This window comes from Lepidochelys kempii, chromosome 6, assembly GCF_965140285.1.
Source record: "Lepidochelys kempii isolate rLepKem1 chromosome 6, rLepKem1.hap1, whole genome shotgun sequence".
Classification (NCBI taxonomy): Eukaryota; Metazoa; Chordata; order Testudines; family Cheloniidae; genus Lepidochelys; species Lepidochelys kempii.
This window is the reverse complement of record NC_136385.1, coordinates 88,512,726-89,666,158: the sequence shown is the minus strand read 5'-3', so window position 1 is coordinate 89,666,158 and position 1,153,433 is coordinate 88,512,726. Positions and strand designations below refer to the sequence as shown.

Below are 1,153,433 nucleotides of genomic sequence, written 5' to 3'. Positions count from 1 at the left end.
TGCAAAGGAGTGGTGTAGGCTATTATACTGGCCCTGCACCACCAGGAGAACACTTTTATGCCAGGAGTATTCCCTGTGGAAATGGTTAAGACAACTTTGTCTCACATTTATGGAGGCTGAGTTCCAGTGGAGGTCAGAATTAGGGCACAAGAGTATATTTTTGTTAATGGAAAAATACGGGTTGACACAGACGCCTTCTAGTTTAATTTATTTATAGTACTTTAGGTATATTTTTAAAAGACATATTAGATGACAGAAATCAAGTGCAATTTATAAATTACAGCTGCATCAACTCATGTGTTGAACTCTAGCCAATTATGTTTAAAACCTCCGCCAGACAGTTTCACTCTAACAACCAAAAGACTCCACAATTCAAAAGTAAGGTACCTGTATGCAAAAAAGGCCTCATTTAGGGCTCTAATTTTGTGCGCACAATTAATAGCATTTAGATGTCTAGTGGCCTAATTTGAGCTGAAAAAATTCTATAGATCTGTTTCACCTTTTTCTTTGTAGTGGCTGGGATTATATATGAATAGTAGTTGTCAGTAATATCCTGCCATTATTTGCAGCTCCGTACTGCTGTAACAGGCCTTGAAACTGCTCTAATTTGTATAATCCCAGTCACACCATGCTGCTCTGCAAACCCTGGAAAGATGTTGATGGGCTGAATACTTTTGGTGGGTTCCCACTAAATAATTTTACAAAACTTTCCATCCTCAAACTGTAGATGCCTGATACAATATTCAAAGACAATGAAGCATAGATCTTCTTAATTTATGGGTGATTGCTCCTTTGCAACCATTATTACAGGATTTTCTTAGGAATTATTTGAATTAGAAGGTGTTTGGGCTAAGTTATGTAGTTGTATTTTTTTTTTAAAAAAAACTATGCATTTTCCATAATGTTATGATACAAAAGAAAATTTCTAATCACTTAAATCTCATAGGTGCAAATTTTGAGCTGATTTATACCCCGTGAAACCCATTGCATGGATTGTGAGCCAGACGAGATTTTGGCTTTTGAGTAATGACAACATTTTTTTTTAAGTCTGTCATTTGATAAAATGAGTGTATTTTAGTTGTCCTGGATCTCAGATTATCATTTTACTTTTAGCACAGTGACTGAACTTTACATCACTTCTACTGGTAGTTGACAACAAAACGAAAATATACAGATGGAAGTGATTCATTTTGATAATGGTATGTTTGAAAGCTTTGGTTCCCAAAAAGAAAAGTCTGTCTTTTTACACTTGATTGAGAAATTAGCATCTATTCTGTAAAAAAAAAAAAAAAAGGATGATATAAACCAAATTAATGAGAGACAGGATCAAGCTGGGGTTCAGTGGTCAATAAGTGGCTTTTTACTCTCTCCATCCAGATGTGTTTATTTCAGCTTTAGGAAGTGAAAAACATTCAGATCAGATCACTGAAAAAAGCTGTGCTATATTATGATACTTGCCATTTCATTTCTTTTGCTCGCTCTTGCAGGTGTGGAGCTGCGGCTGCCGGGCCCAGGGCTCTTGCTGCTTCAGCTTCTCATCTGGGCCAGACCCCTCCCCCCACACACTCATTCCCTTGCTGGCCAGTGGACTCCCTGGTTGCTGCTGCTTGAGGGGGCTGCTGGCCTGCTCCCCAGAGGGGGAGTGAGGGACCCCATCCCTGCTTCTGCTGCCACCACCTGAGGGGTCCCTCTTGCCTGGCTGCTGGACTGCCTGCTGGTGCTGCTGCCTGGGAGCCTTGAGGAGGAGGAAGGAGACCTTTGTTGCTGGAGGATCACACAGGAACCCTGCAGGACACTGTGGAGGGGGCCTCCTGAAAAACTGAGTAACTTTTCAACTTTGCTCTTGTGGTGGGGGTATTGACTGTTACTGTGGGGAGACAGGGGGTGTGGCGGGAAGCCTACCCCTGGTCCATCTGTCCCCCCTAACCTCCCCACCACTGCTGCCTCTTCCACCACCCCAACTTACCATCTGCCTCTGCTCCTTACTCCGAGACTCAGTTGCCTGCCTTGCCTGTTTTCCACTGCTTGGGCCTGTGAAAGCAGCCAGCAGAGAACTGCGTTTGCCAGCACATGTGTCTCCTCCCTCCCCTTGGGCTTGCCCTTGCCTCTCCTGCTACTTTCAGCTGGTGGACTTTCCCATCCTTTGCCTTGCCCACCAGTCTCCCTGCAGCAGTTCCCCCCCTTTCCCCTTACTACCTGCCCCTTTTTTTGTCCTAGCCCCTCAGTAGCTTTAGTTTGTTTGCCCACCCTGCCCTTTTCCCTTGGGAGTTTTGCTTGTTTGCCTGCCCTACCCTAGTCCCCAGACCTAGTCCTTTTCGTTTGCTTGCCCTGTCCCCAGCATGTTTGCTTCTCACCTCTCCCTCCGTGGTAACCCTGCCCCAGCTAGCCTCCCTGCTCCATGCACCCATGTCCCCCACCTACCCGCTTGTGCCCCTCCCCCTTTTCCATTGAACCCCAGTATTCATTGTACTCCCCAATGACATTATAGTCTGTCCGTCATCTCCCACCCACCCCCTAGTGCAGCCGGAGGAGCCGGTAATCCCATCTCATGTCAGTCACTGCAACCCTCCTTCCCTGCCTTGGTAGGTGCCCCGCCTCCTCTTCTGGCACTCTCTTCTTCTACCTGCAGCCTAGCGGGGAAGAGCAGTCGACCCTTCCCTTTCCCCCTCTAGTGTTTGTTCTCATCCCCATTGACCGTGATGGAGAATAAGGTGGGTGGGTCCCTTGGGTTGACCCTGCCACCCCTCCTTTGCCTATCTCCTTCATCCCCCCATCCTGTGGTCCCCATCTCAACCGCTGCTACCGGACCGCTTGTCATTGCCCGTCATCGCCCTGTCAACTTACACATTCAGATTGGTTGCTACAAACTGAATGAAACAAGTAATAAAACTTCATTGTGCATCATACAGCATAGCTAGTCTATAAAATCATGATGTTCCCTGATTCCAGAACAATATTTTCTACTTCATTTAAAGCTATTTGTATGCAAACATGAATTCCCCCTGATCCCATTCCATTCCCTCCATAACTGATAATCCTCTCCTACTGCTTGTATATTTAGTGACGTGGTTATTCTCTGATTGTGATCAGGGCTGCTAAAAAAAGTAGCAGTGAGCAGTGTTGGTATAGCCATGTCAGTCCCAGGATATTAGAGAGACAATTTGTTGTGAGGCAATATCTTTTACTGGACCAATTTCTGTTGGTGAGAGACAAGCTCTTGAGCTTCCACAGCTCACACTGGCAAATGGCATCCAGTCAGCATACGTTTAAAAAGAACTGATTACCATCAAGAAAGGGAGAGAAGCACATTGAATGAATTATTTAAAACTAGATGGGACCAAGTCCAGGAGACTATACTGTAGGGAAATGCTTTGGCAGAGGGCATGGAGTAGAGGACATAAAAGTCTTTTCTGAATCTCTATTTTTGTAATAATTACATTGGAAGGTACTTTCTAGTATATTCAGTGTTTTAAAATGACAACTTTAAGCAGTACAGGCAGTGCTTAAATTTACAATTGTACTGCATCTGTCAAACATTTAAAGGAGCTTGTCACTGGGTTTAGTCCACTCACCTCCTTGGGGTTCATCTAGGGATTAGCTTACCAGTTTCTCCAAACCCTGTTCCAATCTCTCATGCCACACGAGCTGCAGTGTTTCCTCTTTGTGGCTTGGCTCTCCTCTTTCTGCTCTTCTCTCCCCGGCTTTGTAGAAACACAGCCTCTTTCTTCCCAGCTGGGCTTCAGGTTCAGTTAGGGCTGTGTAGCCAATCCTGTTGAGTAGCCCCTTCTGAGGAATTTAACAGAGCTATATTCACAGAACCTTTGAGAATGCTTATTTCGATAAGCATATGTTTCAGTGGTATCAATTTAAATGTTTTCATCCCTACTCAAATGATTGAAAAATTGCCACTTTTTTGTGAGGCACTTGAACACAGTTATTTTAAGTTTACATGGTTCTTCAAAATGAAGACATTCAGGAGTTTATCATGGAACCTTTGTAGCACAGTAAGCAACTTCCTGATCCAAAGGTTACACATCCGGAAGACAGTAAAATCATAAGAACACTCAGAAGGGAGCAAAAGAAAAAAAATTAAAAATTGCATAATATTTTAAACCATAACTAAAATGGCCATTATGCAGCACAATTAGCACCTGGATTATAATGTGCTGCTCTTGTGGATAAAGTTAAAGTCTGCAGATTTATAATCTCAAAGGAGGTTATGACACTTCCATTTTAAACTGATTGTTCTATGATCACACCTCACAAATACAATGTATTAAAAGTAAATTACACACACCTCTCTGGCTATTTTCAGCCTTCAACTATGTTAAATGATCAGTGAAAAGATTTTCTGTCTGACTGTCTGCTTTTCTCCAAACAGATTTTAACCTGGCTTTCTGAATATATGCTAGACATGGTTAGTCCTTGGCTATATTTGTAGCTAAACCATATTCAGCTACACCAATTGCTAACCCAAAATGCCAGCAACAAGTAATTTTTGTAGTGTAGGCAGTGCCTACAGATCAAGGTTCCAAACTCTGGTAGCCCAATGTCAATCCAAGTAACTCCAATGCAGTCAATAGTTACTCAAATTTAAACACGCATAACTGAGATCTGAATGGTCCTGTCCCTTTTATTGTCACTACTTTTGGGGGGGAACTTCCTCTGGATGGTTTAGAAAGCATGCTGTCAGCATATATAATCAGTCCTCAGTTTTCTTAAACAATTAATGGCATAGAACAGTTTGTTGTATCATTCTGGCAGATAGTTATTTTAATGGTGGGCTATGCAGGTTATTAACTACTAAAAGCCCCTCCCCCAGCCTAGGGAGGAGCTACTGAGCCCAGAGAACTCAACTAAATTCAGGGATCAACAAAGGAAAAAAACAGGAACAGGCGTGAGGGTCAAAGGGCCAAAACTAGGGAAACTGAAGGGGACGCCGAGCAGTGAACCCCGGACAATGCCCACTGCTCCTCAAAGGCATCCAAGGAGCCAGCGGACATGGCTCAGAGGAACTCCACCCAGATGCGTGAATGGATAAAGGAACAAAAACAGGCCCCACAGTCGCAGAGCCAGAAGAGGGGCTGCAACCTGGCACACTGCAGATAGACATGCGCCAGGATCTCCCTCACACCACAAGAAGGCTGAGTTCTCAGAAGCACCCTGTCCCATGCCCACTAATAAATCTCTGGGCATGGACAGGCTGACCGTGGAGTTCTGGGACGTCCTCAGCCCGGACCATGTCACTGTCTGGGCTGAGTCCCTGGGGAGTACAGTCCTCCGCCGTCATGAAGGCGAGCCATACTCATCTTGCTTCCGAAGAAGGGGGACCTCCACGACCTTCGGAATTCGTGTCCTGTCTTGCTCCTCAGCATGGATTACAAGGTCACAGTGAAGGCTATCTTGCTGTAGCTGGGTCTGTGGTGGTGGAAGTGGTCCACCCTGACCAGACCTACACTGTCCCGGGCTGACAGAATTGGTGCTCTGCGATCCAGAGTTGCGGCTGGTTCTGTTGGCATATGCCGACAGCGTGCTCCTCGTGGTCCAGGACCCAGGTGACCCATTGCAGGTGGAGGCCTGCCAGGCCATCTGCTTGGCAGCCTCCTCCGCCCAGGTCAACTGGGTCAAGAGCTCTGGCCTGGTGTTCGGGGACAGGTGGCAGGTGAGCCATTTGGTGGAATGTGGGTCTCCTGCTCTGTCATAAATATAAAGGGAAGGGTAACCACCTTTCTGTATACAGTGCTATAAAATCCCTCCTGGCCAGAGGCAAAACCCTTTCACCTGTAAAGGGTTAAGAAGCTAAGGTAACCTTGCTTGCACCTGACCCAAAATAACCAATGAGGGGACAAGATACTTTCAGATCTGGAGGGGGGAGGAACAAAGGGGTCGGTCGGTCTGTCTGTCTTTTTCTGGGAACAGATCAGGAATGCAGCCTTACAACTCCTGGTAAATTAGTAAGTAATCTAGCTAGAAAATGCGTTAGATTTTCTTTTGTTTAATGGCTGGTAAAATAAGCTGTGCTGGAGGGAATGTATATTCCTGTTTTTGTGTCTTTTTGTAACTTAAGGTTTTGCCTAGAGGGATTCTCTATGTTTTAAATCTGATTACCCTGTAAGGTAGTTACCATCCTGATTTTACAGAGGTAATTCTTTTACCTTTTCTTTAATTAATATTCTTCTTTTAAGAACCTGATTGCTTTTTCATTGTTCTTAAGATCCAAGGGTTTGGGTCTGTGTTCACGTGTACCAAATGGTGAGGATTATTATCAAGCCTTCCCCAGGAAAGGGGGTGTAGGGTTTGGGGGGATATTTTGGGGGAAGACATCTCCAAGTGGTCTCTTTCCCTGTTCTTTGTTTAAAATGCTTGGTGGTGGCAGCATACTGTTCAAGGACAAGGCAAAGTTTGTACCTTGGGGAAGTTTTTAACCCAAGCTGGTAAAAATAAGCTTAGGGGGTCTTTCATTCAGGTCCCCACATCTGTTCCCTAGAGTTCAGAGTGGGGAAGAACCTTGACAGCTCTATCTCAACATAGACCTCTCTACCACACATCCATCTCCACCAGAGAACTGGCAAGGTTCAGAGTACAGGGTGTTGGAGCAGTTGTGGAGGTGGACGGGACTACTCTGGTGCCTCTCTGCATGGGGGAAGGTACTGGTGCTCAATCAGTTAGTCCTGCCCATGCTCCAGCACCGGCTCAACATCCTGGACCCGGCCCCGGGTTTCCTAGCCAACCTCCAGAAGTTGGTTCTGGAGCTCTTTTGGCCAGGACTGCACTAGGTCTCTGAAGGGGTTCTTCATCTTCCCCCCGCCCCTCCAGAGGAGGGAGGACAGGCCCTCACCCTAGGCCCTCCGGACCTCTCCATTGGGCCCCTGCCTCCTCCTCCTCATACCCCGAGCTGGCTGCATGCTCCGCAGCTGATTAGTTTCCGAACCCCACCAAGAGTACAACTGTACACGCTCATGCTCCACGCGCTTCATTTCCCCACCCTTGTGTCCCACCCAGATACCAAGTGGTGGGACCTGTTACCAGCTGTGAATGGTGGGGAACCCTACTGGGCCAGCTTGTATTCTACACTTGTTCAGCAGCCTGCTGAGGCTGTTAGCTGGCGGCTCCTCCATGGAGCCGTGAGCACAGGTGTGTACCTGCCGTGGTTCACCCCCATTCCCGATGCCTGTCCTTTCTGTGGCATGAGGGAGACCCTGGCGCATGTGTATCTTCAGTGCGTCAGGTTGCAGCCCCTTTTCTGGCTCTTCCAGAACCTCGATAAGAGGTTCTGGCTACACTTTTCCCTGCACCTGTTTATTTATGCACACCCCGTACATGGCTCCACGAAGTCGAGGGACCTCCTCATCAACCTCCTCCTAGTTATGGCCAAGGTGGCCATTTATAACACCAGGGAGAGGAGGTTGGCTGAGGGAGGGCTCAGGGACTGTGGGGCCTGTTTTTGTTCTTTTATCCACTCAAGCATCTGGGTGGAGTTCCTCTGGGCCGCGTCTGCTGGCTCCTTGGATGCCTTTGAGGAGCAGTGGGCGTTGTTCGGGATTCTCTACTTGGTGTCTCCTTCAGGTTCCCTGGTTTTGACTCTTTAACCCCCCATGCCTGTTCCTGTTATTTTCTTTGTTGTCCCCCGAACTTAGTTGAGTTCTGGGCTCAGTAGCTCCTCCCCAGGCTGGGGTGGAGGTGGGGGGTTAGCTTCCCAGCACCAATAGGATCATGCTCCTATACCCGTCTGGCCTGGCCTTGTCACAATATGTAAAGGCTATAGCAATACAGACACAGATCATCCCAATGAGTAACTCCATTTGGGTTTTCTTGGAGCATGTTCCCACTGCAAACCTCACTTAGCTCATGATGAATATTGTTAAAATTTAAGGCTGTGTCATAATCTGATACGTAACTCTTTCTTGAACAGAAAGAGTGGAAAGGGGAACATGATTAGGAAGAAGCATGGATGTTAATGAGCCAGCAGGTATTGATTTGTGTACAAATAAGAGTACAAAACTAGTCTGAGTTGTTTGAAAATTTGAGGTTATGTGCATAATTAGGAGGCAAGTGATTAATTTAGGAATGCAAAATCTCAGGATTCTATTTAGCTGCTCTAGGCTCATAAATTATCTGTACACTTCTGAAGATCGTTCTACATTTTGAGTGCTGTGTTCATAACCTAAACATTCTTTGAAAATATAGTTAGATCATTTTTTTCCATCTCTGTGCCTGATTCTTCATTTGATCTGCACTTTGAATAGTTAATTATGCCAGTGCAAAGTGGGTGTAAAAAACAATGATTCTGATCTTTAAGAATTTTTACCCACTTTGCACTGGTGTAAATTATCACCCAAAGTGCAGTGTAATGGAGAATCAGTCCCTATCAGTACATAACTGTCAATGTATATTTTAAAAATCTTTATATGCTGTAATGTTCTTATGTCCGAACCTTTAAAGAAAAATTCATGCCCAAAAACTGACACCACATTCAGAAATATACAGATATTTCAACTGGATCCTTAGGCACCCAAAGCTCCCACTGACTTAAAATCTAAGGTTAAATCCTGAAGTCCTCAATCAAGCAAAATTCACATTGTAACATACTTATTTATTCAGACAATCTGTAGTTCATGTGTCCTAACAATTTCTAGTTTCTTAAGAAGCCTGAAGATACATTTTACACTGAGAATTCCTCACTGAGGAATTTTAGCTTCTATTTCTTTATGATGTTAAAGATGCAGATGTGGAAAATGCTTACTGGACGTTTCAAGATGTTTTTAAGACTGGATAATAGTGACTAACTAATTTGGTGGAAGTAGATCCATGTTCTGTAGTAGAATAAAATGCAAAAGGACAACTGCCTCTGAATATGGTTGTCAAAGGATTTTTAAGTGGAAAAAAATCTCATTTTTGACTATGGAGACAGACCTCATTTATGGGATCTTTCACTAGAAAACTTCTTAATGAGAGTGCTGTGCTGAATTCAGTGTTTAAAAATTTAACTATGTTCTGGTAGTTGCCTGCATTTATTCAATCTCATTTGAACACAATATCCAGACATGCCAAACCCACAAAAAAAATGCAGAAATTGGGCTTGTTTTTGGCTTAATTGGCTAGTGAGTTGCTTGTTAGCTAGTTTTTGGCTTGTAGCTTGTTGCTTCAGGAGATGAGGGCAGCCTTACTGCCCACTGCTCAGGTTTGCCTCGAACAGGTCCTGCAGGAGTGTGCTCCCTGCCCACCCTACATCCCAGCCCTCCGGACTGAGAACCACACCCTTCATTTCCTCACCCTCGTGTCCCGCCCTGATATTAAGTGGTGGGACCTCTTGTCACCTATTGAGGGTGAGGAACCCCAGTGGACCAGTCTATACTACACCTTAGGCCATGTCTACACTACGAAAGTACTCCAATTTTACAGAAGTCAATTTCTGGGAACAGATTGTATAAAGTCGAGTGCATGCGTCCATGGTGGACTAAGCACATCCCCCTACCATGGAGGACAGAATAAGGCTGCTCTCCCCAGAAACCTTCTGCAAAGGCTTTTAGCGTACCTCCAGGAGAGCTTCATGGAGATGTCCCTGGAGGATTTCTGCTCCATCCCCAGACACGTTAACAGACTTTTCCAGTAGCTGTACTGGCCACGAATGCATCCCAAGTCCTCAGGGCTACTTAATCGTTAAAAAACGCTTGCTTTTATAACATGTATTATATTTAAAAAGGTACACTCACCAGAGGTCCCTTCTCTGGCTTGGTTGGATTGGGAGGGTATTTCAGTCAGGGTGATAAAAAGATCCTGGCTGTAGGGGAGAACGGTGTGCTGTGTGCTCTCCTCAAGCTTGTCGTCGTCCTCCTCCTCATCATCATCTTCCCTATCCGCAAAATCCTCAGGCATGGCGGAGAGTACCCCATCATCGGAGTCCACGGACAGGAGTGGGGTAGTGGTGGCGGCCCCCCCCTAGAATTGCATGCAGCTCAGCGTAGAAGCAGCATGTCTGGGGCTCTGTTCCGGAGTGTCCGTTTGATTCTTTGGTTTTCTGGTACTCTTGTCTGAGCTCCTTAAGTTTCACATGCTACTGTGTTCCGTCCCTGCTGTAGCCTCTGTCCCTCATGGCTGGGAGATTTTTTGAAATGTTTTGGCATTTCGTATTTTGGAACGTAGTTCTGGTAGCACCGATTCCTCTCTCCATACAGCGATCAGATCCAGTACCTCCCGTTCGGTCCATGCTGGAGCTCTTTTTCGATTCTGGGACTGCATGGTCACCTGTGCTGATGAGCTCTCCTGGCCAAACAGGAAATGAGATTCAAAAGTTCCCGGGGCTTTTCCTGTACACCTGGCCAGTGTGCCTGAGTTCAGAGTGCTGTCCAGAGCGGACACAATGGTGCATTGTGGGATAGCTCCTGGAGGCCAATACCTTCGAATTGCGTCCACACTAACCCCAATTCAAAACGGCAATGTCGATTTCAGCGCTAATCCCGTCGTTGGGGAGGAGTACAGAAATCAGTTTTAATAGCCCTTTATGTCGAAAAAATGGCTTCGTTGTGTGGACAGGTGCAGGGTTAATCTGATTTAATGCTGCTAAATCTGACAAACTCGTAATGTAGACCAGGCCTGAGTTTCACGTCCTGCTGGGGATATCAACTGGTGGCTCCTCCATGGAGCCGTGAGCACGAGCGTGTACTTGGCATGGTTCACCCCTGTCCCCGATGCCTGTCCCTTTTGTGGCATGAGGGAGACCCTGGTGCACGTTTACCTTGAGTACGCCAGGTTTTCCAGCTCCTCCTGAACCTCCTTTTACATTTTTGGCTGCACTTCTCCCCCCACCTCCTTATATATGCACACGCTATCCATGGCCCCACAAAGTCGTGGGACCTCTTCGTCAACTTCCTCCTATCTATGGCCAAGGTGGCCATTTAGAACACCAGGGAGAGGATGTTGTCAGAGGGGGTTCTCTGAGACTGTGGGGCCTATTTCCAATCCTCCCTCCATTCATGCATCCAGGCAGAGTTCCTCTGGGCGGTGTCTGCTGGCTCCTTTGACACCTTTGAAGAGCAGTGGTGCAGTCCGGGTTTCTCTGCGTGGTGTCCCTATTTTTGACCCTTTAACCTTCAGACCCATCATTTTATTTTTTCCATTGTGCCCTGTAATTACTTGAGTTTCCGGGCTCTGTGGATCCTCCTCATAGGCTGGGGGAGGGTCCTTTAGCCATGGGCAGGCTTGTGCCCACTCACCTTCCTGAAACCCAACAGAAGTCTGACTTGGATTGGGTTGATCAGCGGGTTTCCTGCCAGGTCTTTGATTATCAGATGTATCGTATTTCCAGAGATATTTTTAACATTCTATAAATGAATAATAGAAACCTATTTTCTGTTTAGCACTATAAATATAGCATATTTTCTACTTTCTCTTTTTATCTTCCATCTGTATTTGTCCAGTTACTTTAATTCCTAAATAGGAAAGTCATTTTGTGGAATCCAAACATACTTTAAGAGAATAACTATTATGCGAAGGTGAAGGGCATGAAATGGAAAAGGATGATAAACTGTGATTTCAACTTACTGTCATAGTCACTAATGAGTGCTTGATGGATGCTGTACCAACCATTCAGCTCAAAATGCAAACAATATGAAATAATCTAATTAAGAGCTATATAAAGGAAGAAAGAATTTTTAAGCATAAACCTGATGGTTGGGAGGAGCTCGACATTGTGATCTTGGCTTAAGAACAGTGCCTGGGAACTAATTAAATGCTGATACAGAAGGCAGCAACTTTTACTTTCCTAAATTAGTAAGGGGGACTCATTCATCTGGTGTTCTCAGACATTATCTATGAAGAATGAAGGAGAGCAGGCATTTTTCCAACTTTTTCCCAGCTGTCCTGAAAATTTCAAACCCTCATTCTGATGATTTCACAGCTGGTAACGCTTTCCTTTACTGCCAGAGCTGCCACTGGTACAATAGCCTCCTTCAGAAAGTCAGTATTTGCCAACAATTATCACACGGTGGTATCAGTGAGATACCGTCTTTCCTCCCGGTGTTTAGAACAGGAGTTAACTGTGGTGGTTCATGTTGGTAACCATTGTTAAAAGTCAACATATCAGCGCCTCTGTACTTCTATGTTTGGAAACCTTGTTCCAGGAGAAATTCTGCAACCATACAGGCAAGGGATGAGAGATCCACTGTAGATCGCTCAACCTTTCAGAATGGTTGTGCTTACAAACAGAACGTTCACAACATTATTCAGCTTTATCTTCCTTTCATCTGCTTTACATTTTACAATTGACCTATACATTTCCTGTCTTTATATTTTCTTCCCCAGTACCTTGCCCCCTTGTTTATTGCATCCTTACTAAGTCTAATGGTTTCGTTTTGTGGCACATGGAGTTATGTGATAAGACATTTGACATTTTTCATAATGTAAAACTGCTTGCCCAAGGGCCACCACAGGGCTCTGCTGCTTGGTCTCACTCCAAGTAGCTTTGTTGCAGCTGTGTTTGAGATCGGACAGATGAATGTCAGAGAAAATTAAGAGTTGCACAGTATGTCAGCAGCCTCTGGAACAGTCTTTTATTCTATCTAATCTCATCTTTCTATCTAGGCTCTTGCAATGGCAACTATCACCACAGTATCTTAGTGCCTATGTTCTGGACATGGCTGATATGTCTGTTTGCATTTTAATAGCTTGAGTGCTCTTCCAACTCATAGCTACCAGATAGCTCTGCTGGTTTGTGAGCTCTGGGGGAAAAGTGAAAGTCTTGGAAATGCTCCTGAGTGAACTGAGGCCTTTTTCTGTATACTTTGCTAGCATGGCCAAGCCTCTCATGGTTTTCCCTAGAGCTCAAACACCAGCAGAGCCATCTAATAGTTGAGAGTTGGAAGACATCACTAGCTATAAAAATGGAAACAAACATATCAGTCACACCCAGCTCCAGATATGATAGCACAACGTCAACTTTTTCTCCTCTGATACTTTTGAACTTCTGTCAAGTAGCACAAACCCAACATTTTGATTACTTTCCCCCCCTCATAAAATCTACTGTGATTAGAAAACTGTTAATGATTTTAAACTAGTCAGGAAAAACAGGATGTGAAATCCCATCCCTATTAAACCAATGGCAAAACTCCCATTGATTTCAGTGGAGCCAGGATGTCACTTGAGGGAAGGGGATGAAGGTTAAGGAGTAAGGAGGGAGGAGTCAAGGTTTTCTGTAATGCTGGAAATCCAGAAACAACATAATTGTGCAAATGCATGAGCATCAGATAATGAAATTGTGACTATAAAAAGAAAATGAACTGCCCTAAACAAAGCATCTTAGTCTCATTGTCCAAAATTAATTAAATCTATATAGTGAAGAAATGTTGTAGATGCTGAAGAGCTGTCAGTAAATATACGTAAGAAACATACATAAATTGATGGTTTTTTGTCTAGATAGAATCACTTACATTAGTGATAAAAGCCTTGACTGCAGCTTGTCTTTTTCTTTTTTTGTCTGTACTTTCCAGAGCAGTTTTTAGGGGACACTGGGAATGATCCTGGTGATCTGATGCAGGGAAAATATTCTCATTGACGGGTTTTTTCTCATGAAGAGGCTTGGTACATTAAAACTGCAGACGTGCACCAATTATTTTTTTCATGTTATATGATCTGTAGAAATGATTTTGATTTACCAGTCTGGACTGACCAGCTTTTCCTGACGAGGGTTTCATATGGTGCAACCTACAAGATAGCCAAGATTTTTCTGGAGACCATTTTTTGCACCAAAGTGGTATTTAATATTTTGCCTTTTGTAACCGCTTTCCCAGTTGTATTTTGTTACTCATGCCCTATCACCAATATTGGTTCAGAGGCTGCCCTTATTTACCTTGAGTAGCAACCAATTCCACAAGAAGTCCCTTTGTTTCTCTACGCACAGAAGAAGGCAATGATTTAGGAAATGCTACCTTGCCCATCCCTATTCTAGACGGCTTGTAAGCACATGCTTAAAATTAAGTGTGTGCTTAAGTGCCATTGACTTTAAAGTTAAGCATGTGCTTGCATGTTGCTCTTAATAGGGATGCTTTTCTGAATGAAAGCCTCTGGAAGTACTCTGCATGAGTACAGGTCTCAAAATTAGGCCCTTTTATATTTCATATATTTGGTACTTTTACATGAACTTGATTCCAAATTGAGGACTTCCCAGGAAAAGTAAAGGAAATTTCTCATTATTGATTTGTGCTTCATAAAAATCTAATCTTTCTTTTCCGACTGGATTTGATGTTTTCTACACAGGCAAATCCCACTGCCTGATTAAGGCCTAATTTAATGGCAAAAATTCTATTGACGTCAATGGGAGCACGATCAGATTCAGTATCTGATTCAATCTAATGAATAAATGCAGTTTTAAACTCTGCTGACACATTTATGTGTGGTAACCGTTTCAACTTCCTTCTTCTGTCACCCCACAATTAAAAGATACACAAAGTCTAAATATACAATAGATGCATAAGTGCAGTGCACGTGCTATAAACATGGCTTTTCATCTCATTTCTCACAACCCATTTATATTTGTTTTGCAACACATATTTACTGTACCATTTGGACAGTGTTTTTAACTATTTCAGATTAGTAAATTGGGGATCAGTTCTAAAGATGCAGCATAGTTTTGGTTTTTTTTTTTTTTTTAAAGGTGAGGGAGATGCAGAAAATGTAGGGATAGTTGAAACTGTAGCAAGAAATTGGAAATACAGATCTGTTGAATAAAATAACTGTGTTCAGTGTCATCCAAATATGCTGGATGTCTTACTGACTGATGAGTCAGATTCCTGATGGACTAGTGATTGATACCAGATGCTAGTCAATACTTGGTCTCTTAATGGATAAAGCTCTCACCTTTCATCTGTAAAACCAACAGGTCTGAACCTGCACTTTTCCCATATGCTGAGCAGCCTTAATTTACACGAGGCTGTCAGAGTGAATTGAGGGCACTGTACACCTTGCAGGAAATGCTCAGCTTCTTGCAGGATCCAAACCTAAGAAGGAAATGTGGGGGTAGTTGTGTTACTATTATCAGAGATCTGTGCTGGATGATACAAGCAGGATTTCATCTGCAGGTTCTGTCAATCTCTTAAGCCTCTTAAAAAATACAGCCCACTCTTCTTACATGTGAATAGTTAGTCATAAATTCCTACCAAGATAAGGTGGGTGAGATAATAGTTTTTATTGGACCAACTTCTGTTGGTGAGAGAGACAAGCTTTTGAGCTTACACAGAGCTGGTCTTCAGGTCTGGGAAACGTACTCAGACTGTCATAGCTAAATATAAGGTGCTTAAGTAGCTAACACATTTCAGGGGACCATTCAAGGTGAAGTGACCCATTAACACCCCTCCAGTCAAGGGGATGTGGGGAGTGGGGAAGGCAACTGGTGGGAAGTTGTTGTAGTAAGTCATAAATCCAGTGTCTCTATTCAGTCGATGATTTTTAGTGTCTAGCAAAGTTATTAATTTAAGCTCCCAGCCTCGTCTTTTGAAATTATTGTGTATGTTTCCTTTGAGGATGAGGACTGAAGGTCAGATATAAAGTGATTGCTTTGTGAAAAGTGTTCACCCACAGATGACAGGGTGTTTTTTGTCTTTTATCATTTTCCTGTGTGAGTTCATTCAAGCATGAAGTGATTATTTCACCCACATAGTTGTTACTGGGGCATCTAGTGCACAGGATTTTGTGATTGGCATGTGTAGGATCTATGGATCTTGAAAGGTGTGTTGTGGAGGGGGTGTTGATCATTGTATAAGTGAAGATATGTCTGCAGGTTTTGCAACTGTTGTTCTGGCAGGGTCTGATGACACTTTGAGTTGGTTTGTCTTGGTCTATGGGGAGTTTGGTTCTGGTGATGAGCGTAGAGAGGTTCGGAGGTTGTTTGAAGGCCAGAAGACGGGGTTCAGGAAAGATTTCTTTCAGGCCGGGGTCCCCATTGAGTATGGGTTGTAACTGTCTGGTGATACCCAATATGGGTTCCGGTGTGGGGTGGTAGGTGACAACAAGTAGTGTGCAGTCTGAGGGAGTTTTATTTCTGAATTGAAGCAGGATCTGTATTGAAGCTGGGTATCTGGGTGGTCCGTTCCATTATGCAATCTACTTCTCTGGTGGAGTGTCCTCATTTGGTGAAGGTGGTTTTGAGTGTATATCCCAGACTTTCTCCTTGGAGTATATTCTGTGGTATCTGAGTGCCTGGCTACAGATAACAGCTTTCTTGGTGCACCCCAAAGCTATAATATCCTGGGAGTGACATGGCTACAACAAAACTGCATTTATAAATTCTTTTAAGTTATAGGCTCTATTTTGATCATTATCATGGAAGCCATTGGCCAGGACTGCAAGATGGATGAGATAGCAGCTTAAAATGCACAGAAGCAGTGTTTGGCTGGGCCAAAGGGTAAGAAGCTGTGTAACAGCAGCTAAGGAAAAGCAGTCTCGCTCAGAAAAGCTATCAATGAAGTGAAGAGAAAATGAATTTCATAACAGCAATAGTTGATCTTCTGCCTCTTTTTCACTGCCTAATTTAATTAGGATGTTTCTGAGAAAGCTGTGCACTTGAGTAAAGTTTATTTTCTACCAAAGTGTGTCCTGCAGCTGTTTGTAGTATATTTGGTTCCCAATTCTCTTTGTGTTGCATTGATTTTTTTTTAACTGCATACCCTTATGATTAGTAGTCTGCATTTATTTATTTTCTTTATCATAAGAAGAGCAATGAATAATCCTGAAATGTGTGCTCTGCCTTTGTACATTGGTATGAATCCATCATAATATATCCTTGTTGTGCTTATCTGGGGAGACTTACTCATCAGTATTTCATCTCTCAGATAAGCTTTTTCATCTGTCCACTTATATGTCTGAATCCCCATTGCCTTAGCATCTGAGCAGCTATTTCTATTTAAAAATGGAAATAAATTCCCTCCCTCTGTCTTCCTTCTCAGCTTGTAGGAAAAATAGCTTGATGATTATAGGGGGGTTTCTGTTAGTGCTTGTGAATGAATGGAGATTATTTATCCCAGGGTCCCTAGCATATAAATAGTGCCCCCCGGAGACAGAGAAAATGCCTGCAAGGTAGAAGAGGCTGTTTTCTTATCTAAGAACAGGCAGTCAGTGAAGAGTACTCGGCATTCTATAGGATAACTGGACTATATCTAGCAGAAACTGAAGCTATTATTGTCTCAAAATTCCCTTCCAGAGTCCTTATCCCCATATCCATTCAGAAATCACTCTGCCATTATGGCCCTTGATGTGCATAGAAGGTTACACTGAAGCAGTGTTGAGGATTTTGTTGGTAGTATGTCTTCCAGAGGAGCAGCAAGGGCCCACAAATGACATGATTTTGGTGGGTCTAGTCTCAAGATGATGTGAGAAGCTCAAACCTGTCTGCATTTGAGTCCTCTGATTGGCTGCCCACTCCACTTGCCTGCCTGCAGACAACCAATCGGAGCTGCTGCAGGCAGAACTCTCCCCCCTCCCTTTCTCCAGTGCAACTCAGTCATTCTCACAGTACTCCTGGGGAATTCTGCGCCATTGCACATGCACAGAATTAATGTTCCCCACAGAATTTTTCTCTCTCTCCAGAAAATATATTCTGCCAGAGAGGTGCTGCAATTATGCCTTTCACTCACCAGAGGCTGCTGTGGCACCAGAACAGAGGGCAGATGCTCCCAAATGGGAGCAGCCCTATGTGGATAGGGAGGAGAAGAGGCTGCATTCCTCACAGAACCCTGCCCATGGGGCCAGGTAAGGAGGCACAGGATATGAGGGGAATGGACAGATCAGGGCACATGGGGCCGGTGGGGGTGTGTCACAGATTGGGATTCAGAAGGGTTGGTGGGGAGACAGACTGGGGTGGGGATCAATGAGGGGGTGCAGGGACATATGGGGGAGAGGGGCTGAGTGCAGGGACATATAGGGATAGGGGATGGGGGTGACTGAGTGGGGATGCAGGGACACATGGGACTGGGAGAGGAGGAGGGGTGCAGGGACATATGGGAACAGGGAGGAGGAGGGAGAGTTTCCCAAGCCTTTGCACTGCTTCTGAGGGGTGTGGGAAATACATTTCTGTATTGTAGTTTAAATGAATTATTACTCAAAGTTCTGTATTAATATGCCTAGAAAGAAATCTATTTGTCAAAAAACATTTCTTGAATCTTTTTCTATTGTCTGTATTGTTACAGACATACTTGGTGACAGGTATTTTGAAATAAATTACCAAAATAGTTGAAACTAGCATGATTATATTGTGTTATTTAGACAAATAAAATATGCAGAATTTTAAAATATTGTGCACAGAATTTTTAATTTTGTGGTGCAGAATTCCCCCAGGAGTATCACAGGAGGGAGCTAAATTGCCCAGCATCTCAGGATGGCTCCTCTACTCCTCCCCACTGCCCTCCTGTGAGCAACAGGACAAGATGGTTGCAATACTTTCCCCTCTCTCTCCCTGAAGCCCAGCCTGAGAAGGGGCAGAGGGGGTTGAAGAGTCCCTGGAGTTGCCTCACTCCAACCTGGAAGGGGGAGCAGCAGAGTGTTCTCCCTCTTCCCCCCCACCCAAGGTCTGGGAGGGTTGTGGGGTGAAAAACCCTGGAGGACCAGAGGGAGGGCTGAACTGGGGTGGGGGATTGAAGAGGAGTGGAACTAATCAGGGTGCTGAACTGATAGGGTGGGAGTTGAACAGTTGGGATGGCTGAACTGGGCAGGGGTGGAGGCTGGGTAGGGACTGAACTCATGAAGGGGCTGGGAGACCGGATTAATGTCAGAGACAGGCAGATGTAGGGGTGAGCTTCTGCAGCAGAGGATAAAATCCATTTTACCCAATATATTTGGGAGAATGGACAATGCTAATTGTCACAAGCACACTCTGGGGATGGGCAGGGGGAATTCAAAAAAATCAAAAGACGAAGAAAATACAATATAGCCTTTTGGAAAAAAAATCTCATGATTGTTTGGGCTGCTCATAATTTTTTGGGGGGATCTGACCAATTATTTTTGATCCCTTGAGAAGCTCCAAATCATGATTTATGATTTCTTGGGGATGGCAATATTGCAAGGATGAAGTCCCTTGGAAGAGAGAGCAGTCTGAAAGGAATTAATTTGTCCCTGTTTACAAAACTACAGTGCAACAAAGGAGACGTGAAAAATAAAATGGATTGTCCAAAAAATATATTATTGAAGACTACTTAAGTTTTTTTGGTAAGGCAACAAAAAGTTAGTTCCAAAAGGAAGAGAGAAAGATATACTTGTTAAAATACATACCCCACTGTTAATTGGGATGTTCTCTGTATCTCAGGCAGTCATGGTATCCAAAGCAGGATGGCCTGGCCTAGATATATTGTCTGGCTTTTAGTATCTTTGAATTCCCACTACTTCTTAGGGGAAACTCTACCAGGTCAGCTGACCCAGGTCCAGCTTCCCCCACAGACTTAGTTTAAAGTTGCCTCACATTGGGATCCACCCCTTTTATGCCAGGTACATCTAAAACAGAACTACCTAATCATTAAAATAAACTTTTTTTCTAATTGTTACTGCTGAGCCAGTAACGTCAGTGTCCTTGCACATCAGCCCAGGAAGTAGTTAGGGTCACTGAGCCAATGCACAAAGTGGTCGAACAGCTCCAAAAACCTGCCCCCACATTCCCAAATCGTACCCTGTCAAAATGATTTAGTAGGTTGAATACCCTATTCTACTGGCACAGCAGGCATAGCACTGAAAAGTCACTTGTGAGCTGAGAAGGTTTGAAGCTATAAGTTATAGCTGGTGCAGAGACTGCTGAAGAAAGAAGTGGTTATAGTAAATATAAGCGTTGAAGCCAAACAATTCAGAGGAAAAAACTATTCTACAAAAAATCTGATAGAAGCTGAAGAGTTTGAAGGAAGGATAAGTACTTACACAGGTCATCTCTCTGAACTAGATTGAACTTGATCAGTATCACATTGTTATTTTTACTCATCTCTAAAAGTACCACGAAAAAAGGCCATTCATTAATAGTAGGACTGGTCAGGAATTGTCCATCAATATGATTTTTTGATAGAAAATGCAGTTTTACTAGAATATTTCAATGTTTCTGAAGTTTCTAAAATTTCTGTTGGGAATTCCAAAATGAAACCTTTCATTCTGGGTAGATTTGAGCAAAAAATCAAAGTATTTTGGTTTGTTGAATGGAAATGTTTTGTTTTGAGTCAGTTTCTGCATTAAACTGCATCTCTCTGTGGTGCTGCATTTTCCCATAGGAGTCTGGTCAAGGAGCCCAGTTCTTATAGGCAAATGGGGACACAAGGCACCCAAACAATAACTCCCATGAGACAAAGCAACACCACAGGGAGATGCCATTTAATATTGAGCTGACTCGTTTCTATTCAATTCAACAAACCAAAATGAAATGTTTTGACTTGGGCGTAAGGAAACTTGTCATTTCAATCAAAAGTGTAAAAATGAAAGTTCACCATTTCCAAATAAATTTTATTTTAGTACTTTTGTCCCATTAAATAATTTCAATATTTCAACTTTTTGCCCAGATTTGGGATGAAAAAAACCCCAGGTGTAATTATTAGAAATTCCCATGAGACAGAAATTCTGATTTTCACTTAGCTCTAATTAATAATGTTTCAGTCAGAAGAATCACATTGACGTCTTGTGATTTGAATCCCAATCTTACCCCTTGGGCTTCCGGTAGCAGTGTCAAAAATGTCGATGCTCCCATAGTCTTGGAAAAAACTGAGAGTTTAATGGAGCAGAGTGGTGTTATGGGCACTCTGATTGAGGGCAGACTAGATGATCACAATGGTCCCTTCCTGCCCTAGAATCTATGAATCTCTTCTTTAGGATAGTAGTGTGAAGAGCTAGTTCTATCCCCCACCCCCGCTTTTTTTATTTTAAACCTCAAACGCCCATCAGGCTTTCTTCCTTGATTTCTTTGTCTTTCTGTTCTTTCAAGTTAATAATATGGGAGATTTTTGAGATAATTTTGACAGCAATCCTTTTTCCTGTTGAATGCTGTGAATTCTTACACGGTTACTAAGCACTGATGCAGATCTTTATTTAATGACATATTACTCTTAAGGGCTATCAGTTTTACAATGCCAATAATCCAGGTGAAATTGATTTGTTACTGTAATTATGACCAATTTCAGGTTTGTTACTGTGTCAACTCCTCTCAGCTTCACCTTTAGATTGTTCCATTAAATCCTTAATTTCACACAATAATTATAACGGGGACCTTGCTTCAATCTTAATAAAGAGCATCTTTATTACAATCTCATGTTAACTATGTGAGGGCAACTAGGTTGGTTAGGTACTGCATGATCATTCATATGACCATTGTGAGGATCAGATGGAATAAGAAATTAAATAGACTTCTCAAAAATATCATAAGGCCTTAAAAAATTTTACTGTCACAATCTGGTTTGGTGTTGAAGAGGACTTTGCTGTGTAGAACTGCTCGTCTTGTGACTTCTCTCACCAACTCCAACCTCCCCCACCCAAGCGGAGCAAAGCCGACATCACAGCTAGGCAGTGAGTGTGAGAAAACATATGATGTGTAACCACTTTTTCCCTCCCCACATTTCTCAATGGGATGTGGCCCTTTCAACATCCACTGCATCACTTACTTTTGGTGGAGGAAAGCACATGATCCTTTGTCACTACCTGAACAAATACTCTGTTCTCCCCTATGTTACTATATTATTTATATTACAGTAGCACCCAGCGGCAATAACCAAGACTGGGCTCCCATTATTCTGGGCACTGTGCAGACACATAGTAAAACCTAATCTTTGCCACAGGGAGTTTATAATTTAAGTAGATGGAGGGGTGGGGAAAAGGAATCATTATTATCCCCATTTTCAGATGGGAAACTGAGTAAGGCACAGAGGGATTGGGGGTCAGATTTGTAAAGCTATTTCCTGAGGTGCTAGGACTATGGATGCTGGGGGTGCTGCTGCATCCCCTGGCTTGAAGTGGTTTCCATTCTATACAGGGTTCAGTTTGGTTCAATGGCTTTCAGCACCCTCACTATACAAACTGTTCCAGTCCCCCTGGCTATTTCTGCATCTACAGCTGCAGAGAGGTATCTACTGAGATTTTCAAAAACACCTAGGTGCCAAACTCCCATTAATTTCAGTGGGAATTAGGTACCTAAGGGCTTGTCTACGCTTACTGGGGGATCGATGAGCGGCGATCGATGCACTGGCAGTTGATTTACCGGGTCTAGTGAAGACCCGCTAAATCGACTGCAGATCATTCTTCTATTGACTCCTATATTCCTCTGAATCGAGAAGAGTAGGGGGAGTTGACAGAAGACCGTCTCCCATCGACATCACATAGTGTGGACCCTGCGGTAAGTAGGTCTAAGCTACGTCGATTTGAGTTACGCTATTCACGTAACTCAAATTGCGTAGCTTAGATCGAATTTCCCCTGTAGTGTAGACAAGGCCTGAGTGTTTTGAAAATCCCAGTACATGGCTCTCTGCATCTTCAGGTGCCTAAAACTTTTAAAAATCTTGTCTTAAATGACTTGCTCAGGTTCCCTCCAGAAATCTATGGTAGAGCTGGGAATAAACCCCTGTCTCCTAAATTCTAGTTCAATGCCTTAACCACAAGACTATCTTTCTTATTTATCAGACTACATGCAGGGTGACATCTCTGAAGTCATGAGGGTGACTCCGGATTTACACTTGTATAACACAGAAGAGAATTTGGCTCCAGGTTTTTTAGTTGCTGCTTTGTTTAAAAAGCTTTTGGTAAACTCTTCACTCTGAGTTGAAGGGATGGAGGAAAAATAAACAGCTACATTCCTCCAATAAGTGAAAATAAATTGCAATTATAGCAAAAATATTGCTAGTAATGTACAACTATTTTAGATTAAACCATTTAAAGGAAAAAAAGGCATTAATCCCACTAATGGGGTCTGCACACTAGCTATTAATTTGGTGACTTTCTACATGAAGGACTTTGCTTAAAATCCCTCCTTTTGGGTTTTTTAAATGCGAGTGGACAAAATGGTTGGATCAAGATGTTGCACTCTCTCATCTCAATTTTGCTAAGCAGAGAACCCTCAGTAATGAGGCACAACAGTAGCTCTCTGGCTAACATATTGAAAGTGAAACAGGCTTTCAGTGCTTGCTAGGAGAGATTAATTCAAGATAAATACAATTAAAAAGGGAAGAATCTTCGAGGAAAGTTCCAATTAAATCTAAGTTGCAGCAGATGCCATCATTTGTGGGGAACACAAGTTGAGTGTGTTCTGCAGTTGAAGACTTGGTCTTTAAGCCCAAAGTAATGCTGTTCGTTTAATTTAGTTTTAGTGATGTAAAGAAGGAAATGGTTAATCTTATCCTAACACAATTGCCATTTGAGAATGCAAATAGCTGCTAGATTGCTAACTAAATGATTTGCTGGTTCAAAATGGGAGCCTAGATTGAGGCCTCTCTGAAAATGTGGCATAAATTTGCTACTTACATGATGGTTTAGTGATTGCACATTGTATTGCAATGTGTAATGACACTTGCTTTTTTTATACTCTATGGAGGTACAGACTAGCTGTGATCCTGTATGGATCTGCATTTCCTTAGGCTGTGTTTTTAGCATATGAAAATTTCATACTCAGACAATAAACATGCTAAGTAAATGGGTATGCCTGTGAAGAGTAACTGCAAAAGCTCATGAAGAAATAAATGTAACACGGGGCTATCTGCTGTATAAGGCTTCAACTCTGCAAATGTTTCAGCACAAGTGTAATTTACTTCTATGAGTAGTCCCAATGATTTCAGTGCAAGTAAAGTTAACCGTATGCTTAAATGTTTGCAGGATTAGGCCCTACATCCAGAGACTCACACAAATCGCAGCAGAGTGTATTTCATTCACAGAACAAAGATGTGTCTGTGAAAAGCATGAGTATTCAGAATCTAGGACACATATACCCTGAGGTACATTTATCCCTGGAGTGTGTCTAAGTATAGCATGTTTTTTTACCAGTAGCTTTCATGAGATAAAGAGCTGGTAGTTGGCATGAAAAATGCATACATACAAAAACTATGTAACTGTTAATCTTTTTTGGCGCTATAGCTATAAAGTGGAATTAGAGCAGACAAAAATGTCTGGTTTTCTTCCTTTTGTGAATTTTGCCTGCTGCATCTTGCAGAGGTGAAAGCCTGAACAAGTTTTGTGTTGCACTCTGCAAGTGGAAAGACTTAGGTTCAAACATCTTTCATGCAAACTTAAAAAGTGGGGCCCTCCAGTGAGAGCATTCTACACCTGGAACACCAAGTTTTGCCCTGGAGACCAACTGCCAGAAAATGCTATCATCTGCAGTTGCGATGCAGAGAAAGATGGTATCAAAGTTAGCCAAATTCTTGGCTTTGTCAATAGGGACCAACATTTTGAATGGACTCCGGACCTGAATTAGCAGCCAATATAGAGTTTAGAGCATGAACGTGATGTGTTTTAATCTATCTACTCTGACTAGAGGGCAAACCACTGAATTTTGAAGTTACAGCTTCCAGGTAGCCTTCAAGTTAACCCCAGGTGGCATGCACAGCACCTTGACTGTATTTGAGAAAGCGATCACCATGTCTAATGCTGCATCTGAGAAGAAATGGTGCAGTCTTTTAGCCAGCCAGCGGTGGGGGGAAAAAAACACATTTCTGGTCACTGTTGCTATGGGAATCTGGGAGCAGAGATGAGTCAAATAGGACTCTGAGATTACAAGTCGCCTTGACAATCAGAATAGTACAAATTGAAGAAAGGTCTGAAGCTCAAAATATTCCACTGTTGTCAAATCTCTGAAATGTGCCATTATTTTACTACTAAGCTGTCATTAGAACGTGGCTGTATGGACTATAGGACAGCAGCAACACTTAGGTATAAGCAAAACCTTTTGTCCCTCTTTTTTTGAGAGGGCATTAATTTCATTGGTGTTGTATCAGATTAAAGGAGACCTCAAATAATAGCAGGAGTAACAATTTATACTATAAAAGAACAACCACATTTAGTGTGGAAAAGGTTTGTCAAGGGAAGAGAGTATTGCAGAAGTGCCATAATTTACTACTTCTGGCTGTACTATGCCTTGATAGTTAGGTAAAGGCAAATCTTAGACTCTGTGGCTGCTAGACCAGAAAAAAGCCCTGGTTCTTCTGTACTGCACAAATAGAAAGGCTAATCGTAGTTCTTAAGGGAAAATCCTCTCTTCAACACTTCAGAGGTGCTTGATTAAGCTGTTGCTAGATAGTGTATACCATCACTTTATGCGGCATAACTAATAGGAAAGGATCATTTCTATGTTTGGAAACTAGCATAACGCTTGAAAGACCTGGGTTCAAGTCCTTGCTCTGCCATAGGTCCTGCATAAACTTGGGCAAGTCATTAAGGCCTTGTCTGCTTATTGCTTTAGTCTGCACCATAAGCATATACATTTTAGTGTGCACTAACTAGCCTGTGGGGTCCCTGCTGGCCAGTTCCCAAGTGGGCATTAATGTAGTTCCATTTGAAACACTGCTACATAAACATGCACTAGAAAACATTTAGTGCACCACAGCAGGGTCCAAATGGGCTAGTTAGCGTGTGCACACTTCTATGGACTGAAATGCACCTCCCTCTGGAATGGACTAACTCTGTAGACAAGCCCTTAGGTTCTAAGGGCCAGACCCACAAAGGGACTTAGGTGTCTGAGTCCCAGTTTTAGGTGCCATTGCAATCCACAAAACCCCTGGTTGGCTGCCACCTAAGCCTGTAGGTGCCTAAACTCATTCTGACTAAATTTTTGCTATGAAAGTTCCCTGGCCACCTCCATTTTTGCCTCTGAGCCTGCTCACTGCTGCCGCACTCTAGGCACCCAGATGCCTGTCTCCAACCGAGGCACCAGCATGATCCACAACCCAGGGAAAGATACGCAGAGGAATGCCTATCTTTGTCATGAGCCCAATCCAGTTGGTGTGCTCTGAGCATGCCTAGCTCTATATAAAATGACCAGGAGGAGGCCTTTCTTCTAACCTTTGGCACAGTGGTTAGGGTACTCAGGATGTGGAAGACCCTGGGTCAATTCCCCCCTCTGCCTAATGAGGAATCAGATTTGAACAGGGCTTCCCCACCTCTCAGAGGAGTGCATGAACCACTGGACTAGGGGTAAACAATCAATTTATGAGCACCTGAGGACACTAGGGTGAATAATAATAGCCAACATGGATTTATCAAGAACAAATCATGTCAAAGCAACCTAATTCCTTTCCCTGACTGGCATAGTGGGAAGGGGAAACAGTAGACATAGTTTATCTTGAATTTAGTAAGACTTCTTGACATAGTTCCACATACATTCTCATAAACAAACTAAGGAAATGTGGTTTAGATGAAACAACTATGAAGTGGGCACATAAATTGTTGCAAAACAGTATTCAAAGTGTGGTTATCAGTGGTCCACTGTCAAACTGGGATAGCATATCTAGTGGGGTCCCATAGGGGTCTGTCCTAGGTCTGGTGCCATTCAAAATTTTTTAATTAATTACTTGGCTACCAGCATATACTTATAAAATTTGCAGAGGAAACCAAGCTGGGATGGGGATGTAAGCATATTGGAGGACAGGATTAGACTTCAAAATGACCTTGATGAATGGAGAACTGGCCTGAAATCAACAAGATGAAATGCAATTAAGACAAGTGCAAAGTACTATACTTAGGAAGCCGGGGAGGAGGGGGTGTGTGACGGGGGGACAGGGGGATGGGGGAGAATAAAAAACTACAAAATGGGGAATAACTGGATAGGCGATAATGCTATAGAATAAGATCTAGGGGTTATAGTGGATCACAAATTGACTATGACCAACAATGTGATGCAGTTACAAAAAAGGCTATTATTATTCTGGGTGTATTAACAAAAGTGGTATATAGAAGACAAGGGAGGTAATTATCCCGCTCTGCTCAATGCTGGTGAGGCCTCAGCTTGAGTATTCTGTCCAGTTCTGGCTGCTACACTTTAAGAAATATGTGGACAAATTGGAAAGAGTCCAGAGGAGAGCATCACAAATGATAAAAAGATATAGAAAAACCTGACTTATGAGGAATGATTAAAAAAAACTGGGCCTGTTTAGTCTTGAGAAAAGATGGGGACCTGATAAGTCTTCAACTATGGTAAGGGCTGTTTGTTATAAAGAATTATCCATTGTTAGCCATGTCCACTGAAGGTATGACAAGAAATAGTCAGCTTTGGGGAGATTTAGGTTAGTATCAGGAAAATCTTTCTAACAATAAAGGTAGTTAAGCTCTGGAATTGGCTTCCAAGGGTGGTTGCAGAATCCCTGTTACTGGAGGTTTGTAAGAACAGATTAGACAAATTCCTGTCAGGGATGGTCTAAGTCAGGGGTGGGCAAACCTTTTGGCCTGAGGGCCACATTGGGGTATAGAAGTTGCATGGTGGGCCATGAATGATCACGAAATTGGGGTAGGGTGCAGGAGGGGGGGTGAGGGCTTCAGCTGGGGGGTGTGGGCTCTGGGATGAGGCCAGACATGAGGAGTTGAGGGTGCAGGAGGGGGCTCTGGGTTGGGGTTGGGTGTGTGTGAGGGCTCTGGGGTAGGGCTGCGGATGAGGGTGCTCTGGGCTGGGACCAATGGGTTCAGAGGGCGGGAGGGGGATCGGGGATGGAGCAGGCTGTTGGGGCACGGGGGGGGGGTGGTGAGGGCTCTGGCTGGGGATGCGGGCTCTGGGGTGGGGCTGGGGATGAGGGACTTGGGGTACAAGAGGGGGCTCTGGCCTGGGATCAAGGGGTTTGGAGGGTGGGAGGGGGATCAGGGCTGTGGCAGGGGATTGGAGTGCAGTGGGGGGAGGGCTCCAAGGTGTGGCCAGGCGGCTCTGCGTGCTGTCCCATCCGCAGGCACCACCCCTGCGACTCCCACTGGCCAGGAACCATGGCCAATGGGAGCTGTGGGGGCGGTGCCTGCAGATGGGGCAGTGTGCAGAGCTGCCTGGCCATGCCTCCATGTACTACGTAGGTGCCGGAGGGAGGTCATGCCAGCTGCTTCCTGGGAGCCATGTGGAGTGGGGCAAGCCTCCGACCCTGCTCCCTGGCTGGAGTGCCAGAGCGGGGCAAACCTCCAGCCCCGCTCCTTCGCAGGAGCTGAGGGCCAGATTAAATGGTTTGATGGTGTGGCCCACGGGCTGTAGTTTGCCCACCACTGATCTAGGTATACTTGGTCCTGCAGCAGCATAAGAGGCTGGACTAAATGACCTTCTGACGTTCCCTCTAGCTCTACATTTCTATGATTCTGTAGTGTGATGTGTCTCTCTCTCTCTCAATCTCTTTTGTTGAAGCCATTCCACTTTTAGTTTAATATTTAATTATTAATTAGGCAAAAGATAGAGTGAGAATCACTCTATAGTTCAGGGGCTAGGACTATCTGAGAGATGGGTGATCCTAGGTCAGATCCAGTTGACGAGAGGTGGGAATTGAACCACAATCTCTCATGTCCTGGATGAGTGCCCTAACCACTGAGCAAAAGATAAGGCAAGCTGACCCCTCCTCCTGGTCATCCTCAGAGGATGTCTGCCAGATCAGGCCTCTTCTGCCTGTTTTACCTGGGGTTCAGCATTGCACTGGGGCTCAGGCAGGACACAGACACCCAGATGCCTGCCTGAGGCAGCAGCCTGCATGCTTGGTGGTGGAAATTTAGGTGCCTAGGGAACTTTTACAGCAAAAAATTAGGTGCTGAGTGAATTTAGGAGTTAGGTGGCAGTCAGTGGAACTTAGGTGCCGAAGTCCTCTTGTGGATCTGGCCTTCACATAGCACAGTAATGGGGGCCATATTAGTACTTAAGATAAATAAACACTCATCTGACTGGACACCTATCTCAAGTTTAGAAACACTGGCTGTGGCAGTGAGCAGCAATCCCCCGGGGGAGCTTTAGCTTGCCTAAGTATAACAAACTATTACAGAGGTATGCAGTGGTGTTGTAGCTGTGTTGGTCCCAGGATATTACAGAGACAAGGTGGATGAGGTAATAGCTTTTATTGAACCATCTTCTGTTGGTGAGAGAGACAAGCTTTCCAACTACACAGAGCTTGAAAGCTTGTCTCTCTCACCCACAGAAATTGATCCAGTAAAAGCTATTACCCCACCCACCCTATCTCTATTACAGAGGTTACATTTTAATTCATATTAACTGTTCTTGGAAAATCCTCCCTATGTGTGAGAGGCACAGTTTCATCTGTTTCAGGATCAGATACCGTATTATATGCCTTTTACTTTTTTTTTTTAATATAAAATTATCGTAGGAAATGAAAAGGAAATCTTCATGCATTCATGTTCTGAGTTCATCTCTACCCACCTTAAGGGACCAGTAATGCAACACATCATTTTGTTCTGTTTTCTTCTGTTTTGTCCCTTTTAAAACTGATGTACTGTGGAGCACTGGTAGATTTGCCTGATCTTTCCCAACGGTAGTTCTAGTTCTATGCATGGGGAGAAAGTGAATTGGGGAGAGGCCCTGCGTCATCACCCCCTCTAACCCTATGGAGAATCTACAAGAGAGTTAATATCAATTCAGGCCTATAGAATACTTCTATAGAACTTCTGCAGAGCACTTTCAGGCTGGAGAACACCCCTTCCCTTCCATGGCCATGGGCAGAGCAATCCCTGGTAGCACAGTGCCAGACAGCTGCGAGTGCCAGGGAACTGGAGAGGGGACAGGGACCTCTCAAACTGATGAGGAGGCCCAGTGGGTTCCCCAAGAGCCATGCATTTTGGGGTCCACATCCTGGATTCTTCCTAGCACCCTGCAACCCCCTCTCCTGGACAGAAGACTTAAGAAACAAACCCGAATAGGATATTTTATGGAGTTTTCGTTTACCTGATTCCCCAAAGTGAGTTTTCCCATGGGAGGGACATTCTAATCCAGAATTACCACCTTCCTGTTTAAGAACCCTCGTTTTTCCCACTCCCAAGAGGTGCTTAGCGCCCTCCCTCAGGGTCCTCAAGGCATTATTGTTGCAAATATTGTATGACTTTAACATACACCTGATAAACATGAATGTGATGGGCTATATCTAAGGAGCATTTGGCACAAGTCAGGTAGGTGGCCTAAAGTTCATCTTTGCACCATCTCTCCTAGGGCTGCTGTGCGCAGGGCCAGATCCCTGTGGTGATTTAGAGCAGCCTACAGGCTACTCTTACAGCCCCAAGGGCCTGAAAGTGTAGCCAGGAATTGATTCAGGATAGGGGTGTTTCTGACATAACTCATTTTCTCTGAACAGACCCCATATCTCTACATTACAGAAGGGTCTCTTTTTCCACACTGTAATCCTCCTAGGGCCAGTATACTCTGTAAGCCAGTATTCACAAGTGGTATGAAGCGAAGTGAATACCCTATAACAGAGGCTCTGGCCCCATATATTTTCATTAATTAACTTTCATCTTATTCTAGCTACAGTAGTCAGCTTTGCCAATGGTTACCACAGGATATGCTTAGAATAGGAAATAAGTAGGGTAATTTTGCATGTCTGGGGGCAAATGCTGCCTTTTTAAATCATAACCACGGTAGTGCAGTATGAATCCTTTAAACTTTAACCAAGAGCAAATCAACATTTTTTCCCCTCTTTGATGTTTTGTGTTAGGCTGTCAAGGTCTCTTAGTAGTTGAGAGGATTATTCTGAGTCTGTCTTTCATCTGTCTCTAGTCTAGGAGACCGTATTATTATCATATATGGGCACCAAATCTCACTTGCTTGTGGATTTCTTTCCCCCTGAGTATTCTGCACTCTTGATTTACTTACATTTGATTCTGTCTTTTTCTGCTCCTTATGTTTAGATCACATAGTAATTAGAGGAAGCTATAATTTGTTCTTCATGCTGTCCTGGATAGTCTTAACTATACTCACCAAAGATCTGGGTCTGGTAATTTACTTCTGCTCCTATTTTTGATTAAATGATTATTGAAAGTGCCATATCCTATTCCAAATGAAAACAGAATTTTTGCTCTGATTTATTTGGACCAGGAGTTAGCATTTAAAAGTTTCCATAAAACTTGTTTCTTGGAAGGAGGGAATTCAAGATATTGGTCGCATCATGAAGGCCACCGTTTCACTCTCTCATGATTCATGATACTCCTGAGAGATGAGGGACCACCATTTGGCAACATAGGCTTTCAGGATGGCAGGTATTGGGTAATGGTGACAGGGAAATAGACCCTAAAATTTCAGACATCTTTTTATCTTTGGTTCAGGATCAGACCTTAAACTGTTTTTATTCATAGGAAAAGATCTAAGTGAAAAGGCCACTTTCTTGTGGTTTCATTTAAACCTTAACTTTTCTCCTGTTCTATGAAATTAAGGACACAGCACTACTTAGGACATGGTACCCATGGAGAGTAAGTAAGATTAACTCACTAAAGGAGTGTTTGGTTAGTGAAGTAATTCAGTTTCTCAGCTTGAAACTCCAAAGGTGACACACTACTGTACTAATCTAGTCTGTCCCCTAGACTTAGTCTTGCTACCAGGATAAAGTTTTCAAGGCAACTTCCAGAAAGGTCATGGTCTGTGAAGGGCCTGCTCCTTCTATTCAGTATGCAAAATTAAAAAAAGAAAAAGACAATGTGCATCTTCTAAATATGACACCAATATTCCTTTCTATGGTATTTATTAATGCAAAGTCATCCATCTATGATAGGCTAAACCAACCTTGTAAACCTAATTTAACAAATCCAGCTTACTTTAAATTTAACTTAACCCTTTGAGTTTTACACTCCGCTGTACAGTAATCATTGTGAAACTGAGCAATAAGAAATGGCAGAGTATGAATTCTAGCTTCATATGTCAAATTCACTGTTAGAAATTAGGCTGAAGGGCAAATGCCATCCATCCACATGCTAGAAGGTATGAATTACTGGCTGCACAAATAAGTCAAGAGCTGGAGTGTTAGGATATAGATATTCAGGCCTGTCTGTAAAGGCCTATACTCTAAGAATTTAAGTGTATTCTTATCACTTTGCTAGTTATAGAGGTACAAAAGAAAGAATCAAAATCACTGTCTGCTGGTGTAAGGGCCTTCTCTTACTGTGACAGTTTGTGGCCCTGTGCTTAGGCTAAGGCCTTGGCTAAGCAGCAGAGGCAGCCATAAGCTGGGAAACAAACGGTCACATCCTCACATTCCAAACTAGTCACACTGAAATAAGGTACTCTTCCGCTGTTAGGAATACAATCCTGTCCTGATAGTGCCTATCACCTCCAGAGAAAGGGAAGTGCCTAGAAAATGTAAAAGGAAACTTAGTTTGATAGCATCCTGTCTGGCAAGAACTCACTTATCAATACTGGGATGTGAAATCCTCACTTCTGTATTGTTTTGTCATTATAGTTCCCACTTTGCTATTGTTTGTCTGTATAATCTCTGTCTGGTTCTGTGATTGTTCCTGTCTGCTGTATAATTAATTTTGCTGGGTGTAAACTAATTAAGGTGGTGGGATATAATTGGTTACATAATCATGTTATAATATGTTAGGATTGGTTAGTTAAATTTCAGGAAAATGATTGGTTAAGGTATAGCTAAGCCGAACTCAAGTTTTACTATATAGTCTGCAGTCAATTAGGAAGTGAGGGGATGGGTACGTGGGTGGGAGAGATGGGAACAGGGAATGGGGGTGGAGAAATTGGAATCATGTTTTGCTAAAGAGGGGAAATGGGAATCATGTTTTGCTAAAGAGGGGAAATGGGAACAGGGAATGGGGGTGGGGAAATTGGAATAATGTTTTGCTAAGGGCAGGAATGGGAACAGGGACACAGATGTAAGGCTCTGTGGTGTCAGAGCTGGGAAGGAGGAAATTAAGGAAGGAAACTGGAATCATGCTTGCTGGAAGTTCACCCCAATAAACATTGAATTGTTTGCACCTTTGGACTTCGGGTATTGTTGCTCTCTGTTCATGCGAGAGGGACCAGGGAAGTAAGTGGGTGAAGTAATAAGCCCCCTAACATGGAGTATCATTCATTTTATTGTGCATTTTTAGAAAAAAACAAAATGAGAGAAAAACCAATAAATATTCAATGAAAAATCTTACCCTATCTAATTCCAGGGTCCAAATTTCAGATCTACAAAAGTAAGAGAACTCAAAGTCATGGTTTACAAAGCAACTGTAGTTCAGACTCCTTTGAAGACATGTAGCATTTTGTATAGCAATATGTATAGTTAATTGTGTTGCCTTTTCAGCATGCGCCCCCATTCCTTGGCCTCACCTCATTCCTGCTCCGTTTGGAGGCCTTAGCACTGCCCAGAGTGCTATCCCAAATAAGTCCTTGTGCTATCTGGGCATAAGGACTACAACTGTAGCTAGCCCTTTATAGGGAACAGAAGTCAGCACACTCCCTCACCCTTCTGTACCCACACAGGGCTGACCATAATTTGCCTTACCTCCAATCTAATAAAGCTCTTGAGCAAGTGTGGAACTTTAAGCAAATGAGCTGACCTACTGAAGTGAATGAAACCCCTCATGCTTAAATGCTTTGCTGCTCTGGGGACTAACTAAGCAGAAGATTCCAATCTTTACCCTTTTTTTAAACCAATTATTTATTTTCAAACCATTTTAGTGCATTCCTTGTTAGAGTCTAAGAATAGTGTGACTATAGAACTTTTAAATCCAAACAACCCTTCTGTTTTCTGTGTGCAAATCAGGATCTAGGCAATTTTTATCAAGAGAAAACCACTACTTATTTCCCACCTGAGTTACTATACAACAGCTGAATTAACTTTCTTGAAGACTTTGGAAGATATCACAGTGCCTTAAGCCAATTAGATTTTCACTGTATTTTTGGTTTGAGTTGGGGTGGCTGTCACTTTCTCTGCAGCCTCTTTGAAGCTGTGCATCTCAGAAGGGAGCCACTCCATTTAAGACATGCATATTTTCAAACAGCCTTTTTCTCCCCCTCTGAGTGACAGCTATGGCATTTTAGACACAGAAAATAAAATGCAAGCTCCTCTGGCTGTTGGATGCTTCAGGGTCCAAGATTCCATGTGGTTCCAGAAAAGTGGATTAACACTGAAAAATAATAGGAGAAACAGTCAGGTCTTTTCCCTCCATTTTCTGTGCTGCTTCATTAGCAAATTGAGTTGAAGGGAGCTGGTTTTACCACCTTTTGGCCAGTTAAAGGCTGCTCTTAACTAGTGCCACATTTAGTTTGTGCTCCATTAGCCTCAGTTTTGTAATGTTGCTACGATACCTTGTGTCTACCTATGCATTTCCAAAGGGCCACTCATATGGGGTGGAATTTTCAAAGGCACTCAGCATTGTCCAGTGATAAAATTTCCATTGACTTCTTTGGGAACTGAGTTAGGCCAACACTGAGCGCTTTTGAAAATCTGGCCTGCATTTTCTAGAAGCATGCAAATGAAAGCAAAGCAATTTGGCTGAAGTAACCATACTGTCCCACTCCTCACTAACATGCTGTTTCCTTGAATGGGAGCATTTTTGATTAGAAATATTACTGAATCCTTTTGCAATAGCTGTTGAAGATGGGCTTGTACACACAGAATCAGGTCTTCAGTGAGAAGACCTGAGCTCATTCTGATTTCTGTTTCTACAACTACAGTTCTGATAGAGCCCAACACACAAGTTTTTCATCACGAGTGACTGTCCGGTGGCATATCTTTGCAGAACCATGTGGCCTTCACAGTCAATCCCAGGAAAATGCATTGCAGAAGTCCAGCCTGAAGGCAAGACATAGGTCACTGTAGTTACCTCTGCATCCATAAGGAAGGGATCCAGTCTCCTGGTAACAGATAGAAAGAGGCATTTCTGGCTACTGCTGCTATTTGGGTATCTCAGAGTATCTAGACATCTGGTCCAAATTTTTAGTCAAAAAAAGTTATTTTTGGTGAAAAAAATACCAAAACAGACATTTTGAAAGATATCAATTTCTATGAAAATTCCCCTGGAAAAAAAAACTATTTCAAAATGACAAAAATTTTGTAAAATTGTTTTTTATTTTTACATATCTCCTGACCTCTCAGAAGTAGTGGTGCATAATATGACAATGTAATAGCTGGAATATTCTATTATTTTATTTAAAAAATTCTTATTGGCAGCTGCTACTTAGTACTGATGGGAAAAATATTTTGTGTTCTTCATTCAAGTGCCCATTTGTATTGTAATGAACCTGTTTGATACTCTTGGGAGAATTTAATTCAGCATTTTTTTTTCTTTTCTTCTTTCTTATTTCAGTGTGGAAGATCATCCTGGTTTTCAGTGAAGAGAGAGACTGTGGCTAGTGATTTTTCCAGACTGATTTGTCTCGGTCTTTTTGATGTCCACAGTTTTTAAAAGCTACATTATGACATGATGTGATGTGGGAAAAACAGAAAGAAGCCAGTTATGTAAGGCCGTCTGTTTGCAAAGTAATGAAAGGGAAAGTGGAAGAGTGCCACTCAACTAGAGAATAGCCTTAAAAATTGGAGCAACATGTTTTTATAAAATCTATAACAAATTAGATTAGATAAAAAAGAGAATCTCTGTGTGTTTTGCTTTTTATCGAATGTCTTACTCACATGAGAAACCATTATTACTGAAGTAAAAAAAACATATAATGTATCGTAACCAAGATTGCTACAAACTATATGTTGGGTTTTTTCAGACTGTTACATCATACATCAGTTATTTCCTTTCCCTCTCCCGGTGATGATTTTAAAAGAGGATATAAAGTTTATCAGTGAACCTGTCAAGGTTCCTTCCCCACTCTGAACTCTAGGGTACAGATGTGGAGACCTGCATGAAAACCTCCTAAGCTTACTTTTACCAGCTTAGGTTAAAACTTCCCCAAGGTACAAACTATTTTACCTTTTGTCCTTGGACTTTTGCTGCCACCACCAAATGTCTAACACCGGTTACTGGGAATGAGTCCATTTGGAAACGTCTTCCCCCCCAAAATCCTCCCAAACATTACACCCCCTTTCCTGGGGAAGGTTTGATAAAAATCCTCACCAATTTGCATAGGTGACCACAGACCCAAACCCTTGGATCTTAAGAACAATGAAAAAGCATTCAGTTTCTTAAAAGAAGAATTTTAATAGAAGAAAAAGTAAAAAGAATCACCTCTGTAAAATCAGGATGGTAAATACCATACAGGGTAATTAGATTAAAAACATAGAGAATCCCTCTAGGCAAAACCTTAAGTTACAAAAAGACACAAAAACAGTAATATCCATTCCATTCAGCACAGCTTATTTTCTCAGCCATTTAAAGAAATCAGACTAACGCATATCTAGCTAGATTACTTACTAAGTTCTAAGACTCCATTCCTGTTCTGTCCCCGGCAAAGGCATCACACAGACAGAGAGAGAGGCTTTGTTTCTCCCTCCCCCCAGTTTTTGAAAGTATCTTATCTCCTCATTGGTCATTTTGGTCAGGTGCCAGCGAGGTTATCCTAGCTTCTTAACCCTTTACAGGTGAAAGGGTTTTTCCTCTGGCCAGGAGGGATTTTAAAGGTGTTTACCCTTCCCTTTATATTTATGACAGAACCAGAGAGAATTCAATTCTCTGCTACAGTGGAGGGGATGGAACATTATAGATAAATTAATCTAGATGCATTTGAAATGAATCCCATTTTCCAGTCTGTATTACATACTGTGCATTACTAACAAATACCAGGAATGATAAACAAAAGCCTTTCAACCCTTAAACATACACAAAGCCAAATAAGAGTTTAACCAACCCCCTAAAATGAAAGTATACAACATAAAACAAGAAACTCTGGCTGACTTCAGGACAGTTTGAGGGATAGCATCCTTTTTGGAAGTGTGACACTAATAATTTTGAGAGAATGCTGGACATTAAAAAACAGGGACCAGCCATATTCTTCGTTTGTCCTTTCGCCCTTAAACTAAACTGATTCTCAAATGTTATAGAGACACAGGTAAAAATGCTCAGGCCCAAATTGGCCCCTCATGATCTGGGCATTGACAGACATCTGTCCAGGGATCTCTCTTTCATAGTGAGACACAGGGATGTGCTGCCTCCATGGCATCATTCAGTTGCACTAACGGAGTGCCCCTTCACCATGGCTCAGCGGAGATGAACTTAGTGGCAAGAAGCAGAACAAGGATGAAGCTGGGTCGGAAAATGGGGAGGTGCATTGCAGGTGGTCACCTCACAGATTCCCATGTGGAAATTTGAGCAGGAGGTAGTTTAGCTGGGAGTTGTATTACCTGCCGCTGGGTCCCCTCTGAAGAGAAAGCTGCAGGGTGGTCTCAGGCAACACTATTTGATTTGTTATGATTAGGGCCCCAGCAGAAGCTCTGTTGCCAGAGAGGAGATGACCATTGTGGAGCACAAGCCATCCCTCCATGATAACACTGCATGGAAAGGGGCCTGGCCTGTGGAGCCATGAGAGCTACAGGATCCAAGGCACCCCCAACCTCTCCTTCCAGAGACAGTAGCTGAAGTTTTGCTACAGGAGGAGGCAATCTAGGGAGCTAAGTATTGATAGGGTTGCCTGTCACCATGGTATCAGAGCACAATATTCTTGACCCCAATCCTATTGTGAAAGTTTATTTGTGCATATTCCTTGGTGTGTTTGTCTCTTTTAAAGCCTGACCTTCATTGCATGAAAAAGCAATTTCAAGCTTAAAAATCATTATGTGTGTGTGTGTGGTGGTGGTGGTGGGGGGAATGCTCCTTGCCATCTTTTCTTAATTTCCTTTTAAATGAATGTATTAATATTAATTTTTGCCATCCTCAGTTCTTATTGATTTATGAACCAATTTGCCTTGCAGGGACTGCTGCTTTTAAGATGTGCAGATTGGCTACCTTTGATAAATCTAGCACACTGTCTCAGGGATAATAATTTTTCATTCTAAATGGTCACGTATTGCTTGCTTGCTTTATTTCTTCTGGTTAAAACTAAATCATTCTGAACCAAATATTAAACAATGATGGTCCCCTAGTCCCTTACTTGACACATACTACAGATGGCAATCTTTTGTATTTAGGTAGTTATACCACAATAAATAGGACAATAAATATCCTAAGATAATCATTGGGATCTGCTTGTCATTTATGTACTTGCCACAGTGGGTTAATCTCTTTCATGTTATTATTAGAAGTGAGAGACACATGTGTCTTTGTTATCTGAATTTGCTTAGGTACTATGGCCATACCAGTTCTGATAAGTGTCAGAGACTGGGACATGAACAGTCATGCCTACTGATTAAAGCAGGAGTCAGTAGTCAGCCAAGAATCAGAACCTGAGTCAGAGTCCAGATGCCAAAGGCAAGGATCAGAGCCAAAGTCAGGAATCAGAGCTGTGGGTCAAAGCCAGGTTACCTGGAGTGAGACGAGGCAGGGATAAGGTTGGGTCCATGGCAGGAGACAGGCTGGAACAAGCAGACAAAGGTGCTAACACAGCTTGGATAAATGCTTTGAGCAGCCACCAAACTGCTGTTACAGCTGGGCTTAAGAGCTGATCTCCTGACTCTTGCCCCAATCAGGCGGTGTAGCCAAACAAACAGCCTATTAAAGGCCAGCTGCATGCTTTAGGTTGCCTGAAGACTTGCTCTGCTGCAGGCCCTGATTCCTGACAATAAGTGAAAAAATTAAGAAAACAATTTTGCGGTAATTTTTAGAGTGCATTTGATCTTAGAATCTAGAAGCTGTTCCATGTTCCCCTTAAGTGCAATGTATCTTATATGAGGGGAAATGATATCTTAAAATGATGCAATGCCACATTAATCCATTCTTGCATGCCCATTTGCCCATGGGCTATTAATAAAAGTGCCTTGTTTCATGTCTCTTTTTAAAGAGAGAAATGATTTAATCAAGATACTAAGAACTGTTTGAAGGGGATCTTCACCTTTGCTGGGTTTTCTTGTTGGGCAGTGAATTCTAAAAGTCCTTTTACTCTTTACCCACATAATGTAGCAGAAATAGAACTTTGAACTTTCAATTTAAATGCATGTAAAAGACTAATCGGAATCTGTCCATTTTTCTGTGACTGAAGAACTGCTCCATATTAATGGCTATTAAATGCTGGGTATGTGGACAATGCAAATACCATACAGTTGTGGTTTGGTTGGATTTTGGTGGGGTAGGGAGTATGGCATAGGTTGAGGGGGGTGTCACTATTTTTTCTTGTGTCTTTATACTTAAAGAAAAATATGTAAACTTGGGAGCTATGTTGAGTTCTAATTTTCTTGGCTCTGATGAGTCCTTTATCATGTCTTTTCTGTGGGACACATCACTTTCATTTCTCTCCTTAAAAGTAGTAGCTTCGAAAGACTGAAACATCCCTTTCCAGTAACCATCAAGATAAAAATCCTCTTGGTTCATTTCATTCACTATTGACTCATAGATGTTAAAGCCATATACTAATAAAGACATTAGAAACATATTTGTGAAAGCACAACGTGTTGCTTAAAATATATTTTCAAATCTTGTTTTGCTGTTTCCAGAGAATGTGAATTCCTTTGTGGCATTATATTTAAATGCACAATAGGCTTCTTATGAGATCATATTTTATTATTTTAGCCCTTCTGGCTTCTAATCATCAGCTCAAAGATTCTTTCAGAATGACCTTTTCAAATGTCAATGTCCAAAGCAAAATATAGAAGGTGTTTCAATGTGCCATTGGACTGAATATTCACATAGCACATCCGTCAAAGTCCATTGAAACCAATGTAAAGACAACCATTGACTTTAATGAGCTTTATATCAGGCTACAGATGGGTTTGAATAAAACCCCCTGGTCTGAACATACCCAAATTTTTAGGATTTCATAACCAGATGTGGATCTGACCTTTGCAATTCAGGCCCATCTTGAATAGTTGCATTTTAAAATATAATAATTATTATATATTATTTGAATTTTGGTAGTGCCTACTAGTCTCTATCATGGACTATTGTGCACTGTACAAATTCATAACAAAAAGACTGTCCCTTCCTCAAACAGGCGATAATCCAAGTATAAGACAAGAGGTGATTACAGCAGATGGATACAATGAACATATGGTGGGGGGGTGGGGGGTGGGGTGGGTACAAGGAAACAATGTGACAGTGTTGGTCAGCATGCTGGGAATAGTTTCAGAAAACTGTCTTCATATCCATTTTCAAGTGTTTTGTGAGCATCATAGCCAAGGAGAGTTTTAAAGACGGAATTGACTGAGGACAAGGAGGTAGATTTGTGGATGTTTATGGAGAGCTCCTCCCATGCATGAGGAGCAGCATGGGAGAAAGCACAGAGATGACTGTTTGAAAATTCAAGAAGTAGGTGAGGATGACTGACATAGTTGGCCTAGTGGAAGCAGCTGATATCGCAATAGCATATGAAAGATGATAGAGAGCAAAGGGCTGCAAAGGGCCTTTAAAAGTGAAGGCAAATAGTTTCTGTTTTATGTGATGGGGGGGCTATGGAGGGCTGCAAAAAGAGGGGGGATGAGGTTAAGCAATGAGCAAGGAAAATGACCTTTTCAGTGGCATTTTGAGTGGACATAAGTGGGGGAAGATTACATTGTTAAGGCTGGAAAGGAAAAGGTTACAGTAGTTAAGATACAAGATGATGAGGGGATGGTCAAAAGTTTTAGCTTTGTGGTTAGAGAGGAAAGGTCAGATCTTAGAGAAGTTGAGCAGGAAAAGTCAGCCAGATTTAGATACAGGCTGCATGTGACGATCTAGAGAGAAAGCTGAGTTGGAGATATTGCCCAGGTTGGACCTGATTGGCAGGGAGAATAGTGGTGTTGTCCACTGTAACAGAGAAAGGCAGCAGGGCTTGGGGAAAAATATAAATTCACACTTACAAGTGTTCTTTGCTTTTTGTTAAAGCCTGATGGATTTATGGTTTTCTGGCTCCAGTTAGTCGAGTATAAATTCGATAACACAAAGACTTTAACACACCACATTTTTAGCTGTTTATAAATGATCCTGTTTCGAATAATGCCTGGGAAGAAAAATTACCTGGATAGGGTAATTAAACTCTAAATGCCTTAGTCACAGAAAGGGCTAGTGAGTAGCACCATCTATTATTGTTTGCCTGATTCTTCCCATTTTCAGTTGCTTATACCTGCCAATATTTAACTGTTTGTGGTGACATTTTCTATGCTAAGTGTCTGCCTTAGACTGATTTATTTTGTTTGTTTTGGGAAAATTTCAGTCAAAACAATTCAGCAGTTATTGAGAACGGGGCTAGGGAAAAATACATTATTTTGCCCATACTAAAGCATTCTGATGACCTTTTATCTGAAAAGTACTAGAATCCCCATGCTTTGGAGCAGGAACTTGAAATTTGGTCGGGGGGGGGGTGACTTTTTGTCAGGAGTATGCTGTTGCTGTAAAAATCTGTGCAAATATGGCTGAATTATAAACCTTTGAAAAATTGCATCTCAGGCTCAGTAGATACTTCTTCAATTTTAATGGCAAAAAATCTCTGAAGATTCCATCTTCAACCTTTCATGGGGCCTACTGCTGACCACACTGCACATGTGCCATCTCCACAGAGCAGCTAAGTATGCTCCCTCCATCCCAGTCCTACAGGGGCACAGTCAGACCTTCCCTGTAATGGCTACTCTAGGCCAGGGTAGGGCCAGGCACTCACAGAGTTAATCATGGAATTTCTCAATCACAGCCCACTTTAATGCTAAGAATTCTAGTTTGTGAACTGGATAGTTCTTCTCTGATGATACTAGATACCTGCTAGCATGGGCAACGGGTCTCCATTCATCTGGATATTCTTGGTAGAGGGCGCCACCAAATTCTTAGCATCAATGTGTAGTAGATACATTTTTTTAGTATCAGCATAAGCTAACACCGGAGCTTGTGTCAGTGCATTTATTGACATTTGACAAGCATTCTCAAAATCCAGCACCCACCAATCTCCAAAGGCTTCTTTGACTCTGTAGTAGTTGCCATCTGGATGCAGATCATGACCTTTTTTAATGGGGAGATGTCAAGGAATTCTCTGTTGTTGATGAGTTCATTTACGAGTTGCCAAAGAACAGAAAATTTGTCTATACCTCATCTATAATAATTGCAGAACCCCAAGAAACTCTGGAATACTTTCAAAGTTCTGGGTCTTGGCCATGTCCTCAAGACTTCCTGCTTGTACAAATCTGTAGTAACTCCAGCTTGAGAGATGATATGCCAAATATACTTCATTTTTTCCTGACAGAACTGGCAGTGGTCTAGAGATTGTTTCAACCCTTGTTTCAGCAGCAGTCCAACACTTTCAACAAGCATTCTTTATGCTTTTCCAAAGTGTGACTGAACACTATCAAGTCATCCAGATGCACCAGGACTGCCAGAAGGTTCATGTAGCCAACCATCCACTCCATTAATCTATGGAATGTGGCTGGGACCCCAAATATTCCCTGGTGCATTCTTAGAAATTCAGAGAATCCAAATGGACGGATGACAGCTGTCTTTTCCATATCAACTGGTCCCATGGATATCTGATAGTATCTGCATCTCAGATCCAAAACAGAAAACCAACAGCTTCCTATTAGGTAATCTAAGGCATCATCCCCCCTTGGGGTGGTATATCGGTCAGGGATTGTACATTTATTCAAAGAACAATAATCTATGTACATGCGTACATCCACATTGTTTTCCCTGGTCACAGCAATTGGGCAGGCATAAGGACTTCTAGAATTCCCGATGATTCCTGTGGACTTCAACTCCTGGATAAGTTTCTGCTAGCATCCTTGATCTTTCAGGGAAAGCCCTATCATCATTCAGCCAAATGTGATGTTCAACTCCCTTGGCACAACACATATCCCACTCACAAGTAGAGAACACTTGGGTTATTTGTGCTAGTTTCTGTTTCAGTCTCTCCTCTCACACCAGAGAAACCGTGGAATTCCCAAATTCAACTTCTATGGGTCAAATAGGGGTATGGTCTTCCTGCTGGGGGCTGTATGGGCCACTGTTTCAGATGAGTATACCTGTGCTAAAACAATCTCCCAAGGGATACTGATTGGATGCTCAGTTTCATTAGCCATGGTTAGTTTTACTGAGACTTTTGTACGAGATGAGATTTTGGCTACACTACTCTTAACCATAAAAAGAAAAGGAGTACTTGTGGCACCTTAGAGACTAACCAATTTATTTGAGCATGAGCTTTCGTGAGCTACAGCTCACTTCATCAGATGTTTACCGTGGAAACTGCAGCAGACTTTATATACACACAGAAATCATGATTTCTGTGTGTATATAAAGTCTGCTGCAGTTTCCACGGTAAACATCTGATGAAGTGAGCTGTAGCTCACGAAAGCTCATGCTCAAATAAATTGGTTAGTCTCTAAGGTGCCACAAGTACTCCTTTTCTTTTTGCGAATACAGACTAACACGGCTGTTCCTCTGAAACCTACTCTTAACCATCAATCTGCCCAGCAGTGCACCTGTAACTTGGGCTTCAACCAGGATTAACTGATTAGTGTCCTTCAGATCCACTTGAGCAATTCCATCCACTAAATGAGTTGACATAGCAGGAATAGTAACTGGAGGTCCCTATCTTAGTTTGAATATTCCCACTAAGTGCACACTGGTCTCACTCTCCTTCTTTAGCTTGATATGCTTCCAAACACAATGTATGGATCTTAGGCTTTGTATGTACTTAGATCTGGCAAACTCTTTGCATAGCTGAGCAAAGGCTCAGACATGGCTGCATTTGATCTGACAATACAAGGCACCTGGTTTGGATTTCCAGTGGATGGACAGATCAAAGCAAGAGTGTCTACCTCTTTCTCAATTCCAACTACATCCTTTGGGAATTTTAATTTCACTAGCATATACTCCAGGTATGGATACTGGTAATTTCTAACTCCCATATGGCCAACCCTATTAGGGGTTCCAGGGGCAGATAGGGCAGATGTTGCTGGTAAAATGGTAGATGATAGTGACCTGAGAGCCACTGTCTAGGACAGCTGTATGCTCTATTCCCTCAGTGGTCACTCCAACCTCAGGCTTCAGTTCACACAGTTCTACATGCAAACCTGGTGTCACTGGGGGTAATGATCAGTCTTCATATCTTCAAGCTAGTGGGAATGAAGGTGGTTACAGGACCCAGCGTGCTCCCTTACCTGACCCTGTGAAGTTCCCACTGTCTTACTGATGTCCTTAAATCATTCCTTAGCTCTTCTGGCATTAACAGGATTCAGAAATCCTTGTAGGTACTGCCAATCTTCCCTACACCAATAACACAAACAACTGGGGTCAAAGAGGCAGGGGTTCCACCAGACCCTATCATTTTCTTGACCTCCTACCTCTTTGGTTGTCCTTACATTTGCTCTGAGGGTTGAGATCCTTAACCTCTTGTCATTTGTTGGAGGGATAATAGAGAGTGCTTTTTCACTTCCAGGACAGCTACTTTCTCTTGCAAATCAGCTATCTGTTTCATCATATGGTCACTTTCAGGGGTGTGTTATGTTGAGTGAAGTCTAAAGTACACACTCTCATTTTAGTCCCTCAGAAAGGGTTATCTTCAGAGTCCTGAGTTTCCCACTCTCTAATTTCTCTCATCAGTGTAGTAAAAGATAGAGGATTCTCCTTTCTGTCCTCTAATCACAGCTGGAGCAGTATCAGTCCAGCATCCTTTAATACTTGCTCTAGTCTAAAGTGATCCAAATTGCTCCCTGCAACTCCCATTTTATAGTGTACCCTCTGCAGGAGTCATTCCAGCTGAGCCAGATATTGAGACAGCTTTTCTCCGGGTCCCTTAGAGGTGGTCTGGAATTTTAATATAACACCCTCTCCACTCCCAGTGCTTCCAAACACACCCTCCAAAGCTGAGAGGTATTCAACCACAGTTACCACCAAGTTACTGGCCTTGAGTGACCTGATATATTCAGCAACACGTCCTTGCAGATTTTCCACTAGTCTCATTCTTTTTCCCTTTCAGAGCATACCCCTTCCTGATTCATCTGAACAGCATTATCCAGCTAGGCATCAAATTCTCCCTTATGTACAGAGGTCAGTTTTAGCCCTGAAAAGTTTTAGTCTCTTTTAACTGCCAGTTCCAGCTTCCAGGCCTACCACTTGTTCCATGCCCTGGGTAATGGCCTTCAGGAATTAATCTTCTGTCAGAGGGTAAGAAGATGGGGGCAGGACTATACAATGCCTTCAGATCTTCTTCCTTCTTTCCCATTCTCTGGAGCAAATGTTGAATTTTTCCTTGAAAATCTTATCTCATGAAATAGGCAGAATAATTGGCAGAGGGCATTTGGCTTGTAAAGTCCACTACATCCCCTCTTCATCCAAAATTATTTCACTGGGTATCATCTTCAAATAAGATCTCTTAGACCCAGAACATAAGGTGTATTATTTCCATTCTTTGTCCCAGTAGGTGACATTTCCTGTGGTCTTTATTGTACTCACAGCCTGTACAATCTGTGCTTTGGAGGTACTCTTGCCAAAGCCTCCAATGACTACAGCCTGTTGTGAGTCTAATTCATCCCCTTCACATCAATCTAGGACCTGTCCTCTATCTATGCTGATGAACAGAGGGGCTAATAGGGAGTTTTTTTCCTCCTCTTCATAATCTCAGCATTGCCTCCAAGAAAGTAAGGGGATTTTTATGGGTTGCTTAACCCTTGAGGAGAGTGGCGCTCTTACCTGGTATCCATCTGCTTTGCCTCAAGTGGGTTTCATTGGCCTGGGTTCTTAGCTGCTAACTGGTGGTGCCTCCATCTGACTGATTACAGTAATCAGGAACCCTATCTTACATCCCTATATGGTTTTGACTATCCCCGACTCGGTACTTATCTCTATGACTAGCCTGATACCTCTTACATATATTCTTCTGATACCTCTGTAATGGATGAACCAACAATCAATGTACACTCTATTTACAAGGGGAAATATAGAGGAAGCATATAAAGGGAAGGAGAAAATTGCTTTGGAGTAGGTATATCAGTAACACCACACAATCCACAAGTAAACCACCCCTGGGTAGATTTCCCTGGATTCATGGCTCCAGTTTATTCTGCTCTAGTGGGCTCTGTAATGTGGAAGAACCCACCTACCTTGGTGAGTCTTTGCAGGCCTGAAGGTTCTTGAGTATGGCAAGCTGATGAGGATGCTGATTCCCCCAGGGGGCAAACCACTCTGCAGCAACAATAGGCATTACTCACAGTGGAGAAAGCCCCCACGCCATAGCTACCTCCTCACTATTTCAAAGCCAGTTGCTCTCTTCCAGAGTAGTTCTGCAGGCCCCTTTCAGGGCAAAACAGACAACCCCTCAGACAGGGAGAGACAGTTAGGAGATCACTCCCACTCCCACAGGTGGGGAGAGACAGTCAGGGGATTGTGTGCACTCCTTCAGGCAAAGCTGCCCTCCTCTCATTCCCACTCCAGTTGGCTTAGCCTTCTATCGCCAAGGGTTTGTACAATCAGAAGGCTCAACAGCCTTGGTGAGGTGAACACACTGCTGTCTTACCCATCTCTCATCTACCCACAACAAGCTTGGCTCCCTTTTTCATCAGCCCCATTAACCTGAGTTACAATAGTTTTTTTGTGTATGCCAGAATTTACATATCTTGTAAATCAAGTAATTCAACACTCTGTGTGAAATGGGTATAGCACCTATACTCTGTAAAATATATTTATTAAACAGCTCAAGCATAGGTCAAAATCATTATTCTCACCCAGGGAATGTCTGGAATCTGTATCCTAAATTCCCTTGGTAACAGCATTCAATCAGTATAACACTCTGCAGCACCTGTGCATTCAGCTTCACAAATAGATAAAATGTTGTGACTGATAATGCCCTTCTCTTTTTAAAATAACTATTGAGACTTTTCTTTGCCTCATATACAATGTTTTGCAGCTTTCCACCTCTTTATCATCCACTAACACTTACTTCTAATCAAAATACAACTCTGGTTCATTGTCTTGTGTAGGGTGTACTATCTTAACAGATTTCAGAGTAGCAGCCGTGTTAGTCTGTATTTGCAAAAAGAAAAGGAGTACTTGTGGCACCTTAGAGACTAACCAATTTATTTGAGCATAAGCTTTCGTGAGCTACAGCTCACTTCATCGGATGCATTCAGTGGCAAATACTTACCAGCAACCACACACCACACCACAGAACCACTAACCCAGGAACCTATCTTTGCACAAAGCCCGTTGCCAGCTGTGTCCACATATCTATTCAGGAGACACCATCATAGGGCCTAATCACATCAGCCACACTATCAGAGGCTCGTTCACCTGCACATCTACCAATGTGATATATGCCATCATGTGCCAGCAATGCCCCTCTGCCATGTACATTGGTCAAACTGGACAGTCTCTACGTAAAAGAATAAATGGACACAAATCAGATGTCAAGAATTATAACATTCATAAACCAGTCGGAGAACGCTTCAATCTCTCTGGTCACTCGATCTCTGACCTAAAAGTCGCAGTATTACAACAAAAAGACTTCAAAAACAGACTCCAAGGAGAGACCGCTGAATTGGAATTAATTTGCACACTGGATACAATTAACTCAGGCTTGAATAGAGACTGGGAGTGGATGAGTCATTACACAAAGTAAAACTATTTCCCCATGTTTATCCCCTCCCCGCCCCACTGTTCCTCAGACGTTCTTGTTAATTGCTGGAAATGGCCCACCTTGATTAGCACTACAAAAGGTTTTCTTCCCCCCCACCCCACTCTCCTGCTGGTAATAGCTCATCTTAAGTGATCACTCTCCTTACAGTGTGTATGATAATACCCATTTTTTCATGTTCTGTGTGTATATAAATCTCCTCACTGTATTTTCCACCGAATGCATCCGATGAAGTGAGCTGTAGCTCACAAAAGCTTATGCTCAAATAAATTGGTTAGTCTCCAAGGTGCCACAAGTGCTCCTTTTCTTTTTATCTTAACAGATGCAGGGTAAATCAGTTCAAATAGTTCTTTCAGCTGATTTGCTCTTAGTGTTACAAATGTAGTACACTCAGCAGAAGAAATATATACAAATTTAAACAAAGTACAAAGTAAGTACAATCAGATTATGGAACTGACCCTGGTAACACTGTGCAGTCGTGACAGGGGCTTTGCAGAACTTCAAGGCTCTGCTTGGGTAAATCTGATTGCAAGATTGGGGAAACAGTGCTACCTTTGTGCAGTCCCACTGAATTATGGGAAACATGCATAGTGCCTGGTAAAAAGTGTCTGCAACATTAGGAATAGCGTTCTAATGTTCACATTGTCAAAAAATGTAAAATCATTGTAAAATGCAGTCTAGTTCAAAATGTTAAGATGGCAGTGAAATGTTGAAATGCTTTTTAGCGTCATGAAATATGTGTCATTTTCTTGCCTGTTGTATTCTGTATTTTGTTTCAGGAGAAAAAATACTCTTGAGAGACTGTCATATAACTGACATTCAGCTCTGGGTAAATGTAAAGTACAACATACAACTTGCTTGAGTCTGATCACACATCGGTATAAAAGGCCTGATCCAAAGTTCACTGACATCAACATGAGTCTTTCCTTTGATCAGGCCCTAAATCAGAAGTAATTTAGCTCCATTGACATCAATGAAGTTACGCTGCTGCAAAACCAGTATGAGTGAAATGAGAATCTGACCGGGCCACTGATACATAAGCATCAAAATCTTTGTTATAAGGGGTAACCATGGTAAGCATTATTTCATTTTACAGGGATTTTCATAAAATACTGGGCTTGATTCAGAAATTACCAGCTAAAATTTTATAGCTTGTGTTATGCAGGAGGTCAAATTAGATGATCATAATGGTCCTTAAAATCTACAAACCCCTTGTGACCCTAAGACCTCCTCAATGCCCACTGGCAGCCTGCCCACCATGCTGTAACTCATATCTGGCCTGACACACTCACTACCTGCAACACTGTTGTCATAATATGTATCTAAAAGGTGTCTTATAAGGTATCATATGTAAATTGGTGAGATGCTTTCCTGAAAATCATTGCATGATGCACATACAGTTTGTGTACAAAGAGTTGTGTGTGTGCTGGAATATATTCTTAAAATGTGTTTGGGAGGCAGTGCATACATCTAGCCTGCCCTAGACAAAGGAATGTGTATTTACCCATATGACTTGCTTTCTTACAGGCAGAGAACAATGAAAGTACATTTACAAATAAGGTAAATAAAGCCATCAAGCTACAAGCGGTAGAGGGGAGAGTTTAGTGAGCATGCTGGGGGACAGAGTCTGCACCACAGGAAGTCTTCCTGGTTTCCTGGTCACTGCCGGTGTTGAAAGTCTGCACCATAGAGACGTCTTGAATGATGCGCCTTTTATTGACTAAAATATAGTCGATTTCATTCTTGCTCTTCGCGTTTGACGCAATTCACGTCCACCTTCTTGCAGTCTTCTTTTTGTACCAGGTGTTTTCACCAGCTTTCCCTCTCCCAACCTTGGCACTGAAATCTCCCATCGTGGCAGTGTAAGTGGACTTTTGCTCGAGGGCTCTTTCGAGCTCTTGTTAGAATTCTTCCACTTCTTCGTCCTCACTTGCACTTGTGGGAGCGTAGGCCTGGATGACCTTGAGAGTAGCTTTTGACTCCATCTGAAGATGCAGCACACCAATACGTGATGATATTATCTGGCATGATATGACTTTCGAAGACCAATCCTTATTGACAATAAATCCAACTCCTCCAACATTTCTAGCACCATCTCCCTTTCCGAGCCTCACAGCACTTCCATCCTTCCAGTTGACTTCCAACTCCTTCTTTTGTCGGGTTTCGCAGACACCGAGGATATCGCTTCTTATCCTTTTCTTCTCCTCCATCAGATGGTTTAACATTTCCTCCCTCACCAGCAACCTACAATTGTAAATACACACAGTGGGGGTTGTTCTTTTCCATGTTGGCCTAGCACCTAACATTTTTACCAACCTCTCGTTGCTCAATTTCCGCTCCGCCACTGAAGAACGATTCAATGACGCGCAGGGAACTAAGACCCATTTACTCGTGTTGTTTTAGCCGTTAACTTCAAGCCATCCCACTGGCTAGGCAGGCAGGCATTTTTAAATATCAGAAGCACATATTCTTTTACAACTCTAAAATGACTGAAGTTATTGCTAACTCATAGTCCGCTATTTAGAAGCTATGTTCTAACTGCCCTCTTGTATAAATGTTCAGTAGTTCTGTGGTCTTTCGAAGCCTGGATGAGGCATTGCTAATAATAATATTAAGCATCATAGACAAACATAATTTGTGGTAATTAATTATTTTGTAATTTATAGTACTTTATTGTAGTCACAGATTTTAGCAGTCTCTTAACAGTGCATATTATAGCAGATTACACATTCTAATTAAAAGAACAAGATGCCTTTTCAACTGTAGTGGGTAATTTTAATGTTATGCTGAATGTTTTCTTTTATGTTATGTGTTAGTAGCCATATTACCCTCTCCATCAGTTCTTGATGGAAACCGGAGCCGTATGTGGATTTAGGAGTATAAGGAAATGAAAATTAAGGACAGGTCAGAATCAAAATCTCTGGCACCCACACTCACCTACTTATGTGAATACTGTTAGGCCTGGTCTCTGCTAAAAAGTTACATCGGCATTACTACATCTCTCAGGGATGTGAAAAATCCACACCCCTGAGAAACGTTGCTATACTGACCTAATCCCTGGGGTAGGCAGTGCTAGGTTGACAGAAGAATTCTTCCATTGACCTAGCCAACGCCTCTCAGGGAGGTGGATTAACTACAGCAGCGGGAGAAGGGAGAACCTTTCCCTTCCCTGTAGTGAGCACTGCAGCTGTGCCACTGTAGCAATTTAAGTATAGACCCAGCCTTAGCTACGCTGAATATCTGTGCTTTGAAGTCTTTCCTACATGTGGGTATCAGAGGCAAATGCTGTTCTGACAGATTTTTGATCAAAGTAGCTCAGAAGCAGCTTTTAGTGATGTGAAATCATTTTAGAGTATTACTTAGAGGCTAAGGACTTGGGGTAGTGTATAAAATAACACCAATTGTCAGTGGTAGGAAGTGCTTGAGGTAGTCAAATTTTCACCATTTTTGTGAGTCTTCAAAATACCTCTGTGTTTGGAAGTATAGACAGTGTTAAGTGACAGAGGTGTGATAAGAATTATGTCTTTTTAAATCAAGAAGTCACACCAGGAACCAATTTCATACATGTATTTTGTAGGTTTTACATTCTGCTTTATTGGGATACCTCTAAGACTCCTTGCTGGATAGTTGGGGCAGCTGGAGTCTGATCTGGTAGCTGGCTAACTCTCAGTCAGTGATAATTATAAGAGAAAAGCTCAAGTGCTGAAATCAATGTTGCATCATATTGTGTTATGCAGTTGCCAAGATTTTTGACGTCTATAAACATTTCAGGTACCATTAGCCTTATGGGGCTTGGAGCACCATATGTTGGTACGTTACTTCTGCAGCTCTGGGATAGTTCAGCACATATCTCCACAAAGGTTGCCTTTCCCATCCTGAAATTTGCCACTGCTGGTCATCCCAGGTCTGCAGTCCACTAATCCATGCTAGTTTCCTGAGCCCAGAAATGGTGCTGTGTGATATGAATCTGCTCCAGGAGCCAGTCCTGTACTATCAGCTTCCCAGGGTCCTCCTCTTCTTCCTGATCCCTGTCCTGCTTCCTCCAAGACTGAAGTTCCTGCTGCTGGAGGAGGCGTTGCTGCTACATCATCCACTTGGCAGTGCAGCAGGTGAAGCCCAGAGCCAAATTCATCTGGCTTTTTTCATTTTTTGTTGCTCTCCTCTGGACTCTCCGGTTTGTCCACATCTTTCCTAATGTGTGGTACCCAGAATGGGGCACAGGACTCCAGCTGAGGCCTCACCAGTGCTGAGTACAGCAGGACATTTATCTCCCATGTCTTACATACAACAGACACCAGGTGCTTAATAGGGTAGTGTCCATGCAGCAGGAGCCAATCCTGATTGATCTGGATAGGAAATGGTTAACTAAGCAACATCTGTGCAGTGGAAGCCAGATGTGCTTGGGATAATAGATCACTAGTGCAGCTGTGCTGGCCAAGCCAGGATTAATATTAATGCATCCATACTGCAGAATCATCGAGTTTAACTGGCCAGTAGAGGAGCCCAGAAGTATATTTTCCTAGGGCCCAGGGATGAGTTAAATGGCCCTAACTGCTCTAATTAGTCTACAACCAAAAAGATTAACCCTGCTCCCCACCCCCACCTCCACCACCACCACCTGCAGCATCACATTGGGATGAATGAGAGGAGTGAATTATGTGCTGTGCCCACAGGAACCAGTTGTGAGAGCTTAAAGAAAAGGAGTACTTGTGGCACCTTAGAGACTAACCAATTTATTTGAGCATGAGCTTTCGTGAGCTACAACATCCGATGAAGTGAGCTGTAGCTCACGAAAGCTTATGCTCAAATAAATTGGTTAGTCTCTAAGGTGCCACAAGTACTCCTTTTCTTTTTGCAAATACAGACTAACACGGCTGCTACTCTGAAACTTGTGAGAGCTTGGAACTTTGATCCATCTATTATATTTGTTAGGTCAGATTTTATATCAATCTCACTTGCACCCATCGTCCACCAGGAACATAAGTGTAAGCTGTGAGATCAGGGACCCTATTCTTTCACTCATGCTGTTTCATGCAAGGTCATTGGCCAATAAAGCTAACACTAACCATATTTTTCTCATGGAAGAGATTCCAGGTTTTGCAAATGAGGTTCAGCAGTTCAGTGTAAAAAGATCTCTCAAACACTCAACCTACACCCAATAATGTGTCCAGTCAGTGTGTTGGACCCAGGAAGAAGTTAATGTGGGACTGGTGATTGCTGTCCAGATCATCACATAACACTTCAGAATTTCTAAATAAGTAAACTAGGTCCCTCTAATTCCAGAAAATAGAGGAAGTAACCAGGGGGACGGCCATTTTAGACTTGAGTCTGGGCCACAGGAAGGAGCTGGTTGTGAATCTAAAGATGGAAGGCAATATGGGTGAAAGTGATCAGAAAATTATAGATGTTATGATACCAAGGAAAGGAAGGAGTGAAAGCAGCAGCAAAGTGACAATGGACTTCAAAAAAGTGGACTTCAACAAACTCAGAGAACTAGTAGGTAAAGACCCAAGGGGAAGAAAATCTGAGGGGAAAAAGAGTTCAGGAGAGCTGGCAGTTTCTCAAAAAGTCAGTATTAAAGGCACAACTGCAAATTATCCTGATGTGCAGTAAAGATAGAAAAGACAATAAGAGGCCAATATGGCTCCATCGGGAGTTCTTCAATGACCTGAAAAATCAAAAATCAATCCTACAAAAAGTGGAAATATGAACATATTGCTAAGAGGAGTATAAAAGAATAGCACAAGCATACAGGGACAAAATCAGAAAGGCTAAGGCACAAAATGAGTTACACCTAGCAACGTACATAAAAAGCATTAAGGGGTTAATTAAATACAATAGGAGCAAGAGAAAGAGAAAGGAAAGTGTAGGTCCTCCACTTAGGGGGGAAGGAGATAATAACTTATGACATCAAGAAGGCTGAGGTCTTTTTTGCTTCAATCTTCACTAAAAAGGTAATGGTGACCGGATATTCAAGATAATTAATGTTAACATTAAGGGGAAAGAAATACATGCCAAAATAGGGAAAGAACAAGTTAAAGAATATTTAGATATGTTAGATGTATTCAAGTTGGCAGGGCCTGATTAAATTCATCCTAGTTCATTTAAAGAATTAGCTGATGCAATTTAACAACAAGGAGTCTGGTGGCACCACCAGACTCCTTGTTGTTTTTGTGGATACAGACTAACACGGCTATCCCCTGATACCTGATGCAATTATGAAACTGTTAGCAATTATCATCAAGCACTCATGGAGGACAGTTGACGTCCCTACCTTGAAGAAGGGGAACAAAAAGGACCCAGATAATTGCAGACCAGTTCACCTAACTTTGATACATGGAAAGATACAGGAATAAATTACAATCCATTTGTAAATATCTAGAGAATAATAGTATTACAAGGAATAGCCAGCGTGGATTTGTCAAGAAAATCATGCCAAACTAAGCAAATATCCTTTTTGACAGGGTTACTGGCCTAGTGGATGGGGAGGGGAGTAATAGACATGATTTATCTTGATTTTAGTAAGGTTTCTGATGCAGTCCCACATGACATTCTCATAAGCAAACTAGGGAAATGTGGTCTAGATGAAATTAATGTGAAGTGGGTGCACAACTGGTTGAAAGACCGTACTCAGAATAGTAATTAATGGTTTATTGTCAAACAGGGAGGATGATTCTAGAGGGGCTCCTGTGGGGTCAGTTGTGGGACTTGTACTATTCAGTATATTCATTAATTACTTGGATAATGGAATGGAAAGGGCAGATGACAACAAGTTGCGTGGGGTTGCAAGCTCTCTGGAAGACAAGATTAGAATGCAAAACAACCTTGACAAATTGAAGAACTGATTGAATCCAACAAGATGAACTTCAGCAAAGACAAGTGCAAAGTACTACATTTAGAAAGGAACAATCAAATGCATAGTTACAAAATGGGGAATAACTGGCTAGGTGGTAGTACTGCTAAAGAGAATCTGGGAGTTACAGTGGATCACAAATTGAATATGAGTCAACAGTGTGTTTAAGTTCCAAAAACAGCTAATGTCATTCAACGGAGTATTAACACTAGAACCTAAGGGCTTCCTCCTACTCTCTCCCAGACAGCTCCATTGTGCAGCACTCTCCCCAGCTCCCTGTACTTGTAGAAGGTCTTGAGGCTGTTGCTGAGCAAGTCCTGTGGGCATAGCAGAAGGAACATGGGCTGCTGCAAGTGGGGCAGGCTGGGGACCCCTCACCCCAGAGTTGATGAGAATCTCTGGTGGAGGTACTGGTCCCCCAGCAATGGCAAGGAGGAGCAGTGCTGGCCATCTCAATGCTCACTCAGGTTTGGCCCAGCCTTCCCTCCATCATGAGTGAGTGGTGTTGCAACCTGGCACCCCCCTCTCCCCTCAATGTATTTAGGCCTTGGACATATGCTTAGTTTGCCTGTGCATTAATCCATCCCTGGGAGTAGCCAGGAAGGAATGCAATGGCTGGGTGCAAAGGAGGCAAATGTAGTACAAACTCAAATACTCAGTGTATTGTGAACAAATTGAACTGAGGTAGGAAAGAAGGTAAAAACAAGATTTTTTTTCAGTTGCTTAGAGCTAGATATTATTATATTCTAATGTTAGATAATAAGGAAGAGAAACTGAAAATTCTTGTTAAGAAGAACTTTTATATAAATAGCATTATTAAACCCTGTGGGACTATTAACAAGTTGGAAGTTAATATAGCTGACTACAGCCTGTTTAAGAAGGATACAGTATGTGAAAGAGATATGGGGGTGGGGAGTAGCACTTGACAGTAAAAATGTTCATCACCTGGTTCAGAGTTATTGATAACTCAGAACCACTGAATCTTGAGTGCATGTGGATGAATGTGCTAACTAACAAAGACCGGAGTGTGTGCGTCCGTAATGATCTACTCTCAAATATGAGGTATGGGCAAACTCAGTAATACATTTTATGAATAGCAAGAATATCAGTGATATTCAGCAGACAAATATTGCCCAAATATCACTGTGATTCATCACCCTAGAAGAGAACTGCAGGCAAAGAGATGACCAGCATCTGTTTGGGGGAAAGGGTGCTATATGGAATGAAGTGACAGTCAGAAGATGTTTTAGGATCTGCACATTAGGCTCCTCAGATCCAATCACCACCCATATATATGCCTATTGCAGTCTAGAAATGAAAATGTATCATTTTAATTTGCACCGTATTTCACAGAACAACAAAGAGCTTATTTGGAGTAGAAATATTCTTTGTTAATAGAACAAGGGAGCCACAGTGAATCAAAACACGGAAAGAAGATTTTTAAAAGACAGGTTTAAATCCACTGTTCAAAATACACAGAGACAGGCAAATAAAAGCTCCCTGCCAGAGTATCTGTATACAAGTCACTAGGGTCAAGGTTAGTTATGCAACATATTTGGCAGCTGTCAGAATGTTTCAGAATGTTTGAGAACTGTATTAATCTTGATCTCTCTTTTATTTTATTTATTTTCTACCACTTCACTGCATATAACTATTGCTGGGAACTCATATTTACAATAAACTGCTGTAGAAATTCTCAACAGCAAATTATAGGTCTATTGTCCCAGTTACAACAGCAAACTCGAGTTTCAAATTGACTTCTGCATAGAGCGTTTCTTAGTTTGAAACACTTCAAATTCTAGAGAGCTTCAAGGTCTAAAAAACACGACCTATGAAGAAAGATTGAAAAAATTAGGTTTGCTTAATCTGGAGAAGAGAAGACTTGGGGTGGCGGGGCATGACATGAGAACAGTTTTCAAGTACATAATAGTTGTTAGAAGGAGGAGGGTGAAAAACTGCTCTTCTTAAGCTCTGAGGATATGACAAGAAGTAATGGGCTTGAATTGCAGCAAGGGAGGTTTAAATAGGACATTAGGAAAAACCTCCTAACTGTCAGGGTGGTTAAGCACTGGAACAAGTTGCCTAGGAAGGTTGTGTAATCTCCATCTCTGGAGGTTTTTAAGAACAAATTAGACAAACACCTGTCAGAATGGTCTAGTTATTACACAGTCCTGAATTATTGAGGTCCCTTCGAGTCCTACACGTCTATGATTCTATTTTCAGAATAGGAGGTCCCCAAGTTACAGATGCATAGACATACTGTGCCATTCATTTTTGAAATCTTTGAAAACAATGGAGGGGGAGTTCTACTTAAAAAGCATTTGCATAAGAATACCAAGGGTTATTTTTTCAAAGTGTTTTGTTGAAATGTATGAAATTAAAGGTGGGGGTTATCCAAAAGCGGAGATCTAGAAAAGCTAATGCTAGAGAACATAGAATATAGAACATATTATGCACATATATACATCCATTTAAATTTATCCTGCAAGGACTAATAAGGAATGTTAGAGATATAATGGATTGTAATTTAAAGAAATGAAAGCATTAATTTGCATAGACTGCAATCCCAACATTGTGCAGCAGCGTCCAAATTTAGCAAATGATTTCAAAGGCTTTGGTGTTTATGATGGAAATGTATTGCATGTAGCTGTTACAAAAGTCTGATGCTTTAGGATTTAAAATTCCTGATGTTTCAAAACTATCACGCTGTGTATTCTACTCTCCAACCTATCTATACCCATGGCTAGAACATCTTAGTCTTCAGTTGAGCTTTGTGCAGTGAAACATAGTGAAAGAGAAACCTTTCCTGTTTAATTCAGAAAGAATAAATAAATAAAACTACGATATTGACATTTCCCCTTGTCATCAAGAACCCTGAAATAATCAGTGCGATCACTCTTTCAGCCTTAGAACTGTCTCCATTTTATGTCACCTATCACTCAGCTATTGAAATGGGAAGCGGAAAAGGAGGAGTGGGGAGGGGGAAGTTCAGTTAATTAAGGATTAGCTTTCAGTGACCTTGATCAATCTCATGAGGATTATAGCCTTAGGCTGTAACTCCAGCCACAGTAAGGGAGAGCAGGGGCTGCTTGTCCAGTATACCTGATGAGAAACTGGGCCTGGAGAGGGTGGGAATAGGGTGGAGCTTTATTTCTGAACTGGCCATCTTAGCTGGCTGGGTGCACAGGAAGCCACACCCCAAAAAAGATGGAAGAAAGTTTATCCTTTACCACAGACCATAGGAGGAGTAGGGGAAGAACTGTGACTTTGAGTCAGAATATGTTCTCAGGTCTGCACCTGGAAAGGTGTATTTACACACTGCCCCTTTGATCAGGGCAGATTATGAAATTAATCTATCTCCGGGAAGCTGGTTATATATAAAGAATTACAAATATACTGTTATCTATTATAAAATTATAGATGCAATAGTATTTTTTAATAAAAGTCTGATATTGAAATGATTATTTCCAAATACTTATTTTGAAGGTGAAAGGACATGACTTCTTAACAAATGCAAAGGTCTTTTTTTAATTGATTACACACACCCTTACCAATTATCTATTAGGGTGCATGAGTCTGAGGCATAAACTGCAGAATAGTCAAACTGTTTACAAACAGAGAATATTAGTCTTAAGAAACACATGTAAACTCAGGGGTAACCAGTAAAAGGCTTATTACATGCCATTTATTTTCCTGTTCACAGAACTCTCACAAAACAACCTGTAATGAAACAGACCACTAACAACTTATTTACACCCATATTCTGCCACCTTTACTCATGCTGAGTAGTGCCTTATTCCACGGAAATTATGGACAATTTAATGAATTTTCCTGATTGTTTTTTTTTAAAAAACAGTTTTATTGTGTAGTACCTGACTTTTTAAAATGGTAGCTATTGCATCTCAAACGCTACCTCTCTTTCCATGACAGATGCTTTCCACAGAAAAATTATAGCTGATAGGGTCAAGGTTGGAACTCACATACACCTGTGAAAAAAATGGAGAGTTCTGTCCTTGGCTAAATAAATTCAAAGTCTAGGATGTTGCAAAAATAGTCATTTATTGACAGAAAACAAACAAAAATATTTTAACAAGCCAGTATTAGTCCACAGATGAATTTCAAGGACCAGAGGAGAGACACAACCATACCATGCCACCAAGAGTAACCTTGCTTGTCCCGAAGCTACTCCTTTGCTGGGCAGTCCAGATAGTATGTGCAGCTGTGGATTCTCTGGCTCTGCTACTCACCCAGCCTGCCCATGGTCAACCTGTCCTCTGCACATTGCCAGGCAGGGACTCCCTGCAGAACTGGGCTCTGTTGTGCTCACTCTCTGTATAGCTTCCTCGAATCCACAGACCCTGAGGTTGGGCTTGCATTTGTTCCTCACTGACTCGCATGCAGGCATTCTGTGTCTTCACCCCACACTGGTATTTAGATCAGGAACATGAATTATGCTCTGAGTGGAAGAATGTATCTAACCCTTACAGGGTATAGAACGTGTTCCACCAGTTTCATGTCAAACAGCTCGCGTGTCAACACCAGTGAAAAACCCCACTGTAATAATGATATAAGTGCATATGGACTAGAACTATCTGGAAAATAACTTGTAAGCAGCAGCAAATAACTTACCCAGCTGGAAAGGTCTTGGTTTTATTAACCACTATGGCTGAGATTACTTTGGGAGCCTGTCTTCTTTTATAAATATGTTTAACTATTTTAATGAGACTATCTAATGCAATATGTCAAATTTAGCAATGATAATTTGAAAGTATGGCAGCTATTAAGGCACATAACAGACAGATTCTGAAGGATTTCGAACTCCTGGATTAGTTGGTGTGGAAATGGAAAAAGCAGTGTAATGAAGACAAATATAAAATATTAAGTCTGAGGTCAATAAAGCTAATAGACAGTATGTATTTAATGGAACCATTATGCAGTGCATTGGCCAGGGGTGGGATTCAGAGGTTATGGTAGAAATATCTTTAATGCCGTCAGTTCAATGTATGTATATAATTAAAAAGGCACACAGTATACTGGGATAGTGGACTGTTACTGGCTTCCTTCAGGACTTTTATTTAATTTGATTCTTGGTGAGTCTTTTCGCCATGTAATGTTTTGCCTGTTTTTGAATGTTTAGAATAACTTATGAATAAATGTATGCTTTCTTTGAAGAAACTTTTCATTTGTATTTATTCTTGATATAGCATTCAAATATAAATATATAGATTCTTAAGTCCCAATCTTCAGGTGGTGTAAAGATGGGGTAGCTCCCTTGAAGTCAATGATGCTATGCCAGTTTATACCATCTGAAGATCTGAGCAATAAATTCCATTGGCTAGCTCCTTCTTTAAATTTTACCACTGTGATTCACCACGACCTGTAGTCCTTTGAAAATATAAAATGTGGTGTCATTTAGGCCATGACGACAGTTTGAATGATACTTATGTAACTGGTGCGCTACCCTTCTTCCCCCTTGCTCCATCCATCACAGGCTTAGTGTATAACATGATGATATGTGTGGATAAAGCTGAGGAAAATCACATTTCAGAAATACTGGATCAATAGTTGAGGTCCAGAGTTAAATCCTAACAGATCACTGATACAGTAAATTATCAGGATAGTGTTCTCCTTCAGAATCACCTAGAAACTTATCTGTCCCATGAGCCTCTGGGGGCTTTCCATTAAAAAAGTTCCATCCAACCAATCAGAAAAGTGCATCTGGACCCCAAAGCAGAGGTGGTAATTGCTGCTCCATAATTAGGCTGTAATTTCCACTGTCCTCACTTCTAATTTCACCTCAAATAGCAGTGCTAGAGTGTGGCTGACTATGTGTGCTAAAACAGAAACTACCCCTGGTAGTTCATGATTGGTTATCGTGGTGGGCAAGATCCTGAGCTAATCCAAAGGAGTGACCTTCCCACTGAAGAATGAAGACACCAAGAACAATCAGTCTCAGGGACTCCAGTCTCATCAAAAGCAAGAATTTAGTCAGCTCGAGCAGGGAATTCTTGGTGCAATGTATACTATCAATACTCCAGACTGAATCCAATCTTGAGACTCGCACAGCAGGTGGATACAGTCTATTCATTCCAGATTTTGAATGGGACACTCCTGTGTGGGACATGATCACACAATCTCTCCACCTCCAGATTCTCACTTGCTTCATACAGAATGGAGTGAAATATTTTATTTGGCCCAAAATATCTGTGAAAATATTGAAAATATTGGCCTTGCAATATTACCCCAGCCAAGACTCTACTACAGTAGTATTCTGATCTCAGTGGTTCAGGAGCCAAATTAGCGATCAACACTACCCAAAAGAGCCACAGTAGTGTGAATTCATATTTACACAGTATGACAGGGAAATACTTACTGTATATGTGTGTGTGTGTGTGTGTAAGTATTATTATATCAACTACAATTGGTTAATAACACAGTAAAAACATCCTAATTGGTTAATAACTTAGATTGGTTAATTAAATCAGAGTGTTTTAATATCGTGTGCTGCAAAGAGCCGCAGGAGACACATTAAAGAGCCACTTCTGATTCACAAGCCACAATCTGAGTATCATTGCTCTACTATATGTGCAAAGTTAGGGGCCTCACCCTTCAACATATAGATTGCATTAATTTTATTCACCATTGACCTTGCATTTAAACAGCAGAAATTGGAGTCCAGAAACCATCTGTGTTCTTAAGGAAAATATTACAAGACAAAGCCAACAGACCCGAGATGAAATATCTCAATTGACACCTACTCCTAAAGACAGGCAGGGGAAGACATGGAAAAGGACAGTCTATCTTGGTAAAGATCTCAAGTAGTTGTTCTTCTTGAACCTCTAGAGCCCCAGCACATGGAAATACGGTATAGCCTTATTAACTAATCCACAATAGTAAAAGGGCCACAGCTACTTTAATAATTACATTCTGGGCAAGCTCCTACATCCATCTTAAACAACATATCCACCTCTAAACAAATCAACAAACTGTCCTGTAAGAAATTGTGAGTAATTACACCTGCAAAATAATCTGAAGTGCAGCTGCCTATATTACACACTTCCAGATCCACTATACAGAGACCAGGTATCTGAATGTATTGTCATTTGCTTCAGTCATTGATTTCTGTATTATAAAAAACTATGCCCACTATCTTACAAACTATTTGCAGACTCTTTAATGTACAGATAAAGCAAAAAACAAATGGCTGAAAGAAACAACTGGAGTTGCCCCTCCAGTTTCCTGATGAGAACTTTGGAATGGATAAAGAAGAGACAGCCCCTCAGATAATCCATTCCTGGTTTTACTCAGTGCTTGCTGGGATAGCTCCGAGGGTGTTTAAGTGAGTGCTGTGTGATGCAGACATAATCCATGAAACTCATGTACAACACTATTAAAGCTCAGTGTTTAAGTAACCTAGGTAACAGGAGGTCCAAATCAGTAATCTTGAGTTAAATAATAAACATAGTAACTTCCCTTAAACATATACAATAGGGCAGGCAATGAGACTGCTTTATTCTTCTATATATCAATCCAATTCCATCTCAGAGAGCAGAATGTTCTGCTAGAGGCCATTTCAAATACTCTTACGACACACTTGACCTGCTTCAGTAGAGAGAGAAACTCTACAGCAGTCTAAGCCCTTTCTTCTTGGTACCTGTCTAGATTTTTTTACTAATGGATGGGGGCCTGCTCCATACTACACTGCAACAGTTGTGCTCTCACTTACGGGGGGGAGGGATAGCTCAGTGGTTTGAGCATTGGCCTGCTAAACCCAGGGTTGTGAGCTCAATCCTTGAGGGGACCATTTGGGATCTGAGGCAAAAATTGGGAATTGGTCCTGCTTTCAGCAGGGGGTTGGACTAGATGAACTCCTGAGGTTCCTTCCAACCCTGATATTCTATTATTCTATGGTCCATAGGCATATAAAAAACATGGTCCATATGGTCTCTCAAGACATACAACACCACTGGCAGAGATGAGAGTACAGAGCCTGTCAGTCCCTGCTCCTCCCTTGCCTCCACTGGACCAGTAGAAACCATGCCAGGGCATGAGACCACAGCAGCTCACACCACCCTCAGGCTACATGGAGAAGCAGCACGGGGGCTTCAAGGATGGCAGCCTCCTGGTTCTCCCCACTCTGACATCAGCAGCTCTTCTCTCATCCGTAACAATTTCAAACTCTTTTGCTTGCGCATTGCCACTAACCCTCTGTATTCCAGCTTTATTCAGTTTATTGTTTTCCACTGCCAAATCTATCCAACAATGGCATCTGCAACTATCCTCTTTTCCTCCCATCCTCCATCTCCTCTCCCCCCTCACCTCAGTTCTACACCAATACATAAAAATAACCCACAACTTTTATTGAAATGTGTCATTAAAAATAAAAATCACATCTAAAGCCTTTATCCAAACAAAAAAGCCAAGACACCTACACAACAAAGATAAGCAACCACATCATCTTTCCACGCTACCCCTTGTCTTCCTTTCCCTTAACCTTCTGTTGTCCATTATCATTCATCATGTTATATGTCTAAACATGGGCCCTGATTAGCCAAGAGAACCACATGGGCAGATGCCTGCATCTGCATGGAGACAATGACTACAGTGAGGCTCCACCTAGACCCAGGGGGATGGCCACACCGTTCTCTTTGCAGGATCAGGCCCCTAGACTGGAAGGCCTTTGAGGCAGGGTCTGCATTTGTTTTTGTCCTGAAAACAATTTAATTACTGTACAAATAATACATTAAATAATCATTATTGATACTCATCTGCTGCATGTCAGCAATTTTGATATATGCTTCTGTGGGAATCTACAACCCTTGCTCGGGGGATTTGAGACTATTTCTGTTTTTAAGGGAGCTTTAAATTGCCAGTTAGTTTTGAACCAAGAAAAATTAATGGTTGCTTTTATCAGGTGTGATGGCTGATCTTACTGTTGTTTTGCACCTCAAATTCCTATTGCAGCCAATGGGAGTTTTAAACTTGACTCGATTACAGGATTACATTCTAAGACATTCTTTTTGGAGCATAAACAGAAGGCAAGGCAGTCAGCCATTCTATGCAAGTGCATCTATTTCCTTAGACGTACCAGTAGTATCTGATTTAGGGCTCCACTTTAGCCTCCCTGTTCTGGCAAAATTCCATTTGATTTCAATAGACATTTTATCTGACGGAGAAAGTCCTCCTATCTGCATAGTGCTTGGGTAGCTGGGGTTGGTTCTGGGGGTTCTGGAGAAAGAGGACTCCTCTCCCTCAGCTCAATTTTGCTCTCATAAGATGTCCTGTCAAATTGTGTGGACCAGAAAAGCTCAGACATGCCAAACTTCTGAATGCTGTCCCCACTGAGCTTCTAGAGTTAGCCTAAGCAATCACAAGAGCTAACCTCCTGCGTTTTTCTGTGCAGTGAACCAAGCGCAGATGGGGAATGAAGGGAGAGTGAATATCCTTTGCACATCATGCTTGCTCTCTATTTTACTGTAAAGAACAGCACATACCCTTTTATTAGTAGGACATTAAGATCCTGAGAGCAGGCAAAACACCTGCTTGTGTAGATGTCCCCCCAAAATCCGACATGGTCACCAACACATACTTATGGTACAATGATTGTTGGGCAGCATTTTGTGCCTTCTGTACACCTCTCAATCCATACAGATATTTCACAAGAGAAATGATTACATACACAAGAAAGTCCAAAAATTAAATCAGGTGGACATCACCAAAAATTACCAGCACCTTCTTAATTATAGTAATAATTATGCATTTTCATAAACACCAGATTTATGCTGTTAGTTTTTATACTGTTCTTGTAAATCATTTTCTTCTAGTCCACTTTCTTCAATGAAGAAAAAATTGGTTCTGTTAGACACCGTGTTGTCTGCAATGTCTTAGAATCATAGACTATCGGGGTTGGAAGGGACCTCAGGAGGTTATCTAGTCCAACCCCCTGCTCAAAGCAGGACCAATCCCCAATTTTTGCCCCAGATCCCTAAATGGCCCCCTCAAGGATTGAACTCACAACCCTGGGTTTAGCAGGCCAATGCTCAAACCACTGAGCTATCCCTCCCCCCATTTTCTTCATGAAAATGAAATGACAGCACACAAATGAAGTCTCACCGTCTCACACCCTCAACAGCAATTAAACGTAAGCAGTGTCTTGAAGATTCTATTTCTGTAATATCTTTTTTTACGCAGTGAGTTGAGACAGATTATTGATGGAGGCTGTGCTACTGACTTCCCTGTTTCTTTATTCACTAAATCAGCAGTATTTGCCTGAATGTGATAGGTACAAGGTTGAGCTTTCGAGACAGAGCTGTTCACATTTGCATTTGGCCGTACCACATCCAGGGACAGAGGATGTTACATGAAAGCTGTATCTTCTGATAACCAGCCAGGACAAATAACCGTTCCTATGTGATAGTCCATATTAACAGTGATAAAATCATAATGTACAATATGTTTGCATGAAGTGTACTGTATAGGAAGAAATATTGGTCTTGTGGTTGAGGCAATAAATTAGTACTCAGGAAGTCTGAGTTAAATTCCTGGCTTTGACATAGACTTCATGTGTGATGTTGGGCAAGTGGATTAATCTCTGTGTGTCTCATTATCCCATCAATAAAATGGGAATAGTAATACTTCCTTCTCCCATCATTTGCCCATAATGTCTACCTACCCTATCAACACTTTGGTTCAGGGACCATCTCTTCCTATGCATACATACAATACGCCCCTGATTTTGTTTGAAACCTCTAATAATTCTGTAAATGATAATAAATAAATATAATAATATAAGCTGAGGACATATGTGCTGACTACAGTATCTCTTTTAAAAATATTATCTAGTTAAAGTACTTTGACATATGTTGCTATTCCAACTGGATGAATGAAACCTCAAAATAGAAAAAAGAAACCAGCAGGAAATATTTCCATCATTTTTAATAGAAATAATTTTGGGAGAAGCTAGGATCTAATATTGTGATTTTATGCTAGATAACTACTCAGAAGCAAATGAGGTTTTCAATAAGGCTGAGAGGTATCGAAGTATATGATACGATTAGGTACCTCTTAAACATATTCCAATATTCTGAGAGAGGCTGAGCACCTACTGAGCAATGAAATGTTCAGCATCTCTCAGGATTTAGTGCAACTTAGTCATATTCAGAAAATGTCTATGTAAAAATGGCACCTTCTTGCTTCAGGATTTATTCTCTGTGGGCCAGATTCTGCCACCCTTACTCATACTGAATGGCCCCTTGCTGTGGGAACAAAGCACCCTGTAAGAAGAAAAGAACCAGATGGAGCAGTTACTATTGTCAGTATTCTCAGATGTATCTTTCTTGACTTTCCACCCATCCATTTTCATTCCTCTTTTCCTATTCCTTTAAGCCCCCTTCTTTTTCTCCCAATTTCCTCTATCCCCACCCACTCACACTGCTCTCTCCTTCTCCAACCCTCTCCCACCTTCAGACCTTTTTCTGTTCATCGACAGGACAGTCATCTTCTTTTAAAAAAATGAACCTCCCACAAACTCAAAATGGAGACTGAAATGGTACTGAAGTTCCATAAGTAAGAGAATGGAGGGAGATCCATTCACATAAACAGTTAATAGTCTTCATTAGCTTTGAAGTGTCCCATGTTCAGGAAGGAACAGAGGTGAAGACAATATAGACATTTTAAGACTGTTCAAAATGTTCTTAAAAGCATATAGTGGAATACGATAGTGCATCAAATCCTTGAAGCCAAGCTGAACCCAGTGTCAAACACAGGAGTTCCTCAAGTAGTTACTCACCAGACCACACACAGTAATCTTTTTATCTTTACCTCTGCCTTAAAGAAATGGCGAAATATTGAAACGTCATCTTTCCAATACCCCATAATGGAGTTCGGGGAGATACAAAGAAAGAGGCACTTTCTGTCCTTTACTGCAGCTGTGGGGAGTGCTCAGCACACGACATGTTAAATGACATTATAAATTAAATGAAACAAGGGTCAAATTCATCCTTGGTGTAACTTCATTAATGTCAATTAATTTATACCAAGGATTAATTAGGTCCATAGATAAGGGATATATACCAGCCTCAATCCACACCCTGCAGATCCCATTCATGCCAGGGGGAGATTTCTGAGCAGATGGAGACATACTAGATCCCTTATGTTTTCATTTGTATTCATTTATCTCCCTCTAGAGTCCTATTATGGTTGATGAATAAAAATTACTCTGTGGGATAGATGTTGAAATGCTGAATGGAAAGATCCTGAGGGCACTTTTGCCTGAGCAGTTAGCTTGGTGAACGAAGCATCACATTGAGAAAACCTCCTTGCTTCCCTGGATTCATAGGTTGAAATCCCAGCAGTGTTCTGTCTCTCTGCATTTTCAATCAGAGTGAGCTTTATTTGCAATTAGGAGAAGAGCAAAACCAAGAAAGAACAAAAATAAAGTTTCCGAGAAAGAGAGTAAGGTTTTTGCACCTCCTCTGTAAAGGTCTACTCTGAACACAAAATGGCTGCCTGTCTCTGCAGACAGCATAGTCTTAGATATTGTCTGCAGACAATGCAGAGACTTAAGAGTTACATAACTACATACTAGAGCTGTGCAGGAACTGGAGTTCCCATCCCATGGAATACTTTGCTTTATTAAAAAAAATAATTTCTGATGCAGAACAAAAAGTCAGCTATGTGAAAATTTCTGCAGGATGGACATTTTGGGAAAAAAGGTCCTGTTTTGGAAGATTTTCAGTCTGACTTCTGTAGAGTCAGGAGCCTGGAAAGGCATCTGTCTGGGGAGGCAGGTTTGGTAGGAATCCAGGGAGCCTACCTGGTTTCTGTGAAAAATATTGATGGAATTGACAGTTCTCCACCAAACATTTTAATTCTGTCCAATATACCTTTTACAACAGAAAACTGTTCCATTGGAAATGTTCAGCCATTTTCACTAGATACATCATGGATTTGGTGCAGCTTCCCTTGAACTTCCCATTTCCCCCCTGCCCTCCCATGGTCTTAGGACCAAACTCTGCCAACAGTTAAAACTGTGCAGCCCGCGCAAAACCCATGGAAGTCAATGCGGTGGCTCGGGGGTATATGAGGGCAGAATTATTCCTTATCTGGCCTGGGACAAATACACTGGATGATCGTATGAAAAATACAACCATCATTACAGCTGACACTAAATCTGCCTCTGCTGATATGATCATCTTGTAACTGAAAAGCAGCATGTCCTTTGGTTAATCTCTAAGAGAGAACATTCACATTTGTATTGAAAACAGAAGCAATTCATTTAGGGCCTGACCCTGCATGGTGCTGAGCACCCTCAAGTCCCATTGATTTCAAAGGGAATTGAAGGTACTTAGTAACTTCCATGGGGCACTCAGCACCTTACAGGATTGGGCCCCTTACCTCACAAGTTCTCCTCTGCCTTAAGCGATAAATATTGTTTTTTAAAAATTTGGTCATTCTATTGTGTTAAGAAAGAAAGAAAGAAAGAAAGAAAGAAAGAAAGAAAGAAAGAAAGAAAGAAAGAAAGAAAGAAAGAAAGAAAGAGGACTAAGTTAAATGGAAGTGTGGGGAACTGCTGAGGATTTTCTTGCATCAAACTAGCTACCCAAATAGATGAGTCCTTTCCCGCAGTTGCCATATAATTGTGTAATCGTTTTGCCAAAGTGTTATAGCAAGAAAAAAAAACCTTTAAAGTTGTCTTGTTGAACAAGGGAACAAACATGATGAATCCACCCAACAAAAAGTCAGTAGCTTCTTATTTGTTTTATTGTTTACATCTTAACTGACAGAACGTTGGACCGAATTCTGCTCTCAGCTACTCTGGCGTTTCCAAGGTAAGTATGTTGAAAGCAGTGGAGTTCATCTGCACTTACATCTATGTAATTGAGAGGAGAGTCTGACACACTGGGGTTTGGTTTGGGTTTTTTTGGATATTTAGTGATCAGTATCTTGAAGGAAGAATTACCTTGTTTGGTTTACTTGAAATCCAGTGCGGCTTTATTCTCAATGGGGAAAGTTTGGTCATTTCTTGTGCCTTAGGGAACATTTGTTTAAATCAGCGAAGAAGGCTAATATCGTTTATCAGAATAAATGCTGAAGTCCATGCACAGGGAAAGCTAACAGGAACGGTGTTCAGTTAGGCTTAGTGTCTGAAGCCTTGGCTTCTCTTATGGTGTGCTGCTGAGGGGAATAAAATCAAGGGAAAACAAGTTCACTGACCTCTGGAAAAAATATCTACATTGCTGATGGGCCATGTGGGAAACCTGGGCATGGTCAGGGGGAAGCCTTCCAAAAACCAGCACTTGAAGTGGTCTGGATCCATGACAAAGACTTACTGAGAGAATATTGCTGAAGAAAGCATTACATCCCCTGCACATCCAGTGCCTCCCTCAGAAGGGTTGCAGAGTCTACGCTGGGTAGGCCAGCCAGTGGTACGGATATAAAGCTCCCTTGTAACAGTGGTATGGTTGCCAGCTTAGTCATATTACATTGGCTGGTGGGGAATCAGAGGGCAGTGTCCCTCTGCATTGCTGGCTGAGATCTATGTAGTAGAAGGCTCCATTTATCTACCCATCTGATGCACAGTTTGGACCCATCCTAGGATTGCCACCTGTCCAGTTTTCACCTGGATAGTCCAGATTTCAGCTTGTTTGTCCGTATCCCATTTGACACACCCTGATGTCCAGTATTTTTATGGAGGGGGAAGAGGTGGAGCAGAGGCAGGGCCTTGTGGAGAAGAGGCAGAGAAGGTGGCAGGGCCTTGAGAAAAGAAGTGAAGCAGGGCTGGAGCTCAGGGATCGTTACCAGCCATTAGAAAGGTGGCAACCTGAATCCACCCCCTGCAAACCTACAGAGTTACAGACCTCTGGCTGAGTATTTTTGTATTGCTCCCCTTTACATTGTTTTTTATAGGACAAGAAAAATAAGGGTCAAAATCTTTGGCAGACAAGCATGGCCTGCAACATGTGTCTGCTTAAACCATAATCTGAGTGACCTCTGTTGCAAAGAGTTTATGCCACAGTATGGCATGCGGGAAAAATATTTAAAATGTATTACATACAGCCTGCCAAAAGTTTGACTTAGAAACAACTCATGAGTTTAATACAAGTTGTCACTGTCCTTAAAAGCTGTTATTGTCTTATTTGTTTGCCAGATCATTTACAAAAGTCTTTCTGGTCATTTTAATAATCTAAGAGTTTGACTCTACTTTACTTACAAAGCAAAATTGGCCAGAACAGATCATACAAGCTAAGATTATGTTAGTCAGTCATCAACAACAAACAGAAAATTCCTTCGGAATACTTAAATTCTTACTAAGAACTCATCTCTTCCATTGATAATCCATGAAATAGAGAAATGTTAGTACTATATTTTTCAATGGACCACTAGCATACTTAACATTTATGCTACGTAGCGTTGTGTCCGAAACGTATTATCATTTTCTGACTAGAATGTAAATGCTTTGGGAAAGGACTAGAGCTAAGCTATTTAGTGCATGTACCATCTTTTTGTGACAGGTTTCAGAGTAACAGCCGTGTTAGTCTGTATTCGCAAAAAGAAAAGGAGTACTTGTGGCACCTTAGAGACTAACCAATTTATTTGAGCATAAGCTTTCGTGAGCTACAGCTCACTTCATCGGATTCCACAGTATGCATCTGATGAAGTGAGCTGTAGCTCACGAAAGCTTATGCTCAAATAAATTGGTTAGTCTCTAAGGTGGCACAAGTCCTCCTTTTCTTTTTGCATCTTTTTGTGAGGTGTTTGTATAGTGCCTAGCATAATAGGGACCCACTCCATCACTGAGGGTCCTAAGCACTACCACAATACAAATAAAAAATAAAATACATGATAATAGGGAAATAATTTGTGAATAATTATTTGACCATCTACAGAGGTGGTTGGATAGTAAAATATATATTCAGAAATTGACCATTTAGAAAATGCAATATTTGAAACAAGTATTATTTACAACTTCTTATCCAAGCAGCTGCAGTAAGAGGTGTCTGATTTTTGTACAGTGCCATGCACAGTTATGGCATTTTATAATAACAAACAAAAATAAACTTAGGGGAGCACTAGTATTGGTAAAACTTTAGTTGAGAAACACTGCCATCTGCTGGATTTATAAGTTAACAGCATGGAATTCCTCGAACCTACCACCCATATCTTTCAAACTTGATACCATGTGCTGTATTAATTTTCTACACCTCTTCTAGAAAGTTCAATAAGCAATGTTCTACTCTGACTCTTAATCCTTATTTTTACTCAAGATACAAGAACCAAGATAATTTTGTTTTTGTCCTTTTTTCAACTCAAACCAAACTCTGAGATTGCTAAAGTTGTCTGAGACCCAATGTTGACCAAAAATGGATGATTTGAATTGAACAAATTAATGACAATAATCTGTGAGCAGCCTCATAAGGATGTGTAAGGGTAAGGAGCTAGTCCCTAGTAGTAGCAGAGAGAGAGACCCAGACTCAAAGCAAAGCAAGCTAAACTCACAAGGGTGCTTTAAAGTAAAGGATGATTGTCTTTTACAGTATCATTAGAAAGCCATTTGGAGTGGTCTCACATCTGATAGCAAGAACTTTTCACATAACAGTATTTTACTATAAAGCTACTAGTGTAAAATTAGACTATACAGAGGGTCTACATGAACTAATAGGGTGCTACATTTAACTTACAATCTCTGACCATTTCAGCTTTGAAGCCATATTAATGCAAACTATTATTTATATGAGGAAAAGTGACCAAAATAATTAGTGTTAACAAATGTCATTGGGACAGGGCGCAGAGAGTGCCTGAAGTTGTTATGGGGGCCATGTTTACATTCAAAGTTGTACCAACTTAAGTGATTTAAACAAGTGCAAAACCACAATGGGTATTGCAGTGGTTTAACTAAACAGATTTAAAAGCCACACCTTCAATTAAACTATTGCAGTTCTGTATATAGATGTAAGCAGTGTCAGGATGAGCTCCACCCTGACATCTGGTGGTAAGGTGTGGCAAGTTGTGGAAAAGAACTTCAGGGGCCGATCTCATTTGCATAGGCACAACCACCCCACCTAGAATGAGGCCATAGCTGCCCAAATAGTCACTTTGGCTGCTGTGGGATCCCCAGTGTCTCTGTTATTGGGGCAGGAAGAATAAATTGTTATTATCCTGATTATGGGAACTGTGCTTGGAACTGTACTTGGCCTTTTGTTATGATGGAGGAACTCACCATCAACTAAGTGGCACTTGCTAGGCAAGGGTCATGGGTTCCAAAACTCTGTGAATTGAGAGAGGCTGGGGACAAGTATTAATACTTGGTGGCATGGGCCCCCTTGGTGAGGGCCTTACATGCTAATTGCACTTCCTCCTCTCTCCACTGTGGAATATCAGAGCTAATTTTGATTTCATTAGACGTTTAGTTACAGGCTGCTGAGCTCACTTTAGGCTAATAGTGTACCAGCACTGAGGCTCCCCTACTACAAGCTGACTTCACCAAAGAGCTGAACTGACTAAGAGCTGAAATCACTGAGTGTTGTGTTAAGTAGTGGGGGAGCCTGAAGATATATTGTGGAGCAGTTTGCGGGAGGGCTGGAGTGCCTTGTGGACAGGCTGGTGAAGCAGTTCGTAGGACGGCGAGAGCTGCTGGTGGGATGTGGAGCAGTTCGTGGGACGGCGGGAGCTGCTTGTGGGCCGCGAAGCTGAGCGAAGGAGTTCATGGGGCGGCTGGCGGAGCGGAGCGATAGCCTATGGAGCTGTGGGGCAGTCAGCTTCAGATCATGTAAGGTGCCTCTTACCCCCGTCCCATCTCCACCCAGGTTGGGAGGTAAAGCTCCGCAGATAAACTTTCGAACTCTGGGGCTGCCCTGACCCAGGACAGAGACTTTTGGGTCATTGGACTTTTGGGACTTTGGGTGATTTGGGGTTGCTGGACTCAAGAACCAAAGGGAAAGGGGCATGCCCCAATTTGCTTGGGGTGGGTTTTTTTGCTCATGGGTTGTGTTATGAATCCTGTTGGTGGTGTTTCCCCAAAATAATGCCACATTGTTTCTCTCTGTTATTAAAAGGCTTTCTGCTACACTCAGACTATGTGCTTGCAAGAGGGGAAGTATTGTCTCTTGGAGGCACCCAGCAGGGGTGGTATATATTTGTCCCAGGTCACTGGGTGGGGGCTCCAGCCGGTTTGCATTGTGTTATTGGAATGGATCCCCTAGATATTGAACCCGGCCCTTGTTGCTGCCAACTCTGACGGGCAGAAGGGTTACATAGATAAGGCCAAAGAGAAGTGCTTTATTAGTAATAGCCCAGTAGAGACAGAGATGATGCTACTTCTGGACATAACAAGACCTGCATCATGAACTCTTTAAGAGCCTACTTCAGCTCTCATTGAAGTCAGAGGCAGAACTTGCTGATATTTATATTTAAGAGGCGACAATATATTCTGCCATCACCTCCTGAGGAAAAGCCAGAACAACAAGAGCAGAGCTGTGCTGAGAACACCAATTCTATTTTGAGTCAACTTGTGAGCTTTCAAAATCTATTTTTGTTCTACATTGAACAAACACACTTGTTCACAAAAGCAGAGTTGTGTCAAGGTGTCCAGTTTTGGATCAAAACCTGAGGTTTTCAGTTCAGGGAGTTTTTTGAGTCTAGGGCTTTTTGGTCTCATCTCAAAAGAAAGACACATGCTCTGTAGTCTGGTGATTAGGACACTCATCTGGGATGTGGGAAATGCCAGTTCAAGGCTTTGCTCTGCCAAATTCAGAGAAGAGTTCTTCCTCCCAAATCACACAGAGCAGAGACTCCAACCTGGGTTTCCCAGATCACAGGCCTGTGCAACAAAAATGTTCCAGCCAGTTCTACATTCAGGGTCCAATACTCCACTGTCTTCCGTCTTGTATAGTCATGCAAATTGCATGCCAAGTCGCAGTGCTTTGCAGCCCCTTCGCACAAGTGTAAATGACTACCCAATGCAGCTTGAAACCTAATGCTAGAGCAAAGGTCTCAACTATAAATGCTTTTTCTCCAGCAACCAGGCATTTAAATTTAGGGACTTTGAGGGAGAGCCCATCAGCTTCTCTCTACTATTACATAAGGATAGAAACAGTATCTCAGGTAGCTAGAGTGAAGACCATGCAGATCTTTAAAGATCAAGATCAACACCTTGAGTTGCACCTGGAAGTGAACTGGAAGCCAGTGCTGTCTTTGAATCATTGGTGTAATATATGCCCCAAGGCTTACGCTACTAAATCAATGGGCTGGTGTATTCTGCTGTAGGCTCGGAATGGTCTTCAAGAGACTTTGAAAGACGATGAAGCTCCAGGATGATGAGTACAGTATAAAAATAGATGGATGTATAGCCTAAGGTAGAGGATGTAGGAGTAATTTAATCTGGCACTGACAAATAGATGGATGACAGCGGCAGGTTCTGTATCATATGGAAAAGTACATACAGCATATTCAATTATCTCTCTCAGGAGCTCACACACCAGTGTTAAAGGCTAGGTTTCAGATATTTGCATCTTAACATGTATATGTTTAACTATTTGTATAGGAGGTGACATATTAACCTTGAAGCATACACAGAGGCCTGAACGGTCTACCCAATGAATTTCAACAAGCAAAAATGTTTTTAATTTGACCAATTGTGTTTACCTGTGGTGATGGTCAGCTGATATGTACTTGTTGTTAAAGGGTTGTTTGTTATCTAGCATGTCTGATGAATGTACAGCATGAAGTAAGCTCAAATTCAGTTGTTAAGTACTTCCACACAGATAAGCCTACTTAGATAAATGTATTGAATATATTTGGGTGCTGCTTACAGCTTAATGGTGAACAGAAAGGAAAATGACAGAGAAAAAGCTTTAGGTTAATCCATGTTTCATGTTCTTTCCCTTCTATGATGAAATATAGCCTCCTTCTATCACCCAATTAGGAGTGGGAGGCAAGACTAAAACAAGGAAGAGAAAAGGTCAAGAGGTTCATTGCTGTAGTGTGTAGAGTAATTGAGCTATGTTATCAGGGCCGGCTCGACATTTTTTGTAGCCCCAAGCAGCCAAAAAACAAAAAAAAACAAAAAACCACCTGCCGAATATGCCGCCGCCGGAGAGAACAGGAACATCGGAGGGAGTCGCTGCTGAATTGCCGCCGTGGGAAACAGCAGAGAGGGGCTGCTGCCGAATTGCTGCTGGGGCTGCTGCCGGAGTGCCTCCCCAGGAACAGCCAGAGTGCTGCCCCAGGCACCAGCTTGCTTAGTTGGAGCCTAGAGCCGGCCCTGTATGTTATTAACAAACTCATCCTTTTCCCCAGAAGGAAAGAGCTACCACTACTTGTGAGCATTCCCTCTCTTTTATGACAACTCTCTAGACATGTCTCTTGTTCAAAAGGATCTAGAAAGTCAATATCTATGGATTAGATCCATGTTGTTCATTAGAACAAGGTGCTTTCTTCCTGTACAGTTTGTGACCCTTTTTATATCTAGTAATCTACAATGTGTGTAGTTAATGGTGAAGGTGGTTGAAGCACAAATGAAATTTAGGGACATAGGAAGCCATCAGTTTATAAGCAGAACTACACATTTGAGGTAAACAGGAGTTCTTAAAAATAATGGCTTGATATGGTCTTCAGAATGAAATACAGAGAAAGAAATTTAGTATTTTGTGACTTTTCTTCCTTAATGATTTTGATATTTAGATTTATAAACTAAATTGCTATTTTTCTATAATATAAATAGAGATTAGGAGTTTCTCTGCAACATACGTTTGGAATGAAATCTTGGTCCTGTTGAAGTCAGTGTCAGAATTTCCATGGTCTTTAATGGGGCCATGATTTCACCCTTGACGTTTAAGACAAAAATTGCAGAAAGTGAAATATCTGATATTTAAACAGAAAACTTTGGAAATCTATTTGAAAAGACTTTTAAAGCAATTAATCTGAAAAAAAAGAAAGTACAATATTTATCTGTTTTCAAGTGCTACTATTTTATTAAAATGTCTTCTTTAATTATCTTGCTATTTCATTATGCAAATCATGATCTAGAGAACAGTGCTAATTTCACATTTAGCAGACATTAACAGAATTGTGACTGCATAAGTGGAGTTAGTTTGTCACACAAAAGACTATACCTCTGCTTCCAACAGCCTTATTATTTCTTGTAAAAAATTACTAGAATAATTATCTGCACATCACCTGACTTCCAGTCATATCATAACTGCATAAAGGGCCCAAAGAGTTCAATATTCTAAAAATATGCAACACTGTATTTTTGGTTGTTATTTTAGCTTTAAAAGAGTGTAAAACCTAACAAATTACAGTTATGGGTGATCTTAAAGTTCACCCACAAGTATGAAGATTTAAAATCTGTTTGTTAATAAAAAGACTGTATATAAATTGGCAGTTTATAGGCCTGATTTGCATTTCAGTGGGTGAATTCATTTTTGTGAAGACAGTGTACGCATGGCCCTGAACAACACCTCCGCACTATTTAAGGTCCCAATCCTACAGACATTTTTTCAGGTGCTTAACTTCACTCACATGAGTAAGGTTAACCACGTATGCACGTGAAGAATCAGGGCTTAAACTCTTAGGCTCGAACACTGGGCAGTGGTACAGTCTGAGCACATTTCTGCTCCATCCAGGCATAGGAATAGTAGAGCTCTGAGGTGGCAGTGGTCTCCACCTCTCCCATGTATTCCATCGGAGGGGAAGTGGGAGGGCCATGAGGAAGAATAAAATTATACATTTTGGGTAATGATATAGCCAATGTTAAAAGGAATCCTTTTTTGATCATGGGACGATGGCGGAGGGATTTTATTTCTTGTGTACCTGATCAAAAGCCCACTGAAGTCAAAGGAAAGATTCCCAGCCCCTAGTATTGTTACGCATAAATCAGTATCCTCAGTTTTAGTGTGTGTGATGTTCCTGTAACTTCCAATACACTTTGCTTAAAAACCAAAGTTTTCCTTTCATGTGAGCATAGATTTGTAAAAGGAACAGTGAAAGATTACAGACGTGACTTCCTTATTGCCCTTTTCTCCGGGCTGATCAAGCCGTTATTGGAAAAAAAAATCTCCTGACCTTTTTTACTCCCACATGATTTCTAATAAAGATCCTGTCACATGGTTGTATCCTAGTAACTAGATGTTACAGTGGCAAAGTCTCTTAAGAAAGAGTCTAAGAATAGCATTCTGATGGTTCAAGGCAAGAATAGTTTGATTTTTTTATGCCTCTAGCTCAATATTTTTATTTACAACATAATAATAAATTGCAATCTTGCACCTTAGAGGTACTTAAATAGAATATCAGCATTCTGTCAGATAGGAAATGTTATTGCATCCTGTGAGAGTTTGAGATTTCAAATTTTCCCATCCCAAATCAGAATGCGAACTCAAAATTTGAACATAATTAATTTAAAAAATTGGATTGAGCAAATTTAAACGTTTCCATTTCAATCTTTCAATAAATTAACCTTATTTTGAGTATAAACTAACATTTCATAAGAAGAAGAAAAACAAAACCAGAAATGAAACTTAGTTTCAGAAATGTCTAAACAGCATCTTTTGACAAAATTTAAAACTTTTTTCCCCCCCACCCAAATCGGAGACACCTTGAAATTGACCCTTTTCCACAAAGAGTTTCAGTTTGGACAAAATCAATATTTTCTTCACAAAATAAATGTTTAGCTGGAAAATTTCCAACCACTTCTAATAGCATATTAGCTACCATATTTGTTTCTGCTAATAAAGGCAAATATTGGGCGACATATAAAATTTCCAAGAAGCAAATCACAGCAGCCTATAATCATTCCAGCAGCTCGAAGCAGAAGCCCCCTGATGAGGGACTACTGTGTAAAGATCATGAATACTAGGTTTTAAAAGTTACTGGAAAATTCAAGTGTGTAGGGACTAGGGTGTCCAAACAGCAAGGGTGAAAAATCAGGACAGGGGGTGGGGGGTAATAGGGGCCTATATAAGAAAAATACCCAAAAATCAGGACTGTCCCAGTAAAATCGGGACATCTGGTCACCCTAGTAGGGACTGATAATCCACTAAGACCTTTAAATAGTTACTGCACATCTAGGACTCAGTCCTGCAAGTTCTACTGAGGGTGTGTCTACACTATGAAATTAGGTCGATTTTATAGAAGTTGATTTTTAGAAATTAATTTTATACAGTTGATTGCGTATGTCCACACTAAGCGCATTAAGTCGGTGGAGTGCATCCTCACTTCCGTGGCTAGCATCGACTTACGGAGCAGTGCACTGTGGGTAGCTATCCCACAGTTCCTGCAGTCTCTGCCGCCCATTGGAATTCTGGGTTAAGCTCCCAATGCCTGATGGAGCAAAAACATTGTCGTGGGTGGTTTTGGGTACATGTCACCAGTCGCCCCTCCCGCCGTGAAAGCAATGTCAGACAATCATTTTGCGCCTTTTTTCCATGCAGACGCCATACCATGGCAAGCATGGAGCTCGCTCAGCTCAGCGTCACCGCTGCTGTTGTGTCCTGGGTGTTGCTGTCAGCAGACGGTGCAGTACAACTGCTAACCGTCATCATCCACTGCTTCAACTCTGCTCTCCTGGTGCCATGAATCCACCTCGCAGATCCTCTCATCATTCTGTATAAATATCTATTCTCGAGGCATCCGTTGTCATCAACCGCTTCCGCTGCAATTCTGCTCTCCTGCAGACGCCATACCACAGCAAGCATGGAGCCCACTCAGCTCACCACTGCTGTTGTGAGCATTGTAAACACCTCGTGCATTATTCTGGGCTAAAAGATGCCAGCAAGAGGACAATTTTGATGAGGACATGAACACAGACGTTCCTGAAAGCACGGGCTGTGGCAATTGTGACATCACGGTGGCGGTAGGGCTGGTTGATACAGTGGAACGCCGATTCTGGGCCTGGCAAACAAGCACAGACTGGTGGGACTGCATAATGTTGCAGGTCTGGAATGATTCACAGTGGCAGTGAAACTTTCCCATGCATAAGGCCACTTTCCTGGAACTGGTTTCAGAGTAACAGCCGTGTTAGTCTGTATTCGCAAAAAGAAAAGGAGTACTTGTGGCACCTTAGAGACTAACCAATTTATTTCAGCATAAGCTTTCGTGAGCTACAGCTCACTTCATCGGATGCATATGCTTTCCCCTGCCCTGAAGCACAGGAATACCAAGATGAGACCTGCCCTGACAGTTGAGAAGTGAGTGGCGATAGCCCTGTGGAAGCTTGCTACACCTGACTGCTACCGGTCAGTTGGGAATCAATTTGGAGTGGGCAAATCTACTGTGGAGGCTGCTGTGCTGGCCGCGAATGCATCCCAATTCTTCAGGGCAAGTCAAACATTAAACACTATTGCTTTTAAACCCTGTACTGTAGTTACAAATGTGCACTCACCAGAGGTGCCTTCTCCAGCTTCAGGGTTGGGGATCCTGCCTTCGGAGGGTACTGGCTCCAGGGTGATGAAAAGGTCCTGGCTGCCAGGGAGAACAGATTCACCACTTGCCTGCTGCGCATTCTCCTCCTCTTCCTCATCCACAAAATCCTCCTCCCTGTTGCGTGAGACTTCCCCCTTGCAGGTGTCCATGGACAGTGATATGGTAGTGGTAGAGTCCCCTTCTAGAATGGCATGCAGCTGATCATAGAAGCAGCATGTATGGGGCTCTGACCTGGAGCGACCGTTTGCCTCCTTAGTCTTTTGGTAGGCTTGCCTCAGCTCCTTAACTTTCATGAGGCACTGCTGTGTGTCCCTGTTTTAGCATTACTCCCCTCACCGAGGAGGAGTACAGAAGTCAATTTTAAGAGCCCTTTAAGTCGATGAAACGGGGTTGGTTGTGTGGACGCATTCATTTTAAAATCAACCTAATGTGGTTAAATTCGACCTAACCCCATAGTGTAGACCAGGCCTCAGATGGGCAGATTCTGACACCCTTTCATAGAGTAGTACCTCCATAGAGTAGTTCCACTGAACTATTATTGTTTGTAGTTGTTGGACTGTGCACCCATTGTGGTTTCAGAGAAAGAAACAGTCCCGCTCTTGAAAAGTTGTACCAATAGTTTTGGTTTTAATGAATTAGCATTTTCTGACAAAAAAAAAGTTGGAAATTTCATGACTAGCTCTAGACAGAAGACTATATTTTACAAATGGTCTCTGGACATACTTTTCAGTTTTCTGGTTCTGCTTCTCCAGATTCCCCTTTTCCTCAATTCCTCTACTGCCAATCTCACTCTCTCTGATCTATTCTAGTCTCCCCTCCTTCCCTTTCCTTCCTTTTTCCTACTCTGATGATCATATTACATTTCACATCTTACCATTCCCCCCTCACCTTAGCCCTGCTGTATAATAAAAATACAAAACTAGACAATGAACTAAAAAGGTATGCAATCATCTTGATCATTTATAGTAAGTTGTAGCACTTCCCTCAGCCTTCTGTTTTTAACTCTCTTATATGAGAAAAGGTTGATATGGACAAATCCCCCAGTTAGAAACATTTTTGAAAAAAATAAGTTTTGAAATGGCAAGAGATCCTATTTTGACATTTTCTAATCAACATTTTCCAGTTCAAATGACTTTGTTTCAGAATTTTAATTAATTTACACTAAAAAAGGTTAAAATAATTTAAGAGGTCAAAATGTTTCACTTAACCCAATTTTAATTCCCCCCCAAATCATTGGTTCATCAGAATTTTGTCCTATTCAGGACAGGAAATTTTTTGAAATCTTGAAAATTCTCACAGAAAAGGTAAAGTGTTTCTGCCCAGATCTACATCTCATATCCCTCAGCTCTAGGGGCTGCAAGGGTATGGACAGGTCAAGTGATGAGCTGGCTAGGCCTCATCTCAACGCTGGCATAGCCCCTGCTAAAGGGAAGCTTCACGCTGAGGGGAAAACACTGCATTCAGGTATAGAGCTGGGTGATTTTTTTCCAGCAAATAGTAAATTTACTGAAAAGTGTATTTTCAGTGAATCCACGAATAGTTTCGATGCAAGTCAAATTTGGGACAAAGTTCCAACCCAAAACAATCAAAAACTTTGAAAAATGTCAAAACAATTTCAAAATGAAAGGTCATCTCAAAAATGAAATCCCCCCCCCTCCCCAATTCTTTGGTTGGGCCACTGAACTGAAAGAAACCAATTATTCACTCTGGAGCTCCTGCTCTTCCTTCCTTCTCCCATGTAATTAAGAGGTTGGGAAGCATGGTACTTCTGGTGCCCAGTCCCGATCTGCCTGGCTGCAGTAGCTTGCATGTGAGCAAGCCTTGCAGGATCAGACCTTGCCTTTCCTCCAAACAGTTACACATGCAATTCATTCTTAGCTGTCATTCATATGGCATGATGTGCTTACCTGAGCTAGATGAAGCTGGAGTAGTTCAGGCTTGAATCTGAGTCTAGTCCAGGGGGTCTCAAACTGGGGGTCAGGACCCCTTGGGGGTTGCAAGGTTATTACATGGGGGGGGGGGTCGCGAGCTGTCAGCCTCCAACCCAAACGCCACTTTGCATCCAGCATTTATCATGGTGTTAAATATGTATTAAAAAAATGTTTATATGTATTAGTGCGGTTCGCACTCAGAGGCTTGCTATGTGAAAGGGGTCACCAGTACAAAATTTTGAGAACTACTGGTCAAGTCAAAGAGTTTGAGGAATCTCAAATTTCAGTGCAAAGTCTAACTGGAAAAAAAAAAAGGGGGTGGGGGGTGTTCCTGTAACCTTGTGTTCCTGGGACATTCAGGGTTTAATACAGCATAATAAGACAGATCATAAAACAATTAAAAATCACTGTCTTAAAATTCAAATATATAAATTCAATATACATTTAATATCCAGCCATGAGAATGCTGTACAATACTGGAGAGAGACCAAGCTTTGAAACACAGCCACTCATGAGGAAGAAGGGGTGAGAGACAGAGATGATTAATTTCAGCAACTCATTGCAGCCACTCAGCGTAAGTGCCAACTCCATGGGTATTCTGTGTCTGAAGCATGCATGGGAAAAAATTAGTGGGTGCTCTGCACCCACTGGTAGCCAAGCTCCCCTCCCACCCGCTCCACCTCCTCTGCCTCCTCCCCTGAGGGCGCTGCGTCCCCACTCCTCTGCCTACTTCCCAGCGCTTCCCACCCAGTTGCCGCCAAACAGCTGTTTGGCTGCTCCGAGAGGGTGGGGAAGGAGTGGGAACTTGGTGCGCTCAGGGGAGGAGGCGGGGCTGGGGCGGGGATTTGGGGAAGGAGTTGGAATAGGGGCAGGGAGGGGGCGGAGACTTTGGGGAAGGGCTACAGGCTGAGCGGGGGTTGAGCACCCACCGGGAGCAGAAGTCGGCGCCTATGCCACTCAGAAGAAATAAACTAGAAATGTAAATATCTGCACTAGAACATTGCATGTAAGAAATTTCATGCATGTGTGAGTAGTTAAAAAGGGAATAGACAGATCAGTTTTAGATGGAAAAAACTTTTTTAAAACCACAAGTCTTTGTCACGGCCAGACTGGGTTTTATCAGGCCAAAAAGTCAGAGTTTGAATTTAAAAAAGAATAAGTAATGGCACATTACATTTCAATCACAGTTGTCTGGTATAGGAAATTGAGAAAAGTCAGAAAATGCCCTTCATTTTACAATAAAAATTGTTTAAATTTAATATTTAACTAACAGTTTAAACCCATTTAAAAATCCATGTTCCAAACAGCCATGCTGTGGTGACAAAGATCATGACTTGTTTAAAAAGTGTCCCACCTTCCACTGCCAGCTTCACAGTGGATTTAGTGGAACAGAAAATCCCGCCTACATATACTGATATTTTTGTTAGAAATTTTTTTTAAAAGGAAGGTTGTGTACACATTAGCCTTTTGATTCATTAAGGTCAGAGTCATACCTTTAAATGCAAAACATGGGAAATGCTGAATCCTAAGTTATGCATATGTTGCATACCCAGCCACAGAATTGAAAATGAAATTTGTAATAAGAGCTGGTTGAAGACTGCAAAAAAAGTATTCACTGATATTTGTTCTAATAAAAAAAAGGGGAATTTGCTTCAGTTTTATATTTGGCCCCTTTTATTCATTTTTCACAGACCTTTGTGCAAACAAACTGTTATTCTCAAGAATGTCTGGAAAAGGAAAGGTTTCAGAGTAACAGCCGTGTTAGTCTGTATTCGCAAAAAGAAAAGGAGGACTTGTGGCACCTTAGAGACTAACCAATTTATTAGAGCATAAGCTTTCGTGAGCTACAGCATCGAAGCTTATGCTCTAATAAATTGGTTAGTCTCTAAGGTGCCACAAGTCCTCCTTTTCTTTTTGGAAAAGGAAAGTGCCATGAATACATGTAAAAATGCATTGCCTATCTTGAAAGCTCTTTGTTTGAGAGTCATCCAGTCACGAAGCAGAAAAAATTCCATATGCTGAAGAGTCCCTTCCTACAACATAATAGCAAATGATAAATAGGGAATAGGAGACCCAATTATAGTTCAGTTCTGAACTGGGAATACTTCAGAAGATGATGGCCATGAATCAAGATGTTGCTAGCTGAAAGATTGCAACAATATATTTGCAACTATATTTTTGTAGTATGGTTTTGTACACATTTTTTGGAATGACCTGGTAGAGCAAATTAAAATGTTTGCCTAAAAAACACAGATAGCTACTAGTGTTATATCATTTACTATAAAATAATGGCTTCCTGCAACATAATTCAAAGCTGCAGTATTCACACCAGAATAGTACTAAGTAGAGCAACATGAGTCATGCCAGGCTGAATTAAATGCAATTGCAATCTTTAAAAATCTCCAAACAGCTACTCATCAACAAGGGGAAAAGAAGAGATGAGTAGGCATGAAGCCACAGAGTGGTGCAGATTAAGGCTCAGACCGTCATATCTTTCGTGATGTTGAATAGTCCTTTACACCAGTGCTTCTCAAGCTATCTGATGTGGGGGACTGGCAATTTTTTTTTCCAATGTGCGCGCAGACTGGCAGCCGATGGATCGCGGACTGGCACCGGTCAGCGGACCACCACTTTGAGTAGCAGTGCCTTACACCATAAGCAGCTGCACTGATGTCAGCAGAGCAACTTGTGAAGTAAGCACATCACACATGTGTGTTTAAGTGTGACCTTCACTGCATGTTAAGAATATTTCATTCTAGCCCTAAATAATCACTAGGATAATCAAATTTAGCATAATGCCAACAGCACATACAAAAACCACTTTTGATTAATATATAAAAATCACATTAATACTTTTGTGCAGTGCTGGTTGGATTTAGTGTAATTTAGGGTTGTGTTTAGTGATTTTTATCCACTATTTTTTAATAAGAATCCTTGTTTTGAGACTTGAAACTGAAGTTTGGTTCCTTAACAAAATTTTGTTAAGTCCAAATTGGTTTGTTTTTGTAAGGTTGAACAAAAATCATCAAGTCATATAACTTAGAGATGGAAAAAATTGGTTAAAAGTGCTGTATTTGTATTAAAGTTTAGAAAGAAAAATATTATTAATCCTATTCTTAGGTATTTTAAATGTAAGTCTTAAAATACACTTTTACATTTGTTTCTCCTCAGCTGAATTCCAGATAATACATCAGGTTGTTTTCTGATGTATTATTCTAAATCCAATACAGTGGCTAATGTAATTTACAAGTGGAGACTGTCTCCTCTGTTGAGTTGTTTTTAATCACATGGTTTTTCCAATTACTTAATGAGACGTCAATTACTTATGCAAATTAAAACAGAACACTGGAGAACTTGAAGATCTTCTGTGGGAGGAAAAAAGAATCATTCAGCAGCCCCCAGCTTGTATTTTGTGGAGTCCGAGGCGTCTACAACTTAACAAAAACAGAGGAATCAGGAGACAACTTGACAGCTGGCAGAATATGAGAACCAACCATTTGTAAGCACAGAGCAGCAGATAGTGTCTCCAGGCAAGATATATCTGTAATTTTCCCCCTCACAATGAGTATGGGTGACTTGCAAGGTCATTTGAGACATCATATCAGAGGGATGCCAAAGTATGCTTGTAACATATGAAAATGAAATATCTCCAAATATTTTCTTGATGGAGTTGATTGCTTTATGCCTCCAAGTCTGTATGCTGGGTCACTCTGTCCTTAGATTTCTTGAGGTAGCCGGTCAAGAGAAACACTAAAAGCTAATGCAATTTCAGTTTGCAATTTTCATTTTAAAAAGCTTCACTTTCTAGTGATTCCAATGACACACACATTTTGGAAGAAATAAATACTTGGAGAGTCCCCCAGTTTTGTGGAGGGAATTAGTATTTGTAAAGAGCCAGATCCTCAGCTAGTGTAAGACAGCATATTCCACTGAAGCCAACAAAGCCATGCTGATGTACCGGTGGGGATCCAGCCCCCAGGCATTTCAACACTAACACTACAACAGCTGATTTAGTTCATCATCATTGCTTGCCCTTCCAGTTTAAATACTTCATTCTGTGCCAGAGCCTTTCGTGCTGCATCATAATCAGAACAAGCTGCTAAAACTAAATTTGCTGCTGTTGTATTTTGTCACTGCTAGAGACTTTCTGATCGGTCTTTCAAAAGGGAATGAGACCGGCACGTGTGCAAACAGGCACCCTGATATTTGAACAAGTAATGGGAGAAAAATATTGCGTACCACAGGCTTCTGTCTTAGAACATGTGGATTTACACTATTTCATTATGTCAATGGGAACTCCTACTTCTCAGAATGTCAACACCGCTCATGCAGAAAGGGGGCTTCAGCTAGAGCTGCTGACATTCGTTCAAAAGTTCTTATTTTGTCAGCATTAAAGATTCAGTGCAGAGAAATTAAAGTAGATTTAGGCTATGTAATGTTTTTTGACTAACTGCAAACAAAGAAGCCATCATTAGTTTTCTGATACCCACATTTATACACCATTAGAAACAGATCTCATGGCCTTTGGATCCAAAACCTCACGCTTTAACCAGTTGAGCTAATGGAGAAGCTCTTTTAGCTCACTTGAAAGGAAGTGATTCACAACAAGTGCAAATATTTGTTGGAGACAACATACTTCATTCCATCACAGTGGGTTTGCTATCCGCTGTGCAGCCAAGATCTAAGCGCTCTGAAGAGCAGCACTTCCTTAAACTCCTTCTGTGGCCTTGTCTACACCTAAAACTTAGGTTGACCTATCTATGTCGCTCAGAGGTGTGAAAAATTCAGACTCCAAAAGACACAGTTAGGCCGACCTAAGCCCCAGTGTAGACACTGGTAGGTTGACGGAAAAATTCTTCCGTTGACCTAACTACCACCTCCTGAGGGTGTGGATTTACTATGGTGACGGAAAAACCTCTTCCATTGCTGTAGTGTCTACACTACAGTGGCATAATTTCAGTGCTTCAGCTGCAGTGCTTGTCGTATAGACATTCCCTGAATCAACATACTTGCAGGAGGCCAGAAAGCTTGCCACAGTTCTTACCACAAAAAATGCAGAGGAAGGGGAGGACTCACCTCACAAAAAGATTTGAGCACCATGGTGAATTATCAGCTCAACATAAGCTCCCAGTGTGATGCTGTGGCCAGAAGAGATAACGTGATCCTGGGATGCATAAATAGCAGAAAAGTAGGAATAGAGAGGTTACTTTACCGATATATCTGGCACTGGTGTGACTACTGCTGGAGTACTGTCTCTAGCTGTGGTGCCCACAATTCAAGAAGGGGGTTGATAAATTGGAGAGGGTTCAGAGAAGAGTCACATGAAAGATTAAAGAATTAGAAAAACTGCCTGATAAAGACAGACTCAAAGAGCTCCATATATTTAGCTTAACAAAGAGAAGGTTAAGGGGTGACTTGATTGCAATCTATAAGTATCTACACGGGGAACAAATATTTAATAATGGGCTCTTCAAACTAGCAAAGGAAGGTATAACATGGTCTGGAGGCTGGAAATTGAAGCTAGACAAATTCTGACTAGAAATCAGGTGTAATTTTTTTTTAAAACAGTGAGAGGGTAATCAACCATTGCAACAATTTACCAAAGGTTGTGGTGGATTCTCCATCACTGATGATTTTTAAATCAAGACTGGATTTTTTTTCTAAAAGATATTCTCTAGGAATTACTTTGGGGAAGTCCTATGGCCTGTGTTATACAGGAGGTCAGATGACCACAGTAATCCCTTCTGGCCTTGGAATCTATGGGACACACCTTCGGTCTCATAATGGTGCTGATCTTCTGGACATGTGGGGGTAATTCCATAGTGATCATGTGTTATGACCCTGGTGGTGGAAGTAGGGAGGTGAAGCAGCCAGTGATTTGTTTGGTGCTGTCAGCTATTATAACAGCAGGAGTCGTTCTATTACCTCTTTGCCCCAATGTGTCCTCTCCTTCCTCAGATCCTACTCAGACCTCCCTTTCTCAGATCTCACCAAGCCACCTTCTCATTTTCCACTCAGTCTTATCCTTTTCCCCGCTACTTACCCCACCATCCAATGGAGGAGCCAGATCCAACCAGCCACATGTCCAGAAAAATGTAAACTTCTTAATGTATGTGTGATGAAGGGAGAATAAAGGAGCTCAGCACAGAGGAGGCTTCTGGAGGAAGATGAAGAGGTGTTAAACTGAGGCGGAAGATATAGCTGCTGCATTGAGGGTCAGAAGACACATCTATTATGGACAGTTCGTTTGAAGAGCCTGGTGGCAAGGCTGAAACTTGGGAAGGTCTCCAAAATTGCATTAGCTCAACTCAGCATTAATCTACTCCTAATTGTCAAAGCAGTTGACAGTCTCCCTTGTGTGTCTTCAATTTCTGTTCCTTGCTGCTCTCTGTACAGCATTAACATTCATACCCTGCATGGCTTAATTCATTAAAAATAAAGCTATGCAGCCATAAAATGACTTTCCTGCTGACCTATTATGCACAAATCATGTATTATTTAAAAATGTTCTGGTTTCAACATAGATTTCTCACTTACTATACATTTGACTCTTTAGTAGTAATTATTGAATTACTAAATGAATATGCCTATATTCTGGGTGAGGGGTTACTGTAGGTTTAAAATTAACCGACAGTGAGTTGAAAGAGAAACAAGGTAGCAGGTGGTGCTTTGGACAGACCTCAAAATATTTTAAAGGTATGTTAAGTCTGGATTCATAGAATCATAGAATATCAGGGTTGGAAGGGACCCCAGAAGGTCATCTAGTCCAACCCCCTGCTCAAAGCAGGACCAATTCCCAGTTAAATCATCCCAGCCAGGGCTTTGTCAAGCCTGACCTTAAAAACCTCTAAGGAAGGAGATTCTACCACCTCCCTAGGTAACGCATTCCAGTGTTTCACCACCCTCTTAGTGAAAAAGTTTTTCCTAATATCCAATCTAAACCTCCCCCACTGCAACTTGAGACCATTACTCCTCATTCTGTCATCTGCTACCATTGAGAACAGTCTAGAGCCATCCTCTTTGGAACCCCCTTTCAGGTAGTTGAAAGCAGCTATCAAATCCCCCCTCATTCTTCTCTTCTGCAGGCTAAACAATCCCAGCTCCCTCAGCCTCTCCTCATAACTCATGTGTTCCAGTCCCCTAATCATTTTTGTTGCCCTTCGCTGGACTCTCTCCAATTTATCCACATCCTTCTTGAAGTGTGGGGCCCAAAACTGGACACAGTACTCCAGATGAGGCCTCACCAATGTCGAATAGAGGGGAATGATCACGTCCCTCGATCTGCTCGCTATGCCCCTACTTATACCCTCCCAAAATGCCATTGGCCTTCTTGGCAACAAGGGCACACTGCTGACTCATATCCAGCTTCTCGTCCACTGTCACCCCTAGGTCCTTTTCCGCAGAACTGCTGCCTAGCCATTCGGTCCCTAGTCTGTAGCTGTGCATTGGGTTCTTCCGTCCTAAGTGCAGGACCCTGCACTTATCCTTATTGAACCTCATCAGATTCCTTTTGGCCCAATCTTCCAATTGGTCTAGGTCCTTCTGTATCCTATCCCTCCCCTCCAGCGTATCTACCACTCCTCCCAGTTTAGTATCATCCGCAAATTTGCTGAGAGTGCAATCCACACCATCCTCCAGATCATTTATGAAGATATTGAATAAAACTGGCCCCAGGACCGACCCTTGGGGCACTCCACTTGATACCGGCTGCCAACTAGACATGGAGCCATTGATCACTACCCGTTGAGCCCGACAATCTAGCCAGCTTTCTACCCACCTTATAGTGCATTCATCCAGCCCATACTTCCTTAACTTGCTGACAAGAATACTATGGGAGACCGTGTCAAAAGCTTTGCTAAAGTCAAGAAACAATACATCCACTGCTTTCCCTTCATCCACAGAACCAGTAATCTCATCATAAAAGGCGATTCAGCTTTTCAATAAAACCTAACTGAGCCTCTCTTTGGCATGAAGAATACAAAGTAATGACCCCAAACTGGCAATGCTAAGGCTGTGATCCTGCAGATTTACACTTTTGCTTAACTTCACACACTGCAAGAAGTACCATTAACTTCAAATGCTGAGCACCCAAAAATTCTGTTCTAGTCATTGTGAGTTGTAGATGCTTAATACATCTGAAAATCAGGCCAATTCAAAAAATCAGATTCGCCACATGGACTTAGAAACTTAACTTCAGGTACACACTTGTCATAAACTTGTATGTTATGTGGGCCTTGTACTTGTACGTATGCCTGGATTTACCTTCCACTAAACATTAGTGTCTACCTGGTCCCATACAAACCAGCATTCACAACTATGATTCCCAGGCAGTCCACTGTGAGGTCTTTAAACACTACCTAATCCATTTAGCACACTAAATTGGTTGCTTTTGACATGTGTCAGACGCTTTTATCTAAATGCCTTACTCAATTCCCAAATGCATTACAACAACACATTCAGGTAATCACTGAGTTTCTCTCTGCTCAACAGAAACGGAAAGTCAATGGAGACCTGTCTATCACTGGCAGTTTTACACTCATTGTCAGGGTTACTAACAGCACTCATCATCTTTTTAATGTGACCCAAAGGAGATAATAGTCGATATAGATAGGAAGAAGAAACGTTTTCATAAAAATGTACATAAAGGCAAAGTGCAATTTCAGATACATAATTATTAATGTTAAAATAAAATATCCTGTATCCATGCAGAATGTCTACCTATCTGAATAAGTCAACATTTATCCAGATGTTAAAATCATGCTATTCATATCTGGTTGACTTCAGTAGCTACACTCTATTTTAGACAGAGTTACTTGCTTTTATGAATTATGGCTCTATTCCAAGTTTGGAGAATAGTTGATGTGGCTGTGTCATTTTATTGTTTTAGAAGAAGTGTTAACCAAAAAAAAAAACACTATAGAAAACTTTTCTACCCAGCTACATAGAGAACATTACATAGATATAGCAATGCTAATATGAGCATTGCTATAAGACCTGGAGATTGTTTTTGTTTTTTTTAATTGACCAACTGAAGGTTTACAATCATTTTTATTTTAAGTTAGAGAGGTTTATAAGTAAATTCTTTAAATGTTTCAACTATTAATAAGTTGCCTATAAATCTTAATGAATATCTATAAACAAAATTGTGCTAAATTATATTTCATATCTAAAAAAGTAAGCATAAAACTCTCCATAGGTGCTCAGATCTACTTTGATGACTGACAAGAGGACACGCAGGGTGAAAAGAATCAATTCATATAACAGAAGGAGTGAAATTAAAAAGGAAATGAAGAATAAGCAGGAGGTAATTATTCTATAATTTCCCTCATATAGCTATTAATTTAAACCTCTCAAACAGCATATGCCTCATAATGAAATAAGTAAGATTTTGAAAGCATATATTATGTACCATTCCATAACTCAATTTAATGGTGTTCAGAAATTTATCTGTGTTAAAGATTCAGAAATATTAGATAAAAGCTCCTATTTTTCCTCCAGATTATCATTTTAACAAGGCTCTGGAATATTAATTTCAGTTTTGGTAAAGACAGATGGAGAATCTATTCACAATATTGTAACCCTTCCCTTTTTTAAATGCAACTAATTGGTCATGTAGACATTTCATTCAATTCTTTTAAAATAGAAGACTAGTTTTGGTTTTAAATCCAGACCCACCTGTTTTTAAAAGGTGGAATCCACAATAGCTAGCTGAGTAAGCCTAGAAAAATATGACAAAAACTATTGTTTACATTGTTAATTCTTCTCTATGATGTGATAACTCCACTGTAAATTCTGGGCATTTTCCTACTCAGTTCCAGTCAGTCTTTGACAAACAGGGGTGGAGCTAGAATTTTGGTGGTAGCTTCTCCTTCACTGTCTGTCTACTGCAAACTCTCCAGTCAATGACTGCCAAAGCTGTCACACTAAAGAGGTTACTCCTCAGTTTTTAGAGCTAATAGGTTAGCTTATTGCTTAGAGCTAGTTATTTTTCTTATATCCTTATTCAAGTGGATTGCCTAAGCGGGTGTCCATACCACATGGGGGAAAAAATAACAAAGTAAATGTTTGATTTGTAATGGCTTGGTTCCCACTAGCATGAAGTGTCAGGGTTTGGGAAAGGAAGGGGTGCTATTCACCCAATATATTGAGAACTCCTAAGCATTTCAAGAATGGCCCCTATTAATGTCACTCTGAGGGATTAGGGTGATGGTCCATATCTGACTCAGGGGCTGAAAGTTCTCCAAAGCAAAAACAACGAAGAGTCCAGTGGCACCTTAAAGATTAACAGATTTATTTGGACATAAGCTTTCGTGGGTAAAAAACTCACTTCTTCAGATGCATGGAGTGAAAATTATAGATACAGGCATAAATATATATCAGCACATGAAGAGAAGGGAGTTAACTTACAAGTGGAGAACCAATGTTGAAGGCCAATTTAGTCAGGGAGGATGTAGTCCACTCCCAATAATTGAGGAGGAGATGTCAATACCAAGAGGGAAAATTGCTTTTGTAGTGAGCCAGCCACTCCCAGTCCCTATTCAAGCCCAAAGCAAAGAGACAAAGATGCTAGCTAAAAAGCAGCGAAAGGGAAACAGCCAATTTGCAGAAGATCGAGAGGGCGTGGTCACAAGCAAAGAATTCAGACAATTTGCTTCAGTCTGTCACCTTCCCTCTCTAATTCATCAGGAAATTGTATATTAGATAGATAGACAGACACACACAAGGTAGTAGCAATATTCCCTCATACATTGTTTGCATAGTTCTTTTGTATAGTGTGAGCCATACCATTCACTAATGCTTCCCTAATTCATGGGGATTGCTGTCTAGTGTTTACCATGATTCACAAGAGTGATGTTCCTTGCACTGTATAAGAACATAAGAATGGCCATACTGGTTAGAACAAAGGTCCATCTAGTCCAGTATCCTGTCTTCTGACAGTGACCAATGCCAGGTGCCCCAGAGGGAATGAACAGAACAGGTAATCATCAAGTGATCCATGCCCTGTGACCCATTCCCAGATCTCCTGTAGACAGCCACTGAAAGGTTATGTCATAGGATAGCAATCTTGGAGTGCCCCCTCATGGCATTGGGTGACCCTGCAGGCCCCCCCAACTCCTTCTCATGGCTCCTCAAGAATGCTTCTCCAAGACTTTAAGCAAATAGCACCCATATGCCGTGGTAATTTGTTAATATGGGGAATCTCAAATCACAAAATAAAGTTCAATATCACAACTCAAAAGATTTGGGCTCCACCACTTCCGGTGACTCCAGATTCTGCATCAGTCTCAATCATCCTTCAGACTAAAGGGCTCTCAGGTGCCCTGACTCCCACCCGCCTGGGTTCTTTCCCAACTCCCTACCCCTTGTACAGGACTGTGGTCACAGGGCCTTCCTCTTGCTCCAGAGTCTTCTACCCTCTGCCCAGGCCTCCTGGCTAATGGCCTGTCTCTCTGTTCCCAGGAAACACCTACAGAGCTTTCTGCCCTCTGAAAACTCTCTCAGACAATGAGAGCCTCCTGTCTGCTCTCTCTGCCCCTTCCTAACTGACTCTAATGCCTGAGAGACAAGGTGGGTGAGGTAATATCTTGAATTGGACCAATTTCTGTTGGTGAGAAAGACAAGCTTGCAAGTTTACACAAAGCTCTTCTTCCTGTCTGGGAAACTTAATCAGTGTCTCAACAAAATACAACATAGGACAGATTGTTTAGCATAAGTAAAAAGAAAAGGAGTACTTGTGGCACCTTAGAGATTAACCAATTTATTTGAGCATAAACTTTCGTGAGCTACAGCTCACTTCATCGGATGCATAAGTAGTTCACCATGAATGGTCCCTTGAAATGTGTTAAGTAGCCTGTTAACACCCATTCAGCCATAGGCTACAACACCACATGTCAAGCCTGACTCACCCAGTCAGTCCCTTCTCCTCCCCCAACTATGACTTCTCTAAGGGCATAGCTACACTTGCAGATGTAGAGTGCTTTGAGTTAAACCAGCCTTTGTAGAGTGCAATAGGGAAAGCGCTGCAATCTGTCCACACTGACAGCTACAAGCACGCTGGCGTGGCCACATTAGTGTAGCTCTTGCAATGGCCACAGAGAGCAGTGCATTGGGGTAGCTATCTGTAGCCAGACAGCCAGCCCCCCCCCCCTCCCTCAGACCAGCATTGCTGGAAACACAGGAGGAAGCAGGAACAGGGCACTTAACATATATTCCAGCACAGCCTTTGAAGCTGTGAAAGCACAGGTGTGCTGCTACAATGTGCCTCTGGGAACAGATACAACGATTAAGCTCACAGCAGGCAGAGGCCCTGTGACAGACATGGCTCTTAGCCCCTACTAAATAGCGTGATGCACACACACCAACATCCTAGGTGGGAAAATATTTACCCTGATAAAAGAAATGTCCAGTAGTCGAAACTTATTGTTTCTCTCCCTTGCAAGTGTAAACTACTCTTGCAAAAGCTGGCGTCACCCCGACAGACCAGCCTCAATTTGGCATAAGAAAGGAGAAAGAGAATAAAGGAGTACAGAGGTATAAGTAGGGGACCTACAGCACCATGATTTTTGAGTGCTTTTCACTATCTATCTGCTGGTCAGATAAGTGACAGCCTCCCAAGGCTTCTGCAGCTAAGAGGGTCCCTACGCCTTGTCCCTTATTCGTCTTTCCGCGGAATTGAGTGACCAATCCTGGCTTGGCACCGCTGGAATCGAGAGATGCAAGGAGGGTAAGAAGCACCCACACCTGATCTTCTATCTTTAGTGTACACATATTTTGAAATAGAGCTCTATACTTTGTTTTCTTTCTTTGGGATTGTGGCTTCAGTTTTGTAACTTGTTTGTGTGTGTAACATCTCTACATTTAAATAAGTAGGCACTAGCAATTTTGTAACCACATGATTAGAATCTAGCTTAATAAATTTTGGTAACCATTTATGCATAAGCCTGACTTGTTTTCTCTGGTTTACTGTAAAGCAGCCAACACAATTAAAGAACCTCAGCCGTTTTGGCTCTAAAGCCTGGCCATTAGGTGAGAGTACTAAGAGCCTAGCGTTGAGTTGTGCCGCCTCCACGGGGCAAACTCTTGGGGCACCTGTCAGTCAATCCTGGCTGCCTGCTGCGAAGGAGCTCTGAGCTCTAGCAGTTAAAGTCACGGGTGTGGAGAGGCTCTTAGTGCTGCCATTGGGGCACCTGTCAGTCAGTATTGACTGCCCGCTGCGAAGGAGCTCTGAGCTCTAGCAGTTAAAGTCACGGGTGGTTAGGACCTTGGGGCATCCGTCAGCCTAGCCCGGGCTGCCCGCCGCGAAGGGACAGTGTGTCCTAGCGGTTAAAGTCACGGATGGTATAAACGGGCATAGCTGGCACCTCACCAAACATCCTTGGCCGTCGGCTAACACTATCCCAGCATGCAAGTAGCTGCAACATGCTTTTCAAATGGAGGGTGGAGTGTGAATCTGTGTGGGGGGAGAGGGTTTTTTGTGGGAGGGGCTGAGAGCATTTCAGCATGCTGTCTTGTAAATTCAGACATCAGCAGAGCCCCTCTCCCCCCGCCTCTCTCTCACACACACAGCATTCCACAGTAATGGGTGCTTTGTCTCGGAGCAGATAAGCAGCCGGCTGTCAGAAACGGAGCTTTCAAAGGGCATATCCACATTCCTACAGTGAGTTCAAAACAATGAGTGGCCACTTGACTTAAGGAGATTAGGGGACGTTTCTGGAGGCTGATCAGAGCGCAGTAATGCAACACCTAGTTCACACTGACCCCCAAGGCGCAGCAAGCGTTAATCTGCTCGCCGAGGTGGAGGACCAGGAGCACTCTAGCTGTGGAATCAGAGCGCTCTACGTGCCTTGCCAGTGTGGATGGGTAGTGAGCTAGAGTGCCCAGGGCTGCTTTAATGTGCTCTAACTCACAAATTTAGCCAAGCCCTTAAACACAGCTGACTGGTCACAGGTGCACTTGCCTTTCCCCTCTTAAAAGTGTTTCCCTGTGTCAATTTAATTTAATCCTAACATTACAGTACATAACACGACTCTTCAGATACTAAAGCCAAAAGATAGATACTTGAAAGAACTCCAGAATGCCTTCAGTGGGAGTTGCATGGATGCATGCAAGAGTAAAATTGTGTCCTACATGTGCAATGTGAACAAGCTGAGATTAAGAGATCTTTAATTTGCACTAAAACTGTGGAACATGACACTGAAAGAGGCAGTGTGCTGTAACCCAAACACCTTCAAAGTGCAAGGCAAAATTCAGTTTTTCAGAAGTTTATCCAAAACAGGAATAGAATGATAGGAGGAAGGAGAAAAAGGGACAGGAGTAAGCAAGGACGAGGGAGAGATGGAGAAGAGAGAGAAGGAAGAAAAATATTCAAACATAAGTGATCAAATCCCAAAGGAAAGTGACACTAGATTTTCTTTGCTGTTCTTCATTTATTGCGTTTTGGTGCTTAGAAACTATGGTGATTATCATGCTATACATTTAAGAGAGATTTTTGATCTTGTTAGTGGTTATAATTGTGAGCCTAATGTTACATGAATATCAAGTTATGAACTGCAAAGGGGTATAACAATCATTTACAAAATCATTTCAGTGTGTGACATATTTTCAGTTTCAGTGAAGAGAGTTCTGTTAATAAAAAGAATTTCAGTTTTATATAAATACCTCATTTAAAGCCTGTTTTAAACAAGATCATTGCGGATTATTGTAAATCTGCCTACTAACATATGCTGCATGTTCAATTTGGAACAGCGCTTATGGCTTAATATGAAGATTACTTTCGCAGCTGTTGTCATGACACTTCCCTCTGGAAGATTAAGAAGTGTTGCCATTTGAGCACCCACCACAATTAGGGAGATAATGTAATCTGGGAGTTATGAACTTGTCCCTTGCACAAGAAAATGAGCTGATGAAACATATGTATGAAAGAACAACATTATTAGTAATAAAATAAATGATAGTTTTCACAATGGTCTTTGATGCAATTTTCCTAGGATGCTTTGCTTTATTTTCATGTTCAGACTTCAGTGAAGAGAGCCAATACCATTAGTAGTGCCAGGCAGATTTCAGTCCCAATAACAAATACAGCATTGCTTGTTCCTTGGAGAGTAATGACAAGCCGTGGCAGTACAATCTGGAAAACACAGTATCGAACTAGTCTCTTCTCCTCTTTGTGCTCTCAGATAGCCATTTATAGCAATAAGAGTTGTGATTTGCACACATCAAGATACAGAACAGGATTACTAACATTGACTGGTACGGGGCTGATTTACTGTTGTTAAACAAGAAAGGACCTTACCTTGCACAGTAACTGGAATTCTTCAAGATGTGGGGTCCCTATCTGTCTTCCTCCGTGGGAGCACACGCACGCCACGTGCCCGGGACTGGAAGATTTTTGCTGGCAGTGTCCATCTGTGCCTGCACCCTTCGCCTCATGTTCTAAACCTGGGGAAGTGGTTTCAGCCTGTGGCCCACAGACCCCTAGGGGTCCACAGACTATGCCTAAGATTTCCAAAGGGGTCCACAAATGAAAAAAGGTTGAAAAACACTGACCTTGGGCAATAGTGGCAGTGCAGACCAACTGCCTTTCCAGTCCCTTTTCTATTATAAATAGCCCTAGCATAAGGCTCTGCAGCAGAGGGGAAGGAAGGCAGATAGCAGAATCCAGATAGGGACCACACATCTCAAAGTAACTCCAGTTGCTATACAATGTAAGTAACCTCTTTCTTCTTTGAGTGATGGTCCTTTGGTGTATTCCACTGTGGGGGACTAACAAACAGTATTCTTTGGAGAAGAGGGCATAAGGACCCTGGCTGTACCACTGATTGGAAAATTGCTTTGCCAAAGGATGCATCAGTTGTAGAAGCTTGCACCAAGGCATAATGTCTTGTAAAAGTGTGACCCAAGCCCCACATTGCTTCTTTACATATTTCCAGGAGAGGGATCTCTCAAAATGAGGCTACCAAGGCAGACTGGGTTTTAGTAGAATGAGTCCTCAGACCTTGTGGAGGAGGGGTAGCCATTAACAGAGCAGGATGCAGCTCAAAGTGCCTTTGGACAGTCTCTTGAGAGGAGATTGCTTCCCCTCTCATACCTAGACTATTTATATCCTTTGTAGAACATGATTTCCAAAAGGACTTTGGACATCTGTCCAGCCCTGGCTCTCCTACCTACAAAGCACGAACAGCGATGTCTTCTATTATTGGTGGCAGGTGGCTTTGGGAGAAAGACGGTTAAATGAACAGTCTGATTTAGTTGGAACTCAGATTACCTCAGGGGTGAATTTCAGATGTAACCTCATGGAAACTGTATCTATGGAAGATAGTGTAAGGCAGATCAGCCATGAGGGCTCTCAGTTCACCTACTCTTCCGGCTAAGGTGGTGGCAACCAGAAAGGTAACCCTGGGCTGAGGAACATGAGGCTAAGAGTCTTCATTAATGCAGATAGGATTAGATTGAGATTTTATAATTGGAGTAGATTACTTTACTGGAGGAGAGGTTCTGACAATATCTTTTAGTCAACGTACTGTAACAGGATGGGTGAAGATAAGTGGTTGTCCACCAGAGGATGACAAGCACTAATAGCTGCTAAGTGCACCTGCAGGGAATTAAGGGATAGTCCTGAAGTCTAAGGAAATAAGGTAGTCCAAAATGGCAGGGATGTTATCATCCTCTGGGGTTATCTAATGATGTTGGCACCAGATAGAAAACCTTTTCCATTTTGCTGTGCAGGACTTCCTTGTCCTTCCTACTATTGTTATGGATGGATTCCACCACTTCTGAGCATGCCTTTTCTAGGTTCATTCTCCAGAAGAGCTCCCCACCTTACTAAGGATGTGTCTTTGGTTTGTCTTTTTGTGGGTATGTGGAGGGACAAAAGGGACCCACCCACACTGTCTCCCTGTTCTCCCATCTGGAGAAAGAAGCCAGAGCTATGTGGGGGAGAGAGACTAGTTTGTCCAGACTGTGCTTTCTTGGCATGGAGAGTGTAGCAGTCCATAGCCAACCCTGCAAATGTGGAAGGCAAAGTCTTGTGACGGGTATCACATAAGTGCATGAAGCCATATCACCTAACTGAATGAGACAGAGGTGAACTGTAGTCTGGGGCCTCAGCTGAAGCTGAGTGATGAGATCCTTTATGCATTGGACTCTGTCCTGAGGTAGGTAAGCTTTGGCCCTGATAGAGTCCAAGGTCACCTGGGATCTAAGGCCATGTCTACACAATCAAATATTTCTGACACTGGGGAACACCAGGGCTGTTAATGGTCAGTTATCTATAGTTCACAGTCAAACACCACATTTGGAGCCCCCCAGAATGCTGTACGCTGCCTGTGCAAACGGTATCTTGTACTAAGTACTCCTGTTTTAAGGGGAATACTTAGCACAATCTCACATCAGCAGCATACATATGAATAAATTCTTCAGACTCCAGTGGGATTCCAGTTAATTGGCTGTGAACTATAGCTAATTGGCCAACTAATACCCCTGACCTCTGGATTCCAAAATATTTGATTGTGTAGACATGCCCTAAAATGGACTTCTCAAAGTCTCAATGAGCAGAGGAGATTGAACAGGGACAACGTAGCCACCTATGCCTCCCGATGAGATCTCCTCATCAGTAACCAGTGAAAACGGGGAAAACTGATGAAGCCTGGTGGTGGAGGTGGGCTTCCACTACTAGTAGCACCTTTGTGAATATCCTTAGTGCTGTCATGAGGCCAAAGAGGAGCACTCTGTACTGGTGAATCTCAGGAATCTCACGTGTGCAGGATGGAGGTCTACCTGGAAATAAGTATCCTTCAAATCAAGAGCTGTGAACCAATCACCTTTGTTCAATGAGAGAATTATGGAGGCCAGGGTGATCATCCTGAACTTTTAAGCACTGGCTGAAGATGTTCAACTGCCTGAGAGCTAGAATGGGTCTCCATCCTTCAGATGAAGCAGGGAATCTACATTTTGTCAGTGAATGCTCTTGTAAGATGGGTCCCTGAAGAGGGATTGTGGGGGAACTGTATGGTGTAACTATAGTGATAATTTCCAGAACCCACTTTTCTAAGACGCCAGGCTTCGGAAACGTGAGCTATGCTGCCATCACATTGTGTACAGGACTCCTGAACAGAGATGTGGTAAAGGGATTAATCTGCAGCTCTCAAAGGTCCCATCAAAAGTATTTTCTGGTGGGAGGCTGGGGTTGGAATGAGGATGGGGAGGGACACATTGTTCATATAACAAGCACAATCTGCCACTTCCTGGTTGGCTGTCTGTAGGGCTGAGATCTGTGGTATTTCTTGTGTGGCACTGGAGTGTAGATGCCAAGTGCACAGAGGCTTGCCCTTGAGTCACCGGAGGAATGTAACAATTCATCTGTCTTTTCACTAAACAAATTGTTTCCCTCTAAGGCCAGATCCTCCATTATGCACTGTACTTCTTCGGGAAGTGCAGAGGATTGGAGCCACAATGCCCTATGCATGACCATAGAAGTTGCCATTGAGCAGGAAGCTGTATCCATTGCATCAACTGAGACCTGGAGGCATGATCTGGCTAGCAATTTACCATCCTCAATAAATGCTTTGAACTGCAGCCTATCCTGCTGTGGAAGTTTGTCAGTCAATTCCACAAGCTTAGTATAATTAATAAAATCACATTTTGACATTCAAGCTTGATCGTTTGCTATGCAGAACTGTAAGCTGGTCGAAGTAAAATATTTTCTCCAGAAGAGGTCTAGGCATTTAGCATCCTTATTGGAAGGGGTGGATCTAGGTTGATGTTTTCTGCCTCTTTCAGAGACAACTTGAACTACTAACAAATTTAAAGCAAGTTATGATTAAAAAAATCTGCTCTTTTAGCTATTTAGCTAGCATGAAGCATTCCTTCTCCATTTTTCTTGTGTGGGGGGAGGGAGGGTGTTCACAAGTGACTGGAGTTTGCCAAACTGTCTTGGTCAGTTCTAAGATGGCTTTGTTACTGGGAAGGGCAACTTTGCCAGGACCAACGCACTGGAGAATGTCCAGCAGTTCGAGGGGTGTCCTGCATTTCCTCCAGAGGGATCTGGAGCATGTCTGTGATCCTCCTCAGTAGGTCTTGACATTGCCTAGAGTCATCAGGTGGTAAAGGTGTGGCTGGTGATACTGCCTCATCCGGGGATGAAGAGGACAACCCTGTCGGAGTTGGTGGTTCCATTGGATTCGGTTCCTCCTCCTCCCTCAGCTCTAGAGGAGGTTCAGGATCATCTCTGCGAGGGGAGGGTTGTCAAGATTCCCAGTGGGAATGTATAGATTTGGGATGGTGCATGTATGGAGTCCATGGGCCCCAGTAAGGCCAGTGTGAGGAGTCCAAAGGAAACTGGGACAGTCCACACAGAGTAGGATACCATTGGTTCCAAAATGCATAATTTCTTATGACAGGGGGACAGTGCCCAAGAGACTCAGGATCCTCCATCTGGACTGTCGTTGTCTCAGTGGGAGTGGTAATGCTCTCTTACCAACAACTGACTTGTCAGAGGAGGAGGCTTCAAATGCCGGGGTGCTGTCATATTATGCCCTTGCTGGTCGATGGTACTGGTGAGTGACTTTACCGTTCCTGCATACCTGGACTGATGATGCGGGAATCTCCCCAGTCAGGATCAGTTCTGACAGGATTGGGGATTCCAGGTCCAAGAGGATGTCAACATCTATCGCCAGATGCAAGGGAATGGAATGGGCTCCTTTCTTTTTGCAGCACCAGCAGAATTAATCTCATTGCAATTTTTGGTGCTGGTAACAACTCTTTTCATAGTGCATTGGTACCATCTGTTTAGGAAATGTCCACTTTTACTTTTCTCTTGCCAGTATTGGAGATGGGCCTGTTCTGGTGGATAGCACCAGTTTCAGGGTTCTTCTGCCTTTCAGAGGCAGGCAAACAGTACCATGCTCCTTGTGAGCTCCTGGCAGTTTATCACCTGACTCAGAGGGTGTAAGAGAAGAGGTCTTCTTGAATGAGGAATTGGAGGGGGATTTCTCTGGTTTCTTTTGAGACTGTTTCTTACCTTCCTCCTGTCCCTGATTGGAGAAGTCCTTAGCTCTAGTCCTATAAGCCCTGGAGCCAGAGATCACTGTGCTCAGACAGGCACTCCTCAATGCCTCTGCCCAATGCCCTGACCCGCAATGGGCCAGGGTCAGACTAGGGCCATTGGGCGGCGAGTTATACAGGGCTGTGGTGCCTGGCCACCAGGAACATTCTTGCCCTGGGGCCTGGCTCCAGCAATGTCTCTCCCTTGGCCCCGCCTTCTGCCCCTGGGCACTCCCTCCCATGCATCCCCTGGGAGATTTAAAACAGCCAGGGGCTCCCACCCACCACCGGCAGGGCAGTGCAGTGGAGCTGAGCAGCTTCCTGCCTGCTCGCTTGCACTAAGCACCCCTGTGGCCAATAGGAAATGCAGGGGTAGTGCCTGGGGGTATCAGCACACAGAGGTCCCCCAGCCCATCCTGCCTAGGAGCCCCAGGTAAGCGCCGCATCCCCCACCCCCTCCCAGAGCCTGCACCCCCACCCCTTTCCCACACCCCCTCCTGTTCCCAAACTCCCTCCCAGAGCCTGCACCCCCACCCCAGCCCAGAGCCCGTACCCAAACTCCATCCCAGAGCCTACACCCCTCAAACCCTCCTCCTGCACCCCCCACCTCCTGCCCCAGCCTGGAGCCTGCACGCCTCACCCCCTCCTGCACCCTGCCCCAGCCCAGAGCCTGCACCTAAACTCTGTCCCAGAGCCTGCACCCAACCCCCTTCCCACACTCCCTCTTGCCTCCAAACTCCATCCCAGAGCCTGCATCATGCACCCCTATCCCCTGCCCCAGCCCAGGGCCTGCACCCCAGACCTCCTCCCCCTACCCAAACTCCCTCCCAGAGCCTTAGGCAGGTGGGGGGTGGAGTTTGGGGGGGGGAGTGGTCAGGCTCTGCGTGTTCGGGGCACCACCAAAATGTCTACAAACCTGCTGCCCCTGACTTGGGCCTCAGAGCATGATTAGTTAGGAATCTCTGACACCTATACTCATGGGCCGGATGGGTTTGGCTTGGTAAATGCTGTACTTTGAGGTGATTCGAACTTCTCTAAGGCAGTAGAGGCACTTGAGGTGGTCATCACTGACCAGGAAGGCCTGAAGGCAGGATACACAGTTCTTGATTCCAAGGATCTTAAGCATAGTAGTCACCGCATATGAGGCGGGAGAAGATTCAGGTTGGGGAAGACCCCCCCCTGCCCCTGGACATAAACTACTAAAAACTACCTTTAACTGGGGGGAAACTAACTAGCTAAAACTCTGATTTAAAAAACAGATAATTGCAGTTAGATGCAGAAGAAGCTAGCTAACAATATGGTCACTGAGGAGGTTCCATCTCAGCCAATGGGCAATAGAAAGGAACTGGGAAGAAGTCAGTCTGCACCACCCCTTATGCCCTCAGTTCATAGCCCGAGGAAGAGAAGGGCACAGGTACAGAACAATGGACACTGCTAGCAACAATCTTCTGATCTTAGGTGCATGCACACCCACTGTGGAATACACATAGGGCCTATCACTTGAAGAATGCTGAAGATCACAACCAGAATAATAGGGAGAGCTATTCAGGAATTTGTCACTTGGGTCTAGGGAGAGTAGGCTTGCTGGTCTGATAACTGAGGGGGCTGGAACGCCTAGTGCTGGAGGGTGTTATGTCAACACAATATTTCTTCTCCGCACCTGAACAACCATTGCCCACCCAGAAGCCTTTGTCTGCTTCAGAATTCCTCCAAGTCTCTTGCGACTTACCTAGTAGATCTTGGGGGCCTATTTTGTTTTCAGTTCCTGTGGTTTGCCTCTTTGTTTAACTATTGAACTGTCCAGTTAGCAGTGGGGTCTATGACATTCCTAACCTCAGATCATGAGACCAATAGTTTAGAAAGGGAAGCTCTGCACCATGTCCCAGTAAAGATGCTTCTGATATGTACTTCAGTTTTTAAAGTTGGGACAATAACTACTAGGACTCATTCCTGAGCCACTCAAAAGTCCTTGCCACTTTGCCCTCTCTGATATAGACTAAGGAACTGTCCCATAATCTAAGAACCTGAGGCTACAGCAGATGCAAAAGAACATGCTACAGAAGGCAAAAAGAGCTTCCAAATGATTTCTCAAAGAGGAAAGGGGGATGTCAGGGCACAGCCAGATAAATGGAATGCTGCCATTAGCAAACCCACTGACAAGGAAGTAGCATGCCTTACAGATCTGGTGAGAAGATCATATTTTTTGTTCCTGCTTGTAAGGAGCCAAGATGTGTCACATTGTCTGTGTTTACATTATGTTAATACTGGTTATGCTCTGCCAGATAGTTCTGTTCTCCACATTAAAGATCTAATTAAAAATATAAAAGGGTTCCCAATCCAAAAAATACTGGTAGAAAAATCTAAATTCAGCCTGAAAGGAATTAAATCCAATGCACTGTACCATGTTGCTCTAATAATCCTGAAACTTACTTTCCCATATATCTGGGGAAATATTGCTGAAATTGTCATGAGCATTGCTTTAGATACAAAGCATAAGTGTTCTTTGATGGCACTCGTGACTGTTTTTATTCACTTCAAGGACATTTGTATGGCTGAAGTTTTGTTCACAAAAGTGTTTTCAGGAGGAAAAATACTGTGAAGACACATGCAAATATATGTTTGCATGAATATTCACTTGTAAGTGTTCAGCAGCTAACTTGACAGCTTTGTTTTTAGGAGTCATCCACGCAAGGATGAAAACCAATACCGATACCATTTGCCTTGGCTGACCAGTCACACAGTGTAGACAATGAATTATAAATAGTGAATACTTGAAGCAATAGTGACTATTTTGTGAAAAGATTATCCCCTGAAATATATCTACCTAAGCCATTCAAATGATTTTCAATATTTAAAAAATTCCTAAAAATCTAAGTCCATTTATGGGTTCGTTTCAAACAGTAAAATGAGTTCAATTCTTCAGAAAAATTCTTCACTGCAAATAGTTCATGTAGTTTTACTTTCAGCCTTTGAACAGTTTACCTTTGATTTTAAGGATAGGTAATTCTGCTCTTTTAAGGGGACTAAAAACATGCTATTTTAATTTTACTCAGGGGTGATCACCACAGGTAGGTAGAGCTAATTTTTCACATTCAAATGTACAATAGCCTGAAACAGGGCATGCACTCACCACCGCGGTGCCTCCTGCTGGTTACCTCAGGAATTAGCTCATCCCAGCCTTGGAGCACCTCCTGCTGGCTAGTGTCTCTCCTGCTGTCACTACTTATCTTATCTCTGGCATCCTAATCAATCTCCACCACTGTACTTCAGCCCCATGTCCCTCACCAGCCTGCATTGCCCCTTCTCTTGGGTACTGCCCCCCAGCAGTGCCTCCACACTCAGGGTCCTCCCCAGGGAACCCCAATTCCCTAAGCCCACCTCACCCCAGTGATCCACTGCCAGTCTTTTTCTAGCCCTTTCCCTCAGAGGCAAACTGCAGTCTGAAGTGGCCACTCATCATCAGCCAGGGCGTTGGAGCTGCTGCCTCTTCCTTCCCTGGCTTCCTCCCCACAGCCCTACTACCTCTTCCAACCCTGACAGCAAGGCTTCTGCCTGGGGGATTGCCAGGCTGGAGCTCCCCCAGCCTTTCCCCTGGACTGGACGCTCTTTCAGGCAGCCAGGTCCATCTCTCTCCAAACCTGGAGCAAGGCTGATTACCCCATCTGGTCTGTCCTCTTTTATACAGGCTTGGCCAGCTCTGATTGACTGCCTCCCACTTCTTCCTGATTGGATCTCAGCCCCAGCCCTCTCTAAGGGCTGGCTTTTAACCCTTTCAGAGCCAGAGCAGTCCTCGCCCCACTGCACAGTCCTATAAAGAGGAATTTTGTTCTTTGATAAGTGGTTCCAGAGTCAAAGCTATTGTTTTTACCTCAGGCTGAGTGCTCATGGGCTCCAAGGATAAGATGACATGGGATGGGCTGTTGGAAAGCTCAGGTGGGAGAAAGATGTTCCACAGGAGTGGCGCCCTTATGAGACAGACAATACCCTTTTGCAACACTAGGTAATCTTCCTTAGGGCTTGGCTACACTAGAAAGTTTTGCCACTTTAACAATAGCTGATATGGCTGAAGCAGAAGAGAGTACTTAGACCAGTATAGCTTATTACTGTTTGGGGAATGAAATAAGTTGTACTGGTATAAAGCATATTTTGTTTCCTACTCTATTGATTATATCACTGATTTAATTTCCCCAATTAGCACTCTGAAATTTTGTAGGTTCTTCTCCCAAGATCAGGCCCAGTATTATCAGAATTACTGCTCAGGTGGGAGACCCTATATGCATAGAAATGACAACACTCACACTTCGGAAAAACCTTCTGTAAACGTAATAGTTGTATTTTCACAGTTAGCAAAGATACAAACACTCCAACCCAGCAAGGTAGGTTGAGATAGAATAGAATGAGCTGATCATCTATATACTTAGACCATCCCTTGCAAAACAATCTTTCCCCTCACCCATCATCAGTGGTCATCATCCTGGCATCTCCCCAGGCACACAGGCCAGGATACAGCTTTGATAATGTCTTATACTGATGCTACCATGCCTAATGCATACTCAGTAGAAGTTTCAGCTTCTTTTCTGTATTTGCAGTTTCTCACCCTACTGATGTTTGGGTGCCCTTCTCCCATAGATTATTAGTCCCTTTACCTCAAGTTCATTAAAATATATGTCTATTAGTTACCATGGCATTCTTATGGTTAGACATCTGCTGATGTCCCTAGCATAAAATATCCCAAGCTGGTATAAACTAGCCTCTTGTTGTTTACCTGTCAGCAGTTGAGTCATTACAGCATTTATCTTGTGATATCTTATGATCTAGGGTTACTCGCGGTTAGCCACTTATACTTAAGGCTTTTGGGGCCTTATGCCTTAATTAGTTTAGCTAAGCGATTGTTTTATAGGCCTTGAGGCTTGTAGACTCGTTGCATTATTGTCTTAATTTATACCTGTGCCTCACCTAGCAAATACCTATAACAGCGGTTCTCAAACTGTGGGTCGGGACTCCAAAGTGGGTCACAATCCCATTTTAATGGGGTTGCCAAGGGCTGGCATTAGCCTTGATAGGGCCCAGGGCTGAAGCCCGAGCCCCACTGCCCAGGGCCGAAACCCAAAGGCTTCAGTCCTGGGGGTGTGGGGCTCAGATTACAGGCCCTCCCACCTGTGGCTGAAGCCTTTGGGATTTAGCTTTGGCCCCTACCACCAAGAGCGATGGGGCTCTGGCTTTGTCCCTGGCCCCCTGCCCAGGGCTGCAGAGCTCAGGCTGCGGTCCCCGCTCCTGGGGTTGTGTAGCAATTTTTGTTATCAGAAGGGGGTCGTGGTGCAATGAAGTTTGAGAACCCCTGACCTATAGGCTATACTTTATACCAGTATTACTGCATCCACATTGGAGCCCTCTAGTGGTAGAACTATAATCAGTAAAATAAAGTCACCCCCCCCACTCCCAATCGACATGGTTATACTGGTGTAGCTTTTCTAATGTGGACCAGCCCTTAGAAGATGGAGGCAGTACATGAGCTTTTGGGCTTCTGTGAGGTTCCTCATTACAGACCTTTCATTAGGGAAGTGGACAGATGCAGTGTCTGGGTCAAACACAAAGCAATTGGTAGTAGTCGGCACATGTTCTGTTGCAGAGAGGAAGTCTGGGAGGCACATGGAACTCTCAGGTGAGGCATGGCACAGTTTGCAATGGAGAGATGGAACTCTTCCATGCTGTCAGTCTAGGTGAGCATCAGGTAATTAATATATCCTTGAAGGGAAGATACAGGCCACATTCTGCTCTCATTTATACCATGGTTACTTATCATAACGCTGTTGACTTCAGTGGAGTTACTCCTGATTTACATTGGTGGGAGCCCAGATTCATATTCATTGTCCTTGTACCATATAGAGCACTCTGAAAACTTTAGCTTGCATGTGAAAAATTAGCTCTGTCCAACTGGTGTTGATTTAAAGGGTTAGGTGATCACCCAAAGTGAAAGATAATGAGGCTTTATTTCCCAATATTGCGTAACTGAGCCAAAGGCATTTTAGTTCTCAATTTCATGTCTTGCATTTTTCAAGGGCAGCAAATTACTAACGACACTGTTCTATTTTGTCAAGGACCACAGAAAACTGAAATACCCACCTAATAAAATATACATCTTGACTCACTGAACATGTAATTCTATTTCTATCTCCTAGCACATAACAAATGAACAAACGGTGTTGGGCAGGGACACCTGGTAAGAAATTCCAGGAGCACAATTGAAAAACTGTCATAATTATTAATAGGTGATACTATAGCTCTTAAGGCTAAAAAGAAATGCTAATAAATATAGAAAGAAGCATCTGCATGCTCAATAACTCTTATACTATCTGAAATGGCTCAGATTTCTGAAAAGTCTATTTTATATTATTAAGTGCCACTTAGAAAGCGTTTCAATTCAACTGCAGTGGAAGATAAAGTTTGTAGAAATTCAGTGAAGTTAATTTTATGCTCATAATTAGCATGTTTACCAAATAAACTATTCATTTTAGAAAGTGTTTAAACAAGACTGTCAGCATATGCCCCAAAACAACAATAACTCAGCTACCTGTAAAATGGGGAGCAACTGCTAAGAAACTTCCAGATTCAGTCACAGGAGAGTCACATAGACTTATTTTTTCTGAGCTGCAATAGCCATCTACTCGATCTCAGTACTTCTGATTACTTGACCTACGAAAACATGCCAGAGCCCAGATCGTTTAGTAATATTTACCAGTTTCAGGCATGCAGCTCAAGGCTCTGCTGCTCCTCAAAATTTTTACTCTTTTTTGGTCCACGGACATATACTAAATAGGGAAAAAACATCCACATTTTATTTGGGGAAGCCACATATGGAGAACTGCATTACATGACCAGCTAGTACAATGCTGCCCAGAATTTCAGTAGGGTGCATGCCAAAGTTTGCATGACGTGATTGGCAATAAGCACAATGACCCCACTTGGGTGGAGAGCTGGGTTTGAATCCAGGATCTTCATTGCTAAATGTAGAACCTCTAACAGGTGTTGCAGAAGACGTACAACTCCAGGGAGAAGGAATGGTTCTGTGGTTAAGTCACTAGCCTGGGGCTTATGTGATCTGAGATCAATTTCTGGCTCAACTACAGGCTTCCTCTGTGGCCTTAGAAGAGACATTCAGGGTGGGATTTTTTAGAAGCAAGCAAAATTTAGCATTTCCACAGCAAATTTCACCATTTGTTTTCATCCAAAATTAAGACAAAAAAGTTGAAATTTCAAAAATGTGGTGGGACAGAAACTCTGAATAAATTTGATTCAGAGATGTCAAAATGTTTCATTTCAACATTTTGGACCTAAATGAAAAATTTCAGCATTTCTGAAATCAAGAAGTTTTATTTCAGTTTATTGAAGTGACTGGAAGTGCTTTGTTTTGAGTCAGTTAAATGTTAAATTGCGTTTTTCCCCATAATGGCACATTGCCTCATGGGAGTTGTGGTTGATGGCCCTGTTATCCCCTGTTTGGTCAGGCTCCCTGGCCAGACTACATCTAGCCTATAATATGAGCAGAGTTATGTGACTCCCGTGGTGCACCATGGAACTCAATCAGAGGACAATTTACATTGCAGTTTGGGAAGATATAGTCCTCCAAAGAAGCCAAGCCTGTCGGAGAGAATGAGGGCCCAAAAAACCAACTCCATAAGGCAATGCATGGATCGGGGACATTTTTTATTTATTTATTTTCAGTCGGGAAATTGAAATTGGATATTTAATTTCAGGTTGGTTTGACCCAGTTAGGAATATTTCTTTAAAAAAAAACAACTGACCTAAAATGTTTAGTTTCAAATCAGTTCAATAAACCATTAAACTGTATTTCCTTCTACATGCAGTGCCTTATGGGAATTGTTTTGGGGCCTCCATTTTTTCCTATAGGCTGAGCAGGAACTGTCTCTTTATATGTATTCATACATCAGCTAGTACAACAAGTCTGATTTTGCTTGAGGCTTCTAGACAGTACTAGAATATCAATAAGAAATTATCTGGGGTTTTGTTTAAGGTTATTATTTCACCTTCTCTATCATTAGCTTAAAATGGGAGTGTGTGTGTTATTAGAACAAGATTCCAACTTGTGGGGAAGTAGCTACGGTCAGGCATATGGTCAGGTGGGTGGGCATTCAGAGTGATCCCTCCTAATGTCTGCATTTACCAACAGATACTACAGAACGGGAAGTTTATAGATATAGGGGGAAAACTGTGGCAATACCAGATACCTCCTGTGTAGTTGTTGCCCTGGAATCTGACATTCCTCCATGTATTCCAGAACTTGACAGTACTGCAGTCAGCTATTTTGTATATTCAGCCATTGCTAGCTGAAAACCAAACATCACATAGCGAGAAATAATCTTAGGCCTTTGTGAGACAAGGCCAGCCAGCTGCATATTTGTAGTTTGTTAATCAGAATGGGAGGATGGGACAGAAAGTTATAGAAGAGAGTGAGTGAATAGCAACCTTGGTTTTAGGTACCCCGGATATATTGTTGTTATGGCTAGAAATATTAGAAATGCTTTGAGAAAATGAGTAGTTTGTTGAAATTAGGAGAATTGGTGATCCAGTAGAATTTATTATGCTGACCCATTAGGAGTCACTATAGGTTATATATTTTGTTAGAGTTAGCTATAAAAGGTTAGGTAAAAGTAAATACCTCAGAGCAATCCGAGGGAGCTTTCTCCAGGAAAGGAGCTGACATCTAAACTCCCCATCAGCTGGATGGAAAGAGGGCCCCTTGAAGTCTTGCTAGTGATTACTCAAAACCATCTCAGACTTGTGGGTACCTATTGATTATGTCTGTGTCTGCTTAAATCTAATAAATTGTAGTTTTAGATAAAAGCACGCTTACTTGTATTAATCATTTATCAGATGGAAATTGTATTTCCATTGATTTATGCCTGACACCACTTGGAATGAAACAGTTAAGTTACCACTGGTTTGGGTTCTGAAAACCCTGGAAACTGCAGGGCAAGTAGAGTGGTTGCTATTAAAAGGTTAGTACTAACACATAGCTTGTTGAATATGCATTCTGGCAATTGTTTTCTGACTCTCGTAGCTCAGCTTTGGTCTGTTGCAGCTTCTTTGTCACAGATATCCTGAATAACGCCTCAGCTAGGAGAAAGATTGAATTCTGGCAACTGAAAACATGTAACAGTTTATCACTGGCTTTGTTAAGCAAACCAGCCTGCTTGATATTATTTTCCTCCTACACTGGTGAGTATACTTGTGGGTGCATGATGTCTTTTTCTAAGAAAAAGCTGTTAGGTTAATGGCATTATTACCGAAAAACATCAAGGGCATACTTATTTAGCTAGTTGAAAAATTGTTAATTAAAAGGCAGTATCATATGCTCACCTCTTAGAGCCAATTGTATGATTTGCTACCAATATAGAGCCCAGTCTACCTCTTCTAAGAAGGAAACATGATCCTGTTTAGTGCCCAAAGCATAGATCCTAACCACTGTGAAGGTGACTCCAATAATTCAAACAAACTAATATAAGCAAGTACAATGTGCCTGGGTGCTGGCAGGTTTCCATCTCCATAATGAAGTTCACTATTCAAGGACTTGTGAGCATCTCATTTTGATCTATAAATATGGGTTGGCTTCGTTCCGCCTTTCAGAAACAAAGAAAGAAGGAAAGAACTCCACAATGAAGGACAATTCAAAAATAGTTTTCACTGCCGGTGGATGCAGCTTCTAGGTTTTTCCTCTTCAACACACGAGATAAAAGTGCAGATTGAATTTTAAAAAATCTTTTACATTAGAAGAAGCCAAAGTACTTTTGTCAGGCTTATGAGGACAGGGCAGAAATGTGCTGTGACAAACTATGGGAAATCTTGTCTTAGGTTGTGTCTTATAGACCTATACATAATACATTACTAAATGAAGAAACTCTGAGAACACAGACCAATATATCGCTGGGAAAGTTTGGGTCTGAACTTTATTATTTGTACTTCAGTAGTGTCTAAAGGGCCCAGTTATAGGCAGGGCCACTTTCTTCTAGGCAGAACACACACACACATGTAAAATCACTATCCACCCTAAAGAACTTTTCAGCTTGCCCTAAATTCCATAACAGCCTGAACCAAACCATAGGACTAAACCACCACTCTCAGCTGAGAGGAGTTTTTACTGAACTTCACAGTTCATTGATTTCCAAAATCAATAGCTGTTAAGTGCACAGGTTGCCATTAGAAGTTGTTATTACTGTTTGCCTACATTGTTATCTGGGATACTAGAGTTTTCCCTCATACACAAAGCAGGAAATAACTGCAAAATTTAAAATACCAAAGTGTCATAATTGTTGGTAAATGCTGACTCTTTTATATAAAACATTGTAGCTGACATCTAAGATTTGAATCCCGCCCTTACTATGAAGCAGATATTACTATAGCCCATAGGATAAGATGTCAGTTTATGAGAATTAAGTGGCCAACCATCTTCTCCCAAAAGATAAAAAACAAAAAACAAAAGCCATGGCCAACTGCTTCCAAGCTTCTAAAATAATTATACTATTGACTAACTAATTAGCTGTGGAGGATTTAAAAACTGTTACAGGTAAAACAGAGTAAGTATGAAGCTCAGCAAAGTATATAACATATGATTCGAAATGTACATAACAATTTGAAAGGGGCAGAAATGTTTCTTAATAAAAACTGAGCTCTCTCTTTTGACTTATAAAAATACACACTGAGTAGGACTACATGTCAGTGAATTAAAGTATTTTACTCTCGAACAGTTCTCCTAACTCCAGTCACATCAACCTCCTTTCCCCTCCCGGGCAAGCCACGGGCATCTCCTGAAGCATTTTAGCAGATAGGCGTTCTCCCTAGCCCTCTAGAAATGGCAATGAGTATCATCCAGCTCCTGTACCAGACCATGCATATTCAATTGTGGCCACCAGAAGCTAGTTCTGTGAGCCAGGGACGTGGACAGCCCTGCCACTGCCCCGCTCAGCAATTCTCAACTGGTGAGAGATGACCCAAGAGTGTGGGTTGCAGGTATGTGTTCAAAGCTGCAAAATTCTTAGGTCTAAGACCTAATGGGAACCAAGGTGGGGAGGTGGGTGGGAGGAAGAACTTCTTCTCTTCCCCTTCCTCTGGCTGACACCACCCTAATCTGAACACTCCTCACTTCCCCTCCCCACCAAGCACACAACGCTCAGGTGAGAGGCAAGAGAAGCTGCATATCAAGGGGCTGTGCAGTCTGCTTGTGGGATAGGCCATCTAGTGAGTCATCGACTAAATAAAGTTGAGTACCACTGGTTAGTGACTACTAACTTACTAACATAGGTGTCCCTGCTGTTGCCTTTCCTCCCCTTATTTCTCTGTTTATTCATCTAGTGTGCATGGTATAAATCCTAAACTATGAGCCCTCTGGAGCAGGGAATATGTGTGGTTTATTTGTACAGTGCCTAGTATAATGAACTCTAGTCTTTGTTTGGAATCATTAGCCGCTAATGCAATAAAAATAGTAAGTCTAGCAGATACGCTTCAGTGAGCACTATACACTATCTGTGGCCTCCCCACATTGCTTCCTACTGCACATCCTTTCCATTTATCCTATTGCCCTATGATAAGTAGAGAGACAGAGCTGAGGATATATAGTGCTTCAGTGGTGAATGTCCTGACCTGTGCGACTGAAACCTGGCCCTTTACTGTCAGAATTGAAAAGAAGTTGGTCACCATCTACCCAAAGCATCTTCAAGTGATTGAAACATCAAATGGTAGAAATTCAAGTTGAATTAGAGATCTATTTTGTAACTAAACATGTCCTGATGTCTCAAACCATCACTCAATTTTATCTAAGGTGGTATGTTCATTTGCTCGAATGCTTACCCACTTCCCTGTGAGAATCATCCGCACTTTTTCCATCCTGCTTTCGCTGGAGCAAAAACCATCTCCCGGAAGACTGAAAACATGATGGCTGGTTGGCATCAGACACTTGTCCCTCACAGGCAACCTATTCTGTAACGTGACAGACTTGGCTCAGGACAGAACATGAAGGAGGTGCATAATGCATTCGGTGGCTTCTCTGCTGCCCAGACAGCATGAGACCTACCATAACCTCTTGCCCCATGGGATCCCACCCTCACTGGCAGGATTTGAGGGGCAGATGAAGCACCTACTATTATCCCGGCCTCTTCCAGGTAATCTTTGGCCATGGAGCATAGCATTTCAAAGGGCACAAAAATGCAGACAGCATACTGTAGGAACAGACGCTATGGGTCTCCACATAACTTCTTCAAACCTGAGTAGTAACTTAGCTTGCACAGAGCAAAGGAAAAAGCAAGAGAATATTTCAATCAAGAAGTGCCCACTGAGGCATGTAATTAAGAGGAAAGGGTTGATGAGTGCTCATTGTATCAGAGGCAGGAAAGGGCATTGTTTTAATGGTTCACATAAATGAGTAAAGACAACTTGATAATAACCTTAACACAACCATGGACCCAGGCTAAAAATGGTACCACTAAGAAAACATAGGAGCTAACTCCGAGATTTAAAATGCATTTGAAGTTTGAGGAAAACTCTCTTTCAACCAGACTGCACTCGGTATTTTGGGGAGAGGTGGAAGTGGGGGGAGGGGGAAATAAGCTGTTCTCAAAACTAGCTAAATAATAATAAAATAATTATAAATAATAATAATGCTTTGTACTTTTGTATTACCTTTTATTAAAGAGTCTAAGTCTGTAGACTGCTCTAATTCATGCCAGCTGGCAAAAGCCCCTAAAAGACAGTCCATCAACTGGGGATAGGCAAAGTGCCAAGAATTTCAGCTAGTTCCCCCACCTCACTACTTCATCCATGTCCTCACATCTCTCTCCAACCATTTGTGCAATAGGTATGTAGGAGTGAGCTACACCAGCTCTACCCCTGCTGGAAAGTCCTCCCCTCCTCTCCCAAAAGTTAACTCATATGCAAAGGATACAGCGGATCAGAGAATCTAGCCCAGAGCTATGCTCTGTTTCAGATAAGCATCCTGCTGCTTTGCCAAATATATTGAGTCTTTAAACTGAGTTGCAAATCTCATATAAACAGGCACTTCTTAAATTTCCAGTGCTTCCCGATTCTGGTCCATTTGGAATTTCTGCAGGAACAACATCCTTTGTGGTATTTGGAGACTTCTGCCATTTCCTTAAAACATCCTGATATTTTTAGGGACACAGAAGTAAGCCAGTTTTGAAAAATTGGCACATTTACAACTCATTTCTGCCACCCTTATCACATGGAATAGTATCTTGTTCTTCAGTGGGAGCAGAGGCTGCTTGGTACTTCTGTTACCCTCCCCGCCCACCCCAAGAGGTTTTCAGCACCTCATCGTATTGAGTCTTGTCTCAGGCAATTGGCAAGATTTTAGGCAAGGCCATCATGTTTACCAGAGAGTATCTACATAAACACACGTTTTCAAATGTAATATCATCTAAAGTGAATTTATAGGATTTCTCCAGTGTGGAAGTAGTTGGGAGAGAAAAAAACTTCAATGTAGATATATTTTAAATACTTTATTTTATCAAAATAATAAAGAACTAATCAGAACTGAGTACACTGAAAACAAATGTTTTGTTTATAAATACCTTACATTTTAAATGTATGAAATTTAAGAAAACAGTTATTAAATAATGTTCTATCTGGGTTTCTGATTTCTCTCCTGTTTTTAACAAACTAAAATTAGAAAGTGGCATGATTTATCTATGATGGGATCTCAGACCAAGGGTGGCCCTAGGTCATATGGGACCCTCAGAATAGCAAAATGAAGGCCAGCACATCCTCCAGAAGACTGTAAACACTCCAGTTATTTATAGCCAAAATCTGATGCTCCAGAGAATTTTGGTTGCCCTGGGTCCTATCACCAGTCCAAGGTCTTCTCTTGCCTGCATGGTCCCAGAATTTTTTAAAAAATATTTAGGAACTTGTAAGCTTTTAATTTTAAGACTCTATACTCCTGCAGAGCAAGTGAATCCACGTCAGAATGAGATTAGGTAGGATACAATAATCTTATTCTGAGTTCTCTTCTGTCGCCTTGCGTCAGCAGACTGGGAATTGCTCTATTCATTCCCAGACTTAGAGCAGTTGGAATTGTCAGCAAAGGCTTAGCACAGTTTGCTATTCATCCCCAGCCTCACAGGCAAAGGGAAGTCATTTTGTGAGAATTTCTAAATACGCCTGGAGGGGGATTAGTCACAAAAATTCAAATCTTTGGGGAAAAGATTCCTGCAGTTGCACTACCTTAATGTTAGAACCACGTGGAAATGTTCTAGTGCTTTTCAGACTACCACAGAGGCAGAGGCTGCTTTCAAAGCATGACAGGTAATATTTCCATCATGACTATGGCAAATCCATTAAGATGCCACTTTCAAGTTTGATCAGCCATCATACACGTTGTTACTTGTGGGCCCAATACTGCAATTCTTACTCACAGTGAATAGCAAGTAAATGCTAATCATGAGTGGGGTTTCAGAATCAGGACCCTCTATTAGATGTTTGCAGTACTCAATGCAGCAGCTATACAGATAATCCTCAAGGGTATATTAGTATTTGTCCTGTATTTCTAATTAGGTGGACCCTTTTCCTTTCATTAATGGAATTCTTTAGTAGAAGTTGTTGCTGGCTCCTGCAAAGGGTAACACTCAAAGGACCTTCTCCCACCCCTTGCACAAGCAGCAGCCAATTACAGTCCATGTGCTGTCCTGAGCATTAGACACTCAGGTGAAAAAGAGGCAGGGCCATGGTTTGCACATTCCCTCTCTGATTGGTCTCGGGGGGAATGCATGCCGCACCTTCTCACTGCATACCAGGGAGGTCCTGAAAGTGTCATGTCCATCTTGGGCCCAGAACGTATCCCCAGTAGCCACATGCAGAAGGGGCTGTTTGCAGATTTCCCAAGGCTCTGAGGGGATATGCTACTTCCCTGGCACTACTGCCCTTTCCTCTGTAAGGAGAGGGCCTGAAGCGGGACCACAGCTGGGGAAAGCATCTCCGTGCTCATCTGTAAATCCACTCCACAAGACACAGAGTCCCAAGCTGTGCTACTTTTTGCAGAGAGCAACCTTGATGATGGGGGTCTCTCCCTAATAGGGGAATTCTGGAAGCACAGCTTCAAATGTGTTTCATTGTCAGGAAGCTGAAGAGTGGACAGGTGCTCCCACACCAGGTGTGGATGACCTTTATCTTGTGCTATCTCATAAGATGCATGCAGATTTCAGAAGCTTCCTTCCTCCCCAACGCCTCCTGGTGGTCTGTATATATGATAGTGGGGGATCCAGACTGCAGCCATCTGTTCTGCAACTTCCCTTCAAGACACCAAATGCATGGTACAAAATTATATGTAAGACTGTCACATTCTGGAGTGTCATCCAGACTTGTGAGAGGTTCTATCACCACCTGCCCTACAACCTTAGGTGCCTCACAGTGTTTTGCCGTTGTAGCTTGCAACCTGGGCCATTCACAAAACAGCCAAACAGCATATAAGTCACACCATTAGTGTCTGTATACAGCTGTAGCCCTGGTTCAGCAGCTTTGACCCCAGCATCTTGTCAGCAACATGCCAGTCAGACTCCGGTTTCCATCAGCCTTAGTTACTACTTGCATGGTGACCTCATCATACTTCCAGTCCCAAATTTTCCCAGGCGTCTCCTGGACAGTTCAGATATTAAAATCTGTTGCTCCTGTAAAGAGTCAATATTCAACAGTTTGCCACTTTCACTGGAGTTACCGAACAGTTCAGTTTAAACACAGCACAGGGTTGGTTTAAGTTAAAAAAAAATGAAAACAAAACAAAACAAAAGAAGATAGGATTTGAAGTGTAACCTTTCAAGGAAGTGTAACCTTTCTTCTAGGTGAAGCTGGCAGCAACCATGGCTGGGTTCAATATGTAGGGGTTCCTTTTCAACAATAGAACCAGTCTGAGCCCTCACCCAGTAACCTGGAAAAATTACACACTGATGGTGAAGGAAGCTCCATGCTCCTTCTTCTCACCTATGCTTACTAAAATGAAAATTTGCTTTGTCTCCTTCTGTCTTCAGGACCCTGTTTACTACTTAAATGTAAATTGAAGTAAACACACATTCCTTTAATTAGGTTAGATCTGTTTAACAACTTTTGCATGGCTGCGTGGTTTTGAACATGTGCTAATATCATCACACAGAGGGATTTCATAACTTTACATATAACATTGCTACATACAGTCTGTCATTTCAACATAATATTGCCCAGCGAGTTAATAGTTTTCAAACGATATATTACAAGGCATATTACAATAATATGTAGGCTGTGAATACACGGGTGCTTTCGATCACAGACTCCCTATGTTCTCACACATTCACATGATTAGAATTGCAAAGGTACAACTCAGCTTCAAACTCACAGTTATGGCACAGATATAGCATTGGCTGTTTCATAGCCTAAGCTGGATGATCCCCCAACATCAATTATAGTCTTCAATACCATGACATTTTACTAATCCTAGGAAAATATGAGTTTGAGATGCACAAAAGTGACATGAAGCCAAATTATAATAGAGAATGAACACTATCATTACTATTCATATTAACTGAGATTTAACAGTCTTTGGAAGCTGTGTGATGGTGTGATGGGGCAAGGCCAGATGGCTATAGAAAAGTAGTGGGAGATAGATATATTAGCTCCAGGCTAAACAAATCCATGGTACCAGGTTAAGTGAAATGGAAGCAGCTCCAGGTCAGTTAAGACATCTGGGGCCAATTAAGAACTTTCCAGAAGGTAGGGAGAACGCTAGGTTGATTGGGACACCTGAAGCCAATCAGGGGCTGGCTGAAACTAGTTAAAAGCCTCCCAGTTAGTCAGGTGGGTGTGCATGTCAGGAGCTGTGGGAGGAAGTTGTGCTGTTGGAGAGGCTGAGTAGTACACACCATATCAGGCACAAGGAAGGAGGCCCTGAGGTAAGGGTGAAGTGGACCTTGAGGAGTGAGGGCTGCTGTGGGGAGGAATTAGCCCAGGGAATTGTACATGTCATGTTTCTAAAAGGTCAGCTACCATAGCTGATACTATTAGGGTCCCTGGGCTGGAGGCCGGAGTAGAGAGTGGGCCTGGGCTCCTCACCCCCTTTGTGCCCTGATTAATCACTGAGACTGGGAGACAACAGAGACTGTGCAAGGAAGGATAGCTTCTCCTCACCTCCCTCGCTGGCTTATGATGAAAATGGCTCAGTAGAATGTGACCCTTGTCTCTAGAGAGAGAAGAGTTATGTGGAGGGTCACAGTGAGCCTCTGAGGCTAGCGAAATCTGCTGGGAAATGTGGGACCCATGGAGGCAAGGACAGAGCTTTGTCACACTGGATATAATATCCATCTGTAGATCCTCTTCCTAATACCTGATAGCATACCTAGTCATAAATAACCCATTGACATACATATAGAATAAATAGTTTAGTATGTTTTTTTCATCTGAGTATAGGAAGTAGTGTAAGGATTGTTTAGTATATTTTGAAACCTGTTAACAAGTTGTCTCCTGTGTTTTGGCTGTTCCTGAAAGAGATAAATCTGTTTTATTTAATATGGTGTTTTGTGTGTGTGCCCTTTGTAACAGTTTTGCTCAAGATAAAGCTACTATCCCAGTTACGGGTATGTTAATTATTGAGAATCTATTGAGTAGCCCAGGAGAGCACTCACACTTGGAAACTTTTTATTCAGCAGACAACACTGGGCTAGATATCCCCCTTCCTAATTCTATTCTGTGTGCTCCATGACTGCACCACATGCTGTTTTCAACAGGGAGATCCCTGTGCAATGCACCTAGTACCAGACTGTCATCTGTATCAGAGACACTTGGCTTTTCAATATGATAAAATTCACTTTGAGGAAAACTAAAGAGCAGGAAGGAAGGTTTCTCTCATGCTTCCCTTTCCACCTGTTTAGAATTTATATTCACAGTAAACAGACAAGGCAAAAAGAAGAATTTCCATTATGTGAGAATTTAAGTTTTAGAGACACCAGATGGATGAGGTAATATCTTTTACTGGTCCAACTTCTGTTGGTGAGAGACAAGCTACTGAGCTTACACAAAGATCTTCTTAATTTTTGTTAGTTTGAGACATCCTATTTTCAGATGCCCTTAAGATGGTTTGTCAGCATATTAGTGAAAGAATATAAACCCTGAACAGCACTGAAGCCAACACTGAGCCTTGCGTGGGCATTGGATCACTGCCAGATATCCTAAGAGGCCACGAAGAGGTTGTTCTCCTTGCCCTGCGTTGGAAGTAGCTTGAGAGCAGAGAGATAAAAGCTACTCAGTTCAAGAAATAGAAGTAAAGGAAGCTACCCTGGCAATCTTTGTTGATAAGTTGTTGTAAAAAAAATAATCACAGTACTGTAAAGAATTCTTTGCGCTGTGGTCAGAAGGATTAAGCAGTTAAATTAGAAGAACAAAAGATTGATTTGAGTTCTTCACTACATTCCACTTCTGATGTCTCCTCTGAGATTATATTCTGTGCAATGATAGCTGTGAAAAAATGAAGTCAGAATGGCATGCATTAAAAAACCAGAGCTGGCTTTTTTGACATATCTACAGAGATATGCACTTTATACAGGAAACAAGTACTTGTTGTGAATCTTGTGACAAATTGGGGGCTCTGTCTGGTCTCTTCTGACTTGTGGATGATTTAATGAAATTGTATTATGAAATTATTGTCATGGAAAGTCTACATGAATTTGGATCCCCCATGAGTAAGCAGGGCTGTGGCATGTCTCTGCAAGGCCAGAGACAACGGTGAGTGATCAGCATTCTCTATTCAAAGTAAAGCACCCTGGGACAATGGGTTTGCTCTATCTGGGAGAAGACACTTGCTCCTCTTGTCTGAAGGGTGGGGTTGGGCTGGAAGTAATGGAAAGTTAGCAGGAGAACAAAACAAGCAGGTGACCCCAGGAGGAGTCTATAAAGGGACTCATAAGGGGGAACTGGGAACAAGTACCATCTTGCACCAGAGTAAGGTGACAGAGGCTGCAATAGAGGCAGGGTAGGCAATGAGGTGAAAGACCCTGCCTACTGGAACATAGATGATCACCCAAGGGAACGGTGAGCTAGTGAGGGACCCTGTGTTTAGGATGTTTCCTTGTTTTGTGTGATCTGTACTTTATATTATTAAATATAAAAAGCACAAAGTGGATACACTGAAGTGTGTGTGTATTGACTGCTTCACAACTAATGTGCCCCTGGGGGAATTAAACTGTAAACCAGAATCTTCAAACCTGTTGGGCAGTTCTGGGACAGGGATGCGTTTAAGTACTGGAGAGTCAGAGGGGTCAGTGCTCTGCCCAGAGGGAGTAGGCAGTTGGACAGTGGGTTCCAACACTCAGAAGGTGGGTGCCAAATAGGCCTGCACCCTGAGAGTGTGCTTAGGGACCCCAAGATTGGGGGAGTGCCTAGACTCTGCTCAGGCTCTATAAGTTTAATATACTCCAGATGATCGAGAGCACCCAGGGCTTGGATTCTCCATACAGCAGTCCTAGTGGGTGGCCAGGAAGGGGCGCTCCCTAGGATCTGTGACAAACCTTACCAGCCACTGTAAGTCACAAATACTCTGCTAATATTTCTGGACAGTTAATCAACTGTCAGTTAAATCTGCCTTTTAAAGAAAGCTATTGAAGTATGAAAATGTGGAGCAGTTCTATACTTTATCCACGTTTTACAAGTGTAAGCCACCATACATACACACACATATATATATACACACACACACACATTTTTGTCAAGCCATTTTCATTTTTACATTTGTTTGATGTAAACATATAAAATTTCCTTTGGTATTTTACAGCTGTATTGTACCTAACTAAGCTTTAGATGAAGTTTAGAAAGAAAAAAAGCAAATATGTTGTGCTGTTAGCAAAATGTCACAGTCTTCCCCTTTTCCCTTAGCTGTAGAGCAATTTGTACTGCATTTAATTGTTCATTTTCTCTGGCCTTTAATAAACTTTTGCTTTACTGTGTGCCAGGTGGACTGTCTGCAATAATAATTTCCAGCTACACTTCAATCTGAAACATCATATGAATGATTTACCAGTTGCTTTACTTACAGCTAATTTGCTGGACTGTAATTTTTGTTCGACAGTAATTAACTTTTCTTTAAACAGATGGCTGATAATATATCATGACACCTTGAAGCTTTCTATTATGACTGTTCTGCCTAAATGAAAGTGAGCTTCATCTCAGTAATATCTGCCAGGTGGTGGATTGCTTCAGTTGTATTTTCCCAGGTATTATAAACTTCTCTTCTTTGCATACTTTGACTTTTTCAGCAGAATTAATATATAATAGTGGTTTATGAGTGGGGAGATTGAGCTTGTGAAATGAGACTCTTCTGCATTAACATAATGAATGATACATTAAAGCCCTTAACATATTAATTGCTGTTTATGTGGGGAAAAAAGGTGATTATTTAATTTTTGTTCTCATGCTTGTAAATATGCTGTGCCAAATTAAATACTTCATTCACTGTGCGTTTCTAAAGCACCCTTGATGGAGTGCCCCCAGGGATTTGAATAAAGTTTATATTAAAATACAAATAATTAAATAGTTAAATCAGACCAATGGGTTTTAAGTCTATTTCTAAAATCTGGACAGCTGTTCTAAAGTTCTTATACATTCATATTCAAAAGAGCCTATAAAGTTACAGATAAGCTAACACTAGTAAGTTATATCTACAGTTCCTGAAAGTGCATTATACATTTTACTGTATAGGTACACATAACATAATCCTTATATAAAATATGACAAGTTCATTGTTACAATACCTAGGAGCCTTCATCATGGACAAGGACTCCATTGTGGTAGGTACTGTGTAAACACAGAACAAAAGACAGTCCCTATCCCAAAGAGCTTATAATCTAACTAGTTAGAGTAAGAGCACTGTATGAAAAATAAACCCAAAGCATTAAAAGGGATGGAAGAGACCAGTTAAGGTCATTTATGCAAGTGCTCTATTCTTCTCTGCAGGCTTCATAAAATCAGCAGGAGACAACCTCTAGTGTCCCTAACCTTAGTAGGTGTTCAGCAGGGAAGCCCCATTGCCATGGACCTATGTTCTGTAAAATTAGAACTCCCCACCTGTGTGCTTCTTGAAGTGAGCAAGAGGAGCAAGGCAGTTGCTCTGCAATGGTGCACCCTGAACAAGGTGATTTTCTCTTCATCCACAGAGTATTAGGACTCCAAGCAGGTGCAGCACCCCTCTCAACCCAGGACCAGGTTGTGAGGCTGCTGTACAGCTCCTTCATAGCTGCAATTTCACGTTAGGGGATGGAATAGCATCAACTGCTCCTACTCACTGATCATTCAGAGTACCGGGGCCACTGGTCAATGGCCCACCCCCTCGGAACATCCCAGCTCATCTACAGGTGGGCAGGTTACTTCCTTGTCATCAAGTACAGCCACTACCCTCAGTTTATCCTTCTTGCTTTAAGTTCATTTTCCTCTTAGGTGCTAGGGTACAACCTCTCCCCCCATCCAATGTAAACAAGAACAAACAAAACAAAAGGCTTCAAATAATACTGAACTTCACCCTTTCTGAGCTTCAGACTGTCTCTAGGGCCTGTGTGACATCCAACTGCTGGTTACAAGGGTAAACCCCTCTTTAAGTCTGGGGTATTCCCCACCACATCCCAGTGCCACAGTAGCAGAGACCATACCCTCCATAGTCCTTCCACACGCCCTCTGCTGCTCAGTCCTTGGTCCCCTGCTCACCAGAACACCACTCTTGCTCCATGTCTCTGCTTTCTCAAACAGATAGCATATTTATATAACGCTTAGCCTTCCCATCAGGCATTACAGCTCCCATCAGCCATTCTGGGAACTAAAACCCTCCCAGAATGCTTAATCCTGGGCCAGCAGACTAGAAAGAGTGCTGGGTCTGAGGCCTATCTTCAAAGGGATAGCCTACCCTTTCAATAATCACTAAACTAAGGATACCATGCATAGGCCAGAGCAGAAACTATCCTCTATGTGAATGTTAACTGACTGATGCCCCTGCAGTCACCAGCCTTATGGTGGCAGGGCATAATCGTGTGGAGGACTTGCACTGGCTCTGAGCACCAGGAATGAATTTCACCCAAGCTGCTCAGGTGCTGAGACCTTCTCCTGAAGAGCTTACAAAGTCTGCAACACCAAGGCTCCCCTACTTTGGATATATGCAACGGGCACTATTTTCTGCTGTCAACCTCATAAGTGTGAGCAGGACATACACTTCTCCTAAAGTGTGGAAAGAGAACTGCCTCTGAAACTGCCAAGCTGTGCAAGAGAGAAGGCCCCTTCCTGGACATCTTAGGTGGTTTGTGGCTGAAAAGATGTCTGCCCTGCCAGACTCCTTAGTTACTTTTCCTCGTCAAATCAGCTAATGTTTTTATGTCCTGATCCTGCAAACACTTACACATGTCCTTAACATTAATCACACCAGTCGTACCATTGACAGAGTTTTGACATGAAATTGTAGACACTGGCAGCAGATGAAAATATTTTGGAGAAATTTGAGGTTGTTGTTAAGGAGTCATGTATATAATTTGTATCCTTTTGTCTAGTTACCCTGCATGCAAAGCTGATCTTTTTTCATTGTGAATGGCCTAAAGGTCATACAACTTGACTCATAAAAGATTCAAATGTTTTTAAAATGACATGAATGGGCTTTTTCCCTCCCCGTCTTCTTACTATAGTGCTAAAAGGTCCAAAATATCTCTTTAAAAGATTCACAGTATCAGAATAGTTTACAAAGATTCACACCTTATATTTAGCTAGAAGTATTGCATTGAAGTTTTCTTTAAAGCTCTGACAAGTTATAGGGCACTGATCTAAAATATGCCTTAAGCTCCTGACAGGAAAAGGCAGAGCAGGAACAGGGAGATTGTTATTAGGTGTGCATAACTGGCATGGGAAATATTCATAACAAACAATAAAATAACATTTTTCTTTTGATGTCACAACATTGATTCAGTATTGGTGAAGATCAATGAAAGTGTGGGCGGGGGTACTTTTTGCTCAAAAATAAAAAATTTTAAGTGAATATCAAAAACATCACATCTGCTTATGAAAAATTCTGGGGCTGCAAAATTGGCTGTGAAAAATTTTCAGTATTTTCTCCTGAAATTTCACAAAAAGACATTGACTGCTTTCATCTTGCTCAGCACGTCATCTGTGTAAGAGGAGCTCAAAGCAAAGTGATGTCTGTAAGTCTGAAAATGATTCAGTGGGAGCACCATAGTCCTTTTTGTAGCAAATCATGCATGCAGTCTTTCTACTCAATAGTTTGCTGTGTCAGGCCCATTTATTCTAAAACTGGAAATGTCAGTGGGCTGTACACTAAGAAGAAAATCTAACTCCAGCTGTTGTTCATGTGTAGCATTGTTATGATAGTTTAATTCTATTCTGTTACCACACAAATAAGTAGTTAAGTTGACATTTAAGGTCACAGGCAGTTCTTAGTTATCTGGGTGACTACTACCTTTCAAAAACTTTTGCATTAAAAAGAAAAAATTAGATCTCCCGGAAATGGAGAGCTGATGTCCTCACCCTGCTGCTCAGATCATATTGTTCTTCTGGGTCTCCAGTCCAAGAATACCCCTGGAGTCTCAAAAAAGCAGGTGAGAGGTCAGATCCTCAACAAAGTCAATGCAATGGCGGCGGTGGTAGACAGGTAGAGGACAAAAAAATGAAGGGACCTGAAGCTCAGAGCTAAGCCAAAGAGGGCACCATGTTGGCATTTGTGCAGGGAGCAGTAAGCCAAATGAAAGGCGTTCCAGTACTCCCTACCTTGAATAAAGAATGGGAATTGCAGACCAAGACATCCTGGCAATGGCCAGAGAGCAAGTGAGGATCCTCCCCACCCTTCAGTCATTTCCAGCACATTGCATGACAGGGCCACACTTCAGAAATCTCACCTTAGAAGCCTGCTTGCCCAGGCTTCACACCTCCAGTGTGCACAATGCTCTTTGTGAAAGGCTGCACCACTCCTCACAAAGCAACCTGACCACCACACATTGCCTACTTCTACAACCCTTCTCCTGTAGGTTGTTGTAGCACTAATACCCAAGTTATGTCATGATCACTGCTTACGGCTGAATTGCTTGGGAGGAGGATGAAAGTCCATCTTCTCAGACTTGCTTGTGTGGAGAGGCACCTACTCAAGGCTCCTTTTCTGCTCCTAGAACTCAGGTGTCTAAGGCGAGAAGAATACTGAGTCCTGTTGGTACTGGAACCTGTAAGTGCCCTCAGCTATCACTAGAGCTGTGTGAATAATGGATTTTTTGGTTCACTGGCAATCCCCCCACCCCGCCCCCCACACATTCAGAAAAAAACTTTCATTTGGGTTAAACCAAAAATTAATTTTTGCAAAAGTTTTCCATGAATTGAAAAGTAAAACAAATGAATAGATTTGGGCCAAACACAACGTTTTGTTTCAATGTTTAGTGTTTTTGAATGTTAAAATAATAAAATTGAAGGACATTTTGAAATGAAAAGTAATTTGGAACTGAAACAATTGAAAGCGTTCATTTCAAAAACGACCAAACAAAATGGTTCCACTTTTTCAGATTATTTTTTCCTCCAATACAAACACTTTGATGAAACAGACACAAATTTGCAAAATGTTTTGGTGTTGCTGAATCTGCTTTTTTTTCTACCAAAAATAGTTTTGTGTGAAATATTTCATCCAGCTCTAGCTATTATCAACAACCCATCATCCCAAACAGCATCCTCAACAAACCACTGAATAAAGGGGTTCCCAGTTCAGCAAAGCATTTAAGCATATGCTTAAGTCCCATTGAAGTTTCAAAGTTAAGCATATGCTTAAGTGCTTTGCTGAATCAAGGCCTGGATAAATGCCCCCAGATTCACCCTACCTGGTTCCCAAGTAGGATATCCAACGGTTCCCTAATGGGGATGAGGATGTAGCGAAAGCCAAATCTCCTCTTCGGGCTCTCTCGAGACCCAGTGCTGCTGCACATGCTGCAACTGGCATCAAATGAAAAAGCATAAAAATAGGTTTGGGGTAGGGAAGTCCAATAAACTAAGCTTTATTTGTCTCCTGCAGTACTATGTGTTTGTGCAAGCATGCATGCGCTGCAAAGTGGCAAAAGAAAATCAGAGTATTTTTTGAATCTGATGAACATGTAATCTTTAGTGAGTCCTAATTTAGGAACCCCTTGTCAAATTCAACTTTTGTAGAAAATATTTCCTGTGCCTTTTCTATCTCCTTCTTTTTTATGACGCAACTACCCCTAGTCCATCATAAACTCTTTTTATATGGGTAGAATGATATTTGTGACTGCAGGTACAATGTGTCTTGATAGTGCTCCCAAAAATGTTTTATATTTTTGTCTTAATTATGTTATTTATAAACTGGTCTCAGGTAGACAGTGAGACTCTATAGAACTATTTGAAAATAAGTTAGCTCCTGCTGCTCAAAGATGACTTAAATGTTGATGCTAAACCAGAAGCCCAAGAACTGCCAAACACAGTTTATATATAGCACATATGTTGCAGAATGTGTGATAACCAGCTTACTACTAAATGTAGAACTGTCAAAAGATGATAACTTCATTCTATTCATTCATCTTTTCTCTAAAGTGATCATATTACTAATTATTGATCTAAATTAAGGGTACACTGTCAACTTGAATCTACTAATCCCCTGCCAATTTTACACTTACATTGTCCTACTAAAAAAAATCCTTCCTTGTTGCTGAAGGAAAGACCCACAAAACCTCACAGGAAACTAACCATCTGATTATATAGCTACAGAGAAATTGACTGTATATAGGGTGTTGTCAAAGTAAACAATCTGGAAAAAAACAAACCAGGGTATATAGTTTTTCCTTGAAGATCTCCAGTTAAAGTAATGATTAGGCTAAGCTCTGCTTAGCCTATGAGACCACAAGCCAGAGTGGTATGGCTACATATATCGAACATATAGGAAACGTGCTACTCCTTTTCTTTCTTCTGGGTTTTCCATGTGATCCCCACAGGATGAAGACAAGAGTCCTGATACTTGCTACAGGCAAAAGATGTGTACTTTATTTTAGATGTTGCTAGTCTCTTAGAGTGACTTTACAATTTTATGTTAGATTTTTGTAATATCCCTCTCTGTGGGAAACACTACATTGTAATGCAGACTTTCCTGACCCCCTGTAGAATTTCATAAACCCTTCGCTGCAGGGAATGACACATTTCAGCTGTCACCTTCATAAATATTTCACTGCCTTACATTTTAAGACAGCGATGTTATATCAAAAGGAGTACTTGTGGCACCTTAGAGACTAACCAATTTATTTGAGCATAAGCTTTCGTGAGCTACAGCTCATTCCATTGGATGCATACTGTGGAAAGCGTAGAAGATCTTTTTATATACACACAAAGTATGAAAAAATACCTCCTCCCACCCCACTCTCCTGCTGGTAATAGCTTATCTAAAGTGATCACTCTCCTTACAATGTGTATGATAATCAAGGTGGGCCATTTCCAGCACAAATCCAGGGTTTAACAAGAACGTCTGAGGAGGGGAGGTGGTAGGAAAAAACAAGGGGAAATAGGTTACCTTGCATAATGACTTAGCCACTCCCAGTCTCTATTCAAGCCTAAGTTAATTGTATCAAATTTGCAAATGAATTCCAATTCAACAGTTTCTCGCTGGAGTCTGGATTTGAAGTTTTTTTGTTGTAATATCACAACTTCCATGTCTGTAATCGCGTGACCAGAGAGATTGAAGTGTTCTCCGACTGGTTTATGAATGTTATAATTCATGACATCTGATTTGTGTCCATTTATTCTTTTACGTAGAGGCTGTCCAGTTTGACCAATGTACATGGCAGAGGGGCATTGCTGGCACATGATGGCATATATCACATTGATGGATGTGCAGGTGAACGAGCCTCTGATAGTGTGGCTGATGTTATTAGGCCCTGTGATGGTGTCCCCTGAATAGATATGTGGGCACAGTTGGCAACGGGCTTTGTTGCAAGGATAGGTTCCTGGGTTAGTGGTTCTGTTGTGTGGTATGTGGTTGCTGGTGAGTATTTGCTTCAGGTTGGGGGGGCTGTCTGTAGGCAAGGACTGGCCTGTCTCCCAAGATTTGTGAGAGTGTTGGGTCATCCTTCAGGATAGGTTGTAGATCCTTAATAATGCGTTGGAGGGGTTTTAGTTGGGGGCTGAAGGTGACGGCTAGTGGCGTTCTGTTATTTTCTTTGTTAGGCCTGTCCTGTAGTAGGAGACTTCTGGGAACTCTTCTGGCTCTATCAATCTGTTTCTTCACGTCCGCAGGTGGGTATTGTAGTTGTAAGAATGCTTGAAGATCACCGATGGATGCAATTGTACAATCCATCAGTGATCTTCCTGATAACACCATCCTGGCCACTATGGATGTAGAAGCCCTCTACACCAACATTCCACACAAAGATGGACTACAAGCCGTCAGGAACAGTATCCCCGATAATGTCACGGCTAACCTGGTGGCTGAACTTTGTGACTTTGTTCTTACCCATAACTATTTTACATTTGGGGACAATGTATACCTTCAGATCAGCGGCACTGCTATGGATACCCGCATGGCCCCACAGTATGCCAACATTTTTATGGCTGACTTAGAACAACGCTTCCTCAGCTCTCATCCCCTAACGCCCCTACTCTACTTGCACTATATTGATGACATCTTCATCATCTGGACCCACGGAAAAGAAACCCTTGAGGAATTCCACCATGATTTCAACAATTTCCATCCCACCATCAACCTCAGCCTGGTCCAGTCCACACAAGAGATCCACTTCCTGGACACTACAGTGCTAATAAACGATGGTCACATAAACACCACCCTATACCGGAAACCTACTGACCGCTATTCCTACCTACATGCCTCCAGCTTTCACCCTGACCACACCACACGATCCATCGTTTACAGCCAACCTCTGCGATACAACCGCATTTGCTCCAAACTCTCAGACAGAGACAAACACCTACAAGAGCTCTATCAAGCGTTCTTACAACTACAATATCCACCTGCGGAAGTGAAGAAACAGATTGATAGAGCCAGAAGAGTTCCCAGAAGTCTCCTACTACAGGACAGGCCTAACAAAGAAAATAACAGAATATTCTGTAAATACAATGACATTTATGGGGGTAGATTATATCCCAGGCCAAGATGGGGAGAAAATAAAAATTGAATAATGTACAGGAAGGTTGCAGTTTGGATTGTCTCTTTGGTACCTTCAACGTCTTCAGGACTGAATGAGAGTTCAGATGCAAATGCCTATTTAGGCAGTGGGTAAAAAGAAAGATTGGACTTATTGTTTTTTGTGTTTATCCTATGAAAGAAACAAATGTTTTCATGGTTTAAACATAGTTGCTAGAAATGGGCCAGTGCAAAGGCGGAGGTCTGAGGACATGTACCCCTGCATTTGTGCATTCAAATCCATTAACTGCATCACAGTTAATAACGCATGAAAATAGCCATTTGCATCTGTAACAAATCATTTGCACTCACAGCTGATGGACTTATTATGTGCATTTTTGTTCATGAATCTCACCCTTCGCTCTTTAAAAATGTGTCCCTTTGTGTGTAAGGACCGACCCCTGTTGATAATACTTCACATTCATATACTAGTTTAACTTCTGTAGATCTCAAATTGCTTTACAACACTGAGCATACATTCTTATCCCGATTATAGAAATGGGTTAACTGACACACACAGGGGCTAAGGCCTACATTTTCAAAAAAGTCTATTGATATTTGTTATCTCTGTTTTTGGATGGCCTATTTATGATGGCTAGAGCCTGGTTTTCAGGGGTGCTGAGCATCTGCAGCTCCAGCCAAAATCAATTTGAGTTCCAGTGGGGTTACTCACATACTTAAAATGAAGCATACACTTACCTGCTGTGCTGGGTTGGGGACAGAGTGCTCAGCACCTTGCAAAATTGAATCCTTTATGTAGCAAATTTTCAATAATAGGCATCTGAATTTTACCTCCAAATGTATTTGCTTGGGCACAGCCTATGGGTGTGCCCAAAACATATTTTCTCTTTTGCACAAGCAATTACTTGTTTGCAAGGCCACCCGGAAGTTTTTTGGAGACCGGGGCAAAATCAGAAACTGAGGCCACCCACCATTCCAAAAGATTACCACTGAGGAGAGGCTAGAGGGTGAGGTGGGCTGGAGAGCATTCACCCCACAGCTGCAGGTTGGCTCCTGTCATGTGGGGCTGGACCCATCCCCCCGCCCATTTGGGAGTCCCTCAAATTGGGTCCAGGGCAAACTGCCTCCACTCCCGCCTGTGGGCCCCTGTCTGTTTGAATCCATGTATGCACATTTTATGGATGCAATTTGCAATAGATGTATATACCTGAAAACTTGTCCCTGTAAATCAATGTATTCAAATTCACAGATCTTTATATGGTGTAAGTGCTGCCACTTACAAGAATGCTTCCTGTTTCATGTAATCAAGCTGGGATTGTCTCTCTTCAGGGGAGTAAGAGAACACGGTGAGTCTCATAACCCTTCTATAAGTCTAATGTTATTTCTGTTATTGGCTTTTCATGAAATGTGACAATTTTGAAAAGAAGATTTTCAACGGCAAGAATGAGAAAACATGGCTCATTGAAAGAAATACTTTAGGATGTCTTGATACAACATGTTTCAGAGTAACAGCCATGTTAGTCTGTATTCGCAAAAAGAAAAGGAGTACTTGTGGCACCTTAGAGACTAACCTATTTATTTGAACATAAGCTTTCGTGAGCTACAGCTCACTTCATCGGATGCATACTATGGAAAGTGTAGAAGATCTTTTTATATACACACAAAGCATGAAAAAACACCAGGATAGTGTGAAAAGGCAGCACTGTGTTCTTTCAGAGGGATGGCAAACTGGTCCAGAGAGGTCCTGATCACTTGTGGTCAAAAAGAGATTCCATTGCACTGTTGGCAAGAACAGTGTTGTTTTACCACCGGTTTTTTTGGCCAAGCAGTGGCGGATTAGCCACTGGGCCAACAGGCCCGTGCCAAGGGGCTCTGGCCAATTGGGGGCCCCAGAAAAATGGGCGCCCTGACCCTCTCTGCCTGCCCAGTGTTCCTGCCAGGAAGCAAGGTTGGGGTGTGAGGGCTTGCCCGACTCTGCCTGCCCAGCACTCCTGCTGGGGAGCAGGGTTGGGGTACAGGGGCTTCCCTCACCCTCCTGGCATTCCTGATTTAACTGGGAATTGGTCCTGCTTCGAGCAGGGGGTTGGACTAGATGACCTTCAGGGGTCCCTTCCAACCCTGATATTCTATGATTCTATGAATTGGGGCATGGGGGCTTGCCCTGCTCTGCCTGCCTGACACTCCTGCTGGGGAGCAGGGGAAGCCCCTGCACCCTAACCACGCTCCCCAGGAGCACCAGGGGCATGGGGGGGACTGCAGGTAGAAGAGGTTGGAAGGGGCCCCCATTTGCTCTGGCCCAGGGCCCCACAAAAGAGTAATTCGCCTCAGTGGCCAAGTTTCAATTCTGCATTCCACCTGGCTAAATGCTCTCAATATATCCAATTGGACAGGGTACTCTTGTTCACTCCTTGACCTACGCTGTTAATAGTTTTATTGTGTGCTGTTACACAGCTGCCAAGTTCCTTATCAGAGGTAGCTGCATTTCAATGGTGGATAAAAAATGACTCCTTTGTGTGTTTTGTACAGTGTTTTGGTTTCCTTCCAGATGAAAGGTGCTATATAAATGGAAGGTGTTATTGTAATTAAGATGCTCCTGTTGGAGATCTATCAGCAAAGGCTTTGGCTACAGATTGAACCCTGTAGCTGGTAAGTAGCACAATTCTTTTTGCCCAACTCAGGGAGATGAAGACTAATTATTTCTGAGAGGAAAGAAGTTATCTAAAAAGGGTGATGACTAGAAGGCATTTTGTGCCACTTTACACTTTGGGGTGAGCACTCCTGAAGCCTATTTTTAAAGTGATTGGTTCACAAAGCGTGCCCTGTTCTTTTAGCAGGTTACATGTTAATTGGCATAGACATGCTAGTTCCACAGCTCTCTATTATTAATATTGCCCCTCATTTCCACTTCGTAGTCTGTGTCACAATAATCTAACAAAAAGCTGAAGCAGAGTGGAGCAGTCATTTAGGGCCTAATTTTCAGGTGTGCTGACATACAAAAGGAAGGAGTTGGTGTGCTCAGGACCTCTGAAAATCAGACCCTTAATATTTTTCTTTTCTTTTTCTTTTAGTTTAAGGAGCTAAAATATATAAAGAGAGAAAACACTGTAAAACCATTGTCCTTGGTTGAAGGAAATGTATGATACCCTATAGAAAAAAGCCTCCTAAAGGAGAAGTGGATATTTGAAGCAAAAAAGTTAAGGGAATGTCAGTGGGAGATACTACTTTTAATTTGTGTCTTTGAAAATCTCCCCCAAATGAGGTCCCATATTTTTTAGAGACCAATAAACCAAACAACTAAAATTGTTAATAAGTTTGGAATAGCTCTCTCCCAACTTTAAAATAGATGTTAAAAATCCATATTTCTAAGGGCTGTTCTAAACCTGTTGAAATCAATGGGAGTCTTTTTCCAGGAAGGATGCCCCAAACATGCAATCCTACCAAGAACTTTGAGTTATCTATTTAGTCATTCCAGAGATGTTTCCATCTGAAGCATTGGTCTGATGCACCTACTTGGACAGAGCAGTGGGCTGACCTGAACTTAGCAAATGAATTTATTAATAATGTGGAAAATGTGATAAACAACACATTAACTTAATCCACAGATGAAACTAAATTGGAATGGATTACAAATTCTAATGAAGATAAAGAAATAACACAAGGGGACTGAGAAAGATTAGAAGAAATACTAAAGTAACAATGAAAATCCACCTATGAAAAAGTAAATTGATAAATGTTTTGAAAGGAATCTAATATTCAGTGGACGCAGATACTTAGATAGCAATAATGTGGGAAAAGAGGAAGCACTGTCTTGTAGTTAAGGCACAAGACTCGGAATTAGGAGACCTAGGTTCTCTTCTCAGTTCAGCCATAGACTTCCTGGACAAATCACTTGGACAAATCACTTAGGCCACTATTTTTGAATTTGGCTTAGCATTTAGTTTGATGGGTAGCCTGATTTTCAGAGGTACTGAGCATCCACAGCTATTGAAGTCTATATCTCAACATCTCTGAAAATCAAGCCCTGTATTTAGGTGCCTAACATTAAACATGCAAATTTGAAATGAACCCTTAATATGTTAGCATCTCAGTTTTCTCAATACAGAAGTGGGAGACTGAAACTTAGATATTTTACAGGTGTGTTATGAAACTAATTTCATTACTGTGTATAAATGCAAAGTAGAGTCCCCATATACTACAGTGTTTGCCAATGGAAATACTATATCATAGCAATAATATTATAATAATAATAACGTTGAAAAGATCTAGGGGTGATAATGAACACATTAGAATATGAGCTTGCAATGAGGTAGTGAAACAAAGAAAGTTGATGCCATATTGGGCATCATGTCACAAACCAGACAGAAGATAGTTACTTTCAAAACAGCACTAATAAGGGCACACCTGGAATGGGACTCTAAACTGCACATACATAATATATAGTATTGAAGAATAAATTAATTAGCAGGATATACTTTGGAGGAAGAAACAAAGATAGATTAAATTTGCTGAAATGAACAAGTTACTGTTCCGATGTTCTAGTTACTAGTTCCAAGTTACTCATCTGATTTAGAAAAAAAATGAGAGGAAGAGACCCACAAACCCTGAGATGGACACCCACACATCTCAGTTTGCCTAGATGTAATTTATTAGCGCACCTTGCAAATTACCATCACGGTAGTCAATCATGTTGATATTTACAAAATTATGCATGTCTGGGACTTCACAAAATGTGCAGAATTAACATATACCTATTCTCTGGCCAGTAAGGGCCCCATTCACAGCCACTGATGCCACTACTCCCCCTTCCTGGGCAGAGTATTCCTGATATGATTATTCCTGTGGGGAGCAGAAATAATCTGCCCCAGAGACCCTGCATAAGGGTCGTTGTCAGGTATGGTGATATACCCGGGCACACATAAAACAGAACTTTGTTATAATGACTATTATTCTCCTCACAAACTGTGACATGCCCCAGGGTACAATCGGGATTGTTGAACAGGTGTGTCCCCTCAGTTCTCCAATCTGGGTGCCTTTTACACTGCTTTGCTGTGAGAGTAGCCACTCCTGGCCTGCTCACACACAGCCTCCAGCATGTAAATTACTCCAAACTGAGTATATGAGTGCTTCTAGCCAGCCACTTCTGAATTATATTTCAGAGAGACACCAGCAAATTCCCAGTCCTAGACTTGTCCCCAGAAGTGTGTGTCTTGTACCACCCAGCTCTCTCCTTCTGGACAATACAAGCTCATAGAAAGTCTGTCATTTCATTAATAGAAAATGATATGCACAAACCCTGTTATCTCAATTGGAGGTTCCCAAACACTTCAATCCAAACAAATTGGTATAGATAAAACAATAAAACATGCATTTTAACTACAGAAAGATTGGTTTTAAATATTTACAAGTAATGAGGCATAAAAGTCAGAATTGATTATTAAGAAATAAAAGATATAACGCAAACTAATACCTAACTTAACAAGCTAAGTGAACCATATGTGCCCAGTAGTCTGGCTGGATTCCTTGAGTCAGGACCACCCTCCCAGTTCACTGATGCTTCCTTTATCTTTCAAAAGTTGTTGATGCTGTGAGTAAAGATGAGGGAAGAGAGGTGACTTGGGGCCTCTGTTCCTCATTTTTATATCTTTTCCTCCTCTTTGAGAATCATCTCCAGTTGCGATTCAGGCAACAACCAGTCTGTTTACATGGGAACCCCAACTGTTCTGTTGCCAAAACATAGATTTCTCGCTCACACCTTCTTCTTGCCAAAGAATGGCCACTTACCTAGTTGATAGTTCATTTGATTTTATTGACACCTAGCTGAGGCATCAGTTTGTTTTTGTCTCTGAGGAACTGGTTTGGGATGCTTCCCCAAATTTGGAATATGTCTTAGTAATATCATACAGTAGAATCTTATAACTTTACATACAATATTGCCACACATATTTTACCAGGACAATAATAATCAGAGAATTATGAATTTTCAGATGATGCCTTACAAGGCATACTTTGTACAAAAATGATCATAGACTTGAAAAAATGGTGAACATAGGGGTACAGGCTGTCACACAAAGACATACATACAGTGAGAAAATTTCAGTCTAAATAGTAGAAGTCCTGCCAGGAAAAAAATTCCCTCCAGCAGTGGTGACAGACTGTCTCTTCACCTATGCAGCTGCAAGGACATTGGAAGCTGTGTGTGCTGGGAGAGAGGAGATCATGCTGTGGGAAGGTTTAGACACACTCCCGGGGAGCTATTTTTGCCCAGTTTATGGCTCCTTTATGCTGCTGGAGCAGCACAAAGAATCCGGTCCACAGTGTTCCAGATTCACTCCAGACTCTCCCACTGGTGTTTATCTGAAAAAAACCCCAAAACTATTTCATACTACTGGCATTGTTCTCTTGCTACGTTACCTTGTTGCAGATATAACTGAAGTCTAGTTAATCAGTCTTCTTCATATGACTGCACCCTAAAGTAGGCCAGAGACAGAAATGTTAGCACCAATGCTCAAAAAAAGTAATAGGAGAGAAGAAACAAATTAATGTACTGATACAGTTGAATATTATTTTGTTGTGTAAAAAGTGACTTGGAGAAATACTAGTTATCAAATGGAATGAATTTATAACTGAGGAGATTCATCTGAGAACTCAACAACCCCTTATCTCTAACAGTATCCAGAACAGAAAAAGGAAATATCTGGAACATGTGTTAAGAATGAAGCCAGAGTACCTCCCATGGCAGGCATGTCATTTGGCAGCTGGAGGAACATGCAAAAGGGGCTGACCGAAGGAATTCCTCCATAGAATAGGACTTAGTGTGGGAAAACTTATGGGATTTAACAATATAGAGGACTTGCAGAGAAGGGCCAAGGGTAGACAAGGATGGCAGAGCCCCATTCGTGACATAAGCAACGTCTGACAATGCAGTAAAGATTCAGATTTAGTTTAGTGTCAGGAGGTAGTTTTCAAAAGATGAAACATACAACAAAAGTTTTGGCCTTTGGCTTATTGACAGGTTTGCAAGCTTCAATATTTCTGATTTTGGTATAAGTGAAGTGCCATTTTTTCCAGCAAAATTATCTTTTCAAAGACCTTCCAGTGAGGGCAAGTGCAAGTTGTACATCACAGAGGATATGTATAAAAGGAATTTTGCCAACTGGTGTAATAACAGTGTTTCATAAATGCCTCACACGTGTTCAGTTCTGCTGCAAAATTTCAGAGAAGCAAACATCTGCCCTTTTCATTCCTAATATATTAGTAATGAGGGCACATGTTCGGTGTTAGCAACATGAATCCAATTAGATCAAAGGCAGTGTCAGAATGCTGACTAGACAGTGAAGGAAGAATCTGCAACACAGGTATAAAAATTGTTGTTTCTACCATGCACTTTATATTCATAGGGACTCAGATTCTTGACTCCTGACTCTTTGTAATGGAAATCCTGACAGCTGGATATAGGAAGCACAACACACACACTATACTCTGAGTACTCATAGCTGTGAAATGACCCATTGGTGGGTATGCTGTGAACTGTAATTTAGGCTACTACACTGCACACCAGTGCCAGCAGCATATAGGATTTGTGTAGCACCACACCGCAGTGAAAAGCAAGCTGTGTCCACACTGGAGTGTAGCTACATATCAGTGAAAGGCTCTGGCAGTGGGGAAAAACTGCTGCTGGAGGGGAACCATTGGACCCTTTCTGTATTGTCTCCTGCCTGCCAAAGCCTGTCCCTGCTGCTGGAGTCTTTCCCTCCATCAGGGAGACTCCAGCAATGGGAGGTAGTGGGATACTACACTGCTGGGATGCTTAGGCGAGTAGAGAGCTATGTAGGGTATGTACTTGCGTACATATCAACAGGCTTAAGAGGTGTCTTTACTCTCCGAAACAGTGCCTCACCATCTACACTGCTATTTATACCTGTGTATGTGCACTACACGCTGCCAAAAAGAAGAGTGCAGTATTGATGTATCTGAAGAGCAGATCTGAGGCAGCTCCAAATTATGGCAAAGGTCAACCTAGCCCCTAGCAGCACCATGGCTCCCCCATCTTCACTTCCTCAGCTGTGCTGAGCAGAACTCTGACACAGCTGAGGATTGACAGAGCTCCTGACACAGCTCCTCTGACACAGCTGAGGATCTAGGCCCGAATCTTCAGAGAGCATCTGACTGAACCCACATATCAGAAATCAAAGTGATATTTTTTCTTTTCCATCATCCTCAAGGAATTACACACAAATAATCGGCAGGAAACCAGTCACTTGATTCCATTCCGATTTGAAAAGTCTGTTTTGGGAGCATATCACCAACGCAGAAGAAACCAGTGCTGCTGTGTGGGCAATCTACGTGAATATGTGCATGCCATATGGGATGCAAAATATCCACCAAAATTACCTCCTCCAAATATTGTGCTTTTGTATGGGAGCCTATACTTGCGGGCATGATTTCTATTTCCACAGCAAATAAGGTGGTAATTGGTTAAAAAAGTAATGGTGTTGAAGTGTGTAGAGCAACACTGATGTACACTAGCTGAGGCTCTGACCCCCTTTTTCCCTGTTTTCCCTTAATGACGTGGAATGGAAGGCTGGCTATATTTGTCTTCCTGGTTCTGCCTTTTCTTTGTTTTACTGTTAATGGACATCTAGAGTTGCTCCAACAATCGTGTTATTTGTTTTCTGTCTGTGTTTACCCAGCTGCACTGGCAATCTGAGATGCTGCGTGTTTTAACATCTTTTTATTATTCTGTTTGATAAATTTGTCAATTTGTTCTTATACCTTCTTGACTCCTTTTTCAAACACTTCCCGTTCAGCCTGTAACTGCTTGAAATCTCTATTCTGCTTTGTGGCAACATCTTTCAGTTTCTTCAAATTCTTCTTCATAGCATAACTGTCCTTGTGTTTCTCTCTCACATGAGCATCGTCCAGATAATGCTGCTGTCATACCGAAAGCTCCCTTATTCTTACAGTTCTGCTTTCAGAGCGCTGCGGTTCTGGCAGGCCACAAGCTCTCCTTTAGTCGTAAGATATTGTGTTTGGTTTCCTCTGAGTCAGTATCATGACCTTCTGTCACCATTTCCAGACCAGCCTGGAGTTCCTGTACCTTTATATTTGGCTTGGCTTTATATTTGTCTCATCCATAGCAGATGGCTTCCCTTTTCCTGACTTGGGTTCGGATTCTGTCATTGGGATAAACATTATGTCATGCAGCAATTTTACTTATCAAATTTGACATTCCTTTCCAAATACCAGGGAACTTCAGTGTGGATACAACTCCCCTCACCGTCTCCAAGAGTCTTGAGACCTATAGACTCTCATACAAAGTAGTTGGTCTTGCCGTGGGATATGCAGATTATTCCTCTGCTAGAGAGGATGAACGTCCTCCTAGATGAGGAGAGGAACCACAACATTACAGCACATACTTACTGCCCAGCCTTGTACAGCCTGTAATAGTGAGCCATTTTGTTGTCTCTCAGATTTGCTGCTTATGTCGTATTGATTAAGGATTGTGGTTTATTCTTGATACCAGATGCTTACAGTGTTTTGACATTTGTGACGGGGTGTGCATACCCCGCACTGGGCCGGAAGGGGTTAACACCACACTGTGGGTGGAGGAAGTCTGGTCCCTCAGACTCCAAGTGCTATGCCGGTATAAAAGGGAGCAGCCCAGTTCAGCCTGGACTGACTGCTAGAGAGGGAGGACTGTTGGTGGAGTCTCCAGCTGAGAAGCCATCATAGCTCTTGCCTGCAGGAGCTGGAAATCCTGAGAACCAGATTGGATATTTCTGGCCAACAGAGCCTCAGGGAATTACCCATGCTGAGGAACCCAGAGACCCCGATACCCCATGGACTACAGCTTCAGGGAGCACAGTAGGAAGTGACCCATGGAGGGTGAGCAAGTAGTATCTCCCACCCGTGTGAGGTCAGCGTGTTTTGGTGAGATTCCCCGCTGACCCAGTGGCAGACCACTCCACCACTGATAGGGCTCTGAGTCAGGACCTGGTGGAGTTGGGTGGGCCCAGGTCCCCCTACCCAAGCCACCACTCCTTGGTGGTGGCCCCTCAGTTATTGGCCACTAGGCCATATTGCCCTGTATCTGAGGGCTGCTTTATTGACTCTGGCCACTAGGTTGGGCTGCCCTGAACACAAGGGCCACTGTTTACACTCTGACCCTTGGACCTCAGTGTGATGAGGTTTGAGACAGTCGGGTAGACAATAATTGAGGTGTCCACACACCCATAATCCATTCTGGCAGGGGACGGGGTGTGCATACAGCACCACAACATTTCAGAAGCACAGAATGTTGAGGAGGTCATTGAGCATCATTGCTTCTTCTCTTAAAGCCCATATTTGTAGCCTTGAAGAGGCACAATTTAGGACTCTCTGAGATTTCCTCTCTATGTCCTCATCAGCAAAGATGCACATAGTAGCTAGCTGGGGTAGCCAGATGTGAAAGGTGTTTAATAGCTTGTGTGGTGGTGGTGTTGTTGTCTTGCTTGTAAGAATATATACAAGTGATAATAAGTGTTTAGTTTTGGGGTCTGTGAAGGGGCACACCCTCACTCTAGCAGAGAGGAGACTAACAAACTATTCTGGGCTCATTCAGAATTAGCCAGATGTACCTGGAGCTTAAAAGAGAAAAACCTGCCATGGGAAGGGCTAGTGAACAGGAAGAAGACTGCTGTACCTCAGAGACTGCTGACCACAGATACAGATCAGCCAAGGGGGAGAGAGTCCCAGCCCTCACTGCCCCTGGAACTGCAGGGACCAGCTATAAAGCAGGGTGCCCCAAGAGGCAGGGCTGGAGGTAGACCCTAATTAAAGCCACTGTGTCAGCTGATAAGCCAACCCCCAAAGGGACAACCCCAAAAGACTACCTAAGAAGCACACCACCTTTGCCTCTCTTTTCTTTTACACTGATTCCCCCCTCTCTCAAGGGAAAGAAAGAGAAAGGGACATTTCTTTTGTTTGGAGACCCCTCATGTGCCATGAACAAGGGAGGAATATTATAAACAACTTGAATTGGGGTCTGGTGGGGACTCAGGGGACCACAACCTCCCCACAGGGTCAAAGTATTCACTGAATTCCTTAATGGGCATTGCATAGTCCACTCAAGTTCAGGCAGCCAGGGCACAGGGAAACTCTATCCAGACCCATTTTCCCCAGCCATGACCCATGGTTGGCCACAAGGAGGTGGAGTGATATATGAATCACAAGGCTGGCTCTGTAACAGTGGAGTATTCCTTAGCCTAAGGTGGTTTTCCTATGTCTTAGTAGGACAGCTTAAGGGTCACCTCGTGCCAACAGGGTGGCTCAAAAATATTCCAGCACAGCTGAGGGGGGTATTTATGCACCTAAATATGCAGACAGGTGCTTAGGGGGATTTGTCCTTCTGATTCACATTTTCCAGATAGTCTCCTAGGACACAGTGATGGATTTTTATGCTCCCAAAACTCAGAACACGCACCATTTGGGTACTGAGCATTTGGTGACCTACAAGGTCATAAATTCTGCTAGAAATAGCTCTGCTGTTGTAATGCAGTATTTTATGCTTGTTTCCCATATTACTTTATGGGAAGTAAATAACTGCTAATATTGTAAACCAACGGAAAACAATGATCTCTAGAAGGAAAGGAGAAGGGGCCAGAGTATGTACTATTAGGGAATTTGCTTGTGGAATATCTGGCAGTTTACTAGAATGTTTATAAAATACTACAAATGGAATAAGTAAACATTAGCCTTATTATGTTTGTCTAATTCCATCTGGTAAGCCTTGTTAGGCACACCAGTGATCTCAAACAAACTCATCACATAAAACTTGTGAACATCTGCTTAGCAAATGTCACTGGGTGGGCACTGTTCATTTCAAACCAGAATCCATCCCCAAGGATCCTAATCAAGAGCATAAAGAAAACCTTAAACATCATGATTCTGAGTTGGTGAAAACAAACTTTTAACATTTCAGCCTTATAAGCCGTTGGAATGAAAACTCAGGTTCATCATTAGGTTGAGACATTGTGATCTTGGTTTAAAATAAGACTTTTCCTGAGGCCAAATTGATGACGGCACCAGAGATAAAAAGATAAGAAAAGCAATGAAGGCGAGTGGGTTGAACACACACGGCTTGAACTCCAATGCAGCACTTAGCATGAGTGTTTACTTTTGTGAAAAATGTTTATAGTTGATAAAAATCGATGTAGACAGTTGAAAAGAACAAAAGTTTTATTTTCAAGTCCAGAACAAAGCTCAGGGGATAGAAAGAGACACGTGAATTGCCATCAGCCTTGGGCTTTTAAAGTACAACTTTTCCATCCTTTGAAAACTATAACAATTACAAGTCCTCTCTCACCAACATCCAAGAAAGAACAAGCTGCAGATGAAGCAGTATGTGCTACCAGACTGTTCTGCAGTAGGACCATCCACCCATCTACCTATATGTCCCCTATCACTACCATAATACCTGTTTCAGACTCACTAATGAATTTTATCCTCACCACACTCCTGTGAGATAGGGAAGTACTATCCCCATTTTACACACGGGGAACTGAGGTACAGCATAGATTAAGTGATTCGCTAAAGAAGTCTTGCACAGAGAATCTTTGCCTGTGCCAGGAACTAAACCCACATCTTCGGAGTTCTAGCCAAATGCCATATCTATTAAACCATTCTTTCCACCCCAGGGAAGGCTGATATTCACTAATGACGACATCTCCCCTCTGATGACTATAATCCTTAAGGCGGCTACAATTCCTACTCTCCAATACTCTAAGAGTTCTTGACCAGTCCCCTCCTTCCTTCTTGACTTTGGATTTTTTTTAACGAGGCAATTGTTTCATTTTCTGAGTTAAATTGAAAATAATCATTGACATTTAACATGAAGACCTTTGTTACATTATTTGTGTCCTGAATAATGTTACTAGCCATTTGACTAAGCAAGGATTTAGCCCATGAAAATTACAGCATAATTAATAGCAAGCCAGCTAAAGACTTTCCCACTCCTAATAATAAGCCCCACTATTTGGGGATATACAACCAAGTTAAAAATTGCAAAAAAAACCCCTGACTCTTGTATTACTAATCATTTTAAATAACAAAAATTAGAAATAGTAAAGATCTAGATGTATTAGGTTATGTAAGTCATACCCCACTAGTGCACAATTGTTTCTTACAGCGTGGTCTCAAAGGACTTTGCACAGTTTACTTTTAAATGACTCAAGTGATGCAACTTCAACCCATGACTTCCATAGGGAGATGGTTTCGTAATCTGAAAGCCCCTACAGTTAGAAGTTTTTTTCTGATACCCTGGCTACATTTTCTTCTGCTCATTTTCAATGATTATATGCACCTGCACTATTTGAAACAATTTATTTCCCTTCTTGTGTTTACCTGCTTCAAACCCTAGTATGCAGTATAGTTGTAGCCGACTCACCCACCTTGTCTCTCAAATCCTAGTAGATGGTTATCACATCTTCCTTAGTGATCTCATAGCCAAGGAAAAAGAAAAGGAGGACTTGTGGCACCTTAGAGACTAACCAATTTATTTGAGCATAAGCTTTCGTGAGCTACAGCTCACTGCATCTGATGAAGTGAGCTGTAGCTCACGAAAGCTTATGCTCAAATAAATTGGTTAGTCTCTAAGGTGCCACAAGTCCTCCTTTTCTTTTTACGGATACAGACTAACACAGCTGCTCCTCTGAAACCTGTCATAGCCAAGAGTCATTCAGACTACATTTTTTCTCATAAATCAATCCCTGCAGACCTTTCGTCATTTTATATAGTGCTGTTCTCTGGATTCTCTCTACTTTGTCCATGTAGCGCTTATAAGGGAATGTCAGGGTTAGATGTATCTGTGCCCTGTCTCTTTAAGGATTCAGGTCTTCTGATCAGGTTAAAGAGGGAAGCTCTGGTTGCAGCAGCAGAGTTGTGTGGTTCCTGAAAGGACTGAGTGGCAGTGGGGCATGTGCAAGTTGTTTGTTTTTAATTCTTAGTTTAATAAAACTCCATTTTTAAAACTATCCCTTGCCTGGCAGTGTAATATTTGGCAAGCACAAGAATCTATATGGCAATAATCCACCCTCTCAGAGAGACAAAACTACATGGAATCTGCTGTAAGCTGTTCCAGGAAAAGCTGCCAGGGAAGATTTAGTTATTTGAAGCACTATGGCAGGGAGAACATTAGAGAATCTGCACATGGAAGTAGTAGGACTTTTATACCAGCTAATGGACGAGAATTTTTGAGAAGTCTGACTCTGTGGGCATTTCTGGGACAAGTCACAGTGAAACTGCAGCAAAAAGCCATTTTGCTTCAATCAGATATATAAGAAGCCACTTATATTAGCAGGAAGAGTTGAAGGATCAGAGACTGTCTAAATTGCTGGCAGTGTTGGTGCTAGCCCACTGGGGGCCATAAGCAGGAATATTTTGCACCGCCACACACACACACACAAATAATTAATAGGGGGCCGCTTGACCTGCTCAGGGCCATAAGCAATTCTGCTTATGTCATGTGCCGGTTCTGATTGCTGGCATTAAAAGATAAGATTTTTACACTTCATTACTACAGCAAAAGAGGCACAAACCAAAACAACTGAAGTAGAGAAAATTCAAAGACAGTATGCCGAAAAATTCAAATTGCTTGAAATACAGTTTCAGGAAAGCAAGGACGAAATTAAAAGCAAAACCACTGAGGAAAATCTATCCCTATCACCCTGCCCCAAAAACAGAACCAATTTTAAAGAAAAGCTTTAAAGTAACCTGACAGATTGGGAACTCCCACCAAAAGGAGAGGTTAAACCTAATGTGAAAGGGGGTACACCAAGGCAGAGATAAAGGAAACTGTAATCAGGGCAGTTTGCTCAGGGCTGAGCTCAGGAGCTACTTGGAAGGAAAAACTAATCTGAGTCTGCCAAAATGGAGGTGCATCTTAGGTCCTATTATCAGGAAAAAGGTACAAGTGAACTTTTACCTGCAGCTCTCAAGAGAGGCACAAGAGTCAGAAGACACACCTCAGGATTTCCCACTTGGAGCACTTGATTTGAGACAGTAAGTTTGCCCCACACAACACTGACTCTGACCTAAGATATGACCCTAGCCTTGTACAAAATGTTTTTCTTCATTAAGTCCTGCCAGCACTGCAGAATGACAATATTCAGAATGTGATGCAACCTTATTTAAAAGCTAATCAGGTTGCAGATGAAACCTGGTTTGAGAACCTGCACACTTCTGTAAGTGATGAGGTAGAGCAGTAGCAGAAGCTTAGGAATGGAGCACTGATGCTAAGGCAGTAGTTTGTAATGCTGTGCAATTGCCCTACACACAGCACAGGTCAGAGAGGAAAGCAGCACCTTCTCCCAAGGGAAAAGAAGTCTCAAAATGATGTATCTTCCATGTTGTATGCAGTGTTGTAGCCATATCAGTCCTAGGATATTAGAGAGACAAGGTGAGGGAGGTAATATTTGTTATTGGACCAACTTCTGTGGGTGAGAGAAACACGCTTTTGAGCACCACAGAGCTCTTCTTCTGGTATGGGAAACTTACTAGCTGTGACATGCTGAGTAAGTTTCCCAGACCTGAATAAGAACTCTGTGTAAACTGGAAACCTTGTCTCTATCACCAATAGAAGCTGGTCCAATAAGAAATATTACCACACCCACCTTGTGTATCAAAAGTGACTCATTGATGAATGAGATAAGGGAACTAAAGGCCAGTGCTGATGAACTCAAAAGTATGAGAACTAAAATTAACATATTAAAGCAAATTGGCTAGGTGCATAACAAAAGCACTGGTAATGAATTACCAGACATGCAAGCAAGCAACCCCAGAGAGAAGATGTTTTAGCTGCAGGCAACTGGCACAGGAGGTACTTGTGACTCCTGTTTCATATGTGGCAGTAAAGAACTCTATCAGTCAGGATGTCATGCAGGAATATCACAAGAGAGTAAAGACTAAAGACACTGTCTCTGATTTACCAGGAGTGGTTTACATTTGCCATCTAACACTGAAGCAGCAATCTACAGTAGCTAATTTGGTTGAAAAGAGATGGATGACATGGCATTTCCTCAACAAAATAAAAATTCATGCCCTATAGGACACTGGCATACATAGGCTGGAGTCAGTGAACGGAAGATAATCTCCCAAGGACACACCTTAGAAAGCTCAAATTACTTTGTTTTAAAATGTGGTTTCCCTAAAACAATTAATCATGACAAAGGGGCAGAGTTTGAAAATTTATTTAGAAGGGTATAGCACCACTATAAAACTGAAACATCTTGCATAACCCCATATCTCCCACAGGGCAATGGGCAAGTAGAAAGCCTGAACTGAACTCTGCTGGCTATCTTGAGAACCTTCCTAGAAGAACAAAAGTCAAAATAGAAGAACTCTCCTAATAAGGTAATCTGTGCCTATAACTGTACATGAAAGGAAACTGTAGGGTTCACAGACTTCTATTTATCATATGGAAGATCATCACATTTGCTCATTAACATAGCATTTGGTCTACCTATAAATAGGGCCCTACCAAATTCTCGGCCATGAAAAATGCATCATGAACCATGAAATCTGGTCTCCCGCTGTGAAATCGGGTCTTTTGTGCGCTTTTACCCTATACTATGCAGATTTCACAGGGGAGACCAGCGTTTCTCAAATTGGAGATCCTGACCCCATAGGGAGTTGCAGGAGGTTACAAGGTTATTTTAGGAGGATTGCAGTATTGCCACCCTTACTTCTGCACTGCCTTCAGAGCTGGCGGGCTGGAGAGCGGCGGCTGTTGGCCGGGCACCCAGCTCTGAAGGCAGCACCCTGCCAGCAGCAGCACAGAAGTAAGGGTGACTATACCATACCATGCCATTTTTACTGCAGTGCTGCTGCTGACGGTGGCTCTGCCTTCAGAGTTGGGCTCCCCGCCAGCAGTCGCCGCTCTCCAGCTGCCCTGCTCTGAAGGCAGCGCCGCCAGCAGCAGCGTAGAAGTAAGGGTAGCAGTACTGCAACTCCCCTACAATAACCTTGCAAACCCCCCCCCACTCCTTTTTGGGTCAGGACCCCCGTTCCCTCTAAGCCGGGTGCGTGTGCATGTGCACACAGATCCGAAACACCGCATGCACAAAAACTTGCACAGAAGCATAACAGTTTGCACAGAAGAAATTTTTTGTGCACACGGCCTGTCAAAAATTAGAGGGAACATTGGTCAGGACCCCTGCAATTACAACACTGCGACATTTCAGATTTAAATAGCTGAAATCATGAAATTTATTATTTTTAAAATCCTCTGACCGTGAAATTGACCACAATGGACCGTGAATTTGGTAGGGCCCTACCTATTAACTTTGAATCTGCATCTGGGGACCATAATGATTACGCTGAGAAATGGGAACATCAATTGAAAGAATATATGAGCTGGCATCAAAATATTCTCAAAAATCTGCTGCTTGTGGAAAGAATCACTATGCCAGAAAGTGCATGGTGCTGTACTCTTAATGGGTGACAGAGTACTTGGCAGGAATCTTTCGGAAAGATGAGGACCACAGATACTAAGATACTATTGGGAAGATAAAACTCATGCAATATTTGAAAGGAAAGGGATAATCCGGTCTATAAAGTAAAAGCAGAAGATGAAAAAGGATGTGTTAGTGTTCTTTGCCACAACCTTTTACTTCCCAGTGGCTTCTTACACTTGGAGATAACACTACCCTGTAAACCACCACAGCAGAAGATCCAGAGAACAAGACTAACTAGCTCAATAAGAGACCAAAATGAGGACAGGAATTCAGACTCCAGTGATTCTGACAGTGAGAGTGAAGATGACCTTCATTACGTAATGGCACCAGATACTGTCCATGTCACAGAGACTTGGAATCGAGAGGCAGAAACATTTTATCCACATCTGGGAAATGAGGATGTCGTTGATCTTTTAAACTTGGACACTGCTGATCAGACTGATGTGACGTTCACACCATCCACTGAAAGACATGAATGCCAAAATGAGACCATGGAACCTGAAATCAGTAGTGCACCAAAGGACAGATCACCAGGACAATCCACTGACATGCGAGATCATCCAACTACAGAGAGAATAGCCCCACAGACATTGATATAAGAACAATTAGAAACGTCTGCTTATCAGTGTCTAAATCCAACAGTTGAAATACACCATGGGGTTGTCCTTATGTCTGTCACATGGCTAATACCTACTCTTGTACCTTATCCTGATCTCTGTCCAAGACTGATGTAATATTTGTAAATGATGTGATATTGATTTATGGATATTGTTCTAAATAAAGTATCTTATAGGTCTGGATAGTTTGCTATTACGTTAAATTAGTAGATTCTTTTCTTAATAGCTTGCCATATGCCCATTGACTTTGAATGATGTAGTTATATCATTGATCATATCCGAACTGTTATTTCATAAGATAGAAATATATTTTGGAATTTAAGCTACTCAGAACTGGCTTAACTTTCTGGGGGTAGCAGAACTATGATTGCCGCAGAAACGTTCTGCTTAATGTGAAATAAACTGGGGAGAGATGCAGATGTTTTCACCATCAATACCAGAACTTGTGGAAGAGGAGAAACCTAAAGACTCAGTTGAAAATGAGTTATCAGCTTGTGAAACTCATGGACTACTGCTAATAAGTCAAATGAATACACTAAGTTATGTTTTGTTAATAGAAATGTCAGGCTGACATTACATTTACAAAGGGGGAGTGTAGCGTGCATAAGGGAATATCAGGGTTAGATTTACTTGTGCCCTGTCCCTTTAAGGAATGAAGGTCTGCTGAGGGGGTCAAAAGGCTTACTTTTGGACTGGTTGCAACAGCAGAGTTCTGTGTGCCCTGAAAGGACTGAGCAGCAATGGTGCTTGTGAAAGCTGTACTTTTTTAATCTACTAAATGTAATAAATCTCCAGTTTCAAAACTGTCCCTGGTCTGGGAATGTAACAGCTACATCTTTCTGGAATCAATGTGCCCAGCTCTACAGATGGCATTTCCCCTCTTAGTCCATGATGGGATATTTTGGTATCTGCAACTCAAACTTTCCATCCGGTTTTCTTCTTATATTTGGTACTTTACTGCATTCCAAGCTCATCATTAATTTGTCAATCATTATCAGCTCTGGTTTGTTTGGTTTTTTGTGTGTGTGTGTTTTTTTGTTTTAGCGGGGAGGAGGAAGTCATCCAGCATGACTGCCTAGGTATTGCTGTCCCATTGTGATTCATGCAGTTTTTCTCTAATTGCATTTTCCAGGAAGTACCTCAATTTATTTTTTCTATTTTTGTAGAATTGCTCGCTTTCCTGATGTTTTCAACACCTCCAAGTTTAGCATTATCTGTCAACATAATTAACCCTTAAAGGAAATGCTCTGAATGCATCCGATGAAGTGAGCTGTAGCTCACGAAAGCTTATGCTCAAATAAATTTGTTAGTCTCTAAGGTGCCACAAGTCCTCCTTTTCTTTTTGCAAATACAGACTAACATGGCTACCACTCTGAAACCTATTTTATTCTTGTATTTCTAGCCAAATTTATTAACCCCTTTGGAGATGGTGCTCTTGAAATACCACACTGAGCCTCTAGGGGACTCACCCTTGGACTACAGCAGCAATAGCTACAGAGGCTTAGGATGCCGTTTCCCAGATTGGTTCTGGTAGTACAGTCCCTGGATCCTAGGCAATCATAAGCAGAACTCAGAAACAAATGGTTTGGTTTCATTTTCAGTTTTGGCTGTGTTTGGAGTGTAGCAGGGAGAGAAGCGTCACACCCAGGAAGGACCTTATACTTGCCACATTCCTTCTAAAGGGAAGACTTTGAGTCCCTTTGGGATTTCTGGGCCATTGAAAAGTGTCATCACAGCAGAGACCAGAAACTCGGGAGGCTAAAGAGTCATGGTTAGGCTATGAAGAGCCAGCTTAACTGCACACTGGAATCCAGACAAGAGAGCCACAAGGACAATCTTACCATCCTTGGCGTGGATACTTTATAAGAACACTGCATTTTAGTTATTTTGTTGTTTTGTTTTAATCCAGCCTTGGACTTCAGCCCTGCACCACCTGTCAAAGACTTGGCCTAAACTCACTGTTTACCTAGGCTGGTACTGGGAGGGAGAACAGGGTGGTTTGTACTGGCTGTACATTTGGGAAGGGTCGAGTTTAGTATTGCCATTTTTGTCTTTTATTATCCTGATCCCTTCTTCCATTGTCCCCTATCCTGAGTTCCCCATACCTAATAAAGCCCTGGTTACAGTTGTCTTACTCTGGGAATTGTGATAGCTATTTTATTTTTGTGCTCACTTACACTCCTCTGTAATAAACTGTGTGTTAAATATTTTCCCAAGGAACAAGCCCTCTGTGTTCTCCGCACTAGGAGCGGTCTGATTGCTTGGAGGCACAAGGCACCCTTATAAGTGAACCTAGGATCCATAACCCTGAGGAGAAACAGAAGGCTGCAGCCACATCTCAGGGCTCTAGTAGGCCATCCTATACATATATTTACATTAGTGGCCCTGTACAACTACACAAAGCCCAGATATAGTAGAAATACCTCATTCCTGCTACACTAGGGTCCAGGTAACAAAGAGTACATAGGCCTACACCATTTCCTGTGCACTGCAGTATTCTTTCTATACTCCAAGGGAAAGGGTGTGTATGTTGGGAGAATGGCAGCAGTGTGATAAGTGACTCCATGCACAATTTGAATTGCCAAACCCCATGAAAGTGAGAAGCAATGGGATGGATCCACTACTCCCTTCTCTGTGTCCTGTAACAGCAGCTGTAAACCAGATGAGCACTGGCTATTGCATGTTGGAACCAAGGATTTTGTCCCTTTTGCTACAATGGCTTCCCCATAAGAGACATGATAGTTTCCTTAGGTATAGGATAATGTTTAAGAGCTTAGAGATCTGTACTTTCAGGAAGGGCTTGATGAGAGAGGACAGTACATGTGGAGAAGGGAATAAAACCTGAATGTGCACTGCCTTGGCTCTCTCTCTTTTTATGCTTGACCATGGAACACCTCTGCTCTGTACCTTTTTGTTTTTAATTTCCTGAATGCATTTCCTGTTTACTCAGCCTGTGCACTGATTTCCAGGCCCTAGCCACATCTGACATCTTCAGAGGATTGATGAGCTATTTCCTACTTCCAGATCATTTACAAATTTGTTCCATTAAACTGGACCCAATAGTGTTCCCTATGGCATCCTCTGTACACATCGCCCCAGTTAAATGTATTGCCATTGATCATTACTCTTTATTTCCTTTTCTCAGCTATGGTGCAATACAATTGACCAGGCTTCTATCCAAGCCAATTTGAATTAAATTGTCTAGTAAGATTTTGAGAAGATCAGTATAAATCACTGCCAATACATAGCCTATGGTTTGTTTTTAAGAAGTTACCAGTCAATTTAATAGTCCATTCTCACTATTACTAGTTCTGGTTACATACTGGAAATGAAATAGTTATTTACCTCTCAGACTTGGTTTGTAGCTGGATTCGTTAATGTTCATAAAATGTTTTGAGATCCTGCTAGACAAGAACAAAGTATAATTATTATTGGTTAACCTGTGATTTTAAAATCTTTTACTAACACCTGTATTTAAAAATATTACATACTGCCTTTGTAATCTAAAATATTGTACTGATAATCTATAAAGAAGCCCCTCAGAAGCTATCACTGTTGTGCCCAATATATCCAGTTGACTTTTTAGACAGATCTATTGCATTAGATTTAAAAGTGCACAGTGACTCAAGTGCTTTACCGGTTTTTTCAATTTCAGCAAACTCTCACCATGGCTCAGCTCCCACTGGAGATTTATATCTCAAGTCAAGAGTTTCATTCCAAATGATCTAATACAACTTTGTCTCTTGCCTTTTCAAATTAAAGTACACAGTACATGGGGTAAAAAGCCAAATGCAATTTTCCCCCTGGAGAGGATGGAGAAGGAACCACGTGACAGATGCTAGTCATATTGTTTAACTAATCATTGGAAGGTGATCAGATACTTTAGTATCAGCCACAGTAAAAAACCTCAATAGAAAAGAACAGGATATCCCTGTATTTTATAAGAACTGAGATGTCTCTATTTACTGCATTTTAAAAATAGCTACTTATTTTGACTTCTCCAACAAATTGTGTTTTTACATTTATCCAACAAAATCAACTTTGATAGAATTACATTTATTGAAGGCCAGTTGTTTTGCTTCCCTACTATGTAAAACATCTCTTTTATTAAAAAAAATGTGTATGTTATACTAGTGATATTTCCTGGAAACAATTTTCAAGGCAACCCAGGGACTTTGTCAGACAGTGTAAATAATTAAGAACTTTATTGAGGGCAATTCTATTGCACTACTCCTAGTTCTGTTATGGCTGATACTGTGGTGACAGCCACCAATGGGAAGTAATTGAGTGTCCCAAGAAGGCAAATTCTGGTCTCTATTCTGGGGGTATAAAGCAAATGCAAAGCTGTCTTGACTCCAGGCAGCAAGAGCCAGTCTAGCAGCTCTGCACCAACTCTATTCCTAGCCTCTGCACAGAGAGCATGACTGGTATATGTTATGTTCATGGCATGTAAACGGAGAAGCTGGATAAAAACATAAAATATTCTTTGTGGATATTGCAACTGAACAGTACCTTATTTCTTAAAATCCAGAACCTTAACATACAAGAACCAAAAACTGAGAAAGAAAAAGTAGGCAGCTTCTTAATACAGAGATACACAACTCACCCTAACTTGCTCTAGGCTGGTTCTTTGTAGACGGACAGTACAAAGACCCAGATCTCAGGCTTTCTTACAGAATCCCCGAGTCTGGAAGCAGGAGCAGGAAAGTCCCTGAGAATTTAAAGTGATAGCTTGTAATTTTAATACAATTTTCAATATACCACAGTTTGGACTGTCTTTAGGCTGTTTGAATTTGTACCAGAGACCAGATTGGTCTTTAGCTGGACTCAGGTACAAGAGTTGCAAATGTGGCACAGAGACACCCTTTTATCAGTCACCTAACACCAGTCCTGCACCAAAAACATCTTGGCCATACCAAAGAATGTGGACTCCTGTGCTCTTTCCTGATATAAGTTTCCAGATGTCCATTTAGAGTTATCTACAAAAGGCACAAATGATTGCTTCCATTTATTGACTGTTTACAACGTTGTAACCATTGCAACAAACTACAAGAGACGTGGTGAATTCTCCATTTTTTGATGTCTTCAAATCAAGAACAGATACCTTTCTGGAAGATGTACTTTAGTGGAACCCTGTCAGTGAGCAAGTTATGGGCTGTCTTGTCTAATGGTTACAGCAAGAGTCTGGCCAGCCAGTTAGAGCTGAACTCAGAAAGGGCAGGTCCTGAAGTGGAGCCAAGAGTCAGGGCAGGAGTCAAAGCCAAAGCCTAAGGTGAAGGGTAAGCCAGAGTAGTGGTCAGGAGGTATAACCAAGAATCAGACTGGGAGTCAGAAGCCAGAGTCAGAAGCCAGGGTCAGAAGCCGAAGGGTGAACTGGCTTCACAGTCATAGGTGTAGCTGAGGATCAGGGCTAGGAGTCTGAAGCCAGCACGGAGCTGGAGACTGGGGCAGGTAACAGGCTAGAGCCGGAGCAGGGCTAGACAGGACAGGACCAAGCACAGCTGCAGGCAAGAAGTGCATTGAGCAGCCAGAGCTCTGCTGTTGCTGCTGGGCTTATAAATCAGGCACTGTGATTAATCAGGCAGTTCCAGGGCTGTGCAGTTGGGCCTATTAATTGCCTAGCAGGGAAGTTAGCAGGGAAGCAGGCCAGTAGCTGGTCCTAGCTCAGTGGTCCCCAAACTGTGGGGTAGGCATGGAGGAACGTTGGGGGGTGGGGAGGGAGCAGGCAGGCCGAGGCCAGCCCCCATGGGGGATGAGGAGGCAGTGCCACCCAGCTCCACTCTGCCCCCAGCTCTGCTCCAGCCCCATCCTCAGCTCCGCATCTGGCCGTGGCCCCGGCTACCGTCCCCGGTGGTGGCTCCACTTCCGGTCCTAGCCCTGCCCTCCCAACCCCTGTCTGCACCTCCCACCCCGCCTCCCAAGAGCCAGAGTCCCGCTCCCGGCCGCAGCTGGGGGGGCGTACGCATACTGGAGTAAGGGGGGGGTGCAACATGAAAAGCTTGGGGATCACTGTCCTAGCTGGTCTGACCCCTGACAGACACAAGGGGTAACAGGGAAATTCTATGGCCCATGTGATACAGGAGGTCAGACGAGATGATCCCTTCTGGCCTTGAAATCTGTGGATCTATATTATATAGCAGATTAGCTCAAAGATATTGTCTCCTGAGAAGGGGAAGAAGAAGCAGCATAAATTGAAGAAGTCAGAGATAGGCTGGCAATTTTGGCAATCATTTTCAGTTAACTGATGGCCACCAAAGTTAAACAGTTGTGTAATCAAGAAAGCCATAAAATGAACACGTATTAATTTACCATATAAGCAAAATAGTAATACTATTATTGTATAATGTAAAACATTTTCCTGAAGAACTAATATGTTTAATTTGAGACTAATATCATTCAGCTTTTCTACATGTCATCTAAAGTATATTCCCCTACTTCTCAACCATTTATTTTGTGCTGTTAGTGACTGAATGCGTTTTTAGCTTCTGTCAAGTGATAATTATATATCTGAGTTCAGTATCTTACATGGTAGCAGAGTCTGTGCAAAGCCAGAGAAAGCCAGAAAGGATTTAAACCTGAAGTGTAATAAATGTTAATGTAAAGCTGGGCCCTTCTATCTTTCTTTCAAAATCTTCCAACTCGATTGCTGACAAATATACATCCCTAGTGTCAGTTTATAGCTCATAACCATCCAGCGTAGGGCAAATATAACAGCCCCCAATACATGATCATGAAAATATCCAACAACCGTGATCCTGTGAGGACACCTAGTGAGCAATTACATATAGAAACCAAATAGTAATAGTTGGATTGTCCTACTTCTAATATACACGTTCAGAATATAAACATTTTAACCTTAAATCTTGTATTGAAGCCAGTGGTGATTATTATTAATTGTATTATAGTTGTCCCTAGCGGCCTGGGCCCCATTGTATTAAGCACTGTACAAACATATAACAAAAAGATGATCCGTGTCCTGAGAGTTTACAATTTAGGTAAAATTTTAGCTCTCGCTTTGGTACTTACGTGACCCGCAAAAGTACAGTATCTGAGCACCTCAAAATCTGTAATGGGTTTACACTGACAACTTGCTGGAAGTGCTTTATCTCCACTTTATAGAGAGGATAATAAGATACAATAAGGCCCAGAGTTTTAAAGGTATTTAGGCATTGCTATGCTCAGCATTGCAACACCTACCAGTAATTTATTTAGAAGCCTAAGTCTCATTTTCAAATGAGAGTTAGGCACTTAGGTGCCAAAATCCCATTAACTGTCAGTGGGATTCAGATTCCTAAGTGCCTTATTGCCTTTTGAAAATCTGTACCCAACTGACTTGCCCACAGTCACACAGGCAGCCTGTGGCAAAACAGGGCATTAAATCTGGGTTTCATAATGCAGAGCTGTAAAAGGAGATGGCCAGAACTGGAGACAACTGGCTCTCAGTTTGGGGTTTCAGTGTACAAAACCCAAACCAGAGTCCCATTTATGCCAGACCCCAAATTTTGGGACAAAGGAGATGTCTGGATAACTTTGGTTCTGATTTGGGCCATTCTGTTTCAAATAGAGCTCATAGAATCATAGAATATCAGAGTTGGAAGGGACCTCAGGAGGTCATCTAGTCCAACCCCCTGCTCAAAGCAGGACCAATCCCCAATTAAATCATCCCAGCCAGGGCTTTGTCAAGCCTGACCTTAAAAACTTCTAAGGAAGGAGATTCTACCACCTCCCTAGGTAATGCATTCCAGTGTTTCACCATCCTCCTAGTGAAAAAGTTTTTCCTAATATCCAACCTAAACCTCCCCCACTGCAACTTGAGACCATTACTCCTTGTCCTGTCATCTTCTACCACTGAGAATAGTCTAGAACCATCCTCTTTGGAACCACCTCTCAGGTAGTTGAAAGCAGCTATCAAATCCCCCCCTCATTCTTCTCTTCTGCAGACTAAACAATCCCAGTTCCCTCAGCCTCTCCTCATAAGTCATGTGTTCCAGACCCCTAATCATTTTTGTTGCCCTTCACTGGACTCTCTTCAATTTATCCACATCCTTCTTGTAGTGTGGGGCCCAAAACTGGACACAGTACTCCAGATGAGGTCTCACCAATGTTGAATAGAGGGGAATGATCATGTCCCTCGATCTGCTGGCAATGCCCCTACTTATACATCCCAAAATGCCATTGGCCTTCTTGGCAACAAGGGCACACTGCTGACTCATATCCAGCTTCTCGTCCACTGTCACCCCTAGGTCCTTTTCTGCAGAACTGCTGCCTAGCCATTTGGTCCCTGTCCAAAAGCAGGGGTGGTTTTGATTGGGATTGCGTGAACTTGTTTGGCCTAGTTTTGTCCCCACCCAAGAATAGCTGCTCTTAGTTAAGATTTTGGGTTGAGCTCTGTAACTTCCTACATGTTCTTACTAAGGGTACTTTTGAAAGTGCCCCTCAGTGCTTCTGCTGTGCCCGACAGGCAGTGCAGTGATGTCATTGTGCTGCTGCTTTGGAACCCCGCAGAGGAATGTGTTTATGTGTAGTACATACAGGCACTTTTGAGAATGTTTCTTCTTGTGGCCGCTCGCTGTTCTGCTGTAGCTTCCAGGCTGTTCAACAAAGTTCTGATGCTTCTGATGGTTTAGAGCCTCAGGGTAACATCCAAAAAAGGTGACTTAGATTCAGGGTTGCAACATTTAACTTTAGGCACCCTGGTTAGGCCCCCAGGCTCCCAATCAATGTATTAGGCTCGAAGGAATAGGTGTCACAGAAGCCAGCACACAGAACAGGAAGATGCCTAATTTGGCCAGCTGGAAATACTGAAGAGAGGCATGTGGCCTAATCCCTGAAAAGAGATGGGATTTAGGCCCCTAACTCCAGACTGGAGGAAGGTGCCTATCTCTGCTTGACATTTACAGCTATGAACCTGCTCCTGGAGTTAAGCACCTAAACCAGGTGAGCCCTTTCTCACAAAAAACAGTGGTGATGGTATTATACCCAATATCCCAGTGGTTAGTGTACTCACGCAGAATGTGGGACACCCAGTTTCAAATCTCACTCTGTCTGATTCAGAGTAGGGACTCAAACTCAGGTCTCCCACCTGAGTACCCTAACCACTGCATTATTGGGCATTCTGGGATAGTTTTCTTTTCATTGGAGCAAGGTCTCATCTGCCAGATGAGTGCCCTAACCTCAGGCTTTACTCATTTTCACACTCTCTGGGCCATCATGGATTCTACATCTAGAAGCCCATTCTGTTAAATTAACAGCTGTGAATGGTTTAAAAGATACATTTGTTCATCTTTATTTTTTCATTTTTCTGGGCAGGGTAGTTCTCCAGGTTTGTCCTACAGTACAGTGCTCACTGCTACTCAGAAATTGCAAGTTTGAAAGTTTTATTTGAATGCAGTTGGGTTCCTTGCTCTATATATGAGAGGCTGTGAAAGAGGCAGAGATAAATTCCTCTTAAATTTATGGGGGCTTGAAAAATAGTTCTAGGTTTGGCCCCTCTCTACCTGTAATATGTGAAAGCCCTGTACAAGAACAACAGCTGTGATCAATTTTGATACATTTAATAGTCCCCTAATGAATGATCAAGTACATGGATGTGTCCCAGCAGCAAAACATGCCAGAACAACACTGTCAATGTGGTGAAAATTCAAGGAAGATGAAGGAAAAGTAGATTTCAAAGAATATTTATTGCACTTGATTTAGTTGCAGCATCTGAGATATTGGACAATTTAAGAATATATTGCACTAAGCTTTGAAAATTATAATTTTATATCATACAGTACATAAATAACGTTTTCATTTAATTGTGTCTATGGTTGTACTTTCCTAATGCTCTTTTTGTTCTCTACCCAGATAGTAACTATATCAATGACATGTTCATATGAGAGGCCATTTGAGACTCCTTTGAATTAGTAATGCCCCAAAGACTGTTTATGGCAGCACTAATTAAGTGACAGGGCCTCCAATTTCCATCTAATTAGAGTGCTAGTTAATTTCCCCAAATCCTCACTAATATTTAGAAAGTTGCCAGATAATGCAACAAGCATAATGAAAAGAGATTAGCTTCAGAAAGACTTGGGGGGGGGGGGGGCTGTGTCTGATAACATAAGCACCATAATGGTGAAATACCTGGAAATACTGTGAAAGGAAGAGCACACACAGATTACATGTAATTATGCTTCAGCCAATTCTTTAGCCTTGCCATGTATAAAGTACCAAAGTACATTTCTGCCCTTTTTCCTGAGTCTTCTTGTACCTTAGGGTAACTATACAGCAGTTCTATTAAGTGGTACATCTGTCATTGCACTGAAATCACCCCCCTAAGACAGTGAAACCTTCGGAGATCAGAAGCTGAGTTAATTTTCGTGTGTTGTCAAAAGATAATGTAAGTTTTTATTGGGGAAATATCTTTTCCAAAATATCTATTCCCAAAAGCCATTCACAGAAGAAACAGTGACATAACTATGTGAATCATAAAAGGAAAACAAACATGTGGGCTGCAATTCTGAAAAAACTCTGATTTTTTTTACAACAGACAAATTGAATGTTAAATAGTCCTATACATGCCTTTACTGAAATGATTTTTCTTAGAATGTACATTATGCCATTTTAGAGAACGAGACAGAAACACAGGCACTTGGTTTAGGTAATTGTCAGAAAATACGTGAGTGACCATCACTATGATATTTGTTATTTTGCAATTGGGTCACTTAAGTTACATGGTGCTGTTTCTGTTCCAGGCCTGGATAAAATAAGCTTCAAAAGGTTGCGGAGGGGGGTATTTGTTTTTTGATTATCTGCAAATATTCACAATTGCTTGAGGAATCTATTGGGCAAAAAATAAAAAAACCCTAAACATCTATAGAAGCACTTTTGGCAGGAATTCTCTGCTTCTAGAATTTGTAAAGCATTTGCTATTGAAGAACATTTTTATGAATGAACTAGTAAAAAGCAGGATGGACAAATAGCCACAGAACTAACATGACAGTTCTATTTGTAAGACATTTTCAAATAGGTGTCAATGATATTAACTCAAAAATTAACAGCAAAATATTTTTTAAGTACATCAGAATCAGGCAGCCTGCTAAACAACCAGTGGGGCCACTGGATTATTGAGATGATAAAGGAGCACTCAAAGAAGATAAGGTCATTGCAGAGAAACTAAATGAATTCTTTGCATTGGTCTTCATGGCTGAGGATGTGAGGGAGATTCCCAAACCTGAGCCATTCTTTTTAGGTGACAAATCTGAGGAACTGTCCCAGATTAGAGGAGATTTTGGAACAAATTGATCAATTAAACAGTAATAAGTCACCAGAACCAGATGGTATTCACCCAAGAGTTCTGAAGGAGGTATGGGGGGTAAGGATACCTCCGGCCAGTGATGAGCTGCCAAAATCTTAACAACCGGTTCCCTCCTCACTCCACGAGGGGGTCGTGGCCCACCCCTCCCTGGGACCCCTGCCCCATTCACCCCCCTCCCCGTCCCCTGACTGCCCCCAGAACCAGGCAGGAGGGTCTCGTGGGCCACCGTAGTGGGTGCCCACCACACGCCGCCCCTAAGAGCCAGAAGGACCTGCTGAGGGGATGAAGTGGGGAGTCCCAGTGGTGCTTACCTGGGGCGGCTCCCAGGAAGCATCCGGCAGGTCCCTCTGGCTCCTAGGGGCGGGGAAGCATAGCTGGGGGGGAGTAGGGGGAGCAGCCGCTCCCCCCACTGATCACATCAAAAGTGGCGCCTTAGGCGCTGACTCTGTGGGTGCTCCAGGGCTGGAGCACACACAGGGAAAATTTGGTGGGTGCAGAGCACCCACCGGCAGCTCCCTGCCCTGCCCCGCACCCGGCCTCAGCTTACCTCACCTCCAGTCCGCCTCTGCCCCTGAACACACCGCCCTGCTCTGCTTGTCCACACACACTCCCCCCACCCACCCACCCCGGTTTCCTGCGAATCAGCTGTTTGCGCGGGAAGCCAGGTAGGGCTGAGAAGCAGGCGGCAGCTTTACGCTCAGGCCCAGGGAGGCAGAGGTGAGCTGGGGCGCGGAGCGGTTCCTCTGGGCACTCCCTGCCCCCGGGTTACCTGCTGCGGCGCAGGCAGCCCTCCTCGCGCCCCCCCCACCCCAGCTCACCTCCGCTTGGCTTCCGCCTCCCTGGGCCTGAGCACGAAGCCGCTGCCTGCTTCTCAGCCCTCCCAGGCTTCCCATGCAAACAGCTGATTCGCGGGAAGCCGGGGGGGGGGAGGCAGAGAAGCAGAGCGGGGCGCATTCAGGGGAGGAGGTGGAGGTGGAGTGGAGGTGAACTGGGGCCGGGCGCGGGGTGGGGAGCTGACGGTGGGGGCTCTGCACCCACCATATTTTCCCCATGGGTGCTCCAGCCCCAGAGCACCCATGGAGGTGGCGCCTAAGGCACCACTTTTGGCCGGTTGTTAAATTTAGAAGCCCTTTTAGAACCATGAGGGACAACCGGTTCTAAAAGGGCTTCTAAATTTAACAACTCATTCCAGCTCACGCCTGCCTCCGGCCCTGTATCTGCCACAGCTGGGCTCGTAGGTCATCCCTCTCCTGCTCTACGCCTTTCAGCAGGAAACATACATTTTCTTTCTCCTCTTTGGCACGTCAAACCTGGTTTCTCTGGAACTCTAAGTTCCCCTCCACTATTTGCAGGGCCTCCTCAACAGCTGCCAGTTTGTCCCACAGCTCCTTCACCTGCCCCTCTGGGTCCCCCAGTCCCTTTTCCCCCAGGGTCTGGGTCCCCACCATAGCCTGCTGTGCCACTGGGTTCACCCCTACATCTTTCTGGGCCCATTCTGTTTCAATCTTTTTGTCTATCCTTTCTTTCTTACTCCCAGACAAGTGCGTGGGTGGAGCCTCTGTCCTTTCTGTGGTTATACCCACTTTCTCTGCACTCCCAGTATGTGCTTCCTGTTCCCCCTTCCTAGGAACTTTACCCTTCTCTGAGCCATTCCTCTTCTTCCTATGCAGGGACTTCCTTTCTCTGTGCCCCAACTCCCCACATAAAAAACAGAACCTGCCCCCCAGTCTCTTAGCAGGAGGGCCTCTTTTGGGCACTCTTGCTTTTTCCCTTTCTGGGGAGTTTCTTCGTTACAACTCACATAGGGGCATTGCCTTTGTAGGCGTCCCCTCTGGCCACAGACATAACATAATTTTGACTGGGATCCAGGCCTTAGGCTTTCCTCCCCGTTCCCAGCCCTTATGGCCTTTCCTATTTTTCTTCTTCCAACACCTCAATAAATGCCACTGCTGTGCCATAATCTCCAGTAAGTACTCCTACAGGTACTGTTTTGCCTCCCACAGTCTTTGCTCATTTTCCAGCAGCTGCATTAGCAGGGCCTAGATCTGCCCTTACTACTTGTCTATCCTCTTTGTTGGGGGTAGCAAATGCAGAGCCGAGCCTGGGAGGGTTTTGCTGCCCTCTGCAAAGAGTGCCTCTGCCCAAAGTGACTCTATAAGTCTTTTCTCTTCCCCCCTCACCTTAAGGGTGTCTCTCCTGCACTGCACCACGCTCCTCCCTTGTGTCAGCGGTGACCATGCAATACTGTCTTTCTCAGTTCCCTTTCCTCAGGGTCAATTGTCCTATACAATTCTTTATCCAGGGCTCAGTCCTTCGCACCGTTCCCTTACCTCAGAGGCAACTGAATGCCTGCATTCTCCACCATGTTGTCATGGGGTGCAGCCCTCACTGCCAGACTGGTGCCTCCTCCTAGTCATGCTGGGGATTAGCTTAAGGCTGATGCCCACATCCGTGGTCTGCACACCGGCACTCTGTATCTACTCCCACCTCTGGCTCCTCTCTCTGCTTCAAGAACTGCAGCATCCTCTTTGAAACACAGCCCTCCTGCCATGTCGTCATCTGTGTTTCCTCCTTCTGTGTGTGGGGGGTATCTCTGTCCAACAATCCAGCCACTTCCGCAGTGGTAAGTTGTGGGGACCTGGGCCCACCCTCTACTCTGGGCCCCAGCCCAGGGACCCTGTAATAGCTCCTCTGTAACCCCCATCAATGCTGCTATATTTCCGTGGGCCACTTCCCCATGGCCCCAGCACCTTCTTCGCCCTCATCTCAGGGCACTCAGCTGCTCAGTCCCAGAAGCCAGTCAGGAATTCCCTCTCACTCCCCTGGTCCCTTCTAACAGCTGCTCCGTCCAACGTGTTTAGTTCTTTCAGTCCTCTGGGGATGCAGTCCTTACTCCCTGGGCTCTCAGCAGCAATTGACCCTACTCTTCCCCACAGCTCCCTTTTATCTGAGCTTGCAGGGCATGATTAACCTTTTTCTCTTCCTGTGCGTATCCTCAGGAGGGGCCCACTGGAAGAGTTGATTCTCCTTAATGGCCCATCAACCATGGCTGGCTGGCCTTATTGTAAATCTGTCTTGTGGGTGTAACCCAGGAACACAACACATTTGAAATACAAACATATAGCAAATATTCATTACTTCAGATACAATGATGACACATGGATTTAAACAGTATAATAATACTTAGCAGCTCATAACATTTTCATTGACACGTTACAAGTAATACTTTGTATAAAATTTATCAGAATTGTGCAACAGATGTGGTACATCACTGGTTGCACCTTAGTGTACACATGGCCATCTTTCTTTCTATACAGCATCACAATAGCATTTAAATACTAATATATTTTTTAAATGTTTTGAAAAATAGGAAACTGAGCCAATGCCTCACACCAACAACCCTTTAAAATTATAGTTCAGTTTGCTATATGCTATTCAAGAAAGATTTCCCATTAAACATATTATTTTAAACATGCAAACATTAAAACGTATGGAGATCACAAGCTAAGTTACAGAAACAATTCTGACACAAACCTTAATATTCAGTTCCTAGACACAGATGGTTAAAGAGGAAATAATTCTCATTAAGCAGCACCCAAACATCCTTAACTCTGACCCTGGAACAAGACATTCAGACTACCTACAGAGTCTGAAGCAAACTTGATGGAGATTTTCATAGCCATCCAGGGGATAGAGCCACATATTTTTCATTCAAATTCATGTCTCTATCACCATAATAAAAATGAAGGTTAGTCTGAATAGACACACTATTACTCAGATGTTTCTTAGCATAAGAGACGAATAAAATCCCTTTAAAAATCTTAATTCTTTTTAAATAATGTGCCAGAATCCTTCTAGTATCCAAAGTATGTAACACCAATAATTCCCCTTTATTAGGATGTGACTTAGTAAAAATGGTAAATTAATAGATTTAAATAAATTCAAATACATTAAACGTTCCGAAATAGAGGAAACCGAAAGTGAAACTGGGGAATCAGATTTTCTTGGCATCCAAGAGACCTGGAGAGTATTAGATCAGGCAAAATACTCAGTACTTCACCTCTGATCTTCAAAGTTAAAACCAGAACTGACCTGGGCTTCAGAGATGGAACCGCAGAGGTCATGTCAGAATCAGACAGCTTTAGTAAATCTGATGCACATGATCCGTTACTGCTAACAGTCGCTCTCTTTTCCCTGGCCTTCTTGGAAAATGATATACTTGGAGCTGATGATGTGGCAGTCATCCTTTTTCCACCATTGGGACCTTCAGAGACTTGACAGCTTGGAAAGAACGATCCAGAGCCAGAATACATAATGGTCCCAATGACTGGGAATCTTTACACAGCTTAACTTTGCTGAAAGAAGCTACTAGAGCTGAAACAGGCCTATTGGACTTCAGATCCAATGACCTTCTGGAACCAGTTGAGCAGCAAGGGTTTCCTTAAGTAGATCACCTGCAGTCTGTTCTGCCTCTCCTTGCGAGTGCTGGGCATGGAAGTCTGGCAAATAGAACACCCACACGGAGAAGGGCCTTCACCCAGGCATTTAAGGTACCTCAATAGTCATCTAATACCAGGAAGACATCTGGGCATGAAAAGGATCTCTTAAAACATGACTCATTTTTCCGTAGTTCCACTATCACACGGAACCAACTCCACAAGCTACACAAAACTATCTATACTTAACACTACCTTATATTGAACAGTAAACTAAATTAACAGCTATAAACTACAGACTATTGAGACAAGCTCAGTGGAGAAAAATCTGAGATCCAAATGCACCAGACCAATTCACTTCCAACTGCTGCAGAAGCTGGAAGGAACTGAAGCAGTATGAGGTGCACTACCCCCTTAAATAGCCTTGGACTGAGAACATTTGAAGACACTGAGAAGAGGGGTACAACATGTGTATTCTAACAGACATTGCTTGGAGAAGGTTCTATCGTTGGGCACCACCAGGTGGCTCAAAACCAATAAGTGGGACTATGCAGAGCCACTTGAAGAACTATAAGCATCACCACAAACGTGATGCATGTGAATCTTCATGATCAATCTTATTCCCAAAAATGCCAAACACATTTTAAACTGATGTGGCAAATCCTTCTTATGGTAGCACTCTGGATCTCTGCAAACAAGGCACTGTCATAACCTTCTCTTTGAAACTGCCCAGTGAACCACCTTCTTACTGAAAGTGGGGAATAACATATTTTATATTGTGCACACTACTTACTATAGCTAAGCAAGGGACGGTGGATGTCTATTAAGGAAGATAGATTTAAGAACTCTGTAAATTGTCAAACAAAGGGAATGGCCTTCAAATAAATAATTAAAGAATTAACTGCATTGCCACAAAGAAATCAGGCTAAAATGCAAAACTGTTTCCTGTTTTACCTGGCAATGACATTCAATATTTCTGTTTTCTTACATGTTTGTAATCAGAATCTTTGAATCAGTTAACATTTATGTGTTCTGCAGTTACCTAAAGGCATCTGGTAATCTGATCCTTTATTTAAGATACTTCCTATAATGAAAATCAAAAAAGGGATGTAACAAAACACAAGGGAAATTATCATTAGTATAAAGAAAAGGAGTACTTGTGGCACCTTAGAGACTAACCAATTTATTAGAGCATAAGCTTTCGTGAGCTACAGCTCACTTCATCAGATGCATATCGTGGAAACTGCAGCAGACTTTATATATACACAGAGAATATGAACCAATACCTCCTCCCACCCCACTGTCCTGCTGGTAATAGCTTATCTAAAGTGATCATCAGGTGGGCCATTTCCAGCACAAATCCAGGTTTTCTCACCCTCCACCCCCCCACACAAATTCACTCTCCTGCTGGTGATAGCCCATCCAAAGTGACAACTCTTTACACAATGTGCATGACAATCAAGTTGGGCTATTTCCTGCACAAATCCAGGTTTTCTCACATCCCCCCCACCCCCATACACACACAAACTCACTCTCCTGCTGGTAATAGCTCATCCAAACTGACCACTCTTCAAGTTTAAATCCAAGTTAAACCAGAACATCTGGGGGGGGGGTAGGAAAAAACAAGAGGAAACAGGCTACCTTGCATAATGACTTAGCCACTCCAAGTCTCTATTTAAGCCTAAATTAATAGTATCCAATTTGCAAATGAATTCCAATTCAGCAGTTTCTCGCTGGAGTCTGGATTTGAAGTTTTTTTGTTTTAAGATAGCGACCTTCATGTCTGTGATTGCGTGACCAGAGAGATTGAAGTGTTCTCCGACTGGTTTATGAATGTTATAATTCTTGACATCTGATTTGTGTCCATTTATTCTTTTACGTAGAGACTGTCCAGTTTGACCAATGTACATGGCACCACATACCACACAACAGAACCACTAACCCAGGAACCTATCCTTGCAACAAAGCCTGTTGCCAATTGTGCCCACATATCTATTCAGGGGACACCATCACAGGGCCGAATAACATCAGCTACACTATCAGAGGCTCGTTCACCTGCACATCCACCAATGTGATATATGCCATCATGTGCCAGCAATGCCCCTCTGCCATGTACATTGGTCAAACTGGACAGCCTCTACGTAAAAGAATAAATGGACACAAATCAGATGTCAAGAATTATAACATTCATAAACCAGTCGGAGAACACTTCAATCTCTCTGGTCACGCAATCACAGACATGAAGGTCGCTATCTTAAAACAAAAAAACTTCAAATCCAGACTCCAGCGAGAAACTGCTGAATTGGAATTCATTTGCAAATTGGATACTATTAATTTAGGCTTAAATAGAGACTGGGAGTGGCTAAGTCATTATGCAAGGTAGCCTGTTTCCTCTTGTTTTTTCCTACCCCCCCCCCCAGATGTTCTGGTTTAACTTGGATTTAAACTTGAAGAGTGGTCAGTTTGGATGAGCTATTACCAGCAGGAGAGTGAGTTTGTGTGTGTATGGGGGTGGGGGGGATGTGAGAAAACCTGGATTTGTGCAGGAAATAGCCCAACTTGATTGTCATGCACATTGTGTAAAGAGTTGTCACTTTGGATGGGCTATCACCAGCAGGAGAGTGAATTTGTGTGGGGGGGTGGAGGGTGAGAAAACCTGGATTTGTGCTGGAAATGGCCCACCTGATGATCACTTTAGATAAGCTATTACCAGCAGGACAGTGGGGTGGGAGGAGGTATTGGTTCATATTCTCTGTGTATATATAAAGTCTGCTGCAGTTTCCACGATATGCATCTGATGAAGTGAGCTGTAGCTCACGAAAGCTTATGCTCTAATAAATTGGTTAGTCTCTAAGGTGCCACAAGTACTCCTTTTCTTTTTGCGAATACAGACTAACACGGCTGTTACTCTGAAACCTATCATTAGTATGTTTGATATCCAGTTTCTCAATATTTTTTCTATAAAAAATAGGTTAGAGACTAAATTTAGAGTTTATCTCCCCAATTTAGCTGCCAGTTGAAAACACCTTTCGTATCTACCATTAAGTTAGTCTAGATAAGTGACTCCTTTTTTCAGGTTTCACTTACATCTAATAATCCTTAATACCAATCATAGATGGTTCATGTATAAATCAGCAGTTCTTACCTTCTTTACTGCCAGAAGCCGAATGCATTATCTCTACAATAAACATTGTGCTAGCTTCTGGCGCAAGAAATACAGGATGCAAACACTGACCTCAGCCTGACATAAATATGTACAGCATGCAACACCATTAAGCTACTTTGCAATCTGCATTTATGGGCACAATGCCCTTCGACTTTCATTAATTCTAATAATATATTCATTAGCAGATTAAATAAACTTGTATTCAAGAAACAACAGAATTACAAATAGCTAAAAATATGTTGTTATGTGGATGGCCAGTGAACTTCATCAAATTTGGTTTCTATCTGTGATTGAAATAATGGAAGTAAAACTCAATTAGCACCAAAAATAAATGTGCTAGATCCTAAGCCTTCTTTATTCATAGCGTTTAACTAATTAAAATAAATATTTTCATCATAGTGAAACGTCAGATATGCTTATCACAACTATGGTAGTTTATTTTGATCTCCCCGTAGATATTACTTCCTGTGAGGCATGATTCTTCATTGTTTTGTTTATTCTAGGCCGTATGTCTGTTTCTCCTGGATAATATAACAAAAATATCAGGACACTTTGCTGTCTGGTACTATTATGCAAATAAGATTTTTGTGTAGCATATTCTTTACCTTTTTTCCCTAAGCCTAATCATAGACAAATTAATTTAATCTTTCTGTATTTTTATCACCCTGTGTCCCCCTATAACTATCACTGGAGGCAATCTATAAATAATAATGCTACCACTTTGCCAGGATGAAAGACATCCGTCCATACAGATGCAAAGTGCTTTCAATGGAAACTATTATTCCGTTTTATGGATTGGGGAACTGAGGTACAGGGGGGAATAGTGTGTTGCCCAAGGTCACATAGTAACCTTGATTTCTTCCTGATGCAGACTCCTGTGTTCTAATGGCTCTTCTATATACTACCATGTGTCCCAATTCACAAAAAGAAACTATATTGGGAATGGAAATAATAGAATCAATAATAATTTTATGCACATAAGTATAGTTTGTAGCACACTATAAATACGTCATTAACTTTTAAAAAGAAAAGGACCACACAGTATTCAGAATATGTAGTAGAGGGGGACATAGCACTGGCCAAGACACCAACAATACTAGTGACTTGTCAATAATACAGCCAAAGAATTAAAAGTTTAAAAGGTAAAAATTTTAAAAATGCCTAAGTCTGGACAGGAAACAAATTTTCTGTTACATGGGCAATTCCATGGGCTTGAAAAATATTTTCCCTTACAGAAAAATGAAAACAAAATGAAAAGAGAATGAAAACAAAAAATTCCTGTGAAGCAAAAACCTAATAAAAAAAAAAAGCAAGTCAGTTGAAATATTTCTTTTTGATCAAATTAAAATATGTCATTCTAATTTGTAATGTTTAATTTTTTGTAATAATATTAAAAGATTTCTAAACAGAAAAATTCAAAATGAAAAACCAAAATGTTCTGTTCTGAAATGTCAAGATTGAAAAACATTTCAGGTCATTCTCTTTCACCATGAAAGTTTCTCCAAATGGACACTTCCACAAAATGTTTCACATCTGATAAATTGGCATTTTACAGTAGAAAAACATTCTGTCAGAAAATTCCCAACCAGGTCTAGTCTCATTGACTTTCAGTGAAACAGGATCTTAGGAGCCAAAGGGCCTGATTTTCAAAGATATTTAAGTGTCTAAAGCTGCAGATAGGCCCTTGTGGGATTTTCAAACACACCTACATTCCTAAGGACCTTTGAAAATCTGGCCCTGAGTCACTTTTGAAAATGGGACATGGGCTTCTAAGTCATGTCGGTGCTTTTGAAAATTTTACCTTAAAACTAAATTTGTCACCACATCTTGAACTTTCCTTTCTCTTCCCTTCCAGAGAGGGCCTGAAAAATGTTCTCATCTTCAGCTCAGTGGTTTATTTTTTTGCCTCTACATTTTGTTTGACGAAATAAACTATTTGGGGGGGAATGCTGGCAATTTAGTCTGCAGAACAGAAGCTGGTAAAGCTGCAACACCCACATGTGACTGCATGGCCCATTCCCAGTTGGCAAAGCAGTCATGTCAATAACTGACCTAATGGACTGCCAGGGAGTGATTAGGATATCAACACTATTGGTGGTGAAGTGTTATTGGCCTCTCTGTTTATTCTAACCCAGTAATCCACCTGTTATCATTTTCCAGAAAGCAGAGGAAGAATTAGCAGCAAGAACCAGTGAACTGTGAAGCCTCATGCAAGGTTGAGTGGGCTCGTCTACAAGTGAGCCTTGTTCTCAGTGACTGACAGAAAGTACTGCAGATGTACCTGGGAGAGCCACTTTTGTCCATCTCTTTAGGCACTTATATGGCCTCCATCTTCATAATAATCCAGCACCTCCCAATCATTTCAAAATAGAAATATCAACAACAATATATTGTTCTAGAAAAAGCCACTACTATGGCAAATCAGATACCATGGTGATGGGCATGGTGTAAAAAACAAATAGAAAGAGGGGGAAATTCCATGTTGTGCCTCTAAGTGTATGTCTTCGCTGCAGAGTTAGCATGGGCTCTTACTCGAATGTTAGCTCTAACAGCCTGTGATTGGGTATGCATCCCACACCAGCCCTGATAGGGTAAACCAGGGCCTCAGAGGCCAATTAGGTTACCTGGCATCACCTCAGAGAAGGAGGTCCAGGGTTAATTGAGAGTGAAGCCCAGCACTGTAAAGCCCAGAGTCTGAAAGTAGATGGGGGCTGAAGGGGAAGGAATCTGCAGTTGCTTCCTGGGAGGAAGGAGGCCTCCAGGAACAAGAAAAAAGTCTAGGGGGAGAGTAAGTCCTGGGAACCTGCCCTGACTCTAATAAGGGGTGGGGAGCGAAGCAGCCACAGGGTGTAGAGCCTGAGTATACCCAGAAGCAGGCAAGAAAAGATAGAGAAGCCGGGCAGGTAGGAGCCCAAGGAAACCGGGACTGGGAATGAGCAAACCTGGATTACTGGTTGTAGGATACCTGGGCTGGAACTCATGTAGTGGGCAGGCTTGCGTTCTCCTGCCAGCCATTGGTATAGTGTCACAGAGCCTGAAAAGAAGCTGAACACGATCTTCCATTTGCACAGTTGTCCTGTTGGACTTCATAACCCCAGAAGGGATGGACTAAATGGTGACCTGGCCAGAGGGCCAAATTAGTTGAGGATGAAAGAAATGCCATATCTCTGCTCCCCGTTTCTTCCTATACCCTTTCCCCAGACACATCTGAACCACGATAGATTCCAACCAGGAGAAAACATGCAACTACTGATTTATTCTGCCACGCACTTCTGCATGCATTCAAAGCAGAGAACACTAGTACAAGCCAAGCAACGCTTGCAGACACCAGGATGCATGATGCACACACATATGTGCATCTCTCTCTATATGCTGAAATGTGCTTTTCCTCACACTGACAGGCATTAAAGCATTATCTGAGGAAGCTTAGATTTTAAGTCCCATTGCATGACCTGTGGCTGTATTAAGTCCAGAGGACTTTCAAAGTCTCTTAGTACTACTAGGCCATTTTCCATTTATCACAGGTGGAATTGTAAAGAGCAGAAAAGAGGTTGCAAAGGTATATCTCATGTAAGCAAGATTCTGCATCCGAGTTCAGCAACATGTTTATGTTCCCTGAACTTTACTCCACTGCTGTGTGATGATACAGAAGAACTTTTCATAGAGGAGGAACTCCAGATGATCCATGAGGTTCCTGAGCAGGACAAATTTTCTACAACTCTCCTTGTAGCTCACTACACAGTTCCAGTCATTAAATTTGTTCCTCTGATCCTTCCATATGTTGTGCAGTGCACAGCATGCCCCAATAATATGAACAGTACAGTACTGGGCACACTGGGATCCAAATGGGTTTGTAGGAAGTGCCATCTTTCCTTCAGTCCACCTAATGCACATTCTATAATGATCCTGCAACTGCTCAGTGGTTAATTACAGCTTCATCTGCCAGGTGTCCTCACATCAAGGTAGGGCTTCATAAGTTAAGGCATTAGAGGATAGGCTGGGTTCCCTAAAACAGTAGGGAATAGGCTGGGTTCCCTAAAAGTTTGCTGCCTCCAAAGAGACAGAGAACACATCAGCCTGAGAGGTTAGCTGAAGACTCACACTTCACTTTAATACACAGCATTGAGACGGTTTTGTCATAAATAAGAATAAGTTTATTAACAAAGAACAGAGATTTAACTGATATTAAGCAAGAGAAAAAGAGACAGGTTTTGTTACAAACAAAAACAAAACACACTTTCCGGTGACTACAAAGTAATCTTAGCAAGTTACAATCTTTGCATAAGCAGTTTTCTAACTTACATCAAGTTATCAGCATCTCTAGCCATCCAGACGAGGGGATCTAACTTTGTCAGACTCGGAGGGTGCTGTACCCTATGTCCCATCAGTGATGGATAACTAAAAGGTCTTTTTGCTCACCTTATATTAGTCAAAGTCCATTGTCTCTGTTTAAGAACCAGGAAGGCTTCTGGGGGGGTGGGGTGCAGATTCTGTCCCCTCTCATGATTGTTAAACTGCCTTCTCCCCAGCTCATTTAGCTTGATGGCTTTATTTACCTTATACATCAATGTATTTTCATTGTCCTCTGTCAGTAATCAAGCCAATCAGACAGGTAAAGACACATTCCTTCGTCTTGGGCAGCCTGGATTCAAGCTCTGTCTCCCAAGCACATTTGAAGAATATATTTCCAGCACATATTTATAACTCTTTGCATACAACCCATACATACATCACACTGATTTTTTGAGACCACCATGTTACCAGTTTACATATGATCCTTTACATGACACCTTTGAGCTACATATTATGGCAATTATATGTTTGGGGCAATGAATTTGTCAGGTAGAGTGACCAGATAGCAAGTATGGAAAATCAGGACACTTCTTTTTTGGGGGGAGGGCAAAAGTTGCCTATATAAGATAAAGCCCCTAATAGCTGGATGGTCTCAATAATATCAGGATGTCTGGTCACTCTAATGTCAGGCCTGATTTGAGTTACAATGTGATGGATCCTCTCCCAGTTGGCCTAGAGGGGCTCCCAGGGTCATTTCCCTCTGCCCCCCAACTAAAACTCAGAAAACTTCAGCCAGAAGCTCTGCACTTAACCTAAACATCTACTTTTCAACATCTGTGATTTTTTTTTTTTAAAAAGGCACACCATCAACTTGAAATCTAAGCAGTTCAAAAATATACTGGATCATCTATTATGTATCAATACTTTATCAGGGATATGAAGGGTTCCTGATGGAGGACCAGTGAATGGAGATGGGGAACTGCATGGAGTGGCTCTCTCTTCTGTAGTCATCGGCTCTGGTGAAAGTTAGGGGAGGACTGGGCATAGCAGAGTCATGTCCTCAACACCACCTTTTCTTTCCCTTATGCCAGCATTAGTGGTGTGAGGGCATCTAGCAGGAGGCAGCATACCCATGTCCTGCACAACCAGTTTTCTGCAGGTGGAGAGGTCACCTACACAAGGTGTTATGTTCGTGATGTACACATAGGAAAGTTAGATAAAAACATATACTACTCTTGCTGAAAGGTTACAACAAAACATTATTTTATTTCTTAGAATTCAGAAGGATTACACACAAGAACCAAAAGCAGAGAGAGAGAAAACAAGCTGCTCCCGAGGGCAGTAAGGCACCACTGACCCCACCATGCTTTAAGTCAGTTCTTTCCAAGAGTCAGAATGACTCTTATCATATGCTTTCCGACACAGACCCTTAGCCCTCAAGCATGGCCAGAAACTGCTCCCCCGCCCTTAAAGTGATATCTTGCAGTTCCAGCACAGTTATCAATGTACCGCACAGGGAAAATACTCCACTAGCCATATCCAGCCATTTTAAAGCCACTTTGTATCACATAGAGAACTGAAGATTTTCAGGTGTTAGCTCTAATCTCTTTCACTTGTCATCTGAGCTGTTATTTGTTAATACAGTTTGGTATTGAATTTTCAGGTAGAAGTGTGATTTTTTTTCAATTGACCATGTCCTTTAAGCCACAGCCCATAGTGAGGCTGGGAGTGGAGGAGGGGCTCCATACCAGAAACAGCTCCTGGAGGCATTGGGCCTGAAGCTTGGGAGCTGCTGGAGGAGTGCAGTGCACACAGCTGCTGCCAGAACAAAACCCTTTGAACAGAGCACAGCCTGTACACTTTCTCCTAAACCCACCTTGGCTCTGCTTGACTGGGTGGTGCAAAATGAAATGGGATCATGGTACCATCTACCATGTTTGGGGATTAATTAGGAGTTAGAGGCCTTGACTCTCCACTGTGTTACCACATCAGTATAACTCTGTTGAAATCAATGGCATTACACTGGGATAAAATTGGTGTAACATTATGAAGAATCACGCTTTTAACATTCACTTGCATTCAACTGTGACCTTAGTGATCCTTCCAGAGTTCCTGAGCTGATGACTGAAACACATGCACACCCAGCATTCATGAATACTGTGTCAGAGATTAAAACACTCAGCAAACACAGGGCCACAATCAATCATGTCAGCATGGGCAGAGGATAGATAACATTCTCATTTCAACTGACAGTTCAATCTGTCCATTTCACTTTCAAAAATGTGGGTGGGTATTTGTTGTTAATCTGCAGTTTGTGGATCTGATCCAAAGATCACTGAAGTCATTAAGGGTCTTCCCATTGATTTTAATAGCTTTTGGATCAGAATCCTAATGGGTGGTTTGTGTGTGCGCCTGTTTACAAAAAAATGAGACTGCAGCACAGCTAAAAGTGCTGTTCAGCAGGGACACTAGGTCCCTGAACTTCTATTGCTGCCTCTAGTAGGTATAATACCTGTTTTCCCTTTGTTTTTAAGGACTGACAGCAAGTCTCAGGGAGGGTATCAAACTCTGCTTCCGTTCTAGGATATTTATTTTTACTTAAAAGAGAAACCACTAAGCCAGATTTGTTTCTGTAAAGTAAAATAAAGGAGAACCAGCTGCAGCTGGCATAGCATTACTATCAATCAGTAATAGTCATCCCCTTTTAATTATCTCTTTTGGGGACGGGGGTGGCAAGAAAGGGAGGATGGACAATTCAGACAGGGAGACTGGCTGCCTCACAGACAAGGAGCTCTCTTTCTCTTCTTTTTACTTGCTTTTTGGTTTTTTTTTTTCTGTTTATGTTTCCTTCGGGTGCAGTATGTGATTTCTTTTTCTGCGAAAATAAAACAGCCACTGGGGCAATGAATCAAAAAGAACAGCCTGGAAAATATAACTGCTGGAGATGGTTAGAAGATTCTGTACTGTTTTCCTTCTCTTTCTGAATCCCTCTCTTCGGAAAGATCAATAAATCTGAGCTAGGCAGAGGAAATCATAGCAAGAAATGAGTAGTTATGTCAGACCTACAGTGCCTTCATTTCTGTTTTTGGTTTCGTTTTTAAATATCAAATAACGTTATACTGTATATCAGACACAGAGAGAGAACCATATATTCAATGGACTTGGAGACATTATACTGTAACATTCTACTAAGAATAGCTCCAGTACCAACAACTGATATTTATGACTCCAGCATCTCTTATTATACAGCTCATCAGGTTGTCCTAGTAGAGCTTCCACATTGCCACTACAGGTGGTTATGCTGTAATTCACTCTTTCTGTGGATGTCACAGTATGTAACTTTCACAAAGTTTAATATTCTGTCCTTTACTCACAGTGTATTCTTCAATGCACATTTTCAAAGCTTACTTATTTTCTTGATACTCCATGGAGAGACTTTCCATAGACTGAAACGCAAGCATGAAGACAGTAAAAAGACAGAACATACTGTATAAGAGTGGATTAATCATTATCTTTTGGAACTTTATTGATTTGGAATAAGCAAAATGAATAAAGTTTCCTTTTTACTGTTTTAGAACACCATCCTGGAGCAAACAAACACACCACAGTGGAAACTGCTTACGGAAAAAGGTCCATGATGTTGTATACTAGTATGTGGCATGCATGGCAGTGGATCTATAGCAGTGTCAAATAACGTTTTCTGACTGGGCAAGACACCTAGAATGTGTCATGTTCCAAGTCAGCAGTTGCATGATACAGGCATAGGTGATTTACCACGGTCTTCAAGCATGTGTGTGAAATATCTCTAGCTCTTCTGATGCGCTTGACACATGAAACAAAATGTTGCAAGCACTCCCAAGGGAATAATGCACAAGAACTGGGTATTCTGAATTACCAAGTATATAACTAGTGTTTGGAAGCATCCACAGAATATTTAGTAGAAAACATGCAAGTCCCAATCCTGCACACCATATACACCCAAATTTCTCATTAAAATTAAGTGCATTTCAATTAAAGAAATGTGGGATCAGCCCAGTAAAGGGCACTAGACACTGACAACCTTCCTATTAAATACTGCTGGGCCTTATTTGTGATATTTCATTTGGCTAAATACTGTCATCCTGCAATCTTTTGACAAGTATGAGCTTTCATGCCAAGGAAATGTTCTTGAGATAATATTTCCTGTTATACTTTCAGGTAGATTTACCAGGGAGCCTCACAAATAAAGTGGATGCATCATTACACAAACTAAAAACTATTTCCCTATGCTAATTTCCCCCCCTACTGTTACTCACACCTTCTTGTCAACTGTTTGAAATAGGCCACCCTGATTATGACTACAAAAGTGATTTTTCCTCCTGCTGATAATAGCCCACTTTAATTGAATTGTCTTGTTAGAATTGGTAAGGCAACCCACATCTTTTCATGTACTCTGCATATATATCTTCCTACTGTATTTTCCACTCCATGCATCTGATGAAGCGGGTTTTAGCCCACGAAAGCTTATGCCCAAATAAATTTGTTAGTCTCTAAGGTGTCACAAGTACCCTCCGTTGTTTTTTCTGATACAGACTAACACGGCTACCACTCTGAAACAAAAAAGTCTCTGTGCAGCAGACAGAGGCAGACAAATCACATGCACACACCTGAAAAGCACGGATTATGACATTCTGAGGCCCTAAACTATGCCAAGTGTAAGAGTCCCCGTACTAGAAAAAAAAAGAATTTATTATTTTCTCAAAAAGGACATTGAATATATAAACATGAAAGCTTTATATTTGCATATATACAAAGGTGAAGTTGTAAAAATAGAATAATAATCTAACTAAAATACATGTCTTGCAAAATGCCTGTTTTCATTATAAAATAGTTTCAAATTAACATATTTTCATCTATGATTTCTTAATCATAGATATGAAAACTTTATATCTACAGAAACATAAAAGCAATTACAGTTACACAGACCAGCTTACTTAATGGAAGCAGTACAACCTGAGTATGTCTGTTTGCACATCACGTTAATTTTAACACTGACATTTAAAACATTTTCTTTCATGATTTTTGGAGAGCAAAGTCATTGATGATGTCCTCAAACGATAAGCTATGGAGTTTGTCACTTTCGATTCACAGAATGCTTAGGGCAGATAGCTCATTTTTGCAACTGAACTATAGCAAGAATGAACTGCAGACAACAATGCTGCAAGAAAAGCTTTCTCCTGAGCAGTTTGTTACAATTAGACTAAAAATAAGCCACAAAATCACTTTCAAAAACCAGTAAAAAAAAATTTATATTATAAATATTGAGATTTATATATCGATACAACAAATAATATATATATATATATATATATATATATATATATGCATGCTGAAAACCTGTGTTATTTTACCAGGATATTTCTGTGAAAGTTAGTGCTATTTTGTCTATGTTCTCACAGGAAAACAAGAGAGGATATATCTTTTTTTTTACACCATGAATAAGGAAAATTATCCTACTTTTCATATGAATAAATGAAAAAAACGCTTGATTAATTTGTTAGGGAAATACAAAGTTTATCCACACTATATACAAAATATATTTACAAATGTTTATTCCGATTTAATTTTTGCTATGAAACAGTGAATTGTTGGGGTTTTTCTTTTGCCATACTATAAAAATACAATGTATGATGCATATGATATGTGATTTATAACTCTGTACAATAATTTTTACATAGCATACTACCTATAATAAAATATTATCTTGAGCGCTCCAAACCTGCCAAGCAAAAAATCCCAGTCTTTTTTCTAGGCACACATCTCTCTTCGTGTTCACTTCTCTATACTCTGTCTCCCCCATGACCACTAATTAATCTCGAGTGAACACCTCGGATACACAGAGTGACAACAAGCTATATGCATGAAAGAGAAAGAATTTACCAGAAAAAAGACGGGTAATCTCTAGACAGGCACTGAGAAAGTGAGAAAAACTAGCCTATATTCAAGACATTAGAATGAATATTTAATAGCCTATAAATCATAGTTTGAAATAATTGCTCACCAAGTACTCAGATTATAATATATATGTATATCTTCCTTCACTTTTCTCAAAACCCTCTATTTATCCTTTTGTCAGCACTCTCTGATATTTACTATCAAAGTTCCCAAAACTGACAGAGAGAAGCCAACACAAATTTATCCTCCTCAAGATCCACTCGATCCAAGGCCATAAGACGATCACCTGCAAACTCCATCATGTGAAGCATGGGTAGTGCATGAAGCAGAAAGCAGCGTGCACACTAAAATACACAACAGCACAGCTGTATGCACAGCTCAAAAGAAGAAACTAACACTAAGACTTTAAGAAAACGAATTCAAACAGGAGCAAAGGCACTGTACGCCTGAGCGTGCTGGACCGTAAACAAAAGATGGCATTCTTTCGGCTATTCCCCGTCAAGGGGGATGCTATACATGATGGCACTCCTAGGACACGTCCCATGTGAGTATGAGCTTAGCACGATGGCTTCACGACACTGCAGTCTCCAACCTCACATTTTGTTCGATTTTATCAGCAGTTGGATTATTCATTTATTTAAATAAGTTATGAAGGCATGGGGTCAGAATTTTACCAGTAGCAGCTGGCCAACAAAACGCTGCTTTAGGAGACTGATAGCAGATTTACTCGTAGAAATACTAATTTTACAAGTACAATTATGGTTTTTTTCTCAGCCTTGGCCTCCTGCCTGTCAATAATTAACAATTAGTGAAGGGTAAGGGTAGGTTAAGGGTATTTGTGTTGCCAGATGTGTGTATTTTTGTCATATTTGAATGAAATGTCTGTATTTAGAGAGAATCTTCTTTTCCCCATATCTCCTTTATTTATCAACTGATTTTGAAAACATTTGAAATGGGATCGTTTTTTTCTTTTTTAGAGGCCCCTGATATTGTGAGGCCCTAAGCTGTAGCTTAGTTATTTTATGCATTAATTCGCCACTGTTGAAGAGCAGGGACTAGAATGCTGACCTGACCACTTTGAAAACACAAACCTTTACCACTTGACCTATAGAGGAAGACTGTAGCTGTAGCTTCTTGTGAGACAGCCACTAGAGGGCAACATCCTTCCTTCACTCATACACACAAAGCCAGTAGTACATTACAGCCTTTTGTATATTTTTAGGCCCAAACAAGGTAGGCTGTGTGATGCTGTATGATTAAAGATGAACATTTTGATATTACCACTGTTATATAATTGCAACAAATCTTGTACAAAGTATGTGTCATGTAAGATAACAATGGAAAAGTTATGATTTGCTAAGTATGATTATCTTGCTAATATGCAGGTATCATCTTTGTATCTGAAGTTATGAATATTGGATATGTACTTGTATCTTAAACATGTTTGTTCTTGGGTGACAGCCCCAGATAGAATTTACATTAGGGCTAGACATCTATGTGTGGACGGCCCATCAAGGATACTCCACTCTCACAATGGTCCATTGAAGAAACTCATCCCATCCAGATAGCTCTTCCTAAGGATGCCTCAAACAGCAAGAAGCCAGTGTCCACCCCCTGTGATTCAAAAAACCATGTAAGGACATGTGATAAGGACATGTGACTCTGGACTCCATCTTGGGCCAATAATTTTCCATGCACCTGAGGTGTGGGCTTCGTTTGGGATAGTACATTTCCAGCCACATGGCAGAGGATACAAAAGACATCTGAGACACCTCCATTTTGCCTCTTTCCTGCTCTAATTCTCTGGACTGTGGATTTACAACTAAAAGTAGCCTCTTGAACTATGGACTGAGGACCTTCCAATCTTCTGGACGTTACCAGAGAAACTTTACAAGCCAGCAGTCTGTTCAGTCACTGCTACAAACCCTGATATAAGGACTTTGCAATCATTTGTATGTATATGATCTATTAACCATTTATAACTCTTCTTTTGTTTTATTAATAAATCTTTAGGTAGTTTACTAAGGATTGGTTGACAGCATGATATTTGGATAAGATCTGAGATTCATATTAACCTGGGCGTAAGTGTCTGATTCTTTGGGATTAGAAAGAACCTCACATATGGGGAACTGAGTTTTCAGTAACCTCTCACTATATTAGATTGGGTTGTCTGGATGGAGGCCAAGGACTGGAATGCCTAAAGGGGACTGTGTTTGGCTTCTGGTTAACCAGTGTGGTATTGCAAAAGCTCTTTTGTTACTGCATTGGTGTCAAATTATAAAATAAACCACCAGTTTGGGGGGGATTGTCTGTCCTATTTCTTGCAATCTGCTCTGAGTGTGGCATTCTCAGTGTGGTCTGTCCCAGGCACCTGGTCACAGGCTGAAATAAACAAAAAGTTCAAATCTAGCACTAGATTAGCTGTAGCTCTAGCTATTGATTATAAACACTGACTGTGTTGCTCAGGTGATCTTATAAAACTCTTCCACTGCCAGGTACACTTTTTTTTTTTTTTAATAAGGGTGTTTTCCCCAGGGCAGCTTTACCCTACATGAGTTTTTTTCATGCCAAGTCAGTGTGTTTTTAGTTCACTTTCATGTGTTTTTCATTTTTAAAGGTTTGGCAATCTTGCAGAGCTGACACCTCTATGTGCCAGCTACCAATTTACGTTGTTATTTTTCTTAGTTGTTAGGTTTCCTGTTCCAGATGCGTGGGTGGGACGGCACCTGTTTTTTATTCCTCATGTCTCCTCTCTTCTAGCTATGCTTTTCATTAGAAAAAAATCCAAATCACAAGCGAGCAAGAAATGGCCCCATAGAGAAAGCGGTGACATTTTATTTTGCTTTTGTTCTGTTTTGTTTGTTGACATTGGCAGTTTTTGGCTTGTTTCTTTAACTTCCGTTTCCCTTTGACAGCTATATTTCTGTCACCTATGGACTAACTTATCACTCTGTTCAAGCTAAACTGCCATGAACCTGAACAATTTTCACCAAGAGGGATATTTTAAAGGATTTCTGAATGAAATGTTATCCACTTTATTTCACAAAGAAAGGGATAGCATTAGCAATTGTCACTGGGTGAGAAAATAGCCAATGTTTGCCATTGTGTACTGTGAAGAAAGAAAAAGCAGAACTTGCAAGTCCTGTTTGTTTTACTCAGACAGAGTCTGGCTGCTATTTGTCATTGAATATAAGTGGTATTCCCTCTGAAACTGGATTTTTTTCCTCAATGAAGACAAAGTTATTTTTGCTGTTTGTTTGTTTAAATAGAACTACAGAATAAATTAGATGTTGGAGTTGGGAAAATCAGTTTATGGAGTTATTAAAATTATGTTCACAAAATGTGACTCTAGCCTAACTGATAATGTTAAAAGTAGGGCTTGTTGGAAAAATTTCAAATGAAATATTTTCCCATCACAAAATGGGATTTTGTTGAAGCTGAAATTTTCTGTGGGAAAAGATCAGATTTGGTGACTTTTTCCATCAGGAAAATCTAAATAATTAAGGAATGTCAAAATGTTTCACTTTGATCAAAAATGTTGAAACAAAGTGCCTTGACATTTCAGAATAAAATTTGTTTCAACTTTTTTTATTCTGCAAGAAGTTTAGCTATTTCACCATCTTATTCTAATTTGAGATGAAAACAATTTTCAAAATTCTGAAATTTCTCAGTCAATGGAAATTCCATTTTTTATCAACTCTAATTAAAAGCACTTCTGTGGCACTTTCCAGCCAAAGTTCTTAAAATGCTTTAAAAATATTAAGACTTACAATGCCCCTGGAGAGTTGGTGAAGTATTATTATCCCTATATTACAGGCAATAAAACTGAGTCAGAAAGAGATTAAGTGACTGGACCAAGGTCACACAGTAAATCTTGGACAGCGAACCCATATCTATCTCCAAATTCTACCCTTTAACCATAAGCTCATCCCGATCTGTTAGCTGATGTCAACTAACAGATGTCTGGGTATTCTACTTAACTACAATTAAGGTGTGACTCATACTACAACCATTACAGTTAATGCATCCTTGGCAATTTATCTCAGTCAATATTCTTTCTTTGGTTTACAGTGTTGAACGAAATAATAACTACTGCGCCTTAACCATTAGGTTGTCATGAAATGCTTTCAAACATCCTAGTACACTTGTTCACAGACAAAATGTCAGGCACTCACAAGCTGAACCAAAGGATTCAATTATTTTTAAAATAGTCTAGGAGATACAGATATCCAAATATGTTCATGGGGATTTCCCATGTGCCCAGATAGCCACTAATGATATTTCTCTTATTATGTTGTTTATGTAGCTATAAAATATGAGTGCACAAATCCAGATGACAAAGGTGTGTCCAACATCCATGCAGACTAAGGCACTGCCCATTAGTTACGGAAAACATTAATATCCAGAATGATCATGGAGTTTGCTTACACTTCTGTACAATGCAGCAGTAGTTCCTTAATGCTACCGATTGTCATTATGTTTATAATTTTGTAAATAAGCACCCAGGGCCCAGATCTTCAAAGATATTTAGGCTCCTAACTTCCATTGCTTTCAAAACCATGGAGGATTTAGGTCTAGTTGCTTCAGCAATAGGCACTTTATAAATCAATACAATAAATTAATCCTGCACCCCTGGTACCCTTTAGCCTCACCCCAAAGCCTTAATTGTATTTTAATCTCCTAGATTACTATGATCTATTGTAGAGCTGAAGACTGATATTTCTATCAACTTAGAGTAGCTTCTCATAAAACATTCTAGTCTTCTTCCTGAATCATATCAATGAGATCCTTATATCACCTAAATTCAGAGGCAGGTATTGATCCAGGATTGTAATGACATTCTGTATTGTCTGGCCAGCATTTAAGAAACAAGTGCAAGTTTATTTGCCTCTTCTCTACCCTGCTGGTGTCATTGCTTCTTCCCAATACCTCCTAACTTAATTTTCAATCACTCATTAATTCAGAGCAACTGGCTTTCTGCTGATATATATATATCAGTGTTTTAAAGCAAAGAGTGTGTGTGTGGTGGTGGTGATGAAGAGATGCTTCAGTCCTTTACATACATAGACCTATATTTAGGTGACAAAGATCCTTTTCAGTGATGCCTCCAATCTCCTCTATCCAATTTGATATAACTTCTTGAATACTTATGCATAAGTAAGCAGGGAATTATTCTACTTGAAACTGTGGTTTTTATAAGGCCTATACATCACGATGACTATGGCATGCATGTAAAACCGAAAAATGCTGACATTTCTGTCTTTCTTTGTCAATATGAAGCTGAAAACTCTTATTTTTTCCCCTGGTCTTACTTACAATCACAGGGATCATTTTTCTGAAGCAATAACATGCAATACCTCTCTCATATCATTTCCTTGATAAAGCATATTACATAGGAAAATTGTTTTTGAGATATTTCTACTGAATGATCAAATACAAAATGAAGTAAAATGACAGCATTATAACCACAAAATGACTAGTAAAATATCTTGGAAAAAAGGTAAGGGCAATCCTCAATGAATTAAGTGCACCAGACAAAACTGAATATGCTACTGAATGGGAAGGATTTGCCACTACTTATATATCTTCACTTTTCTTAAGTTAAATGAGGCAGAATGTTTACAGTGGCAGTTTCCCTATCTATCTGAGCAAAGGCAAAGCTTCTTAGTAAATCTGGCTTTCTATCTACTTGGAGAAAATAAGAATGAAGAAGCTGGAAAATAAAATCACAATGAGACTCATATATTTTAAAGTCAGAAGGGACCATTATGATCATTTGGTGATGATCACCATCTTCTCTTATACTAAGTAAATCTGAAAAGCAAAATCACTTTGATACTTCCAATAAGCAAATCTCTGGATCTATAATTTATTAACGGAGATAGAAAATACCCCCACATCTTTACCTCAGATATAAGTTTTGCATCTAAGTGTTGGGATAACAGAAAATGAATGATTCATTTACAGAAGAAGTCAAGAAGGTTCCAATTTTTTCTAATTCAGTAAACATCCTGAAGTTGCAGAGACACTCCTGCAGTTGATTTTGAATGGTTTAGTCTAGTCTGCGGAAATCCTTTCATGCAATTGCAATGGACTAAATCGTGAAGTCCTAACTCATTCAAATCAAAACTCTCAGTGAACTCATGAATGAGAAATTACTTATCTGATAATTTTCTGTTAGCAGCTACTCTCCAAATTCAGTATGCATGGGCTAATGCCCACCCCCCTATGGAATTCAGAGGCAGTCCAACATTGTTGCTGGAGGCTCCAGGACTAGGCTCTGCCCTTCAGCTCAGGCCAGCAGAAGAGTACTTCCACAGCTGTAGAAACACTTCAGCCACCAATTATTAGCATTGATATAATGTATTAAACTTGATATAATGTATTAAATTAACCTTGAAACAATATATGTCTGTTTTTCTTTTTCTTTTTCTTTCATTTATAGTCTGTCCATTTACCAGACTACTGGGGGGTTGAATTTAGAGAGAAGCTGCTAGCAGAACAAAAATTATCAGGTGAGAAATTTCTCATTCTGTTGCACAGCTTCTCTTCTCATTCATTACTCATGGGTAAGGCTGTGATTTTGTCATGGAAGTCACGGAATCTGTGACTTCCAAAGATCTTTGTGACATTTTTGCTTCAGACCCAGGGCGGTGGGGCTGAAACTGTCAACCGGTGGAGTCCCCCTGAAGCTCCCAGCCACGGCAGGCAGCAGGGGCCCCTGGCAGCTCTAAGTGACTGCCACGGGAAGACCCCATAGCCCAAGCCGCTGCTGCGGGCATCATGGGGACCCCCACAGCTCCAAGCTGCTGCTGCGGTTGGCAGGGATCTCTGCAGCTCCAAGCCATTGGGCAGCGGGGGGACCCTGAAGCTCCCAGCTAGTGTGGGCATCAGGGGGACCTCCATAGCCTCCTGCATGGGTGTTGGGGGGATGCCGCAGCCCCAAGCTGCCGCAGTGGGCATCAGGGGGGGATCCCTCAGCTCCCAGTCCCATGGGGCAAGGGAGGGACCCTGTAGCTCCAAGATGCCAAGGTCAGAACCCATGGCTCGAAGCTGCTGCCACAGAAAAGGGGGACCCCGTGCTCTCAGCCACCATTGGTGGGGAGAACCCTGCAGCCCCAGAAATGGTGGGTGCTGGACCCTCCTCCTTCCCCATTTTGTCATAGTTATTTTTAATAAAAGTCAGGGACAGATAACGGGCTTTCATGAATTTTTGGTTATTGCCCAGGACCTGTCCATGACTTTTGCTAAAAATAACCATGACAAAATCTTAGTCTTACTCAAGGGAAGTAGCGAGCGGTGAATCCAAGAAGTAGGGAGGGAAAGGACAAGCAGAATTTAATTATTATAGTAGGGTAATAGGCAGGAACTGAAGTTCCCCCCGATAAAGCAAGAGCTTTATAAACTAAGGGGTTATGTGGGAACCAGCGCAGTAGCACGTTCCTACCAAAGGATGTCTTTGCAGAGGAATGGAAGCTTGGTTGCAGATTTTCCTCAGATGATCCTCATACACTTCTCCCCCTGTGTTTCTAGAGACTTCTGTGAATAGTTTCCCAGATGCCTACCATGTCAACTGGCACAGGATTTATACATCTTGCCTACAGCAACCTTTAGACCCAAAGGACTTGGCATCATGGAGAGAATGAGATGGTACAGGGTACAATTGGCATATGTACTCCATATGCTTGAGATACATCTGTAGAGTTCTAGGAATGCCCATTTATGCCACAACCTTCCAAAGGTTAGAACAAAACGATGGGAGAACTGTTTCCCAGGAATTGTGAAAAGAGGAACTTACCTTGAACAGAAAGGTCTCTGAAGCTATAAGAATAATCTTTTCCTCATGACAAAGGCAGTGTGGTTTTTGTAAGGTTATGGGAACTCATTCCAAAACTTGCCTTACAGAGGTAACAGCGACTAGAAAGGTCAGTCACAGGCGTGTCTGATTTGTCATTGTGATAGAACTTAGCACCTGCTACTCAAATGAAGAATCCAATGTGTCCATCTACAAAATGCTCTCCCTCCCCCACACCTGAAATGGAAATTTGACCAGATCTGTTAGAACTCAACAAGCATAATTATTTATCTGGATACCAAACTGTATGATAGGTTAATGGAGAATCCATGTGCTGAAATACACTTCTCTTCCGATGCCAAGGCTGTTAACTGTAGGTGTTCCCAGTCTGACTGAAAGAGTCCCTGTGTCAGGAGCTCTAGTGTCTTCTGGTGTGGGGTCCTTGGCTGTTTAGCAAGTCCAAAGTGCTTTCTGGGCCAGTGGAGGATGAGGAGGAGAACCACAACTCTTCTTTTTCCTCTTTTCTGTATCCTTTATGGAACGGTCTTGAAAGGGAGCAGATTCTTCTCTAACCAGAACATGATTTATATTGCCACAGAGAAGCTTTGATCTCTGGTTACTTCCTAGCTATGGAAGTGATTAAACACTCATGCATCAATCATCAGCCAATCCCTAACAGGAAGTAGGAGGATACTTCCTCTGTGAGTACCATTATTGCCTACTATGTGGTTTCTTGCACCTTCTACTGAGGCAGCTGGTAGCGGTCATGGTCACAGAGTAGATACCGGACTAGATGGAATCACTGTCCTGGAAAAGTCCTGGCAAACGGTTGTGGTTTGGGTTTTAGTTGTTGGTTGTGGTGGTTATGTGTGATACATGTGTGGTACTTCTTCCCCTGGTTGTTTACAGAGGGGAGGTAGTACACTATTCATCCTGGCATGAAGCCCACACAACAGAGGAAGGGCATTGATACCCATACCTCAGTAGTGGAAGTAGCTTGCTAGATGTCCCCGGGGGGCTGAAAGGCTGCCTGCCTGCCCCACCAAGCTGGCTAGCATCCAAGTTAGGGTTGGATGGATAGGATGGAGGATGTCCCACCTCCTGGTTTGGCTGGGAGTCTCCCGGTATTGGGCTTGATCTCCCAGAAGCTACTGAAGCCAAATCGGGAGATTTCAGGCCACTAAAAGTCCAGTGGTGCAGCTCCCTACCTGCCCAGGCTCCGTGCTGCTCCTGGAAGCAGCCCACAGGTCCCTGTGGCCCTTAGGTGCACGGTGGGCCAGCGGGTCTCTGTGTACTGCCCCCACCCTGAGCGCCGACTCCACAGCTCCCATTGGCCAGGAACGGGAAACCGCGGTCAATGGGAGCTGCGGGGGCGGGGGCTGGGGCAGCACGCAGAGCTGACTGGCTGCCCCTGAGCCTAGGAGCCGCTGCTGGACATGCCACCCCTTCTGGGAGCCACCCAAGGTAAGCACCACCCGGCCGGACCCTGCACCCCCTCCCACACCCAACCACCTGCCCCAGTCACCTCCTGCACCCAAACTCCCTCCCAGATTCCGCACCACAAACCCCTCCTTCACACCAACTACCTGCTCCAGACTCCCACACCCAAACTCCCTCCCAGAGCCTGCACCCCCCTCCTCCATCCCTACCTGCACCCCAACTCCCTGCTCCAGAATCAGCCCGAAGCCCCCTGCCACACTCCGAACCCTTGGGCCCCAACCTTCAGCCCAGAGCCCACACCCCAACCACCTGCCCCAGCCCAGTGAAAGTGAATAAGGGTGGGGGAGAGTGAGCGGGGGATGGGGTCTCAGAGAAGGGGCAGGGCAGAGGGCGGGACAAAGGAGTTTGGGTTTGTGCAGTTAGACAGTTGGCTACCCTAATCAGACTGCCTATACATGCTCAGGTCAGGATAGCAAAGGGGCAGTGTGCATGTGTAGCGGGACCCACCCGCTCAAGTCCACAAACAGCTCAGAGACCTTTTTGCTGGTAAAACACCCAGTCCAGTTTATTTACAATATTAATTTCCACCACCCTTGTACTCTATATAGCTTCAATCCTACAGTTCGGGAGCCCTCAGCTCCTGAGGCAAACAGGGAAGAGTGAGCAAGCGACTGGTAAGTGATCTCGCTCTCTCTCTCTAGCTATCTGCTTCCCACATTCTTCCTGTGTCTTTTGTACCATCTGCCTAATGGCTTAATTAGCTTCTTATTTCTCCTCAGCTCAGTCAGGCGCACCTCTTTTCAATGAGATCTGCTCAGCCTCTGCTGTAACTAGAACTGCAATGACCAGAGTGCTGGCTCAGCTGCTGTTGCCCAATGCTCTGACACAGAGCACTGTGAAAGGGGCTGTGTGTAGGAGAAAAGCCCCAGATGCACCCCTTAGGGAGAGAGAGAGAGGAGAAGGGGTTTAACCCCTCATTTTCACCCCGACTTGTTCAGTAACAATACTAATCATTGCTGGGTGAAGGACACACTTGCTTTTGCCTTTTGTGGAGTCTGTGGGATTTGTAGGCCTTACCTCTGAGTATCATGAGACTCCCCTGGTTCACAGTGGACAGAAGGGGAGCTGTGTAGGAGCCTTGCTTCTTTCCCCAGGGAGCTAGGACACACTTCAGTATCAGAGAGGAGATTCTGGATCCTTTCAGGGTTTTCCCCCTCCAGCCCAGATCTGATGTGGGACTTGCCTCCCGAACTAGACAGAGCTTCCTCTTCATCCTTGGGCCTTGTCTACACTACAAAATTACTCCGATTTTACAGAAGTCAATTTTTGGGAACAGATTGTATAAAGTAGAGTGCATGCGTCCACACTAAGCACATTAATTCGGCGATGTGTGTACACAGTACTGTGGCAAGCATTGACGTTCTGAGCGGTGCACTGTGGGTAGCTATCCCACAGTTCCCACAGTCCCCGCTGCCCATTGGAATTCTGGGTTGAACTCCCAATGCCTTATGGAGTCAAAAATTTGTCACGGGTGGTTATGGGTAAATGTCATCAGTCAACCCTCCCTCCGTGAAAGCAACGACAGACAATCATTTTGCGCCCTTTTCCCTGGATTGCCCGAGCAGATGCCATAGCACAGCAAGCATGGAGCCCATTCAGCTCACCGCAGCAGTTATGACCATTGTAAACACCTCGTACATTATTGTGCAGTTTATGCAGAACCAGAACCTGAAAAACCAGGCGAGGAGGCAACGGCAGCGTGGTGAAGAGAGTGATGAGGACATGGACACAGATTTCTCTAAAACCGCGGTCCCTGGCAATTTGGAGATCATGGTGTTAAAGGGGCAGGCTCATGCCGTGGAACACCAATTCTGGGCCCGGGAAACAAACACAGACTGGTGGGATTGCATAGTGTTGCAGGTTTGGGATGATTCCCAGTGGCTCCGAAACTTTTGCATGTGTAAGGGCACTTTCATGGAACTTTGTGGCTTGCTTTCCCCTGCCCTGAAGCGCAAGAATACCAAGATGAGAGCAGCCCTCACAGTTCACAAGTGAGTGGCAATAGCCCTGTGGAAGCTTGCAACACCAGACAGCTACCAGTCAGTCGGTAATCAATTTGGAGTGGGCAAATCGACTGTGGGGGTTGCTGTGATGCAAGTAGCCAACGCAATCATTGAGCTGCTGCTATCAAAGGTAGTGACTCTGGGAAATGTGCAGGTCATACTAGATGGCTTTGCTGCAATGGGATTCCCTAAGTGTGATGGGGCCATAGACAGAACCCATATCCTTAACTTGGCACGGGAGCACCAAGGCAGTGAGTACATAAACCAAAAGGGGTACTTTTCAATGGTGCTGCAAGCACTGGTAGATCACAAGGGACATTTCACCAACGTCAACATGGGGTAGCTGGGAAAGGTTCATGACGCTCGTGTCTTCAGGAACTCTGGTCTGTTTAAATGGCTGCAGGAAGGGATTTACTTCCCAGTCCAGAAAATAATTGTTGGGGATGTTGAAATGCCTTTAGTTATCCTTGGGTTCATGAAGCCGTGTACAGGCACCCCAGACAGTAGTAAGGAGCTGTTCAACTATAGGCTGAGCAAGTGCAGAATGGTGGTAGAGTGTGCATTTGGACATTTAAAAGGTTGCTGGCACAGTTTACTGACTTACTCAGACCTCAGCGAAACCAATATTCCCATTGTTATTGCTGCTTGCTGTGTGCTCCACAATCTCTGAGAGAGTAAGGGGGAGACATTTATGGTGGAGTGGGAGGTTGAAGCAAATCACCTGGCCACTGAAAACGTGCAGCCAGACACTAGGGAGGTTAGAAGAGCACAGCAGAAAGCACTGCGCGTCAGAGAAGCTTTGAAAACCAGTTTCATGACTGGCCAGGGTACCGTGCGACACTTCTGTTTGTTTCTCCTTGATGAAAACCCACCCCCTTGGTTGACTCTAATTCCCTGTAAGCCACCCACCCTCCCCCCTTCGATCACAGCTTGCTTGCAAAGGAAATAAAGTCACTATCGTTTAAAAACCATGTGTTTTTTATTAATTGATTATAAAAATAGGGAGAACTCACAAGGTAGCCCGGGTGGGGTGTGGGAGGAGGGTAGGAGGGAAGGAAAAGGCCACTTCAAAACTTGTTGAATGACAGCCTTCTGTTGCTTGGGCTGTCCACTGGGGTGGAGTGCTTGGGTGCCCGGAGCCTCCCCCCCACCCCCTGTTCTTGGGCGTCTGGGTGAGGAGGCTATGGAACTTGGGGAGGAGGGAGGGCGGTTAAACAGGAGCTGCAGCAGCAGTCTGTGATCCTGCTGCCATTCCTGAACCTCCACCAGATGATGGAGCATGTCCATTTGATCCCACAGTAGCCCCAGCGTTGCATCCTGCCTCCTCTGATCTTCCCGCCGCCACCTCTCATCTCGATTGTCCCTCCTGTCCTCACGTTCATTGGCCACTTTCCTGTACTGTGCTACTGTGTCCCTCCACACATTCTGCCGAGCTCTGTCAGTGCCAGACAACTGCATGAGCTCAGAGAACATTTCATCGCGCGTGCGTTTTTTTTGCCGCCTTATCTGAGATAGCCTTCGAGACGGAGGAGGGAGGCTTGAAACATTTGCAGCTGCGGGAGGAAAAAAAGGGAGTGAAGTATTTAAAAAGATACATTTTACAGAACTATGGCTATACTCTTTCACGGTGAACAACACTATTCACATTACATAGCACATGTGATTTCGGTACAAGGTCGCATTTTGCATCTTATATTGAGTGCCTGCGGCTTTGGTGTTAGAGATCACACACGCAGCCCGGGGCAACAGAATTCGGCTTGCAGACAGCCATGGTAAGCCATAGTCTTTTGGCTTCTGCAACCTTCATAACAGCAGCGCCCTCCTTTCCCATACCAAGCAAAGCCCATTGAGTTGGCCATTTAGTGCTGCGGTTTTCCTGTTAACGTGCAGCAGCAGAAACCAAACTAACACCTCCCCCACCTCAATCCAATTCTCTGGGATGATCGCTTTACCCCTCCTCCCACCACGTGGCTGGTTTCAGGGAAGATCCCTGGCTAGCCAAATGCAAACAGCTCAGCACCAATGCCCACCCCCCCAATCACTTGGCTAACTGCGGGGAGGATTTCTTTTCAGCCACAGGCAAACAGCTCAGTAGGAGCGGCCACCTCTGAATGCCCCCTTAATTAAATTCCCCTATTTCAACCAGGTCAACCATATCACTCTCCTGAGGATAACACAGAGAGATAAAGAACGGAAGTTGCTTGAATGCCAGCAAACACCAGGACCATAAGCTGCCAGGCTTTGTCATGCAATGATAACAGATTACTTGCTACTAGCATGGCATGGTAAAGTGTCCTACCATGGAGGACGGAATAAGGCTGCTCTCCCCAGAAACCTTCTGCAAAGGCTTTTACTGTACCTCCAGGACAGCTTCATGGAGATGTCCCTGGAGGATTTCCGCTCCATCCCCAGACACGTTAACAGACTTTTCCAGTAGCTGTACTGGCCACGAACGCATCCCAAGCCTTCAGGGCTACTTAATCATTAAAAAATGCTTGATTTTATAACATTTATTATATTTTAAAAAGGTACACTCACCAGAGGTCCCTTCTCCAGCTTGTTTGGGTTGGGAGGGTATTTCAGTCAGGGTGATAAAAAGATCCTGGCTGTTGGGGAGAACGGTGTGCTGTGTGCTCTCCTCAAGCTCGTCTTTCTCCTCCTCATCTTCCCCGTCCGCAAAATCCTCAGGCATGGCAGAGAGTACCCCATCATCGGAGTCCACGGACAGGGGTGGGGTCCTGGTGGCCCCCCTAGAATTGCATGCAGCTCAGCGTAGAAGTGGCATGTCTGGGGCTCTGTCCCGGAGCGTCCGTTTGATTCTTTGGTTTTCTAGTACGCTTGTCTGAGCTCCTTAAGTTTCACGTGGCACTGTGTTGCGTCCCTGCTGTAGCCTCTGTCCATCATAGCCTTGGAGATTTTTTGAAATGTTTTGGCATGTCGTCTTTTGGAACGTAGTTCTGATAGCATGGATTCCTCTCCCCATACAATGATCAGATCCAGTACCTCCTGTTCGGTCCATGCTGGAGCTCTTTTTCAATTCTGGGACTGCATGGTTACCTGTGCTGATGAGCTCGCCTGACCAAACAGGAAATGAGATTCAAAAGTTCCCAGGGCTTTTCCTGTCTACTTGGCCAGTGCATCCGAGTTCCGAGTGCTGTCCAGAGCGGTCACAATGGTGCACTGCCGGATACCTCCCGGAGACCAATACCGTCGAATTGCATCCACACTAACCCTAATTCGAAACGGCGATGTATATTTCAGTGCTAATCCCCTCATTGAGGAGGAGCACAGAAATTGATTTTAAGACCCTTTTATGTCGGAAAAAATGGCTTCATTGTGTGGATGGGTGCAGGGTTAATTCGATTTAACGCTGCTAAATTTGACATAAACTCGTAGTGTAGACCAGGCCTGTCCTCAGAAGCTACTGACTGGGCTTTTCTCTGCTGGAGCCATGATTCCTTGGTAGGGTGGGGACCCAACAAACCAGTTGGACTTTGAGTCCCCTACCCTGGCAGTGCAAGGGTCAGGTGGCTGGCCACAGGCAGGACATAATTCAACCTCTGTAGAGCCTGTAAAGGGAACAGTGCTTAGATTTACATCAGGTGTTTGCAGAACAGCTCTGCTGTGCTTGAGTGGGGACAGAGGAGGCCAGCACAGAGGTGCTACAGCAGCAGATCCAAGTGTCTGAAACCACAATGCTGCTAGTTACTCGATCCAGGGGTGGAAGATTATAAGTCGTAACTACATGAAAACAAATACAAATACAGGTTTTAAAACTAAATGGTAGGGAGAAACTGAACCACCAACTTGTTCCAATGTTGGTGGCAGAAAATCTGGTGGTGTGAGCTGAAGAACAGAATTCTAGTCCTGGAGTCTCCAGTAACAACACTGAACCACCTCCAAGTTCTATGGGTGAGGGGCATTAGGTCTTGAATAATGAATGAGGAGAGAAGTTGTGCAACAGAAATCCTTACTCAGCTGTTACCCAGGCAACATGCACATTGACTCAGACTCAGACTTTAAGGTCAGAAGAGACCATTATGATCATCTAGTTTGACCTCCTGCATAATGCAGGCCACAGAATCTCACCCACCCATTCCTGCAATAAACCTCTCACCTATGTCTGAGCTATTGAAGTCTTCAAATCATGGTTTAAAGACTTCAAGGTGCAGAGAATCCTCCAGCAAGTGACCCATGCCCCATGCTGCAGAGGAAAGCAAAAAACCCCGAGGGCCTCTTCCAATCTGCCCTGGAGGAAAATTCCTTCCCGACCCCATATATGGCGATCAGCTGAACCCTGAGCACGTGGGCAAGATTCACCAGCCAGATATCCAGGAAAGAATTCTGTGTAGTAACTCAGATCCCACCCCATCTAAGATCCCATCACAGGCCGTTGGGCCTAATTACCAGGAATAGTCAATATGCCAAAATCATGTTATGCCATCATACCATCTCCTCCATAAACTTATCGAGCTTAATCTTGAAGCCAGATAGGTCTTTTGCCCCCACTGCTTCCCTTGGAAGGCTGTTCCAGAACTTCACTCCTCTGATGGTTAGAAACCTTCATCTAATTTCAAGTCTAAACTTCCTGATGGCCAGTTTATATCCATTTGTTCTGTGTCCACATTGGTACTGAGCTTAAATAATTCCTCTCCCTCCCTGGTATTTATCCCTCTGATATATTTATAGGTAGCAATCATATCTCCCCTCAGCCTTCTTTTGGTTACACTAAACAAGCCAAGCTCCTTGAGTCTCCTTTCATAAGACAGGTTTTCCATTCCTCGGCTCATCCTAGTAGCCCTTCCCTGTACCTGTTCCAGTTTGAATTCATCCTTCTTAAACATGGGAGACCAGAACTGCACACAATATTCCAGATGAGGTCTCACCAATGCCTTGTATAATGGCACTAACATCTCCTTATCTCTACTGGAAATACCTCGCCTGATGCACCCCAAGACTGCATTAGCTTTTTTCACGGCCATATCACATTGGCGGCTCATAGTCATCCTGTGGTTAACCAACACTCCAAGGTCCTTCTCCTCCTTCGTTACTTCCAATTGATGTGTCCCCAGCTTATAACTAAAATTCTTGTTATTAATCCCTAAATGCATGATCTTACACTTCTCACTATTAAATTTCATCCTATTACTATTACTCCAGTTTACAAGGTCATCCAGATCTTCCTGTATGATATTCCGGTCCTTCTCTGAATTGGCAATACCTCCCAGCTTCATGTCATCCGCAAACTTTATTTGCACACTCCCACTTTTTGAGCCGAGGTCAATAATAAAAAGATTAAATAAGATTGGTCCCAAAACCGATCTCTGAGGAACTCCACTGGTAACCTCCCTCCAGCCTGACAGTTCACCTTTCAGTATGTCCCACTGTAGTCTCCCCTTTAACCAATTCCTTATCCACCTTTCAATTTTCATATTGATCCCCATCTTTTCCAATTTAACTAATAATTCCCCATGTGGCACCGTATCAAACGCCTTACTGAAATCTAGGGAAATTAGATCCACTGCATTTCCTTTGTCCAAAAAATCTATTACTTTCTCAAAGAAGATCAGGTTGGTTTGGCATGATCTATCTTTTGTAAAACCATGTTGTATTTTGTCCCATTTACCATTGACCTCAGTGTCCTTAACTACTTTCTTCTTCAAAATTTTTTTCCAAGACCTTGCATACTACAGATGTCAAACTAACAGGCCTGTAGTTACCCGGATCACTTTTTTTCCCTTTCTTAAAAATGGGAACTATGTTAGCAATTCTCCAGTCATACGGTACAACCCCGGAATTTACAGATTCATTAAAAATTCTTGCTAATGGGCTTGCAATTTCATGTGCCAGTTCATTTAATATTCTCGGATGAAGAGTATCTGGTCCCCTGTCAAGGTTCTCCCCCCACTCTGAACTCTAGGGTACAGATGTGGGGACCTGCATGAAAAACCTCCTAAGCTTATCTTTACCAGCTTAGGTCAAAACTTCCCCAAGGTACAAAATATTCCACCCTTTGTCCTTGGATTGGCCGCTACCACCACCAAACTAATACTGGTTACTGGGGAAGAGCTGTTTGGACGCATCTTTCCCCCCAAAATACTTCCCAAAACCTTGCACCCCACTTCCTGGACAAGGTTTGGTAAAAAGCCTCACCAATTTGCCTAGGTGACTACAGACCCAGACCCTTGGATCTTAAGAACAATGAACAATCTTCCCAACACTTGCACCCCCCCTTTCCTGGGAAATGTTGGATAAAAAGCCTCACCAATTTGCATAGGTGACCACAGACCCAAACCCTTGGATCTGAAAACAATGAGAAAGCATTCAGTTTTCTTACAAGAAGACTTTTAATAAAAATAGAAGTAAATAGAAACAAAGAAATCCCCCTGTAAAGTCAGGATGGTAGATACCTTACAGGGTAATTAGATTCAAAAACATAAAGAACCCCTCTAGGCAAAACCTTAAGTTACAAAAAAGATACACAGACAGAAATAGTTATTCTATTCAGCACAGTTCTTTTCTCAGCCATTTAAAGAAATCATAATCTAACACGTACCTAGCTAGATTACTTACTAAAAGTTCTAAGACTCCATTCCTGGTCTATCCCCGACAAAGACAGAATATAGACAGACACACAGACCCTTTGTTTCTCTCCCTCCTCCCAGCTTTTGAAAGTATCTTGTCTCCTCATTGGTCATTTTGGTCAGGTGCCAGCGAGGTTACCTTTAGCTTCTTAACCCTTTACAGGTGAGAGGAGCTTTCCCCTGGCTAGGAGGGATTTCAAAGGAGTTTACCCTTCCCTTTATATTTATGACAGCCCCTTACTTCGTCCCATTAAGCTGTTCGAGTTTCGCTTCTACCTCGGATATGGTAATATCTATCTTCATATCCTCATTCCCATTTGTCATACTACCATTATCCCTAAGATCCTCATTAGCGTCATTAAAGACTGAGGCAAAGTATTTGTTTAGATATTGGGCCATGCCTAGATTATCCTTCACCTCCACTCCATCCTCAGTGTTTAGAGGTCCACTTCTTTCTTTGTTTTCTTCTTATTTATATGGCTACAGAACCTTTTACTATTCGTTTTAATTCCCTTTGCAAGGTCCAACTCTACTTGACTTTTAGCCTCTCTCACTTTATCCCTACATGTTCGGACCTCAATAAAGGTAGCTTTCCTTGCTAATCCCTCCCATCTTCCACTCCCTGTATGCTTTCTGCTTTTTCTTAATCACCTCTCTGAGATGCTTGCTCATCCAGCTTGGTCTACAACTCCTGCCTTTGAATTTTTTCCACTTTCTTGGGATGCAGGGTTCCGATAGCTTCTGCAGCTTTGACTTGAAGTAATCCCAGGCCTCCTCTGCCTTTAGATTAATAAAATCTTCAGTCCAATCCACTTCCCTACCTAATTTCCTTAATTTTTGAAAGTCAGCCCTTTTGAAATAAAAAACCCTAGTCGCAGATTTGTTTTTGTTTATCCTTCCGTTCAGTTTGAACTGAATTAGCTCATGATCACTCAAACCAAGGTTGTCCCCTACAACCATTTCTTCTATGAGGTCCTCACTACTCACCAAAACCAAATCTAAAATGGCATCCCCTCTTGTTGGTTCAGCAACTACTTGATGAAGGAATCCATCAGCTATTGCATCTAGGAAAATCTGAGCCCTATTATTATTACTAGCATTTGTCCTCCAGTCTATATCTGGGAAGTTAAAGTCTCCCATGATCATGCAGTTCCTATTAGTATTTACTTCATTAAAAGCATTAAAAAGAGGACTCTATCCACATCCAAATTAGATCCCGGTGGTCTATAGCACACCCCAAGCACTATCCCAGGGGAGGCTCTAGTAGTTTTCTTCCCCAATGTGATTTTTGCCCAGACGGACTCGGTCTTATCCATTCCAGTGCATTCTACCTCATCATTGATATACAGTGCTACTCCACCACCTTTACCTTTATTTCTGTCTTTCCTAAACAGCACATACCCTTCAATACCCGTAGTCCAGTCATGACGACTATTCCACCATGTTTCTGTTATCCCTATATCATCTGGTTTCACTTCCTGCACCAGTAGCTCTAGTTCCTCCATTTTGTTACCTAGGCACTTCACATTGGTGTATAAACATCTTAATTTTTGCTGTTTGGACTTGCTCACATTCTCTACCCAATTAGGCATGGACATTCTACCACAAGTATGACCTATTAGACTGGTATCCACACTGCCCTTTCTCCTTATGTCCATTCTCCTACCCACGGCTGTATCCTTTATTACTTTGTTTTCTTCCCTCTCAAAGACAATGGCGTGGAGATTACCTGGACATCTCCTAACCATCTCCCCCAAATTCCTAGTTTAAAGCTCTCTTAATCAGTTGTGCCAGCCTCCATCCTAGAAGTCTATTTCCTTCCCTACTCCGATGAAGTCCATCCCAAGAGAACAGTCCTCTGTCCATGAATGCCTCCCAGTGGCCATACATCCCAAAGCCCTCCTTATAGCACCAGTGCCTGAGCCATCTGTTGATAGTCATAATCTTGTCACACTTTGGTGCCCTTCTCTTGGAACAGGCAGAATCCCACTGAAGATCACCTGAGCCTCGATTTCCTTAAGTGTCTTCCCCAGCCTGGCATAGTCTCCCTTGATACGTTCCAGTGAGGATCTATTGGTATCATTCGTTCCCACATGAAGGACGAGCAGTGGATTCTTTCCTGCTCCCTTTAGGATCCTCTTCAACCTCAGGTCCACGTCCCATATCTTAGCACCGGTAGACAGCACACCCTTCTATTCTCTGGATCAGCTCTGGTTACAGGACTGTCTATTCTCCTCAGTAGGGAGTCCCCGATCACATAGACCTGCCTTTTCCTGGTGATGGTGCGATTCTCTGGTCTATTCCCTGTTCCCTCTGGCTGCAAGTTCTTTCCATTCTTATTCTCCCTTGTAATCCTCTCCAACCCATCCTGTATCCTCTTGGGGCTCATATTTGGTGTTGTCTCCATTGACTCTTCCCCTTTTCCTGTAGGACTAGCTGCTCTTCTTTTCTTCCTTGCCCTTTCACCTTCAGAGATCACCTGTTGTGCCCCTTCTTCATTTTTTAACTTTGCATACCTGTTCTTGAGCTCTATTTCTCCTTCACTAGCCTGTCTTTTCCTCTGCCTGGTTTTTTTACTCACATGCTTCCACTGTCCATTTTCTTCACCCAGCAGTCTCCCCTCAGAGTTCTTCAGTCCTGCTTCCATCTGCAAGTCTGAGCTCTTCCCTTCAGCCGCCTTGTGTCTTTGCTCCATAATCTGCTCCAACCCCCTTCTTAACTCAACCAGACTTTCCACCTGCATCTCCAATCCTCGGATCTTTTCTTCCATCAGCTCTATCAGGTGTCACTTCATGCAGACAAAACTCTTTACAAGTACCCCCTCCAGGATCATGTACATACCGCAGCTTCCACATCCAGTCATCTTCATTGTGTCTTCCACTACTTGGGTCACTACCACTGCTGCCTCTGTATCTGTCATAGCCTTCCCACCTAAATCCGGTTAGTCTGGGAAACAAACCACACCAAAACCCACCCCAAATGAGCACCGCAATACAAACTCCCACTCACAATCCCCTGTTTACAGCTCTGTTTGCTGGCTCCTGTGCCGCTGCAGCTGTCTGTGCCGCTGCCTGATTGAGTAGGGGTCCTATAAAGGTAGCCAGAGAAGCCCCACCCCCTAATCAGGGCTCAGCTTCTCTCCCAGCACAAAGCCCTTACAAGCCTCTACACATACAAATAATAAAAATACAAAACCAAACACAAATAACTTCTCCTCCAACAGAACTCCCACTGAAACTCCCCTGTTTACAGCTCTGTTTGCTGGCTCTTGTGCCGCTGCAGCCCAAGTAAGATCTGAGTGAGATCCGAGTGAGAATTACAGGATTTGTCTCCAATTATTCAACCTCCCACACATCTCTACCAGATCTTCCTGTATGTAGAAAATGTATTTTTCCCCATTTCAAACTACATATAAGGCTAGACTGTGGTGTTTAGCCACAGCCCAGAGTAGAGGGCAGTGCAGAGCTGCACTGTCCCGGAGAGATCTCTGTGATGGATTGTATTTCAGAAGCTGCAGTATGTCCTGTGGGCTGGAGAGATTCAGGGGCAGCACCCTCACTGAACCTTTTCTTTGAATGCAAAAGCTGGGATTTTTCCTGGTCCTTGCATGAGGAAGCAATCACAATGAGTCAGAAGGTGCCTTGCATCTATCCACCCCCACCATACAGCTATACAGGGGTCAGGTACAATCTGATCACATCATTATGGGATTCTATATGATCCACACAGGGCCAAGTGCTTGAACAACAAGGAAAGGTCAGACCTGCAGAATTCCATAGAGTCAATGCAATGTTTTTGCTTCTGAACACCATTAAGGGAGGACTGAACAGTCTGTAAGACCTGTCTAGACTAGGAAAATAGGTCATTTTAAAAAATGTTACCTAATATAGTTTAACTACTATGTTTTTAAATACTGTGGACAACTCTATCTACACTAGTGTTTAAAAACATGGTAGTTAAAATGTGTTTGCTCAGATATTTTTAAATACAATCTATTTTCTTGTCAAAACATACCCAGTGTGTGCTGTTGGCCCAACGAGGAAAAAAAATGTAAAATATCCAACGGAAAAAAAACAGCTGTGAAAAAAAGTTAGCTATAAATACTGATTAAAAATGATACTTTTAATAATCACAGTGGTGCTGCGTGGAATCCAAATCATACCAGGTTAGGCAAAATTCAGAATGGTATGCATCATTCATAGTCCCTTCCACCAAGAGGTCACAAATGCTACTGCATAGCCATAGCCTACCAAAAATAACCTTAATTTGTAAGTGGCAGCAATGGCTATTAGAAGTATCACAGACTTGGTCTCTTTTAATTTGTTCAAAAGATTTGAAATTAGTTTCGTCATATAAACCTTTCCACTATTTTTTAAAATTTTCTAAAAAAAATTATTTGGATCATAATCAAAATAAGAGCTGAAGAAAAAGAACCTGAGAGCTACCAGAAACTTGCCACTTGGCTTCAAATGAGTCCGTGAGCTTTGATTTATGTAGCTCAAGGTTTTACTGCTCTATACAGAGGTTCTCAAATGTCATTGCACTATGACCCCCTCCTGACAACAAAAATTACTACATGACCCCAGAATAGTTAATACTTTAAATAAAAAATGCTTAGAAACAGGACCGGCATTGGGGGTGGCAAGAAGGCAATTGCCCAGAGCCCCATGCCACAGGAGCCCTGTGAAGCTAAGTTACTCAGGCTTCGGCTTTGGTCCCGCACAGCAAGGCTTGGGCTTCAGCTTTCTGCTCTGGGCCCCAGCAAGTCTAATGTTGGCCCTGCCCAGGCAACCCTATTAAAACGAATTCATGACCCACTTTGGGATCGCAAACCACAATTTAACACTCGCTGCTCTATTATGAAAAATAAGATCATCAACTATTTCCTGTTTAATTTTAAAGGCAGTCGATATACTTCCTTAATTGTCAGTGATATGGCAGCGATGCATACAGAAAATAGAAATAGGAAGGCTAGCCCATACCCCTAGTACTGTGTGATAGATTAAATGTATTGAAATGAATCATTACTTAGCCAATTATAGAAGTGAAAATATTTCAGTATTCCGGTTTTGTAAAATTTACAGTATCTACCATAAAGGATAAAACAAACTGAAAAACAGGACACTCAGCCAGCATTATTCAAAATAGCTGGAACCTGCCAATATTAAGCAAAGGGAAATTTGTCCAGTTAATCATAACTGACAGAGTTTGATTGAAGTGTTTTTAAATGTAAATCAAAGAGCTTATAAAATGTCCATGGCTAAATTCATCCCATGGTGATGGCAAGACTAAATTAAAAAAAATCTACTGTAGATAGTGCAAAGAAAGCATCCAGGGAAAGGTTTGATTTCTGTTCATTTTGATTTAACTCTGATGTTGCAGTTTCCACAAGGAGACTGTCACAATCTCATGACCCATAACTGAGCCTTTCTTAGGGGTGTGGAAGGAGGAAAAGAGTAAGAAAGGACAAGGCCTTGATACCACATGATTTAACAACCCACCAGCCAAAAAACTGCTGTTACAGTAACATGAAACATGCAAAAATACCTTTGAATGCTTATTTGTACACCCCATTACCACTGTTAAATTGAGAATGTGTGTATATATGGTTAATTAGGTGCATAACCTTATTTGCATATGCAATCATTATAATTGTACACACCAATAGGGGCACAAGTATACTCACTTTTTGTAAACTCAGGCGGCGGGGGGCGGGAAAGAGGACATTACCCTTCACAAATTTGGTCTCTATTATCACAAACCCATCACTCAATATTCATCTTTTCATAGGAAAGCAAAGCAGGAGTGGGGAGACTGTAGAGGAGGAAAAACAAACAAGAAAATGGGGCAACCCCCCCCCCAAAGTGATCAGAACTGAGTATGCCCATCCTGGGCTGAGCAAACAACCAGTAATAAAAGAGCCATTGTCACTGAGTCAAACTGAAACTTCTGAAGAGTAGAACTGGCCACAGAAAGCTATGCTACTATGATACTGGGAAGTTAATTTATTTCCTAATAGCCACAAAAATTTGTTGTTTGTAATGTCAGTCTCAGGAGTTCTCTTTATTGAAGTTACAAACTCTAGAGAAACTGTTTGACTTTGTCATCTGTCAGAAACCTAAGAATTCTACAGGCTATTGCAGAAATACTATAAATCTCTTATTTATTACTGCAGAGCTGGAGGCATGAATTGCTATTTGACCTTCCCCTTTTCTAATAAACTAGGCTGACAGCCACTTTTACCTCTCTGGCATATATTCTCTCTTAGATTTAACAAAAAGCTTCTCCACCAAATAAATGTCCACTAATTAAAGCTCTAATGTAGTGGAAACCAATTTAAACTATCTATACAGGGTGATGTGCTGCTGACATCAAGTATTATGCTTCTAATATTCTAGTGCCTCTGTATTGTGAAGTTCCACAGTACAAAACAAAAGGCACCATATTGGTACAGCTGAAACATAGTGGGAGAAATCTTCGCCCCACTGAAGTCCATGGGAGTTTTACCATTTACTTAAATGGAGCCTGGATTTCACCCATTAAAAACAAACAGTTGTCCTTCATGTGAACTGTATCTGCTGAAGATTACTGGAACAAAAGTCTAGCTAATATTTTATAGGTTCTACATTTAATTTCTAAATTTAACTCGTACATAAAAATCCTTTTTTCCTTGCATTGGAATAAGCAACAGTTTCACCATTTGCTTTGTCACTGTCATAAAGCTTAAGGCCAGAAGGGACCACCAGATCATCAAGTCTGACGTCCTGTATATCACAGGCCACCAGCACCACTCAGCACCCACACACTAAACCTAGCAACCCAAAATTAGACCAAAATATTACAGCCCACAGAAGACTAAACTATTATGTGCCACAAGCAGAGAATGGGACAGACGGAGGTGCTCCAATGCCTGAGGCCTTTGCAAGGCAGTGAATTGATTAAGTGAGATATACCCCAATAATACCAGCAAGTGACCTGCACCCACATGCTGCAGAGGAAGGCAACAAACACCCAAACTCACTGCAACCTGATCCAAGGGGAAATTCCTTCTTGACCTCACATATGGTGATTTGTTAGACCCTAAGCATGTGATCAAGAACCAACCAGCCAGCCAAGCACATAAGAGAGTGAATGCTCAGTGCCATCTCAGAGCACTGGCCCACCCAGTCTGGTATCCCATTCCAGTCATGGCTATCTCTGATACTTCAGAAGCAGCAGACCAAAAAAACCCAACAACCCAGAATACACTGGGGAAAGTGGTGGAATCCCTTCCTGACCCCTATAGGGGAATATCTGAAGTCCCAAAGCATGAACATTTAGGAACATAAGACATAAGGTGGAAGGGACCGTACGGCTGCCAAACCCTGCCCTCCACCATCAGGAGCAGATCAGCACAGCATGCAACAGCTGTCAGAAACGGAGCTTTGAAAGGGGAGAAGCGCATGCCTTCAGGGCAGCCAGCCAGCCAAGTTCAAAACAATGAGCAGAGTGGCCACTTGAGGGATTATGGGACACTTCCGGAGGCCAATTACAGCGCTGAAAGTAATTGATGAGTTTACACTGGCAATGTAGCACAAAAGCATCTGCGCTGTAAGCCTTACGACTCTCGTTGAGGTGGTTTTTTTGCAATGCTGCAACTGAGGAGTTTCTGTGCACTAAGTGGCTTGGCAGTGTGTACACTTCAGGAGTTACACCGCAGAAAGCTGCTTTACTGCAAAGAAACTTGCCAGCGTAGACAATGCCTACTTTGCTGAATAGAGATGGACTTAAGCATATGCTTAAGTACTTTTGTGGACTGTGGCCTTAGCTATGATCTTTTCCACTTCTCCACCCCAATGAAAGTTTATTTTACAAAAACATTTTTCAAAAGCAGAATATCATGAAGTGAGAATTTTAGCAGTGGAACCTATTGTCACAACTGCAGAAAGTTAGAGAAGACAGCTATAAAACCAGTTTGCATCATTGTGCCATATTAGCTAAACACTGATTGCTTGGGCAAGGGAAAAAACAAATAAAAAATTTTTATGCAGAAATAAAGGGGTGAATAGCATTGTATGAAATATTCGAAAAAGGGAATGCTTTAGGCAAAGTAATTTTGACGTTTTTACTCCGGTCTCAGCAATGAAAAATCTATTGGGAGTTGTCAGGAAGTGAAAATAGAACTGTGAGACCCATTAAATAATCAATTCACATTATGTCAAATTATATTTTTTCTTATTATGAATGTGAATGTAAATTATTTCCTTGCCATTGAGTGATTTATTTTACATAGAGAAGACAATGTAATGATAATCATGAACTAGCATTTTATTATCAGCTTCACAGTGAAGACTCCTTTCTGAATTCATATTTCAGGAGGAAAATGGATATTATTTTAAGGCGAAGGGGGACTTTTTAAAGACACAAATGGCAGGTAGGTGTCTAACTCTCATAAACGTTCAATGAGAGTCAGGTGCCTAACTGCGATTTGTGTCATTGAAAATTTCCCCCTATCTTGAGAAATTGTAGCAAGTTTTCTGTTCTCAGCGAAAGCTAAGTTCTTTTCCCACCCACCTCAAAGTAATATCCGAGCACATAGCTGTATAGAACTCAGCGGTACGTTACAACTAGATATGGACTAAACTTGTTAACTTCAATGTATGAGGTTGGGGGTTGACATATTTTTATTTCTGTTCATGTGGAGTTATACCCTAAGTTTCAAATCTGAATGAACATGATCAAAGCAACATTCTAAATCTCATTCTTAAGGCTCATACCCCAAGACTGTGATCTATTATTTAATTCACTTTGAAGAAAAGTACAAAATACATGCTGAGTGTTCATGTCAATTTTTTATTTTATGTTCTTAAATCCTTTTTCTTAATCTGCTTTTCAATGACATCAACCTTTTCCAACATGGGATGTGGGTAAGTGGACAAATTATCTGTGTTTCAGATTTCAATTTGGAATAATTAGGACACATTTATACCTTAGCCAATGATCCCCATCCTCCATTCAGATGGGGGGGATGTTTGAGCCAATTGGCAGGGGACAGACAAACTCCAGGTCCTAGGAAGAGGAGGAAGGGAGGGGCTGGCTTGGCTGCTCTGGAACTTTTCCCCACACCCTCCCTGCCCATAATACACATGGACGCTACTTGTGTAGAGATTGGGGAGGGCAGGGAAGGACAGATTTCTCTGCTTCCTCCTGCTGCCCATTTGCTGGACTGTAGGAGGAAGGGATAGCTGACTAGCACTCATACAGCACCATCCTCACTGGCATGCAGCAGCCATCCTATTGCTGTTACTGCTTTGCTCCCCCACCCTTTAACTGAGGGAAATACAATTTAAACTATATACAAAACTGCAATGAGTCTGACTAGGTCACCAGCAGCATCCTGGAGGCCTGATTTAGGTTAGTTTAGAGAAAGAACAGTAATTTACACATTGTAAATTTAACAAGTGGAGTTTGTAAATTTTGTTGCAATTTATAGCTGGTGTCCAGTGTAGGTAAGAAGCTCAAAGGGGCCAGCTCTCAGGGGCAAATGTGTAAGAGGCCCAAGAGGTGGCAGGTGGACCATGTTAACCTAAGGTAGAAGGAAGACCTGAAGTCAAAGACTCAGGTACACCTTGTGTGTACGCTCATTCCCTCTCACTGGGAGAGGGAGAGAGGAATCAGAGGTAGGCTGAATCCTAAGGGTTGGATGAAAGGGGGCTAAACCTAAATATTGGTTATTTTGCCATTTAACGTCACATTGGACCCAAGTAAATAAAGATGAGGCCTTCCCCAATGATATTTATTCCTTTGTCTGTGTTTTGTTCTCCAACAGCCATTTGGTGCCAATCAATAAAGAAAATCTAACATTCGCTTTGTGAAATTACTTCTTTAATGTTAGCATTCTGTTCTTAAATAGCTCTGGGTTTTTTGCACAATTTTTGCACTGAATCAAGCAATTAAATTATTCAGGAAGATAACATATGTGCAGAAGAAAATGAAGATGGATTATTACAGTATTAACAATTTTTTCCTTGTATATAAAACTAACCTTTTGTGCCAAGTCTAGTGCTAACATAATACATTCTTCTAAATAGTATTTGAGATATAATTAAACAAATATCTCTTAATTAAATAAGGCAAATCTCTGTAAATAGACCCAACTTGTTACCATGTTTTGCAGGAACTGGAATCTTTTCACATTGCATCGATCATTTCTTGAATGCTGATTGCTTGCTTGTAATCAGCAATGGCTTCTTCACTGAATCCCATTTTACCACGAACATCAGCTCTAACTTTATACATCAAAGCATCATTAGGTTGAATTGACAATGCTGTAAAAATGAAAAATAAATGTTAAGGCATTTTTAAATTTCAAAAGATTGTTACGATTGTTATAAAAAACAGCACATGCTAAAGCCCATCTGAAAGTTGAGACAAAGTAGAGAGCATGTGGGTTTTGATCTAAATAGGAAATACATATGTCCAATTCATATTTTTATAGCAGGAGCTAAGTAATTTTGTTAAGATATTTACAATCTTACTGTCTCCCTTTGACTCTCCTTTTTCTCCTCTTGATGTTAGATATCATCATGGCATGTTTATAAATCTGACTCTAGCAACTGCTGAAGCATCAGAAGCCACATTCTCCCTCCCAAATCAGGTTCAACACCAAAACAAATATCAAGCAATAGGAAACCATTATCAATCTATTCCTTGGTGTCAGCAATGCACATTGTCTCAGAGTCAGATTTCCTATTGTTCAAAGGTATTTAAATAACTTACTATTGGCAAGTGTTTAATCTGTTGTTTAAAGAGTCTAGGTCCCAGCAAACTCCCTGTTTTATAGTCATCAATTCCCTAGACAAGATTTCATAATTATTCTGTTCTGACATCATGAAAATCTACTTTTAATGGAAAAAATTCATAGTGAAAATAAGGAATTCTATACATCTTTACCCAAATCATGTTTTCATATAATTTAGACAAACTTATATTGTAAGCGTATACCGGTTAACTTCTCAGTAAGACTTGATCATATTTATTGTTGGTGGAAAAATTATTCACTTGCAATCAACTATTAATTGGTTCAAAGTACAGACAGTAGTATAACAGTGGTACTCTAGTTTGTATAGGGCTTTGACTCAAGGACTTTGCTATCAAAATCCAATGAAGTAACTTCATCTTAGGAACATTCAGACAGCCTGACCATGGATTTGGTAGCTGAGATGGAAAGACAGGAATTGAATCTGGGGTGGTTGAAGATGGGTAGCAAATAGGGATGCACTTGGCTGGTTTGCACACACAAATGTGGTATTTGTGAAACTTAGCTCTATGTATACATTATAAAATTAATTTAAAAAAAATCTTTATCTGTAATTGGCTAAAGCAGTAGTGACTGAGTAGGTAATGAACTCAGATGCCCTCAGGGTTTGTGAGGGTAGCATGAATGCACATCTTTCTGCTACAACTTTCTTTGAAAATCTGGCTCAGAGTTCAGCTGCTACGGTACATATTACATATGACACATTTACTTCTAATCAGTAATTGGAAATAAACAGATAATTGAATTTTTTGGTTTTCATGGCTGAACTGAACCCTTCTCCCCCTCTCAAAAAAAATCATTGTGGGTGAATCCATAATAGATGTTTTTTTAAACCAAAACCACCATCTCCCCCATCCAAAAAAAAGTAAAAAATAAAAAAAAAATTACTAACTCCTCCCCCCCGCTACACACACAGTCAAATTCGACTCAAATTCACAAATAGTTTCTGTTGACCCAAAACTGCATTTTTTGGCAAATAAAATTATTTGTCCAGAAAAAAAAAATTTGCCCAGCTCTCTAGTTAATTTTCATTAGAAAAACAATAATATTTTTTAGCTGGCATTTTCATTACAACTCCCTTTTCAATCTCATAGCCTCTCCTATATAAGTTAAGAACTTAAATAAATATATTAAATACATAAATGGAAATAGTTGCTAATACTTTCCGAACTATGAAATAGAGCCAAAATAATTTGTTGTTCTTATTATAACTGAAACTAAGTACCTGTTGAAATATCCTTCTCAGCTAGCTCATATTGCTTTAATGTTCTATAGAGGTTTGCCCTGTTAAAGTACACTGCTGCAGAGAAAGGGCAGAGACAAACTGCCTTCTCAAAATCTTCTTCTGCTTCTTCGATATTTTGTAATAATGTATTTGTAATAGCTCGATTCAGGACTGCAGATTCATTCCGTGGGTCAAGCTGTAATGCCTTGGAATAGTATGAATTGGCCTGTGAAATATATAAAATGAAGATATTATGCACCATGTAAACTTCTGAAATGCTGTATATATTTTTATATTGCATTAATAATCAAGGTAGCAGAAATCCACAGGATTTATGCAAGAATGACAAGATTTTTGCAAGGATCTTTGAGAAGAAGAATTCAGCCACTCTTTTGCAACAGAATGATTTATTATTATTTATTAGTAGTACTATGGTAACACCCAGAGGCTTCAATCAGGATTGGGTTCCCACTTAGGGTTGCTACCTTTCTAATGGCTGGTAACTGGACTCCCCAAATCCCCACCCCGCCTCTTCCCCCAAGGCCCTGGCTCTGCTCCATCTCTCCCCCCAAGTACCCACTCCTGCTCCGCCTTTTTCACCCCAGATTTTTAAAAAATGGACATTGGGGTTTGTTAAATGGCATCTAGGACACACAAGCCAAAACCCAAACTGTCCAGGTGAAAACCAGACAGGTGGCAACCCTATTTCCACTATGTTAGAGGCTGTACAGAGAGTATGAAATGGTCCTTGCCTCCAAAGAGCTTACTAGGAAAATGCAAGGGGAACTTTGGTGTTTGATTACCTCAGGCCCTCCCCAGGGCATTTCTGCAGAAGGGACTGGGGATTCAGGACTCTGAGGGTATTACAACAGAGAGAAAACCTGGCTTAGTAGTTAAAGAATAGGCCTGTGAGACAGGAGATTTGGGTTTTACTTCTCACTCTGTCACTGAATTACTGTGTAAACTAGGACAATTACTTGACTTCTCTTTGCCTTAGTCTCCAGGGCAAAAATTTCAGAAGCACCTGGCTGATTCAGTAGCCTAAGTCTCATTGAAAGTGAGGGAGATTTAGATTTCTAAATTACTTAGGAATTTTTGAAGGTTTTGGCCCCCATCTGTAAAATCACCTGTTATGAGTCTTTATTCATAAATATTTGTAAAGCATTTTGAGATCGTCAGATAAAATGGACAGTAGTAGAACATAGTAGTATTATGTATTACTCATTTCTATATATTAATTCATACCCTATCAGAGTACAGCTAAATGATTAATTGTAAGAAGATTCAAGTAAAAGCTTACATTTATACACTAATTTGTATCAATAGCATTATTCCTTAGTCAAGGAAAAGTGTTCTAAGAATGGTATGAAAATAGAACATAAGACCTACCTGTGAAAATTGCCTGTGATGAAAGTAGATATTTGCTGCATTGAAATAGGCTAAAGCATAGCCAGGGTTGATGGAAATTGCTTGCTGATAATCTTTCATAGCACAGTTTAAGTGACCCATAAACTGGTTAATGACACCCCGGTTTGTAAGCAGCTGAGCATTGGTAGTGAGCTGAAATGTAACAATATATGCACTCTTATTTGAATAAACTCCACATTTCTACATTAATAACAAGACTCTTTCTTTAAAGGAAATGTATAAAAATAGAAAGTACCTCCTAATCTAAACCTACAATTATTCATACACAGTTCTTCAAATTTATGTGCATTATTCAGTGGCCTAATAGCAGGTTCATATTTATAAATCAACTGAAAACCAAACATTTACCTTTAGTGCTGCGTTTGTATCTTGAAATGCAGCAAAAGTATCACCCATCTGAAGACAGACCACAGCTCGTCCGTCATAGGCAATATGGCATTTTGGATCAATGTCAATGGCAACTGTAAATTGATTCCAAGCTTTCTGAAACTTTCCAAAGGCCTATAATGAGTTTTAACATATGAATATTATTAAATGTACCACATACCAATGGACATATTTTCAAAAATTATATACATGTGGGAAAATTGCACATGCCCCCATGTTGCCACATTCAGTTATTTAATTTTGTGCACAAATTGGGAAAAGATGCATGCAAATAACTAGTTAGATATCCACACATCCACTGCATGGGCAGTTACTTGATTTATATGCTACCTTTGCAGGAACTGCACACGTAATTGCTCTTGTACCTCGGCTTCTGGCCTCAAGTTTTAAATGTCTGGCCCTGTATGATAATGTAATGAAGTGAAGACTCATCTCTATGCACCTGCCTTCCCACAATAACATCAAACTGTCTTGGTGTGACCCTCTCTCCCTGGAGATATTAAAACAACAACAACAATCATCCTTGGGTTACACACTATCCAAAACTAAATAAGTAAGACCTAGTGAGAGCCACTCACTAAATACGACAGAATAAAAATGAGAAACACCAGCATAATTGTTCAAAACAGTATATGAAGAAAGCACAGAAATTCTGTTAGACAGCAACAATATCTCATTTTCATTTACTTGTGAATATGAGCCTATAACCTTAAAATTGGGACAGCTATGTTTTATTGTCATGTAGCCAAATTTGAGGTCTTAGCTGCCCATGGACGAGTGATCTGATATTTTATCCCCAGACTGGAAGTAGGCCCAGCCCCACTGGTTGTGGAGTAGTAAGAGTTGCTAGACAAAAAGGGGATGGAAATATGCATGGGGCAGGATAAGCTGTTGAGTGAGGGAGAATAGAAAGATGTGAGGGAAATAAATGGCTAGACCCTACTTCTTCAAGTTCTGATGACTGATTCACGGATTCACTAATATTCTACCTTGGAAGACCTGGATTTGAATTTTGACCAAGTACAAATAAGTTTGGTAATCTTTGGTTCTCCAAGAAACAGTCACACAATTTGGATTCATTCAGCAGAACCAGCACTTTGTTGTTGAAAGAGACTTCCTTATATGACTGAAAACAATGGCAGGAAGGCTCCTTGTTAAGACTGATGATAACACTCAGCACTTAGTACTTTATAAAGGTCAGTGAAAACATTAATTAGAATTAAAACATATTGGCAGAGCTGTGTGAGGAAATTTGCACAAGGCCTATCCAAGTAAGCCTGATGCAGGCTGATAAAATTAGTCCCTCATTTACACAGGCACAAAATTAACTCACAACTTTGTTGGAAAGTTTTGTCAGACAAATGGGTATAACAACAAAGCACAATAACAGTGTTGTAAAATCATGGGAATTAGAGAGGAGGAAAACACATGATATGTCATTTCATACATGACTTTGCTAATGCAGGATTGTTCTTTTTGGGGTATAGCTAAGTGGTTTTCAGATTTCATTATATATAAGCTCTTTTTGAAGGGGCTTAATACAAATGTTAACATTTTGTTTTGGATTGACTTAATCCTTTTACATAAGATTCACCAAAAATATCTAAGTCACTTTTTATGTAGCGGCCTAGTCTCTAGTGTTATTGATTACAATACCATACAAGGTATCTAGGCATGATTACCAATAACGCTCTATTTCTCTCTGCGCTGACTAAGGAGATCAAGTCTATTGGTACTCAAGAGTAAATCCAATAATCAAGTAAGATGCAGCACAGACAAATGTCAAAGGGAATTGCAGCCTATCCCTTTAGTTGAAAAGAAAAAAAGTGAGTAGGGGGAAAACAGAGAATAACAAAGGATACATTAAAGATACAGTTATTTTATCTGGCTGAACAGTGTTTAACTAGTTTGCAGTATTACTATGTATGGAGCATGGACTAAATTTTATATATGAAAAATAATGCTCCTCTCTTTGTCACACAATATTACAGACTATGATCTTTGGTGTATTACCTGCAAATTGTATCCTAAGCAAATTCTGGCTTTCACATACTTTGGGTTAAGATGCAGTGCTTTCAGGAAGTCTTTCTGTGCTAGGGTATTGCCAGCTTCATTACCATATTCCATGTATGAATTTCCTCTTGCAACATAGGCATCCAGAGAAAAGGGATCTAGTTTAAGCACTTGAGTAAATGAATTGACAGCTTCTTCCAACTGCTCAAGTCTAAAAATAAATATGCACTTGATGGTCAGTGTTTTGTTTTTTTATTTTTTTTTAAATCAGTCATTTTAATGAAAGGTGCCAGACTTACAACTCTAGAGACTTAGGTTCTCATTTCATCCACTAAACAGATAGCACTGGCAGTGCACACTTCCCCAACCAGGGACAATGGTTAAAGAAATATGACTGTGATTAATTCTCCATGCACAGTCCTTTTCTTGATCATTACAGAGGCCAATGCTGTTAGTCTGAACTTTTAAACACTTAGGGTGAAATCCTGTCCCCAATAAAGTCAATGTCAAAACTCCTGTTGACTTCAGTGGAGCCAGGATTACACTCAGCAGATTCCAACTTGGCTTGGTTTGTTCAGGTTCAGATTTCCAGCTCAACCATTCACACTGCCCAGTTTCAAGACCGAACACACTTTGTGCCAGTCTGTTCAGACTCAGCCGTTTCAACCAAGCATAGTTTACTTCTACCATAAACCTTCTTCTTCCTGTTTCATCTTACTCTCTTCACTCCTCCAAGACTCACTCTCACCAATTCCTTTCTTCATCTTTCTCCCAGTCTCAACTCTGCCCCTTCTTTTTCATGACAGCCTGTAAAATTTGGAACTGACTCCCTCTTTTTAGTCCTGATCCAATGCCCATTAAGACTCCCACTTATTTTGTTCCTCAGACTACCTTTTCTCCTTCAAATACACTTTATGCAAAGACTTTCAGCTATAACGTCTGCCCCACCTCAACAAATACAATTTCCCAGTGCATTAAAAATATCTGAACTATTTGATCTATTTCTAAACTATACTGTAAACTCTTTGGGGTAAGGGCTGTGTCTTGTTATATGACTGCACAGCTCTGGGTGTGCACAAAGCTCTCAAATAATAAAAAGAGAGGAAGGATAGTATTGCATTTAAGGCACTGGGACTTGAGAACTGGGTTCAGTTCCTGGCTGTGACACACATTTTTGTGCAATTGTCCTGGGCTGAGATCCACCAAAATGCTTGTTATGAACATATACATCCAAAAGTACAGAATTTGATCTTCAGCATTCAATAATAAAATCTTCAAGCATGCTTTCCTATTTAGTTAAGAACAGTAACGTTTATGATTGAAACATCTGATTTATTGTGCCTAGACGAGGACCTTTACTCAGTGCACAGAGCCACATGTATAGACCCTTAGAGATTTTTCCTTTTCTATGATTTGTCGAAGTCACTTTATAATCATGTGTATAACAAGCCTATTGCTTTGCCAAATCTGGCACCAGTCATACTATAGGCAACATGTGGGGGGGGGGACATGTGGGATCAAGTGGCCCCCCCAGATTTCTGCTTGGCCTGCCAAGGGGGAGGAAGAGGGGCTCCGTTCTCCTGCTGCACCTACCCCCAGTACACTCAGCCTCTGACCCTGGCAACCGGGCCTGGGCGGAGAGTGGAAGGGGTGGGACCAGCCACTTTTCATGCCGGCAACTCCAGATCACTGCTCTGTGCAGTATGGCGGCTGCCTGAGAAAGAGCCTGGCTGGGGAAGTGTCCCCACCCCCTCTGCTCCCCACCTGGGCCCAGCTGCCAGGGACAGGGGACAAGCGAGTCAGAAACATGCTGGGGGGTGGGGAGGCACCAGCTTGCTCAGCCACTGTCCCCGGCAGCTGGGCCTTGGTGGGGCGGGCTGCCATCCCAGCCAGGCTCTTGCTCAGGAAGCCGCCGCGCTGCACAGAGTCAGCGACTCAGAGTAGCCAGCTTCAGCTGCGTGAGAAGTGGCTCCATCCTGCTCTCCAGGGCCGGCTGCCAGAGAGAGAGGCTGAATGTGCCGGGGGAAGATGGAAGGGGAGGGAGGCGCAGTGGGAGAAGGACAGAGCTCTTCCCTTCCCTGCCCCCTGCAGGAAACTCTGGTGGGGCAGGTAAAGCACGGCAGCCCCAGGCTGCGCACAGGACGGGGGGTCACCAGGCAGAAGAGAGACACGTGGGGCAGTCACGTGTCCTCCCCTTTCGATTGTGTCCCCCCAGTATTATCTAGAGGCACGAGTTGTCTATGAGTCACATATGCTGCCTAAGGGATGTTGTCTCCTAGCAACCACAAGAAAATGACCAGAAACCACTACCGCCTACTTCAAAGTCATGATTCCCAAAGTTCCAAGAACAAAAAAAGTAAAGGGGAAATAAATACAAACCAAACAGGAAAACTTTCCATGGTATGATTACAAAAGATGTTTCAATGATTATACTGTCCTCACCCTTAACTCTTGTCCACTCTATGGAATATTTCCTTAAAATTCATTCTGCAGCGTTGCCACTAGAGTTTCAGCTCCACTGGTGCCATCAATAGTGGGAGCATTGGGATAGACAAAGCTCTGGTGTCAGCTAACGTTTCAAAGCCCCATGTCACACAGACCTGCGCTGGGCAGGATTAGACAACACAACACTTAAGACACTGGTAGCCACCTGGAGCTCTGGCTCCATTAGGCCTCCCCTTGTTACTAATCCAGAGGTGAAACAGTGTAAGCAACCAGGGAAAATTTGAGGCCAAAAAAGCAAAGTGCAGACACCCCTTGAGGCAATTCAAATTTATTAATATTAGTAACTTTAAAGCAAGCTTTTGGAGCTGTTGCTCAAAACCAGCATTTGATGTCTTGTGTGTTTCTTATTAGTATGGATGATGTGATGGGTTTGGAGCTGCCCTGTGATAATTTATAAATACTGTATGTTGGCCTGGTTATTGGGTGTTTTGTAGTCATAGAGTTTAAGGCCAGAAGGGACCATCATATCATCTAGTCTGACCTCCTGTATAACACAGGCCACCGACACCACCTGCACACTAAATCCAGCAACCAAAATTAGACTAAAGTATTATAGTATACAGGAGACTAGACCAGTGGTTTTCAAACTTTTTTGCTGGCAACCCAGCCTGAATTTGTTCATGGCCAATTTACACCCATTTTCTTGTGGCAACATTGACTTTTGTCTTAAATAGCTCTTCTCCCACCCTGGTATTCTGCCACCCTGGTATTCCTTCCTCCGCTCGCCCCACTACCGTCGTATTTATAGAGATAAATCATATCCCATCTCAGACTTTTTTGCTAGACTAAACAAGAAATCTCTTCCAGTCTCCACTCGTAAGATAGGTCCTCCATTCCCCTGATCATTCCAGTAGCTCTTCTCTGCACCTGTTCCATTTTGAATTCATCTTTTTTGAACATGGGTTTTCTGTATGACTATATTGTTTTAACACAATGGGAGTCTGTCTGGAAAAACATGCAGGAAAGAAAAGAATGGCTCAAGATGCCACCTCTTGGCAAACATACATGAGTTGTTAAGGGGCAATGACAAAACTATTAGTGCTTCGATGATTCTGCCTCTGTCTCCAGCAAACCTACAAAGCTGGTTTTGATCACGACAGGAAAAGGCCTGCAATCAAAGAAGAACAAAAGAACAAGAGCAGGGATAAAAAGAGTCACTCTCTCAAGAAAAAGGCACTAGTTATTCAGGGAAGAAGAAGGAGGGGAACCAAACCTATTCAAAAGATCCCACTGAAAAAGATAGGCCTGCCTAGGTTACCAATAGGGATGATAAGTCTTTAGATAAGACAGACATGTGTGTAGAGTGTTTGTTATTTTAAAAAAATTCTTTAAAAGCTTTGTTGCCACTGCACAAAAAAAAATAAGTTTGTTTGGTCACAGATTCCAGAAGGGAAGAATTGCATAAGCCTGAAATGTGTAGGACCGGCTGGGTAAGCACTGTAAACAAACAGGATACTGTAGCCCAGGGTCTGGACTAAGAGTGGAAGAACTGCTGAATTCCACCCCAAGACAGGTAAAGGCAGGAGGCCTGATATCTGAGGAGGTGCACTGATAGAGACCAGAAAAGAGACAGAGGTGCAGCTAGCCCTTTAACAATGACAGATGAAAACAAAACATTTACCCTATCTGCAAATGACAAAAATGTGTACTCATATGGTGACATAAATTAATGTATTTTAAAGGGATCAAATCTGCAAACAATCTGTGCATGGAACTCTAATTTATGTCAAAAGCTCTTTTATGTATGGAGGTCAAAATTGTGCCAAAGTGTGTAGTCATTTTACCAGGGAGACACTGAAAGATATACTAGATGTCCATGTTCTACCTGAAGCATAGACGGAATTCTTTACTACACAGAAACAGCTCTAACAGATATGGCTAAAATGCAACTACAAGGATTCAGGACAAGGATTTTGTTATAAATCTAAATAATTTTTTTAAAGTAAAAAACTGTATTAAAACCATAGTGCCAATCTCTCAGTTGGCCCTTTTAGCACTCACGTAAGCTCAAGGGACGGGGACTCCCTGATTCTGGAGTTATAGGACCAGCACCAAGATGCAATTTAGAACAGCTTCTAATTTGCGTTAGCTGATAATGGGCCCTGAGAAGCTCTTTTAGAAGCTGAGGATCTCTTAGTCATAGGAACATCCCAGTCACACCCACTGCACCTGGGTACACCAGAAAACACAGTGCCACTGTTTCAGCTCTATGCCCTCCCAGAACTCCCGATACAAGGAGAATCAAGGAGCCAGTTATATCACCAGAGCAACACAAATCAGCCATAGCCAGGCAAGACTCATGATGATAGATCTTAAATATGCCCACCAAAAGAGGGCCTAAGCAGCACTTATATAATACAAAAAGAAAAGGAGTACTTGTGGCACCTTAGAGACTAACCAATTTATTTGAGCATGAGCTTTCGTGAGCTACAGCTCACTTCATCAGATGTTTACCGTGGAAACTGCAGCAGACTTTATATACACACAGAAATCATGAAACAATACCTCCTCCCACCCCACTGTCCTGCTGGTAATAGCTTATCTAAAGTGATCAACAGGTGGGCCATTTCCAGCACAAATCCAGGTTTTCTCACCCTCCACCCCCCCACACAAATTCACTCTCCTGCAGCAGGAGAGTGAATTTGTGTGGGGGGGTGGAGGGTGAGAAAACCTGGATTTGTGCTGGAAATGGCCCACCTGTTGATCACTTTAGATAAGCTATTACCAGCAGGACAGTGGGGTGGGAGGAGGTATTGTTTCATGATTTCTGTGTGTATATAAAGTCTGCTGCAGTTTCCACGGTAAACATCTGATGAAGTGAGCTGTAGCTCACGAAAGCTCATGCTCAAATAAATTGGTTAGTCTCTAAGGTGCCACAAGTACTCCTTTTCTTTTTGCGAATACAGACTAACACGGCTGTTCCTCTGAAACCTTATATAATACAGTGATGCGTGCTAGAGAAAACCCTAGAATAGATAAGAGTAAATTAATAGATAGTTCAACCAACATCATACTATAACCTACCCTTTCCACATTAAAAAGTAGAGACTTCCCATTCTTACTGATTATCACTATGATAAAATAGAATAACTTAAGTGTATACTCTAATGCCTCTAAATTATATACTTTTAAAATGATTAATAGGTTTACTTGAACTTTTCAGAATATATCTCTGCTAGCTGAGACTAAACATGAAAAATTTCAAGTTAAAAAGTCAGAGGTGATTTTGTAAAAAGGAAGGCGCATAGACTTAAAATGGAAATTGTGTCACTACTAAAATTATGGAGACACTAACACGGTGCCATAATTACAGGCATTACTGGGTCTGTTCTACCTCCTCACCACCTTTCATTCTATTTCATCCCTCTTGGTTCTCTTAGCTTTACTTTTTCTCTTGTACCTTTTCCCCCCGCTCTGCTGCTATAAACGTCTTATTGCTAGGTAATGAATGATCCCATGTGAGACTGGGACATCAATGGCAAATCTGACAAATACCTACTCATCTCTCTTTTTTCTTTCCCTTCTTCCTCTTCTCTTATCCAGTCCTCACTCGGACAGTTATTAAAAGATACATTGGAACATCATCCAGCTCCCCCTCTATTTCTCTTCTCCTACCCTATGCCATACCGAACCACATATCATACCTGTGGTAGCAGATTCCAATAGCTTGATAGATCTCACTATTACTTGGATTACACAATGAAGCCTCTTTAAAGTCCTGAAAAAAAAGATACTCAATTATATATGTTTGTATTGTTTTGCTTCAATAACATGGCCTTAGCAAATCAAATTTATATCAACAAGGGGATGAAACCTAAACAAGAACACAGTATGTTTTCAGTAGAATTGGAGAGTTAATGCACTGTTTTCCATTCCATAATTAATGCTCAGGTTCTTGGGGGAACATAGTTTTTCTAGTCAGACAATATATTTGACATCCAGGTATTTCCTACAGAGCTGGATGCAATATTACTTCCAGTATTTTTTATAGAAACACCTATATAATTGCAATTAAACATACATATTAAGGGTATATTATTTTCTGATACACAATCTCGTTATAAAATTCAGTAATAAAAACATTTTAATAATAAAAACATTTTTTCATTTGCTTCTGCTACAGTATTTATAAACAAGTAAACTCAAGTAGTTTAAAAATAAATGATAGGATTGAACTGAGTGATTCTTTGGTTAGAGAGTTTCCTGTTCATAATATTCCAATTAAAGATGTGTCAATATTTCCATTATAAGTCACTAGTTTAGGGATTTCTAACTCTTCTTTTAACTAAAATTTGGAATACTTTCTCTGTGTGCTTTTGATATATAAGATTTAAAAGGAAAACACTGTTTGGATGTTTCTGATATGGAGAAAACACCTTTTAACGTTATAATAAGGAAGTAGATTAAGTCCTTGCAAGGGAAAGTAGCCTTTATACAGTCTACAGCACCTCCCATCAACATATAATTACAGGAACAGTTTGGCTTTGAAACAGCACTTGTACTGATGCACTCAATGGAAAAATAGTTTAGACTGGGGTGGCCAGCCTGAGCCTGAGAAGGATTCATAGATTCATAGATATTTAGGTCAGAAGGGACCATTATGATCATCTAGTCTGACCTCCTGCACAATGCAGGCCACAGAATTTCACCCACCACTCCTAAAAAAGACCTCACACCTATATCTGTGCTATTGAAGTCCTCAAATTGTAGTTTGAAGACCTCAAGGAGCAGAGAATCCTCCAGCAAGTGACCCGTGCCCCATGCTACAGAGGAAGGCGAAAAACCTCCAGGGCCTTCCAATCTGCCCTGGAGGAAAATTCCTTCCCGACCCCAAATATGGCGATCAGCTAAACCCTGAGCATATGGGCAAGATTCATCAGCCAGAATTTACCAATGTACGTTGCCAAAGAGCCACAGTAATATGTCAGCATCCCCCCCACCCCATCAGTTCCTCCCCGCCCTGCTCCCAGCGCTTCCTTGCCACTGGCAGCCCCGCCGATCAGCTGCTCCCCCTCCCTCCCCACACCTCCTGATCAGCTGTTTCGTGGCATGCAGGGGCCTCTGGGTTGAGGGGGAGGAGCGAGGGCACTACAGGCTCAGGGGAGGGGGCAGGAAGGGGTGGAGTGGGGGCAGGGCCTGTGGCAGAGCCAGAGGTTGAGCAGGGAGCACCTCCTGGGCCATTGGAAAGTTGGCACCTGTAGGTCCAGCCCCAGAGTCAGTGCCGATACAAGAAGCCGCGTATTAACTTCTGAAGAGCCACATGTGGCTCCGGAGCCACAGGTTGGCCACCCCTGGTTTAGAGGGTATTTTCTAGCTCTTCAAATGGAAAAAAATAAATATCTCACTATCTATAGAGATTTCGTATTCAAGAGACTATCATCACATTGTTCTGACATTGTAATGAGATATACACATATGTACAGAAATGTGCTACTACGTTAGTAAAACCTCTCTTTTGTAGTGACAATTTTATTTTACTTGTGTAACTAAAATATTGTAAAATAAAGGCCCACTCTAAACAGGGCTGGACGTTCTGGCCCAAACTACCCAAGCACTTAAACGTGTTTAGCTGTAAGCACACAAATAGTTCTAATGAAGTCAATGGCACTGCTCACATTGCTAATTTTGCGCAAGTGCTTAACTGCATTGCTGGATCACCACACTCACCTTCACAGATCCAGTAACCACTCCAAACACACTGAAAGACCTGTTGTTATTTACAGCCAGGCACTGACATACCACAGATTGTGCTCCAAGAAAAGAGTCTGGGATACACACCTTAATACATTTAAAATATCCTTCACCGAACAAGGACACTCCACCAGAGAAGTAGATTGCATCATGGAACAGGCCACTCAAATACCCCAAGAGAACCTGCCTCAATACAGGGGAAAAAAACAAAACAAAAAAACCAAAAACCTCCAACCACACACCCCTAGCTGTCACGTACAAGCCCACACCGGAACCCATGTAGGGTATCATTAAGCAATTACAACCCATACTCTATGGAGACCACATCCTAAAATAAATCTTTCCTGAACCCCCTCTTCTGGCCTTCAAACCACTCCCCTACCTTGCCTACACATCACTCCATATCTGATCTAGAAGTCCTCATCCTCAAAGGAAACCTGCACAATACCTTCAAAAGATAGGCCTGTGAGCTTAAATTCATAACTTTGCTAAACACTAAAAATCATGGTCTTAATACAAAAAGAAAAAGGAGCACTTGTGGCACCTTAGAGACTAACCAATTTATTTGAGCATAAGTTTTCGTGAGCTACAGCTCACTTCATCAGATGCATACTGTGGAAACTGCAGAAGACATTATATACACAGAGAGGTATTGTTTCATGGTCTCTGTGTATATAATGTCTTCTGCAGTTTCCACAGTATGCATCTGATGAAGTGAGCTGTAGCTCACGAAAGCTTATGCTCAAATAAATTGGTTAGTCTCTAAGGTGCCACAAGTACTCCTTTTCTTTTTGCGAATACAGACTAACACGGCTGTTACTCTGAAACCGGTCTTAATACAGACACTGGATTTATAGCTTATTACAATAATCTGTAACCTACTAACTTCCCCTCCCCCCTTTTTGTCCTATAACTGCAGAGGTTTTAATGGGCCACTTCACCTTGATTGGTCTCTTATAAGTTTTAACTACTTATGATAAACAATCTGTTCACAATGTGTGTAGTTATGACATTCTGAGTACCTTTCCCAGACCTGAAGAAAAGATTTGTGTAGCTCGAAAGCTTCTCTTTCACTTTCACCAACAGAAGTTGCTCCAACAAAAGATATTACCTCTTCCACCTCGGCTCTCTTGCTAGATCATGGCAGAAAACATCTTCCAGGATTGAGCCCTAAAAGACTACCTCCTGACACAACAGGCATAGTACATGTGGGTTCTCTGAAAGCTCCCCCCAGCAGCACACTAACAAAACTGATTTGTACACCAGATTCTCTAAATTACATGTAGGAAAAACATAATCTTGTGAAAATATTTAGCTACACGGGATGCATTAGGATTTTGAGTCTCTAATGTTCAACTCTCATTTTGTAAATCACTCTTCTCTAAAATTCATTCAGGAATTAACACTTTTTCCTGATCATGTTGCTTCTACCGCATTACTATGAGTCCCTATTCTCCTTTTAGGAGCCCCTACACATCAAAATATATACCATCTGAGTCTCTCCGTTGAGCCTCTTTGATGAATTACATTTAGTAGCATAAGACAGAGACCTATACAGTAATTGTTCTATTTCAGCTATTTCTATCCAAGGTCTACAAAGTGTGAAGGACTTTTTCCTGTGCATTTCTAGTGGGACATTTCTGGGTCATCACAAAGGTATCCATCTTCATAGAATCATAGAATATCAGGGTTGGAAGGGACCCCAGAAGGTCATCTAGTCCAACCCCCTGCTCGAAGCAGGACTAATTCCCAGTTAAATCATTCTTGCATCTACATAGAATATCTATCTTTGAAACAAATATACTACCCAATTTTGTAGCGTGCCCATGCTGAAATCATTCCTGTCACATGAACAAAAAATTCAAAGCCTAAAGTTACCCATCCAAAATAAAAACACAAATAATACTGAGAAAAGTATTCCTTTAAGTCATAACAATTGAAGGTTTTTGAGAAATTATACTTTAAGAATGAAAAACGGTATCTATGAGACTATTTAATATGTTTAAACCTCAGTTCGGCTATTGTTTTGCAGGCAGAACGCCCAATGAATAAGAGGGGAGTCTGGATTATGGATCAATGACAAGACTGCAATCCTTTTTCTGAAAACCTGAAGAAAAAAAAACTCAAGGCCTGAGTCTCCTGTAACTTTAACCTTGAGTGATCATTTCACCTTCTGCAAAGAGAATGTAAAACAAAACCAAATCAGAATCCTCCATTCACTTACACCTGTGGCATTGGCTTACACTCACCTTGCAAAAACAGAAAATGACTATTCACGGTGCAAGGCAGTGGAGGCAGGCCTTCACTTTTTAACTTAATATACAACTTGCATATTTTGGTTCTGTTTGTTGTTTACACTGTGGCCATTTTACACCACTCTGGCAGTGTAAAGGTGCAGCAAAAAGAGTGTAACTGTCATTTATGCCCATGCTAATGTAACACTGAACTACAGTGACAGAAAGGGTTCTTCCATCACTGCAGTAAATCCACCTCTTCAAGAGATGGCAGCTAGATTGATGAAGGAATTCTTCTGTCAACCTAGAAGTGTCTACACCAGGATTTAGGCTGGCTTAATTACATTGCACAGGGCGTGAAATTTTTCACAGCCCTGAGCAATGTAGTTAAGCCGACCTAACTTTGTAGTGTAGACCTGCTCTAAATTTGCACATTATTCTTCAAGTCAGCGATATGTGTCATAAAATAAACATGAAATGTGAAATTTTGTATATAAAGAGAATCTTATACCTCTAATGCATTAGAGTAGTCTTCCAGTTCCACATAGAGTAGTGCACGGTTAATTAACACTGTCAAGACAATTTCCTTAGTCAATTCAAGAAGAAGAAGAATTCCATAGTCTTTCAAAGCCTAAAAAAAAAAAAATTAAAAATATTTAATTTTACTGAGAAGCATACAATGATACTTAAGTTTACAATCTAAAGCTCCAATCCTGCAAACACTTATGTCTTATTTTAAGTACCTGAGTAGTCCTACTGATTTCAGTGTGACTACTAAGATGCTAAAAGTTAAGCACATGCTTAAATGTTTGCAGGACTAGGGCCTAAATGATAAAGAGGAACACAATACAGCAGTTATTTTCTTCTCACAGTGTTGCCTATTCCTTTCTGTACTTATATATACACCCCTGTCTGCAGAACACAATAGCAAAGAGACTAAGTCTGCACTGAGGCTACAAACGATTTATGTTTAGAGATAAAACTGCTATTCTTTCTGTATCTAATTTGCTGTTTCCCATATTTGTGTTTAAACTTTATTTTAATTTTTTTAACTTCACTTTAGATGCATCAAGCATTTTTAATATAAAGTTAAGAAACTTCTGAAAATTAAATGTCTCAAAACCTAATTTAAGACTATACTGGAAAGTCTTATTAGTTTAGTTTTATTAACTAAATCTCAGTAGAGAGCCCAATGGCATGAATAAGTGGAATGGAAATGCAGGTATCAATTCACAAACTTATCAAAGTTGGACAGTATCTCACCAATCCTAAAATGGAAAATAAAGTATATGCCTTAAGTCAAGTGATAACTAATGTGGGATAATTAGAACAGTTTAGGCCTTCATATCATGAAAGGCTTCCTGATAGTATTAGGCAGACCCCGCTTGTTGAAGGGCAGGAATGAACCTGGGAAGCTAAATGCATGAGCCTCTACTACATGAGCTGAAAGCCACATGGCTCTTAGCTAAGGCTGTAGCAGACTCATTAATCTCTAAGTGGTCTGGGTGCCACAAGATGGGACAGAACACCACACCCAGAAGGTGTGTGGGTTGCACTAAGACCTCTCTACACTGCCATATTGGTGTAAAGAGGCCATAGTGTAAATGAGAAGTAGGCCTTTAGTACTTTAGGATTTATCTACACTAGAAATGCTACAGTGGCACAGACACAATAGTCTCCCAGGAGAAGTCCTACTGCTAGCGATATTTAAAACTAGACTAAGCAAACATTGGATTAATCTAAAAGGTCTTTTCCATCCCTAACTCCTGAGAGTCTACATGAGTTGATGGGTCAGCTCCACTCTCACCACTATTCCTGCCACTTCCTGACGCCTATTGGGATGGGCTTCAAGGACTGGAATGGTGATTCAACAAGAAAAATTCTGTAGTCCCTTGGAGGTGAGGGATGGGAACTGAAGTGTCGCTGGGTAGCAAAAAGAATTGGGAGGAGAAGGCTAGAATGAAGACCTGTAGGCTGGAACAGGTGTTGGGGAAGCCTTAAGAGGCAAAATAAGTATTGCAGGGAGCTCAGGGTACTAAGGATTTTTGCACCTTTAGAAGCTATATGGGGTAACAGTTCCCTCTGGAGCAAAAAGATCTGCAGGGAGGAAGTAATCAAGCAAAAGGCTCTGTGGGGCTGTTGACACCCAAGTCCCACCTCTATGGTGATGAAGTCCCAACCCCACCTCTGTGGCGATCCCATGTGTCTTTTTCCCAAATGAAGTGGGCTTTGTGGAGCTTCTGTCCCAATCCTGCTCCTTTGAGCAGTGGGTATGGACAAGGCCACAGGGGACCAGATCAACCCCACAAGATAGAGATGGGCTCAAATTTTTACAATACCCATTACTGCCTTAATCTTGCCCTGTTCTGCTTCTATGCTCCCCTTCTTTCCTTCCCCTTTCTGAACTCCCCTGCAAGATTTTGGTGGGTGGGTGGGCGTGCATGTGTGTGAGATACACATATCGCAGCAGAAATGCATATGTCTGAACAACACTACATCCTGAAATAATCACTGCAAATGTTAGTGATATAAAGGCCAGATTTTCAACCTGGCCTTCACTGTATAAATGTATTGTCATGTATACATCCAAGTACCTGATTATACCCACAAAACAGGTACTTAGATCTTCAACTGACAGCAATGCAGTTGTAAAGGATTGTTGATGCAAAAAGGAAAGCTTGCTACTAATGTTCAGAAACAGTTTATTAGCATTTCTGAATAATTGCATAATCAAGTGCTCTTGAATAAAAGGATATAATACCTTTCTAAAGTCCTTTATTTGGTGATAACAGATTGCTCTGTTGCAATATGCCAAAATGCAGATTTTGTCCAAGTCAATAGTTTTGGTTAGGTCTTCAATGGCATTTTTGTATGTCTGCACATAAAAAACATTGCGTATAAAACCACTGTATAATTCACAGCATCATATGTTCTGTCCTAAAGAACACAACAGTGTAAAATTTGACCATACAGTTTTACATTTCTTGTCTCTTCATCAGTACTGGAAGGCATTCTCTCATATCAGTTTGACAATATGGGCCAGTTATTGTAGTCTTCCCTTAGGTAGGATTTCTACAGGATTTTGACTGGACCAGGACTGCATAATTGAGGCTTATTATTTTATATTTTTGTCATTGTCATGGTTTTATTACTTAGTCAATCATTAATGTTATCTAGCTATATTATTCTTTACCCTCTCTTTGACCCTTTCATGATCACTTTGTATCATCTCCTAACATGGATGGTAGTTTATTACGGAGCTGCAGTTGCTCCTGTGGCCAAATTCACTTATGGGAGCTTCCTCCATGGGTCCTGGAGAGGTAAAATAGAGATAAATCTAGCTAGCTTAGCCAACCCACCCCACTGCACCCTCTCCAGAACCACAGAGCCCCCCACAAAGTGGCTTCCAAGGCACTGGGGAAACTAGAAGTATGCTATATCGGTGGAATTCCCCACAAGCCTGGGTAGCATTGGTCCCCCGCTTTTATCTCTTTCTACAGGTGACTAACAAAAATATTTCATGTACTTCATCCAAAAGATAAAATACATCTCTACCTTATTGTGATATTTCAAAGTTCCTCTGTAGAGATAGGCTCTCACACTGTCAGGATGAATTTTGATAGCCTCGTTACAATTCATAATTGCCTTGGAGTATCTTCCCTTGCTACCATAGTAAGCAGCACGACTTAAATATGCCTTTATAGATGAAGACAGAAACATGCTGCAGTACAAGTACTAAAAAAACTTTGATAATACTTTGGACAACCACTGAGTAAAGGTAATAAATTACTTTTTTCATAAAGAACTTAAAACTTCTAAGTCTCGCGGTCATAAAACCAAGCAAATTAAATGAACACTGGGTACCTTGGTTATAATAATGGAAAACAACATGAATATTGAAACAAGAAATAACTTATATTCCATTAGATATAACAAAAATCAAATGCAGGAAAATGATCTTTGGAAAGCAAAAAGAAAAAACAAAAACAAAAACACAGATAAAACAGACTTTAACAAAACAATACTCATGATATCCAAGTCATCCCTTAAAGGGAAACTACTAAGCTGTTTAATAACAAAAATTACCATTTAGAAATTGCTATTGTGACTCTGGCAGATCAGACACCAGCTCATGCCAAGGTCCCCATGTCTCAAATGAACACTGACAGATAAATAGCTGGAACCTCTCTGGCTCACTTGTGCGTTAATATTAATATGATAAATATAAGAAAGTGCTTAGTGTTTGGACTCTGTTGAATGCTTATGAATTGCTGCATGCATTGATCTTCCTTGTAATATCTGTATTCCATATTGTAATGTACTATTTGAGTGAGTGTAGTGGGAGCCTCTGTGACTGTATGAATCACCATACAGTTGATGGGTCAGCTCCACTTTCACCGCTATTCCTGCCACTTCCTGATGCCTATTGAGATGGGCTTCAAGGACTGGAATGGTGATTCAACAAGAAAAATTCTGTAGTCCCTTGGAGGTGAGGTATGGGAACTGGGGTGTCTCTGGGTAGCAAAAAGAATTGGGAGGAGAAAGCTAAAATGAAGACCTGTAGGCTGGAACAGGTATTGGGGAATAGGGAATTAATTACATACAGGGACATACAGGAGAGGGACATTAATTAGTGTGAAGAGCTGCTCTTCTACAGAAATCATTATGCCCCTCCCAAAAGAGGAGTCCGATCGACACCAGACAGGCTATGGTTGGCTCTTACAACTGGACACTCCCTATATCTGGATTGAGGAACCGTCAACAAAAGTACTAAAGACTTATTGTTGTTCTGTTCTCCTCCCCGTGAAGATGAGTCATGCAAGTGAACTCCTCCCATCAGCTGAGTTTTGCAGCTGAGAGCATATGGCAGGACAGTGATCAAAACCACAAGCAAAAGGAACTAAGGATCTCTATGTTGCTGGGACTCTGAGAGACAATGAGTTTTCTAGGTATAAGCAAGAGATCATCAGTTGCTTAGCATGAATTAACCCTAAATGACAAAAAGAGCTTGCTGATTAGAAGAGCCTCTATTACCTTACCAAGACTGTAATTCATTTGTGTGTCTATATTCGCTTGCTTTAATCTTGTAAACAACACTCTAGTTACCTTTTCCTATTTAATAACTCTACATATAATTTATTAAAGGATTGGCTACAAGCTTTGTCCTTTGTGCGAGATCTAAGGCACAAATGATCTGGGGTAAGTGACTGGTTCTTTGGCACTAGGAGTTACCTCAACATTGCTGTGATTCTTGGTTTTAAGAGCCATGTATGACAGAGATATGCTCAGCTGAGTGACAGGAGAGACCAGAGGACCCAAGGAGACTGTCTGTGACTTCGTTTAAGGCTATTAATATGCCTGAGGAGTTTGCACTTGGTTGGTGAAATCTAAGTTTAGAATTACAATTTGCGGTTTGTGTCCTGGTTTTTTAACAGTTTGCCCTGAGTTTGTTACTCATGTTCTTGCACCTCCATTGGGAACATCAGTTATAACCTGATGGAAAATGTGCTCCAGATTTTTTAATATCCATCACCCTATTGCAACAAAACAATAACTGTTTTGTGCAACACAACAAAACATAATGTGTGAACTCCCTCTGCTACTTTGCTTCAAATAGTTAACTAAAACATACTGAGAGCACTACATATTCTTATGGAAATTATGCTGCTGGTGTATAGACAGAAAAGTAAACATAATCCTCAAATCTTAATTATTTCTCCATTAGAAGCACAGCAGAAAAATAAGTAAGAGTGATTAACACATGGAGGACATAACTGTCAGGAAAATACATAAAAGAGATCGATACCGTGTCTTTCACATATACCAGTATATGAAGAACTTCATAAGAATAGAAGAATGGCCATACTGTCTGAGATCAATGGTCCACCTAGCCCAGTAGCCTGTCTTCCGACAGTGGCCAATGCCAGGTACTTCAGAGGGAATGAACAGACAGTAATCCTCAAGTGATCCATTCCCTGTCACCCATTCCCAGCTTCTGGCAAACAGAGGCTAGGGACACTTCAGAACATGGTTTTGTATCCCTTCCCATCTTGGCTAATAGCCATTGATGGATGTATCCTCCATGAATTTATCTAGTTCTTTTTTGAACCCTGTTATAGTGTTGGTCTTCACAACATCCTCTGGCAAAGAGTTCCACAAGATGACTGTGTGTTGTGAGAAGAAATACTTCATTTTGTTTGTTTTAAACCTGCTGCCTATGAATTTCATCTGGTGACCCCTAGTTCTTGCGTTATAAGAAGGAGTAAATAACACTTCTCTCCTTACTTTCTCCACACCAGTCACGATTTAATAGACCTCTATCATATCCCCCCTTAGTCATCTCTTTTCCAAGCTGAAAAGAGCCAGTCTTCAAATTCTTTTTTGGCCTTCCTAATTATATTTTTACACTTCACTTACCAGAGTTTATGCTTCTTTCTATTTTGCTCAATAGGATTTAACTTCCACTTTTTAAAGGATGCCCGTTTGCCTCTGCTTCTTTTACTTTGGTGTTTATCCATGGTGACACTTTTTTGGTCCTCTTACTATGTTTTTTAATTTGGGGTATAGATTTAAATTGAATCTTTATTATGGTGTCTTAAAAACATTTCCATGCAGCTTGTATGGATGTCACTTTTGGCACTGTACCTTTTAATTTCTGTTTAACTAACTTCCTCATTTTTGTGTAGTTCCCCTTTCTGAAATTAAATGCTACCGTGGTGGACTGCTTTGATGATCCCCCTGGGATGTTAAATTTTATTATGTTATGGTCACTATTACCAAGCAGTTCAGCTATATTCACTTCTTGGACCAGATCCTGTGCTCCACTGAGGACTAAATCAAGAATTAGGGGGTAGCCGTGTTAGTCTGTATCCACAAAAACAACAAAGAGTCTGGTGGCACCTTAAAGACTAACAGATTTATTTGGGCATAAGCTTTCGTGGGTAAAAAACCCACTTTCCTCAGATGCATGGAGTGAAAATTACAGATGCCAGCATTATTATACATGAAGAGAAGGGAGTTACCTTACAAGTGGAGAACCAGTGTTGACAGGGCAATTCAATCAGGGTGGATGTAGTCCACTCCCAATAATTGATGAGGAGGTGTCAATACCAAGAGAGGGAAAGTTGCTTTTGTAGTGTGCCAGCCACTCCCAGTCCCTATTCAAGCCCAAATTAATGGTGTTAAATTTGCAGAGGACCCAACCACATAAGCCACAACATCAGGGACTCAATCACCTGCACATCTACAAATGTGATATATGCCATCATGTGCCAGCAATGCCCCTCTGTACATTGGCCAAACTGGACAGTTTCTACATAAAAGAATAAATGGACACAAATCAGACATCAGGAATGGTAACATACAAAAGCCAGTAGGAGATCACTTCAATTTCCCTGGACATTCTATAACAGATTTAAAAGTAGCCATACTTCAACAAAAAAAAACTTGAAAAACAGACTTCAAAGAGAAACTGCAGAGCTAAAATTTATTTGCAAATTTAACACCATTAATCTGAGCTTGAATAGAGACTGAGAGTGGCTGGCTCACTACAAAAGCAACTTTCTCTCTCTTGGTATTGATACCTCCTCATCAATTATTGAGAGTGGACTACATCCACCCTGATTGAATTGGCCGTGTCAACACTGGTTCTCCACTTGTAAGGTAACTCACTTCTCTTCATGTATAATAATGCCGGCATCTGTAATTTTCACTCCATGCATCTGAAGAAGTGGGTTTTTTACCCATGAAAGCTTATGCCCAAATAAATCTGTTAGTCTTAAAGGTGCCACCGAAATCAAGAATTGCCTCTCCTCTTGTGGGTTCCAGGACTAGCTGCTCCAAGAAGCAGTCATTTAAGGTGTCAAGAAAGTTTATCTCTGCATCCCGTCCTGAGATGACATATACCCAGTCAATATGAGGATAGCTGAATCACCCATTATTATTGAGTTAATTTTTTATAGCTTCTCTAAGCTTCCTGAGCATTTCACAATCACTGTCACCATCCTGGTCAGGTGGTCGGTAGTATATTCCTACTGCTATATTCTTATTATTCAAACATGGAATTACTATCCATAGAGATACTATGGTACAGTTTGGTTCATTTAAGATTTTTACTTAGTTTTACTCTACACTTTCTTTCACATATAGTGCCATTCCCTCAGCCATACAACCTATTCTGTCCTTCCAATATATTTTGTACCCTCGTATTACTGTGTCCCCTTGATTATCCTCATTCCACCAAGTTTTTGTGATGCCTATTATATCAATATCCTCATTTAATATGAGGCACTCAAGTTCACCTATCTTAGTATTTAGATTCTAGTATTTGTATATAAGCACTTTAAAAAATTGTGACTTTTTAGCTGTCTGCCATTATGTGATGTAATTGAATTGGACTCTTTCATTTTATTATTTTTCATCAGATCCTACTGTGACAAAGCTCTGTCCTTGCCTCCGTGGGTACCGTGTTTCCTGGCGGATTTCGCTAGCCTCAGAGGCTCACTGTGACCCTCCACGTAACCCTTCTTTCTCTAGAGACAAGGGTCACAGTCTACTGAACCATTTTCATCATAAGCCAGTGAGGGAGGTGAGGAGAAGTTATCCTTCCTTGCACAGTCTCTGTTGTCTCCCAGTCTCAGTGATTAATCAGGGGACAAGGGGAGGGGGAGCCCAGGCCCACCCTCTACTCCAGGCTCCAGCCCAGGGACCCTAATAGTATCAGCTATGGTAGCTGACCTTTTAGAAACATGACATGTACAATTCCCTGGGCTACTTCCCCCACAGCAGCCCTCACTTCCTCAAGCTCCACTTCACCCTTACCTCAGGGCCTCCTTCCTTGTGCCTGATATGGTGTGTACTACTCAGCCTCTCCATCCAATAGCACAACTTCCTTCCACAGCTCCTGACATGCACACCCACCTGACTGACTGTGAAGCTTTTAACTAGTTTCAGCCAGCCCCTGATTGGCTTCAGGTGTCCCAATCAACCTAGCCTTCTCCCTGCCTTCTGGAAAGTTCTTAATTGGCCCCAGGTGTCTTAATTGACCTGGAGCAGCTTCCATTTCACTTAACCTGGTACCAGGGATTTGTTTAGCCTGGAGCTAATATATCTCTCTCCCACTACTTTTCTATAGCCATCTGGCCTTGCCCCATCACACTACCCATATTTTATCCTCTCCTCCTTACTAGGATAAAGAGAATCGCCATAAATAGATCCTCCCCAAAGGCGGTGGTCTTCAAGGCCGGTCCGCCACTTGTTCAGGGAAAGCCTCTGGCAGGCCAGGCCGGTTTGTTTACCTGCCTCGTCCGCAGGTTCGGCCGATTGCAGCTCCCACTGGCCGCAGTTCGCTGCTCCAGGCCAGTGGGGGCTGCAGGAAGGGCGGCCTGCACATCCCTCGGCCCACACCACTTCCCGCAGCCCCCATTGGCCTGGAGCAGCGAACCATGGCCAGTGGGAGCTGCAATTGTCCAAACCTGCGGACGTGGCAGGTAAACAAACTGGCCCGGCCTGCCAGGGGCTTTCCCTGAACAAGCAGCAGACTGGCTTTGAGAACCACTGCCCTAAGGAATGTCTCTGTTGGAACCACGTGCTCCTCCAGACCTGTTGACTTTCCCCCAGTTCTTAGTATAAAAACCACTCTAAGACCTTTTTAATTTTATGTGCCAGCAATCTGGTTCCATTTTGGTTTAAGTGGAGCCCAGTCTTCCTGCATAGGCTCCCCTTTCCCAAAGGGTACCCCAGTTTCTAATAATCTAAACCCCTCCTTCCTACACCACCATCTCATTCATGCATTGAGACCCTGCAGTTCTGCCTGCCTAACTGGCCCTGACTTCAGAATTCTTTAAAACTGCTCTCAAAATCTACCCAAAAGAAAACCATCAGAATTATAAATTCAGTATTACCTGAAAATGTTTTGGATTAATGGCAAGTGCTCGATTGAAATCTTGGATGCAGTTAGCTTGTTTGAGTTGCATTCTGCACAGCCCTCTCTGATAAAAAGCATCAGAATAATTTGTGTATATCTTGACAGCAAGGCTAAAAGCTTCAAGGGCCTAAAAGATGACATAATGGTTTGAGTTAATGTAATCTACTTGCACAATTGCAACCATAGGCAGAATATCAACTTTTAAAACCAAGTAGTATTTTTTCTTGTGTTTTCACTATTTTACTCCTACTTTTTTAAAATTTTAATACAACATATGAGACAAACACAATAAGTGAAATTCTGCCCTCATTTAATACTTATCTTAGTCCATTTTTTTCAGTGGGACTACATTAGTATAACCAAGGGCAGAATTTGGTCCTGTGACCATCAATGATTAACATACTAAAATTATTTGCTACATTAGAGAACACCTAAAATGTGATTTCTTTAAGGTCCTTCTGCAGATTTTTTTTATTCATACAAAAACACAGATTTTTCGGGGATCTGCTAATGTGGTGGCAGCCACATATTCTAAAGGGAAAGTAACCCATTCCTAGTGGTCAGGGTATGCCACATCAGGTATTTCAGCCACTCTTGACTATCATTTATAACTGTCTTGGAAAAGGAGGCTAACAGGGTTATAAAAATAATGTTGTGATACTACTATGTTTGGTGAGTCTCCCAACACTGTAATACAGAGACAAGCTCTTGTCCTCACAACTAAACATCAAGTCAGCCAGGGAATTTAAAGTTGCTATGATCTGAAGATTTAGAGATAACCTGGGCTAACAGATCCATTTTGGAGGTAAACCACAAAACAGAAGACAAGGACCATTCAGCTCAAATATTACACGCTTCTCTATTCAAAATAGAACAGTTACTATGAGAGAAGTTCCTATTCCAGGTGACATTTCAAATTTTAGTCATATAAAATTACTTTGAATATACTGTAGATATTATTCACTGGTCTTCTGTGACTAAAGAAATTATTAATGTTTATATTGTTATTGTTGAAATAATGCTTGAAGCATGCAAGGCTCTATTCAAAAATAGGGTTCCTACCTAAGGATATACCACTCTAATATCCAGTCCTGTAAACACTTATGCATTTGTTTAACTTTACTCATTTGAAAGGAAGGTTGGCTTAGTGGATTGGGCACCAAACTGGGACTCAGGAGCTCTGCATACATTCCTGGCTCTTCCAAAGTCTTTCTAAGTGACCTTGGCAAGTAAATTTAGGCCCGGATACAACAAAGCAGGTAGGCATGAACTTTACTGTAAACACATGCATAGGCCCATCTCTACTCAGCAAAACATTTAAGCACTTGCTTAGGTCCCACTGATGTCAATGGGACTTATGCATATGCTGAAGTGTTTTGCTGAATAGGAATGAACTTAACAAGTGCTTTCCTGAATCAAGGCTTTAATTTTTCAGTTCTTTAGTTCCCCATATGTAAAATGAGCATGATAATAATATTCCCTTTCACCCATGCTTGTCTCTCATGTTTACATAAGACTGTAAGCTTTTCAGAGTAGTGACAATCTCTTATTGTGTTTTGGAACAGTGCCTAACAATGTACTCCGATCACGCTTAGGACCGCTAGGTGCTACTGAAATACAAATATATGATGATAACTAATCCTACTGAGGTCAAAGACATTATACATGTGCATAAATGTTTGCAGGACTAGGCTCTACAAATAGAATATAGGAAAGAATGGAGAAAAGGGATGCAACGATAAGCGAAAAGGCACTCTTAAAAAAGATTTTCTAATGTCAATTTTGTAACACTTCAAAATGAGGGGAAGGCTCGGGTTTATAAGCTTTTTAAAGTTGGCATTATTCATATACAAAATGGATCCTACTCATATAAGGCCTGATTCAAAGCCCACTAAAGGAGTCCCATTGATTGCAATAGACTTTGGATCAGACTGTTAATGAACAAGCCTGTAACTGTAGTTAAAAACATAGAAAGAACAAAAAAGTCCTTTAATATTAAAATGCACCTAGAAAAATGTATTAAATTACCTAACAAAAAATACCTAGTTAAAAAAAAATTTATATCATGTGTAAAATAAATGCCAAAAACTGAACTAGTATAGGATTGGTTGGCTGAGGGATTTTTTTTAACTTCTGTAAAAGTACAACAATCCGTTAACTAAAATGCTATCCCTAGCGTGGCATACATTGCTTAAAACAACAGTGAAGACATTAATGTACAAATAAGATATTCATGTTGATTTCACCTCCATTAGAAACACAGCAAAAAGTATGTATAACTAATTAAATATGGTAATACTGGCATGGAAAAAATTGTTTACACATTTGCAAGATGGTCTGATAAAAACTAAAGAGTAAAAATATGTAAAAAGAAGTGGAAAGTAACCCTTAAAATATTTAATTTTTTTAGTCAATCTTGTTTCCAGCTCTTAAAGCCACAAGGCTAATATGTTCTAATTAATAAATACATACCGGTAATAAACTGACTTGCTCCATATAGCACAGGCCCATGAAATAATAAATTTCTGCAGCCTCAAATGTATGAGGCAAGATTTGTGCTGAAGAAGTCAGTATCTTTAATGCTTGTTGAAAACTTTCCACAGCATCCTGTAATAACAAAGGATATTATTCTAATATTTGTAAAACATGGTTAGTAAAAAAAAAGTCTGAGTTTTAAAGGTGACATACACAGAATTTTTTTTAATTGGGCCTGTGCCCTTTTTGCTTCTTTATTATACGTAAAGAAGACCTGAAAAGTACTTTTGATTTTTTAGCCTTATAAATTTAAGAAATGTGAAGTCTGGTCTTCCTTGGTTTTGCTGAAAGTTCTGAATTGCTGTAATTGAAGGTGTGGGCATGATTAAGTACAACTTTTTTTCAAAATGTTCATTAGTCATTGGTTTAAATAAGTGTTAACAAAAACAAAAAGTAGAACTTTAAGCAGTCTGACTAATAATCTCTTCCTGTTGCAGTTGCTTAGCAACTTTCAGCCTCTTGACACTTTTGGAGGACTCTATCTTGGGAAGCAGCAACTCTGAAAAAGATTTGGAAATCATGGTGCATGATCAGATGAACATGAGTTCTCAGTGTGATTCCTGTAGCCAAAAGGGCTAATGAGTTCTTGGATGCATAAACAGCAATCTCAAGTAGGAGTAAAAAGGTTATTTTACCTTTGTATTTGGCATTGGTGCAACTGCTGCTGGAATATTGTGTCCAGTTCTGGTGTCCACAATTCAAGAAGGACATTGACAGGGTTCAGAGAAGAACCACAAGAATGATTAAAGGATTATAAAACATGCTTTAAACTGATAGACTCAAGGAGCTCCATATATTTAGCTTAATAAAGAGAAGGCAAAGGGATGACTCAATCACAGTCTATTAGGACCTACATGGGGAAGAAATATTTGATAATGAGCTTTCAATCAAGCAGACAAAGGTATAACAAGAAGCTGGATATGAGTCAACAGTGTGCCCTTGTTGCCAAGAAGGCCAATGGCATTTTGGGATGTATAAGTAGGGGCATAGCCAGCAGATCGAGGAACGTGATCGTTCCCCTCTGTTCGACATTGGTGAGGCCTCATCTGGAGTACTGTGTCCAGTTTTGGGCCCCACACTACAAGGATGTGGAAAAATTGGAGAGAGTCCAGCGAAGGGCACCAAAAATGATTAGGGGTCTGGAACACATGACTTATGAGGAGAGGCTGAGGGAACTGGGATTGTTTAGTCCGCAGAAGAGAAGAATGAGGGGGGATTTGATAGCTGCTTTCAACTACCTGAGAGGTGGTTCCAAAGAGGATGGTTCTAGACTATTCTCAGTGGTAGAAGATGACAGGACAAGGAGTAATGGTCTCAAGTTGCAGTGGGGGAGATATTTAGGTTGGATATTAGGAAAAACTTTTTCACTAGGAGGGTGGTGAAACACTGGAATGCGTTACTTAGGGAGGTGGTGGAATCTCCTTCCTTGGAAGTTTTTAAGGTCAGGCTTGACAAAGCCCTGGCTGGGATGATTTAATTGGGGATTGGTCCTGCTTTGAGCAGGGGGCTGGACTAGATGACTCCTGAGGTCCCTTCCAACCCTGATATTCTATGATTCTAAGGTCCAATGGCTGGAAGTTGATGCTAGCCAAATTCACAGCAGAAATAAGAAGTAATATTTTAACAGTGAGGATAATTAACCATTGGAACAATTTACTGAAGGTCATGGTGGATTTTCCATCACTGGCAAGTTTTAAAAATCAAGATTGGATTTTTATGTATATATTATATATACACACACACACACACACACACACACCAGTTCAACATACATTACTTTGAGGGAGTTCTATGGCCGGTGTTATACAGAGGTCAGAGTAGATGATCACAATGGTCCCTTCTGACCTTGGAATCTATTAATCTTTGATGTCATAACTTGACTAATGCTCCAGTCAGTAGAGACTCTTCCAGTGAGACATCACCTGAATTTCTAAAGCAAACAAGCAAAACATGCCAACAAACAAAAGCCAAATCTTTTAGGCCTTCCTTATATATCAGGCAGAGGCAAAAACCCCAATGTGTCCCACTTTTCAGGTCACATTTTAAATACTTCCTTTCGGGTTTTCTGTGCAAACAGTGATAAACTATGTATAATATTCAATTTATAGCCATGAAACATCTCACTTATAATACAATGGTTAAGGGCTAATCCTGCAAATACACAGAGGTAATTTCACTCAAGTGAGTAATCTCACTGAATAAAGCTACTCACATAACATGTGTGATGGATGTGGAGCTATTCTGTAATAATTTATGAATACTGTATGTTGACTTAGTTATTGGAATGTTTACTGTCTGAAAATATTGGTTTAATTTAATGGGGGGCTACAAGGTGAAACAAATAGGAAGTTAAAGAATGGTACGAGCTAAGCCACTCCTCAGAAAACACTTGAGAGTTACTAAGGGACAATGACAGAGCCACTGGTTTGGAAGACTGACTATCTCCTGTTCAGCATACAGACTGGTTTGGTTCAGAAGGCAAGGACAGAACCTAGGTACTCAGAAGAACAAAAAGGGCTACAGCAGTTTTAAAAGGAAGACTTTCTCAAGAGAGTGAAGGAGTTGTTTGGAGGAACCAGACTGAGGAACCAGACCATCAGGGGATGGTAAGCCTTTAGGTAACACAAGGTGGGTGAGGTAATATCTTTTACTGGAGCAACTTCTGTTGGTGAGAGAGACAAGCTTTCAAGCTTATACAGAGCTCTTCTTCAGGTCTGAGAAACTAAGAGCTTGGCTACACTTGCGAGTTACAGCGCATTAAAGGAGCCCCGGGCGCACTAGCTAACTACCCATCCACACTGGCAAGGCACATAGAGTGCTCTGTCTCCATGGCTACAGCGCTCTGCGAGTGGAATAACGTTTTGTGTGCCCCTGCTGGAGCGCCGTGGTGCCAGTTTGGACGCCCTGGTCTGTTAGTGTGCTCTAATCGGCCTTCAGAAGTACCCCACAATGCCTGTTATAGCCACTCTGGTCATCACTTTGAACTCTACTGCCCTGCTCTCAGGTGACCAACCCCCAGACCCACCCTTTAAATTCTCTGGGAATTTTGAAAATCCCCTTCCTGTTTGCTCAGCCAGGCGTGGAGTGCTCTCAGCAAAGCTTTCCAGGTGACCATGCCTCCACACGCCAGGTGATTCCCAGTATGGAGCAATGGTGAGATGCTGGACCTCATCAGTGTTTGAGAGGAGGAAGCTGTCCAGTCCCAGCTGCGCTCCAGCCGTAGGAATTACGATACCTTCGGGACGATATCAAGGGACATAATGGAAAGGGGCCATGACAGGGACGCACTGCAGTGCAGGGTTAAAGTGAAGGAGCTGCGGAATGCCTACCACAAAGCCCATGAGGCAAACAGCCACTGCGGTGCTGCCCCTGTGACCTGCCGTTTCTACAAAAAGCTGGATGCGATACTTGGGGGCGACCCCACCTCCACTCCGAGTACCACCATGGACACTTCAGAGCCCAGTTCAACAAGGCAGGAGGAGGAGGACCAAAGTGGGAGCGAGGGTGCTGAAGCAGAGGAAGACATTCCGGAATCCCTAGATGCATGCAGCCAGGAGCTGTTCACAAGCCAGGAGGAAGGTAGCCAGTCACGGCGGCCGGTGCTTGGTGAAGGACAAACACCAAAGGAGGTTCCCGGTAAGCGGCTTTTATTTTGGGAAGGAAGTTATTCGGAGCGGGATCTTGGGGCGAGGAGAGTTCGGGCTGCATGCATGCCTAAATGCGGAATAGGGCATTGAGGTGCTCTCTCACATCACAGTAATCGGCCTCAGTGATCTCTTCAAAGGTCTCGTCCAGAACTTGGGCAATGCGCTTGTGCAGGTTTCTTGGGAGAGCCACTGTGGTCCTTGTTCCAGTAAGGCTAACTTGTCTGCCCCACTGTGCCGTGAGGGGCAGGGGGACCATTGCTGCACACAGGCAAGCTGCATATGGGCCAGAGCGGAAGCCGCATTGCAGTAGAAGACCCTCCCTTGCTTCCCAGGTCACCCTCAGCAGCGAGATATCTTCCAGGACGAACTCCTGTGGAAAATGTGGGGACAGTGTTCAGTATAGGGGCCCCCTGCAGCTGTTGGCTCTCCCCAAGGCACAGAAACCCAGAGGACAGTACAGCCATGAAACAATCAGTCACGCTTGACCCTATGTTTACTCACCATTTTGGGGCTCCCGTGAGTTATGTGCGCTCGCTTTGGGACGGGCAAATTATGCTATTGTGTAGACTGTGCTTGCCCTTAAGTATGGGGGAATCATTGCTCTGTCTGGTGTGAACAATGCTGCCTCTGTTAAGTGTTGCATTTTGCCATTACAGATGCAACCTTGAGTTCTCAGCCGTCCATGTTATCACTGGCTGAAAGACTCCAAAGAATCAGAAAGAGGCCACGTAGAAGCAAGGAAGACATGTTGCTGGTCCACCAGCAGAATGAGGAGCGCCGGCACAAAAGCACGGTGCTCAAGCAGCAAAGCATGGATCGGCTGATAAGCATAATGGAGCGCCAAGCAGACTCTATTCAGGCCCTCATAGCCATGCAGACGGAGCACTACCGTGCCCACCCCTCCCCCCCCGTAGCCCTTGTCCCAAAACTCTTTCCCTTGTATCCCCATGTCACCTCCAACCCACTTTCCCCAACATCAGGGTTCTTACCACCACCAGCTGCCTCCAACACCTGTAGCTTCGCCACCCAGCTCTGAAAACTACAACCCTTACCCACTGCACTCAACCCCCATCACCATGCAGTATAACCATCCTGAAGTGCAGCACTCATTGCACAGCACTCCAGACAGGGAGGCTGAGTATGATAACAGGACATACACAAATCTGTGATTGTACTGTTCCCCACCCCAGCACCTTGCCCTTTCTGTTTCCCAAGCAGTTGAGTTTCTTTTCAATAAATGGATTTTTTGGCTTTGAAAACATTTTTTATTATTGCATAAAGTAAAAGATACCTTAGCCCAGGAAAGAAACAGGCACTGCAAGTCAGAGTACTAAACACAGATTCCTACTAACATTGGAACCACTGCACTTCACTCCTGTGCAGGGGACCAGATATTACTGGTGGCTTTCAGCCTCAAATTGCTCCCTCAAGGCATCCCTAATCCTTGCAGCCCCACGCTGGACCCCTCTAATAGCCCTGCTCTCTGGCTGTTCAAATTCAGCCTCCAGGTGTTGAACCTCCGAATTCCATGCTTGAGTGAATCTTTCACCCTTCCCTTCACAAATGTTATGGAGGGTACAGCACGCAGATATAACCGCAGGGATGCTGTCATCAGCCAGGTCCAGCTTCCCATACAGAGAGTGCCAGCAGCCCTTTAAACAGCCAAAAGCACACTCCACAGCCATTCTGCACCAGCTCAGCCTGTTATTGAACCGCTCCTTGCTGCTGTCAAGGCTCACTGTGTAAGGTTTCATGAGCCACAGTATTAAAGGGTAAGCAGGGTCTCCAAGGATCACAATGGGCATTTCGACTTCCCCTACGGTGATCTTATGGTCTGGGAAAAAAGCCCCAGCTTGCAGCTTCCTGAGCAGGTCAGTGTTCCGAAAGATGCGTGCATCATGCACCTTTCCAGGCCAGCCTGCGTTAATGTCAAGGAAATGCCCACGGTGATCCACAAGCACCTGGAGAACCACAGCAAAATAACGTACTTGGAGGCTAGGTGGGCTGGTGCCAGAATTGGAATGTGTGTGCCATCTATCGCCCCTCCGCAGTTAGGGGAACCCATTTGTGCAAAGCCATCCACAATGTCATGCACGTTACCCAGAGTCACGTTTCTTCTGAGCAGGATGCGATTAATGGCCCTGCAAACTTGCATCAACACGAATTCCAACAGTCGACTTTCCCACTCCAAACTGGTTAGCAACCAATCAGTAGCTGTCTGGAGTTGCCAGCTTCCAGATTGCAATAGCCACCTGCTTCTCCACCGTCAGGGCAGCTCTCAATCTCGTGTCCTTGTGCCGCAGGGTGTGGGCAAGCTCCTCACACAATCCCATGAAAGTGGCTTTTGTCATCCGAAAGTTCTGCAGCCACGGCTCGTCATCCCAGACTTGCATGATGATGTGATCCCACCACTCAGTGATTGTTTCCTGAGCCCAAAAGCACCGTTCCATGGTGGTGAGCATGTCCATGAATGCCACAAGCAAACTCATGTCATATGCGTTACTCAAGTCGATATCATTGTCGGAGCCCTCACTGTCACTTTGGATCATAAGGAATAACAACTGCCAAACATGACGTGCTGGCGAGACTTGTCATCATACTCCACAGTACTTCGGGCTCATTTCCCAAGGGGAAGACAGAGCACGCAGTACATAAAACATTGAAAGATGGCGCCAAACGTGGACGAAAGCACAGGGATTGCTGGGATGCAAACCGATGCATCACAGGGTGTTGGGACAGGACCCAGAATGCCCCGCACCCCCGCCCTCTTCCCACAAGCCACAGCACCAGAATGGGAAGAGGTGCTCAGTGAGATAGCGCCCATAATGCACCGCTCCCAATGTCGCTGTAAGTGCTGCAAATGTGGCCATTTCCTTGGAGAAAATTCTATGGTATCTGAGTGGTAGGACAGACATGCATATAGACCGTTTGTTGTTTTAAAAACCTCTCGCTCTAAATGCTTTATTCCTACTGTTAAAATAAACAGTACTTTGGTTTTAAGAAGGCTGTTTGGTCACTGTATACCACTGGTCACATACTCCCAAAGGTGCCAGAACTCAGTCAGACCTTATCAGCAAGCATGCTCAATACAAATGATATGGTAACACAGGGACCACTTTAAGAGTGGGAGAATTGCAGAATTCCACTGTGGGAGAGGTAAAGGCACAAGGCTTGACATCTGAGGCGGTGCACTGAGAGAGACCAGAAAGGGGACAGTGGTGCAGATAGACCTGCAACCATGACAGCATGTTTTCAGGCTCTATCCCTAATGCCTAGAGTACTCCTTTTCTTATGCTGAAAGTTACTAATGGCTACCATCAAGGGGTCATTGATCCAGAAACTATCACAGCCATGGTTAAAGACAATGGATGAGCTAATTACCTTTCTCTCAGGTGAAGTATAAGGAAAACATTAAGCATCTTTTCTGTGGTGAGACAGATGTAATAATGGAGGCTACTGCCTAAGGCACTAGGCTGTATGATGATGTGGCTCAAGGGGTTTTGCCTAGTGGAAACACAGGATGTAAGTGTTTTCTTTCTGCAAGCTATGTGCATGTGTGTGCAATACAGGAGAAAGCCAGAGAAGCAGTTGTGAGCATAATCCTGAGACAAAGCAGAGGGATGGAGCTTCTTGGACACAGAACTTGCTAGAGAGGCAGACTTTTGAGGATTTCTGAACAAGGAAACTGCCAGGTACAGTTTGTTTCTAGTGTGTTTGAGGAAACAGGGCTTGCTGTACGTTCTTTGTAAATAAACAGGATTGCACCAAAATACATGCCTGACTTGTATCATCTATTTCTCCTCCTAACGAAAATAACTCTGCAAGGCCGTGATTATTGTCTAACTGCTTGGATCAAAGGACCAACAGTATGATATTTCTACTGGTAACATACAATGGGAAGCAAGTACAGTATTCACAAAGCTGAGGGACTAGTTATAATCACTCTTAAAATTCTTATACATTCATTCTACAAATATGAAACAACCAAACTTTTGTATTGCCTCTAGCTCCATTAGATAGTACAGTATTTGCACACTGCTTTCTTATTATGTTTTGAAAAAAGCAACATTATGAAATTTAACTGAACTCCAGTCTACATAATTATTTCTTTTAAACTAAATTTTACATTGTTTTAAACAACACTGTGTAACACTTGCTGGAACATTAGTGCAGGAGCATTAAGCTAAAAAGAGTGTTACTATTCCCTTTTGTAATTTAAACATTGAAGTGCAGGGAATATTTGATAAAATGAGATACTCTGTAAAGCAACAAGAAACCAAGACATTGTATTGCTTGGCATTTTATTGTAAATAGTTTAGAAATAATTTTCTAACCTTGGTTTTCTTGGCTTTCATTTGTATTTTTCCTAGCAGAACAAATATGGAAGGCACAGGCTGACTTGCAATAACCTCAAGTAAACACTCTATAGCTTTACTGTGATTTTGACAAAATGACTGAACGAGTGCTTGCTGAACAGGAGAGGTTTTAAGGGATACTAAAAATAAGAAAAACAAACAAACAATGGTCACATTATATTATATTATTTCACACTGCATATTCTAAATATAAGATAGTTTCATAGGATAAACAAACTTTACATTGTTCAAAAATCCATGAGACTCCAAGGTTGTTTGCTCTAACCGCTATACCAAAACATAAACAATTTTTTAAGAATTGAGTTTTAATCCTTTCACATCGAAGCCTGGGGTAGAAAACTTCAACTGTAAGCAACGAAGTTAGGGTCAAATAATGGGCATCTGCAAACTTCCCCTCTCCAAAGAAAGAAAAAAGGAAAAAGACATCATCAAACTACTACACAGGCATTGCTGAGGGGTCAATGGGGCAATAGAATCGTCCCCACTGAGGGCATGGGGCACTTGTTCTGCCACTCCGAGACCACTATTACAACCCACAAGAGTTACTATAGCCATTGCAGTATTTTACCTTACAGGTGTGTTATGAAGCTTAATGTTTGTAAAGCCATTTGATATCTTAGTAAGAAAGGTCCTAAGTAAATACAAAGTATTACAATAAATTCCACATAAAGTTCTATTACCAATATTTATAAGTAAAGCTGCAAATTTGTCACGGAGGCCCAGGACTTCTGCAGCGGCCGGTGCGGCTGCCTGGGGGCTGCTTGAGCAGCTCAGGCAGCCCCTGAGCCAGCCGCACTGGCTGCTGCTGGGGCAGTCTTGGGCCACTGCACCCGCCTCCCCCAGCAGCAGTAGGAGTTTGGGTGTGGGGTGGAGCCCAGGGCTGGGGGTTAGGATGCGGGAGGGGGTGAGGGCTCTGGGCGGCGCTTACCTCAGGGGCTCCCTGGAAGCGGTGACATCCCTCGGCTCCTGGGCAAAGGCGTAGCCAGGGGGCTCAGCGCGCTGCCTCCACTTGCAGGCACCGCCCCTGCAGCTTCCATTGGCTATGGTTCCTGGCTAATGGGAGCTGCAGAGTCGGCGCTCAGGGTGGAGGCAATGAGCAGAGCTGCCTGGCCGCGCCTCCATCTAGGAGCTGAGGGAGGGGGATGTCACTGCTTCTAGGGAGGTGCAGAGCCAGGTAGGGAGCCTGCCAGCTCCACCAACCCTCCCCCCCCGCAGTGCCTGCGGGTTTCCTGGGCAGTGGCGCACAGCCTCCCCTCCTCCCCCCGCAGCACGGTCCTGGGCCAAACCCAGGTACCTGTGACATCCCCTACCCAAGCAACCCTGGCACTCTCGGGCTGCCCCCACCCCCAGATTTAGTTAGGAGTATATAGTACAAGTCATGGACAGGTCACGGGCCGTGAATTTTTATTTACTGCCCATGACTTGTCCATTACTTTTACTAAAACGTTACTAAAACGTAGCCTTATTTATAAGTCAAAATATAAACATAAACAGCACAAGTAAAGAAAGGTAAGTGAAAGAATTGCAAGCAACATAAGGAAGTGTCAGAGTTCCTTATAATAAATTACAGTAGTTAAATTACTCCTTACGTTAGGGCTCAGATACTATGGTTAATAAGAACCTAGACAATTAAACTGATTTTACCTTCACCCATTTCTGATACTTGAAGAATACAGAAGCTTGCAAGTTTATAATCCTCCATCTCAATTAAATATTGTCCCCTGTAACAAAACAGATTTTTGTTGTATGTAATTTGTCACTGTAAAACCATTTTTTCAGGCTAAGATTTCTTATTTAAGCAGTATTTTAAAAGTACAAATAGTGCAGGAGTAAGTAAAAGTCTAAAGTTTCTAGTAAGAATCACATCTTCAAAGGAATACCATCCAGGTTTTTCCTCTTGTTCCTTCTGAACATACTTTTTAAAAACACTATCACCAAGGAATTTTAAAAATGCATAGCTATTCAAATGGCAAAGCTCACAAAAACACATTTTCTGTGGGCTCCACAGCTAATAGCACACACACACTATCTCTAGAACCATGTAAATATTGTTAATAATGCTATTTCTAAAATCAATGTTGTTTTACCATAGAGTGGTTGTAGGTAAATTCAATCTGATTCTGAAGGCCAAGCTAGGTTTCTTGCTTTCCCATGCATCACCATTAGTAGTAAATGTACTTGCAAGCCAAATCAGGCCTTCAGAGATACCTGCACCACCCCATTCTTGGTATTGCGGTAACAGAGGTGGGACTGACTGAAACTTAGTAAACTCTTTTGATGATGAACAAGAAGGATGAACTTTTCGCCCATTCCTTCTTAAGTTTGTTGCGGCTCTATAGTACTGATAAGAGCAAAAAGCAGTAAAAACTTATTGTTGTTCCTAAAGTAAGCAGAGAGGACTTGACATGCACACAAGGAATATTGATTAAGGCAACATTTTTATATATTCACTATTTAGAGTACAGCCTCACTTTAAGTCCTTAATGTGAGTTTTAATTGATGCATAGAGCATTGAGTTGGCCTTCTGCACTGAGATGAGATGACAATGAGATGTTCTCACTTCTTAAACATTTTCTACAGTTTATTTGGTTCCTCTCAGATGAAAACTGGCTTATCTGTTTGACTTAGTAAGGAGTGGTACCTTTCACTAATTTGGGAGGAGTGGAGTGAAGGAATTAGTTCATGATTAAAAATGTATTTTATGCATACTTAAGGAACTATATGGATTCATTAGTCAATACGTCAGTTTTCACAGAGTTTTGGAAATCCACACCAGCCAAAGGAGAGTTTCTCAAACTGCATGTGCCTGAAGTGACAGGCAGGATTTAGATATGCCAAATGGTACATTGGTTCTAGACAAGCCTTAAGAAGCTTGTAAAAAAACCACCAACTATGCAGAAAATACTAAGGACATTCACGAACAGTTTGGGAAGCTCAGATTTGACTTTTGAGACCAAATAAAGACCAGAAAAGGAAAAAGAACAAATGGTGGTAGAATCCTGAGACTAGGAGAGGGAAGATCTTTAGCAAAATTATTTTCTCTGAAGAGAGAAACAGATTTACAGAGAAAATGAGTGAAGCTACACTGAAATGGAGCTTTTAGGCTAAGCTGGAGAGAACAGCTAAATATCAGGTTTGAAATATTTACTCTCTCTGAACTCATAGGTTCAAGCCTAGGGGAAAGGCTGGACTCAGCACTTCACCCTTATTTTACTGTGTCATTTCTTCAGATAGGACACTGAAATATTTATCCACTCTTAATGGACATTTAAAATATGAATTTAGAAGAGTATAGGTGTGCTCTGTTGTCACTGTCCATATTCACACTCCCCCGTCCCCAGACCTTGCATGTACTTTATCACGCAGCAGCCTGTATATCATGCTGGATCCTTCTCTCCATCCCAGAGGTAACACCAGTGAGGTGCTACTCAGAGCTTTGGAGCTGTGCTCCGGCTCCGCTCCAGCTCCAGGCAAAAACCTGCAGCTCCACTGCTCCGGATATGCTCCGCGCTCCAGCTCCGGGCTCCAAAGCCCTTTTGCTACTACATGGATATAATTTGTAAAGGATATTACCATTACCCATACTTTTCTACATTGAAACACACTAAAAATATCAGCTATATTAACACATCTACTAAACAAGCCTACTGTTGTTGAAAACAGTTGTAAAGTGGAATACTTGTTAAGTTCTAATGATAACTTTCCTACCTTATTATGCATAAATAGGATTCAGTTGGATAAAGATGAATGGCTCGATTTATATCTCTTAATGCACGCTGTAAATTGTGCAGCTGTTATTAAAAAAAAAATTCAGTTACTCCTACATACTCTCTAATCACTTTTTCTACCCCATTGAGTATATTCTTCTCCACAAGAGATTTCTTTGTAATAAAATATGTAAATTAATGGCTACACTGTCCTTTTCTTTAGGTTTTAAATAATAGTAGAATACACACAGTGACTTGCACATCATGAATAAATACATTTTAAAATAAAATATTTGCTAATCAGCTTCTGCTTCACTTATCTACCAACACCCAATTTCAGGATTTTCTATTCTCCCTACATCTAATGGTGACACTAAAACAAATGCCAAACAGCACAGAGATCCTTAATCCTGACAAAAGATACAAACATGCAAACTTCCTAAACTGCTTTTATAATATTTTACAAAAGCTTATCTATTAATCTTACCTCTTACTACTATTATTTTATCCATTCCACTTTTTGAGGACTGATAGATGGCAAGGTAAGGCCCTAAAAAGCCCATAGAGCTCTAAATACAGAGCTCTAAATACAGCTCATGGAGGAAGTCTTTAAAACTACAATTACTACAGATGGGATTATCTGTTATTGCCTTTGATCCCAACCCTACAAAGATTCACGTATGTGCTTTTTATGCATTGCAAGTAGTCCCATAGAAATTAATATGGGTACTTATTGTCCACAAAGTTAAGCATGTATGTAAGTCTTTGAAGGACCAGGGCATAAATATCTATTAAAATGCTTTTCATAGCAACTATAAAATGTAAAAGTAGTGTTATAATGATATAAAAGACCAAAAAGGATAAAATACCTGATGATATGCTTGAGCTCTACATATATAAGCGCTAATATTTGTTGGGTCAACTTCAATGGCTTTAGAGAACTGCCGAATAGCTTCATAGTAATGCTCCAGATGTAACAGTAATATCAAGCCAATATTTATGTACGCCAAGGCAATACCACTAAAAAAGAATAAAGATGATCTTATTTTTCATTTTGTCATACAATATGAAACACTTGGATGTATACATCAATGTCCAATACAACATGTTTCATCTAATTACTATAGTATTATAAAAACACATCTGTAAGTAGTCAAAAGGTAGGCTTTGAGTTACACCTATCTGCTTGCATAACACACATCAAATGCATTACTAATTCCCTTTTTAATTCCCTTGAACACTGGTAGATGTATATATGCATGATTAGTGACTTCTCCAAAACACGGACTGCACCTTTTTTGGTGGATGTTTATTAGAAGTCTGTGATATGCAAGTCCAGTTTCATCAGCATTCCTCTGACTTTGTCTGTCTGGTTTAAAGGCTGAATTTAGTACAGAGGGTTCATTAGTTTCTTTGGTTGTTGATTTTTTGCCACCATGTCTCCATTCTTATGTTATTTTATCAGATGCCTTTGATGTCATAGACCAAGAAGTGCCACTGCCCCACCTGGGGTATTGTGAATGGGCTGACTCACCACCAGCACCTCCTTGTGGCTGGGCATGGCATAGCAGCTCACTCCTTACTGGGTGTCTTCTGCCGATGCCTCCTCTGCCTCTGTGGTGGACTGCCTCTTCCTGTGACTTGGCCCTCCAGTCAGGTCACTTTAAAGTCTCTCTCTTTCCAGGGTAGTCCATGAACAAAAAGCAAGGGGAATTAATACGAAATAGAGGGGAATGATTCCCTCTCAGGATGCGTCAGAATCTGGCCCTTCCTTCCCTCAGGGAGTGGCCTTCAGGCAAGTGGTCATCTGGGAAGCTCCTGCCTTCAGTTAGCCCTTTCCTCAGGAGCTGAGAAAGGCTGAAGGTCTGTCTTCCCTTGTCTGCCAACAAGTGAGCTACTCTGTTCCCCTTTTAAGCTCTTCCTCCAATCTATGCATGCCTTACAAGTGTGATAGGACTGAACTGCCTAGGCCCAGAGCAGCTCCTTAGCCCCTGGTTGTCCAGTATGGAGTTTGTATACCGCATTGCATACCCTCCCACTCCAGATGGTACCTGGAGAACCAGAGCCAGCAGACTATCTCCACTGCCCCCAACTCGGGGAGGGGGTGCGGGGGGGAATAAAAAAAATCAGCATTTTGGTGAGCTCTTCTCACTCTGTGCTCACAGTTCAGATAGAGTACAAAAAGTTCCTCTCCATTTGTTTCCTGGGCCAACATTTTCTTTGTCTCACTTCTGAGGCATCGATTTGCAAAATGAATTCTTTTGAAGAAGTCAACATTGAGCAAGGCAGGCTCTTTGAAGATGTGGTTTTTCAACTTCTGAAAGGCTTTTTCATAGGCCTCTGACCAGTGAACCTTCTTGGGGCTACTGTCCTAATTAGATCTGTGAGGTGGGCTGCTAACATCGAAAACTTGGTACAAATCGGCAGTAGTAACCTGACAGTACCAAAAATCTCTGGACTTGTTTCTTCATGGTTGGGATAGGGCATGCTTTGAAGCCTGGACTTTGTCCACAAGAGGCTGGATCTGGTCCTTTCCCAAAAGTATATCCTAGGTAGGTGGTCTCTTCTTTTCCAATCTTAGACTTGGCTGGGTTTGCAGTTAGCCCAGCCTCCCATAGGAACCGAAGTACAGAGGCGACTTGACCTAGATGCTCCTTCCAATCTCAGCTGTGGATGTCCACATCATCTAAATAGGCTGCTACATATAAGCCAGGTGGTTGAAGAAACTGATCCATGAGCAATTGAAACATTTTTGGGGCACCACGGAGGCCAAAAGCATAGTCCTAAAATCACTTAGGCCAAATGGCGTGGCAAAGGCATTTTTCTCCCATGATTCTGGTGGAGTGGGATCTGCCAGCATCCCTTGGTTAGGTCTAACGAGGTGATATATCAGGCCTCACCCAGTTGGTGTATTATTTCATCAACTCAGAGCATGGGATAGGCATCAAATTTGGAGACAGAACTGACCTTTCTAAAGTCTATACAAAACCAGATAATGCTGTCCAGCCATCAAGCTTTGGTATAGCTGCTGAGGGATTCTTCAGTGATCTCTGGTTCCAACATTGCTTGGACCTTTTGCCACACAGCCTCATGAATTTCTGGGGAGAGCAGCCATGGGTTCTCCCAGGCTCTGTCTGGATATGGTGTTGCATGAAATGAGTCCGCCCCAGCTGGAAGATGAACACTGTTAAGATTTTACTAGGCTTCTTACCTGTACCCTCTGTTCCAGGCAGAGGTGTTCCCCCATCTACATAGGGTCTGGGATCAGTGAGGTGGATCACTTGAGGCCCCAGCTCAGGCTCATGGGGATAAAGAGTGATAAAGAGCTCTCCCTCTCCTTCCATGTTTTCAGAAGGTTAATACGGTAGACCTGGGTTAGGTTCCTCTTATCAGGCTGCCTGATTTAGTAGTTAACTGGCCCAATTTGGTGGACTACTTCATATGGCCCTTGCCATTTAGCAAGTAACTTGGACTCTTCATTCAGGAGTAGAAGTACCCAATCACCCAGCTTAAATATGCATTCCTTTGTTATAGGCTTGTTCCTGGGTCCATTGAGCACTGCGTAAGTTTTCTTTGGCAAAGGTCCAAAGGGTTTCAGGCCTCTCCCAGAATGTACTATAGAATATTCTCCATGCTAGGAGGCTGCTCCTCCCATATCTCATGCACCAGGTAAAGAATTCCCAGGGGTTGTCTCCCATATAAGAGTTCAAATGGGAAGAACCCAGTAGATGACTGTGGAACTTCTCAAACATCAAATAATAGGGGATCCTGAGCAATAAACTTCTTTAACATCCTTTTCAGGATCTAGCTGAATCGTTCAACCAGCACTTGCGGATGATAATCAGAGGTACATAATCTTTATTTTTAGGAGACCACACACCTCCTTCTGCAGATGAGATGTAAAGTTGGTGCCTTGATCAATGAGGATCTTCTTAAATATCCCTTCTTTGGCAAAGACAATTAGCAGTTCCACTGCAATAGTCTTTGCATTGGGGGTATGCAGTGGGATTTCTTTGGGATAGCAGATGGCGTAATCAACTATAACTAATACATGTTTATACCCAGTTCACTTTTTTCAAAGCACACAATGATGTCCATCTTAATCCTGTTGAACAGGATGCCTACTATGTGGTGCAGGATGTGGTCTCAAACCCTGGTCCTGAACCTAGATCCACTGGGGAAGCAGTCTTGGCTGTTGTGCCCTGCCAACTCATCCAATTATCAGGGAATTCACAGACTTAGGTGGGCCAGCTATCAGGATTCTGTAACCTGCTTCCTGACTGGCCACATGATCTTGACCCGGATTGGTTGGTGACCATATATAAACTTCCTGCTTCCTTTCTAGCCTTGTCTGAGCAACAAGCCATTGTCTGCTAGTTGGTACTTGGACTCTGCCTTTCTGCATTGCCTGATCTGAATGATTCCTGTGCATGACACCCGGAGACCTAGCAATTGGAGTCATAATGCTATGGTAGGTCCCCTACAGCTCTGGAGCAAGATGATAAAATCCTAGGTTTTCTGAAATCTTTCTAATGATGGGTAGATCTTGCTACCAAGGTGTCTATTTCCATCCCCAGATGGGTTACTCTGGTGAATGAAACTAGGGAGCTTTTCTTGGTACTGATGATGAAGCCATTTTCCAGGAGGAGATTCAACTTCCAACATGTGACAAGTTGTGCTGCTAATTGCAACGGAGCTCAGAACAGAATGTCATCCAGGAAAGGGTACAGGTGGGTCTACCACCTGAGTCTGGCTACTATCACTGCAAACATCTTTCATAAAAAAACTGGCGGAGCCCAGGATAGGCTGAACGGAAGTGTTCAGTACTCGCAACATTTTTTAACATAAGCAAACCTCAGAAGTATGCAGTGACATGATCTGATGGAGATATGCATCTGTTAGATCTACCGAAGTCAAGAAATCCCACTGAGACAGGGATGACACCACAGAGGCCAGTGCCTCTATCTGAAACTTCATTTTCTTCATCCACTAATTAAGCCTTTTGAGGTCAGCAATAGCTCTGATACTACTTCCCTACCCCCGCCCCCATCCCATGCATTTCTGCACCACGAAAAAGATATAGTAGAACCCAGTGTATATAACTGCAAGGGATGCTTAGAAAGTGGTGGAAGAGGCTTTCTGAGAGTAGGCTCCATCTTTCTAGCCATGGAGTCCTTAGAGCAGATCTCCTCCTCTGAGGGAATAACCATATCCCTGGTGAAGGATGCTACAGTGGCATCCACCTTTGGTAACTAGCAACAGAGCCTTTTGGTTCTTGAATGTTATATAGCCTGAGGTCACTCTTGTTAATTTCTTAACAGGCTTGTTCCATTCATCACTAATCACTTCCCTGAAGAAGGAGTGAAGGAGTATTGCTGACTCAGGGGGAAATTTTGAGGGGAGAAACTTACTCAGGCTTATCCAGGTTGCATGTGAATCCTGGAAACAATCTGGTTGCATATAGTTTGACATTTCTTGGGGCGGGGGGGAATCTTTCCTGCATTCCCCCCCCCCGCCATCCTGTTTCAATTCAGAGCCAGACAGCTTACCCTCTGTGGTGGAGAATAAGGAGGAAGAGGAGACAGGACTCATACTTCCTGACTTTTTGTGCTTTTTCTTTCCCTTTTGTTCCTTTTAAATTTTTTTTTAAACTTTTTTGCACACTTTGGGATTGTAGAAGCCTGTAGCAAGGCAGTTACCCCACTCTGGTAGAAAAAGGCTAGGCTGATTGGGGAAGCAGCCACAGCTGGGGCCACGTCCCGATCAGGCCATACTTGGCCCTGTTATATGGGCTCAGCGAGGAGCTGGGTTAGTCTCTCTCTAGTCATGGAAAGAGAAGGACCTAGCTGCCTGGGAGCGGAGCGGAGTTCAGCTCAGCTCCAGCCTGGCAACTCCCCAGGCTGAGGCTTTGATAAAGGCCTACACAGGTACTGCGACTGGGAGGTGCAGCCCAGGAATAGGCAGAGGCAGCTGGTGCAACCCCCTTACCGATGATGGGTGGCCATTACAGACTGCAGTTTGCCCCAATAAGGGGGGCTACAATAGATGATGACTGGCAGTAGCCACTGAGGCAGGGTAGGTGCAGAGGGTTGGGGGATCCCCTGGTAGGGGAGACCCAGAGCATGGGGACTGCTGGGGGGGGCAGAACCCTGAGGAAAGGGGCACCGGGGTCCAGGAGGCCTGAAAGGGCGAGACACCAGCCACCAAGAGGCGCTTCACATGCTGGATGAGCTAATTCCCAAACAACCAGCAGGAGGTGCCGCACCAGTGAGTCTTCGCTCTGCTACAAAGCCCTGCTGCAGCTCTGATGAGGCCTTTTGCTGTTTGCCTTCCTTAGTGCCTGGAGCCCTTTCAAGAAGTCAGTCTCAGAATCCTCCCCACTGTGTCCAACCCCCTGGGAGGGGAAAACTCCTCAGTCAGGGCCTTCCAGGTCATCTTGGGAGGGAGTGAGGCTGACTAGAAGGCCTGCTTCTTTCCTCAAGATGCTTGGGACCCACTTTAAGACTTGGGGGCATCTGTGGACCCATAGACTCCCCTCTTTGTTCTGCAGTGGTCCCTTGGGACTTACCCCCTTTGTCGAATGGTCTGGGTCCTCCTTCCTTTTAGAGCTTCTCCCTACTCTGCACTGGGGTTCCTGGTCCATTTTCCTGCAGTGGAGTCAGGGCTGCCTGATGAGTTGGGGACCCTGTCTGTCTGACTCGTAGCCCTGAATCCTAACAGAGATAGGGACAGAAGGCCAGGTGTAGGGTGGGCACCACTCATCCTAGAGCCTGCCTCACAAACAGAGCACTGTTTGGATTTAACCCTATGCTTTCTTGGCTACTCACCACACCTGCAAGGGACAGAGGAGCCAGCAGTGAGACACTGAAGCGGAGGCTCAGAGAGGGTTAAATCCCTGAAGAGTTAATTGCCCCAGGGAGGGAAGGAATGTTGGAGAGGGAGAATGCTGTCATCACTGCCCAAAAGCTGGGCAGAAACAGTTCAAATTGCAAAGTAAGAGCAGAAGCAACAAACTGCCACTGTCTGTTGGCATGGACCCAGAGAATCTGGCAGCAAGCAGGAGCAGAGGGATGTGGAGCCAAAACATTGATCTGTCTCTGCGAAGCTGCCGACAGAGGTGAACAGCTCAGATGTCCACAATTGTGGGAGATGGTGGGCTGCAAAAATACTTATAGTTTTCCAACAAATAAGAGGAAGGATAATACACCTATACCCCGATATAATGCGGTCCTCGGGAGCCAAAAAATCTTTCCGCATTATATGTGAAACCGCGTTATATCGAACTTTCTATGGAGGGCCGGGTAGGGGAGGCTGTGCCTCCCCAAACAGCCTGGCCCCGCCCCATCCGACCCCCACCTACTTCCCACCCCCTGACTGACCCCTCAGAACCCCCGACCCATCCAACCCACCCTGTCCCCTGACCGCCCTCCAAGACCCTCTGCCCCTTATCCAACCCCCCCCCCCGGCCCCAGCCCTTAACACGCCGCTTACAGCAGCATGTCTGAGCCAGACACGCTGCCTCCATAGGCACCAACTCCATGGGTGCTCCAACCGTGGAGCACCCACGGAGAAAAATTGGCCGGTGCAGAGCACCCACCGGCAGCTCCCTACCTCACCCCAGCTCACTTCCGCTCCGCCTCCTCCCCTGAGCACACTGCCACTGCTCCGCTTCTCCCTCCCTCCCTCCCAGGCTTGCCACGACTCAGCTGTTTGGTGCGGCAAGCCTGGGAGGGAGGGAGGGAGGGAGAAGCGGAGTGGCGGCATGCTCGGGGGAGGGGGCGGAGCAAAGGTGAGCTGGGGTGCGGAGCAGTTCCTCTGCTCCCACCGCCCCCCACCCCCAGGTTACTTGCTGTGGCCCTCCCTGCGACCCCCCCCCGCCCCAGCTCACCTCCGCTCCACTGCCTCCCCCCCTGAGCTCACCGCCGCCACTCTGCTTCTCCCCCCTCCCTGCTAGGCTTGCACAAGCCTGGGAAGGGGAGGAGGGGAAATGCTTTACTGCGTTATATCTGAATTCATATTATATTGGATCGCGTTATATCAGGATAGAGGTGTATTGTGCTTAAGGCACTGCACTGAGATGTAGGAGACCCTATTCATTTCCAGCTGTGGCACAGAATTCTCATGTGATCTCTGGCAAGTCAATGAGGGCGGAATTTTCAAAAGGTTCCCTTAAGGCACTTAGACGCTTTTGAAAATCCCACTCAATCTCTCTACTGCTCAGTTCCCAATCTCTAACATAGGAATAATAATAATGCTTTCCTGTTTCATAAAGGATAAATTCATAAATGTTTGTAAGTCTACACTGATGGGGGCCATAGCAGTACTTAGATGACAGACATAGATTGAGAGAAATGAACATAACTTTCCGCCTTAGCTAATTCAAAGTGTACACAATCTATATTAAAAGTCCAATCACCTGTCCAGAGCTAGAGCACTTTCAAAGTCACAGATTGCTAGTGACCACTGACACTGTTCTGTGTATAAGATCCCACGGTGAATGAAAGAACTGAGATTTTCATAAGAGTCATTGAGGAGCACTGAGGAAAAAAGAATATATTTTAATTGTAACTTTTTGATATTCACATTTAAATTGTAGTTTATTATATAGCTTATCTGCATATTTTATTCTAGCTTTCTTACTGTTATACTTAATATCAGTGAAGTGAATATAAAGTGAAGTATAAACTAACTGATGGGACTACCATGCAAAGAAACTAGTTTATGTAACATGAAAAATGGTATGTATAAAATGGAGCATGTACATACAAGTATATAATTATACTTTACTACTTCTACTCTCAAATGATTAAAATAAAACAAAGGGGGAATTTGGAAACAGTGGGAAATAACTGAAAATGGCTTACAGCCAACATCCAATACTAACACTAAATTAATACAAATTAAAAAGGACAAAGTCATCACAAAGTGCGGAGTGACTACAGCATCCCTGCCCATCTTGGCTAACAGCCATTGATTGACCTATCCTCCAGGAACTTTTCTCATTCTTTTTTGAACCCAGTTATACTTTTGGCCTTCACAACAACCCCTGGCAATAAGTTGCACAGGTTGACTATGCATTGTATGAAGATGTACTACTTTACGTTTGTTTTAAACCTGCTGCTGTTAATTTCATCAGGTGACCCCTAGTTCTTTATGTGAAGGAATAAATAACACTTCCCTATTCTTTCTCCATACCATTCAAGATTATATAAATCTCTGTAATATCACCCCTCTAGTCATCGCTGAAGCAGTTCCATACCCCTAATCATTTTTGTTGCCCTTCTCGGTACTTTTTCCAATTCTAAGGTATTTTTTCGAGATGGGGCAACCAGAACTGCACATAGTATTCAAGGTGTGGGCATACCAGGGATTTACATAGCGGCAGTATGATGTTTTCTGTCTTTTTATCAATCCCTTTCCTAATGGTTCCTAACATTCTATTAGCATTTTTTGACTGCGACTTCACATTGAGTAGATATTTTCAGAGAACTATCCATGATGGTTCCAAGATCTTTCTTGAGTGGTAATGGCTAAATTTAGACCCCGTCATTTTGTATGTTTAGTTGCGATTATTTTTTCCATATTCAACAGTGAATTTCATGTGCCATTTTCTTGCCCAGTCATCCAGTTTTGTGAGATGCCTTTGTAAATCTTTGCAGTCAGCTTTGGACTTAACTATTTTGACTAATTTTGTATCATCTGCAAATTTTGCCACTTCACTGTTCACCCACTTTTCCAACTCATTTTTGAATATGTTGAACAGGACTGGTACCAGTGCAGAACTCTGAGCAACTCTGCTATTTACTTCTCTCCCTTTCAGTACTGACACTAGGAAATAACTGTGATATCTCAGACTGTGGTCTGGTAACTGATGGAGAATGTTTTGTAAAAAGTCAACAATGCATTGACATTCATCAACATAAAATTAAAAAACAGTAATACCAGAAACACTGAAGTCCTGCAGCGCTCTCTTTGGATCAATCTTTCGCAGTATGCAACCTCTGCAATAGAATGCTAACCAATTAAAAGGGTCTAGATGAACTGCAGCAGAAAAGTCTTCCACTGCATTTTTATACTGCTGTCGTTTAGTATATGTTCTTCCTCGATATATCCTAGTACAGAAAAAATAATCTCTTTATTTACAGTTTTCCATACAAAAATTATATTTACAGAATGAAGCCATAGGATGCTATCTAAAATTTGAATATTTGGATCAGCTTAGCATTAATAGTACTTAATTTGTTTCTTTGCTGTATATCTTAAAGTAATTATCTGAAAAAAATGTCAAAGGATAGAATAAATGTTAATGGTAGTTTTAGTGGTAGTAAGAGTTTTATTTCTTTTGTCAGAAGTTCTTTCTTTCTTTTTTGTTTAAATCAGCAGTCACAAAACAACTCAGAGGTTCAAATCCTCCATATGGATTCATATGGGCAGTCTACTGCATGCACCAGCACAAAGCCCCACTGAAGTTGATGGGGCTCTGCATAATGGACCCGTGCACCTGCATGGAGCTTCACAGACCCGAGTGGGGCTCTGTGTGAGTGCAACTGAACACTTATGCAGAGCACTTTGCAGGATCAGACTCATACAGACTTAGTACACTCTTTTAAAAGAAAAGAAATGGAGCTCTGCTTACTACCACTAAAACTGCCTATAAACATTTATTGTCATTCAATATTTCCTTCAGGTAATTCAGTTTACAGAATTGGGACCCATCTATGCCTCTTAATTTCACAGTATTACTACCTTAACTTCAATTAACTAGCAACATACTTAAGTAAACTGCAGGCTCAGATGAAACAGAGCTGACTGGAAAGCCATGCAGTTAAGATTCTTTCTGGGAAGTTTTCCATTGCTATGTCATCCAGTGGGACGTATGCTGCATTCCATAAAACATAATAAAAGTACTTTACTTCTATTCAGAAAGGTCACTTAAAATATGTATTAACCCTGACCTATTAAAAAGATGCACAAATTAAGACTGTGTTCCTTTAAAGATTTAACCATGTATTTTACTTTACGTACATACAGTGAGTTGTCCCACTGAAGTCAATGGGACTAGCCATAGGGCTAAATTCTCATCTGCCTCTTGAACTTTGGGGGGGTGGGGGGGAGAAGGCAGACTTCAGGGATCTTGTAGTTCTTGGTGCTGCACAGTCTTACTCCAGTGTAAGTTAGAGTTGCTGAGGAGCAACTGTAACTTACATCACTGGCATAAGGTCTCTCAGTGACCATACGCCAGAGGAGTATTGAGTGTAGGGGATCTCTGCTCTACCATGTCCCCTATGCTGGGGGATGCGGAGTGGCTGGTGCAGGAAGCAGCTATGCCCCTTCCACCACTGGAGAGCTCCCCTCTGCAGGTGGAGAGTTCTCTACTAGACATTTCTTGTCAGCATATGTCCACTGTGGAGAGTCTGTTCCAGAGTGTGATTGATACCTAAGAGAGAGAGCAAACTCTATATTTTCAAAAACATTGCTTAATCCACAAAACTCAAACCACCACTACAACTTAGAAACAAAGAAAAATTAATTTGGATTTTGATGCTCCATAAAAAGAAATACTAAAGAACTAAGACCTTAATTCAGCAAAAGCACTAACGCTGGAATTTTCAAGGTAACCTGAGGGAATTAGGTACCCAACTAAGATGAAAGTACATCCTTAACTTTAATCAGGTGTTTAAATCTATCCCCATTCATCACTTTAGCATGTGGTTAAATCCAGCTAACTCTGTAGTTACCTCTTCAAATGGATTTAAGCAGATGCTTATGTGCTTTGCTGAATCGGGATCCAAAGTCCATCAAACCAATGGAAATACTCCCTAAGGAAAGGAGTACTTGTGGCACCTTAGAGACTAACCAATTTATTTGAGCATCAGCTTTCGTGAGCTACAGCTCACTTCATCAGATGAAGTAATCATCATCGGATGAAGTGAGCTGTAGCTCACGAAAGCTCATGCTCAAATAAATTGGTTAGTCTCTAAGGTGCCACAAGTACTCCTTTTCTTTTTGCGAATACAGACTAACACGGCATTCTGAAACTCCCTAAGGAATATCTTATCCTAGAAGACTTACTTTTCAACTTCTATGACAAATCTCTTCGGAAACTAAATTATTTTTATTATTTAATGCATATTTGTCAATCTTATATTATTATTTATATTACTGTAACACCTAGGAGCCACAGTCATGGACCAGGACCGCACTGTGCAAAATACTGTACAAACATGAAACAAAAAACAGTCCCTGCCCCAAAGAGTTTACAGTCTCACTTTACATTTGTGATTACAAATATTTGCACTGTAAAAAACAAAACAAATATTATATTTCAATTTACCTAATACAAGTACTTTAGTGCAATATCTTTATCGTGAAAGTTGAACTTACAAATGTAGAATTACATACAAAAAAAACTGCATTCAAAAATAAAACACTGTAAAACTTTAGAGCTTACAAGTCCACCCAGTCCTGCTTCAGCCGATCGCTGAAGTTTGGTTACATTTGCAGGACATAATGCTGCCCGCTTCTTGTTTACAATGTCACCTGAAAGTGAGAACAGGCGTTCACAGGGCACTGTTGTAACCGGCATTGCAAGATACTTATGTGCCAGATGCACTAGAGATTCATACGTCCCTTCATGGTTCAACCACCATTCCAGAGGATGTGTGCCTATGCTGATGACGGGTTCTGCTAGATAACGAAAGCAGAGCAGACCAACGCATGTTCATTTTCATCATCTGAGTCAGATGCCACCAGCAGAAGGTTGATTTTCTTTTTTGGTGGTTCGGATTCTGTAGTTTCCGCATCAGAATGTTGCTCTTTTAAGACTTCTGAAAGCATGCTCCACACCTCATCCCGCTCAGATTTTGGAAGGCACTTCAGATTCTTAAACTTTGGGTGGAGTGCTGGAACTATCTTTAGAAATCTCACATTGGTACCTTCTTTGTGTTTTGTCAAATGTGCAGTGGAAGTGTTCTTAAAATGAACAACATGTGCTGGGTCAGCATCCAAGACTGCTATAACATGAAATATATGGCAGAATGTGGGTAAAACAAAACAGGGGACATGTAATTCTCCCCCAAGGAGTTCAGTCACAAATTTAATTAATGCATTTTTTTAACGAGCATCATCAGCATGAAAGCATGACCTCTGGAATGGCGGCTGAAGCATGAAGGGACATACGAATGTTTAGCATACGAATGTTTAGCATATCTGGCACGTAAATACCTTGCAATGCTGCCTACAAAAGTTCCATGCAAATTCTTCTTCTCACTTTGTAGTGACATTGTAAATGATAAAAGGGCAGCATTATCTCCTGTAAATGTAAACAAACTTGTTTTAGTGACTGGCTGAACAAGAAGTAGGACTGAGTGGACTTGTAGGCTCTGAAGTTTTACATTGTTATGTTTTTGAGTGCAGTTATGTAACAAAAAAAATCTACATTTGTAAGTTGCACTTTCATGACAAAGAAATTGCACTACAGTACTTGTATGAGGTGAATTGAAAAATACTATTTCTTTTGTTTACAAAAATATACACTTTGAATTCAATTACAACAGAATACAATACATATGAAACGTAGAAAAACATCCAAAATATTTAATAAATTTCAATTGGTCTTCTATTGTTTAACAGTGCAATTAAAACTGTGATTAATCGCGATTAATTTTTTTGAGTTAAACACGTGAGTTAACTGCGATTGATCGACAGCCCTAGTAGACTTCAATGCATTGGGAAAGAAAGGTAGGTCATATAATGGAGATATGCAACGCATCTTTAAGAACAACAGGTACAAGAGGATGAGTAATCATTTTTTCTTCAAGTGCTCGCGTATGTCCATTATACTGTAATTGACACCCAAGCTGTTATCCCAGGTGGCAGGACTGGGAGTCTCGTCACAGAAGGGAATGTAGGATTGCTTTCCCTATACTTGAATCTTCCTTTGATGCAGTGGCAGTGAATGATGTCTGGTAAATGTATGAATGGAAGACCACATCACCGCTTTGCAGACGTCCATAATTGGAACATGTGCCACAAACACTGCCGAGGCCAAATGCTGTCTGGTTAAGTGTGCTGTGAGTCTGTCAGTAGGCGTGACCACTTTGACAGCATAACATTCTGAAATACAGCTGGTGATCCATTTTGAGAGTCTGTGCATTGTGGTTGACTGACCTTTCATACAATCTGCCTAAAAAATAAAGAGCTGGGAAGAAACTCAAAAGAGCTTTGTCCCACTGAGGTAAAAAACAAGAGCTCGACAAACATGCAAAGAGTGGAGCCTTCACTTGAACTTGTGTGTATGTGGCTTTGGGAAGAAAACTGACAGGTGTATAGATTGATTCAGATGGAAATCAGATACCACTTTTGAGAGAAATTTAGGGTGTGGTCTAAGCTGGAGTTTGCTTGTAGAAAACTGTGTAGAGTGGATCAGTGACCAATGTACTTAGTTCTCCCACCCTCCTAAAACACTAAGAAAGCTACCTTCACTAACAGTTGTAGAAGTGAACATGATATTAAAGGCTTGAAAAGAGAATCCATAGGGCAGACTACACTACAAGGAGTTGGGTCCCTGTTTGATAGGAAAAATCTATGTAGATCTTTCAGGACTCTGCTCATGATATGATGAATAAAAAGTCTTACCATCTGTGGAAGGTCCAAGGGTGGACCGCTGAAATGGCTGCAAGACACATCCATATGGAGCTGATGGTTAGACCTGACTCCTTAAGTTGCAAGAAACAGTCCAGTATTGTTTAAATATTAGTCTAAGTGGGGAGACACATTATGGAGGCTGGCCATCCAAATGCAGAAAGGCTTCCACTTACTCAATAAGTAACTCCTGTGGAAGGTTTTGTGCTGTGAAGAATATTCTCGACTGCCACAGAGCAATGTGCCTCTTCTGCATTCAACTACTGACATGCAGCACTTTGGGACTTCAGTGCAGCACCCGACACAATTCTGTGTTATGAGGCCAGTTATCAGTAATAGCATGGGCTCCTGCGTGGGCAGTTTGTGGAGCTCTGAATAGCAAATCTGTCTTGGCCAGGCTGGAGTTATAGGGCTCATTCTGTCATGATCTTTCTTGAACTTGAGAATTATCCTGGGAATCAGAGGTACTGCTGAGAATCAGAGCTGGGTATGCATACAGCAGACTTCTGTCCCATGGAAACAGAGAAGCATCTGATATTGATCCGGGGCTATGACCTGCTTTGGAATAGAACCAGGAACACTTCCTGTTCTGCCAAGTCACAAACAAATCCACCAACAGAAAAAACCCTGTGTGGAACAACCAAGCTAGAATGTTTATGTTGAGAAACGATTTGTGGTCTAAACTGAAAGTTCTGTTCTGACGAGCCATTAGACCATTTTGAACCCCCAGCAAAGCGAGATGCCCTGAGAGTGTCTGGGCTCCAAATGCACGTTACACAATTTTACCGCTTCCTGACAAAGGCTGTTTGAGCTGGCACCCCCTGGCTTGTTCACATAATACACTACTGTGGTGTTGTCAGTGAGCATTTGGACAGTTTTGCCCTGAATGTGAGGCAGGAACTGCTGATTTGCAGGCAAAATTGTGTGCAACTCAAGTATGCTTATGTGTAACCTGGCCTCATGGGCAGCTCATAAACTTTGAGCCTGATAAATGCCCAGATTTGCTCCAAGCTGAAGCATCTGCTACCAAAGTCTTGGAAGGGAAAAGAGGAGAGAAAGGGACTCCCTTGGCTCATCCACTGAGGTGACAACACCTTGTCAGGAATGCATGCCAGCTTATCTAGACAGTGAATCTGAGGATAATAAACTGACTTGAGCCATGCCTGCAGTCCTCTGAGGCGGGTCACACATATACGTGAACCAGTGTGACCTAAGAGCCTGAAGCAACTCCTCACAGGATGGTCCTTGAAGGATGCTCAGAGGTCCCAGAGAGTCTGAAATCTAGAAAGAGACTAACACCTTGACAGAAGTCAAATCCAGGACTTCCCCAGTGAATTCTACCTTTGCAAAGACAATAATATCAACTTTTCTCTGTTTAATTTCAGGCCCAGAATGTTGAACAGACACAGAGTTTGATGGACCATAACATGCAGCTGGCATCTGAAGTGACCCCAAATCAACAAGTTGTCCAGGTAAGGATAACAGTGATGTCTCTTCCGTGAAGACAGTCTGCCACTACTGCCATGCACTTGGTAAAGACCCTCGATGCTGACGATAGGCTGAAGGGTAAGACAGTGATCTGGTAATGGTCATCTACTAAGACAAACTCAAACTCCTTCCCCACGCCTCCTGCCCACCGCAATCAGCTGTTATGCAGTGCGCAGGAGGCTCTGGTGGGGAGGGGGAAAGAGCGAGAGCATGGCAGGCTTGGGGGAAGGGGTGGAGTGGGGTTGAGCACTCCCCAGCACATTGGAAAGTTAGCATCTATAGCTCCAGCCCTAGAGTTAGTGCCTATGCAAGGAGCTGCATATTAACCTATGAAGAGCCGCATGTGGCTCCGGAGCCACAGGTTGGCCACCCCTGCTGTAAGTCAAGGGAAGCATGCCAGCCTCCCAGATCTATGGAGGGGATAATCATAGCCAAGGATGCCATACAGAATCTTATCTTCCTGAGGTATTTGTTGGGCTTTCAAAGGTCTATGATGGGTCCGAGAGTTCTTTAGTGGGTGCAACACCTCATCTATATTAGGTGAGAACAATGCACATTCCTTCAAGGGGAGTCCTTAATTGTCTGTGACACCTGCACAGGAATCCCCAAGGACTCCAACCAGGAAGAGCAGCACATAGTCACTGCCATAGCCCTGGCTGTAGAATCCGCCATGTCCAAAGAAGCCTGAAGAGCTGATTGAGAGACAAGGTGGCCCTCAAAAATGAGTGACTGAAATTGTTCTCTGGAACCTTCCAGCAGCTTGCTCACAAATTGAGATATTGCCTCCCAGTTAGAGAAGTCAGACCTCGACAAGAGAGCATAGTGATAGACAATATTGAGGTGTGAACTTTCCATAAAATGAGTTTTACTACCAAAAAGGTTGAGCTTCCTGGTGTTTTTGTATTTGGGGGCAGCCTTGGCCTGGTCCTGCCAGTTCTTCTCATTCACTACAGCCACTATCAAAGAGCCAAGTGTGGGATGTAATTAAAACTGTTCAAACCACTGGGTCAGAACCTGGTATTCCATTCATTTGGCCACGGGGGGAATGGAGGAAGGGGTTTGCCAAAGTGTTTTAGCCAGCTGCATAATGTCCTCCATTGATAGGCAGGACTACCTTTAATACCACATCTTGGCAGCTTTGCCAGTGCCAGATGACAGATTTTGTCCTGAAACAATGGTGACTGTGGTAGCAATGGACATAAGTCCCTGCTATGGCCTAAGCCTCTGGTGTAGTCAGTACAAACATGGCTATTGTCCCACAGTGAGCAGAAATGCCTGCTCCATTGCAGCTGGAGAGATAGCTAGTCTCAATGGTCCCTGGGAGGGCACCTGGGTTGATGGCTCAGGTCTTTCTATATGAGCCAGAACAAGGAAGCAGCAAGCCAAAGGGCAGACTGTACCACTAGTACCAGAACAATCTTCTTGTTGTGTTTTTGAGGCCAGAACTACTCTGAGTCTTGGACTTCAAAGAAGACAGTCGTGGAGACAGAACTCTCCTGCAGCTCCTGTCTGTGGGCATAGCTGCAGGAGCACTTCAGGAAGGAGTCATCGAAGAACTGCCTTTGGACAACTGAGGAAGTTCCAACACCATTCTAAGGGCAGCCTTCATGAGGATGTAATGGAGATGCTCCTTCCTCAGCTTCTCTGTCCTGGCCTTGAAACCACAACAAATAAAGCACTTATTTCTAACACGATCCTTGCCTAAGCACTTGAGACAAGGCAAATGAGGGTCACTGACAGATATAGGCTTTCCGCAGCCTGAGCAAAGTTAAAAACCCAGGGATCTTGGCACAGGCTCCCCGGATCCCAAGTAGGGACTGGATGCCCTGCTGACTGGAAAAAAAACTAAGAACTAAACATTTTTGAAATGAAATAAAAAATTTTAAAAGCATCAAGTGACAAAAAGGAGTACCATTAGGTATTACAGAGTAGACTAAAAGTTTTTGTTAACAGGGAACACAAATGCTCTGACCACCAACCACGGATGGTAACAAGAAACTGCAGGAGCAGAGGGTTGGCTCCACGCTTTATACCCTCACTTCAGAGAATGAGGAGCTCAGCTGTGAGGGGGGCTGCCCCTATATGTACCACTAAGGGAAAACTCTCCACCACCGGTGCCTGGGACATGCACACACCTACAGTATAATCATCAATATACAAGTACTTGAAATATCTGCAAGAATTAGACTTGGCCTGGATGCGAGGACCTAGAGAGAGGCTGGAGTCAAAGATGACACCCAGATTACGGGCCTGAACAACAGGTAGAATTATGGTGTTCTCCACCATGGTCAAGAAAAAGGTAACGGAAAAGGCTTGGGAATAGAGTTCCAACTTTGGCTGGACGAATTCCTGGAGATTTCATAACATGACATGATCTTTATTTAAAGATTCGTCTTTAATTCCTGGAGACTCCAGGGTAATCCTGGAGGCTTGGCAACCTTTGGGGGGATTAAGAGCTCTGTTTTAGCCACGTTCAGCGTAAATTAATTGTTAGATATCAACGAGGAGATGTCAGTGAGACAGGCTGAGATTTTAGTTTGGATAGACAGACAGGTCTGGAGTAGAGACAGAGATCTGTCAGTCCCTGCATAGAGATGGTAGTTTAATTTGTGTTTGCAGATGAGATGTTACTATATTATTTTTAAAAGCTATTTTAAAAATCAAATAATAATTACGGACTATATATTTACCTTGCTTCAACATTGCTGGGGTCTTCCTTAATCACAGCTGTAAAATCCTGAAGAGCTATAGTCCAAACTGATTTCTCAAAGAAATGTATTCCATGTTTCATAAATGCATCTGTTCTTTTTGGATTATATTGAAAACACTACATTGAAAAATTTAAGAAGCACATAATATTTGCATAATAGTTATACTTATTTTCCTACAAATTAAAAATCTGAAATGAAAAGGTACCAAAGAGTATAAACTTTTAGTTTATATATTTTTTTAAAAAATCTTCCATTCTTTTAAAAAAATTTCCTTGTCCTTTAATTTCCTTTGCTATTCTTTTCCCTTCAATTGTAAAAGTGGAACACATAACCAACTAGGCAATCTTATAAACTGACTCTTAATTTAGCTATGAATCACTCTCCAGGATAAATTACATAAAATATGTACTAACTCCATCACACTGAATGATTTGTTTGTTTAAAAGGATACATAGCTTTCAGAAATTTGTGCCAGATAAATCTAAATATTTGTAATTCAGTGTTGTTACTATAATAATGTTACACTACAAAAAGGAAAACCTACTTTGGCATAATCATCCATTGCCAACAATAAGTCCTGTTTCTCTTCCAACAACTCAGCTCTCCTAAAATAAATGTCATCATCTGTAGGGTTGCATTTCACTGCTAACGTGCAATTTATGATGGCCAATGCATTATTGCCTTGATTTCTGTAAATTTCAGCCTTTGACAGATATGCATCTAGAACCAATAAAATATAAAATACATTTAGCAGCACAAAATATTTACGATTCATCTGCCATCTGTAGAAAAATAGCACAAGCATGAAAGTAAAGCATGACCAATTCTTTTTCACTCTGGGTGATACACGGCAAAAGTACTGGAACTTCAGCTCTGTGCTCAGACCTCTAACTCCATAGTCCTCCCGACAGATAGCTTGTGTAAGATTTCTCAGTTATTGAAAGTCTTTGCAAACTCAGATTAACGTAAAACACTTCAAAGTGATCCGAATGTTCAAAGCCATTTTAGCCTGAGTAAAATAACCTAACAGGCCTATTTTGATGTTTCTCAACAACATTCTAATCTGTAGATTGAGCAAAGAGATGAAATAAAAAAAAAAAACTGTGCATGCACAAAAAACTTCCAGCAACTTAAATTACTACACCAATTTATTTCAAACACAGCATGTTTCCTTAGCTCCCCTTAGAATGTATTCCTCAAAACAAAGCAAGTTTGAGCAAAAAATATCAGTCACAAGTTAGTTATGTTTGTGTCAAATTCCTGATTAAAAAACTTACGGCAGTGTTTACACACACATGCACACCTCAAAACATTGAACAAATTTTGCTGGAACTTTGCAAAAACAATTTGCTTCAGGCAATCATCAAGCATGGAAAACTGCAACCTAAAATGAATTTGTCTGTGTAGAGCAGTTAAAAAAAGGGAGTTAATCATAAAAATTACATTTTAACTAACATACAAGGGGACAAAATTAAGGGTGCATGGACAACCGTAAATTTGTTGTTTCCTAACTTTCAAGTGCACCCTAAGTAACATTCTTTTCATGCAGGTTTTATTGTATGCAATCCCTTAGGTTTCTGTTTGCTGTAAATTTTTATCTTCCATTAAAAACAATCTCACCTAGGGTTGCTAGGTGTCTAGTTTTGAACCAGAAAGTCCAGTTTTAAGGGGACCTGTATAGTCTCCAGTCAGAAGTATTGACTAGACACCAAAAGTCCGATTACTGCAATTTTCTATCTTCTTCTCCAGGAAGCAGCTGTAGCCATGAGGGAAACTCTGCAGAGGGTTCAGCCATCGCCGCTGTGGGTCAGGGCGGAGCAAGCCATACCCCTGGGGCACACAGGTGGGGGAGTGTCCCTGGTTTGTCTCGCTCCCCTCCAGCTGCACAGTGCCTGGGTGGGTGTGAGCCAGGAGGAGGGAGGGGTTAGGAGTAGTCATGGCCTGTCAGTCATGGAACCCTCACTCTGAACTCTAGGGTACAGATGTGGGGACCTGCATGAAAGACCCCCTAAGCTTATTTCTACCAGCTTAGGTTAAAAACTTCCTCAAGGCACAAAGTCTTTGCCCTTGGATTAGGTAAAACGCTACCACCACCAAGAGTTTTAGACAAAGAACAGGGAAAGGACCACTTGGGGTCCTATTCCCCCAAAATATTCCCCCAAGCCCTACACCCCCTTTTCTGGGGAAGGTTTGATAATAATATCCTCATCAATTGGTACAGGTGAACACAGACCCAAACCCTTGGATCTTAAGAACGATGAAAAATCAATTGGGTTCTTAAAAGAAGAATTTTATTTAAAGAAAAGGTAAAAGAATCCCCTCTGTAAAATCAGGGTGGTAAATACTTTACAGGGTAATCAGATTCAAAACACAGAGAATCCCTCTAGGCAAAATCTTAAGTTACAAAAAGACACAAAAACAGGAATACACATTACCTCCAGCACAGCGAATTTACAAGCCAAAAAACAAAGAAAACCTAACGCATTTTCTAGCTAGATTACTTACTAACTTTACAGGAGTTGGAGAGCTTGCATCCTTGATCTGTTCCCGGCAAAGGTATCACACAGACAGACAAAAACCTTCCCCCCCCCTCCAGATTTGAAAGTATCTTGTCCCCTCATTTTGGGTCAGGTGCCAGAGAGGTTACCTTAGCTTCTTAACCCTTTACAGATGAAAGCGTTTTGCCTCTGGCCAGGAAGGATTTTATAGCACTGTACACAGAAAGGTGATTACCCTTCCCTTTATATTTATGACAGAGCCCCTGTGAGGGGTATTTGTAGGGAGCTTGTTGCCACAAGCTAGTGAACAGGGGACCACAAACAGGGGAGTTTGAGAGAGGGAGAAGGAGATCCCCCTGCTGAAAGAACAAGTTGCGAGTACTAATCTTGGGGTGAGTGAGTTTGTTTGGCTGTTTGTTTTTTTTCTCTCTTTCAGGTTATTTCAGTTACAGGGTCAGTTGAGATTGTGTCTGGGGACTGTTTGAGCCTTTGTTCCCTGGATCATCCTTGATCATCTTTGATTAGCCTCAATCAGCCTTGCGATCACCCCTCCCCCTGTGTGATTAACAATGGGCTAGAGCTGACCTAGGAGAAAAGGCCTTAAAAGCCAGAGGCTAAGCGACCCAGGGGAGCTAGCAAAAAGGGGACCACAAACAGGGGAGTTTGAGAGGGAGTTTGTGGGCGGGAGCTGTGGTTAGGAAGGGACACATCGCCAGTGCCAACACTGCTCCAGTCTCCTCCACTTGCACCTGTACCCAGACAAACCACCTAAGCATGGATGCCTCTACCCAGATCCTGGTGTGGATTTGAAGAGACCGTGGGCTGCATTTCCCCACTCACAGAAAGCCACGCTGGGGGGACCATCCAGCGTGAAAGGTGCCTGCTGGTGGAATCTCAGGAAGCAGGGGGGAGAGCTATAGGAGGAGGTGGCTAAGCTGAGGAGCATCCATGCCCACAAAGAATTCCTTGAGAGTATCCACATGGAGACATCCAAGGCTGAGGAAGCTATCCAGTTTCAAAGGACTGATGTCACACCACCAGGGGAGGAGGATATGGCTCTGTCACAGGGAGGACACTGGTTACTTCTGGCAACAGGCAGTGCTCCACCCCCTACTCCCAAACTGCCCACTATGATGATGGAAAACCATTATGCTGCCCTGGCAACGAGCGATGAGGAATCACCCCCAAATGTGGAGGAGGAGAAGCCATATACCCACAAGGCTGGGAGGATCGCAGCCACCAGTCCCAGGAGGAAACATAGGGTAGGCTGGTGAATCTCTTCTGTCACCCTGACATGGCATCCTGGAAGGTATGGCTAAGGGACAGCGGCCCATATCCGAGATGTTACTGAGGGACTGTCGAGGATCATCCAGCCCTCTTACTACAACCCACTGCTACTCATCCATGTGGGCACTAATGATACTGTGAGGTATGACCTTCAGCAGGTCATGAGTGACTACAAGGCTCTGGGAGTAAGGGTGAAGAAGTTGGGAGCGCAGGTGGTGTTCTCTTCAATCCTTCCGGTCAAGGGTAGGAGTCAAGGCAGAGACAGATGCAACCTGGAGGTGAGTGCCTGGCTGCGAGGATGGTGTTGCCAGGAGGGTTTCAGCTTCCTTGACCATGGGATGCTGTTCCCGGAAGAAGAACTGCTAAGCTGAGATGGGGTCCATCTATCGAGGAAGGGGAAGAGCATATTTGGATACAGAATGGCTAACCTCGTGAGGATAGCTTTAAACTAAGTTTGAAGGGGGCAGGTGACCAAACCCCACAGTTAAGTAAACATGGAGACCTGAGAGAAGGGTCAGAATGTGGTGGGAGCATGGGCTGTTATAGCAGGGATAAGGGAGAGACAAGACAGAACTCGGGGGGGGGGAGCATGAAATCAAATCAGTGTCTTAAATGTATACTAATGCAAGAAGTATAGGGAATAAGCAAGAAGAACTCAAAATACTAATAAATAAACACAACTATGACATAGCTGGCATCACAGAGACTTGGTGGGATAATACACATGACTGGAATGTTGGTATAGAAGGGTACAGCTTGCTCAGGAAGGACAGGCAGAGAAAAAAGGGAGGAGGTGTTGCCTTGTATATTAAAAATGTATATACTTGGATTGAGGTTGAGATGGAAATCGGAGACGGACTTGTTGAAAGTCTCTGGGTAAAGATAAAATGGGTAAAAAACAAGGGTGCTGTCATGGTACAGGTCTACTACAGAGCACCTAACCAGGAAGAAGAGTTGGATGAAGCTTTTTTTAAGCAACTAACAAAATCATCCAAAGTACAGGGCTTGGTGGTAATGGGAGACTTCAACTACCCAGACATCTGTTGGGAAAATAACACAACAGGACACAAATTATCCAACAAGTTCTTGGAATGTATTAGAGACCATTTTTTATTTCAGAAGGTAGAGAAAGCTACTAGGGAGAGGCTGTTCTAGATTTTATTTTGACAAATAGGGAGGAACTGGTTGAGATTTTGATCAAATTCACCCAAGCGGCACTTCCACTTTCATGAAATGGTAACGTTCATGATTTTAAGGAATGGTAGGAGGGAGAACAGCAAAATAAAGACAATGGATTTCAAGAAAGCAGACTTTAGCAAACTCAGGGAGTTGGTAGGTAAGATCCTATGGAAAGCAAATCTAAGGGGAAAAACAATTGAAGACGGTTGGCAGTTTTTCAAAGGCCACAAGAGCAAACTATCCCACTGCATATGAAAGATACAAAGTATGAGAAGAGACCACCCTGGCTTCACCAGGATATCTTCAATGATCTAAAACTCAAAAAAAGAGTTCAACAAAAAGTGGAAACTAGGTCAAATTACAAAGGATGAATATAAACAAATAACACAAGTATGTAGGGACAAAATTAGAAAGTCCAAGGCACAAAATGAAATCAAACTAGCTAGAGACGTAAAGGGTAACAAGAAAACATTCTTCAAATACATTAGAATCAAGAGGAAGACCAAGGACAGGGTAGGTCCATTGCTCAATAAGGGTGGGGGGGAACAATAACAGAAAATGTGGAAATGGCAGAGATGCTTAATGACTACTTTGTTTCAGTTTTAACCAAGAAGGTTGGTGGTGATTGGACCTCTAACGTAGTGAATGACCGTGAAAATGAGGTAGGATCAGAGGCTAAAACTGGGAAAGAACAAGTTAAAAATTACTTAGACAAGTCATCAGGGCCTGATGAAATGCATCCTAGAATGGAGCTGACTGAGGAGATATCTGAGCTATTAGCCATTATCTTTGAAAAGTCCTGGAATCTCCCATCTTCCATAAGACTGGAAAAGAGCAAATATAGTGCCAATCTATAAAAAGGGAAATAAGGACAACCCAGGGAATTACAGACCAGTTTATCTTCTGCTCCCAGAAAGATAATGGAGCAAATAATAAAGCAAACAATTTGCAAAGATCTAGAGGATAATACAGTGATAATACATGGATTTGTCAAGAACAAATGGTGTCAAACCAACCTGATAGCTTTCTTTGACAGGATAACAAGCCTTGTGGATAGGGGGAAGCAGTAGACGTGGTATATCTTGACTTTACTAAAGCTTTTGATACTGTCTCGCATGACCGTCTCATAAACAAACTAGGGCAATGCAACCTAGATGGAGCTACTATAAGGTGGGTGCATAACTGGTTGGAAAACCGCTCCCTGAGAATAGTTATCAGTGGTTCACAGTCATGCTGGAAGGGCATAATGAGAGGGGTCCCATAGGGATCAGTTCTGGGTCCGGTTCTGTTCAATATCTTCATCAACGATTTAGATAATGGCATAGAAAGAGTATAAAGTTTGCGGACAATACCAAACTGGGAGGGGTTGCAAGTGCTTTGGAGGATAGGATTATAATTCAAAATCAGCTGGACAAACAGGAGAAATGGTCTGAAGTAAATAGGATGAAATTCAATAAGGAGAAATACAAAGTACTTCACTTAGGAATGAACAAATCAGTTGCACACATACAAAATGGGAAATGACTGCCTAGGAAGGAGTACTGACGAAAGGGATCTGGGGGTCATAGTGGACCACAAGCTAAATATGAGTCAACAGTGTAACACTTGCAAACAACATTCTGGGATGTATCTGCAGGAATGTTGTAAGCAAGACACGAAGAGAAGACTGAGAGGGGACATGATAACAGTTTTCATGTACATAAAAGGTTGTTACAAGGAGGAAGGGGAAAAAATGTTCTTCTAAACGCTGAGGACAGGACAAGAAGCAATTGGCTTAAATGGCAAGGGAGGTTTAGGTTGGACATTAGGAAAAACTTCCTAGCTGTCAGGGTGGTTAAGCACTGGAATAAACTGCCTAGGGAGGTTGTGGAATCTCCATCATCGGAGATTTTTAAGAGCAGGTTAGAAAAAAACCTGTCAGGGATGGTCTAGAGAATACGAACTCCTGCCTTGAGTGCAGGGGACTGAACTAGATGACCTCTCAAGGTCTCTTCCAGTCCTATGATTCTATGCTTCTAACTTACCCTGAGCACGTTTGAACCCTGTACCTTCTGTACTACAGCACAGACTTTTATCATTTGCACTACAAGAATAACATTAGTCAGTGGCGGAAGAAGGCTGAAATTGCAGATGGTGAGAGGGAGTAGGCCACTGGGGACAGGATATGGTTTGGGGGAGCCTGGTCCACCTCCCTCTCTCACTCCCCCACCCTTCCTGGGAGTTGGAGAGCCCCTGCCCCATGTGGAGCCCCCACAACAGGGAATGAACCTCTGGGACCATTTCCTGGCCCAGATAATGACTAGGGGGAACCTGGCTTATCTCTCTTCCACTTCCCACCCCAGAAGTGGGGAATCTCCTGATCCATACTGTGCCCTGGGAGGACGGTGGATGGATGGCTCGGGCCACATGCTGGATTCAGATGGCTAGTTGGGAAAGCCTGTGTTTCTGTGTTCCCCACTGAAGGAGTTGAGGGATCTCCTGCTGCATGTAGTGCCTGGGTCTAGGGGGAGGCTGGGAGCAGAACACCCAGCCCTCCCACCTCACCCAACCTGCTGCAGCTGCTCTGGGAGCTCCCAAGCACTTTGAGTAGCATCCACTGCAGCTCCTTTGGCTTTCCTTTCCTTTCACAAACCAAAAAAAAATAAAAGGTTGAAAGAACACTTTATAATAGAAATCTTTAGGCAGGGTCATTACCAGCTTTCCTAGAAATATTAATGGATATAACGTCATGACAATTGTGTATGTATTGAAATAAAACAGTTAGTTATTGTTTTAGAAATTTGGGCCCCAATCTTTCAAAGACTTGTGCTCATGCAAAACTTTACAAACTACAAGCAATCCTATTGAAGTAAATGGGACTATTTGGTGCATAAAGTTAGGCATGTCCATAAGTCTTTGTGATACCGGGGCCTAATACAACTGAAGAAACAGCATTTGTAAGAAAAAACTGTTTTAAAAAAAAAAATCAGTCATACTTCAGTAGATACATACCTGCATTATTTTTGTTCCACTTAATTATAAAATTCAGGTCATCCAAGGCAGCTTGATTTTTTTCTTGAAAGAGGTAAATCAAATGTCTGTGCCAATAAGCATTAAGTAGAAGTGGTTCTAAGCTTATGGCCTACAAAAGAAAATGTGAAATAAATAATAATTTATTATTTAGACAGTGAGATCTCACCAAGCAAATAATTTCTTATGCATTTTATTCATAGTGCTCATAATATTAATCTAACATAAGTCTAGGGAAAATTTACAGGAGTATACATATCTGCCACTGGTCTGCTAGAGTTTGGACTTGTAAACTGTCAAGACACACTGCAAGGCTCACCTGTTTTCTAAGGCTTTGGAGGATGATAAAGATGAGGAATTAAAAGAATAAAATGAATGTCCTGTGCAGGTAATTTTAGACAGTCTAGAAGATATCTAAGAGATTATAGGTGATATTGTGTATTATAATGTACTGTAAAGAGTCAGAACATGTAACAGATACCTATATTATTTTATAAATCAAAATAAATTAAACAAATACATACTTTACACTTATGTATCACTTTACATGGAAAGTCTAGTTTCTTAATTATAAAACAGTAAGTCAAATTTAAAGTTAAAATGTTTTATAAATGTTTACTGGAATCTGGAGATAATATGTAAATTGGGTCCAGAACAGGCACATTTTGTGGGGAAGTATCAAAACCAGGTAAAAAGATTTTTACCCACATGCTTTGGATCTATGCATAATGAGAACAGGTGATGTGAAAGATGAGCAATGTGGATTTGGAATTTATAATTACTGCACCTATCTAAAATAAACACTATTCCTGATCTGAAGACTATTTCATCAAGAAACGTCCTGGTGATAGGCACCTTAGAAATACCTAAAATAGATAAGTAAATTGAAGGAGCGCTGCTTGGATAGAATTTGAATTAATGAAGAATAAGATCCTCCAACAAAGACAGACTGGAGGGTAAATCTTTCTCACATTGTAGATCTTGAGAGAGCAGGACAGCACAGATGATTAAAACACATATATAAACAATTTATTTATACTGAGGGGGCTGAGATTAATTATCATCATTATAATCATGATTTAACATTTATATTCCAATAGTGTATGGACACCAAGCAGGTTGGGGCCCCAACATGTTAGATGCGGTGCAAACATATAGTAAAAGATAAGTATAAATATGAAGAACTATGCTATTGGCTGTAAGTGAAGATTTTTGCATTAAATACACCTTCTACCTTCAAGTAATGTACTTTAGATTTTATCTTTTTATTTTTGCTGTTTATAATTTATTTTTGTTATGCTTAGTTTAGATTGTGTAGTTTCTTGGGTGGAGGTGAAGAGTTTCTCTATGAAGTGGGTACCCTCTAAATTACTGATAGACTTAATCTTCAAAAACATACCAAATACCAATGTTAATTTATAAATATTAATTATTGTAAGAACATTTATTTTACTTATGCGTAATAAATATACTGCACTTTATAGAAAATAAAGGCTTGATCATCAGCTGTGCCCAAAGTAGTACTTGGAACAGCTGGAAACAAAAAAAAAAAAAAAAACCTTACTTGCCATCTTTCTACACTCTCTCTTCGCAGCCAGGGCCCAATTCAGAACTTTTCTAGCTTGAGACAGCTATTATGGACTCCAAAGAAACATTATGGTGCTAGAGCACAGCGTATTTTGGCCCTGCATCTCCATTCCCCCAATATGCACCTGGGAGCATCCCATTCTGGGAGAGAGGCAAAAGAAGGTGGCATAGAGGCTGGCTATCAGCTTTCTACCAGCCCTGGGAGAACTCAGATGCCCAACAAGGAAATAAAAAACACCTACTTCTTGGTAGTAAACAAACTTTGTATTAAACTTACTTTTTCTAAATCATCCATGGCTGACTTTAACTTGCCTAATTTCCTGTTTATTGCTCCACGTCTACAATAGTGAAATGCTGAGGAATTTTCTTCCTTTTCAATCAATACTGTTAGTCTATTGATTTCTGTTTCCAAATCTTCAATTTCAGCAATATCTTCTACCAAAGCAGGATTCACTGAGTCCATTAGTTCTATTTCTAGATCAGGTTTTCCTTGTTCTGCAGAGTCCACCTTCTTAGTGTCTGTTAGTACTTTAGCATCTTTTTCCTCAGTAGAAGCCCTACTAGGAGGGAAAGCCTCATCAAACCAGCTATCCCAGATTCCTCTGACCCACTCACAAACACCAAGGTCTTTTGGAATTCCACCTTTACTTTTTTCAAATTTCTCAAAATCTAACAAACAAGGGAGACTGGGACTTCGATAACGTTGGACTGCCGGAGATACTCTGATACTGAATTTATCCTGTAGATGCAGTCTTCCAAGGGATACAGAGCTGAAACAGGGGGGAAAAATGATGACGTTAACTACAGGTTCTTAGCTGTATTGATGATACGGAGAATTTGGCAATCAATAAATATTTAATTAACCACTTAATTAGTTTAATTAATAATTATATAATATTTTTGGTCTAAGAGCCACTTATTACAATATAATTACAAATTAGTCACAAGTGAGCACAGGTATGATAAATGATGTTCACACTCCAAAATAAATCAGCACCTGCTGCTTAGTTCCAAGCACACACACCTCCTCAGAAAGTTCTCAACAGACGTATATAAGGACAAAGCTAGATCTGAGAAAAGGACCAAATTCAAGAGCTGCATAATAACCTAAAAGATTAGATTAAATAGATGGATGAGACACACTAATGGGATTCTAAGGAGGCCAGTGAACATAGATCTACGTGCATCATCCAAATTGTAATGCATGGAACATGCTAATCGCCAACGACGGTGCCAATACCAAGCCCAGAATGATCATTTCTTTCTAAAGACAATACATAGCTTCCAAGCTGAGAGCCTCGACAACGTTCAACATCAAAATCTGCTGATTGTGTCAGATTTAAGACCTATTTCAAGCCACTCAATGCCAAGGAAATATAAAAGTCTTTATCTGTAGCTGTAATATTATCTCTGTCACCAAAACACAGAGTTCTAAAATGGAATGTTGAGATAATATTTTACGTTTATCCAGACTCTTTCATCTTAAAAATCCCAATTAAAACCATATCTAATTATATACAAACCACTGAAATGTAGCCACCTCTAGGTGAAGGACATGCAGGACACCACACAGAGGTAGAAAGCCCTGACTCTCAGCAAAAGGGCTATGAAAACTTCAGTGTCAACAAAAAGCAGAGAGCACCTCTTTTTATAAGTTTCAGAGTAGCAGCCGTGTTAGTCTGTATTCGCAAAAAGAAAAGGAGTACTTGTGGCACCTTAGAGACTAACCAATTTATGTGAGCATAAACTTTTGTGAACTACAGCTCACTTCATCGGCAGCTTATGCTCAAATAAATTTGTTAGTCTCTAAGGTGCCACAAGTACTCCTTTTCTTTCTGTTTATAAGGTTATCTTGAAAACCTACCACCACTTCAACATACCATCACAGTAAATCACACTGTCCTCAGTTTTGCTAGTTGAGAAAAATCTAAGAGCTAAACATAAGGAAAAAAGAAACACAAACTCATAACAGCCCATGAAAGATAGCTACAGAGACAAACAATTAGCTGGAAGAAGAAACTGAACTGAAAGGCCAGTATTGAGCACCCGTTTATATACAGTGTGTGTACATTTTTCATCAATCAGTGCACAAGCGGGTAGTGTACATTTTTTCAGTAGCTCCCAAACCCACACACACACAACTTAATCCAAAAGTGAAGATCTATGCATCAGACTTAAGAATTAATTTGTTGTCCATTTCATATACTAATACAAAACTGTTAAGTAAGAATATTAACATTCTTTTACTGCATCTGTGGCCTTTTAAATCCTTGATAGCTTCCTAAAGTCATATCTCTTCTATATCCTATATAATAAAATGAATAAAAATAAGCAATGACAATGAATATATTTAGAGTGATGCAAGAAGTCTGAAGAGTAAAGAGAGAACCCCTTCCCTTGGATATAAACTGTGCAACCTCACAGAACACAAGACGTTAATCCAGCCTAGGATTTCATTCTATTCTTTCAGAGGAAAGAAATCTCAGGTTAAATTGTGCTGTTATAACAACTAGATTAAGCTTTTGAACACATTACTTTTTAAACTTCAGTATTCACTGGCTACTGTTGTTCTATAAATAAGTTAATTAATTAAAGTATAGGATTCCCTTTTTAATGAACTGAACATAATTCCTGTGTTTCAGAGTAATACTTCACATTCAAAAAGATTAAATACAAAAATCAAAAATATGACCACAAATTTAAATAAATGGTTTACAAATGCAGTATGCATTAATTAAAGAAAACCTTTTAAGAATCTTTGAGGGTTGTTTTAATTCCTCAGCCATAGCTTCTAATTTTCCACGGTCTATCATTTTCTTTGATTTCTTTGTTTTCTTTCTTTTTGGGAAAATAATGTACTTCATCCCAGCTTTTCGAGCTTTCTCAACAAGAACGATGTCATCATCAGTATCCTCTTCTCTTCTAAAAATAGGTATTCTTTCCATTGGTAAGTCTACCAGTGCTGGTAAAGACTCATCACAGCTTTTAGTCAATAGGTGCTTAGAAGGGGAGCTTTTCTCAATCTCCGTCTCAGCCGCTCGCTCAGATAGCTGTCCCTTCATAACCTTCAACTCTTTCATGCTGGTTTTGAAATTAGCAGAAATCTTTAACACTGTTTTGCCTTTGAAAGCAGACATATCTGGTGCAGAGACTGATCTTTTAATAAAACTTATCTGTTAGAAAAAAGAAAGCTGAATTTATTTGATGTTCATTTGAAACAATATTTATGTATTACGTTTACACAATTTTAGTAGATTGGATTTTAGTATTTAATTTAAAAATAATAAAAAAGATACATAGTTTCATAGAGGCGATTCTATTCAAAACATTTTTAAAATAGTATTTAACCTAAAAAAACCTACATTGTATCTACATTTGTCAACATGTTTTTGAAAGTATGTAAGCCTATGCAGTAATACATCATTATTTGAAGCTGACAGATGTTAATCTTAACAGCAAAGTATTACAAGGAACCAGAGATGAAGATGTAAAATTCATCTCTTTTATTCAAGTTTAATTTTATTCAAACCAAAAGATTTATACCAGTGGAGCCACCATTCATAGAAACGTGTATTGAGGCAGGCATGGAATCAGGACTAGTGAGAGACTGTTTGTCCTAGACACACGGAAAGAGAGACAAGATGAGAGGAATGTGGTTTAATTAGGCCGAAAATTTATTACTTATCTGGGAACTACCTGGTGATAATTTGTACAATGCAGGCCATGATTCCTACCTTAATGATTTCTACCTGGTCGAGTGCTGCCATCAGCCACCCTACCCCTCCACAGCTAGTCTCAGCCCATTGCTGTGACCCCTATCACTGTCCCTTGTATGAGGATTAATGAGCTGGGGAAAGAGGGTTGTCTCCTCATTGTACCAGACATTAGGAGTCCCAAGCCTGTTCCCCAGCTACTTTAGGGAATGTGTTTGTCAAAGACATGGCAATTTCCTGCACTATCCTTGAAAAACCTTACTGAATCAAGTGTATGTATCTTTGGAGTACATTTTATTAATGCAAAGTTCATGTATTATTGTGGGTCTGGATGATCAAAACTATATTGAACAGTGTGGCAGACAAAAATAGTCTATTGGGACATATGAAGTGAATTTTCTGGGAAGTATCTATGGGAGATGAATGCAAATTCCCCACCTCCAATTATGCAAATACCCAGCCTTTTGAAGCTACCCCCTGAGGAGAGGGTATTTGCCTGCTGGTCACCTGTTACATGAGGCCAACATCAACGATCCATGCTGTATCAAGAAAAGACTGCACTATTCATAGTTGTTCCCATTCTGAGCCAAGGCTGGTATGAACTTGTAACCACAGAAAAACCCCTTTGAAGGACTGGCTCCTATAAGAGTCCTTGTTGCAGTTGGGGGTGATCTCTGGTACGCTTATCAGCATACACATAGGTTCTTTTGTTGTTTGAATATGTTTTCTCTCTAATGCTTTCACTTTAAGATTAAATGTGCTTGCTTAGAAAGAGCTGTGGTAATTTGTAACTGCTGGCAATTACAGCAGTTCATAACCTTTGGAAAGAAAACAAAGCACAGACCCTAGTCTGGTAAGGCAATCTGGCTTGCTGGGTATATCAGAGTATAGGCAGGGAACTATACAGCCTGGAAAAACCCCAGTCAGGAGGAAGAGAGGTGATGGCTGAGGAGCCGGGAGAGTAGAGTGGGTGTCTTCAAGTGACCACAGAGGGTGAATACAAGTGCAGTTGTCCTAAACTGTGACATCCTTCCCCTAAATCCACTTCCAATTCTGATTTATCAGGAAACTGGATGCTCTTTGAGATGAGTACCTGCACTGGACACCCTATACCTGCTAAGTTGTATAAAACTTGACCCATACCTCCAGGCTTACCCTGTTAGGTCTCTGAGTTGCCCTGGGGAAGATGAAAAATCCCACCCCATTCTAGCAACTCTGGCCGTGAGAGAAAAATCCCTTTCCTGTCCTCAAAAAGGTGAAGAACACAATGCTCACAGCAGACCAAAAACTCACTCCTCTACTAATCCCAGGGATGGGAGGGTGGGGAGCTGCTAACTGGGCATAGGAGGGGGCTCAGACTGGAGGGACAAGGTTTATATACCCTCCACTAGATGTGCAGAAGACAATGGCTTATCTTAGCCCCACTGGCCTGCCCACCATCTGCTCGGGCCCACCTCGACCAGGTCCTGCAAGAGGGCACACCCTGCCCACCCTCCACCCCAGGCCCTCCGGACCTTTTCATCGGGCTCCTGCGCAGTGGACACAACTGCCCCCCCCCCACCCCTTCACTGTGAGCCGACTGCATGACTTGCAGCTGGTTCATTTCAGACCGCACCAAGGAAACATCTGTACACGCTCGTGCTCCACACCCTTCACTTCCTCACCCTTGTGTCCCGCCCTGACACAAAGTGGCAGGGCCTCCTGCCACCTTTAAAGGGTGAGGAACCCTGGTGGACCAGCCTATACTCTACCCTGGTCCTGAAGCTTGCCGTGGATATCAGTTGACGGCTCCTTCATGGGGCCGTGATCACGGGCATGTATTTGGCACGGTTTACCCCTGTCCCAGACACCTGCCCCTTCTGCAGCGCGAGGGAGACCCTGGCACACATTTACTTGGAGTGTGCCAGGTTGCAGCCCCTATTCCGGCTCCTCACAAATATTTTGTTACATTTCTGGCTACACTTTTCCCCTCACCTCCCTATCTATGCACTCCCTATCCGTGGCCCCACAAAGCAATGGGACCTCCTGGTCAACCTCCTCCTGGTTCTGGCTAAAATGGCCATCTATAAAACCAGGGAGAGGAGGTTGGCCAATGGAAACTCCTGTGACTGTGGGGCCTATTTCCGATCCTCCGTCCGTTCACGTGTCCGGGCAGAGTTCCTCTGGGCAGCATCCACTAACTCCCTTGACGCCTTCAAGGAGCAGTGGGCGCTGTCTGGGGTTCTCTTCTCGGTGTCCCCATCAGGTTCCCTTTGTTTGACCCTTTGACCGCACTCCTGTTCCTTTTATTTTGTTAGTTGTCCCCCGAAATCACTTGGCTTCCAGGTCCTGTGGATCCCCCCCTTAGGCTGGGGGGAGACCCTTTAGCAGTGGGCGGGCTTCCACCCGTCCACTTCCTGGATCCCAATAGAATCTGAGGTGATGCCTTCTCCCCCGACCCCACACATCTGAGGGGGGTACCCCTTAAGGAGCTACCACCCTTTCTTCCCCACCAGTCCAGACAAAGTCTCCCCACCTTGAGGTTGCAGGGATTGCAATTTGTGCTACAGGGAATCAAAGTTTGAGGGGAACGGTACACTGCTATAGTTTGTGTAAACAGAAAAACCACAACCTGATTACATCCAGGATACAGACCAGCTGTTACACGCTGGTGTTTAAATTGAACAATTATAAATCAGGTACAATTTGCAGTGATAAAAGTATGCTTTGCCATAAGTTTTTACACTGTTAATACCAATTCACTGGTCTATTTTAAAAATGTACACAGACTGCTGAGTAGCCCTGCCCTGCGGCCAGGTACCCCAGCTTTCCAGTGTCCGCAGCTCAAGCGCAGCCCTGCTATGCCAGAGCTTCAAGGGGTTCAAGGCTTCCTGCTGCTAAGCTGGGAGCCTGGCAGTCCAGGAAACCTGACTCAGGCATGGGCTCTCAGGATTTCCAGGGCTCCCAGCTCCTCAGCAAGGAGCCTGGAAGCCCTGATTCTAACTGGGGCTCAGTTCCTGGTTCTATGGCTGGAAGCTGGGAAGCCCTGAGAACCCCAATCTCATGGCCAGGTCGTGGGCCAGACCTAGCAGTCAGAACTAGATTCTGCAGTCACAAGATAGGAGTGAAGAGTCAGCTGGTCAGGATACCGGAAAGTAAGAAGCAGGAGACAAACTGGAGATCAGAACCACGAGTCAGGAACCAGAGTCAGACCAGGTCAGAATACAAGAGCATCAGAGGCAGAAGCGAAACTGGAAGTCAAGAACCACAAGTCATATGCCAAGAATCAAACGTGGTCAGGATGCCAGAAAAATCAAGCTGGGGAAGTGGGCAGCAGAGTGGAGCCTAACTGTTCAGACAGCTTCCTGTTCCTGCTTCTGACTTAAGTAAGTCCAGTGGGCCAATCAGCCACTCTGCCAGCTGGACCTCAGGGATGGAGCCTCACACTGGGGCTGGGCTTTGTGGGTCCCAGGTAAGGAATTGTCAGCAGGCTGCTAGGTAGAGGGTTGAAGTATGCCTGCTCCCATGAGCCCTGTGGGCCTGGATTCAAGACTCACAGGTCATATCACCACCCCTTCCCCCAAGGGCACTCTCCAGGAGACATGGGTTCAGGTTTCTCAGCATGGCTCCCATGGAAGACCCAAACCAGGATGGGAGTATGAATGTTTTCAGCTGGCTCCGAAGTGCATTGTTCTGAGCCGTAACCCTCTCAATCAGTTAAGTACCATAATTTGCCCCACTTGATCTTAGACTCGAGAACTTAATGAACAATGTATTCCTCCTGACCCTGTACTTTCACCGGTAGGAGCAATGATTGGGTTCTATGGAGTGCATGGTTTTAAAAGCAAGACATGGAACATGGGGTGAACTCTGAGGGATCAAGGGAGCTGGAGCTCGAAGGTGACTGGGTTGATTTGTCACCATATCCAATACAAGCCAAGGAATCGGTGGTCTAGTTTCTGAGAGGATCTGTCCATGCAGATGTGCTCTGTAGAAAGCCATACCTTTTGTCCTACAGATCATGCAGGGCTCTGTTATCTACTCTTGTCCACATGCTTTTTGTAGTCTTCCTTCACCTTTTCAAGGTGTCCCATCACTTCATCTTGTATGCGATAGATGTATTGTACTAGGTCCAATGCAGAGTTGGCGGAAGATGTGGGTAGCTATGGTGACATCAGGGGTGGTACCCACAGTTGATAAAGAAGGAGCTGTGGCCTGTGGATGCATGTTCTGCATTACTGTACAAGTACTCAGCACAGGGAAACAGTGAAGACCAGTTATCCTGGTAATGGTTGATGTGGCATCATAAGTATCGTTTGAGGATCTGGTTGATTCTTTCTGTTTGGCTGTTAGACTGAAGATGGTAGGCAGAGGACAGGTGCACATGGACTCCTGTTTAATGAAGGGCTTCATGTCAGAAACAGGCAGTAAACTGTGGTCCCAAGTCAGAAGTGATGTGATACTAGAGACCATGAAGGCAGACTACATAGTTTATGCAGAGTCAGGTGGTTTCACCCAGAGAGGGTAAACCCATGCAAAGAATCATAGAATAGAACATCATTATGGGATTTGAGTATGTTGGCTGGTTCTGGACTGGGGCCCTGCTGAGTCACAGCCACATCTTCAGGACAAAGCGTTGGCCTTGCCATTTCTAGTTCCCAACTGGTACGTCACGATAAAGTTGAACAAGGAGAAAAATAGGGCCTACAAAAGCTGTTGTTGGTTTAGGGCCTTGGCCTGGCACAGGTACTTCAGGTTCTTATGATCAGTAAACACTTGGATCTGAAGACAGACCCCCTCCAAGTAGTGTCCTCACTCTTCAAAGGCAGTATTAATTGCCAGGAGCTGCTTCTCCAAGATTTTATAGTTTCTCTCTGCAGGGGTAAGCTTCCTCAAACAGTAGGAGATGGGGTGCAGTATTTTTTCAGGTTCATGCCTTTGGGAGAGGACTGCCCCGATTGCCATACTAGAAATGGCTTCCACAATCAAAGCTTGTATCATGTCTTGTATCAGGTCTGAAAGGCAGTATTCCATATATCCCCTTCTCAGATATAGATGAGACTGTAAACTCTCTGGAGATCCAGTATAGTGAATATGCGGGCAGCCTCCACATGGTCCAAGAACTCAGGGATCAGGGTAGTGGGTAATGGTTCCAGATTGTTATCATATTTAGGGCTCAGTAATTGTCCCAACGTGGAGGGAGGCTTTCTGCATTGTTATTCTCAAAGACATAGTTCTGGTGCTTGGGAGGTAAGTTCCATCATTCCCCCAGCAAGTGTTTCAATGGAGGCGACTACACCTACTTGAGCCTACTTGGGTCTGGATACAACATTCACTTGTCCCTGACCATGCTGTCCACCAAATTCTGACAGGAAAATGACCTTCTGCTCTCGCCAGTGAATAAAATGCAGCCAGGAGATGCCAAAGATCTGGGAACATGCAGGGAATTGCATTATTTTTCTGTATCCCTCAATAATGGTCTCCATTGGGAGAGTATCTTCCACAACTAGACATGAAGACAGTTTCATCAAGAGTTTCAATCATGTCAGGCATGGCCTTGTGCAGCAGGAATCTGTATGGCCCAAGCTGTAGCTGCATCCATTAAATTGTCTGCTGCTCCAAAATTGATGAGGGCCTGTTCAAGGGACATCTGTTGTGGGTCCCCCAGGATGTGCAGCTGGACAGGCACCGCAAATGAGAAGCCCCTGGATAGGGCTCAGGATGTGTGTCAGTAAGGGACTAGGATATGGGGAAGTTCTCTTCTCTAAAGGCCCAAGCTTGTTCCCACCACCATGCCTGGACCAGCTTGTTTCCCATGCTCCTCGGCATTCATACTGTCCAGGCTGAGATAGGGTGGCCAGGTTCACCATAGTAGAAGCACAGATGGCATTGACGAAGCTGTTCCTTTTCTTCAGCTGTAAATCACTGATGAGCCAGACTGGTTTCACGGGCAATAGAGAAAGTCACAGTTCACAGATAGGAGGGCTGCAGGAAACCTCTTTTCTCCTCCCTTTGTTCTTGCAACCAATTATCTGTGTGGATGGTAAGGTCCGCAAGGCATCTAAGCCTGTAGGTTTCTCTACGTGGGCCAGTTCATCTTTGATTTCTTCCCACAAGCTCAACTGGAACTAGTACAGCTGCGCTGCTTCATTCCACTCTGTATCCGCTGGGAGGCGGTGGAAGTGCACCGCTAAGGAGGCCACTGTGCTGTGCCTCTGCTGGAGTCCCTCAGGATGGCCTCTGTCATTTGAGCTGGGTCATGGAAGATGGTTGACATCAAATAGAAAAAGCCAACCCAGTTTGACAGCACTGGGATATGGGACTACCAGCTGCAGGGAGGCCCAGTCTAATGCATCTCCTGTCAGCAGGCTGATTACCAAGGCTATCTTGGCCCAATTAGAGGCATATATTTGGGGATGTATCAGAAACATAAGGCACCATTGGTTCATGAATCCCTGGAACAACTGGGGGTTCCCATCGAACCGTTCAGGCAAGGGTATCACAAGCCCCTGTTCAGGGCAAGGCACTGCAGGCTGTGTTAGCTGCACAGTATTTTTCATACTGAGCTGCCTCACTTGCTCCTGCAGCTGCTGGTTGTCTGAGGTCAGCGGTGCAACTTGGGCCTGCAGTTCTTGATGATCTGCCTGAAGGGAGAGGGCCCATTTGAGCAACTCCGGTGCTTCTGGTGGTGCTGCTGGGTTTCATCCTTCTTGCTCTGCAGGGTTAGTCTGGTCCAAATAACCTGTCACATCTTGGTCACAGGCAGCCAGACTTAGTGGTCAGAGCCAGAGTCGGCAGTCACAAGACAAGTTAAAAGTCCGCTGGGCCACAATACCAGGAGATCAGAAGTAGGAGGCAAACTGGAGATCAGAACCACAAGTTGGGAACCAGAGTCAGGCTAGGTCAGGATACCTTGGCATCAGAGACAGAAGACAAACTGGACATCAGAATCATGAATCAGGAACAAGAGTCAGGCCAGGTCAGGATACACGAGGGTCAGAGGCTGAAGCAAAACCATAAGCCAGGAACCACAAGTCAGATGCCTGGAGTCAAGCCAAGTCAGGATGCCAGGAAATCAAGCAGGCGGAGCAGTTGCAGGAAGCACAAGGCAGAAAGTCCAGAGCAAGGTGGAGCAGGCCAATCAGCCCCTCTGAGACTCTGCCAATCAAACCTCAGGTTCCAAACCTCACACTGGGGATGAGCTTTATGGGTCCAGGTGAGTGATTGTCAGCAGACAGCTAGATGGAAGGTTGAAAACTGGCTGCTACCATGAACGCTGCAGGCCTGGGTTTGAGAACCATGCGTCGTAACACCCAATACATTTTAGCATTTCAATATTTGGTTTAATTCTGAACAACAAAACCAAATTTTTAAAAATTTCTTGCAAATCAGAAACCCTAAAAAATGTTTCAGAAACAGCAACATATTGTGTTCCTGAAATGAAATAAATTCCCAGGTCCAGCAGTAGTGCAGCAGTGAAACTAACAAGAATGTCAGTTTCAGTAAGCAACTGCTGAGGCTCCTTGCCCCAGTGTTGGGTACCCCAGAGCACCAAGATTCCCAAGCCAGCTTGGGAGTTGACTTCCCAAGGAAGTGGGAAGCCCTACCTCTTGCCAGTTGCTTTCACATTCTCCTCCCCACCATACACACACACCCCTTCCAGGCACCACGTTACATTCCCTGCAATCTATTCACAATCCCTTCCCTGGCAGGAAAGCGTCATCTTAAATAGAGTCCACAAACTGATCTGCCTTAATAAAATATTACCCTTATAATGCTGTTAAGGTCAAAGTCTTGCATAGGTTGCATGATTGGTAAACAAAATATGCATAATTTATTGCTGTCTTATGCAATTTGTCAGGTTGCTAGAAATATTATTTATTTCTATAGTACCTTAAATATGCATGGCACTTTACAGATATAAAAAAATCCACAATGTTGCTATTCCAATCTGGTTAGAATCTAAGAAGCAAACCTTTACTCACAGATCTTGTCCAACTTATATGTGATTAAGTAGGTAAAGACTACTCACATGAATAAAGGCATTAGCCAATTCCCTCTGAAGTCAACAGGAGACTCTCAATACAGACCTCCAGCTTTCTATTTTGATATTAAAAGATTCCATGCAATCCACTTGAAAGAGAACTTTGATTTAATCTAATTTTTTTAAATTTAAGCAGAAAGGAAAACTTTAGAAAAGCAGTTAACTGTAAATATTTCTTATACAGAATTATTATGCTGGAAGTTTTCTTTCTTAAAATTTACTGGAGATTGAAACAATCAAGCACCAAAAGGATAAAAGCTGGTCTATAAAATCTAAAGGAAAAAATAAATAAAAGTGACTAAATTACAGTACCTTTAATTTTTCAGAAGCATAAAAATCTAGGCAGGAATGGCTTCTTCTTAGTGTGCTTTTTGCCTACAAATAAAATAAAATGAAAATAGGTCTATCATAGTCCATGCCGAGTAAAAGTGGAGTCTTCATTTACTCCATTCTTAATTACACAATTTTCAATAAGAATGATAGTTCTTCCTGACAAATTTTCTGTTTTAGAGCTGGTTTTATAATATGAATTTATGCAAAAACTATGTTAACACAACGCTAGGATTACAAAGTTAAAATTAAAACAAGAGCAAGAAAACATTAAGTGACTATGTTACACATATTTCTTATCATCAAATCTTGGTTTTCTTGTTAGATATAGAGCTTAATATAGCTCTAGTTATGTTATTAAGTACACACCATAAAATATTACCACAAACAAAATATTTAGTTAGTTTAATATCTTAGGTTGCATGAGGACACACTCACCTCCCTTAAATCTTGAAAGCATGTAAATAAGAAGCTAAAGGTAAAGTCTCTAACATTCCTTCCTACCTTCACATTACCTACAATGTGGTCAATGACATACTCCAATAGTCTATAGGGTATTCACTTCAACAGGTATAAAAAAGCAACTGCATCCAATTCATAATCTAATGCAAAAACTTAATAGTGACCTCATATGTTTTATATTTACCAATTAGCACATCTAACTATCACATAGACCATTCATTTGGAAAATTATTCTGCCTTAATTCTGTTGAGACTACCATCGCAGTTTTGCACGTGAGCTTGAGTTGGATGAAGCTCAGGTATATACTACTTTTCAGTAGGTATGTTCCAATGAGCTAATGCAATTGTCCCAGCAGCAGCATGTATGCCTGCTGAGCGCCTGGTCAGGCCAGAATGTGCAGTGATGTCATTAAAGGGCTATTCTTCACTTGAAAATTAAATTAAGTTAGAACATGCCTTTCAGGAGTTGTATTAGTTAACCTGATGTTAAATGCTGCTTTGCAGTAGACAGTAAACTCAGGGACAAGGCATGTTTAACATTGTGTCAGCTTGTCATGGTTAAATATATGGTTCCAGTAGTTTACCCACAATCAGCTGACACAATGTTAAACACAGAGATCCTTGACTGCAAAGCCATGCTTAACAGCACGTGAGATAACATGACTCAAAATTGTGTTCTAACACAACCTACCTTTCTAGTGAAGACAAACCTTGGATGATAAACTCCTTTCAGTTACACTTCTTTCCAAAACAACTGTTAATTGCATTACAGAGAATTCTACAGTATCATATAATACTTTTATAGTAGTGTGACAGGGTGAACCAGGACCTTTGAGGCTCCCTGCTGGAGGCCTCTCAGTCCTACCACACCTTGCCCCAGGAAAGGAGCAATGAAGGTTGGTCCTCCAGGCTGCCTAGAAAGACTGCAGGGAAGAAGCCAATCAGAGCACAGCAGCCTCAGATAAAAGGAGTTGCAGGGGCTAAGCATGGCAGTTCCTGGCTGGGACCAGAAGGGGGAAAGACAGGGAAACAGTTGACTGACAAAAAGTATCTTTGAGTGTAACAGATTTATCCAAAGATTACAAATGTTTTTGGTAAGCCCTTAACTCTTGAAAAGGAAGCAACTGGAAATAATTTAAATTGAAAGCTATCTTACTGAGATACATACATACCACCATATAATTGTAGATGTCAAGATCATCCTCAGACTCTGAGTCTTCTTCATCTTGAAGGTCAGCAGAAAAGTCTTCAGTTACAACACCCTCAATAACATTGCTCTGTAATATTAACGTATTTACTATTAATTTTACATTACTATTAAAATTTTAGTCAGCTACAGTAAATATAGCAATATGCCAATTACTAAAGAACATACTATAGCTAATCTAAAGTTTAGGGCTGTCAAGCGATTAAATAAATTGTATACTATTGTTGTTCAACAGTGCAATTAATTGTAATTAATTATTTTTTTAAATATTTTTGGATATTTTCTACTTTTAAAATATACTGATTTCAATTACAGAACAGAATACAATGTGTACAGTGCTCACTTTATATTATTTCATTACAAATATTTGCACTGTAAAAAACCAAAATAAATAGTAAAGGAGTACTTGTGGCACCTTACAGACTAACAAATTTATTTGAGCATAAGCTTTCATGAGCTACAGCTCACTTCATCGGATGCATTCAGTGGAATAAATTTGTTAGTCTCTAAGGTGCCACAAGTACTCCTTTTCTTTTTGTGAATACAGACTAACACGGCTGCTACTCTGAAACCTGTCAAAATAAATAGTATTTTTCAATTCACCTAATACAAATACTTTAGTGCAATATCTTTATCATGAAAGTTTAACTTACAAATATAGAATTATGTACAAAAAATAACTTCACTCAAAAATAAAACAATGTAAAAATTTAGAGCCTACAAGTCCACTCAGTCCTACTTCTTGTTCAGCCAGTCACTCAAACAAATAAGTTTGTTTACATTTGCAGGCAGTAATGCTGCCCGCTTCTTGTTTACAATGTCACGTGAAAGCGACAACAGGCGTTCACATGGCACTGTTGTAGCCGGCGTCACAAGATACTTACATGCCAGAGGCACTAAAGATTCATATGTCCTTTCATGCTTCAACCACCATTCCAGAGGGCATATGCCCAGGCCAATGACGAGTTCTGCTCGATAATGATCCAAAGCGGTGCAGACCAATGCGTGTTCATTTTCATTATCTAAGACAATTGCCACCAGCAGAAGGTTGATTTTCTTTTTTGGTGGTGCACGTTCTGTAGTTTCCGCATCAGAGTGTTGCTCTTTTAACTCTTCTGAAAGCATGTTCCTCCCTCTCAGATTTTCGAAGGCACTTCAAATTCTAAAACCTTGGGTGGAGTGCTGTAGCTGTCTTTAGAAATCTCACATTGGTACCTTCTTTGTATTTTGTCAAATCTGCAGTTAAAGTGTTCTTAAAATGACCAGGTGATGGGTCATCACCCGAGTATGCTATAACATGAAATCTATGGCAGAATGTGTGTAAAACAGAGCAGGAGACATGCAATTCTCCCCCAAGAAGTTCAGTCACATATTTAATTAACGCTTTTTTTTTTAAACGAGCATCATCAGCATGGAAGCATGTCCGGTGGAATGGTGGCCGAAGCATGAAGGGGCATATTAATGTTTAGCATATCTGGCATGTAAATACCTTGCAATGCCAGCTTCAAAAGTTCCATGCAAATGCCTGTTCTCACTTTCAGGTGACATGGTAAACAAGAAGCGGGCAGCATTACCTCCTGCAAATGTAAGCAAACTTGTTTGTCTGAGTGGTTGGCTGAACAAGAAGTAGGACTGAGTGGACTTGTAGGCTCTAAAGCTTTACATTGTTTTGTTTTTGAGCGCAGTTATGTAACAAAAAAAATCTACATTTGTAAGTTGTACTTTCATAATAAAGAGATTGCACTACAGTACTTGTATGAAGTGAATTGAAAAATACTATTTATTTTATCATTTTTACAGTGCAAATATTTATAATAAAAAATAAGATAAAGTGAGCACTGTACACTTTGTATTCTGTGTTGTAACTGAAATCAATATATTTGAAAATGTAGAAAGATGGATTTCTGATGGAATTCCAAATGTAGAAAGATGGATTTCTAGATGATTTCCAGAAGATGATTTCCAGTTTTAGTTAATCACATGAGTTAACTGCGATTAATCGACAACCCTACTAAAGTTTTTATAGAATTGCTATTTAGTTCACATTTAAGATGTGCAGACACTGCAGGCAGATTCTCTGTTATGGTCAAAATCTATTTGGTGTGACAGCAAGTGAAGCTACCACCAAGCTGGCTGGTGCTCCCTGATTCTCTAAACAGCTCCTCCATGGCCTTAGTAATTTATGCCACAGGAAATGGTCCTCAACGCACTAACAGTTAGGGATAGGCAGAGCACAGCTCACTCTGGCTGTACCCCCTCATGATGAGACTGAGAGGGACTGGCAAAGGAGCTAACTATCCCAGGTCTGTTCCTGCTGTAGACTCCCCTATGCATAAGAAAGAATGCCTCTTTTTACTGCATCTCTTGCACTGGATATTGTATATGGATTGCTGGCTTCTCTATAGCCACTGGTCCCAGCAAAGGTGCAGAGTAATGACTTTGAGTGCCAGCACCAGGCATTAGATATGCCCATTAGCTTGGATGGCATGTCGGCTGTCAAACATGTTTGCATTACGAAGATTTTATTGTACAACAACATTACAAAATTTAAAAAAAACACTGACATTTTCTAAAATTGTTTTCTCTGTCTAAAATGCTGGGGAGCGGGGAGGAGGGGTTATCACATTTTAATAGGAACCAGTGATAGGATTCTGTACAAGCGACTTCATGTAAAGTAGCTTTATAAGTTTTATTAAAAGAAAAAACACACATTTAAAAACAACGTACTAGCATATAAAAGCATTAAGTGGTAAAGGTCATATATATTACAATGTAATTAAAATAAACACTATACCATATCAAAGGTGGCCACTATAACATATAGAATAATTACTACTGGAAATTCTATTATTTCAGAAACTGAACTTAAAACCACAGCAAATTATGCAATACATACTATAACAACAGATCATACATAGTATCATCTATAGATATTAATACAGAAACTCTAATACAAATAGTAGTATAAATAACTACAATTAGAGTGGTATACATCTTCAAAAGGTAACAATACACAGAAAACATTTAAAATATTTACCTCATACGTAGGAAATAAGGTTTCCTTCATGAAAGATAGTGGAGCAGAAAATTTTGGTGGAGCTGGAGCCCAAAACATTTTTAGAGTTCCTGGATAAACAGAAACCTTCAAAACCAACAAACTACAGTTAGCTACTAAAACCAAGCTAAACATTAAATGTCTTTATATTATTATTATCTGAATATAACTGTTTGGTGAAAAAATGCCAAAGTTCACTTAATATGCTTTTGAGGAAAGCTGCAACCAGAATAATGAAATTTCAAGAGATGAAACACACTTCTACGCCAAAATAAACTATTCAGTGTAGCTCTCTAAAATTTTTAATTAATTGTTAATTGGCATTTCTCAACCTAATGCTGGCATTGGCTATCATGCAGAAAAGTGAGGTCATTTTTGGCACTAGCAACAAGAAGGAACTACAAGTTTCTAACTTGTTTTACTAATAATTTAACAATTAAAAGAAACCCTAATACTTAAAACAAACATTTTCAGTTGTAAATATTAGAAGTTTTCCTTCTTATTGCTAAATCAATACTAAAGCAGATAAGAAACCGACTAGCAGATTCTCATGTCTCACACACTGCCATTGTTACAAATGATATAGCTTTTCAGAAGATGGCAGGTTCCAGCATTTGGCTCAGACATGATCACTCTACTTAAAAACTTAGCTTTATAAAACTTTAAAGTAGGGCTGTCGATTAATCGCAGTTAACTCACGCAATTAACTCAAAAAAATTAATTGTGATTAAAAAAATTAATCGCAATTAATTGCACTGTTAAACAATACCAACTGAAATGTATTAAATATTTTTGGATGTTTTTCTACATTTTCAAATATATTGATTTCTATTACAGCACAGAATACAACGTGTACAGTGCTCACTTTATATTATTTTTATTACAAATATTTGCACTGTAAAAATGATAAACAAAAGAAATAGTATTTTTCAATTCACCTCATACAAGTACTGAAGTGCAATCTCTATTGTGAAAGTGTAACTTACAAATGTAGATTTTTTTGTTACATAACTGCACTCAAAACCAAAACAGTGTAAAACTTTAGCGCCTATACATCCACTCAGTTCTACTTCTTGTTCAGTCAGTCGCTACGACAAGCAAGTTTGTTTACATTTACGGGAGATGCTGCTGCCTGCTTCTTATTTAAGTTACGTGAAAGCGAGAACAGGCGTTTGCATTACACTTCTGTAGCCAGCGTTGCAAGGTATTTACATGCCAGATATGCTAAACGTTCATCTGCTCCTTCATGTTTCAACCACCATTCTGGAAGACATGCTTCCATGCTGATGATGCTCATTAAAAAAATAGCGCATTAATTAAATTTGTGACTGAACTCCTTGAGGGAGAATTGTATGTCTCCTGTTCTGTTTTACCCACATTCTGCCATATATTTCATGTTATAGCATTCTCAGAGGATGACCCAGCACATGTTCGTTTTAAGAACACTTTCACAGCAAATTTGACAAAACCAAAGAAGGTATCAATGTGAAATTTCTAGAAATAGCTACAGCACTCCACTCAAGGTTTAAGAATCTGAAGTGCCTTCAAAATCTGAGAGGGATGAGGTGTGGAGCATGCTTTCAGAAGTCTTAAAAGAGCAACATTCTGATGTGGAAACTACAGAATCCGAACCACCAAAAAAGAAAATCAACCTTCTGCTGGTGGCATCTGACTCAGATGATGAAAATGAATATGCTTTGGTCCGCTCTGCTTTCGTTATCGAGCAGAACCAGTCATCAGCATGGGCACACATCCTCTAGCATGGTGGTTGAACCATGAAGGGACATATGAATCTTTAGTGCATCTGGCACATAAGTATCTTGCAACGCCGGTTACAACAGTGCCCTGCGAACGCCTGTTCTCACTTTCAGGTGATATTGTAAACAAGAAGCGGGCAGCATTATCTCCTGCAAATGTAACCAAATTTCAGCGATTGGCTGAAGCAGGACTGGGTAGATTTGTAGGCTCTAAAGTTTTACATTGTTTTATTTTTGAATGCAGTTTTTTTTCTATATAATTCTACATTTGTAAGTTCAACTTTCACGATAAAGATATTGCACTAGAGTACTTGTATTAGGCAAATTAAATATACTATTTCTTTTGTTTTTTACAGTGCAAATATTTGTAATCACAAATAAATATAAAGTGAGCACTGTACACTTTGTATTCTGTGTTGTAACTGAAATCAATATGTTTGAAAATGTAGAAAACATCCAAAAATTTAAATAAATGGAATTCTATTATTAACAGTGCAATTAATCATGCGATTAAACGAGATCAATTTTTTAATCGCTTGACAGCCCTACTTTAAAACAAACATTTTGGTTTATCTATGGCCTCAAATATTTCTTACCATCTTAAATATTTGTTGTTCAATGCAACCAAAACCAGTGCAGTTTCCCTTTAAATAATAAGTTGCCAAATTTAAAACAGATTTTAGAAATACTTTTTAGCAAAATGCACACACAGCATGTGGAATTCATTGCCTCATGATATAATTGAGGCCAACAGCTTAGGAGGATTAAAAAAAAAGTTTAGAAAAATGTATGGATAACAATAATATCCAGAGTTATGTTAGGATATTATATTTTTTGAATTAAGTGTTGGATGGGATATAAGCCCTCACACTTCAGAGCACAAGCCAACCTCTAATTATTGGGGGTTAAGAGGAAGCCTCTTTAGGAACCAGCTGTTCCAAGGATTCTTGCTCCTTCCTATGAAGCATCTGGTACTAGCCACTGACTGCAACAGAATGCTGGGACCACGTCTGATCGAGTAGGGAAATTCCTATGTCCCCATGTAATAATATTTCATATAAAGAACTGGGGATGAGGGTGATTTATTACAGCATATAAAAGACTGCATATTACAACATATAAATGACACATAAAATGTGTCATTAGTGTGTGTCATTGAATTCCTGAATGACACACACTAACAAAATGATTTAGGAATTTGTTTTCAGGCTCTGTGTAATTATTTGTAAAACCGCACAAACAGTGTACATTTTTATCAAAATTAGTTCTTACTTTCTCTCCTAACAGTTCCAGTCGTGGCTTTTCAACATAATAGGCAGCTATTTTTTGCCATTCTGTTAGACTTTTTGATGTATGTGGAGGCAAAACATTAATTCCATCTTTCTGATTATCCTGATATAGTTCTGAAACAGGAACTCCATCATAACAAATTCTAAAGTGGAATAAAACATGAATAAACTACTCAAATATCAGTTACTTGAAATATTAAGAAAAATAATGTAATGTTACTTAATTCAAATTTTAAATTAGTTTCCCTTGTGACTAAACCAAAGGTGAAGGAATAAATAAATAAAATTACTCAAGTTCTTTCCTTAGAAGGGGAGATGTCAGGAATAAAATGGTTACCTGCCTTTGGGTAACTGGTGTTCTTCAAGATGTGTTGCATGTGTCCATTCTACTGTAGGTGCGTGTGCACTGTATGCACAGTTGTCGGAGAACTTTTTTCCTCAGTGGTATCTGTTGGGGCGGCTTGAACTCCCTCTGTTGCATACACTATTGCATGCTGGTATAAGAGAACGGAGCTCCCCCTAACTCCCCTCAGTTCCTTCGTACTAGGTGATTTTGATAGAGAGGGGAAGGAGGGCAAGTCGTGGAATGGACATGTGCAAAACATGTCGAGGAACAACAGTTACAGAAAGGTAGGTAACAGTTTTTATTTCTTTGAGTCCTTGCACATGTTCATTCCACTGTAGGTGACTCACAAGCAGACAAACATAGAGGTGAACTCGGAGTCTACCTGAATAGTGATTGAAGGACCACCTATCAAAAAATGGTATTGTCCCTGGACTGATGGGAAATGGCATAATGAGAAGCAAAAGTGTAAACTGATTACCAAGTTTCTGATTTACAAATAGCTATGATCAGCACTTGTGTCAAGAAAGCCACTGGAGTTGCCTATGCTTTAATAGAATGCATCAATACTCCAGCAACTGGTAGCATAAACAAATGCACAGAGATCCAGGATGAGATTCTCTAAGTGAAAACTTAACCCTGTCCATAACCATAATGAACAGCTGCGTGGAGATTCTAAAGAACGTAGTACTCTTCAGATAAAAAGCTTAAGCCCTTCTCACATCGAACAAATGAAGTCTTTCCTCATCTCTATGCACATGGGGTATCGGGAAGAATGTAGGCAAAAAGACTGCCTGGTTAGCATGAAAATTAAAGACTAACTTGATGACAAATTTTGGGTGAGGGCAGAGACAAATTTTATCCTATGGAAAACTGGATAGGGAAGCTCTGACACTAGAGCTCTCAACTTGCCCACCCTTCTGGCTGAGATAATGGCAAGTAAAAATGCTACCTTCATAGAGAGCAAGTTTCAAGGGGTTCAAATCGCAGTCCCATTAACTTTGCTAGAACCAAGTTCAGATTCCAAGGAGGGATAGGATCTTCGGCATGTGGGTACAATCTGATCAAACTCTTTAGGAATTTGGTAACAATGGGTTGAAGAAAGGGGATTTATTATCCACCAAAATGTGGAAGGCTGAGATAGCTGCCAGATGTACTCTTACAGAGCTAATCTCCAAACTCTGATGCTTTAGGTATAGAAGACAGTCCAGTACAAGATTCAGGGGTGCATGCTCTGGGGATATGCCTTTCTGATAGGATGAAATGGAGAAGCACTTCCATTTACTACGGTACATGCCCCTAGTTGAGGGTTTTCTGCTATTCAGAAGCACTTCAGGGACATCCTTAGAACAGGATTCTCCAAAGCTGTGTTAACAATGCATTAGCAATGAAGCATCCATTCTGTCAGTTGGAGGGCTTCTAGGCTAGGATGGAGCAGGCAGCCGCGGTCCTGCAAAATCACATCTAGATCCAATGGGAGAGACAGGGGCTTGACTGACAAGGTCAGTAGGGTCAAGAACCAGTATTGTCGAGGTCACACTGGTGCTATAAGGATGAGATGAGCATGGTCTTGTTTGACTTTGAACAAAACTCTGGACAGCAAGGGAATCAGAAGGAAGGCATACAGGAGGGGGTCCTTCTAGGATAACAGAAAACACATGTCAACTAGCCTGGTCTGATACCTCCCCGGAACAAAACCAATGGTATTTTCTGTTAGACTTTGCTGTGAACAGGTCCATGTTACTAGTCCCCCAGAGCTGGAAGATGGATCTGGCGATATCAGGGCATAAAGACCACTCATGGTGATCAGAGAAGTCCTGCTCAATCAATCTATTAATGTATTCTGCTTCCCTGGAAGGTAAGCAGCCCTGAGATTAACTGAATTGGTTATACAAGAGTCCCAGAAGCAAATTGCCTCCCGGCATTGCCTCCTGGGTCAACTGCGCTCCTCCCTGTCTGTTTACGTAAATCATAATCACAGAGTTGTCTGTTAGAATTAACAAATTCTTTCCATCTATATGTCAGAAGAAAGCTGAGCAGGCTAGTCGCAAAGCTCTTAACTCCCTGACACTTATATGAGCAATCAGATCCCAAGACAACCAGAGACCTTGCATCTGCAGGGACCCCGCGTCTGCAGGGACCCCATGTGGGCCCTGCAACCCAGAGCTGATGCATCTGTGACTAAAGTGTGGGCTCGTAGCAGAGGGATAAAAGGGACCTCCACACAGACTTTCAGAGGGTCCATCCACCAATCCAGAGACAACAAAATTGACACTGGTACATGAACCATTTATCCAAATGATGATTACTTGGGGCTTTCCCTGACGCTAGCCATGCATGCAGCTTTCTGAGATGCAGCCTGTGTGTTAACCCACATAGGTACACCTTGACATGCGACCCAGGAGGCTGAAGCATCTGTGTGCCATGGCGAGAGCCTATGCTTTCAGTCAAAGCACCTCAACAGTTTTGTCTGGCAGTGAGGAAAAGGACAGCACAGGATTCCAAGGTGGTAGCTGCTCCATGACTTGTGATGAGGAAGCCACACTTGTGACCTCAGTGCTCAGTACTGGAGAACGATACTCTTGGTGCCGATGCCCCCAGAGCAATCTCAATGACAAAAGATGAGATGGTTGCGGGGAGGTCCTAGCAGGAGCAGGGACACCCCACAGTGTCCAGAACGACCACTGATATGGGCCTGGAACTGCACCTTGACTGGGCCATTACTCCGTAGGAGGAGGAGACCAGTGCTGTGACTGTTGCGTGACCCAAGGTCTGATGGAGTGTATGCCCTCTGTCTTGGATGGGACACAGAGGAATGCACCTCTGAGTACGAAGAGGAAAAATCTGAAACATCTGACATTGGGGGTGCAGAACCAGTTGGGACTTTGGATAGGTAGCCCAAGCTTGGAGAGGATGGATGTGGTACTGATGATATCATTGGAGGCTTGCCCTTAGACTGCAACAGCCTTTGTGGAAGTTTGGAGGTAACAATACTGTGAGTTCCTGACATGGAGAGGAAGGTCACACAGGCATCAGTACTGATTTTAAACCTTCTTACACCTCCGCGGATACCAGTACCAAGAGGCTAAATAGGTCCCTTGTGACTGCTTATGCCTCTGGGGTGGTTGGGAGCAGCAATGACTGATGGCTCTGCTGCAGAGATCTTTCAGGGGATGCCTTCAAAGGACCTGGCACAGCTCTGGAGGTGGCGATCCCTTCTTCTTAGCTGAAGAGTGCTCCAGTGAGAGACTCTACCCTTATTATCGCTTAAAGTCTCTAACTCTACTAGGCTTCGGCATCAACATCCCCAAGTGAGGTACCAAGCCTGAGGAGGATGTAAGCCTTTTCTTCAGTACCAGCGAATGGGACCGAGGAGTTGCAGACACCTCCTGTGTGCTCCATACTGAGGCTGATGTACTTGGGGTTCTCTCTGCATGAGACGAGTCCGATGGGGGGTAAAATGCTGCCTTTAAGAGCAACATTTAAGCCTCACCACTCCAACTCTCCTTGAGCGGAGCTTAAATCCCTTACAAATGTGACTTTTGTGGGATTCTCCCAAACATTTCAAACAGGCTGGGTGTGGGCCACTGACCAGCACAGATTTAGTGCAAGTGTGGCAGGATTGAAAACCTGGTAAATTCGGCATCATTTCGGTACTGATCCCAGTATTGAAAGACGAAAACTAGTCCAAAAACACCTACGACTAAAATCTATCACTAAGACTAACAAACTTAACCAACTAACTACTTCCTAACAATAACAGAGAGTATATATACAAAGGAGTGAAGGAAGCTAACTACAACAAGTCTGAGATTACTCCGACAACCATCACTGGCAGTAAGAAGGAACTGAGGGAGTTGGGGACAGCTCCATGCTCTCATACCAGCATGCAGTGGTATATGGTGATGGGGGCATTTGAGCCGCCCCAGTGGGTACCATCGAGGGAAAATGTTCAAACAACTGTGCACGTCCACGCCCACACCCACAATGGAATGGACACGTGCAAACACTCAAAGAAGTGATTTCAGGAAAGCTTGTGAGATCAAACCCATGATGTACATTATGTGAAGACACAAGAGGGCCACACTAGTGTTTCCCATGCATGTTGGACCTACAGCCCTGAGCCTGCAAACACCTATGAATATGCTTAACTTTAAGCATGTGAGTAGCCCCATTTATTTTAACAGGATTAAATTTAAGCATGTGTTTGCAGCATTGAGGCCTAACTAGTGCATGCATAACTTTAAACATAAAGAGTAGTCCCACTGAAGTCAATGGAGTTACTGACATACTTTACAGTAGGAACATATTTAAGTTCAAAGTGCAGTAAAGTCAATGGGAGAGTTTCCGTTGTCCTCAGTGGGTTTTGGATTATACCCTAAGTGATTATCCTGTCATTTGGATTCTGATTTTGGGAGGGTTTTTTGTTTTTTTATAAAATCACCTACTGCAAATGCCACACAAATGGAACATCTAACTTTAGAAAGTAACATTCTCAAGTATGTAAGATAAGAAGTAAAAAGCCATGTGTCTAGATGTTTCAGATTAAAACTTACTAACCACTTCTTACATAATGTATATAAAACTGTCACGTTGAATAAGCATTTTTGCCATTCTCTACCTCTATTCACTTTGTGCCTGGTACCTCGTCAATAACAGATTTGGAGTGGGGATGACAGGGTTACCCAAAAACCACTACTATTTTCATTCTTCCAGGTTTGATTAATATTTATCAGCTAAGTAGCTATTTTTAAAAGGCATTCAGCTTGATAAATGATAGAGAATTTATACCGATAGAGAATTTCTGCATCATATTTTTAAATATATTAACTTAATAGAAAGTAAGGATTATATTTATATTTTTCTTTTAATTTATATTTTTGTCATGATTTCATAACACACTGAATACTCAACGTTTTGGTTATAATTGGTCTTTATGAAAATAATACAATCACAAAAATATATAACTAAATGGAAATGATGAAAGGTAGTATATATACACACATAGGAAAGAGAACTTATTGCTAAATACCTATGTATACACAAAAATATATATTATGTTTGACTTTTGAGCATTCTAACCTCATTAGTACATGCTCAGAGTGACATCTGCTGGCTTTATATAGTTTTGGTTTTTGAAAAGACTAAACCAGTGGTTTTCAACCTTATTTCATTTGGGGACCCCTAAAAAAATTCACATGGAGGTGTGGAACCCTTTGGAAATCTTAGGCATAGTCTGCAAATCCCCAGGGGTCCACGGACCACAGGTTGAAAACCATTGTTCTATAGTAACGACAACCTTTCACGTGAACCCAGAGGGGTCCACGGACCACAGATCAAAAACCACTGGGCTAAACTAATAATGGCATTTCTCTTTGTAGAGACAAGGTGAATGAGGTAATATTTGTGTTAACTACTTATGCTAAACAATCTGTTCCACCTTGTATTTAGCTGTGCCACTCTGAGTACCTTTCCCAGACCTGAAGAAGAGCTGTGTGTAGCTTGAAAGCTTGCCTCTGACCAACAGCAGTTGGTCCAATAAAAGATATTACCTCACCCACATTGTCGCTCTATCATGGTGTCAATGTGGCTACGACAATACGTTTCTCTTTTAATTCATACAATTAAGTTTCTATTATTTCATCTCACATTTCTTTGTAATCTAACTGACACACACATACAATATAGTTGGCCTGATTCTCATTTACACGATATATAATTTACTCTCATTTTAACACCTCTTTACACTACCAGAGCAGTGTAAAGGGGCTTTAGCATACCTGAGCATCAGTTTAAAACAAAGTGCCTTCTAATTTGAAGTGTGATTAATTTTTGAAAGGAGTCCAAAAAAGGTAACTTTGGAACAAAAGAACCTGTAATTCTTACTTAGGGCCTCAGAGAGAAAGGCCTTGGACCTGAAAGTAATATGATCTTGAACAGTCTCTGACATATATCTGAGATTTCTCTTTCTTCAAATAGAAGTCTTAACGAAAGATCTGTTACTTAACTTGATGGCGGGAAAAACTAGCTTTTTGGCAAGTGTCTGGCCTTTTACCTGTTAAAGTTTCCTCTTTATTTCTAAGACTTTGCAGGTTCTGACTCCCATTGAGAGTTTGTATAGAATGAATATAAATTAAAATGATAAAAGATATAAAACACCCTTGAGTAAAACACACTTAACACCCGAGTTCAGAAGTAATTGAAATGAGCAACAAAAACAATTATTCACTATTTATACTGCACTTTTGATCAAAGTAGTTTTCAGATTAAGAAGTCTATGTCAAACAATAAAAAGCTGATGTAACCTGAAATGCCTTACAGACTGTTGACCTTCTGGAGACAAAAACACACTGAGGGAAAGTGCTAGGAAGTAGTAATACTGATGTAACAGTATTGTGTTTCTATCTGCTGGCAAAAAAAGTATAATCTGCACTCCCAGAGAAGTACAGGAATTCCTGCTGAAAGGAGTTTTATAAAATACAATACTATATGACATTTTTTACAATATCTTGTAGGATATTTTTGCTGGAAATGGGGCGACAAAATACCTCTTTTAATGTTTAAATTGAACATATTGGTGTATAAGATAAACAGAAGAATGAAATAAGCATTACTAGCTTAGGCAAACTTGAAGATATAGCTTTCTTGATCCATTCGTCTATAAATTCTATAATAGACCGCTGCAGATTTCCTTGGTCTTTGTTACAACAAACAAGCGTCAATCTAAGTACTTAAAACTAGCACCAACAAATGAAGAGAACTAAACTATTGTTGTTATAACTGCAGACATCAGTATAATTTGATTTTGACTATCCGTTGCACAGAAAAACGAGTTTGCTCTAATTTGATTCATTGTATCTGTAGAATTTGTCAAATGCAGGAGCTAGTCATGTCTCAGTAGTTCAGTGTGTGCAATTATATTCTGAAAGAAGCCTTATCTGGTGTTAGGACAAATTGTACCTATAAGGTTGTAGGTTCACATGGCATGTAGATTTAAAAGATTTAAAACCAGGCAATTTCAAAGCAGTAGGTGGTGCCACAAGATGGCAGTGCTCCAGAGGATTCAGTTTTCTATACTTAATTCAGCAAGGTCAGGCATATGCTTAAATACTTGAGCATGCAAGTTGTTCCATCAATGTCAATGACATATAGATAAAACATAAACATACAATATAATGGTAATTTCTACGCCTAGTAAATAAAAAAGTGAAAAACTGAGGCCATAACACAAATTGAGTAGCAAGAAATCTAGAAAATTAGTCAACTATTGAAAATATTAAAATCATCAAAAGTTGTTCTAGATTCTTGCATCTAAGATACAAAAGCATCATATATTGATAAATATTTTTACTTAACATTCTCTGACTCGCAAATCTTAAACTGTTGGGATCTTTCCAGAAGTCACTTAAAAAGAAAATGAAGGGGTGGAAGAAGTATTATAGCTAATGGCTTAGGAAATTCTTGTTTCTGCTTTTGAAGCTGCATGCCACGTTCACTGGGATAGTGAGTCTTCTGAAACCAACTACTGATGTGAAAGCCTTTCTAGGTAAAGCATTTTCAACTCCTTTGCCTTCTGTACAGAGGTCTCCACCTCTTACCCAAAGTAGTTCTCTATGAACTAAAATAGGCTTTTGAGATTTTTCTGAACCTCCCAGTGGAATGCAGAAGTTTGCAACCAAGTGCACCTGCTGGCATCAGCCTGAATCAATAATTTTCTGTACTGTATCACCCCCATCAAGGAGTGCCAATGCCTGGCGTCAGGCCAGATCTACAACTTCATAAACTAGCTTTTTAGGCTCTCTGTTCTGAGGGACATTAACCTGCCTTTTAGTTAGGAAGGCAAGACAGACCACAACAGGAAGGGATGCAGCTATGGTGTGGTAAACCCCTTACTCCAAATCAATCCTATGACTCAAGCTCAGAGTTCTGAGGTGTAGTACCACATAGTTGGCTGGCCTTTCCTTAGACCATGGCCATTTCAACCACTATCCTTTCATGCAGAAGGAAGGACCCATAGCTGGCAGCATCCTCAGGGAAGATCCTTGGAGACAGTACAAGATGACAGCCATAAATGCTTCACTAGCTGGTCCAACATACTTTGCAAAGTCACAGCATTCCCACTGCATGGCTCAGTTATCACTTGGCTACAACCCTTGTAGATCCCTGGCCCACTGCTAACTGGGTCAGCCAACATAGCCAGCTTTTTAAAAAACTGGGGGAAAGTCAAACCCTCTGTCAGAGTTGTTATCCCTATCCTCCTGCTTCTTTGCAGCAGAATCATATTTGGCAACAGATTAGAACATCAGCCCAATAGAGTACAAGCAGCAATCACCATCTCCCTGGTCACCACTCTGCTCCAATTTGGGTAGTGATGGAAGATCTAGGAGAAATGAGCTCTTCAGTACACAAGGTACCAGCAGCACTGGTGAGAAGGCCAATGCTCCATGCAGTGGTGAATTAGCCACTGGACCAATGGGGCCCATGCCCAGGGGCCACAGCCAATTGGGGGACCCCCGGAAAATGGGCAGCCCTGCGCTGCGCTCCGCTCCACCTGCCCGGTGCTCGTGCCGGGGAGCGGTGTCAGGGTGCGGGAAGCCCCTGCACCCCAACCCTGCTCCCCAGCAGAAGCCCCGGGCAGGCAGGGCAGGGCAAGCCCCCGCGCCCTGACCCCTTCCCTGGCAGGGGCGCTGGGCAGGTGGTGCTGCCCCAGCGCTTTGACCCCACTTCCCCGGCAGGCGTGCCAGGCAGGGGAGGGGGGACTTCAGACAGAGGGGGGACTTCAGGGGCCCCCACTTGCTCTGGCCCAAGGCCCCACAAACCCTTAATCTGCCTCTGGCTCCATGTGGTAATTAAGCCAATAATTGTAAAATGGCCTTCTAATTATGGTCTAAAAGGAATTGACTGAATGGTTCCAAGGAAAGAGTTTAGTTTATGGGTGTTATGCAGCCAACAGTAAGGGGCATGACATGCCTTCCTAGCCATGACTCTTAGGGGTCAAAAAAACTTTAGAGGCTTGGAAAGTTTCACCTGTCATGTGTTAGAGAGCTTACTTTACAGAAGGTTTTTCCTCCTTCACCATTTACTTCACAAAGTTTCACCAGGTGGCATACCTCCAGGTAACTGACAGCCTCATAAATCCTAGCTGTCATCATTCAAAAACAGAGTCAGATATTTCACACTGTTAGGAATTTTTTATCTACTTTATGGAAATGATTGATTAGATATGGAATTGGATGAACACATTCATTGGGGTAGATCCACATCTGGGAAGACAAACACAAAATCTTCTCTATTTTGCTAATTTTACTCACTGAGGTTCTAAGAGAACTTCACCTCTGGTGAATACTCAAATCAAAAGGAGCAGTATTAGTCTACTGGGAGGAAAAGAAGTCTGCACAGATCAAAATGAAAGAAAGGGCCTAACACAGTAGCCTGACAAAAATACTCAAGGAAAACTACTAAGTCATCTTGATAGCTCAAGTGAAATCTTTACACAAGAGTTTTCACAGACTCACAGATTTTAAGGCTATAAGAGTTCATTATGATCATCGGGTCTGAGCCTCTGGCATAATACAGGCCATAAAATTTTACCAAACGATTCTTGCATCAAGTCTATAATTTCTGGTTGAGCTCTAGCCTATATTTCAGAGATATTCAGTCTTGATTTAAACACTTCAAGTGACTGAGAATCTCACATTCCTTTGTTTGCTAAATTAAAGGCTCTCTTTCGAAACCTTCTCCCCATGCAGATGCTTATAGACCTTGATCAGGCCACCTCTTAACTCTCTCTCGGATAAACAGAATAGACTGAGCTTCATTAATTTCTCACTATAAGGCAAGAGGTTTTCCAGACCTGGAATCATTCTTATAGTTCTTTTCTGAGCCAATTTGTCAACATCCTTTTTAAAAAGTGTGGACACCAGAATGGACTGCAGTATTGCAGTAATAGTCTCACTAATTCCATACACAGTTGTAATATCACCTCCCTACATCTATGCAATATCACCTTGCATATACATCCAAGGATAATGTTTGCTGTCTTTGCCAGTGTATTCCTTTGGAGTTCATCTCCAGCTGATTATCTACCATGACTATTAAGTCCCTTTCAGAGTTATTGCTTTCCAAAATATAGTACCCCATCCTGCAAGCATGACCTATATTCTTTATTCCTAGAAGTATAACCTTACATGTGCCTGTATTTTTAAAAATGCATGTTGTTCAAGTGAGCCCATTTTAGCAAGCAATCCAGACTGCTGTGTAGAACTGACCTGTCGTCATTATTTACCATTCTAACAAATGTTTGAGTCATTTGAAAACTTATCAGAAATGATTTTATATCTTTGTAAGTATGACTGGATCTGGAGATATAAACAGCCCATAAGAAGCGAACAACCAGTCTGAAAATTGTGAAGGAATATCTGAAAGTATTAGGTATCCAATCCTAAATCCCCCGATCAACAACAGAACACAGTAAGTCACAAATAAATACAGCAAAAATGTAACTAAAATAATCACTACACAATGAAGGTGAAAGTTAATTCTTATTTATATTTAACTTTTTTTCAATTAAGAGAAAGGAACTGCAAAAACCTGTATGAAAATCAGAAAGAGATTTAGGAACTAATCTGAATGACACTGGAAAGACATAAATTAGTGATGTAACAACACTATAAAACATGAGTAGGCGGACAACAAAGCAGAGTACTGTTAACGTTTCATCATTGTTCCTTGTAAAACAAATTACCTGTTGACAGATCATCCTGTTGTTTGGTATGTTGTACTATCATTGTTAACCTGGATTTTTTAAAAATATTTTACATAACAGTCTCTTCATTTTAAATAAATTACTCACAAATTAAAGGTTAAAATCCTGCAACGCTTTCTTCCACGAGTAGCCCTTATTCATAAAAGTAATCCTGTTGACTCACAAGCTGTGCTTAACTTTATGTACATGAATTTTCCATTGGAATCAATGGAACTACTCAGATGCTTAAAAGGTAGACAGAAATGTAAGTGCTTCCAGAATCAGGACTTGTGTGAGTAAGGTCTTCTGTGAGTAATGGTTTGCGGGACTGAGCTTTAAAGTCCAAATTCATATAGGCATGCATAACATGACTCCCTTAAGTAGCCCTATTGACAATAATGGGACTGCTAAAGTTTGTAAACTTAAGCATGAGCATAAGCATTTTCAAGACTGAGGTCAAATCTGCACAATATTCACTGAAAACCTGACTAAAAATGTATTTGTTTTAATAAGTCAAATGCAAAACAATATCTTTAATGTTTTGAGCAATATGAATTCTAGGTGTTTGTGGTTTAAAGATTAATATAAACAAGAATATTAAAATATGTCTGTAGTGCCAGCCTAATACAGAATCTATTACGACATTTTGTGTCCAGAACATTTCTTTAATAATAAAATATTAAAATAACGAAGCCTTCAGAAAAGTTATTCTTTAACTAATATTCATCTAAACTAAATTATAATTACAAAACTAAAACTGAAAACAGATTATAGGTTCATACCTATTTCTTTCAATTTGCTCTTCAAAAGTAATATTTTCTGAGCAGAGTGATGCTTCCTCCTGGTGGTCCAGATCCTTTGCTGTAAATAAAAGATAATGCCCTTTTCTGCTGAAAGTATGACATACTCTTGAAGCCAGCTGTAGATCAGCAGGCAGTGCAAAACTAGGAGAAGCAGTACACAGGTGATGAATAACTGGATAATGTTGACCTCTGGGGGACAAAAAAAATCAACTATTTAGCATTTTCACTGTCTTCTGACATCTAGATTTCACATACACAGATTACTCTACTACTGCATTAGAATCACACAGACTGTATTTGAAGTTTTAATACATATAATTAGTAGAAATTATTGTACAATTAACAGAAAAGAAAAGAAGATGCTAAAATCCCTGACAGTAGTTTTAAAGTAGAAATTAATTACATAGGACAAAGTCTTACTCTCCTGATTCAAGCACAACTTTTATGAGCTTCATTGAGAGTTTCACTTGTGTAAGTACTTAGGATAAGACCCCTAAATTGTACACATATGTAAATATGCTGAAACATTTACACGAACTCATGAGTAAGACTACGGGTGTGTCTACACTGCAGCTGGGAGTGTGCTCCCCAGGGTGGGTAGACAAACACATGCTAGGTCTGCTGGAGCTAGAGTACTAAAAATAGCAGTGTAGCTGGAAGTAGCATGAGCAGCAACTTGGGCTAGCCACCCTAGTATGTAACCAAGGAGTCCAGGTGGGTTTGTCCTCAGGCAGCTAGCCCGAGCTGCTACCCATGCTACTCCCAGCCACACTGCTATTTTTCATGCACTACCTTGAGCGGAGTATCTGTCTACCTGGGAAGCACACTCCCAGCTGCAGTGCAGGTGAACCCTAAATCTTTTGACAGAGTTCCTTGGAAATAATGTTTATAAAGTTTTGGACTTAATTATGTTAATGAGGTGCTATCTTCACTTGAACATTTTCCTAACTTCTTTCAGTTCATAATTCCAAAACAGTCTGGCCCATACTCTACACATTTGTTTTCATCTCTTGGCTTTGTAAGACCTGATGCCATTGATTAACTTTGGAAAGTTAAAATTTACTTCCACCATTTAAGATCCTGATCCAAAACCCCTTGAAGTCAATGAGACTCTTTCTACTAACTTAACCGGCAATGTATCAGGACCTAAAAGGCATTTCCGCCCATTTTATGGGCTCCACAGAGTTAATAAATGTCCAGGATGCAGACAGCTATGATGCGGGGGGGGGGGGGGGTGGTGTGCGGGTAGCAGGCAGGAAACCACCTGGAGCGAATGAGGATGGTCTAGGAAGTAAAGAGGGTCCAAGTGATGGTTCAAGTGATTCCCACATATCCACGTTACATGCACCCAATCATCCACCAGACGCAACAAAGCCTTCACCATGAAGAAAGAAAATAGGTAGCTTAGAGCCATGAAGGGGTTAATGGAGAAGAGTCATTTGGTCGGAGAGTGTGTGCGAGTGAGAGAAAGGGTGGATTTTAGAGAGGGTGGATTTTTAGGAAGAAGCAGAGTCCATCCCTGTGCAGGTTACAAATTCTACCAAAGGTCCTTTCACTGAATTGTTCTTACATATTTTGTTTTTTGTTTTCATTTTAAGATCTAAGAAAATTAATAGGGAAACAAAATTATGAAGTATTTACAAACTTAATTCCAGTTTATCAATTACTTAAGGGGAACATCTGTGTGAGAATGCTGGAAATTCAAAGTTAAAGTTACACTGAGTAACTTTCTTGATACCTCGCAGGGTTACCCCTGGAGTCATGAAGCTTACACATCACCCTCTTGCTCAGGGCTGTGCCTAACTCCACAAGCTAGAGTGTAACGTTTTTTTATTTTATGAAGGGGGAAAGCAGCACTAACTACTACAATTAAATCAGAAAAATACAGAGGTTAGTGTAACACAGAGCCATGTTTGTCATGTTCTAAAATAATATTTTATATTTATGTTGTAATAATATTACAAAAAGAATGAAAGCAAAGAGGAAAGATAAAGCAGCCATAGAAAATGAAGGCAAGAGGATATGCACAACATATAACACCACTCAGAAGAAAATAATACAACTCAAGAATCAGAAAATTGTTGTTATTATACAGTCCAGCAGTGACATCAATGGATTTTAAAGAAAACTGCAATACCCACTTAGTTCGTCAATATCTGAAAAACCTTAAACTACATTTTAATTTTTATTTGGGAATATACTTCAATATGTTTTAATTAATTGTTATATGAAAGAGAAACCACTTTGGGGGGGAAACAAACTATGTCTATTCTGTGCAAAAAAGTTAGGTTTAACTAAAGAAGTGTTTTTTTAAATTATTTAGTTAAATTAATGCAAAACCCTGCATGAACACTCTTTCGTCATTTTAAATCTGGTTCATATTGATTTAGCATGTGTCAGTAAATGTACAGGCACAAGTTAAACAAATATAAATAGTTTTCAGCCAACACCCCCAAAAGTGTTTGGACCAGTTTAACTAAAATAATTTAAAAACTGATTTTAGTTAAACAAGTGCAACTTTTGTGGTGTAGACAAGGCATTAGTTCCCTCAACAATGCAAAATGCAACAATGCAAAATTTCACCAGATCCTACAACCCAAGCAAAAGCTCACTGAACTCAGTGGGAACTTTTCCTGCATAAAGAGTACAGGATCAAGCCTTTGGGATAAAATTTAAAAGGATAAAAAAGAAAGGAGTATCCATGAAAGAAGGGGATTCACAGGCATGGCACACATGAGATGAATGGGCTAGTCTGGATTAAAGGATACCCCCTGGAAACCCAAGCAGTGGAGGGGACATTTTCAGGACAAGAGTTCATAAGTTTTGCAGTATAGTAGGATTGAAAGCAGAGTCAGCTTAGATTCAGGAGAGTGAAATTGCAGACCAATATTTTAACGAGAAGCTTACATATTGGTTTATTTTAGAGAAGAGAAGAAAGATTTCACACAGTATTTCTACAAGGGGGAAATACTGAATATACTCCATAAATGTATGCAATAGCCTGGCTTATTTAAATCCGTGCACTAAAACTACATTTTCCCCACAGTACAATTCACCTGCAAATTAAAAAAATAACTGAGAGAGATAAGACTTCTATGGGCAAAGAGTTTCTTAAATTTTCTTTAAAATATAATAGTTTCAGTGATTTCTGTAAATAAAGAAAAGTGAAATAACTGAAAATTTGTCCCAGAACATTGATCAGAAATTCTTGTTTACTTATTTAAAATAGATAAAAACAGGCAAAGTATACATTTAATTGGGTCATGTTCTTACTCTTCTAGTACAGAAGTTTATCATTTCACTGGATGGACAAGCTGGAAGTATAAGCAATAAAAACTAAAATATTTGGGGCATGTTGCAGGTAAAGGTGTGTTTTTACAGCACACAGTCTCCCTTAAGATGACTGGCTATTTATCATTCTTTGAAAAAGAGGACATGAAAAAACAATACTGTGTGTGTGGCCTACATTACCTTCATCTAATGCGCTAAATAAAGTTTTTTTTAGAAAATCATGCAGTTTCTGAACCATTGATAATCTGACAATAACTATTTATTGAAGGTAAAATACTCATTGTCTGCAGTCACTATTTGTTTTAATATATAATCTTGCTAACCAAATGATCTTTAAGCCATGTAGATAAGCAATGGCATGCAGAGGGTCACTTAAATGCCAATTTGACTGTTTCATAAACTTAGGCATTCTTTCCCCATGAGTCTAGTCTCGGCTACTTAATTGAAAGTAATATCCATTTACAAACTTTAGGCCTGCCATAAAAAGGCTCTCTTCTGTGTCCAGCAAACCTTTCAGGGCCCTAAGCCCAACAAAAGCTAATAATTAAAGCTTTTTTTTTTTTTCACCTCAATAAAGAGTGAAGTGGAGGTGCAACTTAAGGTACACCAAAACAAACCTGGCCATAAAGATCTAATTGACAGGGAAGACTGTAAAATCAGAGAATCTCACTTGTCATGAAGTGAACAGGATCAGACAAATTAGTGCATAAACTGTACTTCTTTCTATATCTGCACACATGCTACAGAACGACATATGCCACCTATGACAACAGCAGAATAAATAGGAGCTGTCCTCAAATTACAGCTTCAACTAAAAACTGCTGAATAGAGCTGTGCGAATATCTGATTTTTTGGTTAGCTGAACCAAAACAAAAAACAAACAAAATTTTTTGTTTTGAGTCAACTCAAAACAAAAACTTTTTGGTGAACCAAAAACGTCTAAAAAATTTAGTGTTGAGTTGAGTGAAATGTTTCATTCGACCCAAAATAAATCATTTCATTTTGCTTGAGGGTTGTGGGGTTTTTTTTCCTTTTTAAAATAATTAAAATGCAGGTAAAATCTGAAATGAAAAATAATTTCCAACCAAAATATGAAGATGTGTTTTATTTCAAAAATATCGAAACAAAATATTTAGACTTTTTCTGAATTTGTGTTTAATATGGCAAATATGACATGAATGCAAGAAAGTTTCAGTCAATCTGAATCTACATTTATCTAAAATAAATTTCATCCAAAAAATTTCACCCGCCTCTACTGCTGAATCTGAAATAATAAGCACTGACTATAATACAAATACAAGTCAACGAATTCTTAGTACATAAGTAAAGAAGATGGCTTAAATCCGGAATTGTTTACATTACATTTGTAGTATTTTCCACTGTTTGTTTTTAAATATTTTAATTAGATTATGCTTGGGATTGTATGGACCAAGTTCTACCACAGCATAAGTGCCTCCAACTCCTGCTGAGTCAATGCCTGGGCTGAATTTGGCTCTACAGGTTTAAAAAGTTGTAACTGAAAACTATTTTAAGGAGATAAACAGAAAATTCAAACTACAGTTGATTCTGAGCTACAAAGTTTGAATCTGAACTTCCCCAAGGTTCTGGGTGTTCAGATTTAGGATTTCTAAATGGCCCTATGCCTACTCTAAACATGTACTATACTAATTTTTCCAAGTATTTAAAATAACTGCAAAAATATTTCCATAATATTCACTTCATAACAATGAAATGTTCTAAAAGTTACTTGATCTCTGGATTCCATGTGGACAGCGAAGACAGTGATTGCTGTAGCTGGAGATCTTCTTCTAATAACTTTTGCTGAACTTCAAATGGTTTAGCCTTTATGATTGCTTCTCCTTTCACCTGTAGCATGTCTGAGGATATAGCCTAAAAAGCAATAAAACTGAAGGGTAAAAACAATGTTATGAGAAACTAAATATTATATGGATTTTTTTTATCCATGTTGAAGTACTCTGAACTCTGGCAATTCTACACTTCAGAGCAAACCATAGCACACAGTTAAGGTTGCTATAAATTAGAGTAGCCATAGTGACTGCTGTAACTTACTCCACTTGTTACATCAGCTCCAGGGGAAATCCAGAATCTGGCAGACACAAATTTGCCATGCTCCTTCCCAGGCTGCACTTTCTGAGAGTATGTCTACACTGAGGGCCGGTTAGGTTAACATAAGCTGCCTTATGTCAGTGTCTACACTTCAGACTTCCACCCACCAATGTAAGTGCCCTACTACACTGACTCCACCTTCACGAAAGGTGTAAGGCTTATGTCGGTGTAGTTAGGGCGACGCAGCTTACATCAGCTATCTTGTCAATTTCACCGTGGGGAACAGGGAGGAGAGAAACCCCAGGGAGCTTCCCTCCCACTCCTGGCTGGAAATGAAGGGGTGGGAAACCCCGGGTGGTTTCCCCAATTCCCTGCAGCGAACAGGGAGTTTGCGGGGTGGGGGGGGGAGCCTGCCAGGAGCCCAGGAGCCTATGAGGCAGCCAGGCTTCTGTCAGGGAGCTGCCAGCAGAGCTGAGAAATCCAGCTCTCAGCTCCCCACACTGCCCCTCTTAGGTTAGTGGAAGCGCTCCTGGGAGGACACGCACCACCAACCCCAGGAGAGTAGTGTGGACATGCACCACCACAATAATTACACAGTCAACCTAATATAGGTTGACTTAGGTTTGTAGTGCAGTCATACTCTGAGATTGGAAGTGTGCTTCCCGACCTGGGTAGACAAACATGTTAGCTCTGCTTGAGCTAGCGCACTACAAATAGCAGAGTATCTGGGGATTACATAGAATACGCATCCAAGGGGTTCAGGCAGGTTTGTACTCAGGAGTCTGGCCCAAGCTGCCTCAGCTATGCTGGCTATGCTGCTATTTTCAGCACAATAGCTCAAGCAGAGCTAGCGCATGCCAGTCTGCCCATGTGGGACCCACACTCCCAGCTGCAGTGTAGACATAGCCAGAGATGCACAACACGATCCACCTCTAAAACTATAATTAATCAGATATACAAATGTTACCTCTAAAGGAGATGTTACAGTTGTCTGTGATTCTTGTTTTCTCTCTACATCCTCTGAAATTTTAGGCACTGGAAAAGCTGGTTCATATAAGGATGGAATGTCTGAAGAAGACAACTTTAATTTATATTCCTCAGTTTCTACAGAAGTAGGCATATCCTCTGAAAGTGGAGATGAAGTTCCTGGTGCCTCAAAAGGAGTTGTTCCACTAAGTGATTCTTTGATCTAAGAAGGGGAAAACAGTTAAAATTTTATTTTTTGTAGACATGACATGTTAATACTTCTAATATGACTTTTCTGAAATATAGAATGTAAACACAAAAAGGCCCATACCAGAGCTCATGTTGTGCCAGAACACTGTGTAACAGTGTTCCAGCACTTTTTTGGGGAGCCAGAACATAGTCTGGTACTTCTGACTGAGCTCACTGCTCCAGAAGTAGAGATGGTGGCTCATTTAATGAGCCGCCCTCACTCATTGGAACACAAGAGCTGGTCAGACCAAAGGTCCATCTAGCCCAGTATCCTGTCTTCCGACAGTGGCCAATACCAGGTGCCCCAGAGGGAATGAACAGAACAGGTAATCATCAAATGATCCATCCGCTGTTGCCCATTCCCAGCTTCTGGCAAACAGAGTCTAGGGACACCATCCCTGCTCATCCTCGCTAATAGCTGTTGATGGACCTATACTCCATGAATTTATCTAGTTCTTTTTTGAACCCTGTTATAGTCTCGGCCTTCACACCATCCTCAGGCAAAGAGTTCCAAAGGTTGACTGTGCGTTGTGTGCAGAAATACTTTCTTTTGTTTGGAAAATAAATAAAACTTCCTTATTTACTTTCTCCATACCAGTCATGATTTTATAGACCTCTATCATATCCACCCCAATCGTCTCTTTTCCAAGCTGAAAAGTACCAGTCTAATTAATCTCTCCTCATACAGAAGCCATTTCATACCCCTAATCATTTTGGTTGCCCTTTTCTGAACCTTTTCCAATTCCAATTCCAATATATCTATTTTGAGATGGGGCAACCATATCTGCACGCAGTATTCAAGATGTAGGCATACCATGGATTTATATAGAGGCAATATGATATTTTCTGTCTTATTATCTATCCCTTTCTTAACGATTCCTAATATTCTGTTCGCTTTTTAACTGCCGTTGCACATTGAGTGGATGTTTTCAGAGAACTATCCACAATGACTCCAAGATCCCTTTCTTGCGTGGTAACAGCTAAATTAGACCCCATCATTGTATATGTATAGTTGGGATTATGTTTTCCAATGTGCATTACTTTGCATTTATCAACATTAAATTTCATCTGCCATTTTGTTGCCCAGTCACCCAATTTTGCGAGCTCCCTTTGTAGCTCTTGGCAGTCTTCTTTGGACTTAACTATCTTGAGTAGTTTTGTATCATCTGCAAATTTTGCCACCTCACTATTTACACCTTTTTCCAGATCATTTATGAATAAGTTGAATAGTACTGGTCCCAGTACAGACGCTGGGGGCACCATTATTTACTTCTCTCCATTCTGAAAACTACCCTTTCTACCCTTTGCTTCCTATCTTTAAACCAATTATCGATCCATGAGAGGACCTTCTCTCTTATCCCATGACAGCTTATTTTGCTTAAAAGCCTTTGGTGAGGGACTTTGTCAAAGGCTTTCTGAAAATCTCAGTACACTATATCCACTGGATCCCCCTTGTCCATATGTTTGTTGACCCCCTCAAAGAATTCTAGTAGATTAGCGAGGCATGATTTCCCGTTACAAAAAACATGTTTACTCTTCCCCAACAAATTATGTTCATCTATGTCTCTGACAAATCTGTTCTTTACTATAGTTTCAACCAGCTTGTCCAGTACTGAAGTCAGGGTTTCTGACCTGTAATTGCTGAGTAGGGATCCAAATCCTGGGGATGCTCCTGGGTTCCTCTGGAGACTGCCCAGGTGACTGAGCTTCCATCTCTCCTTCCAGAGCGGGAAGCCAGGTCTGGAGACTCCCCAGGGGTCTTCCCAGGTTACCAAGCCACCATCCTTCCACTTAGGAAGGAACAATCAGTTGTACACATACAAAATGGGAAATGACTGCCTAAGAAGGAGTACTCTGGAGAGGGATCTAGGGGTCATAGTGGACCACAAGCTAAATAGGAGTCAAAAGTGTAACACTGTTGCAAAAAAAAAAAGCACACATTATTCTGAGCTGTATTAGCAGCAGTGTTGTAAGCAAGACATGAGAAATAATTCTTCCGCTTTATTCTGCACTGATTAGGCCTCAACTGGACTATTTTGTCTAGTTCTGGGTGCCACTTTTCAGGAAAGACGTGGACAAATTAGAGAAAGTCCAGAGAAGAGCAACACATATGATGAAAGGTCTAGAAAACTTGACCTCTGAGGGAAAATTGAAAAAAATGGGTTTGTTTAGTCTGGAGAAGAGAAGACTGGGAGGGGACATGATAACAGTTTTCAAGGACCTAAAAGGTTGTTACAAGGAGGAGAGAAAAAAAAATGTTCTCTTTAACATCTGAGATTAGCACAAGAAACAATGGTCTTAAATTGCAGCAAAAGCAGTTTAGGTTGGACATTAGGAAAAACTTTCTAACTGTCAGGGTGGTTAAGCACTGGAATAAATTGCCTAGGGAGGTTGTCATTAGAGATTTTAAAGAGCAAATTAGACACAAACCTGTCAGGGATGGTCTAGATAATACTAACTCCTGCCTTGAGTGCAGGGGAATGGACTAGAAGACCTCTCAAGTCCCTTCCAGTCCTACGATTCTATGACCTCTCCTAATGGAGTGGGAAGCCAGGCCAAGGGTTCCCCCTGGGTTGTGCTCAGGTTACTGAGCTGCCATCTCTCCTTCTGGAGCAGGGATGCAGGTCCAGAAGTTATCTTCCAATTTTATGCCCACCTGGGAGGCTCCACCCTCCCCCAGACACCCAAATATAAGGGACTCTGTCCTTTACTCCCCTTTGCTCTCTGACCCCTACCAAAAATTTTTACAAATCTAGGGCCTGTACTGGAAAATATTCTTTTTTGCCTTCAGAATACACATAACAATTGTAAAGCCACACTAATTTTTTAAACCAATATTACAGAGGGGACTTAAATAAGGTTTTTTTTATAGTACCTGTCTGTAACCTAAACTATGGAAATTCTACTACCCCTCCAGAATAGTGTTGAACTTCACCTGTTTCAGTTGCTGAAAATCTATTGATAGCTCTTTTTAGCTTGAGATGTATTTTGTGCTGAGACTGGAAATTTTCTAACGATAACTTCCTTTCTGCTTGGAGCATCTCCCACAATTCTGAACATTTGACATCTAAAATATTCTCTCTGCAGCTCACAGAGGTGGATCAGTATTTTGGTGCCATATGGTCTGACCACACCCACTCTGCTCCCACATGCTGCCAGATGAGTTATTCCCATGCTGTAAAACTTGCATAACACCATTATCAACAAATATTCCAGAGATAAGTAAATAACTAATACATTAGAACAAGGAAGACTGTCATATGGTAATGGTTCCACCTAATATCTAACCCTTTGTTCTTGAGCCATCCAGGGTGGATAGAACTGTGGGAGATGCTACTAGCCGAAAGGAAATTATCATTAAGAAATTTTCCATTCTGAAGCCCAGTTTCTCCCACAATTCTCAATGACTGAGAAGTAGCGAGCAGCAAGTAGGAAGGGTTATGAGACAAAAGTTTAGTAGGAAAAAAGTATCCCCCTTTTTATGAGGTCATGCAAAAGTTTGTATTATTTATAGGCTACTTCCTGCAGCACCTTCCTGCCAAAGAAGGCCTCTGGAGAAGACAGAAGGTCCACCTTTATGTGAATAATAAAGTTGTTAGCTGTAGACCAAGTGGCTGCTTTGAAAATTTCTGAAGTGCACACACCTGTTCTTTCTGCCCATGATGCTCCTAAAGATCCCGTGTAGTGTGCCTTGATCCCTTCTAAGACATGAACCTCTGATTTCAAGGATTCTACAATACATAGACTAATCCACCTAGCAGTGGAGGACTTGGAATTTCGCATGAAAGGACATGAATAGGGAACCTGATCCTCCCATGGATTCTGCATGCCTGAGATGGATTTTTCAACACTCTTCTGATATCTAAGGTATGCCATGCCTATTCAGTTGTATCTTGTGGTTTTGGACATAAAGGAAGCACAATTGCTTTAGAAGTGTGGAAGGAGGAATTTACTTTAGGAAGAAAGGATTCTAGTATTCTGAGCACCAGTTTGTCCTCATGGAACACATAGTAAGGCTCCTGTATAGATAAGGCTGCCAGCTCTTACACATGCCTCGTGAATGTGACAGCTACTAAGAAGAAAGTCTTAATGGATTATTTTTTAAAAAAGTAACACTGAAGTCAAACACTGAAAGGGATAGCTTGGCTGGGCCCTCAAAACTAGTGGAAGGTCCCATTTTGGGAAGAGTGGCCTGACTAACTGACTGCTCAAAAGAATCTGGCTACCTGTGGATTGTCTGCCAGGCAGCCCAAGGATCCTGCAAATAGTATGCTAGTAAGAGCAGACAGCTGATGTGCACTGGTATAGGGCTAATCTGTCTATACCTTCTTGTAGAAAGTCCAAAACAGTTGGAATTCCTGAATTTCTGGGATTTGCATTGTGCTCTTGGCACCAGTTGACGACTCTGGACCAGATAGAAGAGTACGCTTTTAGTGTTGATACCCTCGTAGATTAAAGCAATATCTTAATAACAGTGGAGGACAGACCAAGACCTTTTAGTACTTCCCTTTCAATAGCCAGGCTATTAGGTGAGCTGTTTAAGATCCAGATGAAGGAGAGGATCTTGCCAGAGAAGGTCCGGTCTCCATGAAACCTGGAGTGGGAGCTTTCATGTCAGCTCTATCAGGTCTGAGAACCAAGGTCTCTTCAGCAAATGGGGAATTATCAGTATTACCTCTCATGTGCTCATTTTATTTTCTGGATCACCTTCTGCAGTAGAGGAAAGGGTAAAACACATAAAATAGGCCCTGTGGCCAACTGTGTGATAAGGCACTGTTCCCATGGCTCTGGGGTCTGCCTTGTATGCAAAATATTTTGGCCTCTTTTTGTGAACAGGTCAGTTGAAGGGAGGCCAAACATCTGAACAATGAGATCGAAAACTTGATTCAGGCACCACTCGGAGTTGTTGACCCTACACCTGCTGAGCCAGTCTGCTTTTTGGTCCAGATCCCATATGATATGGATCACTCTGAAAAAAAAAAAAAAAGGAGAAACTGTTCTGCCCACCTCATTATTTCTATTGCTTCTGTGTGTAGTGTCAGATTCTTTGTTCCCTTTTGACTGTTTAAATACACTACACTAGTTGTATTGTCTGATTGAGCCAGAATGTGGTTTCCCTTTAAGGTGGCTGGAACCTTTCAGTGCTAGCTTGACCTCTCTCAGCTCTATGAGGTTTATCCTGTGAGCCTTTTCCTCTTCCCTCCAGAGGCCCCTGGCTACTTGGATCTCCAAGTAAGCGTCCCAGTCCTCCGCGCTAGCACCGGTTGTGAGGACTAAAGGATCTGGAAGGTAGATCGGCATGCCTTTACGGACCTTGTCATGGTCTGACCACCATGGTAAGGAGTTGAACACCTGTGTTGGAACCCATACTTGATCTTTCATGGGTTCTGTAGAGTGGCCCCAGACCTTTAGTATGAAGGCTTCTGATGTGTGACTGCCCATGGAGCAATCCCTACGCATAACATCAGGAGTCCTAGCAGTTTGAGATATAGCTCTATGGTGGGCCTCCTGCGACTCCGGAGAAAGAAAATAAATTACTGAGTGGAATCAGAGAACTTTTCTTAGCACTGATGATGAAGCCATGCACCTGGAGGTGATTCAACATCCAACGTGGGGGCCTGTGCACTGCTGACTCTGATGGAGCTCTGATCAGATGTCATCCAGAAAGGGGTACAGATGAGCTCCTTGCAACCTGAGTCTGGCTATTATCACCACCAGTATCTTTATCAAAATCCTGGAGGCCAAGGACAGGCTGAACGGAGCATTCAGTACTGATGTCTCCTGACATAGGTGAATCTCAGAAGGCTGTAGTGGCATGGTGTGATTGGAATATGGAGATATGCACCATTAGATCTACTGAAGTCAAGAAGTCTCCTCCCCTCACCCCACTAATTGAGCCTTTTGAGGTGATCTCTGATACCCCCCCATGCATTTCTGCACAATGAAGAAGATGGAGTAGAACCCAGAGAACTTTTCTTCTGAGGGAACACTCTCTATTATTCGGATATCCAGAAGATGAGATATTTAATTCTGGATCAGATTGTGTTATATGGCGTCGTTGTAGCTGTATGAAGAATGCATGGGGTGGAGCCTGCAACTCAGGGTGCATCCCTTGTTCACTATTTCCCTGGCCCACTTTTCTGTGGTCAATGAAAAATTCCTCTAGGAAATGGGAAAACCTGCCCCATAGCTTCTGCTCTGGGCAGAGGCCTATGTGATTTTTGTCAAAGTGGATTTTTCTGGAGGGCTGAGGTCCCTCTGGACTTTCCTCCAAGACCTTGATTCCACTATTTTCCACTGGGGAATCTGTTGTCCGCACAGTGGTACCAGCAAAGGGACAAGGAGAGAAAGGAGTGACTCCTGCTGAAGGCTGGTCTATAGTCTCTCCTGAGGGTCCTTAGTGGGGATGGAGAGACTGTTTGGATATTCTTGTATCGTCAGGCACCACCTTTTCCAGCTTTTCTCCAAAATGCAGGGAGCCTGTAAACTTGGCCAAACATAGGACCTGTTTAGAGTGAGCATCCACAAAGCCATAGGTGTGCCCAGCTAGTGAGCTGGAAGCCATGGAGCAGGCTGAGCACCTCATAGCATCCATTGATGCGTCACCTGCAAATACTGTTGCTAGGGAGACTTTCTTTAAAGTGGAGCCACAGTCAGGGTGAGCTCTGCCCTTAAGGCTTTGAGATCGTTCAGCCAGGAACGAGATGCTCCTACAAAGCAGGCAGTTGACAGGGACACTCAGAGGAGGCTTCAAAGTCCTTTTGAGAGTGGTCTCCATCTTCTTATCTGTGAGGTCCATAAGGTAGAACTCCCCCGAGGGAATACCATATCCCTGGCAAGGGATGCTTCAGCAGCGTCCACCTTCAATGTCTCTGCAATAAAGCCCTTTGGTTCTTGAGTATTATATAGCCTGAGATCGCTCTTGTTAATGTGGTTGCTCTTATCAGACTCATTCCATTCATCCCTAATCACTTCATCGAAGGCAGAGTGAAGGGGTATTGCCATCTCAGGGGAAGTTTTTGAGGTGAGAAATTGACTCTAGGGTTTACTCTCAGGAACCTGCTCAGGTTTCAGAGGCAGACAACCCACCTTCCTCAGAGAAGGAAGAGGAGTCAGGGAACCTATATCGCCTGGATTTTTTTAACTTTTTCTTTCCCTTTTTATGCTTTTTAGATTTTTTTTTTAAACCTTTTTGTGCACTTTGGGAGCACAGAAGCTCTGCTGCAGATTTGGTTAGGACTTTTGTGGCTTGCCTTCCTTAGAGCCTGGAATCCTCTCAAGAGGTCTGTCTCAGAATCTGCCTATTGGGTCCCATTTCCTCTGAGAGCAGGGAGGAGGAAACTCATGGTCAGAGCCCTCCTGAGCTTGGGAGGGAGGGGGCTGATTAAATGCCCTGCTTCTTTCTCCACGGTGCTCTGACCCACTTTAAGACTCTGGGAGACAGGACTTGTGGCCCCAAAAGCCTCCCCCTTTTGTTCTGCAGTGGTCCCCTGGTACTTACCCCTGAGTCGAATGGTCCAGGTCCTCCTCGCTTTTGGAGCCTCTCCCAGCTCTGCATTGGGGTTCCTGATCCATTTTTCCCCAATTGGAGTCATGGCTGCCTCAGTGACTGAGTGACCTTCACCCACCTGTCTGACTCGTAGTCACGGGACTTAACAGAGGTTGGATGCAGGGTGAGCACAACTCACTATCTTCCAAGCCTGAGAAGGCTGCCTCATACATAGAGCACCACTTGGATTTGACCTGGTGCTTTCTTGGCTGCTCTGCCATGCCTGTAAGGGGCAGAGTAGCCAGCAGGGAAGACACTGTAGTGGAAACTCAGAGACGGTTAAACCAGAGAGGTTAACCAACCCAGGGAGGAGGAGGAATACGGAGAAAGGAGAACACTGCTCCCCACTATCCAGAAAACTCAGCAGAAAAGTTAAAACAGAAGGAGTAAGGATGGAAGCAAACGAAACTGCTACTGTCTTCTGCTGCAGAGGCAAAGAATCTGATGGCAAGCAGAAGTACACTGAGTTTGGCCATACCAGGCAATGCCAAAATACTGATCCGCCTCCATGAGCTGCAGAGAGATGTAAGCACCCAGGCATCCAGAACTGCAGGAGACACTGGGCTACAGATATTTGTATCCTATAAGGCAAATTTCTCAACATAATGTTTCCTGCTGTGCAATTTTTTCTTCATTGCCTATATTTATTTTATACAGCATCTGCAATATTTGATCAGTTAAGACTAAAAGCAATCAATTCCTCTATGAATAAATGGACTTACAAAGAAAGGTGGAATAGAAACCAAAAGGAACTATAATTAATTGCACTAACTATTAATATTAATGGGGATTTTTGCTCAAAAATTGATGGCATGATCTGGTCTATGGTTCCTACAACATGTGACCTGAAAACTTGAAAAGAGATATACAACAAAGACATATACTACTCAAATACATTATACATCTCTCAGCTGCTCAGTTTACAACTGTGAGCAACACTAAGAACTTGTCTAAGCTTAAATGTGTAACCATATATAGCTAGATTGTATGTTACAGAAAAACAAAATATACACACAAATATATAAGAACTTTTATTTACTCAAGGACCCACTCAATACAAGCACTTAACTTGAATAGTTGATTAATCATGTTTATTATTTGTAGCACTTAGGGATCAACCAAGAACAGGGCCCCTTTGTGCTAGGCACTGTACAAACAGAGTAGTGTACTGTCCTGGCCCTCAAAAGTACTTGCCATTGATTTCAATGGGATTTTGGATATGTCCAGTAGTAGGAGAATGAGATCCAGGGGGAGACAGAGGAAAAGAATTGCATATTTGACTTTTATGGAGTATTATAAATGTTTTAAAACACTATTTAGTTTCCTTTCACTTTTATCAATTTGAAACATGAACTGCCTATCTGAGCAAGACAGCAAGCAAACACAAGCACAATAATTATTATGTTGTAACATTCCTAGATAACACTGAACTTTACCAGGCTCGGCTCCTGAAAACTTGTCACTATTTCTTCATTAGCTTGAGATTCAGTCTTCTTTTCCTGAGATTCAGCTGATGTCTGCTTTGCAAACAAGAAAGAAAATTAAGTATGATTTTATGACTTATATTTTTATCCTACAGAACAAAACACCAACAAAGTGATATATTCTCATAAGCATGAGTTTTGTTTTTCACTGCAAACACTGATAAATTAATTTGCAACTAGTAAGTACATTTATGGACAAATGATCTTAGGCCCCTATCCTACAACCACTTTTGCACATGCTTAATTTTACTACCATGAGCAGCCCCTCAATGGACTTACTTATGGTAGTAAAGTTAAGCACAAGCAAAAGCATTTGCAGGATCAGAGCCCTAAAGAGCAGGATGTTGAGTAATTTCTTGATGCACCACCTCACATGCAGAATTCTGCAGGCAGAGCCAGCAAAAGAGTTACTACAGGGTTTAGAAGGATGCTCAGCTCCTTGCAGAACTACTCATCCTCTTGTGAAGTTGGGGTGTGGAGCCACACCATGTCTGTGCTCAACATATGCCATTTTGTTTCTGGTGCACCAAAGTAGAAGCACCAACTCACCATGTTAAGTAAGGTGTGCATTTCTTTACTCCACATGGTTGCTTCCTATGCATCTGCCAAGTATGTGCAGATAACTCAGCAAGTGTGCATTTACCCTTTGTGACATATAGGGGTTTTGGGGGTCAAGTCCTAAAGACAGCACTAGCTAGTGTGAGTTTCATAGCTAAAGCTATATTTAAGAAACGTTCTGAAATAAAACATGCTTTAAAAATCACAAAGAAATTGGAAACATTTATAATCTAAACAATTCACAGATGCAAATAAATACAAGAGCTCATTAAAGCCCTCAACAAAACACGTTAGAGACCAAAAATGGAAGAAAAGAAAAAAGAACCCTTCAGCAACAAAACGCCTACTGGGATTGAGACCACTTATTTTTAAGTTAAATGTACAATTTTTCAAGACAATGCAATTTTCTCTTATTGGATACATTTTCAATCTAGTATAGTGAAGATTTTAAAATATACAAGCAAACAGTTTTTTGCATGTAATACTCAATTTAATTTTAATCTACCAAGTAACATTTCATTGAGAGTACATTAATAAATAAGCATCAGAGACCATGTATTTTCAAAATTTTGACTTATCAATGATGTTGAGTAAAAAAGCTGCCCAGAGGCCAAGAAAAAGAGAGCTGGGTCGACTACTATCCCACAAATTTAATCTGAAAAGCAATGAAAAGCTATACAATGCTCTGAAAGGGACCCTGATATATGTTTATTACAACTACCTTTATAATTCACCAATGACTTGCAACAACAGACAAAGGAAAAACTATGCTTTTCAAGGCATTAGGTAGTTTTTCCCTGCTTCAGAGGCAAGGAACTGAACTGTGCAGAGAATTCATTGTAACCAAAATAAATTCCTCTGTTTAATCTCACAGTTCTATTTTTAATTCTTAAAGTCCTGCTAATGTTATCTACCTTTAATAAATGTTTTTCAATATGTATGAAAATTTCATATTTTACATAGCAGTTTTATTTTACCTAAGAGATCACATTTGTTCTTCAATAGATAGAAAATGTTAAAATAAGTTTAAGGAAGAATCTATATTTATATTTAATTTATATTCTATTTATATGCAGTAAATAGGCATGCCCTGAAAACCCAAAGACCAGCACTTCAGCTGTACTAAATCAGGATAGCACCACTGATTTACACATGCTGAAGAGCTGGCCCAAAACATGTTTGCATTCTGTGGAAGTCATAACATGGAATATACAACATGAAGATCCCACTAACACTTACATTTTGAGTAGTAGGTATGCTTAAAGGTATAGGTTTCCAATAAAAGAATACAAAGATGTTGCTATTCTTCCTACTAATGATCAAAAGGTGTATCTTAAAGCAGTGGAATGAGAGAATAGCTCCTGACATATAAGAACAGGTAGAATACATTCAATATCATCTTCCCAAGCTGGAACACACAATCTTCTTCCTTTTGCAACACCTGCACATATTTCCCCCCTTCACAGGGGAAGAGGAAGTCCTGTCCTCACCTACCTCCAGCCCAGCCGGGATTAACACCTAACCCGACTCAGGGTAGGAGCCACTGGCTGAGAAGTCCCCAGCCCTGTGGTGACTTCTCTCTCTGCTGATGCTCCAGGTGCCTGAAATGATCTACCTGCACAGCTAGAGAGTGGTGCCTGACTGCTCTTGCAGCTTCCCTTTGCTTCCCTGTCAGAAAGTCATTTTTCTGCGGGGAAGCAAAGAAATCTGCAAGGGACATGAATTCTGCACGGAATTCCCCCAGGAGTATATATCACAGGCCACCAACAGCACGCAGGACCTGCACACTAAGGATGAGGGAAACAGTAATAAGAACACGTGTCTATATAGAACATCTCTTTGCACAATAAGATTATTTTGAGCTGATTAGGTTTTTTATAGAAGATTTAAGCAAATAAGTTAAACATCAGAGGTCCCTACCTCTAGGCCACCATCACCAGGCAATTTCCCATAGCATCATGACAGAAGTGTGTATTGAAGAGAAATTTGGAGGAAAGTGTAGTGGCTTACCAGACTATTTCAGGGACAATATACCATGCATAACGGTTGCATGGAAGATTGTGTGATGGTGCTTGTGAAGCAAGTGAATAATTGGGCAATGTAGGATAAAGAATAGCATTATTAGTAGAGCAGAGGAGATGGGGCGTTGACACAATAAAGTACATGTACAGATAAGAAGGATGGGTCTAAATTGAGAAGGGCCTTAACAAGTCTGGAACAGACAGCTTCTGAAGGAGAAGCCAGTGGAAGGACTCAAAGAGCAGGGTGCTGTGTTCAGACATACAGGTCAGGAAGATGACCTTAGCAGGAGTATTTTGAATATACCTCAGGTGAGCGTCAGGAAGTGAGGGTGAGTGTCAGGAAGACCAGAGAGAAGGAGGTTGCAATTATCAAGATGGGCAAGAAAAAGAGCCTAAACAACAGTGAAAAGACTAACAAATTTATTCAAGTCTTCCTTTTCTTTTTGCGGATTCGGGGGGAGGGATAGCTCAGTGGTTTGAGCATTGGCCTGCAAAACCCAGGGTTGTGAGTTCAATCCTTGAGGGGGCCATTTAGGGATCTGGGGCAAAAATTGGGATTGGTCCTGCTTTGAGCAGGGGGTTGGACTAGATGAACTCCTGAGGTCCCGTCCAACCCTGATATTCTATGATTCTATGACTAACACGGCTGCTACTCTGAAACCAATGAAAAGACTGAATCTTAGATATGTTATAGAGGAAGGACCAGCAACATTTGGACACAGTCTGAAATGGATGCTCAGATCTGCATTCCAAAATAATGTTACCATTCCTTTAGCAATTAAACAAAAAAGCAGAAGCAGTACAAGAAAAGGATGGACATCAGTTCCATGACAACCAATAGCCCTTGTAATCACACTTGTAATGAAAAAAAACATTATGTTTCTTTTACAGAAGAACAGTGAGGAGCCAAGTAAGAGCTGTGTCCACAAGTAACCAGAAAAATAAAGATGAGAAAAGTCTGACCTTCCTGCTTGAAGGCCTGATCCAAATCCTATTCATATCAATGAAAAGACTCCCATTATCTTTACAGGAGTTGAATTGGGCCTCAAGGAAACAGTGAAAAAGAGAAAGTTTAAAAAATCTGCTGATAGTGTCTGTATGAAACTGTTCTCACTTAACCACCTTTCATGTATTGCTTGCTGGTAAATTGGTGGAAAATGTATGCTCAGTCAATTTCAGCATTGCCGCTTAAGCTTGCAGGTATAGTATTAGTATTTATATCTTCTACAAGAATTGCTTCTCAACTAATGGTGCACCATACATAGATCTATCCAAAAGCATAAGCCAGTTATGTCCGAACTATAATTTAAACCTCAACTAGAACATAAAGAATGTAAATAGCAAACATTAAACTGACATAAATATCATGAATAGATGTAAATGTCAAAGGGAAACAGACCTGGTCAACAGTGACTAACCCTTACCAACCCACTTCTGAAGCACAGTAAGTGATTAGCCAAACTATTAAGCATAATGGAGAAGATCACAACAGGCCATCATTCTGACATGGACTCACAGTACCCAGAGACAGACAGACAGCCACACACACATAAGTTAAAAAGATAAAAATACTGTGTATTTGGTGTTGGTTTGATACTGTTCATTACATAGTTCTTGTATAGTAACAATATTTGCATGCTCAAATTTTTGTGGTTATTTTACCAAGATTTTTATTTTACTAACAAAACAGTTTTTCTTCTATCCATATAACCCAAAAAGTTATTTGGACCGCCAAAGAATTATTGTACTGTAACAAATAAAGATGATCAGCTGCAGGTTGTTTAATGCTGAACAAAAGAAATACATTTCTGCAATGAATATAAACTGAATATAAAGTCAACAAGTAACTTGGTAACTCAGTATATTAAGAGTTAGCAAGCACTGACAATCAAATTAAAATTATAATTAAAATTCTACTTCTCAACAAAACATGGTGGGAACTATTATTCATAACTAGTTCCCCTTGAGGAATCCAAAGAAAACATGGTTGAGGGGTCATGTCCCGCTGCTGGGCTGGCATACTTTTCCCTGGATAACAGTAGTCTTTTTAAGGCTGCTGGGTAAATTGTGGTCAACCTTGTAACAATATAATAAGCTAACAACATTAAGTAGCCAATGCCAATCAAGAATGAGATAATAAGAAGGGGAAATATGTAAATAAATAAAATCTCATTTAATTACAATAGCTTGTTTTCATTTCACTACATGTATTTCTTGGATATTTCGATTTCACCTAAAAGAATAAATTTCATACCTTGTTTGTAAAGGCAAGGACTGAAACTCAGCAAAAGATATGAGATAAGTTGTGCATAACAGATTAAAAATAATTGCTAGACTCTTCATCCTATTTCAAAAGTTACTTCAGTTGAGAAAATACATGCTGCAACTGCCTTTGACTTTACATAACTTAATCAACAATTGTTAGAGCAGCATTCACCCTTGTTAAGGCTCAGATCTTCTAGATAATGAAAATGCTAAAGAACAACCAGACCTGCAAAGACTCTCCATTTTAGATTTTTTTTTTTAAACCTGAACCTGTCAGTGAAAAGTTTTAAGTGAAAGGAATTCAAGATCACTGTACAGATTTTAAAAAGTGCTCTCCGCCCAGCAACTCCCATTGAAAACAATGGAGAATCTCTCCTCCCCACCTCAAACTGGGGACTGAGCTTTTTTAAAAACCTGGCCACTTATTTAGGTGCCTAAATAGGAACTATAGGTTATTGGGCCCTTTTGAAAATTGGGCCTAAGACATGTGTAGTTCTTATAAATAGGTGACTAAAAGTAATGTAGCATAAAACTAATAATAATTTTTATTGCAAACTGAACAGGAAGTCACAATGGGATGTGCTCACATATACTACTGTTTAAAATAGAAGTTCAGTTAACTTACACAATTATTGTTGCTCTCCTTCTAACTTTTGCATTTAATCAAACTACATGATGTTGGTTATCTCAAGTGAATTTATTGATCCTAACTGTATTGACAGCAGTAGGGAATCATAGAATATCAGGGTTGCAAGGGACCTCAGGTGGTCAACTAGTCCAACCCCCTGCTCAAAGCCAAGCCAATCCGCAACTAAATCATCCTAGCCAGGGCTTTGTCAAGCCTGACCTTAAAAACCTCTAAGGAAGGAGGTTCCACCACCTCCCTAGGTAATCCATTCTATTGCTTCACCACCCTCCTAGTGAAAAAGTTTTTCCTAACATCCAACCTAAACCTCCCCCACTTCAACTTGAGACCATTACGCCTTGTTCTGTCATCTGGTACCACTGAGAATGGTCTAGATCCATCCTCTTTGGAACCCCCCTTCAGATAGTTGAAAGCAACTATCAAATCCCCCCTCATTCTTCTCTTCTGCAGACTAATGATGTTCTCTGCCTACCCATAAAATGCATACAGTCACACAGCTCCACTAATTTGCCTCACCTCGTTCTAAGGCAAGCACCTCTGCATGAAAGAGTAGTTCAGTCTCCATGCCCATTTATTCCTGGGATTCTCTGATGATATTGCCAACACGGGTGCCAGTTGCAATAGTGGTTTTGGTGAGGGGGCTGGACTAGATGACCTCTGGAGGTTCCTTCCAGCCTGAATTTCAATGATTCTGCGTGATCACCTGACCACTTGGAAATGGAATAAGATCTTCTTTCATCAACTTATCTCACACAGGCCAACGAGCCATCTGACAGTAATATCTACTGTCCTGGTTACAGAGTAACAGCCGTGTTAGTCTGTATTTGCAAAAAGAAAAGGAGTACTTGTGGCACCTTAGAGACTAACCAATTTATTTGAGCATGAGCTTTCGTGAGCTACAGCTCACTTCATCGGATGCATACCGTGGAAACTGCAGAAGACAGAACTACAGAAGTCCTGGTTAGAAACTGAATCAGTAATCACCAAGTAAAAAGGCTCTGTATCCAATTAACAGTCTTCTGTAGCATTTTTTTTAATGCTTGATGCCTTATTGTAGTCTTTTACTGTAAACATTACCACATTAGATGAGAGGAATCTCTAACACCACATTAATAAATCTAACAATAACATATTAACAGTTTTTCTGTGATTTCACAATGCTGAGCAATAACTCAAAACTGACACCCTTAATATTGTTACCTTATAAATATTTAACACTTATTAATCTGTCAATATCAAACATATCCCTTTAAAAGGGAAACAGAAAAACCATCTAAATAATAAGCAATGTAAAGGACCAATGTCCAAAAAGAGGCCCTTAAATGAAGTTATATTTTAACTGGTTTTAACATTGGCTTGATTTTACTTTTAAAGGACACTGCAAATTGACAGTAAGATACAATGAAGGAAGCTCTATAACACATCAGTGTTTTTATCCATTTGTTTTGTCTGGCCTCTGTGTTATAACACATTGTAGGATCTGAAAAACAAATATACAACTTTTCTAAAAGTAATATTTACTCAACAGAAAATATTGCTCTTGTTCTGGTTCACCTACTTCCATTTTTATGCTGTAGTTCCGGCCAAGAACACTCTCCAGGAGTTCTTTGATCATCTGGTCTGAGGGAGACTGAAAAGTAGACTGCAGAGAAGCAATTATTTCATCAATAGACCTTGCAGCCACTCTCACAGGCAACTTTGGTGTGGAAGTAAGCTCTTCTGGTTTGCTCTGCTGGAAGTTCTTCTCGTATATTTTTGAACTGTCTGGTCTAGTTATGTCTCTAGCCTCTTCCAACTGCTCTGAAGCAGACCTCACACTTGGATGGCTGCAGGAGACACTGCTTCTTTTACTCAGTGCTCTTCCCGGCTCAACAACTGAATCTTGTTGACTTGCTTTTGAAAGTTCTCTGCATACTTTCTTATCTTTTTTCCTAATAACTATTTCCTTTTTAGAAGCCTTTTCACTTGAATCAGAATCTGTAGAACTAGATTCATCACTTTCTTTACTGTCATTGCTAGCTTCTTCGGTTCTATTTGTTTTTACAACCTGAATGTTTATCTTTAGAGAATGGGCTCTAGCCTGCACTTTTCTAGTATCTTTGACTTTCTGTAACAGAATGGGGGGCTTATAAGTTACTAGTCTTGGATGAAGAATGAGTTTGCGATATTTAGGCTTCCGAGGTGGTGCTGGTTGTTTTAACATAGTGATTTTTTTAGTGGTACCTGCTAAAGATGCTATTACTGGCATCTTTACACTTGTACTTTCATGACTACAACTACTATTTTCCACATTTATTTTTTCAGAGTAACTTTTCTGATTTTTGTCAGCACTGTCCTCTTTTACAGAAGATTTATTCCTTTGAGTCATCGTGCTGAGATCACGAGTTTGTTTTTTCATGTCTCTTACTTCAGGAGAGATTCTTACTTTTCTGTGAATTTCAGAACTGCCAATGAATTCATTAGGGACATTTTTATTTATATTAATGATGGGCTTATGTGGACTCTCTGACCTCTGAAGATGATACTGCTCTAACTGATGTGACTGATCTGGTGTTAAATCTTCCAGTAAAGGCTGAGTGCTCACATTTGTATAAGCAGTAGCTACTGCTTGTTTGAATTTAAGAAAATCCTTCCGAGATTCCTTGCATATAATCTCACGCTCCTTAATCATATTTAGTTCTTCTAGATAACTTAGTCCAAAGTGCTCATGTTTTCTAGCCATTTCCTTTTAATGTATGTGGCCTGTAAAGCAAAACAGAAATGTGTTTATATATGTTATATACAAACATAGACCCCTTAATCCTGCAAAGACTTGTGCACATGCTTAACTTTATGCACTGCAAGTAGTTTCATTCATTTCAACAGAACTACTCACAGTATGTACAGTTAAGCACGTCTGACCAGCCACTAGCACTTTATCTACAGCAACTTGAGCCATTCCTACCACTGCTAGCAACTGCTGGAAATCTAGTATAGAGAAGGCCTAAATATGGAAGTGCTAAATGCAAAAAAAATTAAAAGATGGCCTTCACCTGCAATAATAAGTTATCCCCCTCCAAAAAGACAGTACTCTCTCCAATCAAAGAAAAAGATCCCCCCCCAAGAAACTTCCCTTTAAACGAGTATCTGGAAAAGATACTCACAGCCCCAAAGGAGACCAGCTACCCCCAAAAAGAGATACAACCTGACCTCCCCAACATGAAATATACCACCCAAGTCCCCCAAATGGGACCCCTCCTAAGCACCCACCCAGCCCCCAAAGACACCCCCTGGCCCGCCCCAAGACACCCTCAAAAAGATACCACCATGCCCCCTGACCTCCCCCCAAAATAACGCGCCCCCAGGCGAAAGGACAGCCCCTGACGCCGTGGCGCTGAAGGGTCAGTGAGGCCCTACATCGAGTTCTCTCACCTGCCCCCAGGGAGACAGCTGGGCAGGGAGGGAGACCCACAGCCACAGCCCTTCCCGCGGGGCGGCGGCTCTGTCCAGGCACAGGGCCAGGGGCGGGGGGGACGCGCTCGGGAACCTAGCAACAGACCAGCTCGGCTCTGTGCATGCGGCCCGGCGGGAGAAGAGAGGGACCCGCGGGGCGCCTGCTTCCCGAGAGCGCCCCCTGCAGCCGGGGAGGGTCCAGCGCCGCGCGCCTTCCGGAGGCAATGAAGGGCGGAGGGGAGCATGCTCCAGCCCTGCCCGGATTAACCTCTCCCGGTCCCTGCTGGATTTCCCCGGCGGTAGCCAGGGCTGGTCTCGGCGGGGATGCAAAAGGCGAGGCAGCTCGAGCTGATGAGATCCAGGCTTCAGCGAGTAGCGCTGCGGGGCATTGGTGCTGGACTCCCTGCGGAGCGGGTCCAGCTCCTCCAGCAGTCGGTGCAGCTGCACCCGTTTAGGCCAGCCGCCAACGTGGCCCCTGCTCTGCTCATCTCGGGGTCACCCGACGAAGGGGGACACTTGGCTGCCGAGGCAGGCGGAGCGGTCTGGCCGCCGGGCTGTGTGAGCTGTGTCTCCTCCCCAGCCCCACGTGCGGACGGAACGGGAAGCCTGGTAGCTGCGATCCAGCTGTGGGAACTGTCCTCTGAGGTTACCCGCTGGCTGAGGGGCAGCGACCAGGGTCGGGTGTCTCCCAGCCACGAAAGCAAGCAACTCTCACTCTGATCCTGGATTTTCCTTCAGCCTCTTTTCTTCTCCGTATAAAGAAAACTCCGTTGCGCGGTCGCTGATGCTGTGCACTGGCTCCATGACATTTCTACTCGGAGCCTGACTGTCAAAATGGCATTCATGGTGTTTCATATTTATTATCTCTCAGAGACTTTCAGATAAAGTCCAAATACCTCTGTCTAACTGCCAGCCCTGCAAACTCAGCCTGGAACTGAAGGTCAAACTTGAATCTTTCTGGCTCATTCATCAACAGCAATAAAGTTTCGATCACTGGAATTTAACTAAAAAGGTGGCTGAGGACCCGTGGGACAGAACAGAATCCAGTCCTGGCTCCTAGAACTGTATCCAATTTGCAGTGCTAACGGGAGTCAAAAGTAGAGAAAACAGTTGTGAATGGAGCCTTCCTTGTGCTTGCGGTTGCGGATAATAACCTAGTTTCCTATCCATAGAGGTACCCACTATACCTGATATAGCTAAGATCTGAGAGTTCCATGTTAACGCTAATCCTTTTGTGTATTTCTGATTTGGGAGGATGGGGATCCCTTCCTTAAAATAATCATGCCCAATGCAATAGCAAAACCTTTTAGATACTTATCCAAACTGAACCTGGGTATCTCTGAGGCTGGCCCATCATTGTTGTAAATGGTCTTCACCACCAAGGTTTATATATCATTCAAAATGAAAGAAGAGCAATATTTCCCACAAGAGAACCCAAAAGACAGAACAGAGAGACAGATTAATAAATTTGAACACTTCTGCCCTTCCATTGTTTGTTTTGATAGTCCATCTAAGCCCAGAAAAATGCCTTGTTATTTTCAGGAAGATGTTTACTCCCGAGATGGAAAATGATCCTCCCCCCTCGAAGAGGAAAGATTAAGAATGAGCTCTCAAAACTGGATACTTTCATAAAAAAACAACCTTCCACACAAAATTCCTCATGGATAGATTTTACAGAAACTAGACAAGCCATTTACAACACAAATTTTGCTTCTCTACAAAGGAAAAAGGACACTAAACTATCTAAACTACTACATGCCACAAGGAGCCACAACAGTAGTTCCCTGAACCCACCCAACAATATTGTTAATCTTTCCAGTTATACTCTTAGCCTGGCAGAAGAGTCTGTCCTATCTCGGGGCTTCTCCTTTTGTCCCTCCAGGCCCACAGACATGATACAGTTCTGTGGTGACCTAGAATCCTATTTTTGACGTCTCCAACTCAAAGAATATTTCCAACACAACTCTGAACAACATACCAACCCACAGAATCCTTCCTACCAACACTACAAAAAGAAGGATTCTGGGTGGACTCCTCCTGAAGGTCGAAACAACAGACTGGACTTCTACATAGATTGTTTCCGTCGATGTGCATGGGCTGAAATTGTAGAAAAGCAGCATCACTTGCCCCATAACCTCAGCCGTGCTGAACACAATGCCATCAACAGCCTTAGGAACAACTCTGACATCATAATCAAAAAGGCTGATAAAGGAGGTTCTGTCATCATCATGAATAAGTTAGAATATGAACAAGAGGCTGCTAGGCAGCTCTCTTAACTCCTCATTCTACAGGCCATTATCCTCTGATCCCACTGAGGATTACCAAAAGAAACTACACCATCTGCTCAAGAAACTTCTTGAAAAAGTACGGGAACAGATCGGGGCAGACACATGCCTAGAACCCTGACCGGGGTACTCTACCCAAGATCCATAAACCTGGAAATCCTGGACGCCCCATCACCTCAGGCATTGGCACCCTAACAGCAGGGTTGTCTGGTTATGTGGACTCTCTCATCAGGCCATACACTACCAGCACTCCCAGCTATCTTCGAGACACCATTGACTTCCTGAGGAAACTACAGTCCATCGGTGATCTTCCAGAAAACACCATCCTGGCCACAATGGCTATAGAAGCCCTCTACACCAACATTCGACACAAAGATGGACTACAAGCTATCAGGACCAGTATCTCCGATAATGTCACGGCAAACCTTGTGGCTGACCTTTGTGACTTTGTCCTCACTTACAACTATTTCACATTTGAGGACAATATATACCTTCATGTCGGGGGCACTGCTATGGGTACCCGCATGGCCCCACAGTAAGCCAACATTTTTATGGCTGACTTAGAACAACGCTTCCTTAGCTCTCATCCCCTAACGCCCCTACTCTACATGTGCTACACTGATGACATCTTCATCATCTGGACCCATGGAAAAGAAGCCCTTGAGGAATTCCACCATGATTTCAACAAGTTCCATCCCACCATCAACCTCAGCCTAGACCAATCCACACAAGCGGTCCATTTCCTGGACACTACTGTGCTAATAAGCGATGGTCACATAAACACCACCCTGTACCGGAAACCTACTGACCAGTATACTTATCTACATGCCTCCAGCTTCCATCTTGGACACATCACACAATCCATTGTCTACAGCCAAGCTCTAAGATACAACCACATTTGCTCCAATCCCTCAGACAGAGACAAACACCTACAAGATCTCTATCAAGCATTCTTAAAACTACAATTCCCACCTGCTAATTTGAAAAAACAGATTGACAGAGCCAGAAGAGTACCCAGAGGTTACCTACTACAGGACAGGCCCAACAAAGAAAATAACAGAACGCCACTAGCTGTCACCTTCAGCCCCCAACTAAAACCTCTCCAGCGCATCATCAAAGATCTACAACCTATCCTGAAAAATGATCCCTCACTCTCACAGATTTTGGGAGACAGACCAGTCCTCGCTTACGGACAGCCCCCCAACCTGAAGCAAATACTCTCCAGCAACCACATACCACACAACAAAAACACTAACCCAGGAACCTATCCTTGCAACAAAGCCCAATGCCAACTCTGTCCACATATTTATTCAAGTGACACCATCATAAGACCTAATCACATTAGCCACGCCATCAAGGGCTTGTTCACCTGCACATCTACCAATGTCATATATACCATCATGTGCCAGCAATGCCCCTCTGCCATGTACATTTGCCAAACCGCACAGTCCCTAGGCAGAAGAATAAATGGACACAAATCTGACATCAGGAATCATAACATTCATAAACCAGTAGGAGAACACTTCAACCTCTCTGGCTACTCAGTAAAAGACTTAAGGGTGGCAATTTTGCAACAGAAAAGCTTCAAAAACAGAATCCAACAAGAAATTGCTGAGCTTGAATTAGTAGGCAAACTAGATACCATTAACTTGGGTTTGAACAGAGACTGGGAGTGGCTGGGTCATTACACATATTGAATCTATTTCCCCATGTTAAGTATCCTCACACCTTCTTGTCAACTGTCTAAATGGGCCATCTTGATTATCACTACAAAAGTTTTTTTCTCCTGCTGATAATAGCGCATCTTAATTAATTAGCCTCTTACAGTTTGTATGGTAACTTCCACCTTCTCTGTATCTATATATATATAGATATATCTTCTTACTATATGTTCCATTCTATGCATCTGATGAAGTGGGCTGTAGCCCACGAAAGCTTATGCTCTAATAAATTTGTTAGTCTCTAAAGTGCCACAGGTACTCCTGTTCTTTTTGCGGATACAGACTAACATGGCTGCTACTCTGAAACCTCTAAGAGGGTTTGTCATCATTCATTGCATTTAGCTTTAAGGTGGCAGGGGAAAGAAACCAACAAGAAGTACCAAAGAAACTGCCTCAGCAAGTGTTGTTTCTTTCAGGCTAGAAGAATCATAGATGAAACATTTCTGGTTCACAACATCTGGGAGACAGGCATCAGGTGTTTGGTGATGAATCCACTTAATTCAGAGACATTCAAACCCAAGTGACAGATACAGAGCGGAATACCTGTCCTTCCAGTTTTTATACTTATTCCTTCTATTTTCACTTAGTGTGCAAACTGTTTGGAAGGCTCTCAACCTAATGGTTTTGCTATGTACCACAGTGCTTACCCTCATTAATATTTATGTACAAAACAAATCAGGTTGCTGGGAAACCCAGGGGGAAAGGTCAGTGTGTGTTACTGGTCCCCCCTGGGCTGGATCAACAGAGGATTTGAGTCTGCTAAGGCCCCAGCTACAGAGCTCTTTAGCCCAAGCTCTAGAGATTTACACTTCCAGATCAGTTCAGTCTCTAGTGTTGGCCAAGATAGTGGCCATCACAAATGCATTAGAAAAATATACAAAGCAAAGCCCCACATAATTTACCATAATCTGAATTTAGGTGAAGGGTTTGGTACTCTCCACTCCCTGGAGAGGCAGCAATTCCATTGCACTCTAACAGGATTCTAATTACCTGACCTCTACCTTACTGTGTTGCTCCAAGCACCAAATTTCTGAAGTTCAGATAATTCACTGGCTTTTATACCCTGCATCTGCTTTTCCATAGTCCTTTATTAATTTTTCCCTTTAAAATAATCTCCTGATATTAAACATTAAACATACCAGATAATACCCGGGGGGGAGGGGGTCCACAGTCCAGTTATCCCAGGCCTCCTGGCGCACTGCAGCATCAACATATAAGCAGGCAAGTGTCCCACTTTTGTGACATAGAGCCAACTTGCCAGGAGCCTTGTGGCTGCAGCAAATTTGCATACCGGTTTGCCTAATCTGGTCATGTCTATGGATTGTCGCTATAAATGGATGCTTTTATTTCACCCGTCGTGGTCTGCAAACAGCTGTCTGATAATAATGAACTTTTGTGATAAGCTACTTGTACCAGATTCAAACTAGTGACCCAAGTGGCAGAGAGGCAGTGAAAAGCACAGAACCAAAGTTATAATGGCTTTATATGGTAAGTATCTTTTCAGATTATTCTGCTTCTGAGTTCTATAGCCTTGAGAAGCCTTTTCTACCTGTTTGTATTCCTGTAGCTCAAGGGAGTAACAAATGTATTTCTTGAAAATAGTTCAGGTTAGACTAAGCTAGAAGGTAGATTTTTACTTTTTTCAGGCAACAAAGGATGTGTGAAAGCACAGAGAACATGAGCCTGTCACATTACGTCCAGAGTTACTGGAAGGGTTCCTTCTACTAGCAAAGTAATTGATTAAAGCTTTAAGAACTTTTGCTTGCTCTGGGGAACATGACTTCAGCATGGGGTAGTCTACCAATGTAGGATGCCCTCTGCAGCCCATTATTTTGCTATGTAATTTGTTTCCCTTTCTCCCCAATACACTCATTAATAAATAGCTATTTGTTTTATGGTGCAGTAACCTAGTTAATCATTCAAGCCATCATGCTACTATTCTGCACAATAGGAATGCAAGCAAAAGTTGATAGAGATTGCTTTCTTTGTTGAGGTAAGAATCATTAGCTGAGTCATATAGTTGGGATTCTAGGAAGCAGCTCAGTCTCAAACTAACCTAATGGTAAATAATAAATCAGCATCTCACTTTATCTTTGATAGTTCTTCTCTGCAGGAGTCACTGTGGGGGATGGAAGAGAGGACACTGAACACGAAGAGGTATTTGCATCAGGAAGCTTTAGGAAGATGGCACTGAATGGAAAGAGGTATTTGCATCAGGAAGCTTCAGGAAGGAGGGGAAAACCTTAGAGATTGCTTCTTCCAGGTCAGGGTTGTGATACAATGGTGGAGCACTGCAGGAAAATTAGCATTCTATGCTGCCCATCCTGTATCTGTTCTGTTCTCGGGACTGATTCAAGCAAAACTGGGATCCCCTTCAAAAGTATTCATTTAGGCTGCAAGAAAGGCCCAAGATTTACTTTGCATATGTTTCCCCCTTATTCCACCTGGCCTCAATGCCATGCAAGCTAGCTGGGGTCAGCACCCACGGCACCAAGGATGGAAAGATAAAAGCAAACACTGCAAAACATTTGTGGGGCTAATGTCAAGTTAAATAGCAAATATCATTTAGTTTCCTTTGTGAGTAGGGCTGTCCTCAGAGGCTAGTCCAAAAGGCAGCGCTGCCAATTTATCACCTAGTGATTTACTTGAATTCCAGACACTACAGTCTCTGCATTTCATGGACTAACTCCAGAAGAAAGAGGGCTGTTGGGATGTTATCAACAAGGTATTATGCACATCATGGGTTGTTATTTTCTATACTTCTGTTTCAGTTATATTAGGGTTGTCTCTTATCCTCTAGGCAGATAATGCCATTACCAAGGTGAAAAGCAGATGGGACAGGGCACAACCCTGTGCTGACACTCTTCTAAGCTCTGTTTTTTATACCAGTGATTTTAATAGTATCAAAAGGTTCTGTCTACATAAATTCAATCCAGTGTCTAAACCTAGATCTCAGTCTAAATTTAAGAGCTGTATATAGGCTCACTGAGCCTGGTTGAAAGCATCCAAAGGAGATTGTTCTGGGGAGAATCACTTATATATGATATATCTAACAGTGCGGAAAAAACTATGATTAAAATAAAATGTTGAGGAAGAAATTTGCAGGGAATGGGAAAAACATATGCCAACACGTAAAAGAACAACTAGTGTTACAACTAATTGATAACAGTGGGAGTTCTGCATGTGGAATGACAAGGATAGAATCTGGCCTACTGTGAGAAGCTTAGCAAAAATATGAACAGTCAGCTCTCAGATGTCTACTGTGATTTCATCAGTTCCAGGTGTTTCCTCTCACTTTCATTTCTGAAAGCACCTTGCCTTTCTTCATCTGCTTAAGGGTGGCCATGCTACCTTTGCTGTTTGCCAGTCTGAGACTATCCTGCAGTGCAAGCCCAACAAGACAATCCCTGAAAGAACTCTACCAGAGAAAGCATATGTTCATGGACATAAAACAGTGAATAAGAATGAGCCCTGGAATAAAAAAAAATAATGGAAATGACTGGCAGGGGATTCAGAGCTGTCAGGAGTATCTTGAGAAATTTAGACACAATGAAACAAATAAGATTCTGCAGCTTTTGACTTTCAGCTGAAGAGAAGGCATTTTACCTGAGGAGCAGAGATATGAAAATTAACCAAATGCACTCAGCAGAAGATACAGATAGTGCTGAGAAGCTTGATGTAACAGATTCTAGGAACAGCTAAGAGAAATTGCAGAACAAATGCCTGGATTAAGAGCCAGGCAAAAGTCAGAGGTGTGATGGAAAAAAAATCAGAAAAGTTAGTAATAATATTGAGCAGGACATTTATCTTATGGATGCGACTGCAACTGGTGATTGAACTGATCCATTGATTCATTTTAAGAGGAATAACGGCAAAAGGCTATCAAAAGTACAGGTCGGTTGAAATAAAAACATATAAAACAATAACATGGATGAGTCTCACTGAAACAGAGAGAAGTAAAATAATGCTGAAAATAGCTTTCTCCATGCCATGGATTAACATAGCTGCTTTAGATATTGCAGTGAATTGTCTCCATGGTACTCATCCTGGGGACAATCACATAAAAAATTGTGCATAGTTTTTTTGTAGGAAAAGTATGACATACATATATTCTGGTAAGAAAGTGATCTGTATTTCCTAGCCCTAGTGAGTTGACACAGGACAGAGTATATAGTAGCCACTGCTACAATTTTACAATTATATCAAAGCACCAATTTGGGCCCAAACATATAATCCAAACAGAACTTCCACTGTAGTTGGTGAGTTTTGCCTGCATGAGGACTACAGGACTGAGCCCTTTCTCATTAGGTATACTATAAAAGTTATACCTGAATGTACTTAATGACATTCTGTGACACTCTGCATTCTTGTTTCACACGCTATCTAGAAAAAAGTGATGTGGCTTATTTAGTACTGTAAGATTATTCTTCATTTTGAGCAATAGGCTAGAGGTAATTTATTATAAATAGTTAGGCTGCAATAGGCACTAAGCCACTTGATCCTGTTCCCAATGAAATCAATGGCAAAATTCATATTGATTTAAATGGGAGTGGCAGGGCAATTAGATAGGATTTAATAAGTGTCTAATAGTCCCTCCTGCAGAAAATTCAAAGGAGAGAATTCTGGGGAGGAGGGGGAATGGTTTTTACCTCCTAACTCTCTGTTTTCCCTCAAGACCCATACAACTCTCTGAAGCCCAGGGCCATCTACACAGGAGGCTCTGGCTCTCAGGCCCTGACTGCCAGAAAGTACAGTTTCTGGAACCCCTTCTTTCCCCAGACTTCCCTGCAGGGCTTGGGGGATGATATACATCCTGACAGCCCTCCCCCTTCTACTTCCACTCTACTCACAGATCTACCACTCCATGAGGGGCCTTTATGGGGACCAGGACAGAAGGTACAGTGTCATGGAGGCAGCTGACACCCCTCCACCTCACCCCTAAATTGAAGTTTTGTGCATGGAGAGTCCTCTGTACGCATGGACACTGGGAGGGGGATATCCCCTCTCCCCAAAAGCTAGTGTGTGGCTTATGAACCTCTCTTAGCCATCACAGTCATACCTGAAGCCTAGAAGAGTCTTTTTCTTTTTTTTTAGTGTAAGCCATTTAGTCGAACAGTTTAATCCTCGTCTCTGTAGCCTGCTTAGTCCAAGGATTTAATCAGTAGATGAATCTCGATACATGTAGATGGCTCTAGATCTGGGAAACCTTGCATAGTTTAGTCCCTGGGTACACACTATTATTTTTCTAAATTATACTTCACCATATCACTAAGCTTTCTAACTTCATATACACTGTACCTTCTAGCAGGCTACTACTACTACAAGGAAGGCTTTGTTCTTTTAAAAAGAAAAGTGTTCAATTGGCTGGAGAGAAAATGCAAACTAGTTTCCTTTGTTTCTAATTAACACAAGCTCTTTAAAGAAACATTCCTAGGAAAGCTAAAAAGTAATAATTTTAAAAGAAAAGAAATTGTCTGCTTTGTAGCAAAAAGTAGTAAGTTTACACTGAACCACCTGTCTATAACCAACTACTATAATAATAAATAATATTCCTTATCACTTGTATATTATTTTTACTAAGAATCTGAAAGAAGGCTAAGTAACATTATCCCCATTGTAAAGAATGGAAAACTGAGGTACAAAGTGATTACATGACTTTCCTAATGCCACAAAGAGAGGCATAGTCAACTCAAGAATTGAATCCGTGTCCCCTAACTTCTAGTACAGTGCTTCTCTTCTACATCCTCTATCTCAGATAAATAGAAAAACCTGATAAAATTACTCAGATGTTAATCCTATATTTGCTGTTTAAATAAACCAATAACTATGTTTTAATATTTCAGTTTTCCCATATATACAAATAAAATAAGCATAAGTGTCCCAAAGACAACTTCTTATTAATACATAACTACAGTGAATATTAACTCTGGAAATACCATAATCCATATGTGTGGTAACTAGCTAAATACATTACAAAACAAACCACTATCCAGTTTAACCTTAGGAAACTGATCCGTTCCTAGTTGCTGTAATTTAAGACTACCTCATCTGTAGTGTTTTAGTGAAGCCACTTGTGCTGTGCAAGGGAGTTTCTGTGGCACTGGAAAAAGGGGCTGAGTTGGACATCTATCCTGCAATGAGACCTGCTCTGCCTCAAAATCATTATCACCTGAAATGGGGTTTTATTATGACTATTCTACATGGCATTATATGTATTCCATGAATTCAAGCAAAAGTGCTCCTTCATAAATTTGTAAATTGTCTGATTTAGAACTAAATTATGTCTTCTGTGTGTTACCTTAATGGGAACTGCAAGTTCATAATCAATATTTGGCCTACAATAATTATTGTAGCAAACAAACTATCCTTGGAAAACAATGTTATTGTCATTGCTTGTGTATAGCTGCAATGACATTGCAGTTTTTAATAACTGATGAATTACAAGAAGGTAGACTGTAAAATAATGTACTTTATATTACAGGCAAAAATACATAGTGGTATTCAAATTATCTGATTTAGGGCCCAAACCTGTAAATACTACCTGTTGAGAGTAGTACTTACTATTATGAGTTGTCCCATTAACTACAAAAGCCTGATCCAGCTCCATTGACGTATAGGGCATTGGTAGCTTTTCCATTGTCAGTGTATGGGTATTTGATCAACCCCTATTGGGATTACCTATAACAATAAAAAGTAGTAAGTGTCTACAGAATCACTACTTTAAGTAGCTCAGGCCGTTACCTTCTGAGAGTTATGGGACTTAGAAAACTGTAATTCTTCTAATCATTATATCGTATCTCTGACCCACAACAAATATTCACACTCTTCTTTGATAAGCTCCTCTGTGGTTCCAGAATATCTGAGCTTGCCAACATTATATCAACAGAAATAGTTTTGTAAATAAATATCTCTTCCTCCTAAGTGTTTAGGCTTTATTTGTTTGCCAATTTAAACATATTATTTAAACACTGACATGTCCTTGACAGCAGCAGAGTTGATCAAAAAGTTGGAAAATTGATGATGACCTTTAATTGTTAAGCAATATTTTTAATGAGACATTATGACCACTTTTAGTGAACACAAACCAAAAGTTTATATTTGTCAGATTTTCACTGTGCTATTCATAATCTAAATAAGTGTAATATTATTACGTACCCAAAGAAAAAATATCTGATTCACTTTTACAAGTTAGTCATAATCTTTACAGTGAGAAGGGCAGAACCTCCCCTGTTTTGATAGACGCCAAAAGCAATAAGTAAAAATAAAACATTTTCACGTAGGTAATGTGCTATTCTATTTATCTAAGGCTCTAATCGTGCACTGATTCAATGAGACTACTCAGGAGTTTAAAGTTAAGCCCCTGCAGAAATCTTTGCTAGATGTGGCCCTGAACTTTTAATTTAGTTTTTAAAGGTTGACCTTATGACTGGCTGCTCTCCACTTTCTTTGAGTTATCCTGGCAAATTCTCCAGATTTCAGTCCCAGTCCATTTCATCTGCTTCCTAAAGCATCCCATTTTGACCTTGAAATAATGTGTGTGTAGTTCTCATTGACTTCATAGCTGAAAAGCTCAGCCTCTGGGGGCATACAAGCCCCATACGTGCAGACTATGCAATTAAAAGGTCAACCCTAGGCATAGAGGGAATTAAATCTGCTGTGGCTCCAGCGGTACAGAGAGGTTGGAGAGTCCAAGGCCAAAGCTGCTAAAAAGAATTGTGGGGATTCTGTTTGTGAGCCTGCAAAGGCTGAGGTTTGGTATGAGAGTGACTCCCTGATAGTGATCCTGCAAAAGGTGGTGGGGAAAGGGCCTCTTCCCCCAACCCTACAGATGATAATAAGAAAAAGATTCTGTCCACAATCCTGCAAATAGAGTGGGGGAGATAGTCCCTAATCACTGCTGTTGGGAAGGGTTCTATTTGAGAAGTTTGGGTTCCCTCCTGTTCACACCATCACTGTGTTGGGGGCTTTCTCTCACTCAGCATTTAAAGAGGAAGAAATCTGAAGCTGGGTAGATTCCGGAAAGTCTCTTTAAAGAGAGCTCCCTTTTGGAGCTGTCAGCCTTGGGGAGGGTCTCATGCTGCTTGACTCTTCACTGACTGCCTGTTAGCCAAGGAAAAACTGATGCTGCGTGAGGAGGGAAGGGAAGGCAAGGCACCTAGTGTGGTAAGTGCCTTTTCTGATGTGATTTCCTAGATCCTGAGCATTGTAAAAAGCTCCATCTCTCTGAAGGGGATGGTTTGGGGAAGCTGTGTAAAGCCAAAATCTGCTTCACCAGCCAGCTACAGGGGGGAACTAACCTTCAGAATAGGAAACAGCTAGCAGGGCTGTGGTGCTCAGGAGGTTCACAGAACTTTGGTGATCCCTGCAGTCACTGGGGCAATAATGAGCTGGATAGAACCCCAAGCAAACCAAAACCAGCCTCTGCATACTATGCCATGGAATCTCACTGGGACTCCTATTCTACGGAAATATCACTGACATTCACTTCCCCTCAGTAAAGTCCTTTACTCCATGGACTCCACTGGGCATGCTCAAAGTGGGGTACAGATGTTCCTTTGCAGAGGCTAGTGGTGGTGGGGGGTGTTCCTCTGACAGATGAAATATCACACCTGCTCCTGCATATGTGATCATACTGCCCTACAATCTACAGAGCATGAGCATTGCTAACTCAGCTCAAGGAGATTCATCTTTATCTCATTTGTGATAGGGCCCTGACTTTTTTGTAGCAGAAAGTCTTGTGTTCTATGAACTGTGAAATGCATGAGTAGCATTTCTGGTAGCATCACACAGGAAGGAACTTTAAATAAACCACCCCTGTGTTTTGTTATATTCAGCTCTTCTATTACTGTGAATTCAAAACTGAAATCAGTCCAGGACAACCATTTATGACAGCCACTGGTCTCTACCACACATCCCTCGAATACTGATGAGGAGTTAGAGGCACACAGCTGAATTAAATCTGTCTCCCTAGCTGACTTAAAGAATAGACCCCCATCAGCCCAGGAAAAAAGGTCCAAACAGTCCTGTGGGGTGGGAGAACTATCAAATGTGGGGGAGAGGGAAGAACCCTCCACAATCCCCATCATTCAAAATGTGAGCTACCAAACCCACCCTTCCCTCAAGAAGAGCCATTTCAACCTAGAGTTAGTAGTATTTGCATAAGCACTGCCAGCCACAGTCAGTTCTGGAGCTTGTGCCCAGAGTGGTATGGAATTATTTGATTTATTATGGCCTTTAAAGTTGAGCCAGCCTTTCTCTGGGGTAGGTAACCCTGCTGCAATTCTAGGATTCAAAATTTTGCCTGGAAAACCACATATATTGCCTATTTAATAGGTCATTTGTTAGGGCTAGAGGTCCAGTTCAATAACAATGATTTTTTTGCTTCCTTAGTTCTCTGTTGAAAGCCCCACCTGAACCCTGAAAGATCATGTTAGTTGTTTGAGTTGGATTCCACAAATAGGAAACCATAGGGATTTGTGCATGTTTTCCCTAAATTCGCTCCTTAGCTACTGCTAGTATATTATTATAACTCCAGAGACAAGGTAGGTGAGGTAATTTGGATCAGCTTCTGTTGGTGAAAGAGACAAGATTTCCAGCTCACACAGAGTTCTTCAATCCTGAAGAAGAGGTCTGTGTAAGCTTGAAAGCTTGTCTCTTTCACTAACAGAAGCTGGTCCAATAAAAGATATTACCTCACACACCTTGTTGCTAATATCCTGAGACCACCACGGCTACAACAACACTGCAAACAATTATGACTCTATTAACTTTCAAAATAAATAATGTGTTTTGAAAATTGGATTTGTGAGACTGGGTACAGGGCACCCAATATACAAGATAAACATTTATTTTTACAGTTCCATACATTATAATATAAACATTGCACCCAACATTCAAAATAAATGCTTATTTTTGACACTGGTGAAAAAAAAAGCCAATGTATTTTAATAGGTCTGTTCCCATACTTAAAAAGATCCACCCCAGACCACATATAAATGTGGGCATCCTGACAATTTGAACTATTCAAATAACATGTATATGTCTAGTAGCATTCCCAAAAATTAAGGTAAGGTATTTATTACATAGCTTAATTTGGATGGTAAACTATTTAACAAAAAGTATTTAACAAAAGTTGCTTTAAACAAATAAGACATACATTTCCTTACTACCCAATGGTCTTTTTGTCCAATTGTAATGATTGGACAGACACTATTTATTAGTAGTTTTAATTGTAAAGATTTGTCCCCCTCCTAACTGGTTTAGTACACAGATATTTTGGTCGGTTTTAGAGCAGGAATATGAACTATGTAACCAAATGTATTCTGATCCCTAAATTACACCGGAATTAAATCTAGAAAAAGAATGGATGCTAACACGCTATGATGCTATCAATACAAATCATAGGACAAAAAAAAAAAAATCCTGGCAGTACAGCATCCCTACAACAATGTCCAAAGCGGTATCTCCTATGACTGTGGGCAAAAGAACTTTGTGACATGACTAAATTGTCACAATCAAGTAATTAAAGAATCCGAGGTTGTTAGGGCTGGATCCTTAGCGGTGTTGTTGCGGATGCTCAACATCTTTCAGGAGCGGCTCAGTACCGATCAGGATCGGGACCAGACGTGACTGTCTCCTAAACCAATGTCTTCTTTTATATCTTCCCCCCTCCCCCCAATACTCCATGAATCTGATGGCCCGGATCCTGTTCTCACGGACTGCAATGCAGCAGGATCGAGCCCTGTGTCGGCGAACCTTCAATTTGCAGTTATCTGCTTCATTCAAAATAGAGAACTCGACAGCCCCGGCTACTGCGTGGGGGGAAGAATTCGTATGCACCTGCGCTACAAATTCTTTGCTTCATCTATCAGGAAAACATACTGTCTAGTTTGGGGTGTCGGGGGGGGGGGAATACAAGAAAACAGGTTGTAATGTTGGAGACTACTCGATTATCGGACAACCTGCGAGTCACCCAACTGGCGCGACAAAAACGGGAGTAGGAGTGGAGGATGGCGGCGAAAGACGCCAGTTCCCAGGTGACATTTGTGTTGATTTCATTAATCAGACTTCCTGGCAATTCTCCAGAATCCAGCTACGGGTAATAGTTAATTCCCCATTATTAATAACATGCGAAGTCCAAAATATTGATAATTTTGCCGAATTTCTCATATAATTTGTCCCCTTTATACTTTTATATAGTTCCTCTTTAAAGGAGTGACTCTAGACTGTATAGGTTGTCACCGTCTATATTTATAGGCGCCCATTCCATTTGGATTTATTGTAATATGGAAATAGCACTAATCCCTGGCGGTTGACAACAGTTCTGCTGTAATCCTGTATCTTACAGTCATACCCCTTTATTTGCATAAGACTGAAATTAAAGGAAGAAAAATCGATTCATTTGACTAGCTTAATCGAGATTCATTTTTTTGAAATGGGCTTTTGCCTGTAGACACCAGAGGAGATAAATGATTCAGTTCAGAACGAAAAAGGGTGTTGTCCGTGTGAGTGGGATCACGGAACCATGTAGTGTAGTTAAATGTCACTTGTACAAGTGATTCAGCAACGTTTAAAATCTACTTCCCCGTATGTTCACTTTAAGGAGAAGAAAATTCTTTTTACAATTTAGCAGGACAAACAAAACAAGCAGAAGCTAGGGGAAGAGGCTCTCCATTTCAAGGCAGGTCATTAGTTAAGGAAAAACTACTCAACTGACAAAATCCGAGGCAAGAAAAGTTCATGTGGAAAAGACTAAAAGAAGCTGTTGACCCAATAAAGTGTTCTTACCTGTCTAGGCAGGTAAACTGATCCCCAAAAGAGAGGAAAGTAAATGCAACCTTATCGCATCTCACCTGGTCGTGAACTCCTCCTGCTGAGCGACTCAGAGTTCAACCCTTAAATCAAAGACAGATTCCAAATGGGTATCGTCTGAGTCTGAGGCATACTTCTAAAACAAAGAGATGTCATATGCTGGGCTGGCCTGGGAGGTGTTAAAATGCACGAGGCTATATTTTGCCCAAAAATTGTTATGGTGAACCGTTTAATCACTGTTTACATTTCAATCAATGCTGCAAACTGCCGAAGTGGTTTTATTCTGTCTAGATCCTTCCATAAAATTAATTTATTTGAGCATGAGCTTTTGTGAGCTACAGCTCACTTCATGGAGGCATACTGTGGAAACTGCAGAAGACATTATATACACAGAGACCATGAAACAATACCTCTTCCCACCCCACTCTCCTGCTGGTAATAGCTTATCTAAAGTGATCATCAAGTTGGGCCATTTCCAGCACAAATCCAGGTTTTCTCAAATCCAAATCCAAATCAAATCACAAATCCAGGTTTGCTGGAAATGGCCCAATTTGATTATCACTTTAGATAAGCTATTACCAGCAAGAGAGTGGGGTGGGAAGAGGTATTGTTTCATGGTCTCTGTGTATATAATAAAAAGAAAAGGAGTACTTGTGGCACCTTAGAAACTAACCAATTTATTAGAGCATAAGCTTTCCTGAGCTACAGCTCACTTCATCAGATGCATCTGATGAAGTGAGCTGTAGCTCAGGAAAGCTTATGCTCTAATAAATTGGTTAGTCTCTAAGGTGCCACAAGTCCTCCTGTTCTTTTTGCGAATACAGACTAACACGGCTGTTACTCTGAAACCTGTGTATATAATGTCTTCTGCAGTTTCCACAGTATGCATCCGATGAAGTGAGCTGTAGCTCAGGAAAGCTCATGCTCAAATAAATTGGTTAGTCTCTAAGGTGCCACAAGTCCTCCTTTTCTTTCTGCGAATACAGACTAACACGGCTGTTACTCTGAAACCTTCCATAAAATTGCATTTTGTCTTGGTATTTACCGGATTCTTCGTGGAATCCAGATGCTGTTTAAATTAATCGAAGTGCTTTCTGGGAGTGAGAAAGGAGGATTCAGGCTTTCACAATTTGTGTTGTCTCTGCCCAGTATTTAAAAGAAACACTTGCTACACCTGGCGATCTGGCAATTTTAGGATTTTCGTTTTATTGCCATTCGTGTGCGGTTTTGTATGAATGGAAGTAATAGGACTTTCCTGTTTCTGCTTCTTTTCTGTAGAAGAGAAGTAAGCTTATTTTTCCAGATAGATAGATAGATAAATAGATGATACCATCACCAAGTTTAGACAAAACAATTTTAACCCTTCCCCATAACACTCGAATAATATGGAAATCCTTTGTGATAATGACCAATTCTAGGGTGCAGATCTGCAATTAAATGTATATAAGGAAAATAAAACGAAGTCTATATAGTAACGTAGAAGAAAAATATCCTTAGCTGCATGGAAAGCGACAGATGATTGAAACAGATGCACTTTAGGGATGTGTCCCTTAACAGAACATCTGTTTAATGTCGATCAGAAGATCTCATTTGGCTAAAAACCAAGTGGCCACTTCAAATTAAACCTGAAGAATTACCTGCAGGTCCTGTCCATTTCAAACGCAGTCTCTCCTAAATTAAGCGGCAACGTTCTTCTGCTCTAGGAAAAACAATTAAACAGCTTTTCCCTCTCTCTTTTTTTAAAATAACTCCTGATATTTTAAAGCTTTGTTTCTGCGTTTGTTACCCGGTTTGTGGAGAAACGAAACTGTGGAGAGGTTGGAATCCATAAATAACTTTTATATTTGGCAAGTTAGTAAGAATGGCAAACTCTATTTTCCCCCAACTTTATTCTTCAGTAAATGAGATGGCAAATAGTCCAAAAATATGCCATTTCACCTGGTTCATTGTCATTATTTCCCTACCTAAGGCCTGCCTGGAATACCGTTACTCAGAAATATTGCACAAACTGGCTTCAAAAATTGTGTGTGTTCTGTAAAATAAGTAGGATAAGTCGTGACTCGCTTATAATAACAATTTACATTAACATATTTCTCGTTTTAATCTTGTTATTCCCCCCGCCCCTCCCCAATCTGCAACATCCTCCGATTTCTGATGCGGAGAAATCACTGACAGGAATTGAGACTCTGACCCCCAGTTAGACAATTCAAAGCAGAGCCCCTCCCCTGTATTATTGTTCTGTATTATTACTCTGCAAAACAAATTATCTTGGAAGAAAACGATTTCACGGATTCGTTAGAAATAGGCACAATCCGCACTAGATCGGTAAGAGGAGAGGAACCCTATCACTTGAACCAGGGGCACACGATTATAGCCTAGCAAACACACTTTGGCAACCAGACTCATCCCAGAAGGTTTTATCTGGAGTCACCCACTCACATCCTAAGAAGAGTCTCCTTTCTTTCCTGCCTGGAGTGACTTAAAAGTACGGCACAATGCAGTAGACGCCCAGATCATCAGGCATGTTATTACATAGAGTTGCAACAGCTAGCTGGCTAGAGCGATCGACTGAAAAGTACTCTTTTTAAATACCCGCAAAAGATAACCGCCCTGATCCTCGAGGTTAGATCCACCGCCTCACTCAAGAAAGTATATTGGAAGCCAGTCTCTCAAGCAGCAGGCTGCAGTGCAGTAAAGGGGGGGTGGGCATTGCGGGAATTTCCAGTAGCGGCCGATTCTTTGCCTCAGGCAGCTTGATTAGTATTCGAAAAAACTGTTGTAAGAAGATTATAAGCTGCAGTTATTCATGTGGTATTGTACCCAGTAGCTGTGTTTAAAACAGGTATGTGAGTTTGACGTAGCAGCTGGACAACAGGAGGCGCTGTGACTTTGTTCAATCAAATAAGTCTCCTATACACCTATAACTTCAGTGAAACAAGTGTCTTACAATTGCCTTTCAGCAGAGGAAACCTTTAAACGTTTAAAAAGGGGGCTGATTCTTTAATCAGTTTTGTGTGCTGATATCATTGCTTACGGTTTTTGGATGGACGGAGAATGTAATTTTAAACAGGCTCACTTTCGAGCTAGGTGATATTTCTGTTACACTTTGCCTTGTGATGTGTCTATATAATTTTGCAAGTGTATCTAGCAAACATGTGGCGTGGGCAGTCGTCTTTTCGTGGGTTTTAACTGATCTCTTTTGGGAGCGAATATATTTAGGCAGTTGTTCACTAGACTTACATTACTGCGGAAAATAGGATACTATCTTGCTTATCTCACTCAAAAGAAGAATAGTTTGTAGCATAGTCACCTGAAAAAAAGAGGACCTTTTGCTGCTGAAAACTGCCAGTTCCATAGTGCATTTGTGTGTACTTGTATGTTATCCAAACAGAACCAAAAATATTGAAATAAGCACGTGACTCAAAAAGTACTAATCCATAGATTGATTAGTACTCATATGATAGATAGATAGATAGATAGATAGATAGATAGATAGATAGATAGATACTGCATTGTGTAATGATATTGTCTCTTAATACGTTCCATGTGGATTTTGTTTCAGCCTAAATCTTTTATTTACAGTGTGACCATTTTAAAAAGTGGATTGTAATCCAATGCTTTTATCTTTTTATTTCTTTAACGGCACATTTTTATCCCTTGTTCTCGCCTGCTGTTTTCAGCGTTTTGTTTGTTTCGAGGATTTAACTTAATTCTGTCGCCAGATTTAAAGAAAAAAGGGAAAGAAAAATAACAAAGAAAGGGATACCGCGTTTCTTAGACAAGTTAAAACATATTTCTTCAAAGCAGAGATATTATATATGAGACTATATATTAGAATGTTAATTTATTTTTAGGTGCTTCAATAAGAAAGTTGTTTAAGGTGTGATCCACTAGAATTTACCACATTATTAGTAAAAAAAAAAAAAAAACAAACCAAGGACAGTTGAATGTGGAAGCAACCAAAAGCCGTTGTATATGTCCCATCTGATAAACAACTGGTAAAGAAATTCAGATCACTAGTGTATTTTTAAGGTTTGCTATGATTCGTATATAATCGATTTTCAAACGCTCATGAAATTGCAAGGTGGTTTGTTCCCGGCCCCCTGCCTTTCCCCGAAAGCTTTTTTACAACGAAGTAATACAAGTTCTGTCATGGGGACAAACATAAAGGATGTTGCTAAGAAACCCAGGAAGAGTCTGTGATCTTGACATCAGATCAGAGAATCACAAAAGCTAGAAATTGATATCTTAGTTCACCCAGTTCACCCCCCTACAAGGGCTGGATGGATCGCTCACGTGCTTTTCCACCTTTTAGCCAAGTAAGCCCATTGTCAGGCAGGCACCCGCATTTCTTGGAAGAAGTCAGAATAATGCACAATTTAAGTTACTAATCAGGCATCCGCTACCCATTGTTATCACTATTCTTGGGTGACTATTTCCAAGCGAGCTTCTGGGCTGAATGCTTTCTATAACAAAGATATAAAATGGTTTCAGTGACTCACCTGATGTTTGTCAAATATAGGTTAATGTCAGTGGATCCGCATTCAAGCTGGTGTTCGTGTTTATTGGATGGCTTAGCGTCATGTCTCACCGCTGTGACTCACATGGCATGGTTTCTAAACGTGTGACACGGCAAAAGAGAATAATAAAATATACAGAAATAGAAGCCTTGTATGAAGGACTGGACTGGATTTAGCCCATGAACGTGTCAATAGAACGTTGGAAACATATGTTCGAGAACCTTGATTGAAATTGTAAGCCCCAAAGTTATTTGCCTTGGTGAGTCGGGGGGTGGGGGTGGGGATAAGTATTGTGTGGTGTGATCATAAGACTAGTTCTCATTTCTTGGTGTATGTTGGCTGCAGTGCTCAGTCATTACTTTGAAATATATGCCGGTCGTCAAGTTAAAGGAGCATCTACTGTACTTTAGTAAACACAGCCTGCTAATCTCCGGGTTTGGAGGCTGGGTGGCCTTTTGTATTCTAGTCACACAGCGAGGGCTGCCCTTCCTTATCTACTTCGTGTAATTTCCAACGATCCCTGCTAGCATTTCTACTGGCCATTTGAAAGGACGGTATTTTCCTTTCCTACTCTTCCCCCCCATCCCTCCTCCCACCCCGGTCTCTCCTTCATTCCCCGTAGCTTAAACCAATTACACTGCTTTGCAAATAAAGTGACGCCCCGGGGGAGTTACAAGCGAGTGGAACTGCCTTGTTTGCAGGTGCATCTCCGGCTTTGTAGGTGCGAACGTCTTTGTGCGGCGGACAAATGGGGAGAGGAGGAGGAGGAGGTGGGCACTTCTGCGACGTAAGATCCACATCAGCTCAACTCCACTCACATCCCAGCCGGCACTTCCTCACTTTCTCAAGTGTCTCGCCCAACACCGCTCCCTGCCTCCTTTTTGGCTTATTATAGACCAGATCTCAACCCCCTTCCTCCCCCGCGCCCCGCGAGTTGGCTTCTTGCTAGACTGGGGCTGTGTCAAGCTCCCTTTCCTGCTGCCTGTCTCTTGCAAAAAGGCTGGATGGTTACACCGGGCAGGTTGGCTCCATGATGTTAGGTGCTGTAAAAATGGAAGGGCATGAAACTAGCGACTGGAGCAGCTACTACACCGACAATCAGGAGGTGAGTGAATCATAAGAGCTCCCTTGTTTGCTGCCCCTGAGCCGCTGTAGCGGGCTGGGGGGGGGGGCGTGGGGGGGAGGCTGGGTGTGCGTGTAACAATATGGGGAAGCGGTTTGCACTCTAGATCCTGCCAGTGCAAACGTGCCTTTTCCAACACTGAAGCCGGCCAAGCAATAAAGAAACCGCCACGCTTTCCAATAGCCCCATGATAATGGGGCTGCTGCTTGTGCTTGGAGTGAGTGGGGGTGCAGGGGGGAGTTAGCGAGCTCGTTTAAGAGGCGTCATTTGTACTTTTGCACAAACAAAAGCCCCCCGTAAACTCTTGGCTCGGTGCACAGGACTGTGCCCGAGCTCTGAGCGCCCTCAGCCCTGGACTCTCCAGATGGTGCAGTGTGAGGGCCACGAGTTGCAAAAACCCTCGAAAACACTAGCGCCTTCCGTCGCCGTGGACGAGCTTGACTTTTAAGGCCTTCTCGTCCCACAGTTTTCAACGGCCTCACCTGTTAATTCTGGTGGTTTACTGGGCAAAATAATCAGGCGTTTGTACTTTGCAACAAGATTTTTGAAACATGGGTGCGCTTCTGCCCGGAACCGGAGGGTGGCGCTGCTGAGAGTCGGATCAGGCTGGCACTGGGGAACCTGTCTCTTTCTCCATTCCCTTTGCATTTCCGTGTTGTTCTTATTTTTACAATTATGCTCAGAAGGAACAGAAAGAAAAGATCAAACATAAAGAAATGCACAATGATAGAGGGCAAATAAATCACCATTACGGAGTGACTTACCTCCCCTTGGAATATGGATTAAAACACAACAGCGATTGCTGTTTGCACATTTGTGGATGTGGCCGTGCAGCTTTCACACTGGCATGTTTGTGAAACACAACACAGTTAGCATTAGAGAATATCTAAAGTCATGCACAGATTAGTACATAAAAAGGAGACACTTCACAGCCGAATTGTAAATGTGTAGGGCTAAAATGCGGGATATATGCTAAATATTTACACACCCATTTTTGAGTGTATATGTGTTTAATGAAGGGGAAAATAAGAGTCATATTAAATACTTAGCTTTTCTGTATTTACTATTCACTACCATAAAGTCCTGGAAGCCTCCCTTTTACTATGTTAGAGACAATAGCTTATCCTTATTTGTTACTATAATAAACTCACTGTACATATTTTTATAAGGGAAACGCATTCCTGTTTTAAACTGTTCTGTGAAATAATTACCTCAATTTAAATTAAAACCAGGCTTTTAGAGAAAAAGGCAGGGTTGCTTATAATAAGTAGCTGCAAATACTACAGTACATCAACAAAATAATTAAACATAGCTTTTACTTGACAGAGTTGCATTTGTTCACTCTTAATTGTAAATGAACGAAAAAGGCCTTGACCCCATTTCTATTAAATTAGATTTAGTACCGGTTTATATACCTTTACTAATTTTGGTGATAGATTTTTATCATAGTTCTGAAATATGTCAAAGTCGTAATTATATTGCACATAAGAAGATTATAGAAAATCATAAGGAAACACAGTATAGAATTCAGAGTATTTATACTTTGGGAAGTGTTTTTTAATGTTAAATAATGTGACACATTAGATATAAAACAAATAACGGTGCATGCGTTGTCTTTCAGAAATGTATAAGTAAAATAATACGGTCTGAGCAGGAACTGCTGAATTTCTTGTAATAGTATATCATTAGTTTGTTTAACAAAAAATTCAAGTACATGGCAGCCATCTGTATGATGATTCTTTTGTAGCAAAACCTAGGCAATTTAATTCCGCCTTGTCTAAAATGTAATCTGACAATGCACAAGTTTGTTCATTTTTATTAGTTGTATTAGTTTTTATTAACTAATCAAAACATTAGTAATATGGAAACAGTCTAAGAGTAAAATCTATCCTGTTTTAGCCAATTGTTTTGCCATTATTTGTAAGTATGGCTTTGGTATGAAAAGGTGAGATTGTACTTTAGCGTAACTTTGTAACGTAACTGTGTACTGCATCAGCCGTTGGGGATACAAATACAGGCGCCTTTTCCAAATAAGCACTGAGTAAAAATATTTAGCCTTCTCATCCCACTACCTTGTGCACAAAACGGCTGCAAATAAAGATAGCATCGTTTCAGTATGACAGTAATAAAATATTAAAGGCAAAAAGGCATTCACGTTGGCTGGCCGTTTGTAAGACACGTCAGCTAATACACGTTTTTATATATTTTTGCTTTGTATATGTAAATAGGGTGGAGGTATAGGAGCAAATCTGTTTCAATGAAGCCTGAGTGTCTTGCCTTGCCCCGGACAGTCAGATCGCCTCCAGAATTGCCGTGGTAACTTTCCTGGAGTTCGGGGGCGTTATTGCTTTGTGTAAGGCAGGGAGACATTGCCCTGGCCTCTCGTGTAATGAACTCTTGCTGGGGAGGGCGGGGGGTCGCTTTCCTAAAGTGTCCCGCCTTCTCTTCTGCTAACCGCCGCTCTTAATCTTGTGTCCCTGCTGCAGGCCTATTCCTCTGTTCCCGTCAGCAACATGAACTCGGGACTGGGATCCATGAACACCATGAACACCTACATGACTATGAACACTATGACTACCAGTGGCAACATGACATCCAGTTCCTTTAACATGTCCTACGCTAACACAGGGCTGGGGGCAGGCCTGAGCCCGGGCACCATGGCCGGCATGTCTGGGGGCCCCACAGGCGCCATGAACAGCATGACTGCCGGGGTGACGGCCATGGGGACAGCGCTCACCCCGACCAGCATGAATGCCATGTCGGCTCAGCAAGCTTCAATGAACGGCCTGAGCCCTTATGCCAGCATGAACCCATGCATGAGTCCCATGGCGTACGCTCAGTCCAACCTCACCAGGACCAGAGACACCAAGACCTTTAAGCGAAGCTACCCCCATGCCAAACCCCCCTATTCCTACATCTCTCTGATTACAATGGCTATCCAGCAGGCTCCCAGCAAGATGCTGACGCTGAGCGAAATCTACCAGTGGATCATGGATCTGTTCCCCTACTACCGGCAGAACCAGCAGCGGTGGCAGAATTCCATCCGCCATTCCCTCTCCTTCAACGACTGCTTCGTCAAAGTGGCCCGGTCGCCCGACAAGCCCGGCAAAGGATCCTACTGGACCCTGCACCCCGACTCCGGCAACATGTTTGAAAACGGCTGCTACCTGCGCCGGCAGAAGCGCTTCAAGTGCGAAAAGCAAGCGAACGGCAAAGCCGGGCAGGAGGGCAGGAAAGACCACTCCGGCGCCTCCAATTCCAGCTCCAATTCCCCTTTACACAGAGGTCACAATAAACCTGCCCAGCTGGAAAGCGCAACAACCTCCGTCTCCAACCCCAACCCTCCCACCAGCCCCCCGTCTCTGGACCACAATGGATCGAGCACTGAGCTTAAGCCCTCGGCCTCCGCGGCGCCCTCCGCCATCAGCTCGGTCCCAGCCTTGGCGCCTGTCCCCCACCCGCCGCACTCCCTAGCCCACGAGTCCCAGCTCCACCTGAAAGGCGATCCCCATTATTCCTTCAACCACCCCTTTTCTATCAACAACCTCATGTCCTCCTCGGAACAGCAGCACAAGCTGGACTTTAAAGCCTACGAGCAGGCTCTGCAATATTCTTCTTACGGGGCGGGCATCCCAGGCGGGCTGCCCCTGAGCAGCGCCTCCATGGCCGGTAGGAGTGGTATTGAGCCCTCGGCACTGGAGCCGTCCTACTATCAAGGTGTGTATTCCAGACCCGTGCTAAACACGTCCTAGCTCTGCTCCCTCACCTCCCGCATGGCGAGGCTGATTCTCCCTGTCTCTAGCCCGGTAACAAAACTGTCACGTTTCCGCACGCTGCGTGCGAAAGGACTGTTACTTTATTATTGTGCTCCAACGCGTTGTGTATGTTATTATAAAACTGGCCCTCCGGCGAAGTTGAGCGAACCCCCATTGTACATACTCCCCGCCCCTCGCCTCTGCCCCTCCAAAGATCGCTGTCGCCTCTGCGGGGTGTTATTAACAAGAGAGAGAGAGAGAGAGAGAAAAAAAAGGTTGTTAAGCTTGTAAACTATTTGTTTGTGCTTTCCATCCCCACCCACTCCCCCCTTCTGTGCTCTAGAATCTCAAGCAAGTTTACAGGTATGTGGCAATACTTTTAACAATACGGAGATGAAGAAGCAAGCAAGCAGACATATAAGGTTCTTTTTTTAATTAAAAAACTTTGAAGGACAATACTGCTGTGAAGTAGCAAAACACTAATCTCTAAGCAACAAGAAAACCATTTACTTTCTCAGATTATCCTTTTGATACTTGCAAAACACTCGTCGGTTGGTAGCACAGGCATCAACACAGATGCTATGGGCCGGATCCTGCACTCTCACTGATGTCAAGGGGAGTTTTGGAGCGCAGAATTTGGGCCAGATATTTCCAAGCGTTACCTGTCTTGGGATTTAATATAAAGTTACAGAGGTCACAATCAGTTGGATTTTTTTTCCTCCCAGGCTGTTACTGAAGATTCTCATTCATCAGGAACTCTCTTCAACATGTGGATGACATGATTATTTCATTTGAGTCTCTTCACTGTGTACAAACTAGACCTATATATGTATAACAACGTTATTTTCCCCCCAGAAAATATTGAATATTAACCCAACGCAAAGAAAGAGGAGAGAGAGAGCTCTCTCTCCTTCTATCTGTTTCAGACTGACACATCCAGAATTTTTTATGGCCGTTTAATTATTGCCATTGTTAGCTTGTTTCATCCAGTGTTAATGCACTTTCCACAGTTTTACACGGTGTTAGCATAGACAGACGGGTTTTATTATTCCTGTTCGCTTTCTCAATGTTCTTAATTTATTGCATGGTTTATATTTTCTTTCTTTACAGCTGAAATTGCTTTAAATAACAGCAAGAAATTACACATGAATTTTTTAAAAAAATGTTAATTTTATAAATGTGATTGTAATTGAAAAATATTTTGATTTAAAATGATAACTGAGAATTTAAGCCGTGAAGTATGTTTTTGATCATTTGCAGTTAAGGACTTTAAATAAATCAAATGTTAACAATGAATGATTTCTGCTATTTTCTTTCGATTGCATATGTGTGAAGGATAGAATAGACTTACATAAAATATAAAAAAAAGAGGGTGGATATGAAGGCATGATAAAGACTTATTAAATGTTGAAGAACTCTTAACACTGTGAACCAGAATGGGGATGCTGGCGTTAATAAAGAAAGTGATATCTGCTTTATTCGATAGATAGATAGACCACACAAGCTCTCTCTATATAGTAAATATATTCATGCATAAACATCCAGCTCGAATTTAAAATTCACTCGCTATGGAAAAACTGCAGTTAGATGAAAGTATAATATCCTTTTTCTTTAGCGTTTTAAGACTACAGAAATTATCTTAACCGGTGCTGTGAATCTTTTGTCATTTTAGGGCGGGAAAGAAACTGAAAGTATGTCTCAGTGTGTGTACTGTTTACTAGGAAAGTAAAACTAACATTTTACACAATATTTAAAAGGTAAAAATCCACCGCAGAGTGTGCTTTTATTTTAAATGCCATTAGATGCTCCCTACTGTACATTTAATCTGTATTTATTGCAAATTATGCAGATGTTTCCGAGTCCAACTGTGGATAACTAATTTAACAAAATGTGCTTGTCCCTCTTACCGCTGTTCCTAAATATTAATTGGTTCTCGCTGATATTGTTATGTATGCCAGTGTGCATTCCTCTCTGTGCTGAAATGCAGCAGAACTATTTGCAGTATAGAATGCAACATAGCAGTGTGGTTTTGTAGAAACACATTTGGTACCTATTCTTCTAAAGACGCAGTTTCCAGGAGTTAAGCTGTTGGTCATTGTTACACTTGAAGAAAATCTCTTCAATGCAACTTCACACCAAAATGCTGCTCTAAATCACAAAAATCATTAATCTCCTCAGATCCTAGGCTCAGTTTCCAGTCCACCTACTTCTTTGTGGATTTTGCTCAGATTGACATCATCAACAACAACAACAGCTCTGGCAAACGCTGATCCCCAGCAAGCAGCACTTGTTTGTGAACAGCATCATCGCGAGGGGTATGAACTTGAACAGATTTTACTTTGATCAAGCTACTTCATACAAGAACCCGAGATAAAAGAACGGTGTGATTCTCTTAATTATCACATAATTGCCCCCTGACTGGTCGGGGAAAGTGGAGACAAACTAAATGGGGGGGAGAGAAACCACGGAAATCCCATAGCAAAACCCAATTCTTCAAACCCTGCGGCCCAGCCAGGAAGGAAAGGAAAATATATAAAAGGCAAGCAGCTCTGGGCTTTTAAAAAAATAGTTTGATCATTCACTGACTGAAGCCACTACTCTGACGGGGGTTTAAGGACACAGACACACAGAGTGAAATACATTCCACCTTTTGCTACATACTTATATTTGATCGAATATAGATTTAGAAAATGAGTTTTCCAAATGATATATCACGTATTCTGGAACACTGGGAAATGCAAATCTCGGCCTGGTCAGCAACATGAGCTGCTTAGCCGTGTATCTAGATGCCATTACTTTGCTGCCCCGACGCAAAAGACTGTCTATGCCGCCTGGAGCTGCAGGCTGCTCAGCACCACTGGAAGTCAGGCCAGATGAGCCCTAGTCTACCGCCCTACCTCACTCTGTCAGAGGGAGTTTTTACCCCAGCAATTACTACCCATTGTAAGTAGAATGTACCTAGTCCTCCATAGAACAGTGCTATAAGATAACACTCTACTTCAAAATGAAAACATGGATGCAGTGCTTTGGGGCTTTGAACAGAAAATATAAATTGAGCCACAGTGGTTAAATATTAGGATTCAGACCTTAGCTGTGGAATACAGCCAGGATGTAATTGACCTGGAAGAAATGTAAAATGATTAACCAGACCATTCTGGTTCAAAATGATCTATCCGGCTATCTAGGTATCTAGCTATAGTTAGTTCAGTCTATATTATAAATAATATATATTTCCAGGATATGCATTAAATATGATAAACGTTAGAATCTCTGTTTTCTATAATAAGAGCAACAGTGACTACGATGGGGGAAACCATATACATGGAGTAGAGGGGAAATTATTAATTGCCAGCATGGAAAAAAAGTATATTTTAACAAATATAGCGAATACAGCTTATGTGCTTAGTTCAAGACAGAGTCACCAAAAGGAAGGAAAGTCGTGTATTTTCTGCCCCATGCTCATCTATCAAGTTCTGTTGTTCCTGCTTCTTCTCCTCTTTACACCTCTCCTCAAGAAGCCTTCAGTAACAGCAGAAAAATAAGCTCGAGACAGGACTGCAAGGGAAGGAGTGCAATGCACCACTTTCATGCTTTTATTTTCAGCCAGTTCTATTGTTCTGCCACGATCAAATTCACTACACAGAGCATGATTTTACTACATTTCAACGCCTGGTGTCTTAGCCCTGTTGCCTTATAGGAAGCCAAGGAAATGGGTGAATTCAGGATTAGTCGCGCTGTGACTTTCGGACATTACTGTATTCCAGTTTATCTGGGAATTTCTGCCTTTTAAAAATGCAATTATCTTTAATCAACCACATGCTAGAAAGCTAAAACTATTGGCAACCGTCAGGTTCCTTTAACCTAATTAAATGCAAATAGGGAGTAATTCAGTATATTAGGGGACCTCTTAAACGGTCTAAGTGGATTTTAGATGGTTTGAAAGATCCAGATCTGGAAATGGATCGCGCTTTCCTTGAACGGGAATTTTTGAGTTCGCAGCGAATAGGGGCTGGGATTAGTGTCAGTAACTTTTTCATTTCATCATTTTAAAACGCTAGGTAACTCGTACCTCTGGCAAGTTTTATAAGCAATGAGAAGAAACACATGCCCAGATTGTCACAGGTCTAAAAGGAAATACGTTTTTTTTCCCATCCATAAAGCAATTTGGGCCCAATCCTGCTCCCACGGAAGACAACTGGAGCTGTACTAGTAACTGCAGCGAGATCAGGATCAAGCCCTAAATTTGCATCACTTTTTAAAACGGGGAAATCCTTATTTTTCTTTGAAGGGGAATGAAATCGTGACACTCAACGAATGGGCAGGAAGACAGACACATCGGTGTCAGGAAAGGAATAGAACAATATCCCTTCGGTATTGTTTGATCTATCAGGTTAATATTGGTATATGTAACAGCAGAACCATTGTAGGGTGGGTATCTATTGAAATAAATGAGTTAAAACCTCTATATGGAATCATGAGAGAAATAGAATTTTCTGTTATTTTTGCCTTACATGTTACTGTATCAATAAAGTATAAATATAGTCAAATCCTAGAAAACACATCTCACTTTAACATATGCCCATGCCAGGTTTTAAAATGACCGGGGGAGGGTTTTTTTTTTTTTTTTATTGGTCAATGATCAGTCAATACAAACCACTGGATCCTGAACTAAGTGAACCATCCCCGCTGTAACTATAACTAGCCTTTAAAATAATCAATTGAATGGGGGTTGATTTTGCAGCAATACTGTATGTAAAAACGCTTGGCTGCAGGAGCAGTGCACATAACTGTTCCTTTTTGCTATGAAACAATATTAGTTCTAGATTTTTTTTTAAAATACTCCATTTGGAAACCAGTTTCTTTAAAAAACACGCAAGAGAGGAAAGACTCTTGTTAAAACACACGTTTTAGTGCACGTTCGGCTGTTAATTTTGACTTAATGTTTAACCAAAATTACCCTCTTATATACCGAGAGCGGAATGTTTTCTGGGGATAATAGGATTCATATGCCTGCATTGCATGTAGTAACATATATATTTAATATGAATTTGTTTCCACCGGAAAAACACATGCAATGGAAATATAGACAAATAAACAAAGTAGCATTACATGACAATAGCGTATACAGACTGATTGGTGTGCGCAGTTAAGGCTAGATTTTCCATTCCTAAGGCAGATTGTGGTATAGAATGTTTGCTGCCGATCAATAACTTAAAAAATCAATTAACTTGGTGACTAAATTTACAGGTGATGCAGTAAGACAGGTAATTTCTCCTTAATCAAAGCACGGGAGTCTCCATTTCCCAGCAAATACAGTGTAATAACTAATTACTATAGACTGAACAATTGCCTATAATTTCCAAGGGCTAAAGGTCAATTTTCAGAAGGCAAAAGATTGAAAAACGAGTTAAAAAGGAAGGGTGATAAGGAAAAACACAGCCTTTGTTCCGGCTGGTTATTCCCCACTAATTATTCTACCCTTTGTGACAGAGTAACAGTTAAAGACAGATTAGTCCAAATAACCTCACATTTCATTCTCAATATAGTGCAACTTTCTGGCCCAAGACATTCCATGCTGTTTGTGTTTCTCCTCTTCGCCTCAAATAGAAACTCATTGAGATTTCACATCTTTGAACTTTGGACAGCTTAAACTATCAGCCCTCACCTTTGTTTTCAGTCTTTAGGATTTAAAACACATGCAGTCTCCTGACAAAATCCAGCTGGGTTTGAGGTAAAAATAATAATAAAATAATAATAATAATTAATAAAAATGGGAACCTTCAATCCCCTCATACTGCTCTCCCCTAAACTATGAAATGAAATTTAAATAATGTAAACAAAATTTTCTTATTATGGCACGACTGGGTCATTTTCACTTGTCAAATGGGCTTTGCAAAACTGAACAATTTAAGAGAAAGCTGGGTACAATTGTTGATCGTTGTACAATTATGTTTTAATTTGTCAAGAGAACGCGTTTCATCATTCTCAAACCTTTGCATTCCTCCAAAAGAGCTTCTCGCAGATGGAGAATTATTTTTTAAAAAGTGTCGTCCCGTCCCCCCACCCCGCCCCCCGCGGGCGGAATACATTTCAAATAGTTACTGGTCCCAAATCTCAGCCTTGTACTATGTACTCTCCGCTGGAGCCCTGAGAGCATGATGCGGTGCAGAGGATCGCTAGCGAGCTGGACACGCAAGAACGGCAGTATCTGGAGATCAGCTGCCTTGCGATGATGCATTGCAGCTCTCTTACGCCGCAGCAACCAGAATCCGAATAGAACACGCCGCGACTACAGCGCACTCCGACTGTATTCCAGGAACATGGGCAACTAGATTGAATGGCCAGAAACAAACCCTGCCCAATTCAGGCAAAACGCCTTTGCACTGAAGTAATGTGATTTATCATCAGGTGGGAAACGGATCAGTTAAAGGCGATTCCTCCCTTCCCCCCTCCCCATTTTTAATGCCACTAGCCCCATTTGATAGATTTGACGACCCTGAGAATCATTTGCGGCGAAAGAGCTGGCTTGTAAACTAGGCGCCAATAATACCCAGAGACCACCTGAGAACGTTTCCAGGTGACTTTAATTGAACTCATTTCTGCTTGCGGATTCTGTCCTGGATCAGCTACTTCATACCGATTCAATAAAGCAGAATTAGTCGTTATTTGAAATGAAATCACCCTCCGAAGCTGAAGGCAGGGGCATATAGGCTCCCCGTTCCCTTCGAGGCGTTATAAATGAACATTTAAAATGTCCCTGCAGTGAGTGTTTACTTGGGTGCCTCGTGACCCCGGAGGTCTGTCTCCGTTTATGCGGATTCAGGAGGCTTTATAAAGCCCGCACTGTGGTGGAATCGGAGCGGTGGATGGCACGTATTCTGTGCTTGTGAAGCGGCGTATTCCGGCGAGCAGCAACGCCTGACGGCCACGATAAGCCTGGCACAAAAGTGCAGCTGGGAGCCTGACCCCCCTGGGGCAGATCCTGCCCTCACTGAAGTCAATTGCCAGACTCCCTCTCGGCTTCAGTAGAAGCAGGATCTGGCCTAGGCGCTGCATAGCCATTGTAAACATTGCCTTTGTGTGTTAGACTTTCAAACCCTCGCCGGCCAGCCATCTAAAGCTGACACGAACTGCGCGGTAGCTGACATACATCGGTCCCTTTATCCTCTCTCGTCTCATAGCCAGCCGCGCCTGGGCAGCGGGCATACATGCCCTTCTGCTTATGACTGGCAAAAAATGTAAGCATCTTGGTAACTAGGAGGTGGGGTTCCTCCTTATGAAAACTTGGGATTTCTCCATAGTTGCTCTCCGTAGTTAAAATGGGCTCCTTTAGCGTAAGAAACTTCTGGGGGGCGGGGGATCTCTCCATGGCTGGAGGAGCGTGCGGCTTGGAATAAGAGAACGTCCGAACTTCATTCAACTATATGCAAGAAGTTTTCTAGTGATGAGGTTATCTCATGTGACTAAGATCTCTTCCTTTTGTCCCCTGTCTGGCTGCTTTAGCTGAGGAGATCCCTCACAGCCTGTAGCTGTGTAACCACGGCGTACAAAACGAGGAAGGGACGCAATACCCTAGCTAAAAGAAAAGGAGGACTTGTGGCACCTTAGAGACGCACCAATTTATTTGAGCATAAGCTCTACGTTCAGTTTCGTAGCTACCTAAAAGCAAAGTCCGCCCAAGAAACGCAGGCTCGCCCTCGCCATCAGACACCCACCGCGCAAGCCGAGCCCCAGACCAAAAGAAGCGCTGGTGCCCAACTAACCGGCCACCCGACGGCTAGGGGCAAATCTCTGCCTTACAGCCGCCACGGTGAGTTTTCTAAGGTGCCCTCGAGTCCTGCCTTGAAACAATACGGTCTGCTCCTGTGGAAGAAACATTCTGCCCTTTCATACCGAAACAGCTGGCCAAGTAGACGGCGTGATTCAAAACCAGCATGCCAGGCAGAACCTCATCCATCTCCCCTCCAATAGCCATACTTAGCGGCACAGCGGTCCCGAGAAAAAGCCTTTAGCCGGTGTAAGCCAGGCTAGCGTCCCCCCTGCCCAATTGTTCCCTTTGAGCCCCTATTAATGCGGGACATATGTTATCCACAGGCAGTAGGCAGCAGTAAGACGCTGCCCTCTAACTTGTTGCTCAACTTACGAGGCGGTTCTCATCTTCTCATCAAAAGCCGCCGGTCTTTCTTCAGCCTTATGGACAAAAATTTGAACAACAATGCTCGACCCCCTTCACTTCAAAAGCCGCTATCAGGGAGGCTACCCAGAGAATTTTCTCCCGGCCTTTCATTCCGAGTTTGAAAAAGCCACTACAGGGCCAAGGCGCTCCTAATACTCTTTGATGGGGATTGAATTCATTATCTCCAATAACACAATTGTGCTTGGCCAACGAAAAGAGCAAAGTAATACTCATCTAGAATTAGAGGGGGCTGAGAAGAAAGGGAGGGGGGATGTGGAGACATTTCAAAGGCGAAGGGGGGAAAGCAGAAAACACCTATATCGAAAATCGGCTTGGAAGTGGGGGTCCCCGGCACTTTAAATTACAGAAGTGTATTAAGTGGCGCATTGCGCGGATCAGGGCGCGCTGGTGGTCCGATTGCGCATTCCTGCCTTTGCTGGCGGAGCCGACGCTAAACTGGTTCCTGACATTTCTCTCCTAGCAATAGGTAGGTGGCGTTGGGAGGTGCAAGTCCGGATCAGGGACCCGGCTGTGGACCCTCCTCATCTAAACCTTACAGCAATTCCTATGTAAACGGACCGCATTTTAGGCACTAGATGCTGCACTCCAGAATGGCTTGAGGTTGGAGGAGGGGGAAAGGATCCTACCCGGCTGAACCTGCCATTGCTAACCGCTCCTGTTTTAAGTGCCACATGAATGGACCGACAGCTCACTGCAGGGGATGGCCCGCAGACACCCAGTCTTACCCCCACAACTTTGCAGAAGAGCGTTAGAACCAACAGACTGAACTCTGTAAGAATTGCTGCTCCACTGAGCAGAGCAAAACTCAGGAGTGTGCCCAGGAGAGATCAGGGCGGTGGGAATGTGCCTAAGCACAGAGCCTGACATCAAACATTATAGACCGTTAAACGCGGCACAGTTTGAGGCAAATGATTGTAAACAAACTCAATCAGACGTTAACGCTTCCAGAGAAAACAGGAACAGCCAGCCCTTGTTCTGATCAAATTCAGCTACCACTCCACTTGGTCGTGGGCAAGACTAACGACTAGATTAAAATGAGGGATTAAAAGAGTTCCCTGCTTCTTTGTTTATAGGGTGGTTGTTTTCTATCGGATGTTATTCAAGCAGGTTTCCTTTCAAAGCCAACCAATATAGAGATGAATGTTTAAATAAATAGTGTGTGTGTGTATTTATATTTGTGAGGGGTTTGGCAGTGTGAACAGAGGATATACATCCTCTGTTCACACCGCCAACCCTCCCCCCATACATAAATATGTTTAAATAAGATTATGACTTTGTATAAGGTAAATATGTAATTAAAATCTTTGAGGAATAAGTCAGGGAAACTGGCACATAGCAGATAATGGTAGGATAAAGAAGGGTTCAGAGTTCAAGACTCACCCTCAGGGCTATATGGTGTCATCCAATTCTAAGCAAAACTGGCTGGAACCCATGAGGAGTTCTGCATCCCCCTGCTCCATTCCCCCTTAAATATTGATGGTATAATAAGACCCTCTCCTTAGCTCTAGGCCAATGGTTCTCAAACTTTTATACTGGTGACCCCTTTCACATAGCAAGCCTCTGAGTGCAATCTCCCCTTATAAATTAAAAACACTTTTTTATATATTTAACACCATTATAAATTCTGGAGGCAAAGTGGGGTTGCGGTGGAGGTTGACAGCCCGTGACCCCCCACGTAACAACTCTGTGACCTCCTGAGGGGTCCTGACCCCCAGTTTGAGAACCCCTGCTCTAGGTTTTCTTTCACTGCACAGGAGTCCCTTTCTTCTACAGCTCTTTAGCACCCCTTCTGGCTGTCTTTGGAGCAAGGTTCATGTGAAGAACCATCACTCATCTCCATTGCAATGTCAAGCCATAAATGGAGAGAGGAAGGGAGTGAGGACCAGACCTTAAAAGGTACTGAGTGCTTTCAGCAAGGAGCTGAGCACCCCGGGAAGTAATTCAGCTCCCATGGAAGTCAAGCCCATTAATTGCCATGGGATTTGGGGGCGATGAGTACCTTGGAGGACAGGCCCCTAACAAGCCAGGCCTCACAATCTTTAGGGGACACCATTATTATAAATTTAAAAAACAAGGGGGGGAAGTGGGGGTGTGGAGGTTTGGAGGTGGGGAGAAGGGAAAGATCATTGCTAAAATTCCAGTGCTTTGAAAGTCAACACTTAAATAATGTTATAATTGTGTAGGCAATTCTCTCTAGTGTTAAGGGGAGTTACTTTCATGGTGGTGGTAGGGCAAAAACGTGAGTGTGTCTGTAGGGGGAAATCTAACTGATAACTGGAAGGAAAGTCAACTGCTAAGGCATAGTTTAGAAGCTTCTGGCTTCCATGTATTAGTCAGACTTTAAAAAAATTATTCATTTTCATAAGAGGAGTTATCTTTTATATTTTAAATCTTTCATGGAAGGTTATAAAACATGTATTAGTTAAACAGGAGACTGCCTCTTTAGGCTAATTTGTCCTTTAGATAAGACATAAAAACCAAGGTCCTGACCACTTGCAGTACATTAACAACCCTATGACACATTTCACAAGAGCAGGGGTCCCTGGCCAAATTCCACTTTAGGTAACCAAGACCTTCTTAAACCCCCCTATTGTTCCAGTTGAATATGATAGAATCAGCCTTCAGTTCCTACTTTAAATGAGGGCCAGATTCTGCATCCTTCTAGAAAAACAAAACACCCCCCCCATAAAACCCCTCCCATTCCCATTGACTTCTGTGGGAGTTTTGCCTAAGCAAGGACTGGTTTAGGTTACTTGGCTGGGTGGGGGAGAGGTCAGGGTCAGGGGAGAGATAGCTTCTTCCAAACCTGTGGGGATTTCCCCATGTGCAATAAAGCTGACCCTGTCATCTTTCCTTTCATGAAATAGGGCTGACCTTGACAGGATTATTGTATGTGGATTCCCACTCTGTGCTCTCAGGTATGCCCTGGAGGGATTTTTTTTTTCTTTTTGGCCCAAGTGTGAGTTTGGAACCACACCTGCTTTGACTTCAGAGGGGGTGCAGAGTATTCAGGAAGTTCAGTATCTTTCCCATAGTTTGTAAAGTGCTTTAGGTTGCTTAGATATTTAAAAACAAAACAAAACAAAAAACATGAGATAAATAGGAGCCTAACCTTTCTCCCACTGAGGGCAGTGGCAAAACTCGCCTTATGCTCTATGGGAGCAGACCTCACATTCATAACACTGAGGTAGGTATATATAGGCCAACATGAATATATTTCATCTGGTAAAATACAGATTTTACTGTGCATATGATTTGCCTCATTACGTATAATGACTCCTCCAAAATATATTAAATGACCGCATACTTCATGTGCAAGAACTGTCTTTTACAAGGCTAGTTACCCTGAATGTCAATATTCCACCACACATTTTCTAAATAGGCATTTACACAATAGACCTTAATTGCTACAAGGGAGCCCTTTGTCTATGAGAAATAATTTGTCCTATGCCACAGCACAAACATGATTTTCAGGTGAGGAATAAGAAACCCTAAGCAACACAGATTCTGTTTTCATGCAACAGTTTGTACTAACAAAAAGCAGGAGGTGACCCCATTCTCATTTCCTGGATACCTGAAAGCAAAATTACAGCACCAATGGCCCTGGTTTTTTTTTAAACTGGCCTTGTTTTTCCATATTACTACAAGTTACACAGAACACTATGCAGTGAAAATAAATAAGATAGATTTCCCTCTTTCTATAAAGCTATTGCATTAAACATAATCACTATTTTAAAAAATCACGAATCAGCAAAGAATGAGTGAAGCTGAGCTAGAAACTTGCTATTTTCTATAAATTCAGTAAAAGGTGATTTATTTTTAAAATATTCTTTCCATTTTTTATTGATAGCTGAATTTTTCAAGCACCAACACACACCAAATTTTATTAAACCATAATGTTTAAAACAGGAAGTTCCTTCCTACTCCAGAGGCTTGTAAAATAACTGCTACCAGTCAATGGGATATTGTTAAGGGCCCAATCCTGCAAATACATATGAGTAGTCCTTCATTTTAGTGGGAATACCCATGTGAATAAGGGTTTTTGGGATGATGCCCTTACTGTTTAGGCTTCACATACTCTTGATTTTTAAATATGGAAATTTACATTGATACATCACATTTGGTAGTTTGCCTGCATACTAGTGTCCAAAATATTTTCATCTAAAGATATAACCATCAAATGCAGTATGTATGAAAGCATTTTAAGCATTTTCCCTTTTTCAAAAACAACCTGCCCAATCAACCTGTATTTAAATTACCATTAAGATTGTTTGTTACAACCTGACTAAAGCCAGATTATTCTAATTTAAGGTTCACATTATCTTTTAAGAACATAAGAATGGCCATACTGGGTCAGACCAAAGGTCCATCCAGCCCAGTATCCTGTCTACAGAGAGTGGCCAATGCCAGGTGCCCCAGAGAGAGTAAAACCTAACAGGTAATGATCAAGTGATCTCTGTCCTGCCATCCGTCTCCACCCTCTGACAAACAGAGGCTAGGGACACCATTCCTTACCCATCCTGGCTAATAGCCATTAATGAATTTATCCAGTTCTCTTTTAAACCCTCTTATAGTCCTAGCCTTCACAACCTCCTCAGGCAAGGAGTTCCACAGGTTGACTGTGCGCTGTGTGAAGAAGAACTTCCTTTTATTTGTTTTAAACCTGCTGCCCATTAATTTCATTTTCAGTTCTGTCCATTAAGAAAAATGAACAAAACTAGCAATACACAGAAGGTATAATTTCCTTTTGAGGAACCTCATGGGAAATACCTGCTGGCACTGTACTTACAGAATAGATTTTCCCCCTTCACCATTGTATCCCTCAAATTTTCCCCTCTTAACATGGAATTTCTTTGTTTTGGTGTCTTTTGTTGCCAGGGTAATGTTAAAGATGAACATTGGTTCTTCTGACATTTAAAAAGTAACCAAAGTTCAGTTCCTGCTAAATGGAGGGGGCGGGGGAGCGAAAAATAGGGAAAGAAATCATATGTGTATTTACACTGCATAATTTTGGGAGGGGCTCAGATACCAATGTGATGGGCACCATGTCTGGACCTAGATAGATAGGGAATCGATGAATAAGCTATACACAGAGAGCAAAATCTCAATGAATGAAAACACAGTATCTTACTGCCTCTACCTCCTGGTTCAAAAGTTTTAAAATACTTTCCCCTACCCCCTAGAACAGTATGGGGAGAAAACCAATTACTGGGAGGAATATACTGGTCTCGCCTCTATAGGGCTAAAGTAGCCAAAGAGGTGCCTTAGGGAACTGAGAAAGAGCAGGAGAGGGATTGTGATGCAACTAATTTCCACTCTTCTAGAGCCAGCAGGATATATCAGAGGGTTTGTTTTCTTCCTTTTGCTCTTTTTAGGAAGTTAGGGCAATCTGAAAGGGTGGTGAGGTCCCTTCCTATCTCGTCCCATTGCCAAGGTGGAATCAGAGCAGCCCAGGAACTGCAAAGTCTGCACAGAACCCTAAGTGTTCAGTTACACTGCCCATGCATCAGACAGGCTCTGAGGGTAAGAACTATGGGTATCACAGGTTACTGCTGAGGTCAAAGGGAGTTTTGCAAGAGATTTCAGTGGAAGAAGGATGGGTTTTATTAGGTGCTATGTGCCTTCAAGTCCTATTGTAGACTGTAAACTCTTTAAGACACGGACTGTCTCTTTACTGTATATTTGTACAGCATGTAGCACAATGGCCCCAATACACGTACTATTGTCACATAAATGATAACATGAAATAAATAAACAATGCTGCTCAGTACCTCTAGGAGTTGATCAGCACCTTGCAGGATGGAGCCCTATATAGGTTGCTGTCAAAGTCACATATCAGTAATTTGTAACAACTGCTTGGACTCTTGTACTATCTTAAACACTTCTGTTATGTACTGTATAGATTACTGAAGTTTCATCTAGATATGAAAATAATAAAAATCCAGTTTTACACATAACATACAGGATTTTTTTCAAAAAGAAAAACAGAAGACTATCTCTTTCATGAGAGGTCGTAAAATGGGGATTATTTGCTCAAGAGTCCGGAACTCCTTGGCAAATAGATATTTATCTGATAAATGAGAGCATTTACAGTTTGGTCTATTGAGTGTAAATATGTACGTAAGCAGTTTTTACAATGTCTCTTCTGTCCTGGATAGACTGGCACACTTAAATATGTATTAGTATACTTTTCTAAAGGACAAATTTGTATTCCTTTTTGTGGAAATGCTTATCTAGAACAAAAGCTATGGGATAGAATGATAAGGAAAATAATCTTTGTGGAAAGTAGTTATTAGATATGAGCTAAATTGTTTTGTAATCGATTTTAATTTTGAAAAGGAAGAGAGACATTCTACTTAATCAGGTAAATAACATACAACAAAACACTTTTTAACTGAATAGATTATACCTATTTTGGACTAAATATGTGGAAATTTAGTTGCTGTGGAAATTATTATGTCATAAACTGTGGAGTCTGGCCCTATGCAATAAGCAATAAGGAGCAGGATTAGATTCACTACTAATAAAGTACAACAATCCTGTTTTAATGCAAATATCTTTAGCAATAAATACAAATGGAAATATAGACAATGTAATTAGCTTTTAAAAAATACATTTTCCCAATATATTCAGCACTGAATTGCACGTGAAATCCTATAAAAGTGTGTAAATATATATGCCCAGTAATATACAGATCTACATTAATATACATATACTCATCTACAAGAGCCTGTGGTTTATTGACTATGTGGACTATGCATACATATAACACACCTGAGACAATATCAGCTTAACAAGAAACTTTGAAAATTAAAGACCAATAATGAAAAAAGTGTTTTTTTAAAATGCTACCCTCATTTTAATTGTAACATTATTTTTAAGATTATTGAACACTGGGGCTTCAAAATTATTCTATGAGAAATGAAATCACATTTCAAGTGTAATTTTTCATAAGGTCTAAAATAAATATTCAATATTACGTCCCTGTCAAAATATGAATTTGAAGCTTGGAAAGCGAAGGGTGAGGGAGGACAGCATTTAGTATGGGCCTGGCTCCTGGGTGGTGCTGAGTGTCACCAAATCCGACTGATCTCAATAGGGGCTGGAGCTGCTCAACATCTCACAGGATGGGTCTTTTAGAAAAGGCCAGAAAAAGAAAAAGAGAGAGATGAGTTAGCTTAGCAGCAGCAGGTGTGGGCTCAAGAGTAGATAGCTGGATGGACAGACTGAAGGGTTAATAGACAGATACACATGTGAATTAATGGCTGGAGAGGGCGAGACGGAGTGTGCTGGGGAAGACAAGGAGTGAAAAGATTTGGCGTAGTTATAGCAACCAGCTCAGCCCTGTCCACTCCCCCATCCCCTCTAAACCCCTTTCAGCTCGGGCTGCCGGAACACGTTTTTAATTAAAGCGTATAAAAAGTTGTTTTGTAAGGACTGCTCCTCATCCGATCGGTTTCAAAATGGTTAATCAGGCTTCATCTCCTTTTGATGCTCAGAGAAGCATAGGCCGCAGAGGGGCTCACTGGGGCTCACTGAAACTGCTGCGAGAGAGTTATCTCTCAATCAGACTGACTGGGAGGGTGAAACTAGCACATTGACTTGAGTAAGGACTGGAAGATTTGGCCAGTAGTTATTTATTAACACCGCACATAAGCACAGTGCTGCCTGTGGGCATGTTGCTCTGAAATACAGAAGGGACATTAGGCAGCCTGTGCCTTTAGCGCTATAGGGATTCCCCCCCACTCCAGTGTGTGGCGGCTGCAATCTCCAGCAGCAGGGATAAGCTGCCCTGGAAAAATGAGGGTGGGGACTGGCCTGAAAGGTTTTGGAGACTGGTGCCCTATAGATAGAGCCAAGGATGCAAAACCATGGGGGAGGGGAGGAGGCTCCTCTAAGCTTATCACACATTGAAACTTATTGTGATGAAGTCTCCTTCAATGGCACTCAACTTCCCAGCCACTTTTCCTCCTCCATTTCCTGAGGGCAAGTGTTTCCATAGAAAACATGGGGGCTCTAGTCCCCCTCCACTCTATCCTCACCACTCAGTCTCTGGATGCTGAGGCAGGTCTGGCTCATCTCTCCTGTTCCTGGAGACAGCAGCCTGCTCAGTTCTAGCAAAGGGAGTGTGGAGTTCCCCACTGGGGGCGCAAGGGCCCCAGAACTAACTGCACACCGAGTTCTTTATTTACTCCTATTCAAGGGCTCCTGTAAAAATGAAATAAATAAATAAATAAATAAAATAAAACAGTATATAGTAAACACACACAGTTCTTCATCTCTGTTAATAACACCCTATACCTGATTAAAACTGAAAGAACGTTTAATACTCCCTTACACTTTTCTGTGGTCACTTTTTGCATTTCCTTTAACTCAGACAATGAAAAACATCGAAGTCAGTTTCATGTTTCTTTGCAGTCAGTTTCACTTTCAGGTCCTTAGTGCCCTAAGGTCTGAGTTGTAAGCTCTACAAGAAAGTATTCTGGTTTTGTTTGTTTGTTTGTTTGTTTGTTTAAAAAACCCATCAGTACAAGTTTTTTATCATGGAAAATATTTCTATTGATCTTAAATTTTGTCCAAAAATATTTTTACAAAACCTAACTTTTAGGACAAATTTAAGCTAATCCTGCCTGTAACAAGCAGGAAACCCACTGAACTCTCCTTTTGAGTGTCTCTGAAAACTGCCAGTCAAGTCTGGGGAGGGACTGGTTGTGAAACCTGATCTTGCTTCTGGTTCAGTTGAAAGCCCCAAATGTTTCATGCATGACAGTGTCTTTTAGATATTTCTTATTTAGACTTTTTTCCTGCTTCCTCCTTCCAATCTCCTTGGGATTAACAATTCCAAGAAGCCCTTACAAATATAACAACTATGCTGTAGGCAGCAGTATTTCTTTGAAAAATTTTATTACTGGTTTTTTTTTCATTCAAAGACACAAGTGTCTGACATAATTGTTTATAAAACAAAAGCAGCCAGTTACATGTAAAAAAATTGATACATTTTATAATTATCACAGCATTTTAGCATTGCCATCCATATTTGGCAACATTTCACAAGATTTTGCTTTCATTTTAAACATTCTGATTAATTTCTGCTTTCTGCTTTCAATTTTGCCTTTATCTGAAATGATTGCTATCTCCCATTACTCTCAATAGGACCAACACCTCAGGTTTCCCTCAGCAAGGTAGCCACCACTTTGCAGGTGAAGTCGAGACTGCCCCTAGAAAAGATGGCCACTGTCTCCCATTATTATCCATGGGGCTGAGCCCAGACTTCTCTCACAGAATATGGTGGCCCTTGTCTGTGAGGGCCGTGGAAAGGACAGGATAATGTGTAGGTGCCAGGAAGGAGTTTACCAGGACAGGAGGGAGGGGGAATGTGTTAGGAAACTGAACAATAAACAGGGAAGAGTCAGGGGAAAGTGGAGAGCCAGAAACAAACTGAGAGGGCTAAATGCAGGGAGCAGGAGGCAGATTGAGGAGGTACACAGGGCAGTGTGCCATGGCAGGCAGAGACTAAAATGGGTAGCAAACTGGAAGGAAAAAAAGGAAGGACATACAGGGGGAAAGTGAATGTAGGGAGTAGGCGGGGGACAGGAGAGAGTGGGGAGCATGGAGACAGAATGTGAATGGGGCTGCTACCTATCCTTTCCAGGAAGGGAAAGAGAGAGCACAGCAATAGAATGGCAGCTCCCCGCACTCCAGAGGATAGCAGTAATTCAGTGGAATTTCCCTGTGAATAGTGAACAGAGAAGCCTGCTTTTTGTGTGTGTATGTAAGGCTACATTTTGACTCTGAGATAACTGCACACAAAATGGGGGTTGGCTGCTTCCCCTAAAGATGAAAAAAATCAGAAGTCAGGCTAAAAACTTGATTTATTAAATATCTCCTGATTTGGGGCTCTGACTCATGATTTGTGAGTACTTGTTGGCAAAACTGTACTTTTAAAATATCATCTTTACCACAGGTCAGGAATTTTTATTGTTTTTTATTATTTACTTGCAGTAGTGCCCACTATGTGCTAAGCACTTTCCAAACAATTAAGACAGACAATCCCCACTCCAAGGAGTTCACAGTCTAAGGAATAGTTTAATAAAAGCAGGGTTAATAGGTTATTTCCAAATATTATATATTCATGTTCTTTTCTAGAAGTCCATTTTAAAGCATGTAAGAGCATGCAGAGTTTACTACTGCAAAAGTTATAAAGCTATTGGTAATCGAGACTCAGGTTAGATAAGGGGTTGTATGGGTGGAGCAAGTGAACAATGCACTTAGAAGTGCTTTTCTTTCACTGATCTTGGTTCAAATTAAGGTTACATTCCAAGGGGAGTGTCCTTTTCTTTTTCTTTTTTCTCCAGGAAGAGGATTTAAAATACATCATTTTTAGTTTAAAACAAAACAAAACAAAAACCCCTATACATATTCATATGAATGAAGTATTCAGCAGTGGAAGAAATCAAATTAGTCTTCCTCCTCATTAAGGGTTGATTTTGAGCACCCTCAGCTCCAAGTACAGTCAAAGCAGGTTGAATAAACTCAGCACCTGGCAGGAATAGGCCTGATCCTGTGCCCCTTTTTGGTGTAAATAAGTCCCACTGAAGTCAATGGACTTCTGGTCCTGATCCTGCAAGATGCTGACAACCTGTCCTATAAGGTGCTATGTGTTCTCAGCTTCCAAAGAAGTCAGTGACAGCAATTAAAAAATTACAGGTTCAAGCCCCACATACTTCCCCCTATGCATTGGAATTACACTGGCTCCACTATATTCAGGGTGGTCTGTGACTGTGTGATTGGACTTGCCCAGTAAGAAATAAAATACACATGCACATGTGACACAGGCAAATACTCACAAACATCTGCACTCAAGCACCCCCCATAATAAGGCCAGTTCGTTGTATATATACGTATGTCAAGCGTTTTACATTTTTGTGAAAAATATTTCCACTTTCCCCCCCATCAAAAGTCTACATTTGCGGGAAAAAAAACATTACAAAATGGGTTATTATTATTGTCACAAAATAACTATGGGGTCCTGTCGGGGTTCCTTACCCACTCTGAACTCTAGGGTACAGATGTGGGGACCCGCATGAAAGACCCCCTAAGCTTATTCTTACCAGCTTAGGTTAAAAACTTTCCCAAGGTACGTTGTCCTTGAATAGTATGCTGCCACCACCAAGCGTTTTAAACAAACAACAGGGAAAGAGACCACTTGGAGATGTCTTCCCCCAAAATATCCCCCCAAGCCCTACATGCCCCCTTTCCTGGGAGAATAGTATCCTAACCAATTGGTTACAAAATCATCAAAGACCCAAACCCCTGGATCTGGAACAATGGAAAAATCAGTCAGGTTCTTAAAAGAAGGATTTTATTTAAAAAAAGAAAGGTAAAAATCATCTCTGTAAAATCAGGATGGAAAATATTTTACAGGGTATTCAGATTAAAAACACAGAGGATCCCCCTCTGGGCAAAACCTTAAAGTTACAGAAAACAGTAATAAACCTTCCTCTTAACACAGGGAAAATTCACATAAAACAAAAGATAAACTAATCCTCCTTGCCTTGCTTACCTATACTGGTTGCAATATTGGAGACTTGGATTAGGATGGGTTGGAGAAGATGGATTTCTGTCTGGCCTCTCTCAGTCCCAAGAGAGAACAACCACGTAAACAAAGAGCACAAACAAAAGCCTTCCCCCCCCCCAAGATTGGAAAGTATCTTGTCCCCTTATTGGTCCTTTGGGTCAGGTGCCAGCCAGGTTAGCTGAGTTTCTTAACCCTTTACAGGTAACAGGATGTTGCCTCTGGCCAGGAGGGATTTTATAGCCCTGTATACAGAAAGGTGGTTACCCTTCCCTTTATATTTATGACACACCTCCCTCCCTCCAAATCACAGGTAGGGTGAAACACTGTCTGTGATTTCTTCCTGGAGCTCTAGGAGAAAACAGAGTTAATAAGACACATGTATCTCTAAATATACTACTAACTGTATAAAGACTAACAATATTTCCCACATCTTAAGACGATTTGGACCAGTTGATTCTGGGAAACTTTCACGGGAGAGTGCATCAGCCACTTTGTTAGAAGCTCCTGAAAAGTGTTGTATGTCGAAATCAAAATCTTGGAGAGCTAAACTCCACCAAATAAGTTTTTTGTTATTTCCCGTGGCGGTATGAAGCCACTGTTGCGCAGCATGGGCAGTTTGCAGGTGGAAACGCCGTCCCCAAACGTATGGGCGTAGCTTTTCCAGAGCGTAGACAATGGTGTAACATTCCTTTTCACTGATTGATCAGTGGCTTTCCCTCTCAGACAGCTTCTTGCTGAGAAACACAACAGGATGGAACTCTTGATCTGGTCCTTCCTGCATTAAAACTACTCCCACACCACGCTTGGATGCATCTGTGGTTACTAGGAAAGGTCTGTCAAAGTCTGGGGCCCTTAGCACAGGGTCAGACATGAGTGTCACTTTAAGCTGGTTAAAGGCCTTCTGACACTCTTTGGTCCACTGAATGGCATTTGGCTGTTTCTTTTTGGTTAGGTCTGTCAGTGGAGCGGCAATTTGGCTGTATTGTGGTACAAATCACCTGTAATATCCGGCCAAGCCTAAGGATTGGACCTGTTTCTTTGACTTTGGGACAGGCCATTTTTGGATAGCATCCACTTTGGCCTGTAGCGGGTTGATAGTTCCTTGACCCACCTGGTGTTCAAGGTAAGTTACTCTGTTTAGGCCTATTTGACACTTCTTAGACTTAAGAGTTAGTCCTGCCTCCCTTATGCGCTCAAAGACTTTTTGTAGATGTTCCAGGTGTTCTGCCCAGGAATCCAAAAATATGGCCACATCGTCAAGGTACGTGATTGCATATTCTCCCAATCCCACTAGAAGACCATCTACAAGTTTTTGGAAGGTGGCGGGTGCATTCCTCAGCCCGAAAGGGAGCACATTAAATTCATACAGCCCGACATGTGTGATGAAGGCTGACCTTTCCTTGGCAGATTCATCTACCGGTAACTGCCAGTACCCCTTGGTTAAGTCCAAGGTAGAGATGAACTGGGCCCATCCCAGTTTCTCCAATAGTTCATCTGTGTGTGGCATTGGATAGTTGTCTGGGCGAGTTACAACATTTAGCTTACGGTAGTCCATGCAAAAACGTATCTCCCCATCTGGTTTGGGAACTAGAACCACTGGAGATGCCCATGCACTGCCAAAGGGGCAGATTACACTCATCTGTAGCATATCCTGGATCTCCCGTTCATAGAATCATAGAATCATAGAATATCAGGGTTGGAAGGGACCTCAGGAGGTCATCTAGTCCAACCCTCTGCTCAAAGCAGGACCAATCCCCAATTAAATCATCCCAGCCAGGGCTTTGTCAAGCCTGACCTTAAAAACTTCTAAGGAAGGAGATTCTACCACCTCCCTAGGTAATGCATTCCAGTGTTTCACCACCCTCCTAGTGAAAAAGTTTTTCCTAATATCCAACCTAAACCTCCCCCACTGCAATTTGAGACCATTACTCCTTGTCTTGTCCTCTTCTACTACTGAGAATAGTCTAGAACTATCCTCTCTGAAACCACCTCTCAGGTAGTTGAAAGCAGCTATCAAATCCCCCCTCATTCTTCTCTTCTGCAGACTAAACAATCCCAGTTCCCTCAGCCTCTCCTCATAAGTCATGTGTTCCAGTCCCCTAATCATTTTTGTTGCCCTTCGCTGGACTCTCTCCAATTTATCCACATCCTTCTTGTAGTGTGGGGCCCAAAACTGGACACAGTACTCCAGATGAGGCCTCACCAATGTCGAATAGAGGGGAATGATCACGTCCCTCGATCTGCTCGCTATGCCCCTACTTATACATCCCAAAATGCCATTGGCTTTCTTGGCAACAAGGGCACACTGCTGACTCATATCCAGCTTCTCGTCCACTGTCACCCCTAGGTCCTTTTCTGCAGAACTGCTGCCTAGCCATTCGGTCCCTAGTCTGTAGCGGTGCATTGGGTTCTTCCGTCCTAAGTGCAGGACCCTGCACTTATCCTTATTGAACCTCATCAGATTTCTTTTGGCCCAATCCTCCAGTTTGTCTAGGTCCCTCTGTATCCTATCCCTGCCCTCCAGCGTATCTACCACTCCTCCTAGTTTAGTATCATCCGCAAATTTGCTGAGAGTGCAATCCACACCATCCTCCAGATCATTTATGAAGATATTGAATAAAACCGGCCCCAGGACCAACCCCTGGGGCACTCCACTAGACATGGAGCCATTGATCACTACCCGTTGAGCCCGACAATCTAGCCAACTTTCTACCCACCTTATAGTGCATTCATCCAGCCATACTTCTTTAACTTGCTGACAAGAATACTGTGGGAGACCGTGTCAAAAGCTTTGCTAAAGTCAAGAAACAATACATCCACTGCTTTCCCTTCATCCACAGAACCAGTAATCTCATCATAGAAGGCAATTAGATTAGTCAGGCATGACCTTCCCTTGGTGAATCCATGCTGACTGTTCCTGATCACTTTCCTCTCATGTAAGTGCTTCAGGATTGATTCTTTGAGGACCTGCTCCATGATTTTTCCGGGGACTGAGGTGAGGCTGACTGGCCTGTAGACTGGCCAAGCCCGTTCTATAGCAGTTTTAGCTTGAGGAGAGACCCGGTAAGGTTGGGCTCTAATTGGGCTCTAATTGGGGTGGCTGAGAACGTCGGCGCATAGCTAGTGCACAGCTCCTTGATCTGCTGTCACTGCATACGTCCAAGGGTCATGGAGAGGTTCACCTCTTCCACGCCACCATCACTTTTCCCTTCATAGTAGACACCTTCAGGCCACTCAGCGTCATCTCCTCCCTGGGCTGTAAACTGACAAACCTTTAATTCTCTGGAATAAAAGGGCTTTAGAGAATTAATATGGTACACCTTAGGCTTTCAGTTGGAGGTGGGGAATGCTATGAGATAATTAACAGCTCCCAGGCGCTCTTGGACCGTGAATGGCCCTTCCCACGACGCTTCCATTTTATGGGCCTGGAGTGCCTTTAAGACCATGACCTGGTCCCCTACTTTGAAGGACCGCTCTCTGGCATGTTTGTCATACCAGGCTTTTTGCTCTTTTTGAGCATCTTTTAGGTTTTCTTTAGCAAGAGCTAAAGAGGTTCGGAGGGTGTTTTGTAGGTTGGTTACAAAGTCCAGAATGTTAGTTCCTGGAGAAGGTGTAAACCCCTCCCATTGCTGCTTCACCAACTGTAATGGCCCCTTAACCTCACGGCCATATACAAGTTCAAATGGTGAAAACCCTAAACTGGGATGTGGTACAGCTCTGTAGGCAAAGAGCAACTGCTGCAACACGAGATCCCAATCATTGGAGTGCTCATTTACAAATGTACGTATCATGGCCCCAAAGTTCCATTAAACTTCTCCACCATGCCATTTGTTTGATGGTGGTAAGGGGTGACAACAAGTGATTTACCCCATGAGCTTCCCAAAGGCTTTCCATAGTTCCTGCCAGGAAATTAGTTCCTGCATCTGTAAGGATGTCAAAGGGCCAACCTACCCTGGCAAAAATGTCTGTTAGTGCCTGGCACACACTTTTAGCCCTGGTGTTGCTTAGAGCTACTGCTTCCAGCCATTGGGTGGCAAAATCCATGAAAGTCAGTATTTTTCGGAAAAGGACCCAGAATATCCACAGCTACTCGCTGAAATGGAACCTCAATGATGGGGAGTGGCTGGAGAGGGGCTCTGACCTGGTCTTGGGGTTTTCCCACTCTTTGGCATACCTCACAAGATTGGACATAGGCAGAAACATCCTTGCCCATTCCCTCCCAGTGGAATGACCTCCCCAAATAGTCTTTGGTCCTGTTCACCCCAGCATGGCCACTAGGATGATCGTGGACTAAGCTCAAGAGCTTGGCCCGGTATTTAGTTGGAACTACCAACTGTCTCTGAGGATGCCAGTTTTCCTGGTGTCCACCAGAAAGAGTTTCCTTGTATAAAAGTCCTCTTTCTACAACAAACCGGGATCGATTAGAAGAGTTGAGAGGTGGTGGGTTGCTCTGTGCCTTCATCCAAGCTCTCTGGAGGCTTTCATCTGCTTCCTCTTTGGCCTGGAACTGTTCCCTTGATGCTGGAGACATCAGTTCCTCACTGGATTGTGGACCTGGGCTTGGTCCCTCTGGAAGTGATGCAGGTGATGGGGCTGTTTCCGCTGATGGTGAACCGCTCTCCGCTGGTGCACTATGGGGTATTTTAGGCTCTGGCTAAGCTTCTTGTGTAGGGTCATCTGCTGCTGCTGTTAGTGCAGGCTCAGTGGTGCCCTCTGGTGTTGGAGCTGTAGACGAGGTTGCAAGCGCTGGACTCAGTGCTGGCAATGGTTCTGTTGCTGGTTGCTTCACCAGATTAGGTTCGGGGACTGGCTCTGGCTGGGTCTCTGGGACTGGATCCACTACGGCCGTTGCAGTCGTTGGCAGGGTCTCCGGTTCCACCACCTCCATCTGGGTCTCTGGTAACACAGATGGGGCCCTGGTGGAAGGCTCAGGAACAGGGATAGGTGTGGAAGCTTGCTTAGTCGGGCTGCGGGTGACCATTCCCACCCTCTTGGCCAGCTTTACCTGCTTGGCCAAGTCTTCCCCCAGCAGCATGGGAACGGGATAATCATCATAGACTGCAAAAGTCCACATTCCTGACCAGCCCTTGTACTGGACAGGCAACCTGGCTGTAGGCAAATCAAAAGAGTTGGATTTGAAGGGTTGAATCATCACTTGGGCCTCTGGGTTGATTAAGTTGGAGTCCACTAAGGTCTGATGGATAGCTGACACCTGCGCTCCAGTGTCCCTCCATGCTGTAACCTTCTTCCCGCCCACACTCACAGTTTCCCTTCGCTCTAAGGGTATCTGGGAGGCATCTGGGCCTGAGGACCTTTGGTGTGACCCTGGTGCAATGAACTGTAATCTGTTGGGGTTCTTGGGGCAGTTGCGCTTCACATGCCCCAGCTCATTACATTTAAAACATCGCCAGTTGACTGGTCACTGGGGCGAGGTGGGTTGCTGGAGAATGGTGTGGTGGGACGTTAAGGTATCTGGGGTTTTCCTTGGGATGTAGATGGGGCCTTGGGTTGACCCCGGTGGTAGGGTTTTGTTTCGGGTTGCCCCTTCTGATATTCGCTCCAACTGCTACTTGTTTTTTTCTTTTCTGCCACCTCCACCCATTTGGCTCCAATCTCCCCCGCCTCGATTACAGTTTTGGGCTTCCCATCTAGGATGTCCCTTTCTATTTCCTCAGGAACACCCTCTAAGAACTGCCCCATTTGCATTAGGAAGGGCAACTCTTCTGGAGATTTAACACTTGCTCCTGATATCCAGGCATCCCAATGTTTCACAATGTGGTAGGCATGTCGGGTAAATGACACATCTGGTTTCCACCTTAGGGCTCTGAACCACTGACGGGAATGCTCGGGTGTTAGCCCCATTCTGAGTCTCGCCTGGGTTTTAAAAAGTTCATAACTGTTCATGTGTTCCTTAGGCATTTCAGCTGCCACCTCTACTAAGGGTCCACTGAGCTGCGGCCTCAGCTCCACCATGTACTGGTCTGTAGAGATGCTGTACCCAAGGCAGGCCTTTCAAAGTTTTCTAAGAAGGCCTCGGTATCATCGCCTGCCTTGTAGGTGGGGAACTTTCTGGGATGGGAAGCGGTACCTGGAGAAGGATTGCTAGGGTTGGTTGGTATATTCTGCTGAGCCCTTGCCTTCTCCATCTTCAGTACATGCTTCCTCTCTTTTTCTTTCTCCTCCATAGCTCTCTTGGGGGCAGCTTCCTCTGCCTCCACCCTGGCTTTTTCTGCCTTCATACCTCTCTTGTGGGCAGCTGCCTCTGCCTCCACCCTGGCTTTTTCTGACTCCACCTCCAAACACCTTAAGGCCATCTGTCTATCATGCTCTTTTTGCTTCTCTTCAGCTTCGAATCTGGCCAGCTCTAATTTATTAGCTGCTTCACTTGTAGTCATTTTCCTGCTTTCTTGTGCTTAACTCTAGCTATACTCGAGAGTTAGGAAAAAAAACCAAACTTGTGAATTTCCCTGCAGGAGGTTAACTATCCTGCCTTTAGGTAAAGAAAACTCCAGCTCAAAAAAGAAAAATACCTTCGTAAAAAAACACCTCTGTCTCCAGCCAAATAGACAGAAAACCCCCTAGCTGCTCTCAGCTTAAAAAAAAACCTCTTCAGGTCTGTGCTTTTGGTTCAGAATGATCTCCGGTTCAAAATGATCCCACCGCTCTGCCACCATGTCAGGGTTCCTTCCCCACTCTGAACTCTAGGGTACAGATGTGGGGACCCACATGAAAGACCCCCTAAGCTTATTCTTACCAGCTTAGGTTAAAAATTTCCCCAAGGTACTTTGCCTTTTTCTTGAACAGTATACTGCCACCACCAAGCATTTTAAACAAACAACAGGGAAAAAGACCACTTGGAGACGTCTTCCCCCAAAATATCCCCCCAAGCCCTACACGCCCCCTTTCCTGGGGAGGCTTGAGAATAATATCCTAACCAATTGGTTACAAAATCATCAAAGACCCAAACCCCTGGATCTTGGAACAATGGAAAAATCAGTCAGGTTCTTAAAAGAAGGATTTTATTTTAAAAAAAAAGAAAGGTAAGAATCATCTCTGTAAAATCAGGATGGAAAATCTTTATAGGGTATTCAGATTAAAAACACAGAGGATCCTGCTCTGGGCAAAACCTTGGTCCACAGGACCATAACAAGACCTCATATGGGACATCTTATTTTATGGATCCTGAAACCTTGGAGACATTACAATCTGACGTATCAATAAGCTCGAGAAGAGACAAGGTGGGTGAGGCAATCTCTTTTATTGGATCAACTGCTGTAGATGAGAGAGACAAACTTTTGAATTTACAGAGAGCTCTTCTTCGAATCTGGGAAACTTATTCAGGGCTTGTGTTCACGTACAGCACTTTAGTGAAGATGCTAGTATGTTTCTCCCGTTGGCACAGTTAATCTACCTCCTGAGAGGTGGTAGCTATGTGAGAAGGAGAAGCTCTCCCATTGACATATCACTGTCTACACAGGAAGTTAGGTTGGTACAACTACATCACTCAGGGGTGTGGATTTTTCACATCCTGAGTGATGTAGTTATACTGATATAGGTCTGTAGTGTAGACCTGGCCTTACAGTGTCACAGCTAACTACAAGATGGAATAGATAGTTTAGCATAGGTAGTTAATACATATTTCAAGAGACCATTCAAGGTTAAGTGGCCTGTTAATACCCCTCCTGTCATAGGGAGGAAAGGAAAGGCAGAGGGTGGGGGAGAACAACTGGGAGGTGGGGTTTAGTGGGTTATAGATTGTTTTAATAAACCATACATCCAATGTCTCTATTCAGGCTCTTTTGAAAGTGTCGTTCAAAAGATGAGCCTGGGAGTTAAATTCATAACTTTGCTAGTCACTCACAATCATGGACTGAATAGAGTGTTCTTGGTCTGCAACACATGGTATCAGGGACTCAGGACATGGTGTGGGTGCAGCAGGAGCCTGTGCTCTGGAGGTCATAAGTGAAAGCAGCCTCTCAAACAGGTCTGTCTGCAGGCCTCTATCTCTTTCCCTCAGCCAATATTCCTACTCCAGAAACTGCAATGCAAGCCTCTCCCTGCATGCTGAAACTCTGTCTTCACTTTGCAGCCTCTCTGTGCCTTCCCACTTCCCTTAAATCCTTCTCCTTCTGCTTGCTGGCTCTGTCCAGAATGGCCACCATAAGTTCATCATGGAAATGCTTCCACTTGGATCGGTCTGTGACAGTTCAGAGTCCCAGGGACCTGCTGGAGTGGGTCCATGCTGCTGAGGTGGAAGGACCAACAGAAGTTGAAAGATCATCTCAAGTGAGGCTGTTGTGAAGTGCTGGCGGCAAAGTGCTTGGCACGGTACCCAAGCAAACTCCTTGTAAAAGGGGCAGGATGATGGTGAGTGCTCAGAGGTGTGGTTTACATCCCTGGCTTTCTGGTAGTCAGTCTTGAGCCACGAAATCCTCTCCTTCCATCTGGTGAATTCCCAATGTTGCCTGCTTCTTTGCTATTAGCTGGTCCACATTGTCTTCCTGGAACCATTGCTAAAGTTGAACTGTTCACTTGCCTTGCACGAGAGATTAATCAAAATCTGGCTGTGCTCCTGGGACCAGCTAGCAGCATGCTCGGTAAAGGGCTTCTTCATATCAGTGGCCATTACAAATGCAGAAGTAGGTTCACTCTGCTTGCAGCTCAGCAGTCAGAACAAAATGGAAGGGTTAAACACCTCACAGATGTTCTTAAACCATTTTGTGCTTAAATGTGCTTCCATTTCCTGGGAGTTTCCTTGGGATAGAAGGGACAAAGGACACTGGCCCATGGTATTGTTACAATGGCATTGATGGACTCTCAGGACCCAAGTCTGGGGGTCCTGGACCTGAGCTGCATTCACACTGCAAAACAATGGAGTATGGTCCCTTGCCCCCACCGGATTCAGTCTCAAATCCCCCAGCCCTAAGGGTAGAGCCTTGCAAATCCGTGGATATCTGTGGACCATTTTTGCAGATATGGGTTAGATGCAGATACAACTGTGCAGGGCTCTACTCACTGGCGGTGCCTGGCCTGTGGCATCTGGCTTGGGCAGCCCGGGGGGGGCACAGCATGCTTGGGGCTTGTGGCCAGCAGCCAGTGGCTGGGCGGCAGGCTGGAGTCGGAGCTGTCCCCACCCACTGGCTGTGCCACTTCCTGTCCAGCAGCTTGGGCCCCTTGGGGAGTGGCAGCGTGCCCACCATGGAATGACCTGCTAGCACTGGCCGCACTCCTGGCCCGCTGGCTCCCGGGCAGCGGGGCCTGCCCCAGCTGTGGGGACTGGAGCAGGCGGGGCCCTGGGGCCTCACCCCTCTGCCCTGCTGTCCTGCAACATGCACTGCTGCCACCGCTGCTTGCGAGCACATGGGAGCAGCACGCGATGCAATGCCCCGTTCCCCCAGCCCCTGCCCCCACGTCCCCCTTCTCCTCAAGACTCCACCCCCCTGCTAGCCCAGCAGGCTGGCTTGCTGCTGCGGATGCAGATACACATAAAAGACAGCTAGCAGATTGCCAGCCGGATGCATGTTGATTCTGGCGGATGCGGATCGGATGCAGATCCACATTTTTGTATCTGCGCAGGGTTCTACCTAACGGGTCCTGGGTCTACTGTGCCAGACAGAATTGTGTATAGACAGAAGCGGGTTTGGGCTTGAGCCTGAGTGCGAGTCCAGGCTTACACTGCAGGGTAAATATACCCTCTGCCTCTGATCTCTCCCCATTCCAGCCCATTCAACACACTGCCATTACATTTCTTCGCTGCCACTCAGCTCATGTCCCTCCCCTACCTTAATGAGTCCCTCCACTGGCTTCCCTACTGGGTTTCAACCTCAATTTCATGCTTCTTCACCTCACCCTTAGTGCTCTTTGCAGTGCTGCTCTTGCGTGCATCTTGGCTCTCCTCTCTTACTACACCCCCATGATGCATTATGACCTGCCAACTCTGCCTGCCTCTCAGAAGCTTACATTTTCACACTTTTTTCACCCTCTTCTCTATGCCAAGAATAGCTTCCCCCTCCTTAAAATGCCACGCAAACATCACTGTCCTCCTTCAGATCTCTCCCGAAAATTACTTCTTCCAGCTTGCCTTCCACTAGCAAGTGCCCACCCACTGATTTTACAATACGTCACCCAATAATCCTTTGCTTTAGCTCAGATTACAGTATAATTAAAATCACCATAATACAAAACCAAGCTAATAAGATTAACTGCTCAATCACTTAGCTTTTATGTTGCATCCTTTCTGTCCATCTCTCTGACTTTGGCTATTTAAACTGTGGGATCTTTGCAATCCTTACATGTTTGCAAAGCCCCATGGCACAGCAGCAGTGCTATAGAAATAAAAAAATCATCTGTAGTAATTAATAAATACATAAATAAATAAAACAAAGGTCATTAGGTCATGGGTTGTTTTACTCCTATTTTGCCAATCCATCTTCCATCCTACTCTTTCATTAGTTATCTCCATTACCATTTTATTTTCCTTGTTTTCTATGTAATGTTTTCATGTCTTTCCTTGTCTCTCCTTTCCCCCGGTTCTGTTTATCTTTTCCTATTCCCAGCTTTCTGGTATGATGTGGTGTCTCCCTTTACATGCTACCCCCTTCATCTGTTTTCTCTTCTTTTCATTGTAGCCTGTCTTGTTTGGCTCTTTTGCACCCTCTCCTCCATCTCTTTTATATTCCATCTTTCATTCCTTTGTGCTTTTTTCTGTCCAACCTTCCTTCCTATTCTGTTCATTGCTTCTCTTCTGAAAAGTCCTCCTTATCTTTTTCTCCTTCCCTTCACCCATTGCTACTTCCCCTCCAAGTCTCCCAATTTAGCTTTCCTCCAACAATTATAGAAAGCAATCTGGATCACTTAGCAAGGTGGGCTCATGTGAATGTGTGGTTTAGACAAACAAATGCAAGTGTAGACATCTGGGAACAAAGATTGTATGTCACATTTACAGGTGGGGGACTGTATCCTGGAATGCAGTTGCACTGAAAAGGAGTTGGAGGTCATGGTGGATAACAAGCCAAACCTGAGCTTCAAGTGCGATGCTATGGCTAAGAGAGATAATGCAATCCTTGGATATAGAAGCTGGGAACAATCAAATAGAAGGAAGTTGGCATTATCTCTGTATATAGCACTGATGAAGCCATTACTGGAATACTGTGTCCAGTTATAGTCTGCACCATATATTATAGGAGCCATCTCCGTGGGTGCTCCAGTGGGTGCTCAGCACCCACCAGCCACAGTTGTTCGTCAGTGCCCCCGATGAGCTAATGGGGGGTGCTGCCAAACAGCTGTTTGGTAACGCCACCAAACAACTGATTGGTGGCTAGGGGAGGGACTTTGGGGAGAGTGGAGAGTGGCGGGAAGATGGGGAGCCCGGGGGAGGGGATGGAGCAGGGGTGGGAAGAAGCAGAGCAAGGGTTGGGCCTTGCGGGAAGGGGGTCAGGGTGACGGGGCAGGGATGGAGCACCCCCGGGGAAAACTAGAAGTCAGTGCCTATGGTGTCCACAATTCAAAAAGGATGTTGAAAAATTGTAACAGGTTCATAATGATTCAAGATCTGGCCTGTGTTATACAGTAGATCAAGTTAGATAATTATAATGGTCCCTTTGGCCTTAAAATCTATTAATCTGTTCCTTTTCCCAGAATTTCTTTAAACTCTATTTGCTCCCTCAATGCTGAGAACAGCTTGAGGATGATGTTGATATCGCCACACCTGGGGAACAGACCTTTAACTAACACACATATTTATCTCCAGTCTGGCTCTGAACCCTCACATCTCTACAAACATACAGCCCCACAACATTTATCGCTGGCTTCTTCCCAAAATGCATTTCACCTTCCATCTGTGGACCCCCATCCCTTCCCCTACAGAAATGCACAAGCATACCTCCTGTTTTGGTGCTCTGATTCCCTCTTCTCTTCTTCACTGGGTACCTCTACATTTTCTTTCACTCTCTCTTCTGTAATAGAATCAGAGAAATGGAGCTCTAAGCCCAGGGCTAAATTTACACATTACACACCCCTAGGCACAGCATCTTCAGTGCCACCCACCCAGGGACCCTTCACAGACCCCATTACCACAACTGCACAGTACCCCACACCCACTCACCCCACCCACAGACCCCCCCACTGCCCAGTGCCCCCCACACAGCCCCACCACCACAACTGCCCAGTGCCCCACACAAACCCCCACTGCCCACCACCACCTCACAAACTTCCTTCTGTCCAGAGCCCCCCACTGCCCACCACCACCCCACAAACTTCCCCAGAGAGCCACTCCCCCACACCCTGCCCCCCAGCCACACTCACCAGCCTTGCTGGCAGGTGACTGTCCGCCAGGCTGAGCTGGCAGCACAGCTGGGGCCGGTTGGGGATCGCTTGGGCCCCTCGGGAGCAGCGCGATCCGTCAGGCTGGAGCAGGATCAGGGCCTGCCCAGGCTGGGCTCCCTCAGGACCCACTTGCCCAGCATGGCCCCCTGCGTTGGACTGCTGACCTCTTCCCCTGCCAAAGGGGGCTGCTTTGCCTTCCCAGCTGGCAGGAGTGCTTCAGCAGGCCTGCGTGGCACCGTCTCCCGCTCAGCCAGCCCCGCCCCCTGCTGGAACCTGGGAGTGTCAAGCTTTGAATTTTTAGGGACCCCTAAGCACATGCCTACTGTGTCTAATTGGAAATCCAGCCACATCTAAGCCCCCTGCACTGAGGCAGGACCAGCTATATCTATTCTATCCCTCACAGGTGTTTGTCTAATTGGTTCTTAAAAGCTTTCAATGATGGGTACTCCACAACCTCTCTTAGAAGCTTATTCAAGTGCCTAACTATCCTTATACTTAGATAGATTTTCCTAATATCTAATTTAATTCTCCTTTGCTGCAGATTAAGCCAATTACTTCTTGTCCTACCTTCAGGGGACATGGAGAACAAATGGTCATTGTTCTCTTTATAACAGCCCTTAACATATTTGAAGATATTAATCAGGTTCTCCCTCAGTCTTTTAGGCACATTTAATCTGCAGGAGCTGCCCCCTGTGGAACCAGCAGTAACACAAAAGGAAGAAGTAGCCCCTGAGCTTGGTACGTTTCTGGTACCATGTTTGTTGTTATTGATATAGGGATGGGAACGATTTTCAGTTTATTACCCAACACAAAATTTATGGCGAATCACAGGCAGTAGAGTGTAGCTGTTAATGGCGGATTGCAAGCCAGCACCTTATCACCCCTGCCACCACCATCACGTGGAATTCAAAATGGAGCCTGGGAAGTGCAAACAAGTGAAAGCAGCATTCACAATTAAATTTTGACTTACAGAGATGTGCCTATGTATTTAAAGTAAGACTTTTGTTGGCTTCCCTTTTAGTATGCATAGCCATACAAATCAGGCTACAACATAATGAGGCTTCTGTAAAGAAAAAACTGTCCCGAGGTGGAGGTTGGGGGGGTGGAAGGTTAAATGTAATCCCTGGGTGATTAAATCAATGTCCAGAGTGTGGCTGGGAGGTTGTATGCAATCCAGAAATGTGCTGGGGGAGGGAGGATGGTTGGGTAGTTTTTGTAGAGTCCTTATGATCGTGCGTATTTGCATGCAGTCCCTGGGCAGATGCATTCAGAGCAGCCTACGTTGAGAACTATATGGAGCCACAGGGAGGCAGCCATCCATGTGGATGTTAATGCAGCATCCTGTTGATGCCAGCATGAATTTTGAGTCAATCCCAGGTGCCGATGTAGTAGGAACTCCAGATAGGTAGTCACATTTTGGGGAAGTGCATATTTCCAAGGCTATCCTCTGTAGGTCATCAGCCCACTCCACTCGAAGATGTACTGCCCTGTCACCATAAGTTTGAAAACCTCTATGGCATACATGGTTGGTGTGTAATTTTCCAGCCGCCGTCCCCATCATCTAGTCCTCGGTTAAAGTCACTTTTTTTATACCTACCTCTGGGCTTTTGTCACCTGCCACCTGTAAGCCTAATTTAAAAAGCCCTTCTCATTAACTTGGTGAGTCAGTGTGTGAAGATACTCCTCCACTTCTTGGTCAGGTGGACCCCATCTCTCTCCTGCAGTCCTCCCTCCTGTAACAGCATCTCATGGTTAAGAAAGCAAACCCTGCCCCTTCTTCTCTCTTCCATCATTTTGTTTTCCCTCCTCTTTATCTCTCCTCCTGCCATCCATTATCTCTCCCTTTTCTCTGTGCTTCCCCAGCTGGGTTTACATGGCAGTGAGAGGGTTCTGCTGGCACATGGTGATAGTGAGTGTGGCAGTGAAACACGTCTCTTCCTGTCCCGCTTTCCACATAGGCTTCATTTCAGCTGGGAAATAGAGCAATCTGCTCCCTGCTAATTCTAGGTAAGTTGCTGGAAGCAGAACAATGCTGAAGGGGAAGAGGAGGTCTTCAAAAACACTGAGTGGCCCTAGATAGAGCCATAGAACCACCTGTTGGTTAAGACTGTCACAGGTGGATGTATATTGGAGCAGGAGGTGGAGTCAGTAGCTGGAGGATGGAGAGGAACAAAAGGGCTTGACGGCTGGTTTCAGTCCTGTCCAGTTTTGTAACATCAACATTTTGCATCCATTGTATCCATTCCTCTCTGAAAAGGAACTAGCCATTGTTATCTGTACTTGCATCACCTTTCAGTCAGAAAACTGCAACTCACTATATCAGATGACAACTGTGAAGGTCACACAGGAGCCCCAATTTGTGCAATGCAGCAGCCTTACCTTTAAGACCAATAAGAGGACATCATACCAGTACAGTTTGCTCTCCACTGCCTCTCCATTTAATTCTAGGTACACATTAAGGTCCTCGTCCTAATCTTTTGAGTTCCTTGTGGGCTGGACATAGCTATTTTAGAGACTCCCTTTCCATCTACAATCCCCTGATATAGCTGCAAGGATGCTGTGATTATTGAAAACCTAGATGAAATTTTATTTGGTGTCTGGATTTCCCAGTGGTGAGTGAATTAGAAAAACACTTAAATGTAAAGAAAATGGATGCACTTCAAATGTTCTTTTCATTTTGAAATATCCTACCAGATAGAGAAAGATTCCTTAAACTTAAAATGAGGAATACCTCTAAAAGCAAAGAAATTTTTTATACACACATGTATTATAATAATTAATAATCAATCATAATAAATACATCTATATAACGGAAGAGGCACCAAAACCAGGTTTATATTTTCTGCTAGCAGGAGACGATTTAGATAATATGAGCATAAAAATGTAAATACCTGTGAAAATATTAGACATACATAATAGGAGACAAAATAGCAGGTCCACATGATAACATACATTTTTAAAGGAAATGAGGACACAAATGAGTGAACACTTAAATAAGAAATACTTCACTGATAATGTTAGCAGTACTTTTCAGTATCTCAATGACTGGATAATTACAAACATTATTCCATTTTTCAAAAAGAGACAGTCAGATATGTGGATGCCTGGAAATATTGGAAATTATTCTGTGAGATTTATGAAAACATATTGGCAAAAGGCATAATTTGATTAGATAAAGCCAACATAGATTTACTTGAGGGAAGCTGGGCGTTAGTAACTTGTTGGAGTTTTTAGAAGATAAAACTGTCATGGGTAGACAAGCAAAATGAAGAGAAAGCAACATACGTAGATTTTTGAAAAACATTTGATACAGATTTCCAAGGTGTGTGATCAAAGAACAGTGTAATTGTGAAGCTTTCTGGACTTTTTCCAGAGAACTTTATGATGACTGTCTCTGGCGGTTAATAAATGTTTGATAATGTGGAACAATATATGTATTATTCACACTAGTACGGAGTTTGCAAAAACCTGGAGTATAATCAAAGGTCAAATTCTGGCAGGATACTTTGCACAGACTTGTTAGGCTGCACCATATTCTGGCCCAGTGGTTCATTATTAGTCTATAATGAAATCAAATGAAAACAAGACCATTTTTCTTGCCCTGAGTGTGTGAAACTCACCAAGTTTCGATATATATTTGTTAATCCAATTTTATGGCTTGATAAATGTTAGAAGTAGAGGATGTATTAATTGCTTAGCAAATAAACATAGTATAGAATATAACAGATAATCAACAATGACAAAAGTAAGATCTATAGAGAGGTTTATTAATACAATATTTCTTTACTAACTAATACTAATGATGGAGTGGGTAACTGTGAATGACTGAAGTTTGCAATCTAGTAATGGCCAGATTCTATGACCCTTCCTCATTCCCCGTCTCAGCGGGGCTACTCATGGAGTATGGTATTACTCAACATCAAGGAAAATAGTAAAATCTGGTTCTAATCACCCAATTCTTGGCCAGCTGCAATCAGTGGAATGACTCCCATTGACATCAATAGGTTTCAGTTAAGGCCCTATCTGAATAAACACAATAAGTAAGCAAGCAAATAGATCACCAAATGCACTTTTAGGATTTATTTTGCCAATTTGGGGATACCCTTTGTAAAGCACTTTCAGATTTACTGAAGAAAATGCTACATAAGAACTAGATATTTTTAAAATTATAATTCAATGTTAATTATTTATGATAATACATCACAACATACTAGTAAGTGTTTTACAGGATGGAAGTCTTAATAATAGGGTGACTCACTGCAACCCTAGCTAGTCAATCTTTGAGAAGTTGTGGAGAGATTGACAGCTTTTTATACCAATAATGAAGCATCTGAACCAGCAAAAAGTGAATGAGCAAGGTCCTACTCTATTATAAATATGGAACTAGGTTTGCCTGTTTCATCAAATAAGAAGTAAATCAAGAAAATGAACATAGATAGCCAATATTTTCAACCCAGGTGCCTGAAAATAGATTCCTAGATCCACATAAGTATCTAAGTAAAAGAGCACCTGCAACTCTCTTTGACTTCAATGGGGTTTGCCAGCGCTTGGCAGTTCTGAAAAGCTGGCCACTTTTATTTAAGTCTCCAAACAACTGCTTTTCATCCCATTTTTAAGTTTTAAACAAACAAAGTTTGCATTCTCATGCAGAAGTTGCGTGGTTTGCTGTGGGATTGTTCTCCAGATGAAGTTTAATTTGTGACTTGTACTTGCTGTATCAAGTGCATTCCTCACTGTTAGTGGGGTAATTTTGCTATATGGATTAGCACTTTGCTTGTCCATAGGAAAGAGTCCAGTTTCTGGAGATTCAAATTTTAAACTGCAGAATTCCTAGCGTTCTCCTCCCACTGAACTGAACTGACTGGGTGTTCCACTTGATGAGTGCTTGTAGGACTGGATCCAAAGAACACAATGTGGTTCTTGTTCTCCCGTGAATGTTTGGACTAGTGCTGAGGCTAGTGCCCACAGGGGCAGTTATGGCGTGGCATGCAGCATAGATAATGCACCCTCTTCACTAATGGCATAACTTCCACACTCCCTGAAACTCCACGACTTATTGTGCCTGCTTGAGGCACCAATTTCTGCCGTATCCCAACACGACACTGTGCTTTGTTTTTTCCGACGTGCATATTGGCTCTAGACTTTGCACCATAAACCTTCATGAGTTATGAAGTGTCTCTTTTAGTGAGTTTTTTTGATGTTCACATGTTCAACTGCTTTACGGTCATCTTTGCATAGAAAGTTGTCGATTGGCAATCAAATGTACTCACGTTCTTTGACTTTACATTTCAATCTTTGATCTATAGATATCATAATTACAACAGAATTAATGAACTTACATAAGCAGATGCTTTTGCAGAACACAAGACTCCAAAAAAAGATAGAGCTCAATTAACTGAAAGAATGAACATGCCAGTTCAATCTGTTGTAAATGATTCAAAAAAAGACTTTGGTGAAAGAACTGCTTATGTTTTTTCTCAACAAACTATTGTGTCAATCATGATTCTTATAAGTGCCAAGTGGGGAAACCCAATGGTCAAAAGTAATCTGCCCCAAGTTTTGCCAAACCTCTGGAATACCCGCTAAAGCAAAATGGATGAACTGGTGATTGAGCAAGGATTATAAACCATAGGACTGCGGGTATATCAGACATAGCAGAGAGTTCAGACTCTGGAAGACTCATTATCACAACACTGATGTCTTGCTCAAACTAATTTGGATTGATCAACTGCTTTGGCTTCAGAGACTCCTTACCAAGAAGGCCTCTAGTGGTATACACTGCTGTGATGAGCAAACTGAAAAGTGAATGGAAAACAGGAAGAAAAATTACCCCAAATAAACAAAAAAGGAGGATTTACAAAAGTCAGGGGAAGTGTTAATCTGACCTCCACAAGCTAATTTACATGGCCAATACTTTATGTGCCAGTAATAACCACTCACTGATGTTGGCACTATTAGAGGAGAAATATTATTACAAGGAAGAACAAACAATGTTTCCAGTTTATTAAGTACAACATGTTTTCTATCAATACCAGGCACAAACATATTAGTCTTTCACTCCTTTGTTTTCAAACACGCTGGAGTCATTGCATAAAATCCGCCACCCTCTGCATTTCATATTACTACAAACTGACACAGCAAGGCAGTAGCTGATCTTGCTTCAATCTCTGTCAGTTCTTGATCTTCTTCAAAACACAGTGTAACTACTAGTCTTTAGTGATCTTCACTAATAATATTCCTGTTCGTCATCAGTTTTATTATGTTAGAATCTGAGGGTGAAAGTAAAATTTGCTCCAATGTGTGAAGTGGATGAAACAAAAATAATGATACTATTGGAAATGTTAAGATATCAAGCATAGTGGTAATGCAAAATCTGAGCTCATGCAGTTTTCCCACCGTTAGTTACTCTCTTTTGGGTCCAGTATATTCTGGTAGACGTATACTCTGATACACTGCTGCTTTGTTGGTTAATAAAGTGTAAAGTGTATTCACCAAGTCAACTTAATGGCTACAGTTATTTTATTTTGTGAAAGGAAGGCGATTCTAACCTGTTGATAGCTGAAATCCTGCTTAGACATCAGTTTGTGGCCTGATATTACAGAGATTGATTTTTATAAATAGCATACAGAGAACACACCCATTGTGCCACATAAAGAATTTGTGAAACAATATAACTACGTCTGTGAAAGTCAAATACTGAAAAACAAAACTCTAGGTCTCCAATCTGCAAGTTAGAGCAGTTCCCAGGTAGTGGTTATTTCTTTATTTGTGTATTTATTTTATCGTGCATTTTAATTTATGGAAGTCTCTTTGAAAAGGTTTGCTTCAGAAATTTGGTCAGCTAATATCTGTTCTGTGACAAATGCACCATATAAGAGTTTCTACCTGTAGTGGGGCGACTGCCCCACCCCTATGAGAGATAGGGCTAGAGTAGGCCAGAGCGGCTGCACAGAAGGGCAGCCAATCAGGAAAAGGCCTACTGGGAGCCAATCAGGGCCAGTATTACAGCCAGCCAATCAGGGCTAGGCTAGGCCCTATATAAAGGCTGCCCAGGAAGGGAGCAGGGAGTCTGTCCCAGACCTTCATGGGTGAAGGAGACAGAGCAGGAGACAGGCACCTCAGACAGAGCAGTGCTGGGCAGGCTTCGGGGAGCATAGAAGGGCTCTGGCCCAATACCTGTCAGACTGCGGGCCCTGATAGAAAGGGCCTAGAGGGTGCGAAGGGCCAGAGGGGAAGTGGCCCAGGGACAGTTAGACAAGGGGAGAGAAGGAGGGAAGGGAGGCTGCCACTAGAGGGTTCCTGTGTTGGGACCCAGAGTAGTGGGTGGGCCTGGGTCTCACCCTTTCTCCTTGTACAGCATCTGGCCATGGAAGGGTGGCCATGACAGACTGCAACCGGCCATTGAACAGAGGGGCTAGACTCATGGGGTTGTGGTTGGCCACTGCGGCAGGAGCGAACTGGAAAGACTGCGGTTAAACTCCCACCCCGGAAGGGGGCAAGTGTGGACTTGGGGATTACGTTTTACGTCTAACTAGAGCCACATGAAACATGGTAGTTTCAGTTTGCAGTGGTTTTCATCTCTTGAGTTTCACTATGAATTTCAGGTTCAAACTAGCCAGAAAATTCAAAGTAAGTTTAGTTTTTTTTACTTTAAATTATAAAAATTTCCCTATCACATGTTGGAAACAGAAAAGAAGGATTTCTTTTTTCTGAAGTTATTCTATTTTATCAATAGACTACACAGGCAAACTGTCTGCTTATAGCCTGATCCTGCAAAGTACTATGGGTAATACTTACTAACCCACTGTAAGCGTTACTCCAAAGAGGAAGGGTCTGTAGGATTAGGCCCCTAATATATTTTATTCATTCTATGAGGAAGAAATCTGGGCCACTGACATGACGCTTCAGATTCTAAAAGACATTTTTGAAATTGCATGTCAGCCATTGCAGTTAATTTTGACTCTCATTAGTTTAATAACAATATTTTATGTTACTTTTTTAAAAAAAACCTTTACAAAGACTATTTTAATGAAGGGATTAAAAATACAAAAAACAAAGACAGGTAACTTGAGAATCAACTTTGGAATGTATACGGCTAGTTCAAATGTGCAAGCTTGAACTTAACAAATGTTTAAAATATTTGAGTTTTTTAAACAGTGCCAAAATAAACCACATCTTTTCTAAAGACTACATATTTAGCTAGGCACTGGCAATGCAGATCTTTCAACCATTCCAAGTATTTGTTTAAAAGCCTCACAGAACACGTGCGCTCCCTACAAAACTGGAGAATGAAATGTTTAGACCACTGAAGCCCAGCAACTGACTTACGATCAAGCTAAAACAAGACAAACACTTTGTTTCTTGGATTTGCGAATACATTTTTTATTTACCAGTGCAGTGGAAGAAAAAGGAATATTTTGCACAGACCTTATGCTAATTGGTGTAATTATAAAAGCCAGATGAACTTCACATAATGCTGCAACGCTGTCAAGTATAGTACCAGAAAAACTGCCATTCATTTGTTGCAAGAGTTTTCTCTGCCTCACAGTAAATTGTTTTATGCTGGTACATGGGGTACAGCACCCCCAAAAAGCAGCTTTCATATGGCATTATTTTAAACAAAGACAAACAAAGGCATGTAGAAACTTACATTTAGATAGCAACTTCATTGTTGTGTGTGAACTAAAGCAATTACAATTCAAGGTCACCTAATAAGATTTTTTTATAAAACCATTTTAATGTGGAAACTAAAGTGAATGAAAATCTTATAAACTATCCTATAATTTGAAAAAAATGGAATGTCTCTGTGACAACGCATTGACATTATTAAACTATTTCAATATGATAGCTTATTTGTAAAAGCTGTCTTCAAATTCTCATACATTAATAATTAACTAATGAGTCTGCCTAGCAGCTGAATATATTTAAAGAGGGTTATAACTGATTTCATCGATAGGGTCCCACTACAAGACTGAGTGGGCTATGAACTTTTCAACTATCAGCAGCTTCCCTGACACCAATGTACAAAACTATGCGGTGAGATTTTGGCTGTGGGTTGAATGAAAAACAGTACTAAATAACTAAAGGGCCACAGTTCTGTTCTGTTAAAGTTGACTTGTCACAATATTGTTAATTAGTGAGGGCTTAGGGAAGGCTTACTATGAATATAATTACAGTACTGAAAAGCATTAATAACATTCTTATCCGGAGACAACGTGACACTATTTACATATTTTATCATGGCATGCATCATGAATGGCTCCCAGTGCTGTCATTCGCTGCATGATCAGAGAAATGCACAAAATCTCAGGAGGGATATGAAATGTACATATATCTCCATGCTACATCAAAGTAATGGTGACACTGCTTACACCAGTAATTACCATTGTCATAGTCTTTGCCTATGGAAGACAAGCCCTTACTCTGAACTGGTGGTAAAGGCACTGTCACTACTGGGATGTAATCTGACACAGTCTCATCCTTCCCCATAAATTAGGAGACTAATAAATAATGTCTATTTTGCGGTTATACAGTATTTTACACCTGAACAGACATTAACTAATCAATCCGCTCAACAATTCTGGGAGGAAAAGCAAAAGCAAAATACTATTATCTCCATTTTACAGATGGGGAAACTTAAGAGGGTGAAATCCTGCCCCCCATTAAAGGTGAATGGCAAAACTCCCCTTGATTTTAATGGGTCCAGGAATTCACCTACACTACAGAGATTAAAGGCCTGATCCCATACCACTGAAGTCACTGGGGGGATTAACCGTTCATTTCAATGGGAGCAGGAGAATAAATCAATTTATTTCAATGGGAGTTTACCCATTGGGGGGAGGGATAGCTCAGTGGTTTGAGCATTGGCCTGCTAAACCCAGGGTTGTGAGTTTAATCCTTGAGGGGGCCATTTAGGGATTTGTGGCATAAATTGGGGGTTGGTCCTGCTTTGAGCAGGGGGTTGGACTAGATGACCTCCTGAGGTCCCTTCCAATCCTGATATTCTATGATTCTATACCTTGGCACTTTTGAAAAATCCCACTAGGTGCCTAAATACCTTTAAAAATCGGGCCCTAAATGACTTGCCCAAGGCCACACACCAAGCCAGTAGCAGGACAGGATTAGAACTCAAGGGGTCCTTCTCGTTTAGATGAGCCTTCCCAAGCATTTTCCCAAAGACGACAAATATTTGTAGCTGACTTTTTAAAAAGTGATGGGTAATTTAACAATGAATAAAAGTCATTTGTAGTTGCACTACAAGGGTGCGAAAAATCCATGCTAAAAGGTAATCCGATCTCATGCTTCATGGTATAAGTGGTAACACAGAGTCAGGAAGGAATTTTCCCTCATATACAACATGGCACAACTATATTATGGATGGTCATCATCTTGCTCTGAAGAATCAACTATTGGCCACAACCAGAAAGAGTATATTTGACTTAATGACTACTGATCTGATCTTGTATGATCAATCCTACTTTCCTGGATAAAAAGGGAGGATGGAAGCATGATCATGTAAAGTCTGCATGTAAAGGATTAGGAGCTCTTTCATTAGGGATTCTGTTTTTCATTTGGGGGGGGGGGTTATTTTTAGGATTTTTTTTTTTTTTAGTTTTATGTAGCTGTCCAAAAATCAGGGTAGATTTTTTTGTGGGCTGCCTCTTTATATACACTGCAATGAGTGATGTATATTATATATATTACTCATTACAGTAGCATACACTGTAATGATTAATCTCTTTATAATGTTCCCTAGTGAACTTTAACACAGTACTGTTTTCAAAGAGCACTATGTCATAGCGCACTAGGGAACCTTTTGTGCATGCCAGCCATGTCTACATGGACCAATTAATGTGTAAAACATTAGTGCGCTTTAGAAATCACATCCCACAGTCCACATTATTGCTCCACGTAGGCAAGTTCTTTGATACAAGTAACCATTTCTGCTGTTCATTGGATAAACACCAGTTTCATTTTTTGCACTAAGAGCGCTATATCAGTTAAAACTGAAAATCAGAAGCCCTACCCTTAAGAGAGAATCAAGGGGAAAATTCTAGATATACCTGGATAAATGTGAAAGTGACACCTAGGTCACTCAAGCATGGACGAAAACTTCTTCCTTCCTTGTTTGCCATTTCCCTCAAGCAGAATTGGCACAGAGGTGTCCACAGCATGTGGCATGCCACTCAGTACACCACTGGGGGTACAGTAAGGGTATTAGAATAGGTTAGTAGTTGCTTCCAATCTAGTGAGAGCAGCATCCTCAAGAGAGTAATTACAGGCTCACTTTGCGCACAAGAGGAACTAGGGCCTGGTGCAGCAGTCATTGGTTCCTCTAGGGTTTTACCAGTTTCCAGGTCTGGAAGCATTAAAGGGTCATCTGTGGTTTCATGACTATGGAGGTTCAGAAGCAATAATCACAGTCTGTCTTGGGGCAGAGTGGGTGGTTTGGAATCACTCATAGAGTCTCCTGGGGCATAACAAGTACTATGAACTGTAGGTAAACGTACCTTCCTCTGCAAGTGGCCTAGTTGGCATACTGAAACCAAAAGGAGCCTAGGTCTGCAGACAAAGAATGCAGAGTATTCTGCATTCTGCACGTTGCAGTGTCTGACCAGAAAGATGGACCCTGAGTCTGACCCTCCACATTAAACGGCATATTGCAGATTTCTTTCCTTCATTCTTCTATTCTCTTCTTTCATTGTATCTATAAAAACAATCACTAAAGAGAGAAGACAGCATAAACACACAAAAGCCAGACGAGGGGGGCTGAGCAGACGGTTCAGTGCTTCCATTTCAAAGGAGGAGGCAAGAGGATTGATATAGAAGAGGTGAGGCTGTGCCTTACACAGTGGAGGTGAATGGCAGTTCCTTTGCCCCAGCAAGGTGGAGTATTAACCCCTCAGAGATTTTCTTTCACAGGAGAGGGAAGAAGAGTGTCATATAACAATCAGAATAATCTTCTCTACAGCTTCAACACTAATCAATGTAACTATGTTTTTACAATTTAATGAATCTACTCTTTTAGTGAAATCTAACTGTACATACATGTATATAAGGAGCTGAAACTGATCTATAGTAGGATTCTGTGCTAGCTACAGAAATTCTTTTTAAAGCCATGTGTATACCTTCCCCATGATGCATTTACATAATTCTGATTAACAAACTACAATATAGAGGGATTATGAGTGTGCATCAGAAGGAAAACATCTCCATGATATTAATATACATAGAACATTGAATCTGAACTTCTATTATCAATTAAGAAATACATTCAACATTAAAATATTCAATTGTTTGCAGACTGATAAATAGCACAGTAGATTTACATTTTGAGACTGTGCTTTGTAGGACTGGCCCCTGAAGCAGGCCGTATGTAACAACATGACCAGACTATGCCTTTCAGCACATTGCAGTCCGACAATGTTAACTGAGAGAAGAGACTACTGTTAAAACAGCACACAAATGATTTCCACAATACTCACTGACCATACCACAATACAGCTGCTTAAAGCAAATACATGTTTGCAGAGATACAGTTTGACAAATAACACAACTCAGCAGCGAAGTGGTTAAACATTTATGATTTGATTTTATCTCAGTCTGGAATGTCATTGGAGTGTCCCACTTCTAACAACTGTTTGCTAAGTTAAGGCTTTAGTGTTTACATAGTGCTGAATGAAGCAGCCTGGTCACCAGATGTGAATACTTCCCTAGGCTGGCGCTTTCAGTCAGATCACAGTCCTAATGGTCCCTGCTCCAATCTTCTTCCTCAGGACGTCCACCAGTCTTTCCAACCTGAGATGCGGGCAATGTGGGGAAGGGAGGGAAGAAAATAAAAAGGAAGCTAACATTAGGAATGTTCTGGCTGAAAGAGACAGTGTTTGCACTGAACCAAGCTGTCCTGGTGGTGGTCATGCTAAGAAACAAAGCATTACTGTAAAAGACAGACACTAGGGCAGAATGCCGACAACGTGAGAGAAACTTTTAACCTACAGCCCAACCCAGTCACAGTCCGAGGTGTCTATCAACTCATCTTCCCTCTGTGTAGGACATACGGTGTCTGAGACCCCCATGACACACTAGTTTACACAGGACTGTCTGAATAAATCTTGCTGCAGATATGCCGCGATACACGGGCAGCACATTCAATTCCTGGAGAAAAAAAACAACCCGACTCGGTGGCTGTTGCCTTCACTAAACGCAATACTAATTGTCTTGTCTTCTTTAAAAGAAAACTAGCACGTGGTACTAAAGCTATGTGCACACTACAAGCGGTACAGGGGCAAGTCTGCAGCACTGCAGCGATGCTGATGTGGCACGGGTGCTTCCTTCATTGACGAAAGGGTTTTTTCTGTCACTAGTTAATCCACCTCTCCGAGAGACAGCAGCCAGTTCGACAGAAGAATTCTTAGCTGCACCTACAGTGGGGGTTAGGTTGACCTAACTAAGGTGCTGAGGGTGCCAAATTTGTCACAGCCCTGAGCACTGTAGCTAGGTCGATCTAATTTTTAAGCCTTAGCTCAATTGCGCAATGTGCCTTGCACATACTGTATGTTTATCTCTAAAAATCCCATGTGTGAAAATCTCTTTTCAAAATACATGATAAAAGTCCAGTTTCTGAGTTGAGAGTGTATAAGATGTTATGTCTACACGGGTTCACATGTTTTGAATTGATGATACAAACAAGAGCATACCATAATTTGGGGTCAAATCCTGCAAAATGCTCAGAGTACTCAGTTCCCATAGACTCCAATGCAGTGGGAGCGAGGGTGTTCAGTGCCTCACAAGATCAGACTCTTCCTGGCATACAGCCAAACCCAAATTCTAAATTTTTTCCAGGAGTTCACAGTCATATGCATTTTTCTTAAGCACTCCAGGGAAAGTGTATTTAGCTATTTCCTTGGTTTAATCTGTTTTTTTAAATGTAATACTCCAATGAAGGTTCTCCCACAAATAAACACAGAGCATAAAGCTGGACATTGAGGGAAAGGGAATATTTTCAGTGCCTATGCCAGTTAACAAGAGTTGTGACTTGTGAGTCCAATTAGCTGCACACAACACTGAAGGTTCACCATCTTTTCTGGTCTGAGAAAATGTTGTGTGTATATGTGTTGTATACTGCACAACACTGGAACATAAATACAATATAAAAATAATTTAACCCCCTTAAAGCTGAAAAATGCATTTGACCTAATGGATGCATTAGTGACTTAGTGCAAAAGAATTAGTTCATGCTTCTTGGATTTACTGCCACAAGTTATAACATCTGATAATCACTAATGTGTACAATTAGGTACTGAAACACTCGCATTTTCCAGTAACCCCTGAGTACCATGAAACTACACCTTTTATTGTGCTATTCAGATGGCTTAAATCCTGAAACTAGATTAGGAACTCACTACCAAAAACAACTGAGGGGAAGATTATCGACAGGCACCAGGAAATGACACATGGAAAATGCAGATGGTACTGGTTGCATTTTCCATGGTGAAGGTACTGGAGATGCAGTTTTTATGTCTGTGTAGTTTCACATTTTAAGTACTAGCATAGGTAGTATCATTACAGGTTAACTATTCCTCCTCTTCCCCTTCCCGCTTGTCTATATATCTTTGTACCTTTGTCATTTTTTCTTTTGTCTTTTATTTGCTATAATTTCCATTATTTACCATAACACATGCATCTACAGGAGTTCATCAAACTTTTGGGGGTGAGGATCCGGCAGGAAACAACTTACCCACCATGATCTACACAACTCTCTTAAGTCAGTTCTTATGCAGTTTACTCTAACCAGAAATACTTTTCCAGGCTGGTTAAGTGAGTGGCTTTTAGGTCGTAGAAGATCTAAGGATTTTACCTCATAGCTTTCACATGATATGCCATATTTTTCTTCCCTCTTACTTAGAAGTTCATATATTTTATCATTTCCTATTTCAGGGACAATATTAAAATAATTTGGAATACAGCTGGTTGAAAAATTTATGATGTAATGTTTTTCTGTTAGCAGATGCTGATTTGACAAAATCAAAACATTTCATGGGACTGCATCTATTTTGTTGAAATTTTTGATGGGGAATTATTGAAACATTTCATAGGGATGAAACAGTCCATTCAGACTTCATCATTTTGATAACAAATATGTTATTAATGAAATCTTTCAACTTTTATAATAGTCAAAATAATAAAATTATAAAAGTCAAAACGATAAAGTTGAAACAAAACATTTTGACCTTATTGAAATGAAATCTTTTAATTAAGTCCAAATTAACTATTTAGTTTCACAAAAAAATTCCCAGATTTCTACTTTTCGTCCCAATTCAGGATGAAACACAATTTCAAAATCTTTTCCCATGGGACAGGAATTCCATTTTTCAACCACATCTAATTTGAACAATTGAAGTCAATGGAGTGATACCAATTCACATCATCTGAGGATCAGACCCACTGTATCTTATCTGTTTTCCATCTGCAGGAAATATGCCCTTTTTCATGGAATAGACATCAGTTCCCTAACCTTCACCAACCAGGAATTGCCTAATGTCTCTGCAAAAGATCTGGGAGATATCCAAGAAGAGTAGCTTTCCTTTGATGGCTTTTTCAGGTTAAGGATTAAGATGACATTTTTAATCTTCACGAATAGGGGCTGTAGGAAGGGCCAGTTCTATGGGTGGGCAAGCAGGGTGGTTGTCTTGGGTGCCAACTTCCAGGGGTACTGAAGTGCTGTGCTGGTTTTTTGCCCCACTCTAATCCTGATTGGCTGGTTGTGTTTTCTCCCACTTTCAACTGCTGTCGGGAGGCATGGTCCTAAAACATTTTCTGTCCTGGCTGGCAAAATGGCTCGGGCTGTTGCTGGCTCTAGACCTGTTCAGGCCCACAAAGCTCAGTGTTATAGCAATATGGAAAGGGAAGGAGGCTAGGCCTCATTTAGATGTTATCATTCATCTCCCTTTACTTTCAGCAGCTGCTAGGACCTTTGGATTTCACAGGTATCTTATTTATTATGTTCAATAGCACCACAACAACCTTCTCAGCCACTTTAAGCACCTATGAAAATCTCTCTCATACTAGTACTTATCCCCAGGATAATACAACCCCTGCTATGGAACAAAAGGGATGAAGAAACTAATCTGACACACTGAAAGTCTGAGATTTGAGGGTTCATTATTTTTTGGAAAACAGAAACACCTGATAGCGTGATTATTTAAATCAGTGTTGTATTAAAAGCAATGCTGTGCAGCTGCACACATGGGGAAAAAACTACAATGGTTTCAGTTATTTAAGTACCTTTAAGATCATAAGATAAATATGGAATAGAGATCAATGTTTAAACTTTCTCTTGCAGGTGTGCTTAGATATGTAGCTATGATCACAATTTTGTGATCAACCAATGGCAGAGGACACCAAAGTAGACAAGTTAGTGAAGAGTTGCCCATATTTGAAAAGAAATACCAGTAGGATGAAAGTTGCTGTCTTCTGTTTAACCTTGCAACTGTCAGGCCTCATTGAAAATAATGAGGCTTAACAATCATAGCTTCTGCTCTTCTGATGAATGATGACTGCAATCATCAAAATGAGGTATCTGGCAACAAGTACAAACTATGCAGAGCCTATGTGCCTTTTATGTCAGTCCTGTATGGATTTGCATTTATTTATTATTAGAAAAAATAATTTTTAATCGTAGGAGATTAAGAAACCACATCTCTAACATGGATCTAAACAATTCTGTGAAATAAAAAATAACAGCTAATTATAAATCAAATCACAAAGAGGGTGAAATTCACCCCTGTGCAGAGAGCCAGCAAAATGCCTACTTGTACCCCTAACATACCTCTTAATCCCATAAAATAGTGCTATGGCCTAAATCAGTGGTTAACAACCCCTGGTAAAAGCCCCAGGACTCACTTTTGGGAACTATAATTCTATGTCCCTGTTGTCCATCACAGAGCCCAGTTCTGCCACCCTTACTTACAGAGTAGCACCTTTCTCTGTGAATAGTCAACTAAAGTAATGAGACTACCTGTGTAGTAAGGTATTACCCAGAGTGAGTAAAGGTGACAAAATTGGGCCCTGAATGATCAGCCTCTTTGTTAGCTCAGATGGGCTGCTGCATATTTCCTATCTCCCTTTCAAGGTTGTGCCGTCTAATCCACGGTGGAGCTTGTTGCTCCAAATGCCATTCTTATGGCAGAGATAGTAGCCTAAATTCCTTTGTGCATGCATAGCTGAATGGGAGGTGTAGGAAACTAGTGGGTACACCAGATCTCTTAATTTTGGTAAATTTTCATAAAAAGGATGGAAGCCAATAACCTATAGGAAGTAATATTAAGAACATAAGAAAGACCATTGGTATGACCCAGTAAGGCCAATCTAGCCCAGTATCCTGTCGTCTAACAGTGGCCATTGCCAGATGCTTCATGAATGAACAAAACAGGACAATTTATTGAGGGATCCATCCCCTGACATCTAGTCCCAGCTTCTGGCAGTCAGAAATTTAGGGACATCCAGAGCATGGGGTTGTGTCCTTGACCATCTTGGCTAACAGCCATTGATGTACCTATCCTCCCTGAACTTACTTAATTCTTTTTTGAACCCAGTTATAGTTTTGGCTTTCACAACATCCCCTGGCAATGAGTTTCAAAGGTGACTGTGTGTTGTGTGAAGAAGTTCTTCCTTATGTTTGTTTTAAATCTGCTGCCTATTAATTTCATTGGGTGACCCCTGGTTCTTGTGTTATGTGAAGGGGTAAATAACACTTCCTTATTCACTTTCTCCACAACATTCATTATATACCTCTATACTATCCCCGCCCTAGTCACCTCTTTTCTAAGATGAACAGTCCCAGTCTTTTTGCTCTCTTCTCATACGGAAGCTTTTCCATATCCCTAATCATTTTTGTTGTCCATCTCTGTACTTTTTCCAATTTAATATATATTTTTTGAGAACTGCATGCAGCATTCAAAGTGTGGGCATACCATGGATTTACATAGTGACACTCGATATTTTCTGTCTTATTATCTATCCTTTTCCTAATGGTTCCTAACAGTGATAGCTTTTTTGACCGCCACTGCACATTGAGCTGATGTTTTCAGACAACTATCCATGATGACTCCCAGATCTCTTTCTTGACTGGTAATAGATAATTTAGACCCCATTATTTTGTACATATTAGGGCTGTCAATTAATTGCAGTTAATTCACGCGATTAACTAAAAAAGAGTAATCGTGATTTAAAAAATTAATCACGACTAATCGCACTGTTAAACAATAAAATACCAGTTGAAATGTATTAAATATTTTTGGATGTTTTTCTACATTTTCAAATATATTGATTTCTATTAAAACACAGAATACAAAGTGTACAGTGCTCACTTTATATTATTATTTTTATTACAAATATTTGCACTGTAAAAAGATAAAAGAAATAGTACTTTTCAATTCACCTCATACAAGTACTGTAGTGCAATCTCTTTATCATGAAAGTGCAACTTACAAATGTAGTTTTTTTTACATAACTGCTCTCAAAAACAAAACAATGTAAAATTTTAGCGCCTACAAGTCCACTCAGTCCTATTTCTTGTTCAGCCAATTGCAAAGACAACGAAGTTTGTTTACATTTACAGGAGATGCTGCTGCCTGCTTCTTATTTACAATGTCACCTGAAAGTGAGAACATGTGTTCCCATGGCACTTTTGTAGCTGGTGTTGCAAGGTATTTACGTGACAGATATGCTAAATATTCGTATGCCCCTTCATGCTTCAGCCACCATTCGAGAGGATATGCTTCCATGCTGATGATGCTTGTTAAAAAATAATGCATTAATTAAATTTGTGACTGAACTCCCTGGGGGAGAATTGTATGTCTTTGGCTCTGTGTTACCTGCATTCTGCCATATATTTCATGTTATAGCCATCTCGGATGGTGACCCAGCACATTTGTTTTAAGAACGCTTTCACAGCAGATTTGACAAAACACAAAGAAGGTACGAATGTGAGATTTCTAAAGACAGCTACAGCTCTCAACCCAAGGTATAAGAATCTGAAGTGCCTTCCAAAATCTGAGAGGGACGAGGTGCGGAACATGCTGTCAGAAGTTTTAAAAGAGCAACACTCAGATATAGAAACCACAGAACCCGAACCACCAAAAAAGAAAATCAACCTTCTGCTGGTGGCATCTGACTCAGATGATGAAAATGAACATGTGTTGGTCTGCTCTGCTTTGGCTCATTATTGAGCAGAACCCATCATCAGCATGGCCACATGTCCTATGGAATGGTGGTTGAAGATGAAGGGACATATGAATCTTTAGCGCATCTGGCACGTAAATATCTTGCGACGCCTGCTACAACAGTGCCATGAAAACGCCTGTTCTCACTTTCGGGTGACATTGTAAACAAGAAGCAGGCAGCATTATCTCCTGCAAATTGTAACCAAGTTTGTTTGTCTGAGCGATTGGATGAAGTAGGACTGAGTAGACTTGTAGGCTCTAAAGTTTTACATTGTTTTCTTTTTCAATGCAGTTATTTTTTATAAATTATTCTACATTTGTAAGTTCAATTTTCACGATAAAGAGATTGCACTACTGTACTTGTATGAGGTGAATTGAAAAATACTCTCTTTTATTTTTTACAGTGCAAGTATTTGTAATAAAAATAAATATAAAGTGAGCACTGTACACTTTGTATTCTGTGTTGTAACTGAAATCAATATATTTGAAAGTGTAGACAACATCCAAAAATATTTAAATAAATGGTATTCCATTATTGTTTAACAACGCAATTAATCACGATTATTTTTTTAATCGCTTGACAGCCCTAATACATATGTATTCATTTTTATTCATCTTGTATATTTGTGTTGATATATTTTAGTTAAGTTGCAAACACATTTATTACATTTGTCTATGATCTTGCAAAACAGGATGAATTAAACTTTTCACTGCTGTGAGTCTTATACTGTGAAGAAATACTTTGCGGAGGAGGTACTCTTCTGAGGATAACTAAGATGCATAAGACAACGCTTATCCCAAAGTATAAGCATGGATAATGACCCAATTTGCTTCACCTCTTGAAGCTACCCAAAGAATATCCTCAGGAAGAACGAGGGAGTACTTGTGGCACCTTAGAGACGAACAAATTTATTTGGGCATAAGCTTTCAGAGATTTTTCTGACCTTTTAGTGAAGATTGAACATGCATGACTGACTGGTGGAAAAAAATCAACTCTAGTGACCAAGGTCCAGACGTTCAAAGATATTTAGGGCCCTGAAGATAACAGATAGGCTCATAGTGGAGTTCTCAAAAGTGCCTAATCTTGTTAGGCACCTAACTCACATTGATTTCAATAGGACAGATACCTAACCTGCTTAGGTATTTTTAGAAATTCCACAGGGCACCTATCTGCCTTGTTGGATGCCTAAATGCCTTTGAAAATCTAGCTCTATGAGATTAATTCACCTTACAAATATTACTTTACTGGTGTGCAATTTCTTTTTGCTATATTGTATCTATGTATTCAAAGACCCATGTTAAAAGGGAAAAAAAACACTGGGCCAAATTATGTCCTCATATGGATATGATTGCTCTGCCTTTAGTCATATTGAGCTGCACATTCCAAGGGCAATAAATTCCATGCTTAAAGGATGGATAAAATTTGCCATATTTGAGGAGCATAAAAAGGAGTGAGAAATATTCTTTATCTTTATCTTATTTCTATAGTGCCTATCTAAGTGCTTCTGCTAATAACCTTGCACAAGAAGAAAAGTCCTATAGTTTAAAGGCAAAGACATCTGCAAAGCTGGTACATGAGTATTTCTTACTTTAGCAATAGACGTATTGCCTTTAAGACTCTTGAGTGGTGCTAGACTAATGGTGCTCTTTTTTATATGGAGTTAATTCTAGGCCAAAAGCAAGGAAATCTGTGGCTGAGTGTAGCAGCAAACAGCTTTACTAGTGGGGTCTGCTACTGTGATGTTATCAGGTGGAATAAATTCTTCATGAAATGTTCATAATCTTTGAGAAGAAGGTCCCATCTACAGAAGCAGACTGCCTAAGCAGTCAGGTATTTCTTTTCCAAGACATAGTCTGCTTGCTTGCTTATGCAGTTACTTTAGGTTTGTGCTCTCCTGTCCCTTATGCATGCTGTTCTGATTTGAATACTGGATGTGGTTAGACAGTTCTAAGTGCTTGACTGCTTTGATTTTTAGTAGATTTATGGATTTCCCTTCCTTGGTGTTTCCCTTTGGGTTGCCATACATTGGAGGTGGGCTCCAGATTTCCAGAGTCTGATGTCTACTCTGATTTTGAATAATTCTGAATTATCTGGAAGTTTCCTTATTAAAATATATTTAAAAATTCTTGATGACAGAACTTTTAATATTAGCTATAGGGCTCTCTATTCACTGTTCTTTCAGTTCACCCCTCTACTATGGATGTGTGTGTGTGCAATTTTTGCACCACTGCCCCCCGCACAGGAGACCAGATGAAGGAATACAGCTTTAAACTGGGGTTTGAGTTTACTCTAAGATCTACTGATGAAGGCTAAGAGATGTGCTGAAACAGCGCATTTCCCTACCTGTGCCCCTTCTCTGGCCTGGGCTGCCCATTTTATGGTGGACAGTAGCATTTAGCCACAAAGCTTGAGTAAGGGCTTGTGTAGATCTGCACTGCTCCAAGGGGATCACTGGGAAGATTACAGCTCAGGTCTACCTAAAATATACCTCTACTAGAGAATAGCATTCTTCAATTAGCCTTATGTCCTAATCTGCAACGCAATACATAGACTAGGACAAAACAATAGCTTCTAGCTGCAGATGGATGATAAAAGCGATAAAAACAAAACCCTTGTGGATTTTGAAATACTATATAAAGGCCTATAAACCTATACTCTAACCTTTGGTTATCTGTCCAACAGATTAGATTAGGCTCAGGCCATGAAGATGGCCTTACTTGGGTGCTTGCTGGCTTCTTGTGGAATGTATTTTGCTGACATTAAGGCCTCTCCCAAACCCAACAGTTCTGACACATTCCGTGATGAGTAAGAGGCAGTAGACAGAAAGAGCGGGAGATGTCTGTGTTTAACAGACCAAGTGCAGATCTGCTACAATCCTGTAATAGATTATTTATCGGATAACACCTTGATATGGTTTAGAGGCACAATGCTGATTTCCTCATACTTCTTCACTCCTTCAGCATCTTCTCTACCAGAAAGAATAATTTTGTACTGGATTAAACTTAGAGGTAAATACAGCCAGTTGGGCTCCTTTCAAAATAAACCTGGTTTACATGGGCCTTGGCTAAAATATTAAATATTGTTCTGTGGCCCACAATAGTTAATCTCGCCAAATAGTTTCCCCTATACCTTCTGTCTCAAAGATTATGAACCTGACATCAGCATTGCCACATACCTTCTACCATCACTTACATCAAGGAAAAGTGAGTGTAAAACACTACCATTCTGTTTTGATAGTGTTTTACTCCTAATGACAGGTTTCAGAGTAACAGCCGTGTTAGTCTGTATTGAATTAGGCCCCGTGTATGTATTTGGGACTTAAGTCATTCTTGCTAAGGGTACAGCTCTTCCCCTATTTTAGAATGCTTATTAAGAGCATTTATTGATTGCCCACAAGACATTATCTTATTACAAATAAGACAAACCCCCCTGAAATCACTAATTTACCACCTCAACTGGGTTTCAGTACAACCAGTTCTTTGGAGCAAAGACTGTCTTTGTTTGCTGTACTGTACCATTCTGCGCAAGTTGTTGACCCTAAACAAATAATAATAATTAGAATAGATGATAGATTCATATATTTAAAGGCCAGAAGAGACCATTAGATCCTCCTGGCCAGAGAATTTCATCAGGTTATCCCTTTGTGGAGCCCAATAACTTGTACGGTAGCTTCAGTAGTGACCTTCTGATCCCACATGTGTATTAGAAACCATTTTCTAAATTCTTTCTTTATGTGTGACTTATTTTATGCTGGTTTCTCCATGATAGTTTGTCACTGACAATTATTGCTTCAGGTAATTTTTTTCCATAGTTTGTTCTCTTTCTTGTAGAGTTCATCTAAAAAATCCTGGCATCAGAACATGTGTCTTGGAATGACCACATTTTCACAGCTTTTTTGCTTACATTAACTGGGGGTTTATTTAATTTACATACCAAATATTTACTGGAACAATTCTCTCTGTCATATGCATAAGAAAAACTAGCAGTTTTGCTTTTCAGGTCAGATAGCTTTACCATAGAAAGCCTTTGTGCCAAAGTATTTATTGGTTTGAAGGGAGGAGAAATCACTACTTCCCATCAACCACAGAAGAATACTAGTCTTTCATTTTGGTAGTGTTGTTTGATGTTATTAAAAAGTCATGAACTCCTGAAAGGCTCAGTCTCTCTCCTAACAGCTCCCCACCCTTCTCTCAAGAGAAAAGCTGCATGTGTATATAGCTGTGATATTCATGTGCAGCCCGGAGTTTAAGGGCAGATTCTCAGCTGGCATAATCAGCATATTGATTCCAACAGAACTATGATGATTTACATCAGCTGATGAGTTATTTCAATAATACTTCTGACAGGGTCACTTATTTTCTGCAGTGTCCTGTTATATACAATCCATTTAGCAAGACAACCAACATTCTTCTTAAGAGTTGTATTTACTGCTGCTAAAGCAGGCCAGCTGACAAGTGTCATCAGATACCCACACAGATAAAGGCAAGTTACTGGCAAGATGGAAGAATGATGTGGGATAGCAGTAGCTCTGTGGGATCGTTCAAATCTAAGCTAGGACTGAGGTGGTTGCAAGGTCCCAGATGAGGTTTTTTTTTGTTTGCATGGCTGTTTTAAAGAACTATTCTTTAGATCCTGTAGTATTAGGTTACAGAATAGATAGTACATATCTGCAATGGAGCCAAAGGTAAGCCCTTGCTTAGCCTGCTGGGCAATGCCAAAAATCCATTTCTCTCTCTCTTTTTAACATCAAAACTGACTAACACAGCCTGCTGTGCCTATTGTCACCATGCAGAGTATTTCTAAACTCTAGGTTAGAGTATGTGGTCATGGAACAATCATGGAACAGTATGTGGATGTTTTTCTTTCCATAAGAGATGAGGTTTGTGATCACAGAGATTGAGACTGATAGTGAGAAAGCTTGCCTGCTAACCAATAAACTGAACCAGTACAAAGCTGAGAAAGCTAATAAAGCCATACACATTTTTGTAAAGTAATAAAATCAAGACTATGAGGTTCTCATTTTCGTTTTTGTTTTTAAACCACTGAAAAAGAATAAGATGATCAAGACACAAGAGCAGGGTTTGACATTTTCTTTGTTCCCAAGTCCAGTAGTTGCTATATTCAGTCTTGGATCAGTGCCTGCTAGACTGAGGGACAGTGACAGATTTTAATGGCCCATGGTCTCCCAAACACGAGGGTTGGAAAAGAATGTGAGTACAATCATAGCGAGCTGGGAATTCTCCCTTTCAATGCAGGGCTAGCTCCAGGGCTTCTTATGTGGAATAGGCAAACGTCCTGCAGTGACCCACACTAGCAGATACTGAAAGTTTTGTTGCTCCATGCAATTATTCTGTATGGGACAGCAATCCCTGTTCCAAAACACCGGTCCCTCCAGGGATGCATGTTAGTCCCCCACTAGTCGTGGGAGGAGCTTCTAATAATAAAATGCACTATTACTAAGGCTCAGTCTTTGGCATAGTTATTTTTATAAAAGTCACGGACAGGTCACAGGCAATAAACAAAAATTCATGGAAGCCGTGACCCGTCTGTGACTTTTGCTGCTGTGGCTCCATGGTTTACCCCGCCACTGTGGTAGCTGGGAGCTGTGGGGATCCCCCTTCGCCTGAGGCAGCTGGAAGCCCTCTGCCCACGGCACCTGGGAGCTGCAGGGTGGTCATATTTCCCAAAGAAAAAACAGGACACCCCCCAGCTGCTCGCCCAAGGTGCTCCCTCCCCCTCCCCCCACAAGAGGCTGTCGCCTGTCACTGGAACCATGAGGAGGGGCCCCCTCAGGAGTCTGTCACCTGTCGCTGGAACCTTGCAGGGTGCCCCTGTTGCTGCCTGTCGCTGGAACCCTGCCAGGGTATCAGCTCCAGAGTCTTCCATGAACTCCGTGGTATCAGCTCCGTGACTTCCATGAACTCCGTGACGGAAACGTAGCCTTAACTATTACCACTACTTAGCACTTAGAGTTCGTTTTACCATAAAACTTAAAGTACTTTACAAAGGCGAGTGAGTAACATTAGCTCTGTTTCTCAGATGGGAAAAAGTTTGGGCAGAGAAGTTAAGAGATTTGCTCAAGCTCACACAATAAACCAGTAAGGCCCCAATCCTGCAAACATTTAATGCATGTGTTTAACTTTATTCAGAAGTAGTCTTATTGAGCAGGATTGCTCATGTGTGCAAAGTTGAGCACATGCATAAGTGTTTTCAGGATCAGGACTGAAGAGAGCGCTGGGAATAGACCCTGTCTCTCCTGGCTCCCAGTCCCATGGCCTATCTATTGGACCAAGTTCGTACTTGGGGATCTAGAATGCTTCCAGGTTTTGAGAACTCTCTTAATGATATGTGTCAGAAGGTATGTGCTGCAGGAATTGGAATTAATACAATAATATCTTCTGTTGGAGATTTTGGCCTTCTTTAGAAATACTCAAAAATGACCTCAAAAACTGATTAACTGACAACTGTAAAAACTTTTTTAAGCATAAAAATCTGTTTTAGAGTATTTTCTGTTAGTTACACAGTAAGCCAAATGGTGTATTTTTAAAAGTCTCTAGGGAAGCTGTGATTATCTTTAAATGTTAATGCCATCATTCTAATGCCTCTCGGCGTGCTTCAGACAAGTCCTCCTTGTAAGACCAGATCTGACCTTCCTGTCTGTCTATTCCAGGTCAGCTCCACCTCTCTTATGTGTGCCCTAGTCAAGACTTGTTTATAATGAGGTTTGCAAAATTGCAAACACTGTTACACTGCCCAGGTTTCTGTTTCTCAAACGCATCCCACCAAGCCGTAGTTTTGGGCGGTACCTGCTTAAAACACTAAACACCCTCTTGACACTGTAAACAACGAAGACAAGATTGTGTTCTTTCTTGATTCTGTGCATATTTTGCAAACACTGATGCAGACTCCGTGGGCTCTAGATAGCTCTTATTTTTCTTCTATCTCCTTGTAGGTAGCCGTACCACTATGACTGAGAGCAATGCGGAGTCTGTGGAGCAAACTCTCCCCTTCCCCCCACCCCAAACCACCATCAATTCCCCTTCAATATACTTTTAGAAAAACCCTTTTTTATATAGGCATGATGTGGTTTAGTTGATTTTCCTTCCTGGCATAACTGAGGTGATATTGCTCAAGCTGAAATGGAAGAGATGGTGCCATAGAAAGATCAAATGACAATGGGAAAGGGTTTGAAGGCACAGGAAAGTAGTTAGTTAAGCTCTCACTTGTGATATCTCCCTCATGACAGGCGACAGACGAGTAGCCCAAACTGCCCAACCTTCTGGCAGAATCCAATGGCACACACCGAGCAATACACCTTGCCCATAGACCTTTCAGTACCTCTCGTTTTGGAGGTACTGACAGTTGGTCAAATCCTGCAAACCATTTCTTGAAAAAACAACCGCAGATTATTTATTACTAGTCTCTCAATAATGTAAGGAAAATGCTGTGGACGAACCATTTCTCTACCTACAATATCTATTTCTTGTAATATTTTAAAATATTTCGGATGGGCATTATTAATGGAGAATTAATGGCAATTGGGGCCCCATTGTGCTGGGTGCTGTGCAAACACAGACAAGAATGCGGAGGTGATCACTTGCACGCAGTAGAAAAAAGATTGCAAAAGCATTGTTTGAGGATTAACATTACTCAGCAAAATGTGCCATCTGCACATGCATGGAGCTCTCCTCAAATTATGCTGTAGACATGCTGCCTCTCCACAGGAGTTCCTCATTTAAAATACTAGAACCTGCTCAAAGTCTTATGGGAAAAGCTGGCTGTTAGTTTAGTCACTTAATATTGGGTTAGAAATATGAAAAACTACTTTTTCTTCATAAAATTCGGTAGGTTCCATTTTCACAAAGCACTTACAGCCCTGCTTAACTTTAAGCAAGTGAGTAGTCCCATTGATTTCAAGTCTGTTTAAAGTTAAGCATGGGCTGAAGTGCTTTGCTGGATTGGGGCAATAGTTATTTCCATTGGCTTTGTAAAAAACAAGAGTGACTAGCCCTTCAGTAAAACCTTAGAAGTAATTCATAAGCCTCAAAAAGTCTGAATTTTTCCTGAGTTTTTGCAAACACAGATTTATCTGGCTACAACATTCAATCTTTTGCATATTTTCAGAAACAATTTCAATATTATTAAAAAATACCCTTATTGTTATTCCAACAGCCAACTCACTATTAAATTACTTTTTTACCTTTTTTGATAAATGGCTCTGGCAAGACAATTAAATATCATTTAGTAACAGCAATATAAATGCCATGGGTATATTTTATTTGGATAGAAATGATAAAAGCTAATGATTATTTACTGAGAGACTTACTTTTTCACCTAGGAAAAAAAGCAAGTTCCACAAAAATGTTTTCTTACTTGTCTTCAAGGGGTATTTAGTGTGTTGTCAAAAAGATAATTTAGTAGTTTGTCATAGAACAGTTGACTATATGCTTTAAAATGCTATGTAAATATGCTTCTTGGTACTGGACAAAGTGTACAACTCCAAGATCTAATTTGTTTGTGTTATTGGTCTTACTAAATATTAGTCTTTGCTAGTCTGGTTTACACCATTTATCTTGACAATGCCAACATTCTGATTTTGTTCTGAAGTATTCCACAACAAGCTGATGTTATACAATACTAGCCTTAGAGCTAGCTTTTCCAGTTTACTGAGTATACTTAGTATATTTTGTTACTGATAAATCAATAGAACAATGTTGTAATGTACAAACTTCCATCTCTGTGAAGCAGCTATAAGCAAACTGTAAATGAACACACGGGTCAAAAAATGGAATACTGTGATTATGTTGACTCTGAAAACATTTGATTTTCATACATTTTACTGTTTAGGTAAAATAAGTTGTAGCACTGCCTCCATTTTCTTGAACATTAAAGTGATAAATATTCAAATGATAATAAATATATGGGTTTAGATCCTAGTTATTCATGTTTAAAAACAATTATTGTGAGGATTGGTGTTGCAGGCCATATTTTATAGTAGACAAGTAAATTAAATCATATGTACAAGTAAGTAGATAAATACCTGACTTAGGCTATGTCTATATTTAAAATTGTACAGCTGTAGCGGTCAGTGTGGTAGACACTTACTACAGTGATGGGAGGGGCTCACCCATCACTGTGGGTAATCTACCACCCCTAGAGGTAGTAGCTAGATCAACGGAACAATTCTTTCATTGACCTAGCAATGTCTACACTGGGGGTTAGGTTGGCTTAACTACATCTCTTAGGGGTGTGGATTTTCACACCCCCAAGACATGTAGCTATGACACATGTAACTTTTCAATGTACACCAACCCTTACATTCTGAGCTTGATTTTGCATCCCATATGCACCCGAAATTCCATGAAGGCTATGTAAGTTTGGGCTGTGCAAATAGCCTCTCTGTAAATATCTTGAGGACAGAGTCTCTTGACTTCATTCTTATGTAGATCACTGAACATAATGTTGTCATTCAACACAAGCCATCAGATGCCAGAAATCTCACTTCAACCCATGGCATCGGGGATCTCAAGAGAAAGATATTCCAGAATGACAGGTCACTCTGTGACACCCCAGAGACTAGGCTTGCAATGAGACTTTTGGTATTTGATACCAAATACCAAATACATTTCAAAGACAGATGTATTATGGGATATCCTCAAAGAAGCAGGAAGTGTCAGGAGGGATTCAGAGATGGGAAACAGATTAGATCAAATTTATTTCTCTGCTGAAAGGTCTCCACAATCTGGCTAGTAGATGGCAGAGGAGGCATTCAGCACATGCATCAGTTTTCATTTTACCTTAGTTCATTTTTAAATATTTTGAATTGATTTGTTGACTTAGATTAATCATATCAAGGTGATGTAGCAGACTCTACCTAGTTAATTTTAATCAGTATGTATCAAATTGTATTAACATTGAAGATAGGCCAGGGCTGAGACATACTACTTCCTGAATAGCAACACAGACAGTCTGCCATCAGAAGTACTGCTTTATTCTTGGAACACTAAGGCATTATTCCTGGAACACTCAGACATTTCAGGTGTTGGGGAAAGATCCTGAATTGTGTCTTTTACATCAGCTGTAGAATCCACATCAGTGAATTCCTCTGTATATGTATGTTTCAGAGTCCACAGGTACCTTCAATATGCTTTCCAAATTATTTCTGAACTCATGTCCACTGTGTAGTTGTACTGTACAGGATCTGGGAGTATTTTCTTTGACCAACACTTGAGAAAGTTTCAACTTACCTCCTGGATGTATCTCTTCTGAACACCAGCATTTACTGGAGGGCAGTAACTTTATCATCCCACTGTATTAACTTTTCAGCATCTATTTATGAACTATCAACTTCTATCTTGTGGTACAGTCTCTCTTGCTTATTTTAAATAAGCTAATTGCAACGGGAAGTCTTGTTTTCAGATGTCTACCCATTCATAGTTGGACAGATGATTCTGATTATTCTCTTTTCTTGAGTATATTTTTTGACCAGTTTTTTCTGCTAATCCTTTTGACCTTGGATATTTTGAACTGGGTATAACATGCACAGAAGCCCACTACTTTACAAATGCTATGCATTTTGTATTAGTATGTAGCAGAACATTATTTGAACACATTTGATCAAGAATTTCATGCTTTGCAAAGATAGATTTTCAGGTGACTAATTACTGTTTTACTCAGCTCAAAGTAGCCTGAATATGAGTGATATATGGGAAGAAAATCTAAGGGAACAAGGAGCTCTGCAGAGCAGGCAGTTTCTCAAAGAGACAATATTAAAGGCACAACAGAAAACTATCCCAATGCAAAGGAAAGGCAGGAAGAATAATAAGAGGCCAAAATGGTTCCATTAGGAGCTCTCTAAGCCTGAAAATCAAAAAGGAATCCTACAAAAAAGTGGAAACATAGACAAATTGCTATGGATGAGTATGAAAGACTATCACAAGCATGTAGAGACAAAATCAGAAAGGCTTAGGCACAAAATGAATTATCTCTAGCAAGGGACATAAAAGGCAATAAGTTCTATAAACACATTAGGAGCAAGAAAAAGATGAAAGATGGTGTAGGTTCTCTACTTAGTGGGGACGGAGAGCTAATAATGGATGACACCAAGAAAGCTGAGGTATTTTTTGCTTTAGTCTTCACTAAAAAGATGAATTGTGACCAGATACTTAACACAAATAACATTAACAAGGGGGAAGGAATACAAACCAAAATAGGAAAAGAATGGATTAAAGACTATTTAGATACGTTAGCTGTATTCAAGTCAACGTTGCATTTCAAAATATACAAAGTATATATTCTTAAATCAAATGCTAGTATGTTCTCAAGCAGCATTTTTCTTACTTTGACTCTATTGGTAAATTTTTATTATTACTGATGGAAATATTTTTTCATCAGTTTGTGTCTGGTGAAATAGCCAATTACCAATACAAATCTAATCCTACCAACTGTATCTGTGAGGAAAATTTAAAAATCAGGGCATGTTTAATCTTGAGAAAAGAAGTCTGCGGGGGGACCTGATAATAGTCGTCAAATATGTTAAGGGTTATAAAGGGAACAGTGATAAATTTTTCTCCATGTCCACTGGTGGTAGGACAAGAAGTAATTGGCTTAATCTGCAGCAAGGCAGATTTAGATTGGATATTAGAAAAAACTTTCCCACTATAAGAGTAGTTAAGCACTGGAATAAGCTTCCAAGGGAGGCTGTGGAATTCCTGTCATTGGGGGTTTTAAAAAACAGGTTGTACAAACACCTATTAGGGACGGTCTAGGTTTACTTGGTCCTGCCTTAGTGCAGGGGGCCGGACTAGATGATCTCTTGCAGTCTGTCACGGGGTTTGCATACCCTACACTAGGCGAGAGTTAACCCCATCTTATGAGCCTCAGTTTAAAAGGGAGCTGCCCAGCTCATTCTGGGCTGACTGCCGATGCTCGGTGGAGACTCCAGTCCAGGAGCCACTTCAGCCCCTGACTGCAGGAACCAGAAACCCTGAGGCCCCCAGACAGGAGACCGATTGCCTACTGCCAGCCGACAGGAGTCCCAATAAGCTAACAGCACTGGGGAGCTCAAAGCCCCCAGTGATGAATGGACCCCAACTTCAGGACTCACAGTAGGAAGTAGCCCAGGGAGGTGGGGTGAGTGGTATCTCCCATCGGAGGAAAGTTGGAGTGTTGTGGTAGGATCCCCATGACTGGGTGGTGACCATACTTAGTGCCAATAGGGCCCTGGACTGGGACTCGGTGGAGAGAGAGGGACCAGGTCCCCTTACCCCAGCTGCCACCCACCCCTAGGTGGCAGCCTGCTTCACTGACTCTGGCCATTAGGACGCACAGTCCTGAGCCCAAGGGCAGCTGTACTGACTCTGGCCACTAGCCCGTGCAGCCTTGAACCCAAAGGAAGCTGCATAGACTCCAGAAATTAGGCTGCCCGGCCTTTCGCCCAAGTGCAGCCTTCTTGGCCCTGACCACTGAGCCATGCTGCCTTCAGCCTAAGGATCGCCTGATAGATGGTAGTCCTGTTGATATCACAACCCCATCTCACCCTGAAATAGGACGGGGTGTGCATACTCTGTGACACAGTCCCTTCCAGCCCTACATTTCTATGATTCTATAAAACAGGTCTTGCCTTCAAAGGCAAAATGTATCAGCTTTACCAAGTTTTTCTCGTATATACTGAGGATACAATAATTCTTTAGGTTTTTTGGATAACAACATTTGATAAGTATGATTTTCAAACCGTAACAACCATTTGTTTGCTCATACAGGCCAGTAAATGTTTTCTCTGGTGCTTCTTTTATATAATTCCATAACCACAAGTTCTTCAAGAAGGTTCGTTCCCCAGTCTGCATGAGATCACTCATTTTATTCCTGAAAATTACATCACTAAGAGCAGCTATTGCATTACAGACAAATCGGCAAAGAAGGGATGAGCCATTTCTCTTTGCCTCTAGTGATGCCTCAAGTATCATCCTGTTCAGAACATGTTTTGCAGCCACACAAGTTTCTTGCATCTACCAGTAGAGACTTGAATGTGCGTTAACTTGTACTGCTGTGTAGTGGTCCATGGTAAAGGTAAATGACTGTGGTAATAAATTTGAGTTCTGGTAATTATGCCATAAATAGTGCACATGTTGCAGCCAAGATGTCACTCGGCACATGGTTTAGGTTAAACTGATACCTTTGCAAGCTCAACCATATATATTGTACTTATTCAACGTTTTTAAACAAAAGCCTCTAAGGTATTATGCTCAATTTGTACCAGGAATTCATTCCCATAAATGTACTGATGAAATCTCTCTGACCGAAATACTATAGCAAGTTATCTTTTTTCTACGACGGGGAGGTTTTTTGCTCCTCTTTGAATCATCGGTATGGAAGCAAAAAGAAATGGAGCAACAATCTGCATTATCCACTTTGTTAGGCAGCCCCTACCAGTCCATTTGTTTTGATATAAATATTGCAAAATAAGGGCTTTTATTTACTATTTCTTCACTATTTTAGTGTGTTTCAATTTCCATAGTTATTCACAGTACTTCCTTAATAATTCTTTAAGTGGCAGAGTTGCTGTGGAACTTGGTAGCAGGAATTTGGGAAAGTACATAAGCATTCCAATCTGTCATTCCTATTTATTTGAAAGTTACTAGAAGTTTAGTGATAGCCTCTACTTTAGTGTCACCCTGCTTAGTGACTTTTCTAGTTAATACAGATGGAAATGTTTTACCCGTATTGCTGGCTTTGCAGCATTTGCCTTTATTTATTAAATTTAAAGCCCTATTTCCTTGCCACAATTTCTAATACTGTATTCCTTTCTTAGGCCACAAAATCAACAGCATCAGTGATACCATCAACTACTCCTAACACAGACTACAAAATTCTAACTGGACACTCACCTGGGGTAAGCAATTTATTTTTATAGGCAAGTAAAATATTTTTAAATTATCCTCAGTCAACACAGCAAAGTATGGGTGATTAGATTTTATGCCTGGGCTAGTAAATTTTCATGAGAATTTTGCAAGAATGACCTCTACTTTTTATGGAACATGAACAGTACACTAGATATACTGAGAGAAAAAATATCTACCAAGAGATGTTGGAAATGTATTATACCCAGAACATTCTCTAACTATCCAGGCAAATTTGTGATGAGTGACTGCATGCATCTAACACAAATTAATATTCAGCTCCAGTCCAGTCTACTACTTATTTCTTCAATAGCTAAGAGAGAAAATTGCTTTTACTTTATAGCTTTATTAAGTTCCTTTAGATCTAGGCATACCCTCACCAACTTGTTTGGTTTTTCTACCACTACAATTAGATATACCTAGATACTTGGTTCACTGACTTTCTTTATAAGTTGTAATTTCACCATGCATGTTAGCTCCTGCATACTGCTATCAGTGTAAATGGAATTTTGCTGAGTGGAGTAATAATGGGGATTATTTTAGGGTTTAAAACAACTGTGATGTGTGCAATTAGTTTTAAACACCTAAATAAATTCTGTTAGTACTGTGAATTGCTTTCAGTTAGATCACACATGAACTTCTTTATATATTTCAATTACTCTTCATTCTTCACAAATCTTAAACCCTAAAACAGACAGAGTTTCCATACCCGCTGTCACAAAATCTAGTGACTTTACACTCCCTCTATTCAAACTTACTTATGTTTCTTTTTCTATTTCAGACTTCCTCATGTACATATCCATGCCACGCAGGCCTAAGAAAGCTTGCATCAGCTGTGCCACACTTTGCAGAGTTCCTTTGGGGCGCACTGTATTTTTATGCATTTGGAAATCTTGCTACTGACTAGTGTTGCCTTCCCAAACTCTGTAAAAGCCAGCAAGGGGAGATTAGATCATGGGCCCCATGAAGCGTATATTGCAATAGTCACTTGCAGAAATCAATAGATTTATATGGACACTGCAAGTAATAACTCCATCACATACAGGCAGGACTGAAAACTTCCTCAAACCTCTCCTTCCCCAAAAAGATACATCATAATATCAAAACAAAACAATTTTGCTCCTATTGGTGGAGGTAGTATCTACACTGATCATACAATATACATAACCTGCTTTTAACAACTGCATTCTTTCAGGACACCAGTCCTCACCTAGCATTTTCTCCCTAACAGATCCTACCCAATAACTTTTGATCCAATTATGAAACTCCATAAAGTTGTTAATTTTCATCACTGTCAGTATTACACTAATCTTATCAATCATAGACCTTTCACAGGGGGAGACACTACTGACACTAGACATCAACTCTATTGTCTTTAAAAACAGTAGAAAGTTCGTAGAACCTCTCCACATTCAACCTTTACTCAGTTGTCTATTTTAGTTAGTTTTTTTGAGTATAGACTATCTGTTTCACTATAAACTATGGGTCAGATCCTCAGCTGGATAAAGCTAGGCCTATTTATACCAGCTGGCCCTATATTTATATTCTTCCATAAAATATCAGAGCTTTCTTTATGTTTCAGAACACCAGAACTCATTACAATTACTCTCACAATAATGTTAAAAATACTATTGATTATTCAGCACCAGTACAAACATTCACTGACACAGAATTATAGCACTCTTCTTTAAGATCAAAACCACTTTTGACATTATGGGCCAAATTCTTTGCTGGCATAAATGGGTGAAACTCCATTAAAATGAATGGAGCTCCTCCCATTTACTCCATTAGGTAATTTGGTCCTATCATCCCCCAAATCCTGTTTTATAATTAAGGGGAAGAATCCAGTCTAAATATAATAGAAGAATTTGAACATGTAATCATTAAACATATTACTAAACTAACAGGAACAAACCAAATGTTGTGAAAGCCGCAAAACAGAGAAAATTATTGGTGATATTTAAAGTAAAGCCAGCGGAGTTCTCCGATATTGGGTGATTTCTCCAAAACAAATAGCTTTTATTCTCCATGAATGTACAACTTGTTTCTTTTGTGCAGTGCTTCTGCTTGTAATTTTTAATTAGCTAGACCCATCCTTATCTTTGAAGAATGACTGAAGGCATACATGCCACCGGATATACTTCAACTAAATATATTTAGGTATGATTTTTATAGGAAGAAAAAGACTCAATCAGCATAATAATCCTGAAGTCTAGTTTTTATCTGTTTCCTGTTTAACAGAAATTGTACTCTACAGAATATAATCTGTACATTAAAGATATCATGCTTGCAGTTAAAAATCTCAAAAGACTTTAGACCTACAAATAAAAGATACCCATTTTATCCTTTTCTGAGACACTGACCTGTATCCTCATTTAAAAATGAACACCACATCTTTATGTTATTAAATCTTTGTTTTGATCTGTTAGTATTCACCAAAGTGCCATTTTATAAAACCCCACACTGAATAGGCAAGGCTGGAGGTAACCATCTGCAGCTTTAGAGTCTGCGTTTGAATTGATGAAAAGAGCTTTGTGTTTTCATTGCCAAGTTTGATTCTTCCAGTCATTAGGCATTCCCCTCAGATCGCATCAATGAAGCGGACTCTCTTACACCCATGTGTTAAATTCTCTTCTCCTCATGGTTTCCTTTGCCAGCTATACTCCAGAAAGACTACTGGGTCTTAGTCACATTCTTCTCACAGCTGTGTTAAAAAAGAGCATCAGAGCGTCTTCCCAAAACCCATATGTGTATCTGGTCAGTCCCCTGTCTGGGGGTCACCTCACATTGTGGTGTGATTATTCAAAGATTCATTCTTGTTCTTGAACTGCTCTGCTCAGATCATTCTGAGAAAGATTAGACCCTCCAGTGGGCACTAGAGAACGTCTTGGACATTGATGTGAAATGCACACAACTCCTATACTCAGAAGGCAGATTAGTTTTACTTTCAGAGGCAGAGGAGTCTAACGTTTATTAAATGTTCAGTACTCATTTCTTTTCATTTTCACATTCTTTTCATGTGTCAAATGCCAGTATAAAATGAAAAGAGAAATATTCCTTTTTGTGTCTCTCATTAATGGACATATTTATCATACAAAGCAAAGAAACAAAACAAAGTTTTATAGTAAAATACCTGAAAACATAAAGAGCTTGCACACCAGAAATGCAATGGGAAAATGCAGGACTGTGCAAAATGGATATGTTCCATTAACAGTAAGGGTTATGTTGGCAAGGAACATGCAGGAATTCTCATTCTATTTTACACTAAAAAAAATCACCAAAAAATTAGGCAAATCACTGGTAAGATTAAATATATCTTGTGTAGGGTATTGTAATTCCCTTTGCTGAAATTACCTAATTATATATGATGTACTTTAATTTTGTCTTGCATTTTTTTCCAATTTAAAAGCAGAAACAGGGTTTTTTTTAAGAAAAGAACTGAGCGTCAGTAAACAATTACAGAGAAAACAACTAAGAGTGTTATCACTTTTATATTTTCTTAGTCCATTAAGAAAACTAACTTGGCAAAATGTATGTACAAGCATTTATCACAGTTTGTGTTTATTTTCTTAGATTTATATGTTAATAACCAAAATGAATTTCCGTTCTAATTGTATGTATGTCATTTCAGTTGTATGTGTAGCAATATTTTGTGTGCACACACGCACACACACACACAGAGTCAGACCCTACTGATCTATCCAATGTCATTAAATTACTCTTTTACCAATAAAAACCCATAACTAAAATCTCATACACTTAAATTCACAGTATCCTCAAGACTAATGTTATAGAAATGGAGCTCTTTCTAGGGAAAATATATCATAACCACATCAGTCTTTACTATAAATTATTAACATTGATTTAACACTATATTAGGACCTCTTCCTGCTTTTAATGAACTCGACAGCCACTGCCAATCCCCACTAGTTCCACCAGGGCGGACCACTTTAAAATCCAGCGTGGACTTCATATGATCCAGGTTGGCAGAGGCACAAATTAATTCACAGCATCTTCCAGTTGGCTTGGCCCCACCTCCTCCAAGTCAACCCCACTTCCCTTTTGGGGCTGCAACATCTGGGCCCACCATCAGAGCAAATTTTTAGGGGCCTTCTGCCTATGTGTCACCATTTCAGGTGGATTTATGCCACTGCCCCAAATGCTTTGTTGATCAAAATGAAATAAAAAATTTATTTATAGAAAATTATATTTATTTTTACAGTCTGGTAATTACATATACTGTTGCAGACAGTTTAAATATTATTTAAGTCCCTAAGCAGAGCAGGGCAAATAAAAAATTTGTTGGTTTACTGGTTATTCTAAAAAATTGGAAAAAATTCACTTGGGGTTGAACCCAAAACAATTTTTTTTCAAATTGTTGGCAAAACAAAAAGTTGAACTTTTTTGCTTTGTTTTGGATCAAATGAAACCTTTAGTTCTACCCAGAAATAAAATACTTCATTTAGAAAATTTAACATTTTTAATTAAAGAAAATTAAAGGATGCTTTGAAATGAAAAGACGTTTGAATTAAAAAATAAAACCTTTTTGTTTTGAAAATGTCAAAATTAAACAGGATTTTTTAAAAAGTTTTTTTCCCCACAATGGAAACAATTTGGAGAAATTGACACAAATTCACAAAATGTTTCGGTGTTGCCAAATCTGTTTTTTTGGCAAAAAAAACAAATTTGCTCAAAAATTTCTGCCCAGCTCTCTACATAATAGATCTTATCTATTAAGTTAATGTTTACTCTGTTGCATATATTGCTATTTATATATTGCAATGCATTGAAAAAAAAAGTAAGAATTTCATTCTACCTAAGTATAAAACTGTACTTTTGCTATATCCAGGTTTGCTATAAGCAAATTCCACTGTATCCCCTTTCTGGCTCACAACTGCTGCTTCACATGGGGTGGAATCCAGAAACTTTTTAGATGCTTTGTGTCCATATGCCAAAGGACAGAGCACTAATTTATGTGAGATACTACATTTAGAGAGCAACAATTGCAGGTAAAAAGAAAAGGAGTACTTGTGGCACCTTAGAGACTAACCAATTTATTTGAGCATGAGCTTTCGTGAGCTACAGCTCACTTCATCAGATGCATACCGTGGAAGTGAGCTGTAGCTCACGAAAGCTCATGCTCAAATAAATTGGTTAGTCTCTAAGGTGCCACAAGTACTCCTTTTCTTTTTGCGAATACAGACTAACACGGCTGTTACTCTGAAACCTGTCAATTGCAGGTAAGTAACTTAATATATACACAAATGAATTAAACCCAATAGTGCCACCTTCGATGGAGAAATGAAAGCTATGCTGTTTTCTAAACTGTTGACATAACATATATTGTAAGAATTAAGATTTATTTTAAAATCTTAATTTTTTTATTCATTCTTCAGTAATGTCAAAGAACCGGTCATCTAAAGTGTGGTATATGTCAATCAATGACATTAAGAAAGAAAGATTTGCTTGCCAGACTTGATTTTGACTTCTATTAATGACATGATGCTCTGAATTACATTCTTCCTTAATCAAGCTCATGATTATTTCCCTTTTTAACTGTAAATCCATTACTAATGTAATTATAAAATAACACTGAAAAAATAAAATAACTAGCACATCACCAGAAAATACTTCACTCACAAATCAGCATTACACTTTCTTTTGGCAGTTTTTTAAGATGTTATGGAGAAGAAAAGGTAAGCCTATACTTTGAATTCTCAATTGGGCTATGAAATTTAGTTTCATATTTTAAATATAAATAAAAATCTCTATAGGATAATGATAAAAATAAATACTAATATAGCAAAAAGCCTTTCAGCTGATAGGTTTTAAAACTGTCAGTCCTTTTTGAAATGTAGAACATCCTACATCTTAAAAAAAAAAAAATGTAAAGCTAACAAACTAGTTCCTGCCTAATTGCCAAACACTGATTTGAATGAAGCAGTTGAGGTTACAAAGAAATTGTGAATTCTCAGCCTGGTTTCCCTGCTGATGAGCAGGAACTGTCTGTGTAGTTCTCCCAGAGGTGTCAGTGGAATCTCTATAGTGTCACACAAGGGTTCTTAGCTCAGAGTAAACACACTTTCCACAAACTCAGCTGCTTAATCTGTTTGCAGGTTGAATTATAGGATGGGGGTGGATGACTGGGTGCTGGGAAGATGCACTGAGCATTTCCACAGTTTCTTGATAAAAAGGGCATGCTATTGTCATCAAAAGACTTCAACCAACTGTTTAATTTTGCTAGAGGACTGATTTTAGCAATAACCTGAAAAATTTCCCAAGTAGTTAAGCATGTTAAATTGAATGAATTCTTTTCATTATGGCAGTGCATTGGCACCACTATAGTTCAAGTTGTGTCTGCACTTCTGTTCTGACCACTGTGGTTTCAGGGGATTAAAACATGACTGAAAAATATTATCTGGGACAAATATTGGCCTATAAATTCCCAGTTTACAAATAGCAAGTGTTTTTTCAACTAAAATGAAAAACAATAGCATGACAGCTTGAAAATGATGCTAGTGCAAAGGAAGATTTAATAGATGTTTGGACATGGACCATGAGTCCTCTACGTTCTGTACAGCACTGAGCAGTGTTGACACTGAACAAATAATATAGATAGTTTATATTAATTTGTCAAAAATGATATTAAAAAGCAACTCCTGCATATGCACCATATCTATTTTTCATAAGGTTATTTTAATTATGCACTGTAATTTATTATTTAATTTATTTATTTAATTATTTTAATTATTTTAATTAATAATAGTCCAAGTATATGCATGCTTAATATATATAAAAGATTAACCCAACAGGGAAAAAAACTTATTGGATGCCTGAAACGAATTATGGACTAATTTCTGGTTGCTAAGTGAGTATATTACACACACTAGGAAACTTGTTGGCAGATGTGGAACAAACAGGGAGAAATGTTGCCCTGATTCAGGCATCACCACCTAAAAAACTTGTAGGGAGTTCATTTTGGAACCCCCAGGTGTCATACAGGTGCGAGCTGGGCCAAGCAATGAAGAGGTATAGTCTGCACGTTTGCCCTGATCCAGCAATGAGAATTATGGGCAAAGAACTTACAGGTAGAATAAATAAAAAGACAACTCTTAGGATTTTGTCTGTATATACAATATATAACACTAGACCTATGTTTTGATCTCAGAACATTAATATGATCAAGAAAGTAACAAGACGGAACAAAATAGATCACATCTTTCTTCAGAGGAGGTGGGTGAGTGTACTTCACTGAGAAATAACAGTACCTTCAGAGAACAACAGTTTAATCCCCTTTGATTTCAATGAGAGCAAGAGTAAATTTGGAGTCTTCACATTGGAGACTATAAAGTCAGAAATTTAGAATGAACATGCACACTTTCCTCTTAACAGTATACTGTATTCTTTCTGTCTGCGTGATTTATTTCTCACAAGGCCAAAAGTGTCTGTTAGAGGAGCATTTATAACAACAGGTTGGATAGTGTATAATCTTGAAACTTGTGAAACATATACTAAAGCAAATATTAGGAGTATATACAAATAGTTTAATTTAAATTCACAAGTTGAGTTTGACTTGTAGTGGCTGTAATAATTCTATGTACATTATTTTAAAGCTGACTACAAAGTCATATCTTTGTTTTATCAGCTAGTTATTACCCAATATTCAACTATCGCTTGTAACTAACCATTATCCAAATGACTAGTCATTATGACTGTAAGATCTCATGGGTGAAATCCTGGCTTCACTGAAGCCAATGGGAGGCTTGCCGTTGACTTCAGTGGAGCCAGGTTTTCATCCAGAGTGTTGTACAGTGATTGTCACTAAGATATATTTCATATTCCACTTTCACTATATAAGTTTGTTTGGTCAGCTTTGCCGTGTTTCCTCTCTAAAAACCTGCTAAATGGAGCATAGAATTGTCTGTGTACTAACTAGTACATTGTTAAAAGGGAACTTATAATGGACTTCAACAAAGCTGAACTCCAGGGTTCAGAGTTTAGCAGCCTTTTAACAAGAAGTCTTAAGTTATGGAGCACTGTCATTTACCTGAACACAGGGTCCAATCCAATGCCCACTGAAGTCAACAAGAGTCTTCCCATTCATTTCAATAGGATTTGGATCAGACTCAAACACCTGGCCTGAAATGTACTAGGTATGAACCAGACAAAAACTGATATATATGTACATTGCAAATATTCTCACATGTAACTATAAATTGTTGTAGACAGTGTTGTTGTAGCCACGTTGGTCCCAGGATATTAGAGAGACAAGGTGGATGACATAATATCTTTTATGGGACCAAAATCTGTTGGTGAAGAGCTCTGTGGAAGCTCAAAAGCTTGTCTCTCTCACCAACAGAAGTTGTTCCCATAAAAGATATTACCTCACCCATGTTGTCTCATGTAGCTCTAAAGGCAAATATAATACTGTAGCAGGGATTCCATGTGTTCCAAGAACACTGAAAACCATTCCAACCTAACAGAAAATACTTTAAAGCCTCTTGTATATGTATAAAAGCAGTGCCCATATGACATTAAGGGAAAGCACATCATGAATCCTACTATTTCATTACAATGCTGTTGAAATAATCAGCATCTAGAAACCTTTAACACTTGTAGCCATGGATGTCAGAGTTCTGGCATGCGAGGATTTAATTTTGCTCAGTCACTTATCCAAAATGATCTGTCCCAAACTGAAGAGTGGTTTTACAAAACTCAAAGACAAGTTGCTTAGAATCTAGAGAACATAAAAACCTATGGGGCTGATCAATGGCTGCTGGATCTGGGCCAACTGGAACAGGCAAATCCCATTCAGCTCATTCCCCCCAGTTTCTGCACCCTTAAAGAATACCTCCTTTAAATCCTTTACCAATCCATTTTATCTGATCACTATATCCCTTCCCTGTGGAATACCTGCACTGGACACCCGTCCCACATTTACATAATGATTTGCAACATCATAGACTAACTCCCATTTCATGTTTGCCCCCAGATAAGCCGCTTCTCCCACAAACCCGCTGTGGGGAAGACAAAAACTCCCAATCTGGTGGTGAGGGAAAAATTCATTCCCAGCCCCCCGAGAAAGGAGCACTAGCACAGCGCCTATAGAGAATCTCAACAAAACCCAGTCTTTCACCATTTCATGGGTGGGAGGGTGGGTGCTGCTCTGTCTGGTCCAGGTAAAAGAGGGCTTTTTCTCCACTGGCACGGACTTACATAGTCCCCCCTCTCTTTTGGTCACATGGGGGTTGTTGGGTCAGTGCCCCTATGCTGACTTGGTCTACAGCTGCCGCAGAAAGTCACTCCCTAGCTCGCTAGCCCTTAAAGGGGCGCACACGTTTTCCAACAAGCCAAACAACAACCCCTACCCCTTAACGTGCAGTGAGGTCATTCTCCCAGAGGCAGGTTGGTTACAAAGCGCTAAGGCAGTAAGCAGTAGTAGTGTTTTGTCACTAAAGCAGCAGAAGTGACTCTTGACTACAACAAGAAGCCAATCTGTGAGAAGCCACTTTTAAACAGCCACTTTTGTGACTACAACCACACTGTAACCATCAGGAGGAATAATGTCTCATTTGTCTGTCAAATGACATTCTTCCAAATGTAAAGACAACTGACTTACGTTTGAACTTTTTTGTTGGCCTCTTGTGAAGCTTCTAAAGCTTGCTGAAGCTTTAATTCCATGTCTGTTCGCTCTGTTAGGGCTTGCTGCAGTTGGGTAGCTAGCTGCTCATTTTGGCGATGTGTGATGGTTACAATATCCTCGCTGCTTTTCAGTGCATCTTCATATGTACTAAGAGTACAGTTAAACTGATCCTTAAGACTCACTTCTTGGGACAGAGATTTGTGTAAACTGGGAAAACAAAAATATACATTTTATTGACTCACAGTATAAGCTTTGAGTTTGAACTGCAAGAATACCACACTTAAATTATATTAATGTATTTTAAAATATTACACGTATATCAATATAAACTAATTCTGGAGCAAGATCTTTATTATAGAACAAAACAAGAAGACTGAAAATGCAGAGATGTAACACTGAGCTGGAAAATCTCTTTATATTAATTTCAATGAACCTATAAACTAAAAACAACATATAATTTTAAAAGCTTCTTTTCAAGTGTACAGAAGATATTTAAAAATTCCAAAAGAAAAAAAACCGTGAAAAACTCAGATTAAAAAAAAAATAGAATACATCCCAAAATTAACTCTTTAAAAATAAGATCTGTGCCACATTTAAGCATAATTTTTCTATAGGTTGTATGATAAAGTTGAATGTGTGATTTACAAGAAATTGAGTTAATCACCAAGAATTACTGAGTGTGCAATGGAAGAGTCAGCTGTTTTCTCATTAAATATTGAAATAAGTGAGTAGAATGAAACAGAGGGATAGATTCTGATGCCCTTAACTCATTTTGAACAGCATGAGTTGCCCCATTGACTTCAGTGGGATTACTTGTGAAGTAAGTTATGACTCAGCATGGGTAAGGATATCAGAATATGGTCCAAAGGGAGTAAAAATACAACTGACTAAAATAAATTAATGAAATTAATGTGCTTTTCTGAAATACAGTTTGCACAGGCTAGCCCAACTCCAAACCATCTCAGTCAACTTTTCAGTGTCAGAAATCTCAAATCCTTCCTGATTCTGGTATAAATAAGGATAAACTGATCTTAAATAAGTTTTTCTATATTAGGTAGAAATATGTTACTTATCACTATCAGATGGCAATCACTGGGCCAATTCCATATCCATAGCTCCTTGCATCATGGTAACCACAATTTCTTGCCAAGCCATCCACAGCCACCATTTTGGATTCATTTATATAATAAGTAAATCACCTTTAGCAACTATTTCACACAGAAAAACCTCTATCAGCCCTGGCTATGCATTCATCCACTGTATTTTATATGACGTTGGGACTGTATTCATGGAGACATTAAGTCATGGAGCATGGTGGTAATAATCCTTCATTGCAAGATCTGGTATACAGTATTCAGCAACTCAGTACCAGGAAGCTACGGACAGAGTTTAAAAAGCAGCAACAAAAGTGTCTATATGTGCACAGCAAAGAAAAACCTGCAGCTGGCCTGTGCCAGCTGACTTGGGCTTTTTTCCCCCCCAGCATGATTCAAAGGCTTTATTTCTTCAATTGCTTACAGGTTGGGATTTCCATTTTTAATATTACATTAAAACAAAAATAGGAGCTTTTCACACTAAAAGGAGAGGGAAAGACGCTATCTTGTATTTCTCCCTGTCCTTGTGCCAGCTGGATTTCTTTGAACTCTTGGAAATAGTGGAAGGGGCAGGACTGTTTCTGTCATCCTGTTTCTGAAAAAAGTTGGAGTAGGGTGTGAAGAGAACAAAGGTTAATGTGAAGAGTACCTGTCTGGATATGAAGCCAAAGCAATAGGTGAGCTGCAGCTAAAAGGGTTTTCAATGCAAACCTTACTGTCTCTCCGAGCTCAGACTGTGGGGCTGTTTCATTGCTGTCTAGACTTCTGGGCTCTGGCTGGAGCCCAAGCTCTGGGACCCTCCCAGCTCACAGGGTCCTAGAGCCCAGGCTCCAGCCTGAGTCCAGAAAACTACACAGCAGTGAAACAGCCCCGCAGCCTCAGCCCAGCGAGTCTGAGTTGGCTGGCATGGGTCAGCTGCGGGTTTCTAATTGCTGAGTAGACTTACCTAATGTAGTTGAAGGGACTGATTTATGAGAAAAGATTAAAAGAACACCAGATGAGGAGATTGATTAATAACTAAGGGCTTGTCTACTTTGCGATGTAGTGTGCAGCAAGCCAGGGCGTGACTCGACAGTGCACCAGGTTGCTGAGCACTAACTGGCCATGTGAACCCTGCAACCACGTGCTAAAAGTTCTGTAGTGTGCTTTGATGTACTCCCGTTTCAAATGCTGAGTAGGGAACATCCCTGCACTGACCAGGTGATGGACTAGACAGTAGGTCTGCTCCATTTCTATTTTCCATTATTCTATCATTCACCTGTGTGTGAAATGGGACCAAAAGTAGAAGAAATTCAAGGAGCACATTTACAACGAGGTGGTAGAAATAAAAACATTATAATGAGTAGCCAGTTTATATCATAGTTTAGAGTACTTCAGAACTGCTGCCTGTACACTAGAAACTTATGAAAGCTGTTACCATATTGATGAATATGACCTGAAGTCATGACAGAATGATGACTATGAAAATATCAACCATTCTTTAAAGTGTATTGTCCTAGTCTCCTATCTGAAATGCAGGGTGAATAAAACACGCCAGCCATACTTTGCATCCAGGGTGCTGGTATGCAGTGGCATATTTATTTCCCTTTCCTTTTGTTAAAACATTTATACAGAAAACATCCCCCCGTCAAGCTATATAGCGAAATCACATACAAATTAAAATATAATATACATGCAGAAGTAAAATATGGATGAATTAATAGAAATTGAAAAGTTAAAGGTTAGAACACAGGTACGTCATTACACCTAGCACCTGAGGTTGTTTGAAAATGGTGTGAAGCACCTATTCAATTAAATCACGACATTTTGAATATATCCATAATTTATGAAGGGACATGACAAATCCACAGAGGAGAGGCATTAAAAAAATAAAATCATATTAGTAGCTGCATAATAAATATATTGACTGATGTTTTATTCTAGTGGGCAACTACTGAGACCTACTAGAAAAAGTAAACAACAACATTTGGAAGTAGTGCTAAAAGCTGCAAATTGAGGATGCTGTTGCTCATTTTTATACTCCTCTGCCAAGATTTTCAAAAGTGGCAGCCTTTAAAGTTAAGCCCCTCAGGGTATGTCTACACTGCAATTAGACACCTGCGGCTGGCCTGTGCCAGGTGACTCGGCTCGCAGGGCTCACGTTAAGGGGCTGTGGTGTAGATGTTTGGTCTTGGGCCGAAGCCCAAGCCTTGGGACCCTCCCACCTTGCAGGCCTCTAGAGCCCAGGCTCCAGCCCAAGCCTCGATGTCCACACTGCAATTAAACAGACCCTTAGCTGGCACGGACCAGATGCGGGTTTTTAACTGCACTGTAGACATACCTTAAGTCAGTATTTAAGTACTGCCCCTGATCTATGTCTGGGCCCCCTAGATATTATCATAATTATCATAATCACTCCCATAACCTCATTGGTCATTGGGGCACCATCAGTGATGAGCAATCAACCAATTGTCTCCACACCTGACAATTGTGTGTCAGTGCTTCAGTCTCCATGGAGTCCATTCCTGTCCACTCTTTTATGTCCTGTTATGGACGGGAAAGTCCATTTCCTATCCATGTCTTCTTCTGTCTACCTCTTCTTCTTTTCCCCGTACTGTCCCTTGGAGGATGATCTTGGATAGGCCAGATGATCTTGTTACATGGCCGTAACACTTCAGCTTGCACTTCTTCATGGTCGTCAGGAGGTCTTCACATGACCCAGCGCATTGGGTGATGATGTTGTGGACCTCTTCATTAGTGATGTTGTTGAAGTAGGAGCTACCCAGGATTTTACGGAAGCATCTCATCTCTACTACCTGTATTTTCCCTTCAAGTTCTGCCATAAGGGTCCATGTCTCGCACTCATACAGAAAAATGGAGATGACCAATGTGTGCAGCAGTTTCAGTTTAGATTCCAGGGAGATGTTCTTATTCCTCCCAAATTGGCTTTAGCTTTGCCACTGCTGCTGCTGTTTGCGCAGTTCTTGCCTGATTTTCTGCCTTGGATCCTTCATCTGTGATGACTGCCCCCAAATACTTGAACTGTTTCACTGTCTCCAGCTCTTGTTCACTGGCGGTGATATGTGAGTTGATCCCATCACGTTTGTTTGTCATCAGCTTGGTTTTCTCTGCACTGATTTCCATGACATATTTTGCGGAAGTTCCATCCAATCGTTTCACAAGGTTGGCAAGTTCATCTTCGCTGCCTGCCAGGCCATCAAAGTCATCAGTAAACCGAAGATTTGAGATTGTTCGCCCCCCAATGCTGATTGTGCATATGTGATCTTCCAGGGCATCAGTCATTATGAGTTCCAAGTAGATGTTGAACAGTGTGGGCAAAAGAAGGCAGCCTTGCGAGACTCCAACAGTGGTGCGAAACCTCTCTCCTGTTGTGCCACTGATGAGAACTGCACTGCTGGCCTTGGCATACAGTTGTTTAATGTTATCATAATACAAATAAAATAAAATAAAACAAAAATGACAACATTTTGGGGAATCCTCACCTGCCCATAAAGGGGAGATTTAGAGTGTTTTTGCACTGCTGTTTCATGGCCATCTATCTAGCCCTATACCTATTCTACATCAATGCATTACCTTTGTCTTATTGATCACTCTATTTGGCAACATCCAGAAGACCTGAGATCTCAGTATGTTCTTTAGTCTTGATAACATTTTTGCATTTTGAACTTTGTGAAGAGAGTCCTGAGACTCTTGAGATAACAAGTGATTAGCTAAGGTAGGATCTGAGGAGCTGATGGAATAGTATCCCAAAGGGAGTAAGTCTCTCTGATAACTTTTTGTGACAGATTTCTTCAGGCCTGAACCTACGAGGCCTACAAGGCACATGCATCTGAGCTATTTTTGCTGCAAAAGAGGGTTAAAAATTGGTCAAATTTGGATTATTAAATGTAAGTATGTTTAATTGAAAGTCCAGCAGCCATTAATCAGTCACTAGAGTGGACTCCTCTGCCACAGTCTGGTATCTTGGACTTCTGCCACAGATAATCCTCTGTTCTTGTAGTGCTCATTCCATAGTGTGCAATTAGCCCCTTTGAGAAAGCTTTGTCTTCCGCACAGACAAGCTTTGCCTCTATTGTAGAAAGTTCCCATGTGACATAGGAGTGAAGTTGTTGACCACAGTCTTCATCCCAGAACCTTAGTCAATCTTTTAAATACCCTGGACCCAGGCCATTGAGCGCCTTGATGATAAGGACCAAAACCTTCGATGTCCTACAGGAAGCCACTGTAGGGGGAGCAAAGGACAGGTTTGATGAGCTTGCAGGAAGTTGCTGAGGAGATCTGCTGCAGCATTCTGTACTAGTTCAAATTTCCTAAGTGCTGAAGGTGTCATGTACAGATATATTGCATTGTGGTAGCCAAGCATGAATAAAGATAGTTTTCCAGGATGGGATGGAGTCTCCTAGCCAAGTGGAGGTGGTAGAAAGCATCACTAGCAATTACTTCTGTGTGAAAACTTAGTGTCAGTGAGGAACCCAGGAGCACGCCAAAACTGTGGACAGAACTTACCAGTTGTGGCTGTGTACCTCCAAGCGAAGATTGAACATGGTTTGTAAACTCTTCAGGTGGTTTCCTCTGCCTATCAGCATCACCTCCATCTTGGTCAGGTTCAATTTCAGTCAGCTGTTCTTTGTCCATGAGCTGATCTTTTCCAAGCACAAAGTCATCTTGGTGGTAATCATGTGGTTGTATGTGGTAAAAGATATAGACCTGTATCTTATCTCCATATTGCTGGCACCTGAGTCTCTCATTTCACCATTTCCCCTAGTGGCTGCATATGGATGTTGATTAGGACCGGAGAGAGAATTCTTAGTGGAACTCCATGAGTGAGGGATCTAATAGTGGAGGTGCATTTTCTCATCATGACTCATTGGATGCATCCCTCTAGAAAGGAATCAAATCATTTTTAGTGCATTACTCTGGACCCCTGCCATCTCTCTGTTCACAGTGTTGAATGCTGCAGAGAGGTTCAGAAGGACGAGACTGATTATCTGCCATCTATCCATTGACAGCAGATCATGCACCAGTACCACTAAAGCGGTTTTGATTCCATGTCCTGGCCTGAATTCAGATTATGCCAGGTCTAGGATATTCGCTTCAATTAGATAAGCTTAAAAATGGCCGTTGGCTAGCTTCTTTATGAGCTTGCTCAGGAACAGAAGTTTGACACACTGAAAAGCAGTTGACTAGAACCAGTGTATCCAAGGTGTTCTTTCCAGTGTTGGTCAGACTGTTAATGTGACCTTAACTCATGTAATTGTGGAGGAAACCACACAATAGCAGACCCCAAAGTACTCCTAGACTTCTAAGTGCTAGGCACATTTCTTTGACCTTGCCTTCTCCAATAATATATACACATTCATCTGTTGCTATATATTATATAAAAAAATCCAAAACAAAATGCTTGACTGAACACACTTCTAACCCTGGGAACAGGACGAGAGAACAAACACGTGACAGATGTTGGTCACATTGGTTAATGCACTACTTGGAGATGCTTGGATACTATGGCAATGAGTGCAGTATAAGCACCTATATAGAACAGAACAGGATATTCTGGATTTGCTGCCTTAATTCTGAATTTTCCTCTCTCTGTGTGCGTGTGTTCAGATTAGTGATATATTTTTAAAGAGCCTCTAAACATGTGTACCTGTTATTTGCAATGCACACCCATTCATATGTTCTAATGTTTCTTTGCTTCCACATTTGTGGATTTTATTTTCAAATTAGTGCAGCTGCAATTGTTGTAGGTGCCCATTGTTACTTATTACACTATACACCTACATATTTCTGTGAATAATCTGAATGTTTCTGTTGAGCTTTGATATAGAACTGGCTGTTCATAATGTTCATAAGAAACAAAGTATACAGGGTTTTGTACAGAGACAAGGTGGGTGAGTTAATCTTGTTTATTGGACCAACTTCTGTTGGTGATAAGAGACAAGCTTTTGAGCTTACACAAAGCTCTTCACCAACAGAAATGGGTCCAATAAAAGATATTACCTCACCCACCTTGTTTCTCTAATATCCTGGGACCAACTCAGCTACAACAACAGTAGGGTAGCTGCATACAGGGTTTGGTATAGGCATTCACAAATCTGTGCATCCTTAAAACTCAGACAATCCCGGCACGTTGCAGTCTTGCATCAACTGAGAACAAGACAATTGCAATGGTGGACTCATGCCCAACCTACAGAGGAAGGCACACTTCTATAGAAAATTTATAGAGTTGAGGCTGAAGGAACAAAGAGCAGGAGGCCAACCATGAATGAGGTTGGAAGATGCAATTTTGAGGGATTTAAGAAGCCTAATTCCTTCCTTACTGACTTTTGCCACAGGAAAAAGACTTGCAAGAGACTGTTCAAGATGGAAGTTCATTCTATGTGCCACCAAGGCTACATCATAGCCATGTGACTCCGCTGCTGCATCTTTGAGATACCCCTTCTGACTAGGTAAAACTGAACTTAAATTTGCAGAATGGCTGCATTTTGAATCGTGCCGTCTTTGTTTTATCCCACCATTAAAAGTTATAGAAAAGATTTTTCCTATCTTTTATCTACTATTTATTGTCAATTCATGTAGTCTAGTCTGCCTTAAATACTTACCAATTGCTTTTGGTAACTAAATGACTTTAACTTAATATTTGCAATCATTTAATTGTTTAGGTAATACAACAAATACTGAGGTAACCTTATCTATTAATCAAAGGTAGTTAAGAGTGACCTCACTATTTAAAGAAAAAAGATGTTTAAGATGTTTTCATGTATAAAATCTCTCAGACAAACCTGATTATTTTACACATAAAGGGCTAAATTAACAGCTGCACCAGACCAGAGCTTAGGCTCACCGGGGTCAAATGGAAGTGCAAGTTAACTTCTGCTGGCTTGTGGCGGCCACTACATTAACTAGAACTGTTAGAGGCCAACGTATTGTGGCACTGCCCCCTACATAGGGAAGTCTTTGTGAATGGGTGGAGTAAAGCCAGCTACACTGGCTTTATGTCAACTGAGAATTTGCCTATGTCAAGGGTTTACAGCAGCACAAAGTCTCTGGAAGGGGTCTGAGGCTCTACCCCAGGGGTTTAAAAAGGTTAATTTTTTATACTAAGTGTGTGGTTCTAACTACACTAGTTTCAAAAACAGCGCATATTTTTTCTAAAAACTGAGCACAATTTTTTTTAAAACCCTGGTTATATATTAAAATATTACAGCTATTTTAACGCAAATTAAACTTGGTATGAAATAAAAAGTAGTAGATATTACCCTCCTTTATTTATCCTTATTATGAGCCTGATCAAACTGTTTCTAGATCATGTGAGGCTCAAGCCCCAGAGCTGCATCCTACGAGGTGTTGAATGTGTTCTGGGGGTGCAAAGCCTCAATTCTTACTGACTTCACGGGATGTTGAGAGTGCTCAGCAAATTGCATGTTTGGACCTTGATTCCCCTGCTGGGTCATGGTCCAGCACCGTGACATATGCGGTCGGAGGCCTTAAAAATCTGTGCTGTCATGGTTGCTTGACTTTACATCAGCACACATACCTAAGAAAACCAAATGGAAAATATACACATGGAAAATAAGATTTGCTTTTTGTTAGGAGTTGCATATAAAAAAAATAAAGGGCACAAACAAAACCAACCCTCACTTCATGAATAGTTTTAAAGATTTTTTTTTTTAAATAGGAAAAGCCCTCCCTGGAAAAGAGTTGTCTGTCTATAATAGCATATCACTTTGCTCTATTTGATAAATTATAAGAATAATAAAGATGAAAGGAATAAGAATATTGCCTCTGAAAACTGAAGTACCCAGTAAAGTGTTCACTCAGTTAAAAGTGATACTTATGATATATCAGCAGTCTGATAACACTGGAACGTATAATAACACAAGCAGAATAGCCTAAAAACAAGTTCAACTTAATGACCATCCTGTGCTATTTACTTTTATTTTTGTCTCCAGGGAATACTGTTTACCTTGCTTTAAAATTTATATGAGTCATTGTTATGTGCCTTTTTTAATTAATTTGAAGGAAATAGTCATTTGGGAGAGACAGCGGAAATCAATTCTGATTCTATATTGGTAGCTACTGTGCAATGTAAACCGTATGTCCTCTCTAATTAAATGTAAACATGTTCAGTTCTAAAGTCCAACAGCGATGACAACAACCACTAGAAAGGATTGCTTAAGCACTGATCAACTGATTCTCCTGAACCTTTTGTTCATACCGTAGGTGCGCTTGTGCAATCTGTGGCAGGGTGAATGCCAGTTGTAACTGACTTTATTTTAGGTCATCTTCAGAGAAAAGAATTGACAAGCATGTGGAGTGTTCTGTAATACCTCAAGTTACTCATTAACTATGTCCTTCTGATAGCTAATCAATAGCATCGCATGGAGCCAAACACACTGCACTGAACTGCCCCTCTTCCAAAAGCCAAGTCTTGGTAAATATTTAATGGCAGTAAAGGTGTTTTGACTCTTATCAAACAGATATGTTAAAGAACTCTTAAAAGAAACTTTATCTTGTTTCTCTCTGCATAAATAATTTGTTCTGTTACCATACAGTCCTGATGCAAAAGCACTTACATTAATGCATTCAAATCAGTGCTTTGGAGAGAGAATACTGAGTTTCACTCTGTGTGGTGAAATAATGAAAATAGCTCTGCTGTCACAAAATAACAATGAAAAATCAAAAAGTTTACTTCCTTGGTAAAATGCCAGCTCCAAATACACAGGAACCAACCCAACCCTTTATACTTCAGTAGTAAATACTGCATCAGACTTGTTCAAAACCTGTTATACGAGTGCACGCTTGAGGTTCTCTGACAAGGTTTCTCTTGTTATAGAATCTCCACGACCCTCTAGAATCAGAACGGGCCTGGATTTTAATCCCTTAGCCAATATAGGGGACAAAAAAAATCCAGTTTTCAACAGTTGCCTTAGTTCCTGCATATTTTTATTTCCCATGACCATCCCATACAGACAGTGGATATGTTCCCCCATCAACTGGAAACATCCTTAGCCACCGAATCTCATTTGGACGTCTCCCATTTGTCATGTTTTTCTCTATACAAGCAGCATGTATGGACTTTTCAAGCATTTAAGCCCCGATACATCAAAAAATAGTATGTGGGCTGGCTGGTACACCTTGCCCAGTACTCAATTGATTTCAAAGGGGTTTGCACAGGTACACCAATGTGATATCTGTTGCAGGATCCAGGACTTAGACATTTGCCATTAGAGGATCTGACCATCAGGTAAACCTGTGTGTTTTGAAGACATTGATTCATCAACAGTCTGAGGAACATAAAATTGAAAGTGCTTCTGCCTCTGAAATTTAAAACACTAGAACACTAAAGAAGTATAAGCCCTTATATTTATATTTGTAAAGGACCTCTTCACTGCTCTAGAAGCTAGCTATTCAACAGATAAAAATATTGATTCATTATATTTTGGAATGATTCCAATATACACAGGTAAATCAGCCACCCAGGAGTTTCCAAATCAATAATTATCTAAGAAGAAAACAATATTAATAAAATAATAAAAAATATAAATCAATCAAACAATAACAAAGTGCAGGGCATTTTATGGGAAAGAATGAGTAGTTGAAGGAAATCATTGTCATTAAATGCTTTGCACTTAACACATTATTACTGTTATACAAATCAAGCATAAGAAAATATTTGTCACTGGTGAAATTATGGGTCTCATGGTTTGGGCATTGCAGTGAAGTTGCTAAATCTGACCCTGAACCAAAGCAGAAAGAAATTAATGGATTGGATTGAAAACCAGCCCTGCCTTCCATCAACATCAAGCCTGGAAAGGGGAAGGCAGGAGTCTCTCCAGATGGAGAGAATAAAAAAGATGGAAACGTACTTCAAAGCTAGGCTGCCCAAATAGATACTGAGTTTGAGCAGAGATGACCCAGTGGGTGGGTTGAGCAGCCCGGAAACAGGGACTCCAGTGGTAGCCAAGCCTGGGTGAAAGACTTTCACTGAACTACGCTATCTTATTATTCATTTGTTAATAAATACAAGTGGTCAAAACTTTTTGAAATTAAGTATTTAAATTTAAAAATGCCCTATCTGACAATGAAATTTTTCACTAAAAATTGTCAGTTTAAAAAAAAATATGCATGACACTTCATCAGAAGTGTTATTGAAGATATTATAGGAATTCTTCATTTACAGAAACCCCTTTGATAACAATTTTGATGTTTTCAGTAAAAAACACTCCAACAATAAGGGTCGGTTCTGAATCCTGGAAAACAAAAATAACTTTGAAATTTTGGTATTTTTCACAATTTCCTCCCGCCATTTTTCACCCAGCTCTATCAATAAAGTCAAGTCCCAGGGATGGAGCAAGCTCTGATGCTAACCAGGTTGTGTGGACTGTGTCTGAGGGCTTCTCTTCACTACCATGCTACAGCGGCGCAGGGGCATTGATGCAGCTGCGCCAATGTAGTGCGTCTGATGAAGACGCACTAAGTTGATGGGAGAGCACTCTCCCATCAATGTAATTACTCCATCTCAACGAGAGGCAGAAGTTATGTCGGCAGGAGAGCGTCTCCCACTGACATAGCACAGTGTAGACACTGCTTTAAGTCAACGTAACTTATGTCGCTCAGGGGGTGGCTTTTTCACACCCTTGAGCAACATAAGTTACATGAACTTAAGTGGTAGTGTAGACGAGCCCTTACAAAAATCACCTGCTCAAAGGCATGCAATGAAGGTCAACTGCACTTTAATCCTTATATTTTACCTAGGGCTTGCTCCTGCCAAACCCTTGCTCATAGAAGCCACTTTGTTAAGTGGACATATAGATCTATGAAACAAAAGACAGCTGAAATGCCAGCTCAAAACGACGAAAGGGAGGGGTAATGCCTGGGAAATCTAATTTGTTGAAAGTCTGTTCACCAACGTACCAACCATTACTGAGACAATTGGCAGACTTGTCTGGGCCATCCTCCTGAACGCTAAGGCATTATTCGAAGACTTGGAGTGGGAGAATAATCTTGTGGTTGAGGCACTGGACTAGGATTCAGAGATCTGGGTTTAATTCCTGGTTCTGCCACATGCCTTCTATGTGACCTTGGGCAAGCCACAGCCTCTTTGTGGCTGAGTTTCCTTTCTTCAAATGGGGAATAATACTTCCTTTCTCCCACACTTTGGCTGTCTGGTTTACTTAGATTATAAGCTCTCTGAGGCAAGGACTGTCTCTTACTGTGTATATGTACAGCACCTAGCACATGGGGGCCCTGACTGTGGCTGGGGCCTTTAGGAACCACTGTAATACAATTTATTACTAACAATGAGAAGACTTGAGTACACATATTCACTCTAGGATCACGGCCTTAGTGACTCACAGGTAGCTTATAGGATATGAACTCAGTCTGCTATTGCTAGAGAAAATCAGAGAAGCAGCAGTAGAAGGCTCCAGGAAGTAAATGCTGGAAGGGGGCTGAAAACAGATCTTGTATCCTGGAGCTTATAAGACAGTTGCTCTTCTCTTCCTTTTTTCCTGCTGAGTCTGAATGCTGAGCTGTTTAAATGATGTGGGGAAAAACCTATGCTGTCATGTACTATAAGCAAGTCTGAGTTAACAGGAAGACATATTATATGTACTTAATGAGGCAAGAATTCTTATGAAAAACTGCAGGTCGTTTCTCCGTAACTTGTAGGTAAAATATAAATATAAGGAAGTGTGTTCATTGCATTAAACCAAATGGCTAATTATTTCTGAGACCATGACAAGGAAGCTGAATAGGATCCACCTGAAATCTAGCCAATGCAGTGTGCACTGCAGATCTTTTGGGAGAGGACAACGGAACAAGCTAAGTATGAACATGACCTAGAATATACTTATTGAATCAGGATTTTGCTTTTTTCTTATTGGAATTATAAAACCGCTCAAGAAGTAGAACTGAAACCATATCACAGGCCACTTGTTTTACCATTATAGCTAAAATGGAAGTAGGAAGATGGGCTTCTTATCAGGCTCATTTGGTTAGACAGAGTTAGAGTTTTCCCTTTTTAAAAGGGAGAACATGGATCCTCGCATCTCTATCAAAAATCTTAGGAACCAGCTTTAGCCTGTGGAATTCACTGTTGCAAAATATTCCTGAGGCACATAGCATCTGAAGTCAGACAAGCGTGGATAAAATTACAATCCTTTCAGTCTTGTAGATCCAGGGGTTAAAATAAGGGGAAGCAGGAGGAATGGGACAGGGAATGGGGAGAGGGGTTGAGCACGACTCCCCATCTCTGCTAAAAGCTCTCTTCCTCCCCTTGGCTTGCAATCTCCAACATCTCTCCTTTCTCTTTGCCTACTGGGATGAGAGCGCCCCATCCTGTTTCAAGCTACTGTCACCACTGTGTAGGTCATTAGTGGATTTCCTTCTGAAGTCAAAGAAAAATTTCCCAGCATTATATTATTAGTTATTTGTATTCCCCTAGTGGCTAAAAGTCATAGTCAGGATCAGGGTTTCTTTTTGTTGGGCTCTGTGTATAATACAATTAGATGCATTATGGAAAATTCTACTCCTTCCTCTTAATCTTTCATGAATGGCCACACTTAGAACGAGAATACCAGACTAAAGGGAACAATTCTGATGCTTCTAAAAGCATTTTAAAAAATCCAAAAAGAGGGGCAATATGAAAAAAGTTCTTTCAAGAATAAGAAGAATTACTAAAAGTCTAGATGCTCGGAGTTTGACATTAACCTCATTTACCTCCTAATAGCCAAGAGATGACAATGACACAATTCCTCAGGGGCATATTTTGTACTCTATATGCAGGCCTCTTACATTAATGGGAGGTGCACAGCTCAGAGCCCATGAATCAAGTTGATAATATGTCCCTAAGTTATTGTTTCATGGATAGTGGGTGAAACTGATGTCATTCCTCTGTTCAGTCAGGAGTTAAAACATGTACAGCAATTCCTTATTTTCACAATATTCCTTCTGACAAAAAGAACCACGAGAACAGTTCCCAGCTGGCTAAACCTGACATACAGGTTTCGTTAATAAAAAAATGCATGACTTAATTAATGAAATGGATCTATTAAGACTGTCCCCCAACCCACTATGGCTGCCCCACCTACAGCTGAACTTCATATGACCTATCTTATGCAAAAAGAATTGTAATAACTTGTACTAAAAGCTGTTACAGAGGAAAGGTTGCCATGAAGATAAAGTATGACTCAGAAATGCATACGATGCCCCTAGAGGAGAAAGCTAAGTAAATTCACGTTTAAGCAAGGTTTACTTTTACAGTGAATAAACAGGTGACATAATTTTGTTAAACTGCGTAATATTATTTCATCAGCAGTAATTATATTTGGTTCTATAAGTACTTGATTATACGGACTGCACTCAATCCACAAATAAATGTCCATAAATAAATCTAAATAGTATTAGAATTAAGTCCATTACTGAGGCATTAGTGGAATCAATATTTTTTAAGAGTTCTACATTTTTATAAACTCCCCCACAATAATCCCCAAAAGAGAGACCATGACACTGTTAGCTTTTTGTTTTCAAACTGTACATCTTGACTTAAATCTGTAAGTTTAGGATCTTTAAACCCAAGAACAATTTGCCTGTTTTGCCCCAGCAAGCATAATTCTGCAGTAACCTACTCATTTTACAAGTTTTTCAGTTCTTGTCTAGCCATCCCACGCTAAACTGGTTTTCAAATCCACCTCCATCAACACTGGCAGGTTCAACCCCTCCTTCTCTCAACTAGTTTCCCCCCAGTAATGCTCTACCACATTACCTAGCAAAGAAAAAGAACTCAGCTCTGTTGACATAAACCAAGTGCTACATATGTTCATGGACAGACCATGAACATTTTCCAGACCTGCACTTCTACAATAATAGGGCTCGCCTATTCAGAGTGCAGACTTTCTTTCTCTGTCTCAGAACAACATCGTGTTTCAAATGAGGCTGTTTCAAACACCCCTTGTCCATATGTAGAAGAAATGTTAGACATATCTGGAAATAAATTCTCACTCCAACTGATGGATGCTACAGGCCCCACCCATATGCATGATGGTGAGCTGACACCTCCCTCCTTGATTGTACCTACCTTGATTGTAATTTGTATCTTGAGAGTAATCTAGAGAAACCAGATGGAACTGTTGGTCATTAAGCATCGCAGATAATAATTAGTCATTCACAATGCATCATTTGCCTGAAAAATGCAGATTAGCATTCTCTAGTCTTGGAAAACTGGATGCAAAGCAACAGCTGCCATAGAATACTTTTTTACCCCACCTAAATTGTAGCACAGAGTCTAATAACTAATACTTAAATTTATATAGCTCTCACAGTACTTTCCAATGGTGAATGTGTCATTATTCCCATTTTACAGCTAGGAAGACTGAGATGCAAAGAGAAAAAGAACAACATTTTCAAAAGTTGCCTCTGATTCTGGATGCCCAACGTGAGATTTCCTGGCCGTGATTTTCAGAAGTGCTGAGCACCTACAGCTCAATGTAAGTCCCTGGAAGATGAGGGTACTCAGCAACTCTGAACAACAGACCTAACGTCTCTCTAGTTGAGAACTCCAAATCACTCTGGGGCATGTAGGAAACACGCAGCTCTGGGTTCATGCCATCCCTGAAGAACTGCTTGGTTCTTCTGGAGACCTCAGATTCTGGTGCACTAGTTGAGTGTCATGTGACATCCTCTCAGTAAGTGGTAAGTTTAGGAATGGCACAGTAGAGCGCAGCCTCAATGAGCTTTGCTTACAGTGCACAGCCTAAGCAAAGATTCTCTTTGTGCTTTTAAAGTTACATATACCACTTTATACAAACTCTCTAGAAATGAAAATGTTATTTCAAAGAATCTGTCTCTGACCAGGCCAGGGCCGGCTCCGGGCACCAGCTTCCAAGCAGGTGCTTGGGGTGGCGTTTAGAACGGGGCGGCCGTCCGTGTCCTGCGGCGGCAATTCGGAGGCAGCTCTGCTGCTCTTCCCAGAGCAGCGGCTTTTGGGTGGCAGGTCCGCCGTTATTGTGGCGGCTACAATTCGGCGGCGACTGCTTGGGGCGGCAAAATTGGTAGAGCCGCCTCTGGACCAGGCCCAGGTCATGCCTAGTAAATGACCTATATTTTGCCTGGTCTGATGAACTGATGACTAATTTAAAGTTTAAAGTAATTTATCTTGGGAGCCACCAGAAAATTAATGCTAGACACCAGCGGTTCCCGAACTTGTTCCGCCGCTTGTGCAGGGAAAGTCCCTGGTGGGCCGCGCCAGTTTGTTTATCTGCTGCGTCCGCAGGTTCGGCCGATCGCGGCTCCCAGTGGCCACGGTTCACTGCTCCAGGCTCCAATGGGAGCTGCTGGAAGCGGCGCAGGCCGAGGGATGTACTGGCTGAACCACTATACACTAATGGAAAGCTAGGAATCCTTTTATTTTTCCCTAGCCTTAGTTATTCATGAAATATCACGTCTTAAAATGACAACATTGGGATAATCATCTTGACTTTTCCCCTCCTGCTTCAATTGTGACCTTAATTAGGTGGCTGCTATCTCAAATTGTCCCAGTGTCCTATGAGCCTTACATACTGTCAAATAGTTGTAGAGCTGAAAAGCTCATTGAAGTCAGTGGAAAGATTCCTCCTGACTATAACAGGCTTTGGATATGGTCTAAGATGATCGTATGCATTCATAGGGGAAGGAAAGGACGGTTGTATACTGGCACTAATCAGGAGGCATGTTGGTTGTGTCCTGTGCTTTCATCATAGCTTCGTGGTCTGTGACCCAAGCAGCACACTCCAGGAAAAATACAAAGTTGAGCTTTTAGCACCATCTAAAACTTTGGAAAAGAAAACAGTTCCCAGACAGAAAAGGAGTACTTGTGGCACACAGTCTCTAAGTTGCCACAAGTACTCCTTTTCTTTTTGTGGATACAGACTAACACGGCTGCTACTCTGAAAAAAGTTCACAGACAGAATCCAAAGAGCAGAGAGTGAACAACCAATGTGCCTAGAGCTATATGTTTTTCAGGATGAAAGTAACCTGGTTCAGGAGTCATCTGTCACAGTAGAGCAGATGACAGCATTGTTTATATGGTATACAAAAGATCTGGTGTACACAATGCACAGATGAAAAATATCAGTCAGATCTCTTAAACAATCATTCTGGATGAAAGAATCTAGAGTCTCACAGCTGTAAATTTGCTAAAATAAGAGTAATATGTTGCCTACTTCTACAATAAGTACAGAAGTAAAAGTGATTGGCTGCTAAATTTGGGACGTGATACTGAAAAACCTTAACAAGGAGATCAAGGAAAAGAGAAGCAGAGTATGTAATTCTCAAAGTAACTATGGTGTAGAGAAGAATTTCAGCAGCCTGCCTCATCAAGTACTGACAAATGGAATGTGAGAACTATCCCTTAGATGAAAGAAGGCAGACTGAACAATCCAGCTAATGGGATCGCATTGAGCTAATGGGATCACTCTGACTTTTTTTGCTTTGGTTGGTGTATGTCAAAACTTTAATGTTATTTTAAGGTTGTTCCTTTTATTTTTATATACATTAGCAGCGGGCCAGAACGGGCTTTAAAAAATTTGAAGGGATTGGGAGAATAAACACATCCAGACACTGTAAAACTTGTGGGGAATGCCGAGCCTTCTGCAACAAGGTTACACTGCAAACTTCTGCTGTGTTAAAATTGTGAGAACAAATTTCTCTAGCACTGTTACCGAAGACGAAACAGAAACCTTGGGTTCTTTAATATCACATTAAACAGATGTTTACTGCTACTACAATCACTCTGAGATGAGAGGGTTACAGATTGTTTGCATTCAAATAAGCCCACGACTGGTTTCTTATATAACTCTCAGTTAGGCAAGAGAAGGGTGAATACAATCAAAGTGTCCTTCAGACACGGCAGAGCACCAGGTAGATTTGGTGTTCAACATTATTTGCATAATCTAGACATTATGGCTCCAATTCTGCTTCTGCTGAAGTCAATAACAGAAGTTCAGTTGACTTCCGTGTGGGTGCTGTGCTCTATGGTCAATATGACTCCTGAAGATGTAAACATGAGTTATATCAGTTAAATATTACTGACCCGTATATGTTGATAATACAGTGAGCATCTAGCACATTTGTGGGCACTATAAAACATTTGATGATGACGGTTGCTAGAAATTCTGGACTACTACTTGTATGACATGCCAGCATCAAGGGGTTAAGCACGCAGTAGGAGTTCTGGGTGTTTACACTCGACTAATTTATGAGGCTTTTTTAACAAAAGTAAGATGAGATCAAAATGTTCATACCTAGGAGCCTAATGTTTGGTACCTAAATGAGCAGCCAGCTTTTCAGAGGTGCACTTGCAGTTCCCACTTAAGTCAGCGCCTTTGAAAATCAGGCCACAAGCTACTTACTAAGAGTATTTCTACACTGCAAGTGCTAGAGTGGCACAACTGCAGTTACACTGCTGTAGTAATGTAGTGCAGACGCTTGCTACAGCGACTGAAAGGGTTTTCCCATCACTGTAATACATCCGACCCCTCGAAAGGTGGTAGGTAGGTTGACTGACAAATTCTTCTGTCAAGCTACGGCTTTGGTCAGCTTACTTATATCTTTTAGGGTATGAATTTTTTACCTTAATTTTACATGTAGACCAGGCCTTTGTCCCTAAATACAGAGTTAGGTGCCTAACTTTATGCATCCAAGTTTGAAAATTTTGGTTTTACGGTCAGATGTGCTCAGAACCCCCTTGTAAACAGATCTTTAAAAAAAGCCTTAAAATACACTGGATTCTGTGCTATCAAATCTAAAGAGACTGTCCAGAGCAAGCCAACATCCTCACTGGCTTCAAAGTTATGATTTTCCACCTCATGAACTTTTATTGACTAATGACAGGTTGAGTACCCAAATCAAGTCTTACTTGGAACATATATTAATCATTTTGGAGTGCTAGCAGCTATCTGTCTACAAAGGCTGTGGGCAGAATAAAAGCATTCCAAATTGTAGTTGCCTGACTTCAAGACTGATTCCTAAAATCACAGGAAACCCAGGGACATGACAACTCTGACACACTGTTCACTGAAAAACTGGGGTCAGTGAACCCCTGCTTATAAAACCTGGAGATCTGCTAAGACTACTTTTATTATCTACCACATCATTAGTTTTAATGATACTAGTGATTACACATAGATAAGCTTAAGAGATACTATTGTTGTCTCCTATCTTATAACAGTAGGTATCCTACTGTGACTTCACACTGGTCATCCCCTAAACCACACTTTTCTTTCTTACTATTCTACCTTAAAAGAATAGGCTAATGAAATAAAAATCGCTTTTCTGATGCAAACCACTGAAATACTAACACAAAAGCAAAACAGTATGAACAAAATATTAGGAATAAACACTCCACAGTATGTTTTTTCTTGGTTTTCCAAGAAAAAACACAGAAAAAAACAAACAACAATCCCAAATAAACTACTGTATTTGTAGTTTAGTCTAATGTTAATTGAATCTTATTTGGGCATACTGGCCCAAACCCAACAACATGGAATTCAAATGGAAGGAACAGATTAAAAAGGGAGAGTTTGCTGTAGTTGTATGATTGCCACTAAGAAATCAACATTTGCCAACAAATTTTACACAATTGTCACAGTTATTTCCTAACTCAAGTATAAAGAAAAAATCTGGTATCTCAGATTTTGCTGTGTATAATGTGTGGCAAACACTATTGGCCACTACTGAGAGGTGTGGACATAAGTTGATCCTTGCTGCAAGTCTGGAAACAGCCAAGAAGCCAGACACATTACACAACAGTATTTAAATTCCTAGGCACAAGAAATAACCCCCACATGAAAGCAGCAGCCTTAAAGACAGTAGGTTGTGGGGGTGATGGTAAACATAATTCCCATCTTGGTTTTGGTGCAGACATACAATCCCACCTGGAATGTAGGCTCAAGAATTGTGGAAAGAAAAAGAAAACATTGTACACTGAGTTTAGTCATCTATTTAAGGCTACAAAAAATTTGAGGCTGATGTTTAAGAGAGTTTTAATGAGAGATGATGTGATGTAAGCCTGTTGGTATGGTGTGTTCTTTTAGGTGGCATGACAGCAGGAGTGGGTGAAATCTAAGACTTGTGAAATATTTTGGGGCTATCACAAAAAAGGAATCTTTTCAGTTTGGACAGAAATATCACCATAATTTTCAGCCATTTTTGTGCTATTTTACTGCCCAAGAACTATCTTTCTCACAGACAGATGTGGCAAAAAGTGGTGCAAAGTCTCATCATTTCAATGATTTTTCCACTTGGAACAAATAACTAAGAACTCATGTGATGAGCAATAACATAACTGTCATAGACTGTGAGCAAGGAGGCATTGTATTTACAAATCAAGGAAGTAGAAGTGGAAGATTTTCTTCTTTTTAGTTGCATGCCAAAGCTAAAGCTCCAGCAGGGTTCACACGGGCCAGTCAGTGTGCAACATGCTAGTGGGCACTAGAACGTACACTCTTGTAGTGTGGGCTAATGCACCATGTAGACAAGCCCCCAGAAACCAAAGAAAAGTCTATAATGGAAAAGCTGATTAAGAACAAAGTCAATAATGAAAAATCACAGAGAAAAAAAGGAAGAGAATTCCATTAGATGTACAACAGGAAGTTGGTATGAAGGGAGAAATAGAACCATGCAACCACATCAGCATCCAATTGCAAACAATTCCTTTGTCAGGTCAACTAATGACCCAAGACAGCACTTCAATGACCACCTGAAAGAAATCTACAACAGCAAAACTGGCAAAAAATCCTTCTAGTTAGATTTACTAAAAAGCAAAAAATCTAACATTTTCCCTTGAATAGTTCAGTCTGATGAAAGACAGAATATTACAGATTGAGACTGCCTTTTGCCTTAGTGTTGACTAGAAGATAAATGCTAGGTCCCTGCCTTGTGGATTTTATAGACCTGACATTGTTCAGAGGATTTAAAAGTAGGTGAGTAAGCAGAATACAAGGTATAAAATGTAAACTTCCAGAATACATAATATTCAGTAAGCAATTAAAATTGCATTATACAACAATTAAGATCGGCACTGAATTGAAACAATTCTTTAAAATCAAGTCTGCAGAAAAGGTAACCAGGAAGTGGACTACAGCTTTCATTTGATTAAGTCTTTGCTACATGGATGTCATGAGGCAACTCATTATTCCATCAAGAAGTTGGAAACTTATGAAACACCTTCAGGAAATTGTGAGTGGCCTCTCTTGCTCAACGTTTCTATAATTGCTTTAGTGACCCATCAGGTAAAAATCATGTATTTTTAACAAAGTAAGGACTCAAGCCTACATTCCTTGCATTGTCCAAAACTCCCACTGAAATCAATGGGACTTTACAGATTGAGAATAAACCAAGACACATCACATGGTATCCTGCATAGGTGGTACCTGCGATTTTTTAAAATAATGAAAGAAATAAAAAACCCAGCATTTCCTTACACTTCTATTGTTCTAGATGAGTTGTGTTATATCAAATTGCAGTGGGTTAGGCTCCTTCACAGGAAGAGAATAACTCAAGACATATCACATTGTGTCCCACTGCATAATGCATGTAAACAAATACCTCCTCTTCACTTTGGTAGAGCAGAAAAAGAATCCTTCCCTCCTGTGCCCTGAAACTATAAGCACAAGAAGAACATTTGGAGGCAAGAATGTCTGTACTGTATGGAAAACTAGTCAAGACAGGAAGTCTCTATAGTACTAAAAAGAACTCCCACAAAATCAGAATGAAAAATAAGAACAGTATTATTTATCAGTATAATTGTTTGAACTAGTCTTTTTTTTTTATTATTATTATTCTTTCATGATTACAATCAACCACACTAAAACGCTTTTAAAGCCATGGAGACCGATCTGTAGGGGAGAGGAGAAAAGGGTAGGAGGGTGGGAAGGAGGAGTAAAGAGAGTCAACCTTTTTCTTTTAAAATATTTCTTTTTAAATATAGTTTTTTAGTTAAGATTTTTAAATTTTGCCACTTTTCCACCTCAGTTTAAAAGAGTGAGAAGCTGAGGAAGCATCTTTGTTGCAGGCAAAAAAACCTTGAAAAATCTAAGTACAGGAATCAGCTAGAGCTGAGTTGGACAGATTTGCATATTCACAGTACTACTGAGAAATAACCATACATTAATTATGCTAATCCCTGTATTCTGAATGGCTAATACAATGATTGTCAGCCAATTAAAATACAGTCAGGATATGATTATTGAAAAATTACACACAACTATATACCACCAGAGTCCGAACAATCAGTGTGTAGGGAATTGCGTAACTGGGCACAAAATCATGCAGTAATGTATCAATTGGTGCACAGAATCCAAGTACTATGATGGGCCGAAGTAATCCTATTTCAGTGTAATAATCCATAATTTGGACCATGAAGCTATAAAATATAAGAAGTTAAACATGTACCATTGTACACAGAGCCTCAGTTTTGCCAAGAATGCAAATACTACCCCATAAAGCATCTTTCTTCTTTTATTTCTCCTGTTATAGTGTGGGTCAGTGGTAGCATTAAAATTAAAATCTGGTGTGTCTCCTTTACACTACGCTTCTACTTCTGTCACTTGAAGAAATTGAAAAAAAAATTGGTTCCCTTGTTTTTCAAGTCTATTAATTTTAATCTTTAGGAATATCAACCTTCATGTCACTGTACAAGATAGTCTGCAGAAAAATATGCAAAACTCCATAAAATTAATTGTTTTTGAGACTGTTTGCACATGCCACTTAAACTATGAATTCTAGCTTAACTGAAGCATCAGGAGCTGACTTTATAGAAATGCCCTTGGAGTAACTACATCATAAAACTAGGTTAAGGAAATACAATAGCAGGAGAAAATTAAGGGCAAAAAAGAAAGCTATTCAAGTGTGGAAATAGTATCTCTAGCTGCTTTTGGATTAAAATTTGAATAAATCTCTTCGGAAGTACTTAACTCTTAAAAGTAACAGGACTCGTTAAGGAGTTGCTTTGCAACAATTCACATGAGAAAGCCACCTGTACTAATTAAGGGGCTGATTCTATTAATATTTACTATAGGCCCTACTGCTATTATATAGTGAATCATTCCACTGAGGTTATTGCTGTGTGGTTTTTGAAAACTACAACACAGATGAGTCAAGATATCTTCTCTGCTCTCTGCCTGGCTATTAATAGCACATTGTTTTCATGACTGTGCAGTATGTAAATCCCTACACTCTGACTTGTTACTGCCCTCAGGACTCACTACTCATATGCCAACAACCAACATGGCTGCCTAAGCTTTTCATTTCAATCTGGTGACAGAATTATACATTAAAAAAAATCCTATTCTAGAGGAACGTTAATTGTAATGCAGTTGTACCACCTGAAAAATGTCTGCTCTTTAGACAATTTGATACAATAAAATCAAGTTTCTTTCTGTTAATTAGAGCTGGACGAAATGTTTTGGATATTTTGACATTTCAGTTATAAGTGGCAAGAAAATTTTGATAGACAAGGTGGGGGAGGAAATATCTTTTATTGGACCAACTTCTGTTGGTGAAAGAGACAAGCGTTCAAGCTTTCAGAGCTCTTCTCAGGAAGAGGTCACTTGAAGAAGAGCTCTGTGTAGGGTTACCAACTTTCTATTTGCATAAAACTGAACACCCTTGCCCCGCTCCTTCCCTGAGGCCCCACCCCTTCCTCTGAGGCCCGCCCCTCCAGGCCCCATCCCCGCTCACTCCTTCCCCGCTCCCTCTGTCGCTCACTCTCCCCCATCCTTGCTTATTTTCACTGGGCTGGGGCATAGGGTTGCGATGTGCAACAGGGTATGGGCTCTGGGCTGGGGGTGCAGGCTCCGGAGTGGGACCAGAATGAAGGGTTCAGAGTGCAGGAGGGAGCTCCAGGCTGGGGCAGAGGGTTGGGCTGTGGGCTCTGGGTGGCACTCACCTCAGGCAGCTCCCAGAAGCGGTGGGCATGTTCGGCTCCTAGGCACTGGGGTGGCCAGGGAGGAGCCACACGCTGCCCCCGTCTGCAGGAACTGCCCCCGCAGCTCCCATTGGCCATGTTCCCAGCCAATGGGAGCTGCGGAGCTGGCACTCTGGGGCAGTGCATGGAGCCTCCCTGGCCACCCCTACACCTAGGAGCCAAACATGCTGGCCGCTTCCGGGAGCCACACAGAACTGGGCAGGCAGCCTGCCTGCCCTGCTGACCAGACTTCTAATGGCTCTGTCAGCCATGCTGAGCAGAGCCGCTGGGGTCCCTTTTTGACCAGGTGTTCTGGTCAAAAACCGGACACATGGCAACCCTATCTCTGTGAAAGCTTGAAAGGTTGTCATTTCACCAACAGAAGTTGGTCCAATAAAATACATTACCTCACCCACTTTGTTTCTCTAATATCCTGGGACCAACATGGCTACAACAATACTACAAACAGAATTTTTTTATAACATTTTTGGTAAAAAGTTTTTTTATTGTTGCACCCTTAAATTATTGTTAAGTTACTGCTGGTGCATTTAAGAAAACAAAATAAACTAAAACACTAAATCCTACATTAGGGCCCAGCCTTGCCATTGGTAGCCTCACTGCAAGATAACATATATTAACATGAGTTTATATATACTTTACATAGTGTGTACAGTTAACAGTAATGTTAACCTCCAGATGTTGGGACTGAATGATATGATTATGGAGTGTCACAGTTTCTGATCACAGTGTAACTTTTGAAATATGTAAGCTTAATATAATAACCCCCTAATGTTTCATAATTTTGCTTTACCTGCTTATTTTTACACTGGTTTTCTGGTTTTGCAGTCCCTGCCTTCAGTTTCTGTTTGAACACTGGGATGAGAGGCGCGGCTTTGATCTCATGACATCTGAAGAGGAGCCATCATATTAACAGCAGGGCACAACCAGCTAGAACCTTTGGTTTGAGGCCCTCTATCACCACCTATCAACAGTGCAATCTTTCTCTAACCTCACCCAGCATCCACACATGCTCTGTTGCTGTAACCCCACCATCTCCTTGTAACCATTGCAACCCAGCTGCTTACTCCCTAGCCAGAAACTCTTTCAACCCCACAACCACCACATCGGGAAACTCAGCAGCCTGCCATCTCCTCCATTAGATGTGGTGAGTGTTAAGAGCTGCCCTCAGGAAACTACTTATAGATTCATAGATTCATAGATACTAAGGTCAGAAGGGACCATTATGATCATCTAGTCCAATCTCATGCACAACACAGGCCACAGAATCTCACCCACCACTACTGCGAAAAACCTCTCACCTATGTCTGAGCTACTGAAGTCCTTAAATAGTGGTTTAAAGACTTCAAGGAGCAGAGAATCCTCCAGCAAGTGACCCGTGCCCCATGCTACAGAGTAACGTGAAAAACCTCCAGGGCCTCTTCCAATCTGCCATGGAGGAAAATTCCTTCCCGACCCCAAATATGGCGATCAGCTAAACCCTGAGCATATGGGCAAGATTCACCAGCCAGATACTACAGAGAATTCTTTCCTGGGTAACTCAGATCCCACCCCATCTAACATCCCATCACAGGCCATCAGGCCTATTTACCATGAATATTTAAAGATCAATTAATTACTTGTACTGCATAACAACAACTTCATTGATCCTACAAACTTATCAACAATGTTGCATATTCTTATATCCCAAGAGATGGAACTCTTTATAGTACCTAACACCTCCTTTCTGTAGGTATGTGTAGATCTTTTATTACATCAGAGAAAACCACATTAAAGAAGAGTTAAAGTTACAAAGTGAAGCACTCAAAATTTTGGAAATGCCAAAATTATCTGGTCCCTTTATGTATATACGTTATGATAGCGTTACAGATCCTAGCGAGCACTCCCTCCCAGCCACCCCCTAGGCCTGCTGTAAAGGGAATGCAAGCCTCTGTGCTCTGGATCCTCCTATATGTGTTAAGTTTCTGGAGCCTGACTCAGTCTGCTACCATTTCTCAGAAATGGGGCTCCACAGAACACCTGCCTTAGCCCCCCAGGACCAGCACTGATTCCAGAGATACCTCAGATATTTAAATACACCCCTATCCCAGAGCTCCATCCCAAAGGTGTGAAGCTTCTAATTTATTGTTCAAGTCTCTCAGGGGACACAGTAGGTGTAAAGCAGTCAGCAGACATATTTTGCTCAGTCTAACACCTTTATGTTCCTTTATACTTAATCATGCAAAGCAAAGGAGAGCACAGAACATACCAAACACTAAACGCATGTCCCTGCCTCAATTCTCTCAACACTCCAGGCATTCTTTGGGCTTGGGTCTGAGTCTCTTGGGTTGCCAAAATCCTTGAGGCCATCTTGGCTCAGGAAAGCAAGTAGGGCCTTGTGCCCCATGCTAGTGCCCTCTTCTTTCTGGAGCCCATTACCCAGTTTCTGTGACCTTGCTCCCTCTTGCCCCATTTTGCTCTTCCTCTGTGGCTACCCCCATTTCTCTGTGTTTCTTTATTTAACCCTTCCCCCCCGCCCCGCCCGGTCAACTGGTCTCTGTTGTTTTAGTCCTGGTAAGTTCCCACTACTCTTACCTTCCCCCTGCCCTTTGGGGGGTGAAGATGGGGGGAAGAGCGGTTAACCTAAAACTGGATTTTCAAGCCCAGTGCTGCTTTTTAGCATTATGAGGTCTAAATACTGTTGCTAACCTTAAGTATTTCCTACTGTTCCTGCCAGGTGTGTATCTGCTATAAGCCCTGTCAGCAATGGTGTATCCACATACGTATAGACACTCATAATACAGCAGTTTTTTCATAATACAACTTTCCAATGTCAATCAGAATTCATAATTTGTACTGATATAGCCCCAATTCATCACAGATGATCTTTAATTAAATGATCACATACTATCTTTTTCTACAGAACCTCAAACTGGTAGTAGTACAAGCGGTTATCCTCTGTGGGGACTGGCTGTTAGAGGGGTAAAAGAGACACATTTTGCCAGTGGGCTCACAGCTGACTACAGAGAAATATGAACCTCATTCCCTCCATTGAGCCTATTCTCCCTCCCCAGCTTCTGTTCCTGTGTCCCTCAACTTTAGGTTTTACTGGAAAACAACAATTCCATATTGCAAAAAAAATTCAAGGTTCTGAAATTTGTTTTCAATCCAATGCAGAACACAAAGGAGACCTTGCAAAAGTTTTTGTGAAACAAAGAAAGGCTCTGATTCACACCAAAGATTTGAACCTGGGTTTCCCACAGTCCAGGCCAGTGCCCTAAGCACGGGGCTAGAGAAAGTGTCAGTTGCTGTTGTTTTGACCACAGTGATCCTAGACCTGAGAAACCTTCCTGATGACATTGTATTTCTATGAAACATTTCTGTTTTGACAAAACAACATTTTTACACTGGAAAAAGTTATCTCAAAAATATTTTGACCAGCCCTATTCAGTCCCTATCCTCTGATCCTACTGTCCCTGTCCCCCTCAGACATATTATTCCCAGCCTGCAACTATCCCTCCTCCTCCCCTCTGCTTCTCATTCCTTTGCACTTCTCTCTCCTCATTGATGTCTACAAATTACTAAGGGAGCAGTGAGAGCACAAGAGAGTCTTGCTCTTTGGTTCTGGTGCCACAACAGCCCTAGAAGACAGGAGGAGCAATGCAACCCTTGCAGCCCTGAGGTGGAGCATGCTCAGTCACTCTCTGGGGATGGAGCATACTCAGTGCATATGAAAACTTAAGTGAATAATACTGCCAGCCTCTATCAAACTTTTATTGAGTATTCACAAACTGCAGTTTTTCAGAGGCTTATAACTTGGGCAAATTTTCATAGGGACAGCAAATGATATACCTCTGACATTAGGGTGACCACCCTGACATATTTCAAGTCCCTGCTCCAAAGCATGGAGGTGCTAGAGCTTCTCAGTGAAATGATTGTAAGAATTTTTTTAACTTGGAAAAAAATAGCATAGGTTTCCTTAGCCTCTTTCTCCGAAATGGCTGAACTGTTTTAGCTGAAACTTTAAATAAATGTCCACCTGAGACAGCCAGCCAGCATGGTAAATTTCAGCTCCAACGGTCTGAGTTTGGCAAAGTTATAGCCAACTGAAAATGGGGTTTTATAATAGGATATGTCCTCCAACCTTAACTATGGGGGGTCACTACCAGCACCTTCAATAGCACAGAACTGTGTGGAGGTGGAGCTCATCAGCAGCAGGATCTCTCATTCTCTGGGCCCAGAAAAATCAGGGGTAAATCCAGAAGCAGGTTTTTCACTCCTCCCCCCCCCCCACTACCAGAGCAGTGAGAAAGTAGGGCTGGTGGACATTTGCTCTTTCCATGCCTCAGAAGGCCAACGAATTGGGGACTAGAGCCAAAGACTGGATTCATTTTCATTTCTCTATTCTCAGAGATTAGGGACTAACATAGAATATGGAAGCAGGACCAACAAGGGAAATCCTGGGTTGTCTGGTGGCCCAGTTTAAGCCAGTGGGGAGAAAAATGGACTGGGCAACTGTTCAGCAATTCTGAACTGTGACAACCAGGGCACACTGTTTGTTACATCCTGCAGTGGCAATTGACAGAGTCCTGACCAAGAGCCGCACTTCCACTCACACAGAACAAGACGCAGAGTTTCAGCTGTGAAAAGCCCCCCAAGATCGGCCAGCGCTTCAGCTCCCAGCTCCAATACTTGAAATCTGGCATTTTCAGACTTACTCCCATCTGCTACTCTGAAACCACACATTCTTGTGGAAGTTAAATAGAAAGCCCTGACAACAAAATGGGTAGTAAAATGTGAAATGCTGTTTTGATTTATATAGACTTTTAAATAAAAATAAAATTAAAAGGAAACTGCTTGTACAAAACTGATATAGATCATGCAATTAAAATTATGCAAATGAAAGAAAAATATACTTGATAAATTCAAACAGTAGAACAATCTGAGAGGATGGACAGTAATGTAACTCTTCTACATAGTGCAAAACTGATTATTCTAACACATCCTTCATCATGTCACTCAATTTTCTATGATTTGCATTAATCCTCAGCCTAAAGGATACAGTTGTGAAAGAATTAGAATAACTCAGTTGGGAACACTAACTCGGAACTGTTATGCAAATTTTTATTTCAGACTCACATTTCCAGGTTATGCATCAGAAACTGTGATTTTGCTTCTGAGCCACAATATAAAAAAAATAAACAGAGAGACAAAGAACTTGCCTAACTTCATTCTGAGCCAACTTTCTTCTGGCGTGTATGATTGAATTTGATTCCTGATATATATATTTTCTCATTTCTCTTTCCTTTTAAAGCATGATGGAATCAATTTTTGCTCACCCTCAGTTTTCAGAAAACTCAAATTCAAATTGAAATAGATGATCAATTTTGGTCTTTCAAAAAAATTTCATTTTCTTTCCTTTCTAAAACTCATTTCTTCTAGGAGTTTCTCTCCATGTTCTTTGCATGGGAGCATGGCCTGCAACAGTGGCTTCTGGCAGAGAAACAAATAATAGTTTCAAAACAGCAGCAGCCTGATCACATGATATGCACAGGGAAGAAAAGGAAGCACTGCCAGGGGCTCAAACGTTGAGATATTTAGAAGGGTGGAAGGGAGGGCAGATAGCATTTGCGGCCCAACACATTTGGGATCTGGGAAACTTGGGAGAGAAATACGTCCCCACTAAACTAAATAGAAAGCTGACCTGGGAGGGAACAGGAGATGCATTGCTATTGGAGGGTCAGCAGAGGGTGCATAAGGGAAAATTGCTGCTAGGGAAAGGGGCAGTACTCTACCCAAGGTCAGTGCCAGTTAGGTTATAAAGCCACCCAAGAGAGGTGAAGTAACTCCTCTCCTTCATGCCACATGGACTGGCTGCCTCTGTCCTCCTCCCTTACCAGTGAAAGGACAGGGGTTTCTGCCAGCAAGGATATGTCAACGCTGCAAAAAAAACCAGCAAAAACAAAACCAACCATGGCAATGAATCTCAGAGGCCATGTCTGCAGATTTGGGCTTGCACCCTGGATCTAAAAAATAACCATGCAGATGTTCAGGCTCGGGCTCTGAGACCCACCCTACTCCCTGGACTTCCTAGCCCAAGCTGCAGTCTGAGCTGGAATGTTTACACAGCTATTTTTAGTGCGGGAGTGTGAGCCCTAATCTGCAGCCCTGGGCCCTGAGATTTGCTGTTTTGGGTTTTGTTTTCTGAACATACCCTAAGTTTCTCTGTTCCTAGGCCCCTGTCTGCTAGCATAGACCATTCAGGACTCCCTATCTTCTGTGCATTTGCTGGGGACGGGGGAAGCAGTGAAGGAGGGGAGGAAAAAATCACTATGGTAGGCAGATTTCCTTCTAGGACTATGTCCTCCGACTTCCAGACATCTTAGAGGCGCAGGAGCAATCTGTTCCTCTCGCTAAACCAGACGTTTGCTTTTCAAAGGTGCTTCAGCTCCTCTCCCACTTTGTAGGTGAATGTACACACACACACAAACCTGATCTCCTTCCACATCAATTTTATATCATTATAACATGAGTGTGATGAAATTAGTTCAGTTAGAGAATGTACATTAGAGAAGAATCAGGCCCTATATATCTATAAGTAAGCGTGTACACATGTACTCACTCACCACTAGATATGTATGCATACACAGTCACTACACTCCCCGCCCCGCACCCCTGTACGTGGTATTGAATGCTGTAGCTCTCTTACTGGGGGCCTGGTTGTTCTGCTCGTGCATGGCTCTCTGCTTTGCCAGCCCTTGCTCCCTGCCCTAAGCTCTGAGTGCCAAGAGGTGCTTTCCTGGCTTTTCCTGCCTCCCTGCTTGAGGGAGTCTCTTGGGAGGGGCACTGCTGCTCTTTAAATGCCTTCGTGTTACACTGCCTGTGGTTTTTTAATATCTTTTTTCATGCACTGCACGCCCCTGGAGTGGATAATGGTGTTGCTGATGCTCTCTCAATTTCAGGATGACTGATTCCGGGAACTTGACCCACTGGCCAGCAGGGATCCATGGGTGATGTCCCAACAACTATGGGACCTTGGCTTATGACAGCTGTGGGACTAGTTGAGGACACAGTGTTATCTCAGACTCTGAGGTCCTATAAGGAGTTTGTGGAATTTAGGGCACATGAAGGACTTTATTGTGGATGGACCATCCCCACGCACCTGGTGGTGCGATATGTGGTGCCTTTGATTCACCACGGGCTGGCTCCCTCCACTATCTCTGGCCGGTTAGTGGGCCTGTCCTACTGGAGTAGGTTGGTGGGTTTCCCAGACCCATACGGGCATTTCATTGTATGGAAACTCTGACAAGGGTGGTCCAGCAGGAGTGGATGCTAGAGACAGAAACCCAAAACAGAAACAGGAAACCCATGACAGAGCTGTCAAAGGCTCTGCTGTGGGTCTACAGCTGTCAGAGGGAGGCCATGTTATTTAAAGCAGCATTTGTTGTTGCCTTCTTTGGTGCTTTTAGAGCGAGTGAACTGGTGCCTTATGGCAGCTGTGGATAGGTCCCAGCATGCATTAAAAGTAACCAATGTGCAACTGGCTGCAGGACTGGTGTCCCTGTGCTGAAGGTACTCAGAAACAGACAAAAAGGGAAGGGGGGCTTATGTGGTGTTCAAGAAATGTGCAGATGAGTGCTTATGCCTTCTAAAGGTGATTAGAACTCTACTAAAAACCTCAGGCCAGCATCTGGGCCTGCTGTTCACACATGGTGAAGGCAGCTGCTGAGAAACACCTTGCGCTTCTGAGGTCTTGACCGGGATAAATTTGGTACTCATTCTTTTAGGATCAGGGCAGTGATGTCAGTGGCTGCAGAGGGTTTTGGCCAATGACAGGTGGAGGCAATAGGGCACTGGAAATCAAGGTCTTACAGGACTTATGTCCGCACCAAGGAAAAGATGGCAGGGAAGGGCGAAATGTAACTACCCCAATGTGCTTGTTTGTTTCAGAAGCTACCCAGAGCGTACGCAACATTTGGATTTGCGGGCACTGTGTAGTGCATTGGGCAGCTAGGACGGCAGCCGGAGCTCAGCTGCACTTAAGGGCTCAAGCTATTCACATCCAGAGGAGACATGCAGTGGGATCAGCTCATACCACTTTTGCACTCATAGACAGGGAAGGGCTGGGAGCCTACGTGGACAAGGCTAGAAAGCAAGTAAAGAGGGAGGTCACCAAGCTATTCCTGGAGATCCGGAGTTCAGTGATACAGCACAGGGACATCTGTTTACAAACAGCTGGAAGTTCTCAGGGATGATGGCGTACATTTATTAGATGGAAGTGCTAACATACGGCTATGGAATGTAAGGGCATATATTGGGCAGGTGTTATGACACCATGTGGTGTGGTTGGGTGTGGGAGCGGCTAAGATAGTCACCGGCACCCCCTGTGGCCAGTTTCCAGTGAAGATAAGAGAATAAAATGAGTGGATCCCAGAGAGTAAAGATCTGGGACTTTGGTGATGGACCATGGGTGAGACCTTGTGGCCTTCGTGGGACCAGGTCCCCACTCTGATGCACCCTCTATCCCTCTTGCATGGGACAGGGTGCTAGGACTCAGAGAGATGAGTCCTGGAGGGTAAGCTGAGGAGAGTCTATCCCAAGCTATGGGTTATGTGATAAGGAGTCCTGTAACTCCCGCACTGGTATCAATTAAATGCCTGGTATAGGAGAGTATGTGTGATGGAGGAGTAGCGCCCCCTTCCCTTTATTAATGTTTAATAAAAGTTGAGGCCTTCCACTTAATTCCATGCATGTGTCTGTCCTCATTTTGCTGCTGTGTCCACATCAAATGTGTGTGTGTAAATACACACACACACACCATATATGGTATTCATGTTATAAATCATTGAGCCATACATTTATACTGCTCCCAATGTTCATTATTTTCATGAGTCTAATGGTATTTGTTTTTTTAAATCCCCAGTTCCGGGAGTCAAATGATTATGTGAAAATCTCAACTTCCTTTTAAAAAACAAGTTTCCTTCATGGTTGCAGAAGAAAGTTTGAAAACATGAACCAAGGGATTCTAAAAGCTCTGAAACCAGAATACAAATAACTAGAGGGTTGCACACTTTGTTGCTTCTGTAGGCTAAGTGCAGTAACCACACCAAGGCTCCCTTGCATTCCTCCATTCCCCTCCCAAGCTCCCTGTGTGCCACTCCCCCAACCCCCTCTATTTCAGGGACTCCTTGCAACCACCCACTCATTCCAGGGGCTCTGAGTGCCCCTCATCTCCACCTTCCCCCCTCATTTCTCCCCATACCCCTAATTCTCCCTTTCTTGACCAGGCCAGGGGCTCTATGTGCCCCCCACCCCCACCACATGCCAAGGATACTGTGTCCCCCATGTCCCCCACCCCCATATCATTGTGCCTTCTTTCTCCCCATGCCAGGTGCTCTGTGTGTATCCCATTCTTTTTCTGTCTGGAGAGAAGTCTTCCAGGGTGTCAGCGTTTTTAAGCTGTATTCAGAAGATGGGCAGAACTGAGATGGGGGGTGTTATGCTAAAGGTGCTAAGGGTCATCATCAACTGCTTCTTTGACCTCTAGATAATTACAGACCTGATTAAAGCTGGTGAGTCTGTTAACCAGATGCTAGGGGTTCTGTGTGTCCCCCATTTTCACCTTTTAATTTTTCCAATTTTCACCAAAATCAGTAGGGTTCTGTCTATAAATACCTAGAACATTTCCTGAAATTTTCAAAATTATCAGATTCAGGGTTCAATTACATTGCAGACAAACAAAGACGCAGACAGTCAGAGAAATACACTTAGCTGAGTGTCCTTGTTCGCTTGGCCAGAAAGAACCCCAAAATGTATTATATTTTTTAAAATCTCATTATTTTGAGCCAATGTTGTGATTTTTTGGAGGCCTGAAATCATGATGTTTGAATGCTTGGAGTTGCCACATATCTTGGACAGCCTCATCTGCTTGCTAATCTATCCCAACATGGGAGATGTGTAACATTCCAAACTTCGAACAGCTTTAGACAGTTGACATTAAAATAAAACTAACCTGCTACAAATGTGTTTCCTATTTTCTCCCCACATTTGTGTTTCTTTCTACACTCCTTCCCTTAAGAAAAGCCCAATTTCCAGAATGAACAATATTTTAGTCCTGGACTAGTTATACAAGCAGTCAACTCCACTAAGTGAGAGGTTCTGTGGAAAGTACTCAAATGGTATGGTTTTAGCAGCAGGCTGATTCAAATACGGCAGAATCTGTATAGCATAGCTTGGTGTGCAGTGAGAGTCAGTGGTAAGCTGACTGAGTGGTTTGAAATGAAACCTGGAGTTAAACAGGGATGCATACTCTGTTCAATACGTTTTGCTTTATATTTAGAAAACATCTTGTCCAACTCCCTAAGTAACATTGATGGAGGCTGATGATATTGGAGCAAATTATCTATCATCTTAACTTCACAAAAAATATCATAATGATAATGTCTACAGAGGAATACAACCAAAAAGCATTGGACAATCTGTATACAACAGCCAAACAATGGAGATTAAAACTGGATGAACAAAAGGTAAGAATAACAGAAATATCAAAAATCAAGAAACAGGCTAAATTAGTAATTTATGATATAGATGTCACACAAGTAGACAGCTTCTGCTTATTTGGGTTCCATCATAACACATGGCAGTCACTGTGATGAAGATATCATCAAGTGGATAGTTATTGCAGCAGAACATTTGTATGCTTGAATAAAAAATGTTTGGAATTTCCAGTCAGTGTCTATGACACCTAAAACCAAATTATATATTCCATTCCCTTATGGTTGTGAAACATGGGTGCCTACAAAGCATCCGGAACAAAAGCTGCAAACATTTGAAAAGAAGTGCCTGTGCCATATTCTAGGCATGACAAGGCTAGATAGACTAAGAAATGACAACATCCGTAAAAGACTGAAAGCATAGTGTGTAACTACAACCATCAAAAGCCGCCAACTGCAATGGTTTGGCCGTGTTGCTAGGACAACTCCATACCTATTGCCTAAAATTGATCGCTATGGAAGAGATACTCCTGGGGGAATTCTGCACCACTGCACAAGCACAGAATTAATGTCCCCTACAGATTTCCTCCCGACACATAACAATTTATCCTGACCGGTAGGTAAAGGGAAACTGCAATTACACTTTTCTCCCACCAGGGGCTGATATGATGCCAGAAGAGAGGGCAGCTTGCTCACAGGCCAGAGCAGCTAGCTGCAGAGAGGTAGGGGGCAGAGGCTGCCTTCCTCACAGTGTCCTGCCTGCAGGGCTAGGTAAGGAGGCGTGGGATATGGCAGGGAGGGGGCGGACAGACCAAGGCACACAGGGCTGGTGTGGGGGGGTTGCACATACTGGGGTTCAGAAGGGTTAGTGAGAGTACAGACTGGGATGGGGGCACAAGAACTAGTGGGATGACAACATTGAGCCAGGGGCTGAATGGGGGTGGGAGGGTGCAGGGCCACATGGGGATATGTGCAGATATGCCTGGCTGAATGGGAGAGGCTAGGGGTCAGCCAGGGTCTGCATGGGGGAGGCTCCCCAATTCCCTAACAATCCCCCCACAAAAAAAACCTGTTCCATACTTCTCCCACCCACACCCAACAACCCTCCAGGTTCACTGCCAGGCTCCTTCCCAGCAATTACTTCCCTCTCCCACGGCTCCTTTGTTACCCTTGACTCCCCCATGTCTTTGCACTGCTTCTGAGGGGTGTGGGAAATACAGTTCTGTGCTGTAGTTTAAATGAATTATTACTCAAAAGTTCTGCATTAATAGGCCTAGTAAGGAATCTATTTGTCAAAAAACATTTCTTGAATCTTTTTTTGTTGTCTGTATTGTTACAGAGATACTTGCTGACAGGTATTTTGAAATAAACTACCAAAATAATTGAAACTGGCATGATTATATTGTGTTACTTTGACAGGTAAAATATGCAGAATTTTAATACTGTGTGCAGGATTTTTAATTTCTTGGCACAGAATTCTCCCAGGAGTAAATAGCATGGTGAGAGAGACCGTGGACATCCAAGGAGACAGTGGTATAACAGTATATAAAACCATCCAGGGAACCCACCGAATTTGCCCAATTGCTGGCTCAAAATAGATGCAGATGGAATCTGCTCATAACTTTGGCCCTACCCAACCTTGGTTTTGGAAAAAGGAGATGAGGGTGATGAATGGAAGTGGGACGGAGTAGGGAGGAGGGCTTTGACACTTGTACACCCAATAACTATTTTTGCTAGTGAAAATAATGAAAATTCATGTTGTGTCAAGTTTGTACATTCTTTTATATAGACCTTTCTCATTTTACCACAAAAATATGGGAAGCAAAAAGGGAAAATATCATACCCCCTCTTCACCTTCTAATGAACTTGTGTCCAACATGTCAACAGAAAACTTCATATTTGAGATTACTACTAAAGGTAGCATACTGTGCACTGTGAAAACTAGACACACCCTCTAACAAAGATTTAAAGAACACTGAACTGCTAGTATCACTGTTATTATTTAACACAATAAATCTTGTTCTGATGGCAGCAAACAATAGGATTTGATCAGTGTTTGATTATTTCAGTTTGCATTTTTTCTCAACAATAGGAAATATAAGGAAGCACTGCAAATCAGCAGAGAGACTTAGGCGTACTCTTTATTACAGAAGAGGATGTCATTATTATACTGGCTGAGTCTTGGAATGTAGTGCTACTAGTTTGTGACCAAAAAAAATAAATCATGTCCTGAACATGACTCTGACCCCTTTAAATTTAACATTCTCTTCCTCAGTGAATTTGTTCAGGCCCAAACTAATACAAGTGGCTATCCACTGCTGTTATAAGTTAATTTATTCCCCAATGATAAACAGAAGTGAAACTGCAGAAATGTTCAATGTAACTTTCGGGAGTAAACTTAATCCCTTTTTATTCTTTATTATTATATTGACTTCTACAAAAGTTTTGGAGATAATATTAAAAGCTGCATTGTATCTTTTCTTGATGACATGTACGTATACATATGGGACTGAATTCTAAATGTGCTAGAAAAAAGCAACCACTTAAGACATCAAGGGAGAAATGGCATTTACGGGTCAAAGTTCTCTATTTCTAACCTTATAAAGGGCTCTATAACCTAGTTATTAGTTGGTACTGAAAGCTCTACAGTCAGAGCATATTATATTAATTCAGTTTATAATTTCATATATCTAATGATACCAGACCATAATCATCATAGATTATCAAATACCATAATCAAATTAGCACTAAACTGTTAGGTGAAATTAAAGGTCAGAACTTAGTTAACTATGTGGTATATTCAGATATGGAGGTAATATTCATGTGACTGGAAGTATTTGCATCAACAGACTATAGTCTACTGTCTGCTTTAACGTCTGCTCCTGTGGAACTTTTTCATGTTAGAATAAAAATGTGCTTCGTCTTTATGCTTACAGACCAACTCGTAAATTCTGAGCTTGAATTTTTGAAGTAAATCAAATTATTTTTACTATTTTTCAAGTCCTTTCTAAGTGACTAATGCTGTTTTGTAATGCATTATTTCTAGTTTACTATAGTGTATCTAGGAATTTTTCATTGAATGCTGAACAAATTAGTTAAAAGAAATACTAAAAGATTCCTTGGAGTTTCTATTGACTAATAACCAAAGCAAAGGTTTTCAGAAATGCTGAGGAGATTTAGGAATACAAGTTTTTAATAAATATAAGGAACAAGGGAAGCGTTAACAGCTACTAGAAACCTGCAAATGGAATCTCCGTCTCAGCTGAAACATTGTGTGGAAATACAGAAGACACACAAGAAAAATGCGGTGTCGTTGCAGTTATTTTTTCAGCTGTAACAAACAAGTCCCCTTCTGTTTTAAATTTTAAATGAACACACCAGTCATGTATCACTGTATTATTTCTGCAGACCATGTCCCTTGCAATAGCTATACATTCAACTTTCAGACTTTCTTCTTGTACTGATGTCAAGAATTCTGTACCTAATCTGTTGCCCGTATTGTAGGCTGATAAACTAGGAGGTCAGGATGAAGAGAAATAGTAACACAACCGCTCCCCCATAAAACAACCTAACTTCTTCACTGGACCACACAGCCTTCCCTTAGAGACTAAACAAATCCAGTGATCCATGGAGAAGTTTTTCACAGGCCTCCAAAATTAATGAGAGAATGGCTGTCCGCGCCACTAACTATTGTAGAATATAAGGCAATCAAAATTCTGCATTATGTAGGAGTCTAGAAAAGAAAACACAGTTCTAGAATTCAACAGATTTTGTGTTTCCTAAATCAATGCAGATAAAGCTAGGTAAGTGCAGATAATCAAGTAAGAAATAGGCTCTGTCCAGCGGTGCTGGAACAATTTGTATAGTGGAGGTGCCAGGAGACACTGAACCATGACGGAAACCACTTCAAGCCACGGGGTGCAGCAACACTCCCAGCATCCCTAGTTCCAGCACATATGGGTCTATCTGTTTTTTAGTGAATGCATTGCTGCATCTAACTTTTTGAATTTCATCAAGAACACTGAGTGAGAATTACTACACAGAAAAAAACCCAAAGGAATAAAGAGCAGGACTATTGAAATGAAACTATATTAGCCATGTTTCAGAGTAACAGCCGTGTTAGTCTGTATTCACAAAAAGAAAAGGAGTACTTGTGGCACCCTAGAGACTAACCAATTTATTTGAGCATAAGCTTTCGTGAGCTACAGCTCACTTCACCGGATGCATACTGTGGAAAATACAGAAGATGTTTTTATACACACAAACCATGAAAAAATGGGTGATTATCACTCCAAAAGGTTTTCTCTCCCCCCCCCCCCACTCTCCTGCTGGTAATAGCTTATCTAAAGTGATCACTCTCCTTACAATGTGTATGATAATCAAGGTGGGCCATTTCCAGCACAAATCCAGGTTTTCTCCCCCCCCCCAACCCACTCTCCTGTTGGTAATAATTAGCCATGCGACCATCTTTATAAAAAGATACTTCATGGCACTGAGTCATTGTTAATAAACCAACAATCACAGGAGAGGACACCTTGCATTTCGGAATAGGGCTTGAAGATCAGAAAGGTGGGAAATCTAGAAAAGAAATCTGCTAGCTTCACACTCTTTGGAATTTAAGGCCCATGGAATATGTATAACCCAAGGCAGTTATACATGTTCCTAACAAATACCTAAGCAGTAAGGCCATTTCCTCACTTACAGTTATAAAGCCATGCAGAAAGTTTCCCCTATGAGTCATCACATTTACAATAATATAAATGATTTTACCTGTAATAAACACGTAGCGTCTGAATTTCTTCTTCTAGGTTTTTATTCTGTTGAACAGCAGTCTCTCGCTCTTGTTGCATAGCTAGCAACTTTGCCTGCAAATAGATAGGTGATAATTATTTAAGAGAAGACTGTGCTGTTTTAAGCACAATGAAAAAAATACAGCAATCCTTTATGAATGTTAATTTCAGCTCTGTTGTAGGTTTGATTATACACAAAACCGTAGTCCTCTGTAATATTACCCATTTGTTCATTATTACAACATTCTTATTTAGTTGGTATACTATTGTAATTGTTTGTAAGTATTGACATCTTTCAGTTGGTAATGTTCTAAACAAATTTCCCTACTTTTCCCTTCTGCTTTTCTATATTCCCAGTTCCCATATTAATTTCTTCTTCAATTTTATCCAGCTGTTTGCCAACAAATATATTTACATGGTATTCAGAATGCTAAATCTTGAACTAAAGTACTGTTGTTAGAGTGCTAAGTAAGGGTATTGACCAGTTCCTGTAATTGTCTGAGAAGAGGTATGGAGAAATAAGTGCACGTATGTTTAATATAGGACCATAGCTTAATCACTTTGAATATTTAAAAATCTAGTACTAATAGTGATTTAGGACTCCCCAGAGTACTCAGGTTTCATATCATTTATTTAATATCTCACAGGATGATTAACTGATTTAACTACAAATAAGACTGGGCTTGCATTAGGCAGGGTTCCCTACCATTCAATATATTTTTTATTATATTGTACATTATACAGCTACTGCAGATCAACCAATTACCAGAAGTCATAGGACATAAAACCCAAAAGGGTGTGTGTGCAACTCCTCAGTGTACTACTATGTGTGAATTCTGTCAGTGTCCCTGGCCTTGCACCCACCAACTCTCTGAGGCTACAAAAAAAAAAGTCTTGGTGAATTCCAGACACAATAGATGAGCTGTGCATACATAGAGTGGAAGGATATGTTTCAGGCACTGGACTGGGACTCAGTAGATCTAGGTCTGCCAGACTCACTGTATGACCTTGAGCAACTCAATCTCTCTGTGCATCAATTTCCCATCTGTAAAAATGGGGATAATAATACTTCCTTTCATCCCCCTTTCTTTTGTGTATTTAGACTGCAGCTCTTCAGGACAGGCACTGTCTTTTAATATTTATATGTACAGTGCACAGCAGAGAGAGGCCCTGATATCAGTTGAACCTCTAGGTGCTACTGTAATATAAACAAATTATAATAAGCTGTTAAGAGAACAACAAGCACAGACTATTTTACTACACACATGGTCTCTTTTAGCCTTGAAAGTGAAGCATATTAATGCTTAACCTCTCAGTAACACTGATTTAGAGTGCCTGATGCTGAACGGCAATGCACTTTGCATGAGCACTTGGAGTTGGCAAGCCCTAACTCGTGGCACTAAGAGGTTAAAGTACTCTCCAGGTGAGCTGTTTAAGTCCTGAGCCTGGTGCTGCTTACAGCTTTGCAAAGAGAACTCACAGAACACAAGAATGTTAGCCAAACTAAGCGATTTTCTATAATTATACCGTACTGTCGGTGAAACAACATACTTAAAAATTGGAAAAAACATGCTCAAATCAAAGTAGGTGGTTTGTTCTAGAGGCCAATAATTAACATCCTTGCCAATTTTCAGTGTACTGTGAAGTGTGATTGAAATGGTAGACTGGAAGGAAATGTTTGCAGCAGACACACCTACGCACAGAGAGATTAACGGCTAGTCTCTTTAGGGAAGTATACAAAAAAGTACACCTACCATTCAAGTCACGCTTTTCAGGACAAAGTTCAGAAGACATTGGGGCTTGAGACTCTTATTTATGCCAACTTTGTACCAGTCTAACTCCACTGATTTCATTGGAGTTTCACCTGATTTACACCAGCATAAATGAGAGGAGAATCCAGCTCACTAGACTCAATATAGTCAAAAACAACAAAAACAGAAAAGTAATAGGCATGTTGCCAATCTTCTCGCATGTGATTTGTGGGGGTGGATAACAAAAAATTTCAGCCTGGGTATGTGATCATGACAGGGAAGGGGGACTCAGCTGGGAGTGGGGTGAGAGAGAAGGCAAGAGCAAGCACCAAGCAGTGAGGGTACTTCTCTGGGATGTGGGAGACCGGTTCAAGTTCTTGCTCCAGCTATTCTGGGGTGGTCTTTCTCCTCAATTGCACCTGATGGAGCTATTCCACTCGTATAAGTAATCAAACATTCAGCAGGCCAGGGAAAGACTGATTCTATAGCTCTATGGTTACAGCACTCACCTAGGATGTGGGAGAGGTGGGTTCAAGTCCTTGTTCTGACTAATTTGGAGATTATATAGTGGAAGAGAAAGTCCTGAAGATTGTTTCAGTAGTGGAGAGGCTCAACTGTTTACGCTTGGTACAGCTGTGGGGTGATGAGGGCATATGAGTCTAAGCTACCTTTCTACTCCCTCAATCCTGAGCTAAATGAAAATTGGCAGCACATAGCCAGCAGAGAATTGCCCTGCATTACAGATACTCCCTTTTTGGCCTAGGTGTGCTGGCTCCATGCCCTGCACCCACTGTCCCCCCCTAAGATGTGGGGGTGCACTGCATTTATACTCCACTAGCAGAAGGTCTATTAAGGGCCAAACGCTAGTATAGGGATTTAGACCTCTCTCACAACAGATCTAAGCAGAAATAGAGCTAGAGCTGGCCTGAGAATCACGATATTGTAACTGGCTCCCTGGCACAACTCTCCTGTGCCCAGTCGAGATCTGGTGTCCATAAACATTTATGACTTAAAAAATAGTTGAAATGTTTGAACAGGACGGAAAGTTGTTACTGTGTTCCAGCAACAGAATTTTGATTAAGCTGAGGAGAGAAGAGGGCATGGAAAATCAACATTAATTTGACGTAGGCAGCAAATTTTACAGAGTGCTGATCTTTCCTCCTCAATTTTGAAAGTGGTACCAAAATTCAGCTGTGTATATCCTAATGACCGAAGTGATAGTCACAAAATAAAGGACCCTGCATACTGCATTATCAGGGGATGCTTTCTAATTATTTAAAAAATGCTCAACATACTGAATAAAATTCCGACCCCTTATCTGCACTATGGGACATCTATGGCATGTTACATGCATGCACCACATGATGAACTCCTCTTGACATCAAGGAAAGTGTCTCATGGGGAATAAGGCTCCAGTACAGTACTTAAATATGTGCATAACTTTAAGTCCTTGAGTAGTCCCATTGAGTTTAACAGGATTACTTACGTACTGAAAGTTACGCACATGCTTCAGTACTTGGCCAAAGCGGGGCCTAACTGCAGAACGTATAATAGAGATCCCAAGCGGAGAGGACAACTGTGACTTTCTACTGCCACAGGCACAATTTCTGAAAAGTACAAGGAAAGAGGTGTAACCAGCCCTCAAGTGGTTGCATATCTAGGGTTAAATCCTCAGCCCTGCCTTTGGTTGCTTTGCATTGCTGAGGTAGATCAAAGCAGCCAGAAAGCTAACCTAATCCTAAAGGGGCAGCTGAAGATTCCCCCTGGCCTGGGTGGAACAAAGTTGGTGTAGCTGGCTTATACCACCTGTGCCCCCTCTTGCTGGAGGGGGCATGGCAGGATTTAGGGGGTGGTTCAGATCCATTGACTGGCTGACATTCCTCAGGGGCACAAACGGGATAGATCTCAATAGAGAATATAACTCTTATTAGTTCGTATCTAGAAATTTTAATCAGCAGGAACAGCAAATTAAACTGTTTCACTCTGCAATCTAATACCACGCTCCCCAACCCAATCCTTACTCTGTTATTTAATACTGTCCAGGGATATTTGCAGCAGACATGTAAATGACAACGCTCATAGCGGTCTGGGTTTTGCCTTAGTCTTAAGGTTGCAGACAACAAATCCTGCATTAGAATGCCCTGTCTGTCTCACATGAATATTACTGCTACATCACATGATCATTCATTTCTGAAAACTTCAGTCCTGATTCAGTATTATGGATCTAGGCCAGAACAAACATTTTCCAGATAGTACAGTCAGGGAAGAATATGGCTTTTATTGCTCTATCAAAGAGAAGGAAAGGGCTGAACAGCAATTTTGAGCAGGTAGTGCACACATGATTTGTTTCATTGTAATAAAAGCAAATTGAGCCTGATGCTAGTTAACCCATGTAAAGAAAAGTGTGTTGTAACATTTTGTTTATGACGTTAGTTCCATAGTCTTCCCCTTACACGATCACCTCACACTGGGGAGTGTGGCATAAAATATTATTATAGCAAATATTTTACATGTAGGAGCTAACTATGTGCCCATAAAAATACTACATGCTAAGTCTAGTATGTTATCACATTATGGAGGCAAATTGATATATGAAAAGTTCACATTCCTCTGAATTAAAGTTACTTTAAGAACCTGCCTATTTTACCTTAGATACATTGATAACATTTCCTGAGTATCTGCAGTAACATTTTTTAATATCCTATACTTTAGGAAATACCTGAAATATTGCAAATGCAGAGGTAAAATGAGTTAGTTATCTCAAGTGCAATCCAAGGCAAATACGCGTGATTAATACATGGAATGTACCACCCTGAAATATTTTATTGCATATGGTATTTCTGAAAACCAAAGGACTGTTTTAATCACATAGAGAAGAGGCGTAGGGTGAAATCTTGGCCCTACCGAAGTCAATGGCAGACTCCTACTGACTTCAGTAAAGCCAGGATTTCACCCTTAGTTTCTGTGGATTTAAGCACATAATCTCTAAAACCCAAAAGTCACATGTAATCTATTCAGCACATATGGATTATTACATATGCAAACTAGATAGTTTATTTCAGGCAGAAGGCCATCTTAGCCCTGGTCTACGCTACAGGGTTAGGTTGAATTTAGCCGCATTAGGTCGCTTTTATAATGAATGCATCTACACAAGCAACCCCGTTTCGCCGACCTAAAGGGCTCTTAAAATCGACTTCTGTACTCCTCCCCGGCAAGGGGAATAGCACTAAAATTGACCTTGCTGGGTTGAATTTGGGGTAGTGCAGACACAAATTGACGTTATTGGCCTCCAGGAGCTCCCAGAGTGCTCCATTGTAACTTTGGACAGGACTTTCAACTCCGATGCACTAGCCAGGTACACAGGAAAAGCCCTAGGAACTTTTGAATTTTGTTTCCTGTTTGGTCAGTATGGTGAGCTCAGCAGCACAGGTGACCATGCAGTCCCCCCAGAATCGCAAATGAATCATAGAATAACAGAGTTGGAAGGGACCTCTGGAGGCCATCTAGTCCAACCCCCTGCCCAGAGCAGGACCAATGCCAACTAAATCATCCCAGCCAGGGCTTTGTCAAGCCTGACCTTAAAAACTTCTAAGGAAGGGGATTCCACCACCTCCCTAGGTAACGCATTCCAGTGTTTCACCACCCTCCTAGTGAAAAAGTTTTTCCTAATATCCAACCTAAATCTCCCCCACTGCAACTTGAGACCATTACTCCTTGTCCTGTCATCTGCTATCACTGAGAATAGTCTAGATCCAAATGAGCTCCAACATGGAGTGAACGGGAGACACTGGATCTGATTGCTGTAAGGGGAGAAGAATCTGTGCAGGCAAAACTCCGATCAAAAAGAAGAAATACTAATATATATGCCAAAATCGAACAGGGCATGGTGGAGAGAGGCTACAACAGGGACACACAGCAGTGCCATGTGAAAGTCAAGGAGCTCAGGCAAGCCTACCAAAAGACAAAGGAGAGAAATGGTCACCCTGGGTCAGAGCCCCATACATGCCACTTCTATGATCAGCTGCATGACATTCTAGGGCGGGACCCTAACACTACCCCACCACTGTCCGTGGACACCTGCAAAGGGGGACTCTCACACAACAAGGAGGAGGATTTTGTGGATGAGGAAGAGAAGGAGGAGAATGGGCAGCAGGCAAGCGGGGAATCCATTCTCCCTGGCAGCCAAGACCTTTTCATCACCCTGGAGCCAATACCCTCCCAAGACGGGATCCCCGACCCTGAAGGCGGAGAAGGCACCTCTGGTGAGTGCACATTTGTAACTACAGTACAGGGTTTAAAAGCCAGTGTTTAATGTTTGATTTTCTCTGAAGACTTGGGATGCATTCGTGGCCAGTACAGCTACTGGAAAAGTCTGTTAACGTGTCTGGGGATGGAGTGGCAATCCTCCAGGGACATCTCCATGAAGCTCTCTTGGAGGTATTCTGAAAGCTTTTGCAGAAGGTTTCTGGGGAGGGCTGCCTTATTTCGTCCTCCACGGTAGGACACTTTACCACGCCAAGCCAGTAGCAAGTAGTCTGGAATCATTGCAGCACAAAGCATGGCAGCGAATGGTCCTGGGTTTTGGTTGCATTCAAGCAACATTCGCTCTTTATCTTTCTGTGTTAGCCTCAGGAGAGTGATATCATTCATGGTCACCTGGTTGAAATAAGGGAATTTTTGTAAGGGAACAGTAGCGCTCCCCTAAAAGGGATCATCCCATAGCCACACGGCGGGGGGAGAGGTGAAGGGATCATCCCAAATAGCCACACGGAGGGGTGGAGGAAGGTGTGTGCTGTACATCCACCCGAAAACCACAGCCCCTCCTTTTAAATGGCAAACCCAACTGGCATTGCTTGCTATGGAAAGGAGGATGCTGCAGTTTGAAAACATTCCCACATGTTATGAAGGCGTCAGAAGCCAAACCAAGTACCTTTTGGCTTACCATGGCTGCCTGGAAACCGAATTCTGTTGCCCAGGCATGTGTGATGTGTCACCATACCGGCCGGCGCTCAATATGAAAGGCAAAATGTGACCTTGTACCTAAAGCACATGTGCTGTCTGCTGTGAATTGCTTGATTAATTGTGAAAGAGTCTCCCTTTTGTTCTCAGAAATGTATCACCTTAAATTTTACTCTCCCTTTTTATCCCCCTGCAGGTGCAAATGTTTCTATGCTCCCCCTATCATCTCCGTCCCTGAGGTTATCGCATATTAGAAGGTGAAAAAACCACACTCGTGATGACATGTTTTACGAGCTCATACAGTCCTCCTGCACTGATAGGGCACAGCTGAATGCTAATCGGTGTTCCATTGTATCAACCAGCCCCACTGCCGCCATGATGTCCCAATTGCCACAGCCTGTGCTTTTAGGAACGTCTGTGTCCCATGTCCTCATAATCGTCCTTGTGCTGCCGACTCTTAGCCAGGTTCTGCACATACTGCAGTATAATGTGCAAGGTGTTTACAATGCTCTCAAACAGCAGCGGTGAGATGAGTGGGCTCCATACTTGCCGTGCTATGGAATCTGCATGGTTGTGAAATGATTGTCTGCAGTTGCTTTCACAGGGGGAGGGAGGGGAGACTGACGACACGAACCCAAAAACCACCCGCAACAATGTTTTTGCCCCATCAGGCATTGGGAGCTTAACCCAGAATTCCAATGGGCAGCAGAGACTGCGGGAACTGTGGGATAGCTTCCCACAGTGCACCGCTCCGTGAGTCGATGCTAGCCAAGGTAGTGAGGATGTACTCCGCCGACTTAATGCGCTTAGTGGGGACATACATAATTGACTGTATAAAATTGACTTAGATAAAATCAACCTAATTTCGTAGTGTAGACATACCCTACGTGTCAACAAAAGTGCTTCAATTGTCACAGCACCAAGTAGTGCATTCAAAACCAGATGTCAGATTGGTTTCTGCAGGCAGGTAATGTTATATGCAGAGATTACAACAGATTCCAGGCAGAAATAGTTTTATTATGAAATCTAGCTGCAGGCAATTTTTTAAAACAACAAGAATCCTGTATATGGAGGCCTAGCAAGTAATTTCTTGTATCACCAATCATAACACAAACTGTGAAAAGGTGAGAAAACCACAGATGCCATTTGCATATATCAGCAAACAGTTATTCCTAACTGATTTAGAAGCCCAAATCTCTATTAGGCTTTCAACTACCTGAAAGGGGGTTCCAAAGAGGATGGATCTAGACTGTTCTCAGTGGTAGCTGATGACAGAACAAGGAGTAATGGTCTCAAGTTGCAGTGGGGGACATTTAAGTTGGATATTAGGAAAAACTTTTTCACTAGGAGGGTGGTGAAACACTGGAATGCGTTATCTAGGGAGGTGGTAGAATCTCCTTCCTTAGATATTTTTAAGGTCAGGCTTGACAAAGCCCTGGCTGGGATGATTTAGTTGGGGATTGGTCCTGCTTTGAGCAGGGGGTTGGACTAGATGACCTCCTGAGGTCCCTTACAACCCTGATATTCTATGATTCCTCAGTGCATGAGCCACTTTTGAAAACAAGACTTGGGCTCCTAAGTCAGTTAGGCCTTGCAGTGCTGAGTGAAGCACCACTTTAACACCTTTTAAAGTCTGGATCTTTGTGCTTATGCCAGGTGCTAGCTTGGTACCACAGATGACAAAGTGGTGTGGGAAAGTTTCAGTGTTGATACCTGTTGTCCAAAGAAAGGGCTCCCGTGACATCAAGCTAGCACCTATCACAAGCACAAAGGCCAAGACTTTAAAAGGTTTTTAAGTGTAGCTTCCCACAGCAATGCAAGATCTAACTGACTTAGGAGCCCAAGTCTCATTTTCAAAAGTAAATTAAGCACTGAAAATCAATGGGACTTAGGCTCCTCCATGCTTTTGAAAATGAGACTTGGGCTCTTAAGTCAGTTAGACGTTGCAGTGCTGAGCAAAGCAATGCCTAAATACTTTTATAAATCTGGACCTAAGTTTGTTCATCGTTCCCTGTTCCAAAATACACCACACATCTCTCTTGGAAATCTTGAGAGTGACTTAGGCCCGAATGGCCATGTACAATAAGTGAACAATCCCTCTAGCATCCAGATCAGGGTTGAAGTACATTGGTGGGGGGACCTACAGAAGCTAACACTGCTGCTGTCATAGGTTATAATTAGGCTTAAATTTCACTGTACACGCACAAACAAACAGATGAAAAATATTTCCATCAATAATTAATCAAAATTTACAGTTATGCAAAGTAAGAAAAATGCTGTTTGAGAACTTGTTAGAGTTTGATTTAAGCAGGTTTAATTTGTGTTTTTTAATGTGATGTTGATAATTTGTGTTTTAATGGTTATAAAGCTTTCACATTTAAAATCTCAGTGTCTGTTGTCATTAAATACTTAGTGTCTCACCCCCTCATAATTTCCCACAGCTGTGAACATTTAAATTGATAATCTAAAAAAATGCTTAAAAATAAAAGGATACTATCTTTCAAAATTATAAAAAAATAAAAATCAAATTCTGCCAACTCTAGTTATATCTGTGTTGTAGACAAAGTATCAGTTTTCAGAGCTGTTAGTCCAATATCTTTCACAATCACTAAATTTCCCTTTGAAAGGAAAAATCCACACATTTAAATTCTTCACTCCTCATTCAAGTACAAAAAGTCAATTCAGGTAATTAAGCAAAATACTGTACTCAATGAAAAGCAGTTAACCAATTTGTGTTGAATGCTTACAATTTATGCTAAATGGGAAAACATAGTTTTTGCTAATTTCATTGAGCAAACAAATAATTAATATATCCCAAAGTAGTACTTTTTCATTCATAGTGCCAAAATCATATATACCACTCTGAGGTGCTTCTGCTGAGAACAACAGTGTCAGAGTTTTGTTGTTGTTTATATTGACTATTTGAAACTATTAAATGAGACCATACCAAAAAATTCAGTTACATCATGAACAGTTCACAAAGATCACTATCCTACAAAGAATCACAAACATGAGTAGGCCTGTTGACTTCAGTGGCATTGCTCACGTGAGTAATTTTTTGCAGGATTTGGGTAGGCAAGGAGGGGGAGTTTTAGTTAATGTCTATTTGTATATACACGGCCTGTGTTCGTGAAAGGGAAATTGAGCTATTAGTATGCACAGGCACACAAAAAAAATCTAATTAGATATTATCATCTATACATAACACAGAATCAAAATGCTGAGTTTAATACTAAGACTTTAGACAAATACGTCACTCTTAAGAAAAGAGCAAAGAAATTATCAACACAGAATCAATATATCTGTGATTAGGAAATTTAGGATTAGTAAAGAGTCAATGTTTATATCTCAGATAAACAACAGAGGTGAGCATTCTGCAAGTATCAAGACACTTGTCACTATAGGAGCTTCTTTTGCAATGGACTTGTATAGGAGCCCATTTTGTATGTGTGTTCTCCTTTGATATTTGAGGCTCCAATCAGACCACCTAGCGAAACATTGAGCTCAGTCCCCAACTGCGCCATCTTGCTTGACATATTCGGAAAAGGAAGGAAAAAGTAGCTTTAAGCCATCTTTCTGCTTTCCCAATTCTGTGACTGGCTGGGGGTTGAACTGATCCCTGACTCAGTTTAGAGCAGCCTAAGGGCTGCATTAACTTGATCCATCTCATAATGACACTGGTTAAACTAAAGACTGATGAGACACAATCTATGCAGGCCCCTGGAATGTCTCGTATGCTGCAGGAATCCTCTACAGACAATTTATGGTGGCTTTAGGGTTCCTTGCACCATTCCAGTGATACAAAAGGACCAATCATAGTGGGGCTATGGATTTGTCCTTTATGATTTATCATGACCTGTTCTGAATATAAATATCACCAAAATCTTTATTCTGAATTATGCTTTTTTTCCCTCACCCAAATACAAGTCCAGCCAGGAATTCTGATTAAGATATACCTATTAAAACATTATGGGAGCCCTCCAAAAAACATTTAGCTGTTGCAGAAGATGCTACTGAGGATTCAATAGGTGACACTCTTCCTCCTGAATCCATACGGGATAAACATCTCCATATGGGGTTCTGGAGCACTATACTATAGGAAGTGCAGTCTTATAGATCAGACATAAAAACAAGCTTCTGATGCTAAAGATTCCTGGCATTTTTTGCGAGAAAGGTGGATATGTCCTTAATTAAATTTCAGTTGCGGTAACTGCATTCTTCCTTACTAAATTTCCATGTAGCTTCAATTGAAAACAATTTTCTTTTTCAATTGCTATCCTTAGCTGTGGTGTGCAGTTGCTGTGCACTGTTAAACCTCTGTCACCATTCAACGCATGGGTACATTTCAGCAATGAAAGAAGGAATCCCTGCGTATTTGATAACACTTATAAGCATTTGAAATTTGGAAGGTGAAAAAAACAAAATGTTAATATATTCTATTTAAAATTACAGTTTTGCAAAGCCAAGCAAACACATTTGGAAAAACAAATCCTTTTATTAATGAACTGTCAAATGCTCTGACACATTTCCATATCTATAATCCAGTGCAGAAGGCATAATTTTTGCATTAGACTTGTGAAATGCTATTGAGCCCATTTCAGTCACCACAGACAAAATTACAGTGTGAAAAAGTCATGTCTTGTTAAACCCACACAGTAAACATTTCCCGATATAACAGTGTCCTTCTATAGTTAGAATTTTAGCCAACAGTTTTGTTTTTGTTTGTTCAAAGGATGTCTCATACTTTCTCACTGCACCTACTGTACACTTCATCACCTGAACACCTGCAACTAAACTGGTCTTGCCAACAAAATTTTTTAAAATTATGCAATCTGTATTCTATCAATGGCAAGCACTTGGGTAGAATTTCCTCGATACCTTTCAACATAACCAACAGACAATTAAAGAACTGAGTGTATAGTAATATTTGCCAACTGAAAAGTTAGGGAAACCAGTTTAATCAAGTGATCTTCACTGACATTTTAGCAGTGTTTTTGAGCATTAGCTGAATGTTTTAAATATAATGTATAAGGATTAACTTTAAATAATGGTTCATGGAAAATATTTTGTCGTCTAATTCAGGCTATACAATCTGTAATATGGGTCTAACTTTCATAATACTTGAGGCACAAGATCCATTAATATTTGAGCACCTCTTTTGCATGTATGAAGCAAGTACTTAAATGCATGCAAATCTTAGCCTCGATTTAAGAAAATTAGGTTCTGAGAGAGGAATCCTGCCCCATTTAAGTCAATGGGAGTTTTGCCATTAACTTACATATGCATTCACACAACTTCTATTTAGACATAGATATATCAAATAAATATACATATGCTGTATTGTATGAAGGGAAAAATAGATAGGATAGGATATGTGTGCATGCTCTCTTTCTTTCTCTGATTTTATGTTTACTAACAGATACTATAAATGTAAAGACTGTAGAATTCTTTCCAAATCTATATTATGAAAGCTGAGATGCTATCTATTCCACAGTGGTAAAGGATTTTCACTTTTAAACTGACCAACACACATAGATTTTATGGAGCGATGAAAAGATCCTGGGTCCATTTGCACAACCCAATTTATGAAGGACCTGGACTGCAAGAGTAAAATTCTTCAGATGACCAGCCCTTTAGAATGACAACATTCTTTTTTTTTTGTGGGGGAAAGGGGTCCAATGATATAAAACATATATAGAAAAGGTGACACCCACCATCCTCTTTTGGAGGCGGCAAGAGTTGGCAGCCCTATTGCCTAGGCACACCGCTGTGGATTTCAGCCATTGTATGGAACTCTACAAAATGCTTTTGATCCATTTTATCTTGCAACTTAGCAAAGAAATGTTGCAATAAGAAACACCAACAAAGATCTGAAAAACTTAAGCTCTGGATTACCATATTGTGTTCTACTGCTATTCAATGCGTCAGACAAAGGCAGTGGTGTTCAAAGTAGAAAAAGAAAAAAGAAACTGGTCACAGAAAGTGCAGAGCACAAAGTAAATAATATTCCTCCACATCCTCACTCTTTCATAGATTGGTTGTTAAAAGAGTTGCAGCAATTAGGCTTTTGTTAATTACCAGCTGTTGAAACAGATGTGTTGACTGTGCTTATTAGCCAACAGCTGGGGCAGGAGAACAATTGATGCTCCCTAAAACCAACAGCCAGCTGCCTTGCAGTAATTATCTCCAATCAATAATACAGGTGATAAAGGCAATAAAAAGCTTATATCTATGAGTTTCAATAACTAAGGCACTGTTAATACATATTACTGGAATCTATGGTTATTTTTAGAAAATGAGAAAAATAGTAACTTGTTATGGCTGCCATGTGCATTATATCATTTAAGGGGAAAGTGTCATGCAAACACTAACTGAGGAATACACAGCAGAAACAGACACTTTAAATTCTTTTCACTAGCTTGCCATATTTGAAATGTCTGCTTATCTTTAAGGGCTGTTCTCTCTTTCTCAGCTGGCTCTGTGACTGGTTTTTATTTACATTTAATGGACATCCTTACCATATACCTTTTCCCTAACTTCACTGTACATCACTTGATTTTTAAACAATATATATATATATATATATATATATATATATATATATAAACACTAATTCTAGGTGTTAGGAAATAGCATTATACAACATATAATGAAAATGGTGTGGTCTAGTGGTTAGGGCAGTGGTTTGGTTCTCAAGAGACCAAACTAGACCACTGACTCCTGAGGCAAATAATTTACTTTGTGCTCAGTTTCTTCAGCTGTAAAATGGGATAATAATGCTTGCCCAGTTTAGTATACTATTTTAAGATTGTTGTCTACCAGGTGCTATATAAATGCAAAGTATTACAGTATGCTATTGTGAAGGGACATTAAATATTTTCTCTAATTCAAGTAGATCAAAAGGATCAAAATGTATAGACCATATAGTGGCATAACACCATTCAGATCTACACTGGTGGTGGCCACCTGCATAAAAGAAAATTTCTGAATGAATCATACTACATCAGTGTATATAGTCATATGGTTTTTATTTCATTTTGTTCCTGCTTTGTTTTACATTTTCTCATCTCCATGGCCTATTAAAGTGCATTAAAAAAAGAAAAGCAATGGAAAATAATAGTTTTTAGACCATTTATATTAGCCAGGCAGTTCATCTCAGGCCAACAAAAGACATGTCTACAACAATGTACAACCATGTCTATTCACTAATTAGTCTGCACTTAAAGACACTGCCTTACTGAAAACAAGGATTAAGGCTGGTTGAATACTTGCCCTTTCATAGACCTCCCTTATGTCTCTGTTGGGTCATCATAAGCAGCTTGTTCACTCAGCTTTAAGTAGAGAAGCTTGACAACCAGTTCTGCCCTCATCAGTAGGCATTGGGGCAATTCATAGGAAGTACAGAAACTTTAAGGAAACTTAAAGAAATCAGCCAACCAAAAGTGTTTCATCTAAATGTATTTGTAAAACTGCAAATATATTAATTCTATATTAAATACTTATAAAGCAAGAAGCATTGTAAACTACATGGTACAGAATCCTAAAGTAAAAACAAAGTATATTCCAATCCCCACTTTCCTACTCCAAAAGAAAAAGAAGTGCTTTTAATGGAATCAAGAGTCATGGAAACAGATCTCTGCACATACACCTTTACATCCATTAATATGCTTTCAGTTCATACTGTAAAAGAAACACCCGATCAAGCATGAGTATAAATATCAGTTTTCTGTTTTTAGAAGAATGCCTAAAACAAAGTAACCCCCCCTTCAGCTACTTTAATTTCCATTAGGAACAATTGTACAGTGTTAGAGAGTAGACAAACACCACAACAATAAGCCACAGCAAGGTGTTTTTGAACCATCCAAGAATTGTATCAAATGCTTAATAATACTAATACACATATTGATGGGACATTGCTATTAGACTTTAAATGTAATTGAAGTTAAAAACCAAAACAAAACACTTCAAATACAAAACATGATTCGTGGCAGAAACAGAACAGAAAAAAGTTGGGAAAAAATACACTCTGTCTTTACTATTTTGGAGCTTGCACAGACCTCTTATCTATTGTATTCTTACTTTTCTTTCTTTGCACTCCCCAAACTGCCTGAACTATTTGGACTCCTCCTCTTGTACCTATTCCTCATGATTCCTGCTGACCTTTAAGATGCAGTTTGTTTCTTCATAGCCATTTCTATTGTAGAAATGAAATTAGGAATACTAAATATCTTCCAAGTTAGATTTTAGAGTAGGAAATGACATCTGAAAATGGCACAATGGTCACAAATGGTCACCTGCTGCCTAAAGGTTCCTGAGGGTGGGGTGGAAGGGTAAATAAGCTGTTTTAAACCACCACTTTTCATTCTCTTTTCTCCTCCCTCTGCATAGATGCCTCTCCCCTACAGTACACATCCCTGCAGTTTCTGGGCTGTTACATAGCTTTCCCCCTCAGAAGGCATGGTTTGGCTCCCTACATTCTCTTTTATATCCATGTATGATTTGACGGGGACAAGGAGAGGGAAAGGGTACAAGTTGTGGCCTGGCTCCACTCTGCTAAGAAATTACTAAGATCTAGATGGTACTGGGAGGGGATATCTGGTGGAGAAGTGGACAGCACAGGACTACTAGTCCCTAGGAAGAGCTCAGGGAAGGATTATACCTAAGACTGAAAGATACTTTAGTTAAATTAGGCTAGATCTGCTGCTATCAGGACATTTTTCGAGTTTTATCAGTTTTAAAAAAAATTATTTTTTTTGACGGCTGCAGCAGCAACAGCAGTAGTAAGTGGGAGCTGAAAGACGAGGAATTCACCATTAGCATTAGGAGTTGTCACACCTAAGCAGGGACAGGACCCATGACCTTTGACTGTAGATGCATACCTTTTGGGGTTGGGGAGATCTGCCTAACATTCTAAAGTTCTTAGAAACTGGGATTACCAAACCACCTGCATGAATTTATTATAACCAACACTTTACCTCTATAGAATAAATTACTGAAACATAATCCAACAGTAACAAGCTACCTTATAATGTGTACTATTTGGCCCTTAGCATACTACTAGGACACTTGAAGGCACCTGGACTTAGAGGCCTCATAGCTTGCAACAGTCCTACGGTGAGCACTAAGCCCTGGTCTACACTAGGACTTTAGGTCGAAATTAGCAGCATTAAATCGATGTAAACCTGCACCCCTCCACACGATGAAGCCCTTTTTTTTGACTTAAAGGGCTCTTAAAATCGATTTCCTTACTCCACCCCTGACAAATGGATTAGCGCTTAAATCGGCCTTGCCGGGTTGAATTTGGGGTACTGTGGACACAATTTGACGGTATTGGCCTCCAGGAGCTATCCCAGAGTGCTCCATTGTGACCGCTCTGGACAGCACTCTCAACTCAGATGCACTGGCCAGGTAGACAGGAAAAGAACCACGAACATTTGAATCTCATTTCCGGAGACTGCGGGAACTGTGGGATAGCTACCCACAGTTCAACACTCCGGAAGTCGACACTTTGCTCGGTACTGTGGAAGCACTCCGCCGAGTTAATGCACTTAATGCACTTAGAGCATTTTCTGTGGGAACACACACACTCGAATATATAAAACTGATTTCTAAAAACCCGACTTCTATAAATTCGACCTAATTTTGTAGTGTAGACATACCCTAATAGTCCAGGAAGGCACACCCTAACTTGGAACAATTAAGGCAACATTGCACAATTAAGACAAACCTTCTTAGCCTTAAGAATTACATGAAAAGCTAACTAAGGAAAGGTGATCTGGATGAAATTAGGATAAAGAGTTCGCCGTCAAACCAGGAGGGAATATCTAGTGGAGTCATACAGCAGTCAGTCCTGGGTCTGGTACTGTTCAATATTTTCATTAGTGACTTGGATAATGGAATTGAGTGTATGCTTATAAAATTTGTGAATGACACCACACTAGAAGGGGTTGCAAGCACTTTGGAGGACAGGGTTAAAATTCAAAACTACCTTGACAAATTGGAGAATTGATCTGAAATCAACCAGATGAAATTCAGTAAAAACAAGTGCAAACTACTATACTTAGTAAGGAAAAATCAAATGCACCGCTACATGGGGAATAACTGGTTAGGCAATACTGAAAAGGATCTGGGGATTATAGTGGATCACAAATTGAATATGGGCCAATAATGTGATGCAGTTGAGAAAAAGGCTAAAATCATTCTGGGGTGTGTTAACAGTTGTGCCATTCATAAGACCGTGATGTCACTGTGCTGTGAGCCAGTATGCACTGGTGAGGCCTCGGATGCAGAAATGTGTCTTTAAGAAAGATGTGGACAAACTGGAGTGAGTCCAGCGGAGAGCAATAAAAATGATAAAAAGTTTAGAAAACCTGACCTGTGAGGATATGTTAAAAAAAAAAACCTGGGCAAGTTTGGTCTTGAGAAAGAAGGGTGAGGGGGGACCTGATAACAGTCTTCAAATGTGTTAAGGACTGTTATAAAGAGGATGGTGATCAACTGAACTCAGCTGAAGGTAGGACAAGAAGTAATTTGCTTAATCTGCAGCAAGGGAGATTTAAGTTAGATATTATCAGAAACTTTTTAACTATAAGGATAGTTAAGCTCTGGCATAGGTTTCCAAGGGAGAACAGGTTGGACAAACACCTGTCAGGGATGGTCTTGGTCCTTCCTCAGCATGGGGGACTGGACTAGACAACTTCTCATGGTGCCTTCCAGCCCAACATTTCTATGATATGCTCTGAATTCATACTCAACCGGACCACATTCTGTCTTCTGCTACATTCATGCAATCCCACTGAATAAGGCTCAGAACAAAATCTGGCCCATTGAATTTATTCCAATGCATTTTTATATCTCTTGTACTCAAATTAATCTTTACCTTGCTAATGAAACATGTACACGTCAGCACTGTACACACTATGGGGTTATCCTATTTATCCAAATCTATAGTATGTCATAAACAATAAGAACAGTTCCCTAATAAAATGTTAAACTGATGCTTGTGACTATAACAAATCCTTTTTGATATCTCATCAAATGTTGGTAAATGTTCCAATCAATCAAGCTCTCAACAAATTTTACCTGGCAACAGCTGCATTGAAACAAAGTTACTGCAGCAACAGGTAACGTCACAATGTTAATAATTGACATGCAAAGAATGAAAAGGTGAGCAAAGGATAAAGAGGACAAAGGAGAGATTTTAGTATTAGTAAAATAGTAGATTTAGTACTATTTAATCAATCAAAATTAAGATTCAGTGTATCTGCATTCAACATTATGTTAAAAGCTGAAGTAAATTTGATGTTTTGGACACTTTTTTTTATCAATATATGATAGAAGTTGATTTGCAAAATGTGGCAAGAAAATCCTTCACTGATTTGAATCTTCCTTCGTTTGAGTCTATCAAGACAGTAAAGAGAATGCCATACTGTAGCTCCGAATGTTTACTGTACCTAAGAAAAGTGTGGTTCAATTCCTGGTTCTGCAGGTTACAACAGGAATTAGTAGTGTGTTGGTAATAAATGAGCTTCTAGATTTACATATGTCTATCAAAAGGTCACACCCCTCTGAGGGAGGAACTAGATCCTAGTGACACTGTTTAGATGAAGTTGATTCGCATGACTAAATCATCAACAGCCTTGGGTGAATTCTGCTATTGTATTAACATCCAGGACTACTATTGCTAGAGGCACTGCAGCAAAGAAGCCTCAAAGAAAATAAATTAAAAAAGAACAAAAATAGTGAAATATGGATTAGATCCTTCACCACTGCATTTTTTTCTTACATGCACAAGATGATTGACTCATAGTTCATATATAAAAGTTTTAAAATGTCAATTTCCATGCTTCCAGGTAATGCTATGCTGTTTTACACTGCTACGGAAACATTGGTAGAAGTTACATTTACTATGCACTATAACTGCATTTCAGAATTTTCTGTAAAACATGCAAACTAAACATAATTCAAGTATTGCACTTAATAAAGTAAGCAAACCTTACATTTAAGTTAATTACTACAAAGATTCTTGCAAAAGTAAGGGTTAGACCCCTAAATTGTTTTCCCCCTGAAATTAAAATCCCCATTTTCATTATATATAAGCTACTGAAATTCTGTCAATTCTATTCAAAAAGATTCTGCCATTTAGATGGATTCTTTGACTACATTAGAACCTTGCTATTTATTCTACACTTTTCGGAGTGCACACAAAATACTGGTCATTTTTCCCTGTCAGCAAAGATTTATTAATGGATAGAGGCTAGAGTACAATTTTACAAAATATACTACAGATTTAATTCTACTTCATGGAATGTTGACATAAGTAATTAAAGTTGAACTGTGATTGTCAAAATAAGTTAGCCAAATATATTTGCTCTTTTGCAGGGGTTATTAACTTAGGGCCTGATTCTACTCCCTCTCAGGTCAGTGCAAGTCTTCCCTATGACTTCAGTGGGAGCAGGATTGGGCCCTTCCTAGCTAGTTCGCAATGGTCTTCACAAAATTAGAGAAACAAAGTAGGTGAGGTAATATTTTTGTTGGACCAACTTCTATTGGTGAGAGAGACAAGCTTTAGAGTCACACAGAGCTCTTCTTTAGACCTTAGTTGCTCGAAGGCTTGTCTCTCTCACCATAAAATTTGGTCCAATAAGAGATATTACTTCATCCACCTTGTCTCTCTAATATCCTGAAACCAACATGGCTACAACTACACTGCATACATTCCCAAAATTAGACTTAATAAGGGTCTTCTACATTAGTAGAAATGTTCCACAAGGCTTCATTAATATTTCATATTAAAAGGATACCATACTTTTCCAGCCACAGCAGCGTTATTTAAATACTAATATCTATTATGACTCCAGTCTCTAAAATGCCCTCTTGTAGCAACTCATTAGCTTTCTTTTTAATCTGCTTCATGGTGGTACTCTTTAAACAGGGGGGAATTTGTAAAGTAAGTATCCGATTAAGAATCTTCCACAACCCTTCCCACCCCCATCTTTATAGCATCAAGACTCCAGGAAAATGGGTGATTTCATTGAACACATCCACTTACAGAATAAAGAATTTACATTACTACTCGAAAAATGTCCACCTCAAGAAACTGATAATAGGTAGCAATCTTTCACCTCCAGATAACCACTCATCTGACTGAGCTCCCAGCAGCGCCCACTGCTTTTACTGTCTCTGAACAACTTTAATATTTTTAAGGTACCTTAATTTTTGGACATGCTGTGCAATCTTCCCTCAAAATGTCTTTGGATATCAACAGACTGACATTAATGTTTGCTAAAAACCATCATCACCACCACTACCACCACCATTTAAGATTTAGGCTGAGAGAGTTATTGCTGCAAATTGGAAGTTAGCATCTACAACAAACTTTACCACTAAGGAAAAAACACAGAAAGTAAACATTTACTCTCTGATACAACGATCGTGTAGAGTTTTTGCTTCAACAGTGGGTCAAAGAAATTAACAAAAACACAGGATTTTTCATTTTACAATGAGGTTTCCAAAAGTTCCTCAAATGATTTAATCTAAACTTCAGTTTTAGCTGATCTCACACAAACTCTTTCATCCTACACACAAACCTTAAGAGACAAAAAGATCATCTTTTGCTAGAGCCACAAAATTGTCTCATTAATTCTTGTGCAGTGTATAGATTTGAAGAAGCCCACATCACGACATATTTAGCCTCACAATTTAGATTTTAATTATGGTTAAGACGACCATTTTGTTAAGAAAGGTATTAATGCTTTTTGTACCTAACATTTATAATTACAAGAAAAAGGAAGCATAATGCTAAATAAACCTGTTTCAAGGTTAGGCTAATCCTCTAAACATATGTCTTATAAAAGTGGATAGATTTGGCAACTGATTAAGGTAAAAATAAACATACTACTGGATTTCCAGAGAGCACACCTTACCATACTGTCTTTGTTTCATTTTAAACAATGAAGGACAGAAATCAGACATTCCTTGATTGTTTAACAAGTTATCAGTCTTCAGATATAAACCCATTAAAAACAACCCACCTGAAACCCCTGGGCTTATTCAAAGTGAAATACTATTCTTTATCAACCAGGATAATCTCTTTATCAGTGTTATAACCATATCACATTATTGAGACTATCTGGGGGACAGAAGTGGTTCTCTCCAGACACTAAGGAAGCAGATTAAGACTGGGGCTAGATTCTACAGCTCAATATAGGATGACTGAAGTACTATTTCTGAGGCCTGATCTAAAATATACTTCAACTGCAACTCGGAAAATCACTATTACTATAAAATATAGTAATAGGCTAACACACTAAGTATGTACGTAGATGAATATATACATGTGTGCATATACACACACAGAGACATATATCGCACACAAAAATAATGCTTAAAAAGCATTATTAAGACTGAAACATCAAGCACTGAAATGTTAGGAAATGCCACAATTAAGGTTGCCTGTGCAATCTTAATTCAGTCCCCTTGTCCGTATACATTATGGCACAGTCTTTAATTATATGATTGCATTCTATTTTTTCCACAAAACCCCTGCCTTATTCCGTGCACAGGCTTAACCTGCTCTAGTGATGAATCAGAGTTGTGAAGTAAAGAAGGATGTTGTCTGTAGGACCACTGCTTCATTTGTTGCAGTAGTTGGAAGGTGTGTAGCAACTGAGGCAGGGAATTGTAGGAAGAGAAGGGATGGACTCATGGTTAAGGCAGTTCAATGCTGCTCTGGAGAACTGGATTATATCCTTGCACCTGCCACAGAATTTCTATGTGATGTCACTTAAACCAAACTTTTCACAGGTGGGCACTCAGTTTCTGAATGCCTGATATAAGACCCTAAAGTCTGATTTTCAGAAGTGCTGAACACTCACAGTTGCAACTCAAGTCAGTAGGAGCTGTGCTTTGAACATACAAAGTGCTATATAATGCTAACCATTCTGAAAAATCAGGTCTAATGTGTCTCAAATCGGGCACTTAAAATTAGTGGCTACTTTTGACTCTAATCTCTCTTTTCTTCAGTTCCCCATTTGTAAAATGGAGATTTTAGCGCATCCTGATCTAACAGGAGTATTGTGAAAATAAATTCATGAATATTTATGAAGGACCCAGATACTATAGTGATGAACAAGATAGACATATGAGGAAATTAATAATTCTGTCTTCAGAGCATGATTTGAATAGTGGACAGTAAAATAAAGCCTGGGGCCACAAAGAACAAGGATAAAACAAAATATTGAATAGTTGCTCACTAAGTGAGCACCGTCCATCCTGTGCACTGAATGAGTCATGTGTTCTGTGGAAAAAGAGTATGTAATCATGTAATTAAAAACTATAATAACGTACAGGGACACGGTATGAGGCAAACCAGCAACTAGACCAGGACTGCTCACTTGCCTGTCATGACTCATCCCTCCAGCACAGCCTGCAGTGACTCAGCCCTAAGGCATGCTGCAGCAGCCTATCCCTGAGCAGACCCTCGGTCAGATGGCCCCCAGGCACAGGTATTACACTGACTGCCAGAGCTGAAAGTTCATCTGTGCAACAGTACTACATGGCCAGGAATCCTCCTGCTACCTTGCAGTGTTACAGACTCCTAGGCTTCCAACCTGCTCTTGATCCAGTTCCTGTTCCTGTGCCCAGCCTCGCCTGTGCCTTGTTCCAGCTCACTTCAGCCTTGTTCGTACCTTACCCTAACCCTGCTCCAGCCCTGTTCCTGGCCTGTTCCAGCCATGTACCCACCTTCTGAACCCCAGATCTTTGGATCAACCCGGCTTCAACCTTTGACTTGCTTCCTTGCTCTTGACTACAATCCTGTTTTGGCTTGTCCATGGACTCCGACCGTGGTTCTGACCCACAGCCTGACCCCGGATCCCAGTTTCAGCACTGCCCTTGGCCCAGTCCCAACTCTGGCTGACTTCAACCACCACTCCAACCACCAGGCCTGATCATCTAGAACCCAGAGCCTGACACAAGGGGGCCTAAGGTTGAAAAGGCAACCTTAATTGTGGCATTTCCTAATCTAGGAGTGCTTGATTTTGCAACCATAACAACATTCTTTCAACATAGTTTTTACTCACCCACACATAGTCATAATCTGGATAGTCATGCAGGGTAGTCATAATCTGCAGGATACTTATAATATGACCAGATAACCTGCTTTCCTGAGAATGAGGAACTGTGTGAATAATTCTACTACACTTTGAGATCTATGGATGAAATATACTATATAAGAGTTAGGTTACTGAAACCAAGAACATTTGGCCATCCTGTCTTACACTACTCAAGTCCCCTGAGGTTTCTGCACTGTGAATATAGCACAACAGTGTGTCCAGTGGACACCAGAAGGTTTTTCTCATCCTGCCCACTGCCGGCCACTTTCTAGTTGCTCAGTGTGGACTTGAAGTGATCTTTGTGCTTCACAGCACAGCTAAGAGGAACAAAACTACCAGTGTATTAGCTGCTGCTCCCAGCATGGGAGAAAGGTCTTTAGAGTGTTCAGGCTGGCCCAATATTTGGGTAGGCTGTGGATGAGGAAGATGGGGGCCAGTGAGAGAGAGCATGAGAACCCAAGGAAAGGAAGAACAAAGGAGAAAACCTACAAGGAAGGAATGTGGGAGGGAACACTTCAAGGAGGACAATAAAGGAGACCTGAGAGGTGCCAAACAGATGATGTGAAGGTTTAGGGCAAAGAGAGAGAGGGACGAGTAAACAACACCACCTTCCTTTCAAAACTGGGCCAAAAAGAAAAAAAAAAAAAAAAGAGAGGAACAGAAGGAAGTTAGTGAGAAAAGAAAATGGGATATGCAAAGTGCTTTAAATAATAAATAAACCTATTCAGCTTTATCAGATTTTTTATGTTTTTAGTGCTCTTTTTCACTCTGAGGTATTTACATGAACATAAAATAGATTTGAAAGTTTTTTGATACAAGACTTACTGGTCAAGATTTTAAAAAATGGCTCATGATTTTGAGTGTCCAGGTTGAAACATCTTAGATGGACCCGATTTTCAGATTTTCCTGAGCACCCAGAATCTGAAAATCAGTGTCTCAACCTAGACAGCCAAACTTGGAATTATTTTTTAAAAGCTTGGTCATTAGACTGTTATTGTAACCTGTTAATGACAAGTAACAATTCTTAATGGTTAAAAGGGGTGTGATAAAATATTAAGGTTCTTGTTACATCTTTTAGGCTAAAAGTTTTGGAATAGTCTAGAAGCCTTGAGAGGAAAGAGAATGGTGGAATCACTGGGAATTGGAGAGGGGCATGCTTAGCAAGTCAAATCAACTGTAAGTGGATATTCAAGGGAGAGAAGTAGATGGAATTCCATCTTCAGTGTTGGATTCACTAGGTGGTGACTTCTCAATTTAAACAGCAGTAAATGTGAAAGCTACAATACAGAAAATGGGCAAATAATATTTAGTGATTACTAAATGTCAGTATGAATTTATCTTAAATCCTGCATCTTGGCAGGGGGCAAAACTAGATGACCTTTACAGTCCCTTCTAACACTGTAGCTCACGAAAGCTCATGCTCAAATAAATTGGTTAGTCTCTAAGGTGCCACAAGTACTCCTTTTCTTTTTGCGAATACAGACTAACACGGCTGTTACTCTGAAACCTTCTAACACTATGATTCTATGATCTGGCCCAACGTTCCTAGAAAATTAAAGGAAGTGCAGAGAACAAGTTACTGAATAGACTCAAGTAATGAAAACAGATTATTCTTCTAAAATAAAAAGTAAACATTGTCAAAAATGGTAAATTAATAGCAAGGATTTGTGCTCTTCTAAAAAAAAATCATAATTGGTTCTTTAGATTTTTCAAGATCAAAAGTGTCACTGAATGAACCTTTGTCCACAGAAGTCAAAGAGCAGGGTAGAAGTGTCTCTGGTCACCTTCAGCCTCAAAAAAATGCCAATGTTCAATCAATGATTATGCCATAAAAACATGGATATCCTTGCCCCACAAGGATTAGAGACCCTTCAGAGTAGCAGCTGTGTTAGTCTGTATCTGCAAGAAGAACAGGAGTACTTGTGGCACCTTAGAGAATGCTCTAATAAATTTGTTAGTCTCTAAGGTGCCACAAGTACTCTTGTTCTTTATGCCATAAAAACAAATGAAAAGCAGACTTGAATTTCATAGGAATCTGAAACCTCACTCTATGCTAATATCACCAATTTCAAAGGAGCATACAATGAGCAATATAAAGAAATGACTGAAGCTCTTCACTGTGAATATACACCTCTTGGCAGCTTTAAATTTGCAGGCCCACTACAAGATCCTGAATGTCAAGTCATAGAGGAAAAGATAAAGGAAGAATCAAGAAAGGCAGTAACTTCTCATGAAAGGGTCTGTAATCCTTGTGGGGCAAGGATATCCCTGAATGGCACAGTACATGCTTTATGCCTTTTTCAGTTAATTTATTTATTTTGAATAAAGTAACACAAAAACATGGAAGTCATATTTTCTTTAAAGAGAATTTCATTTCCCTTCTCTCATCAAGGACTGGAGATGTGTCCCAGTCTTATAGGAAGATAGACATAATGAAGGAAGGACAACCTACTGATTCTGATGAATATGAAGAGGGCCCTTGTGCACCACGGTTGGAACAGTATGCAGAACAACTTTGTCCACATGGAAAATTTAGATTGTTTCTTAAAAAAGAAACAAACAAAACTATGTTTGTAGAAAAGGGGTGTGTTATAGCAGGTCCTTACCAGCTTGCTCACTTCCCACGTTATGTAGTGCCTCAGCTCACCTGGTCTCTGCTCTGCACCACCTCCAATGCCTTCTGGGTTGCAGAAACTTAGTCCTTCAGCTAGGTCACTTTCACTTCTAACCCTTCTGGGATACTCAAAATCCACAAGTATGAAGCAATATAAAAACTCTTCCTATTCCTCTGGGAGATCTTCTAGGCACCAGTCTTCCACCAGTCCGTGACCTTAGTCAGCCTTTTCTCCTGTAGTGAGAACTCCACATCAGCTCCCCTCCTGCTGCACAGGTCTCTTCTATTTAAGCTACTCCCTGGAAGACTACCTTCTATTCCAGGTATCTCAATTTGGGTGGATTGGACCTTCTGTAACCCATTAACCCCTTCCTGCCTTGAATGGTGGCTTGCATGCTGCATTGCAGGCGGCCATCTCAAAAACCAAGTGAGCACAGACAAATGCAACTCGAAACGGGACCTTAAGAGTTAAACATTTAAAAAGGATCTTCAAATGAGGACTGCAAAGAGGATATACCAGGTTCACAGGAGGCTTAAATGGAACTAGGGCTTCTAAACAATATGATTACCAATATATTGTTGAGCAGTGTCCCTATTCATCCCCAAAGCTGATGCCTCAAGGAGCAGATTAAATTACCTTCATAAAAAACCTGTTGGGAAAAAGCCTGGGACCTTACTGAGAGAGGGTTTGGTAGGTTTAATGGATCTCTCCTTACTTCTACATTAGAATCTCTTCCAAACTCTTGAATGGGAAAAGAACATAGAACAGCACCTGAGATTTTAGTAGGGTCTCAGTGAATCTTAGTCAGAATTAGAGATACATTGAAGAGTTACCTCTTATGCACTGGGCTGTCAGAGCTAGTCACTGGAAGTTCATGTGAAAAACTGCCTCCTGTTGGTTAAGTTATGCTATTACAGATATATTCTCTGTCCAGACTAACCTTGGCCTGCCTGATACAATTTTCATGAGGCACCATCTCTTTTAGCTCATATCTCCAGAACAAGTATCTAGAACCTTGCTTCCAAGCAGAATTATTTTCTCTAAGCCATTTTGTCATTGACCCTACAATTGGCCAGATTTGCATCTATTGCAATAAAAGTTCTTCGAAGACTTAATAGAAGTCCCAGAATCAGTCAAACACAGAAAATGCAGTTTTGTTGAAACTGAAACATTTTGTCGGAATGTGTTCATTTTGAGAAAATTCTTTTGACTTTCTTGTTTCATTAATTTCAATCATTTTAATTTCAATGTCAAAACATTTTGTTTCAATGAGGTTAAAATATTTCATTTCAACTTTATCATTTTGATTTTGTTTCAACTTTATATTCTATTAAATATTAATTTAAATTGTACAGTACAGATATTTAATATTAAATATAATTTATACACATTATATATTTAAAAGTCAAAACAAATAAGGTAAAATATTTCATTTGGACTTCATGAAAATGACATATTTATACCCTATTGAAATGCCACATTTTTACCTTATTGAAACAAAACTTCTTGATGGTCCCAAATAAAATAAACCAAAATGTTCATTTAATGGGAAATTTCAGCTTTTTGTTCTGATTCAGAACCCTCCCCCCCACCAATGTCAGGTTTCTTCATGGAACAGAAATTCTGATTCCTGGCTGTTTCTCCTTTTAATAGATTGAAGTCTTGGATCCACCATGAGAACATTTTATCATGAAATATTTATCTATTTGTCCAACTTCGGCTTCTAATTTGTTCTAGCTCATAAACAAAACAATTGTAGAGGTCAGAGCTGTAAGCAAGTCCAGAGGATTACTTTGAGCAGGATACATGTAAATGAAGGCAGGATACATTGTCTGATGATGTGAACAATGCTGTAGAGAGCATAGAACTTCTGGATGTCTGACTTTAATTGTCTTTTTTTCAACAGAAGAGGTCATTCAATAGTGATGTAATCACGGTGGAAAAGAGTCAGTAAAGTTTGAGAGGAAGGGATCCCAAAAAATTGTTTTACAGGCCCGCCACAAATGCTAAGGCTGCCTCTGTGTGGAACTGGATTCCCAGGTGAAAATTCTTGATGAGATTTAAAACTAGGAACCAGAACAGACAAAGCCTGGACACTACTGGTTGCATCTCATGCAAAGAGTTGCACAACAGACAGTCATCTAAGACTTCAAGAAGTCTGAAGTAGAGTCAGCAAAGTTGTGCTTTTTCTTAAAAGACTAACTGCTTCTCTTAAAATTATCATGCATTTGTAAAGACACTGGGGCTAAAGAGAAGCAAAAGGAAGGATCTTAGTTTTGGAAGTATAGATTGCAGAAGCAGAACTGGAAGATAAAATTGGTGCTGGAGAGCAATCCGCAAGTACAGATAAGCATGTTGGTGAATGGGAATGCTAAGAAATTCCACAGAGGAACAACTAGAGTGTCTGTATGGAATCCACCTTGAACATGTAGGAAATTTCTAACTTTCTAATTAATTTTCAAATCCAACATTTCTTCAACAAGAAGCAGAGTGAATGAAAAGTTCCGAATCTTTTATGTGACGAGTCTGATATTACCTGTATGGAGAGGAGATGCAGAATTGTCTTTAGGCTTTTGGCTTTCTTTTCTATGTATTGGAAGAAAAGAGACTGAACTACTGTATGCAGAGTGAGAATGGAAGTTAGGAAAATCTATTAAATAAGCTTACACTGAAGAACAGACTAAAAGAGACTGATTCGTTCATGACAGAATTATTTAGCTACATAGTGTGTTCCTATCTTGTAAAAACAGACCTGTTTATGAGAAACCTGATCAAACAACCTGAGGTTCACATAGGCAATGATGTAAGCAACATACACATTTATAAAAATGATAAGAAAATACATGGATTTATTCTGCTTTAACGTCAGTTATAGAAATACATCCTGAGGACATGCTCAGAGTTGTACTTCTAGCAGGCCAAATTAACACACCCAATGGAAATCAAATAGATCAGATTTCATGATCTTTTAGAAGCAATTCCAATTTGACAGCCACTCCAATTTTAAATGCTATGGCACAATAGCCCTCGCATTTGATGGCAAGAGGTTCTCTGACAGCCTTATTTCATTGTCAACACTTATGGTGAGCAGGAAGTGAGCAGGGACCCCAATTTTGAAAGATATTTGGTGCTTAAAGATGCACACAGTTGCTTAATGGGATTTTCAAAAGCACCTAAGCAAGATAGGCACCTAATTCCCATTAATTTCAATAGGCATAAGGTAGCTAACCTCCTTTAGAAAATCCCACTATGCAAATATCTGCCTCTTTAGGCACCTAAATACCTTAGGAAATCCGGCTCTAAAACCTATCTATGTCTGACCCAGCCTTTAAAGTAACAGTTGCAGTCCATAAGAATATTTTCCCTTTCAGATATTGTCCTTACCTTGCTCCCTTTTACACTTGGTACTTTTATTAGCTATTTATTTAATTATACAGACATTTCACCTAAATTCCCTTAGAGCCCTTCCTGAGTTTAAGTGCTCTTTTTTTTTTTGTTCTCCCTAGCTCTCAATCCAATTTTTGGATCAGATCCTAAAATGGTGTGAATGAGCACAGAAACATTAATTTTAACAATGCTACACTGATCTGCACCAGTTGAGGATCAGGCCCATCATGTGTCCTCCATGCCCGAAGGTGATTCAGACGGGTCACTTTGACAACCTTCCATTTGACTCGGTTGGGAACCATTTTTTATTTTTTTCCATGAGTTCCTTTCCTTGCAGTAAATTAAGATTGCAGCCCACTTGCTTGGCTGCTTTGCAACTTGGAGAAAACTTCATCAAAGCATTTGCCAATACTAATATCACTTTACTTTTCAAAGTAGAACACAGTGCTTTTTGTATCACGGCTGCTATATTATTAATCACTTTCTGGAACATAATAGAAATGTTCCCACTTTCCTGTGTTGGTAAATTGAGATAATTGTGATACAACCTGTAAGTTTTTTGGAATGCTTGGAATGGAGGGTTGGAATGCTACCACACTGCTATGCTGAGCTATCATAGAAATGTAGGGCTGGAAGGGACCTCAAGTGGTCATCTAGTCCATCCCTCCCACGCTAAGGCAGGACCAAGGACAGCTTGGCAATCCCTGACCGGTGTTTGTCTAATCTGTTCTTAAAAGCCTCAGATGATGACCTCACATGGTAACCAATTCCAGTACTTAATTTTCTAGTAGTTAGAAAATGTTTCCTAATATCTAACCTAAATTTCCCTTGCTGCAGATTAAGCCCATTTCTTCTTGTCCGACTGCCAGTGGAAATGGAAAATAATTGATGACAGTCGTCTTTAAAACACCATGTAACATATTAAAAGACTTATCAGGTTTCCCTCCTCAGTCTTCTTTACTTATAGGTCAGGTTTATAAAAACATTTTATCATTTTTGTAGCTCTCCTCCGGACTCTCCAATTTGTCCACATCTTTCTTGAAGTGTGGCACCCAAAACTGGACACAGTACTCCAGCTAAGACCTCACCAGTGCAGAATACAGCAGGACAATTACCTCCTATGTCTTACATATGAGACTCCTGTTAATACACTCCAGAATGATATTAGCCTTTTTCTCAACTGCATCACAATATTGACTTAGATTCAGTGTGTGATCCACTATAATACTCAGATCCTTTTCAGAAGAACTACTGCCTAGCTAGTTACTCCCCATTTTCTATTCATACATTTGATTTTTCTTTCCTAAGCATAGTACTTTGCACTTGTCTTTATTGACTTTCATCTTGCTGCTTTCAGACCAATTCTCCAATTTATCAAGATCATTTTGAACTTTAACCCTGTCCTCGAAAGGGCTTGCAACCTCTTCCAGCTTGGTATCATCCACAAATTTTATAAGCATACCCTCCACTCCACTGTCCAAGTCATTAATAAAAATACTGAATAGTATTCTTTGAGTATGTTTTTTCAACCAGTTGTGCACAGATACTTTACAGTAATCTCATCTACACCACATTTGCTTAGTTTGCTTATGCGAATGTTATGTGGGATTGTGTCAAAAGCCTTACTAAAATCAAGATACATCACCTCTACAGCTTCCCCTGACTCACTGAGCCAGGATCATGTCAAAGTAGCGCTGCCAATTAGTCGCAGTTAACTCACGCAATTAAATAAAAAAAATTAATTGCGATTAATCACACATAACAATAGAATACTGTCATAAATATAAAGGGAAGGGTAAACCCCTTTGAAATCCCTCCTGGCCAGGGGAAAGCTCCTCTCACCTGTAAAGGGTTAAGAAGCTAAAGGTAACCTCGCTGGCACCTGACCAAAATGACCAATGAGGAGACAAGATACTTTCAAAAGCTGGGAGGAGGGAGGGTCTGTGTCTGTCTGTATGCTGCTCTTGCCAGGGACAGAACAGGAATGGAGTCTTAGAACTTTTAGTAAGTAATCTAGCTAGGTATGTGTTAGATTATGATTTCTTTAAATGGCTGAGAAAAGAATTGTGCTGAATAGAATAACTATTTCTGTCTGTGTATCTTTTTTGTAACTTAAGGTTTTGCCTAGAGGGGTTCTCTATGTTTTTGAATCTAATTACCCTGTAAGATATCTACCATCCTGATTTTACAGGGGGGATTTCTTTATTTCTATTTACTTCTATTTTTTATTAAAAGTCTTCTTGTAAAAAACTGAATGCTTTTTCATTGTTCACAGATCCAAGGGTTTGGGTCTGTGGTCACCTATGCAAATTGGTGTGGCTTTTTATCCAACATTCCCCAGGAAAGGGGGGGTGCAAGTTGTCATAAATATAAAGGGAAGGGTAAACCCCTTTGAAATCCCTCCTGGCCAGGGGAAAGCTCCTCTCACCTGTAAAGGGTTAAGAAGCTAAAGGTAACCTCGCTGGCACCTGACCAAAATGACCAATGAGGAGACAAGATACTTTCAAAAGCTGGGAGGAGGGAGAGAAACAAAGGGTCTGTGTCTGTCTGTAGTCGTCTTGGACAGGGACAGAACAGGAATGGAGTCTTAGAACTTTTAGTAAGTAATCTAGCTAGGTATGTGTTAGATTATGATTTCTTTAAATGGCTGAGAAAAGAATTGTGCTGAATAGAATAACTATTTCTGTCTGTGTATCTTTTTTGTAACTTAAGGTTTTGCCTAGAGGGGTTCTCTATGTTTTTGAATCTAATTACCCTGTAAGATATCTACCATCCTGATTTTACAGGGGGGATTTCTTTATTTCTATTTACTTCTATTTTTTATTAAAAGTCTTCTTGTAAAACACTGAATGCTTTTTCATTGTTCTCAGATCCAAGGGTTTGGGTTTGTGGTCACCTATGCAAATTGGTGAGGCTTTTTATCCAACATTTCCCAGGAAAGGGGGGGTGCAAGTGTTGGGAGGATTGTTCATTGTTCTTAAGATCCAAGGGTCTGGGTCTGTAGTCACCTAGGCAAATTGGTGAGGCTTTTTACCAAACCTTGTCCAGGAAGTGGGGTGCAAGGTTTTGGGAAGTATTTTGGGGGGAAGGACGCATCCAAACAGCTCTTCCCCAGTAACCAGTATTAGTTTGGTGGTGGTAGCGGCCAGTCTAAGGATAACGGGGGTAATATTTTGTACCTTGGGGAAGTTTTGACCTAAGCTGGTAAAGATAAGCTTAGGAGGTTTTTCATGCAGGTCCCCACATCTGTACCCTAGAGTTCAGAGTGGGGGAGGAACCTTGACATGGTGGCACAGTGGTGGGATTAACCTGAAATCATTTTGAGATCCAGTTGAGATTTTTTGAACTAGAAATACAGATTTTAAAAAGGAATTTTTAGGAAGTCCAGAAGCAGCTTTGAAACTGAAAGCAGCTTGGTTTCTCTCTGCTTTGTGGCCAAGCAGAGACAAAAGGGGATTATCTTGTGAATTGCAGGTTTTCTTTGCCTGGAGGCAGGGTACTTAACTCCTGCAGGGAAATTCACAGTCTTCCAACCCAGAGGTTTTTTTTTCTTTTCTTCCTAAAAGTAAATAGGGGGTGTGTGCTCTACCCATTTGCCTGGAGACAAAAGTGGCAGGGTTTTTTTAGGATTTTGATTTTTTTTTTGTTTTACAAGGAGCACAGGTTTGAAAAGAAATTTTTTTTTTCTTTGGGCTGGGTAAGCAGTTTTCCAAGTAGTTGGAGGTTTTTTGCTTTAATTTGGGCCCAGAGCAGAGACAAGGGAATTGTCTTTTTCTGTAGGCTGACAATCACTATCAGAGAATAGGTATTCTATTCCAGCACAGCAAAATTTTACAGCCAAGTTTTGTTTGTTTATTTCTAAACCTCGGGTGTAAAGTTAGTTAAAAACAGAGAGGTTAGAATGGCCAAATCCTCAGCTCGACTACAGCTGGAATTAGCCAAATTTCAGGCTGAGGAAAAACAAAGGGAACATGAAAGACAGATAGAACTCATGCGGCTGAAGGAGGAGGAGAAGGAAAAAGAGAGGAAGCATGTGGAGGAGATGGAGAGGATAAAGGCCCAGCAGAATATACCAACAAACCCTAGCAATCCTTCTCCAGGTACCACTTCCCATCCCAGAAAGTTCCCCACCTACAAGGCAGGTGATGACACTGAGGCCTTCTTAGAAAACTTCGAAAGGGCCTGCCTTGGGTACAACATCTCTACTGACCAATACATGGTAGAGCTGAGGCCGCAGCTCAGTGGACCCTTAGCTGAGGTGGCAGCTGAAATGCCTAAAGAACACATGAACAAGTATGAACTGTTTAAATCCAAGGCGAGAGTCAGAATGGGGATAACACCCGAGCAGTCTCGTCGGAGGTTCAGAGCCCTAAGGTGGAAACCAGACATGTCATTTACCCGACATGCCTACCACATTGTAAAACATTGGGATGCCTGGATATCAGGAGCAAGTGTTGAATCTCCAGTAAATTTGCCCTTCCTAATGCAAATGGAACAATTCTTAGAGGGTGTTCCTGAGGAAATAGAAAGATACATCCTAGATGGGAAACCCAAAACTGTAATTGAGGCAGGAGAGATTGGAGCCAGATGGGTGGAGGTGGCAGAGAAGAAGAAAACTGGTCGCAGTTGGAGCGGAGACCAGAAGGGACCACCCCAGACCACACCCTATTACCGGGGGCCGCCCAAAGCCCCACCTACCTCCCAAAGAACCCTCCAGACCCCTTATCGTCCCACCACCCCGTTCGCCAGCAACCCTCCTCGCCCCAGTGACCCGTCAGCTGGACGATGTTTTAAGTGTAACGAGCTGGGGCATGTAAAGGCCAACTGCCCCAAGAACCCCAACAGATTACAGTTCATTGCACCGGAATCACACCAGAGGTCCACAGGCCCAGATACCTCCCAGATACCCTTGGAGCGGAGGGAAACTGTGAGTGTGGGTGGGAAGAAGGTCACCGCGTGGAGGGACACCGGAGCACAAGTGTCAGCTATCCATGCTTCCTTAGTGGACCCCAATTTAATCAACCCAGAGATCCAAGTGACGATTCAACCCTTCAAGTCCAACTCTTTCAATTTGCCTACAGCCAAGTTGCCTGTCCAGTACAAGGGCTGGTCAGGAATGTGGACTTTTGCAGTCTATGATGATTATCCCATCCCCATGCTGTTGGGGGAAGACTTGGCCAATCATGTGAAGCAGGCCAAGAGGGTGGGAATGGTCACCCGCAACCAGGCTAAACAAGCCGTGAGGCCTAGCTCTGTTCCGGAAACTTCTATCAGGACCCAGTCAGAGGTGATGGACCTGGACCCCAGGCCAATGTCTGCAACAGCAGTAGTGGATCCAGTCCCGGAGACCCAGACGGAACCAGTCCCAGAACCGGAACCAGCCAAACAACCAACACCAGACCCCGTGTCAGCACTGAATCCAGTACTTGCAACCTCAACACCAGAGGGCCCCACCGAACCTGAACTGGCAGCAGCCGATAACCCTACACAAGAGGCTCAGCCGGAGCCTGAATCCCAACATAGTGCACCAGCGGAGAGCGGTTCACAGTCAACAGAAACAGCTCCATCCCCTATATCGCTTCCAGAGGGACCAAGCCTAGGTCCACAATCCCATGAGGAACTGATGTCTCCAGCATCAAGGGAACAGTTCCAGACCGAACAGGAAGCAGATGAAAGCCTCCAGAGAGCTTGGACGGCGGCACGGAGCAACCCACCGCCTCTCAGCTCTTCTAATCGATCCAGGTTTGTTGTAGAAAGAGGACTTTTATACAAGGAAACTCTTTCTGGGGGACACCAGGAAGACTGGCATCCTCAGAGACAGTTGGTAGTTCCAACTAAATACCGGGCCAAGCTCTTGAGCTTAGCCCATGATCACCCTAGTGGCCATGCTGGGGTGAACAGGACCAAAGACCGTTTGGGGGGGTCATTCCACTGGGAGGGAATGGGCAAGGATGTTTCTACCTATGTCCAGTCTTGTGAGGTGTGCCAAAGAGTGGGAAAACCCCAAGACCAGGTCAAAGCTCCTCTCCAGCCACTCCCCATCATTGAAGTTCCATTTCAGCGAGTAGCTGTGGATATTCTGGGTCCTTTTCCGAAAAAGACACCCAGAGGAAAGCAGTACATACTGACTTTCATGGATTTTGCCACCCGATGGCCGGAAGCAGTAGCTCTAAGCAACACCAGGGCTAAAAGTGTGTGCCAGGCACTAGCAGACATTTTTGCCAGGGTAGGTTGGCCCTCCGACATCCTCACAGATGCAGGGACTAATTTCCTGGCAGGAACTATGAAAAACCTTTGGGAAGCTCATGGGGTAAATCACTTGGTTGCCACTCCTTACCATCATCAAACAAATGGCATGGTGGAGAAGTTTAATGGAACTTTGGGGGCCATGATATGTAAATTCGTAAATGAGCACTCCAATGATTGGGACCTAGTATTGCAGCAGTTGCTCTTTGCCTACAGAGCTGTACCACATCCCAGTTTAGGGTTTTCCCCATTTGAACTTGTATATGGCCGTGAGGTTAAGGGGCCATTGCAGTTGGTGAAGCAGCAATGGGAGGGATTTACACCTCTTCCCCAGTAACCAGTATTAGTTTGGTGGTGGTAGCGGCCAGTCTAAGGATAACGGGGGTAATATTTTGTACCTTGGGGAAGTTTTGACCTAAGCTGGTAAAGATAAGCTTAGGAGGTTTTTCATGCAGGTCCCCACATCTGTACCCTAGAGTTCAGAGTGGGGGAGGAACCTTGACACAAGTGTTGGGAGGATTGTTCATTGTTCTTAAGATCCAAGGGTCTGGGTCTGTAGTCACTTAGGCAAATTGGTGAGGCTTTTTATCCAACATTTCCCAGGAAAGGGGGGGTGCAAGTGTTGGGAGGATTGTTCATTGTTCTTAAGATCCAAGGGTCTGGGTCTGTAGTCACCTAGGCAAATTGGTGAGGCTTTTTACCAAACCTTGTCCAGGAAGTGGGGTGCAAGGTTTTGGGAAGTATTTTTGGGGGAAGGACGCGTCCAAACAGCTCTTCCCCAGTAACCAGTATTAGTTTGGTGGTGGTAGCGGCCAGTCCAAGGACAACGGGTGTAATATTTTGTACCTTGGGGAAGTTTTGACCTAAGCTGGTAAAGATAAGCTTAGGAGGTTTTTCATGCAGGTCCCCACATCTGTACCCTAGAGTTCAGAGTGGGGGAGGAACCTTGACAAATACCAATTGAAAATTATTAAATATTTTTGGATGTTTTTCTACATTTTCAATATTGATTTCAATTACAAGACAGAATACAAAGTGCACAGTGCTCACTTTATATTATTATTTTTTATTACAAATATATGTACTGTAAAATGATAAAATAAATAGTATTTTTCAATTCACCTCATACAAGTTTTCAAGTGCAATCTCTTTATTGTGAAAGTGTAACTGACAAACGCAGAATTTGTTTTGGTTACATAATCGCACTCAAAACCAAAACAGTGTAAGACTTTAGAGCCTACAAGTCCACTCAGTCCTACTTCTTGTTCAGCCAATCGCTAAGACAAACAAGTTTGTTTACAGTGACGGGAGATACTGCTGCCTGCTTCTTATTTACAATGTCACCTGAAAGTGAGAACAGGTGTTTGCATGGCACTTTTTTAGCTGGCGTTGCAAGGTATTTACATGTCAGATATGTTAAACATTAGTATGCCCCTTCATGCTTCGGCCACCATTCCAGAGGACATACTTCCATGCTGATGATGCTCATTAAAAGAATAATGCGTCAAATAAATTTGTGACTGTACTCCTTTGGGGGGAGGGGAGGAGAGGGAGAATTGTATGTCACCTGCTCTGTTTTACCCGCATGCTGCCATGTATTTCATGTCAGTCTCGGATGATGACCCAGCACATGTTTGTTTTAAGAACACATTCACAGCAGATTTGACAAAAAGCAATGAGGGTACCGATGTGAGATTTCTAAAAATAGCTACAACACTTGACCCAAGGTTTAAGAATCTGAAGTGCTGTCCAAAATCTGAGAGGGACGAGGTGTGCAGCATGCTTTTAGAAGTCTTAAAAGAGCAACACTCTGATGTTGAAACTACAGAACCCAAACCATCAAAGGAGAAAATCAACCTTCTGCTGGTGGCATCTGACTCAGATGTTGAAAATGAACATGCGTCAGTCCACACTGCTTTGGATCGTTATCAAGGAGAATCCATCATCAGCATGGAAGCATGTCCTCTGGAATGGTGGCTGAAGCATGAAGGGACATATAAATCTTTAGTGCATCTAGCACGTAAATATCTTGCAATGCCAGCTACAACAGTGTGATGCGAAATCCTGTTCTTAATTTCAGGTGACATTGTAAACAAGAAGCAGGCAGCATTATCTCCTGAAAATTGTAACCAACTTTGTTTGTCTGAGTGATTGGCTGACCAAGAAGTAGGACTGAGTGGACTTGTAAGCTCCAAAGTTTTACATTGTTTTATTTTTGAATGCAGTTTTTTTGTACATAATTCTACATTTCTAAGTTCAACTTTCATGATAAAGAGATTGCACTACAGTACTTGTATGATGTGAATTGAAAAATACATTTTTTTTACAGTGCAAATATTTGTAATCACAAATAAATATAAAGCGAGCACTGTACACTTTGTATTCTGTGTTGTAATTTAAATAAATATATTTGAAAAGGTAGTAAACATCCACAAATATTTAAAATAAGTGGTATTCTATTGTTGTTTAACAGCGCGATTAATCATGATTACTTTTTTTAATCGCTTGACAGCCCTACGCAGAAGGAAATTAGGTTGGTTTGGCATGATTTGTTCTTGACAAATCCATGTTGGCTATTGCTTATAACCCTATTATCCCTAAGTGCTTACAAACTGTTTAATATGTTGTTTCAGCATCTTTCCAGTTATCAAATTTAGGCTCACTGGTCTATAAATATTCAGGTCCTCTTTGTTCCCCTTTTTAAAGATAGGTTCTATGTTTGCCCTTCTCCAGTCCTCTGGGACCTCACTTGTCCTCCATGTATTCTTGAAGATATGGTTCCAGTATTGCTTCAGCTAGTTTTTTAAGTACGCTAGGTTGAATTTCATCAGGCCATGTCAACTTGAATTCATCTAATTTCTCTGAATATTCTTTAACTTGTCTTTTTCCCTATTCTGGCTTGTGTTCCTTCCTCCCTGTTAATAATATTAAATTGTGTTAAGCATCTGGTCACAATTTACCTTTTTAGTGAAGATTGAAGCAAACCAGGCATTAAACAGCTCAGCCTTCTTGGTGTCATCTATTATTTAGCTCTCCTTCCCCACTAAGTAGGGGACTTTCCTTTGTCTTTCTCTTGTTCTTTCGCTGACTCCACCTCAAATAATTCTTTCACAGCAAAGTGACACCACCACAACTACCACACCCCCATGGTCAGTCAGAAGAAAAAAAAATCACTTGACTTGACACCCCACATTGGACGAAACCACCCATTTGATCATTACATTGATTGCTTAAAAGGAAAAAAAATGTCTGAAACTCTTAACAAACATCACATCCCCTACGCTGCTAAGAGGGTAGTTATACAATCCCTGAAATCCACCAATCGGATAGTGATCAAACCAGCAGATAAAGGGGCACCATCATAGTCCTCTACCATGACAACTATGACAACGAGGCCAACCAACAACTCTCCAACAGCATTTACTATGAAGATCTCAAAGACAACCCCACATCACAACTCACCTAGGAATTTAAGGATATCATGAAATAATCCCCAAATAACTCCAAGAGAAACTTTACACCCTCATGCCCCAAGAATCCACCTCAGGGACCTTCAATATGCTTCTCAAATGCATAAACCAGGGAACCAGGCAGACCCTGGCACTGGCCCCAGCACTCTTACTGAAGGAATATTGGGACTCAAAGAAACCATTCTCAAACAATTTACTATGCAACAGGCCTGTTTCCTGCAGGAGGCATCCAACTTCCTTCAGAAATTCTGCAGCATTAACAACCTCCCTCAGAGCACCATCCTTGCCATCACAGATGTCACCTCCCTGTACCCCAACATCCCTCACAATGACAGAATCACTCTCTATAACACATGTCTACAAGATAAAGGACACCGCTCAGATATCCACCCCAAACACATTGCCAGAATCATCCATTTCATCCGCACCCGTAACAATTTTACATTCAACAACAAACATTTTGTGCAAACCATGTGAACAGCTCTGGGGACTAGAATGGCTCCCCAGTATGCGAACCTCTTCATAGGCCACCTCGAGGAAGCATTTCTGGACAAATGCATCACAAAAGCAAAGAAATTTCTCAGCTCAAAGGATGAAAATATCAGTGTGACAGACAATCTAAAATCCCTCATAGATTCCACAACTTCAACCGCCACCATCCATCCATCAAACTATCTCTCTAGAACACTATGACACCAGCATCAACTTTATGTACACCACAATGCTCTGCAACAATGTAAGCCTACAGAAAAATATATACAAGAAACTCACTGGTCACCACATTTACTTTCACGGATCCAGTAACCACCCCAAACACATTAAGAAATGAATTATCTGTAAAAAATACAGATAATTGCCTGTCAGGCACTCAAATACCAAAAGGTGTCCTCTGAGGAGAAAGTCTGGGATACACATCTTAACACACTTAAAACCAGCTTCACCAAACAAAGGAACCTCCACCAGAGAAGTAGATTGGATCATGGAATGGGCCACCCAAATATCCCAAGAGAACCTGCTTCAATACAGAAAAAATAAAAACGTCTGACAACACCCCCTTTAGTTGTCACCGAGCACCCTACACTGGAGCCCATACAGGGTATCATTAAGCAATTACAAACCATACTTGTTGGGGCCAACATCCTGAAATAAATCTTTCCTGTACTTAGTGGTGGATTAGCCACTGGGTCAGCGGGGCCTGTGCTCAGGGGCCCTGGCCACTTGGGGGCCCTCAGAAAAATGGGCACCTCCATGCCCCGACCCGCTCCACCTGCCCAGTGTTCCTGCCAGGGACTGGGGTTGGGGGCTTGCCCCGCTCCGCCCACCTGGCGCTCCTGCTGGGGAATGGGGGAAGCCCCTGCACCGCAACTCCATTTCCCCAGTAGGAGTGCGTGGGGGGGAAAGAGGAAATGCAGGCGGAAGGGGTGGGTAGGGGTCCCCACTTGCTCTGGCCCAGGCCCCACAAAAGCTTAATCTGCTTCTGCCTGTACCCCCTCTTGGGGCCTTCAAACAACTCCAAACCTCACCAAGCTCATCATCAGAGGTAAGCTCCCTACAGACCACGACACACCAACTCAAAGTGGCACCAGACCCTGCCAAGACAATGGATGCAAATCCAACAGACATATCTTCACTGCTATGATAATCAATACCCCCCACAACACACCTTTCAAGATTTATGGGTCCTACATATGCCCATTACAACATGTGGTGTACCTTCTCCAGAGCATTAAATGCTCCAATAACAACTATGTGGGTGAAACCAGACATCACTATGCTTTCAAATGAACTCACACAGGAAAATAAAAGAGAAATAACACAGTATCACCTGTGGGTGACACTTCTCAAAAAATGATAATTCCATATATGATCTTTCAGTCCTCATCCTCAAAGGAAACCTGCACAATGCCTTCAAAAGACAAGCGAGGGAGCTTAAATTCATAACTTTGCTAAACTCTAAAAATCTGGGAATCAATAAAGACACTGGATTTATGGCAATTATAACAATGTGTAACACACTAACCCTCTTTTGTCCTATGACTGTAGAGACGTTATCTGCCCACTTCACCTAAAAAGTTTTCTTTTCTGTTAACTGCTTACGCTAAACCATCTGTGCCACCCTGTATTTAGCTGTGACATTCTGAGTTCCTTTCTCAGATCTGAAGAAGAGCTCTGCGTAAGCTTGAAAGCTTGACTCTTTGACCAATTGAAGTTGGTCCAATAAAATATATTACCTCACCCACCTTGTCTCTCTTGCTCTTAATGTATTTATAGAGTCTCTTCTTATTGCTTTTTATGTCCCTTGCTAGGTGTAACTCATTTTGTGCCTTTCTGATTTTGTCCCTTTGTGCTTGTGCTCTTCTTTCGTACTTACCCTTTAACAATTTTTCCACGTTTCCATTTTCTGAAGGATTCCTTTTTAATTTGCAGGCCATTTAATTTGAAGAGCTCCTGATGAAGTCACATTGACGACAATGATGACTTTTTCTTCTCTTTCCTTCTCACTGGGATAATTTGATTTTGTGCCTTTAATATTGTCTCTGAGAAACTGCCAGCTCTCCTGAACAACTATTCCCTTTAGATTTTCTTCCCATGGGATGCTACCTACCAGTTGCTTGAGTTTATTAAAATCTGCTTTTTTAAAAAGTGCATTGTCCTAATGCTGCTGTTCTCACTCCTTTCTTTCCTTAGAATCACAAAATCTATCATTGTATGCATCCGATGAAGTGGACTGTAGCTCACGAAAGCTTATGCTCAAATAAATTGGTTAGTCTCTAAGGTGCCACAAGTACTCCTTTTCTTTTTGCGAATACAGAGTAACACGGCTGCTACTCTGAAACCTGTCATTTCAGGATCACTTTCACATAAATTGCCTTTTTCCTTCAGATTTGCAACCAATTCCTCAAAGTTAGTTGGAATCAATTCTAAAATGGCTGCCCACCTGTTTATTTCTTCCCCCTTCTGAAATATGTTGTCCCCAACACATTCTAAGAACTTAACGGACATTTTGTGTTTTGCCATATTATTTTTCCAAGAGATGTCTGGGTAGTTAAAGTTCCCCATTACCACTAGGTCTTGTGTTTCGGATATTTCTGTTGTTTGTTCTAGAAATGCTTCACTGACTTCATCCTCTTGATTTGGAGATCTGTAGTAGACCCCTACCATGACATCACCTTTGTTATTTTCCCCTTTTTTCTTCACACTGAAACTTTCACCTGGTCTGCTTGTCATCATCTTCAGGACCTCTGAACAATGATATATATTTTTGATGTATAATGCAACAACTCCTCCCTTCTTATCCTGCCTGTCCTTTCTGAACAAGCTATAACCTCTTATACCAATATTCCAGTCATGAGATTTATCTCATCGAGTCATCTGAGATGCCAATTAAATCATAATCTAGCTTGTGTACCGAGACTCCCAGTTATTCATGTTTATTCCACATACTCCTTTGCATTTGTGAATATATATCTAAGATGTTCAGCAGATTCCCCCACTGTTGTCCCATTAAGATGTCAGACCAACAATATTACAGTAACTGTGTTCTGGCCTATGGGTTTTGATCAAGGGTTTCATGTTGTTCTTTCCCCTACACTGACCCTGAAACTATCGAGCAAACACAAAATTCTAAGGAGAACAAAGAGTAAGAGTGATACAGAGCATAGTGCTAAGACCAACAAAGTAACTTTTTCTTTCACTCTCCTTCAAAAGCACAGAACTTGACCTAGATTGAATAGTTCTTAAGAAACAACTATTACTACAATTATGAGACAACAAATTCTATAGTCAAGAATACTAGGCATTGTAGAAAGGCAAAATAGAGGTCTAATTAAGTACAAAATATTAAAGAAAGCAATTCTTAAAAAACTATAGTATCAAAACCACACCAGCAACATTTTAAAATAACAATAAATGGCAACTGGAAGCAGCAATAGACAAAAATTTCATCCTATCACAATATGAATTTCTAAATAATAAGCCAAAACAAAACATTTTCAAAGCTCCAGCAACACCATTAAAAATACCTGTTGAATTTCAATTTTTAAAGAGTGTAAGGGGTACTGTAATTAATTTTAAAGAGATAAACGAATCCAGATGGCACCTAGCTTAATTCTTTGACTGACAAAGGACAGAAAAAATATCATCTACATGATAAAATAGAGGCAGGTGTATTACCCATTATTTTAAAAAAATGTTTCTTTAAAATAAAACTCTCCATTCTAAAAAGAGTTCAAGATTAATTTTTTACTGGAAGATAATGTGTACAATTAACCTTTTGAAAATACTATGATATGATATTCAACATTCGACAGAAAGCCAAGTTTAGATATTTTCTTATTTCATCTCTAAAAAATAAAATTGACAAAGATACAGTTAATTCTTACCATACAATTCTGTAAGGTACTAAAAAAAAAAAAAGAAAAAAATCCATGGTTTGTCCCCAACTTTATGCAATAAAATTTCAAATAGAGACATAAAATGTTAGTAAAAGGAATAAAATATTGGTAAGACTAAAATTAGCTACATAGATAGATATGATCTGGTATCCTACTAAATGTAAGAAAAAATCCAAGTGTTTTCAACTTGGGGTTAATGATTAGCTGCATAAAGAGGTCTGCTATCTCTCTCTCTCTCTCTTTTTTTTTTTTGTATTGCAAAGGCAACACAGCCATCATGCAGGTCTGTCTGTGTCATTCTTAGGCCACTTTCAGGCAGATTGAGAAAAGCTGGAAAGTAAACACAGGTGTTTTAAAACTGGAGCCGCTGTCAGGGACAACCACAAACACCCTCAACTCTGATGTGGCAACGCCTCTTTCCCGCCCTCCCTTTTTTTAAAGCAATGCCCAAAAAGAAAATGTCAAATGTTTCACCTTTCACCACCTCAAAATAACTTGGAGCTTAAAGCATTGTTTGGCAAATCTCAAGCAAATAGATCATTTTTTCATTTCTTTTCAAATGTAGCCAATTAAAAATTATCCACATAAAAATAAAGTCATTTTATTTCTATTTTATTTTCAAGATAAGTTTTCTGGTTTAACTGCAAGCACTGTGTTGCAAATTGAATATTTTTTTCCCTAAAACCAGTTTAGACTGCTTGCTTCAGTTTCAGCTAGAAAATATGAGAAGGAATTTTGCAATGCCTAACAGATAGACTTAATCCAATGGATAAGAAGATAAAAAAAATCCATGGCTTTTTGGTCATTGTGCAAGAACAGATGCAACACTGTAAAAGTACTAACTTGTTGTAAGTCAGCTATCCCAGGAATTTGCACATCCTGTTTAACAGCCACAAAGAGGTATTGGCACTAGTTAGCAAAAAACTATGGTAAATAAAAGTAGAACAATTCCCCACCAATTATGTAATTAGTCTCCACTTAGGCAGCCAAGATGTTTAAAAAAATCATTTAAAAATGTAATAGCTATTAAAGAGACTTAATATTTCACCTTCAAAAATAGGTAAACTAAACAAATGTGGTTAACCTGGACCAAAACCATCAACACTCCCCACAAAGTCTATAATTGGTTCATAACCTAAATATGAAAAGATACGGCAGATAAACCAAGACATCCGTAAATGTTATACTCAAAACTGAATAAAACTTCCTCTCCTCCTTGCATAAGCAGCTGACATACTTCAAAAATTAGTGTTGTTGAAAGAACAATGCCTATCAAAACGAGGTAAAATATTACTTATCTTAAAGGATGGTTTTTCTGGTCAGTCTCCACATCAGGACTCCAGAACAATTTTCTTTTGGAAATAGATGCTTACACGCCCTGAACAGTTTTATAAACCAGACACCAGACTTACTGTGTGTTCTGTGTTCTAAGTTAAACAAACATGTGCAGTACTTCATGACATAGACAGTGCTCATGCATACATTTATTTATGTTAGAACACAAGCAGTTTGGGGTCGGGTTTTTTGAATTTCTCAGTATGGTGAAGGGAACATATTGCTTTCAAAAGATCTGGCTGAGTGATCCTTAGCACCCTCCCATTCAGTTAACCTAACTGGGAATTGAAAGGTGCTCAGCACGTCACACATCAAGCCTTAAAAGAGCATCACTAGGTAACTCCTGAAATTTAAATTATACAAGACAAATCAGTTATCACATTTAGTCATTTTTAGGCCATGCTAGATTGATATTGATTTTTCATGGAAAGCTGGATTCACAAAACCTATGAATTATTTTCTAATGTGGTATTAAAAGTCTGAAGGGGTAGTATTTTCAAAGATGCATTCTGTCAGGAACAAGAGGCAACAGAATGTAAATGAGAGTAAAACAAATATAAAAATTCCATCATCTTGCAGGGAAGCATCCGTGCCTTGCATCACCTCACACATGCAGGGTGTTAAGAGACAAAACATATATAATGTTAAGGTTGTGACCTAATCCATAAACAGCAAATAAATAATTCATTTAGCATTAATTGTCCTTAACTCCGCCCCCTGCACCAAGCATAAGACATACGGTCTGTAATATCACATGCTACCCTGAAACCGCTGCACATAATGGGGCAAAAGTTAGGGAGAATATGTCAAGTTTACATATATAAATTAGCTTGTTTTATTGGTTGGTCTTAAACTTAATTTTTCATAAACATAAGAAGGATTTATGTCTTCACAACCCCTCTTTCTGGGAGTTTTTAATAGAAAAAAACCACAAGATGGTTTTTCAGGCTTCTTTGATTTTTTTTAATTCACATTATAGAACTACAAGATGCAATGTGAATTGTGAATCACATCTCTCATATGCATACTTGATGCTAAAGAGAAAAAACCTCTAATTTAAAAAATTTGGATTAAGTACAAGAGAATTTACAAATGACTGTTTAACAGTGGTTTTAAACTGTGTGATATTTACCTAGCGGAGAGAAGCAGCAATTATGGTCCATTACTTACCTGTATGTCTGAAAACATTTTAAAAGTGTATTTTTAATCCGACAGACTGGAGTTGGTGTAGTTTGCCAAGTCACTGGCTACCATTAAATAATGAATGATTATCTTTCATGCACCATGCAGCCGTCCTGGATGAAAACTAAGTCCTTCCAAGCCTTTGTGCTCAAAGTTATTACCCGTGCACAAAAGGAACCAATTTTCTAAGCAAAAAAACTCCTGCCCTGCTCCTTTGCAGTGCTGAGCACTCACAACTGCCACTAACTTTAACCGTGGTTGGAAATACTCAGCACATCTGATTAATTACTGGATATATCTGTAAATTACCTTTGGGCAGAGACTGGTCATTTTCTACGTGTCTTGAAAGCACAGTACTATGGTGCTGAATAAAGTAAGATATTATAATAAATTTTAATCAATTTTTGTTAATGAAAACAAAACTGTTTTTAATAAATGACAGAAAACCATCTTAGATGCTTGGCTGATTTTATCTTTTAAGAAACAAGAAAAAACATCAAACTGATTTTTTAAATGAAGGCCCCGGTCCTGCAAGTCTTATACATTTGAGTAATACTTATTCACACAAATAATCCCATGAGTGAAATTTACTGAATTAGGCCCCAGTTCGTGAAAATGTTGTTTCTGGACTTGGACGTGCTATTCTAAGTTTCAGTCTGGAATGAAGTTTTTACTGTTGAATTCTTAAGCCCAAAAGATAGGGGGTTAAAATGGAAACAATTCAGTAATGTGAATTATGCTGCTGCTAGAACGTCAGCTCTGCTGGGCAATTTTTTTCAAGTTACTAAAGAGAGGAAACGAAGTCTGATGTCATTTTCTTACAAACATAAACAAATCCCAGCAAGACTGCAAGTCTCTCTCTTTTTTTCCTGAAGAATAACAGAAAAAACAAAACTATGAGAGGCAGACATTCCTTTGTAAGGATAAAGCTAATAAAGCATTTTATGTTGGAAGTAGACATGACACAATGAGTTTAAAGGTGCATTCAGCTTTGTCCTAATATTTTAAACTTGACAACGCTACATGTCAAAAGATGTTAACATTGTTTTGTGGTCCAACAAGTCGCTCTGCAAGAATAATTTTTAAGCGGCTTTTCTTTTTGTTTCAGTTAAAATTAAAATCTATGCTGTCTAATCCTTGGAGTCAATCTGTAATTAAGGGGATTTGAAGAGAGACCATGCACTGCATTAATGATAAAATTTAATATCTGTTTTAATACTCCAACATAAGAAAAAAACCTAAGCAACACACACAAACACAATCATTTCTCTAGTGTGTGTGAATAGAGTATATGCACCATTTCTATGTGTAGTAGCAATGCTATGTTTGATGTCATCTTTTTTGTTTCTAGATTGAATATTTCAGGATTAAGTATCTACGCAGCTTAAAACTGCATCTGGTTGAAAGTTGGCACACAGCTCTAGTAGGCTAGATAAACAGATTTTATTTTATCTAGTACAGAAAATTATTGTTGGATGTATAACTGCTTCTACTTGGAATTCCTAGCAATCACACACTCAAGATTTCACACTTCCCCCCACACCTCCAACATCTAAGGTAAGTATAGCTCAAAGGTGAGAAATAAGAGTAGACAAGCAATTCAAGTTGACAAATTTCATTTGGTATTTTGATTTTTTTAATAGGTCATTAACTACTTTTATAAATTCTATTAAACATACTGCAAAAATTGTTTTTCATAATGTTTTTAGTGTCAATCCATATTCTATACTATGTAACATAGAGCACTGTACCTCCCAGGATAGAGTTTGATATCTTAACTATTTAAAACTGCAGGAGGTTAACACCTAGTGTAGTACTCAAACTGTCCACTCAGCTATACATCTTTAAGTGAAAACATGATTGTTTTTAGACCGAAACTGATTTTAAGTAGTCATACTTTATTTTTGTACAAACTAGTGAATAAAAGATCTAACTGAACAAAGAGTGCCATTTGTACTTAGAGTGGTTCCTAATGACATTTTGGATGGGAAGGTTTGAAGTGATACAATATTTATATTTGAGAAATGGATACTGACTTGGATCAGTAATTTAACTTTGGAATATAGCATTTTCCTCAATAAAATGCCTACTTCTCCTGAGCCCTTTCTGAAAATTGTATAGAACCACAACTTATTCTAGCAACAACTAATAGTATTGTACAACATACATATGTACTTTACTACACAGGTCTACACATAGCTTCTAATGATGTCACTGGATATTAAATGGTTTATTTTTCTACGCCAATGTAAATGTGCATGGCACTTCCCTGAAGACCTTATAAACTCTGGGCCCATGCCTACAAACAATTAAGTGTGTGAGTAACTTTAATACTCCAAAGCAAGTAGAAAAAAAAATAAGGTCCCAATCCTGCCAAAGCTTATGCCTAGAGCCCTACCAAATTCACATGGTTGCTTTCATGGTCATAGGATTTTAAAAATCTTAAATTTCATGATTTCAGATATTTAAATCCAAACGTTTACAGTGTTGTAATTGTAGGGATCCTGAACCAAAAAGGAGCTGTGGGAGGTGGGGGTCACAAGGTAATTGTATGCGGGGGTTGCGGTACTGCTACACTTCTGAATTATGCTGGCGGTGGTGCTGCCTTCAGAGCTGGGCAGCTGGAGAGCGGCAGCTGCTGGCGGGGAGCCCAGCTCTGAAGGCAGAGCCGCCTCCAGGAGCAGCGCAGAAGTAAAGATGTCATGATATGATATTGCCACCCTTAGTTCTGAGCTGCTGTTGGGTGGGGTGCTGCCTTCAGAGTGGGGCGCCTGCCAACAGCTGCCACTCTCTGGCTGCCCAGCTCTGAAGGCAGCCAGAAGTAAGGGTGTAAATACTATGACCCCCCCTCTCCCACACCGAAATAACCTTGCGACCCCCCCCCCGCAACTCCCTTTTGGGGCAGGAGCCCCAATTTGAGAAACGCTGGTCTCCCCCCATGAAATCTGTACAGTATAGGGTAAAAGCACACAAAAGACCAGATTTCACAGTCCGGGATGTGCTTTTCATGGCCATGAATTTGGTAGAGCCGTACTCATGCCTTTGAATTGTGCCAGTGAACTCAGTGGGACTATTCACATGCACAGTCATTCGCCTGAATGTTTACAGGATCAAGGCCTAAGTTAATAGGGCTACTGCATTCATAGAATTACTCACTGGAGTTATGCAAATCAATTTTTCAGTTTGCTGGCCAAACCAAAAATATCAAAAACAAATTTTGTCTTGGATTGACCCAACACAATTTTTTTCAGTTTTCTCAGTGACACAAAAAGTCAGAAAATAGTTCATTTTAGGTCAAACAAAACAAATAGTTTCAGCCAAAGAATTTTTTTCTTGGTAATTTCACAAAGGTGCTCTTCACAAAACTGGTGGAGGCGGTTGAACCTCCCCCCATTATATCCCATGGCCCCAAGGTTAGAGCAGTCACCTGGGATGTGAAGATACAGACAGGTCGGAGTGAGAGAATGAAAACTTAATAGCCTGGTGGTTCTGGGACTCACCTGGGATCCAGGACTTCCTCCAATGAACACTTAATTATACAAAGTGGTTCAGCTCATCTAAAATGCAAGAGACCCAAGTTTAAGTCCTGCTTCAAATCAAGCCGCATGGGGAGTTGAACATGGGTGTCCCACATCCCAGGTGAGGGCGCTAACCCCAGGACTATAGGGCAACACTACCATCACAGCTTCCTTGAATAGTGCCTATGGCCCATTGTGAATTGCGCCCCACCCAATTTTTTTTTTGACTGAAATTATTCCTCAAACTCATATTGTATTTGTGAATAGTTTTGGTTGACTCGAAACTGCATTTTTTGGCAAATAAGCTTTTTGTCTGAAAAATTTCACCCAGCTCAATTACTTGCATTTTTAAATGTTTACTATTCTAAAAAGCTCACTATTAGGAGCAAAGCCAGAGTCCATCACCCAGGCCCCCTCCATGAGGGAAAACCAAAGGATCAACACAGAGGCAAATCCACTAGCCCCACTCCATCCCTCACCCAGCCCCACACATCCTGTGTGCTACTGTGAAGGAAGCACCTATAAAACAGGACTCCATAGCCTTCAGGGTGTGCATGTCCCCCATGTAGCACCCTCAAACACTTACACAGTAGAACTGCACTCCTCCCACACACCCACAAAGGTAAAGGTGGGATTTAACCCTTACTTATGATCAAATGGGTGGGATTTTCAGAAGTGCTTCAGTGATTTAGGAGCACAAGTTTTATCCAATTTATCCACAACATTTTATCCAATGTTGCACAATACATGGGACAAACAAACAGACTGAATTAAACAGGTGAGGTAACTAGGGTCTCAAGAAGCTATTTCTGCAAATAAGTGACAACTGGGAACCAAACTGCAAGTTCTGATGTAGCTAGGGTTACCATACTTCCGTATTTTCCCGGTCATGTCTGGCTTTTTGGTTCTTAAATCACTGTCCAGGAGGAATTTTTAAATATCTAAAAATGTCCGGGATTTTGCCATTATTATTTTTCCCCAAAGAAGAGTTGATCATTCGAGAAAGAAAGTGAATGTTGATCACTCGAGAGAGTGCCCGCTTTTTCCCCCCTAGCTCCCAGCGCTTGCGCCGTGAAACAGCTGTTTCGTGCAGCCGGGAGGGAGGGAGGAGGGTAAACGCGGTGTGCTCAGGGGAGGAGGTGGGGCCGGGATTTGGGGAAGGGGTCCAATGGGGCAGGGAGGGGGCGGAGTTGGGGCGGGGACTTTGGGGAAGGGGTTGGAATGGGGGCAGGGAAGGGGTGGAGTTGGGGTGGGGGGGGTGCGAGCAAATACTCCCCTTCTCCCCCCGGGTGGAGTGTCCTCTTTTTTGAATGTTCAGATATGGCAACCCTAGATGTAGCCCTTCTGACTTGATCTATGTATGCAAACCAAAAGGATCTTCCCCACTCACAACAGCAGAACAGACAAGATCTTCTGATTAGGGGAGAAAGAAAGATGGGTAGGAGCAGATATATAGTATCTTGTGGGCTTCTGAGGCAAGACTGATCTGTAGGCTTGAGACTGCATTAGGGCCCTGTGCTTTAGTGTCATCTGCTGCCAACTCCCCCTCATCTACTCAAACTACCTCATAATTGGTTCTTAAACCACAATAAAAAGCCTATCCAATAGTGCATAAGACTGAGATAAACCGGGCAGATTTTCAGATAAAGAAGCCCCAGAAGACATTTTAGCAAATGTGTAAAACTCAGAAATATTTAGATTGATACCCCACCCCCATGTCTCCTCAGTGTCTACCTCAGACCTAAAGTGGATTCTATTAACTCTGAGAGCCTTTTCAGATAAGGAGGTCATGGGTGGGTCAGAGCAAGACCTTTGCTATTTAACGCTCCTTTTGGGTGAGGGCTTAGGTTACTACTACCTTTTATACATTTTATTGTAGGACAAATAACCAATGTATCATCATGCACTCAGGCTCCAGATGTTGTTTACAGTTACTGCTCAAATAAAAGTTATTTTCTCTATGCATCCTGTAAGCTGACAATGTAAAATAGGGCATGAGAAGGGTGCATGAACATGGAAATTGGGATCCACTGCACTGTCAGGGGTGGATGGAAACAAAACTTACATACAAAATTAAGTTTTATGAAACAAATAAAGTAATACTTAACAGCAACATATTATTTGTCATAGCCATTCACATAGGTCTGGTACCTTGTCTCCAGGAGAAGCCTCAGAGAAAGGGAAAATAAAGACTGAGCTAAACATTTTTGTTTGTTTGTTTGTGATGGACCTATTCAATAAAAAGAAAAGAAGTAAAGCCAACACATTACAGCAACAGGAAAAAAAAAAGGAACAGTAAGAAAAAATGCTCTATAAAGTTTTAGCACAAGGTATGACTCAAAGCCAGATGGCCACATCCACCTGCTCCCACCTGACAATCATAGCTCATATAAAGGGGAAAATCCCCAAAGTGATTACAGTTATCCAAATTCCAGTATAAGGAAATTACTTCAGGATCAGATCATGAAAGAGCAGAAATAAAACACAATCAATGCAAAAGAAGTCCAGATTTCAACAATATTCAAAAGCTTCACAGTACCTATAATATTCAAAGTGAAGAACTGCAAGCAGCTGCACACCATGGTGCACTCAATATTTTACTAATCCAACAGGATGGGATTATACTATCGTGACTAAGATATGGTGGGGGTGACTGATTCATGCTATTCAGTCTTCTTTCTTCCATGCTGTCTCAAACCCATATCAAGTCAGGACCCCTACGCCAGGACATTTAAATCCCCATTTTATTTGTGTGTGTGTGTGTGTGTGTGTGTGTGTGTGTGTGGTGACAAGTATCGGAAGCAGTCAACGATGCACATGTGTGTGTGTGTCATGACAAGTATCTCTAGCAATGATGTACCAAATAAAAAATGTCTGACAGCCACAGCATCGTCTGGGACTGGAGTGACATTACAATTGTTTCATTGCTGCAATCACCAATTTACCATTGCTTTTAAAGTTAAGTCCTTCACCTTCAGAATTATCAGATTTTATCAAATACTGGCTCCAGACTCATCAAATTGGCTTTTGTCTCGAAGGTTAGGAATAAAAACAAAAACCCCAAAGAACAAAGATCAAGGGAAGTTTTCAGAACACCTAAGTGGCTTAGGAGACACTTAGGTACTTTTAAATATTATACCGAGATAAAGCTCTAAAATTTGATTTTGGGAAAATTTCTTGTAGTCCTTCCCACATAAAGCAAGTCTGTCTCAGTTAGTATGAGTCCAACTGTACAGCTGTCTGAATGACAGGAACAAGTTAACTGATACATTTTAGACTCCTCTAAAGATCACATAGAAAAGTAACTTCCATGCTTAATAATGAGACAGTTGTAAAGTCCAATATTTTGTAATCTACTAGTGCTGGAAACATTCCTTACACCGCTGAAAAAGGTGAGTGGGGGAGAGACCCTGGATATAAAGAACCTATTTCTAGCCCTGAAACTTCAAGAAATATTAGACTTTAACCTGCCCCTGTCTGAAGACTGAAAATTGCATGACCTGTACCTCAGATCAGCATAATTTTGAAATGCAATTCTACATTTGGGGGAAGGGAAGAAACATTTTTTTAGCAGGTTTTGGATTGTATTGCACTGAAACTAACTGAAAACTGCTTGGAGGCTTGGAATATCCAGAGTATATCCCACTGATGATGGATTATTGGGCAGAATTAAGTGAGATGGTCAAATGTATATGATACATTAGTTAGTGCATAGATAACAGACATAAACAAATGTTGTTCCAGACATATGTATATGACAGTGGATTGGGACAGAAATCAACTAGCTGAGGATCTCAGGAGTCGAACTGACCAGGGAACAGGGCTAAGGAAGCTGGAGAGCAGGTGAATGGTATCTGATGTGTTTAAAACTTTACACTGCTGGCAGAGGAAGCTCTAACTGATGCTCAAACTTTCTCCACTCAGTGATCCACATAGATAGAGAATTCCCTGAAGCTGTGTGGTTATCGGTGGTATTTTCTGCCACACTGTGTATGATGATGCACGGGCTGGTTGCCAAAAGTCTATGACATATCTTTAATGGGAATTATAGGACAGTAAGAAGAAAACACACTCAATTCACATTGGTCTTGAATATGTACTCAATTTGTTATGCCAGTAATTGTAGATTGCACAGTCTTTAAAGTTCCGCTAGTGCATAATAGAACTGCTTACATAGAGTCCAACCATTAATCATGTTGACTAGTACTTAATGCATTTAACTCAGTAAGACTGATCATGTAAGCACTATTCAAGTTGAGTGAGGGTTACCAAATTGGGCCTAGATGTAGTAACATCCCACACAGACACAGAGCATGTCATTACAACTTAGTCTACTAGCAAACAAACATTATATTTAGTCACCGTTAAGGTTCTGGCAGGACATACCCCATCCACCCAAAACCTTAAAACATGGAAATAAAAAGTTAAGGGAAAAGATGAGTGTATTCCTTTCCACCTTCATATTCCTACAACATTATCAATAACACACTCCCATGCTCTACGAGGCTTTAACTTCCATCTGCAGCAGATTCCCAAAAGCAATATGCATCCCTGCTTCAACAAACTTACACTATAATGCAAAACCTTAACAGTGATCTCATATGCTTTTACATTAATTATATCAACAGATCAGCACATCTGACTGTCACACATTCCGTGCATTTGTGAAATTATTTTGCCTTAACACTGTTGAGATCTCTGTTAAACTTACACTCATATGGCAAGCCTTAAACTGGGGTACATACTGCTTTTGAGTATCTGTTTGAGATGGAAGTGAAAGCCTTCCATAGTTTCGGTGTACCTCACTGGATAGCTCCCCTAGAGAAGAAAAGCTGCACCTGCCTGGGAATCAGGGAGAAACTGAAGCTGCTGCTGTCAATCCTGCTGAAGAGCATGAGAGGTTGTAACATGTCTCAGTGAATTCTGTGTCTATAACATTCCATCCCCATTGAAAAGGTCCTCAACATAAGTACAGAAAGAGCAATCCACCATGATGGGCAATGACAACATAACTGTTCACAGAAGAAACTTCCATTAAAAAGTCTATGTAATCACTCACTTCCCAAAATACTCTCTGTCACCTCTCATAGACTTCTGGAAATTGGCTACAGCCAAGTGCAGCTGCAGCAGCAGGGTGTGCATTCCTGCATTGCACCAGCAGATCTGCCTTTTGCCCTCCCACTTCCATGGCAGAATGAAGCATACATCTCAACCTCCAAAGCGAACAGAATGTTGGGAATCATTAAGAAAGGGATAGATAATAAAACAGAAAATATGATATTGCCTCTATATAAATTGATGGCATGCCCACCTCTTGAATACAGCATGCAACAGATGTGGTCATCCCATCTCAAAAAAGAATTGGATCAGATCCCTATCTTTCACCCTTACTATTTGAGGTGAAGGAGTAATTGCCAGCCCTTTTGTAGAACTACTACTTGAGGAAGACTTGACACTCAACTTCTCAGTGGGTTACACAACTATTTACCTGTCAGCAGGAGAATATTGGTGATTGGAAACCCTGGATTTGATCTCTGACTCTGGGCGAGCACTATAGTTTATTGTAGTTAGAGCCAGGATAATCAAAACTGACTAGATATTCAATATGGGGTTTTGTCATGGAACAGACCTGGGATGTGGGCCTGCAGCAGCCTTACATAAGCTCTCTGATCACTTATTAAAAAAAAGTGGATAATGGAGTGTTCAGCAGCTCTTCCAGAACTATCTTCTAGGTTAGGGTTATTGGCTATCGTCAGTTGCATGGGAATTTAAACAGCAGTTAGGAGACCAGAAGTTCAAATCTCACCTTTTCTTTCTCCCAGCTCAGGGAACTTTCACCTGGGCTACAGGCATCAGAGTCAGACACATTCATTCTCTCTCTCTCTCTCTCTCTCTCTCTCTCTCTCATACACACACACACTTTACTGATATCAGTTCCGCTGCTTTGCAGTAACAACCCAGTTTTAGACACTTTAAAAGTGAAGCTTTGCTGGCCATGTGTGCCCACAGTGTTAACTGTAGTCATTTTTTTTAAAGGTAGAAGCAGGCAATACAATCTCTCTTCAGAAACAAGAATCATATTCCACATTGTATATTACTTAACATTACAATAATTCCAATAGAAGTGAGCATATTAAAGTTTATGTTACAGCTGATCCTTCAGATTCATCATAAAGTCAAGGGTTATGTGCTTCACTCGATTGGTTGAATGCTCAGCTGCGGTGCTCTTGTGCTTGGCATAACTAAGGGTGATTGGCACACCTTTCCACTCCAAAAATTTTGGGACGCTGGGGGCCAAAATGGCCTCTGACACAACTTGGGGAAGCCTAAGGGGTGCTCTAAATTGTACCACCTGGAGTGGGCCTCCTGTCCCTGCCACATGCCACATACCACACACAGAGCGAAGGAAACGGGAGGTGTAGAGCCAGGCAGTGTAGGATATACCTACTCCAGGGGAATCTTTTGACTTCTCCTTTAGGGCAGCTTTCTGGCTCCCTTGTGCAGCAGGACCAGGAGCTGAGGATGTGGCCTGAATGTATTAAGTTCTTAATAAAATCATGAAAGTGTATAGGATGAATTCTACATAAAATTACAACTAGAGAGATGGCCAGGCAATAAAATATGATAAAACAATCACAGCCAAATATTAGCATTCTAACAGCTTTGAAGGAGATGTATAACCTTTAGAAAGTCTACTGACATCATACTTGGCTGGAATAAACTCATTAAGTCATTAAAGGTCACCTGATTTGTGTATCCCTTTCCCCATTTTAAGGGTTTAGCTTAAAAGTAAATTAGTGTGTCTCTTTCGTGTTTAAAGCAGATTAATAGCAGCTTTACAAAGAATGGGCCACCTAATTAAAATTTGCAACATAAATCATAGGCCTTTGAAAAAAAATCAGCTCTCCAAACTTCATATTCAAATCCAGTTAAATATGTTGCATGAGTTTTCACATGAAGTTTATGATTTCACAGGACTTCTTCTCTATTTTTTCTTTAGCAGAGCAAAGAGGATATTCACATAAAAATACAGAAATGTTATGATGATGGTGACTGAGGCATGGCAGAAACATTTCCTTTTCTTTTTTTGAACATATTCTCCACAGCTATCAACTACAAAATCAACAACAACAAAATAACTCGAGGTGGTATTCTAATACTGATGATCAAAACGGTGATTCCTGAAAAACTGCACAGTTTAACTGAGTCAGGTATTTCAGTGTAATGTGGGAATACATTTATCAGAATCAGTAAAGACCAAGTGTTAATTACAAAGGCCAAACACAAATGAATAATCTTATATATAGACCCTGACATATTAGTCCCGTAAAGCACTTTGCAGATCTTATTTTATGAAAATGTACAAAGGATCTATATACATTTGTGCTTTTAGGAAGTAATTATTCCTAAAAGATTTAGATATAATTCAATCTGGAATATTGTAAGAGATTTTTTTAAAATGGTTTCAGATAGAGGAGGATTATATTACCTTAAAATGGAAATACTGATCCAAATTCTCCTCACAGTGGCATCAGCACAACTCTGGGTGTCACTATGAGAAGGATTTGGGACCGACATTTTCATTCAAATGAGTGTAATCCTCTAGTATGTGGAGAAAAAAATGTAAAACAAAATTCAGAGCACAAATTTGGCATCAGTGGGATTGGATCACTGTCACCATGAGGAGCGTTTGGCCCATTACACTAATTAGTCATGTAAATCCTAAACCCCATAAACTGATCTGCATGAGACAGATTGGTTTAAACCAACTACCTTACCCAAAAGGTGAAGATAAGATGTACTGTACCGTAAGGTAATGTAAATGACTGATATGGAACTAGAGGAAAGCTGTATACATGCAATAACGTCACACTTCATACATGAGGCACGATTCTCAAGTCTGACAAGACCTAAGGGCTCACAAGGGTGGTTTTACTTCACTTTTGTGTCCCCCTGATCTTGGGGCTGGCTAGGGCGTAGTTCACCCCAGCACAACTTACAGCAGCCTTCTGCCCCATTCAGTTCCTTTGCTATGATCCTAGGAAGTGCTGAAAGTCCTCAAAACCCACTCCAGTACGTGAGGGTAATTAGCACCTTACTGAAGGTGGCCTGTGCCCCAAACATCTTACAGAAACAACCATTTCACAAGAGACCCACATTAGAAAGCGTATTCAGTAGCTATTAGTGAAGGAGAAGACATTCATTTTAAATTATGTACTTCTATCTCATTTATGAAGTTAGACATTACACACCCAATCTTTTTTTTAAGCCAGAGAGACTTGCAAGGCATGGGAGACGTTACTGGGAAGCATTAAAGCACTCTGCAATTCCCTGTCTGTCTTCCCCGCTTTGCAATTTGCAGAGATAGTATGAAAGGTTCTTTAGCTCATCCATAAGAAGAAAAAACCCCATTAAGCCTTTATACTGTACATTCACTTTCTTAATCCCCCACTTCTTTACTTTAGCAATAACACACCAGAGGCCTCGTAGCCCTTCTCTGAGACTAACTCAGCACCTTTATATGAACTATTACCATTCATTTGTAAGGAAATGCTCCAATCACACAGACACTTATGCACATGAGTAACTTTACTTCCATAAATGAGTCGGTGGGATCATTCATTTGAAGAATCACTTGTTTGAGAGTGTCTGCAGGATCAGGGCCTTACTATTATTTTGCAGATTTTCTCCTTTCATCTTATGAAGGAAAGAGTTGCTCAATTACAAAACAAGTATTCGCTTACTCAAAGGTAGAGTTATGGTTGCTGCCACACAACAGTGCTTCCTGCTTCCCATACCCTGGCATCCCAAATCAGAGCACCTGCCACTAGGCTAAGAGGCTCTTTCCTTATCTCTTTCCCCTTATCCTCCTCTCCTTCAGTCAGTCCCTGCACACTGCTGGTGCTCCATGCAAGCAAGGATTGCAGCAGTCCTGTTCACTACTCTGGAAATAAAGTTGAATGATTGTTTATGAAGTTTGGCAGCTTGTTTTAGGTATCAATCACTAAATCTCAACAATCAATCCAGTGTTATATATTTAGTGGCGGCATTGCTCATGGATTTTTCCCTTTCTTTGAATAACAAAGTGTAAGGAAGCTGATATTTTAAAAACCGGTTATTATTTGAGGAGTTTTATCTCAGAAACCCTGTGAGCAAATGATCTCAACTTTGTATCACAAACTCTACCTCAGGCCCTGAATTGTCATAACAATTTTCAACCCAATCTGACTATGCATGTGGACTATAAAGAGTAAATTGGAAGTAGAAAAATTCATTACAAAAGTTCAATAAGTAACCTTAACTCCAATCCTATATTCCTGCTCTCTCCATTGTTTCTATACTTAAGGGTGTAACTATCTTTCTGTTGTCACCCTGATTTTGACCCCTCCTTTATTTTTAAAGGAAAATCCAAAAGGCATGAACATCTTTTTTTTTTTTTGATTCTCATCAGAATAGATTATTTTGGCAAATTTGAGGTGAATTGGACGAGAAGAGTTAAATTTATGGGAGTTAGAAAAATACAGAAATTCCCCCCCTTTTTTTTTAAACAATTGGTGCAGAGTAGACAGAGTAAAGGTGGACATAAGCCTTGTTTCTGCAGTGTGAGGTCTTACAGCCGTATTTGGAGGATGGATTAAGTATATACATGGTGGTTTATATATGGGGTGCATGTGATGCTGGCAGACCAGGTGCCAGCTCTTGCCAAGGTTGTAGGTGTCAGCTGGGCATAGACAGATTCATAGCTGGAAACCAGACCAGCTCACCTGTATGTTAGTATTATTCAAGACAGGTGTTAGACTTACAGGAATGTGTTTAGTGTTTAGACGCTATAGAATGCTTGCAAGTCGCTGCATGCATTGATTTCACTTGTCATGTCTATATCCCATGCTATAAGGTGATATGGAAGTTTTGCTTTATAACTGTCAAAATGCTTGCTCTGAACCTGGGAACCCAGTCAGAAGGAATGGTCCACCACCCGTCAAGAAGGGCTATCAAAACTAAATGGGCCATTGTGGAACATCACAATAAAAAAACGTGCTTAACAGCCCTCTCACACCCTTGAAGCTGCTATGTGCAAGAAAGCCTGTCCCATCAGCGTGAATGCTGGAAGAAGGGGATAAAACAGGGACACAAGAAAATTTTCTCTCTCTTTTTGCTGTTTGGACTCTCACAGCACTGGAGCTAGGAAACAGAAGCAGAGATCCCCAGGGTCAACCTGGGTTAGCCTTAAAAGACATTCAGTGCTGGCAAATTACTACAAACCTCGGTCACCTTTTGGAACCACAGACTGTAACTCATTTGTGTATATATGTTGCCTAGTTTAACCTGTAAATAACTCTCTCATTTCTTCTTCCTAGTTAATAAATGCTTAGTTCGTTTACTATAGGATTGGCTACAAGTGTTGTCTTTGGTGTGGTGTGGTGTTGTCTTTTTGTCTGAGGTACAAAATTGATCTGGGGTTAGTGACTGGTCTCTTGGGACTGGAAGCAACCTGAATCTTTCGTGATCTTTGGCATATGACAATCAACTATCACTAAGTCCAATTTGCGTGGGTGGCTAGATAGTGTGGAGTGCCCATGGGGACTATCAGTGACTCCATGGTAAGACTGTTATAGCACTTCAGGAGTTCACATTTGTTATTAGGTTGGTGAAATTTAATCACACAAGATACCAGTTTGGGGTGTCAGCCCTGCTTTTTGACAATCTGCCCGGAGGTTGGCACGCTCAGTCATGAACCACTCCAGACACCGTGACAGGGTGGATGAAGTAAATTTGTTTCCCTGGATCAGAGTGGGACAGTAGGAGTTGGGAGGATGTTGTTTTTGCGCTGTACATTGTATGGATAAAAGATATGGTATGCTTCTCTGAAAACAGTCAGGTGACCTAGAGGATGTTCTGTGGCTGATGTGAAGGGGCTCTTAGATTTGTAACTACTCTATGTGTGGTGAAGGTTTATGGTCACTGTTAGAAGTGTACCAGAGATGAGACCTGGTGGTTGGGAATGAGAAGGGGGAGGGGGGAGTATGGGAGCATATTTTCAGTCATGCTCGGTCTCCCAGTAGGGTGTGTGTGAAAATTCTGTCACAGTGAGCTCTGGTGCTAATAGTCATAGGGACAGGTGGTTCTGATTGCAGTGGCAAGAGAAGAGCACCTGCAGGAGAATAATCTGTGATTTTTAAGAAAAGTCACGGATATAAACTTTTATATCTAGTGTTTGGTTTACATTTTCTACTTTTACCAGAAAAAGGGCTGATTAGCTTCTTGTTCTAAATGAAAGCTTAGTTACATATCAAAGATCACAAGCACTCCTGATGGGAGTTTTCAAAGGTTCTAAGTCCCTAACTTAAATTAACCACCCAATCTTTCAAAAAGTATTCAAAAGGGACAAGTTCTCTCTGAGGACAACAAAATACAACAAATCTGGACTCACTAGATTTCTGGAGATATAATATTAAAAGACCCCAAAAGCAGCTTTTCCAAAAGTGAAAAGCCTTCCACATTTCATATATCCAAAACAACTTGACCAATTAACCTCTAACTTTGCAAAATGAAATATGCCTGAAAAAGGCCAGGCAGAATTTAGATTCTTTGAGGACTGGGTACAGGGACAGCAATAGCAGGATTAAAAATAAAATCTAGTTTCAATTTGAACTATTAGGTCTCTCTTATGGCTCTGAAAATAAAATTATACAGTAAGCATCATTTCAGATAATATTAAAAGGAAAAATTGTAATCTCAATAAAAATATTGTTTTCTGATGGAAAGAATCCCTCCAGCAACCAGGGGCACTGGAACAATTTTTATAGCAAGGGTTCTAAGAGCCATTGAATGAAACTGTAAACTTGGCATAAAATGGAATTCACTTCAAGCTTGGGGCTGCAGCAGCACCCCTAGCATGCCTAGTTCCAGCACCCATGCCAGTAACTATTCAATGCCATTAAATAAGTAACTTAGTACAATTATGGGAAATTACTTAATATTTTTTAAACATTTCCTATTTGCACTCAACAGAGTATCTGTCCAACACTAGCTTGTGGTGACTCCAGATTCAAGGCACCTGCATTACTGTGAACATAAATGATTCTGGAGTCTACGGTTTCTCTCTATGATGACCATCAGTTATCTTGAAGAAGGCTGTACTACTTTTGATAGCATAGACTTCATTCTGCAATATTCAGCAAAGATTTTACTGGTAACCTTAAGCTCATGCAACACTTGGTATTTATGTGGCATAAAGTCTTTTCTAGTCTATTTAATAAAAATCTGTTTCCAAAAATATCCTCAAAAATTGCACAGCAATTTTTGGCTACTAAATTCATGTGCATGCAGTTTTATATGGCCAAGTTTCTGCTCAAGCAAAAAGTTGGATTTGTGTATGCAACCTCTATTCTCATTCTTACATGCAAATCTGAATGTTTTCATGTACAAATATATATGTATGCAAAATTTTAGAAACTAAGTGGAGTCTGCTCTGAAAATTCAGCCCTCTACATCCACAGTGATAAAGTGCTGTTCCTTCTTTTTGTAATTAGTGAAGGAATAACTAAACAAGAGGTATATAAATCAGCTGATAGTCACTATGATCTACTTGATCTCAAATTTCTTCACACTCAAGTGCCTTTTGTGCATTCCATAGTAAACAACCGTGGATCCACTTTTTTGTCAACAGAAAGGTCAACTCTTAATTTCTTTGTTGCAGCATGAAGGTTGAACATGTCACTGTATCCTGAAAGTGACCAAGGGTAAAAGAGAGAGAAACCATCTAAGGTGACAGGTTTCAGAGTAGCAGCTGTGTTAGTCTGTATCCGCAAAAAGAAAAGGAGTACTTGTGGCACCTTAGAGACTAACCAATTTATTTGAGCATAAGTTTTCGTGAGCAACAGCTCACTTCATCGGATGCATTCAGTGGTGCTTATGCGCAAATAAATTTATTAGTCTCTAAGGTGCCAAAAGTATTCCTTTTATTTTCATCTAAGATGAGTTGTCTTGAGCTGACCAAATCTACCAAGCAAGAATGACAATTCTCTCATGCTCTCAAGAGTAACAAAAGAGGCTGGGCTACATTTGGCTATAATGAGATATGTTCATTTCCTTCTGCCTAAATAAAACACAATTTTAAAGTGACAAGATTAAAGAGATAAAGGAATACTGGCTTCTACTTAAGATTTATTTTCATTCCTTCACACATAAACAGGAAATAGATTTCTGAACATTTTATTGGTTGAACACACTTACAAGTTTTTGCATCTTCACCGGGCAATTTCTCTTATGCTGGCAAGTAATGGTGTCTGCAGTTAGGCAGCTACCACTTTCAACAACGTCACAATGCCACTTTCTCAAATCAAAGTAGAAAAACCCTGTCAAATCTTTTCATTGTCTTTTCTCTGTCCCCCTCCTCCTACTCTCCCAATTTTTATTCTTATTGACAAGGCTTATTATTCTTCCTCCCAATTCCAACTGAAATAAGCTACCCTTTTGCAAATAGTAGTCTCAACTATGTGGTCACTAGTAGTATAGGTCAATAATGTTATTAATATAGCACATGCTGCTGAGAGCAGATCAAACAGCCGTACTTTAAAATGTTAGTTTTGTGCAATTGAGACAAACAGCAGCAGTTTTTTACACATGATAAAAATGTAATATTGCAAGAACAGAACCAAAACCAAATCTAGTGCTAGTTACCACAACACAGCCCATTGATTTGGAGAATATATTATTTCTTTCTTGTTGTTTTCATACAACACACAAAATAAAATAATACCATAACAGAAGGGTGCTGTATCTGTGTTTAAAGAAGGGGTTGTTGGCAAACAGCACAGCTCACTTCTGCCGAAATGTACACAATTGATATATGCAGCACGGAAAGCTGGCACCATGGGCTTACAACCTTAATTTGCCTGCAAGAAGGAACGGAGATTTACCTTCAGAGCACGTTCTTGATTGTTTTCAGCAGTCAGATGTCTCGTGTTGTTTGCTGAAGTCTGGTTCTGCTCTTTCAGATGATGAAGCTCCTGCTCCAGCCGTTTGCACTGCAACGAGGAAAGAATTCCATTAAGTAAAGGAGATGGGGCATATTTTTTTTCCCAAGAAGCCAAATGAATTAATGTAAATAACACCATCACCATTTTTGCAGCGGAAAAAGCTTCCAACAAAAGCAAGTTGTAATCAAAGAGATGAAATCATATTAGATCTATACTATATATATATATATATATATACACACACACACACATGTAAATCAATCTTTTATTCATTGTCTTGTTCAGATCCAATTGTTTGAAGGAAAAACTCATATATCAGGTATAGTATATCAAGAAACTCTGCCAAATAATATTTAAATATATTTTACAAATTAATATGACACTAAGCCAAATTCTGGTCTCAGCTGTGCTAGTGTAACAGAGAAGAATTTGCCCCATTATATATTTAAATATAATTGAATATGAAAAAATTAAGCGTGTACCTTCACAAAACCCCTCACTTTTTAATAAGGAAATATATGTATAGATTTATACAGTACATATTAATAAAACTCAGAGACTGCATTCCCAAATACCAGATCTTGGACAACAACTAGTTTTTTAAAAAAATGTTTGTTTTTTAATAATCAACTTTTTAAAATAACCAAGAACAGGATAGAAAATTTTAGTTTTTCCTATTCTGAGTGTGTGCATACAAACACTTAAAGGAGTTAACTTGAATAAGTATTTTAAAGGCCAAAATATTTAGGATATTCAAATTGGTACCCAAAGCAGATTTAACCAGTTTTCAAGATAGCAATGAGGGGCAAAACCCAGCTACCCTGGCTTACCACAGTAATTAAACAGTTAGCAGAAAAAAACTCTTATAAAAATAGGGAAAGGGGAACTAGAGATGTCTTACTATGGGCATGTAAGAGAGCATATTAGCTGAAAACATTAGCAAAACCAAAATGTTTTCAGCATACACCATATTACTGGGAAGCAGAAGGAAGGAGTTATGATAGCACCATTGAAAACCAAAGCATGGAGGAGCTTGACAGCACAGCATCTGAATATTCAAAGATGAGGAACATCTTCTGCTGATACTCAGAGTACACATGAAGGGAAGGGAGAAGATCAAAGATATAATGGCCACTAGCACTGTGATCTCAAAACTAAAAATTTAAACTCAAATAATATTACTATGGACAGATATGATTCTGGATTATTTTGGAAGCTATGTAAAGAATCAAATTTCCTATCAAATTTATAATCTGTCATGATGCAGGACTAGCGAGTAAGGAAGCATGGGTCATGTGAGCCCCAATGATTAAAAAGGGTAAGTGGTTCTGAACCAGAAGACCACAGGCAAGTGAGTCTATCTACAGTCCCAAATAAAATTTTAAAACTGTATCCAAAAGTGCATTTTCCAACACAAGTTTAGATAACACTATTTTATTTCCTTCTTTAAACCCTTAACTACAAATAATGGACTCTGGGCCCCATTACCAAACACTGGCACCTAAACTGGACGCCAAATCCCAAGGCTTGCATGGGTATCCAAATAACGGCAGTTGCTCAAAATGGGCAAATAAGGGCTGATCTAAGCACCCAAATGAAGTATCTGGGTGTCTATTTTATGTATTTGCATATGAAACCTGAGCTCAAAAAAGTCACCAGCTCTACTGAATTTCTCCTTTTTAAAAAGAGGGAATATTTCTGGAACTAGTATATTCTCTCGAAGTGGTGGCAGTGTGTAAGTGTGCTAACTGTATCACAGCTATTTCATTTTTATAGTGAACAACAAAGGAGAAAAAGATAGAGAAAAGAAAAAAAAATCTGTTAAAGTGCACCATGATGGATGGTGGTTGTGGATTTTTTTTCCTTGTTAAAGCCTAAGGCTAAGATGACATATTAATACGTTTGATTTGATTTGTGTATGTCTGTGTTTATTTGTATAAAGCAATGGTTCAAGTACTGATTATAATTTTAATGCTCATTTTATAGAAAATAGCAATCACAAGTCATGCCCCTAAAATGCCTTTTCATAACAAGTGTGCGAGAAGTAAGGTGGTAGGAAAACAACTCCAACAACTCTAAATCAGTTCTAATTAAATCCATGTATATATGGGTACAGTTTCTCTGACAGGCAGACTCATAACACCAGAGTTTTAAAAATCAGTTAGTTAACTCATTATCACAAATCATGAGTTTTCAATTGCAACTTAACATCAGCAAAATTGCCATTTCAACCTTTCAAAAATGCCTTCCTTTAAAAAAAAATCTTTTGTCTTGAAATCTCTTAACATTATACTCATTGTACCAATGACACTTAAAACACACTGGGGTAACATAAGGAGATGGGCCAAAAATTTAATCCATCTGAAAAATATCACACATTTTTATTCACGCTGCCCTCCTGGCTCCAAAAATAACGCTGGTACATGGGTAATATTAAAACTAGTTATTGGATAATTCAATAACAAACCTCACGGGCCTGATGTTTTGCACAACTGCAGGCATCTGTGTGCACTTCATAATATTATTCTACTCTATTTGTTCCACTCTTATGAAGACAGGATATTGACATAAACAGAAACAGCAAGATTCTTGCACTATCCTAGCTACTCACAGGGCAAGCAGGCAAGTCAAAGAGAAGCAGCACAAAGCATGCATACCCCCACATTAAAGCAGCTGGTAGAATTAAATGTATGTCAATCTCAACAGTGTCTAAGTTGATTTAAATATGCTAGATGTGCACTTTTCCATCTTCAGTGGATAAAATGATCTCATTTTCACTAAAAACACTGACAATAGAAAATCAGGACTAGTGTTGCTAGAATCCATTTTAGGGGTATCATAAAAAAAACCCCAAACAAAACAAAACAAAGTTAGCGACTTAATTTACATATCACAGGAGAAAAAGTGTCTAATTAATTAAATCTATGATAGTGTCACCCAAGTAGAAGGCACAAGTCACCTGATACATTTAAAATAATTCATTAACCAGACCTATCACAGGTACATCACAAATCAAATTTATTTTCACCAGTCCAGGAAATAGCACCTAGATATGCCTTGTCTATGAAGGACTGTTGTTACAGTGACAATTTTGTATTTATATGTTAATGGTGTATATGGCATAAAAATCATCACTTTACAAAAATGTACAGTTAGAATATTTTTAGCATTAACAATACTGTACTAAAACTACACTCCTTTTTCACAAGGGCAAGAGTATCTGGAATTTCTGTGCAGCCAATATTTTTGCTGTTCGGAAGTAGCATTAAGAACAGTTTTAGACAATGTGGGCCTTCTACTCATTTCAGCCAACATTTTTTGACTTCTGTGTCGTTGGTTTTTAGCAGGATCCAATAAAAATAGATGTTCTTTAAAAGAACATGTGTTTTTATTGGTTCCCTGCTTTGCTGAAAGATGCCAACAGCTGCAAGGATGAAACTGGACTTCCTTCTAAAAACATATATAAAAATCTTTTTGGAGTAGGGCAGAGAAGACATGCCCAGTTTAATACTGACAAGGAAGCATCAGATGTTTGCCTTTAAGGCCTAATGGAGGAAGTCTTTTATTTTTAGTATTATAAATAAGAATTTCTAAACCCTGCCATATCAAATATGTGAAGATATTTATTTGTGAAACATTCAAGCTATAGCCTAGCAATATCAGAGATGTAAAACTATTTGAAAATGATATATCAACTAAAGTAGATTTTAGACTGTCTACAGATTCTTATTTGAAAGAAAACTGCTCACATAGAGGAAATCCTGAATTAAGCTACTTACTAGATTATGTAAAAGGCAATAATCATTTAGGATTCTGTTTCTTTCCTAGATCGAATATCTTACATACTTCGGACACAATTATGGCACATATGCACAGTGTTGTTGCAGGTCAAGAGGGCTGGGGGGCGGGTGATAAGCATGAAGTAGACTCCTAGAGACTTAGCTAGGAAGGGGTCATTAGAGCCTTGGTGAAGGAATGTCTCGTTTCATGGAGATTTCACACAAGTAACCCATTGAAGATCAAAGCTCACTCATGTAAATGGATTTTACCACCAAGAAAAGCTGCGTAGTCAAGATATGCATCACCTATGCAGAGATCAAGTGTGTAATGTCAAAAAAGGGTGAAAGGATTTGATAGAAAACAGGAGACATTTTCCTAAAGAACAAACTATTATAAAATCTGGATCTACACATTAGCTCTAAAATTACCACGCTTAAGTCGGCTTTGCCGATGTCACCAACAGCCTCTAACCCAAACAGTGCTCCTCTTTAACTCCACCCCCCAGCTCTGCTCCCTTAGCAATAAGTCTTTCCGTTTTGTACAGCAGTTGCCAGTAAAACAGCAACATTTCCCAACACTTGCCACTCACCATTGTACTAGTTTTCTTCTATAATTAAAATAGGAAACAAATGCAGTGTCTAGAGAACCACTGCATGGTAAGTGTTGGAATATGGTGACACTTTAACGGTGATCACCACACACTCATTCAAAAAGTAATCACTTTGGACAAGATTTTTATATTCCTCCTTCTGAATTACGTATGTATAGAGGGCTTTAGTTTTACACCCATGAATTTCAGAGAGGTAGTGAGAAAGGGACAGATATGATGGGCAACATAATTAGCATTTGCCACTCAGTCTCCCATCCCCCATGCATCAAAGGGCTGAAGCAGTCCCACCCAGCTCAGCCAGTCTTCTTCCCTCCTGCTAGGGCCTTGGAGCAGGGCAGTGCAAAAGGATCCGTCAGAGAGCTTTTCACCACTACGCCTTGAAGGGAAAAGAAAGTCCTAGGTCTTGCCCTCTATCAGGCCTGAGGCAGGTGGAGATACTCCTGCTGTGTGTCCCTGCTGTGTGCCAACTCAGAGCTTGGGGAAGAGCGGTCATTGTAGATTAGTCCCTCCCTCAGGAAGGGGATGAACATCCTCCAGATCTGGAGTAAGGGGGTTGGCTGGGGGTGTGCGTGTGTCTCCATCCTCCGGAGGCTATATCCCATCCCACATCTGGAGGGATTGAGGATCTTCCCTGTGGTGGTACTGCAGCATCACAGGAGTAAAACAGAGTAAGAAAGTCAACTGTGTGTGAAAGAGAACAATAAATGTAAGCAAGTGTGAGAAAGAAACTGGTATGTATCCGAGAGTGAGAGAGCTCAGAGGGGGCGGGAAGGAGGTTGAGAAGTACTGTGGGGAGCTGAGATGTACAAAGACAGAAGAAAAGACATTGAGAACCCCCCCACACACACCAGGGAGACGCAGTGGTGGGGACGGATTCAGAGTGGGGAGAAGGGAATAGACAGAGTATGTTTTAAAAAAAATACTTATTCTTCCTCCCCTTACTTGAAACTCCTGTGGGTGCCTGGGGCGCTGGAACAATTTGTATAGTGGGGGGGGGGAGGGCTGAGAGTCATTGAATCAAACTGGAAACCCTGTATATAATAAAAACCACTTCAAGAAAGGGGGTGTGGAAGCACCCCCAGCACCTCTGAGGGTGCTAGAGGCCCTTACAGGTCAATTGCTCTTTCTGTGCACCTGACAGCATCTGATGTGAGATTCAGCAGAGTGAGATAGGTCTAATGAGGAAAGGTAGATTTGAGAGTCATCACAGAGGAGGTAATTGGACCCACACAAACCAATGAGGACACAGTGACAAAAAGCGTAGAAGGAAAACATGGGAAAGCTGAGAACAGAGCCTGGAAGACCCCTACAGAGGTGGGGAACAGGGCAGAGCAGGAACTGCTGAAGGCGGACATTGACGGAACAGTCTGGGATAGGAAGAAAACCAGGTAAGGACAGTGTCAAAATGCTCAGGAAGGACAGACTGACAGCATCAGAAAGTTAAGAAGGATAAGCATGGTGTAGAGTCCTAGATACTAGGAAGAAATTATTAGAACTACGGTAATGACAGTTCCAGTGGCACGGAGGGGGTGGAAATGGATTGGAATAGGCTCAGAGGTGTGTTAGAGGAGAGGCATTCAAAGGAACCATCTCATGTTGTTTGTCTTCACTAGAAAATGAGGTTGCATTAACATGATGCTAAATATGACTTTATAGTCAGTACAAATTGATCAGCTGACACAACATGTTAAGCATGACCTGAGGGAAGCCCCCAGCATTCTCTTTCTCACGGTTTATCTACAACTAGCTAACATGGTGTTACACACCACTTTCTTTTGTCTACACTGACTGCTAAATTGCTTCTATCACATTACTGAGTCTGAGTCCTCAAAGCTGGATTCTAACATGCCTTCACTAGAAAATAAAGTTAAGACCAACAAGGTTACAAAGGGAAGAAGAGAAATGTGAAAGTAATTGGAGAAACAGCTAAAGTCACTAGTTGTTTTAAGTGTGGGGGAAACAAGGCAATGCTTATACAGGATTAAGAGCCATCCTGTCACCCTCCTGTGCAATGTACACACAGCTCTATAGCTCTGATTCAGCAAAACATTTGAGTATGAGTAGTCCCACTGACTTTAATGGGATTAGTCATATGCTTGAAAATAATCATGTGTCCAAGTGCTTTGCTGGATGAGGACCTATGTCTCTATTTCATCAAACCAGATGCAGCAGATGACCAAATTACTAATTTCTTATCTGAATACAGAGGCTGAACGACAACTAAGACTAGCTAAGATCAACCCAGAGAAGACCCAGGTTTTACTGGCTGGAGAAGCAACCCAATAATATGGCAGGCTGAACAGAATAGGAGGGGGTTGTGGTAAGAAAACTATTTGTAGTGTGAGGGGAAATATAATTTTTAGGGCTATTTGAGCCTGCTAACTTTTGTTTATGTTTTTTATATTGCTGCACAACACTTTTGTGCAGAGTGGGGCTTTTATTAAAATGGAAAGAGCAGTTATGGGAAGATGCTCCAAAAGAAGAAAATGCATTGTACCTTTCAGATGCGACACAAATTATGAGTAGATTTCTCCTTTTAATCACAGGTTTGAGGTTAAAATTTGACACCTGTTTACAATGTCATTTGTTTAAATAAATTGCACCAGGTGTAAACCAGTGCAGAACTTGGCCCAGAGTTCTTTATTGATATCTGGAGTTCAGCAGAAATACCTAAAAGAGATAGATTAGATTGATAATGCAATTAAAAACAAAAACAAAAAGGCCTTTGTTTATTTAGCTCTTCTATGAAAATATATCATGTCCATGGAGCAGATCCTGCAGTCTTTGTCTGAACCCACACTGTTGATAATTCTGTGACTAGTTCTGCATTTGCAGTCCCATCTTGATGTAGACCCTATATTTGAATAGTAATTCTCTTTTTTCTCTTTATGTATTTGATAAAAAACAATAATATTTATTAACCTTAAAGATAAAAAGTGATCGTCACTAACCTAAGCCATTTTACTGAATTATACTAATGCACCTACAGGGATAATTATCTAAATAAATTTATTTAAATTTGATAACTTAAAAAAATCCAGTTTGATAGAATACACTTAATTGTATGTCCTGACATATAAAACAATTGCTTAAAAAAAAAAAAGCCCTGTCGCATATTTTCCCCTCCCTTGTTGATGTTTATGTGGATTTTTTTTTCAAACAAGTGAGAATCTAAATTCCCAATCTTGCACTGACCTCATTGAGGCTCCATATAGATGCAGGATGCATTCTGATATAGGATTTAGGTCAAAATCACTATGGTCCAGTTCAGCACGGTCTTTAAGCATGCAATTAGTTTCCCTAAACTCAACGGGATTACTTCAGTGCTTTATGTTAGGCCTGTTCTTAAATACCTTGCTGAAATACAAGTGAAGCAGTGAAACTGACAAGAACCACGTTGCTAGGGTGACCAGATTCCTGATTTTATAGGGACAGTCATGACTTTTGGGTCTTTTTCCTATATAGACTCCTATTACCCCCTACCCCCTGTCCCGATTTTTCACATTTGCCGTCTGGTCACCATATAGGTTGCAGCCAATACCCAAAGTAAATATGTATAAGGGGAGAGAAATATTTCCCTCTTTAATGTCTTTCAGTTATGGTCAACTTAGGTGTTCATTTAAACAATCGTATGTACGTCATTTTGACAGAATTGCATTTATCTCCTTATGTAGAGTCAAGAGAATGTTACTGTTCTGCACGGAGAAAAGCAATTTAAAAAATAAATTTTGATATATTTCAATAGAAATATACAAGAGAGAAATTAAACAGACCTTTGAATATCATGTTCCTACTGGCCAGAGTAGTATTTCTGCAAGTGACAAATACTAGGATTTACAATAGCAATCACTTCATCAGTAGCAAAAGCAACTCACAGACAATCTGTACATGAAGCACTAGAAAAATATATTTTTTTGAAACTATGGCTATTTTTTACATGTGATTTTTTTTCTCAGTCATCTATAGACATGAATGAATACAATAATATGAAGGAGACAGAAACAGTTTAACTGATTTTACTTTTGTTTTATTATTCTATTATCTTTTTCTTTATTTTCTTTTAAAAGATCTTCACATGAGAATAGCACCCAACTTGAGAGTCCTAATGGAATGCAAACATTCTTAGTTTTTGACAGTTTTTTTCTTTTTGAACAGTCTGCTCCTTGTCCCAAATTCATCATGATTGCTTGAGAGGCAAACATCTTGCCACTTGGATGCTACACAACTCTTTCCTTTGCAGACAAAAATAATACCAAACTCTTCCAGTCAAAACACAAACCAACCTTTGGTGTCAATGTGAATTATGTACATTGAACTGCAGATGTTTGGACGCACTTATATTTATATAAATAGATTTTATCTTTTTTCATGTAGAAGAATTATTTTTGTTAAAAAATAAATGAGTTTCTATACAATAATCCCTAGAAGGATTTTTCCATTAAACTATAATTTTGAATTAAAATTTTCTACTGTCTGAAAGAAAAGGTTTTCTTCAAAGTCTTGGCAAACACTCAACAAATGTGTTTAAATGATTATTTATACAATGCCTAGCAGCTTAAAACTACCGGAATTTCAAGAAAGAGAAGTGCTTTTATAGCGCTTAGGCCTCAGAAACAGCTGCCTCTTAAAAAAAATTATATTTGATTAGTAAGAGAAACATTTCAAGCTAGAAACATTTTTTGCAATTGTGCATTGGGGTCTTGCTCACTCAGAAGTCATCAAAAGAAACATTAAAATACAGATGAAACACTCTTCGTCTGCATTGCTACTGTGAGCCAATTGGAGCCTGGCAGATTAAAGGAACCAGATAATACACAATGAACCTCACAAAATGTGTAATTATGAACATGACGAAGAACAGCAAATCAAGATTTTATTTCTTTTTTTTGGAATACTTTAAGGAACCATAGTCACACTCATACCATAAAACAAGATGTACACAGGTGATGTAGGTTAAGTACTTCTGTCCTTCTTCATTAAAAATCTAGATAGGTACAACCAAATAGTGCCACCAGCCACACCTGTGCAATTTTGTTTGGCCTCAAGTGTAATTTAGCTGTAACGTTTATGTAGTTATACAGCTTTTTTTCCCTTTCAGGATGAAGTTTGGAAGATCCATGACAAGATAAATTTTCTCTTCAGTAAGCTCTCAATGTACATTTCTACCATATTATAATGAGCCCTCAACATTTGGCAATGTGGGGACAGAGTCAAACCTATGATGTAGGACCACAATCATGGCCTAGAAATGATCAAAACTATCTTTGTTCTTGCAAAGGGCAAAGACTGGTAATGGCTGAACCTAAAGAGATATGGTAGTTTGATTTGAATAAGCAGTATAAAGCTTGGATTGCTTAACCAAACCCGTTAAGTTCTGGAAGTCAGGATCGAAGACTTGCAAGTACAGGCTATTTCAGAAGACTTTATTTCTATGAGTGAAAAGTTTCATTAAGTAGGCCTGTAACAGAGTCAAAACTGGTGTCAGGCCCCAATTTTCAGTGTTGCTCCATTTATTGTTGCAAGGTCCAAGTGACCTAGTTAGTGTTAAATTCCACTTTCAAAAGTTAATTTGGCATTTAGGAGTCTAGGTCTCATTGACTTTCAATGAAAAGGAGAGAAAAAATAATTTTAAAAAGTAGTATCTCTAGAAATTACCTAAAATAGTCTTTTGTAGGTCTAAAAAGGCCACAAAACTAGAGGTCATTGTATCTTGGCCTTTCAGGAACAGAACCACAGAATCATAAAAATGTAGGACTGGAAGGGGTCTTCAGGGGTTATCTAGTCCAGCCCCCTGCACTGAGGCAGGATCAAGTAAACCTAGGTCAGGGGTCGGCAACCTTCGGCACGCGGCCCATCAGGCTCATCGGCTGGTGGACCGTGAGACATTTTGTTTATGTTGACCGTCCGCAGGCATGATCCCCCGCAGCTCCCAGTGGCTGCAGTTCGCTGTTCCCAGCCAATGGGAGCTGCGGGAAACTGGACACAATTCTCCAGTTTGGAGAACTCACCAGTGCTGAACAGAGCAGGACAGTTACCTCCCCTGACTTACATACAACACTGCTGTTAATACACCCTGGAAAGTTATTAGCCTTTTTTGCAACTGCATCATGTTGTTGGCTCATATTCAATTTGTTAAAAGGAGTACTTGTGGCACCTTAGAGACTAACCAATTTATTAGAGCATAAGCTTTCGTGAGCTACAGCTCACTTCATCAGATGCATATCGTGGAAACTGCAGCAGACTTTATATATACACAGAGAATATGAACCAATACCTCCTCCCACCCCACTGTCCTGCTGGTAATATTGGTTCATATTCTCTGTGTATATATAAAGTCTGCTGCAGTTTCCACGATATGCATCTGATGAAGTGAGCTGTAGCTCATGAAAGCTTATGCTCTAATAAATTGGTTAGTCTCTAAGGTGCCACAAGTACTCCTTTTCTTTTTGCGAATACAGACTAACACGGCTGTTACTCTGAAACCATTCAATTTGTTATCCACTATAACCCCCAGATCCTTCTCTGCAGTACTACTGCCTAACCAGTTATTCCCCATGTTGTGTTTGTGCATTTGGTTCTTCCTTCCTAAGTGTAGTACTTTGCACTTGCTTTATTGAGTTTCATAGTGTTGATTTAAGACCAATTCTCCAATTTATCAAGATAATTTTGAATTCTCACCCTGTCCTCCAAGGAGATAGCAACCCCTCCCAGCTTGATGTCACCGACAAATTTTCACTATCAAAGTCATTAATGAAAATATTGAATAGTGCCAAACCCAGAACCGACCCAGGGGACCTCACCACATACATCCTCCTAGTCTGACAGCAAAACTATTGATTAAGCCTAATGGATTTAATATGGATTTCTACAGGGATATAAACAGAGCATAATTCTACCCAAAATATCTTTAGCCATGCCCTGAAAAAAAAACTGTATATGCTAGATTGAATAAAAAGCTACATCTAATTCTATTAACAATATAAGCAGAGATCAGTCTCCTGCTAAGGCTAGTGTGAGGGAAATTCAAACCTGGCATAAAGCCAGCAGAGCTTCTGGCTCAGGGGGCATGTCAGGATTTTGGCAGCGTATAACAGCTAGGAGGGTATGGGGTCAAACTCCACAGGTCTTATGCTGCTCTAAATTATCTAGAAGCTGTTTGGGCCCACAGTGACCCCAAGATCCTGGAGGCAGAATGATGGTTTAGAGCCCCTAGGCTCGGTCCACTTGAGCATCTGATCCATTGGAGACAAGTCTACAGGTCTTTTGCTAGATATTCTCAGGTCATACACCACCAACCTTCACAGCAGGTGTATTACTTTTGTCTGTTTTCTTGCACTGATACAATGTATACTTTTGTATGCATGCTATCACAAGATAAAATAATTGCATCAGTATCCACTGGAAGAGAAGAGAGTACTCTCACATTTTGTTGCAAGTAATAGAACAGAAAACTGGTGTGCTCGGTCCCAATGGAAAATAGGGAATCTCTCATTCTCAATGGGGTACTGCTTCTATTCCTAGCCCCACAAGGCCATGAAGTATCTGACTTTCAAGTGTTGTCATTTTTAGGTGTAGAAAAACTTTCACTGGCCCACATCTGAATCTTACTCATTGGGGACCTAGGTAATTTGGAGGGAAATTCCACATTTGGTGGAAAGACAAGATTTTCATTGCAAACTAATTGCTGTTGTTTGAAGCAGCTCAGTGATCTGGAATGGTGAAGTCCCAGAAGATGGATTAGGCCTCAGTCCTTCAAAGATTTATGTTAGTCTCAGACAATGTAAACAGTCTCACTCAACTACCCACTCCTAGAAAGTTAAGCACATGCATAAGTCTTTGTGGGACTGGGGTCTTAGTGGGTAGGTAATGAGATTACAGGTATAAAACTTTGCATATGCATGTGCAATTTGTCACAGAACTTTTCCATTTATCACATGGATCTCACTTCCACATATATGATATCTAACTATTAATGTAATTCTTCTCAATTCTCTGGCATTTTGGGCTTGGTTACGAGATGTAACTCAGTGTTCTCTCTTCACACAGTATATAGAAATGGTTTGTATAAGGAATGGGTAAACTCAGTGAAGTTCTAGGATTTGCAACCTCTCAAACTGTTTTTAGGGGTTGCAAAACTCATTTGAATGTTTGACCCTTGCAATTTACCTAAGAACGTTCAATTAAAAGACAAAAAGCAATAAGTTTTTTCTAGCAAAGGAGAATCCTATACTCTGTACTGGAAAAAGACAAACTCCCTTCAAATAATGCTGGAATAAGTGGGTGCCTTCTACTTGGCACATATATTGCATATCTTTTCTCTGGATTATATTCCTCTCTTACCTTTTATCCCCCAGTGGAGTTTTTTCTTTGCCCTCCCTCTGCTACTTTCTTCATAGTCCTTTCTAAGCAGAATGCAAAAAGTAATAATTCCAGAATCTGAGTGAAACTTTTACACACAAAGGTTTGAAATTAAGCAAAAATATGTTCACCCATCTTTAAGGTTTTTTAAGTGCATCTCATATATAAATAAATAAGAGACTTCTGTTTTACATGGAGGTCACATTACTCATTCAATTTTCTAATTTCATACCTATAATTCTAATAAATAATAAACTAAACATGTAAGCTGATAAGTAGTGCTCATGGTAATAGGTTAGTAAGCTCATGCATGGGAAATCAATATAGTACAATGAACTTTAATAGTTTATACTTCTCTGCATTGTACATATCAAAACAAAAAACATTACCAATGATCCCAAATAGTTCAGCCAATTGTACATTTTAATTAAGAGTTCATCGTGGGAGAAAAAAGGCTCAATAATTTAAAAATCAAAGTTTTTTATTCATCACTGTCACTGATAATGAAGCACAAACATTTATTCTACCAAACAACTTGTAGATCTTTGTTAGCAAAAATCATGATCACAGGATAGAGGTCTAGAAGTACAATATATTTGCTGGGGAATTCTTTATTACATTCAATGCATAGTAGCAACTTCAAAAAAAGAATTTCAGCATGAACAAAAAACAATTCCAATGTAATTAGCTTGGAATATTAAACAGCACTAACCGTTTAAAATGTTTAAAGAATATAATGATAAAAATATGTCTAACATACTAATTAATTCTTAGAGTAAATCATGTGTTTCTGGACACTGACATGTGTATCAGTATTGATACTCTATAAATCCACTGACTACTCAAGGCCCAGTTCTGCTACCCTTACTTCATTAGTCTCATTGCAAGGGGCTACTTGCAGGGTAAAATGCAATGCACATTGAGAATGGGTATCAGAATCAGGTACTTGGGGTACATCATCTAAACTGCAGCTGGGAGCTTGCTAAAAGCCAGAAGCTAAAAGCAAGAAACCCACTCTCAGCTTCAGTGCAGACAAACCCTTTGTGAGAATTCTATTTGCTATGTATCAGTTATCCCCATTTAGTTGTCTGTAAACTATTTTGAAATTCAGTTATGGCTGCTGCAAACGTCACTCCTTGTGTTGGGATGTTAGGTAGCTGTAATATTTTGGAATGGACCTCCAAAACTACTTCCTAACTTCCTGAAAACTTAACTCACTTTGGTTCATCATGATCACAGCACTATACAAAAGACCAGCCTTAGGACTTCAGGGAGCATGTTTTGAGTCCCCATAAACTTAAATTATTCTTTTTCTATAAGAGAGAGGTGAAGATCTTCAGGCTGCTAGTAGTCTCCTCTGCTGCAGGAAAAAGTGGAGCCCAGCTGTTTGTTCTGAGTTCCGTTCACATCTGCTAATGTTTTTAAAAGTTTCAAGGGACAATTCTTCAAATAACCTATGGGTTGAAGGGCTATTACAGCACAAACAACTGGATGTGTACATGCACAAACTAGTACATTTGAGATTGTCTTTTTCCTCCAATTATTTAAGTACACACATCAGAATATCCAGCAATATTAATATAACAGACCTTATCGAAGTAGTCATTCCATCCTATTCCCTCAAATTCACAGAGATTTCTGACAGAGAAGAACAGAAAGGAGCATAAATTCATCTAAATTCACCACCCTACAAATTGTGTACATTTTTACTTGCTCGTTCCCTTCTATTATGTTATCTCATTTTTCCTCTCCTTCCATATGTGAATCACAGATGCCCCATTTTTTCTTCCCAATTTTGTCTGTTTTCTTCTTTTGTCTCTCTTCCTTTGAAAAGCAGCATCTTCTTTCCTCTCATCCTCACCCTGTCTTGTGTTGTCCACCCCACCGTGCTCCCCACATTACAATGTCTATTTCCCTTTGGTCTCTCTAATCTGTTCTCCCTATCCCCACAGATGTTCTCTGTATTATATGTCTTCCCTCATAAGTCTCTCTCATTATAACAACAGTATGCACCAATGTTATAGCAGCTGACTGTCAAACTAATAAGTCATTACAACAGCCTTCTGAGTTTAGCAGATAGGGCCAGCAATACTTGCCCGTTTTATGGGATGGGAAGTTAAAAGAGAAGGTTCAAGTGGCTAAATCAAAGGGATCCCATGTTAGAACTAAAATGAGTACACACAAGACCCTTGCTTTCACTACTGTGCTTAGCCCATTAGACTATATGATATTTAGCTATTGCTTCTGGTGGCCACATGTTATGCTGCCTGGTTCCACTGCAATCAGAGGGCTTACAGGCAGGAGGCAGCTTGTCACCATTTGGCACAGCACCTCCCCTTACACACAGCTGCTTTACCTCTCCCCCCTGGGGAAAAAGTTGAGCAACCTATACCAGCATTGTTCACAGGAATTGAATGGAGGCAGTGGACAGAGTCTGGGACACCCGAGTTCCAGCCTTGTAAACTGGGGGAGTTGCTGGAAAAGGTTGGTAACCACAGTTTTAAATGGTTGGCTAGAGCAACACATTTCGAGACTAGCCTTTTCTCTATAGACATTTCAGGGCTATAGAAGCAAACATCCAGCGTAATCCGTCCTCTTTTCCACCTATTTCTAGGAATGAGGAATCTAATTCTCAGGCTAATGCAGAGTATTCCGCTGTTGATATAGGTATGTTTTTGTACAACTGTAACCTTGTTTTACTGAATGCAACTAATGTAAATTGATGGACAGGAAAACAAAATTCTGTAAACAATGTGTCATTCTAATGAGCTGGTTTTCAAATAAGCTTCAATGGATTTTCTTGAAATCCATATGCAAACAAGACTATTGCCTAAATGTTAAGTTGGCAATTATTACATAAAAAGACAAGAATGCTTCTTGTCCTTTTTTAAATACCACCACATTAGTTCAGGAAACAAGTATCAGGGATCGCTGTGCAATAGCCATAGTTTATTCATTTCCTTGTTCGGTTATTATAATCCTGGGATCACAGGTGCTTCCTCATGGTACACAAACTAGCTGTTTGTCATGATGATAAGTACTGTACTCTCAGTTGAGCTGTCAATTGCTTAAGTGCCTGGTCTTGATTTTCTCATTGAAAATGTGTGTTCCCCAAACATCTTTAAACCCTAACAAAGGCTACTTTAAACAAGACAGGCTATGAGGATCTAAGCCAAGATAACTAACTAGGTATATTAGAAGGGAAAGTTTCAACGGCTCTAACAGTGGTAACAGGTACTTTTTGAACAATCAAAGAGTAGTTCCTCTTTTCTCCTTGGAATGAGGAATGGAGACATAGGACATGTTGCTTTCATTATTCTCAATGAAAACAGCCCCTATCCCCTGACACACACACTCTACATAATGCTACATAAAGGCCAAGAACTTATATTATATAGAAGAAAAGGTGCTCTGCATGCATAAACACACAACTATAAACCTTCAAACTTTAAAATTATTAAATCATTTTTTCTCCAGAACATTACTGCAGTTGTTCCTTACAGAGAGCTGAACAAGGACAGAACTGAACATGTAAATTTCAGATATTTTTGTCAAATTTGATCAAATTCACCCCAAAATCATTTTTTCTAGTACAAGCAAAGGTCAAAACTTATCAATTTTGCTCAAACTTTTCAAAATGAATGACAAATGGAGAGACTAATCCTGTGATGTTACATCAAATGAGGAAAATATTTTTAAAAATTATATAAAACAGAAAAGATAGGTTTAGAATGTATAGCCTTCTCAGCTTCAACAATAGTGTATACTATCAACATGAGATTTATTATATATGTGTATGTATATACAATGTGTGTGTGTGTATGTATTTAAAAAAATCTTGTTTCATTAATGTTATATCTGTGGGGATGGAACTAGCTACCCAAGCTGATGGGGGCTTCCGAGAGCATTCAGTTCTGAATGGAAATTTGCTGTTATTTCAGAAAATCCACCTAAAAGCTTTCAGACCACTAACAGAGGCAGAAAGCCTAAAACTAAACACTGTGGTTCCCTCAAGACCTCTTCACTTGTTTCCTCAAGAACTCAGTTCAACTTCAGTCTCATCACTCAGGGTGTTTTATTTGGATACAGCAAAGCTATGCGGTGTTGGTCAGACTGAAGCATAGGCATAGGCAGGGGAAGTACAGGTGCAGGGGGGGTGCAGCAGCACCTCCAGGTTTTACGTGGGGTCCCAGCTGCCGACCCCATACCCACCTCCAGCTGTGGACCCGGCCCCTGTACCTCTGTCCAGGTCCCCACTCCCAGAGACACAGCCCTGCTCCCGGCCTCAGCTCCGGGGGAGGGGCGAACACGGACAGGGATAAGGGGACTGGCTTTCAGCATCCCCACTATTAAAAATGTTCCAGCACCACTGAGCATAGGGGGTGAGCATAGGGTGTATGACACATCCAAGGCTACACAGAAAACTTCTTCCTCTATACACATTTAGGCATTACATTGCATATACTATACTTGCATCATTGGGATTGCCTTGGTTAATCTGTAGGAACCAATCCCTGTACATCATGCTCTGTCCACACACTGACCATGTACAATTTACTCTTTACCTCATCTTTACATTTCTGACTTATCCATTGTTATCTTGTCCATTGTAAATAGTTTCCCTGGCTGTTCCCCTTTATCTTAGCTAGAACAGATATTCTGTTTCCAGCCTGCTGATTCGTTTACCTCCCTAATCCCAAAAAATGATGCCTCACCCATGTCCAGTTATTCATGTCAAGCCAGGTCTACACTAAAAAGCAGCAGAGAGAATTTCTCTGAAGTGCAGCCTGCAACATGTGCAACCCCCAGCACCCACACCCACCTCACGGTCTCCAGGCAATTCCATTATTCACATTTACAGGGAAAGACACCCTAAGTAGAGGGAGATCTGAGGAAATTTTAAGCAAAACAGAAAGCTTACAGAATGTTATGACATCTCCTGAAAGCAATGGGGTGGATCCATCTGCCAAAACAAACAAAATGAATAAATGTCTCAACAGTTGAGAAGCGTCTATATACCATGGAGGACAGTATGCAGCACATAAAAGAGAAAGTGTAATGAGACACGCAGCAGCTGTCTAAGTAAGAATTTGGCCCCAGCATGGAAAGCAGAATGGCCTGAGTATTGGTTACAAGTGAGAAATAAAGAAAGATCTAAGAAGAAGCTGCTAGATGCCATTAGTTTCATCAAGAGATTTATTAGCCTGGTTTTGCTAATTGGTTTAAATTAACGTCCCTACCCCCATGCAAAACCCTAACATGTTCTAGTTGTCATTGGGACTTTCCGAAGTGGGGTTATAACCAGTGCTTTTAGATTGATAAAGAATAGTTGGGCTTAGAGAAGTTGAGAAGGTAGAGGAAGCAACCTACAAAGTGATTGTCATAAATATAAAGGGAACCACCTTTCTGTATACAGTGCTATAAAATCCCTCCTGTCCACAGGCAAAGTCCTTTTACCTGTAAAGGGTTAAGAAGCCTAGGTAACTTGGCTGGCACCTGACCCAAAATGGCCAATGAGGGGACAAGATGCTTTCAAATATGGAGGGGGGGAAAAAGGCTTTTGTCTGTCTGTGTGATACCTTTGCCGGGAACAGATCAAGGATGCAAGCCCTTCAACTCCTGTAAAGTTAGTAAGTAATCTAGCTAGAAAATGCGTTAGGTTTTCTTTGTTTTGGCTTGTAAAATTCACTGTGCTGGAGGAAATGTGTATTCCTGTTTTTGTGTCTTTTTGTAACTTAAAGTTTTGCCTAGAGGGATTCTCTATGTTTTGAATCGGACTGCCTGTAAGATTATCTTCCATTCTGATCTTACAGAGTTGTTCTCTTATCTTTTTTTGTTCTTCTAATAAAGTTCTGTTTTTTAAAAATCTGATTGGGTTTTTTGGGTCTTAAAAATCCAAGGCTGGTCTTTGCTCATCTTGTTTATTCTCAAGCCTCCCCATGAAAGGGGGTGTAAGGGCTTGGGGGGATATTTGGGGGAAATAGGAACTCCAAGTGGTCCTTTCCCTGATTGTTTGTTAAATCACTTGGTGGTGGCAGTGTTTACCTAATTTAAGGGCAAAGACCTTGTGCCTTGGGGAAGTTTTAACCTAAGCTGGTAGAAATAAGCTTAGGGGGTCTTTCATGCGGGTCCCCACATCTGTACCCTAGAGTTCAGAGTGGGGAAGGAACCTTGACAGGGATAAAGATTTTCACTTCCTGACCAGAGCTCCCCAAAGCAGGCTTGATAGCAGGAGGCCAGAGATATCCAAGTCGCTTCAAGCAGAGGGGGAGTGGAAGCCTTCCTCTTCTACCCAACACCGCATCAGTCCACACAGTGCACTGTAATCCCCTTTTGGGATACGAAATCAGCTCACCACCTTCTGAAGATTACGTGGAAAGAACACTTGACCAGTAACAACTTAGAACCTTTCCAATGAGACTGTAAAACAACTGATCTCATTCATTCAACATAATTATTTCACCTTTGCTTTCTAGTTGTGTGTGAACTTTAGTAATAATTAGACATGAATGCCTAAGGCTCAATTACTTTGCAGAAGAGGGTGAAAAACAAAATCAAAATTACCTAAGAAAATAGAAACTTTGTGAATGACTGTAAGGAGAATCACGAGTCAAACACTAATTCCAGTAAAACTTTTGGTTAATATATTTATTATATTTAATTTATTAATTCTGGGGCAAAAATTTTATTATGGCTGAATTTTTCTTCCAAAGAGACACTCTATATTATCAACGGCATAGAAAATTTGAAGTAAATATTATTGATATTTATCCAGTACTACAGTATAAGGTCTATGCTACAGTATTTTAGTTTAGCTACCTCAGATATTAAATATTTATGATCATTGTTATATGATTGTGAAAAGCAATTATTGTAGTTACATGTAAAATCAATAATGACCCTAAACATACAAGATTTAACAGATGGTTCGGTTATTTTTGCTTAAAGGTTAAAATATCCTTTACTGCCTTCTAAATATTAATGTCAATGAGGATATGTTACTTTTCAAATTTACCTTTTGTTAAGAATCTTTCAAATACCTTTGTCCATTAAAATTGGGCAAATCATAGTTTTACTATAGCGACCAATATATAAACTTGAATTAAAAAAACTTTTAAAAAAAGAATTTGTTGTTTCTACTGTACCAATAGCATACACCATGCTAAATGTGTCAAAACACACTACAGAAAAGAATGGTGATAAAAACTGCATAGAGCACAATGTCCAAAATCTCTTAGACAGTAATCTCTCACAATTACATGCTTCCTCCTTTCAGTTTTTCCAGTGGATACCTGGCAGAACCAGTATCCCCCCAAGAATTAAAAAAAAAAAAAAAAGTTTACACATGACTCAAGACTTCCCAGGACAACATTCATGAATTCATAGAAGTTAGAGGTGGAAAATAAATATTAGCTCATGTAGGTTTGTCCTTTTGCCAGTGTAGAATTGTTCCCTAAAATTGAGTCTTTATTGCTATTTAACTTTAAATGGCTAAAATAATGGGGCTTCCACAGGTTCTCAAGAGAGATTAGTCAATGGCTTAATATTCTTCCCGGTTTGGAATTACTCATGATATTCAACTTAACTTTACTTTTGCTCAGTTTTATTCCATCACAATTATATTCCCCTCCCTCCCTTTTTTTTACCACCTTAAACACTTCCTCTTCTTCCTTACTGTTTATGTCCTTCAAATAGTTTAGGTGGATTGCCTTTTCTCATAAGTCACCATTAACCTTAGATGGTCATCTAACCCAGAGGTGGGCAAACTACGGCCCGCGGGCCACATCCGGCCCACGGGACCGTCCTGCCCAGCCCCTGAGCTCCTGGTCAGGGAGACTAGTCCCTGACCCCTCCCCTGCTGTCCTCTCTCCCCCACAGCCATGCCGCCGCACCACCAGTGCTCTGGCCCTCTGCTCCTGTTGGGCAGTGTGGGCAGCATGGCTGGCTCTGGCCGGGCTGTGAGCTCCTGCTGCTCTGAGCAGCGTGGTAAGGGGGCAGGAGGGGTTGGATAAGGGGCAGGGGATCCTGGGGGGCAGTTAGGGGACAGGGAGCAAGGGGGGTTGGATAGGCGTGGGAGTCCCGGGGGGGCTGTCAGGGTGTGGGGGTGTGGATAGGAATTGGGGCAGTCAGGGGGCAGGGAGCAGGGTGGGTTGGATAGGAGATGGGATCCTGGGGGGGCAGTTAGGGGCGGGGGTCCGGGGAGGGGGTAGTCAGGGGAGAAGGAGCAGGGGGGGCTGGATGGGTCGGGAGAGCTGAGGAGGGCAGGGCCAGGCTGTTTGGGGAGGCACAGCCTTCCCTACCCAGCCCTCCATACAGTTTCACAACCCCGATGTGGCTCTCGGGCCAAAAAATTTGCCTACCCCAATCTAACCAGTAAATCATTTTCTTGTAGTTTTCCAATGTTTCTCCAACTTGTTGATGTCCCAGAAATAGGACACAAAACCAAGTGTTCATTGTGTAGGGGTTTCTATAATTGCCTTAAAGAGAATTGATACTGTATTGATATGTTAGGTAAAAAATGCACAATACAGGGCAGGATGGCAACTGCTTCTAATAAAGATGTGCAAGCTTTCTTTTACATTAAACCTAGCCAAAAAGAAATGGGGAAGGCGGGCCAGTATTTGCAGATAGGATTGCATATTCGTCTCAACCAATTCCACCAATCCACCTCATCAAGTGGGAAACTTGTTGGGGCAGGTGGTGATTGGAATACCCCATTTGAACAGAGGAGGAGAACATATGCTGAGGGAGCTGCAGGGGTGGCCCCCTCCTCTAGCAGAATCTCTAGCCACTAATTGGCCAACTGAAGGAAAGAAGCTGATTGGTCCCTCAGCCTCCCCTTTCATTAGTTTCAAATTTTAGCTCAGGCCACATGAAGCCTGTTTTTGCTGTTTTTCAGCCACTCCACCCTGTGCTGATAGCTTCAGAGTTGTGTTTTGTAGATACTGTGGGTGTGACTGATTGACTGTTTTGGGGACAGGAGAAATTTTTTTCTTCCCATAAGGGCAAAATTGGCAGAGGCCTGAGGAGGTTGTTGCTTTCCTCACAGAACCCTAGAGGCACAGTTAAGTTGACAAGGAATAGGGTTTAGTAGTTAGTGGTAGTACTTGGTGAGGATGTTGGTTCATCACAATTTACAGTAGGTTTCCACTATGGTTCAGAGGAACAGTAGCCAGAAGTAAAACACCTGGGATTTTGCTGATGGGCCTTGTTCTTACGGTATAGAGGGACAGCTTGTGGCCTTCCTGGGCAGAGATCCCCTTTTAGTTAACCTCTGTCCCCCTCGCAGAGTGAGGTGGAGATGGTAGAAGAGCAAGCAGGGGTAGGCTGAGAAGAGTCTATCCTGGGTTGTGGGTTATCTGGTAGTAGACCTGTAACCCCCACACTAGAACCACTTAAAATGGTATTTGAGAATATGGTTAACAGAGCAGGTAGCACTCTGCCCCGGGTTAAGTTTAATAAACTTGCGGCTTGCCACTAGAAATCCATGCTTGTGTTTCTCCTCATTTACTGCCATGTCCAGATCAATTCAAGTCATTTTGGACCAAGGGAGAGGGAATTCAATTCTCAAGTCCTCATGGAGAACAGCCTGTCAACAACTCTCTTCCTTATGAGCCAGAGAGACTTCAGCTTGAACCATTCCATTGTTTGCAACTGCAGTATTATCATAGGAAAGAGTGGGGTCCCCATGAGTAGGCAGGTCTCAAGTCATTCAGGTCTTTTGGTCAAAGAATAGAGAAGGGGCCACAACCTCCTTACCAATAGCAGATGTCTTGGTCACTATTCTATCGGGCCACTTAAAAACAGGTGGGAATTTAAGAACATGCCCAAGTTGCAAAGTCACCTATCAAAGAGGCCTATATAACCTCTGCTATATATTCTATTGTTTCCACCAAGTCATTATCATCATCTCCCCATTCTTACCAGTCTCAACCAACTCAATCTCATCCATAGCTAATCTCACCCAGACAATGATAAAAAAACACCTGGCCACACTCCCTGTAGTAGAACCTCAAAGTTACGAATTGACCAGTTAACCACACATGTGATTTGGAACCGGAAGTACACAATCAAGCAGCAGCAAAGACCATACAGTACACTATGTTAAACATAAATTACTTAAAAAAAAAAAAGGAAAGCAGCATTTTTCTTCTGCATAGTAAAGTTTCAAAATTATATTAAGTCACAGTTCAGATGTAAACCTTTGAAAGAACAACCATAATGTTTTGTTCAGAGTTACGAACATTTCAGAATTATGAAAAACCTCCATTTCCGAGGTGTTCGTAACTCTGAGGTTCTACTGTAAATGAGTTGGAGATATAAACCTAGTTGTCACCAACATACTAAAGGCACTTAATCTTCTTTTAATACTTCTGCGCTCAGTCTCTTAATAGGCTCACAGGCATATTGAAGAGCAAAGATGGCTAAGGAGAACTCTGCAGCAACACCGGGACATTACTACACTTTGGGAGCTCTCAAAAGAAATAATATTGCTACCAGAAAATAGCTCTATCCATTTTTTCTGCTTTGATCTGTAGACAAATCAACTCCACCCCATCACCCCCATGACCCATATCAAAGATAGCTGATAGATGTAACAGCATGATAGCAGCATGAACAAAGATATATTTGGCCACTATTATTTGAAGGTGCCTCCATCCATTGTTCACTTTGCTATTACTTCAGAAAAACTATGAGTCACTGAAATCAATAGAACAACTTTGATTTATACCTGCTGAGGATATGGCCCTAAATGTCCACCAGAAAGATAATTATGACCACAAAAGCAGCCTCTTATACAAGTCATAGATTTCAAAATAAAAATGGCAAATATGGAATATTTTAGGATTCATTCTTAGAATAAACAGTGATAACTTAAAACAAAGAGGGGAGAAGAGGGGAAAAAACATTACGACAAAAGGAAATAAAAATTATTTCCCACCTTCTCCTTCCTAATTTCATTTAGGCAGGACTGATATAGAACTCTTGATATAATTAGTTATTTTTTGTCTTCATAAAATAAATGGATCGAGTTTTCATTGCTATAATAATAAATAATGATGCTTTGCACTTCTAAAGTGTACTCATATGCAATATTAAATTGAGAAACGTATAATCAATTACTATTTAAATAGACATCAGGATTTATGGTGGCTGAGTATAAAGATGCAAATTTTTTTTACATTCAGAAATCTTTTATAGGGTAATAGAAAGACAGACACACACAATGTAGGTACCAATTTTTCCATATAAATGCGTATACTGGATTCCACTTATGTTATTAGGAAGGGAGTGTATAATAAAAATAAAACAAAACCAATCTTTTTTATAATTTCTTTTTTTTAACAAAGAGATAATTCAAATGTATGACAATGTATTTCTGTAGGCAGATTTCATAAGCATGTTGCCTGTGCATACTACAATTTAACAGGAAAACCTCCCCAGCAGTTTGGATAATGTATATTTTTAAAAGTAATACCCACTGAGCCAAATCCAAAAGACCTGAGTCCTTACTCAAGGAAAATTTTCATTAAAGTCAATGTGATTTTTACCTGCTCTGTAAGCAAATCAGATTTTGGCCTAACATTTAGGAAGTGTACAGCACTTTACATCTTCTAAGTACTGTAGAAACATTACTTTAAAAATATCTAAGCATATAATTTCAGGCACCTATACAACTTATTTCAACCACAGTGAGTACAATTCTGCTCTCGGACTAAGTACTGTATGTTACTTATAACACATTGGGAATTTCCTCTACAGGTTGTTAATGAAACAGACCACCAATGATAAACCATTTTTTCCTGTTTCATCCTAAGGTTTTGACATTAAATATTTAAATTAATTCTAGAAAGTGGTTTGGGAGTCTGAGCTGTGTGATCCTAGAGCTTAGCATTATGATAGATGAGTCAAACAGCAATTAATCAAACAAGCTTGTATGCAAATTTATGGGCACTACCTACTGTCATTTTCGAAAAGGGAAGGTGTTTTATGTACTGAATAGAAGATGAATGTTCCAGCTGAAAATTTATTAAAGCTTATAATTAAAGATACAAGGCTTAATCATGCCCTCAAATACTATGTAGATATGTAACTTGTAAATTCTACACAACACATTGTTTGCATAAGCACAACAGGTGATTTAACAATACAAATAGTGATGTATCTCAGGGCAGAATCCAGCCAAAAGTTTGTGACATTAAATGGAGAAAATGCAATATTAATTAAAATTTTGCTTCAAAAGTTCAAAAAGACAAATTTTAATCCCTCTTTTCAAGGAAGTTATGCATTCACATATTTACTCATATTGAGCATTCAGACTAGATACAGGAGTCTATTATAAGAACTTCTTGAAGGAAGATTAGAAAATCCTTACAAATCCTCTATTTTCACTCCCTCCATGTCCTACATGCTGACCTGTCCTTCCAGCTGAGGAACATGGTTCCCAATGGCATGGGTCAATGCCATACCTGTAGTCAACTGAGAGGATAGCTTCAGAGATAGTGTGACAGATTCACTTTCTTAGGGTGAAATCCTAGCTCCAATGAAGTCAATGGGAGTTTGGCTACTGAGTTCAACAGGGCCAGGGTTTCATGGCAAGGCACAAAAAATCTGCCAATACAGAAATCACAGCCTCTACCATGTCAAAGTGAGGAAACTAGTTGAGATTCCAAAGATACAGATCTCAAAATCTTCTCAAACTGCCCTACTAGGGCACAAGAACAGGCATATTGGGTAAGACCAAAGGTCCATCTAGCCCAGTATCCTGTCTTCTGACAGTGGCCAATGCCAGGTGCCGCAGAGGGAATGAACAGAACAGGTAATCATCAAGTGATCCATCCCCTGTCGCCCATTCCCAGCTTCCGACAAACAGAGGCTAGGGACACCATCCCTGCCCATCCTGGCTAATAGCCATTGATGGACCTATACTCCATGAACTTATCTAGTTCTTTTTTGAACCCTGTTATGGTCTTGGTCTTCACAAAATTCTCTGGCAAAGAGTTCCACAGACTGACTGTGCATTGTGAAAAAATACTTCCTTTTGGAAGTATTAAGGATCTCTTATTCCCTCTGGACAGTCTCAGCTTTCCTCCCTTTATGCAACAACATATAAACTGAGACTATAGAACTATATGCAATGATTGAATACATTACTAAATGAAAACTGAAGTGAATATTATTTTCTCTGGGGGTGGGGGTATTACAAGTGAACATACCCAATCCACGGTATAGAGAGGATTAAGTTTGGTGAGTTCACTTACTACAAGACTCCAGAGGACTATAGATCACTTTAAAAACAACAACCCCCCGTCCCCACCACCACCACTTTGCACATTTACTCAGTGTGATCTAATACAATGTCACTCAAAATTTAGGAAAGAGCAAGGGGTGAGCTAACATTCAGGTTTAATTGCACGTCACTCCATGACATACTCATACAGCAGAAAACCACACTGACAAATACCAGAATCACATATGTTTTGGCTTGTTTATCAGAGACCATTTCTGATTTTTTTTTTGTTTTTTGGTACCTGAATAAAAAACACCTCTATTTATTGAAGAACAGACTGACATACAGTCAGGTATGAAAGAACCTGACCTTTGGTAAGATGTTGGGGGACTGGGCAACTCTCCGATGCCATTCCCAGTACCTCAGATACCTTGAGGGAAGTAAAAAGAAAAGGAGTACTTGTGGCACCTTAGAGACTAACCAATTTATTTGAGCATGAGCATGAGGGAAGTAGGTATTCTGTGCTTCACAGCCATAGAGGCTATTGCTACTTCTGAGGAACCTAGCCAGTTTGGAGCTTCTGTAAACTCTGCAGCCAAAGAGGCTCATTTTACCTATTTTACTCCCTAAGGGAAGTAGCACAGAATATAAACATCAAAGACATGACCAGGAAATGGGTGGTTTGGCCTAAAGGTTGGAGCCTTGGGGGCAGCCAGGCCAGGAGGTTAGAGTGGAGCTGAGCTGAAGTCAAGAATCAGGGCCATGGGACACCTGGGGACGTACTTGAGAGCAGAGCTGTGATCAGCAGCCAAATGCCAGGGCCACTGGCTGAGCTGGAGACTTGGTCGGGAAGCAGAGCCAGGAATGTCAAGGATGGAGAAGGACAGGGACTGAAGTGGGCACAAGAGCAGGTGGGGCAGGAGCAGACACAAGAAGCAGGACCAAATGCAGCTGCGAGCAGGGAAAGTGTTGAGCAGCCAGCAAGCTCCAGCTGTTGCTGGGTTAAATAGTTGTTGCCTCCACCCCTCCACCAAGCAAGAAGTGGAAACAGGCAGCACCTGTTAGAATCAGGAGTCCAGTATGTTGCTAAAAGATTGCCCTGCTGTACAAGACTCCCCATACAGTACCACTCCTCTCCCCGCAAAGACAACTCCTAAGGGCCATAAGGCCCAGATTTTTTTGGTGAAAGGCAAGTACAAGCTCAGGAGCATAGGCATTCCCTTCTGGTTCCCAAGATCGTTCTTCCAAGCCACAACATTGCCATTGCACCAGGTAGTAAAGTCGACTTCTGATTTGCTTAGAATTCAGGATTTCTCTGACTTTGCATTCTTCCTGTCCTTGAAGGAAAGTGATGGAGCAGAGCAGTCAGGGAAGTAATTTTCTGTGTAGGGCTTCAGGGGGGACACACAAAAAACTGGATGGACATTCGGGCAGCTGTAGTGGGACTGATGCTTATGTTTCCTTGGCAGACTCCAGATGCTCCATAAATTCCTGGTGAACTTGAAGGTGGGTAATGAGATCTGTCACAACAGTAACTTGCGAGTGCAACTAGATGGAAATGAGGGTGAAAACTGTAATTGGCATAAAATGGACTGTGTTGGATGCAGGTATGGATGGAATTATTTTAAGCAAATTTGGCATATGGCAGGAGAGTGACCCAATCCTCTTGGCAGTAGTTAAGGAAGCACTGAAGGCATTGCTTGAGCATTTGATTTACCTGTTCTGTCTGCCTGTTGGTCTGCAGGTGACAGGATGAGGTGGTAAAGAGTTCAATTCCTAGGAGTTTACAGAGCTCGCACCACAACTGGGAAGTAAATAGCGGGCCCTGATCAGACACTATTCTGGCTGGCAATCCGTGGAACCAAAATATAGTTTAGGAAAAGGCAAGCTGTTTCCTGAGTAGTGGGGAGAGAGTGAAAAGAAATAAAGAGTGCCATCTTAGTGAAAAGATCAACTGCTAGGATGTTGGCGCAACCTTGGGAACAAGATAGTTCTACAGTAAAATCCAGGATTCAGGTGGAAAGGGATGAGCCTGGAGTACGGTTTAGCATGTGGGCACTTGTTCCGACAGTGCAGGTCATAGGAGCGGACATATTTTTTTCACGTCAGTACTTGCCCCTGGCCAGCAGTGAATTTTGTACCACCAAGTCTGGAGTTTTATGGCAGCCAAAATGGCTGGCCATCAGCATATCATGGCACATTCTCAACACTTTGATTCTGGGCTGACCTTCTAGCATATAAAGACTTCCCATGATACAGAAGACCATTGTGCAAATAGAAAGCTGAGCTGGCCAGTGTGTTGGGAGAAATCAAGTGTCTGACAGACTTTGGTCACTTGCAGGTCTTTTGGGAGTCATGTCAGAATAAGGAACACTAAATCCCAGGCTATGGCTCCACAAATAAAATTAGATGGGCATAGCACTGTATCTCAGGGAGCTGTGTTTGTTTCGGCCTATTCATCCTTGCAGGAAAGGGTGTCAGTTTTCCTGTTTCATGACCCAGGGTAGTCGGTAATGATGAAATCAAATTTGTTAAAGAAAAGTGACTAATGGATCTGCTGCTGTTCAAAATGATGGGCTGTTCAAAGATTCTCTAAGTTCGTGTGATAAGTAAGGACCTGGACTGGGAACTGAGACTCATCCTAAAGATGTCTCTATTCTTCAATTGTGGTTTTGATTGCCAGCAGCTCATTGTTCCAGACATCACAGTTTTTCCTTAGCAGGTGTAAGTTTACAAGTATAATACACACAAGGATGGAGTTGGTTATGTGGCCTACATTTTTCAGAAGTACAGCTCCCACTGCAAATTTCAAAGCATCTGCTTCCCCAGTAAAAGATTTAGCAGGGTCTGGATGCACAAGAACAGAAACTGAAGTGAAAGCTTTCTTGGCTGATTGAAGGCTGACTTCCTCCTCTGACCTGACAAAACGAACCTGTTTTTGGAGGAGTACAGTTATGAGTGCCACTAGCTGGGAGAATCATTTAATGAACTGTGGATAAAAACTGGCAAATCCAAGAAAATGCTGAACTCCCTTAATATCTTTTGTGGCCTTCCACCTAGTGATGGCAGACACTTTCCATAGGTCATTTGCTAGGCTCTTTGGGAGAAATGTTGTAACTGAGGAACTCAATAGTGTCATTGTCAAATTCACATTTCTTCAGTTAAGCATAGAGACGAGCCTGGTGAAGTCTGTCAAGGACAAAGAGAATGTGTGTGTGACGTTGCACTCCATATGTTTATGGAAATATGCTAATGAGTGTGAATATGATGTAACTGGAATATGCTTCATGCAAAAGGTCTCTTGTATGGTATCATTACAAAGCTTATAATCTACTGAGTGTGTTCAACCTATTTGTATGAATGTATCATTCTTGTATCTAAAGCTAGAAATATGAAGTATTACTCTGAAATCCTATTGTAATTATATGAAGTGTGGGCCATTAATGGTGGCTTAGAATCTTGATGGCTCCCATTAACTAGAACAATTGGTTGTAAATGGCTCTGTTTACTTGTAAGACTTCCTGTGTTCCTGGGAGTCAGGCCAGAAAGAATGGAGGCTTGGGGCTCACAGGACATGTGACCATGTCACCTCGTACTGGAATCCATCTTAAACCTGGTGCTTTTCCATTTAGAAGGAGAGGTGGGAACCCAGAGAGACAAAAGATCCCCATCTTGTGCCAAAGCTATAAAAGGGGGTGGAACAGAACTAAGGGGGCTGCCAGTCATGAGAAATCCCCTAATTACCACCTGAGCTGGAGCTAACCGGGCAAAGGATTGGGCCCAGACTAAGAAGGAGTCTAGTCTGTAAAAGAAGCTTACTGGAACATCTCTGAGGGTGAGATTTACCTGTATTCAGTTTCTTAATGTATTAGGCTTAGATTTGCATGTTTTGTTTTATTTTGCTTGGTTACTTACTTTGTTCTGTTCGTTATTACTTGAAACCACTTAAATCCTACTTTTTTACTTAATAAAATCACTTTTGTTTATTAATTAACCCAGAGTAAGTGATTAATACCTGGGGGAGCAGACAGCTGTGCATATCTCTCTATCAGTGTTATAGAGGACATGAGTTTACCCTGTATAAGCTTTATGCAGAGTAAAACAGATTTATTTGGGGTTTGGATCCCATTGGGAACTGGGTGTCTGGGTGCTGGAGATAGGTAACCTGCTGAGTGGTTCTCAGTTAAAGCCTGGAGCTTTGGGGGTGTGGTTCAGACCTGGGTCTGTGTTGCAGCAGGCTAGTGTGTCTGGTTCAACAAGGCAGGGTTCTGGAGTCCCAAGCCATCAGGGAAAATGGGCTCAGAGGTAATTTCAGCACATCAGGTGACAGTCCCAAGGGGGTCTCTGTGACTGAACCATGTCACAGTGTGTCATGTAGCTTCTGGTTTTCAGAGAACACAAGGATATCATCTAAATAGATAACAAAATGGTCCATCACATCTCATAAAACATTGTTCACAAACTCTGAAATATAGCTGGAGCATTACATAGCTCAAATGGCATAACTAAATACTCAAAATGTCCCTGTCAAGTGTGAAACACTGTATTCCACCCATCACCTTCCTTCACACAAACCAGCCCATAGGCTGTGTGAAGGTCTAGTTTAGGCAAAACCCTACTCAAGCAAAGTCTCTCAAAAAGTTCCTTAATAAGTGGCGAAGGGTGGCGATTTCAAACTGTCACTCTAGTCAGGAGCTAGTAACACAAGAGCACAGGGAGCCATCTTTTTTGCCATGAAAAAACAACAAAACAAATAGATGCCCCCCACTGGAGAAGTAGAAAGATGAATAAACTCCTTCTCTAAATTCTCATGGAGGTAGTCCCAGAGCATCTGGAATTCCAGTTCTGAGAGGGAGTAAATATGGCCAAAGGGAATGTCAGACTTGGGCTGCAGGTCAATGGGGCAATCTTCAGTGTAAAGTAGTGGCAAAACATCTGCCCTCCTTTTGTCAAAGACATCAGCACAGTCTTGATATTTCTCTAAAATATCTGAAGGGGATAAAAGGGTGACAGAGATGGTGGCATCTATTTTTTAAGTCCCCCCTTCAGCAACTGCATTGCAAGAGGATTAAGGACTAACACTTAACCTTGGAAGACCTGACTGGCAGCAGAACCTTGTGGTAAAGGGCATCATGACTCAGCTCCACTAGATGTGCGTCATAGGCAACCAGCCAAGGAATACTGAGGATGATAGAGGAATGAGGGGGCAGATCAGTTGAAATTTCTGAACCTCCTATTGGCCCTGGAGGGTGGTCACAGTCAACAGTGTTGTCTGGTGAGTTACTGGGCCAGAGGAGAGTGGGGACCCATCAATGGATTCTATCAAACTGGGGATCGAGTTACGTCGAGTGGGGATGTTATGGGTCCAAGCAAAATCTATGTCCATGAAGTTGTCTGAGGACCTTGAATCCACCAGCATTCTCAGCCCAATCTCAGACCTGGCAGTTTATCATAACCAAAAAGGAAGCTGGAGGCTTGCTGGCCAGCCATTGCCAGGGTACTGGTTGTTCCTGACTGGGACAGGACAGAAGTCTTACCGGGGCACCCCTGGACATAGTTCCCAGGTTCTCTGCAATATAAGCATAAGTCTATGGCTTATTGGTGGCTCCTTTCTGCATCAATAAGGCAGGGTTGAATTTGGTTGGCTTGTGGGGAATCGAAAACTGGTCTCCTTTTATAGTCACTGTTCAGCCAGGCGATCACCAATGCTCAGGTACAGCTTGACCAGGGGATCTAAGTCAGATGCTGGCTTTACCTGTGCTGGCTCTTCATTCAAGCCATGCTGAAAATGGTAGCTCTGCGCTGTCTCATTCCACCTAGTGTTGGCCGGTAAGCACTGGAATTCCACAGCGAACCTGGTGACTGGTCTATTTCCCTGGCATACATTCCGAAGCATGCTTTCGGCAGAATGGGAATGGTTCAGATCATCCAAAACAATTGCTATGGCTCAACTGAATTCCTCCAGTTGCCTCAGCAAGGGACAGGAAGTCTCCAGGAGGTGTGATGCCCAGGCCAGGGCCTCCCCAGTTAACAGGATGATAATGAGCTCCACTCAGGCCTGATCAGTGGGAAATGACAGGGATGTAGCATGAACAGGAGTTGGCATCGATTCATGAAGTTGCATTTCCCATGGTCACCGTCAAACTGGGCTGGCAGCAGACTCTTCAGGTCCTGAGGGATCTGGGTCCCAGATAGGAAGATCTGTTCCTACAAGGCTGAGATCTGGGACTGCAGCCTCTGCAAGGTGTTCATTATATCCATCGGAAAGAGGGAGGCCTTAACAGGTGTCAAACCCACAGCTGAACAGTCTTCAGTCTCTCTCTCTTGCACTGCTCAAATTGTCAAGTACATGACTGGATGTTGGCAGTCAGGCCTAATGGTTAGATCAATGGGGGTCGCTAGGCCTGGAGGCTAGAGGAGAGCTAAGCTGGAGTCAAGAATCATGGCCTTGGGACACCTGGGGACATAGTCGAGAGCAGAGCTGAGCGTTAGAACCAGTGATCAGAAGCCAAATGCCAGAGACAATGGGTGAGCCAGAGACTTGGTCAGGAAAAGGAGCCTGAGGTGTCAAGAATGGAGAAGGATAGGGGCTACAGCAGGCGGCAGCAGCAGGCACAGGAAGCCGGACAAAGAGCAGCTGCAGACCAGGAATGTGTTGAGCAGCCAGCCATTTCTGGCTGTTGTTGGGTTAAATCGTAGTTAGCTCCACCCCTCCACCAATCAAGAAGTACAGTCAAATAGGCAGCCCCTGTTAGGATCAGCTGTGTCCAGTGTGTCCCTACAAGACTGCCCCTGCTGCCTCTGGCTGTCTGACAATAAATCAGTTGATCTACTCACCTTTCCCAAAAATGAAGGTTTTGATGAATCTTTGTAAGGAAACTCTTAAAAATAATTAGAATTGCAGTGTAATTAAAGTATTTACCCCATTAACTCTGTGGAACAGAACTGAATGGAAAACTGAGCCCAACTTACAAATAAAAATCACTGTTTGTGTGACCGGGCTTTGTTTTTTGGTGAATTTCTTAGAAGGGTGCATGCCGCCCAGCTTCATGGGCTTAGGCTTCAGAGTGAGGGGGCAAGGAGGTATCCCTACAGCCACCTGTGAGAAAGATGACTTGGGTCTAGTAGCCATTTCCCCTGTTCTACCCTCCCAGAGGGTTATTTTTTGGAGTTAAATCCCACCTTTTAGATTAGAATAAAAAATGAAAGTGCTATCTCCCCCAGCTCTTATCCCCCTCTAACCGAAAGCAGGGCTCACTCCAATATGAGCTGCACAAAAGGGGCATCTTGCAGGCAGAGTCTTTGAGCCTATACTGACTCTCTTGTGCTTACTGCATTAACTCCCTCTGCTCACTCTTCCTGGTGGTAGTTTCCTCCTCCCATTCTCTTGCCTGTTACCAGCTAGAGAAAAAGCACAGGAAATGTGTGGGTGTAGGGATCTTGCTGTATGCTGGCACAAGAGAGGAAATGAACCAAGATAGTCCTAGGGCTAATCAAATTGCAATCACACTCCACACAAGCCAGTGAGTTTGAAAAATCACCCCCACCCCCACAGCTGTCTGCTTCACACAGACAAGTGTGAATCATACCTAAGAATCTGGTATTCTCCTCTGACTCTTAGTATTAGAGGCAGCAGAAGAGGGGGTAGAAGGAGCAGTGTCCTAGCACAGTAGCTCGATCATTGTCAGATGTACCTTCTGGTGCGCTAATGCCAACTCCAGCAAAGTGAACTCAGCAAGTGTTGGCAAAGGCTAGAATAAGCACCACAGTGTAAAACAGAGATGCTAATGTGAAAGATTTCGTGTTTTAAAAAAAATAAAAATAAAAAACAAAAGGTAGTTTCCTCTGTTCTAACAGTGTGGCCATGCGCGATTGCCCCCCTCAACCCGAGGATGCAGATTCCCTAGTTTAGAGTGCAGCCCCAACCTATTTTTCAAATAACCACTTCTTTTGTGGTTTTTAAAGTTATTGCAGCTCACAAGGCGTATTTCTTAAATGAGAAATGTTCACCGATGTGTGGTAAGAAATCTTGAATGCTCTAGGAACCACAGAAAACACTGAGCTCTACACCTTATTTGGTTTAAAACCAGAAGAACGGTTTGAGAACAGCCTCAGAAAGGTTAATAAGAAGTTGGCCCACTGAGACTACTGACATTTATTAGTATTAGTCGTTAGCTGAAATTGATAATGGTAGGCAGTGAAGCGTACTGTTTCTAATCTTTGTTCTCAATTACCATGAAACACTGTCTGATGCCAAACAGTGCCTTGAAATGGAGAAAGGCACTTTAACTTGTTTCAGATGAGCAACTGGGAGTGTGCCAGTTTTGTACATGAACAGTCATAAGCATGTTCCTGCACAGCAGGATGTGATCAAACTATTCAAAACTGTAAAACCAGGGTTGCTTGCCAATTACGTTACTGCTTCAATCCAGGGTATTAAACAGACAATGCTATACTGGTCATGAAACTATTGCTTTTCTTCTACAACAAATTCTACACCTTTAATATTAAACTTTGCGTAGCAACAGGCTATACCTTGATTACAAAATATCTACTCAATGGAAGTTAGGGCTGAAAACACAATAAATACATGACCCTTCTGTAGTATGATCCACGGTCTTGGTTTACAACCTTTAAAAGCACCTTCAAGCTGCACTGATAAAAACATCTCTTTTTGTCCCTCAAAAGGGAAGAAAAAAAAGTTGCAATGCCTTACTCAGTGCCCCAGTTTCAGCTGCCAAACCTTTAATCATATTAACATTCCTGTCCAGAAGGTGTAAAATGGCTTACAGCCAGTTGCTACTTTGAGGCATTATTACACCATATTGCCTCCTGCTGGTAACTATTATCTTTAAAGTATTTAATGAAGATTACCAAAATTTAATGAAGATTACCAAATTGTGACTACAGTGTGTTATATTTGTATTAAATGTTAATCACAAATATATTTGATTACTCAATAAACAAGCAAGACTTGCGAAGAAATACAAGAACTACATTACAAACATTTGAATGGACAGGATATTTCCATGAATGGGTTAAGGTTAAACTGAAAATAAATCAAGAAACTGATTTCTTCATTCTCATGGCAGTCAGCATCTCTGTTTTCTTTTTAAAGAGCAGCCATAAAACAGATACAAGTTCCACACCATAACACAGTATCTGTTCACTAACAAATATATCTTGGCAAATGCAACCACTGCGTTGTGTTTGGGTTTTTGTAAAAAGGGGGTTGACATTGGTATGTGGGGTGGGAAGGTAGGGATGTCAATGTTTAGCCATACTTTAGCTGTTTGTTTTTTATTCATTGGAAAATACATACTAAAAGTAGTATCAAATATTTGAGTTTATATCATTTTATTTGTTTTCACACATACAAAATGTAGTTTGTGTATTTGCTCAGCGATCTAGTGAATGATCTAAGATTGCGTACATGTGTGCTACTCAATACGGTGATAATAGTGTCCAGCTTTCTGTTAAGACATGGTGATCTAGATATTTGTGGTTCACAAAGGGGTGGTTTTTTTTAAAACCACATTTCCTAAAAATTAGTGAGCATTTCTAGTTTGTGCAGCAGTGAAATATGCAAGTAAAATTCTAAGTCACAAAATATAACTAATTAACTATTGTCAAGCATGTGTACAATAGCAGTCTAATTAAATAAATACAATAGAGCCACCACAATGTACTGCAAAAATCACACCTGAAAGACTACTTCAAACAGCCTATATTTACATGCTCATAGAGGGCACCCAATTTATTACAGTGCATCCATTATTTAAGAATATTAAATATTGTCCAACTGAAACGAAACTGATAAGTTAAAGTTTCATGGTCTTCTGTGTTACAGTTTCTCAATCAGAAAATCTGAAAAACTATCAATAATACCAGAAGAGCTAGATGCTGTTCAGGTAAATTGTAGTTAACAGTCAAGTGTCAGGCTGTGAAGGGACTCATTCAGAAGGTTAATGGATTAGCTTAATTAAACATACCCCCTGTAAAACCCTGAAAGCAGGGAGGAAGTGAAATCAGTTATGCTGGTAACTCAAGTGGCAGTGTTGCTCCTTCACCAGATACTAGCAAGTTGTATAGGAGGATGTAACTTTCACAGAGCCTCACAAATACTGAGCTCTTAAATGCTGCACTCCAGGGGACAACCACAGACTACAAATGTCTCCCTATGGGTGTGACTGATTGTAACCCCTGTTTTGGCTCAATTTTTATGATGTGCCTTTGTGTGAATGTGATTTTATGTCCACTGAAAATGGAGAGCTCTCATCTTGCGGATGCTACCAACACCTGTGGCAGGGCCAGGTCTAAATGACAATAATTTGGGTTTATTATAGTATAACTATAGATATTGCCTGAGTTACCTTCAGTCCCGTTGTGCTCTAATGCAAGATTCCCTCTCCTATTCTTCTTGCTGATAAATTGTAATAACTGTTATTACAATCTTAACAAAAGACCAGTAATTTGTATATTGCACAAGTACCCAAACCATTATCAATTAAGAAATGTGGTTTGAAATGGTGGCCACAATTCTAAGATTTCTCTTACACATTCTAGAATATTAGTTTTAGTTATAAAACTACGTGTAAAAATATAAGTTAGGTTTTCCATCAGTAAATTTCATAGAGTTCTATTCGTAATAATTATTTACAATTCATAGCAGAAGCATTTTTTAATGAACATCAAGTGGAGCAGTACTGCTTGGCATCAAATGTTGGTAGTACAATATAATTCACATCACAATTTTTTTTATGACCTGCACGATCTACTTAAAACTACCTGTGTATTATGCTGACAGATGTATAAATTGCCTTTGATGCTCTTGGCACATAAACCATTATTATGTGGAATAACTGACCTTTTATTAATGCTTACTTTAATTATTTGGGAGAGCAACATATCATACATGATTCTGTGAGATTATTCAAACAAGCAATTTAAAAAAAAAAAAAGATTATATATATATATATATATATATATATATATAGGCGCATGTGCACACCGTATCACTCAAATGGTGATATTCAAGAATTTATAGGTTTTACTGACCTTTTACAATTCCTATGTGAAAGGACAAGGACGAAAAAAAAAACCCATAAAAGCAACAAACCAAAAATAAAAATACCAAACATATTCTCCTCCTTTGCCAAAATCTTTTCTCTTACTGGTTGCCCAAATGTCAATGTCCTGTGTAAGAAAAGTCAATAATAATAAAAAAAACAAGCATAAAATGTTCATAGGACTGTTGGGTGTTTCACCAGTAACTATGCTGCTACTAAGCTTTTTTAAAAAATCAAAATATAATCAAATACATTCTGGAATGGCAAATGAATGGAGGAGACAGGAAGCAGCCAAAGATGGACTGAGGAGAAAGAAATGACTGAGATATGTTCAGGTAAATTTGTATAAATTTAATCAACAAATTAAAAATAGTTGAGAAGCCAATACAAATACAGGTGATTTGACAAACTATTTATGCTTTGCTCAAATAACTTTTTATAATTCTACCTGAAACTCTTGTCACACGTGTTCCTCGGCTAGTCTATCCATTGTACTCTATCAGTTATTATCCATTTACTGTAGAACACCCCAACCCCATTAGTCTGTGAAAGATGCCCATACCTGTGCAGAGGGCCAACACAAGACCATGTGGTTTTAATGGTACATAGATTCTGGACATCTTTATGAGACTGACTGAAGTAGCCCTGTGTGGCTCCAGCAGGCTCCCGCAACAGGAACGAGGAACAAAGACTCTGATAGAAGTAGGTCCTCTGACTCCACCCCTTTCTCTGATGCAGGAGCCCTCTCTTTGCATTGTGTATACACCCCCTGCACAGAAACCTCTTGCACAGTAAGAGCAGAATTTGTCTCTAAATGCCTATCATTTATTTGATATATACATTAAGACACAGATCCTACTCCCCTTGAAACTAAAAAAATAAAAAAAAATATTCACACCATCCAATGCTGCAAAGCAACTGCTCCAACACATGTTCTCAGAAATTATCTCGTTTTAATATATCTGTCCTGAGCAAAGAATGAACCAACAGACAAGGGAAGCGTAGTGAAAAATCTCTGAACAATTTCTTAATCACCTGGCTCATTCATGACATTTCATGCAATACAACTTTCCAGATTCCCAGAGATATTATTTCATCTTAAAGAAAAATTATTTATTTTGTAATGTTTGTCTTCTGTGTTTGGAATACTGTGGAGGGGAAATGCAAAAACACAAAAAATAAAGGAACCCAACATTAATGCCAGTGGCAATTCCATAACTACATGAACATGGCTGCATGCCAAGTAGAGGTCCTGGCCAGGGTAAAATAGGGTAGAACATAAGAACAGATGTGACAGCAGAAGAGGAGGAAGATTCAGGGTTTGGAGAGGACACTCTCCTACCTGGTAGCTTCTTGTTGAAAACATTAGTTGAATCTACATTGCACCAACAAAGACCATAAACTGACTTTAAAAACTAGTTAATCCCCAGATGGATGCTACTTGGAGACTGGATAATTTAGATAATTAAGGTTCAGGGAGCATGTTGGATTTCTGGCTCTCTGAGAGGCAGGGCCAGATCACAGCTCTTGCATGAGATGAGTGCTTAATGGCTGTATGTACCCCCCACCTAAAGTCCCCTTATTCTCTCCCAGCTGCCACATGATCTGCCTATTCCTATGACCTGATCCCAAAGGACAGAACCCAGGAATGTGGAAACAGGTCATATCAGGTGCTAAGTCTAGGAGCAGCCAAGACTGGGCACAGAACCCAAAGCGATTCTATGGTGAGGTACGACTGGTAGCCCATGGAAGCAACTGAGTTCTCTCAGAGGAGGGCTCTCTGCCTGCTTCAGGGAAGGGGAACAGTGTTTTTTTGTGGAGTTAAGGAGATGGAAGGGGTTGTGTGTTCAGAGGTATCAGGAGCAGGAAGGGCATCAAACTTCTGCCGAGTATAGTAAAAGAGGCAAAGACACGGAATACCAGGACTGTATATCAAGGACTTGATTTTTAGCTCTTGAATGCAGAACCCTAGGGAAGAATTTGCTTGTCTTAAAGAGTAGCTATATGTGACAGGATTTCTCTGCCATTTATAATGGTTATCCCTTTACAAATATTTAGGACTCACTGCACTGTTGCCCTGCACCTTGTGTGCCCATTTACACCATCACAATGACCGCCCTGCACCTTTAAGTGGGGGTAATTTGGCTGGGTGGCTGAGTGAATGGAACAGTGCTTTATGGATTTGGGGTAGGGAAGGGAATAGGGATGAAAACTGTTGCAAAAAGGGGTCAGCATGGTCACTGACTCATCCCCTAGGAATGCAGGATTTAAAAGGGGCAGCTCTGGGCCTGAAGCCACCCTTTTACATGGAGCAGTCTGAAGAAGGATCCACCCTCCCTCCCCTTTAGGTGGTAAAATACCAGGTTTGGTCTACACCTGCTGTAGGCATTATGCTAGTCGCCCCTTTTTTAGGGGGGCTGGGAAGGAATTTTTCCTTTATCACCATATTGGTCTGGGTGCAGTTCGGGTTTTTTCACCTTCCCCACAGTGGGTTCAGCAAGGGCTCTGTTCATGCATGGCATGACGGGCAGTAGGCTATATGTCGCAACTCATTATTTAAGTGTAAGGCGGATGTCCAGGGCAGGTACTCCATAGGGAAGGTATACAGTAACCAGATAAATGTTTTGGAAAAGGACTTAAAAGAGATGTTCATTAAAGGAATGAATAGGGGAAGTTGGGGACTCCTATGATTGGTATGGCAGGGAGTCAACCCCCCATTCTTATAGCCCACCTTAACCCTCCTACGAGGGGGATGGATGGTAAATTCCTAGCATTGGATTTTCTGAGGGACCTGGATGGAAAAAGAGGGGGAGCTGGTGGGAGCCCCTAGGTATGATAAGGTCCCAGCAATAAATTTGCTGGATGGACTTGGATGGAAAAAAGAGGGGGAGTTGATAAAAGCCCCCCAGATAATTACAGCATAAACATGGGGTTACCTGCACTGTATAGTTTTATCTGCTGGGTAGTCCCTGATATCTAATAATAAAGTTGCATCCATGTCAAATGTCTCTTGTCCTTCTTTCGGCATAGCCGGACAATGAGCTGCACAACTGAGCTCTTAGCAGTTCTATAAAGGTTAGTACTTTGGAAGCTGTACTTAAAAAAAGAAAAAAAACACAGAGAAGCATCTTCTGTAACCAGGAGTGTTAGATGCAAAAAAATAATCTTTTCTCTTTGAACAGTGGCTTGCAAACATTGTTAAAGCCATTTTAAATAGCATTCCGATGGTACTACAATAATTGCATAGTGTTCATGAGTTCTCTATGTGGAAGGACTTTTTAAAAGGTGAACTTTGAACAGGAAACATACATGGAAGACTTTGTTTCACCAAACATGGGGGAAGAGAGAGAGTTTGGCATTGAATGTTTTTATAGACTAGTAGGGACTTACTTGAGACAAAGCAGCATCCCGTTCTTCTATCACTGCATTCATTTCCTCAGCTGTTATTTTCTTTCTACGCTCCTTGGTCCTGTGTATTCGATCCACAATTATAGCTCCATTCTTCTGTATAGCTATCCCTGTGTCTGCATTGTTTATTCTGTTCAGTAATTCCTGTAATGTCTACCAACAGCATTATATGTTAGTCAGACATGAAGTTTTAATATATTTTATTTAATATAGGGTTTTAATTAATAGGCACATGTGAATTGTAAATTGACTGAGTGAAGTTATTGAATTTTCATATTGCAGCAAAGATGTACATTATTAGTGTGTCAATTCTTCTTTTTTCCCACATCTTAGTTCTTGAAACCCACTCAATTGAACTTAAGCCTCTAAGATATAAGACTGACATCAAGAAATCTCCTCAGAGAATGGCTTACCATGTCATTTTCTTCAGGGTTAATATTTTCTAGCCTAGAAAAAAGGGACACAGAAAGCCTGATCAGTAGCATTTCCTTAGTGCAGCAAAATGAGTTCGCTTTTTAAATCTTTAGAACCTCAAGTAATTTCATTCTACTAGTCTTTAGAGTCAACCATGACACTGAACATATTAAAGTGCCACCTGCTTGACTCCATCTTTCAATAATGCTCCATATCTTCAGCACTGACTTCAGACTGTTAAGTTATTAATGTTTACTGCTATATATGACTACAAGGATCAATTGTTCATATGTGCTTAGATGAAGAAAGTTCCCTAGTGATAGAAGGCGTTGGTGCTCTTATTTTATTTATTTCTGGACTTACAACTTTAACCTGAAATTATATTCGTGTTGTCTTTATTGCACCCCAAAATGCAATGGGACAGTAGGTTTGTGTGGGTGGGTGGGTGGGGTGGGTGGGGAGGGTTGGGGTTGGGGTTGTTTTAACAAAATGTCATTCTTCCCCTCCACCTAGGAGGACAAACATTTTAGTTAAACCTCACTTAGAAATTTTGTTTTATCCTATCACAAAATATAGGAGTTAAATTAAGCCTCCGGTGGTGCCCTTCCTTAATTCTGGAACAAAAATATTGAACTCTTTCCTTCTTTGTTTCACTGGCACATTTACTCATATGTAAAGAAGCAGTAAACAGTTTTACTGCTTTGTCGAACAACTGCTATTGTGCTCTGCAACAGCAATGAGTAATAGCACAAATTTCTGCATACAGAGATGATTAAACAGGAAATTACACTTTTTTCTATAATAATTAACAAGTTAATTATAATTAATATCAAAACATCTGATTATTTACAGAACATTTGGGGGTCCAAAATACAGAGATTAATACCTTGTTAAAAATTAAGATTAAACATTAAAGAAGTGCAGCCTCTCCCAGTTCATGGCTACTTAAGCAAGTGGTGGATCCAGTACATATTAAGTAGCTTAAGAAAAAGCAGTTCTGGCAGAGGCTGTAATGTAACATTTCAAAAACAGTTACTGCAATCATCACACTTCCAATGTCTGCCAAAGAACTAGGTGTAATTTGTACTGTGATGCTGTTGTCAGAGATCACCCTTCAAACATCCCTGTGCCACACAGCAATTGACAGTGTACTAACCCTGTGCCTTTGAATGCACTAGTCTTCATGACCCTAAATATGGCATAGCCTCTTATGCACACTAAGCTAGGAACTCAACCCATTCCTGCCATCTGACCTTTGACATTTAATACTAGTGCAGTTACCTAGTATCATAATTAGTGAATTTCCTCTGTGTTTTCTGTTCAATTTGTACAGGTTCATAGTCAGACAAAGTCACCCGAATTCTTGTAATCACGGGAAGCAATTCAGAAAGGAATGCTCTATTGCTGCTGTGCAGTGGAAGACATTTATTTGGGAGGTTCTGAGCAGATGGTATTCCCAGCATACCCCAAAACAATAAACATGTGCTGAGTAGGTTTGAACCTTACCTCTTTGATGGGATTTGACCTTATTAACAAGTTTACACACAAAATGTAAACTCCAGCCTGAACTCTCACTCATAGCTTAGTTATTCCTAGAGTTACTCCTTTCAAACAGGTCAGTCCAAGCCCCTAGATTCCTCTGACTAATGCGGCCATCATCATTTCCAGAGCAGGCAAATGATCTACATCTGCCACTGTGAGTCAGCAGGATTCAACTGGCAGCTCCCTATGCGTTTCCAACACCTGCTAACAGGGTGGGTCAACGGTAGAACCCAGCCGACTAGAAGGGAAAAATGAGTATTATTACCCTTTGTGGGTAAGGCTATCTCCTAAATCTGATTTTGGGCCAGATTTATGGGCAATGATACTTAAGTAACTTGTAAAAATCAATTGACTAACAGAGCACACATTAAAGGCAGCCATACTATTGCAAGGGATCTAGTTTTATTTTAACCCATTGGCCAGTGGCAACTGGCATTTCCCAGCTTTATTCTCTAATGCAATCAACAAGTACAAACAACAAAGCATGAATGCAAATTGCCAACTCTCAATACCAAGAGGTTGAATACAAAAGTGGAAAAATAATGGGGGCATTTCAGTCTGGAAAAATGCAGGTTGTTTACTGTGTAAAAATCAGCAGTGCCACCAAGAAAAAAGTTTGTAAGGGAAGCTTCATGAGAATAGTTTTTCTAATGAAGTCTTTCCTACCAATTATCTGTGATACAGAAACCACATTTATGCTAGGGCATTAGAGTAAGAAAAAAATGCCAGCTAATAAAAATACCCAACAAGAGGCAGATATCCATTTTGTCCTAGAGAAAAGAAACAGTTAATGAGGTTTTCTACTAAGGTCAAATATTTAAAAAGTAGCAACTAAGTACAATGCAAAATCTGTTGTACTTACTTTATGTGACAGGTTTCAGAGTAACAGCCGTGTTAGTCTGTATTCGCAAAAAGAAAAGGAGGACTTGTGGCACCTTAGAGACTAACCAATTTATTTGAGCATAAGCTTTCGTGAGCTACAGCTCACTTCATTGGATGTTGTAGCTCACGAAAGCTTATGCTCAAATAAATTGGTTAGTCTCTAAGGTGCCACAACTACTCCTTTTCTTTTTACTTTATGTGGTACAACACTTACAGATACTATCCTTGCTACTGTGAAATACTGTCTGTTCTCAGTGATACAATGTATTTTTGGGATGAATTCAAGTTGCAGCACAATTTCCAGAATTGTGAACATTTGGACCAATACTCAATTCTCATTCTGCAAAGAAGGACCAATCCTAGGGATCATACTGGGGAAATAGAGTCAGATATATCATCTTGATATTCTTTACCTGCCTGATACATGGAGCCCTTTAGTGGCTTCATACAAACAGACATGATTAGGGCTCTCTCTAGCTCCCTGGAGTAGTGGTTCCCAACTTTTTTCTGTTAGAACACCTCTCTACTGCCAGTTCAGCAGATGTCATCTTTCCTTTCTCTCTGGCTATTTTCTCTCATTTCTCCTTTCCCATGTGCTCCCCCCCCCCTTCTTGTCTCTCTTTTCTGTATACTTTTTCTTTATTTACCCTTTTAACTTATTGCTCTTTTACATGTGCTTTGTTGGCTCTTCTTCCCTTATGCCCCGATACCCTCCTCCTTTCTAGTACTCTATTCCCCTTCCCTATGTCCTCTCGCACCAGAAGCCTTTATGCAGCTGTTGTGAGAGTTGTCTGTTGGTGAAACCCAGGGCTGAACAAGGGTCATGAAAGGAGTAAAGCTGCTGCCTGAGCCTGACACTTGGAACCATACACAAGCGGCTCTTGCAATGTGCTCCATCAGAGTCCACAACAGAAGCAAAGAGGGAAGGGGAATGGCTTATAAGCTAACTATTGTTTTATCTTCAGATGCAACAGCACATTTGCAGAGAGAGAGAGAAAGAGTGAGAGTGTATTGGGGGGCATCTGGGTCCTACATCTTTCCCCACCCACACTAAACCTCTGCATTCATAACAACAAAAGAATGGTCACACTGCATCAGACCAATGGTCCATTGAGCCCACTCTCCCATCTTCTGACAGTGGCCAGTGCCAGATGCTTCAGGGGAATGAACAGAACAGGGCAATTTATTGAGGGATCCATCCCCTTTCATCGTGTCCCTAGCTTCTGGCAGTTGAGGTTCAGGGACATCCAGAGCATGGTGTTGTGCCTTTAGTACGAACCTCTATTATGGTATTTTAAAGAAGTTTCCATACAGCTTGCAGGGATTTCATTCATGATTGTTCCTTTAATTTCCTCCTCATTTTTGTGTAGTTCCTCTTTTTGAAGTTAAATGCTACTGTGGTGGGTTTCTTTGGTATTTTCCACCCTACAGGGATAAGTTTAATTACATTATAGTGGCTATTACCAAGCAATTCAGCTACATTCACCTTTTGGACCAGATCTTGTGTGCCATTGAGGACTAACTCAAGAATTGTTTCTTCCCCGTGGGTTCCAGGACTAGCTGCTCCAAGAAGCAGTCATTAATGGTGTCCAGAAATTTCATCTCTACATCCTGTCTTGAGGTGACGTGTACCCAATCAATATATGGATAGTTAAAATCCCTCATTATTATTGAGTTTTCTGTTTCTGTAGCCTCTCCAATCTCCCTGAGCATTTCCCAAACACAGTCACCATCCTGGTCAGGTGGCCGATAGTATTTTTCTGCTGCTATATTCTTATTAATTCAGCATGGAATTGAGATTCTATGGTGTAGTTTGATTCATTTAAGATTTTTAGTATGTTTGAATCTATGCTTTCCTTCACATATAATGCCATTCCCTCACCAGCATTACCTATTCTGTCATTCCACTTTAGCTAGTCTGCCACTCTCTATGGTTGGAAACACTAGCCTCGTTTGCTCACTAGAGCTGGCATTTTTTGACAGAATGTTTTTTCACTGGAAAATGCAGATCTGTCTAAATGTATTGGTTTCAATAAAACTTTTGTTCGGATGGGTCCTCAGGTCCAGAATGCAGTTTCTGGTCAGACACACCTCCCCACCAGTAGTTATAGCACTCTCCTGGGACATGGGAGACTCAAGTTCAAGTCCCTGCTCTGCCTCTGGCAGTCTTTCCCACAACCCAGGTCAGTGCCCTAACCACTAGGCAAGGGGTGGGCAAACTTCTTGGCTTGAGGGCCACATCAGGGTTGGAAAACTGCATGGAGGGCCAGGTAGGGAAAGCTGTGCCTCCCCAAACAGCCTGGCCCCTTATCCACCCCCCTCAGAACCTCCGACCCATCCAACCCACCCTGCTCCTTGTCCCCTGACCACCCCCTCCTGGGACCCCTACCCCTAACTGCCGCCTGGAACCCCACCCCTTATCCAACTCCCCCTGCTCACTGTTCCCTGACTGCCCCAGAACCTCTGCCCCATCCAACCTCCTCCTTCTCCCTGTCCCCTGACTGCCCCGACCCCTATCCACACCCCTGCCCCGACTGCCCCCTGGGATCCCACACCCATCCAAGCCCCCCTGCTCCCTGTCCCCTAACCGTAGTTTGCCCACTTCTGTGCTAGGCCATAGATCCAGTCTCTCAATCTGTCCTGTTGGAGCTGTTCCATTTTATATAAATATTTAAAGATTCATTGGCCCAGAATGTATCACAGCCGCTCTCATATTTTACATAAAATATTTCAAAAAGGTCTCTGATTCATTCCTATGTGGACCAAAAACCAAGAACATTTTCATGAAATAGATTTCTTGTTTTCCAGCCAACCCTAGCGCTCATACTCTGATACTAGGTTGTCTTCTCAGAAAGATAGAGGTCCCATGGGCAGTGGCGACATAGGACCCTAACAAACCCTTAAAAAAAACCTGGCTTTTGGAGCCTAGCCTGGGGGTCAGCAGTAGTGGGAGAGGAATCTAGTCTTGTGCCCAACGAGTTTGTGCTTGACAGACTAGTCGAGACAAAAAAACACAAGGAGAAGAGAACAATAATTATGAAGAAACAGCATTCTGGGTTCTGGTCTATCCTGGAATGGGAGTAATTAAGAGGGGTATGTGTGTATGCATGCATGACAGCATGCATATTTGGGTGGGAGGAAGGTGGGAATTGTTGGGCAAATGAGAAATAAAAGGCAAGCTAGGGAGGATGTACTGGGGAAACAGGGAAAAGGAGAAAATTAGGGATGGGCAAGAAAGTGAGAAGAGGAAACAGTAGAGGAAGAAAGAAAGAGAAAAGAGAACAAGAAGGATAAAAAAATATAAAGGAAAAGAGAAAGAGAATGAGAAATTAAAATAGTTCTTCCTAAATTAAGAATGACTTTTGCTTAAATGAGAACAAGTAGGAGGGTAATGCAGATAATTTTTTCCACACTTCCACTGTAATTAGTAGATATTTTGCTAAAAGAAATGTCTAGTGGGCTAAAAGATTTGATTGATTTCCTATACAGTGCAACTTCTGACCGACAAACTTGTACTCCATGTGAAGAAACCACTGTATGAAATGTCACACTTCCCTAATTTATCTCTGAATAAATCAATAGTGGATCTTTTTCTCTCTCTCTTCTTTCTTTTCTTTACTTTTTTGCAACCAGAATCATTCACCTTGTTCTCCATCTGGGGAGAAAAACATGACCTCATTTGATCATGTGTTTTTTTTTTTAAAAAACCTACACACACAGTTGGAATATTTAGACTATCGATATCCTCTTACGTTCTATCACACTGAAATTCATGTTAAGATTTACCACATGTTCACTTTTGAGTACTATCAAGTTTCCCTTGGCTTCCAATAAATAGCCATCTCTTCACATATAGCAGAAAAAACATACATACTCTTTAAGGGACTGCTCCAAATCCTTGGCTCGAAGAAGTGCTTCATCTCGCTCTTCATTGGCTAACCTAAGTCTAGCCATGACAGCTTCATCACGTTCTCGTTGAGCTGTATAAACTTCTTCCACGAGTGCTGCAAAATGACCAGTGTGTTTAGCACTGCTTTAGTTGTATCTTCACATGGGGCCCTATCTAACGCCTATAGAAATCAATAGTTTTTCCACTCATTTCAGTGTCCTTTGGATCAGGTCTTCACTGTACTTCCTATACAAAATATTTGCTAATGTGAAGATACCATAACAAGATTTTGCTTTATAGTTTTGAGAATATCAAAGTGCTATTGCTAGTTAACATACCTAGAGGAATAAGGAAGGGACAAGGTTTCAAGATTGACCTTCAAACTCATCACACAGAACAAGGAAACCATCACTTATTTGAAGCAGTGACTCTGAATACAAAGCTAATTCCTGATGCACACATTCATATCAGATACAACTAACCCCGTTCTCTTACAGCAAGACATCAGGTTAAGAGAAAAGATCTCCTGAAGGTGCTTTTAACACCACCCTTTAACTAGCCCCAAAGTGGTGCACAATTTAGCTCTTGCACGATGCCTCTCTGGTATTACAAAGATAACATGGTCAGCACCCCTCTCTCCCTGTCAAGCCTTTACTTTATTGTTAATATATTGTTCTATTATCTGTTAAAGCATTCAGGGACCTTTGAGCATTAAGTGCCAATAAACTAAGATTTACTGTTAGTTTGCTCCCAAGGACAGAAACCTTCAAGTCATTCCTCACACTGGGCTTACTTTTTCTTCCTGCATCTCCCTTGTCAACATGGCTGACATCATCTCTGGTACACCGTCAGAATTCGTACCTCAACCCTGCTTCTGCTAAAATCTTTATTCACACACTTTCGTCATTCCCCCTCTCTAATATTGCAGATCTCTCTTTGCAGTCGTCCTAAATCCCTATTCTCAACTTCAGGGCACTCAGGACGCTGCAGTGAGACTACTCTTATTCCAAGGAGGACTATATCTTCTACCATGGCACTGGAATGGAATCTCCAAATTCAAATCAAAATTGTTTCCCCTGGGTCTCAAAGTTCTCCGTGGGCCCCTTTCACTCTAATGAACTGATCTTTAATTTACATAGTTCTCCTGCACCCAACTCTGACGCCTCCAAATGCTGGCATGTTTTCCAGTATTCTCAAGATTCTGCTGAGTCAAAGGCAATTGCATTTGTCCTTCCCCCTCTATCTGGAATTCCCTCCCATTCTCTGCGTCACGGATGAGTCATTTCCTTTCTTCAAGTCTCACCTTAAATAGATTCTGTTCACTTTAACCTAGAGCCAACTCTGCTGCTTTTTCTATCTTAGTTTCTTTTTTCCTGCTTCACCTTTGTACATTATTATTATGTCTGTATTAAAGTGGCTCCATCCAATTTACTATAAAGCACTTTATGATACTTCATGGGAATGGCACTTTATAAAATTGTAATTATATTTTATAATACACTTTTTGCTTACTACTGCACTTATATCATTGGTACCAAATAAATACATTTACAAATATTTACAGAAAATATTTAAAAGACAAACTAGCAATAAAATGTCACTGCAGTCAAAAATACCAGAACAAACTGTTGCTCGCGACTAAATTTTGTTGAGAAAATACCCCATGATGAAATGTCATTTTTTAGTTATTTTTCAGAAGTTTTAATATATCCATACAGATATATTCAAGTACAATGACAAAGAAAACAGCAGGAGTATGGATTTAACACTATCACAGCATGAAATATTCACCGATAAATATTCCTGAGTGTTATAAGATAAATAATTCCCTAACAACCTCCCACCACAAAACTAAAAAAGTGGAGAAGCATCAGACACCTAATCTACCTGGATTCAATTGTAATACTCTCATGAAAGACCAAACATCTTCATAGTTGCATCTTATGTCTCCATAGATTAATGTCAGTTTTTCCAAGAGGGTGGTGTTGGTTTGGTCAGTTAGCCAATCAAAGAATGAAATGGGAAGAAGCTGATATCCATTTTCATAAAATGACTCTTTTGGTCACTAAAAGTGCTGCAGCAATTCATTTCCTGGCATTACTTGAGCAGGGAAGATCTAGAATGTCCAAACCACAGAGGCTTGACATAGGGGAAACTCCTACCCTGGTCACCCTAGATAGAGCATCACAAATGCCATGATTTCTACAGTTCTGCCTACTGTGCCATTAGGACTGTTCAATAAATGAGGTCATTTGAAGGGTTAACCACAAGCATATCAAAACATTTCGATGAAAATGTAGTCTATACAATGAATACCCTTTAACTTGCAGATTCCTTGACCCCTTCCACGAGCAGCTTTGGCAGCTGAGAGATGTAGGACACTGGGGGAAGGAGTGGAAGAATTAATCCTGACAGATCATCTAGAAAGGAATTCTGGGTTGAAATACTTCTGTCACCCCTGGAGCAGAACCAGAAGCATTATTGGGAAGTGGATGAAAGGAGAAAGAAAGATGTGATTTTTGTGCTTCTGAGGGTAGGGTGAGAGGGCCAAGGAGAATGGGGACAGCTACACAAGTTGCTTCTAGGGGTATGGTCTACTCTCTTGTTCACGGTTGAAGAGGAGCCCTCAACTCAGTCACATTAGAGAGGTCACAGAAGATATATGCCAAATTGTGTTTCTGGCAGGAAAATAATTTCTGTATCATAAGAAAAACCATACCCGATTGTCCAAGAATATTCTGCCCAGATTTGGAGCATCCATCAAATACTCATTTAGATATCTTCAACCTGAATATTGTTTGGTGGCAAGAGGAAAAGAATTTTTCTGCTGCAGATGGATGTAGACACAACACCAGACGATACCTGTCTCTTTGTGAGATGATATCCTTGCTACTGTGCAGGGATAAAGTTAGGTGGATGGGCAGAGCGTGCAGCTCCAGATCTACACATGTGATTTGGAGATGACAGAATTAGTAGCACATGCGGAGAATGATTCTGACATCTGGACAGTTGTGTGGCGCAGATAAGCACTGTGTCCTTACACCTATCAGGTTCCCAAAGGGACATAAGATTTCTGAAATTTGTGATGGCATCATGATGCCAACTGCAGAGGCTTACATTAGAGCCTTTGTGTCTCTTGCTGAACTCACTTGGCTGGTTGTAGAAGCCTTATATGCCATCTGCCAGATTTCTCTGCTGGCCAGATCATCTACTGATTCTACATACATATTTTCACGTTCAACTTGTACATTCATTTCTGACCATATCAGATCATTTTTAGTATTCATAAATTTAAAAAGTTCTACAATTATATCAATATTTCTTTCTAAAAATCCTTTAATTTCATACAGGGTGCAATTATTTTGGTAGCTAAATGGGCTGAGAAATTTATTTTCACAGCAACAATCAACATTTTAAAGAGTTATTGATATGTCGTTGTAGCGGGGTGGCCACCCTGCTCCTAAAACAGAAGAGGTTAAAAGCAGCCCTGGAGAGGGCTGTGGCTGGGGATGGCTGATTGGGGAAGCAGCCGCAGCTGGGCTACGCCCCAGTCAGGCCCCAGCTGGCCTGTATAAAAAGGCTGTGAGCCAGAGGCCCAAGGAGTCTCTCTCCAGGCTGGGAGAGAGCAGGGCTTGGCTGCCTGCCTGCCTGCCTGCCTGCCAAGGTACTAAGGGTGGTGCAGTGCTGGGGAAGAAGCAGGCTGAGCAGGGGCTCGTGATGACTGGGAGTAGCCCAGACTGAGGCAAGGTGGGGATAGTGGATTGGGGGTTCCCCAGGAAGGGGAGACCCAGAGGCAGAGTGTGGGGGTACTGCCAGGGGCACCGGGGGCTGTGAGGGACAGAGTGGCCAGAGCTGTGCGGATCACTAGCCTGCAGAGGGTGCTCTGGGGCTGAAAGAGCTAATTTCCAACAACCAGAAGGAGGTGCTGGAGGGGTGTGTCCGCTCCTTTACAGTCGTGTATAGAAGTACAGCCCCACTCCTACAAGCTACTTGGCAAAGGCAGACTCCTGCAGCTGCACAGAGCCCTACTGAGTTCAGGAGAGCTGGAGGATAAGATTGTAATTCTTCAAAGTTAATAACGAAGAGAAACACCCAACTGTGCAAAAAAAAAAAAAAATCTCCCACCCACTATCAAGCTCATATTTGAAGATAAATAAGCAAAAAAGGATTTTTTCTAGAACTACCCCTGCATGAATGTGCACAGAGTGTGGAGCAAGGGACAAGGTATGCCTTCCCTCCCCCAGCTCCAATGGAGGGGTTGAGCTAATCTCAGTCCTTGTGATCCTATGGGGACTAGGACTGAATGACACCAGTTACCCCACGGATGGCCCGGAGGAGCCATGGCCACACCCACTCCAGGGGCAAGGCACACTGAACCCTCACATGCCGTTGCGGTGGCCATGCTACCTGTGTCCATTGGAGAATTCTGGGAAGCATTATGTCATTTGTAAGTGGCTTATACTTATCACCTTCCTTTATCGAAAACAGCTCTATAAATAAGGACCAAAAGAGTGAAGAGGGAAAAGAGAGTATTTTTATATAATTTAGCATTCTGTTACAGAAAAATACCACTATCAGCAATACCACATCTTTCAACCAGAAGGATCTCAAAATGCTTTACAAACTTTATAAAGAAATCATCACCCACTGAAACACAGCCACCTCTGGAGTGAAACAGAACATCTGTTTAACAGCACAACATTTTAATGCTATATTTAGGACAGGATCTGAAGAATGAGAGTCCAAATAAAACTCCTTGGGAGATATTTTGACAGAAAGGATGCAGTTATCCAGTTTGGAACATCAGGATCCACAACCCTATCTATGCTTATGAAAAGTGTCATGGGATTGTGAATGAACATAAGCAATCGGGTTCTTATGTCCACTACAAAAGATGGCACCTCCAGCAGCACAATGGCCCATAGTTCCATGCTAGCACACTAATTCGGTGCCTGACTCTAAGAAATGAGAACCAGCTACTTAATCCACCCTCCTGGGTTTTCCATGGAAGCCTGCCATTGAAGTACCAACCAACCCTCCCCTGTTTATCTCAAGAGCTGACCAACAAGAATAAAATTTTGTATACAATTTCCCCCCTTGAAACATGATACATGAACTGAACATGTATCTTCAGGCATTAAGGTAAAATGAAGACTTATTTTTTAGTAATAGCATGTATATCTCAGGACATGCAAGAGTTAATAGAGGTTATTCCTGCAATGTTAGATAAAATTCACCTAATGAAAAAAACACCCCCAACTGTTTTCCAATGACAGGTTTCAGAGTAGCAGCCGTGTTAGTCTGTATCCGTAAAAAGAAAAGGAATACTTGTGGCACCTTAGAGACAGTCTCTAAGGTGCCACAAGTACTCCTTTTCTGTTCTCCAATGCTTACTAAAAGCGTACTTGAAACATATTTATATAGTACATTGAACAGCTAAATTTTATCTGCTCTGGAATAATGTAATAACATCTTTGTCTTTGTTACCAAAAAACTTATTATACTGGAGCTCTTTATTTCAAAATGATCATTATGCTAAGTCCATCAACTCTAAAACATTTTTATTTTTTAGTAAAGAAAACAACTGTAAACAGAGAGCTTTGGTAAGGTAGATAGCTATTACAAAGTTCACTTAGAAAATCAATATACCATTTTAGTTGGAATTTGCTCATTAAACACCCACAGCTCTAATGCAAATTATGATGGAATGAATAAAGCAAATACATATGCTTCTTTCTTTTTATTAAATGTAAAATCTGCTGTTAATTGCTTCTGGTATGTCATATAAACTTTTCTCCTTAACTATTAAATGGAAGCTTTTACAAAAGTCATTAGAGAGTCTCTTTCTTTAACTTGTATAAATTTCAATATTTGTTCAGTAAAGGTTCACAGCAGTTAAATTACATTAACAAATATTATTAGCTACTATGTAAGCCAGCTAAGTAAAATACTTATATTGCAGGTAAAACAAATCATTGGGTGTTTACAATAATATTTGGATATGCCCATTTTTAAACAAGCTTATCAAATATCCTGTAATTCTTAGTCAAATGAGAGACTCAAAGTAGATTTTTTCCCCAAATACTCAAATTTGTTTAGTAAGCTAATTGTTTTCTAATATGGGTGAAAGTAAATATGAAGAAGATGAACCATACCAAGTATGAGTTTACTGAGTCAAAGTAGTGTACATATTTTCTTAGTTAAACCTGATTCTGTTGGCAAACCTGTCTTCCACACTTTTTAAACTACCTTTAAAATACAGTAGTAGCAAGAGAGCGTGTTGGAAATCATTCTAGTTTAAACATTAGTTCATGATTCTCCAAACAACAAAACTTTGGGGGAAGGGAAGGAGTACGTTTCCCAGGAAAGAAGACTGTTTGCTGATTTCCTAGAGGTCATCTGTGTAAATAGAAAAGCTGAATAGGAAAGGCAAGAAAGAAGAAATTGTTAGGATTTAAAACATCTACCTCAGCAGAAATCACTTAACATTACTCCTATCAAAAAAATGAAAAAGCCAGAATAAAGGCAAGACCTTATAACAAAAAGATGAGATCGCTATCCACAGTACTATCTCAGAAGATATAATAAATATTACAACACTGTAAGGATTGACTTTCAGAATAATTCCCTGTTATGAAATATACCAGTACAGTATTTTGGAACTTTATAAGGTATTTTATAAATGAAGTAATAAAATTCTGCCATATATATATATACACACAATCGTGTGTATGTCTCTCTCAGAACAAAAACCAAAAGCTCTAAGAAGTACTGAAAGGTTTTATTTGTTTGTTAGTATTTTGTTACTAACTCTAGTTGTGATTGTTTATTGGGCATTTTCATGGAATAAGAGTGGCAAAAGCAACTTGCTGTTAATATATTGGTGGATGATATGAGGGTTCTTTGGGTTTTGGATTTAGTATTCAAGATTAGTGGCTGTTGAACTCTGCATGACCTAAGCTTTTCTTTAGAGTTGGCTTTGGAATTATCACTTTTAATGGTTATGCATAGTATGTATTTTTAATGTTATAGTCAATGCTGGGGGCAACAGGGTACATTTTTATGAAGAAATGCTTGGAGTTTCCTTAAAATTTAAAAGTTAAAATTTTTCAGAACTATCTGAAAATAAAATATTTCTAAGTCTTTTTTACTATATGATTTCACTGATAATTCATATAGCTCTATAGAGAGTTAAGATTTAGTTTGTCAGAAAACAAAGTAAATGATAGGTTTCAGAGTAGCAACCATGTTAGTCTATATTCGCAAAAAGAAAAGGAGTACTTGTGGCACTTTAGAGACTAACAAATTTATTTGAGCATAAGCTTTCGTGAGCTACTCACGAAAGCTTATGCTCAAATAAATTTGTTAGTCTCTAAAGTAAATGATGTATTTTCTATTTCGCCCTCCCCACCAAACATATATTAAAGTGAAAGTAAAATACAGGAAACACTTGGTAAAGTCATACTTTGAATTTAAGATTCCAGTAATGGGTCTCTTGTTTGTTCTGCTTAGTTGTTTCTGTGAAGGATCTGTCAGCTGAAATTTATCCCGGGGAATGGGCGTAAATGGTTTTGGGTTTTTTTGTGTTTGCTTGTTTTTGGAAGGAGGGCAAACGTGGGGAAAGAAAGGAGAAAAACAGGGAAGAGGGTCACTAAGAACCACCTTCATTTTCACCTTTGCAGCCTCCCCCAGCATTGGGGTGCCCTGTCCTTCTGGTCAGAGTAGGTTTGGAGCCTGTCTATGCCATTTCTAGATGGACCACTACTATTGATATTTGTTTTAAAACACTTGCCAAAACTCAATTTCCATTAAAAAAATCTTTTCTTTATTCATTTACTTTAGAAATCAAAATAAATTGACAGACTTTTTTCAGGTTTGGGTCTAGTCATTAACCCCCAGTTCTTATTTTAGAAATTGAACTTATAATAGTCAAATAAATTGAAACAGAGTAATTACATTACTGTGAATGTCATTAAAATGTACTATTAATCTGCCTACACACACACATTGCAAAATGCTGATAATCCCTGGAAATGTTGTAAACCTAAAGGACCTATTCTACTCTCATTGAACTCAGTGGCAAAACTCCCATGTCTTACTTTTTTTTTTTAAATGATCTTTAACGTTCTGCTATGAAACGGACAACACGACCAGGTTCTTCATTGCGATTTTGAAAATTACCATTAATTTATTTTAAATTTTGTCAGGTAACTAAAAATTAGAAGCACAATGCTGATGAACAAAAATTGCAAAGCATTTTTGACTGGTCTATACTAGGAGTTACCGACTACAAGCTATTTACATATAAATGTGACTCTGTAGATAAAGCAATCTGTACAAACACAGATAGACGCACTGACACTTTTATTGCTTTGTGTTTGCTATATGTATTTAGTTTGTTGTATTCATCTGCTCCTAAATTTCCAATGCTGTAAACACACTGATTTAACTAAATGGCTAAAACTATTTAGTTGGCACTTATCAAATGTGGCTCTGTACCGTGGTTTCACTGTGTACTCAGATCCAATTCAGTGAAAAAAGAAAAAAGAATTTTTGTGGGTTTAGATACCGACTCTCCACAGGACTTGCCTAACCTGGCTCTTGTGAAAGCTAATCCTTGTACAACTTTAACCTCTCTGCTTTCAACATACTGAATTCCACACAGCTGACTTTTCAAAAACTGCACAGCAATCTTGTTCAGCCTTTTTCTGTGAGTAACTGATTCCTGAATAGCTTTATTTAATTATTTTAATGGAAAAAGGATTGGTAAGTAACATGGGTATGTATACAAATGTAAGCACATTATGGTCATGTTTGGGTGTTACACTTCAACAACTATAGCCGGTGTAGTCCACGCTATTCCCTAAAAAAAAGATGATTTGAAGTCCTTTCTTTTGTGTATAAAGGAAAAACAGATCTTATATTTATGGTTTACTTGGCATCATGGAGCAAAAACTCACTAACAGGGCCTTATCTGAAATAAATGCTGGATTTATTTTTACATAAAAGCAAAACTGTATATGGCTTAATAACTAAAATACTGAACTTGTTCCATCCAATCAAATTTTATACTTTAGATAGTTGTGACCTGTATATTGTTTTTAGACTATTGACATTTCTGAGCATTTCAACGTAAACTTTAAAGTGAAACGTTCATTATGTTGCCAATAGTCATCAGAGTTGCAAAGAAAACTCTACGTTGTCTGTTCTTTTGACAGCTGTGTACTTTCCCATTCTCGTAAGTCAAACACTATTGTCTCTTTAAAGATTTTACTATGTATAAAGATACATTTTGATAAAACATTTAGAAAGTGGGTTTACATAATGCAACATTAATGACAAGAAAACCAAGAAATAATTATGTATACTGTATACACAGTGAATAATTATACACAGAGAGCTGAATAATTAGTGAAAGTATATGCATTACATACTTTTTAAAAACGTAGAATGTCATATGTATTTAGGTTTATAAACATAAGGGTTGGGAACTAGTGAGTTCTTTTGGCTAAAGCCCAATATTGGCCTTATTTCAGTTTAATTGGAAGAGGATCTTGAATTCATCTTCTCCATGAGTTATCAGGAACCTGGATTTCTCTTTGTACCAAAGGTTAATAAGAAATGTGTCTGCAAAAGTCAAACAGCATTAAATACCAAAAACTGATTATTATTCCACAGGAGTTGTTCTGTCATTCATAATCTCTCCATGCTCCAACCTTCCTCAGCTAATCTTTAATGGATGACATGCAAGAAAGAAAAATAACTAACATCTAAAAAGGGGACTCTACAGCAAGCTTTTAAAGAAATGGAAAATACTTTTCTCAGTGCTAGAAATAACCACCATTGGCACTTAATTAGTGAAACGACCACTTAAGTAAGAGGAAATAAGTAATGTTAAATTAAACTTTAAGTCTAGCCTAGCATCCTATTGGATGATTTGTTTTCTTCAATTCTGCTGTTTGAACTGTTGCACATTTATTCAGTAATTATAATTTTTCAAGTAAATTAAGGACATTTTCAATAATGCTCTGCACTTCATGATGTTCATACCCTATACCACATCTGAGTATTCCAAAGAACTGCACAAACATGAATACACAATATTAACTACTTGAACAGACTAAACGAAAACGTAAGTTTTCCTGTATTGTACTCCATTGCTACATTTTTTTTTTTGAGACCGAGAAAAAGAGAGACAGACAAACATATAAAGCTGCAAAACAAGTATAACAGTAAGTGATATGGAACACAAACAGCAAATAATAGATTGAGAAAAAGGTGGAAATTTTCCTTTTTTATTTTTAAAAGCAGAGAGAGAGAGGAAAAACCTCCAAAAGAGTTCACAATTTACATAAAACAATATTTTAAACATTCATATAGCAAAATTCACGGACCAATCTTTTTCCAATACATTCATATATAAACACAAAACCAAATGTTTTGCAATTATCTACTGGATTTTTAATAACAAAATAATTTATCCTGCTGAAAATTCAGGGATCTCAAAGCACTTGTCTCACAACTTACAGTGCTCTAGAGCTGTGAAAAATTTTACCTTCACATTACGAGTCTCCTATTTTAAGAACACTGCTACAGTCAAAAACTGGATGTAAGTATGAAATACTTGCCAACCTATTTTATTTTTGTAACAGTTTCTGAATGTATTTTTTTAAACTCACAAGAACAGTCCAAGGAATGACCCAGGTTGGGACTTTCAAGGGCTTCTTTGAAAATCCCAGCCTAACATTAGTTTATCTGTCCCAGCCAGTACACTGGATATGGATCTCTTTACTACATTCCTGTTCCTCTCCTCTCACCACCAACGTTCTCTCCCCCAAAGCCTGGGAAACAAGCAGGGAGAACTGGAAGTCCTGGCAAAGTCAAGGAATTATGATGTAATTGGAATAACAGAGACTTGGTGGGATAACTCACATGACTGGAGTACTGTCATGGACGGATTTAAGCTGTTCAGGAAGGACAGGCAGGGCAGAAAAGGTGGGGGAGTTGCACTGTATGTAAGAGAGCAGTATGACTGCTCAGAGCTCCGGTATGAAACTGCAGAAAAACCTGAGAGTCTGTGGATTAAAAAGTGTGATTTAGTCTGTGGATTTCGAAGTGTGAGCACCAAGGTTGATGTCGTGGTGGGAGTCTGCTACAGACCACCAGACCAGGGGGATGAGGTGGATGAGGCTTTCTTCCGGCAACTCACAGAAGCTACTAGATCGCACACCCTGGTTCTCATGGGAGACTTCAATCACCCTGATATCTGCTGGGAGAGCAATACAGCGGTGCACAGACAATCCAGGAAGTTTTTGGAAAATGTAGGGGACAATTTCCTGGTGCAAGTGCTGGAGGAACCAACTGGGGCAGAGCTCTTCTTGACCTGCTGCTCACAAACCGGGAAGAATTAGTAGGGGAAGCAAAAGTGGATGGGAACCTGGGAGGCAGTGACCATGAGATGGTTGAGTTCAGGATCCTGACACAAGGAGGAAAGGAAAGCAGCAGAATACGGACCCTGGACTTCAGAAAAGCGGACTTTGTCTCCCTCAGGGAGCTGATGGGCAAGATCCCCTGGGAGAATAACATGAGCGGGAAAGGAGTCCAGGAGAGCTGGCTTTATTTTAAGGAATCCTTATGGAGGTTACAGGGACAAACCATCCCGATGTGTAGAAAGAATAGTAAATATGGCAGGCGACCAGCTTTGCTTAACAGTGAAATCCTTGCTGATCTTAAACACAAAAAAGACGCTTACAAGAAGTGGAAGATTGGACAAATGACCAGGGATGAGTATAAAAATATTGCTCGGGCATGCAGGAGTGAAATCAGGAAGGCCAAATCACATCTGGAGTTGCAGCTTGCAAGAGATGTTAAGAGTAACAAGAAGGGTTTCTTCAGGTATGTTGGCAACAAGAAGAAAGTCAAGGAAAGTGTGGGCCCCTTACTGAATGAGGGAGGCAACCTAGTGACAGAGGATGTTGAAAAAGCTAATGTACTCAATAATTTTTTTGCCTCTGTTTTCACGAACAAGGTCAGCTCCCAGACTACTGAACTGGGCAGCACAGCATGGGGAGGATTATTTTTGAAAACTCATGGCGATCCGGGGAAGTCCCAGACGACTGGAAAAAGGCTAACGTAGTGCACATCTTTAAAAAAAGGAAGAAGGAGGATCCTGAGAACTACAGGCCAGTCAGCCTCACCTCAGTCCCTGGAAAAATCATGGAGCAGGTCCTCAAGGAATCAATTCTGAAGCACTTAGATGAGAGGAAAGTGGTCAGGAACAGTCAGCATGGATTCACCAAGGGCAAGTCATGCCTGACTAATCTAATTGCCTTCTATGACGAGATAACTGGTTCTGTGGATGAAGGGAAAGAAGTGGACGTGTTGTTCCTTGACTTTAGCAAAGCTTTAGACACTGTCTCCCACAGTATTCTTGTCAGCAAGTTAAAGAAGTATGGGCTGGATGAATGCACTATAAGGTGGGTAGAAAGTTGGCTAGATTATCGGGCTCAACAGGTAGTGATCAATGGCTCCATGTCTAGTTGGCAGCCAGTATCAAGCGAAGTGCCCCAAGGGTTGGTCCTGGGGACAGTTTTGTTCAATATCTTCATAAATGATCTGGAGGATGGTGTGGATTGCACCCTCAGCAAGTTTGCAGACGACACTAAACTGGGAGGAGTGGTAGATACGCTGGAGGGTAGGGATAGGATACAGAGGCACCTAGACAAATTGGAGGATTGGGCCAAAAGAAATCTGATGAGGTTCAACAAGGACAAGTGCAGAGTCCTGCACTTAGGACAGAAGAATCCAATACACCACTACAGACTAGGGACCGAATGGCTCGGCAGCAGTTCTGCAGAAAAGGACCTAGGGGTTACAGTGGATGAGAAGCTGGATATGAGTCAACAGTGTGCCCTTGTTGCCAAGAAGGCCAATGGCATTTTGGGATGTATAAGTAGGGGTATTGCCAGCAGATCGAGGGACGTGATCGTTCTCCTCTATTCGACATTGGTGAAGCCTCATCTGGAATACTGTGTCCAGTTTTGGGCCCCACACTACAAGAAGGATGTGGAAAAATTGGAGAGAGTCCAGCGGAGGGCAACAAAAATGATTAGGGGACTGGAACACATGAGTTATGATGAGAGGCTGAGGGAACTGGGATTGTTTAGTCTACGGAAGAGAAGAATGAGGGGGGATTTGATAGCTGCTTTCAACTACCTGAAAGGTGGTTCCAAAGAGGATGGATCTAGACTATTCTCAGTAGTAGCGGATGACAGGACAAGGAGTAATGGTCTCAAGTTGCAGTGAGGGAGATTTAGGTTGGATATTAGGAAAAACTTTTTCACTAGGAGGGTGGTGAAACACTGGAATGCATTCCTAGGGAGGTGGTGGATCTCCTTAGAAGTTTTTAAGGTCAGGCTTGACAAAGCCTGGGCTGGGATGATATAATTGGGGATCGGTCCTGCTTTGAGCAGGGGGTTGGACTAGATGACCTCCTGAGGTCCCTTCCAATCCTTATATTCTATGATTCTATGGTACAAATTATTTTCTGCTGCTGATTCACACTTTCTGAATTCATGATAACTGAGGGCAGGTCTACACTAGAAGCACTACATCAGCTCAGCTGCTGTAGGGTGTCTGGTGAGGATGCCCTATGCCAATAGGAGCATGCTCTCCCTTTGGCATAACTACTCCACCTCCATGAGAGGCGGAAGCTATATTGGTGGAAGAGCATCTCCCGCTGACATAGGGCTAGTGCAGACAGCACTTCCGTTGCTGTAACTTCCATCGCTCAGGGGGTATCTTTTTCACACCCTGGGCGATGTAAGTTAGATTGACTTAAGTGGTAGTGTAGACCTGCCCTTAGTTTGGATTGTGTATGGTACGGGGAGGGAAAGGGAACAGATTTTCCATACAATAAAAACTAACCAAAAAAGAGTTAAATTATTGTAAATTTTGTTAATTAATAGCAATTCTAGTGCAATTGTCATTTAAAAGGTATACAGAGCAATTTTTTCCCAGTGGCAACATAGCTAAATGAAATATAGTGGGTGAAATCCTGAACCCACTGAAATCAATAGGGGTTTTGCCATTGACTTCAATTGGGCCAAGATTTCAACCATTCACTGTAATGAGCTGGCAGTGTTTATCTGAAACACTTCACCACGTTAGCCAGTGTTAATACAGCTGAGAAAGAGATAAGTGGGTTTGGCTGATTCACTGAGGCATGTGTCTTGTTACCCTATGTAGACATAAGAGAACGGGAGCGGCTCTCAAAGATAAAGAGTCTTCTAAGGAGTGGGCTGAGCAGTGGCGATGGAGGAACCCTTGCAGGAACCAAGGTTTCATCAGCTCTTTAATAGTATCTTCTTGTTTTATTCATTAATAAAGCTGAGTTCCATGAAGGGGGTGACGTTAGACTTTACAAGTTTGTAGAGCAGATTGGAAATGCTGCCTGCTAATGTTAAGGTGAGGCAACGTGTCCAAGTAAACAGCTAAAACCAGAACAGAAAATAAAAACACAACCAGCCATGCCTCACACATCCAACAGTAGTTAATTCCTTCATCAGCAACTCTTAAACCCCCCCCAATAAACCAACATTTTCAAAATAAGTTTGTCTTCCATAACACAGAACAAGGAACCTAAAACTTCACAAAATCTAAAATTGTGCATCAAAGCTGTAGTTATATTACGAGGTTTTGATGATGTATTAAAACACAAAAGAAAGGCTAGTGGTAATTCCCTCTGTTTATCGTATTGCTCCATGTCCTTCCTTATAGCCATTGTTTGGGGTGACATACAAGTCCTTCTACAAGCAAAATGATTGCAATGTCACTCCCTTAGTAAAGCTGAGTAACCCTGCTTTGTTGACCTAGCATGATATTTCATTTATTCGCATTTCAGAAAAACAGTTTCAACCCTATCAACACAACAAATACAGGTTACGATGTTTCAGGTTGCATAGTCAGGACTTGGAGAAACTAGGTTACCAAGTAAGAAGTTCCCAGTCTACATTCTCCTCCTTTGCCAACCTAGATAACAGGATCGCCAAAGTGGCACCCAAGAAATGTGTTGGCCTATTTCTTTGAGAGGGAGAGAAAGTTATTTACATGATCTAAAGGAATGTAGGAACAGACCACTCCTTGTCCAAGATGCACTGAATAGAGCAGATAACCTGGAAGCCTTCTTATGGCTGGTCAAAATAGCCAGTCAGTTTTTAGAATTAGTATGCTGACCACTTGCTTAATCAGCATGGTTGGACTGCCCCTTTTGGAAAGTACGAGTTCAGAGACGTGACTCTTCCCCCTCCTCACCCTGAAGGAATTTTCTACTCTTCACGGTCATTGATCCAAGTCTCATCTCCCATTTCCAAGTGGGGAGGCTAATCTACTGAGAGAGAAAAAGTATTTTTGTGCTTGAGAGAGACTGTATTGGCCATGAGATTGTTTTGAGCAACCCTGTGATGCAATGAGCCTGAAGCTCAGACCTTCTAGAGAGACTTGAGAACAGACATCACTGTTGCCATTCTTGGTCATCAGTCTTATTCTACATGCTTAGCCCCCTTATACTGCAGCATGACATTGTGTCACTAAGTAACACTTTGTGGCAGTGATGTAGCCCTACTAAAATAAAGAACCTGCAAGACTCTCTATATAGCAAATATACCTAGAGTACAAAACCAGTGAAGGAGCAACCCTCAAACGTCTGGCACTTTAGGAAGTTTTTACAAACCAATGGGGGCTTCAACTAGACGCTGAAACTCTCCCTTACACAGAACTGCTCCTTCCTGTTAGCAGACAATGGTTGCCCCCTATATATCTATTTGTTTCTTCTTGGGGAAGGTCTAGTGGACTATCATCCTGGTTCAGACTGAGATCCATTCCCTCCTCTCACACCTTTGAATGGATATTCACCTTCTGTCTCCCCATCTCTTCCTTGCAGTGTCTCCACCCTTACTTTCCACTCTCCCTTTACCTTTTTTGGTGTGGTCCCCCCTTCTCCCACCCCTGGGGGGCAACTTTCCTTTCTCCCTTTCCACCTTTGGTGTCCATCCCTTCCTCTGTCCACTTTGAGAGGTTTCTCCTTCCTCTTCACAGCCCCTCCTGTGAGGTTCCTCCTTCCTCTCCTACAACCTTCCCTCCCACAGAGTTCCTTGTTTTCCTCTCCATCACCCTACACTCAATCCCTATATGGCTCTCTCTTCCTCTGCCTTCACCTGTTGCCTCTTCAATTACTTCCTCCTCCCGAGGGATAATTAAGTGAACAATACCTCCATAGATGATGGCTTAGATGAGAGAGAATCAGGCAGGGGGAATAGTAAAGAATTAGAAGAGAGAGAGAGAGAGACAGAGACAGAGCCTATGGAAACCAGCAGCAGCAGGAATAATAGCCTCTAGTGGCCAAAGAACTACAACAACAAAATTCTTCCCTATTTCTAGTCCCAGCTACTTGGGGCAGAGACAGGAACCCAAGACAGAGATTGAAACTCACCATTAGGGCTGCAAAAAGGAATGATAAAGACTATATTTGACAGTACATTATTTCTTATATATGACTACAAACACACGCCTTGTGTTTCTTTCCTCACTTTTTTTTACTTAGTCTTTTGTTATTCTCCCATTAACCCCTCAGATATTTCTGTTCTTCCTCTTTACCTCTTCCCATGCATGTACAAAGCTCTAGAAATGAAAAGTATAAAGTGACAAGCTTTGGGTTATTTGCTGCTGAACTCTATGGAAATTTCCATTTAAAAATGAACTCTCTTTTTAACAACAGTGCCAGTCCCAAGTGTGGATAAAAAAGGAGGCTTCTGCAGTTGGGTTTATACTCCTCTCCAGAATAGAGAGGGGTAACTAGTGGTGTTCCCCAAGGGTCAGCCCTAGGACCAATCCTATTCAACTTATTCATAAATGATCTGTAGAAAGGGGTAAACAGTGAGGTGGTAACGTTTACAGATGATACTAAACTGCTCAAGATAGTTAAGACGAAAGCAGACTGTGAAGAGCTTCAAAAAGATCTCACAAAACTAAGTGATTGAGCAACAAAATGGCAAATGAAATTTAATGTGGATAAATGTAAAGTAATGCACACTGGAGAAAATAACCCCAACTGTACATACAATATGATGGGGGCTAATTTAGCAACAACTAATCAGGAGGAAGATCTGGGAGTCATCATGGATAGTTCTCTGAAGACGTCCACGCAGAGTGCAGCGGCAGTCCAACATGCAAATGGGATGTTAGGAATCATTAAGAAAAGTTTAGAGAATAAGACGGAGAATATCTTATTGCCCTTATATAAATCCATGGTATGCCCACATCTTGAATACCGCATACAGATGTGGTCCCCTCATCTCAAAAAAGATATACTGGCATTAGAAAAGGTTCAGAAAAGGGCAACTAAAATGATTAGGGGTTTGGAACAGGTCCCATACGAGGCGAGATTAAAGAGGCTAGGACTTTTCAGCTTGGAAAAGAGGAGACTAAGGGGGGATATGATAGAGGTATATAAAATCATGAGTGGTGTGGAGAAAGTGAATAAGGAAAAATTATTTAGTTGTTCTCATAATATAAGAACTAGGGGCCACCAAATGAAATTAATGGGCAGCAGATTTAAAACAAATAAAAAGAAGTTCTTCCTCACTCAGCGCAGAGTCAACCTGTGGAACTCTTTGCCTGAGGAGGTTGTGAAGGCTAGGACTAGAACAGGGTTTAAAAGAAAACTGGATAAATTCATGGAGGTTAAGTCTATTTATGGCTATTAGCCAGGATGGGTAAGGAATGGTGTCCCTAGCCTTTGTTTGTCAGAGGGTGGAGATGAATGGCAGGAGAGAGATCACTTGATCATTACCTGTCAGGTTCACTCCCTCTGGGGCACCTGGCATTGGCCACTGTTGGTAGACAGGATACTGGGTTGGATGGACCTTAGAGCCAGTATGGTCATTCTTATGTTAACCCACTAAGGTAAAGCCTTACTGCAACAGTAACAGTTGGTGGGCAAAACCAGAGGTGGGCAAACTTTTTGGCTTGAGAGCCACATCTGGGTATGCAAATTGTATGGCAGGCCATGAATGCTCACAAAATTGGCGCTGGAGTGCAGGAGGGGGTAAGGGCTCTAGGTGGGGTTGCGGGCTCTGGGGTGGAGCCAGAAACAAGTTCAGGGTGCAGGAGGGGGCTCTGGGCTGGGGCAGTGGGTTGGAGTGCTGGGGCGGGGGGTAAGAGTTCCAGCTGGAGGTGTGGGCTCTGGGGTGGGGTTGGGGATGAGGGGTTTGGGGTGGAGGACGGTGCTCCAGGCTTGGACCAAGGGGTTTGGAGTGTGGGAGGGGGCTCCAGGATGTGGCAGAGGATTGGGGCATGTGGGGGGTGAGGGCTCCGGCTGGGGGTGCAGGCTCTGGGGTGGGGCTGGGGATGAGGGGTTTGGGGTGTAGGAGGGTGCTCTGTGCTGGGACTGAGAGGTTCAGAGGGCTGGAGCGGGATCAGGGCTGGGGCAGAGGGTTGTGGCATGGGAGGGGCTCAGGGGTGCAGGCTTCGGGTGGCGCTTACCTCAAGCAGCTCCCAGAAACGGCAGCATGTCTCCCATCTGGCTCCTACACAGAGCCGCGGCCAGGCGGCTCTGCGCACTGCCCCATCTGCAGGCACCACCCCTACAGCTCTCATTGGCCACAGTTCCCAGCCAATGGGAGCTGCGGGGGTGGTGCTTGGGGCAGGGACAGAGTGTGTAGCCCCCTGGTTACCCCTACACATAGGAGCTGGATGGGGAACATGGCGCTACTTCCGGGAGCCACACAGAGCCACAGCATGTGCATACAGAGTGATCTCTGATCCCGCTCCCTGGCTGGAGTACGGAAGTGGGGCAAGCCCCAGAACCCGCTCCCCAGTGGGAGCTCAAGGGCCAGATTAAATTGGCTGGCAAGCCGGATGTGGCCCATGGGCTGTAGTTTGCCCACCCCTGTCTTGAACCAAAAATCGAGGATGGTAGATGTAAATGGAACTTAAAACCCAAATACGACAGATCTCAGTGAAAGCCAAAAGGAAGCTAGAATCAAGACATCAAATCCTCATGATCAAATTTGTAACAAGAACAGGTGCATGGAATTATGAACTTTGTATAGTACAGAAAAACTGGCATAAGTTACATAAGAAACGAGAAAATACCATATGAACATACTTAATATCAGTGAAATGAGATGGGCAGGAGGTGGCAAGATGGTGTTTGATAGTACTACAATCTTATACTCAGGTGTAGGAATTATGCTGGATAAAATCACAGCGAAGACTCTGCTGACTTGGGAGGCAGTGAATGACAGAATAACGACAGCCATGCTGCAAACAAGACAGGACACCTGTACAAGTATATGCACCAACAAACACAGCAGGCCACAGTGAAATAGATACATTTTATGAGGAGGTGCAGCAACAACTGGACGATGTGCCTACCCACAAAATCAAGGTGATGATAGGCAACTTCAATGCACAAACTGGTAACAACTCTACTGGCTGGGAAGTAGTCACAGGCAGAGCAGCGGAAGGCATCCAAACTGATAATGACGAATAGGTCTCGATTCGCAGTGGCACAAACACTCTAAAGATAGGAGGACAAGAGGAGTCACAAGGTCACATGGAGATCATGAGATTATGCAACTATCCATCAGACAGAGCACGTGTGTATACCAAAAATGTGCTATATTCTTTGAGGGATGTCAGAGTCAGCAGAGGAGCAGATGTTGGCTCAGATCATTATATTTTAATGTCCACATTACAACTTAAACTCAAAGATCATGAAGACACACAGACAGTGTTCTAGCAAGAGAAAAGTTCAAGGACACAGAAACGTAGATCTGATTCCAGATTGGACTTAGTAACCATTCCAGGATTTATAGGACCAGGCTGATGACAGAGCAGGACATATTATAAAAGTAAGACGGCTCAGGTGGTTGGGATGTGAACACCACATGGCAGATGGGAAACATGCTACGCAAACACTGAATTGCATACCTGAAAGAGGAAAGAGAAAGCAAGGAAGGCAAAGGAAGATCTGGCACAGGAAGTGAGAACACTGAGTGAATTGCCATCACCTGGGAAGAAGTACCATAATCAGTGCAGAAACTGGACTGCCTGAGATGTCAGGTATCTTTTTCTGCCTTTCTGACACAGGTTTTAAATCAGCAAGGCCTTCTATAAATTGGAAGGTTCATTTTTAAAAAGTGAATTGTAATCCCTCCCAAAGAAGGTGGTAAATGTTTTTATGATGTCCTTATGTGATGCTTTTTACAATGTACTTTTCTGGAGTAATTTTCTTATCACAAAGTCAATACTAAGCAATAGGAAGAATGCAAACACCCATATTTCTAAGCTTCATTCTTGATGTGTTAAATACAATAGCAATTAAACATTAACTAGTTACATGAAATCATAACACCATGTGTTCCCCTTTTCTCAATGAACTTAACAAATTGAAAAAAATCATTTGTCTAAATACACTGAATCTTCATTATTATGCTCTTTAATGATAAAGTAGGTCTGCCCCTGAAGTTTTTATTAGACAAATCGGCAAACCTCCACAAGTTCAGTTTGGTTTAGATAACTTGGATAAGCACTCCAAATTTTGGAGTTATCTGAAACTTTTACACTGGTAAAACCGAGCAGGAAGCAAACACTCGAGAGATATTGGAGGCTTTCTTCTTCCAGTCAGGCTAGAAATAAAAGGACACCCAGTTTCCCAGCAATTAGACACTTCTGCTCTTCCAGAACAGGAGATGCAGAAACAAAGAAAAGATGAGAGGGGGAAAATTTATTAAAAAGTTACCTAATGTTCTTAAGACTTCAAAGCTTTGATTCACATTCGGTTTCAATGGTTTATTGCTATGTCCATATCTAGTTATCATATCATGTCATATCCTTCTGAGAGGATATCATTAATAAATTTACTAAAGTAAACAGAAAATTAAAAACTTAAGATGGGAACTGATTGCCAATAGTTGTTTCTTCTTATCCTTACAGGAAACTGATTAGGATTTTGACTATGTATTTTATATCTACAGGGGCTTTTTCCCTATAGGCTTTAATGAGCAATGAAGGTTTACTTTAAATAGAATATTTCTGTATTATATACAATAGGTAAGACGCTATGCAAACATCCAGAAAACAAACAGATAACTTTGAATTTAATGCAAACAAAAGATGTTATCATGACACACACAGAAGATTTATGTTTCTTCTGAATATACACAAGAGGGTTCATTCAAAAAAAGAAACTAGCAGAGTTTAATAATATCCAGAATTTCTCTTATTTTGTTTCACACTGTCTAGCTCCTCATCCCCATAAACCTCCTCTTCCATCTGTAATATACACACACAAAAGAATATCGTATTCTTAGGAGCTTGACATTAAACTGATAGCCAACCATCTGATTTTTCAGTTGGAGAGTTTACTTACATTCTTTTCCACTATTTTTCTGGTGATGATTAATCTCCCTTTCAGTACCAATATCTTGGAGACAGGTCATTAGACACATAATTTTACACCTTGCACCTAACTTAAACCTAATAAAATATGGCTGAGAATAAATTGCGTGAAGCATTTCATAAAATTCTGGTGCAATTAACTCTAAATCACATGGAGAAAGATCTCAAAGAACGTTGTCATCTTTCTTTATGGTACTAAACATCATCTTTCTATAATATTTTAGCCTCACGGTGTACTGGCTCTATATAAGAAATCACTGTCAAATGTAAATATATTCTACTTAAAATATAACTTTTTGCAACTTAACAAGGTAACTGTTTTTTTTTATATACCTACCCAGAGAACAATGGTTAAATATATTCACATCTGTACTGTTCTTAAAATCTATTTTAAAGTAGTCACTTTCAACTGTAAACTTTAAAATCGTTGCACTTTGGAAATCTTTTATAAACCTCATCCTCTGGAGCCATACCATCATCAATGTCATGAGATGAAAATTCATTAACTACCAGAAGAACAGATTTTTCAAGTAAAGTGCAGGTCTCCAGTTGAGGTGAATATGTGACTATCTCCATACAAAGGGGGGGCGGGGGGGGTAGTATTGCTCTGAACAAGCTAAAACAATAAGTGGTATTTGAACTGCTGGTTGAAAGGTAGAGGCACTGGTAATCATTATTTCTTCTTGTTTGTTCAGGACCTTCCAACAAAACAAACAACCTTTTTGTGATTGGATTGACATGGTGTTAACAATGCACTTAATGCCCAAATCAGTATGAATACAGGTAAAGCTCTCACTAATACCAGTACCAGGATGTTAAAGCCACCTATTTTCTAAGCAACTCTAAACAGCCACACATAAAAAAAAAATTATCAAATCTTCCCTCCTTTAGCAAACATAGCTAACAGTCACTAGGCCACGTCATATAGCAACCATGGGTACTGTATGATCCATAGGGCCATCTGTTAAATGCTTGTCTACTGTACCTGCAGTCTTTTCCGCAATCTTAGCTTCTGTAGCTCTCTCTTGCAGTTCTAAGTCCAGCTTTATTGTCTTCAGCTCCTTGTCTTTTTCAGACAGCTTATCCTGAAGCTTAATTGAACAAATGGACAATAAGATTCTTGTCTGACAAATATACCCTGTCCATTAATCTTCAGCAAAATAAAAATTTCCCATTATAAAATGATTCCTTTCCTTCCAAAGAAAACAAATATTAAACAACACAGGTGTTTAACGTACTTCTATTTATTTAAAACACTAAAGCAGAAAATACCATCTGTTTTCAACCCCCTTGTTTTCATCTACTCTGTACGACAGACAGCACTGTTTTTATTTGGGACACTCCAACTCAGAAACTACTAGCTGTAACAGTGTTACATTAAGAAATTCAGAAGCAGCATGGGATGAATGATGCATCTTATTCCCTGGAATATTCTTTCAGCTTACAGCCCTTTCATAGCAATGGTGTTCAGTTCAGATAAACGGAAAGGTTTGGGCCAAGATTGTAGGTGCAATACATTCTTTTCTGTATTCTTTTCAAGCCAGAATTTTGACTCTTTCTCCTCATATTGAGCCCTTCTTTTATTTGGGAATCAATTGGATCTGTACTTGGGAAACAGTAAAGTGTGGCTGTCATTTAACTGTAAAAAAATGTACCTGCAGAAACGTCAGAATCTGCCATTTGGTTATGCACATGTGACTCTCACTGACAATAGAAACCTCTGCAGCGTGTGACCCAGGGATTGGCAACCTTTGGCACACGGCCCATCAGGGTAAGCCCCCTGGTGGGCCAGGCTGTTTTGTTTACCTGCCGCGTCCGCAGGTTTGGGCGATCGCAGCTCCCACTGGCCACAGTTTGCCACTCCAGGCCAATGGGGGCTGCGGGAAGCAGCGGCCAGCACATCCCTCGGCCTGCACCACTTCCCGCAGCCCCCATTGGCCTGGAGTGGTGAACCGCGGCCGGTGGGAGCTGCGATTGGCTGAATCTGTGGACACAGCAGGTAAACAAATCGGCCCAGCCTGCCAAAGGTTGCAGCGTGCCAAAGGCTGCCGATCCCTGGTGTAACCAATAACAGAAATTACCCCAAAACTTACATTAAAACAACAAAGTGACATTTGGGCCTGCCTATCAGATTGACTATATTCATAAAGCAAGAGCTCCAGTTTATAAATTATTGCTCTTATTTATAAGCTTCTAGCCACTGTTTATGCCAAACAGCTGATAATAGCGTCATGAAATGCTTGAGCTGTCTGAGAATGGGGGAAAATCCATGGGGATAAATTGTTTAACAGAACAGATTAAATGAATGCCATTCTGGAAAGTAGGTTTCAAACTTTTCATAAAAATGTGGAAGCACCATCATTCAAACTCTCTACCATCAACGTTATATTAGAAGGCTGAAGTCTAGTCTTCACGAAAAAAACAAAACCAAACCCAAGACAAGGTAGTGATGGAGGCTGAGGGAATTAAAGTAACACTAATAAAACATGGATTGGGGTTCATTTGGTAGATAGAATAACTTTGGAACCAAGAACTCTCAGAGTCTCAAACTCCTCCAAATTCTAGAGAGAGAAATCCAATGGAGATTACAGTACACAAACAGAGGGACGCAGAGGTTATATTAAAATGATCAATGCTTAAGAATTTGTACAATCTCTAGGGTTTCCCTCAAGATTAAGACATGAGGGAGTAGGGGAAAAATCTCAAATGTTTTCTATCTAAAATGAGAGAAATTTGGAGAAATATATGTAGAGATTGCAATTGTTATTTTGGTATTAGTCTAATTAAAGGTGGAATTAAGCAAACAGGAGAGGGAATGTGAGAGAGTAGATAATTAAAGCTTGGGATGGAAAAATGTGGTCAGCATTAAACAAACAGAGGTGCTGTTAGAGGCCAGGTATGGTAACAGACCTGAAGAGGCACTGCTGCTAAATAAATCAAGTTCAGTCAATCAGCTGCAATGCAGAAATTCATTAATTAAATGACAACGGGGAAATGCTAATAAAAAGGGAAAATAAATACAGCGGAATTTACTAAGCCCTCAAATCTGTGAACATTTCTGTACTTGTTTTCAAAAGGACAACCAAAATGAGTACAGTTAAGCATATGCATGTTTGCTGGATTGGGGCCTGAAACAATTTGCTATGTCTAATTATTTACGTTCTGCTTTTAAAACATTGGTCTCTCCCCTCTTCTCAGAAAAGTTTTAATAGGAGTGCACTGTTGTGAGATTTCATGTTACTAAATATTATTACTTCTTCAAAATATTGTATGATACCTTTACTACTAGTTTGCTGTGAAATATCAAATTATTGTAAAAATAAATGGACAAAGCACATTTTGTGACACATTATTCTCGCTTTTGTACTGTGCTTACTTAATCACTCATTTGCAAAATTCTGTGATCTGTACTGGATCTCCCAGTCATTAGCGTGAATGACTGACATGAAACTAGCCCAGTGTGGGCCCTGATCCAAAGCTCACAGAAGACCACAGGAGTCTTTCCATTAATTTCAGTAGGTTTCAGATTAGCCCTTCTGTTTCTAAATTCCCCAGTCTCCACAAGTCTGACTGAAACCTAGTAAAATGTTAATGAATGGCCCTACAGTGATATATTTATTTTGCATCTATATCTATGATATAGGAATTGATGTCACTGATTAAAAAAGTAAAAAAATAAAAGATTATTCACTTCCTTGGAAACATTCATTATGCAAATACTAAGAGTAGAAATGACAAGAGATCTATTGATTAATAATGCAATAAAATAAAATAATTTAAAAAACTATATTAGAAAAGGTTGAAATGAAGGTTTAATGGGAAACAATAAAACAGCAAGTACTGTAATCTGAATATCTCTATTGTACCTTTTTATTCTTTGCCCTTACAACATCCAATTCTTTTAAAAGGAATGCAATATTCATCTCTTTATCTAGGTCTCCAGTCTCCTTCCAAGAAGTCATGAGGTCAGAGAGCATTCTACCTTGTTTTTCTGTAATACTATGATTTTTAAAAAAAGATTAAAAAAATTCATCAATCAATAGAATAGAAATTCTCTCATTCAGCAAGACATCCACTACCTGCATCTGAAGTTTACAAAACTATCACAGATTTAGGATTTATAAATTAGCCATAGAGCTGGACAATGCTATTTCTCACCTTTTAAACCTACAAGAGCAGCAGTATTTGAAATAATAAATGTATTAAAATGCTAGTATATAAAATAAACTAAGCTAAATAAGCTATGAAGTCTATAAATTGGAAATGCTTAAAGGAAGTAAAGATCAAAAATCCTGAGCTTAATCTGGAGTGATAATGTAAGGAAAATATTGGGGGATCAAATTTATGCTCAGGATAAAGTATGTATTCCAAGAGAATGGGTCACTCAACGAAAAGAAATGAAAATATTCAAAATATATTCAAAATATTCAAAATATTCAAAAGATATGAGACAAAGGAAAACATATTTTTGGAATTCTAGAAAATGATTTTATGTTATTCTGAATATTATATCAGACCACAGGATGTTCCCACTTTATACCACCCTATTCCAAGAGCATTTATTTAGTGATGGAAAGAAGAGAGATAAGGTAGAGTTGAAAAGGTTAATTTTTGGAATACAATGTGGTGAAATTTCCTGCTGAACCTTTATACTACCTATTTTGCTTCTAAGGTCTGATACCAGCTACTGTAGGGAGCTGATAACAAGGGGTGAAATCCTTTCCTGGTTAAAAACTGAATTGGGCACTCTTGCTATACCAATCAGACAAAAATTTAGGCTTCATTAACAGTATACCAATGTCTACAAAATATTGTCTTGTAGTCTACCTTTCTAGGACCCAACTCAAAGTAAGATTTAAAAAATTCCTTTTACTCTGTCACCTGTTATTTCCAGATAACTCAGATCTTAGCTCTAATGCAGAACCAATGTAGACATGTTCATGGATTAGGGGAGAAATTCATGGATTATAAGTAACAGGCACAGAAACCTTAAGTTTTATACAATATAACCTATTACCTTTGACATACCAACTCTGCAACTTTTTTTGTGCACGCTATCTTCAAATACAATACATTTCCCAAAAATAAATAGGAGAAAACCAAGGGTGATCTTTCCCAGACAGCTGAAGACCTAGCAAAATATTTTCAAATGTGGCTAAGTGTCTTTGGAGCCGAAATCCCATTTTCAAAAATTTACTTAGACACTACAGTCCCACTGACTTTCAATGAGACTTCCTAAATCAATGGCTCCTGATTGCCTAAGTCACTTTTGGAAATGGGATTCAGGCTCCAAAGTCATGAGGGTGCATTTGAAAATTTAACCCCTAGTAAATAAATCAGAGTTTCTCATAAGTACATACACACATGATTACATGAAGGAGCGTTTTACATTCTAATTATAATGAAAATGCAATATAGATTATCATGGGACTCAAAACAGGTCAAATAAAGAATGGAAAATAATATGGATAAGTCTACTAAAGGCCTTACAGAATATCTGCATTAAGACAATGATTAACATATACAGACCCCAGAAATTTTTATTATATATAAACATGAATAGATCAAGGATGAAACTATGGATCCTATCTCCAGCACACAAAGAAACAAATCTTGGATCCATAGAGCCATGGAGAGATCAGTTGCCCCCAGGAATGTGTTGAGAGGACTATTCATGGAATTCTAGGGTTACCGCAGTTGATTCATCACTTTCTATCAAAGACATCCATATTGAGTAGCATGTTAGCACAATTATGTCAAACAAGGGTAGCTTGCACTGAAGCAAGAGGGAAGCTGTGCAAGTGGTAGGACCAGTTATCAGTTCAACTGGACTCACCAACGTAAGAAGTTGGTATTATGAAGGTGAACACAAGAAGCGTTATTAACACTGGAAAAAGATAAGAGGGAATCTACATGGAAGGCAGAAAGATGTAAACACGTATCAACTTGCCCCTCCTTTCACCTTTGCTACTGACAATTTAGTCACTTGCCCAACTCACATCTAAGAGTTGCATTTGACCCTTTCACTTCTCTCCTCTCACACCCCAGTATTCACCACTTCTAAAACCATCCTTTCTTTTCAGTCCCCATTGCTAATACCCTGCCTCACACACCCTGCCTCTCTCTGACCTGAACTATAATACAACCACCTAATCCCCAGCCTCCCTGATCTTCCCATCTTCAATCTATCCACAATTCTGTAGCCACGTTATAATCTCTCTCTCACTCCACAGACCATTCCTCCCTCTCCCATAGCCCCCTAGATTCCTTCTGTGGGTGCTTTCTCCAAAGTGTTATAAATCCTCATCCTCACTTGTAAGGCTTTGCCTACATCTCACCTCCTATCTGCCTTTGCTCCCCCAACTCACACCAGGTGGTCTGCCCACTCCTCACCCATCATTGCTCCCTTGGTTACTCCTCTTCCTACACTTGTCTTAATTCCCATAAACTCAACTCACTCGTGAATGAAAGCCCCTTTTCCAGTGCACCCAACAACAGCCTCATTCTCTTCCTTCAAGCCCTCTCTCCAAGACCCATTTCTTTTGCCTTGGTTTTCGTAAGTGACCTACACGGCTGAGCTCTCTCTCCTGCTGCCCAGCCCAATACTCAATTGTAATTAGTGTCAGAACTTCATTTCATTAGTGTCAGAACTTCATTACCAGCAGGACAGTGGGGTGGGAGGAGGTATTGTTTCATATTCTCTGTGTATATATAAAGTCTGCTGCAGTTTCCACGGTATGCATCCGATGAAGTGAGCTGTAGCTCACGAAAGCTCAAATAAATTGGTTAGTCTCTAAGGTGCCACAAGTACTCCTTTTCTTTTTGAGAACTTCATTTGTGACATAAAGAGACTTTGTTTTAACCATTGCACCTCATTTTGCTACCCCTCCTTTTCTACAGTTAGCTTCATTTTCAATGTTTGTCTGATGCAGATTTTACCTTCTTTGGGGCAGTGACCATGCCTTGTTTAAATTTCAGTAGTGTTTTGTGCAGGTTTATTATAGCCCTAGGTAAATATTTATCAGCACCACAATAGCTTTGGATTAGTGCTAGAGGAGAAACAGCTGAAAGGAGTGGGAGACACACTGGATTCCAGGAGACATGGCCTAGGGGTGGGAGAGCATGGTGACCATTTTTATGAATCCAACACATAAACAGCCTTACACTCATTCCAAATTACACAGAAATGCTCCATATTTTTGGAATTTTCAAAGCCTAAGGGAGTTAGGCACCCAAACACCACTGAATTTTAATGCAACCTGGGCAGCTATCTCCCTTCATCGCCTTTGAAAATTTTACCCATAATAGTGAAATATTCTCAATCCAGGAAAAATATATAAAAGAAGCTTGTATTTACCTTGATTCTTCAGCAGTACAAGGGGCAATAACATGATCTAGACACACATTCTGGGTGCTAGCACTCTGAACACTGAGTGAGGTGGCTGTTGGCAAATCTGACAGCTTCATTGCTTCAACATTGCCTTGGATGACTAATTCATGTTGTGGTTGTAGGCTTCTTGAAGAACTTGGATAAAGCTGAAATTTCGGACAAAAGTCTTCTCTTTGCTGTTCCAGACTACAGATTTCTATTTGAAGATAAAAATTAACAAAAAGTTGTCCTTGAACTGCCTTTTAAATTGAAGGAACGCATACACTTAAAATAATTTATGAAGTTTTAAAACCCACCCACACTTTTCTTTGTAACAGAAGGAGGAAACATACCAATTTAGATCCACTGCTCCCTCATCATCCTACTGATGAAAGGAGAGGAGTGTATCCAAAGCACTGACTCAGGAGATCAGTCCATATTCAGGAGTTACTGATTTTTACTGGATATTTCACATGCAAGTCAAAAATTGCTCCCCATTTCCTGATTTCTCTTCCCTCTCAATTACTTATTAACAGGATAGATCATTGGTCCTGACAGATGACCTGCAATAGCCAGGGTAAGCCTGTATTACAGCGCGTTATGAGCCTGATTTTCATTTACACTGAGGCCTCTTGACTTCAAAGCTTATGTTAATTTTCCTCTTAGTTCCCAAAGCACCTGGCTCCACTCAGCTCTCCAGCTTCTATAGAAATATGATACTCCAGCATATGCTATGATAGTTTTGCCACCACAATTTGTGGAAGTCTGCTGGAATATGCAGCCAGTGCATGTCAGTGCATCATTCACCCAGAGAGTGTAATAATATTTGCAAATCTTCAGAAGCAGGTATACTCTGAGCTATCTGTTTTATGTAGATTAAATAGAGACTACTAAGAGTTCTATTTCTAAAACTTCTTGAGGAGGGTTTTTGTTTTGTGTCACTGTTTATTAAGATTACTTTTATTCTATACATACTGTACTTTGATCGGACTCATTATTTCCCCTCAAAACAGATACAAGAAAAAACTGTCTATGCCCTGTTACTGTTCTATGAATAGCCTTAAAATAGCCATTAAACAAACCCAGGATACTGTACTGCATATAAAACTGAGAAGCAGAGACTTTAATCCAAGAATACTCAAAGTAATTCCCTAAAATCTGTTGAAATTGTGGGACTCTTTCTTTCCTGAGGGAGGAATAGCAATGACACACAGTCACTTGCTGCAAACTCTGCCTCAGCACTGGGGTTGAAGCTTGCTCCCTCAGGTTAGGCTATCGCAGCACTATTACGGAACTTACGCAGGACAGGCAGGACTCCTGAATCAGGTATGCACTAGTGCTCATTGTCCCACGCACCCCTGGTTTCTGACTGGCCGTTCATTGAAACTGCTGCTGGATTTATGAGCTATTGGGGGAAAGTGGTTCAGCCTCTTTCTCCCTGCTACAATACATAGCAAAGGAAGACCTCGCTGTAATGAACAAGGCAGAGCAGAGACACTGAGTACAGATCTTGCCCCCACTAGGGTGTGGGACATTCTGGGTATATTCAGTCACTATTAGCTAGAGAACTAAGGTAATGGGAGTTTTTATTGCCTTTAAACCCTTGTTGTGGGGGGCGGGGTGGAATCCCTTTTGGTTGTGTAACCACTAAAGGGAGTTCTCCTTGAACTACCTTTAATTGCTTCCCTATCTACCAAAGTACACATTGACGAATCTTGTCTGCAAATGCATTGTCTCCTCCACTTCTCCCACTTTAGATACCCTTTGCTTTGCATACAAAGTAATACAAACCACCCCCCTGCACATTATAGGATGGGTGCTGCATTACTGAAATTCGTACTTGCTCTCAATAGTTTGGTTCAATCTCAGGTAATTATTTTCTTTCTGTATTCTAGCAGTAAACTCCATAACTAGTATTTATTTGAAGCACCTCAGGCAGGGATGGATTAGTGACTGCGATGAACTCTCCAACCACCACACACCTACTATTTATTATTTGTATTACCTTTGGGCCTCGAAGCCTTAGTCATGGATCAGGACTCCCTAGGAACTGTACAAACACAGGACAAAAAGATGGTTCCTGCCCTAAAATACTTATCATCCAAGTATATAACAAGCTAATCAGCCTTTGTAGTTACACTGGGACAGATCAAAATTTCAAGAGATCTCAGCTCTCATACTCCAGGGCATAAGGTGATCGATAGCAGAGGTTTTCCTTTTCCTATTTTTCACATCTGCAGCTTTTAAACCTCATCAATGGATGTACTGAGTTCTTGCAGGAGGGTGAGCTGAACTGTACTGTTTAGGGCACTAGTAGGGTGGTGCTCTCTGATTCCCAATCTAGGTGCGGTTAGGACTTGGAAATCTATGTCTCCTTTGAGTCATCAGCAAAGCCAGTCATCATTGCAATGGATTCAAATTTGCATGGGACATTTCAATTAGCTGGTCTTAGGGCCTGTAATTGATCCGGCTTATGGGACCTGGTCTTTCCTTGCTGGTTTTATAAGACAGAAAGGAAAGGTGGCAGCCTCCCCCTCTCAGAATTGGAAGGACTATCTGTCATGGGGCATTAAGGGTGAAGTTGTTGCTTGTTCAATAAAGCTGCATCCTTTCTTTGCCAAGGCACTACAACTATGTCATTGTCCTCATTTGAGCGCGTCTGGACCAGAGTGCTTTGAGGAAAATTTTGTAAATGCAGTCAGGTTTACTGTGTATTGTGACTTTTATCAATTTCAGAAATATTTTATTCACCAAATAAGCATGACCATTTGTCCTAGCTACAGAACCTAATCTAATCTAATGCAATTTGACTGTACATTATTGCACTTCTACTAATCAATATATTAAGTCTTATGGAAAAGACAACACTTCAGCTTGAAACTTGTAACTAACCCATTTTTAATAGATGCAAAAGAAACCAGTACCATGGCTGGGTAACTTAAGGATCAGAAAGGAATGAATCAGCATTTTTTGTCAAGGCCAACATATACACATATTACCTCTGAAACGTCTACCGAACGGAATGTCTGCAAGAGAACCAGATTGCTAAACAGCTCACCCCCTTCCTGAATAGAGGTCCTATATCCTGAAAAAGAGGGCAAAGCTCATATAAAAGGGTTTTACTTGAATAAACATGCAGTGAAACAAAATGACACTGAGGGAAGGAATCTACTTCCGTTGCTTGGTGTAGGTGGGGAGGGGCGGGGTTTGTTTGGGCTGTATGCAAGGATCTACATATGCGTGCTTTCTCCTCCCTCATTCCCATTGGGGTCATTACAAGCGCAGTATGTATGAGGTTGCAAAGTACCTTGGCAAAGAGCTTCTACTACTTTTTGATGTCCTCTACTCAGTTGACATGCCTCTTTCTCAGTACTGTTGTCCTTTATGTGTGTGCAAACCAGAAGTCTTCAAGATTCAGCCCAAATAAATTAGTGAGAAGATGGAGAAGGACTTGGGAAATTCAGTGCAAGTGGATAATGAAAGTAATTCCAACTTCTGTTTGGCAAAATTGTAACAGCTGGCTCAAGCATTTAATACAGAATATTGCTACAGGATCAACATCTCCCATTTTCAAAATAAAAGCCACAGGTTACCTCAGCCTAGGGGTTTTAGCATAGACTGGCCTAAGTTGATCATTTTATTGACCTAATAGTCATAGTATTGAGTGTCTAAACTTGGCATTTGTCTAGGAGCACCAGGCTATTATCCTGCAACTGTCCTTCATTGACACTCTCTTTTAATTTGGCCCTATTACGTATCTTCCTTGTATCGGGACTACTAAAAAAATATGCTTTTTACTAGGACTCCATACGAGGCCTAATAGCATCACCTGTGCAGAGTTCAGAGCAGCTCCATGGGGAGGCTGGGATCTGCAGCCACAGAAGTTTAGGGACATCTGGGGGCTCGTATCACACTCAATGTGTCACTTAATTGAATCCCTTCCCTTTCCTGTAACTCCACCTAGACTGACTTCCACAGATGACAGCCAGGCCCTTGAGAATTACATCAGAGAAAGTGCTGCGCAGGTGCAGTATATCCCAGTTCCCTCATCTGTCCCTAATTGTCAGCCCGGTAAAGACTGAACAGGCCACAAGGCCTGAAGACAGTCACCTGGTTCACAACTGGTGCTAGTCAGGGAGAAGAGACCCCTATTAGCTGAAGACTCTAAAATCCCCGGCAATTGACTGGGACAGGCGAGGGTCTCTTAAGGAATTCCTCCAAACACAATGCAAGGCAGATTTAGTGTGTTGTTTGTTTTCTTTTGAAAACACACACGTTTAAGAAGCTGTAGGTTGATGGCCTGTCATCTCTGCCCATGGAGGATTCAGTGCCACACCTAGGGTCTTTATTCAAGCATAGTTTTATTCTCCAAAAATACAATTTAGGCAAAACCTTGAAACAGATACAAGATTTTTCCTCTTTATCCCTCTTAGTCCATCTTGCTTCAGAGTTGACCATCGTCTCCCTCTTGTTGCTCCTCATTCCTCCTCAGAGCCATCTGCTTAGGAGTTGCCCTTCTCCAGGGCTTGTCAGAGGAGCCAGCTCCTCTACTAACTGAGCTCTATCTCACTCTTTTTAGATTCCTCATTCCTCTGACTCCTTCCCAGCTGGGTCAATAATTGAACAGGGTCATTTGATCTTTAGCCCATCAGGATCAGCTGGGAGGATCACAAGTGAGGCTGGCCCTGACTCCCCTGAAAGAGCTAGTCACTCTGTGACAGGGACCCATTAATAATAATACCACTTAGCTCTTCTATAGATAGCACTTTTCATCAGTAGAAATCAAAGCTCTTGCATTAAAGAAGGTCAGTCTCATCCCGATTTCCAGATGTGGTAACTGGGGCACAAATACAGGAAGTGAGACTTGCCCCAAGTCACCCACACGCCAGTGGCAGAAACGGGCATAGAACCCAGGTCTTTTGAATTCCACTCCAGTGCTCTGTCCACTACCTCATTTTTGGCCCTTCTCCTTGCCCCCTTCTATTCTGGTGACATTTAGAGATTACTCCCACAGTTTCTCTTTTCTTTTTCATTGGCTTCATTAGGACCTTAAGAGACACAACAAAATGGAGTCAAAGAATAATGATTTTTTTTTAAACAGTGAACATGGAATAATGGTTCCCTACCAAGAAATAAAGAGGAAATTCAAATAATTATAGTGGTATTCTTCCAAAACTCAGGATGGCCATAACTTTCATGAACATGCCAGATCACAATATGATCTGTCACAAAAAACCCAAGAGGCACGTTTACAAACTTTTTATAATTTTTAATGGTTTGTGTAAAAATAATTATCCTCTTAATTAAAATGAAATTGTAATTCTCAAACATATAACTTTTCAACTACCAAAACTGCTTTGACAGATAGTTGCATTAGTACAGCACTGCAGTTTAAGGGCTGAGGCTTTTCTGGTTTTGGTTTGCATTTTTAAGAGTCCAAAATGGTGATGAAATGGACAGAAATTTTTGTTAAAACAAGGAAGTTTTTTGCTAATAGTTCACAAAGCAAAACTTGTATAAGTTTTATTCTGAAATAAATGTCACTTTATTTCACATGATAAAAAAACTTTTAAAATAACTTTTGAAAAAGTCAGATGTCCTTTGTCTTCTAGAATATAGACAAAACTCAAAGTGTAATGGTTCATTTCTTTAAATCTTGATGGAATCTAAAGAGAATACTGAATTCATTCTCTGTAAGTAATTTAAAGAAGGACATCTGTGTTACTTAGAATGCTTCTTTATTTCACCTGTACTTGTTTGGAATCCCGGCAACATCCTTTAGAAAGAAAGAAATTGAGAGAGCTTAAGAACTGTTGGAGTTATTCTGGCAGAATGGCAATTTTTACAATTCTCCAAGGACACTGGTTATTTTAGCTATTATATTTTCTCTCTCTCTTTCTCTCTCATTATTAGCCTTTTACTATCTTTCTTTGCATCCAAAATGCTGAAGTAAATGGGAAGACTTAAATATTTACAAGATTGAGCACGTCTGGTATTCACTGCAGTTAATCATGATGCAAATATTAATAGGTAAATATGACATACTTCCTTTGGCATTCCATTCTCATTTTTCAATTAACATTTAAAAAAAATACTAGCATTTGAGAAGAAAAACGATTTTTGTTAGATTGGTTTCTCTCTTACTCTAAAAGCATTTTTAGATTCTGAACACATCAAAATAGCAGAATCTCTAGTCAGACACTAAGTGGGATTCACTGAAACACAATGTTAGTTCTAATGGATGGATGATTGTGTTTGGTCTTTTGAAACTTTGAAGTATAGGTAAGTCTTGATCACACAAATTAATAAATCCTAAAGCTGGAGTTAACAATAACCATTACACCCAAATTCTGCAGCTTAGCCCAGCCAATTTTTCAAAAGGTCAGGTTGTGAACTGGAGAAGATCAGGGAGGTCCACCGCATAGCTTTGTTGCCAGGCATCTCTCGTCTGGATTGTTGCAGGCATTTATTAGTATTCGTCAGCAGACTCAACAAAGCAAACAAGAAATTCAAGCACGAATAATAAAATGAAATGCTGCTATATAACCCTTTGTCATTCAGCAAATATGGGACTTTTTAGCTACATTGTTCCTAAACCTGGGTTACTACTTTAATTTTTCTCCACAGTGCTGACTGAATGAGTATGCATGTGTGTTAAATGCAGAGCTCCCTTAACAACTGCAGGACTGCCATTTAATCTGTTGGTAGATGGACCATTTCCTGTGGGAACTCTAGCTATGACTTCCAGATCCACCAAATAAATCTCAGATTAAGATTCCAAATGAAACCTGCCTTTGGCAGATAAAAAATGTCAAGATGGATATAAACAGTAAAATTATAAATTATCTAGGTGTTGCACGATGACTTTATGTGCGTTTTTTGTTTACACTTTCCCCGATATCACAACTATACAAGGCATTCATCAAATGTCACACTTTCATAATATTGGAGGCATCATTAAAACTGTTTGGCTAAGGACCTTGAAGTGTTTAAGCAGTAGCTCAAAAGTATATTTGTGCAAAGTAGAAGAATAAATTTACATATCAGCAGCAGCTCATAAGGGATGGGTAAATATTCTGTTTATCTCTCATTGTAATTCAGGTTAGTTTAAATACAGGGTTTCAGGATATCATTACAGCCTATATGGAGTTATTACATAATTTCCAAACACACTGACTGGCAGAGGTTTATTCATGCACCCTAGTATTTATGTTTTCTAGAACAACTGAAAACATAAATGGGATAAAGTAAATCTTCCCATCTCATTTTTCTGCTGTTATTGTGATACCAGAAAATTACAATTTATATATGACCAACTCAATTAGCTAAATCTTGATTATTCACAATTCCCTTTTATCTACAGCAGGGTCATTAAGTACACTGAAAATTATCTGTATTAACCAATATATTCAACGTTCCCCATCACATTTGAATAATTAAAGTTCTATTGTATTTAGAATTCTGAACAAAACAAAAACACACTACTCTTTAAATGATTTTTCCTTTAAAGATTTCTTTTAATTGTAGGTGTCCACCATAAAAAAAAGAAAGGAAAGGTCACTTTTGGCAATAAAATGCCAATAAAAATCATTCAGAGCAAATGGTCTATTAAAGATGCAGGTGAAATCTCTGACGCTAGTCTCCAATGCACTCCCCAGAGAACAAGGGCTGTTTTTTAATGAAATTTTTTGTTATGTCTTTTCTCATCTTACCTGTGCTAATGCAGGCCTGTTCTGGATTTAAGCTTCATACCAGTTGATAATAAAATACTAGCAATGAAGGTTTCTAAAGAAGGAAACAACCAATTCTTCTTGTACCTGTGATAGTTCTTCTAAAGCTGATTCTGAGGCATAGTATAAAAGATGGCTGTGGTAATAACTGCCACTACCCTGAGCGGACATTTAAAGTCTTTTTAAAGTTAGCGGTACCCCCAATTTTAAAGACTAAAATGATACAAAGTGAAATATTTTAAGGGGTTCATTGACCCAACCCTTTAACCAAGTAATAAATGCGTGGTACTTATAAAGCACTGAGTTTTCTAATCAGTGTATAATCACTAACAACAATCTTCACAATATTGCTCTGAGAATTAGGTAAATGTTGCAAAGCTTTAATTTTGTGTCTGGTGGAGAGCAGTTAGGGACACTCTTACAGCCCCCATGCTCCATCCAACACACTTGCAAACAGTTTCCAGTTTAGTGATTTAAAGTTTATGGGGTGGGGGATGAGTGGCTGGAGGGGGAGGGAAGATTGTTTTTGGAGGGCAGATCAGATAATATGTGAGTTCAGTCAGTCAGACAGTCATTTAGTGTGGCTAGAAGTCTAACAATCAAAGAGAACAAAACAACTTCCTCACAAAATTAAATTCACTTTCATTTTTAGATCTCTCAACCTTCAGATGTCTTCTCTCTTCCCAGGGTTCTTTTGGGGTGTCCTGTTCCACATTCCTCAACCTGAGATTTTTTTGTCTCCCTCCTTATGTCCACTGTTGCCCCGTTGTTTCTACCCCCTCCACCTGTGTTGTTTTGTCTTGCCCCTTGTGCCTCTTCTGCTTTTAACATCATGCTGCTTATCCTGCTCCCCCTGTGCTCACTCTTTGGAGGTCCCTTTATCTTGATGTAAGCACTAGGGTGGGTTTCCCATCTCTGAAGGCAGAATGAGAGGAGGAAACGGCTGCGGTTTCTCCTGCTGCAGCGTTCGAAGGGAGAAGATCTGAGCCAAGCATGTTGAGTGTGGTTCCACTCTGCCCCCACACATCAGCTGTACTCTTGGAATGAGGGGCATCAGTCACCACCTCCCCACAACAGCCGCAGCAGCACTGTGTGTTTCGGAGAAAGAAGAAGCATCACCTCAAGTCTGTACCCAGTCGACTCTTGAGCCAATTAGGGCATTGGCTGGAGGTGAGAAGCAGTTTTACAGCCGTGTCTTACCCCCAGAGCTTCGTTGAGTAAGTTAGAAGGCTAAAGTGCTAAGTGGCAGTGGAGCACAAGCTCATCATCCCTTACCACAGAGACTCCAGCCACACAGTTCCTGTAATTCCATGGCCAACTTAGAGCTTTGTGCTATCCTCATTTTACAGAGAGAGGGGAACAGACACAGATAAATTAAGAGACTAGATCAAGGTGACTCTGCAAGTCAATAGCAGATGTGGGATTGGATTCAGCAGTTCCTGGCTCCCAGACCCACACTCAGTCTATTGGACAATTTACATCTAATTATATATGTAACTAATGCAATGGGAGTTTCAGGAACACAAGGATAATAGCACAGACTTCCCTCAGTGGCTTAGTATTTCTTTTCAGCGTTGCATCAGGACTTACATTTCATTCCATTTAGAAAGAAAGAAATCATAGTAAAATCTTTATGCTACGAAATCACCGCAATCAGACAGAGCTCCTTACTAACATGGTCTATATCTTTCATGGAAATGGAGGGTTTTCTTTGTTTGCTTTTAATAAAAACGTCAACAACAAATGTGTCTTGGCTAACTTTTAATCCCATTTTACATCTACGTTCCAAATGTGTATAGCTGTACATATCAATTACAATGAATTTATCTGGGATTATTGATAACTAATGGAAGTAATCTGCAAGTGAAGTAAATGCAATACATACATGATATATATTTCTAAAGAGGTTTCATTTCTTAATACATTTTCAGTATGCTATAAAATGGAACAACATATTTATAAATATACTGAAATACATATCATAACTTTGCTGACATAAGGAAAAAGCGCCCGATTTTCAATGCTAGGTACCAAAATTTGCATGTACTTAAACAACATGTGTATAACTCACATGCATGTACAAATACATGAAGGAAATGCACAGACGTCACATATAAGAATGGCCATACTGGGTCAGACCAAAGGTCCATCCAGCCCAGTATGCTGTCTATCAACAGTGGCCAATGCCAGGTGCCCCAGAGGGAGTGAACCTAACAAGTAAAGATCAAGTGATCTCTCTTCTGCCATCCATCTCCACCCTCTGACAAACAGAGGCTAGGGACACCATTCCTTACCCATTCTGGCTAACAGCCATTCATGGACTTAACCTCCATGAATTTATCCAGTTCTCTTTTAAACCCTGTTATAGCCCTAGCCTTCACAACCTCCTCAGGCAAGGAGTTCCACAGGTTGACTGTGCGCTGAGTGAACAAGAACTTCCTTTTTGTTTTAAACCTGATGCCCATTAATTTCATTTGGTGGCCCCTTATTCTTATATTATGGGAACAAGTAAATAACTTTTCCTTATTCACTTTCTCCACATCACTCATGATTTTATATACCTCTATCATATCCCCTCTTAGTCTCCTCTTTTCCAAGCTGAAAAGTCCTAGCATCTTTAATCTCTCTTCATATGGGACCAGTTCCAAACCCCTAATAATTTTAGTTGCCCTTTTCTGAACCTTTTCTAATGCCAGTTTATCTTTATTGAGATGATATGTGCACACACAAAGCAGCTGTACATGAACACTAAGTATTTAAATGCATAAACCAGGCACACACAAATATATCTGAAGAACTGTATGTATCTAACTATGATAATCTGGCCCACATGTCTATTACTTCCCTCCACCCCTCTTCTGTTTTTCCTGGGGGTGAGGGGGGAAATTCTTGAACATGATAGTAAATTAGAATGAGCATAGCACACAGTAAATTCTATGGCAATTTCCACATGCTGCTATGCCAATGCAACTCAAATCCAACCTACATCATCACAACCTGATTAAATTGTGGGCCTCTCAACAGTCAGTGACATGCATGCTAAATTTGGTACAAATTAAAGTGCTTTTGATGAAGCAGACAAATGTCCTCTAAGGACTAAGATGAAATCAGTGTATTCATTTTAATTGTCACCACACTAGAATTTGACACCCGATCTTTTGAAACACTGGTTCATTAGCTCACTATACCAACATGTAAAATGAGAGGGAACTATATTACTGATCTTATTCTGTGATACTTATATAACTATAGTTGAAGGTGTTAATTAAAAACTCCTATTTTCAGAACTTATACACTGTGTGCTCATAACTCCTTCTCCAGAAAGAAACTGGGTATGCAAGATTCCATCTGGGATCATAATTTGTTTTAAAATAAAGTTTTAAATACAAATAATCAGAATGTGAGTTATAGAAAACAGCGGTGAAAACTTTGGATACTTTTTGGCCACTCTCACAAATAAAATAAATGAGGGAGTTATTATTTATTTTACAGTAGCACCTATACATCCAAATCAGGGATCAGGCCCTCATTATGCTGAAAATTCTTTTAATTTTCATGCACACTTACTAAAAGACAATTCCTTCTCCTAAGAAGTTTAAACTCCAGGGTTGTTTGATAACACAATGCTGGTAACTCGACTCTCATACTAATTTTTTTTTTTTTTTTTACTGTGTAAGCATATGGGGCAAAAGAAGTTGTTGGTCTGGTGACTCTTTGTATCTTTGAAATTCAGTTATTCCAATAATAAAATGTAATCTTTTTTAAAAAAATCCAAATTAAAAAACAAAAGCAAAAACCACAAGCTTTGTAAGTCTTTGGCCCGTTAAGTGAACAAATCACTTTGCCACTTTTAAAAGCAACAAAAAAGGGACAAATTAAGTTACATACTTTTACAAAGTTAGTAATTCTAGATGCACAGCAATCAGATTATCATGATCATTTTCTCCAGTTTGGAGTCAGTGATAGAATATCTCTTGTCATTTTTGGTTAAGAAATCAAAAACTACCTTACATATCCAAGAAGGGTTATCTCCCTCCTTTCCTTAAACCAAATAAATTCACACACAAAAACACAACATAGACAAAAAGATCACAACTGCAAAAAGTATAAGAAATGTGAACATATTTATAGTTAACAATGAAACATCCCCGAACCCTTCAAGCACACCTTTCAAATATAGCTCTTCACATGGGACATCACTCAATTCAAACACAAATTTACCTCCAAGTAAATTTACCTGCCGTTTTTCCAAATCCTGCTATTTCCTGTGAATTGGTATAAAAATGTTGAATCTTGAAGTTTAGGTCACAGAAACCTATATACCTAAAAGGAGCCAATGCCGTTCCAAGCCTCCTCATGTGCTTTTATTTATTTATATTTGTGTGTTCTCCATATTTTGGTGCTTTGCCACACATTTAGGCCATCACCAGATAAAAGTTTTACATCCCAATTTACAACTTCTTTTAATTTTCATGCAAACTTTATACATACATTTGTAAGATTAAATTTCTTTTTAGAATAGACTATAGTCCTATGCTTTCGGGCTTGGAATCTGAGCATTCATCTGGAAATTAAACAGTTTTCACTGGCCAGCTGCCAATGATCCTAAACCATTCCATCTAAGAATACTTGAGAGAAATATGTGAGAAACCACTATCCCCCTATTAAAAACGAGGTCCTGTGGACATAAACAGTAAATTTAAATTAGACCCAAGACCAAAACGGTAATCCTTACACACAGACTAGTTTTTAACCCTGTCTAATACTTATGAACAGAGGCAAAAGCATGTCTTCAATTCATGAAGACATTTATAATCCAAACAGTCTGGAAGTTTCAAAGACCAACTGAATTCCAAAACAAAATTTAAAATACAGTGTCCTGCTTAAACTGCTCTCTCAAATGTTTTATTTGCTGGAATACATAAACAAATTGCCCAATGTACCATGTAATTATTAAAACTGCCATTTCTCCAGAGGTAATAACTTATCTTTCCAATCTCTTTGTTTGGTTGAGTTTCTTCTAACCACATGAATTTAACCTCAGCCATGCCTAATGGTATTTGCTTATGCTGTAAAACAGGTTCTGAATCAGAAATAGTCATTAGGAGCTATTTCTAGAAGCAACCTATGTGGAGGGGAATATTGGAGGCAGTATAGTATCCAATGCAGGAAGGAAAAACAGCTAAGAGGAGAGCATGGAGGATTGAGGTACACAAACAATGGCAAGTTACTACTTTAATTATCCAGGTAGAACACCTGAAGTCGTTTTGGATGTAGTGGGTCATCCAAAAAAAATCAGATGTTCACCTTGGTTACATAAAAGGCCTTTACCTGTTACCAATATGGCAACCAGGCCAATTACTCCAATAAAGTATCTAGACTCTTAGTACTGGAAAACAGTTTCAGGGAGTTATTTGTTTGAAATAATATTTTTCAATTTAAACCAAAGTGATGACAAGGAGCTCTGTATGTCCAACTGATCTCCGTAAATCACAACATAAAAACTATGAACACTGTTCATAGTAAGTACCTCTTTCTTAACTTTCCTATGGATACAAGTAAATAAGAATCATACGATTTGTAAATTACTAATTACAACTTAATTCTATGTTATGCTATACATGCTTTCATCTTCAATATTTCATAAAGTTAGATAATATCTTTTATTGGACCCACAAATACATAAACATTTGCATGAAATAATGTCCTTTCCTAAGCAATATAAAACTTTGAAATCCTTTAATCAGAAGTGATATTTCAAATAAATGGAACTCATTAAATAGCCAGCAGTTTTTTTAAAGATTCTGTAAGCTATGAAATTAATACCATTTCTTGAAATTTGACAGGAAATGTTTAATGCACAGTAAATTTACGGTACTCATTGTTAGCTACTTTGGAACAGTTAACCTTTTGAACCTTTCTTAGGGTATGCTGACCCCTAAAGGTCTAAAGGTACTACATTTGAATTAGCTACATAAAATTGAAAATATAGTATAGTGAAAGACCAGTTCTCCAATTTTCCACTTAGCTACTGCACTGAGAATATCTCATAAGTTTTTGGTTCCGAAATATTTTTCAGCTACCTCAGCAGGCATTCTTCATAATGGGGATTAAAATATGCCTGTAGATTGTTTTTACATACAGTATCACTCCTAGAAAATTAGGAATCTCCAAACCAGTAAGAAGCAAATCCCCTCCCCCAAAAGAAAAAGAATGCTTTCTCTGCCTTGCCTTGCAAATGCAAGACTGGTTTTATGGCATATTTGAAATTTATTCTCTTTGGAGAAACAGTGGGTAGGTGAAAATTTGGGTCACAGACACATGAGGTGCCACTAGGGTTTGCCATAGCAGAGGTCTTTGTGGTTGAGGCCATTAGCGGCCTGATTCGTCTCTGCCCCACTCTTCCTAACCTATCTCTATGCCCACAGTAATGGTCATTTGCCTGTGAGCTCCTCTCTTTCATGAGACACTTGGGCTCTTCCTCCCACATCCTTTCCTTTCTTCAGGATATATGGGCCACTCATGACTTACCATCTCTCCATTAGACCCTTTAGGCATTCTGTTCCTACGAAGAATCTAGCTCATTCATGTGATACCACCTTAGACACTTAATTCTCATGCAGTTCCCCCATGAGATAACCCTCTGCCCCAGAGCTCTCTATGTCACCACTGAGAACTCCCTTTGATTCTTTCCAATATAAGATGACTCTTCCCTTTCCCAATCAGGAGGCTAAAGATATGTCTACACTGCGGCGGGAAGGTGTGATTCCCAGCACAGGTAGACTTGCACTACCTCAGCTAGAACTAACCTGCTAGAAATAGCAGTGGGGACGTTGAGGCAATGGCAGTGGCTTGTGATAGCCCCCGGAGTCCAAGACCGTCCGACCCCTTGCGTCCAAGCTTGGTCGGTGAGCCCAAGCCCCTGCCAGTGCAGCCACATCCACCCTGACATTTTTAGCATGCTAACTGAAGCTGAACTAGTGCAAGTCTGGCTACCTGTGCTGGGACTCACACCTCACAGCTGCAGTGTAGACATGTTCTAAGAGCCCCAACTCCTAACAAGGTGCCAAGTGCCCTCAAAGCCCCATTGAAGTCAACAGGGGAGACACTGCACATTGTTGGATCAAATGCTACACTGTCATGTGATTTGAACTAAGGTAATATTAAGAATTTTTTAAATATTAATAACAACATTTTGATTCCCACCACAATGAGGGTCTGAATAACAGAAAAAATACCATGACTCTTAATTTTAAGATAAACTTTTTTTTATTAAATTCGTGAAAGAACTAAGTTAGAAAGTAATGGCATTTTGAGGGCAAGGACTGTCTTTTTGTTCTGTGTTTGCACAGTGCCTAGCACAATGAGGTCCCAGTCCGTGCCTAGGACTCCTTAGCACTACAGTAATACACATAAGTAATAATAATACTGAATATCACAACTGAGAGTTTAACTGAAGTCCCTTAACATTGCAAAATACCAAAAAGCTACAGTAATCTACAAAAAACTACACTGGTTGAAGATTTACACATTTTGTCTTTCATGGAAGTTTTACAATTCTATTTTAAAAGACATAATCTTGCAGCTGCTTTTCTTTCACCCCAAATGTTTCCAAGAGGCAGAGCAAAATGATTGTGGAAAAAAAAGTCACTTCAATATATCAGCAAGAACAAATACATTCCAGTCAGTACCTAGCACTGGTACATCACCTGGGGTTACGCATTAACACCTTAAAAGTCCTTACCTTTTGACCAGTCCTCCATTTGTACTTCTGAACTTGTTTGATCTGGCACTCACTCTGGTTTTTGCTCCAAGATTGTAGAGCTAAAATAAAGCCAACTCTAGATAAATAAACTTGAAACAATATATTAGAACACACCTATGCCTACCCTTTATTTGACAGAGAATTTACAAGACAAATGATTTTTAAAATATTTATAGTAGGACAATAAACTCTGTGTATTTTAACAGTTAATGCTAAGCTATGCTTCTCAGTAAAAGATTTTTTTCTTCACACATTTAGTTTATAAAATGGTTTATTCAGCTTTCTGCTGAGTTTAATGCCTTTGTTGAAGTATTTATTAGTTTGCCTCCTTGTTCAAGTCCTGATCTTGCAAACACATGCTACCAAATGCAGCATTTACTACAGCAAGTAGTTCCATTGAAGGCAAAGGCATTGTTCACCACTGTGGCAAGTGCTACTCGTGCTAGTAAGTACTTGCGGAATTGAGTCCTTGAGCTGTTTATAATGTGCTTGCGTTTGTGAATTTCATGAGAAACACACAAAATAACCATGAACATTTTCAACTTGTACTTTAAGCTTATATTTAAGAAGACAATTCAAACCTCTATAATAAAAAAAACTGCACTGTATATATACTGTTCCATATTATATACTGTAATATAAAACAAAACTTTTCAACTAGTCATGACAATATTTAATTACGGTTAATGGTAAATTTACTGTATTGATAAGACCTTTTACTTCTTTAGATTTTCATGAACTATTTAATATGATGGATTTTAAAGACTCTCTCTATAAAATATTTTATTTCATTTTTACATACAACATATTATCTTATGATACTTTGTCTAAACACTTTACCGTACACTTTATTTATGAGCTTTGCTTTTTGTTTACCATCTAAGTTTACCATAAACTTTTTAAATTATCTATAGCAACAGCAATTTTTTACCCTTCAAGTACAGGTGTTGGTGAAACACCCAAAAATAAATACTATATTGTATTCTGCATTTGTCTAAAAATACAGTGTGAAGAGGTAATGTATGGGCTAATGAAAATGCACAGAGAATTACCATCTCTGCAAATAAATCTGATGTAGGGTGAAAAACCTTAAAAGTGAATGTATAAAATCCAGTAAATGATACCAAGATAAAGGTTTCTCTTTCCTCCTCCCCACTTACTAGTGAAGAAGGGGAGGGGGAGGGGGAGGAGAGTTTTCCTTCTATGCTACATCAAAAACTGAAGGGTCTGTCATTTTTCATTTGAGATTATAAAAAATTAATTCTGAAGACAACTGATAAGACTTTATTTATTGAGACTAACATTTACAGTAAACACTCAAGAATTAGTAGTATCTCTAGCTCATATTTGTCCTAAGTCTAAGTGTACACGATGAAAGCAGTGCAAGTGTTTATTTGATGTGCTTGCTTCTTAAGAGTGAAAGAAAAGATAACTTTACCGCATACCTAGAACAGTGAGTGCCTTACAAAAGTCCTCAAATGAAGCTGTAAGCTTCTTCTTTTTAGATTCTGTATAACTGTTGATTTGGAGTTGGCAACCTTTTTCTAAGTTCCTCATTTACTTTTGGATTAGCTGAAAATATAGAAGGTTATTAATATCAAAGAAATATGTTTCAGTCAGTGAAGCCATTTCCCTACATATTGCACAAAAAGATTCATAATAATTGCAGTCTTTTAATAAGATATTCATATAGCAAGACATGAAGAAAATACAGTCTTTAATAACCTCCAGAGTATTTTAAAACATGTCTTAGAGCCTTAATGCGCCTAGTAATATACTATTTAAAACCATAATTTTATCCCTGTACAATATACAGTCATTCTTCCTCGTGATTTACCCAGCTAATGAATGCCAGCAATTAGTAAAATGTAATCCCATTGCACAATCATTTTAATGCTTTTAGCACTCAGAAAAGTAAACATCAAATTAATACTGCTCAAGCCATATCAGATCCTAGCTGGAAGCAAGCAATTATAGTTCAGCTCCTCAGGTGTAATTAAATGATTGGAATGATTTAGTTCCATAAATGCAAGTTAATTCATAAGCAAGCAACAAATATACTGGGAGTAATTACAAGAAACATTGACAGTCTAAGCAGGGCATGTTCTTTTATGTACCTGTTGTAGGAAAAGGCTGCCCTCTCCTGGAGATAATAGTGAATAATAAATCTACTGAATAATCAATTCCATAACTTGGAGAATGGCATAACTTTTAGAGGTTGTAGCTTCTCTCATATGATACACAAATACCCATAATTAATTAATAGAAACTGTTTTGTTTTACATAGAGAGAAAGTCAACTATGGTGATCAAATTATGTTGGGTAACTTACTGGTAAAAGTCAACTAATACGATTTTTCCAGGCAGTTGGTTTTTTTATTTGTTTTTTTCCCTCTGTTATCAACAAAATATTACTTTTCAAAATATCTCATTATTCAATTTTGCTAAGTATGTGTCCAGGCTTATTCTTAAAAAAATCCACCATAAAACGTAGCTTATACACAATATTTGCAAGCAAGACAATATATGTTTCCATAGGGTACTCTAAGTGACATTGAGTAACAAAACTAACTACAATGCTACCATTCTGACAGCACTGAGTAACTCATACAAATCAACAAGAAGTTGGGCATGGTCATAAAAGTTTCTTTGTGAATGAATCACTAAAGAATTGCAATACAGTGTTCTACTTAAATTCCTTTTTGAAATGAAATGAAAGTTTTGTAACTGATCTACTACCGCAGGCATCACTGAGTGCTTTTATTAAGGAAACAGTCTTCTGGTTAACCTAATTAAAGTGATAATCAAAATAAATCAAAATTTAAGAAATAGTGGAAGAATATACAGGAAACAGGGTGTTAAACTTAGAAGCGAAGGGTAAGAGAAGGGTTGGAAGGGGCAAAACTAGATGGATGGATGTCACACAAAAGAATTTGATTAGCTCCAGAGTTTCCAAGGAACTGCTGCAAGACAGACTGGAATGAAGAAGAAGGACTCAAAGAGCATCGATTCCATATAGATGGGTCTAAGGCGAGAAGAAGGTGACAGTATACCACTGGGGAAAAGGTTAAATCAAATTCTAAAAATGGTAAGAGGAAATTAAGGCCACAAAACAACATATTTCAATGACACAATTCAAGATTGATTTAAAATGCTCTTTCCTTATTCACAATCCTTCAATTCAAGGTGGTATCAATTATACATATCCTGTTTTGATATAATCATGACATCCTATTACAGCTTCCGTCCTGTACACATCAGCAACTAACCAGGACATTAAGCAAGGAAAATTATAAACTGACTGTAACTGTGGCATGCCACATCCAATAACTGCAAAAACAAAGCTTTGCAAATTTAAGTGAAAAGTTACTTATGTACCTGAGTATAAATTTATTAATAACGTCCCAGTTTTTAAACGAATTCCAGCCCTAACCTGTCTTTACATATTGCTTTCTAGTAAAGTGTACAGAGAATATGTAAACAGTATTTGCAAATGTCCTGTATATGGTCTTTTCCACAAACACTAAACTTACAAAAAGTACATTCAAAAACATGATTACTGCTCTTTAAGACATTGAATAGTTCCTTACTAATAAGATTTCTTGCTAGCAAAATAAGTCTCTGTTATTGATCTTTACACACTTAAAAGCAAGCAGAGGCCATGGACAAATATCTGCAGACACTATACTCATTGTCGAGATGAAATAAATCAAATTCTTTTAAGAAGTCACATTTCCAAGTTTAAAATGTACAGCACACTTGCTTTGCCCTTTGATGTCACAGTCTTATTTTTCTATTCAAATCTTGTACACTGTAAGTTAATTGCTTTTGGAAACTACTTATTATTCATGTAAAAATTAATGTGCCAATGTGTTTAAATCCTTTTAAATGACCATTCATGCATCTTTCTTCTTTAAGTACCGATGAAATCTGTCAGAGATATCAATGCAAGATGGTCTTAAAGAAAGTTCTAATAAAGATTCTTTTCTGCTAACATAAGATTTTCATTTTTGCCAACTTTACTTAAATTCCATTAATTTTTTAAGCTGCTTTTAATAAATTCACCAAGTAAAATTTTTTAGGCCCCATAGTCTGTCATTTGTGTTCCAGCTGACTTTATGAATATTAATAACAGTGTTATCCTGATTAAATAGGCTTCATATGAAATCCCTGTGAATCCTATAGCTCAGACATCTCATTTTTCCAACTCTTTATGAATTTGGATTCAGATATTAAACTGGAAAAAAATCTTAAAAAACAGATTTAATGGTACATTTGTGTATTCTTAAGCAAAAATTAGATGATCTAATGATTCAAATAATTAAAACCGATAGCCTGAAATCATAATATGTGGACCTTTCTGTAAACATGCAACATATTTTAACTCTAATGAAAACTTCAACACTTTCCAGAACAAAGGATTAAGGATCTATTATAAAATACTAATGTCTGTCCTTACACTCACCTTAAACAACAGATGATATAGTCTTAACTCATGTATATGAGTTTTAGAGTTGCAAAAAGAATTCCTAAAGTTTCCCTAAAGGAAAATAACTATTGATGGATCTTTGGTTATGTACATTTAAATACCAAATACATGCACACAGTGCATTTATTACAGTTTAAGTATAATGATTTCAATCTTTTAATACATATAAAACCATACTCAGACACCCAAATTAAACAACATTAACATTTATCTGGTGTACTTCTGTTCTCATTCAAAAATGGCCTAAGTTTTCTAACAGGGTCACGCCAAAGTACACACATGCTCTCAACTAACAAATCCTTAGCTACATGCATGGGCAACTCTGATTTATGTACATGCACTAGAGGTTCTGTACAGCTTTGTCAGACATCAGATTGAAAAATTGGGACAAACTGTCCTGTGTTATAGCCAGAACAAAAAGTTACTTTATTTTCATCATGCAATATGAAATAGAAGCATCACTTACCTCATTCAGTTAGGGCCCAATCCTGCAAAGGGACCCCTTCAATCTTTAGCCCTAGGTATAAACGTTTGCTTAGATGGATTCCATTGCAAGAACAGGGCCTTAACTATTAGATTTACTAATCACCAAGATTATTTAATTCACTCATTATCAGAAGAAGTTATATGTTAGAATATTTTAAAATGTTTAAACTTTCAGAGTAAATAATTTCTGAGGATGATTTGTTTTTAGACTTCAGTCACTTTCTACAACGTATGAACAAATTAATTTTCCAGCTAATGAGGATTTTCTACAGCCTGTATGCATATCTCTGTCCTTCACTATAGTATGAATTTTTATTGGTTTGGTGCCCACAACATGCTAGGTGCTTTGCAGACTTATTAAATTGAGCTGGTTCCTTATCTGTTTTCCCTACTGTCTGAACTAGCAGAGTACTCTTTTATTTCACTTAGTAGAGATATATGTTTTTGGCAGTATCAGTATAAGGTTAGGCCTGGTCTCTTCGTGTACCGTTACATGATTATATCATTACATATTGGGCTCTGAGCTCTTAGAATGTACATTGGTGAACCACCGATACCCTGCAAAGCACTGTTTTGAGTGAAGGTTGGTATGTGAAGAGGTGTGATCTACTGATTTCTGCACAGTTGTTCTACTCTCCTGTGCTAGAAGGAATACAGTCAAATTCATTTAGGATGTGTGGGCTGACCAAGCAATTTGACAAAACCCATTTACCTAAACCAAACTGACTACTTATGAGAGACGCATGCCAGGGGTTCTTAAAACCTTAGATGTAAACAAGGTCTTACGAGAGTGTGTCTCATGGACACCTCTTCTGTCATTCAGAACTGCATAGCACGCCAGGGCAACCACAGCAATCATTTATATAAAAAATATTCGGAAAGCCTTTAATTTATCTATAACTACCTTGACAGTGATATAGCCATGTTAACAAAGGAGGAGCTGGCGGCAGCACCTTGTGACCAGCCAGGTCTCCACACACCCATAGCAAGTGATCCATAGACCACGCTTTGGATACGGATACCACAGATTTGTGCTATTGCTTAAGATTAAAAAAAAAATCCACAACAAATAATTTTCTTTGAACATTTTCTGTACCAGATTCTGCTTCTCTTTTTGAAGTGTATTAAGACCATTCTTGTTACTGCTGTTCATATGGCAGTAACATCCAAACACCCAATCAGGATCAGGGCCCCACTGTGCAAGGCACTGTACAAACCCACAATAAAACATGGTCCTTATCCTGAAGAGCTTACCATCTAACTTGAAACAAGCTATAGGTGAGCCAAGTCACCATGTGATCTTATGTGCACATATTTATGTTCCTGAATTGTGTTTTTGTTTGTTTGTTTGTTTGGGGTTGTTTTTTATATATATATATTCGCTGCAAGTGCTGGTCAGCCTGTCATTAGTTGGCTGATTTTCTTTTAGCTGTCACACCAGATGTGGGTCTTGAACAGGGGTGCTGGAACAATTTGTATAATGGGGGTGCTGAGAGCCATTGAACCAAACTGTAAACCCTGTGTATGATAAAAGTCCCTTTAAGCCAGGAGGTGCAGCAGCACCTATGGTCTTGAGGAGTGGTTTGAAGGAGAGAGTGGATGGATTAACTGATGGATTAACTCAGGAAGTGTATTACATTTGCAAGAGGTGGCATGGCAGCATGGAGAGAGTTGTAGGAAAAGTGAAAATGGGCATTCACTTGCAGCTTCCATCTCTATCATCTCTACCACAGGGAAACTCAATGTCCCCTTCCCAAATGACAAAGACAGACAGTCTAACTGCGGTCTCTTGAATAACTATCTCAATCAGTTATTTTGGAAAAGGACAGGATTCTCTACGGAGCGCTCCTTTCCTCCTCTCTCCTTGATAGTGGGCTCCAACTCCTTTCACAAGTCACATAACCCTCCTCATGTACTGAAAAATCTGAAATTACATACAGAGAGTGGCCCCCTGCCATATTACCTTCCTTGATAGAGTAAGGCTGAATAGGATTTCATTCAAAGCTCACCAAAACTTATCCTACTGTGGTTACCAGCTGTCTCTAGACAGCAACATAAGTGCTCCATCCCTCCACCCCAAGTCTACATGAGCTGCCTTCCCATGCCAGCCCATGAAGCAAGAAACAGAACCTTGGACTCAATATAGTGATTCTCAAGTCATCTTAAAAGGCTTTGACTGAAATCAAGTATTTATCCTTTTTCTGTAATGAATGAACTAGTAGAATTGCTCCATTATCTGAACAAGTAGAGTGTGTTTGGAGCCAAAAAGCTGTGAACTGTACTCCTAATGTGTATACTTAGCTAATATTCCCTCTATATACGTGACCAGAGATTGTTCATTACACTAGGTCAGGGGTGGGGAATCTCTGGCACCAGGGCTGGATCCGGCCTGCTGCTTCATTTCATCTGGCCCACAGCAAGTCTCTGCGCAGTGGGCCGGAATCCCTGAGACTTGGCGCCACCCCCACAGGGTTGGAGCTGCGAGTGCCGGCTCAGCCCGCTGCAGAAGGAAACTGGGGTTGCCAGGTCATTTAAAGTCTGGTCAGCTCTGCACAGCTCCCAGAAGCAAACGGCATGTCCCTGCGGCCCCTAGGCGGAGGGGTGATCAGGGAAACTCTGCATCCTGCCCCAGCCCCCAGCCCCAGCTCCGTAGCTCCCATTGACCAACTGTGGCCAATGGGAGCTGCGGGCGTGGGAAGCACGCACTGTGCAGAGCCCCCTGGCCCCTCTATCTAGGGTCTGGACATGGTGGTTGCGTCTGAGAGCAGCCTGGAGCCAGGGCAGGCAGGGAGCCTCCCTTAGCCCCACCGACCTGGAGCTGCCTGAGGTAAGTACCGCCTGACCGCAGCCCGCACCCCCCGCCCCAGGTTGGAACCCCCTCCTGCACCCTAACTCCCTCCCAGAGCCTGCACCCTATGCCCCAAACCCATGCCCCAGCCCTAGCCCCTCCTACACCCAAACTCCCTCCCAGAACCCACACCCCGAACCTCCTCCCGCACCCCAACGCCCTACACCAGCCCTGAGCCTGTCCCACACTCCAAACCCTTTGGCCCCAGCCCAGAGCCCCCTCCCATACCCTGAACCCCTCATTTCTGGCCCCACTCAGAGCCTAGGGGAAGCCCTGAGCCTCCATGCCCCTGTCCCACAGGGCTGTCTAGCCCACGACTGATTTTTTCTGTGGGTCAGTGGCCCCTGATAGAAAAAAGGTTGCCCACCCCTGCACTAGGTAAAATTCTGCTGTTTCTACACAAACGTTCTCTTGGGGTTACATCTTTGATAGAAATGCTGTATGCTCTAGGAAAATACCACAGACAGCTCAGTAGATCTTGTTAAAACATGCAGTGCTATAAAATTAATAGATGCTAACATTCTTCAGAAGTGTGAAATTCTAAGCAGTTTGTACTTAAAAGAAAAAAATGGACGTAGGTCAACATTAGAACTACAAATTGGCCATGAAAATGTGGCCACTAGATGGAAGAAGATATTTGCATAAAAAGGGCAAAATACAAAGTTTACTTAATTTGTGCATTCCACAATGAACTTGATAACCCCATATTACAAACACCTTTTAATCTTCAGCCACTCCTCCATGGCTTTATTGTCTTTCAAGCAAACAACTCCTGTTTAAGTGACAGGAAACTGAGCTGGCACTCATATAGTTTCCAGTGCATTTTTCCCTTGGTGAAGAAGGGATAAGAAGAATGCAGATTTTGAGTTAGAAAGGTCTGGAATTCTGTCCCTAAACTCAGCAGATTTCTGGGGATTCAACCAATGCTACTACCATCCACGTGGAGGCGTAGGGTGAGTTTCACAAGGGGAACTTAGATACCTAAGTCCAACAATTAGCCACAACTGGCATTGAGAAAATTCCTGCTCAGCTGTTGCCTAACCCAAGGTGCCTAAGTTTCCATCATTAAAGGGTCCTGAGCATCTGGGCATGCACATAGTCACTAAGTCCTGACACTGCCCAGTAGCTCAGCACTTAACTCATGCTTAAGCCCCAGTGGGATTCACAAATCAGGAATTCTCCACTTATCTTGCCTTCGGGGCCCAGTTCAGTAGGTATGCTTATAGCATGCCCAAATCCATGGAAGAAGAAGAGGTGGTGGTGGTGCCCTTATGACTTTTAGCCCAATGGTTAGAGAACTCACCCACAATGTGGGAGAGCTGAATTCAAATTCCCCATCTGCTTGATGTGGAGCAGGTATCTGAAGTTATTCTCCCACCTCCCAGGTGAGTGCTCTAACCACTGGGCTATAGAGTCAATCTCTCTTTCTCTCTCTCTCCCTCTGTCCCAAAGAATATTTAAGTATTTCTACACAGTGGAACAGCTTCAACACAAGACACAGAGAAACTTACACCACCATATCCCACAGCACAGTGATTAGGGCACTCTCCTGAGAAGGAGGAGACCCCAGTTCAAATCCCTCCTCTGTATCAGGCAGAGGGGGGATTTGAACTTAGGTCTCCTACATCCTGGGTGAGTGCTTCATCCACTGGTTTTAAGGCGATAAGGAGGGGGCAACCTCCACCTTCTCATTTTTTCTTGGAAAAGAACTGACCTGGATTAGGCACCAAACTCCAGGAGGAATTCACAACAGTGAACCCTCAGGTGGAAATGGACACTTCCTTCTGTCCCAAACTTCAGCACCTAAGTCCCTTTCAGAGGCAAGGGTTAGGCTTCGCCTCTCCCCTCAGCATTTTCTCCTGGCTAGCTTAGGTGGCTCCCGAGGAAGCACGCTGGCTTTTGTGAATCCCATTCTTAGGCGTCTAACTCTCCCCTAGGCATTGTATAGGGAGCCTGGATGCCTAACTTAGGTTTGTGAATTCCACTAGGCAGCAGGACACTTAAAATGGAGACACTGTGTATATGTCTACACTACAATTAGACACCCGGAGCTCACCTGTGCCAGCTGACTCAGACTCGCAAGGCTTGGGCTGCAGTGCTGTTTAACTGCAGTGTAGACATCTGGGCTCAGGCTAGAGCCTGGGCTCTAGGACCCTGTAAGGTGGGAGGGTCCCAGAGCTTGGGCAGCAGCCCCAGTCAGAATGTATACACTGCAGTTAAACAGCCCCACAGCCTGAGTCAGCAGGCATGGGCTAGCCATGGGTGTCTAACTGCAGTGTAGACATAAAGTGCAATGCTGAGCAATGCAGCCCTCCAGCCCTTTCCCACCTATGGTGCCTTCAAGGGCCGCTCTTGCTCCTTGGCACCACCGTTTCTGAACAGCCTTGGAGTAGAGACTCCTCCTGATAGCTGCTGCTGCTGCCCCCGAACCACCTCATGGGACTGGGTGTAAGTTAATGCTGATAAGGCTAGCACTGTCTTACCAGCAAAAATCCTGCAGGGGTCGTGGGGGGGGAAGGGGCCGCCACAGTGCTTGAATGACCATCCTCCCCCCAGCTCTGCCTTCTCCCAAACTGCAGACTCATCAATTCCACCTGGAGAGCTTTCCGTGGGCCTGTGAAAAGGTGGCAGTATCTGATGCTAAGGTGGATGGCACTTACATGCTCTGTTACCTAGAACTCCCCATTTTTGACACCATCCACCCATAAAAGCAAAGGCTCGGTGTGCTTTCACCAGCCACAGTTTTGCTACTTGCCATGTTGGAAAGACCTTGTAGATCTGTCTAGATATCGCACAGTAAAGGAAAAGTTTACACAGACTTAAAAAAAAAACAACCCAGCCTCATCAGGCCACTATACATTTGGAATAGTTCCAAGCCAATATTTGTCCTGTACCTTGGATGTAAGTGACAGTTACCATTGACATATTAGAGGGTGCAGGGAGGGATACAGAAGAGGGAAGATTATATGCTCTATTGATAAGGAAGTAAAGTTTGAAATTTAGGATTATTTTCATAGGGTTAATTAGATACCAGGATCTTCTAAAATATCCTGAAACGTTTTGCCCCAGGCCAAGGTAAACTAAATCACTTAATCTAGGAGGGTACAGCATATAAAAACAAAAGTCAGCTTATAGAATAGTTTCCCCAGGGAACAAACAGCCTGTTTTGTTTTGCTTTTTTGTATTCACATGGAAGCCAAGTTTTGATGAAGTGACACACTCCTCCACAAAAGGCTTATATTTCCATAGAACCAACAAACTTACCAGAAAATCAAAAGTCTATAAGCACCCAAAGCAAGTTCAGATCAATCTATGAAGACAGCTGGTATGAAAAGTCCCTATTGTTCAAAAGAAAAAAATTATAAGAAACAATTATAATAACTAATTCACATACATATCAAAAATATAATAAAAAACACCAGACTCAAGTTTTCATTTACATACAATAGAACTGTTTTACTATTTTATTGATATATTAAAATCAGGACCCCTCATGTCCCTGGTGTTTTTTTTGGGGGGGGAAGGGATTTTTAAAAACACCCTATACACCATAAACTTGCACTCTCTGTCTCCTTTCTGCCTCTAACCCCCATAACAAACTCCATTTGCACCTTTATTCATTAATTCTCTTCTGTCCATATGTTCTGCCCTCCTTCTCCTGAATTTTCTTTTGTTTCCTATTTTGTTTTTTTCTCACTTTGTCTTCTGCTCTTTGCTCCTCTCTCCCCCTGCCTCCAAACAAGCGCTGGCCTGAGGTTTTGAAAGAGGTGTCTGTGCGGTTTCCTTTACTCTCTTTCCCCTCAAAGTCTATCCCTACTTTAAATTCCATCTTCTCTCTCCCTATACTTTCCCCCTCAAGTGTATTTTTCCTGCTAGGCCTCATCATCTCCATTCTCCACATTTCCAATCTGGCCAAGTATTAGCCCAAAGAGCTTCCTGGCATCTGAGCTTGGATAAACCCCCAAATCCTCCATGCCAGGGCAGTGTGGAAAACCACTGCTGAGGTCATAACCTGCTTTGATCAAGCGTGAAATAGTCCATTTCAGCATCTAAATGGGCATCATTAGGCTTCAATGCAAAACACCCCTTGAGATGAAAATGGGCAGTTGAAAATTCTCAAAGCTATTGTTTCAGTCATGCAGTCAGACAGGCCTTAGTGCATCAGTTTCCATTGTCCCCACAACCGGACAATCGTCTCTGCAACCTTGAAGGCTCAAAAGACAATTTTTAAGCATTAAATGTTTTGGTTTCCCTTCATAATAACAAGCGTAACATAACAATTCCAGGTTTCAGAGTAACAGCCGTGTTAGTCTGTATTCGCAAAAAGAAAAGGAGTACTTGTGGCACCTTAGAGACTAACCAATTTATTTGAGCATAAGCTTTCGTGAGCTACAGCTCAAATTCCAGTTATTGACAATTAACAACAAGCACAACGATACAATATAAAGTCATATTCCTGACATACAATAATAACACATATTTGTTTTCTGCTTTATGTTGTAAGGCAGTAGAGGAAAAGAATCATAGGAAATGATGAGAAGATGACACATGTAACATGGCATGGCAGACACTCTTCCACCTGTGTGTGATATTTCTTTTATCATGAAATAAGGGCATTAATCTGTAACTGTTTCGAACACTGTTTTAGCAGGTCCATCAACAGAGTTCCCAATAAATATCAGCTTCTCACAGTGATCTGTCAGGTTAGTTTCTGAGTAATGAGACCAGACCCCAAGAATACTGGTTTGTAGGGCAGCCATGAACTAGCCCAGTTTGACCTCTGATGCAGACAGAACTGAAATACTGACCAGACTTTCTGAAACTATTTGATTAAAGTAAAAGTCCAGAGATTTTTCCCATTTACTGTATCTTAGAGAAAGACTGAAATGAAAGCCGGTAAAAAATGTTGATATGCTTAAAGTGAAACTCTAAAACAAACTTTAGAAATGGTTTAGGAGACATCTGATAATATGGCTATACTATCTTCTCTTTGCAAAATCCACTGTACAATAGATCACAAGAGTATCTAAGATGTCCTAATACTCCTAATTACAGCTTCCGCTACCAGCAAAACAAGTCAATACTGTCTTATTCCCCCCCGACCCCAATATACTGAAAGAATGAAATTAAAGCAATAGGATGGCATCATAGCATGGTATCATGTCGCACACAAGCACACAAAGAGGTGTCTCAGTGTTGGTATCATAACAAACATGTCTACATGCATGTGGGCCATAATTTTAAACACAACCTATGTCATAAATATAAAGGGAAGGGTAAACCCCTTTGAAATCCCTCCTGGCCAGGGGAAAGCTCCTCTCACCTGTAAAGGGTTAAGAAGCTAAAGGTAACCTCGCTGGCACCTGACCAAAATGACCAATGAGGAGACAAGATACTTTCAAAAGCTGGGAGGAGGGAGAGAAACAAAGGGTCTGTGTCTGTCTGTAGTCGTCTTGGACAGGGACAGAACAGGAATGGAGTCTTAGAACTTTTAGTAAGTAATCTAGCTAGGTATGTGTTAGATTATGATTTCTTTAAATGGCTGAGAAAAGAATTGTGCTGAATAGAATAACTATTTCTGTCTGTGTATCTTTTTTGTAACTTAAGGTTTTGCCTAGAGGGGTTCTCTATGTTTTTGAATCTAATTACCCTGTAAGATATCTACCATCCTGATTTTACAGGGGGGATTTCTTTATTTCTATTTACTTCTATTTTTTATTAAAAGTCTTCTTGTAAAACACTGAATGCTTTTTCATTGTTCTCAGATCCAAGGGTTTGGGTCTGTGGTCACCTATGCAAATTGGTGAGGCTTTTTATCCAACATTTCCCAGGAAAGGGGGGGTGCAAGTGTTGGGAGGATTGTTCATTGTTCTTAAGATCCAAGGGTCTGGATCTGTAGTCACCTAAGCAAATTGGTGAGGCTTTTTACCAAACCTTGTCCAGGAAGTGGGGTGCAAGGTTTTGGGAAGTATTTTGGGGGGAAGGACGCGTCCAAACAGCTCTTCCCCAGTAACCAGTATTAGTTTGGTGGTGGTAGCGGCCAGTCCAAGGATAACGGGTGTAATATTTTGTACCTTGGGGAAGTTTTGACCTAAGCTGGTAAAGATAAGCTTAGGAGGTTTTTCATGCAGGTCCCCACATCTGTACCCTAGAGTTCAGAGTGGGGGAGGAACCTTGACAACCTATAATTCACAATCAAAACAACACAGTCATTTTCAGTAGTTTCAAGAGACAGAAGAAATTTGGAGGAGACGTGGGGAGGGGGGAGACGACAAATTTAGAAATGAAGTAGAGGAGCTGCAAATCTACTGGCTAAACTTACAGTATCCAAATTTTCTTCAGCCATAATCACCTCTTTACAAATAATCTTCCATTTTTCTGAAAGCCAAATTATTAAAAACATAAAACAAACACGCAGTTCTTGAACAGTCTCTAATTTCTGCACTAAATTTAGGGTTGTCAGGTGTCCTGTTTTTGGCTGGAATGCCCAGTTGAAAAGAGACCCTGGCTGCTGACAGGGCCGTCAAAAGTCTGGTAGGTAGCAGAGCGGGGCTAAGGCAGGCTCCCTGCCTGCCTTGATTCCACGTGGCTCCCAGATGCAGCGACATGTTCCCCCTCTGGCTTCTATGCATAGGGGCAGCCAGGGGTCTCCGCACGCTGTCCCCGCCCCAAGCACCAGCTCTGCAGCTCCCACTGGCCGGAAACCATGACCAATGGGAGCTGTGGGGGCGGTGCCTGCTGACAGGGCAGCACACAGAGCCACCTGGCCATGCCTCTGCATTGGAGCCGGATGGGGGACATGCCGCTGCTTCCAGGCTGCCTGAGGTAAGCGAAGCCCATAGCCTTCACCCCTGACCACCCCCTCTGCACCCCAACCCCGTGCCCAAACCCTGATCCCCTTCCCACCCTCTGAACACCTTGGTCCTAGCCCGGAGCCCCCTCCTGCACCCCAAATCCCTCATTCCCAACTCCACCCCAGAGCCTGCACCCCCAGCCGGAGCCCTCACCACCCCACACTCCAATACCCTGCCATAGCCCAGAGCCCCCTCCCTCACTCTGAACCCCTCATTCTTGGCACCACCCCAGAACCTGCACCCCCAGCCCAGAGCCCACACCTCCCTCCCACACCCCAACCCTCTGCCTCAGCCCAGAGCCCCCTCCCATACTCTGAATCCCTCGGCTCCACCCCCCAGCCTGGAGCTCCCTCATGCACCCCAAACCCGTCATTTCTGGCCCCACCCCAGAGCCAGCATCCCCAGCCGGAGCCCTCACCCCATTCCGCACCCCAACGCCCTGCCCAACCCCAGTGAAAATGAGCAAGTGAGTGAGGGTGGGGTGAGTGAGGGACAGAGTGAGGAGAGATGGAGTGCGTGGGGGTGGGGCTTTGGAGAAGGGGTGAGGCAGGGGTGGGGCTTTGGAGGAGGGGCCGGGCAAGGGTGTTCAGTTTTGTGCGAGCAGAAAGTTGGCAACCCGAACTATATTGCCACTAACTGTAAACACATACAGTCATGTTACATGTACTCAATCCATTCTAGATATAGAACAGAAAAACTAGAAGCCCTTTTGTATCCCTTACAATCAGCACAACAGTATTTCTCACATGCCTTCCAGGTGGTTTTCCAAATAAGAATGCACTTCCTTTTTTTATCATAAACTGTTGGATGTGCAGTGGACATATCCAGAATGGTTGATCCTCTCAATTTCTGTGGCATACTACACTTATAAAGGCCAGCCACACTAGAGTTAAATCAGTCATTCAAAATCTATAGAGGGAATGAGGCACAGGCAAGTAAAAAAAGACACTACCACTGAAATGAAGTGGCTTTGTGAGGAGAATTAACTTGGACTTCATATTCTGAACTAAATGATTGAGGAGAAAAAAAAATCCAGAAACTTAGGTGCTGAATTCTTCCCTCACTTACATGCTACTTCTGACTCATTGAAGCCAACAGGAGTGCACTGGTGTAAATGAAAGCATACGTTTGTCTGTAGATCTGTAAAGTTTCAATAGCAATTATTGGGCTCCTCTCCTCAATTTAAGATGCTTGATAAGTACTGCAAACACATCTAGCAAGTAAATGCTTCCCCCACTCATGACAAAAATAGCCCAACATTTTAAAATTGGCAAGAAAAAACAAAGTTATGAAAAGCGTAATGCATTTCAGGGTCCATGTGTTATACTCCATTAACAACACTTCACAGGTGTTGAAAACACTCTACATTAGCCTTGTGCCTTATATCACACCTAAGGCAAAGGGTATAACACATGCCCTGTCATGTGCTGTTGCTTATTTAGCTATGATAAGCAGACTAGTGTTTTTGTAAATGTAACGCAGATGTTTCTCACAGACTATACATACCACTAAAGAGAGCTAACAAGGAAAAGGGGAAAAGTACTTGGATAAGAACACCTTTAGACGGGGGGGAAGGGAGGACAGTCTGGGACCATCCCAGGAGAATCAGATATTTTAAAGCAAGCTAGAGCCTAATGAAAACAGCAGATAAGTGCTGGATCTCTTCAGGAATTAAATATGATGAAAACAGTGTTCAGAATTTAAATGGATGATGAAAATCAAAAGGACCCAATCCTGCAAATACATATTGCCATGAGTTGTCCCACAGCAGCAACAGCAAAAGGTCAGGTGAAACTTCAGGTTTACATCTACTAGCCGGAAGCCAATACAAAAGAAGAACCTCCCATGAATTGTGCTTGAGTGGCTAACAGGCTAGTGGTCTCAGGGAGCTGACACCCAGTTAAGCAAAAAGCAAGACTTCCTCATGCTGGAGGCAGAGAGTAGCAAGGTGATTCTCAGTCCTGGCTATCCTGAGAACTATCACATTTCCTCCTTCCCCACTGGTCAGGGCCTAGAGACAACACCTTGATAGTAATCCCAACATCCAGCTGGGAAAGGCAGGGGGCTGGGCTTATCACCAGAGCATTTCTGCTGGACCTCCCTGTGAGGCCAATGATCTCTCTGGGTATGTCTACATTTCAGTTAAAAACCAGCAGCTGGCCCATGCCACCTGACTCGGGCTAAGGGCTGTTTAACTGTGCTGCAGGCATTTGGGCTTGGGCAGGAGTCCAGGCTCTACACATTGCAAGGTGAGAGGGTCCCAGAACTTGGGCTGCAGCCTGAGCGCAAACATCTACACCACAATTAAACAGCCTCTTTGCCTGAGCCCAGGTCAGCTGGCACTGGCCAGCCACGGATGTCTAATTGCAGTGTAAACATACCCTCTCTCTCTCCTGGATAGTAGGTTTCTGAGAAGTTTTTCAAGACCTGCATTGCATTTTTTATAATAATATTATATTCATACAGACACCAGCCTAGCACAATCCTACTCACCCACTTGCAAGCAATACTTTTTTGATGGCCAAATTAAATGTTAGGGGCTTTCTGCCAGTATAGGGTAGGTGAATAAATATTTGGCTGGGCTGGTAAATTTTCATGCCAATATTATTTACATATATATTAACTTAAAGGAATATCAAATACATAGTATATGAGATACACATATTGTGGGGGTATCTATCTTTCAGACTGTGTACAGAAGACATTTTTTTTTAAAAGACCCCAACAACATTCTGTAATTTCACACACCCTGCCTTTAGTAGGGTTAAACCTGGAAGTATATCAGATGTCTTTTTACAAGGCTGTATTTCTTGCTGATAAGAGAATGATAAAGAAAACCTGAATCTAGAAATCACCATCATTGCCACCAAGACTTCAGACTCACAAGGTAATTATTCGCAAAAAGAAAAGGAGTACTAGTGGCACCTGAGAGACTAACCAATTTATTTGAGCATAAGCTTTTGTGAGCTACAGCTCACTTCATCGGATGCATTTAGTGGAAAATACAGTGAGGAGATTTATATACACACAGAACATGAAAAAATGGGTGTTATCATACACACTGTAAGGAGACTGATCACTTAAGATGAGCTATTACCAGCAGGAGAGCGGGGCGGGGGGGGGGAGGGAACCTTTTGTAGCGATAATCAAGGTGGGCCATTTCCAGCAGTTAACAGGAACGTCTGAGGAACGGTGGGGGGGAAATAAACATGGGGAAATAGTTTTACTTTGTGTAATGACACATCCACTCCCAGTCTCTATTCAAGCCTAAGTTAATTGTATCCAGTTTGCAAATTCATTCCAATTCAGCAGTCTCTCCTTGGAGTCTGTTTTTGAAGTCTTTTTGTTGTAATATTGCGACCTTTAGGTCTGTAATCGAGTGACCAGAGAGATTGAAGTGTTCTCTGACTGGTTTATGAATGTTATAATTCTTGACATCTGATTTGTGTCCATTTATTCAAAACCTGTCAAAAGGTAATTATGGTATTTTAAAACACAATGAAGCTAAAGGTCAGTGCAGTAAGTGAATGCAGTTGGTTACAAAGCCAACATGTTGGTACATAATGAAGTTTTACTTTCCACCCTCTCAGCCCAATACTTTGTCTATATACTTTACTACTACATAAAAATGCATTAAAAGAACAGTAGGATATAAAGTCAAGCACTCAAAAGTAAGGAAGTGCCAGAATTAAGGTTACCTCTGCCACATTAATCTGGCACCCTTATCAGCACATGCATTATGATACAGTATTTAATTAAATGATCACATACTATTTTTTCCACAGGACCCCTACCTCAGTGCTCTGGGAATAAACCAGAGTTGTCTCATGAATGACTACTCATTCACTGAATAAGGCAGGGGTCCTTAATTCTGGCATTTTTGTAGCTTTGGAATGTTTGACTTGACAAACTTCACATTTGGTTAACTTTGAGAAAAACAACAATGTGATTTCCTAAAAAAACTGGAAAAATAAATTCCATCATGTTAAACCATATTGATCCCCAGTTCATCAACAGGGTTCTGATCTTCATTTCTACAGCACAGACCTCAACTATGCAGTTAAGATTAACTAGTAACAGTAATAGGCTGTTATCCCCTATAATGTGAACTAGAACGGGATGAGACATACACTTTGCCAGGTTTCAGAGTGTTGTTCTGTATCCTCAAAAAGAACAGGAGTACTTGTGGCACCTTAGAGACTAACAAATATATGTGAGCATACGCTTTCATGGGCTACAGCCCACTTCATCAGATGCAGAGAATGGAACATATAGTAAGAAGAAAGTGGAGTAAGAGGCTAATTAATTAAGATGAGGTATTATCAGCAGGAGAAAAAAACTTTTGTAGTGATAATCAAGATGGCCCATTTAGACAGTTGACAAGAAGGTCTGGGGATACTTAACATGGGGAAATAGATTCAACATGTGTAATGACCCAGCCACTCCAGTCTCTATTCAAACCCAAGTTAATGGTATCTAGTTTGCATATTAATTCAAGCTCAGCAGTTTCTCATTGGAGTCTGTTTCTGAAGCTTTTCTGTTGCAAAATTGACACCTTTAAATCTATTACTGAGTAGCCAGAGAGATTGAAGTGTTCTCCTACCGGTTTTTGAATGTTATGATTCCTGATGTCAGATTTGTGTCCATTTATTCTTTTGTGTAGAGACTGTCTGGTTTGGCCAATGTACATGGCAGAGGGGTATTGCTGGCACATGATGGCATATATCACATTGGTAGATGTGCAGGTGAACGAGCCCCTGATGGCGTGGCTAATGTGATTAAGTCCTATGATGGTGTCACTTGAATAAATATGTGGACAGAGTTGGCATTGCGCTTTGTTGCAAGGATAGGCTCCTGGGTTAGTGTTTTTGTTGTGTGGTGTGTGGTTGCTGGAGAGTATTTGCTTCAGGTTGGGGGCTGTCTGTAAGCGAGGACTGGTCTGTCTCCCAAGATCTGTGAGAGTGAGGGATCATTTTTCAGGATAGGCTGTAGATCTTTGATGATGCGCTGGAGAGGTTTTAGTTGGGGGCTGAAGGTGACAGCTAATGTTGTTCTGTTATTTTCTTTGTTGGGCCTGTCCTGTAGTAGGTGACTTCTGGGTACTCTTCTGGCTCTGTCAATCTGTTTTTTCACTTCAGCAGCTGGGTACTGTAGTTGTAAGAATGCTTGATAGAGATCTTGTAGGTGTTGGTCTCTGTCTGAGGGATTGGAGCAAATGAGGTTGTATCTTAGAGCTTGGCTGTAGACAATGGATTGTGTGCTCACCAGTATTTGCTGATAACAGACAAATGGAGAGACGAAGGACTCCTGGATTCAGGCTTTATAGGGGAGTGTTCTCTAGTGGATATAGACCATTCTGCCCCTAACTGCCCCTTGGCTCTGTAACCCCTTCCCCTTCTGCTCATATCCAAACCCCATCCCTTGGTGCGTGCTCCCCATTCTACAGCTATAGTGCCCCACCAAACCTCCTCTGCTCCAATCCACCAGCTCCCATCCCTTCTCTGCTGCTTCCACATCCTCAGCTTCTACAACCCCCTAGTCTCTACCCATTTCTCACCTCTCTGAATTCCAGCATGTCTTCTTCTTTGTTCCCACTGCCAGGACACCAGGAAGGGGAGCAGAGAGCAAAGAAAAGAAAATCTACCTCTTCTCAGTTCTGGTACCTGGCAGATGAGAGGAGCAATTACAGGGAAAGCCATGCTCATCCCCTGCAGTCCTAAAATGGAGCATGCTCAGTGCAGAAGGAATCTTCAGATAATTTAGCTGTGAAACTCAAACAAGCCTCTACTGAGCACGTGTGAACAAAGATTTGTTTTCAAAGGCTTAGAACTTGACCAAATTTAGGAAGACTTTCACAGGGACAGCAAGAGGTGCGTCCTGAAGACTAGAATGATCTCTCTGCCAAATTTCATCCGCTGCTGAATAACATGGAGGTGCTAGAGCTCCTCAATGACATGATTTTTTTACACGTGTAAAACAATGGATTTTTTCCTAATCTTATACTTGGAAAAAGATACACCTTTTTGAGCTGAAGGTTTAAAAAAAAATCTACTGGAGGCAGACAACCAGCATGGAAAATTTCAGCTTAAATTGTTAAAGTTTGTCAGAGTTATAAGCAACTGAACAGAATCTTATAATGGGAACCAGTGGGCACTCGTAACTATCGGTGACATTACCAGCACCACCTATCACAGAACTATTTATTCATTTCATGATTTCTGTATTTTCTTTTTATCCTCAATTAAATTTTATTATTTAAATCTTATTTGCAATACATAGTGTGAATAAATGGAACCTTCTAGTTACATGATTCTTCCATCATTTATAAAGTTATACAACCTAGGTCATGAAGAAGCTGAACAGACCTGCTTTGTTAAAACATTCCTTTATTGCGCCTTGAATAAAGATCAATTGCAAGCCTTTATAAGGTGCATATGACACACACACACGACAAGCATATTTCCTGGGCCAGAAATGTGAATAGAAAATCATGATTCACACATAATGAATTAAAAAAAACCCCTTAAAGTATTCTTCTGAGGTCATTTACCTGATGGTGGAGTATAGATAAGTTTTAGGATACACCATTGCCAGAGAAATTTCTCTCTATGGTTCAGATCCTCAAACCCAAACAGAATAGGTTTTTGCTACCAATATGTTATGGCAAACAGTCAAACGGAAGCAAACATTTTTCTTGTTGAGACATGGACAACTTAGCTTGTTTCAGCAAGATTCTCTACTTGAAATTTGCCTAGAAAAGAGAAGTTGGACAATCTCTTCTATCCTGTAACTATAGTGTCAGCTTAGCAAGCTGCGTATTGATTAATCATAGAAGGCCAGTTTACAAATAGAGATTGTCCTTTTCATCAAGCTACAATGATATGTTTTCACTAGCAGTGCCCTAGGCATCATGGGGAAAGGGAGAAATTAAGTATTGATGGATTGAAGATTTGGACTACTACCTCAATATCAAAGCACCTTCACACAATTACTCTTTGTGGAGCAAGAGTACATTCTTGGGGAGGAGAGAGCTGTATATCTGCTTATTCTCCACCTGCAAGTAGATCCTTGATCAGCTCACAATTCTGAAACCCTCACTCATGCTGAGGATTATTTATTCGTGTGAGTTGTCTTGCTGAACCTTGTCAGTCATTAGGAGCCTGTTTTTCAGAGGTTTTGTGCATCCACCACTCCCTTTGCTCAGCATCGCTAAAAACCAGGCCTACAGCACTAGGAATACTACCTTATAGGACAGAAATGCAAGGAAAATCAAGCTTAGAGGCCAAATACTTAAGAAACATATTGGTATTTTGCATTGTCAGCATCTGCTGGACTCTAGGTTTGATCTTACCAACCATCCTGAAGAAGCACAAGAGACTATATACAACATTCACCAATAATGGTCTCAAATGGTCGTGAGGACAAGTCTTAGCATGATGAAAGACTTCCAGATCAAACCACACACCCTGAGTTCACAATAAAACTGGAGGAGGGGATGCAAGAGATAAATTCTTAAATCACTTATCCAGGGAGTCAACATTTCTTTAAAAAGTTTCACTTTCATGAACCAAACTGTCAAGCTGTTAGCACAAATCTTATCTGGTTATCAAAAACTAAACTTTAAAGCAAAGGAACTCGAGTTGTCTGAGAGACGATCTGTGAATATGTGTAAGGCCATCAGAGCTGTTATAATGGATCTTAGCCCCATTCTTTGAATTTCTTCAGGACTTTGAGGACAGTATCATCTAATAAATGGTTTGGCCTTGTAAGAAAATATGCCAATGCCCTTTCTTTGGCTATCTAAAAAAAGTATTCTTTGTTGAACTCCCAGATTGTGAACTTGTTCAGCAGGCTGGCTTGAGAATGGAGGACACTGTAACAAGCTGGCAGTTTTTGCCTAAAATGTTTCACCCTGTCAGAAGATGATTCTGCTGGAAAAGGGTTAAGTGAGCTCAGTTTCCTCACTGAGGCAAGTGGCTTATTACTGAAGTAAATGTAAGGAAGAGGAGAGTGGCTATCAGAAAAAGGATCTTTTCCTGAGATGAGCATTCTTGATGTAGGCACTCCAGGAATAGCCAAGCCTGGGGAGAAGTCTTGAGCTGAATTTTATTAACAAAGAAATTCACTAAAACATACAGCCAAGTCAGAGGAAAGGGGTAAGATTTTGATACTACGCATTGTCAGAATTTTGTTTTATAGTAGTGTGACTGCGTCGGGCCAGATGGCTACAGGAGAGTGATAGAAAGCAGATATATTAGCCCCAGGTTGAGTAGGTCCCTTTTCCCTGGGTAAGGCAACAGCAAAGGTTCCAGAACAATCAGGAACTTTCTGGAAACAATTAAGACAGACAGGCTGATTAGAACACCTGCAGCCAATCAAGAAGCTGCTAGACTCAATTAGACCTGCTGGCTAATCAGGGCACCTGAGTTTAAAAAGGACCTCACTTCAGTTTGTGGCGTGTGCGTGAGGAGCTGGGAGCAAGAGGCACTAGGAGCTGAGAGTGAGAACGCATACTGTTGGAGGACTGAGGAGTACAAGCATTATCAGACACCAGGAGGAAGGTCCTATGGTGAGAATAAAGAAGGTGTTGGGAGGATGTCATGGGAAAGTAGCCCAGGGAGTTGTAACTGTCATACAGCTGTTCCAGGAGGCACTCTAGACAGCTGCATTCCACAGGGCCCTGGGCTGGAACCCAGAGTAGAGGGCAGGCCTGGGTTCCCCGCAAACTTCCCAACTCCTAGTCAGACACAGGAGGAGTTGACCTGGACTGTGGGTTCATGAAAACGGCCAAACTGAGGGCTGCCGTGAATCTCCGAGGCGAGCAAATCTGCCAATAAGCGCAAGACCCACCAAGTTAGAGGAGGAACTTTGTCACAGTAGGTTGAGAAAGGCACCTGCTCACAGGTGCTCATTGCTAGATGCATGGGTTACATATTACACACCCCCTACTTCTTCAATTAGAAGAAAACTACTGCATTGTTTTTATGAATGAGCTTGAAAACATTCAGAGGATCACAAAAAATAAAAACTTAAATAACACACAGCTAAGATTGAAAGCATGTTTGAATGGAGTCCAATTAACAACCCAAACCACTTATACTGTCTTTACAAAAATGCCACTTTTTTAATGCAACATGAATTACCATGTGTACCTTTGAATTCCTGTAAAACAGACAATCTTTTTCTATAGTACAAGTGGAATTTTAAAACTGTAGATCTGTAGACAAGTTCTTTAATTTTCATTCATCCCTCTGAATGGGTGGGACAGCAATATTATTGCTGGATACTAGTGAGAAAAATTCATGTAACTTTTAGAACTTTCATATCAATAGTGAAAGTATAGATATATCCTTCCATTTCTTTAAGCAGTTAAGATATATGATTTCCAACTGTATAATACCAAACAAAAAACAAGTACCGGCAGGCAAAGTCATGATGGCTCCCTTAGCATCAAGTAAAATTTCCTACTAAATATTCAAACATAATGTTGTGGTCTATTTGTGACCCACAGCTAAAGTTACATATGAAAAAACAGTGAATGTCTACCAGGAATATTTTATGCACACCAACTTTTTTTGGAATGTGAAATAGATACTTTCAAAATATGAACAGAATTACATTTTTTCCTAATATTTAGTAACCTTCAGCTACTGTAATTCCACTTCAAATCCTGGAAAACAGTCTAGAGACAAATATTAGCCTAGCATAGGACAGCAAAGAGGAGGAATAAAATTACATTTCAAGGCGAAACTGTATTTTAATTAGTGTTACCTAGTACACCCACACAGCAGTCACCTTCAGTGCAATGAGAGAAAAACTGTTACACTCCACAAAGGTCTTTGGCTGCCACTGCAAAGCACAGAAGTTGGAGCCCCAGCAAGAAGGGGGCAGGAAGGTAAAATTGGCTTCAAGTCACTTTAGTGCCACCCTAGTTCTAGGACGGCAAACAAACTTACACCACCTTTCTATGACTGCCCGTAGGCTGCTCTGCAGCCCAGAATAACCAGAGTGTTCTCCACTCACTTTTCCATCCCAAACAACCCCTGCACTGGGAGAAATCTCCAGGGGGCTATTCCATCCCCCTTTTTGCTGCCACAGTGGCATCAAGAGGCTGGTGCAGTGGATAAAGTCTGTCTCAGGGTGGCCCTAAAGCAACTGTATTCCATCATAGAAACTCTCTTTTGATGAAGGAAATTCCACTATACCATGGAGGTGTGGTGCTGAGCCAGTAACCACACACAGAACTGCATTTGCCCAACAATCCAGCAAGGTGATGAGGCTGCTGGCTCAGCAACACCGCCAAAGTCTGTGCATTTGTGTCATCTAAGCAAGCGAGACTTTTTGAGCCACAGACATCACAGAGACCTGAACTGTAACATCAGCCCAGCATGCTAAAACTCCTGAGCTAGTGACATCACAGAGGCCTGGGTACTGACATCACACCACTATCTACAGATGTTGAACTGCCTCAGACACCTGAAAGAAACGTGAACCTTGAAATTTACCCAGCAAATTAGAGATCCTCAGTCCAAGAGCTCACAGAACCCTGTCCCTGATGTCAGACCAACAGGCTACAGGTCCCAAGTCAGCAAGACTCCTCTTGCCTTGACATCAGACCAGCTACCTAAGTGAGCTGAACCAGTGGACCCCCACCAAGGCCCATATCTTTAACCCAGTGCAGCAAGCTGTGGCCGCTCTGCTAGTAAACTTCACAGAGGTGTCTGCATGTAGACATCAGATCTGCAATACAGAGTTGCCAAGCCACAGGTCTCACAGTCACCATCTCCTGACTTCTGCCTAGCAAGCTAGATGAGGCAAGTCACTGACCTCACAGAAGCTCATACCTTCACATCAGTCCAGAAAACAAGAGAGGCTTTGAGCCAGTAATTGTCAGCAAGCTAGAAGTGTGGAACCAGAGAGCTTACAAAGGCATGAACCAGACAACTCATACAGGCACCCTGGGCTAGAACTGTTGGGGCTGGGGCATGGATGAAGGTAAACTGGCCAAAGCTCTACCCATACAAAACTGAGGCAAAGATGCTAGGTTGGGGGAAGCAGCAGGAGGATATGGCAGAGATACTTCTGCCCCTTTAATTGAAGTTGCTCTTCCACCATTAGTTGCATGAGTTCACATCTTAAAAGGGATTGGAGGGTAAAGAGAAGGGATCTTTAGATCCCCAGTAGCTTTTAGATGACCATATTACAAAGTGGACCAGATTAGTTTTGTGGAAGGTTAGGGGATTGTGATTGGAGCTGGTTGCGAACAGAGGAAATTTTTTTTCAAGCTGCTGCCCCATTTCTCTTCCACCCCACCAATTTTGCTGAAATTTCAAAATTAAAAATATCAGCTATAGTTGTAACTTTTTCACAAGCTGGTGTAAAATATGACAGCCTCATTGGGATCTAGTTACCTAGGGAGAGCCATTGTTATAATCAACTTAGGTGCACAAGTGCTCCAGCTTGTTCTAGAAGAAAGGCAGTTGCCAGCATAGCATTCTCAGTGATGACTCTGGAATTTGTTTCTTCTTTCTCAGTGTGAAATAGTTCAAAGGTCTCTCTCATCAGTGCTTACAGCAAAGACCATCCAATTGCTAAGACTTGCGGGGAGGACTGGGCATATGAGCACGGTGGGGCTCTGAAGGGAGATGAAGTATATGAAGTGAGCTGTAGCTCACGAAAGCTCATGCTCAAATAAATTGGTTAGTCTCTAAGGTGCCACAAGTACTCCTTTTCTTTTTGCGAATACAGACTAACACGGCTGTTCCTCTGAAACCTGAAGTATATTATGCAATTTTAAAATTACTGACCAGTGCAGTTGATTTTGTTGTGTGTAGATTTATGTTAGCCTGCTGTGTGAATTGTGATTTTCAAAAACTGCCAGGGAATATAGGACAGCGGAGAGGACTTTTTTGTATTTAAATGGAAACAAATTTATTATATACACAGTAGAGCTGTTGATTAATCACAGTTAACTCAAGTGATTAACTGAAAAAAATTAATTGTGATTTAAAAAATGAATCACAGTTTTAATCGCATTGTTAAACAATAGAATACCAATTGAAATTTATTAACTATTTTTGGATGTTTTTCTACTTTTTCAAATATATTGATTTCAATTACAACACAGAAACAAAGTGTACACTTCTCACTTTATATTATTATTTTTTATTACACATTGTATGTCTCCAGCTCTATTTTACCTGCATTCTGCCATATATTTCATGTTACAGTAGTCTCGGATGATGACTCAGCACATGTTCATTTTAAAAACACTTTCACTGCAGATTTGACAAAATGCAAAGAAGGTACCAATGTGAGATTTCTAAAGATAGCTACAGCACTCAACCCAAGGTTTAAGATTTTGAAGTGCCTTCCAAAATCTGAGAGGGACGAGGTGTGGAGCTTGCTTTCAGAAGTCTTAAAAGAGCAACAATCCGATGCAGAAACTACAGAATCCGCACCACCAAAAAAGAAAATCAACCACCAAAAATCAATTGAGTCAGGTGGCATCTGACTCAGATAATGAAAATGAACATGCATCGGTGTGCACTGCATTGGATTGTTATCAAGCAGAACCCATCATCAGCATGGAAGCATGTCCCCTGGAATGGTGGTTGAAGCAGGAAGGGACATACAAATCTTTAGCGCATCTGGCACGTAAATATCTTGCAATGCCGGGTACAACAGTGCCATGAGAACGCCTGTTCTCACTTTCAGGTGACATTGTAAACAAGAAGCGAGCAGCATTATCTCCTGAAAATGTAAACAAACTTGTTTGTCTGAGCGATTGTCTGAACAAGAAGTAGGACTGAGTGGACTTGTAGCCTCTAAAGTTTTACATTGTTTTATTTTTAATGCAGTTTTTTTGTGCATAATTCTACATTTTTAATTTCAACTTTCAAGAGAGATAAAGAGATTGCACTACAGTACTTGCATTAGGTGAACTGAAATACACTATTTCTTTTGTTCTTTTACAGTGCAAATACTTGTAATCAAAAAATCAATATAAAGTGAGCACGACACACTTTGTATTCTGTGCTGTAACTGAAATCAATATATTTGAAAATGTAGAAAACATCCAAAGATATTTAAATAAACGGTATTCTCTTATTATTTAACAGTGCGATTAATCTCAATTAATTTTTTTAATTGTGCAATTAATCGCAATTAACTTTTTTATTGCTTGACAGCCCTAATATACAGTAAACTAGCCTCAGAAATCAAGCAGGTAGGTGGCCTTTCCCAACCTGAGTATGCAGTCTACAGAATCCAAACTCATCCTTTCCCTGAGGTTTAGTTTTATTAATATGGAGATATCCGTGATATGGGGTACGGCAGAGGAAGAAAAGGTATGTGATAAGCTGTTCGTGTTTGCTGGAACACCCTACCCCATTACTATGTGTGGATCCTAGTGCCAAATGTTAAGTGGGTTCCACTGACTTACCGAGGCACTACCCCAGCACACGTGGTGACAGGGGAAAGGGTCTCTGCTATCTGGTATAGAGGGGGAGAAGACAGGACTTCAGTATCATATGTATCCTTCCAGTATCATAAGACTCCAGGCTGGGCCTGCGGAAAGGAAAGTGGGCTGCAGTGGTTATGGGACACAGTGCAGTGCAGGCTTTGTTCCATCTCCTCTCCTCCAGCTGCCTGTGCAGTGTGAGAGGTGCAGTGGAAGGGCAGTGCACAGCAGAATTATATGATTGAATATCCTTCACTCGTTCCTAGAGGTACCAGCCAGGGACTGAAGAAACAAGTTACATTTGAAGCAACTGTTGGTCACACAAGTAGCAAGTGCTTTGTATTTTCACAGGCTGAGCCAGCCTTGGCATTCTGGGTTGGTTGCAAAGCAATTTTTGCTGTCTCCCCCAAAAATGTAAGCTATTTCAGTCCATGACTGTCACACTGTTGTGCACAGGGCCAACTCAAGGACTGTGTGGAGGGTGAGAGAGGTGACTCTCTGGAATCTACCTCAAACTTAACTGCCTTCTTTGTCAAAAATGGTACATGCAGAGGGGATCTTTAGTCCCCATAGCTTCCTGCTGCAGAAGTAGAGCAGAGCTGCAAATTCTTTTCAATCTTAGCCATCAGTTTACACCAGTTTATGTTTTCAAGGCTCTCTCTATCAGACCCAACTGATTCTCTTTTACCAGGCTTACAGGTAATATCTATTAATAAGGGTTCTTTGTGAGCTCCTGGGAACCCCCTCATATCATTGCTCCTACCAAAAAGAGGGCACAAACTTTTGTCATTCTCAATAGTTGTTCTATATTTATCAAGAAAGAAATACATCACTATGAAGTTTAAAGGTTTTTTTTTTTCTTCATTTTTTAGTTAAAAATAATTTGCCAAAATGCCACAGCAAAACATGTAAATGTGTTACTTCAAGGATTACAAGTAGCATATGAACCAACATATCTCTCTCAAATTTTTGACAAAATAAAGATGAAGGATCATGTCCCAAGAACCTGTGCTTACGTGCAACGTGTTACCTGAAATCACACTCCTCGTAAAATAATGTTCACTGAGCTATGCTGATAGACAACTTCACAGAGCCGTCTGACTCCAGGTAACATTAATTTGGCAACTTGTAAAGAAGGCTAAGAATGTGGCAATGGTATATATAAAAGAGATCTATTAAAGGGATACAGTAACAGTATACAGGAACACTTAAAAATATTAACAAGTATGTAACTATTATTGAAGGGAATATATAAATTACAGGTGATCAGATTTAGTTTTCAGGAAGCCTACCTGATGCTACTGTCTGCTGGCATCAACTGCTTAGAGTTTTATTTTTCAGCAGAATTTGGTTCACTTGAACTATTTCCAAAGGGGAGTGGTTGTATTGCAACTTCAAATCTGGTGTATGGTGAGAGCGATGATATTCTCCCAAAACTCAAACTTGTAATTAGCAATGCTATCCTCTCTGCAAGAAAGGCTGTTATATATTTACAGCAGCAACCTGCTGTAAATATATCTTTAAATCAGAGGCTGTACCTGCCCATACTAGATTTGATCCAGTCAACAGCAGTCTCTGATCCTGACTGACCTTGTACAAGTATCATAGTTGATCTTCTCTAGGTGGTCCTGGCCAAGTGTCCCCCCCACAGCCTTAGTGCTGCAGCAAAATGTACGTTAATCTCTTTTTAATAAAGATACTTTATTTTTGGCTACAAATGATATGTGGGATGACACTAGGGGCATTAATACATCTCCACTCCCTTATAACACTGAAAATACCTGACTCTGTAATGTTACGATAAATGTGGAGTGTATATAATAACAAGGGCAATGTATTTCAATCTCATTTTATTCACTTTATATTTCCAACAAAAGAAATGTATTTTGCAAATGAAGGTGCTTCTATCTACTGACCTTGGCATTCATCAGGACCATACTGTGATTTATATTGAGAATTCCAAGACTTTATCTAATCTTATAAATAAATGTAAAATACATAAAACAATTATCCTAGAGTAAAATTGAATTTTATCTCTCTGTAATCAGCTTTTGTCTATGCTACACATTTCTATATTTGAATACAATTCAAAATTAATAACAGCTATAATTTATTTTCTGACTTTTCATTATCTTGACATTTTAACAATCATTTTTTATATACATAGGCTTTACTTTATCTAGGGCTTCCACCCCACAGTTGATTTTTAGCCATGAACAATGTACTCTTCCAGAATACCTGTTCAAGGAATAAGCCTGTTAAAAGAATACATTTCCCATCTAGCAAACCAAAATATACAGTATCAAGAAATAAAAGGAATTCATTGTAAAGGAAAAATCAGAGTAAAGAAGAATATGTAGTGCTGCATGTCAATGATCCCGAATACTGTGTGTACTTCAACATCTGCCTACAGCAAACTGAATTAAAGAGAGAAACTGGCTTTGATTGATTTCCTTGCTTTTAGAAGTTTCCCCAATTAGGAACATAAGATTAGCCAGTGCTCCATTTAATAGCAATTCTTAGCTCTTATCAGTAGATCTGAAAGAGCTTTACAAAGTGAGGCAAGTATCATGCATCCCCATTTTATAGATTGCGAAACTGAGGCAATAACTTTCCCAATATCACCCAGCAAGCAAGTAGCCGAGCCAGAAATAGAACCTAGATCTGCTGAAGCCCAGTCCAGTGCTCTATCCACTACAACATACTGCCTCCTCTGTCTAGTATACTGCTTCTGACAACAGCCAGTACCAGATGCTTCTGAGGAAGGTACAGATACATGAAATACCAAAATAGAGGACTATGGAATAAGCTGCCAACAAAAGTTTCTTCCCTCTCAATTAGTGGCTGACTTATGAGGGTTTATAGTGTCCTTCCAAATTATAGGGTTTATAGTCCTTCCAAAGCATGAGGGTTTATAGTCCTTCCAAATTTTCTCTACATATTTCTAAATAGAATATTTTCATCAGAAGCTAGTACAAAGAACCTTCAATGACATAAAAAATGTCCGTTTTCCAATTTTGGGGGGGGAGTGGGGTGGGGGGGGCAAAAATTGCCAATCTTGTTAATTTCAATTTTTACAAAAATGTCATGGCCCTTTTCAAACTTGTAGTACATGACCTTGTACACATGTTATGATTACATAATTATATATAGGACTCTACATGTACACAGCACTCGTCAGAGGAGGCATGGTCCTTGTCCAAGAAGCTTACAATTTAGCTCAGGCATTAACAGTGGTGAACAGTTGAGGTGCATGGGTGGCATTGGCATGATCAGTGAGGAAAATCCACCATTGGAAGGCTTCACAAGAGAAGTATTGTTCAAAAAATTATATGAAAGAGGAAAGGGGGGTCAGTTGGGAAATGATCCAAGATGCCAAATACATTCTATTCCCACTAACTTCAGAGGAAGCTGGGGGTGTTCAGAATCCTGATATGATTTCTCAGCACCCTCAAGGATCTAGTCCTTAGTGAGTAAGTCATAAAGGGAAGTTTGAGGCATAAAAGCTAGCATAAAAGAAAGTACAAAGCCAATACCAGGAGGAAACAACAAAAAGGAGCAGTTAGGAGAAAAACTTGAAAGAGGGAAGGTAGGCTAAGGCAGAGCTGAGTCGAGCCTTAAAAATGAAGGCAAGGAGCTTGATCTTTAACCCCATTTAGGCACACCCTTCGAACACACAAAAATACAGTGCTGATGTCATAGAAAGTCCTCAAACAGCATGGACAAAAAAATCTTGAGTAAATAAAAATGAAGAATAGATCTGCTCTGTGGCTTGGCTACAATGCTATGTGTCATGAAACTGGACAAGTAGTGCTCAGAGGTTCTCACACTTCAATGCACCGCAACCCCCTTCTGACAACAAAAATTACTACACGACCCCAGGAGTGGGGGCCGAAGCCAGAGTCTGCCTGATTCCCACTACCCCAGGTGGGGGAGCCAAAGCCCGAGTCCCACCACCCTGGGCAGGGAAGGGGTCAAAGTTGAAGCCCAAGGGCTTCAGCCCCAGCCAAGGGGCCTGTGATCTGAGGGCTGAATCCCTCAGGCTTCAGCCCCGGGTGGTGGGGCTCAGGATTCAGCCCCGAACCTAAGCAAGTCTAAGCCAGCCCTGGCAACCCCATTAAAATGGGGTCCCAACACACAGTTTGAGAACTGCTGCTGTAGGGCATTAAAATGGATAAGGGAAGGGGGTAAGGAAGGAAGCTGGCTGTGTAAATGCCACTTGTGCACCAATGGTGGATTGGTAATTGCATTAGTATCAAAGGAGGCTGCTCACCTTGCCTCCCTGGTTGCAGGAGGAATGTCATAACCATGGTGGTCTAGACTGTTGAATAAAAACAGCATTCCCAAGAATGAGTGACCTTGAGTCTGAAGTGGCCCTGGGTCAGAGTGAGGCATGGTTAGGAAGAAGCCCATTGAATTCCTTAGTGGTAAACCCAACAAGGAGAGGGAGAAATAGTATGAAAGAACACTGTAGTTAACTAAAGAAAAGGTTAAAAAAAACAAACAATATTTTTGCAGCTTAGCATTTATCTGTGAACTGCTGGTGCAACTCTATGTTCCATGGTAAAGCTATGAAGCTCTTGGTTGTTTGACAAGACAAGCTACAAGCTTGAATGAAATGTTCAGCTTAAAGAATTAGAATAAATCTGATGATTGATGTTTTACTGAATGTGACGGGCTGTCATCCATTTTAAACAGGATCTTTGCTAGGATGTACTGAAAGCAATTTTTCCATTACCCTGAACATACTAAAGCTTTTTCCAATGACAGCTCACTTCAGACTATTCAGAGAAAAGACCTGCTCAAACTATTGCCATTTAAATAAAATAATGAAACAGGAATTGAGCTAATTTGAATAATTAAGCATTCAAACCAGAACTGTATATTTGTGATTAATTCACACCCAATCCACAAAAACATACAAACCAAAACTATACACTCATTTCCTAATTACCTCTAAAAATTACAAGATACAAGGTATTTTAATCATTTATTTGCTCACCCAAGCCTTACATATATAGACGATTCCATATTTTGAAATATTAGGTTATTGCAAAAGACAGTATTGAAAACAATGAAATAGTGTTAACTGATGCGGGAATGTGTCTGATACTATCTATTCTTAGGTTAGATAGTAAAGACTAGGAGTGGATGGGTCATGACACAAAGTAAAACTATTTCCCCATGTTTATCCTCCTCCCCTCCCCCACACTGTTCCTCAGATGTTCTTGTCAACTGCTGGAAATGGCCCACCTTGATAATCACTACAAAAGTTTTTTTCCCCCCCTGCTCTCCTGCTGATAATAGCTCACCTTACCTGATCACTCTCCTTACAATGTGTATGCTAACAGCCATTGTTTCATGTTCTCTGTGTATATAAATCTCCTCACTGTATTTTCCACTGAATGCATCCGATGAAGTGAGCTGTAGCTCATGAAAGCTTATGCTCAAATAAATTTGTTCGTCTCTAAGGTGCCACAAGTACTCCTTTTCTTTTTGCGGATACATACTAACACGGCTGCTACTCTGAAACCTATCTATTCTTAGTATTACTGTTAGACTATGCATAAAAGATAGTGATACAGAGGTTCTGCAATTTTCTTTTCAAATTAAGAAAGATTCATTAAAGAAAGTCCTGGAGTGGAATTCTGTAATAACATAGAAGAGACAAGAAATCAACCTGCATTTTTCTGGCCTGTCTAAACTAAATTTGGAGTTAAGTTTAACCTTTGTCCGGGGTAATTACTGCATACATATCGATGCTCATTTTTAGGACGTGCATATAAATCTAAAATAAATAATTAATTAGTGTTGCCTCTGGGCAGTGCCTTATACCAGTACTTTACAAAAACTGTAGCCTAGCCACAGGTAGTTTTGGGACAGAAAATACCGGGCCTACAAATGCTGGTAATTCCTTAAGTAAGAACACCCTTTCCCCATTAGATTGTACGTACATACACTGCGTGAGGAATTAGGTGGTGATGATATTTTAGGTGATCTTTTCACACAAGGTCAATGCTAAAGATAAATGAAAAATGAATTTTGTGGCCTCATCCAAGGTCTCTACATCACAGAACTTCCACATGTAGAAAATTGACACAACTGATTATCACTGCAATAACACCAACAATATAGGTCAAAATTCAAGTACATTAGTAGAGCTAAGAGGGAAAGCTTGCCCAGTATCTCTGCCATTTGTCTACGCCAAGCCATCGCAGTTAGTGAATCCAATTTCAAAATCATTAAATTCACTCGCAACTTGCAGAACAATGAAGTCAAATAATATATTACAGCCTTGAAGATGTCATAATAATGTTCAGATTGTTCTTTCCTCCAGTTATTGGGCAGCACTCTGCATACAGTTAGTAGATTAACATCTGACTTAAATTTCATACCATATTATTGTCGAAAAAGAGCAGTATGTGCTATGATCCAAGAAGAAAAACAGTCATTTTGAATCCTGTTTGGTTCTAAATCAGGCAAATAAATCTGTTAGAATGAATGCTACATTAGGGATTTTTAAAGCTCCATCTAAGTGGTGACAAACTACTGGGTATGAGTCTTTTGTTATTTTCACAAAATACAAAAAACATTTAGCCAGAGGTAGTGATGTTATGACAAAGGTAAGCCAGAAATAATGGAAGAAAACCCTTATACTTCGTTTTCATTCCAAGATAAGCTTCTCTCTAAGAAAAGATGTATATGCAACTAAAAATTCTAAAACCATTTTTCTAAGTTCTGAAAAGCTTTTCAGAATAGTATGCTTTCCAGAAAAACGTCTCTGTACTTCACTCCTAGAAAAATGTTAAATGTCATTTTTCACTTGCCCGCCCATGCACAAGGATGTTTTATATATAAGAAATGCTTCATATAAGAAATCATGATAGTTTCACCCCAAAACTCTATTCAAAGTAACAAATTCCTAAATATGACTGGCTAATGCTGCTGTGAAATAGCACTGAATTGTGCTACAAAAAATATTCCATAAAGTTAGTCTGCAAAATCGTAATATGTGAGTAAAAGCAAGTGTGCTTCAACCTTCAAAGAACACAAACCAAAGATGGTGTTCTGAGAAAACTAACTTGTTCTGTTAAATTTCTTTTTGACAAATGCCAAAACATTACCTTTCACTGTCTCATGTGTAACATCATGCCTTGAATGTATTTGTTTTACTTGCATAAATAGCAGTGTGCAGAGACTCACTTTCTGACACTACTTCAGCTTGCAATTCACTATTACTGCACAGTAGTAACCCAAATCTGTAACATTTGGACATAAATGAATCCCTTATTTTTGGGATATCAGATACTGTACAAAAGTGTTATTGTACTATGATGTTATTCAGATGTAGGACAGTTGGGACTCAATCAATTTCCAGATTTTCTGAGAAAAATATGAATGACCAAGAGCATCAAATAAGAGATGCACTGTATTTAATTTCTTTTCAGAAAACACCAAAACAGTCCAAATTTAAAGTTTTAGAAACTGATCTTTAGAACGACAGATTTTTTTTCCAATCAATACTATATATTTACATTCTTTCAGACAGCAATTTCAAGAAAACCTTGGTTCCCCCCCTCCGAGTAAAAATATAAAAGAACTGTAGCATCACTGTAACCACATCATCCTGCTCTTTAGATGTTGTTTCACTCTCATAGCTTGTGTCAACACACAGAAATGGCACCATTTTAACTAAATTGGTTTCAAAATGTATTTTGTTAAATTAGCATAACTCCCCTTGTGTGGACACTCTTAAATCACGTTAAGAGTGGTCAATATGGATTTAGCTTCATTTGGTAACAAACCAAATTCATTCGAGCCTATTCACACTACTTGTTTTTTAAGTTGAGGGTATGAATATGCATCAGGCACAACAAAGTGCGCAGTTTTTTGCTGACCTATTTTCTGCAGTTGTATCTGCATTTTCAGTTAAAAACTCAAAGGCTAAATGGATATCAGAGCCTTAGGCTACGTCTACACTACCCGCCGGATTGGCGGGTAGTGATCAATCTATCAGGGATCGATTTATCGTGTCTAGTGTAGACGCGATACATTGATCCCCGATCGCTCTGCCGTTGACTCCGGAAATCCACCAGGGGGAGAGGAGGAAGCAGAGTCGACAGGGGAGTGGCGGCCGTCGATCCCGTGACGCGAGGACGCGAAGCAAGTGATTCTAAGTCGATCTAAGATACGTTGACTTCAGCTACGCTATTCTCATAGCTGAAGTTGCTTGCGTATCTTAGATCGATCCCCCTCAGTGTAGACCAGGCCTTAGTGTCTCAGTGCAGGATCAGCGTCCATGACTTGTACAATACATTTCAAAAAAAGTTTTAATACTTCATGCGTTTTTTGAACATGTAATATAGAATCATAGGCATGAAAGCACTTTCAATTATATATACGGGGTTTCTGGGAGACTGGATAGCCAGTATTGTCACCTGTTATTTTAGAGATCCACTGTTGGCACATAGCTCCATCTAGTGTTTAAAGATACTAAAGAAACTCTCAAAAAAGCTGTATTTGTTGAAAGATGTTTTAACAGTTCAGCATGTCAAATGTGGTAATAAGGGCCCGGCCCTCGGAAAAACAACTGAACAAAAGAAAAAGGTTAAATGACAATCTTCATCAGTGTATGATCTCCTTTATTGTTCCCAATAAATGTACTCTCAAAATGTATTTCAAGAAGCTCCTAAACTACCACCATTAGTCTAACGGGTACCCAAATCAAGACATGAGAACCATCATAAAGTAAAAAGTAAAGGAGTACTTGTGGCACCTTAGAGACTAACAAATTGTTAGTCTCTAAGGTGCCACAAGTACTCCTTTTCTTTTTGCGAATACAGACAAACACGGCTGCTACTCTGAAACCCATCATAAAGTATTCATTCCTCATGCACATGTAAAGTTCAATATGTCCTAGAAAAATACATACAGCAGATAACTATTATTGGCACAGTAGCACTGTTCTAGACACATATGGACTTCATTTCTTCAAATTTATAGAAATGCAAATGCTTCCATAACATGCATTTACCTTTTAAAACAGTAAATATGATCCCAATTTAATATTTTTCCTCATATACAGGTAAAAAGTGTGCTACACTTGTTTTCTACTGCTTGCTTATGCTCAACACATAAGTAATCTGCTGTTTGGTAGCGGACAGTAAATCAGAGAATTGGGATGTGAGGTACACGAGCAGTATCAGATCACAGGTTACAAAACTTGCAGTTTGTTTTTTTTCGGGGTGGCGTTAAGTTAAAGACAAGCAAATATCTCAACACGAATGTTGGCATTTTAAAATTACTGTAGTTTGTTCTAAAAAGTATTTTTAAAATGTGAGTAGCAATAATCGTAAGGTTGTTGTTCTACGTACTGTTCCTTTAAGGAACACAGTGAAATTAGGAAGGATTCTACTTCACAAGGATATAGGTGTGGAACTATATCCTTTTTCATGATATGTAGTCAGGTGCAAACATAGAAGCTTAACTTTAAAGTTCCCTGTGGTCTAATAAAAACAAACAGTTTTAGAGACAGAGCCAAGAATGCAGATTTATAAAAAAAAATTATGTTTGCTTTTCTTTAAAGACAATCATGCCAACTGAAATGTTTAACTGCATCTTTCTAAATTAAGATTTGTTAAAAAATAAAATATAATGTCAACAAACTCATGAAATATTGACATAACAAGCAACGAAAAACAACTGTGAATTAACATGTTTGTAAACAGATTAAAATCGAATGGCTAAATACTTGAATATTTTACTTTAATTACTATAAAGCAATGTATCCAATAGGGTATTAACTTTATTACACATTCAAAGATAATATTTGTGAGAACAAAAGCAATTTAACCTGAGAAAATATATTTTTATAGATACACCAGATAGGATTATTTTACCAGGCTTTCAAGCATGCTTCATAGCGTACCATCATTTTTACCATTACACAATGACAAGTTACACAGGTTTATTAGTGTTATCTGAAATGTATGCATTTACATACTAATATGCCCAGAGGGTGTGAAAGAGTGTGCACACACAAAAAATAGCACACTTAAGTACACAGACCTTCTTAAATTACCAAACTATGTCTAGATAATGTAGAGTACCTGAATTATTCTCACAAAAGCAAGAAAACTACTGAAAGTTGAAATCCTGGGTTTACACTGTATATAATTCACAAAGGGCCTATTTCAAAACTCACTGAAGTCAATGCAAGTTTTTCCGCTGACTTCAATGGACTTTAGGTCAAGCCATACGACTTATTTTAAAAAGGAACATCTTCATTTAAGTTCATATTTCATTTGTGGCATTAACATTGTTCCTTCACCACAGTATTGTATTGTATTTTTGTAGGGTTTAATTTTCTTTTTTATTTTAAAGTACAAAAACAAATCAACACTTTTCCAAAAAAAATCTAAATAGGAACAAGTGAACCTTGTAAAAATTTCCAACTATTTCTCCAAGAGTTCTGTTTTTCACAAAGTAAGTCTGTGTTTTTGGAAATCCAAAGCTTTCAAACCATTCCCATAGCCCCCATCATCAGGCAGGGAAGGACTGCACTGCACCCTCAGTCATGCTGGAGAAAAAAAAAGAGTGAATATATCACAACACTTTGCCCAATCTCCCTAAGCTTCTCATACACTATGAATTGCCTTGGTCTCTTGGGGCTTTTCATAGCACTGTGGAACATAGTCAAAATTATTTTCCCGTGTTTTGCTGCTGCTCGATGAAGTGTTGAACGACCAGTCTTCCTCCCCTGCCTGCTCACCAGAACAGTCTCCCTTTGATGGTAGGGTGTAGTAGACTTTTTGCCAGGCTACTTGAAGACAGAAAATGCGCGGTAAAGCAATATGCGTCCTATAGAAAGTGCTAGAGGGGAACATAAAATGCTAACTACACCCAACCCATCGAACAACACTGGTAAGAAAGTGGGTATGGTACCTGGAGCCTTTTGGGGTGGGTGAGTGCAGATGGACATGGCTCTCAAGGGTTGTGAGAACTTCACTCCCTGGTCCCTTGAATGACAGAAAGCATTTATGGATCTCCACCATCTCTTCCTGACATAGGGCAGGGAAAAGGGTTGCATTTCATCTGTCATCCTACCCAAAGGTCATGGAGATGCTTCTCTTCCCCTTTTTAACTATGTGATGGGATGAAAGTTAGTGCCCTGCCAGATGTAGAAATCCACGTGTCTTAGCCCACGGCAAGGTACTGATAGCAAAAAGACAGGAATTGGCAAAATTCCAGTGCCAAACAGAACGCAAGCCTCAGAAGGTTCAAGCTCTGTTCTTAGTTTCAAACTTGTGATACTTGAGTGGGTTTGAAATTAGGCAAAATGTATTGAATACATGTTGAAATTATTGCTGATATTTTATGTTCTTTTCTTCATTCACAATACCTTAATTACAATACACATTGCCACAAAGCAAGCAGCTCATATGATGTTTTTATCAGAGATTTTTCTGTCAAGGGAAACCATGTCCCAAAATTTTGTTGCAACAGAGAATGGCATTTATGTATAACAAGACAGGAAAAATTGTGATATAAATGCCATACACATAATGCTGAAAAATAAAAACAAAACAGAGGAGATAAATACATATATACAAAATAAACTGGATGAGAAATATTGCTACTTTCACTCACTGGGACTGCATCTAAAACCAGCCAACCAATTTCTCTGTAGGTCCATCACTGCTGAACACCCAATACTGCAAGGCCCTGAACAACCTCAAAATTTCTATTGACCTGAATGTGAGTTGCAGTTCTGTACCTTGAAGAATTGAACTCTAAAAAATCCAACTACAGATCAAGAACCTTGGAAAAGGAGAATTGTATTGATGGGAAACTAGTGCCACTTATCTTGAAGCCCAGCATTCATATTAGCATTGGTAAATTTTATTATAGTTACATACATTATCTATACACTAAATTAATATAATATATACAAAAGTACACACATCATATAAAGGGTAAAGACTCCTATTGAACTGAAAACTGATATAATGTTGCCTATAGTTTAGCTACTGCTCCACCATAATATAATACATGTATATGCTATTTACACTGTTGCCAATTTTGCTTGGACGTAGTCCCAGAGTTTTCAGCACATGACAATCTTTAATTAAAGATTAATCTTTAATTCCGGGAGACTCCAGGACAACCCTAGCTGTATACTGTGTTGACATGAAGGCAATAAATGGCATCACCATGTATACCTTGCTTGCACACTACCCTCTAATCCACCTTAGCCAGAACTATTTTCTCTTTTCTTTTCTTAAAAATGTATAAAATAAACCATTCCACATGGCATACATGCTTACACTGTATGCTTCTAAACAGTTTTCAGGTAAAATACCACCATTTAGGAAAATAAATGTATTTTTCAGAAAATAACATACTACAAAATTACTTCTTTCCACCCAAAAATAGGATATCCAGTACTTGCAGCATTTAGTTCTGGGCAAGAAAAATATTTAACATTCAGTACCTTGTGAACCATCTGGTCTGGAAATAAATATACAACATGTAACATGCAGGATAACCATGTCATATCCCCCTTTAGTGACTAGAGTAGAACCTACTATTGCTCCTACATACTGTACTGTTACTCCTCTGGCTCAAATGGTAGAGGCCTGTGCTTTTCGTGCTGACGGCCTCATGTTGAATCCTGAGTGACAATCCATGGGAAAGTCATTTAAAATGGGAGAGCTGGTTCACCTCTTTCCAATGGTCTATAGCACTTGTTTCTTGCCCTGACAAGATCCTGGATTTTAACATCACAACATTATGATTTTATTGTAATGTACCTAAGAGATATGAACAAATACTTCATATTATTATTTTTATCTTCTTCCAAGTCCTATGTCATTCACAGTATGCATGCTAGCTTTACAGGTGAAGAGATTACACAAAGTAGTTCTAACAACACTTCCTTAAAAATAGTGTCTAAAACATTTGTAAAATAGTTTTTTGTATTAAAAATGTAGCAAGAACAAAACATACAAGATGAGGTGTAGGATAAGTGCTTTAATACTAATTTGATACAAGACAAAGGCCTATGTTGTAACTAAATATGAAGGAATAAGACTTCCAACACAAACACTTTTGTACAGCAGGATATTATAACTCATGCTTCTCAGTAAATTCTTACGTTGCAAACTGCTCCATCACACAATCAGAATAAAATTAATTAAAATAACACAAACCAAACCAAATAAAGTTACTTGAGCAAGTAACACTTTCCCCATATGGAGGGTGGCTGGTAAGCATTTCCTACTTTTGAAATGTTTAGATATGCATCCTGCTGCAACGAACTGAAAGGCCACTGAGAGGTGTGCTTGCACCAGTGAAACAACACATGAATGCGAGCCTTCCACAATGTTATTTTAATCCATTCCAACTCTGCGGGGAAACAGCCACTTGTCTGTCTATAAACTTGTCTTTCTGCCAATCAAACAAGCTCTCAAAATTAAGCTAATCTACAATGCACAGGGGAAAATTGTCAAAAAAACAAAGTATGTGCTAAGATATTTTATTCTTATGTCAGAAGTATTATTAGTACATCCAAGAATGGGGCAATCCACTCACTAGCACTAGCTGATGGAGTAGAATGCAAAGAAGGGGTTCACATTTGAATCCTGTACTTAGTATGTAACGCTGAATGTAGTATGGCAAGAAAACTGAAGTGAAACTCAATTCTCCTAAAGAAAATAAACTATTGTAACTATGAAAACGCCAATTAAGACCCCTGTCCTGAAAAGATTTATGCATTGAAAATTGGAATGCAGCATGATAATTTTTTTAATTGTACAAATTTTGTGACAAATTTTTAAAATTAAAATTCACACATATCCACTAGCATGCTTGAAAGAGCCTTATTCTGCTTCTCCCAAGCTAGTCTGAGGCCTCCTCCACACTACAAGTTTAGGTCGAATTTAGCAGCGTTACCTCGATTTAACCCTGCACCCGTCCGTCCACACGACGAAGCCTTTTTTTTCAACTTAAAGGTCTCTTATAATTGATTTCTTTACTCCACCCCCGACGAGGGGATTAGTGCTGAAATCGGCCTTGTCGGGTTGAATTTGGGGTACTGTGGACGCAATTCAATGGTATTGGCCTCTGGGAGCTATCCCAGAGTGCTCAGTTGTGACCGCTCTGGACAGCACTCTCAACTCAGATGCACTGGCCAAGTAGGCAGGAAAAGGCCCGCAAACTTTTGAATCTCATTTCCTGTTAGACCAGCATGGCAAGCTCACCTGCGCAGGTCACACTGCAGAGCCCATCAGCACAGGAAACCATGCAGTCCCAGAATCGCCGAAGAGCTCCAGCATGGACAGAACGGGAGGTACGGGATCTGATCGCTGTATAGGGAGAAGAATCCGTGATGGCAGAACTCCGTTCAAAATGATGAAATGCCAAAATATTTGCAAAAATCTCCAATGGCATGAAGGACAGAGGCTACAACAGGGACCCGCGTGAAAATTAAGGAGCTCAGGCAAACCTACCAAAAAAACCAGAGAGGCAAATGGCCACTTCGGTTCAGAGCCCCAGACATGCCGCTTCTATGATGAGCTGCATGCCATTCTAGGGGGTGCAGCCACCACTACCCCAACCCTGTGCTTTGACTCCATCCAAGGAGTGGGAGGCAACACGGAAGCAGGTTTTGGGGGCGAGGAAGATGATGAGGAGGAGGAGGTTGTAGATAGCTCACAGCAAAGAAGCGGAGAAACTGGTTTCCTCAACTGCCAGGATCTGTTTATCACCCTGGACCTGGAGCCAGTACCCCCCGAACCCACCCAAGGCAAACTCCCGGACCCTGAAGGCGGAGAAGGGACCTCTGGTGAGTGTACCTTTGTAAATATTATTCATGGTTTAAAAGCAAGAGTGTTTAATGATTAATTTGTCCTGGCATTTGAGGCTAGTACAGCTACTGGAAAAGTCTGTTAATGTGTCTGGGGGTGGAGTGGAAATCCTCCAGGGACATCTCCATAAAGCTCTCCTGGATGTACTCCCAAAGCCTTTGCAAAAGGTTTCTGGGGAGGGCAGCCTTATTCCATCCTTCATGGTAGGACACTTTACCACGCCAGGCCAGTAGCACGTAGTTGGGAATCATTGCAGAACAAAGCATTGCAGCGTTTGGTCCCGGTGTTTGCTGGCATTCAAACAACATCCGTTCTTTATTTCTCTGTGTTACCCTCAGGAGAGTGAGATCATTCATGGTCACCTGGTTGAAATAGGGTGGTTTTAGTAAGTGGACGTTCAGAGGTGCCTGTTCCTGCTGGGCTGTTTGCCTGTGGCTGAACAGAAATCTTCCCCACTGTTAGCCACGCGGTGGGGGGAGGGCTGAAGCCATCATCCCAGAGAATTGTGTGTGTGGGTGGGTGGGGGGGGATTAGTTGGGTTTCTGCTGCACGTTAACCCGGAAACCGCAGCTCCTCCTTTTAAATTGCCAACCCATTTTAAAAGGCCAACCCCACGGCTACTTCGTTTGGAAATGAGGGCACTGCTGTTTGAAACCATTCCCACATGTTATGAAGGTTAAAGAAGCCCAAAGACTGTGGCTTACCATGGCTGCCCGCAAGCCGAATTCTGTTGCCTGGCCCTGCATGAGTGATCTCTCACACCAAACTAGCATACCCTCAAAAAGAGGCAAAATGCGACCTTGTAATGAAAGCACATGTGCTATGTAATGTTAACAGCAAGGTTTACCGTGAAAAAGTGTATCCATTGTTCTATAAAATCTGTCTTTTTAACTACCACTCTCCCTTTTTTTCCCCTCCACCAGCTGCATATGTTTCTCCTTCCCAAAGGCTAGCGAAGATTAGAAGGCGAAAAAACCGCACTCACAATGAAATGTTCTCTGATCTCTTGCTGTCCTCCCACACTGACAGCACAGCAAAATACGTGGAGGCAGACAATCTCAGAGTGCAGGAAAACACAGTATGACCGCGAGGAGAGGTGGCGGGCTGAAGATGGTAGGTGGCGTCAGCTTGCTGAAAGAAGGCAGGATTCAATGCTCAGGCTGCTAGAGGATCAAACTCATATGCTCCAGCGTATGGTTGAGCTACAGGAAAGGCAGCAGGAGCACAGACTGCTGCTACAGCCCCTGTGTAACCAGCCGCCCTTCTCCCCAAGTTCCATAGCCTCCTCACCCAGATGCCCAAGAACGCGGTGGGGGGGGGCCTCCGGCCACCCAGCCACTCCACCCCAGAGGATTGCCCAAGCAACAGAAGGCTGGCATTCAATAAGTTTTAAAGTGCTGTGTGGCCTTGTCCTTCCCACCTCCACCACCCCACTCGGTGCTTCCTTCCTCCACCATTGAAAAGTACCCCTTTCGGTTTATGTACTCGCTGTCTTGGTGCTCTAGTGCCAAGATAGGGATATGGGTTCCGTCTATTGCCTCATCACAGTTAGGGAATCCCATTGCAGCAAAGCCATCCACTATGACCTGCACATTTCCCAGAGTCACTACCCTTGATAGCAGCAGCTCAGTGATTGTGTTGGCTACTTGCATCACAGCAGCACCCACAGTAGATTTGCCCACTCCAAATTGATTCCCGACTGACCGGTAGCTGTCTGGCGTTGCAAGCTTCCACAGGGCTATTGCCACTCACTTCTCAACTGTGAGGGCTGCTCTCATCTTGGTATTCTTGCGCTTCAGGGCAGGGGAAAGCAAGTCACAAAGTTCCATGAAAGTGCCCTTACACATGTGAAAATTTTGCAGCCATTGGGAATCATCCCAGACCTGCAACACTATGCAGTCCCACCAGTCTGTGGTTGTTTCCCGGGCCCAGAATCGGTGTTTCACGCCATGAACCTGCCCAATTGACAACATGATGTGCACATTGCAGGGGCCCATACTTTGTGAGAAGTCTATGTCCATGTCCTCATCACTCTCATCACCGCACTGCAGTCGCCTTCTCCTCGCCTGGTTTCGCTTTTCTTGCAGGTTATGGTTCTGCATATCCTGCTGGATAATGCACGTGGTGTTTATAGTGCTCAGAATTGCCGTGGTGATCTGAGCAGGCTCCATGTTCCCAGTGCTATGGCGTCTACACTGAAAAAAGGCACAAAACGATTGTCTGCCATTGCTCTGATGGAGGGAGGGGCGACTGACAACATGGCTTACAGGGAATTAAAATCAACAAAGGGGGTGGCTTTGCATCAAGGAAAAATAGAATGGCCCCCTCAAGGATAGAACTCAAAATCCTGGGTTTAGCAGGCTGTTGATTTCACGGAGGGAGGGAGGGGGGAGAAAATGAATACAAATGAATACAAAACAAATCTGGTCTATTTCTTGTTTTGATCCACTTCATCTATCTTTATACATCTTGCTGGCAGCAGAGGGTGCAGTATGACTGCTGGCAGGACTGAATCTCCATGAGATGAAACTTAAAAGGGAAATGACTTGGCTGAGTCACTCCCATGTCTGCCCAGGCGCCCCTGACCGACCTCACCGAAGTCAGCTAAAAGAGCACCCTGGAGTGTGGCGACGATGGCTACCAGTCATACTGCACTGTCTGCTGCCAAAAGGCAATGAGCTGCTGCTGTGTAGCAATGCAGTACCGCGTCTGCCAGCACCCAGGAGACATATGGTGACGGTGAGCTGAGCGGGCTCCATGCTTGCCATAGTATGGTGTCTGCATGGGTAACCCAGGAAAAAAGGTGCGAAACAATTGTCTGCCCTTGCTTTCACGGGGGGGGAGGGGCCTGACGATATGTACCCAGAACCACCCGCGACAATGTTTTTGCCCCATCAGGCATTGGGATTTCTACCCAGAATTCAAATGGGCACCAGAGACTGCAGGAACTGTGGTATAGCTACCCACAGTGCAACGCTCCAGAAGTCGATGGTTGCCTCGGTACTGTGGACACACTCCGCCCTTAGAGTATTTGTGTGGAGACACACACAATCGACTGTATAAAAATGCTTTCTACAAAACTGACTTCTATAAATTCGACCTAATTTCGTAGTGTAGACATACCCTAAGCTTGGTACCATTTGCTAAATCGGTATCTTTAAAATATTTAAGTAATCGATTCCATGCAGAAATTTGATCAATAAGATTTTCAGAGCTTACTGCACCTTTTCCTCATAAAGTTAAAATATAGAGCAAGCAGAAATCACCAGAAATCCTCCATATTTACTAAATACTATTAAAAACTCAGCCAATGTACTTCAAGTACACAATTCTGGACCATCAAAGAAGCTTTCTATTAAGCTCTCTCGCATTTGGATACAAACTCAGACCAGACACCAAAAAATCCTGTGCTTTTACTCAGTACTGAGCTTTGTAAGTGGCATTCATGATCAAGGAATTAAACTTTTTTCCCCATTCTATTAACATATTAATTATCTTTACATTCCAAAAGCATCACATTTTGTACTAGCAGTAGAGAATCTACTGGCAGAGATTTAGATTTTGCCTTTTTGCCTGTTAGAAATGCGTATCATTTAATTTACTGCAGATTTGGTTCCAACATTGCTATTCAAATTAACATATTACACGAAGTCAAAATTCTGCCTTCATTGGAGTTACCCAGGATGAAAGTAAGGGTTGAATTTGGACATTATGATGTTATATGGATTTTGGTAAATTCTGCATCATTAAAACCATACTGACAGCGAGAAGATTAACTCATTACCTATTATTTCTTCCATACCTAGGACCCAGTCCCACAATATCGAAATTGATGGGAGTTTTGCCACTGAATTCAAAAAGATCAAGCCTTTAATTTGCTAATTCAACTACTATAAATTGTGATGTATGCATATCAGTTTTCCTCACTAGGAAGTAGACATCAAATGGAGATCTATAATATCAGTCTAGTAGCCTTATTCTCTACTAAAAACAGAGAACAACATTTTAACAATACTTGCAACTACTCCTGTAAATAAAGTCACAACAAAATTCTGTGAACCTTTTCAACACTGAATTTTTTTTAATGAAGTTCAGAAACAAGAAAAGCAATGACTGCTCATACTGTTTTTCAGCATGTCTTTTTCTTCTACTTTTAAACAGAGATTTAAAGCGGGATAATGAACTACCACATATTGAAAGTAAAGCCCTGCATGTAACCATTACCTCTTTGATGCCAATAAAACTATAAGCCTCTTCTTTTTTAAATAGAATATTTTCATTAATTTACACACACCAAAGAAAGAGTACACCTGGTTCCAACCTCAGAATCAATTCAATTGTGCATTAGCCTACCCACATCCTTCTGAAATGAAAACTCAATACTGGAAGGAAGAAATGAGAACGAGCTAAATCAAGATTTTAGAGCTGTGAATGAATTGCAGTTAACTCAAGAGATTAATGCAAAACAAATTAATTAGATTTTAAAAATAGTCACAATTAATTGCAGTTTTTAATCACACTGTTAAACAATAATAGAATACCAATTTAAATGTATGATAAATATTTTTGGATTTTTTTCTACAGTTTCAAATATATTGGTTTCAACACAGAATACAAAGTGTACAGTGCTCACTTTATATTATTATTTTGGATTACAAATATTTGCACTCTACAGAAGAAAAAATAAATAATATTTTTCACTTCACCTCATACAAGTACTGAAGTGCAATCTCTTTATCATGAAAGTACAATTTACAAATGTAGAATTTTTTTCCACATAACTGCACTCAAAAATAAGACAATGTAAAACATTAGAGCCTACAAATCCACGCAGTCCTATTTCTTGTTCAGCCAATTGCAAAGAGAAACAAGTTTGTTTACATTTATGGGAGATAATGCTGCCTGCTTCTTATTTACAAGGTCACCTAAAAGTGAGAACAGGCATTCGCATGGCACTGTTGTAGCCGGCGTTGCAAGGTATTTACGTGTCAGATATGTTAAACATTTGTATGCCCCGTCATGCTTCAACTTCTAGATTTACAGTGCAAATATTTGTAAAAATATAATATTAAGTGAGCACTGTATTGTATTTGTATTCTGTGTTGTAATTGAAATCAATATATTTGAAAAGGTAGAAAAACATCAAAAACATTTATCATAAATTTAAATTGGTATTCTATTATAGTTTAACGATGCGATTAAAACTGTGATTGTGATTATTTTTTTAATCTCACAATTAATTGCAATTTTTAAAATCATCTGACAGCTCTAGAAGATTTCAAACAATCATTATTTCTGCTTTCTCTCAAAAGTGTCCCAAGAATAAAGTCACTATTTGTTTGCATGCAGAGTAACTTGTTTTCATTCATGACAGTATAATAGTTTGCTACAAGCATTAACAATAAGGCTGCGTGTGTGTCATGGACGTCACAGAAGTCACAAATTCCGTGACTTTGTGACTTCTGCAATAGCTGGTGCAGCTGGATCCAGGGCTGCCCTGGGCCAGCCGCCCTGGCTGCTGGTGGGGCAGTCTTTGGCCATCGCCCCCAACCCCCTCCAGCAGCAGCAGTAGTTGGGTGTCAGAGGGGACCCAGGGCTGGGGCAGGGGGCTGCGCTTACCTCGGGGGGCTGCCCGGAAGCGGACGGCATGTCCCTGCAGCTCCTAGGCAGAAGGGCCAGGGGGCTGTACATGCTGCCCCTGCCTGCAGGCATGCCCCTGCAGTTCCCATTTGCTGCGATTCCCAGCGAAAAGCGCTCATGGAGGGGGCAGCATGCAGAGCCCCCTAGCCTTCCCTCTCCCTAGGAGCTGTAGGGACATGCCATCCACTTCTGGGGAGTTGCATAGAGCCAGGTAAGGAGCCTGCCAGCCCCGCCAATCATCCCCTCCCAGCAGGGGGGCCAGGTCGCCCTCTCCCCAGCACCCACGGTGCCCCCCACCCCGCAGCACCTGCAGCCCCCTGGCCCAAGTTTTAGTCAGGGGTATTATCATAAATATAAAGGGAAGGGTAAACCCCTTTAAAATCCCTCCTGGCCAGAGGAAAAATCCTCTCACCTGTAAAGGGTTAAGAAGCTAAAGGTAACCTCGCTGGCACCTGACCAAAATGACCAATGAGGAGACAAGATACTTTCAAAAGCTGGGAGGAGGGAGAAAAACAAAGAGTCTGTGTCTGTCTATGTGATGCTTTTGCCGGGGACAGAACAGGAATGGAGTCTTAGAACTTAGTAAGTAATCTAGCTAGGTATGTGTTAGATTATGATTTCTTTAAATGGCTGAGAAAATAGCTGTGCTGAATAGAATGAATATTCCTGTCTGTGTGTCTTTTTTGTAACTTAAGGTTTTGCCTAGAGGGATTCTCTATATTTTGGATCTAATTACCCTGTAAGGTATTTACCATCCTGATTTTACAGAGGTGATTCTTTTTTACTTCTATTAAAAGTCTTCTTGTAAGGAAACTGAATGCTTTTTCATTGTTCTTAAGATCCAAGGGTTTGGGTCTGTGGTCACCTACGCAAATTGGTGAGGATTTTTACCAAACCTTCCCCAGGAAGTGGGATGCAAGGGTTGGGAGGATTTTGTGGGGAAAGACGTTTCCAAACTACGTTTTCTCGGGAACTCAGATAAAGTTTGGTGGTAGCAGGGGAAGTCCAAGGGCAAAGGGTAAAATAGTTTGTACCATGGGGAAGTTTTAACATAAGCTGGTAAAAGTAAACTTAGGAGGTTTTCATGCAGGTCCCCACATCTGTACCCTAGAGTTCAGAGCGGGGAAGGCCTTTCACTGCTCGTGCCACAAATCAGCCGGAGACGGCTTAGAGTGCAAGCACCAGTGCCCTTTTATTTACAGTGTCACTTCCTACCACCATCTATATATAGTCTGTTCAACACTGCTCCCTGAGGGACAGCTAGCTCCCTCAGCCAGGAGGGACCTACAGCCACAGGCTCCTCCCTTTGCTTCCTTCCTGCCAGCTTTATATAGCCCCTGGCTAATAAGGTCTACAGGTGTTTCTCATCAAGCCCTTAGGCAAGCCATACCCAGCCAGCTCCAATTAATGCCCCTTAATTGGAGCTGAGCTAACAGGGGCCTGGCCAGGACCTCCTGGCCAGCACCCTGTTACAATCCCAAATACCTGGTTTTCAGTTGTTAATGACATTTCTTAAAAGTTATCCTTATACACTAAAAATACATTTATTCTAAATTCAAAGGTGATTTTTTTAAAATTTTGAGTAAAATCCCTTCAATCATGTTGTAAACAGTTGGTGCAATTAAAAGAATGATATTTACCATCCACCATAATTAAATTTACTTCAGCGTCACTGTTATTTGCCATTCTAAGTATAAAGAAAGCCACAAACAGCTCTGTAATACATAACCTTTGGTATTCAGTGTATGTGGTCACATGTCTTCTTAAGTGTTTGTACAGCACCTATTACAAGGGAAACAGAACAGCTACAGTAAAAAACTCTCAAGCATTTGTTAACTTGTTTCTGTTCTATTGGATCTGCACAAATCAGCACATACTAAAACTTCAACTAATATTATTTAGCTCATTAATATCAGCACGGATAATCAAATATCACCTCCTGCCATCTTCAAGTTCACAATACTCTTTTAGCCATTCTAATTTTAAGTTATCTAACTATATCCATATAATTTCTATAACATACCTAAGCCAGTCCACTGAAGATATTACTAATATCTCCATTACAACCACCCATTTTCCTGTTGAGTTCGTAGTGCATAGGAGTCCACAACGAATAACCACAATCAATTTGGTAGCGATAAGCATCCTTGGTGGTAGTTTGTACAAATCAGTATTTATAAAGTGTTTTAACTACAAAAAGTGGATATATTGTACATGTTAAGGAATACTATATTAGCCGACAGCATGGTTACTGCCCTCTCATGCTTAAGAGTTGGTAGACCCACGGTAGCATTGAGGCATACTGATGGAAAAGCATGAAGGAACTTACACTGATGCTTTCCATGCTGTATCTATTCTGTGAATAAACAGAACTTCTCAGTCTCCACTGATGTTTACATGACATTTCACAAATAGTTTACATTTAAAGAGAAGGGAAAAGGCAAAACCAGAAATCCTCTTTTCAACAGTATTTAGCTGCTGAAATATTGCTGTGAGATGAAATTTACTAAAATAAGCGTTAGTCTCAAAGTAAGTTTTTAAAATAAATGTTAAACTAGTCACTAATCCACACAAGTGAAAGGAAGCCTCAGCACAGGTTTGAGAGGTTTGAGCTAACATGTTACAGGCTATGCTTTTGCATTTTTGGGTGCTCCTGCAAAATATATTTTACCACTGGCCTCCTTCCACAAATGTAACTGTTTCCTGCCTACACTACTATGCACAAAGATGGCCTAATGATTTTGGGAAGAGTTAGCCAGAGGACGCTTGGGGATATACATCAAAAGCAATTGACTTGTTTTACATAAAATTGTGGGTCACACAGGTGAGACAAAACTTTAAGCACTCAGCCTCCTGCAGCAGAAGTTGAGCCCAACTCTGGTGACCAGTTTACATTCACAAGGCTATCTGCACATGGGGAGGGGAAAGAAAAGCTAATATATTTAAGTGAAAGCCGAGCTTCTCCTTTAATTTTCCACCAAATTAGAGGAGTGAGCAGTTGAGAGCTTCACAAGAACAGAGCTGACTTTTGAACCCTTATAGAAGCAACATCACACACTCTCCTTTAGGGCAATAACAGTGTGCTACAGCAACCCCTACACTATCATGTATCAAGATGGCATGCCAAAAAGATTAATGGTAAGTTTGATCTGATTTAATATGCTCATTAATGGTTGAGAAAAAGGAGTAAATTCCACAAGAGTGAAATTTTCAGACGGTACTGAACTGGAAAGGGTACCAAATAGCAGTGAGAACAGAGAAATGGCACAGAGAACCAGCGAAGCTAGAAATATGGACAAAAAATGGCAAGCTAATAACTCAGAACAGAAATAAAGTGAAACAGTGAATGAGAGAGAAAAAGCTGATTAGATGTCAAGGAGAAACACTGGGTGATAGAAAAATCACATTTCATTTGCTATCCCCTAGGCAGCGGAGCAGCAAAAAAAATAAAATAAAAGTGATCTATGGGAAGAGGCTGCATCATCAGGGAGGTGATAGTTCCTTTCTAGGGAAACATGTGTGCACCCACAGCTCCACACTGCCACCTCCATGTTCGTGGGCACCAGCTCACCAACAAACAAACAAAGCCCCAAGCACAGGCAGACAAGGACAGCGGGCACGCTCTGGAGACACCGATGTGGAGGGGGGAAGGCATACAACTCTTGGGAGTGCGAAAGGTGAGCCCCAGCTGGGAAAGAGGAGCAGGAGCATAAGCAAGGATGGGAAGCAGGGCTAGAGACGGCGGTTAGGATTTGATCAGCTGTTTACTGAAGCTGGTGAGGAAGTAGGGGCTGGAATCTTCGGTGGATGTTTTTACTGGGGGCTGAGAGTGATTGCTGGTAGCTTGTTGCTTTGGACAGTGCTGTGGTGGTGGACCTGTGGGGGATTTTGGGGGGAAGGGATGCATAGGCTAGGTATTTCTGAGAGATGGCTAATGGGAAAGGGCTGGAGCACACTGGGGTTTTTTTGAGGGGGTGGGGTTGGCGGGAGAGGACAAAGTTCCTGTGTTTGTCTGCTTGGTGTTTGTTTTTGTGTTGCTACTGTTGTTTGTTTTGTTAAGAACGTTAAGAACGTTACGGGACCGGAGGAATCTGATGTGTTTCTTACTAATGGCATGTGAGGAATGTCTGAAGAGATCAGGAATGGAGGCCCTGACAGGTGTCTGGTTTCAAGAGTAAAGTTGGTTGAAGTGTGTGTGTGTGTGTGTGTATAGAGGGGGGATCATTCACTAATAATTTAATACCTAGGGTGATCATACATTCTGTTTTGGCTGGGACAGTCCCCTTTTTAAACCCTGTCCTGGACATCTTGACTTTTTTTTTGGCAAAAGTGGGCATTTGTCCCGTTTGATGATCAGTTGGCAAGAACAAACGGGACAAATGCCCAGTTCTGCCAAAAAAGTGGGGTGTGCCTAGGGTGACTAGATAGCAAGTATAAAAAATTGGGATGGGGGGTAATAGGAGCCTATATAAGAAAAAGCCCCCAAAATCAGGACTGTCCCTATAAAATCAGGATGCGGGGGTGTGGTGTGGAGGGGGAGAGAAAAGGAGATACCTGCCATGCACAACAGGCTTGGGCTACTGGTGACACCAGGTGGCTTGGGTGTCCCGTTTTCACTTTGAGAAATATGGTCACCCCAGATACCTTCGAAGGTGGAAATAATCAAATAAACTGTATTTTGATAATAATATTACTGAACTAGTTCTTTTAAAGAGGAGGATGTTGTGGTCCCGGTAAACACAGGTGACGCAGTGTTTGGGAAGGGCAGGAGAAGACAAGGCTCATGAGAACACAGGATTAAACCTTGTAGTACTTCGGGAACTCTGTCCAGTGGAGGTGCAGCCATTAGTATTTTGAGAGTGTGAGCAGATAGATGTCAAAGGAGAAAAGGTATATGTTATAAGTTAAAGTAACCTGCAGGGGTGTTTAACCATGTTTGTTTGGGGTATATGACACCTAGTACGAAAGTGATAATGGATTTGTTTTTATTTTAATATTGCAGATCCTCTTTAAGGTTTCCTAAAGTAGTAGTTAATGTTTTATATAAGAGAATGACATTATGGGGACATGGATCCACAACAGACGCATCTCAATGTTAATTATGTACACCTTGGGTATTTTATTTTGAAATGTAATTTTATTCTGTAGACATATACAAATTCTCTACACAAATTCCTGTTTTGTTGCAATGGTACTTATTGCTGAAGAAAGATCTGATCAACTGTAGACCCTCCCCCGGCTGATACTGTTAGGCTGAACTGCTACAGTTAGTCCGTCCTAATTCTATTTCTGTTCTTTGTATCAAAGGGGATCTTGTACAGTAGATTCTCCATCTCTGGATAAGCAGTGATGCTCAAGTAGTTCTTTGACAACCTAGAACACTGGGGGCCTGATGATCCTGCAGTATTTATCAAGCAATGTTCTCACTGAGAAAAACCAAGGGAACTAATGCAAATGTTAATGAAACATTAATGTTGAGATTTTAATTACTTGAAGGTCACCACAAACAAAGTTTATTATCTTACGGGAGTTACTCTAGATCCCCATCACAATGATTACTCAGTCTTTATAACATGCATATATTAAAGAATTCACATTACTATTTGTTTCCTGATACGTGCAAGGGGGACGAACTATGTTTGCTGTGTGAAGAATAATTTTGAATTTCCTGATTTTTTTACAATTAAAATCTCAAGCTTTAATGCGGCATTAATTTTTTTACATATAATTAATACTATCCATGTTCATATACTGTATAGTGACAATCACAGGTTTTGCAAAGCAATTAACAGCTACATTTTCTTACAGTGCTGGAATAAGTGTCTACTTATTGTATTGGAATAAGTGTCTACTTATTCCAGAACTTGTTGGTAACACTTTATCACAAGAAGAGAGGCTCAGCAAATGAACTTATCAGAATTGTACTGTAGCTTGGTGAAAATATCTTTCTAACAACAACATATTTTCAGGTCTTGGCTTCTAAGTAATAACACACTAGCTAGTCATTTTCCAAGTAGCAGAACACATTTTGGAGAGATTTGACAAATTCTCAGAAAGGCCTGCTTCTGGGGGAAAAATGTGCTTTATCTCAGAAGTTCATGCACAATAACTACCTATAGACAACTAAAGTATCTTCTTCAGCATACCACTTGTCTAAAAAATATTGCTTTTTTGCTTGTAGAGGACCTGCTTTTTCTGCCACATAAATGGGCTAAAATGGTAAAATTAGATGAATTTTGGTTTCTAATGATTTAATAGTCTAACTTGATTTCCCTTCCTGTTCCCTATATAAATCTAAGATTAGCCTCTTCACAGTCCTTCCATACGATCTCTCCATTGGTAGTATAAGAACCGTCTCTGCAACTCCTGCCAAGTGAAACAACTTTCCTTTATCTCTATTGCATTTTGCCATTATTGTGACACTTTAATCCTAGCTCAAAATATATTTTCCCTTTCCAGTAACTTAACATAGTTTTCCTCAGTTACTAATTATTTAACTCCGTGAAGGTATTAACTCTGTAAAACATTTTGGGGTGCTGTTTGTAGGAAATACTGAATACAAAATTAAGTTGTGCTGTAATCTTACTATCTGGTGTAGGTACTTATATTACCCTATTTCCACAGTTTCTGGGCACTTCACAATCTTTAAAGTATTCATCCTCACAACACCCCCTATGAGGTAGAGAAATACTTATCATTATTAAAAATATTACACTTTTCACTTTAAATATATTTATCAGATTGTACACCCAAAGAATCATTCCAGATAAGAAGGGAGAAGAAAAGTTATTTATTTTCTCCAAAGCTACCAGATTTCATTTAACCCCACACTTGGGCCCATACTCTTAGCAGCAGACTTATCATAACTCTCACATTTTAAAGTAGTCTAACGTCATTATCTCCTGCAAGAGTGTCACATGCTACCACATCCCATGGCAATTTCCAAGTGTCTCCAAGTGTTCTTTACTTTCTGTTGCGTGACTACATTGTTTATTGTTACACGCCTCTTATTCACACTTACTCAATGAAGTTTTGGTGCCTTAGTCCTCTGATGTGAACGTTTTCTCTTTAAAATAATCTAGTTTTCCCTAAAACTTGTCTTGTGTATAATTCCTTAGCCATGTCTTCCAAAATCCTGCTAAAAAGGAAGAGAAGAAACATCACAGTGACTTCAAAAACTCTTCCATGTGTGGTGACATTCACTGCAGGCTAAAAGGACCGGTGTTTGGTGAATCTTGTGGCTCACTGTATCTGCAATGACTGGGCCTAACTGCTTTGGATGAAAGCCTGGCCTTACTAAAATCAGTGGCATTGACTTCACCCAGAATTTCACCCTATAAGTCACTGTGGCTTGGCAGATCTCTGGGCAAGCACCTGAAAGCTGCCTTGCCCTTTTATTGGTGTGCCACATAATTATGACAAGAAGTTGGCACCCTGAATGAACATATCAGAGGCACCAGGAGGTAAATGAAACACTGTATTAGTACCACCCACTTTGACACCAATCTATTGAGTCATACAAGGGTAAATACCAGTTCAGAATATGGAAAACAGCTCTACCCAAAAGGAAATTCTACCCAAAAAGAAAGCAGGCAGAATTTAAAAATACAGGCGAGTCGCATCATACGTGCATTTAACTTACACAAATTCAACTACACACGCTCGGCAAAAAAAAAAGAAAAATAACAAGATACTTATAAAAAGTGTGGGGATTCCACCCACCATTCCACTCAATGAGCATATGCCCTGAGTGAACATGAGATGGGAGACGTGAATCTGCTGTTCCCGCAGTCGGTTTCAGTTCCCGCATGCCTCTCATAGTGTGAGCATCTCGCCGCGCTGAGTGTGATTCTAGTGTTTAAAGATAACGTATTTTCCATACAGCATGGCCGCTAAACACAAGCCAACTACTTCATCTGGTGCTCAACCAAAGAAACAGTGATCTGTTCCAATGCTGGAGGAAAAACTGGCTATGTTGGACTTATTGAGAGACAGTATGTCAGTCTCCAAAGTGGCGTGTAAATATGGATGCAATGAATCTAGCATCCGTGCCATGAAGATTCAAGAGAGAGAAATTCGTCAAGACGTGGCATCAAGTGCTCCAATAACTGCTAAAGTGACGAGCCAGGTGCGTGATAAGACTTTAGTGAAGACTGAAAAGGCATTAAACTTATGGCTGGAAGACATGAACCGTAAACATGTGCCTATCAATGGCAACACGTGTCAAGAAAAGGCTCTTAGCCTCTATGCACTGTTCAAACCTCCCGCTGAAGAGGGACAGCCTTCTGATGAGAAGGAATTCAAAGCCAGCCAAGGTTGGCTTAACAGTTTTAGGAACTGCTTCAACCTCAAAAACGTGCAGACTACTGGTGAAGCTGCATCTGCCAATGAAGAATGATTTAATTTCTGAATACGATCCCTCTATGGAACGAAGTCTCAAAATCACACATAGTATTACGGATGATTTGAGACCGTATCAAGAAATGTTTGAGCAGCTCAAGAGACAACAGCAACAATTGCCCATCACCCTGTTTTTCAAGGAAAAACAACCAGCAGCAGATGAGCCTACACAATCAACTTCTCGAGCTGAACCAGAGCCAACCGCTTTGTCTACAACTCGCTTTCCATCACCCAAGCTATGTACTCTTTTTTTATATACTGTACATTACTGTATACATTAATACATATTACTGTGCAGGGTTGTATACACAAACCATGTACAGTATACTGTACTTTATGGGCGATTTAAGGGATTTTCAAGGGTAATTTTGACTATATGCAATTTTAGCCTTACACACTGACTTCAGAACCTAACCCCCACATAAGACGCAACTCCACTGTAGGATCTGTTTTGGCTTGGAGATGACTTGGCACTAAGGTTCAGATGGTCTTTGGTGGCTGGGATGCAAGAGCATGCAGACACACACAGCTACAAATATTTTCTGTCTTCAAGAGGTTCAGCAGAAGCTAGGGTTCCTGTTGTATGATGGTGAGCACCTTTTGAGGGAGAAGTTAAGAGCTTCAAAGTGACAGAGACAAAAGCCACCCTTCATTCCCTCATGTCTGTCATCTAGTCCTTTCACCAGAAGCCACTAGCCAACCTAGACCTCTGGAGTCAGGACACTCATGTTCAGGGTGTTCATCATCCCTTTCAGATAATCCAAAAGGGCCTCCTAAATCCCTAATTCCAAGAAACAAAAACCTCTTGCGTTTTAAAGGGTAAAGAATTAATAGTCAGTTGGTATCCAGTTTCGAGGGTGTCCCTCATGGAAGGAAAATAGGAAGCTTTTTATCCCAGATGGTCCCTAGTCACCTTGGATAAATAGTCCCTCAGCTTTACCAAGGAAGGCTACAGAATTCAGTTAAAAGAAATTCCACCAAATTCACCATCTGAGCTATGTTCAAGAGTGCCTCTAAGATCAACATGCATTTGACATGCATCCGACGAAGGGGTATTCACCCACGAAAGCTCATGCTCCAATACGTCTGTTAGTCTATAAGGTGCTACAGGACTCTTTGCGACTTTTACAGATCCAGACTAACACGGCTACCCCTCTGATATTTGAGATCAACAAAATCAATAAGAAATTTCAGGAAATCCAATCCCTCCTGGAAAAGAAAGGCATCAAGTCTATGGATATGTATTTCCTGATCCTTAAAAAAAATGAGGGCTGAGGCCTATCATGGTGGACAGACAGCTCAATTTCCATGTGGCAAAAGAAAATTCTCAGTGTCTGTAAGGATAATCATACATTTGTTTTCTGTTTGTTTTGTTCTGTTTTTTGGAAGAGAGTGACTTGATATATGCAGTTTGGACCTCGCAGATGCTTGTATGCTGAAATGACTGAATTTCATTCAAAACTACCTGAAGGTGCAACTTGTGTATCTGAAACAAGTACAGGATATAGAAGCCCTGCCAGGCCTGACTCCTGAGCAGGTAGAGACTAGAGGAAGAGGTTTGGTATCACCTAGCTGAAGGTGGGAGACAGGAAGTTAGACAGACATCCCCAGAAAACAAAAGGCATTGCCTCTCCCCTCTGTAGATTCAAATTGGGTCAAGAGTCATCAGGGTGATGAAATAGGTGTTGGTTGGCTTTGGGTTAGCTTGTGTGGCTCTGTGGGGATGGAAGCCTGAGGGGTCCATGTCTAGCCCATGAGAGGGGAGCTATGGGATGTGGGCAAAAGGGTTACAAAAAGTATGGGGGTCAACTGGAGGAGAAAGGGGGTGGGGCAGCCAGATGCAGGGGTCGGGGTCAGGGGCAGGGCAGAGTGTTGTGCTAGTAGATTGGGGGCAGCCAGGGAGCACAGAGTTATTTGGGGATTAGAAATCTGAGGAGGGTACTGGGGTCAGCAAGGGAGTTGGCACAGTGGGGTGGGACAGGGGGGAACGGGGAAGAAGAGCAGGGGAGCTGGCTCAGTTGATTGGGTTTGAGACCAGAAAGTGGAGGCCCTTTCTGTTCTCTGCTCCACTGGCTACTAGGATGCTCTGTCCTATCACCATCACTGGGGCTGCTGCCTATACAATAACTCCTTGCTTAACATTGTAGTTATGGTTCTGAAAAATGCTACTGTAAGCAAAATGATGTTAAGCAAATCCAATTTCCTCATAAGAATTAATGTAAAGGGAGTTGGGGGGTGGGTGGGTTAGGTTCCAGGGAAATTTTTTTCACCAGACAAAAGACATTTATATATGGAGTCAGAGGGTGGAAGAGGGTGTGATATTTCCCAGGGAATGCCTTGCTGCTAAATGATGAACTAGCACTCGGCTGAGCCCTCAAGGGTTAACACATTATTGTTAATGTAGCCTCATGCTCTACAAAGCAGCAGTAATGGAGGGAGGGAGACACAATAGATGCATGGCTGTGGCTGCAAACATTCCCTGCGAAACTGAACAGTGATGATGAACCCATGCTATCCCACTGAAGCACACCACTCCCTCCACAGACATACACATACCCATCTGTGTGTATGTGTGTGTGTGAGAGAGAGAGAAACAGAGACACACACGGTGTGTGAGAGAGATAGAGACACACATTGCCCCTTTAAGTATGCTGACCCCACTCTAAGTACATTGCCTTTTTAAGTAGATCAACAAGTTGAGATACCAGCTGCTGCCAGCAAGCTCCCTCTGTCCTGAGCCCTGTCCTGTCCCCACCTGCTCTGTGGAGATGAGGTGTAGGAACGTGGGGGGGGTGGGGACACCCTGACATCAGCACCCCTCTTCCCCACCTGCACAGCAAGCAGGAGGCTCCCAGGAGCAGCTCCAAGGCAGAGGGCAGGAGCAGCACAGGGGAGTGGGGGGAGGGACAGCTGAACTGCCGGGCAATTGATAGCCTGCTGGGCAGCTGCCACACAGGGAACTTAAGGGAGCTGATGGGGGGCTGCCAGTCCACGCTGGTTCTAAGCCCCCACCAGCTTGAGCCAACTAGCTGCTCTTCCTGCAAGCAATGGACAAAGCGGGCAGCTGCCAAACACTGTTATAAGACAGCATTGCACAACTTTAAACTAGCATGTTCTGTAATTGATCAGCCACATAACAAGTTAACCAGGACCACATTAAGTAGGAGTTACTGAACCTCCTGCCTCCCTGCCCCTTGTGACAGGACTTCCCCCTTTCCACTCTCCAAACTTGCTCCCTCTCAGTCTACCAGCAGGGGCTGAATTGCAGACTGCAAAGCAACAGGGGACCTGGCCTTTCGAGCAGGGCAAGGACTCTAGGCCCAGGTTCTGGCCCGTAGCTGCCCCCCGCCCACTAGGTATAAAGGTTGCGGGGGAAGGGCTGGGGGAGCGCACGCAACAGGCAGGTTCCTGCACGTGTAGCTGGGCTCGTTCCTCGCTCGCATAGCCTCTGCCTCTTCCTCCTCCCCCTCCCGCCCAGCCACGATCCCAGGGTGGAGGGGCGCTCGCGCTTCACCCTTCCAGCTGCCACTTTCTGCCAGGAGCCGGTCTCCGACAGTCCCCCCTCCCCCCGACTTCCCACTGTCTCGGGCTCTTTCCCCTCACTGGGGCTGGCGCTAGTTCTGCCCCCAGGCCGCCTCTGCCGGGTACTTCGGGACTGACCGCTCTGCTGCTTCCCCAGCGCAGGTGAAGATGTCCAGGAAGCCGGGCGGCTTTTTGCAGGAGGCTTCTCACCAGATCACGGCCGGCGGCTCAGCGGGTAAGTCAGACATTTTCCTCGCAAGCACTCTGCGCTCCCTGCTCTCTCATTATTATGTATTGGAGGGTGTGATTCAGTTCACCAACATTTCCTGACTCTGGCTAGTCGTGGGCACAACCTCCCCTGGTGTGTGCGCTGCGAAGCCGAGCCTGGGCATCTGAAAACCCACTCTGCGCCTCCTCCCCCCACCCCAAATGTGTCCTGGCCCTGGAGTCCAAAAAGCCTTGATCAAGTGCCCAGTCTCATCCCACTCGCTGGCTGTGGGCTGCTCCTCCCCCTGTGTGTGCTTGCAGCCAGTTGCACTGACTAAAGGAGGCGAGGTGACAGCCTGCTCTTTGGTTCCCTGCTTCAACAGTTCCCCTGTCTGGGAAGTTTAAACCAGCCCCCTTGGCGTTCTGATGCAGCTCTCTTAACCCAGAAGAACCGACTAGGTTTCCTCTCCTTTGATTTTACAAACAAACTGCATGGGGGTAGAAATTAGCATGTGGTGTTCTCCTGTCAGTGTCTGTTGCAATATATAGCAGTGGACTGTAGGTTGCTGGTAAAATACAGTAACTCCTCACTTAATGTCCTCCTAGTTTGGCAGCCGCCTGCTTTGTCCACTGCTTGCAGGAAGAGCAGCCCATTGCAGCTAGCTGGTGGGGTCATGAAACCAAGGTGGGCTGGCAGTCCCCCTATCAGCTCCCCTAAGTTCCCTGTGTGGCAGCTGCCCAGCAAGCTATCAATTGCTGGCAGTTCAGCTGTCCCTCCCCGCACTGCTGTGTGCTGCTCCTGCCCTCTGCCTTGGAGCTGCTGGTGGGAGCCTCCTGCTTGCTGTGCAGGAGGTGGGGGGGGGGGAAAGGGGTGCTGATGTCAGGGTGTCCCCCTCTACCCGCTTCTGCTTCTTGCTCCTGTACCCAATCTCCCCAGACCAGGGGGGACACTATAGGGCTCAGGATACAGGGAGTTTGCTGGCAGCAGCTTCTGTTGCAACTTGCTGATCTACTTAAAAAGGCAATGTACTTAGAGTGTGGTTAGCATACGTAAAGGGGCAATGTGCATGTGTATGTCTGTCTCTCACACACATGCATCCCCAGGCACTTTGGAAAGTGGAGGGAGTGGTGCGCTCCAGTGGGATAACATGAGTTCATCATCACATTCAGTTTCCACAGGGAATGTTTGCAGCCACTGCCATGCGTCTATTGTGTCTCCTCTAGGGTGACCAGATAGCAAATGTGAACAATTGGGACGTGGGGGGGGGGGGGGGGTAATAGGAGCCTATATAAGAAAAAGACCCAAAAATCAGGACTGTCCCTATAAAATCAAGACATCTGGTCACCCTAGTCTTCTCCCTCTATTACTGCTGCCTTGTAGAGTGTGAGGCTACATTAACAGTTCATTATTTAGCAGCAAGGCATTCCCTGGGAAATATCCTACTCTCTGATTCCACCACCTCAACCAAGCTTCACAATCATCATTGCTGTGTACAGTATTAAATTGTTTGTTTAAAACTTATAGTGTGTGTGTGTGTGTATGTATAGATACTAAAAAAAAAAAAATCTTTTGTCTGACAAAAACAATTTCCCTAGCACCTAACCCACCCATTTACATTAAATCCTATGGGGGAAATTGGATTCACTTAACATCATTTTGCATAAAGTAGCATTTTTCAGGAACATAACTACAACACTAAGCGAGGAATTACAGTATTCTGTCTGAGGCCCCAAAAGCTACGTTTACAATAGTGTTACAACAGTATTTTAGGCCATTATGGAACAATTGTGAAATACTTAAAACACAGGAATGGCCATACTGTTTCAGACCAGTGGTCCATCGCCTTCCAACAATGGCTGATGCCAGATGCTTCCGAAGGAACGAACAGAAGAGGGCAATTTGTGGAGTGATCCATCCCCTATCCTCCAGTTCCAATTTCTGGAACTCTGAGGTTTTGAGGACTCTGCTGTACTTTGGACTAAGCTTGGATATAGTGCACCATGATTATGTTTGAAAGGCTGCTAAGATTTAGATCGGTTTACTGTTTAACTATAATGGTGCTACTGGCCCACTGTAGTCTCTTCTAACAAGTGACTGCTTTATCTTTTCCTTGCAGAAGCATGGACTTAATTTAATATCTTTCCATATTTGCATACTATGATCGTCTATAAATCCTTATTGGAGTGTTCATACCATGTAGAAAGCAGTGTTAAACTTCAGAAACTTATTTTATGTAGCATTTTTGTAGCACATTTGATATTATTAAGTTAAAATAGATTCTGGATTGTTGTTACTGATCTAGACTATTATGACACATTGTTAATAGCACTTGAAGTTATGTAGTTCAGGGTTTACAATTCTGAAATATTAATAGTAAAAATTGCACTGCACTGAAACTGTAACTACTCTATTTAAAATGGAAGTACACTGTACTACTCTTTGTACTTTAGCAGTAATCTTTAAAATCAGATATACTGTTGCATCTCCAGGAAGAAATTAAAGTAACATCTTACACTTTTCTGACATAAATATAGCATTAAACTAACAAAATCAACCTATAATAATCAATAACATTATTTTTAAAAATTTACCGATCACTAATTCATTAGATTATTCAAACTGTAAACTTTAAATATCACAAATTTATGATATTCAGTTTTTGCATTTAAGTCAGCTTGGACAATGACAGTATTTCTAGTTTCTGATTGTCATGTAGTAGAATATTTCAGTGCTGGGTTGCAAATAGTGCAGAGTGCACTCATGTCTAAAGAAAATATTACTTTTTTTAGTTAGATTATTTAAATCATGTAAGTATTTTAATTAGGTGGTCTAAAATATTTTTTTTATTAGACCTAAACTAGTAGACAGTATCTTTTTTTGGCTTAAAATGCTTAATCTGTCATTGAAGTACTATAGTCTGTTACCGTAGTTTTCAGACTTTTTTTTCTGATGACCCAATTGAGGAAAATTGTTGATGCCTGCAACCTAATGGAGCTGGGGATGAGGGGCGTGGGAGGGGTTCAGGGCTGGGGCAGAGGGTTGGGTGAGGGCAGTGGGGTTGGGGATGAAGGGTTTGGGGTGCAAAAGGGGGTTTGGGGGGGCTCAGGGCTGGGGCAGGAGGTTGGGGTGTGTGGGGGTCAGGGCTCTCGGCTGGGGGTGAAGACTGTGGGATTGGGGATGAAGGGTTTGGGGTGCAGGGGGAACTCTGGGTTTGGGGGGCTCAGGACTGGGGCAGGAGGTTGGGATTGGAGCATAGGCTTACCTCAGCCGGCTCCTGGTCAGCGGTGCAGCAGGGGTGCTAAGGCAGGCTTCCTGTCTGTCCTGGCACCGTGGTCTGCGCTGTGCCCCAGAAGCGGCCAGTAGCAGATTCAGCTCCTAGGCGGAGGCACACAAGTGGTTCCATGTGGTTTTCCTCCACAGGCACACACCCCCACCCCCACAACCCAGCTCCCCTAGGAGTCAGACCAACTTCTGGGGCACAGCACAGTGTCAGAACAGGTAGGAACTAGCCTGCCTTAGCCGGGCAGCACCACCGGCGGGACTTTTAGTGGCCTGGTCGGCAGTGCTGACTAGAGCCGCTGCTACCCAGTGCTTTACATTCCATGACCCGCAGTTGGAAACCACTGGTCTATTAGGCCCTGATATAGTACAGTATATAAATGTTTAATTTCAAATCCCACAATATACAGTATAAATATGACAAATATAAATAAATCAAACAGAGTCAAAAACAAAACCACGTACACACAACAAACATCAGTTAGTCTGGAATAGCAGATTTTTCCCTCGCAGATCATTATCCAAATATAATGGATTTTTCTTTTCCTGACTATCACACTTTTTTCTTTAGTTTTTGTTTTTAATCTTTGCTAAAGCAGATAACACTCATTTACCATCCTTGATTTGAAAAAAAATAAATACATGCAGTGTTCCTTAGATAGAATTAATAGTTTGGCAGAAAAATAATAAAGCTATGTCATTCCTAGAGTTATGAGATGCACTTTACCACCAGAAACATGAGTAAATATCTAACCTTAAATTACTGGCTGAGGACTGAGGCCCCCTACTCAGCCAAGGCCTTAGATAATTTTTCCAGCTGTTCTACCTCCGTCTATCCCCCCTACGCCACCCCTTGAAGGCAACCCTGACTCCTTTGTGGACACCTCATATACCTGAAAAATGTAATCTAATTGGGCAGAACATTGTGAAAAGAAAACAACCTGATTTAAACTAAATATGCAATTTGGCAAGTGACGAGTTGCGGAGTGTGTGTGTGTCAGAGTTGGGTGTGTGGAAAGTAGGGCATAAGTATCCACAAATATCTGAAGGGTATAAATAGGGCCCTACCAAATTCACAGCCATGAAAAACACATCACAGACTGTGAAATCTGGTCTTTTGTATGCTTTTACTCTATACAGATTTCACGGGGGAGACCACCATTTCTCAAATTGGGGGTCCTGACCCAAAAGGGAGTTGCAGTGGGGTTGCAAGGTTATTTTAGGGGCAGTCATGGTATTGCTACCCTTACTTCTGCATTGCCTTCAGAGCTGGGTGGCCGGAGAGCAGCAGATGTGAAGGCAGTGCCCTGTGAGCAGCAGCACAGAAGAAAGCATAGCAATAGCTTACCATGCCACCCTTAGTTCTGCGCTGCTGCCTTCATGGTTGGGTGGCCGGAGAGTGATGGCTGCTGACTGAGGGCCCGGCTCTGCAGGCAGCAGCACAGAAGTAAGGGTAGCAGTACCACAACCCCCTCCTACAATAACCTGGCAACCCCCACCACCACTCTGCCCACACACAGCTTTTGTTTGCTTCAGGATCCCTACAATTACACCACCATGAACTTTCAGTTTTAAATAACTGAAATCATGAAATTTATTATTTTAAAAATCCTCTGACCATGAAATCGATCAAAATGGACCATGAATTTGGTAGGGCCCTTGTATAAACTTCAAGGTGACAGAATATTGTCAGCGTGGTACAAGGGGGTATAACTAGGACCTACAGGATGCAATTAGGGAGAGGAAAACCCTTTTGTTGGGATCTAAAACTAGACTTCCCAAAACCCTAGAATATGTATTCAGAACTATCCACCATTGACAGGAAAATGGAGTGGATGACTGAATAGGTCTTTTCAATCTCTATTTTCTGTGATCAGAAAAGCTTCCCCAATTTCTTTGCATTACAGACTATTAAAAATGATGCGGAAGGAAAAAAAAAGGAAGAGAAGTACGGAACTTGTGAATTGTATTAGAACAGAATATGTCCCTTGGTGGTTCAAAAACACTTTCATATACAGTAGCTCCTCACTTAAAGTTATTCTGTTTAACGTTGTTACGTTGCTGATCAATTAGGGCAGTGGTCGCCAAACGTTTTGGCTCGCGCACCCCCAGGATGACCTGCCGCAGGCGCGCTGCCTATGGAAGAAGACCGGTAGACCTGCTGCAGGCAGGGTACACCAGCTGTGGATGTGCAGAGCTGCCGCCGAACGGAAAAATGGTGGAGTGCCGTCCGGCGGCACTACTGCTGCTGTGCACCCCCGGGATCATCTCGTGCACCCCCTGAGATGCGCGCACCCCAGTTTGGAGACCACTGAATTAGGGAGCATGCTCATTTAAAGTTGTGCAGTGCTCCCTTATAACATTGTTTGGCAGCCACTTGCTTTGTCCACTGCTTGCAGGAAGAGCAGCCCCTCCCCCCTGCTCCTGCCCCCCGCTTATCCCTTCTCCATATAGGGCAGGGTGGGGACAGGACAAGGCTCAGGATGGAGAGAGCTTGCTCACAGCAGCTGCTGTCTCAACTTCCTGATGTACTTAAAAAGGCAATGTACTTAAAGGGGCAATGCGCATCTCTCCCCCCCCCCCCCACACACACACAGAGCGTGTGTGTCTCTGTTTGCCATGCTGTCTCCCCTCCCTCCATTACTGCTGCTTTGTAGAGTGTGAGGCTACATTAACAACAATGTGTTAACCCGTGAGGGATCAGCCGAATGCTAGTTCATCGTTTAGCAGTAACGCATCCCCTGGGAAATATCCCACCCTGTTCCACCCTCTAACTTCACCACCTCAATCAAGCTTCACAATCATCATTGCTGTGTACAGTATTAAATTGTTTGATTAAAACTTATACTGTGTATCTATGTAAAGTTTTTTGTCTGGTGAAAAAAATTTCCCTGGAACCTAACACGCCTCTCCCCCTTTATATTAATTCTTATGACAGGTTTCAGAGTAACAGCCGTGTTAGTCTGTATTCGCAAAAAGTAAAGGAGTACTTGTGGCACCTTAGAGACTAACAAATTTATTTGAGCATAAGCTTTCGTGAGCTACAGCTCACTTCATTGGATGCATTCAGTGGAAAATACAGTGGGGAGATTTATATACATAGAGAACATGAAACAATGGGTGTTACCATACACACTGTAAACAGAGTGATCACTTAAAGTGAGCTATTACCAGCAGGAGAGCGTGGGGTGAGGGGGGGAACCTTTTGTAGTGTTAATCAAGGTGGACCATTTCCAGCAGTTGACAAGAATGTCCGAGGAACGGTGGGAGGGGGGGAAACATGGGGAAATAGTTTGACTTTGTGTAATGACCCATCCACTCCCAGTCTCTATTCAAGCCTAAGTTAATTGTATCCAGTTTGCTTAATTGGAATTAATTTGCAGTCTCTCGTTGGAGTCTGTTTTTGAAGGTTTTTTTGTTGAAGTATTGCCTCTTTTAGGTCTGTAATCGAGTGTCCAGAGAGATTGAAATGTTCTCCAACTGGTTTTTGAATGGTCGAAACAACAGACTGGACTGCTACATAGAAAGCTTCCGCCGACATGCACGGGCTGAAATTGTGGAAAAGCAGCATCACTTGCCCCATTACCTCAGCCGTGCAGAACACAATGCCATCCACAGCCTCAGGAACAACTCTGACATCATAATTAAAAAAAAAAAAGGAGCTGCTGTCGTCATCATGAATAGGTCGGAATATGAACAAGAGGCTGCTCGGGAGCTCTCCAACACCACTTTCTACAAGCCATTACCCTCTGATCCCACTGAGGGTTACCAAAAGAAACTATGCCATATGCTCAAAAAACTTCCTGAAAAAGCACAAGAACAAATCCGCACAGACACACCTCTGTAACCCCAACCTGGGGTATTCTATCTGCTACCCAAGATCCATAAACCTGGAAATCCTGGACGCCCCATCATCTCAGGCATTGGCACCCTGACAACAGGATTGTCTGGCTATGTAGACTCCCTCCTCAGGCCCTACGCTACCAGCACTCCCAGCTATCTTCGAACACCACTGACTTCCTGAGGAAACTACAATCCATCGGTGATCTTCCTGAAAACACCATCCTGGCCACTATGGATGTAGAAGCCCTCTACACCAACATTCCACACGAAGATGGACTACAAGCCATGAGGAACAGTATCCCCAACAATGTCACGGCAAACCTGGTGGCTGAACTTTGTGACTTTGACCTCACCCATCACTATTTGGGAACAATGTATACCTTCAAATCAGTGGCACTGCTATGGGTACCCACATGGCCCCACAGTATGACAACATTTTTATGGCTGACTTAGAACAATGCTTCCTCAGCTCTCGTCCCCTAACGCCCCTACTCTACTTGTGCTATATTGATGACATCTTCATCATCTGGACCCATGGAAAAGAAGCCCTTGAGGAATTCCACCATGATTTTCAACTATTTCCATCTCACAATCAACTTCTGCCTAGACCACTCCACGCAAGAGATCCACTTCCTGGACACTACGGTGCTAATAAGCGATGGTCACATAAACACCACCATATACCGGAAACCTAACTAACCGCTATTCCTACCTACATGCCTCCAACTTTCATCCAGACCAGACCACACCACATGATCCATTGTCTACAGCCAAGCTCTAAGATACAACCGCATTTGCTCCAACCCCTCAGACAGAGACCAACACCTACAAGATCTCTATCCAGCATTCTTACAACTACAATACCCACCTACTGAAGTGAAGAAACAGATTGACAGAGCCAGAAGAGTACCCAGAAGTCACCTACTACAGGACAGGCCCAACAAAGAAAATAACAGAACGCCACTAGCTGTCACCTTCAGCCCCCAACTAAAACCTCTCCAACGCATCATCAAGGATCTACAACCTATCCTGAAGGAAGACCCATCACTCTCACAGATCTTGGGAGACAGGCCAGTCCTTGCTTACAGACAGCCCCCCAACCTGAAGCAAATACTCACCAGCAACCACACAACAGAACCACTAACCCAGGAACCTATCCTTGCAACAAAGCCCATTGCCAACTGTGTTCACATATCTATTCAGGGGACACCATCATAGGGCCTAATCACATCAGCCACACTATCAGAGGCTCGTTCACCGGCACATCCACCAATGTGATATATGCCATCATGTGACAGCAATGCCCCTCTGCCATGTACATTGGTCAAACTGGACAGTCTCTACATACAAGAATAAATGGACACATATCAGACATCAAGAATTATAACATTCAAAAACTAGTTGAAGAACACTTCAATCTCTTTGGTCACTCGATTACAGACATAAATGTTGCAATACTTCAACAAAAAACCTTCAAAAACAGACTCCAATGAATGACTGCTGAATTGGAATTAATTTGCGAACTGGATACAATTAACATAGGCTTGAGTAGAGACTGGGAGTGGATGGGTCATTACACAAAGTCAAACTATTTCCCCATGTTTCCCCCCCTCCCACTCCTCACTGTTCCTCAGACGTTCTTGTCAACTGCTGGAAATGGCCCACCTTGATTATCACTACAAAAGGTTCCCCTCTCCCTCCCCCCCTCCCCCCCACTCTCCTGCTGGTAATAGCTCACCTTAAGTGATCATTCTGGTTACAGTGTGTATAGTAACACCCATTGTTTCATGTTCTCTATGTATATAAATCTCCCCACTGTATTTTCCACTGAATGCATCTGATGAAGTGAGCTGTAGCTCACGAAAGCTTATGCTCAAATAAATTTTTTAATCTCTAAGGTGCCACAAGTACTCCTTTTTCTTTTTAATAATTCTTATGGGGAAATTGGATTCGCTTAACATAGTTTCACTTAACATTGTAGTTATGGTCCTGAAAAATGCAACTCTAAGTGAGGAGTTACTGTAATGTAAAAGTATTCTTCTTGTGGGTGATGCTGTAGAGCTGAGTTCTTACGGGGGATTTGAATAAAGTCAGGTTGGTGTTTTGGTACATAGATATTTTTGGAAGGGTGTTCCTGTCAGAAAGGGCAGCAGGGAAGAAGGCATAGAGCCAATTATAAGAAAAGGAAACTGGACACAGAAGCTGATGGTGTTGGCAGAGCAGAGAGACGAGGGTAGGAATGTGAGCAGGAGAAGAAGTTTGAACTAATTGCACTGTGCAGTGGGGAGGCAGTGAAGTGACTCAGAGGGGATGACATTGTCAAAGTAACAGGTGAGAGAGATTATTTTGGTATCAGCGGGTTGGATGGACTTGAGGGGAGTTTTTAGTGTCAAAAAGACCTGAGTAGAGCAGACTCCAATGGGTGAGATGGAAAAATGATAAAGACAAAAAGAAGCTGTCAGGACAGAAAAGAAGGGATGAATTTGAAGCATGGTGACAGATGTGTTGGGTCTTGCTCATGGCCTTGATAAGGGAGGAGGAGAAGGGGGATGGGAAATCAAACATGACCCACCCCCCACCGGTTGCAGGCCAGGGTGAAATGGAAGAAGAGGTATGATCACCTGTAATGGAAAATGAAGGTAATCCAAAGATTTATGGGGAGGAAAGATTAGGAGTGTACATCTAGATCGTGACAGCAAGTCGGCTGAGATAGGTGCAGAATTACATTTGAGTCACCTGTGTAGTTCATCAGTTAAACTCATGTGTGGCAAGATTTCTTACCTCTTCCATGTCAGATGCAGTCATTGCTTTGGTTTTCTTGGTGCTGAAATAATTTAGCTCTTTGGCTAGACTGAAAGCTCTACTCCTTTTGAGAGTATACTGAAAGTCTAAAGTCACAACCAGATCTACCCCAGTTTTTGCTGGGTCATGGACTTCTCCCTGGAAGTGGTGAAGGGGAACTTCCGCCTTCTGAATTTCCAGTTTAAGTCCCTGTAAAGTAGCCAGGCGGACCCACTCTAGGCCACAAGCCCACACTTTCCTAAAGGTTGCTTCCTTCGCCTTGTGTCCAGTCTGTCTCCTACTTCGAGCTCCTCACATCAAGTTCCAACAGACATAAAAAGTTCCTTTAACCACTTGTTCGAGAAACCTTTCCCTGAGCTTCCTCTGAGCCACTAAATGCTTTTCTGGTTGCTGCCCACAGGAACTTGTGCTTCTTCTGCACATTTCACTTTTTGTCTAGTAAAAGAATCACAGCAAGTCCTTCTCCCTATCTATCTATAAGGAAAAGAAGGATGCTTTTATACCATCCAGGGGGAAGGATAGCTCAGTGGTTTGAGCTTTGGCCTGCTAAACCCAGGGTTGTGAGTTCAATCCTTGAGGGGGCCATTTAGGGATCTGGGGCAAAAATTGGGGATTGGACTTTGAGCAGGGGGTTGGACTAGATGACCTCCTGAGGTCCCTTCCAACGCTGATATTCTATGATTCATTTCTCTTCCTAGATTGGCCTGCTATCAAACCTTCGGTTCCCAAGTACCCTGGAAACAACTGTTCCTCACAATGTCTGTGCTCTGGGTAAAACTTGGAATAGGGCAGAGCTGGAAATTGATCCCCTCTTAAAGGGCCAGCTTTGCTCTGCCATACCATGTGAGTGGATTATGTTATCCAAGAATCCATATCAAGGGAAGGAGCCAAGGAATGAGAAGGAAAACAGGGGGGGTGGGGGGAAGGAAGACAAGACGTAGAGCCAGGTAAGGCTGTGTAAAAGGAAAAGGATGATCCTGGACTCCCTAGAAGATACTGACCAAAACCCAAAAGGGTTGTAAAAGTGGTGAGGAAACAGGCAGGGTTTTGCATGCAGGTCTCTTACTTTCTACATATTTATATATCTCTTGTGCTTTGTCTTTGAGTAAAGTATGGTTCATTTAAACATTCTGTTGCAAAGTCTGAGTGCCCCTTGCATTCACTGTCATGTATCCTTGAAGGTGGAAGCTGGAATTTGGAAGGTCCACAGCTTCAGTGGAACTCTGAGAGCCCATAAAGGCTACTGGAGAGGCTTAGGAGAACTGGTACTGGTTTCAGGATGTACACAATTGGACTGAGGAGTCCTGTCTGTCAGAAGTTGCTAGATGGAGGATCTGTACCCTGACCGTGCATCTTAAGACCCTGAGCCAGAGTTGTGAATGCAAGTACAGCGACCTGGTAAGCATCCAACTACCAGCCCTGCAAATTCAACAAAGGATCTGAAAGTCAAGCTGGGCTATTTCCTTCATCTGCACCATAATCTCCTACACTTTAAGGTGCTGTAAGTGAAGTTCCATCCTCAGAAACCCCTGTGCAATTTCACTTAAGCCTAAGAGGGTTCATTTTGGCTTTGATGCCTGTTGAGTTTGCAAAGTTGGCAGTTCACAAAAGCATATTTTTCTTATAAGCTGAGGAAATTTTGATATGAAAGAGTTTGAGGGCCAATACATTTGCAATACCATTAAAGTCTATTCTTTCCAGTACTTCAAATAGAACAGAATAAACCATTTATGGTAATGTACAAATAATCCATATATAAATCATGAGGGACAAGGAGGGTGAGGTAATATCTTATCTTGGATTAACCTCTGTTGGTGGAAGGGACAAGCTGTGACATTTTGGGGATAACCCTACCTGGTAAAGGGTTCTGTCTCCATGTGCCCTGTAACGTTGGGATGCTTTGGGGCCTGACACCAGGAGCCATCCCAGAAGCACAAAGTGTCACCCTGGCTCTCACTAGCCTTGTTACTCCTTGCAGGGTGATACCAACAGCCCTTCTCTTCCCAAGTCTCTCCAAAATCCATGCTCCCCCAAGTTCTTAGCTACCAGACATTCATACCATTCCCCTCTGGTTCATCACCCCGTTGTGTGAAAACCGTCTGTCAGTTATCAGTTTGGCGCGCACACACTACATACAGTTTGCACACCAGTGATCTGCTTGGGTAAGAATAAACAAAAGGTTTATTTAATAGAAAAACCACAGATTCAAAGATGAAATAGTAAAGGAAAGCAAATGTATAAAAGTTACACAGAAAATAAACAAAGATGTGACTTCAGGCTTTACATTTCCATATTAGCTAAAATCCCTTTTCTCATACAAGTTACTTATTGCCCTTGAACAATTTCCTGGTATGCCCTCTAGCTTTAGTCCCTTCTACCAACAGAAGTTGGTCCAATAAAATATATTGCTTCACCCACTTTGTGTCTCTAATATCCTGGGACCAACATGGCTGCAACAACCCTGCAAATAATGTCATTAAGACCCGGATCCAGCAAAGCACACAAACATCTGTTTACTTTTAAGCACATGGGTAGTCCCACTGAAGTGAATGTGTTTAGAAGTATGGAAACTAAAGACAATAATAAATGAGATTAGTACCTCCCACAACATCATAGCTTTCACTGTTAGACTCTGATCCAGCAAAACGCTTAACTTTAAGCATGGGAGAGTCCCACTGATTTTAGAGTTTGATTTTAGTACGTTCAGTGTCCATACTCCAACATACGTCTTAAAATCTACACAGAACTGTCAACCTTGTTTCTTATCACATGTTCATTTAAAAAAATGGACTATTTGCCCTTTGGTGATCAGAGTCTGCAATTATTTCTGAACAGTACATTATATGCACAAAGGAATTATGGAAAGTAGTTTACAAACTGATATTTGAAATATTTGCATAACTTTCCACCTGCCAGAGCTCCGAACACATATAAATAATAAGTGTGGCAGCGTTCAGGGGGTGATCTGCACTAAACAATTTCTAGCTGATTATGCAGGTTCATTATTGGTATTGATGACTAAGTCAGTCTTACTTTGTACTGTTTCCTCCTGTGGACTTGAAGAGGTGCAGGGGGGAAGAATGCAGCAGACTGCAGCCAGACATCCCTAATCCCACCTTTACAGAGGGGATCTTAGGGAAAAGGGAGTAACTAGTTGGGCACAAAGTTAGCTAATGATGTCCGTACTTCCTGGGCAACTCCTTGGTCAGGATCTACAGGTTTGGGTTCCTTCATGCAGACAGAAGGGAGCATTTGTCCCTAAAATTTTATACCTTTAGTCCGACCTACATGTTAAAACATCAGAGAGCTAATATGATTCTTTCAGGTGGGTTGGGGTTTCTTCCTAATTAAGGACTCTAATTATATTGAAGGTAAAATTGTTTTTTTTTAAAAAAAAAACACCGACAATAAGCTTGGGTATATAGCAAAAGGAATCTTGAAATTAAAGGGTTAAGGTATATATTAAAACAAAAAACTGCTTTTACTTTTGCCACTCATTTTCTGCGTTATCCACAAGATGGCAGTGTAAGACTGCCATCTTGTGTTTAAATGTGTAGTATTTGGTTATGGAAGGAACAAAAATTAAGTTGTATACTTAGCCTTTGCAGGTGAGAGATAAAATTTCAATATGTCAATCTAGATGAAAAATGTTTGAAAAATTATTGTAAAGATAGAGGAACGAAAAGTTCATATACATAATCAATAGGGCCTGAAAACAAACACACATACTACATAATCTTCTGTGTATATACGCATACCTAAATTTAATTAAGTTAAACATTCTGTTTTGTTAGGAATTCTACAGTCTAAGAAACAGCAATATCTTTTCCCCCAAAAGTTCATACTGTGAAGATAAAAGTGACAACATCAAATTTTCTGTTTTACAACAAATCTACAATAAAGATCACATAACATAGTAATATATAATTGGCCAGAAGCGGGAGGATGGTTTTGTGATTAAGATACTGTTTTATTAACCAGGACACCTGGGGTGAAATCCTGGTTCCATTGATATCAGTGGGTGTTTTGCATTGACTTTAACAGAGTAGGAATTCACCCTTGGATTCTATACCTAGTTCTGCCACAGACTTCATGTGACCTTTCAAAAATCACTTAATCTATCAGTGGCTCTCAACCTTTCCAGACTACGATATTTTCAGGAGTCTGATTTGTCTTGCGTACCACCCCAAGTTTAATCTTACTTAAAAACTACTTGCTTACAAAATCAGACATAAAAATACAAGTGTCACAGTACACTATTACAGAAAAATTGCTTACTTTCTCATTTTTACCACCTAATTATAAAATAAATCAATTGAAATATAAATATTGTACTTACATTTCAGTGTATAATATATAGAGCAGCATAAAACAAGTCATCGTCTATATGACATTTTAGTTTGTACTGACTTTGCTACTGCTTATGTAGCATGTTGTAAAACTAGGCAAATATCTAGATGAGTTGATTTACCCCCTGGAAGATCTCTGCGTACCCCCAGGGGTACATGTACCCCTGGTTGAGAACCGCTGTTCTATGTCACCCACCAATGGGTAGGCAGCACAACCTGGCCGTCAGAGCAGGAAGCTGACTTAGTGGTCATAGCAGAATCAGAGGTCAAAACCAGAGGCATGGTCAGGAGACAAGCCAATAGTTGATCAGGAGTCAGAACAGGACCAAAAGGTAGGGTCAGAAGACAAGTCAGAATCGAGTTCTGAGGGTGGCAGGGACTAGGGCTAGAGCAGAGCAGGCAAGGGTGGGGGAGCAAGGGCTGGACAGGAAGCAATCAAGTGCAGCTGCAGGCCTGGAACCCATTGAGGACCGCCGCTTAAATGGTGGTCAGTTGGCTCTTCTGGCCAGGCAAGAGCACAGTCATTTAGTGCGGGTTTATTGGGCCTAGCTGAACTAGGGTTGCCAACTTTCTAATTGCACAAAACCAAACACCCTTGATCCTTCCCCAAGGCCCCTCCCCTTCCCTGAAGACTTGCTCCCTTTCACTCCATCTCACCTCCCTCCATCGCTCACTCTCCCCCACCCTCACTCACTTTCATCTAGCTGGGGCAGGGTTCAGGTGCAGCAGGGGGTGAGGGCTCCACGGGCTTGGAGGTGGGGCCAGGGATGAGGGGTTTGGGGTACAGGAGGGGGCTCCAGACTGGAGGGTTTGGGGTGCAAGAGGGGCTCAGGGCTGGGGCAGAGAGGTTTGGGCTCTGTGTGGGGCTGGGGATAAGGGGTTTGGGGTACAGGAGGTGTCTTAAAGCTGGGGCAGAGGGTTGGGGTGTGGAAGGGGGTTCGGGGTGTGGCTCTGTCCAGGCGGTGCCTACCTCAGGTGGCTTCTGGAAGCGGCTGGCATGTCGCCTTCCTAGGCAGAGTGGCCAGAGGGCTCTGCACGCTGCCTGCCCCCGCAGCTCCCATTGGCTGTGGTTCCTGGTCAGTTGGTGCTGCAGAGCCGGTGCTGGGGTGGGGGCAGTGCACGGAGCTCCCATAGCCGCCCCTGCGCCTAGGAGCCGGACATGCTGGCTACTTCCAGGAGCCGTGCGGAGCAAGGGAAGGTAGGGGGCCTGCCTTAGCCCTGCTGCGCTGCTGACTGGATTTTTAGCGGCCCGGTCAGCAGTGCTGACCAGAGCTGCCAGGGTCCCTTATCGACCAGGCGTTCCAATCGAAAACTGGATGCCTGGCAACCTTAAGATGAACTCATTGGGTTGCTAGGTGACTGAGCCTAGAGGCAGCTGAGTTCCTGACACTTTATGCCTAAGTTTACTGAATCTGCTTAAAAAAACAAAGGGGGATGGGGGGAAGGGAAGCATGGACCAGTTTGTGAGTAATAGTGCCCTTAAGGTCTGGTCAACACTTAAAATTTAGGTCAACTAGCTACAGCACTCACACATTCCTGAGTGCTGTAGTTGTGCTGAGATAACTCCCAGTGTAAATGTAGCTAGATCAATGAAAAGAATGCTTCAGTCAACATAGCTAGCATTGCTCAGGGAGGTAAAATTCCTGAAGGAAAAACCCCTTCTGTCGATGTAGGCTGTGTTTACACTATGCGGTTATGCCAGCATAGCTACCGTGCCGTAGCTAGACAGCTATACTTCTAGTAGTGTAGACATGGTCTTAGTCTGCTTTTGATTGCACCTATAGCTAAGCTGGTTCTTCTAAGCATCTAGCATGCTGTAAAATGCCATTAATGGCAAGTGCTAAATTTCACCACTGTAAACACCAGACTCTCCATGACTGAAGGTCTAGTGGCCTGCACATCCCAGTTTATTTAGTGGCTTGTCCCTTGGACTATATTATTTATTTATTTATTTATTTATTTATGCTGGCAGTTATACAAAGATTGCAATGCAAGCATGTGGCCTCTATTTTTCCTGCAGCTCAAGACAGTTAAAAAGTGATGCCCCCAAAGATTGTTTCACTGACATTCCAAAGCCCTAGGCCAACTTGTGTATAGTGGTGTAGTCCTGGACAAATGTTGTTTGGGGGTGCCTGAAAATTGTTTTGTAGGATTAGAATTCATATGTTCTTGGCTCTTAGACTTTTGTGTTCAATCCATTAGACTACATGGTTGCTGCTGTTCTTGTTCTCTAGACCCTCTTCAATTTTAATTTTGGTAGGAAATGTAATTTACAGGTCACTTTTCATCCTTCATTTAATAGATCATTTCCCAGTTTGGGACATTCTTTTCATGGTTTCCTTGACATTACTCTGTTTGTGTTACACTGAAATGTGTTGATGACTGGTTTCCTCCAGGACCCACCCAGACAAAAACAAAATGTGATGCTTTCCCAGTGCTTAAAACTTTTTTTTTTTAAGTCTTCATATTTAACTTATATTCAAATGCTCATTCTGTAAATGTTATCACAGAACTGGGAAACTTCCCTGCTCTCTTGTAAACTCAACTTTGAATGCAAATCTTAACTTTTATTTGTTAAAATGCGTGTAATGTTGCTTACGTTTGCAAAATGTATATTTATTTGTAGGGTACTCATAAAACTGAAGAGCAGATTAACTTTAGTCTTTCAGTTGACATCAGGTACCATCCTTGATTGACTGATCTTCCATGAGAGAATGATTATTACACCTGTTCTGGTTCTACTACCACATTATCAGGCAGTGTTCCTGACTTTGGTGATTTTTATCATGAGTTTCATGGTATTTGGTGTTTTCCTCAGCTGCTAGAGTCATGTGATTATGTAAGAATCTTAGTTTGTTTGTTTTTTTAAGATAAATTGTTAGTCCTCATGGTTGTGGACAAAAGCTTGAAAGCATGAACCCTAAAGTCTTAAAAAACAGAAGACAAATAAAACCTCAAATGTATTTATTTATTAAAAATCTCATAATTAAGTCAATCTGATACTGTTTTTTTAGTGTCTTAGTCATGATTTTTGACTGGTTGGGTTGGTAATAATTTACGGCTTTAATTAACAGGAGCTATGAAGATATAATCTACAGACAAAGCTTGGAATGCTGTCTTGGAGCTAGTGGAAATACAGATACACTATAAAGGAAATATTGGTCTCATGGAGGCCAATAAAGCACTAGTGTGAAATAACCATCCTAATGCTTATTGAAACTATTCCCAAGTGTCTAGTACAGAAGATGCTACTTCTCTGTAAAATCTGACAAATACTGGCACAAAAATGAAAAAAAAGTGTGTATTTAAATATACACATAAAATAGTGCTAATTACTAACTTATTAAATGTGGTAATGTGAATATGTGAAATACACAATACTTAAACTGGGTAGATATATGAGTTAGTGTTGGGGATAATTTGGTCTCTTCTAAATATCTGGTAGCTTGCTCTGGGTACCAGAAGCTCCTCTCAGAGCTACGCTAGGTACCCTGATTACATCTGCCCTTTGATACAGGTCCCTACCAAAGAGGCAACCTAAAGAGGGGAGAGGGAAGTAGTACAAGTTAATGTAGCCTTGGAATATATTAATTTGTGCAGAGAGGAAAGGGTTTTAGAAGATTCAATAGAGGAGCCCAGTTACTTTTCATTGTCTCAATTCCCCCCTCTCATTGCTTGGTTTGTAAAGCCTGAACCATGCAGGGGGACTTTGTGGGATTGGGGGATTATGTTGCAGAGGCGATCACTTCCTTCCCCGCATCTTTGCTCATGGATGAGAGCAGGGCTGCAAGTGAGTGAGGAACAAATAGCAGCTTTATTTAACTCGTATCTGTTCTTAAAATGATCATATATCAAAGTTGGGATGTAAATGGGGACATGAGATGGTGCTTCGTTGAGAAAACCTGCACAATATTTTGTTTCTTTGTGAATGGTTAAAGTAGTGTCCACTCCCCTCTCCACCCCCTGCATCTTCACTTCTTTCCCATCGGAACAAAATGGAGATTGATCACTAAATGTATTTGATATCTCTGTAATGTTGACAAAGAATATATATAACTTTTTTCTTTCATGTAGTGGTTGCCCAAAGGGAAGGAAAATTCAGAGGGAGCTTGTAAGCAAGTATTTGGGCCAGTACGCAGTATTTGTGATAGACGAGAGAAATATTAAAATTGTCTCTTTGAGCAGTTGTTCACTACATATCTATAAAGGGGAGGAGGAGAATGGTATTTGTGAGGAAACAGTCACAGACATTTTTTCCCCTCTCAAATATTAAACATTGAATATTGCTAAAGATCAGAGTAAATGGAAAAAAAAAGTTGTCTTTAGGGTATGAAACTATTTTACCGTAATGTCAATACATTTAAATTGGTTCAGACTTTTCTTATTAGAATAAATGTTTCCTCTTAAAATGGATGATAATCATAATCAAGACTAAATTTGTTCTGTTATTTATTTTCAAAATGATTGTACATGTTTAGCAGACTTTTGATTTAAATCCCTAGGGATATATTGGAGACAGATGTTTAGATGACCTCATGTTTAAAGTAATGTTGTATTTGGACAGCAGATTAAATTTTGCTTAAAATCTTTCCTTATATATTAGAGTAGTTTGGGATGCAGAAAGTAATCAATAATTTATATTGGAAAGATACTACTGTATTTCTATAAAAGAGAGGTTTTTTTTCCAGGAGTCTATATGCTACAAAAGGTCTGATTATGAAACAGCTTGTTTACAAATGAAAATATTGTTTCTGGCTGGAGAGCTAAATGGGAAACAGATTTTTAAAATTCCATGAATTTAAATGCAAATTTACCATGTCATTTATACCTTCCCTAAAAAGCTGGTAAAAGCCTGCAACAGGATTTATAATGTAATATCACTTGAAGATTGCTTTGTAAACCTCCATGAGAGCAAATATTTTATCATTTGCTTTCTTTGAACAATGGTGTCGACCTGGTTACAATCAAGATCATGGTAGGTAAGTATGATTGTTCTACATGGGAGGCAGTTCAGTGGCCCATAATAATGAAATCATCAGTATTTCAACAAAAGTAATTATCAAAATTGGCCGATTGAAAATATATGGATATGTATTAATTGACAGATAAAATAGTGATCTTCAAAAGATTGAAGTGACTTACTACTTGCATTAGGCAACACTTTGCCTTTTAATGTGTTTTGTTAGATAAAGAGAAGTTATTCAATAAATGGCATTTAGCCATTTGCAGTTGTAACTAAAGTTACTATAGTGATTAATGTGTAGTTATCCTTGTCACTACTACCTGGAAAAAATTATTAATATTTTACTGGAATAATAAAACGATTCAGGTTTTTTCTCTGTAAGCTAAAAGAAAAGATTATCTGAAAACATTAGTGATGTTACGATTCTTGGGGCTAAACCCTTCTTTCACTTAAAAAGGCATATTAGTGTCTAAAACATCATAAAAGCTATATGTGTGTTGCACACAAAGGACAAAGCACCAGAAACCCAAACCAGAGGGAATTTGCATCCTCTGTACATCATGTTTCTGTGGCTCACTACAGGTGTGTGAAATATAGATGTATCAAATATGGCCGGTAGGTTCCTCTAGAGCATGGATCCACTTGCTGGTTGGAGAGAGAGGGTGAATGTAGTGTCTACCTACCATTGTTTCTGTGGGCAAAGAGGTTTTGCTCAGGCTTTTCCTGTGGGAATCAAGAGTTGGGATTTAGATGCTGATATCTGCTGAAAAATATTGGCAAACATTCTGTTTACAAATAATTTCCTAATATTTACCCTCATTTCTTATTAATAGCTTTGCATGGAAATCAGGATCTATAGTGTCCTAAGAGTTCATCTGTTCCTGCTTTTCTCATAAAAAGCAAAGGGCCAAATACAGGGAATATGTCTAAGGGTATGTCTACGCTACGAAATTACTCAGATTTTACAGAATGTATAAAGTCGAGTGCATGCGTCCACACTAAACATATTAATTTGGCAGTGTGCGTCCACAGTACCATGGCAAGCATCAACATTCTGAGCGGTGCACTGTGGGTAGCTATCCTGCAGTCCCCGCTGCCCATGGGAATTCTGGGATCAGCTCCCAATGCCTGATGGAGCCAAAAATTTGTCACGGGTGGTTATGGGTAAATGTCGTCAGTCAACCCTCCCTCCGTGAAAGCAACGGCAGAGAATCATTTCATGTCCTTTTCCCTGGATTGCCCCAGCAGACGCCATAGCACGGCAAGCATGGAGCCCGTTCAGCTCACCGCAGCAGTTATGACCATTGTAAACACCTCATACATTATTGTGCAGTTTATGCAGAACCAGAACCTGAAAAACCAGGTGAGAAGGCGACAGCAGCGCGGTGATGAGAGTGAGGACATGGACACAGATTTCTGTAAAACCGCGGTCCCTGGCAATTTGGAGATCATGGTGTTAATGGGGCAGGCTCATGCTGTGGAACGCTGATTTTGGGCCCGGGAAACAAGCACAGACTGGTGGGACTGCATAGTGTTGCAGGTTTGGGATGATTCCCAGTGGCTCCGAAACTTTTGCATGCGTAAGTGCACTTCCATGGAACTTTGACTTGCTTTCCCCTTCCCTGAAGCGCAAGAATACCAAGATGAGAGCAGCCCTCACAGTTCACAAGCGAGTGGCAATAGCCCTGTGGAAGCTTGCAACGCCAGACAGCTACCAGTCAGTCGGTAATCAATTTGGAGTGGGCAAATCGACTGTGTGGGTTGCTGTGATGCAAGTAGCCAACGCAATCATTGAGCTGCTGCTATCAGAGTAGTGACTCTGGGAAATGTGCAGGTCATACTAGATGGCTTTGCTGCAATGGGATACCCTAACTGTGGTGGGGCTATAGACGGAACCCATATCTCTATCTTGGGACCGGACCACCAGGGCAGCCAGTACATAAACCGCAAGGGGTACTTTTCAATGGTGCTGCAAGCCCTGGTGGATCACAAGGGATGTTTCACCAACATCAACGTGGGATGGCCGGGAAAGGTTCATGACGCTCGCGTCTTCAAGAACTCTGGTCTGTTTAAACGGCTGCAGGAAGGGATTTACTTCCCAGACCAGAAAATAACTGTTGGGGATGTTGAACTGCCAATAGTTATCGTTGGAGACCAGCCTACCCCTTAATGCCCTGGCTCATGAAACCGTACACAGGCACCCTGGACAGTAGTAAGGAGCTGTTCAAGTGCAGAATGGTGGTAGAGTGTGCATTTGGATGTTTAAGGGGTCGCTAGCACAGTTTACTGACTTGCTCAGACCTCAGTGAAACCAATATTCCCATTGTTATTGCTGCTTGTTGTGTGCTCCACAATCTCTATGAGAGTAAGGGGGAGACGTTTGTGGCGGGGTGGGAGGTTGAGGCAAATCGCCTGGCCGCTGAATACATGCAGCCAGACACTAGGGCGATTTAGAAGAGCACAGCAGGAAGCACTGCACATCAGAGAAGCTGTGAAAACCAGTTTCATGACTGGCCAGGGTACCATGTGACACTTCTGTTTGTTTCTCCTTGATGAAAACCCACTCCCTTGGTTGACTCTAATTTCCTGTAAGCCACCCGCCCTCCCCCGTTCAATCACCGCTTGCTTGCAAAGGAAATAGTCACTATTGTTTAAAAACCATGTATTTTTTTATTAATTGATTATAAAAATAGGGAGAACTCACAAGGTAGCCCAGGTGGGGTGTGGGAGGAGGGTAGGAGGGAAGGAAAAGGCCATTTCAAAACTTGTTGAAAGACAGCCTTCTGTTGCTTGGGCTGTCCACTGGGGTGGAGTGGTTGGGTACCCGGAGCCTCCCCCCACCTCGTTCTTGGGCATCTTGGGGAGGAGGGAGGGCAGTTAAACAGAGGCTGCAGCAGCAGTCTGTGATCCTGCTGCCATTCCTGAACCTCCACCAGATGCCGGAGCATGTCCGTTTGATCCCGCAGTAGGCCCAGCGTTGCATCCTGCCTCCTCTAACCTTCCTGCCACCACCTCTCATCTCGATCGTCCCTCCTGTCCTCACGTTCATTGGCCGCTTTCCTGTACTGTGCTACTGTGTCCCTCCACACATTCTGCTGAGCTCTGTCAGTGCCAGACAATTGCATGAGCTCAGAGAACATTTCACCGCGCGTGCGTTTTTTTTTTGCCACCTTATCTGAGATAGCCTTTGGGACGGAGGAGGGAGGCTTGAAACATTTGCAGCTGCAGGAGGAAAAAAAGGGAGTGAAGTATTTAAAAAGATACATTTTATAGAACAATGGCTATACTCTTTCATGGTGAACAGCACTATTCACATTACATAGCACATGTGATTTCGGTACAAGGTCGCATTTTGCATCTTATATTGAGTGCCTGCAGCTTTGGTGTTAGAGATCACACATGCAGTGCCAGGCAACAGAATTCGGCTTGCAAGCAGTCATGGTAAGCCATAGTCTTTCGGCTTCTGCAACCTTCATAACAGCAATGCCCTCCTTTCCCATACCAAGCAAAGCCCATTGAGTTGGCCGTTTAGTGCTGCGGTTTTCGTGTTAACGTGCAGCAGCAGAAACCAAACTAACCCCCCCCCCCAATCCAATTCTCTGGGATGATCGCTTTACCCCTCCCCCCACCATGTGGCTGGTATCAGGGAAGATCCCTGCTAGCCAAATGCAAACAGCTCAGCGCCAATGCCCGCCCCTCCCCCCCACCGCTTGGCTAACTGCAGGGAGGATTTATTTTCAGCCACAGGCTGAATTCCCGTATTTCAGCCAGGTTACCATGAACAATATCACTCTCCTGAGGATAACACAGAGAGATAAAGAACGGATGTTGCTTGAATGCCAGCAAACACCAGGACCATAAGCTGCCAGGCTTTGTCATGCAATGATAGCAGATTACTTGCTACTAGCATGGTATGGTAAAGTGTCCTACCATAGAGGACGGAATAAGGCTGCTCTCCCTAGAAACCTTCTGCAAAGGCTTTTACCGTACCTCCAGCACAACTTCATGGAGACGTCCCTGGAGGATTTCCGCTCCATCCCCAGACACGTTAACAGACTTTTCCAGTAGCTGTACTGGTCATGAATGCATCCCAAATCCTCCGGGCTACTTAATCATTAAAAAATGCTTGCTTTTATAACATGTATTATATTTAAAAAGGTACACTCACCAGAGGTCCCTTCTCCGGCTTGGTTGGGTTGGGAGGGTATTTCAGTCAGGGAAACAAAAAGATCCTGGCTGTTGGGGAGAACGGTGTGCTCTCGTCAAGCTCCTCCTCCTCATCTTCCCCGTCCGCAAAATCCTCAGGCATGGTGGAGAGTACCCCATCATCGGAGTCCACAGACAGGGGTGGGGTAGTTGTGGCGCCCCTCCCCCCTCCCCCCCCAGAATTGCATGCAGCTCAGCGTGGAAGCGGCATGTCTGCGGCTCTGTCCCAGAGCGTCCGTTTGATTCTTTGGTTTTCTGGTACTCTTGTCTGAGCTTCTTAAGTTTCACGCGGCACTGTGTTGCGTCCCTGTTGTAGCCTCTGTCCATCATGGCCTTGGAGATTTTTTTGAAATGTTTTGGCATTTTGTCTTTTGGAATGTAGTTCTGATAGCACAGATTCGTCTCCCCATACAGCGATCGGATCCAGTACCTCCTGTTTGGTCCATGCTGGAGCTTTTTTGCAATTCTGGGATTGCACGATCACCTGTGCTGATGAGCTCGCCTGGCCAAACAGGAAATGAGATTCCCGGGGTTTTTCCTGTCTACCTGGCCAGTGCATCTGAGTTCCGAGCGCTGTCCAGAGCGGTCACAATGGTGCACTGTGGGATAGCTCCCGGAGGCCAATACCGTCGAATTGCATCCACACTAACCCTAATTCGAAACGGCGATGTTGATTTCAGTGCTAATCCCCTCGTCGGGGAGGAGTACAGAAATCGATTTTAAGAGCCCTTTATGTTGACAAAAATGGCTTCGTTGTTTGGATGGGTGCAGGGTTAATTCGATTTTAACGCTGCTAAATTTGACATAAACTCATTGTGTAAACCAGGCCTATATTTGAGATTCTCTTAAACTTCCTTACACTTACTAATATAAGATGCATGTCTTGATTTGGAAAAAGGTATAAATAACACCAATTTAGAGTCTCCTCTGAATTTGTTCCATAATTTTTGCTGACATCTAGCAACTAACATATTACAAATATAACTTCAGGTGGGGAATAAGCAACAGGAGCACACAAACTCTAAACACAAGTTAGTTTTTTTTTTTCCCCATGGATATTCATCAGAAGTAAAAGGACAAAAAAGTTAATTAAAAATTCTGTTTCAGCAGAATTATTTTATCTTCCAAAATCTTCATTCATAACTTTAAGTAACAGCCAAGCTTTCAAAAACACACAATAAAAATATTTTACATGTCAGTTATCAGGATTAGTGTTACGAAGGTGAACAACCTTCAATACAAAGAAATTCGATTATATTGATACCCAAACTTGAGGAATCAGTAGAATCTAAATATTAACATCCAGATAGATTAACTTTCAGAAATGATCTGACAGTTACAGTACAACAAAATATTGATAAATTTCTATGACTTTTTAAATTGGGCTGCTCATCGTTTTGCTGTTTTATCAAAAGTTGTTAATTTTAATGGATAGCACTGGCTTTTTTTCTGTTCACTTTTTTTCAGGGTTTGTGAAAACTGTTTATTACTTGGAAAAAAAAAAAAACCCATCCCAACTCAGAACACTGCACTAAAATGATCTTATGGTTGCAAAGCCAAGCACTCCAAAGTTAGGAAATATCAGAATTGAAGATGCCCTAACTTTGATTCTGCCTTCTTGTAATTAAAGAATGTACCATAATACATACACACATTTTCACAGACTAGTTCTTCCACAGCACACTTGCCTCATTTGGTGCACAGGATGGACCATGCCCACTAAATGGCTAGCTAGTCAATAATTCATTTATCCTTGTCAATATTTACCCTGTGTCATCTTTACTGAACAGCATTCAAACCCTGCAATGAACAAAGATTATTAACTTTCTCATGTACTTTTCTGTAGAGCTTAGGGTTGCCAGCTCTCCAGGATTGGCCTGGAGTCTCCAGGAATTAAAGATTAATCTTTAATTAAAGATTATGTCATGTGATGATGAAATCTCCTGGAACACATCCAACCAAAATTGGCAACCCTAATGAGAGCTTATTGCCATGATATCTGAGGCCCAGACCCACAAACGTACTTAAGTCCCTAAAACTCATACTTAGGGGCCTAATTCCCAGTGTTAGGCTCCACGGTGATACACAAAATCCCTGCTCAGACATTGCCTTACCCTGTAGGTGCCTAAATTCACTCCACAAACCCAGGGAAGATAGGCGGGGGAACGTATATCTCACCCAGGGGGCCCAATCCACTAGGCATGGTCAGAGGCTGCCTAGCAGATCAGGTCCCTTTCTGGAGGTATTAGTAGTGCCTGCTTGAACTTTTATCTCAGTAGTTAGAGCACTCTCTTGGGACGAGGGAGATCAAGGTTCAATTCCCCACCTTTGCCAGATGGGGGGAGAGGATTTGAACAAGGGTATCCCACACTTCTCAGGTGAGTGCTCTAACCACTCAGCTATATGATATTCTGAGCTGGGGCTCCTTCAGTCTCCCTCTCTGCTTTTTCTAAGATCTTGAAATTAAAAAAAAAAAAAAAGACTGGAAAAAAGAAATTCCATAATGCAGAACCTTATGGATTTCTCCCTCTTCCTCCTCCTCTCTCACCCCTCCCCCCGGCCTCATTATCATGATTGGAACCTTTAGATTTACACTACAACCCTATACCTACCGAGATAATGGAGAAACTCGGCAGCAGTAATAGGCTGTTTTCCACTGTGTGGCCAACCACTTGAGGAGAAAGAGACCCATACCTTGTCAGTGGATTTCACAGCTATTTGCTGGACAGCAGAGGAATGTTGAGATTCCATTATTCCTGGATTCTATTCCAAATTCTGGAGGGGAGTATGCGCTAGTAAATACAGATGCTTGTTCCCTTTAGCTTGAACAGCTAAATTTCTCTGTCTGCTGTTGCAATGGAGGAACAAAAGAGTTTACAATTGACTATTATTCATGGTATGAAACCGTATTTCAAAAGCAGTGCAGTTAAAAGAAAAACTTCTATACTTAATTCCACTCTTTGAATTAAGGCGACCTCAGTGTAACTTGAAATTCTTTCCCATCCCCTCTGATTGCATGAGACAGTCCAGTGAATCTGAGAACTGATAGTATTTTATTCACTCTTCATATTCCTTTTTCACAGGAATTTGCTGCTCTGCTGAAGCACCTTTCTGCTTCTGTAATATATAAACTACTACTACTGTTTGCACTAAGAACCACTTTTTTTTTTCAAATTAAGGGACAGAAGCATCAATGATTATATGAAATTCACTATGAAGAATGTAAACTTAAGCTCTTCCAGAGTATTCCCAGGATATTCTTTTATTGGAAAGAAAAGACTTACTTAGAGGTCTCTGTATACAGTGAAACTGAACAAAAGAGATGTCCTTTAGATTCTCTGCACTATTTCTGCAAATTAGGGACTTCTTAAGTACTTGTAATGCTTAATTTCCATATACAGAGCTTTGACTGGCTGCCCAAGCTCTGCTTCCTTTGTGGCTTTGCATTTATTATGGAATTGCATTTCTCAATTTACTTTAGAGTTGGATTAGATTACGTTCCAACTCATAAAAGTTACTATCTTTTGAAAATAAGTTATTTTAAAGAGGGGGTGGTAAGCTCTTGAACCACAGTGTCACACACTTCTCAACTATAAGAGCTGTACAGCCTATTATGAAACTACAAAATCATTTCACTGGGATGATATTACAGTAATTCTCCAGAAATCTGAACATTATTTATTTATTTATTTATTTATTTATTTATTTTTTAATAACCATGGAAGCCCTGAAGCCCTGGATACTAGGGAAGTCACTCTTGGCACCTGTTGGTGAAAAGTGCAGCCCAGAACTGTTTGAGAACTCCAGATGGACAGGGGCTCGATAGGGGAGGGAGCTCCATGCCAACATTTGTTGATGAGCAAGGGGAAATGACTGAACGGGCCATTTGCATTTAAATTATATGACCATTTGGGGCAGGTTTGAGTTTGGGAGCAATCAAATGCTGTTGAGAAATGAACTGACAAGAGAACTACACCAAATGTACCTGGGATGAGGGTTCACCCTGACCAAAACAACAGTTTGGCATAGTTGGGTAGCGATGCCAATGGACAGAGTGGAAACGGCTTCCCACTATCTTCTGGGAGTGATCTGCTGCTGCTAAGGATTCTGTAAGGACACTTTCTATAAAGAGTCAGCATAGCCGCAACTTCAACATAGTGGATGGCTGCAGGCTGAGCTGAGGTAGCTTTGAAGTAACTAAGTCAATGGGCTGAGCTGGCTGTGAGATAGCAGACAACACAGAAGTGTTCCTGAGTGGCTTGGGCTGAAGCTATGAAGAGCAGTAGCCTGCAAGCTGAACTCAAGTTTGGGCCCCCTATCCAGGAATCAAAGCTGAAATAGCTTCAGCTGGGTCAGGTGCTGGGGCTCCTGGAGCAGCCCAGGCAGTACTCCTCAGGGGGAGGAGATGGACTGCAAGAAGCCTGGACAAGAGACTGAGTGGGGAGCTGGGGTGGCAGGAAATGCCTAGAACACATTAGCCACTCACAACTGCAAGAGAAGCCCAGTGAACTGAGTTTGGGACTACTAATGATAAGATGCAGTGGGGGAGGAGTTTTACCTAATAGATAATATTAATTTATTAATTGTCGGCTTTCCCAAGTTCATTCAGTTGTCTCTGTTCCTCCTTCTCTTCCCCTCAAGTAAAATTCTATTTGTTTTAGACACCTGGACCTGGTGCTGCAAGTGGGGAAGTATCGCTTATCAAGGGTGCCTATGGTATTCTATATAGTTTGCCAGGTTTCTGGGTGGGGGTTCAAATTGGTGTTTGTTTTCAGGAGGAACTCCTAGAAAATTGAACCTGGCCCTTTTTGTTCATGACAACATCTGGCAGAAGGGTTACATCCGGAAGAACTCAGTCTAATATTGAACATAGTAGACTCGCATAAAGTTACCATAAGAATAATGAGCTACAATCTACATACCACACAGACTATGCTGACAGCTTGTGCCACACGCTCTCAAAGAAACTGCGGAATCACCTGATCAACATCCTCTACAGCAAACAGGGAAAAATTAAGAATGAGCTCTCAAAAATGGATACTCTCATAGAAAACCAACCTTCCACACAAACTTCCTCGTGGCTGGATTTTACTAAAACTAGACAAGCCATTTACAACGCACACTTTGCTTCTCTACAAAAGAAAAAGGACACTAAACTTTCTAAACTACTACATGCTACAAGGGGCCACAGCAATGGTTCCCTCAACCCACCTAGCAATATTGTTAACCTATCCAACTATACTCTCAGCCCAGCAGAAGCAGCTGTTCTATCTCGGGGCCTCTCCTTCTGCCCCTCCACCCCCACGAACATGATACAGTTCTGTGGTGACCTAGAATCCTATTTTCGACGTCTCCGACTCAAGGAATATTTCCAAAATACCTCTGAACAGCATACTAATTCACAGAGGTCTCCCTACCAACACTACAGAAAGAGGGATTCTAGGTGGACTCCTCCTGAAGGTCGAAACAGCAGACTGGACTTCTACATAGAGTGCTTCCGCCGACGTGCACGGGCTGAAATTGTGGAAAAGCAGCATCACTTGCCCCATAACCTCAGCCATGCGGAACGCAATGCCATCCACAGCCTCAGAAACAACTCTGACATCATAATCAAAAAGGCTGACAAAGGAGGTGCTGTTGTCGTCATGAATAGGTCGGAATATGAACAAGAGGCTGCTCGGCAGCTCTCCAACACGAGTTTCTACAAGCCATTACCCTCTGATCCCACTGAGAGTTACCAAAAGCAACTACAGCATTTGCTCAAGAAACTTCCTGAAAAAGCACAAGATCAAATCCGCACAGACACACCCCTGGAACCCCGACCTGGGATATTCTATCTACTACCCAAGATCCATAAACCTGGAAATCCTGGGCGCCCCATCATCTCAGGCATTGGCACCCTGACAGCAGGATTGTCTGGCTATGTAGCCTCCCTCCTCAGGCCCTACGCTACCAGCACTCCCAGCTACCTTCGAGACACCACTGACTTCCTGAGGAAACTACAATCCATCGGTGATCTTCCTGATAACACCATCCTGGTCACTATGGATGTAGAAGCCCTCTACACCAACATTCCACACAAAGATGGACTACAAGCCGTCAAGAACACTATCCCCGATAATGTCACGGCTAACCTGGTGGCTGAACTTTGTGACTTTGTCCTTACCCATAACTACTTCACATTTGGGGACAATGTATACCTTCAGATCAGCGGCACTGCTATGGGTACCCGCATGGCCCCACAGTATGCCAACATTTTTATGGCTGATTTAGAACAACGCTTCCTCAGCTCTCGTCCCCTAAAGCCCCTACTCTACTTGCGCTATATTGATGACATCTTCATCATCTGGACCCATGGAAAAGAAGCCCTTGAGGAAGTCCACCATGATTTCAACAATTTCCATCCCACCACCAACCTCAGCCTGGTCCAGTCCACACAAGAGATCCACTTCCTGGACACTACAGTGCTAATAAACAATGGTCACATAAACACCACCCTATACCGGAAACCTACTGACCGCTATTCCTACCTGCATGCCTCCAGCTTTCACCCTGACCACACTACACGATCCATCGTCTACAGCCAAGCTCTGCGATACAACCGCATTTGCTCCAACCCCTCAGACAGAGACAAACACCTACAAGATCTCTGTCAAGCTTTCTTACAACTACAATACCCACCTGCAGAAGTAAAGAAACAGATTGATAGAGCCAGAAGAGTTCCCAGAAGTTACCTACTACAGGACAGGCCTAACAAAGAAAATAACAGAACGCCACTAGCCGTCACCTTCAGCCCCCAACTAAAACCCCTCCAACGCATTATTAAGGATCTACAACCTATCCTAAAGGATGACCCAACACTCTCACAAATCTTGGGAGACAGGCCAGTCCTTGCCTACAGACAGCCCCGCAACCTGAAGCAAATACTCACCAACAACCACATACCACACAACAGAACCACTAACCCAGGAACTTATCCTTGCAACAAAGCCCGTTGCCAACTGTGCCCACATATCTATTCAGGGGACACCATCACAGGGCCTAATAACATCAGCCACACTATCAGAGGCTCGTTCACCTGCACATCCACCAATGTGATATATGCCATCATGTGCCAGCAATGCCCCTCTGCCATGTACATTGGTCAAACTGGACAGTCTCTACGTAAAAGAATAAATGGACACAAATCAGATGTCAAGAATTATAACATTCATAAACCAGTCGGAGAACACTTCAATCTCTCTGGTCACGCGATCACAGACATGAAGGTCGCTATCTTAAAACAAAAAAACTTCAAATCCAGACTCCAGCGAGAAACTGCTGAATTGGAATTCATTTGCAAATTGGATACTATTATTTTAGGCTTAAATAGAGACTTGGAGTGGCTAAGTCATTATGCAAGGTAGCCTGTTTCCTCTTGTTTTTTCCTAACCCCCCCCCCCCCAGATGTTCTGGTTTAACTTGGATTTTAACTTGAAGAGTGGTCAGTTTGGATGAGCTATTACCAGCAGGAGAGTGAGTTTGTGTGTGTATGGGGGTGGGGGGGATGTGAGAACCTGGATTTGTGCAGGAAATAGCCCAGCTTGATTGTCATGCACATTGTGTAAAGAGTTGTCACTTTGGATGGGCTATCACCAGCAGGAGAGTGAATTTGTGGGGGGGGGGGGTGGAGGGTGAGAAAACCTGGATTTGTGCTGGAAATCACTTTAGATAAGCTATTACCAGCAGGACAGTGGGGTGGGAATAGGTATTGTTTCATATTCTCTGTGTATATATAAAGCCTGCTGCAGTTTCCACGATATGCATCTGAGGAAGTGAGCTGTAGCTCACGAAAGCTTATGCTCTAATAAATTGGTTAGTCTCTAAGGTGCCACAAGTCCTCCTTTTCTTTTTGCGAATACAGACTAACACGGCTGTTACTCTGAAACATAAGAATAATGTGAGCACAAACATAAATATAGCTTATTGAATTGCACCACAATACAGTACTTGATGACTAATCTTTGAAGTTCTGTAAGTTTCTACCCAGGGACATTTATAGAAGTTTATGTAAATGTGTAGTAATTCTCCATTTTGCAAAAATTTTATTCAGCACAGATGGCTAGTGTTTGTGGGCTTGCTTTGTCTATATCTTGCCTACAGACTATTAGATTAAGAAACTAAATTCAGACAGAATAACAAATCACTTTTGTTTATTGTATTGGATTTTATAGTTTGGTTGGAACTATTTGTGTATTTGCTAACTGCTTTTGTAAATATTTCAGTATTTAAACTTGTAATACAAGATATTCTGACTAAGTCAAAACTTTCAAATTTGGGGTTTAAAGTTAGGCCCCTACAGCCATATTTAGGTATTTAAGTATGAGGCTTGATTTTTACCCAGAACCCTTACTGAAATCCATAGGAGTTGCAGGTGCCTGACACTTGTGAAAATAGACAGCTTTTATATAAATGGATTTAAGTGCCTATGTTTAGATTCCCAAGATTGAAAGTTTCAAGAGTGGCTTAAAATGGAGGATAGACACTGAGCTCAGGGATCCTAACCTGAATTCCCATTTCTCTCCCAAGCACAGGCCCAGGTGCATACCCATGGATTACTTATAGCACCCAGGCTACACATCTCCCAAAATCACTGTGTGGTAGGCATCCCTGCTGAATGCATGGGGCCCATGCCTGTGAACCAGAAACTTACCCAGATCCTCCTGCACACACACGCCATCACTATCTTCTGTGGTTTCCCTCCCCACAAAATGAGCCTAAAAGCTATCTCAGAGGAATGGTGCCATGGGAAGTACCAAGTGGTGAATGACATGAATAACCAACTTCAGCTGCTAGCCCTAGGTTGTACTGTACAGTAGACAATTTATTACATTGCTCACTTGACTTTATTTGGTTGGTTTGTTTGTGAGAATCTCTCTTCTCCCAATACTCGGGTAGCAGAATTCTATTGCTGCATCTGGTTATCAGGAGTTGGAATCATGCTGGAAACTGCAGATAAAGAAATTGGGGGAGGGAGAAGCTAGTGTGTGGGATGGACAGAAACATAGACAACTCATGCCTCCCCATGCTGGGTGGGGCACAATCTAAAGGGGTGGACACGTGACCACCCCACATGTCTCCTCTGCCCAGTGACCTCTCCACCCTGTGTCCAGCCCAAGGCCACCATGCTCTCCCCACCCCAGGTTACCTGTTTTGTGCATGTGTGTATGGGGGGGTGCTCTGTCCCTCCCCACAGTATGTTCGGCCATTTTCCCTGACAGCCGGGTGGGGAACGGGACAGAGCCACTTCTGCCTGACAGTCTGGCTGGGAAGCAGTGGCGGCCCGCTCCCAGACCAGGCTCAAGTGCCAGGAACAGAAAAAGAAAGAGGAAAAATACAAATAATCGACTTTGTACTTGAGGACAAAAGGTGGTGGTGGCTGATGGTGGTTCATTAGACTGAAGATTCTCTTAGTCTTACTCAATGATTAAATCACAGAAAAATTAGGGCTGTTGATTAATCGCCGTTAACTCACACGATTAACTCAAAAATGAATCGTGATTAAAAAATTAATTGTGATTAATCACCATGTTCATTGCAATGTTAATCATATTGGGTGATGGTAATAGAATACCAACTGAAATTTATTAAATATTTTTGGATGTTTTCTAAATTTTCAAATATATTGATTTCAATTACAACACAGAATACAAAGTGTACATTGCTCACTTTATATTATTTTTATTACAAATATTTGCACTCTAAAAATGATAAAATAGTATTTTTCAATTCACCTCATACAAGTACTGTAGTGCAATATCTTTATTGTGAAAGTGCAACTTACAAATGTAGATTTTTATTTGTTACATAACTGCACTCAATACAAAACAGGGCAAAACTTTAGAGCCTATAACTCCACTAGTCCTACTTCTTGTTCAGCCAATTGCTAAGACAAACAAGTTTGTTTACATTTATGGGAGATAATGCTGCCCACTTCTTATTTACAGTGTCACCAGAAAGTGAGAACAGGCATTCGCATGGACTTCTGTAGCCAGCATTGCAAGACATTTACGTGCCAGATAGGTTAAACATTCATAAGCCCCTTCATGCTTTGGCTACCATTCCACAGGACATGCTTCCATCTGATGAAGCTCGTTTTTTTTTTTAAGTGTTAATTAAATTTGTGACTGAACTCCTTGGGGAGAATTGTATGTCTCTGTTTTACCCGCATTCTGCCATATATTTCATGTTATAGTAGTCTCGGAAGATGACTCAGCACATGTTGTTCTTTTTAAGAACACTTTTTCTGAAGGTTTGACAAAATGCAAAGAAGGTACCAATGTGAGAGTTCTAAAGATCGCTACAGCACTCAATCCAACATTTAAGAATCTGAGGTGCCTTCCAAAATCTGAGAGGGACAAGGTGTGGTGCATGCTTTCAGAAATCTTAAAAGAGCAACACTCCACTGCAGAAACTACAGAAACCAAACAATCAAAAAGAAAATCAACCTTCTGCTGGAGGCATCTGACTCAGAGGATGAAAATGAACATGTGTCAGTCTGCACTGCTTTGGATTGTTATCAAGCAGAACCCATCATCAGCATCAACGCGTGTCCTCTGGAATGGTGGTTGAAACATGAAGGGACACATGAATCTTTATTGCATCTGGCGTGTAAGGATCTTGCAACGCCGGCTACAACAGTGCCATGCAAATGCTTGTTCTCACTTTCAGATGACTTTGTAAATAAGAAGCAGGCAGCATTATCTCCTGCAAATGTAAATAAACTTGTTTGTCTGAGCAAGAAGTAGGACTGAGTGGACTTGTAGGCTCAAAAGTTTTACATTGTTTGTTTTTATTTTTGAATGCAGTTCTTTTTGTACATAATTCTACAGTTTTCAGTTCAACTTTCATGATAAAGAGATTGCACTACAGTACTTGTATTAGGTGAATTGAAAAATACTCTGTTTTTTTACAATGCAAATATTTGTAATCAGAAATAAACATAAAGTGAGCACTGTACACTTTGTATTCTGTGTTATAATTGAAATCAATGTATTGGAAAATGTAGAAAACATCCAAAAATATTTAAATAAATGGTATTCTATTATTGTTTAACAGTGTGATTAATCACAATTAATTTTTTAATCATGCAATTAATTGCAAATAATTTTTAATCACTTGACAGCTCTGATAAAAATTGGAGGAGGAGATCTCCAAATCTGGTGATTGTATGTCATTACTGGTTTTAATGTCGCATGGTGAGGTGACTACTTCATATTGGGTGATGTGACATTTCAGAGAGAAGAGAAGGGAATAAACATTTTTGTAAGTAGTTTATGTCCCCATGTAGACCCTCAGATTACAAAGTGTGTGTGTATGTGTGTGTGTGTTCGTTCACAGAATAACTTTTTTTTTTTAATGAAAACTGTGGTATAGCTCATCCAGTGTACTAAATGCCCCAATTACAATTATGTGGGTGAAACCAATCACTATGATCTTGATTGAACTCACATGGGAAAATAAGACAAAAACACCTTATTACCTCTCAGTGAACACTTCACAAAGCAATCACTTTATGTGATCACAAAGCTCTGGCCTCTCAGTCCTTATCCTCAAAGGAAACCTGCACAAAACCTTACCTTCAAAAGACAAGACTGGGAGCTTAAATTCATAACTTTGCTAGACACTAAAAATCATGATCTTAATGAGGACACTGGTTTTATGGCTTATTACAACAATTTATAACCCACTACACCTCCTTTCTGTCCTCTGACAACAGGGATGTTAATGGGTCACTTCACCTTGACTGATTTCTTAGTTTAGCATAAGTAGTTAGCATATATGCTATCTGTAGGACCTTGTAGTTGACACTCTGAGTACATTTCCCAGACCTGAAGAAGAGCTGTGTGTAGCTTGAAAGCTTGTCTCTCTCACCAACAAAAACTGGTCCAATAAAAGATATTACCTCACCCACCCTGTCTCTCTAATGACTATTAACAGTTTCTAGATAGCAAAGTTCCCAGTACACATGGCTTGGTCTACTCTGTTCTTTCTCTGTGGTCCTTCCAGAAGAGGTGGATACAGAAACTAAACCTGTGGGTAAATAAAGAGGGAAAATATCATCAGGGCAATTTGTCATAAGTATTAAGCTGGTTTACATGGTCCCTGTTCAGAGTCTCATGTAAAGAGCTGCACACAACAAGCATTTTCAGTGCACAACATAGGGTTGCCAGGTGTCTGATTTTTCGACTGGAACACCCGCTCAAAAAGGGGTCTGTGCTGCTGACCGGGCTGTTAAAAGTCCGGTTGGCAGCTCAGCAGGGCTCACAGGCTCCATGTGGCTCCCAGGAAGCGACCAGCATGTTCGGCTCCTAGGTGGAGAGATGACCATGGGGCTCTGCACGCTGCCCCAGTCTGCTGGGGCCACCCCGAGCACCGGCTCCACAGCACCCATTGGCTGGGAACTGCAGCCAATGGGAGCTGCAGAGTCAACACTTGCAGGCGGGGGCAGCGGGCGGCGCCACCTGGCCTCCCTTCCACCTAGGAGCTGGAGGGACATGTTGCTGCTTTCTGGGAGCCACCTGAGGTCAGCACTGCCTGGAGCCTGCATCCCAAACCCACTCCCACACCCAACCCCGCTGTCCCAGCCCAAAGCCCCTTCCCACACCTTGAACCCCTCATTTCTGGCCCTACCCTGGAGCCCACACCTCCAGCCCAGAGCCCACACTCCCTTCCACACCCCAACCCCTGCCCCATCCCAGAGCCCCTCAGCCCCAGCCTGGAGCCCCCTCCTGCACCCCAAAACTCTCATCCCTGACTCCACCCCAGAGCCCGCACCCCCAGCTGGAGCCCTCACTCCCTCTGGCACCCCAACCACCTGCCCCAGCCTGGTGAAAATGAGTGAGGGTGGGGGAGAACTAGCGACAGAGGGAGAGGGGATGGAGTGAACGGGAGCGAGGCTTTGCGGCAGGGGTGGGGCAAGGGTGTTCAGTTTTCTTCAATTAGGAAGTTGGCAACCCTAGCACAACAACAAACAGCTTTACTGGGCCTACAAAATCCAGGAACAAAGTTGCATATTCTTGGGCACCATGTACAGTCACGTTATCTATTAACTGACTAATCACATATATAGACATCTCTTTTATAGAGCGCTCTCATAACAGTCTCTAACATAACAAGATGATTCTCCAGATCATTAAAGGAAGTGCCAACAGTTTTGCTCCCAAGACTCTGACCGTGGGCCCCAAAAACACAGCTGGGGACCATAGGACAGCATGTTAAAAATATCACCATGTTATTCTGAGACCCTGTCACACATGCCATGTTTATTGCCTTTAAAGTGCCTAGTTTTAGAAAGGAACACATTAAAAGGAAAAAATTGTTTATGGATTATAGTTCTTTAAAACTCAAATATATAGCTTTCTCCCCAAAACTTTGCTTTGTAACTGTGAATATAGTGGTGAAAGATAGAAAATGACTGGAAAATGTTATCAGCACATAAATATGTAAAATGCCATGAAACATGAGCTAAAGGGGATTTTTTTTTAAATTGGAAATGGCTATTTCAGTGTTAAATAAATTATCCATGACTTCTGACATTGTTTACTAGGATTTTTCTTTAAAGTCATTTGAAAACATTCAAATTCGCCTGTTTAATGGCATCTCCATGTATATATGCAGATAAGGCAAAATTTGTTGGCAAATGCTCTACGATAAATAATAAAAATTCCATGAATTTCTCCCCGAAGTAAATTTCTTGAAGTCAGCTTTCCCACATACCATAAATTTGCAATAATTTTCTTCCCATTTTAAAATCATTCTATTTATTACATATCTAATTTATATTTCTGTGGTGAAATAATTAGCCTCTGAGGACAGTTGTCTTAGAAATCTTATGTGAGAATGTGTATTGTTTCTTTAAATCCATAGCAGGAAGAGAGACAGGCATGGATGGGGGGAAAGTTCTAGGCAAAACCTATAAAGTGAAGCAGACGGAAAGCAAGAACAACAGTGTGTGTATATATGTGTGAGGGAGGAAGTTCATGTTTAGAATAATACTGAGTTTTTTTAATCTAAAGAAGTTTCTTGTTCAGAATTAGAAGAAAATGACCCTTTACCAGGGCGACGTGACATAGTGTCAGAAGCTAATGCATTGGTTTTGGACCAGCATAAATTAGAGGAAAAGAAAATGCCAAAGTTCAACAGTCCCCTTTCAGCTGGGTAATTCCATATAAAGGTCTGAGTGGTAGGAGTACTTCACCAGATTCTGAACCTCAGTGAAGCTTAACACAGACAGCAGCAAAGTATGGGCTGGCTCATTAATTTATGCAATGGGGTGGGAAACTGAAAATATTTAGAAATCATTTGCCAACTAGTTGCTGACAATGTAGAATGTGTTTGGTGGTCTCATCTTGCTTCGCAATGCATAAGCATCTGTATCACAAAAGCCACCATCACGGTCAGCACTAATCTGCAATATTAGCCGAGAAGCCAAGGAAGGAAAGCACACTGAGACTGAACACTCCTCTTTTTCCTCACTGACCCCATTTCCTCCAGGGCAGTTGGGAGTGCGAGGAGATTTGAGTAGCCTGTGTTGAACCTCCTCTGTTAACCCCAGTCTTCTGGTCTGTTAATCTGGCATTTGTTAGGAGCATTAAATTAAAACACTTTCAAAAATAATTTTTGATTAAACTATTTTTACCTGCCATTGCTATTTTTACCTGCCATTTTAAATGATTCACACAAGAAAAGTTAGCATTCTGAAGGTGCTTTGTGTTGCCAGAACATTTCAACTTAAAATGTTCACTATTCTTTTTATGCCTATGATACTTGTACTTCAGGATTTAAAATGGAGATGGCAGTGTTGTCTGTTCACTATCTTTGTGTTTTCCTGAGATGTAAAGGCAAGTAACATACCAGTTGGCTAAAGTTCAGTATTACCTCTTGGGACTGTCTTTGGCAACTGCTGTTGCTGAATTCATGTGTGCATACAGAAGCTTCAGTACTTGGAGGTATTTGTATATATGTAGTCTGTACTATAAAATATATTGAGTATCATTTAATTTTCTGGCAATAAATGTAAGATTATTAAATTATTACAAGTGTGAAAATAGTTCTTTAAAAGTTAACTCCACTCTGCAACCCTGGTGTGGAAGGAGAATAATTCATTAATTGAAATGGTTTCTGAAAGGATTTGTCAAGAAAGGTTAACTTTCTTTCCTTTATAAAAATCTTTTGAGATCTGTTTGTATTACATTTATAATAATTTAAAATATTTCAAAAAGACTTAGTACTAATTTTATTCCATATAAGTTTTCCTTTTGGTAGTTCTAAACACACAGGAAAGCTCTGAGTTTCAAAGTGTTCATAGCCTAGTAACTTAAAGTTTCTATAATAGTTTTAGTTGTCTTTTTTAAAAAAAGTTTTCCCTTATGATTAATGTGGGTGATCAGTGAAAAAAACAACTTGAATATCTACTATATTAAATTTTGAGCCAACTATGGGAGACCCAAGCTGAAAATACAGCCTGGCTTAAATAGAGCTGGGGAAAAATTTTGTCCAAAACTTTTTTGGGGCAAAAAATACAGATTTGGGGATGCCAAAATGTTTATTGAATTTGTGGCAATTTCACCAAATTGTTTATTTCAGGGCGGGAGGCAAAATAATAATATTGGAAAAAAAGTGAACCATTACATTTTGACTGTTTTGAAATGGTTTTTGATTTTTCAATTCTAAATGACTTGGTTTGAAGTTTCCTACCATATTATTTAAAAAATTAACCTTAAAAAGGCTCAAAATAACATTTCATTTTGGGTTGAACAACACATTTTGTTTGACCTGAAATAAAAATTTTTAACTTTTTGGTTTGGTGTAAAAAAATAAAATAATTTCAGAACAGCCTACAAACAAAAGGTGATGTTTGATTGTTTTAATTTTTGAAACTGCCAGCAAACTGAAAAATCAGTTATTCATACAATGCTTTGTCTTAAGTGAAACTTTATAGAACCACAGTAGTACTAATTGTCATTTGAAATGTTGACCTCCCATATTGAAATATATCAGACCACAGTCTTGCAACCTGCTCTACACCTGCTGACCCCTGCACCTGGAGTCCCATTGACAAGAGGGGGGTCTGAACTAGGGGTCTGCTTGTGTGGAGCCTCCTTTGACTTTTTAAAGCTATCAATTATGACTCCCTCTGAAATTAAAGGCTAACAAATCATATGGTAGAACAACTATATTTGGTTAGTTTTGCAGTTTTTGAAAGTAGAGCTTTTTCTCTACATCATATTTGATGAGCTGTTAAATTGATGCTACATTTGACCAATAATTAATGCAGCTAAGGCAACACTATTTGAATTCTCTAATATGGTAGTGGTAATGACATCTTCATTTCAAGTTGTTCTGGGATATTTTTAATGATTGTTTTTAACCCACAAGAAAATTTATTCTCAGCTGGATTCTTTCATTGTAGGTATTACTCTTTTAACTTTGTGGGTTTATTTATAATTATTATTGAAAGGATATAGTCTAGTGACTTTGAAAGGTATCCATTAAAAGACTTCAGTAACAAGTGCATGACTTTGAAAGTCATGTTAGACCATGTGTAACATAACAACATCAAATATTTTAGAAATAGTATGATATGCAGACAGTACACAAGATTAATGTATCATATATATAAGTAGTGGTGCGTGCATTTTTAGAGCTATCTATTCCTCTTGAATCTGCCATTGACATAAATGGTAGATGCAAGAGCGTAACCCTTCATACACATACACAGGCAGGGTTTATACTACTGCCAAAACTGGCCTATTTTATCTTACAAGTGAAGTCTTTGATACTTAGGCATTTGAAGAGCCACAAATACATGAGAAGAGTTGGAAAGGCTTGAGTATGATACATTTATGTTCTGTATATACTATTTGTTTCTTTAATGGCTGTAACTGTATTTACAACTGCAGGTCTGTCTGCAGTTAATGTACCTTAATAAATTTGATTGGTATTTAAGGGGTGACATCATTCAGATTTTTTAGTCCTGGTTCTTTGTAACTTATTCAAGGTCTGTTTTACTTTTTTCCATTCTCTTCTGCTGAAGCAGGAATTTCCTGACAACTGGCTTTAGCCAATTAGGTAACAAGATGTAGCACTACTTTCAAAACATAAATAATGTGAAATATATTCCGATGAGACTGTTTGCTTTTCTTTCAGATTAGATGATACCCTTATGGTAGTCTAGTCTATACAGGTGGAAGTAAGTATATCTGATGTTATCAGCATCTTAAGATTTTAACCCTTACTATTACAACTTCTATTACAACTGTAATAACTGACAGTTTTCTTAACTTCAATTTAAGAAAATAAATAGCAATCTTACTGTCATGGCAACATTAGTTCTGCTTTTTAAAAAATCATGTGTTGGTTGCAAAGAAAATATTAATTTTAAAACCAGAAATACTATTTTTTTCTTTTGGCTATTATAGTTGCAAGAGATGCTTATGGGTAGAATCCATACATTTTTAAACATGGCCTTTAGAAATATTTACATTGTCTTGCTGTTGAAACAGCTGGAAAATGTTCCCCTCCAAATCTAATAAATCAGAACAGGGGGTTCCTAAAGTGTAGGGGCCAAAGAACTAACCGGGGAGGTATGGACAAACCTTAGCTTTTCTTTCTTCTTAAAGAAAAATAAAAGTCAGTCTCTAGTTGTTATGGATGCAAAGAAAACTTTCAAAATCTGAAGTGATTCTAGCCAATACAATGATGTCTGCCTGAGTTTGCAGAGAACTGGAAATGTGCTCTGGGTTGTGAACTATCCGTTCATTTCAATAAGTGCTAACTTGTATGTCAATGATAATACTTTAAATGTCAACATTTTGTTAACAATTTTGCTACTCATCAAAGCATGTAAGAAAGGAGAGGAAATATCGTATTATGAAGATCTACACCAGCATTTCCTAAAGTGTGTCGGGGGTGGGAGAGGAGCACATGGGGGTGGGTTGTCTTAAAGGACTTGCTAGAGGGGAGCTGGGAAGATGTGTAAAATAAGATGGTTAGGCCTTTAACAATATATGCTGGGATTTCAGGATGGCATGACTAGTTTTGTTCTTCTAAATGGATTCTCAGCTTTCACAAGTTTGGGAAATACTTCGTCATTATTTTCACATGAACACCTTGATCCTTAGGGATATTGGGTCATAGTCTGACCTAGTGTCAGCCGGTGCAATTCCATTGACTTAAATTTCTGAATTTGGCCTAATCTATAGATTTTTAGGGCTGTAATATCTACACAATAGTCAATAATTTTACTCTTGAGGAGCTGTTATAATGAGGTAAAAATTAGCTAGCTTTCTCTCCTTCCTGCCTTTCCTGTGCCTCGGACTTAAGCAGTGCTTAACTGTGCTCTCTGCTGGCCGTTGCTTGAGCTTTTTGTTCATTCCATATGCATTGCCAGACTTCTCTGTAGCACTCCAGTAACTAGGAGGAGGAAGAGTACCAGAAAGGACACACATTCTGAAGCCATGCATCATGGGAACCTTCAGCAGCGCTGCTTGTCTAGACTCACAACTCGTTATGAATTCTGAGCCTCCTCTCCTAGTCAGGATGTTACCAAGGAAGAAAAGAATACAAGTGTGAGATCAGCTTGTCCCTACACCACACATTACCTGTTTTGGTTTGGTAGTAAGTTTAATACAATATTTAGTGGTTGAGGTGATGATATATAGCAGGATGGCCATGACCCAGCATTTGGACCAGTATGTTAATGTTTTCATCTCAGACTGTCAAGAACAATTGATACTCTTCAGCTGAATTGGTGTACCGTTCCCAGGGTGAGAAGTCCACCTTTAGTATATACACAGTTGCACGGCTGTGGCAGTTGGGGCAAGTAATGCACAATTTGTGCAGTCTCCCTCATCCAACCAATGAAATTACTGCACACAAATTAATGGTAGAGTAAGGGTTGTGATTGGTTGAGTTACCTCTAATATCACAATGGTTTTTCTAGGACTCTTGGAATTGCATAGATACAGGACTAAGTTGTACACTACATGGATATAATTTATAAAGTCAAAATGACTGAGAACTTAAAAGTATGTGTTTCCCAGAGTTTGTTTCCCAGAGCTGTCCCTTTTTTAGAGGCACAACCACCTAATTGTTACCCCACATAGGTGTTACTCTCACCATCTCTGATCAACTGTCATAACTGGAACAAATTATTAAACAATCCATTTGTAAGCACCTAGAAGATAATAAGGTTATACACGAATAGCCAGCATGTATCTTTCAAGAACTAATCATGCCAAACCAACCTAATTTCCTTCTTTGACAGCATTACTGGATAGGGGAGAAGCTGCAGATGTGATATACCTTGATTTCAGTAAGGCTTTTGACACAGTCCCACATGACATTCTCATAAGCAAACTAGGGAAATGTGATCTAGATTAAATTACTTTAAAATAAAGTGAGTACATATTTGGTTGAAAGACCATATCCAAAGAGTATTTATCAATGAATCTCTGTCAAACTGGAAAGATGTATCTAGTGGGGTCCAGCAGGGGTCAATCCTAGGTCTGGTACTATTCAATATTTTCATTAGTGACTTGGATAATGAAGTGGATGGTGTGCTTATAAAATTTGTGCATGACACCAAGCTAGGAGGGGTTGCAAGCACTTTGGAGGACAGGATTAGAATTCAAAACAACCTTGACAAATTAGAGAAGTATATGAAACCAACAAGATGAAATTCAATAAAGACAAGTGCAGAGTACTACACTTAGGAAGAAAAAAAATCAAATGCATAACTGCAAAATGGGGAATAACTAACTAGGCAGTAGTTCTTCTGAAAAAGATCTGTGGTTTACAGTGAATCACAAATTGAGTGAGTCAACTTGACGTAGTTGCACAAAAGGCTAATAAAATTCTGGGGTGTGTTAATAGGGTTTCATACGTAAGATGGGAGGCAACTGTCCCACTCTACTCGGCACTGGTAAGGCCTCACCTTGAGTTCTATGTCCAGTTCTGGGCATCATCGTGCTTTAGGAAAGATGTGAATAAACTAGAGAGAGTTAGGAGGAGAACAAAAAATTACGAATGGTTTGGAAAACCTGATCTATGAGGAAAGCATGATAAAATCTAGGCATGTTTAGTCTTGAGAACAGGAGACTGAGGGACCTGAGAACAGTCTTCAAATATGTTAAGGGCAGTTATAAAGAGGCAGAACAAGAAATAAAGGGTTTAATCTGCAGAAAGGGAGATTTAGGTTACATATTAGGGAAAACTCTCTAACTACCAGGACACTGGAATAGGCTTCAAAGGAAGGCTGTGGAATCCCCATCACTGGCGGGGTTTTTTTTTCTGTAGAATAGGTTAGACAAATATAGTCAGGTATGGTATAGGTTTACTTGGTCCTGCCTCTGCAAAAGGGGGTGGACTTGATGACCTCTCAAGCTGCCTTTCAGCCCTGCATTTATATTATTCAAACTGCCACAGGGCCTTTGGACTCCAACATTTCTTCTGATTCTCACAGACAATATGAGTGAGTGAGGAAGACGAATGTGCATGTTGTGCTGGGAGAGTTGTTGATTTGTGTGGGGTGTGTTCTGTGATGAGGGGCTGTGTGAGTTTCGGGTTATTGTGTGCATGGTTTTATGGGGGGTTGTGCTGGTTCTGTTGATTTGTGTAGGTGGCAATGAGGTGCATGGGTGTGGCACTTGGGCCAAGTAATCCACCACCTGTGCACTCTCCCTCATACAACCAATTAAACTGTTGCATGGAAATTACCTGTAGAGTAAGGGTGGTGATTGGTTGAGTTACCTCTGATGGCATGGTATAGATACATGCCTTACTTTTGCAGTATGCTGCATGGGTGTAATTTGTAAAGTCACTTAAAACTTAAAAAATGGATGGTAATAGACCACAAAAGCCAGTGATGATTGATCCTGGGATAGTCTGAACAAAAAAAGCTCTCGACCATACTTCTAGCTGTTTCTATCGCTTCACACTGAGGGCACGTCTACACTACAGTTGGGATCAACGCTCTGAGATCAATCCACTGGCAGTCGGTTTAGCGTGTCTAGTAAAGACCCACCAAATTGACTGCAGATCACTCTCCAGTCGACCCCTGTACTCTACCCCCGACGAGAAAAGTAAGCTAAGTCAACGGGAGATTTTCTCCCATCTACCCCCCCACGGTATAGACCCCGCGGTAACTCAACCTAAGGTACGTCGACTCCAACTACGTTATTCGTGTAGCTGGAGTTGCGTAGGGTAGGTCGACTTACTGCGGTAGTGTACGCATAGCCTGACTCTACAGATATTTTAGGCTTTTGAGTGACATTCTTGTTTGAACGGTTTTGTGTTATAAACAAAGATGCAACATTTTCATATAATATTAGTAAACTACTGAGTTATTAGCAGATCAAGGAAAGGTGTGGGATTAGCACACACAATGTGGTATGCGTAACCTTGGTTGTTTAAAGTTCTTTTCCTTTTAAAATACTGTGCCTGTTTAGATCACTAATGTATTTTAATTGTTTCCATCTTTCAAAATATGTCTAGCGGGTTCAGTTTTTAGTTGTTGTTAGACAAATAAACCAGTATTAGATGCAGTGCTTTCTTCCTTTCAAACATAGTTTCAAATTATTGCTTAATGTGGTTTGAAGATTTTGCCAGAATATTCCCCCAGATCCTACTTTTGTATGAGGGTGGTTGATTACATCTATTTTTTTTTTCAGTTTACAAATGCCAATATATTCAGAAGAATGCAAACCCTGGGACCATTTGTCATCACACTTTGATTGTAGTTCATTTAATTATTGTATGTAGGAGGAAAAGCAAACAATTAGATGTCTGAGGGGGGATACAGTGGAGTGTCAGGGCATGCTAAGCATTATTATTGCATCACATAGTTGTACAACCTTTGATTTTTTCTCCACTGCCTTTAACACTTACCTGCCTGGATTTGGAAGATACACATCTGCAAAAAGACTTTGTTTAAAATATGTTAAAACATAAATATGGAGTACTCCTGAAACAAAATTAAATTAACAATAGTTCTGGGCTTTTGGGTGTGTGTGGCGGGGAGAATTAAAGCCCTCCCATGGGGGATGGGATGGTAGTAATTGCATCCTCCTTAAATAATAAGAAAAGTCAGAGGAAAATTAGGGTCCAAAATAAAGAACTCCAAACCCTCTCCCAGCAATATTTAGACAAGACAATTGAAACTCCAATTTAGAACCATTTATGGTGTCTTTCACTTTATTTTGCTTTCTAGGGTAGGCTCTAGAACAGTGATACTCAGACTGAGGCTCGCGAGAGCCGCAGGTGGCTCTTTAGTGTGTCTCCTGCAGCTCTTTGCCTCACGTGATATTAAAACACTGTGTGATTTCATTATTAACCAATCAAGATTCTTTTACTATGTTATTAACCAATTATAGTTGATAAAATAATACTTGGCCAGTCATTTTGCCATGAGAATAATATATATAGTAAATAAAACAATGAATTCACACTACTGTGGCTCTTTTGGGTAATGCTGATCTCTAATTTGGCTCCTGAACCACTGAGATCTGAGTATCACTGCTCTAGAACATGACAATTCTATCTAGGTAGGGCAACATACCTCCATGTCTGATACTGGAGGAAGAGAAGACATGGAGGGTTAAGTGAAAAGAGAAGGGCTAGTGTAAAGTGGTGAGGTGGCCTCTACTCCTCATCCACAAAGGAAAGCTGTACAACACCTTCAAAAGACAAGCCTGGGAGCTTAAATTCATAATTTTCCTAGACACTAAAAATCATGGACTGAATAGACACACTGGATTTTCCCCGACTTTTGACTGCAGAGATACTAACTGCCCACTTCACCTTGAATAGTTTCTTGCAAAATGTGTTAATTTCAGATGCTAAACCAACTGTTCCACCTTGTATTTAGCTGTGCCACTCTGAGTACATTTCCCAGACCTGAAGAAGAGGTCTGTGTAAGCTCAAAAGCTGGTCTCTCTCACCAACAGAAGCTGGTCCAATAAAACATATTACCTCCCCGACTTTGCTTCCAGTGGGCATTTTCAACTAATTCTTAATTCATAGTTAAGGCTAGAGTTTGGTGGTGGCCTCTTCTGCAAAAATCCAGTTCAGTAGGTAGCTGGGACCATTACCAAAGGTTCTGTCCTTGTCCCCTGTAGCTCTGCCAAAGCTCCTTTGCTTTGACATAGCACTGTTCCATGTCCTGGACATATCCCTTCTTCACTTGCTCTGCAATCCACTTGTAGATCTTGATGTTCTGATGACTGTTGTTCAGATGGGACTGGACAAGCTCCTTTCCTAAGAGGAAAAGGAAGTTAAGGACCTCCTGATGGGATCACACAGAAGCACAGGGCATGGCTGCTATAATGTGTATGCTACTCCGGGTTTGGGATCTTGTCACAAACTAGAATTGCAAATGTGTACATTTGTCTGTATGCCAGCAATTAAATGGGGAGGTGACATCTGCTCAGGATAACCCTGGAGCAGTAGAGGGCATGCAGGCCAATCCAGAAGTGAAGCAATGTACTCTAGGATAATAGTGAGAAGGGCTGCCAGAAGCAGCATAGTTAGTCCGAAATAGAGATGTGTCTACTAGAACCTCATACTGTATAATTATTCTGGAATATTTATGTCACTTCCAAAGCAAATTAAAGTGGGATAAGATAAATTGAAAAAAGAACTTGTGTGTGTAGAGGTGAATACCATCTGGTCCTCGTGACTTATTACTGTTTATCAGTTCCAAAACCTCCTCTAATGACACCTCAATTTGTGACAGTTCCTCAGATTTGTCACCTAAAAAGAATGGCTCAGGTTGGGGAATCTCCCTCGCATCCTGAGCCACAAAGAAGTCAAAGAATACAAATAATTCATTTAGTTTCTCCACAATGGCTTTATCGTCCTTGAGTGCTCCTTTAGCATCTCAATCATCCAGAGGCCCCACTGGTTGTTTAGCAGGCTTATTGCTTCTGATGTACTTTAAAAAATGTTTTGCTATTACTTTTTGAGTCTTTGGCTAGCTGTTCTTCAAATTCTTTTTTGGCCTTCCTAATTATATTTTTACATTTCATTTGCCAGAGTTTATGCTCCTTTCTATTTTCCTCAGTAGGATTTAACTTCCACTTTTTAAAGGATGCCTTTTTGTCTCTCACTGCTTCTTTTACTTTGTTGTTTAGCCAGAGTGGCATTGGCCTATCTACATTGTGATGGGGTTCCATTAAAATTTAAAAATATGCACTATAATAAAAATTATAGTTTTAAAAGTTAAAATACGAAATTCATTTCAGGTAGGCATCTTGGAAGGAGGAGGGTTTTCAGAAGACACTTTTATGACTATAGTGATAGTGTCTATCAGCATGTCCAGGCACTTAAAATGACTTTAGGGGGAGGGATAGCTCAGTGGTTTGAGCACTGGCCTGCTAAACCCAGGGTTGTGAGTTCAATCCTTGAGGGGGCCATTTAGGGATCTGGGGCAAAAATTGGGGATTGGTCCTGCTTTGAGCAGGGGGTTGGACTAGATGACCTCCTGAGGTCCCTTCTAACCCTGATATTCTATGAATCTGTGTGGAAAGTTTACCTAGAATGACTATTAGATTTCTCCCAGTTAATAGTCAAGATTTCTTAAAATAGTTTTTGACGCTTGTGTGTTTGGTGGGAGGTCAGGGGAGGTAGGAGAAAAAGTGGTTTTCTCTTCTCCAGACATGTTAGATGTTTTACTGGATGGTGATGGATATTTTTCAGGTGTACAGTAGCTATTTAGAACTTACTGCTTTGGATACATGTGTCACAGATCTGGACAGGTACTCCTTTCTAGCCACTCACTGGACTGCTCTGAAAGGAATCCAAGCTTCTGTGTTCCCTGGATTCCTAGGTATGTTAAGCTTATGGAGCATCAGCAGACATCATGCAGGCTCTCTTTCTTCCCTTGGCTTCTCTGGCATATTTCTTACCCACTTACTCTGTCTGCAACCCTATCATGGAAACATAGTCCTGCAGCCCATGTACCTTAGGCTCCTAGGACCGGTGCTGAACCCAAAGACACCCCCATTGCTTAAATGCATCCTGTCCCAGAACTCTACCCCAAAGGTATGGAGCGTGTGGTTACAATTTAACTTTCTCCAGACACATGCAGTGGATGAGAAGTATTTAACACAGAGAGAGAAAGGTACTTTGCACAGAGTCCAACATCTTAATGCTCTTTTACTTAATCATATAAAGCACAAGAGTACAGATGATACAAAACAATAAACTTCTAACACCATTGTACCTCACTAGCTCACCCTTTCCTTGTGAGACCATCTGGGTCCAGGCATGAAGGCAGGCTCCCCATGCTGGGTGGTTTCTCCTTCATGTATTGGCAAAATTGGCCCTGGAGCAGAACAGTTTCTGTTCTTTGAAAACCTTTTAGCCCCTTCTGTCAGGTGACATCCTTGCCATCCACCTGTATGAGCACAAACCTCTGCCAGGTGACTTTGTTGCCAAGGCGACCTCTCCCCTGCTAAACCTGTTCCCCTGGTTGGGAGCCAGTCTGTTATCTAGAGCAGTTACATTTCAATAGTCAAAGCATTTTAAGTCAATGACTCTTTTGTTATTCTTTTGCCGCCAGCCTTTGTATCTCAACCCAACGTGGAGGAAAAAAGACCATAAAGAAACCAAATGCTGCACATTTAGAATGGAGTTTGAAGCTTGGTAATAATACACAGAGTTAATAATCTTACACAGAATTCATACCTTGTACAGACATTCCCAAATAGTCATAACATTTAAGTCAGTGCAGAGAAGTTCTGGCTTGATCCAACTGAAAGGCTCCACCATGTTGACTGCTGGTCAACAGAAACTCTGAGAACTTCCTGTGCTTGCCAGCCATGCAGGCCATTGTCCTATTCTAAAAGGTAAGTCCCTCACCTCTAGCACCCACAGAATGCCAGAGAAGACATTTTATGGTCATGCTTTTTCCAGGCCAATCACCTCTGCTGAAAAGCCTTTCTCTTACTATACCAATCTCAATCCATCTGTCTTGTATGTTTGAGATTCTGGACACAAAATCTTGCTGGCCTGACTCGCACAATTCCCCTTAGCTTCAGTGGGAGTCTTGTGAGAGGAAGGTGAGCAAGATTTAACCTGGTGTCTTGCAGGGTACGGTCTGGATCTAATGTAAGCCCTGATCCTGCAGTCAAATTACATGGGCATATGCTTATATCCAGAGCAGTTCCACTGAAGTGAATGACGCTGCTTATGGATGCAAGAGTCTGACTGCACAAATCTGATTGCAGGATTGGGGGCTTAAATTGTAAGCCTCTCGGAGCAGGGGTTGTGTCCTCTTTTACATACCTGGCAAGCTTTAGGCACTAAGCAAATAGTTACTAAAATGGGAATTGTAAACTTGAGAATAATGTTTATTGAGACTCTGACATATTCAGGCCTGATCCAGCACTCATTAAAGCAAATGGGGAGACTTCCATTCGCTTCAGTGGAGGTTAGATCAGCTCTTCAGTGCATAAGTGGTGTTTTCCTTGGTTCAAGGAACATCTGTCAGCTGGGATGGAATTGTAAACATGCCTTGGCCTGAACCCATCTTCCCTGCACTTATCCCGAGTGATGGGTATTCTGTTTTGTTTTTTTTAAAAGACAAATAAAAGCAATCTCTGTCCAGAAGCTGACCCAGAACATGCCTCTCCAGTCATGGCTTTTCAGAGGTATTATGCTTGCTCAGGCTGTGTAACCCCAAGTGAGGAAATGGCCTTCCCTGGGAATCATGACTTTCATAGCATGGGAGGTATTTGCATAAGCTGTCATTTTCCATCTCTGCTCCCTGCTTTTGAGAACTGCACAGCTCCTGACCAAGGAGTAGGAATACTTTAGCAGTTTCTTGGCTTTCCCCTAGAGCTTCGGTTAGCTATAAAGCTTGCATCTGTTGTCTTCTGAGGCTTGTGCAGCCTGGAAGGCATGGATATTTAGTTCTGGATCAGGTCATTAATTTGAGGGATAGAACAATTTTGAGCATTACTTTTAAACTTTGAAGAAACTTATGTCTAGTTTGTATTTTGTTGTTATGGTAGTGAGAAGCTCTGGACTCAGCCAGGCCAAAGAAAAGATGGGGTAAACACCTACATAAAGATCTATTTCATGTTGCCTTTAAAGTTCCCTACATGGAAAGAATATGTATAAATTTGCACAGATTTTGGTCCATGTCCTTCAGCAGCTCAGAAGAATTGCCCAGAGATAAATGTAAACTTAAACTTGAGGGAGCAAGGAATACTTCTGCACAGTTGCATCAAATATACTCGGCTCTCTCCCCAAGACTTTAATATTTAAAATTAAAGAAGTTTCCTTCTTTTGTGCATGCATGGGTTTTTTTTGCTGTCTACCATTCACACATATCTCCTTTGAAACTTTGCATCTATTTCTCTAACAGTTTTTTTCTTCTCCCTACTAGGCAAACATTTTGTTTTGCTGCTGTTCTAATGCTGCCATAGCCAAAGTGACTGCCTTTCATGACTTCTGTTTCTTAACTATTATTGTTACATTTTTTGGCAGTCTTAAAAAAATTTCTGGAAATTTAATTGTGATCACAGACTGCCTTGCACTCCAGAAATTGCTGCTTCTTTGCTTGAGGACATACTAACGTGTTTTAAAACTAGGAAGAGCTCAAACGAGATACACATTGATTCTGTTGCTGATCTCAGTTACACTTGTTTCAGTGTAATTTCCTTTGTGTTACTGAAGATTATTCCTGTGTAAGTGAGATCAGAATCAGACCATGATGTTTTGGTATGATTACAGCAAAGTAACAGCATTTGATTACTGTTTTGCATATTAATATGAGTCAATGATTTAAAATATCTTTTTTCTGTTTCTGCATATAATGTCATTTTGTTAGTGATGGGCAAAATCTAAACCCCATAGATCCAAATATCCTCAAACTTTCAGGAAGTTCACATCTAAACTTTCTGTCTGAGAGGGAGCTATCAACTAACTGTAGATTTGGCAAAATGCAGGTGTTTTTTTTATAATTTTGATGGATAATATTGATTTTCATTTTTAAATTTTATCAATTTAAATTTTCACAGTTGTGGGAAATTGGGGGTGGGGAGACAGTAATTACTGAATGACAGCAGACATTCAGGTTTCAGAGTAGCAGCCGTGTTAGTCTGTATTCACAAAAAGAAAAGGAGTATTTTCATTGGATGCTGTAGCTCACGAAAGCTTATGCTCAAATAAATTTGTTAGTTTCTAAGCTCTGGTCTACACAAGGACTTTAGGTCAAATTTAGCAGCTTTAAATCGATGTAAACCTGCACCCGTCCACACGATGAAGCCCTTTATTTCGACTTAAAGGGCTCTTAAAATCGATTTCCTTACTCCACCCCTGACAAGTGGATTAGCGCTTAAATCGGCCTTGCCGGCTTGAATTTGGGGTACTGTGGACACAATTTGACGGTATTGGCCTCCGGGAGCTATCCCAGAGTGCTCCATTGTGACCGCTCCGGACAGCACTCTCAACTCAGATGCACTGGCCAAGTAGACAGGAAAAGAACGCGAACTTTTGAATCTTATTTCCTGTTTGGCCAGCGTGGCAAGCTGCAGGAGACCATGCAGAGCTCATCAGCAGAGGTGACCATGATGGAGTCCCAGAATTGCAAAAGAGCTCCAGCATGGACCGAACGGGAGGTACGGGATCTGATCGCTGTATGGGGAGAGGAATCCGTGCTATCAGAACTCCATTCCAGTTTTCGAAATGCCAAAACCTTTGTCAAAATCTCCCAGGGCATGAAGGACAGAGGCCATAACAGGGACCCGAAGCAGTGCCGCGTGAAACTTAAGGAGCTGAGGCAAGCCTACCAGAAAACCAGAGAGGTGAATGGCCGCTCCGGGTCAGAGCCCCAAACATGCCACTTCTATGATGAGCTGCATGCCATTTTAGGGGGTTCAGCCACCACTACCCCAGCCGTGTTGTTTGACTCCTTCAATGGAGATGGAGGCAACACGGAAGCAGGTTTTGGGGACGAAGAAGAAGATGATGATGATGAGGTTGTAGATAGCTCACAGCAAGCAAGCGGAGAAACCGGTTTTCCCAACAGCCAGGAACTGTTTCTCACCCTGGACCTGGAGCCAGTACCCCCTGAACCCACCCAAGGCTGCTTCCTGGACCCGGCAGGCAGAGAAGGGACCTCCGGTGAGTGTACTATAAAATACTATAAAATATGTAAAATACTATACATGGTTTAAAAGCAAGCATGTGAAAGGATTACTTTGCCCTGGCATTCGCGGCTCTCCTGGATGTACTCCCAAAGCCTTTGCAAAAGGTTTCTGGGGAGGGCAGCCTTATTGCGTCCTTCATGGTAGGACACTTTACCACTCCAGGCCAGTAACATTTACTCGGGAATCATTGTACAACAAAGCATTGCAGTGTATGTTTGCTGGTGTTCAAACAACATCCGTTCTTTATCTCTCTGTGTTATCCTCAGGAGAGAGAGATATAATTCATGGTCACCTGGTTGAAATAGAGTGCTTTTCTTCAGGGGACACTCAGAGGAGCCCGTTCCTGCTGGGCTGTTTGCCTGTGGCTAAACAGAAATGTTCCCCGCTGTTAGCCACGGGGAGGAGGGAGGGTTGAGGGGGTAGCCATGCGGTGGGGGAAGGCAAAATGTGACCTTGTAACGAAAGCACATGTGCTATGTATGTAATGTTAACAGCAAGGTTTACCCTGAAAGAGTGTAGCCACTGTTTTATAAAATGTGTCTTTTTAAATACCGCTGCCCCTTTTTTTTTCTCCACCAGCTGCATGTGTTTCAATGATCACAGGATCTTCTCCTTCCCAGAGGCTAGTGAAGATTAGAAAGAAAAAAAAACTCACTCGAGATGAAATGTTCTCCGAGCTCATGCTGTCCTCCCACACTGAGAGATCACAGACGAATGCATGGAGGCAAATAATGTCAGAGTGCAGGAAAGCACAAAATGACCGGGAGGAGAGGTGGCGGGCTGAAGAGAGTAAGTGGCAGGCTGAAGACAGGGCTGAAGCTCAAATGTGGCGGCAGCGTGATGAGAGGAGGCAGGATTCAATGCTGAGGCTGCTGGCGGACCAAACCAGTATGCTCCAGTGTATGGTTGAGCTGCAGCAAAGGCTCCACTACAGAGGATTGCCCCAAAAAAAGAAGGCTGGCATTCAATAAATTTTAAAGTTGTAAACTTTTAAAGTGCTGTGTGGCATTTTCCTTCCCTCCTCCACCACCCCTCCTGGGCTACCTTGGTAGTCATCCCCCTATTTGTGTGATGAATGAATAAAGAATGCATGAATGTGAAGCAACAATGACTTTATTGCCTCTGAAAGCTGTGATCAAAGGGAGGAGAGGAGGGTGGTTAGCTTACAGGGAAGTAGAGTGAACCAAGGGGCAGGGGGGTTTCATCAAGGAGAAACAAACAGAACTTTCACACCGTAGCCTGTCCAGTCATGAAACTGGTTTTCAAAGCTTCTCTGATGCATACCGCGCCCTCCTGTGCTCTTCTAACCGCCCTGGTGTCTGTCTGCGCGTAACCAGCAGCCAGGCGATTTGCCTCAACCTCCCACCCCGCCATAAATGTCTCCCCCTTACTCTCACAGATATTGTGGAGCACACAGCAAGCAGTAATAACAGTGGGAATATTGGTTTTGCTGAGGTCTAAGCGAGTCAGTAAACTGCGCCAGCGCGCCTTTAAACGTCCAAATGCACATTCTACCACCATTCTGCACTTGCTCAGCCTGTAGTTGAACAGCTCCTGACTACTGTCCAGGCTGCCTGTGTACGGCTTCATGAGCTATGGCATTAAGGGGTAGGCTGGGTCCCCAAGGATACATATAGGCATTTCAACATCCCCAACAGTTATCTTCTGGTCTGGGAATAAAGTCCCTTCCTGCAGCTTTTGAAACAGACCAGAGTTCCTGAAGATGCGAGCTTCATGTACCTTTCCCGGCCATCCCACGCTGATGTTGGTGAAACGTCCCTTGTGATCCACCAGAGCTTGCAGCACTATTGAAAAGTACCCCTTGCGGCTTATGTACTCGGCGGCTTGGTGCTCCGGTGCCAAGATAGGGATATGGGTTCCGTCTACGGCCCCACCACAGTTAGGGAATCCCATTGCAGCAAAGCCATCCACTATGACCTGCACATTTCCCAGGGTCGCTACCCTTGATATCGTAGATCTTTGATTGCGTGGGCTACTTGCATCACAGCAGCCCCAACAGTAGATTTGCCCACTCCAAATTGATTCCCAACTGACCGGTAGCTGTCTGGCATTGCAAGCTTCCACAGGGCTATTGCCACTCGCTTGTGAACTGTGAGGGCTGCTCTCATCTTGTTATTCATGCGCTTCAGGGTAGGGGAAAGCAAGTCACAAAGTTCCATGAAAGTGCCCTTACGCATGCAAAAGTTTCGCAGCCACTGGGAATCGTCCCAGACCTGCAACACTATGCGGTCCCACCAGTCTGTGCTTGTTTCCCGAGCCCAGAGTCGGCGTTCCACAGCACCATGATGCATGCATTGGCAAGGCCCATGCTTTCAGAGAAATCTGTGCCCATGTCCTGGTCACTCACGTGACCGCGCTGACGTCGTCTCCTTGCCCGGTATCGCTTTGCCAGGTTCTGGTGCTGCATATACAAATGCGTGTGGTGTTTAATGTGCTCCTAATTGCCAAAGTGAGCTGAGCGGCCTCCATGCTTGCCTTGGTATGGCGTCCGCACAGAAAAAAGGCGCGGAACGATTGTCTGCTGTTGCTCTGACGGAGGGAGGGGCGACTGATGACACGGCTTACAAGGTTGGTTTCAGGGAGCTAAAATCAACAAAGGGGGTGGCTTTACATCAAGGAGTATTTCAGGCAGGACTTCACGGAGGGTTCCAATAAGAAATGGTGCACCTAAGTTATTGTTCTTATTGGAACAAGGAGGTTAGTTTGGCCTCTGATTGATACATGGCTAGATTTACCTCGCTGCACCTTCTCTGTGAGTGACTGCAGTGTGACCTAGAGGAATGAGTCCCCTAGACAGGGGAGGGGAGGAGGCAAATGAGTACAAAACAAATCTGGTCTATTTCTTGTTTTGATCCACTCCATCTATCTTTTACATCTTTGGCTGGCAGCAGACGGTGCAGAAGGACTGCATGCCATCCACATCTCATGGCTGCTCGGCAGAAGATGGTGCAGTAGGACTGCTAGCCATCCTCATCTCTTGCCTGCCCGGCAGAATATGATGGAATAGGACTGCTAGCAATCCATATCGCCTGCCTGCTCACCATAAGACGGTTCAATAGGACTGACTGCAGGACTAAAGAGAATGACTTGATCAAGTCACTCCAGATTTAGTTCCTGCACCCATGTCTGCCCAGGCGCTCCTGATCGACCTCACACAGGCGACCAGAAGCACCTCAGACATGACGATGACAGCTACCAGTCCTATTGCACCGTCTGCTGCCACAAGGCAAGGGGTTGCTGCTGCTGTGTAGCAAAGCAGTACCATGTCTGCCAGCACCCAGGAGACATACGGTGACAGTGAGCTGAGCGGGCTCCATGCTTGCCGTGGTATGGCGTCTGCACAGGTAACTCAGGAAAAAAGGTGCAAAACAATTGTCTGCCCTTGCTTTCACGGAGGGAGGGAGGGAAGGGGGGCCTGACGATATGTACCCAGAACCACCCACGACAATGTTTTAGCCCCATCAGCCATTGGGATCTCAACCCAGAATTCCAATGGGCAGCGGAGACTGCGGGAACTGTGGGATAGCTACCCACAGTGCAATGCTCCGGAAGTCGACGCTTGCCTCAGTACTGTGGAAGCACTCCGCCGAGTTACTGCACTTAATGCACTTAGAGCATTTTCTGTGGGGACACACACACTCGAATATATAAAACCGATTTCTAAAATAACGACTTCTATAAATTCGACCTTATTCCGTAGTGTAGACATACCCTAAGGTGCCACAAGTACTCCTTTTCTTTTCGCAGATATTCAATAATTCAAAAAGTTTAAACTTTATAATCGCTAAAAGACAAAATAAATATCCTTAAATCAAACTCTAGTAAGTTCTCAAGTAGCATTTTTCTTACTTAGCCTATCTATACATTTTGATTAGCAAAGATGGAAATATTTTTTCCGAGGTTCGTGTGTACTGTGAAATCAACACTTGCCAGTAAAAATCTAATCCTTCCAAGCTTCACTGTATCTCTGCTGTATGATGTGCTTTAAATCCTGGATAAACTTCTTCACATAAGATTATACATTTTTTTAAACTATTGGTATATCAAATATGGGGATGTAAACAGGAGAACAATCCCTTTAATACGCTAATTAGCATTTCTAGATTCATATGGAGGAATGGGAAACCTATAGTTTTGTAGTGAGACATCTCGTTCCGTTGAGTTTTTGTGGATTGATAGTGCAACAGGACTATGCGAAAATTCCTACACACATATTTGTGGGAAACCACACCTTTGCACACCAAAGATTCCTGCATATGATCAGTTAGGTGTTCATGTAAACATGCAATTCTGTGTGTACAGTAGGTGTGTCTTTGTGGCTTTACTTGCTGTATCTGCAGCTGAAAATGTGACTAATTTTAAACAGTCTTGTACTATGGAGATACTAACAGCTTTTAATACTAACTAAAAATTATCTATATGTAAGTTCCTTACATATGTGAGATTTTTATCATGCTGTATATTAAACAGGCAAACATTACGAAATGTTATTTTTTATTGCTAAATACATGTAGAATAATCTTGTAATGCTCAAGGCTAAGTTTCTAGTTTTCAGTATGAGTTGTTCCTTCACAATTCTGTTGCTTCCATTTTTTCTTTACATTTTTAAATGTTTTTTGTAGTTCAGAAGTTGCTTTTTGCCTCATTGCAGTGCTTTCTTAGGACTCAGCATCAGGTAATAGAAGTAGACAGGAAATGTGCTATTGCTCCCCAGAGGATGATTAAACAAGTCTGAAGAAGTAACCTGATGTTCCCACAAAAACGCTCTTATATAACAATATGGGATTGTTAACTATGTTTTCCCCAAGTATTGAACAGATTTTTAGAAAACATTTTTAGAAAACATGGTCTCACATTAAATCAGACATTGTGGTTCAAGAAATAATCATGATACACACAATAAAGAAGCATAATAAATGAAATAAATTATTACATACTTAAAGCCCTATCACAATTCGTTTTTGTTTAAATTCTTCAAAAATAACTTTACAATCCTCCACCAATCTTTGGAGCACGCTTATAAATAAAGGACTCTTATCCTGCAGCCCCTTACTCTGTTGACTAAAAGGTTACAGATTGAGTCCTAAAGACACTGTGGGACAAATTTTGGAATGAATCCCATTCTCTTTCTTATGGAAGTAATCCAGTTTACTTCAGGGGGCTGCTTTATTAAGTAAAGGAAAAAGAATTTGGCCCTCTGCTCTCAGTTACACTCAGACAATCCTATTGTAGGGGCAGAATTTGATTCACAGCTTTTAAAAACATAATTTTTATTCTTTCCTTCTCTGCCTTTTGTTTCTCTGATGTTTTCCCTGAATATGATCTTAATAATATATATTAGCATTAGGCTGGGTTATTATAGGTATTTATGAGTCTGAGCCATTAACATTTGCAAGTATATCTTCTTGAGAAACTTGTTTTGTGTGCATTTTATTTTCTTTAGTGAAAGGTGTGTATATATAATTTACAGTTTTATAGTTTTTCTTTTCCATATTATGTGAAAAATGGAATACTTATTTTATTTTGATGGTTCTAAATAAAATTCTAGTCAATGTGATTTTACAACAAGAATTTTATCTTTAGAGCTGTAAAATAGATTATTTGAAGTCAGATGGGGGCGGGGAATAGATCCCTCATAGCACATTGTGTCTTCTAGAGTATAATTTATAATGTATGTTTGTTTCCATTGGCGAGAACATACAATAAATATATTGGAACAGACTATTTTATGGTGGAATTAGGTTAGAGTTGTATTTTTTCCATGTGTTTTAAGAAAATAGTAGAAATACTGTTAATTTCCAGGTTAATACTGAAGCACTTATGGTTTTTATTTTATAAATTATAAAGATTTGAAACTGTAAGAGGTAGAGATGGAGTTGTGACCACCTGTGAAATTTGACTATGTACAACTTACGAATTCTCATTGATGTTATGAAGTCATTGTGAAATTATTATGTCACAGAATGCCTCTACATGGATTCCACTATTTGCTCAGAGGGGCAGTAGCACATATGTTCCAGACGAGGGACAATGGAGAGTCATTAACCTTAATGACTGTGCTGTGACCAGACAATGAGTATGCTGAGGTGGTTAGCTGGAGCTGAGAGAAGCTAGTTCCTTCAACTTGTCTTCAGAGAGGGAGAATTGGAGAGTGGAACAGTCCCAAACAGGACAGAGGTGGGAAATCAGGGATTTAAAAAGGAATCAGAAAGAACAATGGGGAAGGCTTTTGGAGGGACAGGAAGTTTTGGACAGGAACAAGGAAGAGGCAGGCGTACTCTTGTAGCAAGGGGGTCCAGTTTAACTGTATGACTAACCAAGAACAGAGAAAACTAGCAGACCTAGAAAAGGCTCTATCATTCTGAGGAGAAGCTGTAAGCTGCAGGGGAAGGATCCAGGACACACCAGTAGGCTCTGCCCAAGCCCAGAGAACCTCCAGAGTGGTGAGGAACCTAAGGCAGGAAAACACATATGGGTGTGTTTATTTTTTTATAGATATGTATATCTCTTACATTAACTAAGTAAAGGGTAATGATCATAGAATCATAGAATATCAGGGTTGGAAGGGACCTCAGGAGGTCATCGAGTTGAACACCCTGCTCAAAGCAGGACCGATACCCAATTAAATCATCCCAGCCAGGGCTTTGTCAAGCCTGACCTTAAAAACTTCTAAGGAAGGAGATTCCACCACCTCCCTAGGTAACGTATTCCAGTGTTTCACCACCCTCCTAGTGAAAAAGTTTTTCCTAATATCCAACCTAAATCTCCCCCACTGCAACTTGAGACCATTACTCCTTGTTCTGTCATCTGCTACCACTGAGAACAGTCTAGAGCCATCCTCTTTGGAACCCCCTTTCAGGTAGTTGAAAGCAGCTATCAAATCCCCCCTCATTCTTCTCTTCCGTAGACTAAACAATCCCAGTTCCCTCAGCCTCTCATCATAACTCATGTGTTCCAGTCCCCTAATCGTTTTTGTTGCCCTCTGCTGGACTCTTTCCAATTTTTCCACATCCTTCTTGTAGTGTGGGGCCCAAAACTGGACACAGTACTCCAGATGAGGCCTCACCAGTGTCGAATAGAGGGGAACGATCACATCCCTCGATCTGCTGGCAATGCCCCTACGTATACATCCCAAAATGCCATTGGCCTTCTTGGCAACAAGGGCACACTGTTGACTCATATCCAGCTTCTCGTCCACTGTAACCCCTAGGTCCTTTTCTGCAGAACTGCTGCCGAGCCATTCTGTCCCTAGTCTGTAGCGGTGCATGGGATTCTTCCGTCCTAAGTGCAGGACTGTGCACTTGTCCTTGTTGAACCTCATCAGATTTCTTTTGGCCCAATCCTCCAATTTGTCTAGGTCCCTCTGTATCCTATCTCTACCCTCCAGCGTATCTACCTCTCCTCCCAGTTTAGTGTCATCTGCAAACTTGCTGAGGGTGCAATCCACACCATCCTCTAGATCATTTATGAAGATATTGAACAAAACATTTATTTATGAAGATACTGAACAAAACCAGCCCCAGGACCGACCCTTGGGGCACTCCACTTGATACCGGCTGCCAACTAGACATGGAGCCATTGATCACTACCCGTTGAGCCCGACAATCTAGGCAGCTTTCTATCTACCTTATAGTCCATTCATCCAGCCCATACTTCTTTAACTTGCTGGCAAGAATACTGTGGGAGACAGTGTCAAAAGCTTTGCTAAAGTCAAGGAACAACACGTTCACTGCTTTCCCTTCATCCACAGAACCAGTTATCTCGTCATAGAAGGCAATTAGATTAGTCAGGCATGACTTGCCCTTGGTGAATCCATGCTGACTGTTCCTGATCACTTTCCTCTCCTCTAAGTGCTTCAGAATTGATTCCTTGAGGACCTGCTCCATAATTTTTCCAGGGACTGAGGTGAGGCTGACTGGCCTGTAGTTCCCAGGATCCTCCTTCTTCCCTTTTTTAAAGATTAGCCTTTTTCCAGTCGTCCGGGACTACCCCGGATCGCCATGAGTTTTCAAAGATAATGGCCAATGGCTCTGCAATCACATCTGCCAACTCCTTTAGCACTCTCGGATGCAACGCATCCAGCCCCATGGACTTGTGCACGTCCAGCTTTTCTAAATAGTTCTAAATTTCTAAATGTTTTAGAATCTTGTAAAAGTCTGTTTTGTTGGCTCTCTATCATGTGGTCCTGAAGAGAAAGTGCAAACCAAGAGTGTCTACATGGCTGAAGTTCTGGGAGAGGGTGTGTTTAAGCTATGGGGAAGTCTGTGGGGTTAAAACTGGTCGAAGGGATAGGCAGTTGGACCATGGGGTCCCAGCTCACAGGAGGGGTAATATACAGAAGATCTACACCTCAAAAGTTTGCCTAGAGACCCAGCCACTGGGACCCTGTTCTGACACAAAAGGCTTAAATAGCACTTGGGGCCGAGTGAGGAGGACCCCCACTACAACAGTTTGGGGAGTGTTCAGGCAAAGAGAGCTCTACTTGAGCTATATGTGCTTCTATGGCCATGGCTAGGAACTCCAAATCTGAGTATGCTAACATTGAGGGTAATAAAAGATTGAACCCCAAACTAGATATGAATTTTCTAGGTCAAGCCTACCTCCAGTAGAAAGCCTTGAATGCCCTGAAAGCTCCTTAGGTCTTACAATAGTGAAGCTGGCATCTATAAACTGTGTTATGTAAAGTATTTTTCCATAATCCAGAGACAGAGCTTCATCTTCTCTTTGTCAAATATAGAAAATAGGAAAAGGTTGTTCTAAAGCTTTATCCATATTTTGGGAATCATGAAGATTAGTACATCACACAACAACTACCCTTTACACAGCAATAGTAAGTGTCTTTAACTGGCTGGATAGTCTGTATATTGAGCTTTGTAAGTACAGCCTCTTGTATGATGTTGTTACAAATATTTTGAAATTATTTTGTTTAACTATTTGTCCCAATAAGTGGAAGAGAGATATTACACAGGGGATTCCTTCACCAGCAGGGAGCAGGAGGTAGAACAGACTGGATGCAGATTGTAGTGTATTGCTGCCCTTGTGAAAGCTAGATAAACCTAGGAAAGTTTCTGGTAGCTGTGCTCCCCTCCTGGCATGTGAAGACTACTATTAACCTATTCTCTGTCTTGTGTCAGCACCATACTGGAAAACTCTGGTGCTTTTTTTGTCTAATGCAATTTGTAATCCATTTTATATTTTCTTCTTGTGGCACAGGTAGCCCAATGGACCATTTGTCTTCCTTATGCCCTAAGAAGAACTTCTCTTGTCTATATGCTTTGTTATTCCAATGTCCACATGATTTAAAACAAAAGTACTTGTATGCTTCTCTATTCTACTTTAGCTGATGGTTGGATGTCTTGGTGTGTGAACATGTGACTAATGTTGAAAAACCCTTATTAAGAAGAGTGGTAGTGAACTTTTTAATAGTACTATTCACTCATAGAAGTTAGAGATGGAAATGACCTATTAGTCCATATCCCTGCCCATGCAGGATTGTTCCTTTTATTACATTTTATAATGTTTTTTAATGTCCCAAGTAGTGAGGCTTTCACCACTTACTTGTGAGCCTATTTCACAGACTATAGATTTAACTGTTAGGAAGTTGTCACATTTAGACAGGCTTTCCAACTTGGAGTGTTTTTTGCTTAGCTTCCTACTTATGAATGGTACTGTTACTCCAAATCAGATTATTAAATGGTAACAAATAATGGTCAAACTAGACATGTTAGGATTAGAGTAATGAGAAGTCAAAAGCTATTGCAGTGCAAATGTTTCATTATAAAATGCTTCTGGTCTTGTTGCAAATATAATTCTGGTCAAAGAATAAACTGTTTTAAAAACTATAAATTGTAAAAAAAAAAAAATCTAATAATTATTCTAAATATTAAGCAGGAAGGAAAATCTTCCTTGCTTCCAGTGAAAATAAATTGAAATGATGCTTTGACTATAATAGTCCACCCTACTAAAAATACATAATCCATCCCCATCTTGGAAAATTACGCCTTTGGCTTTTTATCTTCTGTTGTATGACTTTCCCTTTCTAGGGGTACATCTTCACTGCCCTCCAGATTTGCGGGTAGTGATCGATCTATCGGGGATCAATTTATCGCGTCTCGTCTAGATGTGATAAATTGATCTCCGAATCGACGCATGTACTCCACCTCGGCAGGAAGAGTAAGTGGCGTCGACGGGGGAGCTGCCGCAGTCTACTCACCTCCATGAGGACGGCCAGATAAGTCAAACTAAGATACTTCGACTTCAGCTACGTGAATAGCGTAGCTGAAGTTGCATATCTTAGTTCGAACCCGGCCCCAGGGTAGCCCAGGCCTGGGACATGGCCACTAATTCACTATTAGAGGGTAGTGTCCTTACTGTGAGACTGGAACAACACCATTGGTTTTTCAGAAACTTCTGCTTCTGTCATGCTGTCTGGAGTGGTTCACTCAGTGTGTCTAATCTTTAACCTTTAAAAATTCTCAATATCTAATTTAAACTTTTAACAGTGCTGGGGTTATAATCTATAAACCCAATTGACCTGTGGCATGTGAATCCTCCCAACTACGCCAGTTGTCAGTGTCTGGAGTGGTTCACAACTGGGAGTGCCAACCTCAGGGCAGATTGTCAAAAGGCAGGGCAGACACCCCAAACTGGTTGTGTGTTCTATAATTAAATTTCACCAACCCGGTAACAAATGTGACCTCCTGAAGCACTATAACAGTCTTACCATGGAGTCACAGACAGTCCCCATGGACATTCCAGTCTATCTTGTCACCCAGGCAAGCTGAACTTAGTGATAGTTGGTTGCCATACAAGAAAGATCACAAAAAATTCTGGTCGCTTCCAGGCCTAGGCAACAGCCATCGAACCTCCGTGTGGAGCATTCACATCTCATTACATAGAGTGGAAAAGATTCTGGAATTAAAGGGTTGAGCTTTAATAATGCTTACCATCTTCACAGCATTGTTCAACACCTTCAAGTTGGTGGGCATGCTTTTGGCAACAAGTGCTTCCCTATGTATACTGCACCCACATCACATTGGGAGTGACTGCTCTGATATTTGTCACTACTCCACTATTCCTACCAGTCATTGGCTTTACTCTATTGGTGCAGATGCCAATACATCATGACCAGATGATGATATGTTGATTTTTGAAGCTGTCAAGCAACTGGAAAATCTCCTCTGGTGTTGTTCTGGTAGGCAATGACTGGCAAAACAAAAAAAGTCTTCCTATATTGTACCTTCGTAAATGTACTGCACGTACACCAGAAGGTGAACTAAGCCTACCATGTCTGTGGATTCATCCAGCTGCAGAGCAAATTACTGGCCCCTAGTGACACAGTTCACTAACTGAGTTAGGACCTCATTGGCCATGTCATCAATTTGATGCAACACTGTGTTGTTTGATAATGACTGAATTAATTTTTGGGCCTTGTCTCCAAGCATAGTGCTTTCTATGTCTGCAGCCACAGGTAATATTAATTCCTCTGCTATGGTGGGAGGTTTTCCTGACTTTCCAACTCTGTAACTCACTAAGTATGATGCTTCAAGGGCCTTAATATTGTTAGCAGCAGAGCACAAAACTTTCTTGCTCACCCATTATCTGCACCTACATCTGCTTGAAAAATTCTGCTGGTTTGTCCTTGTGGTGTTCATTTTTTTTTCCAAGTGTCTGCATAGAAGAGATGATTTTAGGCTGTTAGTCGACAGGACTTCACCATATAACACACACTGCGGCTGAGTGTATTCACTGTCACCAGTCTAAGAAAATCCCTTTTTGTTGTAGTTTTCGTCATGTTTATGTCTGTTTGAGGTAGATCCTGTTTTGTCCCTCGTGTCAATGTTTCGCTTCATAGGTTGAGAGCCACTTGTTGAGTCAATAGTCATTGTCTCACCAGCAATTTCAGCAAGTGCACTTGCACTAAGAAGACAAATTTCATCACTTTGCGTTTTATCACTGATACTTTGTGTGTTCTTAACACTACCTGTCTTTAGCCATCTGTCCATATTTCACTGTTATGTAAAGATATAGTTATAGTGTGACGTGTACAACCAAAAAAAGACCCCTAAGTTCTGAGCTCAGGTAGACTGGACAATTGCTGGGTAACTGAACCTGAGCTGTACAGTGATTGGAGGTTCTGTACGTCAGAAGCTGTGTAACTGTGTGCTCATTGGTCCATCCCAAAGTAAATTAACTATCCTATTTTATATAACAAATTACCACTGAGCCTATTATGAAAATGCAATAAATAAAATTATTAATACATAAAATCCACCATTACATAATTTCTCCCATGTAGCCTCCTGGAGATGTCTTACATCGCATACAACAGTTTGAGAACCCCGGCAATATACCATGTTATATACAGACTTGCAGTCTTTTGATTTTTTACAAATACCTTTTCATGCAAGGCATTATAAAAGACTGCTAACATATTTCATTAAAGAAAACATTTTCTGAGCAAATATTCAGTTAATTTGGAAGAGTTTCAATGTAATCTTGTTTCATAAACTGGTTGGCAGAGCAAAGCAATATCTAACACTCAACGCAATGGGATTTCTCTGTCCGTCCTTCTGTAATACGATAACTTGCATGCCATACAAGATCAACTACTGAATTTAAAGGGATGTTCTAGGCACCAGTGGGCAGAACCCTACTGATTGATGGACAAAAACGAAAAGAGGGATTTGGGGGGCACATAGCCCCTGACATCTGGTTACCAGAGCCAGCAATTTCATCTGCCTGTGTAATTTTCTATAGATCAAAGAACCTCTTATTGGAGTCATTAACGCCTGAAATAGAGGGGGATGAGAGGGTGGTATGCAGAGTGCTGTGGGGGGAGGAGGTGGAATGAAGTAATGCAAGGAGCTCCTGGTGTGTGCAATGTACTTGGCCTACTGAATCAACAATGTATGCAACCCTCTCGTATTCTTAGTATGAAATGTTTCATTGGATTGTGCTGGTATAATTGTCTCAGATCCAGATCCCCTGACAGGTTAGTTATGTGAGTATTTGTGTAAAAGAAACCTAGTAGTAGTGCAGTTATACATACGGAACCAAGTCATAAGCATCATCTTGCTGGGTGTAGCTGAGGCAGCCAACCTGGATTCATATCAGGTATCTGTCTAATCACATGACATACATAGGGGCAACCTACCCTATTCTGTGCTGGGCATCTGCAGAAGGTTAAAAACAACAACAAAACAGAAGAACCACAGTCATTTAAAAAAAAAAGTTGAAAAACTTTAAACAATGCTGATAGTGCACAATCCAGAGACCAGTGAAAGAACAACTGAACTTTAAGATAAACATATTTTGTAAATGGAAGGGGGGCAACGAGAAACAAACATTAGAACTTGTGGCTCAGTGGCCATGTCTTCTTAAAATTGCCTTTAGGAGTTGTTTTGATGTAATAAATCTGTCCTGGCAGTAGTGAATGAAGGGACAGCCACAGCATCTCTGGGCTATCACTGACCCTCCCACTTCACCCCATCCTTTCTTTGTTTGAATCCAGAGTGTCCTAACATGTTCCAGGATTAACCAGATGACTTAAACTTAATTCTCTAATCAGTCCACATAGGACACTAGACAAAAAAGTCCCAGAAACTTGCTACAAAGGCTCTGGCCACCTTGCAAATTCAACATCCTTTTGGCACAGAAGGTAGATTGATGCCTAATTTTCAGGAAAGTTGATCTTTGCATTTTCTGAAATTCTAGTAGGCACCCCCAATAATTCTATCCCATTGAGGGGAAATTAACTCTCTGGACAGGGCGCACTGCCTAAAGTGCTGATATTGTGTGTGATGGACAGTGCTCACTGGCAGCATCACCTAATGGTTAGGCTACTAGGTTTCTACTTGTCCTACCTCCAATGTCTCTCACTGGCCGTTGTCACATGCTGTGGCAGCCTGCCTTTTGGTGGGTGTTGACTCAATCCTCTGGTCAGGTAATCAATTATCCTTAATTCTCTCTGTACTAAAAGAATCTCCAGGAAGATATGGGGTCCCACACCCTGACCACTGTGGGGGATTATCACTCCATCTATTGACCCCTGCAGGTGTCCAGTCCCCCAGCCACACAGTTTTCAAAGTCTTTACCCTGCCCTTGCTTCACCAAGGAGAAATCTGGAGGTGAAGGTAACTACAGGGGTTGGTAGGGTAACTTCATAACTACGGGGGTTGGTAGGGAGCCTCTGCCCTCCTACTCTTCTGGGCTCCAGCCCAGGACACTCTAAGAGGCAACAATGTCCAGCACCCAGGAGTGTCTTAAGGCTGCCTCCCTTGGCCACCTTCTACTACCCACTCTCCTGCCAAAGTCTTACACTTTGATACAAAGTAGTAAAGAAAGTAGTAAAGAAAAAGAGTAACTGAACCTTCAGCCCCTCTGGGCTCAGCAGGCAGGAGCTCGCAGGGTAGGTCTCTCTCTTTTTTTGCCCTAGCTGATTCCCTTTAAGTTCGACCTGCAGCTCGAGCATTCTCTGCAGGTGTGGATGGGAGGGTTGGCCTTGACCCAGAGTTTCTCCTTTGAACTCCTTCAGTTCCAGGGTGGGGTTTATATACCTCATGTCAAAGTTTGACTCAGACTCACAATTTATCAGACCACTCTGTTTTATTAGCAAAGCTGCTCTGCTAATACATTTAGAAATGAGCCCCCCGAGTGGGGCTTGTGTCTCTTAAATTATACAGTTTTTTGGAGAACAAGTTACAGAGAAGTTACAGACAAAAGAAGAAAAAGATTTTAGTCACCACCCTTCGAGATCCCTGAGACCAGTCACGTATCTTCAATTACCTGCCACCCTTAACAATCTCCTTTAACAGCTTCCAGTTAATTGAACTAATTGCCCTTCACACCTTCCATTCTGATGCCTGCTTCTTAGACGTGCTGGCTCTATCTTAATTGCTTCTCCATTCAAAAGCTAACTGTCCCTATGTGTGCTCCCTCAGATACTTTGTAACATGTTTTGGCATGCCCTCTCATATACAATGTATCCAGCATGTCCCCTTATACAACGTTATACTTATACAATGTTATACTTCCATAATCCCCCCTTTTGGTCAAGGCTACGCCCATGACCAATGACTTACTGGATTCCATACATCAATCGTTCTTTTTCATTACTTTCACTGGTGACATTTAACAACATTAGATTAGCACTCTGGTTAGGGGTAACCTGATGGATGGTGTGTCTTGTGCAGTTTTGGATACAACAAGAAATCAATTGAAAACACACAAAGATTATTAGAATTCCAAATAGGATAGTCAGGATTCCTTGAAACAACCAGTTTCCCAGACTAGAGAAATTGAATAAGTTACTTATCCATTTCCACAAGGAACTTGGTTCTTCGTGGGGAAGGTATGCAATTTGCTCCAGATGGCTAGCACGATTTACTACCTCATTAGTATTATCAGGTATGTATACACAGCATTCTGTTCCAATTAGAGCACAGGTCCCTCCTTTGGCTGCCAGTATTATATCTAATGTCTGACGGTTTTGGAAGGCCACTTGTCAGACTGCTCCTGCTTCTTTGGCTAGAGCTTTTAAGCTCTCTCCTGTTTCATTGGGCATGATCTCAACCACCGCTTGTAACCTTAAAAGCCTTTTTGCATGGTGGATTACCCCCCCCCCAACTGGGACTAAAGAAATGCCAACAGCTTCTTCCCAAGTTATGGGGCTTATGTTATCCACATACCATTTAGCATCTGGCAAGTCCCTCCTTTTTCACCTGAAATTACGGAGGCGATTTCGTGGGAGGGATTGAAGCACCCGGAATTGTGGGAAAAGCTGAGCAGGATAACAGATACCTGACCAATTTGCTGGTAACACAGTGTAAGCATTTTCCCCACAAACCCAATGATGTCCCATTAAAGCTGGGAAGGGTTGACTGCAACCCTTTGACATGTAAGAATTTACGAAGGAGGAATAGTATCCCCCAAAGGGCACAGGATGATTTTCTACTGGGAGAAAAGGCAGCATTCACATGACATTTGTAGATGGTGCTGTTTTTCTCAGGGAGGCTGTAGGGGGAGCAAGAGATTGAATCTTTGGTTTGGTCCCAGGTTGAGAGGAAGTTTATCTTTCCATACCCGGTTCGCCATTCTCCAACTTTGTTTGAATAGTCCCATACACCATGGGACACGATGTATTGGAGACAGCTGCTCCTCCCTAGATTCAGCCCTGTCCCATTACACACCCAGCACCAGTGGCCCTTTCCTTTCACCACACTTATAAGTTTAGGAACATATGTTTTTCCCAGCCCACAAGTGTCATTTTCCTTCCATGTCCTTTTAAGTGGATAGGGTTCTCCAGCAAGCTCTGAGGAATTCAAAGGGATTGCCATGGTGGGGATACTAGCTAGTGAGTGAGCTGGGATGTGGCTGCAGACCCAGCAATTAGAAATATTCAGGATCTGGGCTATCTGCACCTATTGTTGGATGAAAGAATTGTCACTGTCACTCTGGATTCCCCAGACCCTCAGGACACAGTAGCTGAGGATTAAGCTTCTCAAAGGACACATGTTGGAAGCAGGACCCTTTCTGGTTCCGACAACCCCTTTCGAGGGAACCGCAGTCACGGTTTTACGTCCACCAGGCAGCAGGCGCTAGGCTCACTACTGCTTCTTGTTTGTTGGGTCCTGCTGTCTGCTTACCCTCTGCTTCTGGCAACCCTTACGAGAGCGCAGATTGTAAGGTATTGCAGGCTTTTCCTCTTTGTCTTCTGGGGTTGAAGCTGGTTCTGCGTGGTCTTGCAGAGGTGCTTGGTCCCCTTGAGGTGGCACTGGCTTACACTGTGAGGCGTGGATCCATGCAGCGATGCCGGATAATTTCACTGCTGTCTGGGTGGTGAGCAGTACCTGGTATGGACCCTTCCACCGGGGTTCCAAGGCGTGCTTCCGAAGGTGGTGCCGCAGGTAGACCCAATCACCAGGCTCAAGAGTGTGACAGGCAGCAGAGGTGGGTTCCGTCGGCCAAGCTGCTCGCACCTGCGAATGGAAGGAGCTCACAGCTTGCATTAACCCTTTGCAGTACTGGAGGAGCGTGCTGTGAGTTAGGTTTAGGTCTGGGGCTGGGGTAATAGTAGCCATTGTTCGCATAGGGCGTCCCATGATGATTTCAAATGGACTCAATTTGTGTCTCTGGGATGGGGATGACCGAATTTCCAAAAGGGCCAGTGGTAAAGCAGCTGGCCAGTTTAACCCTGTGGAACTACAGATTTTTGCCAGCTTATTTTTAAGCACATCATTTCGCCTTTCAACTGCCCCTGCACTCTGTGGATGGTAAGGGCAGTGCAACAGGTGGGTGACATGTAATACCTGGTTTAGATGTTGAACAATTTTTCCAGTAAAATGTGTTCCCTGGTCACTAGACAAAGTGGCAGGAATTCCCTTGGTAGGGATAATGTGGTTTAACAGACATTTTGCAACGGACAATGAATCAGCTTTGCGACAGGGAAAGGCTTCAATCCAACCTGAAAACAGACATATTATAACTAAAATGAATTCATATTTCTGACACTTTGGCATTTGTACAAAATCAAGTTGCCAGTGTAGGAAAGGTGCTTGAGGCAAACCCCGGAACCCTTGTGTTACTTTTACAGATTTGCCTACATTGTGGCTTTGACAAGTAACACAAGCGGCACAGTGGCGGGTTGCAAAGGAGCTGAAATGGGGAGCCCACCACCCGCCTTACTCATAGCAGAGACCATCCCCTCCTTGCCGACATGCGAAACACCATGTAGCAGGGCGGCTAGAGACGGGTAGAGTGAGAGGGGGCCTACAAAGGTACCGGTGGGCGATCGCCAAAGGGAATCAGAACTCAAAGAGCAACCCAAAGCTCTCCAGGAGTCTTTCTCTGTTTCTGGGGCAGAATCCTGGAGCTGAGCGAGATGAGACAGGGATGGTGGCATTACAGAGACAGAGAGGGGACCAAGAAACACTTCTGGTGAAGGTTTTATAGTGGCAGCATGTTTTGCATCAGCATCAGCAAGTGCATTACCTTTTGCCACCTCGGTGTCTGCCGCTGAGTGGCCAGTACACTTAACAATTGCTAAGGCAGACGGTAGTAAAACTGCATACAGGAGGGCGGCAATGTAGGGGTCATTCTTGATAGGGGTACCAGTAGAGGTAAGAAAACCTCGAGCCTGCCAGAGGGTGCCAAAGTCATGCACAACCCCAAAGGCATACCGAGAATCAGTAAAAATAATGGCAGAGAGCCCCTTGGCTAGAAAGCAGGCACGGGTTAGAGCAATCAGTTCAGCCACCTGGGCAGAGGTCACAGAGGGTAAGGGCGCAGCTTCTATGGTCTCAGAGAGAGAGACCACAGCGTACCCTGCAAGAAGGTGGCCTTGGTCATTTCTATAACAGGACCCATCAGTGAATAATACCAGGTCAGAGTTAGGGAGAGGTACATCTGAAAGGTTGGGGCATGGGACAGTGATAGCGGAGACAGTTGCAAGGCAGTCATGGGGTTCATCATCACTAGGTAAAGGAAGGAGGGTAGCAGGGTTTAACCGGGAACAGCGCTTAATAGTGATATGTGAGGCTGAAAGCAGCAAAAGTTCATACCTAGTGAGGCGAGCAGAAGAGAGGTGAGCAGTGTTGCGTTGCAGAAGGAGAGTTTCCACAGAATGGGGAACCGTGAGAGGAGAGCGGAGGACAAGGGACTCAGACATCTCGACCAGGCGCGCTACAGCAGCTACAGTGTGTAGGCAAGGGGGTAAACCCTGGGCTACAGGGTCCAAGGTTGCAGAAAAATAGGCCACCGGGCGATTTCTGTCACCGTGCTCCTGACTAAGAACCCCGAGGGCACAAGCAGATTGTTCGTGACAGAAAAGGGTAAAAGGCTTGTCATAGTTAGGTAACCCTAAGGCAGGGGCAGAGGCTAAATTCTGCTTAAGGGAGATGAAAGCAGCATTTGCTTCAAGTGGCCATGGCATGCGGTTAGATACAGAGGATCGAGTGAGTTCTTGGAGTGGTTTAGCCAGAGAAGCATATTGGGGAATCCATTGCCTACAGAACCCTGTCATGCCTAAGAATTTTCTGACCTGGCATGGAGAGCAAGGCTGGGGAAAGCTAAGGATGGCTTGTACCCGGGCTGGAGAGAGTGTACGGGAGCCCTGGGAGAGAAGGAAGCCTAGGTATGTGACAGAGGTTTGGCAGAGCTGCAATTTTGTGCGAGAAGCCTTATGACCCTTGTTCGCTAAAGCTGTGAGAAGTGTTAGTGAATCAGTTTCTGAGGCAGACAGAGAGGGGGAGCACAGGAGTAAGTCGTCCACATATTGGATCAGTGTGGATCCTGATGGGAAAACCAGACCAGCGAGATCCCTGGCGAGGGCTTGAGAAAAATAGGATGGACTCTCTGTATACCCCTGGGGAAGGTTAGTCCATGTATATTGCTGACCCTTGTAGGAGAAGGCAAAGAGATACTGGGATTCAGAGTGAACTGGGACAGAGAAGAAAGCGGAGCACAAATCTACAACAGTAAAGTGGGTTGCATTTGGAGGAATAGACGCTAGTATTGTAGCAGGGTTAGGAACCACTGGAAAAGAAGGTATAACAATACGGTTAATAACTCGAAGGTCTTGAACAAATCGCCACGATTTGCCATCAGCCTTTTGAACTGGGAGGATAGAGGTGTTACAGGGGTTGGAACAAGGGACAATAATTCCTTGTTCTTTTAATGCAGATATAACTGGAGCAATCCCAGCCTCTGTCTCAGGATTCAAAGGATACTGAGACAGGCGAGGCAGAGGTTTGGAATTGTCTACAGTAATCCAAACTGGGTCAGTATTTAATCGGCCCACTTCAGATGGGTGCAATGGCCATAGGGAGGAAGGAACCTGAGAGATTAGGTGCTCTAGGGATGGAGTTAAGGGACAGCAAGGGACCGGAGTGGAGAGGGAAGTTTCAGACAGCAGGGAGGCTACAGAATCACATAAGGAAGACTGAGGGATTTGCAGATAGACACCATCTGGGGAGCAGTAAATAGAACAGCCAAGTTTGCATAGCAAGTCCCGTCCCAGAAGGTTTGCAGGGGCGGAATCAGAGAGGAGGAATGCATGCTCCTCAGAGAGGGGACCGACCTGAACAGATAAAGGTTTTGAGAGGGGAAAAGAGGTAGGGATCCCTGTAATGCCAACAGCAGACACAGATTTTCCAGATCGGGGAACCTCAGGCAAGTCAGTGGTGCGGACTGTAGAAAGAGAAGCTCCAGTATCAACAAGGAAAGGGAGAGAGAGATCATTTACAGTCAGGACACATTCTCCAGTAGGGGACAGAGGTAATAAGGGAGCTAAAACTTTGTGAGGTTCCCCAGCATCCCGTCATTGTTGGGGTGAAAAATAGGGTTGGGGATCAGCTGGAGGAACCAGCGGGGGGTTCACTTGATTTCCCATACAATTATTAGGTCGTCTTGGACACTCTTTTTTCCAGTGTCCAGGCTGTTTACAGTAGTTACAAACCCCAGTTAATCCAGCCCCCCACCCCCTTCCGCAACCCTGTCCCTGTCCCCGGTGTGGTCTGCTTAGTCCTGAATAATGCTGTATCTGCAGAGCCATTAACTTTTGGGAGGACTGTTCCTCCTTTCCTTTTAAAGTGCGGTGGCAATGCTCTGCTACTGCCAGCAATTTGTCCATGGTTTCAGTCTCCCATCCCACACTTATTCATTTTAACATGCTGCCTGTGGCAGGGAGAAGACCATCAACAAATGCATGTGCCAAGGGCCCCTGCCCATTTACATCGGGCTCTTGTATTCCTGAATGTTGTAGGAAAATATCAGTTAGCCGGGACCTATAGTCACCTGGGCTTTCTCCTTGCCCTTGCTTACAGCAACGTATTGCTGTCCAGTTTGTTTTAGGAGACCACACTTTGGGAATGGCTTGATGCAGGCGCTTCCAAAGAGCCATACACTGGTCTCTGTATGCTGAATCTGGGCCAGTACTTTTTATGGTTGAGTGGCGTGCCTCAGCTGGCCAGTCTGCGGCAGCCAACCATTTTTCATAATAACTGGCAGGAGCTAACAATTTATACAGTTGGAGGAGATCTGTCTCAGAGGGTTCATAGGTTTCACAGATTAACAGAAACTCCTCAGCAAATTTGACAGAGTTTTCCTGTGGTTTGGGAAAACTTTTAACTATAGATAAAAGTTCCGTACGAGTCCAGGGCTTATAAACCCATATGGACTCACTTTCTCCCATCTTAAGGACTCGTAAGGGTGCCACAACAGTTTGATCAGAGTCTCTCATTAACCTCCCATCAGGTTCTCTTTTCCAAGAAGAGATGTCAAGAGAATCTTTGCAGTCTGCTTTGGATTTCTTCTTCATAATATTTTGCAGAGCTGCGAGGCCAATGAAGGTATCTTCTTCACTTTCATTATCTGTAGTCAATGAAGATTTTTCCTTTTCTGATTTCTTTGCGCAGGAGTATGGTGGGGGTCGGGTTTGATCCGGATCATTGCACAGGACTGGGCAAAGGGGAGCGCTTGGACTAGTGGTGGGAGAGACTGCATCCAATTGAACTGTTAGTTTTTTGATAGAATTTTTAAGAGAGGTGAGTTTTGACTCAGTCCATCTACAATTTGCCTCTTCCCACCACTGCATGAAGCAGTCTACTTCTCCTCTCTCCAATTTGGTTTTTGGGAGGACGAGTTTGCTTTTTAAAGCGTCCACTCGATCCTTGTCCCAAGAACCTAACAGTGGCCACTGTAATTTGGGGTTCTCTAGAGCTAATTTGGACCATTTTTCAAGAAACCTACAAGAGTCCGGACCCCTCCTAAAATACATAAAATAAGCTGGAGTTCCCTTAGGGAACTGTTCTACCTTAGACTTCTGATTACCCATCCAGGAGGACTTCACACAGCACTCACACAAGAAGGAAATTCAGGCTCAGCAGAGCGGTGCCCGGTGCAACACACAGAAAGGAGCCCACAGGCTACTGCCTCAACTGCCCTTGCTTTCACACCAGGGGTTATACCCAAGGCGTGGTGCGGCTGCAGCTGTGCAGATTCCACTTATTCAGACCGTGGGGACGGGGACCCCTTGGTCAGCCAGTCTCCGGACAGAGATGGCTCCCAGATTCACACACACACCACAGGGAAGACAGATAGACAAAAAGACAAGACAGTCCTCAAACCGGTTAAAGCACAAAAATAATAATTACCTGAGACGTCTGATTCCGGAAGCTGGATCCAAAGACCCCTACCCGAACAGAGTGGGAACCAACAAGTTCAATGGCGTAGACTGCGCTGCTGCTTTGTACCTTTCTGTCTTGTGGAGGATCGCTTGGACTAAGCGTCCAGGCACCGGCTGCCACGATCGTCCTGCAAGGCAGTCAGGGATCACACAGCCTCAGTGAAGCCACTTGCCATCTCGGTAGAACCTCCAAATTGTCAAAGTTTGACTCAGACTCACAATTTATCAGACCACTCTGTTTTATTAGCAAAGCTGCTCTGCTAATACATTTAGAAGTGAGCCCCCTGAGTGGGGCTTGTGTCTTTTAATTTATACAGTTTTTTGGAGAACAAGTTCCAGAGAAGTTACAGACAAAAGAAGAAAAAGATTTTAGTCACCACCCTTCGAGATCCCTGAGACCAGTCACGTATCTTCAATTACCTGCCACCCTTAACAATCTTAACAATTAACTGAACTAATTGCCCTTCACACCTTCCATTCTGATGCCTGCTTCTTAGACATGCTGGCTCTATCTTAATTGCTTCTCCATTCAAAAGCTAACTGTCCCTATGTGTGCTCCCTCAGATACTTTGTAACATGTTTTGGCATGCCCTCTCATATACAATGTATCCAGCATGTCCCCTTATACAACGTTATACTTATACAGTGTTATACTTCCACACCCATTACACTGTGAAATAAATACTAAAAAGTGAATCGTGAAACGTGCTTTTTGGCATGTTGATTGTGCCCATGTAGCACAAACCATACTACTGTTTCCAAAGCCAGATGTACCAAAGCCAGGTGCATGCTCACCTCCTGTCAACTGTTGCCCTTGTTGGGCAGGTCTGCAGTGGCGCAGGCCTCCAGCTAAGTCACACAGTCAAATGCATTAACGAACCCGTTCTGGGGTAAAAGGTCCAACAGGGCCTGTCCTTGTGCCCTTGGTAATGTCTTTAGCCTTGTCTCTGGATTCAGTCCTTAGCCTCTTCGGGGCTAGCTTTAATTCCATGCCTGCCCTGGTATAGAGCAGTGCCCCTGGGGCTTTCTCCCTGGGGACTCCTTGCCTTCATCAATTCTTATCGCCCCAGCTCTCCAGCCTGCTCACTCCTTCAAGTTCAGTCCCCTTCTGGGAGTAACAAAGTTCAACAAATGGTTTGCCTTCTGCATGGTCTTCAGCTCTATCCTTGAGCCCCTTTAAATTCTAGCTTTCTTGGGCTTCTAAACAACATCTTCTCCTTTTCAGGGCTTTGGCCACTCTGTTTTGTGGGGACCCAGGCCTGTCCACTTTTCCAGGTCCCAACCCAGGGACCCTACAAATAGCAGCCACGTGTTGCTTTCTTTAATTACTACTGCATCTCCTGGGCTGCCTCCCACTCTGTCCCATCACCTTCTTTGTTTCTCTTTCTGTTCCCTGTTTGAGCAGGATCTCTCCCAGGCCTCCTTGCCTGGAGAGTTTCTCTGTCCTGACGTCTCAGGGTCTTCTCTCAGGCCTCTTTGCCTGGAGAGCTTCCTAGTCCTGTCCCTGCTTGAGCAGGGTTTCTCTCAGTCTGTTTACTTGTGGAATTTCACAGCCTTTTAGTCCTCCTTCATTCTTCTGGTCCCAGCCAACAAATGACCTGTTCAAGCCCTCCTTTTAATTGAGCCTACTGGGCTCTGATTGGCAATTTCCCTGCAGCCTTTCTAGGCAGGCCTAGAGGACCCACCTTTACTGCTCCTATTCTGAGACAGGGTATGGTAGGACTGGGAGGCCTCCTGCTGGGGGCCTCAAAAGCCCCAGTACACCCCATAATACCATGACATACTGCACCAACCTGACAGAAAACGTATATGGATATGGTGTAACCATTCTTGAGGTAACAAGCTGATTCTCAGTCTTCGGTATCTCCCTGCCTCCCTATATCCTAGGGTGGGCTATTAATTAGAGACCGTTGGGATTCAGTCCCAAATATTATATTCTAGCTAACAGTCACATTATAGACATTGTAGTATCTAATGTGGCTATTGTATTGGGTGCAGCTCCATATGCTGCCACTGGGGGATACCTGGAGGGCTTGTAGCTTCTTCTGCCCGTGTTGATTCCAGTGGTTGTAATCCTGGTGTCAACCCAACTCACCACATTATATGCTTTCTAGGCCACAGAGCAGGGAATGCAGGCTTGTGAGGGGCTAATTCAATTTAATTCCACAGAAACAAGGTACGGAGCTAATTGCACATGCTCCCTTCAATCACTGCTCCATTCCTTGTGCTGTCTTTGCTCTTGCTTCAGGGGAAAGAGGGGCTGGCAGGAGGGAAAAACTTTTGAGTCTTGAGAAGTCTGTTTTTTGGTAAGTATAAGGGTTGGGGGCAGGAGGTGAGTTGAGCCAGCAAGGATTTTGAGTAGGGCTGATAAGATATTTTTCCATGGAAAATTTAGATTTTTTTTTCATCAAAATATTTCAATTTGGAAATGTTGCTGTATTGTCTAATAGGAGTTTTAATATGGGTACCTCATGCTCCAATTCTCCTGCATAGGCTAGGCTCCCTAGCTGGACTACATCTCCCATGGTGCATCATGGTCTCCGTATCAGGATTTTGAGTAGAGGTGTCTTGGGAGATGTAGTTCAATCACACAGCCCAGTCCTTTGAGGAGAATGGGGAACATGAGACAACTGAACTACAACTCCCAAGAGACACTGTGGGTGCATATCCAAATTGAAATATTTTTGTTCAGGAAAGAAATATTTCTTCATCTTTTTATGAAAACATTAAATTTTCCATGGAAAGTGAATCTTTCCATCAATTTTTTTTTCTATTTGAAAAAAATTTTCAGTGGCAAATGTTCAACTAGACCTAATTTAGCGACAGGACGGAGGGTCTGAGCTGTCAGTAGATGCTGAACATCAGGTGGGAAGGGGAGTTGAGTGTGTTCTGAACTTGCTGGGATGTGGGGGGGGTGAGGTTGGAGGGTTTGAGTTGGGTTGGGTTGTCAGAGTTAATGGTAGGTGAATGTGTGGGGGCGTGTTGGTAGAATGGGCTGTGTGTGTTCATGAATTTTGGTAGTATATATAGGTAAGGAGGAAAAAGGAACATAAGAGTTACATTGGAAGGGGGAGAGTGAGTGGGAGGGGCATTGGTTTGGAGAAAAAAGTAACGATTTTCTTCCATCCTGTTTACAGTAATGTGTCCCACATTTTCATTATGGAAGGGGAAGTATGGTGGCAGAAGGAGTATATGTATCCTTTTCTTCCCTTTTAACTACCAGCTTTCCTGTACCTCTATCAAAACCCTTCTCAAAGACACTCCCACCAAAGCAGACCATCCCAGCAATTCACTAGAACAATTCAGAACAAAACAGAGTTAGTCCCATGAAGAAGTAGCAAAGCAGAAAGTTCAAAGGAGAAGGGATTGAAGAGTCTCTCCTCTTAATTCTCAGTTTTCCCATTGCATATATAACCACCCCAGGGAAGATGGATACAGTAGAAGAAAAGACTTAAAGTAGGAAAAAATATATTAAAATAACAAAGAAACAAACAAAAACAACCCTGTTGAAAATAGCGCCTGTAGCTACTACATATTTAAGGTGATATTGGAAGTTCCCTTTCTATGCTTGCTCTCATGCATGCAACAGTTAACGCTGTTCCTAGTACAGCCTCTCTCAGCATAAACTGTTACTGGATTTGAAAAGAACTATTACACTGCCTTTACACACAATCCTAGCATTCTGAGGTAGAAAAGAGGTCATTTCATTCTCCCTTCTGCAGGATTTGGAACCATTACTGAAATAACGAAGAATTTCTCAGTTAAAGGTTTGAATATAAAGGCCTGTAGTCAGATGAAGGAGGAATCCACATTTAATTACTCATGCACTTGAATAAATTAAAAATATATTTTCATTATCCTTTTAAGATTGGAGGTAACACTGGGATTTTTTTCAACAGTTCAGAAGAATTCTGAGTGTTAAGATTCCTCTTTTGCTCTTCCTCCTGAAAAGCTATCATTTTATCTGTAGCACATATGGAGAAGTCTAGCTAGAATGCAGGCGAGCCAGAGCTGCTCCCTTATCTGGCCCCTTCAGAGCATAGCCTCTGTGTTTGCTTGATCCAAATTGACAGGCTAGTGTCTTAGTCCCATAGCCTATGAAATGAGTGCTAAAATGATCTATATTAAGCAGAAAAGAAAACACGAAATTTATAAGCCAAAAAATCCAAGATTTGAGCTCTACCGAAAAAATCAATACTTGCATTTATAGATGCAGAATGTTAATTACCTAGTATCAATACTACAATAAATGAGCATGAATCATTTAGATCTGTTGTTGCATCATTTCATCTAAATGTGTAGTACATTGCCAGCAGCCAGTATCCTGACTGAAAACTGTCACAACAGTGATCACTACAATCTGGGAGTTAAGTTTGACTAAAACATATGTCTTCAATTTTAATAGCTCAGCTTCCCAGATGCCCTAGAGGAGAATATTGCCTGAGAAGGAGCTTTTCATGTAAGAATAATTTGTGTTAAGTAGCTCAGTGATCTGTTTGTTAGGTTAGAGCTGACAGTTTGTTTATATTTCTAAAGGGGTATGATGAATGGGAGAGAAGTTGATGCTAATTAGCCTAAATTGTTCCTAAGAATGCGGAGAACTTTGCCAGTTTCATTGTTTCTGTTTCTTTGCACATTTTCAATAATTGAATGGAGCTCAGACCATTCATCATAATTTCAGGCAAGATGGAAATAAATGAATATAGCACGGGCCAGCCTGTGCCATGGAAGATGTCACTTTAGAGGTCAATTAGGTAAGACATCAACCGGGAACTGATGCAGCATTTTCTAATCCATTTTGTATAAATATAGCAAACATGAGCATTTTCATCTAAGAAATTTATTCTCTCTGTCATTACACTAGTATACAATATTAATACTTGGAAAGCTTTTTTTTTCCTTATTAACATGATGTTTCTTTGTTTTTGGAGCTTAACTATAATGCCAGGATGTGGACCTGTAACATTATATATGAGACAACTTGCTACTTTTCAGTGTGCTGTTTATCAGTTACAATAAAACCAACAAATCTGCTGTTGGGAAATCTAAAGCATGGTATGGTCAAGTGTGATTTGCAGAAGATGTTTGCAAAAGGGCCTGAAAATAATCAGTTGTCTGGCATAGTTAATAATGAAGAACCATTTAATACTGTTCAGTGAGTTTATTTTCTACATATTGTACTATGTATCAATATTACCCTTTGTTTTAGATTTGGGATCATAACTTTTTCAGCTCAAATTCAAAACATCCTTTACATACATAAATAGATAATTTTATAAGAACATATAATTGAGCACTTTCCCTAGTAAACTAAATCTAAATTTAGAAAAACCTACCAATGTCAAGTTTTTAGGCTTTATTCAATACCATTCTTTTTTAATTTATGCACATATAATACCACAGGAAGAGATGGTATAAATTTGTGGACTGTGGAGAATGAGTGAACATTTTTGAATCAGGATCTTTAAAAGGGGTGAAATTTGAGTATGATTAAGTTAGGAAAAAGGCTCGCTTACGGCGGAAGTCAGAGACTCTGTATACATTATAGGCATGTCATGGCTTTTAAAAAGTTATGTTAGACTTCTATACAAATTGTGAAAGAATTTGTATAACCCCAAATAAAATTCCGTGTGGTTCTAAACTCTTACAACAGCACAACATGAAGTAAAATAAAAAGGAGTGAAATGATAATAGTAGTTAGTATTCAGATCAGGAGTGAGCCTTGCTGTAGGGCAGTCTGGTAGTTTACACTGCATGGGTGTTTTGCTGGTCACTAATTTTCTCGGAAGGAAATGATCCCATGGCTTATGCTATCCACGTTTGTGCATATTTGCCCTATAATTGGCATTTATTAAGGAGACTTTTGGTTTGATGGATGACTGTCAGGTTATAGCTTGCTAGCTTTGATGCAGATTGCTTTTGCATGAGGGTGTTTTTCTGTTTTTTTTTTTTTTTTTTACATTAACTCATTAGAACTCTGGTCTGCTTCAACATGCTCTTTATTTACCTCCTGATAATTAAGATTTTTGAACCACAGGTTTCAAGAGACTTAGCAGAGTTTTAGTCAAGTCCTGATATTTCTACCTTTGAGGGAAAGAAAAGCATGTAGCAGAAAAAAATAGATGAACTGTGAACTGAAAAGTTTTAAAATTATAAATTGTAATATGACCTTAATTAGATGGCAGCTTAATTAGTTGCCTTTGAAATGTTAAGCCACTTGCTAAATATCTTAAAATTATAGCATTAACTTCCTTGTACCTAAGCTTCCTTTTAAAAAAACAAACAAAACAAAACCAAAACAACCTCATAAAATCAGCAGGTATAGTAATATTTTCACAGCAGGTTGATATAAAATGAGCATTCAACAAATCTTAATTTGGATGTCTGAGGCACATTAGCAATTTCTTCAGTGCTGACTTAGTAGCCTCTCTTATAATATATTTGGAATACAGTACTGTTAGGATAATTAGCTACAATATTATTGGTAAAATGGTTAAAACAAAATGATATGGATTTTTAAATGTTTTCTGGTTAACAGCCTTTATAGTCAGTCCCATAAGCATTTTTTGTTTTGACAGACAGAGAAAAGCATATAAAAGAAATATAAGTTTTCTGCATTAACAATGTCAGGTTGAGGTGCATAATTTTAATGCAAAAACAGATAATTAAAATGATAAATGGGTGTTTCAAAAATAAATAAAATATGCTCTTGAGAATAACAGTGGACCAATCCATAGCTGCTCTGTTGCACAAAGTAAAATCTCAATCTTTAATATGAAAAATCAGTGGAGCAAGAAAAATGCTATTTTTAAGAACATGATGTTATCAGTTTTGTATGATCTACATTTTGGTTTGGTTTTTGTATTAATTAATATTCTTGAATATTGAACATATATGTGGATCAAATTATTTTGCCAATAGTTGAATGTTGTGTTTTTTCCTGGTACTTTTTAGACAAAGGCCTGATATATTATGTTACAAGTTGCTTTTTATAAGACACATGCAACTGTAGAAACAACTATATTCAAATACAAAATTGGATCACGATTTTGAAAACATTCAGGATTGTTCAGATTTGTGATTTCACTCAACCAATTGCAGAGATTCTATATGGCACAACCACAAAATTTGGGTCTTTATTCCCTGTAATTCAGGAAGGTTTGCTTGGATCTGAAATTTCTGTTTGGGCCCATCACAAAGAAAAAATATTAATTTGGTCCCAATCTTGCAAATGATTACAATGCTTAACTTTACTCATTTGAATAACTTTACTGAAGTCAATGGAGAAAAATTAAGCATGTGTTAAGAGTTTGCAGGATTATAGCCTTTGTTGCTTGTATGTTAGTTATCTGATTCCATATGTTCTGTTTGTGAGTAGTGCTGATCAAATTATTTGTTGCAAATAAATTATCTGACAAATCCAACACTTTTTTGTTTACAAGCAGACTGATTTTTTCTTAATAAATGTATTTTCTCTTCATAATTATTTAAGCAATTTGTGAATAATTTTCAGCTTTTGGATTGCTTGAGATGATTACTTTGACTCTTCAATATTCCTACTGTGTGAGTGGTCAGCTCAGGCATGTGGTATTGTTTCTGCTTCTAATGGGATGTTTCTGCTCCTAACTCAATGACTGAGATGTCTTAAAGGAGAATGGTGACTAACAAATGGCAAATACTCTTTGTGTGTGGATATTGGTATTTACATGAAGAACAGCCATGTTCACCAAACATAATTCTGTTCACATCAATGTTTATAAATATTATTAAAAGGTGTAGAAAATGACACTAACCAACTCTAATAGTTTGGTTCAGTTAATGTAGGAGTGAACTCACTGTGATCCTTGCCCAGAAGTAGCAGTGGGTGGGGAAGAATGGATTTGGCCGGAGTATGTTTACCCATATGTGCCAATGTTAAATATCTTTTGTCCTTGATTTTAACTTTGACAAAGACCTTTGTGGGAATTCATACTGTCTAACTTTTGCAGGGGAATGTAAACTATAGGTTATGTATTCCATACATCCTCCTAGGTTAAAGTTTTAAATGCTGTTATATAATAAAATAAACTGTGAGAACCCAGAACCAAAAGTACTTGCTGTTCAGTGAGCATGTTGTATTCCAAAGGGGTGCTATCAAATGGCTTATGCCCCAGATCTGACCAGCTTTAAGCAGTGTTGCAATCTGGTGATAGCAGTGGACAAATATGCCCCTCCCCATGCCCAAATTCTGCAACTTAGCTGGAAAAAAATGTATTGTAATTGTACTTCAGTAGGAAATAGTGAAGATTTGGGGGCATATAATGAGCTGCAAGCCATGTGCTTTGGCATTTCTGCATGATCTTCCCCTGTTCCACCAAGTACATGAATAATGAGGTAATAGGATTAGGATAAACCAATATTATATTGTCTGGCTATACCGAAAGAAGGACAGGAGACTTCTGACATCGGTTTAATCCAGGGATCGGCATCCTTTGGCATGCAGCCCACCAGGGTAAGCCCCCTGGTGGGCAGGGCCAGTTTGTTTACCTGCCGCGTCTGCAGCTTCGGCCAATTGCAGCTCCCACTGAACCCTGGTGGGCCGCGTGCCAAAGGTTGCCGATCTCTGGTTTAATTAGTCTGCAACTTTATTATTAGATGACTGGGACTACCCAGCAGATAAAAGTATACAGTGCAGGTAACCCGCACGTTTTTTCTGTAATTATCCAGGGGGCTTATGCCAGCCCCCATCTTTTTCCATCCAGAACCCTCCAGCAAATCCATTGCTGGGACTTTATCATCCACGCCCCCTTGTAGGAGGGTCAAGGTGAGCTGTAAGAACGGGAGGTTGGCTCCCTGCCATACCAACCATAGGAGTCCCTCACCACTCCCTGTTCATTCCTTTAACAAACACCTCTTTTTAAGTCCTTTTCCAAGACATTTATCCAGTCACTGTATACCTTCCCTATGGAGTATCTGCCCTGGACATCCGCCTTACACTTAAATAATGAGTTGCGACATATAGCCTACCGCCTGTCATGCCATGCATGAACAGAGCCCTTGCCGAACCTGCTGTGGGGAAGATGAAAAAACCTCAACTGCCCCTAGGCCAATATGGTGGTAAGGGAAAAATTCCTTCCCAGCCCCCTTAAAAAAAGGGCAGCTAGCATAATGCCCACAGCAGGTCTAGACCAAACCTGGTATTTTACCACCTAAAGGGGAGGGAGGGTGGATCCTGCTCCCTGTAAAAGGGAGGCTTCAGGCACAGGGCTGCCCCTTTTAAACCCTGCATTCCTAGTGGATGAGTCAGCGACCACACTGACCCCTTTTGCAACAGTTTTCATTCCCTCCCCCACCCCCAAGCCATAAAGCACTGTTCCCTTCATTTGGCCAGCCAGACAAATACTGCCCCCCCTTCCTTCCCCCCCCCCACTTGAATGTGAGGTGCAGTCATTGTAGTGTGCTAATGTTGTTGGTACTCATTTTTTGTCAGTTTTGTACCCTTCCTGACAGTGGGAAAAAAAACAAAATTCCATTCTGGTTAAGTCTTCTGTTTTTAAAATATTTTATTTTTATTTTTTTTAAATTGGCACAATACCTGAGAATTTTTTTTTAAATAACCGCTATTTTTATGTGACGGTAAGAAAATAAATATGTTAACTGCTTTTCCACTCAGCCACAAACAGTTAAGTAACAAACTCTACTCCAAGGGGTGTGGACGTGTCTCATGACATTGTTGATGATGTTGGTACATTGTATAAATGGAAGTTGTAAACTGAGCTAGTTTGGCTTCTCTGGGCTTCTGTTCCATTGGACATGTAGGAAGGTGAACTAAAAAGAAAGGAAGCAAACAGAATTAAGTTTAAAAAGTTGAATTTATTTGTTTAGCATGGGAGACCCATCTAGTGGTCAAAGTGCAGGACTGGAAGTCAGGAATTCTGGATTCTATTCCCAGCTTTGCCATTGCCTTTCTCTGTGACAGCAGGAGTGCATGGCAGGCCAGTAGTATGGTGAGTTGTAAGGGAGATGCTGAGGAAGTGGGGCTTATTGAAGGCTCTCGAAGTACAAGAACTGGCTGATAGTTTATTTCTACCCTGGTAAACCTTTCAAGGCTCATGTGTGAGGATCTGAGGATTGATGAGTCAGAGAAAATGTTTCACACAAATTGTCTGTCAGATGACCTTTTTGTGGGTACATCTGTTCTCTGTTCTTTTATGAATCATCATTGGTTCATCAGAGCAGAGATAACTGGTACTCCACTTCTTATACTTCATCAGCCCACACCACTCTTTTCACACCACTTTTCATACCACTCTTCTCCCCTTCTTTCAACATCTCTGCTCTTTTCCTTTTGTCCCACATATGTTCTGTAGACTCCCAGTTCCTGCCTCAGCTTCCCTCAGCATTGTCATCTCTGAACCCACATTCCTTCAGCCCTCATCCTCATAATGGAGGGGTTGTAGGCTGGTTCTGAGGGTCAAGTGCGGATCTGGAATGAAAGGGAACAGGGCTCTGTGGATGGTGGGATGGCTGAGATGAGGGATCCAGAGATCTTTGTGGAGACTGCAGCTGGACAATTCTGAGCCAGTGCATGGCACTAGGAAAGCCCTTGATGTATACCAGACCTGGGCTGTCCTAATTCTAGCCTCTCCAGTGATGTTAGAACTTCCTGGCTTATGCCTCCACATCCCCAAACTACTGCAGAACTCCATTCCATCCAGGTCCAATCCTGCAATACAGTCCACGTCCCCTGATTGGGGGAAGTGGGAATCCATGCAGGGGGCTTAGAGTCCATCAGTTATTTGAGGGACAAGGAGAGGGGAAATGCATTATAGGGAGTTAGGTACACAGTGTAAGATCAGAGGAGCCCCGCCTCCCCCCCCACACACACACACACTCCACAAAACAGGCCCCTGTCACATGCTTTCTGCAGCAGCTGAGATTAGATGCTGAATTCCAGCACATTCTGTTGTTTCTCTCTTCAAAGAACAGACACTGTCTAACTCCTGTGGAAGTGTTACTGCCCTCAAAAAATAAAGCACTCAGGCCCAGATCCCCAAAGGTACTTAGGTTCCTAATTTCCAGTGAAATCAATGGAAGTTAGGAGCCTAAATACCTTTGAGGATCTGGGCCTCAGATCACAAGAGACTCCATGTTTCATTTTCTCCAACATACCTGTGTGATCCACTGTAAAAGCACCAGAACCTCCCGTTGCAGTGCAGTTTCCAATACAACCTTAACTGTTGGCCCAGCTCCATGACAATAATACATTAACAAAAAATAGGAAATTCCCTGACACTCAGCTTAAACTTCTAGTTTGCAAGTAACCTAATAATTGAAAACTACATGCCAAGAATATTAAACATTCTCTCAAACATCTAAATGTGTGAAAATTCATGTTAGATATTCCTGAAGTCTTCTTAATTCAATCCTCCAAGCTATAGATATCATTCTATGGATTGAGTTATACTAAGTCATTTAAAAGAAACAAACAAAAAACCCTTTCACTTTTAGCTAGCCATGGGTCAGAGGAGGTCCACACCTTTTCAAAATTTTAGGGGGCACGGGCCCAGTATATTCGTTCAGCTACAATTAAAAGTGATGGACTGAAGGGAGAACTTTGGATATAAATATGAATTTGGATGAAAAATCCGCCTTCTCACACACATTCAGGATGAGGGGGTCCAGTCCAGAAGTTTGGTTCCACCTCATTTCTCCTTTTGACACATAAGTCACCTATTCCAATTATATCTATATGCCTTACTGAAGACCATATAAAACAATACATTTTATAGTCTATTCCACACATACCTATGAAGAATATTAAGAGGAATGTTACAGTAAAAACTAAGTATTTACAATTATGGAAATAAAATGTCAAAGGGAGGGAGATATGTATTCAGATACATCAAGCTGTTCATTTGTACATTTATTTAAGAGCTTGAGTATAAAATATGGTTTTGCATATTCAAGAGCTCCACAGGAAACTTTGCCTCCTTCACTGTCTTGGTCTGTCAGGCACACACAACAACAGTAGATACTCTTATATGCCAGCATCTAAGCCTGTAGAGGGAAAGAACATATTATCTTACAATGTATTTATCAAATAGTACGTTAACTTGTAATTAAAGACATTGGACCTGATTTCTCACTCTGTTACTATGGTTTAAAGTCCCTTTGGATACACATTTAAACTTTAACTTAAATAGATTTTGTTCTCTGACATATAATATGTTTATAGTTAAGTATTCAAACTGGTCATAGCAACCTGTTTGAATCGTGATACACTCATGAATTTGTTTCTTTCTATTTGTGTTAATTTCCTAAGATTACACAGAATTTAAGTTTCTAGTATTTGTAATCAAAAATAGAAGATGATTATGGGTAGACTAGTCATGAAGCAACCTGGAAATTACTATGGAAGGGAAAAACCTTAAAGGAAGAAATTCATGGCTTTGGAACTTTAGCTTGGCTTGGGTAATGGCGCACACTAAAAAGAAGTCCATTTGTAAAAAGGATACTTCCTTGAATAGAAATTGATGTGGGTTATACACATTTGGGAGGGGGAATTTGTGTAAACAGTCCTATATTTAGCTTAAAAATATCTCTGCTAATGTTACATATGTGCATGAGAAAAATATAAGGATATAGTAATGTTAGCCTTCTGAGGAAAATAACTTTTATTATATTTCTAGTGTGCTTGCTTAAAACATTTTTGTTAACCAGTGCTCACCATTGCTAAAAAGCATCAGAGATTTTCCTGTGGTTGCATACACATGATCTTCTGAGTAACATAATGTGAAGATATTCAAATACAGGAGTAGACAAAAGAAAAAAAGTTATACATTCAAAAGGCAGAGAACTTTACAATGCTTCAAGTAAGTAAAAGCAGATGTTGAAAAGTTTAGAAAATCAAGACATTATTTTCCTGCTTCCATTGAATTTTCCTAAACACATTATAAATAAGCTTTGAAGTAATACAAAATACCCTGTTTGTTTTATTGATAGCATCTTTATGTAAAAAACTTTATCAATGCTTGTTTAAGTTATAGACTAAATGATATCTGTGTGGTTAAACAACCAGCCGTATCTCTTTGCAAGCACAATGCTGAAAGACACGCAGTGTCTGAATCCTTCAAAAGCCTATCTGATTAGATCTTTTGAGATTAATTTTAAACAGCTTAAATATTTTGTATGTTTTCAGAATGTAAAAATTAAACCTAATTGTTTTTATATTACCTCAAAATAATGTGACTTTGCATTGCTCCAGAAAAGTCATTTTAAACCTGTAAATAATTATTCTAAAATGTTGGTTTTATAAAGGCTTTTATAATAGAGATTTTTTTACAGCCTTGATAATCTTTTCTAGTGTTATACTTTACTTTCAACAAACATTTTAAGTCCTTAATAAATATATAAACTGATGATGATCTATATGTGAGAGGTTCTAAAATGCGTCCATGAAAAGAGGTTATGTGAATTAAACACTTATGAAGTGATAGTCCAAAAACTGATATTCTGTCTCCCCAGAGCAAGCATAACAAAGGCAATCACGGCATTGGCATTTAGCACTGTTTATGTGATTCCATAAAGAAGGGGCCAACTGAATAATTAATTTGCCAAATGGCAAGAATTATACCTGTTTGGTCAGGCAAGTGTTTCCAGATAGCAGACAGATATTTGGGAGCATGTTCATTCAACTAGCAATAAGGGTTCAAGGGAAACTTTCACGTCTTACATTCAAGTCTATTTTGTCTAGTCAGTAGCTAGATGTAGAATGTATCATCATGTAGAACAGCCATTTCCCAGTCATTTCTCACTCATTTTGGATGCTGGCGTGTCTGAAAGATGGAAGCAGAGAGGAAAAAAGCCTCACTTTCTCTCAAACTTCCACATGCCCCTTTGTTTTATAATATTCCTCCTCCCACACAATCCTCTCGGGTTTGTTTGTTTTTATAGCATAAGATGAGGATCTGAGGGAAGAGGGCACTTTCTCAGTCTCTGCTGCTGGCTGTAGTGCTAGTGCACTGGTGAGCAGTATTAGCACTAGGTAGACCGATACGAAAACTTCAGACAGCACGGCACCTACATGCCAGGAAACTCTGCATCTTGCTCTCCGGGTTTTGGTGGTTGCTCTTGTGAGAGTTGGGTGAAGTTCAGCTGCTCTATTAGTCTGCTTGGCTTAGTTTGCAAGTTATTGTTTTAGACCCTGAGGTTGCAGAAAGGGACTCTTTTATTCGGTTTCGTCCAGAGGGTCATATGTCTTTAATTTTAAGACAAAATTCTTCTGCCTTTTAATCTGCTGACCTGTAATTGGGCCTCTAATTTTGCATGGGCAATTTTTGCATGCACAGGTGGTGTATTTGCACACTTAATTACTATAAGTGCAAAAGTCAAATTTGCATTCACACATAGGTGCACATACATGTTTATGATGCACAGAATCCACAGTTTCCATATAGAGTAACTTGTACAATTTCAATTTTCCTATACTCTTTATCTTGTAATTCCTATTTCTTATGTATGAAAATAAAGAATTGAGGCCTACAAAAGTTAATAAAATATTTCAATAAATAAAAATCTGTCATAACAGAGCCCCCTAGCAGAATGACACATGGCAGACACATTGTAGCACTAGGCTTTAGGATTTAGGACTACTTAGTTCCCTGAGAGCCAGTGTAGTTGTGCATTGTACTTGCCATTACTGATGGAGTTTTGATATATATCTTTGGGATGGATGTTGCATCATGCCTGGTCACATAATTGACAGTGTAATGCTTGGATCATTAAAAGAAAAATCTAAAATCCTGGTCTGCTTTTTTGCTGCTGCTGCTGCTCATCTTACTGTCCTTTTAAATCTGCCTGTTTCTCTTCTCTCTCACTGCTACCATGACTATCTAATGAAAGATACAGAAAACTATAATATATATTTGAAATCTCAGTTTGTCTCTTCCCTCAGGATGACTCTTGTGATGTACCTGTTGACTTCATTGCTCTACCCAGCATTGTTCACGTTTTACCGCATTATTTCAATTCTGTATTTTTTCTGAAGTTAGATATTCTCAAATATACAAATAAATAGTCTCTCTAAATAAAAATATGACATGAACCCAATTAGTTATCCCTTCCCAAATATCTATATCCATTCAGTCCTGTGCCTCTTTAATGAAAGTGTCTTCATGGCCTACTAGTTCATGCAGTCATGTATTTTAGTTATATGATAAACTGTTTGGGGCCATCTTTTAATTCTGTGTGTACAGCGCCTAGCATCATGGGGCTCTGATCTCTGATTGTGGCCTTAATAAATACATGACATGGACATCAGTTGGCTAGGACTTGCATAGAGACCCCCAATTTGTATTACATAGGCCATGTCTGAGCCATCCACAGGTAATGAAGTTTGGGCCAGTGTGTTTGGGTTCGTCTGAAAAATAAAATTTTGTCTCTAAGACACAATTGTTTAAAAAAAAATGGAAATATTTTTTTGAAATGTTTAATGTAAACCAGATCATTTGCAAATGTTCTTGAGAAACCTCCTTCATCTCTTAATTTTTTAAAACTGGAAATGTGATAGAATCAATTGTATAGTATTTTAATGAATAAAAGTTATTTGCATTCTTTGTCTCTCCCAATGTGAATTAGTTGCTTCCATAATTTATTCCTGTTAAAAAAAAAAAAGAAGAAGAAGAAGCCCGAGACTCATTTAGATTTTAAAAAAGTAATAGTAATACAGTGTATATGGGACTTCTTTTCTCACTTTTTATCTTCACAAATAAAGGTATAATTTCCATTCTCACATGCACTTTTACAAGATGTGTCAGAGTATAAATCTACAGAAAAACATTTTTAACTGCAATACGAAAATAATGAAATGTACTCTGTTTTTGGAGCATCATTAATTTCCACAAAATGAATGCATAAAAAGCTTAGTCTGAATACTGTTGTTACTGTACTTCAATTACTTCTGGTATCATAGAGGAACAACATATCTTTCTCCTTTTCCTCATAACTTTCATCATGATTGTATAGTCAAATTTCCTTTTTATGTATGTGATACAGGCAGTAACTTTCTTAATGTTTATGCAGACGTTAAAATTAGCAAAAATATCTTATACTTTTTTAATTTGTATCAGTCGCAGGGTGAGTGTTTCTTGTTGTCAGAATATTCTGTTTCTTTTCACAGTTCACCACGTAATTCACTGATACAATGGTATAAAACAAGGCAATGCATCAGCTTTTTCTGCAACAGAGCCAAGTTACAGCTGACCGTTTTCCCATGGAAGCATTTGCCAGTCTAATATAATGCTTTTGTTTGTGACGATATTTCCAGAGTCTGCGTTAGGGAAAGGCATTTCAAAGAAGCTGAAATGCTGCCACTGGAGAGCTTCCCCAAAGGAAAACTGAATCATGATTTCTGAAATGCAGAGGACTTTCTGCTAGAAGTATAATGTATGTTTACCTTCTATGATGTGTTTTTCATTACCAAAAATGTAAGCCTCATCAAATGATAGAGCAAATTCATTAAGAACATACAGTAACTATCTCTGCTCTTGTTCTTTTTCTTCCACTTTTCTGTCACTATTAACAGTGAAACGATTAATTATTGCTGCTAGTTTAAAATGTCACTTCTTAATTCCTAGGTTTCTTTTCTTCTCATTTAATATTTTCCTTCCTTACTCATACTCTCATGGTGTATTTTTGTTGCCAGATATAGTAATGTAACACTGGGCAATGTCCTGCCATAATTTCACAAATAGAACTCTCATTTGTCAGTGGGAGGCTTCCATTAAAAAAAAAAAAGTGATGACAAGATGCACTTATGGCCCGCAATTCTCAAAGACTACTATAGTAACTTATTTTTGGGAGAGTGAAACAGTGCCTAGCAAAGAGGTGAGTGTGTATATAAGTGGGAAGGGACTACTGAAAAGAGTAAAGACAAGGTTATTTGATTTGGAGACAGGTGGACTTTAAAGAATGGAAATTGCACATTATGATAAAAATAAACTGCCAAGTGAAAGTACAGTTTATTTTCCTCAATGTGCAATTTCCATTCTAAAGTGTTCATGCCCTTTATTTGATATATTTAGATTTATGCAAATGCTAAAAATAGGGCTCCCATATACATGGTCTAAGCACCCTTAACATCACTTAAAAATACATCACAAATAATACCCTAAGTGTAGCAGTACGATTTAAAATAAACAGCTGCCAATAGGGCAGGCAATTTAAAAACTCATTTTCCTCTTCCTCTCCAGCAATACCCCACCCTTACAATTCCCCTAGGGAAAAAAAGATGAGCTTTGCAATGTGCCAAGAAGGTCACCACATTTGAGCTATTTCAGACCAAAACAGGGAGTGAGTTTCAAAATGTCCACAAGGCTCTTTCCAAGAACACCTTGCCAGTAGCTCCTTCCTGTTTATACCAATTGAGCTTCAGCTCGAGTGGCTCTTCTGATCTCAACTGTAGCATTATGGCATACAGAGAGAGGCATTCTCTCTTTAGCCTCTTTCTACACTTAAGGTCAAACTGTTCTGGGACATTCTTGAAATTAAGGTGCTAACATGGTTGTCCTGGCTGATCTAGAGAAACCTACTGTAGGGTGACCAGATAGCGAGGGTGAAAAAATCAGGAGAGGGGGTGGAGGGTGGGGAGTAATAGGCACCTATATAAGAAAAAGCCCCAAATATCAGGACTGTCCCTATAAAATTGGGACATCTGGTCACCCTAACCTACTGGGACCAGCTACGTTAACAAAACTGTTTTGGTATGATGATGATGTCTTACCAAACCGTATTGTATGCGTAGGTGGAATAAACCTTGTTATAATCATGTTACTGCACAGTCAGGATCTTTATACTGATTTGTAAAATAGTTTACAACCAGTGACATGCTGGACAGGGGCTTTTACAGGCTCCTGGGATTTCCTTGTTAAATTTCATCACCAAATTCAGTTCATATTCTTCACAAAGGGAAAATTATGTGAGTAGTGTGGTGTTCTGTTTTGGTGGGTATCAGAAAAGTTATATGTATACAGTTGTGTGTGTTTACATTAGAGAAAGCAAGGTTAAAGACGTGCATCTTGCATTTGGAATAGGAGATGATAGTGTCTGGTGGTTCTTAGTTCCTGTCAGAGTTCATTCCATACTTGTATACCTGCCCCCATAAAGGCTTTTTCTGCTGTACAGATGTGACAGTTCCAGTGTTCCTGAGGAGATAAATTATTGACTAGGGCTCTTGTCCCAAAACTTTAGGCAACCTTTTAGGTATCCTGGGCCCAGGCCATTTCAGCACCTTGAAGATAAGAACCAAGACCTTGAATATGGCTCTATATTCTGTGGGAAGCCAGAGTAGAGAGCAGAGGACAGATTTGATGTGTTTGTGATAGCCTGTTTGCTGAGGAGATGTGCTATGGCTTTTTGTAGTAGGGCTAAGGGCTGGTGGCTTCACGCTCAGGTATAGTGCCTTCTTGTAGTCCCACTCTGTGTGTGTGTGTGAGAGAGAGAGAGAGGTGTATAATTGAGGCCAGGTCAGATCATTATCCATAAGATAATTTCCTAGCCAACTTGAAATGGTAAAAAGCTTTATTTGAGGACACTGCTTTGTGAGAGCTTAGTGTCAGGGAGGAATCCAGGAGTTCTCATAAACTATGGACTGAACTGATCAAGAGTGGGTGAATAATGACTTATCCCAGGTCTTGAAAGTAATGTTGTTGCTTTTGGAATGGCCCAGATGGCATCAGATGCTAGAATTTTCAAAAATGCTTCTGGGAAGCTGTAATGGACTTTACCATCCCAGAACACCTCCTCATGGCATTGTTGTCACCCACCATCCCACAGCACCATCTTCTGGCATTGCTGTCTATCTCATGTAGTGGGTACATAACCCTTTGACCAGGTCCCTCTAGAGTCCTGCCCCTTTCGGGGCATTAATGTCCTACATAATGTCCTTCACCAGTTTTTAAAACACAAGTAGCAAACCATAAAGACTTCTGCCCCCTTTGTGGGTCTTCAGTTCCAGTATCTTCACCGACTGACATCAAAATGATAACACCACCTCACTTCTACCCCTGTTGCTTTGGGATTTTAGTCTCTCTTCTGATTCCCTTTTGTCCTCTGTCCTATTGTCAGGACACTGACCTGCAGGGCCATTTCCCTTGGGTCCCGCCCCACTTTCTAGGGGCCCACCACAGAAACTAATCCTGGTTCCTATAGCTTATTCCTCTCTTCCCTCCCCACCAATATCTGAGTCCTTCTTCAGTCTCTTCACCCAGGAGAGGACTTCCACTCTGCCTCTTCCTCAGGCCTTCCCACCCTGGGTATCCTCTTAATGTTGCTCTAAATGCCTTCCTTTATGGTAACTACCCAGCTCGTTCCCCTCTAGGTGTGTTCCTAAATTGAGCCTGACACAGCCTCCAGGTAGAACAAGGTGAGCTAATTGGGCTCTCAGGCTCCTGTTAACCCATCGTTGGTCTGTGTTGGGTTTATACACCCTATCACAGGAGAATACCCCTAAATGCTGCCAACAAGGGTCTCATCACTGAGGACTTTGGGACTGCATACTATCAGTATACTTTTCAGGCAGTATAAATAGTTTCCAAAAAAAGTATACTTCACCTAAGTTTGTTTGCCAGCTTCCATGGTTGGGAAAGAGTGTTTTTATTATTTAAATGGAAAAACAAATGAGTAGATTCCCCTGTCCCTTATCCTCCCTCCCTTCAAGGATACGCATTCTAGGATACAGACTTATTATAAGCTAAGAAGGAATTTTCCTTGTTTAAAATTCTGATACCACATCACTGGTTTACTGTGTAATTCATCCTTGAGCATGCTGGGCACAGAAACTGTTAGCTCTTTGCTTGAAAGAATTGTATATATGCCACATATGGGGTGGTGATACCAGTGTGACAAATTGCAGTCATCTGATAAATTGTATTTACATCCACCTTTGACCATCTCACCTGCTCTCTGCCCACTAATCCATTTCCACTGGGATTTATTCTAACATTCCAAACCTTGGAGCAGCTTCAAACATCTGCTATTTTTAAAGAAAATCAACCTGTCAGAAAAAAATTTTCTTCTTGCATCCCAGCAAAGAATCACCCCAGCCTCAAAAATTATACTGGCCTAAGTTGGGCCCCACAATGGGCAATAATCAACTCTACACCAGTGATAAGGTCTGATACCTTGCAATCCACTAGTTCTAGAAATGGGAATGTTATACATTTTGGAAAGAGATTTTCAGCTTTCCAATGAGATGCACAACACTTGCTTCTAGCTCTGGGAGTTCTTGAGATATTAGACTTTAAAATTATGACATTTATAGGTATAAAATAATCTATTTTAGGTCACTTAGATAAATTTTATCCCTCTTATGTGGCACTTATGATACTAAAGGAGCTGGAGTTTACAGGAGATGGGATTGACTTGAGTGGGAGAAGAGTTAAGCCAACACTGAGCCCACTTGAAAATCCCACTCAGAGAATACACGATAATGTGGTATAGGTGTTTTATTGGCATGAAAGGGGGATGCATTAAACGTGAGTTGTGAAGCCATTAGTAAGTTATGCATATCATCTCAAACAAATTCCAATAAAACCTCGATATCACTCCACAACCCCATATGCGTACATGCACACGCAAACACTCTGTCTCCCCCACCTGCGTTGCAATTAATGTCAGTGGGAGCAGCATTAGGCGGACACAGAGCACTTTTGAAAATCTCACCTTCTAGTTATAGCCTGTAAGTCAGAAAGCACCTTAACTTGCAGTGCAAACTCCTATACTGTTGTATACTGATTTCTGGATTCACTCTTGTTATTTCAATACATCAACAATTATTTGTTATTATTAAATATTTTCCAAATACTGTGATTTTTAGAAAAAAGTAATTAGAAAATCTCTGGATGACTAAAATTTAATTCATTTCCAGTAAGACAAATTTATTTATGGATGGTGCACTTAAGCCTCAGTTCAGCAAAGTGCTTAAACACATGCCTATATTTAAACTTGAAGTTAGGAATGTGCTTGAGTGCCTTGCTGAATCAAGATCCTACTTAGGATCATACTGGCTTTTGAGCAGGTTTTTCAACATAAGATACAGACCATCCAGAGATAATTGTCTTGCCTTGCGCCTGTTATGGCAAAAGGGGAGCATGAAACAAATGGCTGGGTGAAGCAAAAATGGATGTTTACAGCTACATTTGAAAACTGACTTTATGAACTGTTTGCTTATTGCTACTGAGGAAACCTGCTAAATACAGGACTTCTAATATGAAAACGTAAGAGCATCAGCAAATATGTGCAGTGCTTTGGGAAGGAATCCCGACATCTGCTGTATGAAGAGCTTGCCAAGGAATAGGCTGCAACAAGCTTTGCTTTACAATTACAATATTTTTGGCTCTAGTATCTTATTTGACCACAAAAATTAATATGAAATAATCACTATGGAAATATTAAATGACACTTTGCAAATATATAGTATGCTTTTAAAATGTATATACCTTAGACATACTTTAAACCTAAATTAGATTTGTTTATCTAGTAGGGAATGTACTTGAATTCTAAATAATTATTTTCTCAGGAAAATAACCAGCTCAGATCCTCATAGAGAAATTCTGAAAAGGAGTGACCACCTCCTGCTGTTCTGTATCACGCTTTTAAGTAAGTCTTGTCCAATTGGTACATTCCTTTTAACTTTGTTAGCAATCCTAGGACATAAAGAGAAGTAAACAAAATTGAGCAATTTTAGCAGTTTTAGTGCCAAATGTTCACAATTAGAAGGAAAGGACATTTTCCACAATGAAATGCAGTTTCTGTGAAAAATGACAGACTAATAGAAATGGAAACTGGAGTTCTCCATTTGTTGAGCTGATACAGTGTAGTGAAAAACAGTAGTTCTTCTCTGAGCGATGGTCCCTATGTGGATTCCAAACATCGGTGCACATGCGCATTATGCTCCAGAGCCGGAACTGTTCATAGTAGTGTCAGTTGACCCTCACATGCGTCGGCCGCATGGTGCATCGACACTGCTCCAGTTCCCTCTTACCACCGCATGACCAGAGTCAGAGCCCCTGTTCCTCAGTGCTCTTAGCTCACTAAGAAAAGTGCTTCTGTTCCTTGTTTATGGTTTTTTTTTCTAGTTTTAGGTGTTTGTTGTCCATTTGTTCATTGTTCATTCAGTTAGTTAGTTTATACTATTGCAACACAGAAAGCTTGGAAAGGACACATGGGCCTCTTCAGAGAAAGACTAGCATCATTTGTGAATCTAGGTTTTCTCAAAAGTTACCAACCAATGGTGAAACTCTTGTTAGTGAAAAACTTTTGCTCCAAGTCTTCCCTATTACTTAAACCAGCTTTCTCAACCTTTTTGATATCTGGGACCAGCTTGCTGTCATCCTAAGCTATGTCAGGGAGATCTCAGGGACTGGCACTGGTCCATGGAACGGTAGTTGAAAAACACAGATTTAAACGCTGTTTTAGTGTAATTGACAGTACTTAAGAGATGCACGGGTCCTTGCACAAGGATCTGAGTCAGTATGGGAAGGTCACTTTCACCCTCAAGATTTCGCTGACCAGACATGCCATTTAAAATCACTTGTGCAGTTAGTTCATAAACCTTAGCTTCAATGAGCATTGTCACAAGAGAATGTTTCAACCTGTTTGTCAGCACCAGTTAATTTCTCCTCTATTTTGAGATTGGTTTGGGGGTGGGAGGAGAATGAGGGATGAGAAGAGGGAAATAACTTTTATATATCAAGGAAAATTGTAACATAAAATGACAAAATATTTCCATTTATTTAGATTGTACAGTACATTTTAATTTTTTTTCTGCACTCTTGCTTGCGTCAGTAAAGTGACTGTCCTCATGTTAAGTATCCTCACACCTTCTTGTCAACTGTCTAAATGGGCCAGCTTGATTATCACTACAAAAGGATTTTTTTAGTCCTGCTGATAATAGCTCATGTTTAATTAATTAGCCTCTTACTCCACCTTTTCATATTCTCTGTATGTGTATATATATATCTTCTTACTATATGTTCCATTCTATGGATCTGATGAAGTGGGCTGTAGCCCACGAAAGCTTATGCTCAAATAAATTGGTTAGTCTCTAAGGTACCACAAGTACTCCTGTTCTTTTTTCCATAGTGAGTTGCATTTCATATAGTTTTTTTTTTTTTTTCAAGGACAGGATTTTCTTAATACTGACAAAACCAGGGTGTAATTAACATGTATAGAAAATAATTTTCATAAACAAAGTGAAGCCTTATTATTTTTTTTCAGTATTTGTCAAGGTGTTTTGTGTTTCTTTGCAACTGTTCTCTAATCCTTGCTCTGCTCCTTTCATTAAGTAAGAAAACATCTGGGGAAGTGGTGAGAAAAAGGTATTCCGACTCTTAATGCAGCCTGCTTAGCTGTTTTCTACTTAATTATTAACTTTGGGAGGTTTATATATTTTATACTGTTCCATTATATTGAAAATTGGCAGTTAATGACACTGTTACATTTGAATATATAAGTTTATTTTGTTCCCAAACACAAGAAATAGATATTTTGAAACAGATTTTTGATAATATCAAGGGGTAATTTGAGTTGGTTTTCTTCTTTCTCTTTCAGTACAACGTAATACTTCTGCTGTTCTTGGAAATCACGAGAGACATTTAGCTATTTACTTAATTGTGTTTTTAATCTGTCATGTGGCACCAGAAACAAGAAAACTTCACATTCTGCACTTTGCTAGTCAGCTTTAAAAACACATCAACAAGTACAGAGTATCAAATTCACGTCTGTTTTTCCATGGCAAATGAGGGTTACTCAGAGTGTATTTTGAAAGGGAAAACAGGGAGGAAGAACTGTTTTGAAAAGCAGTTACTTTAGCATTTAAGTTGCTGTGAATATTTTTTTAATCACACCTTCTCTTGTTGATGTGGGCTACAGGAATGAAAAGTTACTTAGTGAAGCCTTCCTGTCCTACTTTAAAACCTACAGCTAAAGTGAATTTAATTTAACTTTACTATAGGCTATTGACCAGCTCATTCATCTGGAGTTGCCTTTGTCCCCTATCCTGTTGTTTAATATAGTGTATTATGTAGGGTATGATAATTATTCTGTGTTGGAGGGACATGTAAAATGTTATTCTCTAAATCTGATTTCAAGGTCATTTTACAGACCATGTGCTGAAAAAGCAAGACTAACCCTGTTCCCACATATAGTCATCTAGTCTGCAACTACATGTCTTTTTTTTCTGTTTGTGAATCACTTGCAAGACATAACTTCAGGTTTCAGAGTAGCAGCCGTGTTAGTCTTTTATTCGCAAAAAGAAAAGGAATACTTGTGGCACCTTAGAGACTAACCTTAGAGACTAACTCACGAAAGCTTATGCTCAAATAAATTGGTTAGTCTCTAAGGTGCCACAAGTACTCCTTTTCTTTTTGTGAAGACATAACTTGTTTCACTGGAAAAACGGGGGGAAATTGAGAAAGGACAGGAAAGAAAAACAGAATAAGGAGTAGACAACAAATGGAGAAAAGGAAACTGAGTGGAACAGATAAAAAATAAATAAAATAAAAACAGACAGGGGACTGAGAATTATTTTATATACTTAGCTTAGGCCCTGATCAAACTTCCACTGAAATCAATGTGAATCTTTTCATTTACTTTTGCTGGAGTTGGACCCCGCTCTTGCTGCCTAAATTGTATTTACCTTTAAACAGCTCAAATCTCTATCTATTGAAGGAGGGTGAAGTGAAAGGTAATGGCAGAATGTATTTACTGATGGAAGTTGGATCAAATTGTGCCGATATGTCAATTCAGAAATCTTACTTTAAACAAACATCCTTGCTGGTAATCTGTTAACTAATTACAATTTAAAAAAATTAAAATCCAATTTAGTTTTTCGCTGTTTATACTGCGTGGTCATTTTTTGACATTTCTCCCAACTTCAGCAGGGAGTGCCAATGAATCTGGTTTCACTGTTCTTTATAATCTGTTTCACTTTCAGGTTCCCAATACTGGAATGCTTGGGTTAGAAATCCTGCAGGAGGTACATTTTATGTAAACTGCTTTTTCCAGCGCATTTTGAAAGAAAGTATAGTATGTTGCTCTTTGGTTTTGGAAGAGCTTGTTTTTACAAGATCTAAATTTAGGGCCACTTTTGAGGAGTTCCCCTTTAATGATTTGGCATGTTAATAGGATAGACATTTTAAAATATTTATGCCACAATAAGAAATCTCTCCTCCCCACGCCCCTCTGAATTTTATGTCATGCTCAGGTACAAAGCATATGCTCTAATATTCAAAAAAAATTTCAGCCAGAAGTTGTTTCTTGAATGTTGCATAGTGTGGCCCTGGCAGAAGAGAATTGAGAGATGTCTTGCAATGATATCTGGCATTTCCTGTTGGTTGAAATGTTGCTTTGCTTACTATGTTAATATTTAGTGTTATCATTGGCAAGGCAAAATTATATAGAAAAAATGTTGGTGTGAATTTTACTGGTGAGATGGGATTACAGGCCATAAAAATTCTCAGTTTCCTTTTTAAAAACTTAATCCATTTGTCCAACAGGAATGAATACAGCAGGACTAGAGGTTTTGAACTTCCCTCACATCTGGGTATAGCAATGTATTTTGACTCCAAGCACAATAAAACAACCCTACTTGCTGGTGGTATATGACATAATGACCCAAATATGTTTTTAAAAAATCATTTATTGCTGTACATAAACAGCTAAGTTAGCACAAGGGATGATAAAATAACACTGGTAATTCTTCCTTTAGCTGGGAACCATTGGTGGCCCATTAGGATTCCAGATGTAGCCATGTGTGCTTTTTCCATTTGTTTTCCAATGTCTAGTGCTTGGACCCTTGGTACCTTGGCTGTGGTTGTCAGGCATGTTGGCTTTTCAGCTTGAGGTCTTCCTGGAGAAACACACTGGCCTAGCTAATAGCTATAAAGCAGCTTATTGTCTTGGGCCTGGTTTGTTGGGAATAGCCGGACTGAGGGCAGCCTCTTGTCAAAGGTCAAACACCAGCTTGACCAAGTTTTCTATAGTAAACACTTTCAACTGGACCTCAACCTCTCCTTAATTTTAACATAGAAAGTAAGAATGCAAAGTTAAAATTGCTTTTCAAAAGTACTGAATTCTGCAATAATTCACAACTCTTCAGAATACATGTGATTGTATTCAGGTGCATTATATTATAGAATATATTCTAATTATTTTATAAGAGAAAATATAAAACACTGAATAGAATACCAATAGAAAAAAGAACAATCCACTAGAGAAGCTATTACTGTAATAATGGTGTATGTCTCATTGTGAAACCTTCAGTTTGTTTCATAGTTGTTAGGAAGCAGCAGTTATATTTGACATTATATATGTGAATCAACTGTTTTGGTTTTTTTTTTAAGGTATTGGTATTACGGTGGGGGTGTTAACTAAAAAAATTGGCACAAGCCTTAATCTTCTTTTAAGTAAAGAAAGAAATACTGAAAAAAAGAACTGTTGCAAATTTAAGGACACATTCTTTCATCTTTTATGTCGGGTAGTGTGACATTATGCCCTATATTCTTTATAGAAATATTATGATCTGAATATAGCATAACTAAGATGTGTTTTATGCAAGATGGGTCATGTGCGACATCATTGGAAAGGTTATGATTTACTGAATGTGATTATCCTATTTGTATGCATGTGTCATTTGTGTACCTGAAGTTAGGAACATTGATTATGTAACAATTACAACTGTGTTTTCACCTGGGGAACCCCCACCAGACACTGTGCAATGAGCCTGGAATGGGCCATTAGGGAGAACAATAGGACTTTGAAGATACTCATCTCCCTCCTTCCTGAGAAGTTTCCTGGGGTGCTGCTTTGACACTGCAGGGCCATGTGATCATGTCATCTGGTATTGGACACCATCTTGGACTGCTGGTATTTTTCCATTAAGGGGAATTGGGGGTTAAACTGGGAAACAAAGGATTCCCACCATATGCAAATCCTATTTAAGGCTGGGGAAGTAAGGTAATCTTGGTTCTTCTCCACTGCCTCCCCACCCAAGAAGGAAGATTGCTGAAAACAAGAGTCAAAGGAACTAAGCTAGGAGGGACAGGGGCTGAGCCCAGGCAAGAAGGTCTAGCCTGTGAAAGGAATATATGGAGATTTAAACGGCAAGCAGTGCAGTTTACCTGCAAGAAACTCGGCAACCTATACAAAACAACATTTAGGGTGAGAATATGCTACTATTTACCAGTTAATTTAGTGTATTAAGCTTAGATTGCGTGTTTTGCTTTATTTGCTCAGTAATCTGTTTTGATCTATTTGCTGTCCCTTATAATGACTTAAAATTTACCTTTTATAGTTAATTAACTACACTTGTGTTTTGTTTATTCTAAAACGAGTTTGTGTAATTCATAACTGGGAATGGGGGTGGGCGGGCAAAAAGCTGTGAATATTTTCCTCCACACTGAGGGAAGGGGTGGATTTCATGCGCTTATGCTGTATAGATTTCTCTGCAGTGCAAGACAATATAATTTTGGGTTTACACTCAAGAAGTTGTGTGTACATGAGTGCTGGGTAATTCCCTCACTGAAAGCCTTCCCATGCAGCACTGATTTCAGTATCGGTGTCATTGTGCAGCTGGGTGTGTTCCTACCTGTGTGTGTGTGCGCAGCAAGACAGGGTTATGGAGCCCAGGCTGGTGGAACAGGTGGGCTCAGTAGAACCCCTGTACATTAGTTGGCATTCTGGAAGCGGGGGGGGGGAGGGGGCAGGCAAACTGTCACAGGTAGCACTTGCTTAATTAGGGCCAGATTTGTGAGCTGCTTTACTCCCACTAGAGACCAGTGACTCACTTGAGTCACTAGGATTATTTGTACAAGTAATTGTTTGCCTATGGAGGTAAGGGCTGGACAATCCAGTCCACATTAACTTCAGTGGCACTGCTTATGTAATTGACAGTTGCAGAATCTAAATAGAATGTGGCCCTTAGTATGTTCAGTTGCCACATAAAATGTATGTTTTCAGTAGGGTGGGTGGGTCTGAATCTTTTAATGAATATACACACTTCAATAGAACTGAGCCAAAACTAAACCCTTCCATGTGGACAGCCCTGAACTTTGTATATACAGTATGTGGATCTGAATTTATTAACTGAGGTCCATCTCTAATTCATGTACTGTGTATTTCAAAGTTCTAGTGCATCACTGTATTACAGTACATTTATTGGTATTGAGGATCTTTGGATCTCCTCAGTCAAGGGTTTTCTGGAGTTAGAGCAAATTATGACTGGGCTCGGCCCAAGCTTTCCCATTACACTTGTGGTAAAGGGGCCTGTTCTCCTTTCACTGAAATCAATGCAGTTATGTTGGTGAAAGTAAAAGGAGATAAAAGGAGAATCAGGCCCAAGATATTCAGCAATAGTTGGACACTTCCTAAAAAACTCGTTGCTTTTAGTCCTGGTGAGTCTGCCCTGTGGACCTTATCCAGTGACAAGAAACCTCGTTACCATTTACATCCTTTCAAATGCCCATCTAAGTTTGGTTTAAAGGAGGTAAATTGTTTCCTTTTCAGATTGCTAGATATCATAGCATTATATTCTGTTATAGTTATCAAAGTTCAAAAATAAAAATAACACTTTATCTCTCTCTCTATCTAAAAATAAAATAAATATATATCAGAATATATAGAGAGAGTTTATATAACTATAACTATATAACTTTCTATCTATATCTACAGATATACGTACATAATATTTGGCACAAATAGCACAGGGTATAATTCTTCATAGCATGGGTACATTGAGAGTGTGTGAGAAAGAAAATATGGGCTAACTGGTGGATGAAGTGACCATTTTCCTTAGAGCTTTGTGGCTTAAAGTGTGTCTTAATAGAGGAGATAGCTTATTGGCTTATACAGTTATTCCTGAGTGAACACTTCAGAAACAAAATGGAGTTGCAAGGGGATGAGTAGAGGGGAAACCAGTGGTGGGAGGGGAAGAGATGGAGAAGTAAAAGACCCAAGCAGATGAGAATGTGGTCCAGCACCATGGCCCTTGTATTACAATCACTTTCGTACCTGTCTAACCTTGCACGCAAGTAGCCCCATTGAACTCAGTGGGACTATTTGTGTAAAGTTACTCACAAGCATAAGTGATTGCAGGATCAGGGTTCATATCTGTACAGTCAGTCAGCACACTTTATTTTTGCCCAAAGCATTACTTTCAAACTGTATATCAAGCTGCTGACGTGGCCTCATTTCATTTGAAATTTGAAAACTGAGGATGGCCAAATCTGATGTAAATTAGTTTTACTCCACAGAAATCAATTTACATCGGCTGATGATCTTGCCCAGAGTATAGTTATAAGTGATCTGGAAGCAAAGAGTTAACTGGAGACCAATTAATGTATTGTAATGATAACAGAATTTTTGTAGATAACAGGAAAAACCTGGAGAAGGAAAAATTGACCGTAATTCAATGTTTTGAAATGGGTGAATCTAAGGTTGTAAACTGAGTGTGAAGAGCTGTTCAGGTGACTTGTGTGAATACTGGATGTTGCAATTTATTATTATTATTATTTAATTATTATTTTATTAATTTTTTTTCTGTAACCCTTTAGAGTACAGCTATCCATACACATTCTTCTAAATATGTGTTTGTTTGGCAGAAAAAATGTCATTGTTCTAAAATAAAATGTCTTAAGCTGAAAACACAGATATAATGAACCCATTGTTAGCTGGGTTTTATATACAATCCTTCTTCATTGACAATTTTATTAGTTTTTTTTATAAGATTTGTATTTTCATGATTGAAAAATTTAAATAATATGTCAGACTTAAATAAAAGTACCATGGCTCTCATTCTACCATCATACACATGGGCACAACTCCTGTTGACATCCCATATGTGCAATAATGTGTTAGTTCAGTGGTATGGCCTACAGCTAGTATCATGTGCTGCTGTTATTCAGTCTGCTCTCACATGCTATACAGGATTAGGCTAGTCAGATTGAAGACCTGCAGGTAAATACCATCTGGTTCAGAAAGTGATTCTGGTGATTTAGTAAGTAGCAAGCTTCCCCTGAGGCTGTACTGAATCAGCCAATGCTCACTAGGGTGTTAGAGGGCACTAACACGAGAAGTACTACTAGAAGTACCATCCTTCAGGTAAGATGAAACATTGAGGCCTATTATAGGTTCTTCTCTGAGCCCACCTCTATATTTTCTGAGCACTGCAATAGTAATTTAGATTTGCATAGTGAGGTAAATAGTAGATTTGACGGAGTTTTCTGTTTTCACCCTTCTCAGATTCCAGGAAGCTCTGCTTGGAACATGTTTATCATCTATTTTAAAAAATATATAGAAAACATTTTTATTTAAAAAAAGAGGTTCTTGCACTGTGTGTAGAAGTGGTCAGTTTTGGTAAATCTCATCCTCTTTGCTAACTCATTCCATAGCTGAACTCCTTCAACCAAGAACCCTTTGTCTCCAGTCTTGTACTTCATTTTGTTCTGGTAGCTATATTGTGCCAGAAGAACAGATCTGTCTTAGCGTGCCATGGCCTAAAGTCTCTCTGGGTCCTGATGGTGTTGGAAATTAGGATTGAGGCTACTTCCAGTTGGCAATTAAAGTGGTCTGGGAGCCCGTGGAGGTTGCTGGATGCGTCAGGGCGATCTGTCTTTGTAGGTGCTAAGATGATCCTTGAGAAGGTAGGCTGCTGAAATCTACCCATGCTGGTGCCTCTGCCTTACTTCTGCCCCAGACATGGTGAATTACAGTAATCAGTCTGGAGAGGGTGAACGTGTGGATCATTGTGGTCAGCTTCTCAAGTGAGACAAAAGGGCTAAATCACCTAAGTAATTGAAGGTAGAAGAAGGCATATTTGCCAGTCTGCACTGTCTGCTCACCCAGGGTTGGAGGTGAGACCCCCAAGACCTTGAGGATTCATACCACTCTAAAGCATTTCCTTCTCTTGGCTAGCATTGCTTTTGCCTTGCCTGAGTTGAGTCTGAGCCAACTGCTCTTCATGCAGATATTGTTCTGTAGTAGACTTTGGGACATTTCAATGACTGTGTTGGCTGCATCTGTAGAAACTGAGGTTGACCTTGGAAAATTGTGTGTATAATTTTGTATATTAGTGTGTGAAAAAACAAAACCCAACAAACAAACAATCCCCACTGTGATCCTTCAGGTGAAAGGCACCACGTAAATATAACAGAACAAAAATATTAACTGTACATTACATTATTAGCAGTTAAAGCAATTAATTATTCTTGCTTTTTATTACATCTGTGTTTCTATTCACTTCAGATTTGAATGTCCTAATCTTATAAAGGACTCAGAAATATCTAGGGATATAACAGTGGCATGACTTCCTCTGAATTAGATTGGCACTACATTAGTTTTCTTGAGGAAAGATATTTTTCTAACATGGCCAGTTTATTTTTATTAGTGGTAGCATAAGCCAAAACCTTATTGACTCAGTTTATGTAAATTGCCAATCAGTTTCTCAGCAGAAGTGAAATATATTTATTAAATGATGTATAATGCAAAAGCAGTGTTTTTAAAAGCAATAGAGATGAGAGTCTATGTAAAATATTGCATAAAGGAGCATGCTTACCGCAGACTCTGCTAGCTGTTTTCTCTGCTAGCTGTTCATTATATAGATTCTACAAGATTTCTGCACAAACCTGATTTTAGATATTTTCAGGCACAGCAGAAGAATATTATTGTTGGACCCAATCCTTGACCAAGGAGCTGCACTAGATACAGGGCCTTGGAGTATATGGGGGCAAAGATGTCTATAATCCACCTTTTATGCACCCTTCCTCCTGATTCTGAGGTCAGTTTAGCCCCCAGCCCAATGTAGAGTATCTTGAAGGCTGCTCTAAATTACACTCAGCTGCAATGGTCCCAAAGGGCCATTTAAAGAGCTGGGGATTACCAGAGCACAGCAGTGCTCCAGCCATGCCTCATTACCCTAGGCTGTGAGAGGGATGGCATCAGGTTGGCTGAGTCAGCTCTTCATAACTGAAATATTCTCCTATGTAGAAGAATCCTCATCTGACAATTTAGACCAGCTGTGGCTGCTTTGTGATGCCAGTCATGCAAAGCAGATTGAAAAGAGGCAGGATGTGGCCTATTGGTATCTATCTGGGTAGTTCTTATGGGCCCATCATCAAAGTACAAGGACCACAGTTGATATATGGCCAATTTTGCCTTTCTGTAGATATGGTTGCCTCAATATTTGCAGCAGTCCTATAGTATATCTGTTGAGGCATCTTGATTTGAGGTGCATGGAGTGTTTCTTTCGGCAGAGGGGAGTAGGTGGTGGGATAGAAGAGTCCCTGCAGCAAAGACCCTAGGACAGTGAAACTTGGGGACGAACCTTAGGCTGAAGTTTGTTTTGTTGTTGATTAAGTGACTAATAAAGCCAAACTATAAAAATGGCTGAGTCTAGATCATATTCAGTGTGTGAAGCAGCTGGAAAGCTGCTCCTAAGGGGTAGCTGAGGATTCTCCTGATGCAAGGCAATCTCTCAAGCAGCATGAAGCTGAAAGAGCCAGCTGTATGTCATCTGCCTTTAATTCCTATTTGGGGGCATGTTAGGGACAGGGTTGGAGCTCATTGTGCTCTGGCTGATTCTTTGTTGGTAGAGATGTCTCTTAGGTTGCCTAAAGGATAGTGGTGTAATTTTCAGGATCAGGAGATAGGAAAGATGGCTTAAAGTCATATTTTCATCTTTCCCTTCCTCTTTGCCTCAGCTGCATCAAGAATGAGGCCCAACCCTGCTTTGAACAGAGGAACTTCACCTGCTTCCAGTGGGTTTGTCTATATCTATTTTGGGGGGATTTGGCTGGGAGCTCCTGTCCATTACAGTTTATACTCCAGGCACCTCTTTGGCCCTCATTTAAACAGCCTAGATCTGGGAATCTCTCTGACAATGAGAATCATGCAGAAAGGGTTTCAGATTGATTTCCATTCTCCTGCTTGTGCTTGGATATTCAAAAAAAAAAAAAAAAGTATAATGTTGCCCTGTATATTTTAAAAAGCAAGATAATGGCTGATAACAAGATAACTTTAATGCTGTTTTAGCTTGAATTTGTGTCTAATCCTTTTCAGATTCTGTTGTTCATTGGGACGTTTGCATGGAACAATTTACTGCAACTGAATGTGTACAATGTATGAAAGATGTTTCCTTTGTTGTCTGGAGGTACACACTAATTACCAGAATTATTAGACTGCAATATTTGTATACGAAAATTGCACTTTTCTTCTATTGTGTTTGGTTTTAGCAGGATTGTTAGCATTTATCAAAGTTAGGAAAATATTGCAATACTGGAAATAAAACAGTATTATCTGCTGGGCATGGTAAGCTTACTCCTAATATGTGGATCCATAATCAGTCCCCTGACCATTTCAGCCTCCAAGTCAGATTTCTGTATATTAATTTACTGATGTTGAGTCACTGTTTGCCAAGAGCTGACCTGAAATCCCCCAAATCATTTTATTTGAAACTTTTGGTTGGTCTTAAACTGAAGCCTCAGAAAAATAAGCACTTCAATTTGTAGCACTTTACTGGGATTATATTATAGTTATTAAAATATTTCTTGGTGTTATTTTCTTGGGCTTTAAATTAAAGATTCAGTCTAGCAATATACAGTAATCGTTACTGACTCAGAAATTGCAGCCAATATGAGAATGGAAGCCAATTTTTTTGTTGACTTTCCAGAATTGAAATTGTAGTACAGTGCACTTAGAACACACATGGTGTCTCTTTACCATTCAGTCATTTAAAAATGATGCTTCAGCCATTTAAACATTTTCATATACTTGTGCACTGTATGGTGTCCAACAGCCAAGTCAATAAAATAGTTGAAGTAAAATAGTAATTTAATTACCAGCACAGCCAGAATATTGATTGTAGGTAATAAAGGTGCTAAAGCAACTAATCATACTGTAGTAACTCCTGAAACAAAGATGGAGTTTGGAATTATTTGAATGACTTAATTTACTTTAAATTGCTCTAACATTTAACATATTTTCTTTAAAGAATGGTTCTCTAACTCTGAACATTTAAGTTTAGCACCTCTTTATTTTTTGTTACTGTTGGCACGCAAAGCCTGTAAAAGAAATTTCTAGTGTATAAGTGATATATTGTAAGAATGATAGTGTTGTTTTTCTTCAAAATTAAGGTTGAAAGTAGCTATTGAATGACTAGGTGACTAAGCCCAGATAGTGTATATTGGCTGCATTTCTTTAAAATGTTGTTGTTTATATATATTGCTTAAAAACAAAATTTAAGTGACTTAGCAGTTTAGAATCAAAATATCATTTCCTCAGTATAGATACATAACACTTAATTACTCTAGCTTATTATAACAATGTAATTATGTGGTGGAATAATACAGAAATTGATATTTAAAAAAGTTTAGAGGTACGTTTTTAGAAGATTGCGTTTCTGGAATTTTTTATGCAGTGGAATTTCTGATGCTACAGTAAATAAAGAAGTTGGATGATTTTCATATGATATCATATTTCACTAATACAGAACAACCTTGAACCACACTAGGGCAATAATTACCTAACCTAAATCAGAAACAAACTCAGCCAAACAGCTGTTTTCAGTTTGTTAAGAGATCCATTTGATTTACTCTCTTGGTCAACTTTCATTACTGTAGAATACAAAATTTTACTTGAGTTTTTAACCCTGAATTCCCAGTCTTGTTTGCTGCCTGCTATAAAATTGTATGCATGAACTGTCACAGTCATTCAGCATGCTAGGGAGCTACTGCTGAGTTTTATGTCAATGCTATTTTCATGAGAGGTAGAAGTTTCAATGCAGGTAGAATGAAATCCCAAATCCATTTCTACATCCCCCTCTGAAAACTAAGAAAAGAAAAATCCGTTTGCAGATGTTGACAAGTCACTGTTGTGAATATGTTTACTGAACGGATGGGCCAAAACTGTAACCTTGAATCCAAACCACTTTAAATGTTGGGGTTGTGACACTTCCCAAGGGTATCCAGAGTGTGAGGCACCATCTCATCATCACCTGCCCTTACTGTGAAGCTGTCTTTCTTCTCTGTGCTTGCTGTGGATCAGCTCCCTAACACCACCAACCTCTGGCAATTACCTTCTAGGCCTCTGCATGCCTCGTTGTCTCTGTACAGTTTAGTGATAGGCATACACCAACCCCAGAGTCCTTCAAGGATTCCCTGTAGTGCCCAGCCCCGTATCCACTGAACACTAATAGAATTACCAAGCCTGCTGTTCCCAAGGTAACAGAGTACTGAAGCTTATTAGTTATACCTAAGAACACAGTTCTGTTGAACACACAGCTCTTAGATATATTTATAGTGAAAAGAAGAAGTTCATTACCAAAGAAGAGAAATTCAAGTGATAGTGAGAGAATATTGGAAAGAAATGGTTACACATTAAACAAAATCATAACACACTTTCTAGAGACTAAACTTAGGAGAATACCTTGTTAGATATCTCCTACAAGAAAACTTACCCTAAAGTCTTTCCTCGGTGTTTTCAATTAGCTTGTGTGAGACCCCTTCCAATAAGATCAAGCCTACTGACCACTTGTGCTCACAGATTGAATGTGTTCCTAGTGGTTCATCTGTAACCCAAATATAGTTCCAAAATTCATTTAATTTCATTGTGGTACCCCTAAACAGGATAACTGCTACTGTTCACCTATTCCTGTTAATTTCCTATCTTTGAAGATTTCACAATCCTTCATTAGCATTTGTCTCACACTTGTGAGTGGAGGCTCATTGTGAACCCTAAAATATTTAATTAACATGTAAAAAGACAGATAAACATTTCTTGTCTGAAAGAAAACCTGCTTTTCACCTTTGCTAATGACCAGATCCGAGATACAGACCCTATGAACATAATTTTTCAGTGTCTATACATAACTTTGTACACAATATCCATATATGTGTTTTGCATGTTATTGATGACCAGTGTGACATAGGCTTTTATTACAGACCTCATATAATACTTTTTGGTGAACCAGAATGTAAGTACCAGATCCCAAGTGTTCTGGTAACCCTCATGCACCCTTTATTCCCTCTACCACTTTGACATTAAGAGTTCCGTGGATCATAGGAGTGTTCAAATTTACCTGCTCAGATTTGAACCTACTCTTGTGGTTTTCAACTCAAAACCATAATGGGTCTACATTCTGATTTCAGTTTGGATGCACCCAAAAATCTTACAAGATCACCACAAAAGATCAACAAATATAATGAGCTTTCCACCATCTTTAACTGAAATTTCACAAGAATTTGGTGCTATCAAATATGACCCTGAACATTGACCCTTATTCAACCTCTACCCCAAACCTTAACCTAAACAAGAAGACATGACCTCTTTTGATAATCTACCATGAAATTGAAATGACCACTGCACTGTGGCATTCCTAGTGAACTATCTTTATTTGAATTAAGTGTTATTGGTAGGAGAATACAAAGAAGTAAAACATTCTGTTATTGTTTTTACTTTGGGTTGTATGAACATATTTTTGACTGTTATGGATTCCAAGATTATATGTAATGATAACCAGAATCTCTAGATCAGTGGTTCCCAAACTTGTTCCACCGCTTGTGCAGGGAAAGCCCCTGGCGGGCCGGGCCGGTTTGTTTACTTACCGCATCCGCAGGTTCGGCTGATCGTGGCTCCTAGTGGCCACGGTTCGCTGCTCCAGGCCAATGGGAGCTGCTGGAAGTGGTGGCCAGTATGTCCCTTGGCCCGTGCCACTTCCAGCAGCTCCCATTGGCCTGGAGCAGTGAACCACGGCCACTGGGAGCTGTGATTGGCCAAACCTGCAGACGCAGCAGGTAAACAAACTGGCCCGGCCCGCCAGGGGCTGTCCCTGCACAAGCGGCGGAACAAGTTTGGGAACCGCTGCTCTAGATCATTATTGTTGTACTTATAGTGCAATGCAGTGGTGCCTAACCTTATTACCCAGGAGGGCCACATATACCTAAGCAGACACTTGTGTGGGCCAAACAGATTCTACATCTTTTAATAAGATTTAAAGTCACCTGTATTTATTTATATTTTAAGTTCAGCTTGTTTCATATGTATTTAGATAAGTTGTTTCTGGGTACAGTATTATCTGTTTACACACTAGTGTAAAATAAAATGATGTAAAGATGACAACAAAATGCTAATGAATCATCCGTTAGTATATTGTGTTGAAGCAGGCCATGGGCATTATGAAATTCTCTGGAGGGCCATGTACAGCCTGTGGGCCATAGGTTGGGCACCCTTAGTGCAATGTATTCTATCCCCTCTCACCAAAGCAAATGGCAGCATTAGGGACCTGCAACCCATGCAATCACAGGGGGCCACAAGGCGGTGAGGGGCATGGGGGCCACCTGACATGGGGCCTCAGTTACAAGTGAAATGCAAACTCTGCCCAGCATGGTGAGGCAGTGATGCATAGCCTAACCAGTGTGATGGGTGGCCACTCTAGTAGGGGCTCCGGAATTGAGTTTTGCAGGGGGGCACCACAGGACAAACACTGCCACTGAAAAGCAGAACATTCCATAGGGTTTCTTCCAGTTAGTTACACACCCCACTATCGCACATGTAACATGGAAGTTCAGTAAACATCCTAGTTCTAATATGGAAACAAATTGGACACTCTAGGAAGTAAAAAGAATTCTAGGTCTCAGGTTTGGAAGTAAAATAAATTTTGGCAATGTACTTTTTTTCTGAAGCTAGTGTTTCAGTCTGCAGAGTCAAGATGACTTCTGATAAGGTGGTGATTATTATTCTAATAGTGCTTCTGTTGTCTTAATCTGCTTTTTGTTATAATATTCTAAATGCATCCACTAGGAAGGCAGACAAAGGAAAGGGAAACTGCCAAGTACATCTCTTCAAATAGTTTTTTAATTTGGTTTTACACTCCATTGTTTATAATATTCTTAAAAACTTGAAAATAGCATTTCCCTGCTTTCTGATTTTCACTTTTCCATTTGGTAAATGTGAATTGCATGGGTTCCTTATGGAGCTCACCCAGCAAGGCTGTACTCTGTTTACTTCCTTATTTGTGTTCCAGCATACTAGGTGAAGTCAGCACCTCTTCAGGAGGAGGAGCATTTTAACTTGTCCTGACTCTCTTGGCTGCTTGTCTTTGCAGCTGTGAAGCACTAAATATCAATATTGTAGCACTTACATAACACTTCTCCGCTTCAAATCTCTTTCCAAGCATTAATTAATTAATTGTTGTAATGCCCTACTGAGGTACATAAGCACTAGCCCCAGCACATCGAAATGTAACTATAGCCCCTGTAATACATGTGTGAGACCTACTTTTATCAGATATGAAAATGCCAGTTATGGACATCAAAATTACCAATTTATGTACATCAGAACTTTTCAACCAGTGGGACTGGTAAAATTATAATTGGGCAGGCCAAAAGGGAATTTAAAGAGCTATTAGCAAAGACACAAAAACTAAGAGCAAAATTTTTTTTACATTTTTTTAATCTCTGGACAATTGAGGAGTTAAAGGAGAACTCAAGGAAGACAAGGCTGTTGCAGAGAAGCTAAATGAATTCTTTGTATCAGTCTTCACTGTCAAGGAGATTCCCACACCTGAGCCATTCCTTTTAGGTGACAAATCTGAAAAACAATCCTGGACTGAAATGTCAATAGCAGAGGTTTTGGAACAAACTGATAAATTAAACAGTAATAATTCACCAGGGTCAGATGGTATTCACTCAAGAGTTCTGAAGGAACTCTGATATGAATTTGCAAAAGTACTAAGTCCAAAGCAGACTGTGAAGAGCTATAAAGGTATGTTACAAAACTGGGTGACTGGGAAACAAAATGGCAGATAAAATTCAATGTTGATAAATGCAAAGTAATGCACATTGAATAACATAATCCTAGCTATACATACAAAATGATAAGTTCTAAATTAGCTGTTACTAATCAAGAAAGAGATCTTGGAGTCATTATGGATAGTTCTCTGAAAACATCTGCTCAATGTCCAGGAACAGTCAAAAAGCTAACAGAATGTTAGGAACGGGAGAGAAAATAAGACAAAAATCTCATAATGCCACTATATAAATCCATGGTATGCCTATGCCTTGAATACTGTGTGCAGTTCTGGTCACCACATTTCAAAAAAGATATATTAGAATTGGAAAAAGTACAGAGGCAGCATTTTTAAAACAAATATAAAGAAGTACTACTTCACACAAGACATAGTCAACCTGTGGAATTCGTTGCTAGGGGATGTTGTGCAGGCCAAAAGGTATATCTGGGTTCAAAAAAGAATTAGATAATTTTATGAAGGATCAATGGCTATTGATCAAGATGCTCTGGGTGTCACTAAACCTCTGACTGCTAGAAGCTGGGACTGGACAGTGAATGGATCGCTCGATAAATTGTCCTGTTCTGTTCACTCCTTCTGAAAGAATCTGGTACCAGCCACTGTCAGAAGAGAGGATATTGGGCTGGATGGACTATTGGTGTGACCCAATATGGCCGTTCTTATGTTCTTAGAGGAATAACTCATTTCTGAGTTCAACTGGCCAGCTCAAAACTTCCTCGTGAAAGCCATCAATAAGGAAAAGGTGCAACTGGTTCTTATACCCTATTTTCTCACAAAGTATATAGATAAAATGTACCAGTTTTACAGCATCTGATTACGCTGTGCTTAATTGAAGAGGCAATTGCTTTTCTGCAAGTAGTTTTTGTGCATAGTGTAATGAACCCGCTATATTTGAGGATGGACGGTCTCAGTATGAGTGATAAGGCCTTTCTCTCTCCTCTCCCCCATCTTCCGCACTATTAGTACAGATAAACTAATGCCATTCCCAGTGATTTTTGGTTTCCTTTAAAAAAAAAAAAATCAAATTTTCCCGGGAGCAAGGATTTAATTTTGAATGGATTGGTCTGCATGATCAAAATACTATAATTTATTAACAAAAAACAAAGCAATAAGTTCTGCTAATACAGCAACATCAGGAGATTCAGCATGGTGCAGTGGAAATTACTTTACGGTGTGTAGTGTTTCACTCACTTGACACTGAACAACAAGACCTATTTCATCCATTTGGCATATGACCGCAATCTTGGAGATTGGTAACATTTTCACTATATCAATTTCTTTTTCTCTTGTGCATGTGTGTGGGACATCATTTCAGCAGCTTCAGTAATGGATGGTAAGATTAGCCCCTCAACCATTGCAAAGTTTCCTTTCTTCAACAATTTCTTACAGACCGCAAACTTTGAGTATGTTTCGTGGACCTGAGGAAGAGCTCTGTGTAGCTCAAAAGCTTGTCCCTCTCACCGACAGAAGTTGGTCCAATAAAACAGGGGTTCTCAACCTTTTTTTTTTTTCTGAACCCCCCCACGCACTTCCCCCACATGCTATAAAAATTCCATGGCCCACCTCTGCCACAACAACTAACTTTTTGCATCTAAAAGCCAGGGCTGGCATTCTGGGGAGGCCAGCAGGGCATTTGCCCAGAGCCCCGTGCCACAGGGGACACCGCAAAGCTAAATTGCTCAGGCTTCGGCTTCAGCCCCAGGTGGTAGGGCTTCGACTTTCTGCACTGGGTCCTAGTGAATCTAATTCCAGCCCTGTTCGGTGGACCCCCTGAAACCTGCTTGCAGCCCTCCCAGGAGACCTCGGACCCCTGGTTGAGAACTGCTGCAATAAAAGATATTACCTCACCCACCTTATGTCTCTAATATCCTGGCACGGGCTCAGCTGCGACAACACTGCATACCGCAAACGTTAAGACTTTTTTCTGAAACAGCGTTAACCTTTTGAAAAGTACTTTTCTGCTTTTTGAGGGCAGTTAGCATCCTTTTAAAAATAATTCTGTAAGTTTCCCAGCATGCTCTTTATGATGTTATTAACTGGCTCTTGAGCAGCTTGTTTGGTTTCATGCTTTCATTACCTAGTATAAATGTTACATAATACACGTAATAGATTTAGAAAACTAAGTACACCTGTAAGGCCAAAGGGATGATGAAAACTAACCCCTCTGGGTGAAATCCTGGCCCCATTGAAGTCAATGGCAAAATTCACCCTCTGTCTTATTTTCTTGCCCCCAATTTATCTGGCTTATCTCTCCCTTTTGGGGAATGGCAATGGTGCTTTATCCACAAACTGCAACATGCTACACCCTTTCACACCACAGATATGCTTGGGTGCAATGGCCTGGCAATTATGCACATGATGACACAATCAGGAAATGGGTATGACTCTTTTCCAGGCCAGCCCCACTGGTTGAAAAGTTCTGATGGAGATAAGTTGGTAATTTTGATGTCCATAACTGGCATTTTCATATTTGATAAAAGTAGGTCTCACATATGTATTACAGGGGCTAGAGTTACATTTTGATGAGCTGGGGCTATTACTTACATACCTCAGTAGGGCATTACAATAATTAATTAATTAGTCAGTCACACCGCCGCGCCCCCCCGATGGTTTGGCAGGCTTCCTGCTTCTGATGCACTTAAAAATTTGTTTGCTCTTAGTTTTTGTGTCTCTTGCTAATAGTTCTTCAAATTCCCTTTTGGCCTGCCTAATTATACTTTTACACTTGACTTGCTGGAGTTTATGTACTTTCTATTTTCCTCAGTAGGATTTTACTTCAAATTTTTTAAAGACGACTTTTTCACTAACCACCACTTTTACTCTGTTTAGCCATGGTGGCATTTTTTTTGGTCCTTTTACCACTTTTTAAATTTGGGGTTTATATATAGTTTGAGCCTCTATTATGGTGTTTTTAAAGAGTTTCCGTGCAGCTTGCAGCCATTTCACTCTTGTCACTGTTCCTGTTAATTAGCTTCATTATGTTTGTATAGTTCCCCTTTTCGAAGTTAAATTCTGCTATGATGGTTTTCTTTGGTATTTTCCCCTCTTCAAGGATTAAATTTAATTATATTATGGTTGCTATTACCAAGTGGTTTAGCTATAGTCACCTCTTCGACCAGATCATGTGCGCCACTTAGTACTAAATGAAGAATTGCCTCTCCCCTTGTGGGTTCAAGGACTAGCTGCTCCAAGAAGCAGTCATTAATGGTGTCTAGAAATTTTATCTCTGCACCCCCATCCTGAGGTGACATGTTCCCAATAAATATGAGGATAGTTGTAATCCACCATTTTTATTGGGTTTCTGTTTTTGTAGCCTCTTTAATCTCCCAGAGCATTTCACAATCACCATCAACATCCTGGTTTGGTGCTCAGAAGTATATTCCTACTGCTATAGTCTTATTTATTCAAGCATGGAATCTCTATTCATAGAGTTTCTATGGTACTGTTTAATTCATTTACGATTTTTACAATATTTGACTATGCTTTCTTTCGTACATAATGGCACTCCCCCACCAGCGCGACCTACTCTGTTATTCCTATATATTTTGTATGCTGGTATTATTATGTCCAATTGATTATCATCATTGCACCAAATTTCTGTGATGCCTCCTATATCAATACCATTAAATACCAGGCATTCAAGTTCACCCATTTTACTATTTAGATGTCTCGCATTGTATACAAGCACTTATAAAGTTTGTCAATATTTAGTTGTCTGCCTTCATGTGATGTAATAGAATAGGACTCTTTTTTCATTTGACTCTTTCTCTTCAGTACCTGCCTGTATTTTATCAACTTCTATCCTCTCCTCTTTGTTAGGATATAGAATATCACCTTTAATAAATCCTCCCCTAAGGGATGTCTCTGTCTAAACAGTGTGTTCCTCTGCATCTGTTGGCTTTCCTGCATCCCTTATTTTAAAAAACTCCTTTATGACCTTTTTAATTTTACAAGCCAGCAGTCTGGTTCTGTTTTGTAATAGGTAGAGCCCATGCTTCCTGTATAGGCTTTTCGTTTTCCAAAAGGTTCCCCAGTTCTTAATAAACTTAAATACACTGAGCACCATCAACTCATCCACACATTGAGACCTTGTAGTTCTGCTTGTTTAACTGGCCCTGTGCTTGGAACTGGAAGCATTTCAGAGAATGCTACCATGGATGTTCTGGACTTTAATCTCTTTCCTAGGAGCCTAAATTTGGCATCCAGAACCCATATCATAACTTTCCCTTTTGTCAATGGTACTTACATGTACCATGACCATTGGCTCCTTCCCAGCACTGCACATAAGTCTATCTAGATGTCTCAAGAGGTCCTCAACCTTCACACCTGGCAGGGAATTCACTACATCACATACCCAACTATCTATATTTATAATAATCAAGTCCCTCATTACTATTATCTGTCTCTTCCTAATCACTGGGATATCCTCCCCTGGAAGAATATTCTCTGTGTGAGAGGATACCATGATATCATCAGAAAGGAGGGTTCCAACTATGGGATCATTTCCCTGAACTCCAGCTTGATGTTCTCCTTCCTCAAGACTTTCATCTTCTCAACAGCTCAAAGGCTGTCCGGCTTGGGGAGGGGCTGCTCTGCTGTGTCCCGGAAAGTCTTGTCTATGTACCTCTCTGTCTCTCGCAGCTCCTCCAGTTCAGCCACTGTGGTCTTAAGAGCCCACACTCAGTCTCTGATGACCATGAGTTACTTGCACTGAATGCACACATACACCAACTGTCCACAGAGCAGGTAGTTATACATTCTGCATTCTGTGCAATAAACTGTATAGCCCCCACTCTGCTGCTGGATTTCGGGCTGCATTATTTTTACTCTGTGGTTCACCCTGCAACAGCTCACCCGCTCTGATAGGCAGGATGTTAACCAATTACAGTGAACAAGTTTCATGCTCTTAAGAGCACCCTCTTCTTTTCTGCTCTTTCTGTGTCTATTGGTAGCATGTGATTTTTTTCCCATACAATTCAGGACAGTTTTCCAGCTAACTGACAGAAACACTTAACAGGAAATACCTGGGGTTTTAGGGCTAAATCCATTCCCGTAGCTTTCTCTGTGCTAAGTGTCCAGGAGATGAAGGAACAGTGAGATCTTCCCCTGCTGTCCCATTTCCTGAAGGCACTTTTCTCCACTGTCCAGTGAGCTCCCTAATGTCTCTAGAAGGCTGAACCCAGTCCTCCTCAGGTTTTGTGAACCTCTCTTCAAGATTCTCTGCTTGGTAGCTTTGCAATTCTTTACTGTGAAGATAGTTTCTAGATAGCAGCCATGTTTGTGTGCTCTCTCTTTGCTGTCCTATAGTCCTTCATATTTGGTCACCCATAGCCACAAGATGGTCCTTAGCACCTCTCCTAGGGTTGTTGTTTTTTTTAAAGTCCTATTCTGCTTTCACCAAACCAGGACACCTCCTTTCAGTGTTTCTAGTCCTCGCTGGAACCCAGAAAGGCCATCATGGTGTACCCAGATAAGAAACCTTCAGGCAAATGGATCCTCCTTTTTGCTCCATTCAATTGCCCTTCAGTTAAACATTTAGCAGGAATGCTTCCATCCTCCTGCACAAAAAGATCAGAAACAAATAGCACTACCTTGGGAATCAGTACAGATGGTTTGGGAGAAAAAAATGAACTAATGTAATGTGCATGATGTTCTAATGATGATTGCAGATTGCCTTACCTCAGAGCCTCATGTCTTCTGAAACAAATGATGGCATTCAGAAAAATCTCAGGGCTTTAGAGTCAATTATATCAAATCCCAAGTAATAGCGTTTGGAATAAACCAAGATACCTAAAAGTCAGTGCAAGAAAAAACTTATATTCCATTCGGCAAAAACCTTGATAAAGCTTGTAAGTGTCCATATTACCTCCCATCTGGAAAAATTCTGCAATTCATGTTACATGTCTCTATTGAAAAAAGTAGAATGATTGAATAAAATGGGACAAGCTAATAATATCGGTAAAAATTATCCTTTTCCCAAAGATTGTTTTTATTCGCATAGTTCCAATTGAAATAGCTACCAAAGTGTTAGAAGAGTTACAGGTTGTTTGTTGGTATTTTGGGTTTGAGAGATAGAGAGAAACATTTTAAGTGACAAAGAGTTCTGTGGCACCTAATAGACTAAGAGACATATTGGAACATAAGCTTTCGTGGGTGAACACCCACTTCATCGGATGCATGTCATTTTCAGTGACTATTTCAGTGGACCTGACACCCTACAAGTTAATGGAAATCTATGAAGATGTGTTTGAGTGATGGCTGGAGAGTCTGGAATAAGCCTAACATTTTATCCATATTTGTGGGAGTGATCCAAAGCAAAGGACTTTAAACCTCAACCTGAACATAAGAAAAGTGAAAATACAAGTGGCATTGAGAGTACTTTTGGATCTCCCAAATTAAAGAGGCCTAGCTACTCCAGAATACAGAAGTGCCCTTGCACTGTCTAATAGCCTTAATGTGTGCTCTGCAGAATTTTGAGAGAAGAGAGATCCTGGTGATAACAACTTGAAGTCAGAAAGGTGTGGTATTTTCTCGTAATCGAAAATCTCAAAAATTATCTGAAACAGGAGTAAACAGTGGTTTCTTATAGATCAGGCTACCATTTCTAAAATATGAGAAGAAATAAGACAAGAAAAACAAAGACCTGAGAAATTTTGATTTACAACAAAATATTTGCAGTCTGTAGACTCTGTTTTCTATTAATAGAATGGATGGCTAATAAACTTCTAATATTTTAATAGCTTTGGTTCCAAAAACTTCCCACTGTGTTGTACTGTAATTTGAACTTTCATAATGATTTTTCCTTGTATCTGCCTAAAGTCTGCAAAATAACATTTTAAGAAATCTGTTACTGAACTCTGAATGTTTATATACAGATCTGTGATCTCCACAGAAGAATCTGTAATTGTAAAGAGAATATGTTTGCCAGAGAACGCCACTAGCCATCACCTTCAGCCCCCAACTAAAACCTCTCCAACGCATCATCAAGGATCTACAACCTATCCTGAAAGACGACCCATCACTCTCACAAATCTTGGGAGACGGGCCAGACCTCACTAACAGACAGCCCCCCAACCTGAAGCAAATGCTTTCCAGCAACCACACATCACACAACAGAACCGCTAACCCAGGAACCTATCCTTGCAACAATGCCTGTTGCCAACTGTGTCCACATATCTATTCAGGGGACATCATCATAGGACCTAATCACATCAGCCACACTATCAGAGGCTCGTTCACCTGCACATCTACCAATGTGATATATGCCATTGTGTGCCAGCAATGCCCCTCTGCCATGTACATTGGTCAAACTGGACAGTCTCTACATAAAAGAATAAATGGACACAAATCAGAAGTCAAGAATTATAACATTCAAAAACCAGTTGGAGAACACTTCAATCTCTTTGGTCATTTGATTACAGACCTAAAAGTTGCAATTCTTCAACAAAAAACCTTCAAAAACAGACTCCAAGGAGAGACTGCTGAATTGGAATTAATTTGCAAACTGGATACAATTAACTTAGGCTTGAATAGAGACTGGGAGTGGATGGGTCATTACACAAAGTAAAACTATTTCCCCTTGTTTATTCTGCCCCCCAACCCCCACTGTTCCTCAGACGTTCTTGTCAACTGCTGGAAATGGCCCACCTTGATTATCACTACAAAAGGTTCCCTCCCCCTCCTGCTGGTAATAGCTCACCTTAAGTGATCACTCTCGTTACAGTGTGTATGGTAAACCCATTGTTTCATTGTTCTCTATGTATATAAATCTCCCCACTGTATTTTCCATTGAATGCATCCGATGAAGTGAGCTGTAGCTCACGAAAGCTTATGCTCAAATAAATTTATTAGTCTCTAAGGTGCCACAAGTACTCCTTTCCTATATTATGGAATATAATGCAAATGACAAAATATACTTACTATGAAAAAGCAAATAACTATTGATCGTAGCAAACAATTCAAGTCTTTCTGGCTACTAACCTAAGCAACATTCCTATTTAAGCCCAGGTGAGTTTTTCCCAGGTAAAGGCCATTTCTTTCCATTTCTTTCTTCTAACTTGAAGGTAAGCACAGAAGAGCTTTAGTTGTCTTAAAGAGAAAGGAAGTCAATTGTCACTAGTACAAATACTTTCATAATAAATAGGCTGTATTCATTATGCCATCACTTAGTAAGGGATACTAGATGTATATTTTGAATAGCTGCTTTTAATAAATCAAAGTTCTTCTCTTCTTCTGTTGTTCCTACTCCTGTAGCAATGACTTTCTTTTAGTCTGTGATACTTTTCTACAATTTCTTTGTAGGGCTAGTGGATTCATCAACAGTCTTCACAAATAATCAGCACGTGTAACAGAGAACAGACTATAATTAAATAAAACAGCAAAGGCAATTCTGGTTGATAATTATATCACACAAGGCATAGTAATCATGAGTTCTATGTGGAAATAGCTTCTTTATATAAAGGCAGTATAGTGGCCAACAGAGAAATAGATGACCTCAAGAAATGTCTGGTTTAACAAATGTATATCTTTAAATTGAAAATCTAATTATTTGCCTTAGAGTTTCACTGCTGGGAACTTTAATGCAAGACCATGTTAAGTAAACTTATTATTTCCGTTTTTCGTTTAACCTGTGGGTTATAGTATGACCAATCTGTTTTATATCCTCAATCAACGGATGATTGTATTTGGTAATAATTTATCAAGAATAAAAATCTGTTTTTGAAACTAATCACCTCATCTTAGTCTGCCCTTTTTCAAAACCACCATCTGATATTCATTTTGTCTGCAAGACAAACATACTGATGAAAATGCATCTACCACAGGATATAGCCAGTGGAATAAAGCCGTTCCATTCTTTGTATATATTCAGAATATTTTGTTTTCTCAACAGATGGACCAAATTTCAGTATTAAAAAAAATCAATTTTACATAAACAATTTTGAACAAGTACATTTTGCATTTCTGTAGCAAAATGTCCAATGGAATTCGAGGTCAGCTCGGGCCATATCCGAGATGTGAGATTTGAAAAAAATTACTTTTTTACTGAATTTTTTCTAATGAAAATGATGAAGCTCTGTGTTTAAAACCTATGTTCTAGTTCTGCTTATGGATGTGTGGGCAGGTCTCCTGTTAAAGTCAGTGGGAGCTATGTGTGCATGCATTTGAAGACTGAATTTGGCCCATAGTGTTTAAATATTTACTTTTTAAAATTTTTCTTTTCTTCAAAAAATATTCTCCAGTAATGGGAACTGAATTCCTTTAAAAAGAAGTGCAGAAGGCAGATATATCTGTGTACAGACGTTGCAGCATGAACCTCCCACACTCCCAGTTATCTGACCTGCCAGAACCCCCTTCGGAATATGAAGTATGTAAATCTTCCAAGCATCCATTTCTTGCACCTTTCCAGAATTGCTAAAGTAATACTAAAGTATAAGCTTGCTACAGCAAGCGCTCCACATGCAGAGCACCTGCAAATGAGTTTCCTGTTTGCTGAGCACTGATTGGATCATGCCCATGTGCCGTAATCTTCTGAAATAAAATGTTGTCCCCTTGGGACTAAATTGAGAACACCAAACTCATTTTAATTTGGAGCTCAAAGTAGATTTAGACTCTTTTCTCTGGAAGAGCTGGGGGTTGGTTGGGAGTTTTTTATGAAACTTTTTTTTGTCAAAAATGCTGATTCATCAAAACTAAAACTTTTTGTGAAAAGATATTTGTTTTGACTAAACTTTTCTAAGGAAGGATTCTTGGGGCCACGGTGGAATTTCTGGTGAGAAAGAAACCCACCCCAGAATAGCCAATAGCCTAGTGATTAGGACTATAGCTCTCTCTGACCAATGAATATTAATTTATTTATGCAAAATGACCGCACCACACCTTTAAGGGCCAGGGTGGGGAATTTGGCTGGCTGGCCGAATGAAGGAAACCGTGCTTTTTGGCTGGTGGCCTGTGGGGGAGGAAAACTGCTGCAAAAGGAGACTGGGGCCAACCTGGCAAAACTGAATAATCTCTTGGGAACTGGATGGGCAGAAAGGTTTAAAGGGGGCAGCTCTGTGCATGAAGCCCCCTTTTACACGGAGCAGGCTGAGGTAGCACCCACCCTCCCTCCCCTTTAGGTAGTGAAATATCAGGTTCGGTCAAGACCTGCTGTGGGCATTACACTAGCCGCCCCTTTTTAGGGGGGCTAAGAAGGAATTTTTCCCTTACCACCAGATTGACATAGGTGCAGTTGGGGTTTTTTCGCTTTCCTCACAGCAGGCTCAGGAAGGGCTCTGTTCATGCAGTAGGTTATATGTCGCAACTCATTAGGTAAGTATGTGACAGTGAAGATACTCCATAGGGAAGGTATACAATGACCAGATAAATGGTTTGGAAACGGACTTAAAAAGGACAGGTTTGTTAAAGGGGGGAGGTGCGGACTCCTATGATGGTTACAGCAGGGAGCCAACCCCCCTTTCTTATAGCCCACCTTAATCCTCCTACGAGGGGGAGGGGAGATGCATAGTAAGTTCCCAGCAGTGAATTGTTGGGGGGGGGGGGGAACCTGGATGGAAAAAAAGAGGGAGCTGGCAGAAGCCCCCCAGGTAATTATGGAATAAACATGGGGTTACCTACACTATACACTTTCATCTGCCGGGTAGTCCCAGACATCTAATAATAAAGTTGCGGCCTGATTAAATCTATATCAAATGTCTCCTATCTTTTTGGTATAGCTGGACAATGGAACAACTCCAAAGGAGAGATTGACTGGGCTGTTCTGTAGTGTCTCTGTCTTACTTTTGCAAAATATTTCAAAAAGACTCAGTTTTGTTCTGAATTGGAATGAAAACAAATTCCAAATCTCAGAATTTTTCATGAAACAGAAATGTTGTTTTCCAACCAGTCAAGTCCTTACTCATTGTCCTACAGATGAAATGCTATCCAGATCTTTATAGAGTAATAAACTCTAAGGTAAATCTCAAAAGGGGAAATAAACCTTTAAAGAAATATCATATATGTCATTATTTTTAGTTTTTAAGAAGCACATGGAAAGTAATTGGAGTTCTTCCAGCGTTCATTCTTTCCCAGCTCTGCTGTATTTAAAAAAAAAAAAATCCAAACTTTTCCCCATGGAAGTAATGAAGTACAGTCAAAATTAGGAAGCTGGGGACTTTTGTTTTTCAAGGTACCAAGTCTGTATGTATTTGTCATGTTATATCACAGACTATCTAGGTAGCAGTAGTAATGTATTATTCAATATTGACTGGAGCAATTTTGCAGTAACCAGTGTTTAGCAACAATTTTCAAAAGCAGTTTTGTTTCAACTATTGTTATTTTCTCTAGATTCTTTTTTTTTTAACAAAACCTCAACTAAAGGACTTCCCCCCCCCCCCCCCCCATAATTTTACTAGTGTGTTGGCCATGATACCAACTGTATTTTATCTGACAAGAAGTTGAAAAAAAGAAAAAGCTTTGGAAAACAAAGAAGCTGAAAAATGAAATACAGCTGTTTGCACACAAATAAAAAACAGGAGGCCTAAAATCCTTACCACGGATTGGGTGGATTATTTGAAATGTGGCTCATTGTTTTGTAATAATCACCACTTATTTTTATCCATTACAATGAACACTGACAAACTATTGGAAACAACTTTAGCAATCCACTTCTATAAGGAACTGGGAATGTGAACATACCTTTAACTTTTATTTTTACAATTTATATGTCAGGGGCCCTATGAACACAAAACTGCAAATGTTCAAAAAAAGCCATTTTATAGATTTATATACACAATATTTGGTTTTATATACTATTTTTCAAACCTCAGAGATCCCAAAGTCTTTTACAAAGCAACATGCTAGCTATTGGTAGTACGCTGGGTAGGCAAATGTGGCACCCAGCTTGAGCTGAGCAATAGGCTCTCACACAGCTTTGGACGTATTTAGGTCCTTTTTTATTAAGAGAGGAAATGTTGGCCAAGACATAGGGATTATTTCCCCCCCCCCACCTCCACCCTTCAAAAAAAGACAAGGCATGAGATCAATTTCTACTTGGACAGCAACCAAACATAGGCAAGGATTTACAACTCTGCCATATATCACATCACAGCAGGCTAAAATCTGGTACAGTTCTCACCTCGGAATATTTGTTTTGAATCTGTATAACAAGTTGTTCAGCCATTTTTAGTTATAAGGCGACAAAAATAAATACTTCCCCTTTTTCTTTTAACTAATAATACTCTAGCATCAGGCTATCCAAATGAATGGTGAAGGCCACATTGTTGAAAATAAAAAACTTCAACTAACTTTAATGCAGCCAGAGCCTTCACACAAAAGTGCTTATCTTCCCTAGAGCTGGCAACAGGTGGTGGCACCCCCCAAAATATGCCAAATCTATGTACAACCCAGCTAGTGGGGATGGGGAATCCCATTACAATATCTATATTAAACTGCTTTTTGTAGGCTTTGCTCTATGAATCTATGAATCTAATACACAAATCTATGAATTTGTATGGCCCAATTACTGTATTATCTATTGTGCTATAATGATGATTTGACCCTTATATTCATACAGCTCAAGTATTTAAATTATTTTTAGACAGCAGTTCCCATTGCATCCACACTTGCAGCTCCTGGTATATAGGGCAGGAATGGATGTGGCTGAAAAATACTGTATTCCTTCAATTCCCAGCTAGTGGCTATCCCCAGTATTAGAATGGAAGTCAGTGAAGGAATTGGAGCAGCAGGGGTGTTTATAGCAGCTTGTTCAAATGAGCCTATTTCATTACAGCAAGCTAATTCAATGTTGTAAGGACTGGTAGCTAGAACATATGAGCAAGAGAGAGAAATATTTTTTCCTTGAAACTGGTGTTCGCCAATCTGATCTAACCTAGAATATTTAAGTATGGACTTGTAATTATTTTTTCACATAAATATAATATAATGTATTTGAAAACTATTTTTTTCTTCATACAGATCAGTGTGCAAAATATATATGGCCAATTTTTTGACTTCTAAATTATACATGCAAAACTGGGAACCTGGGAGTAAAAAATTCACATAATTTCCTTTTAATTTCCTCAAAGATGAAAAGAGAGCTGAATCTTAATTATTTTAAGGTAATTTTGATATACATGCGGTGTGCTCATTAAGCTGCTAAGTATCGTGTCACATTTTTTTTGGAAAAGGAGGTGGAACTGGCAATATTTTTTTATGGTGATCAGAACTTTTTGTACCCTAAATATTGTGGAACAAATGTAATAGATGATAACTTCTCTAGTCATTTTTGGATGAACTGTCAGAAATATGAAATGAAGAATGGCACTTCTGTGAGGTGTACAAAAAACCTGATAAAGTTAACAAGAGCCTATTGTGGTGGTGTGAATGCAGGACTAGGAGCTACTGGGGAACGCCACATAACATCTCATACTCTGCCTTTCCATCCAGTGAGGATAATGTGGGCTTGCCTACTTCTCACAGGTACTGCTTGTATCTTTATATAAGTTTGTTAATACTCCGCTACCACAGTGATGAGTGCATTTCAACTACCTAAACAGTTTGAAAGATAGAGAGTTTGAGAATCTTCAACTGTCATTAAAGTTCATGGGAATTGAGGGCCCTCATCCCTAGTGCCTTTGTGAAAGTCCCTTTTAAATCATATTTGTCAGCTGAAAGTTTTTTCTAGACATAGTTGAAATTATATGCGAATACATAATATTGGGTCTATGCTGTAATAAGTGCCTGGAAAGGGAATAAATTATTAGCTTCTTTACCTCATCAGTTACTGAGCTGTAGCTCACGAAAGCTTATGCTCAAATAAAGTCTCTAAGGTGCCACAAGTACTCCTTTTCTTTTTGTGTGTTTACGGTTTCAGTTATCACATTTTAATATACCGTGGCATTTTCTGTATTAATGGACAAATATTCACATTTAGGCTAATTCTTAAGAAAATATTACTTTTATAATGAACCCCAGTAATGGCTCCTTATGAGAGGAGTAGGTGTTTTAAGAGGCCCATGTGAGATGGAAAGAGTGGTGCATTGAATATATGGCGAAGTAAGTGAATAGGATGGCAGAGGAGGAAAAAATGTCTGGGAGCAACGTTTTTCTGAGTACTGGTGAAAAACAATCTGGCAAAGAAGAGTGAAGCTCCTATGCCAAGTTGAATGCAAAGCCACTAAAGAAACTTTTGGAACTCCAGTACATGTTTTGTGGAATTTCCTTTTCAGTGTGTTTGCACATCTTAGGGAGCAACTTGTCAAACTGGAATGGAGTCCTTCTGTACTTGACCTCTTGCACTATAACTATTGTACAGATTTACCTCAGGAACAGACAGTGGGTTAGGTAAACTCATACTGTGTATGGTCAGTCAGCATATACCACTGTTACCACCAAATATTTTTCCTTCCCCCAAACAGTGTCTAGCAAACCTTGCAATTGCACAGAAAATGTTCCCATTCACTCCACATCAATCCTGATAAGACTAATGGAGAAACAGTCTTAGTATAGGCTTAAACTACCCAAACTGTTTCAAGTGCCTGAAAAATACCCACCATGGCCCAAATCCTACTGTCCTTATACAAGCAACCCCATTGCAATCAGCCCTATGGTTAAGCAATGCATGTGAGTAAAGAAATCAGTCTTTTTAAGATCTGAACACCAAGGAGGGAGAAGAATTTTTAAGATATTGATAAGTAAAGTGATGAGATGAAATACATGAGCTGAGAATTAGGAAAATCTTTCACCTAGTAAGATCAACAAAGTGCAATAATGTCCCATGTATAATGAAAGATTAGGACAATAGGAAACAATCCCTCATTGACAAAGGTGCTAGACCTTTATAGGTGTCTGCCAGCTCTATCTATGATGATGTGCCACCTCATCTTTCAGCTTAAATTTGGCATTTATAGCAATACAGATTAGAATTTTTTTTTAAAGGGAACAGATTCTTTTCTGTGGAAAAATGGGCTACTAGCAGTATGGTGGATCTCACTGGCTGGTCTCCTGATGGCTTTGAACTGCCTTTGGGTCTCTCATGTGATTATATGACTGTGGGACTAGCTAGACAATGCTTCCTCTGGGAGCAATTTAACCTTTAATTTTGAGGAATTTGTGCTGGTTACATATCTATGTACATCAGTAATGTATTGTGGTTTGTGCTTTGCATATTTATTATCTGTTTCTACATATATTTAAAATTGAATCTGTGTTATATGAAATCGACATATTGCCTTCAAAGACCACCTACAATCAAGATTCTGACATCATGTTTTTCTTGAAAGTCAGTATGATAAATTGCACAAATCATGCTTTCCAGCCCTTTACTGTTCTTACTAGTGAGCAGTTTGCTAATCAGACAGAAGAGCAATAATTGAAACAGTGCTCCCTGGATGCAAAAACATATAGGTTTTACATATGTTGTATTCATTCTTTTATTTTGTATGAACAGTTGGGATTTTTCACTGTTCTTTCTTAATGATCTCAATCCCTACTTGGCTTTGTGACTTCATAATGACTTAAAGATTTTAAGGATTTAAATTTTTCTAGACTTTTTCCTTTATACTATTTTCATTTCTACCTTTGATTTTAATGGTGTCTCAAGAAAAATGAATGATCAGTAGCTACTTCTAATAAATATTGTAGTTTTATTTCTTTTGCACGTGTTCTGCAATACAGAGAATTTGTAAGGATTAATTAATACTACTTTGTGTATTACTGTAGCTATTGGTCCTAATTAAATTCATTAAAATCTCTAAGTATTACTGTGTGCCATAAAAACAGGATTCCGATTCAGCTATTTTAGTAATGCCTTCACATCAACCCACATCATCATAAAATACAGGGATATAATGTTGTGTTTTGGATTGTATTTTTTAGGTTACATTGTTTTTTCTTCTAAACTTTTAACAAGCTTAAACCAGACCATTTTCCAAGTATTTAGAATTTTGGGAAAGGAGTGACATTTATTTCATAATTCAAAGCCTTTTTTTTTAGCCTTGAATAAATAATAGCCTTATTAATGGTTTTCATACATTACATTTTATAATCTAAAAAGTTTTACGTTTTTATGAGTTTCTGGATACCAGTATCTGTTTCACTGCCATAGGAGATATGGATTCTTAAGAAGACAAAAGAAATTAGAGGAACAAACAAAACAGCTATCTTGCATTGCTCAAGCTGGGTGTAGGTAGGGTTTTTTGTGACCTATTTTAGGCTCTGATTATTATTTTTTATTTGTATTGTAGTAACAACCAGAGGCCCAAACCAATGCATTGTGATGGGTGCTACACCAACACATAGCAGAGACAAACCCTGTCCTGAAGTTACCAGCTAAATAAACAAGACAGACTAAAGGTGGGAGGGAAAACTGATGGATAAAGAAGTGAAGTAACACACACACACACATCCAGGAATAGAACCTAGATCTTCTAATGCCAAATCCAGTGCCCTGTCCACTAAATCATACTGCTTCTGATGGTTCAGCCACTTGAATTCAGTGGGACCACTCTTATGGCTGAATTACTCAGACATTGCAGGATTAGAGTTTTAATGTGTAGCAAACTCCATCATAAAATGATGCACTTGTTATTTGTTACTGATAATGTAAGATATTAGGGCCAGATTGGGATACCTTTGTTCAGGCTAAGCAGTTCCTTACTCCACAAGAAGTCCTATTGACTTCAGTGGATGTACTCATAATGTAGGATAGTATTCAACATGAGCAAGATTATCCCAAACTATTTATGCTAAGTGTTGAAATGTATTATTCATACTGTCCAAATCATATTCTCTCTGAAGTTGGTTTATAGATAGAGCCTGATTCTGTTTCTCTTTCCTCCAAATTCTCATTGACTGTAACGGGAACCTTGCTTTCATTGGTCAAGACATGCCCATTGTGGCCAAGGCGCAAGAACATGTTTATTTTAAGGTCTTGCTAAGGAACTGAATGGACTGTATATGTCATATGTTTCACAGTTGCTATTCCTATTCTTTTGTGATTCTAATTGTGATCTTTAGTCGAAGTCCCTGTATGTTCTGTGCTTACATGAAAGGCCTTTAATAGTCAGAGCACTCTCCTGTGCTTCTTGTGTGGTGATATGAAATTCATTTTTTTCCATAATAGGAACTCTGAATCTCCAAATGCTTTTTAAGGTTAAGAACTTCTCATAATAACAATTTCCTGGTCAGGAACTGAAAATGCTGATTTGTTAAAACTGAAATTGTTCATGGGAAAAGGTTGGTTTTGACAAATCTCCCAATTCAAATTTTTTTTTAAAAGAAAGTTTCAAAATTCTCAGAATGTCCAGTTTTGATATTTTCTAAATGAAGTTTCATTGTTTGGTTTCAAATGATTTTTTTGTTTTGCAATTTTAATTAATTTATACTAAACAATTTTTTAAAAGGTTAAAATGTTGAAATCAATATGAAACATTTTTGAAATTATCAAAACCAAACATTGATTTGCTCTGAAATTTTCTTTGGATTATCAATTCACCAAAAAATGTTGTGATTTTGACTTTTTGGATTAAGTCTGGATGGGAAATGTTTTCAAAATCTGGAAAATTCTTATGGGACAGGAAAACCATTTCCCATCCAACAAAAGAAGTGAATGATTCACATCATGTGACTGTTTGAACAAGATCATCATGGTCAGTTTTAAGTTATATAAAGGTTAAAAACCACACTGCCCCATTTTAAACAGTTGCTACTTTTCCACTCAGATTAAAGTGCAAAGTATTTAAATAGTCAGCACTGAGGCATATGTCCAGTACTAACTTTAAAAATCTAGATTGGATAATACAGCAGTGAGCAATTGTTACTAGCTCAGAACTCAGTTTTGCTCATCTTAGGATTCTAGCATGGGTGATTTTTGTGGAAAAACTACATGGAAGTGGGGGAGGGAAAAGGAAATATATCTCTGTTAGATTAATATTTATTACTGGCAGGTGTTTGAAATTGCTCAGGAGGGTTGGAAGATAGAATATCTCCCAGGGAGATGGATTAGTGGGCAGGTGATGCAGTCATGAATATCAAATTCCTCTTTAATTTTTCACCTGGATACCACCTCCATATATATGGGGTGAGAGCCTGTGCTACATACATATATCCTGCAAAAATCCCAGATAGCTGTATTTTTGTTGATATATGAACAGTTCATTACGTATGGAGGAAAATAAAATATTCATGAATTATGAAATACTGTATAGGCATCCAATTAAATCCTAATTATGACAACATAGCTCTGACATTACTTATTATTCGTAAAATAAGCTTTTACCTAATAGCTTTTACCTACTTTCTTAAAAGTAAGAAACAGAAGAATATTCACAGCATTTTAATTAGAAGGACTACAATCTTTTAATCAAGATCAACTGTATAATGAATGGCAGTTCGTATCTCTGTTGTCCCAACTGTCCTCAGACCAGGAATTAAAGCTGGGTCTGCTGTGTGCCAGTGAAGACAATTACCTTTAAGCTTTCCCAGACGGCTTGTGTATGTATGTGCTTTAAAGCCGCAGTACATGTAAGTGAGCATGCTTTCCTACACTGGGGATAATGTGATCATAATTCTAGCAGCATGGCCTGCTAGTTGAAAAAGTTAGTTATTGCAGCCTGACACATATGCTTCATTTGGGGGACTTTTTCTAGTTTTGTTTTCTTGAATGTTCATTTTTCTTACTCCTTTTACGCCTCCTGTTTAAAACAATTAATCAAAATCCCCAATAGCTTTTAAACAGTCTTTGTTACTAAAGCGTATAATGTGCCTTTAAAAAAAATACTGGAAAATTGTATTTTCACAATGGGCTTAATCTAAAGCTGGCCACTGCTGTGAGAGGGGGGAAAAGATGATCTCCAGTCAGCTCTCTGTTAGAAGAAGGAGTACTTGTGGCACCTTAGAGACTAACAAATGTATTTGAGCATAAGCTTCCATGAGCTACAGCTCACTTCATCAGATGCATGCAGTGGAAAATACAGTGGGAAGATAAATATACAGAGAACATGAAAAAATGGGGGTTGCCATACCAACTCTAATGAGACTAATCAATTAAGGGATACTGTTCCTGAAGGCTTGTAGTCCAAGTTTGTGTGGAATGTTGGTTTAGAGGGCTTTTACATCCATAGTGGCCAGGATGGTGTTTTCTGGAAGATCACCAATGGATTGTAGTTTCCTCAGGAAGTCAGTGGTGTCTCGAGGATAGCTAGGACTGCGGGTAGCATAAGGCCTGAGGAGAAAGTCTACATAGCCAGACAATCCTGCTGTCAGGGTGCCAATGCCTGAGATAATGGGGCATCCAGGATTTCTAGGTTTATGGATCTTGGGTAGCAGACAGAATACCCCTGGTTGGGGTTCTAGGGGTGTGTCTGTGCAGATTTGTTCTTGTGCTTTTTCAGGGAGTTTCTTGAGCAGATATTGTAGTTTCTTTTGGTAACCCTTAGTGGGATCAGAGGGTAATGGCCTGTAGAATGTGGTGTTAGAGAGCTGCCTAACAGCTTCTTGTTCATATTCCGACCTATTCATGATGACAGCACCTCCTTTGTCAGCCTTTTTGATTATGATTTCAGAGTTGATGTCACAGACAGGACCAGTATCCCTGATAATGTCACGGCAAACCTGACGGCTGAACTTTGTAACTTTGTCCTCACCCACAACTATTTCACATTTGGGGACAATATATACCTTCAAGTCAGCAGTACTGCTATGGGTACCCGCATGGCCCCACAGTATGCCAACATTTTTGTGGCTGACTTAGAACAATGCTTCCTCAGCTCTCGTCCCCAAACCCCCTACTCTACTTGCGCTACACTGATGACATCTTCTTCATCTGGATCCATGGAAAAGAAGCCCTTGAGGAATTCCACCATGATTTTAACAATTTCCATCCCACCATCAACTTCAGCCTGGACCAGTCCACACAAGAGATCCACTTCCTGGACACTACAGTGCTAATAATGATGGTCACATAAACACCACCCTATACCGGAAACCTACTGACCGCTATACTTACCTACATGCCTCCAGCTTTCATCCAGACCACACCACACGCTCCATTGTCTACAGCCAAGCTCTAAGATACAACCACATTTGCTCCAACCCCTCAAACAGAGACAAACACCTACAAGATCTCTATCCAGCGTTCTTACAACTACAATACCCACCTGCGGAAGTGAAGAAACAGATTGACAGAGCCAGAAGAGTACCCAGAAGTCACCTACTATAGGACAGGCCCAAAAAAGAAAGTAACAGAACGCCACTAGCTGTCACCTTCAGCCCCCAAATAGAACCTCTCCAGCGCATCATCAAAGATCTACAACCTGCCCTGAAGGACGATCCCTCACTCTCACAGATCTTGGGAGACGGGCCATTCCTCGCTTACAGACAGCCCCCCAACCTGAAGAAAATACTCTCCAGCAACCACACGCCACACAACAAAAACACTAACCCAGGAACCTATGCTTGCAACAAAGCCCATTGCCAACTGCGTCCACATATCTATTCAAGGGACACCATCATAGGACCTAATCACATCAGCCACATTATCAGAAGCTTGTTCACCTGCACATCGACCAATGTGATATATGCCAGCAATGCCCCTCTGCTATGTACATTGGCCAAACTGGACAATCTCTATGTAAAAGAATAAATGGACACAAATCAGACATCAAGAATTATAACATTCAAAAACCAGTCAGAGAACACTTCAACCTCCCTGGACACTCAATTACAGACTTAAAAGTCACAGTTCTTCAACAAAAAAACTTCACAAACAGACTCCAACGAGAAACTGCAGAAATGGAATTCATTTGCAAACTGGACACCATTAAATTAGGCTTGAATAAAGACTGGATGAATCATTACACAAACTAAAAACTATTTCCCCATGCTAATTTTCCCCCTACTGTTACTCACATCTCCTTGTCAACTGTTTGAAATGGGCCATCCTGCTTATCATTGCACGCATTTTTTTTTCTCCTGCTGATAATAGCCCACCTTAATTGATTAGTATCATTAGAGTTGGTATGGCAACCCCCATTTTTTTCATGTTCTCTGTGTATATATATTCTTCCTACTGTATTTTCCACTGCATGCATCTGGTGAAGTGGGCTTTAGCCCACGAAAGCTTATGCTCAGATAAAATTGTTAGTCTCTAAGGTGCCACAAGTACTCCTCATTCTTTTTGCTAACACAAACTAACACAGCTACCACTCTGAAACCTCTCTGTTAGAGAAATTCTACAGGCCAGGGCAAGATTCCTCTCAGCTGGCTGGGGAAGACATGTTGCAGAGCTCATTCTGCCACTCCTATGAACAAGAATAGCATTTTCCCCTAGCAAACAATTACTGTGGGGGAGAGAGGGCTTTATAATACAGACCATACCACATTGTGGAAATGGAAAGTGGGCTGGGGTATTAATCTTCCCTTATTCCTGGTGCTCTCAAATGCTATGTAGAGATCCTGCCTAGTTGCTTATGGATCAGATCCAAAGCCATTGAAGTCAATGGGGGTTTTTCAGTAGTCTTCAATGCACTTTTGATCAGGCCTTAAGGAAGGAAAAGAAGCTTTTTATGCCCTCTTTGCCCATCTGGTATAGCAATGTCACACAGAACAGGATTTATCCTTATCTCCCTGCATCCATCTCATTTACATAGTAGGTGTATAGATACTACTTACAGAAATGATTGATGTGAAGATCAGACAGGTGATATAATACTGTATTTTTAAGGGGGATATATACATGGGTAGGACGTCTCCCAAGTGGCCCAACCAGTCAGTCATATTCCAGCATTGCAATCAGTCTCCAAAGTCACATTGATAATTAGCTTTGATAGTAGCAAAGATGTTTGCACACTGGGGGAATAAATATTATGACATTTTCCCAAAGTGATCAGTTATTTTGGGTACCTCAGTTTCTGGGTACCCACCTTGAGATATCTGAAAGCAGCCTCAGCTTCAGAGCACAGGTTTTCACCAATTCTGAAAATCTAAATACTTTAAAGCAGGCATTCTCAAACTGGGGGTTAGGACCCCTCAGGTAGTCACGAGGTTATTACATGGGGGGGGTCACGAGCTGTCAGCTTTCACCCCAAACCACGCTTTGCCTCCAGCATTTATATTCATGTTAAATATATAAAAAAGTGTTTAATTGATAAGGTGGGGGGGGGGGTCGCACTCAGAGGCTTGCTATGTGAAAGGGGTCACCAGTACAAAAATGTAAGAACCACTGCTTTAAAGCAACTCAATTTGGGCACCTGAAAATAAAGGCATCCAAAATCACTCGTCACTTTTCAACGTTTAGACTACATCAACACATATTAATTCCAAGGATTACATATTGTATATTACAGTAAATGAAAATACGTTTTAATACAAAGATAATTGTCACTATAGTTAATATAAGAGCAACCAAACTCTTTGAAACAAAATACAAATATTACCCTTTCTAAACAAAACATTAACAAGTGAGACATTTTCTGTCTTGTGAGGAATACGGTTTACCAGTGTTTCATATATACTGTAATCTCTGTACTTTATTGTAGCGCCTATCAATATGAAGTTAATCATGGGTGATCTCAGGTTCAGTTACTCTAAAATTCTCTTTTAATGAGAGATGCCGCTAATTTATATAAACACACAATAGAGACCACTTGTGGTGTTGATCATCTTGATTTGAGGGATTTGTTTAAAGAACAAATCAGGACATGCGGGACACATTTTTTTAAAAAAAGATCCTGTAAAATTACTCTCTGAGTTGAGCCCAATCTTTTCTGTAATTTTTTCAGTCAAAAAATTTAATTTACAAAGCTCTAAAGGTTTCCTATGTGGGTTCCCATTTGGGTCCAATCTCGCAAATCCTTACTCACGCAAGGACGACTCATATGAGTAAATGTTTTCTAGATCTGGGCTGTGTTTGTAATTTATTTGCTATATTTTGTTATCTTTTGTAGTAATAGCATATTTTTAAAAGGATCCCCTAACTACTATACAATTTCTAGACACAGCCTCATACCATTTATATGGTGATCTGCACTTATTTTCTACCAAAAAAAAACCAAGCAAAATGAATTAGGGACAGCACAAAAAAAAACTGTAAAAAAATGTTTGATTGTTGCTTAAAGCCAGACAGACACATGTAAAAACAATAATAAATATGTATCCAGCCAATCTAATATGCTTGTTTGGGCAATTTTTGGCTGGAAAAGCATAAGTGAGTAATTAGATAGTTGCTGCCTTGATTGAGCTTAATAGGAAACATTTCAATTAGGCTAAAACTACATAGAGAGGAAGTAGGCTTTATAAAGGGAAACATTCTTTGTCATGCAACTGTCAGCTTTTGCCCACACTAAGAGATGGGATTAAGTGGATCTATGCAAAGGAAGCAAAAAAAGAAATGATTGCAGTAATTAGACTTATACTTAAACACTGTGTCTTCTGATACAATTTCTTGATGATTCCAGCTTCGATAACATAGCTCTTATAACCTCTTCCATGAATTTAAGGCCATAATTTGTTACAGGCAGGGGGTTTAAGTTTCTGCTTTTAAAAAAAGAGACGGTTTCTCATTCTGTATATTCTAACATTCTTCTGTTTGCCCTAAGCTACCTACACTGCAAAGAGTGATCAGAAGAACCATTTGGGGCGAATTTATATATAGTTGGTGTTTTTATAGTATATCTAAGGTTAAAATATCCATGTAGGACACTCTCCAGATTAAAACAGTCTCCATGAAGGGCTGAGATTGTGAAGACGACTCCTCCTTCAGGAAGTTGTTTCTCCATCAGTAGCAGAGGCATAATACCTAAACTGGTATTGCATGGCTTTCTATGCCTGTTCTTACAGGGGTGGAGTCACAGGCTCCATATATGGCAATCCGGCTCACGGGAATTTTGTCAATGCTGAGGCCGTCCCTAGCCTCCCAACAACAATTAGGGGAGCAAGTACTTCCATGACTGACTGATACATTAAAACAAAATTGACCAGATGTTGTCTGTCTGTTTCCCTCTGCCCTCACCCCACATGATGGGGTCTCCTACAGGGTTATATTAGTCTTAGTTCTGTCATAACTCCTGCAGGTTGCATAGCTTGAGTAGTGGAGAATGGAAAGACGAAGACAGACAGATGACTGCAGCACAGGGAGCTGCAGTTGTGCAGGAGGTAGGAAGCTCATTTACAGTACGTGGGCTCTGCTCTATAACTACCTGCTGTGGAAATAGGGTTCTTTTCCTTTTATCAGCCTGCTGCAATGGGCTGAACTTTCCCCTGGATAAATCAGTTGCAGAACAGCCATTTGCACCCTTGAAAATAGAAAATATTTCCAGCTGGATAGACCCTAAAATGAGTAAAAATGGCTGTCTTTTATTTACTGCCGCATTGTTAGACTACCCTAGTTCTGTACAATGTTCCCAGTAAGTTATGACAGATATTCCCTTTCATGTAGCAGAAATGTGCTAAGCTAAGCAGGCTCATGCTGGGTTAATACTGTGATTAATTACTTTCAAGGGACACGTGGGTGCTGCAAGAAGTGCTGTTGGTGATTCAGAAGGTGGTTGTCTGCCCTCTGAGTATTGGATCATTGCCCCGGCATGAATCGACAGTCTGAAACATTCTGATAGCCTCACAATAAAGGTGCTAAAATAATTATTTTTGTATTAAGAAAATCATTTTAAAATACACTTCAGAAGCATTTAACTTTCTGACACCAACTTCAAGGGAAACCTGGAAGCTGTCTAATAGAATGACTCCTGCCAGTTTGTATTTGGGTTCTGGGAGGTGCAGAGGGCACTCAGTCCGTTGAGCATGAAATTGCAGAACTCAGGGGAAGGCTCACTTTACCTGCTTAAAATCAGAATGAAATAAGTGTTGATATGACCTCACCAACTGAGACAAGACAATAGCCGTTTTCAGTTGCATCTATTAAAGCTTACTGTACAGGCTAGGGTACAGAGGTTAATTAATGTAAACAGAGAATAATATTGATCAGGTTTTATGTTTTTTCTGTGTAAAAGTTTAACAAAAATAAAGTTTCATTTTGGCATGCATGGAAAGCTAGGTAGAATTTGCATATTTTCACATGGTACAGCAGCTAACTCCTATTGAGATCATTGTGGGATTGTTGCTGTTTAAGCCTGGTGTCGAGTTTGTTTAGCCTGGAAATACTTGGCCTGAGGTAAAGAATCATTGGAGGTTTGCACATCTGCAGTTATAATTTAGTAATTTGTGTTTGCATGATGTATGACAAATTGACTAATGAGTGCCCTAAAGAGAAATGCCAGCCTGGCATTTCATAGGCAGTAATCTTATGGTAATACTCAGGTGTACTGTCTACCCTAAAGGACAGAAATTACTCCACTGCTCCATTACATTTTGTATTTCACTTAGGTTTGAAGTATATGTATAGTCTTTTTTCCAGGAGCTGCTTTTAGATGGAGTTCTGCTTTATGACAGAAGCTTGACTTTCTGCCAGAAAAGTTGGAAATGGAGGCAACTTAAAATAAATACTGATGGTATTTCTCTCTCTCTTTCTTTTTCTTTCTCTCTCTTTTATTTTTTTTTTTTTAAGGAAAGGCATATGTTCATATCCTAACTTGTCCCAATAGAGGGTCAATTACAACCAGTTGGCTGCAAATCCAATCCAAGAAAAATACTGAGTAAAGAAACTGCAGCAGTAGGTACCAAGGGCCTCTAGTACAGTCATTCACTCCCAGTACACGTGAAATGTGAACATAAAGCCTACGGGTAAGATATTTTTAGGTCTTGTGTTTCCCAAGATGTCCCAAAATGAATCCATACATTAAGCAGACATTTTTGCATAGTTAGGTATTTTCCTGGATAGCCTTTTAACTGTCCACAATGGTATGAGCTCTTTTATGTGAATCGTGAGAATAGAACAATATCTTATTTAGAAAAATCCGCCTGGCCAAGTGCTCACATAGAGGCACATGGTCTGCAACGTGTGTTTATAGGGCCGAAACATCTAACCTTTGGAGCCAAATTTAAAAAAATTAATGAATGAGAATGTATCCACAATGGTATACATGAATGGGATTAAATTTTATTTTTCCAGAAGTGGTCCATTTTCTGAATTTCTGGAATTCTGGAATTCTCAGAAAGGAAGACTGGCGTGTACACATTAGGATACACACATAAACACGTCCCCACCCATCACAATCTCCCTGTTATCTGAGGTCACACACTTAAATAGATCCAGTCCATATTCATCGGTTGTACAAACTGGGGGGGGAGGCAAAGGACTATATGCAAAATATGTTCTGGTTTTTTTAATATTGCACATGCACAGCCTGGCATCATGCTGATGTTACAGAGATGATTCTCCTTCTCCTTGTCTAACTTTTTGTGCCAGACCAGGTTCTCATATACACATTTTGTGTCAGATCTACCTTGCTGAAATGATGGTGAGAAGAATTGTAATACTCCAAGTCATCAAAGGTCAGCATCAGTAAATTGTGTGCCAGCATTTTTGTCAGACTGGCATTAAAACGATGGTCACAGGTCAGATAGAGTAGAACTTAGATCAGGTCAAGCAGGCTGGACACAGATCAGCAGTATCTCTCCATACATAACATTCACACCTGAACTTTGCCTACTCTTTTAATAAACTGTCATACAGACCAGTTGCGGGAGTAGAGAGAGAAGTTTCACCTCTCTTTTGCTGGGAAAAACTGAAAATGAATTTTTTTGATAAGCTAACAGCATGTCATTTTGATAAGATAAAAGAGTTTCATTTTGACTTGTATTTAGATTATTTTTTTCAATGTTTATATTATCATGACGGTAATATATTATTATGTTAAATATGATATATAGTATTATATGCAAAAACACATCAAAAGAACAATAAGGTCCCAAAGTACAGCCCTCAAAAATTAAGAAATTACAGAATTAAGACTGCCTGGGCAACGTTAATTGGGCCCCTAGGTGCTTATGCATGGTCTTTCATTACATGAACACATGCGTTGCCCAGGAAGTCCTATCTCTGTGGGGATTGGGCATGTGCAGTCCAGTCAAATGTAGGAGCTGTGAAGAGATGGCCTATGCTCATTTGCTCGGTGGAGATGGCCCATGCACAGACTGGTCAGCACTAGGAGCTGTGAGGACCTAACCTTCAGAAATTTTAGCTGTTAATTTCTAGTAAGTCTCTACTGAGTGTGTAAATGCAATTTTTTAAAGGCTTATAGCTTGGAAAAATTCAGGTGAATTTTCACAGAGACAGCACAAGGCACATTCCTGACACAAATGATACCTTCCTCCCTATTTCAAGTCCATGTTCTAAATCACAGGTGTGTTGTGGTTAGAGTGTTATATTGAAAAACAATGTATTTTTCCATAACCACATTCTCTGTTTTGGCTGAAATTTTCCAAAAGTATACAACCTGAGGCAGATACCCAGAATGGAAAATTTCAGCCCAAATGGTTGAAGTTTGGCACAGTTATAAGCAACTCAAAACAAGGTCTTATAATGGGTAACCTTAATAACAGGTGGTGCTACCAGCCCCACTATAGTATATTGTACTGTATTTAACATTTTGAAACAAAATGAATTGAAATGATAAAGTCAAAATGAAATGTTTTTGCCTTGTTGAAACAAAATTATTCAATGTTATCAAAATATAATGATACAATGATCCCAAATTGAATTTTTTTAGAATTTTAGTTTTGTGGAAAATTTGAAACTTTGGTTTTTGTTATGATTTGAAATTCAATTTTTTTCCAAAATGTCAAATTTTCCACAGAATGAAAATGCCGGTTTCCAATAACATCTCAAACAAACACACAGAAAGAATCCTCCCCTTCTAAAAATTCAGTGGTATCAGTAGCAGGTTTATGCTGTGTTAAAAATTAGCTCTTGATCCTCTAGCTCTGACTTGAGCCTCTCTGACTGATTGGGCCTCCCTTTTTTGCCAGTACTTTGGAGGAAAGAGCTAAAATTCAGAGGGATCTTGATACATTAGAGAACTGGGATATAGGCAACAAAATGGAATTCAACAAAGACAGATGCTAGCCTTAAGTAATAAAAACCAAATGCACAAATACAGAATAGGGAAAAACTGGCTAGGCAGCAGCACTACTGAGAAGGATCTGGGAGTTGTGGTGGATCACAACCTCAACATGAGTCAGAATGTGATGCTGTTGCAAAAAAAGCATATGCAATTGTAGGTTGCATTAACAGAGGCATAGCACACAAGTCACAGGAGGTGATAGTATCGCTCTGCTTGGCACTGATTAGGCCTCAGATGGAGAACTGTGTCCAATTTTGGTCACCAATGTACAGAAAGGATGTAGAGAAACTGGAAAGGACCAGAGGTGAGCAACAAAGATGATCAAAAGGGTGGAATACAAGCCATATGAGCAAAGGCTGAAGGAACTGAGTATGTTTACTTTGGAAAAGAGGAGATTAAGGGGGGATATGATAGGGGTCTTCAGATACTTGAAAGGTTGCCATTAAAAAGATGGAGAAAAGTTGTTCTCTCTTGCTACGGGGCAGGACAAGAAGCAATGGGTTCAAACTAGGAAAAACAGCTTTAGATTAAATCTCAGGAAAAACTTTCTGTAAGAACGGTAGGACAGTGGAGCAGATTGCCTCAGGAGGTTGTGGAAGCTTCTTCACTGGAGGTTTTCAAAAGGAGGCTGGATAGCCATCTGTCTTGGATGATTTAGACACAACAAATCCTGCATCTTGCCTGGGGACTAGACGAATGACCCTTGTAGTCCCTTCTAACCCTATGGTTCTATGTGGTTTATTAAACTTAAGCTTTTGGGCATCAGCTCTCTGAGGTCAGTGGGCAGAGCTACCTTCCTGGGAGGTGGCCATCATTGAAGAAGCCACAGTGTGACCTCTGACCCTGACTGTGGCCATTTGGTTATAATAAGGCCTCTCTTTGTAGAAATGTTGGGGAGTGGGGGGTTGTGCTCCTCTGCTATTGCTTCTGTTCCTGACTTTCTTCATGCGGGTTGCCTTGGGTCCCACAGCAGAAGGTTCTTATCTAACATCTACAGCACCATTGAGATACAGAGCACTTTACATACAAATGATGAGAAGCTCATCCTGAGTACTGTAATTTTCAGCCTAAATAAGAGAGAGATGACAGCAAGGCTGACAGTTATCTGAAAGTGGATGAAATAGCTTGGGAGGGTGAGGGTTTAAATAGTGAAAGATGATGCGATGTATATGAAACAAGATGTATATCTTGTTTTTTAAACTTAAAAATTTAGGGACAATGTTTGAATTTAAGACCTGGGTGCAGATAGGCCATATAATGGTATCTGAAAAGTGAGGAGAATTGAAGTTGCAGACACACTGGCACAAAGAGGATGTTCAAGTACATGGGATTGCATGATTGGAAAAAGGAGGATCATCAGGAGAGCTGAACTTGCAAAGTGTAGGGCATGGGCTGTAGATAGGAAACTCCGATTGTCTCCAGGGTCTGCGATCATCTTATAAAACAGTTATTACTAACAATAAACACGATGCTTTGAAACTATAGAGGGGCTTCTTCAAAACCATAGATTTCCTGAAACACATCTTTTATTGAAATATATTTGAATTTTTGTTTTTGTTGTTCCTTTCATGATCCACACTGTTAAATTAAATTTGAAAATGATCCAAAAGAAGGATAAAACCATCTGTGTCACTTTCTAATATATTATGACTATTATTCAAAGTGGTGGTGTGTACATAACTGGCTCAGAGTTCTATAACATCCAGTGTCAGGTTAGAATGTAGCACATCTTCCCCTTCCTAAAGATAAGCAACATCTTGCAAGTTAAAAACAAATTGGAGATGTTGGATTGGGTTTGTTGAGCTGATAGGAATCTAGCAAATTCAGTTTATTTCTTGCAGCAAAATCAATATTTTACTAATTGTGGATAGAGGTATATTCCGACCTTCCGACTAAAGAATTTTGTTATTGTTATGGTTGATATGACTGACTCATATATTTGTCAGACATGTCTCTTTTTTTCATTGCCCCTTTTTGAAACATTTTTTATTTTATTTTGGTAAGTTGGTGCTTCCTGGACAAACCAAGTGTGCAGTAACTATGCCATTCAGAATAGACTTTGGACCAATTCTAAGGCTGTCAGTCACTTGCATTGTTTCATGTTGCATTACTACTTGATGTTCAGTAACCAATAATGAACAATTAGATAGGTATTTTTTCAGATTTAGTTGCATGCCAGTGTTCTTGTCTTCTGTTCTAATTTCACACAGAGTATTGCAAAGACAGGTCCATTTCTCCTTTTGCCAGGATCTTGGAATTTGTAACACTGCTCATTTTAACTATGAGTTGCTAGAAGACCAGCTGCATGTCACCATGTAAGAGGAGTGAGGCCTCTAACTGTGGAGTTGTTTTGTCCTTTTCAGCCTAAGGTACCAATGTATGCTAAGAGCTTTCCTTTAAGGATAATATTAGATAATTCCAATTTGTTATATTTCGCCTCAGTGAAAAGACAGCTGATTTATAGAGTGCTAGGAATAAGGTTTCTTCCTTTTGGGTGGCACATGACCTCTTCTTGTAAGAACTTAGCCCTGGTCTACACTGGTGGGGGATCGATCTAAGTGTATGTCTACGCTATGAAATTAGGTTGATATTATGATTTTTAGAAATCGATTTTATACAGTCGATTGCGTATGTCCACACTAAGCGCATTAAGTCGGCGGAGTGCGTCCTCACTACCGTGGCTAGCATCGACTTACGGAACGGTGCACTGTGGGTAGCTATCCCACAGTTCCTGCAGTCTCCACCACCCATTGGAATTCTAGGTTAAGCTCCCAATGCCTGATGGGGCAAAAACATTGTCGCGGATGGTTTTGGGTATATGTCACCAGTCACCCCTCCCTCCGTGAAAGCAACAGCTGACAATCGTTTCACGCCTTTTTTCCATGTGGATGCCGTACTGCTTTCAGCAGATGGTGCAGTAGGACTGCTAACAGTTGTCATCCACTGCTTCCGCTGCAACTCTGCTCTGCTGCTATTGTCTCAATAGCGAATTTCTCCATGTTGTCTGTAATGGGCTCCCAGGTACATGTGTTCTTCTTCGGGAAATGTGTGCGGTGCTAACCATCGTCATCCACTGCTTCCGCTGCAACTCTGCTCTGCTGCTCTCATGAATCCACCTCGCAGGTCCTCTCGTCGTTCTATATAAATATCTATTCTCGTGGCATCCATCATCAGCCACCACTTCCGCTGCAACTCTGCTCTCCTGCAGGGGCCATACCATGGCAAGCATGGAGCCCGCTCAAATCACTGTGGCAGTTATGAGCATTGTAAACACCTCACGCATTATCCTGCAGTATGTGCAGAAGCAGAACCTGCAAAAGCAGGCGAGGAGGCGACGGCAGCGCGGTGATGAGAATGATGAGGATATGGACACAGACTTCTCTCAAAGCATGGGCCCTGGCAATTTGGACATCCTGGTGGCAATGGGGCAGGCTTTTGCTGTGGAACGCCGATTCTGGGCCCGGTAAACAAGCACAGACTGGTGGGACCACATAGCATTGTAGGTCTGGGATGATTCCCAGTGGCTGCAAAACTTTTGCATGCGTAAGGGCACTTTCATGGAACTTTGTGACTTGCTTTCCCCTGCCCTGAAGCGCAAGAATACCAAGATGAGAGCAGCCCTCACAGTTCACAAGCGAGTGGCAATAGCCCTGTGGAAGCTTGCAACGCCAGACAGCTACCGGTCAGTCGGGAATCAATTTGGAGTGTGCAAATCTATTGTGGGGGCTGCTGTGATCCAAGTAACCAATGCCATCACTGAGCTGCTGCTATCAAGGGTAGTGACTCTGGGAAATGTGCAGGTCATAGTGGATGGCTTTGCTGCAATGGGATTCCCTAACTGTGGTGGGGCGATAGATGGAATGCATATCCCTATCTTGGGACTGGATCACCTTGGCAGCCAGTATGTAAACCGCAAGGGGTACTTTTCAGTGGTGCTGCAAGCACTGGTGGATCACAAGGGACGTTTCACCAACATCAATGTGGGATGGCCGGGAAAGGTTCATGACGCTCGCATCTTCAGGAACTCTGGTCTGTTTCAACAGCTGCAGGAAGGGACTTACTTCCCAGACCAGAAAATAACTGTTGGGGATGTTGAAATGCCTATAGTTATCCTTGGGGACCCAGCCTACCCCTTAATGCCATGGCCCATGAAGCCATACATAGGCAGCCTGGACAAGGAGCTGTTCAACTATAGGCTGAGCAAGTGCAGAATGGTGGTAGAATGTGCATTTGGATGGTTAAAAGTGCGCTGGCGCAGTTTACTGACTCAGTTAGACCTCAGAGAAACCAATGTTCCCATTGTTATTACCGCTTCCTGTGTGCTCCACAATCTCTGTGAGAGTAAGAGGGAGACGTTTATGGCAGGGTGGGAGGTTAAGGCAAATCGCCGGGCCGCTGATTAAGCGCATCCAGACACCAGGGGGATTAGAAGAGCACATCAGGGCATGCTGCGCATCAGAGAAGCTTTGAAAACCAGTTTAATGACTGGCCAGGCTATGGTGTGACAGTTCTGTTTGTTTCTCCTTGATGAAAACCCACCCCCTTGGTTCACTCTACTGGCCTGTAAGCCACCCACCCTCCCCCCTTCGATCACCGCTTGCAGAGGCAATAAAGTCATTGTTGTTTCAAAATCATGCATTCTTTATTAATTCATCACACAAATAGGGGGATAACTGCCAAGGTAGCCTGGGAGGGGGTGGGGGAGGAGGGAAGCACGGGGTGGGGTGGTGGAGGAGGGAAGGACAGGGCCACACTGCACTTCAGAACTTATTGAATGCCAGCCTTCTGGTGCTTGGCAGTCCTCTGAGATGGAGTGGTTGGGTGCCTGGAGGACCCCCCCACCCCGCATTCTTGGGGTCTGGGTGAGGAAGCTATGGAACCTGGGGAGGAGGGCGGGCGGTTACACAGGGGCTGCAGTAGCGGTCTGTGCTCCTGCTGCCCTCCTGCAGCTCCACCAGACGCCAGAGCATATCAGTGTGATCCCCCAGTAGCCCCAGCATTGCATCCTGCCTCCTCTCATCATGCTGCCGCCACCTCTCGTCTTGCTCCCTCAACCTCTCATCTTGCTCGTCCCTCCTGTCCTCGCATTCATTTTCTGCTTTCCTGGACTCTGCCATTGTCTGCCTCCACACATTCTGCTGAGCTCTTTCAGTGCAGGAGGACTGCATGAGCTCAGAGAACATTTCATTGCGAGTGCGTTTTTTTCGCCTTCTTATCTGTGCTAGCCTCTAGGACGGAGATGATAGGGGGAGCATTGAAACATTTACAGCTGAGGGAGGAAAAAAGGGAGAGTAGTATTTAAAAAGACACATTTTAGAGAACAATGGGTAGACTCTTTCACGATGAACCAAACTGTTAACATTACATAGCACATGTGCTTTTGGTACAAGATCGCATTTTGCCTCTTATATTGAAGGCCTGTAGGTTTGGTGTGAGAGATCATACACTCGGAGCCAGGCAACAGAATTTGGCTTGCAGGCAGCCATGGTAAGCCACAATCTTTTGGCTTCTTCAACCTTCATAACATGTGGGAATGGTTTCGAACAGCAGCACCCTCCTTTCCCATACCAAGCACCCATTGGGTTGGCCATTTAAAAGGAGGGGCTGTGGTTTTCGGGTTAATGTGCAGCACAAACCCAACTAACCGCTCCCCCCAGCTAATTCTCTGGGATGATTGCTTCACCCCTCCTCCCACTGCTTGACTAGTGTCAGGGAAGATCCCTGCCAGCCAAAGCGTGAATGGGCCCTCCCCAACCCTTCCCTATATGGCTAAAAGTGGGGATGATTTCTTTTCAGCCACAGGCAAACTGCCCAGCAGGAACGGCCGCCTCTGAATGTCCCCTTAATGATGTCCCTAGAGAATTTCTGCTCCATCCCCACACACATTAACAGATTTTTCCAGTAGCTGTATTGGCCACGAATGCATCCCAAGTCTTCAGGGCAAATTAATCATTAAAAAACACTTGCTTTTAAATCATGTATTATATTTACAAAGATACACTCACAGAGGTGCCTTCTCTGGCTTCATGGTCCAGGAACCCGCCTTGGAAGGGTTGTGAGGGTATTGGCTCCAGGGTGATAAACAGTTCCTGGCTGTTGGGGAGAATGGGTTTCTCTGCTTGCCTGTTGTGTACTATCCTCCTCTTCCTCCTCCTCCTCATCTTCCTCGTCCCCAAAATCCTCATCCGTGTTGCATGAGACTCCCCCCAAGCAGGGGTCCACGGACAGGGGTGGGGTAATGGTAGGGGCACCCCCTAGAATTGCATGCAGCTCATCACAGAAGCAGCATGTCTGGGGCTCTGACCTGGCACGGCCGTTTGCCTCTTTGGTTTTTGGTAGGCTTGCCTGAGCTCCTTAATTTTCATGCAGCACTGCTGCAGGTCCCTGTTATAGCCTCTGTCCATCATGCCTTTGGAGATTTTTTCAAATATATTGGCATTTTGTCTTTTGGAACGGAATTCTGATAGCACGGATTCATCTCCCCATATAGCGATCAGATCCAGTACCTCCCATTCAGTCCATGCTGGAGCTCTTTTACGATTCTGGGACTGCATGGTCACCTGTGCTGATGAGCTCTTCATGGTTACCTCTGCTGATGAGCTCGCCACGCTGGCCAAACAGGAAATAAAATTCAAAAGTTCCAGGTGCTTTTCCTGTGTACCTGGCTAGTGCATCTGAGTTGAAAGTGCTGTCCAGAGCAGTCACAATGGAGCACTCTGCGATAGCTCCCAGAAGCCAATAACATTGAATTGCATCCATGCTACCCCAAATTCGACTCAGCGATGTTGATTTCTGCGCTAATCCCCTCGTCGAGGAGGAGTACAGAAATTGATTGTAAGAGCCCTTTAAGTCAACAAAAATGGCTTAGTCATGTGGACGGGTGCAGGGTTAAATTGATCTAATGCTGCTAAATTCGACCTAAACTCATAGTGTAGACCAGGGCTATGTTACGCAATTTCAGCTACGTGAATAACGTAGCTGAAGTTGATGTACTTAGATCAACTTACCATGGTGTCTTCACTGCAGTGAGTCGACTGCTGCCACTCCCCCATCAACTCTGCCTGAGCCTCTCACGGCGCTGGAGTACAAGAGTTGACGGGAGAGCACTCGGGGGTCGATTTATCATATCTAGAATAGACGTTATAAATCAATCCCCGCTGGATTGATTGCTGCCTGCCGATCCGGTGGATAGTGAAGACATACCCTTAGTTTGTAAAGAAGGCAGTCATTGCTATCCAATTTACATATCAGTGTACTATCTGATGAAATGTGGGACCTTACTTATAACTTCTATATGTCTTTCAAACTAGATACTCTAAATGGAGCTCAATCAGAGAGGACTTGTGTAAGAGAATAGTTCATTTTATTGAAATAGATTATTTACTTTTATATATATTGTCCAAGGAAGAACCAAAATGGAAAAAGTTTGTAACATACACAGAGGTGAGAGTAAGCCGGTACACCCCAGGACAGTGTACCAGGAAGCAGCAGAGGCAAATTATATGGGCTCATGGCTCCAGCAATATTGAGGGCCCAGGGGCCCGGCTCCACCAGTGTTCAGGGCCGGGTATCCCCCCTGGTCCCACCTGCTGCCCCCCCATGCCTCCCCCGAGTGTCTCCTGACCCCCCCCCCCACCTTGCTGCCCCCCACGCACCTCCCTGGGTCTCAGAGCAGAGTGTCCCTGTCTCTCCCCTGCAGCTCCATGCTGCCTCCCTGCATGAACTGCAGCCACGGGGTCCTAGTGCCTCCCAGCCACTAGTGGCAGGACAGGCTGCCCTTACCCTGCCCTTCCCCCTCAGACTCTTTCATTTTGCGGCTGGACCCTTCACCAGTACAGCCGCCCCCCTGTCCGCAGTCTCCACTCCTGCCCCACGCTGGGCAAGGGGAAGCCCCATCCCCCACCCCCAATGAGGCTACAGTGAGGGGCAGCAGCAGGGGACGAGGTGCACATGTGATGGCAGCCCACTTCTTCCCCCCCTCCCCTGGCCATGGCATCCACCACAGGGGAGGCAAGGGAGATTCCTGGACCTGAGAGGGGCCTTAGGAGCATGTGCAGTGACAGTGGTGGGGATGAGTGTGCTGCCGGGGTGGAGAGGGGGGCCCCTACCCTAGAGTTCACTGCTGCTGGCAGGGAGAGGGCTGGGGGGAGTCCTCCTCTCTGGCTCCAGTCCTCGGGCAGCCTGCCTGCACCCCAAACTCATCCCCAGCCCTGCCCCACCCCAGAGCCCATACTCCCAGCCAGAGCCCTCATCCCCCCACACCCCAACCCTCTGTCCTAGGCCTGAGCCTCTCTGACACTGCAAACCCCTCATCCTCAGCCACACTCCAAATCCATCCCCAGCCTCATCCCACAGCTTTCACCCCTGCACCCCTTCCCATCCCCAAACTCCCTCCCAGAAGCTGCACCCCCTCTGTTGACACCCCCCACATCCCCAAACTCCCTCCCAGAACCTGCACCCCCTCTGTCAACACCCCTTCACATCCCCAAACTCCCAGAGCCTGCACCCCTTCTGCACCCCAATCCCCTGCCACAGTCCAGGGCCTGCACCCCAGACCTCCCCCACCCAAGCTTCCTCCCAGAGCCTGGGCAAAGTGTGGGGTGGAGTTTGGGTGGGGGCAGAGTTTGGGAAGGGGCAGGTTCTGGGCACCACCAAAATTTCTACAAACCTGCCACCCCTGCCGGCAAGAGCCGGTGCGCCGTACCAGGGCAGACCAGCTTCCCCAGGCAGCAATTTAAAGGGCCTGGGGCTCCCAGAAGTGGCTGGAGCCCAGGGCCCTTTAAATTGCTGCCAGAGCCCCACTGGCGGAGTCCTGGGGTAGTGGCGGCGGGGCTCCGGCTGCTATTTAAAGGGTCCGGAACTCCCACTGTCTCTACCACCCTGGGCCCTTTAAGTAGCTGCTGGAGCCCCACCGCTGCTACCCCAAGGCTCTGGCAGCAGGGCTCCAGGGACGATTTAAAGGGCCCTGGAGGGTAGTGGCAGCCAGAGCCCTGGACCCTGCTGCTGGACCCCCGGGACTCCATCAGCAATTTAAAGGGCCCGGGGTCCTGCTGCAGTAGTGGCAGCTAAAGCCCCAGGCCCTTTAAATCGCCCCTGGGCCCCAGGGCTCCCAGCCACCTCTGCAGCTGGGAGCTCAGGGGGTGATTTAAAGGGCCTGGGGCTCTCAGCTGCTGCTACCAAAGCCCTAGCCCCAGGCCTTTAAATCCTGATTTAAAGAGCCCAGGGATTTAAAGGCCCCGCCTCTTCCGGTAGAGGCCCCGCCCACTCAGGACTCCGGAGTACCGGCAAGTCCTTTAAGTTACTTTCACCCCTGAACATACACAACTCTCCCAGCACTCTTTCCTAGTGAGTTAAATCATTCCTGGCTTTGATTTAGCCTAATCTGGCTGTTGAGCATTTAACAATGAAGATATTGTTTAGGAAGGTTACAAGAACCCCTGAAGAGAGTTGTTTCTTCTGAATACCTTTCAAATAGACTTAGTATATGTGGCCTGTCTTTTGGGAAAGGGCAGCTTGTTATGGATAGCAGGTAAATATTGCTTTACTGGTTTAGCAGATTTCTAAATAAGGTTAGGTTTCAGAGTAGCAGCCGTGTTAGTCTGTATTCGCAAAAGGAAAAGGAGTACTTGTGGCACCTTAGAGACTAAGAATGCATCCGATGCAGTGAGCTGTAGCTCACGAAAGCTTATGCTCAAATAAATTTGTTAGTCTCTAAGGTGCCACAAGTACTCCTAAATAAGGTTGTTATTCAAACACGTTTGCTTCTACTGTATGTTTGAAAATAAGTCTTTGGGAACGCAGTACAATAGAAATATCCAATTTGAGCTCATGAATAATTAAACCGATTCATGAATAAACTCTTACAAAAGATTGAAGTCTATTTATGTTGTCATAATAGTTATTTGCAAGTATTCTGATGATCACTTGTATTCAGGCAGAAACAAATATTCATGAATCTCAAGCGTAGGTACTGGAACTAGGGGTGCTGCTGCACCTCCTGGCTTGAAGTGGTTTCCATTATATGCAGGATTTATAATTTGGTTCAATGGCTCTCACCACCCCGACTATAAAAATTATTCCAGCACCCTGATCTCAAGTTTATAGCATTTGTTAATCTGATGCACTATTTGCTATTCTTATTTCAGTGTTGTTATTCATTATCTTCCCATTGAAAAGTTTGACATCCAATCGGGAGCAGAATATATAGCACATGACCAACCACACACTATGAATTGAGAATGGCAAATAACGTATTTAAAGGGAACAATTCCCAAGAACCCATAATTAGAAAACTATTTGTCTAAACTATTATGTGAATAATGATCAATATCTAATTAATTGTCAGAAACCTGGAATAGTTTGTTAATGATTTGCAAACCAAAACAGTCTAAATTCATTGAAGTTTTGATTTGATGAACACTGTTCAATAACAATATGGAGTAAAATTGACAGTCAATGGGACTTAGGCTCTCAAGTGCCTAAACCACTTTGAAAATGGGATTTATGCTCTTAAATCACATAGGTGCTCTTAAAAAGAAAAGGAGTACTTGTGGCACCTTAGAGACTAACCAATTTATTTGAGCATAAGCTTTCTGAGTGCTCTTGAAAATTGTATTCTACAGCTAGAACTATTTGTTTCTCTATTTTATCCTTATTTATTAAAAAGTAATATTATTTAAAGATTGTTGTGTATCAACAAGTGTCTCAGTTATTTCCTACCTTAAGCATAGGCAAACCTATATCTCAGGTACCATTGTTTCTGTGATAACTGTTGACAAATTACTTTTTATTGGCTCCTGTTGTATATGGTGTTATTTTTATTCTACCATAATTACATATATGCATGTTGATCTATATATACTATGGGTTTGACTACTATGTTTCCCTAGCATAATGACAGGTTTCAGAGTAACAGCCGTGTTAGTCTGTATCTGCAAAAAGAAAAGGAGTACTTGTGGCACCTTAGAGACTAACCAATTTATTTGAGCATAAGCTTTCGTGAGCTACAGCTCACTTCATCGGATGCATAAAGCTTATGCTCAAATAAATTGGTTAGTCTCTAAGGTGCCACAAGTCCTCCTTTTCTTTTTATGTTTCCCTAGTCTAACATCTAAAATGCATTATACCATGTCATTTTTGATTGTTTATTCAATGGAGTTCCCATACATCATATAATGAAGAATTTAATGAGACTTTAATAGAATCTCAGGGTTTTTTTGCTATGTGATGTGTTGAGAACAAACTGAGTTTAAGCTATATGGATTTAAATACCGTCCAATATAGTAAAGCTTATGAAGAAATCTTAAGCCTTTATTTCCTTACAGCATTGCCCATCGCATTAGGAACTCAAAACATGTTCAAACATTTCAGGATTAGTTTCTTAAATCTCTACGTAGACTCTGTGTTGGACTTTCATTGTGAGAAAAGTATATCTCATGTTTACAGTGTAGTCTTCCTGGACTATAGTCCCTTATGTGGTCCTGTATGATTAATAATCGTATGTGTGAAACAGCATGGAAAATCATAATGAAAATAGATGTAATTCAGTTCCACCGAAATGCTTCACTGGAACCTCCTGAATCAGGCAGAAAGGAAAGGCCTCAAGCAATTTTACGTGCCAGACTGTAACCCACTAACCTTTCTTTGTCCTTGTGGGTTTCAGAGCCCAAACATCTATGCTGCAATTTTTAGCCACGCAGCCCAAGCCCTGTGAGCCCAAGTCAGCAGATCTGGGCAAGCCAGAGCCGTACTGCAGGTCTTCTATTGCAGTGTAGCCATAGCCTGAGGCTTTTGACCGGGGAATAGGACTCCCCAGAGACAGCATCTTCAAACTACCTTGTCTCAGCAGGTGTTTCCTTTGGAGCTGCTGCTCCTTCAGGTTCCAATATAGAGACTGCGCATCAGGAGGAAGTTATTGCTGTCTTTCCTGAGAATTGAAAGGTCAAAGCTAGGAGTCTTCTCTGGAAACCCATTTAACTCCAAATGCATATCTTGATTATTGAGTTTCCCAAGTCTGGGTTTTGGGTTTCCCAAGTCTGATTCTCTCCCCACAACGCCCCAGTCCTATGATGGGTGCTTCAGGGTGAGCCCTCACCTAGGAATGAACAACCTGAGAAAATGGATGCTTGAGATAATCAGGAAAGGATATTCAATAGAATTCACTCATTGTCCCAGGGACAAGTTTGTCTTTTCACCAAAGTAAATTAAAGTAAACCAACGCTATCGGTGAGAACTTTGTAGCATCAAAAGATGAAAGGTGCAGTAATCCAGCTCTTGCGCATTGGAATGACAGAACCGGTTCTGTGGCAAGAGAGAGATTTTGGAAAGAGTTCTTCGCAGAATAATGGCATGCATCCCATTTTATATCTCAGATCTCTGAGCAAGTCCCTAAGATCATCAATATTCCAGGTGAAAATACTGAAATGCATTATTGCAGCTTTATCTTCCCAAAACTTCAGAATATGAAAATAAAACTTCTGGAGATCTACTGAAGATACAATAGAGGAGAGTCATCTAGAGATCCCTTAGCTTTTGCTACAAGAAACATTTTCAATATAGAGTACTTCCTTTGTGGACTCATAACTTCTCCACGGGTATTCACAAATGCCATATCATCCCTCCCTTCAGGTGAATAGGATACATATCTACACTGGACAATCTGATCTTCTCAATCTGTTATATGGGGCCCAGCAGCTATTGCTAAAAGCTTTCAGAAATATGGCTTTGAACAAACAAGTGGAAGCCCTCACAAAACTCCAGCATCTAAGGTATTGCCCATGACGATCTTTGTTTCAGAAGAGAGATGGAAGAAGATAGTGTCTGACTGGCCAAACATTAGCACATTCCCCAATGATAAAATCTCTCACTCAGCTCCTGGGCTAGCTGTTCTCATGTGTGAGTACTCGGGACAATTCTTGCTTTGCTTCCAGACAGCAATCGTAGCAAATCAGTATATAAAGGTCCTGTTCAGATAAGTCTGTATGACAACCTCTTGGTGAATTCATTCTTAATATTATATAACAGCTACCTGGTGTTCAGTCCAGGGAAGCTGGTCTTAGGCAGAATATGTCTCACATGCATTCTGTATTAAGGTTAAGTTTGAGCATGCTCCAAGAACAAAGTGATCCCTGACAGAGCTTACACACTGAGTGAAAGAAGTGCTATAGAAGGAGTGCCTTACTCATGGTTACTTCATATATGTTAGAAATTGTTGGGAACTGATATTTTCAGGTTCTGCACAATGATAAACTCTCTGTTGAACTGAAATATTAATACAGGTCTTGATGCCATTTTATATCCAGAGAAAAACAATTTATACCTTGAAATTTAATTTTTTACAAAATTGGACTCACTCAAATCATAGCAATAGGATAAGTATATGAATATGGCGGAGTACATAACAATGCAGGGTTTGTAATGATTTTATACTAACTTCATTATCTGTAGCAGACCATTCTTTAGTCAGATCTTGGTCTCATGAGTATCCTTTTTTGGGTTTCTGCTGATTTTTGAACAGTTTAAACTTTTAAATTAAAACATTTATTTGGCCACATAAACTCAGATGTCTGATTATTGAATTTACAACCATATTAATTAGTGTACAGTCTAGTATTTAATTCTATTCTATTCTTTATTTTCAGTTCAGCCACAATAGTAGGATGTCCAATCCAGCTGTTAGTTTTCATTCTACTATAGTATCCTTAATCAGATGGTTGTGGGAGCATATTTTCAAGTGTTACAGGTGTAAACTCTGTAATCAAAATTTTGTGTCAAGGATTCATGCTATTCTTTAGTTACCAGACTTGGAGAGGAGAGGGGTTATGGAACCAGATGGGACTTCTTACATGGCTAGACACATTCATCATGTGCTCTTATTGCATTGGCTTTTTATTTTGCTTCATCATCTCTGATTTGCTTATAGGCCTTAGACTCATGACATTCTTCAAACACAAATTTTTCTGAACTTAAGGTTCTGCATATGGTCCAGTTCTTTCTACCCCCTTTTGTGGCTCCCAAGGTTAACAAAAAAAATGAACAATCTTTGGCCAGTTTAAACTGAACTGAAATTATGGAATTGTGTTTTAGTGTCTGGTATATCATGAATGTTTTGGTAAATTATTGCTTGGAAACAGTAACTGTGGTGAGAGATCCTACCTGCAATCAACAATTTAAATTATCTTTTGGCATCTGTGTGCAAGTGTAAACATGGCTATTTCTTCATTCTAAATATATTATACTTGTGTAATGGCATACTGAAGTCCCCATACAACCAATATTTTCTATTTATGTGAATGGTCAGATAGTAGAGATTAAAACTAGTTGGAGAATGTTAAGTATTTTCTTTGTAATTTTTTTGAAATAAAGATTTGTCATTTTCTTCTTTTTTGTATAATTTCTGTGTTTTTAAAGAAAAATATTTTTTTTCAATTTTTGGTTGTTTTGAAAACTGAAAATATTTGGTTTCTGGTTTTCTTCCTTTTGCAAAAAATGGAAAAATTCAAAATAAATAAATCAAAATTAAAGTAATTCTACAAAAAAAAAATTGTTTCCCAAAAATGACCATTCTTAATTGAAAAAGTTTTTTGATCAAAATATTTAGACCAATTCAAAGAGCGTTGCTTTACCTACTGTATACATCCACTAGACAGTGCTTCCAACTTTAACACAGTTTTTTAGGGCTGACAAGAACATGGTTGCACAATAGCAGAAATAAGGAAGCTGAGCAAACAATGGCACCAGTATTCATCCTGGCTAGTTTTCATTCCCTTTAGAAGGATCAGTGACATCTGCTTCACAGTTTGAAATCCCCAGCTGAGGCCCTTCAGATTAATGACGACAGGGAAGATCAAGGATATATACCAGCATTTCTTGTAGATCGTAGGGAGGTGCAAATCAAATGTACAATTTGCCAAATACTGCAAATATCGGCAATGTTTGTCCATCAGCATGTGTGTGAATTCACATGGTAATATGTTTCACTTGCCCATGGTGCTGCCAGCAGCCGCTACTCTGCCTGTCCCCTTCCTGCCAGAATACAACTTCAGATAACTGGAGGAGGAGGGTCCACATATAGAAAGATATTTTGAGCAGGGTTTTGTATGTTCAGACTGATTCCAAATTGGATAATATTAGGATTGGAATCAGACTGTAACCCGAGCATTAGAACTACTAATTCCAAATATCACCTAGAGTACCCCATTTCCTCATCAACAATAATATATAGCATATTATCAGTATCTTGTATATTATATTTTTCCATGCTCTTCCAGTATAGTCTCTTGTGACTAAGGAAATGCCATGTGAGCAGCGTGAACAGGAAGCATTAACACTACATATTGTGCTAAAAGCCAAAGAAACAGAAAATTGTCTTTCTGCAATCTGTTGGAAGCTGTTTTGAGAGAAAAAACGAGAGCTCGGGATCAAGGTAATAAATAGAAAAAGGGAAAAGCTTTAGAAATTTGTTGAATGAGTAAAAGCAGAGTGCCATTTCATAATATGGAAGTCTCAGTGCAGCACTCCATAATACCAAAATAATACTAAATTTCATTTGTTATTGCTTGCCTTCTTTCTATACACTGGGAATCATCAGTTTATTGCTTAATACTTAATGAGACTCTTAAAGAAAGACTATGTGAATTTGTTGAAATCAATTATTTTTGTCTGCCTATTGTTAACAATGTACACATATCTATTGATCTCCATTCCCAGAATCTTATTCTCAAAGATACATTTCAAACTTCCCTACAGGACAAAAGGTCATTATTGATAGTGTGATAGCAATAATCATCTACAGATGTGATTCCTTTAAATAGAGTTTTGTCATTTTGGCATTCTATGTAAGCAAGAGTATAGAATCATAGACTTTAAGGTCAGAAGGGACCATTATGATCATCTAGTCTGACCTCCTGCACAACGCAGGCCACGGAATCTCACCCACCGACTCCTGTAACAAACCCCTAACTTATGTCTGAGCTACTGAAGTCCTCAAATTGTGGTTTAAAGACTTCAAGGTGCAGAGAATCTTCCAGAAAGTGACCCGTGTCCAACGCAGCAGAGGAAGGAGAAAAAAACCCAGGGCCTCTGCCAATCTGCCCTGGGGGAAAATTCCTTCCCGACTCCAAATATGGCGATTAGCTAAATCCTGAGCATGTGGGCAAGACTCACCAGCCAGACACCCAGGAAAGAATTCTCTGTAGTAACTCAGATCCCACCCCATCTAACATCCCATCATAGGCCCTTGAGCATATCTACCGCTAGTAGTCAAAGATCAATTAATTGCCAAAATTAGGCTATCCCATCATATCATCTCCTCCATAAACTTATCAAGCTTTGTCCTGAAGCCAGATATGTCGTTTGCCCCCACTGCTTCCCTTGGAAGGCTGTTCCAGAACTTCACTCCTCTGATGGTTAGAAACCTTTGTCTAATTTCAAGTCTAAACTTCCTGATGGCCAGTTTATATCCATTTGTTCTTGTGTCCACATTGGTACTGAGCTTAAATAATTCTTCTCCCTCCATGGTATTTATCCCTCTGATATATTTATAGATAGCAATCATATCTCAGCCTTCTTTTAGTTAGGCTAAACAAACCAAGATAGGTTTCCATTCCTCAGATCATCTTAGTAGCCCTTCTCTGTACCTGTTCCAGTTTGAATTCATCCTTCTTAAACATGGGAGACCAGAACTGCACACAATATTCCAGTTGAGGTCTCACCAGTGCCTTGTATAATGGTACTAACACCTCCTTATTTCTACTAGAAATACCTCGCCTGATGCATCCCAAGGCCAGATTAGCCTTTTTGACGGCCATATCACATTGGTGGCTCATAGTCATCCTGTGATTGACCAATACTCCGAGGTCTTTCCTCTCCTCCTCTGTTACTTTCCAGTAATGCGTCCCCAGTTTATAACAGAAATTCTTGTTATTAATCCCTAAATGCATGACCTTGCACTGTTCACTATTAAATTTCATCCTATTACTAGTACTCCAGTTTACAAGGTCATCCAGATCTTCCTGTATGATATCCCGGTCCTTCTCTGTATTGGCAATACCTCCCAGCTTTGTGTCATCTGCAAACATTATTAACACATTCCCGCTTTTTGTGCCAAGGTCAGTAATAAAAAGATTAAATAAAATTGGTCCCAAAACCAATCCCTGAAGAACTCCACTAGTAACCTCCTTCCAGTCTGACACCTTTCAGTGTGACCCACTGTAGTCTCCCCTTTAACCAGATCCTTATCTACCTTTCAATTTTCATATTGACCCCATCTTTTCCAATTTAGCTAATAATTCTCCATGTGGAACCATATCAAATGCCTTAGTGAAATCGAGATAAATTAGATCTACTGTGTTCCCTTTGTCTAAAAACTCTGTTACCTTCTCAAAGAAGGAGATCAGGTTGGTTTGACACGATCTACCTTTTGTAAAACCATGTTGTATTTTGTCCCAATTACCATTGACCTCAATGTCCTTAACTATTTTCTCCTTCAAAAATTTTTCCAAGACCTTGCATACTACAGATGTCAAACTAACAGGCCTGTAGTTACCTGGATCACTTTTTTTTCCTTTCTTAAAAATAGGAACTATGTTAGCAATTCTCCAGTCATACGGTACAACCCTGAGTTTACAGATTCATTAAAAATTCTTGCTAACAGGCTTGCAATTTCATGTGCCAGTTCTTTTAATATTCTTGGATGAAGATTATCCGGGCCCCCCAATGTAGTCCCATTAAGCTGTTTGAGTTTGGCTTCTACCTCAGATGTGGTAATATCTACCTCCATATCCTCATTCCCATTTGTCATCCTACCATTATCCCAAAGCTCCTCATTAGCCTCGTTAAAGACTGAGGCAAAGTATTTGTTTAGATATTGGGCCATGCCTAGATTATCCTTAACCTCCACTCCATACTCTGTGTTAAGCGGTCCCACTTCTTCTTTCTTTGTTTTCTTCTTATTTATATGGCTATAGAACCTTTTACTATTGCTTTTAATTCCCTTTGCAAGGTCCAACTCTAATTGGCTTTTGGTCTTTCTCACTTTATCCCTACATGTTCTGACCTCAGGAAGGTAGCTTTCCTTGCTAATCCCTCCCATCTTCCACTCCTTGTAGGCCTTCTGTTTTTTCTTAATCACCTCTCTGAGATGCTTGCTCATCCAGCTTGGTTTACAACTCCTGCCTATGAATTTTTCCCCCTTTCTTGGGATTCAGGCTTCTGCAACTTTGACTTGAAGTAATTCCAAACCTCCTCTGCCTTTAGATCCACAAATTCAATTCACTTCCCAAACTAAGTTCCTTAATTTTTTAAAGTTAGCCTTTTTGAAATCAAAAACCCTAGACACAGATTTATTTTTCAGAGTAGCAGCCATGTTAGTCTGTATTCGCAAAAAGAAAAGGAGTACTTGTGGCACCTTAGAGACTAACCAATTTATTTGAGCATAAACTTTCGTGAGCTACAGCTCACTTCATCGGATGCATACTGTGGAAAGTGTAGAAGATCTTTTTATACACACAAAGCATGAAAAAATACCTCCTCCCACCCCACTCTCCTGCTGATAATAGCTTATCTAAAGTGATCACTCTCCTTACAATGTGTATGATAATCAAGTTGGGCCATTTCCAGCACAAATCCAGGTTTTCTCCCCACCCCACCCCACCCCCACAAATCCACTCTCCTGCTGGTAATAGCTTATCTAAAGTGACCACTCTCCTTACAATGTGTATGATAATCAAGGTGGGCCATTTCCAGCACAAATCCAGGGTTTAACAAGAACGTCGGGGGGGGGGGAGGGGTAGGAAAAAACAAGGGGAAATGGGGAAGGGTAACCTATTTCCCCTTGTTTTTTCCTACCCCCTCCCCCCCCAGACGTTCTTGTTAAACCCTGGATTTGTGCTGGAAATGGCCCACCTTGATTATCATACACATTGTAAGGAGAGTGATCACTTTAGATAAGTTATTACCAGCAGGAGAGAGGGGTGGGAGGAGGTATTTTTTCATGCTTTGTGTGTATATAAAAAGATCTTCTACACTTTCCACAGTATGCATCCGATGAGGTGAGCTGTAGCTCACGAAAGCTTATGCTCAAATAAATTGGTTAGATTTATTTTTGTTTATCCTTCCATTTAGTTTGAACTGAATTAGCTCATGGTCCTTTGAACCAAGGTTGTCCCATACAATCATTTCTTCTATGAGGTCCTCACTGTTCATCAAAACCAAATCTAAAATGGCATCCTCTCTTGTCGGTTCAGCAATTACTTGGTGAAGGAATCCATCAGCTATCGTATCCAGGAAAATCTGAGCTCTATTATTATTACTAGCACTTGTCCTCCAGTCTATATCTGGGAACTTAAAGTCTCCAATGATCACACAATTCCCATTAGTATTTACTTCTTTAAAAACATTAAAGAGGTCTCTATCCATATCCACATGGGATCCCGGCCGTCTATAGCACACCCCAAGCACTGTCCCAGGGCAGGCTCTAGTAGCTTTCTTCCCCAATGTGATTTTTGCTCACACAGACTCTGTCTTATCCATTCCATCACTTCTTATTTCTTTACAGTCTACCTCATCATTGATATACAATGCTACTCCACCACCTTTGCCTTTATTTCTGTCTTTCCTAAACAGCACATACCGTTCAATACCCGTACTCCAGTTGTGACAACTATTCCACCATGTTTCTGTTATCCCTATAATATCTGGTTTCACTTCCTGCACCAGGAGCTCTAGTTCCTCCGTTTTATTATCTTGGCTCCTTGCGTTCGTGTACAAACTAATATCTTCTGGCACAAAAAGTGTCACTTTTTTGTCACTTATTCCCTTTTGAAACTGGTAAAATTCCTTGTTACTGGGCAGATTGCAAGGTTAACAGGTAAGTGGAAGTGTTGTGGCTAGATCTATTAGGTGGGAAGATGTGTTTTATGGAACTAAGAGTGCCCCTCACTTGCCTTTGTGGCCTGAATATTCATCCATTGATGGAAATATAAATGTAATATACATATGTAATATTGTGTCTAGTTGTTTGGTTTATGGTATTAGTTCAACAATTACAGGTAAACATTATATCATAAGGAAATAATGTTTAAGTACTTACTTTTTAAATGTCTGAAAACTTGTGCAAAGTGTATGAGTATAAAAAGTATTTAAAAACTCTCTACATTCAGTAAACTAGTACAATTATTGTATGCATTAGCCAAGGTTTGCTCTCTTTCCCCCATAATTACATAATAAAATACTGAAGATACCATTCATATTATTTAGAGGCAATTAAAGTTGCATCCAGCTTTCATTTTAAAGTCTTGTTTTCTCCCGTCTTTAACACGTATTGGAAAAATTACATTAGTAGTATTGGGCACCATGGACCAGATTTTTAAGAGTTCCTATTTAGGCATTAAAATAAATTACCAGGTTTTTCAAAAGAGCTCAGCATGTTGGTGTCACAATGGATGTTGACCTGTGCTGATTTCTGTTGAGAATCTGGCCCCAGTTTTGCATGCTGAGTATTTGAATATCTGGTTCTGAACTCTTGCAAAACTGGCCCTGAATGTATGTGAGCAGATCGCTTTGTATGAGATGGCTGTATCTTTGAAAGATCACAATATTCAATTATTTTCGCTCAGGTGATAGTAGAGCCATCTGTTTTAGGATCTCTGATGATCAGGCTTCCTGTTATGGCTGTGCAGGTGTGGGGTGAAGGGGTAGGAGAGTGTGTGTGTGTGCATGTGACAAAGAGAGAGAGATTAAGGAAAAGTGATAGCTTCTCAGTAATTACAGTAGTTACCATGGTCCAATGTGAAGCTGATTTTGATCTCTCTTGTACCATTACAAGAAAGAAAGAAAGAAAGAAAGAAAGAATCATCAGGAAGGGTAATAAGGAAGGAAGAACAGCTAATGGAGAAGATAGGGGGGATCTGTAGAGAGGGGAATGATACAGAGAAGAAAGTTGGATATGGTAGAGTGGAAAGAGTACCATGTCATACATCAACGTATTCTTTTAAATTGATCGTATTTCCTTTTTTGCACAGTCTTATGTATACGTGGCGTTCTGCCCTCTATTGTTACTTGAAGAACTGGCTCATATGTAATCCTTGAGAGATTCATGAGCGATACTCCTCTGAAACATAATAGGTCAAATTCATCCCTGGACTTCAGTGAGTCAGCTTTGCACTTCCTGTAAATTGTGTGGCATATTCTATTGTTTAGTGACATATTAAATTTTTATTAACACTTGTGCTATAGCTGGTATTTATGCATATATGTGTGCATGATGCACAAACTACTGCAAACAGTCAAAATTCCTAAGGAGAAATGATATATTATCATTTCACATCTACTAGATTGTATCCTAGTGGTATGCAACTGATTATCTTGAAACTGTAATATCTTTATTTTCCCACTTCCAGTGTGTCCTCTGTTTGGGGGTTTTCTCCCTTTCTGTTTTAGATCAATTTCAAAATTAGGAATACTTTCCTCTGTAAAGCCCTGATCCAAAGACTGTTATTGCCATCATGGGGCTTTTGATCAGGCCCCAAATGAAACTGTATTAGTAGGCTTGTTAGCCCAGGTTAGGTTTTCACTGTATTGTTTCAAATTATGCTGTAAAAAGTTCTATGATGTGTATATGGCATTGGGACAAGACAATACTTTAAAACATGGGTAGGGAAATTGTTCTTATCCAAAAGTAATTTCACCTGTAAAAAATTCAGTTATCTATCTTCCACAAAGAGAGTCCCTATCATAATAATTATACTTGGAGATGGACCTTGCCTGCAAAGTTCAAACCCAAATCCAAACAGTCCCCAAACTTGAGGTTGTTCGGTTCTGGGGCTCTTTCTTGTACCTATTGCTAACAATAATATAATTTTACTTTGTTTATATTGTACTACCTTTCAAGGGCACTATTGAAATTATGCTAAGATTCTTAATGTGGTTCATGAATGGTTATGTTCATGAAACTCCCTCAACTGAGGACATAACAAGTCCCTAATAATGACCCCTTTACCAACAAGATTTCTTTTTCTTGTCAGGGTTGAAAAAGAGCTGATTCTGATAGATTTATTTCACAATATCATCCAAGCCTTATTTCAAGGCAGGCAGCAGTGCAGGCGGTCAAGAAATAAACTGTACTGATTATATGCCACACTTCGTTTAGAAATCATCTGCACAAAAGGCCTCAGATGTGGGTTGAAGAGCAGGAAAGATTATATAGGTCTGTGCAGGCTGCTTCTTCTGAGAACCTTTGGAGGGTGGCACATCTGTTGCTACTAATTGACTGCTGTGTTCCAGGCATTAATTAGAACTATTGAAGGACACTCCCAGATACACCAAAGATATTCCTTAGTTGCTGAAGCAAGAACCCATGATCCGTTGTGTCGTAAGCTGCTGAAAGATCCAGTATGGCGAAAATGATGAAGTGGCCACCTTGTGAAGTCAGGAGGACATCATTTATTGATGAGTGCAGTCTCAATTTAAAAAAAAGTCTTAACTCAGACTGGAATATATCCAGGATATCGTTGTAGTGGATTGTGCCAGTCAGAGATCCACAAGAGAACACATGAGGAAGTGAACCAGCTGGAACTGGTTGTGGGTAGGTAGTGTCTGACTTCTCAAAAGCTGCAGTGAAGCTCTATTTGTTGAACTGGCGCCTCTGTCTGAGCTGCCTCCTCATCTGGTCCCAAACTGAGAACATTACAGGCATGAATATCACTGGTGGCATCCAGATACACCTTGGGGTTGAAAAGCCACCAATTCTTCAATCACACCATATGAAGAGGAGGCTGGAGACATTACATTGGGCTAGACTATGATTTAACAATATATCCAGAGTAAAGAGTAGCACATTGTTGTGCTGTCTCTGCAGCAGCCCTGTAAGGATATTGTGGCTCATGTGATCTCAATCTCCTTCCTGGTCTCCCTGCTCCTCCAGGAAGAGAGTAACTGCCAGATCTACACCTGGCATAGCCACATTCTCAGGCACTTTAAAAGATGAAGCCAAGGTAGCAATGAGAGACATAGCAGCTCTGCAAAGCTTGCTACCCCTCCCATTCCATTAGCCAGCACAAGGAAATAATTGAGAGTCTTATGTTCCCTATTCCCTTGTGTTGCCACACAAGCCAAACCAGAATGTCTTATAGCAAGTATGAGGAACAGATGTATTGCTAGATAGATTATTGTGAAATATGTTTATTATTTTAAAATTTTATGAGGTGATAAGATCAAGAAAAGTGGTCAATCCACTCTGATGTCTCCACTGGGATTTACTACTTATCTTTTTATGTGGTCTGAAAAAAATGCTAACAAACGCACTTTTTCACGTGTGCCACTAAATGCCAATTCAGTGACATCTCAAAATCCTTTTTACTACATTGCATCACTTTGTATGTGTCTTCTTTAGTAGAAATCATTTGCTATCCCTTCACATGCTCTTCAGAATGTTTTTGCATGTATTTTAATCAAGCAAATAGACAATCGATCTATCTAGTCTCAAGAATGTTCAGCACGCCTTTTGTTGTGGTATGTAATATGAGGCATGTCTCCTCCAGAACAATTAGATACAGAGTGACCTTCTTATCCTCTTTCTGCAGCATCACAAAGGCATCCATCCATCTATGATGTTTATAGGGTGTGAATCACCATAAAATCTAGGTGCATGCAATTAATGAACTAATATCTAGGTGCATGCAATTATTGAACTCCAAAGAATTATATAAAGATATAGAAGGTACCATATGAGCCAACCTGTTGCTGAAGTATTACTCATCTGTGGAGGAATGACATGACTCATGTTTGCATGCAGTGAGGAGGCACTTTTCTACTTTCCTTTATCTGCTTCAGATTTCACAAATTGTTAAATGAAAGCAGTTTTTAAAATGTGGCGAACAAATCAATTCCCCATCTATAATGACACAATACCATATTTTTATTGTGCCAGAGGCAATGAACCGAGGTAGAAAGAGAAAGCAATGAATAAGGCTCTCTCAGGCCTTGTCATGCAGCTCCTTTAACACATTCTTTGTGGCGTTCAGAGTTTTCTAAACTGCACTCTGAGTGCCTTCCTGCCTCAGGTTGATGGGTGAGAAATCTGGCTTCCTCCTGCTGAGTAAGGAAAGGAAAAGACAACCAGTGAGTGGTAATACATATGTATACATTTGGAGGTTATGCCACTCAATGGGGAGCCTGTCCCTGATCTAGTCTTAGACGTGCTTGAATTGTTCCAGTCCTGTTTCTCCTCCTCTCTTGGCTCTCCTTTGCTGCTCTACAGGGTGCAGATGTTTCTCCCATGCTATTTCATGGTTATTTTTCAAGTGGCTTCTTTGTAGAAGGATGAGAGCCCTCACATTGGAGCATCTGCTCTAACAATTTTTCTAAGCAAACAGCAGATGGCATTGCTGCTGTCCTTTTGATCTAGAAAGAAAAATCCCATACCAGTGGTTTTGGTTTAAGTTTCAGGCTGCTTAGCAATGGTGTGCGTGAGCATGTGCCTCCCTCTCTTCCCTCAACAGTAGCACTACATGCAGATGTTTTCTTTGTGACTTTCTTGTTTAGCCTCTTTCCCTCTGTGACCCTCACTCCTACTGGGTGCCTTGAACTTTTTCTTCTAAGTCTCTCCCTCCTGGGACTTTGTAACAAATGCCATATCATTATCATCAGATTCAATAATTTTCTCTTTGGTGTCGGTGTGTATTTGTAATGAAACAGGACAGGTGTACCTGGCTTGGGCTTCCACCATTGTTATGATTCACCCTCTGTACATAGTGAACTGAAATACGTAGTCATCTTTCCTATTTACTTTCCCTCCTTAAAAAAGAGAAAGGAAACTTTATTTTTGTTAGCATGACTAGTTTACTTCTAAGTAAAGTTATGTATAGTTAATTAAACTTTTAACTTCAGATCTCAGTACTAAAATGTCTGTGAAATTTGCAAGCTTCCTTAAATATGTAGCCTCTGTTGTTATTTTTGTCATATTTTCTGTAACACTAATTTAATTTTTATCCACTATGGAGCACTTGATTTTTACTGACTCTGACATGAAGGTATTCATAATGCTCTCTTAAATACCTCTTAGTAGAAGTTTGTTGTACACAGGGTCTATTTATGGGGTCCTGTTATTGTTTTATTGTGAGAAATTGAATTTCTATACAAAAATACTCTGTGTAATTTCCTGTAAGAATAAGATAGGATTCTAGTGCAAGGAAACTGCAGTAGGATTTCTATGTGAGATGGGTAAGACCGAAACAAGAACAGTCTTGCAGGCAATATGTTGTCAGCACAGTGTAAGAGTTAGGAATATCATGCCCATTAGCAATCCTGAGCGCTTAAGGTAGAGCTTGTGAGCATTCAGCCACTTTAGGTTTCCAAGGCTGTAACTGAGAGTAGAGTATAGCCCATTTTATCATGTTTTTAATTTGCACCATGTTGTACTTAGTCATTTAGTAGCCAGAATAGGAACAGGAAGAATCACAGACTGAAAATTCCGATGCAATTTAAAGGAACCTATTTTCTTCTGCCTTCTTTTCACCAAACTTAAGTGTGCCTCTCCCTGGAGCGCCCATCTCTTCCAGCTGTTGGGGCATAAGTTTCATTTCTTTATTAAATAAAGTGTAGAAATTTTCTTTTGTGAATAAAGAATTTGTCCACAATTCATATCTTCAGAGACATTTTCTTTGTTTAATCATGAGGTCACATTACAGTAAGTGCTAAATTCAATGCTGACGTAAGTAGGCTAGCTTGTTGCTGTTTATAATGTTCTATAACTTTAATAGTAATTTAAAAATTAAGGAATTTACTTTTTATTCTTTGAAGCACTAGATTAAACCAATTTTTACATGAAAGTATTTATAATGCTGTATTCATTTGTGTCACTGGAAAAATGGATAACACATTGGCCTTGAACTTCTATGTTTTTTCTGTGGGTTGACATTAACTTGACATCATAATTGAAACCAAGTTTAGTCTTGATAAAGATTAATAAATAGAAAGCTTGTCTGTTTTCTACCCACAATTGCAAATGATTTTGGTGCTTTTTCATTCTCCATGAGTTGGCAGCTTTTAGGTTTGTTGGTTGAAGGTCTTTCATATTGTGGTAATTACAGATATACATGAAATAGAGACTGATTGTTCGTATTGTATCTAATTGATTACTAAAGAGAGGTGAAAAACAAACACTGGTATCAAACAAAGATGCCGTTTTATCTTTGTCCCAAAATTTTTGGAAAATCGACACAGGATGTCTAAAAGGGAATTTCTGATTTGCCTACAATTAGCTACATACATGAGTTAGTTTGCTGCTATTTGAACCAGCTCCATATAAGTAAAATTAATAGATTTAAGGATCAGTTTAAAATTTATTTATAACCTGTTCTCGGATTTCCTTCATAGTTCTTGCATCTGAGGTCCTTCCCATTTTATAAGAAAAGAATGGCTTCCAAGTTTCCTCAAGAGTAGATCGTTGTAGTATATCAGGAACAAAATTATCCTGTCCGAAGGACTAATTTTCAGCATGTTCTGAAAATTCTTTGTTTTTCATCATGAGGAAGGATGATGTAGTTACTGTGCCTACGGAAAGGCATGGCCTTCAAAATGTGCTGGGAGAGGAGGTATTGCCAATGCCACCTCCAGGGGGCTGGCACCAGAGCAGTCCTGCTGGCTGTTCAGCAACATTATAAGATAATGCTGATCCATTTCATGCCTCTAGGCCCACATACTCCTCCAGCTCTAGTCCTTATGTTGGACAACGTTTTGCAGCAAGGGATCCAATCTATTTAAACTAAAGAGTAAACAATTTGGGACAGAAACAATGCCTTCCTGTGTGTTTGTACAAAGGGGGTCTATGATCCTGACCGGAGCCTCTGGACACTGACATGAAACAAGTAATAATAGTAATAATAACAACCTATGACCATTACAAAGGAACCTGACCTGTACTACACAGCCAGCAGGACTGCTCTGGAATAAAGGAACTTTATGGGGCATAAATCTACCATTCGTAAATTCTTCCAGTTCTTTTTTGTTGTTGTTCTGTCCTTTTAATTTCTTCAGTTCATTCAACCCTCTTCCAGAAGAAAAAATGGAGGAAGAAAATTTCACATTTTATTTATTTAGAACTAGATTTTATCTTTACAGTGTGCACTGCATAGATGACAGCCGAAAGTTGCACTGCCTCAGGAATAGACAAGGCAATGAACTATGATTCTGAGTCACAGTTTGTTTCCACATCTTCGCCCTTGTTCAAGGAAGAAATGAACTGCTACTTGTCTATATTGGTAGCAGTTTGCTTCCTTCTCTCCACCAGTCCCACTATGTTGGCTGGTGTGTAATGGGGTGGAATCCATTCCCTGCCTACTTGTGAGGGATGGGGAGTGCTGATTCTGTAGTGGCTACTCTACACAAGGTGTGACCCAACATGTGGGTAGCCCATATAGGGTAGTAGGGTGACACTTGACATCTCCTTACTCCATGTCCTTAATCCTTACTCCTTAATCACATGTTGTGTGATTGTGAAGGGCAAATGATGATCTTGCCCTAAGTGTGCTGATCTTATACTCTTGGTGTTCTGTGCAATTAAAAATAGAAATATTCAGTACAAACCCCTTAACCATTAGCATTAATTGAGTTGTCAATATTTCAACATTAGCATAAGCCTGCCAAACAATTATAATGGTCTAGATTCTGCATCCTTACACTAAAAAGTACTTTATCCTGTGATTAGTCCAAAATAAAATGAATACTATAGAGGCAATCACAGTAAAACTCAAATATTATTCAAGTATGGAGGCTGCGAGTGGGAAAAACTTGCAAAATTCTGGTCAGCAAAGCACATCAGAAACAAGTGCATATGTTCATAAAAATCCCCAATTCTTACATTTCATTAAGAATTCGGCCATTAGAACTTCATAATTAGTCACAATTAACAAATTAGTATATATACATTGATAGAAAATAGCAAGCATGTAATGGCTTGTTTACACTAGAAGGAAGCTGTGTGGTGTGTTGTGATATATAGGACATTTGTCAGGTTTAGTAGATTAAGATAGAGTTAAGGTGAAGAGTACAGATCTATATCTTGAGTTAAAAACATTACAGGGGTGTGGTAATTATCCTAAAAACAAACATTACAAACCCAGGATATTCAGAGTTAGGGTTCTATTTGAAAGAAATTCAAACATGATAAAATGAGCAACTGCACAGTTATGTCACCCAAGCATCTTTAACGCTGGCCTGTAACATTTGAAAGATGGCTGAGACCATAGCATGTTTATATTAAGAAGGGGAAGGAGGAAGCATGTATGAATGGCATCAAGGGAGATCATGAGGTGGGACAAGGATCAGGTCACTGGGACAGGTGGAGGCTTGGAAGAGGAAAGGAGACAAGAAACACTGGCATCTATGACAGGGAGAAATAGGATATAGTGGGGGTGCCACACTGGATCTTGTCAATCTTTTTCACACAGTCAAGATAGGGGAGGGGACATAAGGAGTTAGTCAAAGGGAGTGAATACAGGTAGCCAGAAGTGAGGGCAAAAGAGTCAGAAAGAATGAAAAGTACAGGAATTCTGCTTGACCAGGAAGAAGGAATTGAATTAGTATTGTGAGGCTTAATTAACTGATGTTTTAAAGCACTTTTATGATGCCTTGCATCTGAAGTTCTCAAAGTATTATTACACTTCAATAATTTATTTCTTCAGTTTGGTACATGCCCTTGATTTCAATTCTATGTTAACTTTTACGATGGCTGGGAAGGGACAGAAGCCACTGATTCCTGTATGCATTTTACATTTTCTAACAGTGAAAATGTGTACAATGAAATACCATCCTTTACTTTAAAGTCTCTTATTGAGCTCTGTCTCTCAGAGAGTGAATTCACTCTGTTGGTAGATGTAATGGCATCACGTCTCTCTGTTGGTGCTATATGGAAAAGACAACATCACTGAAAGCTTTAAATTCTCATGTTGTTGGGGCTCCTTAGTTTTGTCAGGTGCTCTGACTTGGACCTAACACTGAGTTGTAGCTTGGGAGACAAAACAGTTGGAGAACTTGGAGAAAGGCTCTAAGGGTCAGTGAAATTTACTATGGGCAGCTGTGGCTTCAAAGCAACTCTCTGTGCAGAAGCCTATTAAGAAGTAGTAGGTTACTTTCCTGCAGTTTCCCCAGCATGATGGATGACATTCTGAAAAGTGAAAGGACTTCCTGTGCCAGGGAGGTTTTCCTTATGGTATGCTGTGAGTTCTTCTCTACCCAGTTTGGTTTCAAAATATTGGTTACCCTTTGCCTGATTTATATTCTGAATTAAAAACAAAAAAAGTGGCTTCAGGTTTTATTATACCAAAACAGACAATGTGTGATTTTCATTGTGGTTTATGATAGGAATGTTAAATTAGTAATTTATTCCTTGTCCTAATAGTATTCTAAATAAGCCATTTACAATTTAAAAGCAGCAAGTACTTTTAACTAGGAACTGGTCCAAGGTCAGATCTCTATTTGAACTTTTCTAAAGTTTTCATGTATTTGGATACAGAATTTTAATTTGGCTCATTAAAATGGTGAAGGACACATCCGTAAAGTGTGGATCCAGATCCAAGTTTCATCAATATTCAGTCAATGTCTGAATCTGGGCCCATGTCTACTTTAAACCTATTGTACATGGTATTACTCCTTGCTTTTTAATATTAGATAATGTTCTAAAGTATGCACGTACTTTTAAAAAAATATTAAAATTCCAACTAAATTTGGAGCTCCTGTTAGCTCACATGAATGTTAATTCTCTGTCTAATTAAGGAATTGTGTTAGTTTATGTCTCATTTAAGAAGAAGCATTTTTATTATTTAATTTTTTTTTTCAAAATTTTGTATTCTTCACAAAGTTCTGATGGAAAAGTTTAATGAGACTATTTTTGTCTATTGATTTTCCTAAAAAATGTTTTTCGAGTTATTGTTTCTGCTTTGGATTTTTTGTTTTTTATGTTGCCAATTTTTTTGGTCTATGGGTGGGTCATTTTTAAAATTAAAATCATTTTGTTTTCAGAATTTTTTATCTTCAAAATAAAAAAACCTGATTTTGAAACCAAATAGTGTTTAAAATATTCAGTAGAAATTTTAAAAAAATTTTAAAAAAATCAAATCTTTATGAAATGAACAAACACCACTTTAAAATGCTTTTGAATTTGCCAACATTTCTGTATATAAAAAAACATTTCCGGGGTTTTTTGTTTGTGTGGCTGTTTTTTTTTTGTTTGTTTTTATTAGCCATAACATTTTGTGTGTGTGTGTGTATATATATATATATTTCAGAAATAGTTCTCAAAATAGGATGTATTCTTAAGGAGTTCTGTAGTAATAAGTGGTAATGATCTCCCATTAAAATGGCAGCATTTGCCAACAGTTACAGAGATATTTCCTATTTTAATTATAGACTAAAAACGGAGCTAACTATGTGATAAATGTTGACATCTCAGTACAGACGACTGCAATGCATATTCTGGATCTTTCATTCATACATGTCACAGGAAATGATTGGAAAAATAACACTAAAAGAACACTCATTCTAAAATATACCTTTCCATGGGATTCTTGTCAGTAACTCCTCAAATACATGAAGCTAATATAAAATTTTCTTTTAAGATCCCCACTGATTGCCCCAAAATTAATAATACACCAGGATAAAAATTGTGGCCAGGTCTACACTAGAAACTTTTGCTGGTATAGCACTGTCAGGTGTATGATATTTTTTCAGAATTTCAATACCAGGAAAATCCTTAGTGTAGATGCAGTTATAATGGCATAAAAGTGCTTTTGCCAGTATAGCTTACTTCACTCATCGAACCAGTATAAATTATACTAGCAAAAGCACTGTTTTTACCAGTATAACCTGTCTACACTGGGCGGGGGTTGCTGGTATAACTATAGGAGTTTAGCTCTACTGGCTAAACTTTTAAGTGTAGATCAAGCCTGTGTTAAACTGGAGTTAAAGTTGAGTATATTTTAGTAACTTCAGAGTAAAAACATCACAGAGTTATTGCAGTTATCCCCAAAATAAGTGAAACAACCCCCTGGAAATTCAACATTATGGTTAAACTTAAAAGAAATTCAAACATATTAAGGTCAGATTTATGATTAGCACATAATAGAGTTTGTACTTCCTAATTAAATTAAACTGATTATAAAGGATACATTTACATTTTTTCCATTTTTCCTCTCTGTCTTAAGAACATAAGAATGGCCATACTGGGTCAGACCAATGGTCCATCTAGCCCAGGATCCTGTCTTCTGACAATAGCCAATGCCAGATGCTTCAGAGGAAATGAACTAGCCAGGATGGACAGGTGTCCCTAGCCCAGGGGTGGGCAAACTTTTTGGCCCAAGGGCCACATCTGGGTGGGGAAATTGCATGCCGGGCTGTGAATGTAGGAATGGGGCAGGGGCTTGGGGTGCAAGAGGGAGTGTGAGGTGTGGGAGGGGATGCGGTGTGCAGGAAGGGGCTCAGGGAAGGGGTTGGGGTATAGGAGGGGGTGTGGAGTGCAGCAGGAGGCTCAGGGCAGGGGTTTGGGGCGCAGGAGGGGTGCAGAGTGTACCAGGGGGCTCAGGCTCAGGGCAGGGGGTTGGGGTGCGTGGTGCAGGAGGGGTTTGGGCTCTGGCCAGGTGCTGCTTACCTGGAGCAGGTCTGGGGTGGCAGTGGCACGCAGCGGGGCTAAGAGAGGCTCCCTGCCTGCCTGCTCTGGCGCCGCGCCATGCTGCTCCCGGAAGCGGCCAACACCATGTCCCTGCAGCCCCTGGGAGAGGGGGAGTAGAGGGCTCCGTGTGCTGCCCTCACCTGCAGGTACCTCCCCCGAAGCTCCCATTGGCCATGGTTCCCCGTTCCTGGCCAATGGGAGCTGTGAGAGGCGGTGCCTAGAAGCGAGGGCAGCATATGGAGCCCACTGCCCCTCCTCCCCCAGGGGCCGCAGGGACTTGGTGCCAGCCGCTTCCAGTAGCAGCACAGGGCCCACAGCGCCCTGGGTGGTGACAATCCCGCGGGCCTGATCCAAAGCCCTGATGGGCCAGATACAGCCCGGGGGCTGTAGTTTGCCCACCCCTGCCCTAGTCTCTGTTTGCCAGAAGCTGGGAATGGATCACTTGGTGATTACCTGTTCTGTTCATTCCTTCAGAAGCACCTGGCATTGGCCACTGTCAGAAAACAAGATACTGGATTAGATGGACCTTTGGTCCGACACAGTCTGGCCGTTCTTATATTCTTATGTAACAGAACAGGGCAATTATCAAGTGATCCATCCCGTCATCCAGTCCCAGCTTCTGGCAATTAGAGGCTTAGGGCACCCAGAGCATGGGGTTGCATCCCTGACTATTTTAGCTAATAGCCATTGATGGCCCTATCCTCCATGAATTTATTTAATTCAGTTTTGAATCCAGTTATACTTTTGGCCTTCACAACATCCTCTGGCAACGAGTTCCAAAGATTATCTGTGAGTGTGTGAAGAAGTACCCCCTTGTGTTTGTTTTAAACGTGCTGCCTATTTATTTAATTGGGTAACTCCTGGTTCCTGTGTTATGTGAACAGGTAAATAACATTTCCCTATTTACTTTCTCCACAACATTCATAATTTATAAAGGATTTATAATTGTTCCATATCCCTAATAATTTTTGCTGCCCTTCTCTGTACCTCTTCTAATTCTAATATATCTTTTTTGAGATGGGATGTGCAAAACTGCACATGGTATTCAAGGAGTGGGCACACCGTGGATTTATATAATGGCATTATGTTATTTTCTGTCTGATTATCTATCCCTTTCCTATTGGTTCCTATCATAGAATCATAGAATATCAGGATTGGAAGGGACCTCAGGAGGTCATCTAGTCCAACCCCCTGCTCAAAGCAGGACCAATCCCCAATTAAATCATCCCAGCCAGGGCTTTGTCAAGCCTGACCTTAAAAACTTCCAAGGAAGGAGATTCCACCACCTCCCTAGGCAACGCATTCCAGTGTTTCACCACCCTCCTAGTGAAAAAGTTTTTCCTAATATCCAACCTAAACCTCCCCCACTGCAACTTGAGACCATTACTCCTTGTCCTGTCCTCTTCTACCACTGAGAATAGTCTAGAACCATCCTCTCTGGAACCACCTCTCAGGTAGTTGAAAGCAGCTATCAAATCCCCCCTCATTCTTCTCTTCTGCAGACTAAACAATCCCAGTTCCCTCAGCCTCTCCTCATAAGTCATGTGTTCCAATCCCCTAATCATTTTTGTTGCCCTTCGCTGGACTCTCTCCAATTTATCCACATCCTTCTTGTAGTGTGGGGCCCACAACTGGACACAGTACTCCAGATGAGGCCTCACCAATGTCGAATAGAGGGGGATGATCACGTCCCTCGATCTGCTCACTATGCCCCTACTTATACATCCCAAAATGCCATTGGCCTTCTTGGCAACAAGGGCACACTGCTGACTCATATCTCGCTTCTCGTCCACTGTCACCCCTAGGTCCTTTTCCGCAGAACTGCTGCCTAGCCATTCGGTCCCTAGTCTGTAGCTGTGCATTGGGTTCTTCCGTCCTAAGTGCAGGACCCTGCACTTATCCTTATTGAACCTCATCAGATTTCTTTCGGCCCAATCCTCCAATTTGTCTAGGTCCCTCTGTATCCTATCCCTGCCCTCCAGCGTATCTGCCACTCCTCCCAGTTTAGTATCATCCGCAAATTTGCTGAGAGTGCAATCCACACCATCCTCCAGATCATTTATGAAGATATTGAACAAAACCGGCCCCAGGACCGACCCCTGGGGCACTCCACTTGACACCGGCTGCCAACTAGACATGGAGCCATTGATCACTATCCGTTGAGCCCGACAATCTAGCCAACTTTCTACCCACCTTATAGTGCATTCATCCAGCCCATACTTCTTTAACTTGCTGACAAGAATACTGTGGGAGACCATGTCAAAAGCTTTGTTAAAGTCAAGAAACAATACATCCACTGCTTTCCCTGCATCCACAGAACCAGTAATCTCATCATAGAAGGCAATTAGATTAGTCAGGCATGACCTTCCCTTGGTGAATCCATGCTGACTGTTCCTGATCACTTTCCTCTCATGTAAGTGCTTCAGGATTGATTCTTTGAGGACCTGCTCCATGATTTTTCTGGGGACTGAGGTGAGGCTGACTGGCCTGTAGTTCCCAGGATCCTCCTTCTTCCCTTTTTTAAAGATTGGCACTACATTAGCCTTTTTCCAGTCATCCGGGACTTCCCCGTTCGCCACGAGTTTTCAAAGATAATGGCCAATGGCTCTGCAATCACAGCCGCCAATTCCTTTAGCACTCTCGGATGCAACTCGTCCGGCCCCATGGACTTGTGCACGTCCAGCTTTTCTAAATAGTCCCTAACCACCTCTTTCTCCACAGAGGGCTGGCTATCTATTCCCCATGTTGTGATGTCCAGCGCAGCAGTCTGGGAGCTGACCTTGTTCGTGAAGACAGAGGCAAAAAAAGCATTGAGTACATTAGCTTTTTCCACATCCTCTGTCACTAGGTTGCCTCCCTCATTCATTAAGGGGCCCACACTTTCCTTGGCTTTCTTCTTGTTGCCAACATACCTGAAGAAACCCTTCTTGTTACTCTTGACATCTCTCGCTAGCTGCAACTCCAGGTGCAATTTGGCCCTCCTGATTTCATTCCTACATGCCCGAGCAATATTTTTATACTCTTCCCTGGTCATATGTCCTACCTTCCACTTCTTGTAAGCTTCTTTTTTATGTTTAAGATCCGCTAGGATTTCACCGTTAAGCCAAGCTGGTCGCCTGCCATGTTTACTATTCTTTCGACACATCGGGATGGTTTGTCCCTGTAACCTCAACAGGGATTCCTTGAAATACAGCCAGCTCTCCTGGACTCCTTTCCCCTTCATGTTAGTCCCCCAGGGGATCTACCCATCCGTTCCCTGAGGGAGTCGAAGTCTGCTTTCCTGAAGTCCAGGGTCCGTATCCTGCTGCTTACCTTTCTTCCCTGTGTCAGGATCCTGAACTCAACCAACTCATGGTCACTGCCTCCCAGATTCCCATCCACTTTTGCTTCCCCCACTAATTCTTCCCGGTTTGTGAGCAGCAGGTCAAGAAAAGCTCCCCCCCCCCAGTTGGCTCCTCTAGCACTTGCACTAGGAAATTGTCCCCTACGCTTTCCAGAAACTTCCTGGATTGTCTATGCACCGCTGTATTGCTCTCCCAGCAGATATCAGGAAAATTAAAGTCACCCATGAGAACCAGGGCGTGCGATCTAGTAGCTTCTGCAAGCTGCCGGAAGAAAGCCTCATCCACCTCATCCCCCTGGTCCGGAGGTCTATAGCAGACTCCCACCACTACATCACTCTTATTGCTCACACTTCTAAACTTAATCCAGAGACACTCAGGTTTTTCTGCAGTTTCGTATCGGAGCTCTGAGCAGTCATACTGCTCCCTTACATACAGTGCTACTCCCCCACCTTTTCTGCCCTGCCTGTCCTTCCTGAACAGTTTATAACCATACATGACAGTACTCCAGTCATGTGAGTTATCCCACCAGGTCTCTGTTATTCCAATCATGTCATAATTCCTTGACATCACCAGTACCTCCAGTTCTCCCTGCTTGTTTCCAAGGCTTTGTGCATTCGTATATAAGCACTTGAGATAACCTGCTGATTGCCCCTCATTCTCAGTATGAGGCAGGAGCCCTCCCCTCACAGACATTCCTGCCTGTGCTTCCTCCCGGTATCCCACTTACCTCAGGGCTTTGGTCTCCTTCCCCCGGTGAACCTAGTTTAAAGCCCTCCTCACTAGGTTAGCCAGCCTGCTCGCAAAGATGCTCTTCCCTCTCTTCGTAAGGTGGAGGCCGTCTCTGCCCAGCACTCCTCCTTCATGGAACACCATCCCATGGTCAAAGAATCCAAAGCCTTCTCTCCGACACCACCTGTGTAGCCATTCGTTGACTTCCATGATTCGACGGTCCCTACCCAGGCCTTTTCCTTCCACGGGGAGGATGGACGAGAACACCACTTGCGCCTCAAACTCCTTTATCCTATGATGGGGTTTGACTGACCACTGTGGCGCCTCCTGCCGGCAATGCTGGGAATTAGCTTAGTTTGCCAGTGCGCCCTCTTCTGGTGATGTCTTGCCATGTCACATCTGCTCCAGGAAGCGTGTTGTCCCAAAGAACACAGAATACTCTTCAGGACACAGCCCTCTGGCTGTGTCACACTCTGTTCTCCCTCCTTCGGCGGGAACCGTAGTCCACTGTCCAGCCACTTCCTTTGTGGTGAGTGGGGACAGTGGGGGGGACCTGGGCTTGCACACTACTCCAGGTCCCGGCCCAGGGACCCTGTAGATGGCAGCCATGTGCTGTATCCCCTCTAGCCCCACAGTCTACTTTCCAGCACCTTCTCCACCCTTGTCTCAGGACCCCAGCATGTCAGCAGTCGGCTGAGAGCTCACTCTCACACCCCTGATCCTGTCCAGCACTGCTCTGTCGAAGGTGCTAGTTGCCCTCTACCTGAAAGGTAGCCAGTCCTTCTTCCTCTCCGAGCTGCAGGAAGTGACTGACCTGCTCTGCCCTGAAGCTTGTCTTATATTGGCCTGCCTGGCCCTGATTGGCTGCTCCTCCTAGCCCTCTCGAATTGGCTATGTCCTGCACTGCCTCCCTAGGGTCCTCACCAATTAGCTGCCTGTTGCACAGCTTCCCTAGGGTTCTGTTAACCCTTTATGGACTAGTGTGGGACAGATGCCCCATCACAGTTCCTAACATTCTGTTCGCATTTTTGACTGCCACTGCACATTGAGCAGATGTTTTCAGAGAACTATCCACAGTTACTCCGAGATCTCCTTCTTGAAAGGTAACTGCTAATTTAGACCGCATCATTTTGTATGTATAGTTGGGATTATGTTTTCCAATGTACATTACTTTGCATTTATCAATATTGAATTTCATCTCCCATTTTGTTGCCCAGTCATCCAGTTTTGTGAAATCCCTTTGTAACTCTTTACAGTCAGCTTTGGACTTAAGTATCTTGAGGAATTTTGTATCATCTGCAAATTCTGTCACCACACTGTTTATCCCTTTTTCCAGATCATTTATGAGTATGTTGAACAGGACTTGTCCCACTACAGATCCCTCATTTGGGGAAATCTTCATGATCATGGTATCCCTGGGAGGCACCACTATTTACCTCTCTTCATTCTGAAAACTGACCATTTAATCTTACCCTTTGTTTCCTATCTTTTAACCAGTTACTTATCCATGAGAGGATGTTCTCTCTTACCCCATGACTGCTTACTTTGCTTAAGAGCTTTGAGTGGGGGACCTTGTCAAAGGTTTTCTGAAAGTCCAAGTACACTATATCTACTGGATCACCCTTGTCCACATGTTTACTGACCCTCTCAGACAATTCTTATAGATTGGTGAGGCATGATTTCCCTTTACAAAAGCTATGTTGACTCTTCCCCCAACAAATCATGTTTATTTATGTAATTGATAATTTTGTTCTTTACTATAGTTTCAACCAATTGGTCTGGTACTAAAGTTAGGCTTGTCGGCCTGTAATCACAGGATCAGCTCCGGAGCCTTTTTTCAAAAAATTGGTATCACATCAGCTATCCTCCAGTCATCTAGTACAGAGGCTGATTTAAGCAACAGGTTACATATCACTGTTAGTAATTCTACAGTTTCATATTTGAGTTCCTTCAGAACACTTGAATGAATACCCTCTGGTCCTGGTTGCTTATTACTGTTTAATTTATCAAGTTGTTCCAAAACCACCTCTGTTGACACCTCAATCTGGGACAGTTCTTCATATTTGTCATCTAAAAAGAATGTCTCAGTTCTGGGAATCTCCTTCACATCCTCTGCAGTGAAGACCGATGCAAAGTATTCATTTAGCTTCTCCGCAATGGCTTTGTCTTCCTACAGTCACCGCCCTGTACTTTAAATTGTTGACTGGCTGGCCAGGAGAAGAGGGCAATGCTTTCTGGCTTGGGGGAGGAGGGGGGACGTAAAACTTCTGGAAAAGCAGTCAGCATGGTGAATGACTCACCACCTAGGAATGAGGGGTTTTAAAAGGTCATCCTAGGCCTGGACCCTTCCCTCATCACTTGAAACAGGCTAGGCAGCACCTACCCTCCCTCCCTGTTTATGTCAGAAATATGCCGGGTGATTAGCTATATCTGCTGTGGGCATTACACTAGCCGCCCTGTTAAGGCCGGCTGGGAAGGAATTTTTCCCTTACCACCATATTGGCCAGGGGCAGTGGTGGGGTTTTCACCTTCCTCGCAGCAGGTTCAGGTGGGCTCTGTTCATGCACAGCATGACGGGCGGTAGGCCATATATCTCAACTCTTTATTTAAGTGTATAGCGGATGTTCAGTACAGGTACTCCATAAACTAAGACACAAAAAAAGGGGGAAATAGCTTGGAAAAGGCATTAAGGAGAGGTCATTGGTAACTGAGCAAGCTGGGGGCAGCTGCGGACTCCTCTGATTGGTACAGCAGGGAGCCAACCCCCAATCATTATAGTCCACCTTAACCCCTCCTACGAGCAGGGGTGATCGGTAAGGTCCTGGCAAAGGAATTGCTGGAGGGACCTGGATGAAAAAGGGGGGGGAGCTGGTGAAAGCTCCCCCCAGAATTGGAAGCCCCCTCCTCCTCCCGGAGGTTCCTGGCAGTGGATCTGCTGGAGGAACATGAACGGAAAGGTGAGGGGGTGGCGGAGGGTGCTGAAAAAAGTACTCACCCCCCCCCGGTGAATTGTGGGAGTTTTCACCCACACTACACATTTTATCTGCGAGGTTAGTCCCAGACATCTAATAAAGTTGCGGCCTGATTAAACCAATATCTAATGTCTCCTGTCATTCTTTCAGCATAGCCAGACAATACTCCTTTAGCACCTTGATCATCCAGTGGCCACACTGTTTGCTTGGCAGGCTTCTTGCTTCTGATGCCCTTACAATTTTTTTTCCTGTTAGTTTTTGTGTGTTTTGCTAGTTGGTCTTCAAATTCTTTTTTGGCTTGCCTAATTATACTTTTACACTTGACTTGCCAGAGTTTATGCTCCTTTCTAGTTTCCTCACTAGGATTTGACTTGCAATTTTTAAAGGATGCCATTGTGCCTCTAACCATTTCTGTTGTTTAGCTAGAGTGGCACTTATTTGGTCCTCTTACTTTGTTTTTTAATTTAAAGTATACAGTTAATTTGAGCCTCTGTTACTTTGTTTTTAAAAAGTTTCCATGAAGCTGCAGGCATGTCACTCTTGTGACAGCACCTTTTAATATCCATTTAACTCACTTCCTCATTTTTGTGTAGTTAAATGCTACTGTGGTGGGCTTCTTTGGTATTTTCCCTCTCACAAGGATGTTAAATTTAATTACATTATGGTTGCTATTACTGAGTGATTCAGATACATTCACCTCTTGGATCAGATCCTGTGCTCCAGTTAGGACTAAATGAAGAATTGCTTCTCCCCTGGTAAGTTCCAGGACTAGCTGCTCCAAGAAGCAGTCATTAATAGTGTCTAGAAATTTTATCTCAGCATCCCATCACAAGGTGATATGTACCCAGTCAGTATGGGGATAATTGAAATCCCCCATTATTGAGTTTTTTATTTTTATAGCCTCTCTAATCTCCCAGAGTATTTCATAGTCATCATCACCATCCTGGTCAGGTGCTCAGTAGTATGTTTCTACTGCTATACTCTTATTGTTCAAGCATGGAATTTCTATCCACAGAGATTCTATCATACACTTTGATTCATTTAAGATTTTTACTGTGTTTGACTCTGCTTTCTTTCACATATAGTGCTACTCATCACCCAGTACAACCTATTCTGTCATTCCTGTATATTTTGTATCCTGGAATTACTGTGTCTCATTGATTATCATTGTTCCACCAAGTTTCTGTGACGCCTAGCATATCAAAATCCTCATTTAATACCAGACACTCGCGTTCACCCATCTTAGTATTTAGACTTCTGGTATTTGTGTACAAGCACTTTTTACTTGTCTGCCATTATGTGATGTAGTTCTTACCTGTACTCTATCAACTTCTATTCTTGCTATCCTTCTATCCTTGCTACAGGACACATACACCACCCTCCCCTAGAACTAAAGAAACACTAGTAGCAGCCTTTTGCCTAGGTTTTCTGAATGGCTTTGCAATGCCTGGGGAAAGTTTCTTTATCCCTCTCTTCCCCTACCTACCAGCCCTGAGCAATTACCGAAATTTAGCCCTTAGAAAGAAAACAAAAGTGCTAATGACTGGATATAGATGATTCACCATGATTAAACACCTCAAGCTCTAATTACACAGAATTTACATAGACGAGGAAGCATGCAACACTTCTGCTGTATTCCTCTATACCTCCTAAATGCTCCCTATCATATATTCACATTAGTAGTCTTCCGTCCACCCACATATGGTGAGGGCAGCATCCAGTCTCCAGTGAAAAAATATTAAAAATACTGCAACACATATGCTTCCAGGAACTGTGTCAAAATAAGCTGATTGAATACCAACATTCCTATCATGTTAGGAAAGCAACTTCTAGTACAGTATCCGCTTGCAGATTTTTATCTAGCAGTATAACTAATGACTCTATTTTGAGATGTTTTCTTTCCTTAACTGTGTCAGACAGATTATACCATGAGGGGAATTTTCAATATGAAAACCAAGATTCAACAGCATTCCCACCTTTTATGTTGGGGGAGAGGTGGACTTAATAAATTAATATTTATTTTTTACTGTTATCACTGTGTTGATGCCCTTTGGACCTGTGGACACCTTAACATAAATTAATTTAATATTAAATAGTACACACACACACAGAGGCTAACAAGTACCACATAACTTCTGGAATGGGAGCATACAAAGCCATTACAACTCCAACACATAGACAAAATTGCAATGGAAACAAAAACTCTTTGCCCTGATGAGGCAGAAGGTGAATCTTAGCAATAGAAATTTCCAGGACTGTGGGCCTTCAACAGAAAAGGATTTGTCCCTCATCCTCTTCAGTTGTCTCTCGGGAGAGTTAGTAGATCTGTTGCTGTGGTGGGGTCGGCAGCTCCTCAGATGGACTGATCTTAAATAAAAGATTTCTCAGTGCCTCAGAGCTTTCCCTTCTAATAAAAGGCAGCTAGTGCAGTTCATGGAATGCAGACATCAGTGCATTTCATGGACATATTTTACAAAAATTTCCAGTCTACAGGTGGTTTTCAAAGGCAGTCTCACACTGAGCATATTACAATAATTCAGTCTGGAGGTCATCTGGTTGAACGAGCTACTGAAGTGGAAAATTTTCACTAGGGACAGGAAAACCAGTTCACTTAAAATCATACCCATCATTTCAATTGCACCTTTATTGTGAGATTAGAAAAAATTCAGTTTAAGGACCCTTTCTTTCCTTTCTTCTCCTGACCCAAGAAGAGAAGGGATTGTGTACTTCCTCAAGTTCCACTGTTTGTTAACTTATCTTGTTGGAGTCCAAAATCTCAGAAGTCTTTCCACCCACCTTGGTTGCTGCAATGTTAAGATTGTGCATGAACAGAAACCAGAGTATATACAGCAGCATTTTGCTCACACATTTTGTTCACACTGAAAGAGGTCATCCTCATCTTCCACTCAACCCAAGCCCATTCATTGGAAGATAGGGGGGTCCTCAATTATTGTCTGTCTAATTTTGCAAACATTTTAGTAGAAATGCTAGAAGCCAATATTGCATGTGAGTGATCTGATACTGAGATCTGTGAGTGTAAGTCATAGCCTAGCCATAGTATTGGTGCACAGATGATTTACAAATGTAACCTATTATTTTCACTTTAATTAGATGATGTGAGAGGTATGAGGGATGGATGAAAGAAATTACTTATTTGATACTGTATTTACTGGTTCTAGTAAACTGTGATATGAAGCAGCCACAGGCAACAGAGTTAGTAACACAATCAACTAAAAGTCATTACTAACTTGCTCAGGCATATGTACTGAACTGGGACTATTTGGCATATCTTTAGTCTCCTAAAATAGAGGAAATGAGGAAGCAGTTGGAATGGGCTGGCTGAAGAAAGGAAGGGGGGAGAGAAAGATGCGCAAACGCTTTGTGTAAAACCTTCAATTCGCTTGCATTTATCTTTGGGTGTGAGAATTGAGGGTTTTGAGAACTTCAGTCTGTGCTTGTGAAAATTCACAAAAAGGTTGAGGCTGTTCCCATTGCTGGAAAACCTGTAACTCCAATGGCCCGGTCAACCCCTTTATTCACCGAAGAAGCCTCACAGTCTTCTTGCTAATTTTAGGTGTTTTAAGAGAATTTTTTCTGGTGGTGGTCTGGATAACCTAATAAATCTTTCCAATCTTTAACTTCTCTGAATCAAAGGGAGTCCTTGTCTCTACCTGCTTTCTTGTGGTTGGATAGCTCTCTCAGTGAGCTTTGCAGAGGGCAGCAGCTGGTCATTCCCCCCCACTTCAGGATCTTTGAATCAGTTGGTTTGGGGTTCACTAGTATTGGTCATTCTGCCTTACAAATCCATCAGATTCTGCTGATGAGACTGAATGTGTGTGGCCTCAACCCTCTCAACAGTACAGTGGAGCAGGACATCACTCCTGTTCCTCCTGCTTCCAATCAGCTCCTTAAGGAGCTCAAGGGCTGTGAAGACCTATAAGTTATAATCCTTATAAATGCATCTGGGAAATGCCTGGGGGTTGCCTTGCATTCACACACTAGGAATTATGGGAGTGAACCTTGTAACACAGTTGCTAAGAAATCAAGAGATGACCGTGAGCTGGAATCTCTAAGTGAACAAAGAAGAGTTGGTTCCCTTCCAGTCCTTGTGACTCAAGCTTCAGGAGTTCATTTTGAGAAGTGAGCTTGGCAGGATTCACACAGCTGTAGAGAGACACCTAACACATAGTCTGAGTGAAACAATTCCAAAATCCAGGCAAGAATTCATAAACCGGATAAGTCATAAAGTTTGCTTTCAGAGGCATTGTTTTCTGTTTTTTATATACCTGCATTGTATCTATTTATTGTCCATTCCTTCTTACCGAGTAAGTGACCGTTCTTCACTTTAGGACGAATTCTAAAGCCCTTACTAAGTTATTCCTCAGGAAAACTCCCACTGAAGTCAATGGGATTTGGAAGTTTGCCTGAGTAAAAACTGAGTAAGGGTGTTAGGATCTGAACCTTAAGGTATTTTACTGATTCTGTCAATGTAAAAAGATTAGTAGAGTTCAGATATGGATCAACATTCATTTGTCTAGGACTCGGCTTTTTCCATAATGAGGATTGCGTAGAGTACAAAATGAAGACTGAAGAAAGTGTAACCATTCAGTTGCTATAAATTTATGACTGCTATAGATTGCCCTAGTAGATTATTGAATTAGTAGTGCAAGAGAAGGATCATATAACACAAATAGAAAATCTATCCAGATTATAGGACATTCAAATCTATTAATAAATTTAACAGGCTTGCTTTCGGAATTTTTTTACATTGTATATATGGTGAGGAAGTCAGTGAGTACAGCATATGTTTTCAGGTACTGTGAGGAAAATATCACGATGCACTGCTTGGGTTTTATGTAATAAAATCATAGCATAGGACTCAGCAAGGTACTACGGGCTTGTCTACACTACCGCATAAGTTGATGTAACTTATGTTGTTCAGGGGTGTGAAAAAGCCACGCTCGTGAACAATGCAAGTTATATCGACCTAAGCGCTGTCCACACCAGCTCTAAGTTGGCGGGAGACGCTCTCCCACTGACATAGCTTCTGCCTCTCACTGATGTGGAGGAATTATGCTGATGGGAGAACGCTCTCCCATCAGTAGACCGTGACTTCACCAGATGTGCTACAGCATCGTAGCTGCATTGGTGCAGCTGTGCCAAAATAGCGGGTGGTGTAGTCTAGACCTAAGTCACGTATCTTACTGTAAGCATGCGATACATTGAAATCAAAGGGATTATTCACATATTTAAAGTCAGGCATGTGTTTATGTACCTCGCTGCATCAGGGCCTTAAATGGAAAACATTCACTTTTCTTTAAAATGATATTGTCTCCCTCCCCACAACTTGTTTGTATCCTTTTCACCTCCTGCTAATTATTTGTAATAATGTGTTCCTACTTATATACATATGTTATAGCTGCAACAGATTAAATTATTATTCTTACATATCTGCATGCCACCTGTAACCTTTGGAAAATAAACATTAAAGGTCACAACCCGCCCTAAACCTTGATGATAATGATTGGCAGTTTTAGAAAGTGTTATCTAGTTACTATTCTAGTAATTAATATTCTAATAATGCTAATTTCTTAAAACAAAAATGATACTAGATTCACAGAGTGAAATTTATACTTTAACAAATTGAGCTGTAAAGCTTTAATTTAAAAAAATCCCCAAAACCATAAGATCCAAATCATAAAATAAATATAAATTCAAAGATAATAAGGCCAGAAGGGACCATTGTGATCATCTGATCTGACCTGCATAACGCAGACCATAGGACTTCCCTGAATAAATTCCTGTTTGAGCTGGAGCATATCTTTTAGAAAAATATTCAATCTTGATTTAAGAATTTCCAGTGCAGAATGCACCATAACCCTTGTTACATTCCAGTGTTTAACTACCCTCACTGTTAAAAATGTGTGCCTTATTTCTAATCTGAATTTGTCCAGATTCAACTTCCAGCCATTGATTTTTGTTATAACTTTGTCTGCTAGACGGAATATCCCGTTATTATCAAATACACAGAATGTATGTGTAGATTAAAAATTTATAAATATATTTAACAGGTTAACTTTTGACACAGGCCCAGAACTGCTTTGACATTAACTGGCCTGTATTTTTTATTAAAACCACATAACCAACTTTTACTTATTAGAACCACAATGTAGAGCACAATGTGTACTTTACCTCATTTGAGCCTTCAATAAAGTCTACACTTTTCATATTTTTCCACAACAACTTTTATTAGATTTACTATGGCTAGTGGGTTTTTTAAATTATTTTAGTTTTTTTGTGCCAGCACATTTTCAACAAACTTTATGCAAATAACATTCTATTTTTGTGACTGTGTTCTAACAAAATAATCTGCACGTACAACCCATCTCTGCCAGACCTGAAACAGACATGGAAATGATATAAATGTGTCAGTATTACAGTAGGGAAAACACATGAATGCACATGGTGTCTCTTTTAACTCTTTGGCTCAGTGTGATACTAATTCATTTTTGACATTTGGAAAACTTCTAACATTAATTTATAAGTTTATTGTGGGGGATAATTCAGACAGACATAGTGTTGAAATAAAAACTTGAAAGAATGCACATCAGATTTTACAGGTGCATAGAACATTAATTTACAATGACAAACTTTTTGTTAAAGGTTGACATAATATTGAATGGAATGTTTTGTTTAAATATGGTGGTCTAGTTTACGGACCAATACCAAAATGTATGACCAAACTGGGACTTTGTACAGCCTGAGTTTCTTCTACTTTTTCTAGAATCATTTCTTTCTTTCTTTCTTTCCCCCCCTCTGATCACCAGTAGTTGCCTTAGAGTATTTTATTTGTATTATTTTCCATAATTGTATTTTCCTTTAAAAAGAAAAGTATTTACCAAAGTTGATAATGTTAGATGTATAGTTCAGAACAAGTAATATTTATAGAATGCATACTAAGATTGACCTTTATGTCAGTTGTCACAGAACTTGATTTGTTTGTTTGAAGTGATATACATTTATACTGAAAGCAAAAATTACAGTTATTAGCACTTAGTATAAATGGATATGCTTTCTCCATGGAGGACTTTTTCTTTTGAAATTTACTTAAGGAAAATGCTGAGAATGTATATCACTTAGTTATGTCAAATGGGGGAATTGGGAAAATGGGTAATGAAAATAGTTTTGTGTCTTTCATGTGCCCACTTGAGTGAATAGGATGAAATGTCTTCGTTTCCATTTAACATTTCATGGGATAAGCTGATCTCTTTGTGTACAAGAACAAATTGTCTTGGTAATTTTAGGACTAAACTCTGTTCTTGAATGTATGGACAGGGATACCATGAAGTCAGTATAAACCCTGTGCATGCATCTGGGGCCAGAATTTAGCTGGTGGTATTTTTTAATATGTTACTTGATGGTGATAATAGTAAAAAAAATAAAGACATATTTGATGGCAACAAGGGACAAATGACATCAGAAACTTAAATCTAGACAAAAAAGCTAATGTAAGGAGGGAAATGGAAATATGAAGACATTTTAAGTGCTTTTATCCATTTTTCTTTGGCTCAGGTTGTTCATAGATCCTGGATACCAGGTCAAAACTCTGACATTACCCTTTAAAAAAAATCTCTGAAAAGAAAAACACATTCCTTACTCCAATCTGGGTAATGATCTTTCACTGCTCTCACTAATACCTCCTTCTCTGGAAGATACTAGGTACATTGTAAAATCTGAAAATCTATCAAGACCCACAAATCCTAATACCAGCCTTGCCCCTTAAGGTCAGCTGCAACCGATTCTGACTCTGTCTTCTCTGAGTCTCCTGGGGTGGGCTTGCATTTATATCACAACATATGACAGTCCCTTGGGCTAGAGAGTTCATTCCTCAATCAAGGCAAACTAATGGAATCATTTTTCCAGTAAGAGAAAGCTGCACATCAGGATTTTGGAGCTATAGGGCAATATGCCTGGCCCTTCTATTTGAATCCTCTCTTGGCCACCAACATATTGTCATTAGGTCAGACAACTCAGCAGTCTCAGCATACTTGACCTGTCAGAGGCATGGATGGAAAGGACCAAGAGCTAGTCCCTTCTTAAAGAATACTCCCCTTTGTTCAGATGGTCCAGCAAAATCTGGAATCCAGAACAACTTTTCATGTAGTAGGCTATTTAAGTAGATTAGCTCAGAGAAGCCCAGATATACTCAAGAAGATTGTCTTGTCACACAAGGAGCTATTCTAATGGATAAGTAACAATACACAAAGAGCATTGAGTGTCCACTTTGCATCTAACTCCTACCCAGATACTGTAAGGTATACTGAAAACCCTAAAGCATGAGTCCAAGATGTTGTCTCGGTTCACTGGACCAAGGAGATATTATTTACATTCCTTCTGCTTCCCATGACCTGGGAAGTCCTCATAAAACCACAGAGATGCTAATGGCCCCAGAATATGCAAGAAGTTATAGGTCTGTGGGCCTCTTTTTTGTCCAGAGCACTCAGCTCTTAGAAAAAAGAGACTTCCTGTATAAGGGTCCCATTCTTCATTCCAGGCCTTATTCAGATTAAAAGCTTGTTTTATGAAGAGCCTTTAGAAAATACTGAGGTGCTCAGATTGTGTCCTCTCCACCATGCTTTATTCCCATAGGAAGGGAATTCCCTTTTTCCGCTGGTGTTTGGGAGACCATCTCCGCCTGGAGTAGGTTCCAGAGACTTCAGCATGTAAGACTTCTTTCCTTAACATTCTTAGATTTATTGCAGATGTGGTTTATAATGGCCAGCTGTCAGCCACTTCAGCTCTTAGCTTACTTAGTGTTAACATACCATTAATAGCTTTCCAGTTTGGTCTCACCCTTTGGCAATTAGATTCTTCCACATGATCTTCTATCTAGTCTATACCCTCCTACCTAGGTCTTAATTTAATTCTAAAAGTTGTGTACTCAGATTTCCTTTGAACCTACTGAATGCCATCCAGATGTCCGTCAGGTTCTGATGGTTTTCATTCAGTTCACGTGGGAGCTTGTGATCCTAGTTTTCAAAACTGCTTATCTGGTTTTCCACAAGCAGAAACTGGTTCTCCATGGCTAAGTTTTTCAGTTTTCTCCTTCAAGTAGTGTCTCCTTTATTTCTTAACTAGGAAATCATTCTCCCATCTAACCTCCCAACATATATCTAAAGCCAGGAGCTTGGAAAGAAATCCTCTGGCATTCTCTAGCCTCGTTCTCTTCTCTCTGACGTTGTCTGGCTTCCGCCCCTGTCTTACTACAACAGCCTTCAGAGGTGAGAGAATGGCTTCTGGATGGGGATGCAGATAACAGCCTTGTAGGGATAGTAAAAAAAAACACTCCCTCTAAGACCCAAGATACATCCTTCTCTTTGTGCAGTGGACAGCTGGAGAGATTGGAGAGAATAGTGGAGATGGAGAAACAAAAAGTTAGAATTTGGGAGGGAAATTATTAAGTTGTGTGAATAGGGGATGGAGTAAGGGATGGAGAGATAATGGGGGTAATACTCAACTTAAATCCTTGACAAAACTTTGGAATGGTTTATCTGTAAAAGTATTTTGGGAAAGGGGGTAAAAGTTACCTGCAGAGTATATGGATAGTGCATTTTTGCCTTTACAAAGGTAGAATTTTTAGAGCAAAACTCAGGTCATTGGTAGGACAGTATAACACATTTGTACTTACACCTTCCTTTAGAAAGTAACTATTCGGTTTACATTTACTGATAAATGTTACCTGAAATTTTAAAATAGAAAATATAAATGTTCTGGGTAGTTTGTTTCTTAACTAAGAGCCAAATTCAGTTGCACTTGGAAGCAGAATCAATAAGTGTTAACTTTATGAAATATTAATAAAAAAATGGTACAGGGATTAAAATAAAAGTATTGAAACCAGAAGTATTCAGTATGCTGCATAGATGTGCAACACTGCATCTCGACATTGCTGAACACTCAGTGGATGCTTCTTTTTGCTAACATTATATAATATTACTATATCTAGTAAATTACTTTGTTCTAGTAAATTCTAGTAAATTACTTTGTTAAATATTTTGAGTAATGCCGTGTGGAACTCCCTAGTGTTGATCCATTTTGGCATTACTCAAGTTTTTTTTTCTTTAATAAGTTAGCTACTTTTTGGCTTTTTTTGTATGGATTGACATCTTTGGCATTCATTGGACCAAGAAGAACCAACATGTGATCAATTACCAAACAAGTTTCATTACAAAATCAAAATGAATATACAGAATTTGCTCTAAAAATGTCTTTCTATTAAGAGGTTACTATTTGAGACAGTTGGATATGAAAGGAGCTACAGTAGACAAAACCACAATCTGTTTTATTCTGTAGTATTTTCCTACGTCTTTATTAATATAGTTACACAGTGTTCTGATTTTCTCTCTCCTTCTTCTCCCACCCCAATTTGTCAGAGACTACTTGGAAACCTAGTGATCAGTTGTATTTTTCTCGTTCCAATTCAAAGGATTTTTAAAACAAGAGAGTATATTTGCATTCGTAAAATCTTTGATTATATAGTTTTGAATTTTTTTTCTGGTGCCCTGTGTCCATCCTGGGTTATGTGTGATTTAAGGCATAAGAAACAAAAACTACAAAGGTCTTTGAAATTAAAAGGTACTGTCATCTTCCAAAGCACTGACGAAAATGATCCTAACTGCAAAGAACAGTTAAGCTATCATGCTGACAACTGTAAACTGTTGCCAGTTAAGTTTCTCTTAGTTCTGTGATATTATGCCTGTGGGGAGAACTCTGATTTTAATTAGCAGTTGAAGCTCTTGCAAAACTACGTTTGGCACATCCTGGCAAGCTCAGGAACAACTATCTGCTGTCCTTGCAACTATTTATAAAATTATTATAGAGAAAACTGCTAGTGTTGCTGATTCTTGGACAAGGGAGTCACTACTATCTCTTACTTTAGCATTACTGCGCAAATCTATATCCAAACATTGTGCAAAGTTTGTACACTGTGTAATTTTAAAATACTAGAACTGACACTTAGGACCAACACCAGATTTATTTCCATGATGTATGGAAGTTGTTATAGAGCACCACAAAACACTGACTACATGTTAAAAGGAGAAAATGGGCCAGATTTTCAAAAGGACATGCACTCACCTTAGATATACGTGCCACCAACTTATTCATATCCATTGAGGTGTTTGGGAGCCCTAACTGGATGCATGCAGTTTGGTCCTCTGATGTTTAAAAAGGAGCCAGATGTCCAGTTTTCCAGTGGTCAGTTCTGGAAATTTGAAGTCTGAAAATGGGACACCTAAATGTCCCGGTTATGCTCAGCAGCTTTCCTGACCTTTCCCAACAGACGGTGCTGATGTGGGCTCGGGAAGCATTCTTCCCAGCCCCAACCCTAGCCCCTGGGAGAGCACCAGCAAGAGCTCTTCTAGACAGAGAACAGCAGCAGCACCACCACTGAGGGCTGGTAAGTGTGGTGCCTAGCCGGCGGCAGCCCCAACCCAGGAGGTCAGGAGAGGGTGTGAATGTAGAGAACAGGCTCCTCACTGGGTAAGGAGTGCCAGGTATCTGGGTTTTTTTCCCCCCTTCATTTTGATAATGTGGGCATCTTAGCTATAATAAAGTTGTAGCTTTACCAACTTATCCAAAGCCCACTAAAGTCAATGGAAAGACTTCTACTGACTTCCGTGGACTTTAGATCAGGCAACAGGATTCCGGTCTCAAACATATGATGTATTATATCCTGGATTGTAAAATATTCAGGTCAGAGACTGACCTTGTCTTGTTTAATTTGTCTTCAAAGTGCCACACACACCTGTGGTGATAGTAAATTACAACATCAGTTAAAGTATATGTTGTGACGTTAGCTACTATCTGTGTGGATACATGTGAGAGAAATGATTTTAAAAGATGAACTGTGAAATGCACTGGATATATGAGACCAGATTCTGGCACTAAAAAGTAAGCATTTTTTATTATTTATTATTTTATTTTAAAATAAATCTGACAGCACAAGTTTATATGCTACCTGAAAATGCTTCTTACATTAGCATTTTGCTTGTTAGAAGCTCTATTTTCTTCTTTTAAAAAAGAATAATATTTCAATAGAAGCTCTAACTAATTTAAAAGTAGTTCCTGGCTGAAGGGGAAAATGTTATATTTGGCCAGTGATGACCCAGCAAAATAATTTGTGAAAAATATGACACTATTCTAAGTAATGTTATTTTAAATAATATCTCACAAAAATGTAGGGTGCCCAGATGTCCCAGTTTTATAAGGACAGACCCAATATTCAGGGCTTTTTCTTATGTAGGCACCTATTACGCCCACCCCCATCTTTCACAATTGCTATTTGGTCACCCTACAAAAATGTATATTGTATGTAATAATTTGAGGAAAAATTACATGTAGGTAGATATCCACTTCTTTCTATACTGCAGAACTTAAAACATACGTTAAAAACATCATCAGGGTTTGTGTGCATGTGTGTGTTGGACACTTCTGGAAAACTCGATGTCATGCATTTCAGACCGGACATGGTAAATCTATTCATCATGAGCTGAAGACCACCACTGTGTTTGCAGAGCAAAAAGCCAGCCTTTCTTTTCTGGATAATAAATGATCACAGGGCTGGAAATGAGTCAGACTTTTCAGACTAGCCAAAGACAAACTATCTTTGATTCCAGTCTTCTTGACTCACCTGTACATATTCCATGTTATTACTCAGGTGCTAAGCAGAAGTGTTTTTTGTCTTCAAGGCTGAAAGGCCCTTTAGTTTAAATTAGGGACATTCACTGGTCTTCCTTGAGAAAGTAAAATAAATTCGCTAGTGGTTACTAGTTGTAAAAAGCTGTTAAAATACACAAGTTCTGCCTCATTTCCAGTGCAATGCTGTGACTTAAGAACACTTGTTTATTGTTGCACAGTATGCTGCCAGACTGTCCAGGTAGATGAAATCTGATTCCCTTTCTTATTGCCTTTAAGCATTTCATTATCACTTACGGGTTGTTTCAAAGGACGAGTAAAAATATAAGACTTCTTGGAGTAAAGTACTGACTAACTTTCAGTAACTTGCAACTGAGCACTTCTCTCTCTCTCTCTCTCTCTCTCTATCTCTTTTTAAGAATAAATTGACTGTGTTTGACCTTTGACTCAAGAGAATCTTACAGGTTTCTATTACTGAGGAAATAGGTTCCTTATTGACAGTGTCATCAGAGGTGAGATGAGTAAAAGAAGCTGTTATGTAATGAAACATGAAGAGACATACATGAAATATTAAAGGCTTGACGGGGCAAGTCAGCCTGCGTTAACAATATGCTAAGAACATCTATCAAAACAGAGCCAGTGCCTGAGCAGCGATACTCTGGCTGCATATTAGGTATGTAGTCAGATTGCTGAAGTGTAGCCCTCTTCCACTGACCTGTTGCACTGATATGAAGTGTAAATGTATCTCTAGATAAGCTGTCTGTTGGTTAGAGCTAGACCCTGGCCTGCTACTAATTGATTCCCACCATTGTTTTCCCAGAACACTTCTGGTGATTTCTAATGAATCCCAGTATTGATGATACTCTTTTAAATTTCACCCCTGTGCTGTTTTTCATTCCTTTCATTAACACTAATAAAAATATGGCAAGAAAAACACAGAAAAGCAAAATTGCAACTGCTTATTTGTGTTTAAATATGTTTTAAACAATAGTTAAAATGTTTTGCATCTTAAGATGTTTGTCACTAATTAAATGGCTGATTTGTATATATGCAGCTAACTTTGTATCTTACTTGCAGTTGTTCAGTGTTTGAAAATGTCATCTTCTAAAATGATGATAGGTCTGTTACACAGGCTAATGCAAGTGTTTTTTAGGAAGTAGAAGAAAGCCTTGCAGGCATCAGCAGTTTATTAGATCCTGATTCTGCTTTAAAAGCTTTTAACACCAGTCTTTTATCACATATGTGTCAGGGACAGAACTTATAAAAAGGCAAGCACATTTGAATAAATTACACTTAGTTCGTTGTTAAAATTATTATAGGCTAAGTCCAGACTTAACACAGTTGCAAAAAGTAATTTTGTATTTACAACTTTCCTGGTCTCTGTGTTAGAAGTTTATATAATTATCAGCTCGTTAACAAGTTGTTAGTTAATTTCATTTATTTATTGTACTAGAGATGGGAGATCTTAAAGATTCTGCAATTTCTAAATACCCACACTTACGGAAGTTCTGATTTTTATTCTGAGCCTTATCAAACACTGCAGCACTCATTCCCTACCATCCCTAGATATCTGTCTACTCATATGCCCCCCTTCATCATAGTATCTGAGTGCCTCACAATCATTAATGAACTTCATCCCTATTATTTAGGCAAGGAACTGCAATAAGGGATAGATTAAGTGACATGCCCAAGATCACACAGGAAGTCTCTGTTTGATCTGGGAACTAAACTTAGGTTTCTTGAGTCCCAGTGTGGTGCTCTATGCACTGTTTATGTCCATAAATCAATCCTTTGGTTACTTTTTGTCCTCATCCAGGGCTTTTGTGAGGATAGGGTTTTTTTTAAAATAACTATAATGTTATGTAAAATTTTAGGGTGGATTATCCACCAGTCTATACCATCTGATCCTGCTTGTTCTCTGCCATCACTTTGGAGGTAAGACAGAACACCTCAGGGTCAGCTCCTCCTTAAAGATGGGTGAGTCCATTCGAATAAAATAAGAGTCCTAAATCTTCATCCAGTCTGAACTGAAACTGGTTGGGTTTTTGGTGGTGGTGGTTGTTTTTGGGGTGGAAGGCACGTTTGTTTTTGTTTCCTTCCTAAAGATTACTAAATGTCCCTTTTATTTAACTTTCTTCTCCACATGCCTCTGCACTTTTTGGTTTGGCTGGGACAGTAGGCGGAAATACCATGAGAAAATTGCTCCTGTAATCTGTTCAGCCTTATTGAAATCAGCACTGACAGGAAATCTCACAGGAAAGTCTTTTCTTATGAGATTTTCAGCCCAATTTCTCAACCCTAGGCCTTTTAATCAGGTATGAGAGGAAAGAAACAGATCTAAAATCCTGAACCCTGAGCAAAATCTGAGTAAAAAATGTTTACTCACAGAAACTGTGCAGGGATTGAAAGTAAAGGAATCCACTCCTAGGTGCCTCCACAGTCCAGTCACAACCATTCCAACTTACTGAGAGGAACTGTGGACACAGTCAGCTGGATATGTGCAGTGCAGAAACACACTGGGCACATTTGTCTGCTCTATACAGAGAACCTTGGAAATGGGTCTAATACCTGATCTTCCCCACTGATTTGGCCCTTCTGCATAGCAAACCTGCAGCTTTTATGCCAGTTTGAGCCTCAGTATATGTGCTTCAGGGGTTGCAGGATTTGGGCCTGAGTGAACTACTGTTCACATATCTCAGAAAAAGTAACATCTCCAACTCCCAGTTCCTGACAATGTGCATCTGAGGCAACTAGCCAGATCCATAGGAATTAAAGTTACCCGAAATATCTTTTCTATAAATTTCAGAAAACTCTGGTGAATAAGTCACATCTGCGGCAGGTACTGTAACTTTCATTAGTTCTACTAGCATTTACTTCATGGTTCAGTCCAGGACTTATTAACTTTAGCAGTCCAACTTCACTAGTCAACTTCACTAGCAGATCAAAATTTATTTTCCTTCCACCCATTTGTTTCCAGGCCCATTTACTCCAGCCATTAAAAGGGTATCCAGCTCTATTGAATTATCTTGTGTATGCCGCAAAATACTGTAAAAATAGAAAACAAGACATTGTTTGCATTTACATTTTTTCTCAATTTTTTGGTTTGGGGAAGGGGTTAGTTAAGAGCAACTGTTGGCATTTATTGCTCTCCTTATCTTTTTGTGGGCAAGAAGCAGAAACTGAAGAGGGAATTTTGTTCACCTTGAACTGTAAAGATCTAAAGTGTCCCAATTCTCTATACTGCCACCAACGACAGATTATATTTAGTTGCAAAATAATACACAATACTTTTTAGATATATGAATTATCTACCCATGCAGACTACCTCTCTGTATTTTAATATAGTTTAAAATATGTATTCTGTAGAATCCAGATATGAGCTGGGTGAATGCTGCAAAAGAGAATGTGTGAGCACTTTTTCAAACTTTTCAACAAATTTGGTTTGGCTGATCATGTCTCTTTGATGCTTGCTTTCCATGAATATTTTAGCAAACATGTTTACTTGTAGGAATACTCATTGAAAGAACAAATTGTAAGGACATAGTGCTGAATACTTGGATAAAGTGGATTATGACTTTGTAACCACAAGCCCTTTTGCTAACCATCTGATTTAGGAGAAATTTTCAACCAAGTAAATGCAAAGAAATATACCATGTGACTTAATCATCAAGCAAAACAGCACACATTTCCAATTGGAAATACAAATACATGCATGAACCAGTTGTGGTATCCATAGGCTGAAATATGTTTGCATAAAACATTTATTAGCATTTGTTAAGTAATTCTGAACAATGAACAAATTACTGGTAATAGGAATTACTCTGTGTTCATGGACAATTAATTAATTAAAAAGAAAAAGCTCTAAATTCAGTGACTAATGTGTTTGCTGCTGGTAGTCTGTTCAGCTCTATTCCAAGTTGTGTATTTTGGATTTTCTATGGAAACAATTTCATTAAACTAACCACGTGTCCTACCATGTAGGAGATGCATGTCCACTACAAAAAAAGAATTCTGATGGGACTAATATGATTATGTTATGCCATAAATAAATTTGTGAAAATTTTCCCATGAAGTATGAGAAATGATCTTTTAGTAAATGTATTTATATGTACGTTGAAAACTCACTTTTCTCTTCAGAGATGAGCCTGTACCAAAACACAGTTCCGAAAATCCCTAAATTATCGGATATGTCTGAATTGGAATCTGAATCCAAAATCTGTATTTCAGGTCTTATTTGAATTTCCATTCCAGCTCGGTTTTAAGGTTCTTTTTTTATGTTTAAAACGCACAGAAATAGTGTATATGAAGAGAAACCTATTTTTTTATTATTATTGTTGCAGTTGGTGTTTTTCAGTTTCTTTGTCACAAGAAAGCTGTAGACTTCAAGTTTGAGGCTTCCAAAAAGTGTGGTGTTGTCATTTATTCCAAACTTGATCCTAGTTGATTGAATAAATACTCAGACAAAAGCATTAGATAAAAAGATTGTTTGCTTCACTTAAGGCAAACTGGCTGAAATGTTTTAATGGCAGGTAATACAACACCAAGGAGGCGTTTCTGAGAATGTTCCTGTGCATATGCCATTGTTTCTTATGACAATAATAGCTTGTGGTAACATGGTCCAATGTGAGTTCCCACAGAATTATATAACTGTTACAAAACGAATGTGAGTTTTCACTGTGTGATGCAGCAAGAACTTTGTAAGAAATGATCATCTGGGGAAAGCAGCTCCAAAGCCCTTCCACTGCTTCTGTTACAGACCCTTGTGTGTAATTATTAGACAATTACACATTTTATTAAACTTTCTGTGATAATACTTTGCCTTCTTTTTTTTTAAATTATTTCCACTAAGCGTGGAACCAACAGCCATGTCCCCACCCCTGGACTGCTCCTTATGTCACCTGCCTACCTCCCATCATACTGAGCTATGTGGAGTGGTGTCCCCCTGCATACCTGTTCTGCAGCTTTTGACTATGGTTCTGTTGCACTGGAAGGTTTTTATGGCACCAACATCCTTAGGTGAATTTCATCCTTGGTCCCAAACCTGATGTCCTAATGTAAGCAAAATTTGCAAAGTTTCAATGGGATGGGAGTTTGTCCATCTATGACTACAGCAGCAGGTCCACAACATGTAACAAACTTCTTTGGCTGAAAATTCAGAATTTAGAAAATGATGGAAGCAATGGACTAATCCAGCCTTTTGTCTATGGAGATATGGATGCAGTTCTAAATTAGATAATAAGTGATTTGAGTTTGATGGCTTTAGTTTCTGTTAGTGTAGATGCTTAACGGGGTTTTGTAGGTCAGTGTAGAAGATGAAAAAAAGTAGGACTGCATCTCCTTACCTTATTCCTATCTCTAGTGTCATTCTCCCAATTCCATGATTACTTAGCTTCTTCACTACAAGCGCAGGCCCTTGAAAAATGGAAATATAACATTAATATTACTAAAGATTTACTAGTCAACAAAGGATCATTAAAATGTACATTAGAGGCCAAATTCTCTGCTGTTGTAACTCCAGTGCAGCTAGTCAAGTTTTGTTTGATCCTTGATGTTTGATTCTTGATCTTAAATTGTTTCCACTAGGAAATTAATATGTAAGTGTGTGTGTTTTATTTTTCTTAAACACTGGAAGTAGCTGCGGTAATATTATAGGTGGACTCTTCTACTACCTTTATCCACTAGGTGACAGTACAACTCTTTTACCTTTTTTATTATTATCCACAGGTGATTGAAGCAAAAGAAAAAAGTTAATGTAAACAACTTCTGAGAATATATTCTTGGCAGTTGAAAATTAATATGTACTCTGTGTGAATTTTTTGTTTATAATTTTGGTATTGTGAGGAAATATTTCTCATAAGTTAATTTGCTTAATGCAAATAAAGGAGTTCTTTATCATTAAGCAAAGCTATTGTTTGTTTTTAACCAAAAGACCCCTTACATTTTATCTTAATTGTAGACTGATAAATAGCTATGGAAAACATAAATACTGAAAGTTACTGAAAATGAACCCGTTTTTGACAGCTGAAAGTAAGATATGCAAAATAAACCCTGAATCTTAGCAGTGATCTCCAAGAAGAAAGATGGATTTTTAAAGTTTCCTTTTAAATAAAATAATATGTACAGTATTGTTAACCCTTTTAATAAACAGTTACACTATGAATTAGATGACTTGTTATTTAAACTGTTTTTAAAAAGAATGAAAATAAATTACTAATTTTCAGCATTTCCATTGTACTCTGCCACATGGCTTATATTTAATTTATGCACAATAAAACTAAATGTTTCTTTTTGTATTTGAAAATTTTATAAAACAGAGTTCCCCTTTGCTACCCATTTTCATCTGCATACTTCTCAAGGTATTTTTATTTGAACAAATCCTGGAGGTAGGGTAAAGGAAAAATAGTATATCGAAATGTGCTGGAGTGTGATATTTTGTATGTTCTAAGGGCTGATTCTTCAAACATGCATTTCATTGACACTAGTCACATGAGTAAAGTTTCACGGCTAAATGTTTACAGGATCAGTCCTGCAACCACTACCATGTACAAGATAAAACATACACTAAAAAAAAATTACATGCTACTCATATTGTGTGATGATATGAATATATAAAATTATAATTTAATAGTTACAATATTTTATACTATTCCTCTGAGCCATGTAAAGTAATAAAAAATCCCAAGAACTAAACATTTGTGTTTGTAACTACAGTGAGATTTTAGAGTGAGCTTTAGAATGATATAGGTATGCAGAGGCTATTTTAATTTATAATGCAATGCTGAAACCACTTGGAATATTGTTTGTAAATACTGACAAACCTCTGATTCCTATTAGAGGAAAGAACAAAACTATTCTCATAGCATAACAGACATATTTTTATCATGGTATTATTACATTCTGGAAACAAATGTCTCTGTATAATAAACAAAGTAATAGCCATTTTTTAAAAAATTCTAATTCCCAAAAGTTATAAAATATAATAAGCAAAATGAACATTTTTACAGTAGTAATAAAAGATACAATTTAATGAAAAGTGAAAATTAAATAAACTAATGATCTGATATACACAACACACACTTTCTTACAGAACACCTTCAAAATGTACCTTATAAAAAATCTATTTTAAACATTTTAGCAAAAACCAATTATAATCATGAGCCTACATAACTCAGAAAACATCATTCTTAAAAGAAAAAGAACATTTTCATCGGTATGACATACAGTAACACTTGCTGGACTAAACTTTGCTATGATTTACACTCCGTGTAATCCCCCATTAGGGTGCAAGGTAGGGCAGAATTTGGCCCATTATGTTTAATGATTGAGGACTACGAAAGTGTTACACATTTAAAATTTATGATAGAGCATTACAAAGGTTCACTTTGTACTTTGAGCTAGGATTTCTAGAGACATTAAATGCTGTTGCACATTTCAACACTTCTAGTAAAACGGTTGTGGTTCATTTTTGAGACATCAATTTCTCTATACATTTACTACATACTATATATTTCTGTTACTTGTGGTCCCATTACGACATGTAATGTGAAAGAGCATTTCATTAAAAAAAAAAAATTAAATCCTTCTTAATCTTCAGCAGAGTCTTCTGTTTAGTCTCAGAACATAGGAAAGATCAGATACACTGTATTATAGAATATAATGCCTAAGTGCTTGCCTTATTTTTTTCAATTTATTTTAGGCATGTGCCAAAATACTGCATCCTTTGTCTGCACCACATAATGTTGCGATAAAATTCTACCTACCTTGGACACTCTTCTCAATTTTTTCATTTATTTGTAGAAGAGCTAAACAAAATACAAAGGCCTCAATACTGAATTTAGCCCAAACCACAAAGCGATTACTTTGTTTTTGATTCCTTAAAATGTAAGCTATTGTGTAACCATGATGTCTATAATTTCCCTATATTTCTTAAAAGAAAAAATGATTGCACTGTTAACCGTATAAGGGCTCTTAGGAGAATGTAAACAAAATGTATTTACAATACATTATGTTTTTCTGAGATTGATTTAGGCTTCAGTATTGTGACATTACCTTTATAGTTAAAATTGTCATTTCCACTATAAACCTCTATGTTGAGATGTTTATAATTCAACTCAGACATTTAAAAAATAAGCAATCTAGGCTGTGAGGTCTTTATTTGGCAGTGAAATTTTTAGTAGACATTTGGAAAAAATAGCTCTGCCTTTTCAAGTTGTAAGAAAACAAAAACAAATGTTAGTGGTTTCAGACACATTTCTGTCGACCTATAACCTAAAGCCAGTTAAATTTTATTAAATGAAATTTTAGAAGCCATTAATTCTTAGCAAATACCAATGGTAACTAACTATTGAGTATACTAATTGAGAAAAACAATCACGTTACTTTGCCAGTAATTTTTTTGTGAAGCAAAATTCAGTGAGCTATATCGTGCCATCACTGAAGTCAGTAGGGAGTTCTCTTTAAAAGCTGCTTCTACAACATGGCCCCTTGTATGTACATTTTGGACCTGTTGCTTATCTTACTGGTTTTTCACCAATGTAACTCCATTCATTTTAGTGGAATTACTTCTGATTTATACCACTTTGAGAGAGAATCAGATCAGCTATGCTTATGCCTGACAGCAGAAATGACAAAATAGAGTATCTCTGTTCCAGATAGAGGTTCTTTAACCTATGTCCATTGAAGTCAATGGGAATTATTTCATCAGCTTAAATGGGTGCTGAATAAGGCCCTAGATCCTGATCCTGTAAATACTTACACACATATTCAACTCCTGTGAGAAGTCCCATTAGCTTCACCTAAGTGAAGTTTGGCATGTACTTAAGTCACTCTTGGATTGTGTTCTGATTCTGTGGAGTTATCTATAATTTTATATATTTTCTGCGCTTGTATTTCTATATTAGGTTGCACTTTCATGCTGTTGAATCAACATCCATAGGTTTCTATACAATTTTATTTTTTAAAGAGAACTAATTATTTTTTATAATTGTTATTTCTTCTTTGCTAAAAACATAGCTGGATAAATGTTGATATTTACAGAAAAAAATACTATTCTGACAGAAAGAGAAAGGATGAGTAATATTTGTGTCACATGAACTATTAAAAAGAAAAGGAGTACTTGTGGCACCTTAGAGACTAACCAATTTATTTGAGCATAAGCTTTCGTGAGCTACAGCTCACTTCATCGGATGCATACCGTGGAAACTGCAGCAGACTTTATATATACACAGAGAATATGAAACAATACCTCCTCCCACCCCACTGTCTCACCCTCCACCCCCCCCCCCGAGAAAACCTGGATTTGTGCTGGAAATGGCCCACCTGATGATCACTTTAGATAAGCTATTACCATCAGGTGGGCCATTTCCAGCACAAATCCAGGTTTTCTCACCCTCCACCCCCCCCTCCCTGAGAAAACCTGGATTTGTGCTGGAAATGGCCCACCTGATGATCACTTTAGATAAGCTATTACCAGCAGGACAGTGGGGTGGGAGGAGGTATTGTTTCATATTCTCTGTGTATATATATAAAGTCTGCTGCAGTTTCCACGGTATGCATCCGATGAAGTGAGCTGTAGCTCACGAAAGCTTATGCTCAAATAAATTGGTTAGTCTCTAAGGTGCCACAAGTACTCCTTTTCTTTTTGCGAATACAGACTAACACGGCTGTTACTCTGAAACCTGTCATGAACTATTAACAGTAACACAATACTCGGGTTGGGTGGGACAGGAGCAGCTGTTATGCCAAACCTATTGGTTTGAGATACATATATGGCCCCCATTACTGTAGTTTCTGAGAACCTTAGAGTCTTTAAGGTATTTATCCTCCCAGCACCCCAGAGAGGTAGGGAATTACTATTATCCCCTTTGACTGAGGCACAGGAAGGCTAAGTGACTGGTCATGCAGTCATACCAGGAAGTCTGTGGTAAAGCAGGGACTCCCAAGTCCTAGACTGGAGTCCTAGCCACTGGACCATCTTTCTTCTCCTCATTACTCTGCATCTCATTTCTGCCAAATTTAAAAAATGAGGGGAGGTGTGCTATGGCATCCCTTTTTGTGAAATAGGTAATCACATTTTAGAGGACAAGCCCAGTACAAAGCACTGGAGTGAAACATGTGGAAGCGGTACAGTAAGATGGGGCAGCAAATATATTTATCTATTTTAATATATTGGAAAATAGCCATCTGAAAATATTGTCTTAGGCATTTATTTGCTCTTTGACAGGTCATATTCAACCACATTATAGCTATACTTGCCACAAAAAGAAAAGGCAGAAAGCTCATATTCAAAAGAATTTAGTAATGTAAAATTTACTTCTGTACTGTTACTACCAATGATGACTGGAGGCAAAATGCTGGAAACAAAATCCAGTCGCATGATAGCAGCTGGAAAGTGTTCCACTTTTCATGGGGATAGATTTTCCACAAATTTTTACTTAAAAGATTAGATCTATGTGTAAACTGCAGGGATAACGCTGAGATCAGGATGGCATAGATTCTATCACATTCTTCTTATGCCACACCTTCCAGGCCCCACTCCATAAAGGATCAGCCTCAGATGTGGCTTGTACTCAGACCCATTTCAGCCTGTTAAGAGCGAGTGATATTACTAGTGTGACAATTCAAACAATACAAACCTGTCACCCTAGGCAATTTTAATGTGTCATTTAATATTTTCCTATACCTACCCATTTGAGTGTAACAATATTACTATAATATTTACCAGTGCCAGTTTCACCCATTTTGGGGGCACCTTCCTACCTTTCCCCATCAGAAAGTTCCCCATATACACACTCCTTTCTCTTTCCCCACATCTCACCACTTCAGTGAGATTCCTGTGACCTTCATCCCTACCATTTTTATATTTAAAAAAATTGAAATTATTATCTTGACTCTCAGCCCTGTGACTTTGGTCATCAGTGGGGTTCCATGAGCAAGTGAATGCCAGGTGCACCCTCACTCTGACCACATCCCTAGGGCTAGCCAAAAGAGTTAAATTAACCGTACTCCTGTTATGTATCTTTTTGGAGTCACTTCATTGGTCATTAAACTTAGTACCATATTCTGGTTATTTTATAGTTGGGTCTATTGTGCCTGAATCTGTTTGGCATTGCAATATGTGTGCCATTATTAGCTAGAAAGCAAAGGGAATAAACTGTTGTTCAGACCCATCAATCCAGGAATGACTAGGTAAGGAATGACCCCAAACAGCTCAACGGTGATATAAAAGCACACTTCATTTACAGGTGAAAAAAATGATTCAAGTGTCCAGGTGCAAAATAAGTCCAGAAGCCAGAGAACGAAAATATTAACTGACATTCCAAAAACAACCACAGCATTTCATTGGGTACACAATGAAACAGCCGTAGGCTTTCTGTAAGCCATGAAAAATAAATAAATAAATAAATAAATAATATAAAAATGTGGTCAATGTACAGCACTCCCAGCAATGCTGCCTCAACAGGATTTCATCTTGCAGCTTTTGAATCTAAGGTCTCTTTATGCACTGGCTGCAGAAATTCTTTTCTGTAGCTCCCAGAGTTGATTTTTCACTGTTCAGGTTATATGAATTTTGGTCAGAGGAATTAACCACACTGAGACAAAATTTTGAATAGGCCTCAGCCCCGCCTTCAAGATTGCGCTTGCAATCATTTCCATCCAGATGTTGGGTGTGTTTTCTTTTTCAAATAAAAGGTACTTCTGCATGCAAAGCAGGCATCTATCTTCTCTTTTCCCTGTACTCCCACAAGTGCCACTTGTACATAAAAATGCAGGCTTTCTGAATGCACAAATTACTATGTTGTGGGTGCAAACGTGGGGAAATATTTAGACTATTGATGTAAAAATGTTTAAATCTTCTTCATTTCAGTTTAACTGTGATTTCAGCCTTCAGCCTTTAACTGTGATTTCAGCCTCAGAAGACACCATTGCTTCTCTCTCACTTCCCTATCATATAATGCTGGAAGCTCCTCTGTAATAAGGGTCCAAACCTGTTTTGACTGGTTTTGATAATGGAAGGTTGGGCCCCAACTGCAATAGCTGTAGGGATGGATCCCATTTTTAGATTATTTGCTACTTCATAGAAGTGCTGCTATACTAAAGTGTCCCAGATGAGTGTTGTATGCCTTAGCTTCTCCCCCAGATTGATATTTTTAGATCAAAGTTTTTATTCTGTCCTTCAGGTATACTAGTCAGTGGTCAGACAAGATACAGAGTGATCAAAGCCAGATATAGAGATGGGAGGAGGGAGAAGGGGAGAGAGGAAATGTAGCAAAGGGAGAAAAGTTGAGGGAGCCAATTCTAATTTGAGGGGGAAAAAGAGAAAAGTGCCTGAAAGATGTTCTCTGTTCACATTTCTCTTTAGTGGTACAGTACGTCAATGTCTAATGCAATACACTGTTTAGTTTTCAGAAACTTTAGGCGGTATGACCACATGCTGAAAAACAGTCTCTAAATTTGCACCTGCAAAAAAAAAAATACTCAATCTATGTATGCAAATGACATATTAACTACAGTAGCTACAATGAATTGCATACCAAATGCTGCTTCTACATACGCTTTTTCTCTTGCGGACAGAAATGAACTTGCAAGCAAAAATGTGGCTGTAAATGTGTAGATTCTTTGAGATTTCTATGTAAATTTGGCCCTATGTAAATTTGTAAGCTGCTTGTGTATCAGAATTAGTTACAGCTCATTAAAAAATTCTACAAAGTAACGGATGGCTGGGACCGCTCCATCATGCAACTCAGACACATTGTTAGTGAAACCCATAATGAGTGCCATAAAATAGAAAAGGCTATTTTTAAATGTTATTGCCTTATTTTCTTCTTCAGATGGTATTTATCTACCCTTACTGAGTGAAAGAAAAAATTCTACCTAAGGCATACTAATATGATGAGAAAAATAGATTTTTTCCTGTTTATACAGAAGTTCATTTTAAAATGTAGGATGCATCAGAATTAAGCATGGAATTAATGGGATGTGTCCTGGTGGAACTACAAATTCACATAAATTACATATGTATCTTAAAATACATGTTTATGTTTTGATTATTGTTTAGAGTATATTGAATGATAATTTAACTACACTGATCACTTAGGTTTTCACCTGAAACATACCATTTTCTCACTAGGTATGTGCATATAGACTTTAGGACCCAGAGCTCTAAACATGCTTAGCACCCACAGTCAGGACAGATTTTCAAGAGTTTGGCACCCACTAAGAAAAATATGGACACTTTTTTTAGGTGCTTACTTGGGAAATTGCTGGGTTCTGAACACTTTTGAAAATCTACTTCTAGCTTCTTATTTAACATCATTAACAAATATATAGCAAATATATTTCCATATTCCACTTGGAAAGCTAATACAGAGTACTGGTAATTGCTTAAAAAGCCTATCTGTTTAAAGGCCAGTAAGAAAACAGTAAGAGAAGGCAAACATCAGGACAAGCATAGGTAATAGTTTATGGGAGATGGAAGGAAGGGTCTTATTGAAAAGCATTCCAATCCATTTAGTTCCTTCACAAGTCCTAATGAGATAATAACTCAAGTCAAAACTATTTGTTACTTTCAGGAAGTGTACCTCAGGTAAATGAGGAAATTATTTGAAGAAGGATCATAGTGGGTGGGGTCTGTTTGTGATTCAGCTTGGTAAAGGCAGATGCGGATTTACTTCTGGTGTTTAGTGCCCCACTAGTATTGGTTCCCATTGATGTGGCTATCTGGTCTTTATCTCATGTGATTCATGGCTTGTGAATTGAGCCGATGGAAAACACTTAGAAACTGATACTACTGAGGCTGTAGCAGATAAAAATGTAATACCAGTAGCAGAAGGAATCCTGGAATGTCTCTTTAGAATAAGCTGATGATAATGAACATTTGATGACTCCAAATTAAAATAGCTCATTTCATAGTGTTTAAAATACTTTAACTAATTAAATCAGCATGATCTGTTACGTTGAACTTCCAAACATCCTAAAAATGTAGTGGAGGGGACAAACATATGCACTGAAATGTATAGTTCTTGTAAAGATGAATGAAAACCAACTGGGAAATATACATTTTTTTTAGCACAGAAGTAACAGAGCCCTACCATTCCCTACATAGGCAGCTAGTCCCAAATTGTACTCATGGAGCTTGTGATGCATATATTTCTGTTGAGGGAAAACAGCTGAGGTTCTGCCTGTACAAAGGACTTGTGCCTTTGCACTAGCTCCTTGCTCTTTCTAGCATATGCAGAAATAATAAGAAACGACATTGCAGCCCACAGGCAATTAGGGCCAAATATTTGCCCTTTACTTAAATGGCAGCCATGTGCATGCATCTGAGGGCATTCTGTAATTCTGAGGGCATTCTGTAATTCAGCCCTTAGGAAGTGTCTTCCGAAGGGCCGAATTACAGAGACTTGTAAAAACATCAGTTTATGTCACTTTTTTGTCAAAGTCGGTGTACAAAAGGAAAACATTGAATTAAATCATGAAACTGCCAGCAGTGAAACAATGACATTACAAACAACTGAAATAATATTCAGAAAGAGAAATGTACCACATGGTATTTGGCAGAATAGCAAGTGTGTGAGTTTTTATCCAATGATAAACACTGGGTTCAATTAACAAAGCCTGTTTTCCAGGCTTTTATTTTTAACACTCCTAGATAACTTTAATGGACCCGTTCCATTAAAAATACTAGTACAGAGCCTCTACACATTAGGGGGCTTTCATGTGGATCTTATTGCACCTGAAAAAATAGTTTAGTTTTCAGTGCTAAATATAGAGAGCACAGCATCAATGTTCACAGTGAATTTCCACAGTTTAACATACCAGGTGAGAAAGCTGCTCTTCAGAATGGTTGTCATATTCGTTAAGGGGGTGGGAGAGAAGGGGGCCTTCTCAAGTTGAACATTGCTTAACCATAGTCAGGGTTGGCAGGGGGCCAGTGTAAGTACAGTCTGTGGTAATGTAAAGGCCTGGGGTAATCTAATAAGTGGCACTATGCTCTATGCTCAGGATTAGGAATCTTGATGGATCAACTAGAATATGCATATTTTAAACAAATGTGTTTTGGGGGAACTACGCAGTGTCTCATCTAATAAATGAGAAAAAAATTACTGCCAATGAGGAAAAATTATGCCTTAAACTGAAAAGAAAAAAATAACAAATAGGGTACAAGATAGAGTGTAAAAGCTGAAATGGAGTATTATTATTGTATGCAGTTGTTGTAGCCATGTGGTTCCAAAGATGTTAGAGAGACAAGGTGGGTGAGTTCAAAAGCTTGTCTCTCTCACCAACAGAAGCTGGTCCAATAAAAGATAAGGAGTACTTGTGGCACCTTAGAGACTAACCAATTTATTTGAGCATAAGCTTTCGTGAGCTACAGCTCACTTCATCTGATGCATACTGTGGAAAGTGTAGAAGATCTTATTATATACACACAAAGCATGAAAAAATACCTCCTCCCACCCTACTCTCCTGCTGGTAATAGCTTATCTAAAGTGATCACTCTCCTTACAATGTGTATGATAATCAAGTTGGGCCATTTCCAACACAAATCCAGGTTTTCTCACCCCCACCCCCCGCCCCACACACACACAAACTCACTCTCCTGCTGGTAATAGCTTATCCAAAGTGACCACTCTCCTTACATTGTGTATGATAATCAAGGTGGGCCATTTCCAGCACAAATTCAGGGTTTAATAAGAACGTCTGGGCCGGGGGTGGGGGTTGGAAAAAACAAGGGGAAATAGGCTACCTTGCATAATGACTAAGCCACTCCCAGTCTCTATTCAAGCCTAAGTTAATTGTATCCAATTTGCAAATGAATTCTAATTCAGCAGTTTCTCACTGGAGTCTGGATTTGAAGTTTTTTTTGTTGTAAAATAGCGACTTTCATGTCTGTAATCGCGTGACCAGAGAGATTGAAGTGTTCTCCGACTGGTTTATGAACGTTATAATTCTTGACATCTGATTTGTGTCCATTTACTTTTTTACGTAGAGACTGTCCAGTTTGACCAATGTACATGGCAGAGGGGCATTGCTGGCACATGATGGCATATATCACATTGGTGGATGTGCAGGTGAATGAGCCTCTGATAGTGTGGCTGATGTTATTAGGCCCTGTGATGGTGTCTCCTGAATAGATATGTGGGCACAGTTGGCAACGGGCTTTGTTGCAAGGATAGGTTCCTGGGTTAATGGTTCTGTTGTGTGGTATGTGGTTGCTGGTGAGTATTTGCTTCAGGTTGGGGGGCTGTCTGTAGGCAAGGACTGGTCTGTCTTGGGTGGAAAAACAATAAACAGGTTGGGGTGGGGAGGAAGGGAGGATGAGGAGCGATGAGGAGAGTTTGGGGCAGAGACTGCTACCCAGGCCCCATGTTTTTGCATGAATTAGCTGTATGCACAATGTGGCTCACCATGTGTCGAGCCAAAAGCACCCGGATGAATTCTGTGGGCATCATGGTAGAAACCATCCTCACACATGTTTTGCAATGTCTGTCACTGTTGAGTAGAAGGATTGTGTAGTACACAGATTGTTTAGATTCTGGGAGGTCTGCTGAAGTGCCTCAAACCTGGGTCCACAGGAGCAGCCATGCGACAACCCTCCACTTGGCTGCCTGCTGACAACTGCTGACCCATGAAGCCCAGCCCCAGTTTGAGGCTCCATCCCCAGTGCCCCATTGGCAGCATCCCAGAGCAGCCAATTGGCTCACTGGCCCTACTTAAGCCAGCAATGGGAACAGGAAGCTGTCTGAACAACTGGGATCCACCCTAGTCTGGACTGTGTACCTTGTAGCTCCCACTCCCCTGGCTTGACTTCCTGGCATTGTGAGTGCTGAGTTGTAGTTCTGTTTTCTGGTTTGTCTCCTGCCTCTGACCTCCTGGTTCCTGACCTGGCTGACTCCTGACTGTGGACTGCAGCTCTGACCACTAGGTCTGGCTTCCTGTGACCTGTCCCTGACATACCAGGTGATTTTATTGAGCTGAAATACCTAACAGTAACTTGGAAGGAAGTGAAAGAACAAGATAACCCCATGGTCTGACACACTTGGGAGAGCTGACCACTTCATTTTAATTCTCAGTACATTTGCTTAAGGGTATTTTTAAAAATCCAGCCTCTAATGTAATTGCATATCTGTCTGTACAGTATTACAGCTTTGTGATTGGTTTGAGGAAGAAGCAGGAGAAATGGTGAGCAAAGGTCCAGCAGAAGTGGAGAAATATGCCAAAGCACGCCCTCACAGCAGGAAGCTAAGACAGTAATTGGGAAAGTCTTGAAAGCTTCTCTTTGCCCATATGTTTACTGTTGCTCCAATTCTGGCTCCAACAGTGACTGCAGGGCAGTATGTATCAAGGAAAATCCCCCTTGTCTAGGGAACTATGAGATAGCAGTGGTAGTCTGGCATAAATAGTCTGGGATTTCGATTGATTTTTTTTTTAAAAATTACCTTGGAATTAGGACCAAAGAATCCAGATGCATTAGAAAGTTCTGAGAAGAGCTGGCTGGGAAATTTCCATTGCAATGAAATATTGTGGTAGGTACATGCACACGTTCATTATGATATATTCTGTTTTCCAGCCAGCTGTAAAGCTGATGGGGAAATTTTCATTCACATATTTTGTCCAAAAAATGGAAAAGCTGTTGAGGAACCTTTCTTTCCATTTTCCAACCAACTCTAGTTATCAACATCTAAAAAGAGGTTGGAAGGGGATTATAATGAAAATTGCATTGCAACCTTATCTGAAGCACATGACCCTGTTTATATATAAAAATGTAATAGTTTTGTAACTTCTGGGGGACACTCTATTAACAATCCACCATTCTTTCATAACAAGCTGTGGTGTCCATTCATAGTCTGGAAAGTATTTGGCGCAAGAGGGAATTGAAGGCAGAGGAGAGGATTTGGGGTTAGAGGGAATCAGTCTGGTTGAGTAGGCAGGAGATGTATACAGTAACGGGTGATATTAGTAGGTTCCCGGAAAGGTGCCATATTGCACTAGTTCACAGTGGCACGCTGTGCTAACACTTCTACTTTGGCCTCAAAGTTTCTGCCATATTTAAGCTTTCATTTAAAAAAAATTAAGGCCAAGATTTTCAAAAGCGGCTGGTAATGTTGAGTACCTCAATTTTGGAGTGCTGAGCTTGAGACACTAACAAGGGCCTGATTGAGGGCTCATCAATTTCTGAAAATTCAGGTCCTTGAAGGAGTCTCAGGCTGGACCACCAAAAATTGGGGCATCTAAAAATCACTAGTTACTTTTGAAAAGTTTGGCTTATGTATCGAGCCCTTTAGATTGCCAGGTTACTGTTCTGGATGTGAACCAATGCAGTGCTGGGCCTACAGCCAGATCAAAACAAATGTAGAAGGCCTAAATGTTGACTGGAAATGAAGATCTTACATGAGAACAGGCATGTTCCCATACCTCTCAATGTGGCAAGGCACAGATATGGGACACAATATGTGACAAAGACCCAAAATGAGGAAGACAAAAAAGTATTCATGCGTGACATTTAATATGCTGTAGGATTCCTTCCCTTAGTATAAGTAATTCTGTTTATAACCTCAGTTAAATGATTCTTTCTGAGGGAAATAATTTTCTACAATAAAAGTATGGGGTCACCAAATCTGTGAAGAACATAGATAAATGGGAATAAAATGAATAGCACTCCTCAAAATGAGGGCTGTCTGAGAGGTATGATGGTTCTATTGCGCTGGGCATGGGGTTGGGGAGAATAGGCTTCTGAGAGGGACACTACATGGAGGAGTTTGGCATGATGGGAACAGGGCACATGACTGGCTTATAGATCCACTGCTATGTGGATCCTCAGGCCTAAATTGTATAATGGATTCCAAGGAGTCCTTGGCTGCTGCTGAAGCAGTCATAGAGGCAGAAGAGAGACTGTCCAAGTGGTCCATGCTGATCCACCAGTTCCAGGGGTGGATTTTCCTTCAAAGCCTCTTAGATCCTCCACAAAAATTGCATTTATTTACCTGGGTTTCAGCACTGGTCCTGAGAGCAATTCTTCTCCATTGGACATTGACTCTGAAACCTAATAATGATAATGTCAAGTCAGCATTCTTAATTATCTCATGCAGAAATATCCAACTGGTTTAGGATTGTGAGCAGAGTAAGAATTGTTGGGAGAGCTGAAAGGGAATATCACCATTTCTGTCTTCTCCCCCCTGGTCTTGGGTGAGGAAGGTGATGAGGAGAAGCAGAAAAAAGAATCTGTGCTGGAGTTGAAGTGTTGAAGCTGGAGATAGTTGTAAGTATTAGAAAATGCAGAAACTATAATTAACAGTTCATTTAATTTGTTTAAGCCTTAGGGTATGAGTTCTCACCCTTTGGTGCGTCGTGTGAGCACAAAGCGACAGCATGTTTCTCTAGTTTACCCTGAGAATTAGTTCTCTCAAGAATCATAAAACACCTCTTGACATTTGACAGCTCAACATTTGATGCTTTTATCATCCTTCATTACTGCTGTCCCAAATAGCAGTAACTTCTTCTGTGGTTTTTATAACTCAAAGCAGCATGTGCCCAGAGTGAGGACCAGATACCAAAATGTTATTAGAAGGTGGAAGTGAGGCCCAAGACTGTTGTAGAGTAAGGCTCTAGTCATGCAGAAGGCCAGGGATCCGTGAGTCTGTTTCTTACCAATTTGGACCTACCGAAATTTTGCAGGCCATGTCAGTACCATCTTGAGAACTGTATCATTGCACCCTAAACTTTGAGTGTGTAATAAAGATGAGGCCCAGAAGCTATGCAACTGTTTTCTTGTCCATGTCTGTAATGAGATAATTTAGCAGTGACTTTCTATGTTTATAAAGAATCTGTTCTGTGTTTGATTTTTTTCTGCTAAGCAGCTTTTCATTTGTATGTGACTCACTTATTATAAGGAATCACGTATAATAATATGCCGCTGCTAATCAGTTCTTAATCTGTATGAATGCTTTTGTATATATGTTCTGTTCTCTGTACTCAGCGAATACATCTATGCCTCAATAAAATACCTGATGCATGGCTGTGGCTGGCCAGGGTCAGTGGACTTGGGCTCGCAGGAGTCAGGCTACTGGGCTGAAAATTGCAGTGTAGATGTTTGGGCTTGGGCTGAAGCCCAGGGGCTGAAACCTGGGCGGGTCTCAGAGCCCAAGCCCAATCAGGCGTCCAGCCCAAGCCCAAGCGTCTATAGTGCCATTTTCAGCCCTGCAGCCTGAGCCCAAGTCAATTGGCCCAGGTTCTGAGACTCAGTGCAACAGATCTTTTATTGCAGCACAGACATACCCAGAGGCATTATCTTATGAAAAATGTTGATGCATGTTAATTATGGATAAAACTTTGACTTGTGTGGAGGAGTGAGAATCAAGGAGATGGTGGCAGCTTCCTGGTCACATGTGTCCAAACGCCAGTGTAAATTAGAGTTGCTGAGGAGCACCGCTAACTTACACCACAGATATAAGGTCCTTCTGTGACTTTAAACCAGTGAAAGATTGGGTTTGGAAGAGCTCCATTCTACTCTGCCTCTCTTCTCCCCAGCATGCCCTCACACAACATTTCCCTCCCTATACACCAAGGGACGAGGGAACAGCTAGTGCAACCGCCTCCACCAGTGGGTGCAGGGGAACCCTGCTGGCGATTTGTGGGCAGTTTTGTCCATTTTGCACAACTTAAGCAAATTTTGCTTCAGAATCTGGTCCTGTATCCAGCATATTGACAGGCACAGAGCCTGGTGATCTTTATTCTTACCACACAAAAGCATGCACTGCCGTGGGGGGTTGTGCCCAGGCTGAGGTTCATTAATAAAAAAAAATCGGCAGAAGGGGAAGGTGTGGACCAGAATAGGTCTAGAAGGAGGTATATTAAAATTGTTTTCAACCATATATCCTATACCACTTTTTTACCTGACTGAGTTCCAAAGGGAAAAAGTTGAAGTGAGCAATCAAGAAGAAAGTTCTGGAGACCCTACAATAGAAATATTTATAGTGTATCTGTAATAACTGAAGGTGTCTTTAAAATAGTTGTAATTTCACTTACTGAGAGGATTCTAGGGGCTTGAAGATTTGACGGTAGCTTTCTAGAAAAATGAACTTTTGATTATCATCATTATTTAACTTTTAAGTAAGATATAATCTTCTATGTAATCTCTACTTTATTTTTACTACATTATATTTTTATTTTCACTAATAAAATATAAGACTTCTTGGATGGAAATATATTTTCCATAAATGATATGTAAGTTTGTTATGATGATATGTATGTTTGGAATCAAGTAACATCCACTTGAAAGGTAATGAAACATATAAATCAATTGTTTCATCTAAAAATATTCTAGATAAATGAATTAATAGCTATTTTTGACATATTAAGTATTTTGGCATATTGGAAACTAAGTTAAATATATTCTGCTTTCAAGCTGTCTGAGCATAAGTTGTAAGAGGAGGTTTCAGATGAAGGGACAGAGAGATGGACAGACAGATATGAAAACCTCCATCTGTCCTAGGCATTTGTATTGCGCTCATCACTATATTAGCTGAAATGCAGACTTTTGTATATAGTTCCTTTCTGTATAAATCCCTTCATAAAGTGCTCAAGATACACCCACTATACTTTTCCTAATCCTAAAGTGCTGCCACCTTGAGAATAGAATACAGCAGACAAATGCACAGCTGATCCCTCGCCACAGTGCAAAACAGTGGGTTGGGGAGAAGGTACATTTCGCCCAGGGCAAGCCACTGTTTGTATGGAGAGAGCCATAGGATGTGTAACGTCCACAAACAGCAGAAAAATCTTGGTTATCAGACACAAAATAAAGACTGTTTCTGCAGCCTGCAAGAGCTATTCAAATTGTGTTTAGTTTTGGCTGGTTAGGTAAGAAAGATACATAGAATTGTTTCTGTTCTTTGATTAGATGAGCAAGAATTTCTGTTGCAGAGACTTATGCATGTGGATCTAAAAACCAGTTTCTGTGAATACTCACACATGCAACTTTTAAAAGTTGCATTCTGCAAACTTTTACGCCAGTAAAGCTATTGTTTGAATGTTTGCAGAAGGTGAATCCAAAAAGACTAATTGTAACCCGCTGGTCAGTGTTTGCTGCACGTTCGCCTCTTGCCCAGTTTACAACCTCTAGCTAGAAAGGTTGGCTTTTTGGCTCAAGAGGTAGCCATTTGCACTTTTAGCTCTAGAGGTCCCCGTTCAGTGCCCAATATTGACCAAGGTGGCAATTGTCCCAAAAGTGGGGCTGGGCTGAGATTTGAACTTCTGTGGCCTTCACATGCTTGGGATGATCTTTTGCTGTCCAGAGGGAGTGTGTAACCAGATTGTCAATATGTGTTATCTTCCCTCAATCTACAGAAGATCTGGGTCTTGTGTCCTTTATTGATTATTGTATTGAATTATACTGATAACCCCTGTAAACCCTAATATCAGACAAAAGTCCAACCTCCATGGCTACTCCAGTAATCAAAACATTACGGCGAACTCCAAAGTGGGCTAGCATCATTGTTGGGGTTGGAGACTTGAAGAGCATGAGAGAAACAACAGTCATATCACACCTAATTAGATGTACCTTTATTAAAAGCCTTATCACACAGAAAAACCCACTTAATAGAACTGCCACACAGATTGCAATAGTTGGAAAGTACAAAGTGTCCAGCCACCAGTGTTTCCAGTTCTTTCTTACTCACATATCCATATGAAATCCTGAAGAAAAGTGGAAGTGGCCAGCTCCTGTTGAGGTTCATGAAAACGATGACCTCTAGCCATCAGCCAACCCTCATTTCTAATAAGTTATGCATATGGCCTTCAAAGTTTGTTAATATTCATGAAGGTAGAAACTTTCATGTCCATTTTTGGGACTGTTACCCCAGTAGTACTGCGGGACTTTTCACCAGCTAAGCCAATTGGATAGTTCTCCTTTTAACTCGTTAGCATTTATGTCACCTTATCACCATAGCAACATGTGGTTACCTTGAGGAAGTTTCTAACATTTCACCCTGGCTACCAATGGTCATCTTGTGGTATCTACTAATCTATTGTAGACATTATTATCCAAACTCGGCAGTTATTTTCAAAACATCAGTATATTACAAACATTAACATCAGCAGATTTATGAACAATTTACTTATGCTAATTTATCTTTATAATATAGCTAATTTATCCTAAATCCTAATTTGATTAAAATAAGTTTTTATAGGTCTAAGCCTGTAGTTTTCTTGCATTTCTGCTTTAAACCTTAAACTATCAGGTATTAGGCACTTATATTCTGTTCTTATAACTAGGGCCTTACCAAATTCACAGTTCATTTTGGTAAATTTCATGGTCATAGCATTTAAAAAATCTTGAATTTCATGGTTTGAGATATTTAAATCTTAAATTTCACAGTGTTGTAACTGTGGGGGTCCTGACCCAAAAGAGGGGGGCCTCGCAGAATTGCCACCCTTGCTTCTGCGCTGCTTTCAGAGCTGGGTGGCTGAAGAGTGGCGCCTGCTGGCCAGGAACGCCGCTCTGAAGGCAGTGCCACCAGCAGCAGCGGCGGAGAAGTAAAGGTGGCAATGCCATACCATGCCACCCTTACTTTTGTGCTGCTGCTGGCTGTGGTGCTGTCTTCAGGGCTTGGTGCCTGGCCAGCAGCCACCACTATCTGGCTGCCCAGCTCTGAAGGCAGCACAGAAGTAAGGGTGGAAATACTGTGGCCCCCTACAAGATTTCACAGGGGAAACCAGATTTCACAGTCCGTGATGTGTTATTCATGGCTGTGAATTTGGTGGGGCCTTACTTCTGCCAGATTAATTTGTTAGTTGCAAGCTACAGTCTGCTACAGCTAATGGCAACAGTGCCTACATATTTAGCTCAAGCTGTGGTGATTTATGTTTTTAACTCTGGAGATCCGCAGTTCATTCCCTGATGCCATCACATAGAATCATAGAATACCAGGGTTGGAAAGGACCTCAGGAGATCACCTAGTCCAAACCCTGCTCAAAGCAGGACTAATCCCCAACTAAATCATCCCAGCCAGGGCTTTGTCAACCCTGACCTTAAAAACTTCTAAGGAAGGAGATTCCACCACCTCCCTAGGTAATGCATTCCAGTGCTTCACCACCCTCCTAGTGAAAAAGTTTTTCCTAATATCCAACCTAAACCTCCCCCACTGCAACTTGAGACCATTACTCCTCGTTCTGTCATTTGGTACCACTGAGAACAGTCTAGATCCATCCTCTTTGGAACCCCTTTTCAGGTAGTTGAAAGCAGCTATCAAATCCCCCCTCATTCTTCTCTTCCGCAGACTAAACAATCCCAGTTCCCTCAGCCTCTCCTCATAAGTCATGTGTTCCAGTCCCCTAATCATTTTTGTTGCCCTCCGCTGGACATTTTCCAATTTTTCCACATCCTTCTTGTAGTGTGGGGCCCAAAACTGGACACAGTACTCCAGATGAGGCTTCACCATTGTGGAATAGAGGGGAACGATCACGTCCCTCGATCTGCTGGCAATGCCCCTACTTGTACAGCCCAAAATGCCATTGGCCTTCCTGGCAACAATGGTACACTGTTGACTCATATCCAGCTTCTCGTCCACTGTAACCCCTAGGTCCTTTTCTGCAGAACTGCTGCCGAGCCATTCGGTCCCTAGTCTATAGCAGTGCATGGGATTCTTCTGTCCTAAGTGCAGGACTGTGCACTTCTCCTTGTTGAACCTCATCAGATTTCTTTTGGCCCAATCCTCTAATTTGTCTAGGGCCGCCTGTATCCTATCCCTACCCTCCAGCGTATCTACCTCTCCTCCCAGTTTAGTGTCATCTGCAAACTTGCTGAGGGTGCAATCCACACCATCCTCCAGATCATTAATGAAGATATTGAACAAAACCGGCCCAAGGACCGACCCTTGGGACACTCCACTTGATACCGGCTGCCAACTAGACATGGAGCCATTGATCACTACCCGTTGAGTCCGACAATCTAGCCAGCTTTCTATCCACCTTATCGTCCATTCATCCAGCCCATACTTCTTTAACTTGCTGGCAAGAATAATGTGGGAGACTGTGTCAAAAGCTTTGCATAAACATGGTTGAAACAAATTAGCTTAAAAATTAAATATTGTTATTTAGTTAGTTTTGGGTAGTGTCCAAAATGTGCTAAGTACTTTCCAAAGACAAAGAAAGATATGGTCATTACACCCCAAAAATTGCAATCCAAAAAGACAAAGAAAGTGGACGTTTGCAGTGTTGTTGTAGCTGTGTTGGACTTAGGGTATTAGAGAGAAGAGGTGGGTGAGGTAATAGCTTTTATTGGACCAACCTCTGTTGGTGAGAGAGACAAAGTCCTGAAGAAGAATTCTGTGTAAGCTTGAAAGTTTGTCTCTGTCACCAACAAATGAAAGATATATCTCACGACCTTTCTCTCTAAAGAGAGACGAAGGAGGGCATAAGGCAGACATATACAGGCAAAGTGATCAGGATGGTGATAGCTATGCATCATGTTGCATCATTTAAAATAAAACCTATCCTGGCTGTCTTTCTACATAATTGTTTGAGTTCTATTTATTTTCAGTTATATATGTACACAATCCCTAACTCCATTCTAGAGATATATGTGAATTCACACATGCATCTCTTCTATAAACCAACCCTTACCCTTTTTTATAGAGATGTGGTAAGTTCTGAGGATAGGAAAGTTTGCCTCAGCATTATTAGTTCCTTGATATTATCTCCTTAAGATAATTCCTCAGCTGTGTAATTAAGGAACTCACCTATGTCTCTGTGTTTGATTGACCTTTACATGGATGTGCCCCAAATTCCTGTCAGTTTCACCAGGCTTAGTTACCATACTGTTGTTGAAAATAAAATCTTATGTCAAAGAAGGAGAGTTGTAAAATAAATAAATAAATACATTTATGTGTTTTACACTTAAAAGGCAGATCTGAAAAAGATCTGTACAATATCCCTTGCAGAATGTTAACTGTTTTCCATTAAAACAGTAAAGGTATGTGATAGGTCAGTTTGTTTTCACAGTTTTTGTATCTGCTCTTTTAGAATGCATATAAGAATTATAAGAATATAAGATTTGGTTTATATAAACAGAATGCAGTTTCCATGAATGCTACAATGTTACGTATGACCTAAAATAGTTTTCTGCATAATATCACTTTAAAATATGGTATTCAGCCATTGTAATCCCCAGAATTAAATTTAAGGTTGAGCTAATCTTCATTAGATAATTTCCCAGTCCAGAACTAAAGCCCTGTCTACACCATAAATTTTACATGCATATGTACCATTTAAGAACATGGCTCTAAAAATGATCCAGCATAGTTAATACACTTCTGTACCCTCTTTCCCCCTTGTGTGGGGGGAGGATGCTAGGTCTCAGAGAGAGCTGAGTCCTGAGGGATAGGCTGAGGAGAGTGTACCCCGAGTTACAGATTATCTGGTAAGAAGCCCTGCAACCCTTGGACTAGTTATGGGTTATGTGGTAAGGAACCCAGTAATCCCTGCACTGGAACCAATCAAATGTCTGGTATAAGAAAGTATGGATGATGGGTGGATAGTGCCCCTCCCCTATGCTAAAGTTTAATAAAAGTTGTGGCCTTCTGCTTAATTCCGTGCATGTGCCTATCCTCATTTCACTACTGTGTCTGCATCAATTGTGTTTGTCGTAACTGGTCAGATGAATATGCCACAACCTAGTTACACTAATACAATTGTATTTACAGGGGCCTAATGTTACTTTGATGTGTGGCACTGCCCAATACTGCCACAATAGGTGTTTCAGTGCTTGTATGAACTGCACTGTGGCTGGCAGTTCTGGTACTCTCCTCTGTCACCACCAATGACTTGCATGCCTTTCTGTTGTTTGGCTACACTGTCAGTGGAGCAGGAGTGATAAATACAATGCTCTTTCTGCAGTGTTTAGACCACTTCACTTATGGGCTCCTCTGCCACTTCCAGAAGCGCTGGTCCATCTGGATCCTCTGCCTGAGGCACAAACAATGGTTGGGTTCTCTGAGTCTACCGCCTGGTCCTATGATGGAGTCTCAGATTCTGTGATCAGCAGTAGCCTGCCTCCTGATGCCACTATATGTATTGTGGTCTGATGACTGGACATCTCCCATAGGCTATCATAAGGATCTGTAGCTTATTGCAAAATAAGTAGCTGGGAGTCCATATAGCTGATGAAGGCACAGAAAGGAGGCTGTGAGCACCCTGAACATGTGATATGAAGCATGCAAGTAAAAGAGGAAGAAGGAATAGATGTTTCAGTGGAGCAGGGAACCAAAAGTCTGTCTACACTGAAAAATATCCATCATAGCCAACGCTAACTTTATGACCCGGTTTGGCCTAAAATGAGTTGAAGACCTATGTGTCATATGGTGGACCAGGCACAAGCTCCTTAAACGATTTCTAGAAAATCAGTTTTGAGAATAGAATTGGTGCTCAAAATGCCAGAAAGTCTTTACATACAATGTTTTAATGTACCCTAAAATGATTCCTCTTCTCAGTTGATTTGGTCAGTTCTAATAAATATGCTAGATAGGAGATTGCTAATTTGTAGAATCAAGGTCACATGCAAAATAAGGAATATTAGAAGATGCTCCCTAAAGACCTGATTGGGCCTTGTGCCTGTATGTAGGCACATGCATAACTTCAAGCATAGGAGTATTCCCATTGCCTTCAATATAACAATTCACTTGCTTAGAATTATGCATGTTCCTGAAGGACTTTACTGAATCAGGGCCCATGGCTTCTGACATATGGCACTTTGACTTCAGTATTGATTAGCTATCGATCTATAGTAAAATTCCTGATTTAAGGTGATTAATCCCTGGTAATTTCTTCTTATCCAAATCTAAATGGGAAAATCTGAAAGACTAATTTATGTCCAATTTTAAAGAATGCAATCAAATAGCAACCAGCAGTTGAATGAAAATAACTCATTCAGGAGCCTGGGAGTCAGAGTCTGAAGCTGCTTATACAAGCTTTTTAATGTCAAACCATTATATGATAACTAGGTAAATTCATAAACTGTTGGTCATTACTAACTATAAAAGAGAGCTTTACAAGAAATGTTAGATCAGCTATAAACATCTGTAATAGGTATGTGAAATTTGTTAAATCCAGATCCCTGGTAGGTTTGGTTGCACAAATATGCATTTAATATTGTTTAGGGACTGAACTGTAATTAATTCATCGTGCTTTTGGATTTGTAAAGTAGGAATATCATGGGCCTGTTCAAATCTTACATTATTTTTAATTTATATTCAGAGAGAAGTGACCCTGTGGCATCCATAGATCTAAAACTGATTGGAAACTATAAATAATTATTATCCTCATATTCATATTTTTTTTACATTGGAATACACCAGGCTTTGTGCAGATTTAAACTCTCAAATTTAGAGGATGTTAATATTGGCCTCATTTACATACACATGTTTGGCCCATCTCTAGTTTCTGAGCCCATGAGTCCAAATCAGGACAAAACATAGTACCTGTTTTTTAAAAGCATTTCTTCGGTTCCCTTTACAGAGCTCACATTCTCAAGTGGTCGGTGCCTAAAACCCTACAACTGATAACGGTTCCCTCAGCCAAAGCTCTGGATATTTTATAACCTCTGAATGCACATCAAGCGATACTTGATGATTTCTGATCAGCTCTCAGTCCCCTCAAGTTATTCTCGTCCTCTTGCTGAGTTTCCCTATTTTCTTTTATTCTCAAGTTACACAGAAAATGCTTTAGAAGCTCTACAAACTTTTAAATGGGCAGTATATCGGCTCTGTGGAAAAAATATAGAGGTAGGTTAACAAGAAGATCATGCAAAGTAGTAAGAAAATAAATAGAGGGCTCAATGATCCCACTTAAGCACAATCTTGCATTTAATGGTGCAATGCTGAGTTCCTGTGTGCATGGAGAATACACCTGCAGCTGCTTTTTGCCGCCACTGTGATGATCGTGCTCCATGGGCCCATGTAGACAGAGAAGTAGGGCCATGGCTTCTCCTGGTTCCTACTTTGGGGGAATAAGGAGGGAACAATCTCTGCACACCCATGTCTGTAATTGTGCCTGGCTTTTATGCTGGCCATATGGAGAGAAGGGAGGATGCTTATGAGTACCCCACACCTTGTCTCTTACTCTCTGCACATTCATGTAAGAAGCAGGCATAATCTGGCCCAAAGATGTGAAATGTAGTGAGGTTCTGTGCTGAAGTATCATTAGCTGTGAGCTGGGGATATGTCTCAGGCTAGACACTTTTTAGAAATGGGAAATAACATTTTGAATTTGGATCTGCAAAATACTTCTGAGGTGCTGATCAAATTACATGGCCTGGCTATAGGGGATGTGGCCTTGTAAGGCATTATTGATCATTGGCTAGTAACCTGTATCACAAAATTAAGTGGAGGTGCCAGGAGGACCCTCACAATAAGGCCTCATTTTGCTCTGGAAGTTGATCTCTTTATATAAAACACAAGGGAAGAAGGTCTCAGATGAGGAAGGTGACATTGCTTTCATCATGGTACAGCAGGAACATCTGGTGCCCCTTCAATGAGAGTCAGAAGAAGCTAGCACATCCATCACTGCAGTGTCGAGTATTAAATCCCCTCACTTTTTTCAGTGGTATGTTATTTCCTTGGATGGTCATATTGCTATTCCTTGAAGAAGTTTGCTCCTTGGCAAGGTCGGCATTGTGAATCCATGTCTCTGCTGTAATGTTCATGATTAATGAAGGATTACTGCTCTACATTTGTGTTATATAAAACAATGTCTCGCCCCTCCCGCACACGCTGCTGTGACGCTGGTGGAAGTTTCAGAAAAGAGAGAGGGTGTGGGAGCCTACCAATGTTAAAGACAGGTTAATTCTAGACATGGCTTTGCATGTTGACATTTCCCAGTTAGCACATAGCTCATGGTAGATTTCTGTTGAAACTCGGCCGTGATACACTGCCAGCAAATGGGAGTGGTGAAAAATACTAGGAAGACCAGTGACTGCTAAAATAACACAAAATAGTAGTGCTGTCATCACCTGTTGCCACAACACAGACTTAAGGAAAAAACACATGCAAAGAGAAGACTGTTGCCTATTTGACAGCATTGTGTATGCAAGTCATCATCAGGAAAATATTTTACCATTTTGTATTCAATCTACAATGGCGCAGTTAGAAACTGTGTTTTTGTAACCTTAACACACAGGGCCAAATTCTCTTCCGGTATAAATCAGTGGAAATACTTCTGAAAGCATTGCAACTGAGCCCATTTATGCCAGCAGAGAATTTGGCTCATAGTGTCTTCCCCCACTCCCAAACTATTAATTTGAACCTAATCCTGTAAGTGGATCATATGTATGTATCTTATGCCCACAGCAAGTGTCATTAACATCAATGGGACATTGGATGGGAATAAGGAACTGTGCATGCAGATTTGTTTGCTGGACTGGGCTTCTGCATTCTAAATGGTTACACTATTTTGTCTTCATTCACAGTTGCAGTCCACACTTTTTTTTCTTGCATAGATCAGTAATTTGGGATCTGATCCTGCACTCTGCAACAGTGACACTCTGACTGGCTTCAGTGGGAATTTTAGGTGTGCAAGCAATGCAAAGGAGGTTGTAGAATTCCTGTCACTGGAGGTTTTTAAGAACAGGTTAGACAAACATCTGTCAGGGATGGCCTAGGTATACTTATTCCTGCCTCAGTGTGGGGGGAATTGATTAGATGGCATCTTTAGATCCCTTCCAGCCTTACATTTCTATGATTCTAAGTTCAGGTCCTTTGTTCTGCAAAAGCAATCACTCTGTAATAGCCTCTGGGTCCTATACGGTTTATATACAACAAGCTGTGAAATAAGTGGGAGTTGCATACAACATCTGACCCAAAGTCTCCCCTAAAATACCCATACCTATAAACAATACTGTATTAACCTAATTTTAATCCTAATAAATCTTTCCATGATAGGGCATGATAGTAATTAATGTTGGTGGTGAAACCTGTCCAAACTTCAGGACATTCAAACTCTGGGTCACAATCCAAATTGTTATAGCTTGAGCCTTTCTACTTTTTGATAGAGTAAAATGTTTCCTGCAAGACATCACTTTTTGAACACACTAGTGTTGGCTCTTTATAAAAGATGGATTTTTTCTGGTGTACAAGTGCATTTTGGTGCAATTATCTCTGATTTGTTGTCACTTTATGTTTTTGCAGGAACTCTCCCTCCCCACCCATTCCCCCAAAAAATCCAATCTTTGATAGCAAAGGTCAAATGGAATGAAGACAGTACCATTGTAGTCTGGTGTTATGGCAATTGGACTGTGGGAAAAAATGTTCCCCCAAATCTCTCTCTTATGTAATGTTCACTGTTAAAATGCAGAAAGAGGCTGTTTGTGCTAAGGATCAAATCTTTCAGTATCCATCTGGAAATCAGCTATTGCATTTGTACTGCAATAGCTTACCAACGTTTTATATCTTTAGCTTGTAACAGAAATCTGTTTTCACTAGAGAGCGTAAACCAGACGTGGTTTTGGTTTTAGCTTAGTTTTTTCAAAACCCTGTCAGCCGTTTTTGTTTTGGAAAGCAGATCCAAAACCAAGGGTGGTTCAAATCCAAGGGCCACCTTATGTTTCAATGGATGAGTGGAAGTGTTTGAAAACATTATTTCATCTCTGTTGGTTTGTACTATGTTTATTTATAAATAGTTTGTTCCATTCAAAATACAGATGGGACAAAACTGCGGATGGTTTTGGTTTTGCAGAACTTGACTGGACAATGATTTCACATATTATGCCATGAGGATTATTCAGAACTAGATCCCATTTTGTAGCCAAACTCCCCAAGTTGTTGTTTTTGGTGGTGGTGGTGATCTGAGGATAAGGAGCTCAGAAAAATGGTTCGGGTTTTCACCCCTCTTTAATTTACCTCCCTTGCCCCTGGGAATGAGCTGCCATAGGTTATGCTCCCATCCTTGCCAAGATCCAATGAGCACCACTCAACTTTCAGGTCTCAGTGTGGCACCCCAGCCTCCCTTCAAGGAAACTCTATTGCCCAGACTAAGGAATTGTAAAAACCTCCATTTCTTAAATTTTCTTCAGTAAATCAGGTCTGGCTGTGACTGAGGAGGCAGCTCACTGCCAAGTGTAAAACACGCTCCCCAAGGGCACCACCTGAGGTGTGATATTGAAGATGGCCAAACTTGTCATTCATGCAAAGTAATCATTCATGCCTCAGCCCTCTTCCTCAAGTCCCACGATCCTGCCAGCTTCTTAACAGTGAATAGAGAGATACCTGCCTTCTAATTTATCTCCAGACAAGCGAGCCTAGTGGGCGGGGAGGTGTTCTATATTTCATTTGCTGGCAGTATTCCTAACCTACCAGCCAACATGCAATGAAGTCAATAGGCTTTTATCTTTGTAATCAACCTTTGCTACAAACAAAAGTGCATCCAAATGGTCTACCACATACAAAGCTGATATTAAGTAAGCTGTAACACCCGGACTTCAATTATCCAGTGTCAGGTGGGGAAGGGATTCATGCTCCCTCACTCCTCGCTATACCAACAAGCAGGGAGAACTGGAGGTCCTGGTGATGTCAAGGAACTATGACGTGATCGGAATAACAGAGACTTGGTGGGATAACTCACATGACTGGAGTACTGTCATGGATGGTTATAAACTGTTCAGGAAGGACAGGCAGGGCAGAAAAGGTGGGGGAGTAGCACTGTATGTAAGGGAGCAGTATGACTGCTCAGAGCTCCGGTACGAAACTGCAGAAAAACCTGAGTGTCTCTGGATTAAGTTTAGAAGTGTGTGCAACAAGAGTGATGTAGTGGTGGGAGTCTGCTATAGACCACCGGACCAGGGGGATGAGGTAGATGAGGCTTTCTTCCGGCAGCTCACGGAAGCTACTAGATCGCATGCCCTGATTCTCATGGGTGACTTTAATTTTCCTGATATCTGCTGGGAGAGCAATACAGCGGTGCATAGACAATCCAGGAAGTTTTTGGAAAGCGTAGGGGACAATTTCCTGGCGCAAGTGCTAGAGGAGCCAACTAGGGGGGGCGCTTTTCTTGACCTGCTGCTCACAAACCGGGTAGAATTAGTGGGGGAAGCAAAAGTGGATGGGAATCTGGGAGGCAGTGACCATGAGTTGGTTGAGTTCAGGATCCTGACGCAGGGAAGAAAGGTAAGCAGCAGGATACGGACCCTGGACTTCAGGAAAGCAGACTTCGACTCCCTCAGGGAACGGATGGCCAGGATCCCCTGGGGGACTAATTTGAAGGGGAAAGGAGTCCAGGAGAGCTGGCTGTATTTCAAGGAATCCCTGTTGAGGTTACAGGGACAAACCATCCCAATGAGTCGAAAGAATAGTAAATATGGCAGGCGACCAGCTTGGCTTAATGGTGAAATCCTAGCGGATCTTAAACATAAAAAAGAAGCTTACAAGAAGTGGAAGGTAGGACATATGACCAGGGAAGAGTATAAAAATATTGCTCGGGCATGTAGGAATGATATCAGGAGGGCCAAATCGCACCTGGAGCTGCAGCTAGCCAGAGATGTCAAGAGTAACAAGAAGGGTTTCTTCAGGTATGTTGGCAACAAGAAGAAAGCCAAGGAAAGTGTGGGCCCCTTACTGAATGAAGGAGGCAACCTAGTGACAGAGGATGTGGAAAAAGCTAATGTACTCAATGCTTTTTTTGCCTCTGTTTTCACTAACAAGGTCAGCTCCCAGACTGCTGCGCTGGGCATCACAAAATGGGGAAGAGATGGCCAGCCCTCTGTGGAGATAGAGGTGGTTAGGGACTATTTAGAAAAGCTGGACGTGCACAAGTCCATGGGGCCGGACGAGTTGCATCTGAGAGTGCTGAAGGAATTGGCGGCTGTGATTGCAGAGCCATTGGCCATTATCTTTGAAAACTCGTGGCGAACCGGGGAAGTCCCGGATGACTGGAAAAAGGCTAATGTAGTGCCAATCTTTAAAAAAGGGAAGAAGGAGGATCCTGGGAACTACAGGCCAGTCAGCCTCACCTCAGTCCCCGGAAAAATCATGGAGCAGGTCCTCAAAGAATCAATCCTGAAGCACTTGCATGAGAGGAAAGTGATCAGGAACAGCCAGCATGGATTCACCAAGGGAAGGTCATGCCTGACTAATCTAATTGCCTTTTAGGATGAGATTACTGGTTCTGTGGATGAAGGGAAAGCAGTGGATGTATTGTTTCTTGACTTTAGCAAAGCTTTTGACACGGTCTCCCACAGTATTCTTGTCAGCAAGTTAAGGAAGTATGGGCTGGATGAATGCACTATAAGGTGGGTAGAAAGCTGGCTAGATTGTCAGGCTCAACGGGTAGTGATCAATGGCTCCATGTCTAGTTGGCAGCCGGTATCAAGTGGAGTGCCCCAAGGGTCGGTCCTGGGGCCGGTTTTGTTCAATATCTTCATAAATGATCTGGAGGATGGTGTGGATTGCACTCTCAGCAAATTTGCGGATGATACTAAACTGGGAGGAGTGGTAGATATGCTGGAGGGGAGGGATAGGATACAGAAGGACCTAGACAAATTGGAGGATTGGGCCAAAAGAAATCTGATGAGGTTCAATAAGGATAAGTGCAGGGTCCTGCACTTAGGACGGAAGAACCCAATGCACAGCTACAGACTAGGGACCGAATGGCTAGGCAGCAGTTCTGCGGAAAAGGACCTAGGGGTGACAGTGGACGAGAAGCTGGATATGAGTCAGCAGTGTGCCCTTGTTGCCAAAAAGTCCAATGGCATTTTGGGATGTATAAGTAGGGGCATAGTGAGCAGATCGAGGGACGTGATCGTTCCCCTCTATTCAACATTGGTGAGGCCTCATCTGGAGTACTGTGTCCAGTTTTGGGCCCCACACTTCAAGAAGGATGTGGATAAATTGGAGAGAGTCCAGCGAAGGGCAACAAAAATGATTAGGGGACTGGAACACATGAGTTATGAGGAGAGGCTGAGGGAGCTGGGATTGTTTAGCCTGCAGAAGAGAAGAATGAGGGGGGATTTGATAGCTGCTTTCAACTACCTGAAAGGGGATTCCAAAGAGGATGGCTCTAGACTGTTCTCAATGGTAGCAGATGACAGAATGAGGAGTAATGGTCTCAAGTTGCAGTGGGGGAGGTTTAGATTGGATATTAGGAAAAACTTTTTCACTAAGAGGGTGGTGAAACACTGGAATGCGTTACCTAGGGAGGTGGTAGAATCTCCTTCCTTAGAGGTTTTTAAGGTCAGGCTTGACAAAGCCCTGGCTGGGATGATTTAACTGGGAATTGGTCCTGCTTCGAGCAGGGGGTTGGACTAGATGACCTTCTGGGGTCCCTTCCAACCCTGATATTCTATGATTCTATACCCTGCTTTTCTGGAGTTTTATCTCTACCCCTGGGCTGTGTGTATGAGGAAACCATCTCCCCTCTTTTGGATTAATCCTACTTTCCTTCCGCAGGGATAGCTTCCTGTCTCTGCCCTGCCTAAGTGTGTGTGGTGAGTCATGGTCCCTTGACTGAGGTGTCCCCCAATGTCCATGGCAATCCTCTGTAAACAGTCCTCTATTATACACCTCAGCCTCCTTGTTGCTTCACATGTAATGTGGAATCCATGCCTCAGTTTCCCCAGGTTTGGCTGGGGTCTTAGCTGTAGCAATACTGGGCTATGTCACAGTTTCCCCAATTTCCACATGAATCTTGGATACAGCCATATTGGGCTGTTCCTCAGCTTCCCAAATTTCAGCTAGGATCTTGGCCACCCTGGGCCAGGCCTGTCTGCAATATCTGCTGACAGATTGGCTGCAGCCACTCTGTGCTCAGGGCTGGATTTCCAATTAGGCACAGCAGGCACATGCCAAGGGCCCCTTACTTCTCTGAAACTGTGTGCAACATGAAGGTCAGCTGTAGCTGGTGGTGGGGAGGTGCCGAAAATGCTGTACCTAGGGGTGTGTAAGGTGGAAATCCAGCCCTGCCTGTCTTGTTCCTGTTTCCCTGGTTTTGGTCCCCAATCCCTGCTGTAATCTTGGGTGCATCCACCCCAATCCCAGGGAGAGAGGTCTTCTCTGGAACTGCCTATGGTATAATTACCCAGCTCCTATGGTCATCTGGAAGGGGAATGCCCCTCCACCTGGCCCAGCCACTTCTTGTTCCTCCCTGCTTTGTCCAGATAAACCCTTGCCTTCCTCCCACTCTGCCACCAACTAGAGATGAAGCCCTTATAATGGTAACAACCCCTTTTCTTCTGGCCTGCCAGACAAAGGACCCACCATTTACAGTTGCATGAGCATGTTCTCTATTCCAGATTTTTTATTATAACATTATGTTGATGGTTCAAAATGTGGTTGAAAGAATAAATGTATTGATGGTTGATGTTAACCTATTAATAATGTTTGCTAAAATGTAAAGAAAGGTAAAAGTATGGAATGCAGTTTTGTAACACCACTATATTTTTACGCTTCTTGGGTGTGTATATACCTACACATAGTTTCCTGCTTAACTGTGGACGGTAGTACAGTTTATTCCTTTTCTTCGACAAAAACCTCATGAACTGAAGTGGGAAGTATGTATTCAGCTTGAAATAACTAATGGATAATTATAGCTTTCAACAATACAGTTTGGGCCAACTATTTTGTATCTTTTTAGAAAGGAGGATTGATTTCTGAAGAATAAAGTTTGTGTGTTAGTAATCCTTCCTGGCTCTTAGTATAGAAGGAGGTTTACCATTCACATTGATAAGTGGACATTCTTTGAAAAATGGAAGTCGGCTGTTAGCCATAACCCTTTGCTAGTTGCTGTACATACTCAATGACAAGTAGTGGGCATGTCTACTTTTGGAATACTGTCCAGCTAAAAGTTGTTATTATTAGAAACTATGTTCTTAAACCCAGCTTAATTTTTGTAACCTACATTTTGAAGCAATTGTTCAAATTTGTTTTCTATATTTTCAGAAAAAATGGAATATTGGGATTAAGAAAAGATATTGGCTTACAGCTTCCTCCATCTTTTCCTGATTTAAAGACTGAACATTAGCACAATTTTAAATATTGTAGGAAATATTTTAAAGTCTAATGCTCACATACAATATAGTACAAGGAATTTTTTTTCACTTTGTCATTAAGTCAATACCTTTAGCTAATATAATTGTTTATCCAGACACGTTGAGAGCTAACACAAGTAGAATCGCTGAATTCATCTATGGCTTTATACACAATTATTCTTTTCTTGAGGGCAAATTATACCCACTAAGACATGTAGATACCTTCTTCTGAGGCCAATGAGCTGAATTTGGCCCTAAGTGTGAAAGACAAAAATCAGTACATATTGGTTACTTTTTAGTTTTGCTTTCTTTAGAATTAGGGTTGCCAACTCTCCAGTATTAGTCTGGTGTCTCCAGGAATTGAAGATTAATTTTTAATTATAAAGATAATGTCATGTGATGAAACCTCCAGGAATTCATCCAACCAAAGTTGGCAACCCTATTTAGAATACTTTAACTAACAAAACAAGATAGTCAACATAAAGTCTGAATCAAGAGATCTTGCCAAATATTTTTTAAGCAAAAGGGTAAATTATTCCCAATAAATTATGATGGTCCTTTAATAGGTTACCAGTTACTTTTTTCCAAAAATCTCTTGAGTAGGTTTTTATTGTATAGTAAAATGTCAGTGAATGAAAATAAACCATTATAAAAAGGAGTTGATTATGTTTATGTTAAGCAATGATACTTACCAGTATATACACATTTGCATGACTGCCTTTGAAAGTCTATTAACTTGTTTAGAGATGTAATTAATTGGAACTTTGTTAGGAAAGGACTGAAAGATTGACAGTTGTGGGCAAAGCACTGGACTCTTATTCGACAAAAAGATTACATAAGAACTGATTTATACAGAAAAACATCTAGGGACAGTTTAAGCTGCAGTATCAGCTTTCAAAGCTCTCCTTTTATTAATGTAACTTTTAGTTCATTTTATCTTTTTCAGTTAATGCTTTGGGAATAGGGGCCTAAACCAAAACATGGTGAATTCCACTGACCTCAGCAGACTTTAGATCAGGCCCTATGTGGCTAATTATCAGTAATTATGTTAAATCATGTAGCAGAATATGTAATCTCAAAATGTCTCACTCAGCAGCTTCCTGAACCAATGAGACAGTACAATGCTGTTGGAGGGAGGCAGTGCACTAAACCACTTATTAGCTACTGATGATGCACAAAACCCGTTTATTGATGCTGCCCTGCTGATTGGATTTATAGGGCATTATCTGCACAGACCACCATCAGGAAGGATGCCAGGCAGACCACTGAACGTTTGGGCACCTATACAAAAAAAGTGAGTTGAAAAGCAGAGATGTGAATCTTTCACAAAGTGCCTGATCCCTCAGACCTCGTGTAGGCAAAGTTTCCATTGGCATCTGTGGGATTTGTGCCTGCCTGAGGGCTGCAGGAACTGTCCCCAGACAATTTTAGATAATCTTCCTTAGAACAGGCCCAGGGTTTGGAAATGTTTCTGGGTAGGTAGGGACAGAGAGGTGTTATACCACAGCATGACTGTCCACACTAACAAATTATTATCATCACTACATTTTCCAAAAGCAAACTGCTGGTCCAGATGGAATAGAACTTCCTCTTTCGCTATCATTAGAGCCGTGCATGGATACACAAATGCATATCTGCATGCAATCTGCTATCTGCAAAAATTATCTGCGGATTTGCAGGGCTCTATACCAGGGGCTGGGCTGAGGCTCTGAGGCATCCCCCCACTCCCCACCAGGGAGAGCCGAGTGGGCAGCTGTGGGGAGCCCACATGGAGTCGCGGACCCTCTACCTGCCCTCGGCTGGGCTGGGAGCCTGGGGGGCAGGGACACGGCCAGGGACTGCTCTCAGCACACACATGCGACACCGTGGGCAGGTGGAGGGTCTGCCGCGGCTCCCCAGCTGGGCTGCACACTGGCCTGGCTGGGAGAAGGGGGGGAGACCTATGGAGATGCCCGAGGGCTGCTTGGGCCCCTCACCCAGGGCAGATGGAGGGTCATCCACAGCTCCCCACAGATGCCTGCCCAGCTCTTACCATGGCCAGACTGCAGCTTCCCTGGCTGGAGCCGGGCCAGGGAGAGCCGTGCTGGCAGCTGTGGGGGGCCACAGCAGACCCTCCACCTGCCCTGGGCAGAGTGCTCCAGCAGCCACGGCCCATGTCCCTGCACCCCAGACCCCCAGACACCACACCCAGAGCCCAGCCAAGGGCAGCGCCCCCCCACCCCATGTCCCTGCCCCCCGACCTCCACACCAAATGTCCCTGCCCCCCCACCCAGTGACCCTGCCCCCTGGCCCCTCCACCCAGGGCAGGTGGAGGGACCCAGGCTCCCCACAGCTGTCACATGGGTCTCCTCAAACCAACTCTGGCTGGGAGCTAGGGGCTCGGAGCCACAGCCTGGCCATAGTAAGAGCTGGGCAGGCAGCTGTGGGGAGCCATGGCAGACCCTCCACCTGCCCTAGGCATGGGGCCCAAGCAGCTCCCGCCCAGTGTCCCTGCCCCTCAGGCCCCCCACCCAGGGCAGGTGAAGGATCTGTGCCATGGTTCCTCACAGCTGTCTGCTGGGCTCTTACCATCAGAACCCTGTACAGATACTAAATTTGTATCTGCATCCACCGTTGCTATCCGCAGAAATGGTCCACTGGATATGAAGCGGATACCCACGGATTTGCAGGGCACTGGCTATCATGCTTACATCAATACATTCATCTGCCTAACAATTGCCTTATTTGGATTTGTAAATTCCATTTCATAGTAGTAAGATGTCAGACCAAGCCAGTGTTGTGGTGGATTTATTTCTTTGATCTTGAAGGGCATTTTGATTTTAACCATAGAACCAATAAGGACAATCTTGAAACAAAGTCAAGTAGACCTGAACATAAAGATTCTTAGGACCAAATCTTCAGCTAGTATAAAGGGGTGTAACTCTATTGTCTTCAGTAGAGTGATGTACCTTTACACCTACTGAGGTTATGGCCCCTAGTCTTTATTGCCTGCAAAGGGGGTATTTGCCTTCCTAATCACCCTGTCAGTAATTTGCCAGAATAATTACAGGAGTGATAAATAGAAACATATTACTCTCATCTATGTAATTGTATTGATTTTATGAATTATGTAACTCCCAATCTATAACTATTTCAGTCCATCTGCATCGTTACACTGAATCGTCATTTCCTGAAGCAGTGCCTCCTGTTGGTTACTGAAAAGGAGACATTAAGAAGGATTCACCTTTCTGCTTGGGCCCCTATTTGCCACTGAAGAGTAGTACAAGGACCATAAAAACTCCTTATCATGCCAGGAGAGAATCTCCCCAACACCAGCAGTGTGTATGATAGCCACAGGCAGCCCTATGCAGACCCCCTCACAAGCCCCAGAAAAAGGAATATGGTGGGTACAGTAGGGGGCATGTTAGAGTTGGAGGGGGATTTTCAGCTGTGGTGGGCATAAACAGCCCAGTATGGAAGGGTATCATAAAGTAGAGAAGCTTCTAGAAGCTCTAGTTTACACTGGAGCTGTACTGGCCACCACAGCCATCAAGAATCTGAAGAGCATAAAGGTGGCTTAAAACCACCTTTGGTCCTATTTCCCCAGGGCTTTCTGTGCTGAGGCTCCAGCACAGAATCCTGGCCAATATTTCCAGATATGGCCCTAGTCTTAAGTCTCCTTTAGGCATCCCTGTTGTGTCATTTTTACTCATATCCTTCAGTGATAGGTAACATACAAAGGCCTATAAATAAAATAGATAAAATGTAGACTCTAAATTCCAGAATCATCCAGTTTTGAAAGAATATTTTGATTCCCCAAACAACTGAGCAGCCTGTGATAGTTGCATATAAATCCAGAGTCAAGCCTTGTATTTCCTTAAACAGCAACCCCATGGTGTGAGACCAAAAATTTCTTTCCTGTCCCACATTTAATATTTTTAGATTTATATTTCCTTGAAACTTGTGCAATGGTACAGTACTTAGGGACAGGTCATAAGGCTTATAGCCTGTTGAATGTGTGACAAGGAGGTCATAAAGAATCAGGTCAGATGTAGTTAATTAATGGTAAATGAAGGACAGCTGCTCTTTATGTTTCCAGCACATCTTTGATCTGCTTTACTCTTCAGACCTCTGTGGACAAGGTAGTTAAACACAAACTAGGAGGCCTGTTTTAAAGACCTTAAAGAGCTCAGGGGCAATCGAGTGACAGTCCAAGAAGCCATAAGCTGTTAGCTTTATTCATTAGAGAACTTTAAACATGTCAAGAATTAGAATAATGTCCCTACTCTTAGATCAGCCTGAGCAATGAAGATTACAACAGCTCTGGGACACATGAGTGGGCAAACTTCTTGTGAAAACACGTTTATTGAGAAGCATTTTACTATAATGGCAAAGAAAATATAGCTTGCACATTTCCATTGCAAGGATATTGGTTCAGTATGCACTGAAACAGCAAAAGCTGTCATGGCGCAAATACAGTGTAACCCAGTGTTGACCTCACTGATCCCTTCAATCATGTTTTAAAAAACTTCCTTTTCAGTCACACATGATAGAAAGAATATGTCATCTGTGAGCCACATAGCAATATGTAATGCTTGCTGGGAAATGTATGGAGAATGTTACATGATAAACTGCAGTTCACTTGTGTGCAGAGACTCCGGTACTTAAATATGTTAAAATGCAGATATTTATTTTGTAAGTCAAATCTTTAAGGCCAACACGGGCAGTCTCTAAAATGTCCATAAATACTGTCTAATTACTGGAGAAAAAAAAATGGTTTGACATATAAATGCCTTTTTACCACTATTGTTAATCACGTTAGGAAACCTGTGATTTTTGCACATAAACAGTGTTCAAATGTCAGCTGAGTGAGATGCATGTTCTGAGATATTTTACTATTGCCAATATTTTTCATTTTGTATCTCAGATTTGGCATTGACCAAACAAATTTTAAATAACATGTTAAGTAAAGACTTATGGAAGAGCATATAATGTCATACCAACAATAGTCAGTAGAAGTTAAGGCACTCTTGAGACATAGTCAAGTAGAGCTGAACATAAAGATTTTTAGGGCCAGATCGTCTCATCTGCTGTTAGTTAGTGTGGCTCAATTGACCTTAGTGGAGCTACACCAATTTACACTGCCTGCGGTTCTGACCTATTGTTAATTTTTGATATGTTTTCTCCATAATCTCTTGTACAATTACCTACTTGTGCACTCTCTTAATGGTATTCTGTCCTGTAGATATACTTAATGTCTGGATCCTTAAGATCAAGGGGTGGGTTTCAGAAAAGGTGTGAAGAGGCAGGAATTTCAAATATGGCCATGGTTATTGCCTTCTTTTGACTACACCTTAGATCAGGGATAGGCAAACTTTATGGCCCGAGGGCCACATCTGGGTATGCAAATGGCATGGCGGGACATGAATGCTCACGAAATTGGGGGTTGGGGTGTGGGCTATGGGGTGGGGCCAGAAATGAGGAGTTCGGGGTGCAGGAGAGGGCTCCAGGCTGTGGCAGGGGGTTGGGGTGGGGGAGGGAGGGAGGGTGCAGGCTCTGGGGTGGGGCTGGAGATGAGGGGTTGGGGGTGCAGGAGGTTGCTCCAGGCTGGGACGGAAGGGTTCAGAGGGTGGGAGGGGTATGAGGGCTGGGGTAGGGGGGTTGGGGCACGGGAGGGGGCCCAGGAGTCCAGGCTCCAGGCAGCGCTTACCTCAAGCAGTTCCCAGAAGCAGTGGCATGTCCCTCCTCCAGCTCTTCGTGCTGCTGTGTCTGCAGGCACAGCCCCTGCAGCTCCCATTGGCCGCGGTTCCCGGCCAATGGGAGCTATGCGGCAGCGCGTGGGGCGGCGGCAGTGTGCAGAGCCTCATGGCTGCCCCTACATGTAGGAGGCGGAGGGGGGGACATACCGCTGCTTCTGGGAGCCACACAGATAGGTGATAGCAATATATTGTTGGATCACTGCCAAAAGATAATGGATAGCATGGTTGCACCTGTCACAGGTGCATTAAATCTACATATATTACCTTTACTGTGAAATAGCTAAAATAATGCAAATTACCTACAGTAGATCTAGTTTAGGAGGACGTCAGAGTAGTCCAATAGGAACATTCCCCTCAGTTTTTAAGCAGTCTCAACAAAAATAAAACAAATCTGGCAGATGGGCAACAAGGGAATTAAGATGATGAAATATAATACGATACAGAATTCCAGGGTAAAATGCAGCACTAAGCTTACGTCATTTAAGAGATTCTTTTATTTATTTTCCTATTGCTTTCAAACCAGGTCTGATGTACATTTAAGTAAAGATGCATGGTAAAGACCTTAGTCATATTTTTAATAACTCAAACATAGCAGTATAAATGCTGCGTTACTCCTATAACACCATTTAGCTAATTTTATATGTATCACAAGCCAAATTCTCCCTTTCTGAAGATCCACTTGTAAGTGTGAGATTTCCATGGACATGTGCAAGGTGCAATGCCAGCTTAGTGTATGGTGCCTTGTAATCATGCCTTAGGTGTTTTGGAAGATCCAGGTTGTGTTCTATATTTCTGCATTTTGCTGCAATACTCCAACTGTCAAACACGGAACAGGAATTTTTACTCATGCTTTATTTGCAACATAACTGACCAATTTACTAGTGGTTAATAATAGTGGATCTTATGCTTCCCTCTGCTTTGCTTGCACGAAAAAGTGTGTGTCCCTTTAAGGGCTAGAGAGCCAGGCAGTGACTTTCTGCTGCAGCTGCAGACCAGCTCAGCAGGAGATGCTGACCTATCTCCCCGAGGTGACTGGAAGAGGGTGGGGGACTATATAGGTCTGTGCCCTCACAGTATCAGGTAGATCCTGGGCTCACCACCCTCCTGCAGAATAATGGATTCATCCCAGCCTCCTTGAGCCATCTTTGACCTCCTCTAGGTTAATAAGGTTAATAATCGCCCCTCCCACTGTATGTCCCTCAGTTCCAAAGGCCTTCCAGAAGGGTCCCTACAGGACCCAGGCACTAGCTCACTAATCCTAAAAGCTCAAAAAAAAGTACCAGAAATGTCGCCCTGAACAAGGCCACCTTCTGCCCTCAATGACATATGGGTTCCAAGATCGACACCAGATCCCTGAGTGTATTAACAGTGATGGGACGTGTATCCTTTCTAGGGCTGGTGCTTTGAGACCACTCTGCTAGAAACCTTTGAACTACAAAACTGCTGCAAGGATGTGGGTAACCATTCAGCTTGCTGACAAACGTAAGGGCCGATAGGTGAGTGGAGATGGTTGAGGATCCCAGTCCTCAGCTTGCTAACGACACCACATACTGCAGCACACGTTCCTCTGTAATGGGCCATATCGGTGATAAGCCTTCCAGATCCTGAAATTGCATAAAATCATTAAAACTTCTCTCATCGCTCTGCAATGGAGATGTCTGGGAACCCAGGTAGCTATGGAAGGGAGGCAGCCTAGCTAATTGCTGGCACCTCCTTGTGGCAGATGTCCACTGCAGGTCCTCCCTAGGGAAGGGATATGGTGATCTGATAAAATGGATTGGCAAAGGATTTAAAGAAGGTTTTCTTTAAAGGAGCAGAAATGGGGTCGTTCAGGGTTCCTATGACTGGTACAGCAGGGGGGATTGGTTAGGTCTCAGCAGTGGGTTGGCTGGGGAACAGGATGGGTAAATGGGAGGGCTGACGCAAGCCCCCTGGTATATACTGAGTGGATTATGGAATTATCTGCACTGTAAACTTTTATCTGCTGGGTACTACCAGACATTTAAGAATAAAGTTTCAGAGTAGCAGCTGTGTTCGTCTGTATCCGCAAAAAGAAAAGGCATACTTGTGGCCCCTTAGAGACTAACATTAAACCACATCCAGTGTCTCCTGTCCTTCCAGCAAAGCCAGACGATAGAGCTTAAGCATGAACAATTTGCAGCTTATGCTATGGGAATGTCAGAATGGAGAAACAGCCACACTAGATGACATGCTGCCCAGAGAAACTCTTTTCTGGTTTTCAGTTGTTTCCATGAGTCAACTCATTTGGAAGGTCTGCTGTAAAATTCCCCAGAAGTTTGCGACCCCCTTATCATTGATTTCCAGTCTATGTTTTAACCCCCCTTTGGGGGACTGAAGTGGAAGTGTACTGTTCAGTCAAGAACCAGTGAGCAATGGCAACACAGCCACAAAGTTGGCTGTCCTGCCATTGGAGTGAGAAGACCTAGTACATTGTGCAAAGGGACTGGCACTCAGTGTACATGGCCCAGGTGCTGAAGGTCTGAGGCCAGTATTTCCTACTGATCCTTGGGCTCTGTGTAGCTAGGAGGCCAGGCCATCATCACTTTTCATGCAGAAACTACTCACTCTACCCTACTTTCTATAGTCATGTCTACACTGGTAAAATGTACCATATTGGTATTAGCACCTGTGTTAGCTAGCTGTGGTTAACCAATGATCTTTGTAGTGTTAACTGTGATCAGCTAATATTTTTAAACTTAACCATCCTATCAAAATCCCAACAAGAACAGTGGAAGTCAAGGGTCAGAGCAGGGTCAAACCTGAGACTAGGAGTAGTGAAGGGGTTTGTATTCTAGGCCAGGGTCGATACCAAGGGTTAGAGTCCAACTCTGGTTTCAGGGTCTGGGTCAGGAGGCAAGGTCCAAATCAAGCCAAGGTTGAAGCCATGAGTTCAAGAGCAGGAATGGTTGTAGCAGCTACAGGAAATCTGCACTGTAGCCAGGACGCTTCCTGGAATGCCCAATGGGATTATATAGGGTGGTGAGCCAATCAGGGGCCATGAGGCTGCTGTCTGTCTAACCCCCTAACGCAGGACTTCCCATGGTCTGTGTCCACAGTGGGTCACAAGTGGTGGAGCACAAGCTGCTTACAGCTGCCACTGGGTAGCAACATGGAAATGTCTGCTGCCTGGCAGCTCAACAGGCTCAGGTCATAGACCAACTGGGTCTTACATAACCGATGCCTCCCACCAGCCTGGATTTGTCTGGATGGGATGCATGGAAGGCTACCATGAGATCAGGGGCATGGACTAGGGAGATGGGCTCTCTGGATCACTCTTCTGGGCCATACCCTTCCAGCCTATAAGGTACCAGAGGGAGCTGTCTGATTTTTGAGTCCATGGACCTTGTACTCATTGTGTTCTTGGATCCATACCCAAGGGGGCAGCAGCTGACCCCAGTGAGTGAAGGGGTTGTCAGTGGAGGATTTTAGCAAGTATGTGTGAAACACTAGGTGTATTTTGAGGGAGCTGGGTAACAGAAGCTTCATGGTCTCCGGGTTGATTATCTGGCTGATGGAATATGGCCCATGGTATGGTAGTCCCATTTACAACACAGCTTGTTGGTGCAGAAGTTTTGGGCTGAGAGCCACACTTTTTGCTCAACGGTGAATGCTGGGCCTTCTAGGCACTGGCAGTCAGTATACCACTTGTAGTTTTCCTTGGCCATGTCTTCTGTGTCACTAGCCCCAATGACCGGAGTGAGCCATCTGTAGTTTTCACTAGGTCAGGGAGATTGTTTGGTTGAACCTGAATACCCAGGGCATGGTCTATTTCAGCATCTATAAAGTTGTTCACTGCCCTGGAATGCACCAGTGCCCACTCTGGTGAGATTCGGTAAGATTCCCTTGGAACCCAGACACAGACCTGGACTTTGAGGTGCAGGGATAGCTCACCGTGAACTGGGTATGTCTCAGTGAAGAGTAAGGGGTCATTATCTCAGGGCTCATCCTGGCCAACCCCTTCTACCAGTCCTGGGTGTGGTAATTTCCTGAAGTGCGTCTTGCTAGAGCTCAAGGCGGGCAGTTGGGAAGACCATGGCCAGATCCTCCCCAGTGGACCCGTAGCCCATGGCAGCAACAGTGCTCTTTTTCCTCAGGGGTCACATGGTGGTTGGCACTATGCAGATGCATGGTTTGGTTCTGGTTTGGAGACAGGTACCAAGGGGCACTGATCAGGTAGTTACACAGACTGCTTCCTTTCCTCATGTTGCTTCCTGAGCCCTATTGACAATGTGTAGGACAAGGTTGATGAAGGCATCAGGCCACCACATGAGCTAACTTGTCCTTATTCTCCTTGTGTAGTCCACAACAGAACTGGTAGAGCTGTGCCACTTTGTTCCACTTGGTGTCAGAGACTAGTTGCCAAAAGTGGGCAGCATGGGAGGAAGCCGATCCTTGCCCCTGCTGGAGTTTGCACAGGGCTGCCTCTGCCGAGCGAATACAGTCAAATATGGCAGAAAATGCCTTGAGGAATTTCATCTAGCTCGCTCATTTGAGTATTAGTGAGGCCCAATCCAATGCATCTGCCACCAGGAGGCTAATAATGAGTCCTACTTTTTGCTTGGTGAGTGGGGTAGGACTGGAGGTGGAGTAGAAACAGTAGGCCGCATTGGTTTATAAATCCCCTCCATTTTTGGTGGTCCTCATTAAAAAATTCTGGGAGGAAGACTGTGTCCGGATATGTGTCCACACTGTGAAGGAGTTTGCAGGTTCCAGGCCAGGGTTGACTTCAAGAGTTAGAGTCTGAGTCGGGTTTCAGGGTCTGGGTAAGGAGACAAAGTCCAAATCAAACTGAGGTTGAAGCCAGGAGTTCAGGAAAAGGAATGGTTATGGCAGCAAGAAATCCACACAGTTACCTGGATACTTCCTGGAAGGCCCCTGGGGTGTATATAAGGCAGTGAGCAGGAGCCATGAGGCTGCTGCCTGTCAGACTTCCTGAGTTGGGACTTCCCATGGGCCGTGTCCGACAGTGGGTCATGCGTAGTGGAGCACAAGCTGGTTACAGCTGCTGCTGGATGGCAGCATGGAGATGCTGGTTGCCTGGCAGCTCTCTAGGATGGGATTTTAGACCTGCTGGGACTTACACATTCTTGTCCATGCTAAGGACAAATTGGGTTCAGTATCTTCTTAGCTGACATGTTTTCTACCATGATGCATTATGTCAGTGTAGTCAAGGCCTCTGAGGATCGCATTCTACTTGAATGCTAACTGCCATTACGGAGCATTTTTTAAAAGAACTTTCCACTTATACCCATTTTTCTAAGGAAAGGATTGATTTGGCTTATTACCTAAAAGATTAATTAATGTTTGCCAGAAGCTCCAGGGTCCCATTAGCTAATCCCATACCCCACCGCTAACCAGAATAATGGGCAAGAGTTGAAGGAAATGTCATTTTTTAAAATGAAGGTGAATGTCATGTAAATCTTTTCCAACATGCTCAGAGCATCCCTGTACTCTTTACTTTTGAGCCTAATTAACACATATTACATCCGGGAAAGGCACAATATGTGGATGGAGTGGGCTTTGACAGCCATATCTATAAAGCTGAAAACGGCATTTTATGGCTGCTTCTGAGATGGAACAGGTTAAAGCTTTATGTGTCTGCACAGATGCCGTGGGCCAGCAGCCATGAAAAAAATGTAGTCTGGATAGAACTCATAATGGAAGATTGACTGCTGGGACCCTTGTGTTTCAGACATTGATTATTCTCCAAACAATGTTTTTTACAGTCAATTAGAGGCTGCTGGAAGTATTTGTCTTGTCAGATAACTAGCATTAGCCAACAAGTAAGCTGATTTTAAGAAGGAAATGTGTAACAGTTGTTTTTGTTTGTGTTTTCCTTTTTTAGGAAAGAAAGATCAATATAATTCACACTTCCTTAGGATTGTTTGATGGATTGATTTTTGTGTCAGACATATTTCTTAGAAGGAAATGTAAGGTACACAGTAAAATATTTATTATCATTTCTTATATCGTAACTGTGTCTCTGCGAAGGCCAAGATAAATATGTAGTGTTCCAGCTATACAGTGTCTGGCGTGTTTATTGCCACATTTTCTATGAGCAATCTCCATTCTGTTGTGTTTCCTTGGTGACTATGTTATTCCAGGAAAATGAGTAACACACGGTGAGGAGGGTGTCTAATGACTTCTGCACTAAATGGGGTGTCTGCACTAAAACACATGGATGATGCTCCCTGAACGCTCAGATCTGCAGTAGAGCATCCTTTACAGAGAACAATGCACAGAAAGCCTGGGGAGGTTCAAGTACAGTCTTTTGAGGAGCAAATATTAATGTGCATCAATTGTACCCCACACTTCCCTCCTGGCCACAGCTTTTAGAGTGTATGCAGAGTTCAGAGCCAGAGTTTGTCCCAAGAGAAGAATAAAGAGAAGCATAAAGAATTCCATGTTTGAAATGTGTATAATCCACCTACTCCTGTTATCTATATTCCCCACTTATTGTTTGTTTGTTTGTTTTTTCCCTACTCAATTAATATAACGTGTATAGGAGCATTATGTTCCCGTAGTTCTACACTGATGAGCTCTTAGCTTAGCAGTATTGGGAATCGGTAGCATTCGTAAGTATGACATCATCCAAAAGACTCAGAGAGCCAGTCACATAATCACAATGTTCCCAGCCCCTTTAATACAGCAATAAACCACTTCAGGTCGTGCATTATATGGGTGTTAGCTTCAGGTGTGCTGCAAAGCAGAAGGATAAAAGCCGAGGGAAGTCAATCATCCAAGATGTACACCGATCACTAACTAATACACAGCATGGAGTGACATATTGCTGTTGACATCTGTAGCTTGCTCATTTTAAATATAAATTACAATACATCTTAACAGCCAATTTGGGAAGGGTATGTATCCTTCCAGAATGAAAACAGTTTTTAGTAGGGAAAAGGCATGTGCTGTGTTGCAACTGGAGTGGAACCACATCTCTTCTTCAAGATGTGTTGCTCATGTCCATTCCATATTAGGGGTGTGTGCTCGCCACATGCACCAGTGCCAGAAGTTTTTCCCTCAGAGGTATCAGTAGGGGACCAGCTCTGGCGCCCTCTGGAGTGGTGCCCGCCGGCTCCCCCACCCTCAGTTCCTTCTTGCCGCCAGTGACGGTGCTCGAACATCTGATTCTTTGGCTAACATTGATTTCTTCTCTGTTCTTGCAAACTTTGAAATCCTGTAAAATAATTATACATAGTAGTTTTCTTAGTTACCCTTAGAAGTAGTTCTCAAAATCTTAGTTAGTCCTGAACGGGACCCAGCCAGGGGTCAGGGCATGCCCCGGTCCCCAGACTTTAAGCCCTGCAATCACAGCAAACAGCCTATGCCCATCAGAGATCCCCATACCAGCTGCCTAAGGTGCTTAGGCGAAGGGCACATAAAGTGACAAGTGCCGTATCTGCAAGTCCTTCAAACCTAGAACGAAGATGGAGTGCGATATCCATCTAAGAGTGCTCCTAATGGCTTTGGCACCGAGCACCATGGCCTCCATGCGCAGTGCTCCCCCAGCACCATCCATGAGCTCCAGTCAAGAAGCCGAAAAAGACTATGAGGGGGAGATCTGCTACCTCCCACCAGGGAAAGAAGAGGGCAGGGGGCGAGCCACGACCCATGTCGGGCAACATCCCATGCCTTACCTGCAACTCCAGAGAGCAGTGCAGGCCCCAGCCAGCTTCAGGTGCTTTCGACTCCTGAAGCCCTTCAAGCACCTCAGGAGATCTTGACACTTCCAGTGCCACCCTCGCTGGCTCCTGCAGTACCCCGGTCTCAGGGAAAACCCGCATTGGGACCTATGCATGTGTCCCCACCTCAGCGGTACCATTCCCCATCAAGAGGGATGTCCCACCAGCATTCACCTGCCCATAGCTGTCATAGAATCATAAATTATCAGGGCTGGGAGGGACCTCAGGAGGCCATCTAGTCCAACCCCCTGCTCAAAGCAGGACCATTCCCCAACTAAATCATCCCAGCCAGGGCTTTGTCAAGCCTGACCTTAAAAACTTCTAAGGAAGGAGATTCCACCACCTCCCTAGGTAACACATTCCAGTGTTTCACCACCCTCCTAGTGAAAAAGTTTTTCCTAATATCCAACCTAAACCTCCCCCACTGCAACTTGAGACCATTGCTCTTTGTTCTATCATCTGCTACCATTGAGAACAGTCTAGAGCCATCCTCTTTGGAACCCCCTTTCAGGTAGTTGAAAGCAGCTATCAAATTCCCCCTCATTCTTCTCTTCCGCAGACTAAACAATCCCAGTTCCCTCAGCCTCTCCTCATAAGTCATGTGTTCCAATCCCCTAATCATTTTTGTTGCCCTCCACTGGACGTTTTCCAATTTTCCCACATCCTTCTTGTAGTGTGGGGCCCAAAACTGGACACAGTACTCCAGATGAGGCTTCACCATTGTGGAATAGAGGGGAACGATCACGTCCCTCGATCTGCTGGCAATGCCCCTACTTGTACAGCCCAAAATGCCATTGGCCTTCCTGGCAACAATGGCACACTGTTGACTCATATCCAGCTTCTCGTCCACTGTAACCCCTAGGTCCTTTTCTGCAGAAGTGCTGCCGAGCCATTCGGTCCCTAGTCTATAGCAGTGCATGGGATTCTTCCGTCCTAAGTGCAGGACTGTGCACTTGTCCTTGTTGAACCTCATCAGATTTCTTTTGGCCCAATCCTCTAATTTGTCTAGGGCCCTCTGTATCCTATCCCTACCCTCCAGCGTATCTACCTCTTCTCCCAGTTTAGTGTCATCTGCAAACTTTCTGAGGGTGCAATCCACACCATCCTCCAGATCATTAATGAAGATATTGAACAAAACCGGCCCAAGGACCGACCCTTGGGACACTCCACTTGATACCGGCTGCCAACTAGACACGGAGCCATTGATCACTACCCGTTGAGCCCGACAATCTAGCCAGCTTTCTACCCACCTTATCGTCCATTCATCCAGCCTATACTTCTTTAACTTGCTGGCAAGAATACTGTGGGAGACCGTGTCAAAAGCTTTGCTAAAGTCAAGGAACAACACGTCCACTGCTTTCCCCTCATCCACAGAGCCAGTTATCTCGTCATAGAAGGCAATTAGATTAGTCAGGCATGACTTGCCCTTGGTGAATCCATGCTGACTGTTCCTGATCACTTTCCTCTCCTCTAAGTGCTTCAGAATTGATTCCTTGAGGACCTGCTCCATGATTTTTCCAGGGACTGAGGTGAGGCTGACTGGCCTGTAGTTCCCAGGATCCTCCTTCTTCCGTTTTTTAAAGATGGGCACTACATTAGCCTTTTTCCAGTCATTCGGGACCTCCCCCGATCGCCATGAGTTTTCAAAGATAATGGCCAATGGCTCTGCAATCACATCCACCAACTCCTTTAGCACTCTCGGATGCAGTGCATCCGGCCCCATGGACCTGCGCTGGTCCAGATTTTCTAAATAGTCCCGAACCACTTCTTTCTTCACAGAGGGCTGGTCACCTCCTCCCCATGCTGTGCTGCCCAGTGCAGCAGTCTGGGAGCTGACCTTGTTCGTGAAGACAGAGGCAAAAAAAGTATTGAGTACATTAGCTTTTTCCACATCCTCTGTCACTAGGTTGCCTCCCTCATTCAGTAAGGGGCCCACACTTTCCTTGACTTTCTTCTTGTTGCTAACATACCTGAAGAAACCTTTCTTGTTACTCTTAACATCTGTTGCTAGCTGCACCTCCAGGTGTGATTTGGCCTTCCTGATTTCACTCCTGCATGCCCAAGCAATATTTTTATACTCTTCCCTGGTCATTTGTCCAATCTTCCACTTCTTGTAAGCTTCTTTTTCGTGTTTAATATCAGCAAGGATTTCACTGTTAAGCCAACCTGATCGCCTGCCATATTTACTATTCTTTCTACACATTGGGATGGTTTGTCCCTGTAATCTCAATAAGGATTCTTTAAAATACAACCAGCTCTCCTGGACTCCTTTCCCCCTCATGTTATTCTCTCAGGGGATCCTGCCCATCAGTTCCCTGAGGTTGTCAAAGTCTGCTTTTCTGAAGTCCAGGATCTGTATTCTGTTGCTCTCCTATCTTCCTTGTGTCAGGATCCTGAACTCTACCATCTCATGGTCACTGCATCCCAGATTCCCATCCACTTTTGCTTCTCCTGCTAATTCTTCCCCGTTTGTGAGCAGCAGGTCAAGAAGAGCTCTGCCCCTAGTTGGTTCCTCCAGCACTTGCACCAGGAAATTGTCCCCTACACTTTCCAAAAACTTCCTGGATTTTCGGTGCACCGCTGTATTGCTCTCCCAGCAGATATCAGGGTGATTGAAGTCTCCCATGAGAACCAGGGTGTGCGATCTAGTAGCTTCTGCGAGTTGCCGGAAGAAAGCCTCATCCACCTAATCCCCCTGGTCCGGTGGTCTATAGCAGACTCCCACCACGACATCACCCTTGTTGCTCACGCTTCTAAACTTAAGCCAGAGACTCTCAGGTTTTTCTGCAGTTTCATACTGGAGCTCTGAGCAGTCATACTGCTCTCTTACATACAATGCAACTCCCCCACCTTTTCTTCCCTGCCTGTCCTTCCTGAACAGTTTATATCCATCCGTGACAGTACTTCAGTCATGTGAGTTATCCCACCAAGTCTCTGTTATTACAATCACATCGTAATTCCTTGACTGTGCCAGGACTTCCAGTTCTCCCTGCTTGTTTCCCAGGCTTCTTGTGTTTGTGTATAGGCACTTGAGATAACTTGCTTTCTTAGTATGAGGCAGGAGGCCTCCCCTTTCGCATTCTCCTGCTTGTGCTTCCTCCCAGTATCCCACGTCCCAACTTACCTCAGGGCTTTGGTCTCCTTCCCCCGGTGAACCTAGTTTAAAGCCCACCTCACTAGGTTAGCCAGCCTGCTTCTGAAGATGCTCTTCCCTCTCTTCATTAGGTGGAGCCCGTCTCTGCCTAGCACTCCTCCTTCTTGGAACACCATCCCATGGTCAAAGAATCCAAAGCCTTCTCTCCGACACCACCTGCGTAGCCATTCATCTCTACCCAGGCCTTTTCCTTCAACGGGGAGGATGCACGAGAACACCACTTGCGCCTCAAACTCCTTTATCCTTCTTCCCAGAGCCATGTAGTCCACAGTGATCTGCTCAAGGTCATTCTTGGCAGTATCATTGGTGCCCACGTGGAGAAGCAGGAAGGGGTAGCGATCTGAGGGCTTGATGAGTCTCGGCAGTCTCTCTGTCACATCATGAATCCTAGCTCCTGGCAAGCAGCAGACTTTTCGGTTTTCCCGGTCGGGGCGGCAGATAGATGACTCAGTCCCCCTGAGGAGAGAATCCCTGACCACCACCACCCACCTCCTTCTCTTGGGAGCGGTGGTCATGGAACCCCCATCCCTAGGACAGTGCATCTCATGCCTTCCAATTGGCGGAGTCTCCTTCTGTTCCCTTCCCTCAGATGTATCATCTAGTCCACTCTCCGCATTAGTACCTGTGGAGAGAACATGAAAACAGTTGCTTACCTGTATCTGCGCTGCTGGTACATGGACGCTCCCCTTTCTTCTTCTGGAGGTCACGTGCTGCCAAATTTCTTCACCGTCCTCCTGTCCCTGCTGCGCGGCTTGCTCTGAATCTTCAGAACATTGTGTCTGTAGAAGCATATCCTGACATCTGTCCAGGAAATCTTCAGTTTCTCTTATGCAACGCAGGGTCGATACTTGTTTCTCCAGACCTTGAACCTTCTCTTCCAATATGGAGACCAGCTTGCACTTTGTACAGACAAAGTCGCTTCTGTCCTGAGGAAGAAAGACAAACATGGCACATCCAGTGCAGGTCACAACAGCTGAACACTCCCCATCCATATTACCTTCCTTCTACGAGCTTGCTCAGGAGTTGTAGTAACTACTCAGAGAAGCCAGCAAGATGTAAGTCTCAGTGGGCTCTCCCCAGGCAAACTCCCTCTGTTAGCCTCTCTGCTGTTCGCCGCTCAGCTGGTTCGCAGCTGACTGGCTTTTTATAACAATTAGGCCCACTCAAGGCTCACCTGGAACAAAGCACTCCCAATTCAAACTTTTCAAACAAACAACCAATCAAGCACACTGTCAAACTGTCTCCACAACAGATACTCAGATACTCACCAACACAGCCTCCCTAATACAGCCCTTAGCTTACCTCCTCTCAGACAGATCCCAGGCAAACTCCCTCTTTGTTAGCCTCTCTGCTGTTTGCCGCTCATCTGGTTCGCAGCTGACAGGCTCAGTGGCGCCCTCTTCAGTCCCTGCACTGGGGGCACCGATTGAGGGACTCGAGGCATACCTCACCGGTAGATTGGCGCAGACCCCCTGAGGCATGTGCCATCCGGCAAGAACTCCAGGACCAGCCCCAACCATCTTCAAGGGCCCAGGACCGATCCTGGGACCCATCGGGTACCAGAGACCACCGATTGCCAGGCTGTCATCGCCCATCTCCAAAAGGAAGGTCTCCCTACTCAGGACGATCCTCCCAGCAACTCGCTCATCATAGCACCCAGTCCCGTTCGATGTCTCAGTACCGGTCGAGTAGCGTGAGGCGTGGATCGCTGAATATCCGATGCAGATCTGCCTAATGCCATCGATCCCTGAGAGCCAGACCAACACAGTCTCGCTCGGACAGGTCGGCTTCGGGATGCAGCCACCGGCACCGGTTGGACAAGAGCCACTGCTCAGCCTGATCCTGGTCGCCCAGAACTGACCACTCCGCTGGTACCAATGGTGCTGACTATATTATCAGCACTGAAACCTGCCCCATGGCCCCAAATGCAGTGGCCAGTGCCATGATACCAGTGGAACCCTTGGGGTTCACCCAGTCTTCCCAGGCTTCCCGATCAGTGTCAGGAGCCTTGGAGAGGCCAGCGGGCTTGGTATCCCATCCCCGTCCAGTGCTGGAGACTTCAGGGGGTAAGACCCTGCAGATCCAGGAGAACCCAGGGGAGCAAGCTGCTTGACCACCAATGGATGTGGAGGTTCCCGGGGCACCATCATCGTCCTCATCGTTGCCAGACATGGCTATCACAGGGTTCCCTTGGCCAATTCCTCAGGATGATGCCAAGGCGGACCAGGAACTTTTGAAGAGGGTCAGGTCTAACCTTTAAAATAATCAGTAGGATGTTTTTAACACCCTGTGTAGATTCCCCTTTATTTGCTGATGAGATTCCATCTGTGCACCGCTGTTAATTGATGCATGTGACATCACTAAACTGTTCCCACAGGCCAATCAGAGTATGCTTTTGGACTATCTGTGTCCCTAGCAGTCTTAAAATACCATCTTATCATAGAATCAGAATTGGTAAACAGCAGCTATCTAGTATGAATAGCTAGATTACGTTGCAGCGTGGGATTGCATATTTAGCGAATTAGTTATTCATAGCACTGACAGACTTTCTCCAGCTAATGTGCATAAGTTTTGTGACAAAGTGCAATATATTTTATTTCTGTGCACATCTCAGATTGCTTGTAATTTAGTAGGGCCACCACAATTTCTGGGCAAGCTATCAAGTGGGATGTTGTAATGATTTGCATGACTACTATGGTAAATGGAAAAATGTAGCTTGTGTTTGTAGCTGTTCCATTGGAGTCTTGCAGTTTTCTCTCTTTTTAGTGCTTTTTAGAAAACTATGTAACAATCCTTAGCTATTTTGCAGACTGCTGTCTGGTGAAACTACCTATGCACTGTTTAAAACTTTGTGCATAATGAATTGATGAGAACAAAGGAAAGATTTTTATCCTTTGAGAAACGCAGATAACTAATAGAATCTTGAAGTTATCAAAACATATTTCTTGCCAAAGAACTTGGAATTCATGGGATTCAATTACTGGAAAAATGCCTGAATTAAAAATTGTCCTGTGAGGACCAAGAAACTAGAACCAAATTCTGGCACAGTACAGTTTTCTCCCAAAATGGACATTAATGTGTAAAAACAGGGTAGGGTGAACAAATGCTTGGCCCCCTACCACCAATCATTCCTGCCAGTGCAAGATGGAAGATCAAAAATTGGGGAAGGGAAAGAAAAGTCATAGGCCATACCCCTCCCACCAATGCTGAAACACTCTTCTGCAGCTCCACTTGTAAAGCACCTGTTGGCAGCTGTGGAGCATTTCTGTACAGGAGGTGGGACAGAATAAGAACAGAAAACCTAGGTTCTGGGTTCCCCCATCAGACATGTAATTTGGTTCTTAGTTTAGTGCAATACAGGCAAGGCATGAGCAATGAGAATTATAATAAGTGGGGAGTCAGGGGGAATAAGCAACCTAGCTGACTTAGGAATAACAGTGCGATTCTTGCTTTCCAGAAAAATATGATTAAAAACAACGTTGAACTGCTGCTACTTTTACTGCATGTCCCAGCCAGTATATATTAATATTCTGGGCATATACTACTTGTGTTTTCTCCCTTTAATCCAGCCTTGAAAAATAAAATTTTATATGGGGGTGGGGGTGGAGAGGGGAGAAGAAAGTATGAAAAAACAATAACTAAATATTAATTTATGTAGGCATTCAGATATAGTATTGATGACTGAGGTAAAAATAGCTATCTAGCAAGTTTTGTATGTTCCATAAATTTCCCATACAGCTATAATTGAGAAATGAGGAAACCTTGTTATTTTGTCAGTATGTCCAAAAATTGGTGTAGGTGTACAGACTTAAATACCTCAACAGCAGTATGTAAAACAGCTGCTCTGAGATGTTTTGCTTAATACTTTGACCAAGATTTTGAACAAATGATATTTCATGGAAATATAACAAATACTTTTGTATCTCCAAATACGGAGTAATCATTATTTTGAAATAAAAGTATAAAATAAAGTGTGTGCAGGTTTTTTAAAAGAAATCTAAAGTAAATAAAATGAGTCCACAAAATCTAGTTTAGAATCAGTGCAATGTAATTAAATTAGTCTTTTAACCACGTGTTCCTATTACTCTTCCCCTTGTCTTAATTTCTTGTGTGCCTTCTCTGTTTTTTATTACACCCAGTTGTCTCAGCTTTTCGTTAATTAGAACCTGATTCTGCAACCATTTATGTTCATAATAACTTTGAATACCTGCATAAATATGGGCAGGATTAAGCTCTTAATTTGTACAGCACCAGCATAGTGGAGCTCTGATCCTGAAGGGGCCTTTGGATTCGAATGTGAAACAAATATGAGGATGGAAGTTCTAATCATATGGGGGTGTACAGGTGTGTCTGTGATTAGCTTTCTTTACTTCAGATTTATGGCTCCAGTCCTGCAACTGACACAAAGGAACTACTCATGTGCTTATAATTAAGTATATACTTAAGTCTTTGCAGGATTGGAGCCTGAATTATTATCTGTATTATTATATAAATAGAAAATCTCTGATATTTTGAGGCACATATACCAACAGAAAATACGATTTTTTTTTTTTTTAGCTGAAATGGACAGAGAGGAATTGTTGGTCAGGTGGGTGGAAAACAAAAGGTCATGTTTTAAAAATGTCCCTTAATTTCATGGACAAATCATACCATACCATAATACTGTACTGCTATGCATTTTCTCCGTACTTCTATATTAACCACAAGGAAATTAGGATATCATGGTGTAGCAGCTGACAAAACAATTAAGATGGAAATAATTTCCTCCATGCTATTTGTTTAATAGTTTAAATGTTTTGCTCAGTTATATATCATATTGTATGTAGGAACTGCTATGCCTAGATTTTATGGGAAGTTTGAAAATAATGTCTGGAGTTTGAATCCAATTTTATTTACTCAAGTGTGAAGAAAATACACTTTTCTGATTTGTTCTACTTGAAAGTTTGTATTTTAATAGCTCAGAAGTAGTTGAAGCTAGAAACATTGAACTGAGCTTGGTTTATAGACAATATTTGGGGAAAAAACAACTCACAGCCCCGATTCTACAATAGACTTCATGCAAGCAGACCTCTACACCTGTACAGAGCCCCATTGACGGGTCCAGCCATGCTGCATCTGTTGCACCATCAAGGCCCAATGCTACATTAAATTGGTTTAATACTTTGAGTTGTGAACACTTAAAAATTAAATTTTCACTCATAGACATTAGAACAATCCCAGCAATGCACTTTTGTTGTGGACCGATCAGTACAGTGGTTTCTGGTATGTTGTTGTTTCGAATGGAGGCGTCTGGATGGGTGGGCATGGAGCAGTGAATGTAGAAAATGGCAAGCAGATGTCAAGGAGCTCTGATGTGTGCTAGAAGAGTAGAGTGTATAACAACTTGTAGATAAGAGAAGTGCTCTTACTTCAAGAGTCAGTAATTGCAGCCGCACTGGGAATGACTGACTACATGTGCCTGTGGGGGATCCAAACTGGAGCATACAGTTTGGATCCTCCACTTTCCCACTGTTATCATGAATAGCTCATCACCAAAACTTACTACCTCAAAATGTGTCTAGGGTGACTACTAACGACATCTTTGGTCTGCCCTCTGATCTCAGTGTTGCATTTATATTGGCCAAAATGGTACAGAAAAAGAACTTTCACTTTTATAAATGATGAAGCTGAGAGCAGTCATTTTAAAAATAATCAAAACTGTTACCATAGAACAAGTTTAGTTCTTGGGAATAATGGTTCAGTACACTGAGTTTTTAATACTAATAGTAATACTCAGTCCCTATGTTTATTTATGTCTTCTTGTTATTGAGTGTTCATTGAAAGTTAATCTATTTAGTTTTTTGAGAGGAAAGAGCTTACTTTTCCATAAATATTTTTTTAAAATACAATATATTTCAGAAGAGCATCTTTACTATGTAATATATGTTTTTGTACTTCGGCTTTTAACTCCGTTTCCTTCATTGTACTCAGCTTTCTATTTTCACATTCACACTTAGAAAACTATTGGGGTCAGTACAACAAAGACTGCTGTTTTTACAAATGTTGATTAGGTCTCTCTTCTTTATCATCTTACAGGTCTTGTAGAAATTTGCCTCATGCACCCTCTTGATGTAGTGAAAACCAGGTAAGGTTGTGCTTGAACAAGTTTTATTGACACTGGAAACTGTCCAAATTGGGAGCTGTCAGAAAATAAAATGCTAGAACTTGTTCAAGTAAGATAACTTCTCCATTTAATGGCATTTGTGTTTACTTACTGTTTTTTATAGCACTTGATAGACAGAATTTGAATGGCATGATGCATTTCTAGTTAGAGGTCATCTGAAGGTGTTAAATACTTTTTATGAAATACAGTCTTCAAATAATAGCAAAAGGAGATCGTATTAAATAAAAGTTGAACATTTAAATTTGCTTAAACTAAAATGCCATATTGCCTTAGAAATATTTTGAGACCTGCTGCAATGGGTCATGCTTTCAAAAGTTAGTACAAAAGGATGTTCCCCAAATTAGCACATGAAAATTGGTTATTTCACGTCAACTATATTTTTCCCTCCATTTTCCTGCATTAGCCATACAAATTTGTGTTTTTGTGAGTACACATGGTGAACCAATTTTGAAAAAAATTGTCCTAAAATTTCTGTTCTATCATATTGTTCATTTAGAAGAAAAAAAATCTATGGTATTTGATTTCTGGCTATTGGAACTTGACATCTGAATTCATAATGTAACAAATCTACGTAGACGTTACTAGTACCAACTTTTTGTGAAACTGACTGTAGTAAAGCGCTAGCATTGCCAGTTGAAAAGTGAGAATTGAAGAAGGTGCCTGAAGTAGGAAAAAGAGACAGCAGTTCTCTGGGATGCTTACAGTGATATTGAAAGTTTGTAAAGATATTTTCTGCTTGTTTTTTATAATTACGCTAAGGACTGTGGAGAAGGAAGTGATTCCATATTAGGAATTTTCTCTGAATTTTCCTCAGCACAGTATCCACAATTCTTGGTCTCTTCAGTAACATAGCCACTTTCAGTTACTACAACGGTTTTCCTCTTGACTGGATGGGAACATTATGTACATATATAAACTGATGCAACTCTGCTATGTAGTGTGCATTTTTGTGGAGTTCTGCACTTTCTGCTCTACATTTTTTACAAAGGGGACAACGTGACTTTTTAAGATTAGTGAATCTTTGGTTGAACTGGGTTAGCACTCCAGAGGAACATCAAGACAATGCCAGAGGCCCACATCTTGTGGATTTGTGGCTGTGTATCCTTGCTTGATTCTTATGTGTTTTCTGTTTGCTTGACTATGTTTTTAATAAATACGTTGGAGAAGGAAGTTCCTGCCTGAGATTATTTTGAATATCAGGAAACACTTATGATAATGGTTTGGATTTTTTGTGAGAATATTTTGCAATATATCTGCTGTATTTAATAATTTTCTATTATTGTACTGTACAATAATAATATGATCATTTATCCATGGAAGGTTTTGGAGAAGGGATGAGATATAAAATTATGTTCTTGTAAAATATAAACAAGCAACGTGCTCATTGGAGTTATTTCTTGCTAAATGTACATTTGAAAATAATTGTGTTTCATTCTGCATTAGGACACCAAAGAAGATCTCAAATCTGAGGAATTCATCTAAATTACTATACATATTAAAAAAACAGAAAGGTCTCTCTCTCTTTCTCTCTTTGTTATTTTAGCCCAGTGCATCCCACTTCCTCTTCCAAATGAAATGATATACCCAGTTGGAAGATTATTGCTGTACTTTCCAATAAAAGAAGGCCTAAACAGCCCATGGTGCATTTGTTAATCTCACAGCAAATCTTTTGTTACCTTTTTTTTTTTTCTTAACTGGATTATCCTTATGGAAGATGCAGCAGTCAGTAGAATAAATAAAGTACTGGGTCCCTATAGTCTCCCTGATGGCAACAACAAACTTTCCTTAAAGTCAATAAAAGTTACTTGTATCCTCTGGGTGGGTAGGGAGTGAGGATACAGCCCCTGGATTCCAATTGCTAAGAACTTCCAGATAGGGCTGCTGTCAAAATACAGAAGGTCAGGTTTTTTTGACTAATAAACCTTGATGATATCACTTGAATGGAAGACTGGCGAGCTGACGGGTATCCTAGTCTGAATGAATAATCACTTTTGCTTCTCCTTCTGCTTAGCCTTGATTGAAGGGAGGTATCATACCTTTTACCCATCAGACTTACCAACGTGTGACAAAGAAATGATTTTGTAATACTCATTATTTTTGAGGTAGATATAGTAAAGTGTTTTTCCAACTAGAAAGCTGTAGTTTGTGCCTGATTGGTATATGTGTTAGTTCAAACAAATGTACCAATGTCATAACTTCACAATGTTTTATTGTTGGGAAAATGGACACTTGAGCAACAACTGACAGAAACCGTTTAAGGGATGATTAAGCTAGTTAGGGGAAATTGGGGGGGAAAATGGAATTTCCAATGCTAATGGAAAATTGTTTGGGAGGAAGAGGATTTGGGCCAAATAAATAAAGTTAGGCCAAGCTGTAACTGGAGGTCCAAACTTAGCAGTGTTTGAGTAGCTTTACATCCAGTGTTAGAGTTTTGGCCATCCTCACAAACAGGTTTGAAAGGGTTAAGAAAATACCCGCACAAAACTTTCACTTTCCCCATTCCAGATTTTCTAATGGAATCCTGTCAGCGTAAAGTTGATGTGTAAAAAGTGGTGAATTAGGCCCAATAACTTCCAACTCGTGGGCACCACCATGAAATTTCATCATTCTCAGATATACCATCTTAAAGAAATGGTACATCCAAAAACAACATTGCAGCATTAGAATGCACAGGGATTGTGACTAGAGCTGGGTAAACAATGCAAAATAAATAAATAAATAAAAATAAAAAATGATGTTAATATTTGCTCAGATTTATAAATGAATTCCATTCACATTCTCTATGCTTGCTCTCTTTTTGTTCACTCCCACAAATATTTGTGCAGTTGTGTTTTACTGGCATCAGTGTTCCTGTAAAGCAAATTTCAAAGTTGCAAGTGCAAGTATTCACAGAAATTGTGAACTTTTGATTAGGGTGTAAGTATTTGCTTTGCATATGGTTGTGAATCATCCTATCAGGGAACGGAAACCATACCTCATTCCTTATCAGGGCAATCATAACTGTATGACCCAAGATATTTGCTCAGAGATTAGCAGATTGGCCTAACGGTTGGTTAAAGCCTGATATGCAGAGTGTGGTTGAAATTATGGACTCCAGAATTCTGGAGCAATTTCTACAAGGCCATGCCTGGGTTGGTTAGGAGGCGTCAATTCAAAACCCTGGAGGAGAAGGTCAAACTGACAGAGGAGTTTGAGGAAGCAGATTTTCCCTGACAGGTACATTGTCCATTTAATAAACCTGAACTGGGAAAAGAAGTTTGGGGAAATGGCAGGGGTGAAGCCTGCAGAGAAGAAAATGGAGAACAGAGGAACTCCTTTGGGGAGGTGGGAAATTATCTGCTGACAGTGTGGGAGACAGGCCCCTATACAGACTCTGCGCTGTCTGAATTTTGTGGTTGGACTGGAACCTTGGGAGAATGCCAGAGAAAAAAAGCAACCATCTTGATGAAGATGGGGGAGGAGATGAGAGAGTGGCCAGGTGTTTGTTGGCTAGGAAAGATGTGGTAAAGTCACTCTGGATCCTACCAGGGAAAGGCTGAATCTGGAGTGCATCCATGTGGAGAGAAGACTCTACCCAATGGTCAAGATACCCCTAAAGGTCCAGGTTAATTTGAGATAGAAACAACTTGGAGTTGTGGTTAGGTTGTCCCATCTGTTGGTATTAGGGATGAACTGGAACTCCTTCCCATTTAGGAACAAAGTAGGCATCTAGGGTCCATAGCAGAAGGGAACTGAGCCACCGAGGAAGATAAAGAAATGGCTTGAAGTAGGGAAGCAGAAGAACCCTGGACAACAGGATACAAGCCAGGGGTTGAAAGAGGGAAATGAACGTTCCTCAGAAGAAAATGGAAAAAGGGAAGAACTGGCCAAGCAGGTATTGGGGGTGGGGGAGGCAAGAAAGGAAGCCCAAAAGTATCAGAGGAGGATGGGCTGTCCACAGAATGTTTGTTGCCATGGTTTTGAGAGGAGGAACCCTGAGATATGTTGGTAGGACTAGGACAGGGGTAGGCAACCTATGGCACGCGAGCTGATTTTCAATGGCACTCACACTGCCCGGGTCCTGGCCACTGGTCCAGGGGGCTCTGCATTTTAATTTAATTTTAAGTGAAGCTTCTGAAATATTTTTAAAACCTTATTTACTTTACATACAACAATAGTTTAGTTATATATTATAGACTTATAGAAAGAGACCTTCTAAAAATGTTAAAATATATTATTGGCATGCAAAACTTTAAATTAGAGGAAATAAATGAAGACTCGACATACCACTTCTGAAAGGTTGCTGACCCCTGGACTAGGAGAACAAGAGACCATAGAGAAAGGAGATGAAGGGATTCACCCTGACCCAAAATAAAAAGGGTGAACGGGAGGAGATTAGATCTTCGAATTGCCTCTGGTATGAAGACCAGTAGACTGAAACTGAATTATGAGGATGTTCCTCCCCTATGAAATGTGACTTTTGTGGGTGTAGATGAGATAACCACCCTGGAGGCAAGTGCAGGAAAAGGGCACCTGGTGCCTCCTCTAAAGAAGGGAGGGCATGAGGGAAAAGGAACCTCAGCGTTCGACAATTGGGGAAGATGTGTGACAGAGGGCTGGAAGCTAACAGGTGAGCCAGCACTCTGATCTCTTAGGCACCAAACAGCTCCCCTGGAGAAGGCTCATTGGGGATATGCAGCTAACTAGCTAGTCAGTCTGGGAGAACTGAGGAACCAATTAGCCATCAGCTGTGGGATATAAAAGCAGACACAGGAAAGAAGTAAGGGGAGAAGACCCTGGGCTAGCTGAGCCCAGTATGCTCTGAGATCTTGAGAAAGAGAGACCCTCTGTTCTTCCCCGGTCCTGTGGGAAAGAATCACTGAAAATACTTTGCTGCGCAGGGCTGTACTGGTGTTGGTGATGGGAATATAAATAAATTCACACAAAGTTATCACTGAGGGGTTTCTGTGGCATCGGATCAGAGGACAGTGATAAAGGGTGCCGTGTTACAGTCACCTCAGTGTAAATGAGAAAATGCCCTTCTGTCTCTTATGTGGTCAAGAGTAGACACAGGCCGGCATCAAAAACCTGAGACTGAAACTCCAGCCCACAAATTTTGGGGAAGTTTTGATCCATTTTGTGATTTAGCTTTCATGCGTGACTGTTATCTTTGTAACGAGCTAAACCAACACCCTGGATTCAAAACCCCCTGAGCTTTGGAAAAGTTAAGAGAGGATCCAAGTCCAGATATGAACTTTTCTCCTAGCTCCAGTCAGAAACTTTTCTACTGGTGATTCCATCCCCCTGCCTCTTGTTCCAATTTCTGTTGTTTCTGCTCATATTAGAAGAGTTCAGCTTACTACATGTGTTTCCGATCTCATTCCATCTGTTGTTTTGCAAGAGCTCCTTCCTTTTATATCATTAATTCCTCTTTGATTTCGGGTCTTTTTCATTCAAGTGAGCAGTAGTGGAGCCTGTTCTGAAAAGCCTTGGCTTAGAGTAAAAGACTGATAACAATTGTCATCTGACTTCCATTTCTTTCTAACGTACCTGAGTGCATTGTCCTTACCCAATATTACTATCAGTACATGATCATAATTTACTTGGTTCATGTTGACCTGGGTTTGGTTCAGGTTATTTGACCAACCAGCTTTGATTAGGTTCTTAACCAACTTATTTCTGCCAAACCGCAAGGCTTTTCACTAGTATCTTTCTTGATTTATCAGTGAACTTGGATATACTCACTCATGGGATCCTCATGCATGCTGTAGTTGATCTTCTGGTTTTGGCATTCAGGATTCAGCACTTAAATAGTTTGAATGTTTCCTTACAGATTATTCATGCCAGGTTTTATGTAATAAGAACTTATCTCAAGTTAACAATAATTTTGATGTGGATGTGCTCCAGAGCTCAGTCATTTGCGCTTTGTAAAAAGGAAAACAATCTGTTAGGAATTAATAAGGGCATATGGACTAATAGTTCCAATGAGATATGCTATTCCAATTTAAATCCTGCCCAGAACTGAAGAACAGTATTGGTGTGCACTGTTAAACAGATGCTGCATTTTTCAGTGCTGGGCAAAATGATTCCTGTTTGTATGCGCAGACATACCATGTATGTAGTTAATACAAATGCTGGTTTCTCATCTGTTCATGTGATACTGGGGCATTTGTGATCAAGAAACAGAGGAGCTTTACAGTTGCCTTTTTAAAACCAGGGTATTTTTGGTGAAGAGCCCTGACACAAGGCACCTCCCTTGCTACCTGGAGAACCTCACTGTCTAGCCAGTTGAGATGGTTTCACAGTTACAAACACACACTGGGCTCTCCAGCCCAGGCTCACACTCTGAGTTCCTCTTGTGCTGCCAGTTGCTTCTTGTTTCGTCCCCTTATATTCCCACAATGACCTTGTTAACCCAGTGATTGTCACCCAGGTGCTCACAATCCCCCAATAGAAAGTGTATAATTGCCTTCAGCAATGTCAGCCATTAGGGTGCTGCTGATAGCACCCTATCACAGGGTCTTGATTCTAGAATTTACTTCCCCTTGTTATAAAAGAAGCTAGATTCGTTGTCCCTCAGTTTACATTACTGGACCTGTTTTCCCAGGCCTTCCCTGACAGGGCGGGATGAGTGATGAGTGAGTTGGGATGGCTGGGGGAGACTTTTATTTTATTGGCGGGGGGTCCTTATGTGGACAGTGCTCAAATGTAGTGTTTTGTTTTGGAGATTTATTGTTCAGTGTGTGATTTTATAAATAATAAGTGCTTTTCTGAACAACTGAAATAAATCTAGCAAAATAGTCACTTCCTTTTAGAGATAAAGGGCTCACAGGACTCTGCTTTGGGTTTGGCAACTCCTCAATTGTTGTATTTTGCCATTACAATGGCCAAACAAAAAACACCCTTGGTTTTAGTTTCCTGATTCACCTGTGACTTGCAGCAATGTGAAGTGTCTGACAAATATCCCTTGCACACACCTGACATGCTCAAAATAGAACAATAATCTCCATTTCCCCTTTAAAGGGTCTTTCCCATGTTTCTAGGGCTGTCAGGGGAATGCCATAAAATAAATGAAAACTCCAGAATCCTCAACAGATATCTGCATATTAGAAATATACAGGTGGCCAGTCTCCTTGCACTGACAGGAAGGGAAGCCACTGAGGATAGGAAGCAAGTGAAGGGACCCCCTGTCAAAAATATAAAGGGAAGGGTAACCACCTTTAAAATCCCTCCTGGCCAGAGGAAAAATCCTTTCACCTGTAAAGGGTTAAGAAGCTAAGATAACCTCGCTGGCATCTGACCAAAATGACCAATGAGGAGACAAGATACTTTCAAAGCTGGGGGGGGGAAACAAAGGGTCTGTCTGTGTGATGCTTTTGCCGGGGACAGAACAGGAATGGAGTCTTAGAATTTAGTAAGTAATCTAGCTAGATATGCGTTAGATTAGGATTTCTTTAAATGGCTGAGAAATTAAGCTGTGCTGAATAGAATGGATATTCCTGTCTTTGTGTCTTTTTGTAACTTAAGGTTTTGCCTAGAGGGATTCTCTATGTTTTGAATCTATTACCCTGTAAGGTATTTACCATCCTGATTTTACAGAGGTGATTCTTTTTTTACTTTTTCTTCTATTAAAATTCTTCTTGTAACAAACTGAATGCTTTTTTCACTGTTCTTAAGATCCAAGGGTTTGGTCTGTGGTCACCTATGCAAACTGGTGAAGATTTTTATCAAACCTTCCCCAGGAAGGGGGGTGCAAGGTTTTGGTGAGGATTTTGTGGGGAAAGACGTTTCCAAATGGCTCTTTCCCAATAATAAACCTGGTTAGACGTTTGGTGGTGGCAACGAAAGTCCAAGGGCAACAGGTAAAATAGTTTGTACCTTGGTGAAGTTTTAACCTAAGCTGGTAAAAGTTAGCTTAGGAGGTTTTCATGCAGGTCCCCACATCTGTACCCTAGAGTTCAGAGTGGGGAAGGAACCTTGACACCCCCCTTGGGAGAAATGGGGAGAGACGCATTAGCAGGTGGTGAGGTAAGCTTTTTGGGAGGAAGGGAAGTAGATTAAAAGTCTCTCACAGGAGCAAGAGGAAGGGGATTTCTGAGCAAGTGCTGGGACTAAGGGCAAGACATCAGTGATAGTTATTCTTACTTATTTCCTCCCCAGCACAGACCTGGATGTGTAGAAGTCCCCCTGCAGTTTTGGAATCCTGTTGAATCCTAAACCAGAGGAAGTGGTCCAGATCTAGAGCTCTGAATCAAACCTGGCCATATTTGGACTTGGGGCTCTTGTTTCGGTCTCTCTCTGCCACCCTTTTCCCTTTATTTAAAATACCACAAGTGCCAGGTTTTTGCACACTTGGCCTATCTCTCGAAGTACTCTTCACTGAAGATGATCCGGGAACAGATTGAAAGCATGCTAAAAGGACCCTTTTTCAACAAGTCAGTATTTTTTAAATTCCTTACCTGGCTTACCATTAACAAGACTTTAGATTATGGACACTGGGTAAATTTTAAACTTTGAATTTGCTCTTCACAGTTTTATGCTCTTTTTATCTTGCATTTCACTCAGATTGGATAATACAGTTAGAATAGCCCATGTTACTTCCCTTTAAAGCATGTTTTGCTTTCAATCTAATGCAGTAGCACAATGCTCTTTATATGTTTGTGTTTCCAGTACTTGCAAAGATCAGGTACCCCTTTTGTATTAACATTTCCTGGCAGCTAGGGCAGCATTAGTAATTTGACAGGAGCCTGAGGGTTTCCCTTCTATAATCTGCATATATATATACACGAAAGCACACAGACCCGTTTGCTTGTGTTGTTGGGTGTCTTCCTTGATACAGAAGGGGAAATTGCTTGATGTTTGAGTTCACTCGCAGTGGAAAAACCTGCAGTTGATTAGCTCTATCCTCATATTGCAGTTACAAGGAGAGGGCGGCCATGGACTGCATTTTATGATTCCATGGACTGCACATTGTGTACTCCTGGTATATGTCCAAAAAATTCTGTTGTTTTTTTTTAATTTAAGTTCATGAAAATATTTCCTTTCATAATGTAGGGCTACATAGCATCCTTTGCCATGTATGACTGTGACAAAAATGGCCCAAAATTGTGGTAGTAGGGGACAGCCCCATCCTGATTCCAGACATGACAGAATTCCTATATGTGGCTCTGAGAGGGCAGATGCAGGAAAGGGAAGGAGCCAGAGAGCAGGTGCTCTCCAAAACATGCCCCTGTGGAGAATGGCAGCATTCCCAGTTAGAAATCTGCCCACAAATAACAGGAATATCTCCACCTCCATACACTTCAGTCTCTGAAGAAGGTTTTGATGCAGCTGCAGGCAGGGATCATCTGGGAGTGATGCTACCAAGAAAGAAAGGGAAAGGATGAAGTGTGGAGCCATTTGGATACTTGGACAATCCTTTCTGTAGTGTCTCAAGGTTCAGACAGATCTCAGGAAATCCATGGGTTGGTAAACCCATGGCAACCCCATGCTTGCACTGGTACAAAGTATCCTCCTTGATTCAGAAGGGGAAGTTGCTCTGAGCGTCCCTAAACCTCCAACTGCCAGAAGCTGGGACTGAACTACAGGGGATGGATCACTTGAAAATTGCTCTGTTCTATTCATTTCCTCTGAAGTATCTGGCACCGACCACTGTCAGAAAACAGAATAGTGAGCTAGATGGACCATTGATCTGATCCAATATGGCCGTTCTTATGGGAAACCACCTCTAGGGTTGAGATGGGTGTTCAGTTTCTATAGTCTGTTTAGTCCTTGGCCTCTCTACTACAACTGATAACAGGTATGGCAGTTATAGTGGGGGTTCTAGAGTATCACCATTCCACTAGGAAATATATCGAGACCACCAAACTAATTTAAAGTAGAACACACAATAGCTGGCAGATTGTATATCAGTTTTTGATCACTATCTACCTGAGGTAGGTTTTAACCAGTGAATTAGCTATGATCAAGCTCTATATCCCATTACAAATCCCCTGAGCCATTTACCTTCCAGTTCAAGATTTTAAAAAAAATATATTTGGTAAGCAGTGTCTTATTTAGTTTTGATTGTTCATTTGATTTGTGTATAGCACTTTGATCCAGGTAAGTAGTTCTCTCTCTAAACACATTAACATATGATGACAGTGTCATTAATGACCTTTACAGAGATGAATTCTTGCTGGTATTGAGTCACAAAGCAATGCAGGTATAATACAAGTGTTTGTCCTCTGACAGAGAATGTGATCGTGGAGGAAAAGAGAGGAATGAGAGTCTGGTCAGAAGGGATGAGATTGAGCAGCTAGGTTGGTTCATAGAGTCAAATTCAAAAGTGATATGTAGGGTTGTATACATTATATTCTATTTGACTCATTTAGACTCCTTCAGACCTGATGATGCCCATTCTATCCCTGTGTAACGGGGTCCAAACTGGTGTAACTTACACACCAAGGAACTAGAAGAAGGTGTAGATAGAAGTGGTGTCAATTTCTTTGTCTAACCGTTGTCTAACTCCTTGTTGTGTAAATTACACCAATTTAGACCACCACCCCCCTTACTCCATGGCAGAGTTGGTGTCATTAGGTTTGGGGGAGCCTGAATGTAATGGAATCCAATGTAGACCACCTTATATATCATTTCTGAATTTGACCCATAGATTCTAGAGCTGGGAGATGCCTATTAGATTGTCATGTCCATCCATCTGCTAGCACAGGATTGTTGTCAATTGTACAACTACTAGTGTTTTGTCCAGTCAAGTTTTAAATGTGCCAAGTGACAGAGCTCCCACCATGTCCCTCAGGAGGCTATTATACAGTCTAATACAGTTCTGCTAGAAAGCTTTTTCCTAATATTTGGGCTGAACTTTCCATAACATAATTTCATCCCATTACTGCTAGTAATTCCCTTTTACTATGCTACATCACTCTTCTCCCACGTTTGTGTTGACATCCTCCCGATATGTGTAGACTATTAGCATGAGCCCATTTTCTTTCACCCAACCCCTTATGAAGGTGAGCTGATCAGACAAACAGGCTTACTAAAAAATCCTCTCTGCATGTAAATCTTCTATTTAAAATATAAGTATTTAAAAGGAAACCATAGGGGACAGTTATAAATGAGAGGAAGGCAGAAAGCACAGGGCTAGGTGTTGGGAAAGGACACGGGATTATATTAACAAGAAAAATATATGTTTAAATTAAGTATTTAAAATGGGAATTGGGGAGTGGAAATGAGCAGATGTTGATGTAGAATAGCAGGCTGGAGACAACTGAACAGGGAATGGTTTTTAAAATGTATCCTATTTTTTTAAAGGAATACTTAAAATTAGGATTTAGCAGCTGGGAAAGGTTAGATGGGCCATGGGTTAGAGACATCTATGCTATACATATGATTTTTTAAAAAAACAATTTAACAGAGCAGATGGGTGGGTTATTAACAGATGTTAATGATTTGTCAGTGGTATGAAACATTAAGATCACATTCAGGGTAGACCATGGTCATGCCTGATTTCTAACTCAGGGACAAAAATTTAGGGTTAGACCACTGTCATGCCTGATTTCTAACTATGGATGGAACATGCCAGAAATAAAGCAAGCAAGGAACCACTTTATTTTTTTTTAAATAGCAAAAAACTCTATTTATTTTTATTGGTGTTTGGTCATGTGGCAATACTACTGAGATAATTTAAGGATAGAATACCACTACTTAACAATTTCATGCACAATAAACAGAAGGACAATTATTGACCGCTTTACAATAGTATTGTTTTTAACTATTTGGTGAGCTGACTTTTGGAAGCTACTGATCCAAAAGAAGAAAGCTGTTGGAAACACAATATAACCGTAGTGAGGCCAATAATTCTTTCAAAGTAGTTGGCCATTAATATTGTGTTTAAATACTGTATATCCCTAAAAATAACTACATTTGACCAATGGGTTCCAAATAAATCTATAAATAAATAGAGATAATATCTTACTTGAGGAACTATGTGTTGTGTGTTTTTACTAGCAGATGTATCAGTGTGTATTCTAGGTCTAGAGGGGTTTTTGAGAAACAAGAGTCTTCATGGAAATAAAAATACCATATCCAAAATAATCTTGGCAAGACAGAGTTCTGGTTTTTTATTTATTTCTCAAGAGGTTGCAAAATATTTCTAATGAAATATCTGCAAGTTTTTAACCGCTGTAATATGTTGTAGTAAGCTGATGGCTCTCTGGTTAAAAGCCCAGTGGGCTAGACTGTGCTTATAACAACCTACACTGAGCAAGGGGCAAAGTGTAGCTGTTCTACCCCAAGATCACCCTAAGCAGGGAATTATGCCTCTCTGAAGTACAATTCCTCCCTTCATAATGAACAGCTGGTCCATATCTGTATCAAATTACTTACGCTAGCCAAGGCTCAGACATCCTTCACCCATCTCTGCCCATTCCCTGTGCACCTGTGCTGGGGGTGAAATAATAGATGAGCATCCCCTGCTGACTTTCTGCTATACCCTGCAGTGGAAGTGTTGTGGGAGGAGGGTGTCCTACATCACACTATATCCTTGCCACATATGCGGGGCCACGAGCGGACCCAATATTTGTCATTGAGAAGAGTGAGAAACCTTTTAAATTGCTACTTCATGTAATAACGATCTAGCATCTACACAAATCTCATTCCATGCAGTGGCTTAATCCAGGCTGCTTTCTCCCAGGAGCTGATTCAAGTGCTTCCTGGGTAAAGCAGCGTGTCTTAGTTTTATTGTTTTTTAGAGAAAACTACTGTGATTCAGGCTGTGCTGTTCATCTGCACGGCATGAAGACCAGGACTTTTCCGCATGGGTTAAGACCTCTGCAACATTCTTGGGCTGGCAAATCTTCATTTTACAACCCTGTGCTTTGGCCACGTGTCTTTCCTGGCTGGTATAGGCTAGCGGGCCAGTGCAACATCCTTGGCTGGAGGAGAATGTTTAAGGAGGGCAGAGTGCCAACCACTCTTAAAGAAGCATGTGTGTGCTCAAGAAACCATCATTTGACACTGGCAATCTGGCCAATTATCAACCTGGATCTAATCTGCAAAGGCAAAAGGGGGATTGTAACTCTTTCTTGCTTATTTATGTTGAATGTAGGCAGTAGAAATGCTTTCTCTGAAAATGAAATTTTATATTTTCAATGTTTCTTACATTAGAAATTCTGGTCTTTTCAGCCTTGAAAGCAATATGGACCTGTAGAGAACTGGCAAGATTATCATCTCAGCTGCTCACTAAGTGAAAACTGATTCATTGAGTTAGAAATTAGGTTACATCCAGATTGTTTAAAACTCTTCACTTTTGTTTGTTTTTTATCAATGCCTATGTTACTCAAAAGCCTGAGGAATACTTGCAGGGGAAAGATCGCTATCGTTAAGATTCAACACTTCCCTTCCTTCAGTTAACAACTGAAAAAGATGATAAGATGCATCTCTGAGAATCCCAATGAGGCTACTAGCAGAACCAAGAAAGACCAGACTAGATATTCCTGAGATTACTAAATTAAAAAACAGGTAGGAAGGAAAGAAAGGTTGAAAATACACTTTTCCACTCTTTCTTATAAATCATAAAGAAGCAAAAAAGGGTGAAACCTATTTTTCCTTTCCCTTTGCAGTTCCCCGGTAAGTGAATCAGTGCACACAAATGCCTGTATGGCACGTATCTCACTCTACCTCTGATTTGATTAAATAAGGACTCTAGTTTACATAACCACCAATTTCTGTATCCTGCCTGATTGCCAATATTTCACAGCATTATACCTGCTGTTATTAAAACACATCTTGAAAACATTGAAGTAATTCACTTGGACAAAAGTGTTCTTTCTCTAAGGACATTGTTTGAGTTCCATCCCCATTCCTTAAAGATGAGTAGCAAATAATTCCAGAATGTCAGTTGTGCTGGAAGGCTTTCTTAGCTTGGTCATGGGAAGGTGCATTGTCTCCTAAAGGTGTCATCGTGTACTTCCTTTTTTCCCCTTGCCCCCTTTCCTCATTTTTTATTGCAATGCTGCTTTAGTGTCTAAACCATTTGTTGACAAACCAAAAAACTGGAGCAGCTTGCAGTGCCTTAGTTCTACTCATAATGGCAGCCTGTAGCATGCAGGACAGTGTGTGGCACATATCTCATGGATTCTAGGTATATACAGTACTGTAATGTAGCTAGAGACAGACCCTGATTTAACAAAGCATTTAAGCTCATAAGTAAATACATCCCTATTCAACAAAGCACTTAAGCTCATGCTTAGTTAAATGTTGTAAACCTTAAAGCTGTACTTAAATACTTTGCTGAACTGGAAAACAAAAGAGAATAAGACTCTCTTCAGTTGCCTGCGAATAAAATAAACAGAATTGCACCATGTTACTTCCTATTCATATCGTGCGAAGTTATCACACATTGCAAGGGGCCGTTGATTTAGCTGTGAAACACGTAGCCACTTATGAGGAAAATAGGCCATATCCAGGCAATCTGCCATTCATGCCCAGAAAATACAAATGGACACACGAGATAAGTATGCGCCTAAACATAAAAAACAAGCTCTTAGTAGTAGGAAGGGAAAAATATGGGTGAATAATCTTCACACAAGTGATTGTAGTGAGAATGATGATGAAAGCAGTGTTGCCACCTGGATAACCTTAAAAGTATAACGACAGCATGCACAGGGAAAAGAGATAATCTCACCAGAGCAACAGAAGTAAAAGCTAACAGTCAGTAGAGTTCAGTGTGGTAAACAGGCTAAGTTCACCTTGCCTGGCAGAGCATTGCTCAAAAAAGAAACAAATATTTTGCAAGAGATCTAAGTAATTTGTTGAATGACCAGCTGCTGTTGCAAGATATTGGTAACCATTAGTGAAAGCCTGGACACTGTTTTGTTGAGACATTCACCATTGTTTAGAGATTAATTAGAATATATTAATGATACTACATGCAGAATGTTATCTATATGCTTTGCAACCTTTGAAGAAATGTATACATTGGGAATGCTAGATGTGTTAAAGATAGAGGGCCCGATTCTTTGTTCTGTTACCACTCTTTTATGCCATGCTGGAAGCACAAAGGACCCAAAAATGAAGAAGATTTAGCCCCTGGAGAATTTCCCCCACTGAGGGAAAATCCCAGGGTGATACAGAGATGGTTTAATGGCTCTACATCTCCTTCCCCTCACAGGATTTGACAGGGGGCAGGGGACTGCTGTGGGGAAAAGTCCACAGAGAAACATCTCTATACTCTGACTAGTCCTGGCAGCCAGAACAGCCCTTTGTGATTAAGTTCAAGCTGGGCCCCTGGCCAGCCCAAGAATGCTGAATTGCCACAGCATCTTAAAAGTATGGCTTGACTACAATGCAGAATCATCTGGACAGTCAAATCATGAAGCTGGTAAAGTGCAACCCCATTTAGCCAATAGTCCCAGGAGAGGTCAGATGCCTTCAATCAAGAATTTCTTGGAGCACAGCCTCTTGAAAGCTGCCGTATCTGAAAAACAGGCCAGCTTTCTTATCCAGGGTACAATACAAACCAGAGAGACGTAAACAAGCTTTGGTTAACAAGAGTTTTGATGAGCCATGCTTCAAGTAAACAGGGATAGTAGTATACAACAGTGAAACGTTCGTTGAAATTAGGACACCAACTATTGAAACTTCCATAATAATGTTCATGGGGTTCAAAACAATAGCATTACTATTTGGGCAGTGTACGTCAAATTACAGAAATAATGAGAAAGACCAGCTGGGTGAGGTAATATCTTCTAGTGGACACTTCTGTTGGTGAAAGAGAGCTTTGTGAAGCTTGTCTCTTTCACCAACCCCAAGGGGTCTAATAAAAGATATTACCTCAGATCTTGGGACCAACATAGCTACACCGACACTGCAAACAAGCAGAAAGAATGATACTTACCATCTATTAAGCACTTCACATATTCAGAGGGCAATGCAAACAATATTTACAACACTCCTCCAAGAGCGGTAAATGTTATCCCCATTTAACAAACGGGGAAAAGTGAGGCAGAATGGTGACATGATTTGCCCACAGCCTGCAGTGGCAGAGCCAGGAGTGGAGCTCTCTCAATCTCGTACTCAAGTGTCCAGACCAGCATGCCTGGCTGGGTGAGGTAGGGGTGCTAAAAATGTTTTCCACCCTGGGCAGCAATATACTGAGGGCTGGCCTTGCAGACCAGATAGACTCCCATACAGTACTGAGAGATCAACTTTACTTGAGGAATCTTCTTAAAATCCATATTGTCCATATAACAGTTCCAGTAGATTGAAACAGGAAACTTTCTTAACAGACTGTGGGCTAAATTCATGCCTGTTCAGGAAGCCAGCATAACAGTATGCAGCACCACTGAAATCTCTCTTAAACCCCATTCCAAATCGGTTTAAATGGGATTTTAATAGTGCATAGGCCTTATGCTAGCCCTCTGCATACAGGTGAATATCACCTCATGTGGAGAAATTCATTTTTAATAAATGTCGCTATTTATATTCAGTGGAACCTTCCTCTGAAAATGAAGCTGTTTTTTTCTTAGAAAAACTTCAAACAGAACTGTAATTTGCACATTACAATCTAGAGCTTTCGTTTTGCTTTGCTACAAACAAAGTTTCATGGTCTCAGAGTTCTCTACGAGAAAGCTCCACTAATAATGCATGTGGGTATGTCTTCACTGCAGAATTAATGCAAGCTCTTACTTGGATGTTGCCCCTAACCCAGCTATCTTCCACACACAAAAACCTCGGCTCCAGGTTTGGTGGTGGATATCAAGGTACAATTCAAACACATACAAATTGTATATATTGTGTCCTGCTGTCTATTTAGGGTATGTGTATGTGGCAAAGAAAAACTCACGGCACCCATTGGCAGATTAGCCAGTGGGCCAACAGGGCCCATGCCAGGGGGTCACCGGAAAAATGGGTGCGCCCCGACCTGCTCCACCCGCCCAGCACTCTTGTTGGGGAGCAGGGTCGGGGCGCAAGGGCTTGCCCCACTCTGCCCGCCTACCCCTCGTTCCTGCTGGGAAATGGGGGGATGCCCACACACCCCGATCCCACTCCCTGGCAGGAGCACTGGAGGTTGGGGACGGGGAGGGGCTGCAGGCAGAAGGAGTGGGGAGGGGCTTCCACTTGGTCTGGCCCAGGGCCACACAACCCCCTAATTTGCCTCTGATGGCACCAACTCTCAGAGCCCAGGTCAATTGACTCAGGCTCATGGGGCTTGGGCTATGGTTCTAAAAAATAGCAGTGTAGATGTTTGGGCTCAGGCTGGAACCGAGGCTCTAAAATCTGTGAGGTGGGAGGGTCTCAGAACCCGGGCTTCAGCCTGCGTGGGAATGTGTCTTCTATTTTTAGCTCCACACCTTGAGCTCCATGAGTCTAAGTCAATTGACCAGGGCTCTGAGACTTGGTGCTGCATGTGTTTCTTTGCTGTGTGGGCATACCTTTGGAGGCCTAATTTAGAATACATATTTTCACTGTAATTCTATTTCATTTCCTTGCAAACTTCATAGATAAACAGGCAGTTGTTGCATAATAATTGTCAGTATCTTGACAGACCATATTCTTTTCTTAAATGAATGTGATATAAGATTATGTACTTTTGGATTTAGACACTGAATTATACACAGGCTAAATTAAATATATTAATTTATAGTATGTTTTGCTTTTATGTATATTTATTTTCAATATATTTTCTATATTGACACCTTATAACACTTGTATGCTGAATGAGTAGAGTAGAGTTATATGGTAGTGGTGAATTTAATTGCACTTTCTGTTAAAAATAATAAAGTAATGCAAAAGAATTGCACTGACATTTTAATATGCTGTCACTTTAAGATACCACATGAAGTGTGAACAGAGCACAGGCACTTTAAACAGGTGTGTCTAATTGTTAGTTTGTTTCTTAAGAATAGCCATCATGTAATGTTTGATGAAACATGTAGATCCGGGGAAGGTGTTTGGATACCGCAACATGCTAACTAGGTTTTCCTTTGCCTGCTGGTAAAAACAAATTGGGCTGTGTAATTGATTTTTTTTGTAAGTAAGGCTTTTATGTTTGCTTTGAATTCAGACTCCATCTTTTTCTTGTTATATTTTGTCCCTTAGGAGGATTTGCACCATGGGCTTCTAGGGAAAAAAAGAATTTAGTATATACATTTATATAGTGAATAACACATTTCTATTACTTTCAGATTTTGCCAGTCTATTACTGCAAAAGTAATCTGGTAAATGGTGAAAGAAAGTCACATCAGATTCATTAAAAATGTGTGATACTACTCTGAAACCTGTTTTAATTAAATCTTCCAAATTCTAATACGTTTGGGAGGGTTCCAGAATGTCTTGTTTGTATGGGATTTGAAAAAGCCTCTTAAAGGAAATAGATCCATCCAGGGGAAAAGGTCTATTGGACAAACAGTATTTATAAAGAAAGCACTGGCAGGAAAGCAAACATCAAAACATGTACAGTTCTTTCAAATGCTTTGTGGATTTATTACTAATATCTCAAAAAAAGCTTCCACATCACCTACATTAAAACAAAAAAGCATTATGAAAGTGGGTAGTGAAAATTAGAAAACCTTAACCCTATTGCATCAAAATGAGTAAGGAGCATGTTTTACCTGTTGGTCCGTGTGTTCAGTTAACAAGGTTTGTTTATAAAACACTTAGTTTGTCTCTGTGCCAAAAGGGGAAAAATATGTAACATGTTCTTCAAAGTTACTTGCTCAAGATTTAGTGAACACTTCAAGATTAAATGTTTCATTAATTTCTTAAATACATTTAGGCTGACTGCAGAAAATTATGGAAGTCAATGTATTAGTTAAGCCGTAGTTAAGGTAAAGGAATTCTGATCAATTTGCTAAGAATTGCCTCCAGCTTGTTTTGGTTTCTGCCCTTTTGTTAAACAGAATCTGACTGTAGTTTGCTCTATTTGTCCTTCTTCCCGATGGTCACTGAAATAAATTGTGATTGGCCCACGATCAGTCATGTGCTGCTTGACTACCGATCATATGTTTGTTGCTTGATAGGTAGTAAAAATTAAGGGAGGATAGATGGTCTCATACTTAAGGCACTGGTGTGGGACTGAAGAGACCTAGATTCACTTTCCACTTCTGTTACAGATTTGCTAGGTGACCTTGGACAAATAACATATCCTCTCAGTTCCCCATCTATAAAATAGAAATAATATTACTTCGTTTCTCCCGTCTTTTGCATACTTTGATTCTTCCGTTTGAATTTAATTTCTGACATGGAAAATATTTACTTAAATTTCCTTACTACAAAGAAGTTACAAAAGGAAACTCCTCCCACAATAAGTAGAGGGAGACTGCCCTGCTGCTGTTACATGAACCAGTTTTGTGGTGAGTCCTAGGTGTCAGGAGGAATGGTGTTCATGCTTTTGCACCCTGATCTAGAAAATTTGACCAGAATCCTGAGGTTAGTACCTCTGTACTTGTAAAAAGTGCCTCCCCAACCCTTCAGCACTACGCTGGGGCCTTGGTTCAGTCACTGATGGCGTTCAATCACTTTTTTGTCAATGCCCAGCATGCTGCTGGTAGGGAAGAGTAAAGAGGATGTTGTGCTGATGGCAGTATGGCAACATCTTTCAGATGAGACTTAAAAACCCACGTCGTGGCTACATGTGGTCAGTAAAGAGACAAAGATCATTGCTCTGGTCACATATTAATTTGAGTAACATTCTATTCTGTGTTCCTATATTCTGCCTGGAATTTCAGCTGTATAAGCTATTGGTCACACTTTGAAATAAGGTTAAATTGTTATAGAATCCAGCAGGTCGATCAGTTTTTTTTATCATGGTTTATAATCAGCTATAATAATGGCTTATAATCAGTTATACCGCCTTTGAGCGATGTGTCTTTAACCCTCTATAACACATACTACTGTGGTCTGTAATACGGTTATAACTGTTAATTATTTGTTAGCCCTTTATAAATTATTAATGAATGTAACCTTAATATAAAGTCTGACCACGTCATTTGTCTTTCCTTCCTGTCCTAAACTTTTATGTAATGCTGCTGTGCACTGTTAAATGGCTATTTTGCAAAGCATTTTTGGAGTCTTTGGGATAAAAGATACTTAGACGGTCCAAGATCAGCATTGCAGAATAGACGCAGCTCACAAGAGATTTTGGTAAATGTTCTTTCCTGTGGTTTGCATGTACTATGCTGCTAGTGACTCAGATAAAAATATCAATGTTTTGAATCACTCTTCCTCGTACAGCTAGCAAAACTTAACTCAAGCCAAAGGAATAAGTAGTTTAAACAAAGACCAACCAAGTTATAGGCAAGACTCCTACATGAGCTGGCTAATGTTCTAAGACCCTTTCCTTTTGAGATGAGACCAGTCTAAATATATTATCAGGGTAACCAGACCTGTTAGATAAGTCAGTCCTAAACACAGCTTCCCTTTCCCCCTAGCCAAGTTGAGGGAGGAATAATTTTCACCCACACCAGTCTACAGAAGTTCGGTGTTCAGACACCCACTGGACCCTGCTAGTTTCTTGATTGAAAGGCAAATCCAATCGTCCCAGAGTCCCTGAGAGCAGTATTTGGCTTTTTCAACGATAAGTAGAAGCCTGAACATATCCCTGCAGTCACACAACTGACAGGAGTGTTCTCACAAAGAAGAAATTTGGATGGGATCATTCTGGCATCCTCCTGCTGCCCAAAGTTTCTCCTACTAACCCCCCCAAAATCCCATGCACACATTACAGGTGCTGTGTAAATGTAAGATTGCTATTAAATACTCAGAAGCTGAACTGGAGTGGAACCCAATGTACATGATAGCTAATGCCCCATCATAAAAGTTTTCCCAATAGCATCCTTTTAGCTCCTTTTAATTCTCCCAGCTTGCTTAAATCCAAGCAGTTAACATTGTTATTATCTTTTGGGTGACTATAAATCGAAATCCTGATTGTTATATCACTGCTGTTCTATTTTAACATCCTCTGCTCTGGGCTGCCCGTAAGCCAAGCCTTTCAGCTAGTGGAAAATGTAGCAGCATGTTTGCTCTTGCTCCTTTGAACCTGGTCTTTATTCTTATGTGATGGGTGCTGTTACAGGTTCAGGGTAACTGCACCTGTATTCCCCATCCAGGGTCCCTCAAGGGCACTCATTTAAGGTTTCAGGCTTCTAGTTTTCACCTCTCTTGGACAGAGACCCACATATCTCTTCCTCCTGACTGGGGTTTTAAGGGCACAGCCCCCTGCCATCCACTGTGGTAGCCCCAGAAAACCAGTCTGCCTGAAGGCAGCCCCAGTACATTGCTTTCTTTCAGAGGACAATAACAGGGTTTTTACCAGTGACCAAACAGCTCTTCCAGGCAAGCACATTTATTTAGAAGGCAAAAGCATTACAGAGTCAACAAATTAAAAAAACAAAGTTTAAGCCCTATACGAAACATACCAGAAATCACCAGTTTTCCACATGGAGAATCAGACAGGCCAGTGTCCCTTCCAAACTTTCAGCAAGGGTTGGGACCTCCCATTGCACAGAGATTTGTTTTTCAAAATGAAGGCCACGAGTCAGTGAAAGCTCATTCTTTTATACCAAAAGCACTTTCATTGTTTCCTAGTCTCTGGAAAGCCCAGCTTGAACCAGTATATGCAAACCACCCCCAGGTGGAACTTCTCTGAAGTTGTTTAATCTTAGTGACTCACTTTAATCAGCCCCCAGTGATTTTAGTTCCTGGAGGAATTGTGGTGACCCTTCCCCATGCAGTAGAACACAGTCATACGTAAACCATTCAGGAATTTAATACAATGGTTGCAATATCTGTCATTGGGGCTATTTTGGCTTCACCAGAATTGAACAAGGGACCTCCAGAGGTAAGTCTAAGGCCATGTCTACATGACAAAATTCAGTCGACACACATTACGTTGTCTTGCAGCCACCAAAGTTTACATATTGCTCAGGTGCAGGCATATCTGTCTGCGAGCGTCACTGCTGCAAGTATTCACCAGAAGTACTTGCATCAATGTAGACTGCATTGAACCATGAATAGGTATCCCACTGTGCCATGCGCCACTGTCCAGTGCAATACTTTTGGGACACTTTCATAGTATTTTGTGGGATCATAATGATTTGCCTAGGGATTTCTAAGAGCTAGGCGTCAATTTCCCTGGATGCATCCCATTATACATTCCACATCCCATAATTTTCACACATGTTTTTGAAATCTCACAAACCCACAAGATGCTTTTTGGTCTCTGACATCTCTGACAAAAGCATGGAGCCCACAGAGCTCAGCACTATTCTCATGAACATTGCAAATACAAGACATGTGATTCTCCTATAATTGCACATCTTCAGGAAGTTCCACAACAGCTGGGATCACAATGAGGAAAATGAAGATATCTACTGGGAGAGTTTGTTGATGGACATATGGAGAAAAATATTCCGGGGTGCTGGGGGCATTCACAGAGCAGCTTCAGACAGTGAAGCGCCACTTGAAAAATAAGCAGTGACTGGAGGGAATGCATCGTAATGCAGGTGTGGGACAACAAGCAAGGGCTACAGAAATTTTGACTGTGAAAAGCCATGTTCCTGGATCTGTGTGCCAAGCTTGCTCCAGCCCTCCTGCACAGAGTCACCAATGTGAGAGCTGCACTGACAATTGAGAATAGTGTGTGGTGATCATGCTTTGGAAGCTGGCAATGGGGGATTGCTACCAGTCAGTGGAAATCATTTTGGGAAATCAATGGTGGAGGCTGTTGTCATGCAAATATGTAGGGCTGTTAATCGTCCCCTGCTACGCAGAACTATGATTTTTGACAATGTGCAAGAAATAATGATGGATTTGCAACAATGGGTTCCCAAACTGCAGTGGGGCAATAGATAGTATTCATATCCCTGTTTTGATACCAGCCCACCATGCTACTGAGTACATCACAGAAAGGGATAGTTTTCCATTGTTACGGAAGCACTTGTTGATCACCAGGGATGCTTCACTGATATCAATGTGGGTTGGTCAGGGAAGGTGCATGATGCTCGCATCTTTGAGAACGCAGGTCTGTCCAGAAAGCTGCATGCAGGGATGTTCTTTCCCAAGCAGTGAAAGGTTCAACTACCACATCCCGACAGCTACAGCTACAAGGTGTGTACTTCATAATATATGTGCGGCAAAGAGGGAAAAGCTGCCCCCAGTGAGGAGGAGTGAGGTGGAGTAGCTGTCTGCTGACTCTGAACAGCCAGATAACAGGGCTATTACAAGAGCCAATATGGAGCTATGTTTTTGATGGAGACATTAAAGTTTTATTTTCCCAGTCAGCCACAGTAGTGTTCTGTCTTGAGATAATGTCTCTCTTGTGTAATTTACATTATGTATTTTGTTTTGCTGCTGGTATCTATTCCATTGTGCCTGCTGCAAATTATTAATACTGCTGGATCTGGGGCATTGCCTACTGCTGTGAATTGTGTGGTGCTGGCTGTACATTATATATATGGCTGGGTGTTTTTCCAAGGCCATGCATTCTGTGGTGCTTCATGGGCATTTATAAGTACTATTCGATTTCTTGATGTCCGATGTGCATTCTGTAACATTTGTTGTGAACGAATCAAGATACTTTGCTTCTCCAAAAACAGAAGTTGATTGAGTACAAAGAGCAAAATCACAATGCCGACAAACAACTATAAAACTTCCACTATAACTTAACGGGGTTCCTATTAAAAAGAAAGTAAGCATTTATATCCATTCATGTAAATAAAAAGGTAGTTTTCCGTCATTTGTTGTGGCTACTCATACACTAATGTGTGGTTTTCACAGGTCAGCATATGTAAAGCTGTGGTTTTTCCTGGCTGTCTCCCAGAATGGAGCAGTAGGGGAAGTATGTGGTCTATGATCCCATATGGTATTTGGGGACAGGGGAGATAAGGAGCAGCGACCATGGAGTTCTACACTGAGTGCAAGGGCTGAGTCCAGGATGTTTGGATCTGTAGGTCATCCATCTGTAGGGTCTTCAGCATTTGAGGTCGCTGCCTGAGGAAATTCAGTGGGTACATCTACACTGTTCTGTGGGACCTGCACTTTTGCATGCAGTGTTTCCAAGCTGCTTGAGTGTCCACACTCATTGTAACCTGGATTTATAGCTGCTGGACCTGAGTCTCACAACGATGCCAACATGTCAATACTGCATACACAGACCTTCTGACTCAGGTCTGTGGGTTGAGCTGTGTCCACACTGCAAAATGATAGGGCTTGGATCTGAGTCTCAGTGGGACTCGGGTTCAGACCCACTGCCCCCAGGTGGGTCCTAGGACTTAGGTTCTGAGTGCTGCTGACCCAAGTCAGACAGATTTGTGTGTGGACGATAGGGGGTTGAGCTCAAATATGAGTATGAACCCCAGTTTACAATGCAGTGTAGACATTTCCCACTCCTTCTCCTGATGGGATTCCCAGGCCTTCCTGTTTTTCCTCCATGCTCTCGGTTATATTGGCTCTCCAAGCTCTTTGTTCACAGGGCGATGGAGCACTTGCTTGTAGGATCTCTTTCCTTGTCCTCTTCCTTCTCCTCATCAGGGTCAGATGTTCTGTGGGTGTGGAGGGGTCACCCCTCAAGACACCATGCCAAAGGCTGTTGATAAAAAGAGTCACATGCACCATTAGATTTAGTCACAGTGTAAAGGGAAAGATAAGTTTCAAAACTCCCTTCCTTTATTCCCCTAAATACTTTTTAATAAGAAATGTTTATGGCACTTCAGCTTTGGAGTGTCTCAGCACAGCACCGCTCTCCAGCTCGACCCATAATGAGGGTGGCCAGGCAGAGAGAAGGGAGCCTGGATTTTCTGTTGCATAAAGCTATAAAATTCTGTCCTCTATTCCATGAGTACAAGTACAGGGCTATGGCAGTGAATGATGGCAATGTTATTCACAGGCAATGGTGAGTTTGGCTGATATTTTATTCCTGAGGGTCACAAAGGCATGAAGAACCCGGCTGCTACTCGTGTCCCAAAGCTGCCCAGCCCACATGCTCCTAGCCTCTTTGCTAATCACACAGGAAAGTGTCCTATTGTGCAAGTAGAAATAAGGACACCATCCCTGGAAACCTTTGGGAGAGGATGCAGAGTATCTCCACAAACGTTTCATTGAGATGTTTCAGGAAGATAAGAGAGGCATTCCTGTCCACATACACAGATGCTCCACGTACACCGTCACCTACCTAGCCCAGCAAGGGTATGAAAAACAGATGCCAACTCTACCTCTGTTTGTTCCACTTCTACCTGAGCACAGGACACAAAATTGATATGGAGCATGTAATCAGACTGCCATAATAATGCTCACAAATGTATTTTGAATTTACTTTCTTTTTATTTTCTCACAATATATGAGAAAAGCAATGAAAAGTCAATATGTTTATCTTGGAGGATGGACCAAGCACCAACTTTAAATGGTTGAGGTAAGGGGGAAGAGAGAGGAAGTAAAAGCAAATAAAACATTGTACAGTGGAGTAGCATCTTACACGGGGGTTAGGTTCTAAAGTCAGCGAGTAAGGCGAAAATCGCATATAGTCAAAATTGCCCTTGAAAATCCCTTAAATCGCCCATAAAGTACAGTATACTGTACATGGTTTTGTGTATACAACCCTGTACAGTAATATGTATAAATGTATAATGTATACAGTAATGTACAGTATATAATAAAGAGTACATATGCAAAATATAATTTTACAGTACTGTATTTTTAATTACAGGGGGTAATTACAGGGGGTCGTCAGGACTTGATGTCGATCCAGGAGACGGAGGTGACGGAGAGCTTGGGTGATGGAGAGCGAGTCATAGACGAAGTGGTTGGCTCTGGTTCAGCTCAAGAAGTTGATTGTGTAGGCTCATCTGCTGCTGGTTGTTTTTCCGTGAAAAACATGGTGATCGGCAGCTGTCACTGTTGTCTCTTGAGCTGCTCAAACATTTCTTGATATGGTCTCAAATAGTCCATAATACTACGTGTGATTTTGAGGCTTCATTCCATAGAGGGATCGTATTCAGAAATTAAATCATTGAAGTGTTTCAGGGCAATTGAAGTGTTTCAGTAAATTTATGAAGATTCCAACTTGTTGGCTCTTCCTGTTCGTTGTCATCATCTTCGCCTTCTGTAGACAATTTTATCAGTTCCTCTAACTCTTTGTTATTCAATGTTTCTCTATGGCCCTCAATTAATTCTTCAATTTCTTCCTCAAGGATGTTGACGAAGCCATCACCACCCACTTGCCTGGCCCCCTGAACAATGCATTTCACTTCTTTGTCAATGGTCGGGAAACCTTTAAAATCATTCACACATTCTTTCCATAGGTTTCGTCAACATGCATTGGCTGTTTCAGGTTTGATTGCATCCATTGCCTGTTTAATATAAGTGATGCAATCAGCAATGTTGAAGGACTTCCAACACTCCATCACATTAAGATTGCGATCAGCATCCATAGTGCTACGTATCCGTGAGAACGTAAGCCTTGTGTACGTGGCCTTGAAACAGCGAATCACGCCTTGGTCGAGAGGTTGGAGGATGGAGGTGGTATTGGGGGGAGAAAGACGACTTCAATGTCATTATGCACAAACCAGAGTGCCACAGGGTGGCCAGGAGCATTGTCTATGATCAGCAACGCTTTAAAGTCAAGTCCTTTCTCTTCGAGGTACTGCTTGACCTCCAGAATGAAACACTTGTGGAACCAATCCAGAAATAATGCTGCTGTCACCCAAGCCTTTTTATTTGATTGCCAGAACACAGGCAGGAGACTTTTGTTCTTGCCTTTTAGGGCACGGGGATTTGCAGCCCTGTAGAGCAAGCCCTGCTTTATTAAATGCCCAGCCGCATTGCCACAAAACAACACAGTCACACGGTCTCTAGATGCTTTGAAGCCAGGTGCTTGTCTTTCTGATTTCTAAGTGTAAGTGCGGTTGGGCATTTTTTTTCCAGAAGAGCCCAGTCTCATCAGCATTAAAAACTTGTGCCCTTTTCTGCTGTGATTTTCTTTAATTGTTCAGGGTAGGCTTTTGCTGCCTCTTCATTGGCAGATTCAGCTTCACCAGTACTCTGCACGTTTTTGAGGTTGAAACAGTTCCTAAAACTGTTAAGCCAACCTTGGCTGGCTTTGAATTCCTTCTCATCAGAAGGCTGTCCCTCTTTGGCGGGAGGTTTGAACAGCGCGTAGAGGCTAAGAGCCTTTTCTCGCAATGTGTTGCCATCGATAGGCACACATTTACAGTTCATGTCTTCCAGCCATAAGTTTAATGCCTTTTCAGTCTTCACTAAAGTCTTATCACGCACCTGGCTCATCACCTTAGCGGTTATTGGAGCACTTGATGCCACAGCTTAACAAATTTCTATCTCTCAAATCTTGATGGCACGGATGCTAGATTCATTGAAGCCATATTTGTGCGCCATGTTGGAGACCAACATACCGTCTCTCAGTAAGTCCAACACAGCCAGTTTTTCCTCCAGCGTTGGAACAGATCGCTGTTTCTTTGGTTGAGCACCAGATGAAGTAGTTGGCTTGCGTTAAGGGGCCATGTTGTATGAAAAATACATACAGTATCTTTAAACACTAGAATCACACTCAGCGCGGTGAGATGCTCACACTATGAGAAGCACACGGGAACTGAGACTGACTGAGGGAACAGCAGATTCACATCTCCCATCTCACGCTCACTCTGGGGCATATGCACATTGAGTGGAATGGTGGGCGGAATCACCCGCACGATTTACAAGTATCTTGATATTTTTCTTTTTTTTTTTTTTTTGCCGAGCACGTATAGTTGAATTTGCGTAAGTTAAATGCGCGTATGATGCGACTCACCTTGTAAGGAGAAATGCATGCTCACACTTACCCAAGCTCCCTTCCACTTAATCAGCAGGATGATCTGTGCTCACCTGGTGGAACTGGCTAGACTTCTGCTGACTTTCAAATAGGTCTTGGTTCATTGCAGGGTTTGAGTCTCTCACCGGATCTCCCATCTCCTCCTCTTCCTCCTTTTCGCTGTTCAAGGCCAAAGTCTCTGTCTGGGCCCCTCCGAGATATCCATGGTGGTCTGCAGAGTGCTGCTGGAGTCACTGCCTAGTATGCCATATGGCTCATAAAAGCGGCAGGTCTGTGGGGCAGCACCAGATTTCTTGTTGCTGTCCCTTGCCTAGTGGTACACCTGGCGAAGTTCCTTCACAGTCACATGACACTGCTGCTTGTTTGTACACCTTTGCCAGCATCCCTGTACAATCTGCCCATGGATGTTCATGTTTCTATGGCTGTTCCATAGCTGTGCTTGCACAGCCTCTTCTCCCCACATGCCCACGAAATCCAACACTTCTTGTCTGCTCCAAGCAGAAGCACACGTAGTATCTCTGTGTGCACAGAGGGTTGCCAGGCGTCCGGTTTTTGACTGGAATGCCTGGTTGAAAAGTGACCCAGGTGGCTCTGGTCAGCACCACTGAACAAGCTGCTAAAAATTCAGGCAGTGGTGCAGCGGGGCTAAGGCAGGCTCCCTGCCTGCCCTGGCTCCACACGACTCCTGGAAGCGGCTGGCATGTCCGGCTCCTAGGCGCAGGGGCTGCCACAGGGGCTCCATGTGCTGTCCCCACCCCGATTGCCGGCTCTGCAGCTCCCATTGGCCAGGAACTGTGGCCAATGGGAGCCGCAGGGGTGGCATCTGCGAGTGCAGGCAACATGCAAAGCCCCCGGCCCCTCTGCCTAGGAGCCGGACATGCCAGCTGCTTCCGGGAGCCATCTGAGGTAAGTGCTGCCCATCCGGAGCCCGCACTCTGAACCACCTCCCACACCCCAACCCCCTGCCCCAGGTCAGAACCCCCTCCCGCACCCTACCTTTCTCCCAGAGCCCATACCCCTCACCCTCTCCCTCACCCCAATGCCCTACCCCATCCCTCAGCCTCTCCTAAACCCAAACTCCCTCCCAGAGCCTGCACCTCACACACCCTACTGCACCCCAAACCCCTCATCCCCAGCCCCATCCCAGAGCCCGCACCCCCAGCTGGAGCCTGCAAACCCTCATGCACCCCACTCCCCTGTCCCAGCCCTCAGCCCCCTCCCGCACCCCAAACCCCTCATTCCCAGCCCCCACCAGATCCCGCACCCCCTGTTGGACCCCTAACCCCAACCTCCTATGCCAGCCCGGATCCCCCTACTGCACCTTGAACCCCTCATTTCTGGCCCCACCCCAGAGCCCACACCTCCAGCTGGAACCCTCACCCCTTCCCACACCCCACAGCCTGATGAAAGTGAGTGAGGGTGGGGGAGACTGAGCAACGAAGGGAGTGAGGGAAGGGGAAGGAGTGAATGGGGGTGGGGCCTTGTGGAAGCGGCGGAGAACGGGGCAGGGCAAGGGTATTTGGTTTTGTGTGATTAGAAAGTTGGCAACCCTATGGGTGCATGGAGCCAGCAAGGTCTGCTGGCCACAAACAAAGGTGAGCAGTGAGGTGTGCTCATGAAGGTGGGCAATGAGGAAAAGGCATTTTAAAAACATGTTGGGTTTTTTAAGCAGGGTTGGGGAGCAAGCTTCCGGTCTCTGTGATCCCTGGGCAGTGGATTTTAAAACTGTGAGCAAAGTGGTCACAGTAATGGAGACTGGGGCATTGTGAGACAGTGGCTGGAAGACTCTTAGGGATGACACAGATCATGCAGTGTCTACATTTGCACTGCATCAACCAAAGTAGTTCGATTATGGTTCTGCGCCATTCTAAGAGGTGGTTTTACTGCATCATCATCCTGGGCCGCTTACATCAGCTGGAGACAAATTTGAGTGTAGAGACATGGGTAAGTAGGCAACTTACGTCAACATAAGTTTGTAGTGTAGACCAGGCCTAAGTCTCTACATCTCAAGCTAAAGAGCCAGACTCAGAAGCTGAGAGTTGTTAGAGATTTTCATTTTCTTTGGATCAGGTACAAAGGGGGATATGTAAAACACAGAAGGGGTTTCTCTTACACATGCAATCACTTCACAGCACAGTTTCTCCTTGCCCGTATGTACAAATGAAAGATTCATACACAAGTCATAATAAGGTGTGATGGTGCCTGAGAAATTATTTGGATCTTTGATTTTATAATGTGGTTATTTATCTGTGTCCTATTACCTTTTTAAATTTCTTTTGAATGACCCTTAGAAGTAGGGTGGATCCATGGGCATGAGCAGGGGGAAGTTACAGGACCCTCATAAACAAAAATGATCTTCACATTATGCCGTTAAAGCTTAAAGTCCTACTGTGCTCAATATATCTCCAATACCACTTGGAGGAGATATACTGAGCACACTAGGACTTCAGAGGAGCTTTGTTAATTTAGTGCCTGCTCTCTAGCCCATTTCTACATTTGAGGTATGCCTGGGTGAAGATGTAAATCCTGAGCATCAATGCTACTTATGTAGTTTTGGCCCTGTATGCAATAGGTATAGTTTCGGTCTGGGGATTTACTTTCTCAGTAGTTACTGTACATGAAAATCGTGATTGAAAAAAATAAGATCCACTGAAAAAATTGTCATTTGACCTAGACATGCATGTGAATGAAGACACAACACACAGAGGATGGGATCTAAGCAGCAGGCTGCAACTTCTATTATATTGAATTAATACCAGGATGAATGGTACTGCAAAGTGTTATGGGGAAAAGAGTGGTCTGGTGTGGGAGGGCAGGTCTTTACACAATAAACACTCAACAAAACTAGCCAGTTGCTAAGTTCCCCAATACCTGCCCTTTCGTGCAAGGGAGTGACCGTAGAGAGATGGGGTGCCTCAATCTGTCCTAGACTAAGAGACTTCCCTCTGCCCTACTAATACCAAACTTGTTAGAGGCCTCCTGGGTTCTATGCTCTGTTTTACCCCAGGATCTGACCAACTGACACCTACCCTAACCTTGCACTGGACAAAAGTTGTCATGATTCTAATGCCCTGAATACCCACCCAGGCATCCCTGGTGCTGTGAGGATGATGAAAAGCCCTTTGTCCATGGCCAGTTCTAATGTGAGGGGGCAATGCCCCACCAAAAGGTTGATCTCTCAAGGCCTACAGCATGCCAGGAGACCCAGTTCTGCCACTCTTGGGACTACTAACTCACAGGGAGGGTACTTTGGAGCTGCTCAGGTACCACCAAAGGTGGCATAAGGGGAAGGCTTTCTGAGCTGAAGGGTGCAGGCGTACACCTGACCAATCATGTTCGCCTGCCTCCCTAGGGCCAGCTAATCAGGAGCTGAAGGGATGGGGAAAGCACACCACTCTGTCCTCATTGCCACAGCCGCTCATCTGCTCCAACCTGCCCAGGTGCTCTCCTCTTGTACAAGGGATGCAGGCAGGCCTCCCAGTGTCTACAGGGGTGGGCACCCCTTTCCCTCTGCAGACGGACCAGGACCCCAGGGAGTACTTTCCTCCCTACTGGTCTCCTCCCATGACCCAGGCTGAAAGGAGTGACATTCAGGAACACACAACACCACATGATTTGTAGAACCGCTGAATGTTGTAGTTACAAATAAAACAATACTGCCCTCCTAGTTGGAACATTGAGTTCAAACAGGCTGATAGTTTAATTGGACTGTTTTAGAAACATATTTGCTTAACCATCAGTCTACTATTCTTGTCAAGCTCTGAAGTGTTATAAATCTTTGTTTTCAAAAAATAGACCAGAAAAAATGTAACACATTAAAAATGAATTAGACATTGCACGCCACCCATAAACTGTATAATAAACAGATCATGGCCCTGTAGTAAGAGTTATGATTTCTGGCAAGTCACTGGAGAAGAGCTCATGGGCTTTCAGAATGACCTACATCATAAATCACCAAATTCTCATTTACATTGAGCACATGTATCTCATTTTTCAAGACTGGCTTCTGAAATACTGATGAATGACTTCAGAACTGATAGTTTGAATTTCTGGGAAATAGGGTCACTAGCATCTTTTTGGGGAAGACACAAGAGAGATTTTTTTTGCAAATACAGCCCACAGAAATGGGAACCCTGCAAAACATTAACATTCACCCCCCAAAAAGGAAACACTGAGACTAAAAAGCCTGCACTACTTTTCCTCAAGTTAATCAAACTAATATATTTTCAATGTAGAAAATAACTATGCACACACAAGGCCAGGGTAAACCTTTAAAATTTTTCCTGGCACATCGGCACCAACACATTACTATATGGTTTAATGTTTTATACAGGATAATGTTCATGGCACTTAGCTCCTTACATGTTCAAAGCACTGTATAAACATCCAAGAATCTCAGAGCACTTTAAATATATTCATTAAACCTCACAAAAACACTGTGGGATTATGTATTTTCTACCCATTTTGGAGATGACTGAGATGAGGAACAGAATTGAGGGTTCTCAGCATCTTGTGGGATCCTGTCTTGAGTGACAGAGGCAGGATGAGAACCGACGAATTCAATTTCTTCATCCTTTGTGTAAAAGTCTCTTAATTTGTAAAGTACACTGGAAGATGATCTATACAGTATTTATATTCTGCCCATTATTAAATATTAGTGTCAAAGGCATAAATAATTTCACATTAAGTGTTATTTCATTACATATCAAGGGGCAGACCCTCAGCTGAACTTCAGTGAAGCTGTGACAATTTACAATAGCTGAGGAGCTGTACCAAAGTTTATTTTGCTAACTTTTATTGCTTTTTGTTCGAATATAGCTGCAAATAAGTTTTTTTATTTACATTTCTGAATACTTGAAAGCTGCAAGTGGACCTACATTGACTATATTACATGATTGTAGCATGTAGGTTCTGATTTGGTGTTGAAAGCAGATCCTTAGGAGATAACTAATGAAATGAAACACAAAACATGCCATCACCTAATAAAAACATCAGTTCATAAGAAACATTAACTACCCTTTTCAAAGACTTCCTTTTTTAATTGATATATTTGATTTTGGCATCAGATAATGAATTAATACCTTTTTAATGTAATGCTGAGCACTGGTTACAAGTTAAAGAGATTTTATAAGGAAACTATTAGCCTTTGTTCAGCTTCTAGTTCCATGATTCAAAATGACCAGCATTCATTAAACTTTATTACTGAGGTGCATGAAAGTTTCTTTGGATTAGGAAGGCATAACCTTCCGTCCAGGTTTTTAAATGGTGTTGCAGCTTTTCATTAACCTGGAAACCTCCTATTTACATGGTTCACAGCCTGGTCTCAGCTCACTTGGAGGTAACAAAGGGTGTCGGGACAAGAGTACAGCAGGGGGCTCACTCCTCTAGGGCTGCCATCTGAATTTGATCAAGCCAACTGTTTCAACTCCTGCCTCATTAGGCAAAATAAAATGGAGATTATGATGTGTGGAAGGATCAAATTACAGAGAGCTGGCTCTGCCTCCTAATACTTGCTCTTGATTTTCATTTTGACAAGACCTTGCACACTCTGTTTTCCATTTTACACTGCAGCAAGCTTTACATTATTTTGAGGACAAGATCATTTATATCCCTTTGACATGTCAGCGCTTAGGCGAGGAGGAGTAAAGTAATAAGTGAAGACACATTAGTCTCCGAGGCAGTTTACCTACTGGAGAGATGTCACTGTGTAGCATGGACTTAATGCTTATAGAGGCATTAATTCAGCTTGTCAAGTGATGCCTAGCTCTTTGCTAGAATGGCTATACATTTGAAAACGTGACAAAAAACAGGTTGCTGGGGAAATTATTTTTACCTGACACAGATAATTAAGTAATTTATTTTGATAAACTTAATTAACATTGTCTTGAGTCTATTTTGCTTCTGTCCAGTTACTGTTTTCAGTGTTTATGCGACATTGTAAATATTGCTTTAGATTGAATGTACCAGTGGGTTATAGTGGCCATTAATCTGGAGACTAATAAGATTCTTAACCACCTGATCGTCCATTGAAAAACATTTTCTGTACATGGCATACACTGATAGAAAGCTCATGGTCTATAAATGTCAAAAGTGGCTTTTCAAATTGATCAGATGGCAACAAACTGGCACAACCCATCACAGATTTCTTCCTAGGAAGGCTGTTCTTTTCCCTCATACAACTCACCTGAGTATGACTTCCCTTTGAAAAAAACATAGGTGGTAGTGAGTGATGGTTAGCAAGTGGAAATTTTTCTTGATTCTCTTATTCCATTTCCTGGTAGGAAAAAACATGAATTTGATTTTCTTCAATTTACTACTGTCTGAGCTAAGGGCAACAATGCTTTTAATCAGCGCTGAGAAAGTAGAATGGTTCAACATGAAAAGCACTTTTATTCTTTTGACATTGGAATAGGATTTGATAATCTAACAATGACCTGGACTCAGTAGTACACACAGTTGTCACCGCCTAGCTGAACTACAGCAGTGCAGTATACCTGAACATATAGCCATCATACCTCAGGAAATGCCAACTATTCAGTAATGAGTCTCAACAACACACGCTCTTGTGAGCACATCAAACCTGTCTTCTGCTCTTTACATGGGCTTCATACAACCTCGTTCATGACACAACCCGGATTCATTTGCAGAGCGCTGTCCACCTTGTGCACAGAGTGAGGCAGGGATCTCAGAGAAAAAAAAATATGAAGAACTGGTGGAATATTTTCAGCTTTTTTCATCCAAAAATGCTGTTTCATCTAAACCAAATCATTTCACAGATATGTATCAATTTTGACAAAGTTTTCTCCAGGGAAGGTTTCTGAGATCCAGTACGGACTTGCTGGTCACTTCCAAAAAAAGAGTGACAGTGAGAAAGATTGAAAAACTGACCTTTTGGACACAATTCTGTTTCCTGAAAACATTTGAAAGGGTTTGTTTTCATTCCAATGCAGAACAAAAACAAATTTTGAAACCTTGAAAGTTGTCACAAAATGCAATTGTCATTCTCCAGCCACCTCTAATAGTGTGTGATCATATAATTAAAGTCTGTATCATAGTGCGTACATAAAAAGAGGCGAATTATGGTTGCACAGTGGTTATATACCTTTGTGTTCCCAGCCTCTCTCTGTCAGCCTCACCCCAACTCCTGTCCCTGTCCCCCTGTCCTCATATGCATCCTCCTCCCATCCCAGTTCCTGCTTCCCACCCATTCTTCTCCAATCCACCCTCAGCTCCTGCCCCCTTCCTTCTCTGTTCCTGTCCACCACCTCAGCTCCTGCCAACCTCCACCTCTGCTCCAATCCACTCCACCCACCCTGGATTCTGGCCCCCTTCCCTTTTGTACCTATATACCTTCTAGCTCCCTCTCCTTCCTCTCCAATCCACCCCACTAGGTCCTGTCCCCCTCCTCCTATGCTTTTCCCACTCTCTGGTTCCTGCAACCCCCTCTTCCCTCACCCCTCTGCATCTCAGTCAGGCTGCTTCCTCCTTTTCCTCCTTTCTGTTTGGGTGCAAGTTGGAAGAGCATTGAAAGCATAGGAAAGACAGTATCCCTGCTCCCAGTTCCTGTGCCCGCGGCTACTGGAAGGAGCAATTGTAGGGAGAGTCTTGCTCGGCCCCTGCAGCTCTGGGCTGGAACCTGCCCAATGCATTTGGAATCTTTGGAGACTTTAGCTGCCAAAGAAGTCTCCACTGAGCATGTGCAAACTGAGATTTTTCGGAGGCTTATAACGTGGCCACATTTGAATGAATTTTCATGGGAACAGCAAAAGGTATGTACATGATACAAAAGCCACTCTCCTGCCAACTTTCAAGTCTCTGCTCCAGAGCATGGAGACACTGGAGCTTCTCATCAAAACAGTTATAAGAATATTTTAATGTGGGGAAAATAATGTGTATATATATATCAACCTGAGGCAGACACTCTGCAGGGAAAATTTCAGCCCAAAAGTGTGTCAGAGGTATCAGAAACTGAATACAGGGTCTTATAATAGAAAGTATTAGACAACCTTAACTAGGCAGTCCTCTGCCTAGAAGTAAATGGAATAGAAGAAACACAATTGGTCTGGGTTGGATTAGGCTCCATCATGAAATAGTCCCACAGGTAATATAAATGTAGCATAATGGTTCATTGAAATTAACATTGTCATTGGTGATTTGTATCTGTTTCTATATTAAGTTCTTATTAAGGTTTTTATTAGTAATGCAAATATATTAACAAAAATAGTATCAATGCATAATAGGCTAATATCAGTGCAGTAAGAGAATAATAATGAAGACAGGGTTGCATTTATTTTTATATTCTAGAGAAAGATGAGATTGAGAGAACAGGCAGTTGAGATTTTATGTGTATGTGACCATAAACATATATTATCATAAGGCCTAGGAACTCCATTCATGCACCAGGTCCCCATTGTGCTAAGCTCTGTACAAACACAGAACAAAAAAAAAGAGGAGTCCTTGTGGCAGCTTAGAGACTAACAAATGTATTTGGGCATAAGCTTTCGTGGGCTAAAACCCACTTCATCAGATGCATGGAGTGAAAAATACAGTGAGCAGTATAAGTATTACAGCACATGAAAAGATGGGAGTTGCCTTACCAAGTGGGTGGTCAGTGCTAACAAGGCCAATTCAATTAAGATGGAAGTGGCCTATTCTCAACAAAGAAGGGGTGAATATCAAGAGAGGAAAAATTACTTTTGTAGTGCTAATGAAGCCAATGCAATCAAGGTGGACGTTGCCCCCATTTCCAACAATTGACAAGAAGGTGTGAGTATCTGCAGAGGGAAAATTACTTTTTGTAGTGACCCATCCACTCTCAATCTTTTTTCAGGCCTAATTTGATGGTGTCCAGTTTTCAAATCAATTCCAGTTCTGCAGGTTTTGTTGAAGAATTGCCACTTTTAAGTCTGTTATTGAGTGTCCAGGGAGATTGAAGTGCTCTCCTATTTGTTTTTGAATGTTACAATTCTTGATGTCTGATTTGTGTCCATTTATTCTTTTGCATAGAGACTATCCGGTTTGGCCAATGTACATAGCAGAAGGGCATTGCTGGCACATGATGGCATATATCACATTGGTAGATGTGTAGGTGAACGAGCCCCTGATGGTGTGGCTGATGTGGTTAGGTCATATGATGGTGTCCCTTAAATAGACATGCGGACAGAGTTGGCAACGGGATTTGTTGCAGGGATTTGTTAGTGTTTTTGTTGTGTGGTGTGTAGTTGTTGGTGAGTATTTGCTTCAGGTTGGGGGGGCTGTCTGTAAGCAAGCACTGGCCTGTGAAAAACAAAAAGAGAGTCTCTGCCCCAAAGAATTCACAATCAAAGTAGTATATATACACAGCGTCCACTGAGTTTAGTGTGAATGCGCCGCAAGTGTCTGGAGGCAGAGTTTTGACTGTAGTGTAATGTACATTTTAATAACCTGAAAGATGTCACTCGAAGTAAATAGGAAGAATAAATGTATTGGGGTGGAGGGCAGGGAGTACACATCTGCTAATGCATTAGCATGGAAGGCATCTTCGTGCACAGGGCCTGCATGACACCCTATGAAATACTTAACCCTGTAACTCAGGGCTTAGATGGTGCACAGGACATTGGGCGGTCCTTTGCACAAAGGTGAATTTCCCCCCCAAGAACAGAAGAAAACTGCATGTTTGTAATCTGTAGTTTTTAATTAATACAGGAAGAAGTGAAGATAGAGATGATGGTGATACTTTGGTTAGACTTTGGGAAAACTTAATGCCAACCATGTTCGTTCTGTAAAAGGAAAAAAGGAAATCTCATTTGTTCCAGCCTGCTGGAGACCATGTGTCTTGTTAGTGTTTTTTTACATTCTTTTCCTCTTCAGGGGTCATGTCAACTGATTCCATATCATTTGTGGTTTGTCAGTGTCTTGTATTGCATTAAAATACTGAACAGAAAGAGTTAGAGCTGTTTTGTGTTACTGTCTGTTTGATTATGCAGTCTTACAATATTAAATAGGTAGATCCTTGAAAAATAGCATTTTCCTATGAACCTATTCTAGAAAAAATATAAAGATGCCATATTGACAGAACTTGGGGTGAGGCAGGCAATTGCGGTGGAGGATAAATGTCCTTTAATATATATAAACTGTGTCTAAAATAATCACCTTGATTGGCTTAAATGAAACATAATTGCTTCAGGACATGGTAATAGTTAATTTGATCTCAAAGATTAATATTGAATTAAGAGGGTTGTACGTTTTATGACTTTAAAGCTGTGAAAAGTGAAATGCTTTTGCATATCCACAATAATAATCATATTTAATAATGCTAATAGGCAAATAATGCATTTTTGCTTGAAGTAACTCCTAACTATGCTTTGTTAACTACTAATATATATTGCTTTCTAACCACATTTAGGGCCAAATTCTGGTCAAGGTTTTCAAAAGTGACTAGAGACTTCGGATGCTACAACTTTGGCATACCCAACTTTAGACATTTTGAAGGGCCTGCCTGATTTTCAGAAAGTGTTCAGCACCCACCCTCTGAAAATCAGTCCCCTTTAAAGGGTCTTAATGTAGGCATCCATAAATTGAGACACCCAGAATCACTGTGGTCACTTCTGAAAATCTTAGTCTCAGTTCTCAGATGTACATACTTGGCTGTCATTAATTATTTAGCAATGAATTATTTACCTGAATAGGAGCTATGCAGGTACCCAAGGGCAGAATTTGTCACTAGCATGAAGCAAGTATCAGTGGATTAGAAAAACCATAGATAGAATGAATTAGAAGTATAACTATATTAATTTAAATGGGAGTGACGTGTGCATCAAACATCAGATTTTGACTTGTGAATAATAAAAAGATTCTTAAGATGTATGATCTGCAAAGCCTCAGATATAAATATTAGAAATTGAAATCTCTGTAGTTGTTAAATTGTGTTTGCTTAAAACTGCACCTGTATACGTATTTTTAAAACTATGGCTGAGAAGACTGTAGACTGCAGCCCCAGGCAGCCCAGAGCAGTACTCACAGCACATGAATAGGGGAGCTATAAGTGACCTTATTGAATCTTTTGGACTTCTTAATCCTGCTTGGCCCTACCACCCCACCCTGGAGTACCTCCTATATTGGTGGTGAGTTGGCAACACGACAGGCTGCAATAGGCTTCACTCTTCCAACCAAGGAGTCCCCTATGCTCTAGAAATCTGCTAGAGCTATGCAAAAAGACTTGAGGAGGCCAAGGATCTGGTCCTATTTATGTATGCATAATGATTTCATGTGGCACATTGGGCAAAATCTGGCCTGTCCTCTCTTTGGCCACATGAGGAGAGCAGAGGATACCAGCCATGTGGTGGGCCTGACTCATATGGCACAGGGCTGAATTACTGAGGGTGGCTGAGAGGGGGACACACATTCTATTCTTCCAAGAGTAGCAGTGTGTGCCCCCCGCCAGCAAGAACTGCTCACTGAATTGGACAAATCTGAAATGCAGAGTTCAAGTCCCAGTCCCCAGCTGAATTACTTCGGGATACCATTTGTCCCAGATTCCCTGTGGTGCCGCTCCGTGCCAGCACGAGACTCAGGGACCAGCCTCTTCCTGATTGGAGGAGGGGCTGAGGTGGGCCTTAGCCCCAACGTGCCACAAGGCCCTGCCACCTGGTCAGGCCAGAAGCCAGAGACAGGCAGTGGTAAGAACTGCCCAGGGAGCCTGGGCTGCTGTGGGGAACCCCGGATACTCCACCTGCCTTGGGTAGGGGACAGAAGTGCCTGAGAGCAGCCTCCAACCAGGGGGTGGGACTTCGGGGGGAAGAGGAGGAGCAGGGGGCAGGGCCTCAGGGGAAGACACAGGGTGGGGGCAGGGCCATGGAGGGGGTATGGCTCCTACATATGTCTTGCTTTTGCCTTTTGAAAAGGTGGTCACCCTAGTCTGGAGTAGGAGGAGCTGCAGGGCCGTGACTCCACCCCCTTTTGGCTCTGAGTCCCTGCTGTCCCCAGAATGCAGGTGGCACAGGGATGGCTGCTGTGAGCAGGCTTTGTGCAGCTGCACAAAGTGGGGAGCTTCTTTCTTGTCCCTCTGCCCCTTTGTGGTTGTATAGGTGCCACTCACAATCTAGCCCATAATATCAGGTTAAGTCTAGTCTAATAATCTAATGCACCTTCACTATCAGTGCGTACTGACACAGAGCAGCACAGGGTGGCTGGAAAATCTGAAATGGCTTTACACAAGCTTTTTAAAAAATAGGTGAAGCTTTTAAAGATTTTTGCTAAAAAGAAAGAAAGGTTTGAATAGGAAAAAGGTCCGTATTTTCACTGCTAATGTTCCAATTAGTCTAAAAGTATAAAATAGTTTCTGGTCACTGATCATGCAAACTGCTGTAGGATATATATATATATATATACATAGAGAGAGAGAGAGAGAGAGAGAGAGAGAGAGAGATATTAGAAATTACTGTGTCTGATCTGTTTAGCAAATCAGTTGTTTAAACAGTGATGCCAAATCCTTAACTTCTTTGGTTAGATTAACTTAGACTGTTTAGGGTAGGTTAATTCTTCCAAAAAAATCTCTATTGTTCCAACGTTACAGCTAATTCATTTGCATTTAATGCATTTGCAATTATTTTTAAGGTGTTTTAGATTGTGCCAGCTGACATACTATAGACGTGTCTACATGGAAAATATTTCTGTGGCTCTTATAAAGTTCCGAAAAGATAAAATGTCTCATGTTTTCACTCCAGGAGGTTTGGGTCTTTCAGACAAATTTAATAGCTATTTATGCATTGAGAAGATCTTATCTGATGTCCTATTGGTTCAGGGTCATTCACAGGCTCACATTATACTGAAACGTGGACACAGAGAGAGTAATTTGTTAATGCCATGTAGGATGAACTTGGTTAGAAAGGGAAGTGTATGCGCTTTATAACAACACAAGTGTTTCCTTGCAAATCCCTTGGCAGGTTCATTATCTGTAGAGCCCCAGGCAACAGTTGGCCTATCGTGAGAGTGAAATTTAACCCACAGCATGAAATTAATCCTCAAAGACTTGTGTCTGCTTATTCTAGAAATAATAAATTCTAAGTGATTTTATTATTCTCCTCTCTAAATTTATGCAGAGGTGTTAAATTGGTATCTAAGCTCTGTGGCACATGTCAATCTATTGATTTATGCTTAGATGAGTAACATTAATGAATAAGAGAATGGTGAGCAGAACAAAGAGGCTGGAGATTTGAACTGTAATATTAAAGTGGTAACATGTTCACCCGGCCACCATCCTTTCTCTATCCAAACCCCTAAAAACCCTTTCTTTTCTGATACGCCTTAAAACAGAGCTTATTGTGATTGTGGGGAGAAAGGAAAGGAAAAAAAATAGATAAAAGTACCCAAATTAAAAGCATCTCTGAACTTGTCAGGGTTCCCTGTCTTTTATATTTGAAGCAATTTGTGGTTTATAGATTATACTGTGTTTTGCACATCTTTTTGATATCCAGCATGAAAAAGTTTTGAAATGGTGAGATCAGAATGTGGGGAACTGATGACGTTTAACGACTAGCAGGTTCTGCCTGCTTGCAGTTTTCAGGATGTACTTCTTCACTCATAGCAAAAAACCTATAGCATTAGTGCAGTTAAGTGCTACTAGAGATTACTGAAAGCAATACTGCGGGTGATCTTTTTTTAAAGGGATGAATAATTTTAAGACTAACCAGACTTATATAGTTTCTTATGTGAAAACAAGAGCAATCAAACCTTCTGTGTTAGGAAACTAACCATAAGTTAGAGGTTTAGGGTTTATTCCTCTATACACAGTGGTGTTCAATTGGCTAGGTGCTCTGTGGGTTTTTTCACCTTCTACTGAAATTGTCCACAAGCAGAGGCAGGATGCCAGATTTGGTTGGCCCTTATACATGGCCAGAACGACTCATATTGATCCATGCTGAAGACCTATCTATTTGGAAGGGAATAAGCACTGCCTCTGCCACACCATCCCTCTCCCCTGCAGAAAAGCTCTTCCACTGGAACGCCACACAGGAATACCTCTTAAGGGGTGGGGGCAAAGGGAGAAGGGATGGAACCGCAAAGGTGCTGGTCTAGAGGGCAGCATCTCCTGCTTTACAATCCAATTTCGATGTCATAGCCTTCTGTTATCTGTTAATACTGAACAACAGCAGGAGGCATATTCTGCAAGAGCTATGCTGACAGGGGACCAGTGAAGCAGCAGGAGCCAACTGTGCAGTCCTGAGGACTCAGGTCTGTAGTTTGAGTGGGGATGCAGCCTCCCAAATCTGCAATCTCCCAAGCCTTTCTCACCAGAGAAGATAGTGTGAGGAAAACGCATTAGGAACCTTGGTGTTTTCCTCCTCATGTGAGAGTGCAACGTGGGCCATAATGTCTGCGATGCAAATCCTGTCGAGAACTTATTGCAAACATTCTCATTTGACACTATCGTTTAAAAACTTACTTTACTAGATCCTTTAAACAAGCCTTTTGTGTTGGGGTGTTAGGAAGGAAAAAGTGGGTTACAGGAGAATGTTAAAGAGGCTGATAAGCAAAAGATGTGACTTTGATCCCAAGAAATAATTTAAGATATACTAAAGCTGCCAGCTGATGTCATGTAAAGATCAGAGATGTATAGTAGATCTAGGTAGCTTCTGGAAACTGGGGATCTTCTTTGCTGGTGGGGCTGAGTGGTCATTTGGGGAATGTGTCCCCTTAAGTTTGTGAGGCTGATGTTTAACTGTCTCCCATAACCTATGTTGGGTGTTTGGTGGGGACTTAGAAAGAGCTCTCCAAGCTGGCATGGAATTCCTAGTGGGGAGGTAGGAGAAGAAGCAAGTTTCTCCTGGTTGGTGGTATAGGATCAGAGGAATGGAGTTTCAGGCTCCTTCCCAGTACCAGCTCTTCAAACTCCAGACTGGGGCTAGGCAGGCAGGGAGAGAGGCAAATGGCAGCAACTGTAGCTCAGTACAGCTGCAGCTTGCCCCAACCTCTTCTCATCATTCCGCTGGAGCAGCTTTTGGAGTGTGTGGGGCAAGGGAGAATCTACATGGTGCATCCCCTTTGTCCACCTTAATGGCATTAAGTAAAGGATGCAGGAGAGAAGTTCTTCTTGAAGTAGCTGCTGCAGCCATGATAGACAAATACCCATGGTGCTGCAGCTGCCTGAGGGCTAGGCTGTGTTTATTAGACACTGTCCTGCATATAAGAGTGTGTGTGTGTGTATGTGTAATGGGACTGGGTACACAAGGATGTGTGTGTCAAGCTTGATCTGTAGACCAGTGTGGAGAAGGGACAGGACCATGTCCCACTTCCTCCCTGCCCCTTCTGTAGCAATACATGCTCCCACCCAGTGATGTACAAAGGATACAGGTCCTGAAGTCTCCCTTAGGAATGGACGTAATAATCGGAGCAGGGAGGAAGCAGGGTGTAGCCTCCGCTCTCTCCTGGTTTGGCTTTTGTATGGGACACACAAGGAAAGCAGACTCCTTGCACCCCCATGCCTCTGTCCACTTGCTCAGAGACCTGAGGCAATCTAACACAAAGTGAACAGCAGCCAACTCAGTCCTGGCACCAGAAAGGTTCAAAAAGTTTAAAGGGGCAGAGCTGGCCTAGCATTTTTGGGTAGGCCTTAAAAAAAGGTGGTGATGGTTTTGCTACCCCAATTCCTCAGATTTCCCAGTGTAACCAATTCCTGTCCACGGTTATCACCCCACTATGAATAGGGCCAGCCTGAGGATGTGGAGAAAGGCTAGAGCAATTGTTCTTTGAGATACACTGCAAAATTGGCAGGGGATCTTTAGGTCCCATGGCTGCAGAAATGGAGCCCATCTGATTCCTCCTTTGCCCAATATTTTACAACATTTATCGGCAGTATTAGTCCATCCCTTACCCTGTTCTTGTAACCCTTCACTGGGGAAGCAGAGTGAATTTGCAAGGTGTGGTACCACTGGATTCCCATTCACGACTGCACGCTGCCTCTCTCTCTCTCTCTCTCTCAGCAAAACTGAGGAGCCACAGAAAGGAAGTTAACTGCAATGAGCAGAATTATTTCATATTGCAATTGGTCACATAAGTTGTATGGGGTGAAGCACCTCCCGTTTTCTGACCAGTCACTTCTATCATAAGTGTGTGTGCGTGGGGGGGGGTTGGAATGTAACATGCCAACAAGCCACCACTCTCTTCCTTATACACTTCTTAGCCATATTTTGTCCCCAGTAGGAACAAGTAGAAATATTTAGTTTTCAGATATCGCTTTTAAAATAAGTATGTGTCTTTTTAAGATAATGAGTTACTATCACTGCAGCTTTATCTGTGAATCTTTAATTTGACCCACTTGATCCCACAGGGTTTGGTTCACTGGGTTGATGGTACAAGTACTGAATGTGATGAAGAACCAAAGCAGGAGAAACCATTAGTCCATTACAAATGTTACATGCCAACATCTGAATGAGCTTTGCATATATATATTCTTCGCAGATGGGACTAACAACTGACAAGAGTGAACCATATTTGTGTGGGCTATCCACAGGAGAGGACTGAAGAAGAACACAAACAAAGTGGTTTTAAAAGACTTCTGTGAATCTGAAAAAGGGTGAGATAGTGCTCAACTTCAGCTGATGACTAAAATAACACATTTTGTTTTTTGAGGGTGAAAGAGGTATAAAACCATTGTGAATGGAGCCTTAAGATGTTTCTTTGATGTGAAGATTTTCATGAGGTTAGAAACAGTCGCATAACAGTGTTTAAAAAAAAATCTTAAAAAAGACATAAAGTTGCAAAGAGGCAGTAAAACCTGTTGCAAAGTATGTCCCTCAGATACTGCAGTGGCTGCTTCCCACAAACATTTGGCTGTAATCCTTTCCCTTTTTCAAAAATTATCTTGTTTGTACCTTTAAAATTATCAGCACTTTGAAAAATCTTGTTAAACCTAAAAGAAGTCCTGTTTTTCTTTAGGTTTCACAATGTTTCAGATACTGATTACAAAGGGAACTCTCCTTTTATTCCTGAAGTCAGTAAGAAATATTATGGAAAATTATGTTAACTCTTGCAAATCCCTCTACAACTATAAAAGTACAAATGAGATTGTCCCTGCTGTTTCAGTCAGGCCTATGAACCTCAGAGCAATAGGATATTTATAAGAAAATTCCAGACATAGCAGTGGTGCCGTGATCCATATGACCCAAACTTTCCAGTCTTTGTCTTTCCTCCTGTCTTTAAGGAAAAACAGAGGGGCATAAAATGAAAACTTGGAAGATCACAAATCATTGTTATGACTCATTATAATGAATGATTTGTGCATTACTTTATGGAGTAGTTAGGTTGACTAGGGGGAAAAAAACCCTTCCTTTTTAATTTTCACCATTTTGTGCCAATTCTCAAGTAACTGTCTCTCCTAAAATAACAGGGCTCCTTTTTCAACACTGTCCTGGGCAACTGGCTAGTTTTTTCAGCTGGGAAAGTGTGTTGTGTTATAGAGGTGCAGGCTAGCTCTGCTGTTGTCAGGGGTCTGTTAGTGTTTCCATTACGATATTAAGTCCTGTTTTCAGGAGTTTATAACTTGGCTGTAAAAAAACATAAAAGGCTGAACTTTGATAGTTTTCAAAATGTATTTACAAATAACAAAAAATTCCATTTTGGTGAGGTTTTTTAAGTTCTGTTTGTGGAAAAAATAATACCCTGACACCTTTTTAGCAACTGTGATTCAAACAGTTTTTGGTACTAAAACTGCAATTTTCTGGCCATTTGGTACTAAAACTGCAATTTTCTGTGCAACCTGGACTGGATTATCTTGAGTGGGGTTTTTTGTGAGGGGCGGGAAAAGGGAAATTTTGAAAAAACTCAATACAAGCAGGGCTACTGAAGTCTAAAAGTAGCTGGCCACTGCTCTGGCACAGTATCTTTTCCCCACTATATTTCTTAGTATCCATCTACATTAACACTGTAATGTCTTCATGCTATGGATTAATGTGATATTATCATGTATGATGTCAGAGGTTTGTTTAGTGACTTTGTAGGAGAAAATTGAATTTGTTGCATAAAAAATTCCCTTAAAATGTGGCTACACATCTATCCATTCTAAAACAGACAGGTAATCTGTTGTTTCAATTCTAATAAAATGCCTTAGAGGTTTTTTTTAAAAAGTAGAGTAAAATTATATATAAGAGAACCTTTAAAACTGTTTAGATATTGTTAGTAGTTTGACTTAAATTCACCACAGCAAAGGAAGGCATTGAGTTTCACCTGAAACTTTACCCTTAACTTGCCTTGTTATGCCCTACTGTATGGTAAGAATTGTGCGGCTGCTAAGCACAAACTGATAACGAGTATCATATAAGTTGTAATAGTGGGGCACAGCTGGGTGGGTGAGAATAGAATTTCAGGCTTTAATGGTAAATTTCCTTGCTTTAGGGGATTCGTTTCAGAGTTATAATTTTATTTTAATTGTGTCTTTGGTGGTTCAACTATCTACAGCTAATAATAAAAAACAAAGGTAATTTTTCTATGGAGAGAGCGAGTAATATAAACATGATTACTCTAGGCCAGCGGTTCTCAAACTAGGGCCACCGTTGTTCAGGGAAAGCCCCTGGCAGGCTGGGCCGGTTTGTTTACCTGCCGCGTCCACAGGTTTGGCCGATCGCGGTTCCCACTGGCTGCGGTTCGCCGCTCTAGGCCAATGGGGGATGCAGGAAGGGTGGCCAGCACATCCCTCGGCCTGCGCCGCTTCCCCCAGCTCCCATTGGCCTGGAACAGCGAACCGCAGCCAGTGGGAGCCACGACGGGCCAAACCTGCGGACGCAGCAGGTAAGCAAACCGGGCTTTCCCTGAACAAGCGGCGGCCCTAGTTTGAGAACCACTGCTCTCAGCAACATATAAGTTATGTAAAATACTGTATGTCACTTAAAATGGTTTGTCTCTTGATAACAATAGACACTCAGGTTAAGATTTGTGAAGCTATGCATGGGATTTAGTGACTCATTTCAGTATGTGGCTAAATCCCCTCTGCTGCTTTGAAAATCTCAACCACGACACTTTAATGATACTGTCCCCCCGATGAAGTGAGCTGTAGCTCACGAAAGCTTATGCTCAAATAAATTGGTTAGTCTCTAAGGTGCCACAAGTACTCCTTTTCTTTTTGCGAATACAGACTAACACGGCTGTTACTCTGAAACCTGTCCCCCCTTTGAAATATATTTTTCAGTACAGCTTTTGAAAGCAGGGTGAATACTCAAACTAACATTACTTACAGTACTTTACTTACTGCAGCTTGCTCTTGGCAATTTTTCACTTAAAATGCATTTCATATTTTATATTGCTTTCATATTTTAAAATGTCTTGACTTATTTCTTTTCTTTTGCAGGGGAAAAAAATCTTCATGTGACTATACCGCATTGGCAGTAGGGAGTGAATTTAATATGTGCTGTGTTGTGGTGTACAACTTCTTCTTTGCCGATTCATTGCAATATGAAAAAATATAGTAATGCACCAGGGGGTAGAGGGGTTGATCTCACAAAAGAACTCAGAATGTTAATGAAAACTGAAAAGGGATCTTAATTTCTCATTCAATAGCAGTTTAAAAAATCTCTTGCCAGAAAACCATCGACTAGCAGCCATTTTCCTGTTCTCCGAGTCAGATGGAAAGGTGCTGTGTGATTACCAAAAGGGAAATTGAAACCTCATAAAGAAAAAGATTCAGAAATACATAGCCCTTTTTGTAAGAATTAAAATAAATCTGAAACCTTTCCTTGCTGGATATAAACCTTAATTAGGATTTACTAGAGATACATAATTTAATATTTTGACTGATCTAATATTAGAGATAATTTCATAGTGAATCTCCTGCTTGAATGTACTAGCAAATAATTAGCAGTATGAACACTAGAATAACTTGCCAGCAGTCTAGTGGTTCATCAAAGGTGTGCTTTATTTTAGACACCTACAAGTAGACCAGCCTTTGTTGGTAGCAGGCTTTTCAGAATAACTGAGGATAGCTTTGATTTTATTTATTTATTTATTTGTTTATTTATGTATTGAAGCAACCAATAGTGTCAACATAATCTTTAGGTTAGTAAAGACCTGAAGAAGAGTACTGCGCAGCTTGAAAGCTTATGTCTTTGGCCAACAGAAGTTGGTCCAATAAAAGATATTACCTCAGTCACCTTATCTCTGTGATATCCTGGAACCAATACGACTAGGGTTCTTACAACAAGTGCTTCCCACTTGATCTTACCTGCCACGACTCATAGACTTCAAGGTCAGAAGGGACCATCGTGATCATACAGTCTGACTTCCTTCACATTGCAGGCCACAGAACCTCAGCTACTCCTGAAATAGATCCCTAACCTCTGTGAATAACCTTTTGAATACCTTATTTTTTATTGCATTTGTAGCCCATTTCACAACTTTGATATACTATTTGCATGCATGGTTTATCCCTGTCATATAAGACAATACATTTGCAGCTAGGATCTATAAATCTGCGAATTCATCACCCCGCAAGCCTGGCACCCGAGGCAGTTGCCTCGGCCGCCTGCCTCTATATTCAGCCTCCCTCATCTGCGCTGTCTAGAGCATCTGGGTGGACTTCAGGGGTAGAACATTATAATAGTTTCTAAAGGGTAATCAAGTTGTGGACAGTTTTCAGGTTCACATCTGAAAGTAATGGTTGATGCTTCCTGGACAGGTATAGCTGTTGAAGGCCCCCCGCTTATATCAGGGAACCCAGGAACAACAAAGAGCCAAAAAGCACCCCAAGGCTGTGAGTTAATTTGACAAAAGCTAGATCTGTACCCTTCATTTTGAGTGTGCTGACACTACCTCTGTTCATTACTCTAAGCCCTGGTCTACACTAGGACTTTAGGTCGAATTTAGCAGCGTTAAATCGATGTAAACCTGCACCCGTCCACACAATGAAGCCCTTTATTTCGACTTAAAGGGCTCTTAAAATCGATTTCCTTACTCCACCCCTAACAAGTGGATTAGCACTTAAATCGCCCTTGCCGGGTCGAATTTGGGGTACTGTGGACACAATTTGACGGTATTGGCCTCCGGGAGCTATCCCAGAGTGCTCCATTGTGACTGCTCTGGACAGCACTCTCAACTCAGATGCACGATTGTTTGCCGTTGCTCTGACGCAGGGAGGGGCAACTGACGACACGGCTTACAGGCTTGGCTTACAGGGAGTTAAAATCAACAAAGGGGGTGGCTTTACATCAAGGAGTATTTCAGGCAGGACTTCACGGAGGGTTCCAATAAGAAATGGTGCACCTAAGTTATTGTTCTTATTGGAACAAGGAGGTTAGTCTGGCCTCTGATTGATACATGGCTAGATTTACCTCGCTGCACCTTCTCTGTGAGTGACTGCAGTGTGACCTAGAGGAATGAGTCCCCTAGACAGGGGGCAAGGGGGGGTTTGCAAATGAGTACAAAACAAATCTAGTCTATTTCTTGTTTTGATACACTCCATCTATCTTTTACATCTTTAGCTGGCAGCAGATGGTGCAGAAGGACTGCATGCCATCCACATCTCATGGCTGCTCGGCACAAGATGGTACAATAGGACTGCTAACCATCCTCATCTCTTGCCTGCCCGGCAGAAGATGATGCAATAGGACCACTAGCAATCCGTATCACCTGCCTGCTCACCATAAGATGGTTCAATAGGACTGACTGCAGGACTAAAGAGAATGACCTGATCAAGTCACTCCAGATTTAGTCCCTGCACCCATGTCTGCCCAGGCGCTCCTGATCGACCTCACAGAGGCGATCAGGAGCACCTTGGACATGACGATGACGGCTACCAGTCCTATTGCACCGTCTGCTGCCACAAGGCAATGGGTTGCTGCTACTGTGCAGCAATGCAGTACCGCATCTGCCAGCACCCAGGAGACATACGGTGACAGTGAGCTGAGCGGGCTCCATGCTTGCCATGGTATGGCGTCTGCACAGGTAACTCAGGAAAAAAGGCACGAAACGATTGTCTGCCCTTGCTTTCACGGAGGGAGGGAGGGAACAGGGGCCTGACGATATGTACCCAGAACCACCCGCGACAATGTTTTAGCCCCATCAGGCATTGGGATCTCAACCCAGAATTCCAATGGGCAGCGGAGACTGCGGGAACTGTGGGATAGCTACCCACAGTGCAACACTCCGGAAGTCGACGCCTGCCTCAGTACTGTGGAAGCACTCCGCCGAGTTAATGCACTTAATGCACTTAAGCATTTTCTGTGGGGACACACACACTCGAATATATAAAACCTATTTCTAAAAAACCGACTTCTATAAATTCGACTTAATTTCATAGTGTAGACATACCCTAAATGTTTTTCTTTGCAAAGAAGGAAATTAGCATAAGAGGTTAAAGCTTTTCTTTGTAAGTGCAGTACAGAACTTGGAAATAAACAGTAGTTCTATTCTTCATAGAAATCAGTAGATTCTTTGCTCAAATGCTTGCAGGTTCAAGATTGTAATATGGTATCTTTTCTACTGTATAACCAGCACTGACTGAGTACTGAGCAATGTTCTCATTTCATTCCTCAAAATTAAAAACGTACTTGCACAACATCACAGCTAGCAGTTTGCTTGATATTTTTCTGGCCCGTTTTTGATGTGGAATAAAATAGTGGTAACTTTGAGTTATTTAGTTTTGAAAAATGCAGTTCCTGAATGAGATTATTAAAAACATGTATGGTTTGAATGAGGCTTGTGCTGTATTTCTTTCTCAGGAAGATGATAAAATATTTGAGAGTCATGAACTGGTGAGACTGCTATAATTATTTCTTTTGTTAGCCCTCAGCATAATTACTGTAGCACATTTCCATGGAACTGTTCCATGGGCAAGTTAGACCTGCTCCTGGGCAGGTTTAATTCATGCATCTCTGTTTTTGCCAAATATTCTAAGTGCTTTGTAATTATTTTTGAACAAAGTTCTTGGTTCTACCTTTTAAGCTACTGTATGTTTTGTCTTGCATTGTGCAACATAAAGGAGAAGTCACATTAGTGTGTGGAGAAAAAAAGACTTAATAATTCCTCAGAGCTTCAATCCTAACAGAAGGTCATTGCACTTTTTTGTCTCCTGGTGATCTCATATTGTTGTTTTGTTTTTTAATGAGTCAGGTTTATGATAGGGTAACATCTAGGAGAAGACTTGGATTTGTAAATTTGTCTCTGTATCGGAGGTATTTTTAGAGCCCTTATCCATGTAGTATTGCAGCAGTAAATAAAATAACTTAAATTACCATGATGTTGCCCAAGAGAACTTCAGAATGAATTCTGCTCCTCACCTATCTCAGGTTGTCAGAAGATTTGTTTGTAACAAGCGTCTTCTCACGGCTCTTCAACTGGGAAGGGACAAGAGCAAAGTAATTGATCTGATTTATCATAATATGGACAAGAAATGTCGGTGCTGGTTTCCTTCTCCCACCTGGATTTTTCACTGACTAAAAGACTTCTCAGCTGGAACACAAAGAATAAAGGAAAGGCGTTTTTAAAATGAATGGGGAATATAAAAGGGATGAGGAACCTTCCTGAATAAGATTATTGCACCTAATTACAAAGTGTGAAATTCACCCCTATGCAGAGAGCCAACTCCACGCACCGCTGAGCCACTTAAAACTTCAGAAAAGGAGTTTGGTGGTGCAGAGGCCTTTTCTGCTTCTGCACAGAGATGAATTTCTCCCAGACAAAATTTTTTGTTTTTAAATTGTATGCACAAGTTAGAGTTAGTATTTCGATGCAGGATGGGAGACTGTTTGGGCTGGTTATTATGTTGCCTTTGAGCTAGTTCATCTGTCAAAGTGATGAGTAGTTTACTGATGGAGCACTCCCACGCAGCCATAAAGCTAAAAATTCCTGTGCAATATACAACAACACAATAAGCTGCCTCCTTTACTGATGAACACCGTGCAGAGTGATTATTGGGCATTGGTTTCAGAGTTCTCTTATAGTCTGAAAATAAAAGAGTAAACTCTGTGCCCTTGTTTTGAAATCTGAACCAAGGTTTGTGGTTTGACAAACTCCACACACATCCCAGGGCAGATTCAGATGTCTTTAAATGTTCTTTTCCTTGAATATGCAAGCACATACTCAAACATGTATATGCAAAACATAAAATATACAGTAGTTCAGTGAAACCTGCTGATGGTATGTCAAGTCTCTACAGCATGCTCTAGTAATAGAATACAAGTTCTAAACCTTATTTTGTTACTTCGGAGGAGACCTAATTGTGCTTGGTTTTATCCTGATATATTGTTAATTTTTTGCCACTTTACAGGAACTGGGTCTTCTTCTTCTTCAGCCTCTTAACTTGTTTTCTTCATTGGGACTGACCACTGTGCTTTTCAGTCAGGTCCCAGCAAGAGAATGTAATAATGGCAAATGTTTACTTGTATTGTTTGATTTATAGTTTACATGTCTCTAGTACCTTCCACGTGGATCTCTCAGAGTACTTATCAGGCCACAGTACACTCCTGTGTGGAAAGAAAGCATTATGTGTGCTTTGCAAATGGGTAAATCAAGACACATTGATTGGCTTGCCTAAGGCTACACAGGAAGTCCATGGCAGAGGCTGGAATAGAACCTCTTGAGTCCCAGTCCTGGGCTTTAATTAGATCATCCTGCCTGTTTTCCAGGAAGAATCTTTCCACTCCTGCTAGGTCTGAGGCAATCCTCCTGCCCCTTCCTCCATTTTTTACCATCCAGAATTCTGCCAGATCCATGCCACCTATCACTGTCCATTTTTTTTTTTGAACATGAGAAGATTTGACCTGGAGCTGAGTGTTGTGACTTACATTTGTAAACCTTTTTGCCAGGTCATGTAGTTACTACCAGTCAAAGGAAAAAACAAAAAACAAAAGCATTAAGTCTGCTGCTACTCCTCAGCCTGACTTCTTCTGTCCTCCCCTCTGCCCCCGACACCATATGGGGCAGTGCTCTCTTTTAAGTTGTTTGTAATTCACCTAACTTTTACAATACCCTTTACCCAAGAATATGACTGCTACTTTTCCTTCGTCTCACTGGCCTTACCCCTAGTACATATCTTCACATCCAGTCCTCCTCCCTGCCCAGATAAAAAACCCATGCACACCAGTTGGTGATAGCTACCATGCAATACCACTCAAGCTGTTGAGCAACTGATGTGCAACAAAATCTCCAAAAAGTGTAATAATACAAAAAGGTTACAATGAAGTGGGATCAATTTATTGTGCATAAAGAAAATGTTCTGTAATCTCACTCTCATGACTGGAACTGGGTGAACTATTCACAGGGAACTACATATTATTAGATAGAAATAGGAGCTAATTTATCTCTGAACAGACTTTGCTTTTTCAGGATTTGTTCATTATTTGAAATTATTCATTGACAAGAAAATACTTCCATCTGTGAATTGGTTGTGAACTCTACTATGAGTTTTCACTACTGTATTTGTAACTTGCTATTCACACTCTGTGGTTGGTCACCTAATCTGCATAGAATTCATCTTCCAAATTAGGGGATTCCCAAACCCACATTCAGCTTTCAAGATAGCTATACAAGTATGTCCATTGTGAATATTCATACAAATACATATTTGTATACATAACTGAAAAAATTTGCCTTTCCAAAAACAAATATTTGCTCCTCCAAATGTCACAGAAAGTAAATAAGAAGGATTATGAATCCCATCAAAGTGAATGAAGTTTTTATTGAAATGAATGTTAGAATACACTTTTTTGTAGTATTTGTCTATCTGTACTAATGATTTATCATTTGTGAAGCAAGTAATTTACAGTAGAGAAAACTGAGATAGCTCTGTAGAGAGTAAAAACTAAATATAGGTCTAAAATGCAAAATGGTTTTTAAAAAAATTCTGCCCCTTGCCTGTTTCTATAATGTTACTGTTCTGCTATGTTTCTTTATGGCCTTGTACTTAAAATATCATCAATGCAGTCCTATAATACTTAAAATATAACCACATATATTGCATAATTTATATCTATGGCTTAAAATAATTAGGTTTTTGTTCTGAAACGTAATGTTCATTTGTTCAACAGCTTGTGTGACTAGAAGGATTTACTGTTAAAATAAACGGCAGAATTATACTCTCAATTTAGTTATTATCCCATAAGTAATATAAACAACCTGAAGAATTTGTGCCAAATAGTAGAATAAACTACCTTATCAAGGTCCATTTTATAATATCGGGTTTCACATGAAATTTAAGCACTAGCAATGCCATATACAGCCTTTATAGTAGTTGTGCAAATCTGCATTCATATACAGCCCTAACAAATGGCACCAGAGTAAATGTTTAAGTTAACAAATTTGATAGCTGTTTAAATTGTGATCTAGTTATATTTGAATATAAGCATGTAAACTGCTAAAAATATAGCCTCAGACTATCAATTTTCAAATCTAGTTATGCTTATAGGAGCAACTGCAATGATGTATGTCTGGAATCACAGGAAATTAATTAAAGTATAAGTTCTAGCTGTTGACCTTACATTTCAGAAAGCTATACATGTTTAAAAGCTTTTTTTAGAATTTACATTGCACAGAAGATTTAATTTGCTTTTGTTACTATGCTGAACAATTTTCCATCTATCATCTAAATTGACTGAGTACCCAAAGTTATATATTTACAGTATGCATATAAATGCTTTCCCTCCTTCATACTTTGCAGTCAGAGAAGGAAATATCAAGGATTTGATTCACATCTTAAAATTGCACGGTGCAGCTGTCATCTCAGTTAGACGTAATAAGGGTGTGTAAGTTAAAGGGGAGACAGAAGACTCACCTATTAACAAAGATCATGAATATGGTCCAAATGCTATTTTTTTCTTGCGAGAGAGAAAGCACCCATTTTTTCTTTCCCTTTGATCTTCTCAGCAGCAGAACTGGTACATTGGCAGCACAGTACTGAGCACCAAGAATCTCTGGAATTCATGGGTGAAATCCTGGCCCCATTGAAGACAATGGGCAAAACTTCTATTGCAGAAGTGACCAACCTGTGGCTCCGGAGCCACATGCGGCTCTTCAGAAGTCAACATGCGGCTCCTTGTATAGGCACCGACTCTGGGGCTGGAGCTACAGGTGCCAACTTTCCAATGTGTCACAGGGGGTGCTCACTGCTCAACCCCTGGCTCTGCCACGGGCCCTCCCCCCACTCCACCCCTTCCCACCCCTTCCCCTGAGCCTGCTGTGCCTTCACTCCTCCCCCCTGCCCCCAGAGCCTCCTGCACGCCACCAAACAGCTGATTGGGATGTGTGGGGAGGGAGGGGGAGGTGCTGATCAGCAGGGCTGCTGGTGGGTGGGAGAAGCTGGGAGCAGGTGGGGGGAGCTGCTGCGGGGCTGCTGACATATTACTGCAGCTCTTTGGCAATGTACGTTGGTAAGTCTGGCTCCTTCTCAGGCTCAGGTTGGCCACCCCTGTTCTATTGAGTTGAATGGAGCCAGGATTGACTCCATGAGTCTGTGCTGTGTGGACAAGGTTTGGTTGCTGACAGTATATTTAAATACAGATATCAAATACTGATTTACCCCTTTTTGACAATAAGGAAATGATAGTATTTTTAACATTGATTGAAAAGCTTGTGGCAAATATCTCCAACAGCTGGCGATGGGGCAGTAGATGGAGAGGGTGCTGAGTTTCTACGGATAATTCTTTCCCAGGTGTCTGGCTCTCACCTCAGCCTCTCTTTCCCCACCATCCTGTGGATTTCACTGCATCCAGGGTAAAACTGGCTTGCAAACTTTTGCAGAGGGAGGGGTCACTGGGAAGCATATGGGGACTGCGGGAGTTTACAAAAACTGGGAGAAAACGCTGGATTTTGTAAAAACAGCAAGGACAGTGGGACAGACCGTGGAAACAGATGTGTGATTTTCAGGGACATATGATCACTCTACGTAAGAGGGTTTTGCACAGAAACTGCTTCACAGAATGGTACAATGATTACTAATGGGAAATGGCTGGCACAGATGGCAAAAGAAAACGGGCATCCTTTGTGTTGAAGAGGAGTTTATTTGTGCCTAACAGATCTAGTATTAGAAGTGGTGATATTTGCATGGCAAAGTATAGTGAAGATGGAAAACTTTACAGAGCAAAAGTTAGCAGCATAAAAGGTAACAACCTAACTGTGAGACATGTGGATTATGGATCTGAGGAACTTGTTGGCAGAGAGATGATTAGACAAATTCCTGATCAACTGCTTACAATACCTATGCAAGCATTTCCATGCGGTCTATCTGGATTTAATTCCCCAGGGGGTTCATGGAGTGATGAAGCAAAAGACATTAGAGGAGTCATTCAAGGGCAGTTTCTGTCCATAAAGATTACCCCTTTCACGATGTCCAGGTGAGAAGGACCTGGGATTATTTGTCCTACAAATAGCAGTTGTACAGCTGCACAAATATGGGTCATTTAATCATAGCTTCTTTGATTTTGGATCACAGAGGTTTACAACTTGGAGTTTAGGTTTTGAATAAACACCAAAAATCTCAAAAAGAAAAGCATTTAAAATGGCTATTTTTACATGGTTTCCACCTGAAACCATAACCGTTCCTGGACCCGTCCTTTCCTTTCCCTTTTCAGGCTCTTGTCCTCAACTAGCTTGGGAATCCCTCCTCTTATGTAATCTTCTGGGGTGGATTGAGGACAGTGGCTACTGCCTCCTCTTACAAACATCACGAAGCCTTTGTGGTAGACTTAGGAGAGAGAGGGAGATAATTATTGCTGCAGCATTTTGAACAGACTAGAGAATCAGCAAAGCTGGTGGAGAAGAGGTTACAGTTGAGGAAAATGTCAGTTGTTTGAACCTTTTTCTAGTGATACGTTCAATAAACTTGCACCTTGTCGCAGCATCCACTGTCTATTGCTTCTTGTTGTGTGGCAACGTTGTTAATGCACTCTTAACCCAGGTGCTTCAAAGGGCTCTGCATGGGCAGATCCAGGTGCCCATATGGAGCCCTAGAAAAGGACTGTGGCCTTATCTTGTTAGCGTCCTTTCACTCTGACTCTGAAAAATGTTTAGTTGCAGGTTTTGCTTTTTAGACTTCGGAATCTTAACCAGACCAGAAATGTGTGCTCCTTTCTATTTAGTCAGGCAGGTTAGCTTCTGTAATTCTAACAAGCCAATAATGTATAAGACACAGTCTTCCGGTTTCCAAAGCGCAAGAAATTCACTTGAATATAAGCATTTAGTTAATACTGTTTTCAGAGAGAAATAGATTTGAAGCAGAAAAAAAGCATTGTGTGTCTCCAGGTTGTGCTCAATCCCCTAGTGAATAATGTAAAACAGACCAGGTTGTTTTTGAAGTGAATGCTTTCACCCTTCTTTATTATTACTAGTACAACTACAGGGTGCTGCTGTGGCTGCTGCTCCTCCCCCCAGCAAAACAAATAAACATCTTGTCAGTTCTTCCTCTAGCTTCTTCTAACAAGTACTGGTGATCAGTTAGCTAGTACATTAAAAAGTTAAACCTTATTTTATTGAGGCAAGCAATTCCAAATCAAATAACCCAGTTCACAGATCTACATTAGAGCACATAATTGGCATATATTTTAGGATTGCTGTTAAAGCTATTAAAAAGATTTACTAGGGAAGGAATTAATCCAAAAACCCTAAAGGAAGGAATATGTTGTTTGTGTCAGTGTTACAAATGGACTCACTTAATACTAAGATCTTCTCTCCCTTTAAAAAAGAAATTGAAATAAATGTAAAAAATATTATTTAACATTTTTAGTAAGAAGTTATCCTTTTACCCCATAAACTGATACAAATAAATTAACTATTATTTTATTAAAGTGTTTATTCGGTTTCTGCATTTTATGAGCAGAAATATTAAGAATTAAGAAATATACAGGACAGTTGTATGTGGCTATAGGATAAAGCTAAAGTAAAATAATTTTAATATATATTATCTCTGTTGGGGTAGCCCAGGATTAAGGCCCCAATCCAGCAAATATTTATGCATGTGCTTAAAATTATGCACATGAGTAGTCTTGTTAAATAATGTGAATGTGTACAGGTAGCACATACATAGGTATTTACAGGATAGGGGCCTACGTTTTTCCAAGAGTATTTTAGAAACAATCACCTTTATTCTAAATTTCTGCTTAGGACGAAAGTCTTAAAAACTTCTGAAAAAAGTTTTATGGTTTAGGACAGTCTTTCTATGTAAATACTAGTCTACAATTTCTTTCAATTACTAGTGAATTTTTACAAGGTTTCTTTTTACAACAAATGGAGCCCATCACTTTTGAATTTAAACTTTGAGGTATAAATGATCAAGGCTTAAACATACTAATATTAGTATAAATCCTACATGTGTGTGTGTGCTAAGATTTTTTTTCAGTCTTGATTTCTTGGCTAGTGTAATGTAACAACTTACAACATTCCGTTGCTGTTATTACTGTTGGACTTTGTGCGATGCCATTGAGGCATTTTCAGCTATTAACCTTCCCAAGGGTTCTTTTCAGACAAAATGTTATGCATCAACTCTCACATGAGTGTAAACCTCTAGAACAGCAGTCTCTGCTTTGCCAACTTGGCAGCAAGTTCTCTCACTAATAAAAGAGGTTACCTCAGATGGAGATCCCACATGTGCCTGAACTGCTTTTCTTAGGACTATGGAGCGATCCAACATTTCCTTCTAAATGCATTCAAAAAAGATGTGGGTTTGCCTTCATAATTGCCCAAAGAATTATATTACATCACTGGAAATTTGTCTTCCAGAGTGAAGAAAATGCTTAGATTTGTTAGTGCAAACAGCTTAGGAAACACTGATAGGCAAAACTAAGAATGCCTTTTGCTAAAATGTGAAAACCTTTTTTGATCCTGCTGAATCCAGTTGAGATGGAAGAGAAAATTGCTGTTTAATATCATTTAACTAAAATTGTACTAGTTGGTGGTATTATTTGAAGCTGATGGTGTCTAATCAGACTAAGAAGCCATATTTGTATGTTTTCTGTCTAAAACACTAAAACACTGTATGCTATGTGTGAAGAATATAAATAAAAAGGTAAACATGCTTGTTTTATCTTTTGCTTAGGACTTCCAGCAGTATTTGATTATAATAATTAATGTCTGAATGATTCTTTGAAGCAGGCGTTATTTAATGCACAGGGCTGATGTTACATGAGTTATAATGGCAGTCTGTAGATGGCCTCAAACAATGCTATTCTGAACTGAGATTACTAACATTTGTGTTTGTGTTGTTTTGGATGCTGGATAGTAATTGAAAAAATCGAAAAAGAAATTATGTTCTTCCAACTCTGTTTGAAGTTCCCTTGATGTGGAACTTGGCTAGGCTACTCAAGTGAGCATCTTTGTAGCTCTACAGTTTTAAAAATGAGATATAATGAAAGACTACACATTTTGGTTTTAGATGATAATTTTTTCTACAAAGTCCCCTTATTGTGTAGGATGTAGCCAAAGACTTCTAAGTGTAATCAAACTGTGAACAAAAGCACAGTATATCCAAGGCTCAAACTGGAAAAAGATGTCATGATCCCCCCAACCCCCACCCCGCATACACACTTTTAAAACAAAGGGTGGAGGGGATGGGGAATGTACGCTCTAGCCTCTTTTTCCTTTTCTCTATTGGCACTTTGAGAAGTTAGGTGTACCCCCATTTGGAGCACTCAGTAGATTAACACAGTGAGTTATGCTGACCACCTTTATCCAGAGTTTATAAATACTGGCATGTATGTTTGCAGTCTTAAATCATAATCTTGTTGTTTTTCTTAAGGCTGGTGTGCTGCAAGCATTGTCAGCCTGCTGCTGAATGCTCATTATGTGTCAAAATATGAGCAGAAGAAAGGTGACTTAATTAAAGTATTGATAGCTGCATTTTATATTGTTCGCCTCTGTGTTAAATGTCCAAAAGTGACTGTTAGGCACCTGATCTAACTTCCAATAGAATCTCCTGATGATTTCAGTTGGAGTTGGATCAGACACTAAAAATAAGAAATTGTATGGTAGGTTCATTTCACAGTGGTAAAATGCATTACAATATGCTACTTCAGATTTCTGAAAACAGGGTCTGATTCAAAGACCATTGAAAGACTCCTATGAACTTCCATGGACTTTGGATCAAGTCCATGATTAGCAGTTTATTTTTTACACAACAAGAAAGAGGTGTAAATTGTAAAAGTGTTGGCTATCTGAATACTATGAACTACTAAAAAGTTACTTTTAAAACTGTATTTCTCCTTTGTTTAATAACTCCTATGAAAGTAGCGTTAATAAGAATAAATATCAGGAACAGTCTATAATAATGAATAAGATATATCAATAAACCTTAAAATCCCTTTTATATAGAAATTGGAAAGCTGAAAGTGGCTTTTAAAATCCTTAACTTCACATGCTGTTATAAATTGTATTTTTTAGGTTCCAAATTCAAAGAGGGAAAACTGATCCAACCAGTTACAAGAGCTTGGGGGACAGTTTTAGGACTATTTTCCGGACCGAAGGGTAAGAATACATATGTTATATTTGTCAATTTTATGTGGCTGTTTCTAATCACCCAGCTTTCCAGACATTGGAACACTGCTTTTAAATTAACCCTTTCTCCTGTGGTCAGAATTTGGCAAACATTTTATTTGACATAATAAACACAATCTGAAATGCCTTACACATCATTTAGATGCAGGATGCTTAATTATGCTCTTTGTTACACCAATATGGACTCACTGAATTCAATAGGGTAATACTGATTTGGCCTAGAACCTATGTCATTAAAATCCTCTCTATTTAATATATAATCCAATCCAGTGCAGCACCAATTCCTGAACTCTGATTATCTGGCATTTCAAGTTAGCCAAGGTGGATTAGCTTCCCAGCAGTTGCCCTAACTAATGCTCCACAGGAGCAACTTCTTGGTTCTGTGGAGCATATAAGATCTTTTCTAGGGTTCCTCACCCCAATCCAACAGATCTCTTAAGCATGTGCTTAACTTTCAATACATGAGCAGTCTCACTGATGCCAGTGAGTTCAGTGGGATTACTCACAAGTTTAAAGTTAAGTACATTAGCAACAGGACCTCTGCATGATTGATGCTTACCTTTAATAGAGGGGACTCAAATTAGCCAAATCCCAGTTTTATACAGCTTGCAGGCTTACTCCCAAGAACTTTGAAAATACAGTAGAAACCTGATTTTATACTGTATGGATTTTCAGTACTTGACTTTACTATGGATTAAATAGAATTGTGCTTTTACATAAGTACAGAGTAGCAGAACTAATGTTTTCAATCACTAAGTGAAGAAATCTTTACAAATGTTTCCATTAAGTTTGTGAGATAGAAGTCTGCAAATCCGTCTGCAGTGATTATGTTGCTTTCTGTTACTTTTTGATTCCTGGTGAAGAACTGCTGTGCATCACACCTATCAGACATGTGACATTTTAAAAAACATTCAAAAGTTTGCTAAAATAATTAGGATTTCTGGTTTTTCCTGATTTGTGTGTGTGTTATTCTTTATCCCTTCTGAAAGAAAAATGAAAAATGTATAATCCCTTCATCTAGTTGTTTAAAAAAAAGCATAAATCAGGTATAAATCACCAGTAATTCAGTATTTTGAATTCAGTGGGCATTTGGGTGTGATATGAATGCAGGACTGGAAGCTTGATGTCTTTTGGGTCTGATCCAAAGCCTACTGAAGTCAATGGAAGTCTTTCTTGACTTTAGTGGGACAACTCACAGTGTGTAAAATTAAGCATGTGTGTGAGTCTCTGGAGGTTCAGGGACTAAGTGAATAAAATGTTTCCTATTTAGCCAACGTTGAGCCTTTTTTTAACTCTTCTATCATTGGGTAGTTTTGTCCAGTCCAGGGGTGTAAAGTAACAGAGACTATATGAACTTGAATATATTATTGGAGGTACAAACCCTTCACCCTGCTGTATTTTTATTTGGAAAAGGAACAACTAATATTCATTTCAATTAAGTTACATTAAAAAGGTAGACTTTTTCCCTCAAATTTATAACCTACCATAAATTTCAAGTAAATAGCCCTTTCTAATATTCTTTAGAATGAGTTTTTTTATATATGTCTTTGTGGAGTTTCTCTTCAGCAGCGAGACTCAGACATGTTTGTTGTTCAAGAGTTTTTGTCACATAAATATTGTACTTTCAATCATTTCTCAAAGACACAAAGACTACTTATCCCATTAATATAACTCAGTTAATGCTGATATTATTGCGATTTGCAAGGAAATGTGTGGTAAATTACCTTACTCAGAATATATACCATACCTGTTGTCAAGGTTCCTTCCCCACTCAGAACTCTAGGGTACAGTTGTGGGAAACTGCATGAAAGACCCCCTAAGCTTATTCTTACCATCTTAGGTTAAAATTTCCTCAAGGTACAAACTTTGCCTTGTCCTTGAATCCTATGCTGCCACCACGAAGCGTGTTAAACAAAGAACAGGGAAAGAGCCCACTTGGAGACGTCTTCCCCCCAAAATATCCCCCCAAGCCCTACACCCCCTTTCCTAGAGAAGGCTTGATAAAAATCCTCACCAATTTGCATAGGTGAACACAGACCCAAACCCTTGGATCTTAAGAACAATGAAAAAGCAATCAGGTTCTTAAAAGAAGAATTTTAATTAAAGAAAAAGTAAAAGAATCACCTCTGTAAAATCAGGATGGTAAATACCTTACAGGGTAATCAGATTCAAAACATAGAGAATCCATCTAGGCAAAACCTTCAGTTACAAAAAGACACAAAAACAGGAATATACATTCCATTCAGCACAGCTTATTTACAAGCCATTTAAACAAAAGGAAATCTAACACATTTCTAACTAGATTACTTACTAACAAGTTCTAATACTCCATTCCTGTTCAGTTCCCGGCAAAAGCATCACACAAACAGACAGACCCTTTGTGTCCCCCCTCCCCCCAGCTTTGAAAGTAACTTGTCTCCTGTCAAGGTTCCTCCCCCACTCTGAACTCTAGGGTACAGATGTGGGGACCTGCATGAAAAACCTCCTAAGCTTATCTTTACCGGCTTAGGTCAAAACTTCCCCAAGGTACAAAATATTACACCCATTATCCTTGGACTGGCCGCTACCACCACCAAACTAATACTGGTTACTGGGGAAGAGCTGTTTGGACGCGTCCTTCCCCCCAAAATACTTCCCAAAACCTTGCACCCCACTTCCTGGACAAGGTTTGGTAAAAAGCCTCACCAATTTGCCTAGGTGACTACAGACCCAGACCCTTGGATCTTAAGAACAATGAACAATCCTCCCAACACTTGCACCCCCCCTTTCCTGGGAAATGTTGGATAAAAAGCCTCACCATTTTGCATAGGTGACCACAGACCCAAACCCTTGGATCTGAGAACAATGAAAAAGCATTCAGTGTTTTACAAGAAGACTTTTAATAAAAAATAGAAGTAAATAGAAATAAAGAAATCCCCCCTGTAAAATCAGGATGGTAGATATCTTACAGGGTAATTAGATTCAAAAACACAGAGAACCCCTCTAGGCAAAACCTTAAGTTACAAAAAAGATACACAGACAGAAATAGTTATTCTATTCAGCACAATTCTTTTCTCAGCCATTTAAAGAAATCATAATCTAACACATACCTAGCTAGATTACTTACTAAAAGTTCTAAGACTCCATTCCTGTTCTGTCCCTGGCCAAGACGACTACAGACAGACCCAGACCCTTTGTTTCTCTCCCTCCTCCCAGCTTTTGAAAGTATCTTGTCTCCTCATTGGTCATTTTGGTCAGGTGCCAGCGAGGTTACCTTTAGCTTCTTAACCCTTTACAGGTGAGAGGAGCTTTCCCCTGGCCAGGAGGGATTTCAAAGGGGTTTACCCTTCCCTTTATATTTATGACATCTCCTCATTGGTCATTTTGGTCAGGTGCCAGCAAGGTTATCTTAGCTTCTTAACCCTTTACAGGTGAAAGGGTTTTGCCTCTGGCCGGGAGGGATTTTATAGTTCTGTATACAGAAAGGTGGTTACACTTCCCTTTATATTTATGACACCTGTGGTGCAGCTTGCCTTCAAAAACAACTTTACAAAATCTCTAGTTCTTGATATGAAATACAAAGTCAATAACTTTCAAAATAGATCTGCTCCCAGTCTTTCTTCTATCAGCAACATCACAGACAACTGACCATAACACTTACATCCCTAATACTGCTGCCATAGCCTTTTGCTACCCAGTGTTTTCTTCTTTGTTGCATGTCCTTTGGTGGGCTTAACTGATAACAAACAATAAGGGAAAACCTTGATAGTGGTATTATCTCAAGAGAACTGATTAGGGATCTCAGTTATGTGGTGTTAACAAGAAGAAAATGTAGAGAATTTTTCTAATTTTGAAAGTGTGTTGACCTCAGTCTGGAGTCAGAGCAAAATATTTCTGATGTTTTCAAGTGTTAATGTTTGAACCTGTGGGCAGAAGTAGAATTTGAGCACTGTATAGGGAAAGGTTCTAAATTAAGATTTTAATCTACTAGTGCGTTGCGCGGAGTTTCTAGTGGGTTCTAGCTAAAGCTATGAGAGAAATTCTTGCCATCAGTGAAACACCGTGATTACATTCGTCTCTAATATTTTGGCAGAAACAAAAGGTGATTTTCAGAGGCAAAAAAATGAAATTTCTTTATGAATTTCACCTGATCCTTCTTTTGACCTTAAACAAGCTAATAACAAAAGCTGAAAATGACCCAGGCAAGATTGTGGGATTTATTGTTTTACGGGATGAACACTTTCTATAGTATGAGCTTCTTTCATCCAACATCAAGCATGCATGTGTTCTTGTCAATCTATTGTTTGCTTGAAAAAGGACATTTTGTGTTGCCCTTCTAGTATTCCCTGGTAAGGTTGGAGATGTTATTTTGTAATTCCTCTGCTGTGACATAGAACAACTGGTATTGTTCGGTGCTGTTCCTCACAAAGAGTTGCTACCTTGGAACACTTAAACTGTTTCCACTTATGGTCTATCTGTAGTAGAGATTCGTGTTGTAACTGAAGAACAAATATCTCTAATGTAGACAGGTCCTTAAAATGGCATTGAAGGCTCAAAGACTTAAAGTCTGCCCCTCAGTGCCTTTGTCCCATCTTACATGATTGGATAAACAAGGGGGTTTATATTGACTTCAGCTGAGTCCGGATTTCATCCTGAGTCTTCAACAGTAGAGCTGGGTGAATTTTTTCAGCTGACACTTTTTTTGGTGAAAAATTCAGACTCAGGGTTGCTGAAACATTTTTAAAAAATCTAAAAATGATACAATAAGATTATGAGAAAAATCAAAACAATGATGAGTTTTTTGTTTCTTAATTTCTTTCAGGTTTTTTTAAAGTCAAAGCTCAGACTCAAAGGGTCAAACAAAACATTTAATTTGATCTGAAACAAAAATGTTCTTGACTTTTCGATTTGTTGGAAATTTTGACATGTTTTCCTGTTGAGTCAATCCAAAATGATTTGGGGAGGGAGGGGAATGGGCGGGTTGCCAACAGACCAAAAATAAATAATTTCTTCTCAGAGCTCTGTTCAACTATGAGTCTACTGGCCTGTCTCCATTAGGGATTTTTGCACTACACTAGTGCAAAAATCCCCTAATGTAGACAGATCATAAGAAGTAACAGTTTAAGTGCCCCAAAGAAGAAGCTATTTCTGAGGGATGGCAATGAATACTATCAGTTGTTCTATGGCACTGAAGTATGGAAGAGGATATGGAGGGAGCAAATTTATAGAGTACGAAAAAGTAACTGAAGTAGCAGCATGTACAAAAAATAAATGTACTGCCCTGTAACAGAGGCTCTTTATAGTAATAAATGAAATGCCTAAGCTGTAAAGTAATTATTCCATTTTTCCAGGGGCGTGGAGGGAGGCAGGAGGTCACATTGTCACAGTCATCTGTCCATGAGTACCAGCTTAAAGAGGGAAGAAACTGAGAGAAGAAGGTGTAGAAAAGACAGTTTGATAGACACAGTCAGCAATTTTGGCTTAAAATAAACAGATATCAACAAATAACCCAGAAAAAAATGTATGATATAGGAGCTGCTCTGTCAGTCCCAAGTCTGGAGGCAACTGCCCAAAGAGAAATTATGAGAGTGCTCGCTCAGCGTGAGCGACAGAAATCATAAAGAGGAGACAGAGAAAGATTCATTCCAGAGTAAAATATTTGAGTTCACCCAGGGAGAAATTCCCTTCTGTGAAGTCGGCCAATGAAAAGCACCACTTAAATGCTATGTAGGAGCTATTCTGAAGACTTAAGTGGGACTTAAATGGTGCATGGGCCTTATGCTGGCGCTCTGCACAGGAGCAAATTTCACCCGTGGTAAGTCAGCCAAGTTTAGATACACTGATCTGAACTCCCCAGTTGTTTTGTTCTAATCGTTAAACCATGTGATCTCCTGGCCTTATAGTCTTGCCATATAAGGCTATTCTGACTGAATAATCACTGAGCTGAGATCTTAGAGAAAATGGTATCCTGCCAGATATAATTGAAATATATGTTGAAATATGTGGTCACAAAATCTTGACCAGATGCCGTAGTATGCAGTTGATTTTTTTTCTGCCTAATAAATACTATGGTGACAGTACTTCCCAACTGGCCCATCTCATAAAAAAGAAGCTGTGTACATAAATAAAATATAAATTACCAGTTTGTACAGTCTTTAAGGGTTTTCCTTGGTTTCAATGCAGATTTGATTTGTGGATTGGTCGGATCAAACAGCAAAAGACTAAGGGCTAGAATTCTCTGCTTCTGTAAATTGGTGCTGTTCAGTTGAAAATTTGGCCCTGCGTGTGTATTTTTTAAAATGGCAGAGAACACCCCAAAAAACTGGTTTTGGGGTGCAGATGAAACTATGCTTAGCTCATTGCACGTTTCTTTGTAAATCTAAAAAATTAAAATACCATAAAGTTAAAAGATATGTTGTGGCCTGGTTTTATTTTTTTGTTTAAATGTCATTTTAATTGTTTCATAGGCTAAATTTCATTATGTTTTGTTACTGCCAGATTTTTTAATTAGGCAATGTTTGTACTTCCATGAACCAATAAATAATTAAAAAGTCATGCAAATGAATGTTTTTAACTGACTGACCTTTAAAGGCAAGTACTATATTTTTCTATAGTCTCCTGAAGTGTATAAAGTCCAAAGTTTTGTAATTAAGACACATGAGATTTTTGTTTTCTGAAATAAGAATTAATTGGAACTTCAAACAGTGGGTGTTGTGCAAAGCATTAGCTTGATTTATGCAACGTGAGCTACCCATTCAAAAAATCCCATATCTTGGCTAGCCAGTTCTTCTCATTGTATTTATAGAACCTCTTTTATTGCATCTAGCACTGATCTGACCTTGCCAATTTTGGGTGCAGTTTCTTCAGCTGCGCAACCTGCATGCCTTTTACCAATCCCCCTTATTTTCAATTACTTTTTAAAAAGTAAATGTGACCAGCTTTATTAGCCAAAGCATGTGAGTCATTCTACCTGTCTTTTTTTCTTCTGTATTCCAGCCACTGTCTTTATCAGTGCTTATTACTGCTTTTCAGTTTTGCTCGTATTAAAGAAGGCATTTCTTTCCAATACACTTTGACAATGTAACTACACATAAGGTAGGTAAACATAGTGGATAAACCAAATGGGGAACAGGGAATAACAGGGTAAACAAAATGTTGTTACTAAGGGCCTGCTTCTACAAATGTTTAGTTCTGGCCACAGTGCTTGCTATCCTCAGTATTTATTCAAGTCATTATCACCGTGAGCTAGAGTGGCACAGCCCTTACTTGCCTGTGCAGAGGATTAAGGGAGAGTAAGCTCCTCGTACTGCCCTGCTCGTTTGGCTGTGCTCAGATTGTGACACTGGAGATAGGAAGGAGAGCAGAGGCTACTCATCCAGCACTCCCCACATCCCTAACACCACCAACCACCTCACCACTTGCTGGACAGAGTAGCTGCCTGTGCCCATAGGGGCAAGAAAGCTTTGCCATGTAAAAGAGATAAAATAACTTTGCCCTGGGAAGGGAGTAACTGTGTGATCTGCTCCTGAGGCAATGTGCAGCTGCACACCATCTCTTACTCAGGACAGATTCAAAGGTTACGATCTACCCTCTGCCAAGAGTTTGTGTTTTCAGGGTCAGTCCCTAAAATGCTGCTCAATGTTCTGAATATTTACCAGCGTGTTTACATCTTTATTTACTGCCATGCCTGTTTAATGAAAAGTTACCCCTACTATGCTACTGCTGTATCATAATTGAAATGTCATGGTTGCACAGAACACTACCTCATCATAAACATTCTCCATGGTCTCTTTAACCATTCACTTTTCATCATTCCACTCTTCTTCTCAAATAGAAGGAAAAGTCAGAGCACCAGAAAAAGCACTTCAAATTTAGTCAATTGCAGAACACTGTCACTTTCAAAGGCCTTCAAGATTCTTTCCATCCACAAAATAGTCTGACAACTACAAAAGTGGAAATAAAAAAATCTATGAAAGGCCCTCTAGGTGGAAATAAATTGTCCCCACAGGGAATTAAAATCTTCAAAGTAGGATCCATCCCTTGAACTTTTTTTTCTTGTCTTACAAGAAAACGGGAGCCACAAAACATAAAATTTAATTGAGATTTACTTAAAGTAGGGCTCCGTCTGACAGAGCATTAAAGGTCACATAGCTTTCTATTAAAGAGAAGCTGGAGTATTAACTTCAGGGCTTTTGCTAACTTCTGTTGGAATCTTCCAGTTGCTGCCTATTGTATGGTGGCCAGAGCTTCTTGAATCCTATCATGCCGTGAACAACTTTCTGTTTATCTAATTAATAGTTGTACATTTGGATTTCTCAGTTTGGGTTAGTTTCAGAGTTGGTGTGTATATTGACAGTTCTTTGACAGCAGAAGTAAAACGACCATGAGTATATCTGTTTATTGAGGACTGACAGGTTTATAGCCAACATAAAAATAATCTGATGTTTATTGGGGCAAATGTTTAGACAGAGGATTAACTGAAACTGCTGAGCAGAAAAAAAATCATTCTTTTCAGACTCCAGATATGAGGTTACATCAAATTATATGAACTTTTTTTTGTCACTGTCTTCCTCACCACTGCATCCATCTATGTTATTGATAGTGACTTCGATTTGAATATGAAATGTAAGAATAAAGCAACAGTCTATTGGAATATATATGTTAAATGTATTTAAACACACTTGGGATTATGTCTGATATTAAACATTGGAAATTATACTCATCTGCACTGTCCTAATTTTGAGTTAAAAGCATTAAAATTATAGATGCTATTGTTTAAGGTCTGTGAGTAACAACATTATTATAAACCTGGATTTTCATGGGTTTGTAACTTTATCAGTAAATATTGTTCTGGGCTATAACTGGCCGGTTCTCAGTCGAGGAGTCTGTTACTTTGGTTGATTTGTCTGAAGAGAGCAAAGTCAAATTTTTATGGGTTCCCAATTTAGTAAAACATTGAATGTAAAAAATTAAAATTTGACATGCAGTTTAGTCTTTCTTGAATCTGGATTGTCTTTGGAGAGTACAAAATGAAATTTCAGAGTAACAGCCGTGTTAGTCTGTATTCGCAAAAAGAAAAGGAGTACTTGTGGCACCTTAGAGACTAACCAATTTATTTGAGCATGAGCTTTCGTGAGCTACAGCTCACTTCATCGGATGCATACTGTGGAAACTGCAGAAGACATTATATACACAGAGACCATGAAACAATACCTCCTCCCACCCCACTCTCCTGCTGGTAATAGCTTATCTAAAGTGATCATCAAGTTGGGCCATTTCCAGCACAAATCCAGGTTTTCTCACCCTCCGCCCCCCCCACACAAACTCACTCTCCTGCTGGTAATAGCCCATCCAAAGTGACCACTCTCTTTAAAATGTGTATGAAAATGTGTATGATAAAGAAATTAATTTTAAAGAAAGTGGTCACTTTGGATGGGCTATTACCAGCAGGAGAGTGAGTTTGTGTGGGGAGTGCGGAGGGTGAGAAAACCTGGATTTGTGCTGGAAATGGCCCAATTTGATGATCACTTTAGATAAGCTATTACCAGCAGGAGAGTGGGATGGGAGGAGGCATTGTTTCATGGTCTCTGTGTATATAATGTCTTCTGCAGTTTCCACAGTATGCATCCGATGAAGTGAGCTGTAGATCACGAAAGCTCATGCTCAAATAAATTGGTTAGTCTCTAAGGTGCCACAAGTACTCCTTTTCTTTTTGCAAAATGAAATTGTTTCTCTTAGTCTATTTAAGACTTTATTCCTGGTGGAGACATTAGACGTTGAATCTATTTGGTTAAGGAACACTTTCTGAATCTGTTTTTAGTTTCATTAAGCTTTGAGCCATATTTATTGCTGGTCCGGCTCCAATGACTTCAGTAGAGTTACACTAGGGCTAAGATTAGAGTTGTTTTTTTTTAAAAAATGACTTGGGGGAGAGGGAATAGAAATAAAGTTTGCTTAGGGTTCAGTTGTCTGTCTTTTTACCAAAACTAATGATAACTTAGATGTGTTACTCTTGTAAAAGATGATAGCTTCTTGAAAAGATGACTTATTGCATATTTGTATATTTGGTAGCTCATTTTAGAAGTGTATTTATATACAGTGTGCTGAGTGAGATAAATTTTGCTTACATTATACACAGATGGACCTGAATGCAACTGGCCTGGTCTACACTACAAACTTTTGCTGGCATAGTTATGTTGGTCAGGGTTGTGAAGAGGTATGATCTCTAATGGACAGTTATGCTGGCTGGTATAAGCTGTGTCCATAATAGGAGTGCTTTGCCAGTGTAGTATACAAGTATACCTGTATTGGTAAAGCGTTTCAAGTGTAGACCTGGAACCACAATTCTGATTTTATTTTCAGGACTAACGACTTCAAGGGGAAAAAATTATATATCGAGCACTACAACTGAGATGAATTATGTACTGTGCTGTCTCATAATTGCCTTTAATGATAATATTACATTCCTGTTATATAACCCTGATCATTTTCCTATGTTGTAAGATGTTAAAATAAACTAAATAAATTAAATAAATTTTAAAAGAAAGCAGCTACTGAGCTTTTGCGGAAACTATTTTTTCATAACATTTTATTGCACAGTGATAAACTCTGATCTCAGTGGAAACACCATCTTATCTTATGCTTTCTATAGACTTCCATTGAGATCTCAATGAAACAAAATGATTTGAAACAGTGCACTACCATAAAAAATGAAGACATAAGTATTAATTTTCCTTGCTTTTGGGTGCTTAAGTTAGATGCTAAACTCTTTACATTACTTTTAAGTTAAGCCAAAAACTACATCCTTTAAAGTGGTGTTAGAGAACAAGGATGTTTTGGTATTATATATTTATTTACCAGCAATGACTTCCAGACCAAATTTTCACAGTCTGCAAGCCAAAACAAGCCCCTTCTAAACTCGGGGGGGTTTTTTGGTCACTTTTTAAATGTGCCACTGCCAAGCCTGTTTATCTGAAAATCAAGGTGTGTATTTTCTGCATTATACATGCTCCATGAACATCAATAGCAGTAAAAACTCTGGAGCCAGAATTTATCTGGCAATTTTTTTTTATTATACCTTCAGGCAGAAAACAATCCAGCTTGATCTTCTAGAGCTACTTACAACATTTTGGGTCTGCACAGTGCTGACAGTGTTAGTAAGCTAAGCATATATGGCTCAAAAGATGCTCAAGGCTGTTCTGTTCAGAATTGCCTTCATGTCTGCAGAATCTGGAAGCCTTAGAACAATGTCTGCCTTGTTCTTGAGTCCATCAAGCCAGCCTGCTGTATATGGCAATTTGCATATGACCATAAACTGCCCCAGGCAGTGGCAGAGGTAGGACATGGAACTGCACAAATCTTGGCAGCTCTGGCTGGGGTAGGTAAGTGGGTGGGTGAATGCTGGAGGGTGTCTGGGGGTTCTGGGTAGGAGGGTGGGTGGTGGAGGATGGCCGGAACTGCTGGAGAGAGTCTGAGTTCTTGGATTAGATGCATGGTAGAAGTTGTGAGGTAGCTGGGTGGGAAGTTGGAGGTGTCTGTCTGAGGAGAAACTGAAAGCTGTGTGTGGAAACTGGTTAGGCCATCTGCAGGGTAAGGTGGGGGTTGGGCGGGCTGTCTGTGGGGTAAGCTGAGTGTAGGTATAAAATTGAGAGTAGGGGTTGTCTGGGGAGCTGGGTTTAAACTGGGAGCTGGCTGTGGGGTAAACTGAGCTTGTGTGCCTGGAAGATAGGGGTGGCGATAAGAGTTGGATGTGTGGCCCTCCCCACTGGCTCTGGCTGTTCCTCTCATCTTCTTCCTCACTGTGATCCAATAGGGGAGCAGAGAGAGCGAAAAGACAGAGGGATTACCAGCCTGCTGGCAGCTGCGAGCAATAATTGCTGCCCATTCCTGCAGCCCAGCTGGATGTGTGACATCTCAGCTGGGCTGTGGGAATGCATGACAGCTGCGAAATGAGTGAGTGTCACACCAGATGCATGTCACTTGGCTGCCCTATGCACAAAGCCCTAAATGGAGTTGCCAGTCGGAGGAGGTGGCATGGCAAAACCATGCCCCAAATCCCCTCCCCTCAATGGCTGTTGCAGAGCGGGGATTTACTTCCACTGAACAGGGGCAGGAGTTTCACGGAAATCCAAAGACCAGACCAAGATCCATCCTTCCCCACTCCCTTCTGGTATACTTCCCACCTAAGCAACTTGTGCTACTCGTTTAACCCCAGCTGGTGGGAGAGGGATAGACCCAGAACTGGGAGGTGTGGTGCTGAGAAGGCCTGGAGACCATTAACCTGGCCTCCTCACCCACCCAAACTGCTCATTGGATCCTCTCCGTATAGCTAATTTTCCCTCTCTTTGCCCTTGCACATTTGTTAACCTTTCTGTGTGGGGGTTACCCACTGTATAACCTGCACATGTATCCTTCTCCTATACAGTTGTGTCTACTGCAGAAATGACAGGTTTCATCGAAAGGAGTGTGATTTGAAATATTGGAAATGGCAACTATATTAATGTGTAAAATATTATCACCTGAAAATCTCCAGGTGTTTTGCAAACAACTAATTAAACCTCAGAACACCCCTGTGAGGTAAGTAAATATAACAGGAAGTGTAAAGGGCTGAATGTCAGCTTTAACTATGAACCTTGTGCTTTTGTGGATTTAACTTTGACTCTTAGGGCTAAATTTTCAAAACCTTGTGCTTGCTTTGCATATCTTTAAAGAAGTAGTGCACAGGATGAGATGAGTGTTTGCATATTTTCAGTGAGCATGAATTTATTGACAGGAAATTTATGCTTGCAAATTATGGGTAGGGACATAGAGAGTTATTTTAGTGCATAATGAAAATGTTCAGCTGTGTTTAAACTAACCACTTGGAAATGAAGATCTCTATTTGTTTCTCCAGTTCTCCTTTCAAAATTAAGACCCTCATATTACAACCGGATTTCAGTAGGGCTCCACATGGAATGAAGGCATCCATCCATGTGGATCCCATCTCGGGACTGGGGCCTTATCATGTGCTCTTACAATGAAAGGAAAATAGATGCCATAGCATGGATTTTAGCTTTTTGGTGTCATTTTATGGAAGAAATTGCAGCCTTCCTGATGGAAAATTAACAAAAATTGTTGCCCTTTTAAAGATAGCTCACAATGTTTCTGTATATGTTTGCAATGTGATGTAATTTTTCTCAGTACACTCCCCAATATCCTTGCACTCGCTATATCTGCATCCCTGCTTTAAATAGACTCCTATGCAATATGGTATACAGATGATATTCCTGTTTTCCATTTTGGCTGGTTGTTTATCTCTTTTTTAGAATTGTGTGTTCTCCATGTCATTTACATTCTCTGCTTGAATGAATGTCAAACTCTTGGATTAGAACCACTCTAAAGCATTGCATAGAGTCTATGAGGGTATTAAAATTAGGTTTAACTTTGGGGGAAGGAAGTGGAAAGATTCTGTGATTTTTAGAGTTTTCTTTGTGTTTTGAGACTGCTATTTATATGTTGCTTGAAAAAATTAGAGCAAATGTAGCTAGCATGAGGAACACATTTTTAGATTATGTGTAGGTTTGGGAAAGATTCAATTTTTTGGTAGTCAGTAAATGTCAATTTCACTGTACACACACACATGAAAAAATATTTCCATCAACAATAATAGAAATTTACAGAAAAGCAAAGTAAGAAAAATGCTGCTTGAGAACTTACTAGACTTTGAGTTAGTGATATTTATTTTTTCTATTTTGTCTTATATGATTGAAAATTTGTGTTTTAACCGTCATGAAACTTTAATTTTTTGAACTTCAACATTTTCTGTCATTAAATAATTGCCTGACCTTCCCATAATTTCCTGCAACTGTGAAAATCAAAATTGATAAAAATAGAAAATTCTTTAAAATAAACATTGATATACTCAGTCAGAATTATACATTCTGCCAAGCCTAGTAAGGTAGGTGAAAAACACCATGCTCTCTTGTGAAAATTCATACTCACATTTTATGTAGCAATTTTGTCTCTTATTTCCACGCACAGATATTACAAACCTCAAAAAAATCTTGACTGACTTTTTTATTTTCAAACAATAGAAAAGTATGTTCCATTGTGTGTGTGTGTGTGTTTTAGTTACACAGGAGGTCAAATTGAATGATCACAGTGATCCCTTCTGCAAGTGTGGGTCTGTTACTGAAAAAAGGAAAGGAAAGAAAAAAGAATTTATAATCAAGAGAAGCTCAGCTAACAAACCCAGAATAGTTGGTTGTTTCTGCTAAAATGATCAGTAGTGAAACAATAATAATGATACCTACCTCTTCTACAGTTCTTTTCATCTGTAGACCTCTGAACGCTTTGCTACAAGACTATAATTATCCCCATTTTACAGATGGAGAAACGGAGATATAAAGAAGTGAAGTGACACAGCAGGCCGGTAGTAGAGCCAAGAATAAAATCCAAATATTCTGAGTCCCTGTCTAGATCCAATGGGCCACATTGCCTTCAAATAGTTAACTGTTCACAATGGCATTATTATCAGGAGGTTTCGTCATTAGGTGTAGAGTATTTATCTTCTATTGCTGCCCACAGCTTGCCTGACACCACCTTCAAATATTAACACTCGAACACATGAGAAATATTCTGCTCTGACTCTGGATTGAGGGCTAATTCTAGTCTCAATTTTGTACAACCTTACTAAATACAATGAAGTTTCACAGATATAATTGAGGGCAGAATTTGGTTCACAGAATTTTTATTATGGATGGAATATGCAAACCAAACAGAACACAGGTCAACTTTCAGATTCTAGGTTGGCTTTGAAGGGTGGTATTTAGGAAAAACATTTTACTGTGAAAATGAGTAAATTTGATCTGGAAGTCATAGAGGCAAAATAAACAAGGACACCATTTTTAGAAAATAACTTTGGAGAATCAAACATTTGAAAGACAAAATACATCAGTGCTCCTTTCAATATGCTCATTTGTTTTTCCACTGGAACAGAATGCAGTGAAATTATATATATATATATATATATATATATATATCTGTGTATATTTGTTAGGACCATATGGGCCAGATCCTCAGCTGGTGTAAATTGGTGTGTCATAAATATAAAGGGAAGGGTAAACCCCTTTGAAATCCCTCCTGGCCAGGGGAAAGCTCCTCTCACCTGTAAAGGGTTAAGAAGCTAAAGGTAACCTCGCTGGCACCTGAACAAAATGACCAATGAGGAGACAAGATACTTTCAAAAGCTGGGAGGAGGGAGAGAAACAAAGGGTCTGGGTCTGTCTGTAGTCGTCTTGGCCAGGGACAGAACAGGAATGGAGTCTTAGAACTTTTAGTAAGTAATCTAGCTAGGTATGTGTTAGATTATGATTTCTTTAAATGGCTGAGAAAAGAATTGTGCTGAATAGAATAACTATTTCTGTCTGTGTATCTTTTTTGTAACTTAAGGTTTTGCCTAGAGGGGTTCTCTATGTTTTGAATCTAATTACCCTGTAAGATATCTACCATCCTGATTTTACAGGGGGGATTTCTTTATTTCTATTTACTTCTATTTTTTATTAAAAGTCTTCTTGTAAAACACTGAATGCTTTTTCATTGTTCTCAGATCCAAGGGTTTGGGTCTGTGGTCACCTATGCAAATTGGTGAGGCTTTTTATCCAACATTTCCCAGGAAAGGGGGGGTGCAAGTGTTGGGAGGATTGTTCATTGTTCTTAAGATCCAAGGGTCTGGATCTGTAGTCACCTAGGCAAATTGGTGAGGCTTTTTACCAAACCTTGTCCAGGAAGTGGGGTGCAAGGTTTTGGGAAGTATTTTGGGGGGAAGGACGCGTCCAAACAGCTCTTCCCCAGTAACCAGTATTAGTTTGGTGGTGGTAGCGGCCAGTCCAAGGTGTAATATTTTGTACCTTGGGGAAGTTTTGACCTAAGCTGGTAAAGATAAGCTTAGGAGGTTTTTCATGCAGGTCCCCACATCCGTACCCTAGAGTTCAGAGTGGGGGAGGAACCGTGACATGGTGTAACTACATTGCATTCACTGGCGATATGCCAAGTTAGTGCAAATTAGTTTCACAACAACAAAGTCTCTGGAGATATGCCAGTTTAGTGTAAGTCGGTGTAATTACAACTCACTGGAGACATGTGAGTTCAGTGTAAATCATTGTGACAACAATTAAGTGACTGGAGATATGCCTGTTTACACCAGCTATCTGGCTTATATTTTTTTTAGTTTCATACATTTTTAAAATCAGATCTTTAAAAATCTGTTAAATATTGCTGATGTGCTAACTATTTCTATGCAAGCCCTCCACAAATGCATCAGTAGAACATATATCTGACCTACATTTATTAGTAGTGCCTTGTGATAACCCCTAGAAGCCCCAATTAGAGATCAGCTCCGTTGTACTGGGAGTTGTGTACACACATAATAAAAAGATGGTGCCTGCCTTAAATAGCTTACAAGGTAGTTTTCCCATCTACAGTATTTAGTAAAACATCAGCAGCACTTCATTTACACTCCTTGCTTATAATTTTGCTATACGAAGACATTTATATTTTTATCTACACAGTGTTAATTAATCTGTCTCAGCTGCACAGTATTTGCCATCTTATTTAAATGGGTTCATTCTATAATTGTGCTTTCAAACCCTCCTTTGAATCAGGCATAGAAATGATCTACAACATTATTTTATCTATTCATAGACCCAGCTGTTATTAGTTGTGCTATTTTTTTCAAGTATGAATTTTCTTTTTTCAGAGGAACAATATTATTAACATTTTATGTGTTATAATCAATGAGTTTAAGCTTGGTTTGCAAACAAAACATATAGCACTAATTAAGCTCTGTGTTTTGGAAGCCAGGCTGTAGAATACAAGTTTAAGATCCTAACATCTATGGTCCCAGTCCTGCAAGTGGATAACATATGGGTGCATTCAGTGGGTCTACTCAGATGTGTGAGGTTACTCACATGCATAAGGTTTGCAGGATCAGTCTGTGTCATCATAGAGTTAGAGTGACCAAACATCCCATTTTGGCTGGGACAGTCCCTTTTACAGGCTCTGTCCTGGCCATCCTGACTGTTTGGGTTTTTTTTTCCCCCCAAAGGAGGCATTTGTCCCGTTTGTTCTTGCTGACTTGATCAGTTGGCAAGAGCAAACAGGACTGCCAACTTTTGTCAAAAAAGTCGGGTGTGGTGTGGAGGGGGCAAGCAGAGATGCCAGCCCCCCGCAGGAGCCAGGGTTGTGAGGGAAGCAGTGTTTCGGCATGTGGGGGCCCCGCAGGGTTCCAATGACTGGGCAACAGCCTAATATTTGGGGCGGGGGAGAGACAGGGTTCCCGCAACCAGACAACAGCATGGGGGGGCTCTCGGGCAAGCGGTTGGGGGTATCCTGTTTTCTCTTTGGGAAATATGGTCACCCTACGTAGTCATAGAGTTTAAGACCACCAGATCATCTAGTCTGACCTCCTCTATATCAACACCACCCAGCACCTGCACAGTAACCCCTACAACTGAAATTACACCAAAGTATTACAACTCACAGGGACCAGATTATTATGTGCCACAGGTAGAGGATAGGTGGGGACCAAGGTGCAGCAATGCCAGAGCCCCCTTCCACTCTCTTTGCCCCCAGTGGCAGGAAACTGATTGAGATACACCTAGGTAATCCTGGCCGGTGATCCGCACCCACATGCTGCAGAGGAAGGTGGAAAAAAACCCCAAGATAACTTCCAGTCTGACCTGGAGGAAAATTCCTTCTTGACCTCACATTTGGTGATCAGTTAGACCCAGAGCATGTGAGCAAGAACCAGCCAGCCAAGCAGCTGCGAGAGAGCATGCTTGGTGCCACCTCAGAGCCCCCATCTCACCCCATCCAATGTTCCATCTCCAACTGTAGACATCCCTGATGCGTCAGAAGAAGGAGATTTCAAAAACAAATCAGAATACGTGGGGGTGGGAGGGAATCCCTTCCTGACCTCTGCAGGTGGCTCATATATTGTATGCTTCCATTCATTATGGATAACAGAGGGTACGTTATATTCTAATAGCTGTACATAATTTAGATTTTTTTTCTCTATACTATGTGGGTTTTTTGTTTTTAACCTGGCATATTTACAGAATACAGTGAATTTGCTTTACTTTTAATACATACTAGAGGTTTTATTTGCCAAAATGGTATAAAATTTTAGACTGAAAGTTGCCTTTCTTATTTAATAAAATAGTCTTAGTGTGTTCTAACAAGCTGCTGTTTACACCGCAGCATGTGACTCTTGCATGCAAATTAAGAACAAGAGAAAGCACACATTCCATGAACACTGGAAAAGATTTTTGACCATTATCAGACATGTTTTTAAATGCTTTAATTTTACAGTGGTGTAACTCCATGACATAAATCTGGAGACAGCCCCTAAGGCTTGGTTGAGTCTGGTGATTCTTGATCCTTTACAAACCTGTACAAGAGCTGTGCAATGGTCCTTGTGCTCTCCTAAGGACAAGGGCACATCTGCCAATCCTAAACTTCCTAGACAGACCAGGGCAATGTCCCTGAATTTCTATCACCCCAGCCCCTGGCTCCACAGAGGGAAGTGCATGCTTTCCAAATGTGGTACAGTGACAACACTTCCTCTGTTCTTCAATTGGCATAATACTCCTGACTGGCATGGCTGGCTGTAGGTGTTTTGCTGCCCCAAGTTCCAAGTGCACAACTGCCCAAGCAAAAAAAAAACAAAAACAAAAAAACCCGGTAGCCGGAAGGCCGCCCCTGGAATTGTGCCGCCCCAAGCACGTGCTTGCTTTGCTAGTGCTTAGAGCTGGTCCTGCTGACTGGAGCTCCCACATGGGGCAGGTCATCTCCAAACTATTCTCTACTTCAGGCTGTGGCACAATAACTCAGTTGAGCCCTGGAAACAAAATGATTAAATGTCTTCTGTTGTTTTGAAACTGCATACATCTGTGCATCTCTGGTGCTGCAAACAGTTTCTGAAGGTTGTACACTTAAAAGGAAAGGAAACTGGATCTAGCCCTAATGGTTATGAAGAAACCCTCTCAAATTTGAACCAATGCAGTGTTGCTTCTAAGTAGTCTGCAGACCGCTGAAACAATAGTTCTGAAAACTGTATATTGCCCTTTTCCTCTCACTGGGGTGGTAACTCTGAAACCTAATGATGGGGCCATATTCCATATTGTTAATTATCTCAGTGTAATTACATCAGTGTAAAATTATAACTTAATGTTTAATATTTTCTAAACATAATTGCAATAGAGAATACATAATGAAAAGCAATATTTATTTCAAACCTGTGTTATGTTATTTTTTTAAAAGAAGCAATATTATTTATTCCTCTGTAATTTTGGGTTTTGCTAGCTCTTAATAATTAATTTTTCCTTTAAAAAAATCTTCCATTGTGCCAGAGGGAAAGAAATCAGTACACACAGAACATGTACTGTAAATCACTTTTATGTCTTTTAAAACAGCTGACTTTGCATTTTTATTACATTGTTTGAAAAAGTATCTTTTCATCTGGAAAGAATCAGTTTAAATGTGATTGTCAACACAACTAAGCCAATTTTCTGTTTAAAATGGCTGCTTGTGAAGCTTAGAACTATAATTATGCCAGTATTTTCTTCACAGACATTAGTTACTAGGGCCAGGAGAATTTAGGTGGGATGTGCACAGGAAATACCTGGCAGACAGTGTAGAATGTACTTTGAACATAAAGCAAAGCACTTTTATTTAGCTTACAGGAAGCATATAAGTAATGATGAGCAACAGTCATTGCTTTTAGGTGAAGAGCCTTCCTTTTAAATTACAAAGGGATGTTTGGCAATGTTTTGTGAAATTCAATTAAAACTTCATAAATGTGTATGTAAAAGGGTGCGGAATACAAATATTTTTGTTGGGGGGGGGAATTATTTGCTGATCAATTTTTTATATATTCTGATCAAATTAATTAGGAGACATAATTTCAGAGTGTTCCTTTTGTTTTCGGACTTAAAGTATATTTGTAACAAATCTATTACAATTCCCTCTAGTCAGTCTCTGTGTCTCCACCATTTCAGTTTCTTTACTAATCTCACCTGAAAACATAGCAGCTTTCCCCTACCTATAATAATTTTCAATTTGTCATTGCCGTGCTTATTTAATTCAGTAGAGTAATTGATTATTTAATTCTAAAATGCATTTTGGGATGAAATGTATATGAATGTTCCTATGCAAAATGTAGTATTGTATTCACTGATCACATTTTCACATTAATAGATGTACTTGAGATTTACATTTTATAAAAAACTTTGTTCCCTGTTTTAAGTAGTACATTGTAAAAAATTTCATAATACTGAAATGTAAACTGTCACCTTTCAATACACATTCTTGGTACATTTCATTTTTCAATTTTCAGAAGGTATAAAATACCTTTATTAATGAACTGTTGCCTTTGGATTATGCAATATACAATGAAAACATATGTATCATCTTGTTTTGTTCCAGTAAATGGGCTAGTTGTTTTATTAATGTTTAGAGATTAATCCACATATTAGACACTTCTAAAATATTGTTTTAAAGGAAAGAGTCATTGTCAGTCAAATATTCTCATGCAGATTTTTTTTCCTTTGAGAGATACAGCAGTCACTGCAGCAATGACTATTAAAAGTGTGCTAATCTTTCATCTCTGACCAGATTTCCAAAGTGCTGTTCTGTTTGTAATTTTCTTTATGCAAGTTGGGCAGCATTTGAAGACATTATATATCTCACCCCTCAGGTTCTGTAGGAATCCCAAAAATATTCATGCTTGACCATTGAAGGAGGACTATTAATCTAAATCAGAAGACAGTGACATTAATACAATGTGGGTGCAATTAGTAATACATCCATGACAATCACACAGGTTTTCAATGGAATTTACACTAAACAAAAGGGCATAAAATGGGGAGTTCACATTTTATGCAGGGTTTGTTGGGGTTTTCTTTTTGTTTTCCTTTTCCTATTTATAGAAGCACTTTTCTTCCATGTACAACTAAATCATTCTCCGCAGCACACTGGAATTGTGCATTCTAAAAATAATTGGAGTCAAATTGTGAAAAATAAGGTATTAGCCTGTTTTAAATGGCTAAAATACCTCAACACTCAAAAATGATTTTGAGAAATATTTTTAATGGGGCTCCATTTTGCTGTAGTCACTATTTTATTTAATTCTGTATTTCTGATTTTTTTTCTTTTGTTATTTTTATTATTTATATGACAAACACTGTAACAGTTTCTGCAACACATTTATGTGAAACACACTGCATCGTCTCACTGGAACATATACTCAGAAACACAAAATTAAACAATGTTGTCAATTTCTGTCACTCTGATCTCGTTTTGAACATTCTCTTTCACTGTAAACCAGAACCAAGTTTTTTTAAAGTTCTTATGTATCATGTGAGGCAGAAACTGTTACTAAAAGTCTCAGATTCTGGCTATGCACATGGGATCTGTTCCCATGTGTGAAAAAATGGGTGTTCTTTAAAGCCTGTCTTCCACCTTAATGCATGTTGACATACTTTGTTTTTGCCTGAACCTGCCTATGTGTTGTTCTTCGACTGAGTGACATTCAGGGTTTTTTTTGTTTAGAATGTTTTGTATGATAAATGGACTTTTCAATAATAACCTGCCTCTTCTGCGTAGTAGGAATTTGGTAGCCAAAACCAAAATACTTAATCATTGTTTTCCTGTATCAGTTGCACGCTGTGGCACAGACAAATATCTTCGTGTTTCTGATGCCTCTTGAGCCAATCATAGGGCCTGATCCTGCAACTACTTATTGTTGAGGGTAGCGCTTAACACTGTGAACAGGCGAGGGGACTAGTCAGGAAGGAAGCATAGCTGGTCAAAAAATACTTCACAAAAAATGTTGACATTGCTCCATTTTCAAGGGTTCAAAAAAGCCCTTCATAATTATTTATTTTTCAAGTGTTTTAAATATTTTTAATGGAAAATATTATAAAACAGTACTAAAATAGTCATCCAACATTTTCATTTTCCAAAAGCCATTTTTCAACAAACTAAACTTTTTCATTGATCCAAATCCAGGATTTTTGTGGACAATAAATTTTGATGATGTGTTCCATAAAAATATCAATTCAAAAAATCTTTTGTGGAAAACATTTTTATAATGTCAACAGTTTTTCATAAAATATGTGTTAAAAGATAATTTTTCAACAACAAGAAGAAAAAATGGTTTGAAAAATTGTGACCAGCTCTATTAGCCTGATAGCACAAGTTTGCAGGGCACAGCCTGTATTTATCTCCCTCCGTTCCCCCCATTTTTTTTAACGTTTAATTTAAAATGATCAAACAATATTATAGATAAAATAAAAGTATCAACTAATGGGCAGCAATTTTTGTTTCTAGCAGGGTTCTACATTATATCTGAAAATTTTAAAAGTATGCATTCCATATATTTACTCACACTTGCACTTTTATTGGATCACAGCTAAAGCTGGTTCAAAAATTTTCATCAGAACTTTTTTCAGCAAAAAAATGGATTTTTGATTAAAATGGATATTTTCACCCCGAAATAAATTTTCATCCAAAATGTTTGGATTTTCATAAAAAAAAAAAAGCCTGAAAACCTATAAACTAAAAAATTGTCATTTTAAAAAGTGTTCAAAGAAAAACATTGCTGAAAATGTAAAATTTTCATTATTGTGAAAAATTTTCACAGGAACAAAAATCATTTCTCCACCAGCTCTACTCACAACTTAGGTTAATAAACTATAAATAATAAAATGCTGTTACATAACTGGAACAATAATGTTATGTGCTGCTGCGTAAGAGGGCAATGAAAATAATTGTACATATTTATAAAAATGCCATGTTTCTCTGGCTTTCTCAGAAATACCGTAGAAATTAATTGGTTCTTTTAGTGTTACAGTAGGGAAATTGTGGTAAAGGTGACTTATTTTTCATGAGGGATAGTGATGAAAACTTAATTCTAAGTGAGGGAAGCTGAAGACCTCTTCATGGAAAAATAGTAATTTTAATATTGGTAGAATGCAACACCCTTTGTAAAATTCTAAGATGTGATATGTTAGAAGATTTATCCTCAATACTATGCTAAATGATAGGGGGAAATGCAGTTTCAGTGGTAGATCATTCATAGTTATCATGAGGGAATGTTTGGTATTTTGTCTTTCTACCACATGAGATCAGTTTTCTCTTGATTGTCATCATTTTGTTAGGTTGTCTTGCTATTTAAGCTATTAAAGATTAGTGTGCTGCTTGGTCTCAGGTGATCCATAAAGAGGAATGAAGCTTTGGGAAGGTAAACCACCATCAGACTGACTCGGTGTATCAACCTTCCATGACAGGAGCTCTTTGTTGAGAATTGTTGGCAATTGCAGAAGTTTCCAACTTAAGATAAGAGCCAGCGTTCTCAGGTAATGCCCTCGATCACACACCTGATGACAGACTCCTGCTTGCAAGTTTCTTCAGGTGCTATGTTTGCTCAGTAATCCTTCAATGCCAAACTTTTCTAAATAGCAAGCAGGTCCCATCAGTAATGGACATCAGCCATTAAGCTTGTAATATTTGTCATATATCGGGTTACGGCTTTGTTACTCCAGTGTGATGAATGGATGCTGCTATGCTTTAAGAAAATAAAGAAGTACAATAAATTTAGAAGCACTGAAAAAGTTTCTGTTGTAGGACCTGATACAAAGGCCACTGAAGTCAATGGAAAGTCCTCCCCTGACTTTAATGACCTATGGATCAAGCCCTTATTCTCCTCTCTTTTGAGAAACAGAACCCTAGTATGTAATTAAAATACATTTTCCCCTTTCTCACTATGCACATATTTTATACCTATTAATAATCTTTACAAAATACTACTCCTAATACACCTATTGTTTTATTTTAACTTCTTGGTTTTTATGTTTTTCACAACTGTTTTGATTAAAACAGAGAGGCTTACAGTGACTGATCCAGTGTTCACTCTGGCCACATCCATAAAAGTTTTGTACAACTGTTTCATTTAGTAGTTGCTATGTTTGTCATAACAGCTCCTGCTTCAAGTGATATAATATATATCCCACATCTGGGATGCTGTATATCATTTTAATATAATACAGCCAACAATATATACAGTCTAAATTTACAACTTTATATTTTAATTGACACGTAATTTGTCCTCATAAATTGAACTGGTAATTGTCAGACAGCCCCACTGCTTTTGGAAAAACTGATAGTAGTATTATTTAAGGATTTATTCTTTTCTAGTTATTTATTAAATGCCAGTTGACCTAGAGCAAAACTTCTCTTTCTCTAAGGAGCTAACATACAAATCAAATCTAGACAATAGAGTGTGTGGGGGGAAAAGCACATAAAATGTGGACAGTTTGATGAGTTAATGCTAAGACCTCATGGAAGAAGTTTTGTGGAGGCATATATGACTGAGAAGAGAGCTAATGATTGCCACTTAAGGGCTGGCAGAGAGTTCCAATCATGAGGAATGGCATGGAAGAAGGCATGAAACCAATAGTTGGAGAAGGGTAGAAATAAGATTTTCAGGAAGTGGACTTGAAAGGAACGTAAGAAGTGAGAATAGGGGGAAAGGTGAACAGAGATATATGCTGGAGCAGAGCTGTGATTCAGGATTCTTTATGAATCAAGTAAACAGTATTATTAGGCCTTTTAAAGCAGAGGAAAATAGTCAATACAGTATATACTCAAGATGTGAAAATGCTAATAATGTTTTATATTCAACTGCTTAGGCTATGGTAATGCTTTCCAATTAATTTTTCCAATAAGAAAATCTAACACCTTTGAATTGTACAAACTTTTGCTGCTTATCTTCTGTCTAAAACCTGCTTTGATTCTTCCCATCCTGGATAATTCATTTGGCTCAAAATGAAACTCCTATTACCTTTTAAGACACTGCATCGCCCCAATGTGAATTTTCCTTATATCCTCTCAGATGGTCATTGTGGTCTATAGTGTCACGGGCTACCTCAGCAATCTTTATAGACAGTATTCTTTTTCTGCATTCATTAATGACAAAAATACATAGTATTTGCTAAAATCATCTGAATTACTCTTTCACAGATTTTTGTGGCATATTATCTAAATCTTTGTTTAAGAAGACTTTAAATGGCAGATGTCTTGACTTTGGTGGAATTACTCTGAATTTACAATGGCATAATGGAAAGCAGAATTTAGACATATATAATTCTCTCCCATAAATACTATACATATATTATGCTAAGCTGGTGTCTGTTTAATGTGCAGTTCTGCAGATGATGGTGTGCCACAGGCCCATTGGCAGTTCACTACTGTGTGTCAGCAACTCTTGTCAGACCTGACTTACTGCACCTCACATACTGGTGTCATGATATTTATGTGAAAGATGACATCTAATATATTGTTTGAGATCTAATAACACACTGGTCATTAATGTCACTGTGAAATGTTTATAGCAACTCTATAGATGAAATTATGGATACCCTCTGATATTTTGTTTTTGAAACTGAACAGACAAAGGTGACAAAACAGGTTTCCTCTATGTAAAAGAAAAAGAAAATATGGTGGCAGATGCCTTGTGCAAGAAAGAGGGCTCTGACCTGCTGCCTTGAGGTCAGCCAGTGACTAACCTTCCTGAAGCTTTGTAAGAGGGGAGGTGTGACCCTAAGAGCATCTCAGTGCCACAGGACCAGGGTGTCACTGGTGTCAGGTAATGAGTTTCGGCTTGCCTGATCAATTCATTATACCCTAACTCACTAGGCTATAATCTGTATCTAAAAGGTGTCGTGTAATATGTCATCAGAAAGCTCATAACTCACTGATCATTAATATTCTTGTGTGATGTATGTATGCAGTGTGTATTAAGAGTTATGGATATATGCTGGAATGATGACTAAAATGTATTTAAACCAGGCATGTCATGGGGAGTTGGTAAACAGGTGGGTCTAGACAAATGAATGTGTATTTACTTCTCGGAGCCCAGTCATCAGGCAGAGATGATGAAGGTCCATTTACATATTAGGTAAACAAAATTATCAAGCTAACAAGTGGGAGAGGACACAGCTTCAAACAGGGAAGAGAAACTTTATCAGGGCTATAAAGATGGGGGTCTGAATCTCAAGTGACAAGCAATTGAAACAACTAATTGTATACAATATTATTGTATTATAAAAGTTTATCAATTGAGGTGTTTTATGAACACCGATAACACACTGGTGATTAATATTGTAAAATGTATGTATTACCACTATAGAAGGAATTATGGATACTTATTGATATTAGACTTTACAGTCTGTATCCAAACAAAGGGAGAAACAGGTCTCTTCCAGACAGGAGAGATGTCACAGATATTTACCTGTCTCCTATGTAAATTAAGCATGATGGAATCAAACCAAAGGAAGCCCTACTTAGATACAGGGGGATTGGAAGCCCACAGGAAGGGAAAAACAGTATGAGGTCATCCTGCCTCTTGAAACAAGGTCACTGAACTTTGGAAGATATAAGCAAAGATAGGAGCCATCTTTGGCATACATCACTAGAAAGAGCCAAGGGAACATAACTCTTGCAAGCTGAGAAAGATACGTCCCTCAACAAAGGGGGAAAGGGAGTTGAAGTCTCTGGGAACTGAATATAGGTGAGGAACCTGCTTAGGCAAAGATCTTTCAATTAGGAAGACAAGGGAAGCCAGTATCTTGTGCTTCTGTGAAGGTCCTGATTGAGGGGAAAATCAGCCATGGCTGGGAAGAAGGAAGATTGGTGAGATAAAGCATCTTGAATAAAGCATTTACCTTGTCAAATTAAGTTTTAGACTTTTAGATTTGTGTCTTCACTTTTATTTGCTTGTAACCCTTTCTAACTTTAGTCCTTTTACTTGGCATCCCTTAACCTAAGTCCCATTGTTAATAATTTGTTTTATTTTTACTATAAACCAACTCAGTGCAGTATTTGAAGGGAAGGGTATTTACTTCAGTTACGTTAATAAACTGTAATGTGCTTTTGTCTCTTCAAAGGAGTAAAGAATCTTATTATTTCTGTGAGCTATCCAGCAGAGGACTGGACACTTCAGGGCACATGGTTTTGGGGAAATTCAGGACTGGGAGTGTGTTGGGGTCAGCTTGATGGTTGTAACCAAGGCTAGTGAAAGCCAGAATGGGACGGTAGGGCTGTACACAAGCTGCTGGGGTCAGAGCTGCTAAACCAGGGCTGTCTAGCATGCAGACACTCAGGGTTTGACCTGCATGCTTATAGGTTAGCTCTGAGCAGTCCAGGCTGGGAGCTACATAGAATCATAGAATATCAGGGTTGGAAGGGATCTCAGGAGTCCAACACCCTGCTCAAACCAGGACCAATCCCCAATTTTTGCCCCAGATCCCTAAATGGCCCCCTCAAGGATTGAACTCACAACTCTGGGTTTAGCAGGCCAATGCTTAAACCACTGAGCTATTCCTCCCTCCCTCCCCCCATTGGTGCTTTTACAGCACCAAAGCATTGTAAGGCACCCAGGGATGCAGGGCAAGTAGTGACACAACCCCTCTCTGGTCTGGATTGCACCCTTGAAATCACAACAGATGTAAAATACATGAAGTCTGGGTCCAAATAAAACCACATAGAAACTAATTGAAACATTTGAACTAATCATAATTTTCTATTTACTATCTTACATGATCATTTCTTTTAAAACCCTTCAATTCCTATATCTCATTAAAGGACCTCAGCCTGCCTGCTCATTAGAAAGATTTCCATTGTCTTTGCTATCTAAAATATTTTCAACAATGATGGGAAATGAGCATGCCTAGTAGAATTCCAATTAACCTTGCCTTGCTTCATTTCTGATTTTAACTGATGCATGACCAGAGCTTCTGCTTCTGTGATTCATCTGAGACGACTTTATAAACACCTTTGAATAGGAAGTCTCTCACAGGAAAAAGTTAATTATAGAACACTTAGACAGATATATTTTTGTTGCAGTAATGTGTATACTTAAATGACACTGGCTTCACCATCAGCTGAATACCAGCTGAACTGAGTTCTGGTAGCCTACAAGGTTTGCTACTGAGTTTGTATTGTGTGCCTGATAATCATTTCAGCAGAAAAGAAAAGAAAAGAAAAGAAAAGAAAAGAAAAGAAGGAGCAATTTTCTGTTCAGTGGAACACAGAAAGCCTCCTTGAACATATGGGATAAAATCCTGCCTTGTCTATAGAAGTGCAAAGAGACCTCAAAGCTGGCTTAGCTGCCCTCCTGATAATCCCCCTATATAGGGGAAAGCCTTGAGTGGTCTGGTATTGGCATAGTGTTGTGGGGGGAAAGGAGCGTTACTGTACTCTGATGATCCCCAGTTGCAGAAACAGTCCCTTGAGGCCACAGATAGCATGTTGCAATCTACAGCAGGCCTAAAACTGCTCTAAATTTCATTCTGAACGAAAATAGCCCCTGGATTGGGGAGCTGCAAAGCTGTCCTAAAGCCACCCAAAACTCCAGCTCTGCAGACAGCACAGGTCAGCCAGTCTGAAAATACCTTCATGTAGAATTTATACACCACTACTGTCACAGACTGTCAACCACTAATCTTCCAAGCTGTCATTATAATCCCTTTCATCCAAACAGAAGTTAAAATTAACCAAAATCAAGCTGTTCTTTCCAAACAATATTTTTGTCAGCATAGCTGACATTTCAAAATGATAATAATTAATAATAATTCAGAGGAAAAAATATCATGAAAATTAATATTTCTTTCATGGGAATGTGCAGTGTTTTCTACTAAATTCAGAGTTCTCCAAAACAGGAACTTTCCCTCCACTCGCTAATATATTGTCATTCAGATTTCATCAGTTCTTTGTCAGATTTCCTACCTTCTAATAAATCCCTCCTGCAGGAAATTTCACTTTTCTACTCCCACAACCACGGGTGTGGTATAAAGACCCTGAATGAAATAGAATATTTGAAGTGTACTACAGCACGTGCAGCTTAATGAATAGTCATTCCCATTCCAATGATAGTGAAAGTTTGCATTTGTCAGTGGTAAGACAAAGTCCCTCAGATGTAAAGGTAAATCCCCCTCTAACAATAGATCCCTTCAAAGTAAACTGAGTCTCTACTATTCATGGCCCAGGGATCTGCCACAGCTGCAAAGTCCTCTTCCTGCTCCAAAAGTAATGAATGTGAATATTGTAATGCCACAACTCTAGGTGTATTGTCAGTACCAGGGATCGAATCTAGGATTTCTGTATCTTAAAGCATGAACCTCTACTATCTGACCTAAAAGAACCAGGTCTATTAACCAAGGTCGTAGCAGCGTCATCAACCTCTCTATGTCAGCCAGCCACAGCCAAAGGGGGACAGAGCCCCACACTGAATAGATGTAGATTACAATACCTTCTTTATACACAGAGTAGTTGTAGCCGTGTCGGTCCCAGGACATTAGAGAGACAAGGTGGGTGAAGTGATATGTTTTTGTTTTACAAACAGAAGTTGGTCCAATAAAAGATACTACCTCACCCACCGTGTCCCTCTAATACCTTCTGTAGCAGTCACAGAATGCCCAATTAGACAGTCTATGCTGAACTCTGCAATTCAGCCCATGTGGTAGCAAGTACTTTGACTACTGTCAGAAGGCATCCAGCTACTTCTTCCAAGGTTTTCCTGTCCCCAGATACCCTCTGCCTGTTTCTCCCATTAATATACACCCTTCTGGACCCTAAACACACAGGTGCTGAATCCACTGTGTGCTGAAGATGTGTGTCTTAAAGAACGAAGCCCTTAAAGTCTTTAGATGCTGAATCATAGCACTTCAGATGCTGAGTCATAAAGCCTTTGAACAGCAGAGTCTTTGGGCCAGTTATGGTTGCTCTGGCGCAAGTGCACTGGTTGGGGGTGAGGGTACAGGGAGCAATTTGTCCCACCAAGCGCACCAGCAAAGGGTGCAATCCTGACTGGGTTTCAAGGAGCTGGAGCTGGGACCACTGGAATACTGGCAGCATTTGCAACCTCGGGAGAGGAGATTCTGCGTGACATCGCTATGAAAGTAGAGTTGCACTGTGGGGAGCAGCACTCGCTACAGAAGTAGCAAGGGGTTCCTCTGTCCAGGTTTCTTTAGGCAGTGCAGCTGTGGTAGTGTATCACCGTCTTTCCCCCTGTGTAGCTCAGATCTAAATGAGTCCTTGACTGCCTACTCATTACCAAGAATCACATGTGGTGTCCGGCAAAATTTCTAGCCAAATATTTACCTGAGTGTTCCAAAAATAGAATCATCGTATCTTTATGGCTTATGAAAAATAGGCTCTAATTCAGTGGCATCCCTTAGACTCTGAATAATATTATGCCAAGGGAAACTATGGTTTCCGAGTTACTTTCTGTGCCCTGTTTTGTCATGTATCGCTTGACCAGTACAGAACAATTAGGATAAAATTTAAGCCAGGGGTGATTCTCATCAATCTCATCTAATTGTGGAGGCTTTTTTTTTTCAGAACAGTTTTGTCTCTCTTGTCTAGTAACCTGCTGATATTTATATTTTTGTTTTGCTTGAGATGATGCCACAGTATTGGGAAAAGGTGCCACAAACAAGCATTGGAGAGCAGAATTTGAACCTTACTGGTTTGGGTATTCTCAGAAAAACAACAACATTGCATGTTGGAAACTGGAAAAAGAGGAACATGGGGATTTAGAACATTCCTGTTAATTGATTATTTATGCATTTTCCTTATTTTGAGCAGCATCTTTGCTCAAAAGAATTTGATCTATGAGTTTTATATTTACTTAGCTGTAGAATATCCTTGGGCATCTAGATTTATACTGAACTTTTGAACCTCTTCTTTAATAAATAACTGTATCTTCAGTCACGACTAATGCAGTTACTGTGGTATCCACTAAGTTTTATAAGACTGAACACCAGACAAAATTAGTCACCGCTGATTCTTGTTTTAAGCTTGCGAGCACTCAGTATCTTCCAGGATCAAGCCCTAGCAGCAAAAATATTTTAGCTAAAAGTAAGCATTCACTAGCGATTCATTGGTATTTATAAAAAGACAGTCTCTCTGTCTACCTCACTAAAACAGTGTGTTTCTAGTTCAGTTGTACACAATCAATGCCCTTGGTCCTGCAAACAGTTACACGTGTGCTTAACTTTAAGCAAGAGAGTAATTCCACTGCAGTCAGAGGGGAAGTATGTGTGTCTTTGTGAGATTGGGGCCCGTGCTAGTTTCTTATCAATCGCACAAAGGAGAAGCACAAAACTGACAGAAGAAAGCCCTAAAAATGGGAACAACTTAGATGCATGTTTGGTAACGTTTAATAGGGCTAATGGAGATGTCAGAAGTGCCCACTGAGTTTGTGTTTTTTCTCTTTACTGAAAATAAGAAGTCCCATTTACTTTGTACTTCATTTGAGCCCATTTTCAGATAAGAGCTTGTACCTGAGGACACCTTTCCTATAGCAGGTTTCAGAGTAGCAGACGTGTTAGTCTGTATCCACAAAAAGAAAAGGAGTACTTGTGGCACCTTAGAGACTAACAAATTTATTTGAGCATAAGCTTTCGTGAGCTACAGCTCACTTCATCGGATGCATTCAGTGGAAAATACAGTGAGGAGATTTATATACACAGAGAACATGAAACAGTGGGTGTTACCATACACACTGTAAGGAGAGTGATCAGGTAAGGTGAGCTATTACCAGCAGGAGAGTGGGGGGAACCTTTTGTAGTGATAATCAAGGTGGGCCATTTCCAGCAGTTGACAAGAACATCTGAGGAACAGTGGGGGGAGGGTGGGAATAAACATGGGGAAATAGTTTTACTTTGTGTAATGACCCATCCACTCCCAGTCTTCATTCAAGCCTAAGTTAATTGTATCCAGTTTGCAAATTCAGCAATCTCTCATTGGAGTCTGTCACTCTCCTTACAGTGTGTATGGTAACACCCATTTGTTCATGTTCTGTGTGTATATAAATCTCCTCACTGTATTTTCCACTGAATGCATCCGGTGAAGTGAGCTGTAGCTCACAAAAGCTTATGCTCAAATAAATTTGTTAGTCTCTAAGGTGCCACAAGTACTCCTTTTCTTTTTGTGAATACAGACTAACACGGCTGCTACTCTGAAATATCCAATAGAGATTCTTATTTACAATTCAAAGGTTTCCTGTTGCAGTCCCAGTAAGGAGATTCCTCATATATTCCCGGTGGACTAGGAACATTATCTCTGTAAGACTCCCAAACTCCAATAGCTGGAGTGGCAAGAGTCCTGAGGTCATACCTGAACCGGGGTTTCTTGCATAGCAGTATGTTGCCTGGCATTACCAATTGAGTCACTGGTGCCAGCTGTGTTTACATATCTTGAACCTTTCAAAGTCAGTGATCTTTGTTCTGATAACAATGGAGCATGCTATACTTTGAATTCACAGGTAACATTGAAAAATCCATTGTTTGACTCTCATCAACAAATAACAATGACGAGCATATGACTGAATGGTGATTTGCCTTCTACAGTTTTTGTAAGACTCTTGCTTTTAACTTCTGTGATTTACAAATTAATGGAAATATTAGGCAATAATCAAGTATAGGGAACTGAAGATTTCCCTATAGTTTGGGAGTCTTCAAAAACATAGCAGTGTCAGACTTGGGATCAAATAGTCTGTCAGATAATGAAGCATTAACTGGCAAGAGATTATCCTTGAAAGCCCACATCCTCACCTATTTATCACTGTGGAATGTTGACGTATCAGTTACCACATTCAGGAGGAAGTATGTGTGTTGTACTTTAGAAGAAATCCCTAGAAGAGGCTTTTTCATTCAAAATTACCGCTAGATGAGAGAGTAAAAAAGCTATTGTTATGGCATAGCTGGATGGATACAACATACAGCAAAAAATGAACACATCAGAAAATCAACTGAAGAAGGAAGACATAACAGCCTACATACTGATTTATGTCCAGCTAAGTATAGCATAAAATATAATGTAAAACAAAAAAAACTGCATTTGGCACATGAGTAGAAAATATATCAAAGAACCGAACAGTAGAAATAATAGTGGATGTTGTCAGCTTGAAGTTTGTATGTTGTAAACAAATCACTTTATTTACCTTTATTATTAGTAACATCTAGATGATTGATTCCAAACTGTTGACTGTGGATCATAGTCCACAGAGATCTTGCTGGTGATCTTCAAAGAGCTGGCTGGTCACATGGGGCTGGCTCTTCAATTCATTTCCAGCAGCTGCGCAAAAAAATTATTCCTAATGTTATGTGTCCATGTAAACATTTACAGTACTGTTGTCACCACAGGGATGCTATTTATTCACAAGTGGGAAGGGAAGTGGTTCATGTCACCATGAAATGGAGAGAAGGTGGTCTATGTTATAATCTTTCTCTCAAGGTATTATTCAGATTATGAAAATGTTTGATAGCCACTGCCTTGGATTATTAAAAGTGAAGGCATTTTGCCACTCTTTATGCCCATTGCTCACTTACTGCACCTGGACAATGAAAATCAGTGAAGATTTGGAGCTCACTAGGTGTGACAATCTTTGTGTTGGAGCTGTCATGTTGGAAGCACATCTCACATGCAGCTCACTGTGGGTTAATCCTGATAAGGAAATCCCCACGTGTGTGATATTTGAATTGAGAGGCTGCCAAAGCTGCTGGATCCTGCAGGTTTATACATTAAAAATAAGTGGTGGTGTCCTTGGCGCGCATGTGGCGAGAGGGGCAGATGGAGAAGAGAAGGAAGAAGAGCAGCAAGGTGAAGGGGAAGTTTTGACTTCATCTGAGTCGGTTTGCCCATCCCTGTGCATAAAACAGGGCTTGCTTGTGACTTAGCAAATAACCAAACATGCTGGGCTGGTTCGTCTAAATGGCTCAGCCAGTGGTGTGTCGTACACCTGGAAATGAAGCCTAGGTCTAGCAATGACCTTGAGCGCAACAGAGATTTGAACCAAATCCAGCCCAATGTAAATTGGTGAACTTCAGTGATTTCATCTTAACCACATGGCACAGATACGTCGGAATCCATGACTACTTTATCAGTTATTTTTACCTTTGATGATGGAAAAAAGTCACCACGCAGAGAAGAATTAAAGATCATTAGTCTGGTCCAGTGCTGATGCAGGATGTTGGTGAGTTATTGTTACTCTTAGTTTCTCATGCAGCCAAAGGACTGATTTGGCAGCTCTCAAGGTTGTCAGTGAAAATGAGCAACTGTTACCATCACATCAATCCACCCATATGTAAAAATCCCCAAATGACATGGGTGTTTTTAAAAACATAAGGCTTGTGTAATCCTTTATTTCTTTGACAACTGTAACAAAAATGCAATCTTAGCGATTTGAATTTTCCAATTTAGGCCTAATTTGAGGTTTTTCCATGCTGCCATTCTATGAAGATGACAATGTACTGAAAAGATTTTTCATTATCTGTGGGTGATTACATGGCCACTGAAATGTAAAAAGACCAAGAATATTGTAAAATCTACCCAGAGATTCTACACATATGGAACTGCACACAGCTGCAGATGTTTCCAGTGATACAAAATTCACTAAAGTCTGTTACAGAATTTGGCCCAGATATGCTCTTATAGAATTACAATGACCCTGGTAATAAGGAAACTTTAAGCAGCAAGCACCAGATTTCCATAAAAAGGTTAAAACTGAGATCCAAAGCATGTTTGTTTGGTTTGGTTTGGTTTGGTGTTTTTGGTTGTTTTTCAAGGGTTCTTTTGTCATTGTTTTTTACTACATCGTCACAGACAAATATGGAGAGATAAAGGGAGGCGGAAAATTCTTGAGTTCAATTAATTATGAATAATCTCTGACCAGATTTTATGTGCTTGGCTTGCTGTGGTGTAGTACAATTTGGGTATAAATTTTGTATGGAGGCTGTGTACCCAGAGGCTTGTATAATTTTGAAAAGGTGAGTAATCAGATGGAAATAGAGTAACCCCACTGACAATGGAAAGAATCACATTTACCATTCTGCTCTCCATTGGTTGCATACGGCTTTTTACATTATCATGTCTAAGTTTTACATATTCATGATCAGAATTTCACTTTAACTCACAACTCAGCAAACAAAGTGTATTTCTATTTTACACTCTAGTCTAAACCATGATTGCACTTTACTTTTCACTGATGTATGGTACACTTTGCTTAGTGCTTGATTGCACTAGCCTGCTCTGTTTTATGTTTGTGTTTTTGGGTAACTATGGACATCAAAAAAGCTCTGTTTCTATTTCTGGCCATTTATTTACCTAGAGTTGGGAGTCACAAGCTTTCTCAAGAAGCTGAACTAAAATAAGAAGAAATGATCAGATATGAAAACAACTGGAAAGAACTTGGACAACCTAGTGGAACCTATGCTGCTAAAGAGAATCTGTGGTCAGGAAAAGGAAGGGGATTTTAAACTTACCATAAAACTCATTTCAAGGTTCCTCTAAAAGTTTGAATTTCTCTCTAAAGGTCTCATCTGAAGCCTACTGAAGTAAAGAGAAAGGCTCTCATTGATGTTAGTGGGTGGTGAATCATGCTGTAAGAGCCTGAAACTCAGTTATTGATTTTCACATATGAAGAAGTAAGAAGAACTATAATTCCTGTCATGCCAGTCATCAGCTAGACAAGTGGATGAGCTACTTAACATGTTATGCAGGGACTAAAGATCAAAACTGTGGTAAATTTTGCAATTATGGCTCAGAGAGTCAATGTGAGTATTTAGTTCAGTTTCAGTCCACATGAGCTGACACCATCCTCTGAGTTTCCTGAACCCAAAACACAGTGTGAAACTCTCTCAAAACTGTTGAGTTTCACCTGATTTAGTCTCCAAGCCATATGAAACTGCCAGTTTCACATGGTTTCAATATAAAATCATAAGTGATCCAGATTCTTCTGAAACTGTGCACAGGTGTTCTGAAGACGCACAAACATTTGCCGACCTTTCAAAAGATATGAGCTGTTTCAAGCTCATAACAAAACACATCACTTAAATGAGTCTTTCATGGTGTGTTTCACAGAGAACATTTCACACATTTCCTTGGGAAGGTTCAGTGGGAGCCCCTAGTGTGCAGCCCTCAAGTTGCTTGTAACCTTGTCCTTCAAGATCAGTTTTAATTATGATACAAAACATGGCATTTTGAACTATGGACACACCCTTGCCATACAAGTCTGTGTTTGTTTTTCACTCCACTAGTTTTGAAAGGCCTGGGCTTGCAAGGAAATTGCATCTATAAGTGCTTGTTACTTTGGCAAAATGATACAAAAGTGTTCTTGCAGCATCTCTGGTTTTACTGTTGGTGGACAAACTTTTTGCATGTCTCTAAATCAATATTGTACAATAACAGGTAATCATTTAGTCACGCCTAGTGAAATACTATTCATATTGGCTTTGTAATGGTCTGTGATGATGCCAAATATCATATTGGCAAATATCATATTGGCTTTGTAATGGTCTGTGATGATGACAGCATTGTGGTTACTAACAGCAGTTACACTTGCAGTCTGTGAGATCATTTTATATGCTGTTTAGAAAGATAATCTGCTGCTAACCTAGCTTTGCTATAAATGCACAGAGTTGATTACTGAGCAAGTTTAGTCAGATGTTTGTGACATGTCAGGTTAACTGATACTAAGGAACAGAGAAATTGTCCCTTCACACACAGAGAAAAAAATAGATTTCAAATAGAAATCTCACAAAAAAAATCACACAAACTCAAATAGACTTCAGTTTGAAATATTCTTGCTTTTTAAAGTGTGTTATCAATTTAGATATTAAAAAAAGACTTGAATAAAAATGCATGATGCACATGTTAGAAGAGCTTGTCATGAGTTTACACGGTTTGCCATGTGACACATTTTCAGTTGTTGTTTGTTGAGTAAAGTACTGTATGCTCATTTAAGATTAATTTAAGTTGTTTTATTGCATGCTGAGATGGCAACATTTCTTTTCCACCAAAGAGGTTGAGTTGGAAAGGGCGCCTGATCAAAAAAGTATATTCAGGAAGAAAAGAAAACATTTCAAAAGGGATGTTCAAGTTAGGCCTGCCAAGGCAGGTTTGCTACTCAAAGAAAAGATTGCAGGGTTTTTTTAAAAAATAAAGACTTCATTAAGGACTGCCACATCACATGGTGTGATGTGTCACCACTGAGATACAAACTGCATTACTTTCTGAAAGAAACATGCAAAGGGAAGCTCTGTGCTTTACAATTGAGGGGGCTATGGCTTACATCAAACTATCAGTATATCTTTTAATTAGGGCCACCAAACTTCTACAGACTTTTCCTTTCACAAACTTGCATCTCAGCTGGTAAATCTGGCTGCAGAAGGCATTAGCAGACCTGTAATGCAGAGTTATATACTCAATGCTCAGCTAATATCTAGAGTAATGAATATAGGTTACAAATTGCAAATATGATATGGTTAAGTTCCTCTTCTAACAGCTTGACAGAGAACTTTGGTTGGTATTCTTTGGTAAACATTTAATTAATTGCAGGCCGAGGATAGGCTTAGTCATAGATTACATAAGAAACACCAAAAGACATCTATTTTTCACCTCTAGCCCAGTTTTTCCTCTCCCTCCCCACCAGCTGGCAGACACTAATGGAGAGAGGGCACAAGGCTTTTACTACTGCTGCGTCATCTAAATCTGCTCTGGCTGTGTTCTTCCTCTTTGAGAAATTCAGCCCAAAAGATTACCAAAAAGTCCAGGGGAAACCCATGTCATGCGAAATAGTAGTGGGTGTCTTTTCCTTACAAACTGTGTGAGAAGGAAAGAAAAGGGAAGTATAACCAAATTGAGGGAGGGGTTGGAGGTGGGAAAGAATTCAAAACTGTGGACTGTTCTAGAAGTCCCTCAGTAGCATTTTTGGCTATGGCCTGAAAATGAAGCTGCTTGACTAGAAACGTATCATGATTAAAAAGCTAAAATAAGTGTAATTCTAATAACTGTCAATCTACTCTGTTTGTGCCTTAGGTTTAACTAGAATTAAGCAAAATTATTTGCAAATGTGTGCTCCATTTTTTGACCTTTCAGTTATGTGTGCATCCATGAAACTCAGTGCATAATGAGCCCTTTCATGTGACAGAATTGTTAAACTTTTTAACTCTGAACCAAGTCAGGTGAGTAGGGTCAGGAATTTAAGTTCAGTCTTGTACCAGTGCTTTTATATATCATGCCATTATTACACAATGTGGTTATAGCCCTAGATCTGGGACTACATTGTGTGAACTTTTTGTTCATTCGAAGAGTCATGTTCTTTCCTCAGGGCACACAACACTCCTCCTAGAAATTTTTCTGATCTGAAAATACATTAATAATTTTCCTTATGACGAACAGCACTATCTAAGACACATTTATATTTTTAATATAATGATCAAAGACTCAAAGTAGAATCTGATTTCATTGACATGCATAGCAGATGCCACAAATATCCATCTCACATTTTTGATATACATTTTCCATTACTGTGGGTTTTCTTCCACATCTGTACAGTAACAGGCTTTACTCCCGCAATATCCCTGTGTACCGCAGCCCTCTAGTAGTTGGAAATTCAAATGTGTGTGTACATGTGCGTGCATGATCATATTGCCCTCTATTGGCTAAATACTAGTACACAGCCTACAATACTGTAATCCCTAAGCATATATGACCATGTCACCCTCTATGGAACACAGATGTTGAGGGCAGTACTACTACAAGATCATGAATCTTTCATAATTTAGAGATGCTGAACAAAAATTAAGAGAAAACAGTACCCGAAAGTACAAAGTTTGAAAAGATGGCACCATATTAATTATCATATGTATATTTAGTTTGTTCATACCAAAAGGCACTTCTTTCTTTTTCCATTTAAAAGTGAAGGAAATAAGTACAGTTTTCTTGACCTAACATGAAAAATACTGAAGCAAGATAATTTTTGGTATAGATGCAAATACTATGGGTCCAATTTTAATTCTGAACTCAGGCAGGTCTCTGTGTCTGAAAGTGAAAATCACTGCAGGCACAATTTTGCACCTGCAGTTCTGTTTGCCTGCAATTGAGATTATTTAGACATCTACATCAATGATTGCACCTGCAAATTGGAGACATCTAAGTAACTTAAATTACAGGCACAAATAATTGCAGGTGCAAAGCTGTGCCCACAAAAATGGAGGCTGATGTCTGAAAATCCGGCTTTATATCTCAGTAAATTACTCACTGCATTATGGAACCAGTATCCTCCTGGGAGTGTCACAAATCCGTATAATGACTCTGAGTGCCTTTTAGATCTTTGATTTAGCAGGCAGATGGGAAAGAACACATGTAGCCAGAGAACTCCCTAGTGACTACACATGTGGATACTGAAGAATGTGAGTTATTCCAATGAAGATTAGAATTAACTTGCAATCACAGTTTTCCTTTCTGATCCACACTTTTCTGATGATTCCAAACAGCTTAATGTTGTATTTTTATTATCTCACTATTGGTTAGAACAGGTGGTGCTGCTAATGCAAACAGGGAAACTGTGCAAATAAGAACTACCTTTTATAGAAGATGACATTAGAGATTAGGAGAGACAAAATGTTGTCAGCTTCTTAAATGCATAAATAATGCTAAATTTCAGAGATCTTCAATGAAGACAGTCACACTTCAAAATGTACATTTATTTGCCATCATTTTTCATGGAAAGTGACAAACAAAAGTCTTTTTTAGATAACTGTAGAACTTCCCTCCCTTATCTTTAAACATTCTGGAAAACAAATCTGCAGGTACCCTCAATGTTGAATTATTTTGCTGTCAGAGACATAGATACACAGCTATAAACGTAACCATTAGCACCTAAATTTCCTTTAGTAACAAGAAGTAATAATGAAAGTATTTTTGTATATTCTTTGGCTTAAATAGATCTAGGTGTGGTGCAGCTTTATAACAGTGATTGTTTCCTGTTGTACCTGTTATGCAAAAGGCAGTACTGTTAGCAGAAGGGTGAAAGAAATTAATTTAAATTCTCTTCTAGTGTTTGAACAGCTAAAAATCATAGGGAACAAATGAAGCATTCTGCCAGTTTTGACAAACTGAACAGTAAAGAAGCATTTTTCTGTTTTAGAAGCTGTAGGCAAAATTGTTTTGGCATGTCTATAACTTGTTCCTACTGCAAACAGAAGGGAAGTTAGAGAAATGTCTATTGTGGGAACAAAACTCTGTGCATTAAAAGAAGTGAGGCATTTCAGCCCATTCTACAGGCTAGTCAGTGCTTTTATCCAGACAAGAGATCTGTAAGGACTCAATGCAACACCTAGTGAAATGAATGGAAAGATTACCATTGATTTCAGCGGGAGCTGCACCAGACCCTATGGCCAGATCCTCAGCAAGTGTAAATTAGTGTAGCTCTATTGAAGGAAATGGTGATATGCTGATCTATGCCAGATGAAGATCTGGCCTCTAGCCTTGCCGAGTCTCAGCAGCCATGGAAGGTCATGGCTTTCAGTTCCATGACGGACTGACCTATTTATTAGAAAAATCATATGCCTTGTGATAGTCATTTATTTAAATTTATCAGACTTTCAAACATAACTCTTTTTAAAGCAAGTATTTACAAATATTTTTGAATATAGAATACATTTAAAATACATGAAAGCTTCTACTTTAACAATAAGAAAAGGAGTACTTGTGGCACCTTAGAGACTAACAAATTTATTTGAGCATAAGCTTTCATGAGCTTCATCCAATGAAGTGATCTGTAGCTCACAAAAGCTTATGCTCAAATAAATTTGTTAGTCTCTAAGGTGCCACAAGTACTCCTTTTCTTTTTGCAAATACAGACTAACACGGCTGCTACTCTGAAACCTACTTTAACAATGTATGCTTACTGTATTGTTTAGTTAAGTTTTAAGCAAAAAATATAAGTAACCTAGAAACAAAAAGCCGGAATAAGATCTGCATTTTGAGCACTAGTGAATGTCTTGGGTATGTTGTGAGGTACAGAGTAGAGATCATGAGACTTTTTCCCCACTGGATTGTTTTTATAAGCACTCGAGTATGGCAAAACATGGAAAACATATGAGAGTAATATATGGTGTGAGAGAAGAATTGACTTTAATGTGAACATTGCCCAGTTTTTAATATAGATCTCCTTTTTCCATTCTCACTTTCTGTTGTGCTAGATAAAAGAGAGGAAGGTCCAGGTTTCTCATCTTTCCATATTGTTTGGGGTTTATTTATGGGTGAGTCCTCTAGCCCTTTTAAATTCAGTGTACAGTATAGAAAGCTAAAAATTAACAAGAGTTTTGAGCTAGATATTGAGAGGTAATTAAGATTCATGGAGAAGGGACTTATTTCTCTTCAAGAATAAAAAAAAGTCACATGGATGATAGTTCTCAACAACTTCATAATCTGCCCTGCGTGCAGTGAATATACTGCTGACTTTCATTCTGAATGAATTAAATAGATTGATGCTGATTATTAATCTGTATGATGGACAATCCAATGGTTTCTGAGCCACTTCCTCCAAAGCTCTATATTTTTTGAAGTGCTTTAAGAATACATTTAATTGATATTCTCGCCTTCTTTTATTGCTTATTTCATGCTGTACATTGTCCCTATTTCTTTCTCTTTGGCTTCTTCCATTGATTCCCCTGCTTCTTATATCATGGACATTTGTGTTGTGGTGGACGTATAACACAACATTAACACTACTACAAATATTAGGCCAGCTTTCCGGGAAATGGGCTTTCAGGCACCTCCTATATTATACATACCTCTGAACTGTATTTCTGGAGTGAAAAAAATGTCACACAAATAAATTGTGTTCTTTTTTGTAAGACTCTTTATAGCACTGTGTTCACAATATTAAAAGATTAGGATTGTGTTAACACATATTATAATTCTTTAAATATGTTGTGGATATTTTTTTAATCTTCTGCCCTGAAACTGATATTTATTTGGCTGCATGAAAGCTTGTATAGTACAGTGGTTCTCAACCAGGGGTACGCGTACGTCTGGGGGTATGCAGAGATCTTCCGGGGGGGTACATCAGCTAATCAAGATATTTGCCTAGTTTTACAACAGGCTACGTAAAAAGCACTAGTGAAGTCAGTACAAATGAAAATTTCATATAGACAACGACTTGTTTATACTGCTCTATGTACTAGATACTGAAGTGTAAGTACTGTGACGGGTTGGACCCCCCCCCACCCAGGATGCCTCCTGATATGCTGGGGTCCCACTGACCCCACCCATTCCACCAGCTCGGGCTTCCTCCCCCTGTTCTTGCTGTGCCAGGCCCTCAAGCCTTCTCTGGCATACACACAGGTAAGGCCACACCCAGCTGTAGACACAGGCTGAAATCAGCTCTGTGTAGGAGGATTTAGCTGAAAAGAGAGATCTGTCCCTCAAAAACTCATAAAAATCGCCCCCTCTCTCAATGTGGAGGAAGATATGCACAGCCCTCTCCCCCCCTCCCGCCCCCAATATGAATTGCACAAAATGGGTTTTGGAATAAACAAAAATAAGTTTATTGACTATAAAGGTAAACGTTAAGTGATTATAAGGGATAGCAAACAGAACAGAGCAGATTACTGAGCAAATAAAACAAAACACGCAACCTAAACTTAATTCACTAAAGAAACAAGTTACAAATAGCAATTTCTCACCTTAAATGTTGTTTTAGGCAGGTTGCAGAGTCTCTGCAGTTAGAGTTCCAGTTATTTCTCTTCACAGGCTAGACCCCTGGCTTAGTCTGGACTCAGCCCTTGCTTTTCCCGAGCTTAGTTCCTTTGTTTCTTCCAGTGCTTCTTGGGTGGGGAGGCAGTGGAGAGGAGCTGGCCACTTTGATTAACTTCCTTCCCATCCTTAAATAGGATTTACATATGGTGGGAACCTTTTGTTTCCCAGTCTGATCCCCATCCCCTTCAGTGGAAAAGTACCAGCTCAAGATGGTGCCCTGTACCAGGTGACATGATCTTGCAGTGTCAAAGCAACCATGAGACAAGGTTTACTTGTAATGTGCAAAGAAAGGAACTCCAGGAAGATGGGAGCATCTTCAAAGACCCATTTCATTGTCTTTCCTAATGGCCTGTTCAGGCTGATTGCCTACTGTCTTGTGGGTGTTCCCCAAGTACACACACAGTTGTAATTGTTACATAGTCAATATTCCTAACTTCAGATACAGGACTCATACATGAATACAAATTGGATAACCACATTCAGCAAATCATAACTTTCCAATGATACCTCACATGACCCATCTTGCTTAAAACATATCTCAGTTATGCCATATTCATATCATAACATTTTATTAACAATATGGGGTGCAGTGTCATAAGTACAATAGTAATATTCTAATTGATTTATTTTATAATTATATGGTAAAAATGAGAAAGTCAGCAATTTTTCAGTAATAGTGTGCTGTGACACTTTTGTATTTTTGTGTCTGATTTCGTAAGCAGGTAGTTTTTAAGTGAGGTGAAACTTGGTAGTACGCAAGACAAATCAGACTCCTGAAAAGGGATATAGTAGTCTGGAAAGGTTGAGAGTACTGGTATAATAAACTAAATGATGTCTTAAAGGCAAATAAATGCAATGTAAGTACATAAAAAAGAAAAAAAATGACTTGTCATGTTGTTTACAAGTATCTAAGATTGTGGCTGTCTTGATTGTGGAATTATGAGGTAGAACTAAGGGAACTAACTAACTCTGGGCTCCATGTGTCAATGAAAGCTTTAACTGATATGTCTCTATTAAAATGGTATCAATAGGATAATCTATGTAACTTGCTGTCTTAGGTTGCTAACGTGGTAACATATAACATGTATTTTTCATACATGTTTGCAAGTTGAGGTAGAGATCGGGGCAGAGTGGAGGGGAGAAACTCTAGAGCTTGCCTCAACCTGCTAACACATGTTAAAAATACAACTGCCTTGTCATCAGTAGGGTTTTACCTTGTGTTAGTTGTAAATGTACAATGTGTTAGCTAGCACAAGATAAGAACACACCTTGTTTCGTAGCAAAGACTTAGGTAACTTTCACCACATTTGGGAATGTTTCCCTCCTTTGTTGAAGGACATCCATCTGCATCCCACCTAAATTACCATCTCCTCAAGATGCCTGAAATTTTGTGAATTCACATTGCAGATCTTGCCAACCTTAAATGACAGAGCCATGAAATCCAGCCCTTTCATTCAAATTCTGAGATTGGTGCAGTGTAAGTGAAGGCGGAATAGGACCCTAAAGGTATTTTGTGTCATTGTTTCAATTATAGAACTATGTGAGTAAAAGACTTGGATTTGACAGCAGCAGAAGAAAGAGGATATTGTATGCATGCCTTCAGCTTTGTATTAGGTCCTTAAAAGGAAAATTATGTGAAAGACGGGAAGAAAACAACAAATGAAGCAAGATCCCTATTTCAATATAATTTGGAGAAAATAACTGATTTGGGTTGGTCATGTTGCCAGGATAGATGACTCAAGACTTCCAAACAAGAAATGGAAACCAGAAGGATGCCTAAAGCCTGAAAGAAGAACAAATTGAGAAGATATGATTGACTGTAATGTTTCAAAATCAACTATTCCAAAGATGAGTTTGGGCTGTTGCCCAGAATACAATTGAATGGTGATGTTCATTTAGATCCTTAATGCTGAAACAAAATAAAACACTGTAGTTATGTTTCTGTTAGACATTTACTTCTTAATTCTTTCCAATTTTCCCAAATTTGGGATCTGATGTCACTTCCTCTCTCTTTTACTACATGTTGCAATGATTGTCGCTGCTGCTCTGTAATTTTTCTGAATATCAGTTTCTGATGAAGGCCTGCATCTAAGGCTTTGTCTACACTACAGAGTTTTGTCAACAAAAGTTATTCCACTTTAATTAAATCACTGTTGCATGTCCACTCTATGCTCCTTGTGTCAACAATGTGCATCCACACTAGCAGCTCTTGCATTGACACAGAGAGCAGTGCACTGTGGGTAGCTATCCCCCTGTCCAACTGGCTGCAGGATGCTTTGGGAAGGGTTTGCAATGCCTCATGGGGCAGGTACAGCATCACATGATGCAGGTTTCTCAATCGATCGTTCCATGGGCATCCTACTAGATTGACAGCTGCTTTTCAACTTAAGGTGGGGGGCGGGGGGACAGGGAGAGTGTGTGACCGGGAGTGTGAAACTGAAAATTGCTTGATTCATAGCAGAATATTGTTTTCCTAACCTGTTTCCCCACTGCTAAGGGAACAAATGCATTTCCCTTCAACTCTACTTCCATATCCTCCTCATGCACATTCCCCTCACACTTATCCCTAGGCCTACAAAGGGCAGGGAGTGTGATAGGACTTATGTATATAACTGTATATATGTGATTATATGAAACTAGTTCATAGAAGGAGCACCATCTACTGGCATGTAAGAATATGTAACATCGTTCATAAGTTTTTAAGACCAATAAAGTTGTTGTTGTCCATTGCAAATGGCTACCTGATTACACAGCTCTTAACAAAGAGGGCCTTTGGCAGAGATGGCACTCCTCCCTTCTCTATGGTGGAGGCAGATCTGGGAATGGATCTGTGGAGCACTTTCTCTCCTTTAGTTCTGTATCTTCTCACTACACTGAAAAAACCATAAAGTCTGTGCTGGTGAATGAATTTTAATTATTACCATATTTAAAATATTTTTGTATAAACTGAAAACTGATGTATTAAAACCAGTAAGAACAACACTATTTATATAGGTTTATGTAGTTGTAACTGAGCTCACTTGGGCTTACAGTGAGGTTTGAACCTGTGTCTTAAGCATGAAGGCCAAAATTCAGCAAGGTATTTAAGCATGTGCTTAATTTTAAGCATGTGAGTAGTTCCATGGAAAGCAATGGGACTAACAACATGATTTAAATTATGCATGTGTATAAGTGCCTTACTAAATTGGGGGCAAAAAGTAGAAACCTCTATCACTTAAACTGGGACTAAGTCCCAAACCTAGCTGTACAACTCATTAACCTCTTATGGGGACCAGCCACTAGATTGGGACAAAGATCCACACTAAGGGAGTTACATTATATCACCCAAATGAATTTTTAAGATGAAAAATTTGCATTTCAGTCAATTCCATATGACTAGCTAACTTTGTTATGCTTTTTTGAAGTAGTTACAAATTTTATCTTTAAAATTAAATTATCAAATAAAATGTCCTTAGTACATTTCAACCAACATTTAGAACCAAATTGGCCTTTATCCAGCCTCTGAACGAGGGCCTGCCGTTTTTTGTGTGCAACTTTCTGAATATGCTTTTTGCCCCTCATATCCACATTTTTGGCCCTAACTTTTCTATTTTCATCGTTACTGTGGAAAGAAGGGGTAGCTAAGAAGTTCAGAAAGAACGATTAAACTAAAATGATTGTTCTTCATTGACAAGAAGTTTCTTCTTTTCTTTTAAACAGGTTTCTAAACTATACTGGCTGTGTGGATTGCATTTTTGTTAACTCGTTGCTGCTTCCAGTTGTCATTCCACCACTGTATAATGGAAATGGTAGCATGTTAGTTACATAATAAGCAAGAAAACAGAGTTTCACTATTGACAGTGAGGGTTGTTCTGAATAATTAGGAATGCTCTGAGATTAGTTACTTTATTCTGAAATGAAAATAGAATTCCCTGTTGGCTAATGCTCTTTCATACATGTGTACAAAAAACTCTTTGTTTGTTTCTCCAATAGATGGTTTGGTTTCTACAAAGGCATACTCCCTCCTATCATGGCTGAAACACCCAAAAGGGCAGTGAAGGTAAAGCACTATATTTCCTCCTTTTAAAAATAAGTGTTATAGTAACTAACATCGGTAACAGTAAAATGTCCTATTTGTCCCTCACCAAAGAAATGTGCCGATTGATATTAGAATTAAGACATGATCCTCTAGTCTTTACTTAGGAAAAAAAACTTACTGATGACAGAATGGAAATTTTGCCTGATTAAGGACTGAAGCATCAAGCTCTTAATTACTAAGTATATAGTTAAGCAAGATGCATGACATTACTGAAGAACAAATTATGACTTCAAAGTAATATTTTATCCTAATATGTTTTGCTTTTTATAGAAGTTTTACTTCATTATGAATCCTCAGCAACATGCAAAAGAACTAATCCTAGGAATATGTATGTGTATGAATGCAAACATAAAGGAAACTCTTCAAAGTAAACATTTATTAAGCATTATGTCAGTGCAGTTCAAGTGCCCTCTTCCTGCTGTTTTCCTATACTCTGAGAACAATCACTCAAAAAAAACAAGCCCTCCTATACCCTTCTGTGTATTACAGTCACCCATATTAATAGACAGAAATCCCAATCCTGCAAACAGTTATTATGCCCTTTAGCTCTGTTATAGTAGAAATAAATTAATACTGGCCTATCAAATTGCCTTCACTATTAAATGATAACTTTATTTGTTCTGATATGCTTCCCTCATTCTCTACATTGCTTCTTACAACTTTACTTTTATTAGGATGTTTTAAAACCTTTCACCACACAATTGTGGAGTTTTCTGCATTAATATTTTTTGGTTCTTCAGTTGAATGTGTACATGTAGAAGGACCTCCTGTGCATAATGCTGTTCATTGGATTTTCTCTCTTTTTTGTTTTACTTTCCCCAAAGGCCCCAGATCAATCTGGGCCTTAGTCTGCCATCAGTCATTACACAATGTTCCCTTTCACTTATGTAGGTATTACATGTGTGTAAAATGATAGAATGTAGCCCCATCGCGTAATCCTAAAGAAGATCTCTTGGTAGAGTCCTGCTGTTATTATCATTGTGGATACAAATGAGACAATCACTGTCTCTTACAATTATTGAATATGACAAAGAAAAACTATGGCTGTATTTAATTTGGAATTGCAGTACAGAGTCGAAGGTTGAAATTTTGAAACCCTCCTAATGACTTGGATCATGTGCTTTCTTTTCTTCACATTAACTTGATAAAAGGTCAGAAAGTCAGTCTGATGGTTGCTTCTGAGCACAAGTACTGGTATATACTTAGTAAAAGGGTAGGTTTAGGCACTGGGCTAGATTCCAGTACTGCCAACCCCAATCATTCATAAGTCATGAGTCAGGCCGGCCCCAAGTGATGAGATTGTCTTAAAAATCATTCGATGTTAAAGAATAATAAATGTGAGGATCTCTCTGCTCTCTGGTTTTTGAGCTGTTAGGATGCACATTTTCTACATACTTTTGATAATCATGAGAGCTAAAACTTACACCTTTTTGTTTTTGCTAAATCAAGGCTGATATGCTCACATAATAACAGGATTCTTGGTGCTGAGGCTTTAAGAAAAACACCGACTATCACAAGAATCTCAGTAAAATTGTGAGAATTGGCAATGCTGAGATCCTTGGCTTCCGTTAAGTTCCTTTGCACGGCTCCTGTGGGCATAAAAAGGATCTAAAGCTGCCTAAATGCAGCAGCACTATTCCACAGAGGGGGCATTTCAGTGGCAGGAGGGGTCAGGATAGGAGTGCAATATGCTCCAGAGATCCTGGCTGATGGAGCAACTTGCTGCAAACTGTTACCAGACAGCACAAGTTATAGCATCCTGCTTAGAGCTCTGTGAAACCCATGGACATTGGGCTAAAGAGAATCTAAGTAGATTCAAAATTCCTTTAGCTTTTCTTGGATATGAACAAGAAACACCAAGGAAGATCACTGGTTTCTTAGATTCATTTTTCTCCTTCCCTTCCTCAGTAGCCCCCACTCACTCTAACAGGCCTCGGGATACATCCTTCCCATTTAGGTATGCTGGGTTGTGAAACTGTTGGTGATCTGGACCACAACATCCATGCAAAAGACTTTGAGGCTTGAGCAGTAACTAGGGAAACTCCAGCTTTTCCCTTTCACCATCAGTGAGGGAGCCTCAACAGTGGGAAGGGCATTTTCTGGTTTCTGGCAGTGTGGTTTCTGGTTTGGTGGTGAATATTTTTCACAGCTCCAATTGTACAGGAAGGGTGTCTTGAATTATGAAATGACTGCACTAATTAAAGATCACCAAGATAAACAAACAAGGCAGAGTTCCTGCTGAGAAGAAATGTAACATTGTCTGCATGGAATAATGTATTCGCTGGATACATCTATTTGCATGTAAAAATAAAGCCATTAAAACCAAAGTGTTCTGATGCAATATTTTACTTTAAAGCTAGGTGCCAGAGACCTGGGTTCACCTTTGAAGAAGTTTGATCCTTTGTCTGTCTGTCTGTCTGTCTTTGTGTCTCTTTCTCTCCATCTCTCTTTTTTCCTTTCTAAAAAGAAAGCTGGTATTTCTGAAGGATGAAAACTTTATAACCCTGAGTTAGCTTGGGCTTGGATAACAGAAATCGGTGGTGCCAGTACAATGGTTAACAGATGAACTTTTTGGGAAAATGTATATTGTGCATATGTTCCCAGACATCTTGTTTCAAGCATATTTTAACCTTAAAGTTATTGAGACATATGGTAAGTACTTTGGCTTTTTTCTGTGTAACATAGATTTAAGTGTATCTTTGCCAGATGGGCAGTATTGGTTATTAAATATATGAATGCATATATTTTAAATATATGTTTCTTTGGACTTTGTGAGGATAGCTGTTAATATAATTGTATAGTAAAATAAATTACTTCATTCTATGTTATTAAAGGCACTTCGGGTGCTCATCCCTTTCAATGACTGGGGACATAGAAGCCTGTCTATCTATGCAGAGCCTTTTGACAAAATTATTCACACACAGAGTCATTTTGGTATGTCCAACTAAATTTTATATTAAGTTTTTACTGGCATTGATTATTTTTCTTTAAAAAAAACCTCTATTCACATAATGTGAAAGAGTTACTATTAAGCAGTTCTTTTATTTGGGACTTTAGGAAGTTATCAGTACTCTAAGGTAAAATTTTTAAGACCAAAACATTTCCAGGTAGTATATTTCTTCTTTTTTTATGGCCATTTCACAGATCTAGGAGACTGTGGAAAACATTATGGAATAGCAGAAATTCCTTGAAAGGTGGGAAGGGTAGCACTCTACAGAAAGACACTGGAGAGAGAATAAAGCAACTTTACAACAATAAGAAATGAATTTAATTAGTATCATAATGGACCCTGCGGTACTTGAGATTTTTCCGGAGATTTTCTTTTGCCATACAAGTAAAATTGACTCTGGAAATTATGGCATACTGTTTAAGAGAGGTGTATTTCATGGTTATTTAACTTAGCAATAAAGATAATTATAGGTTTATGCCTAACACTTTTATCTTGTTTGATTATTGACAGACCTATTGCATTGATCTTAAACATATTTGCACTAAGTGCTGTAGATTGCTGTTAAGTCAATACAGTGTCTGGAAAGCAATTAAATTCTAGGGGCTGAATTCTCCTGCTGGAGTCTAAGAGTCATTCCTGTTGAATACAGAGGAAGCTATTTGTATCCTGTGGCTGGAGTGTCAGGCTCTAAGATTTCACAGTTTCAACAGCGTGTAACACTGACAGATCCCGGGCATCGTCAGGCGAGATTGAACCTGGGGTCTCTGGAGCTTAGTGCATGAGTCTCTACTGCATGAGCTAAAAGCCAACTGGCTTTTAGCTAAGGCTGTAGAACAGACTAATTAATCTCTAAGTGGTCTTGGTGCCACTAGAGAGGACAGAACACCACACCCAGGAAGTGTGTGGGTTACATTTGCCGTCATAGATATGTAATATGTATTTTATTCTAGCTTTAAGTTTGGCATTGTTACATTAGCCCATTCATGTCTGGTCCTTTGTTGTACCTGATGTGATTCTAGTAAATTTTCTAGAAACTAGAAAACAGATCTGGTCCAGAAAATGCTATCAAACTTGCTGCAGCACAGGGCCCTGAGTCATGGAAGACCCCACATCACCAGGAACAAGTTGAAATGCCAGTGTTGTATTTACTGCTTATGCTCCAGTGACACGTGTTGTAGAGTAAGTGTTGTTTTATATGCAGAGCTCTGTGATAAACTAAGTCCTTGGGGTATCAGGTTGTCTCCCTTGGTCTGGGCACATTACAGGTCAAGCACCTCCTTGTGTTTAACAGGAAAACTCCATTCCCTGTGTCTCTCAAGAAACATATATCAGTTCTGGACACATTTCCCATTGCTTCCCTTGACATGGCAGAATAGTTTGGCTGCACATGAAGGGGTGGGAGAAGATTCCACACACAAACTTTGCCTTGTAGTTGGAATCCAATTGAACAGCGGTCCAAGAGATACCACGTTGGCTTGAATCAGCTTCGTAAAAATAATGGAATGCTAGGGCACATTCAGCACTGCAGCAGGAACATTGGGCAGGAGTCTGGAAGATAAGAGGTTGTTGGTTACTCACTTTTTAGAGGTGGGGAGGTTGTAACTTTTGCCCCATGTTTCTGATAAATGTTCAGAAAGTCCCAGAATACATCTGTGGTAAAGCCCTGAGAACCTCCATTTTTCGTTGCTTTATTCTTCCCTCAGTACTGAAAGCCTCATGTCAAAGTCACCATCCTTTGACAGGGAAGTACTGGACACTTGTTTGATAATTATGGGAGACTCAAGTCTGGTGAGCTTTATAGTCCTTCTAAGCCTGGCATATTCTCATCTCTCTCAAAAATATAAAACCATGAAACTTATATGGACTATTACTTGTAATATTTCTAAGTTCTACCTGAAACTTGGACCCCCTCCTTCCCTCTCTATCCCTGAAAGTTCTCTCCTGTCCTACTTCATCATTCTGGCAAGAATTTACTGTTCTTAAAGTAGTTACTCTGGATGGCATCAGCAGCGGTGACCATGAGATGGCTGAGTTCAGGATCCTGACAAAAGGAAGAAAGGGGAGCCGCAGAATACCAACCCTGGACTTCAGAAAAGCCGACTTTGACTCTCTCAGAGAACTGATGGGCAGCATCCCCTAAGAGGCTAATATGAGGGGGAAAGGAGTACAGGAGAGCTGGCTTTATTTTAAAGAAGCCTTATTGAGGGTGCAGGAACAAACCATCCCGATGGGCAGAAAGAATAGCAAATATGACAGGCGACCAGCGTGGCTTTATGGAGAAATCTCTGATGAGCTTAAACACAAAAAGGAAGTTTACAAGAAGTGGAAACTTGGACAGATGAATAGGGAGGAGTATAAAAATATTGCTCGAGCATACAGGACATGGAAGGAAGGCCAAAGCACAACTGGAGTTGCAACTAGCAAGGGATGTGTAGGGTAACAAGAAGGGTTTCTACAGGAATGTTAGCAACAAGAAGAAGGTCAGGGAAAGTGTGGGACCCTTACTGAATGAGGGAGGCAACCTAGTAACATCCCAGATGTTTGGAAAAAAGCAAATATAGTGCCAATCTTTTAAAAAGGGAAGAAGGAGAATCCGGGGAACTACAGATTGGTCAGCCTCACCTCAATCCCTGGAAAAATCATGGAGCAGGTCCTCAAGGAATCCATTTTGAAGCACTTGGAGGAGAGGAAGGTGATCAGGAACAGTCAACATGGATTCACCAAGGGCAAGTCATGCCTCACCAACCTGATTGCCTTCTATGATGAGATAACTGGATCTGTGGATCTGGGGAAAGCAGTGGATATGATATATCTTGACTTTAGCAAAGCTTTTGATATGGTCTCCCACAGTATTCTTGCTAGCAAGTTAAAAAAGTATGGATTGGATGAATGGACTATAAGGTGGATAGAAAGGTGGCTAGATTGTTGGGCTCAATGGGTAATGATCAATGGCTCGATGTCTAGTTGGCAGCCGGCATGAAGCGGAGTGCTCCAGGGGTCTGTCCTGGGGCCGATTTTCTTCAACATCTTCATTAATGATCTGGATGATGGGATGGATTGCACCCTCAGCAAGTTTACAGATGACACTAAGCTGGGGGGAGAGTTAGATACACTGGAGGGTAGGGATAGGGTCCAGAGTGACCTAGACAAATTGGAGGATTGGGTTAAAAGAAATCTGATGAGGTTCAACAAGGACAAATGCAGAGTCCTGCACTTAGGACGGAAGAATCCCATGCACTGCTACAGGCTGCGGACCAACTGGGTAAGCAGCAATTCTGCAGAAAAGTACCTGGGGATTACAGTGGACGAGAAGCTGGATATGAGTCAATAGTGTGCCCTTGTTGCCAAGAAGGCTAACGGCATATTGGGCTGCATTAGTAAGAGCATTGCCAGCAGATCAAGGGAAGTGATTATTCCCCTCTATTCGGCACTGGTTAGGCCACATCTGGAATAGTGTGTCCAGTTTTGGGCCCCCACTACAGAAAGGATGACTTATGAGAAGAGGCTAAGGGAACTGGGCTTATTTAGTCTGCAGAAGAGAAGAGTAAAGCGGGGATTTGATAGCTGCCATCAACTACCTGAAGGGGGGTTCCAAAGAGTATGGAGCTAGGCTGTTCTCAGTGGTGGCAGATGACAGAACAAGGAGCAATGGTCTCAAGTTGCAGTGGGGGAGGTCTAGGTTGGCTGTTAGGAAAAACTGTTTCACTAGGAGGGTCGTGAAGCACTGGAATGGGTTACCTAGGGAGGTGGTGGAATCTCCATCTTTAGAGGTTTTTAAGGCCCAGCTTGACAAAGCCATGGCTGGGATGGTTTAGTTGGGGTTGGTCCTGCTTTGAGCAGGGGGTTGGACTAGATGACCTCCTGCGGTCTCTTCCAACCCTAATCTTCTATGATTCTATGAAACATTATTTCAGCAGTACATTTGCAAATTTAGATGATTTGGAACTTTCTGAATTTACACCCAAGAAGTTGGGAACTGTGGCTGAAATCCTGTCTTCATTAAAGTCAGCAGGAACTTTGTCAATGACTTCAGTGGGGTCAGGGTTTCACCCTGTGTATTCTTCTTTCAAGAACAAGGCCCTCCAGTTGTTCTGTCTTTGAATCTGGCAACACTGGACAATTGGTGTGCTGAAACATCCAAGGAAAGTTTTAGGTGACAATGGGTATCATTCAATCCTGGCTGGCTCGTTACAATGAGGTGCAGGAAAAACTAAATTAGAATCATAGAATATCAGGGTTGGAAGGGACCTCAGGAGGTCATCTAGTCCAACCCCCTGCTCAAAGCAGGACCAATCCTGCTTTCCCAGTTTCCAATCTCTCCCCTCAAGTTACAATACAAAAGGCACTGATTGTGAAACTAATCCTCAGAGGAGTTGTATATGCCCAGCACTTCTGAGGACAGTCCCTTAAGCAAAATTAAACAGTTCTGTGTGAGACTTATTTTTAAAGGAGGGAAGAAATTGGAAGAAAAATATCACTTCATGGTGGAAGACTACAGAAAGATACACAAACTTCCATTCTGCAATTCTATCAGTTTGCATCTCTCTGATGAGAAGTGTACTAATATCATACAAAAATGGAAATAATATAGTTAATTTATTACAAAAAAGATTATATTAGCTATTCTGTAACTTACATAAAAACATCTGAAAATGAGCCATTAGAGCAAAGGTTAGTAAATTGAAAGCAAGAACTATGTATTGCAAATCTTCTCTTGTGTACAATAGCTCAATGTCTTTAATTCCGTTTGTGTTAACTTTATGCCTTATTTACTCATTAAATCATCTGAAGGACCTGATTCTCCGCTACCTTGTAGCTTATGTAGTCATTTACACTTGTACCTACAGAGGGTATGAGACAGTGGAGAATCAGGCCTTCATTGTCTCTTTTTTCTAAATCAAATAAATATCTTGTAATAAAATCTTCTAAACAATGCTGAGTTTTAAATGTAACTGTATTTAATTTATAGTTTTTCACCTTTGAACAATACAAGAAATTACTAGGACATGCTTCACTATCACCAGGATTGGTAAGTGTGAATACATAATTAGGGTTTTCGTTCATTTAAGGAAATATTGGATGTCCCTCTACCCTTCCCCAAAAGTAAAAGGACCAAGATACTTAGCGTGATGCCCGTGTGAAATACAACAGAAAAAACATGCCAGGTATCTGAGCTGCAGATAGCAGAAATGAAGGTGTTGCCTTGGAAAACATGGGAAGGGTCCAAAAGTATAATGTGTGATATCTTGGAAAAATCAATAAGTTACCATAGTAAATACATTTCAGTTGCAGCTGGTCAAAAAATGGAAAAACTCATTTTGTAAAAAAATTTCTAAGTTTCAAAGTTTTCATTTTGAAGTGGTCAAAACATTGTTTATTTTTCAATATTTTTGGAAATATATTTATCAAAGACACCATTGAAAATGTGATTGAAATGGTTATTGACATTTTTTGATTATCAAAACCCAGCTTTTCATTAAATGAAGATCTTGCTAACCTTTTCAGCAACTTTTTTTGGTAAACAAAAAACGTCAACAACCATTTTTATATCATTTTCTATAATATTTTCAATAACAAATGTGAAAAAGTGGCACGATGCTGTTTTCTGGGGAAAATGAAGAATGTCAACAATTTTCATGGTTTTTTTTTAAAGGCTATTTTTAATTGAAAATTTTTGTCTGAAAAATTTCAACCAGATTTCATTTCGATGTTTCTACTTTTAATCTCTTGCCTCCTGTCTACTCCCTTTTAAAAAGATTTTGGCATGCATAAAACACCTCACACTTTGTAGAGACACCTGTATTCTGTTTATAATAATCCATGTATCTGAGTTTTAAGCAAGACTAAAAAAATGTGAACTACTTGGAAAAGGGTATGTAATAAATAATAAAATCCTGAACATCTGGATTATAGATTTTGTGGTCAGGTGAGTTTGGGATTAGAATTCTTTTTACAGTTTTGGTTCCTGGGATGGAAGTTTGTGATAGACAAAGAAAATATATGGTTACTTGTCTTGTAAGAATAAGTGCCCTATATTAGACTATACTGTGCCTGCTAAAGGGTGTAAAAATAGAGAGGAAACCTTTAGTTTATCGTTACCCCAGGTACTGTCTGTGTGAAACAACATGCTCTTGCCCTTCTCATGCAGGACGGTAAACTCTTCACATGAAACTTCCTCCTCCTAAGTACTCCATTGGTGCCATGGTTGTTTACAGTCCCCTCATGTTGTCAGCAAACTCCCCCTTTCTTAATGTACAATGGAGAAGCTGTCATTTGCATCCCTGGCAAGTGGAAAGAGCAGGTTTCAGGTTTTTTGGTGTATTGCCACCCTTTTCCAAGAACAGCATGGTGAAAACTAGTAAACATAACAGCGTACGTTCTTAACAAAGAGCAGCTTTGATTCGTATAGCAGCTGTACTGGGCAACAAACATCCCAATAATTTTTTTAATGAATAATGCCGCTTTCATTACATTGCTATCGTTTTCAGTTACACTTAGGGCTCTCTTGTGTCTTAAATGCCATAGCCATTGGGGGTGGGGAGGAGAAGAGGAATCCTAGAGGTTTTCTATATACCTCCAGGCTGAGGCAAGTGGAATACCACCAGGTCTTCTGGTGGAGTTCATGTCCCACTGAAAAGGAGAAACAAGTGTTCCCACCCTCTTCCCCTTGGCTTCAGACCGACAACTGCTAATGAAGGGGTGGGGCCATGCTCCCATCCCATGAGGGAAATATAGCCCTACTGGCAGCATGGCCAGTGTTCCGGGTGCAGAATGACTGGGACAGAGACTGCCTCTGTATAAGTGAACAAAGGGTTAAAGGCTCCTGCCACCCTCTCCCTTCTTGAACATTCAGAGTCAGTCACCGTCTGGCCCCCTGTGAGCTGAATGGAAAGTTTTCCTGACTATTGCTTTCCTCCCACCATGGTTCTTTTCCTATTTCAGCCAGTTTACTCATATACTATGCTGTGGGTTTAAGGTGGTAGAGGAGTGGCTTATACGTGGCTGGCACTGGAGATTAAAATAAAGAAACAAACAGCCCAAGATTAATTATTTTGAATTTTCTTAACTGCTCTGAAACTTAGCTGTTGTTTATCGATTATGAACAAAGTAAACCATTTTTTATCTTTCTAAATTTGGCGTATTCTACCTGAGTGCAAAGCACAGGCCTTACTCAGGGCCATACTGTGCCATTGATCTTTTGAGCAGATGGGGTGAATTCACCCCAGTGAAGGGGGCCAGCACCAGCCCTCTGCACCACTTAAGTACCACTTAAGTCATCTCAGGGTTGAAATTTACCTATGGAGAATTTTCCTTCTAAGTGGGCATTTTGCTTGAGTAAGTGCTTCACAATTTAGCCTGGAATATTCATTACTTTTACTATATTTTAAGTGCATTTGATTTAATGCTGAATACACAGAAGTTTTTTTAAGTATTACATAGCTACATCTATATTTTAAAAAACCAAAATTATTATTTATTGCATTCAAACTCCACCCAAATATAACATGGGAACATTATTTTTCCATGTATGCATCTTAAATCAGTAACACAGCTTTCCTTCCAGCTAGAGAGAATTCATTGTTGATAGGACTTTGACGTTTTATTTTGAATTTTTGGAATGTGGTTTTGGTTTTTGTAATTTCTTCTTCATGAACTGTCAACATCGAATCAAGGGCTAAAGCTGTTTAGTAATGGTATACTGCTGCATTAGTGAAGGTCTCTCCATTTTCATCATATCATTCAGCTTCATCATGTGATGTATGAGACATTTTACAACAGTGCTCATGAAAACTTGATTTTTAAGTATTGATTGATTTAATTTCCCTAGACGTTTGCAGTTGCTGGTCTGGGATCTGGATTAACAGAAGCAGTTGTGGTTAACCCATTTGAAGTAGTAAAGGTTAGCTTACAGGCAAATCGGAATGCTTTCACAGAGGTATGGTAACTATTCCATTATTTTTTCAATACTTTGTTAAATATAAGAAATACTTTAAAAGTTAATTTTAATATTTAATCAGACTCTCTATGCTCATTGTAGAAAACTTTCTCTGAGGCTGTTTGGATGAAATAATGCCATTCCCTCTAAGCAATGCTATTTTAACAAAGGTGGAATAGGAAACTTTGCTGACAAAATAATAAATATAGGGAAAGTACCTAGTTGCACATTAGGAGCCAGATGTTTTACTCCTCTTTGTGATGCTCTTACAACACCCATATAAGATACGAAAATACTGTTATCACCATATTACAGATGGGGAACTGGGGCATAGAAAGAGGTTAAGTGACTTGCCTAAGGTTACACAGAAAGTACACGGAGCAGGGACTTGAACCTATGTCTTCTGTAGCCTAGGTTAACACTCTAACCCATGGACCCTCCTTCCTCCATGGTCAATAGGGCCACAGAGAATACTGTATGGAAAGTAAAGCAATTGGGGAGCTGGAAAGGTGATTCATGAAAAGTTCTTTCTCTCTCTCTCTCGTTCTCTCGTATGACGTGCTCTGTAATATGAAAAAATCGTGAACCAGTATTACAATCTGTCAGTTCCATGAACAAATAATCAGACCTTCTCTATACCTCTGCAGATATAATTGGCCTGCCTCGATACAAACTTTTCCTTTTGAGTATAAATGTATTAATACCATATTGTGAGCAAACTAGTTCCAGCAGCACTAAATGGGAACACAACATCCTCTCCGCACATAAATTCCAGAGACTTTATTCTCCCTCACAGGGTTTTTAATCCACCTCACTGCTTTTCTTTGCAGTGAGTTATAATTAATTATTACCCCCCCCCCAAATGAAACCTATATCCTCTACGTTTTTCTCCTCTGATCTTCAAAAAAATAAAATAAAAAAATCAGTGATATTCCTCATAGTAATTGTTCTAGAAAATCAAAGCTTCAATTTTTGAAATCAAAGCTCTTGAGCTTAAAAAAAGGAATCAAAATACACTGATGATTAATGAAAATGCTAACAATGCCCTAATTGCAGTACTATGGTTATGTCATAGTCATTCATGTAAAATTTTCAAAAGCACCTAGGGACCTAATTCCCATTGAAAATCAAATAAGTTTTTATTTGTCCTCTTGAAAAAAAAAGTAAATGGGACTGAGTCACTTAGGTGCTTTGTAAGTTTTACTAACATTTTATGTAACTAAAAATATAATGCCAGATATTCCACTGGTGTAAATTGGCTGAACTCTATTCACTATACAACCTAGATGGAGCTACTATAAGGTGGGTGCATAACTGGTTGGAAAATCGTTCCCGGAGAGTAGTTATCAGTGGTTCACAGTCATACTGGAAGGGCATAACGAGTGGGGTCCCGCAGGGATCAGTTCTAGGTCCAGTTCTATTCAATATCTTCATCAATGATTTCAAAAATGGCATAGAGAGTAACTTATAAAGTTTGCAGACAATACCGCTGGGAGGGGTTGCAAGTGCTTTGGAGGATAGGATTACAATTCAAAGTGATCTGGACAAACTGGAGAAATGGTCTGAAGTAAATAGGATGAAATTCAAAAAGAACAAACACAAAGTGCTCCACTTAGGAAGGAACAATCAGTTGCGCACATACAAAATGGGAAATGACTTCCTAAAAAGGAATACTGAGGAAAGGGATCTGGGGGTCATAGTGGATCACAAGCTAAATATGAGTCAACAGTGTAGCACTGTTGAAAAAAAAAAAGCAAACATCATTCTGGAATGTATTAGCAGGAATATTGTAAGCAAGACATGAGAAGTAATTCTACCGCTCTACTCCGTGCCGATTAGGCCTCAGCTGGAGTATTGTGTCCAGTTCTGGGTGCCACATTTCAGGAAAGATTTGGACAAATTGGAGAAAATCCAGAGAAGAGCAACAGAAATTATTAAAGGTCTAGAAAACATGACCTATGAGAAAAGATGGAAAAAATTGGGTTTGCTTAGTCTGGAGAAGAGAAGACTGAGAGGGGACATGATAACAGTTTTCAAGAACATAAAAGGTTGTTACAAGGAGGAGGGAGAAAAATTGTTGTTCTTAACTTCTGAGGTTAGGACAAGAAGCAATGGGCTTAAATTGCAGCAAGGGCGGTTAAGGTTGGACATTAGGAAAAGCTTCCTAACTGTCAGGGTGGTTAAGCACGGGAATAAATTGCCTAGGGAGGTTGTGGAATCTCCATCATTGAGGATTTTTAAGAGCAGGTTGGACAAACACCTGTCAGGGATGGTCTAGATGAGCGGTGTCCAATACGTTCACCGCTAGCCACATGTGGCTAGTAGGCTATTGAATTGTGGCTAATGCATGTGGCTTTTTTATAATGTGGCTAATAAGAAAAATTCAAAACCACAAGTATGGCTAGCAGTGTGGCTAGCATCAAATTTCTATTGGACACCATTGGTCTAGATAATACTTAGTCCTGCCTCTCGAGGTCCTTTCCAGTTCCATTATTCTATGATTTTATGACTTCAATAGAGCTGTGTTGACTTCTACCAGTTGAGGATCTGTCACATTCCTGTTTGGATATGCTAAAAGAGATGTCAGAAATAGAAGACATTATATTTTTTCTTTTAAAAATTCTTAACTTACCAAAACCCAGACCTATTTCCTCATGAGTAGCATATTCTTGTTACTACCTACTATATGATGTGGCTTCACTCTGTAACAACGCAGCGTTTTTCTAAAAGGATTAAGCAGTGTCTGCACTTATCCCATTGTGTAGTTCATGCCATGTGATGAAACTTAATTCAATTTACATATTATGTTGGCTGTTACCTTTAAATAAGAAATACAGCCTGTTTCAAGGAACAAGGGAGACTGCACACCAATAGTGTGCTGACCATTGGATAGTTCTGTGATATCTGAGCATCTTTCTGGGGTCTGTTGGTTTAAAGAGGAAGACCCCCAGATTTGACACACCAGCACTCTGACATCATGGAATTCCCCTAATAGAAACACTGCAGTGGGTATTTATCAATGGCCAAATGCTAGCAGCCGTACACATTGGATCTTTTCAGGTTTCAAAAGCTAACCAAGGTCAGAGCTGTGCTTTGCCAACGAAAATCTTCTGCTGCCAAAACTGGCATCAGGTGTTCAGCAGCTGGCATCCCTTCCCCTCTGAGTCATTAGTAAATCAATAATCCAGCTTAATGCCAGTGGGCACTGTATTGTTGAAGTTGCCTTCTTTAGCAGAGACTTGAAACTGAGTTCATGACTGCTGGTTATCTTTAAAGATCCAGTCTGAATTTTTCCAAGAGCAAAGACATTAATCCTAGTCTCCTGATCAAATTCCAGTTTGAATATCTGCATTCAGTGTATAGATGCTCATCTATAGTAAAGAGCTTTGATATCTTTGTGTGTAGCTACAAAAGTAAATCATTATGATAAAATAGGGTTGGTTTGTTTTTTATTTCTACAGACAGAGATGGATAGCAGAGCATCAGCGGGTCAATATTAGTTACTAAATATGCAAAGGACAAATGAACCTAAATAGTAAAAGAAAAGAAAACTTGGCTGTAACCTAAATAAGCAGTAACCTGTTGTGTTGGGTATAATTGGGATCATTTGGCTGATGATGTTGATCTGCCAGGGTGATATTTTAAAATGGAAGCCCATTAAACAAATATGTATATTGACATCAGCAGTGTTTACAGAGTTCTAGTCAAAACTGTTCTACATTTTCCTGTTTAAGCATCTTAGTGGAAGTAATGTTTTGCCTTTCTGATTAAATATTTGGTTATACAAAAGTGGCATTATGTTTTAGTGAAAACCAAGGACAAGTCAGCAAACAGGCTTTTTAAATGACCTTTTTAATACTTGTGACTTAAAGCAAAGAGCTAAAATGTTAATGTTAACCTGTGAAAGTAATTCACTGTACCAAATCTAGTACAATACATTTGGGAACACTGGACTTGCCATGTGGTATCAAATGTGCATCTATTCTGATGGCCTGTCAAACAGCAGCCAATACCACATACCTCAAAGGAAGGTGCTAGAATCTTTGTAATGGATACTTAGGTAATAACCTGCCCATAGAGGAAATTTCTTCCTAGCGTCCATTAGTTAGTGGTTGTCTTATGCCCTGAACTAAGAAGGTTTCTATCCCTTGAGGCCAGGATTTTCAGAACAGGATATCTTAAATGAGATTCCTAAATCCAGGTTAGGGAATTTAAATAAGTGGCCTGATTTTCAAAATCCAACAGCTCCCATTAAAGTAAAATGTTTCATTAGAGAGGCAAACCATAATTTCCATTAGGACGTGTAAGCAGGAAAATGGAGAACCATTTTGACTAGATTGCAAACACTAATTTCAATATACTTATAATAAATATAGACCAAGATTTTCAAAATAATTTGCCTAAAGTTAGGCTCTTAAATCCATACAGAGGCATTTTCAAATACACTTTGTATGTGGCTTTTCATCTACTGCAACCTTAGCAACACAGCGTCTCTGCTGATAACAGTATTGCCAACTCCACGCATTCAAAAATTATGAGTTGGACAACAAAAATTCATGAGATTGGTATAAGGATCATGAGATTTCAAAACATAAGAATTTTGGGGTCTTTTCCTTCACCTCCTGGTTTCTGAGCCCTTAGGACACATTTGGATCATGGTTTCAAGCTTTTCTCTGCAATCATGAGGGTTAGAAACTTTTTTTTTTCAATGAAAGTTGTGATTCTCACATAACCTCAAGATTCCAGGGGCTGGGGCTTTGAGAAAACGCACCAAATATTTTGAGACTCGTGATAAAATCACAAGAGTTGGTAACACGTTGATAGTGGTCTGGTTTGAAATGAGGCTCTGTGGATAGTTTACTACACTTACTGTTTGTAAAAATTATTTCTTCTTTCTTTTGTTTTACATGTGCAGCAACCATCAACCTTTGTCCAAGCACGGCGAATTATTACAACTGATGGCTTAGGATTCCGTGGACTCAACAAAGGCCTTACTGCAACATTGGGCCGCCATGGAGTTTTTAATATGGTTTACTTTGGATTCTACTTCAACGTCAAAAACATTATTCCAGTCAATGAGGTAAGTGTTTTGTACTGTATGAAAGACAAAAAGATAGTCATAAACAGGGCAATTTAATTGAAATTCTACCTTTCCTTGCAAAGCTGTGATCTTTTCAGAGAGACATTTTGCTTCATTTTGTCTATTTTTGGGAGTCCTACAAAGTTTTATTAGAAAGATTATTTTCTGTAGCAAAACAAGAATTGGCAATTCTCACTTTTTAAGCAAAGTGAGCTACAAGGAATTCTTTAAAATATGAATGGCCAAATTCTCATTTACATGAAGGCCATTTTGCACCTTTCTGGCAGCATAAAGATGCTAAGAAATGGGAGTAAATTACATTTATATTTACATTGCGCTCCTTAGTTTGAATACCGTTCACCAGTTTACATATTTTTAGAGTATCGTAAATTTCAAAATATGAAAAGTCAGATTCTCTTAAGGACATGGAGGGTCAGGTGTGTCTTCTAGGAAATAATGAAGAGTTCCTGCCTGCTAGTCAAGGGATAGTGATAGGATTTGGCATAACAACCATTTACTAACTTTTTAGAGTAAAATAAAATGTCATAAAAAGCTGTTATTGCATTATGAGGGAGAGGACAGTTCAGAGTTTGTATAGATTTTGTATGATGCAATGAATTATTCAGATCTGGAGACATATATTTTATGTATGATTTTAAATCTAAGGGAAGTGAGTCAGCTGGCCAGAATCCACCTACTTGTCCTCAGTGTACAAATACACCACAATCAGAAGACAGACATCTTCAAGGGTGTAGCCAGTTACAGGATTAGGTTGCATTAACTACAGTTGTGTAGAGAAGTTTGCACAGGGCCTGACCACAATAGGTCTGACCCAAATCTCATTGAAGTCAGTGAGAATCTTTCCACTGATTTCAGTGGAAGTTGGATCAGGCCTAAAATTCCAGCTGTGGTCTAATATGCAAGCGTTATGTCTCACATATTCGTGAACAAAGAACTCCAACATTTGGAGAACAGAAAAAATCAATAATTCTTTGTAATTTGTAATCTAATCCTTTTTCATCAGTGGGAAAGCAATATAGATGCCAACAATTATCAAATGTCTGACGGGCTTGATAAAATAAGCTGTTTCTCAGTTGGAGCTGAAAAGTTTAGACTGTTTCATCTTTTCAATTATTCTCAAGTATTTCATCGTGAAAACCAATTTTTTCATTTCATATGCTTCTCAAGAAGAAAAACTCAAAGTAAGTCTTGTAATGCTGACAAGCATATAAAAACTGTGAAATAAAAATGGTACACTTTTTAAATAGCTCTGGCTCTTTACTATATATCTGCTGCTTACCATCTGTAACGTAAGTGGAAAAATGTATCGAAATCTCCATATAAGCCTTTTAGCTGTCAACAGTGTTAAGCTATGCATTAAATTTGCATCCCAATTAAGGATGTTTGCAGCTTATTTTGCCAAAAACAATAAATCTTTTGTGTTGAGTGCCTGAATGATATAAATGACATGTGTGGGTTGTAAGTCTTCAAAGTGAATAGTTTTTCATATGTTCAGTCTATTTTGTTAAACACGCCATTTACAATCAACCTCCTGCTCTGTTTACTAAAAACAGAATAAATCAGACTTGTTCTATTCACCACAGAGTATTAGCTTCTATACATCTGCACTAGCAATTGAATTGGTTTGTAATTTATTTCACCTTGAAATTTCTTGATTTTATAGCAGTTTGTTTATGCTACACATTTCATAGACTTCCAATAGATGTTCCTTTGCTATTTTTATCATAGTTAGATCTGTTGGTAAATGTTAATTTCAGAATAACAAGTAAAATATTTGCTCACTACTACCTCTAAGTGGCAGTCACCCACCTTAACACTGCATTCCTAAGACTCTCATAAGTCCTAAAAAGTGGCCACCAAAAAAATTCATTTCTGGGCACAAATTGATCTATCCAGCTGCTGCAGGTGTATGCTGCGTCACCTGTTAAAGGGGCTTTTGTGCCCAGATATGGGAGCTGATGAGTCAGTTGCTATGTCACAGAAAGGGCTCCCCTATCTATTCTATTCTACATAGATTCTTATAGTGTGCTCGTCACTGTGGTATCTGAGCACCTTCCAACAGTGCATTAAGCAATGTGATTACACATCTGTCACATGGCATTTTTTTCTCTCATTGGCTTCCCAGAGGGAGAAGTGTGTTCAGGAGGGTGTCTTGTTTTGATAGTGTGGTGGAGGTTCTTTGTAATATATCTATACCTGTCGTGATGTGTTTATATTAGAGAAGGCAAGGTCAAACAAATGTGCCTTGCACTTGAAGCAGAAAGTGGTGAAGTTTGTGCTGACCCTTAGTTTTGAGGGAGTTCATTCCACAGTCTCCGACCACCCCCAGAGAAAGTTCTTTCTTCTGCACAGACAAACTTTACTGTTATTGTTCAGAGTTCCATTGTGCCTGAGAAGCATAGTTGTTGACCACGGTCTTCATCCCAGATCTTTTAGATTCCCCAGACCATGGAGCACTTTGAAGATAAGGACTGAGACCTTGAACTTGATTCTTGATTCTGTGGACAGCCAGTATAGAGAGCAGAGGACAGGTCTGATGTACTCACAGGAGCCTGTGTTGCTGAGGAGACACTCTGCAGCATTCTATATTAGTTGGCGTTTTCTAAATGCTGAAGGTTTTATGACCAGATACATTGCTTTTCTGTAATCCAGTGGGAGGTGACAAAGGGATGAATGACAGAGGCCATGTCTTTGTCCTCCAGGATGGGACGGAGTCTCCTAGCCAAGAGAAGAAGATAGTAAGCAATTCTTGTGAATGCTGCTATGTGAAAGCTCAGTGCCAGCAAGGAATCCAAGAATATTCCTAGACAGTTGACTGGACTGATCATTTGTGGGTGTGTATCGTCCATCAACAGAGCCACACATTCTGCAGAATGCTTTCCTCTGCCCACCAGTATCAGCTCTGTCTTGCTCAGGTTGAGCTTCAGTTTCAGCCCGCAAAGAAGAGGCAGCAAAACCTGAGTGCTAAATTTGAAAAACAATAAAAGTCATGCAAGAATATGAGAGCAGAAGAATTTTCTTTTAGTTGTACGCTACCCAGGACATTTTAAGAAACAGAGAAGCCCAATGTGGGGGGGAAATTCTTGTTGGTGCAAAGTGCTGTAAAAAATCTGAGGCAGAGGATGATTATGAGGCATGCTGGAGGAGACTGGGAAGGAATGGTATTTCTCAGAGCTACAGCCCACCCTGAAATTCCCACATGTGATGTGAATTAGCAGGACTAAGACAATGTTGTACCTGAAACATAGTCACCCACCATCTCATTTGTCCACGACCGTCCTGCAAGCTGTGACAGCTGCAGCCTGGGTTGCTTTAAGTCTGCAAACATGTCTTCCCCCCACCAGGAGATGCTATATTGAAAGGGAAGAGAGTCTGGCTAGTGAGTGCTTCTGCCTCAGTTACTCCAGTTCCGATGTCTCAGTACAGAGTTACTTAGGCAAGGAGCATGGCAAAGCAGAAGAATCAGGCCCACAGCCATATGGGGGAAGGAGAGGACAAAGCACAGCTGGGCATAGAGGAGAGAGAAATTTTGACAAACTAAAAATTGGATGCAAACCAGACCCTTTTAAAAAATGTGGTCTCTGTTTTCTGACCAGCTGCACAAGGACATTGGAGACAGAGGGCAGAGACAGGGACATAGGATGTAGGGTGACGAGGTGGAAAAACCAGGGCATTTTTTCTAGTGGAGGGGACTCGGAGAGATTGATTTTGATGGGCTCAGGGAGCAGTGCACCAAAAGGGTTTTGATGGCTGTGAGGGCAAGAGGTTGCCCACCCCTGCTTTTTATATTTTTTATGCTCCCTTCTTCTATTTTTCCTTTTCATTACTTCCAACAAAAAACTTGACAATGGTCATGCTGCTGGTGCATTGATACCACTGCCTTACCCATGCTGACCAGTATTGTTTCTTTGTACTACCTCATCTGTCTGTCTGTATTCATTTCTTGTCTCATCTTATACTTAGATTGTAAGCACTTTTTGGCAGGGACAATTTTTTGCTCTGTGTTTGTACAGCACCTAACACAATGGGGTCCTTGGTCCATGACTAGGGTTCCCAGGGCTCTACAGTAATATAAATAATAAACTGAATTCATACCAAATCTGGATTAAAAAGAAAGGAGTTGTGTATTTCACTGGGAATTTGCACTGTGAGAAACTCCCAAGGCTGAAAAACAAATCACTCTGAGGGTATGTCTACACTACGGAATAAGGTCAAATTTATAGAAATCGGTGTTTTAGAAATCGGTTTTATATATTGGAGTGTGTGTGTCCCCACAGAAAATGCTCTAAGTGCATTAAGTACATTAACTCGGCGGAGTGCTTCCACAGTACCGAGGCAAACGTTGACTTCCAGAGCGTTGCACTGTGGGTAGCTATCCCACAGTTCCCGCAGTCTCCGCTGCCCATTGGAATTCTGGGTTGAGATCCCAATGCCTGATGGGGCTAAAACATTGTCGCGGGTGGTTCTGGGTACATATCGTCAGGCCCCCGTTCCCTCCCTCCCTCCGTGAAACCAAGGGCAGACAATCGTTTCGCGCCTTTTTTCCTGAGTTACCTGTGCAGACGCCATACCATGGCAAGCATGGAGCCCGCTCAGGTGACCGTCACTGTATGTCTCCTGGGTGCTGGCAGACGTGGTACTGCATTGCTACACAGCAGCAGCAACCCATTGCCTTCTGGCAGCAGACGGTGCAATATGACTGGTAGCTGTCATCGTCATGTCCGAGGTGCTCCTGGCCACGTCAGCCAGGAGCGCCTGGGCAGACATGGGCGCAGGGACTAAATTTGGAGTGACTTGACCAGGTCATTCTCTTTAGTCCTGCAGTCAGTCCTATTGAACCGTCTTATGGTGAGCAGGCAGGCGATACGGATTGCTAGCAGTCGTACTGTACCATCTTCTGCGGGGCAGGCAAGAGATGAGGATGGCTAGCAGTCGTATTGCACCATCTTTTGCCGAGCAGCCATGAGATGTGGATGGCATGCAGTCCTTCTGCACTGTCTGCTGCCAGCCAAAGATGTAAAAGATAGATGGAATGGATCAAAACAAGAAATAGACCAGTTTTGTTTTGTACTCATTTGCTTCCCCCTCCCCCGTCTAGGGGACTCATTCCTCTAGGTCACACTGCAGTCACTCACAGAGAAGGTGCAGCGAGGTAAATCTAGCCATGTATCAATCAGAGGCCAGACTAACCTCCTTGTTCCCATAAGAACAATAACTTAGGTGCACCATTTCTTATTGGAACCCTCCGTGAAGTCCTGCCTGAAATACTCCTTGATGTAAAGCCACCCCCTTTGTTGATTTTAGCTCCCTGAAGCCAACCCTGTAAGCCATGTCGTCAGTCGCCCCTCCCTCCGTCAGAGCAACGGCAGACAATCATTCCGCGCCTTTTTTCTGTGCGGACGCCATACCAAGGCAAGCATGGAGGCCGCTCAGCTCACTTTGGCAATTAGGAGCACATTAAACACCACACACGTTATCCAGCAGTATATGCAGCACCAGAACCTGGCAAAGCGATACCGGGTGAGGAGGCGACGTCAGCGCGGTCACATGAGTGATCAGGACATGGACACAGATTTCTCTGAAAGCATGGGCCTTGCCAATGCATGCATCATGGTGCTAATGGGGCAGGTTCATGCTGTGGAACGCTGATTCTGGGCTCGGGAAACAAGCACAGACTGGTGGGACCGCATAGTGTTGCAGGTCTGGGACGATTCCCAGTGGCTGCGAAACTTTCGCATGCGTGAGGGCACTTTCATAGAACTTTGTGACTTGCTTTCCCCTGCCCTGAAGCGCATGAATAACAAGATGAGAGCAGCCCTCACAGTTGAGAAGCGAGTGGCGATAGCCCTGGGGAAGCTTGCAACACCAGACAGCTACTGGTCAGTTGGGAATCAATTTGGAGTGGGCAAGTCTACTGTTGGGGCTGCTGTGATGCAAGTAGCCCACGCAATCAAAGATCTGCTGCTATCAAGGGTAGTGACCCTGGGAAATGTGCAGGTCAAAGTGGATGGCTTTGCTGCAATGGGATTCCCTAACTGTGGTGGGGCCGTAGACGGAACCCATATCCCTATCTTGGCACCGGAGCACCAAGCCACCAAGTACATAAGCCGCAAGGGGTACTTTTCAATAGTGCTGCAAGCTCTGGTGGATCACAAGGGACGTTTCACCAACATCAATGTGGGATGGCCGGGAAAGGTACATGACTCATAGATTCATAGATATTTAGGCCAGAAGGGACCATTATGATCATCTAGTCTGACCTCCTGCACAATGCAGGCCACAGAATTTCACCCACCACTCCTAAAAAAGACCTCACACCTATATCTGTGCTATTGAAGTCCTCAAATTGTAGTTTGAAGACCTCAAGGAGCAGAGAATCCTCCAGCAAGTGACCCGTGCCCCATGCTACAGAGGAAGGCGAAAAACCTCCAGGGCCTTCCAATCTGCCCTGGAGGAAACTTCCTTCCCGACCCCAAATATGGTGATCAGCTAAACCCTGAGCATATGGGCAAGATTCATCAGCCAGATACTACAGAAAATTCTTTCCCGGGTAACTTGGATCTTACCCCATCTAAAAACCCATCACAGGCCATTGGGCCTATTTACCATGAATATTTAATTACCAAAACCATGTTATCCCATCATACCATCTCCTCCATAAACTTATCGAGTTTAATCTTAAAGCAAGATAGATCTTTTGCCCCCACTACTTCCCTCGGAAGGCTATTCCAAAACTTCACTCCTCTGATGGTTAGAAACCTTCGTCTAATTTCTAATCTAAATTTCCTAGTGGCCAGTTTATATCCATTTGTTCTTGTGTCCACATTGGTACTAAGTTTAAATAATTCCTCTCCCTCTCTGGTATTTATCCCTCTGATATATTTATAGAGAGCAATCATATCTCCCCTCAACCTTCTTTTAGTTAGGCTAAACAAGCCAAGCTCCCTGAGTCTCCTTTCATAAGACAAGTTTTCCATTCCTCGGATCATCCTAGTAGCCCTTCTCTGTACCTGTTCCAGTTTGAATTCATCCTTCTTAAACATGGGAGACCAGAACTGCACACAGTATTCCAGGTGAGGTCTCACCAGTGCCTTATATAACGGTACTAAAACCTCCTTATCCCTACTGGAAATACCTCTCCTGATGCATCCCAAGACGACATTAGCTTTTTTCACAGCCATATCACATTGGCAGCTCATAGTCATCCTATGATCAACCAATACTCCAAGGTCCTTTTCCTCCTCCGTTACTTCTAGTTGATGCGTCCCTAGCTTATAACTAAAATTCTTGTTATTAATCCCTAAATGCATGACCTTACACTTCTCACTATTAAATTTCATCCTATTCCTATTACTCCAGTTTACAAGGTCATCCAGATCCTCCTGTAGGGTATCCCTGTCCTTCTCTAAATTAGCAATACCTCCCAGCTTTGTATCATCTGCAAACTTTATTAGCACACTCCCACTTTTTGTGCCCAGGTCAGTAATAAAAAGATTAAATAAGATTGGTCCCAAAACTGATCCTTGAGGAACTCCACTGGTAACCTCCCTCCAACTTGACAGTTCACCTTTCAGTAGGACCCGTTGTAGTCTCCCCTTTAACCAATTCCCTATCCACCTTTCAATTTTCCTATTGATGCTCATCTTATCCAATTTAACTAATAATTCCCCATGTGGCACAGTATCAAACGCCTTACTAAAATCTAAGTAAATTAGATCCACTGCGTTACCTTTATCTAAAAAATCTGACACTCGCATCTTCAGGAACTCTGGTCTGTTTCAAAAGCTGCAGGAAGGGACTTTATTCCCAGACCAGAAAATAATGGTTGGGGACGTTGAAATGCCTATAGTTATCCTTGGGGACCCAGCCTACCCCTTAATGCCATGGCTCATGAAGCCGTACACAGGCAGCCTGGACAGTAGTCAGGAGCTGTTCAACTACAGGCTGAGCAAGTGCAGAATGGTGGTAGAATGTGCATTTGGACGTTTAAAGGCGCGCTGGCGCAGTTTACTGACTCGCTTAGACCTCAGCGAAACCAATATTCCCACTGTTATTACTGCTTGCTGTGTGCTCCACAATATCTGTGAGAGTAAGGGGGAGACGTTTATGGCGGGGTGGGAGGTTGAGGCAAATCGTCTGGCTGCTGGTTACGCGCAGCCAGACACCAGGGCAGTTAGAAGAGCACAGGAGGGTGTGGTGCGCATCAGAGAAGCTTTGAAAACCAGTTTCATGACTGGCCAGGCTACGGTGTGAAAGTTCTGTTTGTTTCTCCTTGATGAAACCCCCCTGCCCCTTGGTTCACTCTACTTCCCTGCAAGCTAACCACCCTCCCCTCCTCCCTTTGATCACAGCTTTCAGAGGCAATAAAGTCATTGTTGCTTCACATTCATGCATTCGTTATTCATTCATCACACAAATAGGGGGATGACTACCAAGGTAGCCCAGGAGAGGTGGTGGAGGAGGGAAGGAAAATGCCACACAGCACTTTAAAAGTTTACAACTTTAAAATTTATTGAATGCCAGCCTTCTTTTTTTTGGGCAATCCTCTGTGGCAGAGTGGCTGGTTGGCTGGTGGCCCCCCCACCGCGTTCTTGGGCGTCTGGGTGTGGAGGCTATGGAACTTGGGGAAGAGGGCAGTTGGTTACACAGGGGCTGTAGTGGCAGTCTGTGCTCCAGCTGCCTTTGCTGCAGCTCAGCCATAAACTGGAGCATACTGGTTTGGTCCTGCAGCAGCCTCAGCATTGAATCCTGCCTCCTCTCATCACGCTGCCGCCACATTTGAGCTTCAGCCCTCTCTTCAGCCTGCCACTTACTCTCTTCAGCCCGCCACCTCTCCTCCCGGGCATTTTGTGTTTTCCTGCACTCTGACATTGTCTGCCTCCACGCATTTGTTTGTGCTCTGTCAAAAGTGTGTGAGGACAGCATGAGCTCAGAGAACATTTCATCACGAGTGCGTTTTTTTTTCTTTCTAAGCTTCACTAGCCTCTGGGAAGGAGAAGATCCTGTGATCATTGAAACACATGCAGCTGGTGGAGAAAAAAAAAGGGACAGCGGTATTTAAAAAGACACATTTTATAAAACAGTGGCTACACTCTTTCAGGGTAAACCTTGCTGTTAACATTACATACATAGCACATGTGCTTTCGTTACAAGGTCACATTTTGCCTCCCCCCACTGCGTGGCTACCCCCTCAACCCTCCCCCCTCCCCGTGGCTAACAGCGGGGAACATTTCTGTTCAGCCGCAGGCAAACAGCTCAGCAGGAATGGGCTCCTCTGAATGTCCTCTGAAGAAAAGCACCCTATTTCAACCAGGAAACCATGAATGATATCTCACTCTCCTGAGGATAACACAGAGAGATAAAGAACGGATGTTGTTTGAACACCAGCAAACATACACTGCAATGCTTTGTTGTACAATGATTCCCGAGTACCTGTTACTGGCCTGGAGTGGTAAAGTGTCCTACCATGAAGGACGCAATAAGGCTGCCCTCCCCAGAAACCTTTTGCAAAGGCTTTGGGAGTACATCCAGGAGAGCTGCGAATGCCAGGGCAAATTAATCCTTTCACATGCTTGCTTTTAAACCATGTATAGTATTTTAAAAGGTACACTCACCGGAGGTCCCTTCTCCACCTGCCGGGTCCAGGAGGCAGCCTTGGGTGGGTTCGGAGGGTACTGGCTCCAGGTCCAGGGTGAGAACCAGTTCCTGGCTGTTGGGAAAACTGGTTTCTCCGCTTGCTTGCTGTGAGCTATCTACAACCTCATCATCATCATCATCATCGTCTTCATCCCCAAAACCTGCTTCCGTGTTGCCTCCATCTCTATTGAAGGAGTCAAACAACACGGCTGGGGTAGTGGTGGCTGAACCCCCTAAAATGGCATGCAGCTCATCATAGAAGTGGCATGTTTGGGGCTCTGACCCGGAGTGGCCGTTTGCCCCTCTGGTTTTCTGGTAGGCTTGCCTCAGCTCCTTAAGTTTCACGCGGCACTGCTTCGGATCCCTGTTATGGCCTCTGTCCTTCATGCCCTGGGAGATTTTGACAAAGGTTTTGGCATTTCGAAAACTGGAACGGAGTTCTGATAGCACGGATTCCTCTCCCCATACAGCGATCAGATCCCGTACCTCCCGTTCAGTCCATGCTGGAGCTCTTTTGCAATTCTGGGACTCCATCCTGGTCACCTGTGCTGATGAGCTCTGCATGGTCACCGGCAGCTTGCCACGCTGGCCAAACAGGAAATGAGATTCAAAAGTTCGCGGTTCTTTTCCTGTCTACCTGGCCAGTGCATCTGAGTTGAGAGTGCTGCCCAGAGCGGTCACAATGGAGCACTCTGGGATAGCTCCCGGAGGCCAATACCGTTGAATTGTGTCCACAGTACCCCAAATTCGACCCGGCAAGGCCAATTTAAGCGCTAATCCACTTGTCAGGGGTGGAGTACGGAAAGCAATTTTAAGAGCCCTGTAAGTCGAAATAAAGGGCTTCATCATGTGGACGGGTGCAGGGTTACATCGATTTAACGCTGCTAAATTCGACCTAAACTCCTAGTGTAGACCAGGGCTGAGTGGATTGCCAGCAAGCTGCAGCTGTCCACCACAGGAGCAAGTGGAAATGTTACTCTGAGGATTGTGACAACAGCTTTGTATCTGCAGTACATTCATTCCCCAAGGTTGTTGTGCATCTGTTTTCACAGTTTGTTTTTTTTACGGTCATTTTAGAGAATTTAAATGAGCAACTTTAGCAATGAGACTTTCAAAGAAGGGTTCTGAAGTGGCACAAATGTAGCAAGAGCATTCATTGCAAATAGAAGTGCAATAGTGAGCATTGTAGGAGACCTTGTGTTACCAAGTCTCTTCCATGGTGCTTTCACTTACTATTATTATATTCCACTAGTTCCTAGAGGGTCTGACTAAACACACAGTAGCCTGTACCCCAAAGAGGTTTCAGTGTAAATACACAAGACAGACAAAGGGTGTGAAGGGAACCAAGATTCAGAGACTTGCCCAGGTGCAATGCTCTTTCCACTAGATTACGCTACCTCCCTATTATTTAGGATGTTGTAAGGTGGGCAAGGTAGGGATCTGAGAGACTAAAGAAAAACTTTTTTTCAGAGTTGGTCAAATGTTTCCCAACCTAATTGGTTCATTTCTTGGTTGAATTTTGGAACATATAGTACATGTTTAAAACTTTGAAGAGTTGTTTTAGCAATTCTGCACTGATTTATACCTCTGCAATCCCTCTGAACTCAATAGAAATGTTTGTGTGTACACCAATGCAGAATTTGGTCTCGTCCATTCATATTTTAAAAAATCAGAAAACTTCCTTCTTTTATACCAATAATTCCCTTAAATAGTGGGTTCAATCTGACATGCTGCTACAGCTGTTCCCTTCAAAGTCAGGCAACGGTGATTAGATGGTGCAAGGTCAGTGTACTGATATTGCAGCTCTAGAAACTTTGATTCAAATCCTGATCAGATCATGAGTGAAAATTAATTTGATGGACCTATCCTGATCCCTAGTAGAGTCATAGCACCAAGTCGTAAATATAGAGAGAGAGGGAGTGTAGTCCTATGTATAGAGCAGAGAATGAAGGAGTCTGGCCTCTACATTCTATTCCTGGATTCTCCACTGACCCACTCCGTGACCTGGGGCAAATTTATTTAGTTTATGTATTTATTTCTTATGACTTATTTCAAATCACTTAACACTTTTGTGTCTTACTTAACTCTTGAGTATTATGACTAGAATTTTCAAAGAAGTCTAAGAGACTTAGATGCCCGAATCCCATTGAAAATCAGTGGGTTTGGTGTATTATTCCTTTAGGTTCCTTTGAAAAGACCAGGCTGTAATACTAATTTATTCTTACTATTTATTCATCATGTATATTGTCATAATTGTACATAGTTCTTTACAGCAGAAGACCATTCTTCTACAGTTTAATCCAGAGGGGTTAAAAATTATTAATTAAAGCTTGGAAAGCATGTTGACATCCTTGCATATAAGGTACTATGTAAATGCAAAGTATTATTTATTCTAAGCTGTTCATCCTCAGCACTCAGAAAATCAGCAAGGGGTCTCAAGAGGAACACCCTAAAATTGAATCACAAAATCAGTGACAATTTTAAAAATATTGGCTGCAATTAGACAAGTAATAACAAAATAACACTTCCCACAGTTACAGTAAGGTCCATGTCCTTTGCCTAGAAACAGGATTTGATTATAATTAAAGATTCTTTGGCACAGATTCTGTCATCTTTATCCACACTGAGTAGGACCTTTCTCCACAAGTAGTCAGCTTGATGCAGAATCAGAGTCTCTGAATGCAGTACTCTTGAATGCCCATGTTGTTCAGGTTCCCACACTGGTTTCTGAACACCATTATACATGTGACATTTAGTATTCGAGGTAAGACAGGCAAATATAGTCTAATATGATTTTTCAGTTATTCCATTGGTACATCCAGAAGTGCTGCATTTTGAATTAGATGTCTCCCTCAATAGTTGGGATCATCTCAGTCAAGGAGTTCTCTTATTCTGAAATAAAAGTGTCATATTTTGATTAGATTTGCATTGCTTTTACACTCTGGTGCATCATGGCATCTGTGGTACTATTAATCCCAAAGCATATAACCCTGAAATTCAAAACACCCCAATACACATGAGAACGCTCAACATTTCAAAAAGAGCTGACCTGCCAGGACACAGCACAAATGCAGTTGGCCCCAGGTTCAACATTTAATATATAATTATTATTGCTTAACATTTGTATTACAGTAGCACCTAGAATAGCAATCCACTGTGCTAGGTGTCATGCAAACTGTACTGTACTGTACTGTACCTGCCCCAAAGAGCTTACCTCCCCAAAGGGGGTTTCAGACTGTTTTACAGCCCTGAATACAAATGTGCCACTTGTCGCCTCCTGGCTACAGTTGGTTTTAGAAGTTTTGTAAAACCTGAAATGTTGCAGGGTTCCCCCCGCCTTAATTGTAATTGCATGCACACAGCTTGGATTTGTACAGATAGTCTTGACAATAATTTGCTGCTTAGCATTCTGGCAAGAACTTTGTGTAATGTTTAATTATAACAAAAGCTGTTTTACTTTTAGTTTAAAAAGGATTATCCAAGTAAATGCCCTCTATTGTGAAATTATGGAGTTACTTTTTCTGTAACTAAATATAAGCACTGTGTTGATTTAAAAGCCTCTCTTTAAACTTACAACACGTGGAAGTCCAATTTATATTATGAAGTTTTAACTAATTTTCCTAGCTGCAAATCTGCAAAGGAAAACCTATTGACTGTTCCTATGTTCAGTAACAAATGTAAGGTCACTATGTACCTCCTTTTTAGAATTCTTTTCCTCAGGAATGTGTATGGCTCAAACAACACCTTTAAAAGAAACGTTGTTGTTCTTCTTCTTATTTTATTATTATTACATTTTTAATATTAAGCTGAATGTATGACATTGCATCATCCTATATTGTTTTACTATTGATTTGCTGTGTGTTGAGTGCCTTCTTGCAAAACATGAATGCAGTGCATGGTATGATATAAAAGGATTTTTGCTCTGTTGGTGTAGAATGGAAGAACAGGGGCATAAAAAGTTATGCGGACAGCCTAGAAAATTCATTATGACAGAGTTCACTGTGATGAACACTGTTCACAGAAATGGGATTAGACTTTGTTAAAGAAAATTTGACTCCCAAATAAACTGAGTACTTTGATGTCATAGAGAATGCCAAGGTAGAAAGATTTTCTAAGGGAATCCAGTAAAGCACAATTGGATCATCTAGACTCAAACAGAGAGGGAACAAAATGTTTTAAGGTCTGCTTTATAATCTGTTTCTATCTTTTATCATGAAAGAATAGTAGGGTTTAGAAACAATGAGTTGTAAATTCTTCAGCCAATTAGTTTAGTGAGTTACTACTGTTTATAATGCACAGAATGTTGAAGGCTGTTTTGCTGTTGCACCAAGTTGGATTGTTAATAACAGGAAGCTAGCACTTCTCAGTACAGTGGATCAGCTACACTTGAAAATAAATGTAAAAAACCTGGAGGGGAATGGCAGCAGACTGAGATTAGCCTTTATTTAATTTAACATTTGGGGGTCCAACACACAAATGAGCATTTTAGTAGGCTTCATGGTGGAAGTTGCTGTCATTTGTAAAATATTCTGGCCAATTAGCTAATAGAGTGCTTGGATTTCTCCTGTTTTGATACAGTAATACTAAGTACATTGTGAAGCCCAATTATACAAATCATCCCCATATGCCATACCAGTCTTTCTTTATGAACTGTGTTTATAAATCCTGTGTGAGGAAATGTGTACTTCAGCAATTTAGACCATGTGTAAAAACATAGCCAATAGGATTGTCAAGAAAACAAGTTCCAGCCTAGGAAATCCTAATGTGTTCCGCTAGAATAACATGAGTGTGTCGTGTTGTGCAAGTTTTCTGATTAAATGCATATTACTTTGTAGTGTTTAACCTATTTAGGTGCTTCCGTTTCCTTTTTCATTCATTCATTCTTTCTTTTTAGGAGCCAACTTTGGAGTTCTTGAGAAAATTTGGAATTGGGCTAGTCTCAGGGACAATAGCCTCAATGGTTAATATCCCTTTTGATGTTGCAAAAAGTAGGATTCAAGGGCCACAGCCAGAGCCTGGCGAGATCAAGTATAGAACCTGTTTTAAAACTATGGCAACAGTCTATAAGGAAGAAGGGTAAAACATTCTTATTTTACTAAAATGTCCAGGCCTCTGTTTTAGTTCAAATGGGTCCATAAAGCTATGTTGTAATATGTCAGATTTGATGAGGAACATGAAGCTACCTTGCACTTATGTGTTGAGAGAGTGCAATGTAACATTTTAGAGATGTATTTTAAATGTAAGAAGAAACCTCTTCCTATTTCAGCTATAGGGTTTTTCTTTTTTAATATTTGCAAAACTACTGTTATGTTGTTGAAATTTATGACCCACAAATACATGCCTACTACATTTCAAGCACAGCATTTTTTGCTTGGTAATGATAAAACTGACTCTTTGCTTTGCAAATGCAAAATATCAGTAGAGCAACAGAACATTTCACAGTTAAAATCTCTACTTGCAATTTCTGAATACAGTTATACATTGAGAATGATTGATGAAATGAGTGAATGGAGGACAGAACCTTTTGGCAATAAGTTTCTCCAACTTTTTAAATATTTCTCAAGTGAGCAATGAGTTGTGGCTTTGATATTCAATTATAGCAGTCATTTTATCCATGTAATGCAGCTGTTGTTAACAGACTTGTCTTGAAAGTAAAAAGCATCTCACTGATTAAAGTCATGATTCTGATTGGAGGGATCACAGCATAGCTTTTGTACTGAACATTGATTAACTTTTTCTCTTTGTCTGATCTACCTCTGCAAAATGTTAAAATCCAGATACTGTCTGGTATTGGACATGTGTCATTCCAAATAATTGCATGTAAGTGCTATGCCAGTATCTCAGCAAACATAAGATAAAATTCCATTCTGTTTGTAGAAAAATAATATTGTTTGAAACTTTTGTTCTTTCTGCTACAGGTTCCTGGCTTTGTACAAAGGGTTGGTTCCCAAGATCATGAGGCTTGGCCCAGGTAATTTTGCCTCCATTATTTTTGTCTCTTCTTTATTCTTTGTTTCTGTGTCTTGTTTCCATTTAAATTTAAGACTCAATAAATAACAATAAAACAAATGAAATACTGTACATAAATCTGGCCCTTAATATTTACATTATTTTTGTTTAAAAAAATTGGATTTGTTGTGCTAAATTTGCCCTCAAAAAAGCATATTTGCATGTCTAAATTGGAATACTGTGCACCCAATGACCTTAGGTGCCTGCAGATGCCTGATCAGTGAACAAATCATGAAGCACAAGGAGGTTCGGTTGTATGTGCGAATGGATGTGTCCACATATTTTTCAGGCACACTTTTGAAGACCCTTGAAGGATATGCTTATAGAAACAGTTAGTGTCAGTCCCTCACCCCTTGGGCCTGATTCTGTTACATTAAGGCTACTTCATGTTCTTTGATAGTGTAAAGGCGCCATAAAGTTGGCGTAAGTGGCTCCCTGAGAACACCCTTTCTGCAGGGAGCCTCCCTGGCCAGGTCAGTACGGGCATAAGGGCTCTACACCAGCCTAGCATGGGGGTGAATCAGAGACATGTAGAGGCAGAGCCAAAGTGCACTGAACTCTAGTTATTTTCTGCTTCCAGTGCCTGTAAGGGATGATGGGAAACAGAGTGTAAGTTTGAACAGATCTGGGGCCTTTCGAGTTTTGCCATTCCAAGCGGGCACGCCTGGCTGAGAGTGCAGGTACCGCAAATAGACCAGGATCTTATTCCCATGTAAACAAGTGTTTCCAGTTGGAGTAGGTGGTTTAATAGGCAAGGTTACACAGATTTAAAAGCCAATAGGTAACTGTGTCTGTTAACAGTATCTGTTCTGCCTACGTTTCGTGTTTTTCATTATAAAAAATGTATGAGATTTTCCTGTAAATGCTTGCGTGTTCCTGTAAATGATTTTCTCCAGCCAGGAGCTAGACTGTGCCTGGCCTTTGTGCAGTTTCATAGAAAGGTGGGGCACAGGGAATCCAGATACAATCCAGGGAGCACACAGCATTCTCCTGCCTAATGCCCCCACAATGGGCAGGGAGGAGGAAGATCCCCGCTTTCCTTGTTCCAGCCAGCGTAGCTAAGTTTATAATGAAGAACTTGATTCCAGAAGGTGCTACCACTCTGCCCCAGATCCAGCAAAGCAATTGAGCATGTGCTTAACTTTAAGCCCATGAATAGTCCCATTGACTAATATATAGGTTTTGCTGTCTGAATGAAATAAGAAAGCAATTTTAATTGTGGCTGAAAAGGTAAGTCCATCTGTCTACAACATAAATAGTTTGTGTAAGAGAGCTGTACGAAAAACTCACACTCTCTAAGTACTTGAAATCAGCCCTGGCGTGAGTTCAAACTATGTCTGCACATGACAGTTTTCAGAGTGGCAGCCGTGTTAATCGGTATCTGCAAAAAGAACAGGAGCACTTGTGGCACCTTAGAGACTAACAAATTTATTAGAGGGCTACAGCCCACTTCATCAGATGCATAGAATGGAACATTTAGTAAGATGATATATATATATATATACACACACATACAGAGAAGGTGGAAGTTGCCATACAAACTGTGAGAGGCTAATTAATTAAGATGAGCTATTATCACTACAGAAGTTTTTTTCCCCTGCTGATAATAGCTCATCTTAATTAATTAGCCTCTTACAGTTTGTATGGCAACTTCCACCTTCTCTGTATGTATATATACATATCATCTTACTATATGTTCCATTCTATGCATCTGATGAAGTGGGCTGTAGCCCACAAAAGCTTATGCTCTAATAAATTTGTCTCTAAGGTGCCACAAGTACTCCTGTTCTTTTTGTGACTGCAAATTAGTATGGCTTTGCCAAACTGTCTGTGAAAGCCTTTTTGCAATTCTCCTCCTCCTCCTCCTCCTCCTCCCGCCCCGCTCCCCGGTCTGGCTATCTGTGAACTTTATTAGGCTGCTATTTGTAGTGTATTTCAAGTCTGAGCATGGTTTGCTGGACTAAGTCACATGCGACAAGTCACATGGCATTTCTATGTCTCTGATTGTCTGAGCCTATCCCATGGGAACAGAAAGGTCAACTCAGTTCAGTAGAAGATGTTTTTATTTGGCTTTTCAGAGATGCTGCATTCTAATTAAGCTATCTGATCCAACAGGCAAAATTAGGGAAAAAAGAAAAGCTTTGGGCCCTACTCGGTTATTACAGTCGAGGTTGTGCTACATTTACTTGTATTGGGTAGAATCTTTCAATTATCTTTCATAATTTCCCCAATGTATAGGCCTCTTCAGAGGCTACGCAGAGGCCTTCTGAAAATCCCCCTTGTTAGAAACTGTGTCGGGTCTATTTATTTAACTTGCATAATAATTATAGCCCAGTCTTAGAATGTCATGCTTGTTTCTCTCCGGTCAGAGTTCCCTCATTGCATTAGCACTGGGGCTTAGTCACACTTTTGATTCTACCAATATCAATCCATCAACCCCACATTTTGCCTGTGGATTCATGAGATAGAACCATGGGAAGACTAGATTCAATACCAGTACCATGATTTTCAAACAACAGGTCCTGTTAAACCATCCAACCCAAATGTCAAACAAAACATTTGATAAGCCTTTTCAAATCTTACTTGCAAGGATTTTCACAATTCTGGTGAAGAATTTGTGTCTTTTCATTCAATTCTTTTCATGTCCAAATCTTTCTCTCTCTTTCTCTCTCTCTCTCTCTCTCCCTATATATATATATATATATATTTTTGCAGATCAAGAGTTTTGTCTGTACCATAGCTAAAAAAATAAAATAAACATCTGCTGAAAATTTTTAGAACAAAGTATGAAAAATATGTAAGAAAATTACATTTAAAAGTAAGGGTGCTCTTGGTTTAATTTACAAGCTTTTCACATTGACTTTGTGTTCCAGTGTTAGGTAAATTTTGTATAGTTTAAGAACTGGTGATTGGGTAGAATCCAGAGAGTTTTTGCTAATGCAGTTTCATTATATTTCAATTTATAATTTCAGTTCAGGAGAAATGACACTATATATGTCCTGCAAAATATCGAAGGGATCTAATTTGATACTTAAGATAATGTCCTCTTTTCTAGGTGGTGCAGTGATGCTTCTGGTTTATGAATATGCTTATGCATGGCTTCAGGAGAACTGGTGATCAGAAGTACTGCTTCTAAAACAATGTACTGTTTGAAATTGTATACCTGATAAATTTCACGTTATGATATAAAGGACATAGATAAAGCAAAATATAAGAGGAACTCATGCTACAGTTCTCTTTGATATGAATGAGAGTTGAAGGCACTGATCACTTTGGAAGATTGGGCCCTATGGCCTTGATCCAGCAGAGCACATTGGCACAGGCTTAGCTTTAAGCACTGATGTGCTTATTTGCTTTGCTGAATCAGGGCCCCAGTGATCAAGAAAAAATATAAAGGTAACACAGGAACAAGTTAATTTCTCTAGAACAAACCAAATGTAATGGGCAGTAAATTATGTCATTTAGTAAATGCATCCATTTTTTAACTAGTGATTGTTAAAATGTCAGGTTAAGTTTCTTGATAGGTGAACTCAGCAGGAGAAGTGCATTAATCATGTTGGGCCAAATCCTACACTGGTATAAATTGTCATGGCTCCATTGACTTTAAAGTTGAGGACCTGGCCCATACTTTGCAAATCTGAAGTAAATCCTGGGTCCAATCATGCAGTTCTAACACAGTATGGGAGTGATGCTTGGAAAAGGATGGATGGATTGCCCCCATACCTCAAATAATACCTACTGTCAAACATTCTGCATAGTCTCAGTTATACATTGAATATTATCCTTACTTCAAACAGGTCATAGAAAGATGATGAGCATAATTCAATTTACCTAAATTCTGTCCTCACATAAAATTGTACAACAACCAAAGAAGTCAGTGAAGTAGACAATAAACAAACAAACAGGTAATTTAATTCATTTTGGACATATAAGGCCAGATTGTGAACTCACATTGTGAGCAGTTATTCACATGAGTAGTCCCATTGACTCCTGCCCAACAGTAATCATCTGAAAATTTCACAGAAATGTTCAGAGGGGAGATCCTAGCCCCACTGAAGTCAAGACAAAATTCCCATTGATGTCAGTGGGGGCCAACATTTCACCCTAAGTGTTTTTATTTCCAGATTTAAAAAAATCAAATTAAAAGATACAAGAGAAATAATGATCATGAACACCCTTTCATTTGCTGTAAATGTGAGAATAAAAAATATATCAGTAAGCCTATATAATTCATTTCAGTGTATATGTGTGTGTATATGTTTCAAGAAGTTGACAGAGAATACTTGACCTTGAAGGGTAAAGGTGGGTGAGGAGTGGGGATCAAGATTTTCTTTTCTTTAGATTGTAATAAATGTTTCAACACCTCACGACCACCCTGACTGCCTATCGTGACCCCCTTGTGGTTAAGAAACAGTGTCCTATACTGATATCCCATATGCAGTCTTAATTCAATAACCATAAGCCTTTCTGAAAAACAAATACTGAATTTTGTTATGAAATTAAATATGTTTGCTTTCCCAGATATTCAGTATAAATTAGCTCATATTTCAAATATATTTTCCTACTTTTTTCTATTTTCAATTGCTATTTGAAATAGGATATACTACATTTCTGTCATGCTTATTGAAGACAAAGTCTAACTTCACGTAGTGTATCACCTCTCTGTTGATGTTCAAGTGCTGTCTTCTTAAATACTAGAAGGGCTGTATTTCGTTCACAATAAACAATTACCTTTATCTAGTCCTGTTTTGCTGACTATTGTCTATATATTTTTAAATGGCTGGAAACATTTATGTTATCACTGTACACATTATTTGTACTGGCTAATATTAGATGTTCTTCCTTCTAGATAATTGCAAAACTTTCTCTTCAGCAATCCTAGAAGAATATCTTTGCAGATTATTTTTTTAAGGACAACTCAGGTGTGAAGTCTGGCATCTGCAATGTTTTTTTTTTTAAATGCATTATAAACGGAAAAAGGTTAGAATAGAAATGCATTCTCAGCATTTTCAAGCATTCTTGTACTGACATGCACACAGAAAATGTCTCTTTTGTCTGGATTTGACCATACTGACATCTCAAAGCTGTGTTACTTCAGTGGCTAAAGCCAACAAAATGAGATATGGTCCTTTTTTAATTTTATTACAATTCCTAGGCAAGTATTCCTCATTTGATCATTTTATTATCAGCCCTTACGCAGTGTAAGAGATAGTGCTTGGAACATTTTGAAAAAAGAAAAACCAAATACATTATAATTATTCTTTTATTAATTTAGAGCATTCAAAATATAAAAATAAAAGGCTTTTAACATTCAGTATATACATACACAGCCTTCTGTTGTACATATTTTTCAACATGATCTATTAGTTTTAATTATAGTTCAGCCTGATCATTTGGTAAAACGAGGACCATTAGCAGAAAACGTGGAATCATTTTTTTTTAAATGTGTCTTTTTAACCTCTTCAAGCCCACACTATTCACTATTCCTGGTGCTCCACCAGGCTTCTCTTTTGAAAGATTTGGGTACTCTGAGAATTCAGGATTGGGCCCTTCATGTGCACAGTGTGGGAAATGTTGACTGTTAGAGGACTAAATTCTGCTCTCATTTATGCTGGTGTAAATCCAAATTAACTCCACTTGGATTACTCCAGATTTACATCTGTGCAACTGAGAACAGACTTTGACCCATTTATCATTAAAATAAAAATGGGGATTTAGTCTTTAAAAGTGATTTAAAGGTGTTAGGTCATTAAGCTAATATGTACAGTCTTTCAGTTTAACCAATATGTATATTCTGTACGAAAAGTCCTTGGATAAAGGAAAATTCTGCATGGTAATTTTACATCAAAAAACAATGTTAACCTCCCTACTACCCCAAGAAGCAATTATAAACAGCTCAATAAGGATTAACATCAGATACCTTTACTCACCTTGAGTAGCACCTTACTCCACACATAGTCCTACTGACTTCCCACTCACAGATTAAGGTATTATTCAGAGTGAGTAAATGTACCGAGATCTGGCCCTGAACAAAGGAATGCAGATACAGGAAAAAACTTTGCATTAAAGTTGCATTTCCACACATGGAATAATTACTTTGGGCCATATCCTCAACTGAAGTCAACAGAGCTTAGACCAGCTGAGGATCTGACCCTTTAAGTATCATTTAAAGACACACTCATGCCTCATGAGAGTCACAGGAAAGCAGTCTCTTATTTCAACTGGGACACCATCTTGGACTCTATGGATCAGAAAAGAAAGGGAATCAGCCTTTTGAAACAGGGGCATTTTTATCACAGACCTGTTAATGCTTTGGGATGGAAAATCTGTAGTTCAGGAAGGCTTTTCCTCTTTTTGTCTTCATTTCTTGTGCCTTGTTTGTGTTAGTATGTTGCTGATTACAGATGGGCTTCTTAATTCAATGTTTATAGTATCTTGTCTAAGAATTAGTTTAAAAGTTAAAAAACTTGGAAAATATGACATGTTGCCAAGAAAATCTTTTATTAATCATTTTCCCCAATTTTTTTCTTCTCCCTTTTACTTTTTTAATAGGGAATTTGCCTGGAATTAAGACACCATTATCTTTAGCATGGAATTAAGGATCTCTGAGCGAGATTCTGACCTGAGCTACAATGGCATAAATATGGAATAACTCCATTGAAGTCACTAGAGTTTTACCAATGTAAAAATGGTACAAATGAGAGCAGAATCAAGCCCTCCCAATTCAACAAAGCACTTAAGAATATGCTTAAATCCCATTGCCTTTAGTGGGCTTAAGCATGTGCTTAAAATTAAGTGCATGTTCAAATGCTTTTCTGAATAGAGATGGATTTAAGCACATTGTTAAAGTTAAACAACTGCTGAAGTCCTTTGCTGAATTGGGGCCTAAATCAGTGGATGTTTTGCTGAATTCCAGGATCTTTGTTTCTTTAGGGCCAGGTTATATCTGTGTTCTGTGTGTAGAAGTCCTGATGATTCAACTGTCTTTTTATGCAAAGATCAAAGCTAACTACAGCCCTTAGAGTCCATCTGCCATGCTGATTATTCCTAATCTGTAGTCCTCATTCTGTTTATGAAATTACAAATGGTTACTGTGGAAATATGTTTTTCTGAAAGCTTTCCACAAAGTTTCAAGCTGCTTGTTAGTCCCCGATCCTGCAAAGACCTACACACTGTGAACAATCCCATTGACGTTAATGAACTACTCAGAGTATGTACCTCTGTGTAGGATTGCTGATCATATGGCATATGTAGCTATTTACTCATTATTTCCTTTACAGTGCCATGGAAATCTGCCTATGGCCATTTGAGTTATAAATAAAAGCATGAAATTCCCATAGTAGGTACTGGATTTTATCATGCCATTGAAGCAATGTTTAATATATCTAAGAAGAAATCAAGATGATGTAATTAATGCAGTCTTTTAAAGTCTATATCTAGTGATGTTCTTTTAAGTTATTGCACAAAAGAATTCTAAAAGTACACAATATATTAATATTCTATTAAGGATATGAAATGTCACACCAATTTTCAAATCTTTTTCTTTCATGCATGTGTTCCACACATGTCTGGAAGCATGTGGAAGACTTATTGGAGTAATATTCAGAACTTTATTATTGCCCTTGGAAAACAGGTAAGTTTGAAAAGACCAAAATATTAGCTTTTGGGGGGTTAGTGTCAAGTAGAAAAATTTAAAGCAAAATCATTGGGACAGAATGCTTGCCAGTAGATACAGAAACGCCAAAAGGGAGTTTAACATTAAATAAATTTGTATTTGTCGGACCACCACCAGTATACCTACGAGTGAAACACGTTTATGTACAACAATGTAAACTTTATCGGGAGCCATTTTTACATTCAATAAAGCAGAAAGTTTAAGACAGCTTTTTCTTTTCAAAAAGTTACAACATAATGTTGGGGCTGAAATTGCTGAACACAGGGAAGCCAACAATGACAGTACAGTTTTGTTTCACAGTGGTTTTGTTAACTTAAATTGATTCTTTTAAGTTTCACAAGTTTCACATTAAACTTTTAAATCACTTTCCTCTACAGTTCTTGGTTTTGTTCAGCTATTTTCCACCTGCTTCTGTTTTGTACACTTGGCACATGTGTGGTTGTGTCATGACTCTGGAAGATGGGTATGACCTGGGAGAGTTATTTGGTCGATTGCCTTTGAGTCCTCTGCTGAAGAAACAAAATGTCTTTCTTAAGATGTTGAAGCCTCCATTGTATGCACAAAACATGCCAAAAGAACTGTCTCAACCTCAGTCACCTGAGGTGCTTGCCAACACCAAGCAAGAAACAGAAACGACCTAGAAAGTCACTTTTTAACATAAAAAAAGTAGCAGAAATGTACTGTGGAATGAAAACACAGATGCTGTCCAAAGCTTATATTTACAAATAGATAGAAATGAAAACACCTTACTGTTTTTGTAACAGGATGAAATACAGGAAGAATGTGAGAGCCACATATTGCCTTGGTTCTATATTTGATAAACAAAAAAACCCACAATATCTTAACAATAACAGTGGATCACTTAACCTTGCCGATAAATGATTTGTTCTCTAGAGACAGATCATCAGCAAATAACTTCTGTTTGGCCACTTTTGTTGATTAGAGGCATAGCATATCTTTCCCTATTGATTTTTCTTTATTGATTTGTACACAATCTCAACGACAATTGCACATTTAAAGAGTTCTTGTTGACTTAGAATAAATATGGGTGGTTTTACCAATGAAAGTCCCATGAGCCCTTTGAGGGATGTAAGATCTTCTTTACTTAAAACAGTGCAAGGGCAACAACCCATGGATCCGTTTCTTATGTTGTTTTGGCTAGTTCAATCCAAAGATTTTGTGGGAGAAAAGTCATGGGGAGAAATCTGTAAATGTCACCAACACAAAAGATCAGTCTCTGAGCCAGTGAAAGGGAAAAGGTAGAGTTGTTCTAGAATGAGTTTCGTATCAGAGAGCAGAGGCTGTGACAGAGTGACTACCTTCTCGGGCTGTCTGCATGCCCTTGAATGCCAGTGCCGCAGGAATATCACAGTTGTGAGGGGAGAGCGGAGTGCCTCCAGCATGCTGCCAACCATGGCCGGTCACATAACCAGAAGGGGCAGCACTGTATGTCATATAAGGGGACACTTGGGCTGGTGTAGGGTAAGGCGCCATAGTTGGTCCTGAGACAAAACCGCTGACCGTTGGAAGACCATTTGGTGCCTGAAAGGGAAAGAGGGAAAAAAAGGTTCTAAAATATAAAGATACATTTTTTTTCTGCTTCAGAAAGAATGAACTCCTAATACTCGTGAACTTGTACACATGTCGATAGAGCCAGTGGGCAGGATACTGGAGTGAGAGAATAAGGAGATTTGGGTTCTATACCTACCTGGTTCTACCACTGACTTGCTGTGTGACCTTAGACAATTCATTTCAGCTTGCTTTGGGTGAACTCCTGATCCCATTCAAGTCAATAGCAAAACTCCCATTGAATTCAATGTGGCTAGGATTTCACCCTTTGTGCCTCAGTTTTCCCATCTGGAACATGGGGATAATTATACTTACCTGCCTTTGTAAAGTATGTTTAGATGTATAGCTGAAAAGTGATATCTGTGTGCCTAGTTTTATTATTCGTGGTGTCTTTTTAAACCTTTTCTACATCTTTGGGACCTGCTCTTGCAAATGATCTTTACTCACAACTCCCATTAACTTCAATGGGACTTTAGTGAGCAGAACAATTACAGGGCAATTGCAAGAGCCTTACCATTTTTTGCTAGGTGCTTATATAGGCTGATGGCAGGGGTGCTGGAACAACTTTTATAGTGGGAGTGCTGAAAGCCATTGAAACAAACTGTAAACCCTGTGTATGATGGAAATCACTCAAGCCTGGGGGTCTGGCAGCACCCTTAGTTCCAGCACTTATGGCTGATGGTAAGGATTTCTATTTAAAATAAAAAGGGAGAGACATTCAGTCTGTCACAGGAGGAATTCACAAGGGAATGCCACCCTTTTTAAATGAAAAAATGGTCAATGTTTTAATTCACACACTGCAGATGCCTCCTCATCAGAGTACATGCAAAGCGAAGTCATTTATCTTGCTCAGGTTTTGATTCATGTAGTGCTATTTTCGTGTCAGTGTTGTTTTTTTCAGGAAGGAAGTTTTCTATTCAAATATAAGGGTACTGCATTTAGGGTCCTGATTCAACAAAGCACGTAAGCATGTGTTGTTTTTCCATTCACTGCAATTAGATTTAAGCACGTGCTTAAGTGCTCTGCAGAACTAGGGCCAAGCTGTGTAACACAGAGATGTAAGAAAGGGGGCAGACTTTTGTTTTGAATAAAACTTCACATAATGTTAAAATTTTCTACTTTGCCTATTTTTCTCTTCTCTGGATTTCATCTGGCCAAATTTCAGATTTATATCTACATTTTAGATCTTTCTAAATGGTAAAGGTCTGGTTATGATCTCACACATATATATTTAGCACCAGTGTAACTCCGTTAGGACTGATTTTCCTGTCTCTTACACTAATCAAATTCAGGAGTGAATCCACTGAAGTCAAATTAAAGTTTTACAGCAGTAAAACCAGCATGAGAGAGAGGAATCCAGCCTTGTGTATTTAACAGGCATATTAACACAAATTATACAGCTGTGGAAATAACATATTGTTTTTCAAATTTATAAATGTTTAACTGACACTGAATTTGCCATTTTTTTCCAAATCTAAATTTTGATCTGAAATTCAGCCCCAGTTAATGTTCTGGTATCTGAGGGCTCCCATGCCTGCTCTGGTGTTATAAAATGCACTTCTGCACCATGTTCTTGGGCTTTTCCTAAAGGTAACAGAAAGCACTTTACCATGCCAGAGTGAAACAGGCAGGGGAGCCCTTAGATATGTATTATAAAGCTCTGAAACACAAAGATACATAATGTGAGTATAAAATGGGGAGAAGGAAATTGTGCCTGACAGGGGTCTAGGGGGAAGAAGAGCTCTGACAATTGCCCCTCATGGAGTTTCCTCTGAATTCTTTTGATAAGAGTGTGGGGCTTGCCCACCACATGGGGAAAACTGGTCATCAATCCCTCAACTCCCATGAAACCACAAAACATGGATATCCTATGCCTCTGCACTAGCTCAGGAACCCAGTGAGCCCCTCAATGGTTCCCAGTCAGTACAGCTCCAAGTAAAGCTGCACTGCTATGAAAGCTTATGCTCAAATAAATTGGTTAGTCTCTAAGGTGCTACAAGTCCTCCTTTTCGTGAATACAGACTAACATGGCTGTTACTCTGAAACCTGCTATGAAATGCTGTTCCGGGGGCTTCCTCTGGAACTCTTCCCTTTAAAAGTATGAGTGGCTCTGTGCAGAAGTTATACAACCAAAGTCTATATTCCCTTTCCAAGGATTCCCCACAGATTTTAGAGGGTAACAGGTGTCTCCCACCAATCCCCCACATCACCACTTCACTCCCCTCCCCACCTCTTCTGCACAAGCCAAGGCAGATTCCCCACAGTGTGCAGATCTGGGGAAACAACAAGGCTCCAGTTTTGTGAACAAGGAAGACAACAGAATGTTTAGCATCTGCTGTACAGAATATCATTCTCCAGAATGTTCTCAGAGAATGTCTCAAACGCTGACTGCTTCTCTTTGTGCCTCTTAAAATATGTTGAAGATTCTACTGCATGAGGCATCATCTTACTTGAGGGGGAAAAAAGAGATGATTAGAATTCAAAGGTGTCATTCAAAGATGTGCTCTGATACTTTGTCATTTCTATATTAATGCGCTGTTCGATTTACAGTGACGGTGATTATTTTCACACCATTCACACACAATTAAAAATAATTATGCTTGGTAGCAGTGTAACTTTTGGTCTTCAAGAACCACTGTCTGTTGGGTCCAGTCCTACAGGCTTTGCCTAGGCAAAACTGTAATTGAAGTCACTGAGAATTTTGTCTGGACTGGCACTCCAGAACTGAATACTGTGTATTGTGTGAGGCAAATCTGGCATTGTAAGTAGAATTGGAACCAAATAAAATATGCCATGTCATTAAAATAAGTTTGTCAGGCATTATTCAAGGATAGGTGACTGCATGTTTTTTTTTTTATAAATGCTTAGGCCCAAATGCACACTTACTTCATCTTCTTACATATCATTACATTGACCTTCCCTAGCATGATACCATGCCAGTGAATAAAACAGACAATCATGGATTTTAATTATTGAAAGGGTTCCAGTGTTTTATTGAATTACACTGCATATTTTACCTGGGTGGTTCATTAACAAAATTTGACTACAGATCCATTCATTTTTATAAAAGATAAATAATAAAAATATACCCTGATTTTGTAAAAGTCAAATTAAGCCCGCATGCCCCCCCCCGTCTTAAACCCCACCCCTGATGATTTGATATATTATAATATTACCCAAACACATTGCTTTGGGATTTAAAATGTAATTGCACTAGTGACTTGTAGTCCAATATGGAGCCTTTCACCTATTGGTCACCAGTTCAAACCTTTCCTAGGGTTTGATAATGACTGAAAAACTGTTACAATCTGATGCCTCTTTGATGAAATGAATTGGCCTCATTTTAGTTCCTAACTAACCAGTCTTTGTCTCACAAAACCATCATCACCGTAGGCACTAATTGGCACTCTAATCCAAAGTTTCAGCAAAGAGACCAAGGATCAAACTGTCATGGAAATGGGTCTACTCCCAAATTAGGTTTGAGGCACATAGGTGGGGCAGTGAGAGGAAGCTTTCATTGATGCTGCCTGTATTCTGCTTTGTATGGGTTAACAGAGAGCTTGAATCTCCATCTGTCAATCTGGCAGTTCTTACAAGCACTACATTCACTTACAAATTAAATGGAAGGGATTACATTCCATGACCCTGTATGCATTGGACGAATAATTCAACCTGTGTATTTCAATAGGAGGAAATGAACACCAAAATCCAAACATATATAATTAGGAGGGGGAGAACCCTGTGGTGTTTATGGGTTTGCAAAACCTTTAGAACTTTGTTAAAGGACTGAGTTTCATGAAACTTTTTTAAGTTTCAAAAATATTTTTCTTTTAATTTAAACCATTGTTTTTCAAGGGACATTTAATTTTAAAAACAAACAAATGTATTTCTAACTGAATGGAAACCTATGCTATACAAATAATAATCTCATTGGAAGGTAATTACTGCTCTGTTTTGAGGAAGACCCCGGGAAACATTTGCTTTCCAATGTTGCATCTGCCCAGAACTCATGTTTTGCAAGAGTAAAATGAAACTAGAACCTCAGCAATTCTGAGTTATGTTCAAAATATAGAACCCACGATTTGTTAGTGGTTTGTAAATTTAGCAAAACAAGTTCTCTCACTGTGCTTGTAAGATTCAGGGCCTGATTCTGCTCTGGCTTCCACCAAATTTACACAGGTGCAGCTCCTCTGAGTTACACCTGATTTACACTAGTGTAAATTTAAAAATAATTTAAAAATAGTTGGCCACATCGCACTTCAGCTGTTGCAATTCAGAATTTTTCCACTGAAGTCAACAGAGCTGCACTTATTTTTGCCAGCTGAGGATTTGGCCAAATCATTTTATTTGCTTTATGTATATATATATATATATTTGAGATTACATTGGGGCCAATGACTGACACTTGACTCTCAATAATCTTTGGAACAAGTAGCTTACATTGGCCATTTGGCCACTCAGGGTATGTCTACATTGCAACTAAAAACTCGCAGCTGGCCCATGTCAGCTGACTCAGGCTCACAGGGTTCAGACTAATTAACAAGGTGGGAGGGTCCCAGAGCTCGGGCTCCAGCCTGTCTCGAATGTCTACACTGCAATTAAGCAGCCCCTTACTTAGCCCAAGCTCTGTGAGCCTAAGTCAGCTGGCCCGGGCCAGCTGCAGGTGTCTAATTACAGTGTAGACATACTTAAGAATCAACCCTATTCCTATTGAAGTCAATGACAAACTCCATTAACTTCAGTGAGGCAGGGTCAGTCTCTAGCTTGTGTTTTCTGAAGCGACAAGGAACAAATTCCTCAGACAATCCCTCCTATTTAGCTCACAGTCTCCACCATCTCCATTAGATGGTTTTCATTTTTTCCAGTCTTGGGTTGTAGAAACCACATGGGCCAAATTCTGCTCTGAGTTACCCCAGTGTAAATCCAGAGTTCCACCGGTGAATTATTCCAATTACTTTTACTTGATTTAATTCTTATCCCTTCTCCCCTTACCCCCTTGTCTGTCTGTTACACATATGTTTGTTGGTGCCTGCTTTATTGCCTGATCCTGCAAAATCTTCCTTGTTGATTTCTATGACTGTGAGCTTTTTAGAGCAGGAACTGTGTCTATTTAAAATGTATGCAAAATACCATGCAAAGTTATTGCAGTACATTCATGTCTGTTACTGTAAATCATAATATTCTGGATGGACAATATCAGTGGTTATTATTTTCACAGAGTTGCCTCCATTATTCTGTCTCATCAACCCATCCTTCTGGTGCTTGCTGTGATATTCCATTAGGCTAAGGTGTTTTTGGAGCTTTCATTCTGAAGAGGTGTTTTAAACACCTATGAAAAACAAATTGTAACTTCCTTGAGAAACAACATTTTTCATGGGCAAACAGTGCCTTCCTCGACTACCAAGTTTATCAACACTAATGAGCTCGATCCAGTAGTCTTGCTTCAAACCACTGAAATCAGATGCAGTTTTGCCTGTGTCAGGTCAATAGGAATGGATCTCTGGTAAACAGTGCTGCTATCTCTCAACCACAATATCAGTGTGGATGTAATGCCTCTCTTTGGAGCAGCAAACTTTACACATTAACATTATCCTCCAGTGTAGAGCCATCGCCCAAAAGCAAACTAAACAAACTATCAAAGTTATCACACTAGGTTTTCTAAGAGCAGCAGTTAGCCTTTAGAAGGGAGTGTTGCCAGCAACCTTAATTATAGGCATGCTACCATAACTCCACAAATAATACATTTTCTCACTGCTCATTTTCAAAATGAAAAGCTGGAGCAATTTCTGCAAACTGGAAATGTGCGTCCAATGTGCTGAAAACACATTTGCAAAGTAGCTGCTGAAGGAGTAAATTTTTCCACAGCAAAGGAAAACTACAGCAGAGAGCATGGCTGCATATCTAGTCTTCCGACAGTAAGAGTAAATCATCTTAAATGCCCCGAATATGTTTAACGTATTTCCTGATGTACGTATAACTAGTCAGAGAGGTTACAGGAATGTGACTAGAAGCAATCAAAAGCAAACTGTAAATATAAAGGAAGCAAACATGCTAAATCACTCCCTTTAATTGGATGGTAAATATGATTTATAAATCAAGCTAACATATGGGATCCCCGAGGGACGGGTAAACAAATTTTCCAAGTAAAACATCATCAGCAGGTATGTAATGGAAATCTTTTAGGAGAGTGGATTGCCTAAAGATGCAATTAATACAAATACATTTCTTCTAACCTTTTAAAATAAATAACATAAAATAAAAATTTGGTTGTGATTGTTGTAAATAGAATTAGGGCTAAATTCTGCAGTCATTACTAAGGCCTTTGGCATTGGTGGGAGAAATTACATGATCCTACAAACACTCATGAATGTTCCATTGATGTTAATGGGGGATACTCATGTAAGTCAAAATTACTTGCATGAGTAAGAGTTTACAGAGCTGAGCTCTAAGTAAGGACTGCAGTACTTGGCCTTTTTATGACAAAGCTCGTCATAAAAGAACTTTTCTGAAAAATAATTTTGACCACAAGTTGTGCCCCTAATATAGCCAGATATACATGCGTAGTCTATTTAGAGTGGATTCTGCAACCCCATATTTGCTGAGTTTTCATTACTATGCTTGATCCAAAAATCTATGCGTATTTTATAATGTAGTGTATCCAGCATATTGGAAATAGTTACCTTTACTGGATATGCTCCTGTTTCCAACTGAAGTCAAAGACAAATGCTCATTAATTTCACTGGGAGCAGGATAAGATTTGTTTTAAAAACTGGGGAAGGAAATTTTCATTCAACAACTTCAATGTTCAAAAGAAAGTTTCAACATGAAAAGAATGTGGATTATCTAGTAGGAGGTAGAACACTGTCTTCAAATTCAAATTACCTCAATTTCAGCACAGTAAATATATTAGACTGCAATAGATTTGAAATTAGATTATTTAAAAATTCTAACAGTGTAAGTGTGGTAGCTTTATATTTGGTCTATTGCTCAGGGGAAATGTAATTGCATTGATTTCCAAAGTATCTGGCTGTGAAAACTGAAGACAGCTTTTCAGGAGCTGGGATTTACTTGGTTTACTCTTTATATATACATGACATGGAGCAAGGTTAACAAACCTACATTTGAATTCAACAAGATTATTCAGATGAATAAAATTATGCTTAAATGTTTGCAGGAGCAGGGTCCAAGTATTTAATTAACTAGCTGTCCAGACACAGTGGATCTCTCTGAAGTGAGGTAATTTTTTTCACAGAACTTTACTGTCAGTATAGGTTCATAGTAACTAGAATTCAATATGCAATGTTTTGTAATGCAACTCCAAGAGACATTCACGCTACTTCATTATAAAATGTGGTCCACTCTCTTAATAATGAGCAGGTTCCACCCTCTATATTTAATGCACTTTTTTATTAACTTAAAGTTGTTTCCCTTTTTTCATAGACAGCTCCAGCTGCACCAAATAACACATAAAGTCGGATCAGACTAATTGAATTTTGTAACTACAGTTGTAATATTCATCAAGACGTGTCTTAATTACGTTTGGCTATCAAATTCCAAGTTTGAGTCTCTTTAGGGGAGCAAAAAGCTTCTCTCAGAAACAGTAATAATAAATTTGATTTGCACACCAACAACAGCCCCCTCCCAAAGTTTCCAGGGGCACTGCACAACATCACCAAAACAAAATATAACAGAAATAAAAGTGAAACCACCTTCTTTAAAAGCCAAACACATTAAAAACAGACCCAAGGAGAGCATGACAACAACAGTGTAGTAAAAGAGAAATAAAGGATAAAAGGGTAACACATATGAGACCCAATATTGGTCATATAAACAAAACAAAACTTACGGTTTTTTGGAGGAGAGAGAAAGGGGATTGAATATCGTCAGGGTGTTTTTTTCTAGAAAAGAAATGTGGATTTCACAGTGGAGTGGATTCCACACTTATAGTCCACCACAGGTAAGGTCAGTCATAGAGTCATAGAAATGTATGACTGGAAGGGACCTCAATCACACATCAAGTCCGGTCCTGTGCGCTGAGGCAGGACAAAGTATGATCTAATCTGTTCAGAAAAACTTCCAGAGACAGAGATTCCACAACCTCCCTAGCTAATTTGTTCCAGTGCTTAACTACCCTTACAGTTAGGAAGTTTTTCCTAATGTCTAACCTAAATCTCCCTTGCTGCAATCTAAGCCCATTACTTCTTGTCTTGTCCTCTGTGGTTAAGGAGAACAGTTTATCACCCTCCTCTTTATACCAATCTTTTCCACACTGGAAGACTGTTATCATGTCCCCCCTTCATCTTCTCTTTTCTGAACTAATCAAACCCAATTTTTGTTCAACCTTTCATTATAGGTCATGTATTTTAGACATTTAATCATTTGGACCCATTGCTCTCCTCTGGACTTTCTCCAATTTGTCCACATGTTTCCTGAAGTGTGGTGCCCAGAACTGGACACAATACTCCAATTGAGGCCTTATCAGTGCTGAGTAGAATGGAAGAATTACTTCTCATGTCTTTCTTCCAACATTCCTGTTAATACATCCCAGAATGATATTTGGTTTTTTGCAACAGTATTACATTGTTGACTCATATTTAGTTTGTGATCCACTATAACCCTCAGATCCTTTTCTCCAGTACTCCTTCCTAGGCAGTCATTTGTATTTGTGCCATTGATTATTCCTTTCCTTGCATTTGTCCCAGTGATGAGCTGCCAGAAGCTGAAGAACCGGTTCCTTCAGTCGCTCCAAGCCTTCGGCGGCACGTCCTTCAGTCGCTCCGGGTCTTTGATGGCACTGAAGGACCTGCCGCCAAAGGCCCGGAATGATTGAAGGACCCGCCGCCGAAGTGCCGCCGAAGTGCTGCCGAAGGCTCGGGTGTGTAAAAATTCACAGGGGGGGCTCCCCAGCTGAGAGCTCAGGCGAGACGCACAGGATGGTCCAGCGGGCCACATGTGGCCCGCGGGCCAGAGTTTGCCTACCCCTTTAACAACTGGCTCTAAACCGGCTTCAAAATTTAACAATCAGTTCGCGTGAACCGGTGCGAACCGGCTCCAACTCACCATTGATTTGTCCTTGTTGAATTTCATCCTATTTATTTCAGACCATTTCTCCAGTTTGTCCAGATCATTTTGAATTCTAATTCTCTGTCCTGAATCCTTTACTAACATCAGACATGACAGTGGCATTCTTAAAAGGCAGGTGACATATGAGCATTGTGCATTCGCTCCAGTGTGCATTTTCAGTTCAAAATCCGATTTACAGAACATGATACAATAGAAGTGGAGGCCATTCTTCTTTGAAACTCTGCTGGGTGCTCTCCCAATACCTAAGATGGATCTAGTAAACCTACAGACCCCCTTTGATGCAAAGTTATATGAAATTTCCAAAGAAATTAGATATGCTAGAAGTTTAAAACTCAGCCCCAACTATGGGACTGCAACTGGCACCTCCATGAAATCTGTATAATACGTGGTAAAGAACGAATGTTTTGTTTGTCTACATTGATAGTTAAAAGTCTATTGTTCTCACAAGTTCTATAGAAAATATCTATCTGATATAGTATGTTTAACCATATAGTCAGACCACGCTGGGGTCAGCAGGAAGGAGAAAATAAGGGAGATGGGGCTCCCTCAGGACTTGCTGGCTCATAGGAGTGGTGGGAGAGCTATTAACAGTGCTACTAATTTGCCCTCCCAGTGGAGACCCGCCACCCAAAGCCAGCATTCCCATTGTCCAGCAAGGCTCCAAGCTTGCAGGGGCAATTATCAGGTGCTGACAAACTGATGAGGGTGACATCAGAGCCCCCTGCCTGTGACTGGGAATATAGGCAATCCCAACTGGCTACCCAATTGCCATGGCAGCCGTAAAGCACAAGGTGTAGGTTCCTGCCTCCATTCTCCTGCACTCCAAACACAGGAAGGCTTATGGGATTTCTAACAAATTCCCATGTTTCTGAGGATCTGGTCCTGATGAGGATCCCTCAACAGTCAAGCTCATCATTCCTTCAGAATAGGTGCCATGATCTTGACTACCATGACTGAGTTCCCAGACAGTGATGTCCAGGCAATAAGCAGTTGGCACTCAGAAGCCAACCTGGGTGCCAACCATTCACTCACCTCTCTGACTTTCTTTATTAGTTTCATCCCGGTGGAGTGCCCTGAAGCCATGTGGATTGTTGGGCAGGGCACTGTGTTTTGGGCGTGGAAGCAGGTGGCCAGTAATAGGCAGGTCTCACAAATAGGATTCGAATGGGGTGCGATCCAGACCACCTGGGAAGGAATCAGGTGTATGTAGTGGGATCAGCTCATGCCGCTCATCCACAACATGCAATGACATGGATGCCTAGACCTCACCATCATCCACCTTGGTGACAATGTCCTGATGGTGGGAACCAGTGTAGAGCAATTAATCAGAGTACAGCAGGACTGGTCATTCCCCAGGCCAGACTATTCTGGTCTAAACTCCTCCCTTTTCAGGGAGGAATAGGCAGCATAATCCCTTCAGCTAACTGGGCAGGGAAGCCAACGGGAACATGTTCTGAGTGCCCAGGACACTTGATGCCTGGAGAAAGTGCATTTCTAGGATATTAGCAGGGACTTGTCTATCCCTGGACCTTCACTTATGAATCCAGCTGTTCAGGGTCTGATTAGGAGTGGAGGATGCCAGCTAACTAATTTGCTGGTGGCATTTTGTGGCAAGTAACCCTTGTAAGAGGATTAGATAATAGGCCAAAACATTTAGGGCTAAATATTCAGCTCACTCTTACTAGGGTCACCATTTTTTGTGGGTGCAAATAATTGTGGATGAAAATAATTAGTGGTGCTGTGCCCACCGCACCCACAATACACTGTCCACTGTAACCAAAGAGTAGGATCCTAGATATTTACATGGCCTAAACTGTTGGTGCAAGTAATTATGGGTGCAGAATTGCATCTGCAGTTATTTGCCCTCTATTGCCCTAAAATGGAGGCCTGGATATGAAAGTTTCTCCCCTACGATATAAGAGGTTGGAGTTCATGACCTCCGAATCTCGGTGCAATTGGGAGGATGGAACAGTAACTCCTGAAAATTCCAGAAGTGAATGTTCAACAGCTGATAAAGGTTTGGCTGTGAAAGTGAATGCTCAATAGCTGATAAAAGGTTTGGCTGTGGGTGAGTGAAGCTCTCAGGATGAGAGCAGGGCTTCTTACATATTAGTATGTGTAAGCTCTAGCCGTTAATAGTGTCTCTGATTTGCTAGAGTGGGGCCTTATTCAGGGCCTGATCCAAAGCCCATTTAAGTTAATGGGAGTCTTTTCACTAACTCCAGTGGGTTTTGAATCAGATCTTAGAACAGAATTATGTAGAATTCATACAAGGTTCATGCACTTGGCAACATTCAGGGCACACCCGGAGTGTTGTGTAGGAGCAGTGCACACACAGCTCCTCTCAAAGGCATAAACCTTAAAATCTCGCCCAAATAACATAAACCGTGAAAAGCTTCCCAAAACTGGGCTCAAGGCCCAAAAGCAAAAAATGCAGTAAATAAAAATTAATAAATAAAAATATTAAACAAAGTCAATGTATTCCTTTTATCTATTAAAAAATGTAATGCGCAAAAAAAATATAAAAAAAAAAAAATAAAAAGCTAACAAAACCAGTCCGTTGGCAAACCAGCCTGTTTGCTTGCTTAAAGCTTTGTGCTGTCTTGTATTTAAACCGCAACAGAATTAACTTGCAGGATAGCTGTCCTTAGACACTAGTCCTTAATGTTGGCCTGTTAAGAAAGTAGCAGCCATTCTAGTCAAATGTGCATGTCTTCTTTCTGCAATATCCATAACAATAAATTCTGAGAAAAGTATTGTGATAATATTTGCCTAACACTCCACTAATTATATGTACACCTAACCCAAATCCTTGCATTAATTTTATTATAGAAGTGCAAATACAAACTTTAGTACTATTCAATTTGTGCTTCCATAAAATTAGTCTGTTCAAGACCTAGGCCTTTTAATATTGCAGTTTACAAACTGTTCATGCTTATAAAACATCTTCATTTCAAATGCAATGTACAAATGGAATTCTATTTATCTTAGCTCCACAAGGATTTCAATTAGTTTCCCTAAAAGCAACTGTGTATACAAGCGGCTTAACCCTGAAATCACTTTTCTTTAAATGCACGGTATGTTCACTTTTTTGTATCAATGTCCACAGACAATAATTACCCTCAACACTTAATAAAGTATGTTTTCATGCATATATGTGGTTGTGTTGCTGAGTTTAAAGATGTGAGGCATTTGTGAACCAAAACTGTCACATTCCCAGAAAAATCTATTTTCCACTTCAGGTTCCACTGTGCTCAGACTGTGCTGTCTGCAAAGCTGCTTTGGCTATAAAAGTGTGTAAAATGATGCACTGGGAAAATATAATTCAATTGCTTGCATACAATCTAAGACTGGAGGTATCAGTTAATTAAAAATCAATAGGAGCATTACTAGACATCTCTGTGATTTGCTACGGAACTTTTGATGCAAAATCAGAACGTGCCAGCCAAAGTTTTCAAGCTGTCAAAGCTCAAATATAGGACACAGTTTTGGGTTCCAAAGACACAAGAAAATTATTAATGTGGAGAGCTTAAAATGTTGTACATGTGAAAAGTAGATTTTGTTTCAAGTGCATGTGATGGCTAAGGACAAAAAATCTGGAGATTTTTGGCCTCATTCTTTAGTCCTTACTCAGACAAAATTCCCATTGATGTGTGGCGAGTGGGGACTGAAGGGCAGTATGCAAAGGAGACTCTGCACCACCTACATGTTGCAAAGGGTGTTGCCTGAATAAAAGCTGCAAGATCTGGCCCATTAAAATGACTCTGTTGCTTATACAAGAATGGAACAAGTAAATATAGCAAAAACTGCAGCACTGTATACAAAAACCTTATTTCGGGCTTAATTCTGCCACCCTTTCTCATGTGGAGTGACTTTCCATTGGTCTACTTGTGGAGTGAAGAAGCACTCCACAGGAGTAAGGGTAGCCAATCAGACTGAGGCATTCTCCCCCCCTCCCCCGTGCAAATGGTACAAAGGGGAACCACAGTCTGTGTCTTGTACATTGTTGGTGCGTAACAAATTATAAATAATGATAATCAGTAATAGCTGTATTCTCATCGCCCACTCAACCCTTTATGGAAATGCAGTGTGGCACATTCTCCCCACCCTTGTTCTGCAATTCAAACTCTCATTAGAGCCTGATTCCCCACTGTTTTACTCTAGTTTTAGGCCAGCGAAGCACTGTTGACTTTAGTTATGTTGGTGTAAAACTGGAGCACAGGGTTGAATCTCTTATTTTAGACCAATCACTTCTGTTCTATGGGTGAAAATGCACATTCATCCCCCTCTGGATAGAGCTTCAGTAAACAGGATTTGTGCAGGGAACCCCTTGGAATGGCATTCACCCAGTAGCCCACAGGCAGCGCATGTATTTCACTGTAGTCTCTGTGCAGCATGAATACCGGCTGAAACTTCTTACTCCATCGATTCTAGGTACCCTCACCCTGCATCCACATAAGTGCAGACCCAAGGGTCTCTCCTCCTGCCCATGCCAGTTTACTCAGGCAGTTCTCCCTTTGCAACAGGTGTGGAGATGCCTCACAGTCTTGCTGATGGATTTAATTGCCACAGAATGTTTACCACAGACATATCGCGCTGGGTGAATTTCAACCCAAATGAACAAACGGATACGAAAATTGCCTGTGCATTGAGCTTTCAATCTGAAATCCATTTTGTACCTTGTTGGAAAAGTTCTGTTCAAACCACGAATCTTGTCAAAACTGCAAAAAAAAAAATTCACGTTCTTCTTGGGCATTTATTTCCTTTCCAGGATACTCTGGGTCACAGAAGTAGCCAATTTATGAATTAAGGCAGCTATACACATTTTCATTAATACTATGGTAAACAAGCAAGAACACTATACTGTAAGTAGCCCAGAATATAAATTAGGGCTTCCCAAAAACAGATTTAATCTACACAAACTATTCTAGGAAAAAGATATTTTTAAAAGTACTCAGCAGTACTTTTTATTTTTATTTTATTTTTGAACATGCACGGCTCTGAAAATGACATTTTCCACAACTGCTAACTATTTTTTGGCCTTTCATAGCCTTTATATCCTGTGGACAATATACATGTGTTAAGTGGACACAACTTTATTAATAGTGTAGAATTTGCCCCCATTTTTTTTTATTTTCTACATTTTGAAAGTAATTTTTGTAGTCCACTTTCTAGGTTGTTTGTAACTTTTAAATAATATTGGTGTTTCCACCAGAACATTTATATACATATACAAAAGCATATATAGTGAAAGGATGAGACATAAAATACAGTTTCCTACGCTCGTGTGGAAAACAATTGTAAGGTTCAATTTATGTTGCACGGTTCTTTAGCTCATCTGTTAAGGTGACTGAAAACCTAATAGAAGCAGCAGTTTACAAGGCCAGGGTCTAATCCTGCAAATACTTCTGTGGATTTAGTCACACGATAAAGTTACCCATGTGCATAAGTGTGTGAAGGATCGGGGGCCTAAGCCATTATATACAGGGCTGAGCTGTTCTTAAAAGGACAATGGCAAGATATTTTTCGCTAACTGGTTTGCATATGCACTATTTATTTTAATAAAACTAGAAGCTTGGAAATTAAATTAATTCATTAAAGCTTTTTTCATTAATCACAACTCTTAGTTGGGCTGCTAGCATTATTTGAAATTGGGAAAAATAGTCTAGTTTTAAGAAAAGCTTTACATAGTCAGAAGTGTTGAAACATTTTTTATATTGAGGGTGCTGATGATGGAAACCATGTATTTGGTGTTTGTTGTTACTGTGTCAAGCCAGGGGGTGCAGCAGCACCCTTAGTTCCAGCACCACTGTACATAGTGTTAGCAAACATAATAAAAAAGTTGCTCACATTTGGGGCCTACCGCTTTTTCCATTAAACCTATGCAGTTATGTTTTCAGAAGCGTTCGTTCATTTTGTGAGCATCGCATTTCGGATGCCCAACTCTAGTCACCTCGTGCTTGATTTTCAAAAGGGTGGAGAACTCTCAGCTCTGAAAATCAGGCAAAAAGTGATTCAAAGTGGGCATCCAAAAATGAAGCCATACACCTTTACTGAACGCTTCTGAAAATGCTGCCCTCCAACTATAACAAAATTTGAATATAGGACATGAATTTCCCAAAACAAAGTAGAGTCACCCCCTGCATGAATTTCAGACTCTGCACAGAGAGCAGAATTAACATGTTTTGGGAAATGCGCTGTGGTTTCGAAATGTGTTTTTACTGTGTGTAAAAAATGTTGTTACAAATGTGCTACCCCGGTCAGTCATATTTAAAGCTTATCCCTGGGGGCATGATTTGATCCCTTATCAGCAAATGTAAAAGTTGGACAACTGTTTCTAATATTGTTCTGTAAGAAAAAGCATAGGAATTAAATAGAATATTTAGGAGTAAAAATGCTTAACCAAACAAAGAAGCAATTTGTATCCCCTGTTTCCAAGCTATTCCATCGCCTGCTGAATATGGCCTGAATTTTCAATATGTTTAAATGCATATTGGGAATGATTCTTTTTAAGGCAGTGAGTCTGAATTCTAACCAAGCTACCCTTAAAATACCTGGGGTCAGAAATCTAGCTCTGTTCTCTAGGTAAATCCACTTAGTGAACATCCAACTGTGAGGTGTATTGATAGATGGACAGTAGGAACTTGGCCTCTCTCACAGCTGCTCGCTGTGCATCTCCCCCAACCCAGTTCACAATAGGGGGTGAAGCCGCTGGTCGCTATACAAATGCCCACAAGCCGATCTGGCTATTGCCGGCTTCCCAGGGGACTGACTGCCTGTGGGTGGCGTTCCCACGTTCCCAGCAAGCTTTGGGACGGCTATTTCTTTTTGATTCCTTGCAAGGCCAGGTCCCTGCTGGCGTGCCCTGGGTGCCAGCAGGCTCCCGCGCTGTGCGGGCTGCAGTGGAGAGGGCAGAGCTCGGTGCGGGGCAAAGGGAGCTTGCGGCTCGGAAGCGGATAAAACGGGGCCCGGGTGTTTGCCGTGAATACGGAGCGGGGCTGGAGAACCCCCGGGCCCTGCTTGGAGCGAGCTCGGCCTGTTGGCCGGCTGGCAAAGCGGGCGCGGGGCGCAGAAGAGCTCGGGGACCTTTGCGCCAAGGGCAGGAGGAGGGGAGTTAAGATGTGTCTGGTTCCTACGCGCTGCAGGGGCGCCGCGGCTGTCCCACCGCTGCCCAGGCCTGGGGGGCAGGAGAGGGAAGTAGCTGGAGGCCGCCTTCTTAACACCACCCCCGAGATGTGTCGGGTCAGCATCGCCCAGGGGCTCGGAAAGGCGCCCGGGATTTCCGCGCTCCCGGGCCCGATCCTGTTCCCGGGGGAGATTTCCCGGGGGCTTCAATGGGAGCAGGATCGGGCCCTAGGCGAGCTGGGTGTTTCAGCCCGGCACCGAGGAGTGGCCTCGTGACGTTTCGCCAGCGGCCTGAACCGGCCCTTCCCCAGGGCTCCCTGTGCGGAAGGCGGAGTCCGCATCGCCCGTGCAGTTGACCCCCCTTCCCCCCTCCATTGGAGCGGGCCTTGGGGCTGAGATTAAATCTGAAGAGTGCAGACGCCTGGGCAAAGGCACCTTGTTAATTATTATTATTTATCATTGCAGCGATCAGAGCCTAGCCTGAGCCACATACAGCTCGACACCCCCTGGGCCATGATCCACGGGGACTCCCGCACGTGGTAACGAGGCGGATTGGGAAGCGGTAGGACTCCAGTCCAGGGTCTGGCAGCTGGGTTATGGTTTGGTTGTGGGGGAGAACGGGGTCCTTGTTCCTTTACAGAGCGTTATAATTATTCTTCCCCGGACTTTTCATGCACATTTAAACAAGCCAGCACCTAACATGGCAGGGTACAGAGGAGGGATCGTACCGACACCCAGACTCGGCAGCAGCCCGGACGGTCCTGGGAACCGGCCCAGTACAGAACACAGCAGTGAATAAGGAGAGATCAGCACAGTGCTGAGATCTGGGACTTGAGACTGTAGCCAGGCTGAGCCCAGAAGCCTGTGGAGAGTTTGGGCCCGTCTGCAGCCAGCCATTAGAAATCCAGCCGGGCAACCTTCTTGCAGACAGAAAGGAGAAAAGCTCCCCCCACCGTGCAGCCCTCCCGCCTGAGGTTAGCAAGCGCTGTCTCCTTTACCTGGCTGTACTTGGCCTCCTGCTCCAGGGAGCTCTTCTCCAGTCCATTCACAGCATGCTGGGCCGAAGGGGGGAAGCTATTTCTGCTCAGGCTGCTCCATTCTTCCACTTTGGGGCTGTGATAGGGCGAGCTGTCACTCACTGTTGGGAGACACAGGCGCGGCTCGTTAGAGATTCCGAAAACGAGCTGGGAAGTGCCAAGGCAGTGGGCTTGTGGCAGGAATTGCTATGTGTGATTACAGGCTGTGCCTTCTGCTCACCACTAACAAACACACACACCAGAAATCGCTCTGAAACTGTACTTGTGACCCAGAACCCCAGTAAACCGGAGGCCAGAACTCCCGTTCATAGGTGCTGGAACTCGTGGGGGTGGCGGGGGGGGGGGGGGCTGCAGCGCCCCTTTACTTGAAGTGGTTTCCATCATAGCCAGGGTTTACAGTTTGGTTCAATGGCTCTCACCACCCCCACTATAAAAAGGGCTCCTGCTCCAGCTCCTGGCAAGACCGTCTCAGCTGAGTGACAAATCTTCCCTATTTCTATCCACGCAATCAAGAAAAAGAACTGATCCGGCCTGACACCAGCGGACACCTATTTATAACATTTACAACAGCTGGATTTCCTTCTTCTCCCAGAATAAAAAAAAACCTGGGGAGAAAACTGAGATGCAGGTACGTATGCACGTCTCCTGCTTTATGAAGTTAAACCTCAAAGATATTTTAATAGCATTTCCACTTCTGTACTAAATAGGCGGTACTCGTCTTCCCCAAATGGCCCGAAACCGAGTTACAGCTTTCGGTAATGTGAAGGAGACTTCTGGTGCTTGTTTGGAAAAAGGAGTAAGTCCTTATAACATTTTATTTTACAAATACTTGATGTGTAAAGTATATAGCATGTGTGTAAATCACATATATTTTACATACATGTAATCGCTGTACGTGTAAATTGGTATATATAAGTGTGTGTGGGCGTGCATACCTCTAGGTGTGTACACCCCCACCCTGCCACCCCACTCTCTATAGAAAATCTGTTGGGTTTCTCTTTGGAGGTGGGGGTTGAAGACTGACAAACAGGAGAGACAAAGGGAAAGAAAGACAATAGGAGACAAGATCGATCATAAGTTAGAGGGGCGAAACCTTCAAAGTTTCATTTCCGTATTTAATCGAAATACAAAGAAACCCATATAGTATCAACCGATTAGCACTAGCCCCAGGGCTGTTTCGAACCATTCATCATCACCTTTCCCTGACACCAAGTCATTTCAGAGGAGAAAATTGCGTAAGAATAACTGGGTGCTTGACATAATTATTTCCAAGGTAGATTTAAGGGAACAATGTAACTTTTTTTTCCCCAAAGGGAAAAGAGAGCCGTGTTGTTCGCACTTCTGGCACTGCGGAATTATGACCCCTCCCCAGTAAAAAAAAACTTTTAAAAAGCATTGATTTGAAACGCCTATGACTCTGTTAGGGATTCGCGGGGCTGTAACATTTACATGCAACGAAAATTGTTCGGCGTGACCCGGAGTACCGGTTCTCCGAAAACACCTCCTCCCCGAGCGGTGAAGTGTGCCTTGCTGCGATCCCAAGCCTGTTCCCGCTGAAATCAAAAGCAAACCCTCTGGTTGACTTGAGTCGGAGCTGGATCGAGCTCTCGTGTTAAACTGTTTCTGTTCAGAAGCTACCTCTCTAACCAACTTGCAAGGGAAAATGCAGTCCGTGGCACAAGCCTGAAGTTGTCTGAAGAAACTGAGCTCTCTCCGCGAGCCCCCTTTTCTGCTGATCTCACACTTTCCCATGAATAGGGGCTTCCTTTAAATGTCAGCAAGGTCAATTTATCCTACAAATCAAGAGCAAACAACCCTCGTATGCAGTTTCTGCTGTTCAGCAGTCCAAACCGTGGCTTGGGGGAGAGGAGAATGTATATTGTAGTAAATCTTGTAAATCCCAAAGTCTGACAGAGGAGGAAAGAAATCTAAACACTCAATGGTACCTTAAGAGGCCCTGTTGCCAATCTGATGTTAATAAAGGAAGAAAACATGAAAACCTTCTCAATTTCTAATTTAATTTTGCCTGTAATGTTCATTTCAGACATTCCACCCACCGTGTAATGAACATACTCTAGCATGTATATTTTCTAAATCCAGCTCCACACGCATATACGTTTGGTTTGTTTTTTTGTTTCGGGGGGGGGGGGGGGGGTTATATTCTGAAACTGTGTCCAACATGCGGGGGCTGCCTTTGCTTGTAAAAACCTTCTGACACCAATGCATTTGGAGCGTGTGTTATATTGATATCTTGTGAAGTCAACGGGTGTAGTTGAAAACATGCCATGAAAATAGAAAGCCAAACTCTATTTCCAAGAGCAGGACACAGAGACAGCTACAGCCCAGAGTTATTTTTGAAATACACTCCTTTCATCCCATTTAATGTTTGTTACTTGACAAAAACTAAACTTGGAAATGTTCTTTTTTGATGCAGATCACAGACTTGTTCAGCGAGAAGCTAATGTTTCTAGCGAAAATAAAAGAAGGAGCGTAGAAGAAAAGCAGTCACTTGGAAAGGGACAAATACAAGTTAAGTATCAGTGGTTTCGTTTTCCTGGACCACCACTTCGGAGGAAAACAAAGTAAAACATAAGAATGAAAGCAATTAGGTGACATTTGAACTTCCCGTCTGAGCAAATTTGGCCTGATTGCAAAAACTAGAGAAACTGAATTTCTCTGTAATTTCAAGATGCTTTCACTTACGAATGCCTGATTTGGTAACAAATATATGTAATACACAGAAGGCATGCGAGCTCATTATATCATTAATGACTGATAAGGAAGCCATAGATGTGATGATACATGATATAGAGAAAGAGAGTTAATGTGGACGTGCCAATGTTTTTAGCCCACGCTGTCTGTTCTTCAGCTAAATTATCATTGCTGAAGTCAACCTTTGTCATTGCATTATGTATTATACGTCCAAAAATCATAAGCCCATTAAATGTGTTCCTGATCTTTAGTGTGTGCTGGAGAAAATATAGTTTACAAACTGTGGAGATAAATAAATGAAAGTATCACTAAACGTTGCAAGAATTGGAGACTTCCTGCTTTGAAATAGAAAAGTCGAAATATTCGAAGAAAAATGCCCAGAAATTAGGCGTTAAGGGGCTCTCTTTTGTTATCAACATAGTATTTCTATGTGACTAAGAAGTGTCGTCTTCGGTTCTTTTCTTACCTTGGTCTGTTATGGACCTGATCCCCAGGATATCCGTGACCGAATGGGAAGAGGGCCAGGTCCTAGGCATAGCCATGGTGCTGGGGATTGCTGGCACTCCCGGCGGGGTTGGCACTTTGGCTCCTGCAGCAGTGATGGGGCTGGGATAGGAGTATATGTGGTTGTAAGGCAGAGCAGGCTGTGGAGGGGGCTGATGCTGTTTGTAGGACTCGTAGTGACTCTGCTGAGAGAGATTTCCAATTTTGTTCCGGAGGATCCGACTGATGGAGCTGACCGAAGGCACATTGTACTTGTCACACACACCATCTGCCAGCAGTCGGTCTCGAATCTCCCAGGCAAAGATGCCCGGATCTCTTTGTTTGTAGGTCCGGATATGTTTCACCACCGTAGGGGTGGTGACCCGAGGCTTGCTGCCTCCGATCGCCCCTGGTAGGATGGAGCCAGTCTCATTGTAGCGCGCCAGGATTTTGCTCACACAGCCATGGGAAACCCGCAGTTGTCGGCTGATGTCACAGGGTCTGATGCCCAGTTGGGCCAATTCCACAATCCGGAGCCGGATGGCATTGGGCAAGGGTCTCCCATTCACAAACACCCCTCCGAGCTGGTTCACTTCCCCAAAGGCAGGTTCTGCAAGCAAACACACACACACACAAACACATTTGACACGGCAAACGGTTCACGGGGGGCCGGTTAACACACCCGACTATTAATCCTCAAAAGGCAGATGTCACCGGTTAGAGGGAACGCGCCACGGTCACTTCACTTACAATGGTTTTAATCTAATGCGGCTGACATTTAAAAAAATCCGTGGCAACATTTTCAATGCACATTGATTTGTGCCATTAAAAATAGTCCAGAATGCACATTCCAGAGGTGAAAAATGAGATCACCCAAGCAGACAAGTTTCTTTATCTCCCCCCTAAAAAGAGAGGGGAAAGCCAGCGAAATTAGTGGACAATTCTGCAAAAACGTGAAAGGTGAGGGAACCTGAAAGTAGTAATTAAAGAAAAAGATCAATTCTAGTGCTGTTTGTTCCTGTTCATACTTCTTTGTTAGCAGCACGACTAGCCCCGCGTTGCGAAGCAAACGTGTTACTTTTTAACACCGCTGCGCTATCGATGTCAGCAACAATATACAATGTGCCACACAGGCTCAAATCATCCGTTAGGCTGCAACCGTCCAGTACTCTCATAATAACATTAATAATAAACCAACCAGTCATTAGCTTGCTCCATTCTGTGCTGCTGACCCTTAACGTGTTCCTACAACTTGTAGGAACACGAACAAAGTCAATAAGCAAATTGCGGCTGCACATGATCTCACACTGGTGCTCTCCCTTTTGACAGCCCTTGAACCCGCCTGCAGTTTCCAGCCACTTACCCATTGCTCTGAGCAGGACACCAATGAGACTAATCTTCCAAAAGGGAATTTAACAACAGATTCAGTCTCCCGGCCTCCTGCAATCCCGGCTGGAAAAGTCCACGGGTCCCTCTGATTTCCACTCTAGGAGATAGCAAGAACGTAAGGAAAAAGGCTAAAAGGAAGTCTGTTTCCCGATGAAAGAGACTTGAGTTCTGCATTTCAATCTCACAGCAACGTGGGCTGGGCTGAGCTGGGCCGGGCATCTCAGTCTATCAGTCACCAGAGGCACACCCCCTCCACGGGGCGGAGCCAAGGAAAAGAGGGCTCCCAATTGGTGCTCGATGATGATAGACAGCATAGTCCTGGAAGGCTCTTCCGCTTTCTTTTGCAGGCATGCTCAGCACCTGGATTCCTAATACAATAGAGACGAATATTAAATACCTACGTAGTGGTAAGTCGCACAGAGAGTGAAATTAATATAGGAAATTTGAGGAATAGTTTAATGATAGCACTGTAGTAAGGCATTATTTTGTAGAAAAATCAGTTGGTCCTGTCTCTACGTGTGTATCCGATCTGTTAGTTCGAGTTTACATACTTGCGGGGTTGGTGATACCTTTCCTAGGCTATTGTCATCGGTGCCAATATTTCGGTCATATCTCTTTAGAGAAAGCAATCTGTTCAAAGTTTGTAGGTACGCCTGCCTTTTCTTTCATGCAAGTTTTCTCTGGCTATTGCTATTTGCACAATGAATGACCAGACAGAGAAGTACGTCGATGTTGATATCCAATAACTGGAGTCAGCAGTTTCACCGAGGAATAACAGCGACGTCTTGAAAAATGCAGAGCTCTTTATCATTTATTTTGCAGGTAATGGAGATTTGTGTGTCTTTACATGATTCTGCTGTAATTTTAAAATAAAAGCCTTTTAACAAGTGAATATATTATTTAGCATACGTCCCAGAGAGTTGTGATTGTTAAAGGTAAGTTTATTTTTGTCATGAACTGAAAGCATGTACGAAAGCCACATGAATCTGTGAGTTGTATACATAACACGTGGATGCCACAGTCTGTGTTCAGATGGGGGAGGGGGATCATTGTGTGTGACCTCCATAGACTCGTGCTGCGTGATTAAAAAAAAAAGACAATTTATATTTTTCATTCCTATTTTAAGTGTTCCATTCTGTTTAATTGTAAGATGTAAATGCCTGATTTTGACTTTAGCAAAAACACTAAGACTGGTATTAATAGAAGAAAATCGCCAGAAAAAGTTGGTAGGCGCTGGAGTACTTGCGTTTCATGCGGTGTGGGTGTGTGTGTGCGAATGTGTTTTGTTTGGCATTGTTGCCTGTCTGATTCATTAGATACGTTTGTGTACATACTTACACACACTCCGCACATATGTCATACTACACGCATAGATTATGCACTCTCCCATTCCAGCCAGGATTTTCTGATATTGTCCTTTCAAATTTACGTTTAGAAGTAGAATCTAGCAGGAATAGGATGTGTAAATGCTATATAATGGAGAAGAAATAGAATCCGTTAATTAGACTGAAACATAAACTCGGAAAATAAAAGAAATCGGATCGGCCCAGAAGGCAGTGTGTTGGAACTGTTTCCAAATATCATTTTCAAACGGAATATTAAACGAGGAGGATTTTTAAGGCGGCAGGTTGTGAGAAGACAGAATAGAATTTCCATGGATATTCGGTCTTCCTTTGCAGTATTATTTTAAACCCTAGTGAATCTGCACAATCAGGAATGAGTAGGATAATACCGGAAACAAGACAGGAGTCAATTGCACGTTGAAACTATTTCTTGATGGAGGGGAGGCGATCATGGTCACTTTGTGGACTTTTTGAAAAGATTCGGAATATTGATACATTTGATCTCTGATACGTATTTTGCACTGCGTTTATGTGCCAGCAATGTGATTTGCACGTTCAAAATATCTTAGTTGTAAATTGTGGGATTTCCTCAGTTTGTGAAAGTTCACCAATACCTCACACTACAATTCTCACACATTTACCATCGCCGTTGCATGCTGTTAAAATTGATCTTTCTAGAGGCTTTAATGTGAATCAGAAGTCCTTTTGCCACTGTATGTTGATGTGCTCTGTGTATTTTTTTAAAAGAGAAGGCAATGATGTGTGGAACACTTATACAGCATTAATCAAAGCTAATTATGTAATTTAACAATACACTGGAGTGCATGTACAGAAAACTTCCGATCTGAATTAATTATCTACTCCCTTCCGAAATCTAATATATAGACTAATCCATTACAAGACTGGCTTTTTCTCCAAACACAATTTTCATTTTAACCAACTGAATGTATTTTAAATAAGCTAGATCGTTGCTAAATGTCTGTGTAAGTAATGACCTAACTAGGGCCTTACACAATGTATGGCGAAGTGCACAGATAATCTTCAGGTTTCCTCGCATGTGTGATCGTTTTCTGTGTTGTTACCCATTAGTTCTTGGTGTCTTTTCTTATTCTAATTATAAAGACAATGAAGAGTGTCAGACTGAGTTGTCCTAGCAGTTAGCGTTGCGATTTAGGGCCCAATCCTGCATTCCTTGAGCACCCCAAAACTCCCATTGACTTCATTAGAGTCTTCTCCCCAACTCTGCCTGTGTTTCTCCCAATCTAGGTCTGTGTGTGGACTATTTTATTCGCATTGTGCCTTTTTCTCTCAGTGTCTTCCAACCTGTCTAACCCCCCCGACCCCGCCTCTGATCCCTTGGATATTCGGTTTCTTTTCCTTTCTCAATGTGTGTTCCTGATGTGGTCCTGTCGGAAAAGCTCGTTTACTCTGCTTGGGTCTCCAGTGGTTTAAGGATAATGTTTATCAGAAGTGAACGTGCTCAACTTGTTTCCATTTAACTGCTGAGTGTGGGCTGAAATAACAAAGGTCACAGCCACAGTGAGTCGGTAGAGGGCAGGGGGAACCGAGAGGAATAGGAAAACATGATCATATACAACAGCCTGTTGACCACTGCCTGGCAAAAGATTAATTTCAGGTACAAAATAATTAAATAATTGAAGGAAGGGGGCTTCCTTCCGAGCAGGCCGGCACCGGCAGCGGGTACCACCGCCGCTCGCTTGGGAAGTTTCCCCGGCCGTTGTGCGGCTCGGTGGTGGGGCTGAGATGAGCAGGCTTGCACACGGGAAAGAAAACAGGACAAGTGGCTCTTGCTCGAGTCCGAGCAGTCCGTGGGGCGCCTGGGGGAAAGCGCAGGGGGCGTCCAAGCGGAATAACTGTGAATGTAGGGGGCTGTTAGACCCAAAGAGCGGATAAATCCCATTGCTCCCAGTGGAGCTGTGCAGTCGGAGAGTCCCAGTTAGGCAAACCTGCATCGGTGCAACGCACCGCTTCAGGAGCAGAGCTGATCCCAGGGATATTACTGGGAACCGATAAGAGAGAGGTGGGGTAGAAAAGCAGCCAGCACACGCACCTAAGAACAACGGAAACGCCGAGTGGGTGCATGTCCAGGGGTGACACGCGAAAGCCCGGCCGGCTAATGCAATAAATCTGTTTCTTTTTAACTGCACCGTGCTGTAGCAACGTGCGGGCCGGATCTTGCTCCCGTTTCAAGGCCAGGGGAGTTTGGCGGGTGCCTTAGATCAGGCCCAAGCTGTTGTATATTATATCTGCGGAAGACGTTAGACTGACCAGTGATTTTCTTTGCATGCCACCCGCAGGTTATCGACGGGATCCCCACGTTTAAATGGATGGTTTCCCCTGAAAGGTCAGCGTCTGTGCATATATTATACTAATATCACACTGTAAAGGCTTCCACGGGTCTGCTCTGTTGAGCATTTGAGCTACAGTTAAGCCAGGCTGTGTGCGGTGGTCTTGTCTCGCTACACATGGCTCTTTTGTGTTGTCCAGTTCTCAATACCTGTTTTAATGTATTTCCGGTAGGAAACAGGTTGTACCGAATTAGCACTAGTGAGTGCCTGACAGTATTTCTTATCATCTTTTCCCATGCACCGTGGCTGGTGGAGTAATTCCATAGTGCTGCTATTTATCTGATTTTGCCTATTTTACCAAAATGAGGTCCCGCCTCCTGTCTTAAGTCTGATCCTTCTCAATTACAAATTTAGGATCTAGTCCTGCTAGCCGAACTCGGGCGAAACTCCCATGGCAGTCAGTGGGCATTTGGAGGTCACAGAGCATGCAGGATCTGGCCTCCTGGTTGGATCCATCTTTCAGTAATAGGGACGGATAGGGGCAGGCATAGACACACTGGCGGTGAGTGCCTTTGGGAAGGGCCTTCATCGATATCTTTGGTACCGAGAAGCAATCCAGGAGTCCTTACTCACCTAAACTCCGGTGGCTTAGAACAGGATCCAGTCACTGAAGTAAATGGCAAATCTCCCCGTCATTTCAATGGGAGTTCGATCAGACCCTTAGTGAATGCATTTCCCTCCTGTTCTCACTCGAGATCTTTCCTCCACTTGGAATTGCACGAAGAATTTGCTCTGGCTACTAAAGACCAAATGCACATCAATCCCTCATACTAGATCGTTGAGGCTTGCTTAGTTTTGAATGGCAACCCAGACGCATGTGACACAAGACACATCCACACTCACACTGTCAGTCTATCGTTTTCTGTAGAGATCTCAGCCGGAATCTATGTTTAAAAATATTGCTTTAAAAAGATACTTTTCTCCACCATGACATTTCAACAGACACCAAATGAGATTTATCAGGGGTAGCCGTGTTCGTCTGTGTCCACAAAAACAACAAGGAGTCCGGTGGCACCTTAAAGACTAAGATATTTACCCACGAAAGCTTATGCTCAAATAAATCTGTTAGTCTTTAAGGTGCCACCGGACTCCCTGTTGTTTAAATGAGATTTAAATCCCAAACTTTTCAACCGTATTAAAAATTAAGTAAAATAAAACAGTCACCCCAGCGATCCATTCAAAATTACTTTTAATTGTTCATTATGTGTTGATTGACTTTTGACAGAAACTAAATCCCCTCCAACCCACTCCCCAATAAGCGTAGCGATTGAAAAGCACGCCTTCAAATAGGGATAATTGGATGGTAAGTAGAACATTTCTGTACATAAAATGCCTAAATCTGACCTTCAGAAAGGACAAAGCCCCCTGTATGTGTGTTTTAAAGGCTGGATGTCATGGGGCCGCAGAGAAAAAGCGTTCATGTGGTGTCATTCCGCTAATACCGAAACTCCTGGCGCATATATAGACACATAGATATTATATTCATGCCGGGGAGTGAGCTTATTGCAGTGAAATGCTACTCAGGACGATTGATTTACACAATCAAAAGGGCACACTTCACCCAGCCACTGCTCGATGAAACTAACAAGGATGCGTGTGTATTTGAGATCTCCTAACAGACATTTTCCTAGAGCTGCTCCGGGAGCAGTGTTATTACAAACTCCACCAAAACAAGCAACCGGGGTGAGGGGTGACGGGGGGGGGGGAGGGGGGAAGGCCTGGGGGAGCGTTTGTGGAGTCTTTCGACAGGGTTGGTGCCGGGGGAAAGGCAAGGCAAACCTGTGCTCAGGTTAGCTTTCTCAGGTGCAGGGGAGAGCCACACCTTCGGTTTTGTCATTGTCAGTGGGTGAGTGGTGTAAATATGCCCACAGCGTGCAGATGAATAAACAGGGCTGGTATTTTTAGCAAACAGGAATACAAAACCTTAGAACCCTTAAAAAAAAGAAAAAGAAAAAAGGTGTGTTGCCAACACATTAGAAAAGCGACCGAGCCCTGAACGAGTGGGACTGTATGCTGCCGGGTCCGCTCGCAGAGGCAATTAAAAATGTCTCTACAGTGAGCTATAAAACGGGACTTTTCCTTTAAATACCAGTGTGAACAGCGCCTCCCCTTTATGTTCGGCATTTTCTGTTAGATATGGATTGCGATGAGTTAATAGTGTGAACATTTGCTCCACCGGTGACCGGAATGTCTAGCGTTTAAATGGCCTTCACGTTTCAGTGGCTAACCTGGGTGTGTGTGTATATATATATATATATATATATATATATATAAAAGCAGGTCTCTCGCAGCATAGTCGCGGGATCTCGGGCACTGTACCGTGCTTGAGATACTGAGAAATCCGCTCCAAGCGGAACCTCTCCGGGTCCGGCAGGCTGAGGGAGAGCGCGCATGCGGAGCAGACGACACCTTGCGAACCAGCGCGATCTGATCCAAGGGTCTTGCTGTGCAATCGCCCAGGGCCTCTCTAGTCTTTCGGCCGCCGCCTGGGAACTCCCCGAGCTCGGTGTTTTTACAGAGTTCTCAGAGGTACTAATCCTCCTCCGCTGTCTTTAGACAAAATGCACTTCAAGGAAGTCCCTGACAGACCCCTGCTGCTGAAAGTGGCTTTCGACATCATGGGAGGGGGATTTTCAAAATCGAGTTCCTCTCTTGGTCGGAACGCTGCAAACTAGGTATTTACTGCAGTGATCACTCAGTCCCCACAAACCTGAAGTTCAGTTGGGCTGGTTAATACGGCACTGGGATGGCTTTCTAGTCTTCTGGGGAGAGGCCTTCGTGCGGGAAAAAAGTAATAGTAATCCTGGTTGCATGTTTCAGTTCACTATTTTTTGTTCTCTTGTTGGCTCTATTCTACACTGCAGTCACCTTTGCATCAGTGAGGAATACACATGTGCACACGTGTAGTTTCTTTGTTTTGAAATGAATCCATGTGCACTCTCTGAATACACGTGCCTAGAGGAAAGTAGTGTATAGGGATAATATACACACGTGACTCATCGAAAACAATCTAGTATTCAAATGTATAAGCAAATATTTCCAAAGACTGGGGTGTAACAATTAATGAACTTCAGATTTAATAGACCCCTAAGCATCCTTTCTGAAGAAAAAAACTTCCCCTCCCCCACTCGCACCCCCCATTTAGGAATCGATTTGCTTTCAGGGCTAAGTGTCATGATGCGACTTGATATGATGAGCTTTTGTTGAGTGAAATCTCAAAAGGCACAAACCAGATCAGATCTGAGCAATAACCTTGCATTTTCCACCCTCGTGTTACAACGCGAAGGAAACTGGTTCGCATTCGGAGAATAATCAAAATCGAATTGGATCTTAAACTCATCTATTTAGTCACAAAGTTCAAAATGGAGGGGAAAGTAACGGCCAATAAATGAGGAGTCTCTCTCCCTCTTGTCAAAGAATTTATGGGGGTAAAGGTCTTTGGCTAATAAGCGCACTTTGCGAGCTCACGAGGGATTGGTAGTTTTTTTAAAAAAACCTGAGGATTTGTTCCGCTTTTTAAGAGTAAATTTGTTGCATATGATTTTCGCAGGATTTGTAGGGAGCCCTCAGCCTGTGCTTTCCTGAAGGCCATCTGTATGGGCCAAATCCTTCCGCCTTTGCTCGGGCAAAGCTCACATTGACTTCAAAGTGGGATGCTTGCCCGAGGAAGGGGCTGCAGGATTTGCAGGCTTGCGGATGCGTTTGCTACCGAAGGTGAATTTCGTCCCACCTCGGTGCAAGGACCGACGTTTCTGATTTTGTGATTCACAGTTTCCATCGCCTGGTTCCTTACTCAGCCCTAAACCTGAGTCCTCCTGTAATGTCCTTAAAGAGTGTCCCAAAAGGGATCTGGATAGAATCGTGGCTGTAAGTAAGTGAGAAGGAAGCTTAAAAGCCCTCCTGGGAAGGCCAGTCTATATCGATTTGATAGGGGTTCGCTCATTTCAGCCGTGTTATTGTGTGTAATAATAGATCGCCTTGATCAGTCCTCGGGGACACAGTTTGTAGGTACCTTATAACGTTGATGAAAGTCAAGGCACCTTGAGGCGAGCAGCAAGCAGCTAGCGCTAGCATAAGTTAATCGGTTTCATTCCCCATGAGTAAAGAGATGGGAAATTAAAGAGGGGGAAGGGGGAAGAGCTCACTCAGACCCATTCGTTTTACATTAGAACTTCATCCCGCCTCCACTGAAAGCAATGACAACTCTCCCTTCGATTTCAATGAGGACGCAACCAGGCTTTTCCATTGTGCAATGTCTTGATTTCTTTAAGAAAAACAAGCGGGTAACATACATCCAAAACCTTATTTTTTCAATTGTAAATTGTCCACGGGGACGGAATGGCCCCCCTAAGCTTATCGATGCCACATTTTCTTCCAGCTGAAAGGACACTGTGGCTACAGCTAAGGCCAAATCCAAAACCATGGAAGTCAGTGGGAGTCTTTCCATTGATTTCTGTGGGCTTTGGAGCAGGCTGTGGGTGCTTAAGGCGAGGCTTCTGGAGGAGCTAGTTACTTGGGTTAAGTGGTATGATCCGGGATCACGGCAGCGATATTACTGCCTAGCATTCTAGTTTGAATATCCAGATCCATTTGTCGGTTTGTCTTAATGATGTGTTAGTTTCTTTGGCCCTTTTAATCACTTTGTTCTTAGCAGACTCCGTGGAAACCAGACAGTGCCTCATTAGGGCTTTCCTTGTGAAAAAACATTTGACTTAAATGCTCAGTGCTGAGTTAATTTGTCTTTGCACTAGGATTTTTGGTTAAAGACACCAGGGGAAATAGGTTTCAGAGTAGCAGCCGTAGTCTCTAAGGGGAAATAGGCAATTCTAACGGCTATAAAACAGCAAAAAGACAGATTTTAAAAACATATTCTTTTCTAATAAAGAAATCAGGTTTGCATGTGTCACGTTATATTAATTTAGAGTAAATGAAAATAATCCCTCTATTGTTCTGTACTAGATTACAGTAACCAATTGGGAATTTCTAGGTAATTTTCCCCATCTTTACAGTTCCTTCCAGAACACCTAGTAAGAGCGCCATCTACGGGAATACATAGCTCCTCAAGTAGTTTTAAAAACAAAACGGAAACATTTCAGATGACTGTTCTTGCAACATTCTTATTTCAGGGCATGATCCTATAAATTATCTTTCAGTTCTACAGAGAGAGAGAGAGAGAGAGGTGCTGATTCAGAACACTGGTTTCAGAGAAGCAGCCGTGTTAGTCCTTATCCGCAAAAAGAACAGGAGTCCTTGTGGCACCTTAGAGGCTAACAGATTTGCCATTCAGAACACTGAGGCTGCAGAAAATGTCATTTATCTTTGTAGCGTTCCTTCTGAGAGTCTCCCTCACATTTGTGCCGTGACAGGTGGAAAGGTATGTGCCATTGACTAAGTCAAAGGCAAAAAGAAATTACTTTGCTGAAGTACCTCACTTATATCCCGTGCACAAGGTATTCCAGAAAGGGAAGACACAACTATGCGGCGAGGTTTTGTGGGTAACTGGGAGAGACAATCCGCTCTGACAATTCTAAATCCTAAATGAGAGGTCTACGCCTTTAAACCAAGCGACAAAGACTCTAAAGGAAGAACCCAACAAAACTAGCAGGATAGGGAAATATATCCGTGATGGAAAATTTCAACGTGTACATTTGTCTGCGTCTATTTTTCTACGTTTTACTTTAAAGGTGAACTGCAAGGAAAAAGTGTAAGAAGTTTTAGGCCTTTTCTGCTTCTCTATCGTATATAAAGAATGTCCCACAATCCAGGGAGAAAAAAAGCCTAGTGTGTCTTTTCAAGTCTTCAGTGGAGCAGGCCTTGACTATGTTCAAAATTCTGTCTTTATTTACACCTATGTAATCCCATTGACTCCAGTGGGTTTGCCGGGAATTAGCAGAATTTAGCCATATATTCAAAATCCCGATACACTGAGACCATTAGACTTTTTCGGATTTTATAGGGGGTAGGTGATAGTGTTTCCCCCCCATGAGTTCCACTGGTGTGAAATTTCTCTCTCTGGACTTTTATCTCAGTTCATCCTTTCCAACTGTTGAACTTTGCACCTTAAAACTATTTCCCGCTGAGATGTTTGTTTATTATGATCGTCGTTGGTCCATTATTTATTTTTTTCTTTTTTTTTCCTATTAGTGCCCCTCTAATTTTCTCTTTTATAGTAATCGGAAGGTTTTTAATGGTTTACATTATATTTATACGTTTTAAAATATAGATATATCATTGCATTTCAATTCTTACTATGCAGTCCCTCTGGAGGAGAGGTGCTTTTAAAACAAAATGATTAGTATCTTAGCCAGAAACCCATGATTCAGCATTTTTGGTGTTTATCTACAATGACTAGTGTGAAGTGAGATAGCACGAGGTATGTATGCACTCTGGGGAACAAGAGTACATGTGCATCTGAATAATGCTGCAGCGTATACAGATGGGTATTGTAGGGAAGAGTAGGAGACAGAGAAGGTCTGCTGAGTACTGCAACAGAAAGGGATTTGTAGTGGAAGGAAAGGCATTAGGAAAGCAAGCAAGCAGCTTTCCTATCTTTGTCTTCCACCTGTTATATGCACATTGTGGAGACTGTGCATATGCAAAATGCTTCTTTATTAAATCGAGATTAATGGCATATGACTTGAAAGGTGAATTCCAAGCAATTTTTTTAAATAACATTTTGGCCTGCAGGCCCAGACTTTTAACCATTGTAGTGTTTATAGGATAGCTACCGTTTAAAATTTTAAACTGGGCAGGATACAGTTATTCCCGATTTAAGAGATGGGTTAATTCTTTTTCTTTATGAAAAAAAAAAAGTCCTTTTGAGAGCAAATAAAATCCTCTGTCTCTAGCTATGTGGCATCATACTTGCCTTGCCTGGTTTACCTGGTATGAAGAGGGCTCCACATCACCATTGCACTCACCTGAACTCTTCCTGGGCTATTGCTTTTTAACCATACACTTACTAATTTGTCGTATAAAAGAACAAAGGTGTCCCCGGATGTGGATTCCAGTGTCCGTTATTGTTTTCTTCATAACCCAAGGGCCTGGATCCATATTTTGAACAATTCCGAAGTTAGGTTCACGGTGTTTTCCAAAGTTGTAGTGCAAAAAGTACATTTGTACTCCGATTTCACTGGGGGATGGGGAAGACTGAAATGAGAGTTTATTTATGGCATTACAGACAAATACTCCGCTTAATTTAAACTTGTAACCTGTTCGGTTGGTTTATCAGAAAAAGTGCTGTTGTCCAATTTACTTATCTAGCTACGAGGGGTCTAATTGCTTATGTGGCTTGTAATTACAAATAATTGAGGAGGGGGAGCGGGGGGAGAGAGAGGAAATTGGTTAGAAAACCAGCCCATGTAAAGTAACACATTTGGCCCAGAAAGGAGAGAACACAGATTTTAGTGCTGATTCTCACACAGGGTCACCCCATTAAAAATACCTTTCGTCTCCATTTAAGTACCTCCAACGAAAGACTCTAGGTCATAAATAATAATGTACTATAATTAATATCATTAATCAATTAATTATAATTAATATTTAATTCGGGGTTCATTCCATTGCGCAAGACTGGCTGTTTCCGGAAGGATAAAAGAAACTAGTCCTTTTATGTTGATGGGGAAATTTTTGCATTAGCTTAAACTTGTCCTCCTGAGAGTTAGTGTTACAATTATAAAGAGAAAAATAGTTTAAAGTGGCAGCAAATTAAACCAACTATCTTATATGTGAGAGTCAATCTGCTTCTTACGGCAAAGGAAGGAAATAACATCTACACTAATTCTTTTGAAAAGGACAGATCTCTCTCTGTCTAGCTAAATCAGCGAACCTATTGATGAAACGTTTATTACAGCTGCATGTTTTTAATTACATAAAGTGATTTTTCATCAAATGTAAATAACTCCTGGGGGTAGCATGATACTATATCTTTGCGAACTCGAGTCAGCCATTGATTCAATACAGAGGTTATTTGCTGCTCGGATTTCTAGCGGCTTCAGAAAACGACTTTTATTAGTGGCTTCTGTTTTATGTTTGCTTTACACAAAAGCGCAGGATATTCCCTAAAGGATTAATCATTAAATGCAACGAAAAGATCCGGAATGAAACCTTCACTTTGTCTGTCTAGGTCCAGGGACAAACAGCAATATATGGGTAGCGCTGGAAAATCGGTGTGACCACATGTAAGGATTTCTGTAAAGTTTGACCCCATTAACACCAGTATTGAAACGTTTGTTTGTCTGGCATCTTTCTTACTGTTTCAACCGACAGGATCTAAAGGCCCAGCGAAGCGGTATTTTGTTCTGCTTCTCCTTTGTTACTTGTAGCCCGTGAGAATTCCCCCCGCGGTTCAGGGCTGCGTGTTGAAAACACAGGACAGAGATACGGAGTTCAACAGCTCAGATCCACAATAGATACAGTCTTTACAGTGAGTCCCTGAGGAGTAGAATCGGGCTAAAGCACAGCCTGCATCTTGAGTCTCGGGTAGAGAGGAGATTCCCCGGCGTGGTACAATGTAAACAGAAATCCTATTTCCTACAGTCTCGGGTAGAAAAGGATAGGCGCGCTCCATTCTGGCCCCCCAGGTGAATAGCCCCCGCACAAGGGGTCTTTAAGATCTAGTACTGGTGCCCGGTGACTACCGCTCAACCACTGGAGTACATCGCCGGGCACCAGTTCTAGAGTCCACGCCAGGGGTCACAGGCTGCAACAACGATCCCCTCTCTGTTGCCCGGAGAATCTGTGTAATGGCGGATCCCACCAGCTGCCGCCTCAGCCTTGCCACCCTCGGGCCCTCCAACTCCATCGCAAAGGGCTAGATGTGTGGCCACAGACAGAGCCATTCTGGAGCACCGCTGGGCGGCACGCAGCCAGTGGGCGCGCAGTGCCATTGTCTGACCTCTTCGCCACCTAGCAGCAGAACCAGGGTTTGCGGAGCCTTCTGTGCCCAGCCAGGTGAACCTTCCTGGCACACTCAGAGCGACCACGAGCTGCCAGAGGAAGCGCGGGGTGGGGGGCTGGAGGGAGGCAGGTTCGGGGCCTTAACCTGAGATCACCGCAGCTTTTCCTTTAGGGGTTCACGTTTTAAAGATCGTTTAAGCCAATGGGTAGGCTGCCTCCTGCTTGCGAGCGGTAGGTATCCTGAGCTAAACAATCTGCAAGGCCCCAGACAGCCGCACACGATTGCCCCCGTACTGCCAGAAAGGAATGCTCCTTCCTTGTTTGTAAATCGGCATATCCATGTACACGTCCATTTTCCCCTTCACTCGCCCAAGCAATGCCCCCCACCACCCCGCAGGCTGATCTTGGGGCTTCTCCTCCTCCTGCCTCCCTATCCCTGCTTCGAAGCAGGACGCGGTTGGGAGAAGAAGGTCTCTGTTTAGTCTGCAGTGCAGTTTAAGGCGCAATGCAATGGGCTCAGCTCATCCCTTGCTGGGGTAGGAGAGTGCAGATAACACCGCCCTGGGACAGACAGATTTACTGCCCAACCCCGGCCTCCAGTCCTGCAAGAAAGGGAGAAGATTGCCCCCTTGGAGACTAACTCCTGTACCCTAGTGTTGCCACACCAGTAATGCTCATGCTCCTCCACTGAGCTACCTGTTGAAGGCAGACCCCTCACCCTGGTGAGGGGGAGCGGTGGTGCTGGCTGACCCCGCGCCCCCCAGTGGGAGTGCTCAGCAGGCCTAGGATGTGCTCCTCCAGGCCCGCTACTGTAACGTCCCATGGAACTTGCCCTCACTCTGGAGGCTGAAAAATGCCCTTTCCCAAAAGCGTGATGTAATAATGCCCGACATCTCAGCCCCCCCAGAACGAGTCGAAGGGCGATTATGGGCACAGCCGTGGGGCTGGAGAACATATCCTGGAGCTGCAGCGCTCTAGCGTCCCGGGGGAGCTTCCTTATATTATTGACTGAGGGGGCAGAGGGGACGGAGATGGGAACTTTGTGCCATGTGTGGTCATATGTGGGGCAAGGACTCTGCTAGCTGGCTCTGCAGAGAGGAAGGGTGAAGGACTGGACCAGCAGCATCCCTGAAGAGAGATGGCGAGGGTGCAATAGAAGGCCACCAGACACAACCCCTCAGTCCCACAGGAGGAGTCAAAAGTTAAGGCCGAACCTTACCCAGAGGCTGTTGGCAAAGAGGGCTTTTTGAAGCGGCGGCGGGGGGGGGGGTCCTGCACCGCTTGATGCCAAACTAATATCCCAAATCAGGCAAAATTCATCTGGTTTCTGGGGTAGGGCGTAGCCAAAAACTCACCAAAATTCATTGGACCTCAGCACGTTTCAGGTCCAAGACACAACCCCTAAGCCAGGTGAGTAACTCGCAAGCTGTAGGGAACAACAGCTCATTGCTGGGTAGTGACTGTGTAACGCTGGGATGTCACCCAGCGCTCTGCGTCGCAAGTACATACACCATTTTCCATACCAGCTTTCACAGCTATTTAAGCAATTGGACTAAGGTACCCGTGTAAATGAATTTAAATAAACTATATAGGGATTACCTGATGTCTCTGTGGTGTCAAAATCCCAGCATTCCCCAGTGCAAATAGCTCACAATTCGCTATGAGCCACATAGCATCTCCCATCATCAAGTGCAAACATCGTGTGCACCGATCCAGGATAATATATGGACGTACATTTTAAAAAAAGCTAAACAATACCCTGCTGTTTTCCGTGTGGTCTCTGGCAAACAGAATTTTCCAAAAAACTATGCTCGCAGGCTAGTACACAGGGTCAGTTTACGCAGGATTTTAATTTTTCTGCTTAAAACCCTGTGGCAGCCTTCACAAGTAAATTGTGACCGTCAAAAAATATAATCTAGTATAAATTTCACTCCCTTCACGGTGGAGAAAGTTGTGAGGTTATGCGTGAGAATATTCAAAAAAGGAAGACTCAAACCATTACAGTCCAGAATTACCGCTCACCGTCAATGATTAATGAGTTATTATTTATTAATAATACCTGATCACATTTTAGTTAGGCACCTGCTAATGCCCACTCTATGGAGTCTGCAAAACACTGTCGGGAATATCTTCTTAGGGTACCATGCTGACAACTTGCTAAAAGCCTTTGCCTTTGGGGGCTGAATTTTCAATTTTCATTTTCAATTGCAAAAGATACCTTTTTTCCCCTGGAAAGGCTGGACAAAGTTCCTTTAAGACGTTTTGGGATTTCATATGGTGGGGAAAATACAGTTTCCCATTTAAAAACAAAAATCTAAGAATACTATTTAGAGCTGGAATAAAAATGGCTGATTTTTGAGACTTGAAACTTCACGAGGATTTAGACTCGCTAAAGAGGATAAGTGTCTGCTTGGCTAGAAAAAAGGTTTTGAGTTGACTAGAATTTCACACTCATCATGGCCAGTAGTTATTTATTCTGTAAATCTACAGGTGCGCATTAAAACATGACACGGCTACGGGTTCACTTGGCTCAAAGAAATGGCAAATTTTGCTGGTAAAAATCACTGGAGCGTCAAGATGTGCAAGGTAAACAAGGAGACCGGAATTTACAAGCGTAGACGACTGTATCAGCAAATTGTTGTGGAGAAAGAAAATGGCAAGCGCGACTGGCCCAGCCTGGAGTTTGTAAAATAAGCAAGCCGGCTCGCTGAAGAGAAAGGGCCTTGCAAGCTCCTTTGCCCTGGCGAATTACCTCCAGGTTCCCTTTTTCTTCTTTCCTTTAAACTTCCAGCAAGCCCCGTCCGCCTTCCTTAAACATTACACACAAAACCAAGCACAAATGCAACATGAAAGTGGCAAGCTCAAACGCTCGAAAATAGCGACGTTACTTGGCTAGGTTGCATCCACACTCTTTTCCTTTGTGTTAAATGTCAACGTTGACATATTGTGTTGTTGGGCCGGTCCATAAAATAAGCAGGTCGTCAAAGGTGGCCCAGTTAATGTGGCGGGTAAAACCTTGGCTTCTGGCATTTCCTTACGCTGGAGGGCCAGATCTGCCGACCTTCGCGCTATGTCGGTAACGCTGGAGGGTTCATTTTTCTGTGTTGTTGCGCACACACACCCAAGTAACAAACAGAAAGTGTGTTCAGGAAACACTGAAACTGGAATGCGATCGGGTCAGTTCAAGACTGGGCAGAGTTTGGTCACCAAGTTCTGACTCTCAGATGGTAAAACTCTTCTAACAGGGAGGCCCTATGGCTGATAGTGTCACCCATGAGGAAGACATCAACGGCCTGTTCGTCCATCGCAGATCTCCTCTGCAGAGTTGTTGTCGCCATGGAGTGCTGGGATATTAACAGAGCGCATCTGCGGGGCGGGTGGGGGGTACGCAATGACTACTAGTCTATGATGGAAGGATCTGAACCCCCCCCCCCGCCACTGGCGCTGCCCTGATTGGTGCTGAATTCCCACAACTGTTGGTTCAGCATCGGGCCCTTTGTGGGGGGCGTTTACTTTTAAAAATGCCCATTGCTGAACCGCGGACCAATCTATTCCGCATAGGTGTGCCCCCCCGCCCCCGCCAAAAGGTTTTGTTTTTAACCCGCAGAGAAGCCCTTTAGCAATACCTCTAATACCTTAACACACTACCTTTCTGTCAGGATGGCTCGAAAGCACCCCCACAAAGCATCTGTTGCAAAGCACTGCTAAGAACAAAAGTAAACCCCCCACCATTGACTTGAGTGGGAGCAGGTTGGGACTCAGCATCCCTTTGACGTCACAAAGGGTTGCCATTAGAGTAACTAGGGGTGATGTGAGGTCAATGAGTCCCCAAGGAGAAGAACCTTTACTGCATTTACTCATATGTGTGTTTGGAACCAGGAATTATATTGTTATACTGGAGTAGTTTCCTTTCCTGGTCAGAAAAAGGAACTTTCCTTTCCATACATTGTATCGGAAGGGTTTCCTCCATCAAGGGCCCAAAGCTGATCTATACGGTATTGGATAGTTAATACAGACTCTTCCCCCCCCTCCCCCATTTCTGTTTTGACTTCTATGACATACGACAAAATGCTTACAGTATGAAGTCACAAAGCCTCATGACTTTGGGGGCAGGGATAGCTCAGTGGTTTGAGCATTGGCCTGCTAAACCCAGGGTTGTGAGTTCAATCCTTGTGGGGGCCATTTAGGGATCTAGGGCAAAAATTGGGGATCGGTCCTGCTTTGAGCAGGGGGTTGCACTAGATGACCTCCTGAGGTCCCTTCCAACCCTGATAGTCTATGATTCTATGACCTAGCGATGATAGCCATTAAGACTGTGTATTTGTTTATATTCAACAATTAAGACTATATGTTTATATATACAGGCACACCATCAGATACATATATGTGTATATGTGTTTGGACAAAGGCAGCTTCTCCATATTTAGCCAGACCAACCTGTCCCAATTAATTGAAGAGTTAGACGACTGTAAATGAGATTCTTAATACGATTAAGCGTTAAAATCGTCGCCAAGCCATGAACAAAATAGACGCCGGGCACCCGTGACAAGAGGACTCGGTACGCTTTTGTGCCTTACAAAATCCTGGCTGCTTTTTCATTTTGAACACGCCAAGGGCCGCTCCTGCAGCCTGTTCGCATTAGGGACCCCAGGACCCCAGCCGCTTCTTAGCAGAACGCGCAGGGAAGAGTTTTATGGAGTCAACTGATGGTGCGTTATGGCTCTTGTGATTTCAAGCGGATTTTGGCCGAAGTAATTAGCGGAGCAGCCCCTAGTTCTCCAGTTAGGAAGCTTTCCAGCCGTGCTTGCTAAAAACAAACCAACCAGAATTCAGTTGCTCTCGCGTCTTTGTTTTCTCGGCAAGTGATCCGCTTAGCGGCTTTTTGGACCCCACAAACAAGCTGTTTGTAGCACAGGAGCCCAGCAGCAAATGCACCCGAGCATCCACCTCACTTGGGGCTCTCTAGCTTTCTGTGTGAACCTGTGCGCCAAAGCCCCCTGCGACGGGGAAGGCAGAAATCTCTTCCCACGTTAGCTCCGGGAGCCCGGACACTCCTGCGCATCCTTGCAGAACCGTGGAAGCGGTGTGAAATCCGCGCGGGATGAGTGGTTCTTTGGTAACCCGGCCAGAAGCGAGTGTATCACCGACGAAGGGGCCCAGCGTGCAGCCCTCATTCAGGCAAAACTCCCTGGCAGTTCAGGAAAAGCCTTGCCCATTTAAGAGCCGCACCGTCGTTTCCCCCACGGGCTTATTCAGACGGCCACAGAGGATCCAGTTCCATCGAGAAGATGTGTTATTTCTACTGCAGACCGGAGCGCTAATCTAGCTCTTAATTCACTTGCATCAAGATTTAACAGACTCTTGAAATACCTGGAGAGTGCAACCCCTTAAAATTAACCCAGCAAAATATCCATATAGACAGTGTATTGACTTCAAGACAGCTTTCATTTGCTCTATTATCTGCTAAGAAAAACCTACTTCATATCGGCCCTATATAGAAAGGAAAGTGATGCGGGACATGTCCCAGATTTTAGATTCCCGTGCTTGATATTTGTTTCTTTGGGAAGAGGGGATTTATTTTCCCCGCCCCCGCGCTTAGAACAAGTCTTCCCTCAAAGGAGGACCTAGGGATTTTATGCAAAAAATCAAGTTCCCCATGGGTATGCATTGCTCTGACACAGCCAGCTGTGCTTTACAATGAGGACATCAATTAGAAATGGCCCTTTACCACGGCTGTCCACACTAATAGGTTAGAAACCGCCTCTAACAATGGATTGCCCCCAGGAGAAAACCAGGGCATGTCCAGCTCGGAAAGACGTGTAGACCCTGCCTGGTGGGGTAGATTTATGCGACTGCACGTAAACGACCAGAGTTGTTAAAAAGGTCACCCAGCATAGAAACAAACAAACGAACAAACAAGCAGCGCATGAAGGGGTCCCTGTCGTTGCAATCAGTGGGTTGCCATTTAGAGCCGGACAGGAAAGAATCAGGCCCATTTTGGTCGTTGATTTGTTGTTGTTGTTGTTCTGGTCTCTTTTCCTCGAGCCGGTTGCAAAAAGCGGCCGAGGCGATGTGTGCATGTCTCTGATATACATGGGGCTGCGGGCAAGCTGTCGGGAGAGGCAGGACAAGGGACTTCACCGTCCATCATCCTGACAGCGCGGCCGTCACCTGGAATGCATTACCGCAAACAGCGGCCACCCGGGCTGCGGGGGACAAGCCGCGGCCTCGCTGGAAAAGCCGCGCGCTGGCCCCTGGTCCTGTTGGGAAGGTGAATTTCGAATGGGGCCCCGCGAGTGGGAAAGGCGAGGGAGCGAAGCGAGATTTCCCCCGCAGCTGCGTTCCCACCGCGTGTTCCTTTCATTGTCCCCCAGGAAAGATCAGCGGGCTGGGGCGCCCTCTCTCGATGAAACACACACAGGGAGGCTACGAGCTACTTAATTCTTCCCCGGAGTTAGAGCCCTTGTCACTGTCCTCCCTTCTGCTGACTTTCTGGAGATCTCACTAAATCAGGAGGCTGACACACGTAGCCAGACAAACACAGACCCAGAGATAAAGCTTGCAGACCGCTCTGACCTTTTCACTGCAATGCGATCTGAACCCATCAACAGGCGGTTCGGTTAACGGCTTGTTTACATGATTAAGAGTAGATCAGCGGCCGCTTTTAATTTTCCACCAGAAGCTCAGCTTGCCGGGCTGACTGAAAGCCAAGCTGTCTGCCAAGTAGCTCAGGACAGAAAAAAGGTAATGGAGTTTAATTACTCTGAGCATGTGCCATCCTGGTAGCAGTCATTGAATCCGGTTGGTTTAGATCAATCATCGACACGGAAAAAGTCCTCGGTGTACATATGTGGGGGCATGTGTGTGTCCTTGTAATGAAACTCATTCACAGCGTTCGTGGAGAAATGCCGGGATCAAGTCCGGGACAGACTTGTAACGCAGTGAGCAGTTTAGTGCATGCGAAGCAAATATCCAGGAACGGCTGCTTCCAGAACCGGTCCCTCCGTCACCGAGCAGACAGACACTCGTGCGCTCGGTGCAGCTTTCGGAGCAGCGTCCGAGGGACAGTCCCCCCTGCGCTGGAATCCCAGCCCCAGAGCTTTGAGAATAATAAATCCTGCAAGATCGCGCAAAGCGTTGTAATTCATCCCATTTACACACGGCACCATCCGGGTAAAAGAGTGTGAATCCCAGGATAATTGTGGTGACCATGAGTGCCTCGTCTATTTACTTTAAAGCAAGACCGCAGGAAACCAGAGCGATACACATTTAAAGTAATGGCGAGGCTCTCACTGACTTCTTTCCCTTCGCCGGCTCCTTTCCCATGCCCAAGCCTAGAACCACAGCAATAGCCCTGTGCTCTTTTTAAATAGCCTCGTAGAAACAGACTGCTCCCAAATCAATAAGGGCACCTATGTTAGTGGGCTCTGTCTTTCTTACCTTTGCAGTCTCATTGACTGTCGTGGGATTGCTCAGGGGCTCAGCGCTGCACGCAGGGGTCCTGGCTAGAGGTCCAGCCAGTTGTCTGGAGTGCTCTCTAGGCGTTGAGAAGAGGTGTCTTTCCTCTGTTTCCAGTGAATTGTACGTGCCTGCATTTGTACCGGAGGGCCCCAAAAGTGGAAATCCAGCTTCCAATACATTGCAAGACAGCCCCTTTCAGTCGATCACAATGCACAGAACTAGGCATCATCCTCAGACAAACTACTCATTGAAGTGATTTGCAGACATTCGGATGAAGTTCTTTTGGGAAGCTTTTGGATACATCCCCCCAAATGAAAAAAATATTGAGTGCAATGCGATGCAAAGGGCAAAAACCTGTGCTTTGTCTAGAGCTATCCTTATGACCCAAGGATAAAACATAAGAACGGCCATACTAGGTCAGTCAGCTGTTACCCAATGGTCCATCTAGCCCACTATCCTGTCTTCTGACAGTGGCAGGTGACAGGTGCTTCCCAGGGAATAAACAGAACAAGGCAATTTATCAAGTGATCTGTTCCCGGTCATCCAGCCCCAGCTTTTGGCAGTCAGAGGTTAGGGACACCCAGAGCAGGGGGTTGCGTGCCTAAGAGTGATCCGTCCTTGGAAGGGGTGGATTACAGCATGCAGAAGGAATGCCACTAGAGTTCCGAGAAATGCCCCCATGCACCCCACCTCTTCAAACACTATAGTATCTTTTTGCAGACTCAGGGCCCAGTCATGGGACCTGCTGAGCATGTGACTCCAAATTGCTGAGTGCCCTCAGAGGGTGTTGCAGTCAAAGGGTGTTGGGATGTAGGGTCCCTCTTGTGAGTTGCTCAGAACCTCACCTGGTGAGCCCTATAATTTCCAAAAATGAATCCCTATGGGCCCAATTCTGCCACCATTAGTCTTGGGGAGTAGTACCTTACTTAGCAAGGAGGTCCATTGTTAGTAAATTGCTCCAAGGAGTAATTACTCTCACTGTTAAAAATATGCCTGCTATTTCTAGTATTAACTTGTCTAGCTTGTTTCCAGCCATTGGATTTTGTTACGCCTTTGTCAGGTAGATTAAAGAGCTATCTGCTCTCTGAGAGCAGGACTGGGCCTATGATTACTATTCCGATATTATTTTGTTTTCATTTCTTTCTTTAGGATCTCTCTTTATTACTAATGTTGATCCTTAATATATTTTCTCAGAACACATCTTAGCTTAGGCTTCTTTGTGATTCCAAATATTAAAGGAAATACTGAGAGTCAGAGAGTGCTTTCTAGCCACTGACTTTGCATTACAAATATTCTGATTTCAGGATAAAGGCAACAGGCAGTTTATATAATAAACAAGACCAAATTAAACAGAATTTTTAAAACAAAAGCCGAAAACTGCATTCCTTATTCACATGGGTGGTCTGATTGGCTTTAGTGGTACTACTCACATGAGTAGGGGCTGCAGGATAGGCCCCAAATGACGTACTTATGGAAAATGTAATAGGCTTGTTTAACAAGGATACATAGAAAATGTCTCATTTTAAAAACATTTAAAAAAAATAGAACCAAAAGAATAACCAGAAGCCTAGAAGAACCTTACTGCTTTATTTAAAGGAAACAAGAGGATAAATCCTTTTGATGTTGACCTAACAGAAGAAAGGAATGTAGATTGGGATGTTTCATATTTACCTTCCCTGCAGATTTATCTAGGCTTTCAGAATACTGAAGTCAATGAAAGCTATATGTGAACATTTGGAGGTAGGGAGCGTGGTCTGTCTTGCAACTGTTACCCACTGGAACTACTTGAGTGGGTCAGGATTGTAGGATTACGTGCAAGGTCTGCAGGGTCAGGCATGTGTGCTTACAGGCATGAGTTTATATGGCTACCATGTGACTGTTCCGTTCCCATGCAACAGCAGAATGATTAAGATGTATAATTGGCCATTCAAGTCGTAGTTTTTCTCTGCTGCCTTACTTTCTGCACGCAGTTCATCCTCTTTCTATAGCCAGCGGTGGTAGATTTCTGTTTTCTCATTGTCCCCATTTCAGTCACATAGGGCCCTCATACTGCAAGGTACTGAGCTCTGCTGGTACTCAGCACTGAATGAAACACTTAGTACAGGGTTTCCTTGCCTACATCTACAGGTGACTGTAGCTTTGCTGTAGAAATAGCATTTCAGCCCAGGTTTATCCAGGTATCAAACTGTCACATTCCATGGGGCCTCCACTGCAAACTGCCCTTTGTACAGAATGTTTACAGTGACTGTAAGGCAGCTGTGTTTAGCCATTCAGTCCAGGTTATGTCTAGAAAATAACGAGCTAGATTCCCGGAACAAATGCTTGCCAAATAGCAAGGAAAGAGCTACCTCTCACCAACTAAAGCTTATGTTCATAATAGGTATTAAAATTAAATGTGCGTAACAATACTGTAACTTAGTAACAGTTCAAACAACGGGACTGGGAACTCAATGATGTGTAGCGTGTCACTCAGTACAGTAGCTATTAGCTATAACTCATATTTTAATAATCCTATAATCACTTGCAATTACAAATCAGGGCCTGAGCCTGCACTTTGAAAAGAGAACACTGGGCCTGATCCTAATCTCATTGACACCAATGCGAATAATGATTAGCCCTATTCAATAGCCTGTAACTCATGTGATCTCTGGCTGCGGGAGGGTTGTGCCTATGGTATGTTTTGCACCAATCAGCAGCCTCAGATTTGGCTCTGGCTTCTTGTTTACTGGTTATGTGAGTATGTGCTGGTCAGGCTTTCTGTACTGTGGACAGAGCGCCCTGTATTGTGTTAATTGATTAACAGCCCAAATATGGGGTCATAAACCTCACAAAACAGTCAGAAATGAAGGACATATTGGGGGCAGAGAACTAGATCTCTGTGTCCTTTGTTTTGTATGTCCTATCCTCCACTTCATGACCAGAACCTGAAGTGCTAGGATCTAAGTAGAGACCTTCTACTTGAGAAGAATAAGATTTTGCTATAAACAATGGTTACTACTCACATGTACATGCATCCCAGGATCTGGTATAATCCAGTTCTTCCAAGTTCCAGCCACCCTTCTCTCCCCAGATCTCCTCATCTCCATGTTATTTTTGTGGTAACAAAATCAGCTAGCATTGGGCATGAGTAAACAATGAGCAAGGATCTGAAGTTTACTTTGGGCATCAACAGAGCATGCTTGAGCACATACTCTAGAGTATAATACATCAGAGTGTACTCACTCAAACACAGCTCAGCCCTGTGCAGGACTGGCCGTTTGATTGTACAGACAAGTACATTTCTTCTAGAGATGGAAGAATCTAGAAAAGTATGGGATTCCACTTAATATCTAGAGACTCTGATTTAGAATTTCTTTTAAATCTATTCTTCAAGATTTGAAACACTTTTAATGTTCTTAAATGGAACAAAACCTTTAAAAGTTCTGATTAACTTTTAATTCTAGCACTTAGGATCTGTTACAGAAAGTTATAAATGTTACTTCGGGGTTCTCCTATTCCTTTTTGTTTTATTTTTTTTTTTCATTGTCAATGCACTAATGATTGAGATTCTTTACTCGCCATTGCTTTATTTTATTGTTGACTTTTCATTGTAGCCCAAATATTTGTAAAGTAAGTCAGTGGTAGTGCAGAACTGGTTAAACTAGATAGGATAGCTGGTATTCAATAGTCACTGAATGACATATGGAGCTGCATGCATAAAAATATGAAGTAACTAAAATATAAAGAGTTATTTTGTTTGCATTGGAATTTGTGACTCTCGTATGCAATATTTTGGAAGATATGAGGGCAAGTTTATCCTAGGCTATGTAACCTACCACTGTGTGTTTATTACAGCTCCCACTCTGTGTTGCTATACAGAGGATATGAGGTGTTACTCCCCCTCCCCAGTTAGGAAGCTGTGGTTCTTTAGCTACAGCTGTAGGAGCTGGTGCTTTTAGCTCTGGAGGTCCCTGGTTCAATCTCCACTGCATTAGCAAAGATGGTGTTGGTCACGGATGCCCATGCACGTGTAGGGCTGTCAAATTCACTGCAGTGAATTTCTTTATTTTTTTAATGTAACTTTAACATCGAAGGTGGTAAAAATACGGAAAAAGCCATACCAATAATTTTGTCCCGCGCTTTAGGTCTAGTTCAGATTTGGTTCCACTGGACTTTTTGTATATTGGGTGCTTAGCTTTTTAATAAGGACACTCAGGTAGAATAGGCCCCTAATTAGTGAGATCCTTTGGATTCTAAATAGCTATTATTTTAACAACTTTGTTCTGTCACCAAGAAGTGAATAACTAAGAACATTAGAACGGCCATACTGGGTCAGATCAAAGGTCCATCTAGCCCAGTATCCTGTCTTCTGACAGTGGCCAATGCCAGAGGGAATGAAGAGAACAGATAATCATCAAATGATCCATCCCCTGTTGCCCATTCCCAGCTTCTGGCAAACAGAGGCTAGGGACAGCATTCCTGCCCATTCTGGCTAATAAATTCATGGAGGATAGGTCCATCAATAGCTATCTAGTTCTTTTTTGAACGCTGTTATAGTCTTGGTCTTCACAACATCCCCTGGCAATGAGTTGCACAGGTTGACTGTGCATTGTGTGAAAGAATACTTTCTTTTGTTTGTTGTAAACCTGCTGCCTATTAATTTCATTTGGTGGTCCCTAGTTCTTGTGTTAGGAGAATGAGTAAATAACACTTCCTTATTTACTTTCTCCACACCAGTCATGATTTTATAGACCTCTATCATATCCCCCCTTAGCTGTCTCTTTTTCAAGCTGAAAAGTCCCATTAATCTCTCCTTATAGGGCAGCCGTTCCATACCCCTAATCATTTTTGTTGCCCTTTTATGAACCTTTTGCAATTCCAATAGATCTTTTCCGAGATGGGGCAACCACATCTGCACACAGTATTCAAGATGTTGGTGTACCATGGATTTATATAGAGGCAATATGATATTTTCTATCCTATTTTCTATCCCTTTCTTAATGATTCACAACATTCTGTTCACTTTTTTGACTGCCACTGCATATTGAGTGGATGTTTTCAGAGAACTATCCACAGTGACTCCAAGATCTCTTTCTTAAGTGGCAACAGCTAATTTAGACCCCATCATTTTATATGTATAGTTGGGATTATGTTTTCCAATGTGCATTACTTTGCATTTATCAACATTGAACTTCATCTGCCATTTTGTTGTCCAGTCACCCAGTTTTGAGAGATCCTTTTATAGCTCTTCGCAGTCTGCCTGGGACTTAACTATCTTGAGTAGTTTTGTAACATCTGCAGATTTTGCAACCTCACTCTTTACCCCTTTTTCCAGATCATTAATGAATATGTTGAATAGACTGGGCCCAGTACAGACCCCTGGGGGACACCACTATTTACCTCTCCATTCTGAAAGCTGACCATTTATTCCTACCCTTTGCTTTCTATCTTTTAACCAGTTACCAATTCATGAGAGAACCTTCCCTCTTATCCCGTGGCAGCTTACTTTGCTTAAGAGCCTTTGGTGAGGGACCTTGTCAAAGGCTTTCTGAAAATCAAAATACACAAAATTCCCCCTTGTCCACATGCTTGTTGACCCCCCTCAAATAATTCTAGTAGATTGGTGAGGCATGATTTCCCTTTATAAAAACCATGTTGACTATTCCCCAACAAATTATGTTCATCTATGCGTCTGACAATTTTGTTCTTTACTATAGTTTCAACCTGTTTGCCCAATACTGAAGTCAGGCTTACCGGCCTGTAATTGCCTGGGTCACCTCTGGAGCCCCTTTTTAAAAATTGATGTCACATTAGCCATCCGTCAGTCATTTGGTACAGAAATTCTATTCAACATTGGTGAGGCCTCATCTGGAGTACTGTGTTCAGTTTTGGGCCCCACACTACATGAAGGATGTGGAAAAATTAGAAAACGTCCAGTGGAGGGCAACAGAAATGATTAGGTGACTGGAACACATGACTTACGAGGAGAAGCTGAGGGAACTGGGATTGTTTAGTCTGCGGAAGAGAAGAATGAGGGGGGATTTGATAGCTGCTTTCAACTACTTGAAAGGGGGTTCCAAAGAGGATGGATCTAGACTGTTCTCAGTGGTAGCTGATGACAGAACAAGGAGTAATGCTGTCAAGTTGCAGTGGGGTGAGGCTTAGGTTGGATATTAGGAAAAACTTCTTCCCTAGAAGGGTGGTGAAACACTGGAATGTGTTACCTAGGGAGGTGGTGGAATCTCCTTCCTTAGACATTTTTAAGGTCAGGCTTGACAAAGCCCTGGCTGGGATGATTTAGTTGGGGATTGGTCCTGCTTTGAGCAGGGGGTTGGACTAGATGACCTCCTGAGGTCCCTTCCAGCCCTGATATTCTACAATTCTAAACTGATTTAAATGCTAGGTTACAGACAACAGTTAGTAGTCCTGCAATTTCACATTTGAGTTCCTTCAGAACTCTTGGGTGAATGCGATCTGGTCCTGGTGACTTATTACTGTTTAGTTTATCAATTTGTTCCAAAACCTCTCCTAATGACACCTCAATCTGGGATAGTTCCTCAGATTTGTCACCTAAAAATAATGGCTTAGGTTTAGGAATCTCCCTCACATCGTCAACTGTGGAGACCGATGCAAAGAATTCATTTAGTTTCTCCTCAATGGCCTTATTGTCCTTGAGTGCTCCTTTAACATCTTGATCGTCCAGTGGCCCCACTAGTTGTTTAACAGGCTTCCTGCTTCTGATGTACTTAAAGTTTTTTTTTTGCTATTACTTTGAGTCTATGGCTAGCTGTTCTTCAAAGTCTTTTTTGGCCTTCCTAATTATATTTTTACACTTCACTTGCCAGAGTTTATGCTCCTTTATATCTTCCTCATTAGGATTTAACTTCCACTTTTGAAAGGGTGCCTTTTTGTCTCTCAGTGCTTCTTTCACTTTGTTGTTTAGCCATGGTGGCTCTTTTTTGGTTCTCTTACTATGTTTTTTAATTTGGGGTATACATTTAAGTTGAGCCTCTATTATGGTGTCTTTAAAAAGTTTCCATGCAGCTTGCAGGGATTTTACTTTTGGTGCTGTACGTTTTAATTTCTGTTTAACTAACCTCGTTTTTGTGTAGTTCCCCTTTCTGAAATTAAACGCTATAGTGTTGGGCTGATGTGGTGTTTTCCCTGCCACAGGGATGTTAAATTTAATTATGTTATGTTTGCTATTACCAAGCGGTCCAGCTATATTCACCTCTTGGACCTGATCCTGTGCTCCACTTAGGACTAAATCAAGAATTGCCTCTCCTCTGGTGGGTTCCAGGACTAGCTGCTCCAAGAAGCAGTCATTTAAGGTGTCAAGAAACTTTATCTCTGCATCCCTTCCTGAGGTGACCTGTACCCAGTCAACATAGGGATAGTTGAAATCCCCCATTATTATTATTAATTATTATTATTTAGTTTTTTATTTTAATAGCCTCTATAATCAACTTGAGCATTTTACAGTCACTATCACCATCCTGGTCAGGTGGTCTGTCATATATATCCCTACTGCTATATTCTTATTATTAGAAGATGGGATTACTATCCGTAGAGATTCTGTGGTACAATTTGATTCATTTAATATTTTTACTGCATTTGCTTTTTTTCCCCACATATAGTGCCACTCCCCCACCAGCATGACCTGTTCTGTCCTTGTGATATATTTTGTACCCTGGTATTACTGTGTCCCATAGATTATCCTCATTCCACCAAGTTTGTGTTGCCTATTATATCAATATCCTCATTTAATACGAGACACTCTAGTTCACCCATCTTATTATTTAGATTTCTCGCATCGGTATATAAGCACTTTAAAAACTTGCCACTTTTTAGCTGTCTGCCATTACATGATGTAATTGAATGGGACTTTTTCTTTTGACTGTTTTTCTCATCAGATCCTACCTGTATTTCATCATCTTCCTTCCTCTCCTCCTTATTAGGACACAGGGAATCTCCATTTATAGATCCTCCCCTAAGGCATGTCCAAACTACGTACTCCTCTGCACCTGTTGGCTTTCCCCCAGCCTTTAGTTTAAAAACTTCTCTATGACCTTTTTAATTTTAAGCACCAGCAATCTGGTTCCATTTTGGTTTAGGTGGAGCCCATCCTTCCTGTATAGGCTCCCCCTTTCCCAAAAGTTTCCCCAGTTCCTAATAAATCCCCTCCTCCCTACCCCATCGTCTCATCCACGCATTGAGACCCTGCAGTTCTGCCTGTCTAACTGGCCCTGCGTGTGGAACTGGAAGCATTTCAGAGAATGCTACCATGGAAGTCCTGGACTTCAATCTCTTACCTAGCAGCCTAAATTTGGCTTCCAGGACCTCTCTATCCTTCCCTATGTCACTGATACCTACATGTGCCATGACCACCAACTCCTCCCCAGCACTACAAATTAGCCTATCTAGATGTCTCAAGAGATCTGCAACCTTCACACCAGGCAGGCAAGTCACCATGCGGTTCTCCCAGTCATCACATACCCAGCTATCTATGTTTCTGATGATCGAATCACCGATTACTAATACCTGTCTCTTCCTAGTAACTGGAGTTCTCTCCCCCGGAGAGGTATCCTCAGCGTGAGAGGATACCACAACATCTGAAAGGAGGGTCTCAACTATGGGATCATTTCCCTCTGCTTAGGTTGGAAATTCTCCTTCCCTGAGGCTTTCATCCTCCTCAGCAACACAGAGGCTGTCAGACCAGGGAGTGGGACAGTTCTACTGCGTCCTGGAAAGTCTCATCTATGTATCTCCTGGTCTCCCTTGGCTCCTCTAGCTCAGCCACCCTGAACTAACAAAATGACATAAACAGCCCATATGTAGGGCTTCAATATCTTGTAAGCAGGGTCTGTGTCTTCCTGTGTGTTTGTACAGCAATAAACTGATCCTGGCTGGGGCCTTTGGTCTCAATTGCTGTACAAATAGTCAGCAATAAGAACACTGTTGGGCCACCTCAGGGAAATCAACTAACATTTTTATAACCTGAGCTTGTGTGTTATCCTTCATTAGTAAAGGCTCACTTGTACCAGTAGTGGCTATGTCTTAAAGATACAATTGAGCTTTTACTGGAAAGGAACTATTTAAGTGAAGCATAATTCCTCCCAGAGCTCTCTGGCACTTAGAGGGCATGCACTCCTGCTACACTCTTTTATGGGGTGCACCACACTCCCCCATGGGTGTGGTCTCAGTCCCCTGAGGGGAAGTTGGGGGTATAGTCATCACCCAGCCTTCTGCCTCACCTCTTGGGATGCTGTGTGCCCCTGGGGGGATATAGAGGAAGTGCAGGGACTGCAAGTGTGCTGACCCTTACATGAGCCATGCAAGGGTGTAAAGACGCATTGAAATCTTCCCCAACAGCTGCATTCCCAAATAAAGGCCAGGCTCAGTCTGGCTTTGATAAAACAGGAGGAGTTCATACGCAAACAAAGAAGCAAAGACAGAAGAACAAATTTTGTTCAGTCAAACCAAGTACTGAGCTTTGAGCATGTGAGTAATTGAATGGACTACTCATATGCTTTAAGTTAAGCACATGATTTTAGCTTCTTTGCTGGACTGGGACCTAAATTGGCTTAATAAGAAATTTAAGAAAGAAAAAGGGACAAAAGGAGTAGGGCAATATGTTTTCACATTTCAAATTGTAAAACCTGAGAGATAAGCATAAAGGCTTCCGTGTGCTAGGGAAAGATCATGTCCAGATTCTATTTTCAAAGAAGACTTAGATTTGGAACCAAATTTTCAAAAAACGGCATCTAAATTTTCACCTTACGTTTTCTAAATGCAAATTGGGTAGTTAAATATCTTAACGCCCAAACTCACTGTGCCATTTCTGTTTGCAGATTGACTGAATGTGGGTTTTTGTAAAATGAAGATAATACTAACCAACTGGCAGAACTTTGTGCAAATTACTGAATGTTTGAAAAGCTCTTTGAGATCTTTAGAGTCCAATGGGGGCTGCACAAATTCATTTGTGGGCAAAATTGAGCTCAACATAAGAAAATACAGTGTAGTATCACATCAACATATTTTTCTTCTATAATGCTAAGATTGTCAATGAGATACAGTGCAAATATACATCTGGCTGGAGGAAATAAATGCTATAAATACTTCAAAGACTATGTGACGGGCTAAAAATGTAAAGGGATGAGGATTTGTTATTAACAGAAGGGCCTAGAGATCCCAACTGAGATCTGGGCCCCATTATGCTAAGCATTGTTCTGATATATGTAAGAGAGATTATTTTGCATCATTCATCTCAATAGGTTGTTAACACTGAAGCCCCAGCATGACAGGTTAGAAGTCATTATTGTTAACTGTGTAAATGCTGATAATTTTAGCAAAAGCAATCAACTGCTCTTGTATTGTGTGTGGAGTTTGGGATTGTTGAGACCGAGATTGGACAGAGTTTAGACAGAGTGCCAGCACTTTCCCTCCCTCACCTACTTCTTTTAAATAATATATACACAATTGAAATAGACAATGAAACATATGCATATCACCTCAGGTTGTGGCTACATAGTTCAAAACAAAAAGAATAACTCACCTAGTTTAGAAACCTTGTTTGAGTTTTTGCTTATTCACACATGCTCTTTATGTTTCAGCAGATCTGACTGCATGATATTCTTCCCTTTGGATAGACAAGATAAGTGGGAACGTAATTGCTGGTAGGATATGGGTTGATGAGTACCTACTGGAGAAACTCAACTGTGGCAAATTATTTCTTTTCATACAATCATATGTATCAGGCTAAATTTCTCCATGCAGAATGTACAGTCATAGTTTATTTGCAACATAGACTTACAGATTTCAGGGTTGGATTAAAGAAGAATCCCTGGGACCTATGTCCCATGAATTGGTGGGGCCCAGGTGTGGCAATGAACTAGACCAGGAGAGGGATTGCCCTTCCCCTGGCTAGTCACTGGCCAGAGAAAGTGAAACAAGGATCCTGCACAAGGTGGCCAGGGTGCAACTGGGCTGCCTGCGTGGAGAAAATCAAGAAATATGTCTGGGTGGCTGGAAGGAAGAGTCTGTTTAAAGCCCAAATGAGCTGGGAGGAAGACCAGAAAGCCACAGGTGACTTGTGGAAAGATGACAAGAGCCTTTGAAAGGGTTAGATCTCAGAGTCCATCCAGGGTGGAGGATGTGTTGTGTCAAAATGTCTGTCCAAGAGCCACAAGAAGGTGACATTTGTATTGACCAGCCTCTGTTTAGTCTTAATCTATCCCCAAGCATATATATGAGAAAAGGAAGGCATGGAAAATTCTCATGTTGCAGAGGGCTTGCAGCTTGGGGGACATTGTACACTAAAGAAACATTCACCCTTAATTTTTTTCTATTTTTTGTAAGAACACCATTAAGATACGCAATCTGTCTACACTGCATGTAGGCCTGTGCTTGAGCCTGGGCACAAAGCTAACTTCCCTTGTGTCTACACGCAAATTGTTCTAACCCAGGACTTGGACTCAAGGTCCCAGGACCATGCAGGGCTGGAGGGTCAGAGCTAGAGTTAAGCCAAGACCCAGGGTCCGAGCCCTATAGCTCTGCAATGTAACCTCACCCAGCTTGACTCAAGTCCCAGGACTCATCCAGAAGCATCCCACAATTCCATGGGACCTCTTCCTTAGTCCTCTCTATCGCAACAATCTGTAACCCACGCTATTGAAAATAGAAGCCCACCCCTTCCCCAAGAAATGGCAGCAGCTCAGGTCAGTGTTAACCCATTCTGTTCTGATCACCGATCTGCAGTACACTATCAGAGAGCCTCCTGGGTTTGCCATGGAAAGCAAGTCTTTTGTCAAGTGAGCCACATGTTCCTAGAGCTACACTGGCCACATTTTGTGGGGGCAGGGAAGTCATAGACACTCTGGGATATGCTACTTTGACTGGGGTCTGCACTCTGCAGTGTGGACGCCAGAGCTGTAGGTTTGAGCACAGGTCAGAAAATTCTTAATCTAGGGTTAAAATACAATGTAGATGCTCAAGCCCAGGGTTCCATAACACAGGTCAGCTGACCAAGTCCTGCTAACCCTCAGCTTACATTGCAGTGGAGACATACCCAATGAAAATTATCAGAGCAAAACCTACAAAATTATCTACAGAGGCTGGGAAGTGCCCGATTAGCAGAGACAGTGCTCAAGACTCTTCCATTTATGGCTTCCTGCCAAACCACATATTCAACTCATTAAGTGCTTACAATATCTTTTTTATATTTAATAACAGAAATAAAAAGGAATTAATATTTTCACAAAATTGTCATTTTTTCCAGCACATTGAGTTTAATGGCAAAAACTCCCCAATAAAGACAAAATTTAGAGCTACAAATATATACAATATATAAAAATAATCAAAGCAATGTTTTCTTTTAAAAAATCACTTTCCCCCCCCCCATGGAAATCAAGTCTGAGTGCACAAGAAAACATTTTTGAGACATTTTGATCTATGGCTGTAAATATTTAACACTCAGGGACTATGCAGGTTGGTGATTACATATTGCCCTTGCCCCAGAGGGGTATCAGGTCATGTCCCAGATTTGGAGACACCCCAGCAGCAATCACTTTTGAAAATGTCTTTAGCCATTTACAAAATTTGAAGGAAGGAATCTAGGCATCTGGAGCTGGTGGGTTGGTATTTTGACAGAGAATGTTGACTCCAGGGAGGTGGACACACACAAACTCAAGAGTCTGAGCACCCAAGTGGTTGAAGAAGAAAAGGAGGAGAAGAGCAAATGTAAACAGAGAAAACCTCCAATCATACAGTTGACCAAAGATAACTGGATCAATTGCAGCAGGGGGTTCAAAGGAAACTTAGTTAGCTGCATGCCAAATTGCCACTGAAATTAGGCCCAGAGATTATTTGACTTGTACAGCCACCTTGTTCCATCAGATTTAAAGTAGAATTCCCCTTGAAATCAATGAAAGTTCTGCTTAAAGACCTACACCACAACATGTCCCTTTAAATATTTAAATATCCCAATATTTAAATGCATCTTCCTAATATTTAGATTTACATGGAATGTTACTTCCTGAAGCTGCTATAAATTATTCCATAGTCTTTTCATTCCCTTCCCGTGCTAAAAAAATAAAAAAATCAAATAGTGTTTTACGTAATGGAAAATATAAGGGGAAAAGCAAAGCATCAATAGACTATTTCATCAGCAGAAACCATTTGGGACCTGCTTAGCCTACTAAGCTCTTCTCCAAATTTAGTTTGGAAGAGGCACATAAACAGCTCACTTTCCAGCTCCCTTTTTTTTTTTTTAAAGTGGAGTTCATGAAATATTTTAGCTTTCTAATCGGTATCCAGGCTGATCTTGAACTTGCGTTGAAGTAACTTCAGATCATTATTTTTTTCCTTCTTTTGACAATTTTTGGAACATTTGGAAGACTAGGTAGGTTGTTCCTAGTCAACAGGTTTCTAGATACTTGCTCATAAAAGCATGTGAGCTCATAAATAAGTCAGGCACACAGAGTGCAGGGTTTTTTTTAAAAAAAGGTGATTGGCAGAGTTTGATTTTCCTGTACATGTCATGGGAAACAGTGCAAAGTCTACAGTAAAATTAACGAATAGCCAGTTTTTCATGGCACCCCTGAAGAGATGACCCTGCAGCCATCTCTCTGAGAAAATACCTATGGGTACTCTATGTGCTGTTGCTAGCTTCTTGAGCCCCTAGAATCTGGTATATGTAGGCATGTGGGACTAAGGACACAATTCAACTCCCACTGAATTCAATGAAAAGATTCTCATTGACTTAAATGGAATTGGTCTTAGCCTTAAATGCATCAAGGCCCAGACTTGCACTCATTTCCATGCAACACACCCACTAAACTCAGTGGCAGTTTGGTCTGAGTGAAGAATACAGATCTGAACTCTGAATGAGTGTGTGTATATACAGTCATATTCCAGTTTGTATCACATATAAAATGTAAAGGGTTATTCACAAATGAAGAAATATTTTAACAGAACCAGCAAAATGATCTGTTTCCTTTACCTGCACATTTCAGGTGTGGCAATCCCTCACAATGGGTAGGACCTCTTCCTGCATTCTTCAGCAGCGGCTCAGAAATGAGCCCAGCAGCAGTCCTCCTGGTCCTATATGAACTGGCCCCCTGAAAGCTCACTAGAAAGCCGTAAATCACTAAAACACAGGCATCATTAAGGCAGTTCTAGACCCAAACACCTCCAGTTAGAGAAACATATTTCTAACACAGCAACCTGAGCTGGCCTGCCAAGATTATTATCCAAAGTGAGTTGGGTAAGGGCTGCCTGACATACTGTCTCCAAGAAGAGAAATTTACAGGTAAAGGTGACAAATTTCTTATACTTGAGGGCAAGTGTCAGTAGACTCACAGAATGAGATGTAACTACCAATGTATACAGAGGAACAGAGGGGGAAGAAGTGATAGATAATGGAAGGCAGTCACAGAGGTTTAAAACTGATAAGGAAAGATATCATTTCCCTCCCAGGTAGAGGCATCTTTTTAAGTTTACTTCAGCACCTCTGGGGGGGGGGGGAGACCCTCTATCACTGTCAGCAGCATCCTAGGAGGAGACCTGATCCAACTTGTAACATTCATAAAAGTCTGTACAGAAGATCAAGTCTTACCTTCTGCTTATCCCATGTTCCTGGCTATACGATTCCACTATACAATTGGCCTTCATCTGGCAGTGATTTTTTGTGTGCGCTACTTTCTTGCTCTTACATCCAGAGTGATAAGCCATGAAGAGGTACTGTGACTGCCTGCATGACTTAGCGCTTTTGATAACCTACCAAGGACTCAACATATATTCAAGTTGTGCTATGTTCTCTCCAATGGATGGACCAGCTGGGACAGAAAGGTGGTGGGACTAGTTCTTGCACTCGGAACGTGGAAGCTCTTTTCTTCTGGACAGCCTCTGGTAACGTGAGCACAGTTTTGCTTCTATGAAAGCTACAGTATTGCTTTACAATGGACATCCACCCTGCGCTTGGCCTGGCTTTCAGTCTGAGTGCTGGGCTCTGATTATGGGCTTAAATGGGGTTTAAGTGAGGCACAGTCCCTTGTGTGGTCCTCAGCTGTGAAGTAAACTTCCACTTCTCTGAGGCTTCAGATTAAAAGCATTAACAAGATCCGTTCCTTATGGTTTGAACACAAGGCATTATCTCTGCTTCCCCTGTCTCCTCACTGGTGCACACCGATCTGGGCTCCATCCCATGACACCTACATATATGCCACATACACTTTCATTTCTCCTATTGCAGTCAGGAAGAAGTGCATTCGTATCATATCTAAAACACAAATACCCCCACCCCAGCTGTGCCCAGATAGCGTGGAAGAGGAAACTGCCTGATTTGAATGTAGAGGGGACAAGAGCCGGACTCAGTGTGAGGGCAGTAGATTTGGACAAGGAGCCTGGGGGAAGTGGGGAGAGGGAAACTGGGACTAGGAGTTGGGGTGGGAGACTGGCACTGGCTGGAGATTGGGATGGGGAAGCTGGGATTGGGGTGGCTAGTCAATATTGTGTTTTCCTGTCATTGTTCAGTGTGTGTGGCCCCTGGCTTTATGTACCACAGCACACTATTCAAACCCTGCTCGGACTGCACCATTATTAAGTTCCTCCTGGGCTTTTCAGTGGCGCTCATCACTAAAGTTTCTGAGTGCATCACAAACATGACATAATATATTTTCAACACACCCCTGTGAGATGAGGAGTTACTATTATTCCCATTTTACAGATGGGGCATGGAGGCACAGAGAAATTAATTTAAAAAGTCTCCATTAATTTTGTATGCCCAGTTAGAGATACCTAGGAGACCTGATATTTCAGTGTACTTAGCATTATATAGCATTTAATATATCTGCAGATCTGACCCCAGGGTCTAAAGTCAGGTACCCAGAAATTGAGGAACACAGTTAGTGACCACTTGTGAAAAGTTTGGTTTAAGTGGCTTATCCACCATCACATAGAAACACTGTGGCAGAGGCAAGCATAGCATCCAGTTGTCCATGGCATCATTCAACTGCCTTAAGCATGAGACCATCTGTTCCCTTCCTTACAATCCCTTGCTTCATTCATTAAAACACCTTCCAACTTCTACAACAAATGAGGAAGGGGGTCCTACAGCCAGCAATCTCCTTTGTTACACAGCCCTGATTTATCCCCAGAGCAGGATCCATGCTGCTACTGAACGAGGGGCAGAGATCCTGTGGTAAAAATAGTACCAGATTTATAATTAAAGACGGTATCAAAACATACGTACAAGGGAACCAAATTAAGGCTGTACACACAACATTTATTCTGGCATTTCCTAACTTCAGAGTGCTTGAATTTGCAGCCTTAGTAATGTTCTTCTAATACAGTTTTATGGGCGTAATAGACAATATAGAAATGTCTTGCCTAGTTTGATTATGTTTTTCTAATTTCAACCAAACTCAGCAATGTGCAACTGTGTGCATGCATTCCATTAAAAAAAGCCCTAATCGGACTCTGAGTAGTATGGGTATATATTACAAAAACTTAATAGGAACTGGGTGACTGCCATATATTACCTGGCACACTGAAACTGTACAGTCTGTTTTCACCATCAGAGTATGACTTATCATCTGGAAGTGATCTAGTTGCATGGTTACCTTTGGTGTGTAGTTATTGTTGGTTCTTTACTAACAAGCAAAGAATGACCTTAAGTCAGACTTTAACTCCATCAAGTAAACAAGTAATTGGACTGACGATATCAAAACCAGAAGCGAGCAGTGGATTTGAAGCTAGTCAATATTCTGCTGCTTTTATCCTCTCTGGTTGTTTTTATGGGCAGTTATAAAACCCAAATATCCCTCTCTCTCTCCTTTACTAAGTGGTAAGCAAAGAACACTGCTTGAAATAGACAGCTGCTCAACTCTCCAAAACCCATGTCCAGAAAGTAAATTTGTTTTCTGAAGGGGTTAACAAATATAGCTCCGTATTCTCCACCAGTGCACACATGTAATTTCCATCAGCATCTATAAGAGGTATTGGCACCTAATGAGGGAGAAACATGTGCCACATTGTGCATGACACTAGAGAGTCTCTAAAATGGTTCCCATTACGTCTGTGACTAAAAAGGCTATTAAAAGTGCCTCAGATAAGTTTTCCAAATCCAGTTGAATATAAAAAACAGACCGCCAGTATTAACAGGGTATTTGTGCCTTATGGGCCTGTCATTTCTGAACTGAAAAAATAAGTTTCAAGAGCACAGCAGACACTAAATACAGCGTTATCTGGTGGCACATTGTCATAGGAGTGTATCCCAAAATGCTTTGGGGAGTTAACTGTCCCACATTTCGTTCAGCAACAAATAAAGGCAAAGGAAGGGAGAAATTAAGAGGTGAAGACAAGGGAGAAAAAACATGCTTGTTGAACTTACTAGATGGAGCATCTGTTACCCTGGCAGACCAGGTGCCAGCTCAGGCCAATGTCCCCATGCCTCAACTGAAATCAGTCTGGCTCACCTGGGTGTTAGTACTGTTCAAATAGGTTTTAGATTGATAAGAATGTGTTCAGTGTTTAGACTTTATGGAAAGCTTGTAAGTTGCTGCCTGCATTGATTTCACTTATAATATCTGGACCCCATGTTATAAAGTAATATTTGCATGTTTGCCATGTAAGCCTTTGTAACTGTAAATCAGACAGCAGAGAAACATTAACTAGTGTGACATGCTGGTCTCCAACAGAAATTGTTATGTCCTGCCTGACAAGGAAGGCCCATTGATGCCAGACAGACTAGAATGGAACATTAAAAGGGACAAAAGACTTTGTTGTTTACTCTCCCCCTCCCCACCCCATGAAGATGAGACAGAGCAAAGTCCTCCTCAGCTGAGTTTGGCATCTGTGACCACTGCAGCACCTCCTATTAGCTGTCTTGGGAATTAGCTCTGCACCCTCTTCTGGTGGTGTCTCACCCACCACCACCTCTGCTCCTGGACCCATGTGACTCCCAGGACTGCAGCATCCTCTTCATGACACTGCCCTCCAGCTGATCTACTCTCTGTATTCCCCACTTCTGGGGGACCTGCAATCTCTGCCCAGCCACTTCCCTCAGTGGCAACTGCAGTCCATTGTCCCAGGGCCACTTCCCATGCAGCTTCAGCACCCTCACCTCAGGGCCTCAGCCTGCAGGCCTTAACAGCCCACCAGGAGCTCTGTCTAGCTCCCTCAGCCAGTCCCTGCTTGCAGTACTGAATTGTCCCATGTGCTAGAGCTTCTTCCTTCTGCTAGAAGCCTAGTCTTCTCCCTTCAAGCTCCAGTCAGCTCCTGAACTCTGCTCTACCTGCAGCCCTTCTTATATGAGCCTGCTGGGCCATGATTGGCTACTTCTCTCAGCCCCTTTCTAATTGGCTGCCTCCAGCACAGCCTCTCTCAGGCTGCTTTTAACCCCTTTTCTGCCAGTAAGGGGCAGCTGCCCCACCAGAGCATCTCAGGCAGAAAGGGAATAAAAACTCCTACTAAGGAGGAACTAGATCGTTATGCTGCTTGGACTGGGGGGCACCAGGATTACGAGGCATAAGCAAAAGATCCGTAGTGCTTAGCCTGGGATAGCCCTAAAAGATATATAGAGTTTGCTTATTATAGAAGGTTCTATTACCTTTTGAAATTTAAGATTAGAACTCATCTGTGTGTATATGTTTACCTGCTTTAACTTTGTAAATCACTCTCTTATTTCTTTTTCCTATATAATAAACCTTTAGATATTTTATTATAGGACTGGTACAAACACTGTTTTTGGTGTGAGATCTAAAGTGCAATTGACTGGGTAAGTGACTGATTCTTCGGGACTGGGAGTAACCTGAATATTGCTGTGATTCTTGGTGTAAGAGACCATCCATCACAAAGGTATGCTTACCTGGGTGGCAAGACAGATTAGGAGTACCCAAAATGACTGTCTGTGGTTATGTTGTTAATAATGCCTGAGGAGTTTACACTTGTTAATTGGTTGGTGAAATCTAAGTATAGAATTCACCACCAATTTGGTGTTTGTGCCCTGATTCTTAATGGCCTGCCCTGAGTTTAGTACTCGTGCTCTTGAGTCACTGTCAATGAGGCAGAAAGATACAGAAAGTCTGTTCCAGATGGCATGAACTGCAGGGGAGAAGACTCTTGCACCAACAATGGCAAGATTGTGTGAAGGAACAAAGAAGAGCCCAGTGTTAGATAAGCAGATGGACCAAACATGGAGGGGAGGGAGAGAGTGAAGCTAAAGGTCTATGAGGTAGGCTGGAACAAGTCCATGGAGGGTATAAACATGATATCAACATCATTATAGCTTTGGATTTGGGGGAATACTAAAAATGGTGCTTATGTCTTAAGGACCTCATTCCCATATGCCCACTAGAAAATACAGTGTGCAATGTTGTACAGTATATCGTGTACAGTTGTCAAGGTTCCTCCCCCACTCTGAACTCTAGGGTACAGATGTGGGGACCTGCATGAAAAACCTCCTAAGCTTATCTTTACCAGCTTAGGTCAAAACTTCCCCAAGGTACAAAATATTCCACCCATTGTCCTTGGACTGGCCGCTACCACCACCAAACTAATACTGGTTACTGGGGAAGAGCTGTTTGGACGCGTCTTTCCCCACAAAATACTTCCCAAAACCTTGCACCCCACTTCCTGGACAAGGTTTGGTAAAAAGCCTCACCAATTTGCCTAGGTGACTACAGACCCAGACCCTTGGATCTTAAGAACAATGAACAATCCTCCCAACACTTGCACCCCCCCTTTCCTGGGAAATGTTGGATAAAAAGCCTCACCAATTTGCATAGGTGACCACAGACCCAAACCCTTGGATCTGAGAACAATGAAAAAGCATTCAGTTTCTTACAAGAAGACTTTTAATAAAAATAGAAGTAAATAGAAATGAAGAAATCCCCCCTGTAAAATCAGGATGGTAGATATCTTACAGGGTAATTAGATTAAAAAACATAGAGAACCCCTCTAGGCAAAACCTTAAGTTACAAAAAAGATACACAGACAGAAATAGTTATTCTATTCAGCACAATTCTTTTCTCAGCCATTTAAAGAAATCATAATCTAACACATACCTAGCTAGATTACTTACTAAAAGTTCTAAGACTCCATTCCTGGTCTATCCCCGACAAAGACCAGCATATAGACAGACACAAAGACCCTTTGTTTCTCTCCCTCCTCCCAGCTTTTGAAAGTATCTTGTCTCCTCATTGGTCATTTTGGTCAGGTGCCAGCGAGGTTACCTTTAGCTTCTTAACCCTTTACAGGTGAGAGGAGCTTTCCCCTGGCCAGGAGGGATTTCAAAGGGGTTTACCCTTCCCTTTATATTTATGAATTGGGGCAGTTGATAGATGGTGGCGGAAGTCTCTGGAAGGGTGTGGGGGGGGGGGGGAAGGTTGGGAATAATGTGTAAGCCCCAGCTCTTGGAGTCAAGTGGAGATGTGATGATTCAGCCTTCATTCTTAAGAAAAAGTAAATTTCTAGCTGTGACGGATGTGCCTCCCATGACACTGGCCCTTGTGGCTGTGGCGAAAGCTTCCAAATGTGATCCCAGTGCACCCTAAAGGCTCAAAAAGCAGAAGGCAGATAAAAAGGGTACCAGATCTATAATTTGTACACAATCTCATGATTTCTGGTGACCCTCACTCATGATTTTTGAACATTCGGGGTGGGCAATACTGCTATCAACAGCAGCGTAGTCTATACTGGAGAAAGTAGGCACTCCGTACAGCAAAGCTTAAAAGAACCTACCGTTATTCTTAGTGCCATGCTGATCAAGTTGTTACCTATACAGTGTACCCCAATTATCCGAATAGCCTGGGGGAGATGGATTTTATTTGGCTAATCAGAAGTTTGGATAACCAAGAGGGTAAGAGCAGTATTGCAGGGGAGCCCTCACAGATCTGCTGTCATGTCCCTGCTCAATCACTCCCGGGCTGCAGCTCCATGCACTCCCACTTCTGCCCTCCAAATAATTGCATGCACAGTTGTGGCAGGGACAGGGAGAGGCTGTGGGCCAGAGCAGAGACCCCTCCTCCACCCCCCAGCCAGGTCTGCTCTGCTAAGACCGCAGCCTTCCCTGCACCTTGTGCCTGCAGGGATTGGGGGTCACCTGCCCTGCAGCAGCAGAGGGAGCCCTCTGCAGCCCCACTGTCATGGCCCCACTCACTCCCGCGAGAGCGGGATGCAGGGGGCTCTCTGCACGGCCTCTGGAGTAAGGCTAGGAGTTAGTCTTGGGTATTTTTAGTAAAAGTCATGGACAGGTCATGGGCAATAAACAAAAATTCAAGACCCATGACCTGTCCATGACTTTTACTATAAGCACCCCTGATTAATCTTAGTTGCTCCTGGGGTCGCGGGGCACAGCTGCTCCGGGGAGCCCCGGGGCTGCTGCTCTGGGGTGGGGCGGCCCGGGGCGCCGCTGGTGCTTGCAGGGAGGGGCGGCCTGGGGGCCAGCTGGCCGGGGACGCTCCAGCAGTGGCCGGTGCGGCCAGCTGCTCGGCCGGCCCTGGGGTCAGCCACAAGGGCAGCTGAAGCAGCAGAACTCACGGAGGTGCCAGAAAGTCACAGAATCCATGACATCTGTGACCTCTGTGATAGACTCGCAGCCTTATTCCGGAGCCACTCACTTCTCCTCCCCCCCCCAGCCCGGGGTTTCTGCTTTATTATCCAAACCCCTTCCTTATCTGGCATGGGGACAAGGAGGGGATTTGGACAATGTGGAGGTTCCGACAGTAGGGTTTCAGAAAATCGGGAGTATCCTGTATTACATTCTATGACTACCAGCAATAAACAAGAAGGAATGGGTTAGAACATGCACTATGCAAAAACTTCTCAGGACATGTAAAACGAGAGTGACATGGTTTCTGTTATACCTGTCTCCTTTGTGTTTTTAAAAAAATAATTAATTATATGTAACGTATCTTTGAAAACATCCATTTTTATTCAGTTTTTGAAAAATGTTTATATTAGCCGAACACTTGTATGACTAATTTTTACCCAAATCCTTGTAGGATAATTGTATATAAATGACATCTCCCTTTTAAAAAGGTGATGGCATTTTTAAAATCCCATTAGGCACCTATCTGCATCTTTAGACACCTAAATACCTTTAAAAATCTGGTCCTGAGCCTCACACATAATGGGATATATTCTCTTCCTAGAGTATCTGCAGCACTCCCATGAAGATTAATGGGTGTGCAATGTGGAGATATGTGCTATCAGCAGTTAACCAATTGGAACTGATTGATCTGTGCATGGTTGTAAGGTGCTTTGGAAATGGAAAGTGTTTTGTGTTATAGCTTTTAATATCTTACCTAACAAGTAAACAATATTTAAGGTAATAACTCAGAGCATCCCTCAAGCTTTTGAAAGAAGAGTCAGTGCATGAGAGATTTATACACAGAGTCCTATTTAGTGTTAGTGGGAATTGTTCTGATACCTCCCCTGTGTGCTGGTGGAAGACGAGCTCCTGTGTTAGGTAATGTACCAACAACAATAATTAATTGCTTGCAAAATTATTAGGAAAGTGAATGGTGTATGCTCCGTTTGACCTGCTGTGGAGAAGAACGCCTGCACTCCTTATGTCAAAACACCTTTTCCAGGTCCTTGGGCCCTGTGCTGAGTACAGGTTGGCTGGACCTGGTCATTGAGCCAACTAAGAGCAGATTCTGTTCAGAGCAGAGTGGGGACACCAGCTGGTTACAACACCTCCACCACCCACCCCTTTATCTACCCCCATTCGCCCAAGACGTTTTTCATTCATATTTTGAAGGCATGACTTCAGTGAAGTAACTATGTCCCTCGTGCCTTGCTCCTCATTCTCCCGTCAGGCTTCCATCAGTATTTTAGAAATGGCCAGTGACTGCGCAGGTAGATAATTTTTGAGTCCACTGGCCTTGCCTTTGGGACTTTAATGTTATAGGAAATGTAATCGTGTGTAAATTTGTACTTAAAATACTTATTCCCTCCCAGAAAGAAGCAAGTGGGGCAGTGGCCAGTGCCCCACGTTTTCTGACTATGTGTGTGTTGCAAAGTTCTGCAATTTTAATGACCAGTGGAACTTCCATACTTGTCCGTTCTGCACTTTTTATTGGTTAAGTTCACAGAAAACCCACATAATTATTGCATAATGCCTTAATGAATCAAGCTCATAGTGTGCAAGTCAAGTAGCAGTAAAATAAGTGTGCTTCATATGTTAACAATTATGGGCTAGATTTATAAAAGCATTACACATTGTTTGCATTGGGGTTTCTAAGTATTTTATTCATAAGAGTGTTTAATGCACCTAAAATAAATCCACGTTCCTTCTGAAACTCATTAAACCTTTGTCTCTCTGCACAGATTGTCATTATGTATCTTAGGAATGTATCACACACAACCAGGCTGGAGCATCCTGCTCAGACTCTCATAATGTCAAGCATTTTATTTTTCAGAAGAAAAAGTCAGGTATGTGAGTTAGAAACAGCTAAAGCTGTGTCTAATTTGTGTTCCATTTGCAGAGTTTCAAGCTCCAATGGTAGGGGTCGTCCAGTGCATGCCTGATCCCCCCCTAAGGCCAATGGATCTATATCAGCTAAGGATCTAGCTTACAATGTGTAAGTCATGGCAGAAATTGTGCCAACGGGAGAATCAGAAACACTAACTCAAGGCCTTACTCAGTTCACACTTACTGTACCTCCATTGACTTCAATGGACCTGATTCTCCTATTACTTATACAGTTGCAAATTAGCAGCAGTAATTTCATTCAAGTCAGTGGAGTTATAGCAGTATAAAAGTGGTGCGAGATGAGAATCTAACCCAATGAGTTTACATTTGCTATAAATTAGGGTAGAATTTGGCCCGCTGACCTCAATAACAGACGTACAATAGAAGGTGTACAGAGAATGTAGGATCAGACCCAGTGTGTTTTTGGTATTATATATCATAGCTATAGTGTAGATAGGAGCACATGATTAGGTTCCTTTGTACTACAGAACTCTTCTGTAAATTAATGTATTCTCAGCCTAAAACAGGCATATTTCACACTGGAATAGGACACAGTATATCTGCTTTCTAATAAATCATTTTCTCATTCCATTTTGTTGAGAAAATTGATTAAATTTTCCTTTAGAATAGTTTAATGTTTGATATAAAATGTTAAAAAAAAAACCATGGTGAAGGGTTCTATTCAGAAGAGAACAAATGGTGCTGTAAGGGGACCCTTGGCATAAGTCCAACATAATCTTCTTTCATGTTAACCTTCCTCTGAGAATTCAGAGAAGTAGAAGAGTTTCTGAGAGAGGATCCTGTGAACTTCCTGATATGAACATAAGATCACTTTGAGAGAACTGCATGTTTTCATGCAATCATATTTCCTGGCCAGATATAATGTTGCCTTTGGGGAAACTTCCACTGCCAGGCAAAATCACTTAAATGTCCAGTTTTTCCTTTTAGAACCAGGCACTCTGCTTTCCTACATGAAAGTCTTTAATGCCACGTGTATGTGTGTGTAGGTGGTGAATATTTTCTCATGTTCTTCACACTGATTAGCCCTGGTAGGTATATCTGAACCACATTTTCTAAAATAAGTTATAGAAAATATATTTTACCCCTTTTCTTTCTTTGTTTTTGAGAGACCCGCCCTAGACGTCTGAGCACAAGATTAGCCTTTGTAGCCTACCGCAATTTCATATCCCCATTCATACTTTGGACTGACACCTCCTTTATCTTCTCCCTGTAGAAGAAATGCTGAAGGAAAGGATTCAAAGTAATCTTTCTGTATTAGAGAAGATATAAATTATTAAATGGGGAGTAGGGATGTTCCTTCCAATTTACCTAATCAAACAGAATTTGCTTCAATGTGCTTTGGCTCAGACCCTGCATTTCCAAATGCCCATCCCAACAACATGCACTGTGCTCAGTGTAAAACCCAAGGGCAGTCTCTTTGATTGTTCCAGTATCCTGGTCCAGGAACTTGGAGCAAGGGCTAGCCCCACACTCAGGGAGTTTTTTCTGAAGGCTCTCTTCTGAGAGGGAAGCTCGGAGTCCAGGGATTCATGGGGAAATTAAGTTCCCATCACAGCCAGTTCAGCAAAAGGAGCCCTCATCAGTAAAGGCACCAGCTGCAAGGCCCAAGATTCAGTGTGCAGCCTCTCTCTCCTAAAGCATACCTCAAACTGCCTTGCCACCTCAACTGCTGTTATTTTGGTGACAGAGCAATAGGGAATGTGGACAGAGAGAGAGAGAGAGTGTTTTGCTGAGGAGGGGGTCTCTACATGATTATCAGTGTGTACTCTATACTAGGAGGCATTGGAGACTGAGTGGTATTCATTAATTTATTATTGTTGTGGGAGTGCCCAGGAGCATTAGTCATGGACCAGGATCCCAGGCACTGTACAAATACAGAACAAAAAGACAGTCCCTGCCCCAAAGAGGTTCCTGTTACACTAAGATTTCAGACTGGCAGCAGTGAGGTGCCATCTCTGTGATCCAGGGGTTCTCTTTCTGCCTTAGAGTTGGCCGCATTGTCTGAACCATCTCTGGCTCAGAAACAAGGAGGGGCTGTCCCTCAGTGCACCTCCCTGGGCTCTTCTCCCCACAAACATCGTTCTATCAAACATTGGTGCTATCGACTGGCCCTACCGCAATGCACAAGGGAGTTAACGCTGCTACCAGCATTATCAGCACACGTAAAGTCTACAAGCAGCATTAGCTTCCAACAACTTCTAATATGTAACACAAACCATTTGACCCTGGAAAGAAGTCACCAAGAGCACCTATTCACCAGCTTCTTGCCTCTCCCTGGACACACATCTTTTTCTCTGCTGCCCATGGGCCGTGCAGATCTTTTGCAGAGACTATCGCAGCTAGAAAAGATGATACTGTCCCTGCTCGGCAAAGGCCTCCTATGGTTTTTTCCTGAGTGTTTTCTCCCCTTTGCACCGTACAGTGGGGAAAAGTATAAGGCTCTTTGTAAATTGTAATGGGTTTTTGAGCCCCCACATTTTGCATATTCCTTTAATGTGCGTGCATATTATGGGCTTGATCTAAAGTTCACTGAAGTCAATTGAAAGCTTATAATTAATTTCAATAGGCTTTGGATCAGGACTTATGTGCTGCCATCTTGGAAAAAATCAGAGTCCTAAAAACGGGAGAACTTCAAAAAGGTTCTAGGCCTGATTTTCTAAACTGTGGGATTGATTCTGGTCTTGGTGAGCCTGGGTTTATACAACCTTTACTCCGGTGACTTAAGTGGAGCTCCTCATGAGCTCACTATAGGGAATCTCACAATCAGATCCTTTGTGCATAAAATTAACAAATGTGATTCTATATTCAGAACAGGCAATTGAACAGCAAGTGGCCAGTTGGGTGCATACCTGACCGCTTATAGATTTAGTTGTCCAAATTTGGTATGCAGCTCTGCACACATTTTTTGCATATACAATTTCATATTTTCAGCTTAGAAAAGCAGGCCCTCTGCATTCAAAACACTTTCCATCCAGGCCCTTTTAATCTTTCTAGCTGTTGCTGTTTGCTGCATGCCTTCCTGAAACTAATGCCAGGCCTTGACCCTCCTCTGATTTGAGTGTATTTATTTGTTTTTACACACCTAGGGCCTGAGCCTATTCCCAACAGAAATCAAGGGCAAAATTCCTGATTTCAGTGTTGCAGGAAATCTAGCTGCCACAGAGGTCTCAGGAAAGATAATTATCAGCACACTTAACTCACTAGTCTAATGTTTTTGGAGCCTTCAGCTCTTGTAAAAGAAAGCCAAACATCCTCACTGATGTCATTTATATTTTAAAGGAGACATTTATAGACTACAATGGTTTACATTTGTTTATGCCACTAAAACTTCCAAGTAGGGTGCCCAGATGACCCGATTTTATAGGGACTATCCCGATTTTTGGGTCTTTTTACCCTCCACCCCTGTCCCAATTTTTCACATTTGCTGTCTGGTCACCCTACTTCCAAGCCTACAAAGGTCAGTTGGGTTTGAGATCTGGTCACACACAACACATTCCCACAACCACAGTGATTTCATAGGGAAATCCAGACAACTGCAGATTGTTTGATTTAACTCTAGGGGGCACCAGAGACACTGTTTTGTTTTGTGGTCGCATGTCACCTTACTAGTTTCTGTCTGATGGAACCCCTGGTGTCTATCATGTAGGATTAAGTGACTGT

At 41.2% G+C, this 1,153,433-nt stretch overlaps 5 protein-coding genes across 35 annotated transcripts; 2 read left to right on the top strand and 3 right to left on the bottom strand.

The window, feature by feature from the left end:
- Positions 1 to 203,871: 203,871 nt before the first annotated feature.
- TTC6 (tetratricopeptide repeat domain 6) lies at positions 203,872 to 329,187 on the bottom strand. Of its 2 annotated transcripts, XM_073349092.2 has the most exons (32): positions 329,099 to 329,187; positions 327,246 to 328,429; positions 320,150 to 320,233; positions 310,917 to 311,138; positions 309,630 to 309,772; positions 304,571 to 304,780; positions 292,685 to 292,844; positions 289,638 to 289,742; positions 286,566 to 286,670; positions 284,914 to 284,976; positions 275,611 to 276,038; positions 273,143 to 273,635; positions 271,261 to 271,390; positions 263,850 to 264,025; positions 263,285 to 263,421; positions 254,406 to 254,575; positions 252,880 to 253,000; positions 245,333 to 245,483; positions 244,465 to 244,547; positions 242,401 to 242,477; positions 240,715 to 240,875; positions 232,671 to 232,805; positions 230,176 to 230,325; positions 223,829 to 223,969; positions 223,035 to 223,148; positions 220,785 to 220,904; positions 215,993 to 216,066; positions 209,844 to 210,054; positions 207,792 to 207,944; positions 207,405 to 207,575; positions 206,016 to 206,241; positions 203,872 to 204,299 (listed from the first exon to the last, which is right to left on the bottom strand). In XM_073349092.2, the coding sequence occupies exons 2-32, from the start codon at positions 328,407 to 328,409 to the stop codon at positions 204,163 to 204,165; spliced, it is 6,015 nt and encodes a 2,004-aa protein (XP_073205193.2). In that variant the 5' UTR covers positions 328,410 to 328,429; positions 329,099 to 329,187; the 3' UTR covers positions 203,872 to 204,162. The 2 variants fall into 2 exon arrangements, with proteins under 2 accessions (XP_073205193.2, XP_078709489.1); XM_078853363.1 differs by lacking the exons at positions 223,829 to 223,969; positions 245,333 to 245,483; positions 252,880 to 253,000; ... (14 more) ...; positions 327,246 to 328,429; positions 329,099 to 329,187 and having other exon boundaries at positions 244,465 to 244,535.
- Positions 329,188 to 350,486: 21,299 nt separating this feature from the next.
- Positions 350,487 to 354,612, top strand: FOXA1 (forkhead box A1). The gene is made up of 2 exons (XM_073350693.2): positions 350,487 to 350,561; positions 353,066 to 354,612. The coding sequence occupies exons 1-2, from the start codon at positions 350,487 to 350,489 to the stop codon at positions 354,329 to 354,331; spliced, it is 1,341 nt and encodes a 446-aa protein (XP_073206794.1). The 3' UTR covers positions 354,332 to 354,612.
- A 40,135-nt stretch (positions 354,613 to 394,747) lies between these two features.
- MIPOL1 (mirror-image polydactyly 1) lies at positions 394,748 to 684,094 on the bottom strand. Of its 10 annotated transcripts, none has more exons than XM_078853360.1 (17): positions 683,686 to 684,094; positions 678,647 to 678,763; positions 673,355 to 673,407; positions 662,063 to 668,180; positions 634,067 to 634,140; positions 624,426 to 624,552; positions 622,960 to 623,039; positions 607,474 to 607,702; positions 603,983 to 604,115; positions 601,102 to 601,207; positions 578,640 to 578,769; positions 572,341 to 572,374; positions 571,910 to 572,080; positions 531,412 to 531,519; positions 468,498 to 468,592; positions 429,175 to 429,405; positions 394,750 to 399,231 (listed from the first exon to the last, which is right to left on the bottom strand). In XM_078853360.1, exons 7-17 carry the CDS (start codon positions 622,976 to 622,978, stop codon positions 399,165 to 399,167), a joined length of 1,323 nt encoding a protein of 440 aa, XP_078709486.1. In that variant the 5' UTR covers positions 622,979 to 623,039; positions 624,426 to 624,552; positions 634,067 to 634,140; positions 662,063 to 668,180; positions 673,355 to 673,407; positions 678,647 to 678,763; positions 683,686 to 684,094; the 3' UTR covers positions 394,750 to 399,164. The 10 variants fall into 10 exon arrangements, with proteins under 10 accessions (XP_073205169.1, XP_078709486.1, XP_078709487.1 ...); XM_078853361.1 differs by lacking the exon at positions 678,647 to 678,763 and adding an exon at positions 627,935 to 627,985 and having other exon boundaries at positions 662,063 to 668,175; XM_078853362.1 differs by lacking the exon at positions 678,647 to 678,763 and having other exon boundaries at positions 662,063 to 666,347; positions 666,971 to 668,175.
- SLC25A21 (solute carrier family 25 member 21) lies at positions 683,296 to 1,079,892 on the top strand. Of its 21 annotated transcripts, none has more exons than XM_073349084.2 (12): positions 936,512 to 936,544; positions 980,683 to 980,928; positions 996,061 to 996,132; positions 996,702 to 996,785; positions 1,009,219 to 1,009,370; positions 1,043,415 to 1,043,481; positions 1,051,440 to 1,051,499; positions 1,054,299 to 1,054,406; positions 1,059,322 to 1,059,486; positions 1,074,038 to 1,074,219; positions 1,075,062 to 1,075,114; positions 1,078,208 to 1,079,892. In XM_073349084.2, the coding sequence occupies exons 5-12, from the start codon at positions 1,009,279 to 1,009,281 to the stop codon at positions 1,078,267 to 1,078,269; spliced, it is 789 nt and encodes a 262-aa protein (XP_073205185.1). In that variant the 5' UTR covers positions 936,512 to 936,544; positions 980,683 to 980,928; positions 996,061 to 996,132; positions 996,702 to 996,785; positions 1,009,219 to 1,009,278; the 3' UTR covers positions 1,078,270 to 1,079,892. The 21 variants fall into 21 exon arrangements, with proteins under 21 accessions (XP_073205172.1, XP_073205173.1, XP_073205171.1 ...); XM_073349085.2 differs by lacking the exon at positions 936,512 to 936,544 and adding an exon at positions 943,608 to 944,997 and having other exon boundaries at positions 980,814 to 980,928; XM_073349082.2 differs by lacking the exon at positions 936,512 to 936,544 and adding an exon at positions 943,608 to 944,997.
- A 4,222-nt stretch (positions 1,079,893 to 1,084,114) lies between these two features.
- On the bottom strand, positions 1,084,115 to 1,110,175 carry PAX9 (paired box 9). The gene is made up of 4 exons (XM_073350346.1): positions 1,110,088 to 1,110,175; positions 1,104,821 to 1,105,447; positions 1,101,604 to 1,101,743; positions 1,084,115 to 1,084,369 (listed from the first exon to the last, which is right to left on the bottom strand). The coding sequence occupies exons 1-4, from the start codon at positions 1,110,173 to 1,110,175 to the stop codon at positions 1,084,115 to 1,084,117; spliced, it is 1,110 nt and encodes a 369-aa protein (XP_073206447.1).
- Between the last annotated feature and the right edge of the window lie 43,258 nt (positions 1,110,176 to 1,153,433).

Coding starts and splice junctions, on each gene's coding strand:
- MIPOL1 (XM_078853360.1), bottom strand. Junction 604,116..607,473: donor TGTACTGCTGAAGAATCAAG/GTAAATACAAGC, acceptor TAAAAATCATAG/TATTACAGAAAAACAAGGTA. Junction 572,081..572,340: donor ACCCTGAAGAAAATGACATG/GTAAGCCATTCT, acceptor TGCTGTTGGTAG/ACATTACAGGAATTACTGAA.
- SLC25A21 (XM_073349069.2), top strand. CDS start 944,948: ATGATCCGGGAACAGATTGAAAGCATGCTAAAAGGACCCTTTTTCAAC. Junction 944,998..953,226: donor AAAGGACCCTTTTTCAACAA/GTCAGTATTTTT, acceptor TCTTCACTGCAG/AATTAATGCAAGCTCTTACT. Junction 1,074,220..1,075,061: donor ACAGTCTATAAGGAAGAAGG/GTAAAACATTCT, acceptor TTTCTGCTACAG/GTTCCTGGCTTTGTACAAAG.
- FOXA1 (XM_073350693.2), top strand. CDS start 350,487: ATGATGTTAGGTGCTGTAAAAATGGAAGGGCATGAAACTAGCGACTGG. Junction 350,562..353,065: donor ACTACACCGACAATCAGGAG/GTGAGTGAATCA, acceptor TCCCTGCTGCAG/GCCTATTCCTCTGTTCCCGT.
- PAX9 (XM_073350346.1), bottom strand. CDS start 1,110,175: ATGGGAAAAGATGATAAGAAATACTGTCAGGCACTCACTAGTGCTAAT. Junction 1,105,448..1,110,087: donor CCGGAAATACATTAAAACAG/GTATTGAGAACT, acceptor GTTTGCTTGCAG/AACCTGCCTTTGGGGAAGTG. Junction 1,101,744..1,104,820: donor CAGGTCCATAACAGACCAAG/GTAAGAAAAGAA, acceptor GTCTCCCAACAG/TGAGTGACAGCTCGCCCTAT.
- TTC6 (XM_073349092.2), bottom strand. CDS start 328,409: ATGGCTAGAAAACATGAGCACTTTGGACTAAGTTATCTAGAAGAACTA. Junction 264,026..271,260: donor GTGGAACAAAAATAATGCAG/GTATGTATCTAC, acceptor TATTGGTTCTAG/ATGCATATCTGTCAAAGGCT. Junction 216,067..220,784: donor ACTACTCTAATGCATTAGAG/GTATAAGATTCT, acceptor CTTTTTTTTCAG/GACTTTAAAGAGGCTTCATT.